Source organism: Lynx rufus, unplaced genomic scaffold (genome assembly GCF_022079265.1).
Source record: "Lynx rufus isolate CCGP_SWC_20201006 ecotype Redwood Valley unplaced genomic scaffold, mLynRuf1.p SCAF_27, whole genome shotgun sequence".
In the NCBI taxonomy this organism is placed as follows: domain Eukaryota; kingdom Metazoa; phylum Chordata; class Mammalia; order Carnivora; family Felidae; genus Lynx; species Lynx rufus.
Window position 1 is genome coordinate 14,380,235 of NW_025814842.1, and position 1,017,631 is coordinate 15,397,865.

The 1,017,631-nt window shown below is 44.0% G+C and overlaps 4 protein-coding genes, 1 non-coding gene and 1 pseudogene across 5 annotated transcripts; 3 read left to right on the forward strand and 3 right to left on the reverse strand.

Annotated features, from left to right (window-relative positions):
• Positions 1–65,493: 65,493 nt before the first annotated feature.
• On the reverse strand, positions 65,494–557,153 carry CALN1 (calneuron 1). The gene is made up of 6 exons (XM_047089489.1): positions 557,031–557,153; positions 452,707–452,827; positions 322,199–322,342; positions 256,842–256,954; positions 79,716–79,872; positions 65,494–65,621 (listed from the first exon to the last, which is right to left on the reverse strand). Exons 1-6 carry the CDS (start codon positions 557,151–557,153, stop codon positions 65,494–65,496), a joined length of 786 nt encoding a protein of 261 aa, XP_046945445.1.
• Positions 532,643–532,749, forward strand: LOC124519417 (U6 spliceosomal RNA). The gene has a single exon (XR_006964099.1). It is a non-coding gene; the product is annotated as a U6 spliceosomal RNA (small nuclear RNA).
• Positions 557,154–694,255: 137,102 nt separating the features above from the next.
• On the reverse strand, positions 694,256–908,137 carry LOC124519297 (S-adenosyl-L-methionine-dependent tRNA 4-demethylwyosine synthase TYW1). Its single transcript, XM_047089449.1, has 16 exons — positions 907,992–908,137; positions 906,730–906,860; positions 905,966–906,118; positions 900,455–900,556; positions 898,237–898,431; positions 895,896–896,117; positions 889,829–889,951; positions 873,842–873,959; positions 867,809–867,861; positions 832,202–832,320; positions 806,449–806,558; positions 795,177–795,354; positions 777,456–777,591; positions 729,299–729,409; positions 719,692–719,859; positions 694,256–695,456 (listed from the first exon to the last, which is right to left on the reverse strand). The coding sequence occupies exons 1-16, from the start codon at positions 907,993–907,995 to the stop codon at positions 695,235–695,237; spliced, it is 2,145 nt and encodes a 714-aa protein (XP_046945405.1). The 5' UTR covers positions 907,996–908,137; the 3' UTR covers positions 694,256–695,234.
• A 756-nt stretch (positions 908,138–908,893) lies between these two features.
• Positions 908,894–914,867, forward strand: SBDS (SBDS ribosome maturation factor). Its single transcript, XM_047089342.1, has 5 exons — positions 908,894–909,200; positions 909,857–909,986; positions 911,436–911,636; positions 913,019–913,183; positions 914,111–914,867. Exons 1-5 carry the CDS (start codon positions 909,073–909,075, stop codon positions 914,237–914,239), a joined length of 753 nt encoding a protein of 250 aa, XP_046945298.1. The 5' UTR covers positions 908,894–909,072; the 3' UTR covers positions 914,240–914,867.
• Positions 914,868–920,716: 5,849 nt separating this feature from the next.
• LOC124519370 (plakophilin-4-like) lies at positions 920,717–926,712 on the forward strand (annotated as a pseudogene).
• A 37,894-nt stretch (positions 926,713–964,606) lies between these two features.
• Positions 964,607–996,000, reverse strand: TMEM248 (transmembrane protein 248). Its single transcript, XM_047089216.1, has 7 exons — positions 995,753–996,000; positions 976,216–976,392; positions 972,621–972,906; positions 970,877–971,027; positions 969,593–969,776; positions 968,078–968,221; positions 964,607–967,317 (listed from the first exon to the last, which is right to left on the reverse strand). The coding sequence occupies exons 2-7, from the start codon at positions 976,372–976,374 to the stop codon at positions 967,297–967,299; spliced, it is 945 nt and encodes a 314-aa protein (XP_046945172.1). The 5' UTR covers positions 976,375–976,392; positions 995,753–996,000; the 3' UTR covers positions 964,607–967,296.
• Between the last annotated feature and the right edge of the window lie 21,631 nt (positions 996,001–1,017,631).

The following is a 1,017,631-nucleotide window of genomic DNA, read 5'->3' on the forward strand; positions in this document are numbered from 1 at the left end:
GTTGCCATGTTTCTTTCGGGTTCTAGGAGAATCAGGGTCCAGGAGCGTGCTGATGGAAAATGCTGGAGTCTCGGGGTGACCGTGAAGTGAAAAGAGCTGAAGGTCTGCAGGTTCCCACGGGGCTCAAGGGATAATATCACAGTGTGATGCCTTGGGGGGGAGTCCTATCCTGACTGCCCCATACTCCCTCTGTGTGGGTCTGAAAGTACAAATATGAAGAAGGAATCATCCTGTTTTACCATTTGCTGAGGTTTTGATCCCAAATCCCGGTGAGGCACCAAGGAGGGCCTGGGAGGCCCAGGGAGGCCTGGGAGGCCTGGGAGGGCACCAGGGAGGATCCTTCATTCTATAGGAAATGGGCCAAATGGCCTCAAACCAAAGTAAGCCTCGAGGCCTGCTCAGTTCTCTGAGGGAACAGGAGCCCACACCCTCTGGGGCTCTAGCACGCTCGCTGGATATGGGGGTCCTTGGTACTCCAAGCCGAACCCTTAAGAATACAAGGCAGCAAGGATCCTGGAACTTACCAGAGTGAAGTACTCTTCTTCAGTCTCACACGCAGCAGGACAGGATGTTTGGGTTGGCTTATTTATGTGTGTTTGTGGGGGAGGGTAGTGGTGCTGCTTCAGGACCGTGGGACACTCTCTGCCTCCGAACACCAGCGCATGGGCCCCGAGTCTTGGGTCCAGCATCCGGGAGGCCTGGGCTGTCCGTCTATATCAGCACCTGCCGTCAGCACTCACCTGGGTTACCTCCCAAAGACTGGGCCCCCTGGGGAAACTGGCCCGAGCGTGAGGCCAGCATCCCAGGACGGCACCCTCTTGGCACCACAGGGCAGGAGGTGGGGGTGGGGGGTGGGGTGGGGGATCAGAGACCAAGGCAGAGAGGAGGAATGAGCAAAGTTAAAGAGGGAGGAGAGAAAAAAGCAGCAGGGCCCTAAGGGAGCCTTGTGTCCAGTCCTTTGGAGGACTTTGGAAGGTCCGGAGCCCCACATCTTTGCGCGGTGGCATCAGCTCCAGACGTCCGGCTCCAGGGGCATCTCACACGCCTTCAGCAGGTGTTGGGAGTTGGCACCGTCTGTATCCCCATACCTCCATCACCCCCAGCCCTTGCAGGGGGGATGATGCACAGGGAGTTGAGCCCCGACAGCCTTTGCTCCACACACCCCTTCTGTCTACTTAGTCCCTCACCTGTGCCCCCGTGCCCCTGTCTGGTGACAATTTCTTCTGCTTTTCTCTAAGTTCCCCTCTCTGTTTATATGGCAAAAACATCACAGATGGTATTGCTGACACATGCCCAAGCCCCACCACAGATGTCTTTGAATCTATATGTGTTATTTCTCAAATGTGTTCTCTATTCTTATTCCGGTGGCCAGAGAAGGAGAAATGTGGAAGGCTGAGAAAGCACAGTCTGGGCCGGAAGCCGCCATGTTAACCCACCCCAAGCCCTTTTGCTTGGTTTCCTGAAGCCATTCCTTTCCATCTCATATATTTTCCCCGCCATTCTTGAATAGCATCCCGGTTTCCCAAATGGCAGAAGTCAGGCCCGGCCAGAGCAGGCGACCCCCCCAGGGCTGTCATGTGAGCTGTCCCTGATCATGCCGTTTCTCTCCTTCCACCTTGCTTGGGACTGCTGCTCTGAGAAAGGCTGAAGGACAGCCCTGCCAACTGCCCCCATTCCCCCACCCACCCTGGAATGACGGTCCCCCAGGGGATGGGCTTGGGAGAGGCCAGGAGCCTGTGCAGGAAACCAGGAGGCCCAGAGAGAGCATGCGCATATGCGAGGCGGGGCAGGGCGGGACGAGGCGGGGCGAGGCAGGGCGGGGCGGGGCAGAGAGAGTGGGAGAGAGAGAGAATCTGACACGGGCTTCATGCTATCAGTACAGAGCCCGATGCAGGGCTCTATCTCATGAACCGCGAGATCATAACCTGAGCCGAGATCAAGAGTCGGATGCTTATCCGACTGAGCCGCCCAGGCACCCCAATTAAGCTTCTATTTTAATTCCAGTTTCGCTAACCAACGGTGCTATATTAGCTTCGGCTGTAAAATTCAACACTACATCACCCTGTGCTCATCACGACAGGTGCCCTCCTTAATCCCCATCAGTCATTTCACCCACGCTCCCACCCACCTCCCCTCTGATAACCATCAGTTTGTCCCCTATCCTCAAGGCTCTGTTTCTTGGTTCGCCTCTCTCTCCTTTTTCTCCCCCTTGGCTAGTTTGTTTTGTTTCTTCAGTTCCACGTATGAGTGAAATCGTATGGTGTTTGTCTTTCTCTGACTTAACCTTGCTTGGCATTATAGTCTGTAGCTCTATCTCTGTTGTTGCAGATGGCAAGATTTCATTCTTGTTATGGCTGAATAATATTCCAGTGTGTGTGTGTGTGTGTGTGTATCCATTCATCTGTGGATGAACGCTTGGGCTCCTTCCATAGTTTGGCTATAAGTCATTGCTGATAAGGCAATGCTAAGTCATTGGCTGATCAGTCATGAAAGGCACCTTAGCCTCTTGTCTCAGTCCAGGCTCCAGATCAGCGGCTGGGCTGGCAGGTCGTCCAGCTCCTAATCAGTTGCCCTTCCTCTTGGCCCAAATCGTGCATCTGAGTCTCTCGGCCACTCTGCTTTCTCACTGATCAAGCAAGTTCCCGAGACCACGTGTTGGCAATCGGTGGCGGGCCCCAAACTCCAGAGGCCCATTTCAGTTCAGTTCGACAGTTATATTTGGACGCTGATCCTTTGGCTTGCGTTTTAAGACTTCTGGGAAGAGAGAGAGAGAAAAGGCAGAAGGGGCTAAAAGACAGCGAATATCTCCAGCCGTTAAAGGTTATCTTTGAAAGAACATAGACACTAGGTATTGGGCAGTCATGAAGTGGGGCCTACTCCCATCAGCACAAATGGGGATCTTTTTACAGATTTCAGTGTTCTTTCCCCAAAGAGGGCCCAGCTGATGGCTCTTGCAAGCACGCTTCCAGCTCGAATTAATCGGCTGCCTGTTGACGGGGGCTCTCCACACTGCCCGAGCACAGAGAGCCAAGTTGAGGAACTAAGGAAGCCAAACAGGGATCATCGGTGCTGCCGATGGTAACACAACACGAGACTGTCAGACCCGGCTAGCTCTTATCGTCATCCGTAACAAATAGAGGCTTCATAAAACACCAAGATCAAACATCATCTCGTTCACTCTTTCGTTGGATGCCCACTTACCTTAAGCACTTAGTACCGACTCCGTAAACAGCTTGTTCTAGGGCGGAAAACTCATTCTGATGGTGAGCCAAGCCAAGGCCACATCTCAGTAACCTCCTCCCACCGCCCACCCTTGGAGCTCTGACACGATCAACTGTCCCTTAAAATCCACAGTATGCCTTAAAGCCAGTGCCCTACCTTGAAGTTTTAACAGGGCCAGTTATAGCTGAGAGAAAAACAGCCTGCGTTCCAGTTGTATCTGTGGACAGGGTTCACTTCTGCCATCCAGCAAAATGGTTAACTTTCTTGGCTAGGGAAGCCGTCTCCCCTTTGCCGCAGGATTAGGTACATGTTGTGGAAAAATGTTCATCTACTGTTTCTTTCTTTTTTCAATGTTTATTTACATTTATTTTTGAGAGAGAGAGCAAGGAAGGGGCAGAGAGAGAGACAGAGACAGAGAATCCCAAGCGAGCTCCCTGCCGCGAAAGCGGAGCCCGACGCGGGGCTCAAACTCACGAACCACAGGATGGCGATCTGAGCTGAAATCAAGAGTTGGATGCTCAGCCAACTGAGCCACCCAGGCGCCCCCTCATCTACTGTTTCTAAAGAAAATTAATGGACGGAATCCTTCTCAAGAAAAAAAAAAAAGATTCTCACAGACCCTCAGGGTTGACCTAATTTATTTTGTACTGCAGTGTTTCTCAAATATGTATGAACATAAAATGGCTTTTGCTCATAGCTCCGTTACTGCTATAAAATAAAATAAATTTACAAGTCGATACAAACGAATCTACAGAGTCAATAAAACTTAACGTTAGCATTCATTCAACCTGGTGGCGGCCTGGCCTGTTGACGCTAAGTTGCAGCTGCTTCGACTGCGGTGATGGTAACAACGGCCTTAGCAGAGGTCGTGTGTCCTGTGATAACCTGATCATCCCACCTCTTTTCTGTATCCCAGCTGCTTTTGAAATACTTATTCACCATTCACTAGTGTAGCCCAGATTTACGAGCACCCGGGACGTAGCTAAGGGTAGAGCCGTGAGCGAAGCAGATAGAGACCCTGCTTTCCAGGAATCCATATCCCACTGGCTTTCCTGAGGGGCAAACACATTGATATCAAAATCTCCGCTCCTTCCTTCTCTTTCACCTGGGACAGCTCCTGGAGAACTATTTGGTGCCAATGCTGTTGTGACACCAACTCAAAGCCCTGTCCCAAATTCACGATGGGCGCTAGCTGACCCCCCAGCTGATTCAGAAGATGCTTGTATTAATTTTTAGGCAATTAGCAAAATGAAGACCCAACATTTGAAAATCTGACGGACGTCCTACAGCTGCAGGAGTCCGAGAACCTGCAGGTGCCGTTGGAGAAGCGATGCTCGGGTCTCTTTGCATTCCGCAAAGTTGGATAAGGACGCGGTACCCGCAGATCTGTGATGGGTCTCATCCCTAGGGGACTTGTTTCCAGCTCTTGCTTTTCTTCCAGCTGCTCACCTTTTGGTCACTCCCAAACTTGGTGTCCTACGTGGACGAGAGCAAACCCTCCTAACTGAAAGAAAATCACGGGATTGTTTTTTTTCTTCTAATTTTCGAGGTGAAGCAAGAAATTGCACCACAGGACTTTGGAAAGCATTGGTCAGAGCGAGATTGGAGAGTCTTGGGGAGCTTTAGCAGTACGACTGGGACTCATTTTTTTCAATGTTTATTTAGTTTTCAGAGACAGCATGAGTGGGGGAGGGGCAGAAAGCGAGAGGGGGACAGAGGATCCAAAGCAGGCTCCGCGTGAAGAGCAGAGAGCCCAAGGCAGGGCTCGAACCCACGAACCGTGAGATCACGACCCGAGCCTAAGTCAACAGTCGAACGCTTAACCGACTGGGCCACCCACATGCCGCCGAAGGGGGCTAATCTTTTCACTGAATACGTAGTTCCTCGGTAGCTAACATTGTAAAACCATTCTCCCTCAGTCTTGGGAGCCTGGGCTTGCACATCCCAGATCCAGCCTGGCAAGGCAGGAAAAGGGCGGTTTCCGGTGGCCACAGTGAAATAGGCACTGGGCAAATAAACGTCAGCATGACCTTCAGACGTTGAGGTTTCTGCAAAAGCCTTTGGCACGGTCGCTGCTTAGTTATAAGGCTGGTGTTTGTAATGCAGCCCTGCAGATAACAAAAAAGAATATACAGGCCGCGTGGTGTTTAAATGTTCCCCTAGACTTTTTGACACTGAAATCACACAGAGAACAATGAAACCTCCCCATCCTGGCCCAAGGCGCCAAACCAAGTTCTGGTGCCCAAGTTCACGCCTCCAAAGTCCTCATGAGTAACCAGCATGGTGCTAGGCTCGAAGCAGGTGACAGGTCTAGAGGAAACAGCTCCCTGCAGGAGTCTGGGGAGAGAGGAGGCCAGAAACTCCCATCAACCCTGGGCCCAGTCTATCCACAGCCCGACTATGACCTGCCCCTGACCTAGATGGAGAGCCTCTGCTCTCTGAGGCTCCCCCCCCCCCCAGGCCTGTGACAATCTCACAGAGGTGTCATATCAGTCAGGGCTCAGCCCTTGACAGCTGCGACATAAAAATGAGAGATGACAGCTTAACAGAAGAACGTTACCGCCTCTGAGGAAGAAAGAATCCGTGCTGTGGGTAAGTGCTGGTGGGGAGTTTATTGCTCTGGTTTGTTTCCATTTTGTGTTCTAAGTTGTTTTTTTTTTTTTAAGTTGATGTATTTATTTTTGAGAGCGAGAGAGCAAGCAGGGGAGGGAGAGAGAGAAAGAGAAAGAGAGAGAGAGAGAGAGAGAGAGAGAATCCCAAGCAGGCTTCAGCGGCCAGTGCCAAGCCCGACACCGGGCTTGATCCCGTGAACCGTGAGATCGTAACCCGAGCTACTATCAAGAATCGGCTGCTTAACTGAGCCACGCGGGCAACTAGGTTTTCTTTATTTTAGATTATGCACTCTTTAAAGATCATTCTTCCCCACAAGGAATTACCCAAAGGCCTGAGGAGGCTGGGCACAAGCGCCCAGAGGTTAACGCGGGCGAATGCAGGCCGGTATTTCTCTCAAAGGCCGGGAAGGTTTGGTTTGGGTTCCGATACAGTTTGGGTAGTTTTGGTTTTCATTGCTTTCCTCCGATTGCTATTGGTTTCTTCATCGGGCTGGTGCGAACCGCCGGTGTGCTTGGCGGGAATTTTCTGGTCGGACCGAGCCCGCCTTGTGCCCTGGAGAGCGGGGGCACCTAAGTGTGATTATCACCGTAACTACAACCACCACCATTATCTGAGCTGTGTGTGTGTTCCCAGCGACCTCTGGGCAGGTGCTACCATTTTCCCTTCACAGATAAGACAGCGAGGCTCGGAAAGGTTAAGAACCTGTCCTGACCTCACGGGGCGTACAAGTGGAAGGTGTGGGTCTGTCTCGCTCCAAAGCACGTGTCCATAACCACGAAGCAACACCGTGCAGGCGGCTGTGCTCGGCGGCCTCTGTTCTGATACGAAACCCGCAGATTCGAGAGGAAGCGGACGATTAAGCTGTCACCAGCACGATGTCCAGGGTCTGCTGAGGTTCGTTGACTTCAGTCCCCGGGGGGGGGGGGGGAAGCTTCGTCCCAACGAGGCAGCAGCTGATTGAGAACAGCCAGTAGTGCTGCCGGAGACGCCGGCCTCCTGTCTCAAACCTCTACTCCCCTGTATCAGCTTGAAGTTCCAACAAAACGCATGCTCTGAGGAGTCACAGAGGACGAGTAGCCAGTTCTGCCCGAAACGGCTCAAAGACTCCTCTGCAGGCTAGGAAACTAATCTGATTCGAACAGGAGCAAGCTGCACAAATTAATTGATGGTTGATGAGAGAAATTAGACGATACAAGTAAGTAATAACAAGAGGAAGATAACATTAATAATCCCACCGCCCAGAGAGACCTTGAAACACTATTCGTTGCATTTCCGAACATCCTTCCCTACCCGTAACTTCGTATCTATGACACATGACGGGGTTGTAACATGATTAACCGTAATGAAATAAATGGAAGTGTCTGCACTTTGGTCCGAAAAGCCGGCGGTACTAATGTATGCTAGGGGAGACACGGCTTAGCAAGCATCTAGCATAAGATGAAATGAGCTTTATTTAACAGTTGCCTCCATAGGAGTCAGCAATCTCCAAAAGAAGCCAATGGAATCTCGGAGTGGAAAATCCAGAAGAATCCGCCGCTCATCCTGCCACCTTGGAGTCCACTCAATGAATGGGTGGTAATGAGCCTGGAAATCACATCTTATTAAGGAAGAAATGAAGCGTGTTGAACGCAGCGGAAATGGTCACTGCCTTGAGGGCTCAGTGGACCACCAAGGGGCGGGGCGGGAGAATGTCCACGGGAGACAGTTCGGATTGCTTCTTCGTGACCCAGAGAGTCAGAATGAGGCTAAACGGATGGAAGCCAGGCTATGGCTTTGAGTTTAGTGTAAGAATCCGCTTTCTAAACAGAGCCACGCACCCAAAGCTGGAATGGGGGGGGGGTCTCAGAAGGGCATGAGTTCCGCTCCTAGAGAGGTTCAAGCAGACGAGATGGCCCTTGATGTTACTGCCAGTCCTGTGCTTATAGGACTCCACTGTCCTCAGCTGAGTCTTCTGATGGCTCCCTGTCCCAGCCTCCACTGCTGGTAAAAATGTGAGCTGTGCTGTCAGAAGTGGGTGTCAGAGAGCTTTTTTTTTTTTTTTTTTTACAGAGATGCACATGACAGCTGGGGGATGAAAGCTGTACTTGTTATGTGTCACTTGTGAAGAGGTGGACCGGACTTGACAGTTCCCAGTTTATTTAACTGGATGACTCATGAGAAGGAAAATAAAGCACATCGTTTCTTTAAAAAAAAAAAAAAAACAACACATTGCTTAATATTTAATCGTGGGCAAAGTAAAAATGTGCATTCCCCAGTGTTTATTTCAGACAAAGGCAACAGGTTTACTTGAGGTCTAGCACTGAGAAGGGAGGGAGCTACCATAGACTCTTGTGGTTTTAAATTTTCTCCATAGGAAGAGGCATATTTCAGGTATAGAATTCCGAGTCGATTATGTAGATACTTCACCTAACGAAGGGAGAACATAACCCCCTACTCCTTACATGTGGCTTCCTTCCAAAGAATGCAGTGTGATGGAGGGAATAACTTGACAGTGGAGGAAACTGGCAAGCACTACTTCAGACAGGTGATGGTCAATGTCAACACAAATCATACTACTGATATGATGTGATGAAAATGGCACTTCCCTCTGCTGTTTTCCTCCAAAGAAAACAGGAAAAGGAGAAGGAGAAGGAGAAGAAGAAGAAGAGAAAAGAAAAGAAAAGAAAAGAAAAGAAAAGAAAAGAAAAGAAAAACTCAGAACTGCAGTCAAATCACTAGAAAAACATCAGGCAAGTTCCAGTAGAGAAGCATTCTACAAAATACCTGACCACATTACTCCTCAAAACCATCAAGGTATTAAACACAAGAATTGCCTGAGAAAATGTCACAGTCAAGAGGGGCCTAAGGAAACATGAAAAGTAAATGCAATGTGGCACCCTGCATGGGATCCTGGTTCAATAAAAATGACATTGAGTAATAAAATAAAAGGAAATCTGAATAAATTATCAACTGTAGTTGATGGAAACATATCATGGAAACAAAAGCAAAAATCAACTATTGGGACTACATCAAAATAACAAGCTCCTGCCCAGCAAAGGAAACAATCAACAAAACTTGAAGGCAACCTATGGAATGGGAGAAAATATTTACAAATGACATATTTGGTAAAGGGTTAGTACCCAAAATATATAAAGAACTTATACAACTCAACCCTCAAAACCCAAATAATCCCATTTAAAAATGGGTCGAAGACATGAACAGACCTTTCTCCAAAGAAGACATCCAGATGGCGAACAGACACATGAAAAGATGTTCAACGTCATTCCTCATCAGGGAAATGCAAATCAAAACTGCAATGAGCTATCACATCACACCTGTCAGGATGGCTAAAATCAACAACACAAGAAACAACAGGCTTTAGGATGTGGAGAAAAAGAAACCCTTGCACCCTGTTGGTGAGAATACAAATTGGTGCAGCCACTGTGGAAAACAATATGGAGGTTCCTCAAAAATAAGAAAAAAAAGAACTACGTTATGATCCAATAATAGCACTACTGGGTGGTCAACGAATACAAAAACACTAACTCAAAGGGATAGAAGCACCCCTATATTTATAGCAGCATTATTTACAATAGCCAAGATATGGAGGCAGCCCAGTGTCCACTGATTGATGAATGGATAAAAAAGATGTGATACACACACACACACACACACTGGAATATTATTCAGCCATAAAAAAGAATGAAATAGTGTCCTTTGGTGGCTAAAATTAACAACTCATGAGACAACAGATGTTGGCAAGGATGCAGAGAAAGGGGAATGCTTTTGCACTGTTGGTAGAAATGCAAACTGGCACAGCCACTCTGGAAAACAGCACAGAGTTTCCTCAAAAAATTAAAAATAGAATTACCCTACGACCCAGCAATTGCACTACTAGGCATTTATCCAAGGGATACAGGGGTGCTGTTTCGAAGGGACACATGCACCCCCATGTTTATAGCAGCGCTATCAACAATAGCCAGGGGTGCCTGGGTGGGTCAGTCGGTTAAGTGGCCGACTTCGCCTCAGGTCATGATTTCGCGGTCCGTGAGTTCGAGCCCCGCGTCAGGCTCTGTGCTGACAGCTCAGAGCCTGGAACCTGTTTCAGATTCTATGTCTCCCTCTCTCTGACCCTCCCCTGTTCATGCTCTGTCTCTCTCTGTCTCAAAAATAAATAAACGTTAAAAAAATTAAAAAAAAACAATAGCCAAATTGTGGAAAGAGCCCAAATATCCACCCACTGATGAATGGATAAAGAAGATGTGGTATATATATAATGGAGTATTACTCGGCGATCAAAAAGAATGAACTCTTGCCATTTGCAACAACATGGATGGAACTACAATGCATCATGCTAAGTGAAATAAGTCAGTCAGAGAAAGATAAATATCACACGATTTCACTCATACGTAGAATTTAAGAAACACAACAGATGAATATAGGGAAAGGGAAGGGAAAATAAGATAAAAACAGAGAGGGCGGCAAACCATAAGAGACTCTTAAATACAGAGAATAAACTGAGGGCTGTTGGAGGGGAGGTCGGTAGGGGGATGGGCTAAATGGGTGTTGGGCATTTAGGAGGGCACTTTTAGGGAGAAGCACTGGGTGCCATATTGTAAGAGATAAATCGCTGGGTTCTACTCCTGAAACTACACTGTATGTTAACTAACTTGAATTTAAATTAAAAAATAAAAATAAAAATAAAATAAAATGCTGTCGCATCACAAAAAAAGAAAGAAATCTTGCCATTTGCAATGATGTGGATGGAGCCTGGACAGTAATGCTAGGGTGGAAAAAGTCAGAGAAAGACAAATACCATATGACTTCTCTCCTATGTAGAATTTAAGAAACAAAACAAACAAGCAAAGAGAAAAAATGACAGAGAGAGAGAGAGAGAGAGAGAGAGAGAAACCAAGAAACAGACTCTTAGCTATAGAGAACGAACTGATGGTTACCAGAGGGGAGTTTGGTGGGGGGATGTTAGAAATAGGTGATGGGGGTTACCTGTCGTGATGAGCACTGGCTGATGTATGGAAGTTTCAAATCAATATATCGTACACCTGAAACTAATATAACACTGTATGTTAATGACACTGGAATTACAATAAAATGTTTTTAATTAAAATTAAAGTTAATTAATATTGGTTAATTATAACAAATGCATCGTACTAATGTGAGGTGTTGATAATAGGGGGAAACAGTGGGTTGGGGGACATATTGTGAGAACTCTATTATCTGCTCAATTTTTCTGTAAATCTAAAACTAGTTTTTTTTTCATTTTTTAATGTTTATTTATTTTTGACACAGAGAGAGAGAGAGAGAGAGAGAGCATGAGTGGGGGAAGGGGCAGAGAGGGAGACACAGAATCCGAAGCAGGCTCCAGGCTCCGAGCCATCAGCACAGACCCCGACGCAGGGCTCAAACTCACAAACTGTGAGATCATGACCTGAGCCGAAGTCGGACACTTAACCGACGGAGCCACCCAGGCGCCCCTAAAACTGTTCTAAAATAAGTCTACTATTACTATTACCACAACTACTACTACTGAGAAAAAGACGGTGTCCATGGGCATTGTCTCTCGAATCATCGCTGAATGCCATGGTCTGGGAATTGGCTGTGCATCTGTCCAGGAGACAGCCCTGCCATCCTCTTACACTCAGCCATGATTACCCATAACAAAGGAGGCATGGCCTGGGGGCATTTTTCAGAACCATAAAAGTGCAATGATAAAGACAGCTTAGTCGATACCATTAATGGCTATTATGGAAAAGCCAATTGGGATTTGGAGTTGCAGGAATCCATCTTTCTGCTCCCTTGAGGAGAAAGAAGATAGATCACGGATGGGGGTAAGTAGAAGTATTTCCTCTGTGGATAGAGGCCCATTCGGCTTGGGGATCTATCCTTTGGCCCTTGACCTCTCGTTCTTTTGCTGCCATGATATGATGGCTACAGCTGCAGCAACCATGTTGTAAGTATAAGGTGACTTTGAGAACAGTGCAGTAGAAAATAAAGATACCCTGGGTCCCTGATGAAGCTATGGTACTAACTCTGGGTTGCTACTTCGGAATTTCTTCACACGGGACACAAAGCAAAACGTAAACCTTTCGCTTATGCGACCGTTATTTGGGATTCTCGATAATGTGGCATTGAACCACATCTTACTGATTCAGAGACAAAATCTCTTCTGATTCAGCAAACTTGATTCAGGGTGGCCGAAAATGTCTGCTGCAATGGCTCAAGCCTGAAGGTACAGATATATACATATCTATGTATGTATGTAATATACATATATATATATATATATATATATATGTCTCGAGGATTTAGGCTAGGCCTATATTGCCTACATCCATTCCCTCCAAAATGATAGTCCCTAGCCTCTCACTCTCACGCTGTCTCTGAAAAGAGAGAGAGAGAGAACACAAGAGTGAGTGGAGGAGGGGCAGAGAGAGAGGAAGAGAGAGAATCTTAAGCAGGCTCCACGTTCAGCACAGACCCTGACTCCGGACTCGGTCTCACAACTGTGAGATCATGACCTGAGCCAAAATCAAGAGTCGGACCCTCCACCGACTGAGCCATCCAGGTGCCCCTTTAGTCTCTTTTGAAAATGGATGAATAGGTGACATCAGGTGTCTACATTTCCCCCCCCAAGACACTGTAGTGGATGTGATGGGCGTCTCTTTGGGGCTGAGCTTTCACTGAAGTGTGTTTGCCTCCCCACGCTCCCTTTCCCCTTCTGGGCCGGATGCAGACACCAGTGGGATCTCAAAGGATAGTGGAGCCATAAGGTGGAAGGATGCTCAGCCCCTGAACGACTGCATGAAAGAGACCCTCTCATTGGCCCAAATACCAAACCAGGGTTGTTTTGTTGAGCCATTATATGTTTGGGTCTATTTGTTACTGCGCCGTAGGCTACCCTAGCTAATACAAGCTCATACATATAAAAGCTAATACAAGCATTTATACATTGTGTTGGCTATCTATTGCTGCATAACAAATGATTCCAAAGCTTAGAGACTTAGAACAACATTTGCACCCTCACAGTTTCTATGGGTCGGCTTCTGAAGGCAGCTTCTCTGGGTCCTCTGCATGGGGCTGGAGTCATTTCAAAGCCATGCTAGGAGAAGATCTCCTTCCAAGATCTATGGTTGTTGGGATGATTCGGGTGGACTGAGGGTTTGAGTTCTTTGTGGGTGGCTGGCCAGAGGCCAGAGGCCCCGGTTCTTTGCCGTGGGGCCCTCATGACACGGCAGCTTCATCAGAGCAAGCGAGAACACCAGAGAGGAAAAGAGCTAGTGAGACTGAAATCACGATCTTGTGTATCCTAACCTCAGAAGTGAAATCCCATCACTTTTGCCATTTGCCATTTTCTAGAAGCAAGTCACTAAATCCGGCCCACCCTCAGGCAGAAGATACACAAGGGCCTGGATGTCAAGAGGCAGCAGTCACAAGGAGCCATTCAAAAGCTGCCTATCACACACGCGAAGGCCCCACAAGAACCCTGTTTGAATCCGGTATTTACCCTGATTTGGTGAGGCCTAGCTACGTGAGGAAACCGAGGCCCAGAGAAGTTAGGTAGCTTGGTCAGGGTCCTCGGTGGTAGATGGAGAACCATGTGTGGGACCAGCACCTGTGTTTGTCTCACTGCACCACCTTCCAGGCTGCAGGGACATCGTGTCCAGCAGTGAGCCCGCATGTCTGGGCTGCAGGTGCATTGTGTCTGGTAGTGACCTTGCATGGATGGGGTAGCAATCCATTGCATGAGAGCCTGAAAAAGAGGCTGTCCACCCACTTCAATCCCTGTGCAGGGTCCCTGCTTTCAGGAGCTGCACTCTGGTCCCCAGCCGCAAATAGCTGATCACAGCCTCAGTGTGTGTGTGTGTGTGTGTGTGTGTGTGTGTGTAAGAAAGAGAGGGAGAAGGAAGGAAAGAGAGGCAGGAAGGGACAGGGAGTGACAGTAGAGGCATATACAAAGAGAGAAAGAAACAAGTTCACAAGGAAAGGGAGGAAGAAACAGCATTGAAAATGCAGATGAGACATTCAGAGAAAGCCGAAGAGATAGAAAAAACGACAGAGAGAAAGGAAAAGAAAGAAGGAGCAAGGTAAGTAGAAAGTGTGGGAGACCGGCAAGAAAGAAACTAGCGGAAGGGAGCGGGCTGGTGGTCCTGGGTCTTTTGCCAAACCTTCTCCCCAGCCCCGCCCACCCCGCCCTGGAAGAACTGTCCGGGGGCGTCTCTCACCTGCAGGCCCAGCGCCCCCTGCTGGAAATCTGGGTTTACATTCCTCAATGGCGTGGAAGCCACTCCCCCTGCTACCTGTTAAGAGGACAGTAAATTGGGGGATCTGACGGCTGGGTCTGGCCCCGGTGTGTGGAATGGTTGCCATGGTTGCCGAGGACGGCGGCACGGTGTGCAGCTGGGCGGCCGGGCATGTTGGTGGCTGGATGTGTGAACAGAGGCTGCCTGGGCCCCGCGGATGACCTGTGTCCCCGTCGGCGGCCCAGAGCGATGCTGCCACACCCCCTGCCGGCGCCCGGCATTGATTTCTGTTGCTCCTTTCTCTAAAATGAGTTCAAAGAACACGAGGGGGGTTGTGACACTTGAGTGACTTTTCAGGGGATGGCGAGGAGGAGGAGCCCAGAGCTCGCTGGTACCTTCCCAGGGCTCTCTGGTCTGACAAGCGGTCCCAGCCCCGGGTTGACCTGCTACCTTTGAAGGCCCGCCAATCATTTTTTAGCGTTTTCCACGCAGCGGAGCCTCTTGGCGGTCGGTGGAAGCCTATACGCCCCTTCTTAGAATAACATCTTAGAAATGTGTGAGATAAAGCACGTAGCGTTACAGAGGAACCCAGTTCTCCAGAAACACACAAATTTTATGGTACAGAAATATACGTACCTTTTTATTAATACATTAAATAAAATATATGAAGAGCCCGATCACTGTAATTTCAAAGTCGTAGGAGTACATACATCACAAGGTTTGTGCAACAACTAACCCGAGGTGAAACTGTGATTTCTACTGGTCACATTCCATCTACCGTGGATGGACTTTCATAATGGAAGGAAATGCTAAATGTCACTGGGAGGTGAAAGACACGAAGGGCTCGATGATTTTCCCACCCAAGTTCACGGACTCCCTGAGTTCTATACATGGAGCCCTCAGGCGTCCGTGGGTCCTGAGGTTTAGAAACTGCAGATATAGAGAGTTCTTGTCCAGGTCTTTCTTACCTTGCCGAGGCACTTCTGCCCCTCCCCAGTTCATGCTCTGTCTCTGTCTCAAAAATAAATAAACGTTAAAAAAAATTTAAAAAAAAAAGAAGAGTGGCCAAAACATCTCCCATGTTGACACCCATGCAAGGGGCTTTATTTCATCTGATCTGTCCACCCCAAGCCCCATAAGCAGCCCAGACAGCCCCACAAAATCCCAGAACAGTGCTGACTTCCTGGGTCATCACAGCCAGCTCCCATACCAGGGTCCTGGGGCCGGCGGGGGCGGGGTGGGGCGGTCGTGAGCAGGTCAGCAGGGAATCTGGGAGCCTGCCTCTCAGCCTGCCCTGGGAAGCCCCTGCCAGAGGCTGTCAGCAAGAATGGTTCTAGAAACCAGCTCTCCGTTACTCTTTGCTCCCAGCTTTCCTGGTTCCAACTTCCATTTTGCCACACACTGGGCCAAAGATGCTTGCCTCCATCACCTACTTTGAGGACCTACTTTCAACACGTTTCTCCGGTTCGATCCCAGAGGGAGCATTTGCCCCATAGGCTCTCTCCCATTACATATAGGAAATACTTTGGTCCTCCCCTGGGACCCATGGGGCCTGGTATAGCCTTTCCCGTCAGGCCTTCTTGCTGGCAGAGGATGATTACGAGGGTAACAGATGCTGTCAGGCCTTCCACAGTGTGCACTGGCCGACTTCCAAATGTCCTTACCCGTGTCTCTTAGCCTGGGGGCTTTCCACGGCCACCAAGCAACGCCTGCCGGGAGTCGTATATAAATATCCAGCTTCTTCCTGCTCAAATGGGAAAAGTCTGAGCCATCAGAATTTGGGGAAGCCATCCATGCCAATTCCCCGAATCTCCCCCACAGAATTAAGCTCAGGTCATCCAGGCGGTGGCTGGCTTTATCGGCCTGCCTTCCTGTCCCTTCTGGGGTCCTGCTCGTCCCAGATAAACTGGCTGCGCTTGAAGGTTTGTCGCAGTGTCTGTGTGTGAGGGGAACGAGCTAAGACAAACAGCTACCTCGTTCCCTGGCAGGCTTGTCTCTGGGGGAAGGAATTGTGGTCCAGGGGTATGGAGCTGGTCTAGAGTCCTTTCCCGTTTGAGGAAGAATCACAGCTAACTGGATCCAGCCTCGGACCCCAGCCCAGGCCCTGAAGCCCCTCTTTAGATGCTTTGTGAGGGGCAAAGGGCTCTCTGATGGGGTCTTTTGGAAACTTCCATGCGTGTGCTCATCAGCTGAAGTTACGGGGGATGTATCTATGGGGCAGGAAGAGGGTTCCCAATATTCAACATTCTCCAAGTCTGGGAACAAGAATCTCTTTCCTTCTCTGTGCCCTCTGACATACTTCTCTTTCTAGATTCTTCCTGCAGGATGGCTAGTGAGGGCTCCTCTGTGAGTTCGGGATTTTACAAAGGATAAAAGCAGCTGGCTTCGGGGGCACCCGTGTGGCTCAGTCGGTCAAGCGTCCAATTCTTGATTTGGGCTTAGGTCATGATCTCGTGGTCACGAGACTGAGCTCCCTGTTGGGATTCCCTTCTTCCCTCTCCCTCTGCCCCTCCCCTGCTTGCGCTCACGCTCTCCCTCTCAAAATAAATAAATAAACATTAAAAAAAAAATAAGCAGTTGGCTTCGAACACTTCAGTGAATGACCTGCCGTAATTTCCCCTCCAAGTACAGCTGTAGCTAACCTTCCAGAAAATATGGGGGAGGGGTGGGTTATCCAGCTGTGCAAACAATGCCTACATCTGTGATCAGATCCTTTGAATACAACAGCATCTGGGCCACAAAGCAAGGATCAACCCTTGTGTCTACAACAGACCCAAGGTCACTAGGAATCTAGAGCTGGTTAATTCTGCCTATCAGGGCACCTGTACAGAGAGGCCAGTTACTGTGCCCACGTGTCACAGGTGGGCATGGCCAGGAAACCCCTTGACCCTCGTAAAGTGGCCAATAGGACAGACAAATGTGCTCGAGACAAGCTCTAAGGTTAAATACGGAATTCGAGCCACCGTGGACACCATAGAGAGGACAATAGGGAGCAGACCACTGAGTAAAGACCTCTGGAAACTTCTGGCCTCCTGGGCCCTGCCTGTGTCTGAGCCTCCTTCCCAGAAGTTTCAGAAAGAAACACTGCGCCGGCGCCATCTAGTGAGCAAGAGAAGAAGTGCCACAGCTGAGATGATCTTCAGTTCGGAGCAGAACCTCTAGCTTCATCCGCCCACCAAGCCCCCCAGTTCATCTAAACTTTAGACAGTCTCTTCCTGACTCTAGGCCCCCCGCCCCCCTTTTCTAAGAGCATTTGCTTTAGAAAACTTGCCAATGAAAATTCTTTCTCCGCCCTTTGGAAATATGTATAAATCGTCTCCCGCCTCTTGCCAATTCTGCAACACAGGAATGTCTTTCTCACGGACCTGGGAGCCGTCCCTTTGAACTCTAGTCATGGAGGAAGACAGCAACCTTATCCCACAACTTCTGGGGGTGGGGGTAGGGACCCAACTTAGATGGATGCCCATTAGCAAGCGCAGATGGCCGAATCACAGAGAAAACCATCTGCAAGCTTGGGAGTAACTCAATGTACTGGACACATCCTATCGTTTGGCCTCCTCCCCGGCCTCCTCCAGGGTTCCCTCCCAGCTCACCTCATTGCACAAAAACTCTGCTGCCTTTTGCTTCAGCAGAGTTGCGGTCAATCTTTCTTCCCTATTGCCGTCCTCTTGACTAAAGTCCTCCTTGCCTGCTCCTCGTCTGATGCCATTTTTCTTTGACATTCTTAACTTAGCTCTCCTGAGGCCCCTTCTGCAGGGCCTAACGTCAGCCCCAGGAGGCCTTAGGACCAGCAGAACCTCTCCCGCCCCATCCATCAGGGTAGGCAGTGTCCGCCCCAGGGCTCCCAAGGTCCTCTTGCCCAACCCACTGCCCTAATTCAGGCCACTGTTCAGCAGAGCAGCCCCACCACCCTGGGTCTGGAAGTGTGGAACAGAGAGCTTCTGGGATGCTCTGGGAGAAGGTGCCATTGACTAGGCCCTCACTGATTTATTTTTCCTTTGAAAGCTGTCTTCTCTGTTGCTCATGGGATGCTGGGTAGAAGGGGTGTAGTCAGATGTCAGGCCGCCATCTTGATTTCATTCCCACACCAAAGAGGCTGTGATCCTGAAACAGGAGCTCGGGCACACAGACCCCTCTTCCTGGGACACCTGTACTTTGGTGCCACTCCCCAGCTCATTGAAAAAATTTCAATCACCCACTGTCTACAGTTTCAGGTTTCATGGTCCCCAGTCTCAAACCACAAGGACCAGTTCTGAAAACTTAGGTTGTTGGCAGTTGTATGAAGAACCATCTTTAATTTCTTCAAAGATTCCAGAGCGTTTCTTTACCTCGGTGGTCAACTTGTGGTACGGTGTCCCCTTAGAAGCTAGAAGAAGGGCTCTCAACCCCCTTTATAAACAGAGCAGAGAGAGGGGCGCCTGGGTGGCTCAGTCGGTTGAGCATCCGACTTCGGCTCAGGTCATGATCTCGCGGTCCGTGAGTTCGAGCCCCGCGTTGGGCTCTGTGCTGACAGCTCGGAGCCTGGAGCCTGCTTCGGAATTCGTGCCTCCCTCTCTCTCTGCCCCACCTCCCCCCCCCCACACACATACACTCTGTGTCTGTCTCTCAAAATAAATAAACGTTAAAAAATTTCTTTTAAACAGAGCAGAGAGAGACGCAGTCCTGGCCAGTGGTGACTCCGGTGCACGTAAGACGCGAGCTTCCTTCATTTCAAATTTTAGAAGTGAAATTACGAGTGTGTCGCCGTGTGGGTGACTTTGGCCGGGAGGAAGTTTGTGTCAGGAAAACTGTTTATCTCTGCACATTCTCCTCAAATCTTCTTTTCAAGACAGGATGTTCTGGCGACTTAGAGGCTTCCGGTAGTTTGTATGTGTCTCCTGGGGTCCATAAATGAGCTGCAATTTTATGAAAATGGAATCGACTTGACATGTAGGGTCTCATCCATTACAGCCAAGTAAGCGACGGGTGGGCAGTTGGCGATAAACTTAAGCGTTCATTTCCAGCCATTCAAAAGCAATCCCTCTAGGTAAATGGGTATTTCAAAGTTCAGCCTTCCTCTCTCTTTTTTCTCCCAGTTTTACTGAGCTATAATTGACATTGTATTAGTCCAACATATACCACATAACGATCTGGTATCTGTAGGTGTTGCAAACTGATTCCCCCAATAAGTGGGACGGGATTCCCATCACCACATGTAGTTAGTTACACATTTCCGTGTGTGCGATAAGGACTTTTACGATCTATTACCTTAGCAACTTCCAAATGTACAATACAATATTGTGGTGGTGGTGGTGGTGGTTGTTTTTTATTTGAGAGAGAGTGCACGTGTGCACGCGGGAGGGGCAGAGGGAGGGAGAGAAAGAATCTCAAGCAGACTCCACGCTCAGTGTGGAGCCCGACGTGGGGCTCGATCCCATGATGCTGGGATCACGACCTGAGCCGAAATCAGGAGTCAAGACGCTCACCCGACTGAGCCACCCAGGCGCCCCACAATATGGTATTGTTAACTATTGCCGCCATGCTGTGCATTGGATCTCCAGGACTCAATTGGTCTTATAACTAGAAATTTGTACCTTTTGACCACCCTCATCCATGAGTTCGGTGTTTTAGATTCCACACAGAAGTGAAATCGTATGGTATTTGTATTCCTCTGTATGATTTATCTCACTCAACATAATGCTCTCAGGGTCCATCCGTGTCGTGGCAAAGGGCAGGGTTTCCTTTTTTGTTAGGGATGAATATTCCACTGTGCGTATATACCCCATCTTACTTATCCATTCATCCGTGGATGGATACTCGGGTTGTCTCCGTGTCTTGGTCGCAGTAAAATGGGGGTGCAGACATCATTTCAAGAGAGTGGTTTTGGGGGCGCCTGGGTGGCGCAGTCGGTTAAGCGTCCGACTTCAGCCAGGTCACGATCTCACGGTCCGTGAGTTCGAGCCCCGCGTCAGGCTCTGGGCTGATGGCTCAGAGCCTGGAGCCTGTTTCCGATTCTGTGTCTCCCTCTCTCTCTGCCCCTCCCCCGTTCATGCTCTGTCTCTCGCTGTCCCAAAAATAAATAAACGTTGAAAAAAAATTAAAAAAAAAAAAAAAGAGAGTGGTTTTGTTTTCCTTAGATAAATACCCAGCAATGAAATGGCTGGATCACAGGGTAAGCTCTATTTTTAATTTTGGGGGGGACCCTCCATGCTGCTTTCCAAAGTGGCCTTGCACTCTCACCCACAGTGCACCGGGATTCCCTTTTCTCCACATCTTCACCAACGCTTGTTTTCTCTTGTCTTTTTGATAACAGCCACCCTAACCGGGGTGGGGTGACATCTCATTGTGGTTTTGATTTGCATTCCCCTGATGATGAGCGATGTTGAGCACCTTTTCATGTACCTGTTGGCCGTTTGCATGTCTTCTTTGGAAAAATGTCTGTAAGTTCCTCCGCCCATTTTTAAATCAGTTTGTTTGCTTTTTGCTATTGAATTGTAGGAGCTCTTTATGTATTTTGAGTATTAACCCCTAAGATTACTTGCAAATATTTCCTCCCATTCCGGAGCTTGCCTTTTCCTTTTGTTGCTGGTTTTCTTTTCTGCACGAGACGCTTTTTAGTGTGATGTATCTCTCATCGCTTCAAACGCACATATCCTCATATATCATGTGCCTCATATATATGGCCCATGTGGGGTGCAAGTGGGGTGGTGGGGGTGGGGTAGGTATCTCTGGTCTCCTTGCAGTCCGTGGGGCCTCTGCTGACCTCTACTGGAATGTTCTTCATTTTGTGTCCCGTGGATGGGCTCAGCAAGTAACTGAGTTACGTTGGCATCTACCTACAATAATCAGAGGTGCCTTCTGGGCCCAAGATGCCATATTTTGTGGCCACTTTATCCTGTCCCCCGGCTTCCTCTGTACCATTGTTCCCCTCACTGCTTCCAGGTCCCTACAGTGGTGCCTGCAGAAATTTCTAGACTCCCTATGGGCCCCGCCTAGGCCATAGGAAACCGGAAACTTCATCGGTCTCACTGGGCTGGACACCATTTCTACAGTACTCTGACCGCCACATGTTGGCACAGGGCAGCCTATAGATAGTCGGTTTTTCCACTAAATTCCAAAGCTCTGTCTTCTTTGGCTTTCTTTCCATCTTTCCTCCCTTCTCCAAATCCCTTCTGCACACCTCCATAACTGAAAGGGGAAAGGGGATTGCCCTCCTTCCTGTGGGCACCGAAAGTCACCTTCCTGCACCAAAAGTCGCACGAAAGCCTACATTCAAGCCACCCAGCTTGGTTCTTGCTCCATAAAGGGAGACTATGGGATGCTAGAAATCCTTTCCTCTGTCAGCAAAGCCTACAACTGTGGGCTTCCTATTGACTGGGAAAAGTGGAATTTGAAACACAGAACTACACAAGGACCTTTTGTCCCAGGCCACAGCCACCTTCTCTTCGAAACAACGAACCTTCTCATCTGATAGGCGAAGGAGAGACCTCGTGGCACAACCAAACATCAGGAATTATTGGGAATAAAATTACCTTGCTTTATCATCTAAGAACACGTGAGCCCTTGTTAAACAAGATTTTGCACGTACATCCATTTGGGGGGGAGGAAAGCAGTCAAAGCTTCCATCACATTCTCAAAATATCAAATTACCAAAACAGAACCGCTATTCTAAGGCTTCTGGCTAGTCCTGACAGTGTAATTTGCCCCAGACATTAACGTGTCAACCTAGAAAAGCTCATCATGATACCTTCATGCACACTGGAGTGCCCCAGCATCTCTTTGTGGCACGCAGAACGATATCACGACCCTGAACTTATAGGTAAGAAAGACAAAGCGCTGGTCCAGCAGCCAGTGAGTGTGGCCAACTTTCGGGAATGTCTTGGCCAATCTCATTGGGGAGGAAATGAAGCTCTGAATGAGAGACTTACCTTCCCCACCCCACCCCCACCCCTACCACCATCGGTGCAGAAACAAGACTGGAAGGACTGAGAGCCTCAGGAATGGAGCGGGACCAATCCTGGTGCCGAGGCCCAGACAGGCAGGTGATCTCCCATCCTGGAAACAGTTTCTGTACCTGAAAATGCTGTTGCCGACCATAACCGGCAAGATCAAGGTGTGATGGGAAACTGAAGATGGGAGGAGGGGGGTTAAAAACAGCATTAATGACATATTTTAAGACACAGCCTATGAAAATTCTATAGGGAGTCTCTTCTCAAAACAAATCAGGGCGCCTGGGTGGCTCAGTCGGTTAAGCGGCCGACTTCGGCTCAGGTCATGATCTCGCGGTTCGTGAGTTCGAGCCCCACGTAGGGCTCTGTGCTGACAGCTCAGAGCCTGGAGCCTGCTTCGGATTCTGTGTCTCCCTCTCTCTCTGACCCTCCCCCATTCATGCTTTGCCTCTCTCTGTCTCAAAAATAAATAAAAACATTAAAAAAAACACAAATCAAATTCCATGGCATTGAAGACTCTGTCTTGGAAATGATCGTTTTCCCAAATCACCATCTTCAACTGTTCAGTGATTGTCAATAGCCCCATGATCATCTAGGGCAACTTGTCCTGGAAGTTTTACGGAAAGCAAGACAAACTTCTTCTCCCTTTAGTGTTTGTGACAAAGCCCGTCCCTACTGGCTTTGTTAATTGCCTTCTCCTGTTTCCCCTCCCTCCCTCCCTCCCTCTCTCCCTCCTTCCCTCCTCCCTCCCTCCGGCCTTCCTTCCTCCCTCCCTCCCTCCCCCACCCTCCCTTCTTCCCTCCCTTCCACCTTTCCTCCCTCCCTTCCTTCCTTCCTCCCTCCCTCCCTCCCCCTTCCTTCTTACCTCCCTTCCACCCTTCCTCCCTCCTTTCCCTCCTTCCTTCCTCCCTTCCTTCCTTCATCCCTCCATCCCTCCCCCACCCTCCCTTCTTCCCTCCCTTCCACCTTTCCTCCTTCCCTTCCCCCCTTCCTTCCTTCCTTCCTTCATCCCTCCCTCCCCCACTTTGTTTTTCCCTCCCTTCCACTCTTCCTCCCTCCCTCTTCCTTCCTTCCTTGCTTCCTTCCTTCCTCCCTCTTTCACCCTTCTTTCTTCCCTCCCTTCCACCTTTCCTCCCTCCTCTTTCATTCCTTCCTTCCTTTGTTCCTTCCTCCCTCCCTCCCTCTCATCCTCCCTCCCTCTTCCTTCCTTCCTTCCTTCCTTCCTTCCTTCCTTCCCTCCTCCCTCCCTCCCTCCTCCTCCATCCTCCCTTCTTCCCTCCTTTCCTCCCTCCCTTTCCCCCCTTCCTTCTTTCCTTCCTTCCTTCCTCTGATCCTTCCTCCCTCCCTCCCTCCTCCTTCCTTCCACCCTCCCTCCCTCACCCTTCCTTCTTCCTTCCCTTCCACCTTTCCTCCCTCCCTTCCCTCCCTCCTTCCTTCCTTCCTTCCTTCCATTCTCCCTCCCTCCCTCCTTCCCTGCCTTCCTGCCTTCCTTCCTTCCTTCTTTTCTTCCCTCCTTCTTCTCTCCTCCTTCTTTCTCTTCTTTGTATTTTTCCCCACGGGCCACCGCTCAGTATTGTGAACCCATATGCGGCCTTTTCATAAATTACTGCCTCTCTGGGTTTGGTCTTGGCAGCATGAACCTGGAGCTTGCAGCAGAACACAGCATGCTCCGTGCTGATGCCTCGTCCTTCCAACAAGCGCCACACGGTGGCGAGAGCACACTTGTTCTGGAACGGTTCAGTTTAATGGGGCTAAACTGGGTTGTTGTTGACAGGTTTGAAAAGACCAAGGATTTTCAATATCTGGTTTAGGCATAAAGCCTGGGTGGAAAGGAAGACATCCAGATGGCCAACAGACACACACGAAAGGATACTCCACATCACTCACCGTCAGGGAAACGCAAACCAAAACCACGGTGAGATGTCACCTCACACATGTCAGAAATGGCTGAAGTCAAAAAGACAAGACATAACAAGTGGTGACGAGGATGTGGACGAAAAGGATCCCTTGTGCACTGGTGGTGGGAAGGCAAACTGGTGCAGCCATTGTGGGAAACAGTACGGAGGTTCCTCAAAAAATCCAAAATAGAAATACCACATGAGCCAATAAGTCTACGATTGGGTATTTACCCCAAGAAAATGAAGACACTAATTTGAACAGATACACGCATTCCTCCGTTTACTGAAGCATTAGTCATAGTAGCCAAGATATGGAAGCAACCCAAGTGTCACAATAGACAAGTGGATAAAGAAGATGTATATATATATATATATATCATATATATATATATCTTATATATATATCCGTATATACACACATATATATATATGTATATGTGTGTATATATGTATATTCCATCATATATATATATATACTCAGCCATAAATTTACTCAGCCATAAAAAGGGACAAGACCTTGCCATTTGCAACAACATGGATGAACCTAGAGGGTATTTTGCTAATTAATCACACCTATAAATACAGAGAAAACACTGGTGGATGTCAGAGGGGAGGGCGCCGGGGGTGGGGAGGAGGGAGTACAGGTTTCCAGTTATGGAATGTATCAGGCATGGGGATGAAAGGTACAGGGTAGGGAGTACAGTCAAGGGTATTAGGTCGTATGACGACAGATGGTCGTTACACTTGTGAGTGTAGAATAATGTACAGAATTGCCAAATCCCTATTTTGTACACATGAAACCAATGTTACGCTGTGCATCAACTATAATCAAGTGAACGTATTTTTTTGAAAAACCGGGCATTTTAAACAATTAAAAAAAACAAACTTCAGACGGAGAGGACTTGTGCCTCCAGCTTTGTGATACAGAGTCATCAGCAGCTCCCCCTGTGACATCTGGGGAGCGATTAAATATTCAGATTCCTGCGGCGCGCCTGGGTGGTTCAGTCGGTTAAGCGTCCGACTTCAACTCAGGTCATGATCTCACAGTTCATGAGTTCGAGCCCCGCATCGGGCTCTGCGCTGACAGCTCGGCGCCTGGAGCCCGCTTCGGATTCTGTGTCTCTCTCTCTGTCCCTCCCCCACTTGGACTCTGTCTCTCTCAAATATAAATCGATATTTTTAAAAAAATTCAGATTCCTGGGCCCCACCCCCACCCTACTGGTTGAACCCCTTGGTGAGAGGCCTGAGAAGCTCCGATTTTATCAAATTCTCCAGTGATTCCCATGCAAAGAACCCAGCGCTGGCCGGTAGGAGCTTGGGATTGCCATGGTTGTGGTAGCCTGGGGGGAGGGGGGGCGGCGGGGGGTGGTGAGGAGTGGGGGACAGGAGCAGGCATTTCCTTCCAGGCTCCAACCCGGCCCCTTTGGCAATCAAACTCCATTCGGTGATCTGAGCCTGGGTCTCCAAACCGGCACTTGGTCTGACGCTGGCATAAAAAGGGTACGTTCTGGACACACAGAGCCTTCATCTCTGACCACTGTAAGGACTGGGAGTCCTTACGCCTCCACTTAGGGCTTGTTGGAGGTCAACTGTCTTCAATGCTTTCCTCACGACCTGCCCCGGACTTACTCGGGGACCTCACGGCAGCTCTTCTCTCTTCAGAGAGGAAGAGATCGTTCGTAAACGATCGAGCACAATGCGGAATAAGTATGATCACCAACGTCGTTGCCCGTGGAAGGCAGGGTGTCGAGGGTCCCCGTGTCACCTTGTGTCCCATGATTCGTAAGACAGACTCCCAGGAGCCAGAAAAGCGGTCATCCCCCAAATTATGGTTTATTTCAGTGGAAAGGTACAGCTGAAAATCAGCAACCGAGAAAGGCAAGAGTCCAGGAGAGACCAGGCGGAAGCTTCCGGTTGTGCACGCCCAGTGGTCACGCAGACAGCACCGAATCCTCCCCGCGTTGATGTGGGACCTGTACGAGGTCTCGCCAGCCAGGGAGGCTCACAAGAAATTGGCCCAGGGCTCTTCCTGGGGGTCATGTAGGCCTGAAGCAGCTCACTGACCTTAGGTACTCAGTACCCAGCCCCTCAGCCCACCCCCAGAGGTCAAAAGGATAGACCCCAGGCAAACAAAAGCAAACACTCATCATAAATCACTTAGCTTACGCACACAATGACCCCCTTATCAGCCAGGATATTCCAAGGGGCGGCTGGCTCCCCAGGGGTCTGGAAAAGCTAGTCCTGAAGGCCTTTGAAATGTGCAGGGTCTTGGGGGGAGGGGGGGCTGCTGCTGAGTTAACCGGCGAAGCAGGCCAGGCAAGAGTTACTGTCAACATCCGATGCACTGGGAGACGGAGATTGACATATGACAAATGTCAGGGCACTTGGGTGGCTCCGTTGGGTTAAGCGTCCAAGTCCTGATTTCCGCTCCGGTCGTGATCTCACAGTTCGTAGGTTCGAGCCCCGAGCCTGCTGAGGGCGCAGAGCCTGTTTGGGATTCTCTCTCACTCTCTCTCTCTCTCTCTCTGCCTCCACCCTGCTCGTGCTTTCTTTGTCTCTCAAAAGAAACAAAATATTTTTAAAAATTAAAAAAGAACTATGACAAAGTCACAAGAGGATAAGACAAGACATGAGGTGTCCTACCGCCAAAGGGGTACAATTCAAGACAGGGAAACTGTGTGAAAAAGCGACTGAGTGAAACGAGCAGCGCTGACCAGGGTTGTCGCTGGTGGAAAAACCCAGCCATGGAGAGCGGCTGTTGGAAATGCCCCTGGGGACCGTGTGCGGGGCTAGGGTGCTGAGACCCCCAGCCTGCAGCCGGGCTAGGGGAGAGGATTGTTCATATGTTCGTTCGACTTCCGTCTGCAAGCTCAGGAAACGCACAGAACCAACAGCTTCAGCATTTAAGTCAACATGCGGGGGACAGGCTTGCAGGTCCGGGGGCACGAACCAGGGTTCAAGGGCGCGCCCAGCCTGGTGCCAGGCTCCGTGCGGGAAGGCAGAGGGCAGGGGTCCTGGTCTTGGCACCAGCCCGTATGAGGTCACAGGGTCCCACTCTGCTCCGCTGGCAGCAACAGAGACAGTCACATGTCACCTTTCTTTGTGTTTCTTTTTTCTTTTCTTTCTCTCTCTCCCCCTTCCTTTTCTTTCTTTCTTTCTTCCTTCCTTTCTGTTAAATAGACAAAAAAAATTTTTTTTTATTCGAGAAAGAGAGAGAGAGCGCACAGGTGGGGTAGAGGGGCAAAGGGAGAGAGACTTTTTTTTTTAACTTTAAAAATGTTTATTTATTTTTGAGAGAGAGACACACACACACACACACACAGTGAGAGTGGGGGAGTCACAGAGAGAGAGAAGACCCAGAATCCAAAGCAGGCTCCAGGCTCTGAGCTGTCAGCACAGAGTCTGACACGGGGCTCGAACCCACCAGTTGTGAGATCATGACCTGAGCCAAAGTCCAAGGCTCAACCAACTGAGCCACCCAGGCGCCCCAAGAATCTTTTTTTTTCTTTTAAGTTTACTTACTTTGAGAGAGAGAGAGAGAGAGAGAACAAGAGCAGGGAAAAGTCTGAGAGAGAGGGAGAGAAAGAGAATCCCAAGCAGGCTCCGCACTGTCAGCGCAGAATCCGACGCGGGGCTCGAACTCCTCAACTGTGACATCATGACCTGAGCACAAATCAAGAGTCCAGTGTTCAACCGGCCGAGCCACCCAGGCGTCCCACAAATGTCACCTTTTTTTTAAATTTTGGGCTACAAAATTGTTAGAGCAGCTCCCTGGTGTCTTACCTGCCGCGCAGCGGATCTCCCTCTACCCGGAATTCTGGTCATTTTTTAAAGGGAAAATGCTAAGTACTCTTAGCATAAAAACAAAACCTTTCACAGCTCAGAGTCCAAGCGGATGCGGCCCGACAGCCGCAGGAGCAACAACAGCAGTACAGGATGGGCTAGGACTCGGGGTGGGGGGGGGACGACGCTGAGCTGGATGCCCACCCCGCCCCCACACGCTCAGGGTTCAGGGTCACCCTGCCCAGCGGGCGGAGGGCCCTGGAGAGTCCTGCGGGGCGGCGGGCGGCGGCGGCAGAGAGCACCGATCGCCGCTAGAGGGCGCCCCGCGGCCGTCACCGGAGGACCCGAGACCAGCCGCCGAGAGCGCCCCGCTCCCTGAGCTCTTCCAAAGGGACGCCACCGCCCACGGCCTTGCCCTGCCCTCCCCCCATCAGCCCTCGCCCTCTGGGCCGCTTCAGCCAACCCAGCTCAGCCACTTCTCTGGTCCCTGGCACCTGGACGCCTCCTCCGTGCCGCCCTCCCTGCCACACCCCGTGGACTGATTATGGTTTCTGGTTGGTCCCAGAGGCTCCAGGCGAGGGTCTGGCCATCCGCCTTTCTGCCCACCGTGGGTTTGCACCTTTAGGGGTGACCCTAGGAAAACTGGGGGCCCGCGACCCGCAGGGTGGTAGGGAGAAGCGCGTCTCCCCCCCCCCCCCCCACCCCGGGTGCCGATGTGTCCAGGTTGTTGGTGTGGACAGAAGCCAGTGCCAGTAGGAGGACCGCTTCCTGCCCGAGTCCGCCCTGGTGTGGCTGACCAGGAAAGCCAGGGTCGCACAAGGAGGAGCAGCCCCACCAGCCCAGCGTCCTCCTTGACTCCCAGGCGGGAAGACAAAGAGGGGGTGCTGGCAGAGGACCCCCCTGGGGCAGGAGCCTGGAACTCCGCCAGCCCCGAGAAGGGCCTGCTGGGTCACCACCGTCAGGTCCCTCTGTCTCTCCGCTCTCCACACCTCATCTGTGGAGTCCTCGCTCCGGGATAGGATTTGCCAGGGGCCTGGGGACAAATCTATGAGGACAAGCTTTGTTCAGTAAAGGCCATCTAGGCGAAAAGGGAAGGTAGAAAAAAGGAAGCAAGGGAGAGAGAGAAGAAGCCTGTGCCAAAAATCCAATGCTCGCCATGACCATGTGGACAAAACAGCAAATCCGGTATTTTCCTTGCTGCCAACTGGCGTTGTGATACCCTGTCCCCCCAGGAACCTCCACCCAGTGCCCTGCCCTGCCCTGCCCTTCCCTTCCCTCAATACCATGTTCTCAGAGCTTCCAGAGACAACCTTGATGGAGGAGGGAACAGAGTGACCCTGCGTGCCCCCTCCCATCTTCGTCTCTGACACGGGGTCCCCGGGCCTCAGTTTCCCCATTTGCCAAAAAGGCTCCCCTGATTTCTAAAGTTCCTTTCTGCTGACTTTCAAGTAGCCAAATTGTCCAGATTCTCAGCCTTCCCTGGTTCAGATTACAACTGCCTGGGGAGCTTTAAAATATTATGGTCTGGGCGCTCCTCCTCACCCTCCCCATCCTGATGTAATTGGTCTGCGGTAGAGCTCTGCATCAGTATTTTTTCAAAGTTCCCCAGATAATTAGAAAGTGCAGCAGAGTTGGGAACCTCTGGCATCGAATTCCTGCTGAGAAATATTTGCATCCTCTTAGGAGACTCCTGGAAACTGCAAAGTCCCCACTCAACTCCTCCCTAATGGTTGAATAACAAGCAGGCTCACAGGGATGGAGTGATATTTGGGGACAGCCCCCGTCCAAGACTTGTGAGCCTCGTGGATAATAGGAGTGACAAGCAGAGAGCCTCTTTCTCTCTCTGTCCTGCCTCTCTGCACCTTTCCCCCACTGCTTCCTGCCTGGTGCTACCCCCGCCCCCCCCCCCCCCCGCCACACACACCCATCTGGTGGCAGTTGTGTTGACTGATTGGTAGAAGGTTCTGCCATCTGGGATGGCTTTCCTTGCAGTCTTTCTCTAGGACAATGTCCCTCCTCACCCTCCACAGGAAAGGACTCTTTTCCTTCCAAATGTCCACAGCCTGAGCTGGCAATCAGAATCCTACTGCTGAGGGTCAGGGGTTTGGACAGGAGAGCCCAAGGGAGGGGGTGATCTCTAACAGCGACATTCCCTGGGCCACATTTGGAGCAAACTCAACAGCGTCCTCATTGTCCTGATTCAGACCATTCTGGGAAGCGAGATTCTGCAGCATTCAGATTGTTGGGAAAAGCTGTAAGGGAAAAGGCAGGGTCAGGACTTGGGGGACCTGGTTCATGTCTTAGTTCTGCCATTAACTGCTTGGTACATGACCTTGAGCTTGGCACTTCTCTCTGAGCCTGTAAAATGAGATACTACCAACTATTCCTTTCAATGATGACTTTCTATGACTTCTGTGACTCTCTGTGGCACATCCTGGATGCCAGAGAGAACAAAATGGTCTCATGGCAACAAACAGGAGCCGGTTGAAATTTATTCCATAATTACTTGAGCACCTCCTATGCTCAGGACACTGGTGTAGGTGCTGGGAATATGGCAGTAAACTCGGTAAATCCCTTCCCTCCTGGAGCTGGCAGTGTGGAAGGAAGCCTGGCATTGGGTATGGGGGCCTCCCGTTGCACCTTTTACATCCTGGCAGGGGGAGGCACTGTAGGAGCCCCAGCAGTAGGGTTCTGTGGAGCCCACAGAAAATTCAGGGCAAGGTGCCCTGTCATAGGTCGTGGTTGAGGCAAATGAACTACTGGTAGGAGCTCCGAGCTATAGAGATATTGAGGAAAGAGCTTCCAGGCACAGAAGCCAGCAGTGAACCAAGAAATCTGTTACCAAAAGTGTGATTCTACAGTCTCGCTAAAGTCTAGTTGCTTTTTGGGGAGATTTTATCAGATTTTCCATACAGATAATCATGTCTTTTGCAAGTAAAGACATTCTAATCTGGATGCATTTTATTTATTTTTCTTGCCTTATTGCACTGGCCATGGCCTCCCCATACAAGACTGAATAGAACCAGTGAGAATGAACATTTTTGTCTTGTTCCTGACATAAGCACAAAAACATTCTGTCTGATACCATTATGTCTGAATGTTAGCTGGGTTTTTTGTAGCTACTGTTTATCAGGTTGAGACGGTTCCCATAATTTTGGGGGCGGCTGGGTGGCTCAGTTGGTTGAGCATCTGACTTCAGCTCAGGTCAAGATCTCATGGTTTGTAAGTCTGAGCCCCGCATCAGGCTCTGTGCTGACAGCTCGGAGCCTGGAGCCTCCTTCAGATTCTGTGTCTCCCTCTCTCCCTGCCCCTCCCCCACTCACACTCTGTCTCTCTCTCTCTCTCTCAAAAATAAATAAACATTAAAAAATTTTTTTAAAGAATGGATTTTGGGTTTTGTCACATGCTTTCCCTGCATCTATTGAAATCATTTTACATTTTTCTTTTTTAGTTTGTTATTAGGATGAAATTTATATTGATGGATTGATTTTTAAATGATAAACCAAGCTTGCATTCCTGGGATAAACCTCTGTCAATTATGGTGTGTTATTCTTTTCATACGTTATTGAATTTTATTTCCTAATGTTTTATTAAAATTTTTTGCATATAGGGGTGCCTGAGTGGCTCAGTTGGTTGAGCGTCCGACTTCGGCTCAGGTCATGATCTCACAGTTCGTGGGTTCGAGCCCAGAGTCGGGCTCGTTGCCGACAGCTCGGAGCCTGGAGCCTGCCTCGGATTCTGTGTCTCCCTCTCTCTCTGCCCTTAACCCACTTGCATTCTATCTCTATCTCTCAAAAATAAACATTAAAAAAATTTTTTTAATTGTTTGTATGTAAATTAATGAGGGATATTGGTTTGTAGTTTTTTTTTTTCTTTTGATGTTTTCTTCTGGTTTTAGTATTGGAATAATTATGGCCTCATAGAAAAGGTTCAGAATTTTTGTATCCTTTTTAATTTTCTGAAAGAGTTTGTGTGGGTTTGATATTAATACCTCTTCACATGTTTGGTAAAATTTACTGCTGAAGCCATTTGAGGCTGGAGTTTCCTTGGTGGGAAGATGTTTAGCTAAAGACTCACCCTTTCAATACTTATGAAAATCTGTAGTGATATCATCGTTTCATTCCTGATACTGACTGTGTCCTTCTTTCTTCTTTTCCTTCTCGGTCTGATGAAAAGTTGTCAATTTTACTAATCATCTCTCCCCAAACCAGCTTTTGGTTTCATTTGTTTCCTTCACTATTTTTCTGTTTTTGTCTTCATTCATTTTCCTGCCTGATTTTTATTATTTCCTTCTGCTTTAAGGACGACTTTACTGTAGTCAAGTAGATATACGGAGTATGTCTGCTGGTGACAAATTCGTTCAGCTTTGGTGCATCCGAACACTCTTTACTGTGTCTTTGTCTTTGAAAGATATTTTCCCTGCATAAAAAATTCCAGGTGAGCAGATCCTTCTTTTCAGCATTTTAAATATATTTCTTCAAGCACTCCTACGTTGTTTCCTGATATCTACACTCACTGTCAGTTTGATTCTTTATACGTGATATCTCTCCCCACCTCCTGGATGTTTAACTCTCTGTCACTAGATTTAAGCAATATATTGTAATATATTACAGATATAATATATATTGTATATATAATTGTCTTCATATTTCTTGTGCTTGGAGTTCATTGAACTTCTTGGATCTATGGTTTGCAGTTTTTGTCAAATTTGGGAAAGCGTTAGACATTATTCCTTCACATATAATTTTCTATTGGATGCCCGAGATTGTGAATTTTACCTTGTTAGCTGTTGGATAGTTTTGTATTACTAACAAAATTTTTGAACTTTTCTCTGGAATACACTTGATTGCCTAGGAAGAGTGAACGTTTCGGTCTTGCTTTTTTGTTAGGCACCAAATCAGCATTTTAGTCTTGGGTTAACTTTCCCCTTGAGTGAGACAAGACCTTGCTTAGTACTTTTATTGGGTTGAATAATGTCCCCCCTCCCAATATTCATGTCAACCTGGGAACCTCAAAATATGACATTATTTGGAAATAGAGTCTTGACAGATGTCAGTAGTTAAGATGCCATCACGGCGAATTGAGGCGGGTCCTGAATCCAAAGACTGGTGTCTTTATAAGAAGAGGAAACAGGGGCACCTGGGTGGCTCAGTCCGTTGAGCACCCGGCTCTTGATTTCGGCTCAGGTCATGATCTCACGTTCGTGGGCTTGAGCACCACTGGGGGCTCCAAGCTAGCAGTGTGGAACCTGCTTGGGATTCTCTCTCCCTCGCTCTCTGACCCTCCCCAGCGGGCGCACACATGTGCACACGCTTTCTCTCCCTCTCTCTCAAAATAAATAAAGAAAATGTAAAGAAAAAAAAAGAGGAAACAGGCACAGGAATGATAGCCATGTGGAGGCAGAAGGAGAAAGCAGGAGTGATACAGATGCAAGCCAAGGCGTGCCGGAAGCCCCAGAATCTAGAAAGAGGTGAGGGAGCATTTCCCCTTCGAGACTTCGGAGGGAGCATGCCCACCCCACCCCCGGCCAACGTCATTATATCAGACTTCCAGCTGCCGGAGCTGTGAGGGAATAGATTTCTATCGTGTTAAGCCACGTAGTTTGTGATCATTTGTTACAGCAACCCTAAAACACTAATACGGTACTTTCACTGATGTTCATAATTGAATTGTGAGGTTTCTACGCTGGATTTGGGAACAGGCATTATGTGAGCTGTTTTCTCTCCCAGAATCTGATAGAGTCCTTAATGCACATTTGATGGTCAGCGACCGGATCCTGCAGGAAATGCTCTGCAGGCCCTGAGTCCTCTGTGTGCACCTGTTACCTCTCCAATCCTCCGCCTGTAACCTCCACCCACTCGGCCGTCTCCGAGTGTCCAGCTCCGATTTTTCAAACCAGGAAGCTCGCCATCAGCCTCCGGCTGATGTCCAGTGTCTCGCCGAGCTTCGTAACGTTTGTCCTTTTGTCTCATTTTGTCACGATTTCATGCGGGGTGATCAGTCCTGGTTACTCCATTTTGTCTCATATATTTTTTTTGTTGATCTCAGGGAAGAGCTTTTCCTGTCTTCAGTAGGGAGCTCACTTGTCATGTGGGCTTAAGATTTTTTAAATGTATATTTGTTATTTTTTTATTACATAAATTTTAATTACTGTTGTTCCCTCCTCCATATCTTTAAAGTTTTTAGACGTATGGAAATATTGAAAGAAATAGTGAAATGAACACATGTATATCCTTGATCTAAATTCAGTAATTATTAACATTTTCCCACCTTTGCTTTCTCTTTTCAGTTCTCTCCCTCCCACCCACCTCTCTCCCAATGTGACTACTAACTCATAATTTTTTATTCATTGTGTTAAAAGCAATCGTGGTTTCTCTTCTCTTTTTGATGTTCAGATCATTCCAGATTTGGCCAGTGGCATCCCCTTCATGCTGAACTCTGATGGATCTCCACTATTCTTTGAAATTTGCTTAATTACTGGCACAACTATATGTCCCAGATTCACTCTGTATTTTCTGAGCCCAGCTCTAGAATCAACCTAGTTCTTTCTGGTGGCTTTTCGAAACCAAGCTCTGGTCACCAGGTGTCCTCATTGCTGTAAGAGTGTCTTTTCAGCCACCAAAAAGAATGAAATCTTGCCATTTGCAACAAGGTGGATGGAGCTAGAGTGTATTATGTTAAGCAAAAGAAGTCAGAGAAAGACAAATACCGCATGATTTTACTCGTATGTGGAATTTAAGAAACAAAACAGATGAACGTATGGGAGAGGGAGAAAAAGAGAGGGAAACAAACCATGAGAGACTCTTAAATACAGAGAACATACTGAGGGCTGCTGGAGGGGAGATAGGTGGGGAATGGGCTAGCTGGGTGATGGGCATTAAAGGAGGGCACTTGTTGTGACGAGCACTGGGTGTGGTATGTAAGTGATGAACCACTGACTTCTCCTGAAACCCATACTGCACTATATGTGAACTAACTAGAATTTAAATAAAAATTCGAAAGAAAAAAAAAAAAGAATACCATAGTGCCAGGATAAGCAAAAAAAAAAAAAAAATGAAAAAAAGAAAAAAAAAGAAAAAAGAAAAAAAAAGTGTCTTTTCTTCTATGTCCTTTCTGTGGAAACAGCCAGGGAATATGTTAAAGTGAAAAGTCATGAGTTCATTGACATGCCTGTTTCAAAATAATCATTACGAGTTTTGGTCCACTATTGCATTGCACAGTATTTTTAGTTGTTTATGTCTTTGTGAAACGAGTATTACCTTCTAAAAACACATTCTTAAACTTTTACTTCTGTAATTCCAAGTTAGGAAAAAAACCTGTAGGCGTTTTCTCCTTTTATGTAAAACGGGGAGAAAAGTATCTTTTCTTAACCGGCGCCCTCCCCATCTCATTAGGTCTTCATTAATTTCATCTTAGAGTCAGACAGAAGATTTAAATCAAGGATCTGCTGTTTTCTGGATTTGGCTCACCTTGAGAAAGAGAGCTAAACTCTCTAAACCCCCCTAGTTTTGCTGCCGTATCAGGATTAATAATAAAATCTGTTTTATATGGTGATTCTTAGGGTTCGATGAGATAATAAAACTACTTAGCCAAGTGCTCATAGTGATCATTATTAATGTTATTATATTTTATTACTCATTTTGCGATATACGTCTCTTTCGATTTGGGGGGTTGAGGCTAACACTTACTCTATAGTATTTGCCACAATAATTTAGCACCAGCTCTATTAAACTCTTCTGGGCTTCGCCACTGGTCCCTTTCTGGGACAAGCTCTTCATTTTTGAGCGAGTAAGTTTGAGGTCTGTCTCAGGTTGTCCAAATACAATCTGATTGCTTTAAAATGTACATATGTTTACATTATTTCTGGTACAGTAAACACTAGCCACGTGTGACTATGTAAATTTCAATTCAGAATAACTAAAATTAAAGAAACTAAATTATACAGTTCTTGATTGGCACTGGCCACATTTTGAGTCCTTGATAGCCACATATGACTTACGGCTTCTGTATTGGACGCTACAGATAGAGAACATTCTCATCATAGAAAAGTCTATCAGAAAGCACTGATATAGACAATACTATATTGTTTTCTGATACCTAGAGGTTCTTAGAACAGTCCAATTTTATGTTCCTTTGGAGATAAATCACCTTTCTTTTTTTATTACTTATTTGAAGACTTATAAGACTTTTTCCTTTATCCTTGAAATTCAAAAAAGAGAAGCCCTTTCGTTCGTTAGCACAGTAAATTTTTTTCCACTGCTTAATTTAATAAAAGTACACCAGTGATATGTGAATGTAATCATGGTGTGCGTTTATGAAATTTTAAACAAAGTCAATATTTTCTAATTGAAATAAAACATGAAATACCAAAGTGTATGGAATTAAAAATTAAACCTCCTTCATTACCCCAACTCTTCTCCCCAGGGGGAATTACTGTTAATAATTTGGTATACATCCTTAGGCATGCTTTATGTAAGTAGATATTCACAAGTTAAAAGCGTGTAATTGAGACGTTTTCCATTAATTGGCTGACACAGCATTTACTGTTCTATAACCTGCGTTTTTCACATAACAATATTTATTAGAAATCTTTTTGTATCTATTCTATTTTTTCTAAGGCTGGGGAAAATGCCCTCCTGCTGAACATTTGAATTTCAATTTTTTTTTCTTTTCTAAAAATGTCATGATGTGTATCTTTAACATGTACCCTTATGCCCACCAGATGTCTAAAAGCCAGTGGAAGCACTGGTTGAATAATACATACATTCACTTTTTTTTTTTTTGCCTCCCCAAAAGACTTCTGCAGTTGATAGCTCTACGAACAATATAGGAAGATATCAATGATAGTTTTCCACACTGCCGGTAACACTGGAGAGTATGATTTACCATTTGTTTTTGGTAAATTATATGGTAAGACTTAACTCCCATATTGTCTTAATTGGGTGGGACCAACTTACAAAGTCATTCTGAAAAGAGTCCTTTATATTCTCTAAATATTGACCCAAGGACTCCTCTTCTCTGCACATGGGACACGTAGCTTAGGGTCTCTCCATGTCCATCTAGCGATATACATTCTCTTCCCCTACAGCTTTCTCCCCAATCTCTGGTGTTTGGACTCCTCCTGCGTCCACTTGGCCACCGATATAACCTCCCTCCCATCCTCTGAACACTTGTCAAAACCACAGGGTCTCTGATGACCTTTCTCTACTGCTGATGACATCTGACTGGACTCTGAAGGTAGGAGGGAAGGAGACATGGGTCCTCTATTTTTGTGATTAATTATCAAGGTTCCTGTCTATACAGAAATATTTAAATAAAATATATTGTACATACTTTGAACATGGTTTTTACGCATTATTTCACAAATATTTATATGCATTAAATGTTCTACATCTTTAAGCGCTGCATTATAATCCACTGTATGGATATTTCATAATTTATTTCATAAACTCACTATTAACATATATAAACTGCTTCCCAAACTATTATATCAAAAATAAGTGTGATGAATGTTTTTGTAACAAGAAGTGAAATAGTTGGGTTAAACATATATATATATATATATACTAATATATACACATATACATATTAGTGTATATATTATATACTATATGTTAGTATACTACATATATACTATATTTACATACTATATATTAGTATATATATTAGCATATATACTAATATATTATATATACTATATATATTAAGATTTTATACATATTAAGATTTTATTATATATATTTATATAATATATATTTATTTTATATTTATTTATTATATACATATTTATATATAATATATATATTTATATATATATTAAGATTTTATTTTTAAGTAATCTCTACACCCAACATGGGGTTCAAATTTACAGCCCTGAGATCAAGAGTCACATGTTCTACTGACTGAGCCAGCCAGGCGTCCCTGATGGGCATATATTAATTTAAGGCCAAAGACAGCAAGTTTTCTCTAGATATACTATACCAATTTATGATCTCCTCAGTGATGTATGAGGTCCTAAAGAATTTTCCTATATATATATATTTTAAATATTTACTTCTTTTTGAGAAAGAGAGAGTGTCCACACATGGGAGCACACGTGCAGGGGAAGGGCAGAGAGAGAGAGGGGGACAGAGGGTCTGAAGCACTGACAGCATAGATCCCAATGGGGGGCTTGAACCCATGAACCTTGAGATCGTGACCTGAGTTGAAGTCAGATGCTTGACTGATTCAGCCGCCCAGGCACCCCTTTCCAATGTTTTCTTACTTAAAGTTTATTACTTAACCTTTTACAGAGAAGACTATGTATGAGCCATTTAAAATTAATGTTTTTAATGGTGTGAAGTAGGACTTCTTACACTTTTTAAAAATTTTGTAAATAGTGAAATTGAATAATCATGCAAAAAGTTTATAAAACATAAATAGGTTTCTTATTACTACCAAATGAACATTGTGTGGTTTCTCACTTAGAGAAAAAGAATATAAACAGCACCCCAGGCCTAGCCAAACCAAGGCCACAAAGATTTACTCTTATATTCTCTTCTTATATTAAGGTCTGTGATCCATTTTGAGTTAATTTTTCTGAATGGTGTGAGGTAGGGGTACAAATCTATTATTCTGCATGTTTATATCTAGTCCTAGCACCATTGTTGGAAAGACTATTCTTTTTTCCACTGAATTTTATTGTCATCCTTGATGAAAATCAGTTGACCATAAATGTGGTTTATTTCAGGACTTTGAATCCTATGTCACTGATTGTGCCAGTGGCACCTGTATTTGTTTACTATAATTTAATAGTTTTGAAATGTGAGTGTGTGACTTCTCCAACTTTTTTTTTCCAGGATTGTTTTGACTCTTCTAGGGTCCCTTGTATTTCCATATGAATTTTAGGATCTGCTGGTCAGTCTCTTTAGGAAAGCCAGATGAGGATTTTGGTAAGGATTGTGTTGAATCTGTAGATGATTTGAGGAATATTGTCATTTTTACAATATTAAGTCTTCTGATCATTAAACATGGAATGTTTAGAGATAGTTTTACTTCTTCCCTCCCAAATTGGATACTTTTAATTTTTTTCTTCTCTAATTTCCCTGACTAAAACTTCCAGTACAATGTGAGAATGTACATCTTTGTCTCATTCCTGATGTTAGAGGGAAAGTTTTTGGTCTTTCACCATTAAGTACCCTACTAGCTTAAGGGTTTTTGCAGATGCCTTTTTTAGGTTGAGAAAACTCCCTCCTATTCCTAATCTGTTGGGTGTTTTTTTTAACATAAAATAGAATGTTTAATTTTATCAAATGCCTTTTTTGGCAACTATTGGCATGATCGTGAGGATTCTGTATTTTATGCTATTGATACTAATGCTATTACACTAATTGATTTTTTTGATGTTAAATCAACCTTGCATACTTAAGATGCACTGGGTCATGGTGTATAATCTTTTTTATATGCTGCTAGGTGGTTTACCAGTAATTTGTTGAGGACTTTTGTGTCTATATATTTATAATGGATATTGGTTGGCAGTTTCCTTTTTATTGTGATCTCTTTGACTAGCTTTGGAATCAGGGTAATGCTGGTCTCATAAAATGATATGTGAAGTGTTTCTCCTCGCTTCTTTAAATGTATGGTAGAACTGACCAGTGGAACCATCTGGTCCTAGATTTTCTTTATGAGAAGTTTTAAATTTTTTTGTTCACTGTTTTTATAAGTTTATTTTATCTTCAATTTCTTCTCGATTCTGTTTTGGAACTATGTGTTTGGTCTACAGTTGTTCATAGTATTTCTTTATAGTCCTTTTTATTTCTGTAAGGTCAGTAGTGTTGTCTCCTCTTTCACTCCTGATTTTAGGACTTTGAGGTTTTTTTCCTTTTTTCTCCCCCCTCAGTCTAGATAAAGATTTGTCAATTTTGGTTGATCTTTTCAAAAAACCAAAATTTAATTTTATTGGTTTTTCTCTACTGTGTTAGTGTTTTTTAAAATAATTTTTTAACTGAGATAAAATCCATATGACATAAAATTTACCATTTTTAAAATAAACATTTTCATCACCTCAAAAAAACAAAAAACAAAAAACCAAAAAACCCTGTACCTATAAGCAGTCACTCTCAGTTCCCCACTCCTGCCACTCCTGGCAATCACTAACCTGCTTCCTGTCTCTGGATTTTTCCTTTCTGGACATTTCATAAAAATAGAATTATATGATGTATACTTGGTGTTATATGATGTTACTTGGTGAATTATATGATGTTACTTGGTGCCATTTCATTTAGAATAATGTTTACAAGGTTCATTCATGTGGCAGTTTGTATCAGTACCTCATTCCTTTTTATAGCTAGATAATATTTTATTGTGTGGATATACCATATTTTGTATACTTGTTGATCAGTTGGTGGATATATGTGTCATTTCTATTTTTTTTCACATATTAATAATGCTACTTTGAACTTTCTTGTGCAAAATTTATTTGAACATATGTTTTCAATGCTCTTGAATATATACCTAGAAGTAGAATTGCTGGGTTGTATGGTAACCCTATGTTTAATGCTTTGCCAAACTGTTTTCCACAGCAGCTATATCATTTTACATTTCCGCTAGAATGTATAAAATTGTTGACAGTTGAATTGCTGAATTGTTCCAAATTCTCCACGTCCTCCTCAAATCTTCTTATTTTCTTAAAAAAAAAAATCATAGGCAACCAAGTGTGTGCAAATACACTGTGGTTTCAGTGTTTTTCTCTAATGACTAATGATGTTGAGCATCTTTTCATATGTCTATTGACCATATCTTCTTTGGCAAGTTATACATTTAACTCCTCAGCCTATTTTAAAGGTTGGATTATTCCTCTTTTTCTTGTGAGAAACTATTACAATGGTAGTAGTTTTTCATATATTCCAGATACTAAATCATTATCAGCTATCTAATTTCTAAATATTTTCTACCATTCCTTGGGTTGTCTTTTCACTTTCTTGATAGTGTTCTTCAATGTATGGAAGTTTTTATTTTCTATGAAGTGTGATTTATCTGTTTTTACCTTTCAATGCTTGTGCTTTTGGTGTCATATCTAAAACAGTGTTGCTTAATCCAAAGCCATGAAGATCTAAACCTATTTTTTTCTTCTAAGCGTTTTATTGCTTTAGTTCTTACATTTAAATCTTTGATCAATATTGAGTGAATTTTTGTATATAAGGAAAGAGATCAACTCCATTCTTCTGCACGTGGATATACAGCTGTCCCCAAACCATTTATTGGAAAAACTGTTATTTTCCCCACTGAATGGTCAACACCTTTGTCAAAAATCATTTGAGGGGCGCCTGGGTGGCGCAGTCGGTTAAGCGTCCGACTTCAGCCAGGTCACGATCTCGCGGTCCGTGAGTTCGAGCCCCGCGTCGGGCTCTGGGCTGATGGCTCAGAGCCTGGAGCCTGTTTCCGATTCTGTGTCTCCCTCTCTCTCTGCCCCTCCCCCGTTCATGCTCTGTCTCTCTCTGTCCCAAAAATAAATAAACGTTGAAAAAAAAAATGAAAAAAAAATCATTTGACAATAAATGTATATAGATTTATTTATGGGCTCTCAATTTTATTTCATTTGTCATTTATCCTTATGCCAGTATTACACCTATTTGATTAACTTGATTTTGTGGTAACTTTTGAAATTGGGAAATGAGAGTCTTCTAACCTAGTTCTCCTTTTTCAAGACTGTTTTCGTTGTTCAGAATCTTTTGCATTTCCATGTGAATTTCAGGACCAACGTATCAATTTCTGCCAAAAAGGCCGTGGAATCTTTTTAGGGGTTTTGTTGTATCTGTATTTAATGTTAAATCTTCCAATGCACAAACATAGAATGTCTTTCCATATAGGTCACTTTCATTTTTTTAAACACTATTTTGTAATTTTCAGACTACGGCCTCGCACCTTTTTTTAAGTAAGCTTTACATGCAACATGGGGCTTGAACTCATGACCCCAAGATCAAGAGTCACGTGCTCTACCGACTGAGCCAGTCAGGCATCCCAAGCCTTGCACTTTTCTGATTAAATTTATTTTGAAGTATTTTTTCTTTTTGATATTATAGCAAACATAAGTGCTTTCTTGATTTCATGTTTAGACTTGATTGTTAGTGTCTACAAATACAATTAATTTTTGTATATTAATACTGTATCCTGCAATTTTGCTGAACTTGTTTATTGATTCTAATACTTTTTGTTTGTGTGGATTGTTTGAAGTTTTCTACATACAAAATTATTTCAACAGGTAATAGAGATAAGTTTATTTCTTCCTTTACAATTTGAGATCACTTTACCCCCATACCCAATTCTTTGGCCCAAGCCTCCAGTGCGGGCCAAAGAATGGACATCCTTGTCTAGTTCCTGATATTAAAGGAAAAGCTTTCAGTTTTTCACCATTAAGTACATTTTTAGCTGTGGGTTTTCTCTAGATGCCCTTTATCAAGTTGAGAAAGCTCCCTTCTATTCTTAGGTTTTTGAGTTTTTTTTTTTTAATCATGAAAAGGTATTAAATGCTTTTCCTGATACTACTGACATGATCACGAAGTTTTTGTCTTTGTTATATTGATATGGAGTATTAGAATCATTGATGTTTTTGGATCATAAGCCAATTTTGCATTCCTATGATAGATTTCACTTGGTCGTGGTGTATGATCTGTATCGTGAGCTACTTGATTTGACGTGCTAGAATTTTGCTGAGGGTTTGTATGCCTATATTCAAAAGGGACATTGATCTGCAGTTTTTTCATGTGATATTTTTGTCTGGCTTTTGGAACCAGGATAATACCGGTCTTATAAGAGGAGTTGTGAAGTACTTTCATATATTTTACAGAGATTTTAAGAGAAATTATGTTAATCTTTCTTTAAACATTTGGTGGAACTCACCAGTGAAACCATCTGAATCTGTCTGGGCTTTTCTCTGTTGGGTGATTGTTTACTGATGTAATACATTATCATAGATAAGTTCAAATGCAAAATAGAAAATTCAGAAAAGATTTCTATTTTTTGTCTTGAGTCAGTTTTGGCAATTTACATATTTCTAGGAACTTGTTGATTTCATACAGGTCATCTAAATATTTAGAATACAATTGTTCACAATGTTCTGTTACAATCCTTTCTTTTTCCATGAGATCGGTAAAAATGTCCCTTTTCTCATCCCTAATTTAGTAATCTGAGCCTTCTCTATTTTTTCTTGTGGTAACTCTAACTAATGATTGTACATTTTGTTGATCTTTCCAAAGAACTAAACTTTGGTTTTCTGTGAGTTTTCCTGTTGTCTATTTACTTTATATATACCCTCCATCTATATTATTTCCTTTCTTCCTCTTGTTTTGGGTTTAGTTTCCTCTTTTTTTCTGACTTTTTAAAGGTGAAAAGGTGGGTATTTGACTTGAGGCTGATATTTTTCAGTGTATGCATTCACAGCTATAAATTCCTTCCTAAGTACTGGGTTCACTGACTCTCTTAAGTTTTGGTATGTTATATTTTCGTTTTCATTCATCGCAAAGTATTTTCTAATGTCCCTTGTGATTTTTTCTTTCACCCATTAGTTATTTAAGAGTATGTTGTTAAATTTCCACATACTTATAAATGTTCCAAATTTTCTTCTGTTATTGATTTCTAACTTCATTCCATTGTGGTCAAAGAACATACTTGGTATGATTTTAATTTTTACAAATTTAGTTAGGCTTATTTTGGTCTATAACCAAACAAATGGCTTTCCTGGAAAATATTTCATGAGCATTTGATAAGAATGTGTATTGTGATGTTGGGTGGAGTGTTCTATAAATGTCTAATAAGACTACTTAATAGCTTTTCAAGTTTTCTATTTCCTTGTGATCTTCCATCTGATTTTTGTTCCATTAATGAAAGTTGGTTATTGAAGTTTCCAAATATCATTGTAATGTATAATTCTTCCTTCAATTCTGTCGGTTTTGCTTCTTTGTATGTTTTGGAACTCTGTTGTTAGGTACGTGTATGTTCATTATTTTTATATCTTTTTGATGAGTTGGTCCTTTTTAAATTATATATCCTTTTTTTTTGTCTATAGTAACAATTATTGCTTTCATACCTATTTGGTTTGATATTAGTATAGTCACTAGAACTCTCTTTTGGTTTGTATTTGCATGAACTGTTTTTTTATTGTGGTAAAATAGGTATAACATTTTCCATTTTCATCATTTTTAAATGTACAACTCAGTGGCCTGAAATAAATTGACAGTGTTGTGTTAGCCATCACCATCTATTTCAAGAAGTTTTTCATTATCCCAAACAGAAACTCTGTACCCATTAAATAATAACTCTCCATTCCCCCACCCCTCCAGTCCATGGTAACTTTTATTCTACTTTTTGTTTCTTTTTTTTTTTAATGTTTATTTATTTTTGAGACAGAGAGAGACAGAGCATGAATGGGGGAGGGTCAGAGAGACAGGGAGACACAGAATCCGAAGCAGGCTCCAGGCTCTGAGCTGTCAGCACAGAGCCCGATGTGGGGCTCGAACCCACAGACCGTGAGATCATGACCTGAGCCGAAGTCAGAGGCTCAACTGACTGAGCCACCCAGGCGCCCCTCTACTTTTTGTTTCTATGAATTTGCCTATTCTTGATGCCTCACAAAGTGAAATAATATGATATTTCTCTTTCTGTGTCTGGCTTCTTTTGTTTAGCATAATGTCCTCAATGTTCATCATGTTGTAGCATGTATCAGAATTTCATTCATTTTTGTGGCTAAACAATATTTCATGGTATTCGGATGATACATTTTATTTGCCCATTGATGTGTTGATGAACTCTTGGGTAATTTCCACTTTGTGGCTATTGTGAATAACGGTGTTGTGAACATTAACGTACAAATATCTGGTAGAGTCCTTGCTTTCAATTCTTTTGGATATAAAACTAGGAGTGGAACTGGTGAATCCTACAATATTTTTATGTTTAACTTTTTGAGGAGTTGCCAAACTATTTTCCACAATGGCTGCACCATTATCCATTCACACCTGCAACGTATGAGGGTTCCAATTACTCTAAATTCTCAGCAACACTTGTTATTTTCTGTGTAATAGATAACGGCCATCATAACACATGTGAAGTGGTATCTCATTATTTTGACTTGCATTTCCTTTAGAACTAATGATGTTGAGCATCTTTTCATGTGTTTATTGGTCATTTGTATATCTTCTTTTGGTAAGTGTCTATTTATGCCTGTGCCCATTTTTAAATCAGGTTGTTTGGTATTTGGTCTTCAGTTGTAGGAAGTTTTTAAATATATATTCTGCATATTAATGTGTTATTGTAGGTATGATTTGCAAACACTCTGTCCCATTCTGTGAGTTGTGTTTTTACCTCCTTGATACATGTCCTTTGATGCAGAAAGGTTTCGATTTTGATAAAATTCAATTTATCAACTTTTTTCTTTTGTTGCCTGTGCATTTAGTGTCAGATCTGAGAAATCATTGCCAAATCCAATAACATGAATATTTTCCCTATTTTTTCATCAAAGAGTTTTATAGTTTCAACTCCTCATTTAGGTCTTTGACACATTTTAAGTTAACTTTTGTATATGGTATACAGTTAAGGGTCCAACTTCAGTCTTTTGCATGTGGATATCCACTTTCTCTTCACCATCTGTTGAAAAGACTGTTCTTTCCCCATGAATGGTGCTGGCCTGTTTGTCAAAAAATGAATTGACTGCACATGTGCAGATTTATTTTGAGGGCTAATTATTTCATTTCATTGGCCTATATATCTGCCTTTATGCCAGTACCATACCCTTTTGATTACTGTAGATTTGTAGTAAGGTTTGAAATTATTTTTGGCTATTTGGGGTCCCCTGAGATTCCATATGAATTTAAGAATGCTTTTTCCATTTCCTAGAGAAAAAAAAACACCATTGGTATTTTGATTAGGGATTGCATTTAATTTATGTCTTATTTCATTTCTTCCACCCCCTTTTATAGTTTTTGATGTACCAATATTTTACTGATTTCATTACATTATTCTGAAGTATTTTATTCTTCTTGATGCTATTTCAAATTTTTTTTTGATATTTTTTTCATTTTTGAGACAGAGAGAGACAGAACATGAACGGAGGAGGGTCAGAAAGAGGGAGACACAGAATCCGAAGCAGACACCAGGCTCCGAGCTGTCAGCACAGAGCCCGACGCGGGGCTCAAACTCACGGACCATGAGATCATGACCTGAGCTGAAGTCGGACGCTTAACCAACTGAGCCACCCAGGCGCCCCTTCTTGATGCTATTTCAAAAGAAGTGATTTCTTTATTTTCCTCTTGAATTGTTCGTTGCTAAAATGCAACTGATTTTTGCATGTTGGTTTTGTGTCATTCAACTTTGCCGAATTAATTTATTAGCTTTAACAGTTGTGCGTGCGTGTGTGTGTGTGTGTGTGTGTGATCTTTATGGTTTTTACATATAAGATAATATCTTCTGTGAACAAAAATAATTTTACTTTCCCAATTTGGATCCATTTTATTTTTTTCTTTCCTAATCCCTCTGGCTAAAACTATATTAAATAGAAATGATGAAAGCCTACATGCTTGTCGTGTTCCTGATTTTAGAGGAAAAGCTTTAGTCTTTCACCATTGAGTGTAATGTTAGCCATGAGTTTTTCATACAAGGTCTTTATCATGATTAAGGTAGTTCCCTTCTGCTGTTAGTAGTTTTTTTTTTTTTTATCATGAAATGGTTTTGAATGTGACAAATGCTTTTTTTGCATTGAGATGATCATGTGTTTTCTCCTTCATACTATTAATGTGGTGTATTACATTGATTAACTTTCATATATTGAACCACCCTTGCATTCAAGAATAAATTATACTTAGTCATGGTATATAGTCGCTTTAATATGCTGCTGAATTTGTTTACTAGTATTTTGTTGTGGAGATTTTTGCATTAATATTCATAGAGGATATTGGTCCATAGTGTTTGTGTGTGTGTTTTCTTTGTCTGGCTTTGGTATCTGGAAAATGCTGGCTTCATAAAATTAGTTAGGAAGTGTTATGTCCTTTTCAATTTTTTAGAACACTATGGAAAGTGTTTAGGTTAACCCTTCTTTAACTGCCTGGTAGAATTCATAAAGCCATCTACTCTAGGTTTTTATTTTGTTGAGATATTTTTGATTGCTTATTTAATCTCCTTCATATATCTTTAGGTCCATGCGTATTTCTATTTATTTATGAGTCAGTGTCATAATTTATGCATTTCTGGAATGTTTCTATTTTTTTTAGGTTATCTAAATTGGATATTAAAAACTGTTCATAATTTTCTCATAATATTTTCTATTTATGTGAAGTTGGTTAATGATGCTCCCACTTCAATTTCTGATTTTAGAAATTTAAAACATCACTCTCTTCTTTTTGTAATCAATCTAGCTAAAAGGTTGTCCATTTTTTAAGAATCTTGGGGCGACTGAGTCAGTGAAGCTTTTGACTAGTGATTTCAGCTCCGGTCACGATCTCACAGTTTGTGAAACTGAGCCCCACAATGGGCTCTGCACTGACAACAGTGGAGCCTGCTTGGGATTCTCTCTCTCATCTCTCTCTCTCTCTCAAAATAAATACATAAAATCTTAAAAAAAAAAACACCTTTTCACAGAACCACACTTTGTTTCTTTGTACTTCTCTACTGTTTTTCTATTCTCCATTTCATTTGTCATGTTTTAGTCTTCATTATTTCCTTACTTTTTCTACCTTTGGGTTTCTCTTTTTAGTCCTTTGAGATGTACAATTAAGTTATTGACTGAAATCTTTCTTCTTTTTAATGTGTTTACGGCTATAAATTTCCCTTTCAGCACTGCTTTTGCAGTATCCCACAAATTTTCATATGTTGTGTCTTCATTTTCATTTGTCTCAATGTATTTTCCAGTTTCCCTTGCGATTACTTCTTTGAAATTGGTTGTTTAGAAGTGTGATGTTTAATTTCCACATAGTTGTGAATGTTCAAGTTTTCATTCCTTTATTGGTTTAGTTTTATTCCACTGTGACTAAAAACATACTTTGTATGATTTCAACTTTTAAAAATGAAATTTTAAAAATTTCAACATTTAAAAATGATTTCAACTTGTTTTACATCCTAACATGTGGTTAAACCTGAATAATGCTCTATGTGCACTTGGGAAAAAAGTGTATCTTGCTGTTGTTGGGTGTAACGTTCTGTATGTGTCTGTTAGTTCTACCTAGTGTATAGTGTTGTTGAAATCCTCTATTTCCTTATTTTTTTAATTTTTTAAAAAATTTTTTTGACGTTTATTTATTTTTGAGACAGAGAGAGACAGAGCATGAACAGGGGAGGGGCAGAGAGAGAGGGAGACACAGAACCAGAAGCAGGCTCCAGGTTCTGAGCCATCAGCCCAGAGCCCGACGCAGGACTCGAACTCACGGACCGCGAGATCGTGACCTGAGCTGAAGTCGGACGCCTAACCCACTGAGCCACCCAGGCGCCCCTTCTATTTCCTTATTGATCTGTGTGATTGGTCTAAGAATTATTGAAAGTGGGATATTGAATTCTCCAATTATTATCATAGAACTGTCTATTTCTCCCTTCAATTCTGCCATTTTATTTTTTGCTTTATATGTTTGGGGCTCTGTTGTTAGGTCTGTATGTTTATACTTGTTATATCTTCTTGATGTATCAAACATTTTATCAATATATGATGGTCTTCTTTGTCTCTGTAAACTTTTAAAAATGTAAAGGTTAGTTTTTTATTTAAAGCCTCATATTAGTGTAGCCACCTAGCCCCCTTTTGGATACTATTTTCATAGAATATTTTTTTTCCTTCTTTTGGTTTTAATCTCTTTTTTCTTCTTATATCTAAAATGAGTCTGTTGTAGATAACATTTGGATGGATTCTATTCTATTATCCAGTCTGATATTTTCTACCCTGTAACAAGAGGCTTAATTCATTACATTTAATTTGATTACTAATAAAAAAGGATTTTTCATAAATAAATATATAACTTCTGTTATTTATCTATTTATTTTATGTGTCACTTTGTGTTCTTATGTGTCACTTATGTTCTTTGATTCTTCCATTATTTCCTTTTTTGCTGCTTAGTATTTTTTATAGTGTACTATTCTTTTGTTTCATTTTTTATATCTTTTTTAGTTCTTTCCTTAAGAATTGCTTGAGGCACCTGGGTGGCTCAGTCATTTGTGTCCTACTTTGGCTCAGGTCATGATCTCGCAGTTTGAGTTCGAGCCCCGTGTAGGGTTCTGTCAGCTCAGAGCCTGGAACCTACTTCAGATTCTGTGTCTCCCTCTCTCTCTGCTTCTCCACTGCTCACACGGTCTCTCTCTCAAAAATAAATAAACATTAAAAAAAAAGAATTGCCTTGGGATTATAATTAATATCTTAAGGTGATAACACCCTAGGTCAAATAATAAAAAATTAGTCAATAGTATACATCTGTTTTCATACATTTCCTTCCCTCTCCTTTTATATTTTTATTGTCACAAATTATGTCTTTATACATTGCATGCCCATTATAATAATTATTATTTATAACTATTATCATTATTATTTATAACAATAAATATTTATAATTATTATTTTATAACAATTATTTATTATACTTATAATTATTATTTATAATTATATTATAACTTATATGATTATAAATTTATAATTATTATTTATGGCCTATTAATTAATATAGAAATATAGAAGTTGCAAACCATACCAAAAGTACAATAATACTGGCTTTTATATTTACCTATGTGGCTAACATTACTAGTATTCTTTATTTTTTTATAGCTTCAAGTTAATGTTTAGTGTCCTTTCAATTCCTCATGAAAGATTCCCTTTAATATTTCTTATATGGCAGGTCCCAATAGTAATAAGCTTCTTCAGCTTTTGATTATCTGAAAAAGTCTGGATTTATTGTTCATTCTTTTAAATGTTTGTTTATTTTTTTTTTTTAATTTTTTTTTTCAACGTTTTTTATTTATTTTTGGGACAGAGAGAGACAGAGCATGAACGGGGGAGGGGCAGAGAGAGAGGGAGACACAGAATCGGAAACAGGCTCCAGGCTCCGAGCCATCAGCCCAGAGCCTGACGCGGGGCTCGAACTCGCGGACCGCGAGATCGTGACCTGGCTGAAGTCGGATGCTTAACCGACTGCGCCACCCAGGCGCCCCAATGTTTGTTTATTTTTGAAAGAGAGAGAGATTGAGAGAGAGAGAGAGGAGAGAGAGAGGGAGAGAGAGAATCCCAAGCAGGTTCCGTGCTGCTAGTACAGAGCCCGACATAGGGCTCAAACCCATGAACCGTGAGATCATGACCTGAACCAAAATTAAGAGTCAGATGCTCAACTGATTGAGCTACCCAGGCACCCCTCGTCTTCTTTCTTAATAGCTAGTTTTGCTACAAATCTATTTGTCTTGGTTGCTACAAATCTAGTGTCTTAGTTGACAAATATTTTCCCCTTGGACTTTAACAATATCATCTGATTGGCCTCTATCCTCCATGTTTTCTAAGGAGAAATGAGCTGTTAATCTTATTGAAGGCTGCTTGTATGTGACGAGTTGCTTCTCTGTTGCTGCTTTCAAAATTCTCTTCTTTGAATTTTGACAGTCTGAATATGACATTTCTAAAAAAATTTTTTAACATTTATTTATTTTTGAGACAGAGAGAGACAGAACATGAACGGGGGAGGGTCAGAGAGAGAGGGAGACACAGAATCTGAAACAGGCTCCAGGCTCTGAGCACAGAGCCCGATGCGGGGCTCGAACTCACGGACCATGAGATCATGACCTGAGCCGAAGTCAGATGCCTAACCAACTGAGCCACCCAGGCGCCCCATGAATATGACATTTTTTGATGTGTATCTCCCTGATTTTATCCTCCTTGGAGGATAGTGGACAAGCACTATCTCTTTAAATTCTTTGAGAACCACTTCCATCTGTGAGGTTTAAAACAACAGCCAGCCTCTGTGCTTGCCCCTCAGCAATCAAAGCAAATATCAGAATTCAAAACACACAACCTTGATGTTTGGAGGACATGAGTCTCATTGCCCATGTTGGCTCCAGCAAGCTACACAAGAATGTTGGCTACTCTCCCCACAGCTGCCTACTGTGGGGTTGGGGGCTGGTATGCAAAAGGCCATAATTCACTAGAATTTATTGAAGTTCACTAGCTTCTTTACCAAGTTCTCCCATGGACACACTGCAAGTGTTCAAGTAGATGCCAGAGTTCTTAACTAGTAATTTCAAACAGTTTTTGCCAGCTCAATAGTTGCTTAGGTGGAGGGACAGATTTCTAGATCTCCTGACTCCACCATGTTCTGTGATGTATAAATTTTTACATCCTTTTACTTATCATTTGCAATTTTGAATCTATAACAAGTCTCTTGCAGACAGCATGTAGTTGGATCATGTTTTGTAAATCTAGTCTGCCAATCTCTATCTTTTAGAGAGTTTAATCCATTTACATTTAATGTAATTACAACAAGGAAGCATCTCTGTCATTTTACTACTAATTCCCATATGTCTCTTTTGTTCCTAAATCCTCCATTACTACCTACCTTCTTTTGTGTTAGATATGATTTTCCAGTATACCATTTCATTCCCCTATCATTTGTTTTCCTACATTTTTTGAGTTATTTTCTGAGTGGTTTCCATGGGAGTTGTAATTAATATCTTAATTTGTAATAAACTAGTTCAGATTAATACCAGTTAATTTTCAATAGAATATAAATACTTTGCTCCTATAATATCTTGGTTCTTTCATGCTGTCATTTTTACAAATTATACCTTTACACATTATGTGCCCATCAACATAGATTTACAGTGATTGCCTTTTTGCAGTTGTCTTTTGAGTCAAATAGAAAAAAAGGGGTTACAAACAAAAATGCATTTATGCTGTCTAGTTCTCTCGATAGAGAATCTGTGATTGAGTTTTTTTTCTTTCAACACTTTGACTATATCATACCATTAGCTTTGGGCCTTCATGGTTTCTGATAAGAGACCAGCTGTTAGGCCCTAATCTAACAGTGTTCCCCAAATGAGTTCAAGGACAATATAGCAAATGTCCCTAGGATGGAGAGTTTCTGGCTCCCTTAAACCACAGTTGTGGGGAGTAATGAAGAGAAGGGACCTTTATTAAATCAGAGAGATGAAGACATAGCTTGTTCTACTTTAGGTCTACTTCAAGTAGACTCCCTACTACTTGTAGTTTGGCAGAGTTATTATGGCTCGGAAGGAGGACTATGAGTTGTTAATCCATTATATTTCTTCATTCAGTCTCATTGGTTCTGAAGTTATTAGGAACTTCCCTTTAAACTCTTATCTTTGGTTTCCAGTGTTGTATTTTCCCATTTTTACATCTGCACGATTATTTTAATAACACTTGGGAGAAGGAAAATGAAGCATTATCCATTATCTTTCAACAATGCATATAACTTCTCGAGTGGCTTTTACACCAAGATAAACAGTGAAGTAAGGAAAAGCATGGAAAAAAAAAATACCATAAGAAACTAGAAGCCCTGGGGCAGTTGGCTGGCTCAGTCAACAGAGCATGCAATTCTCCATCTCAGGGTTGTAGGTTCGAGCCCCGCATTGGGTGTGGATTACTTAAGAAAATAAAATAAAATCTTGAAAAACAAGAAACTGGAATCCCCTCACGAAAAGCTGTCTTTCTTTGCTCTGTAGAGTGGCAGACAAGAAACTTGTCAGGAGGGCACTAATTTGTGTGAATATATAAATCTCTTACAGTTAAGCTAAGGTATCTGTGGTCTCACATTCCTGTGGTTTCAGTTACCTGTGTCAACGGAGGTCTGAAGGCAGATGATAGCACCCCCCGTTGCTATTCATGATGCCTACGTTATTTACCTTCATTTCATCATGAGAGCGTTTTATCTTCTCACATCACCATAAGAAAGGTAAATGCAATACAGTAGGATATTCTGAGAGAGAGAGAGAGACCACGTGCACACACGTATTTATTATATATATTATAGTTACTTTATTATTAGTTATTGTTGTTCATCTCTTCCTGTGCTTAATTTACAAATTAAACTTTATCATAGGTTTGCACGTATAGGAAGAAACATGGTGTATATGGGGTTTGGTCCTACCTGTGATTTCGGCCATTCACTCGAGGTGTTGGAATGTGTCCCCTGCAGAGAAGGGAGACTACTGTATTTGGAAACTAAAGAACATCCACATAAAGCCACAAGTCATTGCAGGAATCAGATTGTGCGGTGAGGGTCTCACATGTATATTTCACATCGGTTCTCGCCGTAAAGGCTTCTATCCTGACAGGTGGGTGGAAACTGATTCTCAGGGCCCTCAATATGTGACATGCGGTAATATGTAGCTGCAGTGAGGACATTTGAGAAATGGCTCAGCGCTCAGACACCCTCATAAAAATTCTGGAAGCTCCAAACTTGCTGAGAGAAGGCAGGGGCCGTAGTATTGCCAAAATGAGTCAACCAAAGAAATTTCACTTTTTTTTTTTCTTTTTAACCTCTGGGAAGGGAGTTCAAAGCACATTATTTCCGAAAGCCAAGCAAAGAAAATTCACTCCAATGATATGGATATTTGACTTTATACTTCTTAGGCAAGATAAACTATTCTTTTGTGTGGGCCGACGTTGAGACTCTTGCCAACATTCTACTTGGGTTTAATAGGATAGATTACCTCGGAGCTTCCCAGAGTCAAAACAAGCAACCAGCCGAGGTTGCTGAACTCAGAGCAGTAAGATCTTCCAGAAATCACAGAGGAACCTCAAGTTAAAGAGAAAAACCACAGGAGTTCAACTTGATTTCAACCCTCACATTTCCTGGAAATCATTTGCGAAAACCCAGGTTTGGCAATGAATCTGTTAAATAATTGAGCTAAGGTCAAGATTAGCAATGTGTGTGGTGGGACGGTGGGCTCATGGCCGAGAGTTTGATTGACCAACTGCTTAGGTGTGCACATTGTAGAAGGGCTTAAAATGAGTCCTGTGCTGGGCTGTTCATTTGAGTTGAGCAGAAGCCTCTCGGGATGGTGTCCTGATCCCACAGCCACTGCCGCTGCCTATTTAGACCCTAGGAAATCCATAGGTTTTCTCCCCCAGTTGTTTTGGAAGTTGATGGCTACAAAGGAAGCAATCACATGGGGCGCCTGGATGGCTCAGTGGGGTACACATCCAACTCTTGATCTCAGCTCAGGTCTTGATCTTAGGGTGGTGAGTTCAAGCCCCCTGGGGGGCTCCGCGCTGGGTGCGACGCCTACTTTAAAAAGAAAAGAAAGAAACAATGACAAAGTCCAGCAGCAGGATTTCTTGTAATGTGGAAACTGAGGCACCATACTCTGTCTCCATGACACCAGCCTGGGTACCCACTCAGAGACGGCTTTGATTTTTCTCCTACCTTCCAGCCCGCCGCTGGCACAAAACCCCCTCATCTGCCCAGTTTCTGCAAAGCCAGGCTGATGCGGGGCGTACATGATACCGACGCCTGAAGGTGAGCAGTTTCCCTGAACTCTGAGTATGGGGACGTCCCCAGGCTTGGATGGTGGAAACTAACCAAGACAGGCTGCAGTTTGCTCTCTGGCCGCAAGGTGGAGAAGGAAGAAATGGCTGGGGAAGGTTTGAAAAATTCGTTTAGGTGGCTGCCTTTTTCGGCGGCTTATCGAGGGCAGAGAGACAAAACGGCCACTTGTTTTTCGGCAGCAAAAGCTACTTAGCCCAAATCTATCTGCTACCGGTTGGATACCCCAAATTTGCTCAAATTTATCATGATTTAAATTAAATTCAGTGACTCCCCCACCCCTTCTCAAACCAGAACCCCAGGTCTCCCTCAAGCCACATCAAGTCAACCACCAGGCACTGTGGCCTCTCTTTCCCCAGTCTGTCTGGGTCCTGACCTCTTTTTCCATCCCCACTCTCATTTTTTGCGGCCACCATCGCATGTCTCCCCTGGATTAATGCAAAGTCTTCCAACAGGTCTCTCAGCCAAGTGCGCCCGTGCCTCTGGGCTTTGCACACGCTGATCCCTCTGCCTGTCACGTGCCGTCCGTCCCCCCTCTGCCCGCCGACTTCTTTGTCCTGCCCCTCCAAGAATTCCCCTACAACAAATATAAATGCGAACAATTTCAGGAAGGTGGCGTATCCGAAGAGGGAGGGGAAGGGAGAATGATGGATCTGAACTGCAGTATCCAAGGCATCTTAACTGTTTTCCTTCTTCAGGGAGGGAGGATGGGTGGGGGGGCGGGGGAGGGAGAGAGAGGTTGAGAGCGCGCGCCAGAAATCTCAACCAGAACGCTGACATCTATTAGAAGTGGATGAAAGGCATACTGTTGTCTGTTTTACGTGGGTTTGAGATATTTCGTAATTGAAGAGAAAAAACGTGTTCACACAACCGATGTTCCTCCTTGGTGTTGCTGTTATCTTTTGTGGCGAATCCTTCCATAAGGCTTCTGATCCTGGGCTGTAATCACAGGCTTACCTGTCTGTGCTTTCTTTTTTTTTTTCAACGTTTATTTTTGGGACAGAGAGAGACAGAGCATGAACGGGGGAGGGGCAGAGAGAGAGGGAGACACAGAATCGGAAACAGGCTCCAGGCTCCGAGCCATCCGCCCAGAGCCTGACGCGGGGCTCGAACTCACGGACCGCGAGATCGTGACCTGGCTGAAGTCGGACGCTTAACCGACTGCGCCACCCAGGCGCCCCCTGTCTGTGCTTTCTATGAGACTCTAAGCCCCCCGGGGGTCTCGTTTATGTTTCTATCTGCCTCCTGTTAGTCCCTAGTCGACACCTGCCAGGTTCCCAAATAGGTCTGTAAAGAATTGGCCGGAAAGCGAAGGCTGGTGCTCCGCGGTGGGGTTGGTGGTGGCAGGTGTTGAGGAAGACCCGCAGACATGAGAGGAGGGATGGGTGTAGACCAGCTGAAAGCCGGCCCCCATCCCAGCCCAGGGGGACCAAGCGTTAAGGCTGTGAAGACCTTGATCCCGGCTGAGACCAAGCCGGTGGCATAGATGCTGTGGCTTTCAGGGAGGGTGAGGGGAGAGCCAGTGGTGAGCCCAGTTCTTTGGTGCCGTATCCAGTAGGTAGCGCCTTCGAGAAGCTTAAGGCACTGAACCTAGCGTATCAAGGAGGATAATTCCTAGACCGGCTCGAGGAGCTCAGAAATAAACAAACATGGAAACACAGGCTCGCCTGATTTTGACCCAGGCTTGGGAGCCAGGGTGCAGGGGCGGGAGGGGAGGGAAGGCGACGGAGGGGAGGGCGGGCACAGGAACCTTGTGCTCCCAGAGAATTCGGATATCTGGGCGATGTGAGGTAATCTGGTTTATTTAGCAAACGCTTATTGAGGACCTACTGGGTGCTGGGCATAATACGACGCGCTAGATATAAAATGATGAGAAAAATAAGTTGTGTGGCTAAGAAGCTTAGTTCAGTCACATGGCTGGGGCTGCTCGCTTATCCGATGACCGGGAGTCTGCACAACCCGCCTCCACCCTGCACACAACAATCCCCTTCTGGCCGCAGATGCCTCAGGGGCTCCCCAGCCCCCCCAAGTTCTCTTTTCTACGACAGGGCACTTCGTCCTTGGAAGAGAGGCCTGGTAGGAGGCACGGAGGGCTGGCGCTGGAGAGACCCTGATCAAGAAGAAACAAGTCTGTGTGGTTCCTGGGCCACAGGGGCTCGAACACTTGAGGATCCGGTCTGGTCCTCTTTGTGCCGAAAGGCCTGGAAGAGCCAAGCCTGTCCCAGGGGGTGGGCCCCTGCCTGCTCTGCCATTGCTTCTGAGAGGCAGGATTTTCTGCCTGGGGCAACCGGGAGCTGGGCCAGTTGCCCCAGATGACAGCCTGAGGCTCGCATACACGTGAGCAGCTCAGAGCCTCCCCAGGCCTCTACCTCCTGCTTCTTTGTCTCGTTCAAGGCTGCTTTTGTGCTCATTTTTTATAATGGCCTTATTGAGATATAATTCACACACCAGACAATTCATTCCCCCTTTCCGCTCTGTTTTCTCCTGCTGTCATCCAGATTATTAACCTCAGGGAAGACCGGGGAGGGGGAGTGTCATCTATCCCGCAAACACCGCTCCCACCCCTTTGCTTCCTGGCAGCCACGGCCTTGGCTTTGGCAAGGCAGGTGGGGGAAGACCACGAAGTGCCTCCAGTTCAGGAGCCAGTGGCACCTCCCTGGGAGGGAGAGCAGAGGTCTCTGCTGCCCCACACACGTCTCTGCTGCTGTGCTTAGGGCATGTGAGTTTCAACTGCAACCCCAGCCTGGGAAATACTTCCCGAGATCGCGTTACTAGGAGCATTACCGAGGGACCGCTCGGGGGGATGGCTCCCGATCCCTGGCCTGCCACTTGAGGCAGTGAACCCAGTCTGAGCCAGCGTGTCCCCTTCGCACAGCCCGGAAGCTCTTCTGCATCGAGGCGCCTGCCCTTCTTCCTCATCCTAGGACATTTGGATGTGAGAGAGCAGGGTTCTGGCTGGCTCTGAGCTGCAGGGCTGATTGCTGACCATCGCTCAAGCCAGAAGAGCTTTCTGGCCACACAAGTGGCCGGCACCACCCAAATTATGGAAAAATCCCCATGGGATTCAAAGGTACGTTCATAACTTGAGGGAGAGCTTTGATTTACCAGGTCTGAGCCAATGGTCAGGCTTCACTGTCTCTGTGGTTCAGGGGTCAGAGATTTGTCGCCCCACCTCACCCCCGTGGGACTTTTATCCTGCAGGACACTCCATGCTGGGGTAATTACCCCAGAAGTATACATATTCGTGACTAAATGCTCCTTGATGATAAAAAAATATATATTAAAAATCAGATCAGAGAGGATAAAATCCAAGTTATTATCACTTGGAATTTGCCAGAGGCCCCCTTTAGCAGAGAGAAAACCATGTGTTTTATGCCGAGAACATTCTATTTTTAGAATTTTTAAACGATAACAAATGCTTAGTGATGTTACCATGTAAGTTGCCCCCCGAGAAGGTGTATAAAATGCAACAGTGAACAAGGGGTCTCCTGGGAGATCCTGGGAGAGTCTACCCAAATGGATACTCAGCTTGTTGCCTCAGTACAAGACATTTGGGGAAACGTGTGAAAAGTGCTTTACCTTTGAAAAGTAAAGAAAAAATAGGAGATGCCCTCATGGTTTCTGGCATCAGGAGGTCAAGGTTCTGGTCCAAACTCAAGCGGGATCTCTTAGTGTCCTTAAGTCACTTAACTTTGTGGTGTTCTTCTTTTCCCTATTGATAGAAGGGAATGGGTGTCTCTTTTTATGCCTGAGAAGCTCCAATAACACTGCAAATTCCAGAAGTTTAAGGGAAAGCTATGTAATGCCTGAATGCTAACATTGGGGAAGAATTTGGCAAATGCAATCCCGAAAGGGTGACACCATTGCTTGGGTGTCTGCAAATGTCTGCCCCTGGCCAGAAGATGTTTTGTTCTTCTCACCATATGATCCATAACCAGCTTATCCCCCCTTATGCCAATCATTCCCTTCCAAAGCCCGACCGTGAGGACCAGATCCCCAGCCGCTTTCCTGATCCTTGCTTCTAGGAAGAAGGTGATGCCGGACTGCCGTCCAAATGGGTCCGGTCGCCCTCCAGGGTCACAGGAGTGAATTTCGTGACAGGTTTGCAAGCCACACCACAGATAATGAACTGAATCTCTCCTCAAAAGAAAAAAAAAACTTTTATTTTTTTCTATTGCATAAATAATGGTAAATTAGACTCTTTTTTTATACAGATTATATATTTACAGACAAGTCTGGTTACAGAAAACATCTGGTAAATATGGCAGTCAGTTTTCCTTTATACACTAAGAGGACATATTAATAATATATACTTCATTGGATTAGTAAGTTGCATGCCAAGTTAATTTATATTAATATTTACATTTTATATAAAGATTTCCTTTTGACTAGTCTGCTGACTCCCATCACTTAATAGCAGAAATAATCATCTAACACGGAATGAGAAAAAAAAAAAAAAAAGGAACATGAATGAGGTAAATGGGAAGACTGTGACCCAGGATTTCAGTCTGAGTGGCCCATTCTGGAAACGAGAGCTGTCAGGCTCCAGGCATACTGATCCTAGGATCCTTAGCTGTGCTCCAGTCTGCTCCAGCCACTAACTATACTGTGCTTTGAGAAACAAGTCACGTCTCCAGTCTAATGATTCCTAGGCTCACTGACCCCACCCCCTCCCATCCTCAAAAGATGACAGTTTGCCAGCCTACTGCCTGACCAGACTTTCTGGATCTGATTTCCATCCAAGGGCACGGTCTTTGGTTAGTCCTTGGATAAACAGCTTCTTCTTGGATTTCAGAACTGGTGGGGGGGAAGTCAAACCCCACTAAGAAGCCATTCAAGGACCCCTGAAACCAGATTTCCAGGTCAGAAAGGAGGAATATCCTTTGATTTTCTTTGGGGAGAGCCGAGAGACCCTGGCTTGTGTAAGATTCTACCAGGAGCCGAGAGGACCCATTCCTTTCCGGACCAATCTGGGTCTTTCCAGGGAAGGTCAGTAGGGCTTCTATGAAAACAAGCTTATGTGAAAATCTCAGTCCAATTCAGGTAGAGGTAAAGGGACAGAAACCTAGGATGTTATGTTGTCATGGGGCAGAAGGGCTAGGGATTTTATGCGTCCAGCGGTCACTCTTGTCCTGCCCTCGACCCCTCACCAGGGTCGGTGTTTCCAAAGCAGGCACCTGTGCTCAGCATCCCTCAGCCTCCAAGAGACCACCTCGCAGCGGCTGGTCTCCCCAGACTGCTAATCTCATTCCTGACAATCGTGAGAGACGGTGACTCTCTCCCTTCTGCAGTGTTAGGAATAATTGCAAACCATTATCACATATACCGGAATGGCCAGGAAAAAACAAAAAGAAAAAGAAAAAAGAAATGACCGGAAGTTGTGCTCTTTATTCAGTAGCTTCCAGTTAGGCTTTCTCAGATGGAGAGACACCCACTTTGTCCTGGGATCTGGCTTTGTTTCACTCTACTGATCCCGGAATTCTCATGCCCGTGATCTGCCATCAAGTGATCAAATCCCCTTACTTTTCACCCTGGCTAAGCCCATCTTTGATGTTCCCTTGAGTCAGCAAGACCTTAGGGAGTCAACAAAACCTCTTACTTGCAACACACCACACATTTGACGGAAACCAATTTGCATCGTTTCACCTACAGACAACGGACACCAAAAGAGATCCTTTATTACAACTGCCTCTTGGGACCCGTGTGAGAAAAGAAACCGCCAGTCCCCAGTTCACGCGGGAATCCGGCCCCTCTCAACCCTAGGCATCATCCTGACTTGTTTCAGACGGACAGAGTCACGATGGGCGGGCTCTTCTGGTTTCCCTTTCCTTTTGCTTTAGCGATGAGAGAGCTGAGGCCCGGAAGGGAACGTCACTCAAATGATCGGGCTGGTGGGTGGCCGAAGCATGTGAGGTCCTGCACACGATCGTGCTCCCTTAGGTCTGGCTCTACCCTCCGCTCTCCTGGCCTCAGTTCAACAGGTCTGAGCCCAGACACAATGCCCCCCGGGGGGGGGAGGCATTTTGAGCTTGGCAGATGTCCCATCCCCCAAGGAAAGACGAGCTACGGCCTCCACTTGATGTCTGCCACCACCCGTGTCACTGGGGTCAGGTTGATGGGCAGCCCCGTGGCACTCAGTCCCCCGCAGGCCACAGATTCAGGGAAAGCGTCCAGAGACCAGCCTCTGCAGCCCTTCACAATCTTCCTTTTTCTCTCACAGGTCCAGGGATGCAGCAACACCACCCTTGAAGTTTTCATTCCCTGGAATATTCCTTCCTAATTAGCCTCCTCCTCTACTCCCCTGGAAAATCCCAGCCCGGCAGCCCTTTCACTCGGACAATAACTTCTAACATTGTGAGAAGCACTGTTTTGAAAGCCAACCCATCAAGCTCAAGGAAAAGAGGCGGACGAGGGCTCCACCCACCATGGGTGTTGAACCGATTAAGCTACCCAAAGTCGGGGCAGGCAGGGGGCAGGGGGCTGGGCGAGTCTTGTCCGGGTCCAGAGGGCTGTCTTATGGGACTGGCAAAACCTGATTCTTTGCGGCTATTACCTCAAGCCAACGGAATCAAATTAATTTTGCCGTGAAGACTTTCCGAGCTTCGTCACCGCGTCCCTTGAGACCATAGAAAGAGGGTCCCAAAACCAGTATAAAGTAGAAACCATAGTCATGCGCTGTGGCCATGCGCATTAGCAAACGAGCACGGCAGACTAAGAGAAGTGTGTGGCTGGTGTGTGCATTTGACCTTATTCCTCCCCCAACCAAGTGTCAATGGCAAGGCCATATAGCTGAGGACAGTCCCCTGAGTGATTTAGTCAAAGGAAGTATGAAGTGAAGCTGGACAGTTCTGACATTTAGATGGCTGTGGAGACAGGGTCCACAAGGGGCAGCCCGCCCCTCCTCCACTTTGCTAGTGGTTCAAATAATTCCACTGGAAACCCCTAGCTGCTGAAAAATGTTACTTTGCTATTTCTGACGGATCTTTCCCTCCCCCCCCAACCCCTTCCGGGAGGTGAGGAAAGACGGCTATGGCGAGGGCTTAAGGTTCCAGACTCTTAGGCCCGTGAGGATCCCTGAAGAGGCCAACGGGAAAGTTGTGAACTCGGGTCACTGCAGACAGACGTTCTCCAGAGAGTAGTCCTCCTGGGAATACAACCGGTATGTGCCCGAGTCCGGAAGCCTAGGCTCGGCCCGTCTGTATCATCGTGGCGCTATGGGAAAAGGGACTGTTCCCTGCAGTGGGGTTCCAGATCTCCCTACAACTCCGTGGAGCAGGGTGAGTAATACTATCGCCATGGGCTTTTGGAGAAACAGTGCAGTGAAATGACCCAGTCTGGTTGGGGACCTCCAGCTGGGAGGAGCAGAGCTCAGCAGCGACCGCGACCATGGAGAGAAAATGGCACAGCACAAACAGGGTTTCATGACATGTAGCCACACACGTGGCCAGGCCAGCCAACCCCAGGACCTGCGCTTGGCCATCACACCCTCCCTCTTCAGTCATGGTCCCGGGGAGGCTGCCAGCTACAAGCTAAGAGCAAAACTCGCTTTGATTTATAACCTGAGTCTGAACTGAAGCCTAGAGAAGGCATTTAGAATGAACGAGAAATTTCCCCCTCCCAGTTCTTAGATGCGTCACTTAACGATTCTCTGCAGGGGAGGTGAGGGGCATGACCCTCAGCATGACCTTGCCAGCTTTCACTAGGTTCTCTGGCTAACCGCGACAGGCCACTCGTCATGTGCGACTTGAGACGGGGGACAGGTATGGAGAAAGGACACACCTCGCGGTACACGTCTTGTTCTCTGCAAATAAAACACCTAGAAAGTTCAGAAGCCTCTGGGCTTGCCTAAGACCCCACGTAAACCTCAGTTCACTTCAGTTCACATTTCTGGCTTGTGGGAGAGCCGTCTCAACAGGCCAACAGATGCTTTTAAAGATTGAGGCTTAAAATATTTTTTGCCTTCCAAATGACATTTCTGCCTTTTCGCCCAGATGAAGGGGTCCTTGCTCTGGGCCCTGGGAAGGGTGGGGGGGGGAGGAGGCGGGGTGGGGAGAATACCACCCGGCTTTCAGGTAGCTCCTGTTCTCCTGAGCACATGGAAGGACGGTTTCAAAACACCAGAGAAACCGCCAGATTTTTTTGAGAGTAATTTACCCCACCAGGGGGGATATGGGTGCACGGAGCCCGGTGTTCTTTAAGAAAATGTTCCCTATTTTTGTGTGCCTTGGCAAACTCAGGGTGGAATGCGAGGGTTGCCATGGCAACATCACCCCCCCTCTTTTTTTTTACAGATTGGTCACGTGGGACCCACGCACATTCTGGAAGCCACTTCTAATAGTTCCCATGCTGGGTCCTGTCTGGGGGCTCTGTCTGCTTCTGGAGTGATAGGAGACAGCTTTTTTGTGGGGCCAAGGGGACCAGGGTCTGCATCCCTTGTCCCCCTAGCAAAATGCCTCCCCGATCATCCCTTGTGTGGTCTGGGGGGCACGTGTTCTTACAGCAAGAATGAGCCACGCTTTAACCATGAGCATCATAAGTGCTGTGTGTGTGCGTGGTGGGGGTGGGGGGGGGGCACGGGGCTGAAGTAGCTGTGGAATGGACAGGACCTGGGGTGGGGCTGCAGAAAGTCAACATCTTAAGTCTTACAAAGAATCCCGACACCTCTGAAAGACTGTCCAGGCAAAGCAGCCAGGGCTTACCTCGCAGACACAAGCTCTCGCCTCCCAAAGGGTCAGGAGCGCCTCTAACTCTGGGCTGTCTCCCCACACTTCAGCTCCTGGGTGCCATGCGTGACGCCACCATGGTGGCAGGTCAACGCCAGCCCACCCCAGAGGAAAGTTCTATAGCTTCCTTTTCGTCCTCTCTCCCTGCAAGGGACGCCTGCTCCTCGAATCCCTCCTGGGTAGGATTCGCGGGTCACTGGGAGAGGAAAAGGGTCCTGTTCAGGGAGAGGATGCCGAGGCCTCGAACAGGCTGTTGGTGCCTCTCCAGAGCTCTCTTTACTCTCTGCCCCTGCACAGCGGCTCATTTCTCTTCTAAGCCGCACATCCTTCGGGGACCCGGTTCTCCAGGGGGAGGCACAGAACTTGCAGACAGCCAGCCTTTGAAGAAGTGTTGCGATCCCCTCTCACGGGGCAGCGGCCTTTGGGAGTCCTCCCGGGGTCTCTATTTAGTCTACTTTGGCTCCCCAGGAGGGCACGGCCTAGAGGTTCAGGGGGTCCTTCCCATCCAAGTCCAGTTGTGGGCGGGGGGGGGGGGGAAGGTAAGCTGCTTGGGGCAAAAACTAATGACGCAGTCGTCTTCTGTGTTAGTGTTCTGTGCTCGGACCTGTCTTCCTTCTGGAAGCCCATCCTGAAGGGACCGTGGGGAGTCGGGCAGGGGGAGAGAGAGGAGGCAGACGTGCACTGGGTACTGTGGCAGGATGGAGCGGGCAAGGGGGAGAGGCAGGCTGTTGCCTTCCTTGGCCTGGAAGGAACTCCCCGTAAGACTCTGGGCATTTTCCCAGCAGGACCCTCAACCCCCAGGGCTCTCGGGAGCTCACACCTGCTCCGTACTATGGCTCAAACCCTAGTTTTACTTGTGCTCATCAGGAATATTTGCGGGCTCCCACCGTGGGGAAGTTTCTACAGCTGCCCCCAACCCCCCCCCCCCAGGCTGCTGCAGGAAGTGCTTGCAGAGTCGAACTGGAAAAAGACCCTAAAAGGACAAGTCAGGTTGGAAAAGGCGGAAAGGGAGAAAACGGAGAGGGAGGGGCCCCTGAGGGAGGGGTTCAGGGGACCCCCCCTCCCCCCGGCAAAACCTAGAGATGAGACACTCTGGCACCTCCATACTGGAAGACAGGGGAAAAGGGAGAGGGGAAAAAGCACGTAGCTTCAGGATGCAACGGAAAGAAAGGGGCGCGACACCATTCTACTAGAGAAATAAAGACCTGAGCTTGGAAAAGTGCAAAGGAAAACACGGCACGGAAAGGTTATGGGCCGATCGGACTCTGCAAGCTTGAATCAATAGCGGTGGCTGATACGGCGTCTAGGAAAAGTCGGGAAACTGCAGGTTGACATGCCACTGAAGAGGGACCCTGGGCTTCGGGTCCCTCCCCCCCCAGCAGAAGTACTCCGCAGGCAGGAGCGAATTACCTCTGGCTGCGCTGCTTCACGTCTCTTTGTTTCCCCGGGTGGGGGGAAAACGAGTCAGTTGCAGAATCTGACCGCTGCAAGAGGTGATGTACGTTTCCGTCTTTCCACTGTGGACCGTATTTCTCTTTTGCTCGGGGGAGGACTAACAAAGCAAGTTGGAAATGGAGGAGAAGATAAGGTGCTCGAGGCCCTTCGCTGACGGAGGTCTGCTGGCACGGAGGCGGGTTCGGGCTCCGCGACTCCGGGCTAGTGGGGTGGGAAGGTCCCAGGCCCTCCCCGCACCCCCCACCCCCGAACTACCTGGCCCACCCGAAAGAGGCGGGGACGCATGTTGGAGGACGAGCTGATACCGGGAGTAAGCGATTAGGAAAGGGGGATGTCACACACGAAGGAGCCCAGTATATACGTCTGTCTACATGTCTATGTTACAGGGATGCCCACGAGAATGCTTTTTTTTTTTTTTTTCCACTAATGGCAGCACAGGTGGCAAAAGCCGGGAGAAAGGCTCTCTGCAGATTCCAAAATGCTGGTGCGCGATGGGCTCTAGGAACAGAAAGCCAAGTGCCGACGGAAACCGAGAGCTCCCCAACTCTGCCAACAAGAGTCCTCTAGAAAAGGCAGTAAGAACGGAAGCGAAGGGGTGCGGCGCTGCACCCCGCTCGATGGCTTTCCCCTCACGCCTTGGGGTGGGGGGTGGGGGGGGCTCCACTGGGTGGAGGAAGGAAGCCCCCTCTTCCGTAGCAACCCAGCAGCCAGACTCTTGGGACTGAGGGTTCCCGCAGCCGGGAGTCTCCAGCGGACCCCTGGGGTTGAAAGGACGGGGGGCACGGAGGTGGCCGCGGGCTGACGCCTCGCCCTTGCTCTCTTAACACCGCCAGCCTGGGTGGCCCCTGGAATCCCGGGATGGAAATGAAGTCTCTCTTCAGAGTTCCTAGGGGTGGTTGAAGCAGTCACTGGGAACTCCTGGCTATTTTATTGCATTAGGAAACAAAACCATTAAAGCATTTAAGACAGCCCTTTGGTGTCCCTGCCAAGGAGATGAAGTGAATGGGCAACACCTGTTGCACTGCAGCCTTGGGGGGTCTTCGCCCGACCTTGCCTGGTCTGCAACCGTATCTGCTTTTGCGGAGGAACAGAGTCTGCCCGCTGGGCATGCGCATGCGCGGTGAGCTGGGCACGCAGCCCGGTGGGGGGGCGGCCTACTCCATGCCGCTCCGGAGGATCTGGTTGGCCGCGATCAGCATGACGCTTATGATGAAGGCCATGGCGAAGGCGCAGATGAGGCTCTTGCGGACGCAGGTCTGCCTGTTCTGTTTCTGCGCATGCACTGGGGTGGGGGTTGGGGTGGGGGAGCGGAGGGCAAGGAGACGCGGGGTGGGGGTGGGGGAGTGGGGAGAGGGGGGAGAGAGAAGAGAGAAATGACACAGTGAGACAGGCTGGCCTCCTCCTCGTCAACAAGCCCAGTTCCGAGGCTGAAGACGGGTCACACCGACAAGCATGCCCCGGACCATCCTCGGACACTGAACCCCACGTCCTCTGGCAAACCGTGCGGAACAGTCAAAACTTGACCAGAAGCCAAGAGAGGTGTGATGCTCAGAGGCGGGTACAAACTTCCGGGTGCAGTAGAGCGCCAGTGACTTTCTGCGCAAGAAGAGAAATGTAACGTTTTGGAGTTTCGCGAAAGGCACCGTCCAGGCACGGCTGTGTCGGTTTCTGCAGAACGCCGGGCTCCCATTTCTGAGGCAGCTGCTAGATTCAGATGCTTCCCTACGTTTTCACGCTGGGCCGGAAGCAACTTACCTTCCAGAATTGTTCTTGGGTGGCTGCTGGTCGGGATGACCCTAAATGACTTCTGGCATTACTTGAGTTACGCACGCCAGGGGGGGTTCTAAGGAGGGGTCCCTGGGCAAGCAGCATACACATCCCTGGGAGGTTTTTTTTAAAAAAAAATTTTTTTTTAATGTTTACTTATTTTTGAAGGAGAGAGAGACAGAACATGAGCGGGGGAAGAGCAGAGAGAGAGAGGGAGACACAGATCCAAAGCAGGCCCCAGGCGCCGAGCTGTCAGCACAGAGCCCGCCGTGGGGCTCGAACTCACAAACCGCGAGATCATGACCTGAGCCGAAGTCGGACGCTTAACCGACTGAGCCGCCCAGGCACCCCCATCCCTGGGAGCTTACTAAAAATGCAGGTGCTCATGCTGGACCCCACGCCCAGTCTACCGAATCAGAAACTCCAGGGATGGGGCCAGTGATCTGTGTTTAACCAGGTGATTTCGGTGAAGTCCACATGCTGTGTGGACAGGACCGGTGGGAACCCAGGAGAGAGTCACAAAGCTCTGTCAGACCTCGCACAGGCCCCCACATCCTGCGGCACCAGGGGTCTGCCCTTGGGTCCTGGGATTGTATTCTTTTCATCCTTTTGTTGGGCTACAGCATTTTTTTTTTCAACGTTTATTTATTATTTTTTTCGGGACAGAGAGAGACAGAGCATGAACGGGGGAGGGGCAGAGAGAGAGGGAGACACAGAATCGGAAACAGGCTCCAGGCTCTGAGCCATCAGCCCAGAGCCCGACGCGGGGCTCGAACTCACGGACCGCCAGATCGTGACCTGGCTGAAGTCGGACGCTTAACCGACTGCGCCACCCACGCGCCCCATCAACAGCATTTTTATAAGGCCCTTAAGAAACCATTGGTAGGTCTGCATCAGTTGGGAAAGTAATATGGACCAGAGACAGAGAGATGGAAATCACCAGAAAGTAAAGTATTGATCAAGTGTGCCGAGGCAGAACAGATCTCTCTTCCATGCATTGCTTCCTATACCAGAACTTCTTTTCCTTCTTTGAGTCTGCACCACCCCCCTCCCCTCCCCATCTGTCTGTGCACCCGTGATCTTTGCACACAGTTTACCACTTAGCGTATGAAAGAGATCTGTGCCCTGGAGGCAGCTGGGAAGCTGTGTACAGCAGAGCTACTCACTGGACCAGTGGCAACAACACCATCTGGGAGTTTGATGTAAATGTAAATTCTTGGGTCCCACCGCAGAATTCCCGAATCAAAATCTCTGGGGGTGAAGGCCAGGAATTTATGAATTAATAAGTTCTTCAGGTGATTAGGGAATTGCTAGGCCCCACCCCCAGAATTTTTGATTCAGTAGGACTAGGTGGGGCCAAAAAATTTGATAGAGTTTGAATTGCTGGGGACCTGACAGGTGTGTGTGTGTATGTGTGTGTGTGTGTGTGTGTGCGCACACTCGTGTGCGTGTGTGTGTGTTAGGGACATAGGGTGGGGGGTATCGGGGAAGATGGTTCTTCAGATTCAGACGTTAAGAAACCCAATGCCAGGGGGCACCTGGGTGGCTCAGTCAGTTGAGTGTCTGACTCTTGATTTTGGCTCAGGTCATGATCTCATGGTTGTGAGGTCGAGCCCCACGTCGGGCTCTGTACTGACAGCATGGAGCCTGCTTGGGATTCTCTCTCTCTCCCTCTCTCTCTCTCTGCCCCTCACCTACTCATGCTCTCTCCTTCTCTCTCAAAACAAATAAATAAACTTAAAAAAAAAAAAAAAGAAACCCAATGCTGGAAGAACAGCTGAACATTTTCAGATTACCTTCCATTTTGAAAAGAGGTCCTTCTGCTGGACGTTATACTCTACCTTTGCAAACCTCCAGCTGAGGGAAAGTGGTTTTTCTTTGGATCGGATCGGATTATGGCATGGAGAGAGGAGGTGTGTGTGCGGGCGCGGGGGAAAGAAACGCAATTTCCCTCCATATTGCTTGCAATCTCTCTGTACGAAAGAAGAATGGCAAGAGAAAAAGGTCAAGGTAGGGTCCACATGCCGTTCAAGAACCTAAAAGTCATTCAATTTCAAGTACGTCTTCCCCTTGACATTCGGGGGCTCCTCTGAAATCCCTGGAAATCACAGGGAAGAAGTGGGAAGCCGGGGATGTTTCCAAAGACAAATGGAGCTTTCCCTAAGAGAAGGGGTGTCGGGGGGCTTGTCAGGGGGCCTCCGTAAATTACATCAGGAGGGTTTCTCCAGCAAGCCACGTTTCACAGAGACCCAGGGCCCCGTGACGCAGCTCTGCCCCCACCCCCAACACTTGTTGATTATTTCTGCACTCTTAGGTGCTGTCTTTTTTTGTTTTAATGTTTTTATTTATTTTTGAGAGAGGGAGAGAGAGCAGGAGCGGGGGAGGGGCAGAGAGAGAGGGAGACCCATAATCCGAAGCAGGTTCCAGGCTCCGAGCTGGCAGCACAGAGCCTGACGCGGGGCTCGAACTCACGATCCATGAGATCGTGACCTGAGCCAAAGTCGGACGCTCAACCGACTGAGCCACCCGGGTGCCCCTCTTGGGTGCTGTCTTGTTATCTTTAATCCTGGATCCCCTGGGCTTTTGCTTCCCTTGGGTGACTGAAAGTATTTTTGGTTCCGTTCTCAACTTGCTGATCATGTCTGGGTCTTAGAATCTTACAAATTCTTACCCAGAGGAAGAAGATTTCTTTGGTGCCAAGATGCCCCTGTCCCAGGACTGGGCAAATATAAAAAAAAAAAAAAAAGTGCCAGCCCTCCCTCGGTAAGGAAAAAAGGAGGTGGCGTTTAAGAAGGAAAGAACCAGGGCTGAAAATAGGAGGATGGGAAAGTGGCGTATCTGGCACTTTCCGAGGGCTGGCTAATTTATTCTGGGAAGTTCCTCAGCATAAACATGCTTCTGAAGGCAGTCATCTACCTTTCCTTCCTGAGGGCTAGCGAAGGCCGAGAAAAATTGTGTGATTACGCTGAGGGAGAAATTTTTGGCTGAAGCCCTTCTTTGTGAAGGACACTCGGAAAACAAGGTTACAGGCGACAGGATTATCCCGCAGGAGAGCGGCCGCACCTTTGATCTGAAAATCCTTCAAAGCAGTAGGAGGGGAGAGATAAGGAAGGAGGAAAGGCCTGGAGACCTAATAGGGTGTACTCGAGGCCATGCAAATCCCAGTCTAGACCAAAGTCCTATAAGCAGAGTGGCACTCCCAGCTTGCTCCTCTCGGTGGCCCTGAAACATCATCATTTCAGCTTCTGTGCCTCCACGAGAATCCCGTGACATCCAGTTCTCACGTTGTCATAAATCGTGTGGCAGAGTAAAAAAAGTCATGATTTCGGAGCCAGACCCAAGTCTAAATCATAGCTATTCCACCTCTCGGCTGTGTGACCTTGGGCAAGCAAAACTTCCTCCGGCCTCAATGTCCTCATCTATAAAATGGGAGCATCTATAAAATGGGAGTAGTAAAAACTGCCTTGTTGTGAAGACTGAGGATACATGAAGGTACTAGGGCATGTTTGTGCCCACGGAGTGCCAATTCTCTTTTGTAAACCTTTAAAAACTTTTTTAATGTTTATTTTTTGCGAGAGAGGGGGAGGGGGAGAAAAATGTGGGGGGGGGAGGGGCCGAGAAAGGGAGACAGAGAATCCCAGGTGGGCTCCACACTGACAGCGGAGAGCCGGATGCGGGGCTTGAACTCACGAACCGTGACATCGGGACCTGAGCCGAAGTCGGACACTTAACCTACTGAGCCCCCCGGGCGCCCCCGGAAACCTTTTCAAAACTTGCCTTCACTTACTGAACCCCGCCTGAGTAGGCCAGGCGCACGCCGTGTGCTCTACACGTGTCATCACAGACCTGCATGGCGGCCGTCCCTGTGAGAGCTGGGTGTGTGACTGTCCCTTGACAGGTGGGAGCCTCTGAAGCTCCACGAGGTGGAGTCCAAGTTCATTTGGCCAATGGCGCAGGTGGGGCTTGGGCCAGGGTCTGGTTCTAACACCCGGGTTTAAAACTTCTGCACAAACTCTGCCTTCTTGACCTTTCGCTTAGCGACAGGACACTCAGCGATAGGAAGATCCAAAGAAAAGCCACTTCAAACCCCTGATGTGCTTGACGGTACAGCCCGCCCCGGGTTAATGTGTTTGTTGATAATAATTCAAGGCCCGTCTTCGGCTCTCACACATTTGCACTGTGCTACAGTTTGGGGTTTTACTCTGTGTCTAGGGTTTGCTTCCCCAGCAGAACTCGGGCTCAGCCCAGGATGACCTGTGACTCCGGGTTAGCGCGCTTCTCTTAACCACCGCGTAGGAACAGCCCCGGGGCAAGCGACTGAACCTCTCTGAGCCTCAGTTTCTCTCTCTGTGCAAGGAGGTGATGCTAACTGTTCTGCTAATGTCGAGCATCATCTCAAAGATGAATGAGCGGATACAAAAAGTGAAAGCCACGCCCAGCTGTGAATTGCCAGAGAAGTGCACGACGTCCTTGTATCCCCTGAGGGCTGGAGGAAAGGTCTGCTCATTTTTCTCCCGTGCTGGAGTGAGCATCCGAGCAGTGCTCCCAGACCTTTGCCGTGGTCCCTTCCCTCGTGAATTCGTTCCGGGCTGCAGTGAAACTCACCTTCCCAAAGCAGCACTTAGTGTGCGCCACGGATTCCCGCAACCTTTCTGCAAACGCTTTCTTGCTGGGGAAGCGCGTGCCATCCAGCATCTCAGCTCAGCTGGGAGGACCGCCGACCACCTCCTGTCCCTTTCCCACCTCTGCTCCTAGACCACTGTGCCTCCTTGCCGAGCAGCTTCTGTTTCAGGCGAGCAGGGGTCCCCACGCATCCCCACACGAGACTGTGCGATGCAGTCCAAGGCTTGGCGCCCGTTCTCTCTGCTGGGGGTGCCCGCTGACCTTCCCTCTCATTTCTTCTGGGCGTACCCCAAACCTCTCTTCCCTAGGAGGCTTCTCCTGAATGTTTTGCTCTCATAGAGCCTGATCTTTAAATTTTTGTAATGATCGGACTCTTTTTTTTTTTTATGTTTATTTATTATTTTGAGGGAGAGGGACGGGGAGAGAGAGAGAGAGAGAGAATCCCAAGCAGGCTCCGCACCAGCAGCGTGAAGCCCGGCGTGGGGCTCGAGCCCCCGAACTGTGAGATCACGACCTGAGCTGAAACCAAGAGTCGGATGCCTAACCGACAGAACCACCCAGGCGCCCCATGGACTGGTCTGTCGATACTTGCTTATTTTTAATTGAGATGGCATTCCCATACCGTAACATTCAGCCTTTTAGCGTGGACAGTTCAGTGGCATTCACCAGGTTGGGAAAGAATCCCCACTACCCAATTCCAGAATGTGTTCGTCACCCTAAAAAGAAACGCCACACACGTTAGAAGTCACGCTTTGTCCCTTCATTCCCGCCTCCCCAGCCCCTGGCAATCGCTAATCTCCTTTCTGTCTCTACGGAGATACCTAGTCGGGGCATCGGGCATAGCAGATACATGCAAATGTACAACGTGTAGCCTTTTGCGTCTTACTTCTTTAACTTGGCCCAGCCCATGCATGCTGTAGCATGTGTTGGTCCTTTATTTCTCTTTGTGCCACCTTTTGTTTCTCCGTTCACCAGCTGATGGACGTTTGGGTTGTTTCCAGTTTGGGGCAATTATGGATAACGCTGCTAGAACATTCTTATACAAGTTTTTGGGTGGACGTGTTTCCAGTGCTCTTGGGTCCAGATCCAAGTAGGAGTCCAATTTCTGGGTCGTATGGTAACTCTTTTCGAGGAACTTGCAACTGAACACGGAAAATGGCAAGAATGTATCATGCTTGGCAATCTTTTCCATGTTTCTCTTCCCATGGGGCCCGAGCTCTCTTTCCAGCAGAGTGGTCGACATAGGAGCCCAGAAGGAACATGGGGGGACATTGACACAGGAGCACATAGAAGTGGGGTCTCCAGTTTTCTTGAAAGCTTGGTAGCAAGTCCTGAACACCTACAGACTCCTGGATGCTATATGGCAGGACCTGGGTTTGTGAGCTCAAGCATCAGACAGGTTTTGTTTTGTTATTTTACCAGATTTAGGGGCGCCTGGGTGGCTCGGTCGGTTGGGCGGCCGACTTCGGCTCAGGTCATGATCTCGAGGCCTGTGGGTTCGAGCCCCGCGTCGGGCTCTGCGCTGACGGCTCAGAGCCTGGAGCCTGCTTCGGATTCTGTGTCTCCCTCTCTCTTTCCCTCTGCCCCTCCCCTGCTTGCTCTCTGTCTCTTTCTCAAATAATAAAGATTAAAAACAAAACGGAACAAAACAGATTCACACTGCTCCACTCGGCAAATGACAGGCAGTGACTCTTGGAGTTTTCTCCTGGAGTCTGCACGGATTTTGCCACGGACTGGCTGGGTGACCCTGGACGTATTGGGCTCATAATCCCTCTGGCTCAGTCTCTTCGAAATGGGGCTGCGTGTCTGGAGGCTTTGGCTCCCAAATGAGGCGAACCAGAATCATAACAATTCTGATTAATTGCCCCCACACAGACCTCTATGTAAGTGATATTTCTGGCAGGGAGCTCGGGGCTCAGGAATGTTTAAAAACAAAACAATACAAAACCCATCTTAGGTGATTCTCACAATGAGCCAGAACTACCAAGTCTGGGAGCTATTACTGCTCTGTGATCCTTCCAGGTCTCACATTTTATGATTTTATGAAACTGAATATTTCCATAGCCTAAAGTGGAACTAATTAAGAGCTCCTGAAAGTGAATATTCTTTTTTTTTTGTCATTTTTAAAAAATATTTTTAGTTACTCTTGAGAGACCGAGAGAGCGAGGGAGCGAGCACGAGCGGGAGAGGGGCAGAGAGAGAGGGAGACCCGGAATCCGAAGCGGGCTCCAGGCTCCGAGCTGTCAGCACAGAGCCCGACACGGGACACGAACTCACGACCTACGAGATCATGACCTGAGCCGAAGTCGGACGCTCAACCGACTGAGCCACCCGGGTGCCCCTGAAAGTGAATTTTCTATACATCAGCGAGACCAAGAATGCTCAGGTACCCCAGGCAAGACCTGCAGACAGAGATAAATGATGTGGCCGAATAGCAGTGAGACTGCCATGTTTTATGATACCTGTTAAGGGGAAGAAGGGCCACCCTTCTGGCTCCTTCTCTACCATAAAATCGTCTCAGGTTTCTAGCCATCGGACGGCCAGGTCTTGCTTGGAGGGTTCCACTGTGGACCCTTGGTGAGGTGGCCAGGTGTTGTTCTGGCCTTTCCGACAGACCTTCCTCTTCTGGGAACGTAATTCACCTTTTGGTTTGGGGATCTGTAGCTCAGTCTTCAGACCGACTGAACTCTTGGTCCAGGGCTCCACCTTCCCCCTGCAGCAAACCAGACTGGCCAAGTAGAGTGTGCCAAGCTCTTGGCTGGGTTCGGGGTTAGGCATACGGGCCGAGCAGGATTGATGGGAGCCCCTTCTTGGAATGGAGGTGAATCTTCAGGGAGAGAATCCTGTCACTTCGGGGAGAGACAGCCTGCCCAAGAACGAAGCCAACAGAGAGGAAAGAAGGACAGAGACTGGGAAGGAGACAGTGACAGACTGGGGGTTGGGAGGACGAGGGAATGTCGCTTGAGCTCTTTCGATCCAGGTCAGCCAAAGTTCATCCCTTTGCCAATATTTTTTAGTTTAAGGGCGTCTGGGTTGAGTTGCTGCTACTTAAAACCAAGAGTCCTGACTGGTACTTTTAGCACCTCCGATGTTGGCATCGACTTGACTTTAGGAGTGAAGGTGTCAAGAAGAATGTTCAAACCCTGCACATTTGGTCCCTGTGCCATCCTTCAGAGATGATGTGGCATTCTAGCAGTGGGGACGCACGACGTCTCTGGGAAAAAAAAATCAAATCAGGAGAACAGACCTGGGGCTAGGGATGAGCTAGTTCTGTTTCGTTGTCTGTTTCGAGTGCTCACTCCTGTGTTCAGCCTTATGCAAAGTAATCTCACGTGTCACCTCATGTCCCAGCCACACGAGGCAGTCATTGTGTGATTCCCGTTTCACGGATGAAGAACATTAGGCTCTTACTGTGTGTATGTAAGTGTCTCAGGCAAGTGACCTCAGACAGGACAAAGCAGGATTTTCAGCCAGGCCTGTCCAGAGTGCAGAGCTGGAGTCCTCAACGACCAGGCGTACTAATCAAAACCCGTCCTCTAGCTGTCTACCTCGTGTCTCGGAATCTCATCACTCCTCACTCGTGGCTCCAGAAAACTTTCCTGCCGGACTGCCGTGAAGGATTCCCAGATAGAAGAAAAAAATCCCTTTCTGTCTGAAGTCCCAAATCTCTCTGAAAACTGTGTCCTGTCTCACCACCTGCCACGGACCCTCCGCTCCACCTTAACCTCCACCCGCAGAGAACAGGTTTTATTTAAGGAAATTCATGGCACCGGGCAAACCGAGAGCAGATGGTGTAGGAGACGTGTTATGCCCTTTTCATTTGGACGGGCCTGAAATACCCAACGTGCACGGCCAGGTGATGGGACAAGGCTCCCCATCTGGGTGTGCATTTGACATCCCAATAGGAATTCTGCAGCTTCAGCAGGGACGGCTGGCCTGGAGACCTTAGATTTGGTTGCAAATTCTTTCTGACCTTCCGCTGAGCCAGAAATTGTTGAAGCTGGATGTGACCGTCATTGTCCAATCTTTGCATTGCAGAGGTGAAGAAGGGAAGGCTGAGAGTTTCTAGAGAACTTACGCAGGGTCACATATCTAGTCCAGCCAGGGGTGGGCACGTAACCCGCATGTCTGCGCAGTGATGCTTTGGGAGCTAGGGAGCTACCCGGCCCGCGTCCCCTCCTTTGACATTTATTTCTCTCGTCCATCATCCCGAGGCACTGGATGGCGCAGAACAGCTCTGCCATATGCCTTTCACAGAAACGATTCCCCCCCCCCCCCCCCGTTGATGATTTCGCTTTACTTCCTTCTGCCGCGCGTGTTGTCAGAATGTCTAGAAAAATCTGACAGCTGGTATTCCATTTAGGGACAACATTTGGGGGATGTGTCTTGAAAGGGCTCACACACAGTCTTGCCGCGCCTTCTACTCAACTTCCAAATATAATGTGACTTTCCTGGCGATGACATGAAAAACGAGTGACGATGAAGTGCCATTCCGTAAGGGGGCCTGAGACGCCTATGTCTGGCTAAAGGGAGCCAGAGGAACAAATGAAGGGGCAGGGCCTTGTCAGATAGCCCCGGGTTCACACCCTTCCCCGGTATTTGACCTTGGACGAGCGACACCGGTCTGCTGAGCCTTGGTTTCCTCATCTGTACCAGAGGGGCCACAGAACTTCTCTCCCAGGACACGCTGACAGGTGAGTTGCTCGTGTTAACAGGTGACCGCCCCTGGCTGCCACGCCAGGCAGTTCCCTCCCGTCCCTTTCCTCTTGGACTGTATCAATATGGAGGAAGCAGTAAACACATTAGAAGCGGTAAATCAAACTTAATATATATAATATAATTTGTTAGGTGAACCCTTAATAAGGATCCGGTGACAGGCAACTAGATGACCACAAGGTCAACCACAAGACCACTCGATTCCACATGTGTCAGCAACTGGACCCAAATAGACAAGAATTTGTCTCTCAGCGTCACTGGGCTTCTGTTCTCCAAAAGCGAAATGTCTGGTGATTATAAAGGAATCACACGGAAGCAAAACGTCTTAAAACTCTCATGTAGCCCGGATGGTGAGTGGGCATTGCGGGTAGGCACATAGTCCGGTAACTAGCCCATTTCGGTGAATGCTGACCTATTTATTTTTCCAAATAGTTAGAACACACATATTGAAAACTGACAGCTCAGAATCATTGAACATAATTGATCTTAATGAGGGAATTCAAAAAGATCTGGGGCGTTGGGAACACCTGAAAGGCATACTTTGAGTTGAGGATTCTCTTTGGACCGGGGGCTGGGTAGACTGCCAGCTGATGGGTTTTGCCGGAAAGCCCCTGAATTCAGTGCGATTCAGTGACCTCATGCCCAAAGCACCCAGCACGGTGGGTGACACTTGGTCCGGTGTTTGACTCAATCTGAATAATTTCTCATCTGGAAGCCAGGTGTGAATAAAGGAAAGGTCCACTTCAGAACCCTTGAGTTAGATTCTTCTGGTCTCTTCCCAGCCTTAATAAGGGCTTCTGTAGATGACTTCTTTTGGTGCTCCAGGAAAATGGGCTCTACACATGACATGAACCCCCAACTCAAGGGTTTCCTGAAGACAAGTCAAGAAAGCTGTCCTTCTGTGTACCTTGGAATCTCATCCTAGTCCTCTTGTCCTTCCCCTGGGAGAAGATGGAAACATTCCTGCCTCCTTATGATCACAGAGCCCTATCTTCCGTAAAGGTAAGGCAGATTAGAACGCATGAGGGGCCGTGTGGATGTGTCTGTGCGTGCACGCGTAGCTGTGGTTTGCGTTGGCCTAAGAACCAAATGGGTAAAGACAACAAAATCAAGCCAAAGGGAAAATTAAAAGGAGAAAAAGAAAAACATAAACCTCTCCCACCAAAGGGGGCCACATCCCCCCCGCATCCATTCAGGTGGAAGGAATGATCGAGATTTCCTGACTTAATGGACAGAACCTGAACAGGTTCGTACAAGTCTCAGACCCAAGATTTGTAAAAGCGAAGAGTATCATCACTGGTGTAAAACGACGCTAGGGCCTGAGGAAGGCCTCCTGTTCGGCTCTAACAGGCTCCACATCAGGTCGTGCACATCAGCATTTTCAAACCTCTGCTACGCTCCAGAATCTCAGTCTTGACCCCCAGTGTGCTGAGCTCAGAGTTATTTGATGGGCGCCTCTTTAAATTCCATTCTACCAGGGCGCCCGGGTGGCTCAGTCGGTCGAGCATCCCACTTCGGCTCAGGTCATAATCTTGGCGGTTCGTGGGCTCGCGCCCCGCGTCGGGCTCTGTGCTGACAGCTCAGAGCCTGGAGCCTGCTTCCGATTCTGTCTGTCTCTCTCTCTCTCTCTGCCCCTCCCCTACTCGTGCTCTCCCTCTCTCTCTCAAAAATAAATAAGCATTAAAAAAATCAAAAGAAACAAATTTCCATTCTACCGCACATCCGTTTCATTGACCACCTCATCCTTCCTTGCTCAGAGACAGGGCAAAGACCTGCACTTTTAGGTTTCTTTTTTGTTTCTTCATTGGTTCCTTCCTCTAACATAAAGTAAGGCAAGATTCCCAGTCCTCTTGGATCTCCCGGCTTTCCAGGTTGAGCTGATCAGCGTGGGTATATACCTGCTGCAGCCAAGTTGTTTGGTTTGATTCGTTTTTTGCTGCAGCAAAATTTTAACAAGAGCAGGAGGGAAGAGCTCCCTGGGAGGGTAGGGAGGAGGTCAAGGTCGGCCACAAGGCCTCAAATGGACTCTTCCAGCCCCAGGGCACCAGCGGGGAGCTCAGTTGAACACAAACCAATGAGCTCGCATTTCAGGCCAAAGGGCACTGACATAATATTAAAACAAACGCAAAACAAAAAAACCCTCTGATGTGAAAACAAGCAAAACGGCTTATGTAATCCACGTTGCAGAGGGCATTCAAAAAAGCAATGTGCTAATTACAAAGCAATGTTTCTCTTATTCGAGAAGGCCACAAAGTTTAAAGCATTCAGCACAGCAACTGGAACGTATCAGTCAGCCCCACGGTTGGTAGCTGTTGCCCATGTTATACGTACGAATCAATTAGAGCGGACTCAGAAGACTTCGATTTGGAAACCCCTTTCTCCCTCAGTTTATTAATATATGAGCTTTTGAATAATAAAAAGACATTGCTTAGGGTTCAGATTCCTTCCCAGTGCAGTCTGACCTTTCCCAAATTACTAAGACTTGTGACATTTCTCTGAACAAAACACCGATCCACAAACGAAGGCTCTTGTGGAAAACAAGATGTCCAGAAATACTCCCCCTCCCATCTCCAGAGCATTTGCTGACAGTGGGGGGCTGGAGCCCCCGATGCTTCCATTGTTGGAACACACAGTCTGTCATCAGGGTGGAAAGAGCTGGGTCGAGATGGATGGGGGAGGCCAGGCCTGCTGTTTTCTCAGGTGTTCCTCCCACCTCTGCCTGCCTCGCCCCTACTCACCCTCCCGATCCCCCTGCCTGTCCTGCTGCACACGTGGCTTTGGCCGTGACCACCCTGCTCTCGTGTGGTCTTGCGTGGCTCCAACTCCAAATACAGCCACTGATGCTCCAGCCCACGTGTCACATGCAGGCCGACCGGGGCAGCTTCTGGACCACAACTGGGTTTTGTTCGCCACACACAGCGTTTTTGAAAGATTTATGAATGCCTACAGAAGGGGGCACAGCTCTCAAGTTTACCCCAATCCCTCCCTATCCACCACTCCCCGTCTCCCTGGCTTGAGTTAATCGCACTTATCACCTCGGTGTAGAAGCGTCTCTTCCTGTCATGGCCTTTAATCCTGCACACGATACCCGGACAGGACCCCTGGGGGCCCAGGTCCGAATGAACCACTGTGGCCCCCTGGACTAACTCCGTTCTGCATAGACTCCCCGCTCGGCCGGCTCTAACGTGGCGGCTCCGAAACCAGGCAGGGCGAATGCCATCCTGGTGGCTATGTGACAGCTTCCCAACGGTGTGCCCCGATTTGTGTAAGTGTTCGGGAAAAAGAATAGAAAAGAGTGGCTAGACCTCTTTAAGAGATCCCGGCCCTGAACAAGTTAAAGATGGCTGGGCCTGATATCCTGTTTTAATGTCATTAAAAAAATCTTTTTTTTCTATTCATCAGGGTTGTTAAAGCAGTTCTGATTTTCAAAGTTGAAAGAGGGATTGAATTATTTAGCTTCCCTGGAACTTTCTACTGATTAGGGGATCAGGTAGGCTGGTTTTGTTTTGTTTTGTTTTTCTTACCTTTTCTTTCATGAGCCCAAGAAAAATGGCCTCTCGTGGGTCTATATTTTGGCCCCAGGAAAACCTTCTTTCTTCTGTAAGTACAGGGTTAAATTCGCGAGAGTATTTTTGTGAATGGGGCTGTTTCTGACCAGTGCCTTCAGGGAGCAGAGCACAGAGGCAGTCCTTTCCTAAGGGTCCTGTGAAGTAGGTGTAATTATCCTGATGTTTATAGGTCAGGGTACGCCCTCAGAGAAGGCACACCTGGTGGCCAAGGTTGCGCACTTAGCCACTGGACTTGACCCGAGTTGGGCGCTGGAGTTTGTACCACTCCACGCAGCCCCCCGGTGAGTAACGGCAAAGTACCACAAAGCTGAGATCACAGACCTCAGAGAACCACTGGCGGAAAGACAGGGTCCCTAGAGGTCCTGCAAAAAGGCAGGGTTTGGGGGGAAAATGGAAAAAGAAAAGGAAAGGAAAGGAAAGGAAAGGAAAGGAAAGGAAAAAAAGAAGAGAAAAGAAAAGAAAAGAAAAAAGAAAAGAAAAGAAAAAGAAAAGAAAAGAAAAGAAAAAAGAAAAAAGAAAAGAAAAGAAAAGAAAAAAGAACCTATTGCATCTTTGCGGAAAGGATCTTGTAACCTCAGTCCTGGATTCTTGGCTTCAGGACAAGGCCCTCCAGCCCCGACTGTAAATTCACTCTTCATAGCGAGGATGTGAAGGTGTTGGCCGGTTCCGGACCAGTAGGAGGCAGAATAGGGGGTACCTACCTCCTTCGAACTCTGTCTGGCAGTTCTCCGAGGTCTCCTGCAGACTCTCCTCCTCGTTGATGATGATGTTCTCGATGTCCTTCATTGTCAAGTGGTCCCGGAAGGCGTGGTAGAGGATGTGCTTCAGCTCCTCCAGAGTTATCCTCTGCATGTCGAACTGTGGGGATAAAGAGGGATGAGCAGGTCTTGGGCGCATGGGGCTGAGAACTCAGCCTGGGGCATGGCTGCCAAGCCCCAACAGCCCAAAGCTCCCGTGTGGAAGCTCGGCTCAGCTTTCCAGGATATCAGATGAGCAACTTTTCCATCGTGTTCTGCTCCGAGCATACTCGTGAACTTGCAGGCACTTACTGGGGATACAGTGAGCGCAACATATCCCCCTCGGTTGAGACTCCCGGAGGAAAAAAAAAAATGCCACCTGCTAGTTGGCCTCCCACTCACCCGGCCATCTGCCGTCACCTCCGCACGCCATGCACACCTCACGGACTTGGAAGTTGTGTCACACCTCAGATAATGCACACATCTCTAAAGATATTCTGTGTCTCCTGAGAAGCTGGCCGTTCCCGTCTTGCTTTAGATACGCATCATGTTCTAACAAGATAACATCCAAGTTCAAAGCCGTGTTCATGAGGAAGGAAAGCTAAAGGGAGGGGTGGCATCCCCCAGTATGGTCTTCGTGTCCTCGTGAGAGTCTTATACTCTCCTACTCCATTTCTACCAGGTGTGGTCCTGTCACTTCCTCGGCCAATGAAATGTGAGCAGGAGTCACATCCGCCGCATCCAATGAAAAGCTCTAAAGGCCACATCATGTGCTCTTTCTCCTCTGCCACGAGAATGGCATGCCCCATGTGGGGGCTGTTCCTTCCGTCTGGGCCCCAGAACGAGGATAAGGTGGGGAGGATCTGCAGATACCCCACTAAGGAAAAGGAAGACGAGTACGAAACGCCCTTCATTGTTATCAGCCGTAGGCATTTCAGGCTTGTTTGCTAACTGGGTTTAAGTCAATGATACAGAGATTATACAAACCATACAAAACATATTTAAAAAATAATACAAAAAATTTCTATTAAAAAAAATACAACCACGCACAGAGGTCAGAGACTACCGTAACAAACATTCCAAAACACCATGTTCCAGGGCCAAGGGGTGGGAAATGAGAAACACGTGATTGGAGGCTGGAAAGATAAAGACCCACGGATGTTATGCAGAAGCATGACACTCCGTTGCGGCATTGCCTGTGATGATTTGAAGGACAGGTATATGTGGGAGGAGTTTGTGGCCTTAGGTAATCAGTCTGGGGAACAGCATGGTTGCAACTGGTGGTAACGGACAGGGTGAAACCAGAAAGAGGTGGGCTCCTAACATTAGCAACTCAGGCAACGACAGGTGCTGGCGAGGACGCGGAGAAAGAGGATCCCTTTGGGGGATCCCAGGTGCTGGCGGGAAGGCAAACTGGTGCAGCCCCTCTGGAAAACAGTATGGAGGCTCCTCAAAATATTAAAAAATAGAACCACCCTACGACCCAGCAATTGCACTGCTGGGTATTTACCCAAGGGGTAACAGAATGCTGATTCGAAGGGGCACACGCACCCCCGTGTTCACAGCAGCACTATCAACAGCCAAAGGCAGGAAAGAGCCCAAATGTCCATCTACTGATGAATGGATAAAGAAGATGTGGTAGGTATAGACAATGGAATATTATCCGGTGATCAAAAGGAATGAAGTCTTACCATTTGCAACAATGTGGATGGACCTAGAGTGTATTGTGTTAAGCAAAAGAAGTCAGCAGAGAAAGACAAATATAAGAGTTCACTCATATGTGGCATTTAAGAAACAGAACAGGTGAACCCAGGGGAAGGCAAGGAAAAACAAGATAAAAACAGAGAGGGACACAAACCGTAAGAGACTCTTAAATACAGAGAACAAACTGAGGGTTGCTGGTGGGGTGTTGGGTGGGGGGACGGGCTACATGGGTGATGGGCATTAAGGAGAGCACTTGGCGGGATGAGCACGGGGTGTCATATGTAAGTGATGAATCACTGAATTCTATTCCTGCAATCATTATTACACTCTATGTTAACTAAATTGAATTTAAATTAAGAAATGCGAAAAAAGAAAGAGGTGAGCTCAGAGTGAAATAAGTCAGAGAGGAAGACAAAAATCATATGATTTCACATATGTATGGAATCTTAAAAAAAAACCCAAACAAACATAACAACCCTGAGCTCAAAGATACAGAGAACAGGTTGCCGATTGCCCGATTTGGTGGGTGGGCGGTAGGTGAATGAGGGAAGGGAATCAAAAGGTACATGCATTCAGTGATGAAATAAATAAATTCTGTGGGTCTAACATACAGCATGGTGACTGTAGTTAATAACACTGTACTGCATATTTGAAACTAAGAGAGTAGATCTTAAAAGTTCTCATTACAAGGGAAAGAGTGTGCAATTACATGTGAGGAGGGATGTCAATTAAATTTATTGTGGGGGCGCCCAGGTGGCTCCGTCGGTTAAGTATCCAGCTCAGGATGTTGGCTCCGGTCATGATCTCATGGTTTGTGAGTTCGAGCCCTGCAGCAGGCTCTGTGCTGACAGCACGGAGCCTGCTTGAGATTTTCTCTCTCTCTCTCTCTCTCTCTCTCTTGCTCCCCCCCCGGCCCCTCCCCTGCTCATAATCATTCTCTCTCTCTCAAAATAAAGAAATGCACTTAAAAAGATGATTGTGGTGATTATTTTGCAATATATACAAATATCCCATCATTATCATACACACAGGAAGCCAATGTAATATGTCAATTATATCTTAGTTTTTTTAAAAAAGGAAAAACAAAACAAAACAAAACAAAACAGGAGAGAGAGATGAGCTCAGGAAAGAACAGGCCAGGAACGGAGACCACTCAGAAATTCCTGGTCTTGCGGAACGGAAAGAAGCAATTGTTTTTCATCTTCAACCAAGAAGAGATAAAATTGAGAAATGTTATAAATTACAAAACAAATCAGAGTGGTCCTTATTAAAACCTCTGGAAATGCTAAGTGACTCTCCAAGGAAATTGGTTACTAGGTTTAGAGAGAGTTATGTCTCAAAATAATTGTGGATGTGGCTATTAGCAAAATACAATTGAAATCAAGATTTAAAAAAAAAAAAGACGAATTTTTTGAGAGAGCTCTACTGGGCAAGAACCAACAGCATGGGATTAAAAGGCTCTATCACTACTCAAAACATAAAATGATCTTTGGGCTCCCAACATTTTATGGGCACAAGCCATTAGGAGAATAAGTGACACAGGCCCCAAAGCAAGGTGTATTCCAAGGCCCTCATCAGGAGGGAAGGAGACTGGTGGAAAAGGGCAGAAGGTCTCCCAGATGGTGAAGCTGGGAATCATTCTTGACATCATTCAGTGAAATCAAGAGCAGTTTTCAGGAAGCAGAACCAGGATCTAATCAAGGAATATTCCTCACCCCAAAGTCCGTACAGCAAGATTTTAGAATGGCTCTAAGCTTTTGACTGCTATGTGTCTTCCGCTGTTTTCTTCTTTCTTTCCGGATGGGATTGTTTTGGGTGGTTAACCCGAGTCTGTTCCACCCTTATATGTTGAGTGTGTTGGGGGCGAGGGGAGAGGGATTTGTTTTTGTAATCCATATGTCTCCAGACCAGGAGGAACCATACCCAGATTTAGTGTATATCATCAGGGTCTAGACCTTGAGTCTTTTTGTTCATTTATTTTATTTATTGAGAGACAGAGACGGGCAGAGAGAGAGGGAGAGGGAGAGAGAATCCCAAGCAGACTCCACACTGTCAGTGCAGAGACTGATGTGGGGCTTGATCCCACAGACTTTCAGATCGTGACTTGAGCCGAAATCCAGAGTCGAACGCTTAACCAACTGAGCCACCCAGCTGCCCCTACACCTTGAGTCTTACGTATTGTAATTGGATGGGATTTTTGAGTGTTTCTCTTGGGTAGGGATGAGTCTATTTTGTGGCTAAAGGGAGGAAAATGAATATTTGTGAGCAAGGGTGTGGGCTGTAACAGGTTTTATTGTTCCTAATGATTTTTCCCCCTCCCTGTGAGAGGATCATATCTCCCTGCCCATTGGCCCATTGATGTCAGGCTTGGGCCAGTTAAATGCCAGTGAAAGCCATATATGAAAGTGATGGGTGTCCAAAGAGAAGTCTCAAAGCCGTCTTGTGTTCTGCTATTTCTTTTTTCCTTCTGTCACAAAAACACTTGTACCAAGTAGGGGCTGCTCCTGCACCGTGGCTCCTGGAATGAATACGACGTGGAGCTAACCCACAAAGGGCGGGCGATTTGAGAGAAATAAACCCTTATGTTGGCCACTAAGACTTTGGGGTCTCTGCAGTATAACTCACCCAAGAATGCATACAGAAATGTTTTAATTTAATGTGGATCACGGTGAAAGAAAGTTCTCGACCTTTTTCTTTCCTGGCTTTCTTGGTAAAGCAGTCATTACCTTGCTTGAAATATGCCCTTCTTCTAACAAATGAAAGGGGGTTTGAAATTTGCCGGAAATCGAAATGATTTAAATCTAAATGATCTGAATCGAAATGACTCAAGTTTGCCGGAAATCGAAATGACTCAAGTTCAAAGCCGTTTATATAAGTAAGAACAACTGAGGTGGGTGTGTAAAGTGGATTTGTTTCCTGCATCACAGTTTAGTGACTATGGAGTGAATTATGAGATGCACCTAGGGTTGGCTCGCGGTCTAAAGTGTCCTTTAGATTTGATAGGGGAGCACGTGGTTGCTAGTCTGGGTGCTCCCAGAAGGTTGGCGAGATGCAGGAGGAGGGTGATGGACGTCACAGATGAGAAAATTTGGGCACGCCATCCGCTGTGCCGCGATCAGAGACTGAGAGTGACAAAATCAAAGAGACTCTGAGAAAATGAGTAAGAATTTCCTGGAAGGCCGGAGGAAGGACCGGAGGAGCCGGAGAAATCCAGCTGAGACTCTGCTGAAAATCAGAAAATAGGTGAAAAGAATCAGCCCGAGTCGGACAAAGTCAAGGCAAGATGCAGATTCCAGAAATCTCTATTTTCCTTTCATTCACCTATCTGGGTCATCTTTTAATAATAGGATACTAATATTTAAACAAAATTAATTAAGTAGGATTCCAAGTTTCCTATGTTGTCAGAATAGATCTCTTTTGCAAGTTTGAAAGGCATCACTGTCAAACATGATGCCAACAAGGATTCCTTCCAAGATCATCAGTCCCTGAGCTTTTTAATTTTATTTGAGTCAATTTTGGAATGATGTGCTTTTTTTTTTTTTTCCAGAAAACCGGCCAAAAGATCAGCAGGCAGCTATACTCAATAGTGCCGCAGTTTTAAGTTTCTCTCAGTACTTTTTAAAACATTTTTTAAAACATTTATTTCTTTTTGAGAGACAGCGAAACAGAGCACGAGCAGGGGAGGGGCAGAGAGAGAGAGGGAGACACAGAACCTGAAGCAGGCTCCGGGCTTTCGGCACAGAACCCGACGCGGGGCTCGAACCCACGAACGATGAAATCATGACCCGAGCCGAAGTCAGATGCCTAACCAACTGGGCCACCAGGGTGCCCCTCTCAGGACTTCTTACGTCCCATTGTTTACTTACAATCCTACTTGTGTTTCTTTCTCCTGGGTTTGGTTTTTGTTGTTTCATTCTGGTTTTACTAGATCATGGCTAAAGAATGCAGCCAGTACATCTGTTCTTTTTCAGGAACATAAGGAGTTTTCTATTATGATATCTCTGCAGGGTCAATTGCACAATCATATTTATCTCCATTAATTATATTACGTAGCCTTACAATTCTAATCTGCTATCTCCTATAACCTTATTTTCTGGGGACTACTTGATTTGTCAAAGACCGTAAGTAACACATTAAAGTCTGTGAAGGGAGTTATATCTCCAAGTCCTAATATTTCTTAAATGAGGCCATTCCTTAGTGCAGAAAGATTGATTTCCTAATCCAACAAATAGTTATTGAGGCTGACTCGATGCCAGACACTGATGGAGATGCAAAGGTGAACAGGACATGGATCTTGCTCTCAAAAGACAAGCCAATAAGTAATTTTAATCCAGTGTGTTGTTAGCCACGCCAGGAGAAGCACAGGATGGCTTGGGAACCCCTGGGAAAGGCAGCGGGTTCTAGAGGGCTTTCTGGAGGACAGGGCTGCAACCGGAGACCTACAGACGTTTGCTGGGTGAGTGGGCATGGGAGACAGGCAAAGGGAGGCCATGTTGGCCACGCGTCACGGCTCTACCAAGACCTAGGGTGTGAAAGCTGACATAGTCCTTGAATGGCCATAGGTTGAGGTCTTCTGGGGTCTGGGAGCAGGAGACAGTGGTGCAGGATGCAGGGAGAGCCGTGGGGAGGGTGCTAATCAGCGAAGGTCTTGTGTGCTCCAGTGAGGGACTTGGTTGCTTTTTGTTTGTTTTCACTTTTTTGTTCTTATTGTGGTAAAATATACATAAGCACAAATTTACCATTTCATCCATTTTCAAGTATACAATTCTGTGACATGAAGTACATTCCCATCATTGTGTAGTCATTGCCACCAGCCATCTCCAGAACTTTTCCCATGTTCCTCAGCTGGAACCCCATGTCATGAAATGCCATCTCTCCATTGCCCCTCTCTGCTACCCACCCCCCCCCCCGCCCGCCCATGGGACCCACCATTCTACTTTCGGTAGAGAGTCTAACATGTGGGGCTCAACAGTCGGTTGAGCATCCAACTCGATTTTGGCTCAGGTCATGATCTCAGGGTCGTGGGATCAAGCCCCACGTTGGGCTCTGTGCTGAGTGTGGAGCCTGCTTAACATTCTCTCTCTCCTGCTCTCTCTGTCCCTCCCCTGCCTGTGCTCTCCCTCTCAAAAGAAAGAGAGAGAGAGAGAGAGAGAGAGAGAGAAAGAAAGAGAGAGAGAAAGAAAGGAAGGAAGGAAGAAAGGAAGGACGGAAGGAAGAAAAAAGAAAGAAAAGAAAAAGTCTAACAGGAGTCTAATACCTCACAGAAGTAGAATCATACAGTCTTGTCCTTTTATGGCTACCTAATTTCACTTGGGTTTATCCACGCTGCTGTGGGCCTGCAAATATCTGATCTTGCCCCCGCTCTCAGTTTTCTTGGGTATATGCCACCCAGAAGCGAAAGTGCTGAATCATATGGTAATTCTAGGTTTAATGTTTTAAGGAATGGAGGTTGGCTTTTATCTTTTGGGTAGAATGGGGTGCCATTCAAAGATTTTCGCCGGAGAAATTACTTCCTCAGGTTGGGGCTTGAGAAAAATTCTCCTCCGTGGACAAGGGGCAAGAGGACCAGACAAGAGACTATTAAAGCAACAGCTTTAGAAAGCATGGCGGTCTTCACATAACTTTCCAGGCCCAGGAGGGAGCCGTTCCTGCCCGAGGTGCCACATCAGCACACCAAAGCTTAGATAACTGTTGTGTCCTTGTAAATGCTCCTCTCCACCAGAAGCATCCAGTGAGTCGATTCCCAAACACCAAGCCAGCGCTGGGCCTCCTCGCCCCAACACAAGGAAGACCGTGGGGCCCCAGCCAGTCAGATATTTTCTCTTTGTCTCATCCTTATTCTTTATTCCTCATCCTGTAAAAGCCTCCGGCCTTCCGCCCCACTTTGCAGTTCTCCGAATGCAAACTGTCCGCTTCATGAAGTGTAAAAGTTTGCTTTTATCACCCAAGTTGTCTTCTTCGATCCCTCTTTAGCAGCGGGCCGTGGTGACAGAATCGCAAACCACGCAAGAGCGTGATGGGCAGGACTCAATGATTCATTGTGTGTGGAGTGTGAGGGAGAATGAGCCAATCAGGATGATGCCTGTGCTTTACGTTCAGCCGGATGGGGACACAGAAAGAAGGAGCCTAGAGAGAAAGGTGACCAACTGAATTCTGGATGTGAGCATCGGAGGTTCCTGAGGGACAGCCCAATGAATAGCCCGAGGGGATATCTAGATATGGGCTAATGATACAGCTTTGAAAGTCACTTGCCTACAGATGATAATAAAAGTCATCAGAAAGGATGTCAACACCCGGGAAGAGGGTATGGAGTGTGAAAAAGCCCAGGAAAGGCACTGGGAGGACATCAAGATAAACAGGTTACAGGCTCCATCCATTACAGAACGGGCAGTGGCACTGTGATTTGTAATAAATGTATATTTTGGTCTTCCATTTTTTTGTTCCTGGTTCCTCGCTCACAGCGCCCAAAACCCTTGGAATCTCCAAAGTGATAAGAGCAACGGAAGCATCTTTTGGTAAAATATTTGGTCTCTGGTCCTCAGTTCCTGCAATTGCCTTTGGCCATAAGTGGGGGTCTGGTTATTCCCAAGCCCCTTTCAACTCCAACTGGGTTTATGTTAATGAGGTGACTTTTGGAAGTCTCTGTAAGACGGGGGAGCAGGTGGCCAAGGGAACCAATCCTGCACAGATGGTTTGTAACTTTCAGTTCCACCCCCGGATTTCCAGGGAGGAGAGGGGCTGGAGGTTGACTCAGTCACCAGTGTCCAATGTTTTTTAATCAATTGTGCCTAGATTGTGAAGCCTCCATAACAACCCAAAAGGAAGGGATTTTAGAGAGCTTCTAGGTTAGTGACACTTCCCTGTGCCATTGGGTCAGGACCCAAACTCCATGAGGACATCAGTTCCTTTGTTTGGGATCTCACCCTATGTATCTCTTTATCTGGCCATTGATTTGTATCTTTCAGTATCCTTTGCGATAAACCAGGAGTCTAGTGAGTAAACTGGTTTTCTGAGTTCTGTGAGACGCTCTAGCGAATTACAAGAACCCAAAGGAAGGGTGTCCCAGGGACTTTTGATTCATAGCCTGCCAGTCAGAAGGACGGGTAACGACCTGGATTTGCAATTGGCAACTCAAGTGGAGGGCAGTCTTGTGGGATTGAGCCCTTAGCTTCCGGAATCGGATACTGCCTCCAGGTAGATGGTCAGAATTGAATTGAATCACAGGACCCCCAGCTGGTGTTGGAGAATTGCTTGGTAGTATGAGGAAAAAACCCCACACACACAATGGGATTGGGTACAGGACTGCAGTATACCTTTAATCAATACACACAATCAGTCATTAAAAACTTATGCAAGTGCCAAAAAGAGACTAATAAAAAAACAACAACAACCCACCTCAGACTCTTAAATATGGAGAGAACAAACTGATGGTTGCCGGAGGGGAGGTGGGTGGGGGATGGGTGGAATAGGTAAAGGGGATTAAGGAGTGTGTTCTTCATGATGAGCACTGAGTCATGTATAGAACTGTTGAATCACTATATTGTACATCTGCACCTAATATAACACTGCATGTTAATTATGCTGGAATTAAAGAAATAAAAATTTAAAACCAAAACCAAAAGCTAGGAGCCTAAAGTTTCAAGATATATCAAATTATTTTTCAAATCACCTGTGGTGTCAAATGATACTAAATTTATCAGGCATATGTTATCCAAAAATAATTCAAAAAAAAAAATTAAGTGCCTTCTATTTGAAAAAAAAAATGTTTTTACATCAATATTGCTGCACCGGTTTTCTTCGGAATCGATTTTCTGGTAAATCTTTGTCTCCTTTTAGGTTCTTTTTAAAACAAAAAGTTTATTTATTTTAAGAGAGAGAGTGCATGAGTGGAGGAGACAGAGAGAGAGCTAGAGAGAGAGCTAGAGGGAGGGAGAGGGAGAATCCCAGGAAGGCTCCATGTTCTCAACATGGATTTTTAAAAAATGTTTATTTTTGAGAGAGAGAGAGAGAGAGAGAGCAGGGGAGGGGCAGAGAGAGAGAGAGCGAGACACAGAATCCGAAGCAGGCTCCAGGCTCTGACCTGTCAGAAGAGAACCCGACGCGGGGCTCAAACTCACAAACTGGGAGATCATGACCTAAGCCAAAGTCAGATGCTTAACCGACTGAGCCACCCAGGTGCCCCGGATTTAAAAAAAAAAAAAAAAAAAAAAAATCTAACCTGAAAAAAAAAAAAAAATCCAACCTGAGATTCTTTGCTTTTCAATGGTGGAGGCTAATTCCATTTTTATATTGTAATAAACATGTTTGGCTGGACTTTTATTTCATCCTCTGCTTTCTCTACGGTTTCCTTGCTTTTTGTCTTTTGCAAAACATAAAAAATAAAATAAAACCCCAAACCTATAGTTGTTCTGTTTTGATTATACCGGTGGATATCTTTCTATTTATCAAATGCATTGCTTAGGCCATGATTTCTTATATTATCAAATTCAAGAAATTAAATTGCATTTTCTCATCTTTGCTTGCATATGATAAGAAAGTTTATAATACCTTTATTTCTGACCTCTTATCCACCAGTTTATAGCCTTGCTAAGTTTAATTGGAAATTTACTATGACACATTTCCTACCATGTGCATTTTTCTAGAATAGTATTTGGCTTCTGCATTTAATTTTACAACAAAATTTATAACAGCTTTCTGCTACCTCATTGTATTTAATTGATTTCCATGCTCGTTTCCATTTTTCTACGACTGTCCCAACGCTGAGTACCTGACTTTCATCCAAATATCTGCTAAGAGAATTTTTGAAAATAGTTTGATAATGAAGCATTTGTGAACACTACCTTTTCTGAGTTCTTATAATCTGATACTTTGCTCCCACCATCTCCTATGACAGAAAACTCAGCTTGGTATAAAATTCTAGAATCCCACAAATCTCAAAGCGCCCTCGTAACTTCTCCAGATCTTCTATTGTTTAATGTGAGGGAGGAGCAAAGAGGTCAGATAGTGGCTTGCGTTTTTACTTGGATGATCATTTCTTTCTTCTTCCTGGACTCTAGTGGGAATATTGCATTATGACATTTGAAAAATGTTTTCCATGCTGTGTTGTTATATGATTTGTATTTATTTATTTTTATCTTTAAGATTTTATTTTTTAATTATTATTATTATTTTTTTTTTGAGAGAGAGAGAGAGAATCTCAGGCAGGCTCAATGCTCAGCCCAACGTGGGGCTCGATCCCACAACCCTGGGGTTATGACCTGCACTGAAATCAAGAGTCTGACGCTCTGGGGCGCCTGGGTGGCGCAGTCGGTTAAGCGTCCGACTTCAGCCAGGTCACGATCTCGCGGTCCGGGAGTTCGAGCCCCGCGTCGGGCTCTGGGCTGATGGCTCAGAGCCTGGAGCCTGCTTCCGATTCTGTGTCTCCCTCTCTCTCTGCGCCTCCCCCGTTCATGCTCTGTCTCTCTCTGTCCCAAAAATAAATAAACGTTGAAAAAAAAAATTTATAAAAAAAAAAAAAAAGAGTCTGACGCTCAAGTGACCCAGGCGCCCCTAAGATTTTATTTTTAAGTAATCTCTGCACCCAACGTGGGGCTCAAACTCACAACCCCAAGATCAAGAGTCATAGGCTCCACCAACTGAGCCAGCCAGATGCCTCAAGTTACACGTTTGGCATTGATCTGGGCTGGGGTTTTGTGAGGGGTGTTTCATATTTACACAAATGTCAGTTTCTGCCTCCTGCTGTTTCCTGACAAGGACTTTGACTGCTGTCTTTCTCCTGTTCTATGAATAGGTCCCTTCCGGAACACAAATTGTTCTAAAGTCTCTCCCCATTGTTTCTGTACTTTTCACCTCTTCTCTGATCATTTTCATCTCTTTGCTTTGTATTTCACATCACTGCTTCCCCTCTCCCCCCATTGTTAATTCCGCTCCTATGATCCCCGGTTGAAGGTGTTAATTCTGCAGTGTCATTTGATTCCTTCCGCGGTCATTATTTTAGTTCATTCCCTTTGTGCCCAGACTGTTATTGTTGCTTTTTTTTTTTAATTGATCCAACATCTCTTGCGTTGCTTTTAAAGGTTAAAATATTAAAGAACATCAAACAGGCATCTTCTACAATTCTTCCCCGACGCACTTTGCAGGCACGCTCCTCCTCTCTATGCTTTTCCTTAGGCATGCTGCATTGTAATTAATCCGATGCTACAGTTGCTGGTGTTTCTGTTTACCCATAAGTGAGTGAGGAAATGTAGGACTTGCAGAAGAGACCAGGTGGGATGTCTCAGTGACTCAGAGACTCAGTGCCGGGTTGGCTGTGGGACCTTTGCTGAGCATCTATGATCTCCCACCTGCAGCTCCTTGGGCCATTCCTCGTGACTTGAGCCCAAGTCGAAGGTTTGACAGACTGACCCGCTTCGGGTGCCTCAGGAGGCATGGTTCTCTTCAGGTGGGAAGATCCTGAACTCGTCTAACGCAGAGGCTCTAAAGTGTATTTCCTGGACCAGCAGCACCAACGGCACCCGGGAACTGGTCGGAAATGCAATTCCTCCGGCCCTACCCCAGGCCTCCTGAGTCCGGGACTCTGGGGGACGGAATCCAGCAACCTGTATCCAACAAGACTGCAGGGGATTCCCTCGCTCACTCGACTTTGTACCAATAGACATGAACTTCTAGCGCAGAAGGGAGACCCAGGGCAGGCTGTCCCCGTGTGGCCATCTACCGTGCTGATGAAACATGCCAGTCCTTCACGCTCTGCTCTCCTCCGCGTCATCGATGCTGGCGATCATGGTCTCTAAGTAGGTGCGTAAACAGAGGAGCTGGTGGGACCCATTGGTACCGCAGGCTTCCCGGAACTCCTTATCACCGCTCTCCCCACCAGGGGTTCTTTGGTCTGTTCGTGCACCCCTGCCAAGAGGTGGTGGGCACGCTGAAGGCCTGCGCTGTGCCTTACACGGCGTCCACGGCCAGTCCTGTCACGGAGCCTGGCCCCGGCCGGCTGCAGGACAGATGTTCGCTGAAAGAATAAGCATGAGTCCTCCATTTGTTCTAAGCATAGTCCTTCCTACGTGCCTTCCCTCTCCGTCCAAGCTCCCTCCACCCAAAATCCAACAGAAGGCCGGAAAGAGCCCCTGTGCCACGGGACCCGCCGTGCTCAGATTCTCTATCATTTCAAGGTGGAAGAGCAGCGTCATTGAATGCATTTTCCTGCTGTGAGAGGAACCTCAAGGGTGCCTGAGTTTTTAGCGAAGCCCTGAATTCTTGATAAGGTGTAATACTCGGCTGCTGGGCGGATGGAGCTCTCTTGCTCTCTGCTGGGCGCTCTGCTCTGTGAGGAGACAGCGAGACGGGGGGCCCCCGCCTCCCTGACCGGACGGATTCAGGTGGATCCAAACTCCCTCACCACGGGAAGGCGTGAAATTAATTCGATGACATAGTTCTTTCTCCTCCGGAGAGAAGCATGGGCTGAATGAGCTCCGGAACATTCCCCACTTCTACTCTTTTCTCCGCCCATCTGCAAAAGGCCTCATCCTACCCAAAGAGAGCTGCCCAAATCAGTGGGCCAGAGCTTGTCAACCAGGGGGTGGAGCTGTTCACGGTTTACCATGGTAGTGACCCCTGTCGTCTGGGACGTCCGGACGGGGTCTTGGGCGGCCGGAGTTCTGCTGCGTGACTGAATGCCCTCACCCATTTATCTCGGTGCAGCATAAACATACAGCCGCCTTCTCTAAGTGGGCACCCATGGGGCAGGGCCACACAGGGTCATTTGATCTGCAGAATTTCCTGCCCGTGCCTCCACCCTTCCTGCTTGGCCCCACACCACGGACAACACAGCTTCCCCCGTCGAGTAAGAAGTCCTCTCCCGAGAAAGGGCGTGTCTTGCCATCAGCCTGCCAACACTTGATGTGGGGACATGAGGACAGAGAGGAGGAGAGTGCGGTGTTCCACGGTCCCCCAAGGAACCGGCGCAGGTTAGCCCGGGGATTGGCTCAGCCTTTGCAAACGCCCCAGTGCGGTGGTGACCCAGAAAAAAGATGAAGACCCATCACTGCGCCACGATGAGATTGAGTACCTGTTTACTGCCGCATTCTGGAAGACGGTCTCCGCTGACTGCCAGCCCTGTGGCTCCGAATCTACGGCTGACATGGCAGAGGCTTTGCCCTCCGGGAAAGACTCACCATTCTGAACGAAAGCAAGGAGCGGCTTTGACCTGCCCCCGCCATCACCATGGCAGGTGCCCCTCCCCAGCTCCGAAAGCAGCTCAGAGCCCGCCCCGGCCGCTCCCGGCTAAGTGATTCTCCTTCTGCTCCTCCTCAAAGGCCATCTCCGACAGGGCAGCTTGGAGGGGACGCTGAAGTGGCCCATGGCCCCACAGCCTGCCCAGCGCTCAATGAAGCAAGATGTGCGTGCGTCGTGCCTCATTTGTCCCAGGCTCTTCCACGCGTGGTGGCTCACCCAGCCGCAGCCCCGAAAGTGCCTCCAGCCCCGTATGTCTTCCGGAGGGGGGCCCCGAGCACACACTCACACGGTGCGGCCAGGGTCCAGGGCCACTTTACTCTCTGCGGCTCGTGTCTCGTCGTAGAACCCAGGCTGCACGGTAGACGGGCTCCCCCGCCGTATGGGTAACAAGCGATCGCATTTGAACTGGCAGTGCCTTTCCGGGTGAAGATCTGTAAATACAGACAACTGGCTTGGGACGCGCGCCCACCGATGGGTCCTCTGGCTGCGAATCTGAGACGAGACGCCCAACGAGACCAGACTGTCTGCATGTCAAACGCGTGGCTTCCAGTTTGACCGGTAGCAGGTGGAAGGAGAGCCTGGACGTAGAGCAAGCTTCCTCTGTGCTCGAACTTGGACGGCGGGCTGGGCCTCGCCGGAGCCTCATGGTTAACTAATGGAGCCGACGGAGCAAGGGAGTGAGATTAGGATCGGGGTTCCGGATTTCGGATTTCGCCTCTGCCTTCTCCCTTCTGCCAGGGCCACACGCTCTGCTGCTTTAATCGGAACTTGGGTTTGGGGGTGTGCACCTTGCTTACCCCGGTGTGACTGTTAAAACGTGCTGGCCAGGTTCCCCTGTGACGGGGGGCACAGCCACAGGTCAGACTCTGACTCTGTGGCTGCGATATTTATGTTCTCTGGAGATGTTGCTTTCACTTATTCAACAACTACATTCTGAGCACCTGCTAAGTGGCAGGCCCCGTCGTCGTCGTAGGCGCTGCGGACACATCAGGGGGTGGGACAGAGAAAATCCCCTGTCCTCACGGAGCTTAGTGTAGTTGGGACAGACTGAAAGTGTGAGCAGAATGTCAGATGGTGAGGTAGGTCGCACGCCCAGGGGAGCCAGAAGGAGGTTCTTGGCGACGGTGGTGGCGAATTTGTTTTCGTTTTTGTTTTGTTTGTTTTGGGTTTTTTATCGTTCGTATTTATTTATTTTTTTTAATTTACATTTTTGTCAGTTAACATATGGTACAATATCGGTTTCAGGAGTAGAACCCAGGGATTCATCACTTACATACAACATTGGGTGGTTCACTTTTAAATGAGGAGGTCGGGGTGGCGGGGGGTCCTGCCATTTGGGCAGAGACATTAGGAGGTGAGAGTGGATGGGGTGGCTCTTTGTGGGGAGGAGACTCCAGGCACACGGAATGGTTGGTGACAAGGCCACGAGGTGGGCAGCTGCTTGGGGTTCGGGCCGGAGGGGCTGGAGGGCAGGGAGTGAGGGCGCACTGGTCTACAAGAAATATGTCTCATGTTCAACAGGAAACTGTTTCTCCTTTTAAAATGGAGATAATCGGGGCACCTGGCTGGCTCAGTCGGTTAAGCCTCCAACTTCCGCTCAGGTTATGAGTTCGAGCCCTGCATTGGTCTCTGCACTCGCAGTGTGGAGCCTGTTTGAGATCTTCTGTCTTCTTCTCTCTCCCTCTTTCTCTCTCTCTCACAAATAAACATTAAAAAATAAAACGAAACGGGGCACGTGGGTGGCTCAGCCGGTTGGGCGTCCGACTTCGGCTCAGGTCAGGATCTCACGGTCCGTGGGTTTGATCCCCGCGTCGGGCTCTGTGCTGACAGCTCGGAGCCTGGAGCCTGCTTCGGATTCTGTGTCTCCCTCTCTCTCTACCCTTCCCCCCCTCACACTCTGTCTCTGTCTCTGTCTCTCTCTCAAAAATAAAAACAAACATTAAAACAAAACAAAACAAGGTAAAATAAAATGGAGATAATCAACGCACTACAGTGTAGTCCCTGTAGGGTAAGGTTAAAGGGGTGGTAACTGGGTACAGGGCAAATGAGAGGACATTCACAGCTCATCGCTCCCAGTCTCAACCACCACAGTGACTGGAGCCTTAGCCTGAATAACAATTCACTTACCCAGTACCTTTCCGCCAGCTTGATCTGTCCCACTGGAGTGTGAACGTGTGAGGAGCCCGGAGAACAGAGTTTTCTGGGGCCCTCCTACAAGTGGGTTTTGTGGAAGGCCGAAGAACAGCCCCAAAGATATCTACATCCTAATCCCAGGGTTTGCAAATCGGCACCCTAATGCGGTAAAAGGGGCTTTGCGGGTGTGACCGAGTTAAGGACGTTGAGATGGGGAGATTATGCTGGATTCTCTGGGTGGGTCCTAAATGTAATCACAAGGGTCCTTACAGGATGGAGGCCGAGGGAGGTTGGGAGCAAGAGGACAAGGCAATATGATAAGGCAGCGCTGCCCTTAAAGATACAGGGAGGGCCACATGCCATGGGGTGCAGGCAGTCATCAGAAGCTAGAAAAGACAAAGAAACAGTGCTCCCCACCCCAGAGCCACTAGTAAGAGCACAGCCCTGCCAACACCTTCATCTCAGCCCAGTGAAAGTGATTTCCGCCTTCTGATCTCCAGAATGCTAAGAGGATAGATACATTTATGTTACTTCCAGCCACAAAGCTTGTCACAATTTGTTATAGCGGCCATAACAAGTTTATGTTTGGTTTTTGTTTATAAAATAAAGGCATTTTGCCAAGAGCTCGCTCAGGTCTGGGAAGAACTCCTCTCACCTTGGAGAGTTCGGACCCAGGGGACACCATGGTTTGTCAGGAGAGGGTCGCACAGCTACCAGACTGTCCAGTTTGGGGGCCGATGGCAAACTGTGAACACTCTCCTTAATAGTGGGCTCCCGTGAGACAGGGGCAGAGGGTCCCAAGAGGGAGCCCGCTCTACCCGGCCCCTGGGAGATGTTTAAATTCTGCAGTGTCTTGGGGATGATGGAGTGGGACGATCAGAGACAACTAGGAAAAATATCTGTGCGCTCAGAGCAACTCTTGAGAAGCAAAAACATACGTAATTCCCCTTTGCACGTCTAACGGGGTTGGTGTTATTAATGTGAGGGAGTGTTAAGGCAAGCATGTATGACAGATCTGATTGAAAGTGAAGGCATAATGAAGAAGCCAGTGGTGTGCGTGTGTGTGTGTGTGTGTGTGTGTGTGTGTGTGTAAGTCCTTAGTTAGGAATACATTGAGAAAAGCCCCACGACCTGGGCTTCTGTCCAGACACTGTCGTGTAGGGCTGTGTGACCCAGTCAAGGTTTCGAAGCTTCTCTGTTCCTTAGTTTTCCCCTATGGAAGAACACAGTGTTATTGATATCACTGGATTGTTCTGTGGATGAAACCCTTTTTATCCTAAAATGCACAGCTCCTTGTACTTCGTACAGGTTGCCTGCTCTGTTGTGGCCCCCCCATGAAAAGTTAAGTGGATCCAGCGTCCCTGGGTCAGTTATCACAGAGGTAAGACTCGATGGAGGCTGAGTCCAGGGTCTGTTTTCGCCCCTTAGTTGGTTGCCGTGGCGGTTCCGGAAAAATGGGATTAATCAGCTGGGTTCTCCGTATCCCCGTGCAAATAAATGCAGAGTATTTGTGCCACTGGTTGATGCAGGGACTAATGGAATTGTAATCGAGGATGGATTCTGCCACTGACTGGCCGAGCGTCCTTAGGCAGGTCACTTCATAGCTTGGGATGTGTTTCTTTATCCATTTAAAATATAATGATGATGATGATGAGATAAGAATAGTAATAATGAAGTAATACTCATAATAATAGTAAGAAGAATATCTGTCTTAGCCACCTCTTAGAGATCTGGGGAGTCTCAAATAAAATAAGAATGTTAAGTCTTTCTAATGAAAAATGCAAGGTGGGGCGCCTGGGTGGCGCAGTCGGTTAAGCGTCCGACTTCAGCCAGGTCACGATCTCGCGGTCCGTGAGTTCGAGCCCCGCGTCGGGCTCTGGGCTGATGGCTCGGAGCCTGGACCCTGCTTCCGATTCTGTGTCTCCCTCTCTCTCTGCCCCTCCCCCGTTCATGCTCTGTCTCTCTCTGTCCCAAAAATAAATAAACGTTGAAAAAAAAAAATTAAAAAAAAAAAAAAAGAAAAATGCAAGGTAATGCAAATATAAGAGATAATTTTGATAGGCCTATTCACGATGTGATGTCTGATTTCATCTCCGTATTTAGGCTCATGGAATCCATCTCTGCTCCAGGCTGGAAGCCAAAGTCGGCCGACACGTAATTCTGTCTGAGAACAGTGAAATTCCAGCTCCTCGTGGCTGCAGCATACCTGTGGGTTTTTTTTTTTTTCCTCATTTAAAGACTGTCACTTAGGCTTTTAGGATTCTCCTGACAGCTTCCATCTGGCATTCAGCAGAGCAACAGAGGAGATGTCATTGCATGACTTGTCTCGTTCTGGAACGTTCCTTTTCCCATACCCATGACCCCAGGCAAGTAATTCTTAGCGACTATCCTCAGATAGAGAAGAAAGCCATTTCCGATGGGCTGGGGGTTGGGGGAGAGGAGCCAGATAGGAACCACCTGTAAATGCAGATAAGGAATGTAGAGCCGGTTGGCGGCTTGGATTGCCTTTGCGATGAGTGGGACCTGTCTGGATCCGGGAACTTGTTGGGAAACAAGGTCCCGGAAGCCAAGGTGACCTGCTGAAAATCCACCAGTGACTCCCTAGGTCTCTCATCATCGAGTCCAAGTCCTTCAACACTTCCCCTCACACGTGATTCACATTATCCCATACCCGGGTTTATCATCACACCTACAATGGTGTATGAAAATTTCCCGCTGACGTTTCTGCCTTGTCGTTAGACCAGAAGATCCTTGAGGACAGAGGTGTATTCCGTTGGTGGTTTTATTTCTACAGCACCTAGCAGAAGTTAGCCCGAGCTCGGCATTGGCTGAATGGAAGAATGAGTGCAGGTTGTCTTGAGAAATGGGTAAAACCATCAATGCATCGAGGAAAGCTCCCATGCCCAGAGGAGCATGGCAAATGGAAATGCCCCAGAAACGGGCCACGATCACATATGAAAGTTAAAGCAAGAGGATGAATTGAACAAAATCCAGGGGCAATCATAAAAGGTAAAGATGGGACGACATGGGATGCACAATGGATGAAGAGAAGGTGACCAGATACAGGATGAAGAATCAAGAGACCAGAACCAAACGGGTCTCGGCTGAATAGAGGGCAGAAAAGAAACAAGCACATAGAAACGAGAGAAAAGAATGGCAAGGTAGGGCTGTGTGTCCCTTCCAGGATAGAGAATTAGTAGCATTCGTGGTTAAAAATTAAGAGAACTAAGGTACTTTGTTCTGAGATTGAGAAGGGAAAGGAAGGTGGTTAATTTTTCCCTCAGAATCCAAAATTAGTTAGAATATCCTTGACCCAATTTTAGTTCCCAGAGGCAACCCATGCAGTTCAGAGACCTTCCTCCTCCAGGAAAACGACCAGACAGGAGTCCAGGGGTAAGCCCATGGCTCTCTGTTCGCGAACCAGATCACAAATGCAGACCATTTTAAGCCATATGGCCCTTTGTTGCAGGAACTGGAACCCAATCATGGTGTGTGGGAATGTGGCACGGCGCTCTGTTTTCGCAACCGGATCACAAACACGGCACTTCGTTAAGCCCTTGGCCTTATGTTTTAGTAACCGATCACAAATACAACATTCGGTTGGGCTGCAGGGTCCCCTGTTTAGCAACCAGATCGCCAATACGGCACTTGGGTTAAGTTACGCTTGCTTCTGTTTTGTGTCACCAAATCACAACTAAGGCATGTGGTTTAATAACCAGATCACAAACGTGGCACACGGGTAAGTGGTGTAACTTTCCAACGTAGGAGCCAGAGACAATCTGGAGACTGTGGTTAAGCTGTAGCCTCTCTCCCTTTTGCTAAGCAGGTCACACGTCTAGCAGGTGGCCCTGTGTCTCAGATCACAAATTGAGCACACAGCTAAGCTGTGCAGGGCTGCGTTTGTTGGATTCAATTACACATCCCGACCTCATCCTTTAAGAGTTTATTTGTTGCCTATGAAATTTTAATCAGCTAAAGATAAACATTTTGGAAAACAAGATAACTGAGGCCATGAAACCAGCAGCTCCACGTAAACACTTAAAAAGGCAGATTGAGCTCGTGTCAGGGAAGTGAGGGAGGTCAAGGGGAGGGATTCTGGAGGAAACATACCACCCCTGCCAGAGCTGGTGACGTGAGGACATCAGAACAGCGATGGGATAGACCAAGGTCATTTCATTAGATGCTCTTTGCCACTGTGGATTGTCACACTGGAGAAGAACTCGGCGTTATAATTTGAATTACTGCAAGGCAAATATTTAGTCCCCACACTTACGCTATGACTGGAGTATATTCTGGCCCCAGTGGTGTGGGACTTGGCCATGTGACTCGCCTTGGGCACTAAGATGTTAGAGGAAGTGGCATTAGCAGAGGTAGCTGGGCAGCACCTTCTTGTACCAATGACATCTCAATGCAAAAACCTTTCTATGAGTTTCGGCTGCCTGGGCCCAGAACAAACACAAGTCGGGCAGACCGGACCCCAACTTGCACTGGAAGCACAGCGTCCCAGCTGACCCTCAGCATGGATCAGCTGACTTAGCAGAGCCATGAACGTCCCTGTAAGTGCCTCTTGTTACACGTCACTGGGTTTGGGGGTGACTTCCTGTGCAGCATCATCGTGCAACATTAACTGATACACTTGGAATTTCCAAGGGCAGGAGTAACCGCACCATGGGAGCGGGAAGCGGCACCAAGGAAAAGGCCACACGGCCGATGTGGCTCTGAGTGAAGGTCAGGTCTAACAGAAAACTAGGGAAGAAACGCTGACCCAGATTCACTGGCTTTACCCTTCATGGAGAAGCAGCTCTACAGAGATGAGCTTCCCCTCACGCACCTGCCCATGCTCCTGGCCCCCTCCACGCTTACGTATGCGGCCAGCCCACTGACACTTATGCTAGTCGATCGCAAATTCTATTCCATTATTTACCTTTCCTTATGCAAAGGACGGTGTGCTGGAGGAAATGAACACACCGAGTTTGCAACCTGTGAAAAGAATTCAAGACGTAAAAATGGCAGGAGCACTTCCGAGGCTGGAGAAAACATACGTTTGAAAGATAGAGGAAATAAAAGCCAACTCCACACAGCAATTGCTTTGTGCTCCCCGTGGTATTCTTATATACATATATTTGTTGATTAGATGGAAACGAGTTAATATGTAGTGTCTTAAACGAGTTAATATGTAGTGCCTTAAAAATCTAATAACGCTACAGCAGAAATGACGACAGGAGCAGCAAAGAGCAAGGTTTATAGGAGAGAAAATGGAGTCAGTGATTCAGATGGCAAAATAAATATCATTAGCTCTGGCATGCAGAGAGAAGGACCCAGAGATGAAAAGCTTACGAGAGGAGATGATAAATATAAGGGGCATAGAATAGAGATATACAGAAAACCATTATTTCTTTAAAAAAAATTTTTTAGTGTTTATTTATTTTCGACAGAGAGAGAGAGAGAGAGAGAGAGAGCATGGGGGGGGGGAGGGGCAGAGAGAGAGGGAGACACAGAATCCGAAGCGGGCTCCAGGCTCCGAGCTGTCAGCACAGAGCCCGACGCGGGGCTCGAACCCACAGGCCGCGAGATCGTGACCTGAGCCGAAGTCGGATGCTCAACCGACGGAGCCACCCAGGCGCCCCAAGAAAACCATTATTTCCAAAGAAGAGCCAAGAAGACACAGAACAGAAGCAATAACCAAATAATATGATAGTAATAAAACAATACATCCTAAAAGTTTAGTTCTCCAGATCTTTAGGCCTTACTGTGTATCAAGTAACATAATTTCAAAGATGTCAACGCTTAGACACATCTGGATGAGATGTTTGGAATGCAAAAATAAAAAGTGTTGCAAAACATCTCAGCGTCAAGAGTAGGCTACCTCCCAAGTAAGAAAACCGGGCCTTCTTGGACACGTGCTGTGCAACCCTGAGCTCCAGAAGGCAGTGGAGAGATATCACTGGGACTTTAAGAGACAGTGCTTTTACTGAAGAATTTGACACCTGGCACGTTCTGATTCATCTTCAAAGACAACAGACCTTGTAACAGCTCTGCAAGAGTTCAGAAAGCATAAAATCCACCACCCTTCCTAAACAAATCATTTAAAATGCACATCAGCTCACTGACAGATGAATAAAATGAAGAGTTCAGGAATGGGGAAAGCAGGACCTCAAGGGACTGTTTCTGAGAACTGAAACCATCCAATCTAACGTGCAATTTAAAATGAATGTTGTAAGCATGACTATAAAGCAAAACGCAAATAAAATAAGATGGCTGTTTCTTAAAAATAAAGGCATAATATGAAAAACCAGTAATTTAACCATAATAAATTGGATCTAGATCCCATATTGCATGATTGAAGATCAAAACGTAAAAAAGGGAGAGATAATAAGGGTGGAAAAAAGTACTAATTTCTTTTTTTTCTCCCCATGAAATACAGGATTGTGATACCTCTAGCTTTGTTCCTCTTTCTCAAGATGGCTTTGGCTATTCAGGGTCTTTTGTGGTTTCATACACATATTAGGATTATTTATTGCAGCTCTGTGAAAAATGCTGTTGCTTTTTGATAGGGATTGCATCAGATCCGTAGATTGCTTTGGGTAGTACATACATTTCAACAATATAGGTTTTTCCAATACTTAACAGTTTTGGCTATCCATGAGCATGGGATATCTTTGCATTTGTTTGTGTTATCTTCGATTTCATTTGTCGATGTTTTATGGTTTTTCGAGTCCAGGTCTTTCACCTCCTTGGGTAAGTTCGTTCTGAAAAAAAAAAAGTACTAATCCCTTTATTTAAATGGGGGCAGAGTTCTTATTTAATCACACTGGTTAGTGGATTAATGTTAAGTGATAGTTGTGGCAACGGACATATTTATCATGTTTCTGATATTAATGGAAATGCCTTTGAGGCTGTATCTAATTATATTGTTTTTTTTACAAATTTTGTTCTGTTGAAGATAGTCCCAGGAAGTGAAGTGCTCTTCTAAAATAACTACATGAGGGGCGCCTGGGTGGCCCAGTCGGTTAGGCGTCCGACTTCAACTCAGGTCACAATCTCGCGGTCCGTGAGTTTGAGCCCCGCGTCAGGCTCTGGGCTGATGGCTCAGAGCCGGGAGCCTGCTTCCCATTCTGTGTCTCCCTCTCTCTCTGCCCCTCCCCCGTTCATGCTCTGTCTCTCTCTGTCTCAAAAATAAACGTTAAAAAAAATTAAAAAATAAAAAAAAAATAACTACATGAGTAAATAGACTTTCATGGTAAATATGAATGAGGGGGTGCCTGGTGGCTCAGTTGGTTAAGGGTCCGACTCTTGGTTTTGCCTTGGGTCATGATCTTGCGGTTTGTGAGTTCGAGCCCCACATCGGGCTCTACACTAGTGGTGTGGAACCTGCCTGAGATTCTCTCCCTTTCCCTCTCTTTCCATCCCCTGCTTGCTTCCTCTCTCACTCTCTCAAAATAAATAAGCATTTAAAAAATAATAAAAAAATATGAATGAGAAATATAGCGTATTATTCCCCCTACTGGAAATTAGAAATATAATTAGTATAAATGTTTCTGACCGGTCTTGTAGTCAAAAAATCAGTTGAATTTTCCATAGGGTGGTGTTTGCCAATAATTAAACAGGGAAACCTTTTTTCAGGTGATACTATCTCAGCCACTGAGGTTGTCCCCATCCTGTCTTATCCCAGGTAGGCATGTGACTCACTTTTGACCAAAGAGACATGCTGTGATGTCTGCTGGGGGTCCTGGGAGGCATTTTGTCCTTGAGAGACAGAGCACCACAGAAAGAGAAGACCCCTCTTTAAGCTCTGGGCACCGTCAGGTCTAGATGTGATGTCTGGAACAGCCACAATCATCTTGTTACTGGCAAGAAAATGACATTGTTCTCGTCACTATGCTTTGTCTCTGCTCTACAATGTCTGGGGTCTATTTGGAAAAAGACTGGAAAGCTGGGGTGGCTTGACAGTTGTGGCCGAATCATCTGAAGGCTTGTTCACTCATGTGTCTGGTGGATCCGAGGAAGATTCCAAGACCAGCGTTGCCAAGGATGGAGCCTACCCATGACCACTTCATGTGGCTTAGCTTCCTCACAGCATGGCCGCCACAGCATGGCCGCCACAGCATGGTAGGCAGTTGGACTTCTCACATGGCAACTCAGGGCTCCAAGTGGGACTGTTCCGGCCAACAAGGTGGATGCTGCCTGGCTTTTCTTACCTAGCGGTGCATCGTTTCCACTGAATTCTGTTGGTTAAAACAAGTCACAAGCCCACCAGACTCAAGGGAGTGAGAAGGTGGACCACCTCTCTACAGGGGGATTGCCAAGGTCATGCTGCAGAACATGAAGTGCTATGGCCATATTTGGAGAACACCATCTGTATTTGGAGAACACCATCTGTGTAGGTGTCAACACAAAGGAGGAGGAAGGGGGTCAAAGCTGCTGACTCAACCAACCCTGAAGCTCCTTCTACCCCACGCTTCTTTTTTTTTTTTAATGTTTTTATTTATTTTTGAGACAGAGAGAGACACAGCATGAACAGGGGAGGGTCAGAGAGAGGGAGACACAGAATCGGAAACAGGCTCCAGGCTCCAAGCTGTCAGCACAAAGCCCGGCACGGGGCTCGAACTCACGGACCGTGAGATCGTGACCTGAGCGGAAGTCGGACGCTTAACCGACTGAGCCACCCAGGCGCCCCTCAACTCCACGCTTCTGTTCACTGAGATACTTCCTTACCCCTTCAGCCAGTTCAAGTTGGTGTTTTGGCTGCTTGCAACAGAAAAGCATTCTAACAGAAACAGATATTGATATCATGCAGAGCCAAGTGCATGGAGAAAACCGTCCAGAGAATCCTTGTATGTCGGTACAGAATGCACACGTTCCTGGAAGGCAGATCTGTGGTTTAATTGCTGAGTCTTCTTGGGCATTTACTGAATCTCTCTGAGCCGAGCCTCAGTGTCCTTATCTGTAAATGGGAATAATAATCCTAATAGGGTCGTAGGGAGGATGGAACAAACCTGCATCTGTAAAATGCTTATTGTTGTCCCCGGCACAGAGGAAACCGTAAATGACAGCCTACACCAGCCCTGTTTTGCGGTCGAGTATGTGGCAGCATTTTGGGGAAAAGCCACATTTAGGATGTATCCTTTCTATTACCAGGGTGTGTGTGTGTGTGTGTGTGTGTGTGTGTGTGTTCTAGGTTTTTATTGAAGTGCTCTTCCTTCCCCCTCTGAAAGAATGCCCTTTTAAAAGGAAGAAAATCGTGGAAGCCTTTGTCACAAAATGACAGCCAAGGGATCTTTATTGTCTTAGTGCCAGAATCCTGTCAAAAGCAGAAATCCAGCCAAACCTAGTTAAGCAACAAACAGGGGCTGTTTTAAAAGGATACAAGTGTGTGTGGGGGGGGGGGGGCCGGGGGGGGGCCGGTGGTGACACTGAATCCTAGGAGAGGAAGCAAAGGATAGGACAGTAGTTCTCAGGACCCAAGGGCTGCCGTCCTCCCTCGGGTGACTAAAAGCGGAACATGGGGACCACCTCCCTTCCCCCAGAAGGCAGCTGTCACTCCCTGTCCCTTCCCAGGCTTTAAGACCCTCAGTTCTTTCTGTTTCTCTGTACCCATGGCTGGAAGGGGCCCCGCTCAGTTCACGCCAACAAAGACTGAACGTAATCACGGGGTGGGGGGCGGGGGCAATTGCAACAAGAACACCACCTCCCAGCCCATCCTGGTCTAAGGCTCACCCTGGGTTCTGGATGTTCTATGAGGGAGAAGTGTTTGGCTCCTACCTCATGTAGAGGGACCGGGGGTAGGCTGGGCATATCCGGTCACGTGACGGCCTTGGAAGGGCAGGATTCACTGGGTGTGACATTTGGAGAATCACAGCTTGAGCATGGGAACTTGGATGATTCAAGAAAGAAATGCCAGGCCGCCCTGCTGGGGCTGCTTGTGTCTCCCCACAAGGGAGTACACAAGTGGGGGGCTCTGCACTGTCCCACGAGCTGACCCCAATGCTCCCAGTGGCCCTTTCAAATTTCTCCTCGGATGTTGACAGCTGCCATTTTGTGTGGGCTCCGGGAGAGCCCAAATACGTCCCCAGGGGACTCAACACTAGTTTCAGAAAATCAGGGGATGAGTCAGAGCTCTTGGTATTTTTTTTGCCCCCGTGGCTTAGCTGATTTCTTCCTGCGATGCTGCCAGCATGGTCGGTGGCACAAGAGCAGGGCGTCCAAGTTTACAGTCAATTCTAAATTAAGAAAACCTCGGTGCAGCCTGGAACCCAGCCAGAGAAACGCACCGGTACATTAGCTTCTTCCATTTGCAGCCTTTACGAATGCCAGCAAGCTGTGCTTGTTATATAGGGGGCTTTGATAACACCCTAATACGCTTAGCGAGGTAAAAATAAATAATAGGGCCTCTTGGAGCTCTCCTGGCTTTGAACCCCCCCCCACAACTATGAGTACTTCTGTAAGCAATGATTCCAAACAGCCAACAGGTCCTTCCCTGCACCCCCCGGCATTGCCTCACATCGGAGTTACACCTCCTTGGAATTGCATTTAGATTGTAACGTAACTACATTAGAATGCAACACTGCATTTGAGCCGAACGAAAATCTATTTAGATTTTATCTGCTTTACAATGTTTCTTGGAAAATCGGTGAAGGAAAACCCTGGACCCCCGGAATCCCGGGGTGGTGAGCGGTTTTTACTTTGTTCTCCGCTAGGCACTAATCGAGATACAGACGTGAGGATGGGCGTCCTTAAAGTAAGAAATGGGAGCAGAAAAACAGGATTTGTAGTGATCGGATCCTTCGTGATTTCTACGTCGTATTCTTATTCTCCCCCACCCTTGATTAACAGGGAGACGGTCACCTTCCCCTGGTTAAATATTTCTTTACTGTGGCTCCTGAAGAGCTCTAAGCAGTTGGGACAGCGAGCAGGTGCCCTGGACCGCCTTCCTGGATTTAGTGATGCTGGATTCCCTAGTGATTCCAACAGTGAGTTAATTCTCCATCCACCCAGAAGAGCCTTATCGGAATCAGTTTGACTTTCCTTTCCCCCGCAAGTTCTTCTGGAGCTACACCTGTCGTCACCACTCCCTGATAGTATCAGCAACAAACAGACATAGGGACAAACACAGAAAGGGGCGGCCAACCACACCGGTGCATCATTCGTGAGTAAGAGTGAAATTAAAAAAAAAAAAAAAATCCGTCCTTTCTCCATTTAAAAATAAATGTTTCAGACATATAGACGGTCTTCATTTTGTTCTTTCAGTCTGAACTGCGCCGGGCCCTGCGAGTCCTGGAAGGTTGGTCCCAGCAGCCAGGATGCCGAAGCAGCCCATGTGCCCAGGGCTTCTCAGGGGCAGCAGAAGCCTGGAGCGCTGAGATGCTGGAGGCAAGGACAACCCAGTCCTAGGCCAACAGGACTTTGCGGCAGAGACTGCCTGTTGCCTAAACACTATCCGCTCTCCCCTTTGTCCTATACTGTTGAAGTGGCTAGGTGCCCAGATTGTCACAGACATATGCAAAAGTAATGGGCAGGCTTTGGGGGGAGCGCTTGAACAGGAAGTTATGTAATTGGGCAACCTTTTCCATCCCTCCTTCTGCTTCCTTTCTGCCCAGTCCTGAGGGCTGGAGCTGCAGCAGCCATCTTGAGACAACGAGGGAAGGAGCACGGGAATTGCACCCCCCCTCCCCCCCAGCCCTGACATCTTGAGCTGCTGAGACAACAGCAAACCCTGCCTCCGTAGGTGGGAAAAATAGATTCTTATGTGCTTATGTCATTATAGTTAGTACTCTCTACAGGCAGTCAGATGCAATTTCCATCTCTATACACAATCTGTCTTCCTTCCATAAAAGGCCAAACAATGGAGTTGGATGAGTCCAGCCCTGGTTGCTGTTTACTTGAGCAGGATCAAGTGGGCTTTCTGGTGTCACAGCCACGGTCTAGGACCAAAACATTGCAGTCCCTATCTCTGTTTGTTGTCGATGCTATCAGGGAGTGGTGACGACAGGTGTAGCTCCAGAAAAACTTGGGGGGAAAGGAAAGAAAACATCAAACTGATTCCGATAAGGCTTCTCTGGGTGGATGGAGAATTAACTCACTGTTGGAATCACTAGGGAATCCAGCATCTCTAAATCCAAAGAGTCTTTATTAACTGACTCCTGTAAAGATTCAGAGAGAACTGGGGAGGGTGACAGGCGTCATTAACTAAAATGTGATAACAGGTATGGTCATGGGGAGAGCCCCATCAAGTCACCTGTCTTGTATTAAGCCCACTTCTCGAGTGACCAGGTCTTCCTGAATTTTGACTTCTCCCAGGGCTTAATTCTTTGATGCAGTAGGAAGACACAAATGAGATCAATTTCTGGCTCCAACGCGTGCCGTCATGTGAGCATTTGTTTCAGGCAGGGGCACGGCCTTGTGAGTAGAAACACTACGGTGTCGTTAAGGGGTTGAGAGTGCAGGCTCTCAGGGGAGCCTCAGTGGCGCAGTTAAGCCTCCGACCCTTGATCTCGGCTCAGGTCACGATCTCACAGTTCGTGAGTTCAAGCCCCACGTCAGGCTCCGCGTCGATGGTGCGGAACCTGCTTGGGATTCTGTGTCTCCTCCTCTCTCTGCCCCTCCCCTGCTGGTGCGCTCGCTCGCTCTCGCTCTCTCCCTCTCTCAAAATAAATAAGTAGACCTCAGATATCGATTTAAAAAAAGAGTGCGGATTCTTGGCCATTATTCCTGGATTCAGATCTTAGCTCTGAAAGATTCAGATCTTTCCCTCGCCCTGGGGGCTTAGGACAAGCTGCTTAAGCTCAGGTCACAGCTGTAAAGTGGGGACGATCATAATAATACCACGGTAGGACGCTTGTGAGGAGACACCAACAGTGCCTAACACCCCTATGGAATAAGTGATGTACGTCCTCTGTTAATTTTCACTAATAATGAAGTTCTTCATGGGGGCACTGAGCCCCTCTTCGCTGGTTTGTAAAAGGGGGACGCGACGGAGCTAGTCCATTGCACTCGCCTCGGGGGCTGCCGTGACATATGGCACGTTAAATGCCTGGCGAACTGCCCTGCACCAGCAGGCCCTCGAGAAATGTTCCCTTCTTCCCCTGCCTCCTCTTTCTTGTGCTGTGACTGAAGCCCGCACAGCAGATGGCCCGGGTGAGTGTGCGCGGCGGGCTTTACTTTGCGGATTGGTATTTCAGGGGGAGGGACCGGTAAGGGCAGCAGACGGGCCCCTAGAAGGCAGGTTACTCAGGCATCCGTCTCAGCAGCTTTGGAGCCGATGGCAGGCTCGACATTCTGCTGTTGACAAGGGTGGGCCTTAAAGCGGGAGACTCCTGTCACTTCTGCACGCGGAGCGCATGGTGATATGTCTTCTCTTTCTTGGTCGGGCGGGTGAAAAGGGAGGATGCCTGATGTTCCCGGGGTGGGAGAGCTGTATTTCTGAAGCTCCACGCTTGGGGCGGATCCTCATGATGGGGCCCAACTCCCCCCCACGTCAGATGTCCCTCCATGACCTCAGCTGCCATTTGCCCTTCGCAGGGAAATGGCTTCAAGCGAGGCCCAATTTCTTCTCCGTTAGAGTCTCACCTGACTCCTTAATAACGACCCAAAACCATGTTGTGACAGGACACGGCTCGGGGTCCAGGGTTATGGTCCGCTCACCCTGGAAAAGCTGGCTCAGGGCTAACCGGCTTGGCGAGCGTAAATGTGGTCTCAAGCATTGGAATATCCACAGGCGGATACATAACAAATGAAGAAATAATTCAGTCATTTAAGTTGGAGCAAATTCCCCAAATATCTTCTTGTTATCACTCTGATGAATCAGACTCCGGAGTTCTTAGGGAATATATTAAAACAGCTAATTAAAGTGTTTGCGAAGCTGGGGAGGGATTAATATTAAGGGGACTGGAGTGACAGAGGGAACCACAGCGCTCGACGGGAAGGGTGGAAGGCGAGAAAAGGAAGGAAACCTGAACTGAGACGTGATCGTTAAATGGACTCTTTGCTGACCAATGTGCAATAGCTTCGTAAATTCTGCCTTAACTTAAGGATCTGTGAGTTATTGGAAGCATCACACATGGCAAACAGGACACAACAGACTGAGCTCTGTAATGCGCCTTATTAATTTAGCTTCACAACGCTCCTGTCTCCCGAGAAGACGAGCTCAGTCTGAAAATCTATGTCAACCGAGCTTTTGATATCGGACCTCCGTATCGACAGACTTTCGGCACACACCCTACCTGCCAGGAAGAAGGGATTTGGGGGTGGGGGTGGGCAAGGTTCCCTTCACTCTTGTCCTTCTCTAGGTGTGGCCCAGCCCTGGGCGTTTAAATAGCCCACCCCAGCTCCACTCTTAGAGGCTGACGTCCAATGAAAACAAACTCTTGGCATCTTGGCGTTGTCCATGCCCAAGCCCTGGCCTTCCTTCGACCTTGTCCTCAGCTTCCCAACCTTTGTGCAAGGCTCTTGACTTTTTGCTTCATGACATTTTGGCTTGAACCCTTTCTCTCTAGTCGTCAACCCTAATGCAGAGGTTCATCGGCGCTTCTGGGGAACTTGTTGGAAATGGAGAGACCCTGGGGGTGGGGCCCAGCACCCAGAATCTGGGTGATTCTGACTTGTCACTTCTGGTGCTGCCCTGGGTTTTCCTGCTGGGTTCAGATGGCACTATCCTGGATCCCACCTGCTTCTGACCACTGCGAGTAACACCACCATATAGGAGGAGAGCTGATCTCCAGCAATGACTGGGGCATTTGGGATATACCAACAAAGAATCACCCTGTGAAGAGAGATAAACTTCTCATTGGGTATACATTTATGTCACGGGCCAGTTGAGACCCTTCAAATGGTATATTTTTTGCAATTCTGATTCTCTTATTTTACAGAAATTAGAGGACACTTGGGAGATGCCAGGCTGAAGTTCCAGCCAGAGCAAGGCCTTGTCCGTGGTTATGAAAGTAACAACACTGACCTTTCATGAGGAAAGCAGGGCTTTCCGTTTTTTCTTTTTTTCCTGAGTAGGAAAGACAACAAGCACTGCTCCTTGAGAAGTTGTATTAGTGAGGGTTCTCCAGGCACACAGAACCAACAGGAGATACGTATCTCCTGTTTATTGTGAGGCTTTGGTTATACAATTCAATATAAGGAATTGGTTCATACAACTATACAGGTGGCTGACAAGACCCAAGATCTGCAAGGTGATTTGACAAACTGGAGATCGGGGGCAAGCGATGGCATAGTTCCAGGATGAAGGCTCGAGATCTAGGAAGAGCTCACATTTCAGTTCCCCTCTGAAGCAAGGCACAAAAGGCCAGTTAGAAAACAGCGAGGCCGCCCGAGGAATTCTCTCTTATTTGGCCTTGATGTTCTTTTCAGGCTTTTACCTGAATGGATGAGGTCCACCCACATTAGGGAGGACAGTCTGCTTGACTCAGTCTACTGATTCAAATGTTAATCGCATCCAAAAACACCCTTGCAGACACACAGAGAATAGTATTAGACCAAATATCTGAGCACACTGTGGCCCAGTCAAGTTGACACATGCAATTAACCGTCACAGAAGTGAAGTCAGTTTCAAGTATGACAGTAAGAATAGGCACCCCAGGAGATGAATGCCTTAAAAACGCCACTTCCTGTACATTGTTCTAGTTAAGAAAGGACTACAAACTGTGTCAGAGTAGTCAGAAATGAAGCATGCTCCCATAATCAGAAGAGAGGATGATAGACCAACTTTCACAGAACAGCACCAAATTTATGCTTTGCCAATTAAATTGGGTGCCAGCAGCCATCTTGAAACTGAGTGGCCTCTTCGGTTCAAGAACCGAGTTTGGAATCTGACTGATATCCAGAAGGCCAAAGAGGGAGACAAAGAAGAATTCATCCATTCCGTGCTCTGGAATCACCACCCCAGTCTAGCTCTTTCCTCTTTGAAGGATAAACAGGAAAAAAAAAAAAAAAAACACCAAAGAATCTTTCAAAGAACATTTCTGTGCAGTGAAAATAGAGGTACCCATAGAGGTAGAGAAAAGGTGTAGCACTCAGAAGGTTCATCACAAAAGAAAAGCTCACAAAGCATTTATTTTGTGTTCTAAGTGAAAAACACACGTGCACACACACGTACCCATGCACCCCACAAAATTTTATCTATGAGGCAGGTTCTAAAAACATCATAGAAAAAACAGCAGCAGAGGTAATAAAGAGCAGGGCCAACGATGTTAAACTCTGACTCAGGTTTTAGAAAACAAACTTGGAAAGTTCACCAGAAATGCAGAGCTAAAGGACAGAGAGGAAAATGATGATGACCTGGCCCGGAATTGCTTGCCAATAAAAAGCATAGCTGAAGAAGAAACCAGAAGAGAAGCCGTAATCAGAAGCATAACCAGACACGTGTCAGCAGATTGACAGAGTTTATTATTGTTCATAGAAATTTTAATGAATAAGAAAGCACTCCAAGATAGTCAGATACAGCGTCGGCACACAAAAATCAACACTTTCCCATCATCGATGATAACTCGCTAGTGAACGTAGTGGTAAAACAGACGCCATTTTGTTACAGAAAAAAACTGAAGTACCTAGGAATAAATCTAAGAAGAAACCATTAAAATAGTCATAAAGGCCATAAGAACTCTTTGATAAAGTGAGAGAAACAGTGTATTCATGGATGAAAAGCCCCAAAAAGACTTGATATGTCAAATATATCCGTTATGAAATGAATGAACCATTCAATTCAATCCCAATCAAAACCCTCACAAGATTTGTCATGGAAATAGTAAATTGATCCTAAAATGTATATGACAAAGAAAATAAGCAGGAAGAGCTAAGATAAAAAAATAAAAGAGGGGCGCCTGGGTGGCTCAGTTGGTTGGGGAGCCAAGTCTTGATTTTGGCTCAGGTCATGACCTCATGGTTTGTGGGATTGAGTCCCATGTTGGGCTCCCCGCTAACAGCACCTGCTTGAGATCCTCTCTCTCCCTCTCTCTTCCCTGCTCACGCTGTCTCCCTCTCTAAATAAATGAACATTAAAAGTTTTGGAAAATATAACAGAGCAGAGACTGACACTAACAGATATCCGGATATATCATAAAACCTACATAGGCAAATAGAATAGAGTCTAGATCAGTGGAATGGTAGGTGGAGTTCAGAAATACACCAACGATATATAAGAATTTAGCATGGGGGCGCCTGGGTGGCTCAGTCAGTTAGGCGTCCGACTTCGGCTCAGGTCATGATCTCGCGGTCCGTGAGTTCAAGCCCCACGTCGGGCTCTGTGCTGACAGCTCAGAGCCTGGAGCCTGTTTCAGATTCTGTGTCTCCCTCTCTCTCTGACCCTTCCCCATTCATGCTGTCTCTCCCTGTCTCAAAAATAAATAAGCGTTAAAAAAAATTAAAAAAAAAAAAAGAATTTAGCATGAAGGTCGCATTTCAAATCACTTAGGTTAAGGATTCTGTGGAATTGGGATAACTGCCTATCTATTTGGGAGGTAAAAAAGACACATGCTTATAATATTTATATTGCACATAGATGAAATACACATAAAATTTCTAAAACAGAAGCAAATATAATGCATATATAATTATATAAAATATATTACTAGTATATTAATAACATATATGAACATACAAATATAAATCTATGTTGAGATAAATACCTTAAACAAGACAAAAACAACAGACAGAAGGAAAAGATAAAGGGCTTTAACTCAGTGAAAATTTGAAACCTCTGCAGGGTGAAAGCAGAGATTTGCAACATTCATAATCAGCAAGAGATTAGCTTCCAGACTATAGGAATGGGGAATAAATAGAAAAGGATAGATAAACCAAGAGTAGAGTGAATAACTGATGAGGAAATATGAGTGAACAACAAATACACGAAAAGCTGTTTAACCTTAATTAGAAATCAAAGCAACGTGACTTAAAAATATAAGCAGCAATTTTTAATCTATCAAGTGGGTAAAAAGTTTAACATTTGATGGTCTTATAGGTTGGAGACAATGTGGCAAGAAAAGGTCTCCCATCTCAGTATAGCAACTTTTTTTAAATGTTCATTTATTTTTGAGAGAAAGACAGAGTATGAGCAGGGGAGGGGCAGAGAGAGGGAGACACAGAATCTGAAGCAGGCTCCAGGCTCTGAGCTGTCAGCACAGAGCCCGATGCGGGGCTCGAACCCACGAACGGTGAGATCATGACCTGAGCTGAAGTCGGACGCTTCACCGGCTGAGCCACCCGGGCGCGCCTCGGCACAGCAAATTTTAAAGGTAATTTGACAAGCTCTACCAAAGTTAAGAAAGTGAGAAGCCAATAATGCCAATTTGATTTCCCTGTGTACCCCCCTAGGGAAACCCTCAAGGGTGTGTGCACGTGAAGGCAAGAATAGGCATGTTTCCTGCAGGATTTTTATCAAAGGAAAAAAACACTGGCACCCACCAGGAAAATGGCCAGGTGAAATATATCATGTCCTAAACATGGAATCTGCACAATAGTTTAAAAGGTATGATTGCTCAGCATACTGACAAATTGTTGAGTGAAGTAAAAACAAGAATGCTAAGCAAGTATGGTATTATTTATGGAAAAAGAAAAGGAACGCAACAAAGAGTATTTTTGCCTGGGATTAAGCACAAAAGACATCCTGCAAGGATCCATACTGATGTGATAATAGTGATTAGAGACTCCTGGGGTTGGCAGGTGGGTAGCAGTCCTGAGGTGAATGTGCACACAGCAGCACAGCTAAGTCTTAAAAACACAGCTTAAAGGGACAGAACGAAATAGACTTTGTCAATTTTGACTACTGGTGTATCCCTGTGTCTACGATAGTTCCTGGCATATAGTGGGTGTTCAGGAAACATATTTTTTTATTAGAGAGAGAGAGAGAGAGAGAGACAGAACACGAGCAGGGGAGGGGGGAGGGAAGGAGAGAGAGAGGGGGAGGGAGAGAGAGAGACAGAGAGACAGCGAATCTTAAGCAGGCCCCACGCTCAGCACAGAGCCCAACGCAGGGCTCGATCCCACGACCCTGAGATCATGACCTGAGCCAAAATCAAGAATCAGATGCTCAACCGACTGAGCCACCCAGGCGCCCCCAGTAAATGTTTGATAAATGAATGAGAAAACACAATACCATTTATGCCCATGAGAATTTACATGCACTCAAAACAAAAATACAAACTTTATCCTAACAGATGTGCAATAAAATGTGACGGAGGTAAAACAGGAGTCGGAAAAGGAAATAAATTAGATGAGAGGGTTTTTTTTCCGTAAGGATCTGAGGCGATGTTGTGCCATACACTGAGAAATATGACTAATTCGATTCTATTCCTGATGCGCAAAAATGAACAAAGGCATCTGAACTGGCAGAAAAGCAAAGAGTCTTCAAACTCTAAGCGCAAGCAGGAAACCAGAGAATTAAGGAACGCTCTAAGCTAGCTTTCTTCCTAAGAGGATCTGCCAGTCGTCCTGGCCATCAGCCACGGCTTTGATGACCCTGCACAAATTGGGGACCACACAAGACGAGGGGTCTATAAGAGGTTCTGCATAAATCCTGGGGAATCCTAAGGAGCGGACACAATGGTTGTGAAAATCGTTCATGGTATTTCATGATTCATTCATTCCATTTTATCACTGAACAGGACTTCACTGCATACCTTTGCTACAATTTTGTTTACTTATAAAGTCTGTTGATGGACATTAGGTTGTTTCCGATGTGTCGCTGTGGTGATTAAGGCGGCTACGAACAATCTTGTACACGTCGTTTCATACATTTTTATTTCTCTTGGGAAATTACTTGGGAGAGAAATGCTTGGGCCATTGAGTAAATGCATGTTTAATTCTATAAAAAATAGCCAGTTTGTCAAAGTGATTGCACCATTTTTTATTGTTATCAGCAACGCATTAGAATCAGGTGTACTGTATGTCCTTGCCAACATTTGGTATTGTCAGTCTTTTACACTGTAGTCTCTTTTTGTGGACAAAAAAGTGGGTAATTCATGGTTGTTTTAATTTGTGGTTTTGTACATTTTAATTTGGGAAGTGGCCAAATGCTGTGCACATTTTTTATGGGGTTGACTTTTTATTATTATTGAGTTGTTTATTATTATTATTATGGCTGAGTTTATTATTATTATTATTATTGAGTTTATTATTATTATTGTGTTTTATTATTATTGAGTTGTTTTCTTTTTTTAAAACACTATTCTGCATACAAGTCTTTTCTCAGATAGGTGAACTGAAAATACTTTTTTTTCCTAATCTGTGGCTTACCCTTTCATATCCTTAGTGGTTCTTGTTAAAGAGCAGAAGTTTTAAATTATGTTATGTTCAGTGTATCAATTTTTTTGTGGTTAGTGATTTTGTGTTCTGTCCAGAAACCTTTGTCTGTCTCTACATTGTAAAGATATTCACCTATTTTCTTCTGGACTCTTTACAGTTCTGGCCTTTTGGGTATATAAACCACCCTAAATTGGTGATTGTGTGTGTGGGGGGGGTGGGGGGCGGAATATAGGGTAGGGGCCAAGCAGATGTTAGAATTTGAACTTAAATTTGGATCCTTGATTTTTGTTTACAAATGATCTCCAGAAGACACCCCAAACTCATGACAGTGGATTCCTCTGAAAAGGCAGGCAGGGGAGAGTACGGAGATGGCACACAAAAGGGGTATCAGCTAGATCAGTACTGTGTTATTTATTTTAGGAGGAAAGAAAAGGTCAGAAGCTATTATAGGAAGCTGGTGATGTTTGTTAGTTTTGCATAAGAGCTACGTTGGTGTTTGTGGAAAAGGTCTTGTTCTTCTTATTTAAAAAAATTTTAAATGTTTTATTTATTTTTGAGAGAGACAGAGTGTGAGTGGCGGAGGGGCAGAGAGCGAGGGAGACACAGAATCTGAAGCAGGCTCCAAGCTGTCGGCACAGAGCCCGACGCAGGGCTCGAACTCGTGAACCGCAAGATCATGCCGTGAGACAAAGTCAGATGCTGAACCAACTGAGCCGCCCAGGTGCCCCACTGTTATTCTTATTTTAAAAAATTTTCAGAATTAAAAAAAGTACAGAATAGTATAGCAATAAAAAAGTTACTTTAACAATGAGGACTGGAAGTTTCATTAGACAATACAATTAAGTGTTGTAAACAGGGCCAAGTCACTCTCAAAAGATCGCAAATTTTCAAACTTAGAGATGCAATGCACGGATTCATTTGTTGTCAATATCTATCAGTCAGCAAGTGACACCTGTCAAGGTATCAGAAGAAACTAGGGGTGCCTGGGTGGCTCAGTTGGTTGAGCATCTGACTCTGGAGTCTTGATCGAAGCTCAGGTCATGGTCCCAGGTCATGGGATCGAGCCCCGCGTTGGGCTTCACACTGAGTGTGGCGCCTGCTTAGGATTCTTTCTCTCTCTCTCTCTTCCTCCCCCCACTTGCACACTCTGTCTCTCAAATAAAAAAAAAAAGATATCAAGACAATCTATTTAATGTGAAACTAAACATAATTTAAAAAAAGAAACGATCAGGGCGCCTGGGTGGTTCAGTCGGTTAAGCGTCCGACTTCAGCTCAGGTCACGATCTCGCGGTCCGTGAGTTTGAGCCCCGCGTCGGGCTCTGGGCTGATGGCTCAGAGCCTGGAGCCTGCTTCCGATTCTGTGTCTCCCTCTCTCTCTGCCCCTCCCCCGTTCATGCTCTGTCTCTCTCTTTCTCAAAAACAAATAAACGTTAAAAAAAAAAAAAAGAAACGATGGCTTCATTAAATACGAATAGCACAAAATCTCAGCATTCTTTGATACATCTCAACCTTATACTGTAATTTAAAACAGTGCTACAGCTGTCATGACAAGGGGTATCTATTGTAAAAAGCTGTGTGTTGTTCTGAGATGCTGTACAAAGAGCAGCCAATGGCGGAAACTGATTTAGAACATTCTTCACACCAAATGTGAATATAGCTTAAACTCAAGCTTTGTGCTAATAAAGAAGAAAGTGATAGATAATTACATGCATCGGTGCCATAGTCGGTGAAAAAGAAATACGCGCTTTAACGTAAGTGCTGAAAGTACAGTCTGGGGAACGGCAATATCGGTGTCACCTGAGCCCTTACTACAAACGCAGGTTTGCAGGTCTCACACCAGACCCACGCAGCCTTAAGAAGAATCCACGCTTTCTGAAGCTCTTCAGGGGATTCCTTTGCTAAAGCTGGAGAATTACTGCTCCTAGCAGGAAACTGATGATTTCTTTTAAGATGCACGGTAGCTGGGATGATGAACTTTATGTGTCAACTTGCTTCGACTAACGGATGCCCAGATAGCTGATCCAATCTTATTTCTGGGTTTGTCTGTAGGGGGGCTTCTGGGAGACATTAGCGTTTCAACTGGTAGACTGAGTAAAGAAAGTCGCCCTCACTGTCGTGGCTTGGTATCATCCAGGCTGCTGAGTGGCAGAATAGAACAAAAAGGTGGATAAAGAGCAAACTGCTCTATGCTTGAGCTGGGACATCCATCTTCTGTCCTCAGACATCAGCGTTCTTGGTTCTTGCCCCTTTGGACTCAGGCCGAATTACATCTGTGGCTTTTCTGGGTCTCCAGTTTGCAGATGAAAGATTGTAGGACTTCTTAGCGTCCATAATTGTATGAGCCCATTCCCATAATAAATCCCCTTTTCTGTGTGTGTGTATGTGTGTGTGTGTACACACGTCCTGGAGATTTATTATATTATTATAATGAATAATCATTATAATTATTATGTTTATTAATAGTATGTACATGTCACATGCATTACAGGAGTGTTTATACATATTCCCTATATAAAAATGTGTGTAGGTATATATGTATGTGTGTGTGTATATGTATATGTCTCTTACTGGTTTTGTTTTTCTGGAGAACCCTAAGACAACACCTAAAGTTCCTTCCTGTGTTTGGAGAATCCTCTATCTTTTGATTAAGATGGAGAGTCCTCTATCTTGGGACATAACATCCGCCTTACCTGAAAAGCCAAGGTCACCAACCTCCCATGCAGCTGGGATTTGGGCAAGTGACCCAGACTTGGCACATCAGACAGACCAGCCCACGCTTTCAATCTGGAGCCAAGGCTGCAAAGAAGCCACTATGGAGTGTTCCATGTGACTTGAGGCATGGCCCTTAGTGGCACGCCGAATCCGGGAGTGCCAGTAGAGGTCTCCCTGGAAGAGTTCTGTCCTGAAGTTTGGACTCTGGACAAACTTCCTGTTTCCTTGCCTCACCTATTTCCTATAACTTCCCAAGCCTGGCTCACCAGCCCTCCTATCGATTCAGTGAGCTACCCACGTCTTAAAATCAATTTCTTTTATTTATATTAGCTTAAGCTATTATTTATATTATTATACATATTTATGATTCTATATTATGTGTATTATTTATATTATTATATATATTTATTATTTATGTTAGCCAGAGTTGAGTTCTGGGGCTGACCTCAAACATTCTGACTACATATGCATTTAATACGGTGCTTATTGATTTTATTTTTTCCTCCCAAAGGCTCTTTTCACACGGGTGGTATATTTTGGAGTTGAAGGCATTTTAGAATAAAAAATTGTTACATACATGAACATCCATCCATCTGTATGTGGAGGGAAAAAAAATCTAAAAACTTAAATACAGAGAACAAACTAAGGGTTGCTAGAGGGGAGGTGGGTGGGGGGATGGGCTAAATCGGTGATGGGCCTTAAAGAGGACGCTTGTCGGTGAACTCTGGGTGTTATAGGTAAGTGACGAATCCCTGGGCTCTACTCCTAAAACCAATACTACACTCTGTGTTCACTAACTTGAATTTCAATGAATAAATTAAAAAAGAACCTAAAATGAAAAAACAGACCAGACTATTTAATGTTTTATTTTCCACTTTTCTGTATTTTTATACCTGTTTTCCCACGAACAGACATTAATGTTCAAATAAAAAAATTATTAACACGTTCTAGCTTTTGGACAGGATCATGATGTGTGTGTGTGTGTGTGTGTGTGAACTCTAAATTTCTTAAGCCTTAAGTGTAGAAATCCTGTTATTCAAATGGACCAGTCTTCTTTAAAAAAAAAAATCAGAAGTTCAAACAAAGATTGATGTCAAAGGTAGCCATTACAGTTATTTGTAATTAGCACAAAGGAAATGAGTTAAATAGCCTCACAAACGGGCAGCCGCTAAATAAATTCTGGTGCATCCATACTCTGTAATCTTAGATGACCATGAAATATTCAAGTTTCCAAGATGTGTTCAATTACGTGTCTTCATGCCCCCGGCACCATCAAAGCAAATGTCAACATTGCTCTGAGTTAAGAATTCAATAGAAAGGAGCCGTAAGACATTTGTGAAATGGGAATTTGGTCTGTGAATCAAAGGAAGTTCGACGGAGGGGCTGGAAGTTCTACCTGGGACAGCCGCTCCAGACTGGCTGAGAGCTGCTGTCTGGGGCATCTCAAGGGATTGACCCCTGAAAACCATCAGGGGAGGTTTGCACCCACCTACTCCTTCATTCTCGTCTCCAATCAACTGGCTGTCTTCCCAACTCCTTTTCCCTTGTCTGTCCTGCTCTCTCGGCTGACAGAGTTGCCCACACTCACTTAATCAGGGCAGGGGCTGAGGCTGGGCTCTGGGCTTTCACTAATTCTAATGTAAATTGCTTAATTACTCCTCCCATTGGAGAAGGGCCAAGGACCCTATCTTTTTAACCAAGATGTTTGATGAAAATATAAAACAATAATTAGAAAAGGAAATAATAAGTACTAAGTAATAGCTGAGTTCCTCATGGGTCAGAGGCTCCAAAGAGCACCCCGTGTTCATGGGAACATTGCTCATTCTGGATTTCTGTTATTAAGAAAGCAGGCCAGAGAGCTGCAGGATCCTGGTGCATAAGACCTAAGGCAGTGATGAAAATGTTACAGAATATTTAAACTGAACAAGGCTCCCTGAGCTCAGAGTGGCGGGGCTCCCCTCCTTGGGAACCGTTTTTCCTTTGCCTGTTTCCTTAAGGACACTCCATCAACCCTATCACTCAGGGCTGTCTTTGAAAGGGAGGTCATGGGTTGTTCCAGAGGCTCCTGGGAACTTCGATTTCTGCTTCAACCTCTCACTCCCAATTTACCTCATGACCCTTGCCTATCAGCATTAAAGACTAAGAGTTGACCCTCATATCCAGGTGTGCCCTGTATTCATCGGATCTGGTGCCTCCTCCCATTTGAAACTTGAAAGTCTCTGCACCAGTGACGGATGTCAAACCAGGACCAGATCCAACATCGCCCTTCCTGGCCACCTGGCACTGATCCATCGGTGCATTTGGATGAGTGTAGGATGCAACAGCCATTTGCTGGTAGTTCACCCTAATGGAGCCCCGAGTGACCCAGACCCATGGTTATGACTTAAGCCATAAAGAATGACATGGCATTGATTGCCAGGTCAACATTATGCCGCAAGCTTTTACAACCACCTACCACTGCCAAGAAAGCCGAAAGTGAAAGAGAAAATAGGCAGTGAGGACGTCGTTAGAGCAATGGGTGCACATAAAAGGACACTTCCAGGGAGCCCTCCATCTAGGCTGCTTAGTGCCTGAGCTGTCTGCAGTGCTCCCCTCACTGAAGCCACAGGGAGCATTTGCTGAGGAGACATTTACAGCAGAGGGAGACTCCACAGAGAACTCCAAGGGATTGGTAAACCAACAGGGATAAAGGAAAACATCTCATTCAAGGCAGCCTAGATTATCAGATTATCACCTGGTCCCATGTGGATCTTCAAAGAGGACCATTGAGTCAGATACACAGAGATAGAACACGGAAAGAAGAACCGCCCAGACAGACGGAACAGCCACTCGCTACCCATATCTCCAAAAAGGTTTTTCTAATTCCTAATGCATGGAGGTGTGTGGTTAACCCTGCACCCCGGAATGTATGAAGAATGAAGCAAATTGGTGTGTGTGTGTGTGTGTGTGTGTGTGTGTGTGTGTGTGTGTGATGCATTTGCAAGAGCGAGTCAGTCACTCCATAAACATCTCTTGGGTTTCTACTGGCGGTAGGCGCCGAACCCTCCCTGACTTCAGGGTGCCCGTAAACGCTCTGTCCATGATTTGGAATCACCTATGTTCACTTAGGTTTCTTGTCCTTATAACATCTCCTTTTGAATCTCTTCAGCTATTCTTTAACAGTGTCAGGTGTAAGTCGGATTTGGTCTGTGTCACCCTGGGCTCCGGATTTCAGAAGGATTCTGTAGACTATCAGATCTATATTCAAGAGTAACGTCCAAAAAATATGGATTGGGTTTCCTGCCTCAGGGATTTTACTTTAACTTGACATGGGCCTTTTCAGGTCCCTAATGGCACCGAAGGCAGTTTCCTTAGAGGCTTCCAGGGCTGTTGGTCTACAAGGTGCAAATCCTTGGCCATGCAAGAGATCCGAATAGACAGAAGCAGGAAATGGAGGGGTTTCACGGGTTAGCTCCGGGTGTGTGAGATGTGCCTGGTTTCTCAAAGGGTAGCAGTAACTCTAAGATGTGGTCAACTGATCTTTCCTTGACCTTTTTGGGCTGGACAGAGATCTGGCACATAACTCTGAGGAGCAACCAGCCTCTCGTAATCAGCAAAGGTAGCTGCTAGGAGGAGTTCTGGATGCCAACTTATTCTTCCTCAAACAATCGAGGGTAGGGCTGAGTTAAGATTAGCTCATGCTGGAGACTTTATGTTACGCTGCTAGGCCCAAGCACCTTGAGCTAGAATAGACAGTCAAATCTATTCCAGATTCCAGATCTGGAATTTCCAGAAAGATTCAAGTGATGTTGACAAGGTCACATCTTTTTATACACTATCTTGACCCATATCCAAATTCCCAAATTTTGCTCAGTGTTTGATTACTTCTTTTTTTTAAAAATTTTTAATGTTTATGTATCTTTGAGAGACAGAGAGGGACAGAGCACGAGCAGGGGAGGGGCAGAGAGAGTGAGAGGGAGACACAGAATCCGAAGCAGGCTCTAGGCTCTGAGCTGTCAGCACAGAGCCCGATGCGGGGGCCCGAACTCACCAACCGTGAAATCATGACCTGAGCCGAGGCCGGACGCTTAACGGACTGAGCCACCCAGGCGCCCCAGTGCTTGATTGCTTCTAATTTCCCTGAGTCAGCCTATCAAAAACCTGGCCATGGCAAGCACATCAGAGCTGCCCAAGATGAGAAACTATTAGAAACTAGAAATTTAGGCAGGAGGTTTGATTAAATGGGCAGAGAGGAAGAAGCCCCATCCAATGATAAGAACTTGCCTCAACAGAGGATCTATAAAGACAAAGAAAAACCTGACAAGTTGATGGCATAGGAAATATAATGCAAAACCATGGGGCCACTCCAGGCAGGAGTCTGTCGATGTGCCCGATTGTAAGACCAGGAAATATCATTTAAGAAATCGTGGCATCTGCACTGGTCTGCTGGTCTCTCTAGCTCTTGTCTCCTAGTCTCTCCTCAAGTCTCTGGAGCTGACATTCTACTCCAGCTGATGATTCCTCAATCCCATTGCCAGCTCTGATCTCTGTCTTGAGCTCCACGTATATACATCTGACTGTGAACTCTCTGCTGGGTGCCTAGCTAGAGCAGGAATCTGGAATGGAGGCTGCTCTAACTTAAGCTCTACATTTTCACCTCCCTGTTCTTCGAAGTTTATTTATTTCCTTTGAGAGAGAGAGAGAGAGAGAGAGAGAGAGAGACAGAGAATGCACATGAGCAGGGGGAAAGGCAGAGAGGAAGAGAGAGAGAATCCCACGTAGGCTCTGCACCATCAGCACAGAGACTGATGTGGGGCTCAAACCCACAAACTGTGAGATCATGACCCCCCAAACCAAGAGTCAGATGCCACCCAGGTGTCCCTCTTCTCTGTTCTTCCTGATCTCAGAAAATGGTACTGTTTTCTTCCTGATTATTGAAACCAAACTCCTACTACACCTCCACATAGCACCCAGTTGGCTTTGTTCTTTATGGATCTTCCATTGGTATTAGTTTTCTTTAATGTTGAAATCGGATCGCCTATCCCATGATCGGGATCCTTCAGATAGCCTCTCAGGGTGCTGGTGTGGCTCGACCATTAAGCGACTGACTATCGATTTCATGATCTCATGGTTTTGTGAGTTTGAGGAGCCCCACATTGAGCACAGCATTGATGGGGCAGGACCTGCTTGGGATTCTCTCCCTCGGCCCCTCTTCCCCTTATGTGTACTCTCTCTCTCTCTCTCTCTCTCTCAAAATAAATAAACTTTAAAACAAAATTCCAAATAGCCTCTGCTGGCAAACAGAAACAATGAAATATTTCTCTTTTTGGAGCGATCAGTAGAATTCTGAGATTACCCACAGTGACCCACCAATCTTCTATGATTCCCTTCCCTTTGGTGTGGGACATCACCGTCATGCTTAGGTTACTAATCAGATGGCTTTGAGTTCATCAAAATGGAAATCACACTGGGAGAGCCTGACCGAATCAGGGGAGCCTTTCAAAGAAGGTGAAACCGGTGAGATACGCTCTTGGTGGCCTGGGAAAAGCACGCTGCAACATGAGTATGCGGTCCGCATGACCAGGAACCGTGGGCAGCCTCGAGGAGCTGGGAGGGACCCCCGGCCCACAGCTAGTAACTAAACAGGGATTCAGTCCTGTAGCCAGAAGGAACTACGTTTAGACAACGAGGTGGGATGAGCCCGGACAAGCCTGAACTCCACACGAGCACCACAGTGCTGTGAAGACGGTGCAAAGCCTTGAGCAGATCCTCCAGATGAGCCATGCCCGGACTCCCGACCAACGGGGAAGGGGGAGAGAACGAGTTTGCATTATTTTCAACCATCCAGTTTGTGGCCGTCTGTCATGCGGCAGTAGAAGACTCATCCATGGTGGCTCTCAGAGCCCTACCTTATCTGACTCTCCCCTGCCTCACTGGCTTTATCTGCTATTACTTATTTCCCTCCCTCACGACGCAGCCATTAAAACATGGTTGGTCACATGGTTCACCTTGGAGTTGAGTGAGTAGGAGGGGCGTTCGAGGGCTTCTAGAGTGCTGGTAATATTTCATTCCTAGATCTGGGTGCTATTCGGTCAGGTATGCGAAGCTTATGAAAATTCATTGAGCCGTACCTTAGGATTTTGTGCACCTTTATTTTTTGCAGGTTAGATTCAATACAAAATTTACTTAAAATTACCTTTGTAGGAGAATACGTACTGACAGGACAAAATGCTCATTTTATTTAAGTGAAAAAAGTCCAAGTAAAAATTACCAATTTTGGAAAGAATAGCAAATAAAACTTAAAAGCATATTAATAGAAGTTTTCTCAAGAATGCAAACCCTTTTTAATATTGGGCAAATTTTAACGTTTAAAAAATGTTTACTTCTTTATTTTGAGAGAGAGAAAGAGAGCGAGGAGGGGAGGGGCATAGAGAGAGGGAGAGAGGGAATCCCAAGCAGGCTCCACACTGACAGTGCAGAGCTCTAATAGTATCAGACAAAATAGACTTTGCTGTAATAGCTCTACAAGACTTTACGTGAAATAGGTCTACAATAATAGTTAAAGATTTCAATACCCTACTTATAATAATGGATGGAACAACCAAACAGAAATAAGTAAGGAAATAGAAGACTTAACACAACAGATCAAGTAAATCCAACAGATTTACATAGAACATTCTACCCAACAAGAGCATATACATTTTTCTCAAGTGCACATGAGACATTTTCCAGGATATGCAGTAAGTTAAGACACAAGTGTCAATAGGTTTGAAAAGCTATATACCATACAAAGTATCTTTTTTGACCACAACACGATGAAGTAAGAAATGAATAACAAAAGGAACACTGGAAAATTTTTTTAAATGTGAAAGACAACACACTTCTTTTTTTAATGTTTATTTATTTTTGAGAGAGAGAGAGAGAGAGAGAGAGACAGATCCTGAGTGCGGAGGGGCAGAGAGAGAGGGAGACACAGAACCCGAAACAGGCTCCAGGCTCTGAGCTGTCAGCACAGAGCCCAACGTGGGGCTCGAACTCACAAACCGTGAGATCATGACCTGAGCTGAAGCTGGACGCTTAACTGACCGAGCCACCCAGGCGCCCCAAGACAACACACTTTTAAACTACCAATGGATAAAATAAGAAATCACAGAAAATGTGGAAAAAGAAATTTAGAGGTGAGTGAAAACAAAAACACAGCATACCAAAACTTACGGGACTTCGCAAAAGTGGTGTGAAGCAGGTGTTCATAGCTACAAACACTCAATTGAAGAATAAGAAAGATTTCAAACCTACAACTTAATCTTATGACTTAAGGAATTTAAAAAGGACAAGCTAAACCCAAAGCTAGCAGAAAGAGGGAAATAATAGAGTTTAAAGCAGAGGTAAATGAAATAGAGAACAGAAAAACAATGGAGAAAATTACCGAAGCCAAAGGTTAGTTCTGTGAACAGATCAGCAATATCACCCAACCTTTAGCTAGATAAATTAAGAAAAGAAAGAAGACCTGAATTACTAAAATCAGAATGAAAGCAAGGATATTACTAACAATTCTATAAAATAAAAAGGTTTATAAGAGAGTACAAGGAACAGCTGTATGCCAATAGATTGGATAACCTAGAAGAAATGGACAAACTCCTAGAAACACGAAACCTACCAAGACTAAATCACAAAGAAATAGAAAATCTGAACAGGCCTATAATTAGAAAGAAGATGAATCACTAATCAAAAATCTGACAGATAAAAGACCTTAACTTGATGGCTTCATTGGAGAATTCTACCAAACATTTAAAGAAGAAGATATATACCAATTCTTTTCACACTTTTCAAAAAATTGGGAGAGGGGAACACTTCCTAACTCATTGTTTGGGTCTGGCCTTATCCTGGTATCAAACCAGGCAAAGATAACACAAGAAAACTACAGACCAATATCCCTTAGGAACATTGACGCAAAAATCCTCAAGAAAATACTAGCAAACTGAATTCAGCAGCATATTTAAAAGACTATACAGCATGGTCCAGTGGGATTTATTCTTGGAATGCAAGAATAGTTCAACATAGGAAAATGGATCAATGTAATGTATCAGTTAACATCAGCAGAATGAAGGAAAAAAACCACACGATCATCTCAGTTGATGCAGAAAAAAATCATTTGACGAAATTCAAAACATGTTCAAGAAATAAACACCATAACTGGGAGTTCCAGCCAGAGCAATTAGGCAAGAAAAAGAAATAAAAGGCATCCAAAGTGGAAAGGAATAAATAAAAATCTTGATTTGCAGATGATACGATCTTATACATAGAAAACCCTAAAGACTCCACACACACACAAAAATGTCTAGAATAGATGAATGTTGCAACGTAGCAGGACGCAAAGTTAACATGCAAAAATCAGTTGCATTTCTATTCACAAATAATAAGTAATCTTGAAAGGAAATTATAAAAACAAGTCTATTTATTAAAGAACATCAAAAAGAACAAAATATTTAGAAAGTAAGTTAACGGAGGAGGTAAAAGATCTGTACAATAAAAAGTATAAAGCATTGCTGAAATAAAGAAGACATGGATAATTGTAAATATATCCCATATTCATGGATTAGAAGGCTTAATATTGTTAAAATGTCAATATTACCCAAAGTGATATACAGATTCAGTGCCGCCCCTATCAAATTCCCAATAGCATTTTTTTTTCCGGAAAGAAAACCGCCTTATAAAATTCATATGGAATCTCAAGAGACCCAGAATATCCAGAAAGAACTTGAAAATGAATACAACTGGAGGATTCACACTTCTCGATGTCAAAACTTACTACAAAGCTACAGTAACGAGAACAGTGTGGTACTAATGTAAGACAGACATATAAACCAACGCAATAGAATACAGAGTCCGGAAATAAACCCTATCATATATGGTCAAATGATCTTTGACAAGGGTGTCATGATTATTCAATGGAAAAAGGATAGTCTTTTCAATACATGGTGTTGGGAATACTGGATATCCACATGCAAAAAAAAAGTAAAGTTGGAACTTGTCCTAATACAGCTACAAAAATTAACCCAAAATGGATCAAATAGTTAGCTGTAAGTAAAACAATACAGTTCTTAGAAGAAAACAAGACAAAGTTTTCACAATTTTGGGGTTGGCAATGCTTTCTTGAATATGACACCAAAGGCCCAGACAACAAAAGGAAAGATGTACAAATTAGGTTTCATAAAAATGTTAAAATGCTGTGCATCAAAAGACACCATCAACAGAGGAAAACTACAACCCACAGAACGGGCCAACAAAAGTTTGCAACTTATATTTCTGATAAGGGATTAATATCTAGAATGTAAAAAGAACTACTAACACTCAGAACGAAACAAAACAAAACAAAACAAAAAACAAGCAACCTGATTCAAAAATGGGAAAAGGTCTTGAACGGACATTTCTCCTAAGAAGATATACAAATTGCCAAGAAGTACCTGGAAATGTGCTTAACATCACTAATCATTAAGCAAATGCAAATCAAAACTACAATGAGAGGGCGCCTGGGTGGCGCAGTCGGTTAAGCGTCCGACTTCAGCCAGGTCACGATCTCGCGGTCCGTGAGTTCGAGCCCCGCGTCAGGCTCTGGGCTGATGGCTCGGAGCCTGGAGCCTGTTTCCGATTCTGTGTCTCCCTCTCTCTCTGCCCCTCCCCCGTTCATGCTCTGTCTCTCTCTGTCCCAAAATAAATAAAAAAACGTTGAAAAAAAAAAAAAAACTACAATGAGATTAACACATCACACCTGATAAGATGGCTGTTATCAAAAAAAAAAAAAAAAAAACACAAAAAACCCAGAAAACAACAAGTACTGACAACGATATGAAGATGTTGAAACCCTTGGGCACTGGTGGTGAGAATGTAAGGGGGTACATATAGCTGCTGTGAAAACCGGTATGGCGGCTCCTCAAAGAATTAAAAACTTAATTACCGTATGGTCCAGCAATTCCACTTCTGAGCACACGTATCCAAAAGAACGGAAAACAGATGCCTCAAGAGGTATTTGTCTACCCAGATTCACAGCAGCATTGTTCACAAGAGCCCAAACTGGAAGCTACCCAAGTGTCCGCCAAAAGACGACTGGATAAGCCAAACAGACAGTGGAATATTAGGCTTAACAAGGAAGGAAATCCTGACACCTGCTGCAACGAGGATGAACCTGGAGGACGCTACGCTAAGTGGAATAAGCTAGTCAGAAAAAGGCAAACGTGGTATGATTCCACTTCGCGAGGTGCTTAGTGTAGTCAAAATCATAGCCACGGGGGCACCTGGGTGGCTCAGTCGGTTGAGCACCGGCTTCAGCTCAGGTCACGATCTCACGGTCCGTGAGTTCGAGCCCCGCGTCGGGCTCTGTGCTGACAGCTCAGAGCCTGGAGCCTGTTTCGGATTCTGTGTCTCCCTCTCTCTCTGACCCTCCCCCATTCATGCTCTGTCTCTGTCTCAAAAATAAATAAACGTTAAAAAAAATTAAAAAAAAAATCATAGCCACAGAAAGTAGAACGTTGGGTGCCTGGGGCTGGGACGTGGGAAGAACGGGGAGTTACAGGGTTTCAGTTTTACAGGATGAAAAGGGTTCTGGAGGTAGACGATGGTCAACGGCTGCAACACAGGATGCATACATTTAATGGCACTTAAATTGGTGAAGTGTGCATTTGAAAATGGTACACTTAAAAATGGCGAAGAGGGTAAGTTTTCTGTTAAGTGAATTTTACCACAATGGAACTATTGTAAAAAAAAAAAATTTTTTTTTTAAATTATGTTTACCAAGTCTATCCTCATCCTAGAATCAAAATAATTGAGGGGGAGGGAGAAAGCATGATTTGCTGTGTTGATATCAAAAGAAGATGGAAAGTGACAAATTCCAATCAGTGTGTTTATTGGCCCAAGAATAAATGTAACCATTGGAATGTGAACTGACTCCAGAAAATAAACGGCCAAAAAATACAAACAGAAAACTAATAAAAGAAGCTATGCCCGTAGCTTTTAAGCAGTAGGAAAAAAACACCCAAACTAATAACGAAATAATAGAAATAACGAGACACTTTGAAAAACACCTAGCAACTAGAATCAGCAGTTCCTTTGTCTTAATTTGAAAGCACCTAAGGAACATATACTTAAAGGCACGGAAATGAATCTGTAGATTGGCTAAATAAAACTGAATTTGTTTTTCCTGGAGATTCATCACTAATCGTACGCCTTCTTCACTGAGCCTGCTTCCTCCTGCTCTGCCAGTGGGGAGAGGGCGGTCGTACACTTTCTTTTCTTTTGGAGGGATTGCGACCCCACCCATAGAGCCAGCTGGGGCTTAACTGGGATCAGGAGAAAGCCTTGACCGTGCCAGACTTGCGGTTTGGTCAGGAAGAGGTGTGGTTTTCAGAACTCCGTCCTCAGAGGCTCCCATTTTGGGGAGCGAACCCCCGTTCTGCCATTATCCTGCCCCTTTTGCCTTCGGTCACGGTGTCACACACAAGACTGGTAACAGTGACAGTTTCTGAGGCCACCCTGAACTTCTCTCCCCCTTTCATCAAGGCCCATAGAGGCTTTGTCTTAAAAGTTCAACATTTTTCTTTTGTTCTCCCATACCTAGGTCCCCCAAATCCCTCTACCAGCTATGCACGGCCATCTTGTGCATCCAGACAATTGTGTGTTCATGCAATCATTTCTTTAGTGTGTTTTTATCTAAAAGTGTCCCTCTGTGCTATTTTGCCAGGTTGCCAATAGCAGCCATGACCCCAATCCAGTTAGCGTGCCTTCCTTCTGTTCCTTCCTTCCTTCCTTCTCTCCTGTCTTCCTTTGTTCCTTCCTTCCTCTGTCTTCCCATCCTCCTTCCGTCCATCCCTCCTTTTCCTCTTCCACGTTCTCTCTTTTTTATTTGTATTTGAGTCCATCTTTTCAAAAAAAACAGCTTTACTGCGGCACCTGGGTGGCCTCAGTGGGTTGAGCATCTGACTCTTGATTTTGGTTTAAGTCACGATCTCACGGTTGGTGAGACCAAGCCCCACGTTGGGCTCCATGCTGACAGTGTGGAGCCTCTTGGGATTCTCTCTCTCCCTCTCCCTCTGCCCCTCCCTGTCCCAAATAAATAAACTTAAAAAAAAACAGCAGCTTTACTGAGGAATAATCAACATATACTAAGGGATGTGTATTTAAAGCGCACAATTTGGTAAGCGTTAACGTATGTATATACTCACATAAACATAGCCACATTCGATATAGTGAACATATCAATCACTTCCCCCAAGTCTCCTTGTGTCCCTCTGGTATCCCTCCACACTTCCCCTCCCCCACCCTTCTCCATCCCCAGGCAGTCCCTGACCTGCTTTTCCTTCACTGTCAATTAGTTTGCATTTTCTAGATTTGTATATGAATAGAATCATACATTACGTTTAGCTTCCCGCGTCTGGCTTCTTTCACTGAGTATAATTATTTTGAGATTCATCCCTGTCGTTACATTATCAATGGTTTTTTTTTCTTTTTAAAAAAATTTTTTTTAACGTTTATTTATTTCTGAGACAGAGAGAGACAGAGCACGAGCAGGGGAGGGTCAGAGAGAGAGGGAGACACAGACTCGGAAACAGGCTCCAGGCTCTGAGCCGTCAGCCCAGAGCCTGACGCGGGGCTCGAACTCACGGACCGCGAGATCATGACCTGAGCCGAAGTCGGACACTGAACCGACTGAGCCACCCAGGCGCCCCTGTGGTTCTTTTTTTCTATTGCTGTGTAGGACGTTATTGCTTGGATATGCCACAATTTGCTTATCCATTCACCTGTCCACGGACTTTTCAGTCTTTGACTATTATAAAGAAAGCTGCAACGAACATTCATGGGCACACACAGGCTTTTATGTCCCTCGGGAAAACATCTGGGAGCAGAATGGATAGATCCTATGACTGGTAAATTTAAATATTTATTTATTTATTTATTTATTCACTTATTATTTTTAAAAATGTTTATTTATTTTGAGAGAGACCGAGCGAGAGCAGAGCAGGGGAGGGGCAGAGAGAGAGGGAGAGGGAGAGGGTCCCACACAGGCTCTGCACTCTCAGCACAGAGCCCAACGCGGGGCTCGATCTAACACCAAAGTCAGGAGTCGGATGCTCAACTGACTGAGCCACCCAGGTGCCCCTCTTTGGCCATTTTTAAAAATTGAATTGTTTTCAGATGGCTGAAGTTTGAGAGTTCTTTACATATTTTGTATACAAGTCCTGCCAGAACGTATTATTATATATGCAAGTATTTTTCTCCAAGTCTGTAGCTTATATTTCCCTTCTTTTAAAGGGTCTTTGGCAGAGTAAAAGCTACTAATTTTAATGAAATACGATTTACCAAGTTTCTGTTTTCCTTTTTCGGATCATGCTTTTGCTATCATAGCTAAGAAATCATTGCCTAACCCAACATCAAAACAATGTTCTCCTATAATTTCTTCTAGAAGTTTTACAGTTTTGGTGTCACATTTAGGTATGATGCATTTTGAGTTAATTTTTTACATGGCGTGAGGTACAGATCCAAATTGTGTGTGTGTGTGTGTGTGTGTGTGTGTGTGCGCGCGCGCGCGCACATATCCAATTATTTCAGGGCCATTTATTGAAAAGACTAACCTTGCTCCACAGGATTGCCTTTCCACCTTTGTCCTCATCACCTATTTTGCCCCAGGCACAACATCACCACCTACTTCCTTCATGCTGGTAATGACCATGGCAAAGGCAGAGGGCTAAGCCCCGCATGAAGGTAGTTTCCAGGTTAGCAGGAGCTGCTTTGAGAAGTCCCACGAAAAACTTCCTTGACATTATCAGGTGGGGTTGCCCAGGTCCATAAACCACATGCTAGACAAGACCCAGCCTCTGTCCCCTCTCTTCCTGCACAGGGGCCCGTGTGGCACTGGCAGGAGAGGGGACGAGATGCCAGCTCAGCTGATTCCTTCTGAATCCTTTCCTCTTAGATTGGGTGATCTCCTTTTCAAAGGCAAGTGGGTGGGGTATCTCTTTCCATTTTCGCAACCTCAGTGGGAGTGAGCCCCTCTGTGGCAGGGGGGACAGGGGGCTTCTCCTTCTCTTTTGCAGTGGCAGAAACAAAACGCCTCCAGGACCTAAACACTCCCGTTACCGGAGAGCTGTATACCAGAGAGTTCATCAGACTTTTCCAAGACCTGGAAAAAATACTTCCTTGGGTCCTAAGGCTGTTGTCCTTAGTATCCCGGTATCCTCGGTATCTCTTCATATACAACATAACAGGCACTCAGCATTTCTCTGAGTGTGAATCAGAAGTCAAGAGAGAGCAAATCGGACTACTTTACAGCCATGTGAACCCAGGAATCATTTCATTCTTTTTTTTTTTTTTAATTTTTTTTTTCAACGTTTATTTATTTGTGGGACAGAGAGAGACAGAGCATGAACGGGGGAGGGGCAGAGAGAGAGGGAGACACAGAATCTGAAACAGGCTCCAGGCTCTGAGCCATCAGCCCAGAGCCCGACGCGGGGCTCGAACTCCTGGACCGCGAGATCGTGACCTGGCTGAAGTCGGACGCTTAACCGACTGCGCCACCCAGGCGCCCCTCATTTCATTCTTTTTAAAAAAAAATGTTTCTTTATTTTTGAGAGAGAGCGCGAGTGGGGGAGAGTCAGAAAGAGGGGGACAGAGCATCTGAAGCGGGGAGCTGTCATGACCTGAGCTACCCGGGTGCCCCAATAATTTCATTCTCATAATGTGTTGCCTATATCTGAATATTTGTATGAGACAGTCCATTTTACGCTCCATGCTTTGGGTTAGTGTAAGGTGTCTGAAGGAGAAAAGGGAATCTTGTAATGTAGCTGAAAAATGCTTTTGAAAGTTAAGTGGGCAAGGCTGCTGGCCACCCCAACAGTGTCTTGGGGGTGGGGGTGACCACCTCCGTGGACCGGGGCTGAAGCTCTGCCCACCAAACCCCCCAGGTCTCCTCACATGGTCAAAACCAGGAAGCCAGATCTAGAAGAGCATTGATTAGTGTGCTGTAGGCAACAGCCAAGGGCAGTAAGTTACGTCCGGGGAGAGAAAGAACGGTGAGAAATGGACATGAGCTTTACCTGGATCTATATTTTATTTCTTCAGAAACAAAGAGTGGTCTAAAGCCAATGTAGCAAAATGTTAAGGTCTGTTCATCTGGATTGCTTGTTAATTATTTTCTGGGCTTGTCTGTGTGTTGGAAATGATTCATAATTAGAGATTAATTTTTAAGCAAAACAAGGCTAAAAAGAAAGGCGAAACATTATTAGTGACTGTCTGAAGAGTAGGCTCGTTTCCCTTCCTAGTTTCTACTTTTGTGCATTTTCTGAAAGCTTTATATTGCGTCTTTATTATTTTTATAAATGGGAAAAAATAATCCCACTTGAAAGCCACAGAATATCATCAAGTGAGATAAATAGGGATGGACTGAGGAAGAAAAAAGGATCCAAGCACAGTGCTGATAAAATGGCTGCTAAAAAAAAAGCATAAAATGGGGGCGCCTGGGTGGCTCGGTCGGTTAAGCGGCCGACTTCGGCTCAGGTCATGATCTCACGGTCCGTGGGTTCGAGCCCCGAGTCGGGCTCTGTGCTGACAGCTCAGAGCCTGGAGCCTGCTTCCGATTCTGTGTCTCCCTCTCTCTCTGCCCCTCCCCTGCTCATGCTCTGTCTCTCTCTGTCTCAGAAATAAATAAACGTTAAAAAAATTTAAAAAAAAAAAAGCATAAAATGTGGTTAAAGCCCGCTAATTTGTACTTTACTCATTCTGGTTAATGAGTGGACGATTTGGTTGACCCTCGCACAGTTGGTTCGAGAAGACTTGCTTATTACTACCAGGTGAATCCTTAATTCTCAGGCTATTCTGGAGCCCAACCCCACCGGTCACGCGGGTGGGGGACACATCGCTTGTGCGTCTGGTTTTGCCTGCCAGGGAATCTCCATTCCAGGGCCTTGTGGGCCCGTCAACTGGCTGAAAACCCACCCTGTGGAAGGAATGATTCAGCAAAAAAACAAAAGGTGAGCAAAATTGCAGGAAGGCTCTTCGATCTACTTAAGAGAACAAACTCTTTTAATAGCTGTTAGCTCATGAAGTGTTGAAATGTAAATATTGTAGCTAATTAAATACAGTTTTATTTATTCCTTTTAGCAGATCCAGCTGAACATCCATCACAGAATACATTTTTTAATGAAGAAAAGAGCTTTTAAAAAAAAAAAAAAGGATTTGTTAACACAGACTGGCCTCTTTTTTCGATTAGCGTAAGAGATCATAAAGCCTCATTTCCCCGCGTCTCGGTAGCCTGTAGGACTTTCTCAAACAAATATTGGGAAATGTCCAGCCCTCCACCTCTCCGGGCCTGTACCCACACAGTTCAATGCGGCTGGAGAAAAACAGGTGGCCTCGTCTCACTGGAAACTCATCGGCCCCCACGCTGCATTTTCCTGTTCATGCTCTCCTGCTCCCCTAGACAAGGAGTCCTCACCTCTGCCTCTGTCCCCTCCCGCACACCTACACCTCCATCCTTTCTCTCAACACTGATTTGAGCTTCCTACTTTACTGAAAAGCGTTAAATTGGGTGTAAGAGAGCACCCGCAAGGTCCCGAAACACCCCCTGCCATTGCTCTGCACCTGAGCCAGTGCACCTGTCCTTCTCTTCTGTGCCCCTGGGAGGCACCCCCCCCCCCCCGCCTTACTTGTAGCTCAGCCCCACTCATTTCTCTGAATGTCTTCTCTCTATCCTGTATCATCAATTTTCCTCTCTACTGGATCTTTCCCATCAGCATACAAATGAGCTGTTATTTTTCTTACATTATAAGAACAAAAGCTAAAACTAAAAACCTGTCTTGACCCCGTTTCCCTTCCAGCTACCTCTCTAATTCTTGTCACGGGAGAACTCCTCCAAAGACCTGATGATGCTCACTGTCCCCCAAACCTCCTCCTCCTGCTCTCTCATGAACCCATTCCAGCACGCTACCCCAATCCTCTCGTCAAGGTCACCACTGACCTCCATGTTGTTAAACCCAATGGTTATTTCTCACTTGACCGACGACGAGGAGGGTGACAGTATAATTTGTTGCAATGCGGATGTTGACAGTGAACATGACACGATGATACCTGTGGCAGGATAACAGGTGGGACTCCAGAACTGTGTCCAGCAAATCAGGAAGGAGGTAGGATTATCTGGCCTGTCAACATTTTTGACACCTTGAAATCCCTTCTTTTGTCTTCAGGGATGCCACACCCCTAGATCCCCTCCTTCTCTGCCTCCTGTGTTGGTTCCTCCTCACCTCGGAGACCTAAGAATGTTCAAGTGCTCGGGGGGGGGGGGGGGGTGCTAGGAATGCTTCTCAACCTACCCTTACCTGCCACGAGACCTCGTCTAGTCTCACGGCCAACATACAGATGATTATCAGAGACGCATCTCCGGCCCGGACCTTGCCTCTGAACTCCAGACCAGGCATCCCATTGTCTCTTCCACTTTTTCACACGCTTGCACGTTTCAGTGAATGCCTGGGTCAGTCCTGCCAACTGCTCAGGCCCAAACCCTTGACCCCAGTTGGCTCATCCCTCACTCTCCTCCCTTACACCTGACACCCAGAAAAACCCTCTTGTCTCTACTTTCACAGAGTATCCAGAACTTGACCGTTTCTTCCCACCCCATCGGTACCATGCTGGTCCAAATAACCATGAACTCGTATCGAGGCCACAGTTGATCTGTGAACAACACAGGGGCCACTTCCAGGAGAATTTTTCTCAGTAAACACAGCACAGGACTGTAAATGTGTTTTCTCTTGCGATTTTCTTAGTAACATTTTCTTTCCTCTAGCTTACTTTATTGTTAAGAATCAACATAGAATTCATATAACACACAAAATACGTGTTGATTGATGGTTATATTATCAGTGAGGCTTCCAGTCAACAGTAGGCTATTAGTAGTTAAACTTTTGGGGAGTCAAGGGTTATACCTGGATTTTTGACTGCGTGGGGTGACTGCACCCCCATCCGCCCTACCCCCCCCCCCGCCATTGTTCAAGTGTCAGCTGTGCTGCGAAAGTCTCCCGACTGGTCCCCGCTTCAGCCCTTGTGCTCTATCTATGCACCACACAACAGTGGGATGGCTCTCCAAACGAGAAGGGACTTCCTCACTGTGGCAGGTAAGGTGGTACTCCCCACTTTCCACCTCTGACTTCATCCCCTGCACCTCCCCCACACCACATAGATCTCCGTATTATTTTTGGACCACCCTAGACGTGGCTCCTCCTCAGGGCATTCGTGCATTCTATTCCCTCTCCTGGAATGCTCTTCCCTCTGCTTTCCCATGGTTTGCTTCTGTGCCTTTCTTCAAACGTCACCTTCTAAGAAATATTCTCAGATCTAGTTAAACAAATTGTTTTTAACGTTTATCGATTTTTGACAGAGACAGACACAGAACGCAAGCAGGGGAGGGGCAGAGAGAGAGGGAGACACAGAATCTGAAGCAGGCTCCGGGCTCTGAGCTATCAGCACAGAGCCCGATAACGGGACTCGAACCCAGAAACCTGATCCAAAGTCAGATGCTTCACCAACTGAGCCACCCAGGCGCCCCACTCTCAGATCTATTTAAATGACAACTCCCCTGTCCCCAGCATGACCCGTCATCTTGCCCTGCATTCCTTTCCACCATAGTCTATTTCGTCTTCTACCGGTCTAGACCAGCACTGTCTTCTAGAACCTTCTGTGATAATGGAAATGTTGATTCTACCCTGTCCCAATATGGTAGCCACTAGCTACATGTTCCTGTTGAACACTTCAGAGTGGCTAGTGCAACTGAAGAACTTATCTTTTAATGATATTTAATTTTAATTAATTTAAGTTTAGATAGCCACATGGTACTTATGGCTACTGTCTTATACTATACCATAATTCCTTATTCTCCCACTCATTTGTCCAGAGTTGGCTGACTTTAAATATGATCTTCATGACAGTACGATCCATAATACACTTATCCCCTCCATTAGAATGTAAGTTCCACGAAGGCAGATTGCTTCTGCGCCCAACACATAATAGGTGTTCAATAAATACTTGCTGAACGAGTGACCTTTACCTCAAGTGTATCGTTTGAAGGGCCAAACTTTGTTTCTGTTTTCAACACTCTTAGAAATTCTTCACAGACTCTATCTATGTCGTTTTCTTAATTTAGTGCCAGAATATATTATTTCCTTGCAATTTCAATGTCACTATTCTGTACATAAATTGTGATGTTGCAATAAATTGTGTCCTCAGAGACCGTTAATGTCATCCCTTCGTTCTCTACACCAGATTGCTAGGTTTTTATAGACTGTCTACTAACCGACTATTTATCGTTAAGTTCTTCCTACTGCTGTCTTTAGTATGTGCCTTACTTTTCAACAGAGGTAACTGGATAAGGCTTGAGGGTACTTCTGTTCTCCCCCCAGAGCTAAATTCACAGGATTTGTGATGACTTTTATTGCGGGTACATTCAGAGTCTATTCAAAGAGGTTGGTTGCCTGGAAATGCAATCTGCCTGAAAATAAGATCTGTGGTTAAGAACAAGGGCACTTACTACTATTCCTCTCTTAGAGATTAGAAATTAAAATCCAAGACGACAATCACAGGCCAAGGAGCTGGAATTAAACTTTGAGTCCAATGTCCTCCCATCTAACCCAGTTCTGCTCAAAGATGTGGTTCAGGGGCGCCTGGGTGGCTCAGGAGGTTAAGCGTCCGACTTTGGTTCAGGTCATGATCTCACGGCTTGTGTGTTCGAGCCCCGTGTCGGGCTCTGGGCTGACAGCTCAGAGCCTGGAGCCTGTTTCAGATTCTGTGTCTCTCTCTCTGACTCTCCCCTGCTCGCACTCTGTCTCTCTCTGACTCTCAAAAAATAAATAAACGTTAAAAAAATTTTTAATAAAAAAAAAAGATATGGTTCAAAACCACTTACTAGAAATCACCTGCTGTGGCCCTCCCACTAAACTTACTGGCTCAGAATCTTGGGGGCAAGAGTTTGAGACTCACTGTGCTATTTACTTGCTGGCTAGAAGTACTGTATAATGCTATTCTTTTTTTTGAGTTTTTATTCCACCGGGGAAAGAATGATGGTATTTTTATTAGGTCCCTGCTCATAAACTTGTAGCAACTGCTGTCGCAAACCAAATGAGGATTTTAACCACTGATACATTTGTTCCACGGATCTGCCTGCCCTGTACTGTTAAGTAGAGACGTGATTGATAAAAAATATGTCTCGGGAACAGATTACAGGTCACGAAATACTCCCAGATTCTCTCGCTGCCTCCCGGAGAGCGCAGAGATCCATTTGTCAAGTATGAAGACCTCAGAGGATATCGTTGCCATCAAGATTAACCATGGGAATGTGAAAGGTGATTATTCCTTGAGGTAAAACAAGGTCACCTGCAGCAAAGGCAAATGCACGTGCGTGGCCCCGAGGCTCCCTGGGCTCCAGCTTGCGGTCCAGAGCTCGCAGCCTGGGATGCCAGCCTCGGCTCACACGTGGACTGGCACAGCCTCGCATTTGGGGTTGTCTGTCCACAGCTTCTAGTCACTGCAGCAACCAGGTCCGGAGGAACAGAGAACAAGTCGCTTGTTCTGCGACTCCCCGGGGCCATTTCTAGCAAGAAGCGATCCTGGCAAAGCTTTTGGTCTTTAAATGTGATTTCTGTGACTTGGGGTGGGACAAGGCAGGTCTAGAGGAGCCCGGGGTTCAGTGGGAAGTCTTAGATAAAGGCTCCGAGTGGGACACAGGATCTGGAGAATGGGTTAGTAAGGAGCCACCTGTCTCACCTTGGAAGGGGAGAAAGGGTTGGGTGGACGGAGGGGGAGGGTTGTTAATGGAGCCCAGGTAGGTTCTTACCCCACACGCTGGACAGGCTCAAATTCCAGAAACCCCAGAAGCGTCTATCCCCGGGGGGGGGGGGTGCATGCGCAGATTGTGGCTTTTGTTATTTCCTGCTCAGTCCACTGTGGCGAGGAGAAGGTAGCGCCCACAGACCACGGTCCATAGGAAAGGTGTGCCTGCTGATCAGCAGGTTCAAGGTCAGGAGTCAAAAGGAAGCCTACATCCCTGCTTCCACAGGAGTTAATTTAGCAGCTGAGAGGCTCGGGGCGTCTGGCCAAGAATACAACAAGGGACTCCCTGTGCTTCATGGTAGGTGAATTTTTGGCAGTTAAAAAAGGAAAAAGAAAAGTCTTCTTATGAGCGAAGAATCTTTACTGGGGAGCATAGAGCTAATTTTTGGCGCTCCTTGCCATTCACATTACGACAGCACACTGGGAGACAGCTACAACACCCTGTTTAGCAAGGGGGAAGGTTCAGATTCAGCAGAGTGAAGCCAAAACCAGAATGGATCCGCCTAAAATGCTTAGAAAAACTCGGTAAGAATTCCAGACATGCTAGCCGTTTGTACTAGCTGAAGTTGTCCAGTTCACACGGGGCAGAACCAAGATCTGAACCCAGACCCGTCTGCCCTGGAAACTCGGGCTCTGACCCTCTACGCCATTACTGTCCCCAACTATTAATATTTGTCATTTTGTTTGGCTTCCCGGTCAAAGATGAAGAAGCCGCCCGAGTAGGCGCGCCCGCATTTGTGTTCTGGCTCATCACACTCATGTTTTCCCCGTGGCTTCTGGGCTTCAGATATCCAACTAAGCAATTGGAATCCTTGTTCTTTTTTTTTTTTTTTAAGTGAAACTAATAAGAAAAATTTATTGAGATAGTAATTTGTGTTTCCTTCCTGCTTGCAGAAAGATACTCCAAAACATGAGAACAATGCATTAAAGGAAAACACACACACACACACACACGCACAGGAACATATCAATAGAGGCTAGAAAGACATCTAATAAAAATCAACAGCCGCTAACAAAAATCCTGATTAAAATAAAGCTAGAAGGAAACCACTTAAATGTGTTCAAGATCGCCAAAGTCCAATAGTAAATACTGTTCCACATGTTGAAATAGTGGAGCCATTTCGAATTAAACAAGAATCTGACAGGTGCGTGTGCTTTTGCTATATTTTTCAGCACTGCTTTGCAAGTTCTATTGAAAGCAGCGTAACAAAGAAGTGTATAAAGGCAGGAGAAAAAGAAACACAGTTACGTTTTTGCTGGAAATGTCATTGTTGAAAATTACAAACTACTGGAATTAATGAGAATTTAACAAAGTGACTATGTGCAATATTTACTTGTCTTAGGGTTCTCTCTCAATTCTAGAAATGAGGAGAATCTAGAAATAGAAATGGAAGAAGGATTTAACCCAATACAGTGGTCCCAAACTATAAATTATTCAGGAATAAATCTGACAAGAAAGTCAGAGAAGTTTTATGAAAATAAACCAATACAGGGGCGCCTGGGTGGCGCAGTCGGTTAAGCGTCCGACTTCAGCCAGGTCACGATCTCGCGGTCCGTGAGTTCGAGCCCCGCGTCGGGCTCTGGGCTGATGGCTCAGAGCCTGGAGCCTGTTTCCGATTCTGTGTCTCCCTCTCTCTCTGCCCCTCCCCTGTTCATGCTCTGTCTCTCTCTGTCTCAAAAATAAATAAACGTTGAAAAAAAAATTTTTTTTAAAAATAAAAAAAAAAAGAAAATAAACCAATACAACCCAATTTATGATAAATGAGAAGACGTTTTACAATCTCAAATGTGAACATTTAATGTTACAAAAATGCCAATTACCTCAACACGAATATATAATTTATTGCAATTTCCCATTGGAAACACAAGCTTTTTTTTTTTTTTTTAATTGGATGAAATTATCTTAATGCTCATTTGAAAGAACAAATGCTCAAGATGAGCCAAGAAAGTCTGGAATACAAAAGCTAATTAGGGGGAATTCGCCCAATGAGATCGTGTAACACATCAGCATGTGTTACCATCTGAATGCACCCTCAGACATTAGCATGCATCAGAATCTCCTGGGAGGGCTTGTTAAAATCTTTAAAACAGATTGCCGGACCCCCCCCCCCCCAGAGTTTCTGATCTGCGAGGTCTGGGATAGGGCTCAACAATTTGCATTTCTAACAAGTTCCCAGGTGATGCTGATGCTGCTGGGCTACAGGACATTCTTTGAGAACCATTACTGTAACAAGTCAACATAACATTGGCCAAAAAAAAAAAAAGACATACCGGTGAAATAGACAAGAAGCCAGTAACTACCGAATGCATAGGAGTATTTAATAAATGACAAAGGCTATCCATAAGGGGTGACTAAGAAAAATATGCTGCGTAAAAATTTGTATAACGTGGGGGCGCCTGGGTGGCGCAGTCGGTTGAGCGTCCGACTTCAGCCAGGTCACGATCTCGCAGTCCGGGAGTTCGAGCCCCGCGTCAGGCTCTGGGCTGATGGCTCAGAGCCTGGAGCCTGTTTCCGATTCTGTGTCTCCCTCTCTCTCTGCCCCTCCCCCGTTCATGCTCTGTCTCTCTCTGTCCCAAAAATGAATAAACGTTGAAAAAAAAAATTTGTATAACGTGGTCTTAATAGTGTGTGTGTGTGTGCGTGTGTAAGTATATATATTTTGTATGTATGTGCCTGATGAACAAAGGTTGAGGGAAACAAAGACAGGAGAGAAGAGGCAGAGAGGGGCACCTAGGTGGCTCAGAGGGTTAAGGGTCCGACTTCGGCTCAGGTCATGATCTCACGCTTCGTGAGTTCGAGCCCCGCTTGGGACTCTGGGCTCACAGCCCGGAGCCTGGAGCCTGCTTCGGATTCTGTCTCCCTCTCTCTCTGCCCCTCCCTACTCGTGCTCTCTCTCTGTCTCTCTCAAAAATAAACATTTTTTTTTAAAAAAGGAGAGAAGAGGAGAAATAGAGAGTTCATTCAAAAGGAAAAGAATAAAGCAGCACTAAAAAATTACCCAATATATATGATATTATCACACCGAGGCATTTACATAAAATTACACCCAGCCATGATTAATGATGTGCTCACACGGAGTTTGAGCTATGACCCAAGGACAATAGAAACTACATTCCAAAGTGAGATGCCAGACATTCCCATTTATCTTTCCCTCCACAAATAAATACTAAATGGCTCCTCTATATGAGGCTCTGATTTGGATGGGGAACAAAATAAAGTCCTCTCTCTCACGTGGCTCACATTCTAGTGAACCTGCACCGTGAGGACTTAATGAAAAGGAAGGTGAGGGAAGCTTGTTACTGGGCTCTGGGTGCTCACCCCCACCACAGGGGTTGATGCCATTTTGGGGAGAGGATACTCAGAGCCATCAGCGGGCTGTGAGTCCTCCTTCCTGGAGACGGGAAGAGGGGGACACCCCCCCTTCCTCTCAAGCCTTGCGGAGGGTCTCCCGTGAGATTCCTGCAGCTCCAGCACAGAGGGGACTGTGGTGTGATGTCTGCCTGGGAAATCTATAAGGCTGGCTAAGGGGTAGAGGACAGGATGGGGGAAGGAAGGAAGAGCAGTTGTGTTGGGTATTCTCTACTCCAGAAGTTGTGGATACAGGTAGAGTGACCACATCCCTTTTTCATCCCCAGTGGGGCCCTTTTGTGCATGAACGTATTATGCTGGGCAAACAGTCATGCACGGGACGGTCCTGGGCAAACTAAAAGTATAGCCCCTGTACACACAAGACAAGTTCCTCATGGACCAGATGGGCCATATGAGACAGAGCTGGTATGGGAGTATCCAGACGGCCACTGTAAAATAACAGAAAACATTTACGTTGGTTCCTGCCCCTGGTTCCTGGCACTGAGCTTCTAAAACCCTTGAAATTTCCTCCATGATAAGAACAATGGGAGCGGTTTTTTTGTTCTAGTATTTGGTCTTTCAACCTGATCGCTGACACAGAGCTCCTAACTCCTTTGGAATCTCCCTGGAGACAGGAGCGTCTTTTGTTTTAATGAGGTGACTCTTCGGATCTCCTGGACAGCTTCAGAATGGGGGCTGGCCACCAGAAGGGCCAAGCCATTAAAGCCACAATGAGATAGCACCTCATACCCGTTAGGATGTCAATTACCAAAAAGACAAGAGGTACCAGTATTGACTGGGTTGTGCAGAAACCTGTGCATGGCTGGTGGGAATGCAAACTGGTGCGGCCACTGGGGAAAATGGTATGGAGGCTCCTGAGAAAGTAAGAACAGAACTACCGTACGGTCCAGCAATCCCACTCGGGGGTATATATCCAGGGGAAATTAAGTCACTATCTTGAAGAGATAACTGCTCTCTCGTGTTCAATGCTGCATTCTTCACAATAGCCAAGATACAGAAACAACCTAAGTGTCCATCAACAGATAAGGGAACAGGTAAGGGGATAAAGAAAATGTGGCATATACATATAAAAGGGAATATTACGCAGTCGTGAAAAAAGGAAAATCCTGCCATTTTGGTGACAACGTGGATGGACCCGAGGGGCATTAAGCTGACTGGATTAAGCCAGAGAAAGACAGATAACCATATCAGAGTAAAGCTTCAGTACACACACACACACGCACACACATGGGTAAATGTATGAGGTGATGGATATGTTAACCGGCACACGGTGAGCATTCTCTCATGATACATACATATACGTATACAAATCATCATGCTATACGCTTTGTCATTTGATTCGTTACGTCTATCTCAATAAAGCTGAAAGGAGAGAAAACGATGAAGAAAATGTCCTTAACACAAATTAAACAAACAAACAAGCCATGCTTAGAAGCTTGGAGCTTTTCAGCCCCATATCCTCCAGGAAGAGAAGAGAGGTTGGAAATTCCTATCATGATCCATCATGCCTGCATAACGGAGCCTCCATAAAAATCCCCAAAGTACGGGGTGCGGGGAGCTTTCGGGTTGGTGAACACATCTGTGTGCTAGGAGGGTGGCGCACCCCAACTCCGTGAAAACAGAAGTTGCTGAGCTCAGGGCCTCACCCTGGGTATCTCTTCATCTGGCTGTTTATTTGTATCCTTTGAAGTATCCTTTGTGATACATCGGCAATCATCAGTAAACTCTTCTCCTGAATCTTGTGAGCTGCTCTAGCAAATTATTGAACCCAAGGAGGGGGTCACGGGAACCCTGATTTATAGCTGCTCGGTTGGAAGTAAAGGTGACAGATAATGATGAGACCCTCGAACGGCATATGAATGGTGGGGGGTGGGGGTGGGCAGAAGCAGTTGTGTGGGGCTGAACCTTTAGCCTGTGGGATCTGATGCTGTCTCCACGCAGTTAGTACCGGAATTGCGTGATGTGGGAAACCCGCACATCTGGAATCAGAGGTGTTGTGTGAGAGTAAAAGAGAAACGGGGAGATTTTCCTAGACAGCCACCTAGAGGGGACAAGGGATCTCGGCGCAGAGGAGCTAGAGGTATCACCCAAATCCCTAGGGGCTGAGGCAGAGGGAAGTGGCAGCCTTCACACGGGAACTGCAGGGGGGAGGTCCTGAGTGCAGAGGGCAGGGGGTGTCCTGGAAAACATGAACATGCCCACGTGAGAAAGAGGAGGCTTTAAGCAGATGCCCAAGCCTGGAGAACCGAGCCTGCACATCACAGCGGTGTCAGCGGCTAGAACACCCCCCTCTTCTTTACCGCACCCCTGCCCCCGTCCCTGCTGGCTCTGAAACCATGGCTGTGGAGCTGGAGGAAGAGCAGTGGGAGAACCAGATGGGATCCAGAGAGGATTCCCCCCACCCAAACTGGGGGCAGGGCCAGGGCTCTGGGAGAAAGGATGACTTTAAATCTGATTTAAGGTTCTGGTCCGTCGCGTTAACGACTCTTAACTTGACTGAAAGTAACCATCGCACAGAACACTTTTAGTAAGAGCAACCAGAAAAACCCCACCATGTTTTCCCCCGATGATGGAAGAACAGAGTTCGGGGACACCGGGAGACCAAAACAGAGTCGCCTTCTTTCCAGGGTGCGTGTGTTTAGTTTAAGGGTGCTATATAAAATCATAAAATACTGCAATGAATTGCAATAGAGAAAGAGGAGACGAATTCTTCTCCATCAGAAGAATGTTTCCCCCTGTGCTCTGAGCGGGGGACACCAGGTCTGGGGGGCCGTTAATGGCTGTAGAGTTTCGGCACCCAACATGGAGTGGTCCGGCATCCGGGAGATATCCCTGCCCACGCTGGCCTGTGAAGCCTGGTGGGGAGGAGAAGGTCCTTGTAGGGGAGGGGAGGGAAATTCTTGGAGCAGTGGAAAGGCAGAATTGGTTTCCTATGGGTAGACGCTTCCTTTTCAGAGGCTGAGAAAGGGCACGACTTGTGGAGTCCCTACTGGTAGAGTCCTGGCCTTCCTTGTCGCTATTTCCCAGATGGGTTGAGCGCCAGATGCTGTGGGGCCGGCCAGTCTTTTCTCAGGCCTAGAGAGTGACACCCGAATGGAAATGATGCTCTGAGGAGGAGGAGGGAGCATGTGGGCCCAAGAAATGCATCGAGGAGCCCAGAGCATCATCCCAGAGCCACGGGCAGGAAGGTAACTATGGCGACTTCCACAGGAGCGCTCCAGGTACCACTCGGGGGTTTCTCACACGCCTCTAGGGATTAGGAGGCATTCCTGAAACGTGGACGAGATCCAATTTCTTGCCACGCTGGTGAGAGAGGCTCAGAACCCGATCAGATCCGATGGGGAAGTGAGATAATAGCCGCTCTGGAAGACGACACACTTGGGCTATATCCGGCTCTGCTCTGAACACATACTGTAAGTGAAACCCACAACAAGGCAGAGGTTTAGAGAGTTTCGCGCTCTCCAACAATTGTGCAGGGTTGATGAGTTGGGTCCTTGAATTGAACTCATTAACCGAAGGGGAGGCCAGGAAAGAAATTAACTGGGCACTGTGCTAATTCCACATTCTACTGCACTCTCCTCGGGTTGATTTCTATTTCCTCTACTGGCTTGTATTCTGGCTCCAAAGGAACGTGATCGCTTCATCATTACTGGTGAGTGCACTTTGCTCTTTCTGTGGCCACGTGGCTCTCGCAGCCTCTGAGTTCAGGAATGGCTCAAGGGTCAGTCCCCCCTCCACACTCTCCTTTCCGTCTCTTCTCCTCCTTCTCCTCCCTTCCCATCTGGCTCTCTGTCAAGAATTCTTTTATTTCTCTGGTCCAGCTCCTCCCCTGATGAGTTGGAAAGACCCACTCCTCCTGTGCTGCTATTTGACTCACACTTATGACTACACGCACAACATTCTGGCCCCAAGGATGGTGGGTTTTCTCCCACACTGAGCGATTCCGTGCAACACGAGCTGGTTGTCTGGTAGTTCAATTCAAAGCTGACACTGACCAGAGTTTGCACAGATCCCACAGCTTAAGGGGTCAGCGCCCCCGCCCCCCATGACTGCCTCCTACTTCAGATGCCCAGTTGCCAGGTTACCAAGATCCCCAGGTTACCTACAACTTTTGTCCAATTTGGTGACAAGTTGGAGGTTCCATGAGCTCCCCACGTTGGATACAATTATTTGCTAGAACAGCTCATAGAACTCAGGGAACTCAGAACTCAGAGCTCCCACTTAGGAGCTCTGTCAGGAACCTGGGTCAAAGACTAAATATTAAAATAAAAGATACCTCTAGTTCTCATATCACTTCGGAAAATTACAAGGATTTTAGGAGTTCTGTGCCAAGAACGAGGGGAATTTATATATACAGATACACACACTATTATTTCACACCTGAGTTCTAGACTTGCATATAAAGCTGATTACTAAATGTCTCACTTGGGCATCTAATGACCATCTCAAAATTAAGTCCCAAACAATTCTTAAACCCTCCCTTCCTCTAAAAATAACAAAAACCGGGGCGCCTGGGTGGCGCAGTCGGTTAAGCGTCCGACTTCAGCCAGGTCACGATCTCGCGGTCCGGGAGTTCGAGCCCCGCGTCGGGCTCTGGGCTGATGGCTCAGAGCCTGGAGCCTGTTTCCAATTCTGTGTCTCCCTCTCTCTCTGCCCCTCCCCCGTTCATGCTCTGTCTCTCTCTGTCCCAAAAATAAATAAACGTTGAAAAAAAAAATTTAAAAATAACAAAAACCAATTTTAATTAAATAGCCAACAATAAAACACCCCAGACTCCTTCCCTCCCGATCTTCTGCATTTCAGTGTTGGTAATTCCATTCCCCCAGGTGCTCTAGCTAGTTTCTAGGAAAGATCCTCTCTACTTGTCCTCCTTGTATTTCTTCAGTCCAGTCCATCAGCAAGTTCTGCTGTTTCTGCCTCTGGAATATTCCCAGTGTGACTCCTCCTTACCCCCCCCCACCACTGCCCCCACACCACTTCTCTCTATCTGGTCCCCAGACTTCAACTTCTCCTTCTCTGAGTTTGTATCCTGCTCATGAGCCAAAACGACTCTGTAAATACACAAGTCAGATCACAGCTCTCCTTTGCGTGGAACATTCCCGTGGTTTTGATTCACACTCAGATGAAAGGTCATTATCCTTACCTATAAGAATACTAGGTCCTACATAATCTGACCCCTGTATTAGTGTCCTGCTGCTATTGTAACAAGTTACCCACATACTCAGGGCTTAAATAACACAAACGTCTTCTCTTACAATGATGGGAGTTTCGAAGTCTAAAATCTGGGTGTCAGGGGGGCTGTGTGCCTTCTGGAGGATGAAGGGCAGAATCTGTTTCCTTGTCTCTTCCAGTTTCTCCAGGCTGCCTGCATTCCTTGGCCCATGGCCCCTTCCTCCAACTTCAAAGACAAGAGTCTAGCATCTTCTCTCATCTCTGACCTCTGCTTCCTTCTATCTTGTCTCTATCCATCGAACTCTCCCACCTCCCTCTTATAAAGACTCTTGTCATCACACTGGGTCCACCTGGATAATCCAGGATAATCTCCCCATCTCCCCGTCTTAAGGTCTTAACTTAATGACATCTGCAAAGCCCCTTTTACCCTGTAAAGTAACACAGCAACAGGTTCCAGGGATTAGGATGTGGACATCTTTGATGGGCCCTTATTCAGCCTACTGGCCACTTAAATGCAACTGTGTCTCCTAAACCCCATTCTCAACACTTCGGCCTCGGACACATTGGGCATCTTGCGGGTCCTGGCTGCATTAAACTAGTTCTGGATTGTTGCTAACCTCTCAGAGAGGTTTTCTTTTTCCATCCAGTTTGGAATAGGACCCCTTCCATATTTTATCCCCTCATGCGTCTCTCTTTTTCATAGCACTTACCAATGATCTATTAGATATTTATTGGATCATTTTTTTTTTCTCCCCCACACTAAATTCCATGAGAATCGTGGTAGGGGCACCTGGGTGGCTCAGTCGGTTAAGCGTCCGGCTTCGGCTCGGGTCGTGATCTCACAGTTCGTGAGTTTGAGCCCCGAATTGGGCTCTCTGTGCTGACAGCTCAGAGCCTGGAGCCTGCTTTGGATTCTGTGTCTCCCTCTCTCTCTCTGCCCCTCCCCTGCTTGTGTTCTGTCTCTCAAATATAAATAAACGTTAACAAAAAACAGTGGCACACACGCACACATTTTGTTGTTCACTTTCGTATCTCGAAAAGCGTATGGCACAAAACAGGTACTCAAAAGTACTTGATGATACATGAATAAATGAACGAACCCCTGTTTCTCTAACAATATAGAACGGGATCAGGAACGAGAAGCTACCTTCAGATGTTTCAGAACTCAGGAGCGTCTTAAGTCCCCAAATTATAAAGCTCTCGTGGCACAGGACTCCTATTTCTTCTTAGGAGTACAAAGAGCGAGAGGAGATGTAGGCATTTTCTACATCTCTACAGGTGTGCCTCCTGCTTCCCTGCCCTCCCTGCACCGGACAGGGCTGAAGCATTACCCTACCATGCCACAGAATGCCACAGACACCACTGGAATAAAAAACCTGGACAAAGACACAGACCCTGGGGCTGGGGAAGGTGGGTGCTGGGGCCATGGGGTCAACATGGAGTCAACATGCTCCCGACTTGGGGGCAGATCAGCCCCTTGCTGGTGGTAGTGCACGTTGGGACTTGTAAAAAAAAAAAAAAATAACATTGTCCTCGTCTTCGAAAGGGAGTTGTGTCAGGGCAGAGTGAGCCAGCTCAGGAAAGTGCTGAGCTTAGCACATACACTATAAACAAAACAAATAAACAAGACTGAGATGCACTGACCTGGAGCAAAGAGATTTGCCAAATGTTTTTGACTATTACAAATCCCTGGCTCTCTATCCCTATGATTCTATTTTCATCCTTTCCTCTCTTTGGGGAGAAATTCACAGGAGCATTGCAAATGTTGCTGTACAGCCTGAAAATCAGGAAGGAACCACAGAAGTAAAAAATTCATTTCCATAGTAACAGGCTTGGAACCATCCCGGCTGCCAGTAGAATGAGTCGATTTGATTCATTCCAGCAAACATATCCACAATTTTATTTAAAATGTGAATGGCACAAAGAAGTCAATCGGAGGGTCCAGAGAAAACGGCTAGCTCCGAAGTTCAGGGTGGGTTCCGAATCCTAACACACCCAACACGATTTAAACACGCCTTTAAGAGACAGTAGCAAGTTTTCTCTGCTTTGAAGGCAGTGATTCATCATCTCACGGTGACCTACTAAGTCCTTGCCCCCTGAGGCAAACGGCCCCTTTGAAAGCTTCATTATTAAATCAGCTTGGTCCACATGACAAGTCAAAGTCATGGCAGCCACCGTGGCGTATGCTGGCCTGAAGTGCCCCAGAAGGGACTTGACAAAGCCAGCTTTTCCTTTCAAGGTCCAGCATTTGAGCCACTCCTGTTTGCCCTTAGCAAGTCATGTCCTTGTGTTGGAAAGGTTCATTTGCTCATTCGTTCATCCATTCATTTGCTCATTCATTCGCCCATTCATTTGCTCCTTCATTCGTCCATTCATTTGCTCATTCGTTCATCCATTCATCATCTACTCATTCATTCATTCACTTGTTCATGCAATTAATCAGCAGTTATTGCTTTCTTTCTTTTCGTGCGTGTAGTATTAGATACTGAGGATCCCAGAGGTACCCCAGGGGTACCTGTCCTTGAAGAATTCACATTCTGCTGGGGGCACGGGAACATGTACTACCGAGATCCCGAAACCGCGGAAATGCCGAAATAGGCTGAGGCACAAGGCGCCGTGGGAACTTAGGGGGAAAGTGTCTACCTCAACCTACATCTTAGAGGATGAGAGAGATCCTACGGGGAGGTTCCTAGCAGAGGAAATTCCAAACGGTTTCAAATATGTGGAGGTTGAAACGGAAGGCACGTGTGGGGAGCATCATACATGTGGGATGCGTGTGGAGGGGTGGGTGTGCAGGAGGAGAGAGGTGTGAGGCTGGCAGGGCAGACAAGGTTCTGCTCCTGCAGGACCCTGAAATTCTACTCCCGTGTTTGGGCTTGATCTGTTGTGCGAAGTGCACTAGGCACACACCAGTGATGGCTCTTTGGCCAGCAAGATCGTGGTTATGCCTGTGGTTTAGGAAAGGAGCCCTGGTAGCAAATCTGAAGGTGGGAGCCCGGGCAGGTGTGTGTGTGTGTGTGGGGGGGTCTCTGCAAGAGTCAAAACGAGGGGTGGTAATGTGGGAACTAAGGGAATAGTGCAGGCATTGGGGGCAGCGGGTGCAGACAGGACATGCCTAGGAATTTAGAATCATCAGAGCTTGGCGACAGGCCGGAGATGGAGGGGGAGGGCGAGGGAGGAACACAGAAGGATGAGGCTTCCCTTGAGTGACAGGCAGCGACACCAACGTGTGCGTCAGCGGAAGAGCATCTCTGATGGCAGAACAGGTGAGTGGGCACGAAGGGCAAGACACGTTGAATTTGGGACCCACAGAATTTGAAGTGCTTAGAGGCTAAGGGGGGTGGGTCTGTGCATTTGGAAGATGTAACTGGGGGACTGAAGCCTAGGATTGAGGTTTGGCAATAGTCATTGCCGGGTTGCAATCACAGGCTTGAGTCAAGACCTCCTCGAGTTCGGGACTCACACGATACGTCAAGAGAGCTGAGGAGGGTGGTCTGGGGAACAGAGGTATTTAAGACACTGGAAGAAGAAGAGAAGACAGGACCAAAAAATGTCAAAACCAATGAACCAGGGTGCCTGGGTGGCTCAGTCGGTTCCGCATATGACTCCTGATCTCAGGGTTGTGAGTTCAAGCCCCACGTTGGGCGCAAAGCTCACTAAAATAAACACACACACCACAAAACCAAAACCAATGAATAGAACGCCAAGTGGGTGAATTGGATGGGGTGTGAATGATATCCCCACAAAGCCGTTACATTTTTAAAAAGGGAGAAGGAGTTTCAAAACGAAGACGGGGGTATGTGTGTTAAATACAGTCAAAGGTCAAGAAAGAGAAGGGCTCCTGAGTTTCCCAACTAGGAAGATAGTGTTGATCTCAGTCAAAGAGATGCCAAGATGCCTTCAAAGTGGAGGAGACAGAAGCCATATGGCAATGGGTTGGAAGAGAAGTAAGCTAATTGTCTTAAGGATTGGTCAGTTGTCAGCAAGTTTATAGGCCAAGAATTGGGAGCCTGCTGGTAAGAAGTTGCAGAGGAGAGGCAGAGAAAGGGGTGAACTGAGGTGGCACAGCCTTAGAGGGCAAAGGAGGAGGGAGGTGGGATCCAGGTCCCCCCATGGGTGGGGGCCTTGGGCAGAAGTGGGCACAGTGACCCCACTGAGTTCGGTGAAATAGGCCAAGGAGGTGGCGGACATTCACTGCTGATGCCTCTCTGTTGTTCTAGAAGTAGGAGGGAGGCCCCTGCTGAGGAGGGAGGAAGCTTGACGTACCAGTCCCAATGGCCAGGACAGGAAGGTGCTGGCAGGGGACAAAGGTAAAGGATGTACCACAGAGCCTGGGACCCAGGGGAGGCTGAGAACACAGATTCTTGTGCCTGTGGAACGAACTGGATCACTTTAGCATCTACACTCTGGGAAAGGTACGGCAGTGCCTGACTTAGAACGGATCTGGATTGACTCCTCCATTCTCCCTGGACGTGGGGAGTAAGAATGATAACAGGGGCACCTGTATGGCTCAGTCAGTTGAGCGTCTGACTCCAGCTCAGGTCATGATCTCACGGTTCTTGAGTTCGAGCCCCGCGTTGGGCTCTGTGCTGACAGCTCAGATCCTAGAGGCTGCTTTGGATTCTGTGTCCCCCTCTTCTCTCTCTGCCCCTCCCCTGCCTGTGTTCTGTCTCTTTTGCTCTCTCAAAACTAAATAAGCTTTTAAAAAAATCTTAAAAAAAAAAAAAAAAGAATGACAACAGAACTTTTAGGAACAGAATCGAAGATGGGCACATCCACTGTGACAGAAGGAGCCAGGGTGGTCACTGTGGCCTTTTCTGTTAGGGAGGCCTGGGTCCAGTCCATACCCTGGCTCCTGACAAGATTCAACGCCCTTTCCTCCTTTCCTGACTCCCTCTGGGTCCATGCTGTGTTTCTCCTTGATTCTATCAATAGTTCGTTAAAAACCTTTTCTTACGATAGCAACACACGCTTACCATATACAAGAGAGAAAGAAGAAAAAGAAGAAATTTCTCGATGAAATTGAAATGAAATTTTCTTGAAAGAAATTTCATCAAGAAGAAAAAGAACCACCCATAATAAACAAATAACCACACATCTACTAATAGCACTTGGCGTCTTTCTTTCCAACATCTTTCTCTGCACCTACATGTTTTTAACATCGTTAACATCAAATGTGCAATTTTGCTTCCAGCCCTTAACGTAAAGTTCTCGTCTGAACACCTTCCATGAATATTTTTAAAAATCTTACTGCAGGGGCGCCTGGGTGGCGCAGTCGGTTAAGCGTCCGACTTCAGCCAGGTCACGATCTCGCAGTCTGTGAGCTCGAGCCCCGCATCGGGCTCTGGGCTGATGGCTCAGAGCCTGGAGCCTGTTTCCGATTCTGTGTCTCCCTCTCTCTCTGCCCCTCCCCCGTTCATGCTCTGTCTCTCTCTGTCCCAAAAATAAATAAAAACGTTGAAAAAAAAAAAATCTTACTGCAGACATAATTTCAATGCCACCTAATAGTCCCCTGATTGGATATACCATCCGAGAGGAACATTCTTCCACTTTTAGGTTGCTTCCATTTTTATTTTATTAAAAATAGAGCTAAAGCAAATGACTGCGCAATTTTTGTGTGTGGCTCTTGTCTCCCAGAAGTAGAATTACTGGTCCAGGGCACCATGAATATCTCAAAGACTCTTACCTAATACATGCCGTCCAGTTGCTTTCCAGAAGGTTCATCCAACTTACCCTCCCACCATCAATGTCTGAGAGAAAGAGAACCCCTTGCTCTGTTCGTTTATCCTTCCTCAGTCAAAATTCCAGTGAAACGTTTAATGAAATGACAGATGGAGTCCAATTCCATATGGAAAAATAAAAACTTGAGAATATGAAGAAGAAAAAAAGTTGCTTGAGTGATGCTGGAAGGAACAATTAAGCCGTGTCCAACTGGGTATTGAAACACAGTTATAAAGCTGCAGTATTTAAATCTGTAGGATCTGCAAAGTAATAGGTTGGTCTAGAAATAAGCCCTGGTAAATAAGAACGTAGGATATGCTACGGAGATACTTTACGTCAGTACAGGGGAACTTAATACATAGGGCCTGGGAATCTAGTTAGGATACCGGGTACCAGGACCCACGTTCAGTAGCCAAGGGATTTCAAATCCTGGTGAAACTTGACAGAATATACGAGACCAATGTTTCCAAGCTTGATAAATCCTAGGAGATTTTCTAGACTTCCTAATGTGTGGCTGGGCAGCACTCTGGGAGGTCGCCCACAGCTGGTTTGCCGGGGAAACATTCACAGATCCTCCATTGATGACCTCTGGCCCCATATAATCTTCTCAGATCCGCCCTTCCCTCCCCTCAAAGGGTCAAATCTGAAATGAGGAGAATAAACGAGGCTCAGAGGGAACCCTAAGGGCTCCCGTCATGGTATTTTCCTTTTGACATTCCAAACATAGCCTCGGACATCCCAGAAACATCTGATTTTAGCTGGATTGCGTTCTTCAGGTTAAAACAGGGTTTCTCAACCTCAACCTCATTGACATTTTGGCCCAGATAATTATGTGCAGTGGGGGTGGGGGTGGGGGTGTCCTGGACTTTGCAGGGTGTTTAGCAACATCCCTGGCCTCTGCTCCCCAGGTGCCGGTAGAATGACTCTCATCCCAATTTTGGATGGTGACCATCAAAAATTGTCTCCAGACATTACAAAATACGCCTCGGGTCGGGGGTGGGGGCAGGGATGCGTGTGTGTGCACAATCTGCCTGGCTGAAAACCTCCGGGTTAGAGTTGTTTATGCGGGAAAATGTGGATTGCAAGAGTGGTTTTCCAAAGTAATTGGCTGAGGCCGAAACCCAGGAAATTATTAAATTGAGCGTGTTGGCTTTTTAGAGACAACGTCAGGTTGAGACAATCTCCGGGTTGAGATTCACCTCGACCTATCACGCCCCCATTATCATTGTGAGCTTTCTAAAAGCGAGGTATTTGGGGCCCCCCCAAAATAGCTGTGATCCTTGATTCTCATCTTACGCACCAAGAGGTACAGATGGATTGCAGAATTAAGAGTTTTAAAACTCAGACCATATAAAGAATAAAAGGAAACAGAAGTCAGTGTTTTTCAAAGGTCTGCATGAGGGCTTTCTAAGTCTCTCCATGCCATCCCTCTGTGGTTAAAGACCAGCACAGATGAAATTAAATATCAAACAACAAACCAGGAAAAGTATCTACAACACTTACGAACAGAGTATGCTGGGTCTTTCTTTTATGAGAAAAACACAAGGACCTCAATGGTTAAATGAGGAAAAGGCCAAAAGCAGAGAGAGAAATGAACACAAGCAGAAAATCGGTGGCTAACGATCATTTGAAAAAAAAAATCTATCCACTTCAGGGGCGCCTGGGTGGCTCCGTTGGTTAAGCGTCCGACTTCAGCTCAGGTCGTAATCTCACCGTTCGTGGGTTCAAGCCCTGCCTTGGGCTCTGTGCGGACAGCTCAGAGCCTGCCGCCTGCTTCAGATTCTGTGTCTCCCTCCGTCTCTCTCTCTCAAAAATAAATCAACATTAAAAAAATTAAAAAAAAATCCATCCACTTCACTAATAATCAAAGAGATATACATCCAAGCAAGATGCAATGTGTGACTGTCAAATCAGCAAAGATTAAATAGCAGTGAAACAGCCCAACGTGGACCAGTTTCTGTGCCTTTCGGGGAACATTTCATTTCTCAAGCATCTATGTGTCAGGCACCAAGTAGGGACCTCTGGATCCCAGGAGCAGAAAGATGTGGTCACTGCCCACAGGCCTCTGGCCTGGTTAGTCAATTGAATTTAACAAATACCTATCACATGCTAGAAAGGCACTTGACGAATGTCGACACTTTCACTACTTCTCCCAAAAAACGTATGGAGTAGCTACCACTCTCATTCTACTTTACTGACGGGAAAACTGAGGCACAGAGAGGCTAAGAAGGTCGCCTAGTCACACAGCTGTGGGCTGAGATGGGCGACCGCTGTAAGCAGTTTTGTTCCAGACCCTGCTCTCAACCACTGTGCTAAGCGGGCTCCAGATGGTGTGATGGTCCGACGGCAAACATGAAGAAACAAATCTGTGTCTTTACTCTATTTGTCTTGCCATCTGAGAGCATGATAGGGCTTCTCCATTTAATCAGTTTCCATCTTAGTGCTCAGTAATTTGGTTTAATCCCGTATGTTTCTTATTAAGGTTATTCCTGCATCCTTTATATTTTGTTGTTCTTAGAAATGAGGTCTTTTTCCATAGTTCTGACTGGTTGGACTGTGTTAGAAAAATTGGCTCTTTAATATTTATGCTGTATCTGGCTACCTTGCTGGATTCTCATTGTAATTCTAGAGTTATTCCTAGTGATTCTCTTGACAATTTTCCCTCATTTCAATTGTTCCTTTTGTTTTTATTTCATTGAATTGCCTACGACTTTTTAAAAGAACATCAAATAATTGTGATGATCTTGATTTTGTGTACTCATTCGACTAATGACTTGTTTTGTCTCTGGGTTTTGTGGGAACACTCCCCATGCATTGTCTTTGGCTGGGTAGATTTTCCCCACTCCCCAGTGAAAATCTGATTTTCTCTCATGGGGACTGAATTCTGGTATCAATATTACACTCATGCCATGTGGCCACCAGAACTTCCCCTAAGAGCTGTGGTAGAATAACACAACAATAGGAAGGGGAACAAAATTACCTCGAAAAAGGAGACTGCAAAGAAGAATTAGGACTTCCAGGAACGCACCCACTGAGGCCAAGGTCTGGTCCAGCCAGACAACGATGCCACATCCATCTCAGCCAAGGACCGAGTTCTATGCAAATAGTTCCACAGCATTGTTAACTTAGAGTCTTAAAAAAATTTTTTTTAATGTTTATTTTATTTTTGAGATAGAGACAGAGTATGAGCAGGGGAGGGGCAGAGAGAGAGGGAGACACAGAATCTGAAGCAGGCTCCAGGCTCTGAGCTGTCGGCACAGAGCCCGATGCAGGGTTTGAACCCATGAACGGTGAGATCATGACCTGAGATGAAGTCGGACGCTTAACCAACGGAGCCACCCAGGCGCCCCAACTTAGATTCTTTTTTTTTTTTAATTTAATTTTATCTTTTTTCCAACTTAGAGTCTAAACTACTGGAGGGATGCTTCAAATTCCATTTGTTAATAAGCTTGGAACCACACTGTCCACAGAAATATCTTAAAATGTTTATTTCCTGAAAATAATGATCTCTGTAAGCTCTCTGATATAGGAGGAGAATGCCTGTATGATACCTGCTGTGTCTCAGAAGTCAACTGAATTCTACAAAGGGCACCAATTATTATGAAAATAGCACATACCATGTCTTTCAATTTCAATAATAGATGCTTAAAATTTTTTTAACCGTCTGTTTGTTTTGGAATCATCACCCAGATGCAAGAAAAGACGTGACTTCATTGGGAATGTCACATTTCTTTGCAGGACGCCGAACATCGTAGACAACATGAATATTTGAAAATCTGTGACTCCATAAACTTGGCAATTGACGGCTGATTCGTCCCAAACTATCATCTCTCTTTATTAATTCAGCATGTCCCCAGAGAATTTGTTGCTCTTGCAAACTCAGCAGTTCCTAATGTTTAATAAAAGATTCGGTTTCCAAGAAATAGCTGAGCTGGTTAAAATGGAATCAGCTTACCAGTCCTGATGCAACAGTTCCCAAATTCTCGCTAAAATATTTGTGAAAGAACAAAAATCCAATAAACTGAAATCAGACCAGAATCTCGAAGGAATTCACAACCGAGGGCCTGTGGTGCTGGATGAACAAACATAATAGGATGCCTCGTGTAGGTCCATTAAGCCTCCTCCTCTAGAGCATGAAAGGAAGGACAAACCTTTGCCATGTCCCTTAAGCCCTGAGAGCCAGAGACTGAACCAACAGAACAGCTGGCCAAACACTTCTGTTTTGGGCAATGTCTACCTTAGTCTCTTCCTCTATCCACACAGAGCCTGCAACCCCCAGAGGACACTCTGCTTCCCAGCAGAGGAGGACTGGCCAGCTTCCTGGGAGGAGACTTCTCACCTGCTGGGCACGTGTTCCAAAGAGGGGAACAGAATGTGCCCAGGCTGAGGTTTTTCCTGTATCGTACCTTCCCATGTTTCGGAGATAAGAGCATGAGAAGACTCCATCTGAATCTGTAGAACCTTCATGGATGAAGATTGGCCAAAACAAAACAAAACATAAACAAAACCATGGAAATTTGCAAACAGCTGTGGAATCGAATGCTTCCTCTAGACCTGGATATATCAGGGTGATTGTACCAGCACCCAAAGGTCCGTTGAGCAGAACCAAGGATTTGCCACATGGGTTGCCTCTTGGCAAACACTAACTCTGCATATGTGTCTTCCTGTTCAAGGGCAAAAAAAATCAGAAACAAAAATCCTACATCGAACCCGTGGAAGGCGACTCTAACACGAGGTAAAGGGAACGTAAGTGTGAGTATTCAAAGTATGTATTTTTGAAATGTATTGCCTAAAGGAAACAGTGGGATAGAAATCGACCATGTGTTCAGTATCAACAGGCTGCAAAGAGGGGCTGGAGGAAGATGATCCATTCTGGGCCTCAGCGCTCTATGTAGTGTTCAAGTCCGATGTCCAGCAAACGGTAAAAACTAGTGTGGCACATGGAGAGGTGACACAATGTGAGCCAGAACCAGCAGAACAACTGAGAACAGGAACGGACCCGCAGGGACTTCAAGACAGAGGTTACAGACACAGACTGTAAAACAAGGGGGTTTACAATGTTCATGGTGAAATAAACCAAGCGTCACAATTCTGGCAGTGGATTGAAAACTGTAAGAAATAACCCAGATGCTGCAAATTTAAAAATGGAAAGAAAGAAAGAAAGAAAGAAAGAAAGAAAGAAAGAAAGAAAGAAGAAAGAAAGAAAGAAAAAAGAAGGAAAGAAAGAAAGAAGAAGGAAGGAAGGAAGGAAGGAAGGAAGGAAGGAAGGAAGGAAGGATACTGAAAAACAGAATAACCCCAAATGAAGAACTCAGTGGATGGATTTAAGAGCAGATGAGACACAGCTGATGGAAGGATTGAAGACCTGAAACAAAGGTCAGAAGAAGTACTCCAGGATGAAACAGGTAGAGGCAGGAGAGCATAAGGAACCTACAAGAGACAGTGAGGAGATCTGACAGAAAGTCCAAGGAAGATACATAAAAGGAAATCCACAACTGGTACTTGTCAACGGTAGAAATGCAAAAGGGAAAGACAAAGCAAACTCTCGAAAGCAGCCAGAGGAAAAAAATGAGATTATCCTCAAAGAAGCAACAGATTGACTGAGCGCTGACAAATAACCCTCAGAGCAATCATCAGCGGAGAGTGGTTTTCCCAGCACCCACAGAGGCAAGAAGACGATGGAATATGGCGGCACAGTGTGGATGCGGAAGGGGCTATCTGACTAGAATTTTCTTCTAGAAAAAAGAGAAGACCAATTGTAATTACTGAACTCTGTATAATCATGTACGTCTATGAAATGCAAGAGACTCAGATTCGATTGGATTAGTTAAATTCAGCAAAACCCGATGGCTTATCTGCAGCCCACGCTAACACAGGAGGGGAAAAAATGCCACTCACAACATGTACACATTTCCTCACTCCCTCTCCCGTCCAGGCCACCCCTCCCCTCACACATACTTTTCATAAAATGTCAAGGAATAAATGCTAACAAGAAACGTAGGGGGCTTGGATGGCAAACATGAAAATCTCTACTGAAATTTATAAAGGGAAAACAAATATTTACTGAGCCATTCCCCATTTCTGAATGGCAAGGGCCTATATCTTAAAGGTGTCAGTCCTTAAAGTCAGGCAATAAACACCCCAATGATATTTATTTTGGAATTAGAAAGAACATTCTAAAGTTCATGTCAAAAATAAACATGGAAGAATAATGTGGGAGGACGGTACCTCCAAATACTAAAGCATATAAAATGGTTCAGAATAATTGACATGATATGGTAATGGTGACCTAAGCAACACATGAATCCATGGCACAGAATGTATCTAGACAGAAAGACACAGTAGGTATTTGCTTCTCTAGGGGTGAAAAAAAAAGGGAAATCCTCATTGTGTAAATGAAGGAAAGTTCTAGAAGGATTGAAGAATTTAATGTTGCTTACTAAATCAAATTATAAACCATAAAAATGAGAAGGATTGGTTAACTAAGCACTAGATGGGAAAAGGCCTTTTAATAATCGTAAGAGCTTTTCAAGAATCATAAAAGCAATACAAGAAAATAAAACATTTCTGGACTTGTCAACTTCAGATTTTTTTCAAACTCTGCCGTGTCAAAAACAAGAGAAACAAAACGAAAACACAAAGGGAAACTTACAAAACATTTTCAATGACTCTGACAGACAAACATTTAACATCCCGAGTCCTGGAGTTTTATACATCAGTAAGTAGAACAGGTAAGGCCTCAGAAAAGACAGTGCGAATACCTCTGGTTATCTTTAAAAACGGCAACTTTAAATGAGAAACTTGGAGGGAATTTTCACATTGGCAGAACTTTAACAAGCATCTAGGGGTGGACATTCTCTACCTCTGCTGGAGGCCGTGTACGTGGTGCAATCTCTCTGGCATGTTCTGTCACTCGTTAATATAAACACTTTATGCTGTGGAGTCTGGCAGCAGGTAAGCATAACTTTCCATTTTCCAGGCTTTGGAAAGTGCTGCTCAAATGTAGACGATGTTATTTCCGGGGCCGGGAGCCAGCAGGCAGTGAGGGGGGAGAGCTCAGACGCCGATCCAGACTTGGAATGTGCGGGGAGCTGTTTAAGGGATTCAGAATTCAAGGGAGAATATGGGGCATCGCTGGAGTTCCAAAGGCCAGGACGGCGGGCACGGGTGAAGGTCAAGTTAAGATCGGTGGGCATAAAGACTCAGTTACGCAACATGAATAAGCTCTACAGATGTGCTGCACCACACCGACGTCAACCATCCTGTTGCACACTTAACAATCTGTTAAGAGTGTAGACCTCGTGTTAAGTGTTCCTCGCACAGTTAAAAAAAAAAAAAAGACAGGAAAAGAACACTTGGTCCGGGGCCAGGAGAACAGCAGACAACAAAGGCATGTTAAAGCAGTACGGAAGATCGATCCATTGACCCAACGAATACTACAGAGCAGGGGTTTCTAGACGGGGACCACGTAAATGCTGGCAGCATGATGGTGACAAGACAGGTGCTGCCTAGCACCCAGGAGCTGACCGTGTCGTTAGTGGGGCATCCCTGGAAACAAGATAAAAAGCACTCGAATGGGCAAACAGGCAAAAGAATGCGAGGTTTCACGAGCACGCGTGATGTAATAAGCAGGCATCAAGACAGCGTTAGAGCGCAGGCCCTAAATTCAGAGTAAACCAGAAGGCAGGGAGGGGAGACCAGCCGCAGCCCCGGTGAGGGTTGGGTTGCTGGGGAGGCAAACAGGTAAAGTGTCTCTTTCTGCAGAAGGAGATGGCTGCGTGTGGTTTGGGGGCTTACAGCTCCGCTCCACGTCCCGCCTCTGTGCGGCCGGGCTGGGGAAGGGTCCTGGCCGGGTTCAGGTGACAGAGGTGGAGGGCCCACCTTTGCACCTGCCTCCACCCTGGGCCAGGTCGGGCTGACGGTGGAGAGGGGAGTGGTTCGTGTGCAAGCTTCCTCTGGCCTTTTCTGCTTAGGATAATTGAACATTTAAGTGATTGTTCTGCTTCATCAAGTACGGTCCAGGGAGGCACTGCGCAAATTGCTAAATCAATTTATTTTTAAACAGAAATGAGGTAAAAAAAAAAAAAAAACCAACCCCCCAAACCCCAACAACTTAATGAAGACTTGATGTGTTTCGTGGCAAGGGTCTATAGGACATTGCATTTCCCTCCCCGTGAAGCCATTACCGTGCGTTCTTGTGTGACAAACCGGAATGACCAATTGGGGGGGCATTTGAATGACGGCTTTCTGTTTGCTCGCTTGCAAAGGTCAGTGATTCTCCATGCATAAACTCTAAAGAACACCACGCAGGGCCTCAACCTCAGCAAATGATGGGGGGAATAACTACCTGGTCTGGAGTCAGAAAAGGAGCCGGACTCCAATGTCAGCTCCTGTGGTGTGACCCTGGGGCAAATTACTTCCCTTTGGGGCCTCAGTTTCCTGGTGGTTAGTGATCATACCTACTTTGCCAGGTCTCACCGAGCCTTAAGTGGGTTTCTCCTCGCTAACCTATCTCAAGCACTCGCAATCCGCCCGGCGCGATGTTTAGCTCTCCGTGAATTCTCAGACGTGAGTATCCCCGGCAGGTGGAAACAATCCCATTCCCATTTTAGAGCCCGTATCTGTAACGTGTGCAGCGGACAATACTTCTTCCACCGGTCCATCAAACGACTCGTCATGCTCCTAGTTTGGATTCCAAGTGTTAGATCGGAGGATATCCCGTCCCAGAGATAAAACGCTAACAAGACGTGTGTGTGTGCGTGAGTGTGCACACACGTGCAGGGGAAGAAATGGCTGCTTGGAATCAGAAAGGTTTCCTACAGTAGATTGTGGTGGGTCTTGGGTCTAGGCTTTGAATTATGGTCCTAATTATTTTTACTCAGTTCTGTTATCCTTCAGACACATGGCTTTTCTTGGCTTCTCATTTCACATCTGCGGTTAACTCAGATTAAATCCCGTTTTCTCTCTCCCACTTACCGACCCCCTTTGCCCCAACCCCCCCCAACCTCCACCCAAAAGCCATCTCATTTGGGGCCCCAGTCTCCCCCAGATTGGAGCTTCAGCGTTGCAGACCTGGACTTTTCTCCTAGACTTACATCATACAATCTCTTTAAAAAAAATCACATTGTTTTTACTTTGGACTTATCTTCCTTCCAATTTAGAGCCAATCACAGAGCACAGAGTTTGGTCAAGAGCAGCTACTTTCGATGCCAAATGGGAGACAGAACATAAATCAAAAAGTTAACATCGAGAGGTTTCTGAGGCTCCTGGAGAAGGGCCAAGCTTAAAAGTGACCTAGGAAGTTTGGCCGGGAATGGAAAACAAGAATTACTTTGCTTAATTTTCAAAGTTCTCAGTTTTAGGGGAAAAGCAGATGTGTTAAAAGAACACTGGAAAATGTACTGAAAAATAAATATAATGATGCATACCTCGGCTGCACTTTACTCAAAAGCCTCTCCCTTGTGCCTGGCTTGCTACCTTGACTGCATCCTCAAAAAGTGGGAATAGGTAAGCGGCAGAAATGTCTTCCTCATTCTTCACTCTGAAAGGGAAGCCAGCTCGAGGCTCCTCCCATGGTCAGGCTGCTTGAGGTCAAGACTGCTTGGGCCCACCAGGACAAGCCACCTGTCTCCGTCCCTACCCCACCTCCCAGTGAATGACCTGAGTCTTCTGATTGAAGGTAAATCGAGGGGTTGTAACTAAATATACACAAAGTAGATGTAGTCACCGGGAAACTCTGATTAGCCGCTTGGTTGTAATTCATTAATGCAATAATTCATTATTCATTAATTCAGTCAACCCACTAATTCCTTGTTCATTAACTCAATTAATTCCTGTAGCTATCTCTATCTCCTTTTGGGAAGCCAGCCACTTCCAGCTGTGTATGTCTACGTTCCTTCGTGTTTCACTTCTGCACGCATAATCTCATGATGCCTCTATGATATTTGATTTCGAGTTTCCCACTGCATCATACCAGCTTCTGGTGCGGACAGAACTTCCCTGACATCAAATCACGTGTGTAGGGATCGGCGTATGTTTCTTACACAAAGTCACCGTCGATTCCTCCTTTGTACAAACACCCCCTGGGTAAAAAGAATAAATAAATATAACCGAGCTGGCTGCTACTGGAGGCATTTTGCGCCTGACATCCTAGGTACATTAGCTTTCTATCCAGTAATAATCCTCTAAAGCTGGGCATGTCGGATTGACAGAGTGAAATTAGGCAGAGGCACGTCTGAACAGGATTGGGATAAACTGAGAGGCTACCCCATGTTTTTCGCCATAATTACGGTGCTTTAAGTTGCACGCCGGATGTCTCGCCAAGTTATGTGGTGGGATAGTTAACATCTCTGTGTTCCCTTGAAAATATGAACCCTCTGCAGGGCATTTTGTAAGTGGGTGCACTTGTTAGAAGAGTCTAGGATATGCTGTTGTAACGGCCCCAAAGGCTCTGCTGATGACCGTCCCTCAGAGACCCAGGTGACCGAGGTTCCTTTAGATTCTGATGCTGCCGTGGGGACACGAGGCCCACGGCTTTGCCACGGTGAAGGAAGGGGAGAACGGGCAGACTCACATACCGGCTCTTAAATGTTTCCATTCTGCCAGTACCCCATACCACTGCTGCTCATTTCATAATTTAATCGAGCCGCATGTTTACGTCGAAATTTCGGGTGATGGGAAAGGTATCTGGGAAAGGTATCCGTCCTCTGTGCTGGAACTTCAGGAGGTCGGGAAATATTGGTGAACACTAGCAGCAGGCAGGACACGTGTGGGTTGTGGCTGTTCAGCGTCCACACGTCACCGGGCAGGTAACTCAAGCCGGGCCAAAGGGACCCTCTCTCCAGGGTCTCTGATCCGCTGAGTGTTTGCGCGGGACAATCCCAAACAACGCTTATTTATCCGGCGACACCAATGAACCAGCTGGAGATCAAAGTCTCTCCAGGGACCCTCACTCTTGCGTGGAGCTACCAAAGAGCAGAAAAAAGCACTCATTCATTCTAGCAGCCTCGCCGTCCAGCCCCCCGCTACCCCTTGTTGTTCAGCCTGTTCCTTTAGCATTCCTATGAACTTTGAGGGCAACCAACACTCTCCTGATGTATTCCTTTTCTGCTTAGTAAGAGTCGGTTTTTGTTACTTGCGCCTAAAATGTTCCCCAACAGGAAACAAAACCCTTAAAATGCCCAGCTGACGTGATCCGCCGGGTCCTGTAAGATTTATCTACAGGTATGTGCCGGAAGGGGCAGAGGGGGAAGAACACCTGGTTCGAAGCCACGAAAATCACTCTGCTCCTCTCTTTGCCGTGTGAACTTGAGCAGACCCAGAAGCTCGTCCGTCAAACGAAGGTCTGGGACAAGTTTATCTTCCAAGTCCTTTCTGGCTCCGGTGGACCGCGACTGTGTCATTTTGGGACCCGCTGAAATGAGCCCACACCCTGTATTTTGGTCCCTGATTGAAACCAAGTACAGGCCCCACACTTTGATAAATAACCTGTCAACTCTACGCTTTCATTTGGAATCACATTAGCCTAGGAAACTACGGGTTGCTTATATTTTACATTTCAAATGCACAGAGATCCTGGCATCCATCTGAGGACCTGCCATCCACCTGGGGGCTCTGCCTTGGCAGTAAGGGTGGAATCCCATCCAAGCAATCATGCTTGTTACTCATCTGATTCCTATTTATCGAGGACTACGTCCTTTCATTATTTGAGATCGGTCGGGTTCCTTCATGTGTGTCTGCTTAGTACCCAGGAGGCAGAAGAACTAGGCATTTCCAGAATATTGTGATATATTAATGTCAATAAAAGTAATGACTTGCAAGACCCTCAGCTCTCTGTCTCTAATTAGAGGAACGCTAGGAGCTGGACAGAGAGAAAAATCCCAAGTATTTCTCAGCAGGCTGGTGCGTGGAAGAAAAACGAGATGACTTTCCCTGTGAATAAGATTCACCTCTGATTAAAATTCTGCCTGGGCCAAAAAAAAAAAAAAAAAAAAAATCTGCCTAGAATTAAAAAGGTGATGTACTGAGATATGAATGACTCACTTAATCAGAAGGGCCTCTCTGTACACATTATTCTCCCTGCCTTTAGCCAAAGTTGACTCTCTTGCACTCTTAACGTTAGAAAAAAGGGGTTTTTCAGGATACCCTGCCCTGGCAAAGTGAGGACAGAGACCAGGAGGCAACAGCGACATTCTGCGACACAGGAAGGGGCTTCACTGAATCAAAGACCATGGTCAAGGGAACCTCGGGGGGCTTTGGTTCCATATGCTGTGGTCAGAGGGCAACCTTTGGTGGTGGATTTTGTTTTTCCTCTCTGCGAGCTACTTGACCGCAAAGGGCTTAGTCTAAGATCTGGGTCTCTGCCCCAGGAATGAAAAAGTGGTCATTTTAAAGGGGATTTCAGTGCATGTTAATCTCCCGGTTGAGGTGAGAAGAGGGAGAGAAAGAAAGAAAAGACTCGAGTAGCTGAGCAGAAGAGAGATTGGTTGCTCCGACATTCCAGAAGGTTCCAACAAGCCAGGGCCCCTTCCTGTGAAGTCCGAGGCTTTCTGCTGGAAAGCAAAAGGTGCCCAGCAAACGCCCCCGGTAACCAGTCTCAGCCGAGGACAGCAGACAGCGCGCTCTGTCCAGCCAAAGCGCTCGGCAGTTTGAGAGTCTGCTCCTTCTCCAGGCTCTCCCGTGTTTCAAATGCAGTTTGTCTTTTTACCACAGTTGCAACCTCTCCACTTGCAGCAACTTAAAAGCAGAGGAACCGGCCACGCAAAATAGGGTGTGCGCTTGCGACCGAGGTCGGAAATGCGGCTTGACAACGTTTCCGTCTTTCGTGCAAGGTAGGGGATTTTTTTTTAATGAGTTCCTTCTCCCCACTTCTGGCTATTTCTCAGCTAGGACTCACCCAGCAGATTAACTGAGTTTCTGCTGACCTTGGCGGGAGAGAGCAAACCCAGGAATTTGGCAGAACGGAAGCTGTGCCCGCGCAACCTGAGAAACCACACGTCCCGACTCACGGGTCGGCGGGTTTGGGGTGCGGATTATCCTTTGGATCCGGGAATCCGGGGGTCCAGGGATCCCGTTAGGGCCTGAACTGTGGAGCTGGCAGCTCTGTGTTGTGTCTTCCGGTGTCGGGTTTCAGGACACCACCTTGTAAAAACAATTGGCACACGAGATTCTCATGGGCTCGGCGGTTTGAGCTCAGGCTGGCCCGAGGGGCTGAGCCAGTGCTGCGACTGAGGCAGAATTCCTCGGGGCGAAGGCTTGGGGTGCTGCGCCGGGGGCGAGCCAGCACCTAGAAAGTGGAGGCCGGAAGCGGCATCCGGCACAAACACCTGCAGATGAACCGAGGGATACTTCCCATTGCGAGCTGATGCGGAGGCCAGATGTGCGCACTGCCCAGGGCCACCTCATCCCCTGTGGCTGCTGCTGACAGCTGCCAGCCAGGAAAAGGCAGAGGGTGAAGGCTGAGATGGAAAGAGCTGTGGGAAGTTCGCCAGGCCCCGCCTGGAGGCCGGCCTCCATCGGCTCCGAATATTCCAGCAGTAAGTCACTTGACCGTGCGCGTCAGGGGAGCCCTTGCTGCTTTGCTAGGCGCAGCCTGACAGCCGCCCGTAGGAGGGCGCCTCCCAGCTTCTGCAAATTCCTCTAGCAGGGAATCATTCGGAAGGTCGGAGGGTCCGTGACCCCCTGGGGACAACGTGTCAGCCTGGGGAGGTAAATGGTCTCCACTGCGCAGGGACTAGTTACAGAAGTCAGGCGCTGGCTTCTGCCTCTTACGAGAGAGGCCTGGTCCAAGGTGCCTGATACAGGGCCAAGCTGGAATTCTTTAATCTGCTACACGGCTTCTCTAAAACTAAAGTTCATGAAAGGCCTCCAACTCTTACCGATGGATAATACGCTCGACACGCAGGGCGTGTATGCGATCGCTTCTGGGTGCTGTTTAAGGCAAAATCACCCAGGGATGAGGGCCTCCGCAGGAAAACCTTGGAGAAAGCCCGTTTCCTCCTCTTTATAACCTCCATTCTCATTACAGGCCTCAATCTCCCCCCCTGCGAGGTTCGAGCTCCTCAGGGCAAGAGATCGAGCAGAGATGAACTCTGTCCAGCACCTTCTACTTCCTTCCTTCAGAACGAGACAAGAAACGAGCCATCTCAATAGCACGGCCTTTTGAAGACAGGTGAACCAATTAGGTTTCTGACAGTTTCTATCTCCCTTTCCACTTCTTCCTCTCAAAATAATCACATCAGGCTTTGAAACCAAATGTCTAGGAACAGGGACACAGCCTGGCGGATGTCAAGCGGCTACGGAAAAAGTATCGGTAAGAAACGCCCACCTGACCAAGGGGAGGAGCAGGGCCCCGAGGCCAAGATACTATCTTTAGGAGCCGGTGCTTGAGATTTCCAGGGATGCGGCCATGTCCAGTCCTCTCCTCCCGACCCCCCAAAACAGGGGACATCGTTGTCACCACATGTGCCCAGTAGCTAAAAAGACGTGACCCGAGCTCTGCCAGTTCCGGGGATGAACGAAAGCAACAGTGCCATAGCACCTCTCCACCTCGTCCGGTCCCTCCACCCCCCCACCCTCGGCCCAGCAGACCTCACCATTGTCTCCGTGGTGAACTTCCCCGGAAACCAGTGCTGAGGAAGGGCTATTTTCATAACACGGGATAGACACTTGAGTGAAGGTCGGAGGTGGATTTTCAGAGCCCAAAGGCCTCATGCTCGTTAACGGTGCACGGGGCAGCGGTCTAAGAGAGAGAACCTTGCCAGGGAGTCAGGGACAAAAGGTCCCATTTCCCACCAGGAAAAAGGGCACAAACCTCGCAGAGAAGGCAAATACCAACACATGTGCTGTAAAGAAAATGGACTTCACAGCCTACAGGAGAGACCTGAGCTCGCTCAGAAAGCACTTCCCAGAGAGAGTCCAGGCAGCCCAAGCGCCGGAATGGTCTCATGACCCAACCATGCACTTGGGATTGGGATGGACTGCTGGGAAGTTTAAGTGCCCCCGGGACCTGGAGATCCAGATTTAGGAGCAATGCATTTAGGGTTGATGACATACAGCTGCAAAATAATACTCTTTGGTTCCTCATTTTGCTCCAGATTCCTCACCTACATACAGTGTGGGTAGTAATCTCTGACTTACCTAGAAGATAGCATAAGGATCAAGCTAAACACTGCACAGACAAGTATTTTGCAACACGTACAAATATATGCTTTCACCACCATGTGTGCTGCCTGGGTGAATTATTTTTACGGAGACCTGGGAAAAGTGGCTCTTGTCATCTTTGTCCAACGGACGACTCTCGAAGACTGTCCAGCTGTGAGGCAGGTGACTAATAATCTGTTCCCTTCGAAGCGATATATTGATAGCAAAGGACTTGTCGAGACTGAGCTGATGCAAGACTGAAACTGAGCAAATACGTAACGGAGCCTCGAGTTTCCACATCTGTCAAATGGTACCAATAACTCAGCCCTCTCAGGTTTCCAAAGATTAAAGGAGGTTGTGTATGTCAACAGCTTTCTCACGAGGAGAACTTGAGGCATGTCAAGGCTCTTGTTCCTTTGTTTTGCATTCAAGCACTGGAATTAAAAAACGTGAAAGAATAGACGGTTCGCCCCGGGCCTGAAATTCTCGAAGAAGGTATGGGGGCCAAAGATCTCCCCAGGCAGAAAATGCATGTCCCCCAAAGGGAGAAGGCAGGCCTGATCCAGCTTTGATCGGGGACCCTGGCTGAGACTCACCATGGAAGAGTCATTCTTGGGGTCCACCTGATTCTCCGTCCAGACCCTGGCCCCTTGGAATGCCGTCCATCTCCTAAGGCTAAGTCCTCCCTCCTTTGTGAGATAGTCTCAGGCCTCCTCGATTGTAATCTCCATGGTTTGCCCAGTTCTCCCACCTTTTTTTAAAAAAATTTTTTTTGGTTTCACTATAAAATATACTTGAGAGTTTGCCATAGTTTATTTTGTGTGTGCTTCTTGGATTCATCTTGATTGATCTATGAGATTTTGGAGAACAAGAAATATGTAGTTTCATCTTTGTATCCCTATACTGCCCTGTAATAATATGTTTTTTTTTGTGTGTGTGGTTTTTAAAAAAATGCTTAATGTTCATTTTCGAGAGGGAGAGAGGGAGAGAGAATGAGCGGGGAAGGGGCAGAGAGAGGGAGACACTGGATCTGAGGCAGGCTCCGGGCTCTGAGCTGTCAGCACTCGACAGCTCGAACCCACGGACCATGAGATCATGACCTGAGCTGAAGTCGGACGCTTACCCGACTAAGCCACACAGGCACCCCATGATATCTGCTTTTTGAATAAAATATATTTCCAGCTCTTACCTCACCATCCATCGAGAGCCAATCCTATATATAAGCAACGAGAGCTGTCGTGGCCATCATCACCTAAGCCTTGGATGCCGCAGCACTTAACAGACCTCTTCTCTTCAAACTGGCCTCCCGGGTTCATCTTCTTCAAATGCCGTTTTAAGATACCATATTCAAATTTCCCATTCAAATTCTTTGCAAGGTGCAAATTTGAAAGCCCTGAAGGTAAGGGTCTCCACCTTACCTCCAATCCAATCCAGCTTTTTAAACTCATTTAACCCATGCATTCCCAAACCAGTAAGGCTGACTCATTCACTTATTCATTGATTTTTTTTTTTTTTATTCATTCCTTCAAGTAGGGTTGAGTGCCTATTATATGCCAGCCATTGTGTTAGGTGATAGGGATCTTTATACAAAGATATCATCCCTGCTCTCAATGCCGTAGCCATCTGGTGGGCTGGCAGAAAGTAAAGGGCCTATTCCAATTCTAAGTGATAAGACTTACTGGGGTACAGAGGAGCCAATACCCAAATTGGCCTGAGGGAATCAGCCAAGGGTTGGCAGAAAAGAGACCAGAGTAGAGTGGTTTCCCAGAAAGACCCCACGCACTGGGTAAAGAGAGGCCATATGAGACAGAGAGAAAAGAATACGCAGAAAAATTAAGGACGTCATGAGAATATGGTATAAACTCACGAGTGGCTCCGGACGACCCAGCTGGGAGCTAAACTCAAACACAAGGGGGATCTCCAAGGTTTGTGATGTGGTATTTATTACCTATGTCAGTATTTCTCAACTTGTGTTCTGGAACCAGGTTCTGAGAGACATCAGGCAGATTACTAAGGCCAGAAACATTTTTAAAGGGTTCTGCGGTCAAAAAAAGTTTGCAAAGTAAATACGTGCTTTCCCCCTCCCCCCCCCACTTGGAAAGTTACAATGTTCATAAGCGTATTGACGGTTCTGCTAAGCCTTGCAATAAAACAAGCTATTTAAAGGGTCCCAAACGTATTTATCCAAAGAAAATGACACCACCATATGTCTCCTGCAGGATGGAATCCAAGGACCGACAGGTTTGGAAGCGCCGGTCTATACGCTACCACACCTCATGAGGCACATCTGTCCTGGCCCGTAAACTGAAGGCATGAACTTCACATACAAACACACACAGATCTGAATCCTGTTTCCAACACTTCCTTCCTGTTTGAACTTGGACAAAGGCCCATCTTTGATGGACCTTTTACTCGCCTATAAAATGGGCATAAAATATGCTTTCTCCACAGGGTGGTTTCACTGAGGCCTTCCGCCTGACCCAGAATATGTGCTTAAAGAATTTCCTTTCATTTATTGCTGGTTAACAGTTACGAATCTAATCTATCAGCCAAAATAACCGTAAGAACCTTATGAGGAATATAGCTTTGCTCACCGAATTTCCAGCATTCTGGCAAAGCTTCTCCACAATGTCTCTTAAAAGATTCTCGTTTAATGATACTCAAAACTGAGCACAAAAGGATTCTCTGAAAGACTGCATTAGAAAAACTGCGATAGAAAGAAGAAAAAGCAACCCAATCCACACATCGTTAGGAATGTACTGATTTTCTTTCTTTCTTTTTTTTAATGTTTATTTATTTTTGAGACAGAGAGAGACAGAGCATGAACGGGGGAGGGGCAGAGAGAGGGGGAACACAGAATCGGAAACAGGCTCCAGGCTCCGAGCCGTCAGCCCAGAGCCCGACGCAGGGCTCGAACTCCCGGACCGCGAGATCGTGACCTGAGCTGAAGTCGGACGCTTAACCGACTGAGCCACCCAGGCGCCCCAGGAATGTACTGATTTTCTTAAATGAGGTATTCTAATGTTCACAGTGACTCCATACCCTCTAGCGACTGAAAACTAAGTTATGTATATACTCAATGGAATACTACTTGGCGATCAAAAAGAATGAAATCCTGCCCCTTGCCAACAACGTGGAGGGAACCGGAGTGTATTTTGCCAAGTGAAATAAGTCGGTCCGAGAAAGACAAATATGATTTCATTCATATGTGGAATTTAAGAAACACAACAGATGAACATAGGGGAAGGGAGGGAAAAATAAGATAAAAACAGAGAGGGAGGCAAACCATAAGAGACCCTTACAAACAGAGAGTGAACTGAGGGTTGCTGGGGGGGGGAGGGGTGTCGGTGGGGGATGGGCTAAGTGGGCGAGGGGCATTAAGGAGGGCGCTTGTTGGGACGGGCGCTGGGTGTCCTATGGAAGCGATGTATCACTGGGTTCTACTCCTGAAACCAACACGACATTGTATGTGAACTAACTTGAATTTAAATAAATCAATTACAAATAAAAATATAGAAAAACAAACCACATAAAATACGGTCCTAAAAAGAGAAATATTTGCCATGTGAAGATGAAGATTATAGCCTATCAGAGTTGGTAGGAATTTTGATACACAGGTTTTTTAAAAAGCAGACGAAGAAATGCTCTTCCGTGTGTGGCCTGGGACACATGCTCTGTCCTTGGCCTTGAAAACCCTTTGCTTTGGCCCTGTGGAAACTCTCACACATCCTTGAAGACTCAGCCCAAGCAGCACTGCCTTCGTAAAGTCATCCTTGATTCCCCAGCTTGGGTTAGGTAACACCCCCCCCCCCGGGCTCCTATAATATCCGTGGACACTTCCATTAGGCAACATCCACTGCATTCTTACCACGTGGTTGCTATGGCCACAGCGCTGGAGACATAATTGATGGCCAAATAGAGGCGGTCCTGCCCTCAGAGCTTATGGTCTGATAGGACAGCAGACACCTTTTGGATAAACAGACAAAAAAACGTATTGCAACTTGAGCAAGTGCTGTGAGGCAATAGAGACCTAATAGAGAATCAAGGGGGTTCTGTTTTACTTGTTTACCTTGCCATCTCCTCCAAAGGCTGTGAAATATTTGAATGCAACCCTGTGCACATCTGTGCCACTTGGCACGGTATTGTGGCACAGTGCATTGAACTTGGCGTGCATTACCTCTTGAATGAACGAATGAGCGAATGAATCCATGAATTCAATGAGTTAAAACTGAGACACATAGGGTTTGCCTGAGCTGACAACTAATTAGTTACAATTTTGACTACTACCGTTGTTTAAAGGGGGAGAATACTTGTAAACATATACATATATATGTATATTTTTAAATGTTCATTTATTTATTTTTGAGAGAGCAAGAGAGGGTGAACAGGGGAGGGGGAGACAGAGAGAGAGAGAGAGAGAGAGAGAGAGAGAGAGAGAATCCCAAGCAGGCTCCGCACTGTCAGTGCAGAAAACAACTTCTGCCACTCGATTTCCAGTCCTGGGCAACAGGTAATTGTTTGGAGCCCTTTCTTGACTCCTGGCCCAGCTATGGCTGCTGTTTGCCGCGAATAAACGAGTGAGTAGCCGCACAGTGGGCTCCGTGCGGCGTGACGCAGAGAAGACGCTCTCTACGCACATCTGTTCTCTAGGACGGAAAGAGTCCATAGCCGACCTCAGAGCAATTACTACTGTGTTCTGTTGATACTTGGTTTTATTTGACTCCTTGGTTCTCCCGGGCCCTGTAGAATCGCAAACATCATCAATGGCTTCCAACTAGAGCTGGCTGGAAGGAAGAATAGGTTTTATTTGGAGAATGGTGGCTCCCCACGCGCTTGTGATAAAAGAGGAAGGAGACGTGTGGATTTGTCCAATAACCTCAACTGTGTGTCGTGCAAGTGGGGTCCGGACAGAAGACTCACTCCATGATTCCGAATCCTTCATGAAAATGATTCCATCGGCAGCCCACACTTGCCTGACTTCCTTGTGATTCTGTGGGGCAGACAGTGTGATTACCTAATTTAAATAAAGAGCTAGCTCATTGCTGGGTTTCTTTCTTCCTTCCTTCCTTCCTTCTTTCCTTCCTTCCTTCCTTCCTTTCTCTCTTTCTTCTTTCTTTCTTCTTTCTTTTTTTCTTTCTTTCTTTCTTTCTTTCTTTCTTTCTTTCTTTCTGCCAAGAAGATTTAGAGCAGTGACCTGGCTCAGGGATAATATTCTCATAGAATTCTCAGATTCAGTGAAAAATTAGGAAGTGCACATAAGGACGTTCACATCCCTCCTGGAGAGAGCCCGACGGAGAGGCACACACATTTTTTAGAGCATCACAAAAGATAACACCGCTCCCTCCCCCAACAGCGCTTGATTTTTAAAAGTCACCAATGTCAGCACTGCCTTTAATGAGTCTGTAACCAGAAGTTTGCACCCGAAGACTAGGATTTCAGGGTTTTCTTTTTCTACAGCAGCTGACAGAACTCACCCCCCACCTCAGAACCTGGTTTTCCAGATACAGACTACATTTTTTTTTTTTTGGTGGAAGACATAACGTGACATGATTTCCAAAACTTGAATACAATATTTAACACGTACACAAGAATGTGTGTATGTTCTGTGTTTTTTTTTTGCAAAGCTATGAAGCATAACGGACCAAACACCTGGGTACAAACACCCATGAAGCCATTATCCGTTACCATCTCAAAAGCCAGGATACCACCAATGTACGTGAATTTCTAGAGACTCTGTGGCCCCATCCACCGCGCATTATCTCAGATAAATCCATATGTGAAGTTGCTGCTTCTAATTCCTTGCCCTTAAATAGCTCTACCTTACTTTGTTTTTCCTCTCTATACTGTTTCTGTTTTATTCTGTCTGCCTTCGTGATTTCTCTTTACTTTAGATTGTCAGCAACTTGACTGTGGTATTTACCTTCACATAATACAATGATACACTCAACCCGAAAACAGTATCCTTTCAACTGCTCCCTCGTATCGTTTCTTCCACTGCCGTCATAAGTTTAACTTCACATGTGCTACAAACACAACACCTTAGGACTATTTTTGCTTTAAAGGGTCAATTTTTAAAAAGGGATTAAAAAATGTAATTCATATCGTCCTGCACTTCAGGACAGAAATCTTCATTTCTTTATGTAAACCCACGTTTCTCTCGCCGTCTTGTTTGTTCTGCTTTGGGACTGTCCTTCGCCATTTTTTACAGCACAGGTCTGCTGGCAATAAATTCTCAAGGCCCTTTTCGTCTGGAAAAGCCATTATTTTGCCTTTGATTTCAGAAACTATTTTCACAGGGCATAGAATTCTGGATTGACAGAATCTTTTCTGTCATTTTAGAGATGTCACTTCTTGTTTCCGATCTACATAGCTTCTACCAAGGGGCCTATCGTGACGCTTATCTTTTTTAAAATCATTTTTAAGTATTAATTAATTTAATTTTAATTCCAGTCTAGTTAACATTCAGTGCCATATTAGTTTCAGGTGTACAATACAGTGATTCATCAATTCCAAACATCACCCTGTGCTCATCACAAGTCCACTCCTTAATCCCCATCACCTATTTCAGCCGTTCCCACTCCCTCCGGTAACCATGTTTTTCCTACAGTTAAGAGTCTGTGTTTGGGTTTGCCTCTACCTTTTTTTCCCTTTGTTGTTTTTTGTTTCTCTAATTCCACATGTGTGAAATCATATGGTTATTTGTCTTTCTCTGACTGGCTTATTTCATTTAACATTATACTTTCTAGATCCATCCAGGTTGTTGCAAATGGCAAGATTTTATCCTTTTTTATGGCTGATTCATATTCCATTGTGTATATACGTATAAACCGCATGTTCTTTATCCACTGATCTATCGATGGACACCTGGGCTGTCTCCATAATTTGGTTATCATAAATAATGCTGCAATAAACATAGAGGTGCGTATATCTCTTGGAATTAGCGTTTCTGTATTCTTTGGGTAAATACCCAATATTGCAATCATATGGTAGTTCTATTTTTAATTTTTTGAGGAACCTCCATACTGTCTTCCGCAGTGGCTGCCCCAGTTTCCATGCCCTCCAACAGTGCACGAGGGTTTCCTTTTCTCCACATCCTCACCAACATTTGTTATTTCCTATGGTTTTGATGTTAGCCATTGTGACAATGAGTTGGTACCTCATCGTGGGTTTGATCTGCATTTCCCTGATGATGAGTAATGTCGAGCATGTTTTCATGAGTCTGTTGGCCATCTGGATGGCTTCTTTGGAGAAATATCTGTTCATGTCTTCTGCTCAGTTTTTAATCGGATCACCTGGGGTTTTTTGGTGTTGAGTTGTACAAGTTCTTTATTTATTTTGGATACTAACCTATCAAATACGTCATCTGCAAATATCTTGTCCCATTCACAGTAGGTGTGCATGTGTATGTACGGGTGTTATTCTATGTGCCTTTTTCCTGCTTGGGGTTCAGGTCAGTTATCTATCCCCTGCCTCTCAGCTCTGAAAGCACCTTCCCATGTGCTCTGTGATAAACAATGGAATTGCTTTGAGCATGTCTGTTTCGAAGTGAACACAATGGAGGTCCATGGAGCAGGGCCCATGGGTATGTGCAAACCTATATTCTCAGGCTAGTTCACACTCACAGTCTGGAAATTTGTTAGAAATTTTGGCCGAATTCTTTCCCACTAATCTGGCGCTGGGCCTCTCTCCCTCCGTGACCCCCTAGCGGTGACTCCGTGCTGTGTCCCATCTGTCCCTGGAGGTGTCTGTCTTTCCATACGCTTCGGGCTACGTGGTTGCTCTGGGGCGGGCTTCAACTCTCTGATGGATTCGAGAAGATTTGTAATTTTTGTAGTTACCCCAGATTTTTCTGGTTATTGCAATGAGAGTGAAGCTCTTTCCTGTTTCCCATATCCTAGGCAGAAGAGGAAGTTCAACTATAATGCAAAATATTTTATTCTCTCCCCTTAATCTACTTGTTAGGTGCTAGGTAAATCCTCTGAAACTTTTTTTTTTTAAGGTTTATTTATTTTTGAAGGAGAGAGAGAGAAACAGAGTGTGAGTGGGGGAGGGGCAGAGAGGGAGACACAGAATCCGAAGCAGCCTCCAGGCTTGAGCTGTCAGCACAGAGCCCGACGCAGGGCTCAAACCCATGAACCGTGAGATCAGGACCTGAGCTGAAGTCAGATGCTTAACCGACTAAGCCACCCAGGCACCCCAGGCCTCTGAATCTTTACTAATTTTTGTAAACTATTAATAATTTAGAGAGGTGTGTTAAAATTTCCTCCTATAATTGGCCAATTACTGTTCATATTTTATCAATATTTTGCTTTATATATTTTGATATACGATAATATGTCACATACCACTTATGATAATAGGTACACGGAATTTTTAAAAATTCTCTCCTGTTGGTTAATTAAATAGTTTATGACCAAATACTGTCTCTCTTTGTGTTAATAGCGCTTTTTTCTCTTAAAGTCTAATTTATCTATTTTTTTTATTAATATAGTCACCCCATGTTTCTTCTGGTTATTCTTTGCATGTTATTTTTTTCTATCCTCTTATTTTCAGTCTATGTTCAAATATTTTGGATGTGTCCCTTAAGTAGCATTTGGCTGATCTGTTTAAGAAAAAAACAACCTGATAGGGCGCCTGGGTGGCTCAGTCGGTTGGGCGTCCCACTTGGGCTCAGGTCACGCTCTCGTGGTTTGTGGGTTCGAGCCCCGCATCGGGCTCTGTGCTGACAGCTCGGAGCCTGGAGCCTGCTTCAGATTCTGTGTCTCCCTCTCTCTCTGGCCCTTTCCCCCCCCAAAGATAAACAAACATTAAAACAAAAAAAAAAAAAAAAAAAGAAAAGAAAAAAACAACCTGATATGCTTTTTTTCCACAATAATTATTGAAGGTTTTAGAACTGGCTAGTTGTAATGTCATTAATATTTCTGCCACTGAATACAGGTCAGAAATTCAGACCTAGAAGTCCACACTGAATTGTGTCCTTACCTAGAACTTCTCCAACTCTGAAATTGTTAATTGAAATAGTTCTCGGACTTCATTTTCTAATGAATGCTCTTCTGTGCTTCTCCCAATATATTGTCCTTTTGGTAACATCGACACCCTTAGTCTCTTGGTTCTAAGTTCCGTCTGGCTTGATCACTCCCAGGCGAGATAGCTATAGTGCCCTCCCTCTTCTCTTTACCCCCAATCATGCCACCTGTCGTGGTCACGCGTCCTCCATACTGTTGCCAGAGTGACCTAAGGTTCGAATACGATCGGGTCACACTGCCTTGCTTGCGATGCATCAATAAAATTGAGATCACACTGATGAGCATACGGTGCCCTGTGCTACCTACACACTACCTATGTCTCCATTCTGGCTGTTTCTCTGCTGCCTCATTTCTCCCCCCATCAGAAACCTCCCGTAGTTCCATCAACTCACTGTGTTTTTTGAAACAGCTTTACTGAGATATAATTCCCATACCATCCAGCTCACATATTTAAAACATAACCACTCAATGATTTCAGTATATTCACGAGGTTGTGCAACCCTCATGATTGTTTCTACAATTTTAGATTATACGCCAGCACTCGTTATTATTTATGTGTCTAAATTTGTCATTACGGCCATCCTAGCGTGCACAGAGAAGTATCTCATTGTGGTTTTGATGTGCATTTCCCTAATGGCACGACATTGAGCGTTTTTTTCACGTCGTCATTGGCTGTTTATATGTTTTCTTGGGGAACTGTCTTTTCAGATACTTTGCCCCATTTCTTTCGTTGGGTTGTGTGTCTTGTTATTCTTGGGTTGAAAGTGTTCTTTACATATTCTAGTTACAAGTCTTTTATCAGCTATAGGACTTAGGACTATACCATTTCCTCATGTCGTTTGCCTCTTCACCGTCTTGGTTGTGTCATCTTACAATTTTCTAAATGAGGCTTTAAATGTTAATGAAGTCCAATTTATTTTATCTTTTGTCCCTTGTGCTGTTGGTGTCGCATCCAAGAAGGCTTCACCTAACCCCAAATTATGAAAATTCACTCGTTAATTTTCTTCTAACAGTTTTATAGTTTTGGCTCTTATATTTAGGTTGATGATCCATTTTGAGATCATTGCCGTGTCTGGTATGACGAAGGAGTCCAACTGCATTCTTGTGCACATCCCGTTGTCTCGACTCCTCACATTCTTGTGCTTCTCACATGCTGCTTCCTATGCTCTTAAACTCCTTCCTTTCCCCTCTCCATTTTTAAAATTCTTACTTGCATTCCAGATGAAGCAGAACCTAAGCCAAAGTCTTCTCCGACTTCCTGGTCTAATTTAGATGTCCTTTTTTGGTGCTTCTATAACATCGTGCATTCTTTTTTTTTTTTTAATTTTTGTAATGTTTATTTATTTTTGAGAGAGACAGAGAGACAGAGCCTGAGCGGGGGAGAGGCAGAAAGAAAGGGAGACAGAATCTGAAGCAGGCTCCGGGCTCTGAGCTGTCGGCACAGAGCCCAATGTGGGGCTCGAACTCATGAACCAGAAGATCATGACCTGAGCCGGAGTCGGACGCTTAACTGACTGGGCCACTCAGGCACCCCAACATCATGCATTCTTTTGAGATCAAGCGTCTGTGACCTTATTTTTTATGGGGGGAGGGTGGGTAAAGGGCCAGACAGTAAATATTTTAAGCTTTATATGCAGAGAGGCAAAAGTCAAGGATATTCTGTAAGTACTTAAACAGTGAGAGAGAAAACAAACTACCAAAAAAAGTAAAATAATGAAATTTAAAATGTAATAGTAATAGAGTGCTTTTTTGGTCATACAGATTTATGAATGAGAAAAACCAAACTCTTTTTTGAGAGGAGATAATACCTTGCTTACTTGGGTTTCACATTTAGTATTCCCGATCATTAAATTAATGGCACATGTTCATCTGCGAAAACCATTCTCAGCTTCGGGCCATACAAAAGCAGGTGGTGTGCTAGATTTGGCCAATGGACCACAGTTTCTTGGCTTTGTGATAGATCAAAAGTTCCAGCCCCCTTCCAGACCTGACATACCTGTGGCATGGAGGGCAGTCCCAGCCATAACCATGGATGGCTACAGAGGCATCCTCTCTGGGGAGGGCGGTGAGGAGGTTTGCAGTGGTAGGTGGTATAGACGAGCTTAATCAGTAGCCTTGCTAATGCTCCCATATTATAGATTATAGAGTCTGGAGAGCTGGCACTCATTATCTCTCAGCCTGTCTTGTAACTAGGGGTCGGCCAACCTGAGGTACTCACGTGACCTGTTGATCTAGAAGTGAGAAGATGCATGGGGAGGGGGGCAGGGCATGAGGCACGCAACCTGGTGTGGATTACGAACCTAGTGGTGTAATTCTGGAGCCGGAAGTTGTGGTAGCTGGTGTCAGCAGGTGGCTTCTAGAATCACCGGCTTCCCTGTCATGGTAAAGGCAGTAGGTTCTCTAGTGTGATATGGGAAGTGGTTCTTCGAAGCTGAACCTTTCCAGTAATACAGGGAGCTCTCTACTTCTCTAATAAGAATTTTCTTTTTAATTAAAGTTTTTGTTTGTTTGTTTATTTATTAAGAGAGCGCAAGCAAGTAGGGGAGGGGTAGAGAGAAAGAGAGAGAATCCCTGTGGGGATCCTCACTGTGGGTGCAGAGCCTGAGGTGGGGCTCGAACTCATGAACCGTGAGATCATGACCTGAGCTGTAATCAAGAGTCAGACGCTTAACTGACTGAGCCACTCAGGTGCCCAAGCCCTAGTAAGACTTTTAAAACTACATTAGGGGCACCTAGGTGGCTCAGTCGGTTAAGCAACGACTTCAGCTCAGGTCATGATCTCGCGGTCTGTGAGTTCGAGCCCCGCGTCGGGCTCTGTGCTGACAGCTCAGAGCCTGGAGCCTGTTTCGGATTCTGTGTCTCCCTCTCTCTGACCCTCCCCTGTTCATGCTCTGTCTCTCCCTGTCTCAAAAATAAATAAAACGTTAAAAAATTTTTTTAAAAAAATAAAATAAAACTACATTAAGTAGAATCTTTTGTCTTCCAACCTGACCACAACAGGTACATTAGAATCTAGGGGGGCATGGAAAGTTATTCTTATAAGCATCTGCCCCTTTGTAGTACCAACTTTGCATAATTCCAGATTGTGCACATATCATATTATAAAGAAATGGTCGGTTTTCTTATGTATTTTCTCCAATAGATTGCAAGAATTTTGTGAGCAGGCACTTTGTCTTAATCAATTCTGAATCACTGGTGCCTGGCGGTCAGTAAAAGCTCAGTGAGACACCTGAAGCATAAGCAACAAAATAAAGAATAAACAAGCGGGACTACTTGAAACTGAAAAGCTTCTGCACAGAACAAGAAACAATCAACAACATGAAAAGACAACCTACGGAATGGGAGAAATATTTGCAAGCCATGTATCCGATAAGGGGTTACCGTCCAAAATATACAAAGAACTCACAGCATTCAAGGAATTCAATAGCACAAACCCCACAAATAATCCAATTAAAAAAAAAATGAACAAAGGACTCGAATAGACATTTTCCCAAAAAAGATATACGATCGGCCAACAGGTATGCGTAAAGATGCCCCACATCAACAATCATTGGGAAATGCAAAAAAACACCAAAAACGAAACAAAAGGTGCAGCCACAGTAGAAAACAGTATGGAACGTCCTACTGTTTGATTCAGTGATTCCACTTCTGGGCATATATTTCCCTCAAAATAAAAACAGCATGTTGAAGGGATAGCTGTGTCTTCATGTTCATAGCAGCATTAGTGATGACAGTTGAGACACGGAAACAACCTAAGCGTCCATCAGTGGATGATCGAGTAAGTTGTGGTAAGTCTGCGCAATGGAATATTACTCGGCCATGAAAAAGAAGGAAATCCTGTCATCTGTGATGACAGAGATGAACCCTTAGGGCGTTAGGCTAAGTGAAATAAGTCAGACTGAGACAGACAAACACTGTATGATCTTAAGGGAGATTTTCCACTTACGTGTGGAATAAAAAAAAAAAAAAAACCTCATTAAAAAAGAGATCAGATTTGTGGTTCCCAGAAATGGGGGCTAGGGAAAGTGGATACTGTAGGAATATGGCCAAAAGGTACAAAGTTCCAGTTACAAGATGAATAAGTCCTAGAGATTTACTGTGGGATACTTGAAAGGTTGTTAAGAGAGTAAACCCTAAGAATTGCCATTGCAAGGAAAAAAATTTTTTTTTCTTTTTTCCTTTCTTTTCTTTCTTTCTTTTTTTTTTGTACCTGTATGAGATGATGCATGTTAACTAAACTCATTGTAACCAACATTTCACAATGTACGTAAGTCAAATCATTATGCTGGACACCTTAAACTGATACAGGACTGTAGGTCAATTACACCTCAATAAAACTGGGGAAAATTTCATTAAGTTAATGCACAATCTGGCTATATAGGCACTCCTTTTTTTTTTAATGTTTATTTATTTTTGAGAGACAGAGAGAGCCAGAGCACGAGTGAAGAAGGGGCAGGGAGTGAGGGAGACATAGAATCTGAAGCACGCTCCAGGGGGCACTTGGGTGGCTCAGTCGGTTGAGCGTCCAACTTGGGCTCAGGTCATGATCTCGCGGTCTGTGAGTTCAAGCCCCGCGTCAGGCTCTGTGCTGACAGCTCAGAGCCTGGAGCCTGCTTCGGATTCTGTGTCTCCCTCTCTCTCTGCCCCTCCCCCGCTCATGCTCTGTCTCTCTCTCTCTCTCTCTCTCTCTCTCTCTGTCAAAAATAAATAAACATTAAAAAAAAATTTTTTTTTTGAAGCAGGCTCCAGGCTCTGAGCTGTCAGCACAGAGCCCGGTATGGGGCTTGAACCCATGAACCTTGAGGTCATGACCTGAGCAGAAGTCGGACGCTCAACCAACTGAGTCACCCTGGTGCTCCTGGGCATTTCTAAGTTTTTTAGTGTCCTCTAACCAATTCCTCTATGCAAATATGTTACCTTCTTACCCAGGGAGAATCTGAGCTCCTTTATGCTGAGAGACTTTTTAGAGTAAAATATTCCCAGTTACATCGCGAGGCTCGGAGTACTGATAATTACGGGCCTCGGAGGAATCGAGGAGGGTCAACCCCAGGGCCAGGCGTGTAACCTAAGTGGAGACACGGGACGGGTGCAGAGCAGTGGGGGTGGCAGAGACAGAGGAAAGGCATGTCCTTGTCCAAGGTATGAAGCTGGCTACGCTCAGCATCATCAGGGTTGCTGGGTGGGAACACAGGCCTGCCCTTTTCAGAACAGCTCATCTGAATTTTTATATGGAATCGCCCTCTTTTAAAATGTGGTCGATCAACCCCAACAATTTTAACTTGGGTTTGCCAGACTGACTGGCTTGTGGGCCAGCTGTTTGCAACCTCTATCTCACATGGGTCTCATGACATCCTCCCCCCACCCCCACCAAAAAACCCTTGAATTATCAAAGAAAGGTCATATTTAGTGAGAAATGTGCTTCCATCTAATATCTGAGAAGGTTCTATTGACCAGAATAAGTGGACACCCTGGGGAGGGTTGTCAGTACTCATGAGATATGTGGAGCAGGGGTCACCAGTGTAGATGCGGTCGTCTCTGGGTCTATAGATGCAAAGGCTTTGTGTGGCCCAAGACAAAGCAGTGGTGGGGAATTTTCTGGAGAACGACTGGACAGAGGGCTGCTAACGTGTGCGTCCAACGGGCAACAGATCTGCTTTAGCTATTTCGAGATGGGAGAGGGCTGTAATGAAGACGAGAGCGGGGCGCAGAATACAAACGAGGGTGAAAGAAAGACAAGGTAGTCACGGCCCTAGTGAGGAAGGACGAGGTCTGTCTGCCAGGCGCAAGGCTGTCTGGAGAATGAATCAGCGGCTGTCGAGGAACGAATGAAGACCGTCACGGCACAAGGTCGCTGCTTTTCCCTTCTCCCTCCCCTTCAGCCACGAGAGAAGGGAAGATACCCATCTCCCCGGGGGTGATGGAGGTTTGGGGACACTCAGCCGCGAAATGCAGTCTACAAGTTAAATACGCCTTCCGTAGTTTCCGCTCTTCGTGCAGCCTGTCCCTATGACCTCATTTTGACAACGCAGCCAAGTGGGGAGTGCTGACTTTTCAGCATAGTAGAGACTCCCAGTGTGCTGGGTGAAGTTGTACAAGGACTGGGATGTGCTTAAAATAATACCCTGGAAGTTCTTCTCTGCATGACTAGAAAGCACGCCAGGCCTCTAATGGCACAGCCCGCTGCGTTAGAAAAAAGGCTTCCAGAAACCACAGGTCTCATCTAACAATAAACAGCATCCAGGGACTCTTAGGCATGGCTGCATAAATCTGGTTGCTTAAAAATAGACATGCATAAAGCTTTGCTTCACTCCCCTGGCACTGAACACCAAGTCAGAAGGGGCAGGGGGACTTTTGAGTCCTCTGGGTCCAGGAAGTTCAGGTCGGATGTCAACATGGGACTCTGGGCTCCAGGGCACCAGGACTCTCTCCGTGTCAGATGTGGGCTGTGACAAAGGCTGGGTGGCGATCTTTGGGTCTTGTCCGCCAAGCTGCTCTTCTTTCCGAGGTATGACGGAGCCTATGCTTCATCAAGTTGGTTGTCCTTTCTCGAAGCAACACTTAGTTTATTGATGTCTGAATTTACTCAATGTAGATTTAGGTAGCATTCAGAGAGCTCCCTTGGGGTAGTCAGGGAGGGTTTGACATTTTAGGCAACATCTGAGCTGAGGTTTGCACAAGAAGAAAGAGTTAAGCAAAGAATGTTCCCAAGAGACAACATCAGAGCGTATCACAGGGATGGGGTTGCATTCGTTCCTGACGCCATGGGGTAAGCAGGCTTCCTCATTACCCTCCGCCAGGAACGCTGGACCCTCATTCGCTCTCGACAATTTCCAGAAAGAAATTGTTCCCACTCTGCCAAGAAAGATGTGGCACAGTAAGGACCGGACTGTTTGTTGCTTGTTCAGAACTACGTCCCCAGTGCCCAGAACAAAGAAGGTGCTCAATAAACACTTGGTAAATGAATGCCAAGTGAATGACATCGCATCACGAATTGAGGGAGGCAGGAGCACCTGGGTGGCTCCGTCAGTTAAGCGTCCGACGCTTGGTTTTGGCTCGGGTCGTGATCTCACGGTTCGCGAATTCGAGCCCCGTGTCGGGCTCTGGGCTGACAGTGCGGAGCCTGCTTGGGATTCTCTCTCTCTCCCTCTCTCTCTGTCCCCCCCTGCCTCTCTCAAAATAAATATATTTGTTTATTAGCTTGAAAAAAAAAATAATTGGAGAAGGCCTCGGGATGGCACAAGGCTTAGAAGAGCAAAAGACAGCCAGCTGTTTGCAGTTAGTCCATGCTTGGGAGGATGAATGAGTAATTGAAGGACTGAACCAAAAGTGGAATGTGGGAAGGAAACAACAAATACAAGAGAAAAAAAAAAAAGATTTTCAGCAAAGTTCTAATAAAAGAATAAGAGGGCAGAGTAAAGGCAGGTATAAATGTTAAGCCTCTTGCTACACAAATGATAGACAAGGGCTAGTCATGTCAGGGATTATTATTAGGCAATCTCTTTCGTGATACTGAATTTCTTTTTAATCTTTATTTATTTCAAAAAAATTTTTTTAACGTTTATTTATTTTTGAGAGACGGAGCATGAGTGGGGGAAGGGCAGAGAGAGAGAGAGAGAGAGAGAGAGAGAGAGAATCGGAAGCAAGCTCCAGGCTCTGAGCTGTCAGCACAGAGCCCGACGCAGGACTCGAACTCATGAACTGTGAGATCGTGACCTGAGCCGAAGCCGGTGGCTCAACCGACTGAACCACCCAGGTGCCCCTCTTTTGTGATACTTGATGCTATGCAGGAGATGCTGTCTAGCCATAATACAGTAATGCCCATGGGTTTATAGACGGTAGTTGTAACAGACATGATGATTTTCCCATTTTATAGGTAAGGAAAATGAGGCAGAAGGAAGTAACTTGCCCAAGTCACGTTGCTTGGAATGGGATTGGGCTCCACCTGGGTGCTACATACTTCTACAAAACAATACACCGAGATCCAAGGGTGGGGTTCAGATTGCTGCTAAGGTGGAAATCCAAAATGGGCTGCTGGCTTCCTTCCTGAACCTATCCTGGAGATTTTCCAGGAGCAAGGATGATACGTCGCTATTACGCTATCCTTGACTACATTCCTTATGCCGCGTCTTTATTCCCGTGACTTCCGCGCTCCACAACTGGGAGCCTGTATCCCCCGCTGCATCATACTTCATAAGCGCCACACTGGATTTCAGTGAGAAATGTTCACATCCTTTCACCGAGCAAATCCACCTCAACAAATATATCCCTCAGGGGTGCCTGTACCTATGTGATTGTCAAAACTACAAGGTTGTCTCCGAGAGCTTGCAATAGTGAAAGCCTGAAGACCATTTTTATGACCATCCATAGAGGAACGGGATAGAAAGGTTATCTAGAGAAAACATGTGGACTCCATATCTCACACCGTATGGTAGTGTCCATTCCAAGGGGATTCATATTTGAATGCAAAAAATATATTACAAAGTACTAGAAAGGTATGGAGTGGGGTGGATTTCCTAACTATGACACCCAAAGCAGAAGTCGTGAAAGAACGATTGACAAGTTTGATCATATAAGAATTTTAACAGACACGTTCGCTATAAAAGACAAAAGCCAACTGACAGGCCAAAGAAATCTGCGACTTTAATTACATAAAAAACCACTAATTTATTTATTACATTAAAAGCTCCTACAGGGGCGCCTGGGTGGCTCAGTCGGTTAAGCGTCTGACTTCGGCTCAGGTCACGATCTCGCAGTCCGTGAGTTCGAGCCCCGCGTCGGGCTCTGTGCTGACTGCTCAGAGCCTGGAGCCTGTTTCAGATTCTGTGTCTCCCTCTCTCTCTGACCCTCCCCCGTTCATGCTCTGTCTCTCTCTGTCTCAAAAATAAATAAACGTTAAAAAAAATTTAAAAATAAAAGCTCCTACAAATTCAAAAGACCAGCGACCAAGAGAAAGATATAAATAAACTCACAGTTCACAGAACAAGAAATACCAGTGTCTCTTGAATATATGGATTCCAGCATAATCATGCCATTGTGGTTTCTTTTTGACTTAATTAGGAGTTGTATAGAAGACATTTCATTTCTCTTTTAGCTATTGATTTCTAGCTTAATTCCACTGCGATCAAAGAACATGCTTGATTATTTCACGTCTGAAATTTGTGGAGACTTGTTTTAAATTCCCCCATGTGGTCTATATGTGGGTACGTGTTCCATGTGCACTCGAAAACGATATATGGCATGCAGTTGTTAGATGAATGGTTTTTATTAGCGATGAAGTCCTATTCGTTATTCAGGACGTTCAAACCTCCTTCATCTTCACTGATTCACTGCCTGTTTGCTCTTCCAGTTACGGAAAAAGCATTTTAAGGTTGAGAAACATAGCTGGATTCATCTATTTCTCCTTTTAGTTGAGCCAGTTTTTATTTTATCAGTTGTGAAACTCCACCACGAGGCACACAGAAATTGAGGACTGCTACATCTCCCTGCGGAATTGACTTTTGATCTCTAGCAATGCTTCTCGTCTTAAAGTTCACTTTGATATTGATATAACTACACCACTTTTGTTTTGGCTCATGTGTGTTGGGTACATATTTTTTGCCTTTATATTTAAAAAAATTTTTTAATGTTTTATTTATTCTGTACCACTTTTGTTTTGGCTCACGTTTGTTGGGTACATATTTTTTGCCTTTATATTTCAAAAAAAATTTTAATGTTTTAGTTATTTTTGAGAGAGAGAGAGAGAGACAGAGTGTGAGCAGGGGAGGGCAGAGAGAGGGGGAGACACAGAAACTGAAGCAGGCTCCAGGTTCCGAGCTGTCAGCACAGAGCCCGACGCGGGGCTCGAACCCACGAGCCATGAGATCATGACCTGAGCTGAAGTCGGACGCTTAACCGACTGAGCCACCCATATATATTTACAATATTTCTGCATTCCATGTGCGTCTCTTGTAAGCTACATACTGATGGATTTTGATGATCTTTCAGTTTGAAAAATCTTTGCCTTTTATTAGACTATTTAGGCCATTAAAAGAAAATGTCATTACTGATATATTTGGGCTTAAATATACCATGTTAATTGCATCCCTGAGCTGTAAAACATGATCTTGAATTAGCGCACCCAGCACTTCTGAGAAAATGCAAGGACCCTACAACACTTTAACCCAATCTACTTCCTTTCCTTTTTGTAGTATTGTTACCACGCTTTTAATTCTGCATCTTTAAAACTCTACACTTTATTATTTTATTGGTTGTTTAAAACACTCAATGTTCATCACTTTTCCCACATATCTACCACATTTTTATCTTTTCTAGTCCTCTTCTTTTCTTCCTGAGTTATCGTATTTCCACCTGGGATCATTCTTCTCCTGCCTGAAGAATTCTCCTTCGTGGTTTCTTTCAGTTCAGATCTGTTGGCGATGTATTCTCTCCGTTTTGGTGTGTCTGTAAATGTCTTTCTTTCACTTTCATTTCTGAAGGAGATTTTTATGGGTATAGATTTTTACAATAGTGGGGTTTTTTTTTTCTCATTCTGCGCTTTAAAGATCCCATCTATTATCTTCTGACTTTTACCATTTCTCTGGAAGAGTCGGCTGCCAGTGTTGTAGAGAATGTCTTTTTCTCTGACTGCTTTTAAGATTTTTCGTTGTCTTTCCTTTTCATCAATTTTACTGAAATGTACAGAAGGGTGATAGTCTTGGTATTTATCATGATGAAGGTTCACAGGGCTTCCAAGGAAAAAGGACTCAAGGCCTTGGCCAACTCCTAAGCTGTAAAATGTACCCGTGGCTTGATATTTATTTTATCGGTTTTGGAAAATTTTCAGTTGGTAGCTCTTCAGACGTTGCTTCTGCCCAATCTTCTCTCAACTCTCCTTTGGACGTTCCAATGACACATAGGTTACAGACCTGTTAATTATATCTTTCTGCATTCTTCATTTTATTTTGCTTTAATCCAGATATTTTCTCTCATTTGTCTTCCAGTTTGTTTATCCTATTTTCTGCTGTGTCCGGTTTGATGTAAAATCGATTGAGTTATTAATTTCAGTGATTATGTTTCTCATTCCAGAATTTTCATTTGGACATTTCTTTAAAAACAGACAGAAACAATGATTCCAGGCCTCTAGTAAGTTTTTCTATCTTTTTATCGATTTCCTTGAATGTATTAATCATGGTTCTTTTCAAGTCACATCTGATAACACAGATGTAGTTGACTTTTGGATCTGTTTCCACTGTCTATAGTTTCTACTGGTTTTGGTCATATGGCCCAATCTCTTGGTATGTGTAGTTCTTCTTTTTTTTTTTTTAATGTTTATTTATTTTTAAGAGGGAGAGAGAGACAGAGAGAGAGCACACGTGGGGGAGGGGCAGAGAGAGACAGAGAGAAGCAGGATCCAGGCTCTGAGCTGTCCGCACAGAGCCCAACGTGGGGCTTGAACACACAGCCGTGAGATCATGACCTGAGCCAATGTCAAGACACTTAACCGACGGAGCCACCCAGGTGCCCCTATTCTTCATTCATAGAGCATTCAATTTCATTCTGTCAGGTAGACCGGTCAGGATAAGTTTCATGGTTCTCTAGTTTTTCCTCACTTCAGGGGCAGATCCCTTTAAGGGTCTCATCCGGAAGCCTGGGGTGTTCACCAGGGATCCTTCTTCTTTGCAGACCCTGAACTCCTAGTTTTCTCTCCCTGGCATCGTGAAACTGACAAGATCTCTCTGATGAAACACTTCTCCTCTTAGACCTTAGAAACAAAGATATCTGGAACTTGCGTATTTACAACTTCTAAGTTGGCAAATGCCCTGCGGTAAAATTTCATGCAGTCTTTTTTCCTGGAAGTAGGCCCTTCACATTTAGGTTGCATTCGTGGTCCTCAACTCCAATTTTGTCTACTCGTCCCTGCGGGGATACCACAAGCTGAAAGCCATTGCTTTCCATTCTGCTTTATACTGTTAGAGAGAAATTCTCTCGTGACTTTGCCACAGCATTCTACCTTTTCAGTACTCCACCTTCCTCTTCTGAGTTTCTGAACCCTCAAGTCTTAAGTTGCCTTGGTTACTTTCCAGTGCCTTCAAACATTGGAGTTTTTGTTCCTTATCCGGCTGTTACAGTTCTTCACGACAGAAGTTTTATCCAAAATGGATGAGTTTGTTTGTTTAAGTGTTTGATTTTGGTGGAGGTTAGGTTTTATCGTAACCGGATGTCTCCTCTTCAGTTGTTTCTCAGAATATCGGTTGTATCAGTATTGGAAGTATAAACAGGTACCAAATACACAGAACATAGAAACTATTTTCTTAACTAGCCGATTGCCTGATAAAAGTACGCAGGCAGGGGCCAAATGAACAGAAGCCACGGTGTCTCCCTCTGCATGGGAAACAAGTTAAGACAGATTTCCGATAAGTAATTTTGTCCACAATGACTCCATTAGATTCAGAAGTAGGTGCCTAGAGGAGTTATTTTAAAAACAAAAATTCCACATTCAAATAATAGAAGCCAAAAAGTCAGTGGATTTCATTATGTCCACATTGGGAATTTATTCAACGGAGTACACGACAGAGGGTACCTGCAATCTGCAAAATTGACCAACAGTTGGTACCTAAGACGCAACAAGATGAGAGACCCAGAATAGAAGATGGGCAAAAGTCACGAACCAGCAATTTCCAGAAAGGTAAACCAAACCACAAGTTTCTGAAGAGATGCTCAATTTCATGAGTGCGTAGAGAAATGAAATGAAAATGCAGACAATGTTATACCACTTTATAATAATCAAACTGGTAGAAACTCGAAAGTCAGACGACTGTTTATGAGAAGTTCGGGAAGAAAAGAATCGTTTATACTCATGGTAGGAGAGCTAGCATCACCATCCCGGAAATTAATCTGCCAGGCTGTAGGGATTTTATAACCCAGAAATCCTCTTCCAAATGATATATTCTAGGGAAATTCACACGGGTCTAGAAGGGGACAAGTATGAGAATATTTACGTCAACAATATTTGGGGATTGGGAACTGGGACACATTCTGTGCGTCCATCACTGAGAAAATAAGAGTTAACTGGGATGGATGTGTACGAGCGAATGCTATGTGGCAATTAATGAGCTAGGGGTACTTTTTGCAATTGTTTAGATTTTATTTTTTTCAAGTTTTTTTTAATGTTTACTTATTTTTTTTTTAATTTTTTTTTTCAACGTTTATTTATTTTTGGGACAGAGAGAGACAGAGCATGAACGGGGGAGGGGCAGAGAGAGAGGGAGACACAGAATCAGAAACAGGCTCCAGGCTCTGAGCCATCAGCCCAGAGCCCGACGCGGGGCTCGAACTCCCGGACCGCGAGATCGTGACCTGGCTGAAGTCGGACGCTTAACCGACTGTGCCACCCAGGCGCCCCAATGTTTACTTATTTTTGAGACAGAGAGAGAGAGAGAGATAGAGCGTGAGCAGGGAAGGGCAGAGAGAGAGAGGGAGACACAGAATCCAAAGCAGGCTCCAGGCTCTGAGCTGTCAGCACAGAGACCAACACGGGGCTCGAACTCCCAGACTGCAAGATCATAACCTGAGCCGAAGTCGGATGCTTAACCGACTGAGCCACCCAGGCGCCCCTGCAATTGTTTAGATCTTGAAAACATAACGTGGAATGAAAAAAAAAGTAAGGTATAGAAGGAGATTTATAGCAACCAACATAAGATTCAAATACATTTCAAAAACATAAATACACAAGACAACACGCTAAATTTGGGGGTTTGTTTTTTGTTGTTTTCTTTTTAAAGTTTATTTATTTTGAGAGAGAGAGAGAGAGCACATGCATGCATGCGTGCAAGTAGAAGAGGGCAGAGAGAGGGAGGGAGAGAATCCCAAGCAGGCTCCATGCTGTCAGCCTAGAGCTTGACACAGGGCTCGATCCTACCAACCGTGAGATCATGACCTGAGCTTAAACCAAGAGTCGGATGCTTTACCAACTGAGCCACCCAGGTGCCCCAACACACAACAATTTTAGATAAATGGTAGATACAGTCCCGTGGAGCATGTACAGACCAGGCCTTCTACATAGGTTGCCTGGGTTGAATCCTTTCCGTGCCATCAAATGGGTGACCTTGGGAAAATTACTGAACGTTATCTGTGCTTCGGTTCCTCATATGTTAAGTGGGAACGATAAAAGAATTTATCTCATAGTGTGGCTGGAAGGATTAAAAATGATAAAGTAGACAAAAGTGCTTAGAACAACAGGACCTTGGTAAATCCACTTAGAGTTGGTAATAATTATTATTTTCAAAGGCATTGATTAAAAACTTCCAGGGTAGGTATAAGCAGTTAGGATGAAAATGGGGGTCAGGATGCTGATAAAAACATAGTCGATTAAGTCGCGGTGGTGTGAGGAACCCCTCTCCCCCCATAGACACACACATCACTATTATTATTTTTTAAGTAGACTTCATGCCCAGTGCAGAGCCCAAGGCGGGCTCGAACTCACAACCCTGAGATAAAGACCTGAGCCGAGATCAAGAGTCAGACACTTAACCAACTGAGCCACGCAGACAGCACCTCCCAGCACGCAGAGGTTATTTAATCAGGACCTTTGCATGAGCTGGTGGTCATAGTATGCTCTGAACTGATAAGAATAATGAACTCAAATTTCTGAGTTTAAGATTCCCCAACCTGAAAGAGTTAAACTCAAGATCAGCAGCCCCCATCTCTGGGGCATGGACTTAGCCATTTCTGAGTAGTAAACTTTCATTGCCCTCTTCCTAGGAGGAGCTCACCGGTCTAAATTAATATCTTGCTTATACGATATGTCTGTGGTGTTGAACAAGCCTGCCGAGTAAATTCATGTAATCATTGCCTATTGTGTCTGATTAAGTCATTCTTAAAACAACTAGTTTCTGTGTAATTATTAATTACGAATCAATTACTAAGTCCCAGGTTGAGAGTCTGTTATATTTACAGACACTTGCTACCCTCCCTCTCTGATCTCTGACCTGTGTTCATGCAGAAATTGGGTGCTAGTCCGGTACCCGCCTCCTAGTATCCTTGGAAACTAAGACAGAAAAAAACCCCACATTAATGGTTTGTCTTAGAGGGGACCACGCTGAAATCTCGTGAGGTCAACAAGATATACAAATGACACACTTAAGTACCGAGACAAGACTGAACATAGTGAGTATGAAAACAGGTGCAGGGGCGCCTGGGTGGGTCAGTTGGTTAAGCCTCTGACTTCGGCTCAGGTCATGATCTCACAGTTGGTGAGTTCGAGCCCCACGTCGGGCTCTGCTCCGACAGCTCAGAGCCTGAAGCCTGCTTGGGGTTCCGTGTCTCCCTCTCTCTCTGCCCCTCCCCAGCTCATGCTCTCCCTCTCTCTCAAAAATAAATAAACATTAAAAAAAAGAGAAAGAAAAAAGAAAAGAAAACAAGTGCAGACCAGAAGTGCTCCAGTTCAGGCGAAGTAACAAGGTGAAGCTTCTGGGTGGCTTCTATGGGACCTATCCACTCAGTGGGGTTCTGCTGAGGACAGACATGGGGTAAAGGCGACTTGGGGGATAGCCCCTGGCGGGAGCCTGTGTGCCAACTCTGTAGATTGGTTAGGCAGTTCGGGTCCTAAAGCATTTCTGGAAATAGTAGACCCTCGGGCAATGGCAGGCTCTGTTCATTTTCTTTTAATTAGCTGAATAACATCATGAGTGAAAAAAGTCCCTCCAAAGGAGGAGAAATCAGGGTACCTTCACCCATTTCTATTTTTGTCTGTTTCCAAAGACCTTGAGTAACAAAATCCGATTCATATAAAAATAGCGATGATGATAAAGGTAGTCTGAATTTATGTATCCTCTTATATCCAGAGGGCTCCAAGAACTTTTTATATGAACACATAATTTTTCTACACTTGTCTCAGTGAGGCAAGCACTGTAAGGCCTTTTTTTTTTTTTTTTTTTTTTTTTTTACCTGAAATAGAAAAGAGCCTTCAGGCACAGGGCCATACCTGAGACAGGTCTAGAACCAGGCCCCCTGATTCTGACTCCGGGGCAAGTGCGTGATGGCAAGGAAGGAAGTTTGCAACAGCTGAAACCGGGGGTGGGGGGGAGGAGCAGTTGCAGTGACAAATGACAGCTGTCACTCACTGAGAATCTACCAGGCCCCAGCTCTTTGCCATGAGTTTCGTGCTCGTTATCTCAGTTAAGGTGACCACACCATGAACTAAGGCACTTTTACAGACCAGACTATGAATCAGAAGGCACGAGCAACTTGTGTAAGTTGCGGTACTTACGATCAAAATTAGAATGGCACCTTAAGCCCCAAACTCACCACGTAGTTTCCCTGTGCCACAGTCTGTTGGGGAACTTCTGAAAACATTATAGGACTTAAAAATGAAAAACTAAATTGTATGGAAGCTTATTTTTTGCCTAAAAAAAAAAAAATCCACACAAACCGGGCTGCTTTATAATACTGTTCCCGTTACGCACTTACGACCAGAAAACTCAGGGCTCAAGTCTTCCAGGGAAACTTCTAGGCTAGCTGTAGGATTCTTGCCTTTCCCTCCAGTTAGGGGTAACTCAGAAGGAAGACAGAAACGGCTAGGTGTGTGGACGAATTCAAGATATCTAGTCCCAAAGCAAGACAGCCAGACTGATAGAGGAAGGCTAAAGGAGGCGTGAACAATAAAGACAGAAAGTTCACGCAACCGGCATCCCTGAGGCCGTGCCTTGTGCTTTCTTTGTCTCCTTTCCAGGGAGGTAGAGATAAGGGTAAATCTGTAACGGTTGCAGATCTGCCCTGGGGGGCCGACGCCCAGATTTTGTTCAGACTCACGAAAAATATGATAGCGGAGCATGACAGGAGGGGTTCACTGAACAGGCACCCCTTGGGGAGACAGTAGGCATTATGGTGACCCAGTGGTGGGTCTAGGCAAGGTGTGAATGTCTGCAGAGAGGGGGCCGCTTTCCTACACGGACTCTGCCCTGGGCAGGTGGGAGGGGTGCCAGGCGGCCTCCTCCCCTGGCTGGGCAGCGAAGGTTCCTCCCTGGGGCACGTGGCCAGGAGAACTGATTTGACAGGTCTACAAAATGACGTGACAGGTCTTCAAGATGCGCGATCTCTCCGTCACTCCCCAGATGCCAGGGAGCCGTGGCCATCTGAGAGGAAGGCCTCACTCGTGCTCCTCTGGGACCCAGTGGAATTTGTTTTCTGTGCTACCCGTGGTCATTAGCACAGCGTGGCCTGGGCTGAAGGGCCGGCCATAAATATGATGGACATTCAGAGGAAGGATGCTGTTCCTTGACTGTCTGAAAAAGAAGCTCCTTCGGGGTAATTACTCACAACTGTTTCACCTCCGCGTTCGGGTTTGGGCAAGTAGAGAAAGATCCTGTGCGGGACCTGCTCCGACTCCCTCATTTTACAGATGGGGAAACTGAGGCAGAAGAACTCCTCCAAGGGGTCGAAGGGCTGAGAATAGGAGCTATGTCTCTGACCCCCACTACTGTGCTTTTTGATATTCCAGACTATTCTTGTTGATGCAAATCTACTCCCTGCTCTCCGTCTCTCACACCTCTGATCTACACTCACCTGAGTCGGCTTCTGAAAAAACCACGAATCCCATCAGGACGCCCTGGTTCAGACTCACAACGGCTTCCCAACTCTTTGTGACGGCTGCGCACTCCCACCAATCCACCCCTGCCCTCCCTCCTGCCTCGCGGCACTCGAGCCTCGCCAGTCGTCTTGCTGTTCTGGGCATATGCCAGCTTGTTCCCGCCTCAGGACTTTGAACTTGCTGTTGCTTCTGCACAGAAAGCCATCCCCTCAGTTCTTGATAAAGCCTGCTCCACCTTCTCATTCCTTCCCGAGCCATTTCACCTCCTCCAGGAAGCCCGCCCTAACCAGCCATGCCCACGTAGCCCCCCGTCTCTATCCTAGCACTCTGCCTTGTTTTCACCATAGCACTTAGCAGGAGATGACACTTATTGACCCGCTGATTCATTCACTGCCGACGCCCACAAGCTGCCTGGCACATCGGAGGCTCTTAACTGTGGGTTGAATTACTGTGGTGAAGGATGACTCCCGCGGCCGCCCCTTGGGCACCACACACCTTGGTTGGATGGCGTAATGGAATTTGAGCAAAGCGTTCTGGCACCAGGCGGCCTCAGGAAAACACTTCACTTCCAGTGACGAAGTAAATACCAGAAACGGCTTTCCAGCTTCCGAGAGGACTCGGTGAGGAGTTTGGTTTGTGGCGGCCTCTCACATGTACCCTTGGGATTTGAAGGTGTCGCATTCCATGCTGTGACCCACACAGCTAATCACCAGAAAGGCCAGGAGCTTTGGCTCGCCCTGAGCCAAAGCGCTGGACTCTAAAACGCACTCGAGGACCCGAACCGTCGTGGATCTTCTTCCTTCTCCGGCTTTTTCTGCGTTCTGGTTTCTCAAACTGCTGCAGCCTCCCCCCAAACCCCCCTACTGGGAGGGCACGCTCAACCCATCCATCACTTGCCCAAACTAGCAGATTTGCAGCTTCTGATTGCAGAGTGAGGACGAGGACAGGACCACCCCGGCATGGAGTCTGCTTTCTGGGGCATCTCGGAGAGAAACAATTGCTCGCTGAAGCGTGAACGATGAGCCAGCCCAGCCATTCCAGCAGCTTCCTCCCTGCGTCCCAATCAAGTCACTGATCTGTTGAATTGGATCGGCTGACTGCAATTGCTAAATGGAAGGAATCAGAAGCAACTGGGCGGCACTTTCCCGAGTCATGAAACCCTCAAGCTCAGCGCCCTCAGATTCTTGGCTCCTCCCCTGGTGCCTCCACATCCCCCCCAGGGGCTCCCACGGGTAACTTCAATCCTTTCCTCCTCTACGATGTCTGTGCTTTTCAGCCCCTGCCCCTCCATCTACATGAGACCCTTAGCCATTACCTGGATGACTCCAGGAGCACCCTTGCTACACTCCAGGCTCTGGACTGGTCCACCTTGTACAAATGGCCAGATTATCCTTTCTTTTTTTTTAAATTTTTTTTTAACATTTTATTTATTCTTTTTTTTTTATTTTTTTTCCCCCAACGTTTTTTATTTATTTATTTTTGGGACAGAGAGAGACAGAGCATGAACGGGGGAGGGGCAGAGAGAGAGGGAGACACAGAATCGGAAACAGGCTCCAGGCTCTGAGCCATCAGCCCAGAGCCCGACGCGGGGCTCGAACTCACGGACCGCGAGATCGTGACCTGGCTGAAGTCGGACGCTTAACCGACTACACCACCCAGGCGCCCCAAGAGGCGAGTGCTCTTAATTAGGGACCAGCAAACTGCTATGGTAACTTTTTTTTTAAATTTTTTTTTTCAACGTTTATTTATTTTTGGGACAGAGAGAGACAGAGCATGAACGGGGGAGGGGCAGAGAGAGAGGGAGACACAGAATCGGAAACAGGCTCCAGGCTCTGAGCCATCAGCCCAGAGCCTGACGCGGGGCTCGAACTCCCGGACCGCGAGATCGTGACCTGGCTGAAGTCGGACGCTCAACAGACTGCGCCACCCAGGCGCCCCTAACATTTAATTTATTCTTGAGACCGGGAGAGACAGAGCATGAACAGGGGAGGGTCAGAGAGAGGGAGACACAGAATCTGAAACAGGCTCCAGGCTCAGAGCTGGCAGCACAGAGCCCGACGCGGGGCTTGAACTCATGGACCGTGAGATCATGACCTGAGCCGAAGTCGGCCGCTTAACCGACTGAGCCACCCAGGCGCCCCTGGATTATCCTTTCTAAAACCAAGGTCTTGTCAGCTCAGCGCTATTGGTTTCCTGCGTCCTCACCTTCACATTCAAAGTCCATCAGAACCTGCCCAGCTTCTACTCATCCCTCAAGCCACCTCCGCAAAGTCTTCTTTGATTCCTCCAGGGATAGAAGTGCTTCCCTCTCTACACTTGCACAAATGCCCGTGCATTTCTTTTGTGTCTCAGTCATCCATACTTTCTACCTTGACTTGTCAGTGCCCATGGCTTCCCTCCTACACCTCTTTGTTCATCTCTGTGTTCGCCACCCACACCGCCTTGCGCCCCACGCTGTTTAAATAGATGCCATCAACACACGCTGGTGTTGACAATAGGTTCATTATTTTAAAGAGGTTCAGTGATCGCCCCAGGTGAATACAATAGCTGCATCAGCAGCAGGAGAAAGACGTCATTACCTCTTTCTGTCTTTTAGACATCATCAAGGTTTTCCTGAGAGGTCTATCTCATTTTAATATATATTCTTTTCATAGAGCTTTTAGATTTCTTTTTCTTTTTTTTAAATTTTTAATGTTTATGTCTTTTTGAGAGAGACACAGAGTGTGAGCAGGGGAGGGGCAGAGAGAGAGGGAGACACAGAATCCGAAGCGGGCTCCGGGCTTGGAGCTGTCGGCACAGAGCCTGACGCGGGGCTCGAACCCACGAACCATGAGAACGTGACCTGAGCTGAAGTCGACGCTCAACTGACTGAGCCACCCAGGCGCCCCGGTGCCTTTAGATTTCTAAGGTGTTTTCACATCTGTTACGGCATTTTATCTGCATGCTAAGTCTTCCAAAATGTGGGTAAAAGCACACTGAAACACTGCAAATAAAATTTCCTTACAAATAAATATATACTAAGCGCTATTTGTGTGCTAGGCATCGTGCAGGGTACTAGGGGCCCGATGGTTAGCGGAGCTTGCAGGCTTATGACAGACCACAATTTCCATATTATGTGGTAAGTGCTCTAATGGCAGCAGGCATACGTTTCTATAGGGGCATAGAGGAGGCACCCCTCTCCCAGAGGAAGTGAAAGCTAGGGACAGTCTTGAAAGGCAAGTTGGGGGTTGAGGTTTGCAGTGTAGAAAAAAAGACACAGCCTCGGCTCAGGGATAAGAGAGAACCTAGTCTATTGGAACAACTGAAATTAATTCATTATCGCTAGAGAATCCAGAGTGGGATGGGAAACGGAGAGTGACTGCCATTAGTTTTAGGGCAGTTATTAATACTCTCATCCTTACAACGTGGAAACTGAGACTCAAAGAAGGGAAGTCACTTATAAAGCTCTAATGCACACCCCAAATTCTTTTGGGAAGACCCCTGTGGAATCTCCAATTCTAATCACAGTCTGGGTGCACACCAAGCTCACGCTGACACAGCCTTCTTATTATCTCTCACTTTACATCAGAGAGTTCTTGAATCTTCTGATTTCTGTCACTATTCTTCCCTAAGAGAGTTATCAAAGGACATCAAAAGAATTCTGAAAGACTGAGAGAGGAGTCTTTACATGTACATCAGTTTGACTTTGGTCATTGGTTAAACATCTCTTTAAAATGCTTTTAGTGGGTAGCTATCGTTCAATAAATGTGTGTGGCAATGAAATGCCCCTAATCTTTTCATCACTTTTCATCGGCCCCAGCTAAAAAGAATACACCATAATGCAAAAAAAAAAAATTTTTTTTTGTATGATGCTTCAGACTCTGCAAATAACAATACAATAAAAAGAAAGATAGGTAACATTAATAGAACAGTCAGGTAGTGTTCTAAATGCTTTGCAGTTAACCGCATTACAACTCCAAGAGATGGGTTCTGTTAGCACCTTTCTTTACATTTGGAGGAAGACAGAGGCCCAGAGGAGTAAAATAACTCACCCAAGGTTATAGGCTACGCACTGTTGACATCAGTAATCTGCACTTCATCACTTTGCTACATCTTCTGTAAAGACCAAACATTTGCAGATCTATTGTATTTTTTAAAGAATTTAAAATTTTTTTTTCAATTTTTTATTTCAATTTTATTATGTAATTCATTTCAAGTTAGCTAACATAGAGTGTATGCAGTGTGCTCTTGGCTTTGGGAACAGATTCCCCTGATACATCACTTACATACAATACCCAGTGGTCGTCCCAAAAAGTGCCCTCCTCCATGCCCGTCACCCATTTTCCGCCTCCCTTTGCCCTCCACCCCCATCAACCCTCAGTTTGTTCTCTGTAGTTAAGAGTCTCTTATGGTTTGCCTCCCTCTCTGTTTATAACTATTTTTTGCCTTCCCTTCCCCCATGGTCTTCTGTTAAGTTTCTCAAATTCCACATATGATTGAAAACATACGATACCTTTCTTTCTCTGACAGACTTATTTCACTTACCATAACGCCCTCCAGTCCTATCCATGTTGTTGCAAATGGCAAGATTTTGTTCTTTTTTCATTGCTGAGTAGTATTCCATTGTGTGTGTGTGTGTGTGTGTGTGTGTGTGTGTGTGTGTCACAGCTTCTTTATCCATTCATCAGTTGATGGGTATTTGGGCTCTTCCCATAATTTGGCTATTATTGATAGTGGTGCTATTTATTTTTGAGAGAGAGAGAGAGAGAGAGAGAGAGAGAGGGAGTGTGTGTGTTGGGGTGGGGGGAGGGAGTGGGGGAGGGGCAGAGAACGAGACAGGACCTGAAGCAGGCTCCACCCTTCATCATAGAGCCCAACACAGGGCTCAAACTCATGAACCACGAGATCATGACCTGAGCCGAAGTCAGATGCTTAACCAACCGAGCCACCGAGGTGCTCCTCTATTTTTTTTTTTTTCTGATATTATCAACTATGAGAGTCAAGGCAGAGGAAATATTATAAACACCTCGTTTTTGGTATATTTTAGAAATTGAGGTTCTGACACACTGTGGCTTGCCCATAGCCGCTCATCTGATTTCTTGGAATTCACGGCCCCCTCACCGGCCTCATCTATCCTGTCTGTTGGTATATGAGGAGACATTTGGGCTTTTTCTGCAGTTGTGTGAAGAAAGGAAAGCCTTTCCATAGGCACGTACCCAAGTTGGGTAGAAGCAGGAACCCCCTGGAAGCTTCTTTATTAATAATGATGACGAGGGAATTGATGCCTTACATGCAGGTAGCACTTTTTAACTATTTTCAGTGCATCTCTATATGTATTATCATGTCTACTCCTCCCAATGTCCTTGGGGGGTGACTAGAAGTTGGATTTTTTTAACCCATCTGGTTAGGTGAGGAAACCAGAACAGAGGTTTCATAACTTGCTGAAGGAATTTATTCACAACAGTGTGGTCGACAAAGAGTTGTCTTAACATGTGGGCAAGGATCTAAAGCGAACAAGGAAATGAGCCCTGAGGTGTCTGGGGGACAGGTTTGCAACTAGAAGAAGACATAAGTGCAAAGGCCCTGAGGCGGGTACCTGCTTGATGTGTCTGAGAAACACGCAAGAAGCCAGAGTGGTTACAGCAGAGAGCAGAAGCTAAGGGTAGCAGAGGCACGCCAGGCAGGATTTCAGCTTTTAGAAAAGACAAGGGGGGGCAAAAGAGTGACACGAGCTGTCTCACACCGTGACTTCAAGTCTGGTTATATTAATAAAGGGGGGCGGGCAACGGCGGACACAGGAAGACCAGCGAGGAGCTACTGCACTAATTCAGGCAACAGACAGTGGTGGCTTGAACCAGGAGGAGAAGGGGGAGAAGTAGCCACATATTGGATTTGACACCCCCCCCCCCAAGGAGGGTTAGAAACATAACACCTTTCAGGAGGGCCTGGGGGCTCAAGACTGAAATCCACTGTGCGGTCTGGCGCCCAGGCTTGCCGAGGGGCTGGAGACAGAACGTGACAAAGTGGTGACATCCAAGAGAGGGTGTCATAGGAGTCTGGGGTTCAGAAGAAGTGTCTGAGCGTATGAATCTGGGAGACTTCAGCATATACAGGTATTATCATGGAGGTCATCAGTGACCTCGACTGGAGCTTTATTACAGAGTAGGAGCTGGAATGGAAGTCTGTCCCATCAGAGTGGACTCAGGAGTCAAGGTGAGGACAGACTCGATGGCAGTGAGGGAGTCCACACTACTCTTTGGAGGGTTATCCACAGAGGACAGAAGAGAAATGAGTTATGAGCCGGAGGTGGAGGGGGGTGGGGTGGGGGGGGTGGACAGGGTTTCATTTGTTCTTTTCAGGACGAGAGTTGTCCTAGAAGGTTTGTATCCTAATAGGATGATGCAGTGGAGAGAGAGGAGCCGACGCACATTTGACGTATGTTCGCTCGTGAAGCCTCAAGATGTTCAAGGAGATGGCCACAACTCCCACTTTATAAGCGAGGAGCGTAAGTTAGCGAATTTGGAGACTGCACAGTAAAACGGCCCAGCTGGGGTTCAGACCCGGGTCTACCGGACCTCAAGATGAGTGCCTTCCCACTCTTCTGTGTGGGACGTGGAACACGGCACATCGGTTTCTTCGGGTTCAAAAAACCAATCAATGTGGGGTCTGTACATAAGATGGACCTAAGGGTTTGAGGGTACCCAGGCTCAACGGGCCCAGAATGCTTTGGGGCTCAGGAGAGCCACCTAAGCTGCAGCCAAGTTCTAGCAAACCCTAGGATATACTTAAGGCCGAATAGGCGGGGGGCCCGCCCTGGGAGGAGGGTGAGAAATATAACATCTTTCAGGAGGGCCTGGGGGTCCAAGCCTGAAATCCACTGTGCAGTGTGGCAGCCGGGTGGGTGGTCCCAGGCGAGCCCAGAGCAGGCGGTATCGCTGAAAGCCCCCCGCCTAGGAAGGGAAGACGGAGCGGGCCGCATCTCTGGAATGCCAACAGCAGGAAAGAACTCCTGTGAAGGATGGGATGATTGGAGCACGTATGCATGCTGCAGGGAAGAAAACTGCAACCGGGAGAGACTGCAGGTAAGAGTGTCTGAAAATTTTATGACTCTGTGTTATTCCAACTCAAAGTCTTGATTGAACTTAGCAATGCAGATCCGGTGAGCCAGGAGCATTTATATTTCATATTTTGAGAGCTGGTCCCTTCGTTTCCCTTCACGGGGAGCTTTATGAATTGGCGGAAGGTGAGGAAAGCTAAATGAGACACTGAAAGCGACGGTGCAATTAATCATCTTGTTTTTATCGCCGCGCAAGTCGTGGCTTGGACACCGGCGGAATCTAGCAGCCACTCTCGGCTCTGATCGACAATCCCCTTTCATTTTCCGTGCAAGAATTTTGATTTATTCTTTTTGGTGAGGTTGATAGGAGGGAGGTGGGCCTGTGACTCTTTGATTCATGGTTAACGCGAAAATTTTTCTTGACTGCAAGAAATTGAACATTATTGATTCTGGAAAGATGAAAACATGAAGCAATCTGATATAAAAGCAGAAAGGTCAAAGCCACAAAGGTCTGAGAAAGAAAACAAAGACAGCCTTTCGCAGGAGGGAACTTGGGCATGAAATACTTCACCCTCCAGAAGCTCAAACCCCCGGAAGCCACCGCCTTCACACCTTGACGTTCCCCGCCCCCTACACCACTGCGGAGCCCTCAGCTTCCGGTTACCGGGATTCTCAGGGAAAACCCGAGATGTTTTCTCAGCTCACCGGTCACAAGCCCCACCCCCGATTAAGCATCTTCAGTTCGCAGACATCTGAATGCACTGTGCAGCCGGGTGACTTAGGCGGAAATGAACAGGTGGATTCTTTGGATTTCTGGTGTTGCTGCTGTTGTGGATTGTTTGAACAGGGGAGGGAACAAGGGAGGTGTTTCATTTTAAGGCCGGGAAAGGTTTCTTTGACATGGCATGGTGCATTCGGTGTTTGGGAGGCTGGGGAGGTGGCACGGACTGACTGCTGTCCCTGTCACTGCACCCGCACTGCCTGCAGTGGATCTTTCTTCACTGCTACCTAGTGTTCCAGAGAATGAGCAAGCCACCATTTAGTCTTCACTATTTTTTTTTATTTTCTTTAAAAAAATTTTTAAGTTTATTTATTTTCAGAGAGGGGGGAGGGGCAGAGAGAGAGGGCGAGAGAGAGAACCCCAAGCAGTCTCCTCACTGCCAGCGTGGAGCCCGATGTAGGATTTGAACTCACGAACCCTTGAGATCCGTGACCTGAGCCGAAATCAAGAGTCGGCTGTTTAACGGACGGACCCACCCAGGTGCCTCTCTTCGCTATTTTTAAAAAATGTGTATTTATTCATTTTTGACACAGGGCGAGCACAACAGGGGGAGGGACAGAGAGAGAGGGAGACACAGAATCCGAAGCAGGCTCCGGGCTCCGAGCTGGCAGCACAGAGCCCGTGCGGGGGCTCGAACTCACGAACCACGAGATCATGACCTGAGCCGAAGTCGGAGGCTCAACCGATGGAGCCCCCCCCAGGCACCCCTGTTCTTCACTTTTTGATGGGTATCTGGGTGGTCTCCAGTTAGAGCTGGGGGGGGTACTGTTTTGAATACTGGCAGCTCATGGGCCTTGGCGCCCTGTGCGCTCTCCTCTGTAAGGCACGCAATGGGAGAGGGATTCTCAGGCCCCGGTATGCGTGCCGTTAAGACGGAGTGCCAACCCGTTTTCCAAAAACCGCATACCCGCGCTGGTAGGAAATGACTCTGACTGCTCCTTGTGCTTGCCCGCATGTGGTAATGCCATCCTTTTCCATGTTAACCGTGCAGGTAAGTGCGCAGTGGTGTTTCATTATGATGTCTTTATTGATATTTTTATCCTGCTTTACTAAGGTATACTTGACACGAAGTGTGGAGCCTGGATGAGTGCATATACCCGTGCGACTACCGCCCTGTCACACACACATGCACACACACATACGTGGTTCTGGTGAGTTTTATTCTTGGTGTTACACACAGTTCCGTAAACCTGATTGACTCATGGTCTTTTCTGAAGGCCTGAGAGACAATTATAACCATCACCATAATCAGGATACCAAGAAGTTCCTTCATCTCCCTAAATAGTTTTGAGTAAACCTTTGCGGTAAAGCCCTCCCCTGACCCCCAAATCCTGACAACCACTCCTCTGCTGTTCCTATAATCCTATCTTTTCCAGAATGTCCTATAAATGGAATCATACAATATCTTTTTTTTTTAATTTTTTTTTCAACGTTTTTTATTTATTTTTGGGACAGAGAGAGACAGAGCATGAACGGGGGAGGGGCCGAGAGAGAGACACAGAATCGGAAACAGGCTCCAAGCTCTGAGCCATCAGCCCAGAGCCCGATGCAGGGCTCGAACCCACAGACCGCGAGATCGTGACCTGGCTGAAGTCGGATGCTTAACCGACTGTGCCACCCAGGCGCCCCTACAATATCTTTTTTAAGACAAACTTTTTTCATTCAGCCGAAAGCCTTTGAGATTCACTGACATTCCTACATATATTAATAGTTTACTCATTTTTTTTTTGTTGCTGAGCAATATTCCATGTTTTCCATGGTACCACAGTTTATCTGTTTACCAGCTTATAGATAATGTAGGTCATTTCCAGTTTTGGACAATTGTGAAAAGAGCTGCTATAAACGTTCATGCACAAGTCACAACTCGTGTGTGTGCATAGATTTCTTCCTTCCTTCCTTCCTTCCTTCCTTCCTTCCTTCCTTCCTTCTTTTCTTTCTTTCTTCCTCCCTCCCTCCCTCTCTTTCTTTCTTTCTTTCTTTCTTTCTTTCTTTCTCTGAAGTAGGCTTTACACCCAGTGCAGGGCCCAATGTAGAGCTTGAACTCATGACCCTGAGGATCAAGACCTGAGCTGAGATCAAGAGTCCAACGTTCAACTGACTGAGCCACCCAGGCACCCAAGAGTTCTAATTCAACTAGGGTAAATTCTGAACGGGGGTGTTGGATCATATGTTAATCTTATGCTCGACTGTGTTTGAAAATGCCCAACTGTTTTGGCAGTAAAGTGGCTGTGCCATTTTACATTCCATGAGCAACATGTAAGAGTTCCAACGGCTCTGAATGCTCACTGACATTTAGTGTTATCAGGGTGTTTATTGCTTTGTTTCATCTGTTTGTTTGTTTTAATTTAGGCAATCTGACAGGTGTACCTCCCTGTGGTTTTAACTGCATCCCCCTCTAATGACTCATGATATTGAGTATCTTTTTTCCCTCTGTTTATTCACCATCCACATCTCTTCTTTGGTGAAGTGCCTGTTCACATGTTTTGCCCATTTTTGCATTGGGATGTTTGTTTACTCACTGTTGATTTTTGAAAGTTTCTTTGTATATTCTGAATAGGAACCCCTTTTGGGATGTGTAATTTATAGATATTTTCTCCCACTCCACTTTCCCTTTCATCCTTTTAACAGTATATTTATTTATTAATTTTTTTTTTACAAAGCAAGAGCTTTTGATTTATTTTCATAATTTTGTTTCTATGGAAGTACATTGGCATAAAATTTTCTGTTAGTTTCCAGGTACACATTTTACTGATTTGATTTTTTTTTTTTACATTATGAAACGATCCCCGTGAAAAGTCCAATTACCATCTGTCACTACACAAAGCTATTACAATATTATTGACTATATTCCCTCTGTTGTACTTTACACCCTTGAGACTTCCTAATTTTATGACTGGAATCTCCTTCACCTATTTCTTTTTTTTTTTTTAATTTTTTTTTTAACATTTATTTATTTTTGAGACAGAGAGAGACAGCGCATGAGCAGGGGAGGGTCAGAGAGAGAGGGAGACACAGAATCCGAAATAGGCTCCAGGCTCTGAGCTGTCAGCCCAGAGCCCGATGCGGGGCTCGAACTCACGGACCGCGAGGTCATGAGCTGAGCCGAAGTCGGATGCCCAACCGACTGAGCCACCCAGGCGCCCCACCCTTCACCTATTTCATCCATATTCCGCTAATCCCCTCTCCTCTGGTACCCACCACTTGCTTTTCTGTATCTATGGGGCCATTTCTGTTTTGTTTTGTTTGTTCATTTGTTTTCAAAATTCCACACCGAAGTGAATCGTATGGTATTTGTCTTTCTCTGCCTGATTTCACTCAGCATTGTATTGTCTACGGTCGTCCATGTTGTCACAAATGCAGGATTTCATTTTTTTGTTTTTGGCTAAATATTATTCCAGTGTGTGTTTGTGTGTATATGAAAAATGCTGTAGTGAACATGGGGGTGATAAAGCTCTTAGAATTGTTATTTTTATTTTTCTCAGGTAATTACCCCGAAGTGGAATTGCTGGATCATGTGGTAGGTGTATTTTTAACTTTTTGAGGCACCTCCGTACTGTTTCCTGGTTCATTCCTACCAACAGTGTACTGAGGCGCCTTTTCTCCACAGTCTCACCAACACTTGTTATTTTTCATCTTTTTTTCTTTAAATGCTTATTTATTTTTGAGACAGAGCGAGCAGGGGAGGGTCAGAGAGAGAGGGGAGAAGAGAGTCCCGGGCAGGCTCCACACTGTTAGCACAGAGCCCGATGCAGGGCTCGAATTGTGAGGTCATGACCTGAGCTGAAACCAAGAGTCAGAAGCCTAACCGACTGAGCCACCGCGGCTCCCCTCCATTTTGTCGTTTTTGATATTAGCCAATCCGGCCAGTGTGAGTTGATATCTCACTGTGGTCCTGATTTGCACTAAAAGTTTTACTTTTGATGAGATCCAATTCCCTTTTTTTTTCTTTTATGGCTTGTGCTCTTGGTGTCATATCCACGAACTCTTTGCCCAATCCAAGGTCATGGAGGTCTTTGCCCAATACCAAGGCCACAAGTCCTGATTCACTCCCTGCGGTTCCAATATCGGTTCAGTTTACAAAGCCTCTGCAGTGCTATTCAGATGTGCCCTGGGTGTGTGCAATCCACTGGCCAGTCTACAACCTGGGTGATTGTCTACGCTGTGAATCTGTCCTCAAAGCCTTTGGTATGCTGTTCAGAATCAGACCTATGCGTGTGTAACCTGAGAGTGAGCCCACAAGTTCATATGACTTTATGGACTTGCTTTCCAAGGTCTGTCTTCCATGTGTGCTCAGGGCCCCCCTTCCTGGCCTTCTGGCTAAACAGTGGGGCTTTAGCTTCCAAGCTCTATCATATACTTTCCACAGCCGGTTCTGCAAGGAATGACAGAGAAGACACAGAGAGGGGGAAATGCAACCACCTGGATGGTAGAGGAAACAGGAAGAACAACGAGGATTCCTCCCAGGGCCCTGGCATGAAGGCTTAGGCGCCACGAGGCTGGCACTTTTGCAGCCTCCTCTGCAGCAGGGCCTGGTTTGGGTGCTGGGGCAGAAGACAATGGAAAACATACGAAAAAAACATCCCCTACTCTCTATGTCCCAAAGGGGCCTGTTTCCCATTCCACAGACCAAAACAAAAGAAGGATTCTCCCGAGGGTCTTAACTTTCTGCCCCTCGTGTGCGCTTTGGAGGCTTGGGGATAGCTTTGAGTCTGAGCTTGGGGGACATCAGAGAATAAGAATGACAGGCAAGTCGCTGTCAGTTCAGTGGCACTTTGAGCTCCCCAATCCACCTGCTGGTGTTTACTTCTCCGAGTTCACAGATAGCTGCTCCCTGGGCATTATGCTGTTACATTGTGTGAGCACTCTCTCCTTGCTCAGAACTAGAACGTCTCTCACTGTGAACTGAGTTTGCCTTTACCTGACGACTGATAATCTTCCTAGAAGTCTGTCGGTTATTTGAATCTACTCTTTCGTGAAGTGCTTCTTCAAGCCTTTGCCTATTTTTCTATGGGGCCACCTGTATCTGGCTTCTTGGTTTCTTAGTTATTCTTTATATATTTTGGAGGTGTCCTTCTATGTATGTCTGTGTACATATGCATGTCTGGAGATAGATGGAACTATGTTCTCCCAATCTGTGACTTGTCTTTCTACTTGCCTTAATGGTGTCTTTGCATGAACTGACTTCATTTTTTTTTAATGTTTATTTATTTTTGAGAGACAGAGAGAGACAGAGCACAAGTGGGGAAGGAGCAGAGAGAGAGGGAGACACAGACTCTGAAGCAGGCTCCAGGCTCTGAGCTGTCAGCACAGAGCCCGATGAGGGGCTTGAACTCACGAAATGCGAGATCACGACCTGAGCCAAAGTCGGCGCTTAACCGACGGAGCCACCCAGGCGCCCCTGACTTCATTTTTAACATAGTCCTAATCATCAATCTTTTCCTCTATGGTTAGTGCTTTTCGTATCCTACTTAAAAAGTCTCTGCCTCCCCAAGGTCACAGGGATATCTCCCACTTTCTTTTTTAAAAGCTTCATTGTTTTTCAGTTAGCAATAATTGCATCTTGGACAAACCACATTGGCTCCCATACTGCCAGTGCACAAAGCTGTAGAAGCCTCATTATTTCCACTTTTCACATTGAGATTTATAATTTACCTCGACTTGATACTTGTTTATAGAATAAGATAGGGGCCCAGATGTAACCCGTTGACATCTTTGGAAAGGCCGTCTTTCCTTCACTGCATTGTAGTCTCTCCATTGCCATAAATGAACTGATCGTATTCTTCACATGGGTCTGTTTCTACACCTTCTGTTTTGTGCCATAGGCTTTGTTTCATTCTTGCCCTGGAAACCAAGCCAGGCCATGAGATAGAAGTAGTGGAGAAGCCATAGCATACAGAGGGACAATAAAGGCATCTGACCCCCCCGATTCACTGGTGCTACACCCCAGTTTGCTCCTGTCCACTCTCCTTTCCATGGACACTTGTTTAAAAACACCTAGTCTTGGGTGAGTCAGTTGGTTGAGCGTCGACTCTTGGTTTCAGCTCAGGTCCTTATCTCACAGGTGGTGGGAGAGCTCTGTGCCGGACTCTGCACTGACAGCATGGAGCCTCCTTGGCATTCTCTCTCTCTCTCTCTCTCTCTCTCTCTCTCTCCCTCTGCCACTCCCCTGCTTGCATGCACGCACTTTCTCTTTCTCAAAATAAATAAACATTTAAAAAATTAAAATAAAAACGCCTATCTTTGTGACTTGGGAAATACACAGGTTAATTTTCCCCTGGGTAATAAGCATCCTTTCCATGTAGATGATGCTTAAATGGACCAGAACAGTGGAGCTTTTCATATCGGGCCTTCCATGGAGAATTGCGTATTCTATAATCAGTGGTTTCCATGGCATGGATCACTGGATTGGGGGTAATCTGTTGTCAGGAGTCACAAGCCAGCAGCAGAGAGTGGGGATGAGGTCAGTCCTAGGGAAGAGTCCTATACCTCCTGATCGACATTAGTGAACTTAGAGTTGGGCTTCTCACCCTGCTCTCATCCTGGCCCATCTGAAAACAACTCAGTGAGACCCCTGTGGATAGTCTTCCCATTTGTCAGGGGTCTTATTGGTTGTCCCAGAGATCCCTGGAATATACAGTTCTGGAGAGAAGGGAAGACCCTTTGACTTCTCCTCATGAGGACTTGACTCTCCTACCCATCTTAGGAAATTGCCAAATCCATGAAAACAATAGTCTCGATTCTCCAATCCTCTGCCGGTGGTCCCCTACTAAAGGCACTTTGAGACAACTTGCTCAACCTTTGGAACTGACCTGACCCATCACCGTGTACCTAGACAGGCTCTGTTTCCCACCCAACCTCAAAATAGACATTGCCCGCTGCATCTTCTTGACTGAGAAATTAGACCCTCAGGTCACTTCCCTACAAGTTGCCTGACCATCCATATTGGCTTTCTCTATGATGGGTGACCTTCATATGAGGGTTAAGCCTTCAGATGCTTCTACTCTGGGGGGCTTATAAGTCATAAAAGATGAGGACGGGCTGCTCGATCTAAAGCAACCCACTCTGTGGAAAGCTGTGGCATTGTCTGAAGTTAGGATAAATGGAAACCTGAATGATTTGCCCGCCTCCTTTTTAATCAGATTTAGTAGCAGCCTCAGAATGTTCACCAAAAGTGACTAACAATCCTTTCCCAACACATGAGGATAAGAGCGTACCAGTTTTTCTGATAAGTTTTAATATTATATGTGTAAAAGAGATTTAGAGTTTAGGACATCTCTGTATATTGTAGGCTTTTGACTTTTTACATTTCTGACTTTTGAAGGGTGAAGGGTATGGGCAGTGAATACTTACAGCAAAGGCAAGAAACAAATGCCATCCGACCTCTATCTCTATCAGCACAAGAGGACCATGGTCAAACTCCATGGCTCATAGGACCAGCACCTATTCCTAGTCCCGATTCCTTTCCATTCCTTGGCAAACTGAATGTGGTGCACCTTAGTTACAACCCTCCACTTGACCATCAGGGTGCACATCCCTACCTGACTCTCTGGTCCTGACGTTAAGATCATTTATTTTCAAATAATTTGACACAATCGGCCAAATCACTATCATTATCCCTGAGTTGGATGTGGATCCAATGAATCCGTACCTAGACTATTTAAGGTGCATCAGCATCACTTCCCATTCATTCATTCACAATGAGCCAGGAGGCTCTGTGCGAGACGCTGGGTATACAATGGCGTAGAAGACAAAGAATTGGATACGGAGCTTACATTCCCTGGGGATCTCTCTTTTAAAGACAGATATTTAAATGTTAATAGAAATTTGCCTACCAAATATATTTATAAATAGAACTGAGTTGTGCTCCATGATAGCATATGAAATACATGTGAGGAAAATGTTACCTATAGTTCTACCCTGGGAATCAGCCTCATAGACCAGTAATTTGCAATCTCTTTTCCGGCATAAGATACTTAGCAGATTATGTTTACATTTGTACCATACTCCCATGGGTACTGTTAAATAAAATTCTCAAGCTTCTCTCCTTGTTAAGAAAGAAAGAAAGAAAGAAAGAAAGAAAGAGGAAGGAAAGAAAGAAAGAAGAAAAGAAAGAAAGAAGGAAAGAAAGAAAGAAAGAAAGAAAGAAAGAAAGAAAGAAAGATTGAAAGGTATTCTGACAGTTCTCCATTTGCCATCCCCCAATCCATTCTCTTCCCCCTCTCTATCCCATGCCCAGGGAAGCCGAAACCTGTGGGGTACATCTCCTAGACAACCTTGCGACTGGCTTCCAGTTGAGTTAGGCCAATGGGAGACAATGGCAGGAAATCTGAGGGCAGCAGAAGAGAGAGGTCAGGGTATTTCTTCCCCGTTCACCTTCCTATAGGTGAGTGGGAACACCTTCCATCTGTGTGACCCTCGGGGAGCCTCACAATCTCTTGTTTGTTCCTTTAACCTGCCTACACTATGTAAACAGTCTCTTCATTAACGCCTCCTCATTTGTATCTGGGTGCATTCTGTTTCTTCATGAAATTCTAATACACAGTGCAAGTGATAAAGAGGGAAATTGTGATTGGAATAACTCGAACCCACTCATATATGCACAAAAAACTAATGTTAGTAGAAGCAAATTACGTGTAACACACCTCACTACCAACACCGCTTCTAGGTTGGGGAACAGCTGCCCAAGACCAAGGCATATTTGGCCCCTCTGTGCTTGTGCCCAACGTCCAGATGGATGTTCTTGGACAACAGGAAGACTGAATACGTCCCCTCCTTTGAACCCTTTACCATGGCGAGACTGCGGTGCTAAACACTTAAAGACAGTTTTACTGGGGCGCTTGGGTGGCTCAGTCAGTTAAGTCTCCGGCTCTTGATTTCGGCTCAGGTCACAATCTCACGGTTGTCGGATCGAGCCCCACATTGAGCCTGCTCGGGATTCTCTCTCCCTCCCCTCTCTCTCTGCTCCTCCCCGGCTCATGCATGCATGATCTCTCTTCCTTTCTTTCAAAATATATAAATAAACTTAAAACAAAAACCAGTTTTATCTATAGCCTGCCACAGCAGACGTGAGTCTCTCCCTTCTCCTGCTTGATTTGTCAGAGACTGCCAGAGCAAATAAAAAAAAAAAGAAAAAGAAAAAGAAAAAAGAAACAATTAACATAAAGAAATAAAGCAAATCCCGATGAGAGTAACGAAGTGGTAAGGGAAAGTGAAATCAGAAGAGATCAGCAGAGCTCCCGTCAATTCAATTCTTACTCGAAATGCCAGTAACTGTTGAAAGATTCAGGTACAATAAATTCTTATGCAGGAATCTAAGTTTGATTCTCAAATACTATAATGAGGACAGGTGTAGACACGGGTATCCAAGATTCGAAAGTGGTATTGAAGTTTTGGAATCTCAGATACCAGGGAAACCGGGAAAGTTTACTCTCCCCCGTGTCACAAATGAAGGTCCCCTGCCCCAACAGTAAGTTCTGACTTTCCCACCCGCTGCCTTTTTTTTTTCTGCCTCCCTTCTTCATCTCTAAATCCCACTCTTTTTCCTTTCTCCTCTTTGTCACCCACTCTAAGGTATTTGATACATGTCTTTAGGCAGGTTCCTTTGCAATAATAGTTATGACAGATAATACTCTTGGAGCACTTACCATATGTTCTAAATGTTTTGCATACATAAACTCATCTGATCTGAGTAACAGCGCAATGAGGTGTCGCTATTTTACAAATGGGAAAACTGAGGCACCAAAAAACAAAGTAGCTTGCTACAACAAGCAGTAAGTAGTGGAACCTGGGATTTGGACCCATGAATTCTGGCTCCAGAATCCATTCAACTGTCCATGTGTTTTAGACTACATAAATGTATCATGCTATGAATCTCATTGTGTTTCTTTGTTGACTGAAGAATCCATTTTTATGATTTACCCACATTGTTATAGATGCACATCTGGATTGTTGCAAAGTATTTCATACTGTTCACACGCACCCATTCCCCTAGGGATGGACACCTAGGCTACCTCCAACTCAGTACCACAAACAGATCATAATAAGCATCCTCCTACATGCCCTTCTACAGTCCTGTATGAGAATGTCCCTAGGAAGAATACCCAGCCTGGGATTTCTGGGCACATGCCCACTTAATATCATTAAATACTTACAGATTGCCCAAGCAACTTTCGAACTGAGTAGAGGAAATATTTACTCATTCTTCCCTCCCTCCCTCCCTGTCTTTCATCCTCCCTATGTTATAGGCCCTGAGCTAGAAACCGAGGATATAAGCATGAACAAGAAAGATGTGGACCCTAGTCACACTGAGCTTACAGTCTAGCTCCTAGCCAACTTAAAAGTGTTTCCATCAGACAAAAACAAATACTGTATGATTGCACTTGTATGTGAATCTCAAAAAAACCCAAACTCATAGATACACAGAACAGATCGGCAGGGGTGGGGAGGGTGTGTGAAATGGATGAAAAGGTACCAAAAAAAAAAAAAAAGTGTTTCCATGGATATGACCTTATCTAGTTTTATCCTGTGACCATTAATATCATTTTCAAAAGGATAACTCCTTATTCCCTTCCAAAGCATAAATATATTTAATTTATGGAGCATCGCATTCAAAGTGTATGCCTGTTTTCCTCTGTATACATTACAGGTCTGAGCGTCTCAGACAATATTCTACATGAGGTGGTCTTTGGATACCGTGCTTCCAATATTGGCCAATGCAATTAGCGCATGGGGTAATCTGTAGGGGATCAGATGGTTTTATTGATTTGGTTTGAACACAGAATCAGCACCTTAAAAATATCACTGGGGTGCAAGTTAGTAGAAATAGTTTTTGAAGATTCAGGGAAGAACAGAAATGCTTTCTGGCTCACGTTTTTTTTAAGTGTGCCTTTAATTGCTTAGATACGACTTTTGGAAAAGCTTAATCATTTGTGCGCGCTCTTTTCCTCCAACCTTCTGTAAAACAATACTGAAAAATTCCTCCCGTTTGCAGACATGATTTTACTGACCTGAGTCAAGAGTATCTTTACCAGGCATCGAACCCATTCAAGAAAGGAGGGTTTCAGAGTTAATGTTAAGAAACAATAAACTATGGGGCACCTAGGTGGGGTCAGTCAGTTGGGCAAATGACTTTGGCTCAGGTGATGATCTTAGGGTTCGTGAGTTCAAGCCCCACATGGGCTCTATGTTGTTAGTGCAAAGTCTGCTTCAGATCCTCTGTCCCCCTCTCTCTGCCTTCCCCTACTTGGGCTCTTACCAAAAATAAACATTAAAAAAGTATATATATTTAAAAGAAACAATAAACTAACAAAGAAAAAAAGAGACAAAAAACGAGACTCTTAAATATGGAGAACAAACTGGGGGTTCCCAGACAGCAAGTTGGTGGTGGTGGAGGGGGTTGGGTGAAACAGGTGAGGGGGATTAAGAATACACTTATCATTGGGGTGCCTGGGTGGCTCAGTCAGTTGAGCGTCCGACTTCGACTCAGGTCATGATCTCACAGTCTGTGAGTTCGAGCCCCATATCGAGCTCTGGGCTGATGGCTCAGAGCCTGGAGCCTGCTTCTGATTCTGTGTCTCCCTCTCTCTCTGCCCCTTCCCTGCTCATGCTCTGTCTCTCTCTGTCTCAAAAATAAATAAAAACATTAAAAAAATAAAAAAAAAAAGAATACACTTATCATGATGTCGGGTGCCTGGGTGGCTGAGTCGGTTAAGCATCTGACTTCGGCTCAGGTCATGATCTCACGGTTCATGAGTTCGAGCCCTGTGTCGGGCTCTGTGCTGATGGCTCAGAGCCTGGAGCCTGCTTCGGATTCTGTGTCTCCGTCTCTCTCTGCCCCTCCCCCACTCATGCTCTGTCTCTGTCTCGAAAATAAATAAACGTTAACAAAAAATTTTAAGAATACACTTATCATGATGAGCACTGAGTTTTGTGTGGAGTGGTTGAATTGTTATATTGTGCATCTGAACCTATTGTGGCACTATATGTTAATTACACTTGAATTTAAAAAATAAGTAAAAATTAAAAAAAAAAGAAACAACAATTAACAAACACCAAATGCGTATAAGCCACCACTGGATTCTATCAGAACAACTGAGATATGTCCTTGGTTCAGCTTCCCCAACAGATGCTGTTTCTGGAAATGTTCTTTAACAAAACGTCATTTGACCTTTATTAAGAACTGTTTAATCGAGCCCCGCGTCAGGCTCTGGGCTGATGGCTCAGAGCCTGGAGCCTGTTTCCGATTCTGTGTCTCCCTCTCTCTCTGCCCCTCCCCCGTTCATGCTCTGTCTCTCTCTGTCCCAAAAATAAATAAACGTTGAAAAAAAAAATTAAAAAAAAAAAAAAAAGAACTGTTTAAGAACAATCTCTTTGAACTCTTAAACACAGAGAACAAACTGAGGGCTGCTGGAGGGGAGGTGGGTGGGGGGATGGGCTAGATGGGCGATGGGCATTAAGAAGGGCACTTGTTGGGATGGGCACTGGGTGTTATATGTAAGCAATGAATCACTAAATTCTGCCCCTGAAACCAATACTACGCTATATGTTAACTAGCTTGGATTTTTAAAAAAAGAACAATTCTCTTTTTTTTTTTTTAATTTTTTTTTTCAACGTTTATTTTATTTTTGGGACAGAGAGAGACAGAGCATGAACGGGGGAGGGGCAGAGAGAGAGGGAGACACAGAATCGGAAACAGGCTCCAGGCTCTGAGCCATCAGCCCAGAGCCTGACGCGGGGCTCGAACTCACGGACCACGAGATCGTGACCTGGCTGAAGTCGGACGCTTAACCGACTGCGCCACCCAGGCGCCCCAGAACAATTCTCTTTTTAACGGATTCACATGTCTATTCCAATAATGCAATGGATAAACTGTTCAAAACTGATACAATCAAAATATTAAACCTAAAATGAGAAAAACATATAGAAGAAAGCGCAGGAGGCCCCCCCTGAGTTAAGCAAAGACTTCTAGGTAGAACACATAAAACATGAATCATGAGACGAATATGACAAACTGGACTTCACAAAAATGGAAGCCCTCTTTTTTCAAAAAGCACTGTTAAGGCAATGAAAACACAAACCATCATCAGGCATAAATATTTACAAAACAAATACCTGTTTAAAAAAAAAAACTTGTGTGCAGAATATATACAGAACTCTCCAACTCAACCATAAGGAAACAGTCAATACAATAAAAGATGGGCAACTGATACAACCATAAATATCACTACAGAACATCAAGCAAGTGGAAAGAAAGCTAATAAAAGTCATGATAAGTTACCACCAGAAACCTACTAGAGTGTCTAAAATTAACAAGGAATAAAAAAAGTGAGAATGTCAAATGTTGGCAAGAATGTAGAGCAACTGAAACGCTCAGACATTGCTAGTGGGAATTAAAAAGGGTACAACCACTTTGGGAAACATACACCCACCACATCACCAGCACCCTACCTAGGTATCTACGCAAGAAAAATGAAGACGTACATCCACATGAAGACTTGTACATGAGTGTTAACAGCAACCACATTCATCATTACTCTGCACTGGACTGAATGCGTGTGCCCCACCCCACCCCCCAAATCCCTATGTTGAAATCCTAACCCTCAAGTTGGTGGTGTTAGGAGGTGGGGTCTTTGGGAAGTGCTTAGGTCATGAAGACTGAATCCTTGCAAATGGGCCTAGTGCCCTTATAAAAGAGATCTCGGGGAGGGAGCTCTCTTGTTCCTTCCGCCATGTGAGAACACATGGTACACATGGCTCTCTGTGAACCAGGAAGCAGGCCCTACCAGAACCAATTCTGCTGGTGCCTGATCTTGGACCGCCCAACCTCCAGAATTGTGAACAATAGACTCCCGTTATGGATAAGCACCCCCAGGCTACCATATTTTGGGATAGCAGCCCAAATGGCCTAAGACACACTTCAGACTGGAAATAACCCAAATGTCCACTAATTGGTGAAGGGATAAACAAACTGGGCACAAGCTAGAGTAGGGCACTGGAGTATTACTAGGCAATCAACAGGAACGGACTGTGGACAGACGCAACACAGATGAACCTCTCAAGTATTCTGCAGCTTGAAAGATGAAAAGGTTACATCTTATATGACTACAGGATGTTCTAGAAATGTCATATTTCTACACTACTGTAGACAGTAAGATCAGATCAGTAGTTGCTAGGGGCTGGGGCTAGGGGAACCAAGTCCGAAGGGGCACGAGAAATTTGGGGGGGTGATAGAAGTATTTTATATCTTTCTTGTTGGTGGTGGTTACACGAGTGTATAAGCTTATCAAAATTGATAAGCTTTTGGAAATTACGTATCTAAATATTCCACCCAATGTCCTTTTCACATGGAGCCACAGAAGAAATGTCTCAATACCCAAAACGGTTGTATTTCTCTTGAGTACCGGGGTTGCTGTTATCTTTTGGAGACTGTGAATCACAACTGATTAGTTACCTCCTTGCCTCAGCTGTGAAGGCAGGGAGCTGAGAACACCCATGTATTGGGTATGAATCTTACCCTTGACATCATTTGATTTCTTCTTCCTCTTGACCCGATTTCTTCCTAACAAATTCTTCTATCTTAATGTCATCTATGTATTTTTTGGAGACTAAATATTTTTTTCATCAAGGTACAGTACAGTCAAATAAATACATCATAGGACAGGTAGTAAGTCACAGAAGTGTTTCCTCCTGATATGCATTAATAAAAGTGCACGCCATAAAATCCTAACTCGTTAAAGCATACTATTGTGTAATACCTAAATTTGTCTTATTCACTTTTGGATGCTTCCATTTGTAAGGAATGAGGGTCAAACATAGCATTATAGGGACAAAGTCAATAGGATGTTATGTAGCAAAGAGAGGACTAGGGAAGTTTATTTTGGAGAAGTGAAAAGGCAGGGCAAATGTGAAAGCTGCCTTCAAATAGTTTACAGCTTCTCAGGCAGAAGAGAAGTGAATTAATTCTATTGGATCAGGAGTGGGATCAATGGGTGTAGGCTATCCCAGGACCAACTGGGGCATAATATAAAGAATAGATTTCTAACCGAGCACAGCAAAGATGCGATATATTATCTAAGGAAAGAGTTTCTGGCAATAGATAACACGAAACAGGTTAGATAATCATTTGGTTGGGATCTCATACACAGATCCATTTAGATAAATTGTTGCTCCCTACTGATCCCGAGATTTAATAGTTATTTGATTCTATTAGAAAATAGTGTCCTTCCAATATGAAACAAACTGGTTTTGACCAAGCAAACACCATTATTTTTTTTTTACTTATCATTATGATTTATTATATTAAATTGTATTATAATCCCAATGTGTTACAAATAAAAAGGTTGTAGCAAGTAAACATTCTTAAGGCTATTCTGGGATCCAGCCCTTGCAAAATGAAACACAAAATTGTTACTAGAGTTTTAAGGACTCTTATTTGCAAAATACACCCTTTTCTTGCAAGGCAAGCTGACCTTCCGTGCCCTCTGGAAATAGACAAGAAATGTAGCACTCTGAATGGAAGTTAAAGTAATTTCCCACTTTGTCCTTGTGCTTTAACACTTAGGCAATAAAGCTCATGACATTTTCAATAAAAAGCAGAGAAGGAGAAGTGCTCCTTAGTCACGGAAGAGCTCAACCCAGCATCACCCGGGCATTCTCCCATTTGACGAAGCCCAATCTTTGCTAAGCAGCCAGACCTACGATTTAAAACTCACTTCCATCAGCACGAGGGACCTGGGGGTAATTGGTTCTGCACAACTGAGAGCTCATTTCAGTCTGGCTTGAACGCCTAAGTTCCAAGGCTGTGCCTTGTGTCAGTTCACCCAGAATTCCCAATAGACAGAAGTAACTGGTGAGAAACACCCTGAGGGCATTTTAGGTGTAATAAACAAACCAGGAACTGAGGGAGAGAGGGGAGAAGCAATAGGGTGGTAGGACAGGGAATTACAGACAAGTTGCTACAAAAGAAGACTGGAAGATGGGGGAATAATGAGCATGTTTAGTGGGAGGTACAGTAGAAACAGGTCAAAAACAAAGGACCTGAGGAGACAGTTTTTCCCAAGGAGACATACAAATGGCCAACAGGTGCATGAAAAGTTACCCTACATTGCTAATCATCAGGAAATGCCAGTCAAAACCACAATGAGACATCATCACATGTGTGTTAGAATGGGTATTACCAAAAAGACAAGAGATCTCAAGAGTTGGGGAGGATGCAGAAAAAAGGGAGCCCTGTGGGTGGGAATGTCAGTGCAGCCACTATGGAAAACAGTATGGAGGTTCCTCAAAAAATTAAAAGCCGAACTACCATTAAAAATTCCACTTCTGGGTATCTACCCAAAGGAAATAAAACCACTCTCTCGAGGAGCTCTCTGCACCTCCATGTTCACTGCTATTGTTCACGGTTGCCAAGACACGGCAATGACCTACGCATCTCTCAGTGGAGGTACAGGGAAAGAAAACATACACTGGAATATTTTTCAGTCATAGAGAAGAAGGAAATCTTGCCATTTTCAACAACACGGATGAATGTGCTGGGCATCATGGTAAGGGAAATAAGTCAGGCAGAGAAAGACAAATACTGTATGATCTCACTATTATGTGAAATCTAAGAAAGATGAACTCATAGAGTAGGTGGGGGGTTGCCAAAGGCTGGGGGGTGAGAGAAATGGGCTGATTTCTCTCAGGAAGTGGTATCGTATCATTATCCCCATTGGACAGGTATAGAAGCAGGTTCTGAGTGGTTAAGCTGTCTAAGTTCAATCTAACTAAAAATTGGTGAAATGTGCCTACAAGTGAATCCAACAGATGGACACAGAACGGCCTCCACACACCTGGACTCTGAAATACTGGAATTTTCTTGCCTCTCTGAAACCTTCAGGCTTCCATGGATACATAGATCCCATGCTTAACACTGACATTCAGGTGGTTTTGAACTTCCCAGGGTACGACTCGGTAGTGAGTTTGCATTCCGTTGCGTGCCTAGAGGAAAACCAATTTTGTGTGTATCTGGCTTCAAAGTGGTTTGCCCACCAGACCTCAAGTGACGTGGCCTCCAGGGGGAGGGGAGTCATTATATGGAAGGTTTGGGTTTTTTTTTTTTAAATCGTGTTGGTTGATATCTGAAAGGAGAACATTTTTACCTTGTCGTCTATTTATGTCTGCTGGGAGGAAGTTCAGGCACCTCTACACATGCAGAAAAAAAAAACAAAACAAAACCCAGAACCAAAATGTGATAATTTGGTCAAAGGCGTGTCCACTTCTCTGTTAGTATTTTGTCACGAGTGATAAATGATGTCCAACAAAGCTGTCAGACGAGATTTAGAAGGTGTGCAGGGAGGGAGCCATCAATTTCCAACTTAGGGAATTTAACAGATTTTAATGACTCTACAGCTTGATGACTCTACAGCTTTGGATTTCAGGCTTCACTGCCACGTGTGCTTGGCAATGACTGGAAGGCGTTTATACTCCCCTAATTTGATTCCTGTAAGGCAACCAAGCGTCATTGGCTGTCTCGGCTGCAGTCAGGAGATGCTGGTTTGCAGACCGGCAAAGCACGTGGCCAGAGTGTGGTCTCTCGCGATCTCTTGTTCGTTCCCCAGATTTTGCAGCTCAGAACAGTCATCTGATGCCAGCTCTAAAAAAGACCAACCGTGCCACCGGCACTGAGCCCCAGGAGATGTCCAGCAGGTCACAACCATGCTTGCCTTTCAAACCCCTCACACCATCCCCAAAGTGGGTGGCGGGGGGCGGGGGGTCCTTTGAGAGCTGACACTTGATGGTCTCATAGCACCCAGCACAAGTAGGTGCTCGATGCGCTTTTGAAAAAACCACCCTGCACGGCTTAACAGAGGCATTTCCTGAAAATTGAATTCTGCTTCAAGAGTTTACTGTTTCTGCTGTGTGCACCACAGAAAAAAAATGGATAAACTAGTAGATATGGGTCTGTGAGGCAGTATATAGCAGACTCACTGCGTGGTTTGAACAGAAATGTGTCTTTTTGCTTCGAGTGCCCGGGGGCTCCGTGGGTTGAGCGTCCGACTTCGGCTCAGGTCCTGATCTCACAGCTCTTGAGTCTGAGCCTCACGTCGGGCTCTGTGCTGACAGCTTGGAACCTGGAGTCTGCTTCCGATTCTGTGTCTTCCTCTCTCTCTACCCCTCTCCCATTTGTGCTCTCTCTCAAAAATGACTAAACATTTTACAAAAAAAAAAAAAAAAGAAAGAAATGTGTCTTTTCCTTGTTCAAGATGTAGGCTTTTGAAACCAAAGATGCATTTATATGCTATAAACCCTCGTTAAGAATTTTGGACGTGGCAAATTTTTACAATGTCTGATGATCTGATGGGAGTACAGCCTAAGTCTTCCTTTTCACTGTCATTGAAGATGGACCGCCTGAGCAAACAAATCGGGTAAATAAAATTACATGGCTGTATTTAAGTAACTTAAGAAGAAAGAAAACTGCTAGGCACTTTGGCAGTTTAATTGAGGGTATAAAAGGATGCTAATTATCAATGTGTCTCAGAGCTTCCATTTAAAAACACTTTTTAGAAGTAGCAGCTAATTCCAATTACCTAGATACACAAAAATCCGGTGAAATACCATGATAAAACGCCATACCCTGAAAATGCCTACATAATGAGATATCTCTAACTAATGCAGGCTGACCTTGCCTACGTAGCCTGAATGGATGCAGTTCAACCACATAGGCAGTAAATACAATGATCGCCTTTATTGATTTCGAGCATCCTTGCAGTAAAGAAATCAAAGCAACCAGGGCTATATTCTCGGCTCCTGGGAAGGAAGGAATGGCCAGTTCTTCCAGGCTCTGGGGCACTGGCTCCACTGATTTCTTGGGGTGTCTTCTTCTGCTACCATTTGAAAGGGCGGGCCTACGCCGGCCGACTCCATCTTGTTCTGTGTCCTTCACCTAGACCACGCCTCCTCCCCTTGAGTAACCTCCCGCTCACCCATTCAAACTTCCTGATCAAAACACGCCCAGCGATCTACGTAACAGGACTCCGACCCTTCCCCAGCCAATCAGCTGAGGCCACAGCCATTACCTCACCAACTGCCCCTAGACCCCTATAAAACCTTTGTGCTTTTGAAACTCGCTCTCTCCCCAGTATCTCACAGCTGCGTCGGTGCAGGTAGGGGACTGAGCTCGAGCTAGCTCGAATAAAGGCTCTTTGCTTTTGCATCGGACTCGGCTCCCTGGTGGTCTTTGGGGATCACGAATTCTGGGCATAACATTTGGGGGCTCGGCCCGGGATCCCCAAGACCCCCGAGGGACCCCCGACCCGGAGAGCCTGACTGGCCACGGTTAGTGTCTGTCCATTTGTTCTGTCTTTTCTGTGTGAGCTCATTTCTGGAATTCTGGAGGACCATGGGCTGGGAGTTTCGGAAGACGTTCCGATCCTCCCTTCTGGAGGGACGTGGAATCCTCTCATCGGTTTTGGAGGGACGTGGAATCCCCTCAAAGGACTAAGCTAGCTTTCAGTTTTGCTTCCATGGAGTTGGAAGACTTTCTAGGGGCCTCTGTTTGTCTGTTTTTGTGTTTCTCTGTTTTGTTCTGTGGACTTACTGGACGGACGTTATGGGACAGACTTACACTACTCCTCTAAGTATTATGATTGATCACTTTAAGGATGTGAGGGGAAGAGCTAACAACCTCAGTGTGGAAGTCCGAAAGGGTCGGTGGCAGTTTTTTTGTTCTAGCGAGTGGCCAACTTTCAATGTCGGATGGCCACCAGAGGGGACCTTCGACCTCCCACCAAGTCAGGAGTATCATCTCTCGGCCTAAGACGGGCCATCTTGATCAGCTCCCTTACATTATCACTTGGCAGGACCTTGTAGAAGACCCACCCTCTTGGCTTAAGCCCTTCCTAGCCCCGCTCCCTCCGGAGCCAAAACCCATTCTTGCTTTGCAGGGGACAAAGAAGAAGAAAAGTCTTACCCAGCCTTCAGCACCCCTCTACCCTGTCCTACAGGGGGGTAGAAGAAGAAGAAGGGGGGTAGAAGAATTAATTTTTCCTCCCCCGTATAACCCCTCTAGGATGCCGGAAGAACACCATCCTCCCCCTCCGGGGGAGGCAGATGCTGTTCCGAGAGCGGGAGGCGGAAACGCTCCAGTGGGAAGCCCGCCCTTTATCAGACAAAGGGCTCAGAGGGAGCAATCCGCCTCCACCGCCGACTCCACTATTCTGCCCCTGCGAGCCACCGGACCCCCAGGCGCAGACGGGAATCCCACCACCAACCAGGCTCAGATAGATGCCTCCTTCCCCTTAACTCGGCCCCAGTGGGATTTCATTCAACACGGCAGAAGGTAAGGAGAGGCTCCGGGTCTACCGCCAGACTCTAATGGGGGGTCTCCGAATGGCTGCTAGAAAGCCAACCAATTTGGCCAAGGTAGGAAATGTACAACAGGGAAAAGATGAATCTCCGGCTGCCTTTTTAGAACGGATCATGGAGGCATTCCGTACCTATACCCCCATCAATCCAGAGGCTCCGGAAAGCAAGGCAGCTGTTATCCTGGCCTTTGTAAACCAATCGGCCATAGACATTAGGAGAAAATTACAGAGAATAGACAGACTAGGAGGAAAAAGTCTGCAGGACTTACTGGTGGTAGCCGAAAAGGTATGTAATAACCGGGAGCCTCCTGAGGACAAGCAGGCTCGCGCCATGGCGGCTGCCAGCAGTAAGCAGACTCGAGACCTGGCCAGAATACTACTAGCTATCACTGCTGACTGCCCCGAGGAACGAGACCGCTGTCTCCGGCAGCTGGCAGACGATGCAAGAAAAGGTAAAGGAGGGGGCGCCTGGGTGGCGCAGTCGGTTAAGCGTCCGACTTCAGCCAGGTCACGATCTCGCGGTCCGTGAGTTCGAGCCCCGCGTCAGGCTCTGGGCTGATGGCTCAGAGCCTGGAGCCTGTTTCCGATTCTGTGTCTCCCTCTCTCTCTGCCCCTCCCCCGTTCATGCTCTGTCTCTCTCTGTCCCAAAAATAAATAAACGTTGAAAAAAAAATTAAAAAAAAAAAAAAAAGAAAAGGTAAAGGAACCACCAAGGGGGGGAAGCAGAGGCCGCAGAAGGATCAGTGCGCATGCTACAAGGAGATAGGGCATTGGGCCCGAGATTGTCCAAAAAGGGCCGGCGGGAAGGGAAGCAAGACTGATCGAGTAAAAGTCCTAGAGCTAGATGAACTAAATGATTAGGGGAGTCGGGGTTCGGACCCTCTCCCCGAACCCAGGGTAACTCTTAAAGTGGAGGGGACCCCTGTTGACTTCCTCATCGACACCGGAGCACAACATTCGGTCCTCCGCACCCCACAAGGAAAACTAGCCAGCAAGAAGTCCTGGGTACAAGGGGCAACTGGTATGAGCCGGTATTCATGGACTACCCGAAGAACAGTAGATTTGGGGACGGGACGGGTATCCCACTCCTTTATGGTAATACCAGAATGCCCCTACCCGCTGTTAGGACGGGACTTACTGACCAAGATTGGAGCTCAGGTAACTTTCAGACAAGGGGGGCCTCAGGTCACCGATGGCAAGGGCCACCCCATCCAGGTCCTGACCATGAAACTGGAGGATGAATACTGCCTCCACCAGGAGGTGCTCCCGAGAGAGGATAATATAGACAGATGGCTACAAGAATTCCCCTCGGTTTGGGCAGAGATGGGGGGAATGGGACTAGCCCCTCACAGGACCCCAGTCCTGGTAGAGCTCAAGCCAGGAGAGAGTCCGGTAAGGATCAAATAATACCCCATGTCTCAGGAGGCCCGGAAGGGGATCCAGCCACACATCCGGAGTCTACGAAGCCTAGGGGTACTAGTTCCTTGCCAGTCTGCCTGGAACACCCCCCCCTACTGCCGGTCAAAAAGCCTCACACAAATGACTACCGACCGGTACAAGACCTCCGGGAAGTAAATAAGAGGGTCGCGGACATACACCCAACTGTTCCCAACCCATATACTCTCTTGAGTTCCTTGGCGCCCTCCAGGGTCTGGTATACTGTACTAGATTGAAAGGATGCCTTCTTCAGTCTGCCGCTGGCACCCCAGAGCCAACCCTTGTTTGCCTTCGAGTGGCATGATCCGGAGGAGGGCTACAGTGGGCAACTCACCTGGACACGGCTACCTCAGGGATTCAAAAATTCACCCACCATCTTCGACGAGGCACTACACGAGGACCTGGGTGAGTACAGAAGGGAGCACCCTGGCCTCACCCTTCTACAGTACGTAGATGACATCCTGATTGCTGCCGACACGGCCAAAGACTGTGAGCGAGGGACCCAGGACCTGCTGGCTACCCTGGGGGCCATAGGGTACCGGGCATCCGCGAAGAAGGCTCAGATATGCAGGGAGAGGATAAGTTACCTGGGATATATCCTGGAGGGCGGAGAGCGGCGGTTATCAGATGCCAGAAAAGAAACTGTCCTAAAGCTCCCTACTCCCACCTCCCGAAGAGAAGTGAGGGAATTCCTAGGATCAGCCGGCTACTGCCGCCTCTGGGTTCCAGGTTTTGCTGAGATCGCCAGGCCCCTATATGAAGCTACCAAAGAGGGGAAAACATTTAAATGGGCTGAAAAAGAAGAAACTGCCTTTAATCAGTTAAAAAAGGCCCTCCTAAGTGCCCCAGCCCTGGGCCTACCAGACATTACGAAGCCCTTCCACCTCTTTGTAGACGAACATAAGGGAATAGCAAAAGGGGTTCTAACTCAAGCCTTAGGCCCCTGGAACCGCCCAGTGGCTTACCTGTCCAAGAAACTAGACCCAGTGGCTGCCAGCTGTCCGCCATGCCTAAGAATTATTGCGGCGACAGCACTCCTAGTCAAGGACGCAGACAAACTGACCCTAGGACAGGAGATCTGGATCACGACCCCACACGCCTTTGAAGGGGTCCTGAAACAGCCTCCTGATAGAGGGATGAGCAACACACGTGTGACTCATTACCAGAGCCTCCTACTCAACCCTCCACGAGTGCGGTTCCACCCCAGTGCAGCCCTCACCCTGCAACCCTGCTGCCCGACCCTGACCTAGGTGCTCCACTACATGACTGTGCGGGAATCCTGGAACAAGTACATGGATTCCGGACGGACCTGACCGACTGGCCCCTCCCTGATGCCGAGGCTACTTGGTTCACTGATGGCAGCAGCTTTGTGCGGGACGGACACAGGTATGCGGGTGCAGCGGTGGTCACCGAAACGGACACCTTATGGGCGGAGGCTCTACCCTCCAGAACGTCAGCCCAGCGAGCAGAGCTCGTCACCCTCACCAAGGCGCTAACGTTGGGAGCTAGAAAACGGCTTAACACCCACCGGACTTGGGAGACCCAGTTTTACCAGACCAGCCCAAATACTCCCAGGAGGAGTTATAGCGGATCAAGAAACTCCCCATGGCCCAGGAGATAAAGGGATGGTGGTATACACCTAACAAGGAGCTCATGCTGCCAGACGGGCTCGGAGTCTCAATATTAGAGCTCAGGAATCATGATTCACCAACAGGACACCAAAACAGAGCAAGTTGTATCTGCCTGCAAGACCTGCCAACTCACCAACGCGAGAGCCACATCAAATAAAAAAGGAACCAGGCTCAGAGGCACCAGACCGGGAGCCCAATGGGAAGTCGACTTCACTGAAGTCAAACCAGGAAAGTATGGTTATAAATATCTTTTAGTATTTACAGACACCTTCTCTGGCTGGGTGGAGGCATACCCAACCAAGCATGAAACAGCTCAGACGGTGGCTAAGAAGCTACTAGAAGACATCTTACCCAGGTATGGTTTTCCTGCCATGGTAGGATCAGACAATGGACCAGCTTTTATCTCGCAGGTAACACAGGCAGTAGCCAAGGCGGTGGGGGCAAACTGGAAATTACATTGTGCTTATAGGCCCCAGAGCTCAGGACAGGTAGAATGAATAGAACCCTAAAAGAGACCCTTACCAAATTAAACATGGAGACTGGCAGGGACTGGGTAACTCTCCTACCGTACGCCCTTTACTGGGTTAGAAACACTCCTTACACTCTGGGTTTTACTCCCTACGAGATCATGTTTGGCAGGCCACCCCCTGTTATTCCCAGCCTTCGAGCTGAACTTATTGCTGAGTTTAAAGATCAAGAACTTTTTCTTTCCTTGAAAGGGCTCCAGAGGGCGCACGAGGACATTTGGCCGCACCTCCGTGCCATCTATGAGGCTGGCCCGACCCTGGCACCTCATCAGTACAGGCCGGGAGACTGGGTCTACGTCAAGAGGCACCACCGAGAGACCCTCGAGCCACTCTGGAAGGGACCCTACATCGTGGTGTTGACAACCCCCACTGCTCTCAAAGTAGACGGCATCGCGACCTGGGTCCATCACACCCACGTTCGGCCAGCGGACCCCTCCTCGATCGGAAGGACTTCGTCACGCGATGGGCCATCAGTCGGGACCAACGCAACCCACTCAAGCTCAAGCTACAGCGCATTTGACCCACCTAATATTGGTAACTCTGTTAAGTCTGCTTGTCATTGCTCATGCTGCCAGGAGTCCCCACGCCCCCCAAAACATCACCTGGCAGATCACAGACACCAGCTCGGGGACAATACTTAATCAGACCTCCCAGAGCCACCCCAGGGACACTTGCTTCCCAGAACTTTGCGTAAACCTCCAAACTCTGTTCCCCTTGTCACCATAAATGCAGCTGGTCCCATGATTGGGTCCCTAAGCTACATGACAAGGGGGGAATCAAAGGGCGGGCCTACGCCAGCCGACTCCATTTTGTTCTGTGTCCTTCACCTAGACCACGCCTCCTCCCCTTGAGTAACCTTCTGCTCACCCGTTCAAACTTCCTGATCAAAACACGCCCAGTGACCTGCGTAACAGGACTCCGACCCGTCCCCAGCCAATCAGCCCAGGCCACGACCCTTCCCCAGCCAATCGGCTGAGGACACAGCCATTACCTCACCAACTGCCCCTAGACCCCTATAAAACCTTTGTGCTTTTGAAACTCGCTCTCTCTCCGGTATCTCACCGCTGCGTCGGTGCAGGTAGGGGACTGAGCTGGAGCTAGCTCGAATAAAGGCTCTTTTGCTTTTGCATCGGACTCAGCTCCCTGGTGGTCTTTGGGGATCACGAATTCTGGGCATAACACCATTCTACCTCATCGTCCCATCCCTAAAAAAGGCTCTAGGACAATTTGGTGGACAACAGTGACGTGAGATACCCTGTGACCTGGATGAGCTGGCAAGAATGAGTGGGCAGATACCAGCAAGTTCTAAGGAATAAGCCATCAGCAGAGACAGCTGTGACTTGGCAAATGTCGGAGCAGATGTTCTTTCCCGGGCCCTGCTGTCAGCTGGAAAGAAATTTCCCGGCATGCGGTGCGGGGGGGGGGGTCACAACCTGGTCCCAGCTCTGCAGCCCCTGCCTGGACGGGGCCAGTTCCGCTCAGATTAGCAGTTAGGTTGGAAGCCAGCACAGGCTCCATTTGGGCAGCACCTCTGGAAGCTGGGACCAAAACTCCTGAGAGATGCTGGTGTCTGTTCCCATTAACCTTCTGTCTGGGGGAGGGAAGTCCTGTCCTCCAGCCAGGAATCCACGCTGGGGCTTCACGTCCGCTGGGCCTTCCATGGAATCGAATCAGTCTCTGGCTCAGTGTCGTCTCAGCAGAAAGAAGACTGCTGTGCACATATAGATGTGCTTTTCTGGGCAGACCCAACCCAAATAAGGAGGCCCAGAGAGAGCACCACCGTGGAGGGACACGTTAAGTAGGGAGTTTGGGCCGTGTTTTCGCCTCTTCTGCCACCCGTCTGACATTGACCCCTCTGGTCGGTGGCATCTGTGTTCTAGGTCATTGAAAAGGGTGCAGTTGAAATGCTAGCTCAAAGAGACACCTTCGCCCCCACGTTTCCTGCACCATTGTTTACAACAGCCAAGACATGCAAGCAACCTGAGGGTCTATTCTTGGACGAGCGGATAAAGAAACTGTGGTGTGTAATTATATATATATATATATATATATATATATATATATATATATATATATAATAATTATATTATAATTATATATATAATTATATATAATGTAATTATATAATATAATGTAATTATATATAATGTAATTATATAATCAATTATCTAATATATATAATTATACTAAGTATAATTATACATATTACACATAATCATATGTATAATTATACATATTATAATTAATTATACTATGTACAATATGTATATATTATATAACTAATATATAATTAATTATATTATGTAATTATATAATGCAATTATGTATATACAATGTAATGTAATGTATGTAATTATATATCTATAATTCAGCCATACAAAAGAATGAAATCTTGCCATTTGCAGCAACATGGATGGACCTTGAGGGCACTACACTAAGTGAAATGTTGAAAGACAAATACCACATGATCCCACTTAAACGTGGAATCTAAAAACAAACCAAAACCCAAACTCATCGATACAGAGAAGAGAATGGTGGCTGCCAGAGGTGGGGGGGTGGGGGGGAGGAAATTGAGGATCGAAAGTTACAAACTTCCAGTTGTAAGTTTAAGAAGTCTTGAGGACGTAATATGCAGCATAGTGACTATTGTTAATGATACTATATCGTATACTTGAAAGTTGCTAAGAGGTGAGATCTTAAAAGTGCTCATCACAAGAAAATAAAATTGTGACTACGTGTGGTGATGGGGGTCAATTAACTAGATTCATTGTGGTCTTGTTGTCTATATTGTGCTCATTTCACAATATGTACAAATATCGAATCGTTACGTTGTACACTGAAACGAATATAATGTCGTAGGTCAGTTATATCTCAACTTAAAAATTACCCAAAAAGATGAAGTTTAAGTCCAACATCAGAACCAGTGTTTCTATTCTCTCTTCCATCCATCCTCCCTTGTTAATTTTCCTGACATGATCTACACCCAACGTCTACCGTGTGCTTCACGGGAAACACCTATAATCTTGTAGGCTCTGTGCCTCTTGGTCCCCCCTCTTATGCACTAACTTTCACACCCGTTTGCTGCTTCACCTTCTCTTTATGATATCAACTCCAGTATGAAACACCGTATTATTAGTTACATTGTGGTGTTTCCATTTGATGTCTTGGGTACCCCCCAGTTACACCAGACTTAGTGCTCCAGGAGAGACCATTTCCAACTACGCACAACTGATTTAGACGATTCTCAGGATAAACCTTTTTCGGTGGGGGGAGACAACCGGTGACTTGGGGCAATGATTTCAGTTAAGAACAACAACAAAAGACATCCTAAGACAAAGTGTGCACACGAGGGTAAAGAACAAGGTTGCCCACTTGGTCATGGCGGGGCCTCAACGGTCACGGACGCTAGTGTCTCTGAGCAGGGCTGACCAGGGAAGCAGAGGAAAAGGCAAATCTGGCAGCTGGACAGGCCATCCGAAGAAGCCCTTACTTCAGAGACGTAAGTGCAGGGGATGGTCTAGGACCACACACTCCTAGTGCTGAGCTCTGTTCTTCCTCCCAGAGCGGCCCCCTCCCCAGATGCAGAAATAGCAGAGGATTTGGTCTTTGAGCCATGGTTACCTCTACAGAGTCCTGCATTTAAACTGACCCAGGCTCCCATCAGCTGGGAAGAAGGGCCAGGTAGGGGAAGGGCTCAGGCGTTCCCAGAAATGAGAGGGTGAACTAGGTCCTGCCTTTGACACTTATCCTATTTGAAGATATATGCTCTTGAAGAGGGCTTACAGCCAGGAAAAACCTGCTTCCTCCCGCAAGATTTTACAGTCAGAGGGGCTGGTATATGGCACTCAGCCTGACAGGCCTGTCACGTGGATGATGGATACCTGCAGGGGCTTACGTGATAGATGCACGTGCCACAGGGCTCACAAAAAGCAGTGCAGACAAAACAAAATCATCCTTCTTCGTGCCTATCATGAATCACAGCAAAGCAAACTAATACATATATTAGCTGCTACCAAAAGTGTATATTAAAGCAAAGCACAGGCTCAGGATCCGAATTTCCTTCTTGTGTCCGGAAACTTCCCCAGCATAAGTGTCTTGGTGAGAATCTGAGCCCATTCATTCCTCAGAATAAATCTTCAAAAAGTCAGCTCCTCTGCCTCAGGCTTGTCGAACCAGACATATTCACCCAGGATCTTGGATCCTCAGCCAGTGTTGCAAAAGATCAGGGACTCTAGAAAGTTCTTTATGGAGTTGGCAGAGGCACAGCAGTGGCCCAAGTACGGAGGGTTGGGGGGGGCACCAGCTATGCCTCCAGGGATGAGAGGCAGAGGCTGTGGGGTCCTCTGGGACCCATTCTCGACAGGCCTTTGCCAACCAGTCTATCCTCCCAATGCAGAGACCAAATTCTCCCCGCATTCATTGCTGTTGGCTCCTAGAGCTGCAGGCAACACTAAGATCCTCCTTCGTTGCAAGGACTAGTCTGCTTTTTCTACACCACCATTATCATAATGTGCATCATGATGGAAGAGAACCATCATGCATTGAGGAGAAGACTTTACTGAGCAGCCACCTGCTCAGAGACAATTCTCCTTGGGCCTTTCACATCTCTGCACGTCTTACAGCACAACCACCGACTGCCTTTGCTTAGGACTATCTTCTCAAGGGCATCTGCAGAGAGAACAGCCTTTGAAGGTATGATGTCTTCTCCAAAGGGCAAGTTAGATCATGGTCAGGTATGATACAGATGGCATGTCTCTCCAGGACAAAGGCAGGTAGGTTTACTGCCCATTATAAAAGATGTGGGTACCTTAAGCTCAGGGGTCCTCTGCTGTAACTCTATGCAGGTGACACCGGGCCCTCCAAGTGTCGTCTTGTAGGAATTAGGGCTCAGAGAACCAGCTCAAGAAGCTATTGCTGTCAGCAACAGGCCTTGTCTCTGACCAGGAGTCTTGTATCTTCTGCCAGCATTCATGGAACCGTGTCAGGCGCACCTGCTAGGTTGCAAGTAGTATAAACTCACATTCTCGATGTTATTTTACGGACCCAGCGCAGGGCTCCTAATAGAGACACAGAAATTAAGGAAGTAGTTCTTGCCCTCAGGAAGCCAAAAATCTGGCACGAGTGCACCAGTCAAGTTGGCACCAGAAAGGCACGCTTGGAGCATCCCGACCCCACTCCAATATAAGTAAGGAAAAGGAAAGACACGGTCCCGCTAAAGAACCAAGTTATCATTTCTGTAGCCAAAACCTGAGCCAAAATTGAAGGCAGAAAATTGCATTGAATGTGCGAGCCTGCTGGCTGCAGGTACAGTGACAGACAGAGGAAACAGGGAGGCTCCTCACCTGCTGGGAAAAGAGGACTGAACCTGCCCAGGTGAAATAAGGGGGGTGGGGCCCCCTGGCACTGAGACCAGGCCCCCCCTGCTCAGGAAAGGCCATCAGGCTCCAACAACCCCCTGGGCTCACACACAGCTAACCCCAGGGAGGCCAGAGGAAGCAAACAAATGTCACCCCGGGGCACGGGCCAGGACGTCCTAGGAGTCACATTGCATCTACACGACAGCATCAGGGTCACCCAAATTCCAGACAACAATCATCAAGGACATGGAAGTGGCAGTCGCTGTCTTTCTTAGGAGGGTCATGGAGATACTGAGTAATTTTGAACTTTGTAAAAAAAAAATGTTAAAACATGTATTTTAAAATGTAAAATAACAGAAATGTGGAGCTTCCAAATCAAGCAGGAAAAAAGGTGTGTGTGTGGGGGGGGGCAGTAATCTATTCAACAGGTAAGAGAATGCAATCTATCCAATGGTGAACAGACAACACAAAATAAAGGCAGAACAAATTATTCCTAAAGTGTCTATAATGTCCTGCCCAACCCCTACACATAAAGTGTACATTTATTTCTTTTTTTTTTTTTTTTTTTTTTTTTTTTTTTTTTAAATTTTTTTTTCAACGTTTATTTATTTTTGGGACAGAGAGAGAGACAGAGCATGAACGGGCGAGGGGCAGAGAGAGAGGGAGACACAGAATCGGAAACAGGCTCCAGGCTCTGAGCCATCAGCCCAGAGCCTGACGCGGGGCTCGAACTCACGGACCGCGAGATCGTGACCTGGCTGAAGTCGGACGCTTAACCGACTGCGCCACCCAGGCGCCCCTACATTTATTTCTTTAAAGACAGACTATTGGTTGGAATTTTTAAAATTCAGCTATCTGCTGCTTATAAAGACTGACCCCCCCAAAACACACACACACACACACACACACACACACACACACACACAGAAATGTTGAAAAGAAGTCAAAGGGAACTATGTCACAGAGCAGATGTGAATAAATTATGATCTAAAAGCTAGGGAAGGTAAGAAACCAAACCAGAAAATACTAGTTTGAAAAGACTAGTTTGAATATGAGTTTGAAACAGATGGATCTCTAGCTAATCTCAATTTTTTTCTATAAATTATTAATGATAAACAATTAATCAGGGGTGCCTGCGTGGCTCAGTCGGTTAAGTGGCCGGCTCAGGTCATGATCTCATGGTTCATGAGTTCGAGCCCCACACTGGAAAGCCTGCTTGGGATTCCCTCTTTCCCGCTCTCTCTATCCCTCCCCTGCTTGTACCCCCCACCAAAGAATAAATAAACTTTTTAAAAAAGTTTTAAAAAAATCCAAAAAACAATCTCCTACAAGGAGGTCAAGGTCAACAACCCGGCTACCTAACCAGCACAGTTAATAGATTCAGGTGGAACAGAATAGGTCAGGCCTTGCAGAAAGAGTCAGATCTTACTGGAGGGTGCAGGAGAGAGCAAGAGAGAACAGGCAGAAGTGTGACCGTGTAAATGAGGGGACCGAGCAAACAGTAGGAATCCAATCAAGTAGAGTTAAATGCTTCAGCAAGGCTGCAAGGCGTGTGTGTGATCCACTCTGGTTTGCCCTGGCACCGGGACCCACGCACCCCATGAAATAGTAATTGGAAGAGAGATTTAGTGAGCCCCCGTCAAGAGTCACCATAACAAAAAATGCGAGAATGATGTTATGAAGAGGAATAATTTGAGTTACGTATAGCAGGGTTCACTTGCCCGGGAGAACTCAGAAGGGTATCTGAGCAACGCTAATGGGTCTCAGCATCCAATGATGTCAGCGGAGCCAGTCTAAGAAATCAACCACGGGGTTGCAAACCCTGCAGTTGCCCAGCCACGCTAGCTTGACTATTTTACTCATCTCGTCTAGATTCTTCTACGGGAAAAAGATGGAAGTTCTCTCTCTCCTGGGATTGTGGTGATTTGGCTGGAGTTTGTAGCCAGAGAGGCTTAAATTATTCTACTTTTGCTACTACCCAGAAGCACTGAGTCACCCAGAGGTAGGAGGAGAACAATGGGTCAAACAAATCAAAAGGAAACGACGCACCACCAAACTGAAACTCTGGCAAAGAATACGAACAGGCAAATCACAAAAGAGAAAACCCCAATGGCCGATGCACGTGGGGGAAATGGCCACCCTCTCCAGTATTAAAGGCAAAACAAGCCAAAAGGACCACAAAACGTCATTTCACATCTTGGCAAAGATTTAGTTCCCAAGGATGCAGATAAGCGAGAAAGCATTGGTGGGGGGTGGGGGTGGGGGGAACCTGGGGGGGGGGCGGAACCTGGGTGCCCGGTTAAGTGCTCGACTCCTAACTTCGACCCAGATCATGATCTCAGGGTCCTGAGATCAAGCCCCGTGAGGGGCTCTGCGCTGAGCAGGGAGCCTGCCTCAGGGTCCCTCTGCCCTCCCTGTGCGGGCGCATACACGCATGCGTGCGCACGCTCTCAAAGCGAGGAAGCGATCATCGGTGGGATTAAACATTGAAACAAGCACTTCGGGAAACATTTTGGCAACTCTTTTTTTTTGTCCCGCCCCCCCACTATTCTTTTTTTTTTTTTTAATTTTTAATTTTTTTTGGCAACTCTTAATGGAGCCGATGTTGTGCCCACACCGGGGCGGTTCCGCTTCCAGGTGTCTGTCCCCGGCGATCAAAACTTGCGGACCATCTAAATGACCAATGACGTGACGCTGATGGCGTCAGTGATAGTACAACGGGCTGCCCTTCGGCATTTGAAATAATCTCAACCTACACACAGCGACATGGATAAAGCTTAAATAGCCTCCTGAGTAAAAATTAAAAACAAAAACAAAAACCCAGCCAGTGGCAGTAGGGCACATTTTAGACGGAATTTTAAGAGGAGATCTTGTTCTAGGCACACGTAGTATGGGGGATTCCGGCTGGGTGGAAGTGACAGTCTTGATCTTAAGGCCACAACAGTTTAACGGGGTTGCAGGCATCACTTCCTGTTGGCCACGTAAGGGACACCAAGTGTATAACGTTTAACTTCTTAAATTCTGAAGCAAATATTAACATGTTACCGTTTGTTCAATTGTTCAATATACCACTTGTTATGGGATGCGCTGTCTAATCCGCTCTGTACTTTTCCGTATGAGTAAAATATTTAAATTCTTAAATGTCTTGTGGACCAAAAAAAAAAAAAAAAAAAAGTTTTCATCCAGGAGCAGAGTGACAAGGCTGTAACTGGATATATGTTCAAGGGGCAAAAGGGGACAAAAGTAAAGCTATGCTTTGTTGATGTCACAAGTGTCACTTATTCAGCGTTCTGTTGCCACAGGAAACCACGGATTTCAGGCAGGTGGCCCGTGTGCTGTTACAGCAGCTGACACAGGACACGGCGAGGACACGGGAGCAGGGCCGGGAGTGTGCTTCCTCGGTGAGCGCTGACGGAGACAGAGGCTGCGCCACGGGGGGGGGGGGGGGAGGGGGGGGGCACAAGGGTTTTCCGGGGTCTAGGGAGGAGGGTGGGAAGCGGGGGGCTGTCCCGGCAAAGGTATGAGCCAATGGGAAGGTGTGGAGGCGTGGTCAGGCCCACAGGTAATTCTCAGGGCTCCAGGGGCAGGCTTGTGACCGTACCGCCGGGGACGGGACGAGGCTGAAGTGGAGAGGACAGATGGTACAACATTTTGGAATTCGGACTCTGTCCTCGGGAAGCCGTGGAGTCTCTGAAAGATTCTGTGCAGAGGCATGACCTTGAAGGATCCTTCGGTTCAGTTTCTTGCCTTTAGGCAGATCAATGTCTAAGGCTTTCTGGGGGGTGAGCTTTTTCTGGATGGTGGGCTTGTTTCTTATTCTGTGTCTCCAAGGACAGGGACTCTGCACATCTGTCGCCGTGCGCGTGGAGAAGGTGACAGCCATGGGGAGAGAGAGACGGGAGGGGAATCAGACCCAACCCGCCGAGTCCAGCAGGCACAAAGACGCAGACAGCCGGGGAGGGGGAGGGTGGCAGTGGAAGGCTGAACCAGGCCGGCAGAACACAGTGGGCCCGGATGTGGCAGTCTGCGGCAGGAGAGGCTGATGACAATGGTGGTGGCTGCCATCATCATCACCACCATCAACATCACCGTGGCAAACACTGATACTATGCTCACCATGTGTCAGGACCTGTCCTAAGGGCTTTACGCGGTTCAGCTAACCCTATGTGGCAGGTAAATCATTATCCCCATTTTATTTAAAAAAAATTTTTTAATGTTTATTTTTGAGAGAGAGAGAGAGAGAGACAGAGACAGAGAGTGAGCAGGGGAGGGGCAGAGAGAGAGGGAGTCAGAGAATCCGAAGCAGGCTCCAGGCCCTGAGCTGTCCGCACAGAGCCCGACGCGGGGCTCGAACTCACGAACTGTGAGATCATGACCCGAGCCAAAGTTGGACACTTAACCAACTGAGCCACCCAGGCGCCCCTCTCCCCATTTTAAAGATGAGGAGAAGGAAGCAGAGAGAAGGAGAGGGAGTCTGACTGTGGTCCCACAGGTGTTAAGGAGCAGATCTGGAAATGACAGGCAGCCTCGGTTCCTAACCTTCCACTATTGCTGCCTCTCCACAAGGAATCCCGGGAGTATCCTGCCAAGCAGAGAAGGCATCCCCAGATCACAGTCCATGCGGAAAGCATCTCTAGATATGAAGCAGGCTCTGGCCGTGAGAGAACGGGGTCCAGACACGGACAGACTCTGAGTCAGGAGAGCAGAAGCTGGTTGACCAGAAGTTCAACTCGATGCTTGCTATTTGGAACAGGAGGGCGGGGGACAAAACACACCAGGTGCCACGCACCTCAGATGTGGTATCCCATTTGACCCTTCGTGTGGATGTTCCTATTAGCTGAGGAAGCCGACGCTCTGAGTACCAGTGATGGGCTTACGTTCACACAGCACACACAGGCAGAGCTGGAGGGAAGGCTACTCGCTCGGATGCCCTGTGTTTTTCCCTATTACCGCACACCGCCTCTCCGAGGACTTCCCAAGTACCCACCAACCGGGTCTGAGTGCTGGCCCAGAGTCATTTCCTCGCTAATTTCACCAAAGAATACACACAGAAATAAATAAAAAGGAAAGACACCCAGCACCAACTGTGACATGAAGATAAGAGAACACAGGCCAAATCTTGGAGGAATTTCCACGAAGGGCCGCGTTCCTGGGGACAGATGTAGAAAGAAACCACCACCTATACCCTCTGAGCCACCAGAGGAAAAACACAGGCCCAGAGAAGTTGGAAAACCACACTAAATTACCTCCGTGCTCTGTAACATATCCCAGGACACTGGGGCAATGTGGATTAGAAAAAAAAAAAATGTTAACACAGTACTTTTTAAAAGATAAAGATGAACAAAGGGAAAATAAGCATTACCCTGATTAAGGGGGATAAAGATCACTGGAAAAAAACTTACTGTTCACACACACACAAATATGATGATACTTGAAAATATCTTAGGGCCTTCGAGACATCCAAGAGGATTTGGTCACAATGGAACAGAAATAGGGAGCCACAGGAGGAGGAAAAAAGTGGAAATAAAGAAACAGAGAAGGATTTCAGGAAGAGAAAAGAGAATGTTAAGGAGCTCAAAAACGCAGAGCAAAATTAAAATGATTTCAAAGGTCATACACAGCGGGACGTCCACCCCACATACCAGGAGTCACATGCAGCATAGTGGTGTCAGAGGTTCTCAGATTGTGGATGGAAACAGAAGAAACAGAAAAAGAAAGGTTAACGAATAAGAAGGAAGAGGCAAAACACACACACACGCACACACACACAGACACAAAACAAACAAACAAAAAAACAGGTCCGTCTTAGGGATTTTGTCTGTTGCACGGGAGAAAAACTAAACAGAGCAAAAGCAGTAATTAAAAGTTTAGTTTTGAGAGGGACAGCTGAGTGGGGGAGATTCAGAGAGAGAGGGACACAGAGGGTCTGAAGTGGGCTCTGAGCTGACAGCAGGGAGCCTAATGTGGGACTAGAACTCAAGAACCAGGAGATCATGACCTGAGCTGAAGTTGGACGTTTAACCTACTGAGCCACCCAGGAGTCTCAAGAGCAGTAAAAAGAGAATACCAGAAAGCTGTACCGGGTGGAAAGGCCCGAGTTGATCTATCAGAAAAGCTCCCTGAGATCCAGGCAAAGTAATAAAAAAAAGATCTATTCTGCCCAACATGTGATTGTACATAAATAAGAAACATTAGAAGCATCCGGCCGAACAAAACAGGTTCTCTACAAGGAACATAAGCTGAATCAGGCTCCCCTCCAACTTCTGTACAAAGTACAAAAAACAATGAACACATACCTGAAAGAATTTTCTTTCTTTCTTTCTTTCTTTCTTTCTTTCTTTCTTTCTTTCTTTCTTTCTTTCTTTCTTTTCTTTCTTTCTTTCTTTCTTTCTTTCCTTTTTAAAGTTTATTTATTTTGAGAGAGACAGAGACAGTTGTGAGCGGGGGAGGGGCAGAGAGAGAGGGAGAGAGTGAGAATCCCAAGCAGCTCCCCGCTGTCAGGAAGGAGCCCGACACGGGGCTCGAACCCACGAACCGTGAGAAACCAAGAGTCGACCGAGCTACCCAGGAACCCCACCTGAAAGTTTCCGATGCTGTATTCTGGCTGCCATTTTCCTTCTATCTTCCTTTCTTAAAGAAACCTGATCTGATTTGGGAGACCAATGAGTCAAGCCCCAAGGGTGGATAACACATCTAAGCTAGGCAAGCGACCACATCCCTCCTTTCCAGGTATCCATCTTCTCAAGTCCCCCTTGTAGCTGGGAGCGGACATGCCATTCTGTTATGGCCAATGTCATTTAAAGGAAACACCTGCCGGGAGCCTTCTGAGAAAGCTTTCCCTTTACTTATAAGAAAGAGAACCATCAGGGCAAAGAAGGTCTTTGGCTGCCGAGATGATGATGGCTGCCATCGTTGCCTTCATCATCATCATCATCATCATCACCATCACCATCAGCACTACCAGTTCTGGTGCCTGAAGGTATAGCAGCCGTCCTTCAGCCGGAGGGCAACATGGACGAAGGTGAGGCTTCAGCAGGCTGAGCATCGTGGGACCGAAGACCAAGCTTCAGGATGACATCACTGAGCCTTTGCTTCCCATCCTGACGGCCCACTCCAGACATCCTACTAAGTTAGATCTCTGTCCTTACTATTGAATCCATGGGTAGGTTCTCTTTGACTTGGAGAGTATTGAAGATATAAATATTAATAGGCAAAGCACAGAAAGACATTCCAACATCATCACATCGTTTGCGAAACGACGGGCCACACAAAATTGAACGAGTTTGCCAAATGCAGGCTGTGTCAGAGTTTTCACGAACTAGTGTCTTTTATGGGACTCCAAGAGATGAACTGCATGAAGTAGGAGACATTCCTACGATTTATTGGACCATGGAACTTGAGGAAGCACGTGGAAGAGTAGGATTCTACGTAAAATACTATGAGAGATGATTATAGGACACCGAGGTTAGCATTTGGTGACCCAAAAACTAACCATATTTTTGTTTTGTTAGCAAAGTCACGGAAGGATCTTTTCAAATCTGCAAAGGGCTCGAAGAACATATCTCTTACATAATCCCCTGGTCCCCGGTATGAAAAATTGCAAACACACACACACACACACACACACACCAAGCTCTCCAGCCAACTGAGAGAACTGTAATTAACAATTCAGACATAAGAAATTTAGAGTATAAAGAAAACTTTTTAGAGATAAGTACAATGAACTGTTGTAAATACGGATACAAAACGAAACACAAACACTGAAAATATTCTGAAAAAAGAAGACTTAATGATGGAAAAAAGAGCTGTTTAATAATGATGGACACCTAGCCCAGATAACATGGTATAGACCCATTTCTCCCTGCTTCCTCGCCAAGTACCACGATAAGCCATGGAGATAAGGTAGGAGATAACCAAAGGAGAATTCTGAAAGGTGCTAAAAGGAGGAAGGTGAACCTGTTAGGGACCCAGCACCAGAGAACAAAATAGCAACAGAACATCTTATATTCTCCCACCCAGTGGAAGGAGATAACAGAGATGCAATGCATCCCGTCCCTCAAACCGAGCAATAGAAAGAAGCATGGGTAGGCACTTTCCTCCCTCATACTGAATGGGAGCTCCTCAGACAACACTAGACAAACCCACAGTGGACGATGGGGATCTACTGGGGGCCCCACTAATGATAAACAGCTAAGGGAAGTGCTCTCCTTCCCTGGAAGCCCTGAAATGTCCCTCCCTCCCAGGAGTTTAATAGGGAGGCCCCAGCAAGAGGGACCTCCACCCAAACAAATGGCCCAGCCCAAGAAGACTTTGTCCCTGTGGGCCTGAGACTCTCCACCTCTGCCCAGAGACTGGGGGCAACAGCGATATGGATCTCATCATGGCTCCAATGGATTAAGTGGATCTCAATAAGCACTTGACCTTGGAAGCATTCTTTGTTCCCCACGGTTAGGGGAGAACGCCATCACAAGATGTGCCTGGCTTAGGAAAAGTCTTGCCTGAGGACCCCCTCCCCCACAGAGAGACACCCAACATCCTGACCCAAGGAAACCCTTTCCACTCCACAAGTAGCATGAGGAGGGATGAATAAGAGACCCGGTAGGACCAGATAAACCGAGCAGACTAAAATATCACCACAAACGCTGTGAAATGAAACTGTCATTTGGAAGCATGGCCCACAGAAGTAAGCCAGGACCTGCATGTAATCCTACACAGGGTGACTACCTACTAAAAATAAAAGATTTAAATAGAACCCAGCATCCACTAATATATTAGGCAAAGTGTCCAGGATACGATAGGAAATCGCCCATCATCTCAGGAACTGAGAAAATCACAACTTGAATGAGAAAAGAGATTTAGTGGACACCAATATGTATACGAATTAGACGTTGGAACCATCTGGCGAGGATTTTAAAGAAGGCATCATAAAAATCCTTCAACAATCACACGTTCTCTTCACACAAGTGAAAAACAAGAAAACCTTAATGAGGAAATAGAAGTTATTAAAAAGAACCAAATGGAAATTACAGAACTGAAAAACACAATTGCAGAAATAAACAATTTGTGAGCTGGGAAAGTAGAGATGACAGAGGTTAGAAAAGGTGAATTTGAGGACAGATCAAGAGTTTACACAATATGAACAACAGAAAGAATACAGACATATATAAATTACATGTGTGTATATATGATTGTATAATAAACTTATGTAATTTATATAGCCAAATGTATATATGTACAGATATATGTAATATATTATATATATGTCTATATATAAAAATTTATTCCATATAAATCATAGACTTACATGTACAATTTCAAACTACATAAGGGCACCCGGGTGGCTCAGTTGGTTGAGTGTCCGGCTCTTGGTTTCACCTCAGGTCACGATCTCACGGTTTGTGGAATTGAGCCCTGCCCTGCACCGGGCTCTGTGTTGAGAGTAGCGCTTGCTTGGGATTCTCTCTCTCCCTCCTCCCTTCCCCTGCTTGTGCTCTTTCTCTCTCTCTCAAAATAAAGAAATACACATTAATTTTTTAAAATTTTTTAAATTAACTTTTTAAAATTTTTATTAGAGAAAAAAGCAGGAAATTTTTGTGATCTAGGCCGAGGCCCAGAGTTCTTAGACGTGAGACCGAAAGCACAATCCGTAACGGGAAAAGCTGCTAAGTTTGAACTTTCGCAAAATTAAAATTCTTTTGTTCGCCAAAGCCCGCGCAAAGAGGAGGGAGAGATACGCTGGGTACTGGGAGAACAGGCTTGCAAGCAACCTATCTCACAAAGGAGTGGCACCTAGAATATATAAACCATTCTCAAATCTCAGCAGTAAAACGAAACCAAAGAAAAACAACTGTCTAATGAGAATATGGGCAAAAGACAGACACAGACACGAACGGATGACGTAGAGACGGTAAGTGGGAAGTAAACACTGGAAAGGATTAGCCATCGGGGAACTGCAAATCATGCAGTGGGCTATCACTGCACACCCACCAGAAGAGCTGAAACGGAAACGGCGACAATACGAAAGCTGGTGAGGACGTGGAGAAAGGGGACCACTCGCACGTTGCTGGGAAGAATGTAAAACATGGCTGTCGTGCTGGGAAACCGTTTAGCAGGTTGTTTGTGGTTTTGGGGGTTATTTTTTAGAGAGCGTGTGCGAGCGGGGAGAGGGGCAGTGGGAGAGAGAGAGAGAGAGAGAGAGAGAGAGAGAGAGAGAGAGAATCTTAAGCAAGCTTCATGCCCAGCACAGAGCCCGACACAGGGCTGGAGCTCATAACCCTGGGATCATGACTTGAGCCTAAATCAAGAGAAGGATGCTCAGCCGTCTGAACCACCCAGGCACCCTAGCGGTTTCTTGGAAAACCAAACACACAATTCACAGGCAGATGGTTAAATATACTATGGTACGTCCATAGCATGATCTATTATTCATTCAGCAGCGGAAAGGAGCAAACTCCTGATACACACAACTTGAGTGAATCTCGAGGATACAATGCTGAGTGAAAGAAAAGTCATTCCCAAAAGGGTAACAAAACGTATGCTTGCGTTTACAAAAAAATATTCTACACTGGCAACATGTTAGAAGTGAAAAGCACGTTAGTGGTGGGCAGCAGTTAGAGATAGGGCTGGGGGTGGGGGTTGCGAGGAACTGTTCACTGTATCGATTGAGGAGGCAGAGGCACAAACTTACACATATGATAAAACTATACAGCAGTAAACATCTATACACACAAATACGGGTACAGGTAAAACTGGGGAGGGGCGCCTGGGTGGCTCAGGTGGTTGAGCATTTGACTCCTGATGTTGGCGCAAGTCATGATCTCACAGTCTGTGAGATTGTGTCCCGTATCAGGCTCCATGCCGAGCACGGAACCTGCTGAAGATTCTCTGACTCCCCCTCTCTCTGCCCCTTCCCCCGCTCACAAGTGCGCATGCCACGCTCTCTCTCTCCCAAAAAATAAAACAAGTAAAACTGGGGAAATCTGAAGAATACTGGTGAGTTTCATCAGCGTCAAAATCCCATTTATGATACTGTACCGGGACTTTGCAAAACGTTACCACTTAGGGGAAAATTGGGTGGGGTGTACTTGAGATCTTTCTAAATTCTTTCTGAAAACCGCATGCGAATCTATAACCATTTCAATAAAAAATTTAAGAAGACAGAATGTATAATGCCAGATTAACATAAGTGCAAAGTGAAAGTAGAGAATAAATATAAGCCGAATTTTGTGTTAAAGTCAAAAGTTATTTATTCTTTTGACTTAAATATTCAGACAGATATCATTTTAACTACGTATTTCATAAAAGTCAAAATCAGTACAAGGATTATAACAAAAAGAGCCACCTTTATATTGAATTTAAAAGATAAAGCATATAAAACAATCTGTATAGCAAAAGACAGAAAACAAAGGACATGGCTTAAAATCAAAAAGAATAATATAGGCCCATCGAACTGTGAACAAACACCCGTTATAAAAGGATTGCCAAGGGATTAAGGACAAATTCTATTAAATTTGTCTATTAAAAGACAAATTCTCTCCGGCCCATAAAAACCAATCTGACACCATGAGTCTTTTAAAGAGAAGGCTACCTAAAAAGAATTTTTTGAAGGAAGAGGATGGATAAGGATATACCCAGTCACAACAATAAAATGAAAATGAAATGAGTTCGGTATTAATATCAGAAGAGGAGCATTTAAGACAAAAATGGTGGATGGGCCAAGAAGGCTCTCTGTAGGTATAAATGGTGATAACGGGTCCATCCTGGGATTGCCACATTTTAATTTGGTGACTAGCTTTCCCTCTAGAATAACACCTGTGCCTGTCCCCTTCTCACTACCTCAGCTGCTGCCACCCTAGTACAAGCTATCAGCCTGTCGCTTGACTCCTGAAATAATTTCCTCACTTCCCATTTCCGTTCCAGCCCCCGACAACCCTACGCAGCGGTAGTTTCCATGTAAACCAAATCATGCCACTGTATTGCTTAAAACACTCCGGTGAGTACTTTTCTATATAAAATTATATCCAAACTCCTTGTCTTGCTGGAACCTGAGACAAAGAGTTCTTCCCTCAGTGTCAATTCATGCTTCCTTAATAGCAACAGGCTCCTCGATTTTCAAATCTGGGAACGTGGCTGTCCAGAGGAAAGACTACATTTCCCGACATCCCTTGCTGCTGGGCGTGGCAACACGGCCATCTCCCGGCCAACCATGTGACTAACTTCCCACCAATAGGACATAAGTAGAAGGGATGTGGGCAACTTCTTGAAAGACTTGGGCTCCTCTTTGCCTTCCGTTGCTTTCGGGTGGCCAAAATGCAGATGGGGACATAAGCCATGTGGGTAGGGCGACACCCTGGCGCTTCGGGGCAATGAACCAGCTGAAGGCTGAGCAGTACCGCACCAGGCCCGAGCGCTGTGCAGAACAGGAGCACGTGGCCACAGACTTACGTGCGAGTGTCTGCACCGCTGTGAGGTCATCTCAATCATCTTCCTCTGAACCTATGTCCCCACACAAGGCCTGTGATGTCCCACAAGAGCTGGTCTCCGCCACATCTTCAACCTCATCTCCTACCATCCTTCCCTTGCCTGGCAAACTCGAGTCAAGCTTGTCCCACCTCAGGGCCCTAGCAATGGCCGTCGCCTCCCCCTGGCGAGCACTGTCCCCGGAGCTTGACAAGCGAGAGCTTTCTCTCGATTTAGGGCTAAGCCCAAATGCCACGTCCTCCTCACCTTCTCTTCACACGCTGTTGAAAGTTGTAGAGTAGGTACCCTGACTGCCCCCTACGGTAGTATCCTGTTGTATGTATATCACAGAATTGAATATTAGGAGATGAGTATCTATTATTGAATGTCTATCTCTCCCTACCCCTTACACTAGAATATCAGTTCCACGAGAGCAAGACACTCATCTACTGTTCACGACTGTATCCGTGCCGGCCCAACAATTAGCCTCTCAGCATTTGTTGAATGGGTCAACCAACCAAAGAATGAACGGCAACATCAAACACACACCACACCACACGCCCCACAGAGAAAATGAAACAGCACTGAGATCCTCAACGCCATCAGTCTAAGACAGACTGAGTAGATACAAAATAAACCAGGCCATTCAAGATTTTCATGTGAGAGTATATAGTTCTATTTCCTACAAACTGAAGGTAGTCTCTGCAATTACCAAATCACATTTACGCAAAGTGAACACATACTGAGCCACATTAAATGGGCACAATAAATAGTATAAGAAGAGATTACATAAGCGGTATTCTATGGCTGCCATGTAATAATAAAATGAGAAACTAATAACAAATTATTAAATGAAGTATCCACTAATATTCTTTGAACAACTGTTGAGTGACGAAAGGCATTAACTACAATTACAGACCATATAGTAAATGATAACACAATCTCAGCATGGTGATAAAGCCATACTAATAGAAAAATTCATATCCAAGTTCTTTCATTCATAAAGAAAAATTAAATAAAATAATCCTTGAACACAGGTCTGATAAATAATAACAGTAAGGAGGGAAAGCAGAGAGGAAATGAAGATAAAAGTTACAAAGACCTGAATAGAAAACAGGAAAACGATCCTATTAATTAAATAAAAGAGTTTCTTAAAAAAAAATCAATGAAATAGATAACTTTATGACATACATTAATTAAAAATAAGAAAAATAAAAATTACAATTAAGAGAAGCTACAACAGGCGCGTCTGGGTGGCTCAGTGGGTTAGTGTCTAACTTCTGTTCAGGTCATGATCTTGTGGACAATGAGTTCGAGCCCCGTGTCAGGCTCTGTGCTGACAGCTCAGAGCCTGAGGCCTGCTTTAGATTCTGTGTCTCCCTCTCTCTCTGCCCCTCCACCGCTCGCACTCTGTCTCTCTCTCTCAAAAATAAACACACATTAAAAAAGTTCTTTAATAAATAAAATAACATTAAAAAAAAAAAACAGAAGCGATAACACCACACTTGTGGTGAGCACGGCCTACCGTATAGAAATGTCAAATCACTTTGTTGTAGGCCTGAAACTAATGTAACATTGTGTGTCAACTCTGGTCAGATAAAGAATTGTTTTAATTTTTAAAAAGAGGTACAAATTTCCATTCATATGATAAATAAGTACTAGGGATATAATGTTAACATAATACCTATAGTTAACTCTGCTGTATGGCGTATTTGAAAGTTATTAAGAGAGTAGATTCTGAGCATTCTCATCACGTGGAAAAATATTTTTCTTTTTTTGTATGGCAGATGTCAAACTTATTTTGGTAATTAATTCACGACATATGTAAGCCAAATCATTGTGATGCATGTCTTTAATTGATACAGTGCTCTATGGCAATTATTTCTCAATAAAACTGGTCAATAAGAGAAAAAGAGAGAAGCTATAATAATGGTAAGAAGGTGCTTTTGAAGAAAGTTTTAGGGCACCCGGGTGGCTCAGTCGGTTAAGTGTCCGACTTCGGCTCAGGTCATGATCTCGCGGTTCGTGGATTCGAGCCCCATGTCAGGCTCAGAGCCTGAAGCCTGCTTCAGATTCTGTGTCTCCCTTTCTCTCTGCTCCTCCCCGACTTGGGCTCTGTCTCTCTCTCTCAAAAATAAAATAAACATTAAAAAATTAAAAAAAGAGAAAGTTTTAAACAATCGTGTGTACAAGCCGATGCTCGTAAGTTAAGTCATTTTGAGGACCTGGAAACTTCCTTAAGACAATATGAATTTTCAAAACAGACTAAGGAACAATCAAATGTTATAATCAAAGAAATACCTCAAAAAAAAAAAAAAAAGAAAAAGAAAAAAACCCAAGCAGTTTTATGGACTAGCCTGCTCAGATTTAAGGTCTTAAATAAATCTATACCATATAGAACTTATTGCCAAAAACAACAACAACAAAAAATGACTGAAACTGGACAGATTGATTTTATCATGCTAGAACAATTGTTTCAAAACCTAACAAAGACACTTACAGTTCTGTATAAACTATAGGCTGCTCTTATTGATAAATATGGATGAAGAACTCACAGTTGGTGTCAACTCAAATTTTAAAATTTCATTACAAAGTCAAATTACATTAAGAAAATGACCTACCATGACAGCAAATGTTAATCGTAGGAGTGTAAACATTGTTTAATGTTGGGAACTTATTAATCATTATATCATATCAATAAGCTAAACGTGAATACTCACGTGCTCCTATAATGAGAGATTCGAAGGACATTTGCTAAAAGCTATCATATATCCATATTAAATAAACCGTTGGTAAGTAAGACACATCAACATCGAATCTCACCCTCCTCATGTATAACTAATCGTCAGGTTTCGGTCAATATATGTGGGACTAAAATAGACAGTGTCAGATGGGGCAAACAAAATTGCGGCAATGTGGAGACAGAGTCACATACAGAACGGAAGAAAATCAACTGAAAAGCACATGACCACTAACGAGAGAATCCAGTAAGGAAGCCAGATAAAAGTCAAAATTCCAAAGCCACAATACTGGCAGGAAGTGGTGAGAGACATACAACGACAACATCAAACGCTTATTCAGAATAGCAAAAGTAGAAAAAAAAAATACACGGTTGTACCTCAACAAGAACATGTGGGGACTACGACCCAGAGCCCCAAGGGGCAGGAGCTCGGTGAGAAGGGCCCACGCACCAGTCGGCAGGTGGCTGAGTTCTCTTCTTTCCACCTCCCTGACCAAGTGACCCTCAGAAACTGTCTTATGGCAACAAGATCTCTGGAACTGTGGTCAGAAAGTGTCTCCAGCGAACACCGAATGATCCCACTTGTATGAGAAATCCAAGAGTCAGACTCATAGAAACAATAAACGTGGTTGCCAAGGGCTGGGAGGACGGGCAAGTGGGAAGGTCATGGTCAAAGGGTACAGTTTCAGTTATGCAAGATCCACGAGTTCTAGAGATCTACCACACAGCACGGTGCCGACAGCCAACAATATGGGGTACTTAAAATTTGCTAAGAGGGTAGATCTTGAGTTATGCATTCTTAATCACACACACAAAACAGCCAACAGTAGGTGTTTGGCCTCAGGAATTTGCGTTTACCTCCAAAGTCTGAGTTGTGTATATTACATATGGACAGGGTCTCCAGGGCACTGACCATGAAGCACAGGACCCCCGTTCTCTACAGAAGCCTGCCTTTGGGTGCCGCTTGTGGTGGGTTTTCCATGATCTGTCTGCCTGGCCCCGGGAGGTCCCCAGCAGCTTTCACGCCTGCCTTGTTCCTTTCTCTGCTTCTGGTGCACTTTCATGCAAGATTCTACCCTTCACAGAATCAGCCAACCACTTTTCCTCTCCTCCAGTCCTCTGTATTTAGGTAATTGTGAATGAGAATTCTACACTTGCCTGAGAGTCTATAGTGTCCTTATTGTGGACACTGTTAGACCTCTGAGGTTAAGTCGATTGAATAAAAGAAAATGATCTTGCATAAAACTTGGGAAGTTTCTATTTGGCTATCAGAATTAAGTCACTGGTGCCAGGACTTTCCGGATAATGTGACCAGTGACGTTCTCTTCCTGCTGAAGTCACTTGTCAGCCTACCCCAGCCACAGACTCAAGAACCAGTCATGAATTTACTTACCAAGGGTTTGAAAAATTATTTTCAATTTTTTTTTTCCTGAGTATAAAAACGTGCTGGGGGTGGGCAACAGTCAGCCTTGAGTTTTGGGTGGGGGGCCACCATGCAGAGGCTTCCATGGGTTTTTCCTCCCAGGGGCTGGTGGCTGAAATTCTGATGATATGCTTTCATACTCTCGTATCAATGTTGTGCCTTGTTCACCATGACAATGGGCACATATGTTAGAAACTCCAATCATCATCTTTTGCCATTGAGAACACTTGTTTTATAATACGATTTTGTTAACTTGAGGTCTTGGTAATTTCACTGACAAGTAACAGAACAGATCATACAGCCTAACGTAGAAACTTCAGGAAATAGAAACAAAGATAAAGAAAAAATTACATTCACCTTGATCCCAATCCATAATAACTAATATCGTCGGGAAGATTGCGTTTTCTCTAGTGTTTGTCCATGAATATAAATGGATGTCTAACAGATGTAGAAAAGCAATGTAATTATCCTGCATATGCAATCTCTACGAACTGTAACATGGAAATATTATTTCAAATAATTGTATAACGCTCCGTCTTTGTAAGCGCCTCTTCTACCTCTCCGACTAATTTCATACGACAGAGTCTTAGACATAGAATTATTTTTAATTATAGGGTTTCATGTTTGAAGAGTTGTAGCTAAGTATCACCAGAGAGTTTTCGGGCAAGTTGTACAATTTACATTTCTACCAGCAGCATACGAGCGTGTCCATTTCATCCAACTCTTGACTGCACTGGGTATTATCCTAGTTTTATTCTTTTCCAATCTGATAGGTGAAAGCTGTTGCCCAATTATTATTTTACATTTCTCAGATTTCTAGTGAGGGTGAACTGCTTTGACCTGTATATTGAAAATACTGACCAGTTACTGCTCCTTATTCCATTGCTCTACCGTCAAGAGGTTTTCACATTGCTGTCGCAATGTGCTTCACGTATGCTTTATTCTGTCAGTTACCATATTTTTTCCTTTTTTCGTTTTTAAATATTCTTTCAAATTTAATTTTTAAATATTTTTAAATTTTAAATATTAAATTCAATATTTAATATTAAATTTGAAAATTTAAATTTTTAAATATTCCTTCAAATTTAATAGTTTAATACTTTTATTTGCGATTCTTCCATTGGTTTAATGCTTAGAAAGGCATGTCCTGGAGGCACCTGGGTGGTTCAATCGGTTAAACGTCCGACTTTGGCTCAGGTCGTGATCTCGCAGTTCATGAGTTCGAGCCCCACGTCGGGCTCTGTGCTGACAGCTCAGAGCCTGGAGCCTGCTTCGGATTCTGTGTCATCCTGCCTCTCTGCCCTTCCCCTGCTCACACTCTGTCTGTCTGTCTGTCTCTCAAAAATAAACATTAAAAAAATTAAAAAAAAAAGGCATGTCCTACTAGAAAACTAGTTACTATTGACATGTAATTTCTCCGCCTTTTAAAACAGCTGAAACTTACAGACTAACAACCAATTACATTTATAAATATGGATAAATAAAAGAAAACCCCAAACTACCAAGGTCTGACTCAGACCAGTAAGCTGGACCAGATGCCTGTCCCACACACCCGGCTCCCCAAAATCTCAGTGGCTCAATGTTTTTCAAATCTGAGCGAGCATCAGGGTCACCTGAAGGGTTTACTGAAACCCAGGCTGCTGGACGCCCTCCCCCTGCCCCCCTGCACCCGCACCCCGCGTTTCTGATTCAGTGTTTCTGGGGTGGGGCCCAGGCATTCGAATTTCTAACAAGCCCCAGGTGATGCCTGTGTTGCCGGTTCGGGAACCACACTTCAAGACCCACTGCTGATGCTAATGCTTTCCATACTCCACACTTCACAAGTGAAATCGCTTTGGGGATTCAGGCACTTGCTGTCAATCTAACAGGCCTCGTGATGGGCATCGCTCCTGAAAGCTGTCGTGGTTCTGTTCAATGATGAAGATCTGGGGAGCAGCAGTTTTGGATCTGATAGAGTGGCAAGTTGACAAAATATTGGGGAAAGAAGGAGACAGTTGGTGCCAGATTTGACGCAAGGAAAGACTCCGCTTGCTGGAACGCAATTTATCCTTAACGTTAAAAAAGGAAAGATCTTGGTGTTTTCTAAGTCGTGGCCCCATGTAACAAATGCCTCACGGGATCAGCTATGATTTCTCCTGTTTTTCCATTTGCTTGCCCTGCAAGTTTTACCAACGGTCCACCTCACGGGACTGATAATCTCCAGTGTTACGGATGAAAACGATGCAGATATTTAACAGATTCTTGACTAGCTAGGAACCGCATTTTCTTTCCTTTGTTTTCCTTTTTTCTGATTGCACAATTCATGCAGGCCCACTGTTGAGATTTTTGGAAAGCACAGAAAGATGGGATCACTCATCATCCTACCACACATGACAAATCGCTGTGAATGTTCTGATGTATTTCTTTCCCGTACTTTTATGCACAACAGATCTGGATCAAAATGTAGCTCTACATAGTGCTTTCTTCATAGGTCGTGAGCATAGAATATCAAGTGCTCTCAACTGCCTGTGAGTCAAGAATTGTAAGCACAGCTCCTTGCTTGTCTTAGCCACGGCCCTGGGGCCGGCACATAAATGTCCCCAGCAAAAGCCTGGGACCTGGGCTGGAGAGGACCGGCCTCTGCATCAGAGCATAGGTCAGCGACCAGGACTCCAGGGCCATAGCGGAAACGGAGAGCCGGGGAAGACAGGAGACCAGAGAAAGGATTCGGAATGGAGGGACAGAGGCCAAGCCTGGAGGGATTCCTGGGGAGCAGCTGCTGTTGTGTATTATTCTACCAGATGGGGAGGAGTGGACAGCTAGAAAGGAAGCCGAACAGGCCTCAGGTTGGAGAAGTTGGCGTGGCAGCCGCTGATCTGGACCGTATCTGGGAATGGGTGTCCCATGCACTTTTATGTTAGGGTAACTTACAGTGTCCTGAACATTGGACACAGCTGTGAGTTTCACATAAGTGGTGGCTGGACCCTGGGGCCGGGAGAGCCAGTTGATTTCCTATGATCCTTGCCATGATCCTCGCCATCGTATGCTTTCTGCAAACTCACTGCAGAACAGTTCTGCACAGCACCGGCGGTCAAGGGGGGAGAAAAAGGTAAAGGGCTGCCCTTAGTGACTCAGGAGTGGGGCTCTGTCCCCTGCCACCAGGCCTGTATTGAAGACTCCTCTTCTCGGGTACAAGTGGAGTCATGTTTGAGGACCCCACTTCCCGGCAGGTGCCATCCACCCGAAACACTGAGCAATGAAAACCATCCCCGGTCCCGAGTCCCAGCACCTTTCAGCCCCACCCCTCCCTCCTCTCCACTGTCAACACCCACCAAGTCCTAACGCTGACTTCAAACACCATTTCGCATTTCCTCCCCAAGTAAATCACTGCAGGAACAGCAAACACACAGAAACCTGATGAATGAAGGGTAAGAACACAATAAACATTTCCACCAGTTATTATCTACTTAAGAGAGAGGCTCTGAACTGGCTGCCAAGAAACCTGTGAGCCTCATACCCAGAAGGCTGAGGACCCTGGAAAGGCGGAGATGCTGGGGTATGGCTCTCAGACCGTCCTCCTTGGGAAGGAGGCTGTGTTAGTAGCCAATTACATCCCCCTTCACGGATACCAATTTCCTGCAAGGAGCCAGGGGCTCATAACTTTTGGGATGAGTACCAATGGATAAATAGCTGTTGCTGCAGAATCCCGGCTGATTTTATGTCACTCTTGGCACTGTGGGCTGGGACCGTGAGGAAGGAGCCCAGGAGGATGGGTTTAATTAGCAAGATGAGCCTAGTGCCTGCTCTGATCGCTTCTCAGAACGCAGAGCCATGGTCACAGTTTTCCCCTGGGGTAGGAAGAAACCAAAGCCTGGGGAAGATGAAAGGCCATGGTGGCAATGTCGGATCAGAAGATAAGCCAATTACAGAATCTTTACCCTTGGTGGTAGCCAGTCTCCAAGATGCCCCCCCCCCCCCCACCGACAGTGACCATGGCCTCTGGGTATTCACCAAGTGTTCCACTCCCACAGTGACTAGGGATGCGCTGTGTAACCAAGATATTGGTTCTGGACATTCCAGAAACAATGGAGTTTGACTTCCAGGAGTAGGTCATAAATGACACCATCGCCTCTGCCTTATACTCTCTTGGGTCATTTGTTTGGAGGGAAGCCAGCTGCCGTATCACGAAGACACTCAGGCAGCACTCTGGAGAGGTCCAGGCCTCCTCCCGACAGCCACCGTCACCTTGCCACCCACATGGCTGAGCCACCTTGAAGCACTTCCGCCAGCCCCGGTCAAGCCTTCGAATGATCACGGCGCTAGCCGGCATGTTGACCGCAACCGCGGGAGACGCTGAGCTGGAACCACTCTTGCAGATTCCCGACCCTCAGAAACCATGTGAGATTGTATACGTGTACTGTTGTTTTGTGTCACAATCTCTGGTGTCACCATCTACATTTTGTAGCAAATAGATCACTCATACGCCCCTGCCAAGTGTACCATCCTGTTTCCACAAGAAGCTGACTGTCCCTGGTGGGAAGCCTTGTCAGAGTGTCTTTTTTTTTTTTTTTTAAACGTTTATTTATTTTTGAGACAGAGAGAGACAGAGCACGAACGGGGGAGGGTCAGAGAGAGGGAGACACAGAATCCGAAACAGGCTCCGGGCTCTGAGCCGTCAGCCCAGAGCCTGAGGCGGGGCTCGAACTCACGGACCTCGAGATCGTGACCTGAGCCGAAGTCAGCCGCTGAACCGCCTGAGCCACCCAGGCGCCCCCAGAGTGTCTTAAGTAAACGAACTTCTCTGTGCTAGAGTGTCTCCACCTCCTGATATCAATATCCCCTGCCAGAGGCGGAAAGCTGCCGTTCCGGTACTCTTCGACATCCGCCTCAAACACTGTAGCAAAGTAAACACATGCTTATACACACGCATATGCAAACGTTCACACGCACAGAGCTTTCTTTTAAGCCTGAAAAAATCACTCAAGCACTGGGAAAATGAACGTTTTTCCAGGAAGGACCGGATGCTCTAGATGTTTTAAGTACCATTTATTCATGCTGTCTCTGCATAGACAGATGGAGGGGGGCAGTGTGGGAGGGTACAGCTGACTACTGAGAATTGATAGAGGTCTCTGTTCTCCTTTCTGAGCTGTATGAGGACGAGCAGGTGAGGAAAGCCACTGTCACTGAGCCCGTGCATTCCTGCATTCGTTTAAATATTTCAGAATGGAATTTCTCCCCCTTTACACACTTTTCCCCACCCTGTTTATCTCCCTGGGTGAGGAGGAGGGTCTGTAAGAAGACAAAAACACAGAGACTTTGTGAGCATAATGGCATGTCCGGATTATGGTAGAGGCAGTCAAGATACAGAGGGAAATATTGCCTTGCTGCGTAGACGCTCTACTATGAAGAACCTGGGAGATACGAGGCCTCTACTTAAGGTGCAGATTAAGAACCTAGAGCTCCTTGCCCTCCAGAATGGAGGTCAGGAAGGATGCTCGGAGCCTAGAAGGCTACCGGGGGCCACGAAGGCAGAGGCAAAGGGTAGAGAGAGCACTCAGAGTGGGGAACAAAGCAGAGCAGAGAAGAAGGGAAATCAGGCAGAGAAGGAGAATGTTCGTCCAGAGCGAATCTGCAGGGGCTGAAACACGGCCTGCTGGGAAACCATGTTCCCCCACCTTCTTAACCAGGTATTCATTTTTTATTTCTGTCAAGGGCCTCTACCTGTCTGTCCTTCCAAGTGTTGAGTCCTATCTGAAGGCTTACATCAGCAGTGAAATATTCTCACCACATGGCAAGTAGAACCATGGAGGTCCTTCTCTAGGGAGAGTCAGGACTGATCATAAAGGCTGGGGAGTCAATGTGGGGATGTAGTTCTCATGCCTCACTCCCCTGGATGTCCTCCAGAACCAGGTCCTGTCTCTGTGCTCATCTTCATTTGTGCAACCTCTCTTGGTGAGCTCATCCTTGCCTATGATTTCACCCACCAGCTCGATGAATAACAAATCTGCCTCCTCGTCTGCCATCCATCCCCGAACGTAGCTCCGTGTGGACCTGCCCCCCTCTCTTGGTTGTCTGACCCTCCTTGCACTCAACAGGTCCAGCTGAGAATTCAATTCCACACAAAGACTTCTTTTCTCCATGACCTTATCCCTGACCTTGGGATCATCTCAAGACTTCTCGTTGCTCGGGTCCCAAAGCCATTCTGCCGGCGGGGCCTGAGGTCTTTCCCTTCAAACTATACCTTCGTTATGGACAATGGCTATCCTCGGCTCACTGCCTCCACTCTAATCAAACGCATCGTGACCAGCCTGGAATGCTCTTTTTACTTCTTTGTCTCTCACGCCCTGCCACATTTCAAAGTTTTCATTTCCTAAAGCCTTACCTGACCCCTCAAGACCACATTTGTCTCCTTTCTGGAACTTCTATTCATCCTATTCAAAAATTGGTTATTGAAGGTCTACGGTATACAATGTGTGAGGTGCTGAGGGCACGAAGAGTGAAGTACCAGGCTTCAAGGAGATTAGACTAGTAACCATCACACCAAACATCTCTCCTTTGTCTTCTCTCTCTTCATTGTGTTTCCCCAGCCAAATTCTTAAAGATCCAGGACTATGTCTTAAATGTCTTTTGTGAACCCCACGGTGACAGACTATAGGGCATAACATATTCACATCAAGCGCTTGTTCATTATATGCAAGATGGGTGGCAGAAAAAGACAAGAGATACATGTCGACTGCAGTGTTTTCCTAGATTAGAGAATTATCTCTGGTTAAGACAAAAAAAGCACATCAAGAAATTAAAGAAACCAGACTGTATTGGAGTCGTGTTTTACAAGTCTAACCAACAATTCAATGTCATTGGACAAATTATTTGATTCAGAGCTTAGTAGTGGTTGAGAACCCCTTCCCAAATTCCATAATCATGAACTGATCGTCACATATTATGATTAAAGAACTAATACGAAAATGATTTGTAGCATTTTAATAATTTAAAGGCAGATGTTCGAAATGTCCGAAGAGATGTTACAAGATAGAAGTAAGAGCAAATTGAGAAGCAGCGAACACAAATTCTCAGATAAAATCATTCTGTGCTAGTAAGGACAAGGGAACTGATAGGATCTAAACACATGAGGCAATCCTGCCATCCACTCTGCAAGGTCCCTTGGAACCAGGGACAACAGGGCTCAGGCAATACCAATGATGTCCTTTCTATGTGCCCCCAGGAAAAAATTTTTTGTGAATCACAAGTGGAGGAATATCATTTCCCCCAAATGTCAAACCGTTTCTAAGAAAAAAATTGGGAGATATTTCACTCGTCTAAATTTTAAGTGAGTATAGTTTTGATTCTTTGAGGACTGGTATGGACCTCTACTTAGACATCCAGTCCAAGGAACACATGTCACTCCATCCCAGAAGAGATCTTCACATGCTGAACAGAAGCTCAAGGATTCAGATTCAAAAGTTAGTCCCCGGCACATGTTTACTGTCAAATTTCATCTTTAAAAAAAAAAAATGCGTACTCACCTGCCAGAATATGCTGTCTATTGTGTTTCCGAGAAAACCATCGCGACCTTCGGAAGACACGAGTTTGGGGCCAAGAATTGTCATGAATTCATCAAAGTCCACCTGGCCATCCCCTGGAAGGAGAAAATAGAAATATGAGTTGAAAAGTAGTTGAAACTGACCTACTGTCCCCAATGAAATAAACATCACCATGCTTTTCTTCTTGGCATGACCTCAGTCAATGAAGAGTTGAGAGCATTACTGAAAATTGTCCAGCTGTACATGATAGAAATTTCAGCTTTATCCTCGTCACCCACATATAAATTTAGAGATCAAGTCTTTCCCTTCTTCCATACCTGTGCCTGCTCGATCTTCCTTGTCCATTCAATCGCCAGTCCCCTTCTGAAGATTGTGGTAGGAAAACGTTTCCAAGAATTAACGTTCCCAGTTATAATTATGTTACTACTGAGATGGCTGTCCGCCCTCACACTCTTACCGCCACACCGTCTCCCATACAGTTCTGAGTTTACACCCCCTCAAAGCATAAATGATCATGCTTTTTAAACATCAGTGGCATCTTTTTTTTAAAACATTTATTTATTTTTGAGAGAGAGAGAAAGAAAGACAGAATGTGAGGGAGGGAGGGGCACAGAAAGAGGGAGACACAGAATCTGAAGCCGACTCCAGGCTCTGAGCTGTCAGCACAGAGCCTGACGTGGGGCTCGAACTCACAAACCATGAGATCATGACCTGGGCCGAAGTTGGATGTTTAACCGACTGAGCCACCCAGGCACCCCAGCATCAGTGGTTTCCTTATCTTTGGCAAAGAACACAGTATGGCATTCAGGTCCCACTATCCCTTTCGCTGCCTTTTGTTCCCCACCCCTACACAAAATGCCATGCTCTCTCAGAACTTCATGCCCCTGTACATGCTGTTCCCTCTACCCAGGATGCCGTCTCCCCACTGGTCTACCTGATGAACGTCAACTCATTCTCTAAGACGGAGCTTAAATATCAGGTTCTCTTTTTGTTTTTCTTTCTGACCCTCATCTCACTGGACAGAGTTGGCCAAACTCGATCTATCATAGGCCCTATCAGTCCATGTCCCAGTCACTGGTTTGCATACCTATTTCCCACCTGCCATCGTGAGCTCTGCAAGGTCACGGACCCAGTCTGAAACTTCTTTGCATATTCCACATGACGGCGGGTACTCAGTATGTACTTACAGAGTGAGTGAATATCTCTTACTTGTTTTTTCTTTGCTCAGTTCAGCATCTTTCACGCGAGATCTGACACTGTCCACCAAAGGGTGGACTTGAGCCAACTTAGACAAAAGCAGGCCTTCAAGGTATTGTCTGAGCCCCAGTGACTCATCAGTGTGCCATTCTGTGCCCTTAGAACTGCTCAAGGGGGGGCGTCTCCACCAAGAGCTCTCCACATGTTAGCCCAGCTGGTGCAGACGGCCCAGGTGTCCGCACACAAGTTTGGCAAAGTGCAGATGCATCAATCCATTCCCAGAGTGCAATCACCTTCAAAGAGTCCTCGTTCAAAACCTATTTCAAAAAGCTGAGCAGATGTCATCATCAAGATGCCAATAATTCCGAAAAAGAAGTCCAGAAACAGATCGCGGTGTAGATAAAACACCCTAGGGGGTAAGGGAGGCGTGGAGAGTCAGTGGGAAAGGAAAGATTTAGTACCAAATGGATAGGACAGTCACTGGGCTACTGGAGGAAACCGATTTCCTTCTCACGGTGCAACACGACAGAGGCATCTAAAATTCCACCCTTCCTGGTCATCGTGAGAAGGCTAATTCAAGCAACGATGAGTTACCATCTTACCTTTCAAATTAGCAAAGGCTTCTAGAATGCTGGCAGAGATACAGAGAAGAGATGGGCTGTCTTATGCCTTCCTGGTACACTCATCCCAGATACTGGATACGGACTGACAGTATTTTAGATGCTGTAACATGCTGATTCCTTTTGATCTAATAACTTCACTTTTTAAAGAGAAATACGAGGCAAGGAAACTATCTTAAATGCAGACCAATATATTTGCCCCCAGATAGTCCTCCAGTATTTGTGAAAGTGGGAAGTTGGAAGCATAGGACAAGAAGGGCCCAGTCTTCCTGGCAATCACACTGAGCTAGCTCCACGTGGCTCCAAGTCTCAGACAGAGGCACACTCGTTATCCACCTGCGTTGACCCTCTGCTCACCCTGAGTCACCCTTGCTTGTCTGGTGCCAGATGGCCAAAAAATCTCAGACTAGAATATGCATTCTCTATAGATATGGTATCACCCTTGATGAGGTGAAAATTGATTCCTAGGAGATAATCTTAGATGTTACAATGGTTTGTGACCCTCTTAGGGTCTTAGTACATAAGCAGATATACAAATCATCTGTGCTATTAATATCCCATGGAATAAGGCACTAGGGGAACAAATGTCTTAAAAGTCTCCTTGTAGTGGGGTGGCTCTGAAGAAGGAGGAGAAAGAGATGGAGAAGGAAGAGCAAAAGAAAGGTCCAGAAACACTGGACAAGAAGATGCCCCAAGTACTACAGTTCCCCTTCCCCAGCCCTCCTTCTGGACTATTGTTCTATTAGCAGTGGGCATCATCCCAACTGTCTGTCACCTGAGGCAACATCTAATGGTTCACAAAGGCTTAGAAGCTCAAGGGCATGGATCATTTTTTATGAAGCCCTATGACCTTAACTAAAATGTGTTCACCAAGCCGGGTCCCTCAAGCCGGTGGCCATAGTGTAGTGAGAGCTGCTTTCTCTCACTTGGAAGCCTAATGGGGGGGGGGGTGGCCCATAGGATGTGGCGGGGCACCTGATTCTCAGAGCCAGGAGAATCAGGGCTGTCTTTGAACAGTCCGCTTTCCAGGTAGGAGGACAGAGACCATTCACCTCCCTGAAACCTCCCCTCCCCCATAGGGTGATGGGAGTGGGGCAGTGCAGAACTGGTATATGTCAAGGGGCCACACGGAATTGTGGCCAAAGTCCTCAGGGAGTGTTCACAGATGGTGCCCTTGGCTGAGAACACCAAGCCCGAAACTGACCAGCAGAAATGGCCTCCGCGGCAGGAGCAGCCCATCCACCACTCAAATCCCTGACCAGAGAGAAAGTTCTGGGGAAGGGGGGAGTACGGTCCTATGGGCAGTGCTAACTGCAGTGCAGTAATACAGGCTTTCTCAGCACAGACTTTCTGTGACTTGGAGGGGAGATCCAGTTCGTGGGAGAATTTGCTTCTACCTATTTAAGAGAAGACATTTGGGACTTCAGAGTTTTTTGTGATCAAAATATGATCCCCCTTGTCCCCCCCACCATTTTTTTTTTTACTGTTATGGAGCAAAGGGAGATTCCTGCAAGCCCACACGTGGCAGAAACAATCGAGGTGGGGCCCTGTCACCTCTCTTAGGATTTTCAGCTCTGGCTCCTGAGTAAGTGTATACGTAGCACATTTTCTGTAGACCTACCGTAAATGAAGACCCCTTCTCATAATGCACAGCTCAGCCCCAGTCCAACCACTAGTACAAAGTTTTATTACGATTGAGACGGAGGAAAAGCTCTCTTCGGCAGATCCAAGTTTCCTGAACAAACAGAACTGGGAACACCCCACAAGCTATCAACGCTGCTCCCAGAAGTGTGGCCCCACATCGCCACCCCCCCCACACTCCATCCATCCCAGGAAAACTGAGACAAATAGAATCTCAGAGGGAAGTTTTTCATTAAGTCCCTTATGCGAAAACCATTCCCAGGCAGAAGCAAGGTCCGGAAGGTCTGATGACAATCAAAATATCTCCCTTTTACTGAGCACCCACTACGTGGTGGGCATTGCTTACAGAAATTTCCATACCCTAGTTCACTGAAGTCTTCCAGCTGCCCATTTCCACAGGGGGGAAACGGAGGCACGGAGAGGTTCAGTGTCTTGCAGAAACTCACACAGGGAGCAGATCTGGGATTCCACTCTGGGAGTAGACTGACGTATCTACACTTTGACAAATTGTGTGCAGACACCTGGGCCTCCTCTGGGGAAGCAGGGTTCTGGTTGGACTCCGTCTGGAACATTCCTTTCCCTGACCCCGGCACTGCCCGGCAGGGGATGGCTACGGCTGCCTGGTACATAGAGGCAAAACGAAATCAAAATTGCTCCCTCTGGTCTAGCTAATGGGCTTCAGCTCAACGACTAAGAGATCTTTCTTAATCGTTGAAAAGAGTCACAATAAGTAAGAGGAGGTATTTATTTAACACGTGCTCTATGCCAGCTGCTGAGCTCAGGGCTTTGTGTTGATCACCTTGTCTGCTTCAACCCCAGCGCGATGAACAGATTCTCCTCTTCCACGTTTTACCCACGAGAAGACGTAGGCAAGAAGGGGTTAAAAGGAGATTGCGGCCCCACAGCTCGTGTGTGCACGCTTTGAGAACATAAAAGGTCTTCCTAGCTGGCCACTTAGGAAGGAATGTAGTGGGAAATTGGGCGAGATGGCCTTCAGGGACCTTAATACAAACGAGCATTGCCTAAAAGCCATTTCTTCCCCAAATTGCCACTCGGCCTGCAGTTGGGGGTCTCGGTGATTCTCCTTGGATGGTCAACTCCCAGCGGACCCAGGCCTCTCACATACGACCCTCCAGGCATCCGAAACCTCTTCCGCTGAAAAGAACTGCTCTAATAAACGAGGCCTGTCCAGGCCTGGCCCGGTGACATCGGATTGCCATTCTGGAGTCACCTGCCCCCAGAGACAAAGGTGGGCGGCTTCCCAGACCCGCCACATGTCATGGAATGTGACGGACTGAACAAGCGCTCTCCCTTTGGTGAAATTATTTCACGAAGCTCGAGCGAGAGAGCACCTGCAGGATGAGAAGAAGGCATTTGCTCCTGGCCTCATCTTCCTTTCTCAGACCTCCAGATATCACGATGCACTTAGTAAAAAGGGCAGGAAGAGAACCCTGCTAAGGACTGAGTCCTGTTTCGTCCCCCCGCCATGGATGTCAAAGCAATGCACTTGAAACTGGGGCAGGAAGCCTCAGGAGGGTCAGGACCACACATCGTTCGTTAAGACCAACCAGCTGAAAGATTCACAATGAGGCGAAATTATAGTAAAAATCACGCCAAATACAAGGAAGGAAAGGACTACACACGAAAAGGGGGTGGGCTCCGAACAGGGACACGGGTTAGGAGGAAGACACAAATGTCTGACTCCACTGACATCAATTAACCACAGGGGCGCCTGGGTGGCCCAGTCGGTTGAGCGGCCAACTGCAGCTCAGGTCACGATCTCGCGGTCCGTGGGTTCGAGGCCCGCGTCGGGCTCTGCGCTGACAGTGCGGAGCCTGCTTGGGATTCTCTCTCTCTTCCTCTCTCTGCCCCTCCCTCGTGCCCCGTCGCTCTCAAAATAAATACGTGAACTTAAAAAAAATAAATAAAAAAGAGAAATCAATTAACCGCATTCCGAAAGCATGCCTGCAAAGGGCCAGGTGTGGGGGCTGTTTTCTGTGGGGCAATAGAGAGAGGAATAAGGCACAGGCTTACCCTCCGGGAGCCTGCAGTCTGTTACCCAGGACAGAATCAAGTGGGTGCTGTGATTGACCTAAAAGTAATGTGCCAAGGCAGGACAAGGGCAGAAGTAAAGGCCCCAGTTAGGAAATTCTCAGCGGCTCAGCAGTGAGCCTCTACCGAGGAGAAGGATTCTAACAAGCTGGAAGGGGTGATGAGGTGTGCCGCCTGAGTAACGCGGGGGACACCGGAAAGGAGGCAGGATGGCCAGGAGCAGCGGCCGCCCTCCCTTCCTGCTGGGTTCCTGCAGGAGAGAAGCCCCCGCATGTCCCTGATGCCAGTCAGGGGAACGTGTCCCAGTCAGGAAGAGGGAGCATGAGCACACGGCCCACCGTTGGTCAGCGGGAACAGTGCTGGCTGGACGGGGCAGTGCCGGCTTAGAAGGGGTGTTCTGTAAGACAACAGGAGAGGAAGGCCAGGGTAGAAATGGGGTGGTGGGGGGGGGGGGAGGTGGAGAAGACCGGAGCCGGGGGAATGCATTTCCAGCGCAACTGACAAGACCTGGAAGGACCAGAAGGGGAAGAGGCGACGATGACCCTGAGGTTTGAATCTGGGACACCTGGCAGATGATGGAGCTCATTAGGAATGATGGAGAAGTCAGGAGGAGCGGGTCTTTGGGACACGCTGGCTTTGCGGTGGTGGCGGGGTGGGAGGTGAGAGCCTAAAAGCTAAAAACGAGGATCTAAAAGACTTCAGGATCTATGGACGGATTACTAAGATCTTTAAGACAGACTCTCAAGGGAAAAGAGCAGGTGTGGAACTATTATCATAATATGCTACGATCTGGATTAACAAGGGGGTCAAGGAGGAGATATACTCCTATTTGCTTAAATATTTATCCCCCCCTCCTGCTCCCCCGCAAAAAAAAAAAATACTAATAATAGTTACTGGTTTCTTCATGTGAGAGTCTGGGCAGACAGGCAAGGCACAGGAAAGGGACAGCATCTCACTATATATTTTCTCATACCTTTTTGATCTTTGAACCACCTGCTCAAAGAATAATGAAACCATGAAGTCTGCCTTCAGTATCCTTCGGGATGAATTCATCAAGAGCAGAGGGGGAGGGAAAGAAGGGGGCAAAGGAAGACCAAGAAGGGCCTCGGGAGAGCCCACGCAGCTGGTGTCTTGGATGCCCTGGCCTCCACGGGAGGCAAGCAGGAACCACTTTACTTTCTCCCAATTCCCTGTCCAAGCTCCCCTGTCTTACAGCTCTCTCCTGGCTCTGGGGGAAGCCCTGGGATGGTTCTGTAGATTTATTATTGACTCTCAGGAATCAGAAGTCCAGTCCAGGCTACCGACCGTGTTGACTCCAGACCTGCCTTAGTAGAAAAAGCATCTTCCCCCGTCCTTGGACTGGGGCCTGACCCAGCCTAGTGGTCTGCAACAGAGAAGAGGAATAGGTACATTTCCTCGGTCCTTCCTAGGTCCACCTCCCTCCCCACCATCCAGCTATGGTTTCTGGCCTCACCTGGGTTGGAAACGGCCAAGGTGGAGGGGCAAGGGAAAGAGGCATCTCAAGCTATAGTTCCTGCAAGTGGGCTATGCCTCTCTCCCCGTTGGCGGGTTATAAGCCCCCTGGCCTTCCGGTGGTCTCCCCCTCCATCGGGATGCTATCTATCAGTCCCACAGATGGTCGGTCCTCAAGGCAACCCTAAACCGACTGCTCCTTTGCCGCTGCGTTAGGCAGCTCTTCCCAAGGCGGCCCGGCTGTCTCTGCCCGGCTGCCCGGATCAGGGAGCAGCTCCAGCCCAGGTCTGTAGGTGTTTCTCGTGTGGCGGGGTGTGCTTCCAGATATTCTCATGGAACGCAAACTGGTGCAGCCACTTTCCATACTGTGGAAAACAGTGTGGAGGTGCCTCAAAAAGTTAAAAATAGGACTGCCTTATGATCCAGCAATTGTATTACGAGGTATTTACCCAAAGAATCCAGAAATACTAATTCAAAGGGATACACACACCCCGATATTTGCAGCAGCACTATCTACAACAGCCAAACCATGGAAACAGCCCAAGTGTCCATCAACTGATGAATGGGTAAGGAAGATGTGGTACACACACACACACACACACACACACACACACACACACAGTGGAGTATTACTCGGCCGTAAAAAAGAATGCAATCTCGCCATTTGCAACAACAAGTTGGAGCTAGAGCGTATTATGCTAAGTGAGATACGTCAGTCAGAGAAATACAAATACTATATGGCTTAACTCCTATGTAGAATTTAATACATGAAACAAATGAGCAAAGGAGAAAGGGAGAGACAGAGACACACACACACCAAGAAGCAGACGCTTCACTATAGAGAACTAACTGAGGGTTACCAGAGAGGAAGGTGGGAGGGGGGATGGGTGAACGAGGTGGTGGGGATTAAGGAATGCACCTATGACGAGCACTGGGGACTGTTTGGAAATGTTGAATCACTGTATTGTACCCCTGAAACTAATACCAAACTGTATGTGAGCTAACTGGAATTCGAAGAAAAAGAAAACAATTGGAAACCCTAGGTTTGCAAAACAAGTTTAAAAATGTGTTAGTTGTAGTTACACAAAGTATCCGATAATGTTTATTTCTTTTATATTTGTTGCTATATATCTTTCCTCAGTTGTAATTTTATTTGCACTCTTCTAGATTTGATACGCCAGTCATTTATGTTTCATAGTTTTTCCCAAGAAATTTGGTCTTTTTTTATACACTGGTTACGATACGTATACAGGTGTGTGTTTTCCAATTAATTAATTCTGCCCTCACTCCAATTTTACTGTATCTTACCCCATTATTTTTATGTCTAACTTTTTTTCTAAATTTTTCTTTGAATGTTTTCTTTCATTTTTTCCACAATCTTGTAAAATAATGAAATTATTTTTTTTTAATTTTTTTTCAACGTTTATTTATTTTTGGGACAGAGAGAGACAGAGCATGAACGGGGGAGGGGCAGAGAGAGAGGGAGACACAGAATCAGAAGCAGGCTCCAGGCTCTGAGCCATCAGCCCAGAGCCTGACGCGGGGCTCGAACTCACGGACCGCGAGATCATGACCTGGCTGAAGTCGGATGCTTAACCGACTACGCCACCCAGGCGCCCCATGAAATTATTTTTAATGCTTTGAGTTTACCTCTGGGGAAAGCTTTGATCAATACCTACATATTTATATGTAACATTCTTGTCATTTTCTTTAAAATTTATCTTGAATTTGCATTTTTTTCCCTAATTTGTATTTTTTATTGATCAGGAGAGTGTTTTCCAACTGCAGAGAGGTTTAGGGACTTCTGTTTATTTTTTTATTTTTATTTAAAAAAAATTTTTTTAACGTTTATTTATTTTTGAGACAGAGAGAGACAGAGCATGAATGGGGGAGGGTCAGAGAGAGGGAGACACAGAATCTGAAACAGGCTCCAGGCTCTGAGCTGTCAGCACAGAGCCCGACGCGGGGCTTGAACTCACGGACCACGAGATCATGACCTGAGCCGAAGTCGGCCGCTTAACCGACTGAGCCACCCAGGCACCCCTAGGGACTTCTGTTTAAATGTTGATTACTATTAAATCCTGATTTCTTTGGGTTTGAATAGGAGAATGTGGCCTGCTAATATCAGTTCTAGAGATTTAGGTGATGCTTCTGTAATTTTGCATATAATCCTGTATTTATAAATGTTTCACAAATATTTTGAGAGGTACAACGTTTGTTAGTTGCAGCAGTCAGTATACGGCCGATGACTTACTTATTGTGATTGTATTGCTTGGATTATCATTTTGGAAGCCAACACTGCCTAACTCAAAGAGCAAATGTTGTGGAGTCAAGATCAACCAGGGTTCAAGCCTGGGTTTCGTCTCAATCAACGGTGCGGTCAGTTATGGGTGACGTTATCTGGACCTCCTTCACGCCTTCATGAAATGGACACACTCATCTCTACCTTTCAGTGTTGTTGACAGAGATAAATGAGGCCCCTTAAGTCAAATCCCTTAGCAATGCTCCTGGCCTGCAGTTGGTCACAATAAGTGGCAACTCTTATTAAGTTTTGTCTGCTTGATCTGCTCTTAACTGATAGAATATCAGACAGTCTTATCTCTTTCAGCTCAGGAAAATGTCTTCTTATGATTCTTTTGAGTATTCCCATGCTATTCTTTCTTGTGAAATTCAAGTCTCCAATTTCTGTTTTTCAACTCTATCATTTTCTCTTTCATCATTTTATTTTTCTCTTATTTCCCTCTGTCTTTACTTAGGGTAAGTTAGGGCTGTAGGTTATTCATAGAGCTGTCTCTGCAATTGCTTCCCCACCCCCAACGTAACAGGTTTTCCAAAGAGAATTGATGTTCACCTACATAAAATGAATACACTAATGTATTACTTCTCACGTAACACATAGAGGAGTGTACTAAGTACAACTGCATTAAGTAGAATACTGTTAGTGTTCTCATGTATTCTTCTCACTGAAGCTGGGTCTCTCTTTCTTCCATTTGTGCCTCAAGATCTTATCTTCTCACCTCATCCTCCAATGTCCTTGTCTGTGGAGGGCTGTTTTCACCTACCAGGTTGGGAATACAAAGTAGGTATTCCTTAAACTTTTTTCTTTCTCTATAGTGAACAATTTTCGGAAGGAGATTTTTTGTTGTTGTTGTTTGGGTATCCAGAATAACGTCCCTCTCCTTTTTGTACCAATCTTTGCATTTTCTTCGCTTTCAATTCCGTGGGTCCCAATGTTGGCCAACCATCAGCATGTATGGATGTCACTGACCACCTTCGAATACTCCAGCTGTGAGGTCAAAGTTTGCAATGCCTAGTGCAGTTTCTGGTGTCTAGTAAGTATTCAGTAAAAGAATTCTGAACAGAGTTTGTTCTCCTGCCTCCATTCACCAATGCTCTAAATCTGGTGAGAAGTTATGGTTGAAGAATTATGATCAAGAAGCAGTATATTAAAAAAATGACAACAACTCCCAAGACTTGTTACACTCTGGGTTTCTACTGTCTCCAGCCTGCTTAGGGCACTGCAGAGGAGACTGGAGCTTGCAGCCCCCACACCCACCATAGTGCTGCCTGTGGCTGGAGCTTTTGTCCATGTGATATTCTGGGGTCGTGCCTACAAAGGGAGGACAAAAGGAGGTACCATGGAGGAAGGGACAAGGGAAAATAAGAGATGGGAACAAGATACCATGCTTTTTTTTTTAATGTTTATTTTTTAGAGAGAGAGAGCAGAGGAGGTGCAGGGACAGAGGGGGCGGGGGACAGAGGATCCAAAGTGGGTTCTGTGCTGACAGCAAACAGCCCATGCGGGGCTTGAACTCACAGGCCGTGAGCTCATGACCTGAGCCGAAGTTGGACGCTCAACTGACTGAGCCACCCAGGTGCCCCTCTCATGTTGTTGATTTTAGCCATTCTGACAGGTATGAGGTGATAGTCCTTTTGATCTGCATTTCCCTGACGATCGTGATATCGGGCATCTTTTCACGTGTCTGTTGGCCATCTGTATGTCTTCTTTGGAAAAATGTCTATTCATGTCTTCTGCCCATTTTTAATTGGATTACTTATTTTGGGGGTATTGAGTTTTATAGGTTCTTTATATATTTTGGATACCAACCCTTTATCAGATGTGTCACTTGCAAATATGTTCTCCCATTCTATAGGCTGCCTTTTAGTTTTGTTGATTGCTTTCTTTGCTGTGCAGAAGCTTTTTATTTTGATGAGGTCCCAATAGTTTATTTTTGCTTTTGTTTCCCTTCCCTGGGGAGATATATCTAGAAAGAAGTTGCTAAGGCTGATGTCAAAGAAGTTACTGCCTATGTTCTCTTCTAGGATTCTTATGGTTTCCTGTTTCACATTTAGGTCTTTAATCCATTTTGAAGTTATTTTTGTGTATGGTGTAAGAAAGTGGTCCAGTTTCATTCTTCTGCATGTCGCTGTTCAGTTTTCTCAACACCATTTGTTGAAGAGGCTTTTTCCCCACTGGATATTCTTTCCTGCTTTGTTGAAGATTAATTGACCATATAGTTGTGGGTTAATTTCTGTGTTTTCTTTTCTATTTCATTGATCTAGGTGTCTATTTTTGTGCCAGAACCATACGGTTTGGTAACTTGAAGTCTGGAATTGTGGTGCCTTCAGCTTTGCTTTGCTTTTTCAAAATTGCTTTGATTATTTGGGGTCTTTGGCGGTTCCATACGAGTTTTAAGAAAGTTTGTTCTAGCTCTGCGAAAAATGCTGTTGGTAGTTTGATAGGGATTGCATTAAATGTGTAGATAGCTCTTGGTATTATAGACATTTTAACAATATTTCTTCTTCCAATCCATGAACATGGAATGTCTTTCCCTTACTTTGGTTCATCTTCAATTTCTTTCATCAGTGCTCTCTAGTTTTCAGAGTACAGGCCTTTCACCTCTTGGTTAGGTTTATTCCTGGCTATCTTTTTTTTTTTTTTTTTTTTTTTTAATTTTTTTTTTTTTTTCCAACGTTTATTTATTTTTGGGACAGAGAGAGACAGAGCATGAACGGGGAGGGGCAGAGAGAGAGGGAGACACAGAATCGGAAACAGGCTCCAGGCTCTGAGCCATCAGCCCAGAGCCTGACGCGGGGCTCGAACTCCCGGACCGCGAGATCGTGACCTGGCTGAAGTCGGACGCTTAACCGACTGCGCCACCCAGGCGCCCCTATTCCTGGCTATCTTAAAGCTTCTTGTTTCTGGTGCAACTGTAAATGTGATTGATTCCTTCATTTCTCTTTCTGCTGCTTCGCTATTGTTTTATAGAAATGCAACATATTTCTGTACATTGATTTTGCATCCTGCGACTTTACTGATTTTGTGTATTCGTTCTAGAAGTTTTCTGGTGGAGTCTTTCAGGTGTGAAACTAGTGCTTTTATTGAAAAGGGGCAGTTTGTCAGTAGTGATTTAAGAAAAGACTGAAAAGTAATGGAATACGATTTAAGAATTTATAAAGCAATTCTAATAAAATACCTGAAAAGCTTCTCAAATGGGAACAATCGCACCTTGAGTTTTTTCATATTGTTGAGAAATGATATTCTTCTTGTCATATAAACTCTTCCAGGATAAAGCAAAAGAGGAAAAGCAAATGTAACTCTGATACCAAAATACACAAGAGGAAAACTACTGACAAACCTCACTTACGGATACAGGTAAAAGTCCTGAAGCCTGAACTTGAAAATCTAATTTGAAATATACTAAAAGCACAGCTTACTGAGAGGCTAAGAGAAAAGTTACCAGGTGTATTCACAACTGCAAAGAAAAATCTTTCCCTCCCCCCGCCGTTCCCGAAACCAGCCAGGGCGTGCCCGGTCGTAGTCTGACATAAAGGCGGGAACCAATCAAGTTCTGCTGAATGGTTTGAAATAAAGGCGGGAACCAATCAAGTTCTGCTGAGCGTTCAAATTTAAATGTCAGCCTGTAACAACTCTGTAACCTCAAAAAAATCCCTAACTTGTTTGTGCCTGTCTATAAAAGAAGCTGTAAGATCCTTGCTTGGGGCCTCTTGCGTCACCGCGACGAGTGCGCGGAGAACCGGGTTCGAACCTGCAATAAATGACCCTTGCCGCTTGGCTTTGGCTCTGGACTCTGGTGGTTTGTTTTCAGGGGGTCTCTCGAATCGGGGCATATCACATTATGCTGCATACAGATTATTCCAAGACTTGAGTACAATTTAATAGTAGGGAAATCAATTAATATGATGAATCACATCAATAGATGCAATTCCTTAAAGTGCTGGTCTCTATGGATCTGATTAAAATATAATATCCATTCAGGACTTTTTACACTGGGCAAAGAATAAGACTTCCTAAAAAAAAAAAAAAAAAAAAAAAGTAAGAGTGACGGATCTTAAGAAAACAGCGGACATCCGCATATGTGGAAAGAATCTGCATTCAAATACGCAAGGAACCAGGATGCTTGTTACCGTTTTTATTCTAATCATTCCCAATAGGCTGGCCAACAATAGGGCAGGAAACAGAAGTAAAACGTATGACCACAGGAATGGAGAAACCAAGATGATCACTGTTCTGAGGACAGTACGATTGTCTGTCTAGAAAAAACAAAAGACCCGGGGCGCCTGGGTGGCGCAGTCGGTTAAGCGTCCGACTTCAGCCAGGTCACGATCTCACGGTCCGGGAGTTCGAGCCCCGCGTCAGGCTCTGGGCTGATGGCTCGGAGCCTGGAGCCTGCTTCCGATTCTGTGTCTCCCTCTCTCTCTGCCCCTCCCCCGTTCATGCTCTGTCTCTCTCTGTCCCAAAAATAAATAAACGTTGAAAAAAAAAAAATTTAAAAAAAAAAAAAAAAAAGAAAAAACAAAAGACCCAACTGTGACTCTGGGGAATGTAGTAACGGTGGCTAGGTACAGACAAACATTTAGAAAATCAATGGTTTTCTTGTGTGGCGGCAAAAACCATTTAGATCTTTTTTACAGGAAAGAAGAGCCAAGGGACTTCTGGAGAAGGCAGCAGCAGGGGCTCCTAAATCATTTCCCTCCAGCCTCCTGGCAGGTCCCCTCTGTGGTGGGCGCAGGTCTGGGCAGAGAGGGCGCCTGGAGGGAAGGTGAAGGAAGGTAGAGGGAGGGTGTGGAGGGTCGGGCTGCCTCACAGGTGAGGCCCCTGGGGAAAGAGCGGCACCCGTTCACTCCGGCAGGCTGGTGGGTGGTTCCTGACCCCACTGACTCCCAAAACACTTGGAGAAAGGCTGTTCTGTAGGTTGGGGTCTCCCCCCCAGAGAGGGGCTTCCTCCTCAAGCCTCACTGGAAGAGGGACACCTGTTCTCTGCTCAGACATGAGATGGGCAACGTGGGGCCCCCCTCTACCTGTGCATTTCCCAATGCCCAAGAACCCGCGCCTTGGCAGAGAAGGAGGGCAAAAAACTGTAGGCAGACAAAGGAATAGCAGCTCCCTTCAGGGAGGTGTGGTGAAAAGAGGGAGGGGACCCGACCGCTTTTGGTGCACTTGGCTCCCCCTGCACCGCGATGGGAGGAGGAAGAATGTACCAAGAGAAAGAAAACAAAAAGGAAGGAAATCTGAGCTCTCAGGGAGTGAAATCAGAGGACACAAAGGCTCCCAGGAACTAAAAAGTTTGATTTCCAAAGACGCAAATTCACAGGCACACTGGAATACTGGGTGGTAAGCATTAGAGGTGAGAAGGGGCCTGGACAGGAGGTTCTTAACTTGAGAAGGACAGGGACGCCAAAGAAAGAACAGAACAGATGAGTGCTTGGAATGACCTGAATTAACGCGTTCGACTGTTGATGCACACGGACGAGGTGGGTCTTAGTTCATGACCTAAAATCAGCAAGCAGAAACCAGCGGAGGTTAGGTCCCGTGTGCACTGGCCAGGCCTGGGCCAGCTGGGGTCTGAATGCCGGCAGTGTGACTCCAGCGTCCTCGATGTTAACCACAAAGCCAGCAAAGATGAATCAGCACTGATTAAATACATGTTAGAGAAAACAACCATCATCCAAAGAGAAAAATCTCTATGATCGCACAGAAAGGACAAAATAACCAGGAATACACTCAAAAGTGATATTTAGGGCTCAGATGAGGAAACCTATACAACTTTAGTGAGACATTTTAAAAAACCTTTCAGAGCACCCAGCTGGCTCAATTGGAAAAGCTTGCGACTCTTGACCTCAGGGTCGTGGGTTCGAGCCCCACGTTGGCTGTGAAGATTGCTTAAATAAATACAAAAAACAAACAAGCAAATAAGCTTTAAAAGAAAAGCCTTTAAAGAAAACGGCAAATGATACTATGCTTCGTGATGGAAAGGTTACTGCAAAGATGTTCATTTAGATGTTAAATTTCAATAAAAATCCCTATGGAATTTTTTTGGCAAGCTTTCCCAATGACTCGGAAGGTCATTTGGAAGAATGAACAGGCCAAGAAAATCTTTAAAGATAATTAAGAACAGTAATGCCATATCTATTAATAAAATGTATTACAGAACTACAATAATGGGAAAAAAAAAAAGTACTGATGTAAGAATGGACAGGAGATAAAACAGGACTGTCCAGAACTAAGTCCTTGTAAATATGGGCAATAAATAGAAATAATTGAGTAGAGAAAAGGCTTCCTTGTCAAATGGTGTTAGGAAGAGAAGAATTACGACGGAAAAACCAATTTGCTGTTCGTATTTTACTATAAAACACTAAAGACATAAATTAGAATACACGGGTAAAATAGGAAAAACGTTTCTAAGCTGCAAATCAATAAAAGAAAAGCAGAAAAGTAAAGACTCACAGAGCTGCCAACCTCCTCTGTATGTTAAAGATGTCAGAGACTAGATTAAATATTTAGCAATAAACTAGGAAAACTGTATGCAGTGAATACGGGAACGGGATAATACTCTTCAAATACAAAGGAACTCACGAAGGCGTAAATGCTAGAGGATGTGAACAGGTAACTCATAAAGGAAAAATACAAAAGTTAAACATGTGGAAAATGTTCAACTTTCAATAGTATGAAAATAAATGCAAATTAAAAGCAATAATGAGATAGCATTTCCCACATCCCCAGGATGCAAAGATTGCATTTTTTTTAATGTTTATTTATTTTTGAGAGAGAGAGAGAGAGAGAGAGACAGAGCGTGAGCAGGGAAGGGGCAGAGAGAGGGGGAGACGCAGAATCTGAAGCAGGCTCCAGGCTCTGAGCTGTCAGCACAAAGCCCAACAGGGGGCTCAAACTCGCCAACTGTGAGATCACGACCTGAGCCGAAGTCAGAGGCTTAACCGACTGAGCCACCCAGGTGCCCCAAGACTGCATTTTTAAGTCTGATTTTAAGATCGAGTCCGCAGTTTGCCACGACTTCATATTCACATTGATGGGAACAGGCCTTGGCACAGCCTTTCTCGACACTAATTTGGCAGTACCCCCGAGATTAAAAGCCCCTTTTTAATACTATTTTCCTTTGATTCAGGAATTCCTTTTCTGGACTCCATCCTAAAGACTTCCATCAGAAATCTGGAGAAAGATCCCCGCACTATGTTGCCTATCGCGGCATTATTTGTAACAGTGAAAACTGGAAACGAATGAAGAATGTAAATATTAAATTGAAAATCAACCCACCCCCCAGAGGTAACATTACCGTATCTTCTCCTCAGCGAATAAAGAAAACTATGGAAGTAATACTTTCCTGTCCTTTCTCCTTGAGGTTCTATGGTGAACATCTCCCGTGAGATTAAAAATCTTTAAAACGTAATGAGCCCCATAACACTCTACAGAGAGCTAGAGTTTTCTCAATCAGTCCCCGATTTTTGGAAGGTCCAATTGCTTCTAGAAGAGCACATCATAGGGTTATAATACAACAGTAAGTTATTTCTCTTTCTTAATGAGTTAAGTGTCCATCTGAAATAGTTCTTCAGGGGTAACGGCTCTGCGGGACCAAGAGTATAGCCGAATCCTGAGGACGTCCTCCACGGAACGTGTACTACAGCTTTCCGAATTGTACCGAAGTAAGAGTTTGCTCAGCACCGACCCATCTTATACAGAATGTTAGACAATCACCACCCATATCATTTCACATGAAATGAGAATCGTATAGAAAACTGCTCTTCGGAGGCCCTGTCGCCATAACACATATTAAGAAAAGAAATCACAACACAGTAAACATGTACGTCTCGTCCCCATGAGTCCCTGGATGGTGATGAGTCCAATTATTCTACCTCCAGTAATCATTAGCTTGCTTGAGTGCAAAGTGGGAGTAAACATTGCGTGCTGCCTGCCGGGGCTGTTGAAAGCTGAAACTACCCAAAATCTTTAGAGCACCCCCACCAGTGTGTCTGTCATACGGGGTCCACACGCTGGGCAGAAGGCCAAGGGTTTGGGACTTTGAAAGATGACTTCTGAACCGAAATAGTTGAGGACAATAACTTCACCAAATCCCCTATGAAAAAAAAAAAAACAACACGTGCTGTCCTGTGAAGATCACAGGCACCAGGCACCCTGAGAAACAATGCAACACAAAAGGACAGTGATGTACAAAAGCTAGGACACTGCCTTAAACAAACGGAAGTTGAAAACAACCTCTGGAACTGTCTGCCTTTAAAACCTGGCTGTCGCCAGGGGGGAGACAGAATCATCTTTACCTGTTTCCATTTCTCTGAAGGTTCAAGGTTTTAAATGTGGACTTAGACCCAAATGTGATGCTTCCTGGATTGTGAATACCCAATTTCATTCACACTTTTAAATGGAAATTCTAGAAGTGTATGAAACAGCTTTAAAACTTCTAGGATATACAAGACATGGGGAATTTCTTTCTTTTCAACGGTCTCCTAAAACAATCTTTATCAAGGAAAGTGAAGGAACCACGCGTAGAAATGGCGTCCCATCTATGGTGTGCAGGGTCATTCTCCGTTTCTTTCTTCCCAAGATCTAGAGCCCCAAACCTCGGTCAGGAGGGACAACTTCCTTCTGACACTAACCCTGTCTCTTCTTAGCAATGCAAGGATGATGTGTAAGAGCAATGCTCAAGTGAGAGTGTTAGGGACACATGCCAAGGGGCGCCTGGGTGCCTCCATTGGTTAAGCATCTGACTTGTGATTTCGGCTCAGGTCATGATCTCACGGTTCACGAACTCGAGCCCCATGTTGGGCTCTGCACTGAGTGTGGGGCCTGCTTTGGATTCTCTCTCTCCCTCTCTCTCTGCCCTGCCCCCACTCCACCCACACTTGCGCGCTCTCTCTCTCACTCTCTCTCAAGATAAATAAATAAAAATTTAAAAAATAACATCTGCCAAGTAAATACGTACGGACTGAACCAAAAATCCTGACGTTATCAGTATTTAGTACTCCTGCACTGTCAGAAGCTTCCTGAAGGGAAAATTCAGTAAAATCAGGACTCTAAGCTAAATTTATTTAAAAAATTTTTTTTAACATTTATTTATTTTTGAGAGACAGAGAGAGACAGAGCATGAGCAGGGGAGGGGGAGAGAGAGAGAGAGAGAGAGAGAGAGACAGAATCCGAAGCAGGCTCCAGGTTCTGAGCTGTTTGTCAGCACAGAGCCCGATGCGGGGCTCGAACTCATGAACTGCGAGACCACGACCTGAGCTGAAGTTGGACGCTCAACCGACTGAGCCACCCAGGCGTCCCGGACTCTAAACTAAATTTAAAGGAAACTATTTGGGAATTGGTTTACTCTGAAATCTTATTGTAAGCACAACATTCCAGAAAACAAACAATTCTAACAGATTTCAGAGTTTGGCTCTCAAGATGTAGGTGACTGTCAATCATGGACCCAGGCATTCACAGTATACCAACAGTGGAAGACTCATAGCAGCCTATATCCCTATTTCTTGGAGAGTACTGCAGCATTCCCTCAGTATTTTATTTTAACATTTATTCATTTTTGAGAGACAGAGTGTGAGTGGGGGAGGGACGGGGGGGGTTGGGGACACAGAATCCGAAGCAGGCTCCAGGCTCCGAGCTGTCCGCACAGAGCTCAAGGCAGGTCTCGAACCCACAGACCGCAAGCTCATGACCTGAGCCGAAGTCGGACACTTAACCAACTGAGCCACCCAGGCGCCCCTCACTCAGTATTTTAGAGACACCTGATTCTCCATAGCGCAGGTATAGTGACTTAGTTTATGATACAACATTTGATTCACCACTGAAGCCGAAGAGACCTTTTGCGAACGTTTTCCGAGAGTTTCTGGCTATGGGTAGATGGAACAACATTCTACCCCGTCTCTCGCACTGAACGTGGCTATGAAACCCAGACAGAACGTGTGCAGCAGCTACGTGAAGAGTCTGAGAGGTAAACATTAGCAGGAGAATTGGGGAAGAAGACCCGAATGTGACGCACAACAAGCCAGCAAAGAGTTTACTGTATTTCCCTTCCGGCACGCCCAAGCTAGGAGCCAGCCTGAGAATGGGCCCTGGTGTGGGCAGCAGGAGCTCCAGGAAACCCTCTAATTCTGACTTCACGGTGCAAAGGGGGTCTGTCAATGCTCAGAGAGAGTGAGGGAAATACTTAATGCTTTTTTCATGTCTCCGGTCCCTCGGGCCCCAACCTGTAGGCACCGAGAAGGTCTGAGGGAGAAGAACCTTCCCCTTGGATCAGAGGAACCATCGTCTTCGGACAGGGGAAACCCCTGATGCTTTTTTTCTCTTTCTCTTCTCTTGTCATTTGGATCAAGAAGCTGGCACAGCCACGGAAACTGTGTAGCAGAATGGGACAATTATAAAGCCCCATATTTCTGGCTGTACGAATAAAAAGGACCAGAACTGGAAAGGATCAGGAAGATCTGGGACAGCGAAGGGCTTGGCAAAGCTACCCCATAATATCGTTTATGAAATCCTGGGCTCATCCACAAGCTGTTCACTCAGCTGACCCTGAAGAGTAGCCCATAGACTTTGAGCAGAAAAACAGGACTGACTTCTACTCAGGTCCCAGGATGGCAGACTAGATCTGAATCACAGTGCAGAGGCTCTGAAAACTGACCGGGCACTAGACTCACAACCCAAAGAAAGCTGGTCGGAATTTGTGGCTTACACCCAACCAAATCAACTCCTGCTTAAACAAGGATATCAACATTCTCCGCGGGATTTTGAAAGGCCGAGAGTCTCATAACAAAACCTTCAAAATGTCCAAGGTGTAATAAAAAATCGGTCAGCCTATGAAGAACCAGGGAAGTCTCAACCTGCGTAAGAAAACACAATCTAGAAATGCCAATGACACGTGTTGGAATTATCTGGAAAAAAAAAAAAAAGCTTAACCACAATAGCGATACTGCAATGAGTCAGGGCAAATGCTCTTGAGAGGAATGTAAAGATAGAACGTTTCACCAAAGACATAGATGATATAAATAAGAATCTAACAGGTACTTTAAAACTGAAGAAAAAAGCCACTCTCAACAACACCTCTGTAGAGAAGGTCAACTACAAAATAGGAGTGATAGAAGAGTTAGTGAACTTGCATAGACATCAATAAAAATTATGGGTTATTCCCCTCTCCTCTTCTGTGATTAATGTCCATTCTATAAGAGTCCCAAGAGGAAATGAGAAAGGCTATAAAGAAAAAAATATGTGAGGGAATAAATGACTGAAAACTTTCCAAGTTCGTTGACAGAAATAAACAGGTTCAAGAAATTCAGTGAACCCCAACTAGAATAAATCTTAAAAAAAATGCTCATGCTCATATAGACCATGATCAAATTTCTGATAAATAAAGATGAAGAAAAAAGTCCAGAAAGCAGCATTATCAGTAGGGAAGCAATGATTTGGATGAATACAGATTTCTCATCATGAAATACGAAAGTCGAGTAGAAGTGAGACAACAGACTTAACATGCTACGAGAAAAGCATAGTCAACCCAATTCTAGATCTGGTGAAAATATGCTTCAGGAATGGAGGTGAAATGAAGAAATTTCCAGATGAAGAAAAGCAGAGAAAATCATTGTCGGCAGGCCTACTCAAACATAATTTTTAAAGGAACTTCCTCAGAGTGAAAATGAAACTCAGGACCTCAGGAATGAAGGACTGGGTAACTGCAATAGCCTATTCTTACCCCGTTTTGTTCTTTAAAACCGCTTGATGGCTGAGGACAAAAATGATAACATGTCTGATGGAGCTGTCAATGTAGGTAGAGCGATATCAACTCTGAGCAAGGATGACAAAGGAAATGTACTGGTTCCTCAAACAACCCAAAACTCGCCAACGATGAAAGACAGGACGGCATAAGCTGAATAGTCCTACTGAAGAAATTAGATTCATAATTGAAAATTTTCCGAAAAAGAAATCTTGAGGCCCAGATGGCTTCATTGGCAAATTCTACCAAACATTTGAAGAGGAAATAATATCAATTCTACACAATCTCTTCCAGAAAATAAGAGAGGAAGGAACACGTCTCGACTTACCTTATGAGGCTAACGTTACCCTGATACCAAAGACAGTCAAAGGCATAAGAAACAAACAAAACAAAACAAAAAAAACTAGAGCCCAATATCTGTCATGAATTTAGACACATGAGGAGATATTTTGGCATGATCAAGCTGTTCTGTATGGATCAGTGGTTACATGAACCTACGCAGGTTAAAATTCAGAGACCTGTCTGTTACTTTAAAAATTCTACTGTATGTTGGGGCGCCTGGGTGGCGCAGTCGGTTAAGCGTCCGACTTCAGCCAGGTCACGATCTCGCGGTCCGTGAGTTCGAGCCCCGCGTCGGGCTCTGGGCTGATGGCTCAGAGCCTGGAGCCTGTTTCCGATTCTGTGTCTCCCTCTCTCTCTGCCCCTCCCCCGTTCATGCTCTGTCTCTCTCTGTCCCAAAAATAAATAAACGTTGAAAAAAAAAAATTTAAAAAAAAAAAAATTCTACTGTATGTTAATTAAAAATTAAAAAAATAACTCTTCTAGGCTGATAGCTCTCAGCTTGCATGAATCGGCAGGCTTGCACATCTGCAAACCATGTAATAATCTTTCAAAATGGTCAGGGGCGCCTGGGTGGCGCAGTCGGTTAAGCGTCCGACTTCAGCCAGGTCACGATCTCGCGATCCGTGAGTTCGAGCCCCGCGTCGGGCACTGGGCTGATGGCTCAGAGCCTGGAGCCTGTTTCCGATTCTGTGTCTCCCTCTCTCTCTGCCCCTCCCCCGTTCATGCTCTGCCTCTCTCTGTCTCAAAAATAAATAAACGTTAAAAAAAAAAATCAAAATGGTGTGGCGCCTGATGTCCTATAAAGGAAGAGAGTTGGGGGTTGCTTGAGAAAAGCTGCCCTCTCTTTAAAAGGGGGACACACCTTGCTTTGGATGTTGTCCTGTGAAGATGAGATACATAGCAGACGTCTTGTATCCACGAGGAGAAGCCGAGAGAACTGCAGAGTTCTAACTTCAGATTCCGACATCGCGAGTGGCTGAGTTAACCAGCCAGGAACTCATCCTACTTCTAGATTTAATGGGAGAGTCAATCAAGCTATGTCATTTCATATAGTGGCAGCTGAAAAAGTCTGCCTTGGATGGTATACCCGAGTGTATATTTGAATTACTGTGCCCAGCTTTTATAGAATGGGATACATGCCTTCTTAAGAGAAAATAAGAAAAAAAAAAAGTTTCATTCTATGAAGATTCTATGAACCGTCAAGGTGCAATTGAACTTTTTACTGAGAAAACTATTCAGAGCCAGTTAAGGTAAGATAAAACTAATTGCTTTTGGCAGGTACTTTTGTTTGCCAGATGGGCAATTCTAAACAACTCTATCGGATTGGGTAACTCAGCCAGGGAGGTGGGGAAGGCTAGCTCGTCCCGACACACTACGGCGATGTAATCCTACTGAAAACTGTCTATTTTGAAATAACTATATTATTTTAACATAGGATGAGGTGCTTGCAGGCGCCCGGGTGGCTCAGTAGATTAGGCATCCGACTCTTGATTTGGGCTCAGGTCATGAGCTCAGGGTCATGAGATCAAGCCCCACATTGGGCTCTGTGCTGAGCATGGAGACTGCTTGAGATTCTCTCCCCTTCTCTTTTCTGCCTCCCCCGTACTCTTGCTCTGTCTCTCTGTCTCTCTCTCTCTCAAAATAAATAAATAAACATTTTAAAAAAAAAAGGAAAAGAAAAGGGGTGTTTGCAAGCCCCGGCATCAAACCTTCGAACTCAAGGTCATCTCCTTCATGCTCTGTGAGGCAGGACCCCTGGCTGTCTCGTCAATACTTGGTCAGGCATTTAGCTGATCCCAACTCATCTGGGGTGGGGGGCAGAAATCCTGGCCCCGCTTTTATGTGGTTCTGGGGTTACTACATTTAGGCACAAACAAACACCAGGGTATTACATTTAAATAATCTTTGTCACTGGGGTGCCTGGGTGGCTCAGTCAGTTGGGCGTCCGACTTCAGCTCAGGTCATGATCTCACCGCTCGTGAGTTTGAGCTCCACGTTGGGCTCTGTGCTGACGACGGCTCGGAGCCCGGAGCCTGCCTCGGATTCTGTGTCTCCCTCTCTCTCTGCCCCTAACCCCCTTGCATTCTGTCTCTGTCCCTCTCAAAAATAAATAAGCATTAAAAAATATAAATAATCTTTGTCACTTATACATTTGATTTTTTAAAAAGAACGAACCGCCTTTAAATCAACAACACGATATACCCTTAAATCTTGACTATTAATCTCAACTCTTAACTACTAGTTCTAAGGCGCCCTCCCACGCAGCCCAGTCACCTGTAGCCTGCTGGACATGTTGCCGGTTATGGTATTCCTTATTTCCCCTCAAACTCTGCCTCCACAGCATTGGCTCCCACCCACTGGGCCTTGTTCTGGTCCTGAGGCCACTCAGAACGTCTGATTCCTCTTCAGCATGACCGCCCTTCAAATATGCAGTGACACCCTAAAGTGCTTGAAGACAATTATCACGTCTTCACAGAATCTTCTCCATAGAGCAAACATTCCCAACCCCGCGTGTGATTCATCGGAGAACGTGACCCGGAGTCAGGCTGGGACCCTGGTTCTCTCCGTCACGGGTCCTCTATGGGATCTTAAGGTCAAGAGGCCAGACCTGAGCCCCATACTTCATCTGTGGTCTAAGCGGCAAGGACAGAGGGGAAGAATTACTTCCCTTGTCGCAATACCGTACTCGTAACAGCACGGTCTAGAAGTAAAACTCTGTTGTTGACAGTCCCGTCGTCCCGTGGTTCCACGTCGAACCTCGTGCCAAGCCCTGGAACCCTGTGCTGAAAGTTGTCTTCCTCTTGCCATGCTTTTCGTCTCCTAATCTTGTAGGGCGGGTTGTCTGGGTCCAAGGGCAAGACCTTACGACTGTTTCTGAGAAATCGCAGCTTGTTGGACTCAGCCTAATTGTTCCAGCCTGTCAGGACCTTTTTGGATCCTGATTCCATCATGCACTTGCTTCAGCAAATCACTGCTCAAATGCCAAAGCAAAAAGGAAGCTGGAGACAAAGGCCTGTGGCAGGTTACAGGGAGCCTTTCCTGGAGCACAGTTATTCGCCCAGTTATAAATCCACCTAATTTAGTAGCATCCAGCCTCTTTTTGTCCATCTTGGCTTCAGTACTTTTATATATCAAAAGTAAATTGGTCAAATGCCTTGGTGAAAACCAGATACCCTCCGTCTAGGGTAGCCATTTTCCCCACTTTTCTGTGTGTGTGTGTGTGTGTGTGTGTGTGTGCATGTGCGCACATGTGTATTACAATAAAAGCAAAGGTTTTCAGGGACCAAAGGTTTTCAACGGCCTTTTCCACTTATAACTAAATATAACCATACATGAGCTGATCTGCCTTTGGTAACAATCACTCTATGAATTTTAACAGTGATTTGAATCTTCCACAGAAACAATACTACAATTATAATGGAATTCTGAGATTTGACTTCCGCAGAGGCCAAGGAGTGCCGGAAGTCAGGAAGGACCAAGCTTTGAGAAGCCCCTATACCGAGGGCACTAGTTTGTCCTGGGGAGCTGATGACACATGGTAACATTTACAAATTTTTTTTAATGTTTATTTATTTTTGAAAGAGACAGAGTGTGAGCAGGGGAGGGCAACACAGAATCTGAAGCAGGCTCCAGGTGCTGAGCTGTCATCACAGAACCCGATGCAGGGCTCGAACTCATGGACCGTGAGATCATGACCTGAGCTGAAGTCAGACGCTTAACCGACTGAGCCACCCAGGTGCCCCGACACATAGAAACTGTTTAAGGGACCCCAAGAGTCATTACGGCCATCACAGTTGTGGGAAGGGGTGGGAGGTCTCAGTGTCCGAGGAGCTCAGGTTCAGAGGACTCTGGGAGCCTATTTCAAAGGGCTCCCACCTGACATTAAGGGTTAGACCCATGTCAGTATTAGATCTACCCCTTTCTTGGTCACTTTGATAACACCAGTGAGAATATAAGCTTATACCTTTTGACCACTTATGTGACAGGCATTGTTCTAAGAAATTTAAACATCCAATTCACTTAGACATCATAACGGCCTTATGAAGTAGGTACTATTTTTTTAATATGAAATTTATTGTCAAATTGGTTTCCATACAACACCCAGAGCTCATCCCATCTGGTGCCCTCCTCAATGCCCATCACCCACCCTCCCCTCCCTCCCATCCCCCATCAACCCTCAGTTTACTCTCAGTTTTTAAGAGTCTCTTATGGTTTGGCTCTCTCCCTCTCTAACCTTTTTTTTTCCTTCCCCTCCCCCGTGGTCTTCTGTTAAGTTTCTCAGGATCCACATAAGAGTGAAAACACATGGTATCTGTCTTTCTCTGTATGACTTATTTCACTTAGCGAAACACTCTCCAGTTCCATCCACATTGCTACAAAAGGCCATATTTCATTCTTTCTCATCGCCAAGTAGTATTCCATTGTGTATATAAACCACAATTTCTTTATCCATTCATCAGTGGATGGACATTTAGGCTCTTTCCATCATTTGGCTATTGTTGAAAGTGCTGCTATAAACACTGGGGTACAAGTGCCCCTCTGCATCAGCACTCCTGTATCCCTTGGGTAAATTCCTAGCAGTGCTATTGCTGGGTGATAGGGTAGATCTATTTTTAATTTTTTGAGGAACCTCCACACTATCTTGGAAGAATAAATATTGTTAAAATGTCAATACTACCCAAAGCTATCTACACATTCAATGCAATCCCAATAAAATTGCACCCACATTCTTCTCAAAGCTAGAACAAGCAATCCTAAGATGTGTATGGAACCACAAAAGACCCTGAATAGCCAAAGTAATATTGAAGAAGACCAAAGCGGGAGGCATCACAATCCCAGACTTTAGTCTCTACTACAAAGCTGTAATCATCAAGACAGCACGGTATTGGCACAAAAACAGACACATAGACCAATGGAATAGAATAGAGACTCCAGAACTGGACCCACAAAAGTATGGCCAATTAATCTTTGACAAAGCAGGAAAGAATATCCAATGGAAAAAAGACAGTCTCTTTAGCAAATGGTGCTGGGAGAACTGGACAGCAACGTGCAGAAGAATGAAACTAGACCACTTTCTTACACCATTCACAAAAATGAACTCAAAATGGATGAAGGCCCTGAATGTGAGACAGGAAACCATCAAAACCCTAGAGGAGAAAGCAGGAAAAGACCTCTCTGACCTCAGCCGTAGCAATCTCTTACTTGACCCATCTCCAAAGGCAAGGGAATTAAAAGCAAAAAATGAACTACTGGGCCCTCATCAAGATAAAAAGCTTCTGTGCTGCAAAGGAAACAATCAACAAAACTAAAAGGCAGCTGACGGAATGGGAAAAGATATTTGCAAATGACATATCGGACAAAGGGCTAGTATCCAAGATCTATAAAGAGCTCACCAAACTCCACACCCGAAAAACAAATAATCCAGTGGAAGAAATGGGCAGAAGACATGAATAGACACTTCTCTAAAGAAGACATCCAGATAGCCAACAGGCACATGAAAAGATGCTCAACGTCGCTCCTCATCAGGGAAATACAAATCAAAACCACACTCAGATATCACCTCACGCCAGTCAGAGTGGCCAAAATGAACAAATCAGGAGACTATAGATGCTGGCGAGGATGTGGAGAAACGGGAACCCTCTCGCACTGTTGGTAGGAATGCAAACGGGTGCAGCCACTCTGGAAAACAGTAGGTACTTTTTATCCCCTTTTGTTACAGGTAAGAAAATGAGGCACAGAGAAGTTAGAGGTCCTGAAGAGGGAACTACTTAAGTACTTAAGCCTCCAGGTAGGGCTGGTCTGAAGTGGAAGGAGAAACTACTTCTGTGTTTTAGTCCGGCGATGGGGACAGGAAAACAGGGGCAGAAATTTGACCTGAGCCTGACATCTACAGAGACAAAATGGATCCCCCCCTCGCTCCCTTGTCTGTGGCTCTCCTGAGCCTCCAGAACACTCTAGAGAGCAGTATTTTGTAGAGAAAAATAAAAAAAAAATAAAAAAATAAACAGTATGAGGTATCTCTCCTCTCCAAAGAGGTACAGGGGAATTGGTGAAAAAATTGCTAAAATAGAGTCAGCATGGAATGCCCAGCGAGCTAGTGAATGGCCTGCCTCTGCTGCGTGTCCTTGATAGCATGCTATCTTCACGGGCCCTGGTCCAGCAGGAGGGACCCCAGGCCACCTTCTGCTGCCTCCCTAATCTGCATCAAGTGGCAGATACAAACCATGGATCAAGGGCAAGGAAGAGCGGCTGATTCTATCCCATCTCACACAAACCGTGGAGTAATCTTAATTTTTCAAAAGTTAATCCCTCCCACCCACCCCCCCGCCCCCCGCTCCTACGCGCACGGTATGTGAGTCACTGTTTACATATCTGGTCCCCTCCTAGACGATGAGTTAAACCAGACTAATTTAGTAATCTCATTATCACCAGCCAATTTGTGTCCACGTGTTCATGCAAAAATATCATTCTGAATCAAATCTCTCATCATCAGTTTTGGCTAAAAAGGACAATGGTGGGGGAGAACAGCAAATCTCTCTACTTTCTTAAAAGCATACACTGCTATCAGTAAAAGATTTTAAAACATACATGACATTCATTTATTCATAAGTTATATGCACATACTGTTTACTTCTAAAATATTAGCAAAACAGCTTTATTCTTAATTTTACATACAAAAAAAATTTTTTTGTAAGGTTTATTTGTTTTTGACAGAGAGAGAAAGCGAGCATGAGCTAGGGAGGGGCAGAGAGAGAGGGAGACACAGAATCCGAAGCAGGCTCCAGGCTCCGAGGTGTCAGCACAGAGCCCGACGCGGGGCTTGAACTCACGAACCGTGAGATCACGCCCTGGGCCGAACTCGGGCGCTTAACCGACTGAGCCACCCAGGCGCCCCCTTAATTTGACATTTAAAAAGGTATGAGAAAGTTCTGGTATTTTCTTCCCATGCCTCAGTGCATTTTTTCCATAGCCCTTACAGTGTCCCACGTTGGATACCTGTGATATAGACCATGATAAAATTAAAGGAATACTGAATTATAATCATGGCTTTGACATTAATCACATAATGATCTGGGGCCAAATTATTCTTCCTTTTTGTGTCTCATTGTCCATATTTTTCTGTTGGGCTAATAATACTCACTTAGCTGCCTTGCACAGATGGTAATGAAACCTCCAAAAAGGTTAAACCGTATGTCGACACAAAACAGTGCTATTTTTACGATTGTGACTATTGTATTGATGATTGTGGAAAAGCTGGGGATAGGCACACTGCAAACTCGCAGAAGTAGACTGATTCTAAGTTCCAGTAGGGCTCAGCACCATAGCTGAGCACAGTGAAAATCACATCCCTATCAAGGATGATTCGGCTAGTCAACCAGGGTATTAGAAGTCAAAGCACATGGGGAGGGGAAAGGACTGAGGAGTGGCTGAGGGCTAGGTATTGAATTACAGATCTCCTGAGAACGATCAGAACTCTTAGATCATGGGATGGGCTGCCACAGAAAGTACTAGATACAGGAGGGAGTTGGGCAGGCACACATCCATCACGGACCACTGTAGGGGGACGTTTGCCTGGATGGGTGGCTGTACCATGACACCCTGTATCTGCTTCTTGCGGCTGCTATCACAAATTGTCACACCCTTGGTGGCTTAAAACAAGAAAACTCTTCTCCCGCAGTTTTGGAGGCTAGAAGCCTGAAATCAGTATCACTGGGTCAAAATCAAGAGTACTCCCTCGGGGGGCACCCGGGTGGCTCCGTCGGTTAGGCATCTGGCTCTTGATTTTGGCTCATAGGTCGTGATCTCGCGGTCATGGCCTTGAGCCCTGCATCGGGCTCTACGCTGGGTGTGAAGCCTGCTTGAGACTCTCTCTCTCCCTCTGCCCCTCTGTCACTTGCTCTCTTAAAAAATAAAAAGTACTCCCTCTGGATGCTCTAAGGGGAGAATTCATCCCTTGCTTCTCTCAGTTTCCAGCGTTTGCTGAGTTCCTTGGTTGGTGGCCACATCGCTCCCATCTCCGCTTCCGTCTGCACGTGGCCTTCTCTGCGTGTGCCAAATAGCCCTCTGCTTCCGCGTCATTGCATTTAGGGCTCACGCTGATAATACACGATAACTGCCCCAGCTCAAGATCTTTAACTTAGTTCCATTTGCACACTCTTTTTTCCAAATAAGTGGACACCAGTTCCAAGGGTTAGAACCTGATATCTTTGGGAGGCCCCTTTTCAGCCTACCATACTCCTCTCTGGTTTCCCTGTACCCTGAGATCCTATGACCCCATAGTGAGGGCATAGGCAGCAGCACAAATAAAATAAGGTATTGTAGGGGCGTGTGGGTGGCTCAGTCGGTCGAGCGTCCGACTTCGGCTCAGGTCACGATCTCACTGTCCGTGGGTTCGAGCCCCGCGTCGGGCTCTGTGCTGACTGCTCAGAGCCTGGAGCCTGTTTCAGATTCTGTGTCTCCCTCTCTCTCTCTGACCCTCCCCCGCTCATGCTCTGTCTCTCTGTCTCAAAAATAAATAAATGTTAAAAAAAATTAAAAAAAAAATAAGGTATTGTATAAATGGCATGAGTGTGAAAGCAGCGGGCGATGGAAGGAGGGCCCAACCACGGCCTCTTGGGGGATGTACAGAGGCCCCTAGAGCATCAGACCCAGAAGCACATGGAACAGAGAGGAAAATCCCAGTGCCTGACAGTCTCCAGGCAAGTCCCCCGGCCCTGGCCCGTCCTAGTTTCTTCTCCCTTCCACCTGATATTTTCTAATTGCTTTAGGAAAAACTCTTGTCACTACGAAGCAAACAACCTCTCTGTCAAGACCGGTTTGGTCAGTCAAGCACATCAGCACATATGAAGGCAGAGGGCAGATGAAGGTGAAGGGCTGTCGGGGATGCAGAGCACTTCCCACTCTCCTCTTTTCCTTTCCAGAATGTCAGAAGACTTGCACCAGGCCATCATTTCTGCATGGCCTCCTGGGGGAGGCCGGGCCAGAACAGGGAAGGCGTGTTCTGGGACAGAGACTCCGTCCGGCTGCCTCGGGCCCTCGAGGCTCTTCCAGGCCCAGCGTTCTGCTGCTCACGGAGGCCTCGGGACTCAGCCGGGTTCCCCTCCCTGATGGCAACCTCAGACATTAAACGCATCCCGCCTGCTCTGCACAGCTCTTTGTGATCTGTGAGTCTGCCTGCGTCCCTTTGGAATCTCTTCATAGCCCCTGCTTCTGTCCCCTTCAAAGGGGTAAGAGATCCCTGAGCTTATTATGGGCCTGTAGAGTAGGACTTACTTTTCCGTATCCCAAACTTCTCGCTCGAAATAAAAAAGATCTCGAAGGATCAATTTCAAAATGTCATGTACAATCCTGGGTTAGCTCTCTACAATTATAATATTACAGATCTTAACCTTGTCCCCCTTAGCGTTTGCATCTTCATTTGCAGGGGACCAAACTTTGTCATATGTTCCCAGAAGGCCTCCCCCACCCGCCATGGCTCAGTGTTTTAAGTCCTCTTAGAAGTTTGGCTCGTAAAGCCTTGCTGTGACATAAAGCAGAAGCACTTGCAGTCCTCAGGCCTGACTGAGCTCACCCAGAAGGCTAAAACACAACCAGGTGGAGAGACTCCAATGGGTCCTGCTTGTTTTTATGGTTCCCTGTGGTTTAAGAAGCTACAATTCCAGGTACGTGTGGCTGCTGAACCTTAATGAGGGGAGACGAGGGTATCCTAACAGTGTTTCCCTAGGATCGTAAGAGGTGGGATTCGGGTTGCATTTAGTCCCTCCTTTAAAAAATATTTGTTGAACACCTACCAGGTGCAAGGGGTCAGTTAAGAAGGAAGGGAATCAAATCTCAATATGACAGATCCCTGCCCTTAAGAAGCTAACTGTGCTGGGGCACCTGGGTGGCTCAGTGGTTTATGCGTCTGACTCTTGGTTTCGCCTTAGGTCATGATCTCCTGGTTCGTGAGTTCAAGCCCTGCATCGGGCTCTCTGCTGTCGGTGCAGAACCTGCTTCAGACGTTCTGTCTCCCTCTTTCTCTGCCCCTCCTCTACTCACACTCTCTCCCTCTCTCAAAAATAGTTTATTAAAAAAAAAGAAGTGGGGTGCCCAGGGGTTCAGTCAGTTAAGCATCTGACTTCAGCTCAGGTTAGGATCTAACTGTTCATGAGTTCGAGCCCAGCCTTGGACTCTGTGCTGACAGCCTAGAGCCTGAAGCCTGCTTCAGATTCTGCGTCTCCCTCTATCTCTGCCTCTCCCCCACTCACACTCTGTCTCTCAAAAATGAATAAACATAATTAAGAAAAGAAGCTAACCATTCTGAATGGATAAACAAAATGTGTACATATATGTGCACGCACACACACACACACACACACTCACACACACACACTCAGAGTAGGATATTATTCGGCCATAAAAAAGAAGGAAATTTTGCCATTTGCAACAACATGAAGGGCATTATGCCAAGTGAAATAAATCAGGGAAAGACAAAACCCGTATGATCTCACTTACATAGGAATCTCTGGGAAAAACAACAACAACATGGGGAACAGATTGAAGACTGCCAAAGGCAAGGGACATTGGGGAGTGGGGATAGAGGTGGTCAAAAGGTACAAACTTCCAGTTACAAGATAAATTAAGTCCTGGGGATGTCATGTACAGCACGGTGACTACAGTCAAGTATATCGCATCGTATATTTGAAAGTTGTCAGAGGAGTAGATCTTAAAAGTTCTCATTACAAGAAAAGAGAAAAAAATTAACTGCACACCATGGTGGATGTAAAACAGAATTATTGTAGTAATCGTTTCACAATGCATACATATATACATTATTATGTTGTATACCCAAAACTAATATAATATTATATGTCATTTATATCTCAAGTATATGCAGATATAGACATATAGATAAAGAAGCTGACCATCCCACAGGAAGCATAAACCATGAATACAGCCACCAGCCACATCAGCCTTTCAGGATGAGATGTCAAATCCAGCCTTTGGCCGGCCGAGAAAATGAATCAGAAAGCAGATACCAAAAATCATGTTACGGGCTCAGAAAAGAAAACGATCACATTTGGAGGCCTAACCAAAATTGAAGAAACAGTCCAAGCTGGATCTCAGAGACCCCTAGTCAGAGGGGTAGGACCCCTCAGGGTCCACATCTTTGAGTCTGTGTGGCCTGTTCCCCTTCACCCCCCAAATAGATTGGCATGGCTGCCCATTTTATGGGAAACGTGGCATCGGATTTGGTTCCCTGACAACCTGCTGACCAAGTGCATGGACATTCATCTATCCCATTAATCAATAAATGTTTATAGAACATCTATCACCTGGAGAGCACTGTGCTAGGAGCCAGGGGGGGCCAAATGTAAATTGGAGCAGATCATACCTGGAAGAAGTTTCTAGTCTCATGAGATAAAAGTCTATAAAGAAACAGATGTGGAAGAGTCATCAGTGAAATGCTATGAAAACTGAAGGAAGAAGATATTACTTCTAGCCAAGCAGGAAAGATTTACAGAGAAGAAAAGGCATCTGAAGATCAGAGATGGATGCAACCAAAAATGTCCTATAACCTGTTTCCCAGAAGAGGAGGTAAGACCTTGAATGATGTCTTCTTGATATCCAATACGACAAATACTACAAAAGATTTTGATATTTGATATACAAATACTACAAAAGAAAATTAACAATACTTAAAGACTATGAAATAGGGGCACCTGGGTGGCTCAGTCGGTTAAGCGTCCATCTTCGGCTCAGGGCACGATCTCGTGGTCCGTGAGTTCGAGCCCCGCGTCAGGCTCTGGGCTGATGGCTCAGAGCCTGGAGCCTGCTTCCGGTTCTGTGTCTCCCTCTCTCTCTGCCCCTCCCCCGTTCATGCTCTGTCTCTCTCTCTGTCTCAAAAATAAATAAACGTTAAAAAAAAATTAAAAAAAAAAGACTATGAGATAAAAATAAATCTTATGTTACATGATAAGGGAATATGGAAACAAAGGTATTTATATATATATATATATATATATATATTTTAATAACAAACATATTCATAACAAAACGAGGAGGGAACACTCATGACAACTACAGTTCTCCTTTCTGTAACTGGTCACGTAGTCAGAACAGGTAACCTTCTTCTAATGCCAATTCTGTTTCCCTTTTGCCTTCAGCAAGCACCTCCACCAGCTGTGATTCTCTCCATCGTGGGGTGTCCCAAATCTTCATTCCCGAAGGGTTAGGGCCAATAGTAAGTAGTCCTGCCTGGATGGTGCTGTTATGGCTTTCCATGGACTTCAATCACGGGGCACGGTAACACCAAGAGAGCCCTCAAGGATCTCCCGCATTCAGACATACTCTTCCTTACCTCCACCGTGGAACAGCAGTCCGATAATTTTGCCACGGTAGTCAGGATCAAACACCCCAGCCAGCACAATCAATCCCTTCTTTGCCTTGTTGGTCAAGAAGCATGAGGAGGCCAAAGTGGCCAGCGGCCATCTTAATTTTCAGTTCAATGGAACCATTGTCCTGTCTCCGGATAGAAGCATTCCTCCATTTGTAGCTAAGGCCTCCAGGCCAGCAGAGGACAAGACCACGGGGACAGGACGCAACAGTTCTGCCAGCGAGTCCCTAGGAGTAAAAAGGGAGTGGACTACTCCTATTTTGAACCCATGAATCCTGGCTATAAGAGAGACGGAGCCGCACACTGTATACCTACCGATTCAAGTATATATTGCCTTCTAGACAACCCTGCCCTGGCCCTGAAAGGTGTTGCCACCTAGCCGGCCCTGTAACAGAGTCTTCAAAAGCTTTTTCCACTGTCCCACTAAAACCAGCTGCTTCAGAACGGTGGGGAAGCACGGTAAGACGGGTGAATTCCCGGGGTGTCTGGGTGGCTCGGTCGGTTAAGCACCTGACTTCGGCTCAGGTCATGATCTTGCGGTTTGTGGGTTCAAACCCTGTGTCAGGCTCTCTGCTGACAGCTCAGAGCCTGCTTCAGATTCTGTGCCTCCCCCTCTCTCTGCCCCTCCCCCACTCACACTCTGTCTGTCTGTCTGTCTCTCTCAAAAATAAATAAATGAACATTAAAAAAAAAAGGATATCGGTGAATTCCTTGAGCACGGGTCCACTGCCGTACTTCATTTGCTGTGAAGGGAGTTCCTTGATGAGAAACAGTGCCGTGTGGAGCGCCATGAGGGTAGGTAAGGCATTCTGTAAGTCCACAGATGGTAGTTTGGGCATAAAGGGAAGGCAAATCTGTACCCAGTGTCTACTGAAGTTAAGGACAAACCCTGCCCCTTCCGTGATGGAAACAGTCCAGCATAATCAACCTGACTCAGCGCTGGTCTCTGTGGCTGGCAGACTGGGCACTCGGCCGTGCCTGCAGCCCAGTCAGCCTTGGTGAGTGGAGGTTCAGGTCTCTGAGCCCACGTATGACCTTCGTTCCTGCCACCATGCCCACTTTTTTCACGAACTCATCGGGCAATGCCGGGGGTGGCTGGGGGAAAAGGCGGACTGGTATACACAGAACAGGTCGTCTTATCCACTTGATTAGCAAATTCCTCCTCTGCTTGAGGTCACTCTGTGATGAGCATGCACTTGAGACACACATATTTTCATGTTGTTTACCCACTCACATATCTCTCCCCCAAGTTTCCCTGTCACCAATCTTCCCATCACGTTCCTTTCAAGGCCCTGACCATCTAGCCAAACCACTGGCCACGGCCCGTGAACTGGTGTATAATCATATGTCTGGTCCTTTCTCTTCCCAAGCAAAGTGAAAAGCCAGGTGCACTGCTTGAAGTTCTGCCCAGTGGGAGGTTTTCCATTCACCATGGTCCTTCAGGGACGCCCCAGAAAGGGGCTATAGAGCTGCAACTGTCCATTTTCAGGTGGCATGTGCCTACTGCGTAGAGCCATCTGGAAACCAAGTCTTTTCCTTCTCTGCCAACCAATCAAAGGGAGCTCCCCATGGGGCCACAGGTGCAGGCTGCAAGAGAGAAGTCAGTGTAGCAGAAGTGGGGACCATGGGCATTTGGGCCACTTCATGTAACTTACTTGTATCTTCAGGGAGTGTTTGGGCCCGGTCACATACGTACCACTTCCATTTGACGATGGGATGCTACTGTGCGCACCCAACTTTATGGCTTGGTGGGGCAGATAACACTCAGCTCATGATGGGCAGCTCAGGTTGTACAGTAACATGGTGGCCCATGGTCAAGTATTCAGTCTCTACTAAGGCCTAGTATCAGGCCAAGTGCTGTCCACACCACTGGACCCCTAGAAATTTCACTGAGGTAGAAGACCCCTGAAAGTCTCACATTCATTTCCCATATTCCCACTCTGGCATGAAAACGTCTAACCAGGAAGTCCAGACCAGTTGCTACTTCTCGCTCACAAGGTCTCACTGGCATAGTGTCATTGACATAATGGACCATTGTGATATCGTGTGGAAGCCAAAGACGAGCAAGATTCTGCAGACTAAATTGTGAGGAGCTGAGGAGTTGATACACCCTGAGCTGGGACAGTGAAGGTATATTGACGGTGTTGCCAGCGGAAAGCAAACCGCTCCTGGTGGTCCTGCTTGACAGGAATGGAGAAAAAGGCACTTTCCAGATCACTAGCTAAATACCAGGGAGCAGGGGATGTGCTGATTTGCTCAAATAATGAAACCACATTTGGTCCAGTGGCTGAAATTGTTGCCACCACCTGGTTATGTTTAGGAAAATCCACTGTCACTCTCCAAGATCTATTTGTCTTCTTCATAAGCCAAATAAGTGAGTTGAATGGGCATGTGGTGAGTGGGAATCATCACCCTTCTATCTTTCAAGACGCTGATGGTGGCACTAAGCTCTGCCATCCTTCCGGGAATCTGGTATCGCTTTTGGTTCACTATTTTGCTCGGTAGAGGCGGTTCTAGTGGCTTCCACCTGGTTCCTTTCATAATAATAACCCTCATTCAACAGTCAGGGAACAATAGTGGGGATTTGGCCACCATCTAAATACATCTATTCCAATTATTCATTCCAAAACTGGGGAAAATAATCACAGGAGAGGTTCAGAGATCCATTGAGCCACTGTGAAACAGACCAGACCCCCATAAGTCCCCACTCTAACTGGTGGACCACATACGATTTGGGTTCTTGTGGAATCAGTGTCAGTGCCCACTGTCTCCAAAGGATTGGTTATCTCCTTTCCCCCACTGCATGGTGGCCCTGGTAGAAAGCTTTGGGTCCCCCTGGATTAAGGATTAACAAGTATAAAGTTGGTCAGTGTACTGAGGCCTTCCTTCAAGAGGACCTGACCTCTCCTTCATTTAAGGGGTCTAGGTCTGTAAATTGGCTCAAGTCTGGGGATTGATAGAGGGACCATAACTCTGTTTTTATGATTCAGGTTAGACTTTTGTTTACTTGATCTAGAACTTTTCTGATTACACAGATCAAGTGAGAATTTAGTAGGCTGCCCATCTATTTCACTCTTATGATCAACTAGCTGTGAGAGTCAGACCATACTGATTGCTTCTTTGACTTTACTGCCTATCACAGCAACCATGTCCCCCTTGCCTTGGTAGGTGAGTACCACCACTTTGCCCTGCCACCCTAGGTTTCCCAATTCAGTGACTATAGTTGCCACTGTAAGGTTTGGCCCACAGAGAAGAGGTACCACAGAGAACTTCAAGGATGACAGGGATCCCCTCATAAATGTATTCCTCACAGTATAGGTGAAAGGTATATCTTCTGGACTCCCACCCTGTGCTGGTGAGTAGGTTTTAAATGACAAATCCACTGTAGCATTCCAATATCCCTGTCTTTAAGTCCCTTCCTCTACATTAAATCAACGGAGGTCCAGCATTTCCATCTCACTCACTGTGGGCCACCTTCTGGTCCATAGTCCAGCCAACAAACCAAATTGTTAGAGTCCTTTCTAACTCCCAACCTGCAACACCAAATGCAGAATCTCTGCTTGGTGAGCCTAATCCAACTTTCTGTTCCTTCCACCATTTTTCTGCACCCTTAATTTCCATCCCCTTACGTGTTCCCAGATTTCTGTCCATAAATTAGAAAACTCAAGTAGTTCTTTCGGATTGTAGCACACCTCCTCATGGGTCACATTGCGTACTTTGTCTTTAGGGTGCTGTTAGGACTCAAGTCTAGTTAGCAAAGAAGGATGGGGGGATGGTTCCTGAGGAGATTCAGCATCGTCTTGCATGACAACTGCCCTTTCAAGGGAAGGCATTACAGTTTCCTCAGAAAATTCAGGGTTCATCCCCTAGATGGAAATACTGCTCCACAGGGGATCAGGTAACTTCTTCCACTGGCAAAGAAGATTCATCAGAATTTGGGGGCTCAAAGTCTCCAGCTTCATCAGGATGTTCCCATATATCCCCATTCCACTTTGATGACCCCATTCCTTCCAGTCGATGCCTTTCAATAGTAGGCATTCTATGAGGATGGAAATTCAACTTGCATTAACTCAGCCAGTTGGAGGAATGAGATTCTGGGTTTGATTTTCAGTAATCTCAGCCCTTCAGCGACAAGAGATAAGGTTCTCCTTCAGGGTACGCATGGAAACTTTCAGATCATTTATGTGGCACTTGAACTGAGAATTTGAATTCCTGAGCACATCCTTCGTTTCCTTGTTCTGTCCGGCAACATGAGGAACAAACAGTCGATCTCATTATATTTGTTAGTTGACCAAAAAGGTTTGAAGGTTTCATACATACAATCAGCCAGATCCGTGCCTCTTATAAGTGGATGATTAGAAGGATCCAGGTGATTATTTTCCATATCTCCCATTGCCAGATCACCCCGCACACCATCAGTGCTCTGCTTATCACTGGAAATAGTCATTAGCATCTTTACATCTAATCAGATTAGAGAGCCAATTTAAACTCCAGAACCAATTCAGAAAGCTTATCCTTAAAATTCTATTCCTTTAGAACGATCTTTGGTATCTGTACAGTTAGGGTTCTCCAGAGAAACGGAAGCAATGGGATGCTTACATAGAATATATATACATCATGAGAGAGATTTATTATATTTATATGTACAAGGAGATTTATATCTCTCTCTATAGACAGACATATAAAAAGATTTATTATAAGGAATTGGCTCATGCCATTACGGAGGCTCGAGAAGTATCAAGATCTGCATTTAATCAACTGGAGTCCCAAAGGAACTGATGTTATAGTTCCTATCCAAGTCCAAAGGCCTGAGAACCAGAAGAACCAATGATGTAGTTCCTGACCAAAAGCCAGCAGGCTCAAGACCCAAAAAGAGCTGATATTCCAGCTCAAGCCTGGAGGTAGACACATACTGCTGTTTCAATTCCAGCAGCAAGCTGGAGGAGGTCTCCCTTCCTGATGAGAGGGTCAGCCTTTTTGTGCTCTTCAGGTCTTTAACTGACTGAATAAGGCCCACCCACATTAGGGAGGGCAGTACGCTTTACTCAGTCTACTGATTCAAATATAATCTCATCCAAAGACACCCTCAACAGACACCCCCCAAAATATCTGGTCGCCCTGTGGCCCAGACAAGTTGCCACATACAATTAGCCATGATAAGTAGGAATAAAGACAAGCGGGTTGGCAGGTGAACAACTCGCACCGGAAACATCCCACACTTTAGTTCAGCCGGAGCAGTTCCTCATCTTTAGAATAACTTGGAGCTCTACTATTTTATTATGGTCTTTTGTCTTCTTGTTGAACCTGTGCCGTAACAGTCCACAGCCCACCTTGAAGGGGAATGGCTACAGAGAAAGTACTGCGTAAACACCGGGTGGGAAATTAGTGCTACCCCTCCTCCCCACCTGACAGCATTGTCCCTGCCTCTCCTGGGTAACCTTGCCCTGGTCCATCCCCAGCCCCTGACCAGCTCTGTCTCTGCATCAATTCATTCAGACACCCTGGGACGCTGGCAGGGTCTCACTATGGAGTATATTCCTCCATCGGACAGTTTGATCAAGTTCTCTCGGGTCTTTCCTGCCCTACGTCCCTCGCTCCCCTGCCACGTCCCTAAAGGCCCCAGAGCCGTCACTGTGGCCTCAAGCTATCAGAGATGAGATCTCAACAGAGAAATCTGAAAGCGGAGGAGGGGAAGCTAAGCTTAGCAGAGAGAACAAACTGAGGACGTAAAAGGCAGAGGAAGTACTCACGGATCTTTCCAGGGCACAGGGCAGAAGCACTTACGGCCGAAAGAGAGGAGCACGCCCAGGTGCGGTGTCAGGAGGAGAGGAAAGAAATGCCCACCATCCATAAAGCCAATTCATCCATTCCATGAATACCTCCCGAGCACCTACAAACAGAGCCAGGCTCCGCTCCAGGCTAGTACGTGATCAAGCTCAGTGGAAGTCCTCAGGGATGGAAAGCTTAAGGTGGCTGACAACCTCCCTGTGAAGCACAAACCTGTAGCAGCCTTCGTGTCCAACTAAAGCAGAAATGGTTCTGAGCTAGGTCTCTCCAGCTGTCACTCCTTTCTCCAGGATGACAAGGAAGACGGCATCAGGCAGCTGCCCCTGGAAAGCTGTTTGCTATGCCTTGGAAAGTTCTTATTTGCAGAGCCAGGCCATTTCCAGATGGGGTGAAGGACGCTTCAAGGTCCCTGCCGTGGGCCAGGATCCTGGGCCGGCCGGAGGTGGAGAAAAGTTTAGGACACACCTTCAAAGTCTCCAGCTCCTCCCTCACTTTCTCCCTACTCCCAGCCCTCTTTCCTGCCTCCCCCCCCCCCCCCCCCCCCCCGCAAAGAAGTCTTGTCCTCCCTGGAAAAATCTCTAGGGGGTGTGTGTGTTTGTGCACATGTGCACGCGTGCGTGCACGCGCGTGTGTGTGTGTGTGCCAGATCTCACACAGATAGGAAAAATGACACCAATGAAATAAGAGAGTACCCACTGTGTTTGCATCGGACTATCTTGCACCCAGGGACAGGCACAGGCAGGGAACCAAAGCCAGGGTTCTGCCGACTGTCTTCCAGAAACATGCTGTCCTCCCTATGCCCACTTACAGACTATCGGTAATGATCACTTACAGACCCCTGGAAACCTCTAGGCTCTTGCTCCCCCAAAACTCTCTCCACCAGTCAAGTGCTGGGAGAGTAGGAGTCTTCCAGACTGTTTCCCAAATGAAGCGGTGCTGGGCCCACAGGTCTGTGTCTGGAAGGCACAGTTGCCATGGCAACCCTAGCTAATGAATAGGTATGTAAATGAGGGAAGAATTCTATTCATTATTAGCTGGAGGTGCTAAGTGCCTGCCCTTTCCGAGGCTTGGGGGGAGTGAGGCGCAGGCAGGCTGTTAGAGAAGCATTTGTTAAAGCAAAATTTTGGTGAAGTGTTTGTTTGCAGACCTCACCTTAAGAAATGATTCTTTTTGGGGGGCCCCCGCTGGTTAAGCGGCCCACTTCAGCTCTGGTCATGACCTCAGGGGTTTGTGAATTCGAGCCCCGCGTCGGGCTCTGGGCTGACAGCTCGGAGCCCGGACTGGCTTGGGATTCTGTGTCTCCCTCTCTTCCTGCCCCTCCCCCTCTCATGCTCTGTCTCTCTCTCAAAAATAAATAAACATTAAAAAAAAATGTTTACAAAAAAAAAGAAATGCTTCTTTTCGGTGATAGCCTCAGGAAGTGATTTTTATCTGCGGCTCTCCCCCCCCCCCCCCGCCCCGCCGAGAAGGAAACCGGGGTTCCACAAAAACACACGGAATAGGCCACCTGCACTTGTGCGCCTCAGGAAGAACCACAGCACGCATTCGTATCGCAAGCAGAGAGCCCCAGTTTTGGTCCACATCGGTAGTTTGTGTCATAAGTAAGGCTTCAAAGACTCCCAAGCCGTCCCAGAGCAGCCTAGCAGTGTCGGCTTAACCCTCCCCTGATTCCCCATTAAAATGCCCTGAAAATCCATAAACAGACCAGAACTGGCAACAGCGATTCACCCTGAGGACCAGAGGAAACAAACCAGAGCCCAGATCCGAGGACCGTCAGGCAAGAGGTGGACCCTCTGGGGGAGAACACTCCAGGGGCCATGATAGCTGGAAGGAGACAGCCCCTCTCGCCCCACAAAGAATTCTGTTCTGGCCTTTTGGGGAGACCTGGGGCATTTTACTTAATTTCTCGGTGCTTCCATTTTCTCATCTGGAAAATGAGAGCAGTAAAAGACCTACCTCATAAGGCTGTTGTGCGGATTAAACGAATTAAAGTAGGTAAAAAGAGTAGTTTCCCACTAGGAGGCAAACTCCACACAGGCAGGGAGTGTGTGTGTGTGTGTGTGTGTGTGTCTGTCCCAGATGTGTGCCAAGTGCCTAGAACAGGACAGGGCGCGTGGAGGGTGCTCAACCAACAGCTGGCAGTGGAATGAATGAAATGACTGTTAACTGCGAATGTGGAGTGTGGAGGGGGTGAGGGGGGTAACAGGCAGCCTCCCCGGGGCATCTGGCTCGGGAGGAGAGATGTCAGCAGAGGGGTGAGAAAGGGCCTGCTGGGGGTCTCCAGGGCAGGCAGGAGTCATGCACATTGTTTGCTCTGATTTGGACAGAAAACAGGACAGGGGTACCAGGAACTGGAAAGATGCTCACTCAGACCAGCACTGGATGCGTTCTGACTTGCCTGGGGACAAGACGAGAGCCTTGCTCAGTAGATCTGAGACATGATTAGCATGGGCTAAGGGCAATCCACGTAGCCTCTCGTTTGGCAAATGGTCACTCGTTTCTCACTCGAGGACCAATATATGGCGGTGGTCCTGTTCTATCTGTAGGATGTAAAAGAGGGGTTTCCACTGAAAACATAATCTGCAGGAACAGCATACTCTGGAAATGAATTTTATGTCAGAAACCTCAAGAAACGTTGAGAAAGAATCTACTTCATATTCTCAGAAACTCCTAGAAAATATCAGCTCTCAAAGACAAATGAAAAGAAACTAGGAGATTGCCCTTTTGGCTGGGATGCAGCACGTCACAAGAGACCATCCTCCTCGCCTAATAACGAGAACAGCGGAGATAAGTCACAAATCTTCCTTCCTCCCTCTCATCAGAGAGCTAAGGAATCAAAGACATCTACATGAACTGAACTGCAGACAGTGAGGAGCCCTTCTGGGAGCGAAGAGAATCACAGCTCCTTTCACTCATGGCAGATGTGGGATGAAGGAGGAATCAGCCTAACTTCTCACACCCTTGTCACCGCTGTGACAGTGCGGCAGAGCGCTCTGTCCCCATCACGACTCCATCGCATGGACTGTCCCTGAGTGAAGGCAGCGAGCAGGGCGAAGGCCAGGGGTAGGGCCGGAGGGCTGAGTGAAACCCCTCGGAGGCCCGCCAGCCTTCGCGGAGTGCCCGCACCTGCTCTCCAGTGACCAGAACAGGTGGCAGAATGGAGAGCTCCTAAAAACTCGGAAAAAATCCAGGGTGGAACCGGAGTGCGGAGACAAGTCCCCACTGAACAAAAAGCTGGCTGCCTCCGGAAAGCTTGGCGGCTCAGCTATGAAGCCTAAAGACATCTGCAGGGTCTTGTTAGCACTCAGATCGCACGCCCTGGTGAACAGAAAGTCCTGACACCTCCCTCAAAATCTTTGAAGTCACTGTGAACTAAATCTAACTCAAGCTGTACCGAAGCCCCGGACCGGCTCAACCGCGGGTTACATTGACTAAGACCCCGACACAAAGGCCTGGCTAAGAAGAGTCCTGCCAACTTCTCTGGGGGTAAATTTTCTTTATTTCAGTCTTCTAGGTTCTTTTACACACAATATCTAGCATTCGATAAAAATCATGAGAAGGGGCGCCTGGGTGGCTCCGTGGGTCAACATCTGACTCTCGATCTTGGCTCAGGTCATGATCCCAGGGTCGCAGGACCGAGTCCCACGCTGGGTTCTGCGCAGAGCGTGAAGCCTGCTTGATTTTCTCTCCCTCTGCTGCATTCCCGATCATGCATGCGCACTCTCTCTCTCAAAATAAATAAATAAATAAACAAGTTAATTAATTAATTAATTAAAAATGAATAAAATAAAAATTATGAGAAAAAACAAGAAGGTATGACTGATAGTGCAGAGAGGAAGATTCAAGACGCACACCTAAGAGACGGCCCAGGTGTACTCACGGTCTGACTTTAAAATAACTATATAAATATGTTAAAAGATCTAGTGGTAAAGAGAGAAAATATGTGAACAAGTGGGGAATTTCCATAGAGACATGGGAACTACAAAGAAGACACAAATGAAAACGCTAAAAATAGAAAAAGAATAGACATGAAAAACTCATTGGACGGGGCACCTGGGTGGCTCAGTTGGTTGAGCATCTGACTTTGGCTCGTCGTGATCTCACGGTTCGTGGGTTCACGGGTCTGTGGGTTCACGGTTCTGTGCTGACAGCTCAGAGCCTAGAGCCTGCTTTGGATTCTGTGTCTCGCTCTTCTCTCTCTGCCCCTCCCCCACTCATGCCCCATCTCTCTCTGTCTCTCAAAAATGAATAAATGTAAAAAAGAAAAAAAAAAAAAAACCTCATTGGATGGGCCTAAAAGCAGACGGGACCAGGCAAATAAAAGGATCTGTCCATAAAAAGTATCTGCTGAAACAGGCACACACAAAGGGGAGTGGAAAAAAATCGAAGCACAGCACTGACGATTTGACAAACAGTATCAAATGGGATAACAAGCGCATCACTGGGCGTGCCAGAAGAAAAGATAGGGAATAAAAAAGAAGAAATAGTCCAAGTGATAATGACCATGGGTGTACCAGAATCGATGAAAGATATCAACCCACAGTCCAAGCAGCTTGACGCACATCAGTGACATCGAATGCAAAGAAAATCATGCCCGGGCACAGCATCAACTGCCGAAAACTTGCAAAAAAATCTTCAAAACAGCCAAAGGAGAAGACACAGCAGCTGACAAAAGGTAACCACGGTAGAAATAACTGTGGCTGTCTCATCAGGAACAATGGAGGCCAGAAGATAATAAAATGATATGTTCCAAATACCAAAGAGGCCCCCAAACTTTAATCTGGAATTGTCTATTTTTTACATATCACCTAAATGTGAAGATAAAATAAAGGCATTTTCTTCAAGCAGATAGTGATCACCAATGTTCATTCCAGCATATTCACAGAAGCCAAAAAGTAGAAATAACCCAAACATCCACCAACAGATAAATGGATAAACAGAATGTGCCGCAGACATACGATGGAATATTATTCAGCCATCAAAAGGAATGAAGTTCTGATTCCTCCTACAACGCATGAAACTTGAAAACGTTAAGCTAACTCAAATAGGCCAACCACCAAAGGGCAAATATTGTATGATTCCACATATATCTAGAATAGGCAAATTCATTGAGACAGCAAATTATAAGTTACCAGAGGTTGGAGTAATATGAAAGTATTGCTTAATAGTTATAGAGTTTCTGTTTAGGATGATGGAAAAGTTTTGGAAATAGACAGCGGTGACAGTTGTTGACATCATGAATGTACCTAATGCTACTGCATTCTCCCCTGAAAAGTGCTTAAAATGGTGAATTTTACAGTATATGTATTTTATCACCATAAAAGAGATAAAAATGGAAAAAAAAGGCATTTTGTCAGTGAAATGCTGAGAGTATTCTTCTCTGATAGAAATGCAGTGGAAGAAATGCTAAAAGGACGTCTTTAGGCTGAAAGGAAATTAAGCCAGAAGAAAGCTCAGGTATGCAAGAAGGAAGAAGCAGCAGAAAAGGTAAAATGATAATAAATACAATAAAGTATATGGGGAAGCAAATACATGGCAATGTCCATTTATATGTTGTAAGATTCTTACATTGCTCATGAAGTAGCATAAGATTATTTGAAGAAATAATGTAAGTTATTGCATATTGTAATCTCTACAGTGACCACTAACTACACATATACAAAGCAAAATAATAAAACGGTAAGAGAGACCAAATAGAATGACTGAAGCCCCCTCTTTTCAACAGAGAGAAGGCAGGAAAGGAAAAAGAGAACACAGAATACATGATTCGAACAGAAAACATGTATCAATATGGCTGACTTACACCGAATCTTACCAACAACTACACAGATCGTAGATAGACGCTAAGAAGATCGGTTGGCTAGATAAAAAAGAGACCAGTTATTTGCAGCTTATAATAAATACAAAGACAGTAACAAGTGGAAAGTAAGACAGTTGAAGAAGTAAGCCATATACGTGCTTAGCAATGTCACCAAAGACTTCAAGACAAAGAGTGTTATCCAACATTTCATTACAGTAAAGGCTTACAGAGAAATGTATAAAGAAAACACTTTATGAAGAAAGTATCACAATTTTTAATGTGCGTGCGTCTCATAAGAGAGCATCAAAATACACGCACCAAAGTTGTGGAACTAAAGGGAGAAATCACCAAGCCCGCATAGTTGGGAGAACTATGGATGGAACTGACATTTATAGACCACTACACCCATAACACAAAATACACATTCTTTTCGAGCGCACAGAGAACCAAATGCTGGGCCATAAAACAAGACCTGGCAAATGTCAAAGGACCAAATTCATTCAAGATACGCCTTCTGATGGCAATGGTAATGAAATGGTAACCACAACATACCTCGCTGATATTTGATAATGACAGTAAGATTTCTATACAATCTCTATTATTTAGAAACTAAGCACGGTGTTTCTAACCAGCCTAGGAGTCAAAGTCAAGAAAAACGCACAAGGGCATTAGAAAATAGTACACTGACCAGGAGGAAAGCAACGCACTTTGACCTGTGGAGTGAGAAGCACCTTGAATGCCTGGAGAAGACAATGCAGCGTTCTTTATGCAGCCCTGGAAAAGCAGGCGTGGCCTCCTGTCTCCCTGTTCCTCTTTTCTCCCAAGACGCATCCCGACCATGCAGTCCCACACCCACGCATACTGGTCATTACAAGAATGCTGGGAAAACAGAGGAGAGAAAAGAGGTGAGGACGCTTTCCAAACTTTAAAATACTCTGCAGAAGTAAATAACGCATGTATTTAATGTGCTGTTGCCACTCATAGTATTACAACACTCCAGGATTTATCTTGTCCGGGTGGCAGCAGCAGGGAGCGGGGGCCGAAAAGGCTGGAAGTGGAATCCCAGCCCCATTATCTACCAGCTGTGTGGCTTCTTGGGCAACAGAAACTCATCTGGCTCTTGGCTTTCTCATCTGTAAAATGGGTACATGCTGCCTTCCTTACCACGTGCAAGAAGTTAGCCATCAATGTTAGTCTGCCTCACTTCTTCTGTCCTATTCAAACCAGGCCCAATTCCCTGACATGTAATAATGTTTACTACATATTTTTTAAAGGATTTATAGAACGTGGCTGAAGGCTTTAAACAGACTTGTATTAAAAAAGAGGTTTAAAATCAACGATCTGAACTTTCACTCTAACAAGTTAGGCAGAGAAGAACAAATTAAATAGGGGTAACTTGAAAAAAATAATAAAAAATTAAGGCAGAAATCAATGAAATAAAAACCAGCAATAGAATTATCAAAGTCGAAGTTAGTTGTAAAATTTATTAAGAAAATTGATGGCTGATGAAGGGAGAATGGAGTGAAAGCAATTAACAATATTAGGAATCAAAGATCCTATGGACATTAAAGGGATAATCTCGAAATATTAAGAAACACTTGGGTCAAAACACTGATAATTTACTCAAATGAACAAATTTCTTAAAATACAAAAGTGACCAAAAATAATGCAAAAAAGAAATAGGAAATCGAGGGGCACCTGGGTGGCTCCGTCAGTTAAATGTCTGACTCTGGATTTCCGCTCAAGTCATGCTCTCACAGATTGTGAGATCCAGCCCCGGGTTGGGCTCTGTGCTGACAGCAGGAACCCTGCTTGGGATTCTCTCTCACTCCGCCCCTCCCACACTCACTCTCTCGCTCTCTCTCTCTCTCTCTCAAAATAAATAAATAAACATTAACAAAAAATAGAAAATCAAAATAGCTCTATGATTTCAAAGAAAGAATTTTATAATCAAACAGTTTCCCATAGAGAAAGATGAATAGGTCTAGGATAAAGCATTCAGCATTATAAGATCAGTGTCATGAGTATATAGGCGTTGACTTCATTCAACTTTTTTGCATGACTGAAAATTTTTATGATATAACATTAGAGAAAAAAAATCCTTCTAACAAAGAAAATTCCAGGTCCAGGTGGCTTCAAATAGACATTTAAGGAAGAAAAATGCCAATCCTACAGAATTCTTTCAGAATATAGATGAGGGGTAAAAAACACTAACCAATTCATTTTAGGAAGCCAGCATAAACCTGATACGAAACCTTGACAAGGACATTTTATAAGAAAATTACAGATCAATATACCTCATGAACACAGATGCAATAATCCTTAACTAAATAATGAGCAAATCAAAGCTAGCAGTACCTGAAAAGGAAAATACAAACTGACAAAGTATGGTGTAATTGTAGGAATATGAGGTTTGTTCAACGTGTGAAAATATATCAATGTAATTTACCACACTGGCAGAACATGAGGAAAAAATGATCGTTTTAACAGATGCAGAAACAGTATTTGAAAGAATTCAATACCAATCCAAGACGAAAACTTTCAGTCATCGCAAGTAGAGAGAACGTATTTAATCTGTTGAAAGCATCTTCGAAAAGCCTACAGCTAACTACATGCTACGTGGTGGAAGATTTTCCCTGAGATCAAGAAAGAAATAAAAGCATCTCCTCGTATCACTTCAATTAATCCTAGCTGGTGCAATAAGGCAAGAAAAGAAATATAAAAGGCATAAAACTTTGAAGGAAAGAATTGAAACTGTCAGAGACAACATCTTTGAGTCTGTAGAAAATCCTGTAGAAGCTATTAAAACTCATAGAACTGGCAAGATAAAAGACTGTAAAATCAATTGAAAAAATAACAATTGTTCTCTACATAATAGTAGCAGATAATCTAAAAGTGAGATTTAAAAACAATGCAATTTACAATGGCATCAAAAATCACCCAGAACCTAGGAATAAAACAAGTCATCCACAATGAAACATACGAAAACACGATGAGAGCCAAAGAAGGAATGAAGAAACATACCCTTTGTAAAACACAAGTCAACTGTTGTTAGTGTGTCTGTTCTGTTAAAATGTGTCTATAGTTTTAACACAATTGGAATACAAACCCCAGATAGTTTTGTTGATAAAATTGACAAGCTGACTTTTATTTTTTATTTTTTTAAATGTTTATTTATTTTGAGTGGGGGGGGGTAGAGAGAAAATGAGTATGTACAAATGGGAGAGGGGCTGAGAGACAGAGAGAGAGAGAGAGAGAGAGAGAGAATCCCAAGCAGGTTCTGCACTGTGAGCACAGAGCTCCACTTGGGGCTTCATCTCATGAACCATGAGATCATGATCTAAGCTGAAATCCAAAGTTGGAGGCTTAACCGACTGAGCCACCCAGGCACCCTGACGAGCTGATTGTTTTAAATCTGTGTGGAACCATAAAGGATCTAGAATAACCGTAACAATTTGGGAAAAATGAACAGTTTCAGGACCTATACTTCCTGATTTCGAGAGAGCATAATACTATAGGAATCAGCACAATATGATGTTACTGTACACAAAGGAGGAAATCGATCAAAAGAACAGAGAATCCGGAAACTGTCACAATCCAGAAACAATCAATATCCAACCAAGGTTTCAGGTCAATTCAAAGAAGAAACAAAAGTCTTTCACAAACTGTGCTTAGAATAACCAAAAACTAATGCAAACAGAATCTCAACTTGTACCTTCCTCCATCCACTAAAACTAATTTCATGTGGATCACAGACCTCACTGTGAAAGCCAGAACCATCAATCTTCTAGAAGAAAACATAATCAAGTATTTCTATAATACTGATACAGGCGGGGGCCCCTGGATGACTCATTCAGTTGAACGTTTGACTCTTGATTTGGGCTCAGGTCATGATCTCACAGTCGTGGGATCGAGTCCCACATTGGGCTCTGCACTGACAGCACAAAGCCTGCTTGGGATTCTCTCTCTCCCTCTCTCTCTCTCTCTCTGCCCCTCTCCTGCTCACAGCCCCTCTCTCTCTCAAATAAAGAAATAAACTTAAAAAAAACCGAAACATTGATGCAGGCTAATTTTTTTTTAGATGGGAATCAAAAAGCACTGAACTCCAAAGGAAAAAAAAAAGTGATAAATTGGCTTTAATCAAACCTAAAATGTCTGCTAATCAAAAGACACTATTAAGAAACGAATACATAAGCCACAGAAGTAGGAACAAATATTTATCAAGGAATTATTTTGTTCAAATCTTACACTGGGGTATGAGTTACACTGCTGTATGTAACTGTCAAAAACTCGTCAAACTGATCACTCAAGAACTGTGCCTTCTATAGTATTTGAATTGTGAACCAATTAAAAAACAGAGATCTGTTGAGAACAGGCTGCGATGAAAAGGAAGCTGGGGAAATGATAAAAAAAAATACAACAAAACTAGAAAACACTACAAGAAAAAAAATACAAATAAAATAAAAACTCCTAGCAGAATTAGAATCTACAATGTAAATCCCCGGTCCCAAAACTGAACTAATCTCACTGCTAATCAAGACAGTGATAACAATTCTTGGAGGAAAAAATACATATTTGCAAGGAAGATCATCTGGAAATCATATTAAGATAAAAGAAATAAAACAAGCATATGTGCAATTATCACAAAGATGATATATTTACAGAATTAAAAGACAATAAAATATGAAGAATGACAAGCAGACATTATATTAACACATTTGAAATCCAAAAGAAATGGGTAATTTCTGGGAACAAAATCAAATTTACTAAAGAAAAGGATCATTTGAATAGGTTCATAAATATGATATAAACTAAATACTGGTAAAGAACCATTCAAGACTGTTTTATGCTTACATGACTTTGTAGGAATGCGTTCAAATATTCAAAACTGATTATTTTATAATCTCTTCCAGCGCATAAAAAGATGGAAAACTCCCAAATACCTTTATGAAACCAGCAAAAACTCTGATACAAAACCCTGCCAAATGGAAAGGAAGGGCAACACATCAATTATTTTTTATGGATGTAGATGCAAAAACCTAAATAAAAAATAAAACACAGCTAGTCAAACACAATAGGATATTGAGAGAGAAACTCATTTTAATGAAGAAGGAATCTTCCTGAACTGCAGGCGTTTTTTTAATTTTAGTAAATCCAATTAAATAATATATATCATCAACAGGCAAAATAATAAAAACTATGGATTATCTCAGTAGATGCCAAAAAGATACTGAGTAGCTACTACTAATTTAAAGAAAAAAAGGTAAGCCAAAAATAGGATGTTGCCCTACCATTATAACTAATATCTATCCCAAACAGCAATCAAGGCCATTTGCAAGTTTAAGTTCAACTCTGGGGACATTTCCATTAAAAACAGAAACTAGAGGGGCACCTGGGTGGCTCAGTTGGTCAGCATCTGACTTCGGTTCAGGTCATGATCTCGTGGACAGTGAGTTGTGTGTGGACAGTGAGCCCTGTGTCGGGCTCTATGCTGACGGCTCAGAGCCTGGAGCCTGCTTTGGATTCTGTGTCTCCCTGTCTCTCTGCCCCTCCCCCGCTCACACTTCATCTGTCTGTCTGTCTGTCTGTCTCTCAAAAATAAACCTTAACAACAACAAAAAACAATGAAAACAAACAGAAACAAGAAAAAATGTCTGAAGTTACTATTATTTGATCTAAAAGTTATACCCACAGAAACAAGACAGAAATGGGAAAAAAACAGGGACCCCCACATAGTGCAGATCCAGAAATTTCAGGGAGAATTTTTATAGGGATCCCATGCATACCCAGACCACAAGAGACACCTACTCAGTTTCTCGTCAATTTCCCTAGGCTTATAATAACCTGCTTATAGTTCCCTCGCGTCACCCCATTCTCTGCCTGGTGCTGGAAGGGGACCTGACTGCTGCCCGCACCCATCTCTGCTGGAACCTAGTCCAGCTTGACCCTGAGTCAGCCTTGGGCAAGATAGATCTGCCTCTACTCTGAAAACTCAAGAGACCTGTGTGCGAATTTCGTGGTTCGAAAGTCACCAGCAACCGTCTCAGAACTCGGCAACTGCCTCACTGCCAAACGGATTTACCAAAGAATGTTTGGGAAGTATCCGATTTATTTCCTCAACCACACTGAGAGGATGCCGCCTCATCCAAATTAGAAAAGTGACAGGAAAGATGACACAGACCTGAGAAAGTATGGTTACAGAAATAAAACCCAGTGATCAGTACACGGTTCACAGGAAAGCCTCAAAGTAGTGAAGAAGTCAAGATAGGTGTATGATATAAATGTATCTATGAGAAATCCAGAAGACGGAAGAATGACAGAATGGACATCTGTGAGGGGGAAATATGGAGACCACAGCCCAGGATCTAACCCGCACAGAAGGCTAGGAGACTAACATCTGATGAAGCAAAAACAGAAAACAAAAGGGGCAAAAAAAAAAAAAAAAAAAAGTTTCCTAGGGAAAAACAAAAAACCAAAACCCTCAGTCTAAACATCCAGAGTGTGAATCACATCATAAGCCCTGAGAACAGCAAGAACCAACTTACAAACCAGCATGAACAGTGACAAGCCAGAGAAGCAGAGAAGGCGAGAAATTCACACTTCGCCAGTAATAGGATGCGCCCCGCCCCCACCACAATTAGGTTGATTGCAAGAAATAAACAGCAGGATTGCAATGAGCTTCTTGATGTCAAAAACCCAAAATAATGGAGTAGGAATCACTGAACTTTAAAAGAGGCCAAAACCCAAGAATCTTGTACCTAAATCGAATTGTGTGGGTCAACAGAAACATTCTCAGGCAGAAATAGTCTCAGGTAGGTATAGGGTTGAGGTAAACCTCCCGAAAAAAAAAAAAAAAAGAAAAGACAGAAATTTTGGAAAGTTTATGCCAGAACAGATGTATATTAATTTTTAAAAAAAGAAACAGAGAGCGTGGTAAATGTGGCTGCGTGTAAGCACTGAAATTAGTTAAATGTACAGGCAACATAATTGTTTCAAAAATAGCTGTAAAATTGATAATATTCTTTAAACCCAAAAATTATTTTTAGAAAGGGAAGGGAAGCACATTTATAATAACCATATGTTGAAATTAACAAAGAATAGAAAAGAGAAAGGAAGGAAACATTTCATTTCTCATCTTCCATAAAAAAGACTGTTACTAATTTGTAACTGATGTTAGAGATCAGTTCACCAAACCTTTACTAGAAAAAGTGAAATCAAGAAATCTACCTTCCAAACAACCGCAAGAATACTTAGAGAAGCAAACAAACAAACATCTTTTGTGCACGGCAAAGGAAACCATGAATAAAATGAAAAGGCAACCAACAAAATGGGAGAAAATATTTGCAAATTATATATCTGATAAGGGGTTAATATCCAAAATATAAATAGAACTTATATGACTTAATAGCAAAAAAAACACACAAAAAACAACCAAACAATCGATTAAAAAATGGGCAGAGCATCTCAATTGACGTTCTTTCAGAGAAGACCTACAGATGGCCGGCAAGTACATGAAAGGGTACTCAACATCACTAATCGTCAGGGAAATGCAAATCAAAACCACAGTGAGACAGAACCTCACACCTGCCAGAATGGCTGTTACCAACAAAACAACAAGCATTGGCCAGGAAGTGGAGCAAAGGGAACCCTCACTCTCTGTTGATAGACTTGCAAATGGTGCAGCCACTATGGAAAACAGTATGGAGGTGCCTCGAAAATTTTAAAATAGAGCTACCAGATAAGTCAGCCATCCCACTTCTGGGTACTTATCCGATGAAAGCAAAAACACTAACTTGAAAACATACATGCACCCCCGTGCTCACTGCCGCATCATGTACAAGAGCCAAGACGTGAAAACAACCCAAATGTCCACCAATGGATGAATGGATACAGAAAATGTGGTGTGTGTGGATAGATGGATGGATGGATGGATGGGCAGGTAGGTAGATGGAACAATTGATCAATTAATCCAGGGAAGAGATTGGTGGTTGCCAGAGGTGGGGGCTGGGGGGGCTGGGTGAAATGGGTGAAGGGAGTTAAAGATACACAGTCCCAATTATAAAATAAATAAGCCATGGGGACATAACGTACATCATGATGACTATAGCTAGTAGTACTGTATTACATAATTTAAAGCTTCTAAGAGAGTAGATTTTAAAAGTTCTCATCACAAGAAAAAAAATTCTGTAACTATGCATGGTAACAGATGTTAACTAAACTTACTGTGATCATTGTATCATGATATTGACATATCGAAGCATCACGTTGTGCACCTGAAACTAACATAATGTGGCATTACATGTCAATTATACTTCAATTTTAAAAAACACACTGCAGTTTAAAAAGACAAAGAAAACAGTCAGTACACATGGAACCAGCCTAACGCAAAATGAAGAATTAAGACCCGATGTAAAAGTTCTGAAATAAAGGATAGGTTAAGGTTGCCCATAAAAAGGCTCTCAGGATAATTAAAAATGAAAACATCCTTGGCACAAGAACAGACACTCAGATCAATGGAACAGAATACAGAACCCAGAAATGGACCCAAAAACATATGGCCAACTAATCTTTGACAAAGCAGGAAATATCCAATGGAATAAAGACAGTCTCTTCAGCAAGTGGTGCTGGGAAAACTGGACAGCGACATGAAGAAGAATGAACCTGGACCACTTTCTTTTTTTTTTTTTTTTTTTAATTTTTTTTTTCAACGTTTATTTATTTTTGGGACAGAGAGAGACAGAGCATGAACAGGGGAGGGGCAGAGAGAGAGGGAGACACAGAATCGGAAACAGACTCCAGGCTCCGAGCCATCAGCCCAGAGCCTGACGCGGGGCTCGAACTCACGGACCGCGAGATCGTGACCTGGCTGAAGTCGGACGCTTAACCGACTGCGCCACCCAGGCGCCCCCTGGACCACTTTCTTATACCATACACAAAAATAAACTCACAATGGATTAAAGACCTAAATGTAAGACAGGAAGCCATCAAAATCCTCAAGGAGAAAGCAGGCAAAAACCTTTTTGATCTTGGCCACAGCAACTTCTTACTCAACACGTCTCCAGAGGCAAGGGAAACAAAAGCAAAAATGAACTACTGGGACCTCATCAAAATAAAAAGCTCTGCACACAGAAGGAAACAATCAGCAAAACTAAAAGACAACCGATAGAATGGGAGAAGATATTTGTAAATGACATATCAAAGGGTTAGTATCCAAAATCTATAAAGAACTTATCAAACTCAACACCCAAAAAAAACAAATCATCCAGTGAAGAAATGGGCAAAAGACATGAATAGACACTTCTCCAAAGAAGACATCCAGATGGCCAACCGACACATGAAAAAATGCTCAACATCACTCATCATCAGGGAAATACAAATCAAAACCACAATGAGATACCACCTTATACCTGTCAGAATGGCTAACATTAACAACTCAGGCAACAACAGATGTTGGCGAGGATGAGGAGAAAGAGGATCTCTTTTGCAATGTTGGTGGGAATGCAAGCTGGTACAGCCACTCTGGAAAACATTATGGAGGTTCCTCAAAAAACTAAAAATAGAACTACCCTACAACCCAGCAATTGCACTCAGGGGATACAGGTGTGCTGTTTCAAAGGGACACATGCACCCCCATGTTTATAGCAGCACTATCAACAATAGCCAAAGTATGGAAAGAGCCCACATGTCCATCGATGGATGAATGGATAAAGAAGATGTGGTATATATGTACAATGGAGTATTACTCAGCAATCAAAAAGAATGAAATCTTGCCATTTGCAACTACGTGGATGGAACTAGAAGGTATTATGCTAAGTGAAATTAGTCAGTCAGAGAAAGACAAATATCATATGGCTTCACTCGTATGAGGACTTTAAGAGACAAAACAGATGAACACAAGGGAAGGGAAACAAAAATAATATAAAAACAGGGAGAGGGACAAAACAGAAGAGACTCATAAATATGGAGAACAAACTGAGGGTTACTGGAGGGGGTGAGGGAGGGGGGATGGGCTAAATGGGTAAGGGGCACTAAGGAATCTACTCCTGAAATCATTGTTGCACTACATACTAACTAATTTGGATGTCAATTTAAAAAATAAAAAAAAAAAAAAAAAAAAGCCCTTCAGATACTAAAAAAAAAGAAAAAAGAAAAAAGAAAACATCTGGGCATATATTGTGTAGAGGTTTCACACAGAGAGGGCAGGAGTGCACCAGGCTGTGTTCCCTGGAAGAAGCTAAAATAATGGTGAATGTTCCCCAATGACCACACTTTAACAATAAATGTTATGCAAACACGGGCAAAAAGGTTATGCGGCAAAAATCAACATAAGGCAAAAGCATAACTTAAAAGTGTTTAAAGAACACTGATGTTGATAAAAGATAAAATCTACTATGAGGGCAGACAGAGAATTGAAAATCGTAATGAAAATTCCTTGGAAGTAAACCAAGGAAACAAGGTAACAGCAGTGGGAGATTTCAACACATCAAAGTTATTTATCTCAGATGAAATAACGAAAAATACAGGTGGAGGAAATACAGGTAATATGAAGGTAACTTCTATGCACGTACGAAAGCCTCATACCATAGAGGCGATACCTTCATAAAAGCTCATATTCTTGGTTACAAAGAAAATCGTCCCAAATAGGTCATATTTACTTTCCACAATGCAATAAAACTAGAAAATTTAAATGTAAACTAGAAACTCAAAATTCCAGTGACTTGGAAATCATAAAACGCTTCCCTAAAGAATCTGTAGAGTGGCAGAGAGAATGAAAACACACAATAAAATATTGTGAAGCAAACAGTGAAACAATAAAACTGGGAGACATTACTAAAGCTCTTCTCAGTGGCAAATTTCCTGCCTTAGTTGCCTTAGTTAGTAAATAATAAAAAAAATTAAAATAAGTCAGCTACGGAAGTTGCTAGAAATGACAACAAATAAACAACACGGGAACACACACAGAAAGACGAAACAAACACAAAAACATTACAGAATTAAAACCAAGGGAAAGGAACAATGAATTGCCATAGCAGTGGAAGATCCCCTCACCATTCATTGGTCCTAAATTCAGGCACCGTGCCACACTCCAAAGCCTACAGGGCCTGAGCTAGTCCATCTAAAGGGAGGAGGCATGTGTAAGACTATAAGGAATGGCAGAGACTGTGGCATTTGCCTTGCCTAGAGGGAGAGAGCCACTCAGTTCCACCAAATTTTTGTAGTGAAGGAATTCGGTCCAGTCTTGTTAAATTCTCCAAGGTTTTCAGAGGAGAGAGAAGTGCATATTTTTTAAGTTTTTTATTTGTATTTATTTTGAGAGAGAAAGAGAGAGAGAGAGAGAGAGAATCCCCAGCAGGTTCCGTACTGTCAGTGCAAAGCCTGACGCAGGACTTGATCCCAGGAACCGTGAGATCATGACTTCAGCTGAAATCAAGAGTCGGACACTGACCCAACTGAGCCACCAAGGCGCCCCAGAGAAGTGCATATTTTTAACATGAGGTTTTCTGCTCTATAAAATGATGTGTGAGCCCAATAAAACGGGGCTATAAGCTGTATTTGGCTGGTAAGCCGGCCAGTAGGCAACTTCCAGGTTGGACTACTTACTTGGGCTTGACTTCATTTCAAGAATTTATATTTTCCAGAAAAATCTCCATTTCGTGTAGATGTTCAAATGTATTTTCACAAAACTGTATCAAGTATTCTTTTTTAAATTTCCCACATTTTTTCATTCCACTTTTAGTGGCAACTCTATTTAATTCTTAATTAAATATGCTATATTTTTCAATTTATTGAATTTTTTTCTAAGCGTCAACTCATGAAATTATTCATTAAGTTGGAAGGGTTTTTGGTTTTTAATTTTTAGATTCCAAATGGGTAGGATCCTTAGTCAAACTTTTATTAATTTCTGGTTTATTTTTTTATAATTTTGTTAATGTTTATTTATTTTTGACAGAGAGAGAGAGAGAGAGAGACAGAGACAGAGCATAAGTGGGGGAGGGGCAGAGAGACAGGGAGACACAGAATCCGAAGCGGGCTCCAGGCTCTGAGCTGTCAGCACAGAGCCCAACGCGGGGCTCGAACTCACAGACCGCGAGATCGTGACCTGGGCCAAAGCCGGATGTTCAACCGACTGAGCCACCCAGGTGCTCCAGGAACGACTTATTAAATAACGCTCAATACTGGTCGGGGTGTTCTGAGATGGACCTCTCACGTATTCCTTTCGGTACACCTTGCCTGACAGAAATGTTATTTACGTGTGAAGGACTGTAGCAAGTTCTTGTCTTCCACATAATGCTCTTGCCTCTAGGAATCCAACACGGTTTCTGTGTTCATGATGTAGTGTGTATACCAGGAAGAAACAACCTTCCCAAATGGGATTCTGAGACTGGTTTGCTCACCTCTATTATTAAATGAAGCGCTGACCTTCCTGCCAGTGAAAAAACGGGATACGGGTATCCTTGACAGAAGTGGCATCATAATTAATTAAATGTCATCTGTGGTTTCTTGGGATAAAATAATTATTGAAAGCAAGGCTTTCGAAGACCCATGTAGTTCCTGTGTTTGACCTTTACGGCAGCAATGATGACTACAAGGAGTGTGGAGGGCGGGTTGCTTGTGAACGCCCTTGAGAGAGAAAACAAGCTCAGACCTTGAAACTCTCAGCTCTGGTCACAGTCAGAGAACAAGAGTGATTCCAAGGTGGCCCCAAAAGAATCACGTGCTTCAGGCAACTGCAGGCAGGACCGCAAGGTTCACTGTGTGGTCTGTAGAGTTGTTAAGTTGAGATCATGGACTCCCCAGATCTCTGATGTAAAATAAATTTAGGGCACTGATCGGAAGGAAAGCAGTGTGACCTAAGACTTGGAATGGGGATCTCTGGGTGGATTCAGAATACAGAATGCCCTAGTCTCCCTCATGTCCTCTCTGAGATCTCCCTGAGGTCAGACAAGACCAGCTTGAAGACCTGGAAGAAACACAGCTGCAGTGGCTGCCTTGAAGGGGGATGCCTATTTTCAAGATCTACTCCCACCGAATTTTGCTGCCTTTACACCCATGATTACGATCAGATCGGACACGTCCCAGGAGAAGTTTCAAGTCCGGTAGGAGAGCACACAGAGAGGTGAGATGCTGGTAATTTCTATCAGTGTTAACATTGGATTCCAGGGCGCTAAAACAGGGGAAAGAGAATATAATATCAGCTGAGGACGCTCTTACTGAAATGGGTACTCATTACCAGAAATTGTTTTTATTACCTTGGTTTGGGTAGTTAGAAGTGGCTCAGACAGTCTGATCTTTGGGTGAAGGTTGGATTCAATATGGCCAACTATCAATACGTTTAAGATGGTACACTTTCCCTGGCATAACACACAAGAAGGAATTGCTCCCAGAGTCAGGAAGGTTGAAGTTGATTTTTCATGAACATCTACCCCAACTATATATCCCCAGAGGACCTAAAAAGGATTCCCCTCATTAAAGCAACGAGCAACCATCTTCAATTCATAGACTCTGTTCTAGGGTCAGGCTTGACTCCTACCAGCATAACCTCGGAAGCGGCTGGAGCTCGTCATCCATCCAAAGGTGACAGCAGGAGACTATCTGGAACAGTAATTGGTAACCAACACATTCACCTATAGGTCTGAAATACCTAGGTGACGTCATGACCCTGGGGTATGTGTGTATGTGTGTGTCCTGTTTAGTCACCGCTTCAATGCCCTGTTGTCACCCTAAGTGACCTATACCTACTAAAATCACACACACACACAAATAATGTATCTACAAGATATGTGGTTAAGACCTTAAATTCATATGGTCTGACCAGCAACATGAACCAGGCAAGTTACTTACTTCATTTTTGTCATCTACAAAAATGAGAATCCTACTACTTAGTACCTATGATATGAGAACAAAGAAGTTAATAAAGTTAAAAAGTTAATAAAGCCTATAACAGTGTGTGGTCAAGGTAAAGACTGCACCTGTGTTATTCTGCTGTTATTGGGGACATGGTGAGCTTACATAAGTGTTGGTCATCGTTATCCTTACCCAGCTAAGACTTAACCATGGCACGATCCAAGTACATTCAGCAATAATGCACTGACAAGGAGTGACATATATAATAGTTTGATGCTATTTGTGAGTATTCACAAAGGCAAATATTTGGATGTATTCCTGTAACCGACCTCCGCCAGGACTTTGTGAATTACTTCCAGTTTGTAAGTCGCGAATCCCTGGGCGGCGAGTTTCTGGCAGGAGACTGGGGAGGGGCCTCACTCCACGGAGATAACCTCAAACAAGGAAACACCTTCTCAAAGTTGTGCCTTAGACTAGCACTTCTCAAACTTTCCTGCCTATATGTATAACCTGGGACTTTGGTTAAAATTCAGGCTCTTGGGGCACCTGGGTGGCTCAGTCCAACTTACACGTCTCACTCCTGATTTCAGCTCAGGTCATGATCTCGCTGTTAGTGACTATGAGCCCCCACATGAGTACAGAGCCTGCTTGGGATTCTCTCTCTCTCTCTCTCTCTCTCTCTCCCTCTCTCTGTCCCTCCCCCATGTGAGCTCGCTTGCTCTCTCTCTCAAAATAAGTAAATAACTTTAAAAAATGCAGGCTCTGAATCAGCAGATCTGGGGTGGAACCGAGCTTTGGCATTTTAAGCAAGCTCCCAGGTGATGCCTAGTCTGCAGGTCCCTGGCCCGCCGACGGAGGAGGGAGAAAGCTGGGGCATCCGGAGGAGTGAGGTCTGTCTGGGAGGGACTCCCGCCTTCAGGCAGGGCTGGCCGACCACAGACTGTCCTCGTCCTTCGTCAAATTCCCAAAGGAAAAATCTCCTCTGCCTTACAGGCATTTACCTCTAACTTAGGCCTTCTTGCTCAGACAAGTGCTCACAGCTTTAGATTTTTCCTTGGGTCCAAAGTCCCCTGGTTACACTGGGACACACTGCTGTCTGTAACTTGATGAGATGTTAAAGAAGGTTGAGGCTTCTGGGCCCCGCTGTGAGTCTGACTCTACTGGTCTGTTTTTTAACACGCCCCCCAGGTGTTTTCTGATGTGCATCAGGTTCAGGACCTTGGGGCTACAAAGCCCCAAGTGTCCCTCCGCCCCGCTATACGCCTTCTGCTTCACTCATGCAGCCTGTGGGCTCACACACAGGAAACAAGCGTGCGTTCTAGCTCACGGCAGTCCCAGAGCGTCCAAACCAGTATCAGACTTGCATGAATGTGAGGCAGACGTGAGCGCTCCTCTGAATTAGGCCTCCACTTTCGCCTTCTAGGAGATCGCAAATGGTCACAAGAGAGGTCATGATCGTGACTAATCGGCAAAGGACGTACCTGTAAGGAACAGGCAGCCGAGGTGGGGAAGACGTGCATGTGAAGGCGTGGGCACAACAGGCCCATTGCTAATGGTGCCATGTGACTCCGGCCACGGTTTTGTTCTTTGCAGTTCAGTGACTTGTCTCAAAATGAACCAAAGTGAACTTGGCCAACCACAGAAATAAGCAAGTTCACACACAGCGGCGGCCAGATAAATCTTTTCAAGGTCGAGCTAAACGGGGTCAAATTCACTCTCCAGACAGAGGTGGGCCTAAAAGCAAACTACGAACCCGTTAAGAGATAGGAAGTCATTTCAAAAGCCCACATTTGCTGGAACTTCCTGACATTCTGCACCTTCGAGAGGCAGAAAGGAAATGGAGGAGAAAGAAGGCGAGGTCTACCTTGGTTTCAAAAGAGGGCCTTCTGTTCTGTAAGGGCAGGAGCCCCCAAGGAAAGCTTGCAGGGGGAGAGGTCGGCATCAGCACCCGCGAGTGGGGCCCTTGCAGAGGCCCCAAGTGGCCGAAAATGTCTTCTGGTTTGACTGCTTTTGGGAAACTGTGTGCAAAGCTAGCTGGATTCATTCCAGATGGCCACATGGGTGTGGCTGGTGAAACTATTAAAATCTGGAGAGCAGTCAAAACTAGCCCTTGGGACTTGAAGACACCAGGGCCTTATTCCCCTGTGAAGGAGGCTGCAGGCTCGGAGGGGCCCCTGGAGCCACCGTGGGAAACGCAGAGGTGCGAGGAACAGACGGGTCGTGGCAGAAAACCCGAGTCCTTTTCAAGCAGCCTTTCTCAACCCGCTTCTATGAAAGTGGTAAGCTTTGCAGATACTGTTTTTGGGTGCAGATACTTTTTGGGGTGACTAATTTGTCAATTCTTCCAAAGACGGCACATGACCAGTAGCAAGAGGCAATGGAGAGAAGTTGCTTCCCCCACACGCGAGGCAGGCCTTAGGGCGCCGGGCTTAATTAAATGCCTCCAGGGGCTGCATTGCGAGTTCTGCAGGCTTGCAGTTTCTGGGCTGAAGGGGAGATCCTGGCCAAAAGCATCCAGGAAAGGGGGATTCTGGTTCCCAGCTGGCGTTCGGGCAAAAGTCCCCTCGGCCGCAGAGGCTGATAAAACGGAAGAAGAACCGCGAGCACCAGGGGGTGTGGAATGGAGTCAAAGTGACGAGAAAGAGCCTCTGCAGTCAAGGGCCAAAGAGGAAGCAATGGGCAGCAGGCGCAAATTCTGGTTTCCTGTTTATTTAACTCCGAGCACATCTGCCCTCACGGCGCACACACGCGTGTGCACGCACACACACGCGGGGGCAGCACTGAATGCAAATTGGCCATGGGCCCAGACAGCAATCCCAGACCCTGCAGCCTGCCTTCCACGGTGTCCTCTGGAAAACCAGCTCCACACACACAGGCTGCAGCTGTCTGGCTGCGGGCTCCGTGTCCAGGAAATCCCGCCGAGCTGCCTAATCCAGGGAGCTTGCTATTACACGCTTAGGCGGCAAGGCACCCCACTCCCGAGGAACCACCTAATGAAAGCCTCATGTGTCAAATTGGGTTGCACAGACACACTTAGGCTACTCCAGCTGGGCCTTGTGCCGAAGGTATGACCTCACCGTCGGGCAGACCGGCAGGGACCCCAGAAAGAGAAGAGCGGTGTGTGGGCCAGACCCCGCTCCTAATCACGGCCAGCTTGCATGGACGGAGGCACTGCCCCCTCTCCCGCTGCCCCGGGACACCGGGGTCTGCGGGCCCGGAGGCACCATCATCTTACAAGCTAAGCATGGAGCTTAGGCTCCAGCCCAGACACCCCGTGTTTTTGGCATTATCCCCATAAAAATTTCTGCCACGCCAGAAGTTTCGTGCCAGAGAATAACTTAATTCAGTAAGGCTGAATCTCCGTGGAGAACTCCCAGTTACAGAAGCTAGAAAGGAAGGATATAATTAGGACCTATTTTTTTGTTTGTTTGTTTTAACAGAAGCTCAAAAAGGCCCGTTTCAGAGAAAGACACTGAAAAACAGTCCATCCGTATCCAGAATGCAGTACCCCAGAAATGTCACTTACCAGCGTCATTTGCAGAACTCTTAAAGACACGGTTCAGTCTCAGACTGGGCATCTATCACTTAGTTCTTTCACGCTTAGGCAATTAATAAACTGGGTAGAAAGCTGCTCCTCTGTGCACGGCTGCCCTGTCTTCATACCTTCTGTATTAAAGCTTGTGTGGGCAACAAAACAGAACCTCGAAGAAGCTGAGCTTCAAATGTAAAGAAATGTGGGGCACCTGGGTGGCTCGGGTCATGATCTCAAGGTTCATGAGTTTGAGCCCCAAGTCGGGCTCTCTGCTGTCGGCACAGAGCCTGCTTCAGATTCTCTGTCCTCCTCTCTCTCTCTGCCCTTGCACTCTCTCTCTCTCAAAAATAAATAAATATTTAAAAAAAGTAAAAAAAAAAAAAGTGTCTTTACCTGATGGAGTGACTGCAAAGCAGCTGATGGCCTCAGCTTTTGTTAAAGGAACTAATAGAAATTCTCTGCAAGAGAACTGTCAAGTTCTTTTAACTTCTGGGAAGTTCTTCCTTTGGCATTCCTTTGAGTAAGATAAGTGGTAAGTAAGTTGGTGACACTTGAAAGCTCTTAAACCGAACGGAAATTTGCCATGGGCGCACAAGATCCCTCGGGACTCCAAGACCTCGTGGAATCAGGGAAGATTTGCAACAATGTAAAGACTCCCTGTGAGCTGAGAGATCTGATGACTGAATACACAAAGAACCGGAAAGAACTTTGAGGCAGACCCCACGATTTCATCGGAGTAACTCACCCACAATAGCCCTGGCTCATTTTTTTGTTGTTGTTTTGTTTTGTTTTTTTTTTTTTTTTTATTAAATGTAACTAATTCCATTTGCTTCTAGTCCATTCCACTTAGGTTTTGTTATACGAGTTGTGGGCAGAGACTCAAAAGTGCAAAATCTTCGTTCCACGAACAGAGGTATAAATTAAGATCTCTATTATTTTAAGAAGGAAACTTTTTCTGGAAATGTATCTCCGAAATGATGATGGGGGTCAACGGAAAACAGACTTTGCTATACGATATGTGCTTCGCTCCGGCTTTTCAGAAATATCTAAAGCAAGCAGCTAAATATAAAGCAAGGTCAAATCAGGCCTGCAAAGACATGGTGAATCACAATCAATCAGAGCCGTTAAGGACAAGGCTGGGACTGCTCATACCGCTGAACACCCCTGATGAAACATCTCTTTCCTGAACCAGAAAATAAATGGTCACAGCTGCGCTTCGTGGTTGGCGCTGGGGTTCATTCGCCATATGGCCACCCTTATTATCATCCTTCCGGCAACTCCAGCAAAGTAACAGGACCGAGCGGTTTCTTCCAATCAGCCTGCAGGCCAAGCAAACATCTCCCTCCCATGGTCCTTTCCTTCAAAGGACTTCCCGACCCCATCATCCCCTGCTTCCTTTTTTTCACTTACACACTTCATGCTCTACCTGAGAGTCCCAATGCCCACCACGCTGGACCCCTGAGGCCCGGGATCAAGCTGCTTTTCAGAGGGGGGGAGTGTGTTGAAAAAAAAATAAGAAGAAGGCTTTTCCCTGGACCTTCAGTCAAGGCAGAATCTGAACGTCGGGAGGGTCACAACAGGTTTGGGGTAGCCTCCGGGTTTTAGACGAGGAAAGAACCTCAAAGATGTAAGGTGTTGTTTTTTTAGAACTTTTTGAAAGTACAGTGAAACCTCACTCCCCCACCCGCCCCCGTCCCCGTGAGGTTGTATGTAGAAACCCAGTAAGTAAAGCAGATAGGAAAGAGCTGTTATACCCAGACAACGGCACATGATTTGGCCGTAAAAAAAGAAAAAAAATGTCCTAATACACGCTACAATATGGATAAACCTTACGAACATTATGCTAAGTAAGAGCGGCCAGTCACAAAGGACCGTACGTTGTAGGATTCCATTGATATGACATGTCCAGAGAGGCACATCCGCAGAGACCAGTAGATTAGTGGTTGCCTAGGGCTTGGGTGATAGAGGGATTGAGAGGTGGCAGCTAAAACGCAGAGCTTCTTTCCGGAGTGGTGAAAATGTCGTAAAATTGATTATGGCGTTGGTTACCCAAATCTGCGAATACACTAAAAGCCACTGGTTCACACAATTTCAATGGGTGAGTGTTATGGCATGTGAGTTCTGGCTCAGTAACGCTATTTAAAAGAGACGGAGGGGAGGTGGAGAGAATTATGGTGGCTGTTCCACTCGCCCAGCCTCCTTCTTCAGCCTGCCCTGCCAGTGGCCCCAGAACCACCTCTGCAGGGCCCCGGGACTCCACGGAATATTGTTGGAAAAACCCTAATCTAGCCCTCAAATGTAAACTGAGACATGAGCCCAAGCCTTCTGACCCCAAGTGCACGGCCCTTGAACACCAAGGTCTCGCTGGGGCACCCGGCTGGCTCAGCCAGTTAAGGGTCCAACTCTGGATTTCGCCTCCGGTCACGATCTCACAAGTCATGAGTTCAAGCCCCGGGTGGGGCTCTGCGCTGACAGTTTGGAGCCTGCTTGGGATTCTCCTTCCTCTCCCCCTCTCTCTGCCCCTCCCCTGCTCACACTCTCTTTGTGTCTCAAAACAAATGAATAAGCTTGGGGGCGGGGGGGAGTCTCGCTGACAAGCTGGGGCTCATCTCGGGGGCCATGTCGCGTGCCGGGGTCTCACCGTCCATGTCCAGGCGCTGCATGATGATGGCCAGTTCCACCTCACTCGGCATGTACCCCAAAGAGCGCATGGCCATTCCTAGCTCCTGCTTGGAGATGAAGCCGTTCCCATCTCGGTCCAGAACCCGAAAGGCCTCCCGGATCTCTACAAGGGGAAAGCAAAGAAGGTCCAACGGTCACACGTCTTGGTCTCTTGCGCTGAAATGATTGGCGATACCCCGCTGAACGCTCCTAACTGCTTTACGAATAGCAATAGGTCAGAACCGTTTTAATCAGATGAAAGAAGCAGCCAAAAGAGGGACAAAAGAAAAGAGAGGAAGAAAAGAAAGAGCACACAGAAAGGAAGAGAAAAGGAAATGAGAAATAAGGAAGGGAAGGGAAAAAAGAAAACCAGCTTCGGAAGGCCCGGACCATCCTAAAACCCCGCGGTCGGCGCACAGGTGGACTGTGGTCCCAGTTGACGCTCGTGTTAACCGAGGACACTTCCTGAGCAGGAACGAGCAGTTGGGTTTCAGCTGTGAGGAGAGAGCTGCCTCTTAACCTGGGCCATTCGTTTGCAGGAAAGAAGAGATTCCCCTTTGCCCACCGGTGTCTCAGCTCCCTACCGCTGTGGAAGAGGTACAGAGAGCTCTTTCAACCTCACAGGAAGACAGGAGTTAAGTATCCTGCTGTTTTTATCTCATGCCTCTAATTTACAGCTGTTTTATGGCTATAAACAACCTCGGATCGATAAGAGCGTCATAAAGGCCCAAAAGGCATCTTTAATCACATCCTCTCCAGGCCGGCGGAGAATTGGACTCTGCTATCAATAAGGCCACTCCACTCGGCAGGTGATCGCCTGTCCTCTGACCCCAACCTGAGCTGTTCCGCGTTCCACCCAGAGCCCCTCCCTCCAGAGCCCCGGCAGCCCGTCAGTCCTGGGGTGGGCTGGGTGCATCCCACCACATCCTACCGCCGCGAGGCAGGGCACGGGGAATTCATTCGAGACCGTGGTCTCAAGATGACAGGTTCATCAACGGGATCTGAACAGCAGACTCGGCCAGCTTTGACCGCTCATCAATAAAGCCGGTGCAAGCCCAGGTATGGCAGCTGCCAACATCCATCATGCTGTTCGACAAGTATTGGCTGTCTGTACCCAGGGAGCACGGAATTAAGTGCCGCAGAGAACGAACAACAATCTGTTGGGTGCCGTGGTTCTCCTCCAGAGCCCTACGCTCCAGTCGGGAGGGAAAGATCCACACAGAAGCTTGCGGGAATTCCTCCAACTGACACGAGACACTGGCCCTAACCCCTTTACCTACTAAATACCTCTCTAAAAATCTGGCCGTGCTCCCGGCAAATACCTTGAACCACACCCTCACCCAAACAAGCTTCGTCCCTTCCCGTTGGTACCAATTTCCTGCGGCTGCTGTCGCAAATCACCACAAACGTGGCACCTTACAACAACAGAAATTTATTCTCGAAGCATCTGGAAGCCAGAAGCACGAAATCAGTACCACTGGACCAAAATCAAGGTGTGGACGGGGCTGTGGTCTCTTAGGGCAGAATCTGTCCCTTGCCCCTTCCAGCTCTTGGTGGCTGCCTCTCGTTCCTCGGCTTGTGGCCAGGTCACTCCAATCTCTCTGCCTCCATGGCCCCATCACCTTTTCCTCTGCTGTCTCCCATCTTCCCCTGCCTCTCACTTATCAGGACACTCATGACGGTATCTGGGGCCCTCCCAGGTAATCCAGGATAAGCTCCTTACCGCAAGGTCCTCAACTTAACATCTGCAAAAGCCTTTTTTTTTCCCCAGGAAATATTTACAGGCTCGAGGATGAGGGCCTGGTACCTCCAGGGCCCCGTTTTCCGCCCGCTGCACTGTCCCAGCCGGTACTTCCACCTGAAATGCCCTGTCTTCCTCTATACCTGCCCAAATCGTGTCAGGCCTCCCACAAAAACATCTTTGCTCACCATGGCCAATGTTCTCTCCCTGTCTGCTACTGGTCGGGGGGCGGGGGGGGGGGGGGGCATCCGTCTTCGGACTCCCACCCACACCCTGAAGGGGGCGCTACCTAGACAGGTGTCCAATGGTGGATCCTCCCTGCACAAGTAAGGATCACATGTCAGCAGCAGATTCACCATCGGTACGAATTCTGCCTGCTGAATGCTTTCTGAGAATAGGTGTGGGCTCCAGCAGACAGAAGACCAGCCTGTGCGCCGGGACCCTAGGCTCCTGGCCAGGCGCATTAGCTAATTAGGTCCACAGCCAAACCCTGAGGCCTCAGATTGCTCATGTGTAAAATGAGCTGGGTTGGCCACGAGGATCCCTAAGGTCCTTCCAGACCTTTTCTGGGGATCTGTGGACATTGTTAAAGTGTTTAAGAGAAGAACAGGAAGCCTGTGTTCTCCTTCATACCCTATTAATCTGCTGTTCAAACGCCCCTCTTTTTTTCCATTGAGGATAAAGAAAAAATTTCAGTCTGGTCCAAATTCTGAACCAAGGGGTTTGTCTGCACTTTTAGGCTTTTCTCACCAATGAAACATGCCCAAGATTCCCTAAGGCAGCCATATGTTTTCCTACCAAGTCCCAGGTGGCCCGGAAAGAGCTCAGAGCCACTGCTCAGCTTGAGGTCATGGCACTCAGCACTCAAGGACAGCGGGGCGGAGACCACGGCCTCGTATGGCCTGAGCCCAGATGCCAAGGGCAGGAGGATGCAGACGCAGGGGCTCCCGAGGTGGGAGTCAGCCCACCAGGAAGTCAGCCTGACCCTGCCCTGCAGCGGGGGCGGGCTTCTCCCTCAGCCTCAATCCCCCCTTCTGAAAAATGGGTTGGGTGCTAGCCTCTACATCAGGCCTCTACTTTCAGAACTGGCACAAAGCATGCGGCAATAGAAAATGTCAGATGATGACAGGGGCCCAGGCTGGAGTCAAAGAAGAGGCCAGGGTCCTAGGCGGGCCATCTGGATGGCTGGCTTCCGGCTGACCTCTGCCCCCTGTTCTCCTTTGCCGAGCCACATCGCCACTTCTCCTCCGTCTGACTCAGTCGTGAGCTCCCTGGCCATTACAGGGCTTGGCCTCTTTCCTGGGATCCCCTGTCTGTCCTAGATCTTACAAACGAACTGGCCTGTATCCCTACACGGGACAGCCCGGAGAGGCCGGACCAGGGATGTTTGTGAACTCGGCCTGGAAATGAGGGCCTTGAAGGGTATGCCTCCTGACCCCCACCTCACTGCCCGGGCTGCTCTACAGTGGCCTCCCCCTTGGGCTGCCGGAGTCGGACAGCGTCCACCCTGGAACTGCCCTGTGAAGGGACACGCTTCCCCGAGTCCTCGAACCCCCACGGTTTGCTCTTCTGCCATGAGTAACCAGGCCAGCCCTGCTCCAGCACCGCGCAGGTACACATCAGCTCAGAGTTCTGTTTTCTGTGGCCCCTAGTAAGTGGGACAAAGCTGTAATTCTGTTTGCCCAGAATATCTGCTCCTGGCTCCCGGGTAGAGAGAGAGAGAAAGAGAGAAAGAGAGAGAGAGAGAGAGAGTGTGTGTGTGTCTGCAAAGGCAGACAAAGCTCACTAACTTCATTTTCTTTCAAAATAACAGGGACAAAAAAAAAAAAAAAAGTACAAAACTAGAAATCCATCATAGGAGCCTCTGGAGATTTAATCTTTCCAGGGTAGGGAAAGCCCAGGCAAACGAGAAGCTTATTAGAAGGAAATGGGTCTTGCAGCCGGAGACATGTGATGTGTGCCTCGTTTTATTTTTATTTTTAATAGCAGAACAGGGTGTGAGAAATATGCCCATAAAACCAGCGGAGACACGGAAGCAGGCCGGATCCCCTGCCTGTGGCTACAGGGCAGGCTGCTGGCAACACGAAGGGGCTCTGGCCACTGGCCACAGCCTTGGGAAGTGGGGACCACAGATCAAGTTGCAGGAACAACCCAGTAATGCGGAGCACTTTTCCCTGGAACTTGTCCCCTCTCTGGGCTAAAGTCCCTGGTGCTTCAGGGTTACATAAGCGTGCTGTGCTTTTGGTCTTTAAGTACATTTCATGCTCACACAATACGTGCACATCAGGCAACGGTATGTGATTCTTCTGCCTCCAAGATGCCTTTGCAGGCCACAGTAGAGGGGACGGTGGCGGTGACGAGAGCCTGTCCCACTGCCAGTTTGTGGTGTATGAAAGTGGCCGTGGTTAAGTGCCTCTCTACCCTGACGTCCTGGGGCCGAGCAAGGTCTTGGCTAGAAAGCACGCTGCCCTAGAGCCCAAAAGATTTACTTCTCATTACACCAGCAAGTGTATTTTCTTAAAAATATCAGAGCCACCACTGGGACCACCTGTATCCCTAAGAACCAGGCTTTGGGTCCATGACGCTCTCTAGGGACATAGCCAGTTCGGGCAAAAACAATGGCAGAGACCGGGCTATCATACAGAACGGATTCATCAGTCAGGTCACTCCAATAAAGTGTGCATGAGATGACATCCAGCCAGAGTCAACAGTCATCGGCTAGCGTCCTGGCCTTGAAGAAGCAGCTGAAATTCACAGCGCTAATTTGCAAACTCAACTCGGTAATGAAGAACAATACTTTTTCCTATCTCAATCCCTGCTAGATGTGAAATCTGCTTAGTCTCCACAGACATGTGTCTCTAGGAAGAATATGGGCTTCAGCCACAAGAAGCGATCACTCTGTTAACGAACAAGATGTGTTCTGTTGATAGACGTCACTGAGAAATGGCAGAACCAGAGACATGCAGTTCAGCATGGCAATTATTAAACACCCACAAAGTGTACCAGAAAATACACGATCGGAGCCTCGTGGTCTTTATTCAGGAAAATTAATAGGACAGGGACTGGGTCAATGAGAAAAGAGATTTAGAAGGATTTGCACCTTCTCTGAGAAGGACGAATGAATACTTAGAGGTGATTAATACAGCCATCCATTCGATGAAGAGTTGCTGTTTACTTATTACAGGCCATATGCTGTGCTGGAACAGTTGGGTGGCAAAAGAAACTTTCCAAGCTATGAGAAGATTATAGTCTAGTTGGTCTAGTCTAGTCTAGACCGAGAGGTAACGGGATCTTCATACCAGAGAATGACAAGAGCAGGAATCGGAGTCCGCACAAAACCCCATGGACGTCCTTCCATACGAGAGAGATGACCCTATGGAAGGGTCACACCGGAATCCTTTGGCATTAAGAAATGAGGGGAGGGGGCGCCTGGGTGGCTCAGTCGGTTGAGCTTCCGACTTCGGCTCAGGTCATGACCTCACGGTTCGTGGGTTCGAGCCCCGCGTCGGGCTCTGCGCTGACAGCTCAGAGCCTGGAGCCTGCTTCAGATTCTGTGTCTCCCTCTCTCTGACCCTCCCTTGTTCATGCTCTGTCTGTCTCTGTCTCAAAAATAAATAAACATTAAAAAAAGAGAGAGAGATGAGGGGAGGAAGTGCACGAGGACGAGATGGCAAAGGGCCTTGGGAGCCATGTGACCTTTAACCCTGCAAACCGGGGGTTGGCAAATGGTGGCCTGTGGCCAAATGTGGCCCCCCACCTGTTTGGTAAATAAGGTGGGGTTTTTTTGGAATGCATCCATGCTTGCTCATTTACACACTGTCTGGGTCTGTCGTCTGCAGTCTTACTGCTTCCGCACTACACCTGTAAAATTGAGAAGTCGTGACAGCGACGGTTTGGCCCATGACGCCTGAAATACTCACACTTTGGCCTTTTATGGTTAAAATTTGTCAAGCCCTGCTGTAGGCCACAGGGAGTCCTCAGTGGTTATAAATCCAATCAATCAATCAATCAATCAATCAATCCAGGAAAGGATCAGATTGATTTTTTTTTTCAACGTTTTATTTATTTTTGGGACAGAGAGAGACAGAGCATGAACGGGGGAGGGGCAGAGAGAGAGGGAGACACAGAATCGGAAACAGGCTCCAGGCTCTGAGCCATCAGCCCAGAGCCCGACGCGGGGCTCGAACTCACGGACCGCGAGATTGTGACCTGGCTGAAGTCGGACGTTCAACCGACTGCGCCACCCAGGCGCCCCCAGATTGATTTTTTTAATGTTTATTTTTGAGAGAGAGAGAGAGAGAGAGAGAGAGAGAGAGAGAGTGTGTGTGTGTGTGTGTGTGTGTGTGTGTGTGTGTGTGCGTGAGCGGGGGAGGGGCAGAGAGAGTGGGGACAGGATGGGGACAGAGGATACGAAGCGGGCTCTGTGCTGCCAGCCCACGGGACTCCAGATCATGAACCGTGAGATCATGACCTGAGCCAAAGTTGGACACTTAACCGACTGAGCCACCCTGGCGCCCCAGGATCAGACTGGTTTTTTTTGTTTGTTTTTTTTTTTTTATTTTCGAGACAGAGAGAGAGCATGAACAGGGGAGGGTCAGAGAATGAGGGAGACACAGAATCTGAAACAGGCTCCAGGCTCTGAGCCGTCAGCACAGAGCCCGATGCAGGGCTCGAACCCACGGACCGCGAGATCATGACCTGAGCCGAAGTCGGCCGCTTAACTGACTGAGCCACCCAGGCGCCCCTAGACTGGTTTTTAAACCAGGGGTTCCGGCATCGGGGTGGCTGGGAGGTGAGAAGCGGGGGCCTTACTGGGAGGACTCACCACAGTCTGAGGGAAGGTGAGGAAGCCGGGCTCACCCCCACAGCGCTGCTAACAGGGTCTGAGGCTTTTCTGCGTGGTCAGACGGGAGGGCTCGGGAGTCCGGCGTCTAGGAGAGGGAGCGTTGAGGATGATGCTGGGGTTTCTGGTTGGCCTGATGGGGTGAGGACCGATCACATTAACCGAGAGAGAATTCAGGAGGAGGCACACACTTGCAGAGAGGGAAGGGAAGGGGCGTTTTGGTCACACGGCGTACAGGACCGTGAGACGTGGCCAGGCGGCCAGGTCTGGTGAGCATTTGGCCATATGGGACCAGCTATTGCTGACAGTAATACTGGGTACCCAACCAGAACGGAAAGTGGGAACAGAATGACCATAATTGCCCATAAAACGCTGGTTCGATCCCAGTGCGGGTTTTAGCGTGAATGAGTTCCAATTTAATTCTGTTCAATCAGTCCACAAATACAACTAATTGGTTTCAATAAGCAGGGAACACGGAGGTGAGGCCTCCGACAGCCAGGGGGGCGGGGTCCTCAAGGAGGACCCATGTGCCAGGAGGAAGTGGGGTCAGAAGTGTGCCCGCATTTCATAATAGTGAGGGGACAGGCCACAGAGACGGGGGGCAGGATGGGGCTCCGTGCTGCTTTGTATAATGCCCCTTGTTAAGCTGGATTTTTTTTTTCGTGGTACTCTCTTCAAAGGGCTAAAGGATCCTCACTCCTAGGTTATTTGCTGTTGGAAGTGTGACTCCATCCATTTCGACAAAGTGATCATTCATTCTGTGCTACTTGCACAGACGCAGATGGTAAGGAACACTACTAAGAGGGGTCCCAACCCTGGAGGCATTTCTCTATTTCTCTGTTCTTTATCTGTTTAAGTGGAGTCCTGTTTCACAAAGGAGGCTGAAAGAATGCAAGGTGTACCCGAGGAAAAAGAGAGTGCCCAGGAGATAGGAGAGAGACGTTGAAACAGAAAACACCTGGAAGGGGCGCCTGGGTGGCTCCGTGGGTCAAGCGTCCGACTTCAGCTCAGGTCACGATCCCACGTGAGTTCGAGCCCCGCGTCAGGCTCTGTGTCTCCCTATCTCTCTGCTCCTCCCCTGTTCATGTTCTCTCTCTCTCTCTCAAAAATAAATAAACATTAAAAAAAATTTTTTTAAAGAAAACACCTGGCAATTACATGGGGGAGGAGGTGTGCTGCCTACTGATGCGTTATGATCGCAAATCCATGTGTCGAAAGCTTATTTGTGGTTTGAATTTGTTCTGAATAACGTGTTTTGGTGACACTGTGCCGAAGGTGGATTTGAGGACCTTCTTATCCAACTCTCGCACCTGAAGTAGAGGGGACCGTTGTGTCCTCGACACCACTGTGACGGCAACGGTGCCCATCACGTGATGGGCTTTTCCATTTTAAAAACCAGGAGGTGCACCCAGCAACGTGAGAGCATTCGGTCTGGGCAAGGCCACTCTTGGCCGATCTAAATGGCCCTCCAAAGACCCTGCCACACACTTGCTCTTTGCTGTGCCAGGCTCATCTTGGTTGGCGGTGGTGCTTAAACTGTGCAGCAATCTCAGGACGAGACGGAACGTCTCCCCACAGTCAGCGGTACAAGCCACGTAACTGTCCCTGGAGTAAAACCATCTTCAGAGCCAACAAAACCTTGCCAAAAGCCAACCTTGCAGCCAACACAGGTACCGTCACCTCCTACCTCCCTGCCCCGGCAGTGAGCGACCTAAGCCGGCAGCTGGTACCCAACTTTTAGCAGGAAGGACGGACTCTACCGAGAACCAACTCATAGAAAGGCACACCTCCAACTTCGGGCTTTCTTTCTTTCTTCTCCCCTTGGCCTGAACAATAACGTCAATAATCTCTCCCTAGCCTGAAGTAGGCTATTCCTTTATTGGCTACTTAGGAGGCATTCTCCTGTATGCTACTGGCTTATGATATGTTACTATTATAAATGATAATTCCCACAATGAACCTGATTAAATAAATTACCAGCAAAGGCAATCTCAGGATCTAAGCATAATCTGTCTCGAACCAAACAAGGTGAGCCTTAGGAGAGCCCGGAAGGAGGCTGAGGATTGTAGTCAGTGCAACAAAGAGGGCTTTCCGGTAGGGGCACAGCGTGGGCGAGGGGGCAGAAGGGATGTACTCTCCCAAGAGGGTGGCAGGCAAGGGCCCCTGTTGGGAGGCACCTGCAAAAAGATATGGCTGGCAATAGTGACCATCCCTCCCGGATGGCACAATTGTCTCTGTGATCTAAGGTTAGAATATAGAGTTGAGCAGGGCTCCTGTAAGCCCACCAGCCCCAGACTCCCCATGAGTCACTGGTAACCCTGGGAGCAGACAAGAGCCTGTGTTGAAAAACTTCAAGGGCCTTCAAAGCACTTAAGACTGGCAGGCCAGCGAGGCACTGCTCATCCTGGGTATCTCAAGCACCCCCATGCGTCTGGCCTTTTTCCTTACCTCATGGTCAAAATGGCACCTTGCATTAAAAAACAAAGCCAACTCCTCCCCTAGCTGGCGTTCAGAAAGAAAAGTATCTCAGTAACTCAGGAGGGGGTGAAACTAGACAGAGACTCCATATCCCCAGGTCATGAAAAATAATCATTTCTTTCCTAAAATTGGGTGACACAAGGCAGTCAAAAAGTTAGGGCCATTTGTAAGGGTTTAGGAGCTGGCACAGAGTTTATCTGTCCCCAAATTTACACCTTCACAGATAAAGCAGAATTTATTTTAGCATGCCAGGTTGCTTAAGCTGATGGAAAATTCCCCAACAGTAAAAGAGCAAAGCAAATTAGAATAGACACTAACAATGAAAGCCCATCCCAGCCAGGGGCACCCTGTGTTGGACAGAATGTTCCAGGCAGGGCTGAAAGGAAAAATCATTAAATTAGATGTGAATATGTATGAGGGTGAGAATGGCCGGAGGGTCTTTATACAAAACAACAAGCTGATGAGTGAGGAGAGAAGAAGGGCAGTTTCTGTTCCTGGGGGGTTCTGGACTTGACCTCTGGGGTCAAAAGACCAGAGCTAGACCCGCACAGGGATGCAACATTTCACAGGTTACACATTGATGTATGCTCCTCAGGAAAACGCCCCCTAAATGTATAAAGAAAAAAAATAATCATCTAATTCACCGGCCAGCAATAACCACCGCTAATAATACATTACGGCATTTTATTCCAAACTTTTTACATACAAATATTCTTAATTACATTTGGATCATGCACTCTCTATAGCTTTGCACGTTTTTTTCCATTTAACACACAACCATCTCGATCTTCCACATAGTGTATTCGTCTTTAGAGCATCACTTCTGATGGCCACATGGCGTTCCGTAATATGCCTACAGCGCAACTGGGCTCACCATGCTCCGAGTGTGGGACGTTGAGATCGTTTCTGCTCTTAGATAATGCTGCCTTGGAAATTCGTGTATGGAAATTTTCACGTGTATTGATGCTCATTTCCTTAAGACGATATCCCAGGAATGGAACTGCTGGGTCAAAGGGCAGGAACATTTTTAAGGCACTTAATACATATTGCCAAGTTGCCCTCTAGGATCCATTTCTGCTCGCAACACCTGACACCAGCTGGGGGGAGGGTCCCCACCCCTACTAATTCTCCAACTCTCTGGATATCCATCCGGCGTCCGGTGATTCCATCCAACTCTGACACTAACTACTGCTCACACGTAGTGTAGACCTCACAGGTCAAGCCCCACAAAACTGGCCTCGCTTCAGACGCCAGCCGCAAGTCTAGGCTACCCGTACTTCTGAATGCCCAGCTATAACGTCTGGAGTTCCCGGGGCACCTGGGCGCCCCGTCGGTTAAGCATCTGACTTCGGCTCAGGTCGTGATTTCGCAATCTAGTTTGTGAAGTCATGCCCCACGTCAGGCTCTATGCTGACAGCTCAGAGCCTAGAGCCTGCTTCGGATTCTGTGTCTCCCTCTCTCTCTCCAAGTCCCCTGCTCGAGTGTGTGCTCTCTCTCTCTCTCTCTCTCTCTCTCTTGCTCTCTCTCTCTCTCTCTCCCAAAAATAAACATTAAAAAAGAATAATAATAATAATAAAGTCTGGGGTTCCCACAATCCCGCCTTGGGCTTGATCATCACTAGAACGGCTCACAGAGCTCTGGAAAGCTCCTTACTTAACATTTACTGGTTTATTATAAGGGATACAACTCAGGAACAGCCAAATGAAGAGATGCCCAAAACAAGATCCGGAACGGGGCTGAGGGGGCGTGGAGCTTCCTGGGCACACAACCCTCCCAGCACCTCAATGTGCTCACCAAGCCGGGAGCTCTCTAAACCCTGTCATTTAGGGCTCGGCAGGTTCTGTCACGTAAACATGGCTCGTGAAGTCACTGGCCACCGGGAATCGAACTCGATCCACAACACTCTCCCCTCCCTGGAGGCCGGGGCATGGGGCTAAAGGCTCCGACCCTCTCATCACACCTCGGTCTTCCTGGCAACCAGCCCCCACCCTGAAACCATCCAAGGACCCCAGCCACCCATCATCACATTAGCAGACAACTGACACTCTTTCACCACACCAGCTCACAGGGAAGGAGGGCTCCCTGACGAGGCAAGAAGAAGGGTGAGTGGAGGAGAGCTATGCTCCTGACCCCGGACTAGATCTGCTTCGGGGGCAGGATGTGGGGCCGTTTGCCCCAGGAGGAGACAGCCCAGCTCCCACGGCCCAGCAGACCGAACAGCTTCACGGGGACCAGCCTGGTGCCTCTGCACCAAAGGAGCCACGTCTCACACAACAACCAGCACCTTCTCCGAGAAAATGAGGCAAGCAGCCCGGGACAGAAACTTAGGCGCTGGACCATTTGGCATCTACGGCAACATCGCAAGCAGCACATCGAGTGGGATTTATCTGTGAACAAGACGGTAACAATCAATACGATTAATTTTTCATTAAGTCACACTGTTCCCGGGCTACAAACGTTAATGTCCTGAGATCGGAGAATCATTAACATCCGAGAAAACGAAATCATTTTGTGGATTTAGCACCCACGTGGAGGCCAAGAGAACAGGATCCAAGTTCCAGAAATAAACCAGAAGCAAGCTGAGTGGAGAGCAGGAGACATCCTCTCCGGAGTGGCTCACACCCGATTCTCTTGAGAAGCTAAATTTCTCTTCAGATCACTCAACTCCATTCAAGCCAACAAATAGTGTCTCGGGCACCTCCTGTGCGGCGTCGGCACCACTCTAGGCGCTGGGGCCTCGTCCCAGGAGACGGAAACCGAAGAGCAAGAAGGACAGCCGACGGGGAGAGGGGGACCCACTCTGAGCCCACAGTGGGAAGGGAATGTGGAGGACAGCTTAGTGGTTGGAAGTCAGATTCTTTCTCTGGCCCTCCCAGAGGATCATTCTAGACACCAGATCTTTCCCCCGACCTCTGTGATCTCTCCTGCGCTGGAAACAGGAAACAAGTTTACAACAGAAGGACCAAGAATCAAGCCCAAGGAAACACGAGGGGCCATTACTGTTTTTTGTTTTGTAATGAGGAAAAGATTCGTTTTTTTAAGTTTATTTCTTTTGAGAGAGACAGAGAGAGTGCGCCAGCAGGGGAGGGGCAGAGAGAGAAGGGTACAAAGGATCCGAAGCAGGCTCTGCGCTGACAGCAGAGAGCCTGACGTGGGGCTCGAACTCCCGAACTGTGAGATGGTGGCCTGAGCCGAAGTCGGACGCTTAACCGACTGAGCCACCCGGGCGGCCCCAAGGAAAAGATTCATTTTAAAGGAGGTACAGCTTTGTTTTGATTCTGTCACTTCGTGCCAAGGGAGAAGGCTCTGTGCAGCCCAGCACACGGGGTTCGAGAACACCCAGGAAGAGGGTCTGGGGTTGAGCAGGAGGGGGGCTCAGGCCTTCTGTGTGACCCGCTACTGAGTAAGGGGGGCCCTTAGGAAGCCCGCACATCCATCCATCCTTAAAGGACAATGAATGGAGGAGCGACAGACAAAGCACGTCATGGGCACCTTCAGAGCAAAGGGCCTATGAAAGCATCACATTTGGTTATGAAAACCTTTGCCTCATCTCCACGTCCTGCCAGGGGAAGCCAGCGTAGCACGCGGCCTTTTCATTCCGCCCCATGGTAAGAAACGCGTTGCACGTCATGACAGACGCATGACGTAGCTATAATACACAGAAGGTGTGCGTATGTGTGTGCATTAGGTCGAACCATACAAAATTGCTTTTGTACAGCTAAAAAATGGTCAAATATCAGCAGTTTCTTCTGGTTCCAACTACTATGTGATAGATAGCTAACGTCGATTATGCGCTCGGTCCGTACCAGGTACTGCTCTGAGCATTCTTGGTGTATTAGCTCATTTTTTTGGGGGGGGGGAGGACAGAGAGAGGGCACAGGTGAGCGAGGGGCAGCGAGGGGGAGAGACAGAGCGAGAGAAGTGGGGCTCACCCGAAGGGGGGCTCGAGCTCACGGGAGGTGGAGCTCCAACTCACGAACCGTAAAATCATGACCTGAGCCGAAGTCAGGTGCTGAACCGACTGGGAGCCGGCCAGGCACCCCGGCCTATTAGCTCATTTATGCCTCACAACTCATGAGGTAGGTTCTGTCATTAGCCCTCGCCCAAGGCCATGTGGTTGCGTCAGGACAGTGATCTGAACCCTGGTCTTCTGCACCCCCCCCCCGGGGTTTGTCCTCCTAAGCTTCATTTTCGACCTCTTCAAACACATACCTCCTGAAACAGTACACACCCTTTCTGCCGGTGACACTGATGTTTCCTATTCTATTTCTTTCTTCTTTTCGAAGCACGCCCCGGTTCACTAAATTGGGCTCACTCTGCCCGAGTAGTTCAGGACCCACACTTGGAGGAGGGCTGGCCTGTCCCCTGTGTTGGCTTCCCCGGGATAGCCTCTATCTCACGATCACTCTCTGGCCCTTGCCCTTCTCGTCACATCAGGCTCTCCACCAGCAGCCTCCTGAGCTTGCCCCAAGATCTCCCCGTCGCCCCTGAACCAGTGTCTTCCCCCATCACTGCCCCGGTAGTGGGATCATCCCGTTTCCCATGTCTCCACTGAGCAATTAGCTCTCGCTCACTGCCGAGGAAGTGGCACAGGGCACCCACCTCCGTACCAACGTCGACTTAACAACCACCTTCCTGGAGTCCCCGAGGGATGCGACATTCTGGAAGATCAGAGAAAAGTCTTTGTTTTTGTAGCCCCCACAGGCCTACCAATCCTTTTTTTAAGTTTATTTATTTATTTTGAGAGAGGGAGAGAGAGAGAGAGTGCGCATGAGCGGGGAGAGGGGCAAGAGAGAGAGAATCTCAAATGGGCTCTGCATTCTGACAGTGGGGCTGGATCCCACGAACCGAGAGATGATGACCCAGGCCTAAATCCAGAGTCAGATAGATGCTCAACTGACGGAGCCCCCCAGGTGCCCCCCCCAGCCCCCCCCCCCCCCCCAGTCTTAACACATAACACCGGCTGAATGACAGATTTCGTCCTTCAGGTCTGAAACCTCCCAGCTGCACCTCCAGCCCTGGCCTCTGCCCCGCCCGGAACAGACTCGGTCACAGATCAGGAAGGGAGGCGGAAGCAGGCAGGCCCTCCTGGCCACAGGCATCTACCAGTTTTAGAGGCGAACCCGGCAGCACGAGAGGACAGCGACGGTCACACCTGTTTCCCTTGACTTCTCGGCACCAAATTCACCCATCCTGCGGTCTCTTCGACCGAGGCGGGGCCGGGGCCCGAAAGAGGGTCCAAGGGACTCGAACGCTGCCTGGGCAGTTCAGCCCGCAAAACAAGATTTCTCGTAACGTCACCTTCCACGTAATTCATGGCACTGAGACTCAGGGCGAAATGACAAACGGTGGGAGTTGGAGACATTGGCTCCATTCCAGAAAACGATTCCCCTCCTGTTGTCTAATTTGTCAATTTTGACGCATCAAACCAGGCCTTCCTTTTCTCACGTGCAAGGACACACATAAGCACGGCCCAGGTCTCGTTCCTACTGGCCTCACAAATAGAGTCAGCCCCGGAGTTGCTGCCTAAAGAATGGTAGCCAGATGAAATTTAAAACAGCGTGAGCCCGAGCCCCCTGGTAAAGCGTGAGAAGGAAAAGGCGCAGGAGGTTTGGGCTGACGCAGGGCCGCTCGGCCCCTCGGAAGCCCGCGGGATGGCTCCCTCCCCCAGCTCACCAAATTCCCACATGCCAGCCTTCCCATCAGCTCCGGCCACACCACTTGCCGCTCCATTCTGCCTTCCGGATCACCGATAAAGGGCCTGGATACGAAAGAAATTGTTCTCCACCGCAGGCTGCATAAATATCCCATTATCAATAGGAAGCAATTTATTTGCTTAAAATTGCCAACTCTCTCATTTTGTTTTAACACGCTGGTTCTCTATCAAAATGAGTCTGCACCTTTGAAAAGACTATTTTCAAAGCCTCGCACTGGCTCGAGCATGAGAAATAAAACTGAAATCAGCTGAGGCAGACTGGCCTCAACCCAGCCCTCCAGTATTAAAAGGGCAGCTCAGATAAGGGGGGGGAATTGCTTTAGGAATTCTACCCAGACACTTAATCCTAAGTGAGTCACAGGAGAGTGAGCCAACTCTTCCAGAAGACACGAGTACGTGCAGTTAGGCACACGCGTGCACACACACTCACACACATCATTCCTGATTTCTCCTAAAGCGCAGGTGACCCAGCTGGGAGGAAGCTACCGGGCCACACACGTCCACGCAGACTTCCAAATCATGGAAGTAAACGGCATGATGAGGCGACAATGAAACCGTGGAGAAAAGGATGCGTCGCCTAATATCCAGGGCTGAAATAATCAGTTGAGAACTCGGAAAATATTAAGTTACAACTGTCCATCACACATCTACCCAAATCTGCTTTTGAAAACTTAACAAATAAAGGGAATTAAAGCAATGAATTGGACAGCAAAAAAAGAAGAACATCTTTCTAAGGAACCAGAAGCCGGTTCCTACATTTAAAAAACTGATGAAGGCAAAAAAAAACCTGGGAAAAGGAAACCAAAATAAATTGACATATGGCAGACAAAGGGATGGTCGGATATGCAAAAGATTTTACTAGGATGCCCCAACAGAAAAATGGAAAAAGGCACAGATTTCCCCCCAAATGGAAAAACACAGACAGCCAAAAACCATATCAAAGAGAACTACATCCATTAGTGTTTTTCACTTGTGCTATTTTTTTTTTACTATTAATTTTCTTTTTTTTTTTTTCAACGTTTATTTTTTATTTTTGGGACAGAGAGAGACAGAGCATGAACGGGGGAGGGGCAGAGAGAGAGGGAGACACAGAATCGGAAACAGGCTCCAGGCTCCGAGCCATCAGCCCAGAGCCGGACGCGGGGCTCGAACTCACGGACCGCGAGATCGTGACCTGGCTGAAGTCGGACGCTTAACCGACTGCGCCACCCAGGCGCCCCTAATTTTCTAGCGCAAATAGGGTCTGTCTGTCAAATTCATCGTCAGTCAATAAATATTTGCTGGTGTGTACTGGGTGCGACACACTTTTGGGAGCTAGGATATGACTCCCACCTCACTCAAAGTAAAACCCACAGCGCTGACAGTGGCCTACAGGGCCCGGCACAATCTGCCTTCCCACCCTCATCTCCCCGATATTACCGCCTACTTCTCTCCCCACTCGCTCACTCCACCCCACCCTGGTCACCTGGCTTCCTTGCCGTTCGTCTAGCATACCCAGCTCCCGTGCACCTAGGAATTAGCAATGACTGTTCCCCCTACCCTTCCCGCCTCTGGCAACCACCAATCCACTCCCTGGCTCTGTGAGTTCCGGTCTTGTGTGTTTGTTTTTGAATTTCAATCCGCATCGTGAGCACAGCAGAGAGTCCCGACGCCGTGTGCTCGTGGGCCCAGGGGAAAGACAGACAGTAAACAGTAGGTCCTTGGTAAAGTTAAGTAACGCGGGGCGTAAAGGCGTGGCAGGAGCTACAGAAAAGACAAGACCGAGGAGGGGAGGAGACAGCATTGCAGAATCGTGGGGGGACGGGGGTTGGGTAGCAGTGTAAGTCCAGAGGTTAGGGCAATGGAGCTGCGATGAGAAGACATTTGAGCAGCTGAAAGGAGTGGTCCACGGGTTATCTATGGAAGAGTGTTCCAGACCTAGGGAACAGTCACTGCGACTCCCTAGGGGCACATGAGCCCGGTACACTAGAAGAGCGGCAAGGAAGCCAGGGGACCGGGGTGGGGTGGAGTGAGTGAGTGGGGAGAGAAGTAGGTGGTGATATCGGGGAGACAGAGGTGGGAAGGCAGATCACGTAGGGCCCTGTAGGCCACTGTCAGCACTATGGGTTTTAATTTGAGTGAGGTGGGAGCCATAGAAGGTTGCTGAGCATCAGAGTGACTTGCTCTTATCTGCGTGTTAAAACGATGAAGATATACAGGATGGCCGATATGTACATACAGAGGTGCTTAACGTCACCAGTCATGAGGGAAATGCAAACCACAGTCACAATGAGATATCGCAGTGCACCTGTCAGAATGGCTATTATCACCAAGACAAGAAATGACCTGTATTGACCAGGCTGCGGGGGGAAAAGGGAGCCCCGGCGTACCGCAGGTAGGCAGGAGTATAAATTGGTGCAGCCGCTGTGGAAAATAGCACGAAGGTTCCTCAAAAAATTAAAAATAGAACTACCATATGATCCAGCAATTCCACTTCTGGGTATTTATCCAAAGAAAATGAAAACACGGACTCGGAAAGATATATGCCCCTAATGTCTGCTGCAGCATTACGTACAACAGCCAAGATAAAGAAGCAACCTAAGCGTCCATGTACGAATGAATGAATGAATGAATGAATGAATGCAGATGCGCTCTAGGTACACAATGGAATACCACTCAGCCGTAAAAAAGAATGAAATCTTGCCCCTCACAACGATGCGGATGGACCTTGAGGATACCATTATGTAAAGCGAAGTGAGTCGCACAGAGAAAGACAAATACCGCGTAATCTCCCTTTGTTTTGGAATTCAAAAACAAACACACAAAACCCTGAGACAGAGAACAGACCGGTGGTTGCCAGAGGCGGGAAGGGTAGGGGGGTGGATGAAAAGTGAAGGGGGTCGAAAGGCACAAACTTCCAGTTATAAAATAAATGTCATGGGGATGTGACATACAGCGTGACCGTGGTTGATAATACCGTACGGCACGTGTGAAAGTGGCTAGAGAGTACATCTTAAAAGTGTTCAACACAAACAAACAAATTTTGTAACCAAGTGTGGTGACGGATATTAACTAGACTTACTGTGATCATTTCCCAATATATACAAATCTGGAACCATTGTGTTGTGCACCTGAAATTAATATCGTGTCGTATGCCAATTACACCTCCGTTTAACAAAAGGGCGCTCTGGCTGCTGTGTTAACACACTTTGGGGAGAACTCAGGAGCAGAGAGGCTGCTGCAATGGTCCAGGCGAGAGAGCATGACTCACGCAGGACGCAGGAGGGAGGGGCGATCAGGTTCTGGATGCGTTTCAAGGTAAAGCCGGCAGAATACCCTGAAAGGTGAGGTGTGGGATGTGAGAGGAGGAAGGGAGGCAGGAGGGCCCCGTGGTTTCTGGCTACAGCCCCCGGAAGGTCAGCAAGGCTTGTCGGAGGATGTGCCCAGAACTGTCGAAGACACGGGGTGAAAGCAACTCTCACATATGCTGGCAGAGGGGCACACGGGTGCACTGTCTGCGGGCCAATCAGAGCGGTAATTACAAAAGCCTTAAAAAAAATCTGGACCTTGTTTGAAATCTGATGAGGGCAAATCTGAAACGGACACTTTTGAGAGAACCGTAAGAAAGAAATAAGCTAATTTAAGTTAATTAGAGAGATTTATGGATCCGATTATGGATGATGATACAGAGTCTGGGCTTTGCTTTAAAATACTCCAGGGGGGCGGGGGCGGGGCTTGCGTGGCTCAGTTGGCTGAGCATCCGACTCTTGATTTCAGCTCAGGTCACGATCCCAAGGTTGTGGGATGGAGCCCTGCATCAGGCTCTGCACAGAGTGTAGAGCCCGCTTCAGATTCCCTCTCTCTCTCTCCCTCTGCCTCTCTCCACTGCTCGCGCACGCGCTCTCTTAAAATAAAAAAGTAGTTAATTAAAAATAACACTTCAGGAGAAAATGCCTGGGGGCAGAAGCGAGAGACGAAATACGATAAATAAAATGTCGACACTCATTGAAGCTCCATGATGGCTACTCAAGGGCTTACACTATTCTCTCTGCTTCTTGGTATGTTTGACAATATCTATAATAAAGACATTTCAAGGTGTCTTTAGACACGGCAATTCCGTTTGCAGGCATTTATCGTAAAAGAGGTGCGTACAAAGACTCATCCGCAAAGACATGTACCACAGCCGTATTTTTAATAATAAAAAATGGGAAACTACAAACAGTAAGTAATGAGCTGAATATATGATAAGAAGCCACTCTTTTAAAAAAAAGTAGGAAGATCAGAAATCTACCTCGATTAATACAGAAACTGAGTATATGAGAAGAGTGCATTTCAAATAAATGTGAAAGGGTGGCTTCAACAAATGATGTCAGGACAACTAAGTAGATGGCTGAATAAAAAACATAAGAATAAAACCACAGTCCACACTTTCCACCAAAATAAATTGTGGAAGAATCAAAGGTTCCCGCCAAAAATAAATTCCAGAAGAATCGAAGGTTCAATACACAAAACGAAGTCCTAATTATCTTAGAAAAAAGCCACGAGGAAATTTTTGTAAAATCCCAGAGTGGATAAAAGGCTTGTACAGGCTGTGCTAAGCAGGGAACAAATACCAAAAGCTGTAAAATAAAAGATCGATAATTCTACACAATTTTAAAAGCTTTTTAAAAAAGCCTTTTCATGGCAAAAAAAAAAAACACCCCAAAACCAAAAACCAAAAAACAACCCTACAGTACCTTACGACAAAGATCAGAAACAAAATGGAAACATCTGCAGTGTATATTACAAAGGAGGCGCTCATTTCCCTTATATTGAAAAAGCTCTCGTGGACATCAATGAGAAAAAGGCCACCAAACCCAAAGCAGAGCGTTCAGAGAATATGAGCAGCTAGTTGCCAAGAAAGGAATTACGAAGCACGCATAAAACAATGTTCGCCCCAAGTCAGGATAAGAGAAATGCAAAGGAAAGCGACATTTGTATAACATATTTCAGCCGGGAGGCAGGTAAGCGCGAGAAGTTTGATAACACGCTGTGTAGGTAAAGCCGCGGGAAACGGACCCTCTACACATCGGGTGGTAGGGCTGAAAACTGATAGAATCTCTTTGAAGTGCGGTAAGGTGAGCTCTGTTCTATGAAAACCAGGGCACACGTGGGGCGCCTGGGTGGCTCAGTCTGTTAAGCGTCCAACTTCGGGTCAGGTCATGATCTCACGGTTTGTGGGATTGAGCCCCGCGTCAGCACAGAGCCGGCTTGGGATTCTCACTCTCCCTCTCTCTCTGCTCCTCTCCACGCCCCCCTCCCAAAATAAATAAATAAACTTAAACACACACACACACACACACACACACACACACACACAGTCCCAAGTTAAAGCTGGGTGATGGGCCCCCACGGGTGTACTTTACCCTTGACTTGTCCATAACAAAACATTGCAAATTACAGAGATCTGAATCAATTCAAACACCCATGCACAGAAAATTGGTTAAATCAAGTATACTACACCCAAACAATAAAAGACTAGGCAGCTGTAGAGAGTAAGAATTTTCTTTACATCCTGATGTGGAATGACCTGCAAGAACTATTGTGAAATGAAAAATGCAAAAAGGTGTCGGTCAAATACTACTATTGGTGTAAAAAGAATTAAAAAAAAAACAAAAAAAACAGGGGCACCTGGGTGGCTCAGACGGTTAAGCGTCCGACTTCAGCTCAGGCCATGATCTCACAGTTCGTGATAGGAGCCCAGCATCGGGCTCTGTGATGATGGCTCAGAGCCTGCTTCAGATTCTATGTCTCCCTCTCTCTCTGACTCTCCCCTACTCCCACTCTGTCTCCCTCTGTCTCTCAAAAATAAACAAACGTTAAAAAAAATTTTTAAAAACCCCACGACACAAACTTGCTTGGGAAAGTACAGGCTGTCCTGGTTACAGGAATCCAGTAACTGAGGCTCTCCTGCAGAAGGGAACTGGATGAGGGGAGGAAGGATAGGAATAGGGGGACACTTTCACGACAGCCACTTTTCTGCCTTTTGAAAGGTGTGCCATCAATGTGCTAGCTATTCAAATTAATAAATAAGATTTAGGACTGTAAAAATCTACACTAAGTCATTAATAGTGGCTGTCGCTGGGGGTCAGGGTTATGGGTCATTATCACTGTTTTCCAAATATTCTACAAGGAACATGTATCTTGAGGGGAGAGAGAAGGTTATGTCTGAAAGGGCAGAAACAAGGAAGCGACTTAATCAAAGAGCTTCTCTCAACCATCGAAGAGAAAGTGATCCGTGGCTCCTGGTGGCTACAGCCCTCTCCTTGCCAGCAACTCCACGTTGCAATGTTCTGAGCTCCCATGGGGCGTCAGGGACCAGGCTGGGTGGGGACCGATGCAAGGTGAGATCTGACCCTGCCCTGCCAGCACTCACGATGGGGCAGGTGGGGAGGGAGGCAGAAACGCAGACAGGCATGACAGCACCATGTGATGAACACTCCAACACCCACAACTTAGGGAAGCTGGGGGTGGGGTGGGGCGGTGGGGGCGGCGGGCAGGGGTCACGGGAGGAACGGAACTTCACAGTAGGCAAATGCATGAGACCTTTACAGACGGATGGCAATTGGCTTCCAGATTATATGGTGATGATTCAGTTTAGTGTCAACGATAGAATAGCTGACCCCGTTTGTTAACTGGCATCCCTTGGTGACTCAACCTTGGAACAGTTCCTCACCATTTACATTGGTCCTCCAGTGCCGGGCCGAGCTAAATTTGCTAACCATTCCTCTTCACGCCTTTACACTTCTGCCGCGTCTCAGCTCAACAGTCTTGCTCCGTGCCCAGCCTCCTGCTGCTGTTCCAAGTGACCTCGAGATCCTGAACCGCTGCTTCCCTCCTATCTTTTACCCCCACTCCGCTCAAGAAACCTCACCCATGGCCCCATCCCGATCCTCGCCCCTACCCAACCTGCCTGCCACTCTGAACCTTAAGCTCTACCATTTCACTCTCGTACTACAAGCTCCTATTTTTCCAAGGGTCACTCCCATCCAGCTTCTCTTCGGTCTTCTGAGACCTTCAGCCCTCAGCACTCTTCCAGACCGCCAGCCCTCCCGGTTCTTCTTTGCCCGTTCAACGCAATTAGGAGTTGCATCCCACGGAGCCTCCCCACGTCTGTGGCCAGAGACAATCTTTTCCCCAGGCCTCTAGGCAAGGCCTTCTTGATTCTTCCCAAACTCCAAGTCCCGCTTTCCAAATCCTTCCCCCAAACCTCACTGAACACTGTTGTCCTCCAAATGCTCTTCAGAAAAGAGGTCAGCCCGGAACAGTTTTAATTCCTCACCCCTCCTCCCACGTAGGCTTACCTCCCATACCCTTGGTCTCTTGGTTTGCGGTAGCCATTGCCAGTGCGGGGGGGGGGCTCAAATCAGACTCCCTCAGGCCCGGGTGGCCCCAAGGCCTGAGGCCACTGCCAGGGTCTCTCGCTCACACATAGTTCCTAACTATGCACCACACTCGTGTGTGCGATCTTGCCTCCCCAGGGGTGGTCAAAAGGGCTAAATGACACACTCCAGAAGTTCGTGAGTATTAGCTTCCTGCAAATTCACTTTTGGCCAGAGAAGAAAGCAAAGAGCTAGGAAATAAATCCCCTCTCCATTCCTCTCTCCAGTGGACGGTCCCCAAACAGTGTTTGTATACAGCCTATCCGGACACATCCCGCACAGCTAAGACCTCACAAAACAGTGGCTAACGTGGCAACGGATCACTTGCTGTTTGCTTCTCATCCTTCCCCCTCTCGCTTCTCTATCCCCTCATTCTGTTGCCCTGGGTTTGCACCTCCCCAAAGACTTTAGCACTTAAGCCTTGCCTCAGGCTCTGCTTTCCAGAGCTAACACGCCATGCATGCTATAAATTCCATTACTTCCTTCCTGTCCAGAGAGTTAGAGCCTTATTCTCTCACTTCTATAGCATGTTTTTTTATATATATAAATGCAGAAAAGCCAAGAGAATGTTGTAAGTGAACCCCTGTAAACCCACAACGACGTCAAATCTTAACGTTTTGCGATTTTGATGAATTTTTTTAGAAAAACAAAAAGAAGTCGGACATCACAAATACAAGCGATGCTCCCTGATCCCATATCTGTCACTCCACAGATAAAATCACCATCTTGAAGTTAGTACCGATCATTTCCGTTCAGGTTTTAAAAATTCTTCCTATCGTAAGATATTTCAAACGTAAGACTCCATCAGAGAAAAGAACATTATAGTAAACGTGTGTTTACCTAACCCAGCCCCTTATCAAGCCTACACATGACACCATATTTACTTCAGATGTCTATTTTTTTAATGGCTTCATGGAAATACAATTTACATATACCAGTTTGAAGCCCCTTATAGATCATTTCTCTGTTTCCTCTCCCTCCATCCAGTTGTAACCAGTATCGTGTAGGTGGGTATTGGGCATGCATATATAATGGATACGAACACACATATACAAACATAAACATCTATACATTGATGTATACAACTTGAGATTGTTTAAACTACTATGTAATAGTCTATCTCCAGCCGATTGGTACATAGGCTGCTGGAATTTTTTTTTTTTTTTTTTGAGAGAGAGAGAGAGAGAAGGAGGGAGCACAGGGGAGGGGCACAGAGAGAGGGAGGGAGAGAGAATCCCAAGCAGTCTCTGCACTATCAATGCAGAGCCTGATGCGGAGCTCGAAGTCACAAACTATGAGATCATGACCTGAGCCGACTCAGCCACCCAGGTGCCCCTAGAAATTTTTTTGATCATTTTTAAACGTTTATTATTTATTCTTGAGAGAGACGGAGAGAGGAGCCAGAGTGTAAGCAGGGGAGGGGCAGAGAGGGGGGGGGACACAAATCCAAAAAAAGCTCCAGGCTCTGAGTTGTCAGCACAGAGCCCAACATGGGGCTAGAACCTATGAACCGCGAGATCACGACCTGAGCTGAAGTCAGACGCTTAACCGACTGAGCCACCCAGGCGCCCCTGCCCCTGGGAATTTTTTAGATGAAAGGTAGCCCCACAATGAATCTGCATCCTGGGTAGACAGTGCCTCTCTAGCAGCTACACAATCAGTTACAAGCTGGAGGCTAAGGAATCATTACCCCCGAATGCGCTGGACTCACTCCTGCTCTCTGCGCTAACTCTCTTTCTGATAACACTGCGTGTCCCCCGTCTAATGAAACGAGGGTCTTTGCATGTGAGAGGGGTTTCTTCTCAGAGCTTCCCCCGCCCCAGAAGAGCTGAAGCATTGAGTACATTGGATGGACACCGTGCACTGTCTAAAAATAACACTGTTAAGTCTTAGTAACATGGAAAAGGCTCGTTATCTATTGTCAAGTAGGAAACACATTTCTAACTATTATGTGTTGTGTGACCATCGTTTTCAATGACGAGATTATAGTGGAAAGATCCAGGAACCAGCCCGAAAGGGGCCGATGGTAACATGAAAATAAACAACAACCGGAAGAGATAATGATCTGTTGAATAAAATGGGAATTGATGAGCCAATACCGATATCAATGAATGAATGGATGCGGATAATAAGAGGCTCCTGCTTACCGCATCATACCAATAAATGCAGAAGGAACGCTGGGTGCTGAAAACCCATCATTTGGTAACTACCATTGTCACAATTGATTCAGGCAAGAATCTCTAATGGCTACTACAACTAGGGAGTGAAAGTTTCATGAGGAAGAGGTATTTATAAATTTCAAAGTATTTCCCCACTGCATACTTATTAATTATGAAGGGGAAAGAGTCCCTTTACGTTGAGAAGCCTGGCACACTGAAGGCAGCCATCAAAGTTAGCATCACGAGTCAGGGGGCAGATCATCACCATGCGTCACCTGACCCAATGCCGTGAGGGGGGCACGTCGTCATCCCTCTGTCCTATTTCTGTAAAAGCTGCCAAGCTCAAATCTAAACCATAAGGGACAAACCCAACCTCAGGGACATGTTACAGAATAATTGGCCTATAACATCACAGATGTCCTCATAGTAAAAACAACAAAACAAAACACAAAACCCGAGGCACCTTTTGAAATGGGGGGGAGGGGAAGACATCACAGATAAATGCTAAATATGATCTTGGATTGGATGAATCTGCCAGAAAGAGCAGTACCGGGAGATCTGGGGAAATCTGATGAGTGGCTGTGGATTACACGGTGCTACTACCCATGACTAGTCTCCCGATTCTGATGATGATATCACGATTAGCCAGGAAACTGTCTTTGTGCAAAAGGGGCACAGAGTATTCAACAATGGTGGGACACCATTATCTGTTGCTTACTCTACAAAGGTTTTGAAAAAATAATCAGACATATTTGGGAGAGAGAAAGAAGGGGAAGGCACATAGAACCAAATGTCAACAATCAGAGACTATGGGCGAGGGATATTCGGGAGATCGTTGCACTATTCTTGAATCTTCCCTCTAGGAATAATTGAAATCATTGAAAATAAAATGGTAAAAACCAAAAAACTATGTGATGTCAATTTAATTACATCCACGTGGTCAAGTAGGACGCACAAGCAAAAATCCCATTTCTAAATGACGTGAGAAAACCTACTGTTTTAAATATCAGGATAAAAATTATATAAGCAATATGATTTGCACTGTAAAAACACGTGCCTTGGGGAAGAAACACAGGAAGTAAATCCAACAAAATACAGACATGAATTATCATCGAACGGTGACATTCCAGATGACTGCCAGCAGCTGTGGTGGTCAATACACTATTCTTTATTTACAAATGCATCCACCTGTCTGATTTTACAGGAACCGAATGTTATTTAAAAAAAAAAAAACAAAATAAAACCAAAGCAATGAATGAACTGAAGACATTCCTAGAACTGCCCTCTCCCTTCCGGGGTCCATTTTTCTGAGACGCTCCGAAGTCTCAGAGCGCAAATCTATTTTGCCAAAACTCCAGGCATCTGTTCTTATACCGGATTCTTTTGAAAACTCTTTTTTTTTTCCCCCAGCTCGTATTAGTCAATCCTCTGTGAGGAGCAAACCGGTCACACACTCTGCCCTTAGAAGGGTTTACAAGATACGTATTTTAGCACAGGCTAAGAACTGAGTTAGCTAATCTTCAAAGAAGGCGCCTGCCATCCCATTCAACCCCATAAGAAGTAATTTGTTCGGGGGGAGAAAAGCCATTTCAACATGAAAATTGGTTCACGACGATACGCCTGATAAAAACAGCACATACAGGAGGTGCTGGCAGACCCGTCTCCCCACCTCTGCCCCCCTCCCTCACTTATTACCCTTCTCTCTGTGTGTCACTCGAATGGAAAATGAGGCGCTCTCAATGGGAAAATAAGTTGGGACACTTTTTTTTTCTTAATTCTGGAGCAGTAAACCAGGACTATTCACACATTGTACGAAGAAGCAAAATAATAATAATAATAATAATAATAATAATAATAATAAAAACTGAAATTAAAAATAACAAACATTTGGGGTGCCTGGGTGGCTCAGCCGGTTAAGCGTCCGACTTCAGCTCAGGTCACGATCTCGAGGTCCGTGAGTTCAAGCCCCGCGTCCGGCTCTGGGCTGATGGCTCGGAGCCTGGAGCCTGCTTCCGATTCTGTGTCTCCTTCTCTCTCTGCCCCTCCCCCATTCATGCTCTGTCTCTCTCTGTCTCAAAAATAAATAAAGGTTAAAAAAATTTTTTTTAAATAAAAAAATAACAAACATTTACTCCTTCTGCTCTTTCTACCTGAACTTTTTCCAGAGGATTCTCATCGTATCTAGCTCAACCTCAAAAATTCACCCCGGACCCGTCCCCTGCTTGGTGACTGGACCACCCCCCCCCCCAGCATTCAGAGCTGTGGGTTTAAAACAGCACATCTAGGGGCACCCGGGTGGCTCGGTCAGTTAAGCGTGTTACTCTTGATTTCGACTCAGGTTGCCATCCCACGGTTCATGAGTTCAAACTCCACGTTGGGCTCCATGTTATGCTTGGGATTCTCTCTCGTCCTCTCTTTCTCTCTGCCCCTCTGCCCCCCTCAGGATAAAGAAATAAACCTAAAGCAAAACAACAGCACATCTAATTACAGATCACTTCAGCATCAAAGTCCTCATCGGCTCCTACCCACTCACTAAGTCGGCATTTATGGGGCTGGTATTTAAGGCTGGGCTGGAGCCCACTGTGATGGGGCAAGGTCAGACCCCCTCTTCCAATGGGCCAGGCTCTTTCCAAACTGGGCCACACGGTCCTCAAACCTCTTGACACCCCCTCCTCCCCTCCAAGCTACACACTGGACACCAGCTCTTTGCTCAATTAAGAGCAGACCTTCTCTCCGAAGTCAACGGGCTATTCTGCTACTCAGAATACCTTCTTCCCTATTTCTTTTTTTTAAGATGTACAGCCAAAGCCAGGTTGCTTACTAAGCTCTTCTTGGGAAGGAAGAGAGGAAGTCACTCTCTCCTCTGGAATCAGTGGGCAAGAGCGGCCAGGAAGGTGTGCTCAGAAGCGCCCAGGCCAAAGCCCCCCTTGACCTCTGGACCTCCTGTCCGAACTGCCCAAATGCTTCTGGCACAGGAACCAATACTGGGAGGTCCCTCAGAGGAAATCTTGGGGAGGGCCTTTCCCCCTCCCCATTTGTTAAAGGAGGGGGGACAAAGGAAGAAGGCCCTTTTGGGGGCTGGTACCCCAGCCCCGGAGGCAGGATGTGGTCAGTCTGGGGCTGAGGGCATCTAATGCCAGCCACCTGCCAGATGGTCCTTCAGTCCACGACACGTCCCAGTGAAATACTATCTCTAATAACCGAATAACTGCTCCTGTAGCTACTGGCCCACCACCCGTCTCCCCCACACGGTGGTGCTCGATCAACGTCTGCTGAATGCACCCAGGCAGCCCTGGTAAGATTTAAGATGTGTGGGCACAAATGGTGGGGTGGCCTTAGCAAGGCCCCAGAGACAGCATGGGGTAGACTGGGCGGCAGCCTGCTGGGGCTCATCAACTTACAGGACAGGCTAGAATGTGGCTTCGCCCCTCTACACACACAGCCCAGAGCGCCCCGGGGCTGTGCGTGGCTGCCCGTCCCAGGCACTGGAGCCTTGCCCTGTGGCCCTACAACAGCTGGTCTCCAGCTCAGGACACAGGCAGCATCCTTCCGAATCTCCTTACATGGAAGGGGAAAGGATCCCCACCTCGCAAGATGAAGCATGGAGGACTCCGACTATAGCAGCCTCAAGGCCGAGCCCGACCTGCTGCTATGTTGGTTGACTGACCCAAGGCCACGGTCCCTGGCCCCAGATTCCCTGCCTCCTGGGAAGGATGACAACAACCATCCAATGACAAAGCCAACTTCCTCGTGTCTGCCTTCCTCTTACAGACCCCTTGGCAGGTGAGGGAGCAGGAGGTGGGGGGGGAGGCCCAGCGTGAAAGCTTCCTCCAGCCCCCAAGCACCGCAAAAGGATTAGAAGGACAGACAGGACAGATGGAAGCTGCCTTCTGTTGAGTAGATGACCTTCCCAAATCTGTTGCATGTGCATCATGGAGCCCAAGCTCCGATTAGGTTGAAAAGGCCCACGTTATTTGAATAATTAAGGGAACTGAGTTACTGAACACTTTCTCTGCTGGAGGAACTGATCTAGTTTCTGGGATAGAGGACTGAAGAAGCCAGCTAAGGTCCTTGTCCTCATAAAACTTACGTTCCGGTGGGTTAAGAGAGATGACTCATGACGGAGCAAGAAGGAAATTTCAGGCAGTGGCAAGGGCTGGTGAAAAAAAAAATCATAATAAAACATGCGGTGGGCAGAGATGACCGGGAGAACCAGGGATTCTCCCTGCAGACAAAGCATTGTGCTGAGACGGACAGAAAAAGGAGCTGGCCAGGCAGAAACCTAGTGGGGAAGCAAGCTAGGTGGGGAGCAGCCAACACAAAGATCCTGAGAGGGTGAGCCTGACATTGAAGAAACAGACCCAACGTATGCGAACTGGAGAACCGTGGGCAGGGCTGGGAGTGGCTGCATTCGGGCCTCTCCACCTGTCGGCGGAATGCTCTTGGGCAACTTACTTCCTTCTCGGTTTCTTAGTTTGTAAAACGAGAATAATACCCACATTGGCCTTGTAGGTTGTCAGACCTCAAGGTTATAGGACATGTAAAACATAGAGGTGTCTGGCTGGCTCAGTCAGTAGAGCACGTGACTCTTGATATCAATGAGGTGGTGAGTTCAAGCCCCACATTGGGCGTAGATATGATTTAAAAAAAAAAAAAAAAAAACATAGGGGCGCCTGGGTGGCGCAGTCGGTTAAGCGTCCGACTTCAGCTCAGGTCACGATCTCGCGATCCGTGAGTTTGAGCCCCGCGTCAGGCTCTGGGCTGATGGCTCAGAGCCTGGAGCCTGCTTCTGATTCTGTGTCTCCCTCTCTCTCCGCCCCTCCCCCACTCATGCTCTGTCTCTCTCTGTCTCAAAAATAAATAAAACGTTAAAAAAAATTTTTTTTAAATAATAAAAATTAAAAAAAAACATATATAGCATCTATGTCAGGCACATAGTAGATACTCAAGAAAGATTAGTTGTGATGATGATGACGATGGTGACGACGATGATGATGTCGTCGTCACGGGCCTGCACTTTGAGGTAATTCCCAATAATGGAAACACCAGGCGCCACCCATTGACTAGCCCCTGCTGCCACCCGTGAGCACGCTGCCTTCCGGTCCTTGGCATCTTCCTAGTTGGGACTCACAAGCTCGTCACTACCTGTAAGGCCCTGTGTCCTTCTGGTGGAGGTGCGGTGACAAAGCACCACAGATTTGGTGGTTTCAGCAACAGCATTTTACCGTCTCACAGTCCTGGAGGCTGGAAGTGTGAGATCGAGGTGTCGGTAGGGTTGATTCCGTCTTGATCCTTGAGGGAGAATCTGTCCCCTGCCTCTCCTCCAGCTTACCGGGGGAGTCCTGGTAATCTTTGGTGTTCCTTGGCTTGTAGATATCTGTCTGCACCTTCACATGGTGTTCTTCTGTGTATCTTTGTCCAAATTTCCCCTTTTCAAAAGGACACCAGTCATATTGGATTGGAGTCCACCCTAAACACCTCATGTTAAGTTGATCACCTCTATTACGACCCTATCTTCAAATGAGGTCACATTCCGTGGTACTGGGGGGGTGGGGAGGACACCAACATATCTTTGGGTGGGGAACCAATCTGACCCGTAACAGACCCACACCTCACAGCTGGGATTCTGCCATTGGCGTGGCCTCACGCTTGCGGGTCCCTTGACCAGTGCTCTCCCCGCTTCTACATTCCCAGACACATGTTTCAGACCAGCCAGAGAACATCCTGAGCGTGAGTAGAGGTCCACCCGAACACCTGGGCCCATGTTCCTGCCCAGTAGAGACACTTTCCTTCTAAACCCAAAGGTGTGAGGGGGAGTCACCAGGCTCACTGCCTCCCCTCTGAAAAGCCCAGCATTCCCCATGCAGAGAAACACGATACTCTGTTTATGCCCGAGGGAGACACCGTCCTAACCGCCGCCCGTGTCTGTGGGTGTCCGGTTTCCTATGGGAGCCCCATTGAGACACTGTCGTTATGAAGCTGGACCTTTCATGGCCCATGAGGGTAACCAATAGAAGCCAACCTTCCAAGGGCCCTTCAATCCATCCAATGCCCCACCAGCTTCCAGTGGCTAAGGACAGGTTTGGCACAACCTACCTCTCTCGGGCCACGGACAAGTGCCCCTAGGCTGTGCATAAGCGGACTCGGGTTTTTCCAAGCTGCAGAAGGTGATCTGAGGTCGCCCCGTGCAAGAGAGGTATAGAAAGAATAAACAACTCCAAATAAGGCACGGTTTGTCCCCAGACTGTCCCCGGCCACTTGGACAAATAAACTCAAATGCACAGCTGTTTTCTCAGTGCCTGAAGCGGCATCCCTTCCGGGCTGAGTAGAGCAGGATAAAAACTCCGTGCTTACACCGGGTGCCGCAGGCTAGCCAAACGCAGCCCCTTTCCTTATAAATCAGTCTGAAATGGTGAATGTTAAGGCTGACACTTTCAGCTGGCAGGTCCAAATTGTGTTCCAAGAAGTATATTTAAGGACCTGCCTCTAACACCTCTGGGCTGCAGTGGTCCCACCTGCCAACGTGACATCACTGTAGGTCCGTCACACCTGTGTGGGCTCCTCCAACAGGAAAATCTGGTCACCGTGCTGACAGAAGTCCCGTCTGCCGTCTGTCCTTCGGGAACCTCTGAGGTGGGGGTGAGGGGGGGCTGGATCTTGTTCAGGAATTGTCCGTGCCTGCTGCCGGTGCTGGGTTTCCAGAAAGTTGTCAGACGAGAGGCTCACTCGCAGGACGGAGGTCGCCGCAGTTTCCTGGGCCTGTGGCTGCCATCGCGGGATATCAACTCGGAAGATTCTGCGGCCTCAGAGCACTTTTGCCTCATGTCAGTCTGGAGCTGGCCCTGGCTAACCCAGGCTTGGTGTCCAGAAACCACATTCAAGGTGCCTGGCTCTCCTGAGATGAGGCTTTCATGTCTCCGAGGTAGCCTTGAACCATGAACCACTAACAGTTCACATCCCAGCACAGGGGAGTGAACTTTGGCCAGAAGTAACTTTCTCGCAAATTAGGCACTAGCTTGGGGTCCCATGAGGAAGTGTCCCTGGAATGGTGTCAAAGTGGGCTTTCAACAGTACAGCATCAGACTGGATCAGAAAAGACTGGGGTTAGGAACATATAAAATGGTTTTAACTCCTAGAAAGATGAAGTCATAGCTAGGGACCAGACAGACTGCTTCCTTTACTAAGGAGGGCAGTGAGGGAGGGGAAAAGGGGGGGAGAGAGAGAGAGAGAGAGAGAGAGAGAGAGAGAGACATACTACCAGATCACTGCCACCCTGTTCAGCATCATGACGAATGCCTTATGGAATGACGAATGCCTTAGCCAAATAGAACTTTACCCAAGAACTCTGTATCCTAACTCCTGATGTTCTCAGGAGACATTTCTTTTTTTTCTTTTTTAACTTTATTTATTCTTGAGAGATAGAGAAAGACAGAGCATGAGCAGGGGACGGGGAGAGAGAGGGGGAGACACAGAATCCGAAGCAGGCTCCAGGCTCCGAGCTGTCAGCACAGAGCCCGACGCGGGGCTCGAACTCACGGATCGTGAGATCGTGACCTGAGCCGAAGTCGGACGCTTGACCGACTGAGCCACCCAGGCTCCCCTCAGGATACATTTCCGATGACTGGCCCAAAGGGGTTACTCTTGCCCTCAAGGAAGGACTGCCCAAACGAGCTCAGTAAAAACTCCTCAAATACCCCGATTTAGTCTGTGAAGCCCTGAACGACAGAAGCACAAGGTAAGCTCACCCGGGGATCAGTTTAGGGACGGCATGACGCTGGCTCCCAGACCACACACTGTTCTTATCTGCGAAGAGTACAGAGCTCCTGGGATGAAAATGGGCCACGGGAGGGACCTTTGCCCCTTCTGCACACATGGGACTGTGTTACAGACTGAACGGCACTCTCCCTGCCAAATGCATGTTGAAACCCTAGCCCCCAACGTGGCTGGGTGTGGAGACAGCCTTCAAGGGGGTAATGACGGTTAAACGAGGTCACATGGTGGGGCCCTCATCTGGTAGGACTGGCGTCCTTACAAGAGGAAGAGACACCAGTGCCTCACGTGCACACGCAGACAGAAGGCCATGTGAGGACGCGGCGAGAAGGCGGCCACCTGTAAGCTATCTGTAAGTTCGCACCAGAAATTTACCCCCCTGGCACCTTGATCGTGGGCTTCCAGCCTCCAGAACCATGAGAAAATTCGTTTCTGTTGGTTAGGCCGCCCAGTCTGTGGTCCTGTGTCACAGCGGCCCGCGCTATTGCAGCCTCACCTGGGGTTCAATCGTGACTGCTCCCATGTGACCAGCATAAGCCTTTTGTACAAGGAACAGCTGCAACCAAGGTAGGGGCCATACTTTGGTTTTCCCACTTCTGCTGTCACAAGTTACGATAAACCTCGTGGCTTAAAGCAACACGGATTTATTCTCTTGTAGTTTCTGGAGCCCAGGAGTTTGAAACAGGTTTCATGGGGCTAAAATCATGGTGTTGGCAGGGGAGAATCCTTGACTTTTCTACCTTCTAGAGGCTACTTAAGGCCCCTTCCTCCACCTTCAAGGCCTGTGTGGCTGTGTGAAATCTTCTCTTCTCTCTGAGCAAATGCCTCCCTCTTATAAGGGCCCTGAGATTACACCGGGCCCACACAGGTAATCCAGAAGAATCTCTTAACCACATCTGCAAAGTATAAGGTAACATATTCACCATTTCCAGGGTTAGGAGGTGAACATGTTGTGGGGCGGGGGGGGAGTTACTCAGCCTACTACAGGCAATAGCTGATCTACAAGCACTTTCTAAGATTCTCCAGAAGAGGCCGAGGTCCAGGAGAGCAGAGTCCTGTGAAGTCATCAGAGGCCCACAATGGGCCTCTGTGTTCATGTGCAGGGCATGGCCTGGGTTTCCCAGGCAGTGGCAGACCACACCCCGGGGAAACAAGAGCCGGGGCACCGTAGGCCAACTAGAGTGGGTTGAACAGGTCCAGCTGCTCAGAGGGGACCCCTGTGCGCAGGACCCTGGGAAGAGCCCTACGTCCTCAGGCCACACTGTAGGAGGCACCCTTCAGCAGCATCATGGGCAGTTGAGCCCACGGCACCAGGACCCGGGCCACAAAGCTTGGCTAACACCCCACACTGATAACCCGGGAGCTGCCGACTCTTTAACTGGAGGCCAGCGGAGAGCGGCCTATAGGAAGAGGCCCAGCTGGTTTCCTACTTACCTTCCTCCTGGGTTTGGGGCGGCCAGGTACCCCGACACATCGAGATATGCCACCCTCATACAGATACAGGCGCCCTACCCAAGCAGAATGTTCTCTCTGTGGCATGACTGCCTCACTCGGAGGGACAGACCATCCGTGGTGGGAGTCCCCCAGGTGGCAGGGATTCAAAACCCACCAATTCCAACATGCCTTGGGATGCTAGAGTGAAGCATCACAACCCGACCGACATATACTGGCCCTGTCCCGGACACCCAGGGCCTCCGAGATGCCAAGGCATAGACTTTTAAATCACAAGCATTTGATGAAGCCCTAAGTCTGTATAAAGGGCTGGGCAGGGCCTTGCGAGAACACCAGCATTACCAAGAAACAGCTAACCACAGAGAGGGGTGATTGTCATGGTCGAGAGGGATATTTACAAAATGCTGGTGGAAAGTATAAAATCACGTACTGGCTTGTTAATAAACATGGGCAGAATGAACAAACAAACGACCTGAGCCCACCGTGTCCCCGTGGGAGAGCTTGACTGATGACAAGGGAATGAGTGCTGTTAGCTGATTCATTCATTCATTCGTTCATTCACCCATTCTGCACACATTTGTCAAGTGCTTGGTGTGCCAAATACTCAACCAAGATATACAAAGATCAGGCATGGCTCTGGTCCTCAAGAAACTCCTGATCTAGGAAGACAAACAAGTACATCAAACAAAAACAAACACAAAAACAAAACAGCAGTCAATACGTGTAAGAATGTAGCAGATAGCCAGGAAGGGGAGCGATTGGCTTTGCAAGTGTCTAAATTTTCAGTTTTTCAATCAACTAGTCATGCAACGAATATTTCTTGAGGGCCAACCACATGCCAAGCTCTCTGCTAAGCACCAGGAATCCAGTGGGAACAGACCAACACAATCACTGACCACGTGGAAGTTAGGTTCCAGTCTATGAAATGCCCTCAACCAGCACGTCCGTGGCGACAGAAAGGAGAAGAGAAGTTGCCCCAAGCCAAGGGGATTGGAAGGGATTGAGGAGTGGCTGCTAATGGCTATTTGGGGGAGGAATGGAATGCGATGGGAATACTCGAAAATTGACTTGGGGTAGTGGTCGCACAACTCTGTGAATATATCAGAAACAATTAAATTGTACGCTCTAAATCGATCTATGTATGGAATATGTATTTTATCTCAGTAACACTGATTTTTAAAAACCATGGTGGTAGAGAAACACAATCAAGCAGTCACAATAGCATGTGACAGCTTCTAAGATGAAGAAGTCCAGGGCACTCTGGGAAGTTCTCAGGGGCTTCCAGCAACACCTCTTGAGAGAAACTTCTGGAAGGTTTCCCAGAACGGGTGACGTTTAAACTGAAACTCACTTCTCAAGAAGGACTTAGACCAAGTGAGAAGCCAAAGCGGTTCTAGGCAGTTGGAGGAAAGCATGCGGAGAGAAGAGAACACAAGGTGTATTTGAAAAGCTGAAGAAAGTTCCGGAAAGCTGGAGAAGAGTGGAGGAGTGGGGGAAAGCAGGGAGAGGTGGAGACGTACGCACAGACCTTTTTGTGAAAGACGTGACAATTTCCAGAAGATGTGACTTCAGCTGAGAGGCAAAGGGAAACCATTTGAAGGCTTTAAGGGGGATTGACAGAATCAGATGTGTATTCCATTCATTCAGCCAGCCAACAATACCTAAATATCACATCAGTATCTTTGATGTGTGAGGCCACACTCCAGGGGGCAAAGCCATGAACAGAACAGACGAGATTTCTTCCCTCGTGCAGCTTCCATAATTACGAGCAGTAGTGACAAAAAAACAAGTAAGCAGATGAGCAAACGACACACTTTGGAAAGACTCTTTCGGCAGCAGGAGTTCGGGGAGAAAGGCTTGATGGGAAAGACTAGAAAGTCCAGGCGGGAGATGAGTGTGTCTGCAGCAGGTCCTAGGGAATGCCTCCCCCAAATAACAGCCCCATTCCAACCTTTCTTCTGACCAGCAGAAACTGCCTTCCACCACCGAACATGCCAGAAACTTGCTTTTCCAGCCTTCTTCAGTTAGAGCATGGACAGTGACCCAATCGTGACCCTTGGGAGTAAGGCTGCAGAGGGACATCTTAGGAAGATGCTCCTCATTCACAGAAAGTGACGCAAGCAAGACAGGTCCCTCTTATCTGACGTGGCTGTGCTTGCGAGCGACGCCAAGAACTGTCACAGCCATCTTAACCCCACGGGGGCCACATCACTGTCACATTAAGGGTAGTGGAGTGGGAAATTTAAAAGCACCTGAGTCTTGGTGACATTTTGAACGCACTGAATTAGCCCCGGAACGGTCCTAGCTCTTACTTCTTACCATGTAAGAAACAAACAAAGAGCCTCTTCTGGATTAAGCTGCTTTCTTAAGTTGGGTATTCTATTTGCACCCAAAAACACCACCAGGGACTTGAGGTGCAATGCAGGCTGCTGGCAGTGGAGATTTACAGGAAGGAGGCACAGAAAAATATTTAGGAGGAAGGAGAGACAGGGCTTGGTGATTAATTGTCACTGCAGGTGAGAGACACAGATGTTCCTGAAGATTTCAACAGCTTGACAGGTAGACTGTCATTCCCTGGGCCAGGGAACACAGGAAGAGGAGATGCGGATAATTTGGAGGTTCCTCTGAGATGTCCGATGAAAGACGGACAAGAAGGAACACAAAGGCACAGGCTGGGCTGGGCAACCAACCCAAACAAGTCCAACTGGCATTTCCTCACCCTGTCAGTCTGCGCTAGAAATTACACAAGGACGACACAGCAGATCAGTAGAATGTGGTTCTTCCGCTGAAGTGTCAGCTAGAGATGAGCCACCCTAAAATTATCAGCTCCCCTCTGCGCTCTCATGAAGGACACAGGCAAGAGGGGACATCGGTCCAAATCTTCAACGTTAAAGAATACTTTCTTTTTATGCCATGCTATCGCTAGCCTCTGCGGCTTAGTGGTGACTCAATATGGACATCGTTGATCCGTCCCAACCCTGATAAATAATTCATGGATCCAAAGCACCGTGATAGCAAGGGGATATTTCTCACTTCCCTACAGCCCGAGATTCTGAGAGGCGGGGCGGGGGCATGACGCAGACAAAGGAAGCCGTGTCACTGTGGGGGCATCGCCACGGCTACGCTGTCTCCACACTCATTCCCACACCCTCCTTCCATACCCATTCACCACAGAGCCACAAGAAGCAGGACGTTCGCCTTCCCGGCCTCCTTTCCAAGTAGGGGGAACCACGGAACCCAGTCATGGACAAGGCAACTGAAGCAGAAACTGGCAAGGAGCTTCTGGGACAGCTTTTGCTTTGCTGATGAAAAGGACAGGCAAGTGGTCACTCTGAATCTCCCTCCTCCCTGCTCTCCTCAGTCGGGTCACCACGCCTGGAGATGCAACAGCTCCTACTGAGACCGCGAAGAGACCAGCAGAAAGACAAAGAGAAAAGAAAGGATGACGTAAAGGGGTGGTGGAGATGGAAGGAGAAGAGGCCTGCGTGGTGTCGTGGATTCTTGGAACCCAAGTTGGTGACTTCTGCCTCCAGACTTCCCATGTAAGAAAAAATGCATCCTATTTGTTTAAGGCACTGGTTTTTGGTTACTTACAGCGAAACTGACAGCTAGCTTCAAGTGTCTAGAATCTGAGACTTGAAAGACTGGCTGCAGGTAACAGACTCTAAAATGTGGAACTGGCAGAAGGAAGAGGTAATCTGCCAGGCAGAGTAGAATTAATTACTCTGGGTTAAAAAGGCAGTGATTCTTGTAATGTGGCGGAGACAAGTCTAGAAGTTGACATTGTTTTGATGCTATTATCGGGGGAGGCAGGCTTAGCTCCAAGATCTGTCTGTATGTATATACACAGAAGTATGGTATATGTTATAGGTACTATAGATCGTATATGACATGTATTATATGGTACATATTATATATAACATATAGCACAAGGTATCAGGTAGTATTGTAATATATATACACCGCTGGGGAGAAATGAAAGAATTTTCGAGCCAGAATTCTATATCCTCCTGAAACCATCTTTCGAAAACCAAGGCAAAAAGAAGACATTTTCAGATACAATAAAGCTAGAGGAGTTTGTCTCCTAGAGCCCTAAATGCAAATGACACTCGATGGAAACTCCATCTATAGGAACAAAGGAAGAGCACTGGAAATGCAAAATAATCGGGCAAATAAAAACGTTTACTTTTTTCTTCTCTTAATTAAAAAAATGCTGGCTGATGAAATTTTTATAAAGTAGAATATTGATGAATCCATGATATAAGTAGATGTCACGCGCACGACAACATTAGCAAACAGAACAGAGAGAATACAATGTTATACACATGTACTCATAGATGGGTAACATACCGTACAGATGTAATATTCTGTTTATATATATAATTAGAATATCACAGATTTCTAACATTTTACATGAAATGGAATATTAAATCTAAGTAAACTGTGATAAGGGATGTATATTGTAATCCCTAGAGCATCCACACGCACGCATGCATGTGCACGTGCGTGCGCGCGCACACACACACACACACACACACACACACACAATCAAAGCAGTATGGCTAAGTATGTAATGGAGGAATTAAAATTAAATACCAAAACATATATCCAATTAACCTAAAAGAAGGCAGGAGAGGAGAAACAGACAGAAAAGAGCACATATGGATCAAATTGGAGACAAATAACAAAAAGGTAGAAAGCAGCCCAATTATACAATAATTACATTTTGTGTAAGTCGATTAAACATTCCAATTAAAAACTAGATTTCCTGACAGGATAAAATGTCAAGACTCAGCCGTATGCCACATACAAGATACGCGCTTTAAATTAAAAACACAGAGAGGAGGGCAGTAAAAGAAAGAGGAAAGTTTGTATGGCCACATTAACATCAGCAAAAGCTGCCTTTAAAGCCAAACGTATGAACAGAGAGAGAAAGAGACATTTCATAATGCTAACTGAATCGATTCGCCAAGAAGTTACAGCAATCCTCAGATAAATGCATATGCACATAATAACAGGGTTTTCAAACACACGAAGCAAGAATAAACAGAATTAAAGGAAGGACAAGAAAAACCCACATCCCTCATTCAGGAATTGATAGCAGAGGTAGGAAGGAAGAAAGGAAGGGGGGAGGAGAGGGAGAAGAGGAGGAAGGGGGAGAAGGAAAGAGAGGGAGAAAACAAAGAAAGAACAAGAGAGAAAATCCACTCAAGGTCAGTAGCCATCACAGTGATTGATGTAAGTTACAATCACAATGGGATATTGGTGTCCGTGCACTGGATTGGCTACCATGACCGTCAACACCAAATGCTGATGAGGGTGCAAAACAACTGGATCCCTCACAACAGTTGGTGAGCGTGTAAAATGGTGTAACACCTTTGCACAAGTGTTTGACAGTGGCTTATAAAATTGACCATATACCTACCCAGCAATTCTACCTCAGAGTAATTACTCAGGATAAACAAGAATACACACACACACACACACACACACACACACACACATACACACAAAGTGTACAAAAAGTCTTAAAGCCACTTTCTTCATAACAGCCCCAAGTGAAAACAACTCGTCCGATATCGAGAATGGGTAATCGAATTGCAGTACGCACACAATAGAATACTATTCATCAATTAAAAAAAAAAAAAAAGATGCACCCAAGATCAGAGCACCTATATATATGAGGCAAGTACTAACAGACTGGAAGGGAGAAAATTGATAACAATGCAATAACAGTATAGGACTTCAATACCCACTTTCAACAATGGATAGATCATCCAGACGGAAAATCAATAAGGAAACACTGCACTTGAACTACATGTGAGACCAAATAAACCTAATGGACATATACAGAGCATTACACCCACAGCAACAGAATACACATTCTTCTCAAGCACACACAGGACATTCTCCAGAACAGATCATATGTTAAGCCACAGAACAAGTTTTAACAAATTTAAGAAGACTGAAATCATATCAAACATCTTCTCTTTTTCTTTAAATTTTTTTTATTTTTTTAACGTTAACTTAACTTATATTTGAGAGAGAGAGACTGTGTGTGTGCACGCAAGAAGGGGAGAGGCAGAGAGAGAGAGGGACAGACAGAATCTGAAGCAGGCTCCAGGCTCTGAGCTGTCAGCACAGAGCCCAACACAGAGTTCAAACTCACAAGTCAGGAGATCATGACCTAAGCCAAAGTCAGATGCTTAACCGACTGAGCCACCCAGGTGCCCCTCAAGCATCTTTTCTGATAACATGGTCACAAATATGTGGACATTATACAACGCTTTTCTGAAGAACCAATGTGTCAAGGAAGACATTGAAATGGAAAAAAAAAATCTTGAGACAAACAAAAATGGAAACCTAATATACCAATATACCTATATACCTATACCTAATATACCTATATACCTAATATACCAAAACCTATAAGATGCGTCAAAAGCAGTACTAAAATAAGGTTTATAGCAATAAATACCTATGTTGAAAGAAAGAAAGAAAGAAAGAAAGAAAGAAAGAAAGAAAGATCGATCTTGGGCATCTGGGTGGCTCAGTCAGTTACACTTCCGACTCTTGGTTTCAGCTCAGGTTGTGATCTCAGGGTTTGTTAGCTGAAGCCCCACAGTGCTTCTCTGTGCTGACAGTGCAGAGCCTGCTTGGGGTTCTCTCTCTGTCTCTCTCCCTCTGTCTCTGCCCCTCCTGCTCTCTTTCTCTCAAAATAAATGAATAAGCTGAAAAAAAGAAAAGAAAGATCTCAAGTAAACAATCTAACTTTACACATCAAAAAACTAAAAAAAAAGAAGGTAAAGGTATAAAAGGGTAACAAAGCCCAATAGTAGCACAAAGAGGGAAATAAAGATCAGGGCAGAGGTAAACAAAGTAGAAATTGGAAAGACAATAGAAAAAAATCAATGAAATTAGGAGTTCTTTTGAAAAGAGAAACACTATTGACAAACCTTTAGCTACACTAAGAAAAACAGAAAGAAGGACTCAAATAAAATAAAAAATCAAAGGACAGACCTTACAATCAGCAAAGGATCATAAGAGACTACAATGAACAATTTTCCACCTGCTGATTGGATAACCTAGAAGAGATGGATAAATTCCTAGAAATGATACAACATATGAAGACTGAATCATGAAGAAATACAATTTTATGATGAGACTAATAATGTGTATGGAGATTGAAAACTTCCCAATAAAGAAAAGTCCAGAAGCAAATACCTTTATGGTGAATTCCACCAAACATTTAAAGAAGAATTAATCGCAATGCTTCTCAAACTCTTGGAAAAAACTGAAGAGGAAGGAACACTTCCAAACCCATTCTTTTGAGGCTAGTGCTAGCCAGACACGGACACTACAAGAATAGAAAATTACAGACCAATATCCTGATGAACACATATGTAAAAATCTCTAAGAAAATATTAGCAAACCTCATTCAATAGCACATTGAAAGGATCATACCCCATGACAAAGTGGGATTTATCTTGGAGACATAAAGCTGGTTCAACATACACAAATCAATAAATGTGATACCCCACATTAATGATTATCAGAAAGGAAGAAATCAAATTGTCTCTGCAGATGACATGATCTTATATATAGACAACCAGAAAGACTCCACCAAAACACTTTTAGAATGAATGAATCGGTAAAGTTGCAGAACACAAAATCAACATACAAAAATCAGTTGCATTTCTATGTGCTAACGATGAACTATTCAGAAAAGCAATGAAAAGAATCCCACTTATATTAGCTTCAAAAAGAGTAAAATACTTAGGAATGAACATAACCAAGGAGGTGAAAGGTCTATACACTTAAAACTATAAAACGAGTGGGACTACATCAGACTAAAACGAGCCTGCCCAGAAAACAAAATGATCAACGAAATGAGAAGACAACCCACCAAATGGGAGAAAATATTTGCAAGCCCTACACCTGATAAGGGATGAATCTCCAAAATATATAAAGAGCTCATACAACTCAACAGCAAAAAAATCAAACAAACTCATTTAGAAATGGGCAGAGGATTGGAAAGGGCATTTTTCCAAGGAAGACGTACAGGTGGCCAACAGGTACCTGACAAGGTGCTCAACCTCACTGATCATCAGGGAAATGCAAACTGAAACCACAATGAGACATCACCTCACGCCTCTTAGAATGACTATTATCAAAAAAGATAAAAAAATGTCGGCGGGGATGTGGAGAAAAGACAACCAATGTGGACTATTGGTAATAGTGTTTAACTGGTGCAGTCACTATGGAAAACACTGTTCAGCTTTCTCAAAAAATTTAAAATCGAACTACCATATGATCCAGCAACTCTTACTTCTGGGTATTTATCTGAAAAAAAAAAAAAAGAAAACACTAATTTGTAAAGATATATATAACCCCCATGTTCACTGCAGTATGACTTATAATAGCAAAGATATGGGGGGAAAACCCAAATTGTCACTGATGGATGATTTGATGAAAGTATGTGGCATATATGCACCATGGAGTATTATTCAGCCACAAGAAAGAAGGAAATCTGCCATTTGTGACAATGTGGATGGAACTCGAGGGCATTATGTTAAGTGAAATAAGTCAAGAGGGAAAGACAAATACCATAGGATCTCACTTATATGTGGAATCTAAAAACAAACAAAAACAAGCTCATAGATACAGAGAACAGATTGGTGGCTGGCAGCAGAGGGAGTGAGATGGGGGAAGGGAGTCAAAAGATACAAATTCATAGTTATCTAATAAATAAGTTATGGGGATGTAATGCACAACATGGTGACTACAGTTCAAAATACTGGCTTGAGGGGCGCCTGGGTGGCTCAGTCGGTTGAGCGTCCGACCTCAGCTCAGGTCATGATCTCACAGTGTGTGGGTTCGAGCCCCGCGTCGGGCTGTGTGCTGACAGCTCAGAGCCTGGAGCCTGCTTTGGGTTCTGTCTCCTTCTCTCTCTGCTTCTCCCCTGCTCATGCTCTGTCTCTCAAAAATAAATAAATGTTTAAAAAAAAATTTTTTTTTAAATACTGGCTTGAATATTTGAACGTTGCTAAGGGACCAGACCTTAAAAGTTCTCATCATCAGAAAAAAATCCTGGGTCTGTGTATGGTGACAGATGTTAACTAGACTTATTACAGTGATCATTTTCCAATATAGACAAATATTGAATCATTATGTTGTACACCTGAGACTAATATGTTATACACACCAATGTTTAAAAATCCCATGGAATTTTTCAGAGAAATAGATAAACACTCCTAAAATTCACATGGAACCACAAAAGACATCAAATAGCTAAAGCAATCTCAAGTAAGAAAAGCAAAGTTGGAAGCAGAAAACTTGCTGATTTCAAACTATACAACAAAGCTTCAGGGATCAAAACAAGCAAGGTATTGGCCTAACACACACACACACACACACACACACACAGGTCAATGAAACAGAATAGACTACCCAGAAATAAATGCATGCATATATAGTCAGCTGATTTTTTTTACAAAAGCACCAAAAATAAAGAATGGGAAAAGGATAGTCTCTTCAATACACGGTGCTGGGAATACTGGGTATCCACACGCAAAAGAATGAAACTGGACCTTATGCTATACATGAAAGTCAACTCAAATCTGATGAAAGAGTTAAATATAAGACCTAAAATCATAAAACTCCTAGAAGAAAACAGGCGAAAAGCTTCTTGACATTGGTCTTGGCAATGATTTTTTGGGTAGGACACCAAAAACGCAGGCGACAAAAGCAAAAATAAATAAGTAGAACTATATTAAACTAAATTAAACTATATTAAAGTAAATTAAACTATTAAACTAAATTAAACTATATTAAACTAAATTAAAAGTGTCTACACAGAAAACTGTCAACAAAATGGAAAGGCAATCTACCAAATGGGAGAAAATATTTGCAAACCATATATGTGATAAGAGGTTAGCATCCAGAATGTGTAAGGAACACTTACAACTCAATAGTAAAAAAAAAAAAAAAAAAAGTAAATAAATAAAAAATAAAGCAAATAGCCCATTAAAAATGGGCAATGACATTTTTCTGAATAAGATACACAAACAGCCAACAATTATATGAGTAGATGCTCAACACTACTCATCAGGGAAAGGCAAATCTAAACCACAGTGAGGTATCACCGCACACCTGTTATAATGTCTATTAGCAAAAGAAAAAGGTAACAAATGTTGGCGAGGATATAGAGAGAAGGCGACCCTTGTGCACTGTTGGTGGCAATGCAAATCGGTGCAGCCACTATGGAAAACAGCATGAAGCGTCCTCAAAAAATCAAAAATAGATCTAGCATATAATCCAGCAATCCTACTTTTGAGTGTGTATCTGAAGGCAATGGAATCACTATTTCAAAGAGATATCTGCACTCCTACATTCAGTGTATCATTGTTCCCAACAGTCAAAATATGGGAACAACCCATATTGAAGTATCCATCAGTGGATAAAGAAGTATATATCTACATATATCTTTATATATAACTATGTATAACCATATATAATGTATATAACCATAATATGTTATTCAGCCACAAAAGGCATATTATTCAGCCACAAAAAGGAGGAAATCCTGATATTCGTAATAATGTGGACGGACCTTCAGGGCATTATGCTAAGTGAAATAAACCAGACAGAGAAACACTAGTATTGTATGGTATCGTTTACACGTGGAATCTAAAAGCAAAGTCAAACAGAGAAACAGAGAATGAAAGTACTTGCCAGGGGCTGTGGGACGGGGGAAATGACAACATGTTGGTCAAAGAATGCAAACTTTCAGTTATAAGATGAATAAGTTCTAAGGACCCAGGGTATATATAGCATGGTGCCTGTAGCCACCAAGGCTGTATTACATATTTGAAATTTGCTAAGAGAATAGATCTTTTTTCAATATTTATGTTGAGATGAAGGGAGAGAGAGAGAGAGAATGTGTGCATGCACAAGAGTGGGGGAGGGGCAGACAGAGACGGAGACAGAGAATCTCAAGCGGGCTCGGCACTACCAGATCGACGCAGGGCTTGATCGCAGGAACTGTGGGATCATGACCTGAGCTGAAATCAAGAGTCAGAGACTCAACCTACTGAGCCACCCCGACACCCGTGAGAGAGTAGATCTTAAGAGTTCTCACACGCACACACACGCAAAGGCAACTGTGGGAGGTGATGAACATGTTTGTTAACCTGATTGCGGTAATCCTTCCACAGGTGTATATCATCATGCTGCACACCCGAAATACACTACAACTTTGTCAGTTACAGCTCAATAGAGCTGGAAAAACAAAAGAATCCTGACATACATAACAATACGGTTGGATCTCACAGACATTAAGAAGACAGACACTAAAAGCACATACTGTGTGATTCCATTCATACGTGAAGTCCAAAGACAGGCAAAATACGAATCTGCCGTGACAGAATGCTGCACAGTGTTTGCCTATGGGAGGAGAGGACTGAACAGGAAGGCAGGACTGATGGAACTCTCTAGGGTGATAGAAATGTTTTAATGCAAGTGCCAACAAACAGCAGCCCCCGGGCCAAATCCAGCCTAGCTCTTATTTTTGTAAATAAAATTTTATTATAACACAACCATGCTCACTTGTTTACATATTGTCAGTGGCTGCTTCTGCACTACTAAGACAAACGTGAGTAGCCGCAATAGAGAATATGGGACACAGGGGTGCCTGGGTGGCTCAGTCGGCTAAGCATCTGACTACAGCTCAGGTCATGATCTCGCGGTTCACGAGTTCGAGCCCGGCGTTGGGCTCTGTGCTGACAGCTCAGAGACTGGAGGCTGCTTGGGATTCTGTGTCTCCCTCCCTCTCGACCCCTCATCTGCTCATGCTCTGTCTCTCTCGCAAAAAATAAATGAACGTTAAAAAAAAAAAGAATATGGTGCACAAATCCTAACATATTTACTGTCAGGTCCTTTACAGAAAAATGTTTGTTGACCCCTATCCCCTGTGTAACATACAGAGTAATATAATATAGCGAAATGGGTTGAATTACGTGCCCCCAAAACATACACTGAAGTCTAACTCCCAGACCTCAGAATGTGACCTTTTTTGGAAATACGGACATGACAGATGTAATTAGTTAAGATGAGATGCTGGGTGTCATTGTAAGAAGATGGCCATGTGCCGGCAGAGACATACGGGGAGAAGGCCATGTGATGATGAATATAGAGACTGTAATTATGCAGCTGCAGACCAAAGAATTCCAAAGACTGCTGGAAACCACTAGAAACTAAAAGGAGGCAAGGAAGGACTCTCCCTTATACATTTCAGAGGGAGCACAGCCCTGCTAACACCTTGATCTCAGACCTCCAGCTTCCAGAACTGGGAGACAATAAACTTCTGTTGTTTAAGCCCTCTCCTCCCACCCCCACCCCCCCCCCCCCGGTTTGTGGTCCTTTGTTACAGCGGCTCTAGGAAATGAATACACATGGTTACGGGTGTGTGTGTGTGTGTGTGTGTGTGTGTGTGTGTGTGTGTGTGTTTAAAAACAGTGAATCTATATATATATACTCACTAAATATAGTGCTCGCGCTCTCTCTCTCTCAAAAATAAAAATAAAAACATTTTTTAAAAAAAGCTTTAAAAAAGTATAAGCAAGTAAGAGAAGCCTTACCAAGATAGGAGATTAAAGACCCAGACAGCAAAAAACAGATTCAGCATGACATCAACCCACCAGAACCTATCCTTTCAAATTTCTTCGAGGCAACTGCCCATAAATTTAGGTCTAAGAAGGATGGCAGAACCCAGAAAGTTACAGAAACAGATAAGAGTCATCAGATGTTTACAAATGTTTTTATTTATTTTTGAGAGAGACAGAGAGGGAGGGAGGGAGGGAGAGAGTGGGTTGGGGGTGAGGGGGCAGAGAGAGAGGGAGACCCAGAATCCAAAGCAGGCTCCAGGCTCCGAGCTGTCAGCACAGAGCCCGATGCAGGGCTCGAACCCACAGACCCTGAGATCATGACCTGAGCCAAAGTCGGATGCTTAACCGACTGAGCCACCCAGGCGCCCCAAGAATCACCAGATTTTTTAAGTGATGTCTAAACAAGATCTTTAGCTGTAGTGCGCACACTTAAAGCTGTCTGGAAATAAGCAGAACTCCAGCAACGAGGCTGTCTCCCAGTAACAGGTGGAACGCACACCAGATACCATGAAGGAAGGGCACGCAGCATGTCAAGCAGTCACCACTGTGGTCCAGGACAGATCCTTTTAGCTGGTTGACCTAGCAGCCGCTCCTAACCTCCCTTCTCCTTTACCATCCTTTACTCAGTGAAAAGCTAAACATTCCCTTTTCCAACCTCACTGGCAGTTCGGGCTGTCTGTCCACATCTTACCACTCTGACCAGTAAACACTTGACGAGAAAGCTTCTGTTCTCAAACAGAGAGTCACAGGAGGCGAAGCTGTTGTGCCCTTGTCTTTTCCTTGACGCTGCAGATGTCCGTGTGATGCTAGTAGATGGCCATCGTGAGACCACGTAGCACCAAACATGAGGACAAAAAGCCAACAGCTACTTGTGAAAGGGGAGAAAGCTGAAAAAAGTCTGAAGACTTACGGGCATCGCTGTGTTGCTTCATCTGCTATAACCTGTCCGTTTTCAGATTTCTTATCAAATGACCAATGATTATCTTTGTGATTTAAGCCACTGTTCATCAACAGTTCTGTTACTTGCCGTCAGATGATTCTTAACTGATAAAAACTAACGATTTTATTCCTTCTAACTAAGAGTTCCAGCAGGCAAGAGAGAAAAACGGACCATGGAGGAAGCAGCTAATGAATTGTAAATAGACCGAGTGTTCTTCAAAGGCTATGAGTAGATTTAAGTCTACGGGTGGGCAACCTCTAGCATGAAAATATCAAAATAAAAGTAAAGCAGTTGGTAATAAAAGGAGGAAGAGGAGAAGAAAAATGAAGAATTGTTAACATTTATTGATGACTTTTACTAGGCTCTAAGCAATTTACAGGCGTTGCATTATCAACTCAGATGGGAACTATTGTACCATAACGATTTCAAGAACAACACCCTTGTATTCATTGCAGCATTATTTACAATAGCCAAGATATGAAAGCAGTGTCCACGATTAGACGAATGAATGAAGAAGATGAGGGGCGCCTGGGGGGCTCAGTCAGTTAAACATCCAACTCTTAGTTTTGGCTCAGGTCATGATCTCACAGTTTGTGGGATCCAGCCCTGCATAGGTCTCTGAGCCAAGAGCACAAAGCCTGCTTGGGATTCTCTCTCTCCCTCTCTTTATGCCCCTCCCCTACTCATGCTCTCTCTCTCTCTCTCTCTCTCAAAATAAATAAGTAAACTAAAAAAGAGAGAGAGAGAGAGAGATGCATTATAATGGAATATCACTCGGCAATAAAAAAAAAAAAAAAGAATGAAATCTTGCCATTTCAGAAAAAATGAATGGAACTAGAGGGTATAATGCTAAGTGAAATAAGCCAGACAGAGAAGGACAAATACCATATGATTCTACTTATACGTGGAATCTACAAAAAACAGAACAGAGGAAACAAAACAACACAGAAACAGACTCTTAAATGCAGAAAATAATCCAGTGGTTGCTGGAGGGGCGGTGGGTAGGAGGATGGGTGAAGTGAAGGGGATGAAAAGGTACAACCTGCAGCTATAAAATAAATAAGTCACCAGGATGTAATGTACAACATTTGGAATATAGTCAATAGTATTATAACAACTTTGTATGGTGACATCATAACTAGATGTACTGTGATCACTTACAAATATTGAACCGCTATGTTGCACACCTAAAAGTAATATCATATTGTATGTCAATTACACTTTAAGGAAGGAAGGAAAGAAGGAAGTTAGGAAGTTAGGAAGGAAGGAAGGAAGGAAGGAAGGAAGGAAGTTAGGAAGGAAGGAAGGAAGGAAGGAAGGAAGGAAGGAAGGAAGGAAGGGAGGGAGGAAGGAAGGAAGGAAGGAAGGAAGGAAGGAAGGAAGGAAGGAAAGAAAAGAGTACCAACAAGCATGTTAGAATCAACCAAGTATCTAAGGCTGCTACCAAAATTATTTAATAAAGAAAATACTAGACTAAAAATAAGTAGACAAACATTCTAGTTTTGACACTACTACTCATGTGCTCTGTGAATTTGGAGAATTGCTTAATATCTCTGGGATGCTTTTCCTTCCCTTAAAGGCAAATGTTGGAGAAAATAATCCACAGGGTCCTCTTGCGAGCTAACATCCTAATTTCCAAACTATCTGGTCTGACTCAAGCCATTTGGCTACATTTTTAAGAGTTCAGGAAATATTTATGAAACATCACGGTCATGTCAAGGGAGCTATAGGAATTGATTACCCCAGGCTCCAAACACTTGGCACAAATGGTCAGGGCAGGATAAAGAGGCTAGGATTGTGCCAGTAAGAAGAGTAAATTCCTAAGTGCTCTCAACATGCTAAGACATTAACTTGAGGGGAGAATTACCATCCAGGTAAGAGGGGTCTGTTGCCACATCTGTCTAACCCGTGTTAATGACCAGAAACCATTTGTATTTGATTTGGGGATATCATGATGGTTTTGTGTTGTTTTGTTTTGTTCTTAGACAGCAAATTTCTCCCCTGAGTTAACATTAAAATTAGTTGACATCTTCTCAACACACCCTTTTTGTTTAAAAAAAAAAAAAAAAAAACCAAAAAAGACAAAAGGCAAAGAGTGACTTGGGTTACGAACTGGGATCAGGTCCTGAGATGAAATATTCACACAGACAATCCACTAACTCAATGATCTTCCGGGCGGGGAAGCAAAAGTTGATTATTTGTGAAGCGGACTGTGAATAAATTGGAAAAAAACGAGCTATTCGAGCTGTAGACAATTACATGGATATGTATTTATGTTTAGCATCAGTAGTAAAATTACATTTTCTAGTGAATCTACAGCTCAGAGCTTTAAAATATAGATCTTTTAAAATGCAGCAAACAAAATTCCAAGGGTTACAAGAAATGTTTTATTTATAATGTTTGCATGAAACTAGACGCGGTGCCCATCTGTCTCTTCCAATATATTTTCAAAACCAGATTTACGGATTTTAACTAGAAAACTAAAAAGGATGGTGTTCTGACTCCACGCCAGCTTAATTCAGTCTATTATCATATTTTTCTTCATTATAACCTGGCTGATACAATTACCATAGTACCCTTCACTTGCCGGCTTCATGCTGTGTCCCATTATGATGCATTCCTCCAAGGATGCACCCGGTAATATCTACGCCTTTCTCACCCCTTCCTCTACATTTCCACATACTTGGTGTGGTGGGAGAAAAGGGCATCATCAGTGAATGAAGAACCAGAACTCTCATTACATGGCACCTCCTTCTTTGGAAAAAGACTTGAAGGAGAAAAATGCTCCTCAAAAAAGTGAGATTTCCCATTCACCCTCTATGGCTTCCCTTGCCTATTGTTTATACCCCTTCCCTCCCTCTAACTTCTCTTTTGCTGCTAGTTAGTTCCACCCTCTCATATGCGTCTCCCTTTATGGCTTTAATGACTCTGAACCTAGTTAAGAAAGAATCTCGTGTTCTTCCAGCAACCATCTTTGATCACGGGGTCCACTCTAAGCCAACGAGATGCACAGCAGCTACGACCACTCGCAAAACAACCTTTCGAAGGATTTTAAAAGTTCGTGATCATGGGTTTTTAAAAAAAATAGATTGGAATCGCTTTTTTAAAAAACGTCTAATTATTTATTTTGAAGGGAAGGTGTTAGGGGCAGAGAGAGAATCCCAATCAGGCTCCACACTCAGCACAGTGCCCAACATAGGGCTCGATCCCTTGACCCTGGGATCATGACCTGAGCCGAAATCGAGAGTCGGACACTTAACTGATGGAGTCACTCAGGTGCCCCATGATCTTGTGTAAGTAGAGGCCCAGAGATCAGAAAACATCGGGCATGAGGAAGAACCCCAGAGTCTCAGCTCTGGGCGGAGTGGGGGGTGATTCTTAGCTGAAACTTAGGCATCTGTAACTGCCATGTCTTTACCAAAGATTCAAAACAACTGAGAAATCTATGTATATCCGGATTCTTTGATCTACTCAGAGAAAAACAAAGAGCCATTTATTATATTTTATCATAGATTGGAGATGAACCGAATAATTGAGCTGAAAATAAATACTGGTAAGTCCTACCTGTGGGAACTTAGGGTATAATGATAAATCCTGCATAGGACTTCACCTAGTCAAGATTAAGTATCGGCTGATTTAAACTTGTCACCCCAGCTCCCAAAAGACTAGTGTGCTTCAGAGTCATTAGCTAGAGCTGTAGACCTCCAAATAATGAAAAGCGTCACCAAATATGGGGCACCTGGATGACTCAGTCAGCTGAGCATCTGACTCTTGATTTTGGCTCAAGTCATGATCCCAGGGTCATGGGATTGAGCCCCGTATCAGGCTCCATGTTGAGTGTGGAGCCTGCTTAAGATTCTGTCTCCCTCTGCTCCTCTCCCTGGCTCGCACGCACGCTCGCTCTCTCTCTCTCAAAACAAATTTTTTTTTTTTAAATTTTTTTTTTCAACGTTTATTCATTTTTGGGACAGAGAGAGACAGAGCATGAACGGGGGAGGGGCAGAGAGAGAGGGAGACACAGAATCGGAAACAGGCTCCAGGCTCCGAGCCATCAGCCCAGAGCCCGACGCGGGGCTCGAACTCACGGACCGCGAGATCGTGACCTGGCTGAAGTCGGACGCTTAACCGACTGCGCCACCCAGGCGCCCCTCAAAACAAATTTTTTTTAAGTGTCATAAAATTCACTTCTAAAATGCATGGGGAATGAGATACGATCTGTAATAAATGGCTGGATAAGTAAATGGACGAATTAACGAATAAAAGAACCTGTAAAACCTGTAAATACCTAGAAAGCAGGTATTAGTCATCCTTCTATGTTCTTAGTACAAATTTGTCGACCTGCAGGACAAAATGCCCACAATGAGGCCTCAAAAGCAGGAACAGAATGGAGAGAAAGAATTTTTTGAGGATTTACTACGTACTAGGTGCTAATCTCTTCATCTTAGTTCCGAAACAACACTGGGGTCATTCTCATTTTTACACATTTTATATTTACTTCACACATGAGTAAACTAAAGTTCAGAGAGTTTAAATATTAAAGTACCGTTTATGTACACAGACCTTCACACACACACACACACACACACACACACACACACACACGTTATCTTTGATTCTTACAATCTGACCAGGAATGTATCATTATTCTATTTGAAAGACAAAGAAACCAGGGTCCAGAAAGATCAAGAAATTTGTCGCAGGTCACACAGCTATGAAGCAGCACAGCCAGGGTCAGAATGAGAGCAGGAGACGGCCCAGCAGTGTCCCTGGCTTCTGGCCCTTGTTTATTACCACCATTTTCCAACACAGTCACAGACTCACCAGCGAAAGGGCGATCTACAGAGAGCAGACCCACAGATTCCAGGCTGACTGTGACCAGGCAGAGGGCAAGAAACCCGTGGAAAGGCCGAATCAAACAGTGTGCATTTTTACAGCCACTGTTCAAAGCCTTGCTGCCTATCTCTTAGCTTTCCAAGACTCTCCTGAGTAAAAACAGGGTCATCCTTGCCTACAAAGGATGCCATGAGGATATGTGAGATGTCTACCAAGAAAGTGCTTCAATATCTTGTCGGTTGCATTCAGACCGACCATTTGTCACTTCTTCCAACAGCGACCATTGACGAGAACACTCAGAGACAGGAGGCGTCTCTCTGCACCGGCAACATGCACAGCCCTGGTGCTCTGTGTCCAAGCAAGAACTGGAGAAAAGGAGACAGTGCAATTACAGGAAAAGCAAACTACAGTTAAAAAGAAAAGGCTAACAAACAAAGATACAAACTAACTAAGTAGGGCTTATCCCAGGAATGTAAGGCTTGTTTAACATTCAAACATCAAAAATAAAGGTAATTGACCATTTCAACAGAATAAAGCAGAAAATCGCTCTGTCATTCAGTTAGATGCAGGAAAAGCACTGGACAAAATGAAAAACCTATTCATGACAAAACCTCAGAGCAAACCAGGAATAATGGGTATTTTCCTCCATATGATAAAGCCCACAGCTAACACCCCACTTAAGGCTTAAATACTGAAGGCTTCTGCTCCCCCCCCCCCCTTAAAATTGGGAACAAGTCAACAATGCCCGTTCTCACCACTTGAATTCGCCTTGGGACTATGGCTCTTAGTCACTGTGATAAAGGCAAGAAAAAAGAGAGAGAGAGATCTGAAAAGAAGAAGTAAAACTGTCTCTCTTTGCAGATGATATGACTGTTTATATAGAAAATGACAAAGCATCTACAAAACAACTTTAGAACTAACCAATGCATTTAACAAAGTCACAGAATACGAGGTTCACATGAAAATTCAACTGTATTTCTATATGGGAGCGGGAGAAGATGGAAAATGAAATTATAGAAACCAATTCCATGTTGGTAGTGAGAAAGAAAGAAAGAAAGAAAGAAAGAAAGAAAGAAAGAAAAGAAACATAAGGTCCATCTAACCAAAAGATATGCAAGACCTCTAAATTGAAAACTTCAATTTAAGATTATTTAGGTTCTGAAAGAATCTAGATAAATAGGGACAGATAACATCTTTATGGACTGAAATACTACTCAGTGTTGTTAAAAGTTTAATTCTTCCCAAACTGACCTACAGATCTAATGCAATTCCTATCAAAATTTCATCAGGCTCTTACACTGATACTAATAATTTGGATTCCACATAAATATGAAAATACTAAATATCTACAAAAAGCCCAAGCAATTTTGTGTAATATTTATTTATTTATTTTGACGAGGGGAGAGGGGGAGAGAGCACGAACAGGGGAAGGGCAGAGAGAGACAGAGAGACAGAGAGAGGGAATCCCAAGCAGGCTTCATGCTGTCAAGAACAGAGCTCGATGAGGGGCTCGATCTCATGAACCAGGAGATCATGACCAGAGACGAAATCAAGAGTCAGGCGCTTAACCAACCGAGGCACCCAGGTGCCCTGAAGCAATTTTTTAAAAAAAGAACAAACTTATCTCAGCTGAGTTCAGGATTTATTTTAAAACCACAGTAATCAACAAAGAAAAAAGAGACAAACAAAAAACCAGACTCTTAAATACAGAGAACAAATTGGTGGTTGCCAGGGGGGCAATGGGTGGGGGGATGGGTGAAACAGATAAAGGGAATGAAGAGTCACTTATCCTGACGGACATTGAGCAATGTATAAAATTGTAAAATCATTACATTGTACACCTGAAACTAATGTAACACTGTATGCTAATAATACTTCAATTAAAAAATAAAATAAAGGAAATAAACAATGGATGGAGAATCTGAAAAAAATATATACAAGAATTATAGATCACTGGAATAGAATTAAGAGTCAAGGAATAGAACTATACACATATGTAATCATTTGATATTCTACAAAGGTCCTAACATAATTCAGTAACAAAAGACTGGTCTTTGTTGGTTAGTTTAATAAATGATGCTATAATAATGCGCTACTAGGTATTTACCCAAAGAATAAAAAATACTGATTTGAAGGGATACATGCACCCCCCAATGTTTATAGCAGCACTATCAACAATCGCCAAATTATGGAAAGAGCCCAAATGTCCATCGACTGATGAATGGATAAAGAAGATATGATGGGGCGCCTGGGTGGCGCAGTCGGTTAAGCGTCCGACTTCAGCCAGGTCACGATCTCGCGGTCCGTGAGTTCGAGCCCCGCGTCAGGCTCTGGGCTGATGGCTCAGAGCCTGGAGACTGTTTCCGATTCTGTGTCTCCCTCTCTCTCTGCCCCTCCTCCGTTCATGCTCTTTCTCTCTCTGTCCCAAAAATAAAAAAAAAAAAAAAAAAAAAAAAACCTTGAAAGAAAAAAAGAAGATATGATATATATACATATAACACACACACACACACACACACACACACACATATACGGATGGTTATATATACACATACATACCTACAACGGAATATTACTCAGCCATAAAAAAGAATGAAATCTTGCCATTTGCAATGACGTGGATGGAGCTAGAATGTATTATGCTAAGTGAAATGAGTCGGAGAAAGACAAATACCATGTGATTTCCCTCATATGTGGAATTTAAGAAACAAAACAGATGAAACATAGGAAAAGGGGAGAAAAAAGAGAGAGGAAGACAAACCATAAGAGACCCTTAATGATAGAGAACAAACTGAGAGTTGATGGAGGGAAATGGGTGGGGGATGGGCTATATGGGTGACAGGTATTAAGATGAGCATTTGTGGGGCACCCGGGTGGCTCAGTTAAGCATCTGACTTCGGCTCAGGTCATTATCTCATGGCTCATGAGTTCGAGCCCCACATTGGGCTCTGTGTTGACAGCTCAGAGCCTGGAGCCTGCTTCCGATTCTGTGTCTCCCTCACTCTCTGCCCCTCCCCCGCTGATGCTGTCTCTCCTTCAAAAAAATAAACATTAAAAAAAATAGAGGGGCACTTGTGATAAGCACAGGGTATTGTATGTAAGTGATGAATCACTAAATCCTACACCTGAAACTAATATTACACTGTATGTTAACTAGCTAGAATTAAAATACAAACTTGGAAAAGGAAAGAAAATCAATAAAGGACACTGGTAAAGGTGAAAACTAAAATCAAATAAATGATGCTATAACACCTAGATATCCACATGAAAAACAAACAAACAAACATTGACCATTATTTCATATCACAAATAAAAATGAGCTCAGAATTGACTGCAGACCCCAATATAAAAGCTACAAACCATAAAGCACTAGAAAAAAGTAGGAGAAATCTTTATGACTTTGGGATAGACAAAGATTTATTAAACACAAAAAGCATAAATCATACCAGAAAATAATGATACATGTGCTTTAGAAAAATAAAAGTATTAGCACTTTAAAGGTCACTGTTGAGAAAAATGAGAGGGCAAGTCATAGATTGGGATAAAATATTTGCAACATGTACATCAGACAAAGGTTTTAGATCTGGGATATACAAAGAGCTCTTTTTTCCAAGTTTATTTATTTTTGAGAGAGAGAGACAGCAGGAATGGGGAAAGGGCAGAAAGAGAGAAAGAGAGAGATTCCCAACCAGGCTCCCGGCTATCAGCACAGAGCCTGACGCAGGGCACGAACTCATGAAACTGAGATCATGACCTGAGCCGAAACCAAGAGTCAGACGCTCAACTGACTGAGCCACTCAGGCGCCCCTAAAGAGCTCTTATACTTAAATATAAGAGAACAGGGGCGCCTGAGTGGCTCAGTCGGTTGGGTGACCGACTTCGGCTCAGGTCATAATCTTGAGGTTTGTGAGTTTGAGCCCCGCGTCGGGCTCTGTGCTGACAGCTCAGAGCCCGGAGCCTGCTTCGGATTCTGTGTCTCCCTCTCTCTCTGCTCCTCCCCTGCTCACGTTCTGTCTCTCTCTGTCTCTCAATAACAAATAAAGTTAAAAAAAAAATTTTTTTTAAAAAGAGAACAAACCTAGTAAAAAAATTGGCACAGACCTTCACAAATGAAGAAATACAAATAGTCAACCAGTAGACACAAGAAAAGATGCAGGTCATTAGGGAAATGAAAATAAAAACCACAATTACATGCCCACTCCACCCCCAGTGGAATGGTTAAAATTCAAAAGACTGATAATTTCAGCGCTGGCAAAGATGCGGAGTAACTGGAAATCTCATACCCTAATCACAGGAATGTAAAATGCCACAACCACTTTGGAACACAGTTTGGCAACTGGCGGAAGGTTAAAAATCCACCTGCCCTACAACCAGCCGCCTTAGCCCATTTGGGCTGCTGTAACAAAAATACCATAGCCTGGGCGACTTACACAATAGAAAAGTCCTTCTCGCAATTCAGGAGTCTTGCGGTCCCACACTGAGGTGCTGACAGATTTGGCGTCTGGTGAGACTCCGCTTCCTGGATCACAGATGCCCATCTTCTTGCCGTGTCCTCACACGGCAGAAGAGGCAAGGAAGCTCTCTGTGCTCTCTCATAAGGGCACGAATCCCAACCAATGAAGACGCCATACTCAAAACACAATCGCCTCCCAAAGGCCTCATCCCCAAATACCTTCGCATTGGGGATTAGGTTCCAACATATGAATTTTGAGGGGACGCAAACACTGAGTCTATAATACCACCTATTTTTAGTTGTTGACTCAAAAGAAACGAAAACACGTGTCTCTATCAAGACATAAACAAGAATGCTTTATTTGGCATCCGTATATGGCTACAAAATAGCCCAGCTGTGGCATATCCATCCAAGAGAATACTACTCACCAATAAAAAGAAATGACCTGTGATAGGTAGCAAAATGGATGAATCTCAGAATGGTTATGCCCAAAGAGGCCCGAAGCAAGAATAAATATCACATGATTCCATTCATGTGAAATTCCGCAAAATGAAAACTAATCTGAGGTGACAGGATGCAGGTCAGTTGGGAGCAGGGATCAGGGCGTACGTTGGAAGGAATGGATTGCAGAGAGCAGATGGAAGTTTGGGGATATGATGGAAACCTCTGATGTCTTCTTTACCGGGGTAGTTTCATAAGTATACAATTTATCAAACCTCATCACATTGCTTTAAACCATTTAAAAATTTTTTTTAACGTTTTATTTATTTTTGGGACAGAGAGAGACAGAGCATGAACGGGGGAGGGGCAGAGAGAGAGGGAGACACAGAATCGGAAGCAGGCTCCAGGCTCTGAGCCATCAGCCCAGAGCCCGACGCGGGGCTCGAACTCATGGACCGCAAGATCGTGACCTGAGCTGAAGTCGGACGCTTAACCGACTGAGCCACCCAGGCGCCCCTGCTTTAAACCATTTTAAATATGTGCAGTATAGCGTATGGAAACTACATCTCAATATATTTTTTAAAATAATAAGCCAGAGCAAATTGAGAATAGGGTGAGGGGACAAGAAAGCATTCCATCTAAGGAACAAGACTCTTGAGGAACATAATCACTGCCACCAGGTATCTGGTGGGCCATCAAATGCAAAAGTCTGATTCTGCACTGTCTCATCACAAGGTCCAGGACAAACTGGTGGAATCTGAAGGCAGCAAACTTCATCTTCAAATAAGAAACAGATTCCTAACCCAAAAGAATAATCCAAAGATAAAAATGGCCGCCATGCTGAAGAGGGAGTTTCTTGGTACTGGAGGTATTCATGGAGAGGCAGGGCAGACTGGGGTTTTGTAGAAACATTTTGAGGAAGGTAGAGGCAACCCCTAAGACTTCTTCCAACTGGACGATTCTAGGATTCTGCAAGACTAGAAGTTCCCTGTTGTTCGATGCTGGTATAGAAAAGCCCAAGGTTACACCATCTTGCTTTACACCGGGTGATTTTCCCCGAAGAAAATTAAAACATCAGGATAGAATTGAGGAGGAACTTTCTATCCTCTCTATTTGGCGTCTGACTCCCCTGCTTTCCTTTGGCAGAGGACCACTCTCACTGAAGAGAGATGGTTTTTGATTTTGCTCCTCTCCAAAAGTGCGTATCCTCGTGAATAACATGCCTGATGTTAGCATAAACCCTGGTGACCGAGTGGAAACACCTACTGGGATTCAGCGTGGCTGACTCACAAAGTCCTCCTCATCGGACATCTAACTCACACCTTCGTCTCCTGCTGTGTTGGAGGGATGCATGGGTGTAATCGTTAAGCATCAGGACAAAACTACAAAACCCATAAGAACTCATTCATGCATGCGTGCATGCATGCATTCATTCACTCGATGAACATGTCAGCATTTTGATGTATTAGGACACTCTCTTCCCTGATCTGTGTGGGCTCTTCTCATTGTTATTTCCAGGGCTTCACCTGACTTAGGGAGGAGGACATTCATAGAAGGAGACGCATTTTAGGAAGGGAAACAGAAATAAAACCTCACAGGCTGCCCCAGTAGGCCTAGCCCAACACCAGTGTTAGACTGATACATAGCTCAGGGTCTCCGTGGGTAATTTCTTATCATACTCGACAGGCTGGGGTTCATCCTATCGGCTAAACTCTATATGAAAAATGGGACACTGCCTGGAGATTTGACCCCACTGTCGCAAACAGGACTCCAGCCACCTAGGCAGCCAAGCTGTTTGCTCTTTCTCGCTCTAGCTCTCTCCCTTGGGGACAGGTCAGTCTTCATGAGCACCTTCACCGGGTGCCGCGCCAGGGCAAAAGAAGGAACCTGCACCAACCCAACCACCTGTTTTCCAGCCACCTGCTCTCGCGAGGAGAGGGAAGACCTACCTCATTTGGTCAGTAGCTTGATCTGCGGGTTTTTAATTTCATCGATCGCACTGGCCCCAATTTGAAAGCATAATAGGGAGGTGTGTTTGCATTTAGCTCTTACAAATAACATCCTGAAAGTGCAAAGGAAAAATCCGTAGGGTAGTCAGAGGGAGAATAAGGGCCCATGTGTACCTGGCAAAGGAATATTCGTGAACCCTTGAAGAGTAAGCAAGGGACAGGAAACAAAGGCAGGGTCAGGCACAAGAAGAAAGACCCCTTTCCAATAAATCAGAACAGGACCCAGTCAGCACTGAGGATTATTTAACTCTAGATTAAAGGGAAATCCTGAAAAAGAAAAGGCAGTGGGGGGGTGGGGGGTGACTGGGTGGCTCAGTCAGTTGAGTGTCTGACTTTTGCTATTGGCTCAGGTCATGATCTCACGGTTCATGAGTTCGTCGAGCCCTGCATCAGGCTCTGTGCTGACAGCGTGGAACCTGCCTGGGATTCTTTCTCTCTCTCTCTCTCTCTCTGCCCCTCCCCTGCCTTGTGCTCTCTCTCTCTCTCACAATAAATAAATAAAACACTTTAAAAAAAAAAGGCAGTGGGAAGTGTGACAGTAAAATCTTTGTGTGAGAGATCACGTTGAATAATGTCCAACACAGGGGCGCCTGGGTGGCTCAGTCGGTTAAGCGTCCGACTTCAGCTCAGGTCACGATCTCGCGGTCCATGAGTTCGAGCCCCACGTCGGGCTCTGGGCTGATGGCTCAGAGCCTGGAGCCTGCTTCCGATTCTGTGTCTCCCTCTCTCTCTGCCCCTCCCCCGTTCATGCTCTGTCTCTCTCTGTCTCAAAAATAAATAAAACGTTAAAAAAAAAAAGAATAATGTCCAACACAAATTAACTGTAATTACTAATTTGAAAATGGGTTCACTGACATATTCTCGTTTTAATTTTTCACATGGTTAGTGTCTTTTAAGCATTATCATATGTCTATTTCAACTAGGGGTTGTAAAACTCATTTTGTCAAATTTAGAGTTCATTAAAAGATAAACCGTGAACTCTAAAATGCTTTTATCTTGTATTTTATATCAAATTTGTTTGACAAATCTGAAGTCCAAGCTTTCCCATGTTTTAATATTGCTTTTGCCTTTAGGCATCATGACTTACTTTAAGAGACCCAATTTTGGGGCACCTGGGTGGCTCAGTCGGTTAAACATCCGACTTCGGCTCAGGACATGATCTCACTGTTCACGAGCTGGAGCCCCACGTAGGGCTCTGTGCTGACAGCTCAGAGCCTGGAGCCTGCTTCAGATTCTGTGTCTCCCTCTCTCTCTCTGCCCCTCCCCCACTCACGCTCTGTCTCTGTCTCTCAAAAATGAATAAACATTAAAAAAAATTTTAAAGACTGAATTTGACATAAAATACGGTTTTCTTCACAACAAACAAGAACCTAAACGACAATTGGTAAGTTCTTAGATTAAATTAACAAAGCCAAGATTTAGATATTTTCTCAAGTATAGGTAAGATCTTAGTTAAACTCAGGCTTCAGACAGACTACTCAGGTAGAAAGGTGATCTGGATTGGAAATCCTTTAAAATAAATTCCTCATTTTGATTTTCAAGGGCACTCAATAACAAATGAAAGCAGATAAGAAAAATATTCTATTTATATGTCTAACCAGGACAGCTCTGGAGACTAAATAAATTTCATGGGTAATTAATATCATTTGCATGAAGACTAATATGCCTGAGATTAAAAGTTCTTTTTCTTTTTCTTTTGTTTATTTATTTTGAGAGAGAGTGTGTGTGACAGGGAAGGGTCAGAGAGAGAAAGGGAAAGAGAGAGAATCCCAAGCAGGCTCTATGCTGTCAGTGCAGAGCCCAATGCGGGGCTCGATCTCACAAACCATGAGATCATGACCTGAGCCAAAATCAAGAGTCGGATGCTTAACTGACTGAGCCACCCAGACACCCCCAAAAGTTCTTTTTCAAACGACATCTAATTTTCTGGAACATCCCTACTCTGACTCAGAGGGATGGCTGGCCCTGGTGAACACGTTTGTCCCAGAAAACCAAACAGGTCAAGGTAAGGGCAACAATTTAAGGCAAACAATTTAAGGCAGACCCCAGTTTCCATCAACTGAAACTGGCAAGTTTTCTAACAGAGTCTTGTCTCATTGGATACTTGAGGATAATTGAACTTATTGCCATGGAAATTAAAACTCAAGTGGAAAACTAATACCCTCTACATATACACATATGTGCGTGTGCACACACACATTGTGTATGTAGATGTAGTTTCCAAACATGCTCAAAATTACAGAGATGATAAAATGAATCCCCACATAGTCGTAATCCGGATTCAATCATTTTTAAGATTTGGCCACATTTACTTCATCTGTCCTTTTAACCTCTTTTTTGCGGAAACACTGCAAAGCACATGTCGGGTATCGTGCCATTTCACCCCCACCTACATACTTCAGTGCACATCTATTAAAAAAACAAACTTCTTCTTACATAACCGTATACTGTTATCACCCTAACAAAATAAACAAGAATTCCTCAGTATCAGCTAATTCCCATGCATAATCCCATCTCCCTGATTGTCTCACGGGCATTATGTTATACGATCACGTCGGGATACAAACAAAACAAACCTGTCTTCTAGAACCAACCACCCTCTTCCCTGCTGCCCCCTCTTTTCAAGGCGTTTTAATTTGTTACAGAAATTAGGTCAACTGTCCTGTAGTCCCACTGCAAAATAATAAGAAATGCACATATTGGTCTGTGACCCCAGTTCCTGCTAAGATTGATCTCTGACCCTGTTCCTGACATAGACCTCCTAAATCCCACGGCATTTCCGGAGTGACAGGAGGATCTTTTGTTCCAACGAGGCGATTCGGGGAGAGCTCCTGGATGGGGGCTGGCCCCCAGAAAGACCACGCCATGATTACATGTTTGGAACTTACAGACCCACCCCTCATTCTCTGAGGAGGGGAGAGGAGCTGGAAATCGATCGTGCCTATGTGATGAAACCTCCATAAAAATCCCCAAACTACAGGGCTCGGGAAGCTTCCGTTAGTGAACATACACACGTGCCAGGAGTGGGGCGGGGGGGGGGGGCATACCTCAACTCCATAGGGACGAGAGCTTCTGCACTTGAGACCCTTTCTAGACTCCACTGTCCATGCTTCTTCATCTGGCTGTTCATCCGTATTCTTACCATATCTTTTATCGTATGATCAGCTGGTAAATGTAAGTGTTTCCTGAGTTCTGTGAGCTGTTCTAGCAAATTACCGAACCCAAGGAGGGGATCACGGGCGCCTTGGTTTGCAGCTGGTCAGGCAGAAGGACAAGGGACAACGTGAGACTTGCTGGCATCTCCAGTGAGGGCAGTCTTGTGGGACTGAGCCTTTAACTTGGCATCAGACACTAACTCCAGGAAGACAGTGTCAGAACCGAATCGAACTATCGGGCACCCGGGTGGTGTCGGAGAACTGGTCAATGTAGACACATGCATCTGGTGTCAGAAGTGTCGTGGGTGTTTGGGTCCTGTAAAGGACAGCAGCAAGCTTTTCCTGGTCACCCAAGAAGACTGTGTGATGTTATTTAGCTAATCTCTCTGTCCCTCATTTTTCCTAAAAACAAAAGTTGGCTCTAGGGGCGCCTGGGTGACTCAGTCGGTTGGGCATCCAACTCGATTTGGCCTCAGGTCAGGATCTCACGGTTCGTGGGACTGAGCCCCGAGTCAGGCTGCACGTTGGCAGGGCAAAGCCTACTTGGGTTCGTCTCTCTCCCTCTCTCTCTCTGCCCCTCCCCTGCTTGTGGTCTCTCTCTCAAAAATAAAAATAAAGAAACTTTAATTCTTCGGAAAATTGAAAAAAGTACAATATAAAATAAAAAAATATGCTGGTCTAGAATGAGACACATATCACCAGATAAATATAAGAGAATGTGATGTGTTCTAATATGCTGTAAAAATACAGATGAGTGTATGATTAATCTCGGTGACAAGGTCAATATGAGTCGGGCTTTGAACAATAACTGAAACGCAGGGTTGATGTAAAGAAGGAAAATACTTTCTAGACAGGGAGACCAGCTCCTGCAAAGGCAGGGCGATGTGACAACGGTACAGACAAGAGCTCTAGATTTTGTGTGGCCGGAAGAGAGAACGCATTTGCAAAGTAGCAGAGAAAGGCTGGGTGGGGCCGGGTGGGGAAGGCACTGAACCTCACGACAAGGAGTCTAGACATTAGCATTGGCTGCAGGGAACCTTCAAGGTTGCTAAGCAAGAGTAATACGGTCAGGGCTATGTCTTAAGAAGAAAACTCGAGGAAAAGGGGGGCGGATGAATAAACAGAGGGAGAAAGAAAAAAGATGAGTTTGAAGCCTCCTATCATCCACATGAAAAACAATGAACCCGAGCGGTATCCCTGAATTTGCCAGTTAGACAAAAGGAGGCAGAAATTAAATCCAGATGCGTTTCGAGGGTGAAACATACAGGTCTTGGTGACAGGAAATGTGAGAAGTGAGGCAGGAGGACAGAGGAGGACTCTGAGGGGTGTGGCCGTAAACAGGAAGTAGTTGAAATGCAACCGCATTTACTAACTTGCCAACTCAGAGTGCAAATCGATTAAGAATTAATATCAAGCGTATTTGCAAATAGGCAAGTCAGAACAAACACCTCTGCAAAATAAACTCCTCAGGATTTCTATTTTGAAAATACATGCAGGGCAACTAACGCTTACAGCCTATTTTTAAATTTTAATGTTCCAGCCGTAGTAAATTATGAATGTCCAGTCTGCCAGGATGCCATCCCCAGAGTCGAAGAAGATTCCCAAATTTGAGGGATAGGTTGCCTAGCAACCAGAGTCCCCTGGAGCCGAGAAACACTGACATATTTTCCCCCAGTGAAGACTTTCACAAGATCTAAAACAGGAGCAGAGGGAAATGATCATTAAAAACTGACCTTATGACTCCGGTTCAGTTAAAGAAAACTGAATTTGCTCAACCAGCAGGGGGCATCCCATCTTTTCTAAGGAACCTTTCTAAAATCCTCAGGGCGTGTGAGTACCCATTTCCCATCCTTGGCTAATCCCAACAGGTGATCATCTCTTCTCAGTGGTACAACCCCAGAGGCCCGGCAATCAGTTTTCCTATGGTCTTCCCCAAACAGACAGACCTAATCTTACGCATCATGTACTCGCTGAAGACACAGGTTCTGGGTACTGATTTGAATCCTGGCTCTGCCCCTTACTATCTGTGTGGCCAATTGAGTAATTCCTCAATGTCTCTGTGCCTCAGTTTCCTCCTCTGTAAAATGGAGAGAGTAATAGAACCTTTCCTCATAGTGTTGAGAGCATTTAAGTAAGTTAATATATTTAAAGGACTGGACACATGATTCTGGCACACAGTGAGCACTCAATAACCCTTGGCTAGGATTAGTATTGCTTATTACAGGTGTCTTCTACCATATACGGAGAGAGAAACACATTGCATTGGTCATACAAATACGGGATGATATTCTGACTCTCTCTCCACTGCCTCCTACCCATCCATTCCACTTTGTAGTAAAATATTCCTCCAGAGTCCCAAAGAAAACGCAGGAATTGTCTGAGAGTTCTATAGCTGGTAGGAGGATAAGGCAGCCAGGAGGAAACACCCAAGGCATCCGTGAATGGATGTGAGAATTTGCAGCCCGTAGGTAACGAGGTCACCGGAGTCCAAGCAGAGAGCCTCCTCTCCCGCAAAATGCATACCAACACGTAAAAAGAGGGAACGTTTGCTGGAAATGCTGAAGACTGCCTTAAGAGGAAAGGAAAAGAAGAAAGGAAGATGGGTTGTGACAACTAAGCAGGTGGGGCAACAGCAGGGAATTTTCAGGATTGCTCAGGAAGTTTTCCTGGAAAGACCCCCAGATGAGCAGAGGAGGGCACAGAACTCACCCTCTCAAGACCCATAAGCCCAGTTCTGGTATACAGAATGTGCCCTCCAAGGATGCCCATGTCCTATGAATATGTCACCTGCCATGGCAAGGACTTTGCAGGTGTACTTCAGGACCTTGGATTCTCCTGGGTTATCTGGGTGGGTCCAATGTAATCACAAGGGTCCTTCCTAAGAGGAAGGCCAGGACGGTCAGAGGAGGATTGCATGACACGGAAACAGAGTCAGACTGATGCAGGGCGGTGAGCCAAGGACCCCGGGGTGCTTCGAGAAGCTGGAAAAGGCAAGGAACAGATTCTCCACTAGCACCTGCAGAAGGAGCACAGCCCTGCTGACCCACCTCAGACCTCTGGCTTTTAGAACTACAAGATAATAAAAATGTGAGGTTTTAAACCACTGTACTTGTGGTCATTGTTATAGCAGCAATAGGAAAGGAATACACAGTGGAAAAGAGGAGGAGCTTAGCTGCAAAGTCCACGTGCACCCCCAGAATATGCAAGAAGGCAGAGCAGAAGCTTGCAAACCAAAGAAATTCAAGTACCATCTGCTAAAAAGTGACGGGCGGGGACGGCGTTCAGAAGATGAAATAGAACCAACTGAAGCCTGACAGAATTTGGCAAAAGGATGTGATAGTTTTCGTCAATTAGGAACTGTAAGAGGGTATTATTATTACTTATTGTTATTATTACCACCGCTCCTACTAAAACTAGTGTTACTGTTCTGCTTTCTGTGTGGGGGGGTGCGAATTGTAAGGCTCTGAAATGGACGAAAAGGATTCCCAGGTGTCTGGTCTGACACACTTTTCCAGGTTTTCAGTGTTCCGTCAACTTTGAGCTATTATACAATCTGTAATTTGCAGGAAACCAATAATAACGCAAGAGATTCTCGTCCACAGAAGTACAGATTAGCAGTACCCTGTAGAATGTGATCACGGCCCAGGCGGTGGATCCTTTTTGCCTCCATTTATAAATCCCCATCAGCATTCCTCATTTGCCTGTATATGTGTGGTTCTTGGATTTTTCCTTGGAACAAGTTGTATCGTCTTACTGGCTCCCTCGATGGAGGACTCAAAATCTTTGACACGTGTTCATTTGATATGCGTATGAGATTCATGATTTCACGTTTTCAAAAATTTATCCTGTAATATTTTATGAGGCTAGAAGTGTGGCATAGCTAATAAAACCCAAAGATGTGTGTGTGTGTGTGTGTGTGTGTGTGTGTGTGTGTATCTCCATTCTACCTTCCTAGGAGCTGACTTTGTGACACCAAATAGTAATGTCACAGAAGCAGGTGCCACGAGAGCCAACACTGTGCCAAAGAATGGGGTCGACACTGGGCTCTCCCTGGGCAGAGGACTTTGTACAGTATGATTAACTGCTGCTTCCCAGACAATAATGGACCAAAGGCTGACTACAGGAATCGGGCTGGGGGGTAAGAAATGAGGTCCCACGGCCGAAAGCATCAATCCCCAGGATGCTTCACCTTTGCCCCCCCCTCGCCCACCACACACAGACAATGCTCCCCTATCCTGGTCTAGGAGGGGCAACGAAGTATTCTTTCCACCAAGACTCTCCTTGCCTCCAGGATGGTGATGACATTTTTTAAAAAGAAAGATGAAGAAAGGAATCGGGAAGAGCAAATAACGTGATCCTCAAATCCTGTTACGTATGATCAGGACTAAGAGTAAGAAAATGTTAACTCCCCCAAATGTTCAGGTTAAAAACATAAATTAGCTGCAGAAATGGTGTGAACCTAGTCACGGATGAGCATCTTCGTGGCATATCATTATAGGACACTGGCACGCTGATAAGCGTCCCAACCTTTGGAGTCGATGTTACTATCTCTGCCGTGTGTCCAAAATTCCAAACATTCATAATATTATGGGAATAATGGACATTTTGGCTTTACTCCTACGTTATGGGTGATGATTTTCTTTCTCTGTCAGCTAAACCTTTGGTTCCTGGTTTCAAATGGGATTTTGTTACGTTAGAATTACAAAGCCTCAGTTGGGAATAAATATTGGACTACATTAAATCATTCCACTATGGTTTGAGGTTCCTCTTCTTCTGTTTCTAAAACAATTAATAAGATGTCCCGCGTCAATGAATTAGTTTACTCTGAGTTACGCTTGCATTCCTAAAACAAGCCTTCCCCATCTTGGGATGCAAGATTTTGAATCCCAATATCCCAGAATCCCAGGTTTTGAACGCATGTAGCCACATTCTGTCCACTAATCAATTCTTTTGGACTTTTGTGCCTATATCAGTATTTTCTAAACTGTTTGGCAAGATGTTACTAAATGTGCAATGATTTCTTAGAAGCTTAGAAGGGCTTATTCTCCCAACTTGAGAAATGGTGGGTTGAAACAACATTAGCAGGTCTCCACCGCACGAATACGCAGCCGCAGAAGAGGCTGGCGCGCACCTTGAATCTCAAGGACAGGGAGAGAATGTGCCGCATTTCCCAAACTTATTTGACGGTGGAAATTTTTCCCAGCACATCTATTTACGTTTCCCAGAACAGCGCTCTGCAGAACACCAGTTTTGAAAATGCTGGTTAATTAAAGAGCAAGGCTTGTTTATTTTGTCTGTTTCTTTTTTTTTTTTAATTTTTTTTTCAACGTTTATTTATTTTTGGGACAGAGAGAGACAGAGCATGAACGGGGGAGGGGCAGAGAGAGAGGGAGACACAGAATCGAAAGCAGGCTCCAGGCTCTGAGCCATCAGCCCAGAGCCTGACGCGGGGCTCGAACTCACGGACCGCGAGATCGTGACCTGGCTGAAGTCGGACGCTTAACCGACTGCGCCACCCAGGCGCCCCTATTTTGTCTGTTTCTAAGATAACTTTCATTGAGGTTTGAATTCTGGATCATGATTACCTAACAGAATAAATTCGGTAAATTCGTCCATGTTTCAGAGGGCTTTTCAAATACAGGAGTCATCTATACCTTGAAAATTTGAAGGAATTCACTGTGATACTCTCAGCTATTTCATGGAAAGAGGAGCATTTTGATAAATTGCATAAACTCTTACTTGGCTCTGAGTTACCCTGCCCTAGTCAATTAAAAAAACAAAATTGTATCCTGGATACTACCCTCTTATCAGATGTGTGATTGGCAAATGTTTTCTCCCTCCTGGGGTGTCTTAAAGAACTCACATAACTCAACAACGAGACAGAAGCACAATTTAACAATGGCTAAAGGATTACACAGATATTTCTCTAAAACAATATACAGAGATGCCCAAAAGCACATGAAAGGATACCCAATGCCATGAGTCCAGGAAATGCAAATCAAGACCACCATGAGACACATCTATTAGAATGGTCACTATAAAAACAAGCCAACAGGGGCACCTGGGTGGCTCAGTCAGTTAAGCATCCGGCTTCCCATCAGGTCATAATCTCATGGTCAGGTCTGTGGATTTGAGCCCCTCGTCACGCTCATAGCTTGGAGCCTGGAGCCTGCTTCTGATTCTGTGTCTCCCTCACTTTCTGCTCCTCCCCCACTCATGCTCTGTCTCTGTCTCTCAAAAATAAATAAGTGCTAAGAAAAATTTTAAAAACAAACAAACAATAAAGTGTTGGTGAGACTGTAAAGAAATTGGAACTAGGTAGGATGACAAACTGTAACTAGATTTCCGGTGGTGATCATTTTGTAATGTATACAAATATTGAATCATCACGTTAAACACTTGAAACTAATATAACAGTGTAGGTCAATTATACCCTCAATATAAAAATGAACACGAAAAGATGTTCAATCAAAAAGAAAAAAAATTGGGGGGGGCGGTTAAATAAAATTGTGTTCCTTTTCTTAAAGATTAAAATCTGATTAGCATTCAGTTATATGTTCTGGTGTTTTTTTTTTGTTTTTTTTTTTGGTGCAATTTATTGTCAGATTGGTTTCCATACAACACCCAGTGCTCATCCCTATGTTCTCATGTTTAAATATGCTCATGGCTACTGTCATATATGCATTCTAATTTTTTTTTCTTTCTTCTTTTTTTTTTAGAGAGACAGAGCGCACACGTGGGAGACAGGCAGAAGGAGAGGGAGAGAGAGAATCTCTAGCAGACTCCATGCTACAGGAGCAGAACCCGACACAGGGCTCGATCTCACGACTGTGAGATCGTGACCTGAGCCAAAATCGAGATTCAGACGCTTAACCGACTGAGCCACCCAGGCATCCCTACACATTCTCATTTCGAATTTTGTACTATCTTTTGCATTCCTTCACCGAACAAAGAATTCGAAGTTCCTGTTGCAGAGCAGAAACCAGGCATAAAAAAAAATGGCTAAGTTATCACTTTGGGGAAACTCGTGGTCTAGTGTGAGAGACAGAAGCAGAGACAAAAAAATTGCAATCCCTCATAATAAGGGATGTAATAAAGGCATTCAAACGGGGATGGTAGAGACAATAATAATGTGATTAACAGCCTGGAGGAATTGGTGCCATCATCAAAGCCTTCGGGTCCTAAAAAACCAATAGAGAACCACATAGCAATTTAGGGGAGGCTGCAAATCACGCCAGGGAAGGGAGGAAAATGGCAAAAGGGAATAAAGAAAGAAAGGAGGGAGTCTACAGGGCAAGGGGCAGAGGACAGCAAGGGAATGAGGCTGGTTAGGTAACTTTGAGCCCCAAGCATGAGCCTGTATGGGTTTCCTACTGCTGCTGTAACAAATTAACACAAACGAAATGGCTCTAAAACATCGCAGATTTATTGTCTGATGGTTCTGGAGGCTGAAAGACTGACATGGGTTTCAGTGGGTTGAAATCAAGGTGCCAGCCCACGGTGCTCCCGTCAGAGGCTCTAGGGCAGAACGTTTCTTACCTCCTCCAGCTTCTAGACCCCACCTGCATCCCTTGACTTATGGCCCCTTCGGCCACCTTCAAGGCCAACAACACCGCATCTTCTTTCCTGTCGGACCTCCAACCCTCTGCTTTCGTTTCCAGATTTCCCTCTCTACCTGTGACCCTCCCACCTCCCTTGACAGAAGCCTTGTGATCACATTGCGAGTAACATCTTCACAGGTCCTGGGGATTCGGATCATGGAAATCTTTGGGGGGGCAGAGGGTATTAGTCTCTCAACCACCAGGCCCTCATGTGACTTGTCTTGAGTCTGGGTTTCATACCGCAGGCAATAAGGGGCCAGGGAAACCCAATAAGGGTCTAAGCAGGAAAGTGACACAACCAGATCACGACAAAGAACTCTGGCAGCAGGGTGAAAGACGGCCTGGAGCAGGGGCAGACTGGGGGTATGAAGAGCTGTTAAGATCTAATACCAAGGCAAAGCAGAGGGGAGGAAGGCGGGGGAACGGGCAAATGGGCAAACTAAGTGAAAGAGAGAGGGAGGCACGGGCTTCCAGTTACGGAACGGATAAGTCATGGGGATGAAAGGTGCAGCACGGGAACCCAAGTCAGTGGCACAGTAATAGTGTCGTATGGGGACAGATGGCAGCTGCATGGCGGTGAGCACAGCAGGACGGACGTACAGACCCATCGAATCACTGTGTTGCACACCTGAAACTAATGTAACACTGCGTGTCAACTGTATGTCAATTAAATCGATGAAGTTTAAAAGCTAAAAGGAAATAAAATACAAAAAAAAAAAAAAATACTAAGGCCAAGCAGTAATGGCGGGGATAGGGAGCAGCGTCCAATTACTGAAACAAGCAGGACTTGGGGACTGATTTGATGAAGGGGGGCAAGACCAAAACTCACCCAAGTGGAACAGGTTTGGCGAAGGGGTTCTCCTAACTAGTCTCTGACCCTCTGTTCCTCCCTGCCATTGTGCTCTCCATAACTCCCCCTCCCTTTTCTGCCATCCCACGTGGGTTCGGTTCACATCAACTACTCCGTCTAACACACAGGGTACTTCCTGGTCTGGCCTCCTCCCATGTCTCCAGCTGCACTGGAAAACATTAGGCCAATTGCAGGATGCTAGTTACAAAGGTCACACACTGAATGATTGCCCTTCAATCCATCCCAACCCTCAACCTCAGCAAGTCAAATCACTTGATACTTCCTGTCATGCAATGTGGCACATCATCGGGTGGCCTCGCGCACCAGTTCAGACTGCTGCCACTGCCTGGACCGTCTGTCCCAACTGTGACTGCACACACATGCTCCTCTTTGGGGGCTTTGTTTCTCTGTGCATTTCTCTGTGACTCTTCGAGGAGGAATAACCACTACCTTCTCCATATCAGTGAACTAGGCATGGGCTTCAATTATTTAGACTTGGACACACACTTAGATCCATAATTCTCCCACTGCTAGAGAACAAGCATTCTGAAATCAAGAACAATATCTTCCTCGTCATCCTATTCTTGGTGGCTAACACAGCCTCCTATATTTTATAGCCTCTAAGTAAATGTTTGGTGTCAATGAAGAAAGACAAATAATAAAATAGAGTCATTATGAGTTGTAAGACGTCATATTTAATCCATCAACCGATGAACGGATCACCAAAATATGATATATCCATAGAATGGAATATTACCTAACCATGAAAAGGAATTCACTCTTAATACAAGCTACAAGGTGGATGAATCTTGAAAACATTAGGCCGATTGCAAGATGCCGGTTACAAAGGTCACATACTGAACGATTCCATTCCTATGAAATGTCCCTAATGAGCAAATCTATAGAGGCAGGAAGTAGGCTAGCTGCTTAGGGCCCGGGGAAGGGGCCACAAGGAGTGTGTTGGGTGGTTAAGGCTAAAGGGTAGGGGGTTTCTTTATGGGGCGATAAAGATGTTTTCAACTTGATCATGCTGATGGATGTACAACTATGTGAATATGCTAAAAGCCAGACATTGGACACTTTAAGTGGGTAATACGGTACATGAGCTCTATCTCAGTAAAACTGAGTTACCAAAAGAAAAGATGTCATTTGGAACCAACTAGGACTCACTAATGAGAAAGAAAGGATCAGAGAGACCCTGGGAAACAGGCCTAAATGGTGGTAAATACTCATCCAGGTGGGCAGTGAGGAACAGGGAAGTGAACGCGAGTTAGCAAACATTAAACTCTTCACTCTGTGGCATTTACTATGTTAGGTACCTCACTTGCATTTCCTCCTTTATTCCTAAGAGTTAGAGATGTTTATTCCTATTTGGAGATGACAAAACAGGGGCAAAGACAATCCCAGCCACGTGCCCAGAGGCTCACAGTGAGCTGGGGATGGAGGCAAGGATTTGCACTCGAGCCGACTTTCTCCAAAATCCACACTCTTGACCACGCTGCTTTGTTTATAGGCTTGTGGGTGTGTTGGACCTCTTCGTTCTCATTTTTTGCAAGGGAGGATAATCTTTTTAAATTCCTTAGTTGGATGAATTACTTCTTTTCTTGACTAATGAAGCCACTTAAATCTACGAAGTACCTCTGTGTGATGTTTCAGTGAACTTTGGCCACCTGTCATTTGTACTGACCTCATTTTTTTTCTTGTCTGAATCATCTGTTTTTCTCTATTTGATGTCCCTTTTGCTGGTTTTTCATTATCGAATGGGAGGCTTGCTTCTTTAGACTTCTGTTACATTATTCCCAGAGAACGTGGCCTGTACAGTTTCTGCACTGAGGGATTGAATACATTTTCTTTTTCCTCTAGTACATTATCAAGTTTTGTAAAAACCCCAGAGACTCTAGAAAGGAAGGTTCCTTCCCTCTTTACACAGGAGGTACCTAATGCTCCCCTTGATACGGTAAATATATTTTATTGCTTCGGGACTTCCAAAAAAGAAAATTCTAATTTCTTCTTAAGTTGTTTTAAAAATAGCACTGGCCTTCTCAGCAATACATTCTTAAGGCGAGCAACATACTTGGAAATTAAAAGAGGTAGAACATGTCTGAGTAATTCAAAAGACCAGGAAGAAGCCAGCCATTGGTAATCAGATATTTCAATATTTTCAAGGCTTTTGACTTCAGCGCGATGAATGGCCATAAAAAGATATAAACCTTCTTGTAAAAGACTTGGCTTCCTCTGCTTTTACATAATCAAGTTGACATTTGAATTTTGGCAAAGGATCGCAGGTACCTTGCTTTATTTATTACCTGAGATTAGATAAAAACATCACTGTTATCAAACCGCACCAGGCTTTTTCCTAAAATAAGGTGCAATTTTTCAAGCAAGGATCACTTTGTGCTGACATCAAAGTCTACAGGACAGGATTCCCAAGCATGTCATACACAGAAACCGTTCTCCGTCCTCCCCTCCTTCCCCTCTCCTCTCTGTTCCCCGCCTGCTACACACCCCTCCCCTTAAAATAACCCACCCCCACCAATTCCTTCCTCCACCAACTGCTACATTTATAACATGGCACCAACCTAAAAAAAGAACAAGGAAGTACCAAAAAAAAAAAAAAAAACGCATCGAAGTTGTGCCAGCGAGGACCGAAGGGTCCTCGGGCACCAGATCTGTCATTCTACATCCTGTATGGTCACTACTGGGGGCAGATAGCTGTCCTGTGACCCCACGCTTGCTTCTCATCGGGTGGGGCAGACTTTTGTCACCAGGAACAGCCCACGAGGTCCTGCAGCCAGAGAAGGGTGTCCAGGTCATCAAGCCCTCGCCAATCCCTCCGGCGATCTTTACGCTCTCAAAGGCACCCCTCTGGAAGGAAGAGTCTGTCCGGAACCATCTGAAGAATAAGGAGTAGAGGCTTGACGCCTCCTCGCCCAGCTTCCCATGAGGGGCCACAACCCCAAAAGGTGGAAGCCCAGCTCCCCCTCAAACGCCAAGCCAGTGGCCAAACCACAGCCCAGGCGCAGATGCAACCGGCCTGCCCCTCCCCATCCCCAACTGGAAGGCTGGCTTGACGACACCTTCAAGGCACCCCTGGCTCTGCCCATGAAGCAAAGACGGCCGGCTGGGAAGGGTGCAGCTGACCTCCACCAAACACCCTTAGTCTTCGCAAAACAGAACGCTAGGGTGCCAAGAAGTGAGCTTCGATGCACTCCCCGTCCCTGCCCCGTCACTGTCCCATTGTGTTTCTTCCTGTGCTCAGAACGTTCGGCTTGAGCAACTCAAAAAGAGCCAAACGAGTGTGACGCGCGGGGAGTGAGAGGGGGTGGCAGGGACACAGTGACACATTCTTGAGGCAGCCGGCACAAGGACGTCCGTTTCCAGATGCCGGAGCCGGGCTAGCGGGGTGAATCGTTGCATTATCGTCTACTAGGTCGCACGACGATGAGCCAATACCCGAACCTCTCGCGGCCTCATTCTTATTCGTGGCCTGGAAACGTTACGGTGCCTACCTCTTTGCTAAAAACTTGTGAAGTACTCGGAACAGCGCCTGGCCATAGCACTCAGGGGTCAAGCACTTTACAGACAGCATCTCTTCTTATCTCACTTGCTCATCACAAATATGCCTTGAGTCCCATTGTACAGATGAACAAACGGACGCTCGGAGAAGCTGTGGAACTAGCCCAAGGTAATGCAGCTAGCGGGGCGGAGCTGGAAGTTGATCTGACATCCAAGCAGGGGCTTGAACGCCATGAGAGATGTGGTCTCCATGGGTCAAGGACCATACATTGGGGACACGGAAAACACCACCCTGGGTAGCAATATATACGACAACGGTCGTTTTTCAGGTGCTCTGTTGGTTTAAGATGCCGCCACGTCAAAGCAGTAGCGACAGTAGGTGAAAGGTTACTAGCATCTAAGACCTATGTTCGGAGCATCAAACATCATACTTACTTACTTCTGCAGCTTTAGAAGGACAGCTGACCACCTGTCACCCAAGCGGACACGAAGCACAGCCTCGCACAGTCCACGTGCCCCGTCTGCTGGCAAGAACTACATCTGGATAGACCTGGCTTCGAAATAAAGAGTGAAACTTGGCAGAGAGGTCTATAAAACCATTTCAGGACTATCCCCCAGCATCCCGGGGGGAAGAGCATGCCTCAAGAGAATTCAAGGACGTGAGGGCTTCACGAAAGAGCAAAAATCTATATAGCAAGAGAACAGCCTGTGAGGAAAAGAGAACAGGACGGGATGAAGAGGAATGTGAGTGACACAAGAATTGGAAGAAATCAAAATGCCTCTAAAAACCCACACGGAGGTCAGGCAAGACAGACACTGCAGAAAAGTCAAATCAGTAATGTTAAAAATACGCTGGAGGGGCGCCTGGGTGGCTCAGCCAGTTAAGCATTCAAGTCTTGATCTCGGCTCAGGCCATGACCTCACGGTTCACGGGTTCAGGCCCCGCAGCCCCGAGGCTGCTTGGGATCCTCTCCCTCCCTCTCTCTCTGCCCCTCCCCTGCTCGTGCTCTCTCTCTCTCTCAAAATAAATAAACATAAAACAAACAAACAAACAAAGAATATACTTGGAGCACCTGGGTGGCTCAGTCGGTGAAGCAACTGACTTCAGCTCAGGTCATGATCTCGCATTTGTGGGTTGGAGTCCCACATCAGGCTCTCTGCTGTCAGCACGGAGCCCACTTTGGATCCTCTGTCTCCCTCTCTCTGCCCTCCTCCACGCGTGCGCTCTCTCTCTCTCAAAAATAAACATTAAAAAAGGAAAAGAGGGGCGCCTGGGTGGCGCAGTCAGTTAAGCATCCGACTTCAGCCAGGTCACGATCTCGCGGTCCGTGAGTTCGAGCCCCGCGTCAGGCTCTGGGCTGATGGCTCGGAGCCTGGAGTCTGTTTCCGATTCTGTGTCTCCCTCTCTCTCTGCCCCTCCCCTGTTCATGCTCTGTCTCTCTCTGTCCCAAAAATAAAATAAAACGTTGAAAAAAAAATTTAAAAAAAAAAAAAAAAAAAGGAAAAGAAAAAAGAACACACCTGGGAGGTTCTCCAAGACTGTGGAGGCAAAGGATAAAGAAATAAAAATAATGAGAATGATAGCTATCAAAAATCAATTTAAAAACTCCAATATAAAGATAATTGATTTCTTGGAAGAATAGAACAGAACAAAAAAACAACAAACTAACGAAGAAAAGAAAACGTTCTTTCTTGACCTTTAGGAAAATCATATTCTAGGAAAAGAGGTCCTGACGTGGACTTAGGCTGGCAAAATGTGAAAACTTTGGAAAAATTAAAACCATTCAAAGATGAGAGGGAAAAAATGCTGAGAAAAGAACAAAAATGCAACTGACCCTGGCTTCTCAGCGATAAAATGTTCTAGAAAAGGCTGGAGCACCATCTACACAGTTGAGAGGAAGGTTTAGAGAGGCTGAAGGCATGGTTCAAGATTTTGAAACCACACCGGTTTATCTGACATCTGTGAAAATAATATCCTTGGCTATTCCTGCTTTGAGAATATATACCACCAATTACCATGCTTTCAAAATAAAGCTGTAAGGGGAGCCTGGGTGGCTCAGTCAGTTAAATGTCCGACTTTGGCTCAGGTCATGATCTCACAGTTCGTGGGTTCAAGCCTCCCATGGGGCTCGTCCTTCTCAATTTCTTTCATTAAGTGTTCTGCGGTTTTCACAGAATAGATCTTTTACCTCTTTGGATAGGATTATTCCTAGGTAACTTATTGGTTTGGGTGCAAATGTAAATAGGATTGATTCCTTGAGTTCTTTCTGCTGCTTCGTTGTCGATGTAGAGAAATGCAACAGATTTCTGTACACTGCTTTTATATCCTGGGACTTGGCTGAATTCGTGTTATCGGTTCTAGCAGTCTTTGGGTGGGACCTTTTGGGTTTTCTACATAGACCATCATGTCGCCTGAAAATACTGAAAGCTTCACTTCCTCCCTTGCTGATTCAGACGCCTTTTATTTATTTATTTATTTTTGTTTGTTTGTTTGTTTTCTGAATGCTGAGGCTAGAACTTCTAGTACTTTGTTAAATAACAAAGTGGTTCCTGAATGTGGAGGCAAAGCTCTCAGTTTTTTCCCCACTGAGGATGATACTAGCAGGGAGTCTTTCGTATATGGCCTTTATGATGTTGAGGTATGATACTGAGGGTTGCTGAAGGGGTTATGGGTGGGAGACAGGCTAAATGGGTGATAGGTATTGAGGGGGGCACTGGTGTTGAGCACTGGGTGTTATACATAAGTGATAAATCACTAAATTCTACTCCTGAAACCAATATTACACCCTATATGTTAACTAATTTGAATTTAAATAAAAATTTGAAAAAAAAAAACAAATGGTCAAAAAAAAACCCCAATGATCAGCAATGAAATCAATAAAACATTAGCTAAATAAATTTTAACATTAAATAATAAAAATAAATAAATATATGTGAAAACTGAGTAGATCATGCTATAATAGAATTGTGCATTTTCCCTTAATTATTTTGCCCCCAAACTCTCGCAACCAGGTAGGGTAAGGATTGTCAGGATGTTTTGGGGGGCCCTGGGCCAGGTTATTCTGTGATACTTCCCTAAATAGCTTCCGTTCTCTGCTTACTTTCTGGGACCAGGATCACATCCTGAACCCTACAGGCCACATCAAGTTTTGTGGACACTTCGAATAACAGCAGATGTTTTGTCCCACTGTAATCAGCAAAGACTAAATTATTTATACTGCTGCGTACTGTGTAAGAATTAACACAAACAGCTTTATTTCTGCTCCCCCAAAACAGGACTACATGAACAATTTAAAAGGTGTCTGCATTGCCAAGCGGTCTGAAGTCTGGTTTTCTGCTTCCTTATTAGTTAATAACATTTTTTGTAAATGCGGAAGCAATTCACGGGCAACACCAAAGATACAGAAAATTACCAAGGAGGAAATAAGCACACATAATCCCAACACCCAAAGAGAAACACTGCTAAATTTCATATTGTTCAATCAGCATTTCCCCTTTCCTTCTTATCAGAGTACTCATTTTCTCATTAATGGTATTTAACTATGGGGTTTAGAGATTCCTTTATTCACAAAATATCATATAATTTTTTAAATGCTCGTATCCAAAACTATTAGTTGGAATGGGTGTACATGCACCATTCCACCCCATGAATAACTGATTTATGGTTGACTTAATCCCAGATCGTTGGACATCTATTTTGGACGTAAGAATTATACTATATGTTATACATTATATTATGCTAGGAAATAACTAAAAGCTTAGGTTCAGGAGCAAATTTTCCTGAGATCAAATTCCTGTTCTACCATTCATTAGTCATGGGATTTTGGCAAAGTAATTAAACAATCTGTACCTGTTTCCTCCCAAGCATAGTGGGGATTATAACAGTGTATCGATTAAACGAATTAACACATGTAAAGGCTTTAGAACGCTGCCAGCAACAGGATAAACAGTATATATTTAGGTTGTTCTTTGTCCAATTCTTCTCTACAGTGTGAAATGAGCTTCTCTGTGTATTTTTTTAAATGTATATGATTATTTTTTTAAGACGAAATTCTTAGAAATGGAATCGCTGGGTCCAGAACCAATTCACATTTTTAAACTTGTGTACATATTGTCTAATCTCACACCAAAAAGTTGTACAATTTTATCCCACCAACAAAGAATGAAAACAGAATGAAACGGCTATTTTCACAAAACAGCCTTGCCAATACTGGATATCTACACTTTTTTCCCCACAGCTTTGCTAAGATAATGGATGAAACTGACATTTTGTTGCCTTATTTTGCATTTCTATTACCAATAAAGCTGTCCGCTTTCTCTGAAGGCTTACTGGTGATTTTGACTTTTCTTCTTTTACGCAAACCTGTTCACGTTCTCTGCCCAGTTTTTGTTAGTATTTTTCTACCGATTGCCAAAAAGACTTCACGTATTAGCAATAAACATTTCTATTATGTGTTGGAAATATTGTACTTCAGTTTGTCATTCGTATCAGTTATCACAACAGACTGGTTCATAATTTTTCACATGAAAAGATGCTCCACATCACTCATCATCAGGGAATACAAATCAAAACTACAATGAGATACCACCTCACACCATTCGGAGTGGCTAAGCTTAACACAGGAAACAACAGATGCTGGCGAGGATGTGGAGAGAAAGGGGAACCCTCTGGCCCTGTTGGTGGGAATGCAGACTGGTGCAGTCACTCTGGAAAACAGTGTGGAGGTTCCTCAAAAAATTAAAATCAGAACTACCCTACGACCCAGCAATCACACTACTGTGTACTTACACAAAGGATACAAAAATACTAATTCAAAGGCACACATGCACCCCGATGTTTACAGCAGCATTATATTATGCACAATAGCCAAATGATGGAAAGAGCCCAAATGCCCATCGAGTGACGAATGGATGAAGTTGTGATGTATATACATATGTATGTGTGTGTGTGTGTGTGTGTGTGTGTACACACACAATGGATCATTACTCAGCGATAAAAAAAGAATGAGATCCCGGCATTTGCAGTGACGTGGATGGAACTAGAAAATATGATGCTAAATGAAATAAGTCAGGCAGAGATAGACCAACACCATATGATTTCACTCATAGGTGGGATTTAAGAAATAAAACAAATGAGCAAAGAGAAAAAAGAGAGAGAGGGAGAGAGAGAGAGACCAAGAAACAGACTCTTAACTACAGGGAACAAACTGATGGTTACCAGAGAGGAGGTGGGTGGCGGGATGGGTTAAATGGGGAATGGGAATTAAGGAGGCCACCTGTTGTGACGAGCACCGGGTGTTGTATATAAGTGACGAATCACTAAATCCTACACCTGGAACTAATATTACACTGCATGTTAACTAACTGGAATGTATATAAAATAAAAACATAGAAAGAAAGGAAAAACAAACAAGAAAACGATTTTTTAAAAAAAAGACTTGTTCATAGTGTTTTTACTTTTTTAAATGCTTCACATTTACAACCTCAAACCCACCAAATTTGTCCTGCACAATTTATGACTTTGGGGTTATAACTGGAAAAGCACTCTCAAACCCAAGTGGATCCATCGTTCACCTACACTGCAATCTCCGACAGCTCTTCATGATTTCATATTTTATATTTAACTCTTTAATCCAAGTGCAATTTATTTTATGCTTTAGCATAAGTAAAGAAATGAACAACTTTCTTCCCAAACATTAACCCATTTTCCCAATCCTGTTTACTGAATCCTCTTCTCACTGACTTCAGACTCTTGCCATATAAACTCAAATATACCACCAGCTTCTCTCTTCCATTATATCACTCTATTCTAAAACTAGCACCACTTTTGGGGCACCTGGGTGGCTCAGCCGCTTAAGCGTCCGAGTTTGGCTCAGGTCATGATCTCGCAGTCTGTGAGTTCGAGCCCCACATCGGGCTCTGTGCTGACAGCTCAGAGCCTGGAGCCTGCTTCGGATTCTCTCTCTCTGCCCCTCTCTGCCCCTCCGCTGCTCATGCTCTGCCTCTCTCTCTCTCTCTCTCTCTCTCTCTCAAAAATAAAGTTAAAAAAAATTTTAATAAAAATAAAACTAGCACCGCTTTTCATTAATGTAATTTTAAAGTGAATTCTATTGAACTATTCTTCTAACGAACTTGGGAATAATTCTGTCACGTGCCCCAAAAAGTCCGGTGGGAGCACTGCCGCTGTTAGAGCCCAGTAGGTGTTATTCTGTGTGTTGTGAACTTTTTCTTCATAAATATAAGTCATCGGTGAATTGGGTCTCTGCTGTCCACCCTCCGTGTTCACAGCCTCGCAACTTGGCTTCACGCCCTCGTGCTCTGTGTCCTCAGGTTTTTCTCAGACCCATCTTCCTTATCACTAGATTCCCTGCAATGTTTCTGTAATAATTCTGTTCCTCACTTCTTCTAAGACGACCTACCAGCTTTGCCTCCAAATGCTCGCTTCCTTATATTCTCTTCTAAATTTTGCCAAATTCATTTTTGTCTTGGTCTGTTGCCTGATCGTAGAAGCTTATCTTTCTTATACTTTGTCTCTTGTTTTAGGGTCTCTGGTCTCTTAAGTTTCCTTCTGACTGAAACAGATGCTGACTAAAATGTGTTTTTGAACAAAAATCTGTTTTTAAATATGCCCCTTCTTTATTTCTTGCAGGATGTTGGTCTCCATTCATGTTGCGGATTTCTTCGTATGCCCCACATTGAAGGCTCTCTTCTCCCCGCTTCTTCGGTCTTCACACAGAACAGACCTATCCCTTCGTGAGATTTTTCTCACCTGGTCACTCAGAAGCTTCAAATATTAAAGTCGTGGCAGAAAGGGAAAGACTCTCAGGAACCACTCAAAGTGGCGGTATGATCCGAACTTTGTACCATGCCTGGCAAGGACCTACATGATCTGGTTCGTCTCTAGTTTCTTCTCCTCCAGTCTTACCGTGCTCCAGTCACCCTGGCCTTCGGTCTCTTAGTCAAGGGCAAACGCATTCCCACCCGTGAGTTCTGAGTTGAAAGGAACGCTCTGCCCTTGGATATTCCCACGGCAGACGACCGCTTATGTTTCAGGTCTCCCTTCGCGTGTCCTCCCCTGACTGTCCTCACCGCTCCTCCTGTGTCTGTCCTGTGTTTGTCACAGCCTGTTTTATTTTCTCAGTAGCATTTGCCAGCACCTAAAAGCATCTTACTAATTTATCTTATGTCTCCCCCTGTCAAAAATGTAAACCTGAGGGGCGCCTGGGTGGCTCAGTCGGTTGAGCGGCCGACTTCGGCTCAGGTCATGATCTCGCGGTCCGTGAGTTCGAGCCCCGCGTCGGGCTCTGTGCTGACAGCTCAGAGCCTGTAGCCCGTTTCAGATTCTGTGTCTCCCTCTCTCTGACCCTCCCCCATTCATGCTCTGTCTCTCTCTGTCTCAAAAATAAATAAAACATTAAAAAAAATTTAAAAAAAAATGTAAACCTGTAAGAGCAGGGGCTTTCCCCGCCTTTTGTCATCGCTGTAACTCCAGAATCTAGGATAGTTTTGTGTAAATAGCAGACACACCAAGAAATGTTTGTTGAGTGGATAAAGGTTATGTAGAAGAGGCAGCATTCTGGATGATTTTTATTTTTCTCTTCTTATTTTTCTTTATTTTTCATACTTGATAATGAATATAGATTACTTTGCTAGTTTACGAATATATTCTGGGGGGTACCTGGGGGGCTCAGTCAGTTGAGCATCGGACTCTGATTTCCACTCAGGTCACAATCCCAGGGTCCTGGGATCGAGCCCCACATCAGGCACTGCACTGAGCCTGGAGCCTGCTTAAGATTTTTTCTCTCCCTCTGCCCCTTCCTTGCATGTGCATGCTCGCTCTCTCTCTCTCTCTCTCTCTCTCAACTAAAATTTTTTAAAAAGGAGAAAATCCTTTTAAAATATGTATATATATGTGTGTGGATACACACATATATATACATACACACATACCCATGTGTGTGGATTCTGAAACAGAAATATCTATGCAATTTTATACGGAAAGTTGGCTTCCCAAGTTTTAGCAGCAAATCCTTTTCACAGAATCTTCGTGGATTCTTCCAACATATAAAAGAGACAAAACCAGTATTTGAGTATTAATCAATGTATCTTGAGGCTCAGATTATCCCACCTGCTTCTTCTAAAAATCAACAACTATGACAATGAAGCTCTTTAATGAAAACTTACTGTATTTTGTTTTTTTTTTTTGAAAACTTAAATTTTAAATTGAGAGGTGTGGATGAAATACCTTATGATATTCTTAAACAGGGATTACAGGAGAAAAGTTATTCTTCAACATTATACAATAACGAATCATCCAAGCTACGCAAATTCTCACACTCATGGTTTCTAATAAATTTGATTTATAACGCATTTGACTGTGTGTTGTTTTCGTCACAGTTCTAAGTAGACTGGAATACACTCAAATACTAAATGTGGATAAAACACTTAGACCATCACTGAAGCACATCCGTGGAAGAGATTTTGGAAACCACAGGGATTTATCTGCTACTGGCAATTTTGTAAAAGTTAACATGCAGAGCAAAAAGAGTTGGAAACAAAATGCACCAATATGTTCACAGTAACAGTGGCTCTATCTCAGCGGTGGCATACTCGGGGAATTTTTGGATGTACGTGTATTAACGCACAATGGGGAAAAATACTCTTAAAAGAGCCCATGTGAATGAATCCCACAAACAGAATGTTGAACTGAAGAAGCCAGACACAATAGACCCTTTGGTTCATTTTACGCCAAGTGCAAAAAGAGGAGAAGCCAACAGGCAGGGTGAGAAGTGAGGGTAGTGGCCGGGAGGTGGGAGGCATCGTCAACCTGGGCTCTGAAATTGGTCCTGGTCTCCTCCTCTTTCCCTTCTCTCCCCTCCTCTCCTTCCTTTTTTCTACACGTCAGTCGTTTTCAGTATATTCCCTGATATGTGCATATCTGGGTTACCGTAACAGGCAACTTTAGGACATTTCCATTATATCAAAAAGAAACCCCATGCCCTTCCGCCATCATCCTCCACCCCCCTACCCCCCCCCACTCCCTAAACAACCACTAATCTGCACTCTGTCTTCATAGATTTCTCTGTTCTAGATACTGCACGGGAATGGAGTCATTGATGTCTGGATTCTCTCCTTTGGCATAAGGTTTTCCTCACCCCCTCTTCCTTCTTCCCTTTTGGTGCCACCATCCAAACCTCCTGGCGTGCTGATAGGGGTTTTCTTAGAAGGCTCTCGGTGTATGCTAACAGTTCCATTTTTCCTGGTCCCCCCTACCCCCACCCCGACTAGACTTCTCTTGTGTGTATTCTATCCCCTGGGAGTCTTGTACATGTGAAGAATAAATTATTTTGTGTTAAGATATTTTGAGTCGTCAGAGTAATCATTCCAAAACGAAAATCTAATTGTTACACCTCTAATTAAATCTTTCCAAAGGCTCTCCATTGCCAACAAAATTAGCTCAGGCTCCCCATAGCCAAACCCTCAAGGCTGTGCCTGACTTGTCCCTCGAGGCTGTCCCTGACTTGGCCCTCCCCACCTCTCCAGACCTCAAGTCTTTGCCCGGCTTTTCCTGCCCGGTCCATGATCCCAACACAGGAAGCTAAGTTCCCCAAATCCATGCTCCAGACAAGGGGAGCCTGGTACAGTTCCCCAAACACGTGCACTGTTTTCCATACCCTTGCTTTTGCAAAGATGTCCCCCTTCCCTCCAGTTTTCTTCCCTGCCTACCTGGTGAACAAACATCTCCTAATGTTTTTTATTTTTAAGTTTATTTATTTATTTTGAGAGGGGGGGATGGGCAGAGAGAGAGAGAGAAGGAGACAGAGAATCCCAAGAGGTTCCACACTCAGCACAGAGCCTAACTCGGGGCTTGATCTCACGAACCATGAGATAACGACCTGAGCTGAGATCAAGGGTCGGGACGCTTGACCAACTGAGCCACCCAGGCGCCCCAACCTCTGCTAATCTTGGGGCCCGGCTGAAATACCTCCTCCTGTCTCTCTATGGCAGCACCGGCCAGCTTGTCATCCGTGCCCTGCGGAGCTCCGTTTCTCCTACCGCCTGTGAGAGACCGGGCGGAACAGTAGGTCTCCTGTCTCCTGGCTTCCGGCGAGTTGTCTAACCCCCTGAACCTCGGCACGCCCATCGGTAAAACGACGATCCAGACAGAAAGGACTCCACAGATCTTCTCGAGAATAAGACTAGATAACACAGCCAAAGCACGAGAAACAGTGCCTGGCACCTCACACATATTCAACAAATGGTAGCTATTATTTTAAAACTTAATTGGATGCACTTGTTCGTATTTTTGTCCCGTGCTTCTAAAACGGGAGCCCCTGGAACACTGCCGACCGATGACACGATGGGCCACAAGGGGGGGTGGGGGGGGGGGGTCAGGCCTGGGTTTGAATTCATACTCTGCTGCCCCTTAGCTGGGCCAGTTTCCACATCTCTAAAATGGAAATGCAGGAGTGCGGTTAAGGAGATTAAAGAAGATGGGGCGCCTGGGTGGCTCGGTCGGTTAAGCATCTGACTTCGGCTCAGGTCATGATCTCGCGGTCCGTGAGTTCGCACCCCGCGTCGGGCTCTGTGCTGACAGCTCGGAGCCTGGAGCCTGCTTCGGATTCTGTGTCTTCCTCTCTCGCTGCCCCTCCCCCACTCACATGTGTCTTAAATACCACCCGGGGGCTGAACCTATCCAATGTGGAAGCGAGGGGGGAAGGCCTCAGACCCGGGATTGTGGAGAGCCCCATCCCCGACCACAGCTACTCCAAAACAGTTTCTGCACCTTCAGTCATAGATGCTAAAGGCCTAACTTAAAATAAACATGCTTCTCAAGAGGGTAGCACATTGACCTGTAGAGAGTTCCAGAGCAAAACACCTTAACACCAAACCATTCGTGGATCGCCATTGGCACAAAGAACGCCCGTGAGGCCAATTTCTGGTGCGGGAGCCGAAAAACGCCAAGGAAACTAAAGGAACCACCGACCCTCCTGGCTGCCAGACCCTCATTTCCCCCCAGCATGTGATCAGATAAGGAACTTCCGATCCAAATGAAAATCAGAAAATGGGGCTATTTTGGCAGAAATCTTTCTAGCACTAAGACACGTTCTATCACGCCTCGTTATGATCATTGTCAATGCAGCGCGTGTCCTAATTAAAAATAACTAAAATCTGTCAACACATCATCCTTGTTCTCAAAACTCGTAGCGAGCTGCCCAGGATGGTCACTCTGGCTTCCAGGCCGGAGGAGGCCCAGCGACCATCCTTGGAGACCAATGAATGTTCTGGATCGTTTGCTTTGCATCTTAACCTGGGTTCCCTAAACCACAAAGCCAGAGGCAAAATCTTATGGGCCAGAAAAGGCAAATCTAAAGAAGCACAAAGCAGATGAGCGTTTTCCCAGAGCCGCAAGTAGAAGGGGAAAATGGCCACAAATGGCCCGAGGGGTGTTTTGGGGGTGACGGAAATATTCTAAAATTGATTTTGGTGACTGCTGCACGGGGCTGTAAATTCTATGGTATATACGTTATACTTCAGTAATGCTGCTTAAAAGAAAAGAAGAAAGCTTAAGGGCTAACATTTTATGGGGGGAACAGAATCCCAGAAGAGCTAGAGTGACCGGAAAGGGGACCCTGGCAGGGAAGAGGGTACAGTGACTCTGAGGGACTGCACGGCCACGTCTCCTCACCTGACACCTTCGTGAGGGTGCTCTGCTCCAGAATGGTGTGTCCCAGGCCGGGAGGGAGAAGAGTGTACCCACCAGCTCCAGCCCCACACCCCGCACCCCCCACCCCATACCCCGCACTATTGGGTTGCGCATGAGCCCAGAGAGGGTTCAGCGGCGTCTTGCACCTTAGGGTGATAGCAACTGAGGTGAGACAAGAGGGGTGGCGGGTAAAGGCCTTCTTGGGACATGCGCTTGGCCAGCTGAGGGCCTGGGAGCAGCTGCCACAGGGAGCCTGTGGTCTGAAGCAGCAGGGACACACAGGTGACAGCTGTTACAACCACATGACAAGCACGGGCCTTGCCCCGGAGCCTGGCCTCAGCCAGCAAGGCCCGGGCATGTGAATCTGTGTGGTGCAGAAGCTGAATCTCGGGGCACCTGGGTGGCTCGGTTGGTTGAATGTCCAACTTCAACTCAGGTCATGATCTTGCGGTCCGTGGGTTCAAGACCCATGTCAGGCTCTGTGCTGACAGCTCAGAGCCTGGAGCCTGCTTCCGATTCTCTCTGCCCCTCCTGCGTGCTGTCTCTCTCTCTCTCTCAAAAATGAACAAATGTTTAAAAAAATAATAAAAAAAGAAGCAGTTGAATCCCGTCCACTCGGCAATGCCTACCCTGCCCGATGAGGTCACGTTCACACGGGACTGGCCAGAACGGAAAGGGCACACTGCTCAGAACCTCTCCCAAACTCTCAAGTCGGAGGGAGGAAAGGACAGTGAAGCCCCACGGTAGATCACCGTTGTCCCGTAATACTTCGAAAGAGCTAAAACCAAGATACAGCTCCAAAGTAGCTACCGGCCGCTCCAGCCGTGGTTACACCTCCAAGAAAGAACCCGCGGGTGCGGCAGCACCTTCCGGATCCGCCCTCCCTGGGCAGACTCAGCCCGCGGTGCTTGGGCCTGGCCATTTCTACCCAACCCGGGCCTTCTGATTTGCAGGCTTTGATACAAAACTGCCCACTGGTCCGGCCAAGACTTTATCGGGTCTCCATCACGGTCTGAGGCTCCCCTGGGCAGTCCTCTGTGGCAGTCCCCTGGGCAGAGGCTCTGTGGAGGGCTCACGTAGATGATCCACGATACTCTCCTTATCCCGAGGCCTGCTGCCCTGCAAACTTCATCCCGTCCGCAATCTTAATTCCCCCCCCTCCGATGTACAACAGATTCGCAGGTTCTGGGGGTTAGGACAAGAGCATGTTGGGAGGGACCAGTATTCTAACCTGTCACGGAGCACATCCCAAGTGGAAGGTCCCTTAACCCTCCGAGGGTGGGAAACGATCAGCATGGTCCCCTAAGAAGCATGGGGTAAGTACCTGTCACGTTCACGTCACTTTCTTTCCCTCACCTGTCTTCTTGCTCCTGAGGTCTGACATGGGCTAGAGCCGGGGATATCCTCTTTCTGATGGGCGCTGGGCACCCAGTTGGGCCAGGTGCGCCTCCGATCCCAGAATAAAGCACAGGACAGTATAGCTGAGTGTTTGCCCCCAAGCTCTTCTCCAAAGGGGCGCCCCTGCCATGCTTTTTAAGCAACATGTGGTCAAAAGTTACGGAAACCAGCGAGGACACCAGAGAGGTGGCAGTAAGTACCTTTCCGGGGGGAACGTGCTTCTCCGCGGATGAAGCTGTGGGCCAGTCCCACCTCCCAGCTCCCCCTGAGGCCGTGGTGGATGTGGCCAAACGGGAAGGGGGTTCCGGGAGGTGGAGTGTGGCACAGCCAGCTTCTCAGGGTGGAAGGAAACCCCAGGGACTGACAGGACTGAGGAGCCTCCGGGAGGCAGCAAGCCTGGGGCCGGGCATCCTGCTACTCACAGCACCACTACCGCCAGCCCCAGACAGGATTACAGAAAACACCGCCACAAAGCACTCGTCCGGGCTGACGGCGCTCTCTCCCGGGCCCCGTCACCGCTGCTTCTACGGCAGCGAGCGCGCATCCACAGCAAAATATGGAAAACTGAAAAGAAAAATCAAAACTGAAGGCGCCGAGTCCTGCCAAATCAGTGAACTGGCCAGAGAGCCACCTAAAGGCTCAGAGGTCATGGTCAAGGAAAATGCGGGGGAAGAAAATGAGACGTAACAGGTACCTTTGGGTCCAAACTGCCATGTCCGGAAGCACCAGACAAGTGACTGGCACAGCGGGTCTGTTGTGATTGACTGGGGTCTGTTCCCTGGAGTGGGGGATTGGCTGGACATCTCTACCCTGGCCACGTCGAAAACAGCCCGTTTGAGAAAGAATGCTCCAAAAACAAACATCATTTTGCATTAGTACACGAGGTCTAAATAAACATAATCTTCCTTCAGAGAAGCAGAAGGAGGCACCAGGAAGAATAGGGTCATCATAGTAATCAAGTCCTTCTTACGGATATTAGTGATTTGACCCCACAAAACATTAGCTCTGAGGCACTGTCTTAGTCTCCTCAGGCTGCTATAACAAAAATGCCACAGACTGGGTGGTTTAGCCAACAGACATACACGTCTCAAAATCCTGAAGGTTGGAAGTCCAAGATCAAGATGCCAGCCGGTTCAGTTCCTGGTGAGAACCCACTTCCTGGTTGGTAGACAGCTGCCTTCTGCCTGTGTCCTCACATGGTGGCGACGGGAGGTTCTGGAGACTCTTCCAACTCTTTTAAGGGCGCTAATCCTATCGTGGGGGGAATCTGCCTTCGTGACCTTATCTAAACCTAATCACATCTTGAAAGTTACCCCCCCCCCCCCGAAACACTATCACACCGGGGGTTGGGCTTCAACATACGAATTGAAGGGGGGTGTGCCTCCTTATCCATTCAGTGGTACTTTGGCTAAATTCACCTCATCTGTTCTAGTCTGCAGGGGAAAAGTCCTCGGGGATGGGGAGACACGGATTTTGCTGTTCCAAGAACAGCTGGATGCAGATATCACCAGCCGCACACAACTCAAACCGGAAACCGCCCCATCGGGATTTCCCCATCCTGACCCTGAGTCCAATGACGCGCACTTTGACCGAATATGCATGGCATTAAGTAAGCTCTCAGACTTTCCCTTCCTTAATTACCTTCAGTCCCTAAGAGCTGACCAGCAGCACAGAACATGAAAAACTCCTCTGCAGCGGCAGCCGCGCAGCCATCCGTAATTGAGCCTAGTGCCCCTCACTGAAGAGTCAACTGAGTCAACATGGAGAGCAACATGTAATACCCCGACCCACATTTCCATTAAAATTCATGAAGACACACACATGTGCAAACACACATGTATACACACACGCATGCATACAGACATACACACGTATGCACCTATACACCCCACACACGTATATATACACATGCATACAAACACACGCATGCACACACACGCATACGTACATATGCATGGACACACACGCATACGTACATATGCATGGACACACACGCATAGATGCACCAATACACTTCCCCCCCACATGCACATACGTGCATACAAACACATACATGCACACACATACACATGCACGCATATGCATGTGCACGTACATGCAGATACCTGCATGCATACACGTGGATACACACATACATGCATAATACATACACATGGACACATATACATATATATGCATCTACACACTCCCCCACACCCACATACACATGCACATACATATGCATACATACACATGCATGCACACGTATGCCCATATACACACACACACAGGCAATAGAACAGGAAATTACATATGTATAAGAGAACGTCCTATATGAATGGGAGAAATCTCCATGGCTGAGTTGTCAATAGGGTCAGCGTGAGAAACAAAATCCTGGGACAGGAAAGAGCTACCTTCTCGCCAAAACTACACATATCAAAGAATGCAGGAAAGCACTTTAACTCTGCATAGGAAAAAAGAATTCAATCTCGCTAGTAATCAAAGTAAAACAAAATACCATATTATTTCAAACTACCAAATCGGCAACAACTTTAAAACCATGAACACAATGTTGGTGAACGTGCCATAAAACGGGAATTTGCATACACGGGGTCGGTGGCAGTAGTAATTGACAACATTCGGAGAAACAATCTGGCAATGCTAATAAGAACCCATAACATTTACACACATTGACCCAGTGTTTTTGCTGGTACAAGTCTGGATTTAAAAAAAAAAAAAAAAACACAAAAAAAACCCCCACCACTAACACAGGCAAAGATTTCTCCTACAGTAGCTCATCAGAGTATTACTTATGATCAGGAAGAAACGGAAACGCAGCTCAGTGCCAAATAACTGAAGGTGAAGGCATTTCTCCATTAGCCGTATTTTCCGGGGCAGCGCTCTCCATTCAGACCCTCCATTAACCTGTGCCTGCCCCACCAGGCAGAATCTGACCCGAACCCGCTTTGCGCCTCCTGCTCAGGGCTGCAGTGAGTCTAACCAAGACAAGAAGTTTATTTTCTGAATGTTAGATGAATTACGTAACCCGGAGCAAAATATCTAAGGGGAAAATGAATAGAGGAAGTAACATGAGGGCAGAGGGTACTGAACTGGCCAGTAGGTCTCACTCATTTAGGATTTCTACCCTCACATTCTTCCCAAGGACTAAAAAGCCTTGATATCCCTGTAAAACTAAACCCACAAAAAAGGGAGGACAATTAAAAACAAAAATGGGGGGCACCTGGGTGGCTCAGTCGGTTAAGCATCCGACTTCAACTCAGGTCATGATCTAGCAGTTCGTGAGTTCGAGCCCCGCACCGGGCTCGCTGCTGACAGCTCGGAGCCTGGAGCCTCCTTCAGATTCTGTGTCTCCCTCTCTCTCTCTCTCTCTCTCTCTCTCTCAATCTCTCTCTCTCTCTCTCTGTCTCTGCCCTGCCCCCCGCTCATGCTCTCTCATTCTCTCTCCAAAATAAAAATAAACATTAAAAAAAATTTTTTTAAGTAGTAGGAAAAGGATGCATTTAAAATAATAATAATAGTAATAATTTTTTTAATAAAATAAAAATGGAAGGGGGGAAAGGGGATAAAAGGGGCAGAGAAAGAGTTGCCACGAGATACCAGGGAGTGATCTAATCATTACAGCCAGGGACTGAATTTAGCACTGCGATTCCTGACAGCTTCAATAGAACAAGAAACACTTTGGGTAATAGAGTTCTTACTGTGCGATTAAAAAAGAAGAAGAAGAAGAAGAGTGGTTCCATTGGAGAGATTCATTATTATCAAGTACTGAAATAAAACAGCGATTTTCATGCTTCCTTCGTATAGGGTTTTTTTTACAAGCGAGACGGAACCTCGGTCACGAGCATTCACACCTCTGCACCTTGTCAGTGGCCCTGTGTCTCCCCTCCTAAACGGAGGAGTCCTGTTCGCCTCCCATGCCTGTGCCTTCTCAGCTATAAACTACACCTCTGTCCTAGAAGCACAGCGGAGGTGTGGATCCAGGGCATGTACTGACCTCAGTCAAGGAAAGTTGGTCCCAAGGTAAAATGGCATCTGGCCGTCACCTTCGAGACAGCGTCTCTGGACCTCCCACTGGATGCCAGTGGAGAACCAAATGAACCAAAGTCCTAACAAAGAGGAACTTCTACGACCTTCAAGTCACAAGGACACAGGCTGGAAAGCATGGCTCATGGCCCACTGGTGGCCACCATGATACACGCGGCCCCAGCTAAGGCCGCCCCCGCCAAATTGTCTCTAATGCCCCAGCCCAGCCCTGCCCATCCCGCCACCGGAGAGGAACGTCAGTGCCCACCCACCAAAAAGCCAGCGAGTCTTTCTGAACAAGTCGGCTTCACTACCAAGGGGCACGATAGAACGATCACGGCAGGATTTTTGTTTGGTTGGCTGTTTGGCTGTACAAGGCCATTATGACACTTCGCCTGTCCCCTGCTTCTTCAGAGACTCTGCATAAGAATCTGGGGCACGCGGCCCGGCCCTTGTGTTAGGAACTGCTCCCCGGTTCCTGATAATGCTGGCGTGCTCTCCCTTAGGAACCTCGGCCCTACCACGTGGGAGCCTGGTTTGGGGAAGGCAGAGCGGATTCCTCACTCGTGCTGCAGGACCTTCTTTACACCCGGTGGTAAAGGTCTGCCGCCCACGGTGAGCTCCGGGTCCCAGGAAAGCGACTGGCACTGGCACAGCGGCGGTAAAACAGAACGACGATGGCATGTATTGGCCGCCATGTATTTGGTGCGCTGCCATCAGGCGGAGGGGAGGAGAGACGATCCCATCCTCAGGGGACAGCAGAGCTGACCTTGGTCTGAAACCGTGGCTGGAGCCAGCACGCCCAAAACCTACGAGGAGAACTTCAACCCCAGCGGAGTCACTTCCAAAGCCCTGGAGGAGGTGAAACGCAAAGGAAGCACCATCTATGCGCCGAAAACAGGAAACGAGCCCACGCGAAGAAACCGCTCCTTTGGCTCACGAGGAGCATGAAAGGTGACGGGTTGTTTGATAGACATTATAGGGGGAGAAGGGAAACGACTGGTTTCTCCCACTGCTGTACAGCATGCTAGAAATAAAACCCAGCGAACAGAAGGAACCCAGTTCCTCTGCTTAACAAGAGCAGGGTAGTCCCAGCGCCTTCCCTGAACTTGCCCTTCATAGACTCTGGTGCCAGGGGCTCCAGGGTCGAGATCCAGGCCGGCAGGGCAAACCTCGGGCAGGTTGGTGCTCCCTCCCACCCGCCGCCTGTTTTCCTTCCGGCCAACTTTCCCCTACGAGCCCGTCTCCAATCACCGGGATGGGGCTGGGAAATGACATCCCCAAAGGGCCATTACAAAGAAGTGAGTAGGGAATTTTAGCCGTGTCGATCCATCTTCTAAAGGAACAGATAGGCAATGAAAGGGGTCGTTTTCAGTTTTGTGTGCCAAAGACCAGCGGCTCGACAGGAAGGTCATGCAGTGCTCAGTCTCTGAAGGCAGATAATTCAGTGTGTATTCTATTTTAAAGCCGAGCCCTTGGTGCTACCTTGATGATTTTGTAGAATTTACACTGAAAGGGCATTAAAATGTCACACCATCTTGTGCATTCCCCACTTCTATGTGCTCTTTGCAAGAAAATGAAACCCGGCCGCTCTGAACTCTTAGCAAGCCCCCACAATGTCTAAGGCAGGCGATTTAAACTGTGCATATTTTCTGCGAGGCAAAAGGGTACGGGGAAAGAAATAGCAGTGGGAAACTGTTCCTGAAGCCGGGACTCTTTTCTGAGCCACGATTTCCTCTTCTGCAAAATAAGGAAGACCCCACCTATCTTCTGGTGGTGACCCGGTGGCAGAAAGCACACAAGCACCTGGAACGGAGTCTGGCACATTCTTAGCTAAGCCTTCCCTTCCCCTTTGGGTCTGTTTCCTTCCCTGCAAGGAAAGGTGGAGAAGAGAGAGCCACGCCAGGTGACCCAACATCCACGCTCTGCATAATGAGGACTCCCCCCGCCCAGACATGTCATCAAAAGTCAAACTCCACCATCCACGTGTGTCCCAGATTCACACGGACAGGATGAAAGCGATCACGGCCGACTGCATCTTCCACGGAGAAAAGAGAGAGGGCAGGAAGTCTCCATACCGTTACGAGGAAGAGACACAGAGGCACCAGAAACTGGGATAGTGTTTCCTACGTTACACCGTGGGTGTCAGGCTGCAGGTCTTCGGCAGGCGGGACAGGTACTCTGTCCCAGGACCCACCCGCACTCCCTCCCATAGAGGGGCTTTGCTCTCTATGACCCCTGGTCTCATTCCTGCTGAACTCCCTCCAATGTCAGATTGCAAGTTCACGGCAAACCAGAACAGTTCACAACAGGGTTTAGAATATTGAACCCCTGCAGTGAGTGCCTTTCGACGCAGCTCTGCCTTCCCTTGTCACAGGAACTTGGATCAAAACATCAGCGTTGGGCCCATGTCCAGGAAGGTCTGTGGTCCCAACAGCTATTTATCTCATCTTAGTAGACTGGCCAAAGAGGCAAAGGCCTGTTTCCAGGGACTAGAAAGGTTCCCTCCCCCCACATTCTGTGTTACCCATAAGTAACTAGTCCTGAGCTTAACATCAGACAATAATTGGCTTAACTGGGGGCACCTGGGTGGCTCAGTCGGTTAAGCGTCCGACTTCGGCTCAGGTCATGATCTCACGGCTCGTGAGTTCGAGCCCCGCGTCGGGCTCTGTGCTGACAGCTCAGAGCCTGGAGCCTGTTTCAGATTCTGTGTCTCCCTCTCTCTCTCTCTGAACCTCCCCCGTTCATCCTGTCTCTCTCTGTCTCAATAGTAAACAAACGTTAAAAAAAAAAATTTTTTTTAAATAATAATAATTAGTTTAACTGTCTGTCTTCCCCAATGCACTAAGAGCTTCCCTAGGTATCTTTTGGGGGTGAGAGATATTTTCTAAAACTCGATTGTGGTAATGTACGCCTACCTCGATTCATTTATGAAAAATCATTGAACTGGACACTTAAAACAGGCGAATTTCATAGTATATAAAGTATGTCTCAATCCAACTATTTCTTTTTAAACTCCACTATCCATTAGTGTGTGGCCTTGAGCAAACTGCCTCTCTGAGCCTCCGTTTCCTCGCCTGTGAAATGAAACAATAATTGGTATTATACAACAGGTGTGGGGTTTGTTTTTTTATTTTTATTTTGTTAGTTTATTTGAGAGAGACAGAGACAGCGTGAGTGGGGGAGGGGCAGAGAGCGAGGGAGAGAGAGAGAATCCCAAGCAGGCTCCACACCACCAGAGCAGAGCCCAACATGAGGTTCGAACCCAAACCTCTGAGATCATGACCCGAGCCGGGGTCGGGCACTTAACCGACTGAGCCGCCCAGGCGCCCCTAGTCGTGTGGTTTAAATGAACTTATGTGTGGAAGGCCCTTTGGCAAACACTCCACACGTGTCGGTTGCTATTTCTATTGTCTTATTTTGTTTGTCCAGCACAAAAGATACAATGGAGGGGAAAGAAAAAAATAGTGTGGAAGAAAGCCTGGGTGCTGTGGTAAGTAGAAAAGTATCTCCCCAAGTATGTTCATGCCCTGGTCCCCAGAACCCGTGAGTATGTCACCTCACGGAACAGAAGGCCTTTGGTGATGTGATTGAATCAGGGACCTTGAGTTGGGGGATATTATCCTGGATTAGCCCAGTGGGCACTATGTAAACACAAGGGTTCTTAAAAGATGGAAGAGGAAGGGGCGCCTGGGTGGCTCAGTCGGTTAAGCGTGCGACTTCGGCTCAGGTCACGATCTCACGGTCCGTGAGTTCGAGCCCCGCGTCCGGCTCTGGGCTGACAGCTCAGAGCCTGGAGCCTGCTTCCGATTCTGTGTCTCCCTCTCTCTCTGCTCCTCCCCCGTTCATGCTCTGCGTCTCTCTGTCTCAAAAATAAACGTTAAAAAAAATTAAAAAAAAAATATGGAAGAGGAAGTTAGAGTTGGAGAGAGAGAACTCTTGGAAGATACTGATACTGCCTTGGAGGATGAAGGAAGGGGCCACAAGCCCCGGAGAGCAAGCTGTCTCTAGAACTTGGAAAAGGCAAGGAAACGGATGCCCTCCCAGCATCTCCAAAACAAACATGGCCCTTTTGACACCTTGACTCTAGCCTGGTAAAACCCACTTCGAACTTCCGACCTCCAGAATTGCAGGATAACAGCTTTGGATTATTTTATGCCACTAAGTTTGTAGTAATGGGTTACAGCAGCGATAAGAAATCAATACAGGCACGGGGGCACCTGGGTGGCTCAGTCAGTCAAGCATCCAACCTCGGCTCAGGTCATGATCTCGCAGTTCACGAGTTTGAGTCCCGCGTGGGGCTCTGTGCTGACAGCTCGGAGCCTGGAGCCTGCTTCAGATTCTGCGTCTCCCTCTCTCTCTGCCCCTCCTCCACTTGCACTCTGCCTCTCAAAATAAATAAACATTTTTTAAAAAGAAAGAAAAAAGACATCAGTATGGGCGCCGTGTTGTGGAAAGCCTTGAATGTCAGGGTGAGAGTAGATCTAAGAGGGAGAGTCTGATATTGATATTTGGAGTGTGTAAGATGCCCTGGAGTAGCAGCAGGAAGGCAGCAGGTGGCCAGGAAGGATGCTATTCCTTTTTTGAAAAAAAATAATATATACAGTCTTCTATTAGTTTCAGGTGTACAATACAATGATTCAACAATTCCGTACATTTCTCAGGGCTCATCAAGATAAGTGTACTCTTAATCCCCTTAATCGATTTCACCTGATAAGAGGTTAACATCCCAAATATAAAAAGAATTTTGGGGGCACCTGGGTGGCTCAGCTGGTTAAGCATCTGACTTCGGCTCAGGTCGTGATCTCACAATTCATGAGTTCGAGCCCCTCGTCGGGCTCTGCGCTGACACTGTGGAGCCTGCTTCCGATTCTTTCTCTCCTTCTCTCTCTGCCCCTCCCCATCTTGTGCGTGTAAACTTTTTTAAAAATCCAAACTACAAAAAGCATTTTTGTAACCCAATACCAAAAACACAAGTAATCTGATTAAACATGGGCAGAGAACCTCAAGAGATAGTTTTCCAAAGAAGGGCACCATTCATGTGGAACAGAGCGGGGAACAGGTGGGGAGGCAGGCTAGTGGGGAAGGGCGTGTGGAGGAGCTGGTGGTGTTGGGAGAGCGGGTGGATAAACCCTATGTCACTTAGCAATCGCCCGGAGGCAAGATCCAACAGAGAAGACCCAAAGAGGACAATAAGCCTGGCCCATGGGAGCAACAGTGACGCCATCCACGGGGGTCATGAGAGCTGGTTGCCGCGGCGGGGGCAGGGTGCCCAGAGGGGATGGGGACACGGAGAAGCTCAGTGAGAGCCTCGAGCAAGGCTCAAAGCTTGGGTCAAACAGGAGTGCAGGTGGCAGCAAGGATACCACTTTGGGACACCCGAGTGCCAAGGCGAAAGCCAAAAGCACCAGCCTGGTAGGGAAGAGTGTGCAGGAGACAGACTTGAGTAACAGACACGTTTAGGGGTTGGAAGAAGGAGAAGAAGCAAACCAGAAGACAGACAAGCCAAAGGAGAGGAAGGTTTTGAAGAAGCCACCAGGGACCCCTCCAGGGGCTGATTCGACACTGTAATGACAGCAAGAATCAGATTGCAAAAGGTGAGTGGAAATAAAGGAGTAGAAAAGAACAGACCCATGTTAAGATGGAGAAGGCAAGGAGAGGAGCTACATGGCAGCTTGGTCAGAGAGCAGAGAGGAAGAAAAGCATTTCTTAGAATCGAAGGCTCCCGAACACGCCTGAACGCTTGGGGGAGCACTGGGGTAAATGGTAGATTAGGACTGGGGGGGAAGGGATGGAGAATTAAGCGATGTGAAGGACATGGTGTTAACAAAGAGAAGAGTCATTTCCTTTCAAGAGAAAGAAGTTGGGGCCTCTGGGTGGCTCAGTCGATGAAGTGTCTTCGGCTCGGGTCACAATCTCGTGGTTGGCGGAGTTCGAGCCCCGCGTCCGTCTCTGTGCTGACGGCTCAGAGCCTGGAGCCTGCTTCGGATTCGGTGTCTCCCTCTCCCTCTGCCCCTCCCCCACCTGCACCCTGTGTGTGTGTCTCTCTCAAAAATAAACATTAGAAAAATTTTTTTAAAAAGAGACAAGAGCAAGAGCATGATAATAAAAACGGACACAGGTATTCACGGGAAAAAGGTAAGGTTGACAAGAGCTTGCCTTGGGTAGCCTCAAGCTTTGACAGCAAATTGAGAGAGGCCAGCAGAGCCTTGCAGAGTCCGGGGAAAAACGGAGAGAGGTCTGCTTTGGATGTCGAGAAGGGAAACTTCCCTGAGAGCCCAGCCAAGATTAGACCCTCCCCAGAGGCCACCAGCCAGCCATGCATCCCCTGCAAGGTAACACACACGAGGCTCATCTGCCAGGTTGACCTGGTCACAAATCCTGAACTGTTGTTCCCATTGCTAAAGTCCACTTGTCTGATCCTCCCAAGTTCTTTTTTTTTTTAATTTTTTTTTTTTTTTTTTTCAACGTTTATTTATTTTTGGGACAGAGAGAGACAGAGCATGAACGGGGGAGGGGCAGAGAGAGAGGGAGACACAGAATCGGAAACAGGCTCCAGGCTCCGAGCCATCAGCCCAGAGCCTGACGCGGGGCTCGAACTCCCGGACCGCGAGATCGTGACCTGGCTGAAGTCGGACGCTTAACCGACTGCGCCACCCAGGCGCCCCATGATCCTCCCAAGTTCTTGAGGGAGGAGACCGTCTGGAGTTTAAGCCTCCGTGCGCCCCGGCTCCTGGATCACAGCACCTGCCCCAGCGGGAACCGGGTGATGGTGCAGAGGAATAGAAGGACTAGAAGAGAAGCAATATTTCAGCATGTCCCGACATACTGGCTAAAACTTGCTCTGAAGAGCCACCTGGGTGGCTCAGTCGGTTGAGCATCCGACTTCGGCTCAGGTCATGATCGCACCGTCCGTGACTTGGAGCCCCGCGTCGGGCTCTGTGCTGACAGCTCGGAGCCCGGAGCCTGCTTCGGATTCTGTGTCTCCCTCTCTCTCTGCCCCTGCCCACTTGCACTCTCACCCTGTCTCTCAAAAATGAATCAATGTTAAAAAAAATTTACTTTTATTTTCATTTATTTATTTTAAAGAAAGGCAGACTGCCACGTGCAGCACCTCATTTGGATGTGTCTGGAGCCTTGGAAGCCTGACTACCCTACGTTCTCCTACAAATGGGCCTTGAGAGCTTGTTTGGAGGTTCTCGCAGGGGAGCGCAGCTACTCGTATACCCTCGACCGAAGAACGGTCCTCCTCTATCGGGGAAGGTCGTCCTCTTCGGCCGAGCGCGCAGCTTTGGGAGGGACGCACATGGAGAGGTGAGGGAGGAAGGGGACACCCGCCTAGCCAGCCAGATCAGCCGAATCAACCCTGGCGATCAATGGGGTGACAGATGTCATGGCCAGATTGCCCTCACATCCTAAAAAAAAATTTTTTTTAACTTGCTTTAAAGAAACACAGTAAATAAAAAACACAGAACAGACAAATTAGAGTGTGACCATGCTTTATGGAACTTCTTTAAATACTGAGCTCCCTTAGTGCATTTTAAAAATAATTTGCTTCACAGAAATCCATTTTGGAGGCAACTCCTAAAGAAATATTTCCAGGGTATACAAATTATTTAACACCAGCACAGACAGGCTTGCAAATGAAAGCCGTCACGGGCCCACCAGAAGGAGCCCCACACGCTGTGCTGTGGCGCAGAGAAGGAGGCTAAGGCAGCCCTCGTTACCTAGACTATAAAAGTGCTCGGGGCCCCCTCGGGGGACCTGGCACATTTCTAAACGTGTGGGAAAGCTCTCAAGTTCTCCGGAACCCCGGACTTCACCAGGACATCCCTCATCTTGGTGTCTAACGTTGTTACTAAACCTGCCAATCAGGGCTCTGCCTCGTCTCCCCAACTTAGCACACAATCCTGGAAGGTCAAGTTGTGACCAACTGTCCCTTTGAGCCTTGCTGACTCCCTACCCCCATAGTCACACACTTGACTATGTGTGTGAGTAACCGGCACCAAGGTAGGGCCGTGTCCTGATTAGGACCAAGCCCTGGAGTACTAAAGACCTGCTTTTGTATCCTGGCCCCACCTCCTACTAGCTGCAAAATCTCACAAAAATCACCTCACCTTTGCAAAGAGATTGTCAGTTGTACCAACTTCGAAGGTTTGTTATACACACAACACCTATCACATCCTGGAAGGGCTCATTAAGTTTCAGTATTGTTATTTAGTCTTTAGTGAAGTCTTTAACGAATATTTGATTGGCCTATAGGGCCGAAAGGGAATTCACAAGATGCCCATAGTCGAAACTACTCAAATAGTGTTCAGATTTACCCACCTGGCTCATCCGCCAACCAAATCAACTAGAGAAAGAAACCAACAAAATGGGGTGGTCTCTCCCCAAGGAAGTTCTACAGGGACACAGAATACAGAGGTTCAAATATTTTTTAATAAGCCAGGAAAGCAGTAAGAAAAACCTGCCCATCAAAACGGTAGCAAAGAGGCAACGAGGAAGCCAACCTTGTCATTCATCTGCTGTCACTGGGAGTTCAGGGCTGCAGACTGTTCTTTTGCATAATGGTGGGTAATGCCAGCCCCTCCCCAACATCAGAGTATCCCTACGGGCAGAACCAAATACTCTGAGCTAACTGTGCTATGGAGGGGAGGGGGGAAAGAGAAGCAGGGGGAATGGGGGTGTCACTGGTTTCAACTTAAATGATAGAATGCAGGTATTAGTATCTATCACACAGAAGGGCTCGATAAACGTTAGGTATTAGTGCAACGTTCGAGGTCTATATTGAAGGAGCAAGTTTATGTCCTAGGACACCTTCCAGAACCTGGTTCTACGCCATTCAGTTGATGTGCAGAGAAGACGAAGTTTGACGAGCTAGGGATCCTTACTATGCCGATAAGAGGAAATAGAATGGACTTGAGGCATCATGCCAACATCTGGCAAGTGTCTGTCGGCCAGGAGCTGCTGTCAGTGGTCCTTATCCTGGGTAAGGAAGACAAGGGGAAGAACACAGGACCAAAGAGGCAGCCTGCACCTGCCACTGAGAGAGCAGCAGACCAGGAGGGGTAGAGGCAGGAACTGGGATCACTGGGAGACTAGCAGGCCGACTGTGGAGATGGGACACCCAGCTGGACAAGGGCCCAGCATCACAACAGGAAGAAGGGCTGAAGAGGGTGGCTTGGCTTCACTCAAGAGCCATAAGGCCCTTAGCTGGAACCCCCATCTCCTAGAAGTTTCCCCGAATGCCTAACACAAAAGCAAAAAAGAGAAGGACCCTTCTCTAGACCCTCCACAGCCAGAGTTCCTTTGGCCGCTCATGTGGAAATCTAGAAGAAAAGCGAGACTGCAGACACCAGGGAGATGACACCGAGCAATAAGGAGTGCCCAAGAAATGCTAACATGAGAAATGGAAGAGCCTGCAATGTCATGGCCCTCTCTGCCTGGCATTGTTGGCAACAGATACATAAAAGAGAAGATTTTTACCAGGGTAATACATGTGCATAATCTAGCATGGTGAAGCGCTCTGAGAGCAGAGGCAGCTTCCAGAAGCTTGTGAGGGAAACGGAAGCCCTGTGAAGGACAAGGGGGGACTCCCCAAAGCTCCAGGTGAGGGCCGGCTGTTTGAGGTCTGTGGGTGTCAGCCTTGGGAAACATTAAAATCGTTGCTCAGGAGTAGTTATGTTGGTTATGAAGGCACATCGAAAATGAGCTTCGATATTTCAGCTTTTTTTCTTTGCCTTTTTAATTTTAACTAGAGCATGCTCTATGCAGGGAAACACATTTCATTTCTACAAGAACAAGTAACAAGAAGCCTAAGCTGCCAGCACCTGTTCCATAGGAATTCATGGTATAAGAAGTGTCATAAAAAAAAAACAAACAAACAGACTTTAACGACACAGGACCCATCACAGACACCCTCGTACCAAACTAGACAAGGCCATGGAGGAAAACCGAGAGGTCTCAGACCCCTGACCCACACCGACAATTAACAATCATGTGCAAGTTTACGCCCAACTATGCCTTCATCTCCTGTATTTCAAGTAACATGGCGCCACGCCATTTTTTCTAAACACATCTCCTGGTGCTTCCTGTTCGAATATTCTATGGTGCTCTGCTGCCCCAGCTCCTGAGCACACCTCAAGTGCCGGAATGATATTCTTTTGCTTCTGTTGTTTCCTGCATGTAGTAACCCTGCACAGTAGGAAAATCAACACATAATAAAATTTTAAAGTACTACTACATTTTCTATGAAGACAGAAAAATCTTTCTAAACTCTTCAGAGATCACTTTTCTAAGGTGTTAATTTTCTAAATCCCCAAGCTAAGTGGGCTTGTAGGTCAGTTGACTCAGTTGGCCAACATGGTTCTACAGAGAAGCCAAAACCGTGGTTTGTCAAATGATTCAGCATGCCCAGCCCTCACCAGCTAACACTAAATGTACCTCAACATCAGCAGGGTTTGGAGCAGAGAGCACGGACTGTTTACAACAAAACAGCCCCTTTGTTAAAACCAACAGAGCCACCCTCAAAACGCCTCTCCTACCAAAAGTAGGCTAGCCTTGGAAATCGGAGATCAGGAGAGGTAGGGAAAATGCAAATTCAGGACAAAGGAGACAGGACTTGGTGTCTATTCTGAATCTAAGCTCTGTCTGAGTGTCACTGTAGCACTGAAATCAAGTTTTAAGCTTAAATAGGAGTGACACTCTCTTCCAACAAGCTCATTTTGTTGCATGAATAACTAGACAATGTTGGAGAGGACTCTCCCCTAAAGTTCTAACTATAATGACACGACACTGATCTTTTTTTAAATTTTTTTAATGCTTATTTATTACTGAGAGAGACAGAGCATGAGCAAGGGGAGGGGCAGAGAGAGGGGGAGACACAGAATCCGAAGCAGGCTCCAGGCTCTGAGCTGTCAGCACAGAGCCCGATGCGGGCCTCGAACCCACAAACCATGAGATCATGACCTGAGCCGAAGTCGGTCGCTCAACCGACTGAGCCACCCAGGCGCCCCTCGACACTGATATTTTCAACAGACTCTCCAGTGAGCATGGGGGCCACTTAAGGAAGCCACAGGACCTACTACTGCTGTCATTGCTCCAGACACTTGGGAGAACCTTCTTCTGAATGTCCTTCGAAGCCAGTGACAAGGAATAAATATCAACCAGGTCACTGCATAATGACACAAGTGGTCTGGCCAACTTGGTCAGTCACTGGCCCACCCGATTTGACTCTAAAACAGCCAGTAGCTGATGCTAAAACTATTCCTGCCCTCCAAAGACAGAGATTTGTCACCAGGGAGTATATTCCTGAGGATGTCTCAAGGGGCTCAAGACCGCTCCCCCAAAAAAGAGTCCTTCCTGGAGCGAAGGCAGCTTTCTTAGAGAAAAGATGATTAATTTGCAGGTCCTTCAATCCCGCTGGGCTGAACTAGATTCCAGAGTGACCTGTGTACCCGATCCTTTAAATCCCAGCTCAGTCAAGGGACCTTTCCAGGAAACAGTGCTCCCACCAGCCTCCTCAGAAAGAATTAATCCCCCTCCTCTGGCCTTGTACCTCATACTTCTGCCGCAGGGACCGTCCCTCATAATCCATTGCCACAGTCGTCATCACTGTCTACAGGGGCCCCTCTCCATGCACTGAAATGGGGTTAAACTATCTTTTCACCCCTTCAACTCAGACCCAGTATGAACTACGCTCTCTGGCACCTAGGAGGTTCTCAGCTAACATTCGCTGAATTGGAATATTTTAGTTCCAGTAGGGGAATCGCATTACTTTATCATCTGCCTTGTACTCTGTACAGCACCCACCCATTCAGCAGGCACGTACCTGGGACCAGACTGTGCCTGGCATGAGCCGACATGAAAGTGCTAGCAATGTTTTCTGGACCCGTCCACTGCAGGTTTTGGGTGTTTTTGTTTTGTTCCCTTTGTAACCATTTGTTAAAAGTCAACAAAGGCAAGAGCACCACCCTTTCCCCCCACCCCTGCTCATGCAGAAACAAAGAAGGTTCAAATACATCCAACAAAACACACTCTCATGTCTAAAATGACTAACAGTCTGGGCTGCCTGGGTGGCTCATTCAGTTAAGCACCAGACTCTTGATTTCAGCTCAGGTCAGGATCTCACGGTTCACGAGTTCAAGCCCTGCACGGGGCTCTGCACTGATGGTGTGGAGTCTGCTTGAGATTCTCTCCTTCTCCTTCTCTCTTTCTGCCCCTCCCCCACTCACGCTGTCTCTCTCTTTCTCTCTCTCTCTCAAAATAAATAAGCTTAAGAAAATAAATAAAAAATAAAGTAAAATGGGGGCGCCTGGGTGGCTCAGTCGGTTGAGCATCCGACTTCGGCTCGGGTCATGATCTCGCGGTCCGTGAGTTCAAGCCCCCTGTCGGGCTCTGTGCTGACGGCTCAGAGCCCGGAGCCTGTTTCAGATTCTGTGTCTCCCTCTCTCTCTGCCCCTCCCCCCTTCATGCTCTGTCTCTCTCTGTCTCAAAAATAAATAAACGTTAAAAAAAATGTTTTTTTTAATAAAAAAAATAAAAAAATAAAATAAAATGACTGAGACGATAATGCAGCCATACCTCTGTCTACAAAGGCAGCGCATGAGATCTGAAAAGCATAGGCCACTATGATGATGGGTTATGCAGTTAAAACCTTTTTTTCTTTTTTCTTTCCTTTAAAAAAAATTTTTTTTAATCTTTTAATGTTTATTTATTTTTGAAAGAGAGTAAGAGAGTGGAGGAGGGGCGGAGAGAGAGGGAGGCACAGAATCGGAAGCTGGCTCCAGGCTCGGAGCTGTCGGCATAGAGCCCGACGCGGGGCTCAAACTCACGAACTGCGAGGACATGACCTGAGCCAAAGTCAGACGCTCAACCGACTGCACCACCCAGGCGCCCCTAAAAATTTTTTTTAATGTTTCTTTATTTTTGACAGAGAGAGGCAGAGCGTGACTGGGGGAGAGGCAGAGAGAGAGGGAGACACGGAATCCGAAGCAGGCTCCAGGCTCTGAGCTGTCGGCACAGAGCCTGACGCGGGGCTCGAACTCACGAGTTGTGAGATCATGACCTGAGCTGAAGTCGGACGCCCAACCGACTGAGCCGCCCAGGCGCCCCTTTTCTTTCCTTTTTTTAAACCATTTTAACCATTTTTTAAAATTTTAATTCCAGCATAGTTAACGTACAGTGTTCTATTTAACAAGTTACAGGTGTACGATACAGGGATTCAACAATTCTGTACATTACTCCGTGCTCATCATGGTAAGTATACTCTCAATCCCCTTTACCTATTTCACCCATCCCCCCACCCACCTCCCCTCTGGTAAACGTTAGTTTCGTCTCTATAGTTAAGTCCATTTTTTTGCTTTTTTTGTTGTTGTTCAACTGTTTTGCTTCTTAAATTCCACATAGGAGTCAAGTCATATGGTGTTTATCTTTCTGTGACCAACGTACTTCACTTAGCATTATACTCTCTAGACCCATCCATGTGGGTGCAAATGGCGAAAGTTCATTCTTTTTATGGCTGAATAATATTCCATTGTATATATATCTACATCTTCTTTAGCCATTCATCTATCAATGGATAGTTGGGCTGCTTCCGTAATTCGACTATTGTAAATAATGCTGCAATAAACATAGGGGTGCATGTAACTTTTGGAACTAGTGTTTTCAAACTCTTGGGGTAAATACCCAGTAGTGGAATTACTGGATCATATGGGATTTCCAGTTTTCATTTCATTTTTAAATTTTTTTAATATTTTTGAGAGAGAGAGAGAGAGAGAGAGAGAGAGAGAGACAGAATGCAAGCAGGGGAGGGGCAGAGAGAGGGGGAGACCCAGAATCCGATTCAGGCTCCAGGATCTGAGCTGTCAGCACAGAGCCTGAGGGCTTGAACCCACAGACCGTGAGATCATGACCTGAGCCAAAGTCAGACGCTCAACCAACTGAGCCACCCAGGCGCCCCTCCAGTCTTCATTTTTTGAGGACCTCCATACTGTTTTCCACAGTGGCTGCCCCAGTTTGCATTCCCACCAACAGTGAACGAGGGTTCCTTTTTCTCCACATCCTCGCCAATACTTGTTGTTTCTTGGGCTTTTTATCTTAGCCATTCTGACAGATGCGAGGTGATATCTCATTGTGGCTTAATTTGCATTTCCCTGATGCCATTTTAATCATGGCTAAGTGTGTAGTTCAGTGACATTAAATCCGTTCACACTGCTATGCAGCCATCACTGCCATCTACCTCGAGGACTTTTTTATGATCGCAAACTGCAATTCTTTACGCATTAAACAAAAACACCCCGTCCCCCCTCCCCTCAACTCCCGGCAACCATCCTATCTTCTGTCTCTGTAAATCTGACGACTCTAAATGCCTCCTCGTATAATAAGTACAGTCATACTGTATTTGTGCTTTTGTGACTGGCTTACTTCATTGAGCATAATGGCTTCAGAGTTTACCCGTGTTGTAACAGGTGTTAGAATTTGCTTCCTTTTCAAGGCTAAACAATATTCCATTGCGTGTCTATGCCGCATTTTGTTTATCCGTTCGCCTTTCGATGGACACTTGGGTCATTTCCACCTTTTGGTTATTGTGAAAAATGGTGCCATTACATGGCTGTACCAACATCTGTTTGAGATTTTGGGGGCATATACTCAGAAGAGCAGGGTGCATCGTACGGTAATTCTACGTGTGAGTTTCAAATCTTAAATGTATGTTTAACCTTTGAGAATGAGAGGGATACATTCACAACGTTTTCTACACTATTGAGAAAATAAAATCCACCGTAGTGGAAATGTCAGGTTTCATCTATTGGTAAACAATTCAAAGAAATAAATGATCACACATTCAGAGACTTCCAGAAATACTGGATAAACACATTTGAAATTTAAAAATCAACTGGCTTGTGATGATTATCAGAAAAAAATGATATCAAGGTTAGCCAAGACATTTGAAATCCATAGATATTCCCCAAACCCAATTTTACTCAACTGTCTCAACCTTACCAGTAAAGTCAGGTAAAGGGAAGGAAGTAAACTTGGTTTTCTCCCTGTTCCCAACCGACTAATGTCCATTTGTTTTTGAAATCGCTGTACCTTTGACACTTAGCACTGACTTAGGAGACCTCAGCTGTGCCCAGAAGGTACAGGAAAGATCAGAACACGGAGACTCAGAGGGCCAGCCAAAGTCACAGGACGGGAGAAGGAGAACATGACCCACCCCCCGCCCCAACTCACTGTCAGCACTCTGTGGTTCTCCTGGCTGGGATGAGTGACCTTGGACAAGGCCCCTGCTCCCTCTGAGCTCCTGGGACGGCCAGAAGATCTAAGAAGATCTGTATACAGACAACACCGGGGGGCACAGAGCTGCGGTTCCTGACGAGTACAAGGAAAAGAGAGAATTTTGTACCAGACTAAGGCCCGGAGATGATTTCTGTTCAGTAAGTTTGAGTGGCAATAGTTCTAGAATATATAACATACTTCTGTTGCTTCTCTCTAGCCTTCATCTGCTAGCCAGAGGTCACCATGAGCGCCCACTGTTCTAGCCCCCCGTACGGTACGAGGATCTTCTCGGGAAGATCCGGACGTGATGGGAACCAGAAGAGAACCCAGAATGACTTTGCTGAAGCAATCCTGTCTGCTGGGTCACGGAGCCTTGAATTTTTCATCGGTGCATTCCCGGTGCCCAGCAGGTAGTAGATACTCAATACAAGGACAGGGTAAATATCCCTCAAGGCGGATTATTCCGGAATTCTGGGAACTTCAATTCCTTCAAGTCACAGCAATTCCAGGAGTCCACAAATATTTACTAAGTGCCTACAATGTGCAAGGCTCTGTTCAAACACTACGAGAGATTCAAAAATAAATCTGTTCCTGCCCTTCAGGATATACTTCAGTGAAGGAACTCAGACCTACAGAAGTGGGGAGGGGTGCCTGGGTGGCTTAGTCGGTTAAGCGGCCGACTCCCCACCGCGTGTTACTGTGATATAAATGAGCAATGAGCCAGGTCGGAGCACAAAGAATGAGTTCCGTCCGGCTGGGAGTGGGTTTGAGAGGCTCGAGAGAAGCGGTGGCAGCTGGGGGACAGCAGGAATAGAACGCCAGCAGATAAGAAATGGGCAGAAAGGGCTGCCCAGGCAGAGAAGACATATGTATGAGCAGCCTGGAGCAGGAAAGGGGGGTTTTTCTACACTATTGATTCACAGAGAGAATGATCGCTGCTTTTCTCAGCTCCATATGCAGCCATGACTTCCGCACACACCCCAGAGGCGTCTGGGCGGGCTGTTTCCTCCACCCCTTGGGGGTGGGGGGCTCATTCCCTGTGTCAGGCACCCCCTCCAATCGCGGAAAGAACAACCACCACGGCCGCGGATTCCGGGGCACCAGCTACGGGCGTGCCACGCTTCACCCACGCCCCGCGCGGTGTCCTGGACGTGACCCATTGTGAAGTTCAGGAAACCAAGATCAGAGAGCTGAAGCGACCGGCCAGACGTCACACAGTCAGCCAGCGGCAAAGCTGGGATTCTCACGGGCGACTCAAATGCGTGGTTCAAAGCCGGGGCCTCCGCCCTGCCGGAGCCTCACAAAACACAAAGGCTCAGTTCTTCTCTCGACAGGGAGCGCGCGCTGTACTCGCTCCTTGACATTTTTTTCTTTTTCTGTTCCACCGGCAACAAAGTGCAGAGGAATGTAGCTGCCCACAGAGTCTCCCAGCCCTTGTAGGAAAGCGTATATCATTATGCCTCCTCCACAGTTTTTAATTGAGAAAATGTCACTATGAAACACCACTCCGACGGGAGACGTTTCTAGGCTCCCCTTCTGTCTCTCCTCCCCACAGGGCCACACTCCCCCTTCCCCGATGCCAGCTTCCCTGTTATCCGCCGAAAGTAACGCCAGAGGTGAGGTTTTCCGGGGCCTCTGGACGGCCAAAGCCCCGCCTCAAGACGCCACCCTCCCTCTCTCAGACATACCTGAAGCTCCTATCGGTGACAGAGGACAAAAGCTCTCATTTCAAACCTAGGCACCGCCTGAGAGGGGTGACTGACCCCATAGAGAGGGGGCAGGCCCCCGGGAGCCTCTCTGGACGGACTCCGAGTGCAAAGGCCCGGGCCCTGGGGTGAGGGGCGGCCTGTGTGGAGGGGTCGGGTCATGTCCCTTAGCGAGGTGCTGCACCCACCCAACAGAACGAGGAGCTGGCCTCCGTTTCTCCCCTTGTCACTCCCCAAGCTAACATTCAGTGAAATCAGCAAGCCCAAGGCCACGGAATTCGTGAATTCACACAAGGGGTACGTAACCATTATCCCATTCTTCCGAGCACGTTTTGATCAGAGAGGAATCCAAAAAAAAAAAAAAAAAGATTAAATGCTTGAAAATGACCAGAAGAAAAAAGACACGAAATAAGGAGGTGACCCTTGGGCCACCATAATGTTCTATGCAGGACCGTCCGATTCGTCCTCCCCACTCTCAGGCCAACTGTCCTCATTACTCATATAAATTCTGTATAATCATAGGCAGCCCAGTGCATGCCCAGGGGCCATCCCCCTCCACGCCCCCACCCCGGCACATGGTCACATCACTTTCTGACTGTGACCCTCCTGCCTCCTTCTAATTAGGACCCTTATGATAACATCATTCCCGCCAGGAAAATCCAAGCTAATCTCCTCATCTCAAAATACTTAAGATAATCACATCTGTATTGTAAATTTTCTCACGTAAGGTAACATACTCACAGGTTCCAGGAGCAAGGACCTGGACGTATTTGGGGGGGCAGGGGGGGACCACGTATTTGTGGCCTACCACCGCATCTGTAATTTGGGGGCAACATTACTCAGCCTGCCACCGCATCCATTACATTTCAATCTCAAGTTTTGTTTTTCAAAAATATAATCTCAATCCCAGTTTGAAAACCAAGATACTCTATAATGGATTATATTTCTGTTGCTGCGGGAAGCATTTTCAAGAGGATGTTTTAAGTTTTAGGGTGTTAAATAGAAGACAAAGGGGCCCTGGCTGGCTTAGTTGGTGAAGCACATGCCTCTCGATCTTGGGGCTGTGAGTTCGAGCTCCACATTGGGTATAGAGATTACTTAAAAACATAAGATCTTTCGGGGCGCCTGGGTGGCGCAGTCGGTTAAGCGTCCGACTTCAGCCAGGTCACGATCTCGCGGTCCGTGAGTTCGAGCCCCGCGTCGGGCTCTGGGGTGATGGCTCGGAGCCTGGAGCCTGTTTCCGATTCTGTGTCTCCCTCTCTCTCTGCCCCTCCCCCGTTCATGCTCTGCCTCTCTCTGTCCCAAAAATAAATAAATGTTGAAAAAAAAACAAAACATAAGATCTTTCAAAAAAGAAAATAAAAGGGAAGAGAAAGGTAAAAATAAAACATTTTTAATCAAGAAGATGAAAGGGAGCAGGGCGCCTAGGTGGCTCAGTTGGTTATGGGTCAGACTCTTGATCTCAGCTCAGGTCTTGATCTCAGGGTCATGAGTTCAAGCCCCGCCTTGGCTCCATGCTGGGCATCGAGCCTACTTAAAAAAGAAAAAAAAAAAAAAAAAGACAATAAAGGGTAGGCTGAGCAAAATAATGAAAAATCACATCAGCAGTAGATCACAGATTCCTTCCTTAAAGAAATACTGCAAAACCACATGGCTTCTGCTAACAAGCAGCTAGAGATCCTCCAGTTCCAACTGATCTGGTTACATATGGACATCCAGATTCATCATTCTGCCCCATGCCTCTTCTTGAGTGGGGACAGGCTCAGGCCACCACTGCCTGGCTCCAGGTTCACTGCTGCTGAAACTCCAACTGTCTCGCCAGCCCCGTGACGCCCGCTGTGAGCCACAGAGGCGCCACCTTTCTGAGCAAAGCACCAGACGCTTGCCCTCGCCCGTCCCCTGCAACCATCATCCTAACACTGCAGAAGAGCCACCCAAGCTCTTCCACGTCCTTTGTCAAGGTCAGGAAGTCAAGAGCCTGGCCCAAGGTCACATGCTTCATTACTAGAAGGGGCAGAACTGGCCCAGAGCGAACGCTTTCCCCCCCCTAGCCACTGACTCCATCGACAGTGGCTCAGTCTGTTGAGCATCCGACTTCGGCCCAGGTCAGGATCTCATGGTTCCTGAGTTTGAGCCCCGCGTCGGGCTCTGTGCTGAGTGGCCAGAGCTCAGAGCCTGGAGCCTGCTTCAGATTCTGTGTCTCTGGCTCTCTCTGGCCCTCTCCCACTTTCACTCTATCTCGGTCTCTCCCTCTCTCAAAAATAAACATTAAAAAAAATGGTTTAGTAAAAAATAAAAATGAGCCTATCAAAAAAACAAAAATAAAACTGAGTGAATAAAAGGGAGCCTATCATCTGAATAAGATGAGCCCGAGAGGCTGAGCCACTGGAGGTTAAATCTGAGCTCCTGGGCATCAGACAGCCCGGTCTTTGACCTGGCTTCTCCTCGCCCAGCTGTGTGACCTTGAGGCAGTGACTAAACCTCTCTGTGCCTCAGTGTCCCCACGTGGAAATGCGAATCAAAACAGCAAGGACCTGGCTGAGCAGTGGTGGAGACAGAATAAGAGGGGAGCAGGGTGCACGCAGTGGGTCTCGGGAGCCTGCACCCTTAGGCACTCAACATGTCAAATGAGGCGTCCCTTTCCTTCCCCTTTGACCTCAAGGGCCTGGCTTCCCTTTAGTTTGGGTTGTCGGGTGGACTCTCCTCTCCGGCCTCCCGTGAGGTTCTCAGCGGCAGCACCCGCAGACATCGGGGCTGAACTAAACTCCGCAGAGTTGGCTGTACTTCTTTCAAGCACAACCCTTCCGACTGCCTGCCCACTGCAGCCCCACCCGGACCTCACCAACCTTTCGATCCTGCTTCCCGACGGGCCCACCTCCACACCCGCCACCCTGAACAGGCCAAAGAGCCTCGAAGGCCCAGCACGCACCGCACTTCCACCCCCCGGGGGCCACCCTCCTGTCGCAGATCCCACGGCCTTTCCCGTCCGTCAAGGCCCCACATAAGTGCCTCCCTCTTCTGGAAGCTTTCTCTGACGAATCACGCCATCCCCACCCCAGGACATTATTGCTCCTTCCTCTGAACTCCTATAGCTTATCTTCTGTAGCGCTTGAGGGCATTTGATGGATTAAATTTGTACGGCTTCATTGGTGGTGGGGGTGGGGGGATTTTCTGCCTGTTGGCTATCAGTGTCAATATCCTGGTTGTGATACTGTATTATAGGTTTGCAAGATGGGGGAAACTGGGTAAAGGGCAGAGAGGACCTTTCTGTTTCATTTATTACAATCGCCTGTGCGTCTATCTCGCTAAGAAGAAGAAAATTACTACGAGTTAAAAATCTAGTTAGGACCCCCCCTTTGCCACATGCCACTTAAGATATCTTACCTATTTAAGCCTCTTTCCTTCCCTGACCTCCAGACGTGAGTATCCAACGGCCTAGCCAAAATTTCCACGTGGATAACTAAAATAAGCATCTCAGAATTACATTCAATGCTGACCTCCTAGGATTTTCTCCCTCTAAAAGAATCTCCATTCTTCCGGTTGATCAGGCCACAGATCCTGAGGTCATCCCTGACCCCTCTCTTTTATACTCCATACTCACCCATCAGCACACCTTGGTAAATCCACCTTCAAAATAATCCAGAATCCAACCACTTCTCCCCACCTCCATGGCGACCCCCCCGGACCCTGGCCACCATCATCTCTCATCTAGGTGAATGCAGTAACCTCCACCCCACCTCTAACACTTCCTATCGTCTCCTGCTGCCTTTATGTTCAATAATTCATCATCACATAATAGACAACATCTCCGGCCAGCAGCCCCATGAGGGGTTCGCTGCAGCAGCCAGAAGCCTAGCACAGTGCCTGAAACATCACAGGCACTCGGTAAATATTTGTTGAATGAATGACGTTATGCCTTCGGTATTAAAAGAGAACCCTGAGGTCAACATTGCTGGCTCATTTTTACAAGTAGGAACACTGAAGCTCAGACAAGGTCACGGGCTCCAGAAAGCACGAAGGCCAGAGGTGTCCTATTCTGAGAGCCACGTCCCATCTACCTGCTCCGCCTGCCCTTAGTCTCTTGGGTGGACCCTTAAGGGCAGGATCCACGTCTGATGGATCATCTGGACTTTCGGCACCTGGACACAGTGCTTGGACATTTGCAGGCATGCCACGAACAGCGGGAGAATGAATGCAACTTTTCGTCTATGTACCAGCACGGAACCAACAGCCTTGGTTATTATTTCTCACTTACGTACTGGCTCTACATCCTGGAACCTTCATTCTCACAACTTTCTTCTGTGGGGCAAGGTTGAGGGTGAAATAATGACCCCCGTTTAACTGGGAGACAAGCCGAGGGTCCACCTCTTTGAGGCTCTGCCCACTGAGCCATACTGCCTGCCAGCAGCTGGCGCGACCAGACCGGTCCTCCCGGTGCCCGGGACACTTCTGTGCCACTGGTCTTTCCTCCCAGCGCACCGTGTCCTGCAGAATCTCGCTAGGAGGCTTTTATTACTGGGTTTCCCCAGACTGGCCTTTCTTTATTCTCTTTCTTTCTTTCTTTCTTTCTTTTTTGAGGAAGGGACAGCGTCTGCTGCTGAGCACAGCAATGGCATGTGCCCCCCAAGTAAACCTTAGCACCAACCTGGACGTCTTATCTCACTTAAATAAATATTCTTCAAAGAGAGCTATACACTGAACAGATGGATAAATTTCAAGATTTAACAACTTACGGGGATGTTATTAGTGTCGCATTAGAAGGCCAGCTTTATTGCCCCCATATATCAAAAAGACACCCCATCTTAAAGAATTCTGGTCTTAATCATTGGCGAACATGGCCCTGGCCACGCCTGTAAGAGAAAATACACCGAGGCCCTCTGAACCTGGATAGCACCCTCATTTCTAGTGTCCCCACCCACGGAACTTCTCTTCTGTGGCGTCTCCAGCATGTTCGTAAGTGTTCATCCCCCTCCCCTGATATCCTGGCACGTCCGATCCGATAATGTCAGCAAAATGTTGTCGAATAAAAAGTTCACACAACCATGATGGCATGTCCTGTGGTCTGAGGGATTCCTGAGGTTCCAGAGAGAAGGTTCGGGGGCAAGCCAGAACCGGGGCCCCCAGAACCAGAGACAAGCTCTCAGCACCGCTGCCCCCTTCTCTCTCTCTCTCTCTCTCTGTCCTTCCCACACTCATATGCACACAGTCTCTCCCTCTCTCTCAAAATAAATAAACTTTAAAAAAAAAAGAAACATACAATCATACACACCTACACAAATACAACTACACAAACATACAAACGCGTACACAGTCATAAACACACATACACACGCTCACACAAGCACACAAACATATAAACACAATCGCATCAACATACACAGACGCGACGACACAAACATACAAACACAGAAACACGCGCGTGCACACGCCACCCTGATAAGGGATAAAATGATGGCCAGATGCCAGATTCACAGAGAAGACCCCGTTTTATCCCTTCCCTCTTAAACATCCTTCTCCCTTTCTAGTTTGTGGTTCCATCAACTCCTTTTCGACTGGCCGGGCAGGTGTATTTGGCAGGGAAAACTACAATCTATTTCTAGGACACCCTGAAAAAAAAAAAATTTGCGTGGCCAAGGGCCAGAGTGAACTTCTTGGAAAATCTAAGACAGTCAAGGAGTTTAGACAAGTTTGTGACTCAAACTAATAGAAAGAGAGGGGCACTGTCCCTCAGTAAAGCAAATCAACTTAGCACAAATAGGTGACCTATTTTTCAACTCGGAGTCCTCCCAGCTGATAGAGGATTTTGGCTTTTAAGAATACGAAGGAGAGCTAGGGGCCTAAACATGGCGTGTAAGCACAGCCAGAGGCCATAAGGAAGCTTGGCGGGAGAAGTGGTACCCCCAGTACCCTGGCCACCAGCGACACCTGTGATCAAAGGCCTAACTGCCTGCTGGGTCTTGAGGTTCCATCTCTGGCCCTCTTTCCTTGATCCACAACTTGAATATCATAAAGATTCCAAAATCTCTCTCTCCCGGCTAAATACTGAGCCCCAGAATTCATCATTCAAGGGCCCACTGGCCATCGGGACGGCCGCTGGGATGATTGGCGGTTCTCATGATCTTCTTCCTATCCTGTTCAAACTCCTTTCTCCCCGGCCTCAGTGCCAGCAGCACCTGCGCCTCACTAGTTAGGTAGCTGCACATCTAACTCTTTGTCCTTCTCGCCCGCCCTACCCCCACACGTCAAGACCTGGTGTGGTGGAGACTGTATAACGTGGCAGTTAAGGAAGGGTATGGGCTTCGGGGTCAGAGAACACAGAGTACGGATCTCAGTCTACCAACCATGAGTTGTGCGACCTTGGGCAAACAACGTAATCGCTGTCACATAATTCCCCTCATCTGTGTAACAGGGACAAGAATCCCTCCCGGAGCTCCTATGAGCACTACACTGGATCACATAAACACGGTCAAGTGTCTGCACCGGTAAATGCCCAAGCCCACGTCTCTCCAACCCACTGCCACTTGCTGAGGTTAGGTCCCCACTGTTTCTCCCCTAACTATGAGAATGAGCTCCTGTGGGTAACCCAGCCTCTAGATCCACACGCCCCAAATCCATTCTCCACACCACAGCCAATGCCATCTTTGCAAAGACAAATAGGACCTCACTAGCACACAATGATACACCATGCCCAGTCTTCCCACAGCAAGCCAAACAAAATAAGATCCTAATGGCCCAGTTCACCAGATGGGGATTAGCAACTACTCTTACCCTTTTGCTGAAGCCCCTTAAGAATACGACGAAAGTTGTCGATCTTCTCCCCAGAAAGAAAGCTCTACGTGTAAACACACAAAATATTCCGAAGCTCCAGGAGATACACAGACCCCAAGCTCAAAGCCCCTGACTTAGAACATTCTTTGGCCTGACCATCGTTGCTCTCCATAAATCTGTCCCCTAAGCTAACTGCAGTCACTAAGGAGTCAAATTTTGAAATAACGCATTTCTTAATTTGCACATACAGGGTCTCCAAAATCTGGCAAGAGAACTCAGCAGTCAGCTCACGGCACTTTTCCCAGAAACGAATGGCACCTGTGAAGAGTTCTTACAGAGAGGAGCACAAAATCACGATCAATCATGCACTTGAAACTCTCAGAAGTTTTTTGCAGCCTCAATAGGTGCTGGCTAAGAAACTGCACACCAGTGTCTGAGGACAGGTCCCACAGAGGTTCAGGAAATAATGAGTTCTCAGGTCTGTCCCCATGACGCCCCTCCCTCACCTCTCCCCACCTGAGTGCCAGATGGCAGAGAGACTGAGCTCTCTAAAGTCACCTACAAATTGCTCGCGGGCACCAGACCAAGAACTTTAGGACCCGTCCTCCCTGCAACGCTTCTATGCAGACACGCTAAATGGCCACCCAGAGGGTTGCAGTGAGTTACGTATCCTGAGGCTCATCTCACTGGGTACCAGCAGGGTAATAACCCACAAAGTATAGTCGGCTGGCACCAGCCTAGGAAACCATTCCCACACGTGGGCATGAAAACAGTAGCGAACTCTCTAGACCAGCACTACTTTAGGTCCTGGGGCCATTTGTTTTAGCAGCGTTACAGAAAACAAATTACTCTGTACTCACCATCACCATAAAACTTTAGTGTTCCAAACAAACCGTTAATCCTGAAGTTGGAAGAAACATTAAAACAAAAACGGCCTTGAATTTTAACCAGATAAGGTGACCGGAACCCTGAAGGCGTAAGAAGGAGACGGCAGAGGGAACACAGCGGGAACCAGGGATGCTAGTGTTCACAGGAGCCACGCCCAGAAAAACTGATGACTGGGCTCTTCCATTTCCAGAAACCATCGCTAGTCCTATACAATTTCCCACTTCAGAGACGAGGGAATGAAAATCTGCTTTCCAGTATGTTGAACTCAAAGAGCTGACAACATCCTCTCCCAAAGGGGAGTGCGTTCTGGTCACTGAGCCATGATTTCAGGCTCCCCGTCTCCTATCACCACCTCTGCTCCAACCCATGGAAATAAGCATTGGGGGACACATCAGTTTCTTTTAAAAGGAAATTTATGTCATGTTCACTCCTGATCCTTGGAAGCATCACAGTGAGGACTTGAAAGGCTTGAACTTTCAGCCATCCACAGATGTTTCTCACATCAAAGCCCAGATCTTATGGGATCCTGGTTCTCTCTCTCAGGATAACACGAGCTTGAAAAGCTAGCATCATTCGGTATCTTTTCCTCTCCATCCTTTGACAATTTAGACTCTTGCCTCTACACCAATGAGGGCAGGGTCTCTGAAAGATAAAGAGCTGAGGGTGGGGCAGAAGGAGTAGGAAAGGTGTCCCTATGGGGCTTACAGCCAAGACATAGAGAATCAAAATGGGATGTCCAGAGATGTCCACGTTGATAGGCCTTTCCAATTAGGGACATTCACATCCTGAAGTGAGCCTGTCCCGCCAGGATAATTGTGCAGGATTCTGGCTAGTGGTCTGTTTTTTCCTCTAAAGAGCCACCTTGCCCCTAACCTGGAAGTGACCATCCTTTGGGTGTGTCTTGTCATTGCCATTACCACTACCACCACCGCCACGGTCAACATCGTCAACACAACGACAGCAACGATTACTACTACCGTTACTATGTATTGGGCACGTGTGAAATACACAACAGTAACTCACTCTGCATGTGTTAGTCTACGTCATCCCTGGAAAGTACATACTGTCATCTACACCGTGCCGGTGAAAAAGCCAAAACTCATGGAGCACTGCAGTAAGTCACAGGTCCCTACGTGTCATGCATCATCAACCATGCTTCACCGCCATACAGATCATCCCAAATCCACTCTTGTTAGAGAGCGAACAATCAGGAACAATTAGGTCGCTTTGGGACAAACTTCTCGTAGCACAAGACCTGGCGTCCGTTCATTCAACGAGCGTTTCTGAGCGATCGCTGTGCGCCTAGGCTTTCACCATGTTTGCACATAGGGATAAACACAGTGTATATGCGCACTGCCCTCAACATGCAGGCAAACCCACCCAAAGTCAATGACCTCCTAGAGGGCTCTAGGGTCCCTGCCATCCCGCCTGCCCTGTTGGCTCTACCCCCTTTCGCCCTGCTGAGCCTCTTCTCTTAGAATTTCAACAGATGAGTTTGAAATACAGTCAATACATATATGAGAAAAGGGACAAACCTGCGATGTTTTGAAATTACAGACTCATCAAACCTAATCCTTACCAACAGTGCTTCCTCCTCAAAAACAGTAAGCAGGAGACTCTTGAAAGCAGTTTTGCATGTAAGGCGCTAATTTAAAACTTGGAAATGGGTTTAGAGACTGGATTACTCGTCTGTGGTCGTATGGCTGCTGATTCTGGGAGTTTAGGTTCCGATCTGAGTGCCAGAGGAACAGTGGAAGTGGATTTCTCTCTGTTTCACCACCGTCAGGCACCCAGGCTCCTTCCGGCTCTGCATTCCGGCATCCACGGAACTCTTTGTCTTGGTCTCCGTGGTGAAACTCTTTGTCTTCATGGCGTCAGATGAGGACTTTCCCATCCCAATAATAAGAAGGAAGAAAGGATAAAGAAGAGGCAACATGCACCAAAAGTTGCCCAATGTCACTTCTGCTTACATCTTCCTGGCTGGAATTTACTAATATGGCCACATCTAGCTCTCAAGGAAGACTGAGAAACGTAGTCTTTATGCCAGCATCCACAGGTCCAGCTAAAATTTCTGCTATTAGGGGAAAAAGTGATATCGGAGAAGAGCTGCTAAGTGGTACAACTGGGATAAGAACCCAGCGCTGAGGGACTCCAGAGACCCTACTCCGTCAAGAACAGGTAGGCTTTAATTCCTGTTTTTATAACCATGACCACCGGTCCTCTCTTCTTCATTGCATAAAGAAACTGCCGTGATTTTAGAATTTTCTATATACATTTCATTAGCTTTTGATTTAATAGCTAGAAACCATCTCCAAGCTATATGGTCTTTGGTGGTTTAAAAAATACACCTGGTTAACTCTTTCCTTCAAAAGATGGAGCCTAATTCCACTTACCCTAAGTGTGGACTGTATTTAGTGACTCACTTCCAACACTTCTAATGAATATATATGGCAGAAGTGACGAAATAGGACATCTGAGACAAGGTCATAAAATGATCATTCATGCTAGCAAGAGGCAAAGCCCATGCTTTGATGTCACTCAAGCAGTCCTATGGAGAAGCCTTCACGGAAGGGAGGGAGGGAGGTGTCCAGCCAAGAGCCTTGTGAATGAGCTTAGAATTGGATTCACCAGCCCCAATCAAGCCTTCAGATGACTGCAGTCCCAGGAAACATCTTGACTGCAACCTTTTTTAAAAAAATGCTTGTTTATTTATTTATTTATTTTTGAGAGAGAGAGAGAGAGAGAGAGACCGACCACGAGCAGGGGAGAGGCAGAGAGAGAGGGGGAAAGAGAGAATCCCAAGCAGGCTCCATACCCAGCATGCAGCCCAACGTGGGGCTCGATCCCACCACCGAGAGATCATGACCTGAGCTGAAATCATGAATCAGATACTTAACCAAATGAGCCACCCAGGCGCCCCTTGACTCCAACATTTTGAAAGGTGCTAGGCAGACCAGCCGTCCATGCCACGCCTGAATTTTCTGATCCTGAAAAGAGACTTGGGTTTTGGAGGGCTTTTTAAAAATGTTTTTGGAGTATTTGCCACACAGCAATATAATAATTCAGGTCTCAATGTAAATTTAGTGTTCTTCTGGCTTGAGAGTTAGAGAAAGTAGAAATGACCATCTTGGTAGCAAAAAAAATTGTATTTTAAATGGCTGTGTCCCAGCTCAGCACCTGCTTTTAAATGATTTGGAGATGTGTTTAGATGAGATGCTCTCGATGCCACTGTGAAGAGGAAAGACCAGTGAGCCATCCCTGCTAGAACATATTGCTAATATCACATCCCTGAGTAGTCCCAGGAAGCAGATGAACCTGCTGTTAGCCAATTACCACCAGGAAAAACAGCTCAGTATCAATGAAGCCAACATCAGAATGATGAGTTTTGGCAAACTCCCTTCGGCATCCAGATGGGTAATGCTGAACAATTCTACTCAACAGGTTACCTTACTTAGTTATGTGGAGAAGCACCGCGGGGTTTAATTATTACCTCAGGAGATCTGTTAGGATGCATTTCTGTTGAAAGTGGAAGATTCCACAGAAACAGTATCAAGGTTATTTTATGAGAGAGATGAATGGTTGGTAGATCCTGTTCCTCAAATATCCCAAGTCAAGGTCATGGTTTATGATGCCGGCTCTTGAACTTTCATACCAAGATATCGCTTCTGCCTACTATCTCCAGAGGAGGAACCAGAGAAACATGTTCTATTGCCAAGGGGGGGTGGGGGGAGGCGGGTCTCAGAATCAGCCAGTGGGAAGACTTTTTAAACTACAACCTTCCCTCGTCTCTCTGCATTTGGAGAGTCTACAATCCTTCATCCTTCACTGAGAATCACCACCATCATAAGCCACTATTACTAGCGGAAATGCATAAAAAAAAAATAAATCCTCAGAAATCTGAGGGTGAGAAAAAGTTGGTAGCCACCAACATCTCTGAAATAATACAAAATACTTGCATATTGGGTATTTTTATTATGGGCCAAAGGGTTCCTATTTAAAATACAGATGAGGACACCTGGGTGGCTCAGTCAGTTAAATGTCTTGATTTCAGCTCAGGTCATGATCTCACACCATCCATGGGATCGAGCCCCGTGGGATTCTCTCTTTCTTTCTGCCCTTCCCCTGTTCGCATGCTTTCACTCTCTCTCTCTCTCTCTCTCTCTCTCTCAAAATAAATAAATAAACATTTAAAAAATAAAATAGAGAGAAGATTCTTCTTCCAGTGGGGCACTTTAACGCCATCCTTGGAATAAGGTAACACGTGTAGCCTCTCTGCCCCAACCAGTTGGAAGCTTAGAGCTAAATTTCACACTCATTCATAGTAACTGCATTAGTTTAAGGGGCTGTCATTTTTTTTCTTCCTCTTTGTATGTGGAGTTTTATTTCCCACTTCTGTTCTGACAGCCTTTGCAGTTTGCCTCTTCATTTATCATATGATGTCTAGATCCCATTTGGACGCAAGGCAGCATAGAAATTTACAAATGAATGCGAGGAAAGTGGCAGGATCGGGACTCAGGTTTCTTTCTTGGATGCAGCTACCAAAATGCATTTTCAGAACAAGGGGCAGGAACCTCTAAGAAGACTGAAGCAACTGTCCCTTTAAGGAGTGGGCCCTGGGAAGCAGCCACCATCAGAGAAATCCCTCCTTGGCTCTGCTTGTAACAGAGCTTCGGGGACTCGCCACGAGAGACTTCCCTCTCAAGGCTCAAAGGCAGGTCGCGTTGGTAGATAAAAGACCCAGGTGGTGAGGCTAATTCCCAGCTCTGGGGGCCGAGCTGCGTTTCTGGCACTCCCACTCTTGTTGGATGATGTGCTTCTTTGTGTAGGTTTTATCGCCTCCTCTGGAAGAGAGAACGCGGAGCCATCAGCCTTCTCCGATAAGAGTTGCGAGTTTCTCTTCTTGTGACAGTCATGTCTCTGCCTCCTTAAAACCCCTCTTGAAAAGCCTGTCGAAGGAAGTGTCTCCAAAAAGGCAAGTAGGGTGTGCCTCTTGGATTTTTAAATCAACCAGCGAAACGAGAGGAGGGAGAAAAAAAAAAAAAGAGAGAAAGGAAGGGAGGGAGGGATGGGAGTCTTCTTTACAAGAAAATATATGATGGACCAGATGGGTGGGGGTGGGGAGGGGTCCTTCAGAGCTCCCGGCCCCCTTCTGGCATGAAATCATGCCCATCACCAGCCTTCTCTGGGCTGCAGTGCACCTCTCGGTGAGGAGCACACTGGGCTCACACAGAGCTTTAAAAATATCTCTCCACCCACTGCACGCTTGATTAATCAGGCAGGTTCTCACCCATGTGTCACAGCGGTGGCAGTGATATACACGATAGTGACATGAAGGTGCAGGGAAGGCACAAAAGGGTCTCATCTAGCAGGAAAGAGGAGGCCTAGCATAAAAGTTAACCAGCATGGGCTCTGAAGCCAGGTGACAATCTGCACACACCAGTTAGCAACCTTGGACAAGGTTATTCCGCGTCTCAATCTTCCACACTTGTCAAAATGGAGTTAATAATAATACCTGCATCAGAGGATTACTGGAAGGATGAAAGGTGTTAATTCATATAAAGCATTCTGAACGGTTGCTAGCACGGAATAAGCACTCAATAAACTTCCGCTCGGGTGATTATGATGATGGTGACCACCACCAATGTTGCAACTTGAAAGATGGGTTCCAGTAGACAGAAGCAGCTAGAACAAAGGCAGAGAAGCGGGAGAGATCTTGAGGTGGCAAGGAACCATCTGGAAGGAAAGCAGGGAGTCAAGCGGACAAAAAGGAAGGGTCTGGGGGGCACCTGGGTGGCTCAGTGGGTTGAACGTCCAACTCTTGATTTCAGCTCAGATCATGATCTCAAGGTGGTGGGCTCCATGCTAAGCACGGAGACTGCTTAAGATTTCTCTCTCTCTCTCTCCCTCTGTCCCTCCCCAGCCCTCTCTCTTTCTCTCTCAAAAAATAAATTTAAGTTTTTTTTTTAATTTAAAAAAAGGAAGGGTCCAGGCCACTCGAGACGTCGTATGTTTGTTTCAGTAAAGTTCACACAGCTGTAGGCTGTGTAGAGCCATTTAAGAATTATAAACAGGGGCGCCTGGGTGGCTCAGTCGGTTAAGGGTCCGGCTTCAGTTAAGGGTCCGGCTTCGGCTCAGGTCATGATCTCACAGTTTGTGAGTTCGAGCCCCGCGTCAGGCTCTGTGCTGACAGCTCAGAGCCTGGAGCCTGCTTCCGATTCTGTGTCTCCCTCTCTCTCTGCCCCTCCCCTGCTCATGCTCTGTCTCTCTCTCAAAAATAAATAAACATTAAAAAAAAAAGAATTATAAACAAAAATGAAAAGTTTAAGGGTAAGTGCTATGTTGGTTGAAAATTGCCTTTAATGGGTCTGAGTAAAAAAAATTAAATTATTAACAACAGACTTCTGCTACAATTAAAGTAACTGGTATAAAAATAACCCTCCCACCATGTACAACCACACAACTGAACAAAATATATAAAATACAGAAAGCAGCTGTTTCCAGGCAGTAGACCGTGGACAGCACAAGACTACAAGTGTAGGGAGAAGGGAAACTGACCACGTGAGCTCTCTACCTGGGGACCGCTTCCCAAGCCCAGTTCATACTTTGGGGTAGCTGAAGGAACTAGAACCTTATGGGATAAGGCAGCGGAGAGAAGAAAACTGCACAGAGAAAACCCCAGAAGCCTGCAGGTGAGGTGGGTCTCCTATGAATACTTGGCCGAAGGCTGGACTACCCACACGTAAGTTGAGATTAAACCAGACTTACCAGGAAGCTTCTTGGAAGCAGCTTCCCGGAAGTTGAGAAGAGAAAAGAAATACTAGAATTGAAGCAATCCCAGATGTCTGAAAAAAACCTCATTAATACCCCACGCATCCAGCTGAGACACTAGAAGGAACACATCACAAGAATAAAAAACACACTCTAAAGGCCTTCTTTAGGTCCACATGATCAAAACCTAAAGCCAAGCCCTGATGAGACTCACAAGGAAGACAGTTTGGAGGCTGAGTCCCTGCCAAGTTAGAGGGGCTTGGGAGACATGTTGGGATTCCCACAGCCCTACCCTGAAGAAGCATAAAACCAAACCTAAACAACTTGAAAGCAGCCAGGTAGTACCTGAACTACCTCCTGAGGCAAAAATCAGCCCTCTTCAGAGAAAGATAACAGAACACAGAGTCTCCATAGCATAGCATTACAATGTCCGGTGTACGAACATTAATAGGCACGCAAAGAAACTAGAAAGTGTTACCATAATCTAAAAAAAATAAAAATAAAAATAAAAAAACAATAAAAACCAATCCCAAGATGGCCTAGAGCCCAGATGTTGGATCTAAGTACATAAAGACTTCAAACAGCTACTATAAATATAGGAAAATTTGTCCAAATAATTCAAGAAAAATATTGTTTCAATGAGTAAGCAGATGAGTATTTCAGCAGAAAAAATGAAAACTCCAAAAAAGAACCTAGAATTAAATTTCTAGAATTTTAGAAATTAATTTTAGAAATTAATTTTAGAGATTAATTTTAGAAATTAAAATTCTAGAACTGAAAAAAATTGGGTGCATGCCTATGTGTGTGTGTGTGTGTGTGTGTGTGTGTGTGTGTGTGTGTTGGAAAAAAGGGAGACAGAGAGAAAGCAAATGCTTCAATATTAACAATTAGATGAAGACATACAGTTATTCACTATACTTTCCAAACCTCTATGGATTTGAAAATTTTCTTAAAGACTAAAGAAACTTTTTTTAAAGTTTATTTATATATTTAAGGAGATAGAGAGAGAGAACACAAGCAAAGGAGGGACAGAGAGAGAGAGAGAGAGAGAGAATCTCAAGCAGACTCTGCACTGCCAGCACGGAGCCCGATGTGGGGCTCAAACTCACCAACTCTAAGATCATGACCTGAGCTGAAGCCAAGAGCTGGACACCTAACCAACCGAGCCACCCAGGCTTCTCAAAGATTAAAGAAATATTAAAAATATATACTAATATATTTGTAGGCCAAGAAGAAAAAAAGTTATAAGTAGTCGGATAACCTAATCAAGTGCATGATTAGGAAGTATCCCTCCAATGAAATGAAACTGAACTGAGACATGAATGACACTCTAGACGAGGCACAAGGAGATCAACTCCTGGTGACTACAGCTGTCTGGGAGGTGGGGACCTGGCCCAAGACAAAAGCAATGTGGTCAGAGAGCAAGGAATCGTTTCGAGATATGTTGAAAGAAGTCAAGATCTGCATGACTTTGCCAATTACACGTGGGGGGGGGGGGTGGTGAGCAAAAAAGAAGAATCAAGGATGGCTCCCAGATTACTTTTGTAGCTGACTGGGTATGATGTGACATAATTTCCTGCGAAAAATTCCAGAGGAGAGGCGGTTTTGGAGAAAAAAGAAAATCCATTCAGCTCTGGATCTCTGCAGCTTAAGGAACACGTGAGGCATCTACACAGGACGATGGGTAGCAGATCTAAACTGCAGGAGAGAGGCAGGGATTGAAGATATGCACGTCGAGGCAATCAGCACATAGGTGTCTGGGGGGACAACAACAAAAAACAACCCCAGGGGACTACAGTGGGCAGAAGATGAGGGGCACGCGAGGAACGCTGGAAAAGACAAAGAGGTGGAAAAGATGCAGGCGAAGGACCAGCCAGCGACGTGGATGCCAAAGCAGTGACACACGTCAAAACCAGGGGTGTAAGCAGCACCGCCAGGTGCTACAGAAAGTAGCACCCCAAACTCAAGTTAAAATAGCCCCCAAAGCGTAGATAAGAGCACATCCCCAGAAATATTAATTTTGAGATGCATACACACGTCAGGAGTTGAGGAGAATCTTCACTGTTTGCAACACCAAAGAAACCGGAGAAGAGCAATTTCCACCCACCCTGGGAACTACAGAGGTACTTACGGCAGGAGGACATTGACTCACCGCCATTGTTTGCCCCTGCAAACAGCGACCCACAGGCTACCTGCCCAGCAAAGGAAGCGGTCACTCCCTAGTTCATAACAACTGTTTTCCATGGTGACCTATTCCCCAACCCAATCCAAACCCAGCCCAGCAGCACCCCTTTTTGTAAGCTCATCAGGAAACCCTACTCTCCAGGAGCAGCAACAGCTATGGGTTACTATGTCCCATCCTGCATTATTTGGGGGAAAGATGAGAAGTGAACCTGGGATCACTGAGTGCTGGATACTAGTTTGGGAATAGGAAGAGGAACAAGACAAGGGAGAAACGAAGGAGTTACAAAATTCTGTGGCACAGGAAGCAAACCCAGGAGTAGCGGCAAACAAGATCCCACCTCCAGGAGTACCTGGTGTCTCAGTCAGTTGAGCGTCCAACTTCAGCCCGGGTCACGATCGTGCGGTTCGTGAGCTCAAGCCCCACATCAGGCTTACTGCTGTCAGCGCAGAGCCTGCTTCAGACCCTCTGTCTCTCTCTCTCTCTGCCCTGCCCCAGCTTGCACTCTCTCTCAAAAATACATAAAACATTAAAAAAGAAACAAAAACCAAAGGTCCCACCTCCACTCAGAAGCCATGGACTTGGGGCGCTTAGGTGGCTCAGTCAGTTAAGTGTCTGACTTCGGTTCAGGTCATGATCTTGTGGTTTGTGAGTTCGAGCCCCACATCGGGCTCTGTGTTGACAGCTCAGAGCCTGGAGCCTGCTTTGGATTCTGTCTCTGTCTCTCTCTCTGCCCCTCCCCTGCTTACACTCTGTCTCTGTCTCTGTCTCTCCCTCTGCCCCTCCCCTGCTTACACTCTGTCTCTGTCTCTGTCTCTCTCTCTCTCTCTCTCTCTCTCAAAAAAATAAATAAATAAACATTAAAAAAAAAAAGCCATGGACTAGATGAGTGGCTTCTACAAACTGGACTCTCCAGCTGGGGCTGACAAGGGGAAAATTATCCCAGGTCCAAGATAAAGTGAAGACAAAACAAAGAAACTAAAGTTTCTTTACAAACCCTGTTGGCTCACAGATTCTGGGCCCGCAAAGGACTTTATGGAGTCACAAAGTAGAACAGAAAAAAGCAAAAGGGACCCTAGAAAAACATCTTCTAACGGGAAGTAAAGGTAGCATCAGCTGGAAGACGTGGAGGAAAGGCTTGTATATATGTGTATCTGTATACATCATGACAAGACACAGAAGAGATTTTCACAAACTGTGTCCACATTGTTCTCAATAAGACAAAGAGTTGAGAGAGAATAAACAAATAAGGCCTCAGGAAGGCAAGAAGTCAGAGGCATGAGGAAAGCACATCCTAAGACTACTGCAGCAACAAAAAAGGGGGATGGTCCGATTATACCCTAATAGCTGCAAGACGCAGCAACCCAAATGCCCATTGAGAATAGAACAGATAAATAATTGTGGCATATTTATAGATGATGGGATACTATAGATTAGTGAAAATGAATCAACTTCAGCTATCCTCAAAAACATGGCTGAGTCTCGCAAATATGTTGAGGAAAAGAGGCTGGGAACAAAAGAACAGACATGGCATTGGCCCCACTGAGATGAAGGGAAATGCAAACACCATGAAATGCTGAGAGGAAATAGGCTGGTGGTTGTCTTTGAGGAAGAGGCATTGGAAAGGGCCCCGGGGAAACTTTAAGGTGCTAACAATACTACATTCCTTAGCCTCAGTAGTTGTTGAATGAATGTTCATGTTCAATAATAACTGAATTGTGCATTAATACTTCCCTGTATTCTATTTTAACTAACGTTGGGTGTCTTTTGTTTTTTGTTTTTGTTTTTTGTTTTTTAAAGGAAGGAGGCAGGCACCTGGGTGGCTCAGTCAGTTGAGTATTTGGTTCTTGATTTTGGCTCAGGTCATGGCCCCAGGGTCGTGGGATCGAGCCCCAGGTCGGGCCCCATGCTGGACGTGGAGCCTGCTTGAGATTCTCTCTCTCCCTCTCCCTCTGCCCCTCTCCTCCACTCACATACCCTCTTTCTCTCTCTAAAAGAAAAAGAAAAAGAAAAAGGAAGGAGGACTACTGAAGTAAAATTAAGCTTCAAGGAAACTGAAACTTCCAGAAAACTGAAGATATGCTCTAAAGGCAGTAATAAAAAAATTTTCTTAATGACTATAGACAAGTAAGTCAATGATGTAGAAGACAAACTCGAGAAGGAATGCAGACTACATAAAATGATGTGAGTAGAGATGTATGATGTGGAAAACAAAGAATGAAAATGTAGCATTAGAACAAAAGGCACGAAATACCCGCACTCAGACATTTCACAGTGGCCAGATTACATCCTAACAGCCCCAAATGGGAAACCCAAATATCCATCCTGAATGAAATGGATACAGAAATCGAAGTATACTGACATACAATGGATACTCATGCCGTGTATGAATGAAAACGTATGAATTCAGCCAGACGTAAATTTAAAGATTAAGACAGCAGCATCATAAGATTAGTCAGTCAATAGGATTAAGAAAATGGTTTTCACAAAATTAGAATTGGTAAACCTAATAAACGTTTACATGATACACTCTGAAAGTGCAAGGTATCGCTAATAGGGGCACCTGGGTGGCTTCGTTGGTTAAGCGTCAGGTTCCTGATCCTGGCTCAGGTCACGATCTTGCAGTTCATGAAATCGAGCCCCATGTGGGGCTCTGAGCTGGTAGCACAGAGCCCGCTTGGAATTCTCTCTCTCCATCTCTGTACCTCTCCCGCTCTCTCTCACTCTCTTTCTTCCTCCCTCTCTGCCCCTGCCCCACTCATGCGTGTGCACTCTCTCTCTCTCTCTCTCTCTCTCTCTCTCAAAATAAATAAATAAATATTTTTTAAAAAGATACTGCTAATAGATTTTGTATGCACATAAATTCCCTGGGTAGACTGCAAATTCCTTGGGAACAGGTAACGAATATTAGACTTATTTCATTTCCTCCTCTACCCAGAAAGCATTCGGGTAAACATTCCTATCATGAATGAATAAATAAGAACGGACAAATGAATTAAATATGAATGGATGAATGTCTCCACCAATTCATCACTGCTGAGTTTGTTTGTTAGGTGATTTCCAACTCCAGTCTGGCCAACTTCATGCAGGTTTGCATGACTCCCTCTCTTTGTTTAAAGAGAAGAAACAGAAACTCTCCAGAGTGTATGTCAGCTGGAGATAACCTGCATGGTGAGTGGCTCTTTTCACACCTCTTCTCAGAAGGTAACCACTCACGGACCAGGTGAGTTTGTCCCTTCCACTGAAGGAAAGGGACATTCTATCTCGGGTGATAAACAGTAGCCGGGTAGGGGAACCTGTCCCCTCGGCGATTCGTAAGCGGGGGATTGCAGCCGCCACGGGGTAAGGAAGGGGGCACAGTGAGGGAAGGCGGTGCCCAACTAATGGATCACAAAGGAAGCTTTGATTCCCCTCAGTGTCCAACACATCAACTCCCTGTGCAATGCCATGTTTCCTCTGAGGATAAATGAGTGGCCCAGAGCAACAGGAAACAGGTCTTTAGGGCTCAGAGAACAGCAAACAGACAAAGCCTCGGAAAGGTGCCTTCCCCGAGAACCAACCTGCGCTTGGTTTTCAGACCCTGCCTGCTGGCTCTACCCTCAGTGCACATCTGCACAGCCCTGCCCGGAGCCCCAAGATGCTCGTAATAAAGCATGAGCAGTCATAACTCAGGGTTCACCTTGGCCAAAAGTAAATAAGTAGAAGGAATCTTCCATCAGAAAATAAATGGCCCTTCTCCAAGCTGAGAGCTGGATTACCCTCCTGAAGGACAACAGAGTGTCTTCAGCAGCTGGCCTCAGGCCTCAGGCTATAAAGTCTGGCTGGACTTCATTAGGGACCCCGCGGGGCCCCCACTGCTAAGCCTGCCCATGTAGGCTTGAGGGCTGTTAGACTCTCTCCCTGCTATTCGTGCCTGCTGAGAAGGCACCTTTCAGCCCTGCTCGGCTGCCTGGGGCTGAGTGAAACACGCTCCTGAGCTAGGCCACTTGCCCAGGTACACGGAGAGCGGTTCCACTGGCCACCCCGGGGGTGGGGGGGCGTGGGGAGGATGGCAAAATCCAGCCCGCGGTCCTCTTGAAAAGCTGTGCGCCCTGGCAGTGGCCCAGATTTAACAGAGAAAAAAGCCGATGCTCTAAGGAGAAATCATCTCTTGATTATTCAGAGCAACGCTGGGAGGGAAGGGAAAAGGCAAGGGAAAGCCAGGATCTGTGAGAGCCACAGGTGATTTCCAAACTCCCTTTGGTTAGTCATCTCGACCTCTTTAAGAGTCACCTTTAAACACAGGGACTTTCTGCCCGGATCTCATGGCCTCTACTCACGGAGCCTTCCAGCCCCTGCTGCTGATGACTGAGCCCAGGGACCTACTCAACTAAACACAAACGCAAACACACCCCCAGATCAATGTACCACTTCCCTAAGCGGACTCCCCGGGGGTCCGGGGAAGCCTGGGTCCCGCTCAACATACTAGCCGAGCTTTGGCCTTCTCTATGGTCACCTGGCTTTGGAAGCAGTCAGGCCTCTACTGCCTGCTTCTGCGTCCGAATGTCCTCTGGCCAACTGAAGCCGAGGAGATCCCCCGAGGGTCCTGCTCTCCTCTCCTGCCACCAGCCTCTGTCCAGAGGGGGGCGAGCCTGGCTCCGCTTCCTGTCACTCCGGCTTCCTGTCACATGCCCCCACCGGGAACCCTACCCACCAGCCTCTGCTGCCTTACGGTTTACTTATATAAATAAGCCAGTCTTTTAGATGAGCAAGCAATCAAAATGGACAAGAGCAGGAAAGGCTATCAGACGGCCCTGTCCCTCCGCCTTCCTCCACTCCTGCCCAGTCTGCAGCAAGCTGGGCTTCGCTGGCCCAGAGCCCGATTTCCCCGCCTTCCTCTTGCGAGTAACGGCCGTGAGGCGCCCCTCTTGCACGGAGACAGCACGCTGGTCAGACCATGTCACTTAAAAGCAAATAGGTGGGCCATCGGGGGTAACTCTGCCTTCTCTTTAGAAAGCAAATTTCAGCTCCATGCTCTAACATGGTGTTCACAAGGAACACGGCATCCCAAAACGTCGGGGAGAGCGGATTCTGGCTCGGCCTCTGCGGATGTAACACCTAGCTGAACATCTGGCTGATTCCACCACATTTTCGATTCTCGAAGAAATAAAGTCCTTCTTCCTCTTTGTAATTTTGCTGTTTAATCAGGGGGTTACCAATGAGGAGACGACAGGGCACGGTCCCAGGATGAATTTAGTCATGGTGTTCCCATCCCTATCCCTGCCCTGAACACCCAGGACTACACTGTGTAACAAAGGAACAGAGGCAATTAAAATAATTGCTGTCCATTCCCACCATGTCTAGGCTTCCAGAGGATTCTGATCTGGGCAGGATTCAAAGCACCATGGCCCCAAGTCAAGAGACAGCCATTAGCAGGGCTTAAAACCTCCCCTACAGCTGGGCCCTGCGTAAATGACAATATGGAAAAATGACGACGCCACTGGTGATCAAGATTCCGTAAACTGGAAAATGTATTTTGGGAGCGGAAGGCTGTCCCCCCAGTCCGTGTAACAAAGAAACCAAATAGCGAGATCTGTCCCGCACAAAGAAGTCATTTATGCAGAATTTATCTCTGAGCCCGTTCCCGTTCGCACCACCGTTAGACTTGGCCACAACGGGTGGCCAGAGTCTGGCGCTTTCACCGTAGACGCGCAATCGCCTCAGATGCCTCCCGTGGGTGGCTGACCTCCCAGACAGGGCGGGCTCCTTACCGTCCAGCTCCTCCACGGAGATATTAGCAAGCTGCTCGCTGTCGCTGCCCGCGGACAGAGATCGGTTGAGGTAATTCCCCTTGTACAACAAGCCAGCGGTCACATGGTGGAAAGGCATCTTCTCCCTGTTCACAGAGAAGCGGGAGTGGGGAGAGAAAGAGGTCACCGTCCGTTCCTTCTTTCCTTCCTGAAAGGACCACCTTGGTTTTCAGATGGCCGGTTGTCACTTTTAAAGGAACCATCACATTTCTAGAGGGAAAGTCAGAAAATCCCAGGGTCCCCGTGGCCTGAACAACTCCCCAGGGACCCCGAGTTCTAGCGCTTTCTTTGTTTTACATCCTACTTCACTGTCCTGATTTACTCGTGAGTTGGAACCATGTGGTCCTTGCACGCCGTGGGACATCATGTCATCATCACATCCTCGTCCTCTCCAGGCAAAGAAGAAGCCTCCCTGCTCCTTCACTTGGCCCGATAAACTTTTTTGGTGCTCCTTAAGGAACGCACATCCCAGAAATGCTGGGCTCCCCGGGGACTGGGCGTCTCAGCTGTGACCGTGTGGAAATCCAAGGGTTTGACTTCTCCCAGGTAAAGCAGATGAGCCACTCACACAGCACCCGAATTGGGTGGGAAACGGCAGGCCCTAAGTAAATACAGACAACCTTCCGCACCTGGGAGAAGCGGCCCCCGTGCCAGGCTTGGGTGCAGACACCTGCTGGTCAAAGCCGCTCATGAGCGCAGCCCTCTGGGACGCCGCTCACGCCACCTGCCCTGCCAGAAAGGCGCGTGGCACTCAGTGTCCCAGAACAAAGCTGCTTCCAGAATCTTACAGGGAATTACTGCATCCCTTAGACCAGCAAAGCTCCTCTGCCCAGAAGACAGCCCTGGGGCTTAAGAGGTCCCACCAGTGCGACACAGGCTAGGGGAAGAGGGAGGAAAGAGGCAGCGTAGGGAGACAGAGCAAGTGCAAAAGGGAAAGACAAGGCAGCTAGAAAGGTGGGCTTCTCCACAGCACAGAGAACACGACTCTCTGTTACGGTGAGGGAGCCGCTGAGCGTGTTGGGACACATGTTGTGCTCCCCTATCTGGAAAGGGGGCTAAGAGGACTGATCCCCCTTTGAGTGGAATTAGGGAACAGGTAGGAAGTACGGGGAGTCCATTACAGGCTGTGAGTAAAGAACACCTCTTAACAGAGCTCCGGGAAGGTGAACTGGGCAGCACCGGAAGGGGTGATCTCCCCACCCCTGGGGGCATTCAAGCAGAGGTGAGGGCCTCTCTGCCAGGGTTCTGTGGGAGAGAGAGAACTCCTGAGCTCTCTCCCCACACATCCCTCACTCTCCAGAGAAGCCACTTGGGAAGTCTTATTTCTTACTACGGTTTGCACCTGTACGATAAGAGGGAGCAGCCCCAAGGGCCCTCCAGGCACTGATGAGGTACAAGCTATAACTTACAGGAAGACCCCCCCCCGTCTCTGAGGATGACCGCTCAGGACATCCAGCCTTGCTGTCCCTCAAACCCACACTCGTGACAAGAACTGTCCTAACCGTGGGAGGTTGGAGCCGGCAGGCACCAGGGACACCCGGTGACAAGTGACAAGTCCTGCAGGACCCACACCCCACCCTCTCTCCAGTCCAGAGCACACACCGGCAAGTCCCTGTTTGGGCTGAGAGCCGCTGACTTACAAACAAACCAACGAGACACCCAAAAGCTACGGGGCTTGACCCGGAACACAGAGCCGGTTAGCAGAAGAGTCAGTTCTAGAACACAGGCCTTCTTAGTGCTATTTCCACTAAGCAGCGTCAGCTAAGCACCAGACATTTCCACCAGATGTCAAACTCTCATTTCAAACTCAAGATGTCTAAAAACGAATTAATTATCTTCCTGAAAAATAGGCCACACTTCCTGATTTCTCGATTTCTCTCAAAGGTACTTTTCACTCATCGTAACAGACGGGACATCTCTCACAAATGTTCTGGGTCCCCAAAAAGTAAAACAGACACACGGCTGAGGCAAGAGCCAGCCATCAGGCTCCAAAACCACACTCACCCCTCCCCGGCTAACAAAACCTACATCCGCCAGCCAATCACGAATGGCAGGATGCTCGTTACAAAGCACGTCTACACTGGCCAATTACAAGGGGAACATTCTCAGCCAATTAGAAGTCAGACTTACGCCTCACAGCTGAATCTATCCTCACACATAAAAAACAAGAGTCTTTTGGGGCACCTGGGTGGCTCAGTGGGTTGAGCGTCCCACTTTGGCTCAGGTCATCATCTCGCAGCTCGTGGGTTTGAGCCCCACGTCGGGCTCTGTGCTGACAGCTCAGAGCCCGGAACCTGCTTCGGATTCTGTGTCTCCCTCTCTTTCTGCCCCTCGCCTCCACCTCTCTCTCAAAAATAAATATTAAAAGAAGTTCAATACAAGAACCTTTCTCTTGGACAAACACTTCAATTACCATCTCCTCTTTTCACGGAGCGAAGATTTTCAGACCAAACACACTGAAAAGTGAGAATCAGATGTCCCTTTTGCCAGGGCCGATCCTAATTTGGGGACAGGGCCATGGGCTGTGCTTAGTTCCCAACACTGGCTTCAGCTTCCCTCCCACCACTGGCCGCAGGACCCAGTCGGCTTTATCAGCGGTTATCTTAATTTCCAAGTCGTACAAACACGGGAAGACACTAATTTCACCACCCGGGGAGAGTCCCCCCCCCTCCCCCCGGCCGCTGAGCTCAGCACATGCGCAGAAAACATCCCCTTCCCCTTTCACCGCCCGTCATTCTAGGTCGTCCGCGTTTTATAAACATCTGCCCATTATGAGCCTGTCTGTCTGAGGCTCTGGGGGCACCACACAAATGCCTCCCGCCACAGTGACAAGGTTATACTCGGTCGGATGTAATCCAAGCCCCTCCCCAGGTTCAGTCACAGAATATACGTGGAGCACTTTGCAGAGAAAACTGGCCACCAGTGAGTCCCATTTGACAGACCAACATGATTTGCTTCTGGAAAAAGCAGCTTGCAAAAGTAGGCTCACAATCAGGGCGCCCAGCCTGCGCCCCCAACCGCTCCACGTAGCATGGGGGAAGGAAACATGTAAGTGGACCCTGCGCGTGGACAAACGGAGTCGTGTTCAAGAAAGGGAGGAATAAATACAATCCCAAGGAAGCTAAGAACAGCCGCTGCAATTAAAAACTAAATTTCACTCCACGCCACCTGGGGAAACCCAAGCTTTCAGATGGTCTCTTTGGCCAAGGAAGGGAAATACACACAAGTTCATCAGCAGAGACAAACACGATTCTGCACCGGGACTTGAAGATGGATCCTTCTTTCCAAGAAATATTTTTTCAGTGGCAATTTTATTCATCGAGAGATATTAATTTGACGGTATGTCATATGGACAATTTTTTTTTTTTTTTGTATTTTCTGTAACGCAGTGCAGTTTCATGGTAAGGAGTCAGAACTTTCTGGTCAAATCCAGGGTTGGGACTGAAATTGTAGCTCTCACCCTTATGGGCCACGGAGGTAAGTTGCTAACCTCTGTTAGCAGCACTCTCCTCCTATGCAAAAATGGGGTTTTGATATACACCGAACAGTATTTTTGTAAATGTGAAAAAAGATAAATTCCAGAAAGCACTGGGTTTAATACTAGACATACTCCCAACAATACCAGTGATTATCTGCTGAAGATTGTATGAAGCAGGACGCAGGGCAAAGAGACCACGGATTCAGTAGGTTGAAAATAAAACACGCTGGGTTATTAAGAGGGGATCAGTAAGGACCCGGCAGAGGGCGAGCCTCAGAGAGAAGTTGAATGGCAATGTGCACCCGGGTGCTGAGGGATCTGGTGTGTGAACAGCAGAGCACAGGGCGGGGGGCGGGGGGGGGGGGTGTCCCAATGCCACGTGCTCTCAACAAGCAGCCAACTGTATCAGGAGCGAGGAGCTATTCGAATGGAAGGCACCAGAACTGAAGATGAGTCTGCTTCCTGGGCACCGGGAAGGCTGGCTTCATTGTCACCTCAAGGGCAAGGTATCAGGAGGCTAAAAAGGGGGTGGGTATAGGGGGAAGGGTGAAACAGATGAAAGGGAGCAAAGGCACACTTATCCTGATGAGCACTGAGTAATGTGTAGAATTGTTGAATCACTATGTTGCAAACCTGCAACTAACATAACACTATGTGTTCACTATACTAGAAATAAGATTAAAAGGAAGGAAGGAAGGAAGGAAGGAAGGAAGGAAGGAAGGAAGGAAGGAAGGGGAGAGAGAGAGAGAAAAAGAGAGGAAGGAAGAGAGGGTGGAAGGAAGGGAGGGAGAGAGGAAGGAAGGGTAGAAGGAAGGGAGGGAGGGAGGGAGGAAGGAAGGAGGGAGAGAGAGAGAGAAAGACAGGAATGAAGAGAGGAAGGAAGGGCGGGAGGGAGGAAGGAAGGAAGGTGGAAGGAAGGAAGGAAGGAAGGGAGGGACGGAGGGAGAAAGGAAGGAAGGTAGGAAGGAGGGAGAGAGAAAGAGGAATGAAGAGAGGGTAGAAGGAAGGGAGGGAGGGAGGAAGGAAGGAAGGTGGAAGGAAGGAGGGAAAGAGGAAGGAAGGGTAGAAGGGAGGGAGAAAGGGAGGAAGGAGAGAGAGAAAGAGGAATGAAGAGAGGGTGGAAGGAAGGAAGGAAGGAAGGCAGGAAGGAAGGAGGGAAAGAGAGAGAAAGAGAGGAATGAAGAGAGGGTGGAAGGAAGGGAGGAGGGAGGAAGGGAGGTGGACGGAAGGAGGGAGAGAGGGAGAGAGGAAGGAAGGAGCGGCTTCTGTTTTTAGGGGCAAGGAACTGGCATGTTTCCTGGTAGAGTAATAAGCAGAAGAGACCCACTCACATCGACTTGAGATGATGCCCGTCGAGGATGGTTAATTTTATGTGCCAACTTGACTGAACATCATTCTGGGTGTGTCTGTAAGAGTGTTTCTGAATGAAATGAACGTTTCAGTCAGTAGGCTCGGGACGGGGCGGGGGGGGGAATGGGAATTGCCCTCCCCAAGGCGGGGGGGGGGGGGCACATCCAACCTGCCGGAGGCCGGAAGAGAACAAAAAAGCAGAGGAAGGGAGAATGCGTTCTCTCTGCCTAACTGCTAAGCTGGGACACCATCCCCTCCCCCCTTCAGACTCCGACCCAGACTGGCGTTTACACCATTGGCTCTCCTGGGTCCCCAGCTTGCCAACCGCCTTTCATGGAGCCTCTCGGCCTCCATCACCGGGTGCGCCAATTCCTTACAATAAATCTCGCTAGGCATCCCTACTGGTTACGTTTCTCTGGAGAACCCAGACTGATACACCTTCCAAGTTTTTGTCTACCGTCCCAAAGACTCAGGCACGCTGCTGTGGGCTGATATTATTATTCGGGACAAATACTGCACCAAAATGTAATTCTGCAGGGCTCCTCAAAGTGTGGCCTGTGGACCACTGCCAGTTGAACACGGCTTACTGCTGGTCCGCACCGAGATAAGGACAGGAATTGAAAGACAGCATAGAAATTTTTACAGCAATTTATAGCATTGTCCCCACATCTGAGGAGGGGACCAGGTGACTTCATGTTCGAACTAATCCTTCCCCACGAATAGTTTGAGAAGCGCTGCTCTTTATTTCGGTCGTATAGGTTCTGGTAATGGACCCCAGAGATGGGGAGGGGGGGAAGAAATCTAGAGAAAGGCATTTTACCTTGTCTCTGAAACTTTTTCAAACGATTTAAGAATTTTTAAAGTTTTCGACGGACTCCGGAAAGGAGGGACAAGACCTCAGCTGGAGCTTGCGCTCTCCGAGGGCGCCTGGGGTGAGCACGGAATCGACTGCGGACTTCCCAGAGTGGCCTGTGCAGCCAGGAGACATGCTTTTGCAGATCTTGAAGAGGGAACACGATTGTTTTAGAAGCGCTTAGTCAAATGCCCAACATACAAGGGGCATACAAGGGGCTACCCAAACTCTCTCCTATTTCAGGGGCTCGGGAATGGCCAACCGTGACATCAGGCTATCTCCCTTCCAGACTACGTGGGAATTGCTTTTTAAAAGCAAGCTGGGTCGGGGCGCCTGGGTGGCTCAGTCGGTTAAGCGTCCGACTTCAGCTCAGGTGATGACCTCACAGTCTGTGAGTTCGAGCCCCGCGTCGGGCTCCGGGCTGACAGCTCGGAGCCTGGAGCCTGCTTCCGATTCTGTGTCTCCCTCTCTCTCTGCCCCTCCCCTGCTCACGCTCTGTCTCTCTCTCTCAAAAACAAACATTAAAAAAAATTTTTTTAAGCAACCTGGGTCAAATCCCCGCTGTCCTCGGCACCACTGGGAAGCAGCAACCCCCTTACCTCCAGCTACTCAAGGATCACACCTCCCGGTAGGCCACGTGGCTAGAAATGGGAGGGTTGGGGGCACAGGCCCTGCACGTGGAGATGTGAAATTCGCTGCAGGCACAGGTGTCCGTGAGAAGGACCCTAGGAGCAAAGACCTAGATGGATTATGGCTTTTCATGTCTTACTTTTGATTTAGGAAGAAATGCAGAAGATCTGAAACACCCCAGAAATGAACGTCTTCTCCTCACAGCCCAGGAGTTCAGTAACGGGGAGACGCGAAGATCCGATCTTCCTCCAGCAAAGATGCGCCACATGAATGCCAGCCAGACACCGGGCATTTGACTAAGCACTTAGAAAACAATTGTGTTCCCTTGTGAAGATCTGCAGGGGCATGCCAATTGGCAAACAGAGTTGGGATCGAGCTCAAATCAGACAGGAATGAGTAAGCAGAAAACACCAACGTGGGGGTCTGCATAAGAAAAGTCTGCATCATCACAGGAGGAAGCACTTTTAAGAAGATGTAAAGCAAAGAACATACTGTCAACAGTGATAGGATCCAAGAAAGAGGACAATTTTACGGTTTCTGGTTATGTCCTTACAAACAAGAAAGAGAGCAGGGTGCCTATGAAATGAGAATGCAAATTCATAAGAAAATATCCCGAGTAGGTGAGGCGATATCAGGTCAAAAAGCAGAAAACAATATACTGAGCGGCAAGCTGGTCTGGAGAAGGGGCAGGCCTTGCAAAGCAAAGAACCCAAAATAGCAGCAGAATGAAAATCTCCATTAATGGCAATAAAGAGTATTTCAAGCAAATAGAAGATCGAGCAAATAACATCATGTGTGCACGGACCCACCACTCAGATTGAATAGAGGCTGATATTTTACCCTACTTGGCATAGATTTTTTTTTTGACAGTAATAATAAGATTATGTTGATGCCCTGCCCACCTCTCCCATTCCTCCACCTCCTCCCCTCCACCGTGAAATGCATCCTTCCCATCCATGTTTTAAATTCCCCTACATTTGCTAGTAACTGTATAGAATATATTATAGTATTGCTGTATATATCTTTACATTTACATAAATAATATCACACCACACATATGCTTTTACAACGTGCCCATTTCACTCTACATTAAATTTTAGGGATTTGTCCAAATCCATGTATATACACCTAATTTATTTTTAACTGCTCCATAGTTTTCCACTGTATAAATATGTTGCAACTTGTTTATTCACTATGTAACTGACGTCAAAGTATGCTCCGGGGAATATCCTCGTGTGTGTCTCTTTGTATATATTTGCCAACATTTCTTCCGCCCAGAGACCTACATAAAATACCACACAGGCTTTACCAAACTGCTCTCCAAAGTGGTTGAGTCAGTTTTCTATTGCGGACGTAACAAATTGCCCTTGAAGTGAGTGACTTAGAACAACAAATATTTATTAGCTCACAGGTTCTGTGGTTCAGGAATCAAAAGTTGCCTCGCTGGGTGGTCCTGGCTCAGTAGATCTCATTGAGTTGGCCGCAGTCAAGACATTGACCAGGGCAACCACCCTCAGAAGGCGTGACTGGATCTGGAGGATACACTTCCAAGATGGTGTACTCATACAGCTATTCACAAAAGGTCTCACTTCCTTGCGGGCACCGCCGTAGGGCTGCTCAAGTGTTCTTACGAAATGGCAGCTGGCTTCCCCCAGAGACGGGATCCAAGAGATAGAAGGGAGCTTTTATGACTTGGTCTTAGAAATCACATGCCGTCGCTTTCACTCTATTCAATTCATTAGAAGCAAGTGGCTGCCTAAGTATAGCCCACACTGTGGAGTATAGCCCACACTGTGGATTCCTTTGAAAGATGGGTGGTTAGTCTAAGAGCGTGTGTATTTGCCCCACAGCCTTGCCAACATTTGGTATTCGCAGACTGTTACATTTTTCTTTTTTTTTTATTTTTTTTTATTTTTTTTTTAAATTTTTTTTTTCAACGTTTTATTTATTTTTGGGACAGAGAGAGACAGAGCATGAACGGGGGAGGGGCAGAGAGAGAGGGAGACACAGAATCGGAAACAGGCTCCAGGCTCTGAGCCATCAGCCCAGAGCCCGACGCGGGGCTCGAACTCACGGACCGCGAGATCGTGACCTGGCTGAAGTCGGACGCTTAACCGACTGCGCCACCCAGGCGCCCCTTGTTACATTTTTCTTAACTGAATGTCCCTGATTGCTAGTTTAGGCATCTTCTTCTATGACTTTTGGCCATTCTGGGTTCCTCTTCTGTCAATTAGCTTCTCATATTTATGTATTGGGTTGTTTCTCATTTTTGGATTGCCTTGTTCTTCCGTGTTATTGTTGTCCGATGTTTCAGGTCAACCTTCCTTTCAAGCCCTCCCGTTATCCGTCGTCGTCGTTGTTGTTGTTCCGTTTACAACCAGAGCTTCTCTAGACTCTTGCACAAGTTCACCAGTTACTCAACTCATTGTTGCTTCTTGCGAGGCACACTTTCCTCTGAGTTCAATTCCCTTTTATTTATTTATTTATTTATTTAGAGAGAGAGAGAGAGAGAGAGCACACAAGAGCATGTGCATGAGCAAGGAAGGGACACAGGGAGAGAGAGACAATCTTAAGCAGGCCCCACACCCAGTGTGGAGCCCAACATGGGGCTCCATCTCATGACCCTGGGATCATGACTTGAGCTGAACTAAATCCTAACTGTTAAATTATTGTATCTTTCACATTTCTTAAATTATTTTTTAAATTTTTTTTTAAAGTTTACTCATATATTTTGAGGGGGGCAGGGCAGAGAGAGAAAGAGAGAGAAAGAATCCCAAGCAGGCTTCATGCTGTCAGTGCAGAGCCCGATGCAGGTCTGGAACCCACAAATCATGAGATCATGACCTGAGCTGAACCCCAGAGTCAGACGCTTAACCGACTGGGCCACCCAGGTGCCCCGAATTCTTCTTTTTAGTTTTCATTATTTTTATCTGTGTATCTCAGAAGCAATTTCCTCAAAATTAAATTCCCCAATTTCTTGTTTTCAATTGTAACTTAATCCGTGGCTTAACCTGTCCACTGACTTTTGCATCGAAAAGACCATCTTTGGGGCGCCTGGGTGGCGCAGTCGGTTAAGCGTCCGACTTCAGCCAGGTCACGATCTCGCGGTCCGTGAGTTCGAGCCCCGCGTCGGGCTCTGGGCTGATGGCTCAGAGCCTGGAGCCTGCTTCCGATTCTGTGTCTCCCTCTCTCTCTGCCCCTCCCCCGTTCATGCTCTGTCTCTCTCTGTCCCAAAAATAAATAAACGTTGAAAAAAAAAATTAAAAAAAAAAAAAAAAAAGACAAGACCATCTTTTCCATTCCTGGCCATTTAACTTGGTTTCTCTTACCAATCCTCCTCTCATTGTGCACTGGGTCTGAATCTTTGGTTACAATTTCTAGTCTTTTACGTTTTAGGTTCCTACTTGTTCACATTTTCTTTCAGAATGTCTGTTGTCTCAATTTCTTAAGGCACTAATCCTCCTCTGTGCTTCCTGGACGTTGCCTGGCGGTGAACTGTGGCGGGCGTGGACTACCGCTTTCCGTGGCAGGAACTCCTGTGGCATCCTCAGCGGGCGCAGCTCTTGCCTTGGGAGCCCCATGCGCTGGGAAAGCCGAGTCCGTGGCACAGGTGCCACGGGGCACAGGGCCTCCCGAGCTCAGGACCAGTTTGTACCTTCATCCTTGGCTTGGAATGCCTGCACCCACGCGCATTCCAATTTGGACTGCGCTTCCCTGAACGCCAGGTTTGAGGTCTGATTTACCACTGGAGCCTTTAGAGCCTTTGGGCAGAAATAAACATCTCTGCCACTTTGCCGAGCAGTGGGCAGACTGAGTCTCGTCTCCACTTAAAGGAGGGATAGCCAGACCGTGGTCTCAGTTCCCGCCCCTGCCTGTTGTGGCTCCAAGACCACACTTTTTACCCCAGAGGGACCTAAAACTCAAACTTCCAGAGCTTTTTGGGTTTTCCTGCCCTGCAGCAACATCTAGTCCTCTGCTCTTCTCTGGGCTCTGAGTTTCCGTCTCTTTCTCTTCCGTTAAGTTGTTTTACCAGGCAAAGTACAGTCAGGAAAACAGAGCCCTGTCAGGTAGTTCAACAAAAGGATTTAAAAACATGGGCTGGGGCGCCTGGGTTCAGTCGTTAAACGTCCAGCTCTTGATTTCGGCTCAGGTCATGATCTTGTGATTCGGTTCGTGAGATGGAGCCCTACGTCGGGCTCTGCACTGAGAGCACAGAGCCTGCCTGGGATTCTCTCTCTGCCCATCCCCTGCTCACGTGCTCCCTCTCTTTCTCTCTAAATACATAAATAAACTTAAAAAAATAAACAATAATAAAAGTCAATATTTGAATAGCTGCAATGACATTTTGTCCAGCTTTCTTGAGATATACCTGACCTATCACACTGTGTAAGCTTAAGGTGTACAATGAGTCAATTCGATGCACTTAAATACTGCAAAACAATTATCACCCTAGTGTTAGCTAACACCTCCATTGTGTCACATAATTACCATGTCTTTTTTGTGTTGAGAACAGTTCAGATCTACTCTCTTAGCAGCTTTCGAGTACCCAATGCAATATGATTCACTGTAATCACCACGTTGGATATTCGATCCCTTGAACTTATTCATTAAAATTGAATTTGTTAATAGACGCTCTCCGATACTTCCTAGATTCAAGTTATTAAGTTAAAATTACAGGTTTATCTTCAAAAACCAAAAATGGAAATAACTCGAGGTATACAGCAAAGTAACATTCAAATAAAATGTTAGGTATTTGCTTTCATTATCCTAAAGAGAAAAAACAAACACGACGTAAGTCTTAAATGCTGACTTCTTAGAAAACTAACAACAAAATAAATTAAGGAAACAGGAATAATGAAAGAGATGAATTAGAAAACAGATAAAAGAGCTGGCTATTGAAACAGAAGCAATAAACTAGCCGAAACTCTGACAAGTCTATTAAAACAAATAGAGAAAGCACACATAGAAAACATTCTGAAATATGAGAAGTCTATGTGCAACTAACTCTAGACTAATAAATTTAAAACCCTGCTTAATTAAGTGAATGATTTTTTCTCTCCAAACACAGAAATTAGACTTTTTGGGGAAAGTAATGTGATTTGATATCATTCATGCTTATTGAAGTACTTGCCATAACACTTTGTTAGATGCGGTGATTTAAAGATCTGCTTTTAGGTTGGGTGTATTTCCATACTAGATTTTAACATCTGCCGTAACCAAAAATACACCTCAGAAAGAGACACAGATCCAAACTGAAGAAAAATGTCATTGGCAGTATTTACTAAATCACAATATTCACTCTGTACTCCCACCCTACAGGCATACCAAGATTTCTGCTGATATTTGGCTGGTAAAGTTTCTTCTTCCCTAATGTCAATGGATGATTTTGCAAACTGAAAGCAATCGCATTTTTGTATTTTTAACAAATGGGTCTAAAAAACACTTGATCTCTTCATTTGGAAGATTTCTTAAGCGGTTGACAAAGTTCTGTTTCCAGATTTTTTAGCTTTGCAGATTTGAGTTTATAGATAGCATGCTCACATCTTTTTTTTTTTTTTTTTTGCAACAGAATCACATCATGGTTGAAACATTTCCAAAAACATGATTTTCAAAATGCTCTTTCCATAGCATGAGTTTCCTCTAAAAGAAGTCATTTCCTCAAACCTTTGTTGAAGTGTCATCTTTAAGTGTGTGTGGCCAACAGCTTCCACCATCTCAGAAAAGATCAGCAAATGTGGATCACTCCCCTGTTGGTGGCAGAAAGTGTGTGACCCTCTGTGTTTGACAACTCTTTTAAGAACTTTGCCCTGAACTAAGCCCCACACTTGACTGTGACGCAGAAGCCATCTGTAGTCATTTTCCATCCCATTTCAAAGATCCAGGCCAGGTTTCATTATTCATGAGAGTGAACACAGATCAACATTTTAAATAGTCTTTTCGCATTTTCCAATGGTTTCAGCCAACTTCTGTCTGATCTGATTGGCTCGTCGGTGTTTTCATTCATTAAAGCGCTGATGAAGGTGTCTTTGGGGGAGCACAGGAAATGCCATCTCAGCCGGTGTCTTGAGGTCCACTTGGGCCTGTGTGATATGCATGATCCCAAAGCTGGAGCTTCTTGGCACATATCCTGCCCCTTTTTGGAGTGCTCGTCTAATTAAAATTAATTAGTATCATCTGGGAATGCCCCACACCAGGCATGTGTGTCACAAGTCACTGGAAACAAGGGCATGAGGAAGTCACTGGAAATAAGGTCAGTGCCCCCATGAACCCACCTGTCCTGAACACATGACCCCCATCACATCAGACCAGCAGGCAGATGAGCAATTGAGGGTCGGCGTCTCTCCACAGTGGACATTAGTGAAACGTAATTTCTTTCTCCTTCTCTTCTCCTCCTACATCCACAGGGACACCAAACGCATCCCATTTTGAAAATCACTGCAGAGGTACTGCCATTAAAATGAGGGAGAAGACAACTTGCCCGTCCCCTCTTCTATTAAGTAACACGATCCTAGAAATTCTACTTAATGCCGTAAGACATGAACGAAATGAAGAGACTGTTTAAAAGGAGAAGACCAAGAAATCAAAGGATCGAAACCTGGAGTGAATTATATGTAAATATCTAACCCCTCTTTCATAGTCAAAGGACATTCAAAGTTAAAAGGGAACCACAGAAATCACAAAGGAAGAGGCTGAGAGCCTTGCCGGTATAAAAATATAAACTTTGGAGCATTATAAACAGTATCACTAAAAGTAAGAGGCAAACAGGGAACACAAAAAGAACATGAACACACAATTCACAAAACTGGAAAGACAAACAACTAATAAGATCTATGGAAGTAATAGTTGATCTCATAAGCCACCAAAGAAATAAAATTTTTTTATGCTGTTTTTTCAGCATGGGACGGTTTTGTTTACATATTTGTTTTTGTTTTTAGCATATTGGGGAGAATATAATGGGCTGGGGACTTTGTGGCCACTGAAACAACAGCTTAGAGAAAACAATTTGGCAATTATGTATGAAGAGTCCAAACACTGGTTCTCAGCCTTTGACCCAGTAACTCTGTTGTCTGAAGTCTATGCTGAAATGTGTTCAAAAAATTGTGCGCCAGAAAAATTGTACTGCGTTGTATTTAAAATGGAAACAAATGGGTGCCTGGGTGGCTCACTTAAGTGTCTGACTCTTGATTTCGGCTCAGGTCGTGATCTCACAGTCTATGGGATGGAGCCTCGCATCCGGCTCTATGTGAAACCTGCTTGGGATTCACTCTCCCTCTCTCTCCTCTCTCTGCCCCTCCCCTGATCGTGCTGTCTCTCTCAAAATAAATAAATAAACTTTTTTTTTTAATTTGGAATGGAAGGACAAAGAAAGTCAAGGAAGAAAAATAAGAAAAAAATCTTAAAATATAGAAATCAATAAGCAATGCACATTAATCCGAGTAGGCTGCGTATCAGTGATGTTTGCTAAAATTTTAATGACATCGGAAATCTTTATAACATACTGCTAACTCTAAAAACATTTCAAACATAAAAACAGAACAGACTTCTCTCTCCTCAAATCCCGCTAAAAGCACGGTATCGAAGAACAAACTGGAATACGTTCATAAAAGCACAGAATCCGGAAGAAGGGGACCACCATCACTGGTTCAAAACAACGGGCAGAATGATTTTGCTCATCTTGATGGACAAGGTTGAGCAGAGCAAGTCCCGGCCGAAAACATGACAAGGGGAAGGCTGAGGTAGAGAGATGCACTGTGGGACAGCACGAGCGCCCCGAGTTGGCAGGTACTAAGAGCTAGAGCAGGGACCAAGTCCACAGGGTGGAATTGGGGGTGACCGATGAAAGCCCTTTACTTGGAACAGCTGAGCAGGTCTCCCACCCCAAGGAAAAGGTCCTCTTACTGGAGTGAACTTCCTGAGGGTTGGGTGGGTGCCCCAGGATGAGGCCCTCTTCCTCTGGCATTTGCTTGGGGGGCGGCCTGTTCCCCCTTTGCCGGCCAGAAATGGAATCCATGCCCCACCCCTCTAAAGGTCTGCAGTCATTCCTCACGTTCAGGGGCAGATGCTGGTGTTGATGACACAGGAACCCTGAAGGGACTCGATTTTAGAAAGGCTCCAGCTCTCCCATTTCTCCACGAGGCCCCGTGTACTCACGTTCTGTATGTCACCTTGCCCTTGAGTAAACCAAAGAAGCTATGTTCCCGCCCCAAGGGGGAAGCCAACAAGTTACTCATTCTCTGAGTTTCATCCTCGGCCCCCCACACACCTGATAATATCCAAGAAGAACCAGATCCCCAGCAACAAGACATTAGCCTCGAACAAAACCTCAGTCGCCACTGGCGTCAATGCCCCTGCCTTTGGGGGTTTATGGAATAACACCTGTTACTCAGCTGACACTCGCCTTTGATCGGACCCTACCCAGGATTCCTGAAGGAACACATATCCTCGACCCCTTTCCAATATAAAACCCCAACTCCAAGAGACGGGGAGACTCACTTCTCTTTTTCTGAGCCTCCCAAACGCTCCCTCTGCTAATACCCGTGTCATTTGCTCCATTCAGTAGACTCTGCTCTCACTTCCTCCTTGTCTGATTTCTATCCTGGGTGAAGCCAAACGCGCTCTGGGCTGGTCCCGAGGGGCCCCCTCGGGGTCCTGGACCCTTGCCGGCCTGCGTCATGGACAGGAAGCCTGACTTGTACTGTCACTTGCTTTCTTTTTTTTTTTAATGTTTATTTATTTTTGGGAGGAAGAGACAGGGTGTGAGCAGCGGGGACGGGCAGAGAGAGAGACAGAGGGAAACACAGAATCCGAAGCAGGTTCCAGGCTCCAAGCTGTCAGCACAGAGCCCGAAGCGGGGCTCGAACCCCCGAACCGTGAGATCACGACCTGAGCCGAAGTCAGACACTTAACCGACTGAGCCGCCCAGGCACCCCACGTGCTGGCACTTTCATTCAGAAAGCTCAGAAATGCCAATGCCAAACCAGGACTGCTGGACCCTTGAAGACACTCAGCATCCCCAAGAGGACAGCAAAGGTGACCCCAGAAATAAGAAGGAGGATTCTGGAAAGAGAAGGCACCTTGGAAGAATTTTAACATAACGCTTCAGGGAGACCTGACAGGCTGCTTAGAAAAGTGAGCAGTGAAATCAAGAGCTCGGGAAAGTTAAAATTCGGATTGGAAAAAAAAAAAAAATCAGTACAACTAGAGGGGAAATTTATGCACACCACACAATATAGAAAAATAAAAATTTTTCATTAATACCCAGGATTAATGCAGAAGGGCCACATCCGCGTCATAAGCATTTCAGGATGACAGAACAGAGAACTTGAAGGAAAGGAAATAATAGAAGAAAAATATCTGATGATATGAAGCTCTGGAGAAAAGGCCCATCAAGTAGCTCAAGACTCATAAACAGCCCCGAACCTCATAAGGTTACAGAGCACGGGGATAGAGAAAGGACTCTAAAGCTTCTAGAGCAAAGGACAGACAGCTTCCTGATGAATGATGATCACACCGGCAGTAGACACGTATCAGCGTCCTCGGATACTAGATAACGGAGCGGACTGCTTAAGTCTCATAGGAAAAATTACTTTATACCCAGTCCAAATCCAATCAAGGCAGGCACTTAGAAAGTGTCCAATTCATACACACTTCCTAACAGAGTCACTCAATCAACTGTGTCGGCAAAACATACAAGGAATCCAAGAAATTGGAGAATGGGATCCAGCCCGTGGATGGAATCTAACCAGAAGGTGCGCTCCCAGAAGGCCACCGCGGGAGCAAATCAGACCAGGGCAGGGACAAGAGGAACCCGCAGGAGCCAACGATGTGCTGCAGCTGGGTCATCTCTGCAGTCACACGGCGATATCGAACGTCAGACGCAAGTAGAGAGGGCTGTCCTCTCCCTTCCTCCAAGGTGAGGGCTTTTTCATCTTTCTTCTACAAGTGGCACAAGACTGAGGACACAATAGTTGATTCTGCACAGAATATTTATAATAATAATATTCATCATAATATTATAAACACTAATTATGTTCTTTTCGAATCTGAAAGCGATAGACAAATCATGGAAATTTCAATTCCAGATAGAGCACGAGTGTACATGTTTGACCCCATGATGGTCTAGTGATACAACTGGTCGAAAACAAGGAGAAAGGAACGTGGGGTGTGAAGTCCCTCATCTCTCCCAGTGGGAGGTCCAAAGGTACGGATAAAAGTTAATAAGGAAAGAGTTAAGTGTATGAGCTAACGCAAGGAAGCTCCTCAATTCAAAGATTTCAAAATAAAAACGTGGCCAGCAGAGACAGGAAGGTAAGGACAGGGAGGGCTGTGGGGCAGCGGGGCTCCCCTTGTCCTTCATTACAGAGGATGGGGAGGTTCTACTTAATATTTATCTAATGTTTATTTTTTTGAGAGAAAGAGACAGAGTGTGAGCAGGGGAGGGGCAGAGAGAGAAGGAGACACAGAACCGGAAGCTGTCAGCACAGAGCGCGACGCGGGGTTTGAACTCCCGAACCGCAAGATCACGACCTGAGCCGAAGTCGGATGTTTAACCAACTGGAACACTCAGGCACCCCATGGGGAGGTTCTACTTAAAACAGGGAACCAAAAACGCAGGAGCACTTCATCTGGAGTGATTTCACCCACGGAGGGTGCCAACAATGACAAATGGCTAAAAGCAGTTGCCTCTGTCGTGAAGGCTTTGACTGACGGGGACTCTTACTTTTTATTTGTACCCACTTATATTGTTTTTTATTATCTGATCCCTGTATTACTTTTATGAGGTCAGCCCATAAAATTATATGGGAAGCATAACCACAACTATATAAATATAATTACCTGGTCACATCTATATTCACACGCATAGTCACATGCATTCATAGGGATGCCCACATACGTGTGCTCACAGGTATATTCGCGGAAAAAAGTTATTGGAAGGAGATAGAACAAAATGTAAATACTAGTTATTGCTGAGCGATGGATGTAACTGTATTCTTATTTGTCTGAACTTTCCATGCTCGGTACCGTGGATCTATTTCATGTTTATAGCTGGGAAGAAACCAACAGGGTTTCAGAAACTGAAGAGCCTGCCTGGAATTTCCTGCACGTGATGGCAGGACCCCAGGGAGCCTGAAGGCAGAAAGAAGGCTGCTTCCAGGCCAGGGCTTAAGAGACCCACAGCCATCCCACGTGAGTACACACTGCGTCTGCAACCACAGGTCCCGGGAGACGGAGCGTGGGCGGGCGCGCATTAAGGGTTACTTACACCCAGCAGTGTGGACCCAGATGTGCATCTCTTCTACCAAATCTGATTTACAGTGGAACCGCCTCCCCGAGATTTTCCAAGGATCGAGGGCCCGCAGGTGATCAGACGAGCTCACCTGCTGGAAGGAATTTTATTTAGATCAGCGTCACAGGAATTGCCGAAGCCAAAAGAGAGGCTTTTGGCAGATGATTCTGAGTTGTTCTTTCTGAAAGCAATTAGACAAAAAGTTCAGCTGCTTTTTAAGGCTCCTCCTTCAGGCTATTATAACCTTTTTTAATTAATAAGTTGAATGTGAAAGGATTTAATTTTAATAAATTTTTATGGATCCTCATACAAGGTTTTCCTGCTAACTCTTCTGGAAATTTCTGGCTGCTCACGCATCCAGGCAAAGGTGGGGAGTCTCGCTGGCTGAGTCAGGAACCCTCTCGCAAAGACAGTGGGAAGCGAGACACTGTGGGGTCTGGGGGAAAGAGCCGCACACCGTGCCCAACCTTGACCGTGCAGAGTTCTCCAGAATTCTTCACCAGCTGTCTTAGTCTGCCCAGGCTGCCATAACAAACTATCATTGACTGGGTGGCTTCCACAACAGAAATTTATTTTCTTACAGTTATAGAGAGAAGTCCAAACTTGAGAAACTTAACAGAAGACCATGGGGGAAGAGAAGGGGAAAAAATACTTTCAAACAAAGAGGGAGGGAGGCAAACCATAAGAGACTCTTAAATACAGACAACAAACTGAGGGTTGATGGGCAGGAGCGTGTGGGGCGGGGGTGGGGGGGAGGGGAAAATGGGTGATGGGCATTGAGGAGGGCACTTGCTGGGATGAGCACCGGGTGTTGTATGTAAGTGATAAATCACGGGAATCTACCCCAAAACCAAGAGCACACCGTATACACTGTATGTTAGCCAACTTGACAATAAATTATATTTAAAAAAGAAGAAAGAAACTAGACGTCCAAGATAAGAGTGTCGGCATGGTTAGCCTCTGGTGGGCGCTCTCTTCCTGGTTGGTACAGGGCTGCTTGCTTACTGTGTCCTCACGCGATGGGAAGAGAGAGAGAGCAAGGAAACTCTCTTGCGTCTTTTCTCATAAGGGCACTAATCCCACGATGAAGCCTCCACGCCATGATCTCAACTGAACCTGATTATCTTCCAAAGGCCCCACCTCCAGAGAGCAACACAGTGGGGGTTAGGGCTTCAACGCTTGAATTCTCGAAGGGACCTGATCCAGTCTATAGCACAAGCCAGATTCAGAGCAAATATGGCTGAAGGTGGACAAACTCAAGCCAGGCGTCTAAAAGTCTGTTCCTTTGTGTTACTTGTTTAAACTTGAATTAGCACTATATTGCCTGGAAGAGGCTATAAGAGATTCCTGGAAAAAGGTACTGCACCCCTGGAGATTTCGCTCATTTGGGCCAATTTACATAAAATGAAAAGCATGTAAATTAGATTCATTCAATCCATCATTCAGAGGGAAAGTAGTTTGAAATTCACCTATTGTTTAGGAGGTGACAGCATAGGAATATTTGGAAATCAGACATAGTGCTGGGGACAAGGACTTCATTATATTTTGAGATTTCTTCTCATTTTTCCATTAATCTGAGGGCACCCAGGGGAAGGCTGAAACCAATCTAGCCACAGGGAAGGTCAGTTCGGCCGGTCGGTTGTTTGGTGGGAGGGGCTTAAAGCATCTCTACGCTAGAATCCAGGATGGTGTTACAGCAGAAGTCACAGAACGTGTCCTCCAGAAGTCACAAACTATCAGGATAGGAGTCCCAGAGGTCAGGTAATATCTGGGCCGCGCACCTGAGAATTATGCGCAACTCAGGCAGAGAAGAGTGACTCCCAGGAGCAAGCAGCCTTGTTTCGTCCAGGTGGCGTGGCAGAGGGTGACACAGGGCACAGACTTCTTACCTGCAGGCCAGACACGGGTGCCCTGCAGAATGCCACGCCCCAGACAGTCCACAGCCTTGGGAATGTCACAAACAGGACACAAGGTCATCCCAACAGCCAGGCGGAAGACTGAATGCAACGCGGCAGTCACCTCGGGGACACCGGCTGGCAAGGAGAGGGTCCCAGCTGACAGGAGAAACAAAAGGCAGAGACCAAAAATAAGCACACAGGCTATCCTCCTGGTCAGCATCTAACCTTCACAAAGACACCGTGATGGAGAGGAATCTGCTAAAAGAAGGAGAAGCTTTTCTACGCGCAAGGGACACAAACAAATTTTAGAAAAATCAACAACAAAAGTCTACAAAGTACAACCAGACTGTGAGCTCCTTGGACACAAACTTCTCCCAGGATCAAAGCCTCTGTCAGGCACATAAGGAGCACTCAAAAACGTTTGCTGAGGGGCCCCTGGGTGGCTCAGTCAGTTAAGCGTCCAACTCTTGACCTTAGCTCAGGTCTTGATCTCATCAGGGTCGTGAGTTCAAGCCCCACGTTGGGCTCTGTGCTAGGCGTGACGCCTACTTAAAAAAAATGTTTGTTGAATGCACACATGAGTGAGTGAAGACGAAAGAACTTGTTTTGTTGAGAACCGCCAAGATAGAGAGGAGATAAGGTCTCAACTCCTGGAGTGAAACACATGTCCAGGGCCTGTGGGAACAGAGAAGTAGAATTTGGGAGCTAGAACTCTCATGGAGTCATAATGATGCTAGAAGTTCCTCTGGGGACCATGTCCATCTGGCATGAAAATACCAAAGAAGATTCTTCAGGATAGGTCATGCATAACAGCAGTGAACATTTGCAGAGGGCTTACTGTGTACTAGGGAATTCTACAAACAATGCTAAGCAATATGTCAGTTGTACCTTGCAAGGCAGGATTAATAGTATCCCCACTTTACAGACGAGGGAAATGAAGCACAGGCATAATAAATAACTGGTCCAGACTGCGGAGTTAGTACCCGGTAGAGTGGGAAGCCAAACTCAAGTGGCAGGGCTCCAGAGACAACACATAAGACTCCCTCTGCAGTGACTGTCCCTGGGATGGACAGACAGCAGCAACTAAAGGCATGTATTCATCCCAGAAATATGTACGGATGCTGGCCCTATTCATCCTTCCGGAGCCATCACATGAGGCATGTCCTCTGCCCTTCAAAACATACATACTAGTCTGTCTGTAAACAAATGTCCTGGAGGCCAGTGCGAGGCTCAAAAGGGTCCAAGGAACTTGGGAATGGAAGCTTCTTCTCTGACAAAGCAAAAGGTCCAGGGCAAGGTGCCGTGGGAGTGTAAAAGGCACTGGAGAAAGCAACGGAGGCGGGGAGCATTCTCAGGGAACTCCAGGAACACAAGGGTGGCGCCATGACTGAGGGAAAGGAAGCCACCTTCAAGAGCCCTTGGCTGAGGGCATCAGAGGGAAGCCTGATGGATCAGAAGTGGCAGGCAGGGAAGGACACCAACAGGCAAGACAAACACAAGTGCAAGGTCCCCCCACTGTTTGCTGTCTTCTTTTGTCCCACAGCCAGCCAGGAAAAGCAACACTGGATCGCTTCCCACACTCCATTCGAAGCCAAAGAGGTACAAAAGCCAACCTAATTTAGTCATCTTCCCTCCGCTCTCCCCTGAAATGACCTTACTCACCAGGTCCAGGGAGCTGTTCTGAGTTTGAATGAGCAGCTTTTTCCCTGTGTTTCTTGCTTCAAGGCTGCCTGGAGGTGGGGGGATTTCAGACCAGAGACGGGAGAGTGAGGAAAGAAGCAGGCTCCGGTCAAGGTGCTGACGCTCCCAAGGGGGGACCTGCCAGTCCACTGCCCACCTCCGGGCTCTGCCCTCTCCTGTCCATCTGTGGGCCTCTCCCAGTCATGCCCCACACCCCATCCCTCTGCGTCATCATTCCCTGATGCTAAGGGTGGCCCTTCTTCAGTGTCCAGTTCAACTCACTCAGCAAGGAGGTCTTTGCCATAAAAAGACAAGCAGCGTAGCAGATCGGCCTTCAAGCTAAACAGACCCCAGACCCGGTCCTGACTCTGCCAGGTTCCAGCTGTAAGACTCCAGATGATGCAACCTTCTAAGTCTTAGTTTCCCCACCAGTACAATGGGGAGTCAGGAGGTATTTGCCCCATTGGGCGGTCATGAGTATTAACTGGGATTAGCCAGAAAATACTTAGCACAGGGCCCAGGACATGGTAAGCAACGCGCCCAGGTCCTGGCACTCAGGATACGGCTGAACATGCACAGCAATGGCTTCCATATGGCCGCGTGCACGAACATCAGCGGATGAGGAAGGTCCAGGCGGGGAAGGGACGGTAGGGCAGAGAGTGTGACCTCAGTGACTGTAACACTGACATCACCCTAGTGCCACTTCAGGCGGCACCTTGGGTAGCTCCAGACTCAGTCACGAACTGGGGTGGTGGGGGTGGGGCACACTGAGGCATCTGATGACATCAGCACAGAAACAACAGCAAGAGTGTAAAGTCTTAGAAGGGGCCAACAAGGAAAACGAAGGTGGTCTGTAAAAGGAGTAAAAACGTGGAACGTTTTAAGAGAAGGAGGGTGAACTGTAAAGGGCTGGCATGCCGTAGCAAGGACCAGACTTTCAAGAAAAACAGGGATGATCCAAGGAAACAGGAAAGATCCACAAGACGTGCCTAGGAATGGAGTGAGAAAACAGGGAAGAAGCAAACCAAAGATGAGGAAGCAGCCTCAAGGCAGCCGTACCAGTCACACGCAAGGACGACTCGGGTCCCAGTGAGTCCCTCCCCGACACTCTTTTGTTTTTTGCTTTTTGACCCGGGTTGGGCCCACAAACTAGGTTCCCCATAACACACGGCACCATGCCACTTTGAAGGTGAGGGGACAGAAAATTGGAACAGGTGAGCCAATATAACCTTGGCAACATAACCTTCCTGAAACATGACTTTGGAAAAGATGCCTCCTGTTTAGAAAATTCTAGAAGGACAAGGAAGTAGAAGAAAAAACAATGTTTTTTTTGGGGGGGGGTGCCTGCGTGGCTTAATTAAATTTCAGGTCATGACCTCATGATTGTGAGATAGAGCCCCGCATGGGGCTCTACCTGAGCGCGGAGCCTGCTTAGGATTCTCTCTCTCCCTCTTCCTCTGTCCCCTGCTCACACACACGCTTTCTCTCTCTCTCAAATAAATAAATCAACTTTAAATAAAAAAGTGGTTTTGACTAGTTGAAAGCTCTGTGACACCTGGATAAGCAGTGACCATAAAGATCAGAATTCTCTTCCCATTAAAAAAAAAATGGTAATTTAAAAATATAAGAAAAGAATAAGGGAAAATTTACCCTTTGGTAGATTTTTTAAGTTATTAATAATTAAACCAGGGTAGCACTGGAAAAAGAATAAAAGCAGTAGTGGGTTCGAACTCACAGATGAGAAGTTCAGTCCAAATGAGTGTGGTAATTCGGCACATAACAAAACCGGATGGAGGGGCGCCTGGGTGGCTCAGGCGGTTGGGCGACCCAACTTGGGCTCAGGTCGTGATCTTGCGGTTTGTGGGTTCGATCCCCATGTCGGGCTGTGCGCTGACAGCTCGGAGCCTGGAGCCCATTTCAGATTCTGTGCCTCCCTCTCTCTCTCTGCCCCTCCCCTGCTCACGTTCTGTGTCTCTTTCCTTCAAAAATAAATAAACATTAAAAAAAAAATAATTTAAATCGGTGGATGGATGTATTCCATAAGTAGTATTGGAAAAAACTAAAAATCGTTTGAAAATGAAATAATGATGAAGTTAGATCCCTGTATCACATCACAGCCCAAGTAGTTGGTGGATTTAAAAATGTAACGATAAAAATATATATTAGACTTCCGGTAAAAACTGGCAAATCAACCTCACCTCATTTCTCGTCTCTCCTTTCCAAAACATGGCTCAAATAAGAAGGAAGGATAGCAGGCAGGGAAACATTCCTCTGAAAGCCACAAGGACAAAGAGGAGGGAGGGGGGGCTTCAGAGATGTAGAAGTCACAAAGCAGAGGGGGTGGTGTTGAATAGTATTCAACTGTTGAAGTTGTGTGCATTCCGCTACATTAATAAAAAGTGGGTTTTTTTTTAATTTACAAGACAAATTTGATATTTAGAAGTAAATATGTTCGTAATCTTGAGGGTGAGGAAGAGTTAAGCACGACCCCAAACTTAAATATTTAAAAGGGAAGGATACATTTGATTAGATATTGTTTTAAAAACAAGAAGTTAGGGGCACCTGGGTGGCCCAGTCAGTTGAGCATCTGACTTCGGCTCAGGTCACGATCTCGCGGTCTGTGAGTTCGAGCCCCGCGTCGGGCTCTGTGCTGACAGCTCAGAGCCTGGAGCCTGCTTCGGATTCTGTGTCTCCCGCTCTCTCTGCCCCTGCCCCGCTCACACTCTGTCTGTCTCTCTCTCTCCAAAATAAATAAACATTTAAAAATATGTTTAAAAATACATAAATAAAAGCAAGAAGTTAAAAAATAATACAAAAGAAATGAAGAGGTGCACCCAGGAGGATCTGTCGGTTAATCGTCTGACTCTTGACTTCAGCTGAGGTCATGATCTCACAGTTTGTGAGTCTGAGCCCATGTCAGACTCTGTGCTGACAGCGTGGAGCCTGCTTGGGATTCTCTGTCTCCCTCTCTGCTCTTGCCCCACTCATGCACACACACTCTCACTCTCAAAAATAAACATCAAAAAAAAAAAAAAAGAAAGAAATGAAGAGATAAACAGCAAACTTGGAAAATTTTGCAACCTATAATAAATAAACAGTACTATTCTCTCTATTGAATTCATACAAGTCATTTTTTAAAACAGAACACCTCAGTAGAAAAAGAGACATAAAACATCGATACGCAATTCACAAAAGAACAAAATCAAATGGCTAAGAAGTATATGAAAAAGAGAAATGTGCCTGCTTGCTTATGATCCCAGAAATCCAGGATAAAGCAACAATGTGAAACTATTTTGACTGTCAAATTTCAAGAAGCAACCAATGCCAATAGCAAATGTTGGTGACAATGCGTAAAAATGAGTCCTTTCATACATCCTGGCTGGAAAGAGAATGGAAACAACCTTGAGGAAAGGTCAAGTCCTTGACCTGGTCGTTCCGCTTCTAAGAATTTAATCCTTAGAAAACTACTTTCAAATGTGCAATATTTTTCGATAATAAAGACAAAGTCAAAAATACACACGTCCACTTGCGGACTAGCATACATTCGTTAAAAATGGTGAGGAAGGAGCAGCTGTAGCAATCCAGAGAGACATCCACAATTTATTAAGTTAAAAAAAAGCCGATACAAGGGCATCCTGGGTGGCTCGGTCGGTTGAGCGTCCAACTCTTGCTTTCGGCTCAGGTCATGATCTCCCAGTTCGTGGGTTCGAGCCCTGCATTGGGCTATATGCTGTCAGCGCAGAGCCTGCTTGGGATTCTCTCTCTCTCCCTTTCTCCCTACCCCTCCCTCACTTGTGCTTTCTCTCTCAAAATAAATAAATAAACTTTAAAAAACAGCTGATACAAGAGTACTGACTCACCAGCCCCTTCTAATAAATAGAGGAATACTTTGTAACGACATGCAACACCCACACCAGCGCTCAGAACAAACTCCGGGGGACTTTAGCCCCAAACTGGGATCTGTGCTTATCTCTGGGTTCTTGGGACAAAGGGTAAATTTTACTTTCTTCCATTTGCTTCCTTTCTAATGTTTGGCCACAAATCTTGCTTTTGTGCTTAACATTTACCTATGAGAAAGCAGTGACCAGATGGCAGAGGTTTCCTGCCCTGCGGGGTTGGTGAATTTTCGTTCCCATCATCCCAAGGGGGAATATATTCCCGAACATTTCTAAGTGAAAGCTGAACAGATCTAAACTGGGCAACTTGAGGCTACGACTGTTTCCGCCACTCTGTTTGCTCTGCCTGGCCGGCTCCGCCTGGGTGACTGATGACAGCCAGCATCTGGCAGGATGCGATGGCCAGGCGGCAAATGGCAGGGACAGAGCCGTGGCCGCAAGGCGGGCCCTCGCGGCACCCAGACAGGCCGGATCTAGGGAGCCCCCCCCCCCACGAGACCCAGCAAGAAGCTCTGAACGGAGGAAAGGAAGGGATCAGGGGTGTGTGGGAGGCATCCCATCCAGCCCCTCCAGGGTGAAGGGCTTAATGCACCCACCCTCCGAGAGGCGCCTGCTGTTTACCAAGCCTGGTAGACACAGGAACCCAAAGGGCGTCCTTGAGAAGAGTGAAATGTGACAATTTGTGCCAGCGTGGGGAAGGCAGAAAACAGAATGGTGACCCACCACACCCTTGCAGAGAATCGCTCTACCCTGTGCTCAAACTCTATTTCCCAGGGATCTGCATGATAGAACCTGACCTCCTTGCTGTTACTTCCAAGGAGCTTCTGTTGCTGCTGGCCCAGAAGATCCTCTCGACCCTCCCCTCCCTCTGCCAATTACCTAATGAGCTGGAAACTTCACTCAAATTCATGAGGGGAGTTCCTACCGGAGAGGACCTTACAGTGAATGTTTTAACGTTAAGGCAAATAATTACTCCCTTATTCGTCGGGTCCAATGTATTTAAACGGTCCCTTTATAAAACACCTTCATTTTACGCGTTGTTTCCTCTCCCGCTTCTCCAAAGAATTTGAGGTATTGAAAGGTGTAGTTCATTGAAGACCTTCTCCTCCCCTACCAGCCACTTCCTCAGGGACAAGTGTCTGTGCCATCATCCCCGTTTGACGCTAGAGCAAACGATCACACAGCAAGTGATGGAGAAGATTACTTGCAGTGAGAACCACCTTGCAAACCAGTCAGGGCCCATTCTTACTCCACTGACATGCGAGTCTTAAGATCAAAGAGGCCCAAAGGCGCAGCTAGATCCCGCCACCCCCCCCCCCCAAGTACTGTGCTCCATTAAACTTAAGAAACATCTCCAGGGGCGCCTGGGTGGCTCAGTCGCTTGAGCGACTGACTCTCGGTTTCGGCTGGGGTTATGATCTCGCGGTTCGTGAGTTCGAGCCCGCGTTGGGCTCTGAGCCGACTGTGGGCGGATCCTGTCTGGGATTCTGTCTCTCCCTCTCTCTCTCTCTCTGCCCCTCCCTCGCTCTCTCTCTCTCAAAATAAATAAATAAACTTAAAAAAAAAAAGAAGGCAACATCTCTAAACTTGTCTTCCAGGCAAAACACGGTGCCAGGCGCCATGGAAAAACCAAACGCACACCCGCACACGAGCAAGCACGCACACATGCACCCCGCCAAGCCCCTTAAAAGCCCTTACGCTGTAGAAGAAGGAGAGGTAACTGTAAGTTAGTTCCTGGAGGGTCTATTGCCTCACCGGAAGGTGCCCCCCTTTCATGTTACTTTCCCAGGACTCGGCAGCTCTAAACGTGCGAAGGAGCACAAGCCAATAAGCGTAAGAGTAAATGTGCAGGTAAGGGTGGCACACACACCAAGGAAGGGGAAAGTAAATTCAACTGTGGGAACCACGGAGCACTTCACTAGGAAGGTCAGGTTTAACGCAGCCTGTGAGCTGCCGACACAGCACGGGCAAAGACACAGAGGTCTGTCGTCTGCTGGAACTTGACCAACGGGTCAATGCCCAAGGAGGTCAGATGAAAGTCACGGAGGAGCCAAAGTCTTCATCTCGAAAGATGCAGCTGGACCAGAGTGGCATGGCTGTCCTCGTGTTTCCAGGGGATGCTGGGTCTGTAGGAGCTGGCTCCAGTCCAGGTCAGAGCAATGGCAATGGCGTCAGAATGTCGGGCACACACATAGAGAAATCACGCGTGGGTGGGGAGAAGGGGGCCAGAGGTGACAAGAGGCTTCTTATTCTGAGTGTCTGTCGGGAGCCTTTCCCTCCCGACCCTCAGAAGGAACCATCCTCCTGACAGCTGACTCTTGGACTTACAGCCACCCCAACTGTGAGAAAATACATTTCTCTGGTTTAATCCACCCGGGCTGCGGGGCTTTGTTCCAGAAGCCCAGCAAACACATACAGAAAGGTAAGAGACGAGACGTCCAGTCAGTAGAGTTCGTTCAGGAGGAAGTTACATGAGGAAAGGGGAGGTCAAGGGTGTCAAATGTTTCCCAGTGGGAGAAATGAAGTCCACATGGTTAGATTTTAAAATGAGGTGAGAATGTCAGTGACCTTGTAAAAAGCCAGTTCACAATATATTAAGTATGTAAGACTTAAAAAGCAGGGGGCCAGGGAAACCTGCGTGGCTCAGCCAATCGAGCGTCTGACTTCGGCTCAGGTCATGATCTCGCGGTTTATGAGTTCGAGCCCCGCGTCGGGCTCTGTGCTGACAGCTCGGAGCCTGGAGCCTGCTTCGGATTCTGTGTCTCCCTCTCTCTCTGCCCCTCCCCTGTTCACATTCCATCTCTCTCTCTCTCAAAAATAAACACTAAAATTTAAAAAAAAAAAAAAAAAAAGCAGGGAACCAACAAGTAGGTGTAACCGAACGAAAGTGGGCTCGGCTCGTGGGGAGTCAGAAACTGCACCGTCACACAAAGAAAACTTTTATTTGCAACAACTAAGGAGATCACTCATGGGGAATGGTTTCCAAAGCCATGACTCTCCAAGAGAGGGTGAATGGGTTCCTCCTGTTTGGGGTTAGGAGGACTGTTTAGATGGGGAAGCCTTGTCATCCCGCGTAGAGGCGGGCATAAGATGTCACATGAGCCTTAAGGAAACGTGCCTGTATACTGTAATTGTATGTTATGTAAATGAGGCTGAGGCTCCTCCCTGGGCCGAGACTTTAGCGTTTTAATGATGCAAAGGCGACTCTAGGTCATTCCAGAGGTCAGCTCATGGTCCACCTGCGTGGGTGGGAGTCATGTTCAGCTCAAAGGATCTGGGTGGTCTGGGCCTGCCAGAGATTTTATCAGGACAGTCACCATCACCAGGGGGATGGTGGCAGGTTTCCTTGATCTGAGTGAAGTGGAAAGCTGGAGAAATGTTAAGACAAAGGTCAGTGAGTAGAAGACCGGGTCTTGGGATCTACACAGGGTTGGCCAACAAGCAAAGGGTGAATGGGGCTGACAAGAATAAGGTGGAAAAGCGAGAGCAGCAAGGGGGGACTCTCCTTCTGGAAGCTTTGCATTCCAGAGAGGGAAATGGGGAGGCAGTGAGGTCAAGCAAAGTCTTGTGTTGACTTATGTTTATGAGCTTAAGGAAGGAAAATCTGAGATTTGAGTTGAGAAATGGAAGCCCATTAGATTAACGGCAAAGCCAAGTTTTCCTTGTAAAGGAGTTAAGGACGTCTGTTCCTCTGAAACAGGAAGACAGGTGAGTATCTGAAGTATAGATGGAGAATGTTGACATCGAGGGTTACAGGAGATGCAGTTCGTGCCCTTGATCCCCCCAAATAGGAGGCAAGGTCATCCGCTGAGAAGGCATATGGGTGAGAAGAGTGGGGTAACTAGGAAGCACAGAAGTATAGACATAGCAGATAGGACAAGAAATCAGCCTGGAGCTCAGGAGAAGGATTAGTAAAAAGAATCGGGGCCCCAGCTGTTGTGGAACAACATAAATTTTTAATGAAATCAACTGAGCTGGCTGAGAACTTGAAAAAGCAAATGCTTGACTTTATTCAAGGTTGAGGGTTGCACAGTGAAGACAGTAATAGGTCAGGAAGGTCAACGAGTACAGGGTCCTTGGGAATTCAGAGTAGAGGTAGTGGCCCAGGGTTCTACGCGAGGCTTGCTAATGACCTCTAAAGAGACAGAGTCGTTACAGGTTACACGTCAGAAGGAGGCATCTGCACAGTTATCCTAAAGAAGGAGTCCGCCAACCGTAGGCCATGGGCCAAAATCTGGGCCACACTTTGTTTTTGGAAGTAAAGTTTTGTTCCAACACAGCCACACTCATTCGTTTACATCCTGTCAATGGTGGCCTTCCTGCTACAACAGCAGGGGTGAGAAATTGCAGCAGGGACCACAAGACCTGCAAAGCCTAAAATATTCACTATCTGCCCCTTTCCAGAAAAAGTTTGCCAATCCCTAAAGGACCGGAACTGTAGTATGAAAAAGCAAGTGGCAACACCAAGCAAGCAAGAAGGGAGGGAGAGCCAAGACTAGGCCAAGCTGATGACCGAGGCAGCGGGCACGGGATTGGGTAAAGGGCACCATCAGGCGGCCCCAGCCTATGACCAAGGGCAGAGCAACCAGGGCAACCCTGAAAACCCAATGCAGAGAGCGAGCCTGAAGTGAGGGAGACTGCAGGGGTTTCCATCTGTCCCCTAGAACCCCCACAAGAGGCTCATATTGGGGGAATGAGCTAAATCAATACGAACAATCCAGCAAGAATGAGGCAAAGACCTCACCATGAGTTCAGTGGGTGGCCACCAGAGAAGGATAGGGGCCAACACAGAGTCCAGTGGGTGGCCAACATGGGATGGTGGTAGAGTCTGTAAGTCAGAGCAGTACAGGTTATCTTTGACCTACCATACTCCCAGGTGCCCCAACTGACATTCCAACCCTACCAACTGGCCGTGGATTCTCTTCTTTGTTTATGAACTAGGGTTTGCCCACACGTGGGTCCATCAAAGAACACATCTCCCGAGAGCCAGATGGGGAAAACAGGACAGGCCATCTGCCTCAGGACCAACTCCAATGGTGTGAGGGAGAGGGCACCCATGTGAAGGCAAAAGTGTGTCCCAAGAGGCGAATGTCACAGTCAGAGTATGTATGACAACGTTCTAATGGAAGTTTCCTGGACAATCGTAATTACAAAGGCAGGATAGCCTGGCAGCTTAAGGGCTCGGCTCCTAGTCGTGAGTCCAGCTTCCCTATTCATTAGCTGAGGGACTTTCAGCAAGGTGCTTAGCTTCTCCGTGGTTTGGTCTCCTCATCCATACAAACAGAAACAATAATGGTATCTACCTCACCAGGTTGTTGAAAGGATTAAAGGAGTTAACATATGTGAAGAACTCAGAAGGGAGTACTTACATAACCATTAGCTATAATTATACTGCTTCAATCTTTATGCTAATTTTCATGTGCCCCTCAGTCTTCTACTCTATATAAAGGTTTGATCTTCTAGGGCAGAATACACACAACCCAGAGAAAGCAACGTCCATTTCAGTCACAGAGTTTCACATCCACTGTCTTCGCCTCATGTCAGTTACAAAGCATAAAGCAATGGGCAGGAAACCGTCCCCATCAACACTGACGTGCTGAAACAGGTGCCTGGGGTTGAAAAAGCAGCAAAAAAGGATCCAACAAAATATAATTTATTAGTCATCTGAACACGTCATGGCTGGGTGATAAATGCCAAGCACATCAATTATGAACTATTCTTACAACAGGTTTAACATCAGGGAACGCGACATCAGGGAACCTGTATGTCGCGAACGTTCCTTATTTGCTTCAACGACAGGAGAAAAACATTTGGGGTAAAAACGGTAAATGTAATTATTTTGCATGAAGCAGGGCAGCCTGCATCGGGGTCCCGCCTGGGAGCGGGCTGCTGAACATCTGTCAAAGTGTCAACTCAAACCACAGACGTGAAGAACTTCGTCAAGCTTCCGCGTAGCTAACTGAAGTTGGCGGGGTGGCGGAGGGAGAGGATGGAAAATCACAGGTAGAATACATCTCTCAGTTCTCAGGTGCCTTTAATGTGACTATATCTGCAGTCTCTTCTGGATGTCTCTGTCCTCTGATTCCCCTGCACCGGGAGCAGTGCTGGGGGGAGGGGAGGGACGTTCTCCTCAGCCTCGCTTTCCTCCTCTTTGTCTCATGTCCACAGCAGCCCTGACCAGATGATGTGGCTCAGGGCAAATCACGCTGGGTCTCAGTGTCCTCCCCTCCAAAACCCAAGTGGTTCAGACTGGATAATTCCTAAGGTCCCTTCCAGCTCTCCGAGCTTCTGATCCCAACCGTATAAATGCTGGCCAGAGACAGAACACGCTGGATCCTGAAGGACAAGTAAATGCAAGTCACTGTACCCATGATACCAACTTTTGGTCTCCAATACCGGAGCAATGATGTTTAAGTGTCCAGAGAACTTTAATGAATATTTAATTGCTCTATTCTTTATAAGAATATATAAAGATGGGAGGCAGGCTCCGGGCCTCCTGTTCTCCAACCCTACCCTGAGGGAACCAAAGATGCTGTAATATCACGGAAAAGCAATGGTTCCAGAAGCCCTCCATGTGAAGCTAAGGAAGGAAGGAAGACGATTCTTCTAACTAGGTCTTGCCCACCCAGGGGGTCCCAGAAGCAGTAGGGCCACTGGGGAAGAGGGGATGGGCGAAATAGGGGAAGGGGATCGAGGGGTCCAAACTTCCAGTTATAAAGTAAATCGCAGGGATATAACGTAATACAACATAGGGACTACGGTAATAATGTTGTGATAACTTTGTACGGTAACACGACAACTAGACCTAGTGAGGTCATCATTTGATGATGTATACAAATATTGAATGACCATGTTGTACACTTGAAACTAATCTAATACCGTATGTCAGTTATAAATCAAGAAAAAGGAAAGAAGAATAAAGGCAGGCAGGCAGGAAGAAAAGTAGGCAGGCTCTAAGCCTGCGGCACACCCAGGCATCAGGATTCACATTTGACCAAGATCCCCAGGTAATACGCAGGCACCTGTTTGAGAAAAGCTGTTCTCGACCCCGGTTCTCAACGGTGACTATACAGTGGAATCATCTGGGGTCTGGGTCCCACCCCAAGATTCTGACATCACCGGTCTGGGATGTGACCACGGGGCATTAGGATTTTTTTAAGGCTCCCCAGGGGATTCGAATGTGCAGACAACTGAGAAACACTGAACTAAATCTTCCACTTCAGGTTCTAAAACTCAAATCCAGGGGTGCCTGAGTGGCTCAGTCGACTTCGGCTCAGGTCATGGTCTCGCCGTTTGTGAGTTCGAGCCCCGCGTCGGGCTCTGTGCCGACAGCTCAGAACCCGGAGCCCGCTTCGGATCCTGTGTCTTCCTCTCTCTCCGCCCCTCCCCTGCTCAAGCTCTGTCTCTCTCTGTCTCAAAAATGAATAAAAAACATTAAAAAAAATTTTTTTTTAACTCAAATCCAGGGCCAGCCAACCTCCCTCTGGAAAGGTCTGTATCACCTTTCGCAAGACCACTGGAGGTCACCCACTCCCAGGAATTCCAAATCGGTACCTGCCTCTTGCATTTACCATCCCCCCTAGTGACTAGGCTCCTCTAGGGCGCGGCCACTTCCAGACAGTGCTGCCTATCAGCACTGGCTCGTTCGCTCTCTCTGTCTCTCTTGTGCCCACGGCAGTGCTCCAAATCAGAGGACAGAACTTTCTTCTTCGGCAACACCTTTCATCCAGGGATCTCCAAGCACACGACTCCCCAGGGCCCATCGCTTTAGTCCCTTCTGCTATGCAAGATTCTGAGTCAGCCTGCAGCACGGATAATAATTGAAGGCTGACAACAATCTCTGAGTGTGAGTCCACTGAGCATCTATCAGCATTTATTTTTCCTTCATTTTTAAAAATTCTTCTTAAAGTTTATTTATTTTGAGAGAGAGAAAGAGAGAGAGAGAGAGAGAGACAGAGGGAGAGACCAGGGGAGGGGCAGGGAGAGAGGGGGAGAGAGAGAATCCCAAGCAGGCTCCACAACGTCAGCTCAGAGCTCAGTGCAGGGCTTGAACTCATGCACCGTGAGATCACGAACTGAGCCGAAAGCAAGAGTGGGTCGCTTAACCGACTGAGCCACCCAGGCGCCCCTCCCTCATTTTCAAACCCGTGGTTCCTCCTGTTGCCCACTGCCCTTTGAGGGCTCCATGGATCCCGTGCGTCTGGGTTTCTGAAAGCGGCGTGTATCTCTGGGTGTAAGAAGTACAGAACTTGGGTATTTGTTAGGATCACACAAGGCAGAAGCCAGCAGCACTTAAATCTAGCAGAGCAAGGGGCGCCTGGGTGGCGCAGTCGGTTAAGCGTCCGACTTCAGCCAGGTCACGATCTCCCGGTCTGTGAGTTCGAGCCCCGCGTCGGGCTCTGGGCTGATGGCTCAGAGCCTGGAGCCTGTTTCCGATTCTGTGTCTCCCTCTCTCTCTGCCCCTCCCCCGTTCATGCTCCGTCTCTCTCTGTCCCAAAAATAAATAAACGTTGAAAAAAAAAATTTAAAAAATAAAAAATCTAGCAGAGCAAGACGTGGGTTAGCGTCCATGCGACTAACTTGAGGGCTGGGTCGGAGAACCACCGGCCTCAGCTGAAGGCAGACAGTCTGTCCTCTACCGGCTACCACTTCATGCCTCACGAAGCGGAGGGACTGGGGCCACCCAGGAAACAGACCTGAAAGCCACACACCCCGCAGACCCCTCTTTACGGCTCCACATCCATGAGTTCGCCCAAAAAAGTCATTTATTTTTGAGAGAGAGAGAGAGAGAGAGAGAGAGAGAGCACGTGCACACACGCAAGAAGGGGAAGGGCAGAGAGAGAGGGGGACAGCACAGAGCCCGATGCAGGACTTGAACTCACAAACTGCGAGATCATGACCTGAGCCAAAGTCGGATGCTTAACCCGCTGAGCCACCCAGGCGCCCCCCCCTCAAAAAAACTGATTGAACCACAGTGATTTCACAAAGTCAGATGCTGATCTTTCTTGCAGGGAGTCTGTCTGTGACAGCCAGGGGAAGGTGGGGACTTCAGCTGGTGAGTCACAAGCCTCCGGGGCCCCGCCTGCAGTGGTGCTGACTCCCTTCCACCACATTCTGACCCTGGGCACGTGACCGAACCTCGCTGCATCTCCGCATCTCCATCTGTAAAATGGGGGAAGCACTAATCCTCAGGGAGCTGACGGCACATAGGAAGCACTCGGCAGGTTCGCTATTAGCCCTGTCACTTCCTGTTGGAGGGGGAATGTGTGTTTATGTGTCTGTGCATAAAATGAATCATCAACCATCGACCAGATTAAATAACAAAGCAACTGGTTTTAAGAACACGCAGCAGGAATGCTGGAGGCTGAAATGCTACATCGACGTGCCGTACAGATGTTTGAAGTTTTCTTACCAGACTATAAAAATGTTTACACAGTAATTAGGCCTGTTATCAGTACGCAAACAGATTACACTCTACAGAACGAATGAACAGCTCAGAAACCCATTTTTCATCAGGTTCAGAGCGCTTTCCTAATTCTTGGGTTTACCAAAATAAATTCACTTCCTGACAACACGGAGCCACTGCTGAGTGCCGGAGAGTGGCGCCCGGGTGGGGGAATCGGCGGAGGGCACACACACACACACACACACACACACGCACACACGCACCCCACTTACTCTCTCCGGTCTTCAATTTCCCCCCTGTAAAATGAGACAACCCGAGGCCCCCTCTCCATGGCTCTATTCCATTACCATCCTTCTCTTCGGAGCACATACTTGCTCTCCTTTTCATCAAGAAAGGACGTGTTTAATTATGGTAATGATGGGGAAGGTGGTAATTCTGCTGAATCACATAATGAGACTCCAATCCCACTCTCGTTCGGTTACATTAACATGGACTTTGGGCCACTCATTCCTGGCTCGTGAGCCCCCAGATCCAGTCTGCGCGACGAGGCCACGCAGACGGAGGGCTCTTCCCAAACGCATCGGCAGTGGCATAAGTAACACTTCACTGAGTGTTATTCTTTTCCCGTTTTCAAGGGACGAAAGAGTATTCTGTGGTAATAAGTATGTCACCAAAATAATTGGCTCAGCTCCCTGGTTTGCTCCTCTTAAGTTTCCGTATCGGCTAACTTTTGTTAATGAAAACAATGCAATTGTGATACCAACTTTTGGGCTCCAGTCCTAGAACAATAATGTTTCAAGGCTCGGAGATGAACTTTTAATGAGTATTTAATTGCTCGATTCTTTATAAGTATAAAGCGTGCTTTCAGTGAACACTCTGAATACCAAAAGGGCAAGATTCAGTTTCTCTTAGCTGAGTTATGTGTTCAAGTTTTCCCAATGGTTTTGTCGCAAGGGGGGAAAGGTCATCTGGGTAAGAGCTCGAGAGGAAGGAATTTTGCAGAGTAATTTGGGTAGGGTGATTTGTTTTAGCAATATTCCAAAATCCTTCAACCAGGTATGGATGCAGGGATCTGAAACACACACGGAAAAAAAAAAAAATCGAACAACATATGACCAGAAATGTTAACGGTCTGGGGAACGACAGGGCAGAAAGGTACTTTTATTTTTTTTATATAACATTTCTGTGTTGCTTTAATTTCTTATAAAAGAAAGAGAATGTTTGCTCTCCGCACTAAAAAGATTTTTTAAGCATAAAACAAAGCGCCACCGATTGGACAGCTGGTGTCGAATATAAACATCCTCTTGTCTGGCCCAACCAGGACCGTGGGTTTTGACATCAACCTTTCCAGAAATGAAACGGGAGGGGGAAAGTGTGTAGCAGATAGAATCTCACAACACCCCTTAAAATCATTTTTTCCTGGGGCGCCTGGGTGGCGCAGTCGGTTAAGCGTCCGACTTCAGCCAGGTCACGATCTCGCGGTCCGGGAGTTCGAGCCCTGCGTCAGGCTCTGGGCTGATGGCTCAGAGCCTGGAGCCTGCTTCCGATTCTGTGTCTCCCTCTCTCTCTGCCCCTCCCCTGTTCATGCTCTGTCTCTCTCTGTCCCAAAAATAAATAAACGTTGAAAAAAAATCATTTTTTCCTGATTATAAAAGAAACGTGTGTTCATCTTCAGGAACGTAAAAATCATCTGCAATGCCAACACCTTTGGACAGCAGCGTTAATATATTTAGTCCACTCCTTTCCATTATTCTATACCATGTTTTTAAACAAAACTGAAATCATACTAGAAATGTGGTTTCAATTAACTGGTACAGTAGAAACCACTAAATTAAGGTCACCAATGAATTCTCTCTCCATCTGTTACTCTTAAACTCTACATTTTAACTCTGATGGATAAAAACCCACTTTATTGTACCAAGATGGTGCATACAGAATGCACAGCTGCCAGGGTGCTCTTTTAAAAACATAAATTATGTCACTCCCCCGTTTGAAACTCTCCGGCAGCCCCCCATCAAACTCAGTGTCAAACCCAAACCTGGAAGGTGACTTCCCAGGCGCCCCATAAATGAGCCCCTGATTCTTTGAACTCGTCTTCTACCACATTAGCCTCCTTCCTGTTCTTCTAACGCGCCCGTTTTGTTCCTACCTCAGGACCTTTGCACTGGCTGTTGCCACCACCCAGAAGTTCTTCTCCAGATCTTTCCCAACTTACTCAGCTTAAATATGGCTCCTCACTGAGCACTTTCTTGACCGCCCAATCTGAAGTGGCACCTCCAACTGTCTCAGTTAGATCATCAAACCTCATCGCCGATTTTTGTTCTTCTTACTGTAAGTTACACCACAAGAATATGAAAGCACCACCTCTAATTCACCATCTTCCCCAGACCTGAACCAGATATGCTCAATAAGTATCAGTTAAATGAATGAAAATGTTTTCAGAGTATCCAGATTTGTGGGGCAGGAGATAAAGCAACCTACTTAAACAGGCCTTATTCACAGCAGCAGGGCCCCTTAATGAGACTCTTAAAAATAGGTCGTCACCTTCTCCTGCAGCCTGGTCATGGACAGCGGCCCACAGCACCGCCTGTGGGAAAACAAGTGAGTTACTCAGTCTTGGCCAGACCTTTGTTTTGCTTATCCAGACCATTACCTAAACCGGAAAGCCAGTGGCCACACTATACCCTTCCCTTTCTCCTACCCCTACATCAGTTACTTCGTAAGTCCTCTCTCCTGTGAAGGAGATACCTAACATCTATGCCACCACCTTCTAGCAGGATCATTCCAGAAAACTACTCTCCCCACCCCAATGCCCTACCCAAAGCTCTGCTAATTGGACATTTCCTCTGAGCGCTTGGAATGTAGCAGAATAATGGAATGAGGAAGAGGAGGAAGAGGAAGGTGACGGAAAAGTTGACAGATTATTGGTGCTTCCATAGTACCGACTGCTATGGAACCGGAAAGCAAGTCTGCCTCGAAGATCCCCACCACCACCTAACTCTCCCCCGCTCCGTGTCTGGTCCTTCAGCCCTGTGACTTCCCATCACTACTGCCACCGCGGTCTCTTTGGTTGCCTCAGGTTTCAGCCAGAGTTGCTGTCGGTTACCCACAACCTCGCTGGTATCCACGCCCCTGGTCTCCTCCCCGGCAAATCCATTCTCCTCCGGGTCTCCAACCAGACTTCCCTAAAACTCGAATCTGACCACACTGCCCACCCCCAACAGAGAAAGGCTGAGCCCCGAGTCCTGACCAAAGGTCTCCATCGTATCATTCCGGCCTCTTCTCTTGTTGCCCCCTCCCTCCACCTTCAAGCTCCAGGAACTGCAAACCCCAGGCTGCTTCCTCCTATTCTCCGTGCATTTTCCTGCCCCTCTCACCCCTGGCCCGCCCTATTTCCTCTGCATTGGAACACCCATTCAAGGCCGACCGCTTCGCAATCATCTTTTAAGCTCAGCTCAGACATCACTGCCACGCTAGGCTGTCTTCCGTCTCTGCTCACAAATGTGTAGCCCTAACACATGGTCTGCCTTCCCCACTAAACTGTGAATGTTTTGATGACAGGCGCTGTGTCATATTCATCTCTGTATCCGTAACCACATAATAGGCACGGAAGGCATTTTGGTTAGATGTTAAGTGATTAAAAACATAATTCACTTTGAAAACCCCAGGTTGGATGCAACAACGTGTTTTCGTTTTCCTCCTTTCTGACCGTATTCAGAACTACCCTCAAACTGAGCGACCGAGGGATCAACCAGGGCTCTGCCCATCACGAAGGATGATCGCTTGAGAGTCACGACGCACACTGTTTCCAAAAGCATCAGAGGCTATCTCTGGTGGTGCTACCTGATGGTTCCCCATCACGAGAGGACCTTTCAGACACTCTGACGACATCAGTTGAAGCCTCCAGTGAAGGGCAAAGATGCCCCCTACCCCATACCAACGTGGGCACAGACAGAGAACGTGCGAAGAAACCATCAGCAGCCTACAATCGAAGCAACCTGGTCTGGAACTTGACACGGCTCCGGTGTGGGCGCACCTGGAGGGCAGGGCACCTGCCTCCAGAGCTCCTCCGGTGCCCGGGCTTCCTCGTCGGGAACGACGAGCAAACATAGGGTGCCCACTAAGGGGCTGGCGCTAAAGAAGGCATGGAAGGTCAGAGGCTACTCAAACACTCTTCAGCTCATAAGCAGCACTGTGGGCTTAGACTCAGGAACCCCAGCCTCTTAGAATCAAACCCTAAACCCTGCCTCTCACCCACAAGCTGCAACAGCCTCAGGAAAGGTATTTCGCCTCCCTGGGCATCAATTTCCAAATATGAAAAACAAGGATAACGTGAACTCAGATGTGGAAGAGTGTCCGGTACCAAGTAGGGTCTCAGAGACAAGGTCTCCAAAGACCTTAAACCTCCCGAGTCCCACCAGAACCTGGGGGTTCCTCTAACAACTAGCGCCCCCTTCTGCCACCCAATGAGCACTGCATGGGCTGCCCGTACTGGTCAGGACTGGCAAAGCTGGGGCCAGCTAGGACCAGGCTCAAGGACCAGCTCACAGGGACCTCTCCCCAGCTGTTGACCCAGGAGCACACTGTCCCTCCCAACGCCACTTGGTATGGAAAAGAAATTTCTAGACTGGAGCCCAACCCTGCCCAATATTCAAGCCCTGATCAGAGGCCTCCCGCCGTGGAGACAAATGTTCAACTCACCTAAGCAGCTGTCCCACGCGCACCCTCACCCCCCACCCCATCCCCGCCGCCCCTTAGCGAGGAAAGCGGGTCGTCTTCTCCACGGAACCAGCTGGATTAAACTATTTTCTTTCTAAAGAGCCCCCTCTCCTGCGCCCGCACCGAAGGCCTGATTACTGGCAATGAGCAACACTCAGAGTTCAGAGAAAGGTGATCTCGATGAACAATTCTAAGAAGATTTAGCGCTCCTCCAATCAAATACGCTAGGGATTGTGTTACCGGACTGTATTGCTTTCATTACTCCGCGTGGATACATCCAGTAACCAACTTGGGTGTTGCGGACCAGCTTCTCGGTAAACAGAGCCTGTCTTCAGACAGCTAGTCTGAAGTGTCTGCAGTGAGCTCAGAAAGGGGGGCCACGCGGCTGGGCTTCCGCCCGCGCAGGCCGCTGGGGAACGCAGCCCCGGGCATCCACGGGGCATCCGTGGGGGCCGCCACCGCCCGCCCAAGAGACTGGCAAAGTTCCGCAGCTCCGGGAATGCATCCTAAACCGGGTGTCACCGCAGAGCCCAGGAGAGGTCGGAGTGGCCCCCTCAAACTCCAGTCAAAGCCTCAGATAAACAAGCAGCGAATACAATCCGGACTCCACCAACACTTCCTTCTTCGTCCCCCCCAAAACTCCCTTCCACCCCACAAAGAGGAAATACAAACCACCAACAAGCCAAGGAGGAGAGCTGGAGTCCAGCTTCGATTTAAAAAAAAAAAAAAAAAAAAAAGCCCTGCTCTAGCCTCAAGACAATTTCACACCAAGTGGCTTTAAAACCCTTCCCAAAGCTCTGATGCCTGGATTGAAAAAGAGTTTATCTCTTTGACTGAAAGCCAGCGGTGAAAGCAGCAGAACGGGGCAATCTTAGGAGTTAGTTTTCCCATTTGCACAAATGCGGGGTGTCTGGACATCCCGAGGGCAGAAACCTACCCATTCTTCCTAGAGAAGGTCACCTAGCTCTAACGCGGAGGAGGATCTTATTCGCGTGAGACTGTCGTTATTAATTAGCACGCCTCGGGCTCCGGTGGCCACGACCCAGCACGGCCACACGCGGCACCGGCTGCTGATCTCCGAGCCCCCGGCAAAGTCTCCTTTTCTGCGGAAAAACAGGCTCGGGGCCTGGGGATGGCGCCCCGGTCTTGGCACCCGGGGAACTGCAGGCACACTTCCACCTGGGCTCAGGGCTTCAAACCAACTGCAGGGAAAGGCGCCTTCTTCACGCACGCCTCCTCAGAGCGAAAAAGAGCAGTGGGAAACGCTGCTGCGGGTGGGGGCAGAGGGCGCACGTGGCGGGCGCCTCGGAGGCAAAACGCGGCCCTGGGTCCCCGCTCGGCAGCACCGTCCCGTCGGCGTGGGGCGTCCTCCGCTCGCCCTGGCCCCGGGGCCCGCCCCAGAACTACCTGCTGCTGCCTAGGCGCCCTCAGGCCAAGTCTGAGGAAGTTCACTCCCCGCCGCGCCAGTCCGGGGAGGCTGGGGCGCCGCGTAAACCCGGACTGCCCGGGACAACCGGAGCCCGCCCCTGCCCGGGCGCCGGACCCCGGGAACTGCCGGGGACCCGGGGCCGGCCGAGCAGCGGCCAGGTCCCAGCCTGCACTCCCGAGGCCTCCCGGGTTATCCCGCGCTCCCCGGGGCCCGCGGACCCCGGGCGGGTGGCGGCGAGAAGCGTGCGCCCCGGAGGGCTGGCAACCCGCGCCGGGTGGGGGGGGGGGGGATCGGAGGTGGAGGGAACCCTGCGTCCCGCCTCTCCCGATCGCCATGACCCCGGCTTCCCGGAGACCTGGAAGCCGCGCTGCTCTCCCACCTGGGCTGCGGTGCGGCTCCCTCTCCTCCCCTTCCTTCCCGCCGCCCGGGCGCCCGCGGCCGGGGGCGCGCAGCCCAGCGGCCCCCCGGCGCCGCGGACTCCGCGAGCGGCGCGCATCCTGCAGCCCGCGCGGTCCGGGACGCCCGAGCGGGACATCCGCGGCCCTTCCCAGCCCCACGCCCCCGGGCGGGCGGCCAGCAGCCACCCCCAGGGGAGGGCCAGGTGGCTCGGGCGGCCCCCAGCCCGCGCGGCGCCCTCCGCCGGAGCCAACAGGTACGGGAGGCGTTGTCCGCGGCCGGCCGGCCGCCCGCTCCGGGGCAGGGGCTCCGGCGCCGCGGAGAGGGGCGAGGACTGAGGGGAGAGGCGGGGGCGGAAGGCGCGGGAGGGCGCGAGCGGGCGGCGGCACTCACCTCTGGCTGGGCCGGGGCCGGCCGCGCGGCCCGCTGCCCCGAAGCCCGGGTTCCGAGGCGCCTCCGCGCGGCGCGGGGGGCTTCCTCCGAGGCCCGCAGGGAGGGGGCGGCGCGGCCGCAGGCGCCGGCGGGCAGCGCTCAGCCTGGCGCTCACACCCCCAGCCGGCAGCCGCGTCCCCGCGCCGGCATCCTCGCTGCCGCCGGCTCCCACGGCGCCCCGGGCCGCTCCCCAAGCGCGCGCCGGGCCGGCGCGAGCCCCTCGTCGGCTCGGAGCGCGATCCGGGCACGCTCCTCCCTGTCCTTGTCCTCTGCTCCCGTCTGGGGACGCGTGCCCCGCACCCCGGCACGGCGCGCTCCTCTACCCCTCCCGCTCCCGCTGGCCGTGCAGAGCCCCGGCGCGCGGGCTCAGCCCATGTGCGCGGCTGTCTCGCTGCGCCCCGGAGCCCAGTGGCCGAGGCCCCGCCGGAGTTGCGCGCCCTAGAAACTCCATGCAGCTCCGGCCTCCTCCCCGGCTCCTCCCCGGCGGGCCCCCCGGGGCCTGGAGGCCGCCCGCAGCGCCGTCCCCGCTCTGCCTCCGGCCGCGACAGGAGCCGGGGTCCAGGGCTCGCGTCGGCCACCCGCGCCCCGGCTGCTCCGAGGGACGGGGAGCCCCCACCCCCACCCCTTCGCCTCTCCAATGGCTCCCTCGGTTTCCAGGCAGCGCAACCTGAGGAACGCCTCGGCGCGCGCGCACTCACACTCGCGCACACACACACACACACACACACGCACTGCACACACAGGCACACACGCGGGGGGCGAGCTGGAGCTTGGCAGACGGTCCTCCTTCTTTTCCTCCCCAAAGAAGCTGCCCACGTTAACTCCGGCAAACTGCTGTTTCTCCGTATTGGACAACTCGCCCGAGCGCCCCCCACCTTAACTGCTTCATCCCCGGTGCCCACACCCTTGGGCCACAGTCCACACCTGCATCCCCGCCCGGGGGAAGGATGGGAGGCCGAGTCCAGGGGCGGGAGGGGGATTCAGCCTGCCCACCCCTGCCACCATCCAGGGAGGCCCGACTGCGGCCATCGCTCCCCTGGGACCCGGGAACACTTGGTTTGGCCCCCATTTCCCTTTCCAAGGTCACACACAGAATGGACCCGATGAGGGGGAAAGGGCGTTTGGACACAGGTGTGAGTTAGAACTCTCAAAGACTCTGTGTAACCGCCCGGTGCTGACCTCCGCCAAGTCCATCCTCAGACCCTTTTTCTGTCTGCCCCGTGCCTCGAGGACAACATTATAGCTCGGTCCCCAGTCAACTTTCCAGTCTCCGCCAGTCTACCTCTCCTGTGCCCGGAAGCTGACAGAACACGCATTGCCACGAAGGTCTGTGTCGGCAGGTAAAAGAAAGAATCAAAACACCGAGATGGGTCTCAGACTGTCCAGTAGACAGAGTCAGGCGCCTGCCAGTCCCTTTCTGCTCCTCCCAGGAGTGTGCCAAAGGGGTAAGGAACAACCCACCTGGCTGGAGCAAGCTGGTCTTTCCTTACTGCACCCTCCTTTCCACCGTCCCAAGTTTCTTGCCCCCCTCTAGGTGGCAGAAAGACCGCTCACCAGCTCAGATGCCTCCGATTCCCAGGACCAAAGAAAAGGTGTATCTGAAAATTCTCACACCAATCAGCAACCGAGCAGGCGACACTGCCATAAGCTTCTGGTCCAAACAGCTCAGCAATCACCTCTCTGCTGGCTGGGGCAGCTGCCAAGGGAATGTGGGAAACGGCCCTGCCAGCCAGACACGCAAGTTAATCAGGGTCCCCTCCTCGCCAGGCCTGCAGCCTGGGTATGGCTCCCCTGAGCCTTCATAATATTCATTGCGGGCACCGGTCCTCTGGCATTTAGCATTTGCTACCCTGCGTTATTACTGCCTTTTCTTGAGCCGGTCTTGCTTCCCAAATTACGTTCTGGAGCCACTGGCTGCGTCCTTTGTCCCCAGTTCAGATGCGCGTAGAAGTCGTTTTCAGGGGTTTTCGTGAAGAGCTGTTGGCAGATGAACCAACAGAGTCGGTGATGTTTTCCTGTGATCCCTTCGTTTGGATGAAAACTGCATCATTTTCTAACAATCTGTTGCTTTCTGTAAGCGATTGTTTTGTCCCTTTCTGCATGGCAACCGGGTCACCAAAGCCCCTCGGCAAGACTATATACTGTAGAAGGAGAAGGAGAAGGAGGAGGTGGAGGGGGGGTCGGGGGGGGGGGAAGGGGAAGAGGTAGGAAACTGCAGGCCCAAAATGGTGTCACTGAGACCGAGTTGCCAAATCCCCAATGTAAGTGCAGTTTTAACCTCCCCTGGAAATGTAATCTTAACAGGTTGGCCAGGAATTTGTCAATCCACACCAATGACTCCAGCCCCCAAAGGAAGATGAGGTCATCTGCATGATAAGACCCCAGGTTTTCCCCCTAGAAAGCAGGTCTGACCTGGAATAATCCTTTCCTTTTGCTAATAACTCTCTTGCCCCTACCTTCCATCTATAAAACCCTTCCATTTTGTGCAACCCCTCAGAATGCCTCTCTGCTTGCTGGCTGGGACGCTGCCCGATTCACGAATCATTCAACGAAGCAAATTAGAGCTTCGAACTTACTCGATTGAATTTTCACAACACACACATGACGGAGTTCCTGGTAGAATGCAGGGGCCACCATTTAACCAGAATAGGATACATCGGCAGAAGTTCTCCGCCCTTGCTTCCTACCTGTGGGGATTTGGGCCAGCTTGTTCTCTCTAAAGCTCGCTGTCCTCGTCTGTAAAATGGGAATGATTACAGCATCTACTCTATCAGGCTGTTGTAAAGGTTAAATGTGATCGTGTGAAATAGTTCCCGTATAGAGGAGCTACACAAATCAATTCTAGGCAGAAAGTAAGCTTTCAACAAACGTTGGCTGTTGTCATGATTAGTGAGTAGTTAATACATACCAAAGACATTACCTTGGGTTTCGTCCCCAGATACTAATCTCTGCAGACCTCAAAAACTAGAGAAGCCAGGTGGCAGGCTTCGGCAAGCATGCCAAAGGCAGTTTCCTGGTTCTTACCGACAATGACTATTTTGAGATTTCCAGGGTGAGTGTGTAGGTTCAAAGGCCCTGATACCCTTGCCCCAACTTTCATTCGATATATATTTATTAAGGGTCGAGCATGTGTCTTTTCCTTCCTGTTAAAATGCCAAAGAAACTCGTGCTGATTAGCAGAATGGAAGCTAAAAGCAACCTAGAAAAAAGTGGGTGGGAAGAAGGACTGCCCTTTATCTTGCATTTGTAGCTGGATTTACATAAGTATTCTCTCCAACCCAGAACAATACAGCCCTCCGGGCGAAAGCCAGGGATAGGCAATAACTTCATTCTACCACCTGGCTTTGGGACTCAGAGTTACAAACCGGACACCTGGATAAATAGCAACCTTACCACATGGTCATCATTTTCTGACATGGCCAAAGTCATTCCTGCCTCTACCTCATCCCTTCCCCTATCTTTCCTTCTTTGCTTTTGCTTTTTTTCAAATTTTTTTAATCTTTATTTATTTTCGAGAGAGACAGACAGAGCACGAGCACGGGAGGAACAGAGAGAGAAGGAGACACAGAATCCGAAGCAGGCTCCAGGCTCTGAGCTGTCGGCACAAGAGCCCAACGCGGGGCTCGAACTCACGAACCGTGAGATCATGACCTGAGCCGAAGTCAGCCGCTTAACCCACTGAGCCACCCAGGCGCCCCTTTGCTTTTACTCTTAATGAACACATTTACTTTCAGTGCCCAAGACACCCAAGGGTAGAGGGTAAGGAAGGATCAGGGGAACAAACTTTGGTACCTGGAAGCCTACTACCGCTATAGCGAAAACTAGAAACACTGGCCTTGGGATTGAACCATAGGCAACAGCCGTGCCTTGAAAGACTGTTTTGAGTCAAAGCTGCCTCAGGATAATAATGTGACACATGGGAAGGTACCTAACGAACTCATGTATCTGACAAGAAAGGGCCAAAAGAGTTTTTCTGGATGCCTATGATAAAAGACAAGCACAGATGCGTTAAAGAAGACACTATTCTTTAGTAGAATTTAGAGGAAATGGAAAGAACCAGAACATGCTGGTTCGTTCTAGCATATCTCCGAGCAACAGTTTACAAATCTAGAGCAGTAAAATGTGGTCTCCGATAAAGATTAAGTTAAGGGTGGGGCTATAAGATCCTTTAAGACCTCACGCATTTTTAAGGGCATTCGGGGAAGAGCTTCTAAGAATCTGAGCATGCGGGGATGAGCTTCTAAGAACCTGAGAGACGTGGCCCCCTCAGCACCCTCACCAGGAGCTGAAGAGAGAGAAGGACCTATTCTTAAAGAAATATGCAAGTCTGGCTTTTGTCTCCTGGATGAATTATAATTTGGAGCAAAGGAAGTCTTCAGTGGTGTAAAGAAAGTATACTAGCTTGGGACAAAAGGCGACAGAGACAGCACAAAAGGAAAGGAGACCGTTGGATCCACGATCCTCTAAAGGCGGCAAACAGGCTGCAAACATGTAAACAGGCTGCCGTTTCTTATGGAAGACAGATGATGACTCAAGAGTGGAACCGAGAGTCCAAAAGCCCGAAGTGTAAAGGCAAGAGTCAAGGATCACTCCCCAGGGGTAGGACCAGGCCCCAGTTAAGGAACTAATGACGTATTTCCAGCCGGATTTCCGTGCTGCTCTGGATCAGTGACTGCTACGGAAAATAGCTTCCACATCCTCCCTTAGTGAATGCGATGCCTGTTACAGTGTTTACATTTCTTTCTCACCTGTGTACGTTGAGCATTTAAGCAAGAGCAGGGAGGGGTTCACAGATCTGCAGATGGAGAAGAACTTCACCCGCGGAGGCTCATCTACGCCTGAACCTGCTCTAGATGAACGGATCCAGGACCTCAAGCCTGAGGCCGGAGGAGATGAAACTTTTTGAAGCTTTTCGATGTTTCTGGGTGTTTTTCATGTAGGAAGAATGTAAATAAATTTTTAGTATGGTGGATTAAATATGGCCACAAACGCTTTGATATTCCTCTTTTCAAGAGCTGGGATCTACATCTCCCTACATCTCCCTTGAATCTGAACAGAATCTATTGCTTTTTAAATAGAATACGGAAGTTATTCTGTGCCCGTTTCCAGGCCTAGGACTAAAGACACTGCAAGCTTTCATTTCCTGGCCCTTGGAACACTCTCTTGGAGCCCAGAGTCACTCTGTAAGAAGTCCGGTTACATTTTGTGAGGCAGCCCAAGCTACCTGTGTAGAGAGGGTGTGTGAAGGGAGGGGGGAAGAAAAAAGAGAGAGAGAGGAAAGAAGGAATGAAGGAAGGGAGGGAGGGAGGGAGGGAGGGAGAAAGGAAGGAAGGAAGAAAAGGAAGGAAGGAAAGAAGGAAGGAGAAAGTGAAAGGAAAGAAAGAAAGAAAGTGAGAGGAAAGAAAGAAGAGAAGGAAGGAAGAAAGGGAGGCAGGAAGGAAGGAAGGAAGGAACACCTGGACAGTCTCCAACTATTCTAGCCCCTGCTGCAAGGGTCCTCCTAGCTGAGGCCCAAGATACTGTAAGGCAGAGACAAGCCATCTTCACTGTTCCCTGTCTCAATTCCTGACCCACAGACTAGAAGAGGGAGTAATAAAATGGTGTTGTAAGCCACTTCGTTTTGGGATGATCTGTTACATGGCAACAGATAACCAGAATGATTTGCTACCTTGAAAAGAGTCCAGACTATGTTGTAAAGTGGGAAAAGCAAATTGTAAAATAACATACATGATACCATTTTTGAGAAAGAAAGCTTTGTATGTGGCATCCATATATACGCAATGTATCTGCACAGACTATGATTGTAATGCCATCTGTTACCTGACTAAAGAATCAATATTGGAGAGACTTCCACTTTTTAGATATGTATTATATACATGCTCTACAACAAATATTTTTAATATCGGCGATTTTTTTAATGAGGAAAACATGTCCTGCATTTATTTTATTTCGAAGAGGTAAATATGTAGTATATACCTACAAAATGAATAACACACTCTACCCTTAAAAAAATAACCAAGGTTTAGTCTATTACAGGCTTATTAATGGAAAGAGATTATATTGACGCTTATGCTGATAGTTCTTTTAATATCTAGGATAAAGACAAATTCAAATTATCAACAAAGAAAAAAGAAGTTATCAGCAAAGGGAAAAAAATCAAGATTGGCTTCAGGAGTAACACTAGATCACAGAATAAAAATGAACCCACAAACTTAGAAGGTAAAATGTTATCACCCGGAGTTCATTCATCCAGTGAGGTTGTTATCATCTATGAAAGTAAAAGAAAAATATTTTCCTAATGAAACAGGTGAGGGAAAAAATGGCTGTTTACTTTTTCTTTAAAAAAAATACTCAAAAACTTGTAAGGCTAAAAGGAAAGGACTACCTCAAGGGATTTTGAGGTTTTGGGGCGTATCAGAGGCATAGAGAGAAAACGATCAGGTTTCAGCACTTCCGAGACAGCTAGGACGTGAGGGACAAAAATGCATGGGAAAGAAACCCTCAGAAAAGTGAAAGCATCAGTCTGCTCTGCTTTCCCCCTAAAGAAAGGTGCCTCCTTTGAAGCTGTGTGGGGTGAGAGGTAAAGAAGAGAACCCCCAGTGACTAAGAGGGTACACCGTGAAGAAGACTATGCAGGAGTCTCAGGGGCCTGCAGAACAAAACTTGGAGGTCACAGCCTACCAAGGAGGAAGGGGACTGATGAGCCCCCAGCGTTTCAGGTGAAGCTCTTGAAAGACTATCCACAAAGACAAAGGGCATAGCAAAAGCCTTTGGAGAGTCAAATCCATCTTCAGACTATCTCAGTTATTGGTCAGCAAAAGGTGATCTGCATGTGTTCTGTCTGCCAGATGAGAATTTCAATCTCTCTGAGGGGACAGAGCAACACATAGAGACGCTATAATATATCATATATAATAGCTGGCATTTAATCCAAAATTGCCAAGCATAGCAGGTGACAGGCAAATTAAGGAAAACCGGTGAAAAAACAGACAAGAAAACCATAGGAGATCCAGATATTGGAGATGTAGAAATAATAAACAACCAATTTCAAGAAAATAAATGGTAAGACAAAGAATTCACCAGGGAAGAACTAGAATGTATTTTAAAAACAGAATTAAATAATAATAATAATCATTAAATAACAAATATAATAGCTCACTAGATGTGCTTAAAGCAGATTCAACAAAACGAAAGAGATTGCTGAACTGTTCATTAGTTTGGTAGAAAATATACTACCAAAGAGAAGAAAGAATCAAAAATAGAAAAAAGAGCTTAAGAGACACATAGAATATGGTGAATAGACAAACATATAAGTGAGGTTTGGAGAGAAAGAATGGGGTAGATGCAGTATTGGCTGAGAATTTTGCAACACTGAGAAAGATATTGAGCCACAGATCCAGGAAATCTTCGAAACTCTAAGCAGGATATGTTCAAAGAAAGCCACACAGAGATAGTCATCATGAGACTTTCAAAAACCAAAGACAAAATATTAACAGAAGCCAGTCTCCCTCAGTCTGACTACTTCACTTAGCATAATACCCTTCAGGTCCATCCGTGTTGTCACAAATGACAGAGCCTCATCCTTATGACTGCATAATATTCCAGTGTGTGTGTGTGTGTGTGTGTGTGTGTGTGTGTGTGAGAGAGAGACATCTTCCTTATACATTCATCTAATGATGGACCCTTAGGTTGCTTCCGTATCTCAGCTACTGTAAATAGGTCCACAATAAACATAGGGATGCAAATATCTTTTTGAAGTAATGTTTCATTTTCTTTGGATAAATATCCAGCACTGGAGTTATTGGATCATATGGCATTTCTATTTTTAATTTTTTGAAGCATATCCATATGTTTTCCACAGTAGCTTCACCTAAGAAATACGTTGGACTGGGAAAGACAAACACCATATGACTTCACTCATATGTGGAATCTAAAAATAATGATAAATCAACAAAAAGCAGAATCAGACCTGTAAGTACAGAGAACAAACTGATGGTTGCTAGAGAGGAGAGGGAAACGGGGATGGGAAAGACGGATGAAGAGGAGTGGGATATACAGCTTCTGGTTATGGAATGAATAAGTCATGGGAATATAAGACATAACATAATATAACATATAATATATAATATATAACATAGTCAATGATACTGTAATAGTGTTATACAGGGACAGATGGTAGCTACACTTATGGGCATAGCATTGTGTATAAACTCGTTGAAGCACTATATTATACACCTGAAATTAATGTACTATTGTGTGTCAGCTGCACTCAAATTAAGTCACAGGATAAAAAGTACAGCAAAGGGAATATAGACAATAATATTGTAATTGTCTCACTGCATGGTGAGATTGTAACTACATTTATGGTGAGCATCGTGTAATATATAAAATTGTGGAATCACTATGTTATATACCTGAAACTAATATGACATTGTATGTCAACTATACTTCAATTATAACATTCTTTTAAAAAAAAAGAAAGAAAAGCTAGTTCCTTTTTCCTTTACACACACGTGCACAACTTTCAAAAGAACAGCCAATGACATCTCAACAGAAATGATAAAAAGTGTAACTTACAACCGTTGACATAATCTTTGGCACGCTAAAAGAATAGAACTGTACACCTAAAATTCTGAATGCGGTGAGAATACTCATTAAAAAGAAACCTGAGGAAGTTTTGCTTCTGAGCTAGTACCAGTCTTGCCCCCAACTGTTCATTAGAACGCTAGACAAAATATATGAATTCACTGTTTTCAATAATTGGACGACAGCCAGTACAGGACTCTGATCCATTTGAGAAGAGAAACAAATGAGATGAGCCCTACAATTGTCCAGCTTTCTGCCTGGAGGCATTTTTCTGTACCATCGTAAAGGAAAAAGAAACCAAAATGGAGCACAGTGGTCTCGTTGACTTGAGTAGATAGAGATCAGAGTTCATGGAGGCTTAGGCAGCTGGAATTTGTCAAGCAGAGAACTGAAGAGAGAGAGCTATGCACATAAAAGAGCTGAGAAAATCTTTCTAGGGATTATTTTGAGTTCCTGGTTAATAACTAAGATCTGCATGTATAGGAAAAATTCCATGGGGTCAGGCAAAGGTGGAGAGCCACAAGTTGAACAATTTCTAGAGGTAATACAGAACTGGGAGGCATTCAAGTTCTGATGGACCCGAGTGGGGAAAACACCCGGGATTACAGTAGAGACTCCAGGTAGATTGCCCCTTAGTAGTTGGAATAAACTAGTATTAGGGTATTTTATTGCCCTCACAAAGCTTTAAAAACCATCAAAAGGGTCAAGCTAATTTTCAAGTAACTTAACCGCCTAAGAAACAAATTTCAAAACTCCCAAGAACGACTGCAAAATTCAGAGATTCTACAATGTAACATTCACAGTGTCCATAGAAACAGAAGCAAAAATACTGGGAATGATGGAATTAGCAGACAAGGGCTTTCCTATAGCTGTCATAAATGTGCTCAAGGATTTAAAGAAAAATATAAACACAATGAAGAAAAGAATAGAAACTATTTTTAAGAAGCTAATGAAATTCTAGAGCTGAAAAATATAATATTTAATAATAAAAGGTTACTGAGAGACTTAATATAAGATTAGATACCATAGAAAAAAAGAAAACGAACTTGAAAACACAGTAATAGAAACCAAAGCACAAGAAGAAAAATGACTGACTTGTAGGACAATATAAAGCAATGTAACATATGTTCGATTTTAATACATGAGGTGTGTGTGTATGGAGAGTAAATAAGGCAAAATGATTTGAATAAATAATGGCTGAAATTTTCCAAATTTGATAAAAGCTATACATACACAGATCCAAGTGGCTTATGCACCTCAAGCAGGATAAAATGGAAAACCACACCATGGTACATTATAACCAACTTGCTGAAATCCACTATCAGAGAAAATCTTAAAGCATCCAGAGGAAAAAGATACATTGTATCAAGAGAACAGAGATAAGAATCAACTAACTCCCTTTCAGAAATAATGCAAGCCAGAGGACAATGGAACAGCACCCTGACTATAAAAGACAACAAAAATATTCTTCTAATGTGAAAGTGAAATTGAAACTTTTTAAAATATTCTTTTCTTTTAATTCTTTCATTTATTTTTGAGAGGGGGGAGGGGCAGAGAGAGAGGGGGACAGAGGATCCCAAGCGGACTCTATGCTGACAGCAGAGAGCCCGACGTGGGCCTGGAGCTCACAAAGCGTGAGATCATGACCTGAGCCGAAGTCAGACACTTAACCGACAGAGCCACGCAGGTGCCCCGAAATTAAGTTTTTTAGATAAACAAAAAGCAAGAGAATTTATACTTTCAGGCTAAAGTAAAATGATAACAGATCAAAACTTAGGAATGAATAAAGCTAGAAATGGATAAATATGTGAGTAAATGCAAGCAATTTTTTTTCTCATTTTTAAGTTTCTTGAAGAGATAGCTGCTTGTTCAAAGAAAAATTAATACGAATGTATTATGGAACTTATATGTATAAAATAAAACGTATAGGACAAAAAAAGCACAAGAATATGGGAGGGAGGAAATACAAGTGTATTGTTATAAAGTACTTAAATTATTCATCAAATAATGTAATATGATTTGGTATTATACTGCTGTATGTTAAAGGTGCATACTGTAAATCCTAGAGCAAAAAGAGATGGGGCAAATAATCTCAAATGTAAGAGATAAAAGGGCATATTTGAAAAAAATTAATAGCAAAGAAGGCATGAAAAGAGGAAAAAGTGAACAAGGAACAAAACAGAAAAGAAACAGCAAGATGTCAGATTTAAACCTAAACCTATTGTGAATTACATGTAAAGAGTCTAATGCTACAATTAAAAGGCAGAGACCATCAGGCTAGATAAAATACAATAAGACCCAATCATACACTATTTACAAAAAAATGCTCTTTAAATATACAAATACATACACAAATGGGTTAAAAGTTTAAGGATGGAAAAATATCAGGAAAATATTAATCATGAGAAAACTGGAACAGCTATATTAATGTCAGACAAGAAGTATGGCCCAAAATAAATAGGGTTAATTCATAATCATAAAGGATCAATTCGTTAAGAAAAGACAACAATCCAAGTGTAACTATAACAAAGTTTTAAAACACACGATGTACACCATATAAAGAAAACAACAAATGGGAAATTTTAACACACCTCCCTCATGAATCAAACATGTAAAGATATAGAAGATTTGTCAAACACTAGCAAATAACTCAACCAAATTAAATTTATAGAGCACTGCATTGACCACTAAGGATACAGTCTTCTCAAGCACACATAGACTGTTCATAAAAGACAGACTGTATGTTGAGCCCCAGAACAATTCTCAATAAATTTAAAAGTATTGAGATCATACAGAAAACACTCTCTGACTGCAATGGAAATAAATTGGAAATCAATAACAATAACACACCTGGAAAAATCTCCAAGTTTATGAGTAAAATACAGTATTGCATAATGCAGGAGTCAAAGAATAAATCACAAAGGAGGTTTAAAAATATTGCGAACCGAATGTAATGAAAGCACAGTGTGTTAAAATTTGTGGGATAGAGCGAGAACAGTGTTTAGAGGGAAAATTTTAGCTTAAAGGGCTTATTTTAGAAAAAGATGAAAGGTTTCAAACTAATTTTCTAAGCTTCCACCTTAAGCTGGAAAAAGAACATCGAAATAAATCCAAATAAAATAGGACAAAGGAAATAACAAAGAACGGATATCAATGAAATGAAAAATGGACAAACAATAGAGAAAAATCAGTGAAAATGTCAATAAAATTGATAAATTTCTAAGCCAATTTAAAAGTATGGAGAAAGCATAAATTAGCAGATTAGACAAGATGAAAGGGGCTGTACTAAAGATCCGAAAGACACTGAAAATAACAAAAGAATATTATAAACAACTTTATTCCTAAAACGTTGACAACTAAAATAGAAGAATTCTTTGAAAAACACAAATTAATAAAACAGAGCCAAGAAGAGATAGAAAATCCAAACAATCCTGTATCTGTTAAAGAAATTTAATTCATAATTAACAACCTAATTCCAAAAACAAAACAAATTCCTTTATGCCCAGAAGACTACTCTGATGAACCCTAACAAATATTTAATGAAGAACAAATATCAATCTTATAAAAACCTCTCATAAAATAAAGGGTGATGTATCTCAAGTCATTTTATGAGGTCAGTGTTCCCCTATTGACAAAATCAGATAAAGATCTTACAAGAAAATAAAATGATTGTAAATGTCAAGGACTTAACAGTATATTACCAAACTAAACCCAGGAATGTAGAAAAAGAATAATACATCTTGACAAAATGGAGTTTTTCTCAGGCATACAAAGTTGGTTTAAATTTTTAAAAATTAATTAGTATAATTTATCATATTCAGAGAAGAAAAAAATCATAATCATCCTAACGCATGCATAGAAAGTACTTGACAAAATCCAATACCCATTCATGATGAAACCTTTCATAAAAGTAGGAATAGAAGGAAACTTCCTCAACTTGATACAGGGCATCTCTAAAAAAAACTGTATCCTCCCAATGGTCAAAGATTGAATGCTGTCCCTGTAAAACCAGGAACAAGGCATCTTTGAACATTTGTTGGAGGCCTAGCCAGTGAAATAAGTTAATTAAAAGAAATAAAATGCACACAGATTGATAAGGGCAAAACATTTTATTCAAAGTCAACATGATCATATATGTAAAAAATCTTAAGGAATCTGTAAGAAAAGCTGTTAGAACTAATAAGTGACTTTAGAAAGTCAAAATCAAAAATCACAAAGAAGCAACTGGAAAATGAAATTTGAAAAATAGTACCATTCACAATAGCGTCAAGAACATGAAAATGTCAGGTATAAGTTTAACAAAATAAGTGGAAGATCTATATACTGAAAACGACAAAACACTGCTGAGAGGAATTCAAGATTAAAAATAAATGGAACTCTATAACATGTACTTGAATTGGAGTTCTGATGTATTTAAGATGTTAATGCTCCTGAAATTGATCTATGAGTTTAACATAATCCAAATAAAAGTGCTAGACATAATTTTCTGCAGAATTTGACAAGCTGGTTCTAAAATTTGTATAAAAATGCAAAGGACAGATGATAGCCAAAACAATTTCTAAAAAGAAGAAAGTGGGAAAGGACTACCTGATTTCAAGATTTAGTATAAAGTTAATCAAGAGAGTGTGGTTTTGGCAAAAGAATAGACCTACAGATCCAAGGAACATAATAGATCAGGAGTAAATCTATACATATGTGATCACTTGATTTTTGACCAAAGTGCCAAGTTAATTCAATAGCAGAAAGGACAGTCGTTTCGTCAGATCATGCTGGACAATTGGTTTTTCATGTGCAAATGAATGATCTTTGACACTTACTTTATTCCATAAACAAAAATTCACTCAAAATAGATCACAGACCTAAACGTAAAAGCTAGGGGCACCTAGGTGGCTCCCTCAGTTGTGTCTGACTCTTGATTTGGGTTCAGGTCATTATCTCACCATTTACAGGATCAAGCTCCAAGTCAGGCTAGAGCTAACAGTGCAGCGTCCACTTGGGATTCTCTCTCTCCCTCCTTCTCTGCTCCCAGCCCCACTTTCACGTGTGCACTCTCTATCTCTCAAAATAAGTAAACTTTATTTTAAAAAAATAAATGTGGAGTGCCTGGGTGGCTCGATTGGTTAAGCATCCAACTTCAGCTCAGGTCATGATCTCATAGTTTGGGATTTCAAGCCCCACATGGAGCTTTGCACTGACAGTGCAGAGACTGCTTGGGATTCTCTCTCTCTTACTCTCTCTCTGGCCCTTCCTCACTCACTCTCTCTCTCCAAATAAATACATAAATGTAAAAAAATAAATCAATGTAAAAGCTAAAGCCACAAAACTTTTATAAGAAAACATAGGAAAAAAATCTTTGCAACCTTGAGTAAGTAGAAATTTCTTAAATAAGACGCAAAGAGCACAAATAATAAAAGAAAAATATTAATAATTTACCTCATCAAAATTAAAATCTTTTACTCTTCAGAAGACACCTTTGAAAAAACTGAAAAGACAAGTCGCAGAGAAAATTATATACATATATATCTATACATAGGTACATATATACCTATATATAGGTACATATATAGGTATATATGTATATAGGTATACGTGTATATAATTACGTATATATAATACACACGTGTATATATATACTACTTATAAAATACACACATATATATACTATTTATATATAAAACATATATAATGCCATACATATCTGGAAAAGAACTTATATCAAGAATATGTCAAGAAATCTTGCAACTCAATAAAATGAAAATATACAACTTAATTTTTTTAATGGGCAAATGATTAGAATAACAAGATATATAAATGGCCAATAGCACATGAAAAAGTACTCAACATCAGAAGTTATCAGGGAACAGGGTGTGTGGGTGGCTCAGTGGGTTGAGCATCTGACTTCGGCCCAGGTCACGATCCCACACTTTGTGGGTTTGAGCCCCGCGTCAGGCTCTGTGCTGACAGCTCGGAGCCTGGAGCCTGCTCCGGATTCTGTGTCTCCCTCTTTCTCTGCCCCTCCCATGCTCACACTCTGTCTCTCTGTCTCCCAAAAATAAATAACCATTTTAAAAAATTAAAAAAAAGAAGTTATCAGGAAATTCAAATTAAAACAACAATGAAATGCTACCATACAACCAGTAGAATGGCTAAAATTAAAACACCTGACGATATTAAGTGTTGACAACAATGTACAGCAACTAGAACTCTCCTATAATGCTGTTGGGCATGTAAACAGTTCAACAATTTTGAAAAACTGTTTAGCAGTTTTTTTATAAAGTGAAACACACAACTACCCTATGATTTAGCAATATCAGTTCTAGGTATTTTTCTTAGAGAAATAAAGTCCACAATATGACTTTCACATGAATGTTCATAGCATCTTTCTTCACAACAGTTAAAAACCAGAAACAATCCAAATGTTTCTCAATAGGTGACTGGATGAACAAATTCTGAAGTATACTCAGCAATTACAGGAATAAACTAGATCCCCACAACAGCATTAGTTGAATCTCAGAAACATCATTCTGGATGAAAGAAGCCATACACAAAAGAGTATGTACAATATTACTTCATCCTTATGAAAGTCTAGCAGGTAAAATAAATCTATAGTGACAGAAATAAATTAACGGATGCCTAAGAAACAGATTGACTGCAAAGGGGCCAAAAGGAATGTTTTGGGTTGATGAAAATGCTTATTATCTCTTGATTATGATAATGGTTACAAATTTGTGTACATTGGTCAAGACTTGTCCAACTATACACTTAAGGTGAGTGTGTTTTATTGTATTAAATTGTTCTCAATGACATTGCTTTTAAAAGAAAAAACAAATAAAAAAGTAAAGCCCAACAAATGCGATTGAAAAAACACTTTTTTAAGATGAAATTTGTACCTTTTAAGACACACAGAGAATTTGTCATCAACCCCCATCCTAAAAGAAGTATTAGAGTGAGCTGTTCACACAGATGGAAATATGATTCCTGATGGAAGAATGGAGACAGAAAGATAAAGAACACTGGAAGTGGTCAATATGTGGTAAATCTAAATAACAATTATTATGTTTGAATCTAATAATAATAATCTTAATAATGATCCGTCGGTTGTTAAATTCATGAAGAAATAAAATACGTGACAATTGCACAAAAGGTGGAAGTTGGGTAAATGGGGTCAAAGAGTGTTCTTGGCTCCTTGCATTGTAACAGTGATAAATGTACTAATTTAGGATATGTACCAGGGGGTCAAGGGTACATGTTGTAAGCTCTAGGTCAATCACTAACAAAATAATGACAGCATATAATTCGTAAGCGGGAAATGGAAGAATAAGAACACAATGCATTCCATCAAAAGGAAGGAAGGAGTTAAAGGAGAACGTAGAACAGATGAGATGACTAGAAAGCAAATAGTAAGATTATAGATTGAAATCCAAAATAATCAGTAGTCACCATCCATATCACCAGGCAAAATGTATTCTAACATCAAGGCAAAGATTGTTAAACACTAATATAGAAATGTCCAAGGAGATTCTGTTTACAATAAATACACAATAACTATGAGGACATAGGAGTTTTTAACATGAAAGGATGGCGTATGCAAAAAATCACTGAAAAAAACAACTGGTATGGGTATACTAATACCAAACAAAATGAATTTTAAGGTAAAGAGGTTTTACTAAAGATGAAGAATGACATTTCATAATGATAAAAGTGTCAATTTCCCAGGAAGATAAAACATTTCCAAAACTGGGTAAACCTAATAACATATGCTCAAAATACAGAAAGCAAAATTGATAGAATTGCCCAATCTGACTGATACAGTAAATAATCAAAGATCTAAAAATAGAACATAAATCAAAAGAAGAGAATCAAAAATATATTATCTGATGGCAAACAGACACATGAAAAGATGCTCAACATCGCTAATCATCAGGGAAAGACAGGAATGAGATTTAAGAATTTATTTTTTAAGATTTTTTAAAGTTGGGGAGCCTGGGTGGCTCAGTCGGTTAAGCATCCGACTTTGGCTCAGGTCATGATCTCACCGTTCGTGGGTTCGAGCTCCGCGACGGGCTCTGTACTGACAGCTCAGAGCCTGAAGCCTGCTTCAGATTCTCTCTCTCTCTCTCTCTCTCTCTCTGCCCTTCCCCCACTCACGATCTGTCTCTTTCTCTCTCCCTCTCAAAAATAAAGATTTATTAAAAAATAATAAAAAATAATAAAGTAATCTCTACTGCCAGTGTGGACCTTGGACTCACAGCCCTGAGATCAAGGGTTGCACGCTTCATCTACTGAGCCAGCCAGGTGCCCCAAGATTTGCATCTTCTGAAATGCACCAAGGAGACTCATGCCAAACCAACTGAATCCAAATTTACAAAAGCGAGGCCCACAGGACTGTCATTAAAAAATATTTCCATAATGATGGGGGTGCCTCGGTGACTCAGTCAGTTGAGCATCCAGCTCTTGATTTGGGCTCAGGTCATGATCTCATGGTTCCTGAGTTCAAGTCCCAAATGGGGCTCTGCACTGACAGCATGGAGCCTGCTGGGATTCTTTCTCTCCCTCTCTCTGCCCCTCGCCTGTTCTCTCCCTCTCTCTCAAAATAAAAATAAACATTAAAAAAATATTTCCAGGGGCGCCTGGGTGGCTCAGTCGGTTAAGCGGCCGACTTCGGCTCAGGTCATGATCTCGCGGTCCGTGAGTTCGAGCCCCGCGTCGGGCTCTGTGCTGACAGCTCGGAGCCTGGAGCCTGTTTCAGATTCTGTGTCTCCCTCTCTCTGACCCTCCCCCGTTCATGCTCTGTCTCTCTCTGTCTCAAAAAATAAATAAACGTTAAAGAAAAAAAATTTACAAAAAAAAAAAATATTTCCATAATGAGATAACATTTTTAGCTCAACCAGGAGGTAAAAATTAAACATAATCGTGACACCCAGTATCGGCAGAATTGTAGAGAAATAAACATGTTCATAGGAATACCGAGGGGAGAGGTAGTGGTCGGAAAACTCCTTTTCTTGGATTTCATGTTCCCACGTGGAGTCATATCAATTTGAGTGTAATTAACCCTCTGCTTCGTCACCCACTTCTCTGGTTGGTAAATTTGGAGGAATGAAAAGGACTGGCAGCTCAGCCTGCCCTCCTGTCTCGCACTGTTTGGCCTTGAGCTTGCGTGTGTCCATCACCTCCTGTAACTGGCCAGGTGGTGAATGATCTAATTCTGGGCACAGTATCATGACGCTGACATTCTGATCCTCGTCTGCGTGACCTCAGTCTTTTAAAACATTTGAACCAAAGAAAAGCGCACTTTATTGATTTCTCTCAATCTGTCATCAGTAGCAAAGTCAATAAATGTAAAAATGATAGTTATTGCTACCCACTCTACAAACCTGCCGCCTTCCGGGCACGCGCCTTGTATCCTCTCTTCCTTCTTCCCCCACTGAAAGGCCCAGTGTCTCTTCCTGCCTCTGGCCGGTCCCTCTGCTGAGCTTAGTAGGACTGCATTCCTCCCTATGTCCCAGCAACCCTGCCCTAGGCCTGATGACTTCTATTTGTAGCTTTTAGTTCAATAATTGGCATAACCCTCTCTTTTGAAAGCCAGATCGCTTTGGAATCATTTTTGGCTTCCTCGACCCCATTCCCAATCCACCTCTAATTCCCCGCACACGGTTCAAAATTCCAAAGTAAAAGCACAGTATGCAGTAAAACATCTCTCCCACCTCTTCTGGATCTTCTGCTTTTCCTGTATCCAGCAAGCACTCTTAGTACCTGTGTGTCTTTCCCAGAGATACAGTACAGATGTTTGCTATTTCTCCATATAAATGGTGCCACACTGTATGTATTGTCTTCCAAGAGGAATGCCACCTGATAAGCGTAGAAGGAATAATGGAAATTTAGACGTCGCCATGTTAAAACCAATTAAGGAAGGACTGATAGAAGCTAGAAATCAATCTACCCGTTTATGCAAGGCTTGGGTTTAACACAAACAGACAACTATAGAGGACATTACGGCAATTATGGCCATACTCAAGGAAATCTTGGAGGGGGGGAAGTCTGTATGTACTTTAGTATATCAATGTTAAGTTTCCTGGGTATGATCGTTGTACTGTGCTCATGTAGAAGAATGTAATTGTTCTTAGGAAATATGTGCTAAATATTTAGGCGCGAAGTCTGTCATAATGTCTTCAATTTATTCTCCCCTAATTTTCAAGTGGTTCAGGGGCAGGGTGGGTGGGGGAAGAGGGTATATGGGTGGGTTTTGTGTGCTATTTTTGCATTTTTTTCTAGGTTTGAATTTTTTTTAATAAAAAATTGAGAAAGAGTAAAAACATCGCATGTTTCTATAAGCATAGAAAAAAATGGGTTTAATAAAAAGCCGAACTGGCATCTCTGAGAGATGAGAATGAGACGGCATTAGATAGAGGAGTGAATACTGTCACATTCCTCAGCCAACTTAGTTCTGGCTTGTTGGCATTTGCTATTAAGAATGCATTATTTTTATCTTTTGTATTTTTTTAAAAAGCTCACTTTTTGTAACTTTAAAAAGTCTCCATAGGTTATTCATGTATAAATCAGAATTACATCTTTCCAAATACCCTCACTGCCCCTCACACCACCCCCCAGAATCCCTCGATTTCCTGGATTGAACAATCAAGGCTCAGCAGGAAGCTTCTAGAATCCTGGTAGGTAGGGCTGGATGCTAAGTCTTTTGAATATCACTTCCCATAAAATCCACTAATATGTAGAATGGATGTTGAATTAAAATGATTTCACCCACATCCAGAGGTTAAATTGGACACGTAGATGTTTTTTAAAAGTTTACGATGATGTCAGACACTGGAACGAATGACATCACGCTTACACGAAGGGTAGTTTACCAAAAGCTGACCAGGTTACTGCATATCAGACTCAGGAAGAATGGAGAGACAAGGAGGAGAGGAGAACAAGGAGGATGAGGAGAAAGACATGGAGAAGCTGAGAGAAAGTAATGTTTCCCTATCTTCCAGAGGAAAGATTCAAATGGAAACTGTTCAAGTGCCTTAACTGAAAAATATTTTTAAGAAGGTAAAGTAAATTAGTGGAACTAAATACCCACAGAATATACATTCTAAATCACCGAAGAGAAAAAAGATTTTTAAGTTGCATGACGCATTATTTTTCTAAAGATAAATGCATGTAAAACTCACCTTTTAAAAGAAGTGTCAGGCTAGGTTTATGTTTAATAGACACAAAAAGTTGAAAGTAAAAGAATTCATAGCAGGCATTCATTGGTGGGAATGTACATGAGTTAAATGTTTTTAAAGGGCTCTTTGTAATACACGGTAAAAATTAAAGCATGTGTGCCTTTTCACCCAGAGGTTTCTTTTATAAGAACTTATCTTACATGTGTATTTGAACAAGCACACAAAGATTTTCATGGAAACATTGCGGTAATTTCCAAAAGAAGGAAAAAGAACCTAGGAATGATGCTAATTCCCACCAAAGGGTTTTTTGGTTGGGTGTGTGTTTGTTTTAGAAAGTAAGCAATGGTGTATTGAGTGCAACAATTTAAAATAATGAGGTCAAGGTTGGTTTAGATGTAATGATATGGAGATAGGCCCGAAATAACTGAAAATAGCAAATTGTAAAAGAGCATGTTAAATGTAGTTCCATTTGCATAAAAGCAATTTTATTTACGTGCTGATATGTGCACAGAAACTCTAGAAGAACATTCACTCAATATCAGCAGTGACTATTTCTGGGTTGGGGGATTATGAGTAACTTTTGTTTTCTATATAAACCTTTTTTTGCACCGTTAAATGTTTAGGTATGTGTTGTATAATAAGGAATTCGTCTGGTCTTTGCCCCTGGTTTTCAGCACAGATCTTCTAAAACTCTTGGGATCTCCCAAGTGATAGACACGTCGGCTATTCATGAGCCCCTGGAACACACCCAAGGCTATGCTAATGAGGAGACTGATGGTAGGCCCTGAGAGAGCTTCAGGATGGGGCTGGTCACCAGAAAGACCAACTTTGTGATTAGAGGGTTGAAACTTTGACCTCCAAGCAGAGAAGAAAGCTGGAGATTGGGTTCAGTCATGTCACCAGTGGTTTAATCAACTGTACCTATGGCAAGAAAGGCCAGTAAAAACTCTGGGCAGTGAGGCCTGGTGGACCTCCTGGTTGGTAGAGGACGTGCCCTAGGACGTCCCTAGGACGGCGATGTGCCCTAGGATGGCGATGTGCCCCGATTTCTCAGGGAGGTGGCACAGAAGCTCTGCCATCGGGACCCTCCCAGACTTCACCCTGCGTGGCTCGTCATCTGGCTGTTCCTGATTTGTATCATTTAGAATCACAAGTAGAGCACTTTCCTGACTTCTCTGAATCATTCTAGTTAATTATTGAATCTAAGAGAATATTGGGTACCAAATTTATAGTTAGTTGGTCAGAAGTGTGTGTGACCTGAAAACCCCATAAGCCTGAGGCTGGTGTCCAAAGCAGGGGCACTCTTATGGAGGATTAGGCCTTTAACTTGCCGAGTTGGCACTAACTGCACGTGGTCAGTGCCAGAGCTGAATTGCAGAACCAGGTAGGATTGGAACAGGATAATTGGCACTCATATGACAAGGGTTATTTCTTTTGAAATAGTGGCAAAAAAGTTTTAAGTAAAAATATGGGAAATGTAGGCCAATCCAAATAATAGAATGAAGCCCAGGGGAGGCAGTTCAACTTCCATGGTAAGCATGGGAAGATCCTGAACTCGCCTCCCCCCGTGGACACAACAAAACTACAGCTACATATGCAAAATTTTCCTCTGAAAAGGACATGAAAGCTAGCTGAACAGCTTCTCTGAAACAGAGGCTAAAAGGACCACATTGAGATGGGTGGGAGAAGAGATCTGGCCTCCCTATAGTCCCCACCTTTGGTGTGGCAGTCCACAGTCAGGAGGGATCTCACCAATGTGGAGCTTCTCCCTGAGGAGTGAGGAGTTTGTGTCCCACATCAGGTACCCAATCCCTGAGACCTTCATGGAAGAGATGAGTCCCCAAAATGTCTGGCTTTGAAAATCGAGTGGGGCTTATGTCCAGAAGAACCACAGGGCTGTAGGAAATGGAGATTCCACTCTGAAAGGGTTTGCATGCAGATCCACTTACCCTGGGACCCAGCACAAAAGCAGCACCTTGACAAGCACCTAGACCATATGAGAAGGAGATTTGTTTGCTAATCTGACAGCGTCTGCTAAAGGGGCAAGATCCTGTTAGAACTCTCTCTAGGGACGGGGGCACTGGCAGGCACCATCTTTGTGTTTTTCCTGATGGTGGGGGTGCATCCTGCCTCCACACTGCTCCCACAGCCTACCAAAGCCAGGGGGGCAGTGCCCTGCCCCTGCACCACTCCCTTGGCCCTGCCAAAGCTGTGTACACAGCCCAGACAGGGGATGTGTACTGAGTACATAGCACCAGTGGATTGTGTTCAGGGCCCCATGAGTCTGAAACAATTGGAGAAAAAGCTCTTGGCAGGCTACCACCCCCAGAACACTGCCTAGACAGCAGACTGAAACCCACCACAAGTCTTTCTGTGAAAAAGGCCTATTTACTTTTCCTGGAGCTTCAGCTTGAGGGGCAGGCTTCAGGCCTACCATGTATCTAAAGGCTACAGGAACGCTCTCAGGAAACATGGGCTAGGGATTCCATCTTTGTACTCTCCCTTTGGTCTCACTACAGCTTGCCAGTAGGTCCCAGAAAGGAACTCTTACACTTATCTGGAGCCTTGATCTTTGCAATAGTCACCAAAAGGACACCAAAAGGATCAGGTGGTCTGGAGGACAACAAGGTTTACAATTGTGACCCCATAGGACTGCATGCATACCTTATGCATACCTTAAAAGCTGCTGTGTGAGGGTCTAACTTTCAACTAGTCTGAAACTAGGTGCTGAGACCCTTCCCTCTGGATCACTCACAGGTCTTGGCATATCCTCAACAACCGGGTCCTATCAAGGATGAGTTAGGCTGTTTAGAACATCACAAAGGTCTGAGAGACAACCAAGAGCTAGGGCAAGGTTAAATGATAAGGTTCATCTCCTACAAACAAGCAACACATACGTACATACACAGAGAGTAAAACAAAATGAGGAAACAGGAATATATTTCAGATGAAAGAATGACATAAACCCTTATATGAAAAACTTAGTGAAATAGATAAAGATAAAGAGGTCAAAGTCATGGTCATAAAGGTGCTCATCAAACTTGGAAGAAGAGTGGATTAACAGAGTGAAGACTTCAACAAAGAAAGAAAATATAAGAAAGTACCAAACAGAAGTCACAGAGCTGAAGAATGCAATAACTGAACTGAAAAATATGTTAGAGGGTTTCAATAACATATTAGATGAAACAGAAGAAAGAATCAGTGATCTGGAAGACAGGTTAATGAAACTCACCCAAAAGGAGTAACAACAAAGTAATTTTTTTATTTTTTATTTTTTACCATTAACACTTTGTTCATTAAACTTTTGCAAAACAATGTCTATGGCACATGCCTTGAAATGCAACTGCTTATCAGTAAAGTGTATGGCTGGCTGTTCAGCTTTTCAAGAAAGTGCCCAATTATTTTCCAAAGGTTATAATTATTTACATTACAGTGAGGGGTTTATATGTCCATCAACTGATGAATGGCTAATGAGAAAGAATGAAATCATGCATTTGCAGCAATGTGGATGTACCAGAAGGTATTGCGCTAAGTGAAATAAGTCAGTCAGAGAAAGACAGATACCATATGTTTTCACTCATATGTGGAACTTGAGAAAATTAACAAAAGACCATGAGGGAAGAGAAGGCGGAAAAAATAGTTACAAACAGAGAAGGAAGGATGTAAACCGTAAGAGAATCTTAAATACAGAGAATAAACTGAGAATTAATGGGAGGGGATGGAGAGAGGGAAGCGGGTGATGGGCATTGACGAGGGCACTTGTTGGGATGAGCACTGGGTGCTGTATGTAAGCGATGAACCACAGGAATCTACGCCCAAGATCAAGAGCACACTGTACACACTGTACATTAGCCAATTTGACAATAAACAAAATAATTTATTTAAAGAGGAGATAGCTTAAAGAAACTATAGGACAGCATCAAGCAGAATAACAATTGCATTAAAGGGGTCCTAGAAGTAGAAGAGAGAAAGGGGCGGAAAACTTATTTGAAGAGATAATGGCTGAAAACTTCCCTAACCCGGGGAAGGAAACAGATATCCAGATCCAGGAATCCCAGAGAAGTTTCAGATAGGACGAACCCAAAGAGACCATATCAAGACACATTATAATTAAAACGTAAAAAGTAAAGAGAAAGAGAGAATCTTAAGAGCAGCAGAAGAAAAGATAACTTGTTACAGACAAAGGAACCCTCATAAGGCCATTACCAGATTTCTCAGCAGAAACTTTACAGGCAAGAAGTGAGTGGCATGATATATTCAAAATGCTGAAAGGAAAAAAATTCCAACCAAGAATACTCTGCCTGGCAAGGTTATTATTCATAATTGAAGGAGATATAAAGAAATTTCCAGACAAGCAAAAGCTAAAGGAGTTCATCACCATTAAATTAGCCTTCCAAAACATGTTCAGTCTTTCAGCTGAAAAGAAGGGGCACTAATTAGGAACAAGTAAACACATAAAACTAAAAATCTTACTGGTAAAGGTAAATATATAGTAAAGATAGTGAATTAATCATTTATAAAGCTAGTATAAAGATTAAAAGACAAAAGTAGTGAAAATAACTACAGCTACAATAATTAGTTAAGGGATACATAAAATAAAATGTTGTAAAATGTGACATCAAAAACATAAGACATGGGGCATCTGGGTGGCTCAGTTGGTTAAGTGTCCAACTTCAGCTCAGGTCATGATCTTGTGGTTCACAAGTTCAGTCCCTGCATTGGGCTCTGTGCTGACAGCTCAGAGCCTGGATTCTGCTTCAGACTCTGTGTCTCCCCTCTCTCTGCCCCTCCCCTGCTCATGCTCTGTTTCTCTCTATATATCTCAAAAATAAATAAATATGAAAAAAATTTTTTAAAACATAAAACATTGTGGGAAGGGAGTAAAATGTGGAGTTTTAGAATGTATTCCAACTTGCTTTCAACTTAAAATAGACATACCTACACATTGTTATATATGAGAAAGCTAAAACCTATAGTAGATATACTAAAAATAATAAGAAAGGAATCTAAACACAATGCTATCGAAAGTCATCAAACCACAAGTGAGGAAAGAAAAACAGATAGGAACAGAGAAGAACTACAAAACAACCAGAAAGCAATGACCAAATGGAAGTAAATACATATCTATCAATAATTACTTTAAATGTAAATGGACTAAATTCTCTAGTCAAAAAACATCGAGTAGATGTATGGGTAAAAGAAACAAGACCCATCTATATGTTACCTATAAGAGACTCACTTCAGATGTAAGGACACACGCAACTAACAGTGAAGGGATGGAAAAAGATGTTTCATGGAAATGGAAACCAAAAGAAAACTGAGGTAGCTATACTTATATGAAAACCAAATGGACTTTTTTTTTTAATTTAATGTTTATTTTTGAGAGAGAGAGAGAGAGAGAGAGCACAAGTGGGAGAGAGGCAGAGAGAGAGGGAGACACAAAATCTGAAGCAGGCTCTAGGCTCTGAGCTGTCAGCACAGAGCCTGACGCAGGGCTCAAACTCACGGACGGCAAGATCGTGACCAAATGGAAGTCGGACACTTAACCGACTGAGCCACTCAGGCACCTCCCAACTGGACTTTAAAACAAAGACTTTAGTAAAAGACAGAGATGGGCATTACATAATGATAAAGAAATCAATTCAGCAAGAAGATACAACGTTTGTAAATATTTCTAGATTCAGTATAGAAGCACCTAACTATATAAAGCAAATACGAATAGGCCTAAAGGGAAGAATTGACAGTAATACAGTAATAGTGGGGAACTTTAATACCCCACTCACACCAATGAATAGATCATCCAGACAAAAATTCAATAAGGAAACATCAGCCAGAAATAACACATGAGACCAGATGGACTTAATAGATATATACAGAGCATTTTATCCAAAAGCAGCAGAGTATATATTCTTCTCAAGTGTACATGAAACATTCTTTAGGATAGATCATATGTTAGGCCACAAAACGAGTCTCAGTAAATTTAAGAAGAAGATAAAAATCATATCCAGCATCTTCTCTGACTCCAATGGTGTGACACTAGAAATCAATCACAAGAAGATTGGAAAAATCACACATATGTACAGATTAGACAATATGTTACTGAACAACTAATGGAGAAATGAAGAAATAAAAGGAGAAATAAAAGTATCTTGAGAAAAATGAAAATGGAAATACCTTATACCTAAATCTATTGGGTACAGTAAAAGCAGCTCTAAGAGGAAAGTTTATAGAGGTACAGGCCTGTCTTAAGAAACAAGAAAAATGTCAAATAAACAATTTAACTTTATACCTTAAGGAGCTAGGAGAAGAAGAATAAACAAAGCCCCAAGTTAGTAAAGGGAAAAAATAAACAGAAGAGAAATAAATAAAAGAAAGATATAAGTGACAATATAAAAGATCAATGAAACTACGAGCTAGTTCTTTGAAAAAGATGAACAAAATTGGCAAACCTCTCACTAGATTCACTAAGAAAAGAAGACAGAGGACTCAAATAAAATCACAAATGAAAGGAAGTAACAAGCGACACCACAGAAATATGAAGGATTAAAAGAGACTACTATGAAAAAGCATATGCCAAAAAATTGAACAACCTAGAAGAAATGAATACATTTCTAGACATGACCTTCCAAGAATGAATCATGAAGAAGTAAAAAGTCTGAACAGACTGATCACCAGTAAAAACATTGAATCAGTAATCAAAAAACTTCCGACAAGCAGAAGTCTAGGATCAGATGGCTTCACTGGGTGACTTCTACCAAATAATTCAAGATTTAATACCTAGCCCACTCAAACGCTTCCAAAAAATTAAAGAGGAGGGAACTCTTCCAAACACATTTTACAAGGGCAGCATCACCCTGATACCAAAACCAGACAAGGACAACACACACACACACACACACACACACACACACACACACACTACAGGTCAATATTCCTGATGGGCATAGATGCAAAACTCCTCAACAAAATATTAGCAAACTGAATTCAACAATACATTAAAGGGATCCTTCACCATGATCAAGTGAGATTTATTCCAGTGATGCAAAGATCAATAAATATGACACACCGCATTAACAAAATGAAATATAAAAACTATATGATCATCTAAATAGATGTAGAAAAACATTTGACAAAATTCAACATCTATTCATGATAAAAGTCTCAACAATGTGGGTAGAGACGAAATGTAACTCAACATATTAAAAACCATATATGGCAAGCCCACGGTTGACATACTCTACAGGGAAAAGCTGAAAACTCTTCCTTTAAGATCCGAAACAAGACAAGGATGCCCACTTTCACTATTTTTATTCAACATAGGATTGGAAATCTTAACCAGAGCAATTAGGCGGGAAAAAGAACCAAAAGTGATCCAAATCAGAAAGGAAGAAGTAAGATGGTTATTATTAGCAGAAAACTTGATTTTATATATAGGTTTATATACAGTTCTACTAGAACTAATAGATTCAGTAAAGTTACAGGGTACAAAATCAATATATAGAATTTGTTACATTTCTATACACTAACAACAAATAATCCAAAAGAGTAATTAACAAAACAATCCCACTTACAACTGCATCAAAAAGAATAAAATACTGGAATAAATTTAACTAAGGGCGTTAAAGACCTGCACACCGGAAACGATAAGGCATCGATGAAAGACACAAATCACTGGAAAAATAGGTTATGCTCATGGATTAAAATAATTTAATATTGTTAAAAATGTCCATACTACCCAAAGCAATCTATATATTCAATGTAATTACTATCAAAATTCCAAAGGCATTTTCCACAGAAATAGAACAATTCTACAATTTGTATGGAGCCACAGAAGATGCTAAATAGCCAAACTGATCTTGAGAAAAAAGAACAAATATGGAGGCATCATGCTCTCTGATTTCAAACTATATTACAGAGCTTTAGTAATCAACACAGTAGTATTTGTATCATCATAAAAACAGACACATATCAGCGGAACAGAACAGAGAGCCCGGAAATAAACCCACACGTATACGGTCAATTAATTTATGACCGAGGAGGCAAGAATACGCAATGGGAAAAGGACAGTCTCTTCAACAAACGGTATTGGGAAAACTAGTTAGCTATATGCAAAAGGAAGAATGCGGACCATTATCTTACACCAAACAAAATATTATCTCAAAATGGATTAAAGACTTGAATGTAAGACCTGAAGCCATAAAATTCTTAGAAGAAAACACGCACGGTAAACTCTTTGACACTGGTTATTGGAAATGATTTTTTGATCTGACTCCAAAGGCAAGGGTAACAAAAGCAAAAATAAACAAATGGCACTACGTCTAACTAAAAAGTATCTGACTAGTGAAGGAAACCACCAACAAAATGAAAAGGCAACTTATTGAACAGAAGATATTGTTTTTATTATTTTTATTTTTAATGTTTACTTACCTGTTTTGAGAGAGAGAGAGAGAAAGAGAAAGCATGGGGGAGGGCCAGGGAGAGAGGGAGAGAGAATCCCAAGCAGGCTTCATGCTGTCATCACAGAGCCTGATGCAGGGCTCAAAGCCACAAACTGTGAGATCATGACCTGAGTCAAAATCAAGAGTCAGACGCTTAGCCAAGTGAGCCACCCAGGGACCCCAGGAGAAGATATTTTCAAATCACATATCTGATAAGGGATTAGTATCTAAAATATATAAATAACTCACACAACTTAGTAACAACAGCAACAAATCCCAAACAATCTGTCTGAAAAATAGACATTTTCCTAAAAAAGACATATGGATGACTGGCGGACACATGAAATGATGCTCAACGTCACTAATCATCAGGGAAATTCAAATAAAAACCACAAGGAGATCTCACCTCACACCTGTCAGAATAGCTATTACCAAAAAGACAAAAATAACACGTGTTGGCAAGAATGTGGAGAAAGGGGAACCCTCTTGCACTGTTGGTGGGAATGCAAACTAGGGCAGCCACTATGGAAAACAGGGTGGAGGTTCCTCAAAAAATTAAAAATAGAACTACCCTATGGCCCAGCAATTCCAATTCTGGTATTTATCTGAAGAAAATGAATACACTAATTTGAAAAGATATATGCACCCCTATGTTCATTGCAAAATAATTTACAATAGCTAAGATATGGAAGCAACCTAAGTGTCCGCTGATAGATGAATGGATAAAGAAGATGTGGTATATTATGCAATGGAATACTACTCAGCCATACAAAAGGATGAAATGTTACCATTTGCAACAACATGGATGGCCCTTGAGGGTATTCTGCTAAGTGAAATAAGTCAGACAGAGAAAGATATATGATGTATGACTTCATTTATATTTAGAACCTAAAACAAAACAAGTGAACAGCAAAACAAAACTCAGATACAGAGAACAGATTAGTGGTGGCCAGAGTGGAGCGGGATTTAGGGATAGGTGAAATGGGGATCAAGAGGTACAAACTTCCAGTTGTAAAATTAATAAGCCATGGGTGTCATGCACAGCATGGTGACTATGGTCAATAATATTGTATTGCATAGTTAAATGTTGTTAAGAGAGTAAATCCTTGTAACTTTGGGTGGTAACAGATGGTAACCAGACTTATGGCGATCATTTCACTATGTAGACAAATGTCAAATGCCTATGTTGGACACCTGAAACCAATATAATGTTCTATGTCAATTATCCTTCAATTAAAAAAAAAAAAAGATGGGCACCTGGATGGCTCAGTCAGTTAAGCATCCGACTTTGGCACGAGTTATGATCTAACAGTTCGTGAGTTCGAGCCCCACGTTGGGCTCTGTGCTGACAGCTCAGAGCCTGGAACCTGCTTCAGATTCTGTGTCTCCCTCTCTCTTTACTCCTCCCCCACTCACACTCTGTCTTTCTCTCTCTCTCAAAATAAATAAACATTTATAGAAATAAAAAATAAATAGAATTTTAAAAAAAGAAAAGAAAGCTCACAATTTAAATACCAAACAAAACGGAATTCAAGATGAAAATGGTTAAACAGGACAAGGAGAGTCACTTAGTAATGACAGAGTATAATCCACAGTGAAAATATTTGTAATGTACTATTATACAACAAATAACCTAAGACCAAATCATGAAAAACTCTCAGGAACAGTATGGGAATTCACTTAAGTGGGAAGTTATAAAAATACATACCAGAATCAATAGCTTTCTTATATACAATAATAATAAGGCATAAAATATGGTAAAAGCGAAATAAAATTCTATTCACAATAGCAACCAAAACTTAATCTATGTGGAGAAAAATTTTAAATTCTACTGAGAGACATAGAAGGACACATGAATAAAATGAATTCTTGACTAGAGAAGTATACTTTATTTTATTTTATTTTATTTTATTTTATTATTTTAGAGAGAGAGAGTGGGGAAGTGGGGCACAGAGAGAGAGAGAGAGAGAGAGAGAGAGAGAGAGAATCTTAAGCAGGCTCCACACTCAGTGCAGAGCCCAACATGGGGCTCAATCCCACGACCCTGGGATCATGACCTGAGCCAAAATCAAGAGTCAGACGCTCAACTGACTGAGCCCCCCATGCATCCCTAGAGAAGAATACCTTATTATTAGATAAGTAAAACTATTGTAAAGATGTCAGATCTCCCTAAATTCATTTCAAAATTCCAGGCAATCAGAATCAAAATCCCAATGGGATTTATACTGGAATCGGATCGACTGATTCTAAAGTTCGTCTGGAAGATTCAGTATTTACAAAGAGGCCAAATAATTAATGAGGAAGAACTAACTCTACCTGATATTGAAATATCCTGTAGATCTATAGTGATTAAAACTTCCTCGTTCCAATTCAGGAGATGAATTAAAATGAATACTTCTGGTTTATTATCTGCCTTTATAACTTCCTCTGAAAGGGAAGCTCCATGAGGAGAGGAGTTTTGTCTCCTTTTTATACTGATACAGCTCACTTGATTAGAAAGTGCCTGGCACATAAGTATTTGTTGGATAAATGGATAAACAAAGCAACGGAATTGAATTCTTAGTACAGAGTAGACACGCAGAGACTTAGGGATTTGGATACTGTGTAAAGTGGCATTTCAAATTAAAATGGAAATAATCAATCAAAGTGTTATTTGGAAAAGAGTCAAACCAAACTCTTCATTCCATATACTTAAAGAGATTTCAAGTGTGTCAAAGATGTAAGTGTAACAAATAAAGCCATAATACTATAAGAAAAATAGAGACTAATATTATAATCTTCAGGTGAGAGAATCCTTTTAAAGCACAAAACAAAAGCCAGACACCACGAAGACAAAGATTTATAAAGTTGATTCCATTAAAGAAAAAGGTAAAAACAGTAACACCAACATCAAAAATGTGTACAAAAACAACAACCACAACACATATAACCCAAAACCAAAACGTAAACAAAAACCTGGAGTAATTATTTACAACATAGATAGTCAAAGGATTATTTTGTCAGCATATAAAAAACTCCTCTAAATCAATGATAAAAAGATAAAAATAGGAGAGGGAAGATGGCGGCGTAGGAGGACGCTGGGCTCACCGCGCGTCCTGCTGATCACTCAGATTCCACCTACACCTGCCTAAATAACCCAGAAAACCGCCAGAGGATTAGCAGAACAGAGTCACCGGACCCAAGTGCAGACGAGAGGCCCACGGAAGAGGGTAGGAAGGGCGGCGAGGCGGTGCGCGCTCCACAGACTGGCGGGAGGGAGCCGGGGCGGAGGGGCGGCTCGCCGGCCAAGCAGAGCCCCCGAGTCCGGCTTGCAAAAGCGGAGGGGCCTGACGGGCTGTGTTCCAACAGCAAGCGCGACTTAGCGTCTGGGAGGTCATAAGTTAACAGCTCTGCTCGGAAAGCGGGAAGGCTGGAGGACAAAAGGAGGGTGAGCTGCGGAGCCCCCGGACGACAGAGCTCAGTTTGGTGGGGAACAAAGGCGCTCGCCAGCGCCATCTCCCCCGCCCATCCCCCAGCCAAAATCCCAAAGGGAACCGGTTCCGGCCAGGGAAATTGCTGGCTCCGCGCAAACACCCAACTCTGTGCTTCTGCGGAGCCAAACCTCCGGCAGCGGATCTGACTCCCTCCCGCTGCCACAGGGCCCCTCCTGAAGTGGATCCCCTAAGGAGAAGTGAGCTAAGCCTGCCCCTCCTGCCCCCGTGCACCTTGCCTACCCACCCCAGCTAATACACCAGATCCCCGGCATCACAAGCCTGGCAGTGTGCAAGTAGCCCAGACGGGCCACGCCACCCCACAGTGAATCCCGCCCCTAGGAGAGGGGAAGAGAAGTCACACACCAGTCTGACTGTGGCCCCAGCGGTGGGCTGGGGGCAGACATCAGGTCGGACTGCGGCCCCGCCCACCAACTCCAGTTATACACCACAGCACAGGGGAAGTGCCCTGCAGGTCCTCACCACACCAGGGACTATCCAAAATGACCAAGCGGAAGAATTCCCCTCAGAAGAATCTCCAGGAAATAACAACAGCTAATGAGCTGATCAAAAAGGATTTAAATAATATAACAGAAAGTGAATTTAGAATAATAGTCATAAAATTAATCGCTGGGCTGGAAAACAGCATACAGGACAGCAGAGAATCTCTTGCTACAGACATCAGGGGACTAAGGAACAGTCACGAGGAGCTGAAAAACGCTTTAAAGGAAATGGAAAACAAAATGCAAACCACCACGGCTCAGATGGAAGAGGCAGAGGAGAGAATAGGTGAACTAGAAGATAAAGTTATGGAAAAAGAGGAAGCTGAGAAAAAGAGAGATAAAAAAATCCAGGAGTATGAGGGGAAAATTAGAGAACTAAGTGATACACTAAAAAGAAATAATATACGCATAATTGGTATCCCAGAGGAGGAAGAGAGAGGGAAAGGTGCTGAAGGGGTACTTGAAGAAATTATAGCTGAGAACGTCCCTGAACTGGGGAAGGAAAAAGGCATTGAAATCCAAGAGGCACAGAGAACTCCCTTCAGACGTAACTTGAATCGATCTTCTGCATGACATATCATAGTGAAACTGGCAAAATACAAGGATAAAGAGAAAATTCTGAAAGCAGCAAGGGGTAAACGTGCCCTCACATATAAAGGGAGACCTATAAGACTCGTGACTGATCTCTCTTTTGAAACTTGGCAGGCCAGAAAGAATTGGCACGAGATCTTCAGTGTGCTGAACAGAAAAAATATGCAGCCGAGAATCCTTTATCCAGCAAGTCTGTCATTTAGAATAGAAGGAGAGATAAAGGTCTTCCCAAACAAACAACAACTGAAGGAATTTGTCACCACTAAACCAGCCCTACAAGAGATCCTAAGGGGGACCCTGTGAGACAAAGTACCAGAGACATCACTACAAGCATAAAACATACAGACATCACAATGACTCTAAACCCGTATCTTTCTATAATAACACTGAATGTAAATGGATTAAATGCGCCAACCAAAAGACATAGGGTATCAGAATGGATAAAAAAACAAGACCCATCTATTTGCTGTCTACAAGAGACTCATTTTAGACCTGAGGACACCTTTAGATTGAGAGTGAGGGGATGGAGAACTATTTATCATGCTACTGGAAGCCAAAAGAAAGCTGGAGTAGCCATACTTATATCAGACAAACTAGACTTTAAATTAAAGGCTGTAACAAGAGATGAAGAAGGGCATTATGTAATAATTACAGGGTCTATCCATCAGGAAGAGCTAACAATTATAAATGTCTATGCACCGAATACGGGAGCCCCCAAATATATAAAACAGTTACTCATAAACACAAGCAACCTTATTGATAAGAATGTGGTAATTGCAGGGGACTTTAACACCCCACTTACAGAAATGGATAGATCATCTAGACACACGGTCAATAAAGAAACAAGGGCCCTGAATGAGACATTGGATCAGATGGACTTGACAGATATATTTAGAACTCTGCATCCCAAAGCAACAGAATATACTTTCTTCTCAAGTGCACATGGAACATTCTCCAAGATAGATCATATATTGGGTCACAAAACAGCCCTTCATAAGTTTACAAGAATTGAAATCATACCATGCATACTTTCAGACCACAATGCTATGAAGCTTGAAATCAACCACAGGAAAAAGTCTGGAAAACCTCCAAAAGCACGGAGGTTAAAGAACACCCTACTAACGAATGAGTGGGTCAACCAGGCAATTAGAGAAGAAATTAAAAAATATATGGAAACAAACGAAAATGAAAATACAACAATCCAAACGCTTTGGGACGCAGCAAAGGCAGTCCTGAGAGGAAAATACATTGCAATCCAGGTCTATCTCAAGAAACAAGAAAAATCCAAATACAAAATCTAACAGCACACCTAAAGGAAATAGAAGCAGAACAGCAAAGGCAGCCTAAACCCAGCAGAAGAAGAGAAATAATAAATTTCAGAGCAGAAATAAATATAGAATCTAAAAAAACTGTAGAGCAGATCAACGAAACCAAGAGTTGGTTTTTTGAAAAAATAAAGAAAATTGACAAACCTCTAGCCAGGCTTCTCAAAAAGAAAAGGGAGATGACCCAAATAGATAAAATCATGAATGAAAATGGAATTATTACAACCAATCCCTCAGAGATACAAGCAATTATCAGGGAATACTATGAAAAATTATATGCCAACAAATTGGACAACCTGGAAGAAATGGACAAATTCCTAAACACCCACACTCTTCCAAAACTCAATCAGGAGGAAATAGGAAGCTTGAACAGACCCATAACCAGCGAAGAAATTGAATTGGTTATCAAAAATCTCCCAACAAATAAGAGTCCAGGACCAGATGGCTTCCCAGGGGACTTCTACCAGACGTTTAAAGCAGAGATAATACCTATCCTTCTCAAGCTATTCCAAGAAATAGAAGGGGAAGGAAAACTTCCAGACTCATTCTATGAAGCCAGTATTACTTTGATTCCTAAACCAGACAGAGACCCAGTAAAAAAAGAGAACTACAGGCCAATATCCCTGATGAATATGGATGCAAAAATTCTCAATAAGATACTAGCAAATCGAATTCAATGGCATATAAAAAGAATTATTCACCACGACCAAGTGGGATTCATTCCTGGGATGCAGGGCTGGATCAACATTCGCAAATCAATCAACGTGATACATCACATTAACAAAAAAAAAGAGAAGAACCATATGATCCTGTCAATCGATGCAGAAAAGGCCTTGACAAAATCCAGCACCCTTTCTTAATAAAAACCCTTGAGAAAGTTGGGATAGAAGGAACATACTTAAAGATCATAAAAGCCATTTATGAAAAGCCCACAGCTAACATCATCCTCAACGGGGAAAAACTGAGAGCTTTTTCCCTGAGATCAGGAACACGACAGGGATGCCCACTCTCACCGCTGTTGTTTAACATAGTGCTGGAAGTTCTAGCATCAGCAATCAGACAACAAAAGGAAGTCAAAGGCATCAAAACTGTCAAAGATGAAGTCAAGCTTTCACTTTTTGCAGATGACATGATATTATACATGGAAAATGCAATAGACTCCACCAAAAGTCTGCTAGAACTGATGCATGAGTTCAGCAAAGTTGCAGGATACAAAATCAATGTACAGAAATCAGTTGCATTCTTATACACTAACAATGAAGCAACAGAAAGACAAATAAAGAAACTGATCCCATTTACAATTGCACCAAGAAGCATAAAATACCTAGGAATAAATCTAACCAAAGATGTAAAAGATCTGTATGCTGAAAACTATAGAAAACTTATGAAGGTAATTGAAGAAGATTTAAAGAAATGGAAAGACATTCCCTGCTCATGGATTGGAAGAATAAATATTGTCAAAATGTCAATACTACCCAAAGCTATCTACACATTCAATGCAATCCCAATCAAAATTGCACCAGCATTCTTCTCGAAGCTAGAACAAGCAATCCTAAAATTCATATGGAACCACAAAAGGCCCCGAATAGCCAAAGTAATTTTGAAGAAGAAGACCAAAGCAGGAGGCATCACAATCCCAGACTTTAGCCTCTACTACAAAGCTGTAATCATCAACACAGCATGGTATTGGCACAAAAACAGACACATAGACCAATGGAATAGAATAGAAACCCCAGAACTAGACCCACAAACGTATGGCCAACTCATCTTTGACAAAGCAGGAAAGAACATCCAATGGAAAAAAAAACAGTCTCTTTAACAAATGGTGCTGGGAGAACTGGACAGCAACATGCAGAAGGTTGAAACTAGACCACTTTCTCACACCATTCACAAAAATAAACTCAAAATGGATAAAGGACCTGAATGTGAGACAGGAAACCATCAAAACCTTAGAGGAGACAGCAGGAAAAGACCTCTCTGACCTCAGCCGGAGCAATCTCTTACTCGACACATCCCCAAAGGCAAGGGAATTAAAAGCAAAAGTGAATTACTGGGACTTTATGAAGATAAAAAGCTTCTGCACAGCAAAGGAAACAACCAACAAAACTAAAAGGCAACCAACGGAATGGGAAAAGATATTTGCAAATGACATATCACACAAAGGGCTAGTATCCAAAATCTGTAAAGAGCTCACCAAACTCCACACCCGAAAAACAAATAACCCAGTGAAGAAATGGGCAGAAAACATGAATAGACACTTCTCTAAAGAAGATATCCGGATGGCCAACAGGCACATGAAAAGATGTTCAACGTCGCTCCTTATCAGGGAAATACAAATCAAACCCACACTCAGATATCACCTCACGCCAGTCAGAGTGGCCAAAATGAACAAATCAGGAGACTATAGATGCTGGAGAGGATGTGGAGAAACGGGAACCCTCTTGCACTGTTGGTGGGAATGCAAATTGGTGCAGCTGCTCTGGAAAGCAGTGTGGAGGTTCCTCAGAAAACTAAAAATAGACCTACCCTATGACCCAGCAATAGCACTGCTAGGAATTTACCCAAGGGATACAGGAATACTGATGCATAGGGGCACTTGTACCCCAATGTTTATAGCAGCACTCTCCACAATAGCCAAATTATGGAAAGAGCCTAAATGTCCATCCACTGATGAATGGATAAAGAAATTGTGGTTTATATACACAATGGAATACTACGTGGCAATGAGAAAGAATGAAATATGGCCTTTTGTAGCAACGTGGATGGAACTGGAGAGTGTGATGCTAAGTGAAATAAGCCATACAGAGAAAGACAGATACCATATGGTTTCACTCTTATGTGGATCCTGAGAAACTTAACAGGAACCCATGGGGGAGGGGAAGGAAAAAAAAAAAAGAGGTTAGAGTGGGAGAGAGCCAAAGCAGAAGAGACTGTTAAAAACTGAGAACAAACTGAGGGTTGATGGGGGGTGGGAGGGAGGGGAGGGTGGGTGATGGGTATTGAGGAGGGCACCTTTTGGGATGAGCACTGGGTGTTGTATGGAAACCAATTTGACAATAAATTTCATATATTAAAAAAAAGATAAAAATAATGGCAAAGTGCATAAAATGAGAAATATATTCATAAAAGTATGTTTAAAATCACTAATAAAGAAATATAACTTAATGCAAAGATGTCAGGTTATTCTTCTATCTGACTGACAAGAGTTAAAAACATACATAAAATCCAATGTGAGTGAGGATATAGAAAAAGATTCCCTCTTAGTAAATGCTGGTGAGATTGCAAGTTGTACGTTTCAAAAAGGTCATTGGACAATGTGCATCAAAGTGTCTATGCACATGGGCAACAATTCCAGTTTTAAGCATTTATCCTAAAACCATAATCAGTCAGCCAATTGAACAAAGATGTTTATAGGTATACGGAGTATTTTGTTGTTCCTATTAATGAAAAATCAGAGGCGAGGCAAATGCCCATCAATAAACAACTAAATGATTAAAGTACGGTACGGTCACATAGTTAATACCACTAATTGACATGGAAATATACCTATGATGTATTGTTCAGTGCATAAATCAAGTTAGAAAACAGTATTCAAAGTTAGGTACATCTAAATTGCATGTCTATGACCCAGCAATTTCTCTCTTAGGTATATAACCAATAAGACAGCATTCATGTGCTCGCAAGAGACGTGCACTAGCATATTTATAGCCGCACTATTCATAATAGCCCCAAACTGGAAACCACCCAAATGCCTATCAACGATAAAGTGGATAAATAATGACACAGTCACGTAATGGAGAGATAGCTCGACAATGGTGAATGAACCCCCTAAAGCCATATAGATGAGCCTCACAAATATAATGCTGATTGAAAGAAGACAGATAAAGCAGAATACATGCTTCATGATGACATTTGAATAAAATTTAAAATCTGGCGAAAGTAACCTATGTCATTAAAAGTCAAGACAGTAGTTATCTTTGGGTTGGTGCGGAGTGGGTTGTGACAGGCAGTGGGTACAAAGATGGCTTCTGCGAGGCTGGCAATATTCTGTTAACTGAGCGCTGGTTACCTGGATATGCACGCTTTGTGGTCATCTGTACACTTAGGAGCTGTATACTTTTCTGCGTACACACGCACATACAAACACACACACAAAATGGTTTGCACAGACAGGAAGATGTCAGGAAGTAGCCTGACAAAAATGTCAGCAGTGTTTTAATCTGGAGAGGGGATTTAGCATGACTTTGGCTTCCTTCAGTATATTTGTCTACATCAGTAGACACAATTATATACAGGAAAATACAATTTAATTGAAGGAATAGAAATAAATTTACTGAACATTCAGCTCAAAAATTTAGAACAGCGCTCACTTCGGCAGCAAATGTACTAAAATTGGAACAATACAGAGAAGATTAGCATGGCCCCTGGGCCACGATGACACATAAATTTGTGAAGTATTCCATAAAAAAAGAAAAAAAAAGAACAATAAAGAAAATGAGAACATGGGATGAATGAAGTGATAAAGAGCCAGAAAACAATCAGATACTATGGAGGCTGACTGAGAGCGATCAATATGCTTCCTCCCAAATGACCATTAATGAACTTAACAAATTTACACAAATAGACAATGTGGGAAATAGCACTTTAACCATGAGCCAAAGAACTGGGGGAATTTCTGCTGATTTCACCATCACAGAGAATGATTTAAAAACCCATTTGGGGGGTGCCTGAGTAGCTCAGTCGGTAAAGGACCTGACTCTTGATTTTGGCTTGGGTCATGATCTCACACTTTGTGAGATCAAGCCCCGCATTGCTGTGGAGCCTGCTTAAAATAAATAAATAAATAAATACCCATTTTAAAAGTAAGCTTATTGAAGTGTAATTAACATATAATAAACTGCATATAAAGTATTCAATTTAGTAAGTTTTTATTTTTATTTTTTTAGTAAGTTTTTAATACATATACACACCCATGAAGCCATTGCCTCCAAAAGTTTCCTCATGTCTCTTCCTTCCACTTAGTTATCCTCTCCCCTCACCTATAAGAAACATGATAGTTCCCTTTTCTAGAGTTTTATAGAAATAGAATTGTAGAGGGCACCTGGTTGTCTCAGTTCGTTAAGTGGCCAACTCTTGACCTCAGTTCAGGTCATGATCTCATGGTCCATGAGACTGAGCCCCACGTCGGGCTCCATGCTGACAGTGAGGAGACTGCTTGAGATTCTCCCTCCCTCTCTCTCTCTCTCTCTCTCAAAATAAATAAATAAACATTTTTTTTAAAAAAAAGAGAAAAAGAAACAAAATTGTAGTGTATGCATTTTTGTAGTCTGGTTTCATTATTCCAGCATAATATTTTGAAATGCACCCCTAATTTTGCATGTAACAAAATTTTGTTGAATCACAGTTCATTGGATGAATACACCATAATTTATTTACTCACCAGTTGATGGGTATTTAGGTTCCTTCCAGGTTTTGATTATTATGAATAAAATGAGCAACGAGCAATTTGGGGTCATGTTTGAGTCTTTATATGAACATATGCTTTCCTTTATTTTGGTTACATGCCTAGAGGTGGAATGGAAGGTCGTACGACAGATGTATTTAGCATGGATTAAATTAATGTATTCCCATGTATGTTTAACTGTTTAAAAAACTTCCAAAGTATCATTCAAAGTGATGGTACCATTTTGCATTTCCACCAGCAGTGTATGAGCCTTCCAGTCGCTCTACTTTCTTGCCATAACTGGGTATAGTTAGTCATTTTAGTTGTAGACATTTTCATAAGTATGTGATGGCATCTCACTGTATTTGTTTTCTTTTTATTTTAGAGAGAGAAAGCACGTGCGCATGAGCAGGGGAGGAGCAGAGGGAGAGGAAGAGAGAGAATCCCAAGCAGGCTCCATGCTCAGCATGGGGCCCAGGGTGGGACTCAACCTCATGATCATGACCTGAGCTGAAATCAAGAGTCAGACGCCCACCTGACTGAGTCACCCAAGCACCCCTATGATGGCATCTCTTTATAGTTTTGATTTGCATCTCCCTAATGATTAATGATGTTGAATATTTTCTCAGGTGTTTATTTGCCAGCTTTGTATCTTCTTTGGCAAATTATCTGTTCATATAGTTTACCCACTTTTATATTGAGGGGTTTTTTTAATTGAATTTAGAGGGCTCTTTATATGTTTTGAATACAAGTCCTTTATGAGATATATGATTTGCAAATATTGCCACTCAGCCTGTGGTTTGTCTCCCACCCCCCTCCCCCCGCCCCATGGCTTGTCTTTTCCTTCTCTTAATAGTATCTTTTAAAAAGAAAGTTCTTAATTTTGATGAAGTCTGCTTTCTTGATTTGTTCTTTTAGGAATCATACTTTTGGGATCATATTTGCCTAACCCAAGGTCCCAAAAGTTTTCTCCTAGAAGTTTTGTAATTTTACGCTTTACATTTGGGTCTAAGATGCATTATGAATTAAGTTTTGAATATGGTGATATGGACAGATTGAAGCATGTGTATGTATAGTGGATGTATATTGAAATATGGTCTATATTTGTATGTACTACATATGTATATCCAGCATTTGCACCAGTGTTATTGACAAAACTATGCTTTCTCCATTAAATTGCCTTCGCACTTTTGCCAAAAAGTCAATGGACCATGCTTCCACTTCAGGGTAAGGTGAAGTAAGCCTATTAAACCCATATATATCCCACTGAGTGTAGCCTAAAAACAGGACGGAATGTATGCAGCAGCTATCCGAGGACTCTGAAAATAACTACTAACAGGCAGATTGGGGAAGAACATGAGAATTCAAAAGACCACCCACTGGTGATGAGTTTATCATTACTTTCTTCTGGTATTTTCAGGTCTGAATGTAGTGAAACCTGAAACCGGAAAGTGAGAATTAGCACAACAGAGAAGACTCCAGGAGATGCCTCAAATTCTGACTTACTGTATGCGTAAGTGGTTTCCTAAAAGAGAGAATATGAAATTCACAATCGTTCTTTCTTTTTCTCTTTTCTCTCTATCATCTTGTATCTCAGCCCCCAAACTATCCATGGAAGCCAAAGCAGGAGGGGCAATGAGAGCCAGTAAGAGCCTACAACTTTGAAGAAATAACGTACAAGACAACTATAATATAAAAGTAGAAAATAAAAGGACTTATGTTGGCGGTAAGGTCTCTACATTTTACTTGAAGTGAGAAAATAGCAAGTGAGATCAGTGAAACTGACGGAGTGGGGAACTCTAAAATTCTGTTACTCCATAAAAGTAATTTTTTTAACTGGAAAAAAAAAAGTCAGAATTAACTTTTTTGGATGTCCGGAAATTAGCCAAAATTTTGTGGAAACTATAGACCAATATCCCTCATCAACGTAAATGCAAAATTCCTTTTTAAAAAATCAGCAAATCAAATCCTGCAAAACTGAAAGGACAATGCAACATAACCATGTGCTATTTATTTCAGGAAGGCAAGTCTGCCTGTAATATTCAAAAACAATCAGTGTAATCCACCATATGAAAAGCCCAAAGGAAAAATAAACAAGAAATGGTCTCATAAATAGATGCAGAAAAAAAAAACACGTGACAAAATTCAACCTCCATCCATATTTAAAAATTCTTAACAAACTAGGAATATAAGAGAACTTCTTCAACCTGATAAGGGGCATCTACAAAAAAGCTAAATCTAACACACTTAATGGTGAAAGACTCAAGGCTTTCCCCCTAAGAACAAGGCAACACTTTTACTATTTCTCATTATACTGTCCTGACTTTCCCCAAATGCTGACTCTGACCTTGAACAAAACTTAAGCTTTCCTCATGTCAGGGTGACCTTCCAGCTTCCTAAGAAATAAGCTTATGTAGTGCTTGCCACTCCTCTGAAAAGGAGTTTCTAGTAACCTAGAAAGCAATGTGCTTCCTCATCACGTTTTATAAACTGAGCTGCAACCGCAGAGAGCTGAGTTTCTTACCTCTCGATTTTGAAGTCTCCCTGTTTGCAGTTTGTTTCTCACTCAACAAAATATTCACCAGTAAAACCCTCTGGATTTTCTTTTGACAATGTCATTAGATTTTCTTCATTGGTAAGTATGGTAAACAAAGTTCTAAAATGGCTCCCATGACTTTCCTCTTTCCAGTATCCATGCTTTTGTGTAATCCTTTCCCCCGTAGCAAAGGAAGAACTGTAACTAAGAATATGACAAAGGTGAAGGGATAAATTTCAAAGTTGCAAAAGTAACTAAAATATTGAATAATCTGACTTTGTAGGTTAACCAAAAGGCAGATTATCCTGTCTGGGCCTGAACTAATTAAGTGATCCCTTTAAAAGATCTATAGGTCAGAGACTCAAAGTAGTAAAGTCTCTCTCTCCCTCTCTCTATCTCTCTCTCCTTCCAGTCCCTTCTCTCTGTGTCACTGGCTTTAAAAGAACAAGCTGCCATGAATTCTATAGCTTCAAGGAAATTAATTTTGCCAACAACTTAAGGGAGCTTGGAAGCAGATCCTTCCCTAGCCAAGCCTGCATTATGAGAATGAAGTCCACTGAACATTTTGATTTTAGCTTTCCGAGACCCTGAAAAGAGAACTCAGGCAGACCTAACCAGACTCTTGACCTACAGAAACTTAGAGACAATAAATAGGTGTTTTAAGACACTAACTGTGTAGTAATTTGTTATTCAGCAATAACAAATTAATACACCAGCTATGTTATCTGTAAATATAGACAGTTTTACTTTTTCCTTTTCAATCTGGATGCCTTTTATTTATTTTTCTTATCTAATTACACAGGCTAGAACCTTAGTACAATGTTACGTAGAAATGGAAAAAATGGGTATAGTTTTCCCATTCTTGATTTTAGGGGTAAAGCATTTGATCTTTTACCGTTATGATGAGGGTAGCTATAAGCTTTTTGTAGATGCGTGAATCAGGTTGAGGAAGTTCCCTTCTATTCTTAGTTTGTGAAAGTCTTTTTTTTTTTAATCAGGAATAGATGTTGGGATGACTATATGATTTTTTTCTTTTAGTCTGTTATAGTGAATTATGTTGTTTGATTTTAGAATGTCAAACCACCTTTACGTTATTGACATAAACCCCACGTGGTTGTGGTGTATTATTTTTATATAATGCTGGATTTGATTTGTCAAAATTTTATAAAGAATTTTTGCATCTATGTTCTTGAAGTATATTGCTTTGCAGATTTTTTTTGTAATGCTTTTGTCTGTTTGTAAAAAATCAGAATAATGCTGGCTGAGTTAGGAAGTATTTTCTGCTTTTCAGTTTTTTTGTAGGAGTTTATGCAGAACTGATATCATTTCTTTAGCAAAATTTGTTCAGTAGAATTCACCAATGAAATGATCTGTCTCTGGAGTGTTTTTGTGGGAAGATTTTAAAGTACAAACTTTTTTTTTTTTTTTTACTGAAATAGGACTACTCAGGTCATATATTTATTTTTGACTGGGCTTTGGTGATTTGTGTCTTTTAAGAAATAAGTCCATCTCATCTATACTGTCCAATTTACTGACATAAAATTATTCACAATATTCTATTTTTGTTCTTTTAATCTATAGAATCTGTAGTGACGTTACCTCTCATCACTGATATTGGTAATTTATGACTTCACCTTTTTTTTCTTGATCAATCTAGCTGGAAGTTTATTGATTGTATTGATCTTCTCAAAGAACCAGCATTTGGTTTCATCAATTGTTATCTATTGTTTTTCTATTTTATTGAATTTTTTTCTGATCTTCATTCTTTTCTTCCTTGCTTTGGATTTACTTTCTCTTCTTTTTCTAATTTCTTAATGTGGAAAGTTAGATTACTGGTTGGAGATCTTTCTTCTTTTCTGATATGGATATTTAGCTGTATACGTTTCCCTTTAAGTAATACTTACCTACATCCCACACATTTTCATACGATGCATTTATATTTTCATTCAGTTCAACATACTTTCCAATTTATCTTTTGAGTTCTTTGACTCATATGCTATGTATGAGGGGGCTTTCCCAAATATCTGCCTGTTATTGATTTCTAACTTGATTTCATTGTGATTCATGAACATATCTTGTAGGACTTGAATTCTTTTAATTTATTTATTTACAGTTCATAATATGGTCTATTTTGGTAAATGTTCCATACCCACATAAAAAAGAATGTGCATTCTGCTGCCGTTGGAAGGAATATTCTATAAATTCTAATTATGTCAAATTGAACGATAGTGTTATTCAAGTCAAGTTTGTTCAAAATCTCCAACTATAATTTTGGATATGTCTATTTCTTCTTGAAATCCTAACCATTTTTACTGCCTGCATTTTGGCGCTCTGCTGGGTCTGAGTTCCTACTCTCTGAACTGAGGTCCAGAAACTCCTTAGGCAGTAAGTTGGGGCAATCATAGGGCTCACTTTGCTTCCTGTTTCTCAGGTTCCTCCATTTATCTCTTATTGTATTACTGTGAAAAGCATTGTTTCATGTATTTTCTAGTTTCTGTTGTTATTATTGTATCAGGTGGGAAAGTAAATCCAATTCATGTTATTGCTTTTTGACCAGAAGCAGAAGTCTCTTGAAACCCCATTTTTAAATTAAATATGTTCACCTCTTGTAGTTGAACAGTACAAGCAATTTCAGAGAATGTTGGGCAGGTTTTGAGTCAGACCTACTATCTACCTCTGACTCCAGGGAAAGCCAGTTCTAGACTGAAGAGAAGCTGAGACAGCTAATAATTTCGTTCCTCTTCAAAATGATTTTCTTTCAGTATTGGTCAATGTTTAATGGGAATTTGGGGGCTTACATTTCCATTTTAGAAATAACTCTCTATTTTCAAAATAAGGAATTTCTTATATGGGACAAAACATTATAACATTTTCCCTTGTGAACTAGTACTAATTTGTGAGTTTTGCCCTCTCACAGAGTTGGCTGGAATTAATACCTCTCTAAAAAAACAGAAACAATTTACAAGAAATTGTGATAGAAGTCTTGTTGGAAATACATTTGAAAACTAAAATTTCCTGCTTTCTGGTCTGGATAGACTCTATTAAGACTCATGATCTGTTTCCCATTGTCTCTTGCAGTTAGATTGGTGCCAGAACGAGTTTAGCCAATGTGTGCTAAAATGATTTATATCACTTCCAAATAAAAACAATTAAAAGCTGGTGTGTTTCCTTTTTTTCCTCCTCCCTTGCTATGTGCCTCTGGAGGCCGTGTTCCCCATGGCATAGCTCCCAGGTGGGACAGCAGGTCTCCATCTGTATCAGCCTTCTTGGGAGAGACACATACACTTTATTTATTAATCCACTAAGATTTTAGGTTACTATGACAAAGTCTACCCTAATGAATAGAGTTTATTCTTATTTTCTCTGACAATAAGGTAGATTTTAAAGGATACATTAAAGAGTTTGACTTTAGATAAGGTGCATTCAATCGAATACAATTTAGTATCTCATTTAATACAACAATTACACCAGTGAAACGACCCAACCTATGTAAATAGCACTACTCCATTCATCATGTTCCTTCAGAATTCCGACTGCCAACTCTAGGTTTTTTCTCTCAGGTTTTTTCTGGTCATGGTATTAATGACACAGACCAAGTTTCCCTTTGCAACATGTGCAAACACATTCGCAAAAATATCCAACAGGACTAGGGCACTACCAATGAAGAGCGTTCTTGACACTATTTGAAGGTATTCTTATTACAATGATAGCAGGACCGATCGATATTTTACCAGTTACGTAAGGTGTGCATAGAAATCTAAATTAACCACTGTCACAATTCTCATTTATTCTAGAAACATATTAGCACGCCATAAAGAGATGGCTAGACAGTTTTTATCTATACATACCATGATTAGATCTATCTATCTACAGTGATTTTCATATACTATATTTCAATAACAAATATCCTATTTTCCATGCTTTTCCTTGTATACCATATGCCAGGAGGCATACTTGGTTTCTTGCAGAGTAAGACTTGTAGAGAATTGAAGCAGGAAGAAGAACTGAATGAATGAGAGAGAGAGTAGCATACTATGCTAGCAGCACCAGAAAATATTTTCACCCACCTGAGAACTGACTACCATGTCATAGCACCAAAGTAATATTAAGGGAAACACCAGTTGGACAGCTCCTCAGAGTTTCCATAGATACATAGGTATAGTTACAGATATGCAGAGGCATAACTATAATGATATCTATGTCTCCATATCTATCTATCTCAATATTTAAATTGTAATATTTAAAAATTGAGTAATATTTAGGGGCGCCTGGGTGGCTCAGTCGGTTAAGCATCCGACTTCGGCTCAGGTCATGATCTCGCGGTCCTTGAGTTTGAGCCCCCCGTCAGGCTCTGTGCTGACCGCTCAGAGCCTGGAGCCTGTTTCGGATTCTGTGTCTCCCTCTCTCTCTGCCCCTCCCCCGTTCATGCTCTGTCTCTCTCTGTCTCAAAAATAAATAAACGTTAAAAAAAATTTTTTTAAATTGAGTAATATTTAGATATTACAATACTTAATATTGTAATATTTAAATAAAATAGAAATATTACATTGTAATATTTAAATATTGAGATATTTAACATTTAAAGCATTACAAATAGGATATTTGTTATTGAAATACAATATATGAAAAACATTGTAGATCAAGAGTTGGAAGCAGTGGGCATTGTTTTTGTTAATTCTGTAAATTCTTTAGCAGAGTCAGGAAATCCAGCCATCAGAAAAATAGAACATCCCACACAGAGCCCAGAGCCCCTGACCAAATGGATACCAGTTAAATTCCACAAATGGGTAAGTGCCAAGCTGCAGTAAGAATGAAGAAGCCAAACGCGGAGCCTATCAGACAACATCATAACGTGTAGGAAGGGATATATTGCCCAGAAGGCTCAAGAAAAGAGCCTATTCTTAAAGATGCATGTTAGGAAACGGAAATAAATTTTGGAAACCATGTCCTTGGGGCCATGATAAAGGGTAAGGAAAGCATGAGCTATGTGAGCTTGGGACAGGGGGAGGACAAACCAAAGGGAGGGCAGGGACACAAGTGGGGAAAGGAAAGAAATATCTGGTAACAAAAAAACAATGTGCATCAGAGGCAATGAAGAGTAGATGTTTCCCTGAAGAGTAAATCAAAGCTTTGACATGGGAGAAAAACAAAAAGATCCCGCATGCAGAAGGAAAGGATGAAGATTAAACGTTTTAAAAAGAAAATGTCCCAGGTGTGTAGGGCGAAGAAATAGAGATGCAACATAAGAAATACATGGGCTCCCTAGGAATAAACCCAAGCTATAGAAAAGAGGTAGCAATAATAACAATCATAATAAAAAGGATTTTTTTTCTCAACTGACTAAAGAATAAGTATAAAGACCAAAGTGGATCACACTGTCCTGACAAAATTCATGAGACTGACACATAAAACGTGTGCTGGAAAATTTGTTGGAATTCGAGGATGATGGCGGGAGGGGATTCACGGGGATGTACAGGCCAAACGCAACACGAAACCGAAAAAACCCAAGCCCTCCTGGAAAGACTCAAAACAGTATGTGTCAGTGATCAGCCCTTCAGCTGACGGGGGGCCGTGGGCACTGCCCACCTGTGTCCCAGCACTGGCCACATCCACGAGGATCAGCATTCGAAACCCTCCTGTCAGGCAGCAGAGACTCACGGGAGAGGAGGCATCACCTTGATGCTAAAATATGATGGACGAAAGGAGAAACATGGCGACTGTCAGTCAAGAGTCAAATCATGCACGCAGACATGTGAGGCGTAGCTAGAAGGCTCTGGGAAGCTTACGTTCCCAAAGAGCGAGTGGCAGGCAGTCAGACAAATGCAATTGGTGACCGTTGTCACAACTTCATTTGTAACTCCAGTCTATTTTCGGTTAGAATGTGAGCCCTGGAGAGCAGGACCTACGCGATACTGTTTTCACTTATGTCTGCAGCAGCTGCCACGAAAGGTCTTTGGGTAACTGCAAGCACATGGCTTTAGTCTCACCCGCCAGGGGTCGTTCTGGGACAGCTTGGGGGTGAGTCTGTCTACTGAGGAAGAGAAAGGCCCTTCCCAAAAACTGGCTCCCGCCCAGTCAAGGGGAAAAGTGATGATTTCGCAGCTCATTTCCAATCCACAGTGAAAGTAAGCAGTTGGCTCTGTTGTCCTATTATCGTCACAACAATACCCATTTCTTATATACAACTGCATCCCCGAGCATGACTTAGCGAAAGAAGGAGGAAAAATGCTTTGTCCATTAAGAGCAAGGAACATCTTGCGGTTACATCGCCTTTTAATAAAATGATTTTCTTCTTTTGTATGGACTTACGCTGAACTACCTCTGGAAATTACTGGAAATTGGCATGGGGAGGTGAGGGCTTGCAAATGTGCTGTCTCCAAGAACTGCTCCTAGGAGACCAGAAGACCACAAAGAGAACATAAGCCTATGTTGACTTTAACACATGGTTCTGGCACGATTGGACACCTGTATGTGAAAACCTAGACCCAGGTTTACAAAAATCAGTTTAAAATAGACTATAGACCTGGGTGTCCAACACAAACTATACAATTTCTAGAACAAAATATAGGAGAAATCTAGGCGACTTCATGTCTAGTAAGGGACATTTAGATCAAACACCAAAGGCACGATCCATGAAAGAAACAAATGATTAATTTGGACTTCATTAAGATTCAAATATTATGCTCTGCTAAAGGGACCGCCAGGAGAATGAAAAGACAAACCCACCTCAGGAGAAAATATTTGGAAAAAAATACATATCCGGCAAAGGGCTTATAGCCAACATATACAAAGAAATCTTGAAATTAAACAATGAGAAAACAAACACCCCCGTGGAAAAAAGCAGAGGAAAGATTTGAACAGACAGCTCATTGAAGGAGAGCCACAGATGGCAGAGAAACGCATGAAAAGATACTGCACATCATAGGTCATCAAAAAAAAAAAAAACAATGATGAGACCCTGCTACACCCCGATTAGAATGGCTGAAATCCAAAAACAAAAAAATAAGAATATCAACTGCTAGCAAAGGTGTGCAGCAAGAAGAACCTTCTTCCTTGCTGGTGGGAGTGTAAAAATAGTACGCAGCCACTTTGGAAGATGGTTTGGGAGTTTCTCACAAAACTTAACATAGTCTTATCATGCTCTCCAGCAATCATGCTCTTTGGTACATATATATATATATATATATATAGAGAGAGAGAGAGAGAGACTTATAGCAACTTTATGCATAGTCACCAGAAACTGAATGCAACCAAGATGTCCTTCAACGGGTGAATAGATAAACTGTAGTACATTTATAAAGTGGAATATTATTCAGCCAGCAAGAGGAAGGAATGAGCCACACCAAAACAGAAATGGAACTGAAATGGACATATATACATGAAAGGAGCCAGTCTGAAAAGGCTGTATACTATAGGGTTCTAATGGAATAACATTCTAGAAAAAAAAGGTAAAACTAGGGAGACATGAAAAGATTGGTGGTTGCCCCGGGTTCAGGGGCAAATTAGGAAGGTTGACCAGGTGAAGCGCAAGGTGTTTTTTAGGGCGGCAAAACTATTCCTCGCGGTACTGTATTTGGGGATATGTGACAGCATGCATTTGTCAAAACCCACTGAACTTCAGTCCAAAGAGTAAACCTTAATGTATGCGAATTTTTTAAAAAAATCATTTAGGAGGTCGGCAGCATCTCGGGATGGAATGCAGAATGTGACAAATCAATCTGTATTCAAATGTATGAGAAACAGCTTCTCTGAAGGGATTGGGGGTGTGTGCTGACGTAAGTAACTTTGGAAATGAGTGGAGTCTGTAAAACGAAGGGCAAAGGAATTGCACGCAGAGCATTGTCATTTATAAACTTGCTTCCCACAGGTATATGTGTTAGCACCTCTGACACGACCATGAATGTGTGTTGCAATTAAACAATTAAGTAAATGGATGGTGGGTGGTAGCAGCTGGCTTTCTCACCGATGGAGGGGAATTGACGGGTAAGTAAGAGGAAGCAGCTAGAATGATCTATGTGATAATGGATTAGACTTGAAGACTTCAGAAGAACTCCCCTTTAGCTTAATATGGACTCACATGGTTACATATAGAAACACATATAGATACATGTGCTTATACATAGGTTCATGCACACACACATATTCCTTGCTCTGTTGACGGAAAGGGCCTAGAAGCGACAATGCCTCAAGAGCAAACAGCACACCTAGGGCTCAGATACTGGTTTCTAATGCCATTCTCTAATAGAAGAAACCAGGCCAATGCTCTGGGGCAGGAAAAAACCAGGATGAGCCCGGAGCACCTTGTAGGGCCAGAAAGTAAGGAAGTACTCAAAACACAGGAGCCAAGAGCTCCCACTGGCCAAAGCTGCAACCATTTGAGCAGCAAAACAAATAAAGTTGTATTGAATTATTACCCGAATTGTGAAGTAAATATCCCTGAGTCCATATGTATGGAAACACATGATTGAATAAAGACAGAATCTCTTGTTACAGGATTCCAGATAACTTACGTAGATATTCTGCCCTCAGAAATGTAGATGGAACATAACTCCTCATTTCTTATGTGTAGTCTGTGCATGGTAACTTTCTTGCAAAGAATACAGTATGCAACCCAGTAATTCCACTACTGGGTATTTACCCAAAGAAAATGGAAACATGAATTCAGAAAGACATATTCACCCTTATGTTTATTGCAGCATTATTTAAAGAGGCAAGATGGGGAAGCAACCTAAGTGTCCATCAGTAGATGAACGGATACAGACGTGGTATACACACACACACACACACACACACACTTATAGATATGGTGGAATATCACTCAGGCATCAAAAAGAATGAGTTCTTGCCCTTTGTGACAACATGGATGGACCCAAAGGGTATTAGGCTAAGTGGAATAAGTCAGACAGAGAAAGACAATACCACATGATTTCACTCATATGTGGAATCTAAAAAACAAAGCAAAAGAACAAACACACAGAAGCCAGAGACAGACTGAAACACAGAGAAGAAAGTGGCGGTTGCCAGAGGGGAGATGGCAAGAGGATGGGCAAACTAGGTGAAGAGGACTGAGGGGTCCAAACTTCCGGTTGTCAAAGAAACAAGTTGTGGGGATGAAAGTTACGGCATAGAGAATACAGTTAATAATATTGTAATAATGTTACACAGTGAGAGATGGTAACCATACTTAATGGTGGTGAACACTGTGCGATATATAGAATCGTCAAACCACTACGTTGGATACTTGACATTAATAACAACATCGTATGCCAACTCTACTCAATGATAAAGATTTTTTTAAGAGTACGGTGTGGAAAGTGTGGAAAATTTAGGAGCTTTACCGTGGAGAATCCTGACAAACACCTCAGCCGGGTGATCCAGGTCGACATCGACAGTGATAAGTCGTGTGTGTTGTATGTACCTTTGCTAGGACATGATAAAAATGGCACTTTCTCTCTGTGATCTTCCCCCCCACAACCCATAACCCCAGCCTAACCATAGGAAAAAAACATCAGACAAATCCCAGCGTAGGGACACTCAACCTACCTGACCAATACTCCTCAAAGCTGTCAACGTCATCAAAAACAAGAAAAGCCTGAGAAACTGTAACAGCCAACAGGAGCCTAAGGAGACATGATAGCTAAATGTAGCATCACACCCTGCATGAGCTCTTGGAACAGAAAAAGGATATTGGATAAACCCTAAGGAAATCTGAATAAAGTATGGACCTTGGTTATAATTGTGTGTCAATATGGATTCATTACATGTAACATATGCATCATCCTCATGTGAAACGATAATAGAAAAACGTGAGCGTTGGGGATAATGGGAACTCTGTATTACCTTCTCAATTTTTCTGTAAATCTAAAAGTGTTGCAAAAAATAATAATAAAGTTTAGTCTTAGAAATGTTTAGCCCCTCCCGTTGTCTCCCCAAGTGATGTGTTTCTTGGTCCATGGTCACGGGCATCCTACTGGCCTCCAAACCTGAAACTCAGACCTGGCAAATAGGGCTTTTCCTAGTTTGTGCAGCTCTCTCAGGAGTCCTGGGATCTGCCCTTGCTATTTGGCCGCCTCTCAGCTCCGTGTGGCTGCACGTCCCTGAGTCTCTGCATGGCCAGCCATCCAGGTGTGGCCCAGGGTTCTGCACACATCCTCTGTTCTGGGGACACCTTGGCGTGTCCCTGTGGCAGACTCATTAGCTCTTCACTTAGTGTCTGTGCCCCAGGACGGAGTGAGGTTCAGGCTCTCACCTTGTTGCCTTCACACACTTAACTAGACCAAAGGAGCATCGTAGGGCAGGTGCCTTATCTGGTGGGCTCCCGGAGTCCCCATGGAGGGGTAAGGCAGGAGCCTCAGTTCCCCGGTGCTGAAAGGGAGAGAGAAGCAGTATAGCCTTCTTAACTCTCCTACCCTTTATCATTTGTCCTTCTCCTCCCTCCAACCCATGACCAGAAAACTGAGAGAAGTTTCCTTTACATCTCCTGTGTCCTGTGCTCCTTCCTTGCTGCAGCCCCACAGTTAAAGCTGACAGCTGGTCGGGGGTGTCTTCTTTGCCCTGGGAGAAGAACTCAAAAGTCTGAGGCTCTCCTGTAGCCTTTGATTGTACAGATTTTCCCTGTCCACGGAGCTCGGCTCTGAAGCCTAGTGTCTTCCTACAAAGTCAAATACCTGTTGTCCAGCCCCGGGGTTAGAAGTCTCTTGACCCAGGCTCAGCCTTGACGTTAGCATGCACCAGTGTGCTATTGGCCAAAATATTATTCCTATTACCCACTGCCAGGGTGTATCACTGAGTTCTGTGGCTTGTCCCCGTGGGAGAGGAGGTTGAGGTTTCCTAAAGAGAGACAGAGATTTGCCCTGGGAAGGGCTGAAGAAGGAAGTACTCGCTCTGAGAAATGAGACAGCAGGGCTGCCCCTGAGGCCAGGCAACACGGCTAAGAAATGCACCAGACAGGGGTCCTGGGGGCCTTTCACCCCGCAGGGGCCCGGGGATAGAATTCAAGGGGGCTTCCACGAATTTGGATGGGAAAGAATGTATCTTTATTTTCATCAACCTCGAAATGGAATCTAGCATTTTCTCCAGCTGTAAACACAAGCCACGAGGTGCCCTGGAATTAGTAGTTACTGTGACTTTGTCACTCATTTTCCTACAAGGTTACAGCTGTAACCACTATAATGTTGTTTACACCCACCACCACAACATTTCAAAATTATGATAGCTTATTATTTAAGGCATCAATCTTATTATTTAAGGCATCAACAAAGAAGCGTATGTATGATTATATCACACACTTATTTTGTTTAATATTTTGACACTGTACTTAAATGTAATTGATTTCCTTTGTTGTTGCCTCAATTATTCTATTTCATGCATTTAAAAACATAATTCACGGGCTTCATCGGACTGCCAAAGGGATCCGCGCATAAAAATACCCTTTAAAAATATGTTGGGGGGGGGGACTCTAACAAGATTTATTTGTATATTGCAATCACCCCCCCACTTGAAATTCCCCAGTTATTCCCAAGCTTTGGGTAAAACCTGTGATTGATATCCATCTGCTGTGTGTTTGGTGGGGTTGCAGGGATTTGAGAGAGGCTACGGCAAGGGAAATCGTGCTCTTGCATCAGCACCCGGGCCCCAGAGGCTGGCGACTCCTCTCGTTGTCCCAAGAGTCCCAGGTGTGAACCCCAAGTGAAGCTGCCCGGGGCTGAGATAGTGCTCAGCCGGTAGATGGGAGCAGGTAACAAGAATCAGGAGGATTGACTCGGGAGCAGACCTGAAGCCCGCCTGTTTCCCCCCACATAAGGAGATAACCCCGGAAAGGGAGTGAGGCAGACATTTGATTAACAGCAGCGCAGAGGAACTATTTATTGCTTTCCCTTAAGTATGTTTCATCAAAAGTCTGTGTGAACACGGGCCAATTAATTACACGCTCTAAGGGCCCCCTCTGGTTGTGGAGGGCACCACTTGCATAGTGATATGTGGGGGGCCCTCCATGGAATGAGCTTGTTATCACTTTTCCTGAAAACCTGGCTTGGTTGCTGCTTCTGCCCGTATGGCACCCACAGGTCGGGATAACTTAGAGACCAACGCTTTTCTACCACGATGTTCAGAATTATCCACCGGCTTCTCGGATCACTGGGAATGCCCTTATCTTTACTACGCCCCCAGCGTCCAGTTCTGTCCGTGTCCCCTGGAAGCAGAGACACAGCACTGGGAGCTGGTGGATCCAGGACCCGTGAAGGAACACCGTGGTAGCTTTCCAATATGGCCCCCAAGTTCTTTGAACCTCCTCCCACCGATAAGTGAGGTCTCTGTCTCCGCTTCCTGAATCTAGGAGGATTTGAACTGCTTTGACCACTAAACGTGCCGGAAGTGATTTTTACAAGGCAGTGTCGTAAAACGGCCAACCAGGTCCTAGCTGGTCCTCCCAGAAGGCTTGTCCCTACTTGCTTGTCTTCAGACCCAGAGGCCATGCTATGAGAAGCACAAGTCACATGGAGAAGTCACACGCTCCCAACTGAGCCGGTCCTTCAGCCTTCCCAGCCCAGGCACCAAACATGTGAAGGGTGACCAAGTGGATTCCAGCCCCAGCCACCGGAGTCTTCCCAGTGGAAGCACCAGACATCACAGGGCAGGAGTGAGCCATCCCTACTGGATTTCTGACGCACAGACTCCATGAGCCTCAGATGTCTGTTGGTTTGTGACATCCGCCCCCGAGTTTGGGGTGATTTATTCCAAAGCAATAGTAGCCAGACTAAGGAGAAATAAGAGGTCCGGAAGGAACAGGCTCCTACAGTGGCCACTTGTGGGCCACCGGACTTGGCTCCAGTAGGAGAGACTGGAGGAGGAGCACCTAATGGGACAGGCCTGAGGGGCACTGTGTCTCTCAGTTCCCTTTGAACTCTGTGACGGGCAAGACGAACTTGATCCTGAGGCAAAGTGCTGCTTTATAGAGCCTTCTGCTAGCAGCAAGAATATTAAGGCACGCATTCCGCTGTCCCTCCCCTTCTCTGTCCCGCTTTCTCAATAGGAGCAAAATGCTCAAATTAAAATTTGATTCAAACACCAGGGGTGTGCTGGATGTGTTTGGTCTCGCCCAACAATTCTAAATTTTTTCCCAAAAGGGCTTCTGAGAATTATGGGGTCATGGCCCAAAACACAGCCCCCTGCAAGCAAGAAACCTCTTTGGCCATTTTTATCTTAAAAACTAGCATTCCAGAGGTGCCTGGGTGGCTCAGTCAGTTGAGCGTCCGACTTCAGCTCAGGTCATGATCTCACTGTTTGTGGGTTCGAGCCCCGTGTCGGGCTCTGTGCTGACAGCTCGGAGCCTGGAGCCTGCTTCAGATTTTGTGTCTCCCTCTCTCTCTGCCCCTCCCCCGCTTGTTCTTTCTCTCTCTCTCTCTCCCTCAAAATAAATAAACATTAAAAAAAAAATCTTTGTAAACCCTAGCATTCCACACCATAACATACCAGCTTTTGTTTGAATATTAATCCATCTAAGATCACTGGCCAAGAGGTGAAATGGACGTTGGCATGAACGTGTGCCGTGTTTATCCTATGACGTCGATACGTTCTGGCCCGTTGCTACATCCCCCATACAAGGACCAGAAAGACAGGCAAACACGCTCCTTATGCCCAACGCCCTTCCAAAGAAATCAAATTCCTAGGGGCTAATTGGCTTATTGAGCATGGAGTGCCTTTAGAGGATGCTTATTAATATCAATGTTAATCATCGATTTGTGGCATGTTTTATTAGAAGAACCACACAGAAAACAAATGGATCCTTGGTGAAAGGAGGATTTTGAAATCTCCGGGCGGGTGAAAGATGGATCAAAATTTCTTAGCTACGATCATTTGTTATATTTTCTGGGCAGTCCAGAATGGACACTTGGTGCATCTAGAATTTTTTTGCTTCATGAAGACTGCGCTCTTGACCCCTTGCTCTCTCACTTCCTAAGGGACGCTAGTCCACTAATTATCACCTTCAAGCCCTTCTCCTCTGTTGTCACCATCCCCTCCATTCCAGTGTCCCCTGTCCTCAGAGGCCCTTCCATTAGGCAAATTGGTACAATAATTCTAGAGAGCGATTTGGCAAATCCAGTGAAAGAAAAAGCATGTATACTTTCTGACCCAGAAATTTCACTTCTAGAAAATTTATATTTAGATATTCTTGCACTAGTTCATAAGGATAAATATACAAAGATGCTCATTGCAGCACTGCTGGTGGGAGCAAAAATAGAGCAGCCTCAACAGCCATCAACAGGGCACTAAGTTAAATAAATCACAGTACAATAGAAAACCATGTTGGTAATAAATTGTTAAGTGAAAAAAACACTTGCGGGGCGATGTGACTACTAATAACAACAAATTGTGCATATTTGGATGGATAAGTGTTTATTTATTCTATCTACATTATACAGCTGCAGGGGGGTGCCATTCACGTCGGGTACTTGTTTTGGAAGTGAATGTTGTACCCTGGAGCTGTACCACTACGTGTGTGTGTGTGTGTGTGTGTGTGTGTGACATGCTCTTAGGCACGCCCTGTGCATGAATTTGTCTAACACATAAGCTCTATGGTATTAATCCATCTCTTCCATGAGCCTATGAACCACACGAGGAAAAGATTATTCACCTTATCCCCAGCACTCAGCACAGAGCCTGGCACACCAATTTAGGGTGTTTGAATGCATATTGGTGTGAGCATTCACTGGGCCTAGGGTGTATCAGTTACTTATCATTTGCATTGATCTGAGAACCAGGCATGTCCTAAGGAGAGGAAATCAACATTTAGTATGTGATTTCTAGGCTCTTACACAAACACAACACACACGCCCAGTGTTCCAGGCTCGAACTGTGTTTGGAAAAGCTGAATTAAACAAAGATAAACCGCTTGCTTTGCTGTAGAGCATCTCTGAGATTTTCATAGGCATTGATATTCTCCAAGAGGTAGATAGATCATGGATTATCATCTGAATTTTGCTGACCGTGAAGCACTTTTAGAGGAATATTTATTTACACTGATGTTCAGAGGCTCCTCAATTTGTAACGTGTTTCGCTAGAAGAATCATCACAAGTAAATAGAAGCAAGTAAACCCTGGATAAAAGAGGACTCCCAAGGTAGGGTCGGACAATCTCCTGGAGAATGAGAGTCATTCTAAGTCTCTTAGCTAAGATCATCTGAAATCCCAACTGGGCGGCTGGGACTGGATGGAAGGGAAGGGAAAAGAAGTGGCCAGCACAACAAGGGAGAGAAAAGCATGATTGCTGCTGTGGTGATGTGGCAGCAGAAACCTACCCCCCCGCCACCCCAACAGGGGCTTCTGGGGACCTGGCAAGGCTATCAGTAAACATCCCAGAGAGAAGGGAACTGGGGTCAGCAGATTTATGGGTTCTTTTTGGAAAGTTCCTGATTTAGTAGGCACAGCCCATCAACCATAGAGTTTGTAAACTCACCCAATAGATTTTGATGGGCTAAATTTTGAACTGGCTCATATCTTGGCATTGCCCCTTCTACCTAACACTCTCCTTTCTTCCAGCCAGCATATGATCAGTGGACTGACAGGGACAGAGGCCAGATCACAGTGAGGGAGGGGTGAGAAGTAAAAGAAAGGTAGAGCATTAGAACAAGAGTAGGAAATGTTTTCAAGAAGTTTGAGCAAAATGATAACATATCAGCTTTTTTTAAAAAGATAAGTGACATGAGAATGAATATTTATGATTGGGGGAAGAAGAAAGAGATTGAAGAATAATAAAGGAGATAAAATTGATGGAAGAAGGTGAGAGAGGGTGCCGGAAATGAATGCCCACACAGATGTGGCAGGTGGTCCTTGGACAGGTAGAGGGACCCCTCTTTCACTATGATGGGAAGGGAGGAGAAAAAATGAACCGGAATGCAGAAAAGGTGACAGGAGGATGGGTAGAAAGTTGAGGACGTTTTTTCTTGGGGCCTTTGTTGTATTTGTGAAGGAGGAAGTGACATGGTTTTTAGAAGAGTGAACAGGGGTTGAAACAGTCATGATGAAGAATGTGAGGGGACCTGACCACTAGAAGAATCTAGGCCACATGGAGGACCCACTGGGGTTGAAGGTTGTGAGTGTGTGAGGTTGCCTACCCATGCCCCGTATCCATAAAGGATTTTCTTTCACAGTGTTTCCACATCCTGAAGTGGGAACAGCAATGGTAAACTACTGTAGAGTGGGTTGTCAAAGAGAGGAGCGCTCCGTGTGAGCTCTCAGAGGTGGAGTGTTCTAGAAGGTGATAAAATGATGGCTCAGGCCACAGGAGTGAAGATGGAGAGGGAAGAAAGTCACTGGAGTTGAAGTTGAGGAAATAGGAGGTGAAAATTTTGGCTGGTCATCCACAGGTTGTCTTACTTTCCTCAGGACGGATACAAGACTTAACAAGCCGCTAATGTATTCAAGAAGTGTGGTGATGATCAGAAGGAAAGCAGATGATGGCAACTAGGAGAGACTGGAGGTGAGATTTTTACACAGCTCTTAAGGGTTTGTGATATGAAGGTCTCCCAGTAGCCTGTTCGGGTGAAACATGTCACTGTTCCTCTCAAGGGTCCTGGAGGACCTCCCCATTCTCCCAAGTGTGTGTGTGTATGTGCACACACACACACACACACACACACACACACCTTGCTCCAACAAGAATGGGTCCTCTTCTCTGTTTTAAGTACTAACATTCCCCATAAGACATTTTAGAAAGGTTTTTGTGAGCAAAAAAGCTAAATATCACTGATGAGGCCCAACCCTTCCTAACCCAACAATGAGCTCAAGACCATCTAGTGAGTTGATGGAGGTTCCCACCGCTGAATCCCACTATGGTAGCGTATGGTGTGCACTCTCCCCTAAGATGCCCCCATGGCTACTGCTCATTGATGACACACCCTTGTTAGGGCTGATGAGTTGAGTGCTGTTGAGGTCCGGCAGAGCCTGGAACCCAGGGGAGGGAGGAACAGTGGCCATAGTGGGGCCATGAAATTCCTGGACACCTTGGGACAGGGTGGAGAGGATGAAGAAGAGAAATGAGGATGGGCAGACTGGGGGAGGGCAGATTCTGGTCGATTCCAGCCCAGCTAGGGAGGCCAGCTTAGTAAGCAGGCAATAAAGGTTGAGTTCCTTCTGCCTCTCCTATGCAGGACCTTAAATCATGGAGGAGTTTATGGGTCTTGTTTATGTAGAGACTCTTTTTATAAGCTATTCAGAACAGGGGTGGGAGGGAGACATAGGGAGAGAAAAATTCCCTTTGAATTTCCATTGCTTTCAGAATCAGCAATTTAATGAGTCATGCATTCTGAATCCTTGCTTTGTCTACACGTTTTCATTTCAAAATACTAAAAACACTTTGTTTGGAACATGGACTATTTTTAGTTCATATATCAAGAGTCCACATCCATTTCTCCCCATATTAGAAAAACTTCCTTCAGATTGGGCTGGGGCAGCACCAAAGCGGTAGGGCTGTTTACTTAGCTGTAGTTTGTGGAAGCCACCTGGGCATCTCTCTGTTTCCTGGGGGCTCCTTCCAGCTGGCCATCTGGGCCTACTGACGATCCATGGGTCAGCTCTAGAACTGGCCCAAAGACCCCAGATCCCATAGTCTGGATAAAAAGGGAAAAACATCCCCTCAGACCTCCAGGCTGAGGAATCAGCACCTTGGCAGGCTAGAGGCAAGTCAGGTCTTCATGCTGACTCAAAGAAGTGAAGGAGGTCCCCATGGATAGGTCATCTCCTTCAGGTACATCAAGAGAAAGCCTACCCACACTTAAGCAAAGACAGGAATAGATTCTTCTGCAGGATTCTTCTGTAAATCTCAAGAGGAGATCTGGGAGGAAGGCTGGAGGTACCAAAGGTACCCTACTTCTCCAGTCCCTGCCCTCTGCATAGGGTCTCTCTCCACCCTGCACTTAGAGAGTGCCCCCAGCCAGTTTTATCTACCTCACTGTTTTTGTTCCATCAGTGATAATTCTCTCGTCTGGGGACCACTTTCTTTTAAACCCTTCAGCTTAGAGCATTAATTGCAAGTACCTTTCCAGCACTTAATGGACAGCCAGCCAACTTCAAGAATGGGTTACAAAATCCAATATCTCAAGGAAGTAGGGTGATGAGGTACCCACTTCTCTGGCCATTGCCTTCCTCTCCCATCTGTGTATTTATAGTGGAAGAAACCGTGCCCGTGCCCTCTGACTCCCTTCCCCTGGACCCTGTTGATTTGATCTCGAATGGACAACAATGAGCCTATTCCCAGGGAATTTGAAATTGAAACCATGCTGATTCTCAGCTGAGGCTAGTTGCCAAATTGGCAGCTATCTGACATGGATAATTTTCACGTGGACAGAGAAACTGAGGAGATATAGATAGGCAGAGAGAAGTAGTTTTCTTGGGTTTACTGTGTCCCCCTAGGCCCTCATTCCAGCCACCTCCGAGGCCTTGGATTCCACGAGGCAACCCCCATGTCCCTAACCCCTGCCTAAAGTCTTCCAAATATATTTCCCTTTCCATCGAGGAGAGCTCTACCTGACTTCTGTTACTTGCAACCAAAATGGTACCAGGAAGGGGGAGAATGACCTGGGGCAGGAAGATGGGACACATCGAGGAGAGGCCTCCCTACTTTGTAATTTTGCCTACTCTGCCTGCACCAGGCATAACCACGTGGGCCACCACACAGCCTGCTTCAGGGGCTGAGGAGGCCTCTGATGCTCTGTAGGCTAGCCCTAACATTGTCCCCTCTGAAGGAGTTTCCAACCAAGGAACAAAGGACTGGGACACAATGTGCTCCGCGAGACAACGTTGCTGGGGACTGTTGTGAGGACATGTTTCCGGTGGGCCGCATTCCTGTCCCCTCCATGCCCAACCCTTGTGTTGAGACCCAGACCATCAAACCCCCCTCCCATGGCCCCACCTCATCCTTCTTTTTAGCTGTCTTGCTCTGTCTAGTGCACAAGGAAATCTTTGAGAAATGTGTGAGTGTGTCCCCAAGGAAGGAGTAAGTAAATATGGGTTTGTGGTGATGTGAATGCATGATAGGCATAATCCAGGAGTCGTAGAGACCCTCGGCGTGGGGCCCACAAAGAATTAATGCCAACCCCCCAGGAGAAGCCGATGGTGTGGGAGAAGCGGATTCTTTCCACCTGGGCCACTGCTGCCCTTGGAGACGGGCAAAACTAATCCGTCCAATTCATGCCCATCACAGCTCTGGCCCCAAATCCTAAATCCCAAAGCCACAGGAGCAAATGAGGAAATATTTTTTATTGTGGGAATATGTTGAGCAAAATGGTCTTTCTGACTCCGTCAGACTTCTTTGCTGCTTCCTGTACGATATCGTCATGGCCAGTAGGGTAGATGACTATCCTTTCCACATTTGCCATTTGCCACAACCCCCACAGGACGTGCAGAAGAGTTTCTCTGCCCCAGTCCTGACCTCCCTCCCTCAACATGTCCCCTACTTTCCCAGGGCAAGGACCCAGGATTCGATCACTTATCCTAGGCTGAGGAAAGGCCGACCAGGAAATTCACCCTTGGAATGGACCATTCTTCCTCTTGGGGCTCCTCTCCTGGAAGCGGTGAGCTGGAACGGGGAGGCCCAGCCCAGGTCCATCCTCCCACCCTAGCCAACCCTCCTGATCAGAGACTTGCTCCAAGCCTGCCCTTCAGCGCGCCATGCCCTTGGCCACAGGTCTCATCAGCCCCCAGCTTTGATTTCCCGAACAGTAAGTTGTGTTGGAGAAGATTCTGGATTGAACCTGCAGTCTCGTCCCCAGCCCCTGGGAGAAATCACTAAGAAGCAGGAGCTGTAGTCACCAGATATATTCCCACTTCCTTTTTTCCTCCTGCAGCCCAAACCATAAACTCACGGCCCCCACCATAAACACTTTCGGTCCCTCCTGGCAACTGGTGGCAGAGACGGCTGGAGGGCCCATTCCCAGTAGCCCGAGGGAGACCATTCCAGAACATATCTGATTCTATGACTCACCGCAGACCAACTCCTTGATCACGTAGATCAAAATTTCCCTCTGTACAAAAAACCTCCCGGAGGTGAAATTCCTCATGAGTTTTTACAGCCTTGAACGTCTCCAAGGGCAAGAAGGAGAGCAGGACTGAACCCCTGTGGCTCGGGGAGCACAAAACCCCTCCCCCTCAACCGACCTCCTCACCTGTAAGAGGGGAGAGGCAGGCAGGCCAGTGGTTACGAATGTAAGTTTCGGATTCAGAGAGATTTGGGCAGGAATCCTGGGTTTCCCTTTGCCTGGGCCATCTGGAGAAAGTTGTCGAATATCTTACTTTTCTCCCGTAAAAATGGGGTTAATGACACATCCTCCGGGGTTATTGTGAGGGTTCATTGCCAAGCCTGGGAGACTGCGAGATTATCTTTGCCAAGCTCCTGCTCCCATGCCGCCACGGGGTACGCACTCTATAAATGATATCTGTCCTTCCTAACAAGCACCCCCTAACCTAATCAGCTCCTGACAGGGTCAGTTTGCAAACCCATCCTCTTGCTCTGTCCACACGTCTCAGATACAGCCCGTGGAAACCTGTCAGGCTCAAGATGTGCGGTAAAACCTCTGTACCCAGCTGGGACGCGCATCCTCTCAGGACCCCTCCCAGGCGTCCTGTCCTCGCCCCCACCCACAGGACACTCAGCCGCTCGGCAGCAAAGGCTCCCAGCCCCCGCCCCCGCACCACCCCCTACCTGAGGGCTGAAAACAATCAAGTCCTGAGCAAACACTCGAGAAAGCGCTTTCTCCGGGGGGTTTGGGGGGAGAAGACTTGCCAAGTGGGGAAGTCGGGGGCCTGGCTCCTCGGCGGCTCCTCTCCCCCTCCGGGGGCTCCTCTGCCCCCCTTTTCCTCATTCTCAGGCTTCCCCTCTCCAGGTTGCTCGGGCAGCCGCATCGGAGGTCCAGGGCGATGTTCTCAGGGAGATTTGCGAGCACATCAAGGGAACGTCAGCGGAGACACACGGTCTGCAAGAAGTTGACAGAAACTTACTGCCCGCACGGTGCTGCTCGGTTATTTACTCAACGTCGGTTGCCTAAATTATTTACACCCTCCCTTCCGTGTTTAAACAGGACAATGCACAACCCGCACAATCCTGGCACTAAGAAGTATAATTACAGTTGTGACAGATGTTTAGTTATTAATAAGGCCTCAATGTCACCAGAGGGTATTACACAACAAACCAATAATGTGCCTTTGGAAGCAACCTTTGGAATATTTACAGGTACTTTTCCGTTCGCACTCCCGGGGGCTCTGCTGTAGTATTCTGCTACAGCGGCCAACGTGATTGCAACTTGCAGGAAAGCCCGGCGCCTTGCCAGCATAATTTGTTGCCTGGCTGTTGACTTCAGCAGAGCCACGGAATCAAAGTGGGGGCCAGAGTTAGAAATAGCCGTCTTCGGGAGGGGACTCTTGCCAAGCCTCCCGGCGTGTGACGCTGCTGGCGATCCCAGGGCAATGTCGTCCTGTCTTCTGCAGACAAACCTAACAGCGTCCAAGACTAGTTTCCTTCACCAGCTTCCATCAGGCTTGTTTCCCACGTGTACTGAGCGGCTGGGTTCCCTTTACGTCACCATCTCTCCTTTTCTCTCCCACACCTGGTTAACCCCTTCCCGTCCTTTGTGACGGGGCTCAGGTTAAGACCCCCCTCGTCTGGGCCCACTTCTGCTGTTGCCCACAGTCTCCGCCCCTCTTTCCCGGCAGCATTGCGTTGAGCAAAGCTCCAGGCAGGGAATAATTCACATGCACACCGTGTCATGGGGGCCTGGGGTGGGGGGGAACAAACTTAAAATAATTGGTTGTGCAATAAACGTTTATTGAACTAACACTTGATCAATATTGGTTCTCTTTGGTCCCATACTGAAGTTAAAAGGAAAGGAAAATAAAACAGAGTCTCAAGAGGTGCGAAGCACAGAGAGTTCAGCTGGAAGGATCTTGGTGGTGAAACAAAACGAGCCCTGGTCACCCTACGCCGAGTCCTCGTCTGAGAGAGCTGGCCCCGGGGGCGTCTGCACATTGCAGCTGGCAGTGGCCTCTCCCGGCAACAGGCAAATGGGTCTCCAGCCCTCACTCTGGGTCCCTGCCCATCACCTCCTGGGAAAAGGCTCCCAGCTCTACTTCTAGCCTTCTCGTTCTGATGAGAGGTCTATTTCTATGTCTGGGAAGCATTCCGCCTGCAGAAGTCAGCTCATAGGGGATAGGCTCAGAAAATGCCTTTAGGAAACACAAAGGCTTGGGGCGCCTGGGTGGCTCAGTCGGGTAAGTATCTAACTTTGGCTCAGGTTACGATCTCGCGATTCGTGAGTTCGAGCCCTGCGTTGGGCTCTGTGCTGACAGCTCAGAGCCTGGAGCCTGCTTCGGATTCTGTCTCTCTGTCTCCCTCTCTCTTTCTCTGTCCCTCCCCCACTCACACTTTTGCCTCTCTCTCTCAAAAATAAATAAACATTAAAAAAGTTTTAGGAAACCTAAAGCCTTGAAGAGGTGTGTGCGCATGTTATCAGTGTTGTAAACTCTGGTTGTGACTGAATGCGTGGTAGGCATGAATGTCAGCCCCATCCCAGCCCAAATGAGACAGGCTCAGCCATAGGTAAGATACATCCCTGCAAGCCTACTTATCTCCAGGGTTGCACACACACACACACACACACACACATGCTCACAGACAGGTCTTCAAACATTCACAGCCTATGTGTGATCTCACACTCACATCCAGCCCCTGCCCTTGGACACACAGCCACACAGCTGCACACACTGTCCCCGTCAACACGAGCACCCACAGGAACCCTCACACATGTAGGCGCACAACCCATACCTGCAGGCACTATGGCACCTGCTGACCCACACGTGCTGCGCACACATCTGTACTCTTGTCATCATCTCTAGTTACCACGTTAAGTTAAAAAGGAAAAACAAACGTCCTGTGTCATTACGGTAGAAATACAAAACAAAACAAAACAAAACAAAACAGGTCATTTTATTTTCAGATAGGCTTTTAGTTGCCATGACAGGCTTCGCACCATGAAAGTTGTGATTGGTGGCAAACACGGATTTCAAAAGAGAGTAATTAGCTCCCCATATACAAGAACTTCCGAATATGCTGAGTCCCCTCCCTCATCAGTCCCCTCCACGCAGAGTGGACACCAGGGCAGGGCACCCCCCCCAGTGCTAGCCTGGCCGCCAAGGCAGCACTAGGACCTGCCAAGAGCTCTCAGCAAAGGATGTCCAAGCTGATGGTCACAAGGGCATTAGAACCCAATCCACTTAATTGCTTGGAACTTGCTCCTAGCTCAACAGGAGCAAGGCCCTCGGGGTGCAGCTTCCCCATAAGGAACAATTACACCTGCTCAGCTGGCCTCTGCTGCCCTTCACTGCAGCACTCGTGATGTGTCAGAGAAACACAAAGCTGGGGGCTGGTCTCTTGGCCAAAAGGGGACTTGGCTCTTCCAGCTGGAAGCTATCTCCCCAGAATGCTCCTCCCCAGGTCAAGGCTGGGCCTCTCACACAATGGGGGATACCAAGGAGCCCTCCATAGGCTGGGGCTGACGGCCCAGGGTCAACTAAGTCGGCATCTGGATAGAAGATGGACGTGCATCCTGCCATTTCTCTAGGAGCTTCTCGAAGACGAGAGCCAGGGTGCACACACCTGCCAAGTCCCTGGTGGCCCTTATGCACCTTGAGACCCATAGTAAATACCTGCTGAACATAACTCTTTGTCCCCAGACTAACTGCTTATCTCTTTTCCTCATGAGAATACTAAGGGCAATTAACTTCTAGAATTTCTCCTTCATGCCCCTTTGCCACTTGTCTTTATTACCATCTGAAAGGTCAGCCAGGAGCTGGTTTCTGAGCCCACGTTTTGAAGTTAGAGCTTTGGGCTAATTCCTGGACCCACAGTGGTGTCCTTCCTCTTCAGCTTCTCATTTCAACAAATGACCCAATCACTTCCTTTTACATCTAGAATGTTCCTTGAGCGCTGCCCATCCACTGTGAGGCACTCAGGGCCACTCAAGGTGTCCCATCTACTCCATCTCTCTTACCAATGCATAATATGCAGAGACTGGGGGTGGTGAGGAGTTTGAGAACACGGATAATTGAATCAGGCCATGCAGGTCACATCCTGACTTTGCCGGTTATGGGCTGTGTGACTTTGGAGAAGTAACTTAACTCCTCTGTGCTTCAGTTCCCCCATCTGCAAAATGGGTCTCATAATAATGGCACCTACTTTTTAGGATTATTGTAAAGCGCTTGGCACAGAGTAAGTACTATGTATGCTAGATATCATTATTAATTCCTTTCTTTTGCACCTAACAGGCTGAACACCCACTCTGTTCAGATGGGTGTTGGGCTGAACCTATAGGAGGATAGGGACAGACACAGCCCCGAAGAACCCAGAATCAAGATGGGAACACAGACACAAAGCGTAGACCAAAGAAGGGGCTGCTCTTGCTTCTTCAGTTCAATGAGTCGGTTTGTCGTAAAGAGTATCCAAGAGGAGGGGCGCCTGGGTGGCTCCGTCGGTGAGCGACCGACTTCGGCTCAGGTCACGATCTCGCGCTCCGTGAGCTCGAGCCCCGCGTCGGGCTCTGTGCCGACAGCCTGGAGCCTGCTTCGGATTCCGTGTCTCCCTCTCTCTCTGCTCCTCCCCCGCTCACACTCTGTCTCTCTCTCAAAAATAAATAAACATTAAAAACCAAAGTATCCAAGAGGGGAGGTTCTAATTCTTCCCTTCGGGCCCACCATTTAAGAGCACAGTGGATCCCTGTGCCTGCCTCTGCGGAGGGGAGAAGTCGGGATGCAGTCTCCAGGAATCGGTCAACCTCATCATTCCAGCACCCATGTCTCCGAGCATCCCTTTGGGTACACGGGTCACCGGCAAACCCAGTCCTTGGTAGACTGTCGTCCCTTTTGGAGTGTCTGAAAATGCAATCACTGCGGGAGCGAGGTATGGCTGAAAGTCTAATGTTTATGATTGGAGGGCACCAGCTTGCATTTTCTGGCACAAATAATTCACAAGTACGGGGTGGATGCACCCCAAGTACTGCCCAGACTGATTATTCAGACTAAGACCCGCTTCGAATGTTTGCCAAGAATGCTCCCCCCATTCTGACCACATTGTATCTTGTAGCCCCTGCTACATTTTACAGTTGTTGATAGACACATTATAAGCACAACTGTATCCTCTGTAATGCTCAACAAGGACTTTTCTCTCAAAGTCCTCCGCCTGTGTGTCATCAGATTGATCCACAAACAAAATTTATTTTTGTTATAATGGAATGTAATTCTAATTAACACTTTGTTCATCACTTCTTTCACTTACTACTTTTTAGCATAGTTCAAGTTTATTTTTAGCATATTTCCCGTACTGCACATTATTATTAATTATAGTCATCTTGCTGGACTTCAGGTCTCTAGAACATATTCATCTTGTAACTAAAATTTTGTAACCTCTGACCAACATCTCCCTTCCCCTCCCCCGCCCTCCACCCCCTGGAAATCACCATTCTGTTATCTGTTACTTCTTTTTTTAGATTCTGTATATAAGGGAGGTCATGCATTATTTGTCATTCTGTATCTGGCTTAGTTCACTTAGCATAATGTCCTCCAATTTCATCCATGTTGTAGCAAATGGCAGGATTTCCTTCATTTTTTTTGACTGATTAATATTCCAATGTGTGTGTGATATATATTAATCAGTCAAAAAATGAAGGAAATCCTGCCATTTGCTGCAACATGGATGAAATTGGAGGATTATGCTAAGTGAAATAAGCCAAATATGTGTATATCTGTATACACACACACACACACACACACATATATATATATATATATATTTAAGAACCTAAGTGCCTATCAATAGATAAATTGATGAAGAAAATGTGATCTATATGGGATCATTCATTCATTTTCTTCATTGACTTATCCATTGATGAACACTTCGGTTGTTTCCATACCTTGTCTACTGTGAATAATGCTGCACTCTACATGAGAGTACAGATATCTCTTTGATGGTGATTTTGTTTCCTTTGGATATGTCCCCAGAAGTGTAATCACTGGATCTCATGGAAACTCTATTTTTAATTGAGGAAACTCCGCACTGTTTTCTACTCACCAACAGCGCCCAAGTGTTCCCTTCAACACAATTCTGTTTGGAAGTTACCTTTGGACAAAACGTTGAGCGGAATGAGTGGTATTTAGCGAGGTACAACTTGCTGAGAGCAAGAAGTCAGAGGTAGAGTGTGAGGTCCAGCCAGCCCCAAAGCTAAGTCTTGCATTTACTGGAACACGTGGGCACTGGAGCGCCTTCTATAGGATGCATGTTGTCAAAGAAGAAAACAGTCTGCTCAACGTGCTGATGAGCAACAAATTCTGACCACGGTGCTTTGCGCTTATTGTCTCTGAAGCTGACCTCCTGCAGAGGACACTTCACTTACAATATTTTCATACCAAGGAATATTCAAAAGCTCAAATAACAGATAAAAACTAAACTGCTGGTTAGGAAATGTCCACTGAGTTTCTGAAAAATACAAAAGCACATGCTAAATGTTCCCTTAAATGTAACACAAAAGTGAAATTCATTTTCTCCCTGTTTCTACCCCAAATCACTTAGATATATAATAATAACATGGATACCCAGACAAAGCCAAGATTCTAATCCACGTCTAAAAACTGTAAGTAGTTCCTCAAAAGCACCTGCAACATAATTCTGCAATTGCCACTCTTCAGGAGTCCCAATGTCCCTTCATGTCCTGGCTGAGAGTCACATAAGCAAAACATCCTAAATCCTGGTTCCTCAAAATGAAAACCAAGAAATATAAATGGCTCTGAGCAACTCAATCGAAAATTGAAAATCGCAACGCAGTAGGAAACTGGATACTTCCTTAACATAAATACATATATATCCACACCAGTTCAAGAGTCAGTATCCAGCCTCTTCCTTTTGAGAAAACCCCAGAGACTTAATTGCTAAAATCAAGATAAAGTCTCTATCCTCACTACTATTCACTGTATTGTTACTGTCTCTGTTACTGTTCCCACTGCATCGTCGGCATTAACCAATATGATTAGACAAGCAATTAGGGGCATAAGATCAGAAAGGAAGAGACAAAATAAAACCAGCTCTCCTTCAGTAATATGATTATATATCTAGAAACCCAAAAGAACCCATGAAAAACCTATTGCACATAATAAGAGAATCTAACAAACTTTCAGGATATAAGATTCACATATAGAACTTATTAGACTTCATATATAGAAACAATACTGAGAAGAAGTAACACACAAGCAGAGCCTGTTCACAACGGCAAAAATAAATAAATTAGAAGTGCTACATATTTAAAAGTTGTATCAAAAGGAAAAGTAAAGGAATTCCTAAAAGTAGAAAATAAACTAAAACATGCAGACACAACTATATTTCAGGTCGATGCTTAACTTTGGAGAGAAGGATTTTTTTAATCCTTTAAAACTTAATATTTTGATTGCACGTCCCAAGTGAGATAGAGCCTAGGGAAGAAATCATAAATAAATTAATGTTATTAGGAAGCAAGATTTTCTGTGGTGCAGAAAAGAGACATAGGTATAAAATTTTAAAGTGAAATAAGAACCCGAAAATTTAATTTGCATAACAATATTAGTATGACTTCAGGATTTATTTTTGTCTTTCAAGAATACGCGTGTCCCAGGGCGCCTGGGTGGCTCAGTCGGTTAAGCATCCGACTTAGGCTCAGGTTGTGACCTCAGGGGTTCAAGAGTTCAAGCCCCACCTCGGGTTCTCCCCTGCCAGTGTGGAGCTTGTTTCAGATTGTCTCCCTCTCTCTGCCCCTCCCCCACTCTCCTTCCCTCCCTCTGTCTCTCTCTCTCAAAAATAAATAAGCATTAAAAAAAAAAAAAAAGAACATGCATGTCCTGGCTCTGTCACTAAAAAGCCTTGACAGTTATAAAACCAGCAGCAATGAGCACCACTAGAACTCATACTGTGGTCTCTAAATACCATTTTCAGCCATAAGGACTCAGCTCCGTGGGAGGAAACATAAAAGTCAGGCCTGAATACAGATAAACTCCCAATGACGTCATGTGATAGAGGAGGCCAACTTTAAGACAGGTCCAATGGCCAGATTTGGAATAATCTATTACTCTGAAAATGGATATGCATGTAACTGCTAGGGCACCAACTACTCACTATTTTTTTAAAAAGAAATGATAAATGAAAGGAAATAATCAAGCAATTTACCCTGCCTTTCTATATAGACTGTTGATGATAAGAAGTTCTTTAGAGAGGCATCACAAGTAAATTCAGAAGGAATGATAAAATGAAAACAACCCCATTTTGCCACCTATCATGAAATAATAGATCTAGGTAATGATCATCAATGGCTATTAAAATCATAACGTGTAACATTGATAGGGAATTTGGCCGGGATGAGTCAGGCTGATAGAACCTCAATCTTAACATCGACAAAGTGGGACAACCACATATTAAGCGCCTTCTGCTGTGAAGCAATAGGAGGCACACAGCAAACCTAAACATGTTCTTTACGTAGGAATAGAATACGAATTGGGGCACCTGGGTGGCTCAGTTGAGCGTCCAACTTCAGCTCAAGTCATGATCTCATGGTTCATGAGTTCGAGTCCCATCTCGGGCTTTTTGCTGTCAGTGCAGAACCTGCTTTGAGTCCTCTGTCTCCCTCTCTTTCTGCCCCTCCCCTGCTCGTGATCTCTCTCCCTTTCTCTGTCTCTCTCTGTGTCTCTGTCTCTCTCTCTCAAAAATGAATAAACATAAAAAAGAATAGACTATGAATATAATCAAGCCCTCAGATATAAATACAGGGTCATAGAGCATAAAGAAATATGTTAAATAACACGTGAGACTAGAGTAAAACAAAAACAGAATATGGCAAGTCCTACAGGACAAACTAGACGGTCTCTGTAACAAATAAATGGTATGGAAAGAAAAGGAGGGCAACTATTACGGATTAAAAGATACTTAAAAGAACTATCAATTAACTGTGATCCGTGTATCTTATTTGGATCTTGATTTGAATAAACTACATAATTGAGGCAACAGGGAAAATCGAACATGGGGATGGTATTGAACAATTACTGTTAATTCTGTTGAGAGTGATAATAGTATTTTAGTTCCATAAATAAAAAGCATCTGTAGGGGCGCCTGGGTGGCTCAGTCAGCTGAGTGTCCGGCTTCGGCTCAGGTCATGATCTCGCGGTCCGTGAGTTCGAGCCCCGCGTCGGGCTCTGTGCTGACAGCTCTGAGCCTGGAGCCTGTTTCAGATTCTGTGTCTCCCTCTCTCTCTCTCTCTGCCCCTCCCCCACTCATGCTCTGTCTCTCTGTCTCAGAAATAAATAAACATCAAAAAACAAAGCATCTGTATATATTAGAAATACATGTTGAAGTATTTATGTGTGAAATTATACACCATACCAGGAAACATAAAACAAGATTAAAAGATACCCATCATTATCGGAGTTGGCGTTTCATACATCTAGTTCCATTACACTAGTCTCTATTTTTGTAATTTTTTGAAAAATTTGAAATTTTCCATAGTAAGATGTTTTTAAAATGGTTAGAAACAAGATGTGATAAGTATGGATCTTGACACCTTATCTTGTGTGTAAAGGGGACACAATATGCTCTGGACACATGGTCAGTTTTGCATTCAAGTGGGTTGGACATTCACTAGTGTTTGCTGAGGTAAGTAGATGAAGAGGCCAGGTTAGAAACGAGGGCGCGGGACAGGCGCTTTTCCTTAGCTTTCCTTGGCTGAGTAAGATGGCATAATAGAGTTTCTGCCACCCTTGCTGTGATCACTGGCATGGTAGTTCGGATGGTCCCTGCAAATGTGCTCAGGGTTTAGAATTAGTAGACACCTAGTAAATATTTGTTGAATGAATGTGGGATGCTATGAAGCCCGCTGCCTACAGGATGTGCTGTGAGGCATTCCAAACAATCCGCCCTCACTCCGAACTCTCTCACTTACAAGTATATCACAATGGCTAGAATGTCCGCAATGACAGACACTCGTTTGGTCCGTGACCTTGTTACAGGAATTGTTCTTAGACGTGGAGTCTCTGGGCAGGGGCGTATGGTGATTTGTTGTAAGGTAAGTGGCAAGTAAGCTGTGACTAATGATAGTGAGCACATCTAAGAGAAGAGTATCATTAGTCTTCATAGTACAAGGATATTAGCATAACCAGGGAGTCCTGCATGGAACATAGCAAGAAAAGGGGGGGCATCTGCTGTCTCACTTTGGTCTTCAAAGGTCCCAGTGGGTTCATCCCAGCAGGATTTGGTGTGCAGCCCCAGGCTGCAGGGCCCACTTAGCCCTGCTGCGACCCCTGACGGACCCCCACCACCTTAATCTCGCCCACTCCCTGCCGTCTTGGACCCACATCCAGCCTCTGACCTGAAGACACGGTATAGGAAGTTCCTCCAAGTGACGTCCCGCTCGTTGTACTGGCAGAGGAGGCAGCACCTAGCTTCCCTTTGCTCTGATCCCCTCATAATCAACACCAAATAATACCATACCTCACGTTCCGAGACTCTAACTACGTTCGTGTTTTAACATCTGTGAGGTCAGGGAGACTTTTACAATCGTTGACATCTAAGTTGGATGAGATACCTGGTAATGGTTGACCCAAATGAAGTACTCCGTGCCAAGCGTGGGGTTCCAGGAACTTGACGTGAATTTATTACTTAATCCTCATGATAACTCTGGGAGGCGGGTCCTAATATTAATATTATCCCCATTCTAGAGGTGAGGAACCTGAGGCACGAGGCACAGAGCTGGTGAATGGCGGAAGGAGGAACATGCATGCTGTGTTCCCAAACATGGCTCCTCTCCCGAGCCCCACAGTAGGGCCCACTAAGTTTCTGCAAAGAGGCTGAGGTGGTGCCCGGCTGGTGCCCCTCCTGCCCAGCCCTTGGGGATCCCCCAGAGCATCCTGGCAGGGTCCCTCTGGCCACCCACAAGCCTCCCTCTTTATCTAGCATGCATACAAATGCTGTCATTCCTGCATGTGCCGTGGCCCCAACCTGGTTGGCAAACGTGGCACCCTATGGGGGACCTTTGGGGGCCAGGCGCGCTCTTTTTGTTTTCCGCTGCCCAGGATTCGGTCATGAACCCCAGTGTGGACCCTGGTTCCCTGCCTCCTACCACTTCCCCTCACTGGGGGTGGGGGGAGAAGCCCTGCCCCCCGGGTACCCACTCTCTTGGCTGGGACTCTTTTCCCCGGGCAATGAAAGATACTCAAGACAGCTCCCAAATACGGACCCAGAACGCTGACTGCCACCCAGACCCCACCCTGGCTCACTGGGGCGCAGGTGGGCCTGCATGCCCAGGGACAGCCATTGGATGAACTGGCCCCCAGCCCCTGTCCAACGCCCCATGCCTGTCCCACTGAACCTGTCTTGGGAAAAACAAACTGGGACACCCAGTCAGTCAGAGAAAGACAAATAGCGTACGATTTTACTCATATGTGCAATGCAAGGAACAACACAAATGAGCAAAGGTGGGCGAGGGAAAGAGAGACAAAGCAAGAAACGGACTCTTCACTATAGAGAACCGTCAGTTACCATCGGGGAGGTGGGTGGGGGGATGGGTGAAATAGGTGATGGGGATTAAGAAGTGCCCCTGTCGTGATGACCACTGAGTAACGTGAAAGTGTTAAATCACCATATGGTACACCTGAAATTAATATAACGTTATATGTTATATATATATGTTACATATTATATACGTTATGTAATACTATATATAAATATAAATATAATTTATATAACACTATATATAAATTAATATAACACTATACGTTAACTAACTGGAATTTAAATAAAAACTTTTAAAAAATACCTCATGTTCCAAACCAAGCCCCAGGCCTTGGTCAAATTCTCTGTCCCCAGCCTCAGGAAGTTTCTAGAACCTGTCAACCATTGGACAGAGAAATCCCCAATACACCCCACTCTCCCTGGAGGACCCCTCTCCCCACCCCCCAAAAAAAGCTCCCAGATGATGGAGGCCACACCCCCCAGCCTGGCTTTCCTAGTAGGACAACATTCATCCATCTGCCTCCTGGCCATGGCTGGTCCTGCTCCGCCAGCTCCCTGAGAAGCTTCCAGAAGGCCACGCAGGCTGGCACCTAGAACCTATTTGGACGAGGTCAGTCCCACCCTCTGACCTGGGGGCTGCCTCCTGCAGGGGAAGACATTATTAATACCTGCTTTTTCACGGCTGGGCGTCCGGGCAAGTTTTGCTACTCACACACGTGCATACATGCACGCATGCCCGCACACGCATGTTCCCCTTCCTTCTGCTTCCATGCCGTCTCTGAGGCTTTCTGCTTTTAAGAGTCCCCTATCGGGGAGCCTGGGTGGCTCAGTTGGTTAAGCGTCTGCCTCTTGATTTCTGCTCAGGTCATGATCTCCCGGTTTGCAGGATCGAGCCCCATGTCAGGCTCTGTGCTGACAGTGCAGAGCCTGCTTGGGATTCTCTGTCTCCCTCTCTCTCTGCCCCTGCCCTGCTTGTGTGCAAGCAGCAAGGTCTGGAAGGACCTCACTCCACCTTTCCCGACCCCACCCCCACTGCCACTCTCACCCTCACCCCAGTACAGGAGCATAGAACTTTCTAGAGATGGAGCAGAAGGGAAGAGTTTGAAAATGGCCGGCGTAAATTGCCAGTGTGGGTTAGTCAAGCAAATGTTTGAGAAAGGATGTCCTGAATTTTCCTTAAGTCTCTCTCTCTCTCCCAGGACTGCTGAGACGCAGGAGCTGTGGGCCAGGGACCATGTGCCCTGTGTCTCCACGTGTCCCCACCCTTTGCAGTTGCCAAGTCTATCCCTCGCTCAAGCATTTGTTCCCATTTTTGTGACATGACTGGATGGCCTGAGACCCCCACTGGTCATTTAATTGCCCTTCTCGACGGTGGTCCTCTTGCCTCCAAATGTCCATCCTGAAATCCAGGGATGCTGTGGACTGGACTGTGTCCCCTCCGAATTCACATGCTCAGCTCTAACCCCCAACTGTGAGTATATTTGGAGAGAAGGCCTTTCTAGAAGCAATTTAGGCTAAATGAGATCGTAAGTGTTGAGCCCTAATCCTTTGGGACTGTAGCCTTGTAAGAAGAAAAAACAACCACTCTCTCTCTCCTTCACCTTCTCTTGCTCTCTCTCTTTCTGCCACGTGAGGACACAGTGAGAAGGTAGACGTCTGCAAGCCAGGAAGCCAGGAAGAGCTCCCACCAGAACCCGACCAGGCTCTACCCTGATCTCAGACTCCCAGTCTCCAGAACTGTGGGAAAATCAATGTGTGTTGATTAAGCCCCCCAGTCAGTGGTGTTTCTTCACGCAGTCGGAGCTGGCGAGGTTTGCACCCTTCTCTTGGCTCAGAGCTAGAGTCTAATTCATACGAGTGTGGGATCCTTGTTATAAAGCAGCCAGTGGTGACCCCAGTGCCTACAGGGACTGGGCGGTAACATAGAGATACAAAAAAGCCAAATGTCCAGTACAAAGGTGGCAGGAGACCATGATGGAATGATTCCCCTTGTCCAAAGGGGTGGCCACAGCTCATCACCAACTGACTGTTGCTGTCGGGATACATTCCAGTATGGCCAGATGGAATGTTTAAAAAGGAACTGGAAACGCGGATTGTTAAAGTAACATATCAGCTGATTTTTAAAATGCCGGCGACCGCGTCAAAAGTTTTAAGACAGCAACAAAATAAAAAACACAACAACGCAAGAACAGCAATGGCAGACCTCTTTGTGGGCTAGCTCTGGTCCGTGAGCCATCTAGTTCACCATCTCATTTGGGAGGAACCTCCTGGACAATTCTGGAAGCCAGAGCAGTGATTCAGATGGTGGGACCCCAGCAGTAGGAAGAGGCCTGTGCGTGGCTAGGGGGCATAGATGTGGCCCACCGGCCTCACCATGGGGACCTGGCTGTCTGGTGCAGGCCGGCTCTCAACTGTGGCTTCCCTCATCAGTGGTCACGCAGGTGCCTGTGCCCCATGTACTCCCCGGGGGCCAGGACCTCCCATCTAGAAGCAGCACAAAAGCAAACAGCCTCGGCCCCAGACTCACTTTGCCCGTGCGCTATGGCGACGCTCTTCCAGGAGCCGATCACGATGCCTACACGGGCCCCCTCCCTCCACCCTTGACGCTTCCCGGTCGCCACCCGCGACGTCACACCCAGCTGGAATGCACTGGAATGAGCTGGTACAGGAGGCAGAGAAGTGCGGGACAGCAGCAAGAAGCCACAGGGAGCTGAGGCCAAAGCCTCGGTCCAGGGCGTGCTTGGCCAAAACACGCTCCAGGCACCAGGACGGCTGCCTGAGCAGACTCACCTCCTCGGGGATTCCCAGTAGGACTCTCCTGAGTCCTCATCTAGGCTGGAGACCTGGAGACATGCTCAATACGTACGGCTGAGGAAGGTCCAGATAGGGATCTAGAGGCCGGGCTTTGGGCAACACCAGTGCCGTTGGGTGCCCTCCACCCAGCCTCCCAAGGAGGTCGCGGACGAGACCTCCCACGCAGCGGACTTCGGTTGCCCAGAGGGCTGGAGGCTGCAGTCTCCGGCACGTCAGAAGCATCCTGCAACCCCTACTTTATCCCTCCAACCCAGACGAGACAAAGATCGGACGCCAGGCAACAAAATCAGGGTACAGAACCACCAGTGGTTGGTGTGAACAAGCCGGCATTAAGGACCTAAACCAAAAGTGACAAGGAAATCAATTGCAGGCCCGAGGGGGCTCCGCTCCCACCGAGCTCTCACAGCCCCTCTCCCGCCAGCACCGGTTCCTAAGTGACTATTCCATCTGGCCTTGTGTATTTGAATGTGTTCATTATATTTTAATATGATTATGTTCAATCCAGTAGACTGAAACAGATTTGTCCAGATGTATAATTAGTTTCTAAATGCTTATTATTCTTGGTGGCAGAGTTGGCAGAGGCTTTGAGAATGGAGAGGAGTCCATTAACTCCTCTTGTTCATTAGTCATGGTTGTGGGGACTCATCAATAGGTCTGGGGTAACCCTGGCTTCCCTGGGACACACGGGCCTCAGACTCCGTCGCGGTGATCTTGTGCTCTGAGCCCCACCCAGCGATCGCTGGGTCTCCAGGTTGACCTGGAGCTCCTCCCCCTCTGCCTGCCGGTTCTCCCCCATTCCTCATCTTTGGGAGGAGCTCTGTACCCCCACCCCAGGGGTCTGGAGGATGGCAGTCCCCACATTCACCGCGGTGTCCCTAGCACCTAGCACAGGACCTGCCCGTGGCTATATACCCACCACTCCTGGGCACGCCCAGCTCACCTAGGGCTCCTGGAACTTGAGAGAGCTTTCCAAGGGGACAACTCTTTTAGACGAACCCTATCTTGATGGGCCTTCAGTGGCTCAGGCTCTTTACATCCTAGATGGTGACTTTGCTTCCTGGCTGGGTAGACCGGCCGATCCACTGAGAAGCAAGGAAGAGAGACGATCCCAGGAACACTTGGTTTTCCCTCACTGATGCCCAGGGGTACCTCTGGGCAGGGCATTTGCTGGTCATTTTTAACTCAGGGCTTATGTCTGGGTCTTCTTGAGGAATCCTTGGACGCTGGGCTTGGGAAGTACTCTTAGTCCTGACTATGGGAATACTGTCCCAGCTCTCTTTCCGCAGCTGGCCTGGGAGTCATTCCAGGGATCTGCCCCATCTTCTGAGCATTCCCAGGGTGTGGATGCAAATCAGGGTTCACTATAACCCTAAGCCTAACCCTAACCTTAGCACTGTCTGAAGACATAACCAGAAAGCAGCTTGGGAAAATAAAGCAAGACGCCGCAGACACATAAGTTGCATATGTGGGCTTTGCTCCAGCCCAGGAAGAAATAGCTACCCGATGTCACCCTGCACCCCGCAGGCCGCACGACCTCTCACAACCCCAAACAGGTACCACTTTTCATTAGGTAGATGCTGCCTGGGAGGCTTCGTTCACTGCTGATGGATACCTGAATTTCAGGGCTCCTTTACCCCTGACTGTCATGGGCTGGGGCCAGCAGGGCAGAGACGGGGACAAGCTGGGACTCACCTGAGCACCTGGTCCCTGGGATAAGGGACTTGCCTCTTCAACAACACCCAGCAAAGGCAGTAGAGCTTCAGAAAGAGACAGGCTGCTTTATTTCCCCAGATTCCTGGGCACAGAAACTCGGTGAGGCGGGCGGCGGCGGGGGGGGGGGGGGGGAGGTCATCATGCTTCATTTCCTCGTTGCCCAAGGCCTTGGCAGAGCAGGTGCTAATTCTGGGAGCTGTTCTGGCCAGACTCGTGAGCGTGAGAGACCACAGCCCCCTGGCTGTCTAAGAGCTTGAGGAGAGGGGGCCCGTGCTGCCTTCAGACTCCACCCTTTGGAGAGGGACCCCGGCTGGTTGTGAACCTCCCTCTCCCATCCTCTGCCCCTAACTAGTCTCCTCTCTTCAGGGGACCGTCAGCCCAAGTGGCCCTTGCTTCTGGTGCCAAGCAGCACCTGGCATTGTGCTTTGAGCTGACTTAAAACGTTCCTTTCCAGGGAGATTCAATTTCAATACACATTTATCATTTATGCTGTTAATGCTTTGCTCTTAACCCTTCGTGTAAATTTCCGCCGTCTTCTTCCTCTCTTTTCACCTTTTTGGTTTTACCTTCTTACTTTGTTGGCTCTCTCTTTGACACTAATCGCATCGGTTTCATCTGATTTTCATCACCTCGTCTTTATTTTTACTGGGTGTTCATTCAGAATGTGTGCGTCTGTTGTGTTTCCTTTTCTCTTTATTCTCTCTTAGTTTTCTTTCCATCTCAAACTTCGACTTTCCTACTTTCTGCCATTCCTGCATCCCTGTGCACAGGTAACCTTCTATTTACCTTCATGGCTTTTTTTTCTTCTGCTTTTCCGAGGTGCTAATAGGGCAAGTCTACCCCCAGGGCAGAAAGTGCCAGGCTGCACACATAGGTCAAGGGAAGAGGCTCCTTCCTTCACTCTGTCCTTGGAGAGCTGGCTCCCCAGGTAATCTCATCCCAGGAGACCCCTGAGACACTGCCCCTGAGCCAGGGCAGGAATTATTACCTCCCTAGAGGGGGCCCACGTACTCTCTGGAAAGGGCCTTGCATCCTGAGGGCCCACACCACGTAAGCATTCTAGAAGGAGGCCTCACATTTTATAATAATCCGGCTGCTGGAAAATACATGCATCTAAATTTGTGCCTTCCTGCCAGCTGGCAGGAGGGGCCCAGCTTCCTGCCCCTGAGCAGGAGCCCCCAAGATTGGCCAACGCTCAGGAAACGCAGCAGAGACAGACCGGTACTGATCTGTGTCACATGTATCGAATTTCAGACCGGGACACCTTGTTTTCTGGGATTTTGAGAAGACCCTTCTGTGGGGCAGGTCCGCCAGGCCCGGCTCCACAGAGAGACAGATGGGGCCAAGCAGGGCTATTCTGCTGTGACCACTGAGCTGAAATTCTCAGCTGAGGGATAGTCTCTTAGGAGCCCCCCTGTCAACTTCATCTAGGGCTTTGTTTCGGGGACAGTGACCAGCTATGGCCAGCACTGACCCCGCTGTATGCTGCTTATCTGCCTCGACCCTGCTGGGGCCCATCACCCACAGCGCAGCCTGCGGTGGGCTGCAATTCTCGCCCACGACTTCGTCCCCCCCTACCTAGGCGGCCAGGCAGCCTGCTCCTCTGCAAAGCCAGAGTGATCTTTGGAAAGTATAAGCTACATCACATCATGACTTGCTGAAAATTCTTCTTCGGTGACTTCTCATCCTATGTGGAACAAAACGCCGGTGCCTTACTGTGGTCTCTGAGGCCGTGTGTGATGATCTAGCTGTCGTCCACCTCTCTGACCGCCCACTCATCCCTGCCGCCGAATCCCTTCCTCTCCAACGCACTAAGCCCCTTCTTCCCTCAGCATTTGTACACCTGATGCTCCCTCTGGAGGGCTCACACCTAGATCCGTGAATGCCTGGCTGCCCCTTATCATTCAGGTCTCATCTCAATGTCACCTCCTAAGAGGCTGGCCCCAATCATTCTTCTACCCACTCCGCATACACACTCCAGGCACTCTCTATTTTTTGCCAGCATAGCACGTATCACCATCTAAAATGATCTTCTCCGTCTACCTACCCACCTGCCTATCCATTTATTTGCTAAGCTTGGGAGTTCTGCTTCTATTCATCACAGAGTAGCTCGTATTAAACCAACTCTCAGTTGTAAATAACAGTCATAACAAATAGCGGTCATAAATTCTGGGCAATACGTAAAAGACTCTAGTGCTCAAAAGGCACTGAGAGTGACCAAAAGTAGGAAGACACTGAAGGGGAGTTGGAGTGGAAAGAGCGAAAGGCTGAGCGAAACTGAGCAGCTTCCTGTTTTATGGCTTTCACCCAAGGGCAGCCCCCCAAAACCATCAGTAGCCTGTGAGGCCAGACACTGAAGGCTTACTGCTGAGAAATCGGAAGACAGAGTTGAGGGCATCCCCGGCAGCTAGAAAGGATGAGAGACGCCCCAGAAAGGAGAGGATCACAGAGGGAGGGACCCAAATCTCGTGAGTAATGCTGTCAAACCTCTGGTTGACCCCCAAAGTCCACACGGACAGGGCAGACTTGAGCAGCCCAGCCAAGCTTCAAAGAACTGAGTGGACACTTCAGCCACCAGCCAGCTAAAACAAACACATTGACAAACAAATAAATACTCTTCAGATGAACATAACAGAGCCCAGAGTCTCTACCGCGTATCATTCGCAAAGTCCAGAGCACAATTCAAAATCACTAGACGTACACACAAACAGAAAAACATGATCCGTACCCAAGAGCAAAGGTAATTGATGGACACCAAGTTGATTCAGATTTTGGAATTAGCACCAAGTCATAATAGGCAATATTTGCTACATTTTTATTATCTGTACGTCACCACTAGCACGTGAGCTCCGTAAGAGCAGGAACCTGTTCAGTTCTGTCCCTTTCTCTGTCCCCAGCTTTTAGAATAACAAACGATGTATAGAAAACACCCCAAAACTATAAACATGGAATAAAGCAGGATTGTATTTTTTCCTCCTTGTTTTCTATCTTTATTACTTGAGGCCCCTCCTAGATGAACTGAACACTGACAGAGAACGGAGCAATCTTATTCTTTTTTGAACAGAGAGCACAGTTTTATGGCCATGAATTACTAGTGGCTGTTATAGACAAGTGGCTTTAATCTCTAATTGCTGTCAAAAAGAAAGGAGGTAGACCAGCTATCCTGAAACCCAACGTCATCATTTTTCAGAAAACATTCTTCATCACTTAGCTGCCGTCGGGTCCAAAATATGTATGTAAAGTTAGCTTGCTCTAGGACCTGGGTGTTCAATTTGTGCCCAGTTTATCTCAGAGGAAATTACGACGTCCACGGTTAAACATAATCGGTGTTTACGGGGACGTTAATCACTGAGGTAGATGTTTACATTTTTTCTGGATCAAACTTTTTTCTGCCACAGTCAGAGTTTGGGAAGTTGTTAGACCCTTGGTCTGGACTCTAGATGGGACCCCAAATTCTCCTCGAGGAGTTTCCCAGCCCTGCTCAAGGGCAGGGTGATATTCAAAATTGGTAACAACCCATAGGGCGCAGACTCTGACCGATCAAAATGGATGCCAGTCAAATACCAACCAATCAGAAGAGATACCAGCTCTAAGGAACTGGTCCGCCAGGAACTGCATCCTGCCTAGCATTCTGTTCAGGAGGGTGTCCTGGTCACCTCCCCAGTCTCCATGAGAGAGTCAGTGCCACCTCCAGCTCTACCAACTGTTAAAGCATATGGGGCTGGACCCAACCAGCAGCCCAGGGCAGCTGCCCTCCAAGTACTTGTCAAGGAGAATTACCTCAACCTTCACTGCTCAAGGCTCATGCTGTTGGGAGAACCACCGCCCATCAAGTCAAGTCCCTCCCTTTTTCTAAACTGTAATTGTCAAGCTACTATTAGCAGTGGGAGACCTCTTTCTTCAAGTAAGTCTTACGAGGAACCCCAATGTGAAAAATGAAAGGAACAAAGCGGAGAGGGTGGGGTGTATAAACCCCAGTGCAACCCCCTCCTTTACCATCTCCCTTACACACACACGCACACACACACACACACACACACACCTTAAACACTGCACCAGCCTCCGACATTACACCACAGAATCACTCATCATAGAGAACAGCTTGAAGGAAAGGCAGCCTGTCAGAGGCTTAACTCTGATTAGGATTGAGTCAGACCTTCAGAGAGTGTTTGGGGTAGCTCTGTCTCCCTAGCCGTGCCCCCCACCCGGAGGAATGTTACAACAGTCCGCCCTGTTAAGTTCCTTGCCATCTGGACTGGCGGTAAGGCGGGTCAGGACGCTGCTGGTCGCACTGCACTGTGGCTCGTTTTGGGGGACCTGTGGGGGAATATTTCTTTCTGCCTCCAGTAACACGAATAGCTGTGCCTCTCCTGAGCAGCTGGTTTGCTTTTCTCACATGCATGCTGGGTCTGCAACCACAAAGACTGCTTCCCTCTCTGTGTTGGCTCAGAGAAAGCCCAGGGCTGCCCTGGAGTTCACCTCTAGCAAACGCAACAGGGTCTGATGTCATGGATTTTGCGTCCTAACCTCACTCCTGGCTCCAGCCTTGCTTCCTCAGTCTTGTTTTCCCGGGGTCTTATTTTCTCCGTCCATTTATTTGTTATTGAATTATGTCTTGCACTTGGACATGCGTCTTTGCAACCTGCCCTGCACCGCATCCTTTCTGGAACTAGGTGGAGAACATATAAATGGATCCTAAACGTGCACCGTGGCTCTCCTAAATTGGCCACTTTACGATCTCCTTTAGCAGGCACCCGTTCTCACACCGGCAATTTCACTGTCTTTTAAAACTAGCAAATCACTGCCCGGCCGAAGAGACAATGCTGATGAACTAACTAGATTCCTCTTTATTACAGACTCATGTAATCTTGCCATCTTGTGGGTGTGAGGCACCGCAGCACCAGTGTGCGGAGGGGAAGTGCGGAAGGAGTAAACCCATCGCTCACCCAAACCCAAATATTTGAATCCAAACATGTACTCCTCTCCCTACACCCCTCCACGGACTATGCTAAGGCTTTGATGGGGCAGAGGGCAGAAGAGGGAGGACTCAGGTTATGGGACAGTCTCAGCGGAGCTTAAGTGTCAATTTCTGCTCGTACAGTTTCGTTTGCCTCCAACTCGGCGACCAGAAGGGCGAAAAGCAATCTGAACCATCCAGTTGTCTTTCAGATACAGGTTAGTCTCCCCACAGCTCCACGCCGGGAAGGCAGCCTTAGCTCCCAGGGTCAGAGAAACGGGTGAACGGGTGTCTCAGCAAAAGCAGCACATGCACAGGAAAGCAGGAGCTGGACCACTGAGCGTCCTCCGCGGTTCGTGTGATGCCGAACTCCGAGGCTTAGGTAGCAGCTCCGCTATATACACAGGGATGAAACAGAGACGATCTGGAGGAAAATCCCTCCCGGAAGGAATGTAAGACCAAAGAGCTCTCCCACACTGGCCCCACGCTTCTCAGTTCACCCGGGACCACACAGATGCAAGGCTGGGAGCCCCGCCCAAGATCAGGGACGATGGCTGTGGTTCCTGACACTCCTGGGGGAAATCCACGGGGCACCAGTAGATGGATGAGCTCCTGCCCCCCCACCCCCCCCCACCCCCCGGGCAACGCCAGGATACAGTCGGCGCAAATGCAAGAAAACCCTCAGCCTTGGCATTTGGGAACCAGTCTGAGCTTTTCATTCTCGCTTTCGCTCAGGCAAAGGTGTTTCCCGCTTCAGACTGGCAGTCTCGCTGGTCTTGGGAAGGCAATCGGGGGCCGGGGCTAGAAAACCGATGAGGAGGACGTCGGCCTCGGCGCAAAGGCACGTCTCAGGGGGTTGGAGCCCAGTCCAGACCGCCGCCCGGGACCTGATTCAAAATGCGCACTGGGAGCCAGGGGCCACCCGCACCCCGGAGAATATCTCTCACGACAGAGGGAGCCTCACCCTCCGACCCACAGAGGTGAGCCCAGGGGACACGCCGGCCTCCTCTCGAAAATGCTGGGGAGACCCCGACAGCCCCGGAAGCGGCTGGCTCCCCGGTGCCGGACCAAGCCGGGGACAGCCTGCGCTGCGCTGAGGACTGTTTGGCACCTCCACCGGGTTCTCAGAAGGCAGAGAAAGAAGCATCCCTGCGGGGATGGCAGGAGAGAACGTGCTGGAAGCCCATCTGCAGTCGCTTTCCACGCTGGAACATTCGGTCCCAGGATTAGGGAGGGTGGGCACTAGGCCTTGCGGGGTGTAAACACTGGTGACACGCGAGGCGCAGTTGTCTACACCGCCCTCCGCCTGCCCGGGACTCCCCGAAGTGGACAGAGCGGCTTCCTTCCCGTGGGACCGTGACTTGCAGCCGCGGGGAAAGGCCGAGGCCGTGGGGAGAGGCCAGCCCGCTCTCCGCGAATCTGTGAATTTGCTGCCCCGCTGGGACTCTCTGGAGAATTCCAGGAGCCAACTCTCGGCCTCCCTTTGACAGAGTCACTTTTCATCTCTTTGGCTTCGGGCACAAGCAAAGGCGCACAGGCGAAAATCAGTTAATAACTATGCACATTTTATAATAAATTTTAACAATTTAAGAGTCTGGTACAGCTTTATTATAGTTTTTATTTCAACACACTAATTCAGTGCGTAATAACCTGCCAGAAACACAGAATTCACTTGACATATGCTCTGAGCGTCAAGATAATGGAATATGCTGAAGAAAAACCTTGGGTCACACCCAGCCAGGCAGCTCCTTCTCTCCTGGGGGATCTGGGGAGAGCAGTGGCTCTCAGAGTTGCTGAAATGGAATGGAATCTGGACGTCTCAGCCTGGGTCCCAGCCGGGCTTCCCTGCGAAGGGCGGCAGGGATCTCGGAGCTCAGACTGTGCTGTGTTTAACAGCCCAACTCTGCTGGGATTAGCCTCAGAGCACAGCCTGCCCCACTGCATTCCTTCGATATTTAGTGGCTGGAAGGTGAATGCCTCATCTTCTGGGGCTGGCGGCTGAGAGAAATGAGATCAGCCCAGAGGAAAAGCTCCCAGGAGCCAGGTCCAGCCTTCCTCTTCCCCCTCTCCTTCTTCCTGCCTCCCCCACCACCTCCCCTGCCCACAGTACCACCCTGGCATTGTTCTCAAAGCGTGGCCCCCAGATCAGCAGCCTCTGCAGCTCCCGGGAAGCTGTTAGAGGGGCAGATTCTCGGCCCCACCTCAGTCCTACTGACTCTGAAATTCTGGGGGTGGGGTCCAGGGCGTCTGTGTCTTAACAAACCCTGCAGGTGATGTCGGTGCGTGCCGATCACTCAAGTTTGAGAGATCAAGAGAGAGAGTTCTAGAAGGGTCTGTGGACGCTCTGATCAAGCAGAATGAGCAAGGTCTGGGGTCGAGCTCTCCTGCTGCTGTCTCTACCTTGCCAGGGAGACTTCCGCCTCAGTTTCCTCACGTGAGGAATAAGGACACAGGCTGGACACTCACTAAGGCCCCCTGCGGCCCTGACATGGCGACAGATGGCTGAAATGAAGCCCAGCGGAGACCCCACAATGGCCTTCTCTTTAGGGAGAGACCAAGTGGACCACATCTTAGAACCGCTCCCCCAACCCCCACAGGGTATGTGGTTGCCCAGGGCCATCTTGGGTTTACTTTTATTTTATTTTATTTTTAATGATTACTTATTTTTGAGAGAGAGAGAGAGAGAGAGAGACAGAAACTGAGCACGAATGGGGGAGGGGCAGAGAGAGAGAGGGAGATACAGAATCAGAAAGAAGCAGGCTCCAGGCTCTGAGCTGTCAGCACAGAGTCCGATGTGGGACTTGAACTCACAAACTGTGAGATCGTGACCTGAGCTGAAGTTGGACACAACCAACTGAGCCACCCAGGTGCCCCAAGGCCATCTTGGCTTTAAAACGAAGGAGAACAATGCCGAGGTGAGGGGTCCTTCACCAGGAAAAGTTAAAGACAGGGAAACACCAAGCTAAGTTGAGCGTGTGTGAGCGCACACACCGTATGAGAATTTATCCAGGTCCCTGCTTCTGTCATTTCTCTTCTCTCCCCTTCATCTCTCTCCTCTGTCTCTTGGCGACCTATTTCTCCAAGAACATGACTAAGTCTCTCCCGTTCTGCTGGGGCATAAACAAAACCCTTCTTTAGGTGTTACAGCCTTCTCTGCCTGCCATCATCTCCCTCCATGCCATGACGATGAACTTTCTTGGAATAGCGGTCTCCCCTCAAACCATCACGTCAAAGCTCCACTTCCTTCCTTGACCTCCGTCAATCTGACTGCTGCCTCCATTGCTCCAGGGAACTGTGCTGACCGCCTCCTACTCTCCAAATCCATGGGCCATTCCCCAGCCCCTACGTTGCTTGATCTCTCTGGCATTTAACACCCTACTACCTCGTCTAGGATCTACCTTCTGACTGTCCCTTGTCAGGCTTCAGATGATACTAAATAACTGCCAACCTTTGCCCTTTTGTATCCTTAGCTTACGCTCTTGCATTTCACTGCATAAGTACATATTTGTAAATGCTATCCAAAATATGTCGTGGAAATAGACAAGGCATGGTCTACCTAATTTTTTCAGCGGCCTTTAAGTGAAACTCCAGAAGAAAATATTCTTCTAGAATGAAAGGCCAGAAAACTTCTGTTTTCCTTGAGCTTATCATCTCGTAAACCTCGAAACTCAAAAAGCAAATCTCAAAACGTCTGAAATGGGCAAATCGATACTGTCAGTTCTGATAGAGCACTGGCTAGAAATGATGACAATTTATATACCATATAATTATGATATGAGAACTTCTTGGATATATATACCATACTTCAGTAAATTTTTTAAGGACTTCCCACTTTCCCTTTTCTCACTGGGAAATTATGATCAGATTAGTGGCTCAATGACATTCTTTGTTTTTCTTTTTATTAAAAAAATGATTTTTAATGTTTACTTATCTTTGAGAGAGAGAGAAGAGAGAGAGAGAGAGACAGAGTGCGAGCAGCAGAGGGGCAGAGAGAGAGGGAGACAGAATCCCAAGCAGGCTCCACGCCATCAGCACGGAGCCCAGTGCGGTGCTTGAACTCACACACTGTAAGATCATGACCTGAACTGAAACCAAGAGTCGGACGCTTAACCGACTGAGCCACCTAGATGCCCGAGATCTTGCTTTTCTATCCTAAATTGTGTTTTCCTTGGTACAAAATTTGTATCCTTAGTTTATGATTATATGTTTTCGATTTCACAATATGTACACATCCAAAATGCTTTATGGAAGTAGATGAAGTAGAAATAAATGGCCTTTCAAGTAGGATAAAGGCTATTTTTTGTCTCTAAATCCTTCATGCCTGGCATATGGTAGTTGTTCGGTTAATGTTGGGAGAAAGAAAAGTTTATCTGTAAAAAAACAGAGAGAGAAAAATCAGGTAAAAGTGAGTGGAGGACGTAAGGGTCAAGAAGAAGTTTCCTTTTATTTTTAACTTTGGGGGGGCAGAGACAGAGGAGAGACAGAGAGAGAGAGGGAGAGGGAGAGAGAATCTTAAGCAGGCTCCATGTTCAGCATGGAGCCCAACATGGGGCTCGATCCCACGACCCCAAGATCATAATCTGGGCCAAAATCAAGAGTTAGACACTTAACTGACTGAGCCACCCAGGCACCCCAAGAAGGGTTCCTTTTAAGAGGCAAGAGCTCTAAGCAGATCTCCAAGGGGGGGTGGAAAGAAGACAGGAGAAAAGGATCTGTTGACAATGAGGAGGGTGATCTATGAATCTTGCTCCCAGAAGAGGAGAGGAGATAGAATATAGGAAGGGGTGAATTGTCTTAAACCGAAGAGAAACCTCTTCTTCAATCTCCTTGATTGGTTTTTCCTCCTCTCTTCAACCTGTAAATAGTTGTAATGCCTCAAAATTCAGTTCTCTTCATCATAGTCTGTCTCCTGATGATTTCATCTGATATAGCTTGAAATACCATCTGTCCTCCGATGGCTCCCAAGACTGTCTCCAGCCTGGATCTCTGCTGTGAACTCAGGGCTGCCCACTCAACATCTCTGCTGGGATGCTCACCAGACGCCTCAAAGTTAACAGGAGAAACACCGAACCCCTGATCTTCTCCCAAACCTCCTCCACCCACAGCCATCCCCATGGGAGGCCAACGAAGCTTGAGTCATCCTTGACTCATCTCTCTCTCACACAACTATCCAATCCATCAGCAAATCCCATTGCCTCCATCCTAAAAAAGGGAGAGAAAGTCCAGAATCCTAGCACTTTTCACACCTCCACTGTTACCCCTTGTCCAGCCACCAGCCCCTCTCACAAGGATTTTGGATTCGCCTCCTCGCTAGTCTTTTTGCTTCCACTCTAGCCCACCTACAAACTTTTCACAGCATGGTAGTTAGAAGGCTCATTTTTAGATATCTCCCCTCTGCTCAGAGCCCAGGGCTAACTTCCATCTTACTCAGAGTAAAAGCCAAAGTTCTTATGATGCCTCTAAGAGTCTATATTCCAGTGCCACCTTCTCCCTCCCTCCTGTGTAGGATTGCGCACATGCAGGCCCCATCACTGTCCTTGCACCCTACCCTCCTCTGCTTTCTTTCTCCTCCTAACATGCTATTTACAATTTACAATTCACTTTTCTGTTCTCACTGTTTGGCTTCCCCACTGGATGAAAGTTCTACAAGGAAGGTTCTACAAAGTTTCTGTCCGGTTTGTTCACTGCTGTAGCCTCAGAGCCTAGAACACAGCTTGGGATATGATCGGTGTTGATTAAGATTTGTTGAATTCAATTTTCCCAAGTTATTCTCTTGCTTAAAACCCCTCAGTGACTCTTCATCTCCTTCGGAATCAAGTCTCCTCCTTTGTAGGCACCCAAGGCCCTTTGGGATCTGACCACCTGCCCACCTCCCCAGCCTCCTCTCTCACATAGTCCTCCAGAACACAGCCCAGTAGAATTAGCCGCCACTCCTTATGGCGACTTGTCCACCACTGGTCTCCTTTCCCAAGAAAAGCTCTTCCAAAGCCACGTCTTTGGGAACTCATTTTGGGAGTCAATCGAATTAGGGTAGGCCCCACCCCGGTGCCCCCACAGTGCCCTGGGCTCTTGCCTCTCCTGGCCTCTACCAGTCTGCACTGACACCCTTTGTTTACTAGTCTATCCCCATGCTTGAGAGCAGAGGTGCCTCACTCTCAGGTTGGTATCTCCAGCCCCTAGCCAAGGAGACGCTCTGTTAGGTGGTGGTGGTGGTGGTGGGTGGGATTGGTTATTATTATCGCTGTTACCTTTGATAAATATTTATTCAATCAGTTACTCTCCTCAGTAGTACTAAATGTCCATATGCAACTCAACTTACTAATTAATTGGCTGATACATAGACTGGCTTGTTCTACTAACCAGAGAAACATGATAAGTGCCTCTTTCCACCGAGAGCTGTTTTCCCTTTTTAGAACCTCTTCTTGTTCAAAGCATGAAGAAGAGGGAATAGCACATAATGAGGGAGGGCAGAAGTCACCTTGACTTCTTAGCAATCAGAATGGCTTCAAGGACACCCCTGGAGTCCACAGGCACCTGATATGATCCTAGTGCAGGAGACATTTTTTTATTACAATTCAAATTTCCATACAAAAGGATATATTTTAGTCTAAATTTATTGCAGTCACAGGGCTCTTTGATCTGTCTGGCTTAGCTACATTTCTTAAGTAGACTTGAGTGAGAAGTGATTTTGCTTAGTCATTAAAAATCACCTATGGTGAAGGTTAAGTGTCCACACACCATCGTGTATTCATTCAATGAACCTTTATGCAGTTTTAGTGCCACTGGGAGCTGTGTAATGACACAGAAGAGGTCACCCCTGCCCTCGGAGAAGGCATGGCCCAGCATTTAGCAAAGGAGTCACTGGAATTATTTAAGTAGTTTTATCCTTCACGTGAAGCTTTGCTTAATTGGAGGCGGATGCCTTCACAGGAAGACAAGAGGAAAGATTTCTTCTTCTTCTTCTTTTTTTTTAAAAGTTTATTTGTTTTGAGAGAGAGTGAGCGAACGGGGAAGTGGCAGGGAAAAGAGAGAGTTCCAAGTAAGCTCTGCACTGCCAGTACGGAGCCCGACACGGGGCTCAAACCCACGAACCATGGGATCATGACCTGAGCCAGAACCAATAGTTGGAAGCTTAAATGACTGAGCCACCCAGGTGCCCCAAGGAAAGATTTCTTTTGTACCCGCTGTGTACACAGAGTTCTGTCACCTTATTCCATTGAATCCTGACAGCTCTACCATTTCACAGATTGAAGAAACTGAGGCTCAGTGAGATTAAAGAGCGGGCCCGGGCAACATATGAGTAAGTGGTGGCTCTGAGATCCCAGTGAAGGTCTGCCAACAAAGGCCACACCCTTTCTATTCCAACACCCTGGTGATGCGAACGCCCGCTCAGGCCATTCCAAGAACATCCATGGACCACAAAATGTACAGAGTTGCCACGTCTAAACGAACTCCATTGGGATCCTTTTACAGCTTTTTGAAAGCCAACAGTCATCCAGTAAATTCAAACACACACACACACACACACACACACACACACCATTAAGTTGAAAAGAAAAATTGACACAAAGGAACAGTCTACTTATCTACTTATTTACCCGTCCAAGGACATGGTTGGTGGCGTCTATCCAGGCCTCTCCCTGCCCTGGGAGGGCTTTGGGGGAGCCCAGGTTCTTTTGGCTTCCTCTAGAAAGTGGCAGAGAAGAAGGGCGTCGACTCCAGCAATCATGCCGAGAGAGAGGCGGAGGGCCTGTGGCGTGCAGGCCCCAAGGGTACAGAGGGCCAAGAGCAAGAAGAGGTACCTATGGCTATATGAGGAGCTCCCAGGTGGACACTCCATCTGTGGGCTCAGGGGAGCAGCCCTGCCTCCGTGGCCACAGTCTTACATCCCAGCTGCAGTGACCCTCAGTGAAGCCATCCGTGGACCAGCCGAAAGCAGAGCCCAGAAGTGGCCACCCAGCCTGCAATGCCACTTCTCTTCACCCTGCACGGTGCCTCCAGCACCCTACATCTATGGCGGGTTTTCGTTTGCTGGAAACATCTCTCCCTGGACGCCTCCCGCGGAATCCTCAAATTATTACACACATCCACTGCCGGGCCCAGTGATTCGGAGTTCCATCCGGTGCTTCATTTGTAGGCTTTGAATAGTCTCTCTTAACCAGAGCGTTTCTGCCACGGCTGAGAGTTTTATTATTCTGAAAATAGGAATCACTTTGCACCCACGGTGTCTGGGAGGCAGATATCCTGCCTTCCCCAGCATTCACCCAGAGAAAGTTCCCATCCTGTGCTGGGGGGCGGGAGAGGGTTTAGCTACACACTCCATTACCAGTGTTCATGTGAGCGATTGAGGATTCTGCAGGCAATAACTTTGGGGGAAAATCCCCACTCCCGTGAGCTGTGTTTTGGCTCAGATCCCTCCCAAGACTTGAGAAGTGATGTTAATCGTCCAGAGTGTTTTAAAGCTCCTGGAAAAATCAGTGCAAGCGCTTTTCCTCTCCTCAACTACTTTCCCCGGGTGGGGGTGAGCATGAGCCCTTGGAAGCCCCCTCTCAGCACACAGGCACCCGTGCTCTGGGCTCCGAGGGACTGTAACTCAGGACGGCAAAAATGGCTCCCTCTGCCAGGGCCCGGCTCTCAGGGACATCTGTGAAGTCGTGTCAAGCTGACTGAAAGGAAACCTCTCCTTCGGGTATGACTCAAGAAGAGCATTTCACCCAGAAGGAAGATGTGGGGGCGAAAACAAATCAATGAAGGATTTGCAGATAGATGTTCTTTGGGCCCGAGTACAATTTACAAAATGCAATGTAAAAGAAGATAAATCTCCTCCCCCTCTCTGCCAGCCGAGAGCAGATTCCTGAATAAAAACAACTCTTTGCAACAGAACCTTAGGCTCAGCTAGAAGTGAGTTTCCTCAAAAGGCACAGGGAAGGGGTTACAAATTCCTGAAATCCCACAAGCATTTTAATCCAGCAGCGTTCAAGTAGGGAAGGGGAGACCCGAGGACAGGGACCAGCGCCGTCTTCCTGCCGGGACAATTTACGGAAAAAAAGTTGGACGGAATGAGTTTTTCAATAACACCGGGCAAGAGCCGCACAGCCATCTTCAGGCCAACCGGATGGCAGGTCATGGATTTAAGAAGCAAGTCAAGCCAGGGTTATTGCCCTTTTAATGATGCCCTGAGGGAAGGGACCCAGCAAGGAGGAAGGGTTCTGCAGGAACCCAGGCTTGTAGAAACACGTTTCCTAGCTCCTGCGAACCACTCGGGCAGCTGGGTGAAGCCAGGACCAAAACAAACACGTTGGGAGCCACCTCCAGACCCCTCAACCCCTCCCCTTCCTCCGAACCCCATGAAAACTTGATTGGTCTCAACTAAACACAAGCTGGGAGACTGGAGGGGAGGCAGAGGGGAAGAGGGAGAGACAGGGGGCCAGGCAGTGTCCATGCAGCCAGTGGTATCATTGATTTAGAGCCACACAAGCCCCAGAGTGCCATCGACAAGGATCATACCTCCTGCTGATCTCGGGGGAAATTCTCCAAGATCCATGGCTGGGAGTTTAGGAGAATCTCTAAGCCATCAGGAAGGAGCGGAGCACTGCAGCTCCTCAGAATGATGGACCAGGGCGAGCTTTAATTAACAGGGTCTGATGCCTCTTCTTTTTTGGTAACTGAGCAGATTTAAAGGGCTAGAGTCCCAATTCGGAGGGTGCCGGTGTGGCTCTTCCTGCTGCCGTTGCGGCTGCTCCGGCTGCTGGCACAGCTTCCCGCAGACCTCTCGCTCCGGCTCGGACTCGCGGCTCTGAAGGTGGGAAAGTGCAGCTAGCGACGTGGGGGGTCCCGGGCCGCGTGGCTTGGATCAGAACCGCAGGGCCGTGGACCTAGGCGCTGCCCACCCCTGGGAGAGCCCGGGTCTTCCATGCTGTCTCCCAGACCAGGAGGGAAGGTTGGGCTCTTTGGGTGCAGGTGGCCTCGGGGGCGTCCTCTCCAGACGTGGAGCTGGATGGACGGTGCCTGGGGAAAGCAGGAAGCGTGGGCTCTGCTTTGCACGCCTCTCCTGAGAGCGCTGCTGAGTGGCAGCCATCCTGTAAACTGCACGCCTGCCCATGCACACGCCTGCCCATGCACACACACACACGCCTGCCCACGCACACACACGCCTGCCCACGTATACACACGCCTGCCCCATGCACACACATGCCTGCCTGGGTACACATATATGCCTGCCCATATAAACACACTTGCCTCCCCATGCACACACACACGCCTCTCCAGGCACACGCACGTGTCTGCCCAGGCACACACACACAGCTGTCCGGACACGCGCACATGTCCCCCCTGCAGACATCCAGATGCAAAGCCACATGGACCGCAGCCAGCCAGACGTCTTACCCATACACCTGTGTTTTACAGGTAGATCGCCAAGAGAAGTAGTCGTGACACAGAGCATGGCCAGGAGGGGAGGTAGAGGGAAGACGGTGCAGGGAGGAGGGGAAAAGCTATGTGGGAGTTGCCCACCTCTCTGGCTGCCTTTCCTAGAGCAGGGCTCGTGTCTGGGATAGTTTCAGTTCAAGACCATCACCTCCAGGGAACCCCTCCCGCCACAACGCCTTTCTACTTGCTCCTGCTAGTCTATCTGGGAAGCCTCGTCTTGGGCAAGACCCCAGGGTCTCATCCTCATACTAGTTCACCATATGCTTGGCATCCAGACAACGGAGTTGACTTTTCTGGGATGCTTCTTTAGCCAGTACGGTAGTACCTTCCGTGATACCTTAATACCGCTTTCTCCCGGTAAATACACAGAATAAATCCGGCCAGGTGGGGCTCACCGGACACAGCGTTCCGCCTTGGAGTGAGTGCCGGGGGGTGTTCCAGAGGGAGCCGGGCTTTGGGATGGGGGAGGGGGGACCTCAGACCCTTCCGGCTCTGCCAGGAGCACATGTTCGACCCCTTCCCCTCTTGAGCCTGGATTTTCTCATTTGTAAAATGTCACTAAGCCAGCGACGCTCTTAACAGAGAGGGGAAGCAAGGAGGGGGATGCAGGCACTTTTAGAAAACGCGTTCCATTAACACCAAGCTTGACCAAATCTTGGCTGACGGGGACAGCACACTGCAGAGGGCATGCGCTAAAAAATCTTGAGAAACACTGTGCAGAATCATCTCCAAGGGCCTCAGCGTCAAGGAGGGATGGAGTGGGTTGGATACACTCTCCCTGATCACAGACTCTGCTCTGAGAGATAGAGCCTGCTCGCAGCCAGCTCAGACGAGCAAAGGTCAGAAAGAGGTGGTACTTTCTATTCCAACTGAGCCTGAGGGAAAAATCACTGAACAGTACAGTCTCCACAAAAATCTCTCTCTGTGCCCACTTCACCCTTGCCCGGCATTCTCTTCCCACCCTGAGATGCCCAGAGCCAAAGAATCTGCTATCACCCTTTTAGACATCAGTCCCACGTAACCTCTGGTCCTCAGTCTTCCTGGAAAACTCGCATATGGCATCTTCTCTTGCCTTTAAAGAAAGCGGGCAAGGGGAATGGTCAGATCAGGGCTGGGGGTGGAGGTGGGAGATGTGTGCCTGGAACCAACCCCGGAGCCCCATGGCCCCTCACGGGCGTCTCCAAGGAGGTCGAGAGAGGCTGGCACAGCAGAGAGATGTCCAAGAAGAACGCTTGACAAGGACACGTCGGAATGGGGAATGGGGAATCGCAAATTCCGTTCTTTCCAGCCAGCCCCTCAAACCCTTGGGGTCTCTTTCCTGGTTTTCAGGAATAAAATCAAGCCCCACATTTTTTAGACTGACAACAAAGAGAATGTTCACACGGGGGAGGAACAGTGGCCTCGACACCCCTTTGCTTGGGGTTTTCTTGGAGTACTTGCCCCACGTTATCACAGCCACCCCCATGATGGCCTCACGGGACTCTATGCCCTGAATGCCACGGTTCAAATGTTTCCTCAACTCTCTCCACAGCCCCTCAGAACAAAAAGCTATATGGGTGCCTCGGTGGCTCAGCGGGTTAAGTGTCCGACTTCAGCTCAGGTCATGACCTCATGGTTTGTGAGTTTGAGCCCCTCCTGACAGCTCAGAGCCTGGAGCCTGCTTTGCATTCTGTGTCTCCCTCTCTCTGCCCCTCCCCTGCTCCCATTCTCTCTCTCTCTCTCTCTCAAAAATAAATAAACGTTAAAAATATTTTTTTCAATTTAAGAACAAAGAGCTATGAACCCAGACATTTCATGGGAAGCCAGGTCCCCTGGAAGAGGCAACAGCCTTATTCAGCTTTGCGGGGCGGGGAGGGGCTCCCAGCTGAGTAGGAGAGGACATGTCGCCTGCAGCATCCGCCACCAGGAAGTGCCCTCCAGAGAACCCTGACCTCTCAAAGCCCACACTGAAGCGAGTATGACCCAGAGAGGAGCAGGAGCCCCCTCCCCTCCTGTCTAAGCTCTGCCATTAGCATCCCATTGGCCCAAAGATGGCCTGCCTCTTCTCCAGTGATTGACAGATGGGAATGTCCACACTCTTCATGCCCATCTGCAGGAGCTTAACTTTATCAGACTTCTGCAAGATAAGCTTATCAGCATACAACCCAGGAGGCCCAATCTCTGTATGAGGTAGGAGTGATTTTGTGGCATCTCGAAATTGGCCCGTCCACAAATCTGCCTTTGTGAATATGGCTGTTCCCTGTGGCCACTCAGCCTTGGCCACCCACAGACACTCTGGGCTGCTGGGGCTAATTTCTCCAGACCGCTCTTCGCAGGCAACCCCGGCCCACGGGCTTTCTGGTTGGTTCAGCCAAAGAAGGACTCTGGGAGGATGGGGAGGCCAGAGAGGAGAAAACCACAGAGAGATGACTCCTGTCCCCAGGTGACCTCTGGTATGGCTAAGACCAGCCTCGATACCCCCTGCAACATGCAGTGCCAGCCTTGCCCAGTAGCCAGCTGAGCTATGACCCTCAAGGATCAGACTGCCAGCCGTGCCACACTCCACCCCACCCTGGATGCCCTCGGTCATGGCAGTTCTGCTGGGTTAACCCCTCCCTCTGGGGTCTGAGCACCAGTCCCCTTGGTCCCCTCCTTGCCCAAAAGAGACCATCTCTTCTCTTTTGCTCCCCCACCTCCCGGGATGGTAGCTGTTCTTGCAATTACTAATTCTTGGGGTCATTTCAGCTTTCCAATTCCTGTGTAACTAGTCCTGTGTATTGAACGCCATCTGTTTGAGACATCTAGTGTGGTTTTGTTTTCCTGGCTGGACAAGAATTTTCCTCAGAGATCCCAAATTTGAGTGTTCCGATAGTCGTGATCAAGTCATAATCTGAACACCCTGGCACTTATCATGCATTTGAGAATATAAATGTTAACATTTTCAGATTAAAAGAAATGACAAGACACAGCAAAGTGTCAAGATCTCTCTGCAGGTTGGAGCCCGTTGGCACATCTTGCTATTACATATTTGTCATTTATTACACCAAATTTTTACGTATCAAAAAGAAAAAAAATATCCCTCGTCTAATTTTAGATCTACTGAATTCAAAACAAAAGAATCTCAAGGCCAACTTAGGAAGTCAACGGCAAGAAAATGGAATTGAACGCCAGCCCAGCAGCGAAGGACTGGGTAACTCTACACGTTCTATTCTGTTTATTATTTAGCTGTGTTGGGTGTGTTAGGTAAACAGTTATACGTTTCACTGATATTCCGGAACTTGGACAGCGTAGGCTATCAGGGTATTGTAAGATCTTACTTCATCTCTCATTTCATTCTTTTGGGGGGTCTGTGGTCTGAGAGCAACCCTACTGAGAACAAAAGACCCCTGGACAGAGCTCGGACAAGGTGTCTTAGTCCAGGAAGTCCAAGGGAGGATCTGGCGCCTTCTCCTCCACACCGAACACATAATGATGAGAGCTGAGAGCAAATTTTGCTCTGATATCTGCCCAGACGCAGAAAGAGAGGAGTGGCAGGAAGAAGCGGCCCCCAAGGGGCTGGCAAGGCTGCTTTAAGCAATGTCCTGTCCAGGTGGGCTGTTTGCAAAAAGACAGGAAGAGTAATAGAGTGACCATGTGTGGCATGAACTTTCTGAGCACAGGGACCAGAGCTGTTCACTAATGCAGTTTCCGGTCTCAGACCAGTGATTACTGAGTCCTCCTCCTTTGGGAAGGCTGTTGTAGAGAGGGGAAGGCAAAAAAAGCAAAATCACAGAGAGCAGAATTACCCCCTCTTCTACAGGGGACAGGGCTAAGAATGTGGGGAGAGGGAGCAAATCGCCTTTGCATTCCCTCACGTCATCTCTACCTCTTTCTGCTGTTCCGGGACCCCCATCAAGTCCGATCCAGTGGGTGCCACCCTACAGATGTGGCCCTTCACAGACCTCCCCCTCCTCAATCCCACTGACACCGGCTTCGCTGAAGCCATTTGGTCTCTCCTCTGGTCTCCTACAAGAAACGTCTAAATGATTCCCCCTACCTCCATCTATCCGTAAATAGTGCCCAGTGTCCTGCCAGGCACCAGAGACAAAGCCCAACCCCCGAGGAGCTCAGGAGATTGCAGGAGAACAAACACCAAACAATTGCAAAGGAGAATGAGGGCAAATAACAATAAATGCATAGTGCTGCTGCCAGTTCTCGTCATGGGACTGGCTTACTCTGGGGAATTGAGGAAGGCTCCTGAGGCTGGTGGTGAAGCCAGGACCTGGAAACTAAGTAGATGCTGATGACGTGATGGGGGAGAGATTGTTTCCAACAGAACAGGCTCTAGGGCACCAGGCCCCAGGCGAGGCCAGGGAATGGAAGAAAGCCAGCTTGGCATTGCTCAAGAGGAGAGATGGTTCGTGGTCAGAGGCAGAGGTAAGCAGGGGGCACTTGCGAGGCTTGGGGCTTCATGGTCAAGGACAGAGGAAGCTCCTACAGGGCTAAGCTGGATTGTGTCATAGTGAGGAAAGCCCCTTTTAAAAGATCTTTCATCCATATGAGATATCTAAGGAATCTGTTGTATAATCTAAGCAATGAAGGAAAATTGAACAAGTGTATACAATTGGAGTACAATGGAATCAATCTTTCTAAAACATAAAACATTTATTACCCACGGTGTTTGGGATAAAATCAAACCCCTTAATCTACCTAAAATGTCCTTTGTAAGCTTCTAGCATCAAGGTACCTTTTGTTACCTCTCCTTCCAGGAGCCCTCCTAATTTTCATCAGCTACAGCCACATGAGACCACTTGCAACTCCCATAAGAGGCTATCCTTACACGACTCTGGGCCTTAGCACATGCCGTTCCTCCAGCCTTGAATATCCTTCCTTGGTGCCTTAGTGAACTCCTACTCATCTGCCAAGACCCTACTCAGATGTCACATTCTCTGGGAGACTTTCTACAAGGACCACCTTTCCCCCTACTATTTCCTTCCCCCACTCAAGCAGAGAAGGTACCTACTTCCGCTGTAGCAATCACCATACTGCGAGGCCATTTTTCCTCCTACGCGATTGTCTTCCCCTCTACAAGGGTAACAACTTCCTGTACTTAGTGCCCGGTACAGGCTGATCCCACAACAAACTCTGGTTCAAATGAACTGGAGGATCTACTTCCACACTGACAAGCTAAGTGAGCTTAACTCCCTGGTGAAAAAATGCAAAATTTGTAAAAGTCACACCTGTGAAGTTCTAATAAAATGTCAACAATCTGTAGCCACTCATGGCCTATTACCAAGGGAAGGTCTGCTCAATAAGTAAATAGCTGTCTTACTTGTTAGAATAATACACAAGTAATGATTTCTTAATTTTTTAAATTTTTCTCACATTAGTCAAACTGTCTAGACTTGTCTCACTGAAGCCCTCCCCACAGAGTTAGGCCACACAACCCAAATGCAAGGACAGTAGGCCTCTTGGAGGCAATCGCTTCTCTAGTCTTGCTCATGAATTGCTAAATCATAGGAAAGGACTTTTTTGAAGAAAAGGTATTAATTTCCATGAATATGGAATATGGGTGCACAAGATTCAGAGCCACCAGCTTACAAAACCACCAAAGTCACTGCACCGACTTACAGGTAAAAACACATTCACCTCATTCTGTGGGTGGCAAAGTGGAGATGAAAATCCCCGCACCCACTGCCCCATGGGACTTTTGGGAACAGATGGGATCAATTGCACAAATGTAAGATGTTGGTTGAGGTCTCCCTTGGGTACCAGATGCAGCCTCTTGATCAGCTCTTGTGCCCTGTCCTCTGACATATCATGGGTCAGCCTCCATAGCCATGTTTACCTGGCAGGTGTGCATTTGGCACAGGTGTTGTTCTATGCCCTCTCCTCCTTGATGGCTGGGCACAGAGCTCTGCCTTCCGGAATCCCCCATGAATCTGGGTTTCACTCCATGGCCCTGAAGTTCAAGGGTTCACAGGACTTGCAAATAGCAGAAACAGAGAGAACAAACAGGTGCTCCCTGATTCATTCTCTCCAACCATCCTGGATTCCTCTCTCTCCAGTTCTTGCCTTCCTCCTTCCTTCTCTCTCTCCCACTTCCTAAACCGAGAGGGCAGCACTCTTGTGCCACAGAATACTTTATGAGAGGGCAGTTCAAAGCATGAACTGGACTGAAGGATAAAAGTGTCGTTAGTGAAATCTGTTCCCAAGGCCTGGGGAGCTCTGGGCCATCGGAAACCCCTCTAAGTCCTGACACAGAGGTACAGCCTGGGCAGACGTTGGGTCCCCATGCTCACTGGCTAATGCACAGCCTGGGGAAGCAGGGGAGCATCCCTGGGTGAATTTCCTGGAGGTAATGAGAGGCTCACAAACAGCTTGATGGATAGCCTTGCTCCATCCACCTGACCTTGGGTACCAGCACAGCTGGCCGTGCCATCTGAGCCTCTCAGAGTACAGCAGCCCCAGCAGGGTGCTCTGGATAATGCATATTGTGAGTGGCAGTGTCATTTCCTTAAATCACATTGCTGTCACTTGGCAAGGCCATCTACTGACACTCAAAGGCCCAACTTCCTCTCCTTATCTCATAGCCGGAGGAGATGCCAAACTCAACAATAAAACCATTGGCTTCTAAGAAAACAAATCCGTCAGACAAACCTATATATACAGACACAAGCTGAGGCTAGAAGAAGCAAAGCAGAGTGATGTCCACAGTCCCAGTGTCCCAGTTCCAAACACAGAAAACCCACTGTGGAGAGAGGGCTACAGTCAAGCAGTAGAGTCTGGGCAAAGGGCAGCCCTCTCAGGCGTATATAAACAGCCACCAACCAGCCCTGCAATCATGGTCCTTTCTGGCCAAGAGATGGGAGTCATGCAAGGAGGCTTGGGTGGGAAATGAAACGGGAGCTGCCCAAAGCATCCACTCCCTTCCTCTAACTAAAAGACCCCCATGTGGTTCACTCCAGCTGGGCCATTTACAGTCCATTATGAGGTTGGACTGGATTTATGTTTTCCCTGGCCAGAGTCCTTGTTAATTTCCATGCAACATCTACACAATCAATACATGCTCATCATTGAAAGCACAGAGAAGTAGTCTCCCCAAATGGCGTCATCCAAGGGTCACTGCCATTAAAGTTTATTTCCATTCATTGCCAACAAAAGCCTGGCAAAAGCTTCCTTCCCCACCACCTGCTTCTTTATACACTAAGGTGGCAGGGCTCTGAGTCTCTCCCAAAGGACCCAGCTGGGGCAGATGCTGGGCCACAGGGGCTCAATTTGGACAGGCTGTCCTTGGAATCTGAGACTGGATCCCATCATTTCCTTCTCAGGTTACAGAACTAGCACATTTTAAAAGGTAAATACCATCATGGAGCCAGCCACCATCTCTTCCAGGGACTTAGAAAACTCCAAAAATCCAAGAAAGCCCAGAGGGGAGGGAGGAAGATCACCACAAGCCTAAAAGAAAAACATGGAGGGATCTGGGATGGCAGAATTGGAACTGGTTGGGAATGGGATAGATCTCATCTCTGACTGAGTCCCTACCTAGCAAACTTCCCCCCAGCTCCCACAGCCCCTGCATAGCTTGTGCAGAAGGGGTAAACATTCATATGGTCTCCCTCCCACTCTGGGAGTGGGGGGACACTGGAAGTGTGAATAACCCAAAGTGCAGAAAACCCGTGATGTGAGGCTCTGTTGGGTCTTTGTATAGCCATAAATGGATAGATTATCTTTTTATTTTGTCCTGTATGCAGTTGGACTCAGGGACACATCTAAAAGCCAGGGCAAAGTAGGACTAGTATTACTTTGCAAAATAAGAAAACCTGTTCCTATTTGGTATATTATCATCCCCCAGTCCACCTTTCCTAATATGAAAAGGAGGAGGAGGAGGAGGAGGAGGAGGAAGGAGAGAGTGAAGGAGAAGGTGGGTGGAATTCCTTCCTTGAATTCATATTACAATGGTGGCAAAGTAGCAACAGTAGGCATATCCACCCCAAGGGCATCCCATTACTAGCCCATTCACTCATGCTAATCCCTCATATTCCTGGCTTCTTCCTCTTGCCCTCTGTTCCATATGGCCAACCCCTGCAGCTAAACCTTTCTTAGCATTCCTAAACCCATCTGAGATTATTCATTGAACAAGCCCACTCAAGACTCTCTGATTGAAGCTGCCCCAAGTAATTGTGTAGCCTGAACAACTTCAGCTTTGGGAAGTACACCAGTCAAGTAAAGTTAGAGCAATATCCCCAGATCCCTTCTTCAGCCATCGGAAGAACAGTCACTGATAGTTTGGCTTATGAATCCCCTTGGATTCCTAAATTTTAGTCCTTGAGATAGATGCCATCACATAGCAAAGGCTATCACATAGCTAAAGACAGAAACCACCAATGTGCTACATCCCAAACTGGGACCCATAACTGAGAATCTCCTGGACAGAAATTATGGTGATACCACATATGTCAACCCCTGACTTGACTTTTTGAGGCTTTCTGAGATGCCCTAGTCCCTCTTGATGTCTCCGCATCTGCCCAGAGTCCCAGAGGAACATCCACAGGTACTCTCGGTCCAGTTAATGCTTCAGACTCCTGGCTATCAAACCCAAATATCCTGGACAAAGCACAGAAGGGTATCTCAGATGCCATTCTCTGGCCTTCCTAGAGCTTGAGAAAGAGGAGAGAATTCAAGGAGTCAGGGTGTCGATGGACATGCTCCTGGATAACTTTTATTTGTTCTTTATGGCTAAAATCAGACATCACCTCATCCAATAAGTCTTCTGTCATACACAAGGTTAGACTCCCATTCTCTGTGCCCTCAAAGCATCATGTACATCTCACCTAGGTTTACTACATGACATTGTAAGTTCCCAGAGACCTCTCTGCTCCCAAAGACACACTAGACTACATGCTTCTGAGCCTAGGGAATGTGTCTTACTGGTCCCTCTGGAAGGCTGTAGCAGTGACCTCCTGCATTTGCTAAGTGGCCTAGACACGCCTAACCCCAAACTTGAGTTTTAAGACCTGGCTTGTGCCTATTTGTACCCAGATTAACATTTTTCTGCTCACCCACACCCCTAATTGCTGTAGCTAGGGGAAATGAGAAGTGGGAATTGAAAACAGTTCTCCAAGGCCAAACCAATAGAAGAGGGTTTTGTAATGTCACAGTCAAGGTCGGGAAAGAGACAGACACTCTTCCAGCATAATAAAGTCCAAAAATTATGCTAGCAGTAAGACATGAATCTTGTATGTAGATCATTGAAGTCTGTAGGCAGGAGATTAACACTTGCAGTATAAGTGATTTGTTGTTTAAAGTCGTTTGGGATGATCATAGAGTAAAAGAAAAAAAAAAGTTTCCCACCCAGAAAAGGGTCCCCTCCCTTCTCTTCTCTGACTCCAAGTCTCCCTCTCTTTCTGAGCAGCAGTAAAATGAATGAGGACTTTAACACAATGAGGAGCTGGGATACCTCAACCAAGGGAATAGTCCTAGCCTGGGAAAGAAAGAAAACAACATGAAGCAGAATGAGTATAAAAAAACAGGTCCAAGTGGGAGATCTGGTCAACCAAGAGGACCTCTGGGTAGGTGCCAACACCCTAAAGGTCTGGGCAGGAAGGACCCATGCTTGGTACGATGCAGGAGCTTGAGCTAATTAGTTTGAAGTGACAATGCCCACCCCCTCAACCCATTACCATCCCAATGCTGTATAGTTTACATTCTATCACAAGGACCTGGATTGAAGAACACACTGAACTTTCCTCGAGGTCATGTGTGTGTTGTACATGTGTGTGCACATGCGAACATGAAATTGCCTGGTGAAGTAAGAGAAGGGATTAGCCCTCCTTCCCCTGGTCAACAGGAGACACCTACAGTACTTATAGGGCCATTGACATTGGAGGTAAGAGGACACCTGGAGGAGAGTATCCAGCCACAAGGGAGTCCACAGTCTAGTGTGGAAGGGAACTGAGAGGTCATTTTAGGCATTTACAATATAGTATAGAAAGTGCTACAGAGAAGTGCCAGGATGTTTGAGGACACGGAGAAAGGGCACTTAGGGCTTAGGAAAGCTTTCTGGAGAAGGTGATATCTATGTTGAGCTCTGAAGATCAAGTAGAAGTTAACCAGAAGCATGTCCCTAAAATACCCCAATCCCATGCTTGGAGAACAGCTGCAAGCCCTCCTGTGGGTCTAAAATAAGGAGACCAGTGTGGAGTCACACACATCTCGGATGAGTGAGAGCCTGCTTATTCCCCTTGTGGGTCCCCAGGGCTCATAGACCCTCTCACTTACCTATGTTCCTGGAGACGGTTCCAAATCTTTCCCCTGGAGCTGCCAAAGTGGTCCCGATGCTGTTAGCTGGGCTAAGGAGATGGATTTGCAGTGTCCACACGGCCAGGGAGCCCCACCCCAGAGCCGGCCCTGGCCTGGCCCCTCGGAGCCCACTGAAGTCGTGCCAGACACTGGCTAGGCTGCCTGCTCAGACTGCAAGAGGGAGAAGTGTGCTGTGAGCATCCTGGAGCCCGGCCAGGCCTCTCTGGCGAGGCAGGCAGGTGGAGGAGGAGCTGGAGAGAGCCTTGTAAAAACTCCAGAGGATCAGATTAACTCCCGAGGAGCCATAGAACCAGCGGGCTAACCGCCGCCTCTAGGTCCACTGCAGAACCCCACCCAGGAGGGTGGAGGTACATGTCCTTCACCATAGTCCTCTGGATACACCCCTAATTAACTTCACCTTCCTGCTTAAATTTGAGTTGGAGCCCTATCCAGCAGCACACCCTGGGTAGAGTCCTCTGCTATGGAACTGACTGTTATTTGTCTTTAAGCTTTTTTTTAAACATAATTTTTATTGAGGTGAAATTCACATAACATAAAACTAATCATTTTAAAGTGAACAGTTCAGTGGCATTTAATACATCCACAATATTGTGCAATCACCACCTCTATATAGTTGCAAAATATTTTCATCACCACAAAAGGAAACCCTATACCTATTAAATAGTTACATTCCATTCCCCTCTACTCACAGCACCTGACAACCACAATTTGTGTTCTATCTCCATGGATTTGTCTATTCTATTCTGGCTAACTCATTTAAATGTTATCATACGATATGTGACATTTTGTGTCCGGTCTCTTTCACTTACCATAATGTTTTCAGGGTTCATCCACATTGTTGCACATAGTAGGACTTAATTCTTTTTTATGATCCAATAATATTTCATTGTACATATACACCATGATTTGTTTATCCTTTGTTGATGGATGTTTGGGTTGGTTCTATCCTTGGCTCTTGTGGATAGTGCTGCTGTAAATATTTGAGCACTTGTTTTCAATTCTTTGGGGTATAAATCTAAGAGTGGAATTGTTGGGTCATGTGGTAATTATATGTTTAACTTAATTTAAACCTATGTTTGTTTTCCACAGTGGTTGAACCATTTTACATTCCTATCTGCAATGTATAAGAGTTCCAATTTCTGCACATTCTCTACAAAACATCTTTTTCCCCCTTAATGCCATTATTGTGGCTGTGAAGTGCTATCTTATTGGGGTTTTGACTTGCATTTCTTTAATGACTAATGATTTTGAGCTTATTTTCATGTGTTTGTTGGCCATTTATATATATTCTTTGGAGAAATGTCTATTCAAACCTTTTGCCCATTTTTAAATTAGGTTGTCTTCTTGCTGCTGAGTTGTAAGAATTCTTTATATATTCTAGATACAAGACCCTGATCAGACGTATGATTTTCAAATATTTTCTCCCATTCTGTAGGTTGTCTTTTCATTTACTTAATGATGTTCTCTTTTTTCTTTTGAGGATCCAGAACACATTTTTAAACTAAGTTTTTCATATTTTTATTCCAGTATGGTTAACATATAGTATTATATTAGTTTCAGGTGTACAATTCTATACATCACCTGGTGCTTATCATGATAAGTGTACTCTTTAATCCCCATCACCTATTTCACCCTTTCTTCCATCCCACCTCCCCTCTGGTAACCATCAGTTTTTTTCTCTATAGTTAAGAGTCTGTTTCTTACTTTGGTTTCTCTCTCTCCCTCTTATTTTTTTTCTTTGCCCATTTGTTTTGTTTCTTAAATTCCACATGAACTGAAATCATATGGTGTTTGTCTTTCTTTGACTTATTTCACTTAGCATTATACTCCCTAGCTCCACCCATGTTGTTGCAAATGACAATATTTCACATTTTTTAATGGTTTAATAATGTTATTTGATGTACAAAAGTTTGAGATTTTGATGAAGTACAATTTATCTATGTTTTTCTTTTGTTGCTTGTACTTTTTATGTCATATCTAAAAACCCATTGCCAAATCTAAGGTCATGAATATTTGCCCCTATGTTTTCTTCTATGAGTCTTATGGTTTTAGTTCCTATGTTTTTGATCCATTTTGAGTTAATTTTTGTATATGGTGTGAGGTAGGGGTCCAACTTCGTTCTTTTTCAGTAAATTTCCAGTTGTCCCAGCACCATTTGTTGAAAAGATATTCTTTTCCCATTGAATGATCTTGACATCTCTTTCAAAATACTTTGGCCATGGATGTATGGATTTATTTTTGGATCCTCAATTCTATTCCCTTGATATAGCTATCTACACTGTTTTGATTACTGTAGCTTTATAATAAGTTATAAAATTTCTTCCCTTAATCTTGTTTGAACCCAGTCAAGCAGTGGTGGCCTGAATCGGTATTCCTTTTCTTAACTGGATACCTCATAAGCAACCCCTTACTCTCAAATGTCATTTGAAAACCTGGAGTATGGCTCTAATTCTGAAATCAGGATGAAAGTAGAGAGGGGAAAGAGGGATAACCATGAGAAATAGCGTAAAAATTTTCCCTTTCAGGGGGTGGATAAGCAAGGTGGGTGAAGGGGAGTGAGAGATACAGCCTTTCAGATATGGAATGAATAAGCCACAGGGATGAAAGATACAGTATAAAGAATGTTGACAATGATATTGTAATAGCATTATATGGTGACAGATGGTAGCTATTCTCGTAGTGAGCATAGCATAATGTGTAGACCTGTCAAATCACTGTGTTGCACACTCAAAATTAATGTAGCATTGTGTGTCAACTCTACTTCAATAAATAAATAAACAGGCAAACAAACAAATAACAACCCCCCCCACTCGGCTCTTCATAAAAAAGAAGGGGCATAAAACAGTGAAAAGAATATGGGCATGAGTGGGTTCCCAGCCCAACTCTGAAGCTATTAGCTATGTAGTGTTGGGCAACTTATCCTCTCTGGCCCTTGGTTTTGTCATGTGAAAAATGGGCTGTTGTGAAAACTGCATATGTGCAGTAATGCACATAAAGCATTTGGCCCAGAGTATCTACTCAATAAATAACACAGGATGTAATTGGGAAATGACCATGGAAATATGGCACGTCCTGACTACTGCATGATCTGATCTGCTCTACCTACTCTGGAAGGGTGTGCAAGGAGGGTAGATTTCTTGACTGCTTTTAATCAGTCACAGGCACACCCTGAGTCAGGCCAGGCAATAGAAGAGACATTAGTTCTGTATGTCCTTACCTCCTTGGCTGTAAATGAGCTCCTTGATTAATTAATTTTTAAAGTGTTATGTGGGATACCATAATAGTGAGTAAAGCTTTCTGTAAGTCCACAAATAATGTTGCCAGAAGCTTAGTGACCAAGGAAGGCAAACTCATATCCAGAATGAGGTTCTATTTTAATGACAACCAATCACTGTTCTCTCCCTGAGGAAAGGGATCCAATATCATTAATCATCCTACACCCTGATTAAAGAAACAGGCAAGACAGAGCTTATAGGGTTTTCTAAAGGCTTCCCAGAATTTCTTTTGTGTGAAACATCTCTAGATGGTCAGGTAAATCCCTAAGTGGAGACAGATGTGTTTAATTGGAATTTCTTTTGGAGAGGGAGCCCATTAAGAGCCTGGAAACCTTCAGGGCTGCAGCGTGACTGGCCTGAGCCAAGTGCTGCAAATAGGCTGCGAGCAATCAGCAGGTGCTTATCCCCCAGCCCCCATGAGGAAACATACCTACCTCATCACTGGGCATAGGCTGGGCCTGCACTCTTTCTGGAGGCTGAGTGGCTCTGCACCACCTTCGCCAAAGGGGAACCCATGTGGTCCCTTTCCTCTGTGGGTCACTTGCTTCCAAAGTGAAGTTTGTCCAGGGAGCATGTGACTGGCAGAGTTTCAGTCACCTGCCTGCCTCCAGCTGCAAGGGTATCTGGGGAAGCTTGTCCCGAAGTTTTACGTTGGGGAGGCACTGACATATCAGGTGGGGAATTCTCCCAACACCAGTTGGGTGGTCGAAAGAGCTGAATGTTAAGAATGACAGTTGTCCACCACTTGGGTTTCATAATGAGGTCCGATTTAATCTTGGTAAACACAATACTGCTCTTCTCCCATCCCACCAATGAAGACAAAGGAAATGATATAAAGATAAAACATGACATGGCAGTGTTGCCTTCCCTAGCCCTATCAACCATAGTCACAGAAATCTCCCCACCTGCCACCTGAGCCTGGCATTTACTAGTCATTATATCCTTATTGAATGAGTGAAGGGACAAATGAAACAATGCAGAAAGATCTGATTCATCTCAGGCACAACATCTGTAATATTTGGGAGTAAGCCCCCCAGGACTCCACACGTTCCTGGTCTGCCATCTTCCTACACATATCTGACCCCCAACCCATTGGCCCAATCTGAAAGACGGACCTTTTACCTTGTTTCCAGTTTTTCATTGGAATGTAGATCCCTGCAGCCTGGAAACCCTTGCTAACCTTCCCACAAGGGATGGGACCTGCTGCCTATATCCCTGGATGTTGACCAGTTATTGGCTCAAGTCCTGCCTTCAACAGATTTACTTCTGGCAACATATTGGGAGAGATGCTGCTACTAGTCTGACTTTGATCTCACTTGCTGCAGGGAACCCTCCTGTCTGTTCCATTTGCTGGGCCAGAGTCCCTGCTGGCCCCAAACAAACTCATACACCCATGCTTGGCTGAATCAACTCCCCTGCCCATCAACCAAAGCTGCCAAACTCCTATGATGCCCACCTGACTTGCAATGCTCCCTACTAATCTTCAAAGTAATTTTTCCCACTATCTAAGGTACTCCCTAGTCCCCTTTCAGCTGAGTATCCCAAGGCTAAAACTGAAAAAAAAATGGTTCTAGGCTTTCCAGTTTTATCACTCTCTCCTTCATGGGTATTTTTGGCTGAAACATCAGGGTCAAAATGTTAATTACATGGTTTTCATGCAAATATAGAATGAACACACGTCAAAGATTTATTCAACTTATTAATGAGAGAATCACAGGGTTAGGTAAAGCTGATTCAAAAGGCATTTGAGGAACTGGGTATTTATAGGTTTTTGAAAAAAGCGTGTTAGAATAAAGTTGTTAGGTTAGATATAAAACTGGTTAATGTCCTGATAGCGCAAGTAAGACATTTGGAGTTATCTTTTTTGCCAGATGGAAATCAATTGCATCTCCACCAGAAAAAAATCATAGAGTTAACATGTAACTCCACAATGTCTGGGCTTTTAATCAATGATGAATAGTGAGTCAAACAAAGGTACATTCCCCTATAATTAAATAATGCTTTGGGGCCTGTTCAACAATGCCCCTGTGTGACATTGAAAGAAGATGTTGTTCTTTCTTTGCCTTATTTCCAAGATTTAGATGTTTTTCTTAACTCTGTGTATGCGTTGTAAAGGTCTCCTTAGGGCTGAGGAAAGCTAGGCTCTCAGGGAAATGTCTTCAAACACAGGCCTGCAGTGTTCAAAAGCCCATAGTGATGCCCCATGTACCCAGCACTCTGGTCCACACAGACCCCTGAACACACCAGCCTCTTCCATCCTTGACTTTGCCTGAGCTTCCTTACTCCCTGAATCTGAAACACTCTCCCCCTATTTGTTCATCTGGGTTACTCCTGGGCTCACTTCATGATATGTGGTTAAGGGATACTTACTCCAGCTATCCTTTCTGGACCCTCCCAAACCTGGGAGATCAAATCCTCCCAATAGAGTATTCGTAGTGGTAATTCTGACAACACTACCAATTACTGGGTTCTTATCTAATTTAAATCTTTGCATTCAGAGTTTGAACAAAGACAGTTTTATCCCATTTTCTTTTTGTTTGTTTGTTTGTTTTTATTTTCAATATATGAAATTCATTGTCAAATTGGTTTCCATACTACACCCAGTGCTCATCCCAAAAGGTGCCCTTCTCAATACCCATCACCCACCCTCCCTTCCCTCCCACTCCCCATCAACCCTCAGTTTGTTCTCAGTTTTTAAGAGTCTCTTATGCTTTTCCAAATAACTATCACACAGCTGGAAAGTGATTGAGGCAAACTCAAACACAGATTTTTGGGATATGTTCCTCCACTCTAGAATGGTTTACTTTTCACACTGCTCAAGCAGATCTTCATGAATTCCCTGAGGAAATGAGTTTTGTGGCACATGTCCCCTGCACAGAATGCCCAAGAATATTTCAAAATTGAACAGGCCTGGTTCCCACAAGGAAATATGAAAAAACTTGAAGGAAAGCATCTATTGTGGATATGGTTGAGGGCTCCTGGGAATTCTGGAGTGACCTTGGCTGGCAAAATCCAGCCCTTGGGCAAAGTGCACTGGTGTGAGTCACCTCTTGATTGAGATCTCTTAAGTCTCTCAAGATAGGGGAATTCTGGACATGCTCACAGTACATCTCAGCCTGAGCCTGCCAGAATCCTGGAGGCTTGCACAGCCAACCCCCTCAGCCTTCAAACAGTATCAACCTGTACCATTCAGGGCTGCCTTTTCAGCTTCTCTTCAAACTATGCATTCATTCACTCCACACAAAGTGTGCCGAGCTCTTACCATGTGCCAGATGCCATACTAGGCACTGGAAGTGGAGAAAGTTAGCAGAGCAGACAGAGACAGTCTTCTGCTGGAGATTAGGCTCCATTATAGGGAGAAAATAACCAAATAAGGGCATGTGTAAGTGTGAAATTACAGTTAGAATAAGTGCTACACAGGAAAGATGCGTGTCCTGAGAACATGGAAGAGAAAAGACCCACTGAGCTGAGACCTAAAGGGCGGAAGAAGCAAAGAGCAAGTTGGGGATTGGGGTTAGGGAAGAGACATGTGTAGCAACCAGTTCACAGGAGAAGTAGAAAAGACCTAACTGACGTTCCTAGAGGCCATCACCTGCTCCTCCTTTTGTCATCTTGCCAAGGGTCATCTCTATGTCTACTGGTTCCTCCAGGACAAATTCTCCTCTGTGTAACCTCCTCATCACACTTGAATTCACAAAGCATTTTTCTTGCATCCTTACCTTCCTCACTAATTTCTAAGCTCTGTTAAGGTGCAGATTGCATAGTATTTATCTTAATATCCTCAGGGCCTAGTACATTGCCTGGAACGCAAAAAGCAAGTGATAAATGAATGAATGAATAATTGAATGAATGAGAGCATAACTCCAGGACATCTGTAATCAGCACATGCCATAAGCAGCCCAGCCATTTGGGGCAGATTTATCTCATTGAGGGTATCAAGCCCAGAGGAAGCTCCTGACATCTCAAAGCCTAGTAAGGGTACCTGCCTGGCAGTCTTTCAATACTGCCCCACCACCGAATCCTCCTAATCAGTGTGTTGTCCTGGCACCTTGGTGTGCAGGGATGAATTGCAAGCGTATCAAAAATAATTGGGTAGCAAAAATAAAATCAACATTTGCAAATAATATGATTAAAAGATTAAATTACAGGATGTGTATTACAGTTTGAATTTGCTTGTCCCTAAAGACTAATGTATGATTTTTTATTCATAAGCTTATTTGCCATCTATATGAGTTCTTGGTGAAATATGTGTTCATATATTTTACCCATTTTAATGCATTTCTTGTTTGCTTTTTATTGAGTTTTGAAAGCTCTTTATATATTCTGGATGCAAGACTTTTATAACATATATGCTTTGCAAATATTTTCTCCCACAAATACATTTCTGTGCCTTGTCTTTTCATTCTTTTAACAGTATTTTACAGACAAATGAATTTTTTAAATTTTGATGAACTCTATCAGTTTGCGCTTGTACAGATCATGCTTTTGGTATTTAATACATTTTTGCTTCTGTGAAAAATCATTTTCACTTAGTGTAACATCTTACTTCACATTTCATAATGTCTTCCAGGTCCATCCATGTTGTTGAAATGGATTTCCTTCTTTTTAAAGGCTAATATTCCATTGTATGTATATATCACATTGTCTTTATCCATTTTTTTCTGTCAGTGGACATTTGATTCCACTTCCACGAGGTATCTGAAATAGTCAAACTTACAGAAGCAGAGAATACATTGGTGGTTGCCAGGGAAAGAATGTAGGGGGAAAGGGGAACTTGTCGTTCAATGGGTATAAAATTACAGTTATACAAGATGAATAAGTTCTAGAGATCTTCTGTACAACATAGTACCTATAGTTAAGACAGTGTGGTGACTTAAAAAAAAATTTAAGAGTGTAATTCTCACGTTAAGTGTTCTTACCACACACACACCAAAAACAAGCAAAGGGATACAGGAAATTTTTGGACTGAGTAAATATGCTTATTACTTTAATTGTGTTGATGGTGCCATGGGTGTATACATATGTTCAAACTCATCAAATTGTGTATATTAAATATGTGCATTTTTTTGTATATGAATTATACCTCGACAAGCTATGAAAAAGAAACTTTTGCTTAACACAGGTTACAAAAGTTTTCTCATATATTTTCTTTTAGAAATATTATCATTTTAGGTTCTATATGTAGGTCTTTGATTTTGAGTTAATTTTCTATATAATATAGGATATGAAATCAAGCCCCTTTTGCATATGGATATTCCATTGTTATGGCACTATTTGTTGAATAGACTAGACTAGCCTTTCTTCACTGAATGGACTTGGCACATTTGTTGAAAATTAATTGTCCGTATAAGTGCAGATGTATTTCTGAACTTTCCATTCCATTCCATTGACCTTTTATTACTCTTAGGCCAATAACACACTGTCTTAATTACTGTTGCTCTATAGTAAGACTTGAAATCATAGTATTAGTTTTCTAACCCCCCCCCCCGCCAATATGGATGCCTTTTATTTCTTTTTATTTCCTTATTGTGCCCAGAACCTCTAGTACAGTGTTGATTAGAATAGTGAAAGTGGACATTTAATCTTGTTCCTAAAATTAGGGGAAAATGCAGAATGCCCTTTATCAGATTGAAGATGCTACCCTCCATTCCTAGTTTTCTGAAGTTTTTTAAGGAACGCACCTATATGCATGAGGGATATCGGCCTGTGGTTTGTTGATGTCTCTTTTTGTTTTTTAAACAATGTCTTTGTCTTGTTTTAATACAGGGTGATGTGTTAGGACATATTCCCTCCCTTTCAATTGTCTGGAAGAATTTGTATGGGATTGGTATTATTTTTTCGTTAAAGGTTTAGTAGAATTTGTCAGTGAAGATGTTTAGGACCAGAAATTTATTTGTGTGAATGTCTGAATCTACAAATTCAATTTCCCCACTAGATATAGGGTTTTTCAGGTTATCTATTTCTTCTTAAGAAAGCTTAGATAGTTTGTATCTTTCAAGGAATTTGTATTTTCTGGTGATTAATTCCTTCAATTTTCCCAAAGAACTCTTTCTATTGCTTTCATTTTTGAAAGCTATTTTGCTTCTAGTGTGAAATGTACTTTTTGTTTTTTAGTCTTTTAGTGTTTTTGAGATGTCGTTCCATTGTCCTCTTGCCTACTTTGCTCCTAACAAGAAATCCATTGTCATCCTTATCTTGATCTTTTGTATATATCTTTTTACCCTGGTTGCTTTTAAGATTTTTCTCTTTATCACTGGTTTTGAGCACTTTGACTATGATATGCCTTGGTGTTTGTGTGTGTTGTGTGTGTGTGCGTGTGTGTGTGTTTGCTAAGTTTCTTGTGCTTTTTGCATCTGTGAGTTTATAGCTTTTATCAAATTTAGAAATTTTCAGCCATTATTTCTTCAAATTTTTTTTCTGCTTTGTGAAGGAGTCTGGATTCCCCTGTCATGGACTCAAGTTGCACATTTATTATTTATTATTTATTTCTTTTCTCTCTGTGGTTTATTTTTTATAATTTCTATTGCTATAACTTCAAGTCACTAAAAAGCCACTTTTATTATGAAAGTTCATTTGCCGTTAATTTTATCAAATGTATCCTTCATCCAAGACATTGTGGGTTTTATTTCTTGAAGTCTGATTTAGGTATTAAAAATTATATCTCCTGTGTCTCCATTTAACTTTGTGAATATACGGAATACCATCACAATAATTGCTTCAATATGCTATCTGCTAATTTTAACATCTTTGTCAACTCTGTGTTGGTTTTGATTATTGATTTTTGTTCTCATTATGGGCCATGTTTCCCTGCTTCTTTGCATGTCTGATAATTCTTTATTGGATACCAGACATTGTCAATCTTACCTTGTTGGGTGACAGCAGTTTTTAAATTATTATAAATATTTTTGAGGATTTTCTTCCTAAGACACATCTACGTTGTAACAGTTTTACATATTTGGGGGTCTTTACTTTAAGATGTGTTATGTGGGTCCAGGGCAGTGATTAGAGTTAATTATTCTATTGAGAAAAGACCTTCTTTGTACTCCACCCAATGTCCCATGAATCATGAGTTTTTCTATTCTGGTGGGTGGGAGTTAGCTCTATTCTCAGCTTGTGTGAGTGTCAAACGGTGTTACCTCTCATCCTTTCAGATGGTCTTCTTACTAGTCTTCAGTGGTTTTCTCTCATGAAAGCATTAATCAGTATTCAGCTCAATACTTGGGGGCTTCCCTCTGCAGATCACAGGATTCCTCTGTGTGGTTTCTCCTCCCTGATGCTCAGTCCTTTGAATTATAGCCTCCTTCATCCCCCCATCCCCCAGACTGTCAGTTATCTCTTCTCAACTGAGGAAGTATGTCAGGCTCTACCTGGCTTTCTATTCCCTGAAACACTATCTGGGTACTCTTTCACATGGGAAACTGAGAAATTGTAAGGTTCACCTCATTTTTTTTCATCTCTTAGGGATAACTGTCATTTTTTGTCTGGTGTCTGGTGTCTTGAGATGGTTTTTTATATAGTTTGTCTTTTTGTTTGCCTAAGGTTGGGTAGTAAATCAGGTTCCTGTTACTCCACCTTAACCAGAAGTGAAAATCCTATAGTTTCTTGAGCAAGAGAGAAAATGGTGGTGTCTTATACTTGGCTTGCAAGACATGCATACAAATGCACAGGCATATGACTCTCCTACCCATGTCATCATTTTTGATATACCATTAATAGTTGTAAGCATGAATCATCATAGAATGTATTTTGAAATTTTTCACTATTTTAATTAAACATTTTTTAAATGTATGCATAAATCTCATTTAAAAATAAAGAATTAAAGAAAGTTGAATTGATCCTGTCTATGTACACATTGTGCATAAGCTTAATTGATCCATGGTCATTTTGCTTAATTTAAAAGTTAACTGTGGGGCACCTGGGTGGCTCCGTTGATTAAAGTGTCCGTCTTGAGCTCAGGTCATGATCTTGCTGTTCACAGGTGCTAGCCCAGTGTTGGGCTCTGTACTGACAGCTCAGAGCCTGGATCCTGCTTCAGATTCTGTGTCTCCCTCACTCTCTGCCTCTCCCCCATTCATGCTCTGTCTCTCTCTCAAAAATAAATTTTAAAAAATAAAAAAAAAATAAAAGCTGTTACTGGACCAAATATAGATATAATACAATGTAAATGGAATTCTCAACAAAGATACTACAGTAATAACATATGTAAATCTGTCAATCATCTGTATTATACCTTTTTATACTATGATAATGCTTATTTATGAGGTTTCTTATTGTATAAAGGTCTTTAAAAAGTGATTTTAACAATAAAATTTAATGTTTTTAAATTTTTATTACTGCCACTTATTTTGCCTTCATATGCTTCCTTCATTCATCCATTCATAACAAATATTCATTGATTGCCTACTATGTAGATTTTTCTTACAAAACACCAAATTTAATTATTTTAATAGCTACTTTAATACTATAATATATTTAACAATATATGCTTTTATAATACAAAATTATAAAATACATCTGGAGCAAAATTTATTTTCTTGGATAAAAAATGTTAAAGGGCTCAAAATCCAGGGACATTCATGAGAGTGTGGTACATGGATACACATTATGCAACATGTGTGTAGCATACTTAAGTGTGACCATCCTAGACGTGGGTCTGTCTCTATTTGCTCCATGATGTGGGTCAGCAATGGACAAATATCTGCAGGGGTAGATAAACTGAAAAGAACAGTATGAATAAAGAAAAGATGAGTAGGCACCACGCAAGGACCAAAATAGGAGGTTATAAAGGTTGGACACATGTGACAAAGATGGGGGAGAAGCTTCTTCTGGGTTTTGAGACCGGGAAAGAAAATACCTCTATTGGGGGACAAGAATGTAGAGATCAGTATGAAGGGCAGTTGGAGCCTGAGTTCAAGGACAAGTACCTTGGAAGTTGCTGGTGGTTAAAGGGCTTAAGGATCACTCCCTCTCTTCTCCAGGATTCCAGTTGATAAGAGAACACACACTGTGGTGGCCAAATCGATAATTATTCTCATTAATGGTCCAGACAGTACCTAGTGATCTCAAAGAACAGAGCTTTCTGTTAAACTCTGTTGTACATGTGCCTTGGACAAGATTCCTGGTGGGTCTCCTCTTCTACTTCCAGCTTCATGGAGAATCACAGGCCTGCCTCCCATACCCAGTTACTTCTCAAAATTGGCTACTGTTATGACCCAGGAGCATTTACTCATGGGAGCTGGAAGCTGAGGATAGCTCATGGATTCTCTTGTACGCCCATGAGGCAGATGGTTCAGATAGATGTGGTAGAATTTTTTTTTCTTCTGAAGCACAGTGACTCAACTGCCAATGATTTGGATCAAGGACTGTTGGGTTCTGTGGGTATGTCAGCCACTCCCTGCCCAACTGAAGAACCAAGTAAGTGGTGGGAATGGATGTGGAGGTACCACCCCAATACTCCTCCTTCAGGACACAGACCAGAGGGTGTCCCCCTTTTTAGAAAAAAAGAAAACTCATTCTCCTTTTACCAAAAAGAATCATTATGACTTCTCTAGATTCAACTCAAGGCACACCTATGGTCCCGGTCCTCCTGGGGCTCTGATTTCTGACACAATCTGATCTGTAAATATTCTTAGCAGACATAAGAAGGCAGAGTTTGGAGCTCTTTATTTTTGTTCACATTTTCTTTATAAGATTTTTCTCACAGCTTAAGCTTGATGTCCTATGAAGTGTGAGGGATCAGACCGAGGACAGTGAATCTCGAGGAAGAGTCTCTCTCTATTAAAGTGGCTGAATCCCATCAAGCTGGCTCACCTGCCCAAACTGCAGAACTAGATGTTGCTTCTTGGCTGTTTGCCTCAAGGGAGCCTCTTGAAAAAGCCTTTATTTGATGTTCCTGAAAACTGGAAAGAACAAAAAGACAGCGGGGAGGGGATGGAGCAATAGAGTGTGCTCTAGGAGTCAATGAGAATGGGAGGAAAGACCTAATGGGGAGGTGCCCTGTCCAGGGGCAGATCCATGCTGCAGCACCAACCTGCAGCCCCCTGACTGGCTCCCTCATGGTATGGTCCAGCTGCATTCCCTGCAGGGTCCCCACACGGACCCTTCCTCAGCGCCCCCGTTCCAGGGCTGCTGGGATATGTACTCCTATGTCTTTGTTGTATACCTGAGGTAAAAAGGAGCTCACACACACCTGGGAACTCACATGCAGCCAGGCCTCCTGGCTACTAGCCAGGGCTCTCTGGACAGCCCAGTGGAGATCATCCCAGATACAGATAACTCTCTTCTGAGTCTTTACTTTTTTAGGCAAAGGATTGCAAGTAAAGCTTCAAGAGATTAGGGACTGAAGAAAGATTGAAAAAGAGATCATGACTTCTCCCTGCCAAATAGAGAAAGGCCTTCCATATTGGTAGAGTGTACTGGAGTTCTCCAGAAATGATTTTGTCTACAGTGTGAATTTTTGCATAGATCTAATACCCAAGAACTCCTGAGGGCTTGGGAATCTGGCAGGTAGGAGACCTCTAGAAAACACAGTATGACTGCAATTAGGCAAAGATAAAACAAAATAAAAACTGTGAAAACAACAAAAAAACTGGCATAAAATGGCACAAAATGTTAGGAGGGAAGGTTACATAGTGCAATGACTCTGGAGTACATTGGACTTGGCTTTTAGTCTCAGCTCTGCCACTTACCGGCTGTGCTTCCTTGGGCATGTTGCCTAACTTCTCTGAAACAATTTCTTTCTCTACATTAGGAAAGAATAGCACATATCTCAAAGAATTATTGTGAAAATTACATTACATAATGTATGCTATTACGCAGCAGAATGCTTAGCACTTAAAATAATGCTCAAAAATTGGAAACTATTGACTAGTGTGGTGAGACTATGGTGACTTTTTCTCTCTATTTTTTGTATCATCCACATTTTGTACAATGAATATATATTACATATGCTGAATCACAGCCTGGCAGGCTGACAACAGTTCTTTCCATCCAAGCTCATTCAGTGAAACTCCTCATGAGGGTCTTCAGGTCTGCTGAGTGCAAACAATGCCTCCTTCTGCTAGAAGAGCCTCTGCTCTGTGCAAGGTTGGCTGTGATGGGGAGGGACTGGGATCATGAGCATCAGAGGAGAAGAAAGTAAGGCCACCACAGGCGACTGCATTGCTTTCTTCTTGCTAAGTGACCAGAGACCCTGAAAGAACACTAAGCATCATTTTTGTGCGAGGAGCACACATCAAGATGCCATTTCAGATGCCATTATGTCACATTTCCTTCCTGCAAACATCACAAAATGGGTAGAATCTCCCTCTTAACTAAGATATGGGGCTAACCCTAGAGGCCAAACACTAAGCTTCAGCTGTCAAAGGCAGTTTCTCCAGTGCCCCATCACGCTCCCAGCCGCACCCTCTTGGCAGGCACCTAGGCTGGGCAGGAGGCACTGTAACCATAGATCTTCAAATTATGACTAGTACACAGCAGAGATAGCAAACAGGAAAGAGACAAGTAGAGATCTACCACCTTCTGTGTTAGCCTTCAACAGTGGAACTACATGTGTCCCCGAGAATATATGGGATTTAGAACTGAGGATGACCTTTATTCCCATATGAAGTTCAATTCACTGATATACCCAAGGTCAGAGAGGATTCAGGGAGTGATTGTGGTCAACTCAACCAGCAGAGCCAGAACTAGAAGTCAAGCTTCCTAATTCCCAGGTGGTAATGCTTCCTCTAAAGATGGATTTTGCCTTTCCCACAACTGTTTAGATTATTGGCTCCAGAGTGTCACCTTCTCAGAGGTGCTTACTGCTGGAGCTGCCTACGAATTGGGAGAGGTCCTCTCTTGGATGCACATTGAGTGAGAATTGGAAGCAAAGCCTGGCCACCTGTGTTGTCCTGGAATTGCTATTTCTCATGGCCACAGACTCCTTTAGACCTCTATAAAGACAGCAGGGTGAGGGCACCATGCCAGCCTCCAGGTCGGCCCCCATGGCTCCAGCAGTGGGACAGGTGATCAGAATGAGAACTCTGACTTTCATCCAGCTGCTCATTATCTGTGAACAAATGAACCCTTCACAGTACCACAGCAATGATCAGAAAACAGACTGGCTGCCAAGAATCAGAAGAGTCATGTTTTTACATGTATCCCTGCTGGTATATGCTATCCAGGATATAAGGGTAACGGCATGTTCCGTCCTTGGAAAGTCGTCATCTCCCTCACAGATGACTTACACTTTCAGGCACTAAACCAGGGGGATAACAAGATTTTAGTTGAACATTATTTATTCTTTATTACAGCTTTGAGATATACTTCATACGCCATACAATTCACCCATTTAAAGCACGTAACTCAATGCCATTTAATATATTCACAGAGCTTTTCAACCATCATCTCAACCCAATTTTGGAGTATTTTTTATCATCCCTCCAAAAAGACTCCTCATCCCTGAGGTGTAATCCCCCACTGCGTCCTGTCTCTCCCAGCCCCAGGCAACCACTAATCTATTTTCTGTCTCTATAGTTTTGCCTACTTTGGACATTTCATAGAAATGGAATCTTATAATATGTGATCCATTGCGATTGGCCTCTTGCACTTAGCAATCATGTTTTCAAAGTTCATCCGTGCTGTCAATGAATTCTTTTGTTTGTGTGTTTGTTTCTTTGTTTGTTTTAAGTAGGCTTCACACCCAGCACGGAATCCAGTGTAGGGCTTGAACTCACAACCCTGAGATCAAGAGTCAGATGCTTAACCAACTGAGCCACCCAGGCGCCCCCAGTTAACTCTTCTTTTATATAGTTCTCACATCATCTTTTCCAGATCTTACTGTGCCTTGTGGGCTGTCCCCAAAAATTTTGGTTACTGTCGAAATTAAAATGGAAATAAATTCTATTTGTCTAAGCTTTTAGTGAGCTAATGTGGACGGCATTGTATTATTACCAAGCTGAGGTAAATCAATTTGTATGTCTCTGTCAACAACCACTAGAAACATTGAGTTCTGAAATGTTGAGCTGTGTTTTGTGGTTGTAATTTTCTGGTCATATATAAATCTATGGCTTATTGCAAGAAACAATTATCCCCAAGATAACAGAGCCATGAAACTTGAGAAAATTCCCTATTTCAACAGATGAATTTTCATGCATCTCAGGGATGCACTACACTGCCCTCTGCTGAGGCGTATGCCAGGAAGACTAAAAATCAGAAGAATGTGAAGAGATACCAGAGGGCCAGAGAAAATGTTTCTGACAAACTCACCTTTATTTGTTCATTATTCGAATAGCATTTAAAGGTCACCTACACTGTGTCAGGCACTGTGCTGGTAGGAATATAAACACAGAGCAATGATTCTTGTCCTTCAAGAACTCCTTGTTAGAGGACAAGTTCTTTCACTCACATGCTGGGAGTGACTGCTCAACACAACCTCCCCAGCTTCAGATTCGCTGGACCTGAACACTGTTCAGAACTCTTGTCTCTGGTGCCATGTCAAAGGCAACCCAAAGACAGGTGCTAAAATGTGAAAATAGCATAAACTATTCTCTGTATTTAAGAGTCTGTTTTTCTTTTTGTTTGGTTTTTTTTTCTTTGTTTTGTGTTTTAAATTCCACATAGGAGTGAAATCACATGGTCTTTTTCTTTCTCTGTCTGACTTATTTCACTTAGCATTATACCCTCTAGGCCCATCCGTGTTGTTGCAAATGACAAGATCTCATTCTTTTCTGTGGCTGAGTAATATTCCGCTGTATACACCCCACATCTTCTTCATCCATTGATCTGTGGATGGACACTTGGGTTTGTTCTGTATTCTGACTATTGTAAATAATGCTGCAAGAAATGTAGGGGTGCATATATCTTTTTGAATTAGTATTTTAATTTTCTTTGGGTAAATACCCAGTAATGGAATTATTAGATCATATGGTTATTTTATTTTGTTTTATTTTATTTTTTAAGGAAACTCCATACTGTTTTCCACAATGGCTATCTTAAATGCGGAGACCAAACTGAGAAAAGGTGGGTGGAGGGATGAGTGAAATACATAAGGAGATTAAAAGCACACTTACTGAGATGAGTAATATATAGAATTGCTGACTCATTCATTATATTGTACACCTGAAACAAACATAACACTGTATATTAATTATACTTCAATTAAAAATAAATTAAACAAATAAGTAAATAAATGATTTTTAAAAGTTAAAAATAAAGTAAAAAATAAAAACAGCATAGATTGTTATAGCTAAAGAAAACTGGAATGAGATTCTACAATCCCGAATGTCAAAGATTATGTGTCACAAAATACCCTAAAACCAAGTGGTTCAAAATAATAATAGTAATTATTATCTTTCATCCCATTGTCCATGGGTAAAAAATTCAGGAGTGGCTCAGTTGGATGTTTCTGGATCACGGTCTCTTGTGGGGTTATAGTCAGATGTCTGCTGGGGCTAGAATCATCTGAAGGTTTGATGGGGGCTGGACCATCTGCTACCCAGGTGGCGCACTCAAATAGCAAACTCAGGCTGGCCAGATTGTTTCCCTCCACAAGGGTCCCCCACAAGACTGAGAGTCCTTACCACATGACCGCTGACTTCTCCCAGAATGAATAATGCAAGAGATCAGCTGTCAACTGCAATGCCTTCTATGACCTGGTCTTAGCTGTCACCTACCATGACTTCCACACAGCCTGCCCCAGTTAAACGTGGGAAGGACCTACACAAGGACATAAATACCAGGAGGCAGGAATCATTGAGGGCCATCTTGGAGACTGGCTACCACATTACTCTTCAGTTTTTCTTCCATTTACCACCTTAAAGATCAAAGTCCAAATTCTTATTTGTTATTTGAATCACCTCTTTAAACCTCTGCCATATGTTTATCCAACCTCTGCCTCAATCCTTGTGGGCAGGAGTTCAAGGTCCTCCAATTCTGAGTGCTCTCTTAGCAAATGGTACTCATCCTCTGATAGCTCCTTTTCAGATAGAGTCACTTCCTCTTCCATGCCTGACCTGCAAATACTTAAAAATACCAATCATGTTCCTCCAGTAAACATTGATCAGGACCTATTCTGCGCCGTCCCCATGCTGTTAGCTGCTGGGAATACCGCAATGAATAAGATACACTCTGCACCAAAGAGCTCATTATTTAGCTTCCTTGGTCTATTCCAGCAGGCACATGCCACACCCCACAAGCAAAGGGTCCCTGGTCTTTTCTATATGCGGTCTCAGAGAACTCTCTTCTCTTTTAGCCAAAGCTTTTCTGGTAGAGATAATAAAAAAGAGACAACCAAACTCAAATTGCTCCAAGAAACCAGATATAGGTGAACAAGAATTGGGATGGTAAAGTCACTCCGCATCTGAAACAAATCTTTATTGCTCTTAAAATATAATTTAAGAGACCCGAAGCTGATATGTAAAAAGCAACAGATTTCTGGCATCCTTCTTCAACTCTTATTATAATTCAAGTTTCTCAATAGATTGTTTTCGATTTTCATATCATCTGCAAATAATTCAAGTTTTGTTGTCCTTTCCAGTTCACATACCTTTTCTTTCTTCTTGTTTTGTTGCACTTGTTAAGACCTCCAGTATGTGGAATAGAAGTAATGATCATAGACATCACTACTTTATTTCTCAATCCTTTTTTCTTCCAGCTCTAATAATGGCAGGGTACCTAGTATCAGACAAAACCCACGTGCTCATAACAATTGTTATTTATGAACAAAATACTGACAACTGTATAATATCCATAGACAGTAACCAAAAGCATGCAGAAATTAGGGGGATACAAGACTTGGGGGAATGGAAATAAACTCTATGAGATTCTCATTTGACCAGGGTTTCTCCTGAAGGCACTCCCCAATCAGCCTAAAGCATAGGAATTGGAATTCAAGCAAAAAGCAACAGTCTCACTAGGCTGAAGAGTCAGAGTTGGAAGTTTGGAGCTGCCCTAGAAGTTTGCAATTGAGAGGGGTGGGGAAAATATGGGAAATGAGAGGGCCATAAGATCTATATATAAATACCCCCCTCAAGTCCTTGGTGACTTTGAAAATGCATATGCAACAGGGGAAAACTCCAATGAGCACAGAGGAAAAGAATAGCTGGAAGGTGGAAGATGCTGAACAGGAATATTAGTAGAAAGACTTTAGTGTTCAAGACTCCCCCCAGATTAGAGGGGTGTGGTGAACACTTTAGGCTTTTCAAAAAACTTTAAAAGGGTCATGCCCATGGGGCACCTGGGTGGCTCGGTCCATTGAGCCTCCAACTTTGGCTTAGGTCACGATCTCGCGGTCTGTGAGTTCAAGCCCCGCATCGGGTTCTGTGCTGACAGCTCAGAGCCTGGAGCCTGCTTCAGATTCTGTGTCTCCCTCTCTCTCTGCCCCTCCCCCACTCATGCTCTGTCTCTCTCCCTCTCTGTCAAAGATAAATAAACATTAAAAAAAATTTTTTTAATATATGAAATTTATTGTCAAATTGGTTTCTATACAACACCCAGTGCTCATCCCAAAAGGTGCCCTCCTCAATACCCATCACCCACCCTCCCCTCCCTCCCACCCCCCATCAACCCTCAGTTTGTTCTCAGTTTTTAACAGTGTCTTATGTTTTGGCTCTCTCCCACTCTAACCTCTTTTTTTCTTTTTTCCTTCCCTTCCCCCATGGGTTTCTGTTAAGTTTCTTAGGATCCACATAAGAGTGAAACCATATGGTATCTGTCTTTCTCTGTATGGCTTATTTCACTTAGCATCACACTCTCCAGTTCCATCCACGTTGCTACAAAAGGCCATATTTCATTCTTTCTCATTGCCACGTAGTATTCCATTGTGTATATAAACCACAATTTCTTTATCCATTCATCAGTGGATGGACATTTAGGCTCTTTCCATCATTTGGCTATTGTTGAGAGTGCTGCTATAAACATTGGGGTACAAGTGCCCCTATGCATCAGTACTCCTGTATCCCTTGGATAAATTCCTAGCAGTGCTATTGCTGGGTCATAGGGTAGGTCTAGTTTTAATTTTCTGAGGAACCTCCACACTGCTTTCCAGAGTGGCTGCACCAATTTGCATTCCCACCAACAGTGCAAGAGGGTTCCCGTTTCTCCACATCCTCTCCAGCATCTATAGTCTCCTGATTTGTTCATTTTGGCCACTCTGACTGGCGTGAGGTGATATCTCAGTGTGGTTTTGATTTGTATTTCCCTGATGAGGAGCGATGTTGAACATCTTTTCATGTGCCTGTTGGCCATCCGGATGTCTTCTTTAGAGAAGTGTCTTTTCATGTTTTCTGCCCATTTCTTCACTGGGTTATTTGTTTTTCGGGTGTGGAGTTTGGTGAGCTCTTTATAGATTTTGGATACTAGCCCTTTGTGTGATATGTCATTTGCAAATATCTTTTCCCATTCCGTTGGTTGCCTTTTAGTTTTGTTGGTTGTTTCCTTTGCTGTGCAGAAGCTTTTTATCTTCATAAGGTCCCAGTAATTCACTTTTGCTTTTAATTCCCTTGCCTTTGGGGATGTGTCGAGTAAGAGATTGCTCCGGTTGAGGTCAGAGAGGTCTTTTCCTGCTTTCTCCTCTAAGGTTTTGATGGTTTCCTGTCTCACATTCAGGTCCTTTATCCATTTTGAGTTTATTTTTGTGCATGGTGTGAGAAAGTGGTCTAGTTTCAACCTTCTGCATGTTGCTGTCCAGTTCTCCCAGCACCATTTGTTAAAGAGACTGTTTTTTTTTTTTCCATTGGATGTTCTTTCCTGCTTTGTCAAAGATGAGTTGGCCATACGTTTGTGGGTCTAGTTCTGGGGTTTCTATTCTATTCCATTGGTCTATGTGTCTGTTTTTGTGCCAATACCATGCTGTCTTGATGATGACAGCTTTGTAGTAGAGGCTAAAGTCTGGGATTGTGATGCCTCTTGCTTTGGTCTTCTTCTTCAAAATGACTTTGGCTATTCGGGGCCTTTTGTGGTTCCATATGAATTTTAGGATTGCTTGTTCTAGCTTCGAGAAGAATGCTGGTGCAATTTTGATTGGGATTGCATTGAATGTGTGGATAGCTTTGGGTAGTATTGACATTTTGACAATATTTATTCTTCCAATCCATGAGCAGGGAATGTCTTTCCATTTCTTTATATCTTCTTCAATTACCTTCATAAGCTTTCTATAGTTTTCAGCATACAGATCTTTTACATCTTTGGTTAGATTTATTCCTAGGTATTTTATGCTTTTTGGTGCAATTGTGAATGGGATCAGTTTCTTTATTTGTCTTTCTGTGGATTCATTGTTAGTGTATAAGAATGCAACTGATTTCTGTACATTGATTTTGTATCCTGCAACTTTGCTGAATTCATGTATCAGTTCTAGCAGACTTTTGGTGGAGTCTATCGGATTTTCCATGTATAATATCATGTCATCTGCAAAAAGTGAAAGCTTGACTTCATCTTTGCCAGTTTTGATGCCTTTGATTTCCTTTTGTTGTCTGATTGCTGATGCTAGAACTTCCAGCACTATGTTAAACAACAGCGGTGAGAGTGGGCATCCCTGTCGTGTTCCTGATCTCAGGGAAAAAGCTGTCAGTTTTTCCCCGTTGAGGATGATGTTAGCTGTGGGCTTTTCATAAATGGCTTTTATGATCTTTAAGTATGTTCCTTCTATCCCGACTTTCTCAAGCGTTTTTATTAAGAAAGGGTGCTGGATTTTGTCAAAGGCCTTTTCTGCATCGATTGACAGGATCATATTGTTCTTCTCTTTTTTTTTGTTAATGTGATGTATCACGTTGATTGCTTTGCGAATGTTGAACCAGCCCTGCATCCCAGGAATGAATCCCACTTGATCATGGTGAATAATTCTTTTTATATGCCGTTGAATTCGATTTGCTAGTATCTTATTGAGAATTTTTGCATCCATATTCATCAGGGATATTGGCCTGTAGTTCTCTTTTTTTACTGGGTCTCTGTCTGGTTTAGGAATCAAAGTAATACTGGCTTCATAGAATGAGTCTGGAAGGTTTCCTTCCCCTTCTATTTCTTGGAATAGCTTGAGAAGGATAGGTATTATCTCTGCTTTAAACGTCTGGTAGAAGTCCCCTGGGAAGCCATCTGGTCCTGGACTCTTATTTGTTGGGAGATTTTTGATAACCGATTCAATTTCTTCGCTGGTTATGGGTCTGTTCAAGCTTCCTATTTCCTCCTGATTGAGTTTTGGAAGAGTGTGGGTGTTTAGGAATTTGTCCATTTCTTCCAGGTTGTCCAATTTGTTGGCATATAATTTTTCATAGTATTCCCTGATAATTGCTTGTATCTCTGAGGGATTGGTTGTAATAATTCCATTTTCATTCATGATTTTATCTATTTGGGTCATCTCCCTTTTCTTTTTGAGAAACCTGGCTACAGGTTTGTCAATTTTCTTTATTTTTTCAAAAAACCAACTCTTGGTTTCGTTGATCTGCTGTACAGTTTTTTTAGATTCTATATTGTTTATTTCTGCTCTGAAATTTATTATTTCTCTTCTTCTGCTGGGTTTAGGCTGCCTTTACTGTTCTGCTTCTATTTCCTTTAGGTGTGCTGTTAGATTTTGTATTTGGGATTTTTCTTGTTTCTTGAGATAGGCCTGGATTGCAATGTATTTTCCTCTCAGGACTGCCTTTGCTGTGTCCCAAAGCGTTTGGATTGTTGTATTTTCATTTTCGTTTGTTTCCATATATTTTTTAATTTCTTCTCTAATTGCCTGGTTGACCCACTCATTCGTTAGTAGGGTGTTCTTTAACCTCCATGCTTTTGGAGGTTTTCCAGACTTTTTCCTGTGGTTGATTTCAAGCTTCATAGCATTGTGGTCTGAAAGTATGCATGGTATGATTTCAATTCTTGTAAACTTATGAAGGGCTGTTTTGTGACCCAGTATATGATCTATCTTGGAGAATGTTCCATGTGCACTCGAGAAGAAAGTATATTCTGTTGCTTTGGGATGCAGAGTTCTAAATATATCTGTCAAGTCCATCTGATCCAATGTTTCATTCAGGGCCCTTGTTTCTTTATTGACCATGTGTCTAGATGATCTATCCATTTCTGTAAGTGGGGTGTTAAAGTCCCCTGCAATTACCACATTCTTATCAATAAGGTTGCTTGTGTTTATGAGTAACTGTTTTATATATTTGGGGGCTCCCGTATTCGGTGCATAGACATTTATAATTGTTAGCTCTTCCTGATGGATAGACCCTGTAACTATTATATAATGCCCTTCTTCATCTCTTGTTACAGCCTTTAATTTAAAGTCTAGTTTGTCTGATATAAGTATGGCTACTCCAGCTTTCTTTTGGCTTCCAGTAGCATGATAAATAGTTCTCCATCCCCTCACTCTCAATCTAAAGGTGTCCTCAGATCTAAAATGAGTCTCTTGTAGACAGCAAATAGATGGGTCTTGTTTTTTTATCCATTCTGATACCTTATGTCTTTTGGTTGGCGCATTTAGTCTATTTACATTCAGTCTTATTATAGAAAGATACGGGTTTAGAGTCATTGTGATGTCTGTATGTTTTATGCTTGTAGTGATGTCTCTTGTACTTTGTCTCACAGGATCGCCCTTAGGATCTCTTGTAGGGCTGGTTTAGTGGTGACAAATTCCTTCAGTTGTTGTTTGTTTGGGAAGACCTTTATCTCTCCTTCTATTCTAAATGACAGACTTGCTGGATAAAGGATTCTCGGCTGCATGTTTTTCCTGTTTAGCACACTGAAAATATCGTGCCAATCCTTTCTGGCCTGCCAAGTTTCAAAAGAGAGATCAGTCACGAATCTTATAGGTCTCCCTTTATATGTGAGGGCACGTTTATCCCTTGCTGCTTTCGGAATTTTCTCTTTATCCTTGTATTTTGCCAGTTTCACTATGATATGTCGTGCAGAAGATCGATTCAAATTAAGTCTGAAGGGAATTCTCTGTGCCTCTTGGATTTCAATGCCTTTTTCCTTCCCCAGTTCAGGGAAGTTCTCAGCTATAATTTCTTCAAGTACCCCTTCAGCACCTTTCCCTCTCTCTTCCTCCTCTGGGATACCAATTATGCGTATATTATTTCTTTTTAGTGTATCACTTAGTTCTCTAATTTTCCCCTCATACTCCTGGATTTTTTTATCTCTCTTTCTCTCAGCTTCCTCTTTTTCCATAACTTTATCTTCTAGTTCACCTATTTTCTCCTCTGCCTCTTCAATCCGAGCTGTCGTCATCTCCATTTTGTTTTGCATTTTGTTTAAAGTGCTTTTCAGCTCCTCGTGACTGTTCCTTAGTCCCTTGATCTCTGTAGCAAGAGATTCTCTGCTGTCCTCTATACTGTTTTCAAGCCCAGCGATTAATTTTATGACTATTATTCTAAATTCACTTTCTGTTATATTATTTAAATCCTTTTTGATCAGTTCATTAGCTGTTGTTATTTCCTGGAGATTCTTCTGAGGGGAATTCTTCCGTTTGGTCATTTTGGATAGTCCCTGGCGTGGTGAGGACCTGCAGGGCACTTCCCCTGTGCTGTGGTATATAACTGGAGTTGGTGGGCGGGGCCGCAGTCAGTCCTGATGTCTGCCCCCAGCCCACCGCTGGGGCCACAGTCAGACTGGTGTGTGCCTTCTCTTCCCCTCTCCTAGGGGCAGGATTCACTGTGGGGTGGCGTGGCCCGTCTGGGCTACTTGCACACTGCCAGGCTTGTGGTGCTGGGTATCTGGCGTATTAGCTGGGGTGGGTAGGCAAGGTGTACGGGGGCAGGAGGGGCCCTGTGGCAGTGGGAGGGAGTCAGATCCAATGCCGGAGGTTTGGCTCCACAGAAGCACAGAGTTGGGTGTTTGCATGGAGCCAGCAAGTTCCCTGGCAGGAACTGGTTCCCTTTGGGATTTTGGCTGGGGGATGGGCGGGGGAGATGGCGCTGGCGAGCGCCTTTGTTCCCCACCAAACTGAGCTCTGTCGTCCGGGGGCTCAGCAGCTCTCCCTCCCTTTGTCCTCCAGCCTTCCCGCTTTCTGAGCAGAGCTGTTAACTTATGACCTCCCAGACGCTAAGTTGTGCTTGCTGTCGGAACACACTCCGTCTGTCTGGCCCCTCTGCTTTTGCAAGCCAGACTCGGGGGCTCTGCTTGGCCGGCGAGCCGCCCCTCCACCCCGGCTCCCTCCCGCCAGTCTGTGGAGCGCGCACCGCCTCACCGCCCTTCCTACCCTCTTCCGTGGGCCTCTCGTCTGCGCTTGGCTCCGGAGACTCCATTCTGCTAATCCTCTGGCGGTTTTCTGGGTTATTTAGGAAGGTATAGGTGGAATCTAAGTGATCAGCAGGACGCGCGGTGAGCCCAGCGTCCTCCTACGCCGCCATCTTCTTCCGAGAATCTAAAAAAAAATTTTTTTAAAGGGTCATTCCTAGGACCAAGAAGCACATCCCAGACTTAAGGGTTAGACCTTAGGGCTAAGGGTAAAATTAAAATGAACCCACTCTAACAAAGCTTAAAGCCAAGCTTTTATCCTGGTGATCTTCCAGCAGATCTGCTAGACCTCCTTGAACAAAATTCAACACTCTTCAGAAAAACATAACAGAACCCAGATTCCTACAATGTGTCATTATACAGGCATACCTCACAGATATTGCAGGTTTGGTTCCAGACCATTGCAATAAAGCTAATATGATAAAACTAATATCACTATAAAGTGAATCAAGTGAATTTTGTGGCTTCCCAGTGCATATAAAAATTATGTTTACACTACATTATAGTCTATTAAGTATGCAAAAGCATTACATCTAAAAAAATATGTGTGGCTTAATTTAAAAATACTTTATTGGTAAAAATGCTAATCATCATCTGAGCTTTCAGCAAGTCATGATTGCTGATCACAAATCACAACAAACATGATAATAATGAAAAAACTTGGAATATTGTGAGAATTACCAAAATGTGACACAGAGACACGAAGTGAGAAAATGATGTTGGAGAAAGGGCGCCAGTGGACTAGTAAGATGTAGGGTTGCCACAATCTTCATTTTGTAAAAAATGCAGCATCTGCCAAATGAGATAAAGCAAAGCTCAATAAAACAAAGGATGCCTGTACAATAAAAAAATATTATGCCTGTGAAGAAATAAGAAAATATGATGACCAGTCAAGAGAAAAAAAAGGCAGTCAATAAAAAAGAGCCACATTAGGATTCAGGAGGAAATGACTTTAAAATAAGTGATAAATATGTTAAAAGGTTTTACCAGAAAAAATGGATATAAGAGATGAAGAATCTCAGAAGAGATATGAAAAATCTAAAAATGTACCAAATAAAAACCTTAGAACTGAAAGATACAATACATGAAATTTTAAAAATTTCATAGCAGATGATTAACAGAATAGTGGATGGGGGGAAGAGAATAAAAATTACTGATTTAAAGACAAATAAGTAGAAATTACCCAAAAATGAATCAGAGTATTTTAAAAAAGAGAGGTAAATAGAATCTCAATAATACCAAATACAGTGACAATATCAAACAACTTAATATATGTGTAATTGGAGTCTCAGAAGAAGGTAAGAGAAGAAGGAATAAAAAAATATTTGAAAGAAATAGTAGCCAAAATTTTTCCAAATTTAACTGTAACATCAAACATTATATATAAGAAGCTTAACAAGTCTCCAAAAGAATCAATACCAAAAACAAACAAAAACAACCTACACCTATAGGGTGCCTGGGTAGCTCAATTAAGCATCCAACTCTTGATCTCAGCTCAGGTCTTTGTCTCAGGGTTGTGAGTTCAAGTCCCACATTGGGCTCTATCCTGGGCATGAAGCTTATTTAATTTAAAAAATAAATTAATTAATTAAAAAATTTTAATGCCTAAAGTAAACATGAAAACCTGTCAGTGTATATTAATTCTGGGTTGTGGGCATTGGTGTTGTTATTTATTCTTTGTGCGTTTCTATATTTAAAAACTTTCTGTTAAAAATCTCCTGGGGCACCTGGCTGTTCAATTGGAGGAGCATGTGACTCTTGATCTTGGGATCGTTGAGTTCAAGCCCCACATTGGATATAGAGATCTCTAAAAATGAATAAATGAATAAACTTCTTTTAAAATTTCCAGTTATTTCCATTTCAGAGTCACCATGTATAATTTAATTTGTCTTAAACCATTTTTCCAAAATAACAATTTATATGAATAATTTATAAGAATGTTTATATGAAAACATTCAAAAGAATGACACCTAAATTAGCATTTCTTTTATTTACCATAATGAGGAATTAGTTAAAAATAATTTTTTGCATTTGCAATGAGAACAAAATTCATTAACAAATTCTCAGGACTTCTATCTTCTTTTTTACTTGCTGAAGACAATTTTGTTCTTCCTCTCTGCCCATACCTCACAAAAAGAGCTTTGGTGGTGTAAAATTGGGAGAATGGGTAGAAAGCAGAACTAACTGGGGAGTAAAATGCTCAGAGATAAGTCAGGGTAGAGTAATGAATTCAGGGTTTCAAGAATGGGTGACTTTGGAGGAGCCAGAGGTGTTAAGGACTTGCAGCAGAGAGAGAAAGGGACAATTTAGGAACTGTGGCCATGGTTTACGAGAGGATCCATTATCATACTTTTTAAATGATGTCAGTAAACATTGAAATTACTTTTTAATTGCTGACTACTGTTCCTTTGTCAGTACTCAGGGCCTCAAGATTTATTTGAGTTACATGCTTATAAATTACTGAAATTTATATCACTGTTGTTTCCTGAAGAAACCCTGAGAGTGGGGAGGCCATGATATTACATTCTTATTGCTGAGTTGCTTGGTGAGGGGGTGGGGGAGAATTATTTCATTTAAATACAGTGATGGTAGAAGGGATGGGTTTTAGAATCTTCAGAATACTTAGGACTCGAAGTCTAAAAATGTAAGGTATAATTACTTAAACATCCAAGCTCCTTGACGTATCTTTCAAACTGTGACATCTTCTCTGCCTACTAAATAGATGTGTGTATACATATGCATATATATTATGCTTAATATATATTATATACAATTGTAATCCATACACTTTACCATGTCTATGTTAACTACTATTATACACATTCAAAAATTTAAGATAAATCCCCCCATTGCTGATTCTTGCTCTACACAGTAAACACTTTCACCATTTTGTGGCTGTGTATGTACATGTGCTTACTTTCACATTATAAGACTTGCATTTTTCGATTTTAGGTACCAACTATAGACTTCCTAATATGGGAGACGAGGATTTAAATGTTCTTACAAACCTTCCCTCATCCTCTTAATATAGTTACACTTTTTGGTTAAATCAATATTCAGCGCCAAATTAAATATTATTTGTGGCTAAGTGGTGTACTGTGAAAACAATTTCTCTCTTATACAACTTTTTCTCTAGAGTTAATAATGATTATCTCATTATTTCATTTGTTTGTTTTCTGTATCTGTCAATCATTGCATATAATGGTATAACCCTGGCTATGAGATATTCTAGGTGGCAAATGGGGGGCAGGGACTGAGACACCAGCACCATTCAGTGCATTCATTTGCACTTAACCCCCTGTTTTCATTGCAACACGCTGGCCCAGTGTCCCTGAGCCCAGATTCCATTTAGATCAAGCTCTCCAAAGAACTGCAATGTTCTGTGAAGGTGAGCAGTCACCGAAGTTGTAGGGTTTGGAAGGGAATATGGAGATTCGAATTCTTCTTGTAGACTTCCCACCTCCTCCTATTTTGAACCCAAGTTATCTCTCACTTTCAGAGGCACCCATGGCCTTCTGGAGTTCAGACAGGCAACTCCAGGTTGCCTTTAGCCTTTCCCCTCTGCAAGCTTGAGTTTCATTTTTCCCCCAATTTTCCTGTATATTCATTCTTCTTTTCAGATTCCCAAATTTGTTTCTATCGTGACTTTTCCTGAAAACTGACTCATCTAGTAACCTTCTCTGACTCTGTTTCCCAATCTGTCAAATGAAAGTCATGTTCTCCTTTACAGCATCTGGATGCAAATCCTGCCACGTCCTTGCTTCACACACACATCATCACACATTCACCCTTTGCTGTGAGAATCTCTGAGAGCTTATGGCCAAAGCTGGGGATGTGCTGGAAATGCTAGTGCTTGACCTGGACTGACAGTCGAGGCATTGGTTTATTGGTGACCCACAGAGAATTTCACAGAAAAAAAAAAATTGTTACATTTTTTTTATTACTGCCCCTTTTTCCAAGAGTCCTAGAAACAAATCCAGTCACCCACAAAGGGGATGAAGGAGGAAGAGAGATAAGCAAAGGAGAGGAAGGAGAAATGGGGGAGGGATACACAGGGCAAGCTGCCTATTTTACTGCTACATCCTTACTCTCCGTTAGGGTGTCCTTGTCCCTTGTACATGTGACCATGCCCCAAGTAGGTAGACCCCACATCAAGGTGAACTCCCTGGGTGTTCCTTTCTTGGCTCAGGCTAAAACTCCACAACACAAAGGTAAATATTATGACAGCAAACTAATCACTCTCCTTGACTTGGTGGGACATAAATTTCATGTGTCTTTGATTCTTCTTACCCCTCCCTGATGAGTCTATTTTCATGATGATATCATTTCACAAGCTCAGTTTGCTGATGGATCGTGAAACTTCCAAGACTAACCACAGTGAGTTCTTTGAAGTAGATCAAACTAAAGCTTTTGTACAAATGGATGCATCTAGGCTCCTTTTCTCAAGGTTTGGCAGCATAATTTACTTCCATAATACAGGTCTTCACTTGGTAGTTTGAATTGCTTTGCCTCTGTTTGTAAATAAATTTCCTGCTCCCTTTGGGAACAGCTCATGCCAATCTCTTATCCCACTACTCTTTCCACATATACGTGGAGTGTGGAGGAGTTGACCCCATGGCTCTCAGGCATGGAAAAAAAGTGGGTAGTGAGATTAGTCACCCCAGGCCACCCCAATATGGAAATTCAAGTAAAAAGTTCACACAAGATACCTTGAAGAAGAAAATGGGTTATAAAGGGGTAGCAGTTGGGAGCTGAGAATAGAGAGGAGGGAAATAACTTTGGTCTTTGGGGGCATTAAATAAAAGTCAGCCTTGTTTATCACCAGTTGCCAGTCTCTGTTGGATGGCTTAGTGGAGAGATTTTAGAGAGTCTGGGCTTGGGGATGAAAATCCACTCAAATAGCCATGCTGGGGCTCACTCCCTTCCTAGCACGCCTTCTAGGGGTCCCCTGGGAGCCATATGTGCTTAGGCAAACCTGGAGAAATAGAAAGGGGCTGGCATGAAGTTAACCTCACTTCTGTCAAGCTCCTCCAGAATGTGTTCAACATTTTTCAGGCTACCATTATACCCAGCCTCTGAGATACTCCTCTACTGTCCTCCAATGACCATACCCAGATTCCTCAGCACAACACTGTCCCAGTGTCTCAGAACCACATTCCAAAATATTCCATCTTTCTCAGATCCAGGGGATCTGATGCCAGGAAATGATAAAAATGCTTTTAAACCATTACTCAGGATCACCATGAATTTTTCCCAGAAAAATAAGCTTACAACTAATTGATGGAAGTTGCGTGAGATTCTAAAAAACACAGCATGAACCAATCGAAATCTTTCACTAATTAAACAAAAGACAAAACCCCCAAGTCATCAAGATTGAAGTATTCCTTGGTTAAGTCTCACCTGCTCAATGGCATGGGATAAGTGGACAAAAATAAGTAAGGATATAAAAGAAATTAACATTGTAATAAAAAACATACACTTTATGGGTATGTATTAAACTTTAACCCTGCTAATAAGAAATCCATTCTCTCGGGGCGCCTGGGTGGCTCAGCTGGTTGAGTGTATGACTTTGGCTCAGGTCATGATCTCACAGTTCATGATTTCGAGCCCCACGTCGGGCTCTGTGCTGACAGCTCAGAGGCTGGAGCCTTCTTCAGGTTCTGTGTCTCCTCCTCTCTCTGCGCGTCCCATGCTCATGTTCTATCTCTCTCTGTCTCTCAATAATAAATAAACGTTAAAAATTAAAAAAAAAAAGAAATCCATCTTCTCAACCACACATGGAATAGTTATAAGAACTGATCATAACAAGAAAATATCAGTAAATGATAATAAACTTCATATGGAAAAATAAGCACTAAATAATACTCAGGAAATCACCACAAAATAAAAACTGAAAGTCAACTAGCCTTATCAAATATTAAAATATATCACAAAGCTTTGATAATTAAAACTGTGTTAAAAAAAAAAACAAAAAACAGTGTAGTGCTGGTACATGAATGGATAAACAGACCAGTGGAGTAGAATAGAATGTTCAGAAATAGATACAAGCTCATGTGGAATTTCAATGTATAATAAAGGTGACATCTCAAATCACTGGGGCAACACTGGACTTTCTGTTCTGTGTTTTTATTAGGAGAGGTTGTTTAATTTGTTGAAGAATTTTTCAGCATATATGGAAATAATTATATGATACTTTTCATTCGCATTTCTTAATGTGGTGTATCATACTATGTATTTTTTAAAAATTGATCCAATCTTGCATTCCTGGAATAAATCCCACTTGGCCATTGTGTGTCATTTTCTTAATATGGTGTTAGATCCTTTTTGCTAATTTTATAGAGAGCATTTGAATGAGTATTCATAGGTGATTTAGGCCTGTAATTTTTTATTTGTATTATCGTTATCAAGTTTTAGTATCAATGTTATACTTCATACAAATAATTAGAAAAAATATTTAAAGGCAAATTTACACTCTAGATCTTTCTTTAATCTTTATAGAATGCTTAATATTCTATTGGAATATATTGGACTTTTCTGGGTTGTTTCTTTGTATCTGAAAGATATCTCATATTATTTATTCTCTCATTCCTTATCTGACTATTCTAGTTTTAGGTTCTTATTCTGCATAGTATCCAGTCTCACTGATGATGTTAATTAGAACTATGTAATTGTCTTTTCGCCAAATTACCTATTTCCTTTGGGTTTTCTTGTTCTGTTTATTCACCTTGATCCTTGTCTTATATTTGGAGATCCTTAATAATAGTCATTCACACTTATGAAAAAGGGACTATATTGCTTGATAAGGAAGGCTGATCTTATTTCTTCTGACATTGGTTGGTTTGTATCTCTGACCTATCTTTCCCACATGACTCTGGTAACATGGACAACAGCATAACCCAAACCCTTCACTTTAAGTGCTTGGATGTGGCTCAGACAGGCTTGCTGAGTCTTCCTAGGGGCCCCCATAAGAGGAGTTTCACAACAGGATTGTGACTCCAGGCTAGTCTGATTACATAGCCTTATCAGTAAAAAGTTTAAAATTTGCACACAACCTCAACATATGCATATTTATTCAATTTTAAATTACAACTTCAACTGTACTAGTTTATTGTTCACATGATAGATACACAAATAGAAACCGTAAAAAGATCTGCCAAAAATTCAGTAAATATGATCAAATAATTTTAAAAATGTATTTGTAATGCTCTAAAAAATATCTTTCCTGGGGCACTTGGATGGCTCAGTCAGTTAAGCCTCTGACTCTTAACTTTGACTCAGGTCATGATCTCACAGTTCTGAGATTGAGCCCTGTGTTGGGCTCCATGCTCGGCATAGAGCCTGTTCAAGATTCTCTCTCCCTTTCCCTCTGCCCCCTCCCACTCACTCTGTCTCTCAAAACTAACTAATTAATTAATTAATTAATTAAAATTTTCTTTGTTACCTATGACAAATGATCACAGCAAAGAAACTGAATGTGTATATCTGATGCAATTATTAGTATTCTCACCTGGCGATGAGTGCTGGCTTTGTTATCTTCCAGTGGTGGGTTTTCCTTTTATGATTAGTATTACCTTTGGTCTGTGATTTCTTTAAAGGAAATATTTGAAACCACTTATCCATTTTGTGAGGGTTAAAGGAGCTGAAACTAGATGATATAATGCATATATCCACTCAACAAGCCAGTAGCAAACTGCAATATGCCACAATGTTCTAAAAGTGAATAACTGAGTGAGGACACTGAGGACATTTGCTGTTCTTACTCCCAAATCTTCCCTCAGAAGTCCTTGTGGGGCACTCATGACCCATAACTGTCAGGCACAGACAGAAATTGAGGATCCTCGTTCAATACACATGGTAAATCCTACTAGAGCCTAATTTTTTTATTTTCATAAAAATTGATATAAATTAAAGTCCTTCTTACAGCCTAGTGGGTTGCTTTGAACCTCATCCGGGATGCAGGTTTCTCTCTTTGGAGACCAGAACTGTAGGAGGCCAACACCCATATGAGGAACCTTACTCTTCTCAAGCAAATTATTACATTTCATTTCACCTTTGATCAAAGTCTGTTTCTTCTTCCTCTACCTGCCCTCCTCCCCATTCACACACTAAGCCAGACTCAGCCACAAACATGGTTTAGGAAAAAACTAACAACAGGGACCACTGACATGGGACCCATACTCTTCAGTTTTCCACCTACCTCACTGCTTTCTACAGTCCTAGGCTTATTCACATGTTTGCATTTTCTACCCTTGCTTCCAAGTTCAGTTCACCCAGTTTTAACCAGCACATTGTTTCCATGTGGTCACACATCCATTCATATATTCAGCAATTATATATGAGGTCACTGATTGACCACCTCCTATATGCTGGTCATTCTAAGCATATAATTCTAAGGGTAATGAAGCCAGACAAAGTCTCTGCTCTTACAAATCATTACACTCTAGATGAGAAGAAGGTGTTGGAGGTGAGGGTGATAAAATGAAAAATTAAGACAGAAGGAGACACAGTGATGGTAGGAAGGTTCCTCTAGAAGAGTCGGGGGGAAAAAGCCCTTTTGAGAGGTGACATTTGAACAGAGACCTGAATGACATAAGGGAGAGAGTTACTTGTGTATCTTGGGAAAAACGTTCCAGGCAGGGAGAGCAGCAAGTGTGTCTGAGGAGGGGCAAGGAGCCCAGTCGAAGGGAGAGCTATAAGAAATGCCATCCATGAGGCTAATCATTTAAGGGAACAGAGCCCATAAAGTCTTGAACATAACAGTAGAAAGTTTGAGTTTTATGTTGACTGACATGGAAAGTCATTCAGAAGGTCTTCAGCCAAAAAGTTGGTGTAGTTCAAGTTACCTTCTAAAAAGTGCATTCTGATTGCTCTGCAGAAAAGTAAACTTTGGGACAGGGATGGAAAAAAGGAAACCGGTTACCATATTTCTAAAATTCTAAGACACATATTTTTTTCACATTTTAACCTTTCTAAAGTCAACGTATATCCTCTCTTAGCAGGTGGCACAGTTGCCCTGCCCCAAACCCACCCAGATATTAAAAGTGCCTACATACACCTCCAAACAAGTGTCAACAGCTTATAAGAAAAACCTGATAGCACAATCCATAGAAAGTAAAGGGCTGAGGAAAAGGGGGGTGGATGAGACAAATCAGAGATGCTTAACAACATTCTCAAGCAGGGGTAAAAAGTGGGCTGGCTCAAATGGCTTTTTTGCAAAAACTGACAAGCTGATCTTAAAATTCATATGAAAATTCAAAAGGACCCAGAATAGACAAAACAATCTTTAAAAAGAACAGTTCGAGGAGTTATATCTCCTGATTTTAAAACCTATTACAATGTTAACATCATATATTTTGCCAGTAAGTGGTACTGGCATAAGAATAGATAGGCCAATGGAAGGAAATTGAGATACTGCTCCCCACCCCAAATCTCTACATTTCCAGTCAACTGATCTTCAACAAAGATGTTAAGAAAATTCAATGAAAACAGAATAGTTTTTTCAACAAATGATGTTGGGAAAATTGTGTATCACAAGAAAAAAAGATAAATTTGGGACACTATATACAAAAATTAAATGAATCAAAGATCTAAATGTAAGAGCTAAAGCTCTAAAATTCCTAGAAGATATAAGAGAAAATCTTCATGATCTTGGGTTAGGCAATTTTTTCTCAAGTATGACACCAAAAAGTACAAGCAACTAAATAAAAAACAGATAAATTGGCCTTCATCAAAATTAAAAAATTTTGTGCTACAAATGGTACCATTAATAAGGTAAATAGACAACCCAGGGAATGGCAGAAATGTTTGCAAATCATATAGCTAAGGGACTTGTGTCTAGAATATTTTTGATTAAGTTTTTGATTTTCATTCCAGTATAGTTAACGTACAGTGTTATATTGGTTTCAGGTGTACAATATAGTAATTCAACAATTCCACACACTAACTCAGTGCTCATCAAGGTAAGTGTAGTTTTAATACCCTTCATCTCTTTACCCACCCACCCCCACCTATCTCTCCTCTGGTAATCATCAATTTATTCTCATGTTGCTAAGAAACTTTTTCTTGATTTCTCTCTCTTTCCCTTTGCCAATTTGTTTTGTTTCTTAAATTCCACATAGGAGTGAAATCATGTGGTATTTGTCTTTCTCTGACTGACTTACTTTGCTTAACATTATACTCTCTAGCTCCAGTCACATCATTGAAAATGACAAGATTTCATTCCTTTTCGTGGCTAAATAATATTCCATTATAATATATATCACATCTTCTTTATCCATTCATCTATTGATGGACACTTGGACTGCTTCCATAATTTGGCTATTGTAAATAATTCTTGAGTAAACATAGGGGTGTATGTACCCCCTTGAATTAGTGTGGGGTTTTTTTGTCTTCTTTGGGTAAATACCCAGTAGTGTGATTGTTGGATCATAGGGTCATTCTATTCTTAACTTTCTGAGGAATTTCCATACTCTTTTCTACAGTGGCTGCACCAGTTTGCATTCCCACCAACAATGCACAAGTGTTCTTTTTTCTCCACATCCTTGCCAACACCTATTCTTTCTTGTGTTACTAATTTTAGCCTTTCTGTCAGGTGTGAGGTGATATCTCATTGTCATTTTGATTTGCATTTCCCTGATGATGAGTGATGATGGATATCTTTTCCTGTGTCTGTTGGCCATCTGTATGTCTTCTTTGGAGAAATATTTGTCATGTCTTCTGCCCACTTTTTAATTGCATTATTTGACTTTTGGGTGTTGAGTTTTATAAGTTCTTTACATATATTGGATACTAACCCTCAATTGGATATGTCATTTGTAAATATCTTGTTGATTGTTTTCTTTGCTGTACAGAAGCTTTTTATTTTGACATAGTCCTAATAGTTTGTTTTTGCTTTTGTTTCTCTTGCCTCAGGCAACATACCTAGAAAGAAGTTGCTACAGCAATGTCAAAGAAGTTTCTGCCTGTGTTCTCTTCTAGGGTTTTCATGGTTTCAGGTGTCACATTTAGGTCTTTAATTCGTTTTAAAATTATTTTTGTGTATGGTGTAAGAAAGTGGTCCACTTTCTTTCCTCTTTATGTTGCTTCCCAGTTTTCCCAACATCATATTTTAAAGAGACTGTCTTTTTCTCACTGGATATTATTTCCTACTTTGTCAAAGATTAATTGACCATATAGTTGTGGGTTTTGTTTCTATTGATCTATGTGTCTATTTTTGTGCCAATACCATACTGTCTTGATCACTACTACTTTGTATATAGCTTGAAGTCTGGAATTGTAGTGCCTCCATTTTTGCTTTGCTTTTTCAAAGTTGCTTTGGCTATTCGGGGTCTTTTGTGGTTTCATACAAATTTTAGGATTATTTGTTCTAGTTCTGTAAAAAAATGCTGGTGGTGTTTTGATGGGGATCACATTAAATGTGTAGATTGCTTTGGGTAGTATAGACATTTTAACAATATTTGTTCTTCCAGTCCACGAGCATGAAATGTCTTTCCATTTCTTTGTGTCTTCTTCAATGTCTTTCACAAGTTTTCTCTTGTTTTCAGAGTACAGGTCTTTCACTTCTTTGGCTAAGTTTATTCCTAGGTATCTTATTATTTTCGGTGCATTTGTAAATGGGATTGTTTCCTTAATTTCTTTTTCTGCTGCTTCATTATTGGTATATAGAAATGTAACACATTTCTATACACTGATTTTTGTATCCTGTGACTTTGCTGAATTCATGTATCAGTTCTAACAATTTTTTGGTGGAGTCCTTCAGGTTTTCTATACAGAGTATTGTCATCTGCAAATTGTGAAGGCTTTACTTCTTCCTTAGTGATTTGGATGCCTTTTATTTCTTTCTGTTGTCTGATTGCTGTGGTGAGGACTCCCAATATTATGTTGAATAAAAGTGGTCAGAGTGGGCATCTTTGTCTTGTTTCTGACCTTAGGGGAAAGACTCCCAGTTTTTCCCCATTAAGGATGATGTTAGCTGTAGGTTTTTCATAGATGGCCTTTATTATGTTGAGATATGTTCCCTCTAAATCTATGAGGGCTTTTATCATGAGTGGATGTTATACTTTGTCAAATGCTTTTTCTTTTGAAATGATCATAAGGTTCTTGTCCTTTTTCTTATTGATACGATGTATTATGCTGATTGATTTGCAAGTATTGAACCACTCTTGCAATACAGGAATAAATCCCACTTGATTGTGGTGAATGATTTAATGTACTGTTGGATTCAGTTTGCTAGTATTTTGTTGAGGATTTCTGTATCCATGTTCAGCAGGGATATTGGCCTGCAGTTCTCCTTTATAGCTATGTCTTTATCTGGTTTTGGTATCAGGATAATACTTCCTTATAGAATGAATTTGGAAGTTTCCCTCCCGTTTTTATTTTTTGGAATAGTTTGAGAAGAATAGGTATAAACTTTTCTTTAAATGTTGTAGACTTTGCCTGTGAAGCCATCTGATCCTGGACTTTTGCTTGTTTGAAGTTTTTAAATTACTGATTCAATTTCATTGCAGGTAATCAGTCTGTTCAAATTTTCTACTATTTCCTGTTTCAGTTTTGGTAGTTTTTAAGTTTCTAGGAATTTGTTAGCATGTAGTTTTTCATAATATTCTCATATAATTGTTTGTATTTTTGTGGTGTTGGTTATTTCTCCTCCCTCATTTGTAATTCTATTTATTTGAGTCCTTTCTCTCTTTTTTTTTTTTTTTTCTTGATAAGACTGGCTGGAGGTTTAACAATTTTATTGATTTTTTTTCAAGGAACCAGTTCCTAGTTTCACTGATCTATTCTATTGTTAGTTTAGTTACTATATATTTCTGCTCTAATCTTTATTATTTCCTTCCTTCTGCTGGTTTTAGGTTTTGTGTGTTTTTCTTTTTCTAGTTCCTTTAGGTGTAAGGTTAGGTTATTTATTTGAAAATTTTCCTGCTTCTGTTTTAAAATTTTTTTTAAGTTTATGTATTTATTTTGAGACAGAGAGAAAGAGAGTGAGCAGAGGAGGGACAGAGAGAGAGGGAGAGAGAGAGAGAATCCCAAGCAGGCTCTGTGCTAGAGACTGCTACGGGGCACAAACTTACGAACTGTGAGATCATGACCTGCGCTGAAACCAAGAGTTGGACGCTTAACCTACTGAGCCACCCAGGCACCCTTTCCTGCCTGTACAGGTAGGCCTGTATTGCTATAAACTCTTAGAACTTCTTTTGTTGTATCCCAGAGGTTTTGGACCATTTTCATTTTCATTTGTTTCCATGTATTTTTTATTTCTCCTTTTACTCCTTGATTGACTCATTCATTGTTTAGTAGCATGTTATTTAACTTCCATGTATTTTTGGTCTTTCAGATTTTTGCTTGTGGTTGACTTCTAGCTTCATAGCACTGTGGTCAGAAATCACGCATTGTATATCTTCGATCTTCTTGAATCTGGTGAGGTTTGTTTTGTGGGCCCATATGTCATCTATTCTGGAGAATGTCCCATATGCTCTTAAAAGAATGTGTATCCTGCTGTTTTAGAATGGAATGTTCCGAATATAGTTGTTAAATCCATCTGTTCCAGTATGTCATTCAAAGTCATTGTTTCCTTGCTAATTTTTGGTTTAGATGATTTGTCCATTGACATAAGTGGGATGTTAAAGTCCCCGACTATTACTTTATTATTCTCAATTAGTTCCTTTGTTTGTTATTAACTGTTTTATGTATTTGGTTACTCCTATGTTGGGTGCATAAATATTTGCAATTGTTATATCTTCTTTTTGGATTATCCCCTTTATTATTATATAGTATCCTTCTTTGTTTCTTGTTAGAGTCTTTCTGTTAAAGTCTATTTTTTTCCAATATAAGTACTGCTACTCTGACTTTCTTTTGACATTTACGTGATAGATGCTTCTTCATCCCCCCACTTTCAATCTGCAGATGCCTTTAGGTCTAAAGTGAGTCTCTTGTAGGCAGCATATAGCTGGGTCTTGTTTTTTGCTGTTTTTTTTTTTTTTAATCCATTCTGTCACCCTATGTCTTTTTTATTGGAATGTTTGGTCCATTTACATTCAAAGTAATTATTTATAGATATAGATATGTATTTATTGTCATTTTATTACTTGTTTTGTGGTTGTTTCTGAAGATTTTTCTCTGATCCTTTCTTGTTTTTCTCTATTTCATGGTCTTCCAGTTTTCTTTAATGATATATTTGGATTTCTTTCTCTTTATTCTTTTCATATTCATTAGTGCTTTTTAGATTGTAGTTACCATTAGGTTTGCATGTAACCTCTTCTGCATACAGCAGTCTATATTAGGTTGACGGTTGTTTAAGTTTGAACCATTCTCTACTTCTCTCCTCCCACATTTTGGTATATAGTGTCCTATTTTACATCCTTTTATTTTGTGAGATCCTTGGCTGAATTTTTTACATAAATATTCATTTTTGCTTCTTTAGGGTTTTCTACCTTCATGCTGTCACTTTTGGTCTCTCCTTTCCACTCAAAAATTCCCTTTTAATATTCCTTGTAGGGTTGGTGTAGTGGTCATGAACTTCTTTAGTTTTGGTTTGTTTGGGAAACTCATTATCTGTCTTTCTATTCTGAATGATAGCCTTGCTGGATAAAGTATTTTTGGCTGCAGATTTTTCCCACTCAGCACTTTGAATATATCATTCCCCTCCCTTCTGGCTTAGAAAGTTTCTGCTGAAAAATCTGTTGATAGCCTTATGGGATTTCCTCTGTATGTGACTGTTTTCTTCTGTCTCGGTACTTTTAATATTTTTTCTTTATCACTGTACTTTGCCATTTTAATTACAATATGCCTTGCTGTGAATCTGCTTTTGTTGATTTGTTGGGGGTTCTCTGCCTCTTGGATATGTTTCCTTCTCCAGATTAGGGAAGTTCTCAGCCCCCTTTTTTCTCTCTTCTTCTGGGACTCCTGTAACATGAACATTATTACGTTTGATGGAGTGATGATTTCCCTAAGTCTATTTTCATTTTGTATAATTCTTTTTTCTCTCTTTTGTTCAGTTTGATTACTTTCCATTACTCTTCTAAGTCATTAATCTGTTCCTCTGCTTCTTTCAGCCTGCTATTCATTCCATCCAGCAAGTTTCTCATTTCATTTATTGAGGCCTTGATCTCTGCTATTTTATTCCTTATCTCTATATTAAGGGTCTCACTGATGTGCTCTATTCTTTTCTCAAGTCCAGTGAGTATCTTTATGATCATTACCTTAAATTCTCTATCTGGCATATTACTTATATCCATTTCACTTGGGTCTCTTGTTGTGGTTTGGTCTTGATCTTTCATTTGGAACGTATTCCTCTGTATCCTCATTTTGTCTAACACCCTATGTCAGTTTTTGTGTGTTGGGAACATCAGCAATGTCTCTTGCTCTTGAAGGTAATGTCTTTGTGAAGAAGAAGTCCTGTAATGCCTTGCAGTGCAGTGTTCCGTGTTCCCCAGGAACTGGCACTTCAAAGGCTGTCTCCCATATGTACTGCATGTGCCCTGCTGTTGAGTCCTAGGCCTTTTTTCCTTCAGTATTGTAGTCTGCAGAGGCTCTCTTTGCCTCTTGTGGGCAGTATTTGGTCTCCAGTTGGGTGGGAAACCTTTTGACAATGTCTGCTTGCAAAATGAGACCTGCTGCTGCTGACATTGGAACTGAGATCTCACAAAATGCACAGGTCAAAATGCAAGGCACTGATGGGGTTTGTGCTGGTCTGCTGATGGAGGGGTCCTGCAGCACAGGGATTGAGACCAGAATGACCGAAAAGGGTGGATCTGCTGAAGCACAAGGGAATGGGGCTTGGTGCAAGCAAGTTACATAGTGAGTGTTGGTGCCATGCTCATTCCCACAAGTGGCCATGTTTATGCTGGGGGGTGGGGCAAGGGAGGGAAATGGTGCCTGCCAGCTTCTTTGTTCCTGGAAGGGTCTCCCTGTGGTCGCTGCCTCTTGAGGACGTTCTCTGAGATGAGTAAATCACTTCCCCTGCTGTTTGTCTTCTCCTGGTGTTTGTCAAACTGCTGCTTCCATGTTGCATCTCCACTGGCTGTTTGTCCTGCTGTCTCTTTAGGGGTGTAGACTCAGTTCCTTCTTGCCTTCCTGGCTCTCCCAGAGCCGAACCTGCTGATTTTTAAAATTTCAGACTTTAGGAGCATCTGGGTAGCTCACACGATTAAACATCTGACTTCAGCTGAGGTCATGATCTCACAGTTTGTGAGTTCATGCCCCGCATTGGGCTCTCTGTTGTCAATGAAGAGCCTGGAGCCTGCTTCAGATCCCCTGTCTCCCTCTCTCTCTGCCCTTTCCCTGCTGTGCTCTCACTCAAAAATAAATAAACATTTTTTTAAAAATAAAAATAAAATTTCAGGCTTTAAATTTAATTTTTAAGTTTCTTGCTGGTTGTTAGGACTCATGAAATTTGGTCTGTCTCACTTTCAAAGCCAAATGTTATGGGGATTCACCTTCCCCATGTGGACTCCCTGATGTGATACTGTTTTTTGCCCTTCTCCATGCACCAGCTCTCTCCCCACCACAGATGCTCATGGTCCATTTCACTCCTAAACTGTGTCTTTGCCCTTCCTACCTTCTTTGATATGACCTCTTCTCTACCTTTAGTTGTGGAGTTTGCTCTGCCAGTTTCCAGGTCATTTATGGGTTATTTACAGTGATGTGAGTGTTATCTAGTTGTATCTGTGGGATGAGGTGAGCTTAAGGTCCTCCTACTCTGCCATCTTCCCAGCTGCTGTGTCCAGAATACTTTAAGAACTCTTACAACTCAATATTAAAGAGGTAAACAAGTCAATTAAAAATGCACTCTCTTCTTTCCCCCAAAGAAATAGGAAAATGGCCAGTAAGCACACAAAAAGATGTGTATCAGTTATCAGGGACACGCAAATCACAACTGCAGTGAGATATTTCTTCACACCCCTTGGGATGACTATAATCAAAAGGACTGATAATAACTGTTGACTTGAATGTGGGGAAACCAGAATCCTCATTCATTGCCAGTGAGAATGTAAAATGGTGCAGCCACTTTAGAAACAGTCTGGCAGGTTCTCAAAATGCTAAATGTAGAGTTACCATTTGATCCAGCCATTCCACCTCTAAGTGTATATCAGAGAAAAGGGTGAAAGTCTACAGATATTTGTACTTAAATGGTCATAGCGGTATTATTCTTAATTATTCTATTATTATTTCATCAAAAAATGGGAAAAACCCAAATGTCTCTCAAATGGTGAATGGATAAACAAAATATGGCATGTTCATATAGGGAAAACTATTCAGTAATAAAAGGCAACAAAGTACTGATACTTTGCTACAATGTGGATGAACCTCAAAAACATTAAGCTTAGTGGGAAAAAAATCCACATGTATAAAAAATACATATTGTTTGACTCCGTGTATACTGAGTGTCCAGAAAAGGCAAATCGATAGAGACAGAAAGTAAATCAGTGGTTGCCTACGACTGAAGGTGAGAATGGGGAGTGGAGGTAAATAGGAATGAGATTTCTTTTGGGGTGATGGGAATGTCCTAAAATTAATTGTGGCCATGGTTGCACAATTCTGTAAATATACGAAACATCATTAATTATACATTTTAAATAGATGGGTTTTGCATTATGTAAATTACATTTTAATAAAGCTATTTTTTAAAGTAGACAGGGTCTGTATAATTGCAAAGCCAGTCAAAAAGCCTGGCACCAATGGCCCTTATTCTTTTATGGACTCTTGTTAAAAATGCAGCATCACCCACACTTTTAATGGTTCACAAAATTGTGGAAAAATCGTGCACATTAATGACTTTGAGTTAAAAAGTGATTCAGAAGAGTGGACTCTGAATATGATGAAGTGTTAGTCATATCTTAATCCAGTGTTTCTCGAAATGCGGCTCCTGGAGTAACAGCATCAGCTTTACCTGGGAACTTTACCCCGCAACAACGCAAAATGTGGGGCCCCACTGAATCAGATGTCCTAAATCAGAAATTCTGGGGCTAGGGCCCAGGGATCTGTATTTTAACAAACCCTCCAACTGATACTGATGCAGGCTCAAGTTTGAGAATCAATGCCTTATTGAATAGTTCCATTTATATTTTTCTTTTCATGTATGTGTAAGAGATAGCATTAAAGATATTTCCAAAAATTCTTTAAAGTATCTTTGCATAGGTATAAAAATAAGAATTCTAAGTCTTGAATGTTTATCTATTTTTGAGAGAGAGCGAGGGGGGCCAGAAAGAGAGAGGGAGACAGAAGACCTGAAGCAGGCTCTGCACTGACAGTAAAGAGCCACCTGTAGGGCTTGAACCCACGAGCCATGAAATCATGACCTGAGCTGAAGTCAGACACTTAACCGACTGAGCCACCCAGACGTCCCAAGGATTCTAAGTCTTAGGAAACCATTGCTTCATCGCTTCATTAATGCTACCCAAAGAGATAGTGGATCCTCCAGGGAGTGAAGTCTTAAGTGGATGAAACCTGTAGGCAGGGCATTGCAGGTGACACACAGGGCAGAGGACTGCTCAGCCATGGTGGAGCTACTCCACAGACTGACCTGAGGTTGTACCTGAGTTTGTACTCTCACCCCCTTTGCTTGCCATCATTCACTCTAGGCTTGAGACTTCTCTGGGACCCCAATGAGGAGAAAGGCTCCCCCATTTTAGCATCTTCTGCATCAAGGCTGCAGAATCCTTCAGCGGTCGCTCAACATCTCTGGTCAGGTTTCTCTCCACCCCTAAATCCCCACCCAACATACCCATCTCCTTGTACTTCTTTATCCTCATTTCAAAGGGAATTAGGGGACAGGAAAGGCAAATGTGGGCTTAGTCTGATGTCCTGAGCAAAAACAACCTATACTTTTGAGGGAATAAATGGTTTTGACACTATACCAAAAAAACAAGAAAACAAAAAAATAAAACATAGAACCCTGATACCAAATCTGGAAGGGGAAAAAAAAAAAGAAACAAAGCAGAAAGACGGAATCTGCTACCCAAAACTCACTAAAAATGTAGAATAAAAATAGCAGCAAATTAAATCTAACAACACAGTAAGAGTTGTGGCCACCTAGAGTTTATCCCAGGAATGCAAGACAGTTGAATTATGATGTCTAATATTATGAAATGTCACAAACACTAGGTCCAATAAGAAAATCATGCCACATTTTCAAAAGAAGCCTCCAAAGACCGATGCTGTTTAATACTTATTCTTAGTAAAACACAATAACTAGAATTAAAAGCATTCTCCTTTGGCATGATAAAGGTATAACTTGGGGCACCTGGGTGGCTCAGTCAGGTAAGCGTCTGACTTCAGCTCAGGGTGTGATCTCACAGTTCGTGAATTTGAGCCCCGAGTACAGCTCTGTACTGACAGCTTGGAGCCTGGAGCCTGCCTCAGATTCTGTGTCTCCCTCTCTCTGTCCCTCCGCCATCAGTGCTCACACTCTCTCTCTCTCAAAAATAAATAAGCATTGAAAAAAGATTTTTTAAGATTTTATATCTTAATTAAATAGCCAACAGTACAACCTACCATATAGAATACTTTTGACTGGGGCATTTCCATAAAATAAAGAATAACACGGGGCGCCTGGGTGGCGCAGTCGGTTAAGCGTCCGACTTCAGCCAGGTCACGATCTCGCGGTCCATGAGTTCGAGCCCCGCGTCGGGCTCTGGGCTGACAGCTCAGAGCCTGGAGCCCGTTTCCGATTCTGTGTCTCCCTCTCTCTCTGCCCCTCCCCTGTTCATGCTCTGTCTCTCTCTGTCCCAAAAATAAATAAACGTTGAAAAAAAAATTTAAAAAAAAAAAAAAAAGAATAACACAAAGACGCCAGCGAGCCAGATTACTATTTTACAGTGTTATGGAAGTTCTGCCTGATGCAAAAATATGTGACACAGACACAAATGCATAACCACAGTAAATATTATCACATATTGTCAATAGGAGTATTAGTACATATTATCAAACATCTAAAAGTTCCAAATGTGTCAAAAACAAACTGAAAGTTAACAAGAGAATTCAGTAAAGGAGAAAGAACTTTTAAAATTAGTGCTTTTTCATTTAGAAAAAATAGAGGGTAGGGAGAGAATCTATTCAAAATGATAACAAGAAAACATCTAAAATAAATCTAACAAAAATGTTTTGTTCAGATAATTAACAGTGTTGAGGTTGGATGCATTTTTGATGTTGAATTGTCTTTCAAAGTTTGATTTTTACTAAAAAGTGTTAAATATACTCTTTAAAAAGTCAAACAGTTCTACAAAGCTCACACCAACCCCGATCTTCAATTCCCTGACACATGGCCAATTCCTGGCTTCTCAATGTCCGATATGTTTATGGGCTTCCCACTATGGAAGATGAGGATTTGCTCTCCATCATGCCTACCCCCAACACTCCCACATGGTCCTCCCATCCCCCATATTCACAATGTGCTTCTAATTAGACTTGAGGGTCACTCCATTCCATTTACACCGATATTCCCTGTCATATATTATGAATCCTTTTCCTTTTAGAAGCAACTTTTATTTCCCCTGGAGTTAATCCATTTCTTGAATGTTTTCATTACACTTTTTTTAATTAGTAGACTAGTTATTAGAGAAGTTTTAGGTTTACAGAAAAAAATAAGTGGAAAGTGTAGAGTTCCCAGCTACCCCCAGACCCCCGACACACAAAGTTTCCCATATTATCAACATGTTGCATTAATTGTAGTGCACTTGTTACAATTGATGAGTTAATAGCGATACGTTAGTATTACCTAATTTCCATGGTTTACATTGGAGTTCATTCTTTGTATTGTATATTCTATGGATTTGCCAAATGAATCATGACAGGTATTCCACCATCGCTGTACCATACAGAATAGTTTCACTGCCCTAGGAATCTCCTATGTGCCACCTGTTCATCCCTCCTCCCACCTTCTGAACCCCTGGAAACCACTGATATTTCTACTGTCTCATTGTACTTTCTAATATACTTAGCACTAGTTCAAAACTAAATGCTTCTCCAATTGTGTACAACTCCATGTGTTCTACTGTGAAGATATTTGTAAATTTCATATTCTTGAAAATCACTCTCCAGGTGTTTCCTGAACTGCTCCACTGGGGACTTGTTACCCTCCGGTCTTGGTGAAGGTGTCATTGTGGTATCCCCTGTATCATCGTTCTAAAGGGCCCCTTCACCTCTGTCCTGTGTTGGATGCCTATTTTGGGGGTTCCAGCACATTCTCTGGTAAAACTACAAGAAAGCCCATGGGCAAGGGGCGGGGGTTGTATTCTGAGAACCTTGCCTGCCCCAAAATCCTGATCTTCCCTTGGCTTTAAGTGATTGCTTATGAAATTGCTTGAAAAGCATGATTGCTATTTTACAGTGTTGTGGAAGTTCTTCCTGCAGCAAAAACACTTGACACAGAGTCAGAATGTGTAACAGGAGTAGATAAAATAGTAAACAGCTGCACACATTTTATATCTTAAAAGTCCAAGTGTGTCAAAAATAAATCTTGCTATGAAATTTAATGTTCGGCATTCTTATGGACTGAATTGTGTTTCCCAAAACCTCACGTATTAAACTCCCAACCTGTAGTGTAACTATATTTCAAGATAGGGCCTGTAAGGGGGTAATTAAGTTAAACGAGGTCCTATAGGGCCTAATCTGGTAGGCCCGGTGTCCTTATAAGAAGAGGAGGAGATGCCTGAGCTCTTTCTCTGTGCATACTCAGATGAAAGATCATGTGAGAACAGTAAGAAGGAAGCCAAGAAAAGAGGCCTCACCAGAAACTAACCCTGCAGGCACCATGATCTTGGACTTCCCAGCCTCCAGAGCAGTGAGAAAAAACTTCTGTTGTATAAGCCATTTGGTCTGTGGTATCTTATTATTTATGGCAGCTCAAGTAAATAATACAGAAGTTATTTTCCCTTTTCAAAGGCATTTTTCCATTTTCTTCCAGTAACCAGTCTTATATGGAAAAACTCATAGCCATTTTTTTTCTCTGAAAACCTCTAGAGTCTTATTTTTATTTTCAATGTTCTGAAATTTCACAGTGAAAATTTTTCCCAGCCATCCCATCTAAAATTTCAGCCTTCTCCTTTCTTGCTTAATTTTACTTGTTTATCTTGCTGCATTTTGTCTGCTTAACTACTCTGTGCCTCGTGAGGGCCAGGACTTTGGTCTGTCTTTTCACTGTTGTGTTCCCAAAGCTAGACCAATGCCCGCGATGGAGCAGGTGCTTGGCAAGCATCTGCTGGGAGAAGAATGAACAAAAGACCACGATGCAGGCCTATTTGCATTTGTATCTTCAGTTCTGGGAATTTTTCTGGAACCGTTTCTTTCATTATAGCCATTCCTCTTTTTCTGTTCTCTACATCTAGAACTTCCATTATTGGGATATTGGACTGCTTCAGCTAGTCCTCGAATTTTATTTTTCTCTATTTTCAAACTCCTTTCGCTCTACTTTATGGCAGATTTCTTAATTTTATCTTCCAAACATTGCATTGAGTTCATCACATCTTCTATTTTGCTTTTAATTTCCAAGCATTCCTTTTTGTTCTGAGTCTTCTCCTCCCTCTTCTTCTTCATCTTCTTCTTCTTCTTTCTTCTTTCTTCTTCTTCTTCTTCTTTCTTCTTCTTCTCCCTCTCCTCCTCCTTCTCCTCCTCCTCCTTCTTCAAGTTTATTTATCTGAGAGACAGAGCATGTGCAAGTGGGAGAATGGCAGAGACAGAGGAGAGAGAGAGAATCTGCACTATCTGACGCAGGGTTCAGATCCACGAACCCCGAGATCACTACCTGAGGCCGAAGTTGGACACTTAACCCACTGAGTCACCCAGGTGCCTCCTTCTTTCTTAAAATAACATCCTGTTCTATTCCTGCTTAATGAATGTATTATGCTCTCTTATTTCTCTGAGATTATTAGTGATTGTTCTTTTTAAACTTTTCTTTTTCTTGAATTGTCTGCTTCCTCTGAGGTTCTCTCTGGTTGTTTGTTTGCATTATAATTTTTCACATGAGAGCATTTCCTTAGCCCATCAGATGGGTCTTGATGTCCTACGCGTGTTTACAAGCTGAGGGTTAAGAACTGGCTGGAACCTAGGCCGGTGGTCTGGCTGGGTCAGTTCATTGGCAGTATTGTGAGGTCAGGATCTTAAGTCTTTTTTCCTGGGATGGTCAGGATCCTTAGCATGAGGTTGCCTATAATATTGGGGCATTATTAGTAATATTAGTGAGAGAAGGAGGCTGGGGATGAGTCTCTGCATTCAGAATATAAATGTTAATTGTATTTCAGTACAGTTCACCTGCCTTAGATAGACTAGTGTCCCTCAACTACTGAGAGACGCACTTCTCAGTAAACCTCCAGTTGCCTGCTGGGGTGGAGGAAGTTGTGGACGGTACATCAGGATGGAGGTGTGGAAGTGAGGATGGTATTGCTTTTTTTTTTTTAACTCTATGTTGAAATAATTTTAGACTTATATCAAAGCTGCTAAAATAGGGTGACAGTTCTTGTGTAGGCTTCACTCAGCCTCTCCTGATGTTAACATCCTATATAACCCTATATACAATGATCAAAACCCGGATATTGGCACTGATACAATACTATCAACTAAACCGTAGACCTTGTTCAGATTTTAACAGTTTTCTCTTCATTCAGTTGTTTTCTTTTCTTTTTTTTTTTTGATGTTTAGCTATATGAATTTAATGATACATGTAGATTTGTGTAACCACCACAGCAATCAGGATACAGAACAGTTGTCACCCCCCAAAACTCCCTCATGCTGTTTCTTTAAAATCCTACCCTCTTTCCGCTCCTAGCCCTGGAAAACCCTGCTCTGTCCTCCAACACTACAACTTGTCATTTTTAGAATGTTATATGAGGGAATCATACAGCACATAACCTTTTGAGTTTGACTTTTCCCACTTAATGGAATGTCCTTGAGATCCGCCCAACCTGTCACATGCATCAATAGTTCCTCCCGTATTGTTTCTGAGCAGTACTCCACTACGTAGATGTATCCCAGTTCATGTGGCCATTCGCCTATTGAAGGACCTTTAGGTTTTTCACAGGTTTTGGCAATTACAAAGAAACGTTTTATAAGCATCTGCGTCCACGCTTGAGTGTGAACATACGTTTCAATTCTCGCAGGAGTAAAATTGCTGGGACATACAAATACTAAGATCAATATTTAAGGGTACCAGCAAAACATTTCCCTGAGTAGCTGTGTCATTTTGCATTCCTACCAGCAGTGTGTGAGAGTTCCAGATTCTCCATATCCCCGCCAACCATCACTTGGTTTTGTCAGTATTTTTCATTTTGGTTATTTCTAACAGAACTCTCGTAGCTCATTGTGGTTTTAATTTGCATTTCCCCAGTGGCTAATGCTATTAACAATTTTTCATGTGCTTAGTTTTTTCATCCTCTTTGGTGAAATATCTGTTCCAGTCTTTTGCCCATCTTTAAATTGGTTGTTTTCTTACTGTTGCATTTAAAGAGCTCTTTGTATATTGAAGATACAAGTCTGTTGTTAGATATGTGATGTGCAAATATTTTTTACATTCTGTAGTTCTTTTAAGTTGTTTAATATCATCTTTCACAGAGAAAAAGTTTTGATTTATCTGGGTGTTTTTTTCTTTTATTGATGGTGCTTTTCCTGTCATGTCTAAGAAATTCAAGTATTCCAGATTACTAAGACTTTTTCCTGTTTTCTTCCAAAAGTTTATCTTCTTTTTCTCTTCATATCTATGATCAATTTTGAGTACGCTGTTTTTAATAAAATGTGAGGTTGAACTTGCATTTCACTTGTTTGAACTTGCATTTCACTTGTTTACCAATAGATGTCCAATTTCTCCAACATCATTTGTTGAAAAAATGGTCCTTGCTCCATTGAATTATTTTGCATCTTGTTCAAAATTCAGTTGACTGTACTTGTGTGGGTTTAGTTTATTGATATGTTTTCTATCCCTTTAACATACCATGGTGTAGCTTTTCTTTTTCCTAACTGAGGTGTAACTGACATACATTATATCAGTTTCAGATATACAACATAATGACTTGATATTTGTATATATTGTGAAATAATTACCACAGTAAGTTTGGTTAACATCTGAAATCATATTTATAGAATTCATTTTCTTGTGATGAGAACTTTTAAGACTTAATCTCTAAACAACTTTCAGATATGTAATACAGTATTATTAATTATGGCTGCCATGCTGTACAATATATCTCCATGGCATTTATTTATAATTGGAAGTTTGTGCCTAACTCCCTTAACCCATTTTGCCCATTTCTCACCCCCACTCTCATCTCTGACAACCTCCAATCTGTTCTTATATCCATGAGTTATTTTGTTGTTGTTATTGTTGTTTTGGATTCAATGTATAAGTGAGATCAAATAGTATTCATATTTTGTATCTGGCTTATTTCAATTAGCATGATGCTCTCAAGATAGATAGATACTGCACAATTTCTTTTTTTTTCAAATTTTTAATTTAAATTGTAGTTAGTTAACATATGGTGTAATATTGGTGTCAGGAGTAGAATTTAGTAATTCATCACTTATATATAACCCCCAGCGCTCATTGTAACAAGTGCACTCCTAATAGCCATCACCTATCTAGCCCATCCCCCACCCACCTTCCTCCATCAACCCTCAGTTTGTTCTCTATCGTAAAAAGTCTCTTATGGTTTATTCCCTCTCTCTTTTTTCTTTTTTCCCACCTTTCTCATATGTTCATTTGTTTTGTTTCTTAAATTCCACATATGAGTGAAATCATATGGTATTTGTCTTTGCCTGACTGACTTATTTCATTTAGTGTAATACACTGTAGTTCTACCCATGTCATTGCAAATGGCAAGGTTTCATTCCTTTTGATGGCTGAGTAATATTCCAGTGTGTGTGTGTGTGTGTGTGTGTGTGTGTGTGTCTGTTCATCAGTCAATGGACATTTGGGGTCTTGTTGATAATGCTGCAGTAAACATAGGGATACATGTACCCTTTCAAATCTGTATTTTTGTAACCTTTCAGTAAATACCTAGTAGGTAATTGCTGGAAGAAACTCCGTACTGTTTTCCAGAGTGGCTGCACCAGTTTGCATTCCCACCAACAGTGCAGGAGGAGTCCCCTTTCTCCGCATCCTCACCAACACCTGTTGTCTCTTGTGTTGCTAATTCTGACAGGTGTGAGGTGGTATCTCATTGTAGTTTTGATTTTTATTTCCCTGATGAAGAATGATTTTGAGCATTTTTTCATGTGTCTGTTGGCCATCTGGATGTCTTCTTTGGAAAAATGTCTATTCATGTCTTCTACCTATTTATTAACTGGATTATTTGGTTTGGGGGTGTTGAGTTTGATAAGTTCTTTATAGATTTTGGATACTAACCCTTTATCAGATATGTTATTTGCAAATAACTTCTCCCATTCCATAGCCTGCCTTTTAGTTTTATTGATTATTTTCTTCGCTGTGCAGAAGCTTTTTATCTTGATGAAGTCCCAATAGTTTGTGCTTGTTTTTGTTTCCCTTCCCTTCAGCGATATGTCTAGTAAGAAGTTGCTATGGTCCAGGTCAAAGAGTTTGCAGCCTGTGCTCTCCTCTAAGATATTGATGGTTTCCTGTCTCACACTTAGGTCTTTCATCCATTTTACATTTATTTTTGTGTATGGTGTAAGAAAGTGGTTCAATTTCATTCTTCTGCATGTCACTGTCCAGTTTTCCCAACACCATTTGTTGAAGACATTTTTTCCATTGGATATTGTTTTCTGCTTTGTCAAAGATAGGTTGACCATATAGTTGTGGGTCCGTTTCTGGGTTTTCTATTCTGTTCCATGATCTAAGAGCGTTTTTGTGCCAGTACCGTACTGTCTTGATGATTACAGCTTTGTAATACAGCTTGAAGTCCGGGACTGTGATGCCTCCAGCTTTGGTTTTCCTTTTCAGGATCACTTTGGCTATTCAGGGTCTTTTCTAGTTCTGTACAAATGTTAGAATTGTTTGTTCTAGTTCTGTAAAAAATGCCAGTGGTATTTTGATAAGGATTGCATTAAATGTGTAGATTGCTTTGGGTAGTATAGACATTTTAACAATGTTTGTTTTTCCAATCCATGAGCATGGAATGTTTTTCCATTTCTTTGTGTCCCTTTCGATTTCCTTCATAAGTTTTCTGTAGTTTTCAGATACAGATCTTTTACCCCTTTGGTTAGGTTTATTCCTAGGTATCTTGTAGATTTTGGTGCAATTGTGAATGCGACCGATTCCCTGATTTCTTTTTCTGCTGCTTCATCATGGTGTATAGAAATGCAACAGATTTCTGTATGTTGATTTTATAGCCTGTGACTTTGCTGAATTCATGTATTAGTTCTAGCATTTTTTGGTGGAGTCTTTTGAAATTTCTACATAGAATATCATGCCGTCTGCAAATAGTGAAAGTTTGACTTATTTCTTGCTGATTTGGGTACCTTTTATTTCTTCTTGTTGTCTGATTGCTAAAGCTAAGGTTTCCGACTTCGGCTCAGGTCATGATCTCGCGGTCCGTGAGTCCGTGAGTTCAAGCCCCGCGTCGGGCTCTGTGCTGACAGCTCAGAGCCTGGAGCCTGTTTCAGATTCTGTGTCTCCCTCTCTCTGACCCTCCCCTGTTCATGCTCTGTCTCTCTCTGTCTCAAAAATAAATAAACGTTAAAAAAAATTAAAAAAAAAAAAAAAGAAGAATGTCTACTTAGATCCTCTACCCATTTTTAACTAGATTAGGTGTTTCTTGTTATCGAGCTGTATGAGTTCTTTACATATTTTGAACATTATCAGATATATGATTTGCAAATATTTTCTGCCATTCAATAGTTGCCTTTTCACTTTATTAATGGTTTCCTTCGCTGTGCAGATGCTTTTCAATTTACCAAAATGTGACACAGAGACATGAAATGAGCAAATGCTATTGCAAAACAAATGCTACAGGAACCAGTGGACTCCCTGATGCAGAGTTACCACAAACCTTCAATTGGTGTGCAAAAAAAAAAAAGCAATTTCTGTGAAGCACAATTAAGTGAAGTAAAATGAGATATGCCTAAATACTCATGGGTACATTTTCCCCAGAGAGAAGGTACAAATTTCAACCAGCCAAAGGAAGAGAGTCATGTAGCAGAGTCTGGAACAAGTCATTATGCTTGACAACACACACACACACACACACACACACACACACACACACACACAATTGCCAACAAAGGAAGCCCACCCCAGCTTTGGTATCCAGGGTTGCTGTTGAGATTTCATTAGATAGACATGACTGAATGTCCATTGCCCACGGAATTTAACTCCATCCCCAGCCCTCTTCCCCTACCCACTCTCTGGATATTGGGCTGATATCACATGTTCCAAGGAGCCAACCATGAATCACCCCATTAGCATAAATTATCAGGTGTGGTCTGAGTAACTCACCATAAATAACAAAGACACTGGGAAATGTGAGCCAATGACTATGACCAGACCCCTCCTTGGGTGATTCCTTATTACACATACTATAGAGAAATGTGGGGACAATTGACATCTTTACTCTGTTGAATCTTCCAATTCATGAACATGATATGTCGTTCCATTTATTTAGCTCTTCTCTGATTTTTTTCACCACTGTTTTGTACTTTTAAGCATACAAATGTTGTATATGTTTTTCTAGAATTCTGTTTGGGGTGGGGGAGCTAATGTATGTGGTATTATTTTAAATTTTGGTTTTCAGTTGTTCATTGCTAACTTATAGACATACATTTTTTTTATGTTTGCCTTGTATGTTGCTAAGCTCAATTATAAGTTCTAGCCTTTTTGTTATAGATTTCTTGGGATTTTCTGCATAAACAATTTTGTGAGCAGTTTTATTTCTTCCTTTCTGATATGTTTTTTTATTTGTTTGTTTTTGTCTTTTACTTTTTTTCTTGCCTTATTGCACTGGCTAAGATTTTCAGTACTATGTTGAATAAGAGAGGTAAGACCAGATGTTCTTGCTCTGTACTCAATTTTAGAGGAAAAGCATTCAATCTTTCAATATGAAGTATGACATTACTTGTGGATATTTTGTAGATGCTCTTTATCAAGTTGAGATGAACAGGTATTGAAGTTGTTAAACAATTTTTCCCACACCAATTGATATGATCATATGGTTTTTCTTCCATGAACTGTTAATATGGTGGATTAGCTTGATTGGTTTTTGAATGTTTAACCAGGTTTTCATTTCTAGAATAAAACCCACTTGGTGATGTTGTACTATTCTTATATAGAGATTAAATTGATTTACAAATATTTTATTTGTATTTTATGTCCATATTTATAAGAAATATTGCTCTGGGTTTTTTTTTCTTTGTACCATCTTGATCTGGTTTTGATACTATGCTGCCTGTATAAAATTAGTTGGGAAATATTTTCTCTCTATTTTCTAGGAAAAAAGTACACAGATTTGGTGTTTTTCTTCTGTAAATGTTTGGTATAAGTCACAACTAATATCATCTGGATTGGTGTTATGAGCTGAACTGTGTTCCCCCAAAATTTATATGTTGAAGTCCTAATACTAAATACTGTATAACAAGGTTTTATTTTGAGATAGGATCTTTAAAGACGTAATTAAGTGAAAATGAACTCATTAGAGTGGGTCTAATCCAATGATTGGTATCCTTGTAAAGAGATTAAGACACATACACAGAAGGAATACTGTAATAAGACAGAAGGAGAATACAGACATCAGCAAGCCAAGGTGATAGACCTCAGAAAAAACCAATCCTGCTGACATTTGATCTCAGCCTTCTAGCCTCCAGAATTTTATTTTACTTTATTTTTTTCAATATATGAAGTTTATTATCAAATTGGTTTCCATACAACACCCAGTGCTCATCCCAAAAGGTGCCCTCCTCAATACCCATCACCCACCCTCCCCTCCCTCCCACCCCCCATCAACCCTCAGTTTGTTCTCAGTTTTTAAGAGTCTCTTAAGCTTTGGCTCTCTCCCACTCTAACCTCCTTTTTTTTTTCCTTCCCCTCCCCCATGGGTTTCTGTTAAGTTTCTCAGGATCCACATAAGAGTGAAACCATATGGTATCTGTCTTTCTCTGTATGGCTTATTTCACTTAGCATCACACTCTCCAGTTCCATCCATGTTGCTACGAAGGGCCATATTTCATTTTTTCTCATTGCCACGTAGTACTCCATTGTGTATATAAACCACAATTTCTTTATCCATTCATCAGTTGATGGACATTTAGGCTCTTTCCATAATTTGGCTATTGTTGAGAGTGCTGATATAAATGTTGGGGTACAAGTGCCCCTATGCATCAGTACTCCTGTATCCCTTGGGTAAATTCCTAGCAGTGCTATTGCTGGGTCATAGGGTAGGTCTATTTTTAATTTTCTGAGGAACCTCCACATTGTTTTCCAGAGTAGCTGCACCAATTTGCATTCCCACCAACAGTGCAAGAGGGTTCCCGTTTCTCCACATCCTCTCCAGCATTTATAGTCTCCTGATTTGTTCATTTTGGCCACTCTGACTGGCGTGAGGTGATACGTGAGTGTGGTTTTGATTTGTATTTCCCTGATGAGGAGCGACATTGAGCATCTTTTCATGTGCCTTTTGGCCATCCGGATGACTTCTTTAGAGAAGTGTCTATTCATGTTTTCTGCCCATTTCTTCACTGGGTTATTTGTTTTTCAGGTGTGGAGTTTGGTGAGCTCTTTATAGATTTTGGATACTAGCCCTTTGTGTGATATGTCATTTGCAAATATCTTTTCCCATTCCGTTGGTTGCCTTTTAGTTTTGTTGGTTGTTTCCTTTGCTGTGCAGAAGCTTTTTATCTTCATAAGGTCCCAGTAGTTCACTTTTTCTTTTAATTCCCTTGCCTTTGGGGATGTGTCAAGTAAGAAATTGCTATGGCTGAGGTCAGAGAGGTCTTTTTCCGCTTTCTCCTCTAGGGTTTTGATGGTTTCCTGTCTCACATTCAGGTCCTTTATCCATTTTGAGTTTATTTTTGTGCATGGTGTGAGAAAGTGGTCTAGTTTCAACCTTCTGCATGTTGCTGTCCAGTTCTCCCAGCACCGTTTGTTAAAGAGACTGTCTTTTTTCCATTGGATATTCTTTCCTGCTTTGTCAAAGATTAGTTGGCCATACTTTTGTGGGTCCAATTCTGGAGTCTCTATTCTATTCCATTGGTTTATGTGTCTGTTTTTGTGCCAATACCATGCTGTCTTGATGATTACAGCTTTGTAGTAGAGGCTAAAGTCTGGGATTGTGATGCCTCCTGCTTTGGTCTTCTTCTTCAAAATGACTTTGGCTATTCAGGGCCTTTTGTGGTTCCATATGAATTTTAGGATTGCTTGTTCTAGTTTCGAGAAGAATGCTGGTGCAATTTTGATTAGGATTGCATTGAATGTGTAGATAGCTTTGGGTAGTATTGACATTTTGACAATATTTATCCTTCCAATCCATGAGCACGGAATGTTTTTCCATTTCTTTATTACTTCTTCAATATCCGTCATAAGCTTTCTATAGTTTTCAGCATACAGATCCTTTACATCTTTGGTTAGATTTATTCCTAGGTATTTTATGCTTCTTGGTGCAATTGTGAATGGGATCAGTTTCTTTATTTGTCTTTCTGTTGCTTCATTATTAGTGTATAAGAATGCAACTGATTTCTGTACATTGATTTTGTATCCTGCAACTTTGCTAAATTCATGTATCAGTTCTACCAGACTTTTGGTGGAGTCTATCGGATTTTCCATGTCTAATATCATGTCATCTGCAAAAAGCGAAAGCTTGACTTCATCTTTGCCAACTTTGATGCCTTTGATTTCCTTTTGTTGTCTGATTGCTGATGCTAGAACTTCCAACACTATGTTAAACAACAGCGGTGAGAGTGGACATACCTGTCGTGTTCCTGATCTCAGGGAAAAAGCTCTCAGTTTTTCCCCATTGAGGATGATGTTAGCCTCATCCTCATCATTGAGGATGATGTTAGCTGTGGGCTTTTCATAAATGGCTTTATGATCTTTAAGTATGTTCCTTATATCCCGACTTTCTCGAGGGTTTTTATTAAGAAAGGTTGCAGAATTTTGTAAAAGGCCTTTTCTGCATCGATTGACAGGATCATATGGTTCTTATCTTTTCTTTTATTAATGTGATGTGTCACATTGATTGATTTGTGAATGTTGAACCAGCCCTGCATCCCAGGAATGAATCCCACTTGATCATGGTGAATAATTCTTTTTATATGCCATTGAATTCGATTTGCTAGTATCTTATTGAGAATTTTTGCATCCATATTCATCAGGCATATTGGCCTGTAGTTCTCTTTTTTTACTGGGTCTCTGGTTTAGGAATCAAAGTAATACTGGCTTCATAGAATGAGTCTGGAAGTTTTCCTTCCCTTTCTATTTTTTGGAATAGCTTGAGAAGGATAGGTATTATCTCTGCTTTAAACGTCTGGTAGAACTCCCCTGGGAAGCCATCTGGTCCTGGACTCTTATTTGTTGGGAGATTTTTGATAACTGATTCAATTTCTTCGCTGGTTATGGGTCTGTTCAAGCTTTCTATTTCCTCCTGATTGAGTTTTGGAAGTGTGTGGGTGTTTAGGAATTTGTCCATTTCTTCTAGGTTGTCCAGTTTGTTGGCATATAATTTTTCATAGTATTCCCTGATAATTGCTTGTATGTCTGAGGGATTGGTTGTAATAATTCCATTTTCATTCATGATTTTATCTATTTGGGTCATCTCCCTTTTCTTTTTGAGAAGCCTGGCTAGAGGTTTGTCAATTTTGTTTATTTTTTCAAAAACCAACTCTTGGTTTCATTGATCTGCTGTACAGTTTTTTTAGATTCTATATTGTTTACTTCTGCTCTGATCTTTATTTCTCTTCTTCTGCTGGGTTTAGGCTGTCTTTGCTGTTCTGCTTCTATTTCCTTTAGGTGTGCTGTTAGATTTTGTATTTGGGATTTTTCTTGTTTCTTGAGATAGGCCTGGATTGCAATGTATTTTCCTCTCAGGACTGCCTTCGCTGCATCCCAAAGCGTTTGGATTATTGTATTTTCATTTTCGTTTGTTTCCATATATTTTTTTAATTTCTTCTCTAATTGCTTGGCTGACCCATTCATTCTTTAGTAGGGTGTTCTTTAACCTCTATGCTTTTGGAGGTTTTCCAGACTTTTTCCTGTGGTTGATTTCAAGCTTCATAACATTGTGGTCTGAAAGTATGCATGGTATGATTTCAATTCTTGTATACTTATGAAGGGCTGTTTTGTGACCCAGTATGTGATCTATCTTGGAGAATGTTCCATGTGCACTCGAGAAGAAAGTATATTCTGTTGCTTTGGGATGCAGAGTTCTAAATATATCTGTCAAGTCCATCTGATCCAATGTTTCATTCAGGGCCCTTGTTTCTTTATTGACCGTGTGTCTAGATGATCTATCCATTTCTGTCAGTGGGGTGTTAAAGTCCCCTGCAATTACCACATTCTTATCAATAAGGTTGCTTATGTTTGTAATTGTTTTATATATTTGGGGGCTCCCGTATTCGGCACATAGACATTTATAATTGTTAGCTATTCCTGATGGATAGACCCTGTGATTAGTATATAATGCCCTTCTTCATCCCTTGCTACAGCCTTTAATTGAAAGTCTAGTTTGTTGGATATAAGTATGGCTATTCCAGCTTTCTTTTGACTTCCAGTAGCATGATAAATAGTTCTCCATCCCCTCACTCTCAATTTGAAGGTGTCCTCAGGTCTAAAATGAGTCTCTTGTAGACAGCAAATAGATGGGTCTTGTTTTTTATCCATTCTGATACCCTATGTCTTTTGGTTGGCGCATTTAGTCCATTTACATTCAGTGTTATTATAGAAAGATATGGGTTTAGAGTCATTGTGATGTCCATAGGTTTCATGCTTGTAGCGATGTCTCTGATACTTTGTCTCACAATATCCCCCTTAGGATCTCTTGTAGAGCTGGTTTAGTGGTGACGAATTCCTTCAGTTTTTGTTTGTTTGGGAAGACCTTTATCTCTCTTTCTATTCTAAATGACAGACTTGCTGGATAAAGGATTCTCGGCTGCATATTTTTTCTGTTCATTACATGGAAGATCTCCTGCCATTCCTTTCTGGCCTGCCAAGTTTCAGTAGAGAGATCCATCACGAGTCTTATAGGTCTTCCTTTATATGTTAGAGCACGTTTATCTCTAGCTGCTTTCAGAATTTTCTCTTTATCCTTGTATTTTGCCAGTTTCACTATGATATGTTGTGCAGAAGATTGATTCAAGTTACGTCTGAAGGGAGTTCTCTGTGCCTCTTGGATTTCAATGTCTTGTTCCTTTCCCAGATCCAGGAAGTTCTCAGCTATTATTTCTTCAAGTACCCCTTCAGCACCTTTCCCTCTCTCTTCCTCCTCTGGAATACCAATTATGCGTATATTATTTCTTTTTAGTGCATCACTTAGTTCTCTAATTTTCCCCTCATACTCGTGGATTTTTTTATCTCTCTTTTTCTCAGCTTCTTCTTTTTCCATAATTTTATCCTTTAGTTCACCTATTCTCTCCTCTGCCTCTTCAGTCCAAGCCGTGGTTGTCTCCATTTTATTTCGCAGCTCATTGATAGCATTTTTTACCTCCTCCTGGCTGTTCCTTAGTCCCTTGATCTCTGTAGCAAGAGATTCTCTGCTGTCCTTTATACTGTTTTCAAGCCCAACGATTAATTTTATGACTATTATTCTAAATTCATTTTCTGTTATATTGTTTAGCTGTTGTTATTTCCTGGACATTTTTTTGAGGGGAATTTTTCCATTTCGTCATTTTGGATAGTCCCTGGAGTGGTGCGGGACTGTGGGGCACTTTCCCTGTGCTGTCTTGAATAATTTGCGTTGGTGGGCGGGCCGCAGTCAGACCTGATGTCTGTCCCCAGCCCACCGCTGGGGCCACAGTTAGACTGGTGTGTGCCTTCTCTTCCCCTCTCCTAGGGGCGGGATTCACTGTGGGGTGGCGTGGCCCATCTGGGCTACTTGCACACTGCCAGGCTTGTGGTGCTGGGGACCTGGCATATTAGCTGGGATAGATTGGCAAGGTGCAGGGGTGGGAGGGGCAGGCTCAGCTCGCTTTTCCTTCAGAGATCCACTTCAGGAGGGGCCCTGAGGCACTGGGAGGGAGTCAGACCCACCGGAGGGATGGATCTGCAGAAGCACAGCGTTGGGTGTTTGTGTGGTGCCAGCAAGTTCCCTGGCAGGAACGGGTTCCCTTTGGGATTTTGGCTGGGGGGTGGGTGAGGGAGATGGCGCTGGCGAGCGCTTTTGTTCCATGCCAAGCTGCGCTCTGTCGTCCGGGGCTCAACAACTCTCCCTCCCGTTGTCCTCCAGCCCTCCCATTCTCTGAGCAGAGCTGTTAGCTTATAACCTTCCAGATATCAAGTCCCGCTCGCTGTCTGAACACACTCCATATGGCCCCTCCGCTTTTGCCAGCCAGACTCGGGTGCTCTGCTTGGCCGGCAGGCTGCCCCTCTTCCCCGGCTCCCTCCCACCAGTCCATGGAGCACGCACTGCCTCTCTGCCCTTCCTACCCTCTTCCTTGGGCCTCTCGTCTGCACTTGGCTCCGGAGACTCCGTTCTGCTAGTCTTCTGGCGGTTTTCTGAGTTATTTGGGCAAGTGTAGGTGGAATCTAAGTGATCAACAGGATGCGCAGTGAGCCCAGCTCCTCCTACACCGCCATCTTCCCAGGATTCTCTCCAGAATTTTAGAAAAATAAATTTTGGTTGTTTAAGCCACCAGGTCTATAATTCTCTTTATAGTGGCCCTAGCAAACTAACACAGCTGGGATTTATTTTTTGGGAGGTTTTGAACTACAAATTCAATGACTTTAATAGCTATAGACTATTCAGAGTGTCTATTTCATCTTGGATAAGTTTTAGTAGTCTCGGTTTTTTAAGAATTTGTCCATTTATTAATAAAATGTATAGATGTTGAAGATTTTTGTGCTATTCTCTTTTAATTTTTTAAGTTTGTGTGGGTATATATTGATGTTCCCTCTTTCATTTATAATATTAGTCATTTGTGTCTTTTCTCTTTTTACTTCTGTCAGCCTTGCTAGAAGTGTGTTTATTTTATTTATCTTTTCCAAAAACATGTTATTACTTTCACTGATTTTCTGTTTGTTTATAATTATATTGATTTTTACTCTTGTCTTTATTATCATCCTCCTTCTGCTTCATTCGGGTTTGTTTTTATTTTCTTCTTCTAGTTACTCGATATGGGAAGTTTATATAAACAGTTTGAGATATTTCTTCCTTTCTGATATAAATATTTATTATTATAAATATCTAAGCAGAGCTTAGAATATCAAATGTTGTTATGTCTTATTTTCATTTTAATTCAATTCAAAAATATTTTCTAATCTTCTAATTTCTTCTTTGAACCATGGGTTATTCAGAAGTATGATATTTAGTTTTCAAATATTTAGGGTTTTCCAGATATTTTTCTGTAATGCATTTCTAATTTAATTCCATTGTAATCAGATACTATACTTTGTCTGACTGGCATCTTTTTAAATTTATCAAAACTTCTGGTCCAGAATATGGTTTATACTGAAAACAGTGTGTATTTTTTTATTGCAAGAGTTCAGAACATGTCATCTCCAAATATGTCACTCTGGCGTATTAATTATTTTGAGCTAAAGGCACTTGGGAAACAGCAGATGACAAGGCTCTCTGACATTCTCCTTTTTACATTAAGCAGGTCATAAAATTTCCTATGAGAAAAGTGCTTTCTCTGTACCATGAAGAGAAGAGCATTCTTATCACCAGAGACCTGTACAAACAAACTAAAATGACCCTCAACTTCTGTTAGTGTTCCATCTATTTCCTGGTCACTTGGCCCACAATTTATTGCCCCTGGCCCAAGCCCCTTTGCCTTGTTCCATCCTCACAATTCATTGCTCTTTGTGTAGGAGAGTATATAAGTTTTGGGACCTAGTTGCTTCTTCAGGACTTTTTTTTTTTTAAGAACCCTGTCTACATGTAAAAATGGTAAATAAATCTGTGTGCTTTGTTTTCCTGTTAACCTTTCTTATGTTAGTTTAATTCTTAGGTCAGCCACAGAACCTAAGAGGGCAGAAGAAAGCTTTTTCTTCTCTGCAGTGTTGGGTATTTTGTAAATATCAATTAAGTCAAGTTGATTGATAGTGTTATTTAAGTTCTTGTATATTCTTACTGATTTTTTTGTCTACTCATTTATCAGTTACTGAGAGGATTGTTGAAATATCCAACTATAATTGTGGTTATAGCTATTACTGCCTGCATTGCCATTAATTTTTGCTTCATAAATTTCAGAGCTCTCTCTCCTAATGCATGGTGTTTAGGATTGCTGTGTCCTAATTCATTGAGCTCTTAATCATTATGAAATGACCTTTTTATCTTTGGTAATATTCTTTGCTCTGAAATCTACTTTGTTTGCTATCAATATAGCTACTCTGGCTTTTTAAACAATTGGAACTAGAATGGACTATTTCTTTCCTTCTTTTTACTTTTAACCTATTTTTGTCTTTATATTTAAAGTTGATCTCTTGAAGACACATACAGGCAGGTCATCACTTTTTGTCCAATCGGACCCTCTCTGCTTTTTAACTAAAAGGATGTTTATAGGGGCACCTCTCTGACTCAGCTGCTTGAGTGTCTGACTCTTGATTTCAGCTCAGGTCATGATCTCATGGATCATGGGTTCAAGCCCTGTGTTGCACCCTGTGCTGTCAGTGGGGAGCCTACTTGGGATTCTCTCTCTCCCTCTGCCTCTCTCTCTCTTTCAAAATAAATAAACTTTTGAAAAAAGATGTTTATGGGGCGCCTGGGTAGCTCCGTCGGTTAAGCGTCCGGCTTCAGCTCAGGTCATGATCTCACAGTTTGTGAGTTCAAGCCCTGCATGGGGCTCTGTGCTGACAGCTCAGAGACTGGAGCCTGCTTCAGATTCTGTGTCTCCCTCTCTCTCTGACACTCCCCTGTTCATACTCTGTCTCTCCGTGTCTCAAAAATAAATAAACATCAAAAAAATTTTTTAAAGGATGTTTATACATGATTTTCACTTAAATGAATGTTTATACTATTTATATTTAATGTGATCAATGATATGGTAGAATTTAATTCATTATGCTACTTGTTTTTTGCTCATCTCACATGTTCTTTGTTCTATTTTCCTCACCACTGAGGCAAAACCCTTCTTAGCACTCTATCCAATGCTGTTGTGTCTTGTGGGGATAGAAACTCTTCCTGGTCCTGTCCAAAATGGGGTTTGTTCTCACTGATCTCTTCAGAAGATTTTGTCCCCAATGTTAGGTAGTTCCTCACATGCACATATTGATCAAAACTCAGCTGAAGACTGAATACTCCCTGCCAATCTCCAGCATTCTCTATTCATCTCTCTTCTCTCCACTACTCTGCCCTGAAAACTCTGCCCATCTTGGTTTCCCTGGACTCCCAGCCCTTTATCAAGTCAGGAAGACTCTTGAGCTCTGTATCGGTTTCCCCTCCATGCCCCATGGCCTGAACACTCACCTTGGACTGCAAGCTGGGGAAAGCATTATTTCCTGTCCTTCAGAGAGCACCATTCTTCATTGCTTTGTGTCCACTGTCTTGAGAGTCATTATTTCATATATTTTGTCTCATATTTTGCCAATTTTCTACTGTTGCAAGTGAGTGGATAAATCCAATCCCTGCTATTCCCTCTTGACCATTAGCAAAAGTCTGGAGGTCAGAGACAAATTTTATGTATAATAAACGAAGTATCTCAAATTAGTGGTAAAAGATAATTATAGCATGAACGGTTTTAGAGAAAACAGTTAAATATATGAAAAAATGTCAAATTAGATCTTGATTTATTACATAACACTAAAATGAACTACAGACAGACAAAAGAGTGAAATAAAATTGTAAACCTCAAAACATGAAAACATTAAAGGAAAGTATGGATGAATATACTCATGATCTCCACGTGAGCAAAATCTTCCGAAGTCTAAAATCATGAAGGGACGCCTGAGTGGCTCAGTTGGTTGAGTGTCCGACTTCAGCTCAGGTCGTAATCTCATGGTTTGTGAGTTCAAGCCCCGCATTGGGCTCTGTGCTGACAGCTCAGAGCCTGGAGCCTGCTTCTGACTCTGTGTCTCCCTCTCTCTCTGCCCCTCCCCCACTCATGCTCTGTCTCTCTTTCTCTCAAAAATAAATAAAAACATTTAAAAATAAATAAAATCATGAGAAGTAGAAATAAAAAAAATTAAAAGGTGGATATTTGTGCATGTGTGTTTAATAAATTTTTACTCTGGAATAATCTTATATTTGCAGACAAGTTGCAAAGATAGTACAGTTTCCATATTACCCCTCATCCATTTTCCCCCAATGTCGTCATCATACACTATCATGGTACTTTGATCAAAAGTGAAAAAAGTCACAGTGGTACATTTCTATTAACTAAAGTCTAGATTTCACCAGTTGTTTTTTTTACTAATGCCTTTTTTTCTATTCAGGATCCAATATATCCAAGTGAAGGCACATTGTTTTTAGACGAGTCATATTTTGACTATTAAAAATCATTCAATTCCTTGTTTTAAAATGCAAGAGCAAAATAGGAAATTGGCAAACTGAAAAAAAGATTTCTAAGGAAACAAAAGATCAATAGCTTTCAAAATGAATTGCTTTTTTTTTTTTCTTAATTTTAGAGAAAGAAAGAGAGTGTGAGCAAGGGAGAGAGGCAGAGGGAGAGGGGGACAGAGAGAGAGAAAGAGAGAGAGAGAGAGAGAGAGAGAGAGAGAATCTTAAGCAGGGTCCACACTCAGCATGGATCCCAACATGGGGTTGGATCCCACAACCCTAGGATCATGACCTGAGCTGAAATCAAGAGTCAGTTGCTCAACCGACTGAACCACCCAGGTGCCCCAAAATGAACTGGTTCTTAGAGTCAATATGTAAAATACTAACCCACCAATAAAAAATAATCAAAGAACATGAACAATTTAAAAAAGAAGAAATGTTATTTATATATGTTATATATAACATATACATTATAAATATAGATGCATAAATATATTAGTTTTATATATATAATGCAGTCATTAAGAATAAGGTTTTTTAAAGATTATTTATTTATTCTGAGAGAGAGAGAGAGTGGGGGACAGAGAGAGAGAGAGTGGGGAGGAACAGAGAGAATCCCAAGCATGAATCCAACACAGAGCTCAACCCCACAAACTGTGAGATCATGACCTGAGCCAAAATCAAGAGTCAGATGCTTAACTGACTGAGTCACCCAGGCGCCCCTAAAAATAAGTTTTTGAAAGCTTTTTGATTGCATTGTGGTACCTGGGTGGCTCAGTTGGTTAAGCATCAAACTCTTGATTTTGGCTCAGGTCATGATCTCATGGTTCCTGAGATCAAGCCCCACATCAGGCTCTGTGCTGACAGCATCAAGCCTGCTTGAGATTTTCTCTCTCTCTCTCTCTCTCTCTGCCCCTCCCCCCACTTACACATTCTCTCTCTCAAAATAAATAAACATAAAAAAGAATATTTGATAGCATGCAAAAGTGTTCATAATAAATTTAAGTGGAAAACATAGACTCAAAATTATTCTAATTTTTAAAAAATTTTTTAATGTTTATTTATTTTGGAGAGAGAGAGAGTACGAGTAGGGGAGGGGCAGAGAGAAGGAAACAGGGTCTGAAGCAGGCTCCAGGCTCTGAGCTGTCAGCACAGAGCTGTACATGGGCTCAACTCACAAACCATGAGATCAAGACCTGAGCTGAAGTTGGACACGTAACTGACTGAGCCACCCAGGTGCCCCTATTCCAGTTTTGAAAGAGTTAAAAAGTATATGTTTGTATAAGCATAGAAACTAATCATAGTTATATGTGGGTTATTGAATTACAAATAACATTTATTGTTTTCTTTGTGTTTTTCCATTTTTCTAAATATTCTCCAATTAATATGATTTTAAGAAACACTGAATATTTTCTTTTAAAAAGTTTTAATTTCTGCATAACTTTCATGTGGTTTATGGGACCGAAAATATGTTTCTCTTGTTCCAGTATCATTTTTGGTCCCAGTGTTCTTGTCTGCTGGGATCCTTCCTGCTGTGCAAATGATTAAGTGCATAGATTTTCTTTTGGATCAAAAGGAAATGTTTTTAAAAGTTCTTAGGAGATCAATCCAGAAGAACTGAATTAATTCTCTAAAGAAAAAGAAAGGGCTATCTGTGTTTGATGGTTTTTCTCTCTCTTCTCTCAATCTCTTTTCCTATCTCTACCCCTCCTTCCTTTCCCTCTCTCTTATGTCCAGACTTGGAACAAAGATCCAGGCCATGCCTTAGCAGACTAACCTGTTTGATAAGAAAGAGAATATGTAGTGTTAAGGATACCTAGGGAATGCCAGGGAGAAACTTCTGAACCATGAAAAAAAGTAAGACTTCAAAGGGCCATCTGAGGACAACTTCCTTCCCAGGAGTGGGGCTGGACTGGGCTGGGATAAATCTTTACAATATCTCGGAAAAATGATTTTGCTCTACATCACTTAAAAACACATAAAGAGGGGTGCCTGGGTGGCTCAGTTGTTAAGCGTCCAATTCTCGATTCAGCTCAGATCATGATCTCATGATTTGTGAGTTGGAGCCCTGCACTGGGCTCTGCACTGACAGTGTGGAGCCTGCTTGGCATTTTCTCTCTCCTTCTCTTTTTTCCCCACTCCCACTTGCATGTGTATGCATGCTCTCTCTTTCAAAACATACACACACACACACACACACACTCTCTCTCTCTCTCTCTCTCACACACACACAAAGAGCCTTTACAGATAATTTGGTCAGTGACTGGAAAATTTACCTTCCAAATTTGGGGAAGTCCCCATGTACATATTTTATCAGTCTTTGGTTCTCTATATCAGTGTTTCTCAAAGTAACCTACAGATCATCAAAATTAGAATCTTCTAGGATGCTGGTTCAAAACACCTGAGAACTCCACCCTAGATCTACCAAAGGTGAATCTCTGGACAATGCCACCTGAGCATCTGGGCTTTAATACACACCAAGAAGCCTAACACACAGACTGAGAGTCATTTCCTCCATAAATGGAGGAAAATGGGCAAGGCTAGTCAGATGTATAGAGAATTTCATTTTTCATGCATCATTCAATATGTATTTATACTCCATACTATGTGTCAGATAATGAGTATAGTCCTATGAGATCACAGTCTAGGAAAAGACATACCTGTCCATGGTGGGGAGAAATTAATTTTCCTTGGGAAGTTTGCATTAGTGAAGATGTCTTCAGCTGCAAGCTGTAGAATATCCAGGCAAAAGCAACTTCAAATTGCAGATATTTAATTATCTATTAAATCAAAACATGTAAAGGAAAAGGATTCTGGATTTGGTGAGCAGGTCAATAGTATCATCAAGGTTCTTGCCCCCTTAGCAGGATGCCAGAGTGGAGAAAATGTCACCTCCTTTGTCTTAGCCATTATATTTCTTTTAAGTCAACCTGAGGTCACATTAGCTTTTTTTTTTGGCAGCCATCTCTGACTCATATGATGTCAGCTAATACTTGTTTTTTATTACATGGACTACTTCTTAGCCATTTCACTCTGATGTGTATTTTGCACAAATTTGGTTTTAATTTGCTGGGTTTTTTTTTAATTTAAATTAAAAAAATTTTTAACGTTTATTTTTGACAGAGAGAGACAGAGAGCATGAGTGGAAGAGGAAGAGTGAGAGAGGGAGACACCGACTCCGAAGCAGGCTCCAGGCTCTGAGCTGTCAGCACAGAGCCCAACGCAGGGCTTGAACCCAAAAACTGTGAGATCATGACTTGAGCCCAAGTCGGACGCTTAACTGACCGAGTCACCCAGGCACCACAATTTAAATTTTTAAATTTAATTTAAAAATGAACTTTTCCAAGACTGATCTCCTGCAAGAAAGAAAAGGCCTCAACCTTCTGATCATGCAGTAAAGAAGAGGGTGCTTCTTCCATTGTGAGTTCTTAAGTAGTAAATCCTGCCACTGGCAACAGCAAAGGCTAATCCCCAGCCTCCTGATATTGTCAGGACAAGGAGTAATGCCCATTGACCCCAACACACATCTTTAGCTGGTAGGATGGGATCAAATCTAAGATTCTATCATGTTATATGGTTATTTTATCCTGGCCTCTGATTATGTGAAGTGTGTGTTATACCTAATGCTTTTCTAATCATGCAGCTTTAAAAACAGTGCCACGAGATGAAGACCTAGTTTGCAGAACAGAGTACAGGAAAGGCGAGGAGAGAGCTACACAGGAAGAGAGCCTCAGAGAACCACAGATTTCCCCAGAGAATTTAGTCAAATATTGATAAACCCATTAGTGTGAGGAAACTGCCAAAGGCCAGGAAAAGAGCCATCCAAAAGGATCAGAACGAGCAGTGCCTGGTGCTTACACAGACACGAGAATAATGCCTGTTCCTGCTAGTCAGACTGGAAAAAATTCATCATCCAGGGCACTGGGCAGGGAGTTCAGAAAAGTCTTGCCTCAATAGACTGGACTGAACACTGTTCTGGTTCTACTTAACAAATCTTAAAATCAAGACCCTAAAAGATCAATCTGTTCCCAAGTTACTTACCTGCCTGGCAGAACAAAAGTAAAAAATATAAGAATATAACAATATCCAGCACTTAATAATGTAACATTTACAATGTCTTGCATCCAATCAAAGATTACAAAAGGAAGATTACAAAAAGAAGTAGGAAAATAGAACTCATAAGGAGAAGAAAAGGTAATGAATTGAAAATGATGCAAACTAATATGTAACATTGTATGTTAATCATATTTCAATAAAAAAGATGCAGACATGGGGCGCCTGGGTGGCGCAGTCGGCTAAGCGTCCGACTTCAGCCAGGTCACGATCTTGCGGTCCGTGAGTTCGAGCCCCGCGTCGGGCTCTGGGCTGATGGCTCAGAGCCTGGAGCCTGTTTCCGATTCTGTGTCTCCCTCTCTCTCTGCCCCTCCCCCGTTCATGCTCTGTCTCTCTCTGTCCCAAAAATAAATAAACGTTGAAAAAAAAAATTAAAAAAAAAAAAAAAAAAGATGCAGACTTTTCAAAAAGAAAAAGAAAACAACTTAGATCTGACAAAGATGTTAGAATTGTCAGAGACATTAAAACAGTGATTATAATTGTATTGCATAAGTTCAAAAGATTAAGAGGAGATATAGGATATATATATATATATATATATTTTTTAATCCTAGAGATGAAGCTACAATGTCTAAAACGAAAAATGTAGTGGATGCATTAATGGCAGATTAGACATAATAGAAGAAAATAACAAACCTTGAAGACTTAGCAAGAGAAAGTATTCAAATGAGACACACAGAGATAAAAAAGAATTAAAAATAAATAAATACAACCTCAGTAAGCTGTAGGACAAATTCAAGGGACTAATAATCCATGTAATTGTAGTCCCCAAATTGAGGGAAGAGACAAAAAAATGTTAAATTTTTGAAGAAATAATAGCTGAAAATCTTCCCAAACATGATAAAAAAAAAAAAAAAACACATTACATTAACAAGAAACATGAAGAAAATGGGCAGAGGATTGGCAAAGACACTTTTCCAAGGAAGACATAGAAATGGCAAACAGGTACATGAAGAAGGTTCTCAACGTTACTAATCAGGGAGATACAAATCAAAACCATAAGGAGATAGCACCTCACACATGTTAGAATGGCTATCATTAAAGGCAAGAAATAAGTTTTGGCAAGGTTGTAGGGTAAAGGGAACCCTTGTGCACTGTTGCTGGGAATGTAAATTGGCACAGCTACTACAGAAAGCAGTATGGAGGTTCTTCAAAAATTAAAAATAGAACTACATATGATCCAGCAATCCCACTTCTGGTTATATATCTTAAGGAAATGAAATCACTAACTTGAAAAGATATCTTCACCCATACGTTCATTGCAGAACTATTTACAAAAACTAAGACATGGAAACCATCTAAATTACCTGTAGGCAGATGAGTGGATACAGATGAATGGATAACACATATATGCATGTATATATATGTATATGCATACATATATGTATAGTGGGATATTATTCATCCATGAGAGAAAAGAATATCTTGCCATTTTTAATAGCATGGATGGACCTTGAGGACATTATGCTAAATGAAATAAATCAGATACAGAAGATAAATACCATACAATCTCACTTATATATGGAAAACTAAAACACACACACACATGCACACACAGTAAAAACACAAAGGAAACAAAAAAACCAAGTTCATAGATATAGAAAACAGATTGGTGGTTGCCAGAGTAGGGAGTAAGCAAAATGAGTGAAGGGGATCAAAAGGCATCAATTTACAGTCATAAAACAAGTAGGTCACAAGGAGATATAGCATGAGAAGATATAGCACGTCTCATGGGTTCGAGCCCCACATCGACCTCTGTGCTGACAGCTCAGAGTTTGGAGTCTGTTTCAGACTCTGTGTCTCCCTCTCTCTCTGCCCCTCCCCTGCTCATGCTCTGTCTCTCTCTCTCTAAAAAATAAACATTAAAAAAAATTTTTTTAAAGAAAATAAATATTTGTAAAAAGTGGGTTGTTTGCTCATTGTTGAATTCTGAGAGTTCTCTGAATATTCTGGATACAAGTACTTTGTAAATACATGCTCTATGAATATTTCCTTTCAGTCTGTGGAATATTTTTTTCTTTTCTCTTATTAACAGTGTCTTTTGAAGAGCAAGAGTTGTTGTTTTTCTTTTTTTTTGTTGTTTTGTTTTCCTTGAGAGAGGGAGAGAGAGAGAATGGAGAGGGGCAGAAGGAGAAAGAGAATCTTAAGCAGACTCCACGTTCAGTGCAAAGCCCAATGCAGGGCTTGATCCCACAACCCTGGGATCATGACTTGAGCCAAAATCAAGAGTCAGACGCTCAACTGACTGAGTCACCCAGGGCCCCCCCAGAAGTTTTTAATGTTGATAGAGTAAATTTATCATCTTGTTCTCTTATGCTTGTGCTTTTGGGGTTTTTGTGAGCTCAAACTCACAGACTGTGAGATCATGACCTGAGCCAAAGTCAGACAACCGACTGAGTCACCCAGGTGCCGACTAAAAAGTTTATTTTCAAGAAAGAACACGAGTTGGGAGTGGACAGAGGATCCGAAGCAGGCTCTGCACTGACAGCAGCAACCAATGCAGGCTTCAGACTCACAAACTGTGAGATCATGACCTGAGCCAGAGTCGGATGTTCAACTGACTGAGCCACCCAGGTGCCCCAGCCAACAACCCACTTTTTAAAAATAGATAACAGACTTGAACTTCATTAAAGAAGAATTGAGTGGGGCGCCTGGCTGGCTCGGTCAGAGAAGCATGAGACTCTTGATCTCAGGGTCGTGGGTTCAAGCCCAACGTTAGGTGTAGAGATTACTTAAAATTTTTAAAAACTAAAAAAACACAAGACAACATGTGGGTTGCAAATATGTAGATAAAAAGATGCTCAGACATCATTAATCATTACTGGAAAGCAGATTAAAACTTAGGTGAGATACCACTACATACCTATTAAAATGGCAAAAACAACTGCAAACAGGTACAGATGTGGAGGAACCAAAACTGTTTCATGGCACTGGTAGAAATTTAAGATGGAAAGGAGTTGGGCATTTTCCTTGAAAGTTAATATATACCTTCTTTATGATCCAGCCATTACATTTCTAGGTATTTTCCCAAGAGAAAAGATAGCCTATGTCCATACAAAGATTTGTATATGAATGTTTACAATATCTTTGGTTGTAATTGCCCCAAACTGAAAACAATCCAAACAAGTGGAAGGAAAAACAAATTGTGGTATATCCATTCAATGGAATACTACCGGCAATCAACAGGAATGATGATGTATTCAACAACATGGATGGATCTCAAAATAAATGTGCCAGTAGAAGAAGCCAGACCAAAAAAAAAAAAAAAAAAAGTACATCTCATCCCATAGGATTCCATTTATATAAAACACTGTAAAATGCAAACAAATCTTTGATGACAGAAAGCAGAATAGTGGTTATCTGGCAGGGAGGAGAAGACCAGGTTATAAAGGGATACAATAAAATTTGGGTAGGTGATGGACATGTCCACAATCCTGATTGAGGTGATAGTTTGTGGACGTATACATCTGTATTATTTATCCAATTGTGTATTTATAAATATGTGCAACTTGGGGGGGGGGGGCCTGGGTGGCTCTGTTGGTGAAGCATCTGACTTTGGCTCAGGTCATGATCCCGCAGTTTATGAGTTTGAGCCCCACTTCAGACTCTGTGCTGACAGCTTGCTCAGAGCCTGAAGCCTGCTCTGGATTCTGTCTCTCTTCCCCTCCCCTGCTCACACTCTGTCTCTGTCTCTCTCAAAAGTAAATAAACATTAAAACAAATTATAAATATGTGCAACATACTGTAGGTCAGTTTTATCTCAGTAAATTGAGTAACAGCAGTTTTAAAAGGCCCTCAGTTCAAGGATCAGAGTACCCTTCTTGGAGTCTCAAGTCCTCAGCAGACCTGGTGTGTACTACTTGGCCATTAACCCTCATTTGCATGTGTCTGTCTTGAGAAAACAAAGGGCTGTAGCCTGGCAGAATGCAGAGTCCTGTGGTTTCCAAGCAGGCTGCTCCTCAAGTCCCCAAAGTGGAAGGAGTGGCCGCCTGGCTCAGCCCTTAGAGACAGATGACACAGAATATGCCAGAAATCCAAGGGGATTGTTGTATGGGTGATGGAGCCCTTGTTGTATGGGTGATGGAAGCACCTGGTGTGTTGATCTGGAGGAGAGGGGAGAAGGGAACCTCGGGGAGCTGATTTGGCTGCTCTACACTTTCCAGAGGTGAGAACCAGGATGAGGGCATGACAACCACTGGGAGAGGGTTCCTTCAGCTCTACCAAAAGACTCTCTCATTTGTGGTGTGATTCCTGTAAAATGCGTGCCTCTGAGTGGTGGTAAGGTCTCCATCACAAGAGGCTTTCCATTCCGGAAGGGACAAACCTAGGTTAGGATTCTGTAGAAATAATCAAAACACTGGCTGGGAGTTGCGTTCCGGCACTTCAAGGGTCCCTTCCAATCCTTTAAATCTTTGATTTTCTACCCAAAATCCCCATGTGTTTTGTGTGCTGTGGTTACTAGACAAGTTAATATTGCATTTACATTGGAGAGATTCCAAAGACTTAAGAGAATCTCTCTCTCTCCACCTCTCTCTCTCCCTCTCTCCCTCACCCTCTCTCTCTCTCTCTCTAACACACACATGCACACACACACACACACACCTCAACTTCAAATATTCATTTCGCTGAATAATTCACTTGCAAACAATTCCAGAGTATCGGGACATTATTAGCTCTCATCACACTGCTTTCTTTCCATTTCAAGTCTGGAAAGTTATTCTGGCAGAGAGGTACCTGCCACTCAAGCAGACCCAGGAGCCTGAGGAGCAGACGATAGGAGCTGCTAGCCCTAAGCCAGGCAGAACTACACAGGAGCTCTTTCCAAAGCTGTAACAGAGCCAAGGAGACCAGCATTCTGAAGCCCAGACCAACCCCCTGTTCCAAACAGAAGGGAGACAAGAACATTCACTCTGTCTCATAACCATCACGACCGTCTCAGGATGGTCAAAGCTCCATAATTGCTAGGACTCTTGACTGACACCTTCCGGCAGACATCTCCCCAAAGGGAAAAGACCAGAGGAAGCTGATAGAAATTGATCACGAACAGGAACACAAATCTCTTAGTATTCCTTCAGAAATAACTAAATGCCTTTCAATTAATTTACGGAATCCATCTATTTGTGTGAGGATAACAAACGTTCTCTCTCGAAGGGGCACTTTGGTTTTGTTGGCTTAAGAGGACAGAGACCAAAATCCCTCCCTCACCAATGTTCTCACATTTTGTTCCGTGGCAGCTATGAGATGATCAGATTCACAGGGCAGCTGGGAATCAAATTAGGAAAACAGCAGATAATTCTAGGGCATTTTTATTTCATCTAATTTCCATTTGTACCTGAAAGGAAATGAACATCTTAACAGCCCAGGACAGTGAAACTGTCAGATGGAGTTGCCAGGATGGGAGAAACAAGTAGGCCCTCTGAGTCAAGGTGGGGGCTATGACGCTGCAGGCTCCCCCATGTCTCTGGTGGCCTGAGAAGGGCCACCCCATGGAATCCACGAAGACCTGTGACAGCCAGGGCAGCCAGCAGGGGAGGCTGGAATGGATTGCTCCACCAAAACTTCTGTCTCCCAACAGAAGACAGAAGCTGTCTCTGGGGACAGCTGTGGGGACCTCAAAGCTCACAAGTCACAGAGCCTTCCCTGGTACATTTGTCCAGTGCAAATCTAGCCACAGGAAGTCTGCCTTGGTTTCTGTCATAGCACTCCAGGCAGGTCTGGCTGACAGTGGAATACCCCGAGACCACACTGTTGAGGCCACATGCTCCCGACCCGGGCTGTGCACTTCCAGCCACGTTGGGCCTCCCCAGATGGGATCCCAGCTCCCCCCATGTCCTTTCGGGCTCCTGGCATTACCTCACTTGCCCACTCCTCAGTCCAGCCTTGCCTCCGCTCTGGGCTTCCCTCCTGTGATGGTTCGTTTTGTGTGTCAACATGACTGGGCACGGGCTGCCCAGATTCATGATCTCTGGTTGTGTCTGTAAGGGTGTTTCTGGATAAGACTAACATTTGAACCAGAGGGCTGCGTGAAGAAGGTGGCCCTCCCCACTGCGGGTAGCACCGTCCAATCCCTGAGAGGCTGAATAGAGAACTAAAGGGGGAGGTGGGAAGAATTCACCCTCCCCTCTTTTTTCCTGCCTCACTGTTGAGCTGGGATTTCCCATCTCATCTGCCCTTGGACTGGGATTCACACACCACCAGCCCTCTTTGTTCCTAGGCCTTCAGACTTGGACTGAATGGCACCACCAGCTTTCCTGGGTCTCCAGCTTGCAGACAGCAGATCATGGGACATCTTAGTCCCTGCAATTGTGTGAGCTAGTTCCTCTTCATCAATATATGTTTATATCTATATCTATCTATATAGATGGCAACGATGAGATGATCAAGTTCATATAGATGGATAGATAGATGATAGATATGTAGATATAGATATAGATGATATAGATATAGATATATGATCTCCTCCATGTATATATATGATCTCCTATTGGCTCTCTTTCTCTTGGGAACCCTGACTGATACACCTACCCTGCAGGCCCATGTTGCTGAGCTCCCCCTGTGGTGCCCCAAAGCCAAGGTTTCCAAAACAGGATGCATACACATGACACTGGCATAAACCATTGCTCCCATCCGCCCTGGTTTTGTTGAGTCAGGTGTGAGCACGGAAAGTGAGCCGGGCATTTCTTTCTGAAGCCCAGGCTTGAAATGCCTCCTTTAAAAAATCCAGGCGTAGCTCTTGGATGATCCAAATGAAAACCAAGGCTCCCGGGCAAGAAGGAAAGGATGCACGTGCCAGATCCTTCCTGACAGAGATATAAGTGGCGTGCCCTGGTTTAGATTCAGGAACCTCAAGAGACACATGATCCATCAGAGCACCTGGGGCTGCTGGTTCCAAGACGTGAGTGAACCCTGTGACACGCAGAGCAGATCCCCTACCAAGTCACGTGCCCAACAGAGTGCCTCCTAGAAGCTGCTGCTATGTGTGGACTTGGGGGACCTCTCTGGAGCCCCACATATATGCAATCTCCTTGCGATCGAACCTTCTCTGAGTGCACTTTGTGGTGTCTCTCTCGATCCAACGGGGGTCCTCCAAATGTGGGGTGATGATCAGGTGGAAGCCGGTGGCGTGGGCGGTAAGAGATTCACCCAAGGCATAACAAAAGAGAAGCTTATCGAATACACTGCATGGGAGTGGAGGGCAGGACAGCCCAGGAGAGGCTGTCCACCGCGAGCCAGTGGGTGGGGCCGGTCTTAAAGAAGGAAGGTGAGGGGGCGCCTGGGTGGCGCAGTCGGTTAAGCGTCCGACTTCAGCCAGGTCACGATCTCACAGTCCGTGAGTTCGAGCCCCGCGTCAGGCTCTGGGCTGATGGCTCAGAGCCTGGAGCCTGTTTCCGATTCTGTGTCTCCCTCTCTCTCTGCCCCTCCCCCGTTCATGCTCTGTCTCTCTCTGTCCCAAAAAAAATAAAACGTTGAAAAAAAAATTTTTTTAAAAAAAAGAAGGAAGGTGAGGAGGTACGGGGACTGTATGGAATTTTTCCTTTCTTGGTAAGCGTGCCTGGTTGTAAGTACCCATAGGACCCGTGGATATTTTAAGCCGGGTCACCTGATGGGCCTATCTCCCCCTTATGTCTTAGAGCATTTTACCTTCAACTTCACCATAGATTATAACGCCACAGAAGGTAAAGTGAGGTTTCTGAGGTCAGAGGAGGAGGTGAAAATTCTCCCCTGGTGCCTTCTGAGGACAGTCCAGCCCCTGTCCCAGAATGTGTGTTGCTACAGTAACAGAAGAAAGGGCACCAAAGCTGGGGATAGTGACCTTTTCCAATACGAAATGGGGTTGGGAGATTTCATGAGTCTTCTTCAAGGTGGGCCTCTTTTAGAGAGCTAGCAGGTGTCGCAGGAGCCCAAGGGCTAGCGGGAAAACCTCTGAAAAGTTTTCAGACACATGAGTCTCCTTCTCTGCTGGCCCCACAGCGTGTGTACCAGTCAGCTTCTTCTTGAAACTTCTGCTGGGGGTGAAGGACATTGAGGAGGGCACTTGTTGGGATGAGCACTGGCTGTTGTATATAAGCCAATGTGACGATAAATTACATTAAAAAAAATAATAATTTTTAAAAAAAGAAAAAAGGAACTTCTCCTGGGATACACGGTCTGTCCTGTTGGCCCCCAACACCATAGGCCAAAGGAAGTGGGATAGCCACACGGGAAGGGAGCAGGACAGAAGGGAAGTCTGCTCCCCCCACAGGGGAGGCGCCAGGAAGGGTGCTCACGCGATGGGCCCCAGAAAGGGGTAGTGAGTGAATGTGCAGGACAAACGCGCTGACCCCAGGGTGGGGGAGGCATGGTCCCTTAAAAGGGGATCCCGGTTCGCTGACACCACATATCGGGACAAAAATATCGAAGAGACTAAAATGTTTTGAAGAAAAGCTACAATATAGGTATGATGACTCATTTACGACGTTCTCACTGCAGATTGCTAGAACTTAAAAGGATAAATTGCCCCCGTTCAAACTCAGAAAACCATTTAGGGCTTTTCAAAATCAAGAGAGGTGCCAAGAAGGCCTTTTGAAAGAGGCCATTAATAATGGACGTGGCAAGTTACCCCTGACTTATTAAAACAGAGAATGATTTTATAAATGAGTCCATTAAAAAGTATTCATGAGATATTAGGGCTCTGAGAACTAGTTGAATAGGGGGGAAGGGAAGATAATTAAGGCAGTTAGAAATCTGTTATTTTGTGAGCTTGCCAGGAGAAGGAATTCCTACGGTCGTTCTTGGGCAGACAGTCCCGTGGCTTTGCAAGGCGCCTGCGCAGAGCCACGCACTGCTGAGAGGAAGGTGGCGGGGGCCCAGTCCCTGCTCGGGAGCTTCCATCTGATTTAAACCAATAAAGTGCAACCCCGGTACTCGAAGTATGTACAAAGACAGGGCAGTCCCCTCAGGCGGGGGCACAGCGGGCCTCTGAGGGGCCATATAGCTTGGCTGTGTATTGAGAGGTGTGAATAGGCAGTGGAGAAAAGGGGAAAGCTGCGAGAGTGCTCAAGGTGAAGGGTACAGCAAAGGCAAAGGCAAAGATAAAACTGCTCTGCGTTTAAGGGCAAGGCTGCCACTAGCTGTGCAACGTGTATGTACAAAGCAGAAAAGACGCCACCTTTGTAGAGTTTTAACAAGTCAGGTAGGAATTTTATTGTGTGCTCCCCGAAGTGTACCTGTGAGGGCACTTTTGATGGGAAGGCCTCTGTTCTTTTGTATAAATTAGTATATGTCCCTGCTGTGACCCTCCTTACATGCAGCTACTTATTCAAGTGCACAACCTGAGCACCTGTACATGCAGGGCCTTGTTGGCAGGACTCCAAGGAAGTGGTATTGCTAAGACATAAAGTATACATGGGTGGCTTGGCCCTGTGTGTTAGGGGATGGTGAAGGAAAGGGGAAGCAGTGGTAGGAGATGTGGTTAGAAAGGTGCCTAGAGGGGTGCCTGGGTGGCAGTCAGTTCAGTGACCTCCTCGACTTTGGCTCAGGTCATGATCTCATGGTTCATGAGGTCGAGCCCCGCATCTGGCTCCGCGCTGATGGCATGGAGCCTGCTTGGGATTCTCTCTGTGAGAAATAAGCCCATGGACCCAATCAAAGAAGGGACATGGAGACAGTATTCTTGCAAGAGCAGGTGTCTGGTGGACAGGCACCCTCTGATGGTCACAGCAGACAATTTATCTCCAAACGTGCAAGTCCCTCCCCTGGTTCCTCATTGGCTGAGTGCTGCAGAGGTGACAGCCTCACCGGGACATCGCCTATGCCCACGGAAGGCAAAACATAGTCTGAGTGGAACAAGTGTACGTTTCCTGAGGAGGGGCAGAGACTTTCAGTCCCTCTTTCCTTCCTTCTTTGGCACATGCTCATTTCAAAGCCCAAGAAAATAAGCCCGCGAATCGAAGAGGGAAAGAAGAACCAGGAAGTGAGGTGTTCAAGGGTTTGGGACTCCATGGGGGGGGGGGGTGGAGGGGGTCTGTATATATTTCCAACAGGTTGTAAACATACCCCGAACTAGAGGGCACAGCTCTTATTTGGTATTTCTGAAAATGAATTATCTCCTTTACCTCTCACATCTCTCTCCCTCCCTCTCTCTCTCTCTCTCTCTCTCTGCCACTCCTCAACTCACACTTGCATGCACGCGCTCTCTCTCTCTCTCTCTCTAAGATAAATAAATATTAAAAAATAAAATATCTGCCTTGGTGAATGTTTTATAGTTTACTAGCAGAAGTTTTCTGCCTGCGATGTATACATTCGCATGCATGTCCTGGGAGTGCCTGCTAGAATTTTTTCTGAGAGGGATGCATGATCAATACAAGTGTGAAGACCCGTCCCCCCTTGCCCCCCCCGCCCCCCCCTCCCCGGGCCTAGAGGCAGGGAGGGCAGTGAGGAGCCGTGCAAAGGCCCAACACAGGAGGGAGAAGGGCCTGACCATAGGTGGTGGCAGCAGTGATGAGGGCCGGCAAAGCCCCCGAGGATGCGGCCAGGGTCCTGACTTGTGGGCTGGTGAGGCCCCTTCAGGAAGCCTCCAAGCGCAGATTGGCCGAGTGTGCGGAGCGGGTGGGCATCTCGGGCAGCTGGATAAGCAGGCTCATGGGTCAGAGGAGAAAGCAGAGTAGGCAACACCCGAGTGGGCCAGGGGGGACGGCTGGGTCGCCGTGGGTAGGGGATGGAGAGAGAGAGAGAAGGCACAGATCAGCCTCGCCAGGCTGGGAGTAGCCAGAGGGGCCAGGACACCCGGCAGGTAAGGGAGAGGCGGGAGGGATGAGGGCCGGTCAGGCGGGCTGGGTCGGGGGGTCCCTGAGGACCTCGCCGGGGCAGATGCGGCCACATGGCTGGGAGCACAGCCGGGCTGGAGTGGACTCAGCAGGGGAACAATAGGAGATGACAAAGGAGGTCTCTTCACCTTGCGTTTTTGCTCACCAGACTGGGAGCAACAAAACTGACTTTTAGAGAGCAACTTCCAGCTGTTATTTGAAGGAAACAGTGAAGGAAACAGACTCAGGACTTGCAAAACAGAGAATTTCTTTTTTTTTTTTTTAAGTTTATTTATTTTGAGGGGGGAGGGGAGAGACAGAGAGAGAGAGAGAGAGAGAGAGAGAGAATCCCAAGCAGGCTCCATGCTGTCAGCACAGAGCCCAACGTGGGGCTCGAACTCACGAACCATGAGATCATGACCTGAGCTGGGATCAGGTGGGTTGGATGCTTAACGGACTGAGCCAGCCAGGTGCCCCGAAATATCTTTGACAGCTGTTTTCAATAGAGGGAAGATGGTGGGGAACACAGCACCCCAGGGTGCTCCAAGAACTGTGTCGGGATCCCGTCAGGCCGGAAGTGGTCCTTAATGAGATAAAGTCGACGAGCATTACACACAAACACTTGATTTTCTTTTTAGGCGTGTTGAGGTGAGGCAATGTTGTTTCGGCCTTTTCCTATGTTCCAATAAAATTAAATAAACACGCATGAGCTTTAGTAAACAGAGCACAGGAAGGAGAGTGTTCAGGGGTGAGGGTTGATGGGTTGATGTGATCGCTCTTGGTTTTTAATGAGATACGGTTTAGTCCTCCCCTCCCCCCACACTCCGCCCTACTGCTGACACCACAGCTATCCCTCCCCTCCCCCCACCCCCAGGGCAGCCAGCTTTGTAATCTGATGCATTACATCAGCAGTCCCTCCTCCGGCTGACTCTTTTGAAGGGGATGCTGGGAAGAGTGGCCAAAGAAATAACCAATTTGAGATTGTGAGTCATGACTTGTCATAATTAGAAGGCAGACAGAGTGCGTTGCTGTTGCTCTATTTGCGGCCTGTTCCCTGTAAAAGCTTTGGGAATTAAAATAATAGGCTTTTAAAACAAGAGCCCAGGCGGGCTCTACTTAATGGCTCGCACCCAGCACGTTAGACAGACTTGTGGCCGACTGGTCCTGGAGAGGCCGGCTTGAAGTGTCACCTCCACGATCCCCTCGGGGCAAAGGAGCTAAAAGAATTCCAGAAGAGGAGAACCTCATTACTCACCGCGACAGGCCGAGAAGGGATCCCAGGCACAAATGTCCGCACTGTGAACAATTTGCCCTGTAAAGTATATGAGTCAATGTCCCATTGAACAATTGTACCCTCTCAGGAGCGGTTCAAGGCTGTTACGTTCGTGTTTTAGGGACATCCCTCCCGGCTGATATTCAAACTAATCTTCCCTCAAATAATTTATGAGAGAAAAGTACTCTCGGTTAAACTATCCTAGACTTTGAAGAACCTTACACCATTCATTGGACATTGTGTTTGATTTTCCATAACAGAAGCACCGTTTAGGAAACCAGAAAAGAAAGCCGGGAGTCCCAGGAGCTGCCCACAGTGACTAGAGAATCAGGACTACCTACTGCGAGGTTTAACTTGGCAATGACAAAGGAAATCGCTCAAGGACGAACAGCAGACTCCAAACCATCCTTTCCAGTGAGAGAAGTCCCCCTCCCCCCCCCAGCCCTGCCCCCACGAGAGGAGATGTGGTGGGGTGGGGAGGCCTGGGAGGAGGGGAGACTGGCTGGGGGAAAGGAAGGCGTGGTCTGGCACCAGGCCACGTGACATGGTGACAGCCTTGTGAGGGAGCAACACCAGCGAGACCCTGGCAGGGGCTCCCCCAGTGCATGCTCAGCATTTCATACTGGGGTAACCAGTGAAGGGGAAGGGAAGGCCGGGGGTGGGGGGTGCCAACTCCCCCCCCTTCCTCCCCCCCCCCCCCCCCCCCCCCCCCCCGCCTTTCCGGCCTCCGTACTAGTCAGCACCTGATGATCTGAGTGTTCTTACAGGCCGTGTGGGCGATCTCGCCATCCCCGCCTCCGAAGGAGTTACTTTGGCCCCGCAGCTTTCTGGCCCAACCCCTCTTCCCTCTTCCCTGCAGGGCTCTGAGATGAGCATAGAGCCCTGACCCTGAGCTGCATCCCTGCTGCTCCCCACATCTGGCTCCTCCAGGGCACCTTCTAGAAGGAATGACTTGGACTTGGCCAGGAAAGAATAGAAGAGGCTCTTCTCTCGCTGGACCAAAAAGTCCTTGGGTATCCCTTTCCCCTGTGTCCACCCAAGGGGGGACCTCCAAGGCGGCGTCTCCCCATCTTCCTGCCAACGCAACCCTGATTTGGGCAGAGTTCCTTTGTTCACCGGGGGGGGGGGGGGGGGCCAATGGCTGTAGCCAAGGAGATGTACGAGAAGGTCCACTTGGAGGCTTCGGGACAGGCAGAGAAAGGGCAAGAGCCCCGCAAGCTGAAAGCCTTCCGCTGCCCCAGCCCTCCTGCCTCGGAATGCGGCTGCGATCGATGCCTGGCGCTCCGGTGACCATATTGGGAAGACGGTAGATGGAAGGAGGGCAAGAGTCTGAATCTCGACGTTGTTGAGACACTGAAGCAAAAGCAGGACCCCCACGTCCAGACGTCTTCCCATGTGAGACGGGTTAAGTGTCTTTTGTGCTTCAGCCTCTGCGGGTGTGGGATTGTCATTTGCAGCCAGCGCACGCTGGGGGACCTTCGCGGCCTCGCCCATCCGTGTCAGCCCGCCAGCGAAGCTCACATCGCCCCCCTCTAGTTCAGATGCCCCCCCCCGGGGTCCCCTCCGGACAGATCCACCTGTGCCTCTCAGATGCACCAGACTTAAGAGCGGGTGGTGGCAGGTCTCGGGACTCGGAACGGAATCTGGGGTAACCCTGCCTCGTGGCTGGGCCGGCAGAGACTGGGGACAACGGCGGTCCACAGTCCGCCGCTCTGGGGTTCCAGACCCCAAATTTAGCGGGCGGCTGCCATGCTGACCCCCAAGACATCCTGGCCCAAGGTCCCTGTTCGTTTCCTGAATCCTCACAGCAAAGCACAAACAACAGCTGGCCCAGGAAAGGGGGGAATTGGGGGAGCCAGGTGGATACCCCTAAGGCAGCCCTAAGCCGGTGCACAGGCAACAGGACGTGAAGACCAGCCCCGCGGGGGGCCTGGGGTCGGCCTCAGCGTCTGAAGCGCGTCCTGACACGCGTTGTCATTTGAAAGGCGGCAGCAGCCCGGCCAGCCTGTAAGAAGTCCCCTCAGATGTCCGAAATGTCAGCACTAAGAGAGATCTCTTTGGTATTGAGCTCCAAGAGCAACATCTTGATCTCTTTGATGTCCCTGTAGACTCAGAGTCTGCACGTGCCCACAGCACGAGTGCTCCCTTCTCTGGGAGATCTGGGTGGGACAGAAGTCACCGGAAAGCCAAAGGGACAGGGCAGAGCAAGGTCTGCACCCTTTTTCTGTCAAGAGTAAATAATTCAGTCATTGAAGAGCCACGTGGTCCCTGTCACAACTGACGACCCTGTGAAAAGCGGCCACAGACAATATGCAGGGTTAGGTGTGGCGAGGTCCGATGAATCTCTACTTATGGACACGGAAATTCGAATTTCATACAATTTTCACCTGTCATGAAATATTTATTCTCCTGGGGTTTTTTCAACAGTTTTTACTTTTTGAAGTTTTATTTCTTTTCAGAGAGAGAGAAAGCATGCATGAGCAGGGGAGGGGCAGAGAGAGCGGGAGAGAGAGAAGCCCCAGCAGGCACTGAGCTGATAGTGGGGTTCAATCTCACGAACAGTGAGATCATGATCTGAGCCGAAATCAAGAGTTTGATGCTTAACCGACTGAACCACCCAGGCGCCCGGCCCCTCAACCATTTAAAAGCATAAAAACTCGGTTAAGCAGCCGACTTCGGCTCAGGTCACGATCTCGCGGTCCGTGAGTTCGAGCCCCGCGTCGGGCTCTGTGCTGACCGCTCAGAGCCTGCAGCCTGCTTCGGATTCTGTGTCTCCCTCGCTCTCTGCCCCTCCCCCGTTCATGCTCTGTCTCTCTCTGTCTCAAAAATAAATAAACGTTAAAAAATAAATTAATTAATTAATAAAAATTAAAAAAAAATAAAAACTATTCTTAGCGTGCAGCTGTACAAAATAGGTCAAAGGCTAGATTTTGTGGCTCATGGGCCGATCCCTGGGGTGGAGCGCAGGAGGCTTTTTGTTCAGGAGAAGGAAATGCGGAGCAGAACCATCATCTTCCTATCGGATACTCTCATTGATGGGGGCTTGGACACACCCCAGCTGGGTGGGCTGCCTGGGGAAGGGAGCTGTGGACACGAGGAGGGGTAAAAATGCTGATTTTGCCCTCACCTCTGTGCCCCGGCCCACGTGCCAGCAAGTTCATGGGCTCCGTTGGGCCATGAACCCCAAGCACAGGGGAAGGTGTGAACCCTCCATCTCAAGGGAGTGCCAAAGCTTTGCCGCCCGCCCGCAGCAGGCTCTGGAGGCCCCCAGGGGGATGTCATGGGTGGCACGGGGTCCCCGTAGCTGTGGGAGTGCAACTGGCCTGCAGCCGGGCAGCCCAGGACTGCTGGGCCCACAAGAGCCGGTCGATGGCGTGGGGTGAAAGGTCCCAGAGAACTGGGAGCAGAACCGCTGAGGCAGGCCTCACCGGACTATTTCTTCCCCCAACCAGCCTCCCTGCAGGACAGAAGACGAGGCGTCACCGGGTCAGGGACAGCAGACAGCGGGCTTGCACTCACGATGTGCTCTTGCGTTAGTCACGACTTCACTGCAAGAGATAAAATCCGCTCCGATGACCCTAGATAAAACCAGTTCCCGTAACTGGGCTGCGTGGGGAAGCCTGGGTATGGGGATCAAGCCCTGAGGGGCCCTGTGCCTCCCCAATCGGCCTCTTCAAGCTGCCGGGGACCAGGGAGCTGGCAGCTCTGAACTTTCTTCCTTCCAGGTTGCGCCCCAAGAGGAAAAGCAGCCCTTTCTCTCCGCCCGATGTGCAGACACCTAGGGAGGGCCTTCGGCTGGCTCAGCCTGAGTCCTCTTCACATCTGGACCCATCGCCTCAGCCGGTGGGGGGGCGGGGGGCAGATGGTGCAACTGGCCTGGCTCCGGGTCATATCGCCAACTCAGGGCCAAGATGGGGGGAGGGCTAAGAGTGCAGAACCACTGCTACAGTGGGGGAGGGCCAGGGTGTCCCCCCAGAAGTGGGGGGTCGCCGTGGGCTGAACAAGGAAGCAGTGCCCCACACAGGAGCCCGTACACTCGCTGCGGGTCTGAAGGACTTCCCACCCCTCTGAATGAAGAATCTCCGAGACGCACGAGCACACACGTCCCCGCTGCTCTCAGCATGGCCAAACGGGCCGGGAAGTGAGATCTGAGAAAGGCTGGAGCTCCTTCAGAGTCTGGGCAGTGATAGAGGCAGCAGAAAACTGAGCCGAGATCGTCACGGTTCAAAGAACAAAAACAGGCTTTTCCGGCACTCTGGATCTGCTGTGCTGTCCCTCGGCCAGAAATGGCCTTTCCTTGCATTGTTCTTCTGGTAAACTCTTTTTGTTTTTTGGGTTTTTTTAATGTTTTTATTTATTTTTGAAGGAGAGAGAGACAGAGCATAAGCAGGGGAGGAGCAGAGAGAGAGGGAGACACAGAATCCGAAGCAGGCTCCAGGCTCCAAGCTGTCAGCACAGAGCCCGACGTGGGGCTCGAACCCACAAACCATGAGATCATGACCTGAGCCGAAGTCAGACGCTTAACCGACTGAGCCACCCAAGCGCCCCTCTTCTGCCTCAAAACACAGCTCAAATGCCACGACCTCTGTGAAGCTCTCAATTCTCCAAGACCAAGCCTTGCTCCCGGGTTCCAAGAGTATTTTGGGTTTACCTTGTTGAAATCTAATCTTTGGTTCATGGGTACTGCTTCAGTCCTGGGCTGAGCAAGGCAGGGACCGACTCTTATGGTGTGAAGCTCCTCTTACAAGGTGACCGATTTATGGTTAATAAGACTTAAAGAGAAGTCTCCAAGGGGCTTTTCCCCCATCTTGGATATGTAGAGCAACTTGAAAGAGGAGAGTTGTCTTCCTTGTCCTTTTCCTTCCTGTCTTTGAACACGACAGTGAGAGAATGTGATGCCTGGAGCGGTGGCAGCCATCTTGAGACCGTGGGGCAAACAGCCTGAAGACAAAAGCCAGCATGTCCAAAACGATGCGGTGGAAAGATGGGAATGTGCCTGGATCTTCGATTCTTTGTCTTTAGAACCAACGTGGGGACCACCAACTTCCAGATTATTCAGATGAGACCATAAAAATGCCTGTTGCTTAAAACCACTTTTGGTGGGTAATTCTGTTACTGGTCGTGGAGAGCATGTTAATACATGCTGTTGTGCCCAAGACAGCAGCATACTCTACAGCACAAACAAATCTTTTCCCATCTAGCACCGGCTTAAAAAAAAAAAAAATGGGAAGACAAAACCACTTCAAAATTAAAAATTACCAAAATATTGTCCATGTTTTGTGTCCAACAGTCAATCGTTTCGAGCCAAGTACGAAGTGAATAAAGACGCTCTGTGGCCTGAACATAAACCCAGAGGTCGGAACCCCTGGGTCAGCCGCTCAAGCACGTGCAGTCTCGCTCTTCCCCTTTGGGGGCCATTATACCCTTCGCCAAGGCTCCGGCCCTGAAGACGGAGCGACAGGAATAAGGACGCTCTGCCACCAGGGTAACATCTCACGCAGTAACATACTCAAATGCGATGAATTATGCAAATATGTTGAAAAGCTCTGTGCTAAGTTGCCTACGGAGAAAAAAGTCAAGGCAAACGTATACTTTAACCAGCAAGCCAAAGAGGTCACCTGAATGAGGTTAATCAAAAGTGACAAACTGGAAAGGTTTGAGGTTAGAAACTGGATGGGAGCCGGTTGGGGGTCGGAGGTGAGGACGGGAGCGACAGGCAGCAGCACCAGCACCAGGGGGGTCCCCAGGAATCAAAGCTGCTCCTCGGGACCAGGGGGTGAGGGGCGTCAGAGAGCGGAGGTCAGAGTGCTGCCGGAGTCTTGACGGAGTCATAGAAGGGTCTAGGTGGCGGGGATGTGGTCAGACGTGCATTCTAGAACCTTCACTCTGGCAGCCTGTCTGGTGGCTGGACGGAAGGGGGGGCGGAGTTTGGGGTGAGGCACAGGGTTGCACACAATAAACCCTGGGTCAGAGGGCAGAGTCGCGCACAGCACGTGGTGCACAGGCAGGGCTCAATTCACGGCCGTCACTTCCATGATTACGTTCCACCAGCACCATCTGCAAACTGATGGCTAAATAGAGCGCATCAACCGGAGGACCGTCGCTGCTGAGGCGCTCGCATCAGCTGCGCCCGATGACACAGCCACACGGGCCAGACAACCTGCTACCGGCGGCTTCTCCACGCGCGAGTGCAGCGGCGCCTGTCCCTTCCAGGCCTGCCTGGCTCTCACCTTCAGGTTCTACGTGACTCAGAGGGCCTTGCTTCTCTTACTGAACCCCAGCTCCCAGCCCCCGGCACTGGGTGGGGGACAGAAGCCAGCCGTGTCACAGAGGAAGCGCTGATTTCTGGTCACCCGGGGAGGGTCCAGGTCAGAGACCAGAGCAGCGCAAGTCCCAGTGTCCCAGGGGCCTTGGGGCCTCTCACCAGGAACTCCTGTTCTACTGAGGTCAAAAAGTGGCAAAACTTCCCAAGACCCCATCCCGTGCCCCTGCAGGCGTCACAACCTGACCATGGCACTCCTGCTAAGCCCGGCTGTGCCCACACACCCTCCACCGGGGCTCAGGTGACCACCGAACGGTCCAGACTTCTCCCCCATCATCACGTTTGCCCCGCTGCTTGGAGTGAATGGCACTGTGGAGACGCTGGCATTTCCTAATCCTTTCCTGAGCAGGGGTCCCCATGATGGGGCCAGCCCAGTGATGGCCCAAGTGACCAGCAGATCTGGGAACGCAGGCTCTTCCTTGTGGGAGAGGGGAGGTGGGGGCCCAGCCGTTGAAAAGAACATTCCCACTTTTCAAAAAAAGTCCAAGTTATTTTATCCAACTTCTCCTTAGCCAATAATCAGAGTATACATCTAATTAGCTCCTTCAATGAGGAGGAAGGTGAAGGCATTGCCTGGGGCTTCAAGGTGTCCTGAGAAAAATTTGCAGGGTGATTGCTTGTTCAGATTTTCTGCAAATATGCACTGTCTTTTCTCACCCAGAAGTGGGTAGTTTTCCTCATAGTCGGTTGCAGACATCTTGCCTTATACTGAGCTCTGAGGCCACTAGGGGTTTTTCTTTTTGTCTAACATTGAGGCCAGAATTCCTGAAATCCGTAAGAAGAAGCCTAATGCCCTGGGGTTCCTTCCAAAAGAGAGGGCCTTCTTAATTTAGAAAATGCAATGGATTTTACAACATGGTCCCGAACACCTTCAAATCCGAGTCGTGAGAATAACGTGCTTTATTACATTAAATGAAAAGAAATGGTAAAAGGCTAAAGTGCTAAGCAGACTAATAGCCAGCAAGATTAGTCACTGTCAACTTGTGTTAAATCAGTAGCGCCCCGGGAAGAGTTTACCGATTTGTATTTTAATAAAAAGTGAGAAAAACAACCCAGCACACTGAAAGAATAACGGGAAAAGATTAAATGATCTTCCTCCTAACAAAATATGCTGTTTTGAATATGTATTTGACTCCAACTATAGGAGGATTTAAATTTCAGGATCTTATTTAAGGAAGAAGCTTAAAGCCTTACTCCACAAGGACATAGGAAAAGCATTTTCTCATACCTTGTACTGTGTCGTTCTCATTAATACATATTCAGTCGTATGTCACTTCATACGATTTTTATGTAATTAAAGTAACTGTGATTTTGTATTCTATGTTTTAAACTTAGCATTATATCATCAACTGTCCTTAAAAATGCTTAGAAACCGGGGCACCTGGGTGGCTCAGTCGGTTAAGCGTCCGACTTCCGCTCAGGTCATGATCTCACGGTCCGTGAGTTCGAGCCCCGCGTGGGGCTCTGTGCTGACAGCTCACAGCCTGGAGCCTGCTTCGGATTCTGTGTCTCCCTCTCTCTCTGCCCCTCCCCTGCTCATGCTCTCTGTCTCAAAAATAAATAAAAACATTAAAAAAAATTTTTTTTAATGCTTAGAAACCTCCCACTTGGGGCCAGCACTCTGCTCAAAATGTTGCGCAGGATGTGGATGACCCCCATCTGAAGGATGTTTGCCACCATGTTCCTTGGCTCACTTCCTGCTGGCCCCTCCAGTGTCAACCGGTCTTTTATTTATTTTTCTTTTAAATGTTTATTTACTTTGAGAGAAAGAGAGAGAGAGTGTGTGTGTGTGTGAGCAGGGGAGGGGCAGAGAGAGGGAGAGAAAATCTCAAGCAGGTTCCACACTGTCAGCACACAGCCCGACACGGGGCTTGAACTCACAAACCTCGAGATTATGGCCCGAGCCAAAATCAAGATTTGGACACTCAACTGACCGAGCCACCCGGGCACCCCATGATCAGTCTTTTCTTGATTCATCCTCCGCCCTGAGTTTCTGTGTCTCCCTCCCCACACCTGCTGGTTTGTACCCTGACTCCTCAGGCAGCTGACCCTTCTTTTTCTGTCCTGCCACTACCTGCTGGAGCTTCATGAGCAGGGCTTTCCCTCTTGTCATTGCATTCTGTCTCCTTAGATGATCTCAGGTCTCCTTGAGGCTTGATTATAACTTAAGATGATGGTTTGCACATTTCCCATTCCCCCGAGACCTATACGCCTGACCACTGGGTGGTGTTTACATACAAAACTAAACTAAGTACATTTGACGATCTCTTTGCCTTTATTGAACGACCCATGAACTCAGGAAGCATCCCGTCTAGCAAATAGACGGGTGCTCCATGGAGTTATGCAAAATGGAAGGTTTTTATGGGAAGGAGGGTGGGGCAGGAAAGTTATAAACAAAAGAAAAGAAAGGATTGTTTCAGGCAAGAGCACCTTCCCTTAGGGGAGACGTATAGGTTCAGGGAGACCTATTATGCAAGTGACCTCATCTTCCTCTGGTGGAGAAGGACCGTGTGATAGATGACCTCATTGGTGCTTCTCCAGAAAATCCCCAATGGAGAGGTTAAGACTTCACATTTCTGGGGGAGGTTGAGACTGCAGTTAGGTTAAGGATTCAGCCCTGGCTTGGTGACTTGGTCTAGCCCAAGTAACACCATTTTGGGTCTGTGATTTTCTTTTTAACAGAAGTCAAGCCTATGTGTCCACAAATGACCCAGGATCTCCCCCTGGCCCTTTGCCAGGATTAAGCAGCCTGGAGAATGACACCATCATCCATCCTGTCCTCATGCCAGAAACCAGGAGTCATCCTGGACATTTCTTGCCTCCTCCCCACCCCCTCACCCCAATCTATCCAATTTGTGGCCGAATCAGTGTTAACTTTCTAAGGTCTTTTTCGAATCTATCCATTGCTCTCCATCCCCACCACCACAGGGTCAGTATGTAGGAGTGTGCACTGCATAAATGCCACCACCCAGGCCATAACCTGGGAATACCTACCAACTCATCTCCCTGTAGGTCTCTCCAAGCCATTTTGCGACCCACAGCTAGAGTGCTCGTTAAAATGCAAATCTAATCATGTTGTTCCTTTGTATAATTGCTCTTAGGCCTGGCCTACATCTCCCTGAGTCATCACTCATTATGTTCCCCTGGTTTCCCTAAGTGGCCTGGCCCTTTCCCACACCTTCTGCAGCAGCCTCCAGCCGCTGTGGCCTTCCTCCAGCTATTCAGGTGTGCTGTGACCCTTCGCCACACAGCCTTCGAATGTGCCCCATCCTCCACCTGCAGTGCTCTTCCCTGACCCCACCTCTGGAATGGGGACTCTTGTAGGTCCCAGGGCACATCTCCCCGACTAGGAAACCTCCCCATTGGCGCCCTCACATCAAGACCCGTCGCTCTTGGTAGCACTTGCCACAGAGTGTTTGATGACTCACATCTATTGTATGAATCTTTGTCTTTGGTGAATGTCAGCATCATAATGATAAGAACGATGTTCCCTCTTTTCTTTTGACTTACCAGTGAATCCTCAGCAGCAAGAACACAATCAGTGTTTAATAGACATTTGTTGAAAGAATGAACTACCTAGACAATATGGTGTAATACAACTTTGCCACTCTTTCAAGAAATGTTAAGTGCCTATCATATTTTACATTCAGGTTTCCTGGATTTTGCTATTATAAAATGCTATCTATAATCAATATCTTTAAACATAAAACTATTTTTCTTTTTAAATGATTTTTTTTTCGAAAATAAAGGCTCTTGGTATACCTTGCCAAACTGCTTTTGGAACACCTGTAGTCCACCTTAATATGATATGGAAATTTTGCTAATTTGATAAAAAAAATAATTTGCATTTCTTTGCTGAAAGCGAACAGTTGTTCACATTTTGTAGCTAGCTCTAGTTCCGCACAGATGAAACTTTATGTTGTATAGTCTTTGCTTGTTTAACCAGTCATGTCTTAACATTTTTTAAATGGAGTGTTGAGATTTTTAGAGTAAGGATGGGTCAATCGTTATTTCATGCAAATTATTTTTCCCAATTTATGTCTTTTTAGTTTGTGATGTTTGATATTATTGGATACTTAAACATATTCTGTAAAGCTGTTGACCTTTCCTTTATGAGTTCTTACATTGTTTTTATATCTGCAAGTGGTTCTGAAAGTGTGTGCTCTCTTAGCATCTGTATAACCAGAAACCTGTTAGAAAACACATTGCTCTCCAATGCATACCTACAGTACCAGAAACTGTGGGATGGGACCCAGAATCTGTGTTTTAACGAGCCCTCCAGGTGACTCTGATGCATGAGAACGTTTGGGAGCTCCTGGTCAAGACAGGCCTTTTTTTAACCTAAGGTTTCTTCAGAGCTTTTGTTTCATTTGATTCTTCCTATTATTTAGTATAAAGACAGAACTAAATCCCCATTGATTTATGATGCTTCTCTTATACTATATTGCTCTTTGCTTTTTTATATAGCTTTATTGAGATATATTTCACATATCATAAAATTCACCCATGTAAAGTGAATAGTATACACTGGGTATTAACCCAAAGAAAATGAAAATAGTAATTTGAAAAAATACATGCACCCCTATGTTTACTGTAGTATTTACAACAGCCAAGATAATGGAAGCAACCCAAGTGTCCATCAATAGAAGAGCAGATAAAGAAGATGTGGGATGGAAGGATGGATGGATGGATGGATGGATAGATTAGATAGATAGATGATAGGTAGATAGATAGATAGATAGATAGATAGATAGAATGGAATATTACATGGCCATAAAAAGGATGAGATCTTGCCATTTGCAACAACATGGAAGGACCTAGAGAGTATTGTTATGCTAAGTGAAATAAGTCAGAGAAAGACAAATACCAGATGATTTTACATCCATGTGGAATCTAAAAAAAAACCCAAAACAAATGAATAAACAAACATAAAGAAGAGTCAGACCTATACATACAAAGAACAAACTGATGGTTGTTCTAATTTCACCAGAGGGAAGGGATGTGAGAGATACAGGCTTCTGGTTCTAGAATGAGTAAGTCGCCAGAATAAAAGGCACAGCACAGGGAATATAGTCAATGATATTGTAATAGTGTTGAATACTGGCAGGTGGTACCTACACTTGTAGTGAGCACAGCGTAAGGTATAGAGATGTTGAATCACTGTGTTGCATATCTGAAGCTAATATCATATGCCATCTATACTCAAATTAAAAAATGAAAAATAAAGGGTATAATGTAGTTTTTACAGCTTTATATTCGCAGACTGTGCATTCATTGCTAATTTAGTTATTTGCATCTTCATTTTTCTGGGTGAGCCTAGCTAAAGGTTAATCAATTTGGATTTTTTTCAAGAACCAAGTTAGTTTTATTAATTTTTTCTATTGTTTTCCTTTCCCTTATTTCATTATTTCTGCTGTAACATTTATTATTTTCTTCCTCTTGCTTGCTTTGGGTCTAATTGTTCTTCTAGTTTCTTAAGATGAAGGTTATGTTATTGGTTGGATAGATGTTCTTTTTAATGTAGGCATTTACACTATAAATTCCCTTTAAGGGGTACATTAGCAGCATTAAGTTTTGGTACATTGTTTTAATTTTCAATTATCTGACAGTCTTTTCTAATTTCCCTTGTGATTTCTTCTTTGACCCTTTGGTTTTTTAGGATGTTGGTTAATTTCTACGTATTTGTGAATTTCCCAAGTTTTCTTCTGTTCATTTCTAATTTCATTCCATTAGTCATAGAACATACTGCGTATAATTTAAACCCTTTTAAATTTATTGAAACTTGTCTTATGATCTAACAAAAGGTCTATGCTGGAAAATGTTCCATGTGTCTTTGAGGATGAAGTGTTGTCAGGTGGAGTGCTCTCTAGAGGCCTGGTTATAGTTGGTTTATAAAGTTGCTCAGATCTTCTGTGTCCTTGGTGATCTTCTGCCTAGTTCTTCTGACCATTGTTCAATGCCATCGTGTAAGTCTCCAATTATTATTATTATTGAATTGTTTCTCCATTCAGTTCTGTCAGGTTTTGCTTCACGTATTTTGAGGCTCTGGGATTCTTGTTAGGTGCATATATGTTTATAACCATTACATCTTCCTAGTAGATTAAATTATAAATAATTCGAATTCAATTATAATTTAGCATTGTAAAATGTCCTTTTTCCTCGCTGGTAACAATTTTTTTGTCTTAAAGTCTTTTTTTTTTTTTTTTTTTTTTTTTTTTTTGCTATTAGTATAGCCACTCTAGCTCTCTTTTGGTTTACTGCTTCCATGATACACCCTTTTCCATCTTTTTTTAGTCTTTGAATCTGAAATGATTTTCTTATAGATAACATATAATTGGATTTTTAAAAATCCATTTTGGGGGCGCCTGGGTGGCTCAGTTGGTTAAGCATCCAACTTCTATGACCTTACAATTTGTGGGTTCAAGCCCCGTGTCGGGCTCTGAGCTTACAGCTTGGACCTGGAACCTGCTTCAGATTGTGTCTCCCTCTCTCTCTGCCCCTTCCTCGCTTGTGCTCTCTCAAAAATAAATAAGCATTAAAATTTTTAAATAAATAAATACATAAATCATTTGGTCATCTTTCTTTTGATTGGGGGTATTTAACCCATTTACATAATATACTTACCATAGGTAGGATGTATGCCTGACATTTTTACTACTTGTTTTTTGAATGTCTTAGGTCTTTGTTCTATTCCTCTTACTGCCTTCTTTTGTGTTATTTTCTAGTGTACCTTTTCAATTCCTTTGCTGTTTGTGATATTGTGATTTATAATAAACACGTACTTGGTCTTTGTCCCTGTTCCTGGCACAGAGCTCCTAAAACCCTTGGAATTTCCTAAGTGATGAGAGCAGAAAAGATGTCTTTTGTTATATTAATGAGGTGACTTTTGGAAAGCCCGTAGGCAACGTGGCTGGCCGCCAGGATAACCAACCACGTGATAAGAGAGTTGGAACTTTTGTTCTCACCCCCAGAACCTCTGCAGAGTGGAGAGGGGCTGGAGATGGAGCTCAATTGCCAACAGCCAATGATTAAGTCAATTAAACCAATGATTATTCCATGTGCCTATGGAATATGGCCGCTGTAAAAGCTCAAAAGCTCAGGGTTCAGAGAGCTTGGGGGCTGGTGAACACACGTTGGTAATGATGCAGTGGAATGCTCAGAGAAGGCATGGGAGATGCACCCATTCTCCATACCTTGCCCTAGGCACCTCTTCCACCTGGATGTTCCCGAGTTATTTCCTTTTATAACAAGCCAGTAATCTAGGAAGTAAAACGTTTCTCAGTTCTGTGAGCTGCTCTAGTAAATTAATCAAACCCGTGGAGGGGGTTGTGAGAACCTCCCATCGAGAGTCAAGGGCCAGAAGTCCAGGTGAAAGACCCGGGCTGGCTGCTGGCATCTGAAGGGGAGGGTACGTAGCCTTGTGGGACTGAGCCCTTAACCTGTGATCATCTCACACTATCTCTCGGTAGACAGAGTCAGGATTTAGTGACTTGTAGGAGATCCAGCTGGTGTGCTGGATGTGCTTGGTGTGGGGAAAAGCCCAAACACAGGGACTGGGAACAGAATCATATTCTTTTACCATATTTTAAAAATTTGTTCTCTTTGTGGCTGCTCTTGGGATTATAAGTAGCATCGTGACACAATCTACTTTGGATTCATACTAAATTTCACCAGTAGGCAGTCAATAGTTGCTCCAATATGCCTATGCCTTGTGCTGTACCCCCGTGAGCTATTACTGTCATACGAATTACATCTTTACACATTGTAAGCCCATCAACACAGTTCTATAATTATCACTTTAGGCAACTGTTTTTTAAAATAGGAGGTACGAAGATACATTTATAAAACCTCTGAAATTACTTTTACCAGCGCTCTTTACTTCTTCATGTGGTTCTGTGTTAGTGTCTAGTGTATTTCATCAGAGCCTTCAGTATTCCGTGCAGGGCAGGTCTGCAGGTGAATTCTCTCACTTTTTGTTTATCCGGAAATGTCTTAATTTCTCCTTTATTTTTGAAGGAGGATTTAGACAAAGAATTGTTGGTAGAAAGCCTTTTCTTTTGGTCCCTTGAAGGTGCTACGCCTCTGTCCTCCAGCCTCCACGGTTTCTGATGAGAAGCCAACAGTTAGTTTTATTGAGGTTCACTGGTTTCTCTTAACAGATGATTTTCAGTTCCTTGTCAAAATTCTAAAAGTTAAGGATTTTAGTCACTTTGCCTATGTCTTCTTTGTTTTGGAGGGAAAGTGGGTTCCCTACAGTCCTTACTGTGGTTGAAAAAAGGTTTAGGATGGTCCAAAGCCCAGCATGTTGTGCCTCCAGGCTCCCCGCTCAGCATGAGCTCTTGCTTTTTAACACTTCCTTCTACTCTAGGGTATTTTTGCACCTCAAATTCAATGAACATTAACCCATCTGGGTTTCAAGGAGATCTTGCCTCACCGACCTGCATCACTCCTGTCTCCTGTCGGTCTCATAAGTCACCAGAACAGGAGACCAAACATAAGCTTGAAGATGAGGTGGGTTCAAGAAAGGACAAAGGATTTCTGTGATACTCTGCAACCCTCCCATCCCATGTCACAGCAGACAGAAGTGTTCTGACTCTACTGCTTAGAAATAATCAGAGCCTAGTTTTCAACTGGGTGAGTAGGTAGGTTACATTATGTATGGGTTTTACTTCAGCAGAAAACAGAGGGGGTGACAAGACAGACGGCTGGTATACAGGAGGAGGTCGATCTGATAGGGCTTACAACCATGGCACTAGAAGCATCTTTCAAATAAACACTCAAAAGAAAACTCTAGTCTTTCCAAAAGATTTTATTAATCAAAATTTTAGGATAAAGGAACTTTTTAAAAATAACTATGATATTTTAAAAAAACTATTGGGTATTCAATGATGTTTTCAAGTAGAAAAAACTTGAACCCTGAAGAACAGATTGTGTAAAGTAGCTCGGGCTACAAGAGGGAAAAGAAGGTGGGGACTTGTTCTGTGTATAAGGACAGGGGCTTGACCACTGACTTTTTGAACAAAAAGCAAACCATACTCAGTTTCAGAGTTTGTCTGTGAGACTAACTGATGACATCACAGAGCCATTCTTCTTCCAGAAGAGCCCTTTCACACTGGTGCAGCCACTAATACCTTCTATGGCAATCTGTACGAGAACAGAATGAGATCTAGGACATTCAGATCCAATGCAAGTTCATAAAGGGTTGGTACTAAGCAAAACTTTAATCTGTGCAGTATTTAAAAATAATTGAGAATTGTGACAACTTAAATGACTTCTGGGAGGTGTTATCTTAAATCTAAAGAAGGGATGGAGGTCTCGGAGGGGGCATATCTACTTACCTTAGGGTAACAACACAGTCCACAAAGGTCAACAGCCCACCAAGGGGAGAGGAACAGACGTTCATCCCTTATAACACCCTCAGGAATAGCATTCTTGGGAGTCTTACAAGTTATGATTCAAAACCACCAGTTAAATTCTAATGGCTGTGTACTTCCCCCGCAATGATGTTCCTCTCAAAAGTAAAATCAGGAAAGGGACTGAGCTCTGAAAAGACACGTGAGGCTGAGTCCCAGGCACTCAGAGTGTGGATGCCACCTCCCCAACCCCGGGGGGTGACTTGTGTCCCCGTGTGCAGCCTTCCATTCTTCCCTACATGAAACACAAGTCACGTGACGTGTCCTTTGAAAACCCACAGTGAGGCGTGAGAACCTTCGGGGGCCGGGAGTTCTTGTCCGTCAGTACCCTATAGTCAGATAATCTCAACACCCGGAAATATCCTTGGATTTGTTCTTTCTCTGGTATCTTGTGTCCTTGGGATCAAAGCCTCTTTCACTGGCACCAAATAATGCCCAGAGGGGGGTTTTGGCCACATAATCCTTTGCGCTGAAATTTGTTAATCCACCGCTATCTTCATATTCCTGCACGAGCTCCTGGAACCGGTTATAATCAATCCATGTCCACCATTCGCCATCAATCTTAAACTGGAAAGAAAAAGCGTAGTCAGGTCAGAAGCACAAACGTCCTTAAAACTGTCAAGTAAGTATTTTAAACATTCGAAAACCAGCCTGGTCTCTTTTCTCTCTATCAAGTCCAAGAAAATCCTTTTGTGCTCCAGATATGGTTCCATATCAAAGCAGAATGAGCTTCTTCTCCCCTAGGACTGCTGCCAGGCTGGGCCTAGAAGACCCAACTGCTGAATACAGAATATAACCACAAGAGACTCTTAATGACAGAGGACAAACTGAGGGTCAATGGAGGGAGAAGGCTGGGGGGATGGGCTAGCTGGGTGCTGGGCATTAAGGAGGGCCCTGGTTGTGATGGGCACTGGGTGTTGTCTGTAAGTGATCAATCACTGAATTCTACTCCTGAAACCAACACTGCACTGTATATGAACTAACCAGAATTTAAATAAAATTTTGAAAAGAAAAAAAATACATCCTGGAATTGAAAGTCAAGTTTATTGTCAGCAGTCTCACTAAAAGAAGGTTAATTACATTTTTTTGGCATTATCATGTGTTAATGGACAAGCTAATTGTAATTCCTGTTGTTGCCACTTTTGATTTGGTATGAATTTTCTTGGTTGTGTTAGAAGCACCTAGTGGAATCCATTTTATTATTAAACTTGGCTTGAGTTATTAGGCTTTTAATCAATGACTTCTAATTCTGAAATGCCAACAAAATGATTCAAACTGGCCTGTTTAACCTAACATGGATACAATATCTCATTAGCAGAAAGCCTGTTAAGAATTTCAATTCAATAAAGGGGAATAATCCAATTTGTACTCTTTTAAGAAAATCGCTTCTCAAAAGTCCCTGTAGAATAATGACCAGGACGAAGGAAACAGGAAATAAACTGACGAAGCTCTGAAGGAATTACTAATTGTAGAACTGTGAAGGCTTTTGACTCAAAGCATCTATTTGGCACTCATTTGTGTAAACAGATAATACACTGATACCTGATTTATAAACAGACAAATAGTTTTGTTAAGCTGCTATCTTCTCAAAAACTCTTAATTATGACCCAAGTGAAGTAACAATTTTGGGTTCTAGCTGAGAAAAATATTGAAAATGCATAGTTTCCTGGATTCAGAATACTATTAAAATATGCTGAATTTCAAGGACATCTGATTTTTTACCCAACAGCTAAGAGGTTTCCAGTAGACAAAAATTATCCAATAAATGGGAAAGTTTAGTCTACCTATGAATCATGAGAAATTTTCTTCTAACAAGACCATTCTTTGAAATGGTGCCCCAAAGGCCTCTCTGAACGCTGCAACCCAAGATACAGAATCCACATCACCCCCATCGTTTTCCCTCCCAAGACAGACTGCTCTCAAATGTTCTCTGCTGCCCAAGAAAACAGTCATCCCTGAGTACTGAGCATTAGAACTCCAGAGTCAAAGGTGCCTCTCCCTTCCCTGGTCCCTCACATCCAAAAGATGTCAGGCCCCATTGATTCTTCCTTAGCAGCATTTCTTTCTTTTTTTCATGAAGCTGTTTTTTAAGTTTATTTATTTTTTGAGAAAGAGAGAGCAGAGAAGGGACAGAGGAAAGGAGAGAGAGAGAGAGAGAGAGAGAGAGAGAGAGAGAGAGAGAAAATCCCAAGCAGGCTCTATGCTGTCAGCGCAGAGCCGAATGCAGGGCTCAAACTCCCGAACCATGAGATCGTGACCTGAGCCGAAACCAAGAGTCGGATACTTAGCCGACTGAGCCACACAGGTGCCCCCTTCAGCAGCATTTCTACTGTCCTGACGCCACCCTAACACAGGTCCTCACTTCTGGGACTCAGCAACAGTCCTCTTGCTGACTGATCTTCTGATGCCAATTTTGACTGTTTTCAACTTCTGCAGACGGAGATGCTGGGATTACTATGTCTACAACAGAATAGAGCCCTAGTATCTACAGTCTAAATACTAAACCTCCATTTGGAGACTCCCCAGGAGCCAACCCCCTTGTCATGTGATTCCTATCCTACTCCTGCTGTATGATTAACACCTACTTATGTCTCAGGTCCCCTGGTAAACACCTTTTGCTCTGGGAAGTCTTCCCGAATCCCTTTAAACTATGACAGTTCACCTGCCACAGGACCTCACTACCCTGAACTTGGCCAACCACATATTAAAATTGCTTCTGTAGTTACCTCCCCCAGCCCACTCTATCCCACATAAGAACTGCTCGCTTTGTGAATACATCTGACTTATAATTTATGTTGGTACTCAGGACATACAACAGCTCAGCCTCTTCCTCCTTACCTCTTAACAAAACTAGAAGACCACAGGATGAGGAAAATTCCCACCTGTTCTACTGACATCCTGACAGAATGGAATTTGCTGCTATTGGCTCCGTAGAATACTGTGTGCTGTTTTCACAGTGTATTGGTGTAGGGGGCACAACACTCACACCTTACTGGAAATGGGGGAACACTCCAGCTAGCATAGGAGTAAACGTGTCATTACCGTGTGTGACATGTAAAATGAGGCCAATAATGATGGCTACCTTTTTTTCTTCCCTCCTATAACAGTTATAGAATGCTAACTATGGACTTGGCCCCATCACAGATATTTAAAAAATAATTACAGGGGCACCTGGGTGGCTCAGTCAGTTAAGCATCTGATTCTGACTCAGGTCTTGATCTCCTGGTTTGTGAGTTTGAGCCCCGCATCAGGCTCTGCACTGACAGTGAGGAGCCTGCTTGGGATTCTCTCTCTCTCCTTCTCTCTCTGTTCCTCCCCTACTCATGCTTGCTCTCTCTCAAAATAAATAAATAAATGTACTGTTTGGGTTTCCTAAGTAAATGACTCCACTAGATTTCTCTAGGATAAAGTCAAGCACCATCCACATACTTGGTTTTGTTTTTTTTTTTTTTAATGTTTATTCATTTTTGAGAGACAGAGCACAAGCAAGGGAGGGGCATGGAGACAGGGAGACACAGAATCTGAAGCAGGGTTTCGGCTCTGAGCTGTCAGTACAGAGCCCAATGTGAGGCTTGAACCCACAAACCGTGAGATCATGACCTGAGCTTAAGTCAGATGCTTAACCGATGGAGCCACCCAGCCCAGGTGCACCGCCCCCCACCATACACACACTTAGGACTTTCAATATGTTTTTTAGTGTCCCACTTAAATATAAGCAGACAGCTAGTGACCATCTGAAGAAAACTCCTAACAAGAACACTAAAAATAAACCAAAAGAAAAGAGTAACAGGGTAAATAGCCTAGGCAAGGGGAAAACAGCACACAAAACAAAATAAAAACCCAAACAACTAAACTAAAACAACTGTCTTCAGAGAAATGAGACAATACTGTATACATAAAACAAACAAACAAACAAAAACCACTACCCTATAAAAAGGAACCCTTAAAGAATGAAAAGAACCTTAGGTTCTAAAACTATAGGAGCAAAGAAGAAAGATTCACAGGAAAGTTAAGGGAAAAAAAAACAACTTTATAGAATGTAGAATAAAAAAGACAAAAACCAGGAAAGAAAGCACTAAAAAAAAGAAAAAGAATAAAAAATTAAAGGACTAGCCCAAGAGACCCAATTTTAAAATAACACCACTTTCTGAAAGAAAGGAGAAAAAAATAGGAAGGAGGAAATCCTCAATGAAATAATTATGGAAAAGTTTTGTAAAGTGAAGGCCATGAGTAAACATACTCATGTAGACAAAGGATAAACATATGGAATAGACAATAGATAAAAACCAACATACCAACTGAGGCACATCTCAGCGAAATTTCAAAACAATGGAGACAAAGGGAAATCCTAACAAGGGAAAAATGGTCATATACAAAGGATCAAGGATCAGAATGCCTTCCGAGTTCTCAATAACCACACTGAAAGCTCAAAGACAGTGGCTCCGATTGCATACGAGTTGGTTTGCAACTGAGAATTCTATATCCAGCAAAACTATCAATCAAGCTTGTAGGGAGAATAAACACTTTTAGATATTTAAGATCTCAATCAATTGGACCTCCTACATACCGCTTCTTAGGAATCTACTGGAGGATGTTTCACTAGAATGAGACATGGGATCCCCAAAGCAAGACATCCCACACAGGAGAGAGCTCAAGGAAGTCCCAGTATGATAGTGTGTGTCTAAAGTGGGTGAGTCAGTAAGTGCCTCTGGGGAGACTCCTTTAAAAAGATGAACAGATAGAACCTCCAACGCATCTGAAAGTCTGAGAGGAGATACAGGTGGCAGAGAGTTTGAGAGTTGATTTAGCTAAAGAATACAGAAGTCTAGACAAAGAAAAAATAAGATAAATATTAACTCCAAGGAAACCAAAATGTATGCTGGAAACAAATAGCAATCATAGGAGACTGCACTGCTCAGCAGTGAACAGTGTTCACGTGGTCACATAACGCATAAAACTACGGTATACATACATTGCAAAAGTGGGAGAACAGGACAGGGCATGATGAGCAAATGTAGGGGAGAGCTTCATCTCATCTTCCACAGTGAAGAGACAACGAGAAAAAACAATGAATAGCAGCAATATTTGGTAAAGACAAATACCTAAATAATCAACCAAAAGTTGAAAGTAGCTGTTGCTTGAGAGGAGGGAAAGGAGGTATATTTGAGGAAAATACAAGGAACTACTGATTTTTGTAATAAACTTTGACTTCTTAGACGATGTAGAATTTTGATAAAACTAAAAAACAAAATTAAAAATAGTAATGACCAATCTATCGAAGTGAGGGAAGAGTATATTATTAACAACGTGAGCCAACAAAATAGGGTTGGGGGTAAGGGGAAGACCTACAGGACGATGGTAGCAGCTGCTATTCAGGAAGCATCCTACTGTGCACTAGGCACTGTTTGGTTCTCTAGCTGGTGTAATGCACTTTACAAAACTCATGTGGTTGGATGCCCATCTTTAAAACGGGTGGGGCACGCCTACGCGGCTCAGTTGGTACAGCATGTGACTCTTGGTTGCTCGTGAGTTCAAGCCCCATGATGGGTATGGAGTCACCTTAAAAAAATAAATAGGGGTGCCTGGGGGGCTCAGTTGGTTAAGGGGCCAGACTGTTGATTTGGGCTCAGGTCATGATCTCACGGTTTGTGAGTTCAAGCCCTGCACTGGGCTCTCTGTTCACAGTGCAGAGCCTGCTTGGGATCTTCTGTCTCCCTCTCTGCCACTCCCCACTCATGTCAGCATGTGTTCTCTCTCTCTCTCCTCTCTCTCAATCCCTCCTTCTCTCTCAAAAATAAATAAATGTTAAAAAAAAAAAAGGGCAAAAGTCCCAAAAAACTAACAAATATGTCAAAGGTGACATCCTCTGTAAGTGGAGAGCCACAATTCAAATTTGTGGGTCGTCAAGAGCCTGTGGTCATTACACGATTGCACGCTGCTAGCTGTCAAACTGGAAAAAAGAACTAATAATAACCATTTTATCTTTTAAGTATTTTGGAGTGCAAAGAGATTTTTCTCACCTCTGGACTTTTTTAAGTATAATATTTCTAAGTTAACTCCCTCTGTTTAACCGATCTAAAAGTTACAGAAAATAATGTGTATATCCCAAATTCTTAGTGTCCTTCAACCTTCCTCAGCATAGAGTCTAAAGAATGAGCACACTGAGGAGAAACCTACTGTCTATTAATTATTTCTCCACCCAAGTACAGCATAATAGAGACTGTCTGTTCCAAGGCTAATGCAGGGGAAATGTAAGATTTATATGCAGACTTCTGAAGTCAGCCTGCTCTGCCTTTGATTGGTTCTGTTTTATTTACACAGTCTTTGTCCCTTCTGGCAAAATAATAATTAAAAAAATAAAACTGCCATAGTGAAAGATATTCTTCCCATTATCTTAACTGGTTCCTAATAGTACAGGCAGTATAGGTGAGCACACTTTTTCTTTTTTTGTAGATGAAAATTGACGTCCCATTAGTTTCACGGTATCTTCCACACGGAAAGTCTATATAGAATATCCATAGCTACTTCAAACTCCAAATGTCCCAAAGAAAAATTCTTACCACTTTGGCCTGTCAATCTCATGCCTCAACCATGCTGTGCTGAAGTTATTCCAGCTTTTAAATGGTAAATACTCTGTAGCTACTGGGAAAGTTCTAATCATTCAAAGGCATCATATTTCTACATATGCAAGAGTTAAAAATAAGGAGGAAATTCTGCATAGCAGTTGAAAAAGAGCAAGTCAAGAGCTATTTATTAATATCACCATTGGAGATAGTCTTTGCAAACATTCCTCCACATGCTACTGTAGTATTCTTTACGGCAAAGTCAAATTATCAGCACCTTTAGGAAAGAGCCTTTATTAAAGGCCTGTAACAGGCAAGGCCCCATTCCAGATGTTTCATATTTGTCACTTTACTCAGCCATCACAATAACCCTGTAAACACAGTTACCACTGTTTTTCAGATAAGAAAATGAGAAATGGTGAGGCTGGGCTTTGAAAACAGATATACCACAACAAAGTTCAGGAGTCCCCAAGACCACCCCCATTTCTGTCACCAATTGTAAATGCAGGGGTTCCCAAGGCCACCTTCAGTTTGACCACTCACTAGAAGGACCCACAGAATTCACTGAAAGCTGTTAATAGTATGGTTTCTTACAGCGGAAGGACACAGATGAAAATCAGCATAAGGAAGAGGCACATGGGACAGACTTGAGGAAAGTTCCATGCCCAGAGCTTCCAGCTGTCCTCTGTCACTCAAGTAGTGGTCAGAGCTAATATCACCCGTCAGTGATGCGTGAGAAGAGGCATGGAGCGCTGCCAACCTAGGAAGCTCAACCTGAGCCTCGAGGTCCAGAGTTTTTCCTGGGGCTCAGTCCCCTAGACAGCTGATTGCTGAGTGGCTGACTTTAGTTTCCAGCTCCTCTGAACGTCAAGCAAATACAGTGTAGCCCAAAGCCTCTACCCTAAATCACATGCCTAGGGTAGACTACCTAGCATGACCCCAGGCCCCCAGATAAACAAAGATACTCTGACCAGACAAGACATTCCAAGAGCTTGAAAATCACCTCTTAGGGGGCGCCTGGGTGGCTCAGTCGGTTAAGCGTCCGACTTCAGCTCAGGTCACGATCTCGCGGTCCACGAGTTCGAGCCCTGCGTCGGGCTCTGGGCTGATGGCTCAGAGCCTGGAGCCTGCTTCCGATTCTGTGTCTCCCTCTCTCTCTGCCCCTCCCCCGTTCATGCTCTGCCTCTCTCTGTCTCAAAAATAAATAAACGTTAAAAAAAAAAATTAAAAAAAGAAAATCACCTCTTAGAAGCTGAGGGCAAAGAGCAGCCCTTTCTTTAGGTAAAATTACAGCCGAACTCAAAGTCCACATACAATGGATAAAGTAGAAACACACAAAAATAAAAAAGAACACTAACAACAAAAAAAGACTCCTACATTTCATTTGAATTTTCACACTCCTAAAGGAGGGCTCTTATATGATCTTAGTGTTGGGTCTTTTTTTTTTTTTTTTTTTAATGTTTATTTATTTATTAAGGGAGGGAAGGGCAGAGAGAGAGGGAGAGAGAGAATCCCAAGGAGGCCCCACATTATCAGTACAAGCCTGATGCAGGGCTCAAACCCACGAACCATGAGATCATGACCTGAGCTGAGATCAAGGGTCGGACACTTAACGACTGCGCCCCCCAGGTGGCCCCAGCGTTGGCTATTTTCTAAGTCTGGTCCCGCAAACACACAGTAATACTTACAAACGAAACCTTGGGAAAGTGCCAGTGAGAGGATGGATGAGGGGCTGCCAGGCCCTCTCATAATTCAGAAGTGCATGTGAACTGGGAAGGAGAGGAGATCCCAGGTTAGTTTGAGGGAGAAGTGATCTAGGCATTCAAAAAAAGAGAGTGCTTACTGTAGTCCTTCTTAAACTTCCCAGATTTATGGATTTTGTTCTTGACTATCCTAGCGACAACTGCGTCGTTTGTTCCGTGGCTGAGAGGAGGCACAGATCACTTCTAAGTGCACCTGACTGCCTGCGACTGTGGAGCCCCGAGCAAAGTTGCCTCCTTTTTCTGGGTTTGCTGGTGACAAGTAGAATTCACATGGCAACAGCTGCCCGAGGAACCACTTTGAGAAGCAAAACTACAACAATGTGACTGAATTCTAGATATATCCAAGTGCAATTAAAAAGCTTTTAAATCTGGAAACTCAATTTCTGGAATTTCTATCTTAATCTACAGTTTTGTTGGAATAGAGCTAAGTCCTCTCAGCCGTGTCACCAAAATGCCAATTTTCTCTGACATTTCTCTGCATGTAATTACTGGGAGCAACCAGGCCTCTGACAAGCATGAGTTCTACATGTATCACAGAAAGTAAAATATTCTGTCGGTAGGTTTTGTTGGGGAAAAACTGCACAAAACCTAAATGGTGACACGCAATTCCTTCTTACTCCAAGAAAGGAGGGCTCAGGGAGAGGACAGCTCTTCCTTCCCTTCCTCTGTAGACTGCAAGTTTATATGTCTAAGAGGGAGGCCTCTGTGATCAATGCTGAATTATGCAGAAGGCCTCAAATTTGGCAAAACTTTCCCAGAGGTGGCTTTGAAGGAGGTCCACCAGACTCCTCGGTGAACTGGGAGGGGATCTGCCTGGTTTTCAGTGGATACCTGCCTCTGTTTCCCTACCTTGTGACTGCTCTGTAGCATTTAGGAGATGGCATGATGTCATAGTCAAAGTAGGCTTTGTATTTTGAAACATCTGGGATTGAATTCTAACTCTGCTTGTATTCTCTCAGCCTGAGGTTTCTCCTTTAAAACATGAGGAAAAACAATATTTATAATTCACCGTATTTTTATAAGAATTAAATGAACTAATGCATACACAGCATTATCAAAGTAAACTTAATAACTGTTATTGGTTGTTGAGTTTATCAGCAGACACCAAAGTAAGGAATGACACCAGACAGCTCATCAGTGATGAAAGGTTCTAGAAAATTATGCTGGAAGACAACAGAATAATATCTGTAAATGCTCAGAGGAAATACCTCCACTTAGACTTATCCACTCTGATAATCTATTATTCATGAGAGAAAGTGAAATAAAGACGTTTCAGAGGGAACGAAGACTGAGTTTACCATTCTAGCGAATAGGAAATTGCACCCAGCAGAATCAATGGATGCAAGAAGCAAAGGGGAACCAAGAAAGTGGGGTTTACATGGATCCATCAACACAACCATTAACTGTGCAAAAGAATCCCGGGAAGACCTTGTATTGTGCTGAAGGAGGATGGCGATGTTGATTAACTTTAGAGTTAAACTAAGTACAAATTTCAAAATATCGGAGTACAAGATTGTGAGCAGATGGTGGAGTAGCAGAAGCACCAGGAATCCTTCTTCCCATCCACGGAGCACCCGGCACGGCTCAGGTGGTGGAGCTTATGACCCTTGATCTCGGGGTTGTGAGTTCAAGCCCCCACACTGGATGTACAGATAATTAAAAATAGAATCTTAAATAAAAATTTTAAAAAGGCACCTATCTGGCTCAGTCAGAAGAGTATGTGACTCTTGACCTCAAGATTGAGTTCAAGCCCCACGATGGGTGGAGAGATTACTTAAATAAATAAATCTTAAAAAATCGTTCTTCTCACCCAAACAAAAATTATACTGGCAGAATCTGTCTGATGTAACTACTTTGGAACTCTGGACTCTAGTCGAAGGTTTCTAACTTTCAAGGAAAGGTCTGGACTGTAAAGTACAGTTAATTTTAGTCAGTTTCAACTTGGATGGCAGTAGCTATCCATCCCCCATGGCCCACCCCCACAGCAGGCAACTGTGACCTGTTCTTGGGACAGCCTGCACGCAGCCTGTGGGAGACAGGCTGGGCAGTAAGGACCCTGTCCTCCAAACACTGGGGATCTGTTCTCTGTCACCTGCTGCTTCTGATCAGAGTACAGACATAGTGGCAGCCATTGGTACCCATTCCGCCATTGGAGAAAGCCTCTCCCCTTCCTGCTGAAGGACTTCCGGGGGAATAAAGGGCTAGTGCTCCCCATCACCTTCCACTTTCCTTTTTTCCCCTTTTAGGAGAGAGACATTAAAGACTAGAAGATTCAAAAGCAACAACAGATGGGTGGAAATTAGAAAGTAATCACATATTCCCAGGGAAAGATTCAGGAATAAATTCAAATTACTGTTATATCTTTAGGATATTAGATGCAATCCCTATGGCCCACAAAGAAATAGCCATAGAATATAAGCAAAAGGAAATGTGAAAGGAATTAAAACATTTCAACACAAAAAAACAACTAAACACAAAAGAAGATGGTAATACAGGCAATGAGGGACAAAGAAGCTATATAAGGCATATGGAAAACAAATAGCAAAATGACATAAGTCCCTTTTTATCAGTAATCATTTTATTTATTTATTTTTTTTTTAAATTTTTTTTTTTAACGTTTATTTATTTTTGGGACAGAGAGAGACAGAGCATGAACGGGGGAGGGGCACAGAGAGAGGGAGACACAGAATCGGAAACAGGCTCCAGGCTCTGAGCCATCAGCCCAGAGCCCGACGCGGGGCTCGAACTCGCGGACCGCAAGATCGTGACCTGGCTGAAGTCGGACGCTTAACCGACTGCGCCACCCAGGCGCCCCTATCAGTAATCATTTTAAATGTAAATGGATTAAACTCTCCACTCAAACAAAAAAACCAGAGATTGAATGGATCAAACACACACACACACACACACACACACACCAATATGCTGTCTATAAGAGCCTTACTTTATATCCAAAGACACACACAGGTTGAAAACAAAAGGACAGAAAAAGATATTCCATGCAGTCACCAAAAGACAGCAGGAGTGGCTACAGTAATATCACACAAAACAGACTTCAAGTTAAAAGATTTCAAGTTAAAAGATTATAAGACAGAAAGAAGGACAAATATACAATTTATATTAATTAAAGGTTTAATGCAGCAAGAAACAATAATTAGAAATGTTTGTATAGGGGCGCCTGGGTGGCTCAGTCGGTTAAGCGTCCGACTTCAGCCAGGTCACGATCTCGCGGTCTGTGAGTTCGAGCCCCGCGTCAGGCTCTGGGCTGATGGCTCGGAGCCTGGAGCCTGTTTCCGATTCTGTGTCTCCCTCTCTCTCTGCCCCTCCCCCGTTCATGCTCTGTCTCTCTCTGTCCCAAAAATAAATAAATGTTGAAAAAAAATTTAAAAAAAAAAAAAAAAAAAGAAAGAAAAAAAAAAGAAATGTTTGTATATCTGGTACCAGATCATCAAAATACTGAAAGAGATACTGGCTGAATTGAAGGGAGGAACAGATAGTTCTACAATAATAACTGGAGAGTTCAGTACCCCATTCTCAACCATGGATAAAACAACCAGATAGAAGGAAACAAAGGACTTGAACAACACAAGAAATCAACTAGATCTAACAGAACATTCTGCCCAAGAACACAAAATACACATTCTTCTCAAGTTTTCACCATTTTCTAGGACAGACCGTATGTTACACCACAAATGAAGTCTAAATAGATTTTAAGAGACAGACATCATATAAAGTATCTTCTCTAATCATAATGGGATGAAGCTAAGTATCTGTAACAAAAGGAAAACTACAAAATGCAGACATTTGTGGAGGTTAAACAACACACTCCTACACAACCAATGGATCAAAGAAGAAATCATATGGAAATTAGCAAATACGTTAAGAGACTAAGTGAAAAAGAAAACACAACATACCAAAACTTATGGGACAGAGCAAAAGCAGTACTGAGAGGGAAATTTATAGCTAAAAATGTTTACTTTAAACAAGGAGAAAGATCTCAAATTGACAACCTAACTTTACAACTTAAGGAACAAGAAAAAGAATTAAGCCAAAAGTGAGCAAAAGAATGGAAACAATAATGGTTAGTACAGAGATGAAATAGAGAATAGAAAAATAGGGGGAAAAAAACTGAGACCAAAAGCTGGTTCTTCAAAGAGGCCAACAAAATTGACAAACCTTTAGCTAGACTAAGAAAAAAAGAGAAAAGACTCAAATTACTAAAATTAGAAATGAAAGTAGGGACATTACTACTGATTCTACAGAAGTAAAAGGGATTATGAAAAATTATTATAAATGTATACCAACAAATTGGATAATCTCGACAAAATGGACAAATTCCTAGAAACACAAAACCTACTAAGACTAAATCACAAAGATACAGAAAATATGAATAGACCGATAATTAGTAAGGAGACTGAGTCAGTAACCAAAAATCTCCCCCCCACCCCCCGCCAAAAAAAAGCCCTGGACCACACTGCTGAATTCTATTAAACTTTAAAAGAACTAATATCAATCTTTCTCAAACTTTTCCAAAAACTGAAGGAGAGGGAATATTTTCTAACTCAGACTATGAGGCCTGCCTGCTAAAGCCAGATAAAGATATTACCAAAAAAAAAAAAACCCAAAAAATCCACAAAGCACCAATATCCCTTATGAACAATGATGCAAAAATCCTCAACAGTATCATATCAAAGCACATTCAGAAGCATGTTAAAAGGATCCTACACCACTGGCACCTGGGTGGCTCAGTCGGTTAAGCGCCTGACTCTGGATTTCAGCTCAGATCATGATCTCACAGTTTGTGGGTTCGAGCCTCATGTCAGGCTCTGTGCTGACAGCTCAGAGACTGGAGCCTGCTTTGGATTCCGTGTCTCCCTCTCTCCCTGCCCCTCCCCTACTCCTGCTCTGTCTCTCTCTCTGTCAAAAATAAACAAACATTAGAACAAAAAACAATCAAGAAAAAAAACAACAACAAGGGACATATGGGACGCTTGGGTGGCTCAGTCAGTTATACGTCCAACTTTGGCTGGGTCATGATCTCACAGCTTGTGAGTTCGAGCCCCGCGTCGCGTTCTGTGCTGACAGCTCAGAGCTTGGAGCCTGCTTCAGATTCTGTGTCTCCCTCTCTCTCTACCCCTCCCCTACTCCATGCTCTGTCTGCCTCTCTCAAAGATAAATAAACATTATTAAACAGTAAAAAATTAAAAAACAACTGTAAACATCGGATTAAGTGGTGAAAGACTGAAAGCTTTTCCTCTACTATCACTTAACAAGACAAGGATGCCTACTTTCATCACTTCCATTTATCACACTACTGGCAGTTCTAGCCAGAGCAACTGGGCAAGAAAAAGACGTAAAAGACATCCAAGTAAGGAAGGAGAAGTAAAATTATCTCCGTTTGCAGACGATACGATCTTATATGTAGGTGTGCCTTTTCTTGAGAATTTGGCACTTGAGATTGAACCAAGTGGTGGTAGATGCTTAAGCTAAGTTGGGGCTACAGCCACCATATCAGGGGATATGGAAAATAAAGAAGCAAAAGAAGCCAAGGGAAAAGGAGGGAGGAAAGGAAAAAGAAGGAGCTGGTCAGAAAGGCTGACAGACGGGTAGATAGGAGTGTGGCTTAACAACTACTTGTTCCAGAAAGATTCACTAGTGAATTCAATCAAACATTTAAGAAATAACACCAATACTCCCTATCTATTCCAGAAAATAGAGGCAGAGAAAACACTTCTTAACTCATTCTAAGAGACCAGCATTGCCCTAATACCACAATGAGATAAAGACTTTACAAAAAAGGAAAACTACAGAACATTAACTGTGATGAACATATATGTAAAAAAATCAATGAAATATTAGCAAGTCAAATCCAACAATGTATAAAAAAATTATACACCACAACCAATAATACCAATAAAACCATGGATTTATTCCAGGTATGGCAAGGCTGGTTCAACATTTGAAAATCAATTAATGTAATACATCACGTCAACAAGCTAAAGAAGAGAAATGAAACTAATCATATCATTAATTGCAGAGAAAGTATTTGACAAAAATCCAAACCAATTTATGATTAAAAACTCTCAGCAAACTAGAAATGGAGGGAAATGTCTTCAACCTGATACATAGTTACCAAAAACCTACAGTAAACATCATATTTAAGTGAGAGACCAGTTGCTTTCCCACTAAAATCAAAATCTAAGCAAGAATGTCCCCTTTTACCATTTCTATTCAACATCATATAGAAGCACTAACCAATACAATAAGATTGAAAATGGAAATAAAACATATACAGATTGGGAAGAAAGAGATGCATAGATGATGTGATTAGTAATCGATGTAGAAAAAAACAAAAAATTAACACTAACAAAACACCCTCCTAATAAGTGATTACGGCATGACTGCGCTATATGAGGTAATACATAAAAACTAGCTGCTTTCTCATATACTAACAATGAACAAGTGGAATTTGAAATTAAAAACACAGCACCATGCTCATTAGCATCAAAAAATGAAACACTTGGGGCACCTGGGTGGCTCAGTTGGTTGGGCTTCTGACTTCGGCTCAGGTCATGATCTTGCGGTTTGTGAGTTTCAGCCCCGCGTCGGGCTCTGTGTTGACGGCTCGGAGCCTGGAGCCTGCTTCAGATTCTGTGTCTCCCTCTCTCTCTGTCCCTCCCCTATTCATGCTCTGTCTCTGTCTGTCTCAAAAATAGATAAAACATTTAAAAAAAAATTTTTAAAACATGAAACACTTATGTATAAATCTAGGGAAATATGTACAGGATCTATATGCAGGAAATAAAACCTGAAAAAAGTCATGGGAGATCTAAATAAGAGATATTTCATGTTCATGGATTGGAAGACTGAATATTGTCAATTTTTCCTAGCTTAATCTGTAGATTCAACTCGCTCCCAAACAAAACCCTAGTAGGCTAGTTTATAGGTATTAACAAATGGATTTTCTAAAGTTTTTATGGAAAGGCAAAAGACTTAGAATAGCCAATCCAAGAAGCCAGTTGGCATGTTGGAGGACTGACATCACCCAATTTCAAGACTTACAATAAAGCTAACAGAAGTCACCATTGCACAGCATTGGTGAAAGAATGGACATATAGATCGATGTAACAATATACAGGCCAGAAATAGACACACACAAATGTAGTCTACTGATCTTTGAAAAAGGAGGAAGGGCAATTAAATGGAGAAAGAATAATCTTTCCAACAAATGGTACTTCAACAACTTGACATCTGCATACAAAACAAACAACAAAATATCGATATAAATCTCACAGTTTTCGAGACAGATCTTAGACCCAAACATAAAATATAAAACTATAAAATTTCTAGAAGATAACATAGGATGAAATCCAGCATCACCCATGAAAGAAAAAGTTGATAAGCCAGATTTTATTAATTAAAAATGTTTGCTCTGAGAAAGGCACAGTTAAGAGAATGAAAAGTCACAGACCGGAAGAAAATATTTGCAAAACTCATCTGGTAAATGGAAAGTATCGAAAATATGTAAAGAATTCTTAAAACTCAACATTAAGAAAATAACCAACCCAACTAAAACATGAGGAAAAGATCTGAACAGACACCTCACTAAAGAAAATGTACGGATTGCAAATAAGCCTACTTAAAGATGTTCATCTTTTTATGACATCACATGTCATGTGGTTTTCAAACCTATACAACTTTATAGCACAAATACTGACCCTTAAAGTATGAAAATTAAAAAAAAAAATCATTTAGGAGGTCAGGGGGTCCCAGGAAGAGGTGCAGACAGTGTGTGAGAATCTAACTCTGCTACAAATGTATGAAATAACTTCACTGAAGTGGAGAAAGAGGAAAAGGCGCTGACCTAAGTAATTCTGGAAACGAGTGGAGCCTCTAAGACTACAGGCAAAAGGAACTACAAACAAGCACTGTATTCTTGGGTTAAACGTTCTGATACTGCTACACATGTACGTTGCAAGTGAACAATTAAGTAAACAGATGACGGCTATTAGGCGCTAGGTTTCTCACTGTTAGAGGAGGAGTTTTCAAATTAGTAAGGAGAGGAGCCTACAGTGAGTTATGTTAGCAATGGATTAGAGTTTGAGACATCAGTATGTTTAGCTTCATCTAGATACAAATGGTCACAGGTGGAAGTATTTACAGACATGTGTATATACGAAGGCTAGGATATATATACAATGTCTTTGCTCTGTTACACCTTTTAGAGAGCCTAAAAGAAGAAACAACACCCTAGTCAACAACAAGCACACCTTCACCCAGATCTTGGTTTCTAACACCATTCTTCAATAAAAGGAACCAGGGCTCCTGAAGAAATGACTGATTCTAGGACTGGAGCAAGAAAAATACAAGATGAGCTTGGAGTATCTTGTAGTGCCAGAAAGTAAGGAAGTGCTCAAAACAAAAACAAATAAAACCTCCGACCCTGAAGGGGGGTATGTTAAAAGAGCAAAAGAGGCAACTGGAAGAGAACGTAGTGGCCAGAGCTAGAACAATTTGAGCAACAAAGGAAATAGAGTACAACTGGATTATAACCCAAAGTATAAACTGAATACTATAAATCCATACTGTTATAAAAAAAAAGATTGAATACATTAATAAATGGGAAGAAGAGACAAACCTATTTATGTAGATATCTCACCCTCAAGGATGTGGAGCCTAACTCTCACTCCTTACATATGGGCTATATAGATAGTGACTTCTTTCCAAAGAGTAATGTACAGAAACGGGGAGGGGAAGAGTAAATTAACAGTGGAGAAAGCTGACAAACACTACCTCGACTTGCTGACCAAGGTCAACATCACTAGTTGGAAATCTAAATAAACTATGGACTTTAGCTAATAATGTAGCAATTTTGGTTCATTAATTGTAACCTATATACTATACCAATGAAAGATGTTAATAACAGGGAAACTCTAGGGTACAGAGGAAACCTTTATACTATCTTATCAAGTTTGCTGTAAATCCCAATCTGTAGGTACTAGGGCATAAAGTCTACTTTTTAAAAAAAAAAAAGGAAGAAATTACGTTTTAAAACAATGATCTGTGGATTTCTGGAAGCTGTACATGTGATCTACTACTTGGTTTCCACTGGCGGTGATCCGCTATAATAGGACATCACCAACATGCAGGGAGGAAGGACTTCAGTGTTTCTGAACTAAAACCATCAGCAGAGTGTATTGGGTTCATCATGGTCTCATTAGTTTGCAAACTGGCAGGTCCAAGGTTACATCTGAGCTGCTAATGGAAAACACAGAGGCAGAAGGGGGACTGTATCTCCTTGTCCCAGCTGCTTCGTCCAAAGCGCACAGGCAGGTCCACCTTCCTCGAGTAGACTGTTTCCAGTGGGCAGCTGTACTTCTCTTTGTCCCTCAAGCTCAGCTTTAGAACCAAAACATGCTGACTTAACTTGAGTTTGTTTGTCTTTCCTTGGTTCAAAGTCAAAGAAACTCACTGAACTTTCTACTCCCACTCACCAAAGAAACCGCCTCTTATCAAGAGCAGAAACACCTTTATCAAGAGTCTAAACAACACCTCTAAATGACAGAACTGTTCAGACAGCTGGGTGGCTCAGTCAGTTGAGCAGCTGACTTTTTTTTTTTTTAATGTTTATTTATTTTTGAGAGAGAGAGAGAAGGACAGAATGAGTGAGGGGAGGGGCAAAAGATATGAAGCGGGCTCTGTGGCAATAGCAGAAAGCCCAATGTGGGGCTCAAACTCACAAACCAAAAGATCATGACATGAGCTGAGGCTGGAGACTCAACCGACTGAGCCACCCAGGTGCCCAAAGCAGCGGACTTGATTTTGGCTCAGGCCATGATCTGATTTTGGCTAAGGTCATGATCTCATGATTCGTCCCACATTGGCTCCCTGCAGAGAGCGATTCTTGGGATTCTCTCCTCTCTCTCTGTGCCTCCCTCCACTCACACACTCTCTTTCAAAATAAATAAATGGACTGTTAAAAAAAAAAAAACAACAAAAAACTGTTCTACAGAGATCAAAAAAAAATAACCCACTAACAACTATGAAATGCTTTGTATGTGGAATAGCATATGGCAATAACAAGAGCATATGGCAATAACAAGGGCATTTGTACTGCAAATGACCACAGAGTATTCTGGGTATGGATAGGGTAATGCAGATTATAATGGATTCTCCAGAGGCTGTTTGATGCTGTGAAAATTTTACAAGTTAATGCATAATCTTTAAAGGTCACCTAAATGTAAATATTCAACCAATGCTTGGAATCTCTCTAGAATTTTTTTTTTTTTCTTTTCAAGAATTCACCTTACATCTTGGGTTATGTGGTATCCTGGATCAGAGAATTCAAAATTTTTGAAATGGATAAAGAAAGAAATGCCACAATGGAGGGATTTTCAATGCTGCACTTTATGGCAATGTTCTTTTTTCTGCTAGCCAACTTTACTAGAATCAGAAAAGTACAATCTAGTAGATAGGAGAGACTTTCCAAAAGCATGGATTGGCATCAGATTCCTGCTACAGAAAAACAGAAGAAATGGTGAATAGGAAAACAACTGGATTTAACAAGTAGCAGGTCACTGATGACCTATAAAATAGCAAACTCAGTTGAGTATTTATTTGTTGAATAAAGGAATGAATGAATGAATAAATAATAAGGAAGAAGGTAGAGATACAGCAAAATGAGCAAGGACGATTCAGCAACTGCTCTCAGAAGGTACAACTGTGAAAAAGGGAAGGAGACGAAAGTGAAGAGGCTGTTAGTTCACTAAACAAACACCAAGAATCTACTATGCATCAGCTCCTCTAGGAAGTGCTAGAGATGACAGTCCTTGTGTTCCAGGAACCCACAACTCCTTAGGAAGGCAGCCCTACCTATGTGCATATAGATCTGAGAGAAGTGACCCCCAAGGAGGTTTGTTTTACAGTTTTAAGGAGAATTCAGCAGGTGAACTGAGATGGGGCAGGGTGGTGAATGCATTTCTGGCAGAAGAGGTAGGTATCTTGGGCAAACACAGAGGAAAGAATCATGGCAGTATCTTGTAAAGGGGTAGGGCAGGGGGTGGCCTGAAATAAAGCCAAAAAGGCCCTAATTGTGAAAGCCATCATGATTCAAATAAAATATCTAGGTTTTTCTTTTGCATGCACTGTGAGATAAAAACATGGCAGGGAAACAATGAGCTTGGGGGTGGCAGGATAAACAATGAGGTTGTTAAATGGCCAACACCCACTCTGTTATTTATGAACTCAATGATTTGTTTTATGGATTTGTCTACTCTTTAGGTTTTGTTTTGTCTTCTTCTGTTTCTTTCCTCTGTTTGGTTTTTGGTTATATCTCTGTTTTTAGTACCCTTAAAAAGGCATCCATCTGTAAACTGCTAGCCTACTTCTTAAATGGGACCTGATAGGCTCTGATTAGGATCAGGCAAAGATGTTCTCACAGAAGTTTCAGGAAAATCTTTCCAGTAACACTGCAGGGGCAGCCCTGTAACCATACTGGGTGACACTTAATAAACATAAATAAAACATAATAAAACATAATAAACATAAATAAAAGAAAATCACTTTATGTGGAAATAATCTACTGATGACACAGTGTGCGCAGTGGACTGGCATGCTGGTCACTGAGGAGATACTATACCAAAAACCGTAAATGTCAAAACTGTGTGGTCATAGACTTCTGATGCTAGACAAAATGGAGGAAACGCACGTCTTCGTATTTCTCCCACTATACAGCTAAAATCCCTCAATAGTATATGTAAAGCAAACGTAAGAAGGCTTTGAAGGCAGAGGTAAGAAGGCAGACTGGCTAGGGACCTCGGACCCAAGGAACAACACAGTGATACATTCCCTGGGTTTCATTTTTGGCTCTTCTATCCTTCTGGGTGCGGAAGCCCAGAAGCCTGGTTGAAGCCTGCAATCCAGAAACACCAGCGGGCATAAACAATAAAAAAAAAAAATCTTACAGCGCCAAAAAAATCTGCTTTTCTTGGCCAAAGGACCAGGAAAAGAGCAGCCTAGCAAGACACAAAACTTTTAGATAATAACCAACCTAGGCCACGAGAAAAATGCCTCATTCTCCCCCCAGTCAGTCAGCACCGAGTGGGGACCCCAGACTTCTACATTTGCCCAGCCATGGTGAGCCATAACCTCCCTCCTCACTGCTGGGGAGCTGTCAGAGAAGGTGGAGCGGAGGATCCAGCAACCCCAACCCTTCTCTGTGGTCTCAGTGGAGACCCTGCAGGGAGCACTGACCTCCGCCTGTGGCAGCAAGGTGCCTCTCCCCACCCACGTCAGAGTGGGGGCAGAGGAAGCTTAGCAGAGAGCCAAGACTTTTGCCACTGCCTAGGGGCAAGGAGGCCATGTCCATTCCATACCATCCCTGGGGAGCAGTGATGAGGTGGTCCTCCTTTCCTAAATCAGAATGGGATCAGAGGCTATTGAGGAGAAAGCCTGAACTTACACCCCCAAATCAGCCACAACAAAGCTCCCCTCCCTCAACAGGTGAATGAAGGCTGAGTGGTGAGCCTGAATGTCTCAGTAATAAGGCGACACCCACCCACAATACACCTAGGATGAAAGCGAGTTCTGCATTTAATGCCTGACCACTCTCCTCTCTCCTTTTATACCCTTTGTTTCAGACCCTCACCATTTTACCTCTGACTGTTGGGACTATTACAGCAGTTTACAAAAAAAAAAATTTGTAATGTTTATTTATTTTTGAGAGAGAGAGAAAGAGTGTGAGCGGAGGAGGGGCAGAGAGAGAGGGGGAGACACAGAATCTGAAGCAGGCTCCAGGCTCTGTCAGCAGGGCTTGAACTCAGGAATGGCAAGATCATGACCTGAGCCAAAGTCAGACGCTTAATCGACTGAGCCACCCAGGCACCCACTATTATAGCAGTTTTTAACTGAACTGGTTTCTCTTAAAGCCTTGCACTTCATCCCCTGAAATACTGCCAAAGAAATTTTTTTGAAACTCAAATCTGATTGTGTCACTTCTATTTAAAACCCTTCAGTGCCTGCCCATGCTGTACAAAAAACAGCACAATTAGGATGTAATTCAGTGCCATCAATGCTCTTGCCCCTGGTGAATCACCCCCCTTCCATTCCCTTCAATCCTTCTCTTGACCTCCGGCCACACCAAACTATTTATTCTCCCAATGTGCCAGGCCTCTGCACTTCTCTGTGGACCTTTTCTTAGGCTGTTTTCTGCTTAAATGTCGTTTCTACCTGGGCTATTACTGAACATCCAGTCAAACAGCAACTCCTCTGTGAAGCCTTTCCTGATGGTACCATATATTCCCAACTATGCCTCCTTGGGCTCAATTCTACTCTTCCATCTTGCTCTGATAAAACTTTGGGGTATGTGTTTGTTTTGATAGTTACCTCTTTTTCTGTTAGACCATTCTGAAAGGCAGGGACTATTTTTTTTTAACTCATCTTTGTATTCTTTGTACCCAGCATAGTGCCTGACACACCCTGGGTACACAACAAACATGAAATAATGAAGGTCAATCTCAGACTGTCTCCTTATGTTGGCTTGTACCTTGTAGGCTTTGTCTGTTATTGCATTTATCATACTAAAATTTCAGTTGTTTGGTCCCTTCTGAGAACTTCCTGTGCATATGGGCAGGATCATAAAAAGAAACCAGAAGGATGAAAATGCCAGATTATCTGAAAACAAGCAACAGACCAACAGCTGACTTTATCAATGGAATTTAAAAGACAAGAGATTATATTGTGTTGAAAGACAACAAATGTCAATCTAGAATTTTATACCCAGCTAAAATATACATTTCCAGACAAACAAGAGCAGAATTTTCCATCAGCAGATGCCCACTAAAATAAATTTTTAAGAAAGTATTTTTTGGGCAGAAAGAACACAATCCTGTATGGAGAGTCAAAAATGAAGAAAGGAAAAGAGTGCAAAACAGTGTTAAAGATGCAGGTAAATCTAAATGAACAGTGACTACATACAGCAGTAACAATATTCTCCTTACACACATTTATAATTCATGGACAGAACAATAATAGCATGTGAGTTGGGAAGGGAAAAATGGAGGTTAATAAGGTATTCTAAGGTCCTTGCATTGCAGTTAGAGGGTAAAAGTATTCTTTAACATTATACTTTGATTAGTCAAGGATCATAAAGTCACTTCTAGTACAACCATTAAAAAAAAAAGAAAACAGTAAATAATTCCAAAGTAACACCTACTGTGTCTGAGAAAATAAAGGAAGTGCAGAGAGAGAGGGAAGTGCAATTTAAAAAGCATCTGGAGAGGTAGACAGCCTGACCATGCAGGGCCCTAGGGTCACATTAAGGACTTTGATTTTCATGCTAAAAGCAACGGGAGGTCACTGAGGCATCTCAATGGAGTTAGAAAGAACTCTGCCACCAGAGTCAGGATTATTTCCAGAGCACTGCCTCTTTAATCAAATATTTTTTTTTAAATGTTATTTATTTATTTTGAGAGAGGGAGAGCACATGCATGCATGAGTGTGCATGCATCAGTGGGGGAGGGGCAGAGACAGAGAGGGAGGCTGAGGATCCCAAGCTGGCTCCGTGCTGCCAGCACAAAGCCTGACACAGGGCTCAATCCCACAAGCCGTGAGATCATGACTTGAGCCAAAATCAAGAGTCAGATGCTCAACCTACTGAGCCACCCAGGCGACCCTCAAATAATTTTTTTAAAGGTACTATCTTACCTGAAAAGGTTAACAGTGAATGAAAAACTAGAAAATAAAATTAGGTTTTTGGCTTTAATTTTTAAGATTTGCTTTGTAAGTTAATTAGCTTTGTAGCTATCATTAACATTTCAAATACCAGGTGGCCTTTATTTCTTTGTTCCCTAATGTCCCAGAACATATTCTTCTGTCTAAACATCTGACAGACCACAAGTCAGCTACATACAATCTAACTGCAACCAAAGCATGAGAGCCTTTTTAACCTCATGGTTATTGAGACTACAGGATGTGATATTTTAATTGAGCAAATCTCATATTATTAAATGTCATTAACTTGAGAAGCTGTTCAGGAAGTCATTTAGGTTTTTGTGAGAATATACTGAGTCTTTCATGTTCAAATTGACCCTGACTTTATTTGCATAAAAAGAACTTATGTAAGAAAAGGTAGCCCACCCTTAACCTTTATTATCATCTTGGTATTAATCTATCTTTATTGTGATATAATCCACAGACCATAATATTCAGCCTTTAAAGTGTACAATTGAGTGACTTTTGGATTAGTCTCAAAGATGGGCAACCAACACCACACTATAATTCTAGAGTATTTCATCATCCCCCAAAGAAATCCCATACCTATTAGCAGTCACTTCCTAGTCTGCTCTTCTCCCAGCACCTGGCAACCACCAACCTACTTTCCATCTCTATGGATTTATCTAGTCTGGATATTTCATACAATCATACAATATGTGCCCTGTTGTGTCTGGGTTTTTTTTTTTTTTCCCCACCTAGAATAATGTTTTCAGGGTTCATCCATGTCGACTTTTGTTTTGAAGTTTATTTATTTTGAGAGAGAGAAAGTGTGAGTGGGGGAGGGCAGAGAGAGGGAGAGAGAGAGAGAATCCCAAGCAGGCTCCATACTAACAGTGCACAGCCTGGTGCAGGTCTGGAACCCATAAGCCGTGAGATCATGACCTGAGCTAAAGTCAGATATTTAACTGGCTGAGCCCCTTAGGCACCCCATGCCCACTTAAAAAAAAAAAAAAAAAAAGTATTTATTAATGGAGAATTTGAACAGAAAACTAGGCATAGTATAACAAACCTCTATGTGCTCATCATCTAGCCACGACAACAGTCATCTTATCCACACACCCACATAATTTCACCTCATGTTATTTTAAATCAAACCCAGATGCCACATTATTTCTGTACAAATACTTCTGTAAGGACACGTTGTGATAGCTACTCCAACAATGGCCTTCTGATTAGCAGATTTTCCTTCTTATTTTAATGGCCTACCTTTACCAAGAGCTGAATTTTTCCTTTGCTGGACATTCTTAAGAAATATGCGAGATCTGGGTACTTATTCTGTCTAGTAAAAGTGCTAAAAGGGAAAAATGGAAACCAAAACTCCAGGAAAATTTCTCCAGAGGCTGAGATTCAAAGTGATATAAAATTTGATAAATACTTCAATATTTCTTCTGGAAGTCATATGGGGGTTGTCCACTATTTCAGCTTTCTCTTGTCATTCTGAGGAAGGATTAGAGGTTATGACAAGGGTGTTTTTTGCTTTTCTTTTTCAGTATGCACCAACTGCAAACCAAGAGGCCCTTCAAGTGCCTAGCTGAGGGCTAAGAATGAAATAAGAGTACGTGAGCCCAATGGACAGACTGGAGGGCCTTCTTAACGTCTATTTCAGGAAAGGTAGCAAACAAGCAGATATCCACTATAATAAAGACAGGAGAAAATAAAGAGAAGAAAGAAGAAGAAAAGAAGGCATAGTTGAGCTATTCTTACCCTTGTGTGAGCTATCAGGAGGCAGTTGGAATGTTCATGTTCACAAGCAATTTCATAGTTGGGGATGAGAGCCACCAACTCGCGGACAAAGTGTACCACCTCCTCGTGCCAGGGCACGTTGGCCATGGTAAGACTGCTTGCTGAACTCTCTCCACAGTAGGTGACACCCTGGGGAACAAGACAACAGAGACAATTACGGACCTAATTTAAATGAAATCAACTAAGAGTTTCAGAGCCAGAAAGGCTTCTAGAGGGAATCTACCCCATCCCACCCAATCCAATCCAATTCAATCCAAAAGTGAAGAAAGTAACAGTGAATTAGAGATGATAAAATCTGCTTAGGAGCTCCCAGGCAGATGGCCTTCCCACCCTGTGACTGAGGGTGCTCAGTGCTGTCACAATCCATGCTGTCTAGGCACAACAATGTATTTGAACCAACAACGTATCTTTTCATTCAGATTTCTTGGTGCACTGTAAGAGGTTAATGCTCAAGGGATTATAAATCTCATACACTAATAATGGAGGCATGGTTGGCACAAAAATTCACCGAACAGTTTATTCACTGGGAAAATAAGATGAGCCCCCATTTCCCAATATAACTTAGGTTTGATAAAGGTTGATAAGATTCTTCTGCAAAGGGCCAGCTAGGGATCCCTTTGAAAGTATTCTTTAAGGAGATTACTTTCTGTACATGGGTATGTATAAACACAGAATTGTGCCAAACAGGAAATACATTTGTGGCTATACATGCATACCTTTCACACACTTACATGCATATACATGCATCTCGCCTCTACAGAAATTTCTGAGTTGTACAAATGCGGTAAGGTAAATTGGCTTCTAATGCTTTAGAACACTACCTGACAGCCCACGCTTATAGGACCCCAAAGTTTCATAATTAAGTTCTCTATTTGGTTAAGTTACATAATGATAAATTTTCTGATAATAAGGGATATCTTAATTTTGCAGGCTCTTTAAATACTCCAGAATTAAACTTTCTGGACAAGTGTTTTGAATATTCTAGACATGCTGCTACTAAGGAGGGAATAACTAAAATAAAAAGACATGCACTCACACACTCTGTCTCACTCACACAGACGCAGACAGACAGACAGACACACACACAAAGACACACACATACAGAGTAGAGGGGATGGGATACCACTGAATGAAAAACCCATGGATGAGCAAACACTCAGGGCTGGGAACCGGCTGAAGACTCAGATGAACTCTGTAAAATGATCTACTCCAGATGACTACTCAAAAAGATTCCCGTTATGCTAAACCGTGACCTTTGCTGAACATAAACTAGAGGCAACCCAGCTCAGTTGTAACAATCAAGAGCATCATCTCTATCAGCCCAGTGATTTTAGAAAATTCATTAAACCAAGTTTGAGTTTTAGGTGATTTAAAAAAAAAGCAAGTACTACAACAGTTCTGAAAATCTTTAGGAATGGCTGAAAAATTGTGCTAAACTTACCGGAATGTATACCAAACATGAAAACAATTTATTGATAGGTCAAATTAGTCATAAAAATGAACTTTACTTCAACTTAAGTGCTTTTTATGATACTGTGAATTATATGAAAAAGCATGTACATAGTAGCGAATTCAAAGGAACTTATTTTTCATATTAAAAAAAATTTTTTGGGGGGCGCCTGGGTGGCGCAGTCGGTTAAGCGTCCGACTTCAGCCAGGTCACAATCTCGCGGTCCGGGAGTTCGAGCCCCGCGTCAGGCTCTGGGCTGACGGCTCGGAGCCTGGAGCCTGTTTCCGATGCTGTGTCTCCCTCTCTCTCTGCCCCTCCCCCACTCATGCTCTGTTTCTCTCTGTCCCAAAAATAAATAAAAAATGTTGAAAAAAAAATTTTTTTTTAAAAAAAATTTTTTTAATGTTTGTTTATTTTTGAGAGAGAGAGAGTATGAGCGGGAGAGGGACAGGGAGGGAGGGAGGGAGGGGGGGAGGGAGAGAGAGAGAGAGAGAAGGATATGCAGAATCGGAAGCAGGATCCAGGCTCTGAGCTGCCAGCACAGAGCCCGATGTGGGGCTCGAACCCATGAACCGTGAGATCGTGACCTGAGCTGAAGTTGGATGCTTATCCAGCTGAGCCACCCAGGCGCCCCTATTTTTTAGATAAGATCTTACATCTATGACAATAGCTCTGGAAATATTATTTCTTATTCACCAATAATAAATCATGAACCATCAAGGACAGATTTGGTTTGGGAAGGAAATGAGAGAATGAGTGCCACGGTTCATTACTAGGTCTTCACATAATACTTTCCCATACACTCACATGGTGCTTCATAGTTAACTAAGTTCTTCACATAAAAGTTCTCATTTTAGCCAGGCAAAATCCTCTGGGGTAGGCAGTATGGGCAACTTTCTGAGCCTCTGTGACATGAATGGGCTCTGTGAATTACTCTGTGGAGTCACCTTTGGGAACCCCTGAGCCCTCCCTCAGTTGGGCTCCTGATGTCCCCCTCCTCTGGTGCTCCCCTCTCTGCTCTGGCTACTTCATCCTGCACTCCGGTCTAATGGCTGACTTGCCCTGACTTTATTCCTGATCACACTTTACCTAAACTATCTAAAAGTGCTTCCTTTTCTATGACATCACAGTTGTCTGCCATCTTCTCATCCCGCCACCATCCTGCCCCCACCCCATCTATCACCAGCACCAAGTTTTGCCATCACAACTTTGAAAAAAGAATGAACTCAAGAAAACAGATGGGTACCGTGTGGCAACTGAAAAACACTCACTTTGTAATCTCCAGGTTGAGGAGTGGCAAGCAGAGACCCAAAGAAAGTTCCTCAAGAACAAAACCACTTATGCACCCCTGGGTTTGTAGTGAAAAGCATAACCCACGCCATTACATTGGTGCCTTTTGGATGGATCACTCTGCTGGAGGACATGGAAGCCATAAGGTCCTATATTGGGTGCGTGGACACTTTACCTGGGGATTCAAGGTCTGTGGAAAGAGTAGTATTTTGGCAGTTTGATTGATATTCTAATTAAACTGAACGTCAAAAGACTCCTATTGTTTTTGTTTCCTATAGTCTAATGAGAAATGTTGTTGTCTTCATGACTTTTACTTTTTGCACAATATACCCAAAACGTGTCACTCCATCCTAAAAATGCTTCAACAACTCTTCCCAGACACACACACACACAGGAAAACAAAAAACAGCCCAACCTTCTCAGCATGGCACATGAGGCCTTCTTTTTTTTTTTTAAGTTTATTTATGTATTTATTTTCAGAGAGAGAAGAAGACAGAGAATCCCAAGCAGGTTCTGCACTGTCAGCACGAAGCCCAACGCAGGGCTACAGTCCACAAAACGGTGAGATCATGACTTGAGCCAAAACCAAGAGTTGGATGCTCAACTGACTGAGCCACTCATGAGGCTTTCTTAAGTGGACTGCCCTCCTCAGCATCCAGTCTTTACTTGGCTAAATTTCCCACCATCTCTTTAATCTCTGTTCAAGAACCCCTACCCAACCTGATCCCAAGCTCATCATATCTGGTACATAGGTTGTACCAACTGGTATAATTACATGTGTAAATTCTAAGCTTGTACAGGCAGGGGCTGTGCTCTGTTCTTCTCTGTACCCCCAACCAATCTATGCTGAATGACCTAAAGATCAAGTCACATATTTTATATCACATTAAACTCCAGAACTCTTTTCTGATATAATATAAAATTTCATTCACATTAATCTGGATTTTTCTACTCTTTTCTCCCCTCTACTCTTTAATGCTTGATGACAAAGCAACTGAGGAATGCCAGTCAGGGACTGCTACATGAATAACCACTAATATTCCTTATCTTTGTGTAAAGAAAGACAGTGAGGTCAGGCTAAGGCATTTGTTTTGCACAAGGCACGCGACAAGGATTGAGCTCTGTAGACAGCTACAGTGCCAACAGCATAAAAGAGGTTTAAATCATCTGACAACAAATAATTACTAAGCACTTACTATTATTCTCAAGGTGCAATGCAAGGCAGGGAATATAAAGACAGTATTTCATTTACAAATGGATTGTGCTATGAAAGTTTTTCAATAAGGCAGATGTTTAGAACATGATACACATTTTCACAAACAAGCAAGCAAATAATGATCACTAAGGTTCTAGGGCTAGCAAATAAAGGCCTATTTAAGCCTAATGAAACTAAAATATATGTTCATTTACAGGGAATCAAACAGAAAAATAGTTTATGAGACTAGCAATGAAAGAAAAGCGGGAACCAATAAAATAAAGAAATAGCTTCTATTGATTTAGTTTAAATAAATGTGCTTAATGAGAAGTGATCTAAACATTTACTGAATCTGGGCATACATTATCCCACTGAATTCTCAAAACAAACCTATTAAAATGATACTGTTATTCTAATTCTAAATGGAGGAAATTTAGATGCAGAGAAGATCTACATCAGTACTTTTTCGGAATGTATCAAAGCTGTGCTCTTCCCCATTCCCCATGAGGCTCCAGAGTGCAGATTAGGAGAGACCCCCTGTGCGTGCACACTTGCACATGCCTGGAAAACACAAGACATGAACAGTACTTGTTTGCTTCTGCAGGGAACCCAGGCATGTCACTAGCCTAGGGTCAATTTGTATTATCAATTTCCTAGTTTCAAGGCATTTATTTATGTGACCATGAGGTACTATTCAAATTTTAATGCCAGGCCCTGGGAGACCCCTCCCCCCCTTTTTTTTTAATCAAGAGCATAGGTGAAAGACAAGCTTCCAAGGGCCATTCTGTGTCAGTGGGTAAATTCTGTCCTAATTTGTGCTTTCATTGAAGGCAAAAGGGCCTCGTGTTCCATCCTTTAAACCCAAGTCCCATCTCTATCAGAGCTACAAAGTACCACCAGGGTGGTCTCTCTTTTTTGAGTCCCAAAGGAACTCCCTTACAGACCTGACAGATGGCCATGCTCTCAAAAGTATGTTTATTATAACACAGTTACTTCTAAGTGTTTGTTTTTAGAGGAAGCTGAGGTTACTTAGCCTACCATATCGCTAGTTCTCATCAAATGTTTTTCAGAGAGGGTTTTTACTATTATTATTTTATTAAATGTTATTATTTTAAGTAATCTCTAACCTCAGCGTGGGGCTCAAACTCATGACCTGGAGATCAAGAGTTACCAACTGAGCGAGCCACATGTCCTCATTACCATTACTTTTAAAACTCCTCCAATTTAGAAAATTTTTAACTTTTTTTAATTTTAGAGACAGCGAGAGTGAGAGAGAAAGAACGGGCAAGTGCTCCCTTTGGCAGCACATATACTAAAATTAGAACATGCGCGGGCACTTGGTGTGGGGGGAGGGGTGAAGGGAGGAAGAGCGAGAGCGAGAGCGAGAGCGAAACCCAAGCAGGCTCCACTCGGCGTGGAGCTGGACGCGGGGCTGGATCCTACAATTCTGGGATCATCAAGAGTCAGACGCTCAACCGACTGAGCCACCTGAGCGCCCCCCCACCCCCACAAAATTTAAATTCAATTAATTAGACAACAACAACAAAAATGCCTTTTCAGACTTAAATAGTTTAACTCTATTGAACAGGAAAGGCTGCCTTCTCCTTTACTGATTTCGTTTCAATCAGTGGGATTACAAAAATGATGCCCGCTCACTCTAATAATTCGCAGGGCACGGAAACATGAAAAATAGAATTACTAAGCCTTTCCCTGCCCTTCTTCCAAATTACAACACTGTGAACAGTCTGATATAATCCTTCCGTACTTTTCTTATATAAATATATCCAAACATATACTGCTAAAAAATATAATCAGGGGCACCTGGGTGGCTTAGCTGGTTAAGCATCTAGCTCTTGATATCAGTTCAGGTCACGATCTCATGGTTTGTGAGTTCGAGCCCTGAGTCAGGGCTCACAGCACAGGGCCTGCTTAAGATTCTCTCTCCCTCTTTCCCTGCCCCTTCCCCCACTCATCTCTCTCTCAAAGAGGTAAACTTTTAAAATATATATAATCAAATGATAAACATTATTCTATAACTTGTTCTGTTTCTGAAGTATACTATATTCTGCTTCAGTTTAAAAGGAAGATACTTCAGGGGCGCCTGGGTGGCTCAGTCGGTTGAGCGACCGACTTCAGCTCAGGTCGTGATCTCACGGTCTGTGAGTTCGAGCCCCACGTTGGGCTCTGTGCTGACAGCTCAGAGCCTGGAGCCTGCTTCTGATTCTGTGTCTCCCTCTCTCTCTGCCCCTCCCCCACTCATGCTCTGTCTATCAGAAATAAATAAACATTAAAAAAAATTTTTTTTAAAGAAAGATACTTCATTACCCTGCAGGACAAACGAGAGCTGAATTTAACAAAGCAATGAGATCCAGTCCTCAGTGGCACAGGTACACTTAACAGAGGCCATTTCTATCTCAAACCTTCTATAAGAAACAAGCTGATCATCACCATGCTTTCCCTTGGTACGACTGTTACCTGTTACGTTATATTTTATCATTCATGTAAGATAGTTAAAATTGTGATTATATTACATATTTCTTCAAGAAACTTTTAAATAAAATCTCTCCAAGTGGCTCATTTTACTTCTGTAGACTTGGCCTTGTTCAATAAGACCATCCATTTCCCAAACAGCATGTCCATATCAAATTTTCTATCTCTGGTGCTTTGATGAGGCCTAGCACATAGAAAGAGCTGAAAGATATCTGTTGAATGCAGGGGTAAAACAGTAAAATGGAAATCTCATGTGAAAGAAACCATGTTATTATAACATCTCAGGTATAGACAGAGGGTATTACGTTAATAGTCTGTCAAACTAAAAAAATACCCATCGGAGGATTATACTGTTTACAAAGTAGCCATCTTTCTTTTAAAAATAATACCGGGTGATTCTTTTCAGATTGTAAAAGATGTCATACATTATAGAAAACATGACTGCAAAGAAGGAAAGGAGGAAGGGAGGGACGGAGGGAGGCAGAAAAAAGGTGACCGTATGATCCAGAAACTTGCTTAATAATGGAAGTTTTACTCCAACATCACTGGAGACAGCATTCTTTAATAGCTAAATCATAAATTAAAACACCATTAATCCCTGACATTGGCAAGGTTTGCTTAAGCCAACAAATATACTGCAGATGTAGTTTGCATCTCTGCATCATTAGAGTTCTTGCCAAGAGTAGCCTTTTAAAATTAAGAGCAATTTCAAAAGAAAAGAGTGTCTTTGACCTGACCAGGGATAAAATGCTGAACACTCAGACAGCAATATTTTATCTCTTCCCACCTCCCTGCTGCTCTAGGCTATAGTACCACAGAAAGCTGAACAGACAGCTGTAAAAATGAACTATCCTCTGAAATGACAGAGTGAAATGACATACACTGAAGAGTCGGGTTTTCAGAGACAGGGCGGAATTTTCTGGTCACGTTTTCTCATTCTGTGGATTCTTAGTTGTTCAGAAAAGCCATTTGCCTTGTAACAGTCCACAGCTTTAACTACCATGGCACGCTGATGCCTTCCAAATGATTACTGCCAGCCCTGTCTTATCCCCAGAACTCCAGGCGTATATAACCTCTGGCCTATTTGAACCTATATGTGGATATTTAAAAGGTCTCTCAAATGATTAAGGCCAACAAAGAACTCGTGAAATTACTCCCCAAATTTGCCTGCCTCCTCCACTGCTCTTTCCCGCTTCAGTAAACTGTTCCACATCCGCACGATTGCTTAAGCCAAAATCCAGGTGTTGTTCTTGATTTCGTTTGTTCTTTCACTCCCTGTGTCTCGTCTGGCAACACGCTGTATTGGTTCCACTTCCACGATTTATCCCAAATGCACCCACTCCTCTCCAATCATATTGCCAATGACCTTCCCCCCAAGCCATAACATCTCATTTTATAACCACTCTCACTCTGAGCTCTGTAATCCGCCCATGACAGCAGCAGGGTAATCTTTTAAAATCATAAACCAGACTATTCAAAAAGCTTACCATCAAACTTAGTATAAAATCCAGTTCTTTTCTTGCTTGAAAGTTCTAACAAAATTTGGCCCCATCCCACCTCTGTGATTCATCTCGTGTCTCTGCCAACTCCAACTGCCCTCCTGATCTCACATGGGGCGCCCGACTTGAATACTTACTTGTGCCATCTGCCCAAAATGCTCTGATCCCCTGGCGACTGCACTGCTTCTTACTATTTAGGAATCAGTTGTAGAAGAGTCATCTCCTCCATTAGATTTCATAGGCGGAAGAAAAGACTTCCGCCTATGAAATCTAAAACAGCCAATCACAATGTCCACCAAAACAATTATCTGCCCTTTGGCACATCAATCCACTTATAGGAATCCATCATCCCAAAGAAATACTGCCAAAAAACGGGCCAGGGACAACCAGGCACTACCACCTCCTACTGTACGTATACAATACCACTGACTAAATAATCTTAAAATGCAAACACACACACATCTGATCAATCTTCTCTTGATCTAAGTACCAATCTACAGGAAATACAGGGGGCAAAGGACCAAGCAATCAGCAAAATCTAAAATATAGACAGAGGGAACTAGCCAGGATAAATGACACATTTTCTTCAACAAACTTACTGGTGTGGGGGCAGGGGGAGCAGAGTAGAGAGAGAACACATGAAAGAGGAACTAACAGATTAAAAGAAATTTTAAAAAGAAAGAATCCAATTACAGTTAATGATCCTTATTTGGATCTAGATTCACAAATACTATTTTAATAAGAAATAGTTGGTCAAGTCTGAAACCTTCTCTTTCCAATACTTAAGAGACTATTGTTAAAACTGTTCAATTATGAGAACAGTATTCTGAATAAGTGTATATAGTGAGTGTATATCTTTTAGAGACATATACAGTTATAGATGAGCCATATAACATAGGGTTCGCTTCAAAATAATAGGATATGGCAGAGAAAATGGGTAGAGGTAGAACTGAAACAAGACTGGTCATGAGTTGGTAATTTTTGAAGCTGGGTGAACAGATGGAGGTCATTAGACCAATCTCTCTACTTCTATGTATGTTTGAAATTCTCTATAATAAAAGTTTATTTTACTTTTAAAATTTTTATTTTATTTTTATTTTATTTTATTTTTTTACTTTTTTTAATTAAAAAAAAAATTTTATGTTTATTTTTGAGAGAGTGCGAGTGGGGAGGGGCAGAGAGAGAGGGAGACACGGAATCCAAAGCAGGCTCCAGGCTCTGAGCTGTCAGCACAGAGCCCAATGTGGGGCTTGAACCCAAGAACCATGAGATCATGACCTGAGCCCAAGTCAGACGTTTAACCAACTGAGCCACCTAGTCAACCCTAAAAGTTTATTTTGAAGCCAACCAATTCCTCACTGTAACACTATTTTATTTCTCAGCATACTAATGTTACTGTGTAGTTTTTAATTATTTATTTTGCACTGACTGCCTCCCTCTCAATAAATATAAGCTTTATAAGAGCAAAAGCTCCGTCTTTACTGTTATTATCCCCATTGCCTAGAATGGTGCCACGTTCTTGATTAATATTTCTGAATGAATAAATAACACATCTGGGACCTCCTATAGAGTTTTATAAGGTACTAACTTCACCACAACAAAGCACCATAGGAAGTGGGATGACATTGGCCAGCAGGAGCTCACCTTCACTTCGATGAAGTCAGGATTCCCCAGGGACACCAGCTCGGCATAGGCCTGGAGTTCGTCTACATTCCACGCTTTCACTAGAGTCAGCCTGTACACGGTACGCTGTTGCTGAAACAAAGGAAAAGCCAACTTCGTTTTTATGTTGGTGGAAGTCACACCTTGGAAGGCTTTCAAATTTCTTCAATACCCTAGAGACGCAGGTAATGTGAAATTCAGCCAGAACTTTTAAAAAAAAATTTTTTTTAATGTTTTATTTATTTTTTTTTATCTTTTTTTTTTTTTCAACGTTTATTTATTTTTGGGACAGAGAGAGACAGAGCATGAACGGGGGAGGGGCAGAGAGAGAGGGAGACACAGAATCAGAAACAGGCTCCAGGCTCTGAGCCATCAGCCCAGAGCCCGACGCGGGGCTCGAACTCCCAGACCGCGAGATCGTGACCTGGCTGAAGTCGGACGCTTAACCGACTGTGCCACCCAGGCGCCCCGAAATGTTTTATTTATTTTTAAGACAGAGACAGAGCACAAGCAGGGTAGGGGCAGAGAGAGAGAGATACACACACAGAATCCGAAGCGGGCTCCAGGCCCTGAGCCGTCAGCACAGAGCCCGACGCGGGGCTCAAACTCACCAACTGTGAGATCATGACCTGAGCTGAAGTCGGACGCTTAGCCAACTGAGCCACCCAGGCGCCCCCAGACAGAACTTCTATAAGCCAAAGTTATATTTTGTAGAAAGACGAAAAAAAAAATGAAAACAATATAATAAGATTCCCATAAGCCTTTTAAGGGCACAGATATTGGCATGTATCTTTTCTCACAATCTCTACCACTACATTAGGCACCCAAATGTTTCTTGAAAACGACACACTGAATTAGATTTAGTAAGGAATAGTAAATTGACCAAATAGTTTAAGACTGTTGAAAATTAATTCAAATAACCTTCAGGCTTTCAGGTACCAATCACTCAAGTGTTTATGACAAGAATTTCTAATTACTCTTCTCTTCTTTCCTGCTTTCTTAACATTTTAATGATCTCCTGTTGGCAGAAAAGGCACATTTATGAACTGTCAGTATTGTCACCTGTTTACCACTTAACCAAATGAGGTAGTGGTTTTCTGAAAAGCAATTAGACAACAGACATCAAAGGCTTTAACAAGTTTATGCCCTTTGACTTTGTAGCTCTCTCCCTTCCAGGACCCGAGACAATTTTTCAAACGTTCAAAGCGTTATTGAAACATCTCAGGACAGTATGAAAAAGAGGTTAAAATCTTTTTTTTTTAACGTTTATTTATTTTTGAGACAGAGCATGAACAGGGGAGGAGCAGAGAGAAAGGGAGACACAGAATCGGAAGCAGGCTCCAGGCTCTGAGCCATCAGCACAGAGCCCGACGTGGGGCTCAAACTCACGGACAGTGAGATCATGACCTAAGCTGAAAGTGGGACGCTTAACCAACCGAGCCACCCAGGCGCCCCAAAAGAGGTTAAAATCTAAAGCAAGACTGGGGAGCGGGACCTAGGACTTGCCTATAACCAGTAGTATATGGCGGAGGTGGTGTCTATGTGCATACGCACGCAGGGCCACACCCATCTGGAGCAAGTTCCCGGATAATATCCATGCTGCTACGACGCACAGCATGTTTTAAGTAGTGAGGCTCTAAATACTTGAGAGAAAACGTGAGGCGGGAGAGGAACAAAATGATACCAACCTCTCTACTTTTGCCTATGTTTGAAGATTTCCATAATTAGTGAAAGAGAAGAAACACTCGAGATCTTCGATGAACAAAATGAAAAGATCTCCGCTGAACAGTATTTGGCAGCCATACCAGAAAATGTACTCAAAAATTACTTTAAAACACAGTATATAATGCATGAAAAGACAGAGATCTTCCAGATTCCCTTTACATATAAAGCCAGAATTCACTTAACAAAAACGGGTAGAGAACAGCAGACCAATCTCACTTGTACTTATAGATACAAAAATCTTATAGAAACTTTAGCAAATACAATTCAGCAGTATGTTGAAAATTCTAGGAATGCAAAGATGATTCGATATGTGGTTATATATTAATATAATTCATCACAGAGTTCAACACAGAAAAGTACACGCGATCATCTTCACAGACACACAAAGGTATTTGGTATAATTTAAAAGCCATCCTTAATTTGAAAACAAAACAGAGTAATCAAATCAAAAACCATTTGGCAAACTACACAATTAAAAAACACAACCTTAACATAAAATGGTCAATGTCATTCTCAGTGGCTTATGAAAAATACAGGCATTCCCATTTAGTCAGACTAACAGAAGAATGTCCACTCTGTTATTTTTATGAACATTTCCCTGAAAGTTAAAATCCAAGCAATAAGGCAAGGGAGCAAGAATTGCTGGACACTACACAAAAAATCATTACTTGCAAATGATGTAACTGGCTTCTTGGAAACCTAAGAAAATCAACTAAAAAGTTGTATTAAGGAAAAGTATAAAAATGAACTGCCTTCTTAGCATGGATCAGTGGAATGAATATGGGCGCTGGGGCCGGACCAAAGCCCAGACCACACACTTAGCTATTTTCATCTCCCTGTTCTCAGTTTCTACCCTGTGAAAAATGGGGGTCCTACACAGGATTAAAAGCTTCAACCTGTGTAGAACTTAGAACCCCAAGAAGTATTAGCTACTATATGCCAGCAGCAACCAATTATGAAATACAAGGCAAGGAAAATTCCACTTACAACTATAAAATACATCTATAAAATATCTAGTGATTAGTTTATGAAATAACATGGACACTGAAGAAAATAAACTTTTCTGAAAGACCTAAACAAAAACTCACTACATGGAGAGGCATGATAGATTTATAATATAATGTTAACTCCAACGGGAGTTTATAATTCCTTTGGACAAATAAACTGGCAATGATACCAACAATAACAAGAAAAGGAGTTAGCAGTTACTCAGCACTGACTACATGCCAGCTGTTATTGTAAGTGCTTAACATTGGAGCGAAGAGTCCAGTATCTGTCTACTCTTTACAACAAGTCTTACAAAATAGGTTTGATTATTATCTTCACATCACAGTTGTGAAATTGAGGCCTTGAGCTGTTAGATAAATGTCCCAAAGTCACAGCTGGAAAGCGGCAAAACTGGCATGTGAACCCAAGGGGCATGGCCCTCTCTGCTTTGCTAAACCTTTTCAAATTGTGAAACAAAACATACAAAGAGAAACGTATATAAGACACATCCGTATAGCAAAAGGGGTTAACACAAAGAACATACCCATCACCCAGTCGCTATCCGCTCCCTCTGTCCCAAAGATACCCAACACCATTATTCTTTTGTGTCTTGCTTCTGTCATCCAACATTTTCAGAAAATCCATCCGTGTTGCTGCATGTTGACATTTGCTCATTTTCCTTGTTAGCCAGTACTCCATCATTTGAATATACAACAATTCATTCGACCATTCCCCCAACGATAGACATCTGGATCATCTCCACTTTTTAGCTGTTCTAAAACAGTGCTGTTGTATTTTTATCACACTAGAGTTTAATTTTGCCTGTTTCAGGAAATTGTATAAAATGCTATTATGACTTATACTCAATTAGGTCTGGCTTCTTTCATTGAATTTGATGTTTGTGAGATTAAACATACTGCTGTGTATCTATTATGTGAATATACTACTAGTGGAAGTTTTGGTTATTTTCCAGTTTGGGTCCTACCAAAATAGTGTCTGTTGCCCTCTGTGTTTCTTGAGATGCACAGGAGCATGTATTTTTCTTGGATGCACCTACGTGTGGAAACGCTGGGTCACAGGAGGTGTATTCATGCAGTTTCAGCATATACTGTCAAACTGGTTTCCAAAGTGATTTTACAAAACTTTCACCTGCAGTGTCTCAGGGTTCCAGCTCTTTCTCTTCCTTAACCACACTTGCAGTTTTCAGTCTTTAAATTTTGCCACTCTTGCGTTGTCTATTTTGTATTTGCCTGACTACTAAAGAAGTTGATTATGTTTCTGGCCATTTGGATGCCGGCTATTGGGAAGTACTTGTTCAAGTGTTTTAAATATTTCTGTATTGGGCTGTCTTCTTCCTACTGACTGTTTTTTGTTTTGTTTTGTTTTTTTCAAATGCTTTATATATCCTGGCTATAAGAGAGCTGTTATAAAGGCCTTGGAAACATTTCCATTCACTTTATGGCTTTCCTTTTCACTTTCTTCATATCTTTTGATTAGCAGAAATAGCTAATTTTCATACCTTTTTATCTATAGCATACTTGTATCAAATTGCTACAAAGAGAAACATTATGGGGTTACTGGAAAAGGAATGTTAGTGGATTTGATTAGTTCATTTCAAATTATCAACTTTGCATTCTGGGTTTTGCTGTGACTATGGGGAGCTTGTTCAATGGAATCATTTCAGAGATTTTATTTAAAGTCTGTTTAAAATTAGTTAAAGCAGTTCCTAAGGTCTACAGAAGAACAAAAGGGTGGTACACTCTAGTTAGATTAGATTACAACAAAAACTGGGTGCAGATGTTTCTTGAAAGGTGAAGGCTGGGATTTCCTCTGCAGAGGAAATACTTACCACTGCTATTTTATCTTCTGTTAAAAAAGAAAAAAAAGTTGGAGTGTCAACTGGACTGTATTCATTTCATTTGAATTAAACTTATTTTTTTCAGTTTGGAGATTTAGTAATTTTAATTTGCATAGGTTCTGGAATGGTTATTACTGCAGAATTTTCTGAATGTGGCATGTTATCTCATAGGGACAGTTATATAAAAATAGGATGAATATAAAAATAGGATGAAGGGATTGACTTCAGACAAACAGTTTACCTACTTGCTGTTCAATGTACAGTGTTATTTGTAAAATGTCACAGTGTGACTTGTCAAAAATGTCAAGAAGTTGGCATCTTATAATTTCATATATTTTCTGTTTGAGAGTCTAAGATCCCCCCAACCTGCCCCAGGGGTCTACACACAGTAACAGGATTTTGAAAGTAATATCACATCAAATGTGGTTGGTCCCTAGCAAGAGACCTACATGTTCACCTTGAAATTTTCGATCAGATCTTTGCGACAGATTTTAAATTTGGGTTTTAACTTGTGTTGTTTCTTAGAGGGAAGTAATAGATGAACTGAAAATACACGGGGTGAAAACTAAGGTCAAAATACCTAAGGTAAATGTTAAATGCTTATCAAGGGGAACCGAGGCAGAAAAAGATTTTAAGTGCAAAGTAGAAAAGGCCCGAGTAGTCAGGAAGGCCAGGAGAAAGGAGGAAAAAGAACCACAGAGTAACAATTAAGCTACGGCTCTTGGCTCTGGAATCGGCTGTGTGCGTTCAGGCACGCACCCTCTGCCTCTGTAAAATGGGGAGAGCACCAGTACCAGTATCTTGTAGTACGGTTGTAAAGTCAAAAGAACTAAAACAACGGTCTTAGAACATGGCCTGGCACAAAGAAAGGTATGAATAAATTTCGGCTACCATCACCACCACCACCAGCAGCTCCACAGATTCATCACAGGTATCAACCAATAGTCACCGGGTCCGTCTCTATGCTGGGCCTAATTCTAGGTGCTAGAGATACAGCAGCGAACAAAGCCAAGTGCCAACTGTTGTGTCATTTACATTCTAGTCTGACAAATAAACAAAACCAGAGTCAGAAAAAAATTAGTGACCATAGTAATGCCAAAAGAGGAGAGGAGCTGGGAAACCAGCAGAGGTTACGACTCCACCCCTGATGCCTTTTGCACGATCTTCTCAATTTATAAAAAGCAAACTGAATACTGACCAAATTGTATGTTTGTCAAAAACTAATTCTGAATGGCTTAAAGCCAAAAAACAACTTAAAATTGAAACAGTCCCTCACTGGGGTGCCTGGGTGGCTCAGTTGGTTAAGCATCCGACTCTTGATTTTGGCTCAGGTCATGATCTTGCAGTTCGTGAGACTGAGCCCCGTGTTGGGCTCTGCACTGAAGCCTGCTTGGGATTCTTTCTCTCTGCCCTGCTCATGCTCGCTCGCTCTCTCTCTCTCTCTCTCTCTCGCTCTCTCTCTCTCTCTCTCTCTCAAAAATTAAACTTTTAAACACACACACACACACACACACACACACACACACACACACAAAATCCCTCACTTGATGACCATTGTTTCTAAAAGCAAAGAACATTTAATGCCTCTACTAGAAGTTGGGCAACCTATCAAACTCTTTAGAAAGCATGCCTTGTTGTTGAAATGGCTTTAAACTAAGCTTTATACTATCTGTGGAAGACAAAACAAAATGTGTCAACTTGGTAAGTCAAATAAACAAAGAATGAAAAGGTAAATTCAAAGATATAATTCATGATGCAACCAAATGAAACATTCTTTATGCTCAAAGATAAGCAGGAAAACTGTTCTTATAGAATTACTCTCTAAATAAAGTAACCAACGAATTTCAAGCTTAATGAACAACTGAAAATTCCAATAAAGGAAAGAGGGCAAAACAAGATAATAAACCTCAGTGAAGAAAATCTGATCCAGTGGGAAAAGAAATCATTTAAAGGAAACACATCAATTCATTAATAATGCTTATTTCTCAAAAAGGAAGAGAAAGATTATAGGCTTATTATTTAAATTTCTTTTTAAGGCCCATGAAACACTACAACGTGTACTAACATACACATTACAAAAGTCTCAAGAGAGAAAAGAAAAAATGGCAAAAAGAATGTTTGAAAAAAGAATGGCCAAAAAATTCAAAAATTTGGTGAAAAACATAAATCTACACATCCAAGAAGCTCTACAAACTCCAAAAATGATAAACTCAAAGAGTCTCATAATGAGACACATTATAATCAAACTGTCAAAAGACAAAGAAAGACGGGTGCCTGGGTGGTTTAGTTGGTTAAATGTCCGGCTCATGATTTCAGCTCAGGTCATGATCTCACGGTTCGTGGGTTTGAACCCCACATCAGGCTCCACACTGACAGTGCAGAGCCTGCTTGGGACTCTCTCTCTCCCTTTCTCCCTGCCCTTCCCCTATGTGCTTTCTCTCCTCTCTCTCTCTCTCTCTCTCTCTCTTTCTCTCTTTCTCTCTCTCAAAATAAATAAATAAATAAATCTTTTAAAAAAAAAATAAAAAGACAAAAAAATTAATAGCTATAAACACCTGCATTAGAAAAAAAAAAGATCTCAAAATTCACAACTCAAGTATCTGATCCAGAAGAGTAAATTAAACCGAAAGTAAAGAGTAAGAAAGAAATAATAAAGATGAGAACAGAACAGAAGTAAAAGAAATAGAGAAGAGAGAAACAATGGAGAAGAAAAAAAAACCGAAGTTGGTTCTATGAAAATATCAATCCAATTGACAAACCTGAAACTAGACTTAAAAAAAAAAAAAAGGGACAGAAAAGACACAACTAAAATCAGAACTGAAAGTGGAGACAATACTGCCAACCTTGCAAAAACAAAAAGGTTATAAAAGAATACTGTGAACAACTATGTCGATAAATTAAATATAACCTAAATTAAATGGAAAAATTCTGGGGCACCTGGGTGGCTCAGTCAGTTAAGTGTCTGACTCTTGGTTTCAGCTAAAGTCATGATCTCACAGTTTGTGGGTTTGAGCCCCACATTGGGCTCTGCACTGATAGTGTGGAACCTGCTTAGGATTCTCTCTCTCTCCCCCTCTCTGTTCCTCCCACTTGTGTTCTCTGTCTCAAAATAAATAAACTTTAACAAAAATGGACAAATTCTTAGAAACACACAAATTACCAAAAATGACTCAAAGTGAAATGGAAAATCTGAACAGATCTGCAACAAGTAAAGAGATTAAATCAGTAATGAAGAAACTCCCACACAAAGTCCAGAAACAATGGCTGCACTGGTGAATTCTGCCAAACATTTCAAGGGTAATATTCTTAAACTCCTCCCATTAACAGAAGAAAAATGAACACTTCTGAACTCCTTCTCTGATGTCAGCATTACCTTTGAACCAAACCAAACATAGCACAAGAAAATACCCAGTGTCCCTTATGAATATAAATGCAGAAATCCTCAACAAAATACTATCAAATTGGATCCAATAGCATATTAAAGATTTATGTACCATGAATAAGTAGGATTTATGCCAGGAATGAAAAAGATAACGTGCTTCATGAATCCATTTATACAAAATATCCAGAACAGGTAGATCCTCAGAAATAGAAAGCAGATTAGTGGTTGTCAGCAACTGGGTAGGGAGGATGGGGAGTAACTACTTAATAGATACAAGACTTTATTTGGAAAGATGAAAATGTATAGGAACTACGTAGAGGTGGTAACTGCATAACACCATGAACGTACTAAATGCCGGTGAATTCTTCATTTAAAATGGTTAACTTTATGTTATTTGAATTTCACCTCAATAAAAAATAAAAAATCCCTGTCAAAACTCCAGCTGCCCATTTTTCGGGGGTGGGGGAGTTGATTTTCAAGATGCATATAGAAATGCATATGGGCCCAAACAGCCAAAATAACTTTGAAGAAGACAAATTTGGAGGACTCACATTTCCTGATTTCAAGACTTACTCAAAGCTATACTAATCAAGACTGTGTGAAACTGACATAAGAACAGACATACAGAACCATGGAACAGAATGGAGTCCAGAAGTGAACCTACACATATATAGACAACTGATCTGACAAGCAGGTCAAGTCCATTCAATGGAGGAAAAATAGTCTCTTCAACAAACAGTCCTGAGACAACTAGATTTTCACGTGCAAATGCATGAAGTGGAAGCCTACTTCATATTCTACATGAAGATTAAGTGAAAAGATCCATATGTAAGAGCTAAGACAATGAAACTCTATGAAAAAAATATAAGGACCTTGGATTAGGCCATTAGACATGACATTAAAGCACAAGCAACAAATGAAAAACTAAGGTGAACTTCATCAAAATTAACTTTCCTGCTTCAGTTTAGTAGTTCCTCAAAAAGTTAAACATAGAATCAATATATGACCTAGCAATTCCATTCCTAGGTAGATATACCTGAGAGAATTAAAAATGTAGGGTTCACACTAAAACTTGTACATGAATATTCATAGTTTGTTAATCATAAGAGCAAAAGGTGGAATCAATGCAAATGTCCATCTGCTGTAGAATGGATAAACAAATGTAGTGTATCCATACAGTGGAATATTATTCAGTGGGGGGAGAGGGCAGGAGGGAAGAAGAATGAGGTTTTGATTAAAGCAATAACATGAGTGAATCCTGAAAACATTATGCTAACTGAAAGAAGCCCGACACTATTAAAAATCGTCTGGAATTAGATAATGCTAATGATTGCACAATGTTGTGATAAGCTAAAAGCCAGTGAATTTATACACTTTGCTATCTATATAGATTCAATGCAATCCCTACCAAAATTCCAATAGGAGTTTTCACCCAACTAGAAAAAACAGGGGCGCCTGGGTGGCTCAGTCGGTTAAGCGGCCGACTTCGGCTCAGGTCACGATCTCACGGTCGGTGAGTTCGAGCCCCGCGTCGGGCTCTGTGCTGACAGCTCAGAGCCTGGAGCCTGTTTCGGATTCTGTGTCTCCCTCTCTCTCTGCCCCTCCCCTGTTCATGCTCTGTCTCTCTCTGTCTCAAAAATAAATAAACGTTAAAAAAAAAAAATTAAAAAAAAAAAAAACAATCTGAAAATTTGTATCCAACCACAAAAGACGCTCAATAGCCAAAGCAATCCTGAGAAAAAAAGAACAAAGCAGGAAGCATCACATATCCTGATTTCAATGTTTACTACAAAGCTCCAGTAATCAAACCAGTATGGCACTGGCATAAAGACAAACACATAAACCAATGGGACAGAGAGCCCAAAATAAACACCTGTGTGTACATGTCAACTAATATTTGACAAGGGAACCAAGAATACTCAATCGGGAAAAGATAGTGTCTTCAGTAAATGGTGCCTGGAAAACTGTAAAACATACAAAGCAATGACTTGAAATGGATTAAAGATTTAAACATATGACCTGAAACCGTAAAACTCCTAGAAGAAAACACAGGGAAAAAGCTGTCTGACACTAATCTTAGCAATGACTTTTTGGATATGGCACCAAAAGCACGAGCAACAAAAGCCACAATAGACAAACGGCACTACCATCAAAACAAAAAGCTTCTGCACAGCAAAAGAAACCAGCAACAAAATGAAAAGACAACCTATGGAATGGGAGAAAATATTTACAAATCATCTTCTGATAAAGGGTTAATAGCTAAAAGAACTCCTACAACTCAATAACAAAAAACCAAACAATCTGATTTAAAAACGGGCAGAGTAACTGAATAGACACTTTTCCAAAGAAGACATCCAAATGGTCAACAAGGACGTGAAAAGAAGCTCAACATCACTAATCATCAGGGAAATGTAAATCCAAACCACAATGATCTCAGTGATCAGCTCACACGTGTTGAATAGCCATCCTTAAGACGGCAAGAGAAGACAAGTGTTGAAAAGGATGTGGAAAACTGGGAACCCTTTTTGGGTTTTGGATTCAGGGAACCATTAGTGGTAGTGTAAATTGGTAAAGTCACTATGAACAGTATGAAGTATTCTCAAAAAATAAAAAAACAGAAGTAGTATATGATCCAGCAACCCCACCTCTGGGTATATATCCAAAGGAAATAAAACAGGATACTCAAAATAGCCAAGATATGGAAACAAACCAAGTGTCTATCAACAGATGAATAAAGAACATGTGGTGTGTGTATATATATATACATCAGCCAAGAGAAAGAAGAAAATACTCCCATTTGTGACAACACGGATAAACATGGACATCAAAGGCATTATAGTAAGTGAGGTAAATCAGACAGAGAAAGACAAATACAACTGACCCTTACACAACATGGGTTTGAACTGTGTGGGCCTACTTATACATGGATTTTCAGTAAATATATATGTACAGTACCATAAATATATTTTCTCTTCCTTGATTTTCTTAATAATGTTTTTATTTAGCTTACTTCATTGTAAGAATACAGTATAATATGTAGAACATACTAAATGTCTTGGGAGAGTCAAAAGTTAATATGAAGATTTCCCACTGCACAGGGTGACCGGTCAGTGCCCCGACCCGCTATGATGTTTAACAGTCAACTGTACGATACCACTTATGTGTGGAATTTACAAAAGGGGAACTCATGGAAACAGTCCCCTGAAGGGTGGGGGAATTGGAGAGATATTGGTCAAAGGGTACAAACTTGTAGTTATAAGATGAATAAAGTTCTGGAGCTCTAATGTACAGCACAGCATTGTGATTTAGTTAACATTGTGATTTCATTAGTTTAGTTAACAGTTTAGTTAACAAAGATGCTAAGAGACTAGATCTTAAATGTTCTCACCATTAAAAAATAATGATAATTATTGGATGTGATGAAGTGTTAACTACCATGGTAACCATATTGCATTATATACACGTATCAAATGAACACACCTTAAACTTATAAAATGTCACATGTCAATTATCAATTACATCTCAACAAAAAAACCAGAAATGAGCAACAAGTATAGATATTTGATTTATTACAAAATTGGCACTATCGAATAAGGTAGAAAAGGATGGTATTTTAAATTAACCGTGCTGGGTCCGATGGGTGCTCATATGTGGGGGGGGGATAAAAGCATTCACACTTAGAAAATGTTTTAATGGATTACAGACTTAAATGTGAGAGAAAAACAACAAAATATCTAGAAAATAAGAATCTCTTCATGACTTTATTAAACAGTTTAAAATGCACTTCACAGAAAAGAAAGCGTGTTTAGCTGGACTACATTAAAATTAGCAACTTCTCCTTATTAAAAGATATTATAAGAAAGAGACAAGCTACAGAGTGAAAAAAGACATTTACTCATTATCTACAATATATAAAGAACTCCTGAAAACCAATTAGAAAAAGATAATGCAAAATAAAAATTGACAAAAGCCATGAATGTTCTTGTATGGCCTGGAATAAGAGGGGTTTTTACAGTTTAATAACAGAGGACAGTAACTTTTAATGTATCCTTCTTGTAAGAGGGGATTCAAATGACCAATAAACAGATATGCAAAAAAAAAAAATTTGGGGGGGGTGGGGGAAGGGCAGAGAGAGAGAGAGGGAGACACAGAAACTGAAGTAGGCTCCAGGCTCCAAGCCTGAGGTGGGGTTTGAACTCACGAGCCATGAGATCATGACCTGAACTGAAGTCAGAGGCTTAACCAACCGAGCCACCCAGGTGCCCCAACAGAAATGCAAATTAAATCCACAAGAAAATATTATTTCAAAGAAACACAAAACCAGTTGGTAGCAAGGATGCATATTCACATGATGAAATATAGCAATGAACAGCCTACAGCGGTACACAACATCATGGATAAATCTAACAAACATGTAAAGCAAAATACAGTCGACTCTTGAACAACATGCGTTTGAACTGCGCAGATCCACTTAAACGTGAATTTTTTAGGGTACAGTACTGTAAATGTGTTTTTTCCTTGTGATGTTCTCAATATCTGCCTTTCTCTAGCTTACTTTATTGTAAGAATACAGCATAATACGTATAACATACAAAGTATGTGTTCATCAACTATTTATGTTATCGGTAAGGCTTCTAGGTGACAGCAGGCTAGTAGCTGGTTTTGGGAGGTGAAAGTTATACGTGGATTTTCAACTGCGCAAGGGGTCAGCACCCCAACCCCAGCGTTATTCAAGGGTCAATTCTATACTGTATGATTCCATTTCTATAAAGTTCAAGGACAGGGAAAACTATCTTACAGTGTTAGAAGACAAAACAGTGATTATTTTTAGAAAGAAGAGGGGCTGATGACCGGGAAGGAACATGAATGGTGCAAAAGGGTGACTCTGAAGGTGTTCTTCATATTACACACATACTCATACTGTATTCTTAAGTTTGTTGCTGAAAACATAGGTGTGTTCATTCTGTAATAATTCACCAAGCTGTCCATTTAAGCTCTATGCACTTTTCTGTACCTATGACATACTATAGTAATAAATCCTATTGGAGATAAAATATATGCAAAGTTCTGGGAAGAGGCATTCTATACATAAGTATTCATGGGTAAAGTGATGTATTTATTTGACTTGAAATATTCCAATGCCTCCTCCACTCCAAAAACAGAGGGGAGACAGGTGAAATAAGAAATGTAGAGTGCCAGTAGTTGCCAAAGTAAAGACTGTGGTTACACAGGAATTCATTCTAGTATTTTCTTTTCTCTTGGGTGTTTTAAAAATCTGTAATAAAAAGTTTAAAAAATATATATATGTGTGTGTGTTTAAAATATATATATATATATATATATATATATATATGTGAATTGGACACATATATATATCTGTGAATTGGACAGAACTCTGTTGTTTCTAATTAGGCAGCTTTCAGTGCTACATATTCTGGATGAGGTTATTATATCCCAGGACTACAGCTCTTAATTTCAACGATTTATCTTGACAGTTGCAATTCAAGACAATCTCGAGTTGAAGCTGTGTCAAAACAAGATAAAATGGTCTCCTAAAATATGGTACTGAGTTACTAGTAATCAAAGAAATGCAAATTGAAGCAGTAATGAGGTACCATTTTGGGTTATCATATCGGCAAAGATTTTTCAAAATAGCAATATTCAATGCTGCCTAGAGTTTAGCAAGACAGGCACACTCATTCACTGACAGTGAAAGCAAAATCCAGCGAAAACATTTTGGAAAGTAACACAGCAACATGATTAAAGAATCTGAAAAATACTTAAATCTGTTGACCCAATAATTGCATTTCTAAAAATTTCACGTTTGGAAGTGATAAAAAATTGTGGACACATACCGATATTTAAGAATGTTCATTCCAGCTTTGTTCATAATAATGAGATATTATTCTCAAGAGCTTCAATCCCAAGAAAGAGCAAGATGATTTAGGGCATAGCTATTTAACACTAAAGATGATATTTCAGAACAGTGGTTATGAATCCTAACATAGCAGAGAAACACATTCCTAACAAAAGAAGAGCTCAATGGAGATGCGATTTTCAGAAAGGGGTACGAAATGAGGAGGGGGCTTGTTTTTTTGTATTTGTTCCTACGGAGAATAACTGGTGTTAGAAGAATGTTTAATGATGAGGGATCATTTTTATGCAATAGTGCTGAATTTTTAAATAGCTAAAAAGAAAACTGTACATATATGATAGTATTAATGACATAAATAAGGCTTAAAGGAAATATAACGAAAGCTGTGGGATCAGAAAACATGTACACACATACACACACACACATTTTTAAATAGTACTGACTCTTGAGAGGAGACTGAATCAGCTTAACAGTCTCTTGATGTTCCTGATCTCAACTATCCATTATAGCAGATGGCTTAAACAAAATTCTGCTGCTCAAAAACCAGAAATTCAGTAGAGGATATAGAAAAAGATTTGCCTTAGGTTCAGCAAAGCCTGAGAAGACCACGCGTATCAGCCGGAATACCAGACAGAGTGTGCCCAGAGTTTGAAGGGTCATGTGCCTCCACAAGTTACTTAACAGCAAAAAAGAAAAAAGAAAGAAAGAAGGACTTGACATCTTCCTGGCAACGTCTTCCTGGCAATGTGGTTAATACGCAGGAAGATGTTGCCTGTGTGAAGGAGTAGAAGGAGGGTGAAACCGTATATGTGATATATGTATAGACACAGAATAGTCCACACATACAACAAGATATTATAATGCATATAATAGACATACAGGCAAAAGGGATTCATCTCCTAAGAAACCACAAGAAGAGAAAGCTCAGAAGTGCAAAATGCAAAAGACAAATGGGGCTGAGAGCACTGGCAATTGGATGAGACATGGAGAGATTGTAAATAAATATTCAATAGCAAGGAAAAAATTCCCATTAGAGGATTTTTTAAAAAGCAGAATATTTACACTTCAGAAAAGCTTACGAATAGTACAGAGCAGTGTTTCTCCATCCTCTGGAGGTTGGGAGAAAGTGGAAGAGGTGGCTCCACTGGCATCTTAACGGGACAGTTTCCACTGTGTGAACATGACCTGTATCCTGAGAACCACTAACATAGAAGCTTACAACATGGGAATGCAAGGAAAAGGAACGAGAATAATAATTTTTGAAAAAGATGAATAAGGGAGAGAGAATGTAAAGAATAAGGACAAAAGCAAAAATAAATGAAGAAGAATAAATAAATGGGAAGGTTTCTACCGGAAGCAAGAGCTGAGCACAAAATCCGAGGGCCGCTCTCTACTTTCCGCGTGAGAGAACATCTGTACTGAGAAGTCTAAAGCCACCACCACAAGGTGAGTGACAGCCTATGCACAGAAGAGTAAATACAGGTCAGATAAACAATGTCATAAAAATCAATAAGCAGAAGATCATGTTATTGCCTACAAGCAGGGTGCGTACACAGACTCCAATCACTGAAGCAACACATCGACTTGGATGTCTCCAGATACTGACAAAAGAGCACAATCTCTGGCAATGTTCCCACAGGCAGTCTATCTATCCATCATCCTGCAGCAGACACAAACAGATAGAAACACCTGAATCCAAAGTGTAAAGACGGAATGAGAAGGTTATCTCAATATAGCCAAACCACATTTCACAAAACTATTGAGACAAAGTAAATCCAGAAGGAATATAGAACAGCCAGAAACCATACATCCCCAAAATCAATAGATCCTATAGATCTGTTTCTCCAGAAATATTACTTGTAACAATTCATGAGTTTAAGTACCAAATGTTAGGTACTAAAAGCTCCCTTCCTGGGAATTAACTGTCCAAATGCAAACACTCTGCAGTTAAGAAATGTTCAGATTGTTTTAACCCACCAATTAACCTCCCTGTGCCTAAACTTGGCTCCAGAATTAAAAAAAAAAAAAAAATGACTCATTAGAAGGTGACTAAACCCTTGAAGTAAGCCTATAAAATTTCCTCCCTGGAAAGCTTAACAGTGACAAGATGTGCCTGTGTATACAGTACTCTACCTCATGTCTGACTCATAAGAAAGTGAATCTGGAATGACAGCAAGATGAGCCTGAAGAAGGGCGGATGGCACTTGCTCTACAAATACTAAAATGCCAAAATTAAGCCTCTCATCTAAAATCCTTACTTATCTAATTTGCATTATTTACCAAATAGTGCATACAATGGACATATAGTCAAAAGGATACTTCAAGTTCATCTCTTGAACCATCCCCATGGCAATATAGATGAAATGAAAAATGAAAAGTAAATTAGATAAAACTGGCTAAAAAATATATAATGAAACAGCCTTATGATCAGGAATTGGACCTAGCAGCCTCTTAGGGGAACATATAGGAACAAAAATAACCTCCTACTCAAGAAGAGCCTGCAAACAATTCCAAAAGATGTGTGGAAATCTAACATTCCCCAAGACAGCCAACATAATCTACAATCAGAAGAGAAATGTTAGTAAAAGAAAATTAAAGTGATAGAGCAGGCAATTTAAAAATAAGCGATAAACTGAAGACATGACTTCATAAAAATGGCAACTTGCCCAAATTACATGCAATTCCAATCAATATCCCCAAGTTCTGTGTGTATATGAGAATTGACAAATTGGTTCTAAAGTAAATATGAAAATGTAGCAAGGTGGTAAGAATAAGCAAGACAATTTTGAAGAAAAATAATTTTAAAGAAGGAAGAGGGGTCTTTGGTGCTAAATATCAAGTCTTATAAAGCTATTGTAACCATGGGGCAATGAGACAAAGAATAATCAACATAACACAGTAGAAAGTTTAGAAACATCCATGAATATATGAAAACTTGATTACGATAGGCAGCCATTATAAATCACTGGGTAGAGAACAAATTATTCAACAACGAATGTTGCTGCAATCGATTATTAACATGGGAGGAAAAGAACCCCTGCTTCATAACATCCTTAAAAAAATAAACAGATGGGGCCCCCGCATCGGGCTCTGTGCTGACAGCTCAGAGCCTGGAGCCTGCTTTGGATTCTGTGTCTCCCTCTCTCTCTCTGACCCTCCCCCACTCATGTTCTATCTCTCTCCTTCAAGAGTAAATAAACATTAAAAAAATTTTTTTAAATAAATAAATAAACAGATATGCACACATATACATGTGTATGTGTGTGTACATATGCTCATAGAAAGAGATATTTGGTCCTTAATAAAAAGCATTTGCAAGTTAATGAAAATCATACACATCTCAAAAGAAAATAATGGTTAAAAGGGGCGCCTGGGTGGCGCAGTCGGTTAAGCGTCCGACTTCAGCCAGGTCACGGTCTCGCGGTCCGTGAGTTCGAGCCCCGCGTCGGGCTCTGGGCTGATGGCTCAGAGCCTGGAGCCTGTTTCCCATTCTGTGTCTCCCTCTCTCTCTGCCCCTCCCCCGTTCATGCTCTGTCTCTCTCTGTCCCAAAAATAAATAAACGTTGAAAAAAAAAATTTAAAAAAAAAAAAAAAAAAGAAAATAATGGTTAAAAACCAAAACAGTATTTCACAAAAGAATACATACAAAGGGTCAACTAAAATATAGCAAATTATTTTAATATCACAAATAATTAAATGCACATTAAAACAATGGGCACTGGTAAAAAAAAAAAAGTTCAAAGTAGCAATGTTCATAATAGACACAAGCTGGAAACATCCTTGATGCTCATCAAAAGTTCAATGAATTAAATTTTTTTTTAACGTTTAATTTTTGAGACAGAGAGAGACAGAGTATGAACAGGGGAGGGTCAGAGAGAGAGGGAGACACAGAATCTGAAACAGGCTCCAGGCTCTGAGCTGTCAGCACAGAGCCTGATACAGGGCTTGAACTCATGGACTGCGAGATCATGACCTGAGCCGAAGTCAGACACTTAACCAACTGAGCCACCCAGGCGCCCCAAAAGTTCAATGAATTAAAAAATTTGTGACACATTTACAATGGGATTCTATAGATCAGTGAAAAAAATTAATCACTGCTACATACAATAACATGGATAAATTTAATGGATCTAATGCTACTAAAGAAGCTAGACCAAATAAAAGAGTACATGTTTAATGATTCAGAATAGTGGTTAATTTGGGAGATGAAGGATAGTGTGGAAGGGACATGAAAGAGACCTTTAAGGTGTTAATTATACAGGTGGATTGACTTTATTTAAAAATTCATCAGGGGCGCCTGGGTGGCTCAGTGGGTTGGGCGACCAACTTCGGCTCAGGTCATGATCTCACAGTTCATGGGTTCGAGGCCCGTGTCGAGCTCTGTGCTGACAGCTCAGAGCCTGGAGCCTGCTTCAGATTCTGTGTCTCCCTCTCTCTCTGTCCCTCCCCTGCTCATGCTCTGTGTTTCTCTGTCTCTCAATGATAAAGAAACGTTAAAAAATAAAATAAAAAAAAAATTCATCAAGCTGTACACTTAGGATTTCTATGCTTTAGTGATAAATGTTACACTTCAACAAAAAGAAAATTAACAATAAAAATAAGACTTATAAGACCACACATAAAATAAGACAACTTTATTGTTTTATAAAGCTGAGTAATGATAGAATATTAACATGTGAAGTTGGTAAGAATGTGCAGAATGTGATACAAGCTTATTACTATATGCCCAATTTGGCAATATCTACTTAAAACCTTTATAACTGTAATCTCTTACCCCAGGAATTCGTCTTCTAGAATTTATTCTAAGGAATCAGAAATATGAGCAAAGATGTACATAGGTTTCACAGTATTTATTAGTAGATGGGTTAAAAAAAAAACAATAGCAAACCCACTGGATGAATGACTATGTGGCAATTAAACTCAGTGTAATAGAATACTTTCACAAAGGATCACGACATAGTCCTAAGTGAAAAAAAATCAATAACCTAAGCCTTCACTTTAGGAAAGTAGAAAATGAGCAATTTAAGCCTAAACCATAATAATAAAAGAAAAGAAATAATAAAAATTAGAGCAGAAATCAATGGCAGTGTAAAAAAGAAAACCAATAGCGAAAAATCAACAAACCAAAACACAGTTCTCTGAAGAAAGAAAAATCACTTACCATCGATAAGCCTTCACCTACACTAACCAAGAAAAAAAGATAGAAGACATAATTTACTGAGATCAAAAATAAGAGGGATCATCACTACTGATCCCATGGACAATAAAATAAAAATAAAGTAATACTCAACACTATGCCCACAAATTTGATAACTTGGATGAAATGGACAAATTTTGTGAAGACACAAGAAGAAATCATATGATTAGGGCTATGTATATTAAGGAAGTTGAATAATTAATAACCTTCTAAGCCCAAATGAGTTCTACCAAACATCTATGCCAGAAATGACATCAATTCACCACAATCTCTTCCAGAAAAACAGAAACGAGGTACACTTCTCACAGAATGCTGAGGCCAGTATTACCCTAATATCAAAACCAGATAAAGGCATTTAAAAAAGGAAAATTGAGGGCAATATCTCTCATGAGCATAGATTTGAAAAAAAAGCATTAGTAATCAAACCATGTTTAAAAATAATTATACACATGCTGACCAGTTGGGATTTATTTCAGGTATCCAAGGCTGGTTCAGTATTCAAAAAATTCAACATCACACATCAATAGGCTAGTGTAGAAAAATCATACTATCTATAAATTAATGCAGTAAAGTATTTGACAGAAGTCAACATTTATTCATGATAAAATCCTCAGCAAACTAGGAATAAAGGGGAATTTCCTCAAAACAATAAAGAATATGTACAAAGAACCTACAGCTAATATGACACTTAATTGTGAGAAACTGGACATTTCCCCCTTGCCCAAGACTGGGAATAATGCAAGGATGCTTCCTCTTGCCACTCTTATTCAACAAAGTACCAGAAAACCCAACTACTACAATAAGACAAGAAAAAGAAATAAAAGGTATATAAATTGGAAAGGAATAAAACTGTTTTTATTTGCAAAAACTGAAAAAAAATCTCCTCCTAGAACTACTAAGTGAGAATAGTAAGATCAGAGGATTCAAGATTTACAAACAAGCCAACTGCTTTCCTATATACCAGAGATGAACAATTGGAATTGGAAATTTTTTAAAAATTACAACAGCACCACAAAAATAAAATATGGGTACATAAATCTAATAAGATATACACAAGATCTATGTGCAGAAAACGATAAAAGTCTGATTAAAGAAATCAAAAAAATCTTTTAAAAAAGGAGAAATATTCTATGTTCATGAATTGGAGGACCCAATATTGTTAAGATGTCACTTCTTCTGAACTTGATCTATAGATTCAACATAATTTCAAACAAAATGTCAGCAAGCTATTTTATAGATACTGACAAACTGACTGTAGGGTTTATACAGAACATTAAAGACTTGCAACAACCTACACAATTCTAAAGGAAAACAAAGTTGGAGAACTCACATGATACATTTTCAAGATTTACTATAAACCTATAGTAAATAAGACAGTACAGTATTGGCAAAACAAGACATACAGATCATCAGGATAGCTAAAAAATGGATCCAGACAAATAGAATTAACTGATCTTTAGCAAAGGAACAAAGGCAATTCAACTGAGAAAAGACAGTCTTTTCAACAAAACGGTGCCAGAATATTTGGACGTCCATAGTAATTAATTAATTAAACACACAAACAGATGGATTTAGATGCAAACCTTACACCTTTTACACACACACACACACACACACACACACACACACACACAAACTTAAATATAAGATGCAAACCTATAAAACTTCTAGAAGAAAACACAAAAGAAAACCTTTGTGACTTTGGGTTTGATAAAGAGTTTAAATTTTTTTTTTTTTTGCAACGTTTTTTTATTCATTTTTGGGACAGAGAGAGACAGAGCATGAACGGGGGAGGGGCAGAGAGAGAGGGAGACACAGAATCGGAAACAGGCTCCAGGCTCCGAGCCATCAGCCCAGAGCCCGACGCGGGGCTCGAACTCACGGACCGCGAGATCGTGACCTGGCTGAAGTCGGACGCTTAACCGACTGCGCCACCCAGGCGCCCCTTGATAAAGAGTTTATAGATTCAAACCAAAAGCATAATCCAAGAAAGAAAGCATTGGTAAGTGACTTTATTAATATTAAAAATTTCTGTTCTGAGAGAGATGCTGTGAAGAGAATGAAAGACATATCAGACTAAAAGAAATATGCAAAGATATACACAAAGCATATATCTGATAAAAATTTCATATCCAAAATATATAAGGAACTCTTGAAACTCAGTTCAAAAAACAATTAAGAAACGGGCAAAAGATCTGAACAAACAACTCAAAAAAAAAAAAGATGTACAGATCTCAAACAGGCGTACTGAAAGATGCTCAACCCCATGTACCATTAGAGAACCACAAAACAATGACGAGATACAACGATGTGGCTCCTAGAAGGTCTAAAACTCAACAACCAACAATAACAGATGCTGATGAGAATGCACCGCAACAGGAACTCTCCATTGCTAGGGGAGACGCAAAATGTTACAGCCACTTTGGAAGACAGCTCAAGCAGTTCACTGGAACATTAAACATAGACTTACCATCAATCCAGCAATGGAGTTCCTAGAGATTTACTCAACTCAGTTGTGTTTACCCAAAAACCTGCATGCAAATGTTTATAGCATTTGGTGATTATGAATAGTCACCAAAAACTGGAAGCAACCAAGATGTCCTTCAACAGAGGAACAGATAATCTGTGCCGTGTCCATATAATGAAGTATTGGTGAGAAAAAGAAATGAATTTTCAAGCCATGAAAAGACATGGAGGAACCTTAAGTGAATATATACATAAGTGAAAAAAGTCAGTCGGAAAGGGTCACACACCGTATGATTCCAATTATATGACATACCAAAGACACAAAACTGTAAGAGAGAGTTAGAAGAACAGTCGTTGCCAGGGATTTGGGGGCAGGTGGGGGGATTTTGAATAGGTGAAGCACAGGGGATTTCTTAGAGCAGTAAAATTGTTTTATATGATAGTGTAATGGTGGATACATGACACTGTGCATTAGTCAAAACCACAGAACTTTACAGCTCAAAGAGAGAATCTTAATGTATACAAATTTTGGCTCTGTGATCTTCTGCCCAAAAACATGTAACAACTGCAGTCAAATCACAAGAAAAACATCAGACAAATCCCAATCAAGGGGCATTCTAAAAAATACCTGACCAGTATTCCTAAAAACCGTCAAGGCAATAAAAACAAGGAAAGTCCGAAAAAAGAACCAGTCACGAGAAGCCTATGGAGACAAAACTATTAAATGTAATGTGGGATCCTGGAACAGAAAAGGGAAATTGGAATAAAATATTAACTTAATGTATCAATATTAGTTCATGAACTATGACAAACGTACCATACAAACGTAACATGTTAATAATACAGAAATAATAGTAAGGGTTCGTGGGAACTCTGTACTGTCTTTTTAATTTTTCTGTAGCTCTAAAACTGTTCTAAAATACAAGTTCATTAAAAAAATTAAAAACATACCCAATTCTTTATAATAATAAACAAATAGAAATAACCATCAATCAGGAAGCGGTTAAGCAACATAGCTATATGGGTGCAGCTATGTAAAAGAATGAGGTAAAATTATTTGCATTCAAACACAAAGAGGTACAATATATATTGATAAACAAACAAAAAAAGAACAACCTATAGGCACTATGTAAAGTGAGATCTTATTTGTATTTTTAACCTTCAAGTAGAGTTTGGGTGCCTCGGTGGCTCAGTCGGTTAAGCATCCGCTCGGCTCAGGTCATGATCTCACAGATCGGCTCAGGTCATGATCTCACAGTCAGTGAGTTCGAGCCCCGCGTCAGGCTCTGTGCTGACAGCCCAGAGCCTGGAGCCTGCTTTGGATTCTATGTCTCCTTCTATCTCTGCCCCTCCCCCACTTGTGCTCTGTTTGTCTCTCAAAAATACATAAATGTAAAAAAAAAAAAAAACAACATTCAAGTATAGTTTATATGCACTACATATGTCAATGAAGATACTTCTAAAGTAAACAGAAATCCCTTTGGGAAATAAGATTTAAGGTGAGAAGAGGTGGGGGATCAAACAGGGAGGTTTTTAGTTTTTATACTTCTGCATCTTTTATGAGAGTAAACTTGACAAAGTAATTTTTTATCTTAAAAACACAAACTATAAAACAATACATACAGTAAGATACCTAAAAAAATACTGGCACATATGTGTATACATAAACGTAAGATTAAAAGGACTTACACTCCTCATGTATTGCTTTGATAGGGGGAAAGCCCAAGAAACATAAGATGCTAATCTCAACTACGGTAGTAAATGTGCATTAAGTGTAAAAATGACTTCTTCCTGGTGAAGAGTGACTGCAGAACAGCTGTGCTAATAAGAAGGGAGATGAGGGGAAAGTAGGCTTGAGAACACAGATGAGGTTGGTTTTGCCCAGGAGTCAGCAGAGCAACAGTTGAGTATGTCTGGAGGCACAGTTAGTTGGGAAACAGGAAACAACTCCGGAGCAGGAACGGGGGTGGGGGGAAGCACAGAAGGATGTGCTCCAGCAAGATCACGAGGACAAAAGAAGCCTGAGGACTGAAGCGTGGGAAACACCTCCGGTAAGAGGGTGCAGGGAGGAGCCTAAAGGTGGAGAAGGTGGTAAGGAACAAGAAAGAAAATGAGGAGAATGAGATGTTCTAAGAAACCAGGGGAAGAGAGAGTTTCAGGAAGCAAGCGGTGGTAAGGCGAGCAGTGCCAAGTTCAGGAGGACCAACGGGGAAGCAGCTGTGGACCAGGCAACTAGCCAGCAAGGCCCCAGCACCGTGTCGGTGAGTCCCGGGGGGTGCCCAGGGGGCACAAGCCTGTTCTGTTTTAGGCTTTGGGAACTGAAGGGTCTCTGTGGCAGCTACTCACTCTGCCAGAGGAGCAGGAAGGCGGCCACAGCCAGTGTGCCAACAAGCAGCATGGCTGTGTTCCAGTGAAACTTTATTACAAAAGCAGGGCAGGGGTGCCTGGGTGGCTTGGGCGGTTAAGTATCTGACTTTTTTTTTTAATGTTTATTTATTTTGTGAGTGAGTGAGTGAGTGAGTGAGAGAAAGAGAGGGAGGGAGGGAGGGAGAGAGAGAGAGAGAGAGAGAGGGAGACAGAGAATCCCAAGCAGGGTCTGAGCTATCAGCACAGAGCCCTACTCGGGGCTCAAACTCATGAGCCCTGAGATCATGACCTGAGCTGAAATCAAGAGCCGGACGCTTAACCGACTGAGCCACCCAGGCACCCCAAGCATCCAACTCTTGATTTTGGCTCAGGTCATGATATCAGGGTTCTAAGACTGAGCCCTGCGTTGGGATCTGCACTGACAGTGCAGAGCCTGCTTGGGATTCTCTGTCTCCTTTGCTCTCTGCCCCTCCCCCACTCTATTTCAAAATAAAATAAATATAAATACACATTCAAAAAAAAGGGCAGGGGCAAGTCAGGTTTGGGCCAAGGGCTGTAGTTCCCCACCCCCACACCAGTCTCCATGATGCCTGCTGGAAAATAACTGCTTTCAGATAGATGCTGCCTCTAGAGACAGTAAGACCTCCTCCATCACCAGTTCCTTATTTATAAAATTCCACCACCTGCACATTTACTCCTGTATACATTTCCCTTAACTGTGAACATTTACATAAGAATGTACAGGAGCTTTTGAATCACTTTGAAGGGAAATGTTACAAAAAAGAGAGACCTAGGTATTAGTAAGAGAAAAAAAAGACAGAAAATAAAAGGCAAGCAGTGGAGGTTTTTGGATTATACTCATGAGTAAGAGTTAAAGGGACAAACCTATTAACCTTAACCTATTAAGAGGCTGGAATTCTAATTTCAGTAAATCCTAGTGAGATCTGGTATAAAGTTACCTTAGGTGGCACTGCAGGTAGCTAACTCTATGTGTTAAGGAGAACATTTTAAAATATGATAAATTAAATGAATTAAATAAAATTTACCCCCAGGATTTTAATTTCAGACTCTGGGTTTTAAACCCCAGGCTCTGGGTTTGTTGAACCACAATGGAACTCCAAAGTCAACAATTCAGTCATGGGTCAAACCAAAAGAAAAAAGCAAAGGCTTTATTTACTATGCATAAACACAGAACAAAACAAATTTGCAATTATGTGGTGACTGTGGGGGAGTCTAAAAATATCACCGCAAGCAAGGAACAGAGAAATAGAAAGTAACTGAATAGTACCCATTACTAATTAAAGATTTATAAAATGTTATTAATATTCTCTATGAATACAGTATTTGTAAGAGCTTTCATGATTCTCTAATTCCAAATTTCAATCTGAATTTTGCTCTAAGTGCTAAATTCTTCAAATGTGACTTTTCCTTCCACATGGATTTTTTTAGGATATGATCTTTACTTTCAGTAAAGAAACCAATGTGTTCAAAATGCAACTCTACTAAGTGGGACCATCTAAAAAGATGGGCAGGAAGTGATCTGTGCACTTCTCTACTCCATCCTGGTCCTCGGCCCTACATCCCAGCACACCCAGAAACTGGAAACCAAGAATCTCCAAATAATTACTGCCTTTCTCCCAGGGAAAGACAGAGAAGATGGACTTGGATTGTAATGGGTCATAAATACAAAAACGGACCTAAAACTGAGGAATCCTCCAGTGTCTTCAATGTCTACCAGATATTTTCAAAGTACATAAAATCAAAAGACGATAATTTTCCATCCTGAGCTAGGAATAGGAAGAAATAAAAATGCTCTTCATGGTAATGTAAAAGAGAGGTTTCGTTCAGTCACTGCACCTGGTCAAAGTCTCCCGACATCTAGAGACACGACTCCAAGCTCCAAAGCTATAGAAGCCATCTCATCAGAAAGGCTCTTAAAACTGCTGGAGATGAAGCTAATAAACTCTAAGGGTTGCTCAAATTCTATTTTTGTGGTTTTTAACATTTCTAACTTGTTACAGGCAAAACACATTTTTTTTCTCCACTGTGTGGCTGGAGGAAGTGAAGGTGCAAATGACTGAATATAAATGGTATTTATTTCAATCCAGTATCTCAGACTAGAAAGGAACTAACGGCATAATTTTTTTTTTTTAATTCCTATGAAGGTGGCAAATGAGTTTCTGCCACATACACTGGCTTCTTGCGGCCACATCCGAGGAGCGACCAGCTTCCTATTGCCATAAATCAAACCAAACTCAGAGTCTCCGCTATCTTCATTTCCCAAATGCACTAATAAAGGTCTTCAAATGTCAATTTGAGAAAGTGCTTCCTTCTTTCTGGTTTCAATAAGCAGAAGAAATTAGCTTCTGACCGTTCTTTTAATTTCCCTTTCCTCCAAACTCTTTACATAAATCAAACACAATGATTCTCATAAAAAGGTTCAACTCGAATCTCCAAAATGACAACACCTAAGCTAATTTTTTTTTTAAATGAGCCTTGAGATGAACGGCTGTGAACTACTCCATTCAAAGGAAATTGGAGAGGATGAAGTCTACAAAGTGGCGGGAAAGAATGCCCACAGGACCCTTAGTGATGGAGGGCTGATGACTTCCGGGATACCCATTTGTGGTAGATCTCAACCACTTCTAACGCCAAACCACTTCTGGTTAACAAGCAAATGTTCCCTTAATACTATGTGAAAATTCAAAGTAAATATCAGTTAAAAAAAAAAAATTGAAAATGATGGTCATTTTTCCAAATGTCTGTTCAAACCACCTGGGTCCCCTTGCTTTTTTCCTCCCCATTCCTTTGGCAGGTAAAAATCCATGATCGATTACGTACACAAGAACAAATAATTCGACCTCTCAAATAAGCCCCATTAAGTGACATCAGTTCCAACATGGTGTCTAGGACCATCACGAACTTTTTAAAAAAATCTTACTAAAAATACTGTAGGGGTGCCCGGGTGGCTCAGCCAGTTGAGCATCCGACTTCAGCTCAGGTCATGATCTCATGGTTTGTGAGTTCAAGCCCCGTGTCAGGCTCTGTGCTGACGACTCAGAGCCTGGAGCCTGCTTCAGTCTCCCTCTCTCTCTGCCCCTCCCTACTCGTGCTGTCTCTCAAAAATAAAAAACATTAAAAAAATTTTTTTTAATAAATAAAAAAACACACTGTGCTGAATGAGTATAAAGAATACTATTTATTTTAATAACACATACACATACATCACAATAACGTAAGAATCCTAAGGCACCAATGAAACCATTAGTCTAGGTATTAGAAATAAAACCCACCTCTATTTAAGACAGACAAAGATCATCTTCCCCTCTATCTACATGTTCATATTCAGGCCTCCTCCACTTCAAACCAGGCAACAAATAACACCCCCCACACCAAACAAAGCCCAAAGCTTTCTGTCTCCCTTCTCCTCCCAAGATGCCATGCGTTCTCTGTCCTTCTCACAAACGTTATGCAATCTGCCTTCCGTCTCCACTAAACCATTGAGATTACTTCGGTAATGGGCATCGATAACCTTCTGTATGTAAATATTTGGGGGCCCTTCCCTGAAATTAACTGACTTCTTTTATCTTGATGATTTTCTTCTTCTTAGGTTTATTTTGCTGCCACTTGGAATACTTCGTTCACTGGTGTAGATTACTAGACACCTGCTAATACCCACTCTCCACTTCCTCCGTATCAAGCAGAATGCCTGAACTACTTAGGGACAACGGTGCACTCAGCTGTTGTCAGATTCTACTTTCCAGCCTCCCTCAGCAGGATGTGCCAAGGGTCCAAGTTTTGGCCAACAAGATGTAAAGGGAAGCGTTAGGCAAATCATCTTAAAAAGATGTGGGGCGCCTGAGTGGCTCATCGGTTAGGTGTCCGACTTCGGCTCAGGTCACGACCACATGGTTCATTCGTGGATTTGAGCTCCGCATCAGGCTCTGTGCTGACAATGAGGGGCCTGCTTGGGATTCTCTCTCTCTCTCCCTTTCTCAGTGCCCCACCCTTACTTGCACTTTCTCTCTCCCTCTCTCTCAAAATAAATAAATAAGCTTAAAGAAATAAAAATAAATAAATAAAAGATGTGCCCTCCTTGCATCCACCTCATGGTGCCTCCTCAAAATGAAGGCTGGAATGCCATCATGATGACCAGAGCTCTAGCAAGCATTCTGGACCACGGAAGTAAACTTCAGAATCAAAGTCCTACACTGAATGTCAGAGGATAAAGATAGGAACTTGGGTCTCTGATGATACTGTGAAGTCCCTGAGTAAAACTCACTCTTTCCTGTGTTTCTCCTTTACTATCACACTACTACCACATTTATAACATTCCAACCCCAGATGTGGGGGAATTTTTCCCACACTAAGCCATTAATGTGACACCAGCTGGGTATCCTACAATTCACCTCAATTCTAACACTACCTACCTGGAGACAGAGCCAGATCCCACAGGTTAAGGGCTCAGTCCCACAAAACTGTCCCATTTCATATGCCAACTACAAGTCCAGGTGCTCCTGACTGATCAGCTATGAATCGGCAAGTCCCATGACTTCCTTGGGTTTAATTTGCTACAGCAGCTCACAGAACTCAGAAAAATAGTTTACTTACTATATACCAGTTTATTATAAAAGGATATGATAAAGGATACAGACGAACATCCAGATGGAAGATAGGTGTGGCACAAGGTATGTGAGAAGGGCCAAGGAGCTCCCGTGCTCTCTCCAGGCATGTACTCTCCTAGCCCCTCCATGTGTTCAGAGCCCAGAAGCTCCCTGAACACACAGCCATACCTCTGGGATTTTATGAAGGCTTCTTCACATAGGCATGATAGATCATTAACTCCATTTTCAGTCCTCCCTTCTCAAGAGAATGAGATATGGGGCTGAAAATTCCAAGCTTCTAATCATGGCTTGGTCTTTCTGGTGAATAGCCCCCCTATTGAGGAGCTCACTGAGAGTGACCTCATTAGAACAAAAGACACTGCTATCACCTAGGAAATTCCAAGGGATTTTGCAGCTGTGTCAGGAAATGGGGTCAAAGACCAAATATCAGAACAAAAGATGCTCTCAGTCTCAGTGCTTTCACCATTTTAAAAAATTACAAGGGTTTTAGGAGCTCTGTGCCTGGAAGCAGGGACAGAGACCAACATACGTATTTTCTCTTATTTCAGAGACACCATATCAGCCCTTGGTTCAACTATATTTGGGCTTCTGTTGACAACAGAAGAAAAGGCATTTCTAATTTGATTATCCTACTCACTATTTGGGGACCTGTTACGTGTAGTTCATTTGAATCCCAAGTGATACAATTCACCTTTGGTTCCTAGATATCGATCCAGTATTCTGATTTACACTATTTTATTTTTTTATTTGTTATTTTTAAAGTTTATTTATTTATTTTGAGAGAGAGAGAGAGACAGAGAGAGAGAGAGAGAGAGAGAGAGAGAGAGAGAGAGAATCCAAGCAGGCTCCATGCTTTCAGTGCAGAGCCTGATGCAGCGCTTGATCTCACCAAGTGTGAAATCATGACCTGAGCCAAAATCAAGAGTCAGATGCTTAACTGACTGAGCCATCCAGGCGTCCCTGATTTACACTACTTTACAAACATCTGTAATTGTACTTTTGATTTTCTTTTACCTAATAAAAACTGAAAGTTACTCTTCTGTATTACCAAGTGGTTGGGCTTTGTTTCTCTAAATTTTTGTTGGTCTTGCCACGTTGTGTTCAGTGTTCTATAAATGGCATATCTTTATTTTCTGTCTCCAATGCCAAAGAAGAGCGATCTCATGTGCCTTATTCACTGATTCTCAGTGGCTAGAAAAATTGTGACCAAATATTAAGCACTGAATAAATATTTGTTGAATGAATGAATAAATGCACTTTGTGCAGTTTAGATTTTTTAAACATTTGTTTACAGGCTAGTATATTACATTTTATGCACACATAAAAGGGGATCATGATAAAAATACTAAGAAAAGGGGCGCCTGGGTGGCGCAGTCGGTTGAGCGTCCGACTTCAGCCAGGTCGCGATCTCGCAGTCTGTGAGTTCGAGCCCCGCGTCGGGCTCTGGGCTGATGGCTCAGAGCCTGGAGCCTGTTTCCGATTCTGTGTCTCCCTCTCTCTCTGCCCCTCCCCTGTTCATGCTCTGTCTCTCTCTGTCCCAAAAATAAATAAACGTTGAAAAAAAAAATAAAAAAAAATACAAAGAAAAATTGATAAATGTTAGAGTACTAGCAAATAATAAAGCAAGATTGCATCATAGAACTGAAAGACATTTATGTCGCAAAGGAGATAAAGTTATACATGCAGTATGATTACAACTATTTACCCAAAACCCAAATTTATGCCTAAGAACTATAAAGATAATAAAAGAATACAAGGGCACGTAGGTGGCTCAGTTGGCTAAGCGCCCGACTTAAGCTCAGGTCACGATCTCTTGATTTTTGGGTTTGAGCCCCAAGTCGGGCTCTGTGCTGACAGCTGAGAGCCTGGAGTCTGCTTCAGATTCTGTGTCTCCCTCTCTCTCTCTGCCCCTCCCCTGCTCACACTCTGTCTCTTTCTCTCAAAAATAATCATTTTTAAAAAATTTAAAGAGAATATAAGTAGCATTTCTCTAAACACTATGAATTTCAAAAATGCAATTTAAAATACAGTGGGCAGCAGAAAGACATCCAGAAAAAGTAGCCACAGGACAAACCAAGAAACAGGCTCTTAACTACAGAGAACACAGTGATGGTTACCCCTCAGAGGGGTAGGGGATGAGGGAAACAGGTGATAGGGATTAAGGCACCCACTTGTCAAGGTGAGCACTGGGTGTTGTATGTAAGCGTTAAATCACTATCTTGTGCACCTAAGCGAAGTAAGTCAGAGACAAATAACCATATGATTTCACTCATATGTGGAATTTAAGAAACAAAGCAAACAAGCAAATGAAAAAAAAAGAGAGAGGCAAAACAAGAAATGGACTTTTAACTATAGAGAACAAACTGATAGTTATGGGGGGGACATTTGGGGTGGGGGGAGGGAAGGAGATAGAGATAACAGGCGATTGGGATTAAGGAAGGCACCTGCCCTGACAAGCACCTGGTGTTGCATGGAAGCACTGCATCATTAAATTGTTCACCTGAAACTAACATTACACTGTATGTTACCTAGAATTTAAGTAAAAACTTAAAAAAAAAAAAAAAAAGTGGCCACAGGAAACACACACCCAATACATTTCAAGATCCATCACAATAGGAACACAGGCACCTCCCAGCTAACAGCAGTAATCTGTTCCTGAAACCTAACATCATACACAAAAAAATAAAGCATATTTCCCATTATTTTAAGTGAGAGAAATTAAAATGCTACACATCAACTCAAAACTGTCAAAGACTTTCTTAAGATGAAACTAAAACAAGGTAAAATGCCCATAAATATAATAACCACTGTACCAGTCTATAATATGTGTTCAACACTACTTCCGGATTTAACAAGTGAAAACAAACACGGTTAACAGCAACTGCGCAGTGAAGGACAGTGGCCTCTCACGCTGCCGGCACAATCCAGAAGCCAAGTCCCCTCGGCCGCAACCTGGTGAGCTTTTCAAATCATCTACACTGGACTCTGATGATCTACCCACTGTATCTGGAATGTCATTCAGGACTTTCCTTGCATCATCATTTTGTTTTAAATGCTATGTTATGTTTTGAAAAAATATATAGATTTTGCCCTCATAAATATACCAATTAAAAACACTGTAGTGAAAGACTCATATGTTCTATGAAATCTGGAAATTAAAGAAAGGTATTGTACTGGGAAACCAGCACCCTACAGGGAAATGGTCTGTAGTTATGCCTATTTTTGGAAGAGGTATCTCTTCCTATATCCTTCAGATAATCTGATGATATACGAGTCGAAGGTCAAAGGGTAGGTAAAATTCTATTAACTTGTGGATAGCTAGATCTTTAAAACCCATTTATCATTTTTTGAGCTATAGTGTGTCACTACTATTCACAATCATTCAAGCCACAATCTACGCAGGGCTGACCTTAATATACATCAGGCTTCATATAAAAGCCACTTGCTCAAATGGAAAAAGGCTGGCCCTGAAAGCCATCTGTCCAAAATGGATATTACTCTATATATTTGGTTATTTAGACCATCAAGTTCTAGAAATTTCTATGGGATAAATTACCCACTACCACACTAATGACCTACATAAAATTACAGCTGACTTTAAAAATAAAATATACATTTTTCTTCTCTAATGTTATCATAGATTTTATTTTTGGTGAAAAGTGGAAAACTTGTTAAAATATCACTCCTGACCCCATGGTTATATAGCTATTATGAATGTTTTTGTTCAACATAATTTTTAAGTGAAAAAAGTATCTAATTGGAATATACATTAAAAAATGCCTTTTCACCTTCAAATGACTATTTGAGAATGTTTTTAGAACCACAGATTTGAACAAATTTTTTTGAACTGTTGGTGTGCTAGGCACTAGCGAAAGCTCTAAGACCATTTTGCATTTTTTGATTGGCAGAGATCAGGGTTGTTTTTTGGTTTTTGTTTATGTTTTTTTTTTAATTTATTTTTGTAATGTCTATTTTTGAGACAGAGAGAGACAGAGCATGAGCGGGGGAGGGGCAGAGAGAGAGGGAGACACAGACTCTGAAACAGGCTCCAGGCTCTGAGCCATCAGCACAGAGCCCGATGCGGGGCTTGAACTCACGAACCGTGAGATCATGACCTGAGCTGAAGTCAGACACTCAACCGACTGAGCCACCCAGGCGCCCTTGTTTTGTTTTGTTTTGTTTTGTTTTGTTTTGTTTTGTTTTGTTTTTTTACCACAGTTGAGGAACCTCCTTCCCAACACTGGTTTCCTCTCTTGTCATTCCACTCCTCACCCTACCGACCCCCTTGCTCTTGGATTCCCGCAGAACTGAACCTGCTAACAAGCCACACAGGCTTTCCGTATCTTCAAGCTCGGCTCTTCCTTCCCACTGGGAACGCATCTTAGTAGTCAGTGGTGGCTCTGGGCTACTGGGAGACCAGGGTTGGAGGGAAGCTTACTTTTAACTCCATATCAATCTGTGACCTTTACAGATTATGCCCTAATAGTAACTGATGGTTAACGCTCTGGCTCAGCTCCCATCACCTCCCGCAGGAAGCTTCTGATCCCAGTGTCTCCCCGTGTTCTTGTAGCCCTTGTGCAACCTCCTACCCCAGCACTGGTCACCTCCTGCTGAAACCGTCTATTTGTCCCCAGAAGACTACAGTTCCTCAAGGGCACCAGGCCATATCCAATTATATTCCTGGGCCTAGCACAGGACTTGAAACATAATAAACTCAAAGTAAGAGGTGGCCGACATAAATACAGTAAAACCAGAGTCTCTAAAATGTTGACAATCATTTGTAACCAAAAATCATTCTAAGAGGCAGATGACCACTATTTAAGTCTGAACTAATTTCATTAACAAGAGCATTAACATTAGTGAGTTCACGTGCCAACCAATGAATGTACTAGGCGTTTTACACGTGTAACGTCATTTAATCCCCGAATGGCGTCTGGCATGTAAGGAACCCCTCTTAACCCCATTTAACTGATGAGGAAGCATGGTCTTTATGGACATTTAGCAGGAGTTTAGCCAAGGTTACAAAGCTGATATGGTGCTGCCGTGGAATCAAGTACCTCCACTATGCTCACTTTCTGAGGACTGGAAAGATAGCCCTGAGGTTCCAGTCAACCACTTTGACCAAGCACTAACTGCAAACACAATCACTGCCCAAAAGCCTCCAAAGGGTAAAACACTAAAAAGCAACAACAAGAAAACAAACTGGAGATAGAACGCGAAAAAAAAGCCAATGTTTTTCAGTGAACACTGTAAGAAATGGTAACATAACAAGTTTAAGATGACCAATCACTAGTGTTGGCTAGAATATTTAGGACAAACAAATATATGTAATGTTGAAAAAGTGCTTAAGATGAGAATGTTTCTACATGAGACAATTAACATGTCCTACTTTCTATAACCCACTATGTCCTGATTTACAATCCTATTTTAGCTTCTACAACACCTTCCCTGCTTTGGTCAAGCAGTAATGACTGTTAATACTAGAAAGAAGAGGAATTTGACACAGTATTTACAATTATTTTGCCTAGAAAAATTATCTCCTTGAGGCAGCTTCTGATGGTTATCCTTTTTAAAAGTAAGAACACTCTTGGGAATGCAAGCTGGTGCAGCCACGCTGGAAAACAGTATGGAGGTTCCTCAAAAAACTAAAAATAGAACTACCCTATGACCCAGCAACTGCACTACTAGGCATTTATCCACAGGATACAGGTGTGCTGTTTCGAAGGGACACATGCACCCCCATGTTTATAGCAGCACTATCGACAATAGCCAAAGTATGGAAAGAGCCCAAACGCCCATCGATGGATGAATGGATAAAGAAGATGTGGTATATATACACAATGCAGTATTATTGGGCAATCGAAAAGAATGAAATCTTACCATTTGCAACTACGTGGATGGAACTGGAGGGTATTATGCTAAGTGAAATTAGTCAGTCAGAGAAAGACAAAAATCATATGACTTCACTCCTATGAGGACTTTAAGAGACAAAACAGATGAACATGAGGGAAGGGAAACAAAAATAATCTAAAAACAGGGAGGGGGACAAAACAGAAGAGACTCATAAATATGGAGAACAAACTGAGGGTTACTGGAGGGGGTCTGGGAGGGGGGATGGGCTAAATAGGTAAGGGGCATTAAAAAATCTACTCCTGAAATCACTGTTGCACTATATGCTAATTTGGATGTAAATTTTAAAAAAATTAAAATTAAATTTAAAACAAAAAAAGAAAAAAAAAAAGAAAAGCAAGAACACTCTGAAAACAGACGAAGAGGAAAATGGCCAAAGATCTCCCTCCACTTTCAGACACTCGGGTCAAAAAGAATTAAATTGTATGGCTGTACCATAATTTATTTAACTGATGGATATTTAGTTTGCTTCCAATCTTTTGCTATTATAAATAATGTCACAATGAATAATCTTGCATATATGTTACTTCACGTGGATGTTAACTAGGTCTCAGGGTAAATCACGAGATATGAACCACTCACTCAAAGGGCACATGCATTTTTTATTTTAATAGATACCATAAAAGTGTCCTTCAAAGATGAGATTGGACCAATTTATATTCTCACCAGAGTTGTGTGGGAGTACTTGTTTCCTCACTGATATTTTTATCTATATTTATGGGCCATTTGCATTTCATTTTCCATTAAGCATTTGTATCTTTGTCTTATTTCTCTACTGGGTTTATTATTCTTTTGCTTAATGATTGGTAGTAGCATTTTCATCAAGTTTAAAATCGGCTGGTACTTTTTAAACTTTACTAACTGTTCACTTTATTAACTTTATTTTAAACTTTGATTTAGAAATCTTTTTTCCAAAACTATCCCCATCCCAAACACACCATCATATAACTGAGAAAAATTCAAGGAAAGAAACGAGAGGCCTGACTAGTATTTCGTAAGTTCTAAAGGCAAAAAACAAGGGCTCTTTCCCTCTTATGTTAACCGGTCACGAAGGAGTGTAATGATTCACAAAGAAAAGAATCCTAAGAGACAGAAACAGGGCTTTCTTTTCATGTATTGAGCATTACAGTTTCTCGTGTTTTGTGACTTAAAGTTGTTATTTGGAGACACTGCAAAATACATACATACGTACATATGTATTTCATATACACATAAACACACAGATACCACAAAAACATATATGCATATACATGTGTCTAAATATATATGTGTATGTGTCTAAGTATACTTGCTTTAAGTATTACAAATATTTGTCCCATTTTAAAAATGAAGATGAAAAAGGATCCACAGATTATACACATGAAGTAAAGCAATAGGTTAGATTATGTGCTGCAGATGTTTGTATCAAAACGCTTTTTATTTATTTAAAAAAAATTTTTTTAACGTTTTATTTTTTGAGAGACAGAGAGAGACAGAGTGCGAGCAGGAGGGGACAGAGAGAGGAAACACAGAATCCAAAGCAGGCTCTAGGCTCCAAGCTGTCAGCACAGAGCCCAATGCGGGGCTCGAACTCACGAATGCAAGATCATGACCTGAGCTAAAGTCGATGCTTAACCAATGGAGCCACCCAGCTGTCCCTCAAAACTCTATTTAGAACCTCTCTCCTGTACTGAATTTCTCCTGCCTCTAAAGAGTCAGAGTTAAAAAAAAAAAAATTAAAAAAAAAAAAAGTTATTCTGGTCTAAACAGTCAAAACAGGTAAACTTGGAATGCTTTAAAATGCACATATCCAAAATATATATAAATTTAAGTCTGCATTTTCATTGAGTAATTTTTACTTAAAATAACATATTTTAAAATTTCAGAACGTGTATAATCCTCAACTTGAAATGTAGATTACACATTTCCATTCACCCTTTTTGGAGAGTTGTAAGTATGTTAGCATTTATTAAGTCTTACTCTGCTTTCTAGGCCTTTCCGGTAACACTTTCTGTAACAATTCATCTAATCCTCACAATAACCCAGTCAGGCGGGTGCCCTATTATCCTCATTTTACAGATAAAAGAATTGAAGCATGAACGTGCTGCCTAAGGTCCCAAAGCTCTCCAAGGTGGAGCCAGCATTCAAAGACAGACAGTGTGGCTCTGGAGCACAAGCTCTGTCAAAAGCCTGCAGCAGGCCGCGCCAGGATCTACCCCATCGTCTTGCTGCTCTACCAATGTTGAGAATCAAGGTTGATCTTAATAGCAAAGAAGTTCACGCTAACAAAAGCATCCAAACTGTCCAACTTATAACCTCTTCCACCTTGAACGTGTGCTGCAGCCCTGGACCACGTGAAGAACACTCTGCCAGGTGCAAGATGGCCAGGGTCCCCATTTGCCTACTCTCATGGCTTTTGATTATGGCTAAGGACAACTGTATGCAAGCATCTGACCCTATCCTTACCAGATTTCCTTGATCACTTTCCACTGATATTCTGTGGCTAGAGATGAGACCTTTGTTTAGAAGGTCTACCAAAGTGTTCCGTTGGATGAATACAGGATGATCTGCCAGCAGTACCCACAGATTCTCAGAAATCACTGGATGTCCTTGATTGGCCAGGAGGGCTACCCAGCTTGGTACCCCACATTCCCTGTTTGGCATCATACAGATGCCTTGGCTAAACACTACACTTCCTAGCGTTCATACAAAGCAGGGAGCCACAGCTGGTCTAAGGCAGCCCAACCTAGGAGGCCCGCAGAATCCAGGATAAATTGATACAGAAGGGTACTGACAAGTAATAGTGATATCCTGGCCTAGAGGGTCACAAAGGATTTTGTCACCCTCCGGGGTTTAGAAGTGTCTACACATGCTCTAGAAATCAAGGCTCAAGAAAGCCAAGGCTCTACAGAACAGGGTATCAGGGAAGGAACTCTACTCCTGTCTGTTTAGTGCCATGTCGGCAAAGCAGGCCCTCGGCCACAGTGGGGTAGCTGCCCAGAGGCTTTCTCAAAAGCCACTTCATCTATTTAACAAGAACACAAGGCCGATTCCAGATCAGCGGCCATCTCCCAAGTTTCTCAGTCTAAAAGTATTTCTCAGTGCTCTGAGATGAAGAAGAGGGGCAGGGGGCAAGAGCATGGGACTTTCTGTGCTGCTGAGATAAGGTCGTTTTCAACAGTGGCTGTGAGTACTTACTAAGCACCAGAGTGATGAAGATACAGACCCTCCTGGCAGGATGCCTGATGCAGGGGGCTCTTCACGGATTCCTCCTACAGGCCATCTCACAGGTTTCTTCTTTCAAGGCTAGGTCTGAATGCCCACCTCTAGACACACAAATCTATCCAATGGGGAAGTCCCAACGTTCAGCTCTGCAGACTAAGTCACCCAGCAATGCTTCCCTGAGGCTTTGTTTAAACAGGCAACACGGTGTTGAATTATTCCACCCCTGGAGTCCTGGAGTCCCTTTTATGCGGGTTTAGGAGCATTTCACCCAGTAGAAACAGCAAAGGGCACTTTACCATGTTCTGCTAGGTAGGGCTACCAAATATATGGTTTAAAATTCAGTTTGGAACATTCTGTAATTCTCCCCTTAGAAAAGGATGAAGAAAAAGACTTAGTCTTAGAAGCGAATAACAATAAAGAAGGGGTAAACTGCAAGACAGTAGGAATTCTTTTTTTGTTTGAGAGTAGGAATTAGGAAGGCTTGATTAGAATAATCTTTAGTCCCAGCCCCTCTCTTTCTAAAAGTGGTGGAGGAAGGAGGTTATTGGAACCAATCAATTCTCAACCAAAAACACCTCTAAGAAAACAGGAAAACGTGCAATTTTCTTCCACTCACTAAAATATGTTAGTTTCTAACAGTCAATCATGTTTACATTTTCATCATGATCTCACTATAATATATTGATACACAATACATGGACCTACATATGGACCTACATTTCATCAAATTACGAAGACTACTGTCAGTCTCCACAGCTCATCAGGTAGCACTCTGAATCACACATTATTATGAAGATTAAGTCCAAAAATACTTCCTTCCCATGTGAAACAAGGATCAAATTATGAGTAAGATGTTATTCAGATCAGATGAAATCTTCCCTCAGTGCTAGAATATCTTGGCAATAGATCATTACAGAGCTACAGAACTGTAATGTTTTCATAAACTTTTGCTGACCCATGAAAATCTCCACCTCTTCACATCATCTAGAAATAAATACGTCTTACTGTCCCGGTTCAAAGAATAAATAAAAGAAGGGAAAATGGTAATTTTAGGCAACAGGACTAACTTCGATCTTCCGGATATAGAGAGTACTGACTGACAAAATGGAGCACTTTGGAACCAAACCCGAGTTCAAATACCAGTTTTCAGGTTCTGATATTCAGTAGCTGTATCCAGATTCTCAGAAACGGTGACCTCCACTGTGGCTACAGAGGATAAGCAAACGCTAACAGGTAACAGGCCAAACAACTTCATAAGCCTCAGTTTTCTCATCTGTCAAATGAGGGTGATTTCAATATCTCCCTCAGAAGAAGTGTGCAAAGATAAAGCAATATGATGCACATAAACGATTAGCAGGACTAGAACTTGGCAATCATTTAACAGATGTTAGCTGTCGGCGCTTTATTATTAAACACAGAAACTTGCAGTAATGCTCTCTGCAAGATCAAAGGTCTGCCTTATATTTATTTCAATTCTGAACCTAGCCTCCAGTGTCACCAGCAAGGCTGGAGTGGCGCGGGCCTGGCTCCCAGGGGCGAACACCCAGGGAGCTGCTGGTCGGCGGGGGCCGAACTCGCGAGCCTGTGCGAGTTTGCTGGGTAGACCCTGGAGGCAGCACACACTTTCCAGAAAAACACAGGTATTTGGAGACCTAAGCACGAAACACAAAGGCGTTTTTTAAAAAGTGTTTTAACATTATAAGTAAAAAGGAAATTCGGCTGGGGTGACAAAAATGTTCCTAAACGAAATGGTGGTGATGGCTGCACAGCCTCGTGAATGTACTAAAAATCACTGAATTGCACGCCCTGGAGGGGAGAATCTCATAGTATGTAAATATATACGTCAAGTAAAAAGAGAGACACGGACACAGAACATTTTCTCTCTCCATTTCACTGGTTCTGAGGAGTTTTTATCCAGTTGTTGCCAGGAGGGGTGGGGGGCAGGTACTGAGGGGAGCCGGGCAGAACCAGGAGTGGTTACCCGTATCTTCATCAACTTTAGTGTCTCTGGCCCAGCAGAAATCTGCAGCGCTCTTCTCTAGGTTCTCTGACGAACCGGATGTATCGATCCTGTGGAGGCTCACAAAGTTGGAGGAATAGTGTCTTTTTATTACCTTCTAACATTTGTTTACATAGCCCATGGTGGGGGGTAATCATTTCTGGAAACCTGAATACCAGCATACATGTGTTCTTATATTCATTCTCTTTATTTATTAAATGTGCCCTACAGGCAAAGCACGATGGGAGCCGCTAAGGATACGGCAGAGAACGAGACAATGTCCCTGCCCTTGTGAGCGTATGTGCGTATGTTCGAACTGGGGAAGAGACCCACGATAAACACACAAGTCAGGTAGTGACCTGTGCTATGTGACAAACAGACAGGGGAGAGGGACAGGAATACTACCAAGGAGGGGAGCTCCTTTACGCAGGATGGTCAGCGAATGACTCTCTGATGACAGGATATCTGAATGGAGTCTTGAAGGAAGTGAGAAAACAAACCGTGCCAACGTTAGGGAAAGGCCATTACTGAAAGAAATAATCAGAAAATGTATATAAACAACCAATGGAAAAATAAGCAAGGTATGTAAAAGTGATTAAGGAAATGACCCAGAACATAAGAAGATGCTCACTTCACTAATTAGAGGAATGCAAAATAAAACCACAGAGGCCAAGTCACATCCATCAGCTTAGCAAAATTTTAAAAGCCAACAATACTACTGGCTTGTGAGGATAGAAAGTGGAAACTCATACGCTTCCCTCTGAAGTACAGCCACTCTCCTGAGTACTATGAAAAACAACAAAAACAGAAAATCCAGTTGAAGATGTGTATACCCTACAATCCAGCAATGTTCACGCCTAGGTGCAGACCCTAAAGAAACTACTACGGCACAGGTACATGAGCCTCACTTTCACTAACATTCACTGCAGAGCTGAAAACTACAGAAAAACCTAAATGCCCATCCACAGGAGAATGATTAGTACCTTGTGGGATATTTATAGGACGGATTGCTATGTAGCAGTTTCAGTGTCTCAAAAGCAAAACGTAGCAATGCGGGTACATCTCGCAAATATAATATTGAACCAACAAGCAAAAACTGCAAGGAGGGGAGGACTGGGGTTATTGGTTAATGGGCATACGGTTTCAGTTTGGGAAGATAAAAATGTTCTGGAAATGGATGCTGGTGATGGTTACACAATATGACTGTATTGAATACCACTGAACTGTATATGTAAAAATATTTAAAATGGTAAATTTTATCTTTTAAATGGTCAAAAAAAGGAAAAGTTGCAGAACGATATTTATAGAATGATACTATTATGTAAATAGTTTTAAAATATGGAAAACAGCTGTTTATGGAAGTGTAAATAGAGTGAAGTATAAAAATAGCATGGAAAAATAAACACAAAATACATACTGATTACCTCTGCAAGAGAGGGAAGGAAAGGAAATATAATAGAAAAGGGGTTCACAGGGACTGCAACTGAGTTTATAATCTTTTATTTCTTAAGCTAGATGGTAGTTACATTAGTATTTACCACCTCATGTACTGTACCTTTTAAGATGTCCAAAATCAATTATATACACAAGATTGGTGATAGAGGGCGTTATATTTTAAAATTTAAACACAAGCACTCTATGATATTTTTAGGTGTTTCTATCTAGACCTTATGAGGAAGGCACTGTTATCAACCCCATTTTACAGAAGAGAAAACTGAATCCCACGACCAATATTACACAGCCAAGAAGTGGTAGGAAATAGGATTCAAACCTGGGTGGTCTTGTTTCAGAATCCCAAGCTCATAACTACTACACACAACAAATCGATGGGAAACAACTGAATACACATCACGACGGGAGTGGATCAATCGCATTCTGGTTATCTGGCAACTGTGTGTTGACCTGTGATTAAGAGCTGGGAATACCATGGTGGGCACAAAGACCTCACATACACTCTGCCTTCTCTCAGGGATCTTTCAAGTTCGTAAGTGCTGGGTATGGGCAGTGTGGTATATAAACCAGGGAGGGGGAAGGAGGGAGTCAGGGAAGGCCGCCAAAGGCAAAATTAAATTGTTATATCCAGAAAATAGGCAAAATTAATCTATGCTGACAGACGTTGATATTTTAAATAAATATTTTAAATATGGTATTATAAATAAGAAGTACTGTTGTAAAAATACGTATGGCATGATTTCATTTTGTAAGTAAAATACACATACATATACATACACACAAGAGTTAAAACCCCGGAAGCTACGCATTATAGCGATAGTGTTTTTTCACCTTTGACTTCTGGTGACATAGGAGTCATCTTATTTTCTTCATTACAGTAATATTTATTTTCAAATTAGCACATATGCTTAGATAAATTTTTATCCGATAAAAGGAAATACCTTTCATTTCTTCATTAATATTGTTGCTCTTGGTTCAAAAAGTTAGTATTTATTACATTAATATCTATTGTCCCCATTCAACCCACTACACAATGGCTTCTACACAAAACACTGTACTTCTTTTTGCCATAGTCATTAGAGACTAACTGATAGACCAAGTTTCTTTTCCATCATACTTAACGTTCCCCTTCTCTTTCTGGAACCGAACTGTTTCCTTGAATTGTACGTTAACATACATACGTTCACTTGCATGAAACTGCACCAACACCTTTATCAAATTCTTCCCAGACTCACTCCCCATATGCTCCTCATTTTGAAAGCTTCAAAATTTGTTTTCCCTACAGCTCCTTCTTTGGCCTTCTCTAGACCCTTCTTGGACAATTCCGTCCACCTGTTTGCCTTTGACAAACTGCTACAGAGATGACTTTCACACCTACATGTTCCTACTGTGACGTTCCTGAGTCCCCAAGATTGAAGCAATTATCTGCCTGACCCAATCACCCAGTGCCTCAACATGAACCCAACATGCAACACGTTCATCTTTCCCTAGAATGAGCTTAGGCAGAAGTCACGTCTGGAGAAAAATGTACTTATGACAGAACTTCCTGGCACTGGAGGGAACCAGTCAGTTTGTAGACACTGGCTTTGGATGACACCGCTGGAGAGATCCAAGCACGGCAGTCTTGGTCTGATTTCAAAAGTGGCTAAAACCAGGACATGGTTTTTAGTCAAGCAGAGGAGGGTATGGTGGCATTAAACCCAGGCTGGACAGGGGGTGCCTGGGTGGTTTAGTCGGTTGAGGTCATGATCTCGCGGTTTGTGAGTTCGAGCCCCGGGTCGGGATCTGTGCTGACAGCTCAGAGCCTGGAGCCTGCTTCGGATTCTGTGTCTCCCTCTCTCTCTGCTCCTCCCCCACTCATGCTCTGTCTCTCTCTGTCTCAGAAATAAACATTAAAAAAAAAAATTAAAACAAAAAAAAACCAAAAAAACCCAGGCTGGACAGAATCCACAGCCTGGGAGGCCCGTCCCGTGGAGCGGGCTCATGGGTAACAGATGAAGGTAAAGGGCAAGATAAAGTCTAAAAAAAGATGACAATAAAAAAACATATGCAGACCACAGCCAGATGGACAAAGACTGAAGAGCAGACTTTGGCATCAATGCTGGGAGGCAGAAATAAAGAAAATGGGTCAATAAGCAGCAGGACTAGTCAGAACGATGGAGGGGAGACTTGTTCATCCCAAAAAGGAGGTAAGGGAGAAGATATGCTCTTTCATTTCATCTAAGATACTCTAGATTGTAAGACACACAACAATGAAAATAGCAATGCTACCGACTAGGACATGCCATCTCTGGCTGCACGTGACTTCAGAAATGGTTTTAAATGACAACGTGTGTATGTTGCAACTCACGAGCAGCACAGGCATCAAGGCTCCCTCGCGAGTGTGATAAAGACAGGAATTTGACTTTACTGCCAGACACGCACAATTGAAGAAGTGTGCCAGAACATGACACACTCTCACTAGACCCCCCTACTGGCCAACAAGCAGGAAACCGAGTGAGTAGGAAACAACCCAGTGTTCTCTCCTATGTGTCTCCCTTTCCACTAAGACAGAACACATCCAGCCATTGAACATGTGGGCAGTTTTCCCCCACAAGCAATTCTCTGTGACACCAACTGGGTGTTCTACAACTTAACTCATTTCTGACACTGCAGCACACTTTAGACAATGTCAAGTCTAGGTTACCACGTGTGCTTCTGACCTTCCTCCCTCAGGTTCGATTAATTGGCTAGAGCAGATTAGAGACCTCGGGAAAACACTTACTTACATCTACCAGTTTATGAAAGGATACAGATGAACAACCAGATGAGGAGGTACACAGGGTGAGGTCTGGGAGGCTCCCGAGCCCAGGAGCTTTTGTTACTGGGATTTATGGAGGCTTCCTCACGTAGGTATGATCAATTATTTACTCCATTTCTAGGCCCTCTCCCCTCTCTAGAGAAATGGGGAAGCACAGTGGGGTGGGGGGCAGGGAACCCACAGAAAATTCCAGCCTTCTGATTAGCTTCATGTTTTTGGTGATGAGACTCAATCTACGAGCCACTTAGGAGTCCCCCCAGAGTCACCTCATTAGAACAAGAGATGATCTTCGTGGTCTTATCACCTAGGAATTTACAAGGGTTTTAGGAGCCCTATGTTAAGTATGGGGTCAAAGGTGAAACACTAAAACAAGATGGCCTTACCACTTAGAACACTACAAGGGTTCTAGGAGCTCCGTGCCAGAAACCGGGTGCAGAAACCAATATATGTATTTTCTGTGATCTCACGCTGAGGTGAAAAACTAAGCTGTCTTTAACACGAAGGTCATACAGAAAAATTAATAGCATGAAAAAATGCTATGACCTCATGTTAACAACAAAAAGCAACATATAGAATTGAGTTACCTATGTAAAAACGCAGTCCCCCCACCCCCCCACCCCCGTCACCAAAGGATTAAATAGAAGTACTTTAAATGTTAGCAGTCGGTGTCTCAAGGTCCTGGATTTATAAGTAACCTCTTTCCTTGCTTCTTTATACTTCTCTTTACGTCCCCTGAGCTTCCATAATGAACACATAATGTTTTTATAATCAGAGATAAGGAAGTCAAATATTAAATGTTTGTTTTTTAAGCTGCAAATTGTGGGCCACATGGATACACTGGTTTACCTCTTATTAGATACAAATCTACCTCATTAATGTACAATAAGCCTTTCTTAACAATGAAACTATATTAACTCTAATAACATCAGGTCAGAGCATGCTCACATTTGCGGAAAAGAGTGCTAATGTTCACTCTTGAGATCTAAGAATGTGTAATGCAGACAACTATTTTTGTCTTTCTTTTCAAATATAACGTTTCAAGGATATCAATACCACTGCTTATCCTGCTGGATCTTCAACCTGGCATAACAATGTGCAGCAGAAACACATCTGGTCACACAGCTGATAAAAGTCTCCTGCCAAAGGCAGTCAGTGTTGTCATTGACAAGATGGATTTTTCTTTTAAAAAAAAAAAAAAAAAACTGTGTGACAAGTAGCTGTCGTGGACGGAAATTGAAGCTAACACATTTTTTGCTGTGTTACCTTGATGGAATTGCTTTTTAGCCCCATATACTCAAGTACCAATATATCTCTCTCCTCATATTTGAAGCAGAACAATTTGACAAAGGATAAAGATCCAGAAATGAAAATACTATACTAGCCATGAGTAAAAAAAACAAAAAAACAAAAAACAAAAAAACCCCAAATACCCTACCTCTTTCTGCTTTGGGTTACACTAGCTCATAAAAACGCTGAAAATCTTGGGACAAATCAAATTTTTCTGTTTATAAAGTTCAAGAAATTCTTTCAATTCTAATGCCTTTCCTTGCTAAGCCTAAAACAAATAACGAAAAGTACTAACGTACTAAAAGCCTCAACAGGCAATAAAGATAATAATATAAATGCATAGATGTTCTAATTAAAGTATCTAAAGTCACTTTCATTTAAAATGTTTTATTTAAAAACTCAAATGATGCCAGATTACAGTAATAACATGTTGGAGCCTAGCTAATAAGTATAGTTACAACATAAGTGTTATTTTTGAGTATTAAACAGCAGTAAAGCAGAACTTTGATAGTATCTACTGTAACAGTAATATTAGATATTCAGAAGGAAGTAACAGCTAGATCTAGTTAATTTAAGAGCAGTTCCCTGTCACAGATCTTTCTTAAATGGCAACATGAACAACACAATAAGAAACATGCACTCTAATTGCTACAAAATGCTTAGAAAGCACTTGCCGTAATCTGCCAGGATAGTCTAACAGCCCAAGGAAAATCTTCCAACCAGAGTTACATGGACACAATTTATGACGTTACATGTAAGAAGCTCACAGGTTAGAAAATACTGCACAACTTTAAATTATTTCATTACTCTCAATGAGTCAACCCAGAGTACTTACAACTGAATAGGATATCTAAGGGCTTATAACTCCAAGCAAGAATACATTTTGTGGAAAATTTTGGCCAAAAGAAAAAAGAAGCTATTAAGCCATTCTACTAATGCCTGCTTCTCATCGTCCACATCTGACTCAGAATACAGCCTAGGTAACAATCTCAGATGGGTCCGATAATGCCAGCTCCTGCTGTCTGGCTTCTATCTAAGTGCATTCTGACTTGTACGCCATGTATCTCCTGTCTCGGCAATGAGTGAAGGGGATAGAGCTGAGGGTGAAGTCCAGAGATGAAGAGACTTTAGGAGCCCAAGAAGCACCTGGCTTGCCAGCTTTCTAAATAATCCAAGACCGGTCAGATGAGAAACCAAATGCCTATTTTGCATTACCTAAATACTGTCAGTGCTAATTGCCCAAAAAGGCACTGATTTAACTTCTCAAGCATAAAATGGGGGAAGGGGGAGTTTTAATCATCTGAACGGCCCAGAAAATGTATGTATACATCTTACCACAACAGAGCTCTGTTGAGTTTCCACCCGTTTATTCTTTCAAGAAACACTTTTCAAGTACCATAAGATGTGCTGTGCAGACTTCGAGTGGAATTAAGACATGAGTAAGGAATTCAGTTGAGAAGAGAGACGATGAGATAAAACAGCAGAAATAATGTGTGTTTATAGATATAAAACTTAAGGGAGACAGGGGCAGCTGTTTGCAACTGGAAAAGGCTTCAAAATTGAGGTAATAATGAAGTTGAGCATGGAAGGTCACACACAAGTCAAAGAAATGGAAAGAAAGGACAATCTCGGCTCTGGGGAGGTAACCAAAGACTTGGAAAATGTAGTGGGTGCATCTGCAGAGACACCAACATAAGCAGGGAAGGATGGCCTTCCTGGGGCCAGACAGGGTGGGTCAGGAACGGCAAAGTGAGTAAGGGCTGGGCAAAGGAGAGAGAGGGAGGTTTTCTGGGACAGTGAGTCCCAGATGGGGCCGGCACATCAAAAGCCACTTGCAATGTTTAAAATGCAGATTCTCAAATGCCACTAGGAATAGGAAATTGTAATTTTTGAAGCTTCTGTGGTGACTCTCATTATCTGTCATGTTTGAGTAAAGTGTGAAGGACTGCAAGGCAAAAGCAAAGAGAACAGGACAAGGGAACGGCTATGAGAGAAGAGAGGCAGAACTAACAGAAAATACCAACTGTTACAATATGGGGTTAACGGAAAAGAAGAATCAGAAGGTTACTTTAGGTCGAAAAGAATAGGAAAGTAGCGGGGCGCCTGGGTGGCGCAGTCGGTTAAGCGTCCGACTTCAGCCAGGTCACGATCTCGCGGTCCGTGAGTTCGAGCCCCGCGTCGGGCTCTGGGCTGATGGCTCAGAGCCTGGAGCCTGTTTCCGATTCTGTGTCTCCCTCTCTCTCTGCCCCTCCCCCGTTCATGCTCTGTCTCTCTCTGTCCCAAAAATAAATAAACGTGGAAAAAAAAAATTAAAAAAAAAAAAAAAGAATAGGAAAGTAGGGGTGCCTGGGTGGCTCAGTCAGTTAAGCGTCAGACTCTTGGTTTTGGCTTAGGTCATGATCTCACGGATCAGATCATACAATCAAGCCCCGCGTTGGGAGCCTGCTTGGGATTCTCTCTCTCCCCCTTTTTCTTCTACCCTTCCCCTGCCCGTTCTCTCTCCTTCCCCCTCTCTCTCTGCCCTCAACCCGCTCACATGTGCTCACTCTCTCAAAATAAACAAAAGACTAGGAAAGTAAATATGACCTAAGAGAAGACATAAAAGAGGGCAAATGCTGGAAGAAAAAGGCATTAAATTTGGAAATTCTGAGGCTGAGTCCCTTATAGGTAGGAAATTTGGTCTTAGAAATTCAAGAAAATTAATCTCGTATTTAAACATATACTATTTGCTGCTATCTCTTCTAGGGTAGCTATGAACTGCTACTTTACTATGTTTTATTAATTAACTTTGGGAGCATGTATCTCTCTCCCTAAATACATGAAGGACAAATTATACATAAAAGGCAGAGTGCTACAAACTTAAGAGGAACTCAATAAATATTTATTGAATAATCAAAGTGGGTGGAAGTCTAAAACAAGGTTGAAGGTTTTTTTTTAAAAACCACCTCTCTCCACTTCTTCTTTTTTCCCCCCCCTCTCTCTTTTAAAGATGTCATAATTCTTACCTTTGCTGCCAAGGCTTTTAAGCTGTTGAGGAATCTCTGCCAGAAATCCTTGAAGAGTGGGCGGTCAATTTTCTTCAGGCTATCTTTGGTGCTAGCATCCACACTGACATACAGCTGTGTGACTGGTTTGAGGTTCCTTCATAATTTGAAAAACAAAACAAAAAACAATAGGGAAAAAATTATGCCCATGTCAGGCTTGTCATGCTGTAAAATTTACAATCGATAATAGATGGGGTAATTCAACATGTCACGGGGTCTAGCAATGATTTGAATGATGTGGTACAATAGGCTGTCAGTTGATTATTTCTAAAATGGACTGGACACTATCCTTAATAACCTGAAAACATTCAATTACTTAAAACTGGTCCCTCTTCAAACAGTATATAGTGGAAAATAAACAAAATGAGCTCTAGCTTCAGGTCAGGTACCATCAGCCCAGGGCAATTAGAAGGGGCTCTCAGACTTAAGTTTCCCCGTGAACTCTGCCGTTCAAGAATTATACAGCTGAAATGTCACCGCCACATGGGGTCCCTGCTGACAGGCCACCTCCCATCGTCACTTCCCTGATGGAAGTTTCCTAAGGAACAAGAAACAACCCCAAAAAGCTTAAGCCTTCCTAGAAAGGCACAAAGCCACACCAGTAGCTCACCTATGCCTCCAAGAGCCAGAGTGAGTTTAAAGTCCAGCCTTGCATGGGCAAAGCTCCCTAGCCAGGGAGCCTTAAGCAATGCAGAGCTACAACAACAACCAAGCCCTTACAAAGGAGCACAACCCCCAAGAAAACCGTACGTTGCAGATTCTTTTTCTTCGCCTTCTTGATCAGTTTCCATGAATACCACTCATTCTCCACGTCTCTCAAATTCACGGACTCATTTCATTAAGTCATTCTGATCTACTATCCTATTTGCCAGTTATGCATCGAGCCCAGATTGTGCTCTTTCCAAAACCTCTCTCCTCTCCCTTCAAGTGGGTCTCATAATTCATTCCCTTCAATAAACTTGCAACAAGAAAGAAACTTCCCTTTAATAATCCTTTGACCAAATTTTCCCACTATTAACTTTCTATAACTATTCCAGGATTTGTATTTACCCCTGGAATGTTATTTACACGTTTTTGTTTCAAAGTCTATGCACTTTCAAAAACTGAAATATAATTCACATGCCATGAAATTCACCATCAAAGGGGTTTATATGCTTTTTGTATCTATCAGTATCGGTCTTATCTGTCGTTGAGTGTAAGACCTTCAAGGGCAGGAACCATAGCTTTCTTTGTACCCAGCCTTACAGGCAGATGCTTAAAGCTACTTTTTACTTGATATTGTTGACTTCAGCTAACAAAGCTTCTGAGGGCATGCAGGCCACACAAACGCTTACCACGATCTAGCTTAGTGACATATGGAAAAATCACAGGGGTCTGAACCCGAAGTTATTAAAAGTAGAGAAGGTCTGACCAAAGTTAAGAAAGAAGTGATTACATATTGGCAGACTCATTGCTTTAATCCCTCTCCAATGCTGGCTACAAAGGGAATCCTTAAAAGTTCAATACTGTGTCACTACTGAGCAAAGGACATCAATTACTGAAAATGAAAAACAGGAGCATACTTCTGTCTCATCATTCCTTTTCCTGGGAGCCTCTTTAATAACAGACAGGGCATGCTACCTTAAATGGACTCATGTTTTACAAAAAAATAAAAATAAAAGAGGTTGTCTTAATGGATACCGTTGGCTATCATTATCTGATACTTGCAGGACTTTGTCATAAAGCTGCCTAATGCAAAAATGGGAACTGACCTGACCTTTTCACTATGCCTCCAAAACTACTTAAGATTATGAACAGTAAATTCCAAAGGCCCTAGTTATTTTACAAACCTCCATCAGTTGCAAAATGGGAAGCCCTGAACACTGACAGTACCAATAAGAAATTTTAGTCAATACTAAATATCTGAGATGCTATAATCAAGGAAGTTTATTGCTTGCTCTTACCAAGGAGCAGGCGAAGAATGGAAAAGAGGAAAAATTCCTAGGAATTACAGAACTTATTCCTAAGGGACTCAAAATATTAAAAGTACTTGGAGAAATTTTCTGAGCCTCAGGGATCTTATATGTGCCTGGTACTGGCCTCTATTCCCCAGGGCAAGCAATGTGGTTCTCAGCATGGTCATCTACCTATCTCCATTCTATACAATGATAGCTATCATTTTAGTTCCCCCAAGCAAGAGAATGTTATAACTTTAAAATCATGATAATAATTTGTGTTTGAGAATCTAACATTGCTGCTGAAAACAATTAAAAAGGACCACATAATAAAAGGGAAATACAACTGAAAGCCTAAACCCCACTGAAAATGCCCAATGCACCTTCATATGATTACTGTGGTGATCCTTCATCCTGCTCATTTTTAAAAAAAATTTTTAATGTTTATTTATTTATGAGAGGCAGAGAGAAACAGAGTGTGAGTGGGAAAGGGGCAGAGAGAGAGGGAGGCACAGAATCTGAAGCAGGCTCCAGACTCCTAGGTGCAAGGTGTCAGCACAGAGCCTGACGCGGGGCTCGAGTTCGCTAACCATGAGACCATGACCTGGGCCGAATTCAGATGCTTCATTGATTGAGCTACCCAGGCGCCCCTCATCCTGCTCATTTTATATCTCTAAGTTAAGAATGATCAAATACATAGGGGTGCCTGGGTAGCTCAGTCGGTTAAGTGTCCAGCTCTTGATCTCAGCTCAGGTCATGGTTTCATGGTTTGTGAGATCAAGCCCTGCATCAGGCTCGAAGCTGACAGAACAGAGCCTGCTTGGGATTCTCTCTCTCTCCCTCTCTCTTTGCCGCTCCCCCACTCGTGCAAGCGCGCACTCTCTCTCTCAAAATAACTAAATAAATAAACATGTTTAAAAATGATCATATATAGAAATGCACTGACAACTGAACGCAAAAATGCTTCATTTTTTCCTTTCTGTATGGAAAGGCCTCAGGCCTTCTAATCTGTACAGAAAGGAAAAAAGGAAGAGAGATTTATGTTTGCAAGAAATCAAGTGGCTTAGAGAAGAAGTTTGATGCTCCTATTGGACAAAAATAAACAAACAAACAAACAAACAAATAACCAACCAAAACAGCCCAAAGATCCAATACTATTAAAACCAGAATCTCTAAGATAATCTGGGGCTGTTAGGCCTGGTCAAATAATTTAGGAGTTAAAGAGCAGGAGGATAAAGAGGAAGGAGAAAAGTACCATCTACTGAGTATTCATCATGTGCTGGGTGCACTGTGCTAAGTGCCTTACCCTTCTCATCCAGTTCATTGAACACTCATGGTAAACTAACAAGGTGGTTGCCAGTTTTGCCCATTTTAAAGTTGATGAAACTGTGACTCGAAGGGTTAAGTAGCTAAGTAGCTTGTTCAAGAATCCACAAGTGTCAACGATGAGATTCAAGCCTAGAGATTCGGAGCGTGTTCACCTAGCCCTGCACCACAATGTCTCCATCAGAACGGCCTTTCACAGGCAGCGCTGGCCAGGCCTCTTGTCACAGAAAGCCAAGAGCAGTGTTTCAAGTCTCACAGCAGAATGTCTCCAACTGTGGTCAGGACAACATGCATCAGAAGGACCTGCAAACTCAGGTTCTTGGGCCTCTCCTGAAACGGAATCACTCTCCAGGAATGGAGCCTTAGAAAGCGTATTGTTATATTCGTCTAAGAACTTCTCAAAGGTGATCAAAGAAATTGAAGACCCAAATAAATGGGAATAATAAGTAATATTAATTAATTATACAATTAATAATGGTTATATATAAATATGTAACTAACAATTAATTAAAAATAGAACTGTATGTGTGGCAATCCCACTTCTGGGTATTTATCCAAAGGAAATGAAATCAGTATCTTGCAAAGATACCTGCACCCCCATGTTTACTGCAGCATTACTCAGAATAGCCAAGACATGGAAACAACATTTCTATCAACAGATGAATGGATAAAGAAAATGTGGACACATGCATAAAGAAAAAATATAGACAGACACAGGACATATTATTCAGGCCATGAGAAAAAAGGAAATGCTGTCATTTACAACACGGATGAACCTGGGGGACATTATGCCAAGTGAGATAAGCCAAACACAGAAAGGCAAATACTGCGTGAACTCACTTATGTGTGGAATCTAAAAAAGACCGTTTCCATTAGTTGTTTTCTTCTCTGTGTATGGGCCATACTCTCATTTGTCTGTTTCGTGACTTTTTTAAATAAACACTTAACATTTTAAATAATATTATGTGGCAAGTCTGTGCATCGGATACCTCCCAAACCAAGCACTGTCGCTCTGTTTGTTTATTGCTGCTTTTGTTGTTACTGAACTACTTTGGTAAATTCTGTATTCTTTCTTGCGTTTAGCCTGTTGGGTTAGCTTAGTGGGCTGCTAATGACTGGCCAGAGATAACTTAAATGCCTTCAACTGGTAAGGCTCCCAGACTTTGCTACGGGTTGTGCGTGTGTGTGTTGGGGCATGCCTTCAATGCCCAGTCAGGCAGTTGACGGCTCTGCCTTAGTCTTCACTGTCTGCTTGTTCAAGACGTCAACACTGGGGAAGAGGTGAGAACACAGAGACTTGTCAAATCTTCCCTGGCAAGCCCACAGCCCTGCCCACGTGTGTGCGCTTCCAGCTTCCCAGGAACATACGGGGCTTTTCAAAGTTCCCTATGAACATCTCACTGCCCAGCTTTCCCCTTTAAGTTCTTTGGTCAGCTTCTCGTTTGCCCCGACCATTACTGCTGCTTCAGGCAGCTGTGAAGTTAAACAGCTGCCGCTGACTGTTGATGAGAAACACCCCAGAGAAAGGCTTTTTCACTAGACAAAATATGAGTCACTTCAAATAAAGACAACCCCTGTGCATGAGGGGTTCCAGGGAACTGCCACACAACCCACATGATGACAATTCTCTGGAAATGGGACTTTGAAGGAGTTCCAACTCTGTTTTGCCTCCTCCCCTGGCTGCCAGGCTGCTGGTTTTTACTAGGACTATAAGCTATTAGCTTTTATGGCTACTGCAGAGCTGGGAAGTCAGAACGGAATAGAACATATTAAGACATCAGGAAACTCAGGACATAAAATAGGACATATCGACATATCACAAAGCTTACTGTTCTTATTGAGATTCAGCCATTTTTCTAGAATAAATGCTCCTCAGATTGTTGTGGACCTTTGGTTAAGACTCTGACAATTTTTGCCAGTGTTCTCACTGTTTTTATAGAGAAGCAGGTTTTGAAGGTCTGTACTGTTATTCCTGCTGACATTCATCACGTACATTTTGTTTTTATTTCTACCATTATTCATCACAACATTTTCTATGTCCACTGTGATTTCTTCTTTAACCCATACGTGAATGAGAAGTGCACTGCTTGCATTACAAACATACTGGAATACTCTAGTAATCTTTCTGTATTGATTTATAGTTTAATTCCAGTATGTTCAGATACCATGCTCTGTATGATTTCAATACTTTGTTGAAACTTGCTATAATGCTCAGCATATGGCCATTTGGTAATTGTTCTGCAAAGCAAGTTGCAGAACTTGCTCTTGAAAAGAAATTATATTCCAAAGTTTTCTTGTTCCAATGCTCTCTTTCTGTAATACAGGCTAAATGTGTTGATTTAGTCGTTTGAACCTTCACTGCTGCTATTGATTTTAATTCGCTTGTTTTATCAGTTTGAGAGAAATGTGTTAAAAACCTACCATTTTTCCTTATAGTTCTTTCAATTTTGAGATTACGTTATTGAGTGTTTGCAAGTTTTAAGTTGTTCAACTGTTTTATATTCCTGGTGGGTTTAATATTTTATTAAGAAATGTCCATCTTATCTCAAGTAACGGTTCTTGTCTTAAAGTATACTTTGACCGATTATTATTTAGCCTACCTTTCCAAAAGTGAAACTTCTAAGTGCTTCCATGCATTATCTCATATACTCACAATGCCACATTAATACCAAATCAGCTCACAGGTTAGGAAACTAGGCCCCCGAGCAGTCATCTTCCCAGTGTCACTAAGACAGCAAGAGCTCCAGTTAAGATTCAAAGCTTCTTTTAGACCAGACCCCAGCCCTTACCACCTCACTGTACTTCTTCTCTCTCTTTCTCTCTTTTTTTTTTAGCTTATCTAGACATGCATATTTCTGAAAAGTGTTCTATCAATGCACAGACACAAGAGAAGACTGTATTTTAAATTTAACATGTTTGCTACAAACAAAATGGGCTGGGAGGAGGGAAAAAAGCGTCTACTGAAAGGATCAGGTGGTATTTATAATTCTTATTTCATCGTAAGTGGTTTCCTGTAACCACTTAGAGCTAACAAATACAAGAAAACTTTATTAAAACTCATACATTTCTTTAAATATTCAATAAGCATCTAATATATGAAGAGCAATACAATAAAGGTTCTCTAACATATGTATGGTGAATGTCTTAGCAAAAACTAAGGAAAACAGGGACACCTGGGTGGCTCAGTTAGTTGAGTGTCTGACTTGATTTTGGCTCAGGTCATGATGCCGGGATCATGTGATCAAGCCCTGCAGTGATCCTGCAACCACATGGTTAGCATGGAGCCTGCTTAAGATTCTCTCTCTCCTTTTGCCCTTCCGCGGCTTGCTGCCTCTCTCTCTCAAAAACAAACAAACAAAAAAACCAAAGGAAAAAAACACAGCAAACAAAGTAACAGAAATACCACTGGAAGAAGCAACACAGAATGAAGTTCACACCTGGTTTTAGAAGAAGGTGCTCAAAAGTAAATGGACATTAGCACAAATTTGGTGGTGGTGAGGAGGCCTGAGAAGCAAAGTGTTAACTGTGCCAGAGTTAAATATGGAACATAGTTCTATAGTCTTATGATCAGCAGCTAACACACAGAAAGCTTTGCATCAACAATATTTTACCAAAAAAGAAAAAAATAATAAGATTTTAAATGTAAATTTAAAAACAACATAAAACAAACAGATAAGAAAATAATGATAAAATAAAAGTAAAGCGGGGGGACTCAAGACGAAGCTAAGAATGTGCCGGTCTACAAAGAGCTACACAAAGTCTACAAAGGGCCTCTCACCCCAACACATTTATAAAGACGGGGACACAGTCATAAGTTTCAAATGAACACAAAAGAAGAACAAACCAGTTAGTTTCTGCGAGTCCTCAGAGAGAAGAGACTGTTCGGTGTTTAGAACATCACTCTCAACAACTTCATCACCTTACAGCACGATGACCTTCAGAGGTCTGCCTTTAACAAGGTGTCTTTCTGTAGGTCATTGGCATCACAGCGCAGAGCAATTTACAAGAAGGAGTGACATGGTGTGCTCTGGTAGACGAATGGTGTGACGGACCTTTCTGATTGCAGGGTTGAATGCAAGCACAGACTGTACAGAATTAGAATAAGGGTCCTAAATTCCCATGTCTGTAGGGGCGGAGGATAGTGTGAATCAAGCAAGCCACTTTTAAAGGAAAAAGTTCTTTGGACACCAAAACACAGACTGCATGTGAAACACAGAGTCTACCCTTTGTTGTTCCACATTTGCTAGAAATGGTGACAAACTTCTCTGCTATAAGAGAATGCATGGTGCGACCCCTCTGACAAGTGGCAGGTGATACTTAGCCTCATAGTGGAGGAGATGACAAAATGGACAACAGTCACGCAGGCTGAAAACCACAGGCTTCATCATAAAGATAAACATTACACGGTGCGATGCTGTATAAGAAGATATATATATTTGATCTTTGTCCCTGGGTCCTGGCATGAAGCGCCTAGAATCCTGGGAATTTCCTGAATTACAGAGGTGAGGGAAGCATCTTTCATTATCCGTAATAGACCTCTACAACCACAAGGAATTACTTTACTAATGAGGGGACTCCTGATGGGTCCCTAGACAGCTTCAGGATAGGGACTGGTTGCCAGAAGAACCAACCACGTGATTAAAAAGGTTGGAACTTGCAGCCCACCCCACCCCCAGCCTCTCGGGAGGGGAGACAGGCCAGAGGTTGAGCTAATCACCACTGGCCATGATTGAATCAATCATGCCTATGTGATGGAACCTCCGTAAAACCCCCAAAATGATGGGGTTCAGAAAGCTTCCAGGTTGGTGAACACACGGAGGTCCTGGGAGGGTAGTGTTCCGGGAGATGGTGTGGAAGTGTAGCGACCCTTCCCCCAGGCCTTGTCCCATGCACCTCTTCCATTTGGCTATTCCTGAGTCGTATCCTTTATAATAAGCCAATAATCATAAGTAAATGGTTTTCCCTGATTTCTGTGAGCCGTTCTAGCAAATTACTGAACTGGAAGAGCGAGTCACGGGAAGCCCCAATCTATAGCTGGCTGGTCAGAAGTACGGGTACAATCTGGGACTGCGGCTGGTGTCTGAAGTGGGGCAGTCTTGTGAGACTGAGTCTTGAACCTGTGTGGTCTGCATTAACTCCAGATGGTGTCATAACTGAATTGTAGGACACCCAGTTGGTGTCCGCAGAGAACTGGAGAATTGCTTGATGTGGAAAAAATCCACACAGCTGGTGTCAGAAGTGCAGCAAGTAATAAAACCAGGTAAGAGTGAAGTGTTATAGTGTGGTAAAAACGGCACTTTTCACTCGGCCTTTGATAATTTTTGCCACACTGTCTTTCCCAAAAGTCAGAAATTCAGATTTTATACAAAATCTCTGGATGTTAAATGTTGGCTCAGAAAACAAACAAACAAAAAAGCTTTTGAACATGGTGCAGGACAAATAAAACCTACTTCTGGTAGACTGCCAACCTGAAACCTCTGGTCTTAATGACACTCCAACCATCCCACATAACTATATATTCTTTTTCAACTGAGTGCCGAAGAAATACCGGGTCCCGGTGGCTCAAGTTTATCCTCCTTGACAACTACAGCCCGTTGTGCCATGGAGCGGACTGCAGACACGGACATATTCCTCCTCTCCCTACACCCACGTCCCCTTGCCCTGCAGCTGTGAGTGCCCTCTCGCTGCCTCTAAGCTCAGCTGTGACTTGCTCTGGCCAACAAAGTGAGCAAGTGTGACACAAGCAGGGGCTGAAAAGATGTTTGTGCACTGAAGCCTGCCCTCTCCTGCTGCTCTTTGAGGCCCTGCCACCACGTGATGAAGTTGAGACTAACTTGCTGGAAAATAAGCTACATGAGTAGAAGCCCCAGTTGTCCCAGCCATGGCCATCATGAACCGGCCAGCCCAGCAGATCTGCCAACTGACACGTGAACAGCACTGAGGCCAGATGAGATCAAAAGCCCTCCCAGCTGACCCAGAATTATGAGCTAAATAAATTGACTGTCAGTTTGAGGGACTCAGTTTTAAGATGAGTGACTGTAAGAAAAGATAACTGATAAGAGACTGTGATATATAGGTTATATGCCTATTAAAAATACCACTATATGGGGCGCCTGGGTGGCTTGGTCAGTTAAGCGTCCGACTTCGGCTCAGGTCATGATCTCACGGCCCATGAGTTCGAGCCCCACGTCGGGCTCTGTGCTGACCGCTCAGAGCCTGCAGCCTGTTTCAGATTCTGTTGTCTCCCTCTCTCTCTGCCCCTCCCCTGTTCATGCTCTGTCTCTGTCTGTCTCAAAAATAAATAAACGTTGACAAAAAAAATTTAAAAATACCACTATAAAACCACTTGTTTTGGTGAAATGAAGAGGGCTTTTCCTCAAGAGAAAGGGTTTTTATGGTCCAATCACTACCGGTCCTATTATTAATACTATGTGTCTTACATATTTTCGTCACTTTTATTAGCCCCTGTGTTGACAAAATCATAAAGCTGCACAGAGTCTAATAGCTTTCTCATTTGCCTAAGGTGTTCGCTTCTATCCTCCATAATCCTTGAGGACCACTCACTGTAAAAACTCCCCTCAGTGGAAGAACTGTCAGCAAAGAGCCACATACTTTGGAGTTGGAGGGGAAACTGAAATTCTCTTAAGGAGAAGTTGAGTATCCTGGAAAGGCAAGTAGCCTGAAAGTAACACTTGCATGTGGGTCAAGGGAAGGCCAACTGACAAAGCCAAGAATCTCCTTAGAAGGTCTCAGAGTATGGGCGATACTACAGTAATCTAGAAAAAAAAATTGTTTTAATTAAAAAAAAAAAAAAAAACTTAATAAACCCCCCAGTCACTCAGACAGCTTCATCACTTCCTAGTGCATGCTCAATGCTAAAATGGTCGCAAGATGTCCACTTGAAAGCTCAACTAAAGGAGCTGAATTTTTTTTTTTAATGTTTCTTTATTTTTGGAAGGGAGAGTGATAGAAACAGAGAGTGAGTGGGGAGGGGCAGAAAGAGGGAAACACAGAATCCAAAGAGGGCTCCAGGCTCTGAGCCGTCACAGAGCCCAATACCAGGCTTGAACTCACAAACCGTCAGATTATGACCTCAGCCAAAGTCAGACACTTAACCAACTGAGCCACCCAGGTACCCCTGAAGGAGCTGAACTTCTATACAGAATTAGCACTATAAACATTAGGGAGGACTTCCAAAATTCAAGACCTCTATGCTCTGTTCATAAATCTACTGCCTTGTTTTTCTGAAAGACACTAAGACACCAGAGAAACTGGTATTTGGATTCCTCCAAATATCATCTGTACTTGGAGAAGCATTTCTCTTTCCATTTTCTCTTGGGCCACAGGGGTAAAAGTGAGAGAGCACTTGGCTCAATTCAAAGAGGCCTCAAGTCAGGAAAGTATTAGTTTACAAGTAGGAGCATCTCCGGACTATTGTTTCACTACTCTACAGTCCAGAGTATTTGAAACTTGTCGTTTTATAACACATTGTACTATTTGGTATGTCAAATCTCAGTGTTCTTCTTTTAAATTGTTTCTGAACTATTCACATCTTTCTTTGGAGAAATGAGGGGTAGGAAAGCCACCTTATATTTGGGACCCCTAACATATTACTCCCACACCAGTAGGATTGCTCTGTTTTAGAGAAAGTACACCTAAACATTAAGCTCGTTAATCCGTCTCTATTAGGCTATCAATTATCAGAAATTCTTCTCGATTCACGCATTAATAATCAGTGTATCTCAGCTTTGGGTTTTTTCCTCTGTCTAGGTAGATATTTCAATAAATAACCAAATATGCCAACTCTTTGAAGTCCAAACCTAAAATGGCTGCTTCCCATACATTCTCTCCTTTGCCCAGGTAAGGACATAACTCAAGAAAGGACACACTCCCTTGAACCATGGCACCCTTAATATAGGAGCTTAAAGAATGCTTTAGAAATCCAACACAGAAACTTCCCTTTTCCAAGAACTCTTTCTTTCTTGAGTATTCTGCATGGGGTGTACCCGTCCAGTTATTAAACTCTTGTGTTCAGGGGCACCTGGGTGGCTCAGTCGGTTAAGCGTCCAACTTCGGCTCAGGTCATGCTCTCACAGTTCGTGAGTTCGAGCCCTGCATCAGGCTCTGTGCTGACAGCTCAGAGCCTGGAGCCTGCTTTGGATTCTGTGTCTCCCTCTCTCTGCCCTTTCCCTGCTCACACTCTTGTCTTTCAAAAATAAATAAACATTAAAAAAACAAAAACAAAAACTCTTATGTTCAACATCAGAGAAATTTGCTAACTTCCCATTCCCCCACCCCTGCCACTTCACCTCTTCCTCTCTGCCTCCCTCCCAATTTACCAGTGCCCATTCTAGAGGACTGGGTAATCAATGCCTTTGTACCCATTTGTTCACTGATGGCAGAGACCCAGTAACACTTCCTGAACGTTCACTATGTGTCAGGCATTTTGCTGGACGCTTTTGAGTACACAGCTTATTTACTTCTCTGTAATTCTCCTCAGTCCATATTGGCATTCACAAAGAATACTGTGCATGAAAAAACAATGAATTATCTTCCTTGGTTATTATTTTGCAGGGAATCACCTACATCCTACTTCTGGCAGATTTAATTCTTTTTACACATGTATAACATGCCTTAAATTAGGGACAGACTCCCTTTTTGTATATGCTATGTGTGTGTGTGTATCGTTAACACCTCTCTATCCCAACTTCTCCCTCATGAGCCCTCTGAAAACCCAAGGGTTTTAAACCTAACAAACGTTGTTTAAAAAAGAATGGTAACCCCATGCAAAATTGATACACTGACATTTTAAAAACATTTCCCTTTTAACTCTACCTATTTATACAACTTCAAAAAGTAACATTTTAGCTATTGTTGTAACAACTTTGTTTCTTTTCATATTACTGCCCGGTGGCCAATAATTTTAACCAACTCTCTGATTTCCTATGATGTTAAATTTTAAACTTTGTGCATGCCTGTGTGTATGATCATTTTTTTTTACAAACAATAGTGTCTTTTTTATTTACTAAATTGGACATGTGACCCTGTGTAAGTTTAAGGTATACAGCATGTTACATTTATATATTGTAATAAGATTGCCAATATACTATTTATTATATTACATAATTATAGTAATTATTATGTATATTCATTATACTATGCATTAGGTCTCTATGGCTTATTTACTACTTGTTACAAGTCTGTACCCTTAAACACCACAATCTTACACCCCACCTTGTTCCCTAGTCACCACCATTTTACTTTATTGTTTTTTTAACAGATTTAACTTTTTTAGATTCCACATATAAGTACTTGTCTTTGTCTGACTTGCATAGCATAATGTGTTTGAAATCCATCCAACTTGTTGCAAATGGCAACATATCCTGCTTTCTCATGGATGAGTAGATTTCATTGTGTATTGTACCACAGTTTTTTTCATCCATTCATCTGTTTATGGGCATTTGGGTTGTCTCCATATCTTGGCTATTGTGAATAATGCTACAATAAACATGGGAGTACATATCTCATCAAAATCCTGTTTTCATTTTCTTTGGGTATATATCCAGAAGTGGAATTGCTGGATCATATGGCAGACCTATTTTTAATTTTTTGACAAACCTCCGTATTCTTTTCTTGGTGGTTGGACGAATTTACTTTCCCACCAATAATGTATAAATTCCCTTTTTACCACATCCTCACCAGCATCTGTTGTCCCTCGTTTTCTTCATGGTAGCCATTTTAACAAGTATGAGGCGGGATCTCATTGTGGTTTTGATTTGCATCTCCCTGATTGGTGATGTTGAGCATCTTTTCATGCACCTGTTGGCCATTTTGATGTCCTCTTTGCAAAACTGCCTATTTAGTTCTTCTGCCCATTTTCTAATCAGATTGTTTTTGTTACTAAGTTGACTGACTTCTTTATTTATCTTGGAATGTTGTGTGTATGTCTGTTAAGTCCATTTGCTCTAAAGTGTGGTTCAATTCCAAGTTTCCTTCTTGACTTCCTTTCTCAATGATCTATCCATTGATGACAGTGGGGTATTTAGGTCCCATACTATTACTGAATTATCTATTTATGCCTCAAGATCTCTTAGTATTTGCTTAATCTATTTCAGTGCTTGGATATTAGGACTGTATATATTTGCAAGTGTTCTATCTTCTTGATGTAATAATGATTTATTTATCGTTATATAATGACCTTCCTGTCTCTTATTACCTTTTTTGGCTTGAAGTCTATTTTGTCTGATATCAGTACTGCTCCACCTCCTTTGGTTTCCATCTTGGAATATCATCTTCCACCCTTTCACTCTGAGTCTGTGTGAGTCTTTAGAGATGAAATAAATCTCCTGTAGGCAGCACATAGTTGAGTCTTGTGGTCTTTTAAATCCATTCAGCCCCTCTGAGCCTTGTGATTGGCGGTTTCAGTCCGTTTACATTTTGGGTGACTCATTGACATGTAAGGATTTACTAGTGGCGTCTTATCTCTCGCCTTCCATTGTTTCTTTTTCCTTCTGTTCCTACCTTTGTAAGTTGGTGGTCTTCCATGATGATTTGCTCTGTCTTCCTTTTCTTTATGTTTCGTGTCTATGCTCTACATTTTTGCTTAGTGGTTACCATGAGGGTTACAAAACACATCTCATAGATAAAATACTCATTTTCTACTGATAGCAATTAATCTTGATTTGCCTATAAAGATTCCATCCTTTTCTTTCTTTCTTTTTTTTTTTTTTTTTAAGTAGGCTCCATGGCCAGCACAGGGCACAATATGGGGCTTGAACTCACAACCCTGAGATCAAGACCTGAGCTGAGATCAAGAGTCGGACCTGAGCCAACCAGGTGCCCCATATTATTCAGTATTTTTGATGTCACAAATCTTTTCATGCTGTGATTTTGTTACCAAGTTGTAGTAGCTATAATTATTTCTAATGTTTTTCCTTTAACCTTTATACTGTAATTAAGAGTAGAATATGCTATTCTAAAAGTCAGTTATAGTTTTCTAATTCTGATTGTCTATTTACCACCTTAATCAGGGTTTTGTGTGTACTTTCATCCTCTCATTTCAGCTTGGAGAGCTCCCTGCAACTTATCTTGTAAGGTCTAGTGGTGGTGAACTCCCCTCAGTTTTGGTTTGTCTGGGAAAGCTTTTATCTTTCCTTCATGTTTGAAGGATACCTTGCCAGGTATTCTTGGCTGGCAGTTTTTATCTTTCAATATTCTGAAAAGTTATTCCTCTCTCTGAAGCTATAGAGTTTCTGCTGAGAAATCTGCTGATAGTCTAATGCAGGTTCCTTTTTAAGTTACTGTCTTTTTTCCCCCCCAGCTACCTTTAAAATTCTTTATCATTGACTTTTGACAGTTTCAATACAATATGTCTTGAAGAAGGTCTTTTCATACTGAGATAAGTGTTATATTAGCTTCATGGACTTATATGTCCAGTTCCTTCCCCAGGTTTAGGAAGTTCTCAGCATTAATTTCTTTAAATACACTCTCTGCTCCCTTCTCCCCTGGTATACCAATTCATCTAATGGAGTCTGATAGTTCTCACAGAGTTTCTTAAAAAAAATTTTAATGCTTATTTTTTTTTTTTTTGAGAGAGAGAGAGAAAGAGTGCCAGCATGGAGGGGGAGAGAGAGACTGAGCCACCCATGCACCCTCACAGAGTTTCTCTTTCCTAAATCTTAAAATCTTACTTCTCACCATGGGGGAAGGGAAGGAGGAAAAAACAGTTTCAAACACAGAGGGAGACAAACCACAAGAGGCTCTTAAATACAGAGAAACTGAGGGTTGATGGGGGGACGAGGGAGAGGGAAAAATGGGTGATAGGCATTGAGGAGGGTACTTGCTGGGATGAGCACTGGGTGTTGTATGTAAGCAATCAATCATGGGAATCTACTCTCAAAGCTAAGAGCACAGTGAATACACTGTATGTTTGTTAACTTGATAACAAATTATATAAAAAGAAAAAAAGATTAATGTCAATATTATCATTTTGATAAAATAAATGACTGTAAATATAAAAATAATCATTTCCAGATTCCTTTCTTCCAGCTCACTGATTCTCTCTTCCATTTGATCTGCTCTGTTGCTGGTGCTTTCTAAATGCATTCTTCATGCCATTCATTGAGTTCTTCGGCTCTAGAGTTTGTTTGGTTCTTCCTTAGGATTTCAACATCATTGGTAAAGTACTCGTTTTTTTTTTTAAGTAGGCTTCACATCCAGTGCAGAGCCCAAAGCAGGGCTTGAACTCACAACCCTGAGATCAAATCTGAGCTAAGATCAAGAGTTGTATGCTTAACCGACTGAGCCACCCAGGTATCCCAGTAAAGTACTCCTTCTATTCATGCCTTTCTAAGTTTTCTTGTAGCTTGTTGAATTTCGTCATAATAGCTAGTGTAAATTATGTCATCAGTTAGATTGGAATAGTCTGTGTTTTGGGGTCCAGTTGCTGGAAAACTGTCATTTTCCTTTTGTGATACCATATCACCATGATTTTTCATAGTGATTCATGATAAGTGCCTCTGCCACTGAATCTGAAGTAGGAAACACCTTTCTTACTTAGGTCAAGCCTTTACTTTGAGTCTAATAATTTAGACAGGTTGGTAATTGGGAGTCTTCCTTTTCTTTTCCAGAAGGTGGTGCTAAAGCACAAGTTTTTGCTTTCTCCTGCAAGAGAGGACTCCCCCACTAAGGTAGGGAGAGCAGTGCATTTAAAGAGGGTGGGGTGGGGCGGGGGCAGCAAAATGGAAGGAGGTGTGTGCTTAGCACCTGGGGCTGTGGGTGTGCCCGTGACCAGGTAAAAGGATCCTAAAGTGGGGAGTTCCCAGAGCTGCAGGGCAGTCCTTTAGCCTAAATCCCCAGGGGCAGACAGCAGGAAACTCTCCAGTTCTGTGTCTGCCTTCTTCCTTTCCCTTTCCTTTCCCCCAGTCACCAAGGTCTCTCAGAGACAGCAGTGGTTCCCAAGCTGTGTAGCAAATGCTTTCAGCCTCCACATCCTCTGCCAGTAGGGTCGTCCCCACCCCTATCAGACCTGTCCCTGCAGCCTCTGCTGCCACTCCCCTCACTCCACAGCCTCCTCCAACACCCAATCTACCCACTTTTGGGTACACACGTGAATGAATCTCTTGGGTGTCCTGGTGTGCTGCACAGAGGTGTGTTTTTGTTTGGTTACGATATCTCATTACTTGTAAATGGAAGGCAAGGGAAAAAAGGAAGAAGGCAGGCTGCCATGACTCTGACATCACTCCAATAGTATCTTTTTATATTTGACAATTATTTTCTTTTTTTTCATGTGGTACTTTAGAGGTCAGCATTTACAAAACAACTTTGAATTTTGAAAGTTCATTGTCTTCTATTCCTATGTGGGAATTTCACCAATATTTCACCAGCCATCTACTGAGAACTTACAGGCATTATACTGGTGACATGAAGATAAATAAGCAGGGGGCACCAGTCTCAAGCAACTCAGTCTAATGGGGGAAACACAGGTAAATAAATAAAATGTAATGTTTTCCATATTATAATATACGCATAGTTCAAGCGGAATACAAAAACAGGTCATTTCCAGGCCCCAGAAGATGGTCATCTCCATCTGGAAAGCGCTCCCTCTATGTCATCCAAACCAAATCATCTTACCTACAAAACCTGTTCCTTCCTTATGTGATCCTCTGCTGCTCTGGGGCCCCCTAATCCTAGCAATCGGCATAGCTGGAACCTTCCCAGTCGTTAATTGGTCCTCTTCTACGCTGGGCTCTCAGAGCCATGCAGTTTGCCAAGTTGATCTATTATGTCTCAATAATATCTTTTTTAGGACTCCTCATTCTCACTGTCCTACTTTCATCTTTATGACTCTTACCTAAAAGAACACTCTATCTAGTTGCCTGCTTTTTGGCTCTCCCATTCTATACCATGCTGGCAGACTGCTCTGCAGGAAGCAAGATCTTTCCAAAGAACAGCACTTAAAATCCTCTACAATCTACCCCCAACCTTTTCAACTTGGTTTCCAGCTGCCAGTCTCCTTCACACACTCTGTGGTCCAGAACTATATTTACATAATGGTGTCACAAATACCCTAACTTCCTATTTTTCTCGGGAGATTCTTATTAAAAATTACAGCTTCCTACCTTCAAGATCCCAATTAAATGATAGCTTCCCTGAGAAGTTTTACTGTTTCTCCCACCTGGAAAAAAAAAAATTGCACTCTCTTTTGAACTTCCCCAGCAACTGATTTGTGCCTCTACTCTTTTTACTAATGTTATCTTCCCTAATAGAATGAATTTTTAAGAGTAGGACCATCTCTGTTCCCAAAATGCCAACATTTGTATGTAGCTAGTAATCGATAAGTCCCTTTTGAATACATTACTGCCTATTTCATTTCACAGTCAAACACAGATCCAAGAATATCTTAATAAGCTGGATGTCTCACCTGATTTCCACAGGGAATTGTGCATTTGTGACCAGGAAACTGGAGATTTTACACTCATGGAGTAATTTCAAAAACCTATTGATTTCTGGGTACATGATGGGTTCTCCCACAAGGGACAAGGCACAGTGCTTTACCATCATCCCTTCTTCAAAACGATCTTCTCTGACACCTGGGACTCCTGGAGAACACAGTGAAAAGGAACAAGCTCAGTAAGGCATAGAGACAGGCTATCACTTTTGTTTTTCTTAATTACAGATTTTTAATTTTTCTAAATGGCTCTTTGGTTAGAGACGGAAAATTCATTTGTGATACCATTCAAATAATACAAAACAAGGGCTGGGAGGGAGAAACACTAGAATTAGTAAATCAGAGAAAGCAGCAATCCCATCCTCAGTCTTAATACTAATTAAACTACATCAATACAAGCAGGCGAAATGAACTTTGATAGCTAATTATCTGAAATGCAGAACGTATTACTTTCCATAATTTGCTTAGCTCTGTATTCTTTCATGTTGGTTTAAGGAAATGAGCTCAAATGTTTATCAACAGATAAGTGGATAAACAAAATTTAGTATAAACATGAAATGGAAAGTTATTCAGCCTTGCAAAGAATTGCAATGCTGACAGGTGACAACATGGATGAATCTATGCTAAGTGAAATAAGCCCAACACATAGGGGCAAATATTGTATGTTTCCACTTATCTGAAGCACCCAGAATAAGCTAATTCAGAGAGACGGAAAGTAGAAGGTTATCAGAGGCTGGGAAGAGGGAGAAACGAGGAGTTATTTTTTCTTGGGTACAGAACTTCTGTTAGGGATGATGACAAAGTTCTGAAAATGGATACTGCTGACGGCTGCCCAATATTGACAATGTACCTAATGACACTGAGTCATACACTTTAAAAATGGCTGCAATGAGGGGCACCTGGGTGGCCCAGTCGGGTAAGCGTCCGACTTCAGCTCAGGTCACCATCTCACGGCTAAGGTCACGATCTCACGGCTCCGTGTGTTCGAGCCCTGCATCAGGCTCTGTGCTGACAGCTCAGAATCTGGAGCCTACTTCGGATTCTGTCTCCACCTCTTTCTGCCCCTCCCCCATTCACGTTCTGTCTCTCTCTCAAATATAAATAAATATTTAAAAAATTATTTTAAAAAATGGCAGCAATGGTAAATTCTGTGTTATGTATATTTTACCACAAAAATATGGGGGGTGAAGGGAATGAACTCAGTATAAGGAAAAGCCTCTTCTAGACCAGTCATTTCCCCCTTCATTCCTCAAGTATTCTGCATTGTGAAACTAAATGGAGTTGGTCCAAAAGTATACAGGAGAGAAAAACAAACGTGAAGCTCTTACCTTTGGCTACATGTTAGAATCACCGGGAATGTCAAAAACTAGGTCCACCACCAAAGATTCTATTTAATTGGGATGGGTATAAGCCAGGATAACAGGAGATTTAAACTTCCTCAAGTGATCCTCATGTGCAGCCAAGGTCGAACACCACTGCATAAACCAGAGCTCCCCAAATGTGTTTGCACATTGGAATCACCTGGGAAACCTTAACACTTCCAAACCCCAGGCCCCAGCACAGACCAACTAAATCACAGTCCCTGGGGGAGAAGCACGGGCATCGGCAGCTTCTGAGGCTCCCCAGGTGATTCCAATGTGCAAACAAAAGTTTGGGGACAGTTTTCAACCCTCACTGGACATTGGAACTACCCAGAGTACTTTTAAAAATCTCGATGTCCAGGTAGTATCCCAAACCAATTAAATCGAAACCTCTGGGGAGGATGGGACTCCAGCATTTTTTAAACACTTCCCATTTGATTCCAGTGTACAGCATGGGTTGAGAAAAACTGTTCTTACTTCTAATGCAGAAGGCACTCCTGACAGTCCCTCAATCTAAGAATCTGGAAGACTTGGAAAGAATATAAAAAGGGAAATGAGGGGTGCCTGGGTGGCTCAGTCAGTTAAGCATTGAACTCTTGATTTTGGCTCAGCAGGATCTCAGGATTCATGAGTTCGAGCCCCGCATCAGGCTCTGCACTCTCAGTGCAGAGCCTGCTTGGGACACACACACACACACACACACACAAAATCTATGTGGAAATAAGCAACTGCAACTAAATACCTGAGAGATCAAACTAACGCAATACAGGCTAAAATCAGAACAATATAAATGTGGCAGGTGAGATCTTCTTTGATCACTCTCTAACTGCAATTCTGAGAATGTACTTCACATTTCACATCAGTATTTTTAAATGAATAGTTTTTTATGTGACTGAAATCGAAGATCTTAACTCAAATGAATCAAGGTTTTAAATAAAACCTCATTCTTGACTCAACTCTACGTTGCCAAAACAACTCCGCATTAAGCATACAATTTCCTTTTCATAAAAAACATCATTAATTTTAATCCCCTCATGAGCAGAAGAGTAGAAGGGCAGATTTAACCTGAACTGCAAAAGTAACCTGAAACTCAGAATAACTGAGCACTGGCTAGGCCCTAACTGGATGTCATGTGAAGCAGGTCTAAATTCTGGTTCTACCGGTAAGCTGCTTTGTGTCCTTGGTCAAGCCACTCAACCTCTTTATTCCCATTCCCTGATCTACACGTGGGGATTTTACACACACACACACACACACACACACACACACACAGAGCTTTTGTAAGAATTCACTGAAATACCTAGTGCAGTACCAGGCCCAGCACAGAAGCATTCAAAAAATGTTAGCTGCAAATATTTTTATTACAATAATAATTATTTATTTTTTGAATTGCAACAGAAATTCAATCTTTCAGTTATCTTAATTAAAATGTTAATTCCACTCAATTCAACATATATTTATTGATCACCTACTATGTGCCAAATAGTGTTCGAGGCAAGTTTTCTATAGTAAATTGTTTTATAAATAATTTCTCTATTTAGAGAAAACCCTCTGCCTTTGTGAAGCTTATATTCTTGGGAGAGATACAGAATAAACATTAAACATAATAAATCTGTGAATTCTATACCACTGTGGTCCAAGAAAAGGTTCTGAGATGATGGAAACGTTCTGTCTATTCAATCCAATACAGCAGCCACCAGCCACATGTCTGTTGAGCATTTAAAATGTGGTGTGGCGTCACTGATGATGAACCAAATTTTTTATTTTATTTAATTTTCACTAATTAAAATGTAAAGGGCCACATGTGGCTAAGGACTACCACACAGGACATGCGTATCTTTAGTATATTAGAAGGTGATCAGCATATGGAACAGAAAATGTACAGCCGGGTAAAGAAAACTGGGGATCCAAAGAGGTAGGCCGTCTCGTACAAAGGGCGGTGAGACGAAGCTCACTGAAAATGTGAGATCTGACTTGAAGGAGATGAGGGAGGGGGCCCAGAGAAGAAAGAGGGAAAGGGCACTCCAGGCAGCAGACAGCAGAGCAAAGGCCCCATGGTGGGAGCATGCTGACATGTCCAGGGAATCTGAGAAACATGGGTAGTCACTGCAGGGTTTTGAGAAAAGTGGCATAACCTCAATCTCCCTCTAAATAGAACCCCCTGGGTGCTATGCTGAGAACAAAGGGGCAAAGAGACAGGCTCATCTGGCCAGAGGCTACTGTACAATCTAAGATGGTGGCTTCCAAGGCTGCGGTGACAGTGGAGGCTGCAGGAAGAGATCTTGAAGATCTAATCAATAGGACTTTCTAATGGATTGGATGCAGGATATGAGACAAAGAGAGGTGTCAATGATTTCTACAAAGCTTTTGGCCAGAGTGACAGAGCGCCACCAAAGGAGACAAACAAAACGCCTTGGGGGTAACAGGTATTACAGGGAGGGAATAACCTGTGTTCAATTTCAGACTGGTAAGGTTTGAAATTTATGTTACATGTGTGAATGAGTGTCCAACATTCAAGTTTGGATTTTGGAGGAACTGGGTAGAAACAAACATTTTGGCAAACATATGGTATTTCCATTCCTGGCCTGAACAAGACTGCCAGGGCAGTGAGTGAAGACAGAGAAGAGAACTGAGCGCTAGGACACTTGCGTATCTAGAGAAAGCAAGAGGGGTCGGCAGAGGACACGACCAAGGAGCAGCTGGGGAAGGAGGACGATGTAAAAGCAAAGGAACCGGCTGTCATCTTCTCTGAGAGCCTGAACTAAAAACATCAACTTGCCCATTTACACAATGACAACAACAAAAACTAAGACAGAAAAAAAGCCCTGTGGATAAATCTTCTAAGAGTAATGATTCCGGGATTTAAAACTTATCCTAATTTTCTCAAAAGTAAGGTATTGAGAAGAAGACATAAAATCGTGGTTCTCTCCTTCATAAAAGCAGACTTCTATTTCGTGCTCACTGCCAGAGGCTATTATAGTGATCTTTCCTGAAACAAGGCCCTTAGGGACACAATTTCCCGCCTGCCTTCACTGTCCTCAAGGAAATAGGTCAGAAAAGAAGACATCCTCTAAATTTCTAATAGAAAGAAGCTTTGGAGCAGGAAAATAGTCCAGGGAACAGCAGATGCTACATTTCAGTAACACATCTATACAGATACTTCCCACGGGGTCTCCTTCTCCTCACCCCACACACACACACACTCTATTCTCATGTTTCCCTTAACCTTAGCCCCTTCACTACTACAATGTGCTTTGTCGGTATGATTCCCCACCCCCACCCCCACCCCCACCCCCACCCCCACCAGCAAATTTCTGACATTTCTCTTATCCTGAACAGCTTCCTGATCCTGGACCATCACTACAGCCATCAGATTAACTACAAAGCATACCTTCTCTCACGCAAAGATGCCAAAGCAGAAACTTAAGATGCCAGAAGTGTTACCCTCATGTCATAGCAATAAAACCAAGTAACACAAAAATAAACATGATACATTGCTCAGCACAGAGTATTTATGCCTATTTTAAAGTGTGGGTCAATCAGAAAACATTCTCTTCTTTCTTCTCGTAACAATATAGCTCCTGGCCAAGATCTTCCTAAGAAACCCCCCCAACCCCGCCCCTCTTGAACGTCATAGATAACTTTGCTGTTGTCACTTCCACTGCGAGGTTTCTCATAAACAACCTTGAGAAAACAATTAGCAGGTGATGCTGTTCCTCACCGCCCCCACGTTTCTTCTGGATGTGTACTTTAACATACCTCATTTGTAAAAACCATCAGTTGGAGACCCTTTATTTCTTTGGCATTACTTCAGTTTTAAACTACAGATGAAAAATATCTGGCAACAAATAATGTCTTTTCCATCTTTGCACTTTCAGGACTGAGGACGTTCCTGACAAAGAGTGTGCACTCACCCAACTGCTGAACTGTTGGGAAACTGAGCTAAGAAAACCTCCACCCCACTCTCCGGGAACTATTTCTCCTGCCACGGTAGTATTTAGAGGGGGACAGGCAGCATTCTGAAAAGATGCTGAGCTGCACTGAAATTCTGACCCACTTGTAATCAATATAAACTTAATTTTGCATGTGTATAAAGGGAAAGCTAATGAAGGTCATGAAAAGAAAGATATTTTAATGATTCAATTAAAAAACTGAAAAGACAATGATTGCCCTCGGAACTGAGAACAGAAGCACAAAAGGGAAGCATTTAAAAACTCAGAATATCTTCAAAATCTGTTCAAGGCTGGCCACTCAGCTAAAGCTTGACACCCCGCGGGAATAAGCAACCACACAGCAAGTCTCATCCTCCACAAAAATAAAATCATAAAATGACTGAACCAGACCCATGGGAGAAGGCAGGTATTCACCATGGGCTAGAAAAGCACACTAAAAAACAAAGGACTCCAAGCCGGAATAAGGGAAATGATTAATGAGTTAAGAGTAAACCTTATCTAAATACAGGATGTAGTCAGGATATGCAGGATATAACCAACTAAGAATGGCTTTAATTCTTTGAAAATTGTCTTTAAATGTTCCTAAAGCATTTCTGTTTAAGCCTGAAATTTGTATTCCCACAGATACAGCATTATTAAAATGAAGATTAAGTTACCATTCAAACTCCCCAAACACCAAATTAATCTGCAATATACTTAAAACTACAGTACTAATAAATCTATTTCAATGTTACCTAATTAAATACAAAATTTTTTCCTATAGTAAAATGTAACCCAAATTCAACTAAGGAAACCGCTAATACCCTAATTCCTTTGGTTTCTTATTTTGTTTTGCTCTTTTCAAGCCACAAGGGGGCACAGGGTAATAGCACTGGCGCTCCAACAGGGAAACTCTAATCTGGGTTTGGAAGAAAAGAAAGGGGAACTTTCCTGAAGGGCCTCGGAAAGTGAGTAATTACATCACGCGAGGTAAGCCATCTCTCCAGACCAATCCCTACTGAGGAGTGCAGATTTGGGGAAGAGAGACAACAGACTCCACCAGGGCTAAGATGAAATCTAGAGGTACGTATCTGCATCTGTAGAGTCCAAACTCAGGACCCACGTCACGACTGCACCCGGGTACGGGGTTCAGAAGCGGTAGTGTGACTTGTATGAACCTCACCATCCTTACTCTGAGGCTCACTATTCAGAAAGGAAGGGGACCGGTTTTATTTACACCCACTCCCCTAGGGATGAATGAAAACTAGAACACAGAGATTTCACTCACTGCAGGAGGAATTTGGCTTCATAACAAAAGAAAACTTTAGACTATAACCACTGAGTGAAGTTATAAATTAAAATCTCACTGCCTGATGAATGTCTACAATAAAATAAACAACCGTGAATTTGAATGGTTTAGATTACTTTCTGCTGAGAGCCAAGAAAAAACATACCCAATATTCTGAAACATTAAAATTCCATTATTTTGCCCAAGTTACGTTATTTTTTACAAGAATACAATTAACATGTTTGTCGAGGGCTACAGACCACCAGCCGTTTTCTAGAAGAGCTCTGGATTCTCACAAAGTATGTATTTGATCCTTTAACATTTAGGGCTTCCTCCCCCCCCCCCTTTTATAATACTATAGTATCAGAGCCAGGTGTACGATAATTATTGTAGCAATAAGGGCCACCTGAGTGGCTCAGTCGGTTAGATGAATGACTCTTGCTTTCGGCTCAGGTCATGATCTGACGGTTCACGAGTCTGAGCTCCACATCGGGCTCTGCACTGACAGTGCTGAGCCTGCTTAGGATTCTCTCCCTCTCTCTCTCTCTGCCCCTACCCTGTGCATGCTCTCTCTCAAAAATAAAAATAAACTTCAAAAAAATTTTTTTTCATTATTATAGCAATAAGATTTCCAGAGAAGCCAATGTCTTAGTTAAGCTTGGAATGAAATAAAAAGCATCAACAAAGAGTTACCACAATCCTAAAACTGGTGATGAAGAGAGCTCTCGCTCTTTGTGAAAACATAAAATTTAACAAATGAGACCTCCTTTATGCTCATGTGTCAGCCTTTCTACACCCACCCCACCTTCAAATATAAATCCATTTTCTACTGCTACTACTACTTTAAAGAAAAACTGCTTTGGTGCCCTGAACAGTGTCAGCGTACAAACGTCAACCAGCTCCAATTTGAAAACCTTTGTAGAAAATTTATTTTTGATTATGTGAATAGCTGTTCTGCTGTCGTGGTAACATAGGTACCATCCCTTCCCCCTTAGGCATTGAAACCCCTATTCAGGACTCACTGGTCCACAGATACGCTCTATTCTTTCTCTATGCAATCCATTCTCTATCTTCCCCCTACAAGATAATATATATTTTTTAAAACTCTTGTTTCTTACCCCCATGGGAACCTGAAGACAAACCATTTGAGATGCCTACTGATTACAGGATATGCAGGTAAGTACAAGGTAACTGATCAGATACACCGGCCTACACAGGACGAGCCCTTCCGACCAGCAAGGCAGACAATAAAGAACATGTGCTCTCTGAGTTCACCTAACATGTTATTAACATGAATAAAGTCAGCCTTATGATTTATTCATTACTTATTTCCATTTAAAGTGAATTTGCAAAAATGTTCCTGTCAGAAAAATTACTATCAAAACTCAAATTGTCATCCTGTATCAAGGACATCTCAGAATGAAAGAATGAATGCCTCGTCCTTAGGGCTGCTTCCTCCCCACACAAACTGCCTGGGACACAGCTCACTCAGGGAGATTGCCAGATGTCTGGGAAACACGTCCTCACGGTCATCGTCCCATTACTGAAAGGTACAATTGGCTCTTTAGGCACTAAAATAAAACTTACTAGAATCGAAAGATAAATTACTGGCATGTGTCAGCTTCTGATGTTATGATCTGTGATGATTAATTTTATCTGTCAACTTGGCTGAACCACAGTGCCCAGATATTTGGTCAAATATTATTCTGGATGTTTCTGTGAAGCTGTCTTTTGGATGAGATTAACATTGAAATCAGTGGACTTTGTATAAGAGCAGACTGCCCTCTAGAAGGTGGATGATCCTCATCCAGTCAGTTGAAGGCTTTAATAGAACAGAAACTGACTCTGCCCAAGGAAGAAAGGATTCTGCCAGCAGACTGCCTTTGAATTTGAACCGCAATTTTCCCCGAGTCTCCAGCCTGCTGGTTTACCCCAAACCTACACAATCAGGTGAGCCTGTTCCCCAAATCAATCTCTCACTCTCAATCGCTGCACACACAACCATACACACACACACACACACACACACACACACACACACATACACACACACACACACACACACACCATCCTGGTGACTGTTTCTCTGGAGAACTCTGACTAATACCTGATCCAAAAGAAAACAAGACTTCACCTTGAAATTTTTTAAGAAGGCATATGGTTTGTTTGGAGATCAATAATCAATATTCGTTAAATCAACATTGACTGTTATTGGTCTGATACCAGATGTGAAGACTTAGTTCTTCACCAGTTTCATTTAATTTTCCTAAACACTGATAAAAGACATTGCTTTATCCAAACAAGGGAAAGTAATTTGCTAAAAAAAATAAATAAAAAGTGCTTGAGACTAAAGCCAAGATGCAAATTTAAGTATTTATGAGCATCTTTGCAGATGTACAAAAATAAGTCAGTACATACACCGACACCCGCAAACATACATGGGTCCACTTTGCATAGAAAAGTCATAAAAAATAAAATAAAGGCATAATCATTGACTGTTTATCCTTAATAAATTACTATTGATCTTAATCATGATTTGCATTACTTTTCTCAATTTCTCATACGAAAATAAGAACAGTAATAAGTACTGAGGTATAATAAGCAATACATTTGGTCTTTGGCCCTGGTTCCTGGCAGAAAGCTCCTAAAACCCTTAGGATTTCCTGACGGAAAGTAGCGTCTCTTGTCTTTCATCAGGAGCCCCTTTGAGCACACCCGAGTTTACACTAATGAGGTGACTTAGGGCCCTTAAATAGCCTCAGGACAGGGTTGGTCACCGGAGAGCCCAAGTGATTAGAGGGCTGGAATTTTCAACCACACCACAGACTTCTTGGGAGGGGAAAGGGGGCAGGGTATGAAGCTCTATAAAAACTCGTGAACAACAAGAGCTGATGAGCTTCCAGGGTAGTGAGTGTATCCAAGTGCCAGGGCGATGATGCGCTCCAGTTCTACTAGGACAGAAGCTCCAGTGCTTAGGAGGTTTGCGGACTTTGCCTTATGTCACCTCTTCCTCTAGCTGTCCATCTGAATCCTCTAAAATACCCTTTATTTTTTTTTTTTTAATTTTTTTTTCAACGTTTTTATTTATTTTTGGGACAGAGAGAGACAGAGCATGAACGGGGGAGGGGCAGAGAGAGAGGGAGACACAGAATCGGAAACAGGCTCCAGGCTCCGAGCCATCAGCCCAGAGCCTGACGCGGGGCTCGAACTCACGGACCGCGAGATCGTGACCTGGCTGAAGTCGGACGCTTAACCGACTGCACCACCCAGGCGCCCCTAAAATACCCTTTATAATAAACTGGTAAATGTAAGTGAATGTTTCTGAGTTCTGTGAGCCACCCCAATAAATTAATCAAATCCAAAGAACAGGGAGTGGGAACCTCCAATTTACTGCCAGTCAGAAGCACAGGTAACAACCAGGACTTGAGATTGGGGTCTGATGTGGGGCAGTCTTACAGGACTGAACCCTGACCCTGTAGGGCCTGATGCGACCTCCAGACAGTGTTAGAACCAAATTAAATTTATAGGACACCCAGTCAGTGTCTACTGAGAACTGAAGAATTGCTTGGTGTGCTAAAAAAGAAAACAGCACTTATTAGAAGTACTATAATATAATCTCAAGGAGCAGCGACCTGACACAACAAGTTTCTTCACGTAAAAGAAAAGAATCGCCTGATCTTCAAAATGCTTATTACTGGGGTTTAGAAAGACTCCCACATATGAAGCTAGCACCACAAGAGGGCCTTTATCAACACCTTGGTTAAAATTCATTTTTTATTACTGCACAGCAAAGGAAAGGACAGGACAGGAGGGCTTGTAAGTGGTAGGTGGAGACAAACACATAGATTTAACAGGGAACCTAACAAATTTCAGTTCAGTATATGCAGCTATCACCTCACCAAGCCAACACTTTGTGAGTCCACCACCTCCATTACAGCATTGGGCCTCAAGAAGTGGTCCCCAGCTCAACAACATTGACACCACCTGGAAAGCTGCAGAAATGCACATGCCTGGGCCCCGCTCACATCTACTGAACAATCTCTGGAAAAGGAAACCAGGAATTTGTGTTTTAACAAGACTTCTAGATGATTCTGATTTACACTAAAGCCTGAGAATCAGAAACCTCCAGTAAAATCATATACCTTTAAGTATGAAACAGAACTGAATCAGGAAGTTCAGAAACTGGGGGGCAGAATTTTTACATCACTATGGATCAGGTGGAGGGAATTTTTATTAATAGTATCCCTCCTTTTTTATAAGGCATTTATATAACTAATACTATATCACTGATATTATTTAAGATTTTTCCAATGATCTCAACTTTTCAATCCATTCTTAGGCTGCTTTGTGCTCACTGAGACAGAACAATATCAAAAGTGTTCAGGGTGGATGATAATACACTCCCAGGCAAAACTTACAGGCCTCGTGCATCATATTTGCAATTGCTAAGCTCTGAATTACATTTTTTTAGTTCTTCCATCATATGGGATGTAAGAGTTGTCAGTAAAAACGAAAAAAGCCAAAATGTATACAGTATTTCTATAAAGTTTTCACTTCCCTGTATGAAAATTTGCCAGTGGGGTCAAAGTCCTGTGAAAGAGGCAATTCGGCTGCCAATTTAATTCGCACTAATTAGCATTCCTTTGTAAAAGGTAGATAAATACCTTTAAACTGCTTAATCATGCTCTGATGGTTTTCAATGGCTTCCTTTAAGATCATTTCAGGCTGGTCCATCTTCCACCGCCATTCAGTGCCCACTGGGTTGGTGTGGTGCCTGAGAACGAGAGGCAAAAGTTCTAAAGGACTCTCTGTAATAACACCTCAGTCATCTACTATGCCATAGTCCATAAAATCACAAAATTAGAGTTGGTTTCCCCCTAGGAGCTCAGCTATTTATAGCAGTGTTTTCCAGCTTATTCTAAGTCATGACATCTAGCAGAGAGGGTTAGATGGCAGAGAAGTGCCTAGCGAAGACTGAGGATTTAATCAGAACAATACGAAATGTGCAACCTTTTCTCCCAGCCACCCACCACCAGGTTAACAGGCATCCATTAACGACCGATAGAATATTGCTGGAAGAGTTGCACAATCACAGTGACTGACCCTCCCTGAGAGGCAGCACAGTGGAAACACCTACAGCTTAGGATGGATCAGACATTAAGAAAAAACCTGTCGGGGCGCCTGGGTGGCTCAGTCGGTTGAACGTCCGACTGCAGCTCAGGTCATGATCTCATGGTTCGTGGGTTCAAGCCCCACATGGGGCTCTGCACTGACAGCACGGAGCCTGCTTTAGATTCTGTCTCCCTCTCTCTGCCCCTCCCCCACAGGTCTTCCCTCTCTCTCCCTCTTCTCAAAAATAAACATTAAAAAATATAAAGGAAAAAACCTGTCAAACCAGCCCCCATGCTACACACAAGGATCGCCTTGAGGAACTTTAAACCTGTGGTACACTGAAGGGAAGCACAGAAACAGTAAATCTCAACTCAAGCCCAACTCCTGACTAGATTAACCTAAACTCCAAAAAGTAAAGGTCTAGCAGAAAGGAAAGGTGTACTGATTTTCAAACACACAAAAAAATTCACCTCATCTCTTAAGTACTACATAAGAAGTCCAACTTTAAACAAAAACAAAACAGAAAAAAAAAAGAATACAAAAAACAAGAAAACAACACATTCCCCATAGACAAAGCAATTGGCTGAACCAAACTCTTGACCCAAGTGGTGAAACTATTTGACAGGGAATTTTTAAAAACTATGATTAATATGTTAAAAGCCCTAATAGAAAAGGTGGGCAATATGCAAGATCAGATGGGTAAATTCAGCAGAGAGATGGAAATTATAACACAACCACCAAAGAGAAATGCTAAATATGAAAAACAGGCCTTCGACCAGTTCAGCAGTAACTTGAAACAGCTGAGGAGAGAGTAAAAAAACTTGGAGACTAATGCAAATAAGCCACCTAAAACACAAAGTTTTCTTTTTTAAGTGACAAAAAAAAAAAAAAAAAAAGGGACACAGCATCTGAGAGCTGTGGGACAACACAAATACCTCCAAAATACACATACTTGGAATCCCGGAAGGAAAACAGAGATAACAAAGCAGAAGAAATAGTAGAAAAATGACCACTAACAATTTTTCACAGGTAGTGAAAAACAACCACAGATCCAAGCAGCTCTCAGAACAACCAGGATGTATTTATTTTATTTATTTATTTTGAGAGAGAGAGAGAGAGAGAGAGCACGCACGCATGAGCAGGGGAGGGGCAGAGAGAGACAGGGAGAGGGAGAATCCCAAACAGGCTCTGCCCTATCGTTGCAGAGCCCTCACGCAGAGCTCAAACTCATGAACCCAGAGATCATGACCTGGACCGAACCAAGGGTGGGATGTTTAACCAACTGAGCCACCCAGGCATCCCCAGGATATTAAAAAAAAAAAAAAAAAAATACAGCCTAAAAAGACACATTACCTAAGAACAAAGATTAAAAATTACATCTGACAACTCATCAGAAAACAAAAGCCAGCTGAAATTATAATGACACCTGAGAAGCATGCTTAAAAAAAAAAAAAAAAAAAAAGGGAACAAAACGCATCGACCAGAATTCTAAACTCAGAGTATCTTTCAGAAATGGAAAATAAAGGCTTTTGCACACAAAATCTGAGAGACTTCCTTGTCAGAAAACCTACATCACAAGGTATGTTAAAGGGAATTGTTTAGACTAAAGAAACATATACTAGATAGAAACCTGAAACTATACAAAGAAATAATGAGCACTGGAAAGGGGGGGAAAGGGGAAAATCATATTTACCTTTTTTACCTTTAACTGCTCTAAAAATAATTGACAGTGTAAGTAAAAAAGAGTAGCAATGTACTATGCATTTACAACTTATGTAAAACTTACTATGCCAACAATAGCAAAGGGTAGTAAAGAGGAATAGGGAATATACTGTTGTAAAATCCTTACACTACATATGAAGGGGTACATTACTTGATGGTAGACTCTGATTAATTAAAGATGTACATTGTAAACCTTAGGGAAATCTCTAAAATATTTTTAAAATACATAAATAATAAGCCAAGATTAAACATAAAATCATTTGGGGCGCCTGGGTGGCTCAGTCAGTTAAGTGTCCGACTTCAGCTCAGGTCATGATCTCACAGTCTGTGGGTTCGAGCCTCGCATCGGGCTCTGTGCTGACAGCTCAGAGCCTGGAGCCTGCTTCAGATTCTGTGTCTCCCTCCCTCCCCTGCTCATGCTCTGTCTCTTTCTGTCGCAAAAATAAATAAAAACATTAAAAAAAATTTTTTTAAACATAAAATCATTTAAAATGCTCAATTAACATGACAGCAGGTAGAAAAATAAAAAACAGAATAGGTAACAGCAGGATGTAGATTTTAATCAAACCATACCAATAGTCACTTTCAATATAAATGGTTTAAAGCATCAGTGAAGGGAGATTATCAGATGAGTCTATATGAGACCACTGCACTGGTGCACACTGATGGTGTGCACCCTGCTTAGGATTCTCTCTCTCCCTCTGCCCCTCCCCTGCTTGCCTTCTCTTTCTCTCTCTTTCTCTCTCTCTCTCTCTAAATAAACATTTTTTAAAAAAAGGAAAAGAAAAATTATATGAAGCCAGAATTACTCTAATACAACAACAACAAAAAAACAGATTAAGACATTACAAGGAAACTACAGACCAATACCCTCCACGAACAGAGACACAGAAACCTAAAAAAACAAAACAAACAAACAAAAACCCTGAGCAAATCAAATGCAGCAACACATAAAAAGGATAATGTGTCACAACCAAGTACCAAGTTGAACCAGAAACACAGACTGGTTCAATATGCAAAAATCAATCACTTTAGTTCACCAATTTCTTTTTTTTTTTTTTTTTTTTTTTTTTTTTTTTAGTAGGCTTCATGTCCAGCATGGAGCCCAACACAAGGCTTGAACTCACAACCCTGAGATCAAGACCTGAGCTGAGATCAAGAGTCAGACACATGGGGCACCCGGGTGGCTCAGGAGGTTAACTGTCCGTCCGACTCTTGCTTTCGGCTCAGGTCATGATCTCGCGGTTTCATGAATTCAAGCCCCATGTCAGGCTCCGTGCTGACAGTGGGGAGCTTGCTTGGGGTTCTCTCTCTCTCTCTCCCTCTCTCTCTGACCCTCCCACACTCGTGCTGTCTCTCTCTCTCTCTCAAAATAAATGCATAAATTAAAAAAAACAAAAACAGTTGAACACTTAACCAACTGAGTCACCCAGGTACCCCTCTGGTTCACCATTTTAACAGAGTGAAGAAAAAATGATTATCTGAATAAAATGCAACATCCATTAATGACAAAAACTCTCAGCAAACTAAAAATAAAAAACAGAATCTCTTTAATCTCATGAAGGGGATCCAAAAAAACTCTCATAGCTAACATCAAACTTAACAGTGAAAGAATGAATGCTTTCCTCTTAAGATCTGAAACACTGTAAAAATATCCTTTCTGACCACTCCTATACAGCATGTAAATCCTAGTAGTGAAATGAAGCCAGAATAAGGAGTAAACTCTCTCTTCACAAATGACATATTTGTCTATATAAAACTTCAAAAGAATCTACAAAAAATATACTGGAACTAATGAGAACTAGTAAGAGAGCCTAGCAAGTGCATAAGATGCATGGTCAATATACAAAAATCAACTGTCTTTATTATATACTAGAATCTGTGGTATTGGCCAAAGAAAGACACATAGATCAAAGGGACAAATGAATCCAGAAATATACCCAACTTATATTATTGTGAACTGATCTTTTTATAAAGGTGCAAAGGCAATTTAAGGGAGAAAGGATAATCCTTTCAATAAATGTTGCTACAAGAGTTGGATATCCAAAAGCCAAAACAAAAAACAAAACAAACAAACAAAAAAACCAATTTCCATGCATGCCTTGAACATCATCAGTAATAAGACAAACTGATAGCATATACCTTCTGGTAGGACTGATATACTGAGAAACACATTGCTTCACACAAAAATATACATAATTTCATTCTCATTATGAAAATAAACCAAATACAAATTGAGGAACCTTCTACAAAATACTTGACCAGGATTTTTCAAAAGTGTTAAAGCCATAAAAACAAGGAGAACTAAGAAACTGTCACAGACTGGAAAAGACTAAGGACACATAACAACTAAATGCAATGTGGGATGCTGGACCGGATCCTGGAATAGAAAAAGAACAGTAATGGAAAAACTGGCAAAATCTCAACAGTCTCCAGTTTAATTAATAGTGTTATATATATTTTAATTAGCAAGAAATGTTAATTTCTTGGTTGTGATAACTGTCCCATGTCCCATGTTAAGATATTAACACTACAGGAAGGTAAATGAACGGATACCAGAACTTTCCAAACAACCTTTGCAACCTGCCACATAAGAAACAGTTTTCCTTCCTTAAAACATGAAACGTTGGAAACACAGGGAAAGAAGCATCATATTCACATGCTGAAGTATAAATTGATATGATCTGGGTCTAAAATATATAGTAAAAATCCGAAAACATTTTATACAGCAGAGTACTCATTACAACACAACCAGCTATAATAGCAAAAACAAAAACAAAAAAACCTATCTTGATGAGCACCGAGTAATGTACAGAATTACTGAATCATATTGTACACGTTCAACTAATATAACACTGTATATTAATTATACTTCAATTTTAAAAAAGAAAAAATTATATTTGCAAAAATTAAACCCATTTTGACCACGATCTCTTGTTTTTCAATGCTGGACTCAGTGTTTTAATATATTGTTTAGGATTTTACACCCATACTAATGAATGAAACTGCACCGCAATATTTGTTTTTAATGCTGTTCTCTGGGCTGCTATCAAGGTTACGCTAGTGTTTTGTTTTGTTTTTTAATTTTCTTTAACGTTTATTTTATTTTTTGAGAGACAGAGCACTAGCGGGGGAGGGGCAGAGAGAGAGGAAGACGCCCAATCTGAAGCAGGCTCCAGGCTCTGAGCTGTCAGCACACAGCCTGACAGCAGGGCTTGAACCCATAAACCGTGAGTTCAAGACCTAAGCCAAAGTCAGACCCTTAACCGACTGAGCCACCCAGACACTCCAGTTACACTGGTTTCTTAAAATTAGTCTATGAGTGTTCCCTTTTTCTTTGCTTTCTGGAGAATTTCTTTTCCTTGAGTATTTGCTTAGAACTTACTTATAAAACCATCTAGGTCTGGTTTCTTTTTGATACGGTTTATAACTACCGATTCCATTACTACAGTGATTACAGAACTGCTCAGAATGACATTCTTCCTGAATTACTTTTGAAAATCTAAATTTACAAGGAATTTAGAAATTGGGAACTGGCCAGTGATTTCCAGGTACTAGGAATGTGGAGGGCAAGGGAGTAGGGGTAGCAAGAAGGAGCCTTTTGGTGATGGAAAAAGTCTGTATTTTGATTGTGGTGATGGACACACAATTCAAAAATATGATAGAATTGTATAGGAATACATACATACGTATTCCCACCACACAAATGAGTGCATTTAAAACTGATGAAATCTGAATAAACTCTGTAGATTTTTTTAAATAAATAAATAAATTTACAAGGAATTTGATTATTTTTCAAATTTTCAAATATTAATACTTTACTGTCTACTGTCTTCAATCTTTGCAGCATCAATAATTATTTATCCTCTTTCATTAGTTAATATTATTTATTCCCTCTCTCCTTTTTTGATCTCACAAATATCATTAAACTTCTACCAATTTCAATTGCATTTGATTGATAACATCCCCACACACCACACTACCTAATCAAGTCTTTAAGATTTTGTTCTTGAAATTTATTTGCTATTTATCTTCTACCAGAGCAAAAAGAGCACATCAAAAAATTTACGGGAACAGCTTAAGTTCATTTGCCTTAAACCAAACTACAAAGCACATTCAGGCCAAAAAAAAACACAAAAAAACAAAAAACCCAAAACACAACAGAGTGACCAGATAACCTAAGAAATAGACAAAGATATTTACAAACTATATATCAGATAAGGGTCAATAACCAAAATATATATGGAATTCCATTAATTCAATAGCAAATAATAATAATAATTCAATTTTAAAGTGGACGGAGGACTTGTAACTCAATTTTTAAATGGGCAGAGGACTTGACATTTCTCCAAAGAAGACATACAAACGACGGACAGGTATATTAAAAAATTCTCAACATTACTAATCATCAGGGAAACGCAAATCAAAATCACAGTAAGATATCACCTCATACCCATGACTATGGCCACTATCAGACAAAAAATAAAGTAAAATAAAATAACACATGTTGGCAAGCATATGGAGAAATCAGAACCTTATGCACTATTAGAAAAGCAAAATGGTATAGCCACTATGGAAAGCAGTATGGAAGTTATAAAAATAATTAAGAAGAGAACTACCATTTGATATAAGAACCCCAATTCTGTGTATTTTTCCAAAAGAATGAAAAACAGAATCTCAAACAGATATACCCACTCCCACATTTACTGCAGCATTATTAGTCACGATGTGTGAATAAAGAAAATGTGGTATACACATACAATGGATATCATTCAGCCTTAAAAAAGAAGAAAATGCTGCCATATGTGACAACGTGGACTAACCTGGGGGACATCATGCTAAAATGAAATAGGCTGTCTACAGAAGGACAAATACTGCACAATACCACTTATATGGGGTCTATAAAATAGTCACACACACAGAGGCAGAGAGTAGAATGGTGTTGCCAGGGGCTAAAGGAGGGGGAAATTGGGAATTGCTATTTAACAAATATAAAGCTTCAGTTACATAAGATTATTAAGTTCTCTAGAACCTTTCATTTCGATGAACAATACTGTATTGTACTTTTAAAATTTTGTTAAGAGAGCAGATCTCATGTTAGGTATTCTTACCACAGTAGTAATAAAAATAACAACAACAACATTACTTTGGAGCAAAATTAAATTACAATCCCACTAAATATGGGGAATGAGGAAATTTTGTGGAAGAGACACACCTTAGTCACTACTTTAAAGACAAAGGCCCTTTGAACATGTTTCTCTCTTGCTTTCCAAACAATGATTTAATTTAACAGATTAAAATCTGGTTCTAAATCTATATGCGCTTTGATATGAAAAGATCTCTATAAAGTAGGAACAAAAAAAAGCAAGATGCAGAACACTGTAAAGCAGTCTGCCACTTGTGTGTGTGTGTTTACAAAGACACACACACACACACACACACACACACACACACACACGCACACATTTATTAGCACCTGTGCAGAATATCTCTGAAAACCCAACTGACTGAAAGACAAGGATGAAAAAAGGATTTTCACAGTATAACCTTTTATGCATTTTGAATTTTCACTGTATGCAAGGATGACCTTTCAAAATACATTTAAAATATATTTTAAAGACTCGTGTTTACCATTCAAGCAAAACTTTCTTAAAAGCTTTATTCAAATATAATTCACATACCATAAAATTCCATTTAAAGTGTACAACCCAACAGCATTCATTATCATAGAGTTGGGCATAGAGTTGCCCAACTGAACTGCTCAGTTCATAGAGTTGGGCATCCATCACCACAAAGCAATGTTAGAACATTTTTGTCAACCCCCAAAAGAAATCCTGCTCCACTTCGCTATCACTCTTCAATCCACACATCCCCCAGGCCCTAAGCAACCATTGATCTACTTTCTGTGTCTACACGTTCCTCTATCCTGGGGCATTTCATAGAAATAAACGATACGATTATACCATATGTTTTTTTGTGATTGGCTTCTTTCACTTAGTGTTACGTTTTCAAGGTTCATCAATTTGTACTATGTATCACTATCTCATTTCTTTTTGTTTCCAAATAATATTCCATTGGTGGATATTTTGTTTACCCATGCGTCAGCTGATGAGCATTTCGTTTATTTCCAATTGAGGAATATTATTACCTTTTCATGTGTTATTTGTATATCTTCTCTGAAGAAGTCTGTTCAGATCCTTTGCCCATTTTTGTAATCAGGTTATTTGTTCAAGACAGATACAACTTTTTTTAAAAAAAATTTTTTAACGTATTATTTATTTATTCAGAGACAGAGAAAGAGCACAAGCAGGGGAGGGGCAGAGAGAGGGGGAGACATGGAATCCAAACAGGCTCTAGGCTCTGGGCTGTCAGCACGGAGCCTGACGTGGGGCTCAAACCTATGAACATGAGGATCATGACCTGAGCCGAAGTCGGATGCTCAACTGACTGAGCCACCCAGGCGCCCCAAGACAGATATAACTCTTAACTTGACATCTCAAAGTAAAAATTTTCACTTACACAGGCAGAAACGGGAGACAAACAATGGTAAGTCTGGGCTATCTACACACATAACACTCAACAACTCTTTCTGAAAATGAGCAGAGTAATATTTTATCTATCTAAAGCCATCTGCTACCCATATTATCCAAATGAAGTTAGAGAAATTCATTTAGGAAAACTCACATCTGCACATCATGTTGCAGTTTGAAGTACTTTCATATGCACCATCTCCCTCAAGCAATTAAGCCTCATAGCAACCTTGTAAGGAAGGTATTACTGTTTTTATTTTACAGTTAAGAAAACTGAGACTCAGAGGCTGTTTTAAGAACCTGTAAAATGAAACAAAAATAAACAAAATGCTCACATAAGCATTTAAATCAATTTTTGTAGGCCTTTTCTAACATATGTACTAAATTATTTATAACTGAACCAGATGGTGGATTCTAATCTTAAAAGTCAGTGTATTAGTACTTCTTTATCAGAAGCCACAGTACAGGAAACCTCTCCATTTACTTTTATCTTTCTAACATCTCACTAATGAATTTGTTAAGTATATTGTTTGCTTTTTTAAAAACTGGGTAAATGTATTGCCTCAGAAACTAAAGAACTGCATTACTGGCTATAAACAGGTACTACAAGTAAGGGGTATCCTCTTTTGAATCTTGACCTTCAAAAACAACAACAACAGACACACACACACACACAGACACACACACACACAGATAACTACTTATGTCAAGAATCTTAGCAAGAGAGAAGAGACTATAAAATGTGTAGCAATGAGAACTAGGACACAAAGCACTTGATTCTCTCCTCTACAAGCTAAGTAGAGGTGATCCAAATATTTCAGTTCACATAATCATATGACTTTTGTTTTGCAAATATTCATCCTATAATATTTTAAGACTTGTAAGCGCATACTCTATCACTAAACAGGAGATGTAATGAGGCACCCAGGCAGCTCAGTTGGTTGAGCATCTGACTCTTGGTTTCAGCTCAGGTCATGATCCTACGATCGTGGGATCAAGCCCCACGTTGAGCTCTGCACTGAGCATGGAGCCTGCTTAAGATTCTCTCTCCCTCTCCCTCTGCCCCCTCCCCTTCTTGTGTTCTCTCTCTAAAATAAAGATAGATAGATAGATAGATAGATAGATAGATAGATAAATTAAATTAAATAAAAAGGAGGTGTGACGTATCATTTTATTGCAATGCCACCACATTTTAGCAATCTCCTTGACTGAAATAGTAGCTGTGGATCTAGACTATACACAGGACTTCTCAACCTCAGCATGACTGACATTTTGGACACGGTAATTCTTTGTTGTACAGGTTTGTCCTGTCCTGTGCAATACAGGATGTTTAGGAGCATCTCTGACCTCTGCCCAAAAGACACCAGAAGTACCTCCCTCGATAAGAATGATACAAAATGTTTCTAGACATTGTCAAATGGCCCAGGTTCTGCCCTGCAACCCCCCCCCCAAGTGAAAAGCAGCAATTTTGCTCCAGCTGAGAATCACTGATTTAACAAGATGTCCAAAGAGATACATTTCAGTTGTTGTTGTTGTTTCCCACTATATCCCTGGATAACTAGACAAGGGAATACATGTACTTCCTTCAATAGGAGATGATGAGAATTTAATGAGATGATGATATTATGGGTCTATTCTTTCTTAAAAGATATTATTTTTTGTATTAACCTTCAACTGAGAGTGCTCGCTTCGGCAGCACATATAGTAACCTTCAACTGAGATATGTACAGACAGAACAATATGATGGCTGGGATTTGCATCAAAATAGTAAGGATAAGTGGATAAATAAGATAAATGGAACGCGACTGGCTTTGTGTTAATAAAATGCACACACAAAATCTTATTATACTATTTACCTATATTCAAAAAACTCTGTAATCAAAGTTAAAAAAAAAAAAAAAAGAACTCTGCACAGATCTCAGGAGATAAACAACCTGCTGCTGACTGCACCAAAGTAAGAAAACAACACGTGGCTGACTGCCTGTAAAGAAACGCTGGGAGACAGGGTCCTGGGTGAGTCAAAGCACTGAAAAGCACTCACACACACCAGGGAATAAAAGAAGCCTGAACCACACCGAGGATACAATGCATTCTAGGAAAAGCCCTGAAAAGACACTAAACTTTCACCTACATCTGATTTTCAGGCTCAGCACATGCAGGCAGTGAAGGCAAAGACAGAGTTGTCAATAAATAGCCTGGCCAAGCTTTGAAGGAATGCCCTAACACAGAATCTATCTGCAAAGACTGGGGGCGGGATTCCTCTTTTTTTCTTTGACTCCATGTGCTCAAGGAAATCTCTGTCAACACATTTCCTGGCCACTAAAACAAAGGCTTCACAGACAATACACAACATAGAATAAAGTCTATATAAAAATAGTCTAGAAACTCACTAAACAAACAACTAAAACCCAGAGCAAGCAACAAAAACCTGAAGAATGGGAAGAATCTGATTTTCAGAGTTAGCACATCATAATATCCAAAATGTCAGTTGTCAATAAAACATTACAAAGCATACGAAGAAACAAGAAAAGTATGGACCACTCACAGGAGAAATTAACAAAAACTCTCCTTAAAGAAGCACAAACATTATACTTACTAGAAAAAGACTAAGTCACCTGTCTTAAACATGCTCAAAGAGCCAAAGGAAACCATGGTCAAAGAGCTGAAGAAAACCAGGAGAAAGATCTCAACAGATGCTGACAATAAATTAAGAAATACAAATGATAAAAAGAAACCAAAAAGAAGTTCTAGTACTGAAAAGTATAACAAAAAATTCAGCAGAGGGCTGCAACAGCAGATTGAACAGGCTTTGAGAAGAAAGAATCAGTAAATTTGAAGATATGTCAATTATCCAATCTGAGGAACTGGAAAAAAAAAAGTGTGAAGAAAAGTGCACGCAGCCTTACAAGACCTGTGGGACAACCATCAAGAATACCAACATACAAGGCGCCTGGGTGGCTTATTCAGTTAGGCATCCAACTTCTGCTCAGGTCATGACCTCACTGTTTATGGGTTTGAGCCCCGCATTGGGCTCTGTGCTGACAGCTCAGAGCCTGGAGCCTCCTTTGGATTCTGTGTCTCCCTCTCTCTCTGCCCCTCCCCTGCTTATTCTCTGTCTCTGCCTCTCTCTCTCTGTCTCTCTCTCTCTCTCTCTAATAAATAATAAACATTAAAAAAAAAAAAACAAGAATACCAACATATGTTTAATGGAAGTCCCAGAAGGAGAGGAAAGGGAAAAAGGGGCAGAAAGAATATGTGAAAAAATAATGTAACAACTTCCCAAATTAAAGACATGAATTTACACATCCAACAAGCTCAATGAACTCAAGCAGAATACATTCAAAAAATCCACACCAAGACACAGCAGTTCATCAAACTGCTGAAAAACAAAGGATTCAAGAATCTTGAAGGAAGCAAGAGAAGACACTCATCACACATAAGGGATTCTCAGTAAGATTAACAGTCAATTTCTCAGCAGAAACAATCAAGGTCAGGACGCAGTGGGATGACATATTTAAAATGCTAAAAGGAAAAAAAATGTTAGCCAGGAATTCTCTATCTGGCAAAGCTATTCTTCAAAACCAAAGGAAATATTAAGACCTGTACTACAAGAAATGCTAAAGGCAGTCCCTGAAGCAGAAATGACAGGACTCTAGACAGACATGCACCAAACAAAGAAATACAGAACAACATAAAGGTTATTACACAGGCAAATACAGAAGTCTGTATTACCGCACTTTTGGATTCTAATTCCTCTTTTTTTCCTATACAATTTAAAAGACAAATGTATATAACAATAATCACAAATGTATGTTAATGAGCACACAATGCATAAAGTCGTAATTTTTGACAACAACATAAAAGAACGGGAATGAAGCTCTGTATGAACAAAGTTTTTGAATACAGTTGAACCAAGGGTGGTCATAGTTCAAAATAAAGTCAATCCTCACTATTTGCTGATTCCATATTTGCAAAATCACCTACTTGCTAAACTTTATGTGTAACCCCAAAATCGATATTTGAGGCATATTTGTGGTCATTCGTGGCCACTCAGCAGCAAAAAATTTGAGTTGCATAGTACACACACTCCCAACTGAGGTCAAACAAGGCAATGTTCTCTTTGCCTTGTTTAAGCTCTTGTACTGCAAACAGTGTTCTTTTGGCAGTCAACTTAATGCCCCATTTTCTGCACTTTGTGCTGTTTGTTAGTGATGCTACTATTTAAAATAGTCTCCAAGCACACTGCTAAAGTGCCGTGTAGTGTTCTTAGGTGTGATGTGCCTTGCAGGGAAAATACGTGCGTTAGGTAAGCTTCATTGAGGCGTGAATTACAGTGCTGTTGGCCGTAAGTTCAATGTTAATGAATCAACAGTATATATAAAATAAGGCATCTTTAAACAGAAACACACATAAAACAAAGTTATGTGCTGATAAGATGGCAAATATGTTGTGCCAAGAGGAGTGCAAGAACCTAATCCTTTATTTCTCCTAAAAGTCACAGTTTAGTATTTGCTAATGCAGGATTCGTGCCAACTTTATAGAACTACCACAAATAAAGAAAATTAAATGTAGAGTGTTATAAGTCTAAGAGGTTAGTTTTAATCCCGAGGGGAATAACCAAGAAAATAACTAAAAAATGTACAGAAAGGGAAACACTGTACACAACAAATTGTGTTATGTCAAATTGTACACAACAAAAAAATCAAACACAAGAGAAGGCAGTAATAAAGTGTGCAGCCAAAAAGATTAAAAACTTATAAAAACAAAGAGCAAAAGTGAATGGATCAAATTCTCTAATTAAAAGCCAGAGATTGGGGCGCCTGGGTGGCTCAGCTGGGTAAACATCTGACTTCAGCTCAGATCATGATCTCGCAGTTCATGAGTTTGAGTCCCGCATCATGCTCTATGCCAACAGCTCAGAGCCTGCAGCCTGCTCTGGATTCTGTGTCTCCCTCTCTCTCTCTCTCTGCCCCTCTCCCGCTCACACTCTGTCTCTCTCTTAAAAATAAACATTTAAAAAAAAAAAAAAAGCCAGTGATTGGCAAATGGATTTAAAAAAAAAAATCTAGGGGCGCCTGGGTGGCTCAGTCAGTTAAGTGTCTGACTCTTGGTTTCAGCTCAGGTCATGATCTATCAATTCGTGAGTTAGAGCCCTGCTTAGGGCTCTGCACTGATAGTGTGGAGCCTGATTGGGATTCTCTCTCTCTCTCTCTCTCTCTCTCTCTCTCTCTCTTTCTGCCCTCCCCCACCAACTCTCTCACAATAAATAAATAAACTTAAAAAAAAAGTCTAACAATATGCTGCCTACAAGAGATTCACTTTAGATCCAAAGACACAAATAGAAGTGAAAGGAGGAAAAAACATTTAGTACAAATAGTAACCAAAAGAGAGCTGAGGCAGCTATACTAATATAACACAAAATAGACTTTAAATTTTTTTTTTTTCTCAACGTTTTTATTTATTTTTGGGACAGAGAGAGACAGAGCATGAACGGGGTAGGGGCAGAGAGAGAGGGAGACACAGAATCAGAAACAGGCTCCAGGCTCCGAGCCATCAGCCCAGAGCCGGAGGCGGGGCTCGAACTCACGGACCGCGAGATCGTGACCTGGCTGAAGTCGGACCCTCAACCGACTGCGCCACCCAGGCGCCCCCAAAATAGACTTTAAGTCAAAAACTGCTACAAAAGACAAAGAACATTATATATTGATAAACCGGTTAATCCATCAAGAACATGTTAACAATTATAACAAAATACATACTTAATAAAAGAACACCAAAATATATGAAGCAGAAATTTATAAGCTAAGGAGAAAATACAGCTCTAAATTAATAATTATAAAATTCAAATCCACATTTTAAATAACGGACAGAACTAGGCAGAAGATCAATAAAGAAATAGTACATTTGAACAATATGATAAACCAAAAATACCTATGACATAAACAAAACAATATACCCAAAAACATCAGAATACACATTTTTTTCAAGTGTACATAGCACATTTTCTAAGTTGTACCATATTTTAGACCAAAAAAATAGTGTCAATGAACTTTAAAAGACTGAAATCATACGAATTATTTGCTTCAACCACAATGGCATAAAATCAGAAATGAAGAACAGAGAGAAAACTGAAATATTAATGTGTGGAAATTAAACATAACACTTTTAAACAAGCAATGGATCAAAGAAGAAAACATAGAGATATTACAAAATACTTAAGAGATGAATGGAATGTAGCTAAAACAGTGCTCAGAGGGAAATGTATAGCTATAAACACCTACGTTAAAAAAAAAAAATCAATTACCTAACTATATACCATAAAATACTAGAAAAAAGAAAAGCAAATGAAGTTCAAGGCAGCAAAAGGAAGGATATCATAAAGATCAGAATAGAAACAAAAACATTAGAGAAAAATCAGTGAGCCCAAAAACTGGTTCTTGCAAAGATCAACAACACTGACAAACCTTTACCTAGATTGAAAAAAAAAAGACTCAAATTAGTAAATTCGGAAATGAAAATTAACACCTCACTACCAACCTTACAGAAACAAAGAGGATTATGAAAAGACTATAAACAACTATATGCCAACAAATTAGATAAACTAGACAAAATGAACAAATTCTTAGAAATATACAAGTTCCCAAAACTGACTCATGTAGAAATGGAAAATTTAAACCAACTTATGACAAGTAAAGTTAAGTGAATCAGTAAGTAAAAACTCCCTGCAAAGAAAAGCCCCAATACAGGTTTTACTGGTGAATTCCTCTAAGGATTCAAAGAATCAACACCAATTCTTCTCAAACTTTTCCAAAAAATAAAAGAGGAGGGAACACTTCCTAACTCATTCTATGAGATTAGCATCATCCTCATAACAAAGCCAGAAAAAGCCATCCTAAAATAAATTTATTTCTCCCAAAGTGTCAGTTTGCAATTCTAAAAGTCCTTCACATGCATATAACTATAATTGACATTAATATGTTGTAGTTGAAAACAGCCAGGCCAGGTTCTTACTGCCCAAGAAAAAAGTTACAAAATAAGGGTATGCCAGAATGAGCTCTGTGATGCTGATAGGAGTTGAAGGTATCAGTACAAATTCATGGTTCCGTATTTTAATATACACAGACAGATATACACACATACATGTATTTTCTACTTCTATCTCCTGAGAAGGCCTGGAAGCACTAACACCTCAATAACAGTGAACATAGCAAGCATCCAAATTTTAGACTTTAAATATCATTCTTCAATAAGGGAAACTAAGGCTCCTTAGAGAAGTGGTTGATTCCAAGGCTGGTCAGGGAAAACACAAATTGAGCCTGAAACTTCTTCTGGAGTCATATAACACACAGTGTTTTAAATGAAAGAAAAGCCACAGAAGTCAACCCAACAGAACTCTTAATGGCCAAAGCTAGAAAAATATGAGTAGTAAATAATAATAGTATTGGATTATAACCAAAGGAATAAGTATCCTTGAGTCCAAACTAATATAATATAAATTTTAAAATGGGGGAGAAATGATGCTTCCTCACAGAAGAATTCCATTATATGTTAAAAAAAAAAAAGGAAATAAAAAATAAACATTAGAACGCCAAAGCAACAATTTGATGCAGGCAAAAATCCATAAACGAATGAAATATTTAGTGGGCAAATGCTTACAGAGAAACAGCATATTTGCATAGGCTCAAAGTATCTTATCAAAATATTTATTACTTACAAAGAAGAAATCAATTTTAAGGTGGAACATTACACTTGAAAGCCTGGCAAACGCTACCTTAATTAAATGATAAAGGTTAACAACACCAGTATTAGGACATATTGATATCATATAGCCCTTAATAAGACCTGCTGGAAAGATCACATTCCCTCTATGGTAGTCTTCCCCAAATCCATAATTTCACTTTAACCATGAGAAAACATTAGACAAAATATCTGACCAAAACTTTTCAAAGGTGTCGAAATCATGAAGAACAAGGAAAGAACTATGGCAGACTAGAGAAAACTAAAGAGACATAACAACTCAATGTGATGTGGGATCCCAAACTGAATCCTGAAAGACCATTAGTGGGAAGGCTGAAGAAACTCAAATAGTTTCCAGTTTCATTAATAGTATTGCATCAATATTAATTTCTTGGTTTTGATCATTGTTCCAGAGTTAAGTAAGGTCTTTCTTAACATCAGGGAACATTAGGTGAAAGATATACAGAAACCCTACAATCTTTGTAACTCTTCTGCAAATCTGTAATTAATTTTTTTAATGTTTATTTTTCAGAGAGCATGAGTGGAGAGGGGCAGAGAGAGACAGAGCACAGGGTCAGAAGCAGATTCCAGGCTCTGAGCTCAGCACAGAGCCCGACTCAGGGCTTGAACCCACGAACCGCAAGATCATGACCTGAACTGAATTTGGATGCTTAACCAACTGAGCCACCCAGACACATCACACCGAGAATTATTTTTTAAAAAATTGTAATGTTTATTCATTTTTGAGGGAGAGAGAGACAGAGCACGAGTGGGTTAGGCGTAGAGAGAAAGGGAGACACAGAATCCAAAGCAGGCTCTAGGCTCTGAGCTATGAGCAGAGTCTGATGTGGGGCTCAAACTCATGAATCTGAGCCGAAGTTGGATGCTTAACTAGCTAAAGCCACCCAAGTACCCCTAGAATTATTTTAAAACAAAAAGTTTATGCCTATAAGATTTTAATGATAGAACAAGAGTCTTATTTTAAAGACTAAAAAAGGATGTAAAACAAATTAGAGAATGATTTCAACCACATTTTTAAAAAAGTGAGAAGACCCAGGAAAAAAAGAATGAAGGCAAATACTGTAAAGTGTTAACTATGATTTGTCTGGATTCTGGAATTATAGATAGTTGTTTCTCTTTATACTTTTTGGTATTTTCCAAAAGTTTGTACAATAAACATGGATTACTTTTATGACCAATGATATAAAACCTTTTCTCAAGAGAAGAATTATAGGTCTTGTAACAATATGATAGATAAATCAAGAAATGGCATAGACTGGAAAGTATTAAATCATTCTGGTTGCTAAAGAATGAAATATTGAGACTCTAGAATTAAGTATACAAATGGATATAGTGAGTTAGAGGAAGAAGAACTTTTCAAGCTAAGCCACTGGATAACTAATGGTGCCATTACCAAAATAGTATGAAGAGGTTAACAGTATAATAGATTCCACTGTGGACAAACGGGACTTAAAGTACTTGTGGATCATCTGAGGCAATATATCCAACAGGCAACTGCAAACCAAGGATGAAAACTCAGAAAGGAGACGGGCTAGAGATAAAGAATAGAAAGGTGTCAAACTCCAGGTATTTAATGAAGCCACAGAGATGGTTTACTACCCCTCCCATTATAACATAGAGCAACAAAAGAAAGCCAAGGGTAGAATCAGAAAGAATTCATCAGGTCAACAATAAGCCAAAGAGCTAAAAGGGGAAATTAAAAAGTAACTGTCAAAGGGCTGGGAGAAAACAGAGAAAAGACAGGTGTGTCTGAATCCAATAGAAGTAGAGATCCTTGTTTTCTAGCATGTTTTCCTGGAGTTCAGTTGAGAGAATTAAGTCACCTCTATTCGATTTGATAGTAAAGAAGTCACTAGCTATCATAACAAAACGAACTGCAATGGAGACATCAGCCAGCAGAGAATTGAGGTGGTGAAAAGCAAACAGGTGTTAGTGAAAGAGAAAAATGGATTAGTAGCAAGCACAAAAGATTTCTGCAATTTAGACATTTTCTTTTGCTTAAAATTTCCAACTTTAAAAGATTGAATTCTACATATGAGGGACTGTAGTTGGCTTAAAGACATTTGAATTCAACACCTTGAATTTCCAGCAAGATAAATAAAAGAGCTTCCTATAACAAAACACCTACCATGATACCTTAGCATTAAAGTAGTCTTAAAAAGAAAAAGACAATAAAATGTAGAAAAGCAAGGTAAACACAAATCACAAAACGAGAGAATTAAAGTAAATATTCGTTAATTTATTAATTTATCAATATTTATCAATATCAACAATCACAATAAGACCAACTAAACTCCAAACAGACTTCTAAAAATCCAGCAATTCCAGGGGCACCTGCGTGGTTCAGTTAGGCATAGGATTTCGGCTCAGGTCACAGTCTCATGGCTCGTGGGTTCGAGCTCCATGTCGGGCTCTGTGCTGACAGCTCAGAGTCTGGAACCTACTTTGAATTCTGTGTCTCCCTCTCTCTCTGCCCCTCCCCTGCTCGTGCTGTCTCTCTCTCTTAAAAGTAAATAAACATGAAAAACTTTAAAAAAAAATCCATCAATTCCATATACAAGTGAAAATATTGGTCTATAGGGGCACCTGGGTGGCTCACTGGGTTAAGCATTCAACTTCAGCTCAGGTCATAATCTTGTGCTGACAGCTCAGGGCCTAGAGTCTGCTTCTGTGTTTCCGTCTCTCTCTGCCCCTCCTCTGATCGCACATGCGTGCACACTCGCTCTCTCTCTCAAAAAATAAATAAATATTATAAAGAAAATATTGGTCTATAAAAGACTTATACACTAATGTTCACAGGAGGTTTATAATCCAGTCAAAACCTGGAAACAAATCAAATATTCAACTACAGATGAATGGAGAAACAAACTGTGATATAACCATACAATAGACTGTGTGCTTCAGCAATAAAAGGAAAAAAATTACTGATGTATATAACAACATGAATGAATCTCAAAAACGTGTGACAAAAGAAGCCAGACACAAAATATTGTTAAAATGTCAATACTACCCAATGCAATCCCAATCAAAATTGCACCAGCATTCTTCTCGAAGCTAGAACAAGCAATCCTAAATTTGTATGGAACCACAAAAGACTCCGAATTAGCCAAAGTAATAGTGAAGAAGAAGACCAAAGCAGGAGGCATCACAATCCCAGACTTTAGCCTCTACTACAAAGCTGTAATCATCAAGACAGCATGGCATTGGCACAAAAACAGACACATAGACCAATGGAATAGAATAGAGACTCCAGAATTGGACCCGCAAAAGTATGGCCAACTAATCTTTGACAAAGCAGGAAAAAATATCCAATGGAAAAAAGACAGTCTCTTTAACAAATGGTGCTGGGAGAACTAGACAGCAACATGCAGAAGAATGAAACTAGACCACTTTCTTACACCATTCACAAAAATAAATTCAAAATGGATAAAGGAATTGAATGCGAGACAGGAAACCATCAAAACACTGGAGGAGAAAGCAGGGAAAAACCTCTCTGACCTCAGCCGCAGCAATTTCTTACTCGACATATCTCCAAAGGCAAGGGAATTAAAAGCAAAAATGAACTATCGGGACCTCATCAAGATAAAAAGCTTCTGCACCAAAAAGGAACAATCAACAAAGCTAAAAGGCAACCGACGGAATGGGAAAAGATATTTGCAAATGATATATTGGACAAAGGGCTAGTATCCAAAATCTATAAAGAACTCACCAAACTCCACACCCAGAAAACAAATAATCCAGTGAAGAAATGGGCAGAAGACATGAATAGACACTTCTCTAAAGAAGACATCCGGCCAACAGGCACATGAAAAGATGCTCAATGTCACTCCTCATCGGGGAGATGTGAATCAAAACCACACTGGGATATAACCTCATGCCAGTCAGAGTGGCCAAAATGAACAAATCAGGAGACTATAGATGCTGGAGAGGATGTGGAGAAACGGGAACTCTCCTGCATTCCTGGTGGGAATGCAAACTGGTGCAGCCACTCTGGAAAACAGTGTGGAGGTTCCTCAAAAATTAAAAATAGATCTACCCTATGATCCAGCAATAGCACTGCTAGGAATTTACCCAAGGGATACAGGAGTGCTGATGCATAGGGGCACTTGTACCCCAATGTTTATAGCAGCACTCTCAACAATAGCCAAATGATGGTAAGAGCCTAAATGTCCATCAACTGATGAATGGATAAAGAAATTGTGGTTTATATACACAATGGAATACTACGTGGCAATGAGAAAGAATGAAATATGGCCTTTTGTAGCAACGTGGATGGAACTGGAGAGTGTTAGGCTAACTGAAATAAGTCATACAGAGAAAGAGAGATACCATATGTTTTCACTCTTATGTGGATACCCTGAGAAACTTAACAGAAGACCATGGGGGAAGGGAAGGGAAAAAGAAAAAGTTAGAGAGGGAGACAGCCAAACCATAAGAGACTCTTAAAAACTGAGAATAAACTGAGGGTTGGTGGGGGTTTGGAGGGAGGGGAGGGTGGGTGATGGGCATTGAGGAGGGCATCTGTTAGGATGAGCACTGGGTGTTGTATAGAAACCAATTTAACAATAAATTTCATATTAAAAAAATAAAGTAAATGAATGTGTAAAAAAAAAAGAAAGAAAGAAAGAAACCAGACACAAAAATGCATACCGAATGATTCCATTTTTAAGCAACTCTATAGAAAAAAGCAACCTAACACATATTGTCAGAAAGAAAATCAATTTGCCTGGTGCTAGGATAAGACGAGAGAAATTAACTGGGAGGCAGAGCACAAGGGAACCTCCAGGACTAACGTAAATGTCCTTCATCTTTTTTTTAATATGTATTTTTAGATGTTTATCTATTTATTTTTGAGAGACAGAGAGCATGTGTGCCTGCAAATGGGAGAGGGGCAGAGAGACAGGGGGACAGAGAATCCCAAGCAGGCTTCACACTGCCAGCACAGAGCCCAACATGGGGCTTGAACTCACGAATCATGAGATCATGACCTGGGCCAAAGCCAAAAGTCCGACACTTAACTAACTGAGCCACCCAGGTGCCCAGAAAATGTCCTTCATCTTGATCGTGGTCACAGTCACACAGATGTACACATATACCAAAACTCACTGAACTATATCTTTTAAACAAATGCATTTCAGGGAGCCTGGGTGGTTTAGTAGGTTAAGTGACCAACTTCGGCTCAGGTCTTGATCTCACAGTTCATGGGTCCCAGTCCCACATCGGGCTCTGTGCTGATGGCTCAGAGCCTGGAGCCTGCTTCAGATTCATTCATTCTCTCTCTCTCTCTCTCTCTCTCTCTCTCTCCCTCCCTCCCTCCCCAATTTCCACACACTCTCTCTCTCTCTCTCAAAAATAAATAAAACATTTTTTAAAAATTTTAAACAAATGCATTTCACTGTACGTAAACAAAGCTTCAATAAAGTGGATTTTTAAAAGTTTATCCAGCCAAACACTTGTTTATAAGTAGCCCACCTAAAATATAAGCATGCACAATGATTGAAGTTACATGAAGGAAAAAAAAAGAAAGACTGGGCAAGAATTAGTAATCAAAAGAAATTTAGTATCGTTATATTAATATCACAAAGCGTAGACTTTAAAGCAAAAAGGCATTATTATGGATAAAGAGGATGACTAAATAATGATAAGACAAGTAATCAGTTATATAAAATAAATTTCATTGCTGTTTTATTACCCAACAATTAAAAATACCCTCTTTTGAGGTGCCTGGGTGGCTCAGTCAGTTGAGCATCCAACTCTTGATTCCACCTCAGGTCATGATCTCACCATTCATGAGTTTCAGCGCCCCTGTCAGGCTCTACAACTGCTTGGGATTCTCTCTCTGCCCCTCCCCCACTCACACTTGCTCGCTCTCTCTCAAAATAAATGAATAAACTTAAGAAAAAAGTACCCTGTTTTCACTAGTACATGATAAATTTATAAACACTAACCATTTCTACTAGACATATAGTACTTCTCAGTAAATTTTAAATAACTTGTATTAAAAATCACATGCTATAATTTGGTTGAGTTTCTTTTTAAGTTTATTTATTTTGAGAGAGAGAGAAAGAGCATGTGTGTGCATGCACACATGTCAGTAGGGAGAGGGGCAGTGAAGCAAAGAGAATCCCAAGCAGGCTCCATGCTGTCAGCACAGAGCCCAATGCAGGGCTTGAACTCACAAACCTTGAGATCATGACCTAAGCCAAAATCAAGAGTCAGATGTTTAACAAAATGAGCCACCCAGGTGCCTCCAATTTGGTTGAAATTTAAAAACAAAAATATTATCTCCCAAATCTAATTTATGTGTAATTTTTCTAAATATGTCTTTGGAAGCCATAATATAAATTAGAAAATATTTACAATTGAATAATAAAATTAAGTAATCAAGTCACAGGATACAAAATTAATACCCAGAAATTGGCTGCTTCTACACACTAGTAACACAGTAGCAGAAAGAGAAATTAACAAAACAATCCCATTTACAATGGTACCAAAAAGAATAAAATACGCAGGAATAAACTTAACCAAGGAGGTGAAAGACCTGTACTCTGAAAACCATAAAACACTTATGAAAGAAATTGAAGATGACACAAACAAATGGGAAGGCATCCCATGCTCATGGGTTAGAAGCACTAATATTGTCAGAATGTCCATACTATCCAAAGCTATCTACAGATTCAATATAATACCAACAGCATTTTTCACAGAACTAGAACAAATAATTATAAAATTTATATGGAACTATAAAACTTATATGGAATTTATATGGAACCTCAAAAGACCCAAATACCCAAAATAATCTTGAGAGAAAAGAAAAAAGCTAGAGGTATCACAATTCCAGATTTCAAGATGTACTACAAAGCTGCAGTAATCAAAACAGTACAGACACGAAAATAGACACATAGCTCAATGGAACATGATAGAGAGTCCAGAAACAAACCCAGGCTTCAATGGTCAGTTAATCTATGACAAAGGAGGAAAGAACATACAATGAGAAAAGGACAGTGTCCTCAATAAATGGTGCTGGGAAAACTGGACAGCCACGTGCAAAAGAATGAATCTGGATCACTTTCTATTTTTTTTTTAATTTTTTTAACATTTTATTTATTTTTGAGACAGGGAGAGACAGAGCATGAACAGGGGAGGGTCAGAGAGAGGGAGACACAGAATCTGAAACAGGCTCCAGGCTCTGAGCTGGCAGCACAGAGCCCGAAGCGGGGCTTGAACTCACAGACCGTGAGATCATGACCTGAGCCGAAGTCGGCCACTTAACCGACTGAGCCACCCAGGCGCCCCTGGATCACTTTCTTTTTTTTTTTTTTTTTTTTTTTTAATTTTTTTTTTTCAACGTTTATTTATTTTTTGGGACAGAGAGAGACAGAGCATGAACGGGGGAGGGGCAGAGAGAGAGGGAGACACAGAATCGGAAACAGGCTCCAGGCTCTGAGCCATCAGCCCAGAGCCCAACACGGGGCTCGAACTCACGGACCGCGAGATCGTGACCTGGCTGAAGTCGGACGCTTAACCGACTGCGCCACCCAGGCGCCCCTGGATCACTTTCTAACACCATAAACAAAAAGAAACTCAAAATGAATTAAAAACCTAAATGTGAGACCTGAAACCATAAAAAATTCCTAGAAGACAGCATAGGCAGTAATTTCTTTGACATCAGCCATAACAACATTTTTCTAGATATGTCTCCCCAAGTGAGGTTAACAAAAGCAAAATTAAACTACTGGGACTACAGCAAAAAAAAGAAAAGAAAAAAAAAAAACCTTCTGCACAGCAAAGGAAACAATCAACAAAACTAAAAGGCAACTACTAAATGGGAGAAGAAGTTTGTAAATATCTTCTGATAAGGGGTTAGTATCCAAAACATACAAAGAACGTGTACAACTCAACACCAAAAAGCAAATAATCTGATTTAAAATGGGCACAGGGCCTGAATGGGCAGTTTTTAAAAGAAGACATCCAGATGGCCAACAGACACATAAAAAAATGCTCAACATCACCAAGCATCAAGGAAATGCAAATCAACATCACAATGAGATATCACCTCCTACCTGTCAGAATAGCTAGAGTAAAAAAGACAGGAAATAACAAGCATTTGTGAGGGTGTGGAGAAAAAGGAACTCTTGTGCACAGTTGTTGGGAATGTAAATTGCTACAGCCACTGGGGAAAACAGTGTGGAGATTCTTTAAAAAATTATCAATAAAATTACCATATGATTCAATAATTCCACTACTGAGTATTTACCCAAAGGAAATGAGAAGATACATTCACCCCACTTTATTGCAGCATTATTTACAACAGCCACAATATGGAAGCAGCCCAAGTGTCCATCAACAGACACTTGGATAAAGAAGATGTGGTGTATACGTACAGTGGAATATTACTCAACCACCAAAAAGAATGAGGTGCCGCCGTGTGCTACAACTTGGACGGACCTCCAGGGTATCATGCTACGTGAAATAAGGCAGGCAGAGACAGACAAAGGCCATATATGATTTCATTTATGTGTAGCATCTAAAAACAAAACAAATGAATAAACAAAGATACAAACAAAAAGAATCAGAGCTATAAATACAGAGAACAAACTGATTTAGGTTGTCAGAGAGGAGAGGAATAAGGGATGGGCAAAATGGGTGAAGGAGAGTGATAGATACTGGCTTCCACTTACGGAATGAATAAGTCACAAAAATAAAAGGTGCAGACAAGGAAATAACATTCAAGCGCATTGTAACAATGCTGTATGGTGACGGACGAGAGTTATGCTTGTAAACACAGCATAAGGTATAAACTTGCTGAATCACTGTATCGCACACCTGAATCTACTGTGTGTGTCAACTATATTCAAATTAAAAAAATAATTGAAAAATAATTAACTAATCAAAATCTATGGAACATAGCTGAAGAAGTACTTAGATGAATATTCCTGATTAAGGATTTATAGAAGACTGAATATTAATGAGCTAACAGTCTAATTTAAGTTAGAAAAAGAACAGGGGAGTAAAACAAAAAAAAAAATAGACTACTGAACAAGATAACAAAGCTATGATGCAAAGGATTCACAAAGCTAAAATCTATGTCTTCAAAAAGACAAAAACTTGGCAAATCCCTGACAAAACTGGTTGAGGAAAAACAAATGCGTAAATATATAATATTAGAAAAGGAAATGGGGATTACTTCTAAAACCAGCAGAGCTTTAGGTAAATTTGAATGAAAGGCTGAACAGAAACTGATTATTACAGATGGTTACGGATTCAGTCACCACAGCCATTCATTTTTACTTACCGCCAACAGAAGACACATTTATTTGCACATGCCAAGCTTGGGGTAGTTTCCATGCAACGATGGCTTTCGATACCATAGAATGTATGTTTGTAGCAACCTCCTCTCCCTCGGAGCATCGACTGCAAAAGTAAAAAACAAATGATAATTTGAATAAAACCCTCAAGGCAAAGAAAACGCCAAGGCATCATTTTTAAGAAAAAAGGGTGCATTTCATAACCATAAATGCCCCTACGGTATCCGCATGATGCAGAAAATTAACATTATAGTGTTTTGATGGTGCTTTAAATTTTCTAAAACCCAATGAAATAAACCTATGAAAAAAAAAAAAAAAGAAATAAACCTATGATCCATTAACTCTGAAAGCCCTATAGAGAAGATGGCACTGATGCTTTCATTTTCAAATCCATTCAACCGCTTCAGATAGTATTAGTACAATAATATGTAATACCAAGGGATAGATAAGACAGGCTCCTAGAGGGGAGTAGCACTCCTAAGAAAGAGTATCTCTGCTTTGAGAAAGGGAGAGTGAGTAAGGGAATGCGTCCTAGAGCATATTCTATGTCAACTGAATGGTGGAACTTGAACATACTGAAACTGCTGAGGGGACAAGTGGCATGTGTGTTAAGAGACAGATTTTCCCCCAAAAAGGACACGATTTAATATGTGAGTGGTAAAACTGCGGTGAGTCTAGTAAGAATAAATAATTTGAAGAAATACTGTAAGATAAACTTAGAGTTGGAATCACAAGATATTATCAAGCTTTTTCAGATGTCATCAGAAAAATCCATCTAGAAACTCTGCAAGATAGGCCTGATTTCGGTAAAAGTGAAACCTGTGAGGAGGCTACGCAAAAAAGATCATGGTGAGTTGGCTCATATTATTGGAGGAAAGGGGAAGAGTGCTAAGGAGGTACAATCAAAGGTATTCTCCATTAGAGAGGCAAAACAAAGTCATCCAGGCAAAATGAAGTCATCCAAGATAATGGAGATGTTGCCTCATCTCAACTGTGACTGAAATATGATGGAATTAACAACAGGAAAAATGAGGAGACACAAGGAGCCCATATGTGTGCCTGTGCATGTGTGTATGTCTGTGTATACGCTACAACATCAGTGTGCTCTAACGTTATGATGCTATCCACAATGAAAGAAAGTTATAAAAAAAATCTACCAGCTTGATTATTATGTTGGTTAATCACAAAGTCTTTTATTTTATTTTTTCCTAATAGAAAAGCGTACTCCAGTCCATCACATTTGGTACTTGGATTAGGAAAACTAAGGAGCGAAGGAAAAATATTGTTCAAGATAACTACAAATTCTCTTCCAAGTTGCCAATAAAATATCCAGAAGGCAAACAAAACATTCAGATCTTGCAAACAGCACTGAAAACTAAAAATAAAAGCCCACTAAATGCCAAAATCACAGCATAATTACCACTAAATATCAGGCCAATGGGAAAACAAGGTTGAAGACCTGCACATTTCATTATTTACTGAAAGGTTAATATACCTGAAGCATGCCGTGTGTTGAATGTACAATAATGAACAAGACAGAGCCCCAACCATGATCTAGTTTGAGGAGGAAATGGCAAGTAAACAGGCAAAACGTGCAATACTATTATGCTAGGGTGATTGAATCAATCAAGATTCTTTTGCAAGCAACAGAAACGGACTCTGGCTAAAGAAAAGGGATTTGTTAAAAGGACCCCACAGATCACAGAATCTTTAGAAAGGCGGGAACGAAGGACGGCTGGCCACAGGACCACCCCTCAATCCCTCAGAAGCCATCTACTGTAAACGCCACCGCTCTGTGGCTACCATGACCACGACCACCCCTGAAATGGAGATGCCTCTGCCACGAGCCCAAGAATGAACCCTCCATGTCCCAGCCCTTCTGTCTCTCACTCCACACTCAAAGTCTTGGGCAAAGAGAATGACCAGCCTTGATGATACTGTTACACCCCCGCTGCCAGCACATGGTACCAGCAAACAGTATCTCTCCTCCTTAACTTCTGAAGCAGGCAATGGGCCCCTGCCCTAAACAAAGCTAATCCAAAAGGGAATTCCCCAAACATGAAAAGACCCAGATGCCGGGCAGGGCAAGCAGAGAAAAGACAAATGTCCAGTAAGGTATTACGAGAGCCTGAGAGATGGATGACTGACCCAGCCAGCCTCACCGGACAAGTGACAACTTCCCAGAGGTGTGATGTCCAAACAGCACTGAAGTAGTGATGAAAGGATAAAAGGATAAGAGAGACAGAGTCATGTGAGAAGAGGGATGACATGTTTCTCTTTTAAAAACGCTTTTTTTCTGGGGCACCTGGGTGGCTCAGTTAGTTGAGCATCCGACTCGGGGTTTGGGCTCAGGTCATGATCTCCCAACTGAGTTCAAGCCCCATACTGATTCTCTCTCTCTCCCTCTCTCTCTCTGCCCTCCACCACTCACGCTGTCTCTCTGAAAATAAATAAACTTAAAATTTTAAAACTGTTTTTTTTTTCTAAAAGTTGTATAGTTTTACTTTATTTACTGTAGTTCATGGCCCACGTTCAGTTAATTTTTATGTAAGATGTGAAGTTTAAAAGCAACGCGTGTATGTGTGCAGGTACTTCAGGTGTGTGCATTTTGGTGGTGGTTTTCTGCCTGTGGATGTCTAATTATCCCAACATTTGTTGAAAAGGTTATCCTTCCTCCAAGGAATTGCTTTTGCACCTTTGTAAAAAGTCGTTTAGGCATGTTTGTGGGTTTCCTTCTGGGATCTCTAACCTGTTCTGTCAATCTGTGGGTCTGATACGGTAAGCTATAATATCAGGATGTAGGATTCCTCCCATTTTCTTCTTCTTCCTCAACACTGTTTAGGCTCTTCTATTTCTACAAAAACCTTACTGGGATTTTAATAGGAATTACATTAAACCTATAGATCAATTTGGGGAAAACTGACATTTTGCTGTACTGAGTCCTCTAATGAAACAACATTTATTTAGATTTACATTTAGATTTTTATTTACATTTACACTTAGATTTTCATTGATTTCTGATCTGATATCTTGCCTCATTTCTAATGTAAGCATTTACTGCTGTAAATTTCCCTATGAGCACTGCTTGAGCTACAACCCACGTACAGTTTGTTTTGTTTTTATTACCATTCAGCTGTATGTTTTGGTTTTTTTTCCTTTTCTTTTGAGACTTCTTCTTTGACCCAGGGTTTATTTAGAAATGTGTTAATTAAACTCAAAAAACAACAGAGGTTGGAGAGGATGCAGAGAAAGGGGAACACGAACAAACAATCCTCAAATTTGTATGGAACCAGAAAAGACTCCAAATACCAAAAGCAATCCTGAAAAAGAAAACCAAATCTGGACGCATCACAATCCCAGACTTCAAGCTGTATTACAAAGCTGTAATCAAGAGAGTATGTATGGTACTGGCACAAAAACAGACACTCAGATCAATGGAACAGAATAGAGAACCCAGAAATGGACCCACAAACACATGGCCAACTAATCTTTGACAAAGCGGGCAAGAATATCTAATGGGATAAAGACAGTCTCCTCAGCAAATAGTGCTGGGAAAACTGGACAGCAAAGTGCAGAAAAATGAACCAGGATCACTTTCTTACACCATACACAAAAATAAACTCAAAATAAGATGGGAAGCCATCAAAATCCTCGAGGACAAAGCAGGCAAAAACCACTTTGACCTCAGCCACAGCAACTTCTTACTCAACACGTCTCTGGAGGCAAGGGAAACAAAAGCAAAAATGAACTATTTGGGACCTCATCAAAATAAAAACCTTCTGCACACCAAAGGAAACAATCAGCAAAACTAAAAGGCAACCAACGGAATGGGAGAAGATATTTGCAAATGACATATCAGATAAAGGTTTAGTATCCAAAATCTATAGAGAACTTCTAAAACTCAACACCCAAAAATCAAATAATCCAGTGAAGAAATGGGCAAAACACATGAATAGACACTTCTCCAAAGAAGACATCCAGATGGCCAACTGACACATGAAAAACGCTCCACATAGCTCATCATCAGGGAAATACAAACCAAAACCACAGTGAGATGCAACCTCACACCTGTCAGCATGGCTAACATTAACAACTCAGGCAACAACAGATGTTGGCAAGGATGTGGAGAAAGAGGATCTCTTTTGCATTGCTGGTGGGAATGCAAGCTGGTGCAGGCACTCTAGAAAACAGTATGGAGGTTCCTTAAAAAATTAAAAATAGAACTACGACCCAGCAATTGCACTACTGGGTATCTATTGAAGGGATACAGGTGTGCTGTTTCAAAGGGGCACATGCACCCCAATGTTTATAGCAGCGCTATCGACAATAGCCAAAGTATGGAAAGAGCCCAAACATCCATCAACGGGTGAATGGATAAAGAAGATGTGGTATAGATATACAATGGAGTATTACTCGGAAATCAAAAAGAATGAAATTTTGCCATTTGCAACTACTTGGATAGAACTAGAGGGTATTAAAAAACTAGTCAGAGAAAGATAAATATCATATGACTTCACTCATATGAGGAATCTAAGATACTAAATAGATGAACATAAGGGAAAGGAAGCAAAAATAATATAAAAACAGGGTGGCAGACAAAACATATGAGACTCTTAAATATAGAGATCAAACAGAGGGTTGCTGGAGGGGTTGTCGGGGGGGATGGGCTAAATGGGTAAGCAGCATTAAGGAATCTACTCCTGGAATCATTGTTGCACTATATAGGCTAACTTGGATGTAGATTTAAAAAATAAATTAATTTTAAAAAATAATAGAACTACCTACAACCCAGCAATTGCACTACTAGGTATTTACCCAAAGGATACAAAAAAGCTGATTCGAAGGGGCACATGCATCCCAATGTTTATAGCAGTATTATCAACAACCAAATTATGGAAAGAGCCCAAATGTCCACCAACTGATGAATGGATAAAGAAGATGTGGTGTATATACACAATGTAATATTACAGAAATCTTGCCATTTAGAACAACATGGATGGAACTAGAGTGTATTATCCTAAGCAAAATAAGTCAGAGAAAGACAAATATTGTATGATTTCACTCATATGTCGAATTTAAGAAACAAAACAGATGAACACAGTAGAAGGGAGGAAAAATAAGATAAAAACAGAGAGGGAGACAAACCATAAGGGACTCTTAAATACAGAGAACTGAGAATTGCTGGAGGGGAGGTGGGTAGAGGGAATGGGTTAAATGGGTCATTGCTATTAAGGAAGACACTTGATGGGATGAGCAGTGGGTATTATATGTAAACGATGAATCACTAAATTCTACTCCTGAAACCAATATTATTATTATTATTATTATTATTATTAGAAAGAAAGAAAGAAAGAGAAAAGAGAAGGAAGGAAGGAAGGAAGGAAGGAAGGAAGGAAGGAAGGAAGGAAGGAAGGGAGTTAGTTTAATTTCTATATAGTTAGAGATTTACCTTTCGATTCTATTAACTTCTAGCTTGTCCATTATGGTCAGGGAACAACTATATGATTTCAATTCTTGTAAACTCGTTGAGATTGTTCAATGGCCTAGAACATGGTCTGTCCTGGTCAATGTTCCAAAGGCACTTGAAAAAATATGTATTCTGCTGTTGCTGCATGGTATATTCTTTATCTGTCAATTAGATCCTATTAATCAACTATGTTGCTCAGATTTTCTAGAATCTTGTGATTTTTAGTCAAGTAGTTCCAGCAGAGGTTGAGAGGGGGTTAGTGCCCCCAACAAGAACTGTGAAGTTTTATTTTTATAAATTTCTCCATTCAACTAGGTCAGTTTTGAGCCTCCAATGTTTGGTATATACTCACTTAGTATGGATTATCATTTAATCATTATGAAATGTCATTCTCGGGGCGCCTGGGTGGCGCAGTCGGTTAAGCGTCCGACTTCAGCCAGGTCACGATCTCGCGGTCCGTGAGTTCGAGCCCCGCGTCGGGCTCTGGGCTGATGGCTCAGAGCCTGGAGCCTGTTTCCGGTTCTGTGTCTCCCTCTCTCTCTGCCCCTCCCCCATTCATGCTCTGTCTCTCTCTGTCCCAAAAATAAATAAACGTTGGGAAAAAAAAAATTAAAAAAAAAAAAAAAAAAGAAATGTCATTCTCTGTCTCTAGAGAAAGTGTCTTTGCTCTGAGGTCAACTTAACCTGATATTTACACAGGCAAACCTGCTTTTTGGATTATTGTCAGCATGGTATATGGCTTTCTATCATTTTACTCAACCCACCCATGTCACAAAATTTGAAGGGAGCTTCTCACAGACATCATATCTTGGAGTCCTGTTTTTTTTACAGGACTATTTTGCCAATAGCTATCACTTGATTGGTACACTTAGAATTGTATTTGAAGCAATTACTGATACACTAGCCCTTAAGTCTGCTATTTTCTTATGCTTCCTGCTTGTTTCCTCTCATTCTCATACCTGTTACTCTTTCTTGATTTCCTGCAGGTTACGTAAACATGTTTTGGGATTACATCTTAATTTAACTTGTTTTTTGGCGTATCCTTTTGTAAATATTTGTAGTTGTTTGTAGCTCTTTGTATAGTGTTTGCAGTGGTTATTCTGAGTGTTACATACATATACGTGACATGTATATACTGTATGTGTAGTATATTTACATATATACATGACTTATTATAGTCTGCTGGTATTAACATTTTATACCTCAAGTGAAGTATGGAAACATCACTTCCATTCAAGTCCCTTTAACTTTCCTTCTTTTATTTTTTTTTAATTTTCTTAATGTTTATTTATTTTTGAGAGAGAGAGACAGAGTGCGAGCAGGGAAGGGTCAGAGAGAGAGGGAGACACAGAATCCGAAGCAGGCTCCGGGCTCTGAGCTGTCAGCAGAGCTGACATGAACTGAGAATCATGACTTGAGCTGAAGTTAGATGCTTAACTGACTGAGCCACCCAGGCACCGCTAACTTTCCCTCTTTTAAATTAAATGTTTTTTCAGGGGCGCCTGGGTGGCGCAGTCGGTTAAGCGTCCGACTTCAGCCAGGTCACGATCTCGCGGTCCGTGAGTTCGAGCCCCGCGTCAGGCTCTGGGCTGATGGCTCGGAGCCTGTTTCCGATTCTGTGTCTCCCTCTCTCTCTGCCCCTCCCCCGTTCATGCTCTGTCTCTCTCTGTCCCAAAAATAAATTAAATGTTTTTGCCCTGAGTATTACATGGTATCTTAATTTTTGTTTCAATCATCAAATGCGATTTATAAGAATCATGAGAAAAATTATCATCTGCTGCATGGACCCATATTTCTGATCTTCCCATCATTCTTTCTGACTTCCTGCTGCTCTAATAATCTTTCTTCTATCATTTCAGTAGGTTAGAAGAACTTCGTTTAGTCAGTTTTTAAGAGCAGATCAGCCAACAACAAATTCTTTGTTCTCTTGCATGCATGTCTGTACTTAATCTTCATTCTGGAAGGACAGCATGGCCAGATACAGAATTAATGGTCGCCAGCTCTTCTCTTACAACATTTGAAAACCGTACCGCCTCCCTCTGGCCTCCATGAATTCAGATGAGAAATCTGGTGCCAAATTAACATTACTACATCATTTATCGCTAGCATCTGTCACGATTTTTTCTTTTTTACTTTTCAGATCCATTAATTCTAAGAGGTCTTGGTGTGGATTTCTTTCGTTTTATCCCACTTGGGGTTTGTGCTCTTTGTTGTTCAGAGGGGGTAAATTCTATTGACCTGTTTACAGATCATTCTGTTGATCTAGTGAGGCCACTGATGCTATCTATCCTCTATCATCTCCACTCTACTACTGAGCCCATTTGGTTTTTTATTTGTTACTGTGTTTTTCAATTTTAAAATTCCCCCTTGGTTCTTTTTATAATTTCCATTTCTTTGCTGGGATTTTTTATTTTTCATTTGTTTCCAGAGAATTTGTAACTGACTGCTGAAGCACCTGTATGACAGCTGCTTTAAAATCCTTGTCAGATTATTCCATCATCTGATTCATCTGGTGTTGGTATCAGTTCATTATCTTTTCTCGTTCAAGTTGTGATTTTCTTGGTTCTCGGTATGACAGGTGATTTTTATTGCATTCTAGACATTCTGTCTACTATGTCAGGGGACTCTAGATCCTATTTAATTACTTTATTTCAGGAGGCAGTCACCTGAGCATACAGGTCTTTTGTGTGCTGTGGTTCCAGTGTCAAAGTTTAATTTTCCAAACCTTTGCTGTGTAACTTTGCTTGGGATCCCACTCACTGATCTCTGCTGTTACCATCTGCAGAGGTAGAAGGGGTTCCTCTAGGATGGCTCGCTGGGAGGTCTCGAAGGAGTGAGGAGGCCAGGTCAGCTGGCTTCCCAGGGTAGGCTGCTCATGCAGCAAAGTTCCTCCGTGATTGCCCCCGACAACCCCAGGAATTGAGTGGGAGAGGGAATCTTAGGCTCACAGGGACAAAGAGGCTTCCCCAGCTAGACCACTTCCCCACTGATGCCACTTGCCAGGGCCACCCAGCCACCATGTTCTCTCTCCATTGGGAAAGGAAGCCTCAGGCCCTGCAGGGATGGAAAGCATTTCACAAGTCAGGTCACTTGTTGGAAAAGTAGGTGGTGGGAAGGGATCTCTCTCTTTCCACTTTCACTTGGCCACCCTCGTATCTCTTAACAGGAAAGCAGAATTTCAGGTCCAACAGGAATGGAGACCACTTGTGCTAGCCACTTCCTGTTAGTGGGACTCCCAGCTGATCTCCTTGGCAGTGGTACTGGGCCTGCCCGATCCTGTTGGAGGGACTCTCGTTCCATACTGGGAATAAATGAGACTCCTTAGGTGGTTTTCTGTTGCAAGATTAAGGATTAGGAAACATGGGGTTTGAGTTGCGCTCAGAGATGGGAGATGTAAAACATCCTGCTGCTGTACTGCCCCTCCACTCCTGGGGTCTCAAACCAGGCAGCCTTCCTCTTACCACCTTTCAAAGTTCTCATCTGGTTTTTGTTTCCCAGGGTTCCAGGGTTGTGCACAGCAGGAAGGAACAGGGAGAAAGGGGTTTCTGCCCTCTTTTCCAGACCACAAATCCTCAGACATTACATTTTGAAAGGAAGTACTCTCACATCTGAAAACTAGTAAATAAGCAGGCTGGAAAGGGAACAAGATCTGAGAGTAACACATACTTAGAATTAAATCTACGTGATGGATCTGGGTGGAAATTATAGATAGCCTCAGATTCATTAATCCATGAATTCCTGGCGTCAAACGGCAAATGAGAGCCTGAGAAAATACAACGGCAGCCAGCAGCCACACTGAATGAATGCAGGACACTATCAGCAGGCAGGCTCTGTGCACATCAATTTGGAGATGGGGGTGCAGGGAGAAGAATGGAGGTGGGATGCTGAGAGACAGATCTCCATGGGTCTCTCTCCCTCTGAATATCTTGCAAGCAGCACTAATTGCCCTCTAGACTATCTTTTCAAAAAGGTTTGTATAGTGAAGAGCCTTAGAAGATCTACTGTCTCTCTAGAGCAAACCACATATCTGTTTATTGTCCAGGATAATAAAGATGTGTCCCTCTATGGCAAAGGTCAGGCAGGAATATCATCAACTATAAAAGTTTCATTTTCCTTAAACTTGGGGTTCCTCTCCTGTAACATACATAACACATGTTACCTGGCCCTTCTACAGCTGCTTCACAGGAACTGGGGGCTCAGGAACCAGAGCAAATAATGATATTCTGGCTACAGCTATTATTATAATGTACCATCCATGCTTTCTGCCAGCATCCATGACACTCTAGCCGGCTAACCTGTTAGCTTGCAAGAAGGGTAAAATTTCAGACTCTAATTTGTGACAGAGAATGGAGAACTCAATGCAGACGTCAATAAACTATAGTCCATGGGACAAAAACATCCATTTCTGTAAATAAAGTCTTGTCGGAACACTGTCACCCAAACTTGTTTACTTACTGCCTATGGCTGCTTTTCTGCTACAATGGCAGAACCAAGAAGTCACAACACAGATCAGATGACCCACAAATGTTAAAAAGTCACTACCTGGCCCTTCAAGGAAAACTCTGCTGGCCCCTGACTTAGATATCTCTTTCATTTTCTAGAACAAAATAAACTCCAAACTGATTAAACTGTTAAAAAAAGTACTAATGGGAGAAGAATTGGGGGAAAGGTGGAGGGGCAGAGCTGGAATCAGTCCCCCGACCTGGACAACATCTGCACTGGCAGAATCTATCTGATGGAACTATTTCGGAACTCACTGCTGAAGGCTTGCAACTTCCAGGTAAAGGCTGGAACAGTTCATTTCAGCTCTTAGCACAGTAGGAGCTCCCCAGCCCCCAGCCCCAGCCATTTGGCAGACAGCTGTGCATGTGTTCCCGGGGCAGCTTGCACATAGCTAGGGCAGGCAAAAAGGACCCTGTCCTGCAAAATACTGGGGACCTGTGTTCTGACTACTAATTGCAGCTTCTGATCATGGAAGTACAGAGAGGTGCGCGGCCATCGTTGCTCCTCTCCCCATTTTTGCAGGGCCCTACCCCTCCAGCTCAAGTGACTGCCAGGAGATTGGAAGGACCGCTACCTATTTTGATCCCCCTTGACTTTTCGCTGTCACCCTTTCAGGAGCCAGATGTTAAAAATTAGGATATTCAAAACAACTGAATATCACCTTCAGGGAAAAATAGAAAGTCACTGTGCGTGCCCAAGGAAAGGCTCAGGAAACACATAGTTAACATATTAAGTTTATACCTCAGCCTAATCCTTACAGAGAGAGCATACAAAACTCAATAAAACAAAAACAACAACAAAAAACAGCAAACCCTGTACAAGGGGGAGAATCTGATTTCCAGAGTTACCACACGATGAGCTTCAGATGTCCACAACAAAGACACAGGAAGTATGTCCCATTCAAAGGGAAAAAAATAATTCAACAGAACCTATTCCTGAAAAATACTTTATGGCAGATACACTAGACAGACTTTAAAAACACTGTCCTAAAGATGCTCCAAGAACTACAGGAAGATGTGGAAAAAATCAACAAAACAACATATGAACAAAATGGAAATATCAGTAAAGAGCTAAGAAGCCTAAAAAGAAACCAAAAAGAAATTCTGGAGCTGAAAAGTATAATAATTGAAATGAAAAATTCACTAGAGATACTCAAGGGCAGATTTGAGCAGGCAGAAGAATCAGTGAACTTGGAGGTAAGAAGATGGAAATTACCAAGGCTGAGGAGCACAAAGAAAAGCGAAAAGAGCTCAAGGGACCTGTGGGACACATCAGGCAGAACAACACGCACTTCACAGGTGCCCCAGGAGAAAAGAGCCAGAGGCAGAGAGAATATATGAAGAAATAGTAGCTGGAAACTTCCCAAATTTGATGACAGTCATAAATATAAACATCTGAGAAACCCAACAAACTCCAAGTAAGATGAACTCAAAGAGACCTACACCAAGACACATTATACTCGAAGTTTCCAAAGGGAAAGACAAAGAATCAACCTTGAAAGTGGCAAGAGAAAAGTGAATCATCACATACAAGGGAACATTCATAAGATTATGGGCAGATTTCTCATCTGAAACTCAGGGGGTCAGAAGGCAATGGACCAATATACTCAAAGTGCTAAAAGGAAAAAAACACTATAAACCAAGAATCCTATATCTGGCAAAACTGTCCTTCAGAAGTGAGGGAGAAATCAAGACATTTCCAGAGGAATAAAAGTTGAGGCAGTTCATGACCACTAGACCTGCCCCGAGCATTTCTTGCTCAAGGGATTTCTGCAGGTGAAATGAAAGGACAGCAGGCAGGACCCCAAAGCCAGATGGAGACGTAAAGTTCTCAATAAAGGTAAATATAGGGGAACTGTGAAAGCTGGTGTTATTGTAACAATGGTTTGTAGCTTTTTTTTCCTACTTGATTTAAGAGACTAATATGTATTAAAAAAATTATTAGTGTAAGGCTGGTATTACTGTAACTTTGGTTTATAATTCCAAATCTTGTTCTCTACATGATTTAGATGACTGCATTTAAAGGAGTTATTAGTTTACATTTCTGGGCTCACAATGTGTAAAGATGTAATTCTGTGGCACCAATAACTGAAAAGGGTGGAGACAGAGCTATAAAGGTGCAGTTTTTGTATGTTATTGAAGTTAAGCTACAATAAATTTAAATTAAAATGTTATAACTTTAAGATGTGAAATGTTATCCCCATGGTAACCACAAAGAAAACAGCTATAGAATATACACAAAAGGAAATTAAGAAGGAATTTAAACATTTCACTACAAAAAAATCACTAAAAAAGACAAAAAGGTAGAAAATGAGGGACAAAAATGCAGTAGGGCACACAGGAAAAAAAAAAAAAGAGCACAACGACAGAAGTAAGCCCCCCTTATAGTAATTACTTTAAATTTAAATGGATTAAACTCTAATCAAAAGATGGGAGATTGGCAGAATGCATAAAAATACATGATCCAGGGGCACCTGAGTGGCTTGGTCGGTTAAGACTCTGACTAGTGGTTTCAGCTGAGGTCATGATCTCATGGTTCTTGAGTTCGAGCCCCGCGTTGGGATTCTCCCTCTCCCTCCCAGCTTGCTCAAAATGAACTTAAAAAAAAAAAAAAAAAAACTACACAATCCAACTCTGCTGTATACAAGAGACTCACTGTACATCCAAAGACACACACAGGTCAGAAGTTAAAGGATGGAAAGATATTCTGTGCAAACAGTAACCATAAGAGAGCAGGAGTGGCTATACTCTCATCAGACAAAAAAGACTTCAAATTGAAAAAAGATTACATTGGGGCATATGACTTCAGCTCAGGTCACGATCTCACAGCTCGTGGGTTCAAGCCCCACATCAGGCTCTGTCAGCACAGAGCCTGGACCCTGCTTCAGATTCTGTGTCTCCCTATCTCTGCCCCTCCTCCGCTCGTGCTCTGTGTGTCGCTCTCTCTCAAAAATAAATAAATATTTTAAAAAGTTAAAAAAAAAAAGAATTACAAGGAACCAAAGACATTATATATTATAAAAGATTCAAAACAGCAAGATATAACAATTACAGACATTTATACACCAAATGACAGATCTTCAAAATATATGAAGCAGAAATGGATAGAGTTGGAGGGAGAAAAAGACAGCTCTACAATAACTGTTGGAGACTTCAATGAAGAGAACAACCAGAGAGAAGACAAGGAAGGAAACACAGGACTTCACAAAAAAGACCAGCTAGATCTAAGAGACGTATGCAGAACACTCCACACAATTAACAACAGATACACATTCTTCTCCACTAAGCATCGGACATTTCTAGGATAGACCATTAATTAGGCCAAAAATAAAGTCTTAACAGATTTTTTTAATTTTTTTTAACACTTATTTATTATAATATTGAGAGAGAGACAGAGCATGAGTATGGGAGGGGCAGAGAAAGAGGGAAACACAGAATCTGAAGCAGGCTCCATGCTCTGCACTGTCAGCACAGAGCCCGATGCAGGGATCTAATTCACAAACCGGGAGATCATGAACTGAGCCAAAGTCAAACACTCAACCGACTGAGCCACCCAGGCGCCCCAAGTCTTAATAGATTTTAAGAGATAGAGATCATACCAACCATCTTCTCTGACCACAATGCAATGGAGTTAGAAATCAGTAACATAAAGAAAACTGGAAAGTTCACAAAATAATGGAAATTAAACTGCACACTTTACACTTTTAAACAACCAATGGATCAAAGAAGAAATCAAGGGGCGCCTGGGTGGCGCAGTCGGTTAAGCGTCCGACTTCAGCCAGGTCACGATCTCGCGGTCCGTGAGTTCGAGCCCCACGTCGGGCTCTGGGCTGATGGCTCAGAGCCTGGAGCCTGTTTCCGATTCTGTGTCTCCCTCTGTCTCTGCCCCTCCCCCGTTCATGCTCTGTCTCTCTCTGTCCCAAAAATAAATAAATGCTGAAAAAAAAATTAAAAAAAAAAAAAAAAAAAAGAAGAAATCAAAAGGGAAATTAGAAAATACTTAAGAGATGAATGAAAATGAAAAACAAACATACCAAAATTTATGGGATGCATCAAAAGCAGTGCTAAGGGAGAAATTTACAGCTATAACTGCTTATATTAGGAAGGAAGGAAGGAAGGAAGGAAGGAAGGAAGGAAGGAAGGAAGGGAGTTCAAATCAACAACCTAACTTTACAACTTAAGGAATTAGAAAAAGAATGAACAGGGCGCCTGTGGCTCAGTTGGCTGAGTTTCCGACTTCAGCTCAGGTCATGATCTCACGGTCTGTGAGTTCAAGCCCCGCGTCAGGCTCTGTGCTAACAGCTCAGAGCCTGGAGCCTGCTTCAAGATTCTGTGTGTGTGTCTCTCTCTCTGACCCTCCCCCATTCATGCTCTGTCTCTCCCTGTCTCAAAAATAAAATAAAACATTTAAAAAAAATTTTTTAATAAAAGAAAAAGAATGAACAAATCCAAAACTAGCAGAAGGAATGAAATAATGACGATTAGATCAATGAAACAGACAATAGAAAAACAACAGATAAAAATCAACAAAACAAAAGTGAGTTTTTCAAAAAGACTGACAAAAATCAACAAACCTTTAGCTACATGGGACTCAAAAAAAGAGAGAAGACCCAAATTACTAAAATCAGTAATGAAAGTGGGGACATTACTACCAATTCTACAGAAATAAAAAAGATATGAGAGTACTATGAACAAATGTATGCCAAGAAATTGGATAAACTAGCTGAAATGGACAAATTTCTAGAAACACAAAACCTACCAGAAATCACAAAGAAAAAGAAAACCTGTATAAGACCTATCGCTAATAAGAAGACTGAATCAGTAATCACCAATCTCCCAGCAACCACAACAAAAGCCCAAGATCTGATTTCTTCACTGGGTGAATTCTACCAAGGACTTAAAGAACTAATACCAATCAAAAAATGGGCAAAGAATAGACATTTCCCCAAAGAAAATACACAAATGGCCAATAAGCGCGTGAAAAGATGCTCACCAACACTAACAATCAGGGAATGCAAATCAGAACTACAATGATACCTCACATCCATTAGGATGGCTATCATCCAAAACCAAAAACAAAGCAAGTGTTGGTGAGGATGTACAAAACTGGAACCCCTGTATACTGTTGATGGGAATGCAAAATGGTATAGCTCCAGTGTTAAACAGTATGGAGGCTCCTCAAACAACTAAAAATTGAATTCCCATATAACCCAGCAATTCCACTTTTGTGGATGTAGCCAAAAGATTTGAAAACAGGATCAAAGAGATATTTGTACACCCATGTTCACAGCAGCATTGTTCATAACAGCTAAAACATGGAAGCAACCCAAGTGTTTATCAACACAAAAATGATGAAGAAAAATATGATATATGTACATACAATGGAATATTATTCAAACTTAAAAAGGAAAGAAATTCTAACACATGCCACAACATGGATGAACCCTGAGGACACTATGCTAAGTCAAATAAGCCAGTCACAAAAAGACCAGCACTGTATGATTTCACTTATTTGAGATACTCAGAGTAGTCAAAATCATAGAAGCAGAAAATATGGTGGTTGCCAGGGGCTGTGGAGAGGGAAGAATAGGAAGTTAGTGTTTAATAGGTATAAAGTTTGTTTTGCAAGATTAGGACTTATGGGGATGGATGGCGGTGACAGCTGCATAAGGTAAAGTATTTAATACCACTGAACCATATACTTAAAAGTGGCTAAGTTGGGAAACTTTAACAGAATAAAAAAAAAAACTTAGTCTTAAAAAGTAGTACAAAGACAGAAGTCACTAGGGGGGCCTGGGTGGCTCGGTCAGTTAACCATCCAACTTCAGCTCAGGTCATAACCTCATGGTTCATTGGTTCGAGGCCGAGTCAGGCTCTGTGCTGACAGCTCAGAGCCTGGAGCCTGCTTCGGATTCTGTGACTCCTTCTCTCTCTGCCCCTCCCACACACACTCTCTCTCACTCAAAAATAAATAAACATTAAAAAATTAAAAAAAAAAAAAAGAAGTCCCCATTTTCTAAATCCCTGGGTGAGAAAGAATTCCATAAGCTTAAAAAAATAGAAAAAACCACAAAGGCAACATTAAATGAATAAAAATAAACAAAAATATAAAATTTAAGCACATCAAACAACCACCACCACCTCCAAAGGGGCAAAAAATAGACTAGGAAAATTTTTTTTTTTCAATTTTCTCTTTTTAAAGCTTATTTATTTTGAGAGAGACAGAGATAGCACAAATTAGGGAGGGGCAGAGAGAGAGAGAGAGAGAGAGAATCCCAAGTCCCCGATGTGGGGCTCGAACCCACAAAGCTGCAAGATCATGACCTGAGCTGAAACAAGAGTCACACGCTTAATAACCGACTGAGCCATCCAGGCACCCCTAGGAAAAATTTTTTCAATAAATGATAGATCCAGACTTTAACAGCTTTACAAACAGTTCATAGGAAATTATAAGGAAAGATAGTTAGCAAACCTTTTCCATTTGTAATATCATTTCTAGGACTCTAAATAATCTAAATGCACACAAAGCTTTATATAAAAACACATTCTTCACATAATTGCTTATATTAGAGGGAGGAAAAAAACACATCACCAGGTGAATGCCAAATTAAATTATGGCACTTTCATCAATAATTACATAGTCACTATGCTTCGGAAAGATTTTTCAATAGGAAAAATGCTTGTTATAATGTTCAGTGAAAAAAATTGATACAAAATTTCATATACAATATGATTTCAAATACATAAAAACATGCATAAAGGTGAATAGTAAAAAAAGGCTGAAAGAAAATACACTTTAAGATTTATGTAAGGTAGAATGTAAGTTTTATTTTCTATATTTTTCTTATTGTTTACAAAAGGACATGTGTTATTTTAATAATAAACAAAAGCAGTTTTGCTAAGGAAAAATGATTTGAATGAGAAACTTGCATAGCATCATCCACAAGTCTGTGAATCTTTTCACTAAATATAAGGTCACAGATTTAAGCACCGTCTGATTATATTTTTTTCGCCAGAATGTGCTAGCTTTTCCAACTGCTATCTGCGTAATTCATCACCATGCACCCTACTTCACACTATTCTCAAGTGCTGATGATGTGCTTTTTCACCACTTACTTGTGGCTGAGCATTTCAATAAGACTTATAGACATTCCCCTCCCACAACTGATTGTGTTCTGGCAGAACTCACTGCATAGGAACAATTATACGAATAACTGGGAATTTCTCATCAGAAACCAATGAAGACCAGACAACCATGGAGGAGTATCTCTGAAGTGCTAAAAGAAAGGCTGTCAATCCACAATTCTACACGCAGCAAAAACAAAGAATGAAAGCAAAATACTGACATCCTCAGGTCAAGAAAAACTAAGAATTCACTGCCACCTGACCTACTCTGAGACATACTAAAGGAAGCCAAGGCAGACAGATGGGGAAAGGCTAGTATGCAACCACTAATCAAAACAAAGCTAGGATATCTGAATTAACATCAGACAATTTAACTTCTAAACAAGGACCCCTACCATAGGTAACAAGGGACATTACATAATGATAAAAGTGTAGATTCACCATGCAGACCTAAGAGTCCTAAGTGTGAATGTACCTAACATCAGAGCTTCTATGTACATGAGGCAAAAACTGATACAAAAGAAACGGGCAAATCCACAATGAGAGCTGGAGTTTTCCACACTCCTCTCTAACGGAACGAGACTGAAAATCTGTAAGGATATAAAAACTATTACCAAGTCAACCTCTGATCTGGGTTTGGGTTTACTGGAGTTTTATCTGGGGCTGGGGAGAGGGAAACAGGAAAAGACGTACAGGAAAGACAGGAGAGGGACCCTTTTCACCAAGCTGAATTACAAAATCAGTGAAGGCAGGCATCTCTCACATCCCCATTACCTTGCACTTGTCTCTGAGCACAGAGAATATATGCCGACAGACTAACCATGGGTATAGCACAGCCACATTTCCATTTCTCCTACTCCCTGTGCCATGTGACTTGTGATTTTTCTATAATACCTTTGCTACTTAACAGTAATAAAGCCACAACCACAAAGGAAAGTAAAAGGGCCATATCATATGTGATATATGCTATACATAAATGCTACATATGATATATATGGCATATACATATACATATATATTTATGATAAATACATATTTCTTTTCCAGACTGCAGTGGTAAAGGCAGGAAAATACACTCTCAATTAAAGTGACCACCAAATAGGCAAGTCCTCCTCCATCGGTATCCTTACAAGGTCATGATTTCCTGCTGAAAGAACCTCCCACTCCCCGCAACTCCATTCAGATGACAGAGGTTTAGAAAACGAAGATGGCAAAGCCACAAAACTTGATAGAATGCTTGCCAGGCCCTTTGTCTTTCAAGCAAATACTCCTTGACACAGAACCAAGAAAAGAAAAAAAAAGAATAAACCCCACTTCCTGTCTTGTTCTCCACATTCTCATCTATATCTATGTCTGTACAATGAGAGTTGCCACACACAGGTGTGTAACACCCACCAAGTCAGCAGCAAACCATGACCACTTCCTTATAAGGAGCCAATATCATCTGGTTCCAGTACCTACGCACTGGCCCGAAACTCAGTGGCTTAATACAACACCGATCTGCTATTTTCCCTGTTAATTCTGTGGGTCAGTTGGGTGGTCTCCCCACTCCCTATAGGGTCTGTGCTAAGGTTACTCATACAGCTGGAACAAGAGGCAGTCTGGCTGGGGCTACACATCCCAGAAGACCTCACTCACATGTCTGACACTGGATGCTGGCTCGGGGGGGGAAGGGGGGGGCCTTGCTCCTTTCCCCCATTAGTTTAGACTGGCTTCTTTAGAGCACAACAGCTGGGTTCTCGGAGGAAGACTTCCAAAAGGAGAAGCCTCGATGTCCAAGCACCTATCAGGCCTCCACTTGCACTGTGCTTGCTCACAGCCCAACAGCCCAAGCAGGTCCAATGGCCAAGCCTAGAGTCCTTGTGAGAGAGGATTGCAAGAGTGTGACTATTGGGAGTCATGGTTCACTGAGGGCTGCCCAGTTAATAGACTCCTACATCATTTATACCAATTACGTTCACTCCAAGCCCGAAGGCAAAAATTCTACACATCATAATTTATTAGTTTTCAAAGAGCTTTCACACTCAATATAACCGCTAATAGCTCTAGATCAATTTTTGGCTTATTATAACAAAATCCTTTTAATATATGGTGATTACTGCAGCTCTCTGGGTAGACAGGCAAATATTCTGATTTTAGATATTTAAGATATGTTTACTTAATACACAATCACCATATTCTGTGCTAAGTGATTTAGAGGAAAAATGAATGATTCTGACTTCATTGTATGTATTTTTTATAAAACCCTTAAGTTCTTACCTTAGAAAACATAAAAGCTTTCTAGACTATTCAAAAACACAAATAAATCTTTAAAATTCTTTACATTGAAATCAAATGGAAATATATTAAGAAATAACAAATCACCACCATAGTCACACAGATACACAATTTATTGCAAAGAACTTTAGAACACACATTTGGAATGTATGCTCTTAATGGGATGCATTCTATTGACAGAAGGAGCTACAATGAATCTATTTCTCCTCTTCAAAATTATGGAGGACCCTAAAGAACTTTCATTTGTGTGGTTTATATCAATCAATATTTACATAAAAGAAATTAGAACCAAGAAATGTTTAAAATATTTCTTAGTATTTCAATTACGATAATTACAAGCCCATTACGTGTTAACACAATAGCATGGTTTTATGAAAAATATATTTTCCAAGACCAAAAAAAAAAAAAGCATAAAACAGTTGGATTCTTATAGATGTTTCTATATTCCAACTGTTGTGATATGTTATTTCGGTTATGGTATATGAACAAAACCCAGCCTCAGACAGATATGCAGCTGGAAAAAAGTAGTATTTTAATAGCCTTTTCAGAAAATTGTAAACGTTCTACTCTAATACTAAACCAAAAGTCCACAAGTTTCATTAAATATTAACTGCATTATGGAATCTGAAAACATACTAATGAACTTTTCATGTTTTGTTACATTAAAATACATTTGTCTACCTTGCACTTTGAATTTGATTTTATAACATCATGTATTGAAAAACACTGGTTCACAAAGTTATGCAGCTCTTCCAAATACTGACACATTTCATTATATAATATTTTAAAAATCACACTTTTTAAAATCACAACTGATCTCATCACTAAACTCTTCAAGTATTGGGAGGCTGCCAAACTTATGGCAACTAATACAAGTTTTCCAAAATTCTACTTTGCCTTTTTAAAGCTCAACTTTATTACTGGCAATAACTACTTTCAGTGGTTTTCCTTGAAGTGTCAGACTGACTTTGGTTATTAAAATATATGTATATATATTGGCCACATACCTAAGCCTGAATAACCATACTTCATTGTTTTTGTACATTAAAATGGCATTCCATGAACAGAGCAACTTACAACCTAACTGCAAAAATGCTTTCCTAAAGACAACTGTAGGGGCGTCTGGGTGGCTCAGTCGATTAAGCGTCCAACTTTGGCTCAGGTCAAGACCTTGTAGTTTGGGGGTTTGAACCCCACATCAGGCTCTGTGCTGACAGCTCAGAGCCTGGAGCCTGCTTTGGATTCTGTGTCCCCTTTGCTCTCTGCCCCTCCCCCGGTAGCACTCGGTCTCTCTCTCTTTCTCAAAAATAAACATTAAAAAAACAAAACAAAAAGACAACTGTATACTTTGGTATGCAACAAAAGTGCTTTACACATACTTGCCATTTCTTCATTTAATATTCTTCAGATATTAAATACTCTTTAGATATTCTTCAAAATATTAAAAAGACAGTCACAGGTAGAGATGTTTTTAAATAATTTCTGCAACTTCATCAAGGTAATTCTTAAGATTAACTGACATTAAAAAAACAAAACAAAACAGAGTGAATGCACTTTGACAGTTTGGTATACTGCCTTAATTCATACTGAGGGGTCGGCCTTTTTAACTAACATTGCTTTTGCACCATTAATGCAAATGTCCACACAGCAAAAAAGACAAATGACATCACAGTTTTATTATGAAAACAGTATTGACCTCTGGGACACCCAAGGGTCTGCAGATCACATTTTAAGAACCACCATTGTAGGTTACCAGCAATAAGTAATCTTGTCAATATAAAAAAATCAAGGATTTTGTTGAGGGGAAAAAAGTGGTACAATTACAAAATGAAAGAAATTAACTGAAAACTAATGTTGGAATGAGAGTTCAACCACTTTGGAAAACTACTCATAATGTCTACAAAAGCTAAACATGTGTTTAAGCAATTCTACTCCAAGGTGTACACCCAAGAAAAATGAGTGTTAAGTCCAAAGACTGTACATGAATGTTCATAGCACTGACTTTATATGAGCAAACACAATAACAGAAAACTAGAAACAATCCATTGTCCATTAACAAGTAAATGAATAAATGGCAGCCTATCTACACAACGGAATATATTCAGCAAGAAATGAAGTATTGATTCACACAGAAACATGGAAGAACATCAATAACGATGCCAAATGAATGAAGCCAGATCAAAAAGAGAACATAATGCGTAACTATATTAAATTCTAGAAAATATAAATTTTATATGCAGAGACAGAAAGCAAATCAGTGGTTTCCTGGAGATAGAAATAAAGAGATAGATGGATTACAAAGAAGCACAAGGAAATCTGGGGGCTGTTCATTACCTTGATTTTGATGTGTATTCTCACTAATACACCCATAGGCCAAAATTCACAAATTGTATACTTCGCATACAATTTTTTGTAGGTCAATTATACTTCAATTAATGTTAAAAATATTTTAACTAAGGCGGAGGGGGGGTGGGGAGGGAAGATGCAGGAGTCAACTAGAAAAGTTCCCACCAACCAAATTGTGACATTTAGGATCAATAAAATGACTACGATGGGTTGAGCTGATGAAAATACATCACTACATAATGAGATTACAAAACAGAGAAGAAAATTCATTGCCATCTGAGGCAGCTAATAATACAACATCCACTTTGAAACCTGGTAACTACAGAGAAAGAATTAAACATGTATCCTGCTCGCCAACTGGAACAGTATTTCAGAGTAACCAAATATCTGTAGTTAATAATAAAAATTTTCTTCTTTAAAGAATAATGCTAGTTAATAAACACAGAAGAAATAACAATTGAAAATACGATTTTACAAAATCTAATCACGTATTGCCTCAGCCAAGTACTATCAATTGGTGTTAAAGAAAAAAAGCGAACCACAGCTTAATAGTTGACAGGAGTCAGGATTTTTTTTATTTATTAATTTTTAATGCCACTATAATTAATATACAGTATTATATTAGTTTCAGGTGTACCATATTGTGATTCAACAGTCACTGTTCAGTTCTCATCATGGTAAGTGTGCTTTTAACCCTTCTCCTATTTCACCCATTTCCCTCTGGCAACCACCAGTTCATTCTCTGTATTTAAGCATGTTTTTCGTTTGCCTCTTTTTTAATTTGTCCATTTTGCTTCTTAAATTCCACATGAGGGACATCATCACTTAGCAGTACACCTTCTAGATCCGTCTATGTGGTTCCAAATGGCAAGATTTCATTCCTTTTTATGGCTGTGTAATATTCGTGTGTGCGTGTGTGCGTGTGTGTGTGTGTGTGCGTACACACACATACCACTTCTTTCTCATTCATCTGTGGATGGACGCTTAAGTTGTTTCCATAATTTGACTATTGTAAATAACACTGCAATAAACATAAGGGTGCAAACAGCTTTTCAAATTAGTGTTTTTGTATTCTTTGGGTAAATACCCAGTACTGCAATTACTGGATCATATGGTAATTCTAGTTTTACTTTTCTGAGGACCCTCCATACTGTTTTCCACAGTGGCTACACCAGTTTGCATTCCCACCAACAGCACAAGATGGTTCCCTTTTTCTCCACATCCTCACCAACACCTATTTCTTGCGTTTTTTAGTTTAGCCATTCTGACAGGTGTGAGGTGATATCTCATTGTGGTTTTGATTTGCATTCCCCTGATAATGAGCGATGATGAGCAACTTTGCATGTGTCTGTTCCCCATCTGGATGTCTCCTTTGGAGAAATGACTGTTCATGTCTTCTGCCTAATTTTTAAATGGATTATTGGGGGTATCTTTTAGCTGTATAAGTTCTTTATATATTTGGGATACTAAGCCTTTTTCAGATATGTCATTTGCAAATTTTTTCCTCCCATTCAGTATGCTTTTAGTTTTGTTGTTTCCTTTGCTGTGCAAAAACCTTCTATTTTGATGTAGGCCCAACAGTTTATTTTTGCTTTTGTTTCCCTTGTCTCCAGAGACGTGTCTAGTAAGAAGCTGCTGCGGCCGAGGTCAAAGAAGTTGCTGCCTGTCTTCTCCCGTAGGATTTTGATGGTTTTCTGTCTCAAAGTTAGGTCTTTAATCCATTTTGAGTGCACTTTTTTGTGTGTGGTATAAGAAAGTAGTTGAGGGGCACCCAGGTGGCTCAGTCGGTTGAGCGTCAGGCTTTGGCTCAGGTCATGATCTTGCGGTTCGTGAGTTCAAGCCTCACATCAGTTTTGCTGCTGTCAGCGTAGAGCCTGCCTCAGATCCTCTGTCCCCCTCTCTCTGCCCACCACCCAATTTTTTAAAAAAAAAGGAAGCTAGTCAAGTTTCATTCTTTTGCATGTAGTTGTCTAGTTTTCATAGCACCATTTGTTGATAAGACTGTCTTTTTTCCATTGCAGAGTCTTGCCTCCTTTGTCAAAGATTAATTGACCATATAATCATGGGTTTATTTCTGGGCTTTCTATTCTGTTCCATTGATCCATGTGTTTATTTTTGTGCTGGTACCATACTACTTTGATGTAGTATGTCTTAAAATCTGGAATTGTGATACCTCCAGTTCTGTTCTTCTTTTTTAAGATTGCTTTGGCTATTCAGGGTCTTTTGTGGTTCCATACAAATTCTGAGATTTTTTTTCTTCAAGTTCTATTTAAAATGCTGTTGGTATTTTGATAGGGACAGCATTAAATCTGTACGTTGCTTTGGGTAGTATGGACATCTTAACGATATTGGTTTTTCCAACACATGAGCATGGAATAGCTTTCCATTTGTTTGTGTCCTCTTCAATTTCTTTCATCAATGTTTTACAGTTTTCAGGCTACAGGTCTTTTACCTCCTTGGAGTTTATTCCTAGGTATTTACTCCTTTTGGTATGGTTGTAAATGTTTTCTTAATTTCTCTGCTATTTCATTATTAGTGGGGAAGCTTTATGTCTTAATAATGCCAAAGTAAAGTTCTAGCAGCAAGGAGAAAAACATAACAATAAAAAAGAGAGTAGACTGTCATTATCCTGTTTCAGTGGTCAATATTAGCATCATTAATGTTAGGTCAACCAGATATCAAGTCTACTGATATGTATTAATGAATGCAATCAACGTGACTTGTAGTATATAATCAAAAGTATTAAATATCAATTAAGCCTTTCAATGCAGTTTCTCCTTTACAAGAAATATTGGGAATAAGGAAATATGCCCAAAAAGACAAAGAAACACTAGATAAATCTGGAAGGTTGGATATTGTACAAAACTGGCCTAAAAAAGTCAGTGTCCTTTAAAAAAAAAAAAAAATACTAGACTTGTTTACAAAAGTGACAACAGACAAAAACAGAGGAAATGTGAAGATTAACCAGTTATAATGGTCATTTGGGGGCTAATTCAGGAAATACGAATATGTTCAGGGTATTAGATGAGACAAAGATTTACTGAAAACTAGAGATTCACTGCCAGGAAAAACCAGGTTATAAAACAGTATGATCTCATTGTATATACAGTCTGATCCCATTCAGGTTAAAATGAATATATATACAAAGAAAGCTTATGTATTAAGGTGTTAGTGCAGAGACTATGTTGGAAATACGTTTCACTTTATTTTTATTTCTCTAAATATTTTCATTTTCTACAACACACAGTGTTTCTACAATAATAAATGATTTTTTAAAAAATAAATCAGAACATGGGCACCAGGGTGGCTCAGTCGGTTAAGTGTCCAACTTCAGCTCAGGTCACAATCTCACAGTTTGTGGGTTTGAGCCCCGGGTCAGGCTCTCTGCTGACAGCTCAGAGCCTGGAGCCTGCTCCTGTTTTCTGTGACTCACTCTCTCTCTCTCTCTCTCTCTCTCTCTCTCTCTCTCTGCCCCTCCCCCACCCCCCACCCTCTCGCCCTCAAAAATAAACATTTAAAACAATTTTTTAAATAAAAATAAAATGAATCAGAACATACATTTCAGTGGGGCAATAAGACATAAGCATAACATTTGTAATATGAAGAAGACACTGATAACTGCTTTCAGAGATGCAGAAAAACAGCTTTGGAATCAACAGTAGTCAAAGTCACTTCCCATCATGGAAAACAAGAAAAGTTTCCTTAGGTAGTTATGAAAGATGAGCAAAAGGCCTAGAACTCCACTATCCAGTACAGTAGCTACTAGCCATGTGTGGCTATTTAAGTTTAAATGAATTAAAATTAAATAAAACTTATAATTCAATTCTTCCTTAGTCACATCAGCCACATTTCAAGTGTTCAAAAGCCGCATGTGTCAGTTTCATGGTCAGGCAGGCACGCGGTTAGGTATGAAGTCTTAGGTGTGAGGTACACAGTTGGTATGTTGCACTGTATAGTGCAGATCCAGAAGATTCCCATCACTGCAGAGAAGTCCTATTGGAGAGAGCTAAAGAGGTGGATGTCTCCTCTCACTATCACCATCAATACATCACTCACTGCACTGCTGCCTTCCATCCCTTGAACACTGACTCCAGTTTACAGGTTCTCAAGGGAAGAATGCTTCCACCAGATTCCAGGGAAGCTGTGTTAATGGACAACCCTCAATGGTGGTTCTGCATCTCTTAGATCAGCTTTAGTTCCAGGCCATGCTTTCAAAGAATGTCTGTAGAGCAAACAGCCTTGGAAGCTAGAGTATCTCCCTTCGGGATAGAAGGCAGATTTGTTTTCTGTCCAGCATAACAGAGACCATGTCTCCCTCCCAGCTAAAGGTTGGGCAGGTTGGCAAGCAACCTTCTTGTAAGACTGGGGACTTAACTTGGGTTCCTCAGTCATAACATAAATCTGACATGCATCCAGAGTTCCTTCGGGCCCATTTCCACATCAAACTCCTAGCACTTGGGGGACAAGGGAACCAACATGACATTCAAACTGCCTGCTATGCTTTGCCTTTGACCCAGGAACTCTGTGTCCTCTGCCAACATCTATGCAACTCTGCTAGGCTGTTAGCTTGTAAGTAAGAGAAAGCAGCACACTTTTCACAGTTGTTGGGTTTTTTTAACGCTTATTTTTGAGAGAGAGTGTGCACAAGCAGGGGAGGGACGGGGAGACAGAGGATCTGAAGCAGGCTCTGTGCGGACAGCAGAGCCCAATGCAGGGCTCGAACTCACAAACTGTAAGATCATGACCTGAACCGAAGTCAGACGCTTAACTGACTGGGCCACCCAGGCGCCCCCATAGTTTTTAACCGTTAACACGATCAGCTGGCTCCTTTGAGCTCCTCATGCCATAGAAACAAGAATTTTGTCAGGAACCAAGGGGATTTCTGGGGCATCTCTTCAGACTCATGGACATCAGTAAACTTAAGACAAGAGTGCCGGAGGGCCCACTACTGGCCCAAACTCTTCACTGACAGACTGGATCACCCACTTGGTAAAGAACCATCACATCGAGGCATTCATTGAGCACAAAGGACATGTGACCTGCCTAGTGGAAGAAGAAAGTTACAAATACCAACAGGGAACAGGTGCAAGTGAGGATAGTTGTATCTATGCATACATATCTTTCTCTTCTCCAATTACTTACAGGGATGCGTCGGTGGTAGGTAACCTTATGATTTCATCCCTAGGTACAGGGTCTCAAAAGAGCGTTCTCCCTTTTAAAGAACAGAGTGGGGCGCCTGGGTGGCGCAGTCGGTTAAGCGTCCGACTTCAGCCAGGTCACGATCTCGCAGTCCGTGAGTTCGAGCCCCGCGTCGGGCTCTGGGCTGATGGCTCGGAGCCTGGAGCCTGTTTCCAATTCTGTGTCTCCCTCTCTCTCTGCCCCTCCCCCGTTCATGCTCTGTCTCTCTCTGTCCCAAAAATAAATAAACGTTGAAAAAAAAAAAAAAATTAAAAAAAAAAAAAAAGAACAGAGTGAATGAATACATACATCCTCCCTTGCATGAGTAGTGGCTGCAACAGATTAGGCAGAAGCAAATGTTTTGTTTACATTATTGTTTGAAAAAGTAACTGCAGGCAGAGGGTGTATATAGATGCTGAACATCCAAAGAGGTACACAGTACAATACTCGCTCCCACGCCTACCTGTCTAAGCAGGGGCTAGACGCCCTACGACACTTCTTCTCAGACTCCCTTGTCTGAAGGAACGCCAACAACGAGAGGCATTTATACAAGATTCAGAAGACTAAAAGGAGAGACTGTGGTCCCTCTCTGGCAGCAGCTGGCAGACACAAGGGCATACAGCGAACATCAAGTCTGCAGCGGCTTCAGAGTGGGCTCCTGGGAAACATCCGCCTTAATGCTGCAGCAGCTCAGGTCACTCAAGGCCTGTGAGCCCAGCACTTTCGATTTCCTCAAAGCCAGAAGCAATTCTCTCTGACCTTCACTACCGCGGGCCTTTCAACAGCTTTGTAAACGTTTAGTTAATTTACTTTATTAAATCTGTTCTTGCTAAAATACCCAGGGTGCTTTCTGTTTTCCTGGCCAACACAGACGGGCAGGATTTGGTCAGGTGGAGATTACAGCGGGGGAGAGAAGCAGCACACAACGTAGGGAGATTACGGCAGAAAAGCGATGTTGAACAAGTGGATCAGAACTACACTAAGTAGGCTCTTTCTCGGTTCAGGCCTCTATCACACTAATTCTTTGATCCAACAAATGTTTACTAAGCAATTATTACATGCCAGACTCTATTCTTGGTATTGGAAAGAAAAACAAGGACTCTCAGGTTGGGGAGGGGCTGAGAGGAGAAGGGAGGAGACAGATAATAAACAAAGGTACCATCTAGTAAATGGTAATAAGAGCGACTGAGAAATTCCAAGCAGCCTAAGTTGCTCTCATAGAAACTCTCTGAGCAGAGATCTAAGAGACAGAGGCCATAAAGCTTGGGAGGAGTCTGGACTCGGTGCATTCAGGGACCAGCAAGAGGGCTAGCATGGCTGGACTAAAGCCCGGAAGACCAGATCACACAAGGCCTTGGAGGCCGTGATAAGGACTCGGGCTTTTATTCTGAGTGAGATGGGAACCCCTGGAAGTTCTGGGCAAAAAGTGACAGGATCTGATCTATCTGGCTTCTGTGTGGGGAACAGACAAGAGTGGAACCAGAACAAGCACTCACATCTCTGAAATAGTGTAAGGAATATATGACAGAGACTTGGACGAAGGTAGTATAAGCGGGGAAAAGTAATCACATTCTGGATATATTCTGAAAAGAAAATTTGCTCATGGAATAGATGTGGGAAGGGGGAAAAAAAACAGAAGAGTAAAAATGACTCCCAGGTTTTTGGCCTGACCAAACGATACAGTTGCCATTAATTGACAGAATGAAGACTGAGGGGAACAGATTTAGGAGAGAAAATCAGTAATTCCATTTTTGACATGTTAAAGTTCAAGATGCCTATTACACATCCAAATTGACATGTTGAGTACGAGGTAATGGAGAGCCACTATAAGCTTCTGGGAAGGGAGTAGCTAGAGGAGAAGTATACTTCAGAGATTAACCAAGCTAATGTCAGATAAATTGGACAGGGGAGACAGAGTTGGGGATTCACTAGAAGCTGGTACTAGAGGGGAAAAAAAACTAGCTGCAATGTTCAAGAGGACAACGTGAACTTGGGAAGGTGGCAATGAAAATGGATTGGGGCAGGCATTCTCAATGGGACCGACACCACCCAATGAGGGTATGGAAATCTGACCACTAGCAATAAGCAGGTGGGGCCAAGGGTTTCACATCTCCTGCAATGCTCAGGATAAATCCCATGAGGAAAAAAAAAAGTCTCCACTTCCTTTCAAATGATTCACCAGACCTCCATACTTGCAAAAAATCTGATTATAATTATGTGAGCATAGATTCCAACTTCATCTTGCTAATAAAGTATTTCCTACACAATTGTACCAGATACTAAATTTTCCAGGAATGCAGCTATCATGTAAATTAAACACTTTCTTTTATGTAAAACTTTCTCCAAGAAATTTCACCATTTTGAAAAACCATGAAAATAATGCTGTTTTCTAATATTTAAGTCATGAGCAAATACCTGTATCTGTGTTGTATTTGTAGGTACCACCTACAAATACATTACAGGGGAGATTCAAGATGCTTTTGGTAGACTTTGAAGCAGATATTCAATTAACAGACATATGAAATGCAAGATTCTCACTAATCAAAGTTGTTTTAAAATTATTAGTCATTCTGGGGCACCTGGGTAACTCAGCTGGCTAAGCGTCCAACTCTTGATTTCAGCTCGAGTCATGATCCCAGTTGGGGGATCAAAGGATCATTAGATTGAGCCCCACATCAGGCTCCGTGCTGAGCGTGGAGTCTGCTGAAGATTCTCTCCCTCTCTCTCTCCCTCTGCCCCTCCCCCTACTCACGCACGCATGTGCTCTCTCTCTTCTCTCTCAAAAAGTAAAAATAAGAAAAAAAATAATAAAATTATTACAGTCGTTATATTGTTAATTTTTATAACATAAGGACAAGGTATCTATCTTGCAATAATTATTTGAAACTGAACTTGTTTTGGGGGGATTGCCTGCCGTTTCAAAATCTTACTCAGAAACTGTCACCAGAGGTCTACCACACCTGTTGGCCACTCGCACTACCATTTCTGCCTCTCCAGTCCATCCTCTGGTCCTACTGTCACTTAAAGGTATGGCCTCCAAGGTTTCGTTACAAATGAAAGACAGAATGTGGATCTCAACAAGATGTGGAATTTCAAGGCAGAAGATAAGTATTTTCTATGACAATCCATCTCTACTCCTCCCAAGTTGCAACATAAAAGATTTTTCTGAGTCAACGGTTATAAGTGAAACACCACCCATTTGCGAGCACATCCTACCTTCTCATTTTTCCAATTTGATAATGTGTAATTGCTTGGCCTGTTAGCCTTACTTCAGTTAGGGTTACTGCCCTCTTGTCGTTATTATACCTACATAAGTCTGGCTTGTTTTTACTTCTTGTACAGAATAACTTCTAATCTGTTTGTGTCTCTTAACTGCAAAGTCGTCCATCATAAGCAGGTGCAAGCAGTGCCTGTTCCACAGTGCGTTCGAATGGCGTAGTGCCTGAGCATTTTATACAGAAATACAAACCATTTTAATACAAAGTACTTCCTCTTGTCTCTCCTTACATTACAGCTAGAGCAGAACACTAACTTTCTAAATTATGTATGTGAAACTATATTTGTAAATCCATAAACTTAATCTAGCAGTAGTAAAAAGGATGTTGTAAAATGCTGGTTATAAGCAGAAGGCATTGAGTCTGACATTACTGAAAATCACTGGATTAGAAGAGACAAATACTGGATGTTAAAAGGGTTAAAAAAAAAAAAAAAAAAAAAAAGTTGAGCACAACAGTACGTTGAGTGACTAAAGTGCCAGAAGTGTCATCAGCATGTTCATGCCCCAAAGGGTGAAGGCAGAAAAATAGTGGTGAAAAAAAGTAAGAGTTTCTCAAATACTAATCAACAACAGCAAAAGGCCTAGGGGACCGATGGCACTGAAAGCATGCTCAGGGAAATAGTGAGCGGACAGGATACTCCGAAAACAACGGGGCCTGCAGAAGCAGCCTCCCTCTTAGGGAGGGCCAGCAAGGCACTGAGGCACCAAGCAGAGGTCAACTGTGGATTATGGCAGTGAGGGCAGGGGCATTCCAAGAGAAAGATGAAGCCAGAAGCATGCTTCCTTGCCAAGAACAAGAGAGCACACCGTTAAAGGCTGGTTCTAGAAGAGGCAGGAGTCATGATGGACAGGACACAGAGAAATGGAAAGTAAGAGACAGACATCAGGAGGTAGTAGTGTGAACTGAGGACAGAAATTTGTAAGAACAGGAATAAAGAACATAAAAAAAGTCAAGCATGCCTGGAGAAGAAAGCCTGGTTTATTTAGAACGGTCAGGTCTGAGCTACCCAAAACCTCAACAAGAGTGGCTCTTTGTGGGGAACACTCGTTATGGGGATAGGACAGGCTGGAAAAAGGCCGGGAAGACAGCAATGGAGCCACTGCGACATCGGGAGCCAAGTTGCTAGAGGCCTGCAGAGACTCAGCTCCTGGTGACACGGCCACAAACAGTGGCAGGAGAGTCACACCATCCACGTGATAAAGAACTAGTATCCAGTATATATAAACAGCTCTTACAAGCGCTGTTAACCCAATGTTAAAATGGCAACGAATTTGAACAGACATTTCTCCACAGATTCACCAAAGGCCAAGAAGTAAACATAGTCAACAATGTTTCCCATTAATGGAAATGCAAATGCAAATCAAAATCACTATAGGGTAACAATCTCACACCCACTAGGATGGCTATAATGCAAAAGACAGACAACAACAAACATTAGCAGGTTGTGGAGGAACTGGAACCCTTGTACACTGCAGGTGGAAAAAGAAAATACGCTCAGTTTTGCAGTCCCTCAAATGATTTAAACATAATTACCACGACCCACAAATTCCACTCGTAGGCCTATAACCAAAGCACATAAAAACACGTCCACAAGAAAACCTGTACATATAATAATGTCCGTAGGAGCGTAATTCATAATAACCAAAAAGAGGAAGCAAACCAAATGTCCATCAAATGATGGACGACAACAACAAATGGGATATATCTACACATGGAATACTACTGGCCATAAAAAGGAATGGAATATTGATCTGTATTATCACACGGATGTGCCTTGAAAACATTATGCTAAATGAGAGAAGCCAACACAAAAGGTCACATCATGTACGAACATCCAGGTTAGGGGAATTCACAGAGATAATAAGTAGATTAATGATGCTTCAGGGATGGGAGGAGAAGTGTGAATGAAGGTGGACTGTTAGTGGGTGCATGACATCTTTCAGAGGGGACAAAAATGTTCTAAAATTAGATTGTGATAATGGCTGCAAAGCCCAGTGAATATACTAAAACCCACTCAACTGTACACTTTAAAGTGTAGGAGTTATATAATAGGTAAATTATATCTCAAAAAAGCTATTTTAAAATGCCATCTTATTTGTTCCCATGGGATTTTAACTTATGGAAGTGAATACCAACCTGGAGAGGCCAATGCCAGTGAAAGAATATCTTGCTTACATTTCCCAAGACAAGAGGGCACCCCCACCACACAGGGTAACAGAGGACTAGCAGGTTTGTTCAGGAGACAGAACAAGGAGAGAGGGGAAAGCCTAGGCCAGAGTTTTTACTGGGGATCCCTTGGGAAAGGCAGGCAAGACAGGGTAAACAATGCAGCATTGGTTTGTCTGAATAATTCAGGCTATAGCACTGTCACTAGTTGTCCAGTACCTGGCCCTGGGATAATACAGAGTGGGGAAGATATTGGCATGGTGTGTGAGTGAGATAAGGAGGTAACTGAAGGCTACAGATTCAGGATTGGTTGGTTGGCAAACTCAAGGCAAGCTATTATGGTCTTTAGGAATTAGCTAGCCCTGGGAGGGACAGTTTCTCCCCAGGTCTGTAAGGCCCTCAAAAGTCAGAGCATCAAGACTACAAAATGAGGCACCTGGGTGGCTCGGTTGGTTAAGCATCCAGCTCTTGGTTTCAGCTCAGGTCCTGATCTCTCACAGTTTCCTGAGTTCGAGCCCCGCATTTGGCTCTGTGCTGACCGTTCAGAACCTGCTTGGGATTCTCTCTCTCCCTCTCTCTCTGCCCCTTCCCCACTCACGGGGTCTCCATCTCTCTCAAATAAATAAATAAACTTTAAAAACTTAAAAAAAAATACAAAATAAGAAAATAGTTAATATAACTGGCCCTGTGATGAATGAATGCCAAATAGACAAATTCAGAATCTAAGGAACCAGAACAAACATAAAATAGAAACTCACAGGCTGATTCTAAAATTTATATGGAAATGCAAAGGACCCAGAAGAGTGGAAACTCTCTTGGAAATAAATAAATAAATACACAAACAAACAAAGAGAACTTATACTGCCTAATTTCAGACTTATTACAAAGCTACAATTATCAAGACAATGTGGTATTGGCATGAGGATAAACAAACAGATCAATGGAACAGAATAAGGAGTCCAGAAATAGGCCTACCCGTAGACACATGACTGATATTCTACAAAGGCCTAAAGTAATTCAATGGTAAAGGGAAAGTCTTTTCAACAAATGGTACTGAAACACCTGAATATCCACATGGGGGACAGGAGAGGAATGAATCTTGACCTTTACCTCATGCCATTCATGAAAATCAGATCACGATGAAGTCAAAGACCTAAACATAAAAGTTAAAACTATGTATGAAGCTTTCATAAAAAACAGTGACCCTGAAGTTGGCAAAGATTTCTTAATATACAAAGAATGCTAACCATTAAAAAGAGGAAAAAAAAAGATAAATTGGACTTATCCAAACTTAAAACTTTAAAAGATACCATTAGGGAAATGAAAAAAGGAAGCCACAGATTAGAAGAAAATATTCACAATGAATATTGGGCAAAAGACTCATTTCCACAATATATGAAGAACACCAACAAATCAACAACATAAAGTCAAATAACCTAATTTGGGCAAAAGATGTGAACAGACACTTCACACGTATGAACAGCCAACAGGCACATGAAAAGTCATGCCTCATCATCAGTAGTCATCAGCAAAATGCAAATTAAAACCACACTGATGCCGAAAAACAAATAACCCAGTGAAGAAATGGGCAGAAAACATGAACAGACACTTCTCTAAAGAAGACATCCGGATGGCCAAAAGGCACATGAAAAGATGCTCAACATCGCTCCTCATCAGGGAAATAGAAATCAAAACCACACTCAGATATCACCTCACGCCAGTCAGAGTGGCCGAAATGAACAAATCAGGAGACTATAGATGCTGGAGAGGATGTGGAGAAACAGGAACCCTCTTGCACTGTTGGTGGGAATGCAAATTGGTGCAGCCACTCTGGAAAACAGTGTGGAGGTTCCTCAGAAAATTAAAACTAGACGTACCCTATGACCCAGCAATAGCACTGCTAGGAATTTACCCAAGGGATACAGGAGTACTGATGCATAGGGCCACTTGTACCCCAATGTTTGTAGCAGCACTCTCAACAACAGCCAAATGATGGAAAGAGCCTAAATGTCCATCAACTGATGAATGGATAAAGAAATTGTGATTTATATACAAAATGGAGTACTACGTGGCAATGAGAAAGAATGAAATATGGCTTTTTGTAGCAACGTGGATGGAACTGGAGAGTGTGATGCTAAGTGAAATAAGTCATACAGAGAAAGAGAGATACCATATGTTTTCACTCTTATATAGATCCTGAGAAACTTAACAGAAACCCATGGGGGTGGGGAAGGGAAAAAAAAAAAAAGAGGTTAGAGTGGGAGAGAGCCAAAGCATAAGAGACTCTTAAAAACTGAGAACAAACTGAGGGTTGATGGGGGGTGGGAGGGAGGAGAGGGTGGGTGATGGGTATTGAGGAGGGCACCTTTTGGGATGAGCACTGGGTATTGTATGGAAACCAATTTGACAATAAATTTCATATATTGAAAAAAATAAAATAAAATAAGCTCACAAAAAAAAAAAACACCACACTGATACCACTGCACACACATCAGAATGGCTAAATTAAAAAAGATTTTCAATACCACAGAATAGTGAGAAAATGTTCCACCTGGAACTTTCATAAATTGCCAATCCAAGTATAAAATAATACGGCCACACTGGAAACAGACTGGGAGTTTCATACCTACCTTGTGACCTAGCAATTCCACTCCTAGGGATATACCCAAAGGAAACTGACACATACGTTCATAACAAAGTGCTACATAAGAATGTTCACAGAAGTTTTACTTGGAATAGCCAAAACCTGAAAGCAACCCAGTGTCTATCAACAGATTCAAACCTGTGGTATGTTCATTGCGTTGAATAGTACTCAGCAATAAAAATGAATAAAACTACTGAAATTTACTACAACATAGAGGAATCTGAGAAATATTATGTTGAGTTTAAAAATCCACCTGCAGAAAAATACACATTATGATTCCATTCATATGAAATTCTAGAACAAGCAAAACTAAACCAGTGACAGCAACTAGAACAACTATGTCCTGGCTGATGGGGAGGAACTACTGGCTAGAAATAAATACAAGTGAACTTATCCGGAGGAGAAAAATGGCCTATATATATCTTAATTTAGGTGGTGGATAAGGGTTTTTTATATCCATCTATACAGGTTGAACTCATTTAACAAATTCAGTCAAAATCATTACATTAAATGTAAATTATACCTTTAAAATGGTAAAATTCATTGGCTACATAGAACAGCCATAGAAAAGTTGCATAAAACAGAAATAATATTTAAATAAAAACAAATACCTTTGTCCATCTGCAAAGCTTCACCCCAGAATGGCTCCCAATCAACTGATAACCTGAACACAAAAACAAGGAACACAAAATTGAACTGATTCAAAGCCTCATATTAAAAGGTGATTAAAAGGCACCTGGGTGGCTCTGTCGATTAAGCATCCAACCAACTCTTGATCTCAGCTCAGGTCATGATCTCAAGGTTTGTGGGATCAAGCCCCACATCCGGCTCTGTGCTGACAGTGCAGAGGCTGTGTGGGATTTTCTCTCCCCACCTCTCTGCCCCTCCCTCACTCACATGTGTGCACATGCACTCACTCTCAAAATAAATAATAAACTTTTAAAAAATGGCAATTGTAAAACTAACAAAATCATTCTTCTTTTCTGCATAATGGTAGGCAACAACCCAATGGCAGAAAACATTAACAGTTGAAATCACCAGGATGATAAAACAACTTAAAATGTTTATGTATCTAGGGGCACCTGGGTGGCTCAGTCGGTTAAGCCTCCGACTTCAGCTCAGGTCATGATCTCGTGGTTTACAGGTTCAGAGCCCTGCGTCGGGCTCTGTGCTGACTGCTCGGAGCCTGGAGCTTGCTTTGGATTCTATGTCTCCCTCTCTCTTGTGCCCCTCCCCTCTCACGCTCTGTCTCTCTCTCCTTCAAAAATAAATAAACTTAAAAAAAAGTGTTTTTAAATGTTTATGTATCTAATAATATAGACTCAGAATACATAAAAATAGGCAAATCCAAAATCATAGGGAAAGATTTTCACATCTTTCAGTATCTAACAGATTCCATAGATGGAAATGCAGTATGATCTAATCTATACTGTAAATGTGATTGAGAACACATGGTATTGCCCTCAACAACTACAGAATTCACCTGTTTTTCAAGGACCCAAGGAAATTCTGTAAAAATAAACCAAATGCTGGGCCATAAAGCAATAGCAAGTAACAATATACTTCAAACAAACAACTGGGGAACTCTCGTTGGTAATCTTTGAAAAAAGATGAAGAATCAGATGGGCAAAAAGATATTAAAATAAATACTGGGGCATCTGGGTGGCTCAGTCGGCTGAGCGTCCAACTTCGGTAGGGTTGTGATCTCTCAGTTCATGAGTTCGAGCCCCACGTTGGGCTCTGTGCTGACAGCTCAGAGCCTGGAGCCTGCTTTGGATTCTGTGTGTCCCTCTCTCTCTGTTCCTCCCCCAGTCATGCTCTGTCTCTCTCTCTGTCTCTCTCTCTCTCTCTCTGTGTGTGTGTCTCTCTCTCTCTCAAAAATAAACATTTAAAAAAAATTTTTAATAAAGAAAGAAAGAAATAAAAATAAAGAAATACTGCCCCAAGAAGAGGAAAAACAAAATTCCAGGAACCATAACCCAACGTGAATTCTCAGGACCAGTCCCACAACCTAGCATTTAAAATTCATGAGCTACAGAAGATATGAGAAGCATGGAAAAGCCATGCCGAAGTAATCACATTTCCTTTTTTAATAAACTAGTAGAGCAAACAAGTAGAACATTCTGATTTCAGAAAGCACTTAATGAAGTTTCTCACAAGGCTTCAAGTAATGAGCCACAATTATCACGAGCCTCTTGTATAAAAAGACTCTTGACTTGCAGACAAATGAGGCAAATGGAGAAATATAGTCTGGATGATGGCAGAAGTGGATCCGTGGCTGGTTAAATATCCATATTCAGAGTGTGATGGTTAATGGAACAATGTCAATTTGGATTGTAAGTCTCTACTGGGCTTTGTCTTTTACCCACTTCCACATTTAGGTAAATATCTTGCATATAAATAAACAAAACACTGCTTATCTATATGAAGACAGAACAGAGTACAACTGGACAGCTAATCTCAGATGCAGAATAAGCATTTAAGAGATTCCTACAGAAAATTCCAGTTCTTCTTTTGGATTCCTACAGTCTATTAGTGTCTTTACATCCTTCTCTTCCAAGATACATAGGGTTTTATAAAATTTTGCATTGAAGTAGGTATGAGAAAAACTGCCGAGTACAGGATGGACGGACCACAACGCCAAGATAAACCAATGGTACGCAGCTGCTAGAAATCACACTGCACAATTCTAACCAAGATAAAGTCACCGAGGATTTACTCTCCCACCTGAAACGCCAAAAATGGACAAAATATATGAACAGTTTCCAAGACATGAAACACCAGGCAACAAGGGACAATAATCCCAGAGAAGATGGAAAACACAGGAGGCGAGCCCTGCCATGCCCAGAGCTTACTGCCCTCAAAGTTTCCAGGCTGTGAGGCAGGGAGAGGCAACGCACACACGGCTGGGTATTTTCTTGGAGTTGAGGACGTGGAAGCAAGAGTTGGGGAGCCCACACGGCTAGAGTTTGCAGCACTGAGTACCAGAGAGTCAAAAGCTACACAGAGATTAAACTCAAGAATCTGTAGAGGATTCCTAGAAATTCTGCCTGAGTAATGCTTCATGCATATATGAGAGAAAAGCTAACCAAGAAAGGGAAAGAACCATCTTAAAGGACTGGAGGTGCGCCTGGTGCTCACAGCCAGCTGGGAACTGTGTCTATTCACACCAGTCAGAAGCTTAAGATTCACAAGGCAGAGTACACAGAAGTGTTTTGCCCCGATAGTCATAAGTAATTAGCCATATTCTGAGTCAGCTCTGGTCTCACTTAACAAGTCATAAAAGCCAGATTAAAAGGCTCAAACTTGTTTCCAAGTAACTGCTCTTCATCCTAGAACAAAGCTCAAGAATGTTTTATAGGAACACAAAAATATCTAGCACCCAATAAGGTAAAATTAGACCTGGCATCCAATCAAAGATTAACCAAGCATGCAACATGACCAATGAAAAAATAATCCAGCAACCAAACTGACCCAGAAATGACACAGATGTTAGAATTACATTAAAACAGTTGTCTAACTGTAATTCGTGGGCTCAAAAAGTTAAGTAGAGACATGGAGAATATAAAAAGGCCAACACTGAATTTCTAGAGATGAAAACTGTAATGTCAAATCTGAAAAAAACACTGGATAGAATTAATGGAAGATTAGATATTAGAGAAGATTACTAAATTATACCTGAAGACATAGCAATAGAAGCTATCCTAAAATGAAAAGTAGAACAGAAAAAAAGAATGTTTTTTAAATTGTCTTTAACATTTATTTATTTTTGAGAGACAGAGTGTGAGCAGGGGAGGGGCAGAGAGAGAGGGAGACACAGAATCCAAAGCGGGCTCCAGGCACCAAGCTGTCAGCCCAGAGCCTGACACAGGGCCTGAACCCAGAAACGGTGACTCATGACCCAAGCTGAAGGCAGACGTTCAACCAACTGAGCCACCCAGGTGCCCCGAAAAAAGAATTTTAAAAAATAATGAAAATAGTATCAGTGAGCTGTAGGTCAAACTCATGTAATTGAAGTCCCCAAGGAAGAGAAGAGAGAGGGGGTGACAGAAAAAATACCTAAAGAAATAATGGCCAAAATCTGTCCAAATTTGATTAAAACTATAAATCCACAGAACCAGGAAGCTCAACAAATCCCAAGTAAAAGCAACATGAAGAAAACTACGTTGAAACACATTATCATTAAATTGCTCAAAATCCATAATTAAGAGAAAATAGAAAATCTTCAGAGTGCCAGGGGCTAAAAACATTACTTTCAAAGGAACAAACAACAGATGACAACACAGGTCTCATCAGAAGCAATGGGAGCAAAGTGGAACACCTTCAAAGCGCCGTAAGAAAAAAAGTCATCAACCTATGATTCTACATCCATCAAATAATATCCTTCAAAGATGAGGGCAAAATAAAGTCTTTTTCAGATACACAAAAACTGAAATAATTCAGCACCAACACACCCACACAACGCGAAACGCTAAATGAAGCCCTTTAGGCAGAAGGAAAAGGCTGTCAGAGAGAACACACATCTACGCAAAGGAAGAAAAACACCAACAAAAGTGGTATCTACAGGGGCACCTGGATGGCTCAGTCGGCCTCTGACTTCAGTCACGTCATGATCTCATGGCTCATGAGTTCAAGCCCCACATTGAGCTCCATGCTGACAGGTCGGAGCCTGGAGCCTGCTTCGGATTCTGTGTCTCCCTCCCAACTTTGACCATCCCCTGCTCATGCTCTGTCTCTCTCTCTCTCAAAAATAAACAAACATTTTAAAAATTTTTATTATTTTATTTATATTTTTGGTTTGTTTATTTATTTTTGAGAGAGAGAGAGAGAGAAAGAGCGTGAGCAGGGGAGGGGCGGAGAGACAGGGAGACACAGAATCCGAAGCAGGCTCCAGGCTCTGAGTTGTCAGCACAGAGCCCGATGCGGGGCTTGAACTCACAAACCAGGAGACCATGACCCGAGCCCAAGTCAGGGCTACTGAGCCACCCAGGCACCCCCCCAAAAAAAATGTTTTTTAAGTGGTACCTATATGAGTCAGTATGTAAGATTGTTTCTAATTACATCTAATTAAGTCAAAATTAACAGATAATTGACTACTTAAACTAAAATAATAACGATGTAGTATAGGCCTCTAAGATACATAGAAGTAAAATGTATGATAATGATCGCATGGAGGTTGACAAGGGGAAAACACAAGTGTGTTACTGCAGCTTCTTCCACTGGACATGAAGTGGCGTCTTAATCACTCAAAGATACACTGTGATATGATCAAGAGGTATGTGTAACACCTCGAACCATCACTAAATACCAATACAGTGCTATAACTAACAAGCCAACGAGGAGGTAAAACAGAATCATAAAAACATAATCTAGGGGCACCTGGGTGGCTCGGTCAGTTAAGCATCTGACTTTGGCTCAGGTCATGATCTCATGGTCCGTGGGTTCGAGCCCCACATCGGGCTCTGTGCTAACAGCTCGGAGCCTGGAGCCTGCTTCGGATTCTGTGTCTCCCTCTCTCTCTGCCCCTTCCCCACTCATGCTCTGTCTCTGTCTCTGTCTCTGTCTCTCTCTCTCTCAAAAATAAACATTAAGGGGCGCCTGGGTGGCGCAGTCGGTTAAGCGTCCGACTTCAGCCAGGTCACGATCTCGCGGTCCGTGAGTTCGAGCCCCGCGTCGGGCTCTGGGCTGATGGCTCAGAGCCTGGAGCCTGTTTCCGATTCTGTGTCTCCCTCTCTCTCTGCCCCTCCCCCGTTCATGCTCTGTCTCTCTCTGTCCCAAAAATAAATAAACGTTGAAAAAAAAAAAATAAATAAATAAAATAAACATTAAAAAAAAATTTTAAAAACAACTTAATCTAAAGGAGGCAAAGACTGGAAAAAGGAAATCAAAGAACACAAGACAAGGAGAAAACAAATGGCTACATGAGAAATGTAAACCTATCATGAAATCAGTTTAAATTGTCTGAATACCCTTATTAAAAGGCAGACTATACATATATATATTATATACATAAATATATGTATGATCTGAATATTCTTGTCTGTCTCCTCTAATAGGCTGATGGATCCTTGAAGAAGATACTGCATCTTAAGTTTCTCTGCATGGCCAGGACTATCACACAAAAGGGTCTCAATAAACACAGAAAGATGGAGTGAGGGAGGGAAGGAAATCAGTCCACTGACTCCCAACTGACCACTCTTCTTCTACAGTAAATCAGTATTATTTGTTCTCAAGTAAGGCCTCCTTGATGAGTTAGGACCACAAAAACCCAAATACACTTCTACGTAAAACATTTCTAATTGACCCAGCCTAATATCGATAGAAGCTTCTTTTCTGCATTTAATAATTTTCCCTTAACAAACGACGATCTGTGATGGCATTTTCCGTCTCTGTGCCAGAGCCACGCTGATGCTAACATCCCAGGAAACCAAGCACAGGGGAAATGTGCTGGCCCGCAGCCAACGCACAAGGGGATCCTTCTGCAGGAACGAGAGGGGGCTGCCTCGACAGCTCCGGCCGCCACAGTGACAGCGCCACTGGGCCTTCTTCCCTCCCTCCCTCCCTATTTCACGCTCCTCACTGGGGTATTAAATGAGAGCGCTTGGGAGGGCGGTCCAGTGACAGCGCCTCCTGACAGTCCTCACCTTGTTTAGTAAGGGCTTCTCGGAGAGCAGGGGTTATCATAGCCCTTCTTTCACTGGCTTCACCCTTCACGGCGTTCCTGACCAGAATGCTTTTCTCCTCCTGGTGCTCCTTCTCTCTCTGTATGGAAATTAAAAGAACAAAATTCAGAGCTGGCAGTGAGCGAGGAGAACAACAGCACAACATTCACGGACACATGGCATGGGTAAGAAGGTGCATCGCGAACCATGGCCCACACAAGCCAGTCTCCTCCAAAGTGACCGCATTCCCAGTCAGACAGTGAGCAGAAGGCCTGCCAGTCTTTTCTCTTTTCTTTTTGCTTTCCAAAAAAAGGAACTACATACTCAAACACATACACCCGCAAAATGTAAATCAACAATCCACTTATCTAGATGTCAATTATTTTTAGCAATCTGAGTACCGACAGCTGCCGAAATTCATCAAGTTATTTCTCTGAATTTCAATTTCCTCACCTGAAAAACAAGGAAAGTAATAGCTAGAGAGCAGGAACGTTACAATTAAATGAAATAAATCACCAGGTACAATGCCTGATACATAACAGGAGTTCAATAAAATAGAATACTGCTGGTTATGTATCTGCAAAACCCCCAAAACAAGTCAAAATAGTGCTCTGAGCTGCTCAGACAGCCATTTGTTTGGAGACCAAATTACTCCTCCACCTGCCATCCCAACAATGACTCCTTCTAGATGATCCTGTGGGGAAAATGTGTCTTCAGTGACAGAAAGAAATCTGAAGGATAATATAAGGCTGATTGTGTTTCCTTTTGACTTTGGGCCCTAGAAAATTCAGCAGTACGCTGATGGCTGTGTAAAGTCTCAAATCATGTTTGTCTCGAATTCTCTGTAAGTGGCTTCATAGTACATGATGATCTTCACCCTTTACACTGATTTCTTCCTCTATTTAAAAAAAAAAGTTTTAATGTGTATTTATTTTTGAGAGAGAGACAGACAGACAGACAGAGAGCAAGCAGGGGAGGGGCAGCGAGAGAGGGAGACACAGAATCTGAAGCAGGCTCCAGGCTCTGAGCTGTCAGCACAGACCCTGACGTGGGGCTTGAACCCACGAACCATGAGATCATGACCTGAGCTGAAGTCGGATGCTTAACCGACTGAGCCACCCAGGCGCCTCAGCCTTCTTCCTCTATTTTTAAATCTTACTCTATGTACATATATTTTAAAGTTATCTGAATGTCTTTTTGTAAGATGGTAGAATGCTAATCAATAATTTCAGGGCAACACACAAAGTCTGTGCTATACTACATTTGCCAGATCTTAGTAAGAGCTGCAGAAATTCAAAATAACTCACCTTGGCAGCAGCCCCACCACCAAGCCCTAGACTACCTTCAGTGCCTGTCCATTTGCAGTGCCCCGCCCCTAGAGAATCAGTAGTGAGAACACCTCACAGATCCCTGGATGTCTGAAATCTGCGTCCAACTAATACAGACGGGAGGATGGTCCTTGTTTGAAGCTGGACAACAGGTGACAGGGATTCACTAGATCATTCTACTTTTGTGAATGTTCAAAGTTCTCTAAACAAAAAATGTAAAACAGATTTAAAATTTTTTAAAAAGAAACAGGTAAACCAATGAAATTTGGAGTTAACTTCTCTACCTTCTCTGTTACGTCAGGGATTTACTCCGAAATTGGAAGTCAGTGAAAAACTACGTAGAGACTCAGAGGTATCATGATGAGAAACATAAATCCAGTTAGTCCTATCTGTCCTAAAGTCAGCATTCCTAATTACTAAATATAATCAAAATGCAAAGCTAATGAACAATTTTGCTTCTGTTAATATAGTTTTCAACTACACATTTCCACACAGAACTGAAAAAATTTACAAACATCAACAAATTATTCTCATCTATCATAAAAGTGATCCGTTTATTCCTAGGCATTTTCTTTAAAAAATTTTAAAGTTTCAGTTGTTCTTTTAAAATATTTAAAAACAAAAGTATCCTTTGGCTTTTTTTTTTTTTTTAAGTCTATTTCAGACCTAAAAAGATGTCAACTTAAAAAGGAAGTTTGTGGCAGAGCAAGATGAACTGACCTTGAACTTGACAGCGTTTAAATGTCTCTGAGGTAATTCCACAGCAAGTTACTAGAACTCCCTACTAATCATGCAAGAATTGCTCTCAAAAGCCTGTCACCACAAAACATCACCAAGCATGTATGCTTATCCCAAAGGCCACATAAATCCAAAACTGGACCCACCCGTGACACTGGCCTCTGACCAGTGTGCTCAGAGTTCCAGAGACACCCTCTTGTGGTTATAAACACACACACACCATCACCACCACCACCACCACCACCACCAAAAAACTAATTCTGACTCCTATGAAATGAACACTCTTAAAGAACGGTCATGGACCATCATCCATGTCCCATCACTAGAGAAATTATCCATCATAAAATATGAGGGTAGCTACTCCATTTCAACCATTTAAGATACAAAATTTATATAGGAAAGAGCTCAGAGGCCACAATGAGAGATCCTGAGCATTCAGGACAAACATTTACCATTCTGTCTCTATGGCAGTTTAGTCCCATCTTCCATATGCAGCAGTAACTTCATTTCCAAAAAGAAATACAATGGCTCATAACATTCCCGAAGGAAGTGCAAAGCGCCAAATTCTAATCTTGTAGGTGCAGACACTGTTCGCTGTTTGCCCAGAATACAACATATATAGCTGCTGTATGGCCGTAATAGAAATTACTGAAGATCCTACAACTAGTCAACCTTGATTCCTCCCTCTCCTGTGTGCCCCATTTGACAACGAGTAACCAAGTTTTAAAGGTTAATTCCCACAGACTGGCTCACTCCATCCACAATGCCATTGCTTCTGCACACCAGCCTTGGTTTCTCCTAAGGACAGGACAACTGCAAGAGCCAAACTAAATCGTCTCCCTGTCTCCAACTTGTAATCTCATCCCTCCCCAACTCCCAAACCCATCACATCTGCCCTGAAAGAAAACGAACGTCCTCTCCAAGCTGCTGCTTCCCAACACGCAAAAAGGAAAGCCAATTACAAGCTACATTCCTAGGCACTTTGGAAAATGACTATAAATAAGTGAAAAGTCCTTTATAAATAAACAGGACTACATTAATCTTACATAATCACAGGAGCAAAAAGTGGTACCAATTTTCTTTAAAAAAAAAAAAGATATCATACAATATTACCTAATTCATTTTCATACCATTGTCCCAGGAACCACAGTACCATCCCAATTATCACCTGGGAAACAGGACACAGCAAAAAAAGTCATCTGTTAAAGACTTTAAGGTAAAATTCCACCTAAGTGCCAAACAGGTGTTTTGCCACAAACAAGCTTTTCATTACCAAAGCATACAGACATTTCTGCTGGGAAAAAGTCCTTCTGATTGTTTCAATCTGTTTATTTCATTGATCCATCAGGTGATTCCCTTCCTTATCAAGTCATGCAGAAAACAGAATCCCCAAGCTCTCTCGAGAAGTCATCTTCCTATACAGTCAGCCCTTCTAAGCCTGGAGCTTTGCTGGCAAACAGTTGGGCATTCAGTAAATGGTGGCCGAATAATGAATGCCTCCAAACTACCAGACAGATATTCCTAGCTCTAGAAAAGAAGATCTCCCTTCTTTCGGTAACTGATTTTGGATCTGGCAACTTTCAATGTTAAAAACTCTCCTTCGGGGGCGCCTGGGTGGCTCAGTCGGTTAAGCGTCCGACTTCGGCTCAGGTCATGATCCTCGTGGTTAGTGAGTTCGAGCCCCGCGTCAGGCTCTGTGCTGCCAGCTCGGAGCCTGGAGCCTGCTTCAGATTCTGTGTCTCCCTCTCTCTCTCTCTGCTCCTCCCCCGCTCACATTCTGTCTCTCAAAAATGAATAAACGCTAAAAACAAAAAAAATTTTTTTTAAAACTCTCCTTCAGGTATTGAAGCTAAAACTGCTGCAATTTAACCCCGCATCTGCAGGTTCCATTTCTTTAAGAAAGAAACCCCCTATATGCCACTTACTTGTCATAGCTCAGTTTTTAAATGACAAATTTTGAACAGGACTCAAAGTTTTTCTGTTTACTAGGTTTTAAGAAAGCTTTCTGAACTCTCTGAAAAGCAGTTTGAACAGATGTGTCAAGAGCTTTCAAATGGTTTTCCTCTGACCTAGTGACTCTATTTTGGATAACCTGACTTAAAGAAATAATTCCAGAACTCATCCTAAGTGCTCCTGGCTGCACAGACCATGGGTGAAACAGGCTGGTTTAAAGGCAGTGGATGTCTTGGGGTTGAAGGAATGTGTCGCCTTGTGTTTCTGGGTGAATTAAATACCCAAAGCCTTAAAAATAATAAAGAAAGAAGAACAACTTCATATTATTCTACTGCAGTACTATGCAACTTTATAATAAGAACTGGACACACTGAGATGCTTTCATAAACTGAAATGCTTCTCTGGTGAGTAATTACCAAGCATTCACCATTTATTTCCAAAACTAATGATACGGATATCACTGTTTGTCTGCTTAACCGGAACATGCTGTGGGGAGTATTTAACAACATTTATTTACTGCAGAAAAAAAAAAAAGGAACATTCTGCTCTACATTTACAAATCACAATCACGAGAAAAACAAAAAACAACCTAAGACTGTCAGGCTCTTGCTGACTCCTTGTGCTCTACCCAAACTCTTCAGATTCTCTTCTAAAAACCATTTCTCCCCTGGGGGCTGAAACAAAGAGATGGGAGTCTAGGCTTGGTCCCACCACCTACGAGCCTGTCAGCCATCTGACTTCGGACAAATTGCTCTATTTCTCTAAACCTACTTCCTACCCTGTAAATTGGTAAAGTGGACGTAATAATAGTATGGATATCAAGGTCAATGTGAGGATCGAATGAGACAATCCAATGTGTACTTTGACTTCTCCGAATACTCTGAATCTGTACTGAACTACCCTCTTGCCCTATACCCCAACCCATCCACTATATTCAATCAAATCACATTGCTTCCCAATGCCTTCAGGTTGAAGTTCACACCCCCCTGACAGAATGAAAAGGCCTCCAGTACCCTGCCCCTGCCTTCCTTCTCTAGTTCATTCTCCGCACATCCCCGCCCCTACCTGAAACCACAGACACACCAAACTGTTCCCCAAACACGCCATTCGCCCTAGCACCCCAGCCCTCTGTATCCGTATCTGTCCTCCTAACCTTCCCACGTTTCACACATTAGCTCCCTTGTTCTTCGACATCGCTCCCACCCCTCGAGTTCTCTTCAGCCCTAGACTCACCATCTTGGATCTTGCTACAGAGTGAGGGAGGTAGAATACCATGGTGGTACACCAGTCGGACCAAACCTATCCTATTTGAAGATATCTGCTTATACAATAATAGCTCATAGTTACCAAGTACACACTACGTGGCAGGCAATAAAATAAAGCGTGCCAGTGAATGAACTTAGTTAATCTTCATAACAACTTCATAAGAGGTTACTTTTATGATCTCCCACTTTAGAGATGAGAAAACAAAAGCAGAGAGTAAAATAATTTGCCCAAGACGCATAGGCTGAGACAGCAGGACTCCACAAAACTCAGTGAGTATTACTCAAAAAGAGGTTATATAATAGGAATACGTTGGCCCAACCCTAGAGCCAATTGCTAACCAGTAGTAGTGCCTCCTCTAGAGTAGCAATTCAGGCAATTTAGTGCAATGCCTGGCAACGACTGGGCAGAAAGCAACTCAGGAATATGTATGAATGGACCCTAAAAGGCCAAATAAATGCATGGGAAAAAACAAAAAAACAAAAAACCAACAACCAGGCAGTAGTTTAGTGTATTCTGTCCAATATAGAATGAAAACACAAGCCATACTTGGAAACCCTGCCATAAGCTAACAATAAAGAAAAACAAAAACTGGCGGCTTTATTTTCATGTCACACTGAAGGCGGAAAAATATTTATTTTTGCCCCAAATCTAATGACTTTATGAGAAACTTTTTATGAGAAATCTAAAATGTCATAAACCAACTGCTTCAAGTTCATAAAGTCCAAAATCATTTCATTTAAAAAATAATTTACACAGATGTTCAAAATTTTCATTTGTTCTTTCTCTCCAGTGCCCTCTAATGGACAGAGATGAAAAGCAAAGTGAAAATGAACCCACAAATTATTCTAAACTCTTACCATACACTTGAAATTTGCTGAAATTAAATCTGAAGTGTTCTCAATACACACACACACACACACACGCGCGCACACACACGCGAGGTAACTATGTGAGGTGATGGATTTCTTAACTTGATTGTGGTAATCTTTTCACAATGGATACACATATCATCACATTACACGCCTTAAAAAAATCAGTGTACAACCCTAACATATTTGTCAATCATGCCTCAATAAAGTTGGAGAAACAATTACTGCAAACTCTTCACTCACTGCAAACAAAGCTTTAAATATCTTCTCTTAACCTTCTGCAAAAACCCAGAAATCTGTCTAAATCAGGTATCTCGTACACTGAAATCTATCCTGTTTTAAGACTGTTTCGCCACTAAAAAATTACTCAGATTCTTAATTTAAGAGTCGTAAAATTATACGTTTGCTTTGACCCAGTATATCAATTTGGGGACAATATAACCTAAGAAATATTAACACATTTTTCAAAGTAAAAAGGTCTCGGGGTCCTTGCGTGGCTTAGTCAGCTGAGTGTCCCAACTCTGGCTCAGGTTGTGATCTCGCAGTTCTTGAGTTCAAGCCCCACATCAGACTTTCTGCTGTCAGCGCAGAGCCCGCTTCGGATCCTCTGTCCCCCTCTCTTTCTGCACCTCCCCCACTCACGTTCTCTCTCAAAATAAACAAACATTAAAAAAAAAAAAAAAAAAACAGTAAAAAGGTCTCAGACCCGTGCTAATTTTACCAGCAGAAAAACCTGACACAGACTAAACAGCCAGCTCTAGGAAAATGTATAAACCAGTTTAAAATATCTAAGCAAACTAACTTCTCACTTTGACATCTGTTGGGCTTTTAGAGGTGATGACACCCTGTCATGTGCATGTTCGCATCTGACTCACACCTGTGAGGAAGGCAGAGGGCCCGGCCCCTGTTCCCCAGACAAGGGGATTAAGACTAGGGAAGGTTAAGCTATGCCCACAGGTCACTGAGTTACACACTGGCTTGGCCAAGCCCTGAACCCACACTCCACGCACTTGTCATTCTTAACAGCTGCTCTGCCAGGGGCTTCTGAAATACAGAAGCTACTAAAAATGACAGACACAATCCACATGTGAAAGTATTCAGAAACAAGGAACAAAAGCTGCAACAACAGGAAAGATGGACAGCAATTTTAAATTGAGAAATAATTTTGGATATATTGGCTTAGAGTTTTACACCCAACCAAGAATTTTTTGGTTATGAGCTTTATAAAAGTAGCCAAACCAAATGCATACAGGACAGCGTGCAGGGAAAAATTTGGCCTTGCCGGAAGGGAAATCTGGCCATTGTCCCCAGTTCCTGGAAAGTAACGGGGAATCCCTTAGAATTTCCCGAGTGACAGCAGCATCCATTATTCACAGTGGGCCCCTCAGACCGCAGCTGACTGCAAGTGGGGGAAGATGCTGAAGACTGAGTTCAACCACATGGGCAGTCAAGTCCCAATAAAAACTGGACACCGAAGCTCAGGTAAGCCCCCCGGGTTGGCAACACTTGATGTGTATTACTGCACGTTGATGCTGAGAGGACAACACATCTTGAGGAGGACAAAGGAACGCCTCTTGAATCTATTCTATGCGTCTCCTCCTTTGGCTGATTTTCTGTACCCCTTCCCAGCAAAGAACCACAGCCATGAGGGTAACAGCTTTGGGGGAGTTCTGTGAGTCTTTCTAGCAAATTATCAAACCTGAGGGTGGTTTTTAAGAGCCCCCTCCCCCAAAATTTGCAATTGGTGTCAGAAGTGAAAGCAATCTTGGGGACTATGCCCTCAGACCTTGTAGTTTTCTAACACCAGGGAGGAAGAAAGAGATTGTTCACAGGATAACATGTTCAACCTCGCTCAAAATGAAAGAAATACAAATTAAAATCAGGTCATTATTTCTCACCTTTCTGGCTGGCAAGATTTAAAAGACTAATAACACCTGAGGGTTGGCAAAGGTACAGAGAAATAGGCTATCTCATCTCTCTCCTATGAGAAGAAATAAAAATGTTTTCAATTTTGTATAGGGCAATTTGGAAACATCTATTAATACTATAAAATCCCAGGGTGCCTGGGTGGCTCAGCTGGTTAAGCGTCCAACTCTTGATCTCAGCTCAGGTCTTGATCTCAGGGTCATTAAGTTCAAGCCCCACGTTGGGCTCTGGACTGAGCATAGAGCTTACTTTAAAAAAATAAAAATAAAAAAATAGGCACCTGGCTGGCTCAGTTGGTGGAACATGCGACTGTTGATCTCAGGGCTGTAAGTTCAAGCCCCACACTGGGTGTACAGATTACTTAAAAATGTGTGTGTGTGTGTGTGTGTGTGTGTGTGTGTGTGTATAGATGTAGATATAAAATCCCCTTTGATCCAGAAATTTCCATTTTATGCACTTATTCTTGACATAAATTTATGCCAGCCGCAAAAATTGTAAGAGCAAGAGTGTTCAAACACCTAAATGTTAATCATCAAGAGCCAAATACCTCATGGGACATAGTCCTAGACCACTATGTAAACATTAAAATGAACCAGGTGAATCTGTATGACAGCACTGGAAAGCTGTCATGTTAGATGAAAACAAGCAGTCTGTAGACTTGGGAGAACAAAATGATCCCATCTGTGTAGCCAGAAAAACAAAGTTAGACCAAAATGCAGGTGTGTTTGTAAGAGCAGTAAAACACCCGGACGAATACTGCCAAACTAGAAAGTCTGGTTTCCTGTGAAAAGTAGATTTAGGAAGAACAAGGACAGGGAGCTGCATTCTTTGAATCTTTCAAACATATATAAAGAGGGTATGAAATTAAGTGAAACTTCAAAGGGAGGTTCAGATCAAGTTATGTATTTTCAAAGGGAATAGCTAAGAACCAGAAACTCTAAAAACACCTCCCTCGCATCAAGGATGTGAAAAGGATAGAGGACATAGAGGTAAGGACAGAGGATTTTTGAAAGTTTCTTTGGAGAATGTTGGTAAGGTATTTTGAGATCCCGCCTCAAATGGAGAGAGGCTGGAGAGCAGGTGCCTTGTCACATCTCAAGCCCCCGAGGCTCCACCAGGGCCCCTCAAAAGAAGCTGCTTGTATGCCCCACACTCAGAGGGCATCATTGACTGGTGTAGGACTCCTGCCCAGTGAATCCAGACACCAAAGGACTGACTAGTTTCCCCAGCAAGTGAGCACTGCTGCTGGGTAGGAATCAGCCTGTCCTCCCAGAATAAAGAACTCAGGAGTATTCCCGTGGGAAGGGACAAGAGTGCAGGTGGGGGTGACCTTAGATGCTGACCAACCGGGCAACCAGAGAGGAAAACAGAGGACAGACCTCAAAGAGAGGAAGCCAGAGGCACAGGGCTCAGAGGAAGGAGTGAGCCACGACCAGCAGCACACTTCTTGGGGTACACTTGCTCAGTACAAGGAACCAGGCAGGAGACACCATGGACAGTGTCTCCACAGAAGCAATGAGAGTGCCGGCTGGAGGAAGAGTCAACTTTAAACTGGACGAGGGGAGAGAGCACAGTCACCTTACACCACATAAGAACTTCCTACTTCTCTCTCTCCTGCTCCCCATCCGTTCCCCAGACCCTAAGCAGATCCAAAACAGCAGCTAGCAAATAGGCCAGAAAGTAGACAAGAGGGGAGGAGTTTCGCCTTTGAATTAAATTGACTTAGTTTCTTTAGTATTACTTACTACCTATTACCTAGGCTTGGGCATTCTACTGTCAATTTATTAAGACTTTGTGCCTTAGGGGCACCTGGGTGGCTCAGTGGGTTAAGCAGCCAACTCTTGGTTTCAGCTCAGGTCATGATCTCACAGTTCATGAGTTCAAGTTCCACATTGGGCTCTATGCTAACAGTGGGGAGCCCGCTTGGAATTCTGTCTCTCTCTCTCTCTCTCTCTCTCTCCCTCTGCCTCTCTCTCTCTCTCTCTTTCAGAATAAATAAATAACCTTAAAAAAAAATAAAAAGAAAAAGAAGAAAAAAACTTTGTGTCTTAAAGTGCCTGTAACACTTTATTACCAAAAATGACCAGAAAAGTCATGAAATCTGCCAGTTCTCCGTCCTGTGCAGGTTGAAAGGGACAGTAAAACTCAAAACAAAGCAGCTTCTATAATAACTTCCCAAAATTAATCCCTGTTTGTAACACTACTTTTAAAAGATTTTTCTGGGGGTACCTGGGTGGCTCAGCCACTTAAGCGTCCAACTTCAGCTCAGGTCATGATCTAATGGCTTGTTGAGTTCAAGCCCCACATCGGGCTCTGTGCTAACAGCTCAGAGCCTGCAGCCTGCTTCGGATTCTGTCTCCCCCCTCTCTGCCCCTCCCCTCCGCCCATGCGCACACTCTCTCTCTCAAATATAATAAAACATTTTTTAAATTAGCCGATTTTTAAAAAAAAGTTTTTCTGAAAAAAACAAAAAGATTTTTCTGTGAGATTTTTAAATGAGGTGGTAAAAACTACCTGAAAATATCACAAAGATTTTTATAATAGAGATTCGGGTGCATATGAAACAAAGTTAAAATAAACATTCCAAATGCTAATAGTAATTTTTCTGGGGAGACAGAATTATTGATAGATTTTGGCCCTTTGTTTTCTAAATTTTTATTTTTTAGGTATGTTAATTTGTAATGAAAAAATGTTTAACTAGGCAAAATTAAATAAACATTAAATTTTTTTCTTTATATTACTATTTGTTATAGCATGGGACCACCCTGAGTAAAATTAGAGGGTCATCATGTTTTATGCAAGAAGTAAGTTCTTAAGACCTTATATAATTCAAAACTGACCCTATCAAAAAATGGGAGATATTCTCATATGGCTATATCATAAATAGTTTATAATTCAGTTGATACTAGATTTTTTTTGTTTTATTTTGGGAGCATGGAGAGAAAGTAGTTCCTTCCATACTTTCTATTTCGAATCCTCAGAAAAGCGAAAAGTACAATGAAGACCCATAGTCCCTTCACCTAGATTCACCACTTTTGTTGATCATTACCTGTCTACCCTTCCATGCACACATACACATCTATAAAATACACGTGAATGTATGTGCAGAAAGAAAACTTTGCTGAACTATTTGTATGTGGCAGACACCATAACACTTCACTCTTAAACACTACAGGATTCATCTCCTAAAAAATGACAGAACTGCACAACTACAACACCATTATTACAAGGGAAATTAACAAAAATCCAGTATTATCTAATAAAAAAATCCATTTCAAGTATCCTCAAATGTCCAGACAATGACCTTTGCTCTTTGATTCAAGATCAAAGGTTACACAATGCATTTAGTTATGTTTCCATGTTTTTAAACCTTGGACCCGTCCTCACTCCAGGTTTTGTTACTGTTAATGTCTATGACATTGACTCTTTTTAAAGAGTCTGGACTGTCCCACTTTTTGGATTTGTCTGATTGTTTCCCCATAATTAGACTCAGGCTAAAAATTTTTGACACAAAATTACATAGATGATGTTGCATACATCTTACTACCCATCATGTCAGGAGGGACACGAGGTCATTTTAATACAAATGATGAAGCTAAATTTGACTTTTTTGGTACAGGCGAAAATCACCTGAACACTCCATTTTTTTTTTTTTTAATTTTTTTTCAACGTTTTTATTTATTTTTGGGACAGACAGAGACAGAGCATGAACGGGGGAGGGGCAGAGAGAGAGGGAGACACAGAATCGGAAACAGGCTCCAGGCTCCGAGCCATCAGCCCAGAGCCTGACGCAGGGCTCGAACTCACAGACCGTGAGATCGTGACCTGGCTGAAGTCGGACGCTTAACCGACTGCGCCACCCAGGCGCCCCCGAACACTCCATTTGTAAAAGTATATTTTATCCTTTGTAATTAGCAAATCATCTGTAGGTATTTTTCCCCCAGTGATGTATTTATTTTTGGCATGTCTAAGTGGGTTAGTTTCTGGGATGATATTTTGAGAATACGTGCATATATGGCCCCCAAAGGCATTTCATGCAATCCTTGCTTAAATTAATTATCACTCTGGGGATAGAAAACAAATGATTAATTCTATTATACCCTCTGTATTTCTTATCTAGAAACCTATAAAGACTTTCTCTTGTACCTCCCTTTTGTTGAGCAGCAAAAGGATTGATTTTTTTTTTATTTGATGTAATACAATCCATTGCATATAATACAATACATATTATCATTATGTTCATTTTTGATGCTCAAATTGTCCCAAATTTGGCCTGTGGGAAACTCTTCAAGCTGGTTCCTATGTCCCTTTGATGTGTCTCCATCAGTCTTTGATGATCCACTTGCCCAACAAGACATCCCAGGCCCATCTGTTATGCTCCCTTCCTCAGCCCTGGAATCAGTCATTTCTCCAAGCCCTGACTCCTTTCAATGAGGTAGGATATTGAGAAAACAAGAACCGAGTGCTCACCATGTTTGTTTCTAGGTCTGTGGCCTAACAAAGAGTACATCTGTTTTTTGTTCCCAGTTCCTGGCACAGAGCTTCAAAAAACCTTGGCATTTTCTAAGTGCCAGAAGGGTCATTGTTATGCAAATGAGGTGGCTGAGGGGGTAGGCCTAGATAGCTTTAGCATGGGGCTGGTCAACCAGAAAGACCAACTCTGGGCCAGCTGGATCTCCAGGGAAAGAAACAGGGAAGGAGGTCAGCTGGAGAATCAGATGGCCAATAATCTAATCAATCATGCCTACACAATGAAACCCCAATAAACATTCTGGACGCTAACCAGCTTCCTAGTTAGCGGACACGTGGATATGGTGGGAAGGGAGGATGTGCCTGGGTTTCACGTGGAGAGGGCGCGGAAACTCTTGAGTCTCTTCCCCACCTCCCTACTCTCAGAACTCCTGTTGTCTTTTCCACTTGGTTGTTTCTAACTCGTATCCATTAAAACTGTAAGTATAGTGCTTTCGGTGAGTTCTGGGTCATTCTAGCAAATTACCGAAACTGAGGGCAATCACGGGACCCCAAAATTATAACCAGTTGATGGGAAGGGCAGGAGGCCCCTACTTAGAGCCGCCATCTGAAATGGAGGCAGTCCTGTGCAAGACTATGCCCTAAATCTGCAGAGTCTGATGCTAACTCCAGGTAGCTACTGTCAGAATTGAACAGAACCGGGTGTTTAGTGGTCAGAACGTGAAAGGTTCTTTCTGTAACCACAGCTCCAAAATACCGTTTATACACACACAGCACTCAAATTATAAATTTGCAAATCTGCCATGACAATAAACTATTTTTTTAGAAAAAATCTTATGTTCAGATCAACCTCCAAATGAAATCCAACACCACATGAAAATCTCATTAATACACATGGATCCACCTTATTATTTCTCACAGATGCACAACAAGGTCTGTAGTGTGTGGATATATCATGCTTTTTTCAACCAGTCTCTGGCAGCTGTTTGCTGTATATACTTGTGGCATAACCTTGGGCATCTGCTGTTTTGTATTTGTGAAGACGAATCTTCAAGGCAAATTCACACAACCAGGCCTGCTGGATGATGGGCAAATGCATGTGAATCAAAAGCCCCTCCATACAGGTTACACCGTTCCGGACTCCCCTCAGCAAGGTGTGAGCACCTATGTTCCCAGAGCCTCACCAGCTATGGATGCCGTACAGTTTTTGAACTTTTGTGATTTTGGTAGGTGAGAAATGTCATGTCAGAGTAGTTTTAATGTGCCTGTCTTTAATTCTGAGTGAATGTGAGCATTTTTTCATATGCTTAAAGTCTATTTGTAGAGCTTTTTCTGAGACTCACCTATTCAGGTGTTTGGCCAATTTTTTCTATTAGGTTTTAGGTCTTTTTTCTTTTGATTTTTAAGAGCGCTCTGTATAATAAAAAAATTAACCCCTTCTTTATTATAGAAGAGGCAAATATTTCCTTTTTAATTTTTTTGAAGTTTATTTATGTTTGAGAGAGAGAAAAATAGAGCACACAGAAAGCAGCAGAGGGGCAGGCAGAGAGAGAGAGAGAGAGAGAGAGAGAGAGAGAGAGAATCCCAAGCAGGCTCCATGCTCAGCACGGAGCCCAATGCAGAGCTCGACCCCAGGACTGCAAGGTCATGACCTGAGCCAATATCAAAGAGTCAGACACTTAACCGATTGAGCCACCCAGGCGCCCCATACTTTCCCTTTCTATCATTTGTCTTTTGATATGCTTATAACCATGCAAATCTTTTTAAAACTCATTGGTAAATTCAGTCTTTTCTTGCTTCTAGATTTTGAATCATACAGAAAACTCTTCTCTAAGTTATAAAATAATGCATCTGGTTCTATTACTTATAAATTTTTTTTCAACAAGTTCTCTAACCCAATTGGAGTCTATGGTGACCTATGAGATGCACAGAGCCAAGTTTAAATGTTCACAGGTAGCTCTCTGCTTGTCGTGCCATACCCCTGCCAGGGAAAAGAGATGCCACTTTTATTATATATGAAATCCCCATATATTCCTGGATCTACTCCTGCTATTTTATTCTGCTGCATCAATCTGTCTCAACAGGAGCCAAAACACAGCTTTAATTACAGATGCCTTTTAGTAAGTGTTAATATCTGGTAGGTCCAGTCTTTCTCATTACTATACCAAGGATTTCCTAACTATTCTTGCATGTTTATTTTTCCACATGAATCAACCAGGCTAGCTCTAGGGGAAAAAAGTTATTGAAACTTTTAATGGGATTTCATCAAATTTATGTATTAATTTAAAGAGAAGTGACATCTTTAGAACAGTGAGTGAGTCACCACATCTAAAAAACAAGAGATATCGGGAATTTTTTCAGTTTCCATCACACAGATTTAGGATATTTCTTTCTAAATTTATTTTTATGTACTTCTTTATCTTTTATATAGCTGTTATAAATGGGGTCTTCTCTTCCACTATGGCTTCTAACTGGTTATTGTTTAGAAAGATAAAGGCTATTGGCTTTTTACCTTATTATATCCTGCTACCTTACTGATTTCTTTCATTTGAGTTTGTGTCAATTTTATCATTGATTTTCTTGGATTTTTCTGTAGTTTTACTTCTTTTGTTTCTAAAACTTAGGCACTGGGCACATTCCCAGTGTAGGATACTCTCATTTCCCAAAACTCACACATGAATGGAGTCTATACACTCTTACACTATTGTGTATACTACTCCCATTTCACATCATTGGAATCTGCGTAGACTCCTACTACACCGCACATTCTCACATTCATCTTGTCTACGGCAATGACAACCCAGACTAATGTTTCCTAGATTCCTAGGGCCTCCACCTACACTGATCTCAACACCTCCAGGCCAAGGTGCTGTCCATAAGCTCAACAGCCCTCACTCTACGTGAGGCGGAAGCACTTGAAGAAAGTTCCACTTGGGGGGTGCCTGGGTGGCTCAGTCGGTTAAGTGTCCGACTTCAGCCCAGTTCGTGATCTCACGGTTCGTGAGTTCGAGCCCCACGTCAGGCTCTGTGCTGACAGCTCAGAGACTGGAGCCTGCTTCGGATTCTGTGTCTCTCTACCTCTCTCTCTCTCTCAAAAATAAATAAATATTTTAAAAAAAGAGAGAGAGAGAGAGAGAGAGTTCTACTTGGAATCTCAGCACGAGTCCATCTTCATGCTGTTCACCCTGTCTCCTCAGTCACAACATTGAAGTCCCTCTAACCATCCACCCTTCCCTCAATTCCTGCCCTAAAATCTGCCTATCCTACTACAAGCTCATTTTCACAGAGCTTAGAGGGAAGATTTTCACAAAGTTCATGTAAAAATGGCAAAGAAGTAGAAAACTCTCAAGACAAGAGGCAAATGTTAGATGTTAGCTAACAGCGGGATCCAGGTGCACTCTTTCCCAAAGTTACGGTACCTTTTCTTTCTTCACACAATTCATAATTTTGCCGAGGTCCTCAACATCAACGACAGAATTTAGATTCTGGTGGTCCTCAGTACCAGACTCTTCCTCACTGGTGCTCTCAAAGGGCTCTTCCTCCTGGAACATCAATGTTTCAGAAATATATTGTTCAAAGTAGCGAGCCTCCAAGATTGTGAGTTCATGGGACAGATCTGAGATATTTTAGGCTACAGGTTCAGCAAGTATGGCCTGCAAGCCAAATGCAGCCAGCCTCAGGCCAAATCTAAAGGAAGCCATCACTTACACATTATCTATAGCTATGTTCTTAATACAATGACCGGACTGACAGTTGCAACAGAAACCATGTGGCCCACAAACATGGAAATATTTATTAGCTGGCCCTTCACAGAAAAGTTTCCTGACCTCTCTTTTAGACAGAACCAACCAGGCTTAGTGAAGAACTAAAGGCAGGAATGAGGAAAAGGAAGGAATTAAGCACGACTCTTAAGTTTCTTTTTTAAGTAATTGAGACGGTGGTGCTGTTTACTGAGATGAGAAAGATTTGGGGAGAAATAGACCAGAAGAGTGGAAATGAAAAGCTCCATTTTGAATTTGTAAAGTATGAGATGCCTCAGACCTCCAAGCAGAGATTTCAAAAAGGATGCACATAAGAGAACAAAATTCCAGGCAGACCTCAGGGACAAAAATATAAACTTAGGAATAACTAGCATTCAGACAGTACTTAACTGCCATGAAACTGGGTAAGATCATCCAGGAAGAAAGTATCAACAAAGAAAAGAACCTCACACCAAGCCCTGAATCGTTCCAACACGCAGAGGTTAGGTAAGGGAAGAAGATCCCAGGGGAAAAAAGGAAGAAAACCACGAGAATGGTATTGTGAAAGTCAAGAGAAGAGTGATTCTAAGAAGGAATTGCGGTATCAAACCCTATGAAGAGGCCAAGCAAAATGAAGGCAGAGAAATACCCACGGGGCTTGACAACATGATGTCCTCGGACCTAGAAAGGAGCAGCCACCGTGGGGCAGAGCGCCAAAGCGGAGTGGGCGAGCGTGAACTGGGACTTCTGCTCCCAGCTGCAGGGTGTGAAAGACACTGAACACCCTTCCTGTGGAAAATAACCAACACTGAGTAACAGAATATTTTAGTAGCACAATTTCAAGCGTATCACTGAGTCGACAAACATACGAGGAATTAAAAGTGGACAAGCATCAACTGAAAAGGGAATCCTAGGAGGTAAGCGAGTGATGGAGTGGAGGGTATCTGCTGAACTCCGGAGAACCTATTCTGACAGCTGGACAGGACCAGGGAAGAGGAAAGTCGAGGAAACAATACTAGGAGGAGAGTCTAACACAGAAGACCAAAGTCAAAGCTGGGACCCCACAAGGCTACATCTCTCATGTACATGTAAACTAGAAATAAACATTCCATGTAAGAGGAGAAAGCAGAAAACATAGGCAGAGAGTTTTGGGGCAGGAGGAGGGGGGAGGCAAGAGCTAAGAATAGATACAGGGATTTTATTCAAAAATTCTAAAGTTTCTGGGAGGGGTAAAGAAGAATTTTGGGGCGCCTGGGTGGCTCAGTTGGTTAAGCATCCGACTTCAGCTCAGGTCACGATCTCACGGTCCGTGAGTTTGAGCCCCGCGTTGGGCTCTGGGCTGATGGCTCAGAGCCTGGAGCCTGCTTCCGATTCTGTCTCCCTCTCTCTCTGCCCCTCCCCCGTTCATGCTCTGTCTCTCTCTGTCTCAAAAATAAATAAACGCTAAAAAAAAAAATTTTTTTTTTTAAAAAAAGGAGAATTTTATAATAAAAACACAGAACCAAATTAAACCAAAATTCCCAAAAGCAATACTCTAACTAGAAGACAACAGATCACTGTGTTCAATTTGGGGGCAGGGCGGGGGGGAATGACTCCCAGCTAGAACTCTATACTCAGTGAAGCATCAATCAACTATGAAGGCAAAATAAAGACATGTAGATATAAACATTCTGAAAATCTACTTCCGAAACAACCTTTCTCAGAGAACTATTAGAGAACGTGCTCCAAAAACAAGAGCTAACTAAGAAATTAGAAGATAAAGGAGATACCAGAATCAGGAAATCCAACCCAGTAAACCAGTGACAGGAAGGCTGTGCATCACAGCAGACAGAAGACACAGGACTCCACCCACACCAAGGTTGGGACTGCAGCCACACCAAAGTGGAGGAATAAGGACTCGTGAGAAGCCTCCAAGAAATCAACAAAAACTACAGAACACTAAGAAATAATTTTCATTCCAATAGAACTTTAGAATGAATCAGTGATAATTATAGAGAAATCAAAACTGATGTAGCCATTACCTAAGGGAAATTAATGTGTAAGAGTGAAAATGTGGGGCACCTGGGTGGGTCAGTAGTAGGTTAAGCCTCTGACGACGGCTCAGGTCATGATCTCATGGCTCATGAGTTCGAGCCCCACGTCAGACTCTGTGCTGACAGCTCAGAGCTTGGAGCCTGCTTTGGATTCTGTGTCTCCCTCTCTCTCTGCCCCTCCCCTGCTCACACTCTGACTCCCTCTGACTCTCTCTGACTCTCTCTCTCTCTCAGAAAAAAATGTTAAAAAGTTTTTTTTAAAGAATGAAAATATAATAACATAATATACAGCAGAAATGTGAGCACATATATAGTCACAATAATGAAGCAACAGTCTAGCCAGAAAATGTGCTACAACTGCACAAGAAAATGAGAGGAAAAGTGACACTGCGTGTGTGTGTGTGTGTGTGTGTCCATGAGAGGGAGAGAGATTGTGAAATGTTTTAAAAATCAAGAAATAGCAAGAAGAGCCTATTATTTAGGAATGTAGAGGTAAAATGTCTGATGAAACAGCAAGAATTAAAAGTGACAACCCTGGGAAAATAAGAATTAGACAGAATAAGGGAAGAAAGGATAGTTTTTAATTAAAAGCCTAGAAGTACTATTTGAAGTCTTAAATGTACAAGTGTTACTTTTGATTAAAAAAATTTTTTTACTTAAATCTGTTTACATGTTAAAAACCGAGAGTGACATCAGCAAAATAGCAGAATAGACAACTCCAAGGGCCTGTTCTCCCACAGAAACACCTAAAAACTAAGCAAAAACCAATAGACTCAACTCTAATTCCCAGAGTTCTGACAAAGGCTTACAAGACCCAAGTAAACACTGAATCAGGAAAAAGGAAACCCAAAAATGACATTCAAGAAAATCTGTCACAACACTAGCTGAATACAAAGTAAAGAAACCATGTACAATAGGCAGTCTTTAAAAAGATAGTTTTTAAAGTCAATAAACAAACAATTATAACCCATAGCAAACTACAAAAATAAACCCTGAGGGGGGAAAGAATCTGGTTTCCAGGGTTAATACCTTATAATATTCAAAACTCGCAATTTTCAACACAATATTATGAAGCATGCAAAGAAATAAAAAAGTCTGGCCTACCTGCAGAAGAAATCAACCAAAACCATCCCTGACACTGGACTTCACTAAATAAAAGATTTTAAGCCGATGGTCTTAAATATGCTCCAAGAGCTGAAGGAAACTAGGAGAACGATGTCGAAATACAGAATATCGACACAAAGACAGAAATCATAAAAAGGAAACAAAGAAATTCTTGATCTGAAAAACATAAGAACCAAACTAAAATCTCCTTACAGGGTTTCAGTAGCAGACTTGAGCCGACAGAAGAACCAGCAAACACGGACATAGATCAGTTAGAAACTGGCCAGTCTGAAAAATGAACAAGCGTACCAACACATACAAAAGTGGTTGCACAGGACTCTGTCCTAAATACCACTGGATTGTATCCTTTACAATGGTTAATGATATGTTATGTGAATTTTACCTCAATTTGTTTAAACAGTGTAAAAAAATATTAAAAGACCAACTGGTGGGAAGGGAAGCAAACATAAGCAAAAAGAATGGCTATAAAAGAGAACAGGGGCGCCTAGGTGGCTCAGTTGGTTGAGCGTCTGACTTCGGCTCAGGTCATGATCTCGCAGTTGACGAGTTCGAGCCCCACATTGGGCTCTGTGCTGACAGCTCAGAATCTGGAACCTGCTTCAGATTCTGTGCCTCCCTCTCTCTCTGCCCCTCCCCTGCTCATGCTCTGTCTCTCTCTGTCTCAAAAATAAATAAACATTAAAAAAAAAACTTAAAAAAAAAAGAGGGAGAACAGAAAAACAAAACAGCAGCTGAAACACACAAAACAGAAACATTTGTTTTATATTTGCTTTTCCTGTTTGTTTGAACACAGGTGATCCCAGGGCACGTTCATAAACTTACAGGAACAATCTGGCAGAATGGAAGAGACTAACAATACAGGAGAGAGACGCAATAAACAAAGGGACAAAGTCCTTGATTCCAGCGCATGCACAGAACGGCTCTCGCAGGACTCACACCCTCGGTCTCCTGCCACATAAGAGATGGGGAAGATGTGTGGATGGGGTTGGGGGCTACAAGAGATCTCTGATGGCCTCCTACAAGAGCTGGAGGAAGGGGCAGAGAGAAGTCTTTTTTTTAGGTTTATTTATTTCTTTTTGAGAGAGAGAGAGAGCACGCACTCTCAAGCACACCAGTAGGGAAGGGGCAGAGAGAGACAGGGAGAGAGAATTGGGGTTTTTTTAAGTTTATTTATTCACTTTGAGAGAGAGAGAGAGAGAGAGAGAGAGAGAATGAATGAACAGGAGAGGAGCAGAGAGAGGAACAGAGAATCCCAAGCAAGCTCCATACTGCCAGCCTGGAGCCCACTGTGGGGCTGGAACTCACGAATTGTGAGATGATGACATGAGCCGTAATCAAGAGTCAGACGCTTAACCCACTGAGCCACCCAGGCACCCCCTGAGAGAGAGAATCTTAAGCAGGCTCCACACTGTCAGCACAGAGCTAGGTGTGGGGCTCGAACCCACAAACCGTGAGATCATGACCTGAGCCGAAATCAAGAGTGAGACGCTCACCCAACTGAGCCACCCAGGCGCCCCCAGGCATGGAGAGTATTAATCAGTCATCTTGGAGAGTGAGAAAGGGAACTCACACAAGAACGCTGGAGACTGCTGGGCAGGTTTGAGTGCATACATAGGCCTGTGGTCGTGAATCCAGGGTCAAAGAGCAAGCAGCAGGCAAAGGGGAAGGCAGGTGGGAGGTTTCAACCTGGCTTGGGGTTTGGCCATTTGGGTGAGAAAAGGGAGTGGAAGGCAAGGCAACTGAAGACGTTTATAAGAGAATGAGCATAAAACCTAACCTGGATAAGGGCAGAAGTGAAGAAAGCAGTTTTCACTCCCCAATGAAAAAGGCATGGGATCAAAAGAATTGTAAATAAAGTAGGACACCTGAGGCAGGTCAGAGTTCAGGTCACAGGAACATGAAATTTCAGAGATGACCCTGGAAGAGGCCTAGGTGAGTGAAGAACATGCCTGCTGGGGGTACGAAGGCCAGGCAACTGGCAGGTCGGGCGGCTGGATCAATCACCTCCATGGATGGCTTTGCCCCAAAGGGTAATGACAGGAACAAGGGTGGAGAGAAAGTGAGTCAGAATGTAAAGTGGTTCCTGAATGACACAAGCGACCCAGTGCCAAAGAACAGAGAGACAGCCGTGAAACAGCCTAGTGACATGAGCTTCCAAGGAACCAGGTACCTGAAACAGGAGCCAAGAGACTTGTTTAGAATGTGAGGGACAGAGGACAGGAATCTAGGATGGGACAGCCTTCCAGTCTGAGTGACTAAAGGAATCGTTCAGTAAGACAGCTCAGCAGGAGGACGTGGTTAGGGGACACGAGGACAGGAGCTCAGCTAACTTCAGGCCTCTGGCCGTGTAACTATTAACTATTAACTACCTGCTGGCCACGTAACTATTAAATAGGAGAGGTGGGAAGGCACACAGCACAAACTGGCTTCACTCTTAAGGCCGCTCTCTCTCTAAAACGCCACCGCCTGAGTCTCAGAGCTTCCCTCTAACTAGAAGCCAGAGAAGGCGCTTCTCCGGGCAGAGGTGAGGTTCAGCACCTCCAAACACCAGGGCAAAGCAGCGAGACAGGGACACAGAGGCTCCGTACCGCAGATGATTCACACTGGCCTTTCTTGCAGTTGCCGCCACAGGGTTTTCTCTCTCCTTTCCGAAGTGCCTGGAGCCGGGAGATGAACTTGGTCTTCCAAACTCTGAAGTCGGCTTCAATGCTGCCATGTTTGCTTTTAACCACGTCACAGTCACCCTCCCCTCTAGCCATCACACGGTGAGCTCCAAGCATCCAGAGCCACTTATCGACATTCTTGCCAACCTGCAAGAAGACAGATAATCCTCGGCATCACAGGCTTGTAGACTGCTCTGCAAAAGGTCCGTGATCCTCGGGGACCCCTGTCACTGGCTGCTGCTGGGAAAAGGGAGCTTAGCCGAAGGGCAGCAGGCCCTCCACCCCAGCCGCAACCTGAAACGCTACACTGGTTACATTCGGACAAGATTCTGCAAGAGACTTTATTTTATTGTTATTTTTTCAATGTCTTGGGGCACCCGGGTGGCTCCGTCGGCTAAGCGTCTGACTTCGGCTCAGGTCATGATCTCATAGTGTGTGGGTTCGAGCCCCACGTGGGGCTCTGTGCTCACAGCTCAGAGCCTGGAGCCTGCTTCAGATTCTGTCTCCCTCTCTCTCTCTGCCCCTCCCCTGCTCAGGTTCTGCTTCTCTCTCTCTCAAAAATAAACATTACAAAAAATTTAGAGTGCAAGTGGGGGAGGGACAAAAAGCGGGGGTACAGAGGATCCAAAGCGGGCTCCACACTGACAGCAGTGAGCCCGATGCGGAGCTCGAACTCATGAACTGCCAAGATTACCCTAAGCTGAAGTCAGACGCTCGACTGACTGAGCCACCCAGGCACCTTGCAAAAGACTTTTTTTTAAACAAAGGGACAGACAAACCCTTTTATTAAGGTTAAGATTACTACCTAAAAAAAGACTCTGAAAACTCCTATTCTAAGTCATGGTCAGAATAAAATAACTCATTAGCAAAATGAGATTCAGAATGTAGCAAAGCCCACTTTAATAAGAAAGTGCAGCCCGTCTGGCACGACTCATGGCTTTATAAATTCAGAACTTGAACGTATTGCAGTAAGAAGCAGTTAGGCTGAGGTACAGGGATTGCCAAGATGCATGGTTAAGAGCTCACAAACTTAAGGGGCGCCTGGGTTGGTTAACCATCCTACTTTTGATTTCAGCGCCACTCGGGATCTCACAGCTGTGTGGAGCTCCGCACTGACAGCAAGGAGCCTGCCTGGGATTCTCTCCCTCTCTCTCTCTGCCCCTCCTCTGCTCGTACTCGTGGCTCTCTCCCTCTCTCTCACAAACTAAATCATTAAAAAAAAAAAAAAAAGAGAGAGAGAGTTCAAAACTTAACAGGCTTTGTGAGTGGCAAGGCATTAAACACTTACATATCTGAATTTTACCTTTTTTTTTTCTAATTCCTTTGAAAATATAGCCAGAAATACACATCTTGATATAACAACTGAATGAAAACAAGCTCAAAAGAAGATCTCTACCTTCACCTCTACTCACATTCTACCAAAGACAGGTGAGCCTGGCTGGGCCCAATTTTGGGAAGAGGTACATATACAAAAAGTTCCAGTAACTGTTTAGAATCTCAAGGAATGGAGAGGCTCTATATTTTTATTACTTAAAGTATAGAGAATAGAACGCAAAAGAAAAGGAGCCCAAGTTAATTGCATTTAGAAAAAAGATCTAGGAAAACAAAACAATGTCTTACTACATAAAAGGCAGCAAATGCTTTTCTTCTATTTCCCTTTAAAAACTAATGACTGGGGCGCCTGGGTAGCTCAGTTGGTTAAGCGTCCGACTTCAGCCTCGGTCATGATCTCACCGTTCCCGAGCTGCAGCCCAAATCCATTTCAGATACTGTGTCTCCCCCCTCTCTCTCTGCCCCTCCCTCACTCGTGCTGTCTCTATCTCTCAAAAATAAATAAGCGTTAAAAAAAATTAATCATTAAAAGACAATGAGCTCAACGGTATTCAGAGTTAGCCTGAGCCATAAAGGTTGTTCAACTATAGAACAGGCAGCTGAGACAGTCCAAAGAACCACTGATCTTCCATCCACAAGGTCTTGCCTGGGGACGGCAGACTAGACTCAATGACCGTGAATCCAGGCCACTAAGACACTAGACAACAGGAGGTATAAGCATTTTATTCAATAAAATTTACTGACCGCCTACTACGCACCAACCTTGGATACATATGTGTAACAATTCCCCATTATAATAGAGTAACACAACAAGTTTATTATTAAGTACCAAAGTTTGTGGATTATTTCACACACAAATGTGTGTATGAATTTTTTTTTTTTATTAAAAGAGAATTTATCCCTACAATTCAACATACACCTACTTTGTACCTACCTTGTTGAAGTGGTTCGCATAGGCAGAATTTCCCAGGCCAAATACAGCATATCTCATACCCTTCAGGTAAGTTTTGCCAAATCGGAAATCACTGGATGCCTCCTCTAACCATTTGCAGAACCACTCTGCACTTTCAGTGGGTCGACCATCAGTATACGTAGCAACCACGAAGGCACAAACGTTTTTACTAGTAACCTAACCAAGAAAGTAATTATTTCAGAAGAATATTCACAATATAACTTACCAGTGAAGAAAATCCCTTTTTAAAATGCTGACATCCACATTAATACGAATCTCTAAGGGCACAGGGTGCTTTCAAAATGTTACTCACTTTCAAAAGTGGAAGAAAACAGAGCAAGAACACTTTGCACGGGGAGAAAAACCCAGTCCTTTGCCCCTGCCAATACACCCCTGGTGCCCTTAATGGAATATATAATATTCCATTCCAGTCCTCAGACTATCAGCTCCTATCATCTCCAACTGCCCTACTGGAAACAAAATCCAAATCAGTCGGGAAGAAAAACAGAAAGATCTCATTAAAACTATCTGAAAAATTAATGTAATAAACTTTTTAAATGTAAGGTAACTTAACACGTGGCACTATCATCTACACGGGGAAACAAAATACGCCTTCAGTCCTGCTAGCCATGGTATTCCAATCTGCTTGAATGAACCTCAAAAATTCCGAGTCATGGGGCGCCTGGGGGGCTCAGTCAGTTAAGTGGCCAACTCTTGATATCAGCCTAGGTCAAGATCTCACGGTCATGAGATCAAATGCGGAGTGTGCTTGGGATCCTCTCTCCCTTTTCTCTGCCCCTCCTTCATTCACATCCTTTCTCTCTAAATAAATAAATAAACAAACCTTTAAAAAAATGTTGTTGTTGTTTTTTTAATTTTTTTTTTCAACGTTTATTTCTTTTTTTTGGGACAGAGAGAGACAGAGCATGAACGGGGGAGGGGCAGAGAGAGAGGGAGACACAGAATCGGAAACAGGCTCCAGGCTCTGAGCCATCAGCCCAGAGCCCGACGCGGGGCTCGAACTCACGGACCGCGAGATCGTGACCTGGCTGAAGTCGGACGCTTAACCGACTGCGCCACCCAGGCGCCCCTAAAAAAATGTTGTTTTTAAATTCCAAGTCATGAGATAAGTTATAAGCAATCCTTTATTAATAATTAAATCCCAATAAAATATTTTGATGGTAAAAAAAAATAGTTAAATCTCAAAGTTTGCTAATAATTTTTCACAAGAAATTCTGAGCAGATTCAAGGTCACTCATTTGCACCCCACCATTTTCTTATGGGAGAAAGAAATGGACAGTTACAGCTAGGAGGCTATCGACTAAGAAGGGGCTGGCAAACTATGTCCCATAGGCCCAGTCCAGCTCACTGCCTGTTTTTTTTAAAAACAAAGTGTTAGTAGAACACAGCACACTCATTCATTTACATTGCCTATGGTTGTTTTGTGCCTCAAAGGCAGAACTGTGTGCACAGCGCCCAAATCAGATGATATTTACTATCTGGCCCCTTACAGAAGTAGTTCATTAACCCCTGCTCTACGTGCTTCTCCAACTTTAGCTGCTTCAGAATCACCTGGAGCACCTGTAAAAATACAGTCCCCCATCCAGACTTTGATTCAGCGGGGCCGGCCTGCATTTCCAACAAGTTCCCAGGAGATGCTGAGAATGCTGGTTCGAGGACCATGCCTTGAGAATCAGTGCTGTAAGGCAAACTTCTCTGAGTGTAACTAGACGAGAGCAAGGGGCATTTCTCAGGTGAAGAAATTAAACCCACACAGATAATTAAGTAATGCACAGAGGTCACGCAGGTAGTGAGAGACTTCTGTAAGTCCCAAACCCATCCTTTCTGCTACCCAAGTGGCTCCTGGCCTCTCAGCAATCTCACGCGTGGTTCACGTGCTCTGCACACTGCCATCAATCACAGTCTTCCCTGGATTATGAGGTTGGTTCAGGAGGGAGGAGGGAACTTCAAGCCACCAAGCTTCCCCACGCTTACCCCCACCCCAGGAGAGACCACATGCCAGAGGGACGGGTCCCACACCATATATTCAACACCTCTAACTGACCCTGCAAACTCAGCCAACTGAAATGCCTTAGCATGAAAACGAAATTTGTTCTGAAGATTCTATTTATCCCAGAATGCAGGAGGTCAGTTACATCTGAGAGTTTGGACTGAAGAAAAACTTAACACAATTACCAACCTCTTCTACTAGATGATCATCTGGATCGTATTCTTGGAGATTAATAACTGCCACAGGCAGACCTAGGGAGGTAACTGCTTCAGCAAGACTTGCTGCAAATCCCTAATGGGAAAAAAAAAAAAAAAAAATCACACAAACTCTTCGATGAGCTAAATAAGCAAAGTACAGTCTTAATTTACCTCTGCCAGCAAGGGAATAGGCGTTTATCATGAAAAACTTTTTGCAGTCACTGACATTTATCATCATAAACCCAAACGCTATTCTCACTTCTACCATTTTCCCAAGCATCTTTATGGAGATCAATCATTCAACAGTGCTGTTCTCACTCTGTAAGTACATATACGGGACTAAATCTAAATTGGCTTTTGACATTCCAGCTGCTCTGCCCCACTAGAATAAACATAGAGGAGGTAAGAAATCCTGAAGAGGGAAGAGAATGTGGGATGTAAGAAATCTGACATGTTTCTGGAAGATAAAAAGCAAACAGAAGCAGGTTGACAAGGAGGAGAAAGCCCTAGGGGACAGTCCCTGTTCCTGACAGAACCCCAGAGGGGTTCTGGGCTCAGAGTCAGCCACTACACCAAAGCTGGGGGGGACCCTGGGCAGAGAAGAGCCCATCAGTGACAATCTGTATATGGAACAAGTGCACACAGAGCCTGGGCAACATCCACCCTTTACCCCCCAGACAAAACACCTGCTAGCTCTTCTCCAAACAAAATGAACCCAACGTTTGGGGAAAGCTCAAACCTCTAGCCAGGTGTCGGCACTCTGGAAAATGCCTTCCTATTTTTTGCTAAGTAGTCTAAGCTCCCAGGATTAAAGCCAAGCCTACCAGGCATCTATTAATTTACTGGGCATCTACTATGCCAGTCTCAGTTCTGGGAAATATTACACAACAGTGAACAAGACACACATGGTCCCTGCCTTCAGGGAGCTTGCATTCTAATGGACAGATACAGAGCAAAGAAATGAGAAAACACATAGTTAATCAGAGGATGACCAGTGCTATGGAAGAAAATAAATCGGGGTAAAGGGTAAGAATACAGTATTACAGGTATGACGATAGTTGTCATTATACACAGGGAGTGTCAGAACAGGTGCATAAGATAAAAATATGCATACACATTCAGTCTTTGCCCCTAGTTCCAGGCACAAAGGTCCTAAAACCCTTGGAACTTACTGACTTTGGTATCCTAATGAAGTAACTTATGGGGAGGTAGGCCCCAGGTAGCTACAGGAGGGAGGCTGGTCGTCACAAAACCAACAACATGATTAGAGATTTAGAACTTTCAGTACCATCGTTCCCAGTGAGTTCAATCATCAATGGCCAATGATTTGAAATGTCCATTAATACCTCTAACAGACAGGTTTCAGGGAGTTTCTGGGTTGGTGGACACATTGTTGTTACCCTGAGAACGTGGTGCACAGAGAAGGTCCAGAAGCTCTGAGCCATTCCTCTCCACCATACCTTGCCCTATGCATGTCTGCCATTTGTCTGTGTCTGTCTTGTGTCCTTTACAAGAAACCAGTAAATGTAGCCAGTCAGGCAATTCCTGAGTTCTGTGAATCGTTCCGGGAAATTATCGAACCTAAGGAGGACCGTGGGATCGAACTTATAGCTGTTCCAGTCACAAGCACAGGTGGCCCCCGGGACTAGTGGCCCCTGGCATCTGAAGTGGAGACAAGTCTTGTAGACTGGGCCCTTATACCTGTGGAATCTGACAAAAACTCTGGGTAGCTGGTATCAGAACTGGAGAAGTGGTCTCAAAGACAAAGATTTGAGCCAAACCTGAAGGAAATGAGAGGGCAAGCCATGCGGCTACCCCAAACAGAGGTAACATGGAAGTGAAAAGGCCCAAAGGAGGGGGCAGGCTTGGCAAAGAGGCTGACAACACTGAGGGGGACTGGGGGGGACCAAGGAAATGAGGTAAAAGAGATAATGGAAAACCAGACGTGAGGGCTTCCTGGCCACTGTGAGGGCTTTGGCACTTACTCTAGGTGAATGAGGAGGTCACTGCTGGGAATGTGGTTCCACTTAAGTTTTCAGAGTCCCTCTGGCTGCGGAGCTGAGAGGGCCCTGAAGCCGAGGGAGGGGCCGAGCGGCACTGAATGAAGGAGACGTGACTGCAGTGATCCAGACAAAATCTGAGGGTGCCCCGAACCCCAGTGCTGAGAAGTGACTGGCACCTGGATCCATTGTGGAAGTAGAACAAACAGCATTTGCTGACAAATTGCACGGGGGGAGGGGAGTAGGAAAAAGAGAGAAGCCAAAGGTTTTCTTTGAGCTAGGCAACTGGAAAGATGAAGTTGGTAAAGAGTGTAAGTGAAAAAGGTCTGGACAAAAAACTCGGGAGTTCAGTTTGAGCATCTGAATTCTGAGATGCCTACTAGACATCACATAAAGATCTAAGATAGGTAACTGGACATGGGAGTCTGGAGTTGAGGGGAACAGTTCAGATGAAAACCATAAATTCAGAGGCCCTCAGCGCATACAAACAAAGGCCGGCAGGTCAAATCCAGCCCTCCGTTTGGTTCTACAGGTGCAAGTTACAGGGATACAGTCATGTCACTTAATTTACGTATTGTCTGTGGCTGCATCCACGCCAAGGCAGCAGAGCTGAGCAGCTGCAACAAAAACTGTTTGGCCCACAAAAACTAAAAGCCTAAATACCTACACATACATAGCGTAAAAAATAAAATGACTTGCCCTTTACAGAAAAAGTCTGCCAAATTGTATCTAGAGGCAAGAACACAGTCTAGATAATAAGATCCCTTAGAGAGCACAGTGAGTGCAAATAGAGACAGGGTCTCAAGGACGGAGCCTTGGGACACTCCTACCTTTAGAGGTCAAGCAGAGGAGAAATTAGCAGATGATAAGTAAGGAAGACTAGCCCTGGCCAAGCAGGAGGATGACCTAGAGAAGAATGTCAAGTAAGATGAAAGGTGAGAACTAATTAGCAATATGGAAAGCACCGGGAACACGTCAGGGCATAGAAGCCTGACAAGAGTGGTCCAAGAAAAACAGGAGTAGGGAAATTGGAGATTTAGAGATAGTGGCAGATATTTTCAAGGCGCTTTACTCTTAAAAAAAAAAAAAATCTGAGATGGCAGTTAGAGGGAGATATGGGGCCAATAGGTCACATGGTATGCTCTGACCCACCCTGCACAGAGCGTCCGGTGAAAAATTTATAATTAAAGAACACACATCTGTTCACACAAGAACAGAGAAAACCCACACCAGCTAGCCCATCATTCTGTCTAAAAATGAACAGAAAACCATGGTTCACCAGGAATTTGATGAGAACAAGCAGAAGGAAAGAAAAATGGCAAGGTCAGAAAGTGTCTGACCTTGGCTCAGGTCCTAATCTCACAGTTCTTGAGTTTGTGCCCCACATCACACTCTCTGCTGTCAGCATGGAGCTTTCTTGGGCTCCTCTGTCCCCCTCTCTCTGCCCCTTCCCCACTCACTCATGTGCACGAGCTCTCTCTCAAAAATAAATAAACATGTTTTAAAAACGAACAAAATTGGGGAGAGGGGTAGAAAAAAAAACGAACAAAATGGTGTTTCTGCAACTAAAAACGTAAGAACCAAAATAAAACATTCAAAAAGGTTTGGAATTGAAATCCCACAACCCCAAGTGGAAAGAAAAAGAGTTACAAAAGAGAAAAGATTTAAGACAAAGAAGCTATCCAAAAGCTCTAACATCCAGCCAACACAAATGACAGAAAGAAAAAAAACAGTTTAAAAAAAAATTTTTTTAATAAAATAAAAATGGGAAGCCTAGGTGGCTCAGTCAGTTAAGCGACCAACTTCGGCTCAGGTCATGATCTCATGGTTTGTGAGTTCGAGCCTCGCATCTGGCTCTATGCTGACAGCTCAGAGCCTGGAGCCTGCTTCGGATCCTGTGTCTCCCTCTCTCTCTGCCCCTCTGCTGTTCACACTCTATCTCCGTCTCTCTCACTCTCTCTCTCAAAAATGAACATTAAAAAAAATTTTTTTAATAAAAAAAAAAAGAAAAAAAAACAGAAAATGGAAGGGAAAAAATATGCCCAAAAACATTAGCAGAAATGCTCACAAATCTTCAAAAGAGCCCAAGTGTCCAGCACAACAGCTGAAAAAAGATCCAACCTAGACACCATCTCAAAAAAGTTCCAAACCTCAAGGACAAAGACATGACTCTAAAAGCTTCCGGAAACATAAAAATCAAGTCATCTACAAAGGAATGAGGAGACTAGCTTTTTCATCAACAACACTGACCGGGGTAAGACAATGAAGTGATGCCTTCAAAGCTGTAAGGAAAAACTAATCTACACCCAGCAAATATGAAGCCATTAAATGTGAAAGCAGAATAAAGAAATTCAGATGGCATAGCTTTTAGGAGGGTCATCTAACCCGTATCAACAATGAGATGGCCAACGACATTAAGCTAAGAGGCCAACAACTGATATTTGAGGAAAGTCTGTGTTAACTAATACAAGAAGTCAATAACTTTTATCCAACATTGATCAATCTAGAAACACAGCATAAAGAAACAGCCATCAGAGGAATCAAAAAGAAGAAATAGTTAAAAAGAGATTCACTAGAAAGTACTTTTCAGTATGAACCCTCCACACACCTGGATTTGTTACAGTCTTCAAGTGTCAATCTGATCTTTTAAAAAAATTAAAAACACACATAAAAAGAGGCTTTGAGATCTTTTATGAGTAACACAAAAGGACTTTGTTTTGGCTGCTCAGATGCCTTTTTTACATTTCTTCTGGTTCCCCACCTCTGTTGCTTAAGGCTGAACCCTTAACGTTAAGTGACCAACTATGATGTGGCACAAAGCCGGCACTGGAGTTCTGAAAAGCGAAGAAATATTATTCTACAAAACATCCACAAGAGGGCAGTACGACCCTCTTTAGTACCCCACAAAAATCAGTTGACACTGACTTTTTAACTTCATTTTCACCTTCGCCTTAGAATCTTTTCCTAAAAAGCACTAAATAGCTGTGACCTTCATAACAAAGAGGCCGACAGCAAATACATCCGCAGCACGTATCTACTTTAAGCAGCATTCGATGTCTACTGTTAACACTTTTAACGCTATTAAATCAAAACACATTTTATTAAGTAGATGTGTGACGTCGTGAAAGTCAGGGCCCCATCCCATACTGGACGCTACTGCTGACATGCTCTTTTCACTATCCCCTACTTCCGCACCCGCCATCAGTAATAGGCTTAGAACTCTCCATTCTGCTGAGGCAGAAGCAAGCTTCAGCACAAAACCCCTCAGGACAGTGACCATCAGACTGGAATTGGGCTGGAATTGGGCCCAATTGGGCACAAGGGTTAAAAACCCACGCAATGCCCCGGGAAGGAAAAAGGTATGCTGAGGAAGGGAAAAAAGAAGATTTAAAAGAAAAAAAAAAAAATTAGAAGACCGATTCAGTTCACTGTGAATGGATACCTTTAAGCGATCTTCTAAAAGATCAAGAAACCCAGAGAAAAATATCATATGAAGTTCTCACCTTCGCTGTTCCAGTCTGGGAACCATAGAAAATCTTCACTCCAGACACTAAGATGTCCTTCTTTTGAAGAGAGATATAACCATTTGTCATCAAATCCCGAGTTGCTTTTGGAACAGATTTATCCTTTGAGTTCTTGCCCTTGAAGATAAACAACTACACAAAATCCATCAAGTTTGAGTCTTTTCCCAACTTCAGTAGTGATGACAGCACAGACAATAACCGATTTTACTATTCTCTTAATCTTTCTGGTGTACTCCTCAAATATTAATCCCTTGATATAATTAGGTCCTTTAAAGGCTGGACCTACGATCCTTAAGGCTATAAAGATTCCCAATTCCTCCAGGACAGAACTAATTATACATACATTCATCCATAATGTGCTTTATCGAAATAAGACTAGGAACTTACTTTCCAATCCTTAATTAGTGGTAAGAAAACAGAAGACTACTACTCTTTAAAAGTGCTAAATAGATTTTTCTTATGAAGGCTTAATTTTTCATTATGAACTCTTCCTGTATCTCAAGAGTAAAACATCCACAGCCCATCAAAGAAAACATAAATAACTTATTTCATAATAAATTTGTCTCTAAAAACTGAGAATAAAATTTTTAGGCATAAAAAAAAAAAAACCTGTGTAGAGACCAAACATAAAAGTGACTGAAAAGTTCCTTTTAGCTTTTCTGAAAACCTTAGAAAATCTGCACTCTAAATTCTCTATAAATCTAATGCCTTAATTCTCTCCTATAAAAACCAACTCCACTTACCTGCTTCCTGATGACAATCTGGAAACAAATCCAAAGGCTAATGCCAAAGGCAAAGCCCAAATATATGTAAAACCTGTTTATCCATAATGATATTAAAGGTGAAGAGAAGTCCCATGTATCCAAAGAAGGATCTAAATTTAAAACAATACATACATGTAATTTTACATAAAGTTACATATACAAAGCTGCCCATCCTTATTTTAAGAATAAAAAACAAAATAGGGGCGCCTGGGTAGCTCAGTTAAGCATCTGACTTCAGCTCAGGTCATGACCTCATACTCCATGAGTTCGAGCCCCACATCTGGCTCTAAGCTGTCACAAGCCCAGCAATGGGCTCTGTGCTGAATAGCTCAGAACCTGGAGAGCCTGCTTTGGATTTTGTGTCTCCCCCTCTCTCTGCTCCTCCCCTGCTCATGCTGTCTCTCTCTGTCTCTGTCTCTCTCTCAAAAATAACCATTTAAAAAATAAAATAAAAAATAAAATAAAACCAACCTTCATAGTCAACAACCCGGCTAAGAATTCTAAAAAAAATCAACTCTAATAAAAATAATATACAACTGCATGTGGTCATGTGATAAAATTACCGTAACGATGCTAACTCAGAAAAACACAAAATTGTACCTTCATTTGGGTATAGCACTTGGAAGCAAGAGAAGTGAACAAAGTCAAAACCCTTTACGTGGAATTAACTCTGCTGTGTTTTGAGTACTCCATAAGAAAAGCTTTAAAAAATACTATTCTCTTTGCTCTAGTTTTATTTTAAAGACCCACTGTTACTTGCAATGGATCTCACACCCCGTTTTTTGGAAAGACGTATGAATGGACCTGGCCTCAAATGTTGAACTGGAGGCAATTTCAAAAGGCGAAGCCTAAATTCTGGGGTTTACAGGTGCTGCTCCACCGTGGAAAAAACAAACATGGGCTTTGCCGTTGCTGCTCCACCCTGGAAAAGACCAAAAGCCACCAAACACGTGGGTAAAGAAAGTGGGCAGTTCTCTATGCGTTTTACTTGAGGTCAGAAGCACAGTTCTGAACTCATCCCCTAACCTCATGAGGCAAAAGCCAGGTCAAAAGCAAGGATCAATCCTCCCTTGCTGTCAATGGCTCCTGTCCCGGGCTGACAAGTGCAACAACCTCTGAAGGACGGTCCTCGAGGACGCCACTCCGCCAGGAGAGAGTGAGAAAAACGGTTCCCTCTCTCCTCCCCCTCCACGATTTTGCCTGTCGGGGGGCGGTGGGGGGGGGGGAGGGTGACGGCTTACCCATTCTCCTCAGAGCCCAGGCTCTGCAGCCCGATAGACTAGGACTACAGACCTGAAGAACCTGGCTCGGACACCGGGAGACGACCAGAACTATCTTGAAGCATTACCAGTATACCCGGAGCCCGGAGAGCTGGGGGCAGCCATGCCACTCGCCAGCCCGTCCGGATTGGTTCAGAGGGGGAAGGGGCGGGCCCAGAGAGAAGCCCCGCTTAGAGATCCAAGCTAGGTAGCCCGAGCGCTCCCGGCTCCTCTCGGATTGGCTCAGAGGTGCAAGGGGCGGGTCTAGAGGGAAGCAGGGTCAAAACAGGCGTGGTGGTATAGGAAAGAAACCTGGGAAAGATGGGCACATTAAAAGCGTATCATCAACCAGACGTAATCTGTGTCTCCTTTGGACCTCACTTCAAACACACCGATTGTGAAAAAGCATTATTTCGAGAAATTGGGTTATGGGCTGGCTAGTAGATGATATTAAGGAATAATGGTTAATCTTGTTGCGTTCATCTGTGAGGAATACAGACTGTAAAGCTAAAACCTTATAATTTGCTTTAAACTACTCTGACCAAAAAGAAGAGGGAGAATGGAACATGAATGGCAAAATGTTGATAATCGTTGAAGCAGGGCGATGGGTTCATGGCGGTTCATCACACTGTTTTCTCAAGTTTTTTATTTTACAATTTTTCCGTAAGAGAAGTTTGAGGGCGCGACCCCGAAACCTGCGGAACTCTGAGGGACCGACTCTACGTTTCCAGCCGGTAGCTAAAACATCAGCATCACCAGCCAATCAGAGCTCCTTGGCGGAAGTAAATTACATCAAGGAAGAGCGCTTCTCTTGTCGCGAGCCGAACGATGTCGTAAAAGCCACAATGCGCAGGCGTCGTTGCTCACTTTTCCTCGCCCGGTTTCCGCAACACCTGACGCCTGCGCAATAAGTCAACTGGGTGTATTGTGGCGGCGGTCCGGGTAGGTAGTGGTCGTGCCGCGCGCCGCCGGGTCGTTACAGCGAGGCGCAGGTGGTCCCTCCGGCCGGCCGCACGGGTGTGCCTTGATTCACCAGACCCGGGAAGGGCTGTGAGCAGCCACCATGTCGATCTTCACCCCCACCAACCAGATCCGCCTAACCAATGTGGCCGTGGTACGGATGAAGCGCGCCGGGAAGCGCTTCGAAATCGCCTGCTACAAGAACAAAGTCGTTGGCTGGCGGAGCGGCGTGTGAGTGACCCTCTCCGTCCGAGCTCTGGCCGGAGCTTGTAGCCTCCGAGGCGGCCTGCCCCTAGTGTTCGAGCTGGTGTCTTGACAGGGAAGGAAATGGACAATTTATTCCTGCAGTGAGCGTGAAAAGTCACTGTCTTTCCCGAGTTTAGCGCCTAAATCCAGGATTCCCTTTTTGTTGAATTGGTGTGGTTTGGGTTGTTGGTTTGGAGTTTTGTTTTAATTGGTTGGTGTCCTGAAAGCCACAGCCAAGAAATCCCCAAAATATGGCCCTTTTGCCAAAATAATGTTAAAGGGTGGAGACCTCGTCTTCCAAATACTTCCGTGGCTATAGCACATCCTGATGTCACAGATCTTTGCCCTGTAGTTTCACCGAAGTGCGTAGTGTCTTCGCTGCTGCCATCTAGGGATCGGAATTCCCTGGCAGCAGCCGCCCTCTGCCCCCACAGCTCAGTGTTTCATACATGATCCCGTGACGTTTTTCTCCAGTGAGTAAGTGGGAATACAGATACGGTTCTGAGTTTTGAAAATGTTCCCTCTCGCTGAGTATTTGTTGTTTCTTACTATTATGTCACTACCATCTTGTATTTAAATGTGAATGAATTTCCAAGTTTCAAGTGTGTTCACTTAGGACTTTTCTCTCCTGCTGTCACAAGGGAAAAAGACCTTGATGAAGTTCTACAGACCCACTCAGTGTTTGTAAATGTTTCTAAAGGTCAAGTTGCAAAGAAGGAAGATCTGATCAGTGCATTTGGAACAGATGACCAGACAGAAATCTGTAAGCAGGTGAGTTCTAAGAGCTATGTATTAGAAGTACTTGAACGTATGTTAAACTTGAATCGTTATTTTTTAGGCATGACCTGAGTAACATCACTTTTTTAATTGACGTATAATTAATAGTGTTAGAATTAGTTTCAGATGTACAACATAGTGATTCAACAATACACATCACTTTGCCTTCTTTTGTATGCATTCTGTAATTTAGTGCTTACCATGATAAGTGTCGTCACCACCTGTCACCAAGCAATGTTATTAGTCTTATTGACTGTATTCCATATGCTGTTTTTTCATCTCTGTGACTTATTTTATAACTGGAAGTTTGTACCTCCTAATCCCCTTTATCTATTTCACCCATTCCCTACCCACCTCCCCTCTGGCAACCACTATGGTTAAGAGTCTTTTTTTGTTTGTGCCCTTTTTTTGTTTGTTTATTTGTTTCTTAAATTACAAATAGGAGTGAAATCATATGGTATTACTCTTTGTCTGACTTATTTCACTTTGCGTTATACCATTTAGGTCCATCCATGTCATTGTAAATGGCAAGATCTCATTCTTTTTTATGGTTGAGTAATATTCCATTGTGTATGTATACTATTTCTTTATCCATTCATCTATCAGTGGACACTTAGGTTGCATCATGGCTATTGAAAAGAATACTGCAATAAACACTGGGGTGCAAATATCTTTTCAAATCAGTGTTTCCATTTTCTTTGGGTAAGTACCCAGTGGTGAAATTACAAGATCACATGGTAGTTCTATTTTTATTTTTTTGAGAAACCTCTATACTGTCTTCCACAGCGGCTGTTTGCATTCCCACCAACAGGGCACTGAGAGTTCCTTTTTCTCCACATCCTCTCCAACACTTGTTGGTTTCTTGTTTTTTTTGATTTCTAGCCATTCTGATAGGGGTGAGGTGAAAACTCATTGTGCTTTGATTTGCATTCCTTTGATGATGAGTGGTGTTGGAGTGATGTTCAGCATCTTTTCATGTGTCTGTTGGCCATCTGTATGTCTTGCTTGAGAAAATGTCTATTCGAGTTCTCTGCTCGTTTTAGTCAGATTATTTGGGGAGTCTTTTTGTGTGGCATCATTTTTAATAATGCAGGACATGAATATATTTTGTCAAAGTCTCCAAAACTTAAATTTTCTACTAAATTACCTTATTTTTGTCCATTTTTATATTTTGAGCATAATATACCTAAAATTAAATTTTCTTTTCAAGGCTTTCACCATTTACAACCTTTGCCTAAATTGACTTTTCCCCTTCCCCCACCTAAATAAATAGTATCTTAGAGCACAAGATAATCCAGTGTATATCATTTAGGCAAAGTTCAATTTATTACCTATATGTGAGTAGCTGAAGAGGATGGAATTTAATTGTCTCTCCCAAGTTATTCTTGTGGTCAGTTAACAAATAATGTGCAATAAAGACATTTAAATCTGGGGTTTTTTTAGATTTTGACTAAAGGAGAGGTTCAAGTATCAGATAAAGAACGGCATACACAGCTGGAACAGATGTTCAGGGACATTGCAACCATTGTGGCCGACAAGTGTGTGAACCCTGAAACAAAGAGACCGTACACTGTTATCCTTATAGAGAGAGCCATGAAGGACATCCACTATTCAGTCAAAACCAATAAAAGTACAAAACAGCAGGTAAGTGATTTTTAATGTCAAAAAGTATCCAAATGAAAATCAATTTTCTCTGAAGAAACCATTGAAAATGATCTGTCTGTGATAATAAAGTGATACTACTTGGAAGCAGTAAGGTAGGAGGTTAGGGGGAGGGAGGAAGGAAATGATGAGAGTTTTAGGGAAAAGTAATGGAATTTTTTTTAACTAAACAAATGTACTACAGCTCTCATCTTCCTATCCAAGTCAAACCTTTAAAGATAAAACTTGAATTTTTAAAGAATCCTTTTCAACTCCACATCTTAGATTTTTTTGATTTCTATCTAATTCACATGACATACAAGGTCATCTTTTTACAGTGAACAATTCAGTGGCATATTCACAAAGTTTTTGCAGCCTTCCCTACTACCTAACTTGAGAACGTTTCCATCACCCCCAGAAGAAACCTTGTGGCCATTAGCACTCACTCCTCATATACCCTTCTCACAGCTGTTCAGCAAATTTGTTTTCTGAAAGTCTATGACTTTTCTCTTCCGGACATCTATAAATGGAATCAGACAATATGTGGCCCTTCGAAGGTTCATACCTGTTGTAGTACATATCAGTGCTTTATTCCTTTTTGGGACTCAACAATAACCCATTGTATGGAAATACCATATTCTGTTGATTCATCCATCTGTTGATGGGTATTTGTGTTGTTTCTACTTTTTAGCTATCATGAATAATGCTGCTCTGAAATTCATTGCAAATTTTTGTGTGGACGTGTTTCATTTCTCTGGACTCAGGAATGGAATTACTAGGTCATATGGTAACTATATTTAACCTTTTGAGGAACTGCCAAACCATTTTCCAAAATAGCTGAGGCATTTTACATTTCCACAATCAGTGTGCAAGGGTTCCGATTTCTCCACATCTTTGATATTTGTTGTTAATCCACCTTTCTTATTACAGCCATCCTGGGTGTACTAGTCTGGTTTTGACTTGCATTTCCCTAATAACAAGTGATTTCAGCATATTTTCTTGTGCCCGTTGACCTTTGGTCATCTTTGGAGAAATCAGTATTTAGATTCTTTGGCCATTCTTTATTTGTTTCTTCATTATCAAGTTGTAAGAGTTCTGTATATATTCTGGATACTAGCACCTCATCAAATGTGTCATTGACTAATATTTTCACCTATTTAATGGGCTGTCTTCACTTCCTCAATAGTGTTTTGAAACCCAAAAGTGTGTAATCTTCAAGTCCAATTTATCTTCTCTTTTCTATGGGTGTTTATGTTCTTTGTGTCCTATCTAAAAACCACCGTCTAATTTGGCTGGATGGGAACTGCTTTGTCTTGAATACCTTACAAAGTAATGCAGCAAAGGTAGCAAAGAAATTGCCAACATTTTCAATTTGGTCTCGCCAGGCTTTGGAAGTGATAAAGCAGTTAAAGGAGAAGATGAAGATCGAACGTGCTCACATGAGACTTCGGTTCCTTCTTCCAGTGAATGAAGGGAAGAAGCTGAAAGAAAAGCTGAAGCCCCTAATCAAGGTTATAGAAAGCGAAGACTACAGTCAGCAGTTAGAAATTGTAAGATAAAAATATTCTTATTCTTTTGCATCCATGTTACCAGAATCATCTGTTTTCTAGTCATAAATGTGTCACAGACATTTAAAGGTGTGAACAATAGACATTTCCAGAAACATCTTACCTGGAGTTAAGTAAAAATCTCAAGGTCAGACTAAAACGAAATTATAGTTAAATTAAGCACAACCTGGGATTTGGGGGTGGGGGGATGGTTTGTTTTTTCTGGTTAAATCCATGCTCAGTTTAGACGAGAGAATATATTTTACGGTGAGTCTTCTATTATGAGGAAATTGGAAATAAGACGAAAAGTTGGCCTCATTGCCCATAGAACATTTTAAAGACGCAGCAAAGCATGGTGTCTTTGGGTCCTGGCCCCACAGTGTCAGACGCAGCAGAGATTCGGTTGTCTGCAAACCCGGGCCCTGAGATTTGGCTCCGGCGCCAGTATAAACAAGCTCTGGCCGGGGTTGTTGTTGGGCATTCCTCCCTAAACGCGAAGGGACACATCTGACATTCTGAAGTTCTCCGGTCTTTTCAGAACTTCACATGTGATTTCTAAATAGGCCTTCAAGCTGCTTTTTCTCCTTCTGATGTGGATAAATAGAGGTGCTCTCGCCAGACTGTAAATCCTCGCGCTAAACTGTAGTATCAAAAGAACCACGCTCTCCTCTTCCAGCCACTTCACTTGATGGCTGTGGAGTCCAGAGACGACCTCAGACGGGGAGGTTAACGCCTGTCGCGGGGCCTGTGTGTGCATTTAAAAGAGCGAGGCTAGACTAGAGCCCTGCCTGCTTCCCTGTGCTCTGTCTTCGTTCTTGCACTGTAGGATGGTAGCAGTAGAGACATCTGGAACGTGCTGTGTGTCTGAGAGAAAGCGGGGGCTGTGTTCATTCCGTTGCACCTGCTGAGCACCTGTGTTCCGTGTTTCAGGTGTGTCTGATTGACCCAGGCTGCTTCAGAGAAATCGATGAGCTCATAAAAAAGGAGACAAAAGGCAAAGGTTCTCTGGAAGTGCTCAACCTGAAGGACGTGGAAGAAGGGGATGAGAAATTTGAATGACGCCCGTCAAGCTCTTCAGCTCTAAAACACTAAAGCGTTTTCTTTTCCCACGGTCCTCTTTCCTTTCTGTGGTCTGCCAAACACTTGCTCAGACTGTTTGACGTTTTCCATCTTTGTGGTAATGTGTACACAAAAAGACTTTTCTGATAAAGTATCACACTGTGGGATTCATGTAGTTTTAACGATAAAGCGGGATCTGGGGCAAAAATGAAAAATCCAGGATACAAAGGGCAGAGTAGCATTTTGCTGCTGTCTCTTGACTTGCACTTTCCAACGTGCACGTTATCTTGGGGGTGAAAAGTTAAGCTTTGTATATTAAGATAAATGTGAGAAGATAGGACGATGTGACAAAAGGGGTATTTGCTGAAGAAAACATAATGTCTTATTTCTACTTAATGAAACGTGTGGCCTGATACAAAGCTTGGATGGTGACTTCCTGATTTTGTGAAAAATAGATCTAGGACCACTGTGTGGGGCTGAAGTAAGATTCGCGGAACATATGGCCGTACCCTAGATTATTCTCAGTAAAGAATAAAGTCATTGGTTTCTAATCCTTAAAGTTTATAATATATATTAATGTAGCTGCAATTATATGTTATCAATAAAACCACTCTTTATTTTTATTAAACCATGGCTTGTGTTTCTAGACAGCTTCCAAGCTCCCTTTTCTTTTCTCTGCCTGTTGTCTGGTAGGGTTGGAGAGTTCGCAGCAGGACTAAATAAGCCCCATGAGGAGTGGGTAGAACAGAGCCTGTTCTGCTGAACACCTGATAAATTTTAGTGATTTGGGATATAATTGAATATAACTATTTTAGTACTTAAATGGACAACATGCAAGTTGTTTTCAATCTGCTTATCTTCAAAAAGATATTCTAGAACATAAATTAGGGTTTCATTCAAAATTAACATGCAAGGGCACCTGGCTGGCTCTGTCAGTTAAGCCTCTGACTCTTGACCTCAGGGGCATGACTTTGAACCCTGCATTGGGCTCCACGCTGGGTGTGAAGCCTACCTAAAAAAAAAAAAAAAAAAAAACTTAACATACAAACGTATTTTATGGATAGAAGTTTTTAACTAGAAGAAGTTTTGACTTGAAAACCCCAGATGGGTTTTATACGCGTTCAGAATTCATTGCTAATAGAAGTTCACAGAAATGGACCGTTTTAAAATAATTCCAATCAAAATTATGAAGTCGAAATTGTTTCTTACAGTGTTAGAAGTACTCCTGCTTGATAACTTGGGAACACAACGCTTTCTGTGGTGCTGAAATTGAATTACTGTTTTAATACCAATCCTTAAGATGGCCCTCACTGGTTCCATTTTACTGGTGCAGTTTGTTTCATGAAGACAATCTAAACTCAATCCCAAGGGAAGATTTTAAGTAGTCAGGTTTACACTTTATCTCCAGCTTAGACAGTTAAAGCGGTGTTGCAGATTGGAAGTCCTGGTCATTGGAAGTGTTCATTAGCTGCACCTTGAGCAGGAAAGTTAGAACGTTGCCGTAAGTTTTTCTCATTCTCGTTACTGATCTCCTAAAAAGCTGGAACCTCTAGAAATGTCAAATGCAGATCACATGTGAGCCATGCTTCTGAACCTATAGAAAATAAAAGATTTTTACCTTATATGCATCTCATTACTCAAAAGTAGTTAAAAAATTGTGGTTCTCGGTCATGCTCTCAGTGCCGGTGCTATAATGGGTTGTTCTAAGGATTGAGCTGTTTCTTTTGCTTTGTCAGTGCAAGCTGTATTGTGTGCTGTTGGTCAGGGTGACGGTTCAGAATTAACTCTCTTCTGTTAACACAGCCCTTTTCTGTGAAGCGTCACCTGTCCCCATACACGTGGGACCTCACGCCACTTTGAAACCCCCTCCTAGGCCTTGATTTCACCCTACTTTGTGTTCTAGAGACCTGCTTAAATACCCATCTGGCATGCTAGACGGTGAGCTCCCCAAGGGCAGGATGAGCCATTGCGCATTTGGACCCAGTAGGTGTGGAATAGATGTCTGTAGAGTAATACATGCTATCTCAGTGAGGGTGGGTGATGACAAATGTGTCTGCTAATGACTTTTTCAAATCCATCTTGAAAGCTAGAATAGGTGTCAAGGCTTTGAGCCAAAGCTTCCCACCCTTCATACTGATGCGTGCTGTTGTGCTGCTTGGTGGCTTCTGATCTGCACAGATCCCCTCGGCCTGAGGGCATTCATCTCTGCCTGCAACCAGCCTCTTGCATTTACTTGTCCCGGGTGCTCATACACACCTAATATCCGTGAGGCTGTGATGGGGGGAAATTGGGTAACGCTCATAAGCAGTAGCCACACACATGATTTTTCCTGCATGCTGCACTCAAGCCCACATCATGAGGCCCCTACAACTTTGGTAGTAATGAGGCTCCTTATTATCTTTATGAGGTCTTGTTTTTGTTTTATCAATCTGCTCTTACTGAAATTCAAGGTACTGATTATTGGAAAACATCCTTCTGCTGCTGCATCATGAAGATAGTTGTGCATACATATTTTGCCACTGGCAGCATTCAATGGCTGCAGGGACAAGGGCTAGTGATTTTCGTCTCCATGTGTATGTATCTGTGATGATACCCGCAAAATTAATGAGTCAAAATGGAACTTCATGGCAACAATTCTTAGCTAAAAGTATAATCTTGACCTATCAGCTTGGATATTCCAGCTCCTACCCAGGAATGATTTCACAAGAATGAGTACACGTAGTTGAATTGCCCAGGACCCCTTCCAAACACCCCTTGGATGCCCCCGTTTCACCAAATTCCTAGTTGAATCTCTGCAGATTTCTGGTTAGCAGAGAATGGAGGTGAATGAGTTGTGAAATTGAAGAATGCAAAGTCTTTTACTGCAGAGAAAAGTAGACCTGTCTCCTACACTCAACACTATTTACATCTCAGGAGATCTTTTTGTCTGGTGAGCCACTTGAACGCCAAAAGATTCATGGTGGAGCTCTTCCTGTGGTCAACAAGCATAGTTGACATGCTTTTCAAGGGAAGAGGTCCACAGACTTATTTCTTACTGTCATGTGGAGATAGAATCAAGACTAGAAATCTTGCACGTAATTAAGGTAAAATCATTTGTGGATTTATAGTTAAAACTTTCCAGAGTATATGGATGCGGGGGTGGTTCAATATTCACAAGTCAGTCAACGTGATACATCAAAAAGAAAGAATAAAAATCATATTATCAAAAACTAAGTCATTCCTGGATAGGAGCTAGAATATCCAAGCTGATAGGTCAAGATTATACTTTTAGCCAAGAATTGTTGCTGTGAAATTCCATTTCGACTCATTAATTTTGAAGGTATCATCACGGATACATACACGTGGAGATGAAAATCACTGGCCCTTGTCCCTGCAGGCATTAAATGCTGCTGATCAGAAAAAGTATTTGATGATTAAAAACCCTCAACTGGGGCGCCTGGGTGGCGCAGTTGGTTAAGCATCTGACTTCAGCCAGGTCACGATCTCACGGTCCGTGAGTTCGAGCCCCGCGTCGGGCTCTGGGCTGATGGCTCAGAGCCTGGAGCCTGTTTCCGATTCTGTGTCTCCCTCTCTCTCTGCCCCTCCCCCGTTCATGCTCTGTCTCTCTCTGTCCCAAAAATAAATAAACGTTGAAAAAAATTTATAAAAAATAAAAATTAAAAAAAAAATAAAAATAAAAACCCTCAACAAAGTCAGTTTAGAGGGAACAGACCTCAACATAATAAAGGCCTTATATGAAAAACCCACGGCTAACATCAGACACAATGGGGGAAAACAGCTTTTCTTCTAAAGTCAGGAACAAGACAAGGATGTCCACTCTCACGACTTTTATTCAACTTAGTACTAGAAGTCCTAGCCACAGCAATGAAACAAGAAAACCAAATAAAAGGAATCCAAATTGGTAAGGAAGAAGAAACACAGTCACTATTTGTACATGACAGGATACTATATAGAGAAAACCCAAAAGACTCCACCAAAACATTGCTAGAACTGATGAATAATTCAGTAAGGTACAGGATACAAAATCAGCATACAAAAATCCATTGCATTTCTATACACTAACAACAGGGCAGCAAAAAGAGAAATTAAGAAAACAATCCCATCTATCTACAATTGCACCCAAAATAATAAAATATCCAGGAATAAACTTAACCAAGGATGTGAAAGACCTGTACTGTGAAAACTATAAAACGCTGATGAAAGAAATTGAAGATGACACAAAGAAATGGAAAGATACCCCATGCCCATGGATTGGAAGAACAAATATTGTTAAAATATCCAAACTATCCAAAACAATCTACACATTTAATGCAGTCTCTATCATAATACCAACAGCATTTTTCACAGAACAAGAACAAATAATCTTAAAATCTGTATAGAACTACAAAAGACCCTAAATAGCCAAAACAATCTTGAAAAAGAAGAATAAAACTGGAGGTATCACAATCCCAGATTTCAAGATATACTACAAAGGGCACTGGCAAAAAGTAGACAAATAGATCATTGGAACAGAATAGAAAGCTCAGAAATAAACCACGATTATATAGTCAATCTTTGACACAGGAAGCAAGAATAAGCAATGAGAAAAAGACAAGTCCCTTCAACAAAACTGGACAGCTACATGCAAAATAATGAAACCCAAATGGATTAAAGATCTAGACTTGAGACCTGAAACCATAACAATCTTAGAAGAAAGCACAGGCATCTTTCTAGATATGTCTCCTAAGGCAAGAAAAACCAAAGCAAAAATGAACTATTGGGACTTCATCAAGATAAAAAGCTTCTGCACAGGAAAGGAAACAACAAGCTAAAAGACAACAAAATGAGAAAAGATATTTACAAATGACATACCCAATAAAGCGTTAGTATCCAAAACATACAAAGAACCGATACAACTCAACCCCTAAAAAACATTCAGTTAAGTGATGAGCAGAAGATATGAATACACATTTTTCCCAAGTTCTATGCTGTTCTGGAAACAGAGCAAAGTTCCCTCCCTATGTGAACAGATGTGGATGGACATTGGCCAGAGGTGACTCTTAGCTTAAGCCTCTGTCCTCACTGATAAAATATGCCCATACCAGAAAGTAGACAGATGTGAGGATCAGATATAAGCAGAGTATCTGCCCAGATTACACTGGGAAGCCAGGCCTTGGTTCTAGCAATCACCACATTGCTCCTGCAAAATGAGGCTCCCAGGAGGACGGGAGCTTAATATAGTAAGCACTTGATAATTCAATAGATGATTCCCTGAATGTCTCCTCAAATCACACATCTGTCTCCTATTTCCTCATAGGTTATGAAAATCTAACTCCCTACTGTGTTAGGTTTTGAAACTATCAGCAGCACTTTGATTTAATCTAAGCTTGTAAATATCTGCACAAAAGAGTCCATTAATTATAGTGGTCATCTTATGATGAAAAGTGACTCTGGGGCTTTCATAGCTTTTTATAGATGAAAAACCCAGAAAGACAAGGAAAAATTTTAAATTCAAAACGTTCATTTGCCATCAGTGAATGAGGAACCACTATTATCTATTACCCCAACCAATTATTGTGCCTCTCCACAATTATCTAAAATACTTTGCAGAAACTTTGACATTCATAGGACTTTAAAGGTTTAAAAGTCTATAAAGCTCAGGTCACCTGGATGGCTCAGTGGTTGACCATCCAGTTCTTGATTTCAGCTCAAGTCATGATCCCAGGGCCATGGGGTCAATCCCCAAGTCAGGCTCTGTGCTCAGCGCCAAGCCTGCTTAAGATTCTCTCTCCCTCTCCCACTCCTCCCTCCCCTCTCTAAAATATAATTTTAAAGAAAGGTTTAAAGTCTATAAAGTTCTGTAACTAAAACAGTTTGTAAGAGTCTTTATCTCTTTATATTAAGTGGAAGGAAACACAACAAAGGAAACCACAGAACATAATTAAGTTTGGTCTTGCTTCGGACCTTGAGATTGGATCATCAGCTGGCCCAAGCTCTTGAAAGAGTTCAGAAGCTTGTAAATTTCGTTTTCATATCAGCACAAACTAAGCCATTTCATGGCACGGCATTAACAAGCACTTGAGTCAGTGATTTGATTCAGTTTCCTTTCATTTTGAAGATAATTCCTTTCTTGGGGGGAGACCCATATCTCTGATCTCATATTTTGCTTTTTAAAACAGAGAGCATAGGGGCGCCTGGGTGGCGCAGTCGGTTAAGCGTCCGACTTCAGCCAGGTCACGATCTCGCGGTCTGTGGGTTCGAGCCCCGCGTCACGCTCTGGGCTGATGGCTCAGAGCCTGGAGCCTGTTTCCGATTCTGTGTCTCCCTCTCTCTCTGCCCCTCCCCCGTTCATGCTCTGTCTCTCTCTGTCCCAAAAAAAATAAACGTTGAAAAAAAAATTTTTTTTTTAAATAAAAAAAACAGAGAGCATATACCGTTCTCTTTGTACATGGTCATTCTGTTACTTTTGACCAAAAATTTTTACGAGGCAGTTAGTAGATGAGAAGTATCCGCCAGGTAAGTTACAGCGTTAGGTTAGGTTTCCAAGCAGGAAGATAAGTAACTTCTCAGAAAACATGTCGGGGGAGGGAGGGTTGGGGGTTTTGTTTTTGTTTTTTTTTTTTAAGTTTATTTTCTTTAAAGAGAGACAAGATGAGTGGGGAAGGGGCAGAGAGAGGAGAGAACGCAAAGCAGACTCCACACTGTCAAGCGCAGAGGCTTGAACGTGGGGCTGGAACTCACGAACCGTGAGATCATGACCTGAGCTGAAACCAAGAGTCAGACACTTAACCCACTGAGCCACCCAGGCACCATAGAAGACATTTCAGTTTTAAAAATTGGTCCTTCTCAGGGCCCCTGAGTGGCTCAGTCAGTTAAGCATCCGACCTCGGCTCAGGTCATGATCCCCCCCATTTGTGGGTTCAAGTCCTGCGTCGACCTCTGTGCCGACAACTCAGAGCCTGGAGCCGGCTTCGGATTCTGTGTCTCCCCCTCTCTCTGCCCCTCCCCTGCTCGTTCTCTCTCTCTCTCTCTCTCTCTCTCAAAAATAAACATTAAAAAATTTTTTTAATTGGTCTTCTCCTTTAGAAGGAATACCAAGCAAATGGCATAGAAATAAAGTCTAGTGTAAAACACCAAATTTCTAATGAAAATGAACTCACTTTTTTCTGAGCCCTTATTTCCTTGGCCTCTGCATTTGTTGCCTCTCAGACGAGGCCACTTTCATAGAGACACTCTGATTTCCAAAACACAGCTGTGGAATCTGACATGCAGTCCATCGGCCACCCAGTCTTCTGCCTCACGAACTCCAGCGCCCCACGCACACTTCAGGCACTTCCCTCAGAAGCCACCGTGGGGGTGCGGGCAGGTGCACGGGTAATTTACCCCCGAAGGGCTCATGGACATCTTGCAGTCCTTTTTTTTTTTTATGTTTATTTATTTTTGAGACAGAGAGAGAGAGACAGAGCATGAATAGGGGAGGGACAGAGAGAGAGGGAGACACAGAATCCGAAGCAGGCTCCAGGCTCTGAGCTGTCGGCACAGAGCCCGACGCGGGGCTTGAACTCACAAACCGCGAGATCATGACCTAAGCCGAAGTCGGAAGCTCAACCGACTGAGCCACCCAGGCGCCCCGGACATCTTGCAGTCTTAAATGTGCTTGTAGGACAATACTTTCCTTTTCAAAAGGCCAAAGACTATCCAATGACAAACTTCTCTCTCTCTTATACTTCTTTATCGTCGTACAAATTCATCGCGGTGGTTTCACTTTTCGACTCCGGCTCTCTACAGTAACAATTAATAAATTTCCATTTCCAAGGTTTGCAGAAATATTGAGTGTACCCAGGGCTTTTTGGAGAAACTACTCTCAGCAATTTCTTAACCAAATTTGCTCAAATAAAATAATGAACACGGCCGAATTTTCCCTGCATGTTTGCTATCGGTACAATTGACCTTTCAATAACCCAGGGGTTAGAAGTGCCAGCTCCCCTCCCCACCCCCCCTACCCTCTCCACCAGGGGAAGAATCCCCCTATAACTTTTGACTCCCCAAACACTTAACTACTAATAGCACACTGTTCACCAGAAGCCCAATATCATAAACAGCTGATTAACGCATATTTTGTACATTACACGCATTATATACTGTATGCTTATAATAAAGTAAGCCGGAGAAAGGAAAATGTTAAGAAAATCATAAGGAAGAGAAGACACATTTACAGCGCTGTGCTGTACTTACCGAGAAAAATCCACATGTGAGTGGACGCACACATTTCAACCTGTGTTGTTGCAGGGTCGACTATTCAAAGCGCAGCAACTGTGTGTCTGGAGTGTGGTTCAGACATCAGTTCATTTTACCCTGTCTTCAAAGTCATCCCGGTTTTCAGCATCCTTCGTATATGGAGAGTGTGAAGTTACATAAGCACCCGGGGCACAATTCCATGGCAGGGTCCAGAATTTAGACATAAATGTTTGTGTTAGGATATTACTATGTTATTTTAGAACATGAATTCAGCACAGGTGGGCTAGCAGCTGGGCGGTGGCCTCTGGACAGTACAGGGGACACCGGGGCTGAGTCCATGCACCCTGGGAGTGGTGGGGAAAGGCCGCTTCGGGGGAAGGAGTGTCAGCTGCTTGGCCATGGCACTTTTTGGAATATCTCAGGTGCCATAGCGGCAACCCCTGGGCACAGATTGTCCCTGATCCCCTGAGTGACGCCTGGAAAGAGGAATGCCCTCCTAAGCAGTAGGCCTGGTTGGTGGAGGAGGGGCAACCACAGACCCGCCCAGGAAGCTGCCTCCGCTGGCGCTGGCGAAGGCATGGAACCCGAGACCACAGCCACTAGTCTAGCTGGGCATCACAGCAGCAGGAGCTTCCGTTTCAACGACTCGCCTGAGATCTGAAAGTGGAAAGGCGGATCGCTGCCAGTCAGCTAGAAAAATGTAGGCTTGGGGGGCGCCTGGGTGGCTCAGTCGGCTAAGCGTCCGACTTCAGCTCAGGTCATGATCTCGCGGTCTGTGAGTTCGAGCCCCACGTCGGGCTCTGTGCTGACAGCTCGGAGCCTGGAGCCTGCTTCGGATTCTGTGTCTCCCTCTCTCTCTGACCCTCCCCCGCTCATGCTCTGTCTCTCTCTGTCTCAAAAATAAATAAACGTTAAAAATTTTTAAAAAAAGAAAAAGAAAGATGTAGGCTTGGGGCAGAATCACCAAGTATGGCCAGCACCAGCTCAACTGAGAAGTCCGTTCCTTGGAGAGTGACAGGTGTGCCAAATACTGGCGCAAACCAACCTAGAGTTTCTGGCGCTGTCCGCCACAACAACTGTCTCATTAGGACAGAGCCAGAACATTCACCAGAACACTCCTCTCTCCGTGAAAGATCACTGGGTAACTCAAGTTCAACACAAATTCTGACAGTGGATCCCAGGAAGCAGGGAGTTCCCGCAACAGCCAGAATCTGAGTAAGGCAGATAACAGCCCGCAGCCTTCATTCATAGGATCAACTGATAACCATTTGGTGAAGAATTCAAGAGCGGAAGGATGAACACTGGGTCAGGCCATGAGAAGAGTGAGTTCAGTTCCATCTAGAACGCAGCCTCCTTTCTATGTTATCAGCGCAGGTGGGTCTCCTCAAGTGGATCACTGAGAATTCTGGGTGGTGAATTTGGCTGTCCGACTCCCAACCCCTGAACCCCAGTGCATATTCCTCCACCACATTATCTGCTCAGCAGGCAGCCTCTCCATACTCTTCACAGAGACTCACCTCTCCCAACAGCTGCAAGTCAGATTGGCTCAGTCACCTCCCAGCAGGTCTCCAATCCCAACGGCCCAACCCCTCAGTACTAAACCACCAGCCCAGTAGGGTCCCCACTGACCCTGATGGATGCACAGAATCAACTAGCTTCACCATCCCAAGGCTAGGCAGTGTCATCATCCCCCAAACGCCCAGGGATGATCGCCATACCACGACACGTGGGACTTTCCTTCAAAGGACTGTTCACGACGTGGAACAATTTGGGCAGCAGCTGTATGAAATTTACAGAAAGATGGTTCCACCTCGGCCACACAGCTTGACAGACTTACGGAGCTCCTGTGCTGGTCAGCACAGCCAGCCTGGGCAAGACCTTCATGCGGCTCTGTCTCCTGAGTTACACACCAATCCTACGCGTGAGGGGAGGGCCCCTTACAGCCCAGTGTACCGCAGCCCAAACCACAGAACCATGGAGCTCCGAGGGTATCAGGCAGCGTCCTATCGCACAGGCTCAGCAGGTGCCGGAAATCTGCAAAGCACATCCAGCCAACGACGCGCCCTTACATGCGAAAAGAATAATTACGCTCTGAACACAACGGCAACCTACGCAGATCCCTACGGGCCAATACAATACCGAGGGCAAGAGGGCAATTGTAAGAGGCTTCAGCACCCAGCACCAGCTGATGAGGGCACCACGAGTGCCCTATCAACAGACAGCATTCAGAAGGACCCCAGGGAGTTCGCCTGGTGTGATCCCGAGTTGCCCGAAGTCATTCGCATGCTGCGGCACCAGATCCTCTCAGCCCAGGAGAGCCCACGGTCCACCTGCGGCACCTGCACTGTGGTGACAGCCACATGAAAATGGAGGTGTGTAGGGTAGGGGGAATCGAGCATCTGGTTGACCTCTCGGACCACGGACTTGGGCAAGTTCAGCAGAACGCTTACGGTGCCATCCGCAACCTTGTTTTAGCAAGTCTACAGATGAAAATAAAATGACAATGGAAGAATGTTGGTGGGGTGCCCGCCTTGCTCCGACTGTTGAGAATATCTGGCGCAGAAGTGAGGGAGCTTGTTACAGGCATTCTCTGGAATGTGTCCTCACGTGAGGCTGTAAAGATGGCAATCATTCGAGATGCTCTCTGGACCTTAGCAAACCCTGTGACCATTCCACACTCACGGAGTAACTGGTCTTTGGATGATGATCACAAAATCAAATTCCAGATGTCACTCGTTCTGTGTAACACGACAGGTTGCCTGAGGAACCTCAGCTCTGGAGAGGAGGAGGCGAGGACGTGAATGCGCTTCTGCGAAGGGGCAGGTGGACTCGCTTCGGTATGCAACCCCTACATCCGTGAACACATCCGATTACAGCAGTCAGACCGTGGAGAACTGCGTGTGCACCCAGAGGAACCTGTCCTGTCGGCCGGCTGCTGGGGCTGAGTGGGCTGGATGACTTACTGGGAAAAGTCTCCCAGCAGGGATTCAGAGTCAAGTTGCTGGGGGAAGAAGAAGAAAAAGAAACAGAGAACACCACAAGAGGATCAATGGGATGGAGTCAGTCCTATCCCAGGACTGTCAAAGCCCCCTCAAAGATGCCGTGGCATCCATCAGTGCTAAAACCATACCTGAACCTTCTAGCAGAAAGTTCCAGCCCAGCTGCCTTGGAAGGCTCTGCCAGGTCTCTCCAGAAACCATCTGCTGGAAATTGGGAGTTTGCGGCATACATCCGGGCAGACTTCCGCAAAGAAGAAGGGCTCTCCATCCTTATAGAACTTTTTGAGAATGGATACGGTAAAGTTGTATTTTCTCTGGCAACTTCCCAGAGGAACATGGCTCTGGATGTGCACAACAAGGAGCTCACTGGTAAATATGCCATGCGAGACCAGGTCAACAGGTTTCCCGGCAGGACTGGCCCCAGTGTGCTGTCTGATGAGACCACGGTGGCCATCTGCTGTGCTCTGCGCAAGGTCACCGGCAAAAACATGAAGAATGCCAAAGCCCTGGCTGATTCAGGGAGGATAGAGAAGCTGACAAACATGACCAAGGGCAGAGGAGTCAGATCATCTCCGAAAGTGATGAAGGCAGCAGCCCAGGTCTTGAATACATCATGGCAATTTCGGGACCTCCGGAGCATTTATAGAAAGGATGGGTGGAATCAGAACCATTTTATTACACCTGTGTCTACGTTAGGGCAAGGCCGATTCAAATCACATCCTTCCTCGAATACTACCAACCAACATTCAGGCAGCATCAACAGCTGTATTATAGTCAAGACAACTCCAACAGAAAGAACTTTGATGCATACAGATTGTGTTTGCTGTCTCCTCATAGCCATAAAGATCCTTATCTTGGTGACTGAGCTCACTTCCCAGCTTTACTGATTATTCAACACAGTATGGGCTGAAATCGACCACAATTTATGTAGACTCTTAATCCACGAAACGACCTTCTTTTTCTTTTTTTTTTTTAACATTTATTCATTTTTTGAATAAATGAGAGAGATAGAGCATGAGCAGGGGAGGGGCACAGAGAGAAAGGGAGATACGGGATCCGAAGCAGGCTCCAGGCTCTGAGCTGTCAGCACAGAGCCTGATGCGGGGCTTGAACTCACAAACCGCGAGATCATGACCTGAGCCGACATCAGAAGCCCAACCGACTGAGGCACCCAGGTGCCCCAAAATGACCTTCTCATAAGCAGAACAGGACCCAGGGTCCCCAGACTCGTGGGCGGAGCATCGAGATGCTCAGTAGAGGAACTCTTTCTCTCTAACCTTGTTTGGATTGAGATGAAAAAGTCCATCTTGCTGATTTGCTAATGAAATGTGAACGTGACATGGAAGGAATGAGTGAAGGGCATGATTTTTTTTTCTTTTTTGAGGGGTTATCAGAGAAGTGAGAAGACCTTCAGGAGGGAGGACTTTCTAAGCTCTATTTAGGTGGATTGATTACTTGCAGACTCTGTAGTCTGGTGAATGTGTGGGTGATGTGATGAGAGGGTTGAGAAATGCGTAGAATGAGATGGGGATGTGTAGGTCAAATCCAAGATGATTCTTTAAACGTGAATAGATTTATGTTCTGCTGGTCTGTACAGGGGAAAAAATACTTTTTATTTATCATGTTTTGTTGCTATTACTAAACGTCAAGGTTGTATGCTATTATGCCCTGTGAATTTCTTTTGTTGGTATAAATATGGAAATGCTACATTACTAATTGCCATTATTTGTAATACAGTGTGGCGTTTGAAAAAGGATTTGAAGAAACTGACAGCTTAAAAAACAAATGGGAACCCCAAGGAATTGTTAGCAATTAAAACCAAGCTATGACATCTTTTGTTTTCAAATGAATAGTGTAACTTTGAAACACACAGTCCAGTATAGTATAGAAGTGCCAGGCCCACTCCCTGCCTCTGCCATTTTCTATGTACATGAAAGAAAAATGTGGAAAGTTCATCCTTGGGGGGACGAAATTCATTCACCTTCCAGTGTGAAAAGAAGAATTTTAAAACTAGCATTTTGTCAAATGTCTTTTTCTTTTTTAATATGTATTTTTTTGGGGGGGGGAGACAGCATAAGTGGGGGAGGGGCAGAGAGACAGGGAGACACAGAGTCTGAAGCAGGCTCCAGGTTCTGAGCTGTCAGCACAGAGCCCAACACAGGGCTCAAACTCACGAACCACGAAGTCATGACCTGAGTCACAGTCAGACGCTTAACCGACTGAGCCACCCAGGCATCCCTCAGGTGATTAATAGTTACCAGAAGATGAAAGAAAGGGAGGGAGAGCTAAATGAGATGTTTTTAAATGTGCTAAATGTATCCCAAATCTTTTGACAAACGAAGCTTTGAAAGCAAGAAAGGGAAATTTCATTCCCGTTTGTGGCAGAAGAGCATCCCACCAGGCTGCCACATGTGGTTGCACAGGTTGAGCACTGAATAATTCCCAGAGTGGTGTCACATTACCTACTTTCGTCCTGCAGTGGCCCTGGCTACCAAGATAGCTCTTTATGACAACAGAAAATATTTTCTTTTCTTTTTTAATGTAATTGATTTTCTTTAATGTTAGTTTAGTTTTGAGAAAGAGAGAGAGCAGGGAAGGGGCAGAGAGAGAGGGAGACAGAGGATCCAAAGTGGGCTCAGCGCTGACAGCAGAGAGCCTGATGTGGGGCTCAAATTCATGAACTGTGAGATCATGACCTGAGCCAAAGTCAGACACTTAACCAACAGAGCCACCCAGGTGACCTTAGGCAAAGAACCTTTTATCACAGTTTTCTAATACAATATAAAAGCAGCATGTTTTAGAGAAGGGCTCCAATCTAAACAGCTAAATATATGTGAAGAAATAATGAAAAAAGTGCATATGCTGCATTAAGAAGTTCATCCCATACAATAATGTGAGGCATTACGCTAGGGGCTTCGTTCATGACTTTGGCTTTTCCAGTTAAGCAGTTCCCAAAGTGTGGCCTCCAGAACAGCAGAATTAGAATCTCTTGGGAACTTGTTAGATAAAAATGCACATTATTGAACTTCACTCCAAACCTAATGAATTAGAAACTCGAGGAGAGGGGCGCCTGGGTGGCGCAGTCGGTTAAGCGTCCGACTTCAGCCAGGTCACGATCTCGCGGTCCGTGAGTTCGAGCCCCGCGTCGGGCTCTGGGCTGATGGCTCGGAGCCTGGAGTCTGTTTCCGATTCTGTGTCTCCCTCTCTCTCTGCCCCTCCCCCGTTCATGCTCTGTCTCTCTCTGTCCCAAAAATAAATAAACGTTGAAAAAAAAATTAAAAAAAAAAAAGAAACTCGAGGAGAGGGCACAGCAGTGTGTTTCAATAAACTTCCCAAGGGATCCTGATGCACAGTGAAGTCTGTAAATGAATATTTTAAGCTAAGACCTAGAATTTGGATAGGTCAAAGCTGGGAGGAAGGTGCAGGAATGCCAAGAGACCAAACGCACATGAAGGAAAGACAAGTTTTCTGGAAATCTGATAACTCTGGGGGGAGGCTAAAGAAACTAAAAAGAAAGGATCAGACAGATTTGTTTCAGAGCATCATGGGAATAGAACAAGCCCAGAGTCCAGAATAAATTCGGATAAACGGGAATTTAAATCTTACCGGTTGCATGGACTTGGTATACAGCAGATGCCTTTTTTGTGTTTGTCGATCCCACGATCCTTCCACTGCTTGTGTCAAGTCCATTGCTCAGTCTTTCTGGAGCCGGGGCGCAGGGGCGCGAGGGTGCCTGGCTCCGGGGGGTCCCAAACAGACCGGGCTCAGTCACTTGCAGAGAGAAAGGTGGCTGTGGAACAAGAAAGGGACTTATTTCCGTGAGGTTGACACCGGGAAGAGAGCGGACTCGAGCCTCAGACACTGTCTCCAAAGCGCCGAAAAGATCTCCAGGTCTCTACGAGGAAAATGTGGGACAAAGGTCGGTGGGTACCTGCAGGTGGGCAGTGAAGGTCAGGTCGCTCCTTGTCTTGGGCTCAGTCACAGGCAGGGTCTTGCTGGCTCAGGCGGGTATTTACTGCTTGGGCTGGTGGTTTCGGTGCCCATCAGGGGACGCTTTCCCTGCAGACCCTTTTGCCTGAGTTCAGACATAAGCTGGAAAGAACTTAATCAGAGAGCTGGAGGCCAAAATGGAGGTGGTTGAAGTCGTCTTTCGCTTCCACACATGGAGAAACTCTAACAGCCATACGCGTGTGCCTGGCTGTGGGCCCTACTAAGACCCAGATGTCCCTGTAACGCATTTAGAATCAGAACCAAGCAACAATTGGATTCAGCGGGTGGCTGGCCCTGTCACTCATGACTTCAGGAGCAGTGGGACGGCCATTATTCTCCACAAGGATGAAGAAGCCAAGAGAAAGAAACCACTCGGCGGCCAGCGAGAAGGATGAATCCGGGGTGTGTTTGCTGGGCTCCCAGCTCTTTCCCGATTCAAGTTCAATACCTTCCTGACTCCCGAGGCAGCCTGACTGTCAGTTCAGCAAAACATCCCTGGATCCTCCCTGCCCCTCCCCCTTCTTTCCCCCTTTGCAAAATTGAGCTCAAGTTGGTTTCTGTGACTCACAACCAGGAAGGCTTTGCTAAGACAGGTGAGCAATTTATCTAATCTCACTACCCCTCGGTGTCTATGTTTGTACAAGGAGGGCTCATGATACCTACCTCATCGATTGGTGATGGTCTAAGTGAGACAATATACATAAAACACTTAGAACAACGTCTAGAACACCATGGGCTCAATGAAGTTGCCCCTTCAAGTCTTTAGAATGAACTCTGCCCGCCCTCCTTCTGGTCCGGGACAGAAGGACAAGGGTGGCTCCTGTGACTCTTACCTGGTCTCCACCCACTGCCCTGAAGCCGGGACATCCACAGATAACTTGTTCTGGCAGGCAAGGAAATGAGGACAAGGCGCCTGTCAGTGATTTCAATATCTGAAGATGTTATGTTTCCCAAATGCTTCTTTCCTTTTCTGTGATGAGTTTTCCCATGTCCTTTAGAACACACGTTTAAAATGACCAAGACAGGGGCGCCTGGGTGGCGCAGTCGGTTAAGCGTCCAACTTCAGCCAGGTCACGATCTCGCGGTCCGTGAGTTCGAGCCCCGCATCGGGCTCTGGGCTGATGGCTCAGAGCCTGGAGCCTGTTTCCGATTCTGTGTCTCCCTCTCTCTCTGCCCCTCCCCCGTTCATGCTCTGTCTCTCTCTGTCCCAAAAATAAATAAACGTTGAAAAAAAAATTTTTAAATGACCAAGACAGAGCTTTTTCTTCCTCAGTTCACAACAAATCAATAGGGGCACCTGGGTGGCTCAGTCGGTTAAGGGTCCAACTGAGGCTCAGGTCATGATCTCAGGACTTGTGAGTTCGAGCCCCACGTCGGGCTCTGTGCTGACAGCTCAGAGCCTGGAGCCCGCTTCGGATTCTGTCTCCCTCTCTGCCCCTCCCTCATTCACACTCTGTCTGTCTCTCTCTCTCTCTCTCTCTCAACAATAAATAAATATTAAACATTTTTCAAAACACATCAACGGACAGTGCCAGATGCTGAGGGCACAGTGAAAGACACACCCTTTGCCCTCAAGGAGCCTGAGGTAATAAGGAGATACATCATTACATGGCAGTGGGATAGATGCAGATTTTACTTTACTGTGCTCAAGTCTGTCCCATTGACTCTCAAAAAACACTGAGAAATCGGAGGTGCCTACTTCTTTCTCCCTGTAGAAGATATTGTGGATATGCTGCTCCATTCAAAAGATTTATTTGGAGAAAACAACAACAACAACAAACAACAACGGATGCTGTACATGTGAATTCCATTTGTGTCCGCACCAGGTAAAAGATCTGTGTGGTTGGTATTTTCCTGGCAGATGTTAAAATACAATTTATACTGAAATATGGAGGCAGAGGAAAAAAATATTAGGGAGATTTCTGATTTTACTTCCAGACAAAGAACAGAGATGGATTTTCTTTACGTTTTCTTTATGCGCCTATTTCCCCAATAAAATACTAGAATGGGAAAGAGAGTGGGAGCAGAGGCTGAGGTTTCTAGAATCATCCCTGCCCAGATCTGCCCCAGCACCCCTCAGAAGCTGCATGACCGGAACAAAACGGGGTCTGAGGCACAGAGCCTGCCGATTGGCCCCCCGTTCCCTGGGGCTGCTGGGCCCACCTAATAGAGGCAGGGGTGCTGGGGCCTCAGCAGTGGGCTCAGGCCAGGGTGTCCCTGACCAGACTGGTCCCAGTTGAGTCCAAACATCAAAACTCTGAACAGCTTTAAAGAAAAATAAACAGTTCCCAAACGGAACTGTTCTGCAAATTCAACTTGACTGACGTGTGCACTCATTAGTAACAAAAGCTTTGGGGTTTTCTTGAGAAACCTTGGCTCAGACTCTCTCCATCAAACACTGGGCCCCGCTGTACCCGCAGTGCAAACCATCCTGATGATCAAGAACCATCTCTTCTACAAGGAAAGTAGCACCCGGCGCTGGGGCTCCAGCCCGTCCACACCTCCGTCTGGGCCCTCCACCGGGAGGGAGGTGAGTGTGCGGAGTGGACAGGGTCCTGGGGTCGGAAGTCGGGGGCCAACACTGTCTCTGCCAACCGCCAGCCTTGGCATTTCCCTTCCTGTGGAAGATGCTTAGTGCCCTGTCCCCACAGAGCACGTGGAGAATGACCTCCACTGAGCACAAACCATGTGGGAGGGACACGGCGCTGAGACACCTTCTATCCCCAGAGCTTCAGTGAACCCACTGGACTAGTAAACACTAAGTGTCCCTGGAGAAGCCCCCATGGTCCACACTTAAGACTTAACACACACCTTTTTCACGATCAGTCCTCCTTCTCATCCCCAGCTTTAGAAAGTCTTGTGATGATCAGGGAAAGGAAACCAAATATCACAGAGGGACACAGACATCTCAGGCTTACATGAGAAAAAAAGGAAAAAGGATCCTAAAGAAGAAATGTGCTGCCACGTCTTCCCAGGGCAGGGAGCACACCGTGAGCCCAGACACTGGAGGGCAGAAAGCCCCACGCAGGCAGGCACTCAAGAAAGAAAAGGACCACGTTTTGATTTTGCACAGAAAGTAACCACCTCCCCCCGTTGACCAAAGCTTCCTAGAAAACAAATATTCCTAGAAAACAGCTTAGATCCTTAGACCTGGAAGCCTGATGGAAATGGTACTATCCTTTCCCCACGTAAGAATCCATAAATGCATTTCCTAAGTAGCCCCTCGAACCACCCTGGAAGGAGGAAGTCAGGCACCTATGGAAACTTCATGGCACCTCAACTCAGAAATGAGACCGAATTAAGAGGAAACACACTCCCAGTGAGCGGGGATTAAGAGACACCAGACATTTCCACGTTTTGTGCAGTTTTCAGATAATTCTTCTTGGCTTCCTCCCCGTACAACAAGTCATTTTGCTGGTCCAAAATGTCTAGGGTCTGTTCTCCATAGTTTTGTTTTAAAGCCATTATTTTGCCCTTAATAGTATTCCTGGAATGAATTTTGATGGCGCGTGTTTTGTATTTTGTATTAGTTTCATAGGCATGGTATTTTTATGTCCACAAGGTTTGTGGGAATATTTTTATATTTTAGATACAGTGGATCATCTATGGAAAGGGGTGGATAGGAAGTAATGGCCACCATAGCCTCAGCCACGCCCTGTAAGTCTGTCTGCTTTTTACAATGTTTAATGACTGTTAAATACTTCTGTGAACAATCTCCCCAGCAGTCTCAGGGGTGTTTGTTTATCTCGGTGCTACACAGGAGGTAGGCACAGCTCTTTAAAGAGTTAATGAGCGTCTTTATTTTTTAAAGAATTTTGTTTGTTTTGTTATTTTTTTTTTTATTTGGGAGAGAGAATCCTAAGTAGGCCCCACCCTCAGTGCGGAGCCCAATGTGGGACTCAGTCCCACAACCCTGGGATCATGATCTGAGCCAAAATCAAGAGTTGGATGCTCAACCGAGTCACCCAGATGCTCCATGATTTTTTTTTAATTTTAAAGGAACCTCTACTTATATAGGGCTCGAATTCACAACCCTGAGATCAAGAGTCACACACTCCACTGACTGAGCCAGCCTGGTGCCCCAAGAGTTAATGAACTTCTAATGTGTCCCTAAGAGTTTCCTGGTGGCAACATTAATTTGGTGGAAATGTCACAAAAGCTAGAAATTAATTTCATGGAAATGTCACAAAAGCTAGAAACTGGGTTCTATCACTTAATAGCATGAGGCCTCCAAAAAGTTCCTTAACTTCACTAAGCCATCGTTTAAAAAAAAAAGACGGGAGTTCTCCTGTTTAGACAAAAATCTCTATTGACCTCTTTCGGAGCTGTTGTTACTTTGACGTAATTGTTATTATGAAAGCCCCACTTACCCTCTCAGAATCAGGCCCAGCACTGGATGGGCTTTCCAATAATCAGGAAATGGCAGGGACCCCGCACCACTTTCTCAGGGCCCGCTCTGTGACAGGCACCGCACCGAGCACTTCGCATGTGCTGTCTCATTTAGCCCTCACAACCCTTCGAGGTGGTTTAATATCATCATTCCACTTTGCAAATGATACATTCAAGTTTTAGCTTGAGGCTAAGTTACTGTAAGCCAACCACGTGGCTCATTGTCAGCATTCAAACCTAGGTGTGCCAGACTCCAAAACTCAGCACTTCACCACGACCCATGTCACAGACTTGGTCCTGAAGTGCCAGAAGGGCCACGCACTCTGAAGTGGTGGCCCCTTGGTGTACCCCACTCCCAAAATAGAGTGAAACTTCACTATGGTTCAGCGCTCCCCCACAGCACCCACCGGTGCCCATGACCTTCACTGACCCAGGTCTTCTCAATCACCTGACGAAGCCCCTGTGCTCTGGGCACAACACTGTTAGCTTCTCTCCCCACATGCCACCGGCCACCCGACGCTGTCTCAGAACCTGCCAAGAATGAGAACGCAGTTTTCTTCTGCAAAGAGAATCAAAATCAAGTGACAATGCTGTCCTGGTGGTCCATGACTACTGGACCGTGATGGTGAGTATCATGAGCTGAGCTCCGTGGGTACGGCCTTTGTCTCCCTTTACTCTTCTCCTAATGACAACTGACAGCCTAGCTTTGGGGCTCTCACAGCCTGGTTTTGAGTCTTTGCTCACCTGCCTACTGGCTATGTGACATTGGACAACTTGCCCCAACTCTGTAAATTTTGGTTTCCTCATTTATAAAATGACGATGATGGGGGCGCCTCAGTGGCTCAGTCAGTTGAGCCTCCAACTCTTGATTTCAGCTCAGGTCATGATCCCAGGGTCATGGGATTGAGCCCCACATGGGGCTCCATTGCTGAGCATGGAGCCTGGTAAAGATTCTCTCTCTCTCTCTCTCTCTCTCTCTCTGCCCCTCTCCCCACTTGTGCACATGTTCCCTCTCCTTCTCTCTAAAATGAAAATAATTATAAAATAAAATGATGATGGTGGTCATAATCTGTAGCACAGCAAGTCTATTCTGAGGACCACAATTTAAATGATGCATATAAACACTTTGCATAGTCCTGATGTATAGGAAGCAATCAATGAACAGTGACTATTATGGTTCTTCTTCATTAATATGACTCTCATTTAGCCTGAATTTGAGAAATCTGAGAAAGAAGCACTTGTCCTCATAATACATATAGGCGTGATCCCTATTTATTTGGTGTGTCTGAGCCTGTATTTTGATTCAGTCCTATCAGACATCTTAGACATTAGACATTTACTAAGTGCCTAGCATGGTGAGGAGTTTTTAAAAGGCATACGGGCCTTTCTCATAGATTCTGATACCTGAGGAAAGACAAGATTTATACCACATGAGGGGCGCCTTGGTGGCTCTGTCAGTTGAGCATCTGACTTCAGCTCAGGTCATGATCTCATGGTTTGTGAGTTTGAGCCCCGCGTCGGGCTCTGTGCTGACAGCTCAGAGCCTGGAGTCTGCTTCAGATTCTGTGTCTCCCTCTCTCTCTCAGCCCCTCCCCTGCTTGTGCTCTCCCTCTCTCTCAAAAATAAATAAACATTTAAAAAAAAAAAGATCTACACCACAAGAAAACATGTCTAAGAAAGAGAGGGTGTCCTACAATATATTTAAAAATACTAAACTGGACCAAACCTAAATCAAAACTTAGTGCAGAAAATAATAATGAGGGAAAACTTGATAGAACTTTGATACAGGTGAGAAGTGAGGAGGGATGTTGAGTTATAGCGCCGATCCCTTCCTTGCCATCAGGAACCACCCTCTGGGCCCAGAAGACCCACTCAACACAGGGCAGTCTCCAAGATACTCGCCCTTTGAGGCAACAGCTTCACTGGTGAGATAGCCTGGCTCGTGATGGGTGGCCTTGTGGTCACCATTTTGTGAGGGCAGCCAGGCTGCCGTGAGATGCTCTGGCCCGAGGGACTTCTGCTGACAGGTGCATCCTTCCTCCAGGAGGTGGGCTTGCCTGCAGGGCGGGGAAATCAAGTCCCAGGTAGAACCAGACAGAGGACCAGGGCAAGCTGCACTCTTATGGCTGTTCTCTGCCTCCTAAGGGCTGCTATTTCAAAGCCTCCTCCTTGGGAAGCTACCAGAGTAAAGTGCTTTCAAACCTTTTGATCATAGCCCCAGTAAGAAGTACATTTTCTTTTCTTTTCTTTTTCCTTTTCTTTTCTTTTCTTTTCTTTTCTTCTCTTCTCTTCTCTTTTCTTTTCTCTTTTCCTTTCTTTCCTTTTCTTTTCTTTTCTTTCTTTTTCTTTTCTTTCCTTTCCTTTTTTTTCCTTTTCTTTTTCTTTTTTAATCTTATTTTAGAGAGAGAGTGTGTGTGTGAGCAGGGGAGCGGGGAGAGGGAGAGAAAGAATCCCAAGCAGGCTCCATGCTCAGTGCAGAGCCTCACACAGGGCTTGATCCCACGACCATGACATCATGACCTGAGCTGAAATCAAGAGTAGGACACTTAACCGACCAAGCCACCCAGGCGCCGCAAGAACTGAATTTTTAATAAATGTCCTGGGTAACTGTGATGCAGGTACCCTACTTCGAGAAACACTGTACCGGAGTGCTCAAGGACACCAGCGTCATCGGGAAATTCAGATAGTCACAACTTGCTGGGCACAGTCTGTCCCCACCTCTCTTCATAAGACTCACATAGTGACTTCATTTCACTGTGACACTCACTGGTGACTTCTCCATCAGACAGGAACTTGGCTCACTTCTCCTGAACATGAACAATCTCTGCAAACAACCTACAACTTTGTGGTCTCATCTTTGATGGATGGCATAAGAGGCCAGTAAAACCAAGCCTTCAGGAGAACAGTACATTTCTTCATCGAGGATCTGTTTCTTGTCCTGAGATACAAAATTATTCCTAGTTAGATGGGCCCCAGCATTTGACTAAAGCATCTATAACCAAATAATTTATACCGTCAGGGTCAGGACCCAGTACAGGAGCACAATGAATCTCTTTCCTACTCCAAATTTGAAAATTCCATTTTGAACATGTTTCAGTGTTAAAGATAGAGCCAGGAAGAGAGGTATCAGGAAAACATATAAATGGTCAAGAAAAATAATAGTTCAAAAAATAGCACATCAGCCAAAAGCTGACGGATGGAGATGGAAACAGATATCTAAGTATAATTGTAACATGTGTGGGTGACATCTCTTTGCCTAAAATGTTCTTCTTTTACTAAATTAAATAGCATAACAGCCCCAAATCCAGAAGAACAACCATTTTCTTTTTTTTTTTTTTTTTTTTTTTTTGTTTTTTTTTTTTTTTTTTTTTAATTTATTTTTGGGACAGAGAGAGACAGAGCATGAACGGGGGAGGGGCAGAGAGAGAGGGAGACACAGAATCGGAAACAGGCTCCAGGCTCCGAGCCATCAGCCCAGAGCCCGACGCGGGGCTCGAACCCACGGACCGCGAGATCGCGACCTGGCTGAAGTCGGACGCTCAACCGACCGCGCCACCCAGGCGCCCCAGAACAACCATTTTGAAACAATTCACCTCTTTTAAGTCTTTATTTACTGCAGGCAACATCCTGATATTGTAAGAAAGGGAAAGACACTGGGGCGCCTGGGTGGTTCAGTTGGTTAAACATCTGACTTAGGCTCAGGTCATGAGCTCATGGTTCACGAATTCAAGCCCCACATTTGGCTCTCTGATGTCAACACAAGCCCACCTCGGATCCTCTGTCCCCCTCTCTCTATGTCATTCCCCTGCTTACACACACACACTCTCTCTCTCTCTCTCTCTCTCTCTCAAAAAAAAAAAAAAAAAGAAACATTAAAAAAAGAAAAGGAAAGGAAAGCCACCATTTTCCTGACAAGCACGCACATCAAGGCATAATATTACTGTTAGGTACTTCAGGCATTAAACTCACAAGCAGTCACTGAGTACTTGTGATGTGCAACCAGCAGATACTGGATAAGTCACATTCATTTGCTCCTCCAAGAGTCCCCCTGGGCCGTCAATGCTAGGTTGCTGGAAATACAGAGATAATTGGGATGTGGTCCCTGCATCAATAGAACTTATAGTCTGTTAACTGGGGATTTTTTTTTTAAGTTTATTTATTTTGAGAGAGAGAGAGAGAGCAGGTAAGCGAGAGTGTGAGCAGGTGAGGGGCAGAGAGAGAGGGAGCAACAGAATCCCAAGCAGGCTTTGGGCTGTCAGCACAGAGCCCAATGCAGGGGTTGAACCCACAAACTGTGAGATTATGACCTGAGCCAAGATCAAGAGTCGGACACTTAACTGACAGAGCCACCCAGGCACCTCTGTAACTGGGGATTTTAAAGTTAAGAGATCTGACAGTTACAACACTAGAAGCATAGAATGTTACAAGAACCCAGAAAGAGAGGAAGAAAGTCAGGGAATGCACAGTTAAAATGAGAGGAGTCAGCAAACGTGCAAGAAGAGAGATGTGTGAGGCAAGGGGGCGGCCAGGACAGCAAGAGACCTTGTGTGACTGGAATCCAAGCTGTGTTCATAGATGGGAGAGGGGTCCAGGGAAGGGGGGCTGACCACACATGTCCTTAGGGGCCACTCAGAGGAGTGTAGCCTTGATCCTAGACAAGATGGGCAGTCATTGAGGATGTATAAGCGGGGAAGTGACATATTGGACACCACATGGATAGACAAATTGGGGGCTGAAACTGAACTGAGAAAATACTTTTTGCCTCTGATGCAGCCCAGTGTTGAAGAGAGGACCATACTTTCAGTGGTGACACATCGAACCAATGAGTTATTGACACCCCTTTATTCCAAGAACCCTTCACTAGGCTTGGGGAAACTGTCCCACACAAAAGTGTGTGTTTACTGGGCAGTTGGGGAGGCGGAATTTCAAGGACCATGAAACATAGGATTCTCCAGGATTTGGTGTCTCAGGTCTCCCCATGAAGGAACCAGTCTGCCCAATCTTCCTATGAAACTGTGTTTCCGTGGCTTCAACCATCGTGGACATGTGAGAGATTCTCATGTCTGTGTCTTGAGTCTGATGGCTCTCCGGGGCTCCACTGGTGCCTTGGACATCTCCACTTAGATGTGCCCGTATGTCCCTCAAAGGCTTCCTTTTCCCTCCTTCCTACCTTCCTCTCCTGTGTTTTCTCATCAGCCACCCAGCAGTGCAAGTCAGAGACTCGAGCACGTCCACATCACAGTCATCGCCCACATCCAGGCAATCCCAGGACCTCTTGAGTCTACTTCTTCATGGCATTTCTTGGCAAACCCATCACGACTGCTCCAGTCCTCACGCCTCATTATCCCACACCTTGATTCCTGCTACAGGCTCCATCCCAGGCTGGCTCCCCTCCTACCTGTACGTTCCTAATGAGGTATACTCTCAGGAAAAAAGTGAACTGGAAGACAGCTGTTTTGTTTTGTTTTGTTTTGTTTCCCCAGTAATCATATTGTTAGTGGTAATGTGAAAGTATTATTATTATCCTGAGATTGTTGAGTATGTATTGTGGGACAAAGCAAATTTGTAAATATACTAGTGTCAGGGAGAAGTAGGTTTTTCAGCTTAGGAGAAAGGAGATACAAATATAAGACCAATGAGGGTAAATTTAACCAAAGAAAAAATTACAAGGAGAATTAGAGAGCATATTAAGGAAAAAGACACGAAAATACAACATAACAAAAGCAGGCCTCAGAGGAAAACTTATAGCTATAAATGCCTACATTAAAAAGAATTGAAACCTCAAATCCATAATCTAAACTTCCACCTTAAGAAACTAGAAAGAGGGGCGCCTGGGTGGCGCAGTCGGCTAAGGGTCCGACTTCAGCCAGGTCACGATCTCGTGGTCCGTGAGTTCGAGCCCCGCATCAGGCTCTGGGCTGATGGCCCAGAGCCTGGAGCCTGTTTCCGATTCTGTGTCTCCCTCTCTCTCTGCCCCTCCCCCGTTCATGCTCTCTCTCTCTGTCCCAAAAATAAATAAACGTTGAAAAAAAAATTAAAAAAAAAGAAACTAGAAAGAGAAGAGCAAACAAAACCGTAAACAGGAAAAAAAAAAGAAAATAATAAACATGAGAAATAAAGTGAAATGAAAAGAAGTGAAATAAAGACTAGAAAAACAATAGAGAAGAACAAGGAAATCAAGAGTTCTTTGAAAAGATCTACAAAATTGATAAGCTACACTGACCAAGAAACAAAAGGGGGGTGGGGGGGAAGACTCAAATTACTAAAATCAGGAATGAAACTTGGGGACATCACTATTGACAATGAACATGGCATTCATACATGGCAAAATGCCAGCCGGAGCCAGAATCGCAGCTCAGCCCTGGGGGCTCCCAGACGCGGCTGAAGAAGTAGCTGTTCAAGCAGCAGGTGCTGAACCAGGAGCAGCGGGCTTGATCGCACGGCGCCACCGCAAGAAGCGGGCGTCCAGTGCCTGTACCTACATTACTCTCTCTGGGAAGAAGCGCAGAAAACTCCCCCAGAGACAGCGTGCCCAGGAGGACAAAGCAGCCGTGGGAGTGGCAGTCCCCACTAGGCAGCCAGGACTAGTGAACCACAGCCCAAGCGGCAAAAGAAGGTTAACACTCCCCAGGATGTAGACGTGGAGAACCTTGAAAATGAGAGCTCGGTCTCTCACCTCTCCCACCAGAAGATCCTCAGCTGGAGCCAGCAGGACTCTGGTTGTTTCAGAGGACTTCAGAGAGGGCATTGTCTCTTTTCACTCTCCTCTGATTCCTCTTCCTTAATGGCCTAGTGAGCTGCCTGGGGGTGCCGGGGGGTGGTGGTGGATGTGTCGAGAGGAAGAGGGTGGAGAAGAAAGATGGGAGAAGGGGCTCCTTAGCAGTCAGCTTCATGTGTAACAAAGCCCTAGAGTTCTCACTGAGATGTGTGTGATTAAATGGAGGAATGGCAGGGTGGGGGAGGGAGGGGGTGTCTGTGAGTGTGGAAGCAGGAGATAGGACCCACGGAGTTTACTTGAGCAAAGGCAACAAGAAGCCAGTCTGTGAGATGGTCCTATCCCCCCAGTGAGTGGCACTCCACCTTTCCATTTCTGACAAAAATACAGATGATTGTAGAGATGGCAGAGGAGGTAAGGGTCCTGTTATCAGCCCTGCCGCTGCCCCTGTGTAACCAGACTGGGCAAGTCACTTTATGTCATGTTTTGTCTCTGCTTCCTTTGCTGGATTATATTTCTGATAAACTGAAGACCATACATTTAAAAAAAAAAAAGATCATAGAGGCGCCCAGGTGGCTGAGTCGGTTAAGCATCCAACTTTGGCTCAGGTCATGATCTCATGGTTCGTGAGTTCCAGCCCCTGCTGACAGCTCAGAGCTTGGAGCCTGCTTTGGATTCTGTGTCTCCCTCTCTCTCTGCCCCTCCCCTGCTCACACACTCTCTCTCTCTCTCAAATGAATAAACATTAAAAAAATTTTTTAAAAAAGATTAGAAGAGAATACTATAAATGCTAGAAATTTAGATAACCTGGATGAAATGGACAAATTCCAGAAGCCCATAAACTACCAAAACTGACCCAAGAATAGATAGAAAATCTGAAGAGACATATAACAATTAAAGAGATATAGTTAGTAATCAAAAAAAGTTTTAACAAAGAAAAACTCAGGACCAGATGATGGTTTCACTGATGAAGGCTACCAATCATTTATAGTAGAATTAATACCAATACTTCTCAAACACTTTTAAAAAATTGAAATAGCACACTACCTAACACATTCCTAACTCATTATTACCCTCATACCAAAAAAAGATAACAGAAGAAACGAAAACTATGGCCCCTCATGAATATAGATGCAAAAATTCTCAATACAATACTGGCTAACTGAATCCAGCAATATATAAAAATAGTTATAAAACACGACTAAATGGGATTTATCCCAAGAATGCAAGATTAGTTTGACATACAAAAATCAATCTAGGGATGCCTGGGTGCCTCAGTCAGTTAAGCATCCAACTCTTGGTATCGACTCAGGTCATGAACTCATGGTTTGTGAATTTGAGCACTGACAGCACAGGACCTGCTTGGGCTTCTCTATCTCCCTCTCTCTCTGTCCCTCCCTTGCTCAGTCTCTTTCTCTCTCTCAAAATAAATCAATAAACATTTTTTAAAATAATAAAAAATTTAAAAATCTTAAAAAAAATTTTTTAAACATCAATCTATGTAATATACCATATTAATTTTTCAAATGGGGGTGGGGCAGGTGGTGGAGGGGAGACAAGATCATCTCAATAGACACAGAAAAATCATGTGACAAAATCCAACACCCTTTCATGATAAAAACATCCAATGAACTAATGGAAGGGAACTTTCCCAATCTGATAAAGGCATCTGTAAAAGCCCACAGCTAATGTCATACTTAATAGTGAAAGGCTGAAAGCTTTCCCCTTAAGGTTAGGAATAAAATAAGGATGCCTGCTTTTATCTTCTATTCAACTACATTATTCACTTCTGTTTTACTGTACTGGAGGTTCAAGCAAGGGCAATTAGATGAGAAGAGATAAATTAAATAAATCATAAAAGACCTCCAGATTAGAAAGGAAGTGAACCATTTGCAGATGACATGATCTTATATAACAGAAAACCCTAATGAGTCTACAAAAACTTATTAGAGCTAATAAATGAGTTCAGCAAAATTGTAGGCTATAAGATAAATATAGAAAATTCAGTTGCATTTTTATACACTAGCAATGAACAGTCTTAAAATTAAGAAAGTGATCCCTTTTATAATAGCATCAAAAATAATATAATTCCTTGGCTAAATTTGTATCTAAGTACTTTAAGACTTCTGCACTGAAGACTATAAAACATTGTTAAAAGCAATTAAAGCTCTAAAGAAATGTAAAGACATACCATGTTTATGGATTGCAAGACTTAATATTGTTAAGACGGCAATACTCCAGTGGTGCCTGGTGGCTCAGTCAGTTGAGCATCTGACTTTGGCTCAGGTCATGATCTCGCAATTGATGAGTTTGAGCCCAGCATCGGGCTGGAGCCTGCTTGGGATTCTGTGTCTCCCTCTCTCTCTATTCTTCCCTCTCTCATGCTCTGTCTCTCTCTGTCTCAAAAATAAACATAAAAAAAATAAGATGGCAATGCTCCATAAGATGTCTACAGATTCAATAAAATCCTAATCAAAATTTTAAATGAATTTTTTTTGCAGAAATGGAAAAACTGATCCTAAAACTCATATGGAACTTCAAGTGACATAGAAAAGTCAACACAGGGGCGCCTGGGTGGCGCAGTCGGTTAAGCGTCCGACTTCAGCCAGGTCACGATCTCGCGGTCCGTGAGTTCGAGCCCCGCGTCAGGCTCTGGGCTGATGGCTCGGAGCCTGGAGCCTGTTTCCGATTCTGTGTCTCCCTCTCTCTCTGCCCCTCCCCTGTTCATGCTCTGTCTCTCTCTGTCCCAAAAATAAATAAACATTTAAAAAAAAAAAAAAAAAAAAAAAAAGAAAAGTCAACACAATCTTGAAAAAGAAAGGTAAAGTTGGAGGGGTCACACCTTCCAATGTCAAAACTTACTACACAGCTATAGACAAAAGAAATTGAATTAAGAATCTATAAATACATCCATATACTTATGTTCAATTGATTTTCACAAGGTTGACAAGGCATTCAACGGAGAAAGAAAGCCTTTTCAACAAATGGTATTGCGACAACGGGATATCCATGTACAAAAAGAATGAATCTAATCCTCTTCCTCGCACACAAAACTTAAAACATATCATAGACATATATAAAAGCAAAAAAATTACATACAACTAACTCAAGTGTCTGTTGTCACCTTAATGGATAAAGAAATTGTGGCATATGCATAAAATGGGATATTTTTCTCCATTAAAAGGAAGAAAATATGCTACAACGTGGGTGAACCTTGAGGACATTATGCTAAGTGAATTAAGCCAATCAATAAAAGACAAATTCTGCATGATTTCACCTCAAAATCATAGAGACAGGAAGTAGAATCATGGTTACCGAGGGCTTGGGGGTGTGGGGAAGGGGGAATTATTGGTTAATGGGTACAGAATTTCAGTGTGAGAAGATGAAAAACATTCTGGAAAGGATGGATGGCAGTGATGGTTGCCCACCAATATGAATGTACCTGTATACTCCAAAATGGGTAAGATGGTAAGTTTTATGTTATGTATATTTTACCACAATAAAAATAATTTGGGGGAAAAGTTGTGTGATATGAACACAAGGATAGACAAAGAGATCAATGGAACAGAATGGAGTTTATTTTATTTTTTTTATTTTAATTTTTTTTCAACGTTTTATTTATTTTTGGGACAGAGAGAGACAGAGCATGAACGGGGGAGGGGCAGAGCGAGAGGGAGACACAGAATCGGAAACAGGCTCCAGGCTCTGAGCCGTCAGCCCAGAGCCTGACGCGGGGCTCGAACTCACGGACCGCGAGATCGTGACCTGGCTGAAGTCGGACGCTTAACCGACTGCGCCACCCAGGCGCCCCCAGAATGGAGTTTATGACAAAGGTGACCCTGCATTTCAGTGAGGAAGCTCGGTCCATTCCACAAATGGTTTTGCATCATTAACACCTGATTCCTATCTCATACGTGAAACAATTCCAGATAGATCGCATGTCTAAATGTGGAAGGTAAAACAAAGTTTCTAGAAGGAAATCTAAAAGAATATCTTCTTGAGTTTGGTTTAGGAAAAGATTCCTTAACAGGACACAAAAACTGCAATCACTAAAGAAACAATTGATCTATTAAACTGCATGAATATTAAAATTTTATTCTTATCAAACCACACCATTAAGAGAATGAAAATTTAAGTCACAAAGTGAGAGAAGATATTTGCAATACATTATCTGACAAATGACTTTATCTCAAATATATAAAGAAGTCAATGAGATAAATATTGACAATGCAATTTTAAAATAGGCAAAATACAAGCTCTTCAAAACAAGAAATATTCAAATGGCCAATAAGTACAGCCACAAGAGTGGCTAAAATACAAAAACACAATGTTACTATTTTTAAAATATTTTTTAATTTTTTAGAGAGAGAGAGAGAGTAGGAGAGGGGCAGAGAAGGGGGAGACAGAGGATCCAAAGCAGGCTCTGCGCTGACAGCAGAGAGCCTGATGTGGGGCTCGAATTCACAAACCATGAGATCATGACCTGAACCAAAGTCAGACGCTTAACCAACTGAGCCTCCCAGGTGCCCCTTTAAGCTTTGTTTTTTTTTTTTTTTTTCAGTAAACTCTATGCCCCATGTGGGGCTTGAACTCAATAGAGCATGCAACTCTTGATTTCAGGGTCATAAAAGACATGCTTACATATGTTCAACAACATATATGTATGGTAACATTCATAGCAGCCTTATTTGTGATAGACTCCAAATAGAAACCTCTGAAAGCCCAGCAACAGAACAGGTAAGTGTAGTAGATTCACACAAAGGAATACTATGCAGCAATGAAAAAGAATGAACTATTGTTTTACATGCAACCACATCTACAAATCACACAAAGATGATGTTGAGCAGTAAAAGCCCACCACAAGAGAATATATTCTTTGTCATCCATTCAAATAAGTTTTTAAAAGTCAGGACTGTAGTTACCTTTAGGAGGATGGTAGTGACTGCAACGAGGCCAGGGAATGCACCTGGGGAATGGCATTAATGTTCTGTTCGTTGGTCTGAATGCTTATTACATTGGCGTAGTCATTTAGTAAAACTCCAGCAAGACAAATGCTTGTGATATGTGAGACTTCGGTAAGTGCCTTACTTTCCTTTAAGGGCTCACAGACTCTCAGAAAGGATCAAAGAGCCAGGCTTGTAGGCTATACAGATAGTAAGAACACTCCACAGACTGGTCTGGTGGAGACACACGAGATACTATAGCTCTGACACCACCCGTACCGGATTCTGGAAGCTGCTGCTAGAGCTGGACATCCCAGCCCCCATGGCCGCCCCTTCCCAACAGGGATTTGCCAGACCCAGCGTCTTGTCATCAGATGCTTGACTGGTGGAACTCGCATGGGTGCACCTGACCAGAGAAGTTGGGTCATGTGCCCCTGGCTCAGTCAGCTTGGGCTGCCACCACAAAATACCATAGACCATAATGGCTTAAACAGACATTTATTCTCTCACAGGAGGCTAGATGTCCAAATTCAGGGTGCCACACTGTCACATTCTAGTGAGACCTGTCTTGCTGCCTCGTAGGTCATCCTGCTGTGTCCTCACATGACCTCATCTTCATGCATGCTTGTGACAGAGAGAGACGGTGTGTCTTCTTGTAAAGACACCAATCCTATCACATCAGGGCCCCACCCTTTGACCTCATTTAACCTCATTTACCTCCTTACTAGGCTCTATCTCCAAATAACAGTCACCTTGGGGGTAAGGCCTTCAACATGAAGTTGGCGCGTTGGGGGAAGGCACAATTCAATCCCTAGCAACCTCATGAAGCATTTTCAGCCACCGTACTCAGAGGCCAGCCAGCCTCCTAAGGTGAGGCGTCCCACAGAGAAAGAAAGTTCAAATGCTTGGAAAGAACAACAAAGGTCCCCAGTGTGCCTATCACTTTTCCTTTCCTCCGTGACTCCCGCACCCTCACCCCCATCCCCTGGTGCTCCTCTTTTCCCCGTGAGTATCTTGCAGGCTTCCCCTTCCTCATCTCTTCCTTTGAAGCTTCACGGCCCGGGATGTCCTGCTCAGGAACGTCCGGAACGAGGAGCAACGTTAGAGCCAAAGCAGCCGAGGCCGCGCGGGGCGGGGCTGAACCGGGCGGGCGGGGCTCCTAAGCTGGTGTGCGCAGCCTCTAGAACGGAGGCGGGGCGGGGCTGAACCAGAGGGGCGGGGCGCCTACGCTGGCGTGCGCAGCCTCTAGAACGGAGGCGGGGCGGGGCTGAACCAGAGGGGCGGGGCGCCTACGCTAGTGTGCGCAGCCTCTAGAACGGAGAGGCGGGGCGGGCCTGAACTAGGGGGGCGGGGCGCCTACGCTGGCGTGCGCAGCCTCTAGAACGGAGGTGGGTGCGGGTGTTAGAGGGTCCCCAGATCAAGGAGGAGGCGAGGGTCCGTGAGGCACAAGGCCGGGAACCAGGGAGGTGCAGCGATGGGTCAAAGAGGAAGAAGAAAGGAGGCCCCGCGGCTGCTCCGTGCGCGGGTAGCACAGCAGCCGGACCTTGAGGATCAGGGCCGGGGGAGCCCCGCCATCTCCTTGGGGGTCCCCGACGTTGCCTGCCGCAGGCCTCCTGGTACTGATGGGAGACTTCCACAGCCGTATTCCGGGTTTATGCCCCTCCTTAAGAAACCAGATGCTCGTTGTTTCCGATTCTGTGTCTCCCTCTCTCTCTGCCCCTCCCCCGTTCATGCTCTGTCTCTCTCTGTCCCAAAAATAAATAAAAAACGTTGAAAAAAAAATTAAAAAAAAAAAAAGAAACCAGATGCTCAGACCAGCCTAGGGCGAGAGCGAATCTGCAGCCCAATTTCTGATGGTTCTGGCCACAGCGCCTGGGTCAGCTTTCCCTGGTGGCAGGCAGCAACACTGGACCCCGTTCACGTCTCAAGCAACAGGAGTGTCGCCAGAGGGTGTGGGAGGAAGCCACAGGGTGAAAGAGAGGATGAAGACCCACCTCTGGAACAGACAGGGCCTCCATAGTAGGAACTACTCAGCAGTCCCGTCTGGGAGTTACTTTCAGAGAGGCTTTTAGACACTTCTCCACCCTGTGTCACTGCCCTTGAAATGCATGGTCCCACAGCAGACATACTCCCCAGCAACACAGTTCACCAGCCTGGCCCCTGGCAGCTTGGGGAGGGGAGAGAAAGTGTCCAGTGGAGGGACCATCCTGGGTGCTGTGGCAGAAAGGCAAGTGGCCTGGATGTGCCATCCCAACAAGACCGCACACATACACAGTGGCGGAGAGGCATTGACAATGTGGAGTAACGTGTGGTCATCCGGGAAGGCCTGCGTGTCCCCAACATGACAAATTCTTGTTCTGCTTAGAGCGGGCACCAGAATGTGGGGGTCGAGGTGAATCATCATAGTAGGGGTCATTCTCAGCTCAGAAGGTCTCAGAGCTCTTTTAACTCGCGGGGTCTTAGGGAGTCAGGCTCCAGGGTTTGGCATGGGCAGCGGGCAGTGTCAGGAAGAGCCAGAAGGCAAGGCAAAGCCAGGGGACCGCTCAGCACCTGCAAATATCGCTTTGGCCCCGGGGACGCATAAGTCACACCCGTTCACCAGCAAGTCTGAGTGTGTCTCAGGCAGCTTGTAGCTTCCAGGAGGACCATGGTGCTGGGAAGTAGCAAGCGTGGAAGCACTGGGGGGTGGGAACAGCATGTGAATTCAAAAGAGGTGAGGTGGGTGGGCCATCTGGTCGTCTCCACAGACATTTGAGAAGATGCTGTCGCCATTTGAAAAGTTTCCTTAATGAAAACTTTTAACACTAGGGATAAAGTGACACTTGTCTTAGCATGATCGTTCTACAGCGTCCAACAGCAACAATTCTTTGTGTACCTTCAATGGGTGGAAAACAAAACAGAGAAAGTCCCTGCCCTCATAGAGAGGAGACAAAATAAACAAGCATGGTGGGTTTTTTCTTTTAATGTTTATTTATTTATTTATTTTTGAGACAGAGAGGGACAGAGCATGAGCATTTATATTTGAGACAGAGAGGGAGGGGCAGAGAGAGAGGGAGACACAGAATCCGAAGCAGGCTCCAGGCTCTGGGCTGTCAGCACAGAGCCTGACGTGGGGCTCGAACTCACAAACCACGAGATCATGACCTGAGCTGAAGTCAGACGCTTCACCGCCTGAGCCACCCAGGCACCCCAGCACGGTGGTTTTCAAACAGCGCCCACATTCCTTGGCCCTCTTCTCAGGGAGAGGTGGAGGGATTCCCCTTCTCCTTGAACCGGGGCAGGGCTTGTCACTGCGTCACCAGTAGAGAATGGCAGGACACTCTTCTCCGGGACACACCTATAAACACTCTAAGAGGCTCACACCAGCTGGAAAGGCCACACTGAGGTGCTCCAATCAGTCTCAGGTGCCAGACAGGTGATTCCAGCCCGCAGCCCTTGGAGTCACCCCCAACGGAGACCCCAGACATCGTGGAGCAGAGACAGTTCCTGTGCTTGCTATGCCTTGCTCAAATTCCTGACCCACGGGATCCGTGAGCTTGATAAAATGATTGTTGTCTCACTGAGTTTGGGATGGCTTGTGACGCGGCAAAATCTAACCAGAACAAGTACCTGATGCAGTATCTGCGTTATGTAATGTGATGTTACGTAGAAAAGCAAAGCAGGGTAGGGGCAGTGCTAAGGGAGAGGGTGGCATTAAGTGAAATGAAGCCAACCTGCTAAGGAGGGAAACGCGAGCGAGAATGAGGGGACAGAGGAATGGAACAGAGGACTGTAGTGTGTGCCCATAACGTGGAAACCTGCCGCCCCCTCGGCCTCACGGTGGCCCGTCTCGCAAGCTTTCGTGCAGAGGGCAATGTATCCTGGCTCCTCAGTTCAAGTCAGCTGCTGCTTCTGGGAGCTCCATTTTTTTTTTAATAATTTTTTTCCTAATCCTGGATAATTTAAGGAATTTACATATCTACATTTAACCAAAGACGAGTTTACATAAATTTCTTAATTTACTCTTTTTTGCACTTGGTATAAACATCGAAAGGTACGAAAGTTCCAGAGCAAAAAGTCTAACCTCCCACTCCTGGCCCCATCTCACTCAATGACCCTCCCTTGATGCAACTCTCTTGCCTGTTTTTTGGAGAATCTTTCCAGAAATGGTCTCAACATTGGAGAGCGAACTGCACCGACCATTCTGCACCTTGATTTTCTCACTTATGACGGAGTTGTCTCCATATCATTACTTAGATGTGTTTCTCATTCTTTAAACAAACAAAACAAAACAAAAAAAATTTTTTTTTCCTTTGGAGTAATTTTTGCTCTACAGAAAAAAATTCAAAGACAGTGAAATTACCATGTATCTTTCAGTTGGCTTTTTCTAAATATTAACATCTAACATAACTACGTTGTCAAAACTAAGTTCTCATTAGTACAATACCACTAACTAGACTACAGAATTTCTTCCAGTTTCGCCAGCTTGTCCGTCAATATCCTGTTCCTGTTCCAGGACACCGCCCAGGGTTCTAGTAACATTTAATCTTCACATCCCCTTAGTCTCTACCAGTCTTCAACAGTTTCTCAGTCTTTCCATATTTTTATGACCTTGACCATTTTGAAGAATAGTGGCCAAGTATTCTGCAGCATGCCCATCAATTTGGGTTTTTCTGATGTTTTCTCATGATTAAATAGGTTATAGGTTTGGGGGAAGAATCCACAAGGTGAAATATCCTTCTCAATGCATCATTTTAGGGGCTCACGGTATCAACATAACATTAATGGTGAGATTAACCTTAATGACTTGGTTAAGATTGCATCTACCAGATTTCTCCACTTTAATGTTTATTTATTTTTGAGACAGAGAGACAGAGCATGAATGGGGGAGGGTCAGAAAGAGAGGGAGACACAGAATCTGAAGCAGGTTCCAGGCTCTGAACTGTCAGTACGGAGCCTGACATGGGGCTCGAACTCACGGACCATGAGGTCATGACCTGAGCTGAAGTCAGATGCTTAACCGACTGAGCCACCCAGGTGCCCCCAGATTTCTCCACTTTAAATTGTTGTTTTTCTTTTTCTGTGTTCTTTGGAAGTGGATCACTCAGCCCAGACTACATTCATGTTCCACCTTATTTTTTAATTATTTTTTTAACATTTATTTATTTTTGAGAGACAGAGCACAAGCGGGGGAGGGACAGAAAGAGAGAGAGAGACAGGATCCAAAGCAGGCTCCAGGCTCTGAGCAGTCAGCACAGAGCCCGACGCGGGGCTTGAACCCGTGAACCGTGAGATCATGACCTGAGCTGAAGTCAGACATTTAACTGACTGAGCCACCCAGGTGCCCCTCACGCTCCACCTTATTAAGCTCCACCTCCCAGAAGGGGGCAGGGGGGCATCTACACATATTATTTGGAATTCTTCTACATGAAGATTTGTCACTTTTCCCCCATTATTCATTTCAACCATTTATTTTTTAATTTTTTAAATCTTTTTTTCATTTCCACCATTTCTTTACATCAGTATGGACTCAGGGATCACTAGAATCAGCCACTTTCCCAAGGAGCCCTGGTTTATTTTACTGGGGAATGGTTATTTAGAAACTAAGATCTATGGGGTGTCTGGGTGGCTCAGTCGGTTAAGTGTCCAACTCCAGCTCAGCTCGTGACCTTGCGGTTTGTGAGTTCGAGCCCCACATCAGGCTAGCTGCTGTCAGTGTAGAGCCTGTTTTAGATCCTCTGTGTCCCCTCTCTCTCTCTCTGCCCCTCCCTTGCTCACGCTCCCTCTCTCTCTCAAAAATAAATAAAGTTACAAAAAAAAAAAAAAAGAACCAAGATCTGGGTACTGGGTATGCTTATTGCTACCAGAGCATGTCTACTTCAAGGACTTCTCTGCGGACAGAGTTTGGAAATAAATGTACGTTTTCTTTTCTTTTTTTTTTTTTTAACATTTATTTATTTTTGAGACAGAGAGCATGAACATGGGAGGGTCAGAGAAAGAGGGAGACACACAGAATCTGAAACAGGCTCCAGGCTCCGCGCTGTCAGCACAGAGCCCGACGCGGGGCTCGAACCCATGGACCCCGAGATCATGACCTGAGCCGAAGTCGGACGTTCAACCGACCGAGCCACCCAGGCGCCCCATAAATGTACGTTTTCTAACCCATGTGTATATACACATCTGTAATTCTTTCTGTACCTATCTGTATGTGTCAAAGTAAACATGAGTCCATACTGACTCCGCCTCTAACCCAGCCCAGGGTTTATTGTAGCCTTTCCCGTTGCTTATTTGCAACCTGGTTCCCGTTATCTACAATCTATTACTTATTTGTTCAGTCCTAGTACATAAAGAAGTTTCAGAGGGCGCCTGGGTGGCGGCTCAGTTGTTAAGGATCTGACTTTGACTCAGGTCACTATCTCACGTTTGAGTCCCATACTGGGTGAGCTCCAGTCCCGCTTTGGGTGACCATGAACCCCACTTAGGATGAGCCCTGTTTCTCTCTCTCTCTGCCTGGGATCCTCTCTCTCTCTCTCTCTCTCTCTGCCCCTCACTCACTTGCACTCTCTCTCTCTCTCAAAAATATATAAATAAAGTCATTTCAGAATCGCCAAACTGTACTCCATGAAGAACAAATTTACCCTAGAGTACAATGTTTACCTACAGTACTTTTTTGTCTTCAGTCTTATAGTATCCAATCAAAGAATCCTTTTCCAAAATTACTTAGATCAGTTCCTTTCCTCTCCACCCCCTTCATTGAGGTGCTGTCATATGTAACACAGGGTAGTTTGTCATAATCTGCATTCCATTCTGGGATCTCATGACATCTTGGTCGATTTTTTTAAAACATTTGCATGCAGCAAAGCTCGTTGTGTATGGGTTTTGACAAAATGCATGGAGTCATGCATAAACTACCTCGGTGATGTATAGAACAGTGCCATCACCCTGAAAATTCCCCTGTGCGTATGGTAACCAACTTTCTGGTTTCCCTGAGACGGCAGAGGGGTCCCAGGGTGCAGGACTTTCACCCTGATATTTATCTTGATATTTCATCTTGATATTTATCAACCGACTGAGCCATCTAGGCACCCCAGCTTTTTGTATTTCTTATAATGCAAATCTGCTAACAATGAATTCTCTCAGGCTTTGTCTTTCTTTCAACTTCATGTTTGAAAGATAATCTTTCTGCATATAGAAGTCTTGGCTGGCCGGTTTTCTTTCAGCACTTTGAATATGCCGCCCCACTCTCTTCCTCCCTGGTGTTGAGAAGTCGGTTGTTAATTGCATTGTTGTTTCCCCGTCATTTTTTTTTTCTTGCTGCTTTTAAGATTTGCTATTTGTCTTTCTTTTTAAAAATTTTGTTTAATGTTTATTAATTTTTGAGAGAGAGACAGAGTACGAGCAGGGGAGGGGCAGAGAAAGAGGGAACACAGAGTCTGAAGCAATCCAGGCTCTGAGCTGTCAGCACAGAGCCCAACATGGGCCCAACTCACAAACTGAGAGATCATGACCTAAGCCGAAGTCAGAGGCTTAACCAACTCAGCCACCCAGGCACCCCTGCTCTTTGTCTTTCAAGTTCAACCATGATGTATGTAGGTAGGGATCTCTTTGTTCTAACATGGATTTGTTAAGATTTTTGGATCTGTAAATTAATGATATTTATCAAATTTGCAAGTTTTTGGCCATTATTTCTTCAAATATTTTTCCTGTCCTTTTCTTTCTCTTTTCTTGTGCTGTGACTGCCATTTTTCTATGTTGGCATGGTTGATGTTGTCCCTAGGTCTTGAGGCTCTGTTCATTTTTCTTCATTTTTTTAAATTCTCTCTAGTGTTCAGGATTGAGTCATTTTTATAATCTGTGTTCAAGTTCACTGATTCTTCTGTCATCTCAAATCTACTGTTAAGATCATCTAGTAAATATCTCATCTAAGTTATTGCAGCTTTCAAGTCGAGAATTTCCAATTGGTCCTTTGTTACATTTTTCATTGTTTTTGTTGAGACTGCCTGTTTTTTAGTTGTAATTATATTTTGCTTCCATTATATTTTCCTTTAATTCTTTGAGTGTATTTATAATACCTGCTTTGAAGACTTTGCTAAATCCAACATCTGGGTCCACTTAAAGACAGGTTCTATTGACTGCTTTTTCACCAAATATGGGTTTTACTGTGTTTGCATACACACTTCACACTTTTTTGTTGAAAACTGGACATTTTGGATAATATATTTTGCAACTTGGGATTCCGATTGGATTCCTGCTGCTATTGTTTTGTTTTTAGTGACTTGTCTGAAGTTAACCTGTGGAATGTATCTCCCTCCATAGTGTGAAGGAGCCTGACGTCTTTGCTCAGATTTTTAAAAAATTGATATTTTTAGTTTAAATACTTGTAGACTCACATGTGGATTTAAGAAATAATGCAGAGAGATGTCATGAGCCCTTTGTCCAGTTTTCCTCAGTGGCAGTATCTTATAGAACTATAGTATAGTATCACCACCAGGATATTGGCATTGTAGTGAAAATCCAGAATACTCTATCACAAGGATGCCTTCTGTTCTTTTATAGCCATATCCACACCCATCCCACCCTCCATCCTTAATTCCTGGAAACTATTAAGAAATGTCCTCCAATTCTGTAACTGTCATTTCAACAGAGTTATATAAGAGCAAGTATATAGCCTGTGAGCCTTCAAGCCTGGCTTCTTTTACTTAGCATCATGCCTTTGAGATTTATCTCAAATGTTGCATGTATTAGTTCATTCTTTTTTATTAGTGAGTAGTGTTTCATCATATGAATATACCACAGGGCCATAGACTGGATTTTTGTGTTGCCTCAAAATTCATGTTGAAACCCAATCCCCAATATGATGGTATTTAACAGTGGGGTTTTGGGGGAGTGATTTGGTCATGAGGGCAGAACCCTCAAGAATGGGATTAGTGCCCTTATAAAAGAGAGATTTGTCCCTCCTGCTATGTGAGGACACAGAAGATTACTGTCCATGAAATTGGAAGCAGACCCTCCCCAGACATCAAATGTACTGGAGACTGGACCTTGGACCTCTCAGTCTTCAGAACTGTAAGAAATAAATTTCTTTTGTTTATAGGCCACCCAGTCTATGGTGATTTGCTACAGCAGCACAGAGTAAGACACACAGATTATTTAATCATTTACCCATTGAAGAACATCCAAGGTCATTTCTAGTTTAGGGTTATTAGGAATAAAGCTGCTGTGAGCATTCATGTACAGGATTTTGTGTAAACCTATATATTCATTTCTCTGGGATAAATGCCCAAAAGGACAATTTCTGGGTTGTATGGTAGTTGCATGCTTGACTTCATAAGAATTCCCCAAGTGGGACACCTAGGTGGCTCAGTCTGTTAAACAGCCAGTTCTTGATTTCGGCTCAGGTCATGATTTCACAGTTCCTGAGTTTGGGCTCCACACTGGGCTCTGTGCTGTTAGCGCGGAGCCTGCTTGAGACTCTCTCTCCCCCTCGCCCTGCTCTCCCCAGCTCACTCTCTCTCTCAAAATAAATAAACTTGAAAAAAAAAACAAGAAATTCCACAGTTTTCCAGAGTAGGTGTACAATTTTACATTCCCACCAGCAATGTATGAGTAATTCAGTTTCTCTTTGCTCTTACCAGCATTTGATGTTATCACTATTAATTAATTCACTCATTCATTCACAATTCTGATAAGTGTACAGTGGTATCTTGTTGTGGTTTTAATTTGCATTTCTCTCATGGCTTAAGATATTAACCATTTTTCTATGTTTATTTGAAATCTCTTCAGCAAAATGTCTGTTCATGTCTTTTGCTCATTTTCTAGTTGAATTGCTGTTTTTTGTTTGTTTGTTTGTTTACTGTTGAGTTTTATGAGTTCTTTATATATTCTTGATAGTTCTTTGTTGGATATGTCATTTGCAAATATTTTCTCCAAGTCTGTAGCTTGTCTTTTCATCCTTTTAACAGTGTCTTTCACACACCAAGAGTTTTACATCGATGAGGTACAATTGGTCAAATTTTCCTTTTACGGATTTTGTTTGTGGGGTCATGTCTAAGGAGTTTTTGCCTAGTCCTAGATCCTGATTTTCTCATGTGTTTTTTTTTCTAAAGTTTTATAGCTTTATATTTTACATTTAAGTTCATGATCCATTTTGAATTAATTTTTGCATAACATGTGGGACTTAGAGTCAAGGTTCATTTTTTTTCTATGAATGTTCAATTGCTATGGCACCATTAAAAGTACTATCCTTCCGGGGCGCCTGGGTGGCTCAGTCGGTTAAGCAGCCGACTTCAGCCCAGGTCATGATCTCGCAGTCCATGAGTTTGAGCCCCACGTCGGGCTCTGTGCTGACGGCTCAGAGCCTGGAGCCTGTTTCAGATTCTGTGTCTCCCTCTGTCTGACCCTCCCCCGTTCATGCTTTGTCTCTCTCTGTCTCAAAAATAAATAAACGTTAAAAAAAAATTTTTTTAAAAAAATGTACTATCCTTCCTTCGCTAAATTGGTTTTTGCACCTTTGTTTAAAAAAAATCCAATGGACCTACTTGTGTGGGTCTATTTCTAGGCTGTCTATTCTGCTTCTGATCTCTGTGTCAGTCCTGTCATCAGTACTATGCTATCTTCATTTCCATAGCTGTCTAGTAAGCCTTCATATTGGGTACAGTAATTCTACCCCTTTAATCTAAGATTATTCTAGACATTCGAGGGCCTATGCCTTCCCTTATACATTTTAGAATAAGCCTATGTCTATCAAACAAATCCTTGCTGGCATTTTGGTAGGAATTGCATTAAATCTTTAAATCAGTTTGGCAAGCATTGACATCTTGACTCTTTGAGTCTTTCTGTCATGAGCACGGTATGCCTCTCCATTTATTTGGTTTTAATTTCTTTCATCAGCTTTATATATGCTTTGTTAGATTCATACCTAAGCATATTTAAATAGTTGTAAATGCTACTGTATTTTTCATTTTGCTTTCCATTTTTTGTTGAACACTGGATGTTTTAGATAACATATTATATCTGATTTTTTTTTCCCCCTGAATGTTATTGTTTTGTTTTTAGTAAATGCCTAGACTCAATCTTTGGAATCTCTCTGCCTCTTGGTACACAACCCATAATGTCTTGGCTCAGTTTTTTAATTTATATTTTCATTTTTTGTAAAATAAAATCTGCCTATACATTGTCTCTGGGTCTGTCTAGTGAGTGGTCAGGTAATGACAGGCTCTGCTCAAACACCAGTGAGGCTTTCACCCTTGGCCAATGGACTTGGGGACAGGTGGGGGGCCTATTCAAAATTCAGTCTGTTTTCAAGTCTCTCCCAGCTTTTACTTTCTACCACAGATCTTGAACTTTCTTGGGGTCTCCCCTGTGTATGAACACAACCTCCCATTCCATCAGGGATGTGATGGAAAGCTTGATCAGCCCTCTCTGGTTCTCTCTTTTCTGGGATTTCCCTGGCAAATTTCTAGATAGCCCACTGGTCTGCCAACTGCCCCAAGTAGGCCTGCAGCCTCAGGCTACCAAAGCTGTGGGTTTTCACCTTTCATTTCCTACGGAGTTTCCTACTTTTACTGACAATGGCCAGTGAGCATGGGGTTTTTCTCCCTCCCCTCCAAATCAAATCCAACAGTGAAACTGCCAGTATTCAAAGGCATCTTCACCCTGGTAGCACGACAAGCTGGGGATGGGGAAGGAAATGGAAACAGCTCCAGGCAAGACTCCCACAGTTCTTTCCAAAAGTTCAGTTTTTCCATAAATAGATGCTTCTCAATTTTTTGGCTACTTGCCGTTGGTCAACTTCCAGAGCCCTGGAATGGTTGGTTTTGTCAATTTTGTCCTGTTTTATAGTTGCCTAACACTTTGCCGGAGACACTCAGCCATGACTGAACCTTTTAGCCCCGGACCACCTTGAAATCCAGCTGGGATCCAGACTCTTCTACCCTCCCAGCTCCAGCTCCAGTGGGTGAATCAGCCTCCTTAAGTGAAGCTCTCCATTCACATGCAGATCTCCCTCTACTGGTGAGAGAAGGCTCAGAATTAGGTTTGCCTACTGACAGGTCCCAACACAGTCCAGGGCAGTAATCTCCAGAGTGGGGTACACAAGCTCAGACAATGGGATGGCACCAGTCAATTCATAAGGGTGTAAAAACTTTTAGATTAAAATTAGGCTCCACTCAGATTAAGTATACAAACTGACATCATCACCCTCCCTTGGATGGTCATTTGGATGGGCATGGGTCAACATGTGGGGTCGAGACTCCTACACGAGGTGTATGTTCCTCACACAGTTGCCCTGAGGGAAGCACCCTCACACTTCGTCCACTTTCAGCTTATCAAGAGCTGCTGCGATGTATATGGACACTATCAAGGGGAGTCATGACTTGTTAACTGGTTTAAAACTAACACCCACAACACGGACAAATGGGTTAAAAAGACTCTTCAAATAAATTACTGATTGAGAATAACACTCAAGTGCAAGCAAATGACAGATAATGGTGGAGGCAATTCCTCCTCCTCCTACTGGGAGGTCTTCCCAAGTTCCATTAGGAGCTCAATATAATGATGCTTTAATCAGATCTGACAAGAAGTCATCCAGAAAATAATGCCAAGTTAATGAGCACAATTTGAAATATAGACAAATCCAGAGTGATGAATCTCACCCTAAGCCCCTTAGGTGGCTTGAGATATTAGCTAATGGACACTATGATGTCATCACATTGTCAAGGCATTTTTAAACTGCTGTATTTTGTGTTTCTATTTTTATGTGTATTTTACTAGGTAGAGAATTTAGTATGCATGTACATAATATTCTGAGAAAATTTATATCCAATGTGTGCAATAGAATTCACTGCCACTAGAAGTGAGAGATAAAGTCCCCCTGGTCTCTAGGGTACTTCTGCATTGGGATCCCACGGTAGTACGTATGCCACTGTGCTAGCTGGGGTCTGTGCCACAGGGCTGCCAAGTCCCAAACACTCTCCACCCGGGATTCCTGTCTGGCGCCAAGAGGTTTTGGGGCCAAACTTGCAGGACCAGAACTCAATACGTAATCAGCAGACTGCACCTTGCAGACTGATATCACTCCTTTGCCCCAACCCAAAGTACCCGCTTTATCAGTGGGACTCAAGACTACAGATGGGCGACCTCCCAGCCCTCCACATCTCCAATCGGAGAGGTCATGAGAAACCTCATGCCACATAGTGGGATCTGGACAAAAGAGCTCTGTGGAATTGGATCATTAACCTTTAACATTTCTGGGGACCAAAGTAGGAAGGGTGTGAATAGGACAGTAGGCAGGGCTTATGGGCTCAGCTCTGGTCCTGTCTGCACCAACTGACCCCCGAGAGCTGTCCTGCAATCCCACCATATTTCCTGCATGGACAGAGTATAAGGTAAGCAGGCAGACTCCAGACCTCCCCAGTTACAGCTCACATTCATCACCTACGGCCTCCACATACTTCAATTCACTGAATTCTCTCAAGAACCCTAGGAAGGAAACACTATTAGTAATCATTCTCTTTACAGATGAGGAAATGGAGGCAGAGTACAAATGAAATTTGCCCAAGGCTCTCCAAGAGTAAAGTGCTAGTGCCAGAATTGGAACCCAGACAATCCTAATTAGGCACTAAATCCGAAACCCCAACTCCTAACCACTGTGTTCTCCTGCCTCCTTATATGCTACCATCTGTCCATGACCTGGTCACCAGTAACTGCTGACACTAGAACTGGCCACCAGAGGGAAAAGCACGATCATTTGCTCTAAACAAGGCATGCGTGTTGCAGGCTTAGTGTTGGGGCTTAAGACACACAAAGTTGTACTCTGAAGGGACCCCATCTAAAAACCACACACACACACACACACACACACACATACATACGTGTCTTGCTTCATCCATCTGTTGCCAATACTTGCAAATTCTGGGCAGACCACCTCAAAGATTTTCTTTTGCTCTGCCTGCCTAGCTTAGGTTTTTGACATCTCATTTTTTCAGTGTCCAACCCAGGCCAAAATTTGTAACATCATTTTCACTAAAAGTTGCATATCCCACACTCTCCAGGGAAGGTGCATTTCTAGCCAAACTCTTGGTTTTCCACTGTATTCCTGACCTGTTTCCTGCTCATATTACTTCTACCCCATGAACCACCCACCCCTCCCCCCACCCACCCCACCCAATATACAGCATGTTTCTGTTGCGCTCCAGCAACTTTATGGGTAAATTTCTTACACCTTAGAGCTACAGGCTATCATTTTTGTATCTGAGAATGGCAAAAATGTACATACCAGAATGTGGGTTAAGATCAGTTATTCTCTTTTCTTGCTCTCCTGGCATTCTGTGTGCTGGGAGTATGTATGGGGTGGGGGGGGGAGGGGCCGGTGAACACAGGAAGAGGGATGGAGACAGGAAGTACATCACTTATTCCCCAGTCCCAATGCCTGCTTGAGTGGGACCCTGGCTTTCACGAGTGCCAGATGGACATCTTTGCAGATCACAGGACTGTCCCCTTGGACCAACCTCCCTTCCTCCTGGCAGACTAAGGACAGGGAAGGACCTCTCCAGCTCATGGCCTCATCTTGAAGTGTGGGCCAGTCAGGCAAACTGAGAAGAGCCTTAGATCACAGGCTGGTACACCTTGACCCTAGGGGCCGGGGAATGAGAGCCATTGTAAGCGTCCAGGGTTGGTAGGAAGCCAAAAGCTGAGGCATCGAGGGAACTTTCAGTCTAGGGCAGAATGCATGGGGTGAATATGCCGGGACCCTGGTTTTCAACAGGGCAATGCCAGCCCTAGGGGAACTTTGTTTAGGAGAGATTTTGGGTTATCACAATTAATAGGGGACCTCTCCTTGCATGTGGAGGCCCCCCCATAGGACAGCGCAAAGACCTGTCACATTTCACAAAGCTTCCAGGGTCTTACCCATCCTTCGGGTAGAGATGAAAAATGTGTATCATCATTTGAGCCTGGAACCTATTTTGCACAAATATTTTTTAGACATGCACTATACTTTCTAGGATCCCAAGTAAACGGAGGGAAGAGTGTACCTTGTTGTTTTGGGAAACTTAACAGGAATCCCATCTCCTGCAGTCCTGCCGGGGTCGGAGTGGCAGCCAAACCTCACCTGTCACTCTGTGAGGGGCTGTCCCGCTCACAGAAATCCTCTCACGGGTACAGGATCTAATCCCATTGTCATCAAGGTTGTGCCCAGGGGCACGTGGGCGGTCCAGTCAGTTAAGCATCAGACTTCATCATCTCGCAGTTCGTGAGTTCGAGCCTTGGGTTGGGCTCTGTGCAGACAGCTTGGAGCCTGGAGCCTGCTTCGGATTCTGTCTCTCCCTCTCCTTCTGCCCTCCCCCACTTGCTCTCTCTCAAGAATAAGCATTAAAATTTTTTTTTCTTAAAAAAGAAAAAAAAAGGTTGCACCCAGGCCTTTACTTAAGATGCAGCTGAGTTCATTACATGTTGCTTTCCTTCTATTTATATTTCAGTTAGTCCTCTATTTTTTTAACGTTGATTTATTTTGAGAGAGAGAGAGAGAGAGAAACAGGGGAGAGGCAGAGAGGAAGAGAGAGAGAGAGAGAGAGAGAGAGAATCCCAAGCAGGCTTTGCACTGCCAGCAGAGCCGGACGCAGGGCTTGAACCCACAAACCCACGAAATCATGACCTCAGCCAAAGCCAAGAATCAGATGCTCACCCAACTGAGCCACCCAGACACCCCGTCCTCTATTTTTTTTATTTTTATTAAAAAAAATTTTTTTTATATTTATTTTTGAGACAGAGAGAGAGCGCAAGCGAGGGAGGAGCAGGGAGAGAGAGGGAGACACAGAATCCGAAGCAGGTTCCAGGCTCTGAGCCGTCAGCCCAGAGCCCGACGTGGGGCTCAAACCCACGAACCGCGAGATCATGACGTGAGCTGAAGTTGGACACTCCACCGACTGCGCCACCCAGGCGCCCCCTTTTTATTTTTAATTACGTGTTGGTAAATGATATTCTCTTTTCAGGATAGTAAAATCTATAAAAAGAAAAGGTTAGGCCTCATCAGGTTGAGCTCAATGTGCTAGGGGCCAAAGGGCCCTAGCTCAGAAAGCCAAGGGGCCCCTGATGCCCTAAGTGTGACTTTGGTCCCGCTCTGCAGTGTGTCCACGGGTGGCCTGCAGCTGCCCCAGCACCAGCGGCCCCCCAGGTGGTGCTAGAGCAGGAAAGCAGCCAGGCAGAGCCCGGAACGGGCGCCCTGGACAAGAGGGAAGGGGAGGGGTGCCCTTCGAGCTGGCAGACCGCTGCAGTGTTCATCACGTGTGCCGAGTAGGAACCCCCGTGTCAGGGACAGGTGGATTCCCCAGCTTCTACGTGGATGAGGCATGTGAACCAGCCACACGGGTATGGATGTGGCGCAGGGTAGACAGCCAGATTCGGCTGAAGGACACGGACCGAAGACGGAGAGTCTTCCAGATTCAGGATATGATCCAGTGGCCAGGCTGGAGATGAAAGGGCAGAGGAATCATGTCTGAAAGGCACACAGGTTTGAACTCGAAGCATCTTCCCTAGCCCCTTCTGTGTGTTTCTTCTTTTTTATGACTTTTTTTAAAGATTAAGGGCTACTTCATCATTAAAATGAAGGCATGGCTTCAAGAGGTCAGGCTCCCAAATTCTGAGAGGCAGAGAGATTGTAAGGCATTCTCAAAATGACAACACGAATTCTTGATAGCTAGAATCCTGGAGTTCAGACCCTGAAATCTCTCAGCTGTGAGGTCGCTCATAAATTATCCAGGGTCGGTGGTTTTGAAACTGCAGTCTGCTTTCCATTAGCTGGCCGTGTAATCAATTTAGTGGTCAAGCTCAGTTTTTAAATTAAATAGAAGAAACTAAAATTTAAAAATATTGGTGTGTGTCATTCGTGGCGGGAGCAATGATCACTTCATGATGTTTGTTTCAATTACATAACTTCCTTCCGGGCATCCATTCTCATCCTTGAAAAGTGAGAAGCCAGGGCACAGGCAGCCCCACGGCCCAGAGAAGCCAAACCCAGTTCTCCTCTACCCCCAGGTAGCCAGAGGTGACCCACCAGCCCAACTCTTGCACACCCGCCCTCCCCACTTCATCGGAACACACATTCACAGAGTGCTGGACACTGTTCTAAGCACTTGGCATTAGGGTGCCTGGGTGGCTCAGTCGGTTGGGCATCCGACTTCACTCAGGTCATGATCTAGAGGTCCGTGGGTTCAAGCGCCAGGTCTGGCTCTGTGCAGACAGCTCGGAGCCTGTACCTGCTTCAGATTGTCTCCCTCTCTCTCTGCCCCTCCCCCACTCATGCTCTTTCTCTCTCTCAAAAAATGAATAAACACAAATTTTTTTTAAAAAAATAATAAGCATTTGGTATTAACTTGCTGAATTCTCACTGCATTCAAGTGAGTGCCATCATCCTTATTTTACAGATGAGGAAACTGGGGCACAGAGAGGTTAAGCCACTTGGCCAAAGCTGCAGGGCATGTGGGAATTGGAGCCGGGGCTCATTGCTGCCACGCCGGACTTCAGTTCCTGGACCAGCCAGGGGTGCGGCATCTCCCTGCACGGCCTCTGGCACACCAGCCCCATGGGGCCACTGTAGCAGCAGCCTGGGGGAACCTGTCCTCGGGAGGTGGACAAATCCCCAACGGGCCCCCATTCTCCACGCGGCAATGAGCCCGGGGTCCCTGAGCGCCAGGGTCGCAGCTCCGCCCTCTGCATCCAACGCTCCCACCCCACCCCAACCCCTGCTCCCATTCCCGGGTGCATTGAAACCGCAGCTATTCCAAGATGCCATCTGGGGCCCCCCGAAGAGCCATCATCCTCTGCCCTGCAACCCTCTTGATCTCTTCACTGCCATTAGATTACACTTTTTCGTGAACTGTCTCCCCAACTAGAAGGGCCGAAAAGACCAGTCTTTTGTCCATGTGCTACAGCACCTTCAGCTCCCAGAACAGTGAGGACACTTAAGAGAACCCGAGAAAGATTTGTTACTGAGTGATGCAACAAGTCGATCCCCTCTTCCCCTGGGACACAGTCCACACACTTGCATCTATTCTCACAGTGGTCAAACCACCCTAGTTCACCCATAATATCAACAACTAGCATGGCACCAGTCTGGGGTCTTTGGAGGCTAAGAAGAAGAAGAAAAAGGCTCTCTCAGATGAAGAGAGAAGTTTGGGCAAGTTCACGAAGACCTTGACCAGACTCCACACCGCTCCTCTGGCCTTTGCGTCCATTCTGATCTTTTCTGTGCTCCTTTGCTGGTCTGTGAGTCTGAGTGGCTTCAGGTGCAGCGTGCCTGCCAGGGAATAAAATAGCAACTTGACTCGAGGCCTCAGCACAGGTCAGATTTTACACGGAGCGGACAGATGGGAGCTCTTACTGACCAAGGACTCTTGTTCACACGTGATGAAGCAGGACATGCCATCTAAGAGTGCAGGGGGAGAGCAGTGAGGGGCACGAAGAGAGAGACGAGGCAGGAGAGGTGAAGAGGTAGAAACAAATGGGACTGTTGAGGCATCCTGTTCAACACGGTCCTGGCCCCAAGAGTGCCTAGAGACTGGCCTCTGTGACCCTGGAGCCTGCCGGGAAGGGAGGGGAGGTTCACAGAGCCTCCGCCCATCGGGGAAGAGAAGAATTCACGTTAGCGAACACGATCTCCCTTGATAAGCTGCTCCACAAATAACTGTAGGGGATGCGCCGTCCTGGCACAGGGCGTCTGGCACATGCGGGAGCTCTGTGACAGGAGAAGGCAGAGTGGCTGGCGTCTGCTTCTGGTGGTGACTCAGGCCAAGTGCACGTGAAGGGCTTATGTAACTGAGAAGGGCGTCTTCACATCCCCATGTCTACTCACATGCTCCGCAGTGGTCTCCATTGCTTACTTTACTCACTTCTGGGCAGGATTTGGGTCAAGTCTGTGGGCACTTGCTGGTCCAGGGCCGTCAAAGAGGTTTTGTACTCTCAGGGAGAAGACCTGTATGTTCGCTGAGGCCAGCTTAGAGGGAGACGCGGCCCACCCCACATCCTGACGATGAGCGACACGTGGAGAAAACAAGTTGCAAAACACCCCCAGTAACTGATCACATATGTTCTTCCTTTAGAAAACACCCATCAGATGGGAGGAAAACAGAGGCACGGCAAATAAACTCAGATGTTTTATTCTGTAAAGCACATATGCACATATTTCAAACACAGAAAATGAATCTGGGAGTAAATGCCGTAACAGATCAGCTACTGACCATCATGCAGCAAGGTAAGTGAGATGGGTCCGCCGGCCCTTCTAAGCCCACAGCGCCTGCAGGAGGGTGGAAAACCAGGATACTGAATCCCTACAGACTGCCAAAGAAAATGCAACCGAAACGGCAGGCTCCTAGTGACGAGAAAAACTTACAAATAGAATCAAAACTGATTCAAGTCATACAGTGAAAGCACAAAAGGAAAAAGGAAAGAGATCAATATGATCTGAAACAACCATTTAATAGTAAGTTGCTAACCTTTAATTGGACCTCCAGTCCAAGATGCCTGAGGACGCGCCAGTGCTCCCGTGCGGGGTCACTCAGAATGGCCTGTGGGCCCTGTGTGGGACGCTCTTCTAATCCTGAGGGTCCCCCAGCAAGACGCAGCGGAGGACTGGGCCTTGTCTCCAAGTGCCCAGATGTTAACAGGACTCTGGACTTCCTGAGTTTCCATGAAAGTCTCTCCGGTTCCTAGACCTCTTCACCGCTTTCTTTTATACGCCTGACTGACTCTAGGTTTCTAGAAGATCTTTGAGAATTACCTGCTAGAGTGAATGCTGGATTTTTTAAGTGTGTGTCCTGGCCTCATGGACAAGTCATACTGTCCAGGCATTTTTGGCACTTCCTTCCCTCACGCCTAACAGAGTCCTTCCTCCCCTGGCTAGAGATTCCAGCCATTCCCTGTTATTAAAACAAGTGTAATTAACATTAGCAACAAGCTGGACTGAACAAACCAGTGAAACTGACGTTTTCCACCTGTCTTTCTCCTTTTATGTTACTCTGCCAGTTATAAATCTATCCCTGTAACTCAACTTCATGGGGATTTTATCAATTCAGTAGCAGCTTAACCTAAAATCTGTTGGTCTTAACAATACTGATGTTTCTAAAGGCCAAGCCAAATGGCTCTTTCTCAATCTTGTCTCATAAAAGTCTCAAAGTCTCTAAAGAGAAAACTAAAGGACCAGGTTAGCCATGCATCATGTAAGCAACTCATAAAAAAAACTGGATAGACAAGTATGATCACTACACTTGAAATGTACTAAAAGGAAAAAAAAAGGGGGGATATTAACATATTAAGTTACTACAGTGATTATTTTAATAATCTTCAGTAAGAGCCCACAATTGTTTTCCATTCAAGAATGCCTGGGATCAAATGTTCTAGGCCAATTATTTCAGACTGCAGGACTAATTCTAATTGGGAACAGACTACAGACCTGAAGTTCAGGGGAAAAAGTGCTGAGAGTCACGTCTAAGGTTTTAATTGCCCTTGTGCTACATAATGTTGCTCAGGAGAACACAGAAGTCAGTAATGACAAGGACTTATTAAGGCAAAGAGCTATTAAGGAAAAACCGTAAGAATACAAGAAACAACAAAGGACTAGAAAAAGTAACACAATTTTTTAAAACATAAATATGGAGCAGAAAGAAAAAGGGATAAAAGATTTAGATCATCCAAATGCCACAGGAAAGAAAAATGCTTTGGGTTTTCCTGATACGTGGCAAATCAGAAGTCCTTTCCTCAAATTTCACAGGCATTGTTTCCACGTTACTGATCTACGAGCTGCCATTTTCCTTCTGAAGATATGTTCATTGCATAAAAACATATGCAAAAAGTAAAAAGAAGAAAAAAAATCCACTCCCTCTTCAAAGAAGAAGCTCTTTTGCAACTATGAGACTGAATCATCTGTCTCTCTTTCTATACTGCCAGCTGCACTCCAGAAAACAGAACAGCTAATTTCTACTCTAGAGCCATTTACTTAATTTTTAAGCTCTTTTGAGTGAGGACACTGCTTTAACTTTTATAAAGGAGGGAAGGGACAACGGAGAAGAAAAGGACAGTGGCACATTCTGTGCCAACTCAACTCAAACAAGACCAGGTTCCTCACCATCCATGTGGAAAATGAAACTTAGATCTTTACCATGTAGGTGATTTTTAAATATTTAACTCTTTACTCAAGATAAAAGCACAAGTCTGTCCTAACTAGAGTAGTATTAAAATGTGACTATTTTACTTGTTCTTCAAAGAAAAAAAACAAACAGAACAAAAAACTAAGAAAGATAGGTATGTTTCCTTGCAAGCAAAACGGAGAAAAAGGTATTATTGTTACCATGATTATTAAGCCACAGACACATAAAATCCACAAAATGGATTGGTGGCTTTGGAAATGCAGTATCATATCGAAGGTGCAGACTGTTTGGAACGTTCTGTACATATCGGGCTGAAACAAGAACCAAAGCAAACCTCAACCCCACCAGCAATGAAATGCCCCTGTGACCTTGGCAAAGACGGCATGGTCTGCTCCCCAGCAGTAAGATCACGCTCCTCTCTGGCGCTACGCAGAACCATCCCAAGTCCACAGGTGAGGCTGAAGGGTTCCCGCTGCACCCAGTGTGAAGCACGTGCATCATTGGACCAATTTCGGAATAGATTTTTATAAATATATACAAATCAGTTACAGGCACTTGAAATGTCTTTGGCTGGAATAACCCAACATTGCAAGATAATATATTCACAGAGTGTCCAGGCCCAGGCTGGGTTCAGCAGGCAATGATTATGGTTCTCTCAGTCTCTCTTAGAAAACGGGCAGTTGTGGGATTAGGCATCAGCCAAAGCCACCTAGAAAAGAAGAGGAGGAGCAATCCGGTCACACGGTAAAGCCCAGGTAACTCAGCCCCGCCCAGTACTCTTACTGAGTTCGGGTCCCCAACCAAACACCAGGGAGCCATACGGAATGCATCGATCAGGCAGGGGAATTACTAAATCCCTAAGAAAACAAGGTCACTTGGCAGAGAATGAAGAGAAATCTCAAAGTCCATTGCAGGAAGTAGCTGATCTAGTGGAAACACCATGATGAGACAGAGTTAACAGTTTTCAAACCCTGATCAGCATTCTAGGAGAGGATTTCTCAAGCCGATAGAAACTGAGAGGAAACAGCCCTTCAGGGTCGGCTGCTCTCCAGTAGGACTTTGAGAACAATTCCCAATCAGTACCTTTTGCCAGCTAAGGCTTGGGTATACGACTGAAAATCCAAAATCATCATTTAGGCTGAGAGTAGACTACATCTGATAAAAAGACAGGAACGAGTCTCACTAATTGAACTAGTGAGTTTGAGCCCTATGTTGGGCTCTGTGCTGAAAGCTTGGAGCCTGGAGTCTGTTTCAGATCCTGTGTCTCCCTCTCTCTCTGCCCCTCCCCTGCTCCCAGTCTGTATGTGTCTCTCTCTCAAAAAGAAACAAACATAAAAAAAAAAAAAGACAGTAACTAATTTCTCTGGTGGAAAGGTGCCATCCACAATAAATGGAACGGGGACTAAGTGGGGACTTCCTGTCTGCAGAGATCTCCAGCAAAATCTCGGCCAGACCCACCCACTGCTCACCTTCTCAGGACAAAAGTCAGGATTGCTCTGACGCAATTTGCTGGGTCTGCCTTTGATAACCGCATAGCAAAACATTGTTATCACCATCACGAAGAGGAAGTAACTGGTGTGCATGAGATGCAAATTTATTAATGAACGGTCATCCTAAATGAAGAGAATAAACCAGAAACATCTGCACTGAGTTACTGAAAGATTTTAATGCTGGGTTTCTGGAAACAGGGTTCATAACCTCCTGACTCGCCTAAACTTGAATTCTCAAACTGAAAGGAGGTTTCTCTTTTTCTCTTCTAAACTATTAAAGCTGGATCTAAGTAAAGATGGTATTCCTGGAACCACCCACTCCTTCCTAAGGCAGCCCCCTGCCCTGGCTTCTGCACTCCTACACTGCCCAGGAACCCAAGAACGCCCTGTCCCCATTTCCCCCCACCCCTGAAGTTCCCAGAGACCAGAGGCCTTAATCCAGACCCTTCTCTTGAGTCCTCTGACTGCCCTCAGGTCACATGGCTGACAGCCCAAGACTGTGTTCCTAATTCCTTGTCACTCCCCCACCAGGAAGGCTTCTCCCCTTGGGCAGCTTCATTCCTCTGCCTTTCTCCCCCTTTTCAAGTCCCTGATTCACTCCTCTCTGACCTCCCACGTGCAGTCAGTCACCAGGCCTGCCAGCTGCCGCGTCCCAGCCGTGCTTCCCTCCCTTTTCCTTCACACGTCTCCAGGCCTTGAAACATCAAGCCTTGGGCTCCATCGCATAAACACGTCATCAGGTGGGAGACCAGCCTTCCTAACACACTGCTTCACAAAGACCCTACAGTGTCCCTCAGCAAGGCATAAAGATCTTTCTGGAACCTGGTCTCTGCCCAGCATCCAGCCTGATCTCCATTGGTGACTCCTTGCAGGGCCCCAGCCCACCAACTTCTACAACTTGATAAAATGAGATGTAAGAGAAAAGGACCAGGCAAAAAGAAAAGAAACCCACCTGACATATAGTGACCAGAACAAAAGTAAGGGCGTTTACAATAATCCGTGCAGTCTGTTAAAAGCAGGTTCAAGTCTAAGCAGGAGGCTAAATGAGCCTCCCATCCACTGGTCCAGATCCACTGGTCTTCCTCCTTATTAAGTAAGATCCTCTCCAGCTCTCCATATCTGGCCAAAGACTCAGCTCCTCCTATTTACTTCTACCTTTCTAAATTCCAAACTTATTTATTTTGCTCAAATTGACGCTAACCAAATATTCTGAGTGGCGGTGTGACTGAGCAGACGGTATAAGCACCTCTCGTCACCCCCATGGGTCGGGCACACGACAGCTGCTCAACGAGTAACCGCAGCCGAGCGGCGCAGAAAATGAGCAACAAATGCAGGGCTGGTTAGCTAAAAAGGTGGCCTATTTCCCAAGTCTCTAGTCTCCCGACCCAGCTGGAAATCTAGAATGGCATGAGCTAAGCTAGCCCACCGAGGTAAAGAGGGCCTACGCTAATAGTTCTCAGACGCAGGGACACACACACGACTTTTCTCACTTACATCCGGAACAATAACTGTAAGCTTGGGATTTAAAGCATGATAGACTTTTCCAATGGCCCCCTTGTAACACCAGAAAGGATTGTAATCTTGAGCGTATTTTGTGTTGGCATCTCTGGCAGTCGTGAAGATCTTGTACCAGAGCGTGGCATTGCTGTATGTGTCAGGAACACAGTGCGGTGGCTGCCTGCAGGGGAAGAGTGGCAAAGACACGTGCTCAGTGGCCTGAGACGGTTCCTTGTGTCTCCCCCGCAGCCCCGGCACAATACTGAGCACAGCCACACGCGTGGAAAGGAGAGATAAGAGACACACATTTAAGGAAAATCACATGATGTTTTTCGTTCACAGATTTCTAAAAAATTATTAAACACGTAACGGAATAAGAAATCGGCGTGTCACGTTCACGAGTCCGGTTGTTAAGACCTTTGCCTCCGCAGGTCAGTCAACACGGTTCTCTTGCATACGACGCAGCCAAAGAGACACTTGCTCCTTTTAAACCCAGTTTCTCAAATTATCTAAATTCTTAGTCACAACTGGAAGTTTTATGCACAGACGACTCCATTTTATTATATATAATTGGTCACACACAGCCAATAGCAAATGTTTAACTTACCTGCTCTTGTCCTACAATCTCCAAATGTCTCAAATAGATAAATCACAGGATAACTATTCTTATTTAAAAAAGGGTTCATCACAGAATTCTTTTAAATAGGCTACGTCTAATGTATTTTATGTATCTATAGATCATCATATCCTTCACAGAGAAAGGAGAGGCAAAAAAAACCCCAAAAACCTTAAAAGACCAAGTGGTAACACTGATAGCCATGCAAAAAATTCGAAGCAGAAATTTCACCAACAGAAACTATTTCACAGAAAATAAGATTCATTTATGCTCTCGATTTAAAAAATAACTCCTTCTGAATAACGGAGATCAAAACTTCACGTTTCGGGAAGCTTCATTATGTCATTCTGGTCACAGGATCAGCTCTTACTTTTCTGTGACATGCTTCCACCAACAGGAAAGGCAGCCTAAGAACATGTAACAAAAACCAGATGCTTTTACCACCTGCGGAAGGATTCACTCGCTCTTTAATACTTCTATGCAGAAGTTCTACCTGTAAGATTCCAAAGTCAACTTAAATAATCCTTCAGCCACGTCTGGCTGTGACAGTCTTACAGAGTAACTGACTGGAAGCCACCCTGAGAGTCTGCTGCTAAAGTGCCCCAGTCACACTCTGGTACATGGAGCGCGTGACACGCAACCACTGGGCCCAGGAAGCCACTTACACGGTGACGGGGAACACGCCGGGGTTGGCTGTGAGGGTCATGCAGGCTGTGAACACCACCTGCTCACAGTGACCGTGAAGGGCGCAGTCGTCCGAACTCCAGGCTGTAGGCAGGGTAAAGGTAATGTTTATCTCCTCGTGGGCTTCCCTGCCTAGGAAAGAGAAATCGGGGTGGGGGGGTGTTTGGTAAACAAAGGTAAGAACTCATATATTTGTTATGTTCTGGGATTTCAATGAATCCTGGAATCAAACCCACCCAGGAATCACCTATCAGCCCACAGAAGAAACACACCTGCCTTTGTGGGATTTTAGGAACAAGAGTTCTGAGCCAGGCTCTGAGGCCTGCTCACCTGGTAGAGCCACAGCTTGGCAAATGAGAGGGGCCGCTGTTTGCCAGCACCTAGAGATGTCAGGCAAGGGCCCACAGTGACTGAGTTGGAAAGCTGGGGGCTGGGTGAGCCATGATCACCACTATTTTCGCATGTGAACAGCACTCGTACCATTTTCAAATTGCTTTTGTATGTGTTCTTTCACGTAAAGTGTGCCATTAGCCCATGGACGTGACCACAGAAGTACTGATGTTCCCCTTTCACGTAGGAGCAGACTGAGGATCAGAAGGTCTAACGGACTTAAGAAAGGGCAGGGAACTGGTAAGGGCTAAAGAAGCTAAAACAAAAATGAAGGTCTTCTGATACCACAGCGGAAGGTCCACTTGATGCCCAGAAGTCACCCTCTCACCTCAGTCCCACGGGAGCAGCTCTCGCCTGTAAAACCAGCAGGAGGCTGCCAAGCACTTTAAGCTACCTGAGGACTTTAAGAGGCTCTTGGTAACAAAGAACCAAAGATACTTCTTCTAAGGTCCAGGCCTCCGCAATGAAGCCTTTCCTAATTATCCCAGCTTCCACTACTTCCTCAACACTCTCCTGAATCACTTGATAGTCTGTCATGGTCAGAGGACACTATTGGTCAAAGGGCAGTGCTCACTGTTCTGTAGATGTTTATTTTTTTTATTTTTTGAGAGAGGGTGCGCAAGTGGGAGAGGGGCAGGAGAGGAGAGAGAGAGAATGTTAAGTAGGCTCCACACCCAACGCGAAACCCAATTTGGGGCTTGATCTCACAACTGTGAGATCTGACTGAGCCACCCAGGCTCAACTGACTGAGCCACCCAGGCGCCCCTAGGTGTTAATTTTTAATATTACTTAACACGCACTTAATATAGCATTTCCTTTGTGCCACGAACTATTGTTAAGTGCCTGATGAATATTAACTCATGTTATCCTTGTCTCTTCCATAATCCTAAAATTCCAACTGGACAAAACCAGACCTTAGCCTTTTTCTAGTTCTTTTCAGCAGCTAGGGCTGAGCTAATGTAGGCATTCAAAAATTTGTAGACTATAACAATATTTATATTTGTAGACTAATAACAATATTTATAGTATGTATTGAAAACTCCATGATGAGAAACTTGAATAAAAATTTGTGCTTGTAAGTATTAAAACCAGAACGAGGCCTTAAAGTTGCTTCTCGGCTGCTTTTATTGAGCGCCTACTATATACCAAACACTTTAAGTGAAGATGTAGTAGAAATAGTTCCTTCTTGACTTCATTTAGTTCAAACTCAAGAAAAGGAGAGACATGCAAAAATAAAAATAGTCTGATGAGTAAAGACCACATACTACTAATACTCTGTCTTCGAAGAGTTGTTGCCTAAGAAAATCTGGAAGGAAAATGGCTACACTCACACACCTGAAAGTCCAATCTGATGCCCTAAAATGGTCGAGTACAGATGGGTGACATTGCGGGAGTACCCTCCAAAGGGCTTCAGCGGGTCCAGGGTTAGGGTGATCGCAACTGAGATGTTAACTGGGCCTGAATCCTCCAGGGCCTGAGGGGACTGGGTGGACGCTCTGGCCTGCCCGCTGGTCATTGTGCTCTCCGGAGCCGTGGTGTCATTTGTGAGGTGCTTTAACGTTTCATTCTCGGATACACACAAGTCCAAATCGTTAAACCGCAGCAGAAACGTGTTCCAATCCTGCAGTAAAATGCAACAGAGGGAAGTAAGTGTGAGAAAGTCGGAAAGTGCTGCCACCACACCATCTGGCCACGACCTGACGACCCCCCAGTGTGGCGTCACAGGGCTGCAGGGGAATGACACTTCTGAGTCACTCATTTAAAACAGCAATGACAATACAGCCATCAGCCTCTTGTGTTGGTGTAACAGTGGGGTTTCCAAATCACTCTCATATTCACAATCTAAAATATGAATTCTTAACTGGCATGAGATATTAAATATACCAGGAGATTAAACCAACTTATTCAAGAAACTGTGTAGAAAACAAACCAAAATAGCACATACTTATAGAAAATGATCTAGCTTCAGAACCAAACCTGAAAAGAAAGCTTAAATGAAAGTAATAAAAGTTAAAATTAAAAATTAAAAGCATTCATCCAATTTAATTAGCCAAAAAAATAATCCATTATTTTTAAGATTTTGTTTTTAAGTAATCTCTACACTCAATGTGGGGCTTGAATGCACAATCCCAAGCTCAAGAGTCACCCGCTCTACCAACTAAGCCAGCAGGCGCCCCACAATTAGTTATTTTTTAAAAATTAGGCAGCCTTGGGGTGTCTTGCTGGCTTAGTCAGAAGGAAAGGCATGCAACTCTTGATCTTGGGGTTGTGAGTTCAAGCCCCACGTTGGGTGTAGAGATTACTTAAATAAATAAAACTTAAAAAATAAATAAGTAAATAAGGCTGCCTTAAAATAATTCCTCAAAAGGGCAATTCTATACATCTTGCTTTCTCTCTGTAGAATGCAAAAGTGTAGTCAATACCAATATTCATGTGGTACTTCCCCCGCCTTGTCATGGACTTTGGAACGTGACCACCTTAAAACAGAACAATTTCAGAAAGGAAGGGAAACGATATTTATCAGGCTTCTCTTACGGTCTGTACTGATGATCTAAATCATAAGCAATTTTAAAAACACATACAGCTGATTATGTCATGATTAAACTGAAACCAACCTAGTAAAGTACCCACCTGGTTCTATTTTGATTTTCACAGAAATGCGAAGATGAACTCAGGCCGAAACAGTGACAACAAACTAACCTAGGCTGTCCGACAGAACTTCTCTGTCCCAGCAACATTAGTCTACAAAAAGTTGCCAAATGTGAAGACAAACCCAGTTACACTTCCAATTACTCTAACACTAGCCACTGATTAAAAATGCCACTTGAGGGGCGCCTGGATGGTTCAGTCGGTGGAGCGTCCGACTTCGGCTCAGGTCATGATCTCACAGTTTGTGAATTCGAGCCCCACATCGAGCCTGGAACCGGCTTTGGATTCTGTGTCTCCCTCTCTCTCTGCCTCTCCCTCACTCGTGTTCTCTCTCTCAGAAATAAATAAACATCAAAAAAAAATTTTTTTAATGCTATTTGATATCCCTGACTCTCCTTCAGGGAGGCGGATTTGAGGCTTTCTCTCTCGTCCCCTCATGAGGCTACCTCTCAAAAAACCTTTTCCTTGCTGCATTAAATAAAAAGCCATCTGAGCAATCCTTGAGCAGTCAAGTGAGTCTACCTTTACAGCATCAGCGGATCAGTGCATGGTATTTAGTAAGACTGCAACTCGATGTATAAAATTACATTCTCCCCAAACCTACAAACTCAGGAGACCTGAGTTGAAATTGAACTGAAAATTGGAGCTGAAAATGAACATTCTAGTCCCATCCCTTCATACTCCAGACATGAGGGAACTGAGGCCCAGAGCAACTTTAAGGGCTCTCCAGTCCCACAGCTGAAGGCACAATCTGGATTAAGTTTTTTGACTCATAGCCCCAAACTTCACCCATATTCCTCAGATCCTCATTTGAAAAGAAAAGCACTAAGTTAATCATAACCAAAGTTCTGCAGTATCCTGGCACTGCTTTCCTGCAGAGTTCAAGTCCATTTTGAACAGCTGGTCAAAGCCAATGTCAGGCTCCATTTTGATTATTAAAGACTAATTATCCAGGCTACCTCTTAATCACTTAGCTTGGCTGAGTGTTCAACATGGCCTTGGGCTCTGAAGAAAAGTAATGCCAGGATGCTGCGGAGCCCTGGTTCTGACTAGAATATTCATTTTCAGCCCTAATGTGAGTACAGCCTATTTGCACAACCTTTAAAGATTCAGAGTCAGAAAAGAGGGAAAACTGAGCCAGCCAGTAGGTCTCTTCTTGGTTAGAAACTCTTTGAAAGGGTTTCATGGTAGAAACAGCTAAAACTTGTTACCTAAACCATCTGAAAGAGTTCACTTGTGAAGGTGGCCCTTCCTGTCAAGGTATTCTAGGATCTAGAATACCAGAGAGCAGAAAAGGCCATGATCCCCATTACACAGGGTAGAACCCTCCTCTTAGTCACGAGGCACACACAATGAGGCAACGCTGCAGTCTCAACCCCCACTCCCGCTCCTACTCCCACCTAGGAACACACCCAAGAAGAAAAAGGGTAAGAGAAGGAACTCCGGGAATCTACGATGACAGGTACTCATTTGTCCTGAAAGAAACTTTATCCACCAGTAAATTCACCGTATCATTAATTCAGCATTATTTCTAACATGTAAAATATATTTATTAATAGGTACATTATCATTCACTTTTGTTAAGAATTGTTAATTTTGTATTGTTTTCTTTGTATTTGCAAAAATACACCTTTTAAGATCTGTATTATGAGTGTTCAAACTATTATATGCCTAGATTAAGGATTAAAGAGCAATACCCCAATAATGTATTTAAACTGACCACAACATAAAAATCTAGAAAGCAAGTTTGTAGATAACTGAAATTCGGCCTAATAAAAAAGACAAATATATTTGGAAATAAGACTCAGGTGTTCTATTTCTTTAGCATCCCTTCTTTGGCAGTGACAAAGCTATCGGTACAGCTAAAAGAAATTCCATGACATGTGGCTTCAAGATAACAAATATTTACAGTTTTCAAAAACAGCAATTAGCTAATTTAAGATAAATTTAAATTACTTATTATTAATTTAATAACAGCAAATATGTTAGTTCCTGGCCTTCCTGACACAAACATTTTTACAAATATATTTTCCAAAATACATGTTTCATTGCTGAAATAGTCTAACTGAAACTGATGGCATTATTTAAATCAACAGTTACCTAACTAGATACCTTCTAACAAAGTGAGTCATAGGGAAGACAAAAGATCGTGAATAAATGCTGCTCTTTCTCACTGGGTTAAAATGTCCCCATCAAAGAAAGGTGTGTGGAGAGCGCAAGGGTGTTCTCCCACTGGGTAAGGTCGGGCCAGCCTGACAGGAAAACTTAAAATATACAATACCTCTGCCATTTCCGGTGACTTAATCTCCTTGATTTTGAAGAAATAGCCCAAGGTCAGGAAAGCTATTGCCATGGCGCTGACACTGATCATAAAGACCACAAGGGGAGGCCGGCTGCTGATGTACAGCTTCAGGTTCTCCAGGGGGTTGATGTTGAACATTATTCTGATCAGCTCCACCTAAAAGGGATTAATCAGAAGACTCACAGACTGACTCACCCCAAGAAACCCTATGATCCCATTGTTGTTTCCTTTAATGGTGTTGAGGGGTGAGCGGTGCCTAGCTGGCTCAGTCAGTTAACCGTCCAACTCTTGATTTCAGCTCAGGTCATGATCTCGTGGTTCATGGGTTCAAGCCCAGCTCAGCTAACAGCACAGAGCTTGCTTGGGATTCTCTCTCCCCACCATCCCGTCCCTTCCCGGCTCGCACGTACATGTTCTCTCTCTCTCTCTCTCTCTCTCTCTCCCTCTCAAAATAAATAAACTTAAAAAAAAAAAGAAACTATAAAAGAAATGGCATTGGGGGTAATGAGGTCACTCACTACTGAACTTGAGAAATGTTTGATCATAAATCCACTGCAAAGCCTAGAAGGCAAAAACACTAAATGTGAACTGTCATTATGTCAAAGTAGTAAGATATTGAAAGATACGCATTTCTCTTTCCATCTGAATCTAATTATTCTATAATGAACACTTAACTCTTCCATAAACACTATTATAATAGCACTTGTTACTGCCACTTAAGATAATGCGGAACTAGGTCAGTAATATGATATAAATACATGCCAACACATACAAAAAGAAATTGAGGATGCTCTCATTTCCTACCATTCAAAGGCTGACTTCTATTTGTTCAATTCTGTCCTGTTCACTGCCATACTCATGCCCATCCCAGTGACAGGCAGAGAGGCACGTAATAAATATTTAATTATACCACTCCCCTGCTTAGAGCCCTCCGAAGGCTTCCCACTGGACCTAGGATGAGATCGGTGATAGCTCCATGGCCCACAGGGTTTCATGATCCAGAAGTGGCACCACTTCCCCTGCTCCCTCCCTCACCACGCTCTGGCCACACTGGCCTTGCTATTGTTTAGGATCACCTTGTCACTTTCTACAAGGAAGTCAGCAGGGACTCAGCCGGAGACTGCGCTGAATCTGTAGATCAGTTTGGGGAACGCTGCCATCTTAACAGTATTGTCTTCCAGTCCGTGAACCTTGCCATTTGGATTTTCTCTAATTTATTCCAATACGTTTTGTAGTTTTCAAAGTATACATTTACACTTTTTTTGCCAAATGTATTCCTAAGTATTTTATTCTTCCTGGAATTTTTGAACATGTCCTTTATGAAGGTGTTCCCCCCCCCCAATTTCCACGTTTGCTCTTTGTAAAATACAGGTTTCCACTCAATAGCCTTCCCTGACCACCCTCAGCTCCCCTTCCCCCCCCCCGCACCTCTCAGTACCCTGTGTTAGTCCCTTCACACTGTTAAGTGCCAGTCAAGAGTATAATTAATTTTCCACTTGTGTGTTGTCTCCATCCCTGGTTTCTGGGCTCCATGACAACAGGAATTTTGCCAGTCTTGATCACTGTGATGGCCCTGGTCCCTGGCCCCTCAATCTGACATGTCATAAGCAATTATATACATGAACAGACTACAACACTAAACAAAGCAACTAAAAAAAATCTGTGATAGCTTTTAAATTTAAGAGCAAAAAAGATGCATCCACACCCCCTAAGAACTAACAGCAACCACTTGCAATAAGGCAGGCTGTGTATTCGTTCGCCCTTACGAGAATCCTCTAAGATGGAAAATAATATCCTTTGTGCTCTCCCCAGAGGCAACAACCATGTATGTTCTGTGTACTTTTACTACATGTATATGTTTAATCAGATACAATTACTGATATTGCATACGAAGACTTGTGAAAAATGATATACTGACTATATCCTTCTGCTATTTTCACCCAACGTTCGGTTTTGGAAGTTTATCTGTTCACCTATGCAGATCTAGTTACTGAATTTATCTACTGTGTAATATGCAGCTGTAGCTGGGTTTTGCTGGACTGAGGAGCCCAGCGAGATTCTTCTTGGGTTGCCTCAGCCAGGGCCCTGCGGCAGGCACAAGAGTGGCTCTGACACAAGTAGGTCACAGGGTAGGCCCATGTGCAACCTGACCTGGTCACACCAGACGGCTCTCCAAAGAAGCCATGCCGGTCTACATTTCCTCCAGCAATGAAAGGGCTTGCTCAGTTTCCCAACACTTGTACCAACACTTGATATTCTCAAGTAAACTTACTGATTTGGACCGATGTGGAATGTTATCTCATCATTTATTTTATTTTTATTTTAGAGAGAGCAAGCACAAGAGGGGGAGAGGAACAGAGGGAGAAAGAATCCTAAGCAGGCTCCACACTCAGTGCAGAACCAGATGCGGAGCTCAATCCCACGACCCTGGGATCATGACCTGAGCCGAAATCAAGAGTTGGACGCTCAACAGACTGAGCTACCGCATCATTACTTTAAATCGCATCTCCCTTGAACTGAGCATCTTTTCACTTCATCAGCCAGTTAGGTTCTTCCTAGGTAAACTGCCATTTACTAGTTAAGATGTTTATCTATTTCTTATTAATGTTCAGGAGCTCTTTTTACATTCTGGATACTAAGCCTTTTCCAATTTTTTATGTTGTATGTAACTACTCCAAGTTTGTGGATTTTTCTTTAATGTAGTCACAGTATTCTTGCCATATGAGAGGTTCTTGATTTTTTTAAACAGCTTACTGAGATATAATTCACATACCACGCAATTCAGCCATTTAATATATACAGTTCAATTCACAGGATCGGCAACGATCGCTATAACTGATTTTCAAACATTTTCATCATCCCATAAAAAAAACCCATACTCTTTAGCAGTAACCTCCTATTCCTTCCAGCCCTAAGGAAACCACTAATGAACTTCGTCTATGTATCTGCCCATTCTAAACATTTCAAATGAATGGAATCATAACACGTGGCCTTTGGTGACTTGACTTCTTTCACTTAGCATGATGTTTGCAAGGTTCATCCACATTGTAGCACATACCAGTACTTCATTCCTTTTTATTGCCCCAAATATTCCATTGTATGAAAATTTTTTTCATACATTTTGCTTATCTATTCATCAGTTGATAGACATTTGTTTCTACTTTTCATCTATTATGAATGCTGCTGCTAAGAACATACATGTGTCTTGTGTGGACATAAATTTCCACTTCTCTTAGCTAGATCTGTCCTATATATCCTAAGAGCGGCACTGCTGACTCATATGGTAACATGTTCAACCTTTGGTGGACCTGCCAGGATATTTTCCAAAGCAACTCCCACTCTGAATTCTCACCAGTAGCGTGTGTGTTACAATTTCTCCACAACCTCACCCACGCTTATTACCTTTTTTATTAGAGCCATCCTACTGGATGTGAGGTGGTATCTCGCTGTGGTTTGATTTACATTTCCTCAATAGTTGTAAGTCCTTGACTTTAATGTATTTAAATTTATCAACCTTTGCCTTTTATGATTATGTGTATGTATATATTATTTGGGTATCTTTACATGTCAAAAAGATTTTTATCATTACTTTCCTCTACAGGGTTAGAGTTCCACTTTTGACTTTTAGTGTCTCTTAATCTACTTGGAATTGATTTGGGATTCCAGAATCTAGGTTTCTCGTTTAGTCCTTTTCTACACAGGTGGTCAACTGTCCAATTCCATTACCTGGTTTTATATTGAACGTAGATTTCCCATGGATTTGTAATGCCGTCTCTCATATACATCAAGCTCCCATATGTGTGTGGGTTTGTTTCTAGGCTTTTTCTTGCGTTCCATCACCATGTCTGTATCTCCCACCTGTATGAAATCTTGCTCTCTAAGTCTACTGTTTTATTTTTATTCAAAATTGTCTTAGCTATTCTTGGCCCTTTACTCTGCCATATGAATTTTAGGTTCCAACTGTTAAGTTCCCAGAAAAATCTTGTTAAGATGTAAACGGGAATTGCACCAAAAAGACTATTAATTTAGGGAAGAAATGACATCTTTATAACACTGTGTTCCCTAATCTATGAACAGGGTCTCTCTCTCTCTCTCCATTTATTTGGGTCCACTTTTCTTTTTCAATAATTTTTAAAAACTTTCTCTTACGCATCTTGTTTGACTCAAAAACATACTAATTTATGCTATTATTGACAGTATCTTCTAAAAATTACATTTCCTGTTGTTAATGTATACATAAGAAAGACTTTGGTATACTGATTGTGATTCTAGACACATTGCTGAAATCTTTTAAATTCTAATTAGGCTATTTGTAGCTTCTCTTATTTTATGTAAACAGTCACACTACAAGCTAGTAAGTGTTTCTTCTTTCCAGCCCCTATTTCATTTATTTTTCTTACGGTTTTGACTAGAATCTTCAGAGAAATGATGAATAGAAGTGGCAAGAGTAGAATTCCTGGCCTCATTTCCACCTTTAAAGGAAACACTTCACTATTAAATACAGTATATGTCAAAGGTTTCTAAAAGAAACCCCTCACCAAGTTAAGGAAGTACAGTTTCAAGTATGCAAACAGATTATAAACAAGTGTTACATTTTAATGAATGCTTTTATCTACAACTTAAATTTTTTCCTTTAATCTGCTGACGTGAACTATGTTGATTTTTTTCATGCGGACTCATATTTCCACTTGGATAAACTTAATATGATCAATCATGATTTTTTAAAACTACATTGCTGATTTATGTTTGCTAAATTTTATTCAGACCTTTCAGTATCTATTTGTAAGTGAGATAAGAAAATGATCAGCCATGATCACACTCTCCCTGACTATATACACTCCTTGACTAGTAGGATGAAGTCATCCTAGTATCATAAAATGAATCTGTGCAGACACGTATTTTCTAGAACATATGTAAGAAATTAGCTTTTATTTTTCTTAGAAGCTTGACAGACCTTGACCAAAAAGACCACCTGAATTCACCAAGTTTTTGTTTGGTTTTGTATCTGGTTGAGCTGTCTTAAATGCTTCGTCACAATTTTAATGATGGCCAGTCTAGGTTTTTTATTTCTACTGAGTTGGTTTTGGTAAGATGTGTTACTCTAGGAAATTACTCCTTTGATATTGGTTTTTAATATTTCTGGCACAGTATTATTTTGTGATTTGTTGAATTTTTAACTTACTTATAGTTATTTTTTTTCACTACAAATGTTTTTATGTGTTTGCCGCCTTCTCTTTTTAACCAATCTTACCATAGCTGTATTGCATTGATGTTTTCAAAGAACCAGTATTTGGTTTTGTAGACTATGTCTAAATAATTTGTTTTCCATTTCAGTAATTTCTACATGTTGTTTTGTTGTTTTTTTCTTTGTTTTTTTTTTTTATAATTTCTCCCTCTGCTTTCTTTGGGTTTACTCAGTTTGATTTCTCCAACTTCTTCAGTTGGAATCTTAGCTCAGAATTTTTATTCTTCTTTTCTGAGATAAGCATTTCAGAATATAAATTTCTGCAACATACTCCTAAAATTATGTTCATGCCCTTCCCACTACCACCAATCCAACCCATTAGCTAATCTCGTTTTCCTTCTAAAATAGATCTCAGATTCACCCACTTTCCCCCATCTTCTTGTGAAGATGTACTAGCTCTCTACAGCCGTAAGACCTCTATATCCAAGTGTCTAGTGCATTATCTCTACACCTACACATTCCACAACATGTCCAAAACTGAACTCATCTGCTTTCCTGCCAGTGTAACTTTTCCCCCTGTATCCCCATCTCAATACAGAACTCTGGAAAACATTCTAGACTACTTGTGCCTTCCTCGCCTTATCCAAGCAATCACTAAGTGCTAAAGATTCTATTTCTTTTTTTTTTTTTAATTTTTTTTTTTTCAACGTTTATTTATTTTTGGGACAGAGAGAGACAGAGCATGAACGGGGGAGGGGCAGAGAGAGAGGGAGACACAGAATCGGAAACAGGCTCCAGGCTCTGAGCCATCAGCCCAGAGCCCGACGCGGGGCTCGAACTCACGGACCGCGAGATCGTGACCTGGCTGAAGTCGGACGCTCAACCGACTGCGCCACCCAGGCGCCCCAGATTCTATTTCTTTAATATCTCTTCCTTCCTCTTCTTTTCCATACTCCTTGGCACCGGCCCTTAGTTCAAGCCCTCATCATCGTTTTCTTGTAACTATCACTGAGAATCACACCTGGATCTGCATCAAATAATCCATCCTTCACATGCTGTGAGAGTGATTTTTCCAAATGCAAATCTGGTCATGTTACCGCTTAAATCTCTCAGAGCTCCGATGACCAAAGGATAAAAGTCCAAGCTCTTTAGAATGGCAGTCCACCACAAGCTATGTCTTGCCTACTTCTCAACGATCTAACTGCTTGCAATTCCCAGGACGTATTAGACAATATTATAGCTTCAAGCCTTTGAGTCCACTGGTCCTCCTGACCTTCATGAACCACCTTCCACTAGTTCACCTGCCTCTTCCAAGACTCAGCTCATGGGTTACTTTCTCTATGGAACCTTTCCTGGCCCTTCCCCCCACCCAGCCCCTCAGGAAGAAGTGACTACTTTCATTTATATCCCACTATACTCTGCAAATTTCTCATATAGAAACTGAAACACCTCACTGCAACTGTGTGTATATACATCCATCTTCCGAACCAATCCGTAAGCCCCTCAACGGCAGATACAGTGTCTTACTTGTCTCTCCATAATCAATATCCAGACAGAAAATAGGCTATGTTTTAAAATGCACAAGTTCATTAAATGAATTCATCAAATAAATCCAGACTTAAGACATAAACTAAAATAATAATCTAGAAAGTGATTATAACAAGATTGCTGGACACAAGGCCAATATACAGAAGTCAACTGCATTCCTATATAACAGTAAGAACAAGCTGAATTTGAAATTATAAACACAATACTTATATCAGACCCCCCAAAATTAAACACTTAGGTACAAACCTAACAAATATGTACAATACGAGGAAAACTATAAAACTCTCATGAACAAAACTAAAGAACCGAATGGAGATATTCCACATCTGTGGACAGAAAAACTCAGTATGTCAAGGTGTCAGTTCCTCCCAACTTGACTTATACATTCAACACAATCCCAATAAAAAATCCCAGCAAGTTATTTTGTGGATATCAACAAACTTTTCTAAAGTTTCTATGGAAAATAAAAGAACCAAAATAGACAATACTAAAGCAAAAAAAAAAACAAAACTGGAAGACTAACTCTACTTGACTTTAAGTCTTACTATAAAGCTACTGTCAGTAATCAAGACCCTAGAGTATTGGTCAATGGAACAAAACAAAACAAAACAAAACAGAGAGCTCAGAAACAAACCCACCTACATGTAGGCAACTGATCTTTGCAAAAGCAATACAATGAAGCAAAGCCACATCTCTTTAACAAATAGTGCTGGAACAACTGAACATCCACATACAAAAAAATGAACCTAGGGGAGCCTGGCTGGCTCAGTCAGAAGAGCATGCGGCTCTTGATCTCCAGGTTGTGAGTTCGAGTTCCACAGTGGGCGCAGACATGACTTAAAAATAAAATCTTTAAAAAGAAAAAAAAGACTCTAGACACAAACCTTATACCCTTCACAAAAATGAACTCAAAATGGATCACAGACCTGAATGTAAAAGCAAAACTATAAAACTCCTAGAAGATAACATATAAGCAAATCCAGATGACCTGGAGTTTGGTGATGACTTTTTAAATATGACACGAAAGGCAACATCCATGAAAGGAAGAACTGATAAACTGGATTTCATTAATGCTCAACATCACTGATCATCAGAGAAATAAAAACTACAATGAGATATCACCTCACACCTTTCAGAATGGCTAAAATCAAGTAACTTAATAAAAGTTATTAAAAATATTAAATAAATAAATATTTTTAAAAAGGGGGTGGTGCCTGGGTGGCTCAGTCAGTTAAGCATCCAACTTTTGATTTTGGCTCAGGTCATCTCATGGTTTGTGGGTTCGAGCCCCATGTCAGACTCTGACAGCATGGTGCCTGCTTGGGATTCTCTCTCTCCCCTCTCTCTCTCTGCCTCTCCCGCACTCCTGCGTGCACGGTCTCTCTCAAAATAAATAAACTTAATGGAAATTATTTTGAGAATGGCTAAAACCAAAAACACAAGAAACAACAGGTATTGGCAAGGACGTGGATAAGCAGGAACCACACTGTTCTTGCACTGTTGGTGGCAATGCAAAATGGTACGGAGGTTCCTCAAGAAGTTAAAAAATAGAACTACCCTATAATCCAGCAATTGCACTATGAGGTATTTAGCCAAATGATACAAAAATAACGATTCAAAAGGATACATGTACCCCAATATTTATAGCCGCATTACCTACAACAGCCAAACTATGGAAACAGCCGAAGTTTCCATAAACTGATGAATGGAAAAAGAAGTAGCATATACATACAAGGAATATTACTCAGGGGTGCCTAGGTGGCTCAGTTAGTTAAGCATCTGACTCTTGATTTTGGCTTAGGTCATCATCTCATGGTTCTTGGGATTGAGCTCTGTGTCAGACTCCTTACTGACAGGGCAGAGCATGCTTTGGATTCTCTCTCTTAATAAATAATAAGTAAACCTAAAAAAAAAATTTTTTTTTTTTTTTGAGAGAGATACAGAGCGCGAGTGGGGGAAGTAGAGAGACAGAGATGGAGACAACAGAATCCAAAGCTGTCTCCAGGCTCTGAACTGGGTCAACACAGAGCCTGGCGCGGGACTCGAACTCACAGACGGTGAGATCACGGCCTGAGCCGAAGTCGGACACTTAACTGACTGAGCCACCCAGGTGCCCCAATAAATAAACTTTTTTTAAAAAATGGGATATTAGTCACAAAAAATAATGAAATTTTGCCATTAGTAAAAGCACAGATGAGCTAGAGTATCATGCTAAGTGAAATCAGTCAGAGAAAGACAAATACCATACAACTTCATTCCAATGTGGAATTTAAGAAACAAAACAAACAAGCAAAGGGGACAAAGAGCAAGAAACAGAACTCTTTAAAAAAAAATTGTTTTTTAATGTTTATTTATTTGAGAGAGAGGGAGAGAGAGCACAAGTGACGAAGGGGTAGAGAGACAGGAAGACACAGAATCCAAAACAGGCTCCAGGCTCTGAGGTGTCACCACAGAGCTAGACGTGGGGCTCGAACCCACGGACTGTGAGATCATGACCTGAGCCGAAGCTGGACGCTTAACCGACTGAGCCACCAAGGCGCTCTAAGAAACAGACTCTTAATTATTAAGAACAAACTGATGGTTACCAGAGGGGAGGTGGGTGGGAGGACGGGTAAAATTAGGTGATGGATATAAAGGTGGGCACTTGTTATGATGGGCACCAGGTGTTGTATGGAAGTGTTGAATCAATAAATTGTACACCTGAAACTAACATTACACTACATGTTAACTAACTAGAATTTAAATAAAAACTTAAAAGAAAAACACTAGGTTTCACTAAAATTAAGAATTTCTGCTCTATGAAAGACACTGTTACCAGAATGAGAACACAAGCACAGACTGGGAGAAAATACTGCAAAAGACATATCTGTTACAGGACGGTTATCCAAAATATACAAAGAACTCTTAAAATAATAAAACAGCACGATTTAAAAACTGGCCAAGGATCTTGACAGACAGACATACCTCAACAAGGAAGACATACAGATGGCAAATAAGCATACAAAAAGATGCCCCATATCACAGGTTATCAGGAAATCCAAATTAAAACAACAATGAAATACCACTACCCTTCCTAGAAGGGCCAAAACCCAGAACACTGACAATGCCAAACACTGGCAAGAATGCAGAGCAACAGAAACTCTCATTCATTGCTGGTAGGAATGCAAAACGGTACAGCCACTTTAGAAGTTTGGTGGTTTCCTACAAAACTAAAACACACTCTTAACCACAATATCCAGCAAGTGCACTGCTTGGTATTCGCCCAAAGTAGTTTAAAACTTAGGTCACATAAAACTCTACACATGGAGGTTCACAACAGCATTATTCATACTTGCCACAATTTGGAAGCAACCCAGATAGATACCTTTCAGTAGGGCAATGGATAAATTGTGGTGTATCCACACAGTGGAATATATTATTCAGTACTAAAAAAGAAATGAGCTATCAAGCCATGAAAGTCAAGGGGGAAACTTAAATGCGTATTACTACATGAAAGAAGTCAATCTGAAAAGGCCACATACCCTATGATTCCAAAGATATGACATTCTGGAAAAGGCAAAAGTATGGAGCCAGTAAAAGGATCAGAAGCTGCAGGAGGGAGGAAGGGATGAACAGATGGAGCACAGAGGATTTTTAGGTCAGTGAAAATACTCTGTATGATTATGGACTCTGAATGACAGTGATGGAGGTTCACCAATTATAACAAATTCTCGTGGGGGATGCGAAGGGGGGAGGCTATGCATGTGTGTGGGACAGTGTTATACAGGAAATCTCTGTACCTTCCTCTCCATTTTGCTGTGACCCTAAAACTGCCTTTAAAAACTTGAGTCTTTTTTTTAAAAAATAAAAACAAAAAATGACATCAGTTAGGTTAAGAATCCTAAGATTGAGAAACAAAAACATCAACAGTAAATCAGAGTTCCATAAGTTTATTTAAAGTTATAATAAGCTCTTATATATGTTTATACAGTTTATTAAGAGAAAGACAAAATCTGAATCACATATAAAAATAAATAGGAACCATTCACCACCTGGAACTACAATTATAAAACATCTAGAAAAGTACAAAAATCTAAAATAAGTTCACTTCTAGAGAAAACTAACAGTCACTAAAACCACATCACAACAGAATGTAAACATCTATATATCAACATAAATACCTACAAATCAGCAAATATCAATATAGCTAATTTAATTAGAGAAAGTTCCAGGGGAGGCCAACTGTATTCACTTAAAAGTGAAAGACTTTATTTTTTAATAAAACAATTAAAAGTCAAATATTTCACAAACTTGAAATTCCTTTCCTACCGTTCACTAGCATTTTCAAATAATTAACAAAAGCTAAACAGATGTATTTCCTCTGGAAAGAATTAAAAGAACATTTCTATGATCTTTACCATAGTATATGTCACTTTTAATTAAAGAGTAAGTTAAGTTCTGTATGGGGTTAAGAAAAGTAGATAGAGAGAAAGCACACTATCTGGCCCCTTTTCCTAAATTCATCCCAAGTCCAACTAGAGGCTTTCACAAGGATAAAGAGAGAAACCACCAGGGCTGTGAAGCTGCCTCTTGGGAAAAGTCTAGGGATTTAAGGTACCCAGAACACAGCCAAAATGCAGTTACATGTGAGAGTATGTGACTGAAGTCCACTGACGGAGTACCTAGAGCTCTGAGACCAACTGAATGACAACACTAAACATCGGGTGGCAATTTAAGTAGGCAAAAGGCAATACCAAGATTATACTGGAGTTACCTCAAGCAACCCACAAGTTAGGAGAAACACCAGAGTTACTTTAAAAGAAGAGGAGAAGAGGAAAAGAGCTGTGAAACTTTCTAGAGATGAACTTGGCCACACATATCAACAGCACTACAACCCAGCATACTCTTATCTGTGCTGTTCAACTTCTAAAAACTTCACCTGAGAAAAAAATACTGAAAACAAAGATTTAACTACTAAGATAGTTATCTCAGGAGTGTTTAAAACAGTAAAAAGCGAAAAACTAGATACCCAACAACAGCAGAGAAATGGTTACAGCATGATATATCCCCAGCAAAAACACTATGGTCATTCAACACACAGCAGCTAAAATAACATACACAGAACGAGGCTATTCAGGTTTTTTAAGTATGAGAGTGGGTGCACACAAGTACCCATCCGGGAAAAAAAGACAAATAACATACCCTCAAATGTAAACAATGGTGGTTCCCTCTAGCTGGTCAGATTACATACATCTTTTTCCTTTTTAAAAACATTTCCAGGGGCACCTGGGTGGCGCAGTCGGTTAAGCGTCCGACTTCAGCCAGGTCACGATCTCGCGGTCCGTGAGTTCGAGCCCCGCGTCGGGCTCTGGGCTGATGGCTCAGAGCCTGGAGCCTGCTTCCGATTCTGTGTCTCCCTCTCTCTCTGCCCCTCCCCCGTTCATGCTCTGTCTCTCTCTGTCCCAAAAATAAATAAACGTTGAAAAAAAAAAAAATTTCCATCATGAATATATATTCCTTTTGTAATACTTTCTAACAATAAAATTTATAAATGTAAATAATCTTCAATAGATCCTGCTGGTCTCGTGGCCAAAATAAAACTTCCTTAAATCTTAATTCTCTTCATTTTCTTCACTAATAAAGGTGAGAAATAGGAGAAAAAACCCCCAGAACTTTATTAAACCAAACTAGAAAAAAAAAAAAAAACCAGAAAGCAGGACAGTCCTCTAGCATGTCCTGGTGCTAAAGAAAGGCAAAGCTTAACTTGCAGTCATCTGTACTCAGAGAGATCTGTGAGAAACCGAGAATAGCAAACAAGATCTAGGTGAGGCTCCTGCAGACAACCCAGTACTGTGTGCTCCCGGGGCAGGTGGGCACAGAAGTTCTCCAGACAGGCATGGGCCCCTCCATTAGGGCAGAGGTTGAGAAGCCAGTGGAGGCCACAGAGGGGAGGAAGTGACCATGAGCCAAAAAGGTGCCCAGGATGGTGAGGTATCCTTCAAGTGTCTCAAGAAGGAAGAGGTACTGAGAAGTGAGTAAGTATTACGATTAAAAAAAGAAAGGATCTCCGAGCCTCTCTGCGCTTTAAAAAATACTCCAGTGAAACTAAGCTTGCGTAATGCTCCACCTGGCAAGATCACCGGTGACCTCTAAAACCACACTCTGGCAGGGGGAAAGCAAACGGTGAGGAGAGAAGAACAAGGATGAGGAGACAGACAACAGGTGAACACCAGGGCTTCAAATGAAAGGGACAAGAGACAGTGGGTCAGAAGTGAGGAAAGTGACACATTTGTAACCAGAGAAAAGAGCTACTAAAAGAGGAAGGCTGCCCAAGGGGCCAGTGACAGCTGAAATATGCAATTTTGTAATTGATTATAGTATTTTATTAGAAAGGAAATTAACACTGATTATGCCAGATAAGGAGCCTTTCACAGGGTCTCCCTTTCTCCAAGTACACCACATAGCTACTTGCCCAAGTTTAAAACTACAATCTAAAACTCGAATTTAAGATCTGCTACACCACTACCTGTGACCCAGACCAAAAAGTTCACTTTACGTGAACAACAAAACCACCGTTCATTTTAAACTAGATTTTCGACCTCAGGCCAAATGGGAAATTCCTTAAAACTCTCCGATAAAGTCATGTCCTTCTCAAAGTTTCAAAGTGACTAGGAGGTGGGGGCTGGCGGCAATGCCAGGGGAGGCTTGGAGAGCCTGCTGTGTGTGCCCACCCCAGGAAATACACCGCTCTTGTGCTAAAAGAATAGCAGGAACTCACCTCGATGTGGGAGAGGGGCCCACTTGGTTTATTGCGGGTTTTTCGTTTTGTTTTTAATGTTTATTTATTTTTGAGAAAGAGAGAGAGAGCATGCACAGGACGGACAGAGAGAAAGGGAGACAAGGGATCTGAAGCAGGCTCCATGAGCTGTCAGCACAGAGCCCGATGCCGGGCTCAAACTCCCAAACCGTTCAACCATGATCTGAGCCGAAGTCGAATGCTTAACTGACTGAGCCATCCAGGTGCCCCAGGGCCCACTTTGAATGCAAAAATTTTAAAAATATCCTGAACCTAATAAAAAGCACTAATGGATGTGAAACTAGATTATCCAACACTTAGCAGAGATGAGGCCACCTGCTGATATCAAAGAAACCTGTGCAATCTCAAGCACGCAGCTACCATCCTTCCTCCCCCATCATGAAGCAGAACAGACCCTCAGAGAGGCAAATTAGTAGTGATGAAGACAGGAAAACTTCCAGGTCTCCAGTGAGGTCTCAGTTGGTAAAGCCAAGCCAGAACTGCAGTCCTTAACTCCCCTCCCTGCAATATTTGACACAGACACAATGTCTTCCACCTCCAGGACATCAGTCACCGGGCTTTCCTTTTGCTTAACTGGCCACCCCTTCCTTCTCCCTCTTCTTCAAGAGCTGCTTCTCCCCCTGAGCTCACGGCTGGGCCTCTGCTCAAGGCACACACACTTATTCCCTGCAATTTTCTGTATCTATCCCCGTGCCCAGACCCAAACATCCACATACAGGAGCTCTCTACTTAGCTGACCCGCAGGCACCTTGAGCCAAGGTCAAAACTTCTCCAAAGTCACCAAAGCCGCTCCTCCTCATAATGAAAGACACAGCCATCTACCCAGTGACCACTGCCAGCCATTCTTGAGTCTCTCTCTCTTCTATAAACAGCTATCAGTTACCAGTCAAGCAGTTCCCACCTTGTAAATGTCTCTAACAAGAGGCTGTCCTCCACATACACACCCCCGCCCCCTCCCCCATACTGCCTTCTTCAGCCAAACTGAAAGCCAGATGTATCCTGTTCGTGTTGCCTCTTGTTTCCATGATGTTTCTGCAGTTGCTTAACAAGAACATCTAACATAACTGCTCACTCTTTACGAAAGAGGCACCCTGTTTAGGAGTTTTGCGTGTATTGTATATGATCCTCACAACATCTGTATTTCGCAGAGGGGTAAATTAAGGCATAAGAAGTCAGCTAACTTGCCCAAGGTCATACAATAGTAAATGAACCTGGATTCAAATCCAGTCAGCCTCCAGAACTGGTGCGTCAACCAGGAAGCAGACTACTGCCTCCCAATAAATGTTACGGGTTCAGATTAAGAGTCAACCCGAGTCAACCCCACCAAATGAGATGAAAACCGAAGAGTATCCATACAAGTTTACAATTACTACTACATCAGTAGTTTTGTAAGTGAAACCCCTTTAAGATGATGTGATAAAGGCAGAAACCAGATGCCAAAGGGCTAAGGAGAGAGTATCATTTTTAACAGCTACTACTTAAAACATGCCCTGTGCCAGGCACCATGCCAAGTACATACACCATATTTTTTAATCCTCACAACGCTGCCAGGTAAATATTACTATCCTTATTTTACAGATGAGGAAACTGAATCAAAAGAGGTTAAGTAATCTGTGCTAGGTAATAAGTGGCAAGAGAGAGATTCTGACTTAATTCTTCTCACTCTAAAAGCTGTGTCATCAATCACAATACCAGGATTGATAAGTAGGTTTCAAGTCTAATGCCAAGCTGAAAAGAAACAAAATTTTCTTAGGCCATGGCTATATAAGGTGTATCTTAGTCATAAAAGCACAAGACTGATTTTTTTTGAAGTTTAAAATGGTTAACTTATTTTCCACCTCTTTAAGCAAGGCAATTCGTATCTCACAACTCTCATCAATCAGAGTATAAAGCAAAGATGAGTAGAATCTTCTCTCAATAGTTTCCTGTTTCTCAAGCTAATACATTTCATAGTGCAGAAAAGACTTTCACAATAACTCACAACAAGTTTAAATGATCAAGATAAATTACAACAGGAAGCATAAAATTTTAATGCATTTTAGGCAACACCAGTACTCGAATAAAGACAAAAAGGAACAACATGGGCTGACATAATTACATGTTTGTAACCAGACTTAGTTTCAAAATTCAGACTCTGGCTGTATTTCTACTCACTTATAATTAACAAACGCATGGCTCCATTTTCAAAGGCATAATATAAGATCATGGTAACTTCCAACATGCCTCCCTCTCCTTTTAAAAAAAATTAATTCACCATAGTTCCAAAATGGAAAATAACTTATCTTTGTTCTTTAGTTGTTTTTTTTTTAATTGTTGAGCATTTTAGAAACCAAATTTAAAAGTATCCCCACATTAAAGTTTAATGACTTGGAGTTTAATTAACAGGTATTTAAAAAAACAGATCATGAGTGATGACAAGATTAAATCAACACTAAAAGTTCAATATGAAATTATAACATCCAAACTCAGTGTAAAGACTGGCAGATGTTGTGAAAACAGCACTTTTAACCAAACAGCATAAAGGTCCAATCAAATAAATGACCATACTTTGTAGACAGTCATCACCAAAGGTTGATGTACAGTCCCAGGACTACATTCAGGTATGGAATTATACACAGAGAGAACTACAGACCTCTTGTCAAATTTATTCAATCTGTACCAGGGAAGGATAATTTAAAGATTTCCATATTTATCAAAATGAATCCAAAATGGAAAATCAATTTGCTAAAAACTCTATCTTTCCTCCATTCCTTTAAGTCACTATGATACTGGGCTCTTTTTTTTTTTTTTTTTTTTTTTTGAGTTTTTACTTAAATTCCAGTTAGTTAACATACAGTGTAATATTAGTTTCAAGAGTACACTACACTGTGATTCAACACTTCCATATAACACCCAGTGCTCATCACAAGGGCACTCCTTAATCCCCATCACCTATTTCACCCATCCCCTACCCACCTCTCTTCTAGTAACCATCAGTTTGTTCTCTATTAATTAAGAGTCCATTTCAGGGGTGCCTGGGTGGTCAGTTACTCTGACTTCGGCTCAGGTCATGATCTCAGTTTGTGAATTCCAGCCAGGCATCAGGCTCTGTGCTGACAGCTCAGAGCCTGGAGCTTGTTTCGGATTCTGTGTCTTCCCCTCTCAGGCCCTCCCCCGTTTGTGCTCTGTCTCTCTCTCTCGAAAATAAACAAACATTAAAAGAAAAAATTTAAAAAGAAAAGAGTCCATTTCTTGGTTTGCTCTTTTCTCTTATGATCATTTGTTTTGTTTCCTAAATTCCACATAACCTTTTTCATTTTAATTAAAATGTCATAGTAAAATACTTTTATAAAGGCTGTCTTACATGGCAATGGGATTCTGCAGCATGTTACTGACAAAAAACATCCCGCAGATTGGCCATCCGTGTACTATGTCATGCTGTGTCCCCTGTAAAGGCCACTCTTTTTCAGACGCATGTCTATAACAAGGAGACAGAGCAGTGGCTAGAAAGGGAAGAAGAGTCTAAAAGAAATATCAAAAAGTTAAGATGGTGCAATCCTGAGAGTGTTTAATGAAAGACTAAGGTTGAAGCCAGGGAGGTCCTGAGACTAGTCATAATGTTGCAGAGCAATTACATGGCATCCTATTTGAATGGCTTCAAAGGTCTTCGAAGATACTGTGTAAGAGAAACCAGCCACATGTCGGTGAACTAGATGTCAGTAAAAACAGCCAGGGGATGTCTGGGTGGCTCAGCTGGTTGAGCGTCCAACTTCAGCTCAGGTCATGATCTTGTGGTTCATGAATTCAAGCCCTGCGTCAGGCTCTGTGCTGACAGCTCGGGGCCTGGAGCCTGCTTTGGATTCTGTCTCCCTTTCAAAAATAAACACTGGGGCACCTGGGTGGCTCAGTCCCTTGAGCGTCTGACTTTGTCTCAGGTCATGATCTTTCGGTTCACGAGTTTGAGCCCTCTGTCGGGCTCTGTGCTGACAGCTCGGAGCCTGGAGCCTGCTTCGAATTCTGTGTCTCCCTCTCTCTCTGCCCCTCCCCTGCTCGCGCTCTCTCTCTCTCAAAAATAAACATTAAAAATAATAATAGATATGTAAACATTTAAAAATTAAGAAAAAACACTCAGGAATTGGCTTAAAAGCCTGCCATTCATCAATTGGCAGTAGCCAGAGTGGCAAAGATCATACTAGAGCCGAGTTCCCACAAACTAAACACAGGCACAGAAACAACTTGCAGACACTAAATTTAATTTCCTGACTGTTAATACCAGACAGGAATCACAATCAGCATCTTTTTCATTGTCCTTAAAATAAGTTAAGCACTGCTTTGTGTCATTGTCTGAGTAACAGAACAAAAGAAACCCACCAAATGAAAACAATTCTTTAGAACTCAGAAATCTACCAGAAGCCAGACTGGGTAGCCAGTGCTTTTTCTGTCTTAGAAAAGCATTTAACCCTTCTTACCGACTGCCTCTGCCACTGCTTCCAGGTTTCTACTGCCCAGCTACCTAGTCTGAGTGCTGTTCCAACACCTGGCCCTAGCTTTTTCATTTCCCAGTTAATTCTGACCCAAATGCTCAAGATCTTCTGAGGTCCACCTCAAGGGTCACTTCCTTTATGAAGCCTAACCATAACAAAAACCTCTGATAGTTATCTCCACGTGGCCATTCAGTCCTGCCACTTTTATGAGCCTACTGCTTTCTCTAAGTATGTTCCCCGCGGGCAGAAACTGTATTTGCACTTAGGTCTTGTCTCTCTTCCGTGCAACAGCTGCCAGCTGCCCTAACACAGGGATGCTCAATCAGCATTTGGGGATCTCAGTACCCAGACGTGGGTGGCAGGCAGTCCGGCTTTCAGTCCTCCCACCTCAATTAGGCCACAGAAATTCTTCCTCCACCTTTACTAAGAAGTCAGCACACTGCCTCCTTATCCCAGGGAGTAAAGAGCTTGCAGTCATCAAGTATATCTTAGCTGCACAACAGGTCTATTTCCTTTCCTTAAATCAGGAAACTGGAAGGTGTTCTTACCCTTCAAGCAATTTCATCTACACACAGGATACAAATGCTCAGACCCCAAGCTAACCAGAGAGCTATCGGGACAAAAAAAGTTATTAAATATCCACCATGAAATTAATCAAATTCCAGCCTTGGAATTTTTCCTCCCACTGCCTCCCACAGAGGCTCACCTTTGAGGCAGGAAAGTAGCAGTTCAGGAGCAGCCACAATCTTCCCTGCTTTAAAGCAAGCTGCAAAGAAGCTCCCCATTCATCGCTGAATAAGGGCTGTAATCTGCTAGTTGAGAACTAAACTACAGGCATCGTATTCTTCAACAAAGGCCCCCTCACCAGCTGTTCCCCGGTTATGGTGTTCACACAGTTCAAAACAGCACAATAGGCTTGGTTTTATTTCTAATGGTGTTTATCAAGAGAAACAGAACTACCTGCCTCTAAATTACCCCGCAGCCACTCCTCGATTTATTTTACTAAAATATGAGTGAAGATGATTATCCACCCTATCTCTCGGTATTTACCAAGTCTGACACATAATATACCACTATTTCAAGTGTCTGCACATAGGTTAAGTCTATCCCTCCCATCTTCTTCCTGAGATGTACACGATTTGCAAATAGAGAAGTAACGCAAACACGACCCAAAGTCAAAAATGGCAAACTACCAAAATGTTCCCCGTGCCAAATCCAAATTATCCAGGCCTCAGGTCTGAACGGGGGACGTCCCGCCATCTCGAGGGCGGCAGGGCACCCTGGCTCCAGGCATGCGGGTGGACCAACCCGGGGGGGCGGGTAAACAGGCCCACGCCAGCGGCGCAGGCCAGGCTTGGGCTAAGACCGAGCGACCCCCACCGCCAGCTGGGGCGGGGGCTGCAGCCCCGAGAGGAGGTGAAGACACCCGGCCGGAAGGGCCGCTCCCGACCAGCACGGCGCCCTCCCGACCCCGCGCTCAGCCCCGGCTGAGCCCCGACCCCGGCCCGCCCGCCCCCGGCTCACCCCGCCCCGGTGGGCAGCGGCGCGCCCCGGGCCCGGCCGGGCCAGCTGTTCGGCGGACGCCCGCGGCCGCTCAGAGATCACTCGCGGCGGCGCGCGGCGGGCCGGGGGCCGCTCGGGACCATCCTCCCCGCCGCGCCGGGGGCGGCCTCGGGCTCCACGGGGCCCAGGCGAGGACCAGAGGCCAGTCCGGCTCACGCCGCCGCGACACAGACTCCTCTCAGGGTCCGGCAGCCGTGGTTTCCGGGTAGAAAAAAAACGCCACCGCCAACGCTGCCGTGACCTCCGACACCTGGCGTCCGACGGCGGCGCGGCCGGGACAAGATTCCTCAGTCGCGAGCTGCGGAGACCACGCCCCCTGGCTGGGCTACGTGGGGGCTTGCGTGCGAGTACCGGGGCTGCGTGCGTGCTGACACGGAGCGCGGGGCCTGCCTTTCTGTGTCTGTGTTTGAACGGGGTGTTGTGAGGCTGGCATCGTGGTGAGTGAGCGTGCCTAGTGCACGTGGGTGGACCTGCGTGTCAGTGCGTTCTGTAAAGACCGTGTGTGCTGTGCGTTTGTGGATCCGTGTGCGTGTTTAGTGCTGTGCGTGATGGTTAGGAGTATAACGTGTGTGCATACGTAGGTGTGTAGTGTGTGTCTGTGTGTGCCCGTGCATTAATCACTGCCCATGAAAGTATAATTTTAATACAATCCCTTTGTAAGGTAATTTGTCATCGTCCAGGAAACTTGAAGATGTGCCTTCTTTCTGGAGAATATATTACCCCGGAGAAACAGTTGCACATCTGCGCAAGTAGACATAATAAAGAATATTTATAGCACCATTATTTGTAGTCACTAAGAATTGAAGAGAAAACAAACATCCATACAGTCAAACGTAAAAATAGGCAGTATATGCTTATATAAACAATTTCGACAGCGAAGATTATTCAGAACAGCTTGACAACATCCGGGCTCACCTTAAGGGCATAACATGCTGGGGGGAGGGGGCGGGGGGCAAGCCACGAAAGGATACATTGCAGCATAATTCAATTATATAAAATCCCCCAAACATGCTAATCAACGCATTGTTTAGAGATGCATACGTGACTAGTGGAATTCAGAAAAAAACAAAACAAAACAAAACAGGAAGAGATGCACAAACTTCATGTTAAGTGGTAAGAGGATAGAATGGGGGAGGAGCACACAGGCTACTTCAAGGTACCTTTAGCAAGTCACAAGCACTCTGAGCCTCATGTACTTGGTTTCTGAGGTGGGGGTGATAACATCAGCTTGTTCCAGTTCGTTAAATTCCTCCACTCTGTAAAACTGTAAAGCACTATCCAAAGATAAGTTATGTGCTTTGAGAGCTAACCACGGTAGGACCCGAGCTGTTTGTCAAAGTTCCTGCAGGGCACTGACCCCTGGTCGGTATGACACACACCGATTTAATAGTAGTATTTTTATGGGTTCAAGGAGCTTCAGAGTAGTTTATGTCAGCTTATCAGCATTATTTGTTGATAATAGACAAAGGGCTCTGCATTTGGGGCTAGTTACAAGCAGGAATATGCCTATGCTGTGTGACCAGAAAAAAACATTAGAAAAGAAACCAGCAGAGACTCAATTTTGGGCTCCCTGCTCTAAAGCGTTCCATGCACATGTTGGTGGTTCCTGCCCCAGGAGTGAAAGCGCCATCTGTTTGGGCTCTTACAGAAGAAGGATAATAGAACCTTGCACCTCGCCTTTCCAACCCTTACTTAAATATTATTGGTGTATTGTATTTTTTGTCCTGTAATAAACTGTAGATTTGTTAGGATCTGTGAGTTTTCTTTAGCAACCAAAGCCTGTTAAACCATTTCAGCAGCTGGTGTCAGATGTAGGATTTACTGAAAAAACCCTGACTCATTCTTAGCTCAAAATATGGCTAAGGCATTACTAGAAGAAAAAAAAAAAGGTGATTCTGATAAAAGAGATGAAAATGAACAAGTTACTCTTGGTTTGAAGTAGCACAGACTTTGAAATTAGATACTAGTTGTAAAACATTCCAGTGAAATCTGGAACTGAAAGAATCTTGAACCTCAGGAGCTAGAAAAATGGACCAGCAGGGAACTGCAAACTGATACCAGGTCAGCTAAAAATTCAGATCTGTGGTTGCTGCTTTGAGCATCAGCAAAATGAAAGTTAAGTTCAGAATCTCCTTGGGGTGAGCTGTGTCCTCTCTGGCTGGCACCATAATATTTGATGAGTCAGCTAATTCTGTGAGACTTAGGACAACAAAGAAGATAATTCAAGTTGGGCAAGATGACAGGGAGGGCAAGAAACTAGGGAAATAAGGGATTATTCAGTGAGGGAACTGAATAATTTTCCAGGTCATTACAGACATCATCCTGATAAACCTTTGTTAAAATGATTCCTGAGAATTTTAGAGAATTTTAGAATGAGGAGCAGTGTCTCTGCTTTGAACACTTCTGACTAAAGGGGAATATTTTGGTCCACCAACTATTGGCTAATACCTTTGTGGGGATGGTTCATAGGGAAGCCCCTAGGTTTCTAGAATGGATTAAGAGAAGGATCCATCATGCTTATCCAGAGAAAGACAATGTCACTTCCCCTCCGTTGTCAACCAATATTAAAGTTGCAAAAACACTGCAGGCGTAGGCAGTATTGAACTATCTATATAATGACAGAATCGAGCTCCCTAATGGGATGCCCCTCACCCAGGCTACGACCAACACTGTAACTCAAGGCGTCCCGCCAGCACTAGCACCACATATGACTTTGATATTGAGACCACAGGAGAACGTAAAAGAGGCAACCTCAAACCCTTTATCCCAGCTACCACATGAGGATTAAAAAAAAACAAACTGGCACAGCCACTTTGGAAAACAAACTGGCAGTTCCTCAAAAAGCGAAACAGAGAGTTAACATTTTAGCCCAGCAATTCCATGACCAGAGACCCAAGAGGATTAAAGCATGTCAACACAAAAACAGTCAAAAAAGTGGAAACAGCCCAGATGTTCATCAACTGATGAATGGATAAACAAAATGTGGTACATCCATACCGTGGAACATTATTCACCCGTAAAGGGGAATGAAGCTTCAAAGCATCATGATAAATGAAAGAAGCCTGTCACGAAAGGCCACATATTATATGATTCCATCTGATACAAAATGTCCAGAAGAGGCAAATCCATGGAGACGGAAAGTGAATTCGTGGTTGCCAAAGGTGGGAGGTGGTAACTAAAGGGGAACAGGGTTTCTTTTGGGGCCAAGAAAAACACTTGAAAATTGACTCGGTGAATGCACTGAAAACCATTGAATTATACACTTTAATTGTGTGAATTACATGGTATATGAGTTACATCTCAGTAAAGATGTTTTCAAAAAAGTTAGAACTTTACAAAAGAAAGGAAATCAACACAAGAAAGGGACTAACAATTCAGCCTCTAATCATGTGGGAATCTTTAGACAGCTAGTTTTAAAAGTCAAAAAAGAAAGAAATTGAGAGAGAAAGTGCCACCAAAACCTTTATGAAAATCTGGGGATCCCACATCTAAGTCTCCTCAAAGCCCCTCGGATGGAAAATCCAAAGGCTTGGGGAAATTCCAGAAAGAAATAAGGTTCCAGTGAGCCTACAGCATTAGATTCTAAAATAGTCAACTTTTATTTATTTTTTTTTCAACGTTTATTTATTTTTGGGACAGAGAGAGACAGAGCATGAACGGGGGAGGGGCAGAGAGAGAGGGAGACACAGAACCGGAAACAGGCTCCAGGCTCTGAGCCATCAGCCCAGACCCTGACGCGGGGCTCGAACCCACGGACCGCGAGATCGTGACCTGGCCGAAGTAGGACGCTTAACCGACTGCGCCACCCAGGCGCCCCAAATACTCACTTTTAATACAAAGGTAGTAGTTCTTTGTCCAATACCTGCAAGTTTTCCTTAAGATTGATATTATTTCAGGGTGCCTGGGTGGCTCAGTCGGTTGAACATCCAGCTCTTGGTTTCAGCTCAGGTCATGATCTCAAGTTTGTGAGTTTGAGCCCCGCATCAGGCTCTGTGCTGACAGTGTAGAGCCCGCTTGGGATTCTCTCCCCGCTCTCTCTGCCCCTACCCCACTCGTGCACTCTCTTCTCTCAAAATAAACAAACTTTAAAAAAAGTCATAATGGAGGAAGAAGACAGACAAAAACGCCGTGGTCTCTTGACTCAACTCCCAGTGGGGTTCCCAAGGTCTTTTACCAACAATGGGTGGTGAAATGGCCAGAGGTGGAGAAGTAACTCTTCTAGATCTCCTGGGCATGGAGCACATTTATAGTGTTGCCTCGGCCTGCTAACAAGCCCCGTTAGAGCCCCTTAAGAGAAGGCTCCTGCCCATCTCCTGTTGCTGCCAGCAGTATATTTGCATGGTAGGGAACCACAGGGCCTTCTTTAGAGAGAGAAGACTGGCTTAAAATTGATGATATATGGAAGAAGATGCAATTGCTCCCAGGGGAAAGGGAGCCAATAGCTTGTTAAAGGGAAAGTCTAACCAAATCTCCATGGCTGGTTGAGAAGCTTAGAGGAAGGGAATAAATATGGTCTCTTAGCTTTGACTCCAAAGGTCCTGGGGGCAAAGAACTGTGTCCAAAGCTCCTCTTTTTTGAAGAGCCAACAAGTGACCTGACCACTACGGACAACCGTTTGGCGGACCCTCAGAAAGTGAGACATAGAATCACCATATGGCCCGTCAATTCTAATCCTAGGTGTACATCCCGAAGAACAAAAAGCAGGAGTTAAAACCGATGCGTACCCACCGATGTTCATCACCCCATTATCTGTAATAGTCAGAAGGTGGAAACAACCCAGATGTTCACCAACAGATTAATAGGCAAACAAATTGGCCTACACATATGAAAGAATATCACCTTGGAAAGGAAGGGCACTCTGACACGTGCTGCAACATTATGTGAAATGAAAACATTATGATAAATGAAACAAACCAGACACAAGGAACAAATGTTACATGATTTAACTTACATGAAGCAGCAAAGTCATGGAGACAGAAAGTAGAAAAGAGGTCATCGGGGGGCCACGGGAAGCAGGGAATGGGGAGCTATTGTTTCATTGTATAGAGTTTCTATTAGTTCTGGAAACAGGCAGTGGTGACGGTGGCATGACATTGCGAATGCACTCAATACCACTGAACTGGACACCCAAAAAGTGTCAGTGTGAGTTGGAAATATTTCACCGCATTAAGAAAAAAAAACCACGCGAGTGGACAACGTCCAACCTAATGACCTTCTGCGCGTGGTCTGTGTCCTCACAACCGATGACCAGGTGTGAGGTCTGTGTGACCACAAGGGAGCAATTGCAACGGGACTATGTCTTTGGGTCTGCATTTGACGTTTGCTCATGAAATACTGGAGACAAGGCCTCTGACTTACACTGCTATGAGAACCAATTATGGTACGTGAGAAAAGGTAGATTTTGTTGGAAGGCGCAACATCATAAAAAATTGGTTGATTGTAGTTTAATCAGTCAACAGAAGTACGCCACAAAGCACAGATAGCCAGTGATCAGGGAGGAAAAGGATTGTCAAGTATGAAACATTTGTGCTCATGTTATTTATTAGTGGATGGATCAGCTCTCTGTTTAAATGGATGCCAACCCCCCAGATGACTGCAAACATTTGAAATCCGTGTGCACATTTGGATCTTCTATGTGAACAGAGTACCTGTTCCAAGGTGTTCTGTGCAAGTGTAGGTGGTTCCTGAACCAAGAGAGGGGTGGGTAATAGCACCTTGCACCTGGACGTCCCAGACCCTTAGGGTGAGACAGCCTTTGGCTGTGATTTCCTTATTTCCATGCTGTTGCTACCTGGTACCCTTTCCAGGAATAGACTGTAGATAGGTAAGCACTGCCATTTTGAGCCCTGTCATTTTGGGTCTTGAGCAAGTCAATCCTGTTTGACTACCACCATAGGTAGAGTGTTGCTGCACTAATAATCACTGGGTCTCCTGATGGGGTGCACGGAGAAGGACACATCACCTCTTTGGCATTCCTGCCAAAATGCTAAAACCTGAATATAATCCTCAGGACGTGATCAAGCAAATCCAGGATGAGTGACATTCTGAAAATACCTATCCCACACTCTTCAAGTACATCAATGCCATGAAAACAAGAAAGACATGTATACCAAATTCATGTATACCAAATCATCATGATGTACACTTTCAATATCTCATAATTTTATTTGCCAATTTTACCTTAACAAGCTGAGGAAAAAAGAAATAAACCTGGGCAATTGTTCTAGATTAAAGACCACTAAAGACACATGACCACTAAAAGCAATCCTGCACAGGAACCTGGATTGGGAAAATTTGGATATGGTCTACTTACTGCATCAATGTTAAATTCCTGTGGTTACGTAAAAGATTGTCCTTATTCTTAGGAGATATATACTATATTTAGATATATACTAAATAGAGGTATTGAATTATGATATCCACACCTGAGAGAGAGGAAGCAAATGTGACAAAATGTTAAGTATTGAATCAAGGAGAAGGGCATACAAATGTTCGTTATAGTATTCTGTCAGTATTTCTGTAGATTTGACACTTCTCAAAATAAAAATTTAGAAGAAAAAATAACAATCACTGTGATACATTAGGCCAGAAGTCAGCAAACCTTTCTGCAAGAAAATATATATATATTTTTAAGCTTTATGGACCATACGGTGTCTGTCGCAACTATTCATCTCTGCCATGTACTGTGAAAGACACAGAATGAATGGGAGTGGCTGTACTCTAATAAAATCTTATTTACAAAAGCAAGTGCTGGGCCAGATTTGGCTGCAGGCCATAGTTTCTGACCTCTGCTTCAGGCTGTGGTACACTCAGGGCAATTCTGCTGCCTCCTACAGTCAACTAGAAATTCATGGCTGCTCAGGAATTGACAACATGTGTTAAAATGTGAATCAAATATTGTAGCTTGAGATGCTATTATCCTAATCTCCCAACAATTGATGACCTAACAGCCACGCCCCACTGAAGACATCCTCTCCTCTTTTTCCTCTTGTCCCTAATAAAAACTCTTCAAATCTCAGGGTGCCTGGGTGGCTCAGTCTGTTAAGCGACCGACTCTTGATTTCACCTCAGGTCATGATCTCGTGGTTTGTGGGATCGAGCCCCACATCGGGCTTTGTGCTGACAGTGCAGACAGTGGAGAGCCTGCTTGGGTTTCTCTCTCTCCCTTTCACTCTGTCCCTCCCCTGCTCACCCTCTCTCTGTGTCTCTCAAAACAAATACATTTAAAAAAAGAGAAATGGGAACTCTGTGGGAATGTAAAATGGCACAGCCACAATGGAAAATAGTATGGCATTTCCTCAAAATATTAAAAATAGAACTGTAGAATTACCATATGATCCAGCACTTCTGGGTTTATTATCCAAAAGAATTAGAAGTCAGGATCTTGAAGAGATATCTGGACCCCTGTGTTCATTGTACCATTGTTCACGATCGCTAAGACACGGGAATAACCTAAATGGCCATCGACAGATGAATGGATAAAGAAAATGTATACTCATACAGTGGAATGCTACTTGGCCAAAAAAAAAAAAAAAAAGTAAGGAAATTCCGCAAAATGGGATAACATGGATGGACCTTAGGACATAAGGCATTATTCCACTTACACGAGGTATCTAAAATAGCCAGTTTCATAACATCAAAGATTGGGATGGGGTTACCAGGGGCTGGGGGGGTGCATACTGTTATTAATTAACAGTCCAAAAATTTCAGTTAAGGTTCTAGATACCTGCTGTGCAGCACTGTACTTAGAGTCAACAATAACACACACTCCAATATTTGTGAAGAGGATAGATTTTACGTTAAGTGTTGTCACCACACTAAAAAGTAAAAGAAAGAAAAAGAGTGGGGGCCCTGGAGCTAGTCTTCCCCGGGTTCGAATGCTGGCTCCCTGCTTCAGCTCTGTGATCTTGTGCATCTCCACGCACAATGCTCCCAGGCATCTCCACGCACCAGCTTCTCTTTGTGCCTCAGGACAATTAGCACGACTGACCTGCAGGCTACTGGAGAAGATTAAACAAGTTCTTCCGTGTGAGGCACTTAGCACAGTGCCTGGCATGTATCGAGTGCTAATTAATGCTACCTGTTAGTATTCCTACTAAATTAGGTTTCTTAGACACAGTCAAGAGGTAATACATCTTTAAATGCTCACTTAGCACAGTGCCTAAGGGCTAAATACATGTAAGATGTTGCAATTATTCCACTAGACAGTTAAACAGGCATTTGTTGCCTGTCACTTTCATTGTATCTTACTCTCAGCTAAATCTTGAGCCATTTCACTTTTCATGTTTTTGCACCTTCCCATTTCTCCTGGATTGTGAATAAGCTGAAGGCAGAGTCCAGGATGTGTGAATTTTTGCAGCCCCTCCAGCACCACACTATGTAGCCTGGGCTGGAGTATATATAGGGCATAGTTTTAATACAGTCTTGAAAAGAAGAATCTTGGGGCACCCGGGGGGCTCAGTCGGTTAAGCGCCTGACTTGGGTTCAGGTCATGATCTCACGGTTCGTGGGTTCCAGCCCCGCAGTGGGCTCTGTGCTGACAGCTCGGAGCCTGGACTCTGCTTTGTCCCCTTCTCTCTCTGCCCCTCCCCTGCTCGTGCTCTGTCTCTCTCTGTCTCTCAAAAAATAAATGAATGTTGAAAAAAGAATTTTTAAAGGAAGAATCTTCAGTAGACCACCTAATCCAGCACGCTACTGATTGACTCATCTAAATAAAGTTTACTTATTTTGAAAGAGACAGAGATAGTGCAAGTGGGGGAGGGGCAGAGAGAGAGAGAGAGAGAGAGAGAGAGAGGGAGACAGAGCAGGCTCCACGCTGCCAGGGCCGAGCCTGAGGCAAGGCTTGAACCCAAGAAACCCCGAGATCCTGACCTGAACTGAAACCAAGAGACGGGCATTCAACCAGCTGAGCCACCCAGGCGTCCTCATCTCCACACTTTTAAAAAGACAGAGCTTTCAGAATGAGTCACTATGACTTATGAGATGATAAGAGAAACTCTTCACTTGAAACAGTGACCATGTCCATCCACCCCCTCTGACTTTTCAAAATCGGGAGGAAACGACCAGACTCCTTCCCCTCCCAGACCTGTCCTGCGCTGCGCAGCAGGGACCATCAGAATTGCAGGTGAATTCTGACCATGGACTCAGAGCTCAGGTGAGATGCCTCCGTGTTTGAGAATGCTTACCAATCTTCCAGCTGCCACCCCAAGTCCAAGAAACTCGATTTCTTTCAGCTTCACTGACTTTTTATTACGGGAGTAGCACTTTTCTTCTGGCAGTGAAACCATTCAGCGGGTGTGTACTTCCATAGAGGGAATTTAAACCAGACACCTAGCGCTGCAAACAGCTCGTTATTCTTTTAAGGAGGAGGAGGCCTCAGAACCTTCCAGGAGGATGATTCTACCCCAGAGGTGGCATTCTATATTGGCAACCGCAGAGGGGTTGCCTGGGAAACCCTGTTTAGACATCAGCTGCGTCACTTTTAAGACAAACTTCTCCCTTTAAGAGCTAATGTGCACGATTACAATTCTGTGTCGTGTGGTGGCTTGGACAGCGTTTGTTTTTATGCTCTTAGAATCATTTTTCCATTTTTCTGATTACAAAACAACCATTGTATTGTATACGGTTAGGAAACTTTAGGAAATATTAAAAAGGAAATTAAAACCATCTGTAATAACCAAACCCAATGGTAACTACCGTTAAGATTTTGCTGTATTTCTGGAGCACCTGGGTGGCTCCGTTGGTTAAGCGTTGGCTTCTTGGTTTCAGCTCAGGTCATGATCTCATGCATGGTTCGTGAGTTCAAGCCCCCAGTCGGGCTCTGTGCTGACAGTGAGGAACCTGCTTGAGATTCTCTGTCTCTCTCTCTCTCTCTCTCTCTCTCTGCCCCTCCCCCGCTTGTGTGTGCGCGTGCACTCTCTCTCTCTCTCTAAATAAATAAGTAAACTTAAAAAAAGAAAGAAGAAAGATTTTGCTGTATTTTTTCTTTTTTTTCTAACATTGCATGGAATTTTATTTATTTTTAATGTTTTTTAATTTATTTTTGAGACAGAGAGAGACAGAGCATGAACGGGGGAGGGTCAGAGAGAGAGGGAGACACAGAATCCGAAGCAGGCTCCAGTCTCTGAGCTGTCAGCACAGAGCCCCACGTGGGGCTCGAACTCACAGACCGCGAGATCATGAGCCGAGCCGAAGTCGGCCGCTTAACCGACTGAGCCACCCAGGTGCCCCTGCATGGAATTTTAAAACAAATTCGGAACTATGCTTCACATCATGCTAGGATAGTTTTCTACATAATTATTATTTGATTTAAACATCCCCCTCTACACAATTTAAACACTGACAATTTTAACTTCTGTAGTCCTTATTTTTTTTTTTTAATTTTTTTTTCTACGTTTATTTATTTTTGGGACAGAGAGAGACAGAGCATGAACGGGGGAGGGGCAGAGAGAGAGGGAGACACAGAATCGGAAACAGGCTCCAGGCTCCGAGCCATCAGCCCAGAGCCCGACGCGGGGCTCGAACTCCCGGACCGCGAGATCGTGACCTGGCTGAAGTCGGACGCTTAACCGACTGCGCCACCCAGGCGCCCCTGTAGTCCTTATTTTTAATGTAAATTTTTATTGTGTTTCTTACGATTTTCTTAGCATAGCTTTCCAGAAATGGGATTACTGTGCCAAAAATAAAAATATATTTTTTATTAAAAAATTTTTTTAATGTTTATTCATTTTTGAAAGACAGAGAGAGACAGAGCACAAGCAGGGGTGGGGTGGAGAGAGAGGGGGACACAGAATCTGAAGCAGGCTCCAGGCTCCGAGCTGTCAGCACAGAGCCCGACGCGGGGCTTGAACTCACAAACCTTGAGATAATGACCTGAGCCTAAGTCGGAGGCTCAACCGACTGAGCCACCCAGGCGCCCGTATATTTTTCATTTTAGAGGGAAAGAGAGTGAGCAAGCAGGGTAGAGGGGCAGAAGGAAAAAGAAGCTTAAACAGGCTCCACACTCAGCGTGGAGCCTGATGAGGGGATCAATCCCACAACCCTGGGATTATGAGCCAAAATCGAGAGTTGGCCGCTCAATCTATGGAGCCATCCAGGCTCCCAAAAGTAAAAAGATTTTTAAGGCTCTGACACATCGTGCTGATTGGCTATCTGGAAATTTTATAATCTGTGCTTCCATCAGTGAGGCACATTTCTCTGTACATTCATAGTCCTAAAACGTTATAAAATTTCACCTTTGCCAATTTGGCAGGCAAAAAATTACGTTATTAAATTATTTTACATTTCTGATTACTAACGGGGTTGAAATTTTCATCTGTTGCTGTCTATTCGTGAGTCTAAATGGTGAATTGTTTGTTTATGTCCTTTGTGCATTTAAAACAATGTTTATTTATTTTTGAGAGAGTGCAAGCGGGGAGGGGGAGAGAAAGGGGGGTAGTGGATCCCAAGTGGGGTCTGAGCTAACAGCAGCGAGCCCAGTGCGGGGCTCACACTCACGATCCACGAGATCATGACCTGAGCCGAAGTCAAACACTCAACCGACTGAGCCACCCAGCCACCCGCGTTTGTGAATTTTTAAATGGTTAAAATGTTTTAAAGTTTCTTATTTGAAAAAGTACTTCCGTTTTCTTTCATATTTGTATTGGTAATTTGTCTTTCTTCTTCCCCCACCCCCAACTTTATTGTGATAGAATTGACATATAACATTGGTAAGCTTAAGGTGTACAACATGATTTAATACACACTTATGTTGCAAAATGATTACCACAAAATGGTTAGTTAACACATCCATGGCCTCACGCAATTACCTTTTTAATTTAATTTTTTTTTTGGTGAGAACATTTAAGATTTTAATTTAATTTAATTTAATTTAATTTTATTTTATTTTATTAATTTGAGAGAGAGAGAACACATGTAAGCAAGGGAGAGGGGCAGAGGGAGAGAGACAGAGAATCTTAAGCAGGCTCCAGGCTCAGTGTGGAAGCCAATGTGGGGCTCAATCCCGTGACCCAGGGACCATGACTTGAGCCCATATTGAGTCGGATGCTCAACTGCCTAAGTGACCCAGGAGCCTCTAAGATCTGCTTTCTTAGCAATTTTCAAGTGGGTAATACAGTAATTATTCACTATAGTCACCATGCTGTGCATTAGACCCTCAGAACTTCACTCATCTTGTAACTGGAAGTTTGTACCCTTTGACCAACATGTCCCCGTTTCCTACCCCTCAGCCCCTGGCAACCACAATTTTGCTTTCTGTTTCCATGAGTTCAGCCTTTTTAGATTCCACATACAGATTCCACAAGTGAAATCGTACAGTATTTGTCTTTCTCTGATTTATTTCGTTTAGCATTAATGCCCATCCATGTTGTCAGGATTTCCCTCTTTCCTATGGCTGAATTTTACATTTCTGTATCTATTCTCTGTCAGCAGTCACAGGTTGTTTCCAAACTTTGGCTACTGTGAATAATGCTTCAACGGACATGGGGGTACAGATACCTCTTTGAGATACTGTGATTTCGTCTCCTTCCACATCTATACACAGAAGTGGGATTGCGGGATCGAATAGTAACTGCATTTTTAATTTTTGAGGAAGCTCCACAGTGTTTTCCACAGTGACTGCACCAGTTTAAATTCCCACCAACGGGGGGCGCTTGGGTGGCTCAGTCGGTTAAGCAGCCGACTTCAGCTCAGGTCATGATCTCGCGGTCCGTGAGTTCGAGCCCCGCGTCGGGCTCTGTGCTGACAGCTCAGAGCCTGGAGCCTGTTTCAGATTCTGTGTCTCCCTCTCTCTGACCCTCCCCTGTTCATGCTCTGTCTCTCCCTGTCTCAAAAATAAAATAAAGTGTTAAAAAAAAAAAGAAAAATTAAATTCCCACCAACGGTGCACGAAGGTTCTCTTTTCTCCACATACTTACTAATGCTGTTATCTCTCATCTTTTTTTACAATCATCCCCACAGGTGTGGGGGTGATATCTCACTGAAGTTTTGATTTGCATTTCCCTGATGATTACTGATGTTGAGCATATTTTCATATATCTATTGGTCATTTGTATGTCTTCTTTGGAAAAATGTCTATTCAGGATTTCTGCCCATTTTTAAATCAGATTATTTGTTTTTTGTTTTTGTTTTTGCTGTTGGGTTGTATGAGTATCTTATATATATTGGCTATTAGCTAGCACCTTATTAGATATATAGTTTCCAAATATTTTTTCCCTTTCCATAGGTTAGTTTTCATTGGCTTGATGGTTTCCTTTGCTGCACAGAAGGGTTTTTTTTTTTTTGCTTTTAATTTTTAGTGAGAAATAATTAACATATTATGTTGCATTAGTTTTAGGTGCATAATATAATGATTTTATAAATGTGTATGTTGTGAAATGATTACCACAATGGGTTTAGTTAACATCCATCACCACACATAGTTACAATTTATTTTCCTTTTTTGATGAGAACCTTAAAGATTTACTTTCTTAGCAAATTTCAAATATACAATATGGTATTGTTAATTATAGTCACCATGTTGTACGATACATCCCCAAGACTTATCTATCTTATAACTGGAAGTTTGTGCCTTTGACCACCTTTGCCCATTTCTCCCACCAACCTCCCTTCCCACCCTGCCCGTGGCAACCACCAATCTGTCATCTGTATCTAGGAGTTGATTTTTCTTTAAAATATTCTACATATAAGTGAGATCATACAATATTTGTCTCTCTTCATCTGATTTATTTCAGTTAGAATAATGCCTTCAAGATCCATCCATGTTGTTGAAAATGGCAGGATTCTATTTATGGCTAAATAATCTTTCTCTCTCTCTCAGAGACTCTGAGTCTCAGTCTCTGAGAGAGAGAGAGAGAGAGGGAGAGAGGCGCCGGGGTGGCTCAGTTAAGCATCTGACTTCGGCTCAGGTCATGATCTCATGGTTTGGAAGTTTGAGCCTCGCATTGGGCTCCGCACTGATGGTGCAGAGCCTGCCTGGGATTTTCTCTCTGACCTCCCCGCCTTTTCAAATATATAAAACTTAGAGAGAGAGAGCGTGCACACACAAGTGGGGAGAGGGGCAGAGAGAGAGAGAGAGGGAGAAAATCCCAAGCAGGCTCCACACTCAGCATGGAGCCCAATGTGTGCTCGATCCCACAACCCTGGGATCATGACCTGAGCTGAAATCAAGAGTCAGATGCTCAACTGACTGAACCATGCAAGCGCCCTGAAAGTGTTTTCAAGTCCCCTACTATTGTTGCATTGTTGGCAATGTCTCCCTTCAGATCTGTTAGTATTTGCTTAATATATTTAGATGTTCTGATGTTGGATGCATATATACATATATATGCGTATTACATATTATATATTGTTATATTCTTGTGGTGAATTTACCCCTTTATCATTATATAATGAATTTTTTTTGTCTCTTGTTACTTAAAGTCTATTTTGTATAAGTCTCTATTTTGGTTTCTATTTGCATGAGATATCTGTTCCCATCCTTTCACTTTGAGTCTTTGTGTGTCCTTGAAACTGAATCAAGGGACGCCTGGGTGGCTCAGTCAGTTAAGCATCCGACTTCGGCTCAGGTCATGATCTCGCCGTTTGTGAGTTCGAGCCCCGCATCAGGCTCTGTGCTGACAGCTCAGAGCCTGGAGCCTGCTCCCGATTCTGTGTCTCCCTCTCTCTCTGCCCCTTCCCCGCTCATGCTCTGTCTCTCTCTGTCTCTCAAAAATGAACATTAAAAAAAAAGAAACTGAATCGAGTAATTTGTAGGCAGCACCTTCTTTTTATCCAGAAAGCCACTCTATGCCGTGAGTTGGACGATATAATCCATTTACATTTAATAGTGTTTATATTTAATTGATGTTATACATAGAATGAACTTCCCCAACTTAACCACCTTTATGGAATATGCATTCTGCAAATGAAAACATTTTAAGAACAACAAAAGGTAAAGGGAATATTTACATATATTTTACACTGGTCATTTTACCATTTTATATTTTTATATTTGTCTCTCTTTAAAAAAATTTTTTTAATGTTTATTTTTGAGAGAGAGAGAGAGAGAGAGAGACAGAGCATGCGTGTGGGAGAGGCAGAGAGAGAGGGAGACACAGAATCCAAAGCAGGCTCCAGGCTCTGAGCTGTCAGCACAAAGTCCGACACAGGGCTTGGACCCATGAACCGTGAGATTATGACCTGAGCTGAAGTCGGACGCTTAACTGACTGAGCCTCCCAGGCGCTCCTTTATAGTTCTCTTTAATCCCTCAGGAATTATATTCATGATAGTGTGAGACGAAGTTCTACTTTAATTGTTTACCAAAAATTGGTAATACTGTAGTATACCATTGGGGAATGGAAAGAAATCACTTGTGACAAGGAGGAGAGTGCAAATCAGCCAGCTGGGAGTTGTACATCTCCTTCCTCGGTCATTCTTTTTTAGACTTCGTTCTACCACTAAGACATCTTACTGTTGAAGCTGGCTCTATTCAAGGGTGTTGCCCTGGTGATGTTTAACCATCACCAACAGACAGCACAAAGTCAAGAGCTACCATCACAAAGCAGCTCCCTCAGGCTGCCTTCCGCTCCTGTCCCTCACCACTAGCAGCCACTAATTTTCCCCCATGTCCATAATTTTATCATTTCAACCATGCTATGTAAATGGAGTCATACAGCATGTAACTTTTTGAGCCTGGATTGTTTTTCACTCCAACTGTTACAGGTATTAACATGCGGAGTAGTGTTCCATTGTACGTATGTGCCACAGTGAGTTTAACCTGTGAAAGAACATATGGAACGTCGCTAGTTTGAAGTTATTCAAGATAAAGCTGCTTTTAACGTTTGTGCACAGGCTTTTGTATGTTCAGGAGTTCTCATTTCTCTGGAATAAATGCCCCGGGGTGCTATCGCTGGTTTGGAAGGTAAGTATATGTTTTACAAGAAACCTCCAAACTATTTTCCAGAGTGGCTGTAGCATTCTACACTTTCTCTTTTCTGATTCCATGTTTTCTTTTTCTTGGGTTCATTTTCCCTTGTTTATCAAGTATAGTTCCTTTCACTTCTTTTTAATTTTAAAAAATTTTTAAATTGTGGTAGAATACACTTAACAAAATGTGCCACGTTAGCCACTGTAAGTGTGCAATTCAGTGGCATTAATTATATTCACGATGTTATGCAACTATCACCACTATCCATTTCCTGAACTTTCCTATCATCCCAAACCGAAACACTGTACCGATAAACACTAACTCTCCATTCCTCCTCCTGCTTAACTCTTGGTACCTTCTATTCTAATTTCTGTCTCTGTATCTTTGCTTATTCTAGTTACCTCACATAAATGGAATCATACAGTAGTTGACCTTTTGTCTTGGTTTGTTTCACTTGGCAGAATGTTTTCAAAGTTTATCCATGCATTGCGTATCAGAATTTCATTCCTTTTTAAGGCTGAATCTTTTACACTACAGGGATACCCCGATTTTTTAACCCGTTCATCTGTTGATGGCCATCTGAGTTGTTATCAACCTTTTGGCTGTTGTGAATAATGCTCCTCTGAGCCTTGGTGTGTAAACATCAAACTAAATCGTGTCCCCACAAAAATTCACATGTCGAAGTCTTAACCCCTAGCACCTCAGAATGTGACTATAGTTAGGGACAGGATCTTTACAGGTGTAATCAATCTTAAATAAGGTCCTTAGGATGGACCCTAATCTAGTATGACTGGTGTACTTGTAAGAGGAGGGAATTTGGACATAGACATATACAGAAGGCAGATGATGTGAAGACACAGGAAGAAGATGGCCACCCACAAACCAAGGAGACGCCTCAGGTCCAACCCTACTGACGCCATAACCTCACATTTCTAGCCTCCAGAACTGTACGAAAATGACCTTCTGTTGTTTAAGCTACCCAGCTTTTGGTACTGGTTAGGACAGCCCTAATAATATAGCAAGTATCTGTTTGAATCCCTACTTTCAGTTCTTTTGGGTACTATATCTAGAAATGGAATTGCTGGATCATATAGTAATCCTAGGTTTCACTCCTTGAGGAACCACCAAAATGTTCTCCACGATGATGGCACCATTTTATCTTCCCAACAGCAATGCACCAGGGTTCCAATTTCATCACACCCTCATCGTCACTTGTTATCTTCTGCTTTTCTGACAAAAACCATCCTGACTGCTGTGAATTGGTACCTCCCTGTGATTTTGATTTGCTTTTTTTCTAATGACTATTGGTGTTGAGCATCTTTTCATGTGCTTATGGGCAGTTGTGTATTTTCTTTGGAGATGTCTATTTAAGCCCGTTTTTGAATTGGGTTGCTTTTTTTTTTTTTAATGTTTATTTTTGAGAGAGGGAGACAGAAAGAGACAGAGCATGAGTGGAGGAAGGGCAGAGAGGGAAACACAGAATCCGAAGCAGGCTCCGGTCTCCGAGCTGTCGGCACAGAGCTTGATGTGGGACTCAAACCCACGAACCATGATATTCATGACCTAAGCCAAATTCGGACGCTTAATCAACTGAGCCACCCAGGATCCCCTGCTTGGGTCTTTTTTTTTTTTTTTTTTAATTGTTGTTGAATTGAAGGAGTACTTTATATATTCTGGATATGTAACCCTTATCAGGTATATGATTTGCAAATATATTCTCTTGTAAAATAGTGATTTCTAGGCGCTTGGGGGAAGAAGGAATGGGCAATGATGCTCAAAGTATACACAATTTCAATTATACAAGATAAATAATTTCTGGAGGTTTACTATATAACACAATGCCTATAGCTAACAGTACTATATTATATATTTAAATTTTTCTAGAAGGGTAGATCTTAAGGTTCTTAACACCATCACCCCCCACCATGAAAATTAATAATAATAAAGAAGATAGGAAACTTTGAGAGGTGATGGATATGTCTATGGTCTGGATGTTGGTGATGGTTTCACAGATGTATACTTAAACTCATCAAGTTGCACATTAAATATGTACATCTTAAATTTTTTCCCCTCCCTTTCTGTGGGTTGTCTTTTCACTCTCTTATTACTGTCCTTTGAAGCACAAAAGGTTTAAATTTTGATGAAGTCCCATTGATCCATTGTTTCTTTTGTTGACTGTGCTTTTAGTGTCATATCCAAGAAATCGTTGCCAAACCTAATGTCGTGGGGATTTCCCCCTCCGTTTTCTTGTAAGTTTTATAGCTTTAGCTCTTATGTTTAAGTCTTTGATCCTTTGAATTAATTGTTTATGGTGTAAGGTCCAACTTCATTCTTTCGCACAAGGTTATCTAATTTTCCTAACACCATTTATTGAAAATCTTGTCCTTTCTCCCACTGAATGGCGTGGCATGTATCTTCTATGGTTAAGTTTCTGTTCAAGTCTTGTGTCCATTGTCTAACTGAATTCTTTTTTAACTGTTGAGTTCAGGGGCACTTGGGTGGCTCAGTAGGTTAGGAGTCTGACTCTGGCTCAGGTCATGATCTCATGGTTCATGGGTTTGAGCCCCACATTGGACTCTTGTGCTGACAGCACAGATTCTGTCTCCCTCTCTCTCTGTCCTGCCCCCCACTCATGCTTTGTCTCTCTCTATCAAAAACAAACATTAAAAAAATTTTAACTGAAAAAAAAATTTTTAACTGTTGGGGCGCCTGGGTGGCTCAGGTCATGATCTCATGGTTTGTGAGTTCGAGCCCCACGTCAGGCTGTGGGATGACAGCTCAGAGCCTGGAGCCTCCTTCGGATTCTGTGTCTCCCTCTGCCCCTCTGCTGCTTACACTCGGTCTCTCACATTGTCTCAAAAATAAATAAACATTAAAAAAATTTTTTTAACTGTTGAGTTCAGACTATTCTTTATATATCATGGATATCAATTGTTGGTTGGACAGGTAATTTGCAATTTTTTTTTCAGTCTCTAGCTTGTCCTTTTATTAACAGGATCTTTCATAGAACAAAAGTTTTAAATTTTGACTCAGTCCAATTTATCAGTTTTTTAAAAAAAAATGTTTTTGAGAGAGAGAGAGAGAGAAGCAAGTGGGGGAGAGGGGCAGAGGGAGAGAGAGAAAGAATCTCAAGCAGGCTCCATGCTCAGTGTGGAGCCCAGCATGGGGCTTGATCCCCTCCCATGGATCAGGACCTGAGCCGAAATTAGGAGATGCTCAACCGAGCCACCTAGGTGCCCCTGCTTTCTCCCCCCGCCCCCCACCCCCGGTTATTGTAGTTTTCAGTTCTAACATTTCTATTTGGTTCTTCCTTATACCTTTGCTTTGCTGGGACTTTCTACATCTTCATTTGTTCTAAGCATGTTCATTTTAGCTCACCGATGCATTTTTATGATGGTGTCTTAAAATTTCTCATTAGATAATATCTTGAATAGAAGTGGTGAAGGTGGGCATCCTTGTCTTGCTCCTGGTCTTAGAGGAAGAGCATTCAGTCTTTAACCATTATGATGTTAGCTGTGGGTTTTCCTATATGCCTTTGATTATGTTCTTGTTTTCTTCTATTCCTACTTTATTTTTTCAAGAAGTGTATTTAAGTGCTTTTTCTGCTTCAGTTGAGATGATCATATGGTGTTTGATCCCTTTATTCTGTTAATGTATTGCATTGATTGGTTTTTGTAGTTGAACCATTTTTGCATTCCAGGAATCAATCCCACTTGGTCATGGTGTATAATCCCTTTAATGTGTTATAGATGGCTACTTAGTTACTTTTGATGGCTAATATTTTGTTGAGAGTTTTTGCATTTATGTTCACCAGGGAAATTGGTCTATAGTTTTCTTTTCTCAGACTGTCCTCAGGCAATGCTGGACTCATAAGAAGTATTCCTTCTTCTTCAATTTTTTAGAAGAGCTTCAGAAAGATTGATGTCAGTTCTTTAAATGGTAGAACTCACCAGTGAAGCCATTTGGTCCTGGACTAAAATTATTTTTTTTTAATTTAAATTTAGTTAATATACAGTGCAATATTGGTTTCAGAAGTAGATTTCAGTGATTCATCATCACTTACATACAACACCCAGTGCTCATCACAAGTGCCCTCCTTAATGCCCATCACCCATTTAACCCATCTCCCACCTGCTTCCCTCTGTCAATCCTCAGCTTGATCTCTATCATTAAGAGTCTCTTGTGGTTTGTTTCCCTTTCTTCTCCCCTTGGCCCCTTTCCATATGTTCATCTGTTTTGTTTCTTAAATTCCACATATGAATGAGATTTTTAAAGTTGTATTTTCCGGGCACCTGGGTGGCTCAGTTGGTTGAGCGTCTGACTTCGGTTCAGGTCATGATCTCACAGTTCGTGGGTTCGAGCCCCGTGTCGGGCTCTGTGTTGACAGCTCAGAGCCTGGAGCCTGTTTCAGATTCTGTGTCTCCCTCTCTCTCTACCCCTCCCCTGCTCGCACTCTGTCTCTCTCTCAAAAATAAACATTAAAAATTTTTTTTTTAAATTATATCCCCCCCTCTACTTTTACTAGCTATCATTTTACTGTGAAGGCTTTCCATCAACTGGGTGTCACTATAGTTCTTCCTCAAAATCGGTTGGTATAATGGTAACCTCCAATATGTGTGGGTTTATCTTGAGAGAGAGAGAGAGAGAGAAAGAGAGTGCAAGCTGGGGTGAGGGGTAGAGAGAGGAGAAAGAAAGAATCCCAAGCAAGCTCCACACCATCAGCGTGTAGCCTGACGTGGGGCTTGAACTCATAAACCACGAGATCATGACCTAAACCAAAACCAAGAGTTGGACACTGAACAGACTGAGCCATCCGGGCATGTGGGTTTTTTTTTTTTTTTTAATGACGTATTTATTCAATGTTTTTCACAATTCCTCTTCATTTTATTCAGAGTGCCCCCAAACTGTCCAATGGGACACCTTCCATCTGACTCCAATGTCCTATTGAGATATACCCATTAGTCTTAAAGTACTTTCTTGCTTTCAGACCAAAAAGATACTTTTCACTAATTTTTTAACTTACCTAGCTGTAGATCCAGCCTTTTCTCCACAGAACATGCTGGATAAAGGGTGAGTGACGCTTGTTCCCACTCTCCAACTGGCCAAGATGCGGCTGTCAGCCAGCAAGCCATCAAATGCGCCATCATGTCTTGGTCCAATGCCCCATGCATGCATACCCAGCTGTGACCGTTCCTGAGGGGCTACAGTGGTCACAGAGTGGAAGCGGTAAGACCAAGATCTCATCCAGGAGGGTGGTGGGAGGCAGGACTATGCATGAACTGAGGCTCTAAGCCGCACTGTGCATGCTCCATTGTCCCCTCAGACTTCACTCAAAAACATGAATCCAAAGACAGCATTATTAAGAATATCCAAGATGGCAGAGACAGAACATTAAAGCCCAAGCGCAGGGAACTTCTGAGCACAGGTCCGAGTATGTCTTCTGTTTCTCAATTTTGTATTTTTTCCCCATATAAATCCTAAAACCTCTTGCTGTTTGATTTATAGGTTTCTATAGTGAACACAATTTTCCCATCGTATTTGCTAACTGGACAGTTATGAGATATAGAAATATCATTTTGTACTGTTGCTTTTGATGGCCACTTCTCATGTCATATCTCACCATTTTAGTGAAATGTAATGTTTCCACATCAGTTCTCTTGGGCTTTCTAAGTAGAAAAAAAGCACCTGTACATAGCTATCACTTGAGCACTTAGCACTGCTAGGTACTGTTGTATGTCATCTAATCCCCAGAAGCCCTTGAAGCTGGTGTGATCGTCACACCCAATTCACAGATTGGGTATGTGAAAGAGCAGAGACTTGCCCAAGGCCAAAGAACTAATATCTACGTGTTAGCCAAAATTTCAAAGCCAACCGCAAGCCTCAACCATGAGGCTAGAACATTTCTACATAGGTTAGGTTAAGCCCCCTTCATTTC

Coding starts and splice junctions, on each gene's coding strand:
- CALN1 (XM_047089489.1), bottom strand. CDS start 557,153: ATGCGGCTGCCCGAGCAACCTGGAGAGGGGAAGCCTGAGAATGAGGAA. Junction 452,828..557,030: donor CCGACTTCCCCACTTGGCAA/GTCTTCTCCCCC, acceptor GTGAACAGGGAG/AAGATGCCTTTCCACCATGT. Junction 256,955..322,198: donor GCAGCGCCTGGACATGGACG/GTGAGACCCCGG, acceptor TTCTCCTTCCAG/GGGATGGCCAGGTGGACTTT.
- LOC124519297 (XM_047089449.1), bottom strand. Junction 900,557..905,965: donor CCCAGACTGGAACAGCGAAG/GTGAGAACTTCA, acceptor TTTTCCCATTAG/GGATTTGCAGCAAGTCTTGC. Junction 873,960..889,828: donor ATTGTGTGAAGAAAGAAAAG/GTACCGTAACTT, acceptor ATTTCCATACAG/AGAGAGAAGGAGCACCAGGA.
- SBDS (XM_047089342.1), top strand. CDS start 909,073: ATGTCGATCTTCACCCCCACCAACCAGATCCGCCTAACCAATGTGGCC. Junction 909,987..911,435: donor AGACAGAAATCTGTAAGCAG/GTGAGTTCTAAG, acceptor GGGTTTTTTTAG/ATTTTGACTAAAGGAGAGGT. Junction 913,184..914,110: donor ACAGTCAGCAGTTAGAAATT/GTAAGATAAAAA, acceptor TCCGTGTTTCAG/GTGTGTCTGATTGACCCAGG.
- TMEM248 (XM_047089216.1), bottom strand. CDS start 976,374: ATGTTCAACATCAACCCCCTGGAGAACCTGAAGCTGTACATCAGCAGC. Junction 969,777..970,876: donor GGCGTGTTCCCCGTCACCGT/GTAAGTGGCTTC, acceptor CTTCCCCTGCAG/GCAGCCACCGCACTGTGTTC. Junction 968,222..969,592: donor TTACAGTTATTGTTCCGGAT/GTAAGTGAGAAA, acceptor CTCTTCATTTAG/GATGACCGTTCATTAATAAA.